The sequence below is a fragment of the Callithrix jacchus genome, chromosome 19, assembly GCF_049354715.1.
Source record: "Callithrix jacchus isolate 240 chromosome 19, calJac240_pri, whole genome shotgun sequence".
Taxonomy (NCBI): Eukaryota; Metazoa; Chordata; class Mammalia; order Primates; family Cebidae; genus Callithrix; species Callithrix jacchus.
The window spans coordinates 45762696-46916128 of NC_133520.1; the positions used below are offsets into that span (position 1 = coordinate 45762696).

Consider the following 1153433-nt stretch of genomic DNA (forward strand, 5'->3'; position numbering starts at 1 on the left):
TCTCATTGAACACTGTTAATGTGCTTGAACACATGGTTTAAGAAAGGTTACTACACATGGTGCTGCTTTTATGTTTGACACACAGACCCTGCTTCTCCAGGAGAGGACATTCGCTGTCATTTCTAAAGTTGGTTCGTGATTTTTTTTTTTTTTTTTTTTTACAGAAGGAGCCGTAGGGGAAGCAGAAAATACTGAGATTAGATGCTGAGATTAGAGTTGATTAAAATGCTAATCTCCAAATTCCATGTGTTTACCATATAAATTAAACAGCATTTGTATTCAAAAAGGGTGCATATACGATAACTCCCAGGAGGTCAAACTCATCAATATTAAACGTGTCACTATTGTGGCAGCCTATAAAAAGGAAAAAGACGGAAAGGAACACCCTTGGCACACACACACAAAATCAGATGTTATGCTATCAACTATCACTTTTACAAGCAAACCCTCCCAGGCAGACTTCATCCTCTAGAAGTTTCTTATCATTCTGGCCACAATATCGGGATAAACACTTTTCCTCATTGAACATTTTGTCATTATTTTCATATTTATTAAATTTAATTACCTACTTTTTAAGAATTTTTTTAAATGTTTATCTAAAGAAGCTTTAAGCAGTAAACTGAGATTGAAGTGTCATTAAAAAGTGCTAGAATTATTTAAGTTAGAAGTTCATTTATAACCACTTTGAAAATATGGAATAACTATCCAACTTCTTAATATTTTTAAAGTAACCCAGAGGAGGGAGAAAGGCTATATATTACACTGTGCAACTTAAATGTAGCAAGCAAATGTGCAGTCTTTCTTTGCATATTATGAACCAGCCTTTTACATTAAAAAAAAAAAAAAAGGTTAGTCTTGTAAGTCTTTGATGACTATCATTTTTCAAACTATGTTTTTAAAAATAAATGTAGTTTAAGGGCAGACAGCCAGTTATCCTTAGGTGGCCCTTTCGAGTAAATGGTTTAGAGAAATCAACTTTAATAACTTTGCCACGGTTACATCCCAGTATCCAAGCAATTCCGGAGTACATGAAAAGCCTTTGTTTCACCTCTTTCACAAGACTGCTTTCTCTTTTTTTCTAGAATCTAGGCTCCTCAGAGGGCACAATTTGCCTGCAGCTATTAGAATTTTCTGCTACTTTGAGTGCTGAGGTACTTTGAATCTTGATTTTTGCTCTTTCTTTAACAGAATGTCTTTGATTCTGAACTATTGATTTCCTTATTATTTTCTTCTGTGCTCTATTCTAGAAGTTCAGAAGACAAAAAAAGGGAAAGAAGGTGGGAGGGAAGGAATTGATGATTTTTTTTTTAACATTCTTTGAATGTGAAACAGTAGGTGACAGTTGTGCAGCAGGTCACAGTGGACAAATCTCTATTGCATGCAGAGGCTCATTTAAAACTCACAAGTGTGGGTATCAAATACACATATGTGTTCTTAACCCAAGGAGAATTAATGTATGAACTCAGGCTCAGAGAGACCAAGAGATTTGTCCAAGGTCACATAGCAGCAGAGGCAATACTGAGACCTGCAAATTTAGACCACAAATTTTTTATAACAAACAACACTGCATAGTTTCCTCTTGGGGGACTGGTAAGGATATCATAAAGGCAAACTACAAAGCTTTGCCAAAGCGTTCTTGTTATTTAAGAGCTATTTAGTATTCCCAAAGATGCCTGAAACATGGCCTAACCTTAATTCCATTTGATCAGGTAAGAATATCATATCTGTGGTTGCAAAACTAGATTTAGTAGATAATTAGAAATTTTACTTTATGCCTGTCCACATCCTAGGTACCAGGATACAGAAGAGAAACAGCAAATGTGACCAGCCTCTATATTATGTATCTAGAGTAATCCTAGTGTAATTGTCAATAAAAGTCTTCAGTGTTAGCAACCCAAAATGGTCACAAAAAATTGTATGTAAAATAAAATGAAGTACTACCCATTTTTGTGCAGAGGAAATTGGATATGGATTTTAAAAATTAAATTAGTAAAAGTGGGTTAGAGAACTCCATACAAATATTGAGCTCTGAGAATATGTATGCTGATGTAGTTGGCTTAAGTGTTCAGCAGCTTACTCTAGAATGCATAACAAAATAAGACACTTTAACGGATGCATGGACAGATAATGTGAAAAAACAAATATAATAAAATGTTAATTATATAATTTATGTGGTAGATATATGGGTGTTCACTGGGAACTTCCTTCAACTTTGCTGTTTGAAACTTTTCTCTCTCTTTTTTTTTGAGACGGTCTCATTCTGTCACAGAATGCTGTAATATCCATAATTTTTCATTTTTTTTGTGGAGATGAGGTCTGCCTGTGTTGCCCGGGCTGTGCTAAAACTCCTGGGCTCAGGAGATCCTCCTGCCTTGGCCTCCCAAAGTGCTAGGATTATAAGCATGAAACACAACACCTGGCCTGTTTGAAACTTTTCATGCTCAAATGTTGGAGAAGAAAGTGGGTTATAAGATTATGTGCATTTCCCAGATTTTTTGAAATTAAAATTATGTAATTGAAAGCAATTAACAAACACAAAATGAATGAACAATCTTCCTCTCCTTCACAGTTACCTGCCTGAATTCCATTTCATTTCCTTTTATCTCTTCTTGCAGCTCTCTTGCTCCTCCTTCACGCTCCTAATTGACTCTAAGATATACTGAAATGTTCTTGATACTTGGTGTTTTGCTTTGTTTTGTTAGCTTTTATTTCTGCTGAACCTTGGTGGAATGCTTTAGAATCTCTAAAAGAACAAATAGTTTGCATCTTAATTACCTGGCTCATCCCTTTCTCTAGCAGATGAATGAATAACTCATTTCTGCCTTAGTGTCAATTACTAATCTTTTGCCTTCCAAAATCCACCTCTCACCCCTGACTTCACACCCACACACTCCACTCCTGAGCCTACTTCCTAGGGAACACCATGCCCTCAGTCAAAACCAAGGTCTCTGCAACTGAACTCATCTTCTCTTTCATATCTGTTCCTCCTTTATTTTTGAGTAAGAGCACCACAATCCCTCCAATTTCTCAAACCAGAGTTGTTGCTTACTCCTCCCTCTTCCCCAGTCCCTGTAATTTACCAGTCATTAGGACTTCTCTATTCTTTTTCATAGTGTCTCTCAAATGAATTCATATCTCCCACCCCAAGTGCCACTTCCCTTGCCTCCTTCCCACCCTCACCTCCGACTCCCATCTGATCCTTCCCATTATCATCAATGCTTCTGGACTGGGGTGATGATTTTACTTCCCAGGGAACATATGACACTGTCTGGAGATATTTTTGGTTGTCACAGTGGGTGACATTACTGGCACCAGGGATGCCACTAAATATAAGCAAGAATGAATCAGCCCAAAATATCAGTAATCCTGATATTTTAATTTTAAAATTAAAAACAAAACAAAACAAAATTACATTTCTCAGTTAACTGAATTAAATCAGGAACTTAAGACACTTGCTTTATCATTTAGCCTCTTGCAGCTGACAGTCAATAAATATTTATGGAAAGAGTGAAATAAAGAAGAAATCAAAATTAAATTTCTCTGTGGCACATATACACCGTGGAATACTATGCAGCCATAAAAAAGGATGGATTCATGTCCTTTGCAGTGACATGAATGAAGCTGGACACCATCATTCTTAGCAAACTGACACAAGAACAGAAAACCAAACACCGCATACTCTCACTCATAAGTGGGAGTTGGACAATGAGAACACATGGACACAGGGAAGGGAACATCACACACCAGTGCCTAGCAGGGCTACGGGAGGAATAGCATTGGGAGAAATACCTAATGTAGATGACAGGTTGATGGGTGCAGCAAACCATGATGACACGTGTAAACCTCTATAACAAACCTGCACACTCTGCACATGTACCTCGGAACTTAAAGTATAGTAAAAAAATAAGTAAAATTTTACAAAAGCAAAACAAAATTACATTTCTCTCAGTTAGCTGAATTAAATCAGGAACTTAAAGGCAGAACCTAACAGAAGAAATCAGATATTAAATATTCTATCTACAGTACCAAATATCTTAAATGGGGAATTAACTCTTCCCTAAGGCACTCTACGTTCTAAAATCTATACAACCTATATAAATATTTCAATTCCCAACGTCCTTGATAACATTATAAAAAGTCCTTGCTTATACCAGAGATTTCCTGGTAACCAGAATGGAATTCCAGAGCTCATTTTACATTCAAATTATGTATGTATCATGAATAAGTAGTTATGTAGCTTTCCATTTTTACTGTCACTATTCAATTTACCATCAATGCAGAACTTAAAGTGTTTATAAAACAGAGAAAGGGAGGCCGAGGCAGGAGGATCACTAGGTCAGAAGATCGAGTCCAGTCTGGTCAACATGGTGAAACCCTGTTTCTACTAAAATACAAAAATTAGCCGGCCGTGGTGGTGAGTGCCTGTAATCCCAGCTACTCAGGAGGCTGAGGCAGAAGAATCACTTGAACCCAGGAGGTGGAGGTTGCACTGAGCCGAGATCGAGCCATTGCACTCCAATCTGGTGACAGAGCCAAACTGTCTCAAAAAAAAAAAAAAAAAAAGCACGCTACAAATTTTGGTTCTATACTGGAAAAAATTTAAAGGTAAAATATTTTAGGTCACTTAAGTTCCTCCGTGCTGCAAATGAAACATAAATGCCATTTTCTCCCAACCTCTAGAAAACTCATTAGCTTTCTCTGAAAAATCCCCTCTTTGTTACATAGGCATGCTTTGGCATTCAGCATGAATTAGCCAAAACATTTACAGATTATTGGCAACCGAGAAGCCAAAGAACACATAAAAATATTTATTTTGTCCTTATGTCACAGATAAATTCCCATGAAGCTAAGGAATTCTGGTCTTGAATTTCTAGACATATATACCACTTCCAAGTGGAGATATATCCTTTCTGCCACTGAGCCTGGCTCTGATTCACACTCTTCTGTGCCCAAGTATTTTTCTTATATATTTTGCTTGGCTTAATCCTTCTCACCTCCCCTTTTATCATGAATATCAGGTTCTCCAAGAGGCCTCCTTTAAAGTAGGTAATTTCCTTGTCTTAGAGCATCCGTTCTTAACCTCCAAATTGCTGATCACAATTTGTAATTATATGTTTGATTATTGGCTTGTTCATTGTCTGTCTTGCCTGTTACCCATTACAATGCAAGTTGTCTGAGGGCAGGAAGCAAGTGTCTCATCCCTGCCACCACCTGCTGTCATGATGCTTAGTGCTCAAATAGTCTCAATGAATCACCAGCAAAATCAGGAATAAAACAAGTAACTCGGTCTTCAAGCAATGCTTTCTAAGCCCTCTTTCAACTTCCAACTTCTTTTCTTTTTTTGAGGCAATTTCACTCTTTCACCTAGGCTATAGTGAAGTGGCAGGATCTCGTCTCATTGCAACCTCCACCTGCCAGGTTCAAGTGATTCTCCTGCCTCAGCTTCCCAAGTAGTTGGGATTATAGGCATCCCCTAGCACAATCCTCTAATTTTTGTATTTTTTTTTAGTAGTGATGGGGTTTCGCCAGGTTGGCCAGGCTGGTCTAGAACTTCTGACCTCAGGTGATTCACTAGTTTCAGCTTCCCAAAGTGCGGAGATTACAGGTGTGAGCCAAGTTATTTAAATATCTAAGGGAGTTGGCACTTTGTGGGAGTTAAGATAACATATCTTAGAGACTAGCAGGCTGCTGGCTACAGAGGGCTTGAGCAGTACCCCCGCCCACTTCCATCCCGACAACTGAGCTTGATTAGTTGGAAGCTCTCTAAGTCATCATTGTGTGAGGCCCATAAAACTATTGCCTTGATGAAGACAGGTTAGCAGACCCTGAGCCTTTCTCCCCAGGAATCCCGGAGTCAACAACTCTAGGCTAATGTCCAAAGACAGGAAATTTTAAACTGTAAAAAAGACAACTCAATTGGTCGATTGCTCTTTTTATTTTTATTATCATTTTTAAATTTTATATTTACATTTGCCTTAAGTGAAATCCCAGGAGCTTTAGTGGAGCAGAGGAAGAAATGGCTAGAAGAGGTTTCTTTGGCTGGGAAGTGTCTCAAAGACTAGATGAGCGCTAAAGCACTAAAGAGCGGTAGCAATCTTTCCTGTGTTCTGCGCAAGGAAAGGCAGACTTCCAAATCAGTTTTCTTATCCTCCACCCCTAATCTCTGAGTGAAAGATTGAAAGTGTTGTCATAGGTACTGATAAATTAATCACAGTAAGTGAGTAATACAATCATTTTCCCTTAATCTCCAGTGACATATGCTTCCTTTTTTTTTTTTTTTTTGAGATGCAGTGGCACAATCTTGGTTCACTGCAAACTCCGCCTCCCAGGTTCAAGTGATTCTCCTGCCTCAGCCTCCCAAGTAGCTGGGATTACAGGTGCCTGCCTCCACACCCAGATAATTTTTCTATTTTTAGTAGAGACCAGGTTTTGCCATGTTGTCCAGGCTTGTCTCAACCTCCTGACATCAGGTGACCAGCCAGCTGCCGCCTCCCAAAGTGCTGGGATTATAGGCGGGAGCCACCACTCCCGGCAGACAGATGTTTCTGTAGTACTGTGAGAAACTCTAGCCATGTTATGGATGGAAAATTGTCTGGCTGGGTCCAGTTACTCATGCCTGTAATCTCAGCACTTTGGGAGGCTGAGGCAGGTGGATCGCGAGGTCAGGAGTTTGAGACCAGCCACAGTGAAACCCTGTCTCTACTAAAAATACAAAAATTAGCCAGGCGTAGTGGTGAGCACCTGTAATCCCAGCTACTCAGGAGGCTGAGGCAGGAGAATCACTTGAACTCGGGAGTTGGAGTTTGCCTAGATTCCACCATTGCACTCCAGTCTGGGCTACAGAGTGAGACTCCATCTCAAAAAAAAAAAAATTGTTCCTTTCCCTAATGGTCACCTTTATACAACTGAAGCTCCAATACAGGTACGTGAAGTCAAGTTTCCCACCAGCCTTTTCCTGCTCTTCTGAGGAAACGGAAGCTGATGCGAAGCTCCTGTTTGAAGGTACCGCTTTGTGTTGCAGAAAACCCAAAGACCAGCCACTTCCTAGTGAAGCCTACAGACTTGAGAGCAGTTCCCTGGAAAGATCTGCAGTGAGAGATGTGAGCTGGAAACTCCCTTTCTGATCAGAACAAGTCTCCCCGAATTCCTGTGCAGAAGTACAAAGGATGAGGGCATTTGTTTTATAGTGAGGAAGCAACCCATTGCCCCTAACTGAAATATTTATATGTTCTACTTCGCCCTTTTCTGGACTTCTTCCATATGGTGATAATTAGATTCACTCTTACATTCTAAGAGAAAGTGCTGATGCTGCTTAGGAGTCAAAGTGTAGACATTCCTTCTCTCTCTCTTTCCCTGAGACATGAAGTCATGCTCTTTCTCCCAGGCTGGAGTGCACTGCAACCTCCACCTCCTGGATTCTGTCTCTGAGACAGAGAGAGAGAGAGAGAGAGAGAGAGAGAGAGAGAGAGAGAGAGAGAGAGAGAGAGAAGATTTTAGGGAGCAGTGCGATTTAAAGCAATATTAAGATCGTCTTCATCATGCATTAAAATATGCATGGACAAACTAATGTCTCTTAGGAAAAATGTGTAGGCAAGCTGTTATTGGTGTTAGCTTACTGAAAATCTGTGTATTTGGCCAATCTTTCGGGGGGAGACTTTATTTTACTAGTTAAGGCAGAAACAAGATTTCTAAGCCCAGAATGCTCACCAGAACATGCTTTCCTCTATTCTGTCCATATTTATACTGTCAGAGGCTACAGGCCCCATGTAAGTCCAGAATTCAGTGAAGCGGTCAAATCTGAGCACACAGGGCAGGCTCCAGAATGATCTCCTTTCACTTCATGTCTCACATCCAGGTCATGCTGATGGAGGAGGTGGGTCACCATGGTCTTGGGCAGCTCTGCCCTGTGGCTTTGCAGGGTATGGCCTTCCTCCTGGCTGCTTTCACAGGCTGGCATTGAGTGTCCGAGGCTTTTCCAGGCAAACGGCACAAGCTGTAAGTGGATCTATCACTGGGGTCTGGAGGACAGTGGCTGTCTTCTCCCAGCTCCACTAGGCAGTGCCCCAGTATGAATGAACTCTGTGTGGGGGCTTTAACCCCACATTTCCCTTCCACAGTAACCTAGCAGAGATTTTCCTGGCCAACCTGGTGAAACCCCGTCTCTACTAACAATACAAAAATTAGCCAGGTGTGATAATGTGTACCTGTAATTCCAGCTGTCTGGGAGGCTGAGCCACAAGAATTGCTTAAACCGGGGAGGTGGAGGTTGTAGTGAGATGAGATTGCACCATTGCACTCTGGTCCGCACGACGGAGTGAGACTCTCAAAAAAAGAAAATCATCAGACAGCTACATTCTCCGTCTCTGTTCTGTCTTTTGCTGCTACTTCTCTCCTTGTATCTGCAAACTCCTGTTTCCCTCTGTTCATTAACCAGCAGGTACATGGCCTGCAATAGCTGGGCAAGGCTGAGTTCTACGTAACTTCACAGTCAAGTACTCAGTCATGTTTGACTCATCCTAACTATGGACTGTTCCACCAATTTCAAGTGTCCACCCTGATCCAACCAGCTGAGGCCAGGAGTGAAGGGACACATCAGCCCACAATTGTAAGCAGAATGATGCCACCCAAAGATGTCTATGTCCGAATCCCCAGAACCTGTAAATAAACATGTTACATGGCGATGGGGAATGAAGGTTGCAGATGAAATTCAGGTTGCTAATTAGCTAATCTTGAGATGGGGAAGAGTATCCTGTATTATCCAGGTATGCCCAGTGGAATCACAAAGGTCCCTTATATGTGAAAGAGGAAGGCAGGAGAGTTGGACTAAGAAAAATGGGGAGACAAAAGCAGAGGTCAGAGTGACATGAGGAAAGGTCTGTGAGCCAAGTAATGCATAAAGCCTCTGGAAGCTGGAAAAGGCAACAGATTCTCCCTAAGAGCCTCCCGAAGGAGTACAGCCCTGCTTGAGGGACTGTGTTAACTTCTTTCTTCCCGGGTCCACAAGGGACATGGTTTCAAAGGCAAGAACTTCCCAGTGCCTCCATCCCCCTCCCCATTCAGGAACGAGAGTTCTTTGTCTAACTTTCCCACAGGTGGGCTAGGTAAACAAAGGCTGTCTGATTATTACACAGGTGTGTGCCTTTGTTTAAAAAGTCCGACAAAAGCCCTGGAAGGAGGGGCTTTCTTTATTGTGGGCCAAGGAGCCAGTCCAATATCTGAGTCAAAGATCAATCACTCTAGAGGAAGTGTGAAAGAACTCCTCTTACTGGACAAGAACATGAATGGGGCAGGAATAACCTCAAAGTTAAAACTCCATTGCAGCTTACCTGCACAGATTTTCCTCTCTGGGATCCCCTCCCACAACAATGTGAGAGTTCTCTCTCTTCTCTCGCTTCCTAATAAATCTCTCTCTGTGAAACTCTGGGTCCATGATATTTGTGCAAACGGTAAGTCCACCACACCTCCAGGGCCACTTCCCCCATTCCTGGGGCAGGGGAGGCCAAGAACCTGGGACACCCGGTTATACACTGACACTTGCATTTTAAGGCCTCTGACCTCCAGATCCATATGATAACCCAATTGTGTTGTTTGAAACAACTAAGTAAATGGGGATTTGTTACAGCATCATTAGAACATGAATATGGTGTTTTAAAAACGGAATATCCTATTCTAAAATGAATCTATATTTCTTTTTCCTCTTTTTATTTTGAGACAGAGTCTTACTCTATCGCCCAGGCTGGAGTGCAGTGGCTTGATCCTGGTTCACTGTAACCTCTATCTCCTGGGTTCAAGTGATTCTCCTACCTTAGCCTCCCCAGTAGCTGGAATTACAGGTGCATGCCACCACCCCTGGCTAATTTTTCTGTTTTTAATAGAGGCTGGTTTTTGCCATGTTGGCCAGGCTGACCTCAGGTGATCAACTAGCCTTGTTTTCTCAAAGAGCTGAGATTACAGGCATGAGCCACTGCACCTGGCCATAAATATATATTTCTAATCCACTGAATAGACTGTCTTCAGAACAACCTCAATTTTAGCTCTCAGGCCTTGCTTATTAGCAAATTTTACATCTATAAACACAGGAAAAGTCTTATTGAGAGACTACTGGGAAAAGGTGCTGCTTGTCTTGTTTTCCTGTGCTGGACATGCGAATCCTGACTGTAATTGTGAATTTGCAGAAGAGGAATCAGACAGCTGTATAAAATCATACACAAAGTGGTTGGTCAATTTGAGACATTCGAACTGCTTGTCTTGTTCTCCTGTGCTGGACATGCGAATCTTGACTGTAACTGTGAATTTGCAGAAGAGGAATCAGACAGCTGTATAAAATCATACACAAAGTGGTTTGTCAATTTGAGACATTCGAATTACGACAAGGATTGGAGAGACCGAGTCACACTAAGGAATCAGAACCTCGGCTATTTACTTAACAGTTAACTTTTAGAGAATAAATACTATGTAGGCTTTGTTAAAGTGATTGAAAGATCATAATTTTGCATAAATTATGAAAGTGAGAAAATTATGACGATGAAAGAGATCTGAACAATCCTCATCTTGCCGTTAATCTCCAAACTGCACTTAATTATTCCCAGGCTTGGTCCATGCTAACTTTTGGAGAAATTTAGTTTATAGTTTAAGTGATAATAGCCCTTCTCTAAAAGTCAACTGTCTTTGTAGAGTTAATGAAAGACCACCAGGTTATAAGGCTGAGAGGAGACTGAATTCTGCTAAAGTGTAGAAAATATTTGCCAAGCACATATCTGATAAAAGACTTGTATCCAAAAATTCAAAGAACTTTTTCTTTCTCTCTCTCTCTTTCTTTCTTTCTTTCTTTCTTTCTTTCTTTCTTTCTTTCTTTCTTTCTTCTTTCTTTCTTTCTTTCTTTCTTTCTTTCTTTCTTCTTTCTTTCTTTCTTTCATGACGGAGTCTCTCTCTGTCGCTTAGGATGGAGTGCAATGGCATGATCTTGGCTCACTGCAACCTCCACCTCCCAGGTTCAAGCGATTCTCCTATCTCAGCCTCCCCAGTAGTTGGGATTACAGGTGCACACTGCCAATGCCTGGCTAAGTTTTTGTATTTTCAGTATAGACAGGGTTTCACTGTGTTCCCCAGGCTGGTCTCAAACTCCTGAGCTCTGGCAATCCACCCGCATCGGCCTCCCAAAGTGCTAGGATTACCAGCGTGAGCCATTGCGCCCGACCTAGGACTCTTAAAATGCAACAATAATTAAATAGCCCAATTAAAAAATGGGCAAAAAATCTGGATACCTCAGCAAAGAAGATACATGAATGGCAAACAGGCGTACGAAAAAGATGCTTATCATCATTTGTTTTCAGGAAATTGCAAATTAAAATAACAAGGAGATACCATTATGTACCTACTACAATGGCTAAAATCTAAAACACTGACAACACCAAATACTGACTAGCATGCAAAGCAACAGGACCTGTCATCCACTGTGGGTGGGAATTCAAAGACGGCACAGCCATTTTGGAAGCCGGTTTGGCAGTCTCTTCCAAAGCTAAGCATAGTCTCACCATATGATCCAAGCAATCTTATTTATCCGATGGATTTGAAACATATATTCACATAGAATTCTGCAAAATTATAGAGACAGTAAAATGATCAGTAGTTGACCGGGGGGGTGGGGGCGGGTGCGGGGCAGATGAACAGGTGGAGCACAGGGGATTTTTAGAAGTGGAATGTGTTTCATTTTACTCTAAGTCAAAATCTATAACCCTGCCTTGTAACTTTACATTCTAGTACTACCAAGCTAATGTTCTTCTATGAGCACTTCATTCGCTATTCGTCTATTATTCATTTACTCAGTAAAGGATTACTGAGGACTCTACGACACACTAGGCACTATTCTATGCCAAACTCTTCTATATTCTTTGGACACTTCATTCCTATTGGAATTTCTTCTGTGAATATCTTCTAAAATAGTTCACCATACAATATAATTATTTGTTTACCTCAAATTTGTCTGCTTTTAGAGTTGGAGGACCACCATGACTAAAATTATCTTGTAAAGTATACTTACCAGTCAGAGAAAACCTTGTCAAACACACAGGATTCAAACAACACACTTTTGGCCGGGTGCGGTGGCTCACGCCTATAATCCCAGCACTTTGGGAGGCCGAGGTGGGTGGATCACGAGGTCAAGAGATCGAGACCATCCTGGTCAACAAGGTGAAACCCTGTCTCTACTAAAAATACAAAAATTTGCTGGGCATGGTGGCGCGCGCCTGTAGACCCAGCTACTTGGGAGGCAGAGGCAGGAGAATTGCTTGAACCCAGAAGGCAGAGGTTGGGGTGAGCCAACATAGTGTCATTGCACTCCAGTTTGGGTAACAACAGCGAAACTCCATCTCAAAAAAAAAAACACCACTTTTAATATCTGATTTGTGTGGGCCTATGAAATATATAAAATACCAAAGGGTTGTAGTAAGGTTCAGAAATGTTTAAATTTTTTTTTTTTTTTTTTTTTTTGAGACAGAGTCTTGCTCTATCACCTAGGCTGCAGTGCAATGGCGCGATCTCAGCTTACTACAACCTCTGCCTCCCAGGTTCAAGTGATTCTCCTGCCTCAGCCTCTTTAGTAGCTGGGATTACAGGTGCATACCACCACGCCCGGTTAATTTTTATATTTTTAGTAGAGACGGAGTTTGACCATGTTGGTTAGGCTGGTTCAAACTCCTGACCTTGTGATCTACCCTCCTCAGCCTCCCAAAGTGCTGAGATTACAGGCGTGAGCCACTGTGCCCGGCCCAGAGATGTTTACATTTAAAAGATAAGTATTAATTTATCTTAAGAACCAGCCTTGCAAAATCTAATCAAGGGGCTGGTTTGATAGCCTATAGGGATCTCTAAGAGACTCCAGAGTTATGTGGTTAGTATACTTAAATCCAGGGACAGGGCCTACCTCTTGAAGCTGTGGAATCATTGATGTGCAGCCATAAATGAGGTTGAGGGTGGGGAATGATGATCTAGCAGCCCCACTGGTTCTCCCATGAACAGAGACAGTAACTTTTTTCTTGCTTTCGTGAACTCTTACAGCAACTTCATGCTCACAATCATTTTCTTACTTTTAATTTAATAGATAATTTTTTGAAGCTGTTTTAGGTTAACAGCCATATTGAACACAAAATACAAAGTGTTCCCAATATACCCCCTGGTGCCCCGACCTCCTTTGCTCTCAACATCCTGCACCATGGTGGTACATCAATGAATCTGTCTTGACACATCGAACTGTCTTTCTTGGCGGGTAAGCATCTTTTCAGTTTCAGGACAAGGCTAAACGTTTAGGAGAATCAAAGCCATATTATTAATATATTTGTGTTAAGGAATATGCATGAATTCCTTTCATATTTATTCTAACTTGTAACATAAGATGGCCCATTAGATCTTCTACAAATGTGAAATGAGAGGTGGACTCATTGATTTAGACTTATGATTTTGAGTTGAAATCTTCCTGAGTTGGAACACTGATATGAACTTCACTGTAATTCTAAGTTCAGTGTATTGCATTTATAAGAATTACCTAGCACTCAGAGAGGTTTTGTTTATTAGGTCAAAATACTTTTGAAGGAAATGGAATATACTAACTTTGTAACTGCAGCTTAAGGTTTAAAGAAATAGAATTTGTAAATGAGGCCAAGACTTAACATTAATAACAAGCTCTGTGGAGGTGACAGTGAACAATGACAATAGAATGAGAATGCTGTTTTATATTACGCACTTAAAACCTTTAGGAAGAACTAGGATTTTGAATTTGTAACTTCAGTAGATTGAATATTAATTTTAAAAAATTGCAGTAGACTTTTTGGTATATACAAAATTGCCCTGAGGCAAAATAAAATGAAACCCCTTATATTTATGTCCTGTTTTTCTAGTGTGAATCAATAATACATTTAATCTTTCAAATTTATTCTAGAACTGTATACATCAATATATAGTTTGGGGCTTTGGGGGGACATTTATTTCTTTTTTGCCATACAGTGAAAACCGAGAGTAAAAGGACAACATCTTATCCATATTTGATTTTGTAGTGTCTGGAATGGTGCTTTGGCACAAAGTGGGTGCTCAATACATTCTGACTAAACATAATACCAAGTTTCATGTAAAAGCGAGATAGCAGAGTGTGACAAAGTGCTTCAAAGGTACGCTCAGTCATTATCAAGATAGCTGGATCAAAGCAAATTGCCTCCCTCTACAGGCTGCTTCAGGATGATCCGAAATAAGGTAACCATTTCAGTCAAATCTCAAAATGGAAAAATCCTATAACGGTTCATGTCTGGTTCCTATCCGTTCTTGCGTCAGTTCAGTTCTGCAGTGGTTGCTGTTGGTCCTTTATCTGCACTTTGTATGTCCCATCCTGAGTGGTGCTGGTGCTTCTGAGTTCACCGATACTTGGTTGTTTCTAGTTCTTCATTTCACACATTAACTGTCCTAGTGAAGAGAACTTGGAAGCCAAAAACTTGAGCTCAAAGCCTTATTCTGTCATAAACTAGACCGCACCATCTATGCAGCCCAGGCCAGTGACTCCCCCTTTCTGAATATCCTTACTCTTGGCAGTGATAGGAAATATTAGTATCCGCCTTATAGCATTTCTGTGTTTGTAAAATGCAATATTAATTTATAAAGTTGGAAAAACTACACACATGAAAGACAGGCTGTATGACCGCGACAACTATTTCTCCCATTGGTCTTGATGGTGCCTTCTAGATCTACCCTACTTTAAGTGTCAGTAGCCCAAAAGGGCTGGCCTCACCTGGGAGCTTGGTAAATAAGCAGAATCTCAGGTCTCGTCGCCCCAAACCTACTGAGTGGGAGGCTGCATTTTAACAAGGTCTCAGAGTATGATTTGAGAAGCATGTTCTGCACAGAACTGAAGGTATATTAATCTCTTAGTGCTGCAATAAGTCACCACACACGACTGTATTTTCTTACAGTTCTGGAGGTCAGAAGTCCTAAACTCAAGGGGTCAGCAAGGCTGTGTTCTTCACTGGGGCTCCAAGGAAGAATTCGTTTCCGTACCTTTTGTGTATTCCAAGGGCCGCCTGCACCCCTTGGCTTGCATCCCCTTTCTTTCTCCACTCTGCCCACTGCTCCCGTCCTCAGAGCTCTGCTAACTCTGAGTCTCCTTTCCATTCTTCTCTAATACAGACCCTTCTGATCACATCGAGTCTACCGGGACCATCCAAGATAATCCTTAAACGTTAATCATTTCCATAAAAGTCTCTTTTGTCATATGAGGCATCAGGTTCACAGATTCTAGGGATTCTATGGACATCTTTGAAGGTCATTATTCTGTCTACCACACACACCTTGTGATTAAGCTTATTTTCTCAGAAGCTGTTCGGAACAGCAGCAACTGAACGACACGCCCTTCTTCATTCATTCTTTCATTCAATCATTTGTATTTTCAGAGGGGCAGGGCCTAAACGCTGTCCAGCAACTCATCTCTGTTCTCTTTGTCATCACTTTCTTCCATTCCCACTGCCCCAGATTCCACTGTCTTCACCTTGCCCACCGCACGATGTCTACCTTCAGTCTCCTACCTGGCCTCTTACTTCACAGAGCCATTACAGACCATCAGACAAGATTGCCCTCAACTTCTTGATATTCTCTCTTTTTATACTCATTTATTTATTCAGCAAATATATATTTGGTATCAAACTACAGACTAAGGGCTGTCTTAGGTTTTCAGTTAAAATGGTTATAGGTCTCACGAGTTGACATTCTACTGGAGAAGAAGTCAAAAGAGAAATAAGGAGGGAAGGAGGGAGAAAAAGAAGGGGAAATGTCAGACAGTGAAAAAAAATGCCAGAATATTATATATATATATATATTTTTTGAGACTGAGTTTTGCTCTTGTTGCCCAGGCTGGAGTGCAATGGCGTGATCTCGGCTCACGGCAACCTCTGCCTCCTGGGTTCAAGCAATTCTCCTGCCTCAGCCTCCTGAGTAGCTGGGACTACAGGCGCACCACCATGCTCAGCTAATTTTTCGTATTTTTAGTAGAGACGGGGTTTCATCTTGTTGACCAGGATGGTCTCGATCTCTTGACCTTGTGATCCACCCGCTTCGGCCTCCCAAAGTGCTGGGATTATAGGTGTGAGCCACCGCGCCCGGCCTTCATTTTTTAAAAATAAAAAAGTTAGTTGGGCATGGTGGCATGCACCTGTGGTTCTAACTACATGGGAGGCTGAGGCGGTGGGATCACTTGAGCCCAGGAGGTCAAGGCTGCAGTGAGCTGTGTTTGCGTCACTGTACTCCAGCCTGGGTAACAGAGCAAGACCCTGTCTCAGAAATATAACCAAAAAAACAAAAGCAACAACAACAAGAAAATCGGGCTCCTGGGCAGTTTCATCAGGAATCATTTTCGTGACCCTAAACTTCCATAGATAATTCTTTTCTAAAATTAATCTGAGAATATGCTTCAAGGTCAAAATATTCTCCTTTTATTTCCTGCACCCCTTTTTCATAATTGCCCTTTTCTTTCTTTAGGAAAGAAAACATCATTCTCATCAACATAAATCTTAATACGTTGCTCTGCCTTCAGGGTATAAAACCTCTGGTGTCCCAGATAAGAAACAATTAAAGATATTGGTGGTAGTGTTGGAAAGTGAACGTAGAAATGAATGAAGAATACCCAAATAAGAGCAAACAGAACGTATTGATTCAGAGCCTGCTCTGACAAGGGAATCAACCACCATCACTTCCCTCTTGCAGAGACTTCAAGGTAAGCAGAAGAGTGGGAAAGCTTATACCGAAAAAAAAGAAAGGCTTCTGGAGTTCTCTGACTGGGAATGCTGATGGCATGGGGCATCTTATGTGCCTGGTTTCAGGAGCATAAATGGGGGTCTTCAAAGTTCATGGAAAATGTGTATTATGAAAACATTATGGATTTCAAAAATTGTTGACACCAAAATAAACTCAATTCTAACTTTTTATAACATGTCAGAACAGGGGCTAGTTGTACACACTGAGAAAGGTGAGGCATCAATTTGAAAAAAGCCTCTATCAGAGCGGCATGAATTCCGCTAAGACTGAAGCAAGAGCGAACATTAAGTGTTGAGTGAGAAAAGGGTGAAATAACTGATGCTTTACGAAAGTTTATGGGGACAATGCACTTGAGAAATCAGTAGTTTACAAATGGATAACTGATTTTAAGAAGCAAGAAGATGCCAGGCACAGTGGCTCATGCCTGTAATCCCAGCACTTTGGGAGATTGAGGAAAGCAGATCACAAGGTCAAGAGATCGAGACCATCCTGGCCAACATGGTGAAACCCCATCTCTACTAAAAATACAAAAATTAGCCAGGCATGGTGGTGGGCGCCTGCAGTCCCATCTCCTTGGGAGGCTGAGGCACGAGAATAGCTTGAACCTGGGAGCTGAAGTTTGTAGTGAGCCTCGATTGTTCCGCTGCAGTCCAGCCTGGACTACAGAGTGAGATTGTCTGAAAGAAAAAAAAAAAAGCAAGGAGACAATGTTGAAGCTGTTGACTATTGGAACTGAAGGCCACAGTGACAGACCATCCACATCAGTTTGTGAGGAAAGAAGGTATCTTGTTCATGCCCTGATGGTTGACATCAGAAAAAAATAGCCAAGACCATGGACATCTCAACTGGTTCAGCTTACACAATTCTGACAGAAAAATTAAGTTTGAGCAACCTTTTCTTTTTTTTTCTTTTGAGACGGAGTTTCACTCTTGTTACCCAGGCTGGAGTGCAATGGTGCGATCTCGGCTCACCGCAACCTCCGCCCTCCTGGGTTCAGGCAATTCTCCTGCCTCAGCCTCCTGAGTAGCTGGGATTACAGGCACGTGCCACCATGCCCAGCTAGTTTTTAATATTTTTAGTAGAGACGGGGTTTCACCATGTTGACCAGGATGGTCTCGATCTCTTGACCTCGTGATCCACCAGCCTTGGCCTCCCAAAGTGCTGGGATTACAGGCTTGAGCCACCGCGCCCTGCCTTGAGCAACATTTTCACTCGGTGGTGCCAAAGCCTTTGTGCCCAGATCAGCTGCAGACAAGAGCTGAGTTTTCAATGGAAACACACGGCTTTACCAGCATGATCCTGAAGACAAGGACCATCAAAGCACTGGCTGTTCAGCAGTGGAAGTGGTCCAGTTAAAACAAAAGCAGGGGCTGTGAGTGGTGGCTCATGCCTAGAGTCCCAGCTACTTGGGAGGCCAAGGTGGGAGGATTGCTTGAGCCCAGGAGTGAAAGACCAGCCTGGACAACATGATGAGATCCTGTCTCTGTTATATAATTTCTTAAAACATAAAAAATCAAAATGAAGCAGTCACGCACAGAGGTCATAGCAACGGTTTTTTGGGATGCTCAAGGCATTTTGCTTATTGATTTTATGGGGGACCAAAGAATGGTAACATCTTCTTATTAAAAGCATGTTTTGGAAAAGTTAGCCAAAGCTTTAGCAGAAACATTCCCAAGAAATCTTCAACATAGAATCCTTCTCCATCATGAGAATGATAATGCTCACTCCTTCTCACCAAACAAGGGCAATTCTTCCAGAGTTTCAATGAGAAATCTTTCGACATCCACCTTACAGTCCCGATTTGGCTCCCTCTGAGTTCTTTTTGTTTGAAAATTTAAAAAACATAAATAAAGGGCATCCATTCTTCTTAAGTTAATAATGTAAAAAAGATTGCATTGATGTGATTAAATTTCTAGGAGCCTTAGTTCTTTAGGGATGAACTAAATGGTTGGTATCATGGCTTACAAAAGATCCTTAAATTTGATGAAGCATACATTGAGAAATACAGTTTAAGGAGGCTGAGGCAGGAGAAATTGCCTGAACCCAGGAGGCAGAGGTTATGGTGAGCCGAGATCGCACCATTGCACTCCAGCCTGGGTAACAAGAGTGAAACTCCATCTCAAAAAAAAAAAAAGAGGAATACAGTTTATATTTTTTATCTTTTATTTCAATCTTCCATGAACTTCTGGAAGTCCTCTTGTGTTTCGCTTTTTCTGGTTGGTCCTGAGTTGGAAAGGGTCAGCGAGGGAAGGAACAGGGAGGGAAGCTAGCAGTGACTGACCACAGAACAGCCATGATTGTTCTGGGCAGTGCTGCAGAGGCTGTGGGTCAATTGTCATACCAGCTCTGGCCAGTATCTGTTTGTTTCTTCTGTCTCTCATGAAAAATTCTGTCTCTTAGGCTCTGCTCACCTTTAGACCTTCATTTTGGCATAGCACACTTCCTCTTTTCCCTACCTCCAGTCCATACCACCATTAGAAACTCCAGATATTTATTATTTATTTAGTTAGTAATGTGCTCTCTACTTCTTCTTGCCTCTGGGGTGCCATTGAAGCTGTCTGGAAAACGTTTCTGCTCCCCTCCACCATCCTTGCATTCTGTGCTAAGTTCCACCCAACTTCAGATTGCGGGTCGGAAGGCACTTCATCCAAGAGCTCATCCTGGACCCTTTAAGTTTCTGAAACGTGCTCTCAACACCCCTAACCTTGGCTTCAATGATCACATTTATCACGTTGTGACTCAGAAACCAATACCTGATTAATACTCCCAGATATGACGCTTTGACATGCTGAACCGAAGAGGAAGCCTCGAGGTCTCTGATCTCCCCTGTTTCCCTCTGGCCCCAGGTCTGTCTCTCAGTCCTCTGTCTCTCCCAAAGGATGAGGTTGTTCTCCACAGTTCCCTTATCCACCCAAAGTCTGGACCTGCCAAAGAAGAAAACAATGACCTCTTGTCCCTTCCCTGAGTTTTCATCAAGTGAACTCACTGCTGGAAGAGTGACTGAAGTCTGTCAACACACCTGGACACATTTTTTGTCACGAACCATTGTCTGCTCTGCGGGCCCCCAAGACGATGTGCCTGACCATCTTGTGTTATGCAAGTCCATTAAACTCTCCTAAAATGTCATTTACTACCCCATTAAAATCATCTATACTTCCTCATCTTCCTTTCACATAAGAAGAAGGGTATCTAAGCACCTATCTTCATTGGATAATGGGGTGATCACTCTGTGATTTCTCTCTCGTGCATGCTAATAAATTTGCATACCATTTCTCTCTCACACTCTCCCTCTCTCTCTTTTTCTTTGAGACAGGGTCTCACTCTGTTGCCCAGGCTGGAGTGCAATGGCACAATCACGGCTCACTGCAGCCTTGACCTCCAGGGCTCTGGTGATCCTCCCACCTCAACCACTGGAGTAGCTGGGACCACAGGCATACACCAACATGTCCAGTTACACTTTGCATTTTTTTTTTGTAGAGGTGGGGTCTTGCCATGTTTTTTAGGCTGGTCTTGAACTCCTGAGCTCAGACAATCCACCTGCCTCGGCCTTCCAAAGTGCTGGTATTACAGGCAAGAAATACCACACCCAGCCTCTCCCATGAATTCACCATTCGTCAGTTGATTTTCAGTGAACCTTCAGAGAGCAAAAAGGAAGTATGACGGTGGCTCCTACACATATTTCATGGCATTTGCCTATTTGCTCGCCTGTCTCTCTCTTTTAGATTTCAGACCTCTGAGGACAGGACAGTGTCTTATTTACCATTTTATATCTAGGACCCCATACAGTGCTTGGCGCATAGTGGGTATACCTTAAATGAATTGCTATATCTCACATTTGCATTGTACTAATGCTGAACTGACAAGAAAAATGAATATATTCTTATGGCCTCTACCTCTAGCAACTCCACATAAGATGGTAGCAGGAAAACAAATAAACAGAGAAAGGAAAGGTGCTATGGTTAATCATAAGAAAGTTCAGTGGCCCAAAATCACAGTGCAAGAGGAGTTTAGAGAAAGAGGACTTCCTGCTTGATGGCTTGGTTGGAGGAGACTAAATGAGGAGCTTAAATCTCCACATTTTCTCTTCACTACTTTTACGGTTCAGGGCAAAGGGCATTTTTTGAGCCCTTGGGCAAGGCAGGGAACAATTTATTTAGTGTCAATCTTTTCCCAGACTGGGAACCATCATCCCCAAGAGGGCTTTGGCAACCTGTCCGCTGACATTCATTTATTTTCAAGGAGTCCGAAGCTTATAATTACTATTGATTACTATTATGTTTCCATTTAGTTTATGTTGTATCACAATGAATGAAGACAGATACAGAATTTGAGATTTTGGAAACTGTATGGAAGGCTTACCGCAGCCAGTAGATGACAGTGAGGTCCTCTAAAAGCTACTTTGCCAGTTGCTCTTATAATAAGGCAAGACCCCATTGCTCTTAGTTGAAAAATATACAATAGTGTCTGCTTTCAAAAAGATTTAAAGGCATACAGTTTCTTTCGAGTCTTTTTTCTTTTTTGAGACAGAGTCTCGCTCTGTCACCCAGGCTGGAGTGCACTGGCATGATGTTGGCTCACCGCAACCTCCGCCTCCCGGGTTCAAGCAATTCTCCTGCCTCAGCCTCCCAAGTATCTGGAATTACAGGTGCCCGCCACCACGCCCAGCCAATTTTTGTGTTTTTAGTAGAGACGGGGTTTCACCATGTCGGCCAGGTTGATCTCAAACTCCTGACCTCAGATGATCCACCCACCTTGGCCTCCCAAAGTGCTGGGATTATGGGCGTGAGCCACTGTGCCCACCCTCAAGTCTTATATACTATACAAAGTGAAACAACTCAAAAATGCTAAGAATCAGAAATCCTTACACTTAAAGACAGTTTTAAAAAGTCTTTTAGAATGTTATCCTGGCACTTTTATAAAAAAGTTCAAATTTCCTGATAGAAGTGCTGACTATGACTATTTATTTGTTTATTTCTGAGACAAGGTCTGGCTCAAGCTGGAATTCAGTGGAGTGATCATCAATCATCCCAACTTGGTCTCCCAAGTAGCTAGGACTACAAGTGTGTGTCACCATGCCCAGCTAATTTTTAACTTTAACTTTTTTTTTTTTTTTGGTGGAGAAGGAGTCTTTCTATGTTGCCCAGGCTGATCTTGAACTCCTGGGCTCAAGCAATCCTCCTGCTTCAGCCTCCCAAAATGTTATAATTACAGTTGTGAGCCACTGCTTATTAAAATACTATAACAAAGATGTAAGTTTTCCATATGTGAGGAAAAATTTTGGTTCTGCTATCACTGTTCCCTTTGACTATCGGGCAAAAGTATCACTCCTGCTCATGTTTGCCTTATATACTGAAAAGTAAATGTTATGCATGTTTATTTAACATATATTGCTGCAAATTCCCTGACTATCCCTGTTTAGAAAAATTATCCAGAAAATGGTAAGGCTCCAAATAAAATCTTTCAGGGAAGTAAAGCAAACTGCCGTACATGCGCTGAAACAGCTAAGAGTATAACACGCTGACACAAACAGGAGTGCTTACAAGGCTAGAAAGCCCTTCTGGGGAAATGATTTGAGGGAGTGAAGTAAGGAGCTTCATGAATGTTTGTGGGAGGCAGTTCCGAGCATAAAGGTCAATAAAAAACAAGGGATGGAGTTTGGGAGTGGGTGAGGAAGACAAAGAGTGCAGTCAGAAGCCGGGCTTGGGCAGAGTAGCTAGCGAGCCGCATGTAGGAGGGTGGGGGGTCAGAAATGTACTCAGATGCCAATAGAATCAGCTCTGTATGGAGCAGGAGGATGCCAAGAAAAGAACGCAAATAAGAATGAAGGAAAACATGGATGAAATTGTCGGAGCAGGTGGTCTCTGTCCAAAGAGGAAGGGGTAGGGTGAAAAGTGGGAATAAAGCGGGGAATATGTCACCATAGTTTCAATGCACAATAATGTGTACATTGATTTTGCAAGATCAAGGCTGGGTATTCTTTCTTCTAAGAGACCCTGTCACCCAGGCTAGAGTGCAACGTCGAAGCTAACTGTAGCCTCGAATTCTTGGGTTCAAGCAATCTTCCCACCTCAGCCCCCTGAGTAGGTAGGACTATAGGCACATGCTACCACACCCAGGAAATTATTTGATTTTTTTGTAAAAATAGGGGTCTTGCTTATTGCCCAGGCTGGTCTTGAACGGCCTCAAGTGGTCCCCCTGGCCTTGACCTCCCAAAGTGCTGTCATTACAGTCAAGAGCCACTGTGCCTGTCCAATGCTAAAGGCATTTAAGAAGAGCAGTCAATTGATTTATAATGCCAAAGAAATATCACAAAGTTTGCAAATGAGAAACACAAGAATTATTTTTTAATCCATTAATAGGTTGGATGAGATTGAGGGCATTACTAAAGACTGAAAAACCATATCAAGAGACAAGAAGCATTTTATATAAATGAACGGAAGAAATATGGTAGCATATGCGATGTAATAATTTTGGAATATATAAAATATATTAGTTGAACTGAAACTGTTAACACTATAATTATTTTGCATATCTGTGCAGCACACATTTAGGTTTAATAAATACAACACGGGAATATTAAATATGCTTTGGTATCAAAATACAAACAAGCCCATGGTAATTGAATGTGTCCTGCTAAAAACTATAATGCAAATGAGCATTCCTAATAGCCTTGACTGCAGGATGGGGTATATATAGATAATTCATATTCAATATCTCAAATGCAGCCACCTTAATGGATAAGAAGAGAAGTAAATATTAGCTTCTTCTCTCAATTATTTGCTTATGAAGAACGAGGTTGAACATACTAAATATGTTTTTATTTTTCTACTGTGCTTTTAAAAGGAAGTTAGTTTAAGAGCCTAAAAGGTTGAAAAAAATATATTGGCTGGCAACAAATAGAGCTTTTTTTCCTGAAAAATGTATGTCATGATTTATAAAACAAGTATTGGGTATTTTGTTTGTTTTATGATGCTGTGAAAGCTTACATTCAGCTGATAGCGTTCAGGGTCATTTTCAGACATTATTATAGTGTGCTGGTAATTTTGGCAAAATTCATGAGAACTGTTCAAATGAAACATATGTTAACATCATTACAGAGATGATTGTGGATTCTTGAAAGCACTTTTTTGGGGGAGCTACGTGCTTAAATCTCTTCAGTGAGCTCTCCTCATGGCAGCTTAGCAGTTGCTATCTGGGATGTGTTACAGACACAGATGCTGAAGCCAACTCATGGTTAATGACCTTATTCAAGGTCACTGAATAAATCAGTTTCAGTCCTAGGGCTAGACTTCTAACCACAGGGTCATTGTCTCCTGAGCTGGGTTGCCATTAATTGACCCTTTAAATACATTGTGTTTTCAAACCTTGTTTAAAAATTCAACGTGATGAAACCATAAAAATGGAATCTCTCTCTCTCTCTGTAACACACACACACACACACACACACACACACACACACACTTATTTACTTTGTAGCATTGTTGCCGCATTGTTTAGGGCTGAGTAAAAATCTAAAAGCTTTCAGATCTAGATAAATCCAGCTTATAGAAATGTGTTGTTTGCCCAACAGAATGTTGGAGTGTTGAAAACTTTGCTTTTAAATTAGCTGTCAACAAATCGGGAGTTTCGTATAGTTGGCTTCCTGGCTTCTTTTTAACAATGTAAAGATCTGGGGACATTTGCCTGTCTTCTCAAATGGTAAAAATCCCCTGCAGCTGGGCAGCACAGACCCTTTTAAATGGGCTTAATTCATGACCATCTCTACTTGGGGGCTTCTTCATAATTTACATTAAGTGCCAGCCTCTGTGGGTATGTGAGCTGGGAGGGACCTAATTATCTGACCAGATTAGAAACGTTCAATAGTTTCCAGGACATTTTCCAGGGGAGGCCAGTCAAAGCCTTTATGATAGATTTTCAGTTCATCTTTCTGCCTTGCCTTTCTGCACTCCCCACCACCATCTTCCTGTTTCCGTTCCTGAATATGAAAGTACACTTGGGTATGAAGTACACCAGGCTTTATGTAAAGACTCACTGTGTCTTAGTACAATGTGTGCATGCTGGTTTTCATGATCTTATGTGTACTCCTGGTTTTCCTTGCTTAAAGGGCCTTCCCTATCCCTACACCCCAGGGCAACTTCCTATGGGAATTTACTATCAGCTCTAATATTCCTTCCTAAACACGGACCTGAAAATTACCCCCCATTTCCATACTCTCTGAAGTTCCTTCATTTCTTCTCTTTGATCACCTATCACAGCACTTGGCAATTTGCCTTATGGTAATTTGGCTACTTATCCATCCCATACTGTGTTGTCTGTAGCTCTGACCTCAGGTTCTGGCTTTCCATGTTCTCACTTTCCTACAGGAGCAAAGTTGTGGCCAGGACCATTGACAATGCAGTTGCTCATTGTGAGCTTAGGCAGGGGTTCCCTGCTTTTAGCTGGGGTGGTCCAAAGAGCCTTTTGCAAAGCAGACTCTTGCTTGAAGGTGGAGGTAATTGCTTGAAGGGAATGTATATACTCTTTCTGATTCTTGATGTTGCTTAATGTGGGGACAGGGGATGAAGACAGGAGTTTAACAGAGTTGCTCTGTATAAGACCTGATCACTTTCCAAAAGGGCAGGACCACCAGGCAGCACAACTATACCATTTTAATTAAAAAAGGAAAGCAGGGCCGGGTGCGGTGGCTCAAGGCTGTAATCCCAGCACTTTGGGAGGCCAAGGGGGGTGGATCACAAGGTCAAGAGATCGAGACCATCCTGGTCAACATGGTGAAACCTCGTCTCTACTAAAAATACAAAAAATTAGCTGGGCACGGTGGCATGTGCCTGTAATCCCAGCTACTCAGGAGGCTGAGGCAGGAGAATTGCCTGAACCCAGGAGGTGGAGGTTGTGGTGAGCCGAGATTGTGCCATTGAACTCCAGTCTGGGTAACAAGAGCGAAACTCCGCCTCAAAAAAAAAAAAAAAAAAAAAAAAAAGGGAAAGCAGAGTTCTGGTTCAAGAGGCATCAAAACTGCTTCTGGGCAAGATCACAATGTGTTGATCATGAGGAGTTACAGGCCCTGCTTGTAGGCTTTGCTGAGCCCAAAACCCTAATCAAAATGAAGTGTTTTGGTTTCCAGCCAAGGCTTGCCTTTGAATCTTTACTGAAATAGATTAAGGGAAATTGAGATGTCATATAGACAAGGTCCTGGTCAGTGGCCCCCAGCTATAACTCAACCCAAAGCACTGCAGATGGAAGCCAGGCGTACAACCCACATCGCAAAGAAAATCAACCTTCTTCCCTGCACCCGCTCCCAACTTTGAGGAACTTACATGGTTCTTCACATACTGCCCATTTTGGCACTGTGCTTTGTCGTTTTATTACCTGAAAGGGGTTCCTGTCCAGACCCCAAGAGATGGTTCTTGAACCTTACACAAAAAAGAATTCTGGGCGAGTCCACAGAGTAAGGTGAAAGCAAGTTTACTAGGAAAGTCAAGGAATAAAGAACAGCTGCCCCACAGGCCGGACAGGGGCTTGGGCTGCTCCACTGAATACCCTTATAGTTATTTATCGATTATATGCTAATGTTAAACAAGGGTTGGATTATTCATGAGTTTTCTGGGAAACCAGCAGGCAATTCCTGGAACTGAGAGTTCCTCCCACTTTTAGACCATGTAGGGCAACTTCTGGACGTTGCCATGACATTTGTAAATAGTGATGGCACTGGTGGGAGCTGTGAGAGTAATTACGTGAGAGAAAGGAGGTAGGAATCTTGAGTAAAGGGTTTTGTACCTCTAGCAAGTTTAGGTGACATGGACCTTGAATGAACATGCAATTTCTAAAGCTTGGGAAGTCATTGGTAACATTCTATAAACAGACTTTGGAGCAGCAGAGCGTTATTTTAATAGCTAACAGTCATCACTCCTGCCCTCAATGATGCAATTCTGAATGGACCTGTGTCCTGATATCACAGTTACTCTAGGCTCTAGAGCAACTGGGAAAGTTCTAGAACTTTTGAACTTTCACATTTGAACCATAGAATGACTCTGTCTCATTTTTTCCTTACTTTTGTCTACTGTTTGGATCAGGGGTCAGTCGAGTCCTTCCGTAAAGGGCCAGAGAGCAAATTAAGCTTTGGAGCCATCTGGTCTCTGTCTGGGCGGCTCAGTCCTGATATTGTAGTGCAAAAGCAGCCACAGATGATATGTAAATGAGCAGCATGGCTGTGTGTCACTATCCCTTTATTTATAAAAATGGGCAGCCACCCTGAAGGCCACATGGCTTGCTAACTAGTGGTTTAGAAGAACTGAAAAGAAATTCCGGGCTGAGGTGTTTCAGTTTTTTATATTTATTGATTTCATATATATAAACGCGGGCATCGGGAAGCCTGTGATGCAGGGAAACATTCTTTTTCTTCCTCTGGGTGCTGGTTCTACAGGAATGTTTAACATTGTTAAACTTCAACAAGCTTGCAGTTATTATTTCTGCATTTTTATATATATATGCTATATTTTAATTTAAAAATCTATTTTAAAATATTTTCTCCAATTTTTTGTCTCCTTCTTTAAAAAAAATCTTAATAGTGTTCTACCTCTCTGCTTCCAAACATTTTGATAGCACCATAGCCATATGCAAAGTTCTTGTCTAGACATAGTTTTGTTTTAGCTTTAGACAAGCACGTTTTATTTCTTTGCTTACTCGGACCTGGGCTGAGTTTTGGACTCCCCCACAAAACGTTCATGTCATCCATGAAAAGACCAGAGACCAGCCAGCCTTCTTTTTGGCTGTTACATTTTACCACAAGTTTCACAACTGCCCAACTTCCCACCCACTCTTGAAAAGTCTGTGACATACTTTTCTCTTTTACGACTTTGTGTGAACGTGTATATGCCGAGCCAAGCAAGAACTCTGCTACCCGCCCCCTTCTTCCAAGCAAAAAACAAAAACAAAATAAAATGAAAAACAGGGTGTGAAAACTGTGTTCTTGTTTTTGAGGAATTTCAAAGTGGCCAGTGTGGTAGAGTAAGGAAGTTTAGAAGAAAATGATTCATCAGAATTTTATTTCGAGAAGAAGAAAGAAGCTTTTCTCCATGCCCTGCGTTAGGCACAGTCCTGAGATTGTTCATCATTTTTACCTTCTTCAATTTGAATCCAAGAGCTTTTTAAAAATATACATCGGCTAGCGGAGCAGATTTTGTGCATTTTTTTTCAAATTAGGCTGTTAATAATTTTAGAATTTGGAATAGAAATTTTAGTGCTTCCGTTTTAGTCACCTTGAAGAAAACAAAGCAGCATGTATCAAAATCCTGAAAAGTGTGGGCACAAATTTTTTCCAAAATTAATTTCTAGGAATTCATCCCAGGAAATCAGGGAATTGTTCAAAGATCGGTGTGAGGTGATAAGCCATCAAAGATTGTCCGTGTAATGGCTCATGCCTATAATCCCAGTACTTTGGGAGGCTGAGGCGGGCAGATCACCTGAAGTCAGGAGTTCGAGACCCGCTTGGCCAACATGAGGAAACTCTGTCTCTACTAAAAATACAAAAATTAGTTGGGCGTGGTAGCAGGTGCCTCTAGTCCCAGCTACTTGGGAGACTGAGGTAGGAGAATTGCTTGAACCCGGGGGCGGAGGTTGCAGTGAGCTGAGATTGCGCCACTGCACTCCAGCCTGGGCGACAGAGTGAGACTCCGTTTCAAAAATAAATAAATAAAAATAAAAAAAGATTGTTCAGATATAAATAAAAGACAACATGAAAATCCAAAAATTGTGGCTTATTTCGATACAATAGGGCCCATTCTTCTATTGGGATGACTGTGGCAGCCACTCAGGAGAGTGGTGCACCTCTATGTCTATTCACAGGGAATATGTGGATGCTGTTTCCTGTCCAGTCAGAACTCAGATTTCAAGTAACTTCAAACCCAAATCAAAGGGGTTTAATCAAAATGGATTCTTTCATCAAATGAATTTGGCTTTGGGCAGAGATGAAACTAGGGACTCCAAGGATGTCCAGATTTGCTTTTGTTCTTTCTCTCTTCATATTGGAGAGATGCTCTTTTCTGTGTTAGTGCCATTCCCGTCCTATTCCTTCTATATGGTGATCTGCAGCACATCCAGGCCTTCTCCAAGGCTGCCTCCAAGGCCAGAGGGAGAATAGTGTCTCCTTTTCTTTTTCTTTTTGAGATGGAGTCTTACTCTGTCACCAGGCTGGAGTGCAGTGGCACGAACCTGATCTCAGCTAACTGCAACCTCCATCTCCCAGGTTCCAGTGGTTCTCCTGCCACAGTCTCCCGAGTAGCTGGGACTAACTACAGCTGTGCACCACCACACCCAGCTAATTTTTGTATGTTTAGTAGAGGTGGGGTTTCACCATGTTGGCTATGATGGTCTTGATCTCTTGACCTCATGATCTGTCCATCTCGGCCTCCTAAACTGCTGGGATTACAGGCGTGAGTCACCACACCCGGCCGGCCAGTGCCTCCTTTTCAATTGTGTTAGCAAAAATCTTAAGCCTGATTCTTACTGGTTGCAACTTGCATTTTGTTTCCATTTTCAATATGACTATTGTGGCTAGAGGGGTGAGTGAGGCCTGGCTCACATGCCTGGCATGAGCTGAGGGCAAGATGAGGACACCTGCTCACAGGGACTGAATGTAGAGGAGCGATTCCCAATAGGAAAATTGGGGTGCTGCTACCAAAAGAGGGAAAATGATTGTCTTCTTGTTTTTCTCTTACATGGATGGAATAATATCAAATGCAAGCATCACTAACCATCACTATGTACGATAGTTGTGGAAAGGGCATACAAAGTAAAATTAACGGAAACACTTATTTGTGTAAGCTAATGAAGAGGGAATCATGGGCAGTGATACAGCTCAAATGTTTGCCCTCTCTAAATCTCATGTTGAAATGTGAACCTGGATGTTGGAAGTGGGGCCTAGCGGGAGGTGTTTGGGTCATGGAGGGGGATCCCTCATGAATGAATGAACACGTCGTCTGGAGTGACGTGACGTGAATATGAGAAGAAAATAGGTGGGACTGGTCCAAAGGACAGAGCAACATTAGACGCTGTTGGTACCAGCCCAGGCGTGTTTATCCAGGATTCTGGTTGATGATAATTTCTGGGAGTCTTACAAGAGGAAGGAAGAGGGTCCCAATATTGTAATTGACCATCATTTTCTCTCTCTACCCCCTGTTCTGCATTCTTCTCGCCCTTGGTTGACACTTTCACTGCATTAAAATATCACTTACCTTAACTACAGAGGGTTTAGCACCTGCTTGAACTTTGTGCCCCAGATGAGTGCCTCATCCACCTCACCTTAGCCCCAGTCCTGCCTTATATGAAATACTCTTTGCAATGGAATAGCTTCCCCAACAGGCCAATCTCATTTATCAATGCTTGTTTCTGCTCTTTAGGAGAATTCTTCTTGCCCATTATTCCCCATGGCCATTCAGAGACAGATCTGTATTGGTACGAGGTAATTCATGGTGGATGCAATGCATTTACTATTCAGTTCTACTTGGTTTAAGTTCTGAGACAGGGGACTGCCTAAAAAGGTGAATAGTCACAAATGAACTGCAGCCAGGCCTCATGTTGTTGTCACAATACAGTTCTCCCAAAAATGTAATGTTTTCCTATTTGTTTCTTATCAATTTCATGTCCTAATAATCATAAAAGAGATTTTATCTACACACAGTTCTTAAGTCCACTGAGTTTCCTAAGCACTGGTCTTGAGGCTCATTCTTCTAGACTTAAACAGTCTCTGCACTGAAGCAATTTGAAGTAATATCCTCTACTTAGAAGTTGCTAAGCTTAACTACAACTTTCTGGGGAGCATATTCCTTTTGTCCTTCGAAGCACATTTAAGGAAGATATTTTCAAAAAGGGCTGGAATCCCAAACTTGTCAATAATATTTGCGATTAAACCTATAACTTCTGAGCTGGTCTTGTTTAGATGTTGGGTATAGAAGTTGGCTTTTCTAACCCAACAAGATTATAATGATGGGACACTCAGTCAAATTCACACTACAGATTACAATGAATATCTCTTTTAGCAAAGCTGGATTTTCTTTCAGGCCAGGCACCTCCATTCAAACTTTCGACCTCTCTTGCTGGACTTCACTAAAAGACACAGGATTAAGGAACATTTGCCAATATTCTGAGTCTGGAAGGTTTGAGTTCTCACTGTCCTAATATACCTCCTTCACTCATTCATTTTCTATATTTTAGGAACTGTCACTAACAATACCTCAATTCCAAGGCCCAAGTTTTTATTAAGCTTTTATTTAGCTTTGTCTCGTGGCTAACTTAGCATTTTGAAAATGATATCAAAAATCCAGGTTCTTTCTACCCTTCCACTCCCTCTTGCTTAGTTTACTGGCTTTTTGCCCTCTTGACATTGCCTTACAATTGGAAGATGAGTGTGGGAAAGAAAGCTTTTCTTTTATCAGGGGGCAAAAAACACACAAAAAACAAAAAAACCATGAAGAGAAATTTCCCAACTGAGTCCTTCATTATTTGTTTGTTGCTGTTTGCTGGCCAAAACTACAAGAGGCTGAGAGATATCCGACAAGACAGGAAAGGGATTGCCGTGGTTATCCTGACAAATCACGATTGTTGAAGATTTAAACCAGTATCAGTGGAGATCAAACAAACCGGCCTACCAACGAAACAAACAAACACAACAGAGCCGACTGTGTTAACTTGAAAGGCAAAGTAATATATTGCCAGTAAAGAAATTCACTGATTGAAAAAAGTCAGGTCTTTTTAAGTCAAAGAAAAGGGGAATTGGGGCTTACGCTAACAGGCATTGAAAACCAGCACTCTGGATAAGTGGTAGTAAGTCCATGAGTAGGCTCACAATTGGTTAAAGCCAGTTCTATTGTTCACTGGTCAGAAAAGAGTGGGTCCTTTTTTTAGCTTCATCTGGTCTGAATCCATCAGGATAAAGCACAACAGTAGGTTTTGATACCTCCTTGCTGAGGGCTACGGAAAATGGAGATTTACTTTTAAACATAATTCATCCCTGGGTCTGGCCCTATTATTTGGAAAAAAAAAAAAAAAAAAAAAAAAAAAGGATGGTTTCTCTTAAAAACAAAGAGGGAGAGGAGAAAGCTGTAGGGTGATAATCCAGCATGAACTTCTCACACTCCTAAACATCTTGCTGACTATTCCAAGAACCCACGACCCTGGCCATTCTTCACCTGGGCCATTGCTCAGACTTGCATTGGGCAGTAACCATCATCTAGGCATGAGGCGATGTCTTTCTCTGGGGCAGAGAGCAGGCTTCTTTACTGGTTGCTTTTGACTTTTGAATGTTAAATCAATCTTGCATTCCGGGGACACAACTACCTTTGGTCGACATGTATTATCTTTTTAATATATTGTTGAATTTTATTAGCTACAAAATTTGTTAAGAAAATTTGCATATTTGCTTGCGGGTAATATTCATATACGGCTGGCCTCATAGAATATGATGGAATATATTCCTTCTTATCCAATTTTCTGAAAGATTTAATAGAGAATAGGTATTACTTCTTCCAAATATTTTGTAGAATTCTGCAGTGAAACTACCTGGATGTGCAGTTTTCATTGTGGAAACGCTTTGAATTACAAACCCAGCTTCTTTAGTAGAGTTGTGGCTATTCATGAAATCTCTTTCTTCTGGAATATGCTTTAGTAGTTTGTATTGTTAAAAAAATTAATTAGGAGGTCACTGGGCTGAGACAGCTCCAGTGCCTTGGGTTCTTATGTGAACAAACTCATCAGAAGCCACCAACTAACTTCTAACTAGAGACATTCCACTTTAACCAAAAATTTTCTTTACCTTGCTTCTGTAAACACCTTGTAAAAGTTTTCCCCTTCTGCCCCCTCATTGGAGCCCAAAGTGGTTTGGTGCTGTCCAATTCATGAATCACTATCTGCTCAAATAAACTCTTCAAACTGTTAATGTGCCTAAGTTTCTTTGTAACACTGTCTTTCAAGAGATTTATCCATTTCCTCTAAATCGTATAATCTATTGGCATAAAATTGTTAGAGTATTCCCTCAGTTATGCTTTCAGTATTTGCAGAATCTACAGTGATGTCACCTTTCTTATGTTTGATATCGGAAATTTGTGGCTTCTCTTCCTTTGCTCATCATTCTGGCTGGTTTGGTCTCAAAAAACCAGACTTTGGTTTCATTTACTTTTCTCCCCATTGTTTTTCTAGTTTTGAATTCATTGACTTCTACTCTGATATTTACGACAGACAATGGTTTGACATTACAATGGTTTGAGTGTGATACGCATTCAGGAGAAAGCAGTATGATATTCTCTTCTGGTGCAGGGTAGTAGCAGTGGCAACTCCCAGTCAGCTGCATGATCATGTGAGTTAACGACCAATATTCTACAGTGTACTGTGTTGCCAGATGATTTTGCCCAACTGTAGTCTAATGTAAGAGTTCTGGGCATGTTTAAGGTAGTCTAGGCTAGGCTATGAGGTTTCCTAGGTTAGATGTATTAAATACACTTTCAACTTCTGATATTTTCAACTTATGGCTTTATCAGGACATGACCCCATTGTAAAGCATCTCTCTTTGTTTTTATTTAGACCTTTCTTTGTTGTGTAGGCTGGAGTGCAGTGGCATAACAACCTGGACCACTCAAGTGATCTTCCTGCCTCAGCCTCCCAAGTAGCTGAGACTACAAGCATGTGCCACGACACCCAGCTTATTTTTGTATTTTTGTAGAGATGAGGTTTCACCATGTTTCCCAGGCTGGTCTTAAACTCCTGGACTCAAGTGATCCTTCTGCCTTGGTCTCTCAAAGTGCTGGGATTCAGTGTGTGCCACTGCACCCAACTGAGGAACATATTTTTTAAAAATCATTTTCTTCTTACTTTGCATTTAATTTGACGTTCTTTTCTTATTTCTTAAGGTAGAAGCTGAGATCGTTGATTTGTGACTTTTCTTTTTCTTTCCAAATTCAGGTCTTTAGTGCTAGAAACTCCTGAGAGACAATTCTCTATGAATTGCTCACGTTCCTACACATCCAGGCATTAACCACCAGGTCCATCAGGCATGTTGGTTTAAGCTGGCAGCCTTGGAAAGATGAACACAGCGACTTCCTCCTGAACACACTGATTTACCTTCCTGAATAGAAAAAATTTGAGAAACACAAAAAGAATTTGCTTACATTCTAGGGTAATAAAGATAATGTCTATTTCGTGGAGGAGGAGGGGAAGATTTTACAAACTCCACCTGTATATGTCCAAAGTCTCCTCATCTCAAGCTTCCTCCTGTAAGGTGCTCCCACTGTATGTGACACACTGTGGGAACTGGGGCTTGGAAAACTTGTGCCAAGATGTTATTATTGCTGAGGTAATAGATAGAAGTGGGATTCTAGCCAGTAAGGGCTGGTATACTGATTTTTTTTTTTTTTTTTGACTGAATAAGTTAATATACTTGTGGAAATCTCTGCCTGTTTTAGGTAAAACTCTGGTTTTCTTAGGCGTTATAAAAGATTTGTAAAATCTAGAGATAAAGTTTTCTGAGCTTTCTTCGATGTTTAAATATGGAATATAAATGTATTTAATTCTCACTGCCAAAGGTGAATTAGAAAATGCAATACCTCAGCAATTGCTTGTCCATAAAGGATTTTAGTTCTCCTTCACTTATCAAGCTTACTTTGGCTGGATATGAAATTCTGGGTTAAAAGTTCTTTTCTTTAAGGATGTTGCATATTGGCCCCCACTCTCTTCTGGCTTGTAGGGTTTCTGCCAGAAGATCTGCTGTGAGTCTGATGGGTTTCCCTTTGTGGGTAACCCGACCTTTCTCTCTGGCTGCCCTTAGCATTTTTTTCATTCATTTCAAGCCTGGTGAATCTAACAATTATGTGCCTTGGGGTTGATCTTCCTCAGGAATGTCTTTGTGGTGTTCTCTGTATTTCCTGGATTTGAATGTTAGCCTGCCTTGCTGGGTTGGGGAAGTTCTCCTGGATGATGTCCTGAAGAGTATTTTCCAGCTTGGATTTGTTTTCCCGGTCATATTCAGGTACACCTATCAAACATAGATTAGGTCTTTTCATATAATCCCATATTTCTTGGAGGCTTTGTTTAATTCTTTTCACTCTTTTTTCTCTAATCTTGCCTTCTCGTTTTATTTCATTGAGTTGATCTTCAGTCTCTGATATCCTTTCTTCTGCTTGATTGATTCGGCTATTGAATATTGTGTATGCTTTGAAAAGTTCTCATGCTATGTTTTTCAGCTCCATCAAGTTGTTTATGTTCTCTCTAAGCTGGTTATTCTAGTTAGCATTTTGTCTAACCTTTTTTCAAGGTTCTTAGTTTCTTTGCATTGGGTTAGAACATGTTCCTTCAGTTCAGAGAACTTTGTTATTACCCACCTTCTGAGGCTTGCTTCTGTCAATTTGTCAAACTCATTCTCCATTTAGTTTTGTTCCCTTGGTGGTAAGGAGTTGTGATTCCTTGGAGGAGGAGAGGCATTCTGGTTTTTGGTGTTTCATACTTTTGGCACTGATTTCTTCCCATCTTCGTGGATTTATCTACCAACTTCAAGTCTTTGAAGTTGGTGACTTTCAGATGGGGTCTCTGAGTGGACATCCTTTTTGTTGATATTAAGACTATTTCTTTGTTTTTTAGTTTTCCTTCCAACAGTCAGACCCCTCTGCTGCAGGCCTTGGAATTAGTACCACACACCTACAACCATCTGATCTTTGACAAACCTGACCAAAACAAGCGATGTGGAAAGGATTCCCTTTTAATAAATGGTGTTGGGAAAACTGGCTAACCATGTGCAGAAAGCAGAAACTGGACCCATTCCTTACACCTTATACAAAATTAACTCCAGATGGATTAAAGATTTAAACATGAGACCTAACACCATAAAAACCCTAGAAGAAAACCTAGGCAAAACCATTCAGGACATAGGCATAGGCATGGACTTCATGACTAAAACAACAAAAGCAGTGACAATAAAAGCCAAAATAGACAAATGGGATCTAATTAAACTTCAGAGCTTCTGCACAGCAAAAGAAACTATCAGTAGAATGAACTTGCCACCAACAGAATGGGAAAAAAATTTGCAATTGACCCATTGACAAAGGGCTAATATCCAGAATCTACAAAGAACTTAAACAAATGTACAAGAAAAAAACAAACAACCCCATCAAAAAGTGGGTGAAGGATATGAACAGGGACTTCTCAAAAGAAGACATTTATGTGGCCATCAAACATATGAAAAAATGCTCATCATCACTCATCATTAGAGAAATGCAAATCAAAACGACATTGAGATACCATCTCACGTCATTATTAAAAAATCTGGAGACAACAGATGCTGGAGAGGATGTGGAGAATTAGGAATGCTTTTACACTGTTGGTGGAAGTGTAAATTAGTGCAACCATTGTGGAAGACAGTGTGGTGATTCCTCAAGAATCTAGAAATAGAAATATCATTTGACTCAGTAATCCCAATACTGGGTATATACCCAAAGGATTATAAATCATTCTATTATAAAGACACATGCACACATATGTCTATTGTGGCACTATTTACAATAGGAAAGACTTGGAACCAACCTAAATACCCATTAAGGATAGACTGGATAAAGAAAATGTGGCATATATACACCATGGAATACTATGCAGCCATAACAAAGGATGAGTTCATGTCCTTTGTAGGGACCTGGATGATCTGGAAACCATCATTCTCAGCAAACTGACACAAGAACAGAAAACCAAACATTGCATGTTCTCACTCATAGGTGGATGTTGAACAATGAGAACACATGGACACAGGGAGGGAAACATCACACACTGGGGTGTGTTGGGGACAGAGGGCTAGGGGAGCGATAGCAGGGGGTGGGAAGGTTGGGGAGAGATAACATTAGGAGAAATATCTAATGTAGGTGATGGGGGGATGGAGGCAGCAAACTACCATCGCATGTGTGTACCTGTGTAACAGTCCTGCAAGATCTGCACATGTACCCCAGAACTTAAAGTGTAGTAATAAAAAAAACTTCAAAAAGTACCTTTATAGTTTTTAATATTCACAGCCTATTACTTATATATTAATTACTAATTGATATTAACCACATGCTTTTTAAATATGAAGGATAATACTGTGAGACTAATTTTTGTTTATTGTGAACCGTAAATACTATATCAAGGAATTTTCAGATTTTGAAAGTTACATCAGGCTGGGTCTACAGTGTAATTGATGTTCTCTAATTGATGTTCCCATTGATATGAAAGGTAGGATATGCTGCATTTATCAGAGTGGACTTCTTTTAGGTTTACTTTAAATTTTATTGTTAAATTCAGGGACAGGTTACAATTCATCATCTTTCCATTAAGAAGCACGATCATATCCCCAGTGTGTTCTAGAATTAACTGTTGCATGCAAAATTTTGAGTGAAAATGGAAATAGTGTTTATAACCCTTTAGGGTGTTGTTTTATGCAGAATTCATCTCCCCAAAGTGTATATCTTCTTGATTCCTTGAAAAAATAACACTTAACTCTTAACACAAGTATGAATAGTAGTGAACTAGAAACGGAATTAATCACTAATTTAATTCAGGCTTTACATTTAATGTACCTATCAGTCTGTCAGGTTATGGAAGGTACAATAGAAGTCCTGCTTCTAAAGCACTCTTCATACTAACTGGCAAAGCATGACATATCTGTGGTAGAGAGCGAGAATATAATTCAAATCCGAAAAAGGGTTATAGGTATTCAAAATTTAAACCTTGATCAATGGGATCAATATTCATGACTTTTTGTTTTTGACTGAGCTCTGAATTATGGTCTGCATTGACTCTGGGTGGTTATTCATAACATTACTAAGCAAAAAAATGTAGAGTATAACTCCATTTTTATTTTGTATGTGTTATTTGTTATGAATAGGACTATATATGCTTTATAGAGGAAGCATATATATAGAGGATATGCTGATATGTATAATATACATGGAATGTTCACTGAAGTACAGTATCTTTGGAGGTGAGCCAGTGAGGTAGCACCTTTTCCTAAAGTTATAAGAATAACATACTCAAGCTTGTTTTGCCAATGTCTGACAGTTTTGGACATGGAAACTCGTGTATCTAGAAAAAATAAATTAATCACCACCTGTGTTGTGAAGCACGTGCTCCAATATTTGGTGTTAGTATCCAACATTCCTGCTGCACATTGCAGAAATTGGTAGAAATGCCCTTCAGAATGCTCTGGCTCCTGAAAATGGGAGAGAGATGCAAGAGGAGAGTATAGACTTATGGGACTGTTTACCCAATTTTAAACGTTTAGCTGGAAAGGATCCTGGAATAGTATAAAAGAGTGGGATATATAGAACTTACTGTAATGAGTGTGTAAGTTATATTGTGGAAAAATGACAAGCAGTTTTATTGTTTTAGAGATTTCCTGCTGTCATCTCTTGTTTTTTGTTTTGTTTGTTTATTTTTAAGAGAGTCTTGCTCTGTCACCCAGACTGGAGTGCAGTGGCAGCATTTCAGCTCAATGCATCCTCTGCATCCTGGGTTCAAGCGATTCTCCTGCCTCAGCCTCCCAGGTAGCTGGGATTACAGATGTCTGCCACCACGCCTGGCTAATTTTTGTATTTTTAGTAGGGATGGGGTTTCGGCATGTTGGCCAGGCTGGTCTCGAACTCCTGTCCTTAGGTGATCCCCCAACTCGGCCTCCCAAAATGCTGGGATTATAGGCCCTGAGCCACCGCTCCTCGGCAGGTTTCTTTATTTTTTAAACCTGACCTCAGTGGATTTCACAGCTGTAAGATGGTGACCACTGCCACCTACCGACCAGAAGTGTGAAGTGGCATGGCTCTTTTTCTGCGGAGTCCTTCAGAGACTCAGCATGCAAACATTCTATAAAAAGCAATGTTTCAAGCAAAAGTTAAAAGAATTTCAAATGAAATAGTAAATATTCTAGAGGAATACGAAAATGACTAATCACATTTTTCACAGAGATCATTCTTTGATCATATATATATATACATTAGAAGATTAATGCCTAATTTACATTCTGAGTCAGACACACATCTGACCATAAGACTGGGTCCACCTAATATTTCCCTTATTTACCTCATTTCTTATATCTAGAGGGAAGCTGTGGAGGGGAGAATGATTTTTTGAAACAGAAATTTGCATCCACATTGACATACACACTCACACAGACACAGACACACATATATATGATTGAAGGGGTAAGTAGGTAGGTAGGTAGATAGACAAGCAGATGCATATAGATATGAAAGGGAAAATCTATATAGACAAAAATGTTTATATAGATTATCTCTTAGTATTAAAATTATGGATTGTTTCTAGTGCTTTGATTATTCTTGCTTTATTTTATTTTTAAAATTCTACAATAAAAATATACTACTTGTGTAGGGATTATTTTTTAACTTGAAGGCAGAATTTTGAAAATCAATGTTCCTATAACAGAAAGCATTTTAAGTCTTGCTCCATGTAGAAAAGAAAATCACTAATTCTTCAAATTTTCCTGGCATACTTTATTTTATTTATTTTGAGACAAAGTTTCACTCACCCTTGTTGCCCAGGCTGGAGTGCAATGGCACTATCTTGGCTGACTGCAACCTCTGCTTTCTGGTTCAATTGCCTCTCCTACCTCAGCCCCTCGAGTAGCTGGGATTACAGGCATGGGCTACCATGCCCGGCTAATTTTTTGTATTTTTAGTAGAGACGGGGTTTCTCCATGTTGGTCAGGTTGGTCTTGAACTCTCAACCTCAGATGATCCACCTGCCTCGGCCTCCCAAAGTGGTGGGATTACAGGCATGAGCCACCATGCCTGGCCATTATTTTTTAATTTAAACATATATGTAAAAGCACCCAATTTTATTATTTTTCCTAAGGATTTTAGAAAATTATACATGGTAGCACCTCATTCCATTGACTACGTTTCATTTCCCATAGTAACAAAGTATACTACAGTTTAATCAGTAACAGATAATCTATTATATCATGATATGAAAAGGTTACATAGGTAAAGGTCAACAATCAGATTGTGACTTTTGGCTAAATATCATTTATTCATTTAATAAAAACGTACTGAGTAGCCACCATGACAATGACACTAGAAATACAGAGGTGAACCAGACCAGTCTCTGGCCTCATGGAGCTTACAGTCAGGAGGGGAGCTGGTCAATGACAGAGCAGTTATTGTGCTGTGTCCTTAGTGCTGTGCTAGGGAATGCTCTTGCTCTGGGCTGAGATGAGGATAGAAGATCAGAGAAGACCTAGACATCAACTAACCAGGTTTAATTACAGCTGGACTTTCAAGACTCCAGCCTTCATAGGTTCAAGTTTCATTATGGGTTGAGATGGCTGATAAAGATTTGTCATGTCATTTCATCACCTGGCCACTTATTTATAGTCAACAAAATATTATCAAAATAGTCAAGATTGTTTCATTACAACAGAGGGATAATTTTAAAAGTAAGTTGATGATGGTAATTTACTAGTTTACTTTATAGAATGTAAGTTGATGACTAGTGCGGTGTTTGTAAGGTGCTTATGGCAACATTACTTCAAAAAACACGGTGAGTGAAACTCTCCAACAATAAAAGCTGTATTTTTGCAGTCACCAAATATATATTGGTGCTTAGTAAGAGCCAAGCAGCGTGCAACGCTTGGGGACACAGAACAGTATCTCTAGAGTTCTGCACTTTCTGGCTTCCAGTGCTCACTCTCTGACCCCTGTCAGCCGACATTAAGTAGGAAGCATTTAATGATGACGAATGGACTCAGGTCTCAGACAAGTGACACCTGTTACATGAACCATGCATTTAAAAACCTTTCTTTCTTTTTAAAACTTCTTATCCATGCCTGATTTCCTGGGTTCCTATTTTTTCTGAGTTTGGAAATGGGTCTTCTTTTTTTTTTTTTTTGAGATGGAATTTTGCTCTTGTTGCCCAGGCTGGAGTACAGTGGCGCGATCTTGATTCACCACAACCTCCATCTCCCGGGTGCAAGCGATTCTGCAATTCTCCTGCCTCAGCCTCCTGAGTAGCTGGGATTACAGGCACGTGCCACCACGCCTGGCTAAATTTTGTATTTTTAGTAGAGACAGGGTTTCATCATGTTGGCCAGGCTGGTCACAAACTTCTGACCTCGTGATCCTCCCACCTCAGCCTCCCAAAGTGCTGGAATTATAGGTGTGAGCCACTGTGCCTGGCTGGAAGTGGGTCTTCTAATGATCATGTATCTCCCAGCTTGAATTCACAGCCATACTAGTCAGGGACGATATTCAACATGTCTCCTGAGCCGTTGGACACAGGCCTCAACTTGCTGGGCATGGGCACTGACTGATCAGTCCTGGGCACTGACTCATCAGAATGTGCCAGCTGGATGGCAGCCAGGCCACCCTCAGTCCTCTAAGGATAAGATTCATCACCACTAGGTCTCAGGCTTTCACTCTGGTCTGTTAATTCCATCCACTGATCGACGCAGATGTCAGATCCCTGGTACCTCCTTGGCCTTTGCTTCCTGCTTGGCCGTCTTGACGTTGCTGAGCCCAGAGCCCTTCCTTCAGCTCTGTCTGCATGGGCTCATGTTACTTCATTCTTTTCATAGCCTGCTCTGGTAGCCTTGGTGTCCAGAATCTTTCCCCTAGGCCTTTGCTCTGGAACCTGATTTTTAGCCCTTGTTAACCCAGAAACCATCTGTAACGAATTCCTCTGGTTGATCTAGAATAGGAGAAAAACAAGTGACTTTGGCAAGGTCACAAAGCCCAAAATGGTGAAATCCCAACTCTAATGCAGATGACAGTGAATCCAGTGCTGTTGCTTTTAAAGACTGAGGTGCGTGGCCTTTCCACGGCCGGGAAAGGCTGTCTCTGCCACCTCTGTCCTTCTGCCCTGCCTCCCACTGACACGCACTTACTAATTGTCCTAAAGTGCATTACCTTGTCCCAGTTCAAGCCAGAGGTAGATTAACATGGCCGACAATCGCTTAATCTGGGAAGTTATTTTTCCAGAAGCCCCAAATATACCTGCTTCTAATTCCAGCTCAACTACGCACTAGCTTTATGATCCATGTAAATGTCTTTACCCTCTGAGTCTCAGTGCTCTTGTCTGTGAAACAGAGGTATGATATCTATGTGCTAAATAAAATGCCTGATAGCATCGTAGGTACTCAAAGAATAAGGCCTACTTTATTAAGTTATTCAGAAGTATTGTTATTTAAACTCAGCCTCTTGGAGACACAATGCATTACAGAAAAAAAGAAGAATTTCTGATAAGGGAGCAGCTGTGTGGTGGTATGAACTACATTTCATTCTAACCACGAAGCTGCTCTGCTGTGGCCTGGCGATCCTGCCATTTGAAACCCTATGTACAAACAAAAATCTGCACACTAACGAGCACAATAAATACAAAAACAATTATAACAAAGAAAAAAACAACAACAAGAAATCAACTCGAGACTTCTGGGTAGATTGTTGACCGTTGTGGATATTTTCTGTGCTTTGTCGACTATCCTACTTTAATTAGTTGTCTCAGAACAGAGCTAAATAGGGCTCAGTCACTTGCCAAGAAATAAACGATGCTCCAAGATCCACAGGAGTAAAATCGCTGCAGGGTCCCCTTCCTGCCATCTTAGGATTTAAAATATCTGTGAAAAATGGAGGGGCTCTTTCTGAGTCATTGATAGAGAAATAACACAGACTCTAAGACTTCCTTCAGCCTCTGCCTGCCCCACCCCTGCCATGCTGCAGGCATGGTCCTGCCCAGTGCCTGAGCTGGTGAGAATGAAGCCTGGTGTCCACAAGGCCCTTAGCTCTGAGAGCAGGTGTCTAGCTTGGGGTTTGATGCCTAGCACTGCTATCCATGGCCCAGGGAGCTGCAGGCCCCTCTATAAACCTATGATTGTGTCCATGTGGTTGAGTTTCTTGCCTGGTTCCTGGTTTATATCCGAGTCTCGTCTAATCCTAGAAGACGTCCTTGCTCTCTGCTGATTTGGCAGGGGTCTAAGCCCCGAGCCTAGCTCCTGCTGCTCTTCTCCAGTGGATTGGCCCCTGCTCTCTCTCTCTGGTCTCTGCTCCCGGAAATGAACTTTCCTGGAACCAAAAGGAACCCATTCATCATATATGGCCAGTGGCAGAGACTGTGCCCTCAACATTTAAAGTGTCAGGACCTTTAGAAATTGATGTGGTTGCTGTCCTGCCCTCAAGGGCTTTGGCATTAGGATGACTGCTCCTTCTCTGGGGAGGACTATCATCAGGCGGGTTTCCTCCTTTCCAGCTTTGTCTGTTATACGCATACCCAACTTTCCCTACTTAGCTGGTGCCTGCAGACTTGCCCTTGATCTCACATCTTCGTAGGTACCAGGGTTTTTGCTCTCCATTCACTTTTTTTTTTTTTTGAGATGGAGTCTCCCACTGTCATCTGGGCTGGAGAGCAATGGCACTGTCTTGGCTCAGTGCAACCTCTGCCTCCCAGGTTCACACGATTACACGATTCTCCTGCCTCGGCCTCCCAAGTAGCTGGGATTACAGGCACACACCACCACACCCAGCTAATTTTTTTGTGTTTTTAGTAGAGGTGGGGTTTCACTATGTTGGCCAGACTGGTCTTGAACTCCTGACCTTGTGATCGACCTGCCTCGACCTCTCAAAGTGCTGGGATTACAGGCATGAGCCACCTGCCCAGCCGTACAGTCACTTTTTTGATTCCCATTACTCCATCTTTTAAATTTTGTCCAATGTGCATAATGTATAAAGTTCCATCGTGAGGCATTCATGAGGTAAACCTCCTGACACCACCTCGATGCCCAACTCTGAAAGCCACTCTGGCACGTCACAGCAGTGATTATGCACACAAGAGAAACAGGAAACGGTAATAGCAACCCTGGGCTGAGGGGGACACAGTGCACTCAGCGTGTGGGCCAGTTTCTCAGCTGGTAAGGAAACCATGTGCACCAACTTGAGAGTCTCCAGACTTCAAAACTGCAAATAAGCCCTGCAGTATGATTCTCCAAATCCTTTCAGACAGGGACAGACCCTGCAAATCAGTGTCGCCCTGTTTAGATGTTTCACATTGGCTTTCCATTTCGTATCCAGCATGGGAAAATCCAGTTCATTTTCACAAGTTGTTCACTTATCATGACTTGAACACAATGAATGAAATGTGCAGAACTGTCTTTTGTGTTCGGTTCTAGCCCAAGTTTCCCCAAAGCAAAAGTGATAATGGCCTCTAGCTCCATTCACGTCCCTGCAAAGGACATGATGTCATTCTTTTTTATAGCTGCATAGTATCCCACATATACATGCCACATTTCTTTATCTAGTCTATCATTTACAGGCATTTATAAAGGTCTCGTGGTTAACAATAATTTATGTTTTATACATCTGAAGTTATCATTAAAGAGGCAAAGTGAACTATATTTGATGCTGTAGACACAGGTCATTAAGCTGACAGTGCAGGGTTCTGGGAGAGCCAACAATACTGACATCAGCCCTTCTTCTCAGTCTTAATTTTATGGGGTTTGAGGAGCTTATCACACAAATGGTTTTAATTTATTTTTCTTTTCTTGAGTTTTCATTTTACTTCTAATTTAAGCATGGAGGCTATGTTATTGTCAATTTGTAAATAATTTTTCAAGTTACATTGAAAATATTAGGCTTTGTAATTTTTCTACTCTCTTCATAGAAGTTTCTATGTTAGGAACAACTATTTTTTAAAATTCGGTTTCATAAAGAATGTTATAATACTCTTCTTGACATAGTTATAAGTCTAGATATTTTTTGACTTCTAAGCTTTTGTGACATCTGGTAGATAAAGTCACTTCAAAGTTTCTAAGTAAATATTACCTCTTTTTGATATTTTTCCAAATCTGAATACAACATAAGTAACTTTGGTTAGAGACATAGAAAGAAATAAAGAAGCCTGAATTTAGTACAAAACCTTTTATGTTCCTACTATACATACAGTATTATCCAAGGGACTTGGGATAAAACTTTAAGCATTTATTCTCTGAGTCATTCAGCACCACCATTGACCCTCTACCATGTACCAGACATACTTCTAGCTGCTAGACAGTGGCCTATGCTAGAGAATATATAATGAAGAAGGCCTGCTTCCTAAACCTTGTAATCAGTGGATTAAGAGAACCCTAACTTACAATTTACCATATATATTCACAAAGATTATAGCTTTACATGGGTTGTTATTTCATCTTCAAAGCCATTATTATCTATTTTTTAAATTTTTTGTAACTTTTAAGTTCATGGGTACCTGTGCAGAATGTGCAGCTTTGTAACATAAGTGAACGTGTGTCATGGAGGTTTGTTGATGCTGTTGGGTGAGGAGGATGAGATGATTTCTCCCTTCCATTTTCTTATTAGCTAAAGAATAAACAAAATAAGGTATATGAAGGTCGGTAGTGGAGGTACTCGCTAAGTTGCCCAGACATTCTCATGGATTAGTGAGTAATAATTGGGATGATGTGGGCAGGGAGAGGACAGTATTTGAAGCAGAGATCTATGAAGACTCCGTCTCTGGGAAACAGTGTCGGGTCAACTTGATTCCTCACCTTGAAGCACCACACATCACTAACAGACCTTGTCCACAGCATGATATTCATTCATTTCTCCTCCCCAGCATTTTGCATTTCAGAACTCAGAAATGCTTCAGGGAACAAAATTTCTACAGATGCACTAAAGATGAGAAAAATCACTTGGACTGACCATCTTCAAACCCTCATTTCAAACAGTAAAGGGCCATTTTCTTTCCTTTTTTCTTTGAGACAGAGTCTTGGAGTCTTGCTCTGTCGCCCATGCCAGAGTGCAGTGGCATAAGCTCTGCTCACTGCAACCTCTGCCTCCTGGGTTTAAGTGATTCTCCTGCCTCAGTCTCCCGAGTAGCTGGGATTACAGGTGTGTGCCACCACGTCTGGCTAATTTTTGTATTTTTAATAGAGATGGAGTTTCACCACGTTGGCCAGGCTTGTCTCAGACACACGACCTCAAGCAGTACACTTCTCGACCTCCTGAAGTGCTGGGATTACAGGTGTGAGCCACTGTGACTGGTCAGGCCATTTTCTTTTTATGCATTTTTTTTTTTTCAGTTGAGAGTCTGAGGTTGAAAACCAGGTTAATGAATGGAGAAATCTCATGTGCTTCAAGTCAAGAGTCACTCATTACAGAACAGGGGAAAGCCTTCCTTTCGTTGAAATAAACTATCACAAATGAAAAAGAGTATCAGAGGAGAGTTTATTCGTGTGTCTCGTGTGAAACCATCACCCACACTCTGCACTAAGGCTGTCAGGTTTCCTCAGGAGACGGCACTTCAATCTGCCTCAAGGGAAGTTAATCTCCTTTCTATCTTTTAAAAACTAAGGTGAGCAGATGTTTCTTTTCAAATCAAAATGTCCTTAGTCTTTGACTTACGTAGTGAGCCACATACTGCAGAGCATAAACCACTTAACACTAAAAGGAAACTACATACTGTATTTGGTTCAATGAAATAAAATGGAAAACAAGCTAAATGCAGAGCTTTTTATTACCATCAAATAGTTCATCAAAATAAACAGAGTTAAACAAAAGGGGGAAAACCTGAGAAAACAAAGTTTTCATTTATGCTCAGGAATATAAATATATATAATATAAGATAGACGTCATGATGATTATTCTAGTTTTTCCCCACAGGCAGTTGAGGAATTTCTTTCCAATATTTTTATTGGATTACCTGGTGGAATATTTTTCATATGATTGATATTTGAGAAGCAAATAAGCACTAATTCCTTTTCACCTTTTTCATAATTTACTGAGAAGGTTGGTTAAATTAGAGAGAATTTCATGGTGTATTTCTACTCTCTTTTATGAGTAACTTGCCTTGCCTTTCAGCTAATTGTTCATAGAGAAGAATGTGTAAGTTACTTATATGGAAGTACACATCAACACATGTGTGGGATATTATTCATCGTTAAACAGGAAGGAGGCTCTGATACATGCCACCACGTGGATGACCTTGGAAACATTATGCTAATGAAATAAGCCAGATACAAAAGTGCAAATATCGCGTGATTCCACTTATATGGAATTCCCAGAATTAAAAAATCCAGGCTAGGGCGGAGGCTCACATCTGTAATCCTAGCACTTTGGGAGGCCAAGGCAGGCAGATCATGAGGTCAGGAGATCGAGACCATTTTGGCCAACACGGTGAAACCTCATTTCTATTAAAATGCTAAAGAATAGCTGGCCGTGATGGTGTGAACCTGTAGTCCCAGCTACTTGGGAGCCTGAGGCAGGAGAATCGCTTGAACCTGGGTAGTGGAGGTTGCGGTGAGCAGAGATTGTGCCACTGCACTCCAGTTTGGCGACAGAGCAAGACTCTGTCTCCAAAAAAAAGAAAAAAAATATCATAGATAAAATGTGGCCTAGAGTTTCCCAAGGGTTGGGTATAGTGGGGAATGGGGAGTTAATTGTTAATGGGCACAGAATTTCACTTTGGGATGATAAAAAGTTCTGGAAAAGATTGTGATGCTAGTGGCAAGACAGTGTGGTTGCACTTAATGCCACTGACTCATACACTTAAAAATGGTTGAAATGGTAAATTTTACATTACATTTATTCTATCATAATTTTTTCCAAGTTTTATTTTATGTTCAGGGTGTATATGTGCAGTTTTGTTACATGGGTAAAGTGTGTTTCCCGGGGTTTGGTGTACAGATTATTTTGTCACCCAGGTAGTGGGCATAGTACCTGAGAGGTTTTCAATCCTCATCCTCCCCGCTTCCTCTACCCTCAAGGTTGGCCTAGGTCTATTGTTCCCTTTTTTGTGTCTATGTGTATTCAATATTTAGCTACCACTTATAAATGAGAACATGTAGTATTTGGCTTTCTATTCCTGCATTAATTCAATTAGAATAAAGACCTCTAGCTCCATCCATGTTACTGCAAAGGACATAATTTTGTTCCTTTTCATGGCTGCATAATATTCCACAGTGTCTATGTGCCACTTTTCTTTATCGAGTCCACCATAATATTTTTAAATTGCCAAATAAAGTACACATTAACATACATTTTACATACTTAATTCCTAAGTAGCAAATAATTTTGTTAAAATTCTTTATAAGAAGTTCAAATCCTAAACCTTAACCTCACATTTGTTGAGATAATCAAAGGATCTCTGGAAATATTTAAGGAATTAAGAGTAAGATGGCAAAGAAAAGCTGGTGATCACTAGCTTGGCTGACCAGACAGCTACAGACAGCGTGAGGAGACCAATCACTTCCAAGTGCCCTCGGGAACATTGGCAGGGCAGATAGCAGCATTTTGGATTTGTTTGAGAATTAAAATGTCCCTTTCATCTATTTTTTAATTAAAAAGCGGTGGCGAAACACACATAACATAAAATTTACCATCTTAATCATTTTTAAGTGTACAGCTTTTTACAGTTTATTAAATACATTCATCATATGCCACCATCATCACTACCCATCTCCCGAACCCTTTTCATCTTGTAAAACTGAAACCCTGTACTCGTTAAATAATAACTCCCTATTATTCCCTTAAGCTTGGCATCTGGTAACCACCATTCTACTTTTTGCCTCTGTGATTTTTGACTATGTCAAAATACTTCATATAAGTGTAATCATAGAGTATTTGTCTTTTGTGACTGGCTTATTTCATTTTTAAAGTCTTCAAGGTTCATCCATGTTGTAGCATCTATCAGAATTTCCTTCATTTTCAAAACTAAATAATGAAGGAATAGAAAATCTGAATATACCTATACCTTTTAAGTGGAGTGAATCAATAATCAAAAATTTTCCAATTAAGAAAAGCCCTGGACCTGATAGTTTCACTGGTAAATTCTATCAAATATTTAAAGAAGTACCATCAATCTTTCCCAAACTTTTCTAAAAACTTGAAGAGAAGGGAACACCTCCTAACTCATCAAAGATAATGCTAGCATTGTCCTGATACAAAAACCAGACAAAGACACTATGAGAAAACAAAACTACAGACCAGTAGCCCTCATGTACATTGATGCAAAAGAGTTAAAAAAATACCAACAAACCAAAATCAGCAGCATACTAAAAAGATTCTACACTATGACCAAGTGGAATTAATTCTTGGAATGGTTCAACATATGACTATCAATCAATGTACTACATTAACAGAATGAAGGGAAAACATGATCATATCAATGGATGCAGAAAAAGCATTTAGCAAAATTCAAAACCCTTTCATGGTAATAACATTTAACAAACTAGGAATAGAAGGAAATAACTTCAAAATAATAAAAGCCACATAGGAAAAAAACATCCCAGCAAACGTCATATTCAATAGTGAAAAACTAAAGGTTTTTCTCTAGGATTCGGAACAAGACAAGGCTGTTCACTTTCACCAGTTCTAGTCAACATAGTATAGATCAGAACAGATCTCTCTTTCAGAGATCTATTCAGGGAACCTAGCCAAGAAAAAAAAAGGCATTCAAATAAGAAAGGAAGAAGTAAAATTATCTCTGCTTGCAGATGACCAGATATTATATTCCTAAAGATTTCACACAAAGTTGTTAGAACTAAGAAATGAATTCAGCAAACAGGATACAAAGTGACAAATAAAAAATTAGCTGCATTTTATGCACTAACAATGAACAATTAAAAAAGAAAATTATGAAAACAACTCCACTTATAATAGCATCAAAAATAATAAAATACTTAGGAATTAATTTAACCAAGAAGATGACAGACTAGTATAATGAAAACTATAAAATACTGCTGAGAGAAATGAAGACATAAATAAATGAAACTTCATCCTATGCTCACGGATTGGAGGACTTAATAGTTAACATGTCAATACCACACAAAGTGATCTATAGATCAATGTATTCCCTATAAAAATCCCAATGACATTGTTTGCAGAAATTAAAAAAAATCATCATTTAAAAATTTATGTGCAATCTCAAGAGATCTAGAATAGCAAAAACAATCTTGAAAAAGAACAAAGCAGCTGGAGCACTCACAGTTTCTGATTCCAAAACTTACCTCATAGCCACGGTTAATAAAGCAGTATGGAACTGTCTTAAAGACAGACGTATAGATCAATGGAATAAACTAGAGAACTCAGAAATAAATCCTCACATACATAGTAAAATCATTTATGACAAGGGTGCCAAGACCATTCAATGGAGAAAGGACCGTCTTTTCAAAAATAGTTGTGGGAAAATTATATGTCTATATGCAAAAGAATGAAGCCGAACCCTTGCCTAACACCATATTCAAAAATTACCCAAAAATGTATCAAAGACCTAGATGTAAGACGTAAAACTATGAAACTCTAACACAAAAACATAGGCAAATGATTCAGTACATTGGATTTGACAGTGATCTTTTGAATGTGACACTGAAGACACAAGAAATAAAAAAACAGACTTCATGAAAAATGTTATAAATGTGCACCACTGGATGGCCTTTTGACTCAATTTAAAAAGTTGAAATAACAAGGAATCACTTTTTGATTGTCAAGATTTAAAAGTAGACATATTTACATTTTAAGTTTGCATTTAATTTTATATGATGAATTTATAGGTACACAAGAGAAGAAAGTGTTACCTTTTTTGCATAAGAATGTGTAATTTCAGAAATGGTAATGATGCAAAATTTTGAATCCTTATGAGATGTACCTGGATGGGCTAAAATAGGTGTAGAATGGCTCTGCTGGGAGCTCTGTCACAAAGTCAGTCTCTTGTCGACAGTTCAACTTTTACATTGATAGGGCTCTACTGTTTTGGAACACAATTTGGCCATTCTTTAAAATGTTAAGCATATGTTACCATATAACAGTTGCCCTGCATCTAAGGGCAGTGCAATTGAAAAAAATTTTTCCAATGAAAGAAAAATAACATTTGGAGGCTTAATGCAAATATTTTTCATACAAATGCAAAATCAGACCTAGTACTTCTAGGTGTATAGAACTTAATTGCCTGGGATATAGGACAATTCAAATGCCCTGGATATAGGACAATTATAATACGAGGGTGCTAACTGCTAATTGCCCTATATCTAAGGGCAATTCCACCCTGAGACATACCCAAGAGAAATACAAACAGACGTTCATATCAAAACTTAGACATAAATGTTCAAAGTAGCATTATTCATAACAGCTAAGTAGAAATAATGGAAATGTCCATCAACTGATGAGTGAATAAATAGAATGTGGCAATATCCATACAATGGAATACTACTCAGAAACAAAAAGGAAATACTGATCCATGTTATAACATTGATAAACCTTGAAAATATTATGCCAAGTGAAATAAGTCAATCACAAAGATGATATACTGTATAATTCCATTATGGGATATCTCCAGAACAAGTACATTTAGAGAGACAGAAAATAAATTAGCGTTTGCCTAGGGCCAGGAATAAGAGGTTGGGAAGTAACTGATAATAGGAATGATGATTCTTTCAGGGTTGATAAAAATGTTCCAAAATTGGTTGTTATGTTGGTTGTATAACTCTAAATGCACTAAAGCCCATGCATAGTACTATTTAAATTAGGAATTACATAAAATTCAAATTATATTTCAATGAAGTTAAAATTGGGGCTCTAGTATTCTGATTTTTTTTTTTTTTTTTTTTAAGATACAGTCTTGCTCTTTCGCCCAGGCTGGAGTGTAGTGGCATGATCTCAGCTCATTGTAACCTCTGCCTCCCGGGTTCAAGCGATTTTCCTGCCTCAGCCTCCTGAGTAGCTGGGACTGCAGGCATGTGCCACCATGCCCAGCTAATTTTTTGTATTTTTAGTAGAGATTGGATTTCACCATGTTAGCCAGGATGGTCTCCATCTCCTGATCCGCTCGCCACCTCAGCTGCCCAAAATGCTGGGATTACAGGCGTGAGCCACCGTGCCTGTTCTATTCTGATTTTTTAAAAAATGTCTATTTTGGAGATAACATTTAGTTATTAAGTGATGAAATTATACACCTAGAAGTACTGGGACTGCTTTTGCTTTAGTAGCAAAAAATAGTTTGCGTTAAGCCTCCAAATGTTTTTCTTCATCTTTTATTAGAATAAAGAAGTTACGAATCTACCTTCTGTAAAATTAAATCCATTAAATTGCTTCAGGAGTCAGAGTTATTAATTAATTAATTAATTTATTTATTTATTTGAGATGGAGTTTCGCTCTTGTTACCCAGGCTAGAGTGCAATGGCGCGATCTCGGCTCACCGCAACCTCCGCCTCCTGGGTTCAGGCAATTCTCCTGCCTCAGCCTCCTGAGTAGGTGGGATTACAGGACGCGCCACCATGCCCAGCTAATTTTTTGTATTTTTAGTAGAGACGGGGTTTCACCATGTTGACCAGGATGATCTCGATCTCTTGACCTCGTGATCCACCCGCGTCGGCCTCCCAAAGTGCTGAGTCAGAGTTATTTTAAAAAATATTTTTATGTTTCTAATATAATAAGAGAAGGGGGTATCGCTATGTTGCCCAGGCTGATGTTGAAGTCCGAGTTCAAGCACTCGGCCTCCCAAAGTGCTGGGATTTCAGGCATGAGCCATTATACCTGGCCTGATGCTTACATTTTTGATTGAGGAATAAATAGAAACTTAGTGTTAGATGAATGAGTGACTGCAAGGCTTGAGAAGACATGAAGGCAACCTGAAGTCAGCATGAGCTGCCCACCACAAGCTCTTGTGTATCATGTGCCCCTTAGGGAAAAATCCTAAAATTGCTACCAAGAAAACTTAGAGACATACCCTTCACCCGTGAAATATAATCATAAAAGTTTTATTGTCAATTGCAAGCCAATTTTATTCCTAACTTTATGAGACAAAAGAAAACAAAAAACAAAAAACTTCTATCAGCCCGACCTGGGGCTCCAGGATAGAATTAAGCCCTACTGGCTGAAGGCATCCATGGTCTCGAATGGTTCTAGTTTTCTACCATTTTACGGAGAGCAAATACTCGAATTATTTTCTGTATTTGGTGATGCAGATAACTTTGGTTAAGAAAGATACTCACTTGTCTTTTGAGATATAATTCTAATTTTCTGAATACAACTGTGTTTTCTTATGTCATGTAATAAACAATACTTTCACAAGGCACACAGCTAGGAAAGATCTTCTAGAAGATCATATCTTTAGAGCATCATCAGAGAAAAAGCAAAATTCATCAGCATGCTAATTTCTCAGAAAAACATACTTGTTTTAGACCATCTTACTTTAAAATTAAGTGTTTAACAAAAACAGCACCATTAAGTTACAACCATATCAGTGGGTTTTTTTGTCCATATAATTATTGTTTTGTAAATGGAGTCCTGTCACTAAGCTTTAGTTCCATAGAAACTAATATTCTGGAAGACATACCTTTTAACAGCACTGTGAAGCTCTTCGACATTCATAAACCTCATACTTGGAGCTGATGGAGGGGAAGGAGAGCCTTAGAGAGCATCTGGGTTCAGACATTCTGGCGTTGGATGAAGGTCTTCTGAAGTCTCTGCTGGTGTGTTTGCTGGGCAGGAGAGCTGGCTTCCTGCCTCCAATTAACTGGTAAATAATATTACAGTCTGAGCTGTTCTGAGCCCAGCTAAGATGGTTTTAGAGTGCTGTTTCTCAGAGAGGATAGAGAAAGCTAATCAGAATTGTCAGCATAATTCCTCTCTGCTTAGTGTCAGGAAAGGAGCCTTGTTTATTTCAAATGATTATGCTCAAGAACTGCATTTTGCCATGGTTCACCAGAAACAAAGGAGAACCCACAACTAGTAGTAAGAAAATCTCAAATCATTGTTTAAAGTGTTAAATAAAGTCCAGTTCTTCTAAATTAGATTGAGTGCCTACAACTGTATATAAAAAGCACCAGCTTGGAAGCTGAAATAGCAAGAGGAATAAGATAGTGTCCATTTTTGCAAGGTAGGTGAAGGGATTGGTGATGTTAAGCAAGACACACCCCTTCTTTGTACCTTAGCTGCCTCACCTGAGAAAGGGAAAAGCAACGGGATTTGACCACTTGCTTTTGAAGGTTCCTTTCAGGTTAAAAAAACATTTTAAAAAGCAAACAAGCTTGGCCTGGTGGCTCACATTTGTAATCCCAGCACTTTGGGAGGTTGAGGCAGGCAGATCACCTGAGGTCAGGAATTTGAGACCAGCCTGGCCAACATGGTGAAATCCTGTCTTTCCTAAAAATACAAAAATTACCTGGGCATGGTGGCTCACGCCTGTAATCCCAGCTACTCCAGAGGCTAAGACAGGAGAATCATTTGAACCAAGGAGGCAGAGGGTACAGTGAGCTGAGATTGCGCCACTGCACCTCAGCCTTGGTGACAAGAGTGAGAATCCATCTCAAAAAAAAAAAAAAAAAAAGCAAACAAATAACAGAATGTCCTTATTCCAGCCATCCTTAAAAAGCAGAGTTAGCTTTACCTTAAATTCCATATTTTAAATGATAATCATACACATAAAAGAGAAGCATCTGTCTGGTCATATTGTTGAAATGATTCTTTGTCATTTGTATCAGAATTTTGCAGATTATGTTTTTTGCCATTAACTTTTCTTATTCCACCAAGCAGGATAAGCCATATATTTTTTTTTTACTGTGAATATACTTTATTTAGTCATTTTTGTTTATGCTTGAATTCAAAATTTATATCCTTGCCTGTGAGCTTCTTAGACACCAGAAAAATTTCAACGTTGCATTCTACATGGTTGTGCTCTGCTTTGTCCAAATGAGCTTTTATGAGACGGTTGCTATTCAGTTTCACGTGGATTCCCTTGTCCACAATTTCATTTGGGAAGAACAAGTCTTTGGCAACTGAGTCATGCATGGCTTTCAGAGTATGGCTCCTGGGATGCTTTTGCTTATTTTTTGTACAGCTTTTTCGAGTTTGCTAGGCAGAATTCTCCTCTGAGCAATAAAGACAGCATGCTTCCTCTTGAACTTTTTCTCCAATTCACATACTAGCCAGACTTGGATTTTCTGGAAAAATTTCAGTTGAGGAATGGGAGCAAAGATTATGATAGCTTGCTCATTATCACCAATTTCAATTTCCTTGGCTGCCGTAAAACTCAGCTCCCTAAGTGGAGTCTTGAGGTCTGAGTTAATCTCCAGCTCTGGAAAAGCCTGGGAGATGCCGGACTTGAAACTGTCTGGATTCTCGCTATTGGGCTTCATGATCTTGGGACTCGAACTGAACATGGCCTTCTCCTTGCTGAGCACCAACTTAGGAAGAGCAAAACCACATTTTAAAACCAGTTTGTCAGGAATTTGCAATCATTTTCTAGCTAAGATGGAATGAGACCCCATTTCTTCTGTACACATTTGCAGGCATCCCAAACCCTATCCCATGTGGGGATGATAGGGTGTACAGGGGCTACCTTGGTTAGTGTGGGTCCCCCAGAGTTACCATGCTGGGAAGGTTTCTTACCTGGAGTTGCAGGTGACAATGCAATTAAGGCTGTGCACAGAACCAAGAGCAGGTGATGGCAGATTGGCCAGAAAAGGGAGAGCCAATGGGCTACCAAAAGCAGTATCAGATTGGGTGTGGTGGCTTACGCTTGAAGTCCCAGTACTTTGTGAGGCCGAAATGGTGGATCGTCTGAGATCAGGAGTTCAAGACCAGCCTGACCAACATGGTGAAACCCTGTCTCTACTAATAATATAAAAATTAGCCAGGAGTGGTGGCATATAGCTGTAGTCCCAGCTACTCAGGAGGCTGAGGCAGAAGAACTGCTAGAACCTGGGAGGCGGAGGTTGCAGTGAGCCAAGATCATGCCACTGCATTCCAGCCTGGGTGACAGAGCGATACTCAGTCATTCAGACTGACTTCTGACTTCTGATGTCATCCTCACAAAAGCTTGCAATGGTTGAATGTTTGTTTAGATTCAGACCCAAGTGCCACATCTCAGTCTATGTTGTAGGAGCCACCTCAATGGCTCCCAGAGATTCCCATTGTGTCACATCCTCCCCTGGAGTCAGCCAGACTCAAAGCAACATCAAAAGTGTCCCCTGAGACTTAGAGTAAAATAACACACATTAGGACAGTCATGGAGACCGAAGTAAGCAGAGAAGACAAAGCAGGAGGCTGATTCTGGGAAATAACTGGGACCAGGTAGGTCTGGGCTGGGAGATGCTGTGGGGAGACAATCAGGTCTAAAGGGCTGGCAGGCAGAGGCAGCTGTGAGAGTTGAGGACTGTGACTTAGGGTACAGAAGAATGTGGCCGAACACTTTATGTGTCATCCTTGAGCAAAGACAAAGGCCATCTGTTGGAGCTTCGGGAGCTTCATTTGGAAGTGGAGGCAGAGTCATTGACCTGACTGCAGTGAGGTGGCCCCATGAGTGAACTGAACCCCAGCACCGGTGCTGGCAGTAAAGGGACAAGAAACTTTTTTAAGGCCCCCATCAATGACTCTGGATCTCACGGGTGTTTCTCCTTTGCCCCACTGGGAGCTGAGAGAGTTGATGCCTTGTAGTCACTCAACAAAGGTGTTTTGCTGGGTGGTTCTTCTCCCTTGGGTGCAGGGTTAGCACTGCCCACCAGGGAGGCTGTGATCACAGTGCTCTGCTGGAGCAACTGGAGCCAGAGAGGATCTACCCGGGGGTCGCTCTGGCCATTTTCTTGCCACCAACCAGATCTCACTTCCTGTTATGAGCATTCATCTCCATATCATGAGCTGGTCAGAAGGACGAAAGTTGGGAGGAGGGGCTTGAGATCCTCTCATTTATTCATTCAGTAACTAGGTCCCAAGCACTTATCTTGTTCTAGGGCTAAGGATGATCTGGGTCTCTTAGTGAATGAATGACATGGTCCTTGTCCTCCAGGAGCTCATAGTCTTGAAGAGAGGAGGAGGGACAGAACCATGAAAAGAGAAGAAAAGTGTGAGCATAATATTGAAATAAAGCAGACTGTTATGAGGGCGGGAGATAAAGTTCACTTCCAGGGTGAGAGGTGGATCTGAAAAAGCCTCATTGAGGTGCATTTATGCTGAGAAGGATAATTAGGACCAGCCCTGTAAAAGTCTGAGACCAGTGTGCCAAAAGAAGGATCAATGGCCAAAGAATCTAGGAAAAAGTGAGTTTGGCCAGAGAAGGTAGAAAGAGGTCCCGTGTAGCTGGAGAGAGCTTGTGAGTAGAGGAGAGGAGGAAGGATGAAGGCCGGGGTAGATTCTGGATAGTCCTATGTTGGTGATCCATAGCTGTATGAAAGCATTATCCCAATCTTAGCAGCTTACAACAAACATTTAGATCTTCCTGTTTCTAGGGCCCAGGAATCCAGCAAGACTCATCTGGGTATTTCTGCCATGATATCTCTCAGGAGTCTGGGGCTGTGGTCTCAACTGAGGCTCAAGTGGGGCTGGATCCAAAGCTAAGCTCACTCACATAGTTACTGGAAGGATTCAGTAAGGAATGATGGCCTGAGCTCCCCTCTGTCCATTGCCCTCTCTATACCCTGGGATACGTAAGCCTCTCCATAGGACAGCTCATAACACAGCAGCTGATTCCCCAGAGTCAGGGATCTGAGAGAGGGAGAGACAGAGAGAGGACAGCACAGAGAAAGGAAGGGAGAACAGAGGAGAGAAAGAGCAAGATACTAGCCACAGTCATTTTATAACTGAGTCTTGGAAGTGGCATCTCATCCCCTGTGCCATATTCTATTGTTTAGAAGTGAGTCACCAAGTCAGTGCACACTCCAGGGGAGGACATGACACAAGGATGTGTCCACAAGGAGGTGGGGGAGTCTCTGAGAGCCATTGAGGTTGCTCTCACCACATAGGCTGAGATGTGGCACTTGGGTCTGAATCTAAACAAACATTCAACCATTGTAAACTTTTATGAGGATGACAATATCAGAATGTATTAAATTTCAGCCCTCTAATAGTACACACAGGGAAACGAGGCCAGGAGGAATGGGACATCTCCGAGATCACATGGCAGGAACCCAGGCCTCTGTTTAGTTGTGTTCCATAATAATTCACACCCCTTCATGTATTTCATGTCTAATTTGTCCATTACCTACACGTGATACCAGCCCATAGGATTCGTGTTATCTCACACATGCCAGATTACATCCCTAGGGAGTCGATGCCAGGATTATCTCCATTGTGCAGGAGGGGAGGCTGGGGAGACCCTGAGAGGCACAGTGGTGAGAAGAACGAGCTGGGTCTGAACCTACATCTGTCTATCCCCAGGTGGGACCCTGGTTGCACCCAGGCCTTCCACAAGGGTTGTAGGGAGGCAGGGTTGGTGATACTCTGTATATCTATGGAGGTTTATGGGGTACGGGGGTGTGCAGACAGTAGCCCACAGGGTCACCTGCAGTCTTCTAATCAGGGAGGGGACTCAGGTAAGGGAACCCCAGCATGTGCAGAATGTGTGGACAGCATCCTGCTGAGAAATCTGGCTGGACCCTCAACAGTGATGTCTAGCCAGGGCTCAGGGGTCAGGCTGCTCCCCTCCACATTTCAGAGTAAACAGCAACATGACTGACACTCCATGTGCCTTCCAATGACAAACCTTCTCTCTGTCTTTCAGAGAAGTCCAGTCCAATGTCCCACTCACTCCCCAGATGTCTCCCCAGACTGCAGTCTACCACATAACTGAGCTGAGTTTCTCACTGCTATGTCCTCTCCCCAGCTTCTGGCAGCTCTGCTCTGTGTGGCCCAGCTCTGTTCCCTCCCCACACACTCACCTGCACCCACCTCCGGGCCTCCTCACCCTTGGGCTCTGCCTCAGTGGGCTCTGGGTGCTCCAGCTGGGCCATGAGAAGGTGGGCACAGTGCTGCAGGTCAGGCCAGGCATGTTGAGCTGTAGACAGGCACCAGCACCTTGAGATGGGGCAACTGTGGGGGCGGAGAGAAATCACTAAAGTAAGGCTGGGCATGGTGGCTCACACCTTAATCCCAGCACTTTGGGGGGCTGACCTGTGCAGATCCTGAGGTCAGGAGTTCGAGACCATCCTGACCAACATGGTGAAACCCCGTCTCTACTAAAAATACAAAACTTAGCCAGGCATGGTGGCACGCGCCTGTAGTCCCAGTTAATCAGGAGGCTGAAGCAGGAGAATCATTTGAACCCGGGAGGTGGAGGTTGCAGTGAGTTGAGATCATGCCACCGCACTCCAGCCTGGGTGACAGAGTGAGATGTGGTCTCAAAAAAAAAAAAAAAAAAAAGAAAGAAAGAAAAAAGAAATAACTGGAGTAGTGATCCATCCAGGTCCCCGTATGGAGGAGATGGGGGTGGGCAGGTGAGCAGAACACGCAGAAGCCCAGTGTCTCCTTCCACACTGCCCTCCAAGGGAAGCCCCTTGGAAAACCTCAAATTTAGCTTATGCTTAAATTTCTGTGTCTAAAGTATAGGTCTCCTCTTCCCAATGACACTTCTCTTACTCCCCCCCGCCAGGGCCCCCATCTGTAATGTCAGCGTGCGTGTGTGTGTGCATATGTGGATGTGTGGATGCTGAGGGGTAACAGTTCCATGGGGGTGGTCAGGTAGGACGGCGATTCAAGGTCCACGTGGGATGGTCTTCCTGGGGAAGACACAGGTGGACCCCTTCCCAAGCAGCTGGGCCTATTGTCAATGCTCACACACATGGGACCTGCATGGGCTGCAGACAGTGCAAACACGGGGGACCTCCTGCACAGCAGATGCTCAAGGCACCAATGGTTCCTCCAATATCTGGTCCCACCTATCCTGCCACCAGAAAGTGGTGTCAGCCTGACTTAACCATATAGAATTTCAGGGAGTGGATAGTTCCCTAAACGGTAACGTACGGACTGTAATAATTAAAAGTGAACGTGGACATGGGCCAGGAAGCTCCAGTTCTTCAGAATTATACAAAGCACTGCAGCCCTGCCTCTTGTGGAGTGGGAATAAGTCCCAGAGAAAAAATTGCCTGGTTCAAGTTCACTGATTCAACAAAAAGCTGGTATCTTGGTTAGGATTAGCTTTGCCTACACATAGCAGAAAACGCAGAATAACAGCATCATAGAGAAGAGAGAGAAAGAGTTCGTTCTTCTTCCCATAAAGGAGCTCTGGAGGTGGGCTCCATGCTGCCCCTGGATGCCCCCCGCCCCCCATGGCAGTCAGCTATCAGGCATCTTTCTGCCTTAGCATCTTCATAGCTGGCTTCCATCCTATGGACCAAGGGGTATGGGGGTGTGCAGACCAAGGTGACTGCTCTTCAGAGGGAAAGGAGGAGGAAAGGACAAAGGGGTCACACAGCTGTGTCAGTTCCACCTAAGTAGCCCCCACAAAGACACTCTCAGTCCTTCTGCTCAGAGCTAATCAGCTCAAACTTTGTCTGGTCCCTTTTAGCTGCAGGAGAAGTTAGGAAGAATTGCCTTTTAGTTTGTTTGGAAAATTGTTTTCCTCATACAACAAAATCTCTGTTTTGAATAAAAAGACAAGAATGAAAACCACATGTACACAAACAGGGCTCTCTCCCTCCCCTCAACACCAAGCTGAAGGAGGCAGGAGGGATTGACTTCTTTCTGGGGGAATTGGGCATTCCTTGACCTACCACAGCCTCTCTTTTCTTGGTGTTGATTCATTCTCAGAGAGGACGAAAGCTGTGGTTCCCAACCAGGACGTTGGAGTGGGAAATGTGCTTTCAGTTCCTTAGCAGAATAAGGACCTCTGAGTTGTCTTTCATCTGTCTGTGCATTGTAAGAAGGTCTGAGAAAACCCTCCTTTATTTCCTAAATGGGTAGGCGGAGGTGGAGGGTTGTGGAGAGTTTTGGGCAACCAGCATGTTCACGACTGACTTTCCGTAAGTGTAAGAAGTGGAATGCCTTGACCTCACCGTGTGCCGTGTTGGCCCCACCTGGACCTCTATTATGAACATTACAGCAAAAATAGTCCACACAAAATAAAAGTAATAATGGTGGTGAAAACTGCACATGGTAAAATTTATCACCAACAAAGAATTGATGAAAGAAAACATACTTTAAAAACATTTTGACATGTAGTATTTGACTCTGGGCACATGAAAAGGTAGGAAGAATTATTCTTAAAAAAAAACTAAAAAAGAGAAAATATGTAGTTAGTAAATTGTGTGGACAAATTACTTACATAAAACGTCATTGATCCTGATAAAAATTTCAGTTTTCTTTCTTTTTTTTTTTTTTTTTTTTTTTTTTTGAGACGGAGTTTCGCTCTTGTTACCCAGGCTGGAGTGCCATGGTGCGATCTCGGCTCACCGCAACCTCCGCCTCCTGGGTTCAGGCAATTTTCCTGCCTCAGCCTCCCAAAGTGCTGGGATTATAGGCATGAGCCACTGCGCCTGGCCCCCCAAAATTTCAGTTTTCTAAAGTAAAAAAATAAAATTTCAGTAAATTGAAAACAAAAGTAAAAAAATGGCATTAGTTTACTCCTCTATATGTTAAAAAAAAAAAAATCAATGAATTGGCCTGGCATAGTGGCTCATGCCTGTAATCCCAGCACTTTGGGAAGCCAAGGTGGGTGGATCATGAGGTCAGGAGATAGAGACCATCCTGTCCAACAAGGTGAAACACTGTTTCTACTGAAAATACAAAAATTAGCTGGGTGTGGTGGTGCGCATGTGTAATCTCAGCTACTTGGGAGGCCGAGGCAGGAGAATCGCTTGAACTCAGGAGATGGAGGTTGCAGTGAGCGGAGATTGCGCCTCTGCACTCCAGCCTGGCAACAGAGCAAGACTTCATCTCAAAAAATAAATAAATAAAATAAAATAAAATAAAATAAATGAATTAAAATATCTTACTGAAGTTTGCTCTCAACAAAATTTTAAATCGTTTATAATGATTTTTTTTTTTTTTGAGGCTGAATTTCACTCTTGTTGCCCAGGCTAGAGTGCAACGGCATGATCTTAACTCAATGCAACCTTCACCCCCTGGGTTCAAGCGAGTCTCCTGCCTCACTAGCCAAAGCAACCCCCCACCCCATCTCTTCCAACATCCCCATCAGGGATAAGGGATTCAGATATCTGCAAATATGTTGGGAAGAAAAAGGATCTTATGCCATCTCACCTAGAAAATGATTCCCTGTTTTAGACAAGTGGGCTGTACAGATATGTTGCATTGTTTTATTTATGTGTCTTCTCAGCCCGTTTGGTAAGGGATGGGGAAGAGCTGTTTGTGATGAGAAAAGAATAAATGTATTGAATTGATTCTACGACTCGTGTTTCCACAGTTGTACATGTATCTGGAGTTGACACTCTCTTAACACTGGTGTCTCCACGTGTGGTGTAGTTACTGTTGCCTGTGAATATGTGACTTTGGTTATTATGATGGCAACCACTTGATGTCTGAGTCAACAAACTGCAGAGACAATTGCAGAAGGAGGTAAAAGTTCTGGTTGTCTGAAGTTATTTTTGACCTCTGATAAGATCAAGACAGGTCAGGCAGTAAAATTTGCAGACTTCAAGTTTGCTTTTATAGATATTAGTATAATCCAAGAAGAAAATCCCAAATCTTTGTGTGCCACCACGCCCAGCTAATGTTTGTATTTTTAGTAGAGACAGGGTTTCACCATGTTGGCCAGGCTGGTCTCAAACTCCTGACCTCTTGATCCGCCTGCCTCAGCCTCCCAAAGTGTCTGACCCGATAGAAACTTTAAAAGTTTAATTTTATGTTAATGTTTTTAGGAAAAAAAAATCTGACTCCTAACTTATTTTTGCACCAAATGAAAAAAGTCATAAAAAAAGGAAAACTACCCGAGGTTACAAACTCTTCTGTGATACAATAATACAGGAGTATGTGTCTGTGTGTAATGACTTTCCATACTCAGAAGTCACACTGCTTATCTGTTTACCATAAAGAAGGCAGATCTCATGAGTCCTTGGGTTGAATTTTGAAAAATTACCTAGTTTAGCGAGAGAAAATGCATCTTGACATAATTCACCTGCCTTTTATGAAGAGTAGCTTTAACAATGACCAGTTTTCCAAATATAAAATGTGTTCTCCATAGATTTAAATCTATGATTTTAGTAAGATGAGGGTGTTCCTTTTCTTCGGCAGAGGTGTGATCTGTGATTTCTAATGGCATACACATTTGTAATATTAATATAATTTTTCATCAGAATTGAAAGTGTGACTTGTGATAGTGTCAAATGATAAAGATCTGCATGTCTGTAGTTGCCCTTGGCAGTGTCTTTTGCAGTGTCACCAGAGTATCTGGTCTGATGCTGTGTGTTTCACCATTAATCAGCATGTGGGTGACTGCTGGCTGCTCTGCTCATCAGGGATGTCCGATTTTCAAATAGCCTTTGGGAAACTGACAAGTGAGGACATATGCTTATATTTATCTTTAGACCCACAATTTAGTGATTGTTATTTGTAAAAACCCCTTTTCATGTTCATCCATTCAGCAAATATTTATTGAGTATTCACTTCAAGTCACATGCTACATTACAATCACTTAAAAAAGATAGCCAGGTCAATATTTATATTAGAGTTAAAGGTATGAAGCCTTAGAAAAAGCTAATTTAGTTATCATGAAGAGAAGCTGTGAGCAATATATTTGACATCTGCGCATTCGGATGAAATATTGTTGCCCACACCAGGGTGATGTGATAAGTGGTCAAATTCCCATTAATTCAAAATTTGTATCCAATAGTTTTCTAGATTGCCTAAAATGTTCCCTTTTGTCTCATTTTTTTTTGGGGGGGGCAAGGTTTTCTAACCAGCAGTTTATGGAAATCTATGTTCCACAATCCTAGAGAATTCATCACTAGCTCTGCAATATGAGAAATACTAAAGGGAATTTTTCAAAGTGAAGAATGTTTTTAAATTAATAGTTGAGGATGCAGAAAATGTAGTAAGGAATGAAGAGGAGCACAAAATTTTATAGACACGACATATACATATACATATTGAATTAACATTGACTTTAAAAAAATAATTAAAATAATGGCTAGTAGGGTGGAAACGTGTAGAAGTAAAACATGGAAATACTTGTGAGAAGGGCAGTAGGGTGATAAACGGATTCAATGAGTGAAGATTCCCGATCACTTCTTGAAGCTACACTGGAGGTGGGACTTTTTTTTTTTTTTTGAGACGGAGTTTCGCTCTTGTTACCCAGGAGTGCAATGGCGCGATCTCGACTCACCCCAACCTCCGCCTCCTGGGTTCAAGCAATTCTCCTGCCTCACCCTCCCGAGTAGCTGGGACTACAGGCACGCACCACCATGCCCAGTTAATTTTTGTATTTTTAGTAGAGACGGGGTTTCACCATGTTGACCAGGATGGTCTCGATCTCTTGACCTTGTGATCCACCCGCCTCGGCCTCCCAAAGTGCTGGGATTATAGGCGTGAGCCACCACCGTGCCCGGCCGGCACTTTTGTTTAAGCGAAAGTACTAAGTCAAGGACAAATGCTGAATCTGCAGGGCAAGCACCAATCAAATTAAAATAATTATGTATATCTACGTACACATTATGGAAATAAATGAATCAATGTTTATTTATACACATAACGAAAAGGGCGAAAAGTGGAATTCTGAAAGGGAAAAAAAAAAATCCAAAAGAGAGGAAGCAGATCTCAAGTATCGTGTCATCACCAAACAATATTTACATGACTATCAGAGAGATGTGATATATTGAAAAGGGTAGCAGAGGAGAAACCGGAATGATTTGAAGTCATCTGGGGGAACAGGCTTGGCTCGCGAATCCCCGGCCGGAGCCGCTGTGGGGCGCCATGCAGGTGGCGGAGGAGCGTGTCCCGCGCAGCCTGGATTCGGAGCCTCCCGCTTCTTGCCCGCCGCGACCGTGACATTCGCGTGGACTCGCCCTTTAACACCCGCGACCGGCCCGGGTCGGCGAGGAGCTCCCAGAGGTCTGATTTTGAACCGGACAGTCTTGGATTTGACATTCTGTCTGGTATAAACTAGGCAGAACTACAAATGTTATTTTTATGTACATTAAATTTTTTATTGTGTGCACGGAAGTTATGCACCGGAATGTAAAATGTGTCATATAGTTATGTATCACTTTTTATAATTTTGGCTACACATTTCTATCAAATGTATTATTTATATTTTGAACTCCTTCTGTAATCCTATTTCTACCTTTGTTTCCAAATTTCACAAATGGGCACATTTTTCTCTTTTATTGCACTCTAATCTCGTTTTCCAGTCAGAACATTAGTGTACTGGTTTAAGCTTCAAGAGTTCAAGTCATATCGCCTCAAGTAAACCCTTTCTCTGCAGCAGTTTGGAATTTGTCAAGTAATAGCACTTTCCAGAACAAAACTAGACGCAAAAGGAAACGCATTCTATGATTCCATTTATTTGAAGTCCACTAACAGGCAAAAATCATTAGATAGTCTGAGGATTAAGGGAGTGATGGTTTTTATATCAACTTGATTAGCTGTAGTCTCAGCTGATTATTCAAAGCCTGTGTTGCCACAAAGGTATTCTGTAGATGTGATTAACATTTACAATCAGTTAACTTCAAATAAATGAGATTATCCTCTGCAATCTGATTGGGCCATTCCAATCAGTTGAAAGGCTTTAAAAAGAATTGAGGTTTCCAGCTGGGCACAGTGGCTCATGCCTATAATCCCAGCACTTTAAGAGGCCCAGAAGGGTGGATCACCTGAAGTCAGGAGTTCCAGACTAGCCTTGCCAACATGGTGAAACCCCATCTCTTCTAACAACACAACAAAATTAGTAATCTCAGCTACTTGGGAGGCTGAGTCAGGAGAATCACTTGAATCAGGAGGTGGAAGTTGCAGTGAGCTGAGATTGCGCCATTGCACCCCAGCCTTGGCCGCAAGAGTGAAAAAAGAATTGAGGTTTCCCTGAGGAAGAAGAAATCTCATTTCTGGATGTGAGTTAGCTGCTACCCCAGATTTCCAGCCTGACCTCCTAATGTCTGCCCTGTGGATTTCAGACTTGCCCAGGAGCCCCGAGAACTCCTCGCTGTATATGTATTCTACTAGTTCTGTGCCCCAGGAGGAGCTTGACTGATACAGGTAGGAAAGTGAAGAGGCACAAGAGAAAGTTTTGGAGTGATAGAAATGTTCTGTAACTTCTTCAGGCAATGGTTACAAAGATTATTTGTAGAAGATTATATAACAGCTGGGCTCTGTTACAGGCTCATACCTGTAATCCCAGCACTTTGGGACACCAAGGTGGGAGAACTGCTTGAGCTCATTAGTTGGGAGACCAGCCTAGGCAACATGGTGAAATCCTGTGCTACAAAACTACAAAAATTAGTCAGGCATGGTGGCAGGCAGCTGTAGTCCCAGGTACTCAGGAGGTGGGGTGATCACTGGAGCCTGGGAGTTTGAGGCTGCAATGAATCATGATTGCACCACTGCAGTCCAGCTGGGACAACAGAGCAAGACCCTGTCTCAAAATTTCATATGAACCATAGCCTTTTTCTTACTGTAAAGTTTTTAAGACGAGAATTTGGAGAATATCTTTGTTTGCAGTATAGAAAACTGGGCACATGACTTAAATAGACCCTCCACAAAGGGAAGTGAACAGATGGCCATTCCACAGGGACACAGTACTCAACATGATTAATCACGAGAGAAGCAAATTGAAACCACAGCAAAGTGCCAGTACACAATACTAAATAGGGCCAAAATGTAAAATATGAACCCTACTAAGTGTCAGTGAGGATGTGAAGCAATCCCATGTTGCTGTTGGGAGGGTGAAATGTTATAATCACTCTGGCAGTTGCTTATGAAAGTAAACATGTACCTGACCTATAATTCAGCAATTCCATTTCTCAGTATTTACCCAAGAGAAAGAAAACACATGTCCGCAAAGAGACCTTTACCAGAATGTCCATCAGCATTTTATTCACAGCAGCTCCAGATTGGAAACAGCACAAACTTCCATCAACACGAACATGTAGTATGTTTGTATGACAGAATACTCCTTAGGAATGAAAGACAATGTGGAGAAGGCAACAGAATTGATGAATCTGAAAAGCATCCGGTTCTGCAGAAGACGTCAGACACTAAAGAGTGCATGAGGTGAGATTTCCCCTCCTGCCATTGGACTGGCTTTGTCTTTGTTAGGAAATAGTTCATGTGTAAGTGTGGATCTATCTCAGGACTCTGTTTCAGTTACTTAGATCTATATGTCTATTCTTATGTCAGTACCACGCTGTCTGGATTGCTGCAGTTTTCTAGTACGTCTTGAAAGTAATGTGATCTTCTAACCATGTTCATTTAAAGATTATTTTGACTATTCTGCACTTTCAGTGATACTTTTTTAATTACTCTAAGTTTTGTTGCCTTTTACTTAGATTCTAAAAATAATCATGGAACTTGTAATTCATATTTATAATAAGTGACTTATCTACCTTTGGTTTCTAGCATGGTAGTGGGCATAAACTGAACGTTGATTTTCACACCTTTTTCCCCTACTCTTCCTTTCCCCCAAATCTTAGACTTGTGTAGGAGAAAAACAGCCTTTCCTTTTGTCAGTCACATTGAGTTATAATTTAACTTGGAGGAAAAAGGGAACTAAAGTGAGCAGTAGAGAAAATTTCACGATAAATTTTCAGTTTCCCACGAGTCATTTAAAAAAATCTTTTGGGACTACAGGATTCCATAATTCATACCAACAATTTCTTATTTGGCCAACTTAGTAACCAAATTTATAGCAGGCACTCACATCTCTTTGCCTTCTCAAACGTGCTTACTGATTCCAAATGCCACAGAGAAATTAAAGTCCTAGGGCTGGCTGAGTGCCAAGGCCACCTTGATGTTGATTTACGCATCTGTCAGTCTTCACTTCAGCCTCTATATCTGCATTGTTTAAGGACCTTAGTAATCTAGGTACATTCAGACTTTGAGGAACCAGAGCCTGGAATTGCCTGGCCTTCAAGACTCAGTTCATGGGATATTGAGAAGAAGCTGGCAGTGCCCAGCGGAGCAGACTAACAAGATCCATAAAGGAAAGGAAGACTCTGAAGGTCCTTACTTCTTTTTTTTTTTTTTTTTTTTGAGACAGAGTTTCACTCTTGTTACCCAGGCTGGAGTGCAATGGCGCGATCTCGGCTCCCTGCAACCTCCGCCTCCTGGGTTCAGGCAATTCTCCTGCCTCAGCCTCCCGAGTAGTTGGGATTACAGGTGTGAGCCACCATGCCCAGCTAAGTTTTTGTATCTTTAGTAGAGATGGGGTTTCACCATTTTGACCAGGATGGTCTTGATCTCATGACCTCGTGATCCACCCGCCTCGGCCTCCCAAAGTGCTGGGATTACAGGCTTGAGCCACCGCGCCCGGCCAGGTCCTTACTTCTGAATGGTGTCCCACCCACCCTTAAGTCAGCTTGAAAAATAGGGATGCGGTGTACCAAATCGACCTTACACCAGAGAGGCTTTCTAAGCTGGCATAAGTATCAGACAGACAAAGGGCTGCTTTCCTGCTGCTGTCGCCTGGCTCCCCAAGCTCTCCTCTATCACTCTTCCCATCTGCAGAGGCCCCAGGAGGTAATCAGCGCAACAGCCTTGCCCCGTCCTTCAGTCCTCCTTGGATTTGCTCCTGTTATTCCTTCTTCCTGAAATCCCTACCTCCCCACTCCATCACTGCCTGTCAGATCATTTCCTTGAATACCTGATTTAAATGGTATTTCCTCCCTAAGCCGTTGTGACCGTCTAGGTCTAGATTTTCAAGCAGTGTTCAGACTCCATGCATTCGGTTCTACTGTCATCCTTTGAGGAAAGCCCATGTGTGCTGAATTTTTGGTTTTCACATTGTTTTCTGCTCTCAGCCTCTTCACTGGGGTTCATGGTTCCCTCCTCCATGCACTCTGGCACTTTGGCTATGTCTCTGTGTTGGTGATGATTCCTGGCCTCTGTTCCAGCATCTGGGGTGGCTCTCTGGCTCTGAAGCTGTCTTGAGGCCAGATATTGATTCTTATTCCCTGCAAATTCTCCTGGCATTCACCCCAGAGAAGAGGAGTGTGATGTTATTCCACAAATCACTTCCACCTCCAAAACTGCTAATGTCCTCACTGTTTCACTTTACATACAGCCATGCTGGGAAATCTCAGTAGAAGTTACTTTTATAGTGGTACATTCTAATGTCAGTACTTGCTGTGGGTTAAATTGCTACTCCAGTCCTTTAGAATGTGACTTTATTTGGAGATAGGGTTGATGTAGATGCAGTTGTTAAGGATTTGGGATGTGATCATAATGGGGAAGAGAGAGTAGGGCAGGCTCTCAATCCAACATACTGGTTTATTACCTAATTGCAGGAATGGTTTATGGATATATACACATGCTGGACTTGTGAAATCATAATCTTCAATTGGATGATATTCATTGAAATATCAATTATATTTCAAAAAGCTGTAAGGAAATTTACAGACTAACATATCTAGGGATCTGTGTCCTTATGAATGTGAAATATTAAATAAGTATATTTTATAAAATATTGCAAAGCCATAATGAAGAATTCTGGTAGGCTAGAAGAATTATATGTAAAAGTACACTAAGATTCTTGAAATATAGAAGGGATAATTTATCTTTGTTCTTGACATTCTTAAACTCCAAATTTAAAATATCAGAATGAAAAAAATTAAAGTCAAATGTAAAAATATCAAGAAAGGCCCCGTGTCCTTAAACTCAACAATGAGAAGACATATAAGTGAAAGACCACCAGAGGGCAGTGCAGGACTGCTTAGGACAGTGACATTGCCCCCTTCCTTCTTTTTTTAAATTAAAATTTTATTTGGCAACAATTAGCAACTCAACTTATAATTAAAATATCATTTGCTACATATCTAGGCAAACAAACATCCAGAAACCCACTTTATATTCTATATACTAATTTTTGACACTATTCTTTAAAAAAGAACAGAAAATAATGAACTAATTGCAAATATAATACCAATAGTTTTAACTCCTTAGTTCTCACTGTGCATTATCTCAATACTTCTGTAAGCTAGCATTCAGAACAAGTTTTCTTATTTTAGATAATTTGGAAAATAATGTGAATTCCATATAAGAAACAAATATAATTACCCCTAACTGGAAGATGTATCTTCCTACACATGCAGACATGTAAGATTATTAATAAATGAATGAATGAATGAGTGAAGTTGGATTTTAACCAAACAAGCTATAAAACCCCAAATGATGAAACAAGTAAATTTAAGGGTTGAAACTAAAAATCTTAGAAAAAAATACAGGGGCAAATTTTTATAACCTTGAGTTTGGCGTTAGTTTCTTAGCATGTCACACAAAGCACTAGCAGTAAAAAAACAAAAAACAAAAAACATAAACTGGGGATCATCAAAATTAAAACCTTTTGTATATCAAAAGACATTGTCAAGAGAGTAAAAAAACCACTCACAGAATAACAGGAATTATTGGCAAGTGATACATTTGATAAGAATCTTACCATGAAAGTATAAAGAACTCTTCCAGTTCAAGTACAGAAACCCAAACAATTGAACTAAAAATGGGCAATGGACTTGAACAAACATTTCTCCAAAGAAGATATACGAATGGTAAGCAAGCAGGTGAAAGGTGATCAGTGTCAGCTGTTGGGGATATGGAAAGGAAACTGATGCTGAGATGCCACTCCACAGCCACTAGGACAGCTCTCATCAAACAGAAAGAGCACAATCTAAAATAGCACCTGCTGATGCCCGTGGCCAGCCCCACCACTGACCCTCACTGAAATACACATTCAGGTGACAGAGCTAGACTTGAATATTACCAAATTTGCTTTTTAGCACTGCTCCAAAGGAAGTTCCAAAACAAAGGAGTCTAAGTAAAATGCAGGCGGTAAAACCAAAACCTAAAGGGGACCCTTCACAATTTCTGGAATGGGTTTTTTTAAATGTGTAGGCAATCCACTGACACAGATCCAGAGGCCCCTGAGGACCTAAAAATGGTAAATATAAGCTATGTTAGCCAAAGTGCTCTGGGTATTCAAAAGAAACTACAGAAACAGAAGAGGCCCCAGGGATATTAGTGTCTACACTGGTTGACATTGTCTTTAAGATTTTCAGCAGCAGAATCAAGTTCAGAAAGTGAAACAATAAGCTGCCTTGCTGGCAGTGGCACTGACCCAGGAACTGACCCACAGTTCACAAGCAGGAAGACCTTGATTAAGCATAGGTGGCCCCCAACCCAGAATCCAAACCATATAAAACACCCAGCAATGGGATGCACCAATATGCCTACTGTAAACAAGAGGGTCATTGGCAGACAGAATGCCCAAACCAAAGTAAGACTCTTGAAGAAGGTCGACATCTGAAAGTGCACCAAATGCCTGAGATCACCTAGAGTGATGAAGAATCACGAAGTGTGGGCACCATTTCCGACTTAACTGATCCTGTTTAGATTTTCCACATACAACCTCTGGTGACCATGATGATAGGAAATCATCTTCTGGATTTTCTGATTGAAACTGGGGGCTGCCTATTCAGTTCATAACATTAGACTTTCCAAGTTATCCGAAAACAATGCTAATAACTAGGATCCCTGGAGGAACCTTGAAAAAGTCATTTCTCTAATCTTTATACCACCAAATGGGCAAACCACACCTAAAACAGGGTTTTAAAATACATGCTTGAGTGCCCTGTCCCACTGCCAGGATGGGACCTTCTAACCTAGCTGAATGCTAGTGACTTTTGCAACCGTGGGAGGTACATTAAAGTGCCACCAGAATAAGCGTGTGCCCTCCAGGTGGCACTACTACTAGTCAAGGAACCCCCAGTGGAGGTCCCTGAAGACATAAGATTGGATATGTAGGTGGATAGGAGGGTGGGATGGTTTAAGAGAACAGCATCTATACATGTTAAAGTTCTTCCTGGGTTGAGAGTTACAAACTTGAGACAGTATCCACTGAATGAAAGTGACAGATATTTCACTTTTCCTTCCCTCCCTTCCCCCCTCCCTCCCTCCCTCCCTCCCTCCCTCCCTCCCTCCCTCCCTTCCTTCCTTCCTTCCTTCCTTCCTTCCTTCCTTCCTTCCTTCCTTCCTTCCTTCCTTCCTTCCCTCCTTCCTTCCTATATGGGGTCTCACTATGTTTTCTCAGCCATTGAAGAAACATAGTGGCCGGTCTCAAACTCCTGGCTTCAAGTGATCCTCCCACATCAGCCTCCCAAAGTGCTGAAATTATAGGTGTGAGCCACTCCACCCAGCCTCACCTTTTTTAACTGCCTTTCTTGAATGGGACCTCATTGGCCCATGCTGGCCCCATATAACACTACAATTTTGTTAGTAAAAAAGGAGGCACACAAGACTATTGAGTTATATAGGACTTAACAGCCATTAACTAGATTATAGAAGATATTCACCTGCTGGTGCCTAACTCTTATGCTTTACATACTATTCTATCTAGAGACTTTAGCTGGTTTACTGTTGTGGACCTTAAGGATGGATTTTTTTTTTTTTGTACACCTCTAAGCTCCAACTGACAGTACATTTTTTTTTTTTTTTTGCATGGGAAGATCCTGAGACTAGGGTCAAACAACATGGTTGGATTGCACTGTCTCAAGGTTTTAAGAATTCTCTCACCACTTCTAATGAAATCTTACCCAGAGATATAAGGATCTCCAATGAAAAGAAGGGTCACATCCTAGTTGCCAGCAAGGGTAAAGAAGCCTCAGACCAGAATGCACTTTGTTACTTAAATTTCCTAGGTGAATAAGGCTACTACAGTCTGCAACAAAAAGGCCCATATTTCCCCAGACTTCTGTTAAATACCTAAAATTGGAATTGTCACAAAGGTAGAGGAGTTTATACCCTGATCCAACAGAGGCACCGGTGAGGGTAGCGGTGCTCACTGCCAGGAAACCACTGCATGGATTCCTAGGGATGACAGGGTTTTGTAGTCTCTGTACCCCCAGTTTTGAACTGATAGCCAGGCCGCTTCAGGAAGCTTTTAAAGGAAGAGACAAGGAGCCTCTCAATTGGACTAGGAAATGCCATAAACCTTTCCAAGTTATTAAATAAAAACAACGGACTCACTGTTCCTGCTCTAGGTCTTCCAGATATTAGAATGCCTTTTGACCTGTTTGTCCATGGAAAGCAAGGGATTCTTAACCCAAGTCTGGGTAATATGGTAAGATCCAATGCCTTTTTGTTGAAGCAGCTGGTCATAGGGGCTGAGGGATGGCTAGTATGTCTGAGGATGGTTGCAGCCACCTGCGATTTATTACAAGAAGCAGAAAAGGTCATCTTGGACAGCCCACTGCTGCACACACTCCCCATTGTGTATTTCCTCTATCAGAACAAAAAGGAGGATATTGACATACTTTTGGGAGGCTAGGCAACCTCTAAGTCATGACCAAGCCATATTATTCGACACCCCATCAGGACCTGCACTGAAAATGAAAGAGGTACAGCCCAGTGCCTCTGGACTTGGAAAAGACAGGCAAATTGAATGTACATTTCTGAAAGCCACTGAGAATTTCAGGGATTTTGCTGGTATTTATGGGTACTTTCACTGGATGGATGGAAGCCTTTCTCCATCAGTTGGAAAAGGCTTCTGAGATTGTAACTGCTCTATTAAAAGAAATAGTTCCCCAATTTGGGCTACGCATGTCTATTCAAAGAGACAGTAGAAGAGCCTTTACAGCAAAAATAACTCAAGAAGTCTCTGGTGCATAGACATTCATTGGAAATTACATGCTTCTTGGCAATCACAATCTACTGGCAAGACAGAAAAGATGAATCATACTCTTAAAAAGACTTTAGCTAAAAGTCGTCAGGAGACTGATTTACCTTGGGATGAGGTCTTACCCATCACTCTATGTCAGATGATAGTGGCACCTAGAAACAAGCTCTAATTGAACCCCTCTGAAACATTATATAGGAGACCCTTCCTGTGCTGAAAGGATGGACTGGGGGACCTGGAGGGAAGATGAACTAAAGAATTGGATGCTGTTAGGTGTGTTCAGTCATTGGAAGTCTCTCTCACTACTATACATGTGTTCACTTCTAGCAGGTAAATGTTGCCTGCAGATGTTCCTCTGTACCACCTCTGTCCTGGAGACTGGGTTTTATTAACGTCCTAGAAGAATGGACACCTGGAAGATGAGCTTTGTCCTTGTTGGACCAGGACTTACGAGGTGCTGACGGTGACCTGTTCTTCAGTCACGCTGAAGGGAGTCAAACTGTGAAGCCATCATACCCAAGTTAAGCTGGTCCTAGAATAGTCACTGGACTCACAGCACCTTGTATGCAGAAACACCTCCGGAATGGAAACCACGTGGTAGAGCACCGTGGCTCCACTTTAAGAAATAAACCAGGTTTGGTTGGTGGAGGGAGACAGCAGCAGAAACCATGGAAGCATGTAATTTATGTCCAAGATGTATCAAGGAATACAGCGCAGGAATTAAAACCAGATTTTCAAAAACAATTGAATAGAACGATCAGGGCTCATATTAAGTGAGAAAAGTAACTGGGAATGTGAGACGATCCCAGGTGTGGGAACACTCTGTGTCTAAGTTTAGATGAAAGTATACACACGTGTTGGGTAAAAGTTCTCAAATTTTATAAAATATACTGTTAAAGTAATCAGAAGGATTCCATCGATGGGTTTTGGTTTGATGTAGTATTTTCTCTAAGCCAGACATAGTTGTGATGTAGATTCCGAATACTTCCCACCACTGCTGCCCGCTTTCCCCGACCCCCTACCCTGCTGCGAGATCCTGACCTGGTCTCTATTTTCTGCCCTGGATTCTATGTGCTCAATAAATACTCCCCGAAATACCACACTTGGAAAGAGACCTCCGTTTTACAATGTGAAATGAAGAAACAATGTCACTTCCTTTTGAAGTTATCTTCCAAACGTTGGTTCTTCTGAAATTTGGATATGATATAACCGCAAGCCCGTAGTAGTATCTAAATTTGATTTTTTTTTTTTTTTTATTAAGCTGACGCCAAGTGCAGAGCCCTGCCGCATTTGCGGGTCATGCTCTCATATGGCCACCAGAGGGCAGTGCACGACTGCTGTGACATTGTTTGCTTTAAAAAGTTTGCAACTGAGGCTTCTTGAGAAAATGTATTTATAAACAGAGAATTTGCTCTTTTTTCCCCTTTAAAATAATGGCTTGTTTATTTAATAACAAATAAGTTTAGAAAAGTTAGTTCTGTACCTTAGTTCAAATTATCCGTATTTTACAGTCTATAAGGCTCATTATCAGCACCAAAAATATCTACACCTGTCTAACCAATCTTCTTATGTATCCTGTGTGATAGGTTTCTTGTTTTATTTTAAGGTAAAAGTCTGAGAAAATGCTTCATAAATCCTACTTTTAGACCTTGAAGTGGAATACTTCTAGTCAGACTATGTAAAAACTTGGGTTGTACCTTTTCATTGAACAAATACCAAAAAAAAAAGGAGAAAGAAAAAAATGAAAATAACTGTTTTACACCATTAATTTAGGCTGTCAGTCCAAATGTTGAATTTATAACACTGAAGCATCAGAAGTAACCTAACAATGTCCTGCCCCATCCTTCCTTTCCATTGATAATTTTAAAAAAGACAACCAGAAAAATGTTTCATTCATTCTTCAAAGTTTCAAAGAAGGATTGCAGCAATGAAATTTTTCACCCACCCCTCCAGTGACATCTCAGTGTTGCTCACTATGATCTGCTACAATGCTTCGGGAGTCACCTAGAGCTTTATTCACGGCTTCCGGATGCACTGTGTTTCCTACACCAGAAGCCTGCTCAAAGTTGCTGTCTCTCTGTTCAGAGGTCATTACAACAACTTTTGTCACGGCTGCCTGGACTTAAAGCAACGTTCCAGAACCAGTGTTTTATTGTCCCAACTGTTTTCTTCCTCTTCAGGATTTATCAATATTAGAAAAAAGGGCATGTTTGTTTGGCTCCTTCCTTCCTTCCTTCCTTCCTTCCTTCCTTCCTTCCTTCCTTCCTTCCTTCCTTTCTTCCTTCTTTCCTTCCTTCCTTCCTTTCTTCCTTTGTTTCTTTCTTTCTCTTTTTGTTTCTTTCTCTCTTTCTCACTCCCCTCCACTCCCCTCCTCCTCCCCTCCTTTCCCTTATTCCTTCCTTCTTTCCCCCTTCCCTCCTTCCTTCCTTCCTTCTTTCCTTCCTTCTTTCCTTCCTTCCTTCCTTCCTTCCTGCCTTCCTTCCTTCCTTCCTTCCTTCCCTCTTTCTCTCTTTCTTTCTCTTCCCTTTCTTTTTTTCTTTCTTTCTGATGGGGTCTCACTCTGTCACCCAGGCTGGAGTGCAGTGGCAAGATCTCAGCTTACTACAGCCTCTGTCTCCCAGGCTCAAGCGATCCTCCCACCTCATCCTCCCAAGTAGCTGGAACCCTAGGCGCATGCCACCAGCCCTGCTAATTTTGGTATTTTTAGTAGAGACAGGATTTTGCCATGTTGCCCTGGCTGATCTCGAGCTCCTGGATCCAAGCAATCCACCCACCTTGGCCTCCCAAAGTGCTGTGATTGCAGGCCTGAGGTGGCACACTTGGGCTTCTCTTGCCATTGTCAAAGGATCTGTGCATATCACATTTTAAGGCTGCATTCCCCAAGCTAGAAGTGCTTTTCAAAAACCACAGGCACTTTCAGTAAGCTTGTTGTTGAAAGTACAAAATCCTTACATGTTTAAAAAAAAATTGATTGAAGATTAGTACCTCTGCTTTCTTCTGACGGAAGTACAGTATTCACTGTACCATGTTTGAAAACCAAACTTCATGAGTACGAACGGCCAGAGAGGTATGAAGTTTTACAGAGCCCTTAACATCATTCAAGTGCACTTGGCATTGGCCAGACCACAATGAGAAACACGCCAGCAAATTGAGAAAAAGAGACTTTCCCAAGTACACGACGGTCATCCAGGCTCCACGTCAGTCACAAAAACTTGAGCAACACATAATCCCATCCCCACCCTCCCACTGAAATCTAGCACCTCATAGAATATCTTAACGTTCCCAGTTACTAATGCCAGCTGCTCCTGTTTCTGCTGCTGTGGCCGGGAGTCTTGGCACGTTCTTAGCAGGGCTTGGAATTACTGTGTTTGAATGCACAAGTCCGACTCCTTCGTCCAAAGTGGCATCATTTGGAGAGGGACTCGGAGTGTAAGTTTTTCTGTGCTTTTCATCCTCCCTAACTAAGTACCATGTTTCTTCAAAGAGTGAATCTCTTGAGCCCTGGGGAATAGAGTTGACCAAATAATAGGTGTCCTCTCTGACATTCATGTTTTCAACAAAGACATCCGGTACCACACAAGTTCTTGAGCCACATCTTGATTTAAGATCGAATAAACTTGTTATTTTATCAATAGCAGACCCTGGTGTGGCATCTTGTGTAATTTTAGGAGAGTATAGGGTAGGCCAGGAATGGTGGCTCAAGCCTTTAATCCCAGCACTTTGGGAGGCCGAGGCAGGTTGGTTAACCTGAGGTTAGGAGTTTGAGAATGTTCTGGCCAACATGGTGAAACCCTGTCTCTACTAAAAATACAAAAATTAGCTGGGCGTAGTGGCATGTGCCTGTAGTCCCAGCTACTCAGGAGGCTGAGGCAAGAGAATTGCTTGAACCTGGAAGATGGAGGTTGCAGTAAGCTGAGATCGCATCACTGCACTGCAGCCTGGTGACAGAGCGAGACTCCATCTCAAAAAAACAAACAAAGAAACAAACAAACAAAAAAAACGAGAGAGTTTGTACAGTGTGGCTGCTGAACCAGAACCATACACAAGAACACTCCAGGTCTCTTCCCTGATTATTGCTGAGGTGAGTCCTGTGCTATGTGACAGTTTCAGGGAGCCACATACTGGCAATGTGTATGTATTTCCATTTTGAATGGATACAGCAAAGATGTCTTTGTTTTCTGATAGAAGGGTTCAGAACTAGCCTCCATAAACGCCATCTCCACATCTGTATCAAAATCGATGTCTTCTAATTTAACATCCCCAAAGGCTTCCAGACCACTCTAAATACTGTTTTTATCTCTATTCTGATCATTAGGAAAGTCATTCTGCAACATCTGAGCTGGAGATAAACTCAGCAGTTTACAAGATGGTGAGTGATGCCAAAATTATTCAAGGTAAAACCTTTTATCATTTCCCTCTTTCTGCAACTGGGCACTGATGTTTTTGTGGTTGATAGAATAGCAGTGGTCTCATGCACTGAAGCAGTGCTGTGTGGAGAGTTTTCCATCTACTATAGGACATTCAGAGAGCGTATCAGGCTCGTAAAAGTCACAGGCACGTTGCATATGTGTCCCACGAAGCCCTCGTTCAAAAATTAAAGTTGCCTGTGGCCCAATCAGCAGAGCTACCGCTCCAGGTCCACCTGTAGGTCGAGCACTTCCTGTGGCATATCCAGCAATATCTCTTGAAACTCCCAGCACATTCCGTCCATCCCAAGAGCTGGACTCAGTCCAGTTCACAGCACTGAAGACAGCAGCTGGGACTCCACACCATGCCTGAGTGTGTCAGTTCCTTCTCTATCTATATTCCCAGACTCCTCAACAGCTGCATCAAATTAGTCTTCACCGACTGACTTGTCGATGACTGTCCCTGTTCCAACTTCCAGTCGCCCAATGCAATCATAGGAAAGGTTGTTTCTCTCCGCAAGATTCTGAAGTGCAGGCATGCAAAGGGCTGATCTCTTCTCTATGTGCACAGAAGCCCATCTTGGCTTGGCCCAAGCAAATGGTATACTTACCAGTAATGACATGAGCGTATTTTTCGAACGTTGAAAATGCTTCCTTGGCATGCCCCAGGTCTGATAATCCATTTGCTGAGTCCAGTTCCATGCTAGTCTTGGACCTGCTGGCTTCACGCTCGGTTTGGTGCCTGGAGCTGGATCTGGCTGCAATATCGCCACCTATGCCACCCTCCTAGCATAGCTCAGCTGCACCCCTGCAAGACCAGGCCATGGGCCTAACTTAGAGAATTTGTAAAGAAATATTTATTTGCTTTTATTTTTCAATTTAAATGGGAAGCCAGTGAAAATGCCACACAAGAAATAAATATGACAGTCCACTAAACGCGAGCTATACCTTGTGATGCGAGCAAACTTGCAAAATTATTTGTCCAACCTCAGGATTTGCGTCCGGATTCATCTCTCCCTCCTCCATCTATAAACATCTGTCTGTATAAAGTATCTTTAGACTATTAGATGTCATGCACTAAAGATATTTGGTAATCATGTTACTTCTTCTTTGTGACAGGAATACTTGGGTAGCAAGCGGTCTGTTTATGGGACGGGGAGCGTGTAATGGAAACAAGGGAGGACGAAATACAGGTGATTGGCGAGAGGCCTCAGCCACAAGTGTGTCCAAGTGGACAGCTCGTGATTACCGTAGCCAAGATCTAGAGTATACATCATCTGCTAACCCCAAAGCACTCAGTGTTCATGTGCAAACTTCGCAAAAATTCTTCCTCCTTCCCTCCCTTCCTGCCTTCTTTCTTTCTTTTTTTGACAGAGTCTCACTCTGTCACCCAGGCTAGAATGCAGTGGCTCAATCTCAGCTCACTGCAACCTCCACCTCTGCTTTGAGTGATTCTCCTGCCTCAGCCTCCAGAGTAGCTTGGTTTACAGGCATGTGCCACCACACTCAGCTGATTGTTGTATTTTTAGTAGAGACGGGGTTTCACCATGTTGGCCAGGGTGGCAATAAACTCCTGACCTCAGGTGATTTGCCCACCTCAGCCTCCCCAAAAATCCTTTATTTCTTAGAAGAGGATCAGATAAGAGTAATGACAAATAGTTATAATCATTTTGAGGGAGAGATTAGGTTTATTACAATAACCTGGTAGTTGAACTTCTCACCATACTTGCTATAACCCTTAGTCCCCGACCTGAAAGCAGAGTCTACACCTTGGTTCCGACTACATCGCAGATTTTTAGCCCAGCACCTGGTCAAGCAGAGGTGCCAAGTGCAGCTGAATGAAGGCACTTGGGTTGCAAAATCTGACAGGAATACTACGGTGTTTGAAATTGGGACTTTCCTAGAATAACCCGGACATGAGGTCATCATAAACACGTGTCTTGACAACCGGCCAGGTCCTTTAATCCTGCCTCCTTCCCACTGCAACCCCCAGCCTGGACCTACCTGGTCTCAGGTGCTCAAAGCAGAGTCACACTCCTGCTTTACCTTCTCTGCTTACATTGTCTCCTTCATCGGTCTACTCCGTGTTACTCCACTCTAGGTCTCGAAGGTCACCTCTGATCTCCCTTGGATCTGCCTTCTCTGGATCTCCCTTCTCTGGCCGACCTGCCATCACCTTGTTTTTGGTTCTGCACTTGACCTGGATTGCAATATCATCCCAACTCCACTTAGAAGACACCCCAGCGTGCTGACCCTGGGAGCCTTCACCAGCCAAGGTAACCCCCTCACCTCACCTCTTCTGGCATCTCCTCTTGGTATGGGAGTTCAGAGGTCTACAGACGTGTAAGAAAAGTGGTTTCATGCTCTCTTACTAAAAAATAATTCCCAACTTCTGAAAAATTAGTAGAAAATTGTGGGTTGATTTGCTTTGCTTCTTGGAATAGGAAAATTTGATGATATGAAATAGAAACTGCAATATTCTGACACCAACAACAAAGAGTAATTTAAACACCATGGCCAGACAGGTCCCTCCTTCTATGCTCATGACACTATCATTTAAAAATACGAAGCTTAAGGTAAAACCTACTTCGCTATCTAAGGACTTCTAGAACAAGAAAGTTTTTTGTTTGTTTGTAAAAGTTCCTTTGAACACAAATGGAACTTTAGACACCAACTACTCAGATTTTTGCTGTTCATAAATAAGGCAGCCAAAACCCAGAGAAATGGTGTGTCTTGCCCAATGTCACCAATCCCATCACTGACCTTGAGAGACTGGACAGGGTCTTATTCCACTCAGTATCTCCAGATTCCAGGGCCATGCTTTAAAAACAGTAGGAGCCCAGTAAATCTAAACAGAACTGAAGTATATTGAGCAATTTGATAATGTCTTGAGATTTTCTTACTACTGGTTGTAGGGTCACCTTTGTTTCTGGTGAATTATGTTAAAATAAAATCTCTTGAGCAGGGTAACTTGAAATAAATGAGGCCTCTTTTCTGACACTGAGCAGGGAGGAGTTATGCTGACCATTCTGATTAGCTTTCTGTATCCTCTCTGAGAAGACGCACTCTAAAACCATCTTATCTGGGCTCAGAGCAGCCCAGATTGTAACATTATTTACCAGTTAATTGGAGGCAAGAATCCAGCTCTGCTGCCCAACATACACACCAGCAGATACTTCAGAAGACCTTCATCCCTTGCAGGAATGGCTGAACCCAGGCGGGCTTGGAGGCTGTCATTCTTCTCGGTCAGCTCTGAGTATGAGATTTATACATGTTGCAGAGGTTCATGTTGCTGAGAGAAGGCAGATCTTTCAGGATATTAGATTTTGTGGAACTAAAGTTTAACAACAGGATTTTACTTATAAAACAATAATTACATGGATGCATAAAGCTTGGAATGGCTATACATTGGTGGTGTTTTATTCATTAAACCATTAATTTTAAAGTAAGATGGCCTAGCATATATGTGTTTCAGAGAAAAGAGCATACCTAGTGAGTTATGATGCACAGAAAGACCTGATCTTCTGGGAAAGGAACAGAAATAAATTATGTCAATACATCATGAAATGCAGAATTGCATAATTCTACAACTGCTCTTATTGATTTTCGCTGCAGTAACTGAAAAGAAAACGTGGAGTTAATATTGATCTCTTACAATTTTTTGACAAATAAAATTGTATACATTTAATATGTATAATCTGATGCTCTGATATATATATATATATATATATATAGTGAAATGATTATTATAATTAAGCTAATTGACATTGTCCCATAATTAAGAAAGATGACAAGATTAGTGAACAAGTAGCTTAAAACAGAATTATATCTCAATTCTTTCTCTTCACTATACTAGGGGAACACTATACTAGTGAAAACACAGACCAAGTCAGATGCAGAGGATATAAGAGAGAAATTAAACTTCTAGAGATAAAAAAGTACAAGGCATGAAATGAAAAACACACTGGATGAGATGAATGCAGATTTTATATTACAAAAGAAAATGTTTGCAAATTTTAAGACAGGGCAATAGATGTAATCCAATGTAGATAGAAAACAAGGTAAAAAAAGTTTTATTAAATGAAAAGAGCATCAGTGACCCTTGGGACTACAAGTGTCTTATTGCAGCTGAAATTAGAGTACCTGAAGGAGATGGTAAAGACAGAGTAAAAAAAAATTTTTGAGGGCCACAATTTTCTTTCTTTCTTTTTTTTTTTTTTTTTTGAGACAAGTTCTCTTTGTTACTTGGGCTGGAGTACAGTGGCGCAATCATGGCTCACTGCATCCTCAAATTCCTGGGCTCAGGCAATCCTCCCACCTCAGCATCCCAAGCAGTTGTGATCACAGGGGCACACACCACGCCCAGCTAATATTTGTATTTTTTTTTTTTGTAGAGATGGGGTCTTGCCTGTTGCCCAGGAAGATCTTGAACTCCTGGGCTCAAGCAATCTGCCCGCCTTGGCCTCCGAAAGGCTAGGATTACATGAGTGAGACACTATATCCAGCCTCAAGATTTTCTACACGTCAAAAATTACAAAACAGGAAAACTCAATGCACAAGAACCCCCAAGCACAAGAACCGTCAGAGAATGACACCAAAGCACACCAATTCAATTTCTAAAAACTGGTGATGAAAGAAAATTTGAAAACTGACCAGATAAAATATTTTCACAGAGAAATAAAGACAACAATGACGATGGATCTCTATCAAAACTAACAAGTGAGATTTTGGATGGGTCCAATCAGGTAACAGTTGAGGAAGAGACAGTCACCAAGGGAATTCATGGAAACTCCAAAGAGGTTTCCATGAGAACCATTTACATACTTCAGGATCAAAGAGGCCTTTAGAAGAATTACCAAGACTTCAGAAGATTTTTGCCAACATGCTATAACTTGGTTAGAAAATTTGTGGCACAAATACCCAATCAACACTGGATTCATTCTTTGTTGGTTCTGGGAGTCAGTGGATAGTTACTGCTATGATCATACTTTGTTGAATATAAGATTTGTTTATATTCCCTAATTAAAAAAAATTTTTTTTCAGAATGAATTACCAAGCATGGTTTTTCTCTATAACTTCTTTGAAGAATTGGCCTCTAATTAATCAAGTAGCTGACTCCTGGTTTCTATCATCTGTGCCAACCACCCACTTCTGTGTCTGTCTTCCACAGTGTACCGGAGCTCCAGGTAAGCAGAGAGCATATTGGGTCTTTGCTGGGAGGTGGAGGCCCTCCCCCACGGAAGCTGAATATGAAGGATACCAGGACAGGTGGCTGGTTGGTATGTTCTGGCTGTGCCCAGCTCCAAATCTGCAGGCCTGATACTCTGACTGTCCTGAAACTTGCATGAGTCCCTCATGTGCTTTGAAAAGTTCTCTCCCGCTCACACAAGCTAGAGTAGTGCCTCTATTACAGGAGAAAGTCATCTGTCTCCTACACATTCACGGTGGTCTCTATAACTCGTTGACCTCCCCTTACAAGTGCTTTCTTGAGTGAGAGGAAGGAGCTCTGTGCTTGCAGGAAGACCACACAGGCAGGGTGGCCATTCTCACCAGGGCTGGTTGTCACCCGACATACAAACCTGCTAGTCTGATGGGGACAAATGACAGCTTAGTGATGTGTTCAAGTCAAGAGGCCAGCTACTCCACTCCAGGGGGATGGCATTTGAGCTGCCCTCTCTTCTCTCCTGGATGGCAGCGCCTGGCTCCATTGTTCGGAAGCTGAGTTATGGAGCAGGAGGGGCTCGGTGGGGCTTTCTGGGCTCCCTGGTTCATTCCAGGTGCCCCGGTGGTCTTCACTGCTGGCTTGTCTGCCTCCCTTTGCTCTCTCAAGGCTCAGCCCCGGGGTCTCTGCAGCCCCTGCTTTCCTCAGCAAGCCTCCACCCTGATAAACAGACTCACCTCATGAAAACTGCAGCCAACACCTTGAAAACGTGTCTACATTTATATTTTTGATCCAGAATGTTTACTTCTAGGGTACCATCTTTAAAAAATGGAGATTTATGGATGCAGGTGTTCCCTTCAATGCTACTCTGAGAGTGAAAACTAAAAAATGGTCCCATGTCCAAGCGCAGAAGGTGCTGAGGAAGATGTGACACAGGGCCACTGAAAATGCACAGGGGATAGACGACGTCTGGGCAGTGACCCCTGTGGGTACAGAAGATCACAGAGGAGCTGAGGGCTTGATGTGTTCCCCACCCAGCGTCCCTGCACTGAGAGGGCAGGGGCAGGAGGAGGAGCACCTAATGGGAAGGGTACTGTGTCTGGGTGGAAGAACTAGATCTTTAATTTTTCATTAATGTTGAAATCTTCCTTTTATTATTAATATATTGCATATTTTTGGCTTTGTAATAAAATGCCTATAAAAATTAAAACTAGGTAATGAACATCAATTATTTAAAAGGTGAGTGTGAAATGGATATTTAATGTGATATGATCTTTTCATAATTATAAAGATCAGATGAACATTATGAAATATGTAAGTATTATTTAAAAGAGAAAATAAAATATTTTGAATGTCCCACCACCAAATCTGATCATCAGTACATGGTTTGGTCACATCTGTCAGGCTCTGTCAGTCTGTCTTACGTGCACATTTATTTACATATATGTGTGCCTGCATATTTACATGGGATATATTTATTTTTAAAAAAATAAGATCCTCAATGTAGACTGACTGCCAGTGTGCTTTTCACATACATTTCCTTGAAGTCTTTTCCATGTGGGCACTCAGAAACCACCGTGCCCACCTCAGCAGCCGCTTGGTATTCCCTGGTCCACATGGCCCCATTCTCTCCACCCATCCTCTCTACATGGATGTTAATGATGTTTCCAGTTCCTTGTTATTTCAACCAGTGCTGTGATGAATAGTCTTAAAAATAAAACAACGTCTGTGGGCTAAAGTCCCAGGGTTGTCACAGCTAGGTAAAGAGACAGAGGTTTAGAACTTCGATGGATGCTGCCAGCTGGAGAGAGGCGTATCCATAAACAAGTCTCCAGGGGATCGGCTGGGGCCTCCGCTTCGCACATTCTCACCAGTGCTGGTTGTCACTCGACATACAAATCTGCCAGTCTGATGGGGACAAATGACAGCTTAGTAATGTGTTCAAGCCAAGAGGCCAGCTCCCTCACTCCAGGGGGATGGCATTTGAGCTCTGCCTAGAAACAAGGGTGGTGCAAGGGGTCTGGCTGCCAGCTGAGGGTCTCCTGGAAGTGGCCTTGATGGAATTCTGTGGCGTTTTCTTATTCCCTTGCTGCCAGCTCATGCAGAGAGGGCAGACTGGGCCCTTGACAGAATGTCTGTGTGTGTGAATATGTGTGTTTCTGTGGAGTTTTCTTTACTATATCTGTATGTATGTGATTTTTTTTTCATAATTATAAAAATAATATGAACATTATAAAATATTTAAGTATCACTTAGAGGAGAAAATAAAATATTTTCAATGTCCCACCACCAAATCTGATCCTATTAAATGGTTTGGTCAAGATCTCCCAGGCTCTGTCTCTCTGTCAGTCTGTCTCACTGTCTCATATGCACATTCATTTACATAAATGTGTGCATGCATGTTTACATGGTATGTTATTTATTTATTTATTGGTTTATTTTATTTTATATAAAAAACGCCAGGCTGGAGTGCAGTGGCATGATCTTGGCTCACTGCAACCTCTGCCTCCTGGGTTCAAACAACTCTCAGCCTCAGCGTCCCGAGTAACTGGGATTACAGGCGCCTGCCATCACACCCGGCTAATTTTTATATTTTTAGCAGAAATGGGTTTCACCATCTTGGCCAAACTGGTCTTGACCTCCTGACCTTGTGATCCACCCGACTCGGTCTCCCAAAGTGCTGGGATTACAGGTGTGAACCACCACGTTTTAAATGAGATCCTCAATGCAGACAGTCAATGTGTTTCTTCACATACATAACATGTTTATATATGTCTGTGGATATGTATATACATATACAAATAGAACTCTATATACTATGTATGTACAGATACACACGGGTAGCATTTGTGTCCCTCTGTCTTCATGAGGCTCCCTGGACTGGTGGTCAGCACCCACGATTCCTTTGAGCACTGCTGATGAGCTGCTGGATGGCCTGAGACCCCACTGAGTGCAGGCCCCCGGGACTGGTGTGCTCATGCAGATGTCACCACCGAGCCCTGGAGTAAGAGCCACTTTCCTTCTTGGTAAGTCCCTGCCATTTGACTCTGGCAGAAGTAGATTTACTCTTCTGCCACAGTTGGGGCACAGCAGGTGGCGGGGGCTTGAGGGAACATCTCTGAATATTACAGCCAGCGGGGTTGGCTAAAAAGAGAGATTGAAATCAAGCAGAGTGCTGCGAGGGTGAGATGAAGGCCACTTTATGACTGGGGGGTTGGGAAAGGCCTCACAGAGGTGACATTTATCCTTGATGACCTGTCCTCTCTGTGCCAGTACTTCTAGCTTTGGGGTGGTCATGGATGGAGTTGGCCTGTCCGAGCTTAAAAGCCACCTCCAGAGAATGTGTCAGGGCCAGGTCTATAGCAGCTCCAGGCTTAACCAGCTGCTCTAGGGAAATCTGCAGAGCTGGAAGCAAGAGCAGCACCCACCAGAGCACCAGCTCCCGAGCTCCTTGCAAGCTCCATCAATGGCTCTAGCTCCAGAGCTAAGGCAGTCCCAGCAAGAGCACCTAGACCCAGCCATGCAGCCACTGCAAGCTCCGGCCCCAGCTCCAGCTCCAGATCCCAAGCCAGCTCCAGCTCCAGATCCCAAGCCAGCTCCAGCTCCAGAGCCCAAGCCAGCTCCAGCTCCAGATCCCAAGGCAGCTCTAGCTCAAGAGCCCAAGCCAGCTCCAGCTCCAGAGCCCAAGGTAGCTCCAGCTCCAGATCCCAAGCCAGCTCCAGCTCCAGAGCCCAAGGCAGCTCCAGCTCCAGAGCCCAAGGCAGCTCCAGCTCCAGATCCCAAGCCAGCTCCAGCTCCAGAGCCCAAGCCAGCTCCAGCTCCAGGTCTTGAGACAACAGGACCCGTGACTGTTTCATGACAGCCATCCTAGCGAGTGTGGAGTGTATCTCATTGCTGGCTTAATTGTCAGCAATCAATCTAACCTAATATCTAATGCTGCTGATCATCTTCCATGTGCTTGTTCACTGATTGTGTATTTTCTCTGGAGAAATGTCTGTTCAAGTCCTTTGCCCATTAGTAGTCGGATTGGTTGTGTTTCTTCCTTGAACAGTTAAAGTTCATTATATTTTCTGGGTACAAAATTTTTATCAGATTTATCACTTGCCAATATTTCCTGTCAGTTTTGAGTTGCCTTTATACTCCCTTAAGAGGGTGTTTTGATGCTCAAATGCTTTTAATTTTGTTGACATATAATTTATCTGTTTTTTTTTCTTTTACTGCTAGTGTTTTCAGTGACATGTTTAAGAAACTCTTGCCAATAAAGATTTACTCCTATATTTTCTTCCAAGAGTTTCAGCTTTACTTATTAATTCAGTGGTTTCATTTGTTTACAGTTAAGTTTTTACATCTTGATGGATTAAAGTCCAACGTGACTCATTCATTCATGCATAATTTTACATATCTGCATGTGTAAAAGGATGCATCTCACAGTTAGTGGATAACCTGTCGTTTCTTGCAGGAAATTTTTATTATTTTCAAATTATATTAAAGAATATTAGCAAATAATTTTTTTAAAAACATTCTCTAAGATGATAAAGGTGTTCTGAATGCTGGCTTGTGGAAGTATTGAGGTGGGGCACTCGTTGCCCTAAGCAGTCCCGCACTGCCCCCTGGTGGTCTTTCATTTATTACGTCTTATCATTGACTTCCAAGGACCTTCTGCCTTTCGGAAGGCAGATAGATAATGACATTTTTGCATTTGACTTTGTTTCACTTAGATAACATATTAAAAATGTTTTATATTTCTTTAGAAATAAAAGTAAAAATAGAAATAACTTCAATAAATTCAACTCTAGCTTTGTAATACAGTTACATATAATCATATGTAACACGTATTCATAAAGTGTATGAATCATAACACGCTGTTACATATAATTATTCTACCCTTCCAGAATTTCCCATTATTACATCATTATACCTTTTGAAATATGGATGGTTTATTTAGTAGTTTATGGTGATCAGTATACAGTGCTCAAATTCCTAGGTGTGTTAGTATTTAAATTACTTTACAGGTTTTTGAAGTATAATCAATTTCACAAAGAACCAATAAATTGCCGGGCACGGTGGCTCATGACTGTAATCCCAGCACTTTGGGAGGCCGAGGCGGGTGGATCACGAGGTCAAGAGATCGAGACCATTCTGGTCAACATCGTGAAACCCCGTCTCTACTAAAAATACAAAAAATTAGCTGGGCATGGTGGCGTGTGCCTATAATCCCAGCTACTCGGGAGGCTGAGGCAGGAGAATTGCCTGAACCCAGGAGGCGGAGGTTGTGGTGAGCCGAGATTGCGCCATTGCACTCCAGCCTGGGTAACAAGAGTGAAACTCCATCTCAAAAAAAAAAAAGAACCAATAAATTTAAAATGTACAATTCCATGACTCTTGAAATAAATATCCACGAAGCCGTCACTGCAATTAAAGTAGTCTACATGTTTCCATTACCTCCAGAATTGTTCTGATTTCTGTTTAAAAATCCACTGTTAGCTTGATGTACAGATAACTTCTGTTGTCCCCTCAGACTCACTCCTTACTTGGTGTGGAGGTCATCTGTGCAATGAAAGAACCACTTGACCCTGCTTCACAGTACAGTTAGGAACCCATAACAAAGACAGATTTAAAGATAGATGTTAAAATAGCCAGGATAGAGCATTGCCAGGACTGTCCTGCAGGAGATGACTATATACTGAAAGCTTATAGGACCTTGTAGGTCCATGGTGGCCAAAGCCTGGGTAGCAGGACTGGGACTGGGTCCAAGGTGGTAGACCAATGAACAAAATAAAGGTCTTGATTGGACCAAATTCATTGACATGATAGTGCTCACTGTGGATTTGGGTTCAAAGTGTTGGGTTGACCCCCTGCTAGTGGTGTTGATATTCTGGCCTTACATTATCTGGCCTCCAGATAATGAGGTCAGAATGCTTGAATGGCCTTGCCATACTGCTGAGGGAGGGGGGAACGAGTCAGAATGCATAAGGACAGGCATGGTGGGATGGAGCTATGATGTGCAGTCTGCTCAGCCATCCTTAATCTTGCCTGCTGGGAGGAACCAGAGCTCACACTATCATCACAGCATCGGTGAGGGAGGCGCCAGTATCCTTGAAGAGCTCCGTGTTTGGCTGTCCTCTATTACTGGCGGTTGATGGTAAGGAACAGTGAAGAATGGCAGGATCACGTGGCTCAGGTGTTAGAGAGATAGTGCCTGCAGTCACACAGGATGCCACGGGGGCAGGATGGGAATGAGAGAGTGTGACCCACAAGGATATGTGGTGAGGGGTAGTTGATCAGGTGTCCTTACAAATGAAATTGATGGGCAGCCTACCAAGAAAACAATTCTAGATATGATTACTGCTACAGTGAGGAGTCGTTGTCTCTAAGCTAGTCATTTCTGAACTCCGAGTCTGCGAGAGAGATTGGAGCCCTTCAAGGAATGACCCTGCAATGGAGTCTCAGACATGTGCCATGTGTCTTTTCCCTCAGCTTCCCCAGATGTCACCTAAGTCAACTACTCCTGTGACCACACTCTGGAAGAAAGAAAGCATCTACATGCACTTTCTGGAGAATTTCGTATACATATTCTGAGCATATTTTATCTATCATCTATCTATCTATCTATCCATCCATCCATCCATCCATCCATCCATCCATTTTTTGAGACGGAACTCCTTTTTTCTGTCACCAGGCTGGAATGCAGTAGTGTGATCTCAGCTCATCACAACCTCCACCTCCCTGGTTCAAGAGATTTTCCTGCCTCAGACTCCCGAGCAACTGGGACTACAGGCATGTGCCACCACACCCAGCTAATTTTTATATTTTTAGTAGAGATGGGGTTTCACCATGTTGCCTAGGATGATCTCGATCTCTTGACCTTGTGATCCACATGCCTCAGCCTCCCAAAGTGCTGGGATTACAGGCGTGAGCCACCACGCCCAGCCTCTGAGCATGTTCTGAGTCCCCAGCATCAGAAATGCTGTGTGGCCCATCAGTTGAAGCAGGGATTTTGGAGGTCAGGGGATAGGAACTGCCTTGGCCTGAAAAAGTTAAGTTTGTTCAGTGGGACCATGGCCTCCTCCTGTGATTACTTCCACAGTTCCAGAATGGATAATGGGAATAGGTAGATTTAACAACTGGTAGAATCCCCACATTGGTTTTCTGATCCCAATAATTTGGTTATTAGGAAAGAAAGGCCCAAATACATGTCCCTAGAACTACCCCTTGCTGAGAGTAAACCAAAGGCAACATGTCATCCTAGAGGAGACTGAGGGGTGGGCCGTGTCATCAACCCTTTGAGAAATGCAGGTTGGCAATTCCCACTGTTGCTCATTTTCCTTGCCTTTTTGGCTACTATAAAAGCCAAATGGGTCATGGAGATGAACATGAATTTCCACAACCATAATCAGATGGAGACGGAAACGGGAGCTGTGACTGTTTGTAGGATATCTCGACAGGGCAATCTATCAGTTACAGTGTCTCGCAGAGGCTCACGCTCTGGCAGGCTGCTGTTGGGGGAGGACCCTGAGTATGGCCTGAGACTCCCTACCTGTTTAAAGGACAAATCCCTTTAAAGATTAAAAAAAAGACTACACTACATCAATTGATAGTGGGAGGGAGGGAGGGATGGATGGATGGATAGATAAATAGATAGATAGAATTGACCCCCCCAAAAAAATTTAATCTCTTTTCCTTCTCTCTTCTTAGCAAGATAATTTATTGTATTTTTGTGAGTGCAAGTGGCTCATTTTTAAAGTAACCTTAACAATACCTTTCGGGAGCCCAAATATTTCACTACTATCATTTTTTCCTTTAATTTTTTAATTAACATGTGATAATTATATATATTTATGGGGAAAGCGATATTTTGACACACACATACAATATGTAATAATCAAATCAGGGTAATTAGAATATTCAAAACCTCACGTTTTGGGGCTGGGCATGGTGGCTCACACCTGTAAGCCCAGTACGTTGGGAGGCTGGGGTGGATGGATTACCTCAGATCAGGAGTTCGAGACCAGTCTGACACTATGGTGAAACCTCATCTCTACTAAAAATACAAAAAAAGTAGCCAAGCATGCTGATGAACACCTGTAACCCCAGCTACTTAGGAGGCTGAGGCAGAAGAATCGCTTGAACCCAGGAGGCAGACGTTGCAGTGAGCCAAGATCGCGCATTGCACTCTAGCCTGGGCGACAGAGTGAGACTCCACCTCAAAAAAAAAACCAAAAAAACAAAACAACAAATCCAAAACAAAAACCCCCAAACCTTGAGTTTTTATCATTTCTTTTTAAAAACTTTTATTTAAGTTCAGGGGTACGTGTGCATGTTGGTTACAGAGGTGAGTTTGCATCATGGGGGTTTATTGTACAGATTACTTCATCACCCAGGTAATTGAGCCTGGCACCTAGTAGTTATTTTTCCTGATCCTCTCCCTTCTCCCACTGGCCTCCGATAGGTCCCAGTGTGTGTTGTTCCCCTCTATGTGTTCATGTGTTCTCGTCAGTTAGCTCCCACTTATAAGTGAGAATGTGTGGTGTTTGGTTTTCTGTTCCTGTGTTAGCTTGCTAAGGATAATGGCCCCCAGCTCCATTCATGTCCCTGTGAAGCACGTGATCTCGTTCTTTTTTATGGCTGCATTCGTGACTATCCTTTATTTCATGTTTTTATAGAGAGGTAAAGATGCTGCTTTTTGAATGGAGACTTAGTGAGATTGCCCCGTGAGCTGATGAAACATCTGTGCTAATGTCTCCTCCAAGACAGGCAAACATTGTGGCAGATATAGCTCATTGTTCAGAAAAATAAATTTTCTCTTCTTCCCAAATAGCTTGCGTTGAATGTGGCCAGATGACCGAGTTTTAACTAATGGGGTGTGAGTAGAAATGATGTGTTGAACTTCTGGGTTGTGATTTTGAGATGTGGTCATGCCTGCTTTTTGCTGCCTTCTTCCTCAGTCTGCTGGCTGAATTCTGATATAATATAGGGAGGCTGGCCAGCCATGGTGGCTCACGCCTATAATCCCAGCACTTTGGGAGGCGGAGGCGGGAGGATCACGAGGTCAAGAGTTTGAGACCAGCCTGGCCAACATGGTGAAACACCATCTCTACTAAGAATACAAAAATGAGGTGAGTGCCCCTATGGAGGATGGAGTGTTGGGGTAGAAAGGGCCCAGGCAACAATGATTACATGGATGACCTATGTTGAGACTTATACATGAGGGAGAAGTAAAGAGTGATTTAATCGTAAATCACTCTTATTTTGGCTCTGTGTTATGTGTAGTCACACCCAATTTTAAATCAAATGTCTAGTATTAAGGGATAAGTAAATGTGTACCAGGCTCAAACATTTTGAAAGGACAGCATAAGAAACTGGACGGCTTGAAAACCAGAGACTTACTGTTACCCAGGCTGGAGGACAGAGGGCTGAGATCAAGCTGCCTGCGGTGCTGGCTCCTTCTGGGGGCTGTGAGGGAGATGCTGCTCCATGCCTCTTTCCCAGCATCTTGGCATTTCCCGGCAATCTCTGGCATTCCTGGGCTTGTAGCGGCATCACCTGCATCTCTGCCTTTTTGTCCACACAGAGTTCTCCCTTTTTAATTTTATTTACCTAAGTTTTATTCATACATGAAATATATTGGTTACAGCATGTCTTCACAACTAAATTAGCATTTTTCTCTAAGGTTTGAGAGCTTTAATCCTAATATGGATTTATTTAGCTGCCTTTGTTAGGGGGCCTTAACCTAAGTGTGCATGGCTTACCGTGAATGCTGGATGAATATTTACAGAATGAATGAACATGAAAAGAGGTTTTTTACAAATAAAGTCATCAAGTTATCGACCTGAAGATAAACATAAGCGTATGTCATCACCTGTCAGTTTCCCAAAGGCTATTTGAAAAGCAAGCATCATTGATGAGCAGAGCAGCTAGCAGTCACCCAAGCCACATGTTGAGTAATGGTGAAACACACAGCATCAAACCAGATACTCTGGACACTGTAAAACGGAAAGCCAAGGACAACTTCAGACCTGCAGATTTTCCTCTTTCTGTATTATCACACAAGTCACACTATATTCTATTTGATTTTTATGCAGAATTATATCAGTATTACCTAATTAGAAGCCACTATAAATTGCAAATCAAATCCTCTCCTGATGGAAATGAGTATATTTATACTAAATGATCATATAAACAATATCATACATTTAAATCTGTGAAGAACAAATTTTATATTTAGAAAATTGATGATTATCAAAGATAACCTTCCTTTACACCTGAATTACATTAAAAGGCAAGTGAATCACATTAAGATATATTTCCTTTCAGTTATCCCGGTAAGTTCTCAAAACTAAACCCAGGGTAACATCAGATATGTCTTCGTTATGTTAAACATAAACACGTGATGTGATTTCATAGTATGAACATATATCAAATACAAAAAAGTGCTCATCACAGAATATTTTATTAACTTCAGGTACCTTTTCTTTTATTAAGATAGTTTGACTTGTAATCTTAGCACTTTGGCAGGCTGAGACGGGAGGGTTGCTTGAGCCTAGGAGTTTGAAATAGGCCTGGGCAGCATGGTGAAACCTGTCTCTACTAAAAACACAAAAATTAGCCAGGCATGGTGGCATGCACCTGTAATCCCATCTACTCAGGAGGCTGAGGATCACTTGATCCTGGGAGGCGGAAGTTGCCAACAGCTAAGATGGTACCACTGCACTCCAACCTGGGTGACAGGGTAAGACTCAGGCTCAGGAAAAAAAAAAAAAAAAAGATAGTTTGGTTTTACATTTAGTGCAAAAGTAGGTAAGGAGTCAGGTTTTTTGTTGTTGTTGTTTTGAAAACATTAACCTAAAATAAAAGTTTAAAAATTACTATCTCTCGCCCGAGAAATTTGTTGCTTATTAATTTTAGTAGCAAAATAATTTTCGCCACTAAATAATTATAATTCCTGCTGTTTGTGCAATTTGTGCGTTACTACACAGCAGGCATACAAACCTGTTGGTCCTACAGCAAATGATGGTGATCTAGCCAGGAGTTCCTATTGTGGGCAGTTGCACATGGCCCAGTGCCACCTTGTCATTGGGATGGACCCAGAGACAAATCCAAGCAGCTGCTCACTTTCACTGAACTAGGGGCCATCCCCTGTGCCTTGTCCGTTGATGGGGCAGTGGCGATTCTGGTGCATAAATTGCCTGCTGCAAAGTAACAGTTTCTCATTCTGAAGACATCTTTGGTAAATTTTCTCTATGCAACTGGCACCTCTTTCCTTTCTCCTGATTTGTTGGCCTCTTCAGAGGTCTTGTGGCCTCTTTGGGGGTTTGTGGCTTCTTTGGGAGTCTCGTGCCCGGTTTGGAGTGCTTGTTCACTGTCCCCAATAATCAGAAGGGTCTTGTTTGAGAGGATTCCCCCAATACTGGAAAATAATAAAGAGCACTGGTTGGGAATAGCACTCTTAATTTTCAATATTTAAAACTTTATTTTGGAAGGCCTTTTGTTTGTCTTCATCTTGTTCTGTATGATTAGATTTGTGGAAACTGTCCCTGGAGGAACTGCTAGTGAAAGGTCAGCAGGCCTGACTTAGGGTGGCCATCCACTTTTCCATCTTGCCCAGAGACCACCGGCTGAACTCCTGGGCGCAGGTCATTCATCTCCACTTCCATCCCTGGATCAAAGGCATCAGGGCCGACAGAGGCGAGGTTGTGTTCAGATAAATTTACATACATAAACATATATTGTGTTATCTGTTAAGTCTACATGATACTAACCCAGCTTATAAATAATAAATTGAGTAAATAAGCCCAAATATCTTTCAAGTTAAGGTGATTTAAATAAATACTTAAAAAACTGGCTTTAAAATTATTAATCAAATTAACATTAAAATGTTTTCAAAATTGTTAGCATACGTTTTTGTCTGGGTTTATTGGTGAAATAGTTTAATATTTGTCTTTGCTAAACCTGTCACGGTGTCAGAGGTTGGCATGAAGGACATAAAGCTGTAAACCCAGACAGAAACAAAATAATCTTTGTTTTTATGTATTTTTGATTAATAGGGCCAGTTTAATGTTGTTGGTTTGATAAACACAGCTAAATCTTCTGAGTTATTGGCAAAAGTACTCATAGGTTTAACTTCCATGTTCTCACTTAGGTAAACACCTGATATTCACAAGCTATAAAAGTGGTTAACAGGGCAATAATTTTAAATGATGACTATCTTTGTCTAATATCTCAGTTTTCATAAGTAATCTAGTTAAACTGTTAAAAAATAAATGAATATAAATGAGACAAATGTTTATGAGTAAACTTTTGTATAATTTAAATCTTAAATTATCTAGAATACGCATTAGATGTGTGGGTCATTTCCAACTAAGAAAGGTTATGATATTAAAAAAACTTTCTAAAAATTGTGGAGTGGTTCTCATCCATAAAGTATGAATGCCTGGCAGGCAATTCAAAATGTATTACTTCCTCAGTTTTCACTAAAATTTAAGGTTACTAAGAATAAGGATTCTAGTTAATATGTAACTCTGTATATTAAATGTGCCAAAAATATGTTCTTATTAAAAAAAGAATAATTTTGTCTAATTCAGAAATTTTCTAAAGGTTGATTCAAATTATAGACTTGGAAAGGTTATTCACAAAACAAGGTTAAAGAAAACCCAGTAAGTGGGAGAGAGAAATATTTAAAGAGTTATGACTATAAAAATATTTTAAATATGTAAAAAAACTTGTATGGTAAATTTTTGTCCTAAAATAAAATAATTGGTTATTTAGAAAAGAAAAAGCTTAAAACAAAACAAAAATTTGAGAATGTCATTTATGGCCTATGAAAGTTATAATAAGGTTCATAAAAGACAATTCATTAAAAAAAAATTTATGGCTGGGTGCAGTGGCTCATGCCTGCCATCCCAGCACTTTGGGAGGCCAAGGCAGGCAGATGGCTTGAGCTCAGGAGTTCCAGACCAGCCTGGACAATATGGCAAAAACCCATCTCTACAAAACATAAAAATTAGTCAGGCTTGCTGGTGCATGCACCTGTAGTCCCAGCTACTCAGGAAGTTGAGATGGGAAGATCACTTGAGCTGGGAGGTCAAGGCTGCACTGAGCCTTGTACATGCCACTGCATTTCATCCTGAGCAACAAAGTCAGACCCTGTTTAGTCAGTTACAATTTTATAAAATAATTTTTAATAATTTTTCCATAATATAGTTCCCTGTATTAAAATAAAATTTTATTAAGATATTAAGTTACTCTTAATTACATTGTAAGAGGTTCTCATTTTAATTTTATAAACTGTTTTTTTAAATCCCCTCAAATTTATATCTCAGAAATTCAACTCCTGCCGTGTCTTGCTGCTGTCAGCTTTTTCGCCCTTTGAGAAGGCCTGAGATAATAACTCTCTTTCAACTTTTTTTCAGCACCTTTAACTTTTGCCTCTGTTAACTTCACTGTGACAGCATGACACTGAAATGCTTACCTTAAAGGTCTGAAAAAGCAACGTTTTCTTCCAGTGCGTCCTGACTGTATACTCTTGGCTTTTCTTGATACGTCTAAACTGTTCCGTGTAACAGGAAAACCTCCCATGCTGTTACTAAGAGTCACGTATGGACAGTTTTCTGGTTTCTCGTTTCCTTTACGATATAGTTTACATGCATAGTATAGACAGTTTTCTGGTTTCTCGTTTCCTTTACAATATAGTTTACATGCATAGTATGGACAGTTTTCTGGTTTCTCGTTTCCTTTACGATATAGTTTACATGCATAGTATAGACAGTTTTCTGGTTTCTCGTTTCCTTTATGATATAGTTTACATGCATAGTCCTGGACACGCGCTTCCTGCGTCTGATGAATTCGAGTCCCTTTTTCATCAGGCTTGATTTTCAGGTGATCGAAACGGGCTTCCCATAAGGAAAAGTAATCACATTGCAGGAAGTTTTTCTCTGCCTTTTTAATAACTGGCCCAAGAAACAGGGAGTTTTACATTTTGCCAAGATAATTTCTATGTCGTTGTTATTATATGAAAAGATTATTTTTTTTTTACGTGCATACAATCTTCAGTATTTTCTTTAAGGTCTTTTAATTCTCACTCTTAGTTAAATAAATAACTATTACTTTACAATGACCTCTGATTCTGTTTTGAGCCTTTTAACATCTTTGATAAACACCTTCAATATCAAATACTAAATTAAATCTCTGACTAATTTCTGGGGTTTATCAAAGCTATAAAAACTAATCACTGCAAGGTTGTAAAGTCTTTTTACAGCTTCCAGGCAGACCAGGAATTGCAGTATCACCACCGCTAGACTGACGATTGCATACACTGAAGAAAAATCAGTGAGTGGACTCCCTCCAGCCCCTTTGAAAACATTCTTTATTTCAGGTGCTATTAACTAACCCTTGATAATGGCACCTTGTTTTTTTTTTTCTTTTTTTTTATTGAATTTTAGGTTTTGGGGTACATGTGCAGAGCATGCAATACAGTTGCATAGGTACACACATGGCAGTGTGTTCTGTTTGCTTTCACCCCTTCACCCACATTTGGCGTTTCTCTCCAGGCTATCCCTCCCCACCTCCCCGTCCCACTGGCCCTCCCCTTTCCCCCCCAATAGACCCCAGTGTTTAGTACTCCCCTCTCTGTGTCCATGTGTTCTCATTTTTCATCACCCGCCTATGAGTGAGAATATGCGGTGTTTCATTTTCTGTTCTTGTGTCAGTTTGCTGAGAATGATGTTCTCCAGATTCATCCATGTCCCTACAAACGACACGAACTCATCATTTCTGATTGCTGCATAATATTCCATGGTGTATATGTGCCACATTTTCCCAATCCAGTCTATCATCAATGGGCATTTGGGTTGATTCCAGGTCTTTGCTATTGTAAACAGTGCTGCACCTTGTTAAGTGACAGTGCTTTGACTCCTGGGTACCCATATCTAATCTAAAAAAGGCATCAACTCTTGCTAAATCTTGAACATTTCTACTTTATGTGACATCAAGCTCAAGTTAACCAAAGCCTCATCTTCAGACCCAGAAAAGGTTCTAGTCAAAATGAACTTCTTTCATGTGACATGAGGCCAGAATTTAAAATTATTCAATCCCTCCAGGCTCAGGGACTATCGTGAAAGAGATGGACACATGAAATTCCGAGAGCCAGTTTTGAGGGCTAAAATTAGTTTAGATCCTCCAGATACAGATGGGCACATGGATGCCTAGATAGCCAACAAGTTGAGAAACTTGGCCTCTTTAAACTCCTTAACTCAAATGGTCTTAACAAAGTGCTTATGTCTTGTATAAATAATTGCTATGTCAGTATCTAAGACCAGGATTCAATTCTGTAAGCTTATCTTTGGCTTTTGGCTCTCAGCTGTTATGCTGCTCATAAGTTTTTTTTAAGGGTTAATGAGTGTCTGCTCATCTCCACTGTCATCTGACCTAGAACATTTAATTGCCTATAAGTCTTTTGGCTCTAAGTCCTTTGGCCATACGAGTCCCACTGAGAAACCAGATGGACACAGGGCACAGCCACACCACCCTGGAAACAATACGGGACAGAATAGAAGTTTGGCCTTCAGTGCTGCCTCTGGCATATCTTAATCAAAAAGGGGAAGTGTAAAATCCTAAGCCCCCTGTACTGACCGATCAGACCCTCTTGCGGCCAGTGGGACCACAAAAAACTTTAAAACTTCGTTCCTGAACATGAAGAGTTGGGAGGTCTGACATGCCTCATAATACTTCCTTTTTGAGTCTGGACACAACTCACCAGCGATAATATTGAAATAGAAATCATAAGGTGAAAGAACAGACTCTGTGACAACAAAATCTCACAAGTACCCCCAGAATTTTCGGTTCATTTTACAAGGACTTTAAAAATGTGGGCTCATAATTCTGACAACAGGGGTTATAATTATCTTATAGTCCAGCATGTGTTTAAATACATGCCATGTTAAGACAGTGCATGGGAGATCTAATGTGTTCATGCTGCACCCCTGAAATCTCCAACTGGGCACCCATAGATGCCTGCAGATGACTGCCAGGCAGTTTTCGTCCTTGAATCCTGGCTCTTACCCCAACTGTGGGCCTTGCTAGCAGGAAAAAGCTAGAGTGGTCTTCACCCAGTTCACACTGCATTAGCTCTCACCTCAGGGCTGAGGTATGACTAAGCCTAGGGAAGACTAAAACCACCCCTATATACTTTACAAAAGTAATCAGCACTTTAACATTAATCGTTAAGTCAGTTTATTCTATGACCTGCTTTCTCATAATTATTTAATGCCCATTGCCTCAAAATCACATAGGCCCTGTTATAAGGTTAAGATTCCCCATAACTTAACCATTATAAATCATTAAGTCTTCCCTTAGAGACAATCCTTCAAGTCCTGCATACTAATAAAACTGATGACTCAGCTAATCTGAAAAATCCCCCTGACACCAGCTGATCTCAACACCCTCCTGGCTTCAGCTGGTCCAAAAAACCCCCACAAGTAGTTGATTTACCAAAGAATGCAGTTTCCGTGTCCTGACAATTTCATCTCCCTTACCCCAACCAATCAACAATCCCAATTCTCCAGCCTCTCACCTTCCATAATCCCCTTAAAAATCCCAGCCTAAAACCTCCTGAAAAACCAGATCTGAACATCTGTCTCCATCCCCTTGCCCAATCCTCTGCAGTAGTTAAACCTTCTCTGCTACGTTCCTGCTGTCGGCACAACCGGCCTGTTACTACACAGCAGGCATACCTGTTGATTCTGTAACGATAATACAGTAAGTCTTCACTCAGCGTGGTCAACAGGTTCTTAGAAACTGCAACTTGTAAGTGAAATAATGACTCACAAAACCAGTTTCACCACAGGCTAACTGATGTAAGAGTTCCTGTGGCATATTTCTGGTCACAAAACCATCACCATGCTTATAAAAAAAGACCCAAACACATTTGCTGTTGAGCATGGAAATAAATGTGGGCTATAGGTACATTAAAGAAAGGTTAATGAAAACAAGGACGATACTTGCCTGTGTATTCCAGATCAGGATGGCGGGTGGCTGGAGCCTGTTCTTGGAGCTCAGGGTGCACTGAGACCGTGTAGACACACCAATTCCAGGTGAATTATAAAGCTCAGGTATGGGGACAGCTTTTGAATGTGAGAGGAAACCAGAGGACCTGGAGAAAATCCACGTAAACATGGGGAGAACACACCCACTCCACACGGTGGCCCAGGCCAGGGATCATTTCTTTTCCTCAACGTTATAATGAAACAATGTTAAACAAAATGACATTATTCAAGGATCTGCTGTACAGGTTGGTAACACCCATGCCCAGGTGAGGGCTAGAGCCAGACACTGGTGGCCTGGTGAGTATATTTGAGTAGAGCAGCATTTCTGGGGGTGCAGAGTCAGACATCCTTTGTTAGAAGCCCAAGGGAGGTTTTAGCATTTCTAAAAACGATTTTTCTGTTTTGGGTGCCTGGCTATTACTTTGGAAAAGACTTCTTTTTCTAATACTGATTTATTAAAAATCTGCCTAGAAGATTTGAAGGTAAGATTTTGGACTCTTCATTCTTCTTGGATCAACACTTTCTTTGAAGGCCGTTGTATTAGTCACGCTTCTCTAGAGGGACAGAACTAGTAAGATAAATATGTATATATAAAGGGGATTTTATTAAGCCTTAACTCACATGATCCCAAGGTCCCAAAATAGGCCACCTGCAAGCTGAGAAGCAAGAAGGGCCAGTCTGAGTCCCAAAACCGAAGAACTTGGAGTTTGACATTCAAGGGCAGGAAGCATCTCACACTGGAGAAAGATGTAGGCTGGAAGGTTAGGCCAGTCTCGCCCTTTTACATTTTTCTTCCTGAAAAGGATGGACTTGGCTTTCCTAGCCCACTGGCTCAAATGTGCATGTCCTTTGGCAACACCCTCACAGACACACCCAGGAACAATATTTTGCATCCTTCAATCCAGTCAAGTTGATACTCAGTACTAACAATAAGAGCAGCATTTGTAGCAACATACAGTTTTGTAAACAGGGTTTGGTCAGGACTGGGGAGGAATGGTGGTGGTGATAGAGAAAGCACTGGATTGAAAGGCACAAGGAACATAGCAACCTCTTACCCTCTCAAAAGCTTAGCCTCCTATGTGAGTGTGACGTCGCTGTGTATTTCAAATACTGACTCTAGTGATGTCACCAGTAGCCTTGTTTTTTGCTGTGCACTCTCCTCTTTAGCATAATTGGATACACACTTATTTTCCCTCAACCTCTTTTTCTTCACGTGCCCCTACTTTTTGACTGTCTTCTACTTTTTAGTTGATTGTGCTTTGAGGCAGCTACAGCACCTGCTAATACGTGCAATTACCCCTAGGCTGAGTAAGAAATTGTCTTCAAGCCACTTGATGGTTTATTAGGAGATGAAGTGGGTGTTGCTATAGTCTTTTGCTGGCTGCTTACAGTGCAGGCAGTGAGGTTTATGGAGTATATCATTAGGGCCAGGATGGGGTGTGAGCTGGAACTCCAGAAAGACAGGGAGAGCCTTGTTGAGATCGCTGATTCCTTCCTGCCTTAGTGATGCTCTAGACATGCATTATGAGGAATGGTGGCAATCATCAGGGAGGACTAAAGTGGGAAGTAAGTGATGGGAAGGAGAAATGGCGGTTATCATACATTTAGAGATCTGTCATATGGTTGATGAGGTTCATTATTCTGCGTTCTACACAAGTTCTCTTTTTTTCAGATTTTTAAGGCATTTATTTGATTTAATGTTTTAGTTTCAGTGGAGATTCATTTCAATATTGAATGTCTTTGACTATGCATATAAAGTAACTTGCTGCATTTGTACAGTTTAATGCATAGTTATTTAATCTTGCTAATAGTTTTATTTTTAAATTATACTTTAAGTTCTTGGTACATGTGCAGAATGTGTAGGTTTGTTGCATAGATATACATGTGCCATGGTGGTTTGCTGCATTCACCCCCGCCCCCCGTCATCTACACTGTCCTAATGCTATCCCTCCCCTAGGCCCCCATCCCCTGACAGGCTCCGGTGTGTGATGTTCCCCTCCTTGTGTCCATGTGATCTCATTGTTTGACACCCGCTTGTCGCGAACATGCAGTATTTGGTTTTCTATTCTTGTGTGATGATACTCTGGATAAAGTTCTCTCCTTTTTGTCTCACATACACTCAAAATAATCTTTAAAAGCTATTGATCCCATGCATATTTTTAGTTTGTTCTCTAAACAATTTTCTCATAAGTTTAATAGTTCAAATGATGCAATTTCCTACTTATGCCAGATTATCTCTGTTTATTAAATATATTTTTATCAAAACCTTATAGTGTAGATTTTATAATTCACCTTATGGAAAATGTAAGCCATATAATCCAACTGGCAAAGCCAGTCCTTACTGTCAAACTGATCAGCTAAATTACATTTTTTTTAAATTGAAAAAAAGTGTGAACTAACTTTCCAGTCCATAGACATGTGTTTTTATAATGGCCACTTCACCTTTGAATTCTAATTCATAAGTGAACTGATAGATGGATGGATGAATAAATGAATGCATGGATAGATGAATAGATGATTGCAGTAGATACACAGATGAATGAATCGAAAATGGATGAATGGATTGATGGTTAATGAATGAATGGGTGGATGGATGGATGGATGGATGATGGATAGATGGATGGAATAAAAGTTGGTTCTCTAGATGAAATAAGGCACTGTCCTCTTTGATATTTCTTGAGGACTCCCTATTTGCCCTTCTGCCACAGAACATTCTCTTAGGAACCATGAAATTTGAAACTGTCCTTTTGTTTGTTGTCCAGATATTTTTGCATGTAGTAATAAGATTCAGACTGGTCAAGAGGTATGTGGTGTACAATGGAAAGGCAGGTGTAACGAAGATGATCTTTCCAAGCAGGACAATCTGAGACTGAGTACCTCTGGCAGTGCTGGGACAATCTGAGACTGAGTACCTCTGGCAGTGCTGGGACGATCTGACACTGAGTACCTCTGGCAGTGCTGGGACGATCTGACACTGAGTACCTCTGGCAGTGCTAGGACAATCTGAGACTGAGTACCTCTGGCAGTGCTGGGATGATCTGACACTGAGTACCTCTGGCAGTGCTGGGACAATCTGAGACTGAGTACCTCTGGCAGTGCTAGGACAATCTGAGACTGAGTACCTCTGGCAGTGCTGGGACGATCTGACACTGAGTACCTCTGGCAGTGCTGGGACGATCTGACACTGAGTACCTCTGGCAGTGCTAGGACAATCTGAGACTGAGTACCTCTGGCAGTGCTGGGATGATCTGACACTGAGTACCTCTGGCAGTGCTGGGACGATCTGACACTGAGTACCTCTGGCAGTGCTAGGACAATCTGAGACTGAGTACCTCTGGCAGTGCTGGGATGATCTGACACTGAGTACCTCTGGCAGTGCTGGGACAATCTGAGACTGAGTACCTCTGGCAGTGCTAGGACAATCTGAGACTGAGTACCTCTGGCAGTGCTGGGACGATCTGACACTGAGTACCTCTGGCAGTGCTGGGACGATCTGACACTGAGTACCTCTGGAAGTGCTGGGATGATCTGACACTGAGTACCTGTGGCAGTTGAGGATCTGGAAAGTGACAGTTAAACTGACCGTATTCTTGTACTATCTGGAAAGGCCTCATGTATTTCACACCACCCAGCTGTGCCCTAGAAGCCAAGATTAGAATTGGTGGATTAAATGGAAACTGCCTAAACACAAGGTGGCCTCCTTAATTTAATATGTAGGATTTTTGTCATTGCAGTTATTAACACAGAACCCTGGTGGTCTGTCATCAAGGATGCTGTGGGAGGGCCCCTTGTATTGAATATAAATTTGACTGGAGAATATTTAAAATTTCCCTTCCAACTCAAAAATCTTTGATATTCTAGACAGGGTGGCTTAATCTATGATGTGCATTGAGTGGATCTTAATATTATTCTAGAATCCTGAAAGTTCGAAAGGAACTCATTATCTCATTATAAGCAGTGAGTATTTATTTTCTCTTTAATGGTCTTTATCTCTGTTTTTACACATTGGCTCCATCTTCTGAAGTCACCTACTGTTTGCTGCCACTTAGCTAACAGGAGATGTAATCTGCTTAATAGTACACACATTTGATTTTTTTTTTTTTTGCTTCAGAAGCAGGAAGGTCTTAAAGTGTACCAGAAAGTACATATGGGCCGTGTGCGGTGGTTCACGCCTGTAATCCCAGCACTCTGGGAGGCTGAGGTGGGGAGGGTCACTTGAAGTTAGGAGTGGGAGACCAGTATTGAAGTGGCCGACATGGTGAGACCCCTGTCTCTACTAAAAATACAAAATTAGCCAGGCATGGTGGCACATGCCTATAATCCCAGCTACTCTGGTGCCTGAGGCAGGAGAATCACTTGAACTGGGAGGCGGAAGTTGCAGTGAGCAGAGGTCATGCCACTGCACTCCATCCTGGGCAGCAGAGCAAGTTAGACTCCATCTCCAAACAAATAAACAAACCAAACGAAGAATGTACATATGAAGGTGACCCTTAATTCTGGGTTAAGGGACATGTTAGGGATTTGGGGTTCTGTCCACAGGTTGAGCAGAGAGAAAGGTTAGACTATTAACTCAGTTTTCCCATTGTGGCAAAGAAAGCTTGTATTAGACATGCACTGTTTGTTTCTCACACAATCAAAAAGGGAGTCGAATTCTGCCAAGTTTTCTATCTGGGCTCCTGCAGTAGCTCTGCCCTAGCAGGTCTGAACTAGAAACTGGAAGGGGTGTGGATTGGTGGAGTAAGGAGGGGGGTGTGCAGGGAGCCATCTTTTATCCACCCCGCCACTTCCTCTATAACTTCCAACACCTAAAGATAATGGCACTGGCTCTACAGCAAGGGTGGGGGTGATTTTACACAATAGTATCTGGGAAAATATTTACCTCTGGCCTACTGGCAAAGGATTGGCCTTTTTATATTGTTTTGAAGTTAACTTTAGAGGAGGTCCTCCCCTGAAAAGTCACAGCTGAAGGAACTCACTGCACATGGTGGGTAGTAATTGGTTTTTCATTTGTTGTCTTTGTTAGTTTTTTTCTTCTGTGTTTTGGTCTGAATTGCTATTGATTGTTTCCATTTCAAGCTAACCCAGGCAGCACAATAACGTAGTCAATCACTTCTAAGGCTGTCTACCCTGCAGGTGGAACCACTTATAGCAGTCAGGTTTTCTTTTTTGTTTTGAGATGGAGTTTGGTTCTTGTTGCCCAGGCTGTAGTGCAATAGCACGATTTCAGCTCACTGCAATCTCCGCCTCCCGGGCTCAAGTGAGTCTCCTATCTCAGCCTCCTGAGTGGCTGGGATTACAGTCACCTGCCACTACTTCTGGCTAATTTTTGGTATTGTTAGTAGTGATGGGGTTTCACCATGTTGCCCAGGCTGGTCTTGTACTCCTGATCTCAGGTGATTCACCCGCCTCGGCATCCCAAAGTGCTGGGATTACAGACGTGAGCCACTGTGCCCAGCTGCAGTCAGGTTTTAAAGGGACTTTGTTTTGTAGAAGCCAGAACAGAGGAGTTGTCACACTTAGAGATCTGCTCACATAAATGGGTCAGAGGTTTAATAAGCTAGAATATTATCAAAATTCCATTGGCCCTATCAAACTAAATGTCAAGGAATCATCCCTCTCGTGAGTGTGCGACGGGACCACACTCCACTTTCGGCCTGATTTGTATCAGAAGACAAATCACAAATTTTGTCATCTTTATGAATTAATTGCTTGAAGGAGAATGGTTTGATTCAGAAAGGTAAGTTAGTTAAGATAAGGAAAGTTTAGTGAGCGTCATGACAAAAACATGGGCTGAGATTAAGCCAAATACATACACAGCTGACATAGATATTAAAAATAGTTTCCACTAAATAAAACAAATAAAAAACTTTTAAAAATCAACATCCCATTTTTTTAATGGGAAAAAGCAATTGGTCATATGAATTAGGGAAGAAGTCTGATAGATACATACATTATACACAGGATGTTATGACGAGAGACATGTCATTCAGTGAGTCTAGAGCATTGATAGTGGATTTTCATGTAAATATCCTAGCCCACTGCATTGTCTAGAATGAAGAGAAATTCCAAGAAGAGAAGTGTGATGCAATCATTTTTTAAAGAATTACAAAGGAATCCTAAGGTATCAATCAAAAGATCTTAAAAATTGATGCAAGCGTCATTTTTTGGGATCAATCTTTGTTTACATGCTGATGAGCCCATCATGTTTTGGGTGTTACCAGGGGTTCAGAGCTCATCTTACTCATCTTTGGTCTACACAGGTTTGCCTGTCTTTCACAGGCATGTGGGAATCAGAAGACATCTTCTGGGTCCTAATAAAAATGTCTATCCCTGACCGGGTGCACTGGCTCGCACCTGTAATCCTAGCACTTGGAGGTCGAGGCAGGTGGATCACTTGAGGTCAAGAGTTCAAATCCAGCCTGGCCAACATGTGGTGAAACCCCATCTCTACTAAAAATACAAAAAATTAGCCGGGCGTGGGGGCGAGCGCCTGTAATCCCAGCTACTCAGGAGGCTGAGGCAGGAGAATTGCCTGAACCTGGAAGGTAGAGGTTACAGTGAGCCGAGATCACACCACTGCACTCTAACCTTTGTAACAGAGTGAGACGCTGTCTCAAAATAAATAAATAAATTAGCCCTACGGATTAGCCCCTGGATTATGTTTTCTGTATCTAAAGGCTTTTCTCCTGCAGAGATTTCCGATTTCTCAGCTACTTCGCAATAGTTAATTGGCAAATGATAGGTGTCAAAATAGGCAGAATAAAAGCTTGGGGGTTGGAGATGTGAGTTGAAATCTCAGCAACATCTCTCACTAGCTGCATCGCCTTCAATGACAACTCTCTTTCCCTTTTGTTGCAAGATTGAGTTAGTCATTCTACTCTTATAAACTATGGCTAAAATAGTCTCTTTAGAAACACAGTGCTAAAGAAAGCGAGCGTCTCCACAATCCGAGGCTCTCATTCCAACGTGATTCTTGTCATTACTCTCCACATAGCTGAAATGAAGACCAGTCTTTTACAGACTGTTACTGTGAAGGCTCCTTCCGCCTTTTCATAACCTGTATGCTGTTGTTTAATTCTCACGGATAATGACAAGTTCTACTGAAATATGCGCATGCCATCTCCAAGAAACAGAAGCAAGAATGAAAGTGAAGGGGTGGTGGGCAAAAAAGCCCAAGAATGACCACAATTAGACCAAGGAACTTCTATTCCAAGCCGTAGCTCGCTGCATCCTCTTCATGACCCTTTAAATGCTCTGGACCACAGGACGCCTTTTCAAAAAAGTGCTCTCTCTCTCTCTACTCTTCCAAACCTTTTTAGGTGAGATTCAATTTTGATGAAAGATCATTCATGCTTATTGCTTAAGTCATGTTCATTTTTAATGCTTTTAAAAATATGCTATGTAGTTCAAAAAATATTAATTTTTATTAGACATATATGATTCCTGTGAGAGAAATATTTATTTCACTGGTGAAATATCTCAGTTCAGTCAAATAAAATAATAATTAGGGTAAGCCTGTAATCCAAGCACTTTGGGAGGCCGAGACGGGTGGATCACGAGGTCGAGAGATCAAGACCATCCCTGGTCAACATGGTGAAACCCCGTCTCTACTAAAAAAAAAAGTACAAAAAATTAGCTGGGCCTGGTGGTGCATGCCTGCAATCCCAGCTACTCGAGGCTGAGGCAGGAGAATTGCCTGAACCCAGGAGGCAGAGGTTGCGGTGAGCCGAGATTGCGCCATTGCACTCCAGCCTGGGTAACAAGAGCGAAACTCCGTCTCAAAAAAAAAAAAAAAAAAAAAGTAATAATAATTAGGGTAAATATTTAAATCAATTGATTGGTTGGTCATATTTCATAAAAATTCTTCTTCACGTAACCATTTGGATAAGGAAGTGGCAAAGCTTTTCCAAAAGCTATTTATCAACTCCCCAACACAGTACTTTCCGGTTGAAAATCTACTCATACTTAGTGGATATTTCCAATATTGACATATCCTTATGGTTTATTTATCTTCCATACTTCCAGCCAGTGTTTCTTTCCATAGTCAATATTTCATATTGCATGAATGTGTGCAGCAAATTAAAGAAGAATTTAACACAACAGAAAACTTTTCTTCTTCAATCTCATATGAGTTTTATGTAAAAATGCATACTCTTATAGAGAAGTGAGAAAAGCAGTTTTTTTTTTTTTTGAGACAGAGTCTTGTTCTGTCACCAGGCGCCAGGCTGGAGTGCAGTGGCGCAATCTCGGCTCACTGCAGTCTCTGCCTCCTGGATTCAAGCACTTCTCCTGCCTCAGCCTCCTGAGTAGCTGGGACTACAGGCACGGGCCACCACACCCAGCTAATTTTCGTATTAGAAAAGCAGTTTCTTTTCTGGACACGTACGTTGATCTAAATGCTAAGAGTTCCAGCATGAAATAGCAGAACAGAGAAGGAGAGGGGATGTCTGATGTTTCAGTGAGCACAGGTTCAAATTGCAAACTGAGGATGAAGATATGAAGATGTAATGACTGCCAGAAAAAGTTGTGAGGGAGAGAAAGTATATATATATATGTATATACATACACACACATATACAATATATACGTATAGATGTAATCTCTTTCTCTCTATATATATGTAGCTGTAAATGTAGCTTTCTTTCTCTTTTTTTTCTCTCTCTCGTACTCTTCTTGTTCTTTCTTGCACTAAAGACTAAAGAGGCGATGGTTTCTATGATACAGGTTGTAAAATATTAAGTGTTCAAGCATTCCATTCAAAAATACATCATCTCTTGCCCAGAGTACCTTCACTTCCAGCAATTTTAAAGTCAGCGTATTAAAATATGAGGCTTGTGTTTTTTCCTTCAGTGAGAAAATATTTTCTGTGGAGTCTAAAAGAAACAAAAATATACCTGGAAAAAAAAAGATAAGCATTCCTTAAAAGAAAATTCCCCTTCCATATATGTATGTACAGGTAAGTGTTTTTCTTCACATGTACTTTTGGAGTGAGGGCTATGTGTGTGGGTGTAGGTTACACAGGCCTGTACTCCTACAAACACATGATCAGGAAGTATTTGGATCATGAGAGAACCATGAGGGTTTTTAAAGGAAGTTCTTTTGCGTGTGAGAAAGAAAGAGAAATCAATGCAAATAGCAGGCTGTTCAGAATTATCCTTTCAATGAATTCTACCCTTTTATACAACAAGAAGCTGCTCCTGCGTTATAGACCCTGGATTGAATGAAAGCAAACCACACTCTTTGTTCAATAATAGTTTTATTTACTTATTTCACTGTTAACTTGGGGATAATATTCACCACAAAGTCGCAGGCATCATTTTATAGTACAGACTACAGACGATTGACTTTTTCAGAATTAAAATGAAAATGGTTTGTGACACACCCGAAATGCCTACTGAGGAAGTGCTGGCCACGAGGTAATAAAAAAAGGTAAAATTCAGTGCCTTTGGCAAAGATGTGGACACTGTTTTAGATGCGAGTATGATACATGCCCTTTGCTTACAAAGCAAATATACACCCATCTGGTTTTGGACTGTGGTTTCTCTATCCACCAGAGAGCATCTTTAAATGATTCATAGACATTTCCCTGAGAGCTTCCTGCCGAGAGAAATCAGCATGCTGATTAACCAACATGGAAGCCCATTTTAATGTAATTATTCCTCAAGCCTGCACCAAACTTGGTAACAATTTTTATATTGTTACCAAGAAGGACTTTGCCCAAACTGTGGCCATCACATAGCTCTAAGCAATGCCCAAAGGAAGTCTGAAGTGTTGCGTGGAGGAGGCTGGAAATGCCTGGGTACTGGACAAGGAATGGATGGAAGGGACAGCACGTGTTTGATTGCTTGCAGAACAGGATAAAGGATTCTCCCTAATAACTTTCCACACCAAGCAAAACTACATGCAAGGATTTGTAAGCCAAACTACAGATCTTCACTTGTACAGAAAACTACATTTATGAACTCTCCAGGTTCTCTAGATGCTTCTCTTAACTACAGCGAGCAACCAAGAAGCCTGTTTCAAAAGAATTATCCTTTCAATGAATTTTACTCTTTTATACAATCAAAAGTTTCTCTTTGTTGACCAAGCCAGTAAAGTTTCTGACTTTACCAGATTGGTCAACAAATCCAGTAACTAGTATCAAACAAATCCAGTATCTAGAACAAATCCATGTCTCCAGGACTAGGGATAAAAAGAGAGAGTTAATTTTCTTTTCCATTTTGGACTCTAAAGTATTTGTTTACAACTCAAGTCTGTTTAAAATATTTCTCCTTACTGCTCAGGGATATTTGATTGGATAACCTTATTTGTGAACACTTTGCATTTCCCAGCCAAATAACACCTGACTGGGGCATTGATGTACACAGAATTTTGATAATATGTTATATTAATTAATAATATAATTAATACAACATATTAATTAATAATATAATTAATATAACATATTAATTATATGAGGTTATTAGATATTCAACATTTATTGAATATATGCAATTTACCAGATTCTGTGTGAGCCACAGGATACAGAGGGATGAATAAGACCCAATTTCTATCATCAAGGAACTCACAGAATACAGGACAAAAAGAGTTTTGAGGTTTGTATGTGAAATGCAGGACTGCTAAGCATTTGGGTTTCAAGAAATAACAAAGAGTAAGCTTTTACATTCTGGGGATAATCTTTTTAGTTTAAGATAGGATTACTGGGTTATAATTTGGGTGAGGAAAGTTCTACTGACACTTCTTTGGAGTGGAAAACATAGCCCCTTTAACTTTTATGTAGAATGCAACTGAGACATGAGCCTTTTTGGTTCTCTAGATGATTTTTTTGGGGGTGGTCTCAGCCCAGACCAGAGTTGTATGTGTGAGTCTCACCAGAGTTCTGTGTGAGTCTCTGTGGTTCTTCTACCAGAACCAACAGAAGCCTAATGTTCTAGCACCGCATTGGGATGACTTCCATCTACCCAAACGCACTGTCCATCTGTGCGTGAAGCTGTGAATGTAATGCATGCCTATTAATACTAACACTTGCTCATTTTTGAGCTGTACAACAAAACATTGTGCAGTTACAATGTGGAGTATAGTCATTTTAGGAACTAGATCTTCTTTATTCATTTTTATTACCTTATCATTTGCCTCCTTTCCCAGACATGAACGCTAAATCCAGAAAAAGAAAATGAAATTCTCCAGTTCTAAAGAGCACTGGGTTACCATTCTAGAAATCTTCCTCTTAGGTCTACAATACTGACTCACAGATTAATGCCGGAAGAGGCTGAATATTTAAAGTCAGGGAAAGAGAAAAACAGAGTGTAACTGAAGTCTGTAGAAAAGCTCAGCAAACTGACACAAGAACAGAAAATGAAATACCACATATTCTCACTCATAGGCGGGTGATGAACAATGAGAACACATGGACACAGGGAAGGGAGTACTAAACACTGGGGTCTATTGGGGGGAATAGGGGAGGGACAGCGGGGCAGGAGCTGGGGAGGGATAGCCTGGGGAGAAATGCCAAATGTGGGTGAAGGGGAGGAAGGCAGCAAAACACACTGCCACGTGTGTACCTATGCAACTATCTTGCATGTTCTGCACATGTACCCCAAAACCTAAAATGCAATTAAAAAAAAAGTAGTAAAATTGTCCTTGAACCTATTAAGGGCTGGAGTTGACACTGCTGAAGTAACTTCGTTACACATAGCATGGGAGCAAAATATTCTTTCAGAGGATGTGCTAGAAGTAGGGTCGTTTAGGTTAAAAAATAACTTCGGAGTGTTGTATTCTATGCAGTTTCAGTCCTATTATGATAAATGCTATTGTAAAACCAAAGCAAACACCTGCTACCCAGAAACTATATTTTGTAAGGTTGCCAGACCTCAGGCACTGGGTTGGAGCAGTATTTGACACCATGCAACTCTGGGTTTACCAGAAAATTTCAAGGCTTCCTTAGATTTTGTGGTGTTGAACTACAGTAAGTAAATAACCTCAAAGAATATAAAATCTGAATATTTCAAGCATTCATCCAATACACCATTTTACTTTCATCACGGTAGTTACTGACCTCAGTTTGGACTGATTTGCCATCAGAAGGCAGATTAGAGAAGCTCTGGTGTTGTTGCTTAGTTTGAGCGATGAGGAGAAAACCCAGAAATTTAGGGTAAGTGACAAGTACGCCTAAGGACATACTAAACTGGGCCAGGAACTCAGCGCTCCTCATCCTAAATTCAATGCTGCTTTGACCTTACTGCACTACCTTCGCCTGTCCTCTGACGCTCCCGGGGGAGATTGGGCAGTTTCCTGGAATAGGTCCCCTTCTTTGAATCATCTCTACTCAGGTAAGTACAGGACACCCTGACTGATCCCTGGAATCTTTCTCTGTGTCACTCGTATTAGGCTTCTCTGCTGTGGCAGAGCCTTGGCATCCTTCTTTGCTCCCGGAGTCGGGGCTGAAACGGCCAACTTTGCAGCAGCAGGGCTCTGCACCCCAGCTTCTCTCTCGATACGGAAGGGGGCTCCCCGTGCTCTGCAGAGCGATGAGCTCTGGCCATGGGCAACACGGGAAGCCTGACAGAGAAAGCTGATACGCCTTCTAGATCTTCAGCCACTGCAGACTCTAACACTTAGGCTCTTCGTTTTTGTTTTCATTCCGTCAGAATTGACAACGATTGCACACGATAGGGTAGAGATAAATGAAAAACATGTAGAGAGTCAAGGCTGGGTTTAAGAGGCAAAGGGGGATTAGAAGAATAGAACTAGCATAGAGGCCACAGGGAGATGATGGGAAAGGAGAGCAGAGCCGAGGGAACCAGGGGGCCAGAGAGAGCTCACTTCTCTTAACCATCTGGCAATGCCTGGAGAAGGGAGAATGTGTGTGAGTGCTTGTGTGAGAGAGAGAGAGAGAGAGAGAAGGAAGGAGAGGGAGAAAGAGAGAGAGGCAGAGAGAGAGAAAGATATTCTCCATGTGTAGTTTATTTTAGGTTTGATCATTTTCTTTTTTCAATTAAAGTGGCTAATCTTGAAATGTCTGCAAGCTTCATGCATATGGCATGAAATAATTTGGTTCCCGGTTTGGGATGAAGACATCTTGATAATATGTAAATACTGAATACCTCCTCTAATGACAAAGCTTTTGAGAAATGCATGTGTAACTGAGGTCCAATTATAAACACTCACTACAGCTTCAATTATACTTGTAAATTCTTCATATTCAAAAGAATCTATTTTACTTGTTTTCTTTCTCTGAAAATGACCCAAGAATGGACATACCTTTCTATAAAGTCAGTAAACAGTATTTAAATGCAGCTTTCATCCATAAGAGGCTTAAGAACAATTCTATAATAAAACCAGCAAAACAAAAAATGAGACCTAGAGCCTTGGATTTGTTCCTTTTCTGCATTATTAGCATCACAAAAGGACAAGGATAAGGAAATAATCATGTTTAAGGAGATAGTAATTGACTCTCAAAGTTCTGATAAATTTCAGGGTTTAATTCTCAAATCTAATTCTTTTTTTTTTTTTTTTTTAAATAAAAGCAACAGTCCTTTTGGGAGGGAGGTGAGATAGGAGTTTCCAAAAGAATGGGAAGTGCTGAGTGCTGGGACGCTTGAATACGCATTCACATATTTATGAGCGCCAGGCCAACTTGAGTAATAAAATATAGATGCAATTGCTTACTAGACGTTTCACAGGTGGATAATAACACATTCTGTAATTTGCTGTACATGTTAGAAAACTGTCTTTTTTTTCTTGTTCTTTGGTTGAATATGGGCCCCAAAAAATCATTCTTACAATTAGGCTGATTTTTTTTTTCCCCTGTGTAAAATAATTTCAGACACCATAGTGAGGGTTGCTTTGTTCAGTTCCCATCGGATTTAACTAAAGAGTGATTTTAAACATTTACGTTGAAGTGACAGTTGACTTTTTATTACCTAGAAATGGTTAGGTACTTGGCGATGCCAACAGGATGACATGTTTCTTCTTCTTAGCTACAGGAAAACTCAATATATCCTATTCATTGCTCAAGTGGACTCTAAAGAATCACTTTCAAAGGACACCAGGACTGAAGACTGAAGAGTAATATTTATCAACATTAAATAAACACTTGGTGTAGTATCCATAAATATTTCTGCATATAAACATAACACGAAATTAAATAGTTCAGATACACCGACACCACTGAGTACACGTCCACTGTGGTCAAAGTCGCCTGTAAACACCACCTCACACTGAATACAAAAGCAGCTTCTACCCAGCTCTGGGTTCACAACATGAATGCCCTGTACAAAGGGAATATCTCCACAGCCCTCCCACCTCCCTCCCCTCCCCCTCCCAAACAGCCCCAGCAAAAGGAAAAGAAACCCCAACAACTACAGCAGCAACAACGAGGACAAGGACAATGACGGCAGCACCCCATCCCCTCCCCAGATAAAACAGTTAACATTTTGGCCAATTCAAAGGAGAATGCAAATTTTTTTTTTTTTTTTTTTTTTAAACCAAAAGGTAAGAAAATCAATTTGAAGCATTACTTTTCAGAATGCAATTCTCTCTTCAGAGGACATGTAACTTCGTAAACCTCACCTATTCCTGGGTGAAGTTTACACGATGAACACCAGAAAGCACTGGCCACAGCTGAGCAACAAAGGTGCAAGCCCTATTTTCTTCAAAAGGTGCCATTCAGCAAGAATCAAGCACAGTGTTCTCCCTCATCCTCTCTTCCCACGGTTTCTGTTTTTTTGCTTTGCCATATATATATATATATATATATATATATATATATATATATATACACACATATGGCCTATATATATATTGCTGTGTGTGACATTCAAACGTGACACTATTATTGAGTTTCAAGCAGTTTAGATAGCAGAAATTTTGTTTTGAAACATTAAGATTTAGATGATTAAATTCAAACGTGTGGATGTGGTTCATTCTTTGAGCTCAGAGGGGCCCCGATTTAGCTCTGTTGAGGCATCAACGAAGGAGATTGCTTAACACCAAGCCCGGTGAAGCCACCGTGCTCAGCTGACTCACGAGCCTGTCCACTCTGCACAGACCTGCGGGGAAGGCCTGGCCGCTCTCTGTGGGAAACAGCCCCAGTTTCAGAAACGTTAAACTGGGCTGATTTCACATTTATGCTGCATTAGGATCCTAGAGAACCTCAGTTACCAAAGTACTGAAAGTGTACATTGCAGGAAGAATTTGCCAGTTCAGTGTTTCCCATTATGTTATATACACTATGTGTGTGCGTGCAGAACTCACACATATATATATGTATATATATATATACTTAAGTATTTTTATTTGTACGAAACTTGAACTGCACAAAACAGGACTCTGCAAGAATCAAGAATCAAGTCCACAAATAGAGTTTAACGACACACCAAAGAAAAGACAGAAAGCTCTATTGGGACAAGAAGATTCAGCTTTGCAACATATGAAATAATTTTGGAACCACAGATTCGTTAGCCTGCAGTGTTCCACGTGGGGTCTGGATGCCCACTTTCGGGATCCTTGGGAAGAATGTGGGAACTGGGCCTCCTATGCTCATCTGAGATTCCAAAGCTAATGGGAATTAAAAGACCCAGGCAAATCGATGTGGGTATATATTGCTGTGAAGCAATATTTCTTCTCCTCTTTAAGAAAAATAATGTGAAGTCTATTTCAGAATAAATTTCTTTATGTTCAGTAGTGTTTTTGTTTTTTGCTGAATTGGTACTGACATTTCCTATTAAAATGGGTTTACTCAATGGATCAGTAATCAGGCAGCTTCTTTCACATCTGGGTGATAAAACCATTTTTATCATCACCAGAAATCATCCCCACCCTCACCTTTCTCCTCCTAAGGTCTGTGGGTTGATGTGTGCGTTTTGTCACCGCTATTGATAAAACCTCACTCTACAAGGCCTGCTCAGGCGCGCGCTTGTGGAAGATGACTGACTGTCTCTGCTGGTACTGCTGTTTGCGCCTCTTTTTTTTGTCACACTGGCATAGCAGCAGCATCTTGAAAGTGGTTCGGAATGTTTTGTTGCACAGGGCATAGCACACGGGGTTCACGGTGCTGTTGATGTAGCACAGCCAGTAGCCCAGATTCCAAAAGGTTTTGGGTATGCAGCTGTCACAAAAGGTGTTCACCAGAACCATGATGTTGTATGGGGTCCACGTGATGATGAAGGCAAGCAAGATCGCGCTGAGGGTCTGGGCTGCTTTCTTCTCCTTGACGAGGGACATCCTTTTCCGCTTAGTGATCTGACTTCTGGTCTTCAGAGCAAACCTCTTGGCCAGAGTGGCTTCTTTGAAGGACAGAGGTAGAGTGGCCGTGGTCTTACCCACCGACGAGTTGACGTCGGAAGTCTTGGCTGCGTCCACGGCTGACTCTAACTGAATGGGAAGCTTAGAAAAGCTTTTTGGAAAACTGCCTCCATCGTCCACGCTCTTCCGGGTCTGTAGCTTGTCGGCTTTCCTCTCCAAGTCCACCATCCCCAGCTCCTCCTCAGGCACCTGCAGGTTGTCCGTTGAGGGTAACTTGGTGGAGTTGAGGATGGTGCTGTGACCTGGAAGCTTGAGCACGATGGAGTAGATGGCTCTTGTCTCAGAGCCAATGTCCTCCTCGTCAGAGGAGGCGGAGTTCTCCAGGGAGGCAGCAGCATCGTTGTTGTTCCAGCTGTCGCTGCTGCTGTGGTCTTGGTCCATCTGCTCGGAGCTGGGTTTCCAGCTCTTGGTTGTGAACCAGAAGTGGCAGCGGCCATACTTCCTCCTGTGGGAGCGTTTCATGCTTTGCTGTTGAAGCTCATAACTGCTGCAGCTTCGAGAACTGCCCGTGGGGTGGACAAAGTTTTCTGTCTCTGCCTCTGTCCCAGATGCTTGCAGCCCAGCAAGCTCTTTGGTACGCTTTTCAGTTTCCTTATAGATTCTCCAGTATAAAATAGTCATAATGGTGACAGGCATATAAAAAGCAGCAATGGCTGTGCCAAAAGTAATGGTGGGCTCACTGAGGAACTGAATGAAACACTCTCCTGGTGGCACAGTCCTCTTTCCAACAAAGTATTGCCAGAACAAGATGGCAGGAGCCCAAAGGACAAAGGAGATGACCCAAGCCAGACCGATCATCACACCAGCTCTCTTTGTTGTTCGTTTGGCTCGGTACGTGAGCGGCCTCGTGATGGAAAAGTATCTGTCAAAGCTAATGACCAGGAGATTCATGACAGAGGCATTGCTGGCCACGTAGTCAATGGCAAGCCAGAGGTCACAGGCCAAGTTCCCTAAAGCCCAGCGATTCATGATGATGTAGGTCGTAAACAGATTCATGGAAATGACTCCAATAATCAGATCGGCACAGGCCAGGCTTAAGAGGAAGTAGTTGTTGACAGTCTTCAGCTGCTTGTTAACCTTAAATGACACAATGACCAGGATGTTGCCGATGATGGTCACCAAGGCCAGGATGCCCGTTAAGAAAGCAATGAAGACCACCTGCCAGACTGTGTGACCTCCCAGAGGGTCATCGGTGGTATCGTCTGCAGAGGAGAAATTCCCAGCTGCTCGGGAAACATTGTAGCTGCCGAAGTGGGTGACCCCTGTGTCAGAGGGGCTGTGTATCCAGGAAGAGCTGATGTTTGGAAAGAAAGGCGAGGTGGAACCGTTATTGTGCAAGGTCATTGTGACCCTCTGACATAGTCTGGGGGAAAAAAAGAGAGAAGAGACGGAATTAGAAAAAGTTCCACCGTGTTTCGTTTGTTCTTTGCATTGCATACGTTAAAAGACATGAGAGGTTATTGCAGGATGCTGAATCTCTACGAAGCCAAAGGTTATCAAGTTCATTCTCTCATTTTAAATGAGTTGAATCTAGGGCAGACAGAGATTGATTTGTTTGTGACAGCTTTACATAACTGGTGGCACGCACTAAACATTGTGCTTTTCCCCACATTTCTAAATAGATTCCATGTACTTCAGTTACCAAGCAAAATTACCTTGACTTCCCTCATTTTGTAAAGGTGAAAAATATCAGACATTTATATTACAATTATGCAGACTGCTTCTTCATCATGACAACTTGATGACTTGATTTGCATTTTATCTATCTGGGCATCTACCCATCTGAGGTTTCAGAAATATACAACTTTAAGGTGATACCAGCCGTTTAAGCCTCACTAAAATGAACAATGCCAATCTGCAGAAGGGATAAAACCTATGGAAACCAATTCATATTATATTATCTATTTGAGACAGGATTGAAAAAGTAAGATATCAGTTCCTTGTAAGGACTGGTAACACAACTGTCTCTCAGGCAGCTATCTTCTGCTTGATAACGTGCAGAAGAACTTTAAGCAGAATATTTTGAATGGACCAAACCAGTTTTAAGTATTTCTAGTATTGAAATATTTTAGCTCCAGTAATGAAAACATATTCTAGCACATCACACATGTGAACAAATGGATACGCCCATGCACATTTGCATATAAAAAATCACAAAATTGCAACTAGTGCTTTCGAACACTTGTTACTAGAGTGTATGAACCACTAAGAACCATTTCAATTAAGGTTTGGCCTGTAAAACCCCCTTAGTGTCCCTGCTGGCCTTGCTGGTGACCTGCACCATTCTCTCAGAACCTCCAGGGCTGGACACCGCTGGCTCAGGGGTTGACACACCTCCAGCCACTGCAGACTAGATCCAGCAAATCATTCCTCAATCAGTTTCATTCCATGAATTCAAAGTTTGATCATCCCAGCAGAAATCTATTGTGTACCCTGCTACTGCATTTACACTCTTAGTTAGAAAAAAGTCTTCAACTAGGGCCAGGCGTGGTGGCTCACACCTGTAATCCCAGCACTTTGGGAGGCCAAGGCGGGTGGATCATGAGGTCAAGAGATCGAGACCATCCTGGTCAACATGGTGAAACCCCATTTCTACTAAAAATACAAAAAATTAGCTGGGCACGGTGGCGCATGCCTGTAATCCCAGCTACTCAGGAGGCTGAGGCAGGAGAATTGCCTGAACACAGGAGGTGGAGGTTGCGGTGAGTCGAGATCGTGCCACTGCACTCCAGCCTGGGTAACAAGAGCGAAACTCCATCTCAAAAAAAAAAGCCTTCAACTATAAACTCTTACAGATAAACACATATATGCATGTACATTGCAGGAGTCCTAAATCAAGCCTTAAGATATTGAATGTCAGTTTTCTCAAAGCAGTAGTCAGAGTCACACAGAGCCTTCTGGAAAGGCTTCTGATGTAGAAGGAAGACTACGGGGTCAAAAGGCCTAGGTTTGAATCTGTTTGACCATTTACTGGAGGTGAGATCTTAGATACTTAACTTCTTTGAATCCAAGTCTCCTCATTGAAAAATAGGAATGATAAGTTTCTGCATAATAAAACCAATTGTTGATAAATTCTTTCCAGAATTCAATAATAAGTGACCAAAGAAGCTTCGTTTCTCATCAAAATGTTTTAACATATATAAGGTACTTAGAACAGGCGCTGATATAGCAAATGCTATATAAGTATCTGTGGTTATTATCTTATTCTTTTTGTGTTTTGAGATGGAGTCTTGCTTTGTTGCCAGGCTGGAGTGCAGTGGCACAATCTCTGCTTACTGCAATCCCCACCTCCCGGGTTCAAGCCATTCTCCTGCCTCAGCCTCCCGAGAAGCTGGACATATAGGCGCATGCCACTACGCCCAGCTAATTTTTGCATTTTTAGTAGAGACAGTGTTTCACCATGTTGGCCAGGATGGTCTCAATCTCCTGACCTCATGATCTGCCCACCTCAGCCTCCCAAAGTACTGGGATTACAGGCGTGAGCCACCCAGCCTGGCCTATCTTATTCTTTCTATTGAACAATGAACTCTCTTTGCTTTGGCTGCCAGGATGCTCAGAGCTAAATTTAGTGTAATAATAAATGTTAGTAAAAATTATTTATTGAACATTTACTATGTGGTACATGTTGTGCAAATCCATCGTATGAATTGTTTTATTTATCATAATTTTTGAGACACAGTCTCACCCAGACTGGAGTGCAGTGGTGCCATCTTGGCTACCTGCAACCTCTGCCTCCCAGGTTCAAGTGATTCTCATGCTTCAGCCTTCCAAGTATCTGGAATTACAGGCATGTGTCACCCTGCCTGGCTAATTTTTGTATTTTTAGTAGAGATGGGGTTTTACTGTGTTGGCCAGGCTAGTCTCGAACTCCTGGCCTCAAGTTATCCTCCTGTCTTGGCCTCCCAAAGTGCTGGGATATTACAGGTGTGAGCTACCATGCCCAGTGTATTATCTCATTTAATCCTGAAATAACCTTATTTTACAGGAAAGGAAGACATATTTAAATAATCTATGCAAGGAATTGAGTTCACAAGGGGATGTGTGGGGGACTTAGAGTTCCACCCAGACAATCTGAACCCACAGCCTCCATGTCTAACTGTGAGGCTGTGCTGCCTCTCCACCAGCTCTTTCCAGTTGTCCTATACAACTAGCCCCTCCTACCTGGTTAAAAATCATCATACGCCTCCTGAAGGTGGAATTGATGTGCGTTTAAAAATTAATGAAATACTCTCCATCACTGGAAATAATGCCAAAGATGCGAATCATATGATACATTCAGCATTCACAATACTATGACAAAAATAATCCATTTTCATGGGCTTGGGGTTGCTGTATAAATTGGTCATCTGAAAGGCAATTTTGCAGTTTCTGTCAAAAATGCCAAAATCCATGATCTCCGGAGCTGTCTGACTCTGTGTATACACACAATACCTATACTGTTAGACGTAAACATACTCACACATGCACATATAGATACATGTACACATGTTCACTTCAGTGCTCTTTGAAATAATCAAAAATTTGAAACAGTCTAAATATTCTAATATAATACTCAATTACAGAGAGGAATAATAAGAAACATTCTGCATAGTCTATCATTCTTCTTCAATAGCTGAAATCTCCTACATTGCACTAATTTTCATTATAGGAAATTTATGAGACTTTTCTCATTTACCTTTTTTTTTAAATATTTGGGTTTTATTAGGTGTCAGCTTACACTCAATTCTCATTCTCCCTCACTGAGTGATGTCTGGGTTTGAGAAGCGTTACAACACTGTCTGTAGCACTCAATTACATTCAGGTTTTCTTCCAAGATGCATGTACAGACCATCTGTCTGCTGCTCTCCTTCCATCCAGCTCCCAGTTTACAATAGTTCTAAAGGTGTTTGCCTTGTTATCTCCCCATTTCACCTGTGAGTATGTATGTTCGCAAGGACAGATGTGTCTAGTCAGGTCGACGACACCCTGTGTCTGAGGTTAATAACTACTAATACTATTGGTCTACTGGGGAGTTTGGGATGCCTCTTAAATGCTCTTGGCCCCATATGCTGATAAGTGGAATGTGGGTCTCTCTAGATTATCATCTTTATCCATGCATTTTGCATTTTGTTTTATCTTCCGGCACCAGACCTGTGTTCATTTCTCATATACTCTGAAGAGCCTTTCTCTTTCTGAAATCTTCACTCCTGAGATTCCTGAACACAGCAGCTACATTTTTCATTTCCACTTTCTAGGTCTCTGCTGCCATGTCCCGTGGGAGTTGATCATGTCCTGTAGTCCCATTTTTGGGTCTTAGGACATGCTGTGTTTTTTTTTTTTGTTGTTGTTTGTTTGTTTCATGGAATTTTGCTCTTGTTGCCCAGGCTGGAGTGCAATGGCACGATCTCAGCTCACTGCAACCTCCATCTCCTGAGTTCAAAGGATTCTCCTGCCTCAGCCTCCTGAGTAGCTGGGATTACAGGTATGTGCTACCATGCCCAGCTAACTTTTGTATTTTTAAGAGATGAAGTTTCTCCTTGTTGGTCTCTATCTCCTGACCTCAGGTGATCCACCTGCCTTGGCCTCCCAAAAAGCACTGTGATTACAGGCGTGAGCCACCATGTCCGGCCACCATCCTGGTTTTATCATAAATAAACATCATGCCCAATCATCCCAACGCTTTATTCATACTTGTGCTGACGGTACTTCTTTTTTCATCTTTGTTGGTTAAAGCCATGGAGTGGGTGTCTATCATTTGTCTTTCTTTCAGCTGTCTTTTTGGAAATGGCCTGTCACCCACAGTATGTAATCTGGGATAGGCATCGATCAGATGGTCCTGGCTCCTCTACCAGAACAGTGAACATGAAGAAGACCAGGCAGGAGGGTTGATCTGGGTGTTTAATGAGGCTGTTGGAATGAGAGAGTAAATCTCTCATATTTGGAACTGCTATGTGCTGATCACCATATTTGCCACCACATGGAAAACTTAGAGCAAGCAAACCTAGAGGAAAGGCACGGAGGAAGGAGAGAGATCGGGGGGAGTATAGGAAACAGAGAGAGCTTGATGATGATCATCTTTGAAACCTGAATTTTGCCACTCAAGAGGTCAACACCATCTCCTTGACCTTGCCCTTCCTTTGTTGCCTGGGCTACCAGAGATACTTTCTGCAATGAAATACACCTGCAATGAAAGGTGTTCTGTCATTGTCAATTGTGGTGTTCGCGCCAAAGGCTCGAGACAGTTGACTCGTCCCAGTTTGGCTGCTGGACCTGTACTGCATTTCCTCACCTCGAGGGCTGTCGAGTGAGACAGGGCCGTAAGCTGACTCACTAAAAGCAACAACAGAATGCAAAGCAAAGGCCTGCAGTTTATGAGGACATTGTGCTGTCTGCTTCCATGTCCCCCTTCAGTCTCTGTGTAAGCAATAAACTTGCTGCAATTGAAATGTCTAAGAGGAGCAGAGACCTCTGCCCATATTTTCCCTGGAGCCAAGCCTTTGTTTTAGCTCCTGATGAAAAACAGGTTTAACCAGCCACCTTAAGGGTGCCATTGTATCTTTAGAACGTAAAATCATTGAAATGTAAACTACTACCACTAGCCCCCTTAAACTGCTTCCTGAGCAGGATATCACAAGCCCCGGATATCTATTTTATGGAGTTTCTGTTTCCTTTCTGTTTTCCCCTTTGTTTCTTTCTGCTGAGATGAGGTAAATGTAAACAAGACAAAAGGTATAAAAGCTGTAACCCACAAAAATAAATTTGCTGTGTTTTGGCCATAATCTTCACGCAGCCCTCCAGACTCTACTTTTCTATATTCTTTCTTTTCCGCGCACTCTCTCTCTCAGGTTGAACGAGACATCTACGTTGGCGGTCTCGGGGACTCCCGCGGGTCGGTAGTCCCCCGGCAGACGTGCCGGACCCCGGCAGTCAATATCAACACATGCTCATTTAACCACTGCAAGTTTTAGATGATGGTGATTCATGCTGGGGAATTCAGGGAGTGCACAGCCTCTGCATTTCATAAACTCACCCCTAGGTAAGAGACGGAATAAGAATAAAATATTTTAAAAAGCACAGTTACTTTGGGAATATCAAATTATTCCCCGTGGATAATCGCATTATGTTTGTATACATCTGACAGCAATTTAATTTGCTCAGTTGATCTATATTATTGAAGAATATAAGTAAGAGTTTTTGAAATTAGCCTAAGGGGTCCATTGTTTTCTTTTAGTTCATTTCATCATCCTGTGAATCTGTAAAGCCCCCCCCTGAAATGAATAGCTTTCTAATCCAGTTATGCTTTGTTTGAATACAGAAAATGAAAGAAGCCAGAACTGAGGAAAGACAACTATAGGTGAGTTTAGCTTTCTCTACTGGGTTAAACACCTGTTTATCTTTGACCTGTACACTTTGGCATATCCACCATCGGCCATCATTCTTCTTACACTTTGACGCTAATTCAATATCTAATACCTTTGTGAAATGTTGTGCTTTTTGTTATTTAAAAGTGTTCTAGTCCCTTTCTGTCATGCAACAGATGTGCAGTATGAGATGAACAAAATTTTAAAGCTAGACAAGAACCGTTAAATGACTTGTAGGCATTTGCTTACCCATATGATACAACATCCAAAGGACAAGAGTTAATAAGTTAACGAGTTGAGTTAATAACCATGGATGTCCTAATGCTACACTTGGGTTTCCTTCTAATAATCTCAGCTATTAAAGCAATGAGAAATAAGGGAATGTGGTATATGAATATAATATAATATAACTTTGAGGAAAATAAAGCCTTTTTAATGGGAAGCAGAAATTATGAGCAAAGCAGACTATTAAAACCCATTGTGATTTGTAGCTACGAAGACAGAATGTCTAGGAAACTGTGGGCACTCATTTGAGGTTATGATGTGATGAGATATGTTAATATCACTCTATTAATACACATGATGTTCTCATCATCATTAATGAATTTTTATTAGGAAGCAGCAAAGCAGAGTTGAAAAGCTGTGGTCTTTTCAACTCCGAGTCTTGTTGATTTGGGTTTGAGTCCTGGGTTAGCCCCAGGAGATGCATAAACTTAGCAAATCACTTGACTACTCTGAGACGACCTTTCCTCATCTATAAAACTAGAATACTGTCACCCGATCTGTATATTATGGAGAAGGTAAGAAACATTACAGTGTTGGAGGTTGATACTCTGAAGTATTAACGGGCATCACACCTCCCTCCTCCCAACGCTAGCTTTTTGTGTTCTCGGGGTTGTGTTGTTGCTGTAGAAACACAGGGAGAAAGAAACCAGTGTTTCCATTCTTTTTTTTTTTTTTTTTTGAGATAGAGTTTCGCTCTTGTTACCCAGGCTGGAGTGCAATGGCGCGATCTCAGCTCACCGCAACCTCTGCCTCCCGGGTTCAGGCAATCCTCCTGCCTCAGCCTCCTGAGTAGCTAGGACTACAGGCACGTGCCACCATGACCAGCTAATTTTTTTTTTTTTGTATTTTTAGTAGAGATGGGGTTTCACCATGTTGACCCAGATGGTCTCGATCTCTTGACCTCATGATCCACCCGCCTCGGCCTCCCAAAGTGTTGGGATTACAGGTGTGAGCCACCATGCCCGGCTGTTTTTTTTTTTTTTTCTTTTTAAAGTAGATTTTAAATACTCTGGTAGAGAGAAGGGATTTAAAGATAAGGTCTTTTAAACTGCAAATACTTGGTCTTTTGAGTATTAATGCTCAAAAGCATCAATGACCTACACACTGGGAAAATAAGAAAAATCTCCCCTTGCCACATCCAGAGTAAATAAATTGGTATAAGTACCACAAAAAGGTGATTCGGAGGTATTAAATACAACTGAAAAGGTATGTACAATAGGAGCTAGCAGTCCAACTGCGAGGTGTCTATCCACCAGAAACTACTGCATCGGTACGTATACAAGGAAACATGCACAAGGCTATTAACTAAAGCATTTATTTTTATGACAAAAATGAGGAAAATGTAAAAGACCATTTGTTTTGAAATGAATTTTAAAAAGGAGGTCATTCCTAAGAGGGAATATTATGCAGCAGATAAAGCCAATCAACTTGATATATATTAACTTAGAACCTTCTAAAGGTACTTTGTTAAGTAAGGAAGGCAAGTTGTGGGATGATAAATGCAACATGATAAAATTTAGGTTACAATAAAACACAGCAATAATATACTAAAGTTGTACATGTCTATATATTAAAGGGGGTATAGACATACACATTGTGTATATAAATTGTGTATGTCTATACAAACAGCAGCAATATACTAAAAATTGTTCAGGCTATATACTAAAAGTTGTATACACATATACATTATATATGTATATACTAAGTACATATGTATATATATATATATATACACACTATATAGGTATACTATAAACCTACACTATATAGGTATACTATATACTAGGTACTAAGTATACTTATATACTTAGTACATATACTATACATATGCTATGTATACTTATATACTTAGTACATAGTATATGTATAGTATAAGTATATACTTAGTACATAGTATATACTTATATACTTAGTACATAGTATATGTATAGTATAAGTATATAAGTATACTTAGTGCATAGTATATACTTATATACTTAGTACATAGTATATACTATGCAAATCATATATTAGCAGTGTTATTTTGGAGGAGAAAGATAATTAGGATTGAGGATGATAGACAAAGAAGTCTTTAGCATAATCTGTAATGACGTGAATAAGAAAAAAAATCCGAAAGTTTCCAAAGCTAGGGGGAAGGGAAGAAGAGAGTTAAAAGGGTTATCGTCACCAAAGCGGGTTTTGAATCTTGCCCTCCACCCTCATGTTGCTTTTAAATGGGGAGAAGTTTGGAGAAAAACAGTCGCATCTGATAATATTGATTGGACTCAAAGAAGACGTGTGCCTCATTCCCTCCTGTCTGGTGCCCAGAGGTGGCAGCTACTCGAGGTCACTGGGTCACGACGGCAGAAGCACCAATGACTTGAATGCCTGTGGTAATGAATTCTTCCTTAGTCTCACTCAAGATGTGAACTCAGCTGCGTGGACACCTTGAGTTCAGTGCTGTGAGACTCTTAACAGGGAACTTTGTTGTAAGCTGCTAAGTTGGTGGTGATTTGTTAGGCAGAATGGGGCCTCAACAGGCAGCTTCGAGGCAAGTTATACAAAAATGAAACTACTTATCTTGCTCGTCTGGATATGATGGATTAAAAATATTATACATGTTATATGTAAATGCCTAGTGTCTTATCTCACACATCAGAAATCCCAGTTCTCTTGGTTGTGGATTTTCTCTCCTCATTGCTGTAGGGGGCCTTTCTTGCCTTCGTTCCTCCAAAGGGACATTCAGCACCTGCCATGCTTTGTCTGAGTACACTGTCTTTCTCTACAGCCCAGGTGAGGTACATTCCTGGTGCTCCTTGATCTAGTCACATCAAGGCTGTACCCAGCTTTATCAAGAAAGGCAGTGTCCCTATGGGGCCAGGAAACAAGATCCCTCCCACCTACCCAACTTTCCTTCAGACATTTTCTATAATCTCCCAGGCCTTTGGGCCACTGTGCCAGAGTCTCCTCATTAAAAGGACTGTTCTCTGGAGGCTCAGCAGTGGAGGTCCCATTGGTACACAGAATGACATTAGGAGAAACTGGTCAGCAGGTCTTAAAAACTTAGAAAAAAAAAAGAATATCTACAAATACTTATTAGAAATGAGCATCACCAAATGTTTTACTTCAGGTGTATCTATTATTTCACAGGTAATATGTAACTTCCCGAGAATCAGGGCTCTAGGTCAGACCCAAATGAAACAGTGATAGTCCTGGGCTAAGAGTTTATGGTGATTTTCTGAGCATCATTCCTATGTTTAATACTCCTTCCTCATCCTGACTCAACAGCCTATATTCTGTAGCATTAGGATATTTTGAGTCAAGAGAGTTCATAGTCTACACTCATTGAACTGAATGATATCGATGAAGAGAACTATGGGAAGTCTTTCCTTTTAATGCTTGAGAAGAAACAGGGGATGGGAACAGATATTATTGTCAGCCCCGTGACCTCACTACTTTATAAGTAATCCCAGGCAGGGGTTCTAGGAATGCAGCCAGCATGAGGGCTCAGGGCACAGTCAGGTAGGTGCAGAGCAGGGGCAGACTCCTGGTTCCTCTCTGGGGCCCACAGCAGGCTTCCTCCCTGCCAGATTGTGGGTGGAACATTTGGGGAATGGCAACTGAAGCATTCCAGGCATGAGACCTCAGGTAAGAAGTGGGAAACTGAGCAAGATTCCGCCTGTGAGTACCATGAGTGCCTCTGTGGGGTAGTTACATCTCCATGTGTGTATATATTCTTAGTGTATATATACTATATACTTAGTATACCTATGTAGTGTGTATATACTATGTGCTTAGTATATGTATACACTTAGTGTTCATATACATTACATGTTGAACTTACTATATATATTATATATATATATATATATAAATATGCACTTACTATACACACACACACACATACACACACACACAAACACACACGCACTAATTGGTCCACTAATTGGCTGTTGCATTTTGAACTTAGTGTGTATGCATATCTTAGTGTGTATGCATACACACTAAATTCAATAGATACATATGTATATATATACACACACACAGCTCAAAATGCAAGAGCTAATTGGGGAACCAATATGATAATTTAAAAAGGAAAAAAAACATACAGCAAGTTGAATGGGATATATCAGAATACATACCACATAATGACAATGAATATCATTTCATTAAATATTTGCTCAACATACACACATGTATATAATTATGTTTATAGTCATGAGGTACAATGTTTTTTGTACTGGATAGTGTTTGAAAGCCAGTACAGTGGATATTTTGACATCTTTTATTAATGTTAAAAAGAAGAGGGTGAAACAAAAAATGTGAAAAGAAAATAAATTTGAGAGTACTGAGTTTAGGAGAAATTGAAGGTTAGTTCTAGGGAATTTGCCTTCTTCCCCCTAGTTATGGTAAAAAATAACTTCTCTAGTGTTATAAGTCTGTGAAAGATATAGGTAACTTTTAAACATTTAAAATGTGTAAATATCCAGTGTGAAAATACATGTGAAATTGCTTATGGAAACTGACAAGAGCAATATACATGTGAGGCATTCGGTTATGATGAATTAATTCCAAGGAGACAAATTCATTTTCTGTCCTGTGAGCCAACCACGCAGTTCCTATTTGGGAAAAATGTTTGTGGGCTCTTGATTTCTCAACTTGTTGAACTGATGAAAAATGTGTAAAATTTTCCAGACATCTAAATTAATTCTACCTCTATAATTATTGTTTTCTTAAATTAATCATATGGGAAATATACCCAGAATAAATAAGTATACCCCAAATACCTTTGCAACGTGCAGCCCTGCGTTTTTTTCTCCGACCAACTATTCAGTGCTTCTCCTCTATTTAGAATCCAGTCTTTGTCATTTTCAGGGCTGGTTTGGGTCTCTGACTGCCTTCTTTGCTTAGTGTCTCTGTTTTCTGTCATAATTCATTATAGCATTCAACAGCTAAAAAGGACTTTTGAAGCTGTCTGGTGGATGGAAATACCACAGCAACCCACTAGGTGGCAAACCAGACCCAGAGAACCACCTCTCTGCCAGCAGGCGCTGAAGCAGCTGCGTGTTCCCCAAGTTGGTGACCAGGAACTTGAGCTTAGCTCAGTCATGCAGTTCGGGGAGGATATCAAACAGAGTCAACGAAGCTTTGCAATCAAACGTGTCTTTAAAGGGAATCCGACTTGTGAACCTGCCTCTTGGTATTCATTTCAAGCTGCAAGGGGGAAAAGATGTTACCTAATATGGAGCAATGGCTCTTATTGTGAACAAAACATCTCTAAATGCCAAAACCGGAATAAAATTCTATTTAAAAAAAGAAAGTATTTCTTTCTTTCTTTTTTTTTTTTTAGAAAATTGATGTATCATGCTGCCTCCTTCCTCGGTTGCTGCCTTTCATGGGTTTTTACTTGATTTGATTAATATGGACCTTGACAACAAAAACGCAGGATGCTTAGAAAAGAACTTGCATCGGGGCCTCTTATGTGCAGCTGTAGCTGCTGAAATAACACAGTTTTTCCTCAAAATCAAGAACCGAGATTGGACCGATGTTTACTTGCATGAGCACTCTCGAGTCTAAAACCTTTTGTCATTAGAATGTCTAGAGAAGGCCGGGCGCGGTGGCTCAAGCCTGTAATCCCAGCACTTTGGGAGGCCGAGGCGGGTGGATCACGAGGTCAAGAGATCGAGACCATCCTGGTCAACATGGTGAAATCCCATCTCTACTAAAAATACAAAAAATTAGCTGGGCATGGTGGCGTGTGCCTGTAGTCCCAGCTACTCAGGAGGCTGGGGCAGGAGAATTGCCTGAACCCAGGAGGCCGAGGTTGCAGTGAGCCGAGATCGCACCACTGCACTCCAGCCTGGGTAATAAGAGCGAAACTCCGTCTCAAAAAAAAAAAAAAAAAAAAAAGAATATCTAGAGAAATGGTGTGAAGTGAAAAGCAAACATGAGACGTTCTTGTTAAATATTAGTATGACCCCTTCTCCCAGAAAGGGCAGACTCCTTGTTGTTGAAATTATTCTTTTCTGAGAGAAACAGGGAGAGCGTGCAGCTGGATTCTGTTCCACTAGAAACAGATTTACTTATTATTTTTCAACATTTCAAAGACGCATTTATTATTATTTGTTTTTAATACTGTGCTTTTATAGTGAGGATAAGGAACAATGCTTTTAAAATACCAGCCGCTCTAACATAACCGTGGAAGTAATTCTGATGAAATATCTAGTAAAAACAGTCACGTGGACTAAATATTTCTAATAGGTCAGTTTATGTAATGAAAGGATGCCTGGTGAAAAATTTCCTTTGGCTTAATATTTATGCTTTCATGATTAAGTTAAGTTAGGCTCATGATCACTTTTTTTAAGGTCCGTATTTATCAGAGTATTTATTTTTATATCTGGACATGTTCCACACGTCTGATTTCCCTTCAAACTTCAGCCTATTTGCACAACCCAACTCATACATGTAGATACAACTGTATGTTTGCAAAGAGAGAAGCAATGTGGGAGGCATGCATTAAACAGCTAACAACCTGCTATAGCATGTTAGGGCCAGGAAATATACCAGATTCTGCCACGTGGGCGCATCGCCTGAGCGCCCTCATCCTATATCCTCATCTACAAAATGGAGATGATAATACTTGGGGATTAAATAGAATTTGTATAAAGCACCCAGTATAGCCTGACTGGTCCACAGCAATTTCTCAAAAATGGTTAAATCAATCAATAATTTTCTATGGCTGGTTGACTTTATAGCAAGGTCTTTTTCATGCCTAAAGAGAGCTAACGTTTGTTGAGTATAAAGTGTGGTTTTCAACCCAGGGTGACTCTGCCCTGGGGTATATCTGGCAATGTTGGCAGCCATTTTTCTTGTCACAACCTGGGGAGAATGTGCTACTGCCATCTAGTGGGTAGACGCTATCAATGCCGAGAAACATCCCACAATGCCCAGGATAGCCCCCCACAAAGAATTCATCAGCCTAAGATGCTGACAGTGCCGAGGCTGAGAACCCTGCTATACAGAGAGATCTTCCAGACCCAGAAAAATGTAGTATCGTGTTTCTCAGGAAAACCTGGAAAAGGTCCAGGTGCTTATTAATGAGACAAACTCTAAATTTCTTCAAGAATCAGGTCCCACTTCCTGGAAATCACATTCTTCACCCACCCAGCAAAAAAGGAATCTTATATTCATGCGTTCAGCTCTTCAATCACACTTTGAGACAGGGAATGTGTTTGAGTACTTCCTGCAAGCCTTAGACTGGAGATGTGGTTCTTACTCTGGAAAACCGCTTGTTGGCAATGCCAGCAACTAAACAAAATAACTGCAGTGGAAGGAACAGTATAGATGATTAGCTTTGCTTGAGTTGATGCGGAGGTAGCAAAGAAAAGGTCATTTTGTGAGTCCTGAGGAATAAGGCTCGAAGCTGCCGTGCGGTATGTAGAGAGGGCACAGCATTCCAAACAGAGGGAAGAGCCGATTCGAAGCTAACTCCCAGTGTTTCCGATGCACTCTGCACACATTCCCATGACCTCACAGAGCACGTCACTGTGTCTCTCCCAGGATGGCACAGAGCCCTGGAGGGACACTTTCATCTTCTCCTACTCAAGGTTGTGCCTTGAGAGTGGCATAGTGTCTTTCCCAGAGCAGACCTAGAATGAGTGCCTCTACTCTGTTTTAATTGAGATGAATAGTTACATTTTGTTGTCGTTTTTAAACTTTTAGGTTCAGGGGTATATGGGCAGGTTTGTTACATAGGTACAGTGTGTGTAGTGGAGGTTTGGTGTACAGATTATGTTGTCACCCATGTAATAAACATAGTACTCAATAGGAGCTTTTCAAGTCTCTCCCTCCTCCCATCCTCCACCCTCATGTATGACTCTGGTACACAGTGTTCCCTTCTTTGTGTCCCTGTGTACTCAATGTTTAGCTCCCACTTGTAAGTGAGAACATGCAGTGTTTGGTTTTCTGTTCTTGTGTTACTTTGCTTAGGATAATGGCTTCCAGCTTCATCCATATTGCTGCAAAGGACATGATCTCATTTTTTACAGCGGCATAGTATTCCACAGTGTATATGTACTACATTAAAAAAAAAATCCAGTCTACTGATAATGGGCATTTAGGTTGATTCCATGTCTTTGCTATTGTGAACAGTGCTATGATAAACACACGCACGCATGTGTCTATAGGGTGGAACAACTTGTAATGGTTAACACTTTGGATGGGAGGACCAGTAACAGAAGCGCTCAAGAAGGCACAATTTGAGAAAAGTAAGATGGAAGGAATGGAAGTTGTGTCTGATGAGCAGTAACTTGGAAGGACTGAGAGTTGAGGAAGGGGGGTTCCAGAGGCAGCTGTAAGAAAGGCTGAGAAGCAAATTCGGTCTTTCCCACAACTCTCAGATATAGTGGCATTCAGGAGGGATAGACTCAAGTGAAAAAAGAATTCAGTGGAACCCATCTTTCAGGACAGGAAGGAGGTACAGCCAGGAGAGAGGGCCATCCCTGTATACCTGCACAGTAGTCACAGACTGCTTCAACCTCTACTGCTGCAGAGAAAAAGAGGTGAGTTCTAATAACCACATCATCTCTTCAAATATCCTTCTGGTCATGGACACAATTCAGCTAGATTTTTCTGAGGAAAATGAGCATCACATAATACAGAAATTGTTTTGTGATTGTTCTTTGCTGTCCTTGAATTTTTCTTACAGGGCAGTGAATGTTTGCTATATACTGAAGACACCAGGGGGCTTGCAATGTGCTAGACAGCCGGAATTTGAGTCCTGGCCCCTCGCTTATGAGCCATGAGGCTTCAGGTTAGTTATGAAGGTTCTGGCATCCTCTGTGCAACACCAGAAAATTAAGACTACTAATACTGTATGGTTATTAAATGATTCAATGAAACACTAGATAAACCCTCTGACACAGTTATTAGTGGGTTAAGCTTTATAAATGGGAACCTTCTTGGCCGGGTATGGAGGCTTATGCCAGTAATCCCAACACATTGGGAGGCCAAGGCAGGCTGATCGCTTGAGGCCATGAGTTCGAGATCAGCCTGGCCAACACGGTGAAACCCCATCTCTACTAAAAATAGGAAAATCAGCCAGGTGTGGTTGCACCTGCCTGTAATCCCAGCTACTCTGGAGGTTGAGGCATGAGACTCGCTTGAACCCAGGAGGAGGAGGTTGTAGAGAGCTGAGATGGCGCCACTGCACCCCAGCCTGAGAGACAGTGAGATTCCATCTCAAAAAAATAAAAATAAATAAAATAAATCGGAATCTTCTCTCCTGCTTCCTGCGCACACTCACAGCTGAGGTCCCTGGGGCATGTGGGCAAGGCGGCCACACGAAGGCATCAACTTGCGGACTCCCTGTGCCATTCCCTGCTTAAATATCTGAAATATCTCTTGTTGACTATATGCTTTTTAAATTTTACTAATAGGTTGTCAATCCCTTCAAGACAATATCAGGAGCTTCTTTCCTTTTCCTTTCCTTTCCTTCTTGAGTTTCCAAATCTGTCTTAGAATCTCCAACTGTGATGAAAATAAAGCGGTTCCTTAGTAGATGAAATATTTAGTGGGCCCATTTTAATGCATATGGCTTTATTAATCATCAGGTTTTCTTAGAAAAGCAAATCTGGCCCGAAAAAAACAGACATTGTGATTCCTCTCACAAGGTGTGATTCCTCTCACGAGGTGAGAGCAAAAGACTCTTAAGATCAAAGTGAATTCTACTGAAGAAGAAGGGGGGAGAAGTGGAGGAAGTGAAGAAAGAGATAAGATACAAATGGAAAAACTTCACCAATGGGAAAAACTGGATAAGATACTCACAAAGGATGTTATACATGGCTAAAGGATTACAAACTATTGTGGGAGGAATAGGAAATTATGGAAATAATAACAAAACACCACAATTTTATTTGGATTTCTTTTTTTTTTTTCATGTTTTCTAAATTCTTTTTTTAAATGATTTTAAAGACAAACACCATGAGAACTTCAGGACATTGCAGATTTTGACCCTACCCTTTCCTCTGCTGCTGCTACAGCTGCCAATCAGCTCTGTCCCTCAAGGAACCCCATGCTTTTCTAAGTGAAATGCATGTAATGACTCATTTCATCCACACAATAGCCATACGAGGTGGGGACTGTTATGATTTCCACTGTAAGTGTGAAGAAATGGATGCACAAGGAGTTGAAGATTTGTCCCAAGTCACACGGTTAATTGTAAATGCAGCTGCAGGATGCCACACACAGACTGGCTCTCAGGTCTGTTCCGAACCTCTGCCCTAGAAAGCAGATCTTCCATGAACAAGGAAATTTTAAAACAATAACTAAGCGTATAAAGCAGGAACTCAGTCCTCTTGCCCTTGTCTCTCTCATTCCCATGCCCTAGAGGTAATCACTGGTAGCGTTTTACTAAGTAAATATTTGTTAGATGAATGGATATGTTCTTCCAAAATTTGTTCTTTTGCAAAATGACGTATGCATATTTTTAAACACTCACTGTGTGCCAGGCACTGCTCTCTATGTGTACACATATTAATTCATGTAATCCTCACCGGGATCCTGTGAGTTAACAGTCTGTCATTTAGTCACCAGATGAGAAAATGAAGACACAGAGAGGTTCTCAGAGTGGGCCAGTGTCACACAGCTCCTAGAAAGCCAGAGTTAAGACTTAAACCAAAGCCGTTTGACCCAAGATTTTAATCCCAACCCTCCAATGTGTATCATGTTCTCTAGCTTGCTTTTTTTTCCCCATTAAACAATAGATTGTGGACATATTTCCTATTCAGTGCAAATAAATCTATATGTCACATACACTTTAAAAATAACCCCAAAACATAAAGACAGACTGTCCAGGATTCAGATATTGGCACAATATGTCCTTGGCTAAAATAGGATTTCCAGGACAGGAAGGTGCATGAGACACTGTGTTTGCTGAAGACTCTTTTAAGCGAAATGTTGCAGAGCTCAGCATCCGTGAGGCCAACACAAATCTAAGATACTTTGAAAAAGAAATAGCTACCTTTTACATTCATGTTTCTGCACTAGATCTATTATCATTTTATAAAAAGCTAAAGATGCATGTCTCATTTTACCAGTGTCAAAGGAGCTAGTCATCAACCATCTGTCCCACATCATAAAACTGTATAAAATCAAATAATTAATAAATATGCCAGGGTTGCAATGAAGTTTAAAATGGATCAGGAGCTTAAGGAGCATTTTTATTAAAACAATAAACTCCAAGGACATTCATGGATGTTGATTAAATCATAAAATGTAAATTAAATTCTTTAAACTTGATACACAAGAATAAAAGATGATTATTTTAACGAAAGTACCACCTATCTGTGAAAATGAAACAATAAGTACAGAAACTGCAAGAATCAAAATAAAATAATAATAAAATGTCTACTTTGGCACAGTCTATATAATTAAATATTAGAAGACAATGATCTCTTGTTTTGAATTTCCTGAAACCAAATGGAAACTAAAGCTCATATCACTATGAATTCTGGCTCTATGGGATTAAAAACAAAGGGCCAAAGGAATAAAGTTGAACCAGTTAAACAAAACAGTGCGATCCTTATTCTAAAATATGAGAGGAATATGATTGAAAAATCTAAACGCGGCCGGGCACGGTGGCTCAAGCCTGTAATCCCAGCACTTTGGGAGGCCGAGGTGGGTAGATCACGAGGTCAAGAGATGGAGACCATCCTGGTCAACACGGTGAAACCCCGTCTCTACTAAAAATACAAAAAGAAATTAGCTGGGCATGGTGGCGTGTGCCTGTAATCCCAGCTACTCAGGAGGCTGAGGCAGGAGAATTGCCTGAACCCAGGAGGCGGAGGTTGCGGTGAGCTGAGATCGCGCCATTGCACTCCAGCCTTGGTAATGAGCGAAACTCCGCCTCAAAAAAAAAAAAAAAAAAGAAAGAAAAGAAAAGAAAAGAAAAGAAAAATCTAAACGCCAAAAGTGTGTGTAAGTTAATAAAATTCTAAGCCCCTTAGTTGACTGAAGCGACCATCTCTTGGCTAAGGGGACCCTCGGGTAACCTTGAACACTGAGTTCTCGTCTGTGACGGGATAGATCAGACAGGCCTTGCTATACCCCCTCCATCAATAACTAGGACGATGCTCTCTTCCCCTAAGGCGGAACAGAAACTCCACTCTGGTGTCAACTGACCCCCAGATGCTACCCCTCCTTCTTTGCCTGATAAGAGATCACCTACCAGGGAGTGGCTCTGGCCAGTATATGGAGAAGGCCCAGTGAGGGTTTTTGTGTCCTCTGCTTCACCTTTTGACATCAGAGGGCTGGAAACTTCACCTTCAGGTCATGCTAATGCTGCCATTTTTTGTACATGGGACCCACGAAGGGGCATGAAGCCCAATTGTGCATGTGTATATTTCCCCTCTCATAAATATTCATGACACTTCCTATAGCTTATTAAATATGCATAGTAGGCCACCTACTCAGCAAAATTCCTGTTCCCTTTGTTGTCTGTTTCTTCTTCTGACAGGAAGTTATGCTTCTTAGCCTGCCAGAATGGCCACCCTGAAGGTGCAGCTCTTTATGGGAAATAAAGCTCTCCTTTCCAGACTCATGAACCGTGTCATTTTTTCAGTTGGCTTGTGAAAGCAATACAAATGGAAAGATTTATTCAGAGGGAAAAAAGCAATTATACTGAAATGTATGAATAAAAACAAAAATTAAGTGCAGATTGAATGCGGAGATTGGGTGCCTGGAATTAGGTTTAGAAAACCCCATTAAATTGCACCTCCTGTGGGTGACAGAACACTGGGTCCCTGAGTCAAGCATGAGGATCTCAACACAGAAGGTCCCTTGCCCTGATAAGTTCAGGTATGTCATCTCTCCCCACCCACCTCTAGGCTCCCTGAGGACAAGAAAGGGGCACACATGGATACACAGGCATCAAGTGGACAATTTAGAACCATCTCCACCTGATTGCAGACTGTCTGTGTACACTGGATTTCTTGGGCAGATGATTTCATCCTATAAGGCTTGTCTTTCCCTTTTCTCGGATCTTATATGGAGGGTACATAATTCAGTGGCTGAGATGTGATGAAGTCCCTGTCTCTGGTAAATATTATCAATTGGCTCTCACTGAGAATAACATGCTTCAAACATTTAAAGAATTAATATATTACAAAGGAATGGCCAAGTCTCTCCAAAGGAATTTGTTTTTTGCAACTGCCAACTCCCACATTCAAATCTTTATGATGCCAGTGGAAGATTCAACATGTCTTATTGTATTAATATTTGAAATTGCACTGCACCATGTACAGTGTTACAAACATTGCTGAATATGACCCAAAGTATAAGTAACTGTAATAATTGGTACTGCCCACCATATTTTGAATGCCTACTATGCGTCCCTCAATATATTGCAGATAATCTTCCTTAGATTAAATCCTTATCATAACTCAGCATTTCAGACACTGTTCTCAATACTGTATGTATGAGGAAACTGATGTTCAGAGGGGTTAAGAAGAAACTTGCCCGAGGAACATCTGACTAGTGAAGTAGCAGTACTAGGAAACGGACTGTGTATGCCGAACTCCAAAACTAAAACACACCCTCCATTTGTGTAACTTATGCTACCGTGGGGTCCTCTTGTGCTGGCAACAGCCATGTGATTATGGTTATGTTCCTATAGTTCCAGTTCTACGTTCAACACAGATTTGATTCCCCTTTACTCTGTGACAGATAAACCAGAAAACCGCCAAGATGAAAGGCCCTTTTGAAATGTACACTATGCTCCTTGAGACAAGCATTATCTTTCTCTCTTAGCACCATCATTATGCCTGATGCTCTCTGGCAAGACTAGCCTTTGGAATTGGTTAAATTTCTGATGGAAGTCATAAGCACAGCCTCAGCCCATCCCAGCCCAGATGTGGTAGCCCAGGGCTGAAACACCATCTCTCCTTAATCACTGATAAGGTGAATGGGACACAGCAGGTAGAAGGAAATCAATTATTTAGGTAGAGCTTAATATATAAAAGAGTCCTTGGCAGAGCTTCCCTTTCCACCAAAGACAGCCCAAGAAATCATATTTTTCTAATAAAGAGCAGCCTGAAATATTGAGCTACAAACATAGCTAAGCAGGCTGGAAGCTTGTACAGGGGAACGCCAGCAGCTGTTCCGAGAGTAAAGGGCTACCTGGATGCCAGGTATTTCCAGCATGAAGGCTCCATCTTCCTTTTCTTTTTGCTGCCACATGTACAGTAAAGGAGTGGGCAACATGGTGCAGGTCAGGCAGAGAACCTACCTACATAATAAAAAAATTAGGATGGGGGCTAGCAGAAATTTGTGCCCTATGCAAACAGTGCACCTAGTTTTTTGTGCCCTAAGTAAATGGCATACCTAGTCCAACCAATCTTTCATGACCTATGTAAATCAGACACCACCTCCTCACCAGGCATTGATAAACCCCCTTGCATTTCACCGTGAATCCAGTGACACGTTTCTCCAGGGCCACTCTCTCCAGTAGAGAGCAATTCTCTTTCTTTCGCCTTTTAAACTTCCACTCTATCTCACTCTTTGTGTGTCTTGTGTCCTTGACTTCTTTGGCCCTGAGACAATTAACTTGAATGACAGAGTGAGACTCTGCCTTAAAAAAAAAAAAAAAGTTGTCCTGTAATCCCGGCACTTTGGGAGGCCGAGGAGGGTGGATCACAAGGTCAAGAGATCGAGACCATCCAGGTCAACATGGTGAAACCCCGTCTCTACTAAATATATAAGAAAGATTAGCTGGGCCTGGTGGCGTGTGCCTGTAATCCCAGCTACTCAGGAGGCTGAGGCAGGAGAATTGCCTGAACCCAGGAGGCAGAGGTTGGGGTGAGCCGAGATCGCGCCATTGCACTCCAGCCTGGGTAACAAGAGCGAAACTCCGTCTCAAAAAAAAAAAAAAAAAAGTTGTTTGGGCACTCATGAGTTCCCATGACATGCCATCAAATTATCACGTTCAAAAAGAGGGAAATAAGAAAAAAGAGAGTGGATTCTCTCTGCTGGTGTCAGTGTGCAGCTGAAAGTGAAGGAACCCATCTGGAAACACGAGGAACAGGAATGAATTTGGAGTCACAACAGTAGTTGTGTAGGGAAGACAAAGACAAATCAGGAAAAATAAACATCATGGGAGGATGGTGGGGGAGAGAAATGTTAATTTTTATAAGAATGATAAGGAATAACAAAGAAGGCTGGGCGCAGTGGCTCAGGCCTGTAATCCTAGCACTTTGGGAGGCTGAGGTGGGTGGATCATGAGGTCAGGAGTTCTAAACCAGCCTGGCCAATATGGTGAAACCATATTTGTACTAAAAATACAAAAATTAACCAGGCGTGTTGGCACACACCTGTAATCTTAGCTACGTGGGAGGCTGAGGCAGGAGAACTGCTTGAACCTGGGAGGTGGAGGTTACAGTGAGCCAAGATTGCACCATTGCACTCCAGCTTGGTTTACAGAGCGAGATTCCATCTCAATAAATAAATAAATAAAATAATAACAAAGAAAAGATCACTTTGATAAAATCACTTGTCACAGGAACATTTACGGAGGGTTGTTCTCCAAGTATCTGGCACCAGGTGGCTGACAGAGAAACCCAGTAATGCTCTTTAGAACGGGGCTGGAACACAACAGAGGTTGTGACAAATGGTACCGTATCCAGCTGCAGGCAGGTGTCTACCGCAGTTCCTGAAGGAATGTTAGATTTAGCTAACTTAACATTCTTAATTAGAGATCTGGAAATGAATGCTAATGAAATTTTCACATGATATTAGATTTGCAGCTATTGTAAGCACAAGCAAACATATGGAAATCAATGGACTTGCCTACAATTACACAATTTTTTTAAAGAAAACCTCTGACCAGATGTTACGCTCTCCATGGCCACTGAAAATAGAAGACCCACAGAGGGATTAAGTTTAAACTGATTCCAGGAAATATTTAAATAAGATATGATAATAAGACGGAAGAGCTGGCCCTGAGAAAATGTTGCCATGGGAACATCTATTTTTTTCCTCCCTGTGATATTTTAAATTAGAATCCATATCCATCAGGGTTAGAAACCCTCAGTACACATAACTGAAAGCAGTATCACTGGTCTTCAGCACCTCTCCTCCCAAGCGGACGCCTCCTCGGCCGGCAATCCATGACTCTAGGTTTGTTTTCGTGCTGCCTACAATTGCAGCCCAATACTTTCCTCTCTTGTTTTCACCAAGGGCTGGGTATGAGAGAAAATGAAATTCGAGGCTCAGGTTCTGCCTCAACAAACATCAGGATTCATTCTTTTCTTCTCTGCTTTCTCAAAAACATCACCACGATGTGCCTTTCACTGGCTTGAAGTTAAAAGCACATTTATAAGAAATTAGGGGAGCAGCTTATGTGGTACTAAATGTTTTAACAGAATGTGGTTGACACCACCACTTAGAAATAGCTCCCAATGCCCTTGCCCTCAACAAGCCAGTGAGACATCAGAGAAAGGCTCATTTCCAACTGGCACATCAGATAAGGACAGTGACTTAGGAAAAATACTTTTAACCTAGTGCCCTGGGATCATTACCTATTTAGCTTCGTGTCACTTACCACTTATTAGAATGGCCTAGTGGGAACTTAAAGATTCCTTTAAGGATGGGACCTTTAAGGGGAAGGTCATGCAGGTGTTGAACTTAGGGAGGATTAATGGCTTGGTCACTGTATATGGGAAGCACTGAGCAGGTGTGCCTGTGGTAAAAACACAAGGAATGTGTCCCTGAAGTGCATATTGCAGAAAGTCATTTCTTGTCACCAAAGTTGTCACCAAATAAATGTTCTTTCAGGCAAAGTATACTGAGGGATTTAGCACAGAAACGTGGTGATATTGCTCTCAGTACAAGAAGGAGCCCAAATATCTGTCAATAAGCCAACTAACCTAATTAGATCACTATATACTTGACTCATATCAATTTTCCAGATCAGTTTTCTCCAAGCGTCATCCCTGGAACCCCAGCATCAAGCAGCATCAACCACTTACTTATTAGACATGCCCATTTTTGGACCCTACCTGACTTCCTGTGAGCAGCATTCAGAGGGTGAGGCCGAGAAATCTATGTTTTCACAGGCTTTCCTTCCAGGTGATTCGGATGCATGCTAAAGTTTGCGAATGACAGTCCTAGATGACTGTCACATGTTTTCCATTTCACCTGCTTGCAGAATCAAGAGAAAATCATCTACTAGGTAGCTTGGAGGTAGTTCATGTCAAGGATATCAATTAATTTTTATTTCTTTTAAGGCACCTGCTTGTTACAATTTCTCCAATAAGCTCCAGAAAGTCTTTCTAAGCATTCTTCCTGGCCACCTCCCCAACTCCAATTCTTATCAGTCAGATTCTAAACACGCAGTCGGATTGTAAGGTCTCTGCTGGTAGGAAGAGTGTCAAGGCCAATGGCAGGAGACTCATGCCGTCTATCTGCAAGGCATCCATTGCTAGGGGTGTATTATGCTTGTTTTCCACCAGCCACTTAACAAGAATTCACTGTTCATCTTTATTATGAAGTCAGTCTCCCAAGGCTTTGAGGGATGCTTTTTAAACTTTATGACTTTTTTTTAGGAAGAGTAATATTTAATATCTACTAGCAAGCACCATATAACTCCTGAGTTTATCTGCCTGTATAGGCATGCACAGATCAGTGAGAGTAACTAAAGGACAGAAAGTAATTTCGAGATGTCTGTGGTGAGGCATTTTTCCTACCCTTTCCCGTCCATTTTTATACAAGAGACGTGAACCAAATCAGTCTGAAAAGAGCTTCATTAAGGAGACTTTTAAGAAGCAGTTAGGGCCGAGCGCGGTGGCTCACGCCTGTAATCCCACCACTTTGGGAGGCCGAGGCGGGTGGATCACAAGGTCAAGAGATCGAGAACATCCTGGTCAACACGGTGAAACTCCGTCTCTACTAAAAATACAAAAAATTAGCTGGGCACAGTGATGCATCCCTGTAATCCCAGCTACTCAGGAGGCTGAGGCAGGAGAATTGCCTGAACCCAGGAGGTGGAGGTTGTGGTGAGCCGAGATTGCGCCAATGCACGCCAGCCTGGGTAACAAGAGCAAAACTCCATCTCAAAAAAAAAAAAAAAAAAAAAAAGCAGTTAGTGCAATCATCAAGCAACAGTGTATTCATTTCCTGTATCTGCCATAATGAATGACCACAATGTGAGTGGTTTAAAACAATAGCAATGGATTCTCCTTCCGTTCTAGTGATCAGAAGTGCAAAATCAAGGTATTTCCAGGGCCACACTCCCTCCACAGGCTCGAGGAGAGAATCCTTGTCCCTTCCAGCTTCTAGTGGCTCCAGGCATTCCTTGACTTATGACCCCGCCAATCCAATCTCTGCCTCCATGGTTACACTGCCTACTTGTCTTCTCTCTTCTCTGTATGTCTTGTATAAGGACAGTTGTTATTGGATTTAGGGCGCACATGGATAATCCAGGATGATCTCTTCATCTCAAGCTCCTTAACCTAATTATATCTGCGAGGACTGTTTGCAAATAAGGTAACATTCACAGGTTCCCAGGATTAGGATGTGGACATATCTTTTTTGGGGGACCATCATTCAACCCACTACAGCCAGCATAACATGAAACATGCCAGTTTGGCTGTCCTCTTGAGAACAGAACTGTTATCCTCAAACTACAGCTGATGCCTGTGGGTGTTTGTTGGGGTTCTCTTCATATGATAAATATATTCCCTTTGGAACTCTAGGTCAGTGTGTTTTTCATTTGCACCAGAAAAATTTTAAGAGGAGAGATGTTCTTTCAAAAATACTTCAAAAGAAGATCAAGAGATTAGAGGTGGGGATAAATATAGACACAGATATAAGAAGCGATGTAGTAAACAGGAGACATTTCGTTCTTAGTTCCTTCACTTATGTTTCTATTTCGTTTATTTATCCAGATGTTCAACGAATAAGAATTGACTGTATATATATGTATTGTTCAAAGTAATGGTTGAACACAAACTGAGAACTAGGCTATTCGTGGGTTCAAAAACACATACTACTTTTGTGCCCCAAGGCTCAAACTGAGGCTCAGTTTCCCTGCCTCAGTGTCTTCATCTATAAAACACAGAGTAATAAGAGTACCTAAATGTGGGGTTGTAGGGGGGACCAAATAAATTTAGAAAGCAGTTAGAATTCTCAGCCCATTGAGAATAAGTACTATTTGCCAAATAAGCAACATAAATACGCCAGCCTCTGTGCTAGCTTTTGGAATGAACAAAATAGAAGGAAGAGTGTCTTATACTAGAAAAAAAGACTTAAAAAAAAATGAATGGACCTAACTGAAGTGCTGCAAACAAAATAAACAAGGGGCATAGCTGGAGTCGAAGGGTGTGTAACCGGGAGGCCCTATCTTAGACAGCGTGGGGAGGAGATGACTCTAACGAGGTGGCATTTAACCCGAACACTAAAGGATAAATAAGTGATGGAGGAACATCAAGGCTGAGAGATGTTGTTTCTTGGTAAATCAGGTTGTTTTACAGTTTACGATGATGGATCAAGAGTCAGGGTCACTTATTCCATTGAGTGAGTGACTAAATGTTGTGTGTGTTTCAATAGAATCTAGACTAGAGCAGGTGGAAATAGGCAGAAAATTCTCCTGAACTATAAAGAAATATCCTATGCAGAGGAAAACACTGAGATATGTATTTTTTAACCTGCTGGAGCAAGAGGATCCTCAAATCATCTTGAAGAGATGCTTTTCTCTGCAAAGGGGAGCCCCTGGGCTGATGAGTCTCCAGGAGTGTAAATCACCTCAGTGTCAATTTCACTTCTTCACAGGTTTATTGGACACTTACTGCATGCTGGGCAGCCAGCGTGCCTTACGTTAGGGGCTGCAGAAACCCTGCTTTCTATCAGCTCAGGGCTTGTGACAAAACACTAGGTCACATGACCTTGTAGTAGCAGACAGATATGATATTCTAAAGATAAGTCCATTGTGGGTTACAATAATTTAGTATGGATTAGACTTTCCTTCAAATTCCACTTTCTGATTGCATTCATGCCAGTTAGCAACCATGCCATTCACATCTTTTCCCAAATCTGCATGAAGAGTGATGTCAAAAACCTTAGGCAACTTCCTGCATCTCTCTGTTACCTCTCTGTACCTAAGTGAAAACGGAGGTTGGTATCTCAAAGGATTGTGCTTGGATTAAAAGACATTAAAGATATTCAAACTACATTAAAGTACATGTATTTTGAACAGTGTCTGGTACATGGTAAGGACCAATATGAGTTAATATTGCTATTGTTACTCGTATCACTAGGAAACCTCTTAAATCAAAACAAAGTAAAAGCAAATAAAACTAACAATCACCTGCATGCGGCAACACTACTAATTAGCATATGATTTGGGGCAAGTGGTTGCTCTCTTCAGGCCTCAGTTTTCTCCTGGTTAAAATGAATACATTGGGCTGGGTGAGGTGGCTCACACTTGTTATCTTAGCACTTTGGGAGGCCAAGGCAGGCGGATCACCTGAGGTCAGGAGTTTGAGACCAGCCTGGCCAACATGGCAAAACCCCGTCTCTACTAAAAAAAAAGTACAAAAATTAGCCAGGCATGGTGGCAGGCGCCTGTAATCCTCTATGCATCTAAATACCTCAGAGCTTATGTTGATCTACTACTTGACAAATAGTCCTGTTTGTCTTATGCTTTGCAGGGAAAGAACCACAAAAGGTTGAAATTAAAGCAGCTCGAGGCTTTGCAGACAAGGTTTTCTTCTATTGTTGAAACTCAAGCTCAAAGAACTTACTTTAAATAGTTATTCAAAGGGCATAGGAAGCAGATGGCTGAGTGTGGGTTCCAAGTCACTGGCTTGGGAAAGAACCCTGGGACAATTAAGGTAAAATCTGGAGATTTGGAATTTATTTTCTGATTGATTTAGGACATAGGAAGCTTTGATGAAAGTCTGACTGAGAGAAGTGGTGAGGTAATCAATGATTACCTGAATGATAACTGACCCAGGTACATTTGTGGATGGAACCCCAATCAGTTTACCATTTTGTTTCATTCTTTCCCAGTTTATTTCATTTTTCCCCCTTTCCCTTTCCCCTTTCCTGCTTTCTGAGGCGAGCTGGTGGCAGCTCTCACAACAGGTACTAATTTCTTTCTGGTTCGGGGGTTGTATTCTTTCACTGAGTACTTGCCTGCTGTCTTTATTACTAAGTATCTTGCCCTCAGTCTCCTTAGCTGAAAACTAAGATTGCTGCTCTTTCTTCTTCTACACTTGAAACTGAGAGCTAACTGATTAGGCTTGCCAAACGTAAATTGCCTCGCTTCCTTTTAATTGCTTTCTTCTAGTTGATTTAAAAACCTACATAGCTGGCCAGGCACAGTGGCTCACAGCTTTAATCCCAGTACTTTGAGAGACTGAGATGAGAGGATCAATTGTGGGCCAGGAGTGAGACCAGCCTGAGCAACAATGCAAAACCCTTGTCTCTAAAAAAAAAAAAAAAAAAAAAAAAAAAGAAAGAAAGAAACAAAATAATAAGCTAGGCATGGTGGTGTGTACCTATTGTCCCCGCTACTCAGGAGGCTGAGAGGATGACTTCAGCCCAGGAGTTAGAGGCTTTAGTGAATTATGATCATGCCACTACACCCCAGCCTGGGCAACACAGTGAGACTCAGTCTCTAAAACAAACCCAAAAACTCCAACAAAGCCCTACATAGCTAAAGTGCATAGCCAAATACTATATAACTAACCTTCACAAGCTTCTATCTAGCTAATCTATCTGACTATAGGTTATCATGGTACTGGCTGCTTAAGTTGTTTTTTTCAGGAGCTTGGGGTCAGCTCTTGCCCAGTTCAAGCCAGGTGAAACCAGTGACCCTCCAAGTGGGACTGTGCGAGTGCTCAATGGGTGACCTTCGGATATCACAAGGCCAAAACCCCACCCTCAGATCATGCCAATAGTTCCATTTTGTAAGCATGAGTCCTGTGAAGAGCCACGAGGCTTGACCACACTTGCTCAGATCACCAGTCACTGCCCTTTCCCCTTTCTCCAGGCCTCGGCTAGCCTTGTTCCTTTATCCCATAAATGTCCCCAAACCCTGTCTTTGGAGAGGTGGGTTTGGGATCTTTCCTCCTGTCTTCTTTCTTTGCTGCCTCATGAATAAACCCTTTTTTTTGCTGCAAAACTCATCACAGTGACTGGCATACTGTGTGACAGGCAGAACAAGCCTGGTTGGGTAACAAAGTCACTGGAATATCATACAAATTAATAGCAACACACAGATGTTTGAAATTATCATTATGTTTTCATGACCCTCAGAAAGAGATTTAACCTTAACTATGTTCAGTGTCGTTATAACTGGAGAGGGAGAGACTTTTATTGCAGCAGAGCAATGGCTGTGTGTGACTGTGGAGGCACGTGCGGTTGACTAGCTTTGTTCTGGATCAGCAAGTCCTTCTCTAAGGGGACTGGTGAGACAAGAAGGAAGAGGGCATTTCTCTCTCCTCTCTTGCTTTCACGGCTCCCAGCTTCTGCACACTGGGCACTGCTGGGCTGTGGCTGTCACGCCTGTGGGGACAACAGTGCCCTGTGTCTGGTCCGGCCAGTTCACCCGGGAGCCTGATTTTCAATTTGATGATTCATGGCTTCCTTGCCTGGGGAATTTTCAGATTGGAAGAAAGACACCTGACAGATTTATGGATGTTTTACTAAACACAGGCAAGGCAAAGCTGGCTGCGGAGCTAACACCTGGGTATAAATGCCAGATTGATAAAACCTGAAAAGCACAGGCCACATCTTATGACCTGCAGAGGCTGCTCTGGCTGTGCTGTTTCAGATGGTGCTTTGCAGGGTGGGCCCGCAAGCAGCAGAATCTTCCAGAAGCCTCACAGAAACACAAACGCACCAGTTGGGTGTGTTGGCTCACATTTGTAATCCCAGCACTTTGGGAAACGCGGGAGAGAGAACTGTTTGAGCCCAGGAGTTTGAGGCTACAGTGAGCTATGATCAGGCCATTGCACTCCAGCCTGGGCAACATAGTGAGACCCTGTCTTCAGAAATAAATGGAGGCTGGGCATGGTGACTCACACCTATAATCCCAGCACTTTGTGAGGCCAAGGTGGGCAGATTATTAGGTCAGAAGTTCGAAACCAGCCTGGCCAAAATGGTGAAGTCCTGGCTCTACTAAAAATACAAAAAATTATCCAGGTGTGGTGGTGTGCGCCTGTAATCCCATTTACTCAGGAGGCTGAGACAGGAGAATTGCTTGAACCTGGGAAGCAGAGGTTGCAGTGAGCTGAGATCGTGCCACTGCACTCTAGCCTGGGCAAGAAGAGAGAAACTTCATCTCAAAAAAAAAAAAAAAAAAGGGAAAAAATGGAAAAGCTCATCCTTGGACACCACCCTAGACCTGCTGACCTGGAAATTCTGGGGTTGATGTCCAACAATCAGTGCTTTAGACCAGTTCTCCTGGCAATCCTGAGGGAAATGTAAATTTGAAAACCCCTGGTGTTCATTCTCTCCGTTGAACCTCTGAACTTGCCACTGTAAAGTCCTGTCTTACCCTCCATGGTCACCTGGTCAACCCCAGGGAGATGCTGCTGAAGCCCTCCCTCCTCAGACTGAATTAGGGGTGTCCCATATGGCAGTTCAGAGTGACCAGCACATACCCTCACGTGGCAATGATTAAACTGACCTGTATTTTAACTGTCTGATTCTCACCTCCCTTAACACTTGGTCTTAATCATCCCCTTCTCTCTCATGTCTGACAAGCTAACTGGCCCAGAGTCAGTGCATGGATATATAGGACATGTGAGGGAGAAAGAAGAGAGATTTCATTTAAAATAATAATAATAATAAAATAGGCCGGGCATGGTGGCTTGTGCCTAATCCCAGCACTTTGGGAGGCTGAGGTGGGCGGATCACGAGGTCAGGAGTTTGAGACCACCCTGGCCAACACAGTGAAACCCCGTCCCTATTAAAAATATAAAAATTAACTGGGCATGGTGGTGCATGCCTGTAATCCCAGCTACTCGGGAGGCTGAGACCACAGACCTGTATCAATCTGTGGCCCGTTAAGAACTGGGCCACACACTAGGAGATGAGTAGGGTGAGCAAGCGAAGCCTCGTCTGTATTTACAGCTCCTCCCCATCGCTTGTATTACCACCTGAGCTCCGCCTCCTGTCAGATCAGCAGTGGCATTTGATTTTCATGGGAACACAAACCCTACTGTGAACTACATATGCGAAGGATCTAGGTTCTGTGCTCCTTATAAGAATCTAACGCCTAATGATCTGTCACTGTCTTGCATCACCCCCAGATGGGACCATCTAGTGGCAGGAAAATAAGCTCAGGTCTCCCACTGCTTCTACGTTATGGTGAGTTGTATAATTATTTCATTCTATATTATAATGTAATAATAATAGAAATAAAATGCACAATAAATGTAACGTACTTAAATCACCAGGAAACCAACCCCTTTTCTCTTCCCAGTTGTGGAAAAATTGTCTCCACAAAACTGGTCGCTGGTGTTAAAAAAGGCTGGGGACTGCTGGATATAGCATTATCTGTAAAAAGAAAAAAAAATCTGAATATTTCCCCTATGAGAAGAAGCAGGAAGCAGTCCATTGCTACCTGGATTTGAATTCTCTCACAGAGCTGTGTGGCCTTAGGAAATTCAATTCACCTCTTTTAGCCTCAGTCTCTGCATCTATAAAATGGAGATGTTACCTTCTGCAGTAGGTTTGAAAGTTAGAAATAATGTATAGCAGTATCTGGCATGTAATAGGCGTTAACTAAAAGGAAACTGACATTATTCACCAGTTAGATTTTATTTACCATGTAGTTGAAAGTTGTTTACTTTATTCTCTTCTTCTTCTTCTTCTTCTTTTTTAATAGAAATGAGGCTTTGACCAGGCAGGCCTTGAACTTCTGGCCTCAAGTAATCCTCCTGCCTCAGCCTCCCTATTAGCTGGGACTACAGGCATGTGCCACTGACAATTTATGCTTTAAAAAATAAAACTGTGGCTCCCCGGAAACCCCTAACTTCCTACAGGATTTTAAATAAAAATGCCTTGATATTTCAAAATAAAAAACCTTTCAATTAGGTTCCGAAGGGATGATTCACTAGACTCCAAATTACCTGTGAGTAATTACCTGTGAGTGCCTGTTATAGATTAAAACCCAGTGCGTGTATGTGTATGTTTCAGAGAAAGAGAGATGGGGCAATTTTAACCTGAATTTGCTGTATTTTCTGTAAGTCTTTTCTAATGCAGCGATTTCTCCAGACATTTTGCACTCGCTCTCTCTGTTGAAGATACCGACTGTGATTCACAGAAGGTGAAAACAAAATGACGTTTATGTCTTTTCCTGAGAATTGTTCAATCAGCAGATGACTTCTTGGAAATGTGCCCGCTTTGATGAACCCAAAACTAAGCAAATAACAGTAAGGGTCATGAAGTGAGTGCAGAATAAACACTAGGGAACAGAACCCAAAGATACACACACACACACACACACACACACACACACACGCACACATGCATTCCCTTAATATTGATCTCTTCCCCTTATGAAAAGAAGCATGAAGCAGTCCATTGCTACCTGGGTTTGAATCCTCTCACAGAGCTGTGTGGCCTTAAGAAATTCAGTTCACTGGGCCGGGCGCGGTAGCTCAAGCCTGTAATCCCAACACTCTGGGAGGCCAAGGCGGGTGGATCACAAGGTCAAGAGATCGAGACCATCCTGGTCAACATGGTGAAACCCCGTCTCTACTAAAAATACAAAAAAAAAAAAAAAAAAAAATTAGCTGGGCATGGTGGCGCGTGCCTGTAATTCCAGCTACTCAGGAGGCTGAGGCAGGAGAATTGCCTGAACCCAGGAGGTGGAGGTTGTGGTGAGGCGAGATCGTGACATTGCACTCCAGCCTGGGTAACAAAAGCGAAACTCCGTCTCAAAAAAAATAAATAAATAAAATAAAAAAGAAATTCAGTTCACCTCTCAGTCTGTCTCTGCATCTATAAAATGGAGATGTTACTTTCTGCAGCAGTTTTGAAAGTTAGAAATAATGTATAGCAATATATATATATATATATATTGTGTATATATATATAGCATACCCCAAATGCAGAGTAACCTCAATAAAAATCCCTCTGGCGGCTTGGTGCAGTGTGGCTCATACCCGTAATCCCAGCACTTTGGGAGGTGGAGGCGGGCAGATCACCTGAGGTCAGGAGTTTGAGACTAGCCTGGCCAACATGGTGAAACCCTATCTCTACTAAAAAGTACAAAAAACAAAAAAAATTAGCCAGGCATGGTGGCAGGCACCTATAATCCCAGCTATTCATGAGGCTGACCCAGCCTAGGTGACAGAGCGAGACTCTGTCTCAAAAAAAAAAAAAAAGTCCTCTGGCTTCCTACTTTCTGCTGTTTACTCCTGCCCTTCTGAGGCATGTGATAGACCAGAGCAGGACAGATGGCATCCTCTCTCTCAGGAATGCATATTTGGGACCGAACAGCAGTCTGCGGGGCCCACAGTAAAGGCTGGTCTCATGCACAGTGAAGATGTATGCCTATGAATGTCATCTTCCACTCATTATTTATACAGAGACACAGAAAGAGTTGGTTTGCAGAGGAAACTGAGGCACAGCTGAAGACACAGAACCGCTAGGGTCCTAATGGCTTTCCAAGTTTCAGTTAGGGCTCTTTATAAGCCTGGCTCTCTTCTGGCCCTGGGATTGCCTGAGATACCTTGCTCCCATGTCACCAATCTACGCTTTTGCTTACACTGGTTTTCTAAACTGACATCCACATGAGCTGTAGTAATGTTGTGTTAGCCATAAATGCATAGCAATAATTTAACATTGAGAAATGAGATCAATATTAAGGGAATGGGCTATGTCTGCGTATAATTAATTGTTGAGCTATATAGGATGATCCCTTAAAATGAAGCTGGCTATTCAAATAATTCCTATAGAATGGGCTAATACTACTAAATTCGGAATGAGAGATAAAACTGGACAAATGAAATGAACAAATTTGCCACTTTTAGGTTTTGAATGAGGAACAAAAGTGAGTTATTTAGCATGTCACCGGCGGAAAAGGTATGGGAATCAGCTTTCTTGATGCCCTTACCCCCACAGTTCAAGGACTGAGATGTAGTCTAGTATAGAGGATGCTATTCACTTCTCCTACAACGTTTCATAAAACTACCTTTAATCGGGGAAGCTGGGGTGGCAGTACATGCTCTCATCTGGGAATGGGGAAGCAATTACATGTAAATTGCTAACTTTTAATTCATTTGATATTGCCTTGGAAGAAATGAAAGAAGAAACCATAGGAAGTGTTATATAGAGAAACAATAATTCTCAGTTAATTTTGACCAATTGCTACTCATTACCCCAACATGCTAAATCGAACACTGGTATTAAAGACCAACAATCTAGGGCAAAATGAATGCAAAGCAACCGCGGCTACATGATAATGTCTTAAGACACAGAAATCGTTGCCAATACAAGGCCCAGTTCAGTTAGGTCTCCATTGTGACATGATTCCACAGAGCAGGGCTGGCCTTGGACTGAATCCACCATGTGCCTTATTTGTACAGCCTGTGAGCTAAGAATGGTTTTTGTGTAGAAATATTAAGACCATTGAGAATAAAACCAGAAGAAAAACAGTTTGTGATACATGTTAAACATATAAAATTCAAATTTTCGTATCCATACATATACAGTTTACTGGGACACAGCAATGCCCATTTGATTATGTCTGTGATTGTCTTTGCACTACAATAGAGTTGAATAGTCACAACAGATACCTTACGATAGCAAAGCCTAAAATATTTACTCTCAGGCACTTAACAGAAAACATTCCTCCCTCCTCCCAACCATAGAAGCTTAGCTCTCTGTGTAACTCCCATTTGCTCTCAAGCCTCACGGGTCCTGAAGGACAGAGATCACATTTATTGTATTAGTGCTGTTTCTGTAACATACAACACAAAGCTTTAAATAAAGCTGGCACTAACAGAGATTTGTCAAGTGACTGAATCATCAACAACTACCTTCTGGGCATTTTGCTAGTCATACAGATACAAAGATATATTGGGTTGGTGTAAAAGTAATTGTGGTTTTTGGCATTTAAAAATAATGGTGGCCAGGTACAGTGGCTCAAAGTGCTGTAATCCCAGCACGTTGGGAGTCTGAGGTGGGTGGGCCATCTGAGGTTGGGAGTTCAAGATCAGCCTGACCAACATGGAGAAACTTCATCTCTACTAAAAAATACAAAATTAGCCAGGGGTGCTGGCACATGCCTGTAGTCCCAGCTACTCCGGAGGCTGAGGCAGGAGAATCAGTGGAAGCTGGAAGGTGGGTGGAGGTTGCGCCGGTGAGCTGAGATCATGCCATTGCATTCTAGTCTGGGCAACAAGAGTGAAACTCCAACTCAGAAAAAAAAAAGTAATGGCAAAAAACACAATTACTTTTGCACCAACCTGAAAACACACTGACCCTGCCCTTAGGTTTAAATTTAACTAAGACCACTGAATATGTGTGTGTGTGTGTGTGTGTGTGTGTGTGTGTGTGCGCGCGCGCACGTGCGTGCTCTAAATAGATATACGTATATATATGACTTTCCTTCATTACCATCAGGGATCAGTTCCACAACCCCTGCAGATACCAAAATCAAGTCCCACAGTTGGCCCTGCAGAATCTGTGATTATGAACAGTTGGCTCTCATTTACACAGGTTTCACATCCCTCAAATACTGTATTTTCCATTTGCATTTGGCTGAAAAAAATCTGCATATTAAGTGAACTTGCACAGTTCAAACCTGTGTTGTTGGCAGGCGTGGTGGCTCATGCCTGTAATCCCAGCACTTTGGGAGGCTGAGGCCGGCGGATCATGAGGTCAGGAGATCGAGACCATCCTGGCTAATCCCGTGAAACTCCATCTCTACTAAAATTATAAAAAAAATTAGCCAGGCATGGTGGCACATGCCTGTAGTCCCAGCTACTTGGGAAGCTGAGGCAGGAGAATTGCTTGACCCTGGGAGGTGGAGGTTGCAGTGAGCAGAGATTGCGCCACTGCACTCCAGCCTGGGTGACAGAGGAGACTCTATCTCAAACACAACAACAACAACAACAAGCCTGTGTTGTTCAAGTGCCAACTGTACATATATACGGAATATACACATACATTCTAAAACGACACTGAAGTTGCAAGAACATTATGCAAAGGAGCCCATACTCCTTTGCACAAAGTTCAAACTAAGTTCAAACAGACTGAGTTCAAAACCATTCCGTATGAGTGCTGGCACCTTTGGCAGGCCACTTGTCCTCCTGAGCCTCAGTTTCCTTGGCTACAAAGTGGGGATAAACCCTACCTCTCTGAGTTCCCAGAAGGATAAAAAAAGATGATGTATGTAAAAGTTCTAGTTCAAGGCTGAGCACAACAGAATCCATGAAATACCGGACAGTCCTCATGAGTGAAGAGAGAAACCCCAGTGAAAGAAGCAGGTAGGCAGATCTGGGAGGAGAGGGGGGACTTCTGCTGGGCCGGAAAGAACCAGTTCTTGGATCCCAAGGGGGAACATAAGTATCAGGAGGTGCTGGGGATATGCAGAGGAAAACGAGGCAAGTATGGCAGCAGGGAGGATTCATGCAGGGGAAACGTGAGGACCAGAGAGGCAGAGAAACAGCAGACCAGGCAGTGTCTGGTTTCAGAGTTTTGACTGTCACTTGGAAATAACAAGAGATCTGTCAAAGGTTTTTGAACGGGCCTTGATGGGTGCAAAGCAGCATTTCGAGAGTTTCCCTTCGCATTATCAAGTTCCCAGTGTGGGTGTTTACCGCCCTCCTAATTCAAACCTTGAATCTACCCTGGATGAGTTCAGACAGACACAGTACATCCCAATTGTACATGCTGGCACAGTCCCGATTTGCAAAACGACTTGGGAATCCCATGAATAGCTACGCTTCCCTAGCAATTTCTGTATTGGGGTCATTTTGAAAGCACATTCTAGAAACAACTTCTTCTGGTCCTGGATTCTGCATGCAATTTAGGAAGAAAAAGAAATACAAACTGGAGGGCTGTTTGGCAAAACTTTTCAGCTAAACAAGAAAAACTCAGACTGAAACACTGTTTTTATGTGCAGGTGGCTTTATGCTCAGAGGGATTCAGAGCCTGCTGATTTTAGAGGTCTGTTCATGACATCTATCACAGCATGTATATTACCTGAAAAAAACATACCCACGATGCTAAAAATACTCCACAGTCTAGCTTGACTGCAGGCTGTCAGAATGTTATATTCTGATTTTTCTACTTCCTGCTGATATTTGGACACTTTCACAAGTATAATGTTTACCCTTATTTTGTTTTTCTTTATAAAAGTAGATTGCAGATGAGTGAGGCTTAAGGAGGACTGCCTCAGGAAAGGACCTGTGTTGCATGCTGTCATTTCTCAGGTGTTCTGGATAGAGAATTTTGCCTCAGTTGGTCTTCTGTGGTGCTGATTTCAGGTTGTGGCCATCTCACACAAGGTGGGTGAGTTAGTTCTCTTTGGGAGGAGTCCCACTTTTCAGGATAACTACTTCTCTTTCTGGTCTAGACCAGGTCCACAGGTCTACTGGATATAATTGGTGCTACGATTGGTCACCGAAGGTCTGAGCTGAAAGGTAGCGTTTGGACATTAAAGTTTATCACCTCATTTTATAGAGATAAAAACTAAGGCCTTCAGGGTTTCAGTGTAAGACTAAAAAGTAACACTGTGACCAAGGGAGAGCTTCTGACTTACAGAGAATTTCTATTTTGCTCACATCACACTGCCATCTCCTGAACAGACAAGTCTCACCTTGGCCTAGCGTTTAACAAGCAGCTCTAAGTCAGAGAGGGCTGATGACACCGCGTCCCCCGCATTTCACCTGCAGATCCCAAAGAGACCAGTGGCTAGCGTGGGGTGAGGTGTGTTAGCTTTCTTACAAAGTTTGTTAGAACAATGATGGGCCAATTATTTTGCATTTCTATTTCCAGAATTCAAGCAACACAACTGTCTAATTACTGAGAAGTAGAGATACTGTGTGTAAATATGGGCATGTTTGTGGTTGAAGAACCTTTTCAAATTCTTAAACCCAGTTAAAAATTTCAGTGTGCCTCTCGTATTTGGCTACTCTTTGGGAATGCCAGCCTTTCCTTATAAGGAAAGGATAAAGTGTTCTAGGTTAAGAGACTTTTATCAGGTCTAAGGCAGTAATCATTAGTGCTCAAAAATCCTTTTTAGGTTCGGTAGCTCGGGAAACCATATCGTATAAACTGCATGTACCTATACAAAATACGGTAACAGAGGTCGCATATGAAAATAAACTATTTGCAACATTGCAAATGAACTAACCAACAAAAAACAGAGGGAAGAAGAAACAGGCCACTCATCATGTGTTATGACTGACATTCACTGCAGTACTTACTTCCACTGAAACTGTATGTAAGACATAGAAAACAACGTGGCAACCCCATACACTAGTCTGCAGTGCATCTGCCTTCTTGCAACCTAAGAAATCCTCTTTCTAGATAGCATTTCATATCTAAATACATTCTATTATGAGGCCAACTGTCTCCTTTTCTTGAAGGTCTTCTCTCGCTAGTTGGGAGTGATTCCACACTTCTAACTTAGCAGAACCCACAGGGGACATGTCTCAATGCAAGGAGACTGCTGGGATGGGTCAGGAAGAGCAGCGTATCCCTGCCAGCCTGGTGACGCCAGCAGAAGTAAAGCACCAAATCACCTCTGTAGTTCAGTATTATTACTTTTTTAATCCCTGCTAGTTTGAAGTGAATCTGGCTTTCAGGTATGCCTTAGGCAAAAACTAATAAATGTCATTGGAGTCAAAAAGAGGATAAACACACCTAGCACCTGTGATCACTCACCTATTTAAAGCACCAGTGAGAATGTTTGAAAAGCATGATCTCTTCAGAGCACTTCTGATTTTGACAGGTTTTAATATGAAGGAAGGTGGCTAAACAGATCCTCAGCTATTCTATTAATACGAGCATCACCGCAGACTGAATGCCCAGCATGGAACAGAGAAGAGGTACTTTTGTTTCCTTCAAAGAACACCAGGCGAAGTTTTGGGAGGAAATACCCAAAGAACAAAGGAACGAACAATAGAACCAACCCACAGAACGCTGAAACTGCTCACCTGTGAGACTGAGCCACCTTGTCAGCGGATCCATTTTATGTTTGGATTGTTGGTCTGTCTAGCGCTGCCGGGAAGGGGTGGTGTTGAATGTCTGGCACGTCGCTAACACTCAACAAACAATATTAATCCTTATCATATGACTTAATTGAAGGCCCGCACAGGAAACTAACATACAAGGTTTCATCTGTCCTCTCTGCCTGGAAGGGTTGTTTCTACTTATCTGGACAAAGTCACCCCCTGGGGAGATGGATGGGCTGGCTCAGTGCTTGATTTCTGCCTCTCTTAACTTCCCTGTGTATACACATGTGATCCGATAGAGATGCGACGTTTTCGTTTGTTTCCTTGTCAGCACTGCATAAAATGCATACTCTTTCCCTCTGCACTCCTTGTGTGCAGAGACTGTGCCATTTACACATTAGGAACCTTCCCAGGGGCACTTCATAGAATGTGCCTTAACCTTACAGTTTCAAGGACCCAGGAATGACTCACTCACAAGAATTGCAGAATGGTCCCCCAAACATAAAGGACTTAATTCTTTAGAAACAAGAAACACAAAATAACCTGTTTGGAAGAAAACAAAATGTACCCTAAACCACATGTCAGTGAGGTGAAAGTAAGTCCAAATGCTCACTCCCTTTGCAGATTCTTCTTTCCCCAATGCTCGAAACCTCCGCCACTCTATCAGTCAAATGAATACCCCATCAATAAGTATTTACCAATACCCATGAAGAACCAGGCATAAAAAGAAATTTAGACACAGCTTCTCACTACAGGAGTTCACATTTTGGGCTAATAAAGACATATGCACATAAGGTGATAATACTTAATAAGGGGCAATTAATACAGTAATAGGTACGCATTAAAAGCTCTGGGGGTCAGAGGAAGAAAGGAAGTCTTGGGGGTTGAGGGCTGAAGGCTGGGGATGTGCTCATTCCAGAGGGTGTGATCTCATTGTAGGGTAGGCCAGGCCACTGGGGACTTGGATTCCTGTGGCTGATTCTGCAGCCCAGGCAGAGACCACTTTAAGGCTTACCTCCACCAGGGAAGCTGCAGGCCACAGGCTGAGTGTATTCAATGTCCCACCTAATTGCCTAATTACTGTGTCCCAAGCTTACAAGGCTGTTCTGTGACTGCGGGTTCTTTTCTGATGGAGAGGTTAAAGCTGGAAGTGGGAAGTAATTCTTGGATTGTTCTCAGGGCTTTGGCTTGCCTTCCATCATCATTTTTGGGCTCAAGTGGATCCTAATTCTTAACTCTTACAAGTCCTGATGCTTTCACTTCGTACCATACAGTTCCTTTCAGTGCACGCTGCTGGGTGAACCACTCAGGTTTCTCCCCACCCTCACCTGCTGTTTTGTGGCTGGCAACTCACAGCTGCTCCTCTGGGTCCCTGTCTCAGTGTGGGGCAAACTCTGGCATGCAATTTGGGGTGCAGGGCTTTCTAAGTGTCAGACAGAAAGCTAAACTGCAGCCAGTTACATCCTTGGGCTCCTGAGAATGCTCTTCTGGTATTCAGTGGTACAGGAATCCCCACCGCAGGTTCTGCCTGTAGGGACCTTGACCTTGAGGTTTAAAAAGCAGTTACACAGGTATATTTATTTCATGCCAAGCAGACTATTATCCATATTTTACCAATCTTGAAATGGGCTCAAAGACACGAAAGCCACATGGTCTGTAATGAAAGCAGTGCCTCCTGCAAGCCAAGCCTCCGTTCTCATTCTCAGCATCCATCATCCTTTCATTAATTCACGTACTCCTCCGGCAGGTTTGAGACTGGACAGCAGCATCAGGGTCCTTTTGCTGATTTACGGCTGAATGCAGTGGGAGAGAAGTGCTGTGTCTTCTTGATTCAGCTGGGCAAGACGGGAGGAGAAGGAGGATGTGAGTACCTAGTGGTACTTGAGAACAGATTTCAGAACTCCGTAGCCTGGGCTGGCAGATGAGCTTGAAGCTCTGGGTGAGAGAAAACAGCTTAAAATTCATAGTAAAGTGGTCTTTGCTTGGGGCTATTTGCGATATCTGTATCTGCCTCAATCATCAAAGGTCAGGGCAGCCACTTAGAGACTGAGAGAAGAAAAAAGAGAGGGAGAGAAGGAATGAGAATGATGGGAAAAGCATCTCTGTGTGGTCCCTGGATGGCAGTCCAGCTACACAATGTGAACAAGTAAATGTGCTATTTAGTGACAGCTGTGAAATCAACATGCCCAATGGAGATTTGTACTAGAGTACCCTGATGCGGCATTACCACCAAAGGTCACGAGAGGCCACTTACGACATCATGACACAGGAGTTCCCTTCTGTTCTCTGAAAGCACCCAGGGCTGTTGCTGAGCATTAATTTCTCACCCACACAATAGTACTTTCCTGTGAATGACTTCAGACTTTCACCTTTCTTTCTTGACAGTGTGTGCGATTCAAGAAGGGAGAGAGAATCAAGCGTTTGGTGCCGGTGACATGGGCACACTAGCAGCGGGCTTTAGTTCCCATTCTATGCTCCTCTCTGGCTTCACCTGTGACTGGCTAAACACAGGGCAGATGAGGGCGGGCTCCTCCGAAGTGGTGTGAAACAACGGATCACCAGGAGAAATCGCTGCGTTACATAGTCCATCTAAGGCTGCTTTTGGACGGGAGAAGGAAGATAAACTAAGAGGTACTGTGTTGTCTCTGGGCCACAACAGACATGGCTATAGCCAGAGCTATAAGAATACCTTGGATTTTTCAGGATATGATCTTAGCTTCTGCTGTCTCATCATATACTTGGTCATGACCCTTTTTTTGGGAAGCGGGGACAGAGTCTCACTCTGTCACCCAGACTGGAGTGCAGTGGTATGATCTCAGCTCACTGCAACCTCTGCTTCCAGGGTTCAAGCAATTATCCTGCCTCAGCCTTCCAAGTGGCCGGGATTACAGGTGTGTACCACCACGCCGGCTTAACTTTTGTATTTTTAGTAGACAGGGTTTCACTGTGTTGGCCAGGTTAGTGTCGAACTCCTGACCTCAAGTGATCTGCCCGCCTCGGCCTCCCAAATTGCTGGGATTACAGGCATGAACCACCAGTCCCAGCCCATACATGACTTTCATTGTCACTTAGAAAATGCCCTATTCTAGTGGGAATACTCCTATATGTTACAATCTGATTCAGTTTTCAACTAAGCAGAACAAACAATATCATATACCCACAGAACACAGGTTTTGTATGTACAAGAGTCGCCATCCTCAGCACAATCTTCATTTACAATCAACACTCACTGTAAGGGAACATAATTTGTATTCTATTTAATTATTTTATAATTTATAAAATATAATTTTTTAATATTTTAAATTTTATATTTTATAAATTATTTTTATGCCCAGTGAAGATTTGTACTAGAGTACCTTTTATAATTTATAAAATTTATAAAATTAAATTTTATATTTAAAATACAATCTATAAAATATAAAATTATAAAATTTACAAAATAATTAAATAGAATAGAACAATGTCTCTCCATATTATGGATGTCTGATGGAGGCATTAGGGTTTGGCTCTGGTCTAAAAAAGATGGCTCTCTGGGCAAACGTTCCTGCCCCAAGGCTGGCTCTGAAGCGCAGGTAGTAACCGAACGCTCCTGCAGAGTCAGACAGATGCAAGCTGGAGAGTGGTCCTACCATGCACTAGCCTAGCTGTAAGACCTTAGAAAAAGTGGTTTTCGCGGATAGATATCCATTTACTCATGTGAAATGTGCACAGTGTCATCCATTTTATCGGATGACTGCTGGCATCTAGTGACATGAGTATACAACATCCCAAGTCAGAATTGATTCACTTCAGGTGCATAATAAATGGTATTTACTACTTTTAATAGACAATTTTCTAAAGAAGCGCTAGTATTTTATTCCCCCTGTGCCCAGTCAAACAAATTTCCTTACACACAGTTATTCATAACATTGGCTGAATGAGTAAAGGAATACATAAAAATACATCTTTCCCCTTAAAGCGATTTCACATTTATTTTATTTATTTTTATTTTTTATTGCATTTTAGGTTTTGGGGTACATGTGCAGAACATGCAAGACAGTTGCATAGGTACACACATGGCAGTGTGTTTTGCTGCCTTCCTCCCCTTTACCCACATTTGGCATTTCTCCCCAGGCTATCCCTCCCCACCTCCCCCTCCCACTGGCCCTCCCCTTTTCCCCCCAATAGACCCCAGCGTTTAGTACTCCCCTCCCTGTGTCCATGTGTTCTCATTTTTCATCACCCGCCTATGAGTGAGAATATGCGGTGTTTCATTTTCTGTTCTTGTGTCAGTTTGCTGAGAATGATGTTCTCCAGATTCATCCATGTCCCTACAAACAACACGAACTCATCATTTCTGAATGCTGCATAATATTTATTATCTAATACAGCAATCATAAAGATGTGGCCCTAATATTGCCTGCCTTCCTGCACTGTTCTCATTTCTTTCTTCTGAATCCTTGATATAGTGCTGATTTCCATGGCCCCAGTCGTAGCTTACAGAGGCATTTAAAACAGAGCCAAGTGTTCTTTAAGAGCATGGGCTCTACAGCCGTGTGTCTGGTGAATCCAGGATCCACCCCTTACTCACTGTAGTTTTGGGCAAGCTTTTTAATCACTCCAAGCCTCGAATTACCCCATCCATAAAATAGAGACAATAGTAGAATCCCCCATTATATAGCTGTTGCCAGCATTAAATCAGGTCCTCCATGGAACACCCTGAAAACAGACCCTGGCGGGAGGCAAGTGCTCTCTCCCCGCCTGCACCTGCACCACTCCTCCCTACTCCATCCTGGGCACTTCTCTGAGTACAGGGCTGCAAGAACAACCAGACCCACTCTCTGTGCTCAAGGAGCTAACATGTGGTACATTTTCCTTTAAATATATTCTTCCCATAAGTAACAGGTTAGGCTCTAGAGCAGTTTTGATCATGCCACTTCTTAAAACACAGCTCCCTCAAGCCTGGTCCAAATTCCCTGTGAAATGCTGTCCCAATATTGCTATGCTTGATTCTTGCTCAGCTTTCTTTCTGATCAGACTTGAGTTCTGGTGCTCCCTGAACATGCCCTCCTCCACTTTTCCAGCTCTGCCATGCATTCTGGTGTTCCCACCACCTGGAATAGTGGCATTGTCTTTATCTGCCTCTGATGGGGCCCCTCTAGCAAACTAGACTGGAGTCAGTCACCGAATTTCAAATTCCTGCCATATTCCCTGTCCTTCTCTGTTTCTTCCTCCTCTCCTGAATTTATACCTTATTTATAGATTTATCGAAAATGTCACACATTCTTATGGTTCAAAATTCAAAAGCTACACATAAAAATGTTTATCTGACATCCTTATACCCTGGATGCCCCCAGAGACAACCAATGTCTTCAATGTCTTTTGGAGATATTTTATGCATATGCATGTTGATGTGTACAAAACACTCCATCTTAATATGCAGATGGAGTGTTCTGTACACAAACAGGAGTATCCTATACATGTCGTTCTCCATCTTGCTTCCCCTCCATAACAATACATCATGGAGGAGATTCCGTGTTCCTTTACAAGGAGATTCCTCCTTCTCTTTATGACTGCATTACATTCCATGATGTGAATGGACTATAATTTAGTCATGGGCAGTTATTTCAGTGGGTTCCATGTTTCTACTGTTACACACAACACTGTGAGGTGCAGTCTTCATTCTGTACACATGCAACACATGTAACTCAATGAGGGGAGGGTGTGTGCATTTCTAAGTGTGATAGATGTTGTTACCTTCTCCACCCTAGAAGACGTATAAATTTACACTCTTGGCAGCCTCATGTGCCAGCATCCGGTTCTTCTCTCTTGACAATCAGAATGTGTCACCATGCTTGATAGTCTTCTAACTCAATAGGTAAGAAAGGATATCTCAAAATAGTTTAATTTATACACTATTCTATACCTAGAGAATCAAGGGAAAAATCTTCCATTTTTCTAGATTTCTAAATCTGGTTGTAGCACCTTCAGAGCGATTTTCATAATAATGGGGATAGTAGTTGTCCTTGTCTTATTCCTGATTTAATGTGAAGGTTTCTAGTCACTCCCTTTTAGGCCTGATGCTAGTTTGAGGGTTAAGATGTTAAATTTCTATACATACATTTTTAAGAGTTTTTTTTTTTGGTGGGGGGCAGGGTCTCACGATATTGCCTCCTGAGAAAAAAGGATTATCCTCTTTTCTCAGCCTCCCGAGTAGCTGGGATGACAGGCGTGTGCCATCTCACCCAGTTGACTTCTTTTTCCCCGTAAATAAAAAATGGACCGACCTTTCTGAAACACTTTTCAGCACCTATGAAGAAGATCATATTATTTTTCTCCTAAGATCTTTTAGTCCATTGAATTTAGTTAAGAAGTTTCACGTTGGCGAACCATCCTTACATTCCGGGAATGACCTCTACTTGGTTGTGGTATGTTTCCTTCTAATGTGCCGCAGCATCGTGTCTGTTACTATTACACTTAGGGTTGGTCAATTCCTTTTTAAAAATCAAAGACTTTGGTAGTTTTCTTTCTTAGGTGAGTTTAATAACATTGTATGCTTGCTTTGTTAAAGAAATTAGGAAACTGTCCAGTCCTCTCCCTCCCTTCCTTCTCTCTTTCTTTCTCTTCTCCCCACCCTCTTTCTTTTTTTGTGCCTGGAACATTTTTAATAGCACTGGTATTATCCATTCAGAAAAGGTTTGGTAGACTTCCTCTTGGGAACCTTCTAAGCCTGGTGCCTCTCATGGCCTGACCCTACGGGATCAGCCCTGATGGTCTTATCTGTTAGCCTGGCATCTTCTGATTAGACAGGATTCCTTCCGTGGGCTAACCATCGAGAGGCTGGACTAAGGTCATTTGGAGTAGGGTTCTGGACAGCAAGGCAGCTCATATGGCAAGGTGACACAGAACCTTATGTGCTTTCTTGGGTGTTCTGAGTCTGACCACAAAGGGATGGCTGGGTCACTGTTGGTACAGAGACCTTAGAAACTTTGGACTTGCTGTTATTACAAGAATAAAAACAAACCACTGTCCCATCCTTTGAGGGGGGTTTCTACCTTCATCACAGCAAGGCCTAAGCTCATACTCAGGGTGTCCCTTCTTTGCAAATTAAGGACCGAAATAATAAGGCTGGGCACAGTGGCTCACGCCTGTAATCCCAGCACTGTGGGAGGCGGAGGCAGGTGGATCATGAAGTTAGGAGTGTGAGACCAGCCTGACCAACATGGTGAAACCCCATCTCTACTAAAAGTACAAAAATTAGCCGGATATGATGGCGTGTGCCTGTGATCCCAGCTACTCAGGAGGCTGAGGCAGAATTGCTTGAACCTGGGAGTCGGAGGTTGCAGTGAGCCGAGATCCTGCCATTGCACTCTAGCCTGGGCAACAGAGTGAAAGCAAGACTCTGTCTCAAAAAAAAAAAACAACCTAGGTAATAAGAGGCAATATGGGTTAGCCATTAGCAACAGAGAGTTTGGAGCTGAACAGGCCTGGGCTCCAGTTCTGGCTCTGTCCTTTATCAGCCTCCTGCTGCTCACAACTAGACTGGAAACTCCCTATGGGCAAGCACTCCTCCTGATATCCTCAGGCTCAAAATACATTTATTTAAGGGAACAGATTCTATAATCCAACATCCACATTAATGATCCAAAGGTTAGGGAAAATTATCTGTTTATCTTTCATCTCAAGCTTTCCTTTTAGAATGACAAGGCCAAAAATAAATGAGGAAACTACTAATTGTTTCTCTAAAGTGTTCTTTAATTTCACCGAAACACAAGCTTTCACCGGTATCAATCAAAGGGAGATGTACAGACTAAACGGAAAGGAGTTTCTGCGAACACAGGCTGTATTTTAGGCGATTCAAAGTCTATGGCCTCCTTATTTAGCTTTCCGCTTTATGAAGCAGACTGGGAGTCTTAGTCACGTGTAGTTTCAAATATGTTACTAAATAACAGGCCACTGACAGAAATCAAATCAATAACCATCAAAACAGCAAATTTAATTATTGCTTACATGTTCGAACACACTCCACCTGAAAATGTTTACCTCTAAGTGCTATTTTTAAATTCAATCTTTGTTTTCACATTCTACTGCCCTTTGAGACTTGGTAAAAGAAAAATTTTAAATACTGTAATGTCATTGGAATTGTCATTTAATGACTTCTAAGGTGTAGTTATGACTGCAGTGATTACTTTGAAAATAAACGTGTACTTAGGAGTGATTTACTTTGTTTCAATGTGTAAATGAAGTTTAAGGATGATGATTGTTCAGGAAGTTATGCTGCAGGGATGCTTCAAGTTTCTGATAGATTCCTTTCCAGTAAACTGGAGTTCCTTCTGATGGGGAAATAGACTAGAATAATAGTAATGTTTTCTACAAGTCTATGTAATCATTGAGAAACACAGCAAACTTCCTCTTGTGTTTACGAAGTAGAAAATACTAACAAAAATCATCAGGGAATTGCATAGATTTCAGGAGGTTTTGCAGCCTCTTCCCTAATTTGGCAGCCTTAGTTAAAACAAGCAAACCCTTCTATATTGAGAGGCTGCAGTCTGGAGAGTATCATGCCATTACCCCAACTGGAAACCAGAGGAAGAAGCTGTTCGTGTGTGTGTGTGTGTGTGTGTGTATTTTGGTGGCTCTAGTATGAACTCCACAGACAGCCTCAGAAGACAGGTTTCTTTGAGAAAATTTCATTTTTCATCTTTGAAGTTGTTTATCTCTTCAAAAACAATTCTTTTACCTCTACTAAGTGGTATTTATTCAGTTTTCTTATTTGGTAAGCTTAAAATTGCTTAAACTAAGAAAGCCTAGAACTAAAACAAAACGGAAGGCTGGATTAGAAGATACTGATCTAAATTTCCCAGGGAAATCCCCAAAGGCCTTCGAGATATCTTTTTACTTCTTGGGAACTCGCTATGAAAAAAGAACTAATGAGTCTGTGTGATCTTAAACTTATCACACAATTTCTCCTGCTCCAGTCTTGCCCCATTTGGTCCCATGGACAATTACATGGCTCTGCTGGACCTTGCCTGAGTGAACTCTTGGTAACCTCTCCTGTCTCCTCTGGGATTTTTTTCTGCCCTGTCCTTGCATTGCAATGCCTCAGTCATCTTTCAGTCCCTAATGTTGGTCATGTTTCCTTTTACCACATCATCCCCTTGTACTAGTTCCCCTCCTTGGAATGTTCTTTTTGTCCATTTTTGCTAGTTAATACACAATTATCCTTCATATCTCAACTCCATCATCACGTCTTGGAAAAACCTTTCCTGATCCCCCATTTGGGTCAATGCCCCATTATAAGCTCTCATATCACCAAAGAAGTTGCCCTCAAAGAAGTTTTCTTTAATTGTGATTTTTATGTTTATTTATGTGGTTATTAGACCAATAATTCTTTTCTCCTTTATAGGCTTCATAGCTTGTTTTTGCACAACATCAGATCCCCAGGGTCTAGCAGGATGCCTGACTCACACAATTTGCCCAGTAGAATATAATTGAACGTTAATAATAGATATTACTGATAGAAAGAAAAGCAACTCTCTAATTTTGAGTTCTAGCTCTCCCCACTAAGTGACTTGTAAAGTATTGGAGATTACATTCCTTTGATCTTTAATTTTTTACCCTCTAAGTATAAATAACAAGAATAGTCCTCAAAGGGTATTGTAAGAATAAAATACTACAACTGGGATTAACTTAGTATTTAAAATGCTTCAGATTTTTTGATGAACTAAAACTATTGGTATATTTGATGCTAAGAATTTCAGCTACACAGGCTGATTTGTCAATTTTACCCTATCAGTTGCTACAGGCTGAGCATTCTTAATCTGAAATGCTCCAAAATCTAACATTTTCTGAGTGCTGACATACACCATAAGGAGAAAATTCCACACATAAATACTTAACACAAACTCTGCTTCATGCACAAAATCATTTAAAATACTGCCTAAAATTACTTTCAGGCTATGTGTATAAGGTGTGTCTGCAACACCAATTTCATGTTTATACTTGGGTCACACACCTAAGATATCTCTTTCTGTAAATGCAAAGGTTCCAAATCCTAAAATGTCTATAATCTGAAACTCTTCTGGTCCCACGCATTCTGGGGAAAAGATACTCAACCTGTACATGTATATTTAAAAATAATTACTAGATAATATAAGCATATATATAATTTTTACTTTTAAAATGCATGCATGCATACTTTGATATTGTGTTTGCTGTTAAATGCAGAAATGTAGGAATTCATACATTTAGTAATCATGTTTTGTATAGTACTTTTATGGCTTACAGCGAATTTTCATAGACATTGTTATGGTCTCATTATATAAATCCCATATCAGACTCGTTTACGGGATTAAGTGAATTGTGTAAGGTCACAGACCTAGTAAACGAACAGCTGACGCTGGAATAGAGATGCTCTTATTTGAGTTTAGTGTTCAGCTCCAACTCCCTGAGAAATTCTAATCATCTGCCAGTTTTTTAGGCTGCTTTCTTTCTGTTCACTGTATTCAATTTAGAGAATGGGTGCTTCCTTTCAACCAGCTGACTGTCGGGTTCTCTGGGCAGCACGCTGCAGTCTTTGCTTTGTTGGAGGCTGGGTTTCAGAATATTCCTGAAGGTCTTTTAGCGTTCACTTGGGGACATGCTTGTTCTCTTTGGTTTACTATTTGCAAAGTACTGGTCTACATGCTCTACGTATAGTAATACTATACATATTTTGAGATTAAATGATATATATATATTTGCATATAAAATTAGAACTTATATATAATTTAGAACATGGCCTGATACATGGCATGCACTATATAAGTACAACTTATTTCTAAATAAATCTTATATTTAAAAAACAGCATAAGGCCAACGAATCCATAAGAAGATGTTTAACCTCACTTTCTGTTAGGAAAATGCATATCAAAACCATAGTGAGGTATCACTTTATGACCACCAGGTTGGCCAAAATAAAAACAAAATAGAAACAAACACAAAAGAACATAAGTGTTACTGAGGATGTGAAAAAACAAACTCTCATACACTGCTGGGGAGAATGTAAAATGTTACAGCCACTTTGGAAAACAGTCCACAAATTATTTTAATGGTTAAATGTAGAATTAGTATATGACCCAGTAATTCCATTCCTGGGTATACACCCAAAAGAAATGAAGACATATGTGTATATGAAACTTGCACATAAATGTTCATAGCAGCCTTATAATGACCCAAAGGTGGAAGCAACTCAAATTTCCATCAACTGACGAATGGCTAAAAATGTGGTATTTGCACCCAATGGATGATTAGGCAGCCATAAAATGGAACACATGGTACAACGTGGATAGATCTCAAAAACGTTCTGCTGAGTTAAAGAAGCTAGACACCAATGGTCACATACTATACAATTCCATTTATATAAAATATCCAGTATATACAAATCCATAGACACAGAAAGCAGACTGGTAGCTGCTGGGGGAGGGGGACTCTAGGAACAAATGGGGGGTGACTGCTTAATGGATACAGGGTTTCCTCTAGGATGATGAGAATGCCCAGAAACTAGAAAGCGGTGATAGGAACCAACACTGAATAAATTAGATGCCACTGAATTGTGTACACTGTAAAATAATTAATGACTAATTTTATTTTGTATAAATTCTACCTTAAAAAAAACAAACACAAAAGCCCCAACTTGTAAGAGGCAAGTAGAGTTATTCTCTTACTTTTTGTCAAATGAAAATACTAGGGTACATAAAGCTTAAGACACCTGCTTCAGGTTTCAGCCAAAACAGGAATCTCGGCAGTCTGATTTCAGAATACAGACTCCAGCGATGACACTTACATTCCTCATGTTATTCTTTTCTGCTATTCTTTGATTTGATTCAAGTGGCAATAAAAGCTAAAACCCAGCTGTAAAGGGGGAAGGGTGGAGAAGGAAAGGGATGACTGAACATATACTTAGAGTGAATGCATTCATGTGTATGATTAAAGAACAATGGCACTTGATTCTGCAACACTGTGAAATCACAGCGAGGGTGCCAGCATGTGAGAGCTACTGAAAACCGGTCAATGCACTTCACCGTCGAAGCGTTCCTGCTTTCCCTTTAGCGAGTCATTAAGTGAATTAAGTCGAGTCATCTTGCTTTTTGGTAACTAATAAAAATTATGAAGACACAGTATGAACCACATATTTCTAGCCATGTTACTAAAGTATGAACTATTTTAATTAATAATAGATCCATTTTCTCTTTCTCCGAGGGATCACACTAAATGTTCAAGGCAACTTCAAATCATGTTATAACAGAAAATAAGATGTCTAATATTTCAGACAGGTGGCAATGGTGGCAACACATGATTAAAGACTGTGGGTAATTGAACAAACACTTTGTTGCCTGATGAATTATGCTAACCTTTGTGTATGACTAAACTAGAGAGTCTGGCTTTCATTTGTTATGATGCTCCAGCTACCTTCCAGGTCTTTTTCTGGACCTTGCTGAGGTAAAGCAAAGACACTGAGTGATATATCAGGTTACTGTAACAGAGCCTCTGACATCACTAAATAATCAGAATAATTTAACAGCTATTTCAACAAAAACAAATGGCACATAAGGATTCTTTTGCAATTATAAGATAAACTTTAAAAATATGTTTTATTCCTAACTTGATTTTTACTTTACACACACACACACACACACACACACACACACCCACACACACAGAGATTATATTTTTTTCCCATCCTTTAAAGCAATAAAACTTATTTTTAGGGACTAGATTAATATTTAACTCATTCATGGTAGTATCATAATAAACCAACTTGGGAAATTCTCCTTAGTTTTATATAGTAAATATGAGAGATTCTGGTTCCAAACAGAAGTGTCAAAAAATATTTCTATTCTGACTCTTTCCCTATGGCGTATGTGTTGAGACATTATCATTTTCCTTATAAATGTTGAGATCAGTGGCTGAAAGTTATGCCTCCATGTTTTTTGCTTTAGCAACTTTCTGTATAGCGAAAAGTTGCCACTCACTCATTTCCACCCTCCTGGTTTCTACCTAAAGTTCAAGGCTGTTAAACAACCTCCTATGAAGTCATTCAAGTTTTAAAGAGACTCTTGAATGCTGCTTGTTTTCAGGAAGCTTTCTCCAGTCAAGTTTCTGCTCAAAAAATACAGGTATTCAGTGGCCATCTCTCCTTTTTATTTAGCAAGTGATTCATTACTATTCATGTGCTACAGAGAATATTGTTCATTTGAGGACTTGCTTGAAATTTTCTGTTGAGATGAGTTTTTACCTATATTCTTTGCAAAATCCCAGTCATGTACGTTAGCTTTCCTAAGAAACCTTCACACACTATCCTAGCTAGTGATGCTGCTCTCTGACTCCTTCTTATTTCTTCCCTCCTCCTCTCTCTGTTTAGCTCCTTCATGCCATAAATATTTATCAAGAATCATTTACATGCCATACGTTATGTTAGGCACTTTGTCCACTAGCCCTCCTTTTCATGTCTGTAATCTTCTATGACTTTGAATTGTCTTCCTGGTAGTACAGATCTCATAACATCTGTATTAGTCCATTCTCACATTGCTCTAAAGAACCACCCAAGTTGGGTAATATATAAAGAAAAGAGGTTTAACTGGCTCACAGCTCTGCAGGCTGTACAGGAAGCATGGCTGGAAAGGCCTCAGGAAACTTAAAATTGGGGTGGAAGTTGAAAGGGAAGCAAACACATACATCTTCACATGGCCCGCAGGAGAGAGAGAGAGAGAGAGAGAGAGAGAGAGAGAGAGAGAGAGAGAGGGCGAAAGGGGAAGTGCTACTCACTTTTAAACAAACAGATCTTGTGAGAACTCACTCATGTGACAGCACTAGGGAGATGGTGTTAAACCATTAGAAACCATCTCCACGCTCCAATCACCTCCTAGCAGGGCCCACCTCCAAAACTCAGGATAACAATTTAACATGAGATTTGGGTGGGGACATGGAGCCAAACCATATCACCATCTATACTATACAGCTAGGAACAAATTGGGTTCAAGAACTCTTACTGATTCATGGTTGTACAAATAAGTCAGTGTGGTGGAGGGGAAGGGATAGAGATGAAAGTACAGACAAGACAGTTAGCACCAGACTCAAGGGAGTAGTGGATGAAGCCAAACAGGAAATGGATAATATTAGATTTTTGCAGGGGCAACTACAACTAGACTAGAATTTTAAGTAGCTTACAAATTTTAAGAACACTTGGAATGATCCTTCTTGGGAAACTGCCAAAAAGCACAAATACATTAACATTTGTTACACTGATATGCCTTCTAATGTATTTAGGTGAAAATGTATAGATGTTTACGACTAAGATTGAAATGCATCAAACAAACATGATGGATTGTTAGACGGACAGAGAGACAGATATATGATATTTTAAGATTGTCACAATGGAAATTATTGACTCTAAAAGGTGTGTTTATGAACATTGACTGTAACATTCTTCCAGCTTTTCATTATGTTTGAAAGTGTTTATACCCAACCTTGAGGAAAAATGCTAGTTATAATGTAAAAAGGGCAATTAAAAATTATGTTCCCTTATTTTACCCACTGATGAATTTATAAGCAGATTCTGACCTGCCAATAAATTCCAGGGTGTGTGTGTGTGTGTGTGTGTGTATGTAAAAAAGTGTGTTAGTAAAATCCATTCATGCTGACTAGGTTCAAAGGACATATTTATGTATCAGATTAAAATGCATTCATCGGTGGGAGTGTAAATTAGTTCAACCATTGTGGAAGACAGTGTGGCGATTCCTCAAGGCCTTAGAAATAGAAATTCCATTTGACCCAGCAATCCCATTACTGGGTATATATCCAAAAGACTATAAATCGTTCTACTATAAGGACACATGTACACGAATGTTCATTGCAGCACTGTTTACAATAGCAAAGACCTGGAATCAACCAAAATGCCCATTGATAATAGACTGGATTGGAAAAATGTGGCACATATACACCATGGTATATTATGCAGCAATCAGAAATGATGAGGTCGTGTCGTTTGTAGGGACATGGATGAATCTGGAGAACATCATCCTCAGCAAACTGACACAAGAACAGAAAATGAAACACCGCATATTCTCACTCATAGACGGGTGATGAAAAATGAGAACACATGGACACAGAAAGGGGAGTACTAAACACTGGGGTCTATTGGGGGGAAAAGGGGAGGGCCAGTGGGAGGGGGAGGTGGGGAGGGATAGCCTGGGGAGAAATGCCAAATGTGGGTGAAGGGGAGAAGAAAAGAAAAGCACACTGCCATGTGTGTTCCTACGCAACTGTCTTGCATGCTCTGTTCATGTACCCCAAAACCTAAAATCCAATAAAAAATTTTAAAAAAAATGCATTCATCTCAGTTGTAGTTTGCCTTGTCTATACATAGTAAAGGAAATTCTTGTCTAATTGAGAGAAAGTGGATTTGGAAATTGCAATTCATCTGAAGTTTAAATGACAGTATGTGTAACAGTGAGTTAGGTAAATTCTGAATGGATCTCATAATGAAGCCATTTCTCCAAAAGAGTCCGCTCAAAACCTGAAAACCTCTCTGTAATTTTTTGCTCAAATGCTAAGAAATGTTTTTGGGAATGAATGATGACTTTGTGATTATCCTGACCATTACAAAGCTATTATTGGAAGGCCATGATTTATTATAGGGACACTCATCATTTCTGTTGAAGTCAGCATTATTAAGTAACTGCTAGCAAGGTGGATATGATAAAGAGTGTCGGAAACACTTAATGCATGTAGATCAATAAAAGCTATTTCAATTTGCAAAGTCAAGATTGAAGGGCATTACCTTCACAATAAGACTGTTAATCACTGCAGACTTTATGAATGAAGTGATATCTGATACACAGTGAAAGAAAGACATGACAAAAACTAGAAAGTGGCTTTTACTCTTGAGTCTGAGCAATGCAATTTTTAAAATGAAGCAATTAACTTAAAATGCCTTCCACTTATCTGAATTCTTTTGGATTCCTTCAGTATGATGGAAACATGCTAGCTCTGAAAGTAATTTTTCATACTTTGACATAGGAAGATATTTCTGGAATTCCTAATAGCCATCGAAATTTAGAATGAACAGATTGGTAAAGGTTGGGAAGTGTATTTCTTCTCTGGAAATAATAGTGGCAGGAAGCCCATGTTTCATGCGGGGTATGATTTTGGAGGCACGAAAGACAAGACATTCAGAACTCTTTATCCTCTTCACAGCCTCTGTTTGCTGGGTAACATTTATTATTTGTTTATCATACCAATGTTAGTGATTAGTATTTCTTCTTTCTTTTATATTCTCTTTCCTCACTTGTCCTTTCAGGAGAAAAACACTTAGGATGCTGTGTTTTCTTGCTCCTAGTCCCTGTTTTGACTAGAACACCAGTAAGACTGTTTGTTGTGGTGGTTGTGTTGTTCATTGTACATCACCAGTGGGCAGACTAGTCTCTGGCACATTGGAGCTCAACAGCTATATTATGAATGAGTGACTCAATGGATAAATGAATGTTACAAGTAAATCTGGAAGTATCCATTTTCAGTGGGACTAAAGAATAAAATCATGTTCCATGCATGCTCATTGTTTCTGATATAATCCTTGATAGTCTCTTCATTTGTATTGTCTACGGCAGCCTACATTTTATCGTAAGTTTCAAAATTCTAAAGAACAATGAATTTGCTTGAATCAGGTACTTTTTAAGATGTTACATCATGACTCATATCTTAAATAGAATATCACATGCATCCCCATAAAAGCTATGATGTAGGTAAAATCTTTAAAATGAAAACACAGAGCAATTCCTAACTTCTCCACTAATGTAGGCCACTATCCAAGCTTCAAGTAAATTACATAGTATCCTCTGCCTTTCCTTTTTCAAATCTTTCTTTTGAGATTTAGTTCTAGTCTTTTATGCTGTGAAAAGAATAGAAACAGGCGGGGCGCGGTGGCTCAAGCCTGTAATCCCAGCACTTTGGGAGGCCGAGGCGGGTGGATCACGAGGTCAAGAGATCGAGACCATCCTGGTCAACATGATGAAACCCCGTCTCTACTAAAAATACAAAAAATTAGCTGGGCATGGTGGCGCGTGCCTGTAATCCCAGCTACTCAGGAGGCTGAGGCAGGAGAATTGCCTGAACCCAGGAGGCGGAAGTTGTGGTGAGCCGAGATCGCGCCATTGCACTCCAGCCTGGGTAACAAGAGTGAAACTCTGTCTCAAAAAAAAAAAAAAAAAAAAAAAAAAAAAAGGATAGAAACAAAGGTAAATAAGATTGGTTCAAAAAATGATTTTTTTATAGCTCAGAGGCAAGATGGAATTTCTTCCATTATCTCTTCTCTTTTTAACTTAATCTAATTTGAGAAATATTGATTTTGTACTAAATTTTTGCATAGGGGAGAGGAAGAGGAACATACAGGAGAATCAGACATGCTTCCTGAAGACAGAGTTTACAATCTATACAACAGAATATGCTAACCGACTACTATTTTTGTACAAATAATCAGAAGGGGTAAAAGAATATTCATGTTTTCCTTGTTTTAAATTCAAAAACAGTTAAATTCTACTTTAAAAGACAATGTTTTATAATATTGGAACTTAGAGAGTTATATTAAATTTATAGGAAAAAATAATATTTTCATTTAACAACAACAAAAGACTGGTACTATGCTTGGCTAGAAATTGCATTTTTAAAATCACTGATATACTGTTGGCATTGAAAAAAGAAAAAATAAATGAAAAGAAAAAAAGACTACTTCAACATGTTGAATTTACAAAATTGGGGAGAGTTCAGATTTTAAAAAATACATTTTACAACAGAATTTGACTTTAAGTTTACTCTAATAAAACTAGAAATTCTAACTTTTTACGTATCTAAAAACTACTTCTCCAAATATCCATTTGGTCATGGAGAGAATACTGAAATAAAATATGTATTCATAAATAAAAACTCATAGGATGACCAAAGTGTTGAGAGGTTAATTTTTAGTGATAGTTTCCCTCTAAGAGCACAAAGAAAATAAACATCATTACATTTAAAAACCTGAAAAACAAAAAGATGAAAACCTTAAGGAATAGAAAGAAAAAAAAACACCATAAAAGTAAAATAAATTCATTTGAACCCAGAAAAACAAAATAATAGTTCAAAAATTCACAACAAAACATATTAACTTATAAGAGAGATTTAGAGAAAACAAGGACATAAGCAAAAGGTATCATGTAACACCTGTCAATACATAAATTAGAATGTGCACAATTCCGGATGAATTTCCCATAATAATACTATTAAATGTAAACTGTTTTCATTTAAAATTAACCTTATGAAATATTTTGTCATGAACTGAACACTATGTACTAAATAATTCTGGGGTATCTGAAGACTATTGTTAAAATATGGGCAACTGGAAAGATTTAGGTTGGCTGTTCATAATCCAAGATTGTATGAGCATGTTTTTCCTTCACACATTATTTCCTGAAGAATTTATTAGCATTATGGGTCTGATCATTGAGACAAGAGCCCTGAGTTCTAATCTTGGCCATTATGACTTTATAGTCTTTGTTACAAATGAAAATCTCCCTCTTTGGGAAAGCATGGTATTGCGCGCATCTGAAATTTGGTTCAAAGAATATAAATGAAGACTTGGGTAAAATACCTGATTATTATACTTGTACAAGCATGTCATCATCATCATGACCATTATATTGGAAGGGACTTTAGCGGTTTCCAGAGGGGGAAACATTGAAGTTATAATGACTAGACCAAGCTCACATTGTAATTAAAAGCCGTGCCTAATACACTGCTTTTTCAAATTTGTCAGACTGTGTCTTTTTTCTCTACCTTGTGAAACAAACATAGATTTTTCATTTTTCTTTTAAATCCTTTCCCAAAATATTTTCCATGATTTCTTGAATTGGCCAGGGAAACATTTCCTTTATACCCCTTCAACAAATTTAGTGTAAATACAAATAGAAGAGAGTTTATTAGAGTTGAATTGGACCTGCTGTCTCATGTTTCTGCTGATAAGTTAAAGGACAGGAAGGAAGATAGTGAAGAAGATGATCAGCACTTTGCAAACATCATGATGCCCACAAATCACCAAGGAATTTTGTTAAAATACAGACTGATTCAGTGGAGCAGGGGTGGTACTTGAGAGTCTTCAGCTCTAATAAGCTCCTGAGCAATGATGCTGGTCCCTTTGAGAAGCCATGTCTACTAGATGATAGGAAAGTCTTTCATTTAGAAACTTTTTTTTTTAATAAAGTGTCATCCCTAAAGGTAAGAAAACTATACCTTTCTTATGCTAGCTTTATGGAAAAGAAGCAAATAGTAAAATAGGCAAGCAGATGGCTGCAACACTTTCTAAAAATTAAGTTCTAGGCCACCACTGAGAACAGCACATGCTGCTTCCATAAGTATATTACAATGATTCTGGGTCCCTAAGAAGGTGTCAGATGTTGCTATTTATTTCCCATTGGAAAAGGGCTGTGGGTGTTTAATGCATTTCAGGAAGATTTTTAATCAAACTTGGTCAAATTTGGATGCTTGCAGACTTCAATTTCATTTGTCAGACAATTGAGTTCTATTCAACAGTTTCTTCTCAAAGAGAGAGTGATAAACACTGGGCTGAAGTCCCTCTTTCTAGGGTTTTGTCTGCTCCTGCCAAATAATATTGGAAGATAAAATAAAACGCTTTACTTATATTTGCAATAACTTAGCAAAGATACATGGTTCTCCCTGAATAAAAAGAAATTATCTTTTCTTAGAACTTTCAGGATCTTTCAAAGTGATGGAAATTCTACTTTATTGTTTTTTAATGAAGAATTTAAAAAGCACCAGATTGCTTTCTTCAGATTTTCTTTAATTTCTGAGACTAATGATTAAATCTGCTACATTGCCATGACTTCAAAATGAAGCATAATTTTTCATTCATGCAACTCATTGTCTGTACCTCACTGGAAAGTAGTAAAAGTGAGTTTTCCTTATCAATATTACTTTTCCTAAGCTAGGTCAGCTCTGATTTATTCACTTTTTTTTCTGTAGCTTCACTGTCCTTTGGGCCTGAATCTTAGGGTTCACAACAGATATAAAATGGTACCTGTGTCAGGGATGTCTGCTATCCCATAACTGGAAACCTGCTTGTATTAGGTTTCCTCATGCTGCTATTAAAGACATCCCTGAGACTGGGTAACTTATACAAAAAAAGAGGTTTAATTGACTCATAGTTCTGTATGGCTGGGGAGCCCTTTGGAAACTTACAGTCATGGTGGAAGGAGATGCAAACACATCCGTCTTCACATGGGGGCAGCAAGGAAAAATGCCAAGCAAAAGTGGGGAAACTCCCCTTATAAAACCACCAGATCACATGAGAACTCATTCACTGTCATGAGAACAGCATGGGAGGACCCACCCCCTTGATCAAATTACCTCCCATGAGGCCCCTCCCCCAACCTGTGGGGATTACAATTCAGATTACAATTCAAGATGAGCTTTGGGTGGGGAGACAGAGCCAGATCATATCACTACTCTTCAAGGATGACTGGTGATAACAAGTTTCTCAACAAATGAGATAACATTTTTGAAAAGACTATATAGTTGACCTTTGAATGACCTGGGTTTGATTGTGTGAGTCTATTTATATGTATATTTCTTTCAATGAAAATTACACTGAGTGTGCCTGCTTCTCCTGCTTCCACTTTCACCTCTTCAACAGATACCTCTGTTACCTCTGAAACAAGATCAACCCATCTCTCTTCCTTCTCCTCTTCAGCTACTCAGTGTGAAGACAATGAAATGGAGATCTTTATGATAACTCATTTTCACCTAATGAATACTCAATATATTTTCTCTTCCTTATGGTTTTGTTAATAACATTTTCTTTCTCTACCTTACTTTGTTGCAAGAACAGAGTATATAATACACGTAACAAACAAAATACGTGTTAATCCATTGTTTATGTTGCTGGTAGGCTTCCTGTCAACAGTAGGCTATTGGCAGTTACATTTTGGGGGAGTTAAAAGTTATATGCAGATTTCTGACTTTGTAGAGGATCAGTACCCCTAATCTGTTGAGAAACATTAAGTCTACCCTGCTCCCAGGGTGCCTTTGTGGAGGACACCTTGTAGTTTGTGATTGGTGGTAACAACTGCCTGCCTGGTATATTCCTGAGTTAGGTTTATATGTAGAACATCTGTGTATTAATAAGAATCACCTGTCAAAGAGCAAATAAATATGTGGATGAATCTCTGCTTGGCGTCTTCAGTCCTGGAGAGGTGTAAGCCCCTCAGGCTCTCAGGCTGTTGGTCCCCAGGATAGATCCACTCTGTTGGCTATCTGGGTGTCTGCCTCTCGGTACCTTCAGCCTGCCTGGGTGGGGGTCTCCCGACTGAGCGGGTTCTCGACACTAATCCTTATGTTGTTTAAGGGTCAACTGTATATTTATTTTCCCAGGAATTTAAACATATTTATATTAAAAGGATGTTCCATGTATAACAAAGGGAACAGATACCTTTCAATAAGGAAACCAGGGTTTGTCAGATGAAGATACTAGTTTCATCTATTACTAATAGTAACAAGAATAGTTAACATTTATAGTTACCTAGTTAACATTTATTAGGCACTTGCGAAAAGCATTCTGTCTTAATTTTTGCAAATGCCTTATGAGGCAGGTACCATTATTCTCATTTTAAAGATGAGGAAACTGAGGGAATAAGAGGTTAAGCAATTTGCCTAAAGTCACACAGCGAGTAAAGGAGTCTCTTTGATCAAATCAAGATCAACCTTCTTCAAAAACTTGTACTTTTAACTATTAACCTTAGGCTATGAGAAAAATGTCAAACATTTGATAGGTTGTTTTTTCTTTTGCAGCACAATAAATATTGATACAAATGTCTATATTTTCATTATTGTCTTGTGTTGCCTGACAATTTTTCTAGTATTCAAAGAGATGCAGTCAAGGACCTTTATATGCAGACGGTTTTTGAAATTTGTTTTAGGACTCCAGCCCAGGTGTGTGCAGCACCTATACTAGGAAACATCTGTAGAGGGACGAACGTGGCTGTTGGTCTTATCTCTGTGCTATAGCGATACTTGAATCATCTCCAGTAAAGGAGACTACTGGGACAGTGAAGTAAATATGCAAAATCAGAATGGTATTCAGTGTTTTCCTCCACTGATGTGTTAGCTTTGCTAAAATCTGCCCAGATTTTGCCTGAATTGTTAACTAAGCAAATATAACTAGAGGATACATAGGGAACAGATGTTGACTTTTAAAAGACCATTTATCCATCATCACTTTTTTATATAATCAGCTGAAAGGAGCTTTCAATCTTAAAACTGTTGAAAGTTCCATAAATTATTAAAAATCCATAGGACTGACACTCAAAGATTGCAAAGTGAAATTGAGCAATATATGTTGAAAACTCTAACTACACTTTAGAGTTTGGTGGAATTTTTTGTAAATGACCAAATTATTTTTAATCTTATAGAACCAAGAATGTTCAAAACTGTATTCCTGTATGTGCTGTGGAAATACCACGGTACATTTATACCATAGTTAATGAGTCAAGTTGCATTTTATCTATTCTTGATAATAAATATGACATCCTGTATTCTGTCATACATGAACAGAGAATATCGAAAGTCTTGCAGAAATGAATTCAAATAGGTATAAAGGCTTCTGAATAAATGAATAGTCTCTTTCCATATTAGATCAAAACAGTATAGGGATTCTGAAATTAAGAAAAACATGCATCTGCTGCTTCCTAGATGTGAACATTAAGCAAGTTACTTAACCTGTCGGTGCCTCAGTTTCCATTTAAAAAATGGAGATAAAATATGAGGATAAAGTGATAAATAGAGATCACTTCATAATACTAAGCAGTCCATGAATTGTAACAGTTTTCTAAAATTTTGAGGGGATCATTAAAATCATATAAAATCAACTGCAGTTTTCCTAACTGGATGTTTGGAAAGTATCAGTAAGTAAAGTATATTGTAATTCGTGTGGGTTAGAACCTAGCAGAACAAAAGACAGAGCCAAGTATTAGATAATTTTGAGGTCAAATTTCCAGAATGGTTTCGAATAGCATAAGAAGTTTTCTCACAACTCTTCCCTCTCATTTTGTAAAGCATTTGGGTAGTGATTTTCTCCTTAGCTGAGTCAGAGCTAATTTTATTATTGAACGGTATGAAAATTCTCTGAATTTAGACAATGTCTACTTAGCCATGGATGAATGGAAATATCTATTACAATTAGGCAAATGTATTCATGGAAGTCTTAAGAGGGTTATTTTTAATAGGGAGATGAAGACTCCACATTAAATGGTGGTTAAATGGTGGTTTTGTCCTATATACTTCAATGGATTGGCTTCTCGCTACCATGAATCCACAGTTATATATGTTTTTTCTATTTTTTTTTTTCTAGACAGATTCTTGTTCTGTTGCCCAACCCAGGTTGGAGTGAAGTGGTACAATCATAGCTCACTGCAGCCTCAATATCCAGGGCTCAAGCAATCCTCCCACCTCAGCCTCTAGAGTAGCTGGGACTACAGGTATGTACCATCAACACCTAGCTAGTTTTGTGTGTCTTTGTTTGTATCTAGGTGTGTGTGTGTGTGTGTGTGTGTGCATGTGTGTGTGTAGATGAGGTCTCACTATGTTGCCCAGGCTGGCCTGGAACTCATGAGATCAAGTGATCTTCCCACCCACCTCAGTCTCCCAAAGTGCTGAGAGTAGAGGTGTGAGCCTCTGCACCTGGCAGTTACTTTTCCTTTACTTATTTTTCCCATGTGGTTCAACAACATCCTATCCCTTCCTCTTTTTTTTTTTTTTTGAGACGGAGTTACGCTCTTGTTACCCAGGCTGGAGTGCAATGGCGCAATCTCGGCTCACAGCAACCTCCGCCTCCTGGGTTCAGGCAATTCTCCTGCCTCAGCCTCCTGAGTAGCTGGGATTACAGGCACGCGCCACCATGCCCAGCTAATTTTTTGTATTTTTAGTAGAGATGGGGTTTCACCATGTTGACCTGGATGGTCTCAATCTCTTGACCTTGTGATCCACCCGCCTTGGCCTCCCAAAGTGCTGGGATTACAGGCGTGAGCCACCGTGCCCGGCCCCCTTCCTCTTTTTTTATGTTATGACTTTAAGAAATTAATACTAGTAAAAAAACAAACTAAAGCCATTGTAGATAATAATTAAATGGATCAACATAAAATACAATTGTTTTATATTATTTTGAAGATTGATTTTAGTGATTTTTGAGAAACAGCATAGATTCTCATGGCCTATAAAATACCCATTCTCCCTTTCTCTCTGAAATAAATAGATCCTCTATTTTCAGCTGTGCATGTAACCACCTATTGGAAAGATAGCATTTTCTATCTTTCTGGCAGTCAGGCATGAGAAATAAAGTGTTGAATCTACTTCTGGAAAGTCTCCTTTAAAAGAAAAGGGACACATGACTCTCACTTTCATCTTAGTTTTGAAATACAGATGTGACGGGTAGAACTCCAGGAGTCATATTGGATGATAACAACGTGGGTCAAATTCCATGATGATCCACACAGAATTTGATCCACATTGGATGCCTCATAACATGGAGATGGCATGCCACCTTAGCCTGCTTCTAAAGCTTTTTATGTGTGAGAGAGAGAAATCACTATTACTGAAGCTTAATGTTCTGTCTCCTGCAGCTGTACTTAATCCTAATAGATATACAAGATAGTTTATACAGAGTACTTATCCTACAAGATGTTCTATCAAAACTGGATTTCTTTTAAGCACTACTCCATGCCACTTGTCTTTCCTGGAATTCACCCTTTGTAGTCACATAGTAACATAATAAAAACCCAGAAGTACTGTAGTAAATAAAAACTCTTGGCTTCATTAAGTATTTATCAAACTTATATGATCACAGGTTTAAAAAATTGTTGGTTTAACATTTCTTAATATGCTTAGGTAATCCTTCCTCTCAATTCACTCCAGGAAATGCTGATTTATATTTCTGTTCCTCTGAATTAGCACGTACCATGAATTGTCCATATCACTCTGCTATTTGCTCATTTGCTGTTGGGGAAACCTGTCAGTTTTTTTCACAACTTGGCAAAGGTGGCCGTTCTATTGTATTTTTTTATTGGTTTATTCATTGGTGCATTAGACCGAGAATCATTTTTGCGATATTGAGGCAATTAGTTTGACTGAATTTCAATAAAGTCTGTTGGATTTTTTCAAATTTGTAACAACAAATTAGTAGATGCCTACTAGGAGTAATAATTTTCCCTTTATGATTAGATATATGCTCAAGTCTCAAACAGCCAGTAACTATAGTGGTCCCAAGAATATAATTTTTGTTATAGGCCTTTCAAGAGAAAGCATTTTCTGGAAGTTACTTTTAAAATGACATCAATGCTACTATCTATGTCGGAAAGAAAATTCACAAGGAAACAAAGCACAAATTTATGGTATCTACAAAAGCCCTGGCCCAGAAAATGTCTATTAAGTCATAGCTTTTTAGAAACAAACAAAAAAGTTGTAACTTTCACTTTAAAATCACTTACCTGAGATAAGCCTGTGGAGATACATTTTCTTCTTTAAAGGTTGAAACTGTTAGTGTGCCTTAAAAAAAAATGTTCCCACCTATCCTTTACTAACAAATTACTCTATACCAAAGTTGTATTTTGTAAAATCAATACTAACTTAAGATCTGCTTCTATAAATGCAATCCTTAAGAGTGATATTTTGGAAAAGCAAAGATAACGTATAGTTAAAAAGAACCCATCAGAAAGTGAATGGCTGGCAGTGATACATAAACATTCATGGTGAAGCCATTCAAACGAGGCCAGAGGCTATAATTTGGTATGCAAGACCTAAGCTGTTAGCTGTTTTGCTGTTCTTTAGATTCACTAAGTTGTTTAAAATGTTTTTTTTAAGAAATATTTTCAGAAATAAAATTATGACTTGTTCCTTTCATGAACTCAAGTAAACACAAACAAAATTTTTTTTTTTTTTTTTTTTTGAGACAGAGTCTTGCTCTGTCACCCAGGCTAGAGTGCAGTGGCATGATCTTGGCTCACTGCAACCTCTGCTTCCCAGGTTCAAGCAATTCTCCTTCCTTAGCCTCCTGAGTAGCTGCGGTTACAGGCATGCACCACCACACCCAGCTAACTTATATTTTTAGTAGAGACGGGGTTTCACCATGTTGGTCTCAAACTCCTGACCTCGTGATCTGCCCACTTCAGCTTCCCAAAGCGCTGGGATTATAGACGCGAGCCACCATGCCTGGCCAATACATTCTTAAAGCTGGCACAAATGGTGGGTCCAAGCTGAAGTAAGTACATGAGAGCTGGGCAGGTGACACACCGCAACGATGCTGACATGCGTAAACAATACATAAGACAACTGGGCGTGGTGGAGACCACGACTGGAAATGCAAGACTATGGACCTGTGGATTCAGGCCCAGCAAGACCAGACTGGACTATTCTAGAATAAAAATATTGACAGATAATCAAGTTATTATTTAAAAAAAAGAAAACACCCTAGCAGGGTAAAAATCAAATAAAAACACAACAATGTCAGTGACTTGGAATCCTAAATCCTAATTTGGCTCATGAGCTGCTGGTTTACTACCTCTTGTTTGTATAAAGTCCCATTTACTCACTGAATACCTCAGAAAGGAAGCATTTCCTACAGTTTTCTAGTTTCTTCTTGTTAACCGGCTCTTTCATATGCATTGTGTAACTTCTTTACACTGTTCCTAAGTGGAGGGCAAAGGAAGATTTACTGTGAATTGATTATAATTGTTTATCTGCAAATATGCCACTCAGTCCATCTGTGACCTCTGCCATCTTGAAAATAGACTAGACAAGTCTTTTCAAGGCAGATGAAATCCTGCTTGCATCTGGTGGTTGAAGAAAAAAAATTAAGACATCTTTTTATAAGCCCCCTTTCCTTAGTTCACAGTGCATTCCATCTACAAAATTCTCTGGTCATCTTCTCCTCCACGCCTCTACTGCTTTCACCCACAGTTATCAAAATGAGTATCAGTGTTTGGGTTGGGAGCCTGGGCTTTAAAGTCAGATGCATAAGGGGTGACTACCTGCTATGCCCCTTACTCATCAATAATTCAGGGTAAGATACTTAGTGTTTCTGCAACTCAGTATCTCTATCCATAAAGTGGGCTTGATAATAATAGAGTCTACTTGTTGGAAGAAATTTATTACTATAATAATTTTAAATTTATTATGATTATTATTAGTATAATAAATCATGGTTTGTTTTATCATAAACATGAGGTAAATATTAGCAAGGCCACCCACTTTACCAGTATATAGCTCTAATGCTCAGGGAATTCTTCCTGAATGTGAATTAAAATGTCATCCATTGGTTCCCCTGCTACTCCTTAGGGCCTAATCCACCAAATTTATTCTTAAATGTAGCCTCTGAGTGAACAGGTACAGTTTGATCCATGTGGAAATGGGGTGTGCTATCACCTCCTTTATTCTAGATATTGTATTTCTTATAGTTTGAAATCCCATCTGCTATAAAAAATAAGTGCATTGTATTAATGACTCATATTGAGTTCACCAAAAACATCAAATCGCTAAACCTTGATTTTTAAAATTCATATATAGAACCTCCCATTCATACCTCTGAAGCTTCAGTTTAAACAGACATTTATGGTGGTTGGTGGGGTGAGTTTGGGGAGATGTTGATCAAAGGCTACAACATTTCTGTTAGGAGGAATATGTTCAAGAGAACTATATGAAACATGGTGACTATGGCGAATAACTATTTATTTCGTACTCGAAAATTGCTAAGAGAAAATTTTAAGTGTTCTTATCACAAAGAAAAAAGTGAGGTAATGCATATGCTAATTAGTTTGATTTAGCCATTTCACAATGTATATGTATTTCAAAACAAACTATATAATGTGTCTATATATATGGACATGTGTATGTATCTATGTACAGTATATATCTATGTGTGTGTGTGTATATATATACATATAGATATATGTGTGTATATATACACACACACATACAGTTTCAAAGAAAACTTGGCAAATAATCTCTAAAATTCATAATCATAAATTCATAAATAATGAATTTTAATTCGTTATTTATGAAATTATGATTATGATAAATTTAAGGAAAAATTTAAGTAAAAATTCATAAATAATCATAGGTCAGCATGGGTTCCTGGGAAATGCAAAAGCTCTGTTAACAAATGAGTAGAAGAGGTGAGTACCACACTCTACATCTGTGCTAGAGTTTGAAGCATGGGCAGAAGTTTGGTAAATGGAGGTGAGGAGTGTGATAGTGAGTAAACAGGCAGGAGGATTAATATAAGCAAAGCCACTAAGTCACCACCGCATGGCCCTTGTTTGAGGGAAGTAAATTTATGTTACCTGGAAAGTAAGGAGTAAAAAGCCCTAAAAGGGCCGGGCGCGGTGGTTCAAGCCTGTAATCCTAGCACTTTGGGAGGCCGAGGCAGGTGGATCACGAAGTAAAGAGATTGAGACCATCCTGGTCAATATGGTGAAACCCCGTCTCTACTAAAAACACAAAAAATTAGCTGGGCATGGTGGCGCGTGCCTGTAATCCCAGCTACTCAGGAGGCTGAGGCAGGAGAATTGCCTGAACCCAGGAGGCTGAGGTTGTGGTGAGCCGAGATCGCGCCATTGCACTCCAGCCTGGGTAACAAGAGCGAAACTCCGTCTCAAAAAAAAAAAAAAAAAAAAAGCCCTAAAAGGAAGCAAAGGCAAGTTGGGACAAGAAAGCCACATAAGGGGCTTTGTCCTCATTGTGTGGTGGGATATGATCCACTGGAGGTTATAGGGGAGAGGGGCAAGATGATTACAGCAAAACACTCGGCTATGATGCAAAGCATGGTCAAGACGATGGGGCAGGGTCCTGGAAGCAGGACCATCATGTAGGACCCTGATGATCTAGGCAAGAAAATGCTGAGGATCTGAATCCCTGACGGGGGCCATGGGAATGGAAACCCAGGTTCTTGAGATACAGTCATATCATTTTAACATTTTTTCAAATCTGCTTTTATCTTTTGTGTTTAAAATGTGCGTGTGTGTGTGTGTGTGTGTGTGTGTTTGGTTGACCTAGATGATTTATCTAACTTGGAGATTTTATAACACTTGAATACCTGATATATCAAGTGGTCAGAATTTGGGAAAAAGATGGCTATATGGTTCTCTTCTAATGTGTGTATCAGTCCTTCCTTTTCTTTTCTCCTTTAGGTCTCCCTATCTATCATCATTAAGAAAGAAGGGGCCAGGCACGGTGGCTCATGGCTGGAATCCCAGCACTTTGGGAGGCTGAAACAGGCGGATCATGAGGTCAAGAGTCGGAGACTACCCTGGCCAACATGGTGAAACCTCGTCTCTCCTAAAAATACAAAAAATAACTGGGCATGGTGGTACCTGTCCAGAGTCTCTGCTACTTGGGAGGCTGAGGCAAAAGAATTGCTTGAGTCTGGGAGGTGGAGTTTGCAGTGAGCCAAGATTGTGCCACTGTACTCCAGCCTGGGTGACAGAATGAGACTCCATCTCCAAAAAAAAAGAAAAAAAAAAAAGGACATGGAATTTGAAAGTAAAATTTTATAATTCCATGATATAGAATAACCATAGGACTTGACGATGGATGACGTGTAGTCAATTTCTACTTTTGTTATAAGTTGTATGATGCTAAATATATCTTTCAGTGTTTGTAAACCTCATCAATGAAACAAGGAGCAGCCCATTTCAGTACCACATGGAGCAGATTTTCAAACTTATCCAGGCCGGAAATTTTGATATAGGTGTCCCCCTACATCAGCTGAGAACCTCTTGGAATGAATGAATTCTAAGTTTCCTTCCAGATGCAGAGTTTGATTATATAATTTAATTTTGTACAATTTCTCTCCAAGTCACTTCCTCATTCTACCTTGTTCCCAGTTTCAGCCACTAGAGATAGAACTTTCTGGGACTTCTGAAACTCTCATTTGGAGCCATCTTCCCATTGAAAAGGAGAAGAAACACGTTGTGCGAATGCCTTGAAAGCTGCTGTTCAAGAGTCAGCTGCTGACCCAGGTGGAAGATGAGGTAAGTCTAGTCCGCTCCTGAGGCCTTGGCCAGTTAAATCTTGGAACCCAATGTCTATCTTAACTGTCGATGGATTTAGGGTACCAGTCGCATAGCCTTTCAGTTTTCCAATCATACGGGATTTGTTTCCATGGCAGAAAAGCAATTTGGGGTCTGTTGGCCTAATGAAAAATAGCAAGTCAACAGGTAATAGAGTTTTACCTTCTATTCTCCCTCCTTAGAGACAGCTGAGAGCTTGTGAATCTGCACATAACAGAACTCTACAGTCAATCCACTAGATTATCAGTAGCGAACATAATTCTGTTTTACCAAAATTCAGCATGCCCCACCAAATCCCACATTCCTTTTAAATTCATCTCCAGAGCATACTAGCTCACAGTGGCTTCTGAGACTTCTATCAGATATGGTGTCTAACACATGCCATATTGTTATTATCCAAGGAGCTATTATCAAGAGAAAAATCCAAGTTAAGTATGCAAAGCCTCTAGCAACTTTGAAGTCATCCTCAATTCTTACGGACCAGTGAAAAGCAACACGACATGTTCTTCCTTAATCTTTGCTCATTACTAAAGAAGACACCTCAGGTCGAGTTTACGGCAGCAGAGAGTCAGGGTGTCATGCGGGTGGAGGGCCTCCAAGCAATCTGCCCTGGTAGCTGAGTCTTTGTAAATGGCCTAAAATTATGACGCTTTCTCAGTGTTTGCTGCTGCCCACACGTGCGCCATGAATCAAGGAACAATCGCTTCATATGCCAGGGTGTCAGCAATGAATATTAATCACAAAGAAATAGAACACACAGTGACGGTGCTCAGTTTTTCAAATACCATACTACACACTGAAACCATCTTTGAAATTCTGGAGAGAAAACACCATGGTAACCTTTTCTCTTATGTTAACTGACAATATTCGAGTTATCGAAAGGATATAGAAATTCAAAAATGAGATCTCGATTGTCCTAAATATTTAATTTGATTTGGCTTTTAAAATGAGATCTTTAAAACATTTTATCTCAGAATGAGGGCCAGTTTTGTGCAGTAACAGTTCTAAATCGAACTTCCTGCCATACGTCAATGGTGTGCACTGCAGCTGCCTACACCTCTTCCTCCAGGGCAGTAGACAGCATTTTGACACTAATGGTCATTTTCTTGCTCACAGAATTGAATTTTTTTTGTATATTATCTGTCGCTTCCTTCCAAATATCAGTTTATTAGGAGTTAAACTGGAATTGCAGAACAAGATTTCTTCTTTGGGCATTATTAAGAATACAAAATCAATGCCGTGTGAAGTATATGCGTGCTGCAGGCCAATGATTAGCTTTTAAATGAGTTATGGGGCATAGAAATCAGGTTAATGGGGTTAGCGCTCTAATTTACACAGTGTCCTAAGGTAATTGACTTCTTAGTATATTTAATGGGATGTAAAAAAGTTCACAACCAAAGCAGACTTATACTTTTCTAAATGCACACGTGACGTACACATACAGGTAAATTTACAGACAACTCTCTGGAGGGATAGATCCAAAACTGATGAATGTGGTCAGCTCTGGGGAAGAGTGAGATTGAGTGCTGGTCAACAGAGAATGTTAGTTCCATCTCTGTTATTTACAGTTTCTAGAATAAAAGTTTATGCATGCATTATCATTTAGATGAAAAATAAATACATTAATAAAAAGTTGTATTGACAACTCAAAAACCGAGGCCTTGACTAGATGCAGTCTCTACCAGGGAATGGTGTTCTTCCTTGACTGCTGGGAGAAGAACCTAGCCTGGGTCCATCTTTCTTTCTTTCCTTCACTTCTACTCCAGCTCCGAGTGCTTTCTGCAAAAACACGTCTCCCTTTCCCCACTACCACTGAATGTAACAGCAAACTTCCCAAAGCATTCGTGGTACTGGTTGATCTCTTCATATGCCACTCTCCCCTTTCCTCTTTCTGTACAAAGGAAGGATATAAATAAGTGGACTCTTGACCTTGACTATTTTAAAACAATGGAACCATGAGGAAGATAGATGGTACTGTTGCCCCTAGGCATCATGTTCTGACGTGGAATCTTTAACCACAAACATTTGTCTCTGATCAAATTCTTCCTTTCTGCCTAACGTCTTCCATGGATTCCCACAATCCAGAATTAAGTTGAAGCTCTCTTGCCTGGTACTGTGTGACTCTAAGTTACTATTCCAATCTGTGTCCCATACTTTCATTTATAGACCCCATGGTGCATTCTGAAAGCCCAACAGAGATCTGTCCCACTAAACTTAAAAGATGAGGTTGATCAGAATGCAGAACCACTGCAGTGAATTATATGTCCTAATTGCATGCACTCTGTAACAACACACTACTGAATCATCTCAATTATCTTCAATGGTGATATAGATCTTGAGGCAGTGAAAGTAGCTTTGAATTAGGAGCTATAAGACCTACCTGAGTTTCAGTTCCAGTGCGATTTAGGGCAAATTCATTAGCCCTGGTATTTTTATTTGCCACAGGGAAAATAGTATCTACCTTATCTATCTGATGGAGTCATTTGGAGAAACAGGTATTTTGAAAATGCCCCGAAGGGCCAACCAGGTGGAAGAAGATACGTATTTTGCATCCTGTGTATTTGAGGATGAGTATCATGCTCCCTTCTTTTTACCTGTCTTTGTAGAAAACCTGTCCCCATCCATGCTTCAGTTTTCTAGATGGTGTGATGCTTTGTTTAACATCTTCCTTAATCTATTTTAAATTTTCTTAATTCTTCCCTGAGTATATAAAATCATATCTATCTGTATTTTCCAGAAGTATTGGTTTCCCAGGGAAACATTTAACATTTTTACAATAAGAGCTTTCTCTTCTTTACCTATTCCAATGTTTTACACATCCAAGGGTCCATAATATTTTACAGGAGTTGTGGTTAGCAGTACAATGAGAATTATGTGTGGGGACCCTGGTCATATCATGGGAAATTCCCCAGGTCTGAAGGGAAAAGATGCCAAGTCTACTTTATCACCAAACAGCTTTGTGACCAGATCACAAATCACCTAACCTCCTTGAGCACGGGTCTCATTGCCTATACAATAGGATAAATTTTGTAGGCTTGTGGTAAGGAACAGAAGATCATTTGCATACAAAATATGGCATGGCAATTTTAATGAGTTTTATGAATGCTAAGGAGGAATGAGAGAAGGAATGTGTTTGCCATGTGTTGTTTGACAATTACAGCCACCAAGATACCTATATATTGTAGAGTTGTCCAAGACTGCATGAAAACAGATGGTGTTTGTGGTGTAGGATGGAATCTTTCACCGGAAACATTTGTTTCTGATCAAATCATGCCTTTCTGCCCAAAGACCTTCCATGGATTCCCATAATCTAGAATGAAGTTGAAGTTCTGTTGCCTGGTATTATACGACTCAAAGTTACTATTCCAACCTATATCCCATACTTTCATGGATAGATCCCATTCTTTAGTCAAAATAAACTGCTTCCCTTTAACTAAATATTCCCTGGAACTTCTTCTGGCACTTCTTATCCACCACTTAGAATGTTATCTCCCATTTTTACATGTCCTGACCTTTATGGTTCAATCCACATATAATCTCCCTCATGATCGTTCTCTGAGTCTTACATTCTGTAGTACTCTCTCTCCTGGTGAAAATTCCATAAAGTGTTTTAATTTACTATTTCTGCCTTTTAGTATTGTTTTCTATGCACATGATTTATCTTCTCAACTACAATGTAAACTTTTGAGGGTAGAACTCTTACCTGTTTCAATTTCATAAGGCTGCACTGAAGAAAAACTCAGTGAATGGGTAAGGAATGAATGGATGAGAGAGACTCTGCTCAGTGGTCTCCAAATAGGAGAACATCAAACTCTAACTCTCTTTAGGAGACTGGTGATTTGAGATAAACAAGTGAAGTCAGCCATATATAAAATTCTGAAGGAGACACTTCTCAAAATGATTATATACTTATGTAGTTAAGTATTTAAGCAGAAAGATATTTTGCTGGAATTCAAGTTCACTACTATTAGGCTGTACTTACTGCTGTGCTTCACCTTAAGTTATGTAGAGTCCAACTTAAAATGTATATAAAATATTGTAATCATGAAGTTTCTGGAATTGATGTCTGTTATCAAAATGTCTGTCAGGGTTTGCAGCTTGCAAAGGATAGCAGGGGTGAGAGAAGGAAGAGGTGAGGACTTGTACCTGATCCCTGCCTCAGAGTCCTTCCCAGCTCAGAGGTAACTTGTAATGTCAGGAACAAAAAAATCTGGAGACCAAAAGTTGGATTTGATGATTTCTACACATTCATTCTCCTCTTGTGATCCTGGGCCTTGGATATTCCTTTGGCACTCTTGACCTATCAAGCATGAAGGATGTATCAAATGTATCACTCTATTGGCTCTAAACTCTTGAAAGGCCAAGCATGGAAATGAAAGAAAAGTAAGATGTGGTCTCCCTGCTTCATACATCATGAGAAACAGCAGATTTCCCAGTCATGGTTTAGCTAGCCTTTCTGTGAGTGATCCATGGAGCACAAAACCAAAATGTTGCATTTTTTTTCTGCTTACAACAATGTTTATTATGCATTACTGACAGAAGGAAATGATGCTGTCCCCATACCTGCCTCTCCCTTCCACCCATCTTATACATGAAGAAACCTTCCTTTTGTTACTAATTCCTGCACACATTGACCGTGGTCTAGGAACCTACAAGGGTCTGCTCTCGGGTGAAAAGGAGGTTTGAGGTTTGTATATGGGGATGGCGGAATCAGCTTGGCTTCCACACTTCTAGCAGAGCACACGGTTATTAAAGGACAGAAGTACTCCTATTGCAGCTCCACAACCAAGAAAAATACTGGAGTAGATATAACATAACCACAGGGTTTCTTGTATTTTTATCAATTGAAATATATTTATATTCTGCCTGTTAAAAAACACACACACAGAGAAAATGATTTGATATGGCTCCATTCAGCAAACATGATGCCAGGTTCCAACGCATAATTATGTACCAGAATGGAGAAAAACACACCTCTGAAGCTACACCTTCTCAGACTGAGGATAAGACTTTTTTTTTGAAATAGCTGTGAGACAGGATTCAAGTGACTTGCATTTCCTGCTAGTTCTGAAATGCTCCTATTTTTCACTGGTAGACTGCTGGCTGGGGAACTGGTCACCAAGCTTTGTCAATAGGAAGCCAGTACACCCCTCTGTTGAAACAAGAGGTCACACTAAGTGATTGGCTAGAATCTACAGCCAGCTGCATCCCCATAAAATGCCATCCATACCTGTGCACATGTAGTATGGATCTTTTTTTTTTCTATAAATATATCTCCATCAACTCAAAAGAAGTATCAGAGACATGGCGCAATATTGGTGATTTGGATCCCTGATGCTTATTAGTTTGCCATTGAGTCCCCCATGTCTACTTCCATTCAATTTGTTAAAACATAAAATGCATAAAATGCAGTAATTCAGGTCCATGTTCATTGATCCTCTGAATCAACAGGCTTCTAAATCTTTAACTCTGTCCTATGGAAAGAAAACATACACCTAGCAATAAATTTCATGTGTTAATACCTCACTCCATGGGAGCTACTCACATGTCTTCTGTTCTGTACTATTCAAAATAAATACAAATGTTCTTCCTAATGCACTAAGTTGATTTCATGACTTGAAATTTGAAAACCATTGTTTAAAAACTCTAAAGGCTTTGAGGTCGAACACCAAGCCTTATCAGTCTCTGTCTCTTAGAGTACCTTTGCCCATAGAAGAAAGTCAAGAAATGTTAAATAATTATTTTCTAAGTGAAAAAAATAACCTGTTGAACAGCATTGCCCAAACAATCTTTTTCCTCCCTTATTTGTGTTGCAGTTGTGCAGAGAACATAGTGGGCACTCATCAGTTGCTTAGGGAAGGACTACAGAAATCAATAGAAGATTCATGCTAGGCTGGGCATGGTGGCTCATGCCTATAATCCCAGCACTTTGAGAGGCTGAGGCAGGCGAATCACAAGGTCAGGAGTTTGAGACCAGCCTGGCCAATATGGTGAAATCCCATCTCTACTAAGCATACAAAAATTAGCCAGGCATGCTGGCGGGTGCCTGAAGTCCCAGCTACTCAGTAGGCTGAGGCAGGAGAATTGCTTGAACCTAGGAGGTGGAGGCTGTAGTGAGCTGAGATCATGCCACTGTACTCCAGCCTGGGTGACAGAGTGAGTCTCCATCTCAAAAATAAAAAAATAAGATTCATGCTTAGTGTCTTCATTGAAGGAAGGAGTAAGAAAAGGGGAAAGAAAAGAAGAATGGCAGAGCCAGCTCTGTTCATCTTCAAACAAGAGATATAAAAATCATGCTGGCACAAAGGATCTGGAAAGACTGAAGCTCTGCCCAGTCTCTTGTGGGCCAGTGAGACCTCTGTGTGATTTGTAATTAAATCGTTTTGCTAGATGAAACACTGCTATAGGGGGAAACATGTTTAAATCACAATGGCAATTTAAGGTAGAACATGATTTGTCCCTCCAGCCCCATTACTGAAATCTTCAGTAAACTGCTCCTCTAAAATCTCCAGGTAATGAAAATAAACTGATCAGCCTTGAGCCAAAAGCTCACTCATATTCCATTTGCTTTTCCTGTACCGCTGAGTTTAGACATACAACTGAATATATGTGTTAAACTTAAGCCTCAATATAGACATGTAAAGAACATTTCCCTAAGAAAATATATTCAAGTTGTACCCCATGAGTATCATTGAGAACCTAGTTACATTGAGTGTGGTACTAGATTGTGGGGCAGAAAACAGTGAAATCTGAACAGTGTTCAGTCTAGTTAATGGAGCTAGCCACATGCACAGTAAGCCATGCTTCTGTATTTCATGTGTCACGCTGTAGGTCTGAGCAAGAAGTCATGAATACTCAGACAGCCACGCTTTCTGCCTTCAGGGGAGGTGACAATTGAGCAGGTCTTTGAAGACTGAGTGTGATTCACCTAAAGTAGAAGGATAAAGAGCATTTGGATAAGTGGGTACTGTATGAACTCGGCTGTCAGGAGCAGGTAAGTGTAGAATGCTTTGGGGATTGCTTAGTGGGTAGGTATTTCTATTGCCTAAAGGTCTACGGTGCAGGGAGAGAGGGAATAAGTTGTCAACTTAATTGACATTGAGAAAAAACATGAGTATTACGGTATGGAGTTGCATATTTATTGAACATTCAAACATGTACTACTTTGTTTTTTCTCTCACTGTTGAGTGTGTTGCAAATTTTGTCCTCCCCAGTGTGTGTGTGTGTGTGTGTGTGCGCGCGTGTGTATGTGTGTGTGAGAGAGAGAGAGATGTGTAATTATACAGCCAGAAGGGGACTAAGGTTATTTGTCACCAAGCCACTGATTTTATACATGCAGAAGCAGAAGCGTAAGTCATTTAGTTAAAAGGGTCTTTTCCCAGGGATTGGAGAGAACTCAGCTATGTATCTATTTGCATACAGATAGAAAGTCATCTTCCTGCTGCTGTTGTATAGACTGGCTCTTAGTCAAGAAGAAAAACAGCTCACTGTTGACTTAAATTGAGCAGGAAGGAAGTGCAGGAGCAGTTGGGTGTACCCGGTAATCTCACTATTCAGGACTGAAGGACACAAAGGAGTGCGGTATAAAGGTAGCTTTGATTTGGACACTTCCCAAGGGAACTGAGCTCCAAAAGTACCAGAAGGACTTGGTAATGAGGCAATTTTATGCCAAAGTAATCCCAAGCCAGAGCCTTCAGACTCCACCAGGGCATCTGCCACACTCAGTTATCAATGGAGGATTGTCCCCTCCTGGGGGATGTAGTAATAAAAAAGTCCTCCGCTAGCGGGTGGGAATTCCTCTGCTGGTCACAATGAGGTTTTGGTTCTTCACCACTGTACTTTCCTATTAAACTTACTTTTGATTTGCACTGTGGACTTGTCCCGAATTCCTCCTTACGTGAGATCCAAGACCCCTCTCTTGAGGTCTGGATCAGGACCCCTTTCCGCTAACACTTTCTCTATTGCTAAGGAAGGCTAGAAGGCTTTGGGTGACGGCCAAAATCCCCTGACTACCCCCAAGCCTGAGAGTACCAGCCTCCTTTGTTGAGTCCTGGTTTTGGCCTCCACTGAAATGTAGTGTGAAGGCCAAAGGACAAGATGTGTGACCCAGAAGATGCTCCTCTGAAAGTCATCACCTGGAGGAGTTTGAGAAATTCTTCCTCTGACCTGGTTCTTCTCTTGGCTTCCATGGACATCAAGCCTGAGTCTAGACTCAATTCATCCTAGTTGTAGGACAAAGCCAGCGTTTCCTTGCATGAGCAGTCAAGGAGATTGCTTGGAAAGACCCTATCTCAAGCAGGGAAAGAGGAAGTGTATAAAGTTGATGCAAGGAACAAGCCTTGCTTCTAAGGGAAGTGACCAAGTTATTTTCACCTCTGGTCCAGTCCGGGCCCATACGTACAACAAGGGAGGTAGACACCAAATTCAAGTCGGTACTAAAGTTGAGCTTCATGAAAATGTCTGTGAGGACTAAGATAGAAGGCTTTGTAGCTAATGAAATCTGCACAATGGGCCCAGAGATGATTTTGTCAGAGGTGTACGAACCAGAGCAACTCCATCTTGAGTGAGGGCTGGGACTTGATAGGCTGTATTCCTAGAAAGTTAGGTATTGCTACCCGGTAGATGTTTACGGTTAAGGGAATAGATTGATAACATTTACTAAACAGACCCAGACTTAGGAGTGTCCTGATACCCCAATATCTTGAGAACAAAAGCATTCCTAATTTTGCCCTAAAGATAACAATATCGATATGTGCAAAACATAGTAATTAAGAAAATTAATCCTTTATCACAAACCCACGTATCACAGCACATCTCCCTATGATCTTTCTTTCTTTTTCAGATGGAGTCTCCCTCTGTAGCCTAGGCTGGAGTGCAGTGGTGTGATCTTGGCTCAATGGAACCTCCCAGGCCCCAGTTCAAGCAATTCTCCTCCCTCAGCCTCCGGAGTAGCTGGAATTATAGGCATGTGCCACCATGCCCAGATAAATTTTATATCTTTAGAAGAGACAGGGTTTCACCATGTTGGTCAGCCAGTCTTGAACTCCTGACCCCATGATCCACCTGCCTCAGCCTCCCAAAGTGCTGGGATTACAGGTGCGAGCCACTGCTCCCGGACCATGATCTCTTTTTATCCTGTATAGAAACAAGTATTGTACCTGGGAGGAACGAGTTCTTCCTCTTACTTCCGGGAATGCGTTACTCTGTGGAGTAGCTGTTCTTTCACTACTGTACTTTCTTAATAAACTTACTTTTGCTTTGCACTGCGGACTCCCCCTGAATTCCTCCTTACATGAGATCCAGGACCTCTCTCTTGAGGTCTGGATCGGGACCTCCTTCCGCTAACACTGTCTCTATTGCTAAGGAAGGCTAGGAGGGCTTCTTAGCATGTTCAGGTAAGGGATGACTGCAGTGGAGGCTGCTTCCATTTCTTTTTTTAATTTTTTTTTTTTTTTGAGACGGAGTTTCGCTCTTGTTACCCAGGCTGGAGTGCAATGGCGCGATCTCGGCTCACAGCAACCTCCGCCTCCTGGGTTCAGGCAATTCTCCTGCCTCAGCCTCCTGAGTAGCTGGGATTACAGGCACGCGCCACCATGCCCAGCTAATTTTTTGTATTTTTAGTAGAGACGGGGTTTCACCATGTTGACCAGGATGGTCTCGATCTCTCGACCTCGTGATCCACCCGCCTCGGCCTCCCAAAGAGCTGGGATTACAGGCGTGAGCCACCGCGCCCGGCTCTGCTTCCATTTCTAAGAATGAAGACAAACACTAGGGATTTTGCTAAGAAAAAGTCATTCAAAAATGAACAATTTGCCATGGAAATACAGATGTGCTTAATGCCAGCACCGGACTCCAATTTGCTTTCTGCATACTGTAGCAGCTGTTTTTTTTTCTCAGTTTGCCAAAATTATAAAGAAAGAACAAAAATATGACAAGAGATAACTGGCTGGCTATGAACCCATGAAAAAGCATGACTTCCTCCAGAAGTCAGGGGGCTGGCTGAACAATGGAGGAACCATGCAGAAAAAGGCAGCCGTTTCCTCTCAAGCAATTTTACCGTAAAACATGCAGTGACAGCTTCTGCCCCAGACCACAGGCAGATAGAGTTCATTATTTCCTTCATTTCCATAAAGGTCATAAACCAAAAAATTAAGCATGACTACTGGGGCAGAAGTGGGATGGACTTTCAGTAAATACACAGAGAAAACACATCACATAAAGCATGGAAATGCCTGTTCACCTTTTGGGAAGGATGCTTCTAGGAGGAAAATAATAATTTCTAACTGCTTAAAAGCCTTACTGCCTAATTCCCGATAAAACACAAAAATATTGGCTTTCATCTGTATAACACCTGATTTCATGGCCAGCACAATTAGCCAATGGTGCTCCAGGATGCTGGCCAAAGATCCTTCCCTTTCATGTGGCACTTAGATGTCTGGGTCAGGCACCCCCAGGCCTCCCATTTGCAATTGAACTTCTGATTTAATTTCCAGAGGATAGATATTTGCCAGGCTACCTTTGAAATGATAAACTATCTCTTTTCTTAAGACTCTCAACAGTGCCATTAGTCTGTTTGATATTCTTTCTATAATCACAGACAAAATTAGAGGATGAGTTCTCATTTTTCTACTTACGTCTGTTAAAATGCCCAGAACACTTAGCAAGATAGGGTCTAAAATAGAAAGGTATTAAGTCAAGGAAAACTGGTTCCCTCCACTATTCTGATGCTGTGTTCCCTGAATCAATCAAGAGGACGTCGGCAAGGCCCTTGGCAGAGGGCTTTGAGGAAGGCTCACCAGCTGGCTGCTCTCCTGTTCTGTCCAGGCTGGAGTGGGAGGCACCAGGCGCTTCCTCTGATGTTCCCACATCAAAGGATTATAGATGGAATGAAGACCTTAGAAACCATCTCGTTCAGTATCTTACATTTAGAGAAAAGGGAGAGGGAAAATGACTGAGTTGGTGCCTCCTGACTGGTGAGGGTGCATTCAGGTTGGCCCCGTGTCCTTACAGCCTGGCAATGCTGCTTTTACCTCTTGGTGACATGTGACAAAGCAGTCAATAATAACAAAATGTTATATGGCACTGCCCTTTCTTAAATGTAATTTTAAAATATAAAGCCACAGTAAAAAAAAAAAAATCTCAAACACAAACAAAGCCAATTTTGAAAATCTCATGGAATGAAAAGGGGAAGTTTCTACCCACTCAGCCCCTTGGTACTTAATGTTCTGAAGTTAGGACTGAGTAACCCCCAGTCAAAACTATGGTTGCTTCAGAGGGGTGAGAGGCGGTAGGCTGGTCCTGCAGAGATTGGGCTTAGGAGTCTAGTGGTGGCCACAGCTCAGGAACATCATCCGTCCTCTTTGCTCACAGGGACGATGCCACCATTAATGGCCTTGTTTCTTGTAAGCAACTCTTTTTTTTTTTTTCTTTTGAGAGTCTCACTCTGTCACCAGGTGCCAGGCTGGAGTGCAGTGGCACAATCTCGGCTCACTGCAACCTCTGCCTCCCAGGTTCAGGCAATTCTCCTGCCTCAGCCTGAGTAGCTGGGACTACAGGCACACACCACCATGCCCAACTAATTTTTGTATTTTTAGTAGAGACGGGGTTTCACCATGTTGGCAAGGATGGTCTTGATCTCTTGACCTCATGATCCGTCCGCCTCAGCCTCCCAAAGTGCTGGGATTTACAGGCTGGCTGTAAGCAACTCTTATCCATGCATGTTCCACAGAGATTTCATTTCTGAATTCTGCAGGTATCATGTTAAATTTCACATACACCACTTTAAGTCACACATACGCTGACTGAGGGTGGAGAGGTAAAGAATGTTATATTGGGCTGGGCGCAGTGGCTCACGCCTGTAATCCCAGTACTTTGGGAGGCTGAGACAGGCAGATTGCCTGAGCTCAGGAGTTCAAGACCAGCCTGGGCAACACGGTGAAACCCCGTCTCTACTAAAACACAAAAAATTAGCCAGGCGTGGCAGCATGTGCCTGTAGTCCCAGCTACTTGGGAGGCTGAGGCAGGAGAATTGCAAGAACCCGGGAGGTGGAGGTTGCAGTGAGCCAAGATTGCACCACTACACTCCAGCCTGGGCAACAGAGCAATACTCTGTCTTAAAAAAAAAAAAAACAAAAAAAAAGAATGTAATATTAATGTATCTTCCCGCACTTTGCATGTCTTACCTCCTGTAGTCATAAGAGCAACCTCAAGAAGTACATGTTTTTATCTTAATTTGACAGATGTACAAATATAAGCTCAGAAAGAATTTCCACAAATACTTATGGCCACTAAGTGAGCAGGGCAGAATTAACCAAGAATCTTTCTGATGTGAAAATCCACGGTGTTTTAAAAACGCACATTTCACAAACAGTCCATATTAAATGACAGTTCCAGGGCCCAGGAATCATTCTGCCATTAAAAAGAATTCCCTGAAATAATCGCAGAGATTTCAAATACTAAGTATTTTTCAAATTCTTGGTACAGTATTAGAGATAAAAAATAATAATTATCAGGAAGTCTTATTCGGTGTTTCTATGTCAGGCAATGTTCTAAGTGCTTATTGGACATTAACTCATTTGATTATCCTAGCAATTCTGAGGCTCTGAGGGAAGTATTACTGTTCTTCCCACTTTATAGATAGAGAAACTGAGCACAGAGAGGGTGAGTAATTTTTCCAAGGTCCCACAGTAAGCGGCAGAGCTGGGGCTCACATCAAGGCGGTCTGCCTCTGAGACCCTGTGTTAGCCACTCTACTGTGCTGTCTGTCCTAGCCTTCCCCAACCCGAAGACCACATGAGTCAAACAATTTTTAGTAAGGCTGTTAGAAAATGAAACACTGAAGATTGAGATATCAAAAGTTATCTGAAAATACATGCTTTTTTTAAATATGGAAAGTAAAATACAGTAACAAACAGCGTGTGTTTTATAACTCTAAAGTTGCTGGAATAATCCTTGATCTCCATGAAAACCAAGCTAATGAACCTACAAAATTTAAAATTTATTTTCTTTTTTTTTTTTTAAAAAAAGTCATTCAGTCCTTATAGCCAATTGAACTAATTCCTTCCCAGTCCCAGTGGGCTGTACCAACTGGGAAGGCCTTTGGCCAAATTGATATCAATACTATAGTTTTTGGTAGGAGAGGCACAGACTTGCAAAGCTAGCAGGTTTCTCTTACTTTATAACTGAGGAAACTGAAGCTCAGAAGGGCCAACATTCCCAGTGTTGGAATCAGACTTAGAACTGTCAGTTCTACTTGTATCTACGATTAAACCATCCACTTCACCACAGAGATTCATTAACTTCACTCTGCTTTAATCACAGAGATGGAATGAAATTTAAACAAAGCAAAAGCAATAACAGCAACAAAAGCAGCATCAAAGACATTTCAAGAAAGCAAGTGTCTGCACACCTGCTGCAGATCACACACAGCCACACATCTAGCCCCTAGTACATCCCATCAGCAGGTCTCTTTGGCTCTACTTTAAATTTGCCCAGAATTTTAGTTCAAGACATAATCATTTCCTGAAAGTCTCTTAAGTGATCTCCTTTGTTCAAATCAGATGTCCTCCCATCCGCTCTCCACACAGCAGGCAGAGCGACACTTCCAAAACATCACTCAAATCACATCACTCCTTAGCACAGGATCCCTCTGATAGCGTCCATTTTTCTCAGAGCAAAATCTGCATTGATATCCCGGCTCCCAGCTGTCTTCCCAGTCACCTCTCATACTCCTCTGCCCTTGCCTAGTGCTCTCTGTCCACACTGCATCTATGCTGTTCCTGGAATACTTCAAACATGCTCCCACCTCAGACTTTGGCACCTCCTCGTTTGTCTTCATTGACCTGGTCCCTTCCCAGAGAGCACCCTCACTTCAATCAGTTCTTTGCTGAAATGTTATGATAATAGACTGTCCCTCCCTGAATACACGATATAAGCCATCTTACTCATGCTCTACCCTTTGTCACCATTTTTCTTCATGGCAGTTACTGTCCCATAACATTGTGTGTGTGTATAAGTGTGTGTACATATACACCTGTGTGTATCTATGTGTGTGTACATATATAAAGGTGTATATCTATCTATATGTGTAAATATCTATGTGTATGTATACTCACGTGTATATTTGTGTGTGTGTATCTATGGGTGTATTTATGAATGTATCTATGTGTGTGTACATATATACAGGTGTATATATATCCATGTGTATATATGGATACACATAGATACAAATAGACTGTCAGGGAGGGACAGTGTATTATCATAACATTTCAGCGAAGAACTGATTGAAGTGAGGGTGCTCTCTGGGAAGGGACCAGGTCAATGAAGACAAACGAGGAGGTGCCAAAGTCTGAGGTGGGAGCATGTTTGAAGTATTCCAGGAACAGCATAGATGCAGTGTGGACAGAGAGCACTAGGCAAGGGCAGAGGAGTATGAGAGGTGACTGGGAAGGCAGCTGGGAGCCGGGATATCAATGCAGATTTTGCTCTGAGAAAAATGGATGCTATCAGAGGGATCCTGTGCTAAGGAGTGATGTGATTTGAGTGTGTATGTATACCCACATGTATATTTATGTGTATGTGTCTATGGGTGTATTTACAAATGTGTGTATCTATGTGTATGTATATCTATGTGTGCATATGTGTGTGTAACTATGTGTGTCTACGTATGTATGTGTCTATATGTGTAAATATCTGTGTGTGTATATATGTGTGTGTATATGTGTATCTGTGTGTCACCATGTGTGTATTTATGTATGTGTGTATTTGTGTGTGTGTGTTCATTTTTCCTAACAGAAATATAATCTCAAAAAAAAAAAAGAAATATAATCTCAAATGGAGCAGGAGCTGTGTTTACTTCGCCATTGCATCCCTTGTGTCTAGAACACAGTACATATTAAATATGTGTTGAATGAAAGATAAATAATTTCCGATCAGAGCGGAAATCTGAAACACAAAGTTAAATTATCTCCCATGTTAGAAAAAAGAATGTAAATAATTACATGCTGCACTTTAGAATGATGCTTTCATTTAAAATACATCAAATTTATTCTAGTGTTTAATACTTAGATACTGTAAAAAAATGTTTGCAGTTCATTATGTCTTACTGCCTCGAATGAATTCATGAACAGGTAAGGTTTTATTGTTGGGTGGCAACTATGTTGAATTTCTTTTGGTGGGTTAGATTTGCATTTATAAGATTTTTAAATTCTCTGTGCATAGTAAAATATATGATGTTCATGAGGCTTATACAATCACGTAGCAAAAGTAATATGAGTAATAGGTAATAGTGAAACATGCTATTTCTAGGCACTAGTCTAGACCTTTCACCTACCCTATATATTTAATTTTCAAAAAGCCTGTGAGGTAGGTAGGAACTATCATTACCTTCAACATATAAATGAGGAAACTGAGACACACAAATTAAAATATCCTAATCGAGGTCACATAACCCATCAACAGTGGCCAGAATACAAAAAGGCAGTTTGTCCATTCTTCTATTCAGTCATCCAATTTTTTTTACTTTAAAAAACACCTATTGTGTACTTACAATCTACCAGGAACTGAGTTATGTAACAAGGATGCAAAACAGGGATGCAATCTCTACGGTCATGATGATCCCGGCATAGGACAGAGGAGTGGACCAGCTGTCAGGCCGCCCAAGAGACCAGCTCCACCTGAGGAGACAAAAACCAGGCAGGGAGTCAGTTCCTTCTCCCACTTTGGAGTCTTGTTTCAATGGTGGAGTCATTTAGCATCATAGAATGATCCAAATTCTCTGTTTTCCCTCCCTAGAGTCTTCAACTGAAGTCATAAAAGGGACTATTTCAGTCCTAAGTCACCTAAGCGTTAATGTTTGGTTCTGTGGGTGGCCTTGAATTTGTAACTCTGCAGCGTGCCACTCTTGCTTCACTTCATCCAGGTTTTTCTTGACATCTGAAGAGGCAGTATCTCTAGGGAGTGTATTTTTGTATTTCTCCATATGTTGCTTTTTGTCTCCTCACATATATTGCCAGTAAGACTTGTGAGTTCCACCACAGGCCAGCTCTGCAACTTATGTTTAGTGTTGGCCTGGAAAGCAATATTATTATTTTCATTGGTTCATTTCGTTTCCTCTATTGTAGAGAGGATATTTTCTTGAATTTTCCCTCAACAGATGGAGGCATTTTCTTCCATCTTATCTTATCCATACTTTGTACACTGCTCACAGGTTTGTCTCATTCGGGATCATATTTGCTTCTACCTTTTATCAAAAATCTATTCAACAAAGTGCCCTCCCTCCATGTTAATCCTAAAGCTTTTCTTTTGGTTACTTTTCCTGATACTTTTCATTTTTCCATTCCTGTAGATTAAGGTCATTTTCTGCATATTAGGTTCCTTGCCACAGTCTTCTCCTTAACATCTGGCTACATTGACCTTGGTTTCATCCAGAACATGACTACCACATACTACTGAAACCAGAGATGTGCCAATGCTGGAGAACTTTTCCTCTTTTTTCTTTCTCTTTCTCTCAGATAACACTGGCCTGAATAGATGAGAGGAATGGTAGGGAACTGATATAAAATATTAATAACCATTATTTTTTATTATTATTATTTTTTGAGATGGTGTCTCGCTCTTGTTGCCCAGGCTGGAGTGCAGTGGCATGATCTTGGCTCACTGCAACCTCCCCCTCCCAGGTTCAAGCAATTTTCCTGCCTCAGCCTCCTGAGTAGCTGGGATTACAGGCACCAGCCACCACGCTAAATTTTGTCTTTTTAGTAGAGATGGGGTTTCTCCACGTTGATCAGACTGGTCTTGAACTCCTGACCTAAGGTGATCCGCCAGCCTTGGCCTCACAAAGTGCTGAGATTAAAGGTGTGAGCCGCTGTGCCTGGCCAATGACCATGGTTTTAAAATTTTCACAGAGCAATCACTACAATGAGGCTGTTGTGAATTTCTCAGAAATAAAGAGGCATCCACTGGGCCGTATGTCCCATAAGGGCAGGTCTGAAGAAGTTTGCTTTGCCCACGACTAACCGAGGGCTGATCACAGCTCTTGTACTGGCAGGTGCTCAGTAAACGTATGTTAAACACATGAATGAATGCACACACTGCCAAGGAGGATTGCCACTGTGAAGATGGGCTAAAGTTGAGAAAGCTGAAATCGCAGGTTTTATTGGAAGGAATCTGCCCTCATTGGAATGGCTGAAAGAAATAACAAAGGTACTGGATCTGAAATACTTTAAGGAGGAAGAATCTTTCAGACAAAGCCACTAGAATTCCTTGGCTAGATTTTTTTTTTTATAGCTGTTGTCAACACCTGTGTTAGTCTGTCCTGTGTTACTCTAACTTTTTATAACTGATGAGTATTTTTATAGATGCTAATTGTTTTCCCTTCTACTCTAGATATGTTCTTAATAGCTAATTCTGTTTTACAAGGCTCATTTTTGGTGGGTAGTTTCTTATTAAGACAATCGTAATTCTAAGGATACAGAAACACAAGCACGATCCTAATTAACAGACACACAAATTGTTTTAGACTGTTTTCCCTCTTACAGCAGAAAATAAAGTTAATATATTCATTAATTATCTTTTGCTTATCTGTAGGTAAGAGGTTTTTTTTTTTTAAATCATTTTCACCTAACTTTGTGATTATATGCCAGCAAGAAATGAACTTCTACTGGCATTGTACAAGTATCAAACATTGGGACTGGACAGTCTTATGTACGAAGCAAGGGAAGAAGTCTACACTTGCACATTGATTGAAGGCACTGAGTCCACCTTGTGCAATCTGAGTCCTAAATGGAAGAGGATCCATGGGATCCATCTGTGAATCGCTCTGTGAAAACTTTAAAATTATGCTCATTGGCTGGGCATGGTCGCTCACATCTGTAATCTCAGCACTTTGGAAGGCCAAGGCTGGCAGATCCCCTGAGGTCGGGAGTTTGAGACCAGCGTGACCAACATGGAGAAAGGATGAAGCAGTGGTGAATCCCAGAGCAGGGATGAAGGCATTACGGTTCCCATTGCTGACTGTTGTTGTCTGCAATGGCTCACATCATGGCGTCTTTGGTGATGAAATCGCAAAGCTTCTCTATGCTAGATTCAAGATACAAAACAAGTGGCTGTATTTTAGAGTGGAGAACAAAGATGTGTGGAATGATGGCACAAGGAGCTGGAGTGAAATGCAGCCTTGCTGACGGGATGGGGGCACCACCAGCAGCCTGGCATTCTGTGCCTGGTAGCAGATGTCATGTACATGCTCCCGAGTCACAGCCACAGGCACATGGGGGACCCTGCAGGCGCCTTTCCACAGTTATTATTCGAGAGCTGTTTTCTTTAGGTGTTTGTGAAAGGTCAGCGTCTGATCTAATTCCGCCCACAGTTACACAGTTATAGTTGCCTTGACTGCATTTGTCACTCTTTCAGCATCAGCTGACATTCTATCTGCTCGCCAGTTTTCTTGCCAATTCCTTTTGGAAAACTATTTTTTCCCCAAATTTGTCATTTTACTTAAAAAAGACATCACAAAAGGGTCTTCTGTGCTATTGAGTTGTCTGTTTTTTGGCCATTCCTATTGGAAACATCTCACATAAACCACTTCGCTGATGAATAAAATCATTTATTTAATCCTTATCCTATGTTTTTAACTGTTTCCAAACAATTATGAAACAATGAAAGATGACTTTCAATGAATGAAAACAATGAAAGATGAAAGATGACGTCGGCAAATTAGTAAGTGATTACATTAAAATGTTTTAGAGAACTGACAATAATATATTCTTCTGACAACACGATAATACATCCTTCCGACGATATTGACTTGAGGCTGAAAGAGCAGAGAGCAGGGACGAAGGCATTATGGTCCCAACGCTGAATGAACAAAATGCACAGGAAACCAGCAGAAGCCAGGCTGGGTCCCAGGCGTCTCACAAGCAGCCTCCCCAGACCAAGTCTGGGGGAATTGATCAGAATTGGCTTGTCAGCTGTCTTAGCCACATTAGCTACAATCCTGATCAAGGCACCAGGTCTGACCGGATGGTACCTGGAGATCTCTTCTCTATGATTCTTTGAGGCTCCTGGTTTTTATATTCCTAGTTGAATGTGATTAGGCCATTGACTCTGAGTCTACTTTCCTGAGGGATATTACCTTTTTGCCTCTCTGAGCTTTCTTCCTGATCAGATAAGATGGTGTAGGAAATAGTGCTTTGAAATTGATAAAATGCTGCACAAATGTTAGAGCTTATTAGGTTATGTGTGAGGATCAATCTCTCACTTTGGCATAAATCTGTGGCAAACTTTCGGCCATTGGTTTATAAACTTTCAGCCTTGAACTGTTGAGTACCTGGTGAAAAATTATTTCTGATATTCATGTCTTTCTTTGAAGACCAAGGTTCTAGTCTATTTCTTTGCCACTTTTGTAACTGTGTGGAAACTGCAACTGCTGGATTTGGGTCTCCACTCATATCTTTTATGTTTCCTGGCTTGAATCTGGGAGGCGGAGGTTGCCGTGAGCTGAGGCCGCACCATTGCATTCCAGTCTGGGTGATAGAGGGAGATTCTATCTCAGAATAAATAAATAATAATAGAAAAAGAAAAAAGGACAGAAATGCACCGTAACAGCAAGGGCACAATTTTTGGCTGCTTGTTTTGTTGTCTTGAAGACCAACGTGGCCTCTTCCTGTTGCTGGGGCTCACACACCAATACCCCAAAATAGGGCACTTTGTAGATACTGGACTGAAAAAGCCTCAGTCTCCCTAACCACCCTTCTCCCCCAGCAACATCTCTCCCAAAGCACAGGATGCGACTGTTCCTGAACTTCCCTTATCTGCCTAAAATCTGGACCTACCTTAGAAGAAAACAATAACCTCTCGTCCTTTCCCCGAGTTTCCATTAACTGAACACATCACAGGAGGGAAGTTAAGTACCAAAGTCTGTCAACATATCTGGATAGACTTTTTGTCACAAATCACCATCTGCTCTGCGGTCCCAACAGACTTTTCCCAGACCATGGTATATTCTTCAAGCCCATTAAATCCCCCTAAAAATCATTTACTACCTGCCTAGCATCACCCACACTTCCTACCTCCCTTTCCCTGAGGAGTAGCATATATAAGCATCTGTGCCCCCCACTGGGATACTGGGTAACTGTTCTGTGATTCTCCCTGTGTGAACAGTAGGAATAAATGTATAAAGACTTTTCTCCTATCAATGTGCCTTATTGTGAGCTGATTTTTCAGCAAACCTTCTGAGGGTAAAGGGGAGGTGGTCTACAGTTGTTCTGGGCTTGAGGGTTCGGAATCAGGTCGTATGAATCACCATGAAGCTCTCACCAACGTGATAAAGGTAGGGTGTGATCTCGCCCATCTTCTCACTGCCCAGTGAGCACGGTTTCAGCCAGTGGTTGTTTCCAGGCATCGGTTGGACACGCTGTGTCTGGAAATCATGGTTAGTGAATGAAGCCGTGAGCAGCGCTAGGCTCTGGGAGCGAAGTATGGAATTCCACAGCAATCATGTCGCCTCTCCTCCCCTGCACACCAGAAGATGACTGGCAGGAAGAAAAGCTCCTAGACACCTCTCGTCTGCTCTGTGCTTCAAGCCTCGCTACAAATAACACATTCACAAAAGGATCTCATTTTGATTTAGCAGGTCTGCATATGTCTAAGCTCATGGTGATGGTGCCTTACTGATATTTTTACCATACGAGTTTCTTCAATGAACATTTTGACACAGAAAATACTTCCCACAGCCATCTCATGTATTACCTGAGCTTTCCAGTAATCTTTCCTTTAGGCTTTTATACATTTATTGAACTTTTGGGTCAAATTTCCCTGATTGCTTAAATACCCATACAGCTCAATGAACTATTTCACTCCACACAGACAGGCAGTAATAGAAAATTGAGGTCAGATACAGGCTGAGCCAGAAGCGACCGTGGACTCACACTTTTCTTCCTCTGAAGAAGCAACAGGACTCAAATTGACACCTGATCAGAAGGAATATTAGAAACTTCAGAACATGTAAAGCATTGACCCAACCCCTTCAGGTGCATGAATGAATTTCTATCTGCCTGACCGGAGATCTCCTGCACGGGGGCCTAAGAGACCCATCTGGGACTGGGGGGGTCTATGCCACTAGCCTCACTTACTTAGGGTGACACTGACTGGGGGAAGAGCAGGTTGGGGTGCAAGGAAGGCGAGGTGGAGCTTTTAAGGAGCACAAATCTATCTGCTCAGCCAGGAACTCCAGTCAGGCAGTCGCCTGGCTGAGTGGCAGCACGTTGAGAGGATAACTGGCTCATATTGAACGAAGTTTATGGGAAGCCATTGTTTTAGACTGAGCTCCTGCGCTAGTCCCCCGCGGACCGGGCCAAACCAGAGTGGAGTCACTTGTGCTCACCATGACATCATCAGACTGAACTTGGACGTGGTCACTTTTCCAACAACAGGAACTTCACAGCAACCAGTTGGGACGGGCCTAGTTTACCTGAGAATGCATCATAAGAAAGTCCACTCAGCTTTAACCCTGTTGGGAGAGTTACCCTGAAACCACCAGTCTGCTTTGTTCCGTTTCTGCTTTCTTCAGCCCTTTACTGCTCATAAAGCCAACTCCCTCTGCTCAGCTCAGCAGAACACCCCTTCTATTTCATAGGATGATGTGTTGCCTAATTCTAGAATTGCAAATAAAAGTCAATTAGGTCTTGAAACTAAACTTGTCATAATTTTGTCTTTGGTCACAGGGAAGCAGGCATCAGTAGCACAGGCCATGCTTTCTGAAGCGCAAAGAACCCCAGTCCCGAGAGGCTGGCCCTGTGTGGAAGCATAGCTACGATGCTCTCAGTCCATGGGCTGCATTGAAAGCAGGACTCCAAGATGAGGCAGAAGCATCCATGTACTTTAAAGACTGGACACCAAGGAGCTTTCAGGGAGCGGGAGATGCTCAGAAAAGGTGAGGGCAAATGTCACTCACTGCACGGAGTGGAAGAACTAGGTGAGACTGATATTACGGAGGAATTGTGTTTTTTAAAATTCATAGTTTGAAGACCTAACCCACCATGTGACGATATTTGGAGACAGGACCTTTAGGGAGGTAATTAAGGTTAAATGAAGTCCCAAGGGTGGGGTCCTAATCCAGTAGGGTGGGTGTCTTTATAAAAGAAGGAAGATAAATCAGAGTTCTCTTTTTGTGGATACAGAGAGGAAAACCCATGTGAAGACCCAGTGATAAGGTGGCTGTCTACAATCCGGGAAGACAGCCCCCTCCGGAAATCAACTCCGCCTGCACCTTGATGTTGGATTTCCAGCTTCCAGAACCGTGAGACAGAAATGTCCATTGTTTAAGCCACCCGGGCTGTGGTATTTTGTTGTGACAGCCCAAACAGATTAAGAAAATGTGCCAAATACCATACATGCTATTAGCTCATCTAATTCTCAAAGGCTGTGAGTAAGGCAGGCTTTGTTATCGCCACTCACAGATGGAGAAACAGGCCCAGGGAAAGAAAGGCATTTCTCTAAAGTTGCGCGGTTCTAAGTGGCTCCTGAGATCTGAACAGAGGGTGGGCTGAGAGGGTGAGGGGGGGAGGACAGTAACGTTGTAGCCCCTTCATGGGACTGAATCACAGTTTCCTGAGTGTGCAAAGGATTTCTTTCTAAAAGTCTGAGCTTGGAGATCTGTGCAAGTTTGTGTGTGTAGAGGGGACATTGTGAGTTTCTGAGGGAGGAGATGGGAGTCTTCCACGTGTGTCCTTGTGCACCAAGAGGTGGGCGGGGTGGAAGCGAAAGGCAGAGGAAGCCACAGACAGTGCCTCCAGCAGCCCATGGGAAGCTTCCTCATGCCTTTGAGATATTGCAGGAGGCCCCAGAGATTCACAGGAGCCTGGCCCATGGTGATCTCAGTGGTACCAGGTTCTCTCTTAAAGATTCGGGCAGTTCTGGGGGTGACACAATTAGGGAATATGACTCACATCAAACTGACCATGAAATACCAGTTGAGAAAGGAAAAGCAAGGAGAGAAAGAAAGTTTTGTGAATGATTTAAGGTTACACAGATGAAATGAAGAGCTAGCCTGGATTTAAACGGATCTTCATGGTTTCACAGGGAGCTTCGAAATTACTCTCTGAGTATCCAGAGCTCCAGGACAGCCTCAGAGCCTTCAGGGTCTGGTCTTGCTTTCCCCACAGGGCAATGGTAAAGAGGTGGACATTTCTGTCTCTAGGGAGAGAAGACAGGCAGAGTAAACCCTTAGGAAGCACTGTCTGTGCAAATATTGTGCAAAGCTTTTGGCACACATCAGCTCACAGTGCCTCACGTGGGCTAATATCATCCCTAGTTTACTGATAAAGACTGAGGCAGAGAGAGGCTGGATATCATTTCTGCAGTCGCACGGGCAGAAAAGGGCTTAGCAGGCTTTGAGCCAGGGCAGTCCACTAGACTATGCTGCCCAGCGGCTCCCTGAAGAAATCCACCTTGCTCAGTACTTCCTGGACCAGAAAAAGGACAAGCAGGCCTAGGAAGCAATGTTCTGAGCTTGGTACCTGGAGGTCTGGGATTGATTTGTTCCCTCTTCTACCTGTGCCTTGCTTTAAACAGTTTGTCTTGCTTTAAACAGTGCCATGCAATATAGATCTGACAGTCAGATGCTCTGTACGGATTAGTGAGGGAATGCTCAGAAGTTATTAATAAAGCTGCTCGGCAAAACAGGATTATGTAGATTTTAAAAAAGGAACAAAAAAAGGAGACACACCGGTGGAGCAGGAAAGCAAGACTGTATTAGGGAAGATCCTGTCTTCGAAGCAAGGCAAACACATTCCCTTGGCCTGAATCAGCCTCGTGGGAAGGGCAGCAGCAGCCATCAATCACAAGGCACCGCCTTCTCTGCATTCTGCATGCCTTTCTGCAGCTCAGAAGCTCTGCCAGCTACTAGGCCATCTAGATGGCAGCAAACTGGTGGGTGGGTGAATCCTCTGGATATATGACAGTCGGGAGGAGGGTGTAAGGGCAATAAAGGGCATGGAAGTATGTTCCTTTTTTTTTCCTTCCGAATGAGAAAGTTTTAGCAAAGAGGGGGCAAAAAAAAAAAGACAAACCAGACTGAAATGTATTGATATCTGATGAACTACACTGACACAGAAATACTATCTAATTTGTCATTGAGATAAAAGCAGCACATCGATTTTGCTGAAGGGCTGTCACTGCACATCGTTCTACATAGAGAAGAGTTAATTAAGAGTGCAATTTAAAGATGCATAAAACCTGAACCTAAGATGTAGCCTCAGACCCAGGCACCATGTACTCCAAGATCAAATACAGGTCCCAAGAGGAGAACGCCTTCATCCTCATCCCAAAGTCAATTTACTTCTGCACAGTGTTCAGATACCATTTCATTTCGCATTTAACTTGGTTACCAGTAGGCGGAAAGAGACCTATTCTGTGGTAAACGTGCTAGCATTTTCTTTATGCTTTGGTCTATAAGCTTATTGTTTTCAAGTTTTCAAATTAGGTTTTTGCAAGGTGCAAGCTTTCAGAACCACCATACTATATTCTTGGTTTAAATCACTGCAACTCCCAAAGCAGGCATGGTATCATTCACATGAAACTAGGGATTCATACACTGCTTGTGGAATCAGAGAGAAAGGCAGGAGGGGACTTTACAAGTTTTAGACAAGGCTTTTAATTTTACAGATAACAAAACTTGATGAAAAATGCAAGAGAAAAACTCCACCAGGCAAAGGGATGAGAGTCTAAATGCCTGGTTCAAAGTCACACATTTACTCTAGTGGGTGAGTCATGAGAATGGGTACATTCTGATGCGTCTTGGCAGTAAAGAGGAAAGCGTAGATAAATCAACAGAGCTACTTTCAATTTCATTGATAAATCCCTCCAAGTGGCTTCAGTTGTCTCTACTGTCGGACGACATGACACAGCGCTAAAATGCAACAAAAAAGATCAATGGGTACTTTGCCAGAGAAGAGAAAAATAAAAGCAAACAGTAGGCCAGGCATGGTGGCTCACACCTGTAATCCTAGCACTTTGGGAGGCTAAGGTGGGTGAATCAACTGTAGTCAGGAGTTCCAGACCAGCCTGGCCAACATGGTGAAATCTCATTTCCACTAAAAATACAAAAATTAGCCAGGCGTGGTGGTACATGCCTGTAGTCCTGTAGTCTCAGCTACTCAACTGAGGCAGGAGAATTGCTTGAAGGGAAGCAAGAGGTTGCAGTGAGCTGAGATCACATCACTGCCCTGTAGCCTGGGTGATAAAGCGAGACTCCGTCTCAAAAAAAAAAAAAAAAAAAAAAAAAAAAAAAGGAAAGGGGAAAGGGGAAAGAGGAAAGGGCAGAGTAACAGGAAAAATCACTAAGCCACTTGCTGGGCTGAAACACAAGATACCATTTATACCACTTCTGTGTGTGGAACATCTTTCTCACTAGTGCATGGTCATTAATCACTTAACTCAGGTAAGACTTAATCAGCATTAAAGGCAATCTCATTGGCATCTAGAATGATAAAGGTGCAGGCAGGTATGCGTGACAGTTACTACAGATGTAAGAAAAATAGCTGCATTTCCTCCAGTGGTGGGGGCTGGGAGGCAGAGGGAGCTCTGGACATCTCTGAAATGGACATTACATTCATCTCCAGCCCCAGGCAGCTTTGATGTGACTCATGACCATTTCTCTTATGTGTGACTAAGAGTAAAAGCAGCCAGCGCTGTAAGGCGAGGAAACTGGATTTGCTGAGAAATGCACCAAACACACTCTGTCTGCCATGCTCTTCTTAAAAATCAAACATCTCCCACGAGCCAGACCAAGGTAATGAGTATGAATTTAAAATATTAAGAGAGAGAAACAAAGAGGGAGAGAATCCACCCTAAACTTCTCATTTAAAATTAACAATTTGACTTGTAGTCCAGGGACACCTAAAATGATGATAATCCCTCATTTAAATTTAGACCTAAATAGCCAAAATTTCCTAAATTGGCCTTCTGAGATTGTTTCTGCATTAGTTGTTTTTTTTTTTTTTCCTTAAAGCAAATAATAACTTTCACAGAATTATTGTGACATCTGGGTGCAAATTAAAGGAAAGGGCTTTGTCAATAATAGGGCAGAATACAACTGTGAGTTTGACGGTTGCCGTTACTTCATTTTCTTGGGACTTCCTGAAGTATTCCTCTCCATCTTGGACAAGACTAGAGCAGTAGAAGATAGAAGACACAAATTTGCTGAGGCAGCTGAGAAAGAGGAATACTTGCAAAAATTATTAGTATAAAGAAACAAGTGTTTCATCAAAGAAGTGTTAGAAATGCCACTTAGTCATTAGTCTAATGACTTATATGGACTTAGCCAGTTAGTCCAAATTATTTTTTTCTCTGTTTTTAAGTGTAAGCTTTATTTTTTAGAACTATTAATATACTGACTGTATCTAAGAATCTCTGAAGAGCGAATACAGGAAGTATCTTTTACTAAATTTATTTTTAAAGGAAGTTTCATGGAACCAGCTTTCGGGAAGAGGCCTTTGAGGAAATGGTGCAGTAATGAAAAGAGAGCAAGTTTTGGAGGGAGAGACATTTGAGAGCAGACTCTGACTTTGCTATTTTCCACTTGTGTGACCTTGGGCATTTAACCCCTCTGAGCCTTGTGCCTCATCTGTAAATTAAAATACTTTGTACTTTCAGGTTGTTGGATTGGAAATTGAGGAATGTGCTTGGCACAGCGCTGGCGCCGGTAGACACCCAACCCACGGTGGCTAGATCATTGTTTTCATTTTGCACAATCAATGGATGGTTTGCTCATTAGAAGCATATGTTTGAAAACAGATTTTTTTTTTTGGCACTGTAGAAAAACACTATTGGTTTCTAAGTCAGCCTTATATAGACCTTTATACAAAATCACATTAAATAAAATCTTTGGAAATTAAGCCAACCAGCTTTGCACTTAATTATGGAAAAGCCCTCTAATCTCCTTTGTTTATCTTTCATTTTACATAGCACCTTGAGTTGCTCTACTCAGTGGACAGGGTCCTCTTTCTTACCTAAAGGCATTTACCTAATGTCACCCATTGCGCAAATGATGTTAGGTACCTCACTTAGCACACACTAAATCCTAGATAAAAATGATCACATTGGCTGGCCATAGTGGTTCATGCCTGTAATCTCATTACTTTGGGATGCCAAGGCCAGAAGGTAGCTTGAGCCCAGGCGTATAAGACAGGCCTGAGGAACATGGCAAAACTTCATCTCTACAAAAAAATACAAAAATTACGTGGGCATGGTGGCACACACATGTGGTCCCAGCTACTCAGGTGGCTGAGGTGGGAGAATCCTTGAGCCTGGGAGGAGGAGGATGCAGTGAGTTGAGATGGTGTCACTGTACTCCAGCCTGGGTGACGGAGGGAGAACCTGTCTCAAAAAAACAAAAAACAAAAAACCTAGCACATATCAGCCTCTTGATACACTTTTTTGTTAAACAGATGAATAAATGCAGAAATTGATATGAATTAAAAACTGATTTATGCCTTATGCCTTTTTCAATGTAGCTTGCTTGCAAAACCTATCCACTAGTTTGGTTGCCTCCTCATAAGCTGCTATAAATTGTCTATTTTGTTGTTTGTCTTTAAATGGCTTTAAAACATCCTCAAACTGTGCTGCTTAAAGTAATATTGCAGCAGCTCCTTCTCCTCCTAGAAACTTCCCCTGGAGAAACTTTTAACATTAGGTGGTCTGGTAGCCACATAAAATATGCAAAGCATGAGTCAATATGCAGGTCTCATTCCAGTGTATCTTTTTCTAGGTTCTGAAGGCTAGACAGCCAATGGAAACCAGCACATGCAAGAGAGAGATTTTGCTTTATAATAATGCTTTTACCTCATTCTATTCTGGTAAATTGTACCAGGAAAAGCAAAGTATCAAAAGTGTCAGATGCTGTCAAAGGAGTCTGAATAGCTTTGTTAGGCTGGGGCAGGGGAGGTTGACATTAGATCAGGGGAGAATCTGTGGTTAGGGAAGGGCTGGGCTGCAGCAGCTGAGGCTGATGTGAAGGGCTTTGGGGCACAGCGAGGAGCCTTCAGCGCAGGAGTGACAAGATCAAAGTGGCTGGCAAGGAAGATAATTTTCACAGCGGTCTTGGATGGCCTGAATGGGAGACAATGGGTCTTGCGGTGAGCATGTCAGCACGCTGTCTGGCGCCAATGGTGCTGCCGCATCATAAGAGCTAAAATAAATTTAATCTCAGACTACCTAGGAAACAGAAAAGGCATGAACCTCATTGTGTTGGTCTGCTCTCCAGTCGCAGAGCCTTCTCTGCAATACCTCAAAATGCTGTTGGGAATTTGAGACAGGATGGCTTTTGCCAATAAAATAAAACAGTTCAATTTCATAAACTGTTTGAATTAAAAAACACTTTAAAAGAAAGGAGACTTTTAATTCATACATCTATGTTTCATTTGATTATGAAGAGGCGAGACAGGAAGGTGGTTCCACGCTCTTAGAGGCAAAACTTACTGCGATTCTAAGAATTTCTTTGGAAGCCGTAGCTCGGTTAGAACCTATACACACAGGGACAGGTACTTGGCAATGAAATTTACTCTTATGGATGGCCATTTTCAGAAATGTTACCAGGGCTCCGGACAGGGTGTGGCTGGTCAGATGAGGACAACTACTTCTCTTGGCCTCAAAGGTTGATAAACAGGTGTCAGGTTTAATCACAACTAAGTAGTTCAGCCTCATTTGTTAGCTCTCCCTAACAGGTGATCAAGGTGCCTTTGGCCTTGGCCACGGCCACACTGATAATAACTATAATTACTCTGAATGTAGTATATGTAACTCGGCCCTCAATGGTAGCTACTGGAAAATGCAACTTCCAGGAAATCTCAGGGATGTGACATTTGGCATCAATGGCACGGGTTTCAATTCTAAAATCCTAAGCACATGATTTGGAGATCCTCTCCCTCCCAGTCCTCCCGGCTTGCTCCCCTCAAAGATCCTGAGATGAGTGTCCCTGGAGAAACGTTTTCTTTTATCTCACAGCAGGAAGTAACACTCTCCTTGCTGGCCTGGCTATGCTCATCCCTGAGAAGACCAGCAGGGTGGTCCCCTCAGCCCTGGGGAAACTACAGGCTGTGACCTGAGCCCCCTTATGTCTGTGGCTCTTTCTACAATGGAGCTTCAGTGGGAAGACAAAGCATGCCCTCAAAGTCCCCGGCATTCCTTAAATTGCCTGGGGAATCTGAAGCAACCAGGATCCCTTTTTTGGTGAGGATTACCTCACAGCTGGCATTTCATCACGGTCCTACAGAATGCAAAAGGATACATGGAAGAAGAGTCATTATATGCTGGCAGCTGCAAGGCACAGATCAGCTTCTGTCCCCCAAGCTTGTGGCTTGGTACAGGCAGATCAACACAACAATAACAGTGGCTGCCTTCCACATGCAGCTCCCATGAGCACAATGAATCTCAAAGCAAATGCGGAATCCTACCCATCTCAAGATCAAAAACTGCAATAGCTATAACACCTCCTCCTTAGTGGAGCACTCACTACCTGCGACCTTCATCTTTACCGAACCCTTCTACCAGCCCGGGTGCAGAAGACTGTGGCTTCCTTATCTTCTCATAAGAACCATCAACTCAGTGGAAACAGCAAAAGGAGCCTTCACTGAAGCAAACTGGCAAACAACAACGATTGTAGCCAGGCATGGTGGCTCATGCCTGTAATCCCAGCACTTTGGGAGGCTGAGGCGAGAGGATAGTTTGAGTCCAGGAGTTCGAGATCAGCCTTTGCAACGTAGGGAGACCCTGTCTGTTCAAAAAACCTAAGAAGTAGTCAGGTGGTATGACATGCACCTGTAGTTCCAGGTACTTGGGTGGCTGAAGTGGGAGGATCACTTGAGCCTGGGAAGTTGAGGCTGCAGTAAGCTTTGATCATGAGTCTGCACTCCAGCCTGGGCGAGAGAGCAAGACCCCATATCAATAAAACAAAACAAAAAACCAAGAACAACAACAACAAACAGTGGGCCTCAGACTCATTCCTAGGAAGGGGACACAATGAGGGAAGATGGAAAGAAAAAAACAAAGTGGGGAACAGACACTGGGTTCAGTGCTGGAATCTTATGGGTTCAGAAGTTGACTTTCTAAGGCCTTTGGATTAAAAATGGGCTTCAGAGTCAAAGACCCCTAGCACAGACCTTGACAGGGGGAGGGAAATATCAACTCACCAACTTCCTTATTTCCTCCTTTTGTAAAAAGTAGGAATGCAATGCTTAAGTGGGAACTTGACAGGATTTTACAAGTAGGAAAAGGCAGTATTGTAAATAAGTCTTCAATGACTGCTGTCCACTGCACCAATACAAGCAATCATCTCTGATGGGTTTTATAAGAGAATACTGATTAATTCTTACAATCAGTGTATTTCTAGGAAATGCAAATATTTGGGCAATTCTTTGGAAGGCTATCAGAGAAAGTGTAGGAAAAGTCTGAGGTTATGAATAAAATCAGTGATTCACCCTGGCTTTTCCTTCCTGATCCATTTCTAGGTACAGGAAGCATGAGGGCATACCGTGAGGAACTGGTCCGATGGACATGGTAAAAACTATCACTAGGCAATTTAGGTGGCAAATAGACTCTCATCTCTACCCCTTAGATTTGATCTAGTGCTACAGCTGGAAAAGATCACTGCTACAGGAGTGCAAACAGTTCACACAGCAGGTTATTAAGGCAAAACGAAGGTGTCCCCTTACCCACAGTGTGATTCCAGGGCAAACTATTTGTCTCCCTTTGTGTGTATGTCCAACATGAATCTCACCTTCTCTGTTGCAGATTAATCCTGTCCATAAAATAACCTAGCATTGTATTGAGTGGTATCAGAGCTGTACCGATTTACTCTGCCTGATGGTCACAAAAAACAGCATTGCGATTCCTTTCTGCACATCTGACTTCAGCTACTACTTGTCACAGGGAGCTGGAGAGCTTTCTCCAGGGCTGTCTTCCTCCAGTTCCCATGGAATTTGAACGCCCATGAAAACGCTGGGACTTTGGGGCCAGTCAGATGCAGGGTCAAAACAACCAGTTTGTCAAAATGTAAAAAGGCAGATGATTACCAATAAAAGAATTCCAAGGAATTTTGGAATATGTTTCTTAAAAATAAAACTTCATTTTTTATATAACTAATGAATATTCATTGCAGAACAGCTTGAAAACAGAGGGAAGAAAAGAATAATGAGATAATCATAATGACTCATGATGTAGCCACCAAGTGGCAAATTCTTTTATCACTCTGGTATATCCCAGCATTCTGGGATGTGTGTGTGTGTGTGTGTGTGTGTATGCGTGTGCGCACACACGCGCGCAAAGCAGAAAACCTCAATTACATGTACTCTCTGTTTCTTACAGCAAATTTGCTTCTCTTATATATACTGAAAGGTATAAATTAGATTTTTAGTGTGACTATGTTGATGAGCTGAAATATAACAGAGCATGTAAAGATCAAAGATGAAGTGAGGAAAGCCAGAAACATTTCACTTAAATATCTGAATGCAACGCATTATTACTAAGCCAGAGAAAAACTGTTTATCTGGCCTGAGAATGTTATTTAAATCCCAGGCTCATTCATGCTAAACACAGGCAACTTTCTCCATTCACTTCTCCAACGCTTCTCTTCGGATGGAAGTTGCCCCCCTCTAATTCCCCCTTTAGCATTTCTATTTATGGGCTTAATGCCCACAATTGAGAAGGATAAGTTTAGAAGGTGTTCATTGCCAAAATGATGATATTTAAATGATAGGTCAATTATAAACGAGGGGATTTTTTTTAAGGTTGTGCCAACCTATAAACATTATTCTTGCCATAGTACTATAAATAAAAATCCACTAATAAAAAGGCCAGAAGAAGAATTATTTACAATGAGGTATTAAGGAGTTTGAGCTACTTTTCTTTCTCTAAAGAAGTAAAAAGAAACTGCATTTTTAAAGTTAAAAAAGTCACATAATCTTCTACCTAAATAAGACTTTTATTTCTTTTATGTTCTCACTGTGTTCACGATCAAAACCTGCAGAAGAAAATATTTGTCAAATCCTCACATTTTGCTTTTGCATGCAATCATCTAATACCAACCTCAAATAAAGAAATTATATCAATGGGAATTTTCATTATTAGCACCATCGAAACTCATGTGGAACCAGAACCATGTAGCATATTCTCTGGCTAGGGAGCAGCCTATGGACTAATGATGTCAGGTACTACTCTCAGAATGTGCACTTCTCTGGGGTTCTTCTGTGAACAGTTTATTAATTTCATGTCTTGAAAGATAACGGAAGTGTGCCCAGTTTTGCCAGACACTCTAATTCTGTCTCTTCTTCCAGCATTTCTTTTTATTGGCCAGCATTACCTTTTCTGAACAACTAAAGGAAATAAAAAGGTTAAAAATGTATCTTTTTTTAAAAGGCCAGATAGCATGCAGGTATGTTTAGTATGATAGTATGTTTCCTACAACATGTGCATTTCTAAAAGCGAGCATAGTAGCTTCCGCCTCCCAGAGGAAGCCCTGCCTGTACAGCTCATCCCCACACACCCTCCCAGTCATGTGACTTGCAACTAGGCAGGCCATTACTCTTTAGGGCTAATGCATCTGGGCCTCCTAATTCACCTACTGCTCTCTGTTTAATTCCTGCAGTCAATCCTATTCCTTCCCTAAGCACGCCCATCTGCTCCCAATGAACTCAACAATTATAATCTCTGGATGTCCACAGGGGTGTGTGTGTGTGTGTGTGTGTGTGTGTACACTAACTCCATCCCATTGGATACTGGAGGTCCACTTAACACCTTGTGTGTGTGTGTGTGTGTGTGTGTATACACTAACTCCATCCCATTGGATACTGCAGGTCTGCTTAACACCGTGTGTGTGTGTGTGTGTGTGTGTGTGTGTGTGTACACTAACTCCATCCCATTGGATACTGCAAGTCTGCTTAACACCTTGTGTGTGTGTGTGTGTGTGTGTGTACACTAACTCCATCCCATTGGATACTGCAGGTCTGCTTAACACCTTGTGTGTGTGTGTGTGTGTATGTGTGTACACTAACTCCATCCCATTGGATACTGCAGGTCTGCTTAACACCTTGTGTGTGTGTGTGTGTGTGTGTGTACACTAACTCCATCCCATTGGATACTGCAGGTCTGCTTAACACCTTGTGTGTGTGTGTGTGTGTGTGTGTGTGTGTGTACACTAACTCCATCCCATTGGATACTGCAGGTCTGCTTAACACCTTGTGTGTGTGTGTGTGTGTGTGTGTGTGTATGTGTGTGTACACTAACTCCATCCCATTGGATACTGCAGGTCTGCTTAACACCTTGTGTGTGTGTGTGTGTGTGTGTGTGTGTATGTGTGTGTACACTAACTCCATCCCATTGGATACTGCAGGTCTGCTTAACACCTTGTGTGTGTGTGTGTGTGTGTGTATGTGTGTGTACACTAACTCTATCCCATTGGATACTGCAGGTCTGCTTAACACCTTGTGTGTGTGTGTGTGTGTGTGTGTGTGTACACTAACTCCATCCCATTGGATACTGCAGGTCTGCTTAACACCTTGTGTGTGTGTGTGTGTGTGTGTGTGTGTATGTGTGTGTACACAAACTCCATCCCATTGGATACTGCAGGTCCACTTAACACCTGGGAGCACAAGTGGCTTTACAAGCAAACGAGGCCAAAGCAATTTGAAGCAGACAGTTGGGACACTGGAAGATCAGACATACTGAGGTTTTTCAGTTGTTGCTCAAAGCTGGGAAAAAGCAGCCACCGAATTAGAGGCTGGCAGGTGAGGGCTAACTATGACATCTCAGAATTTCTCTCACGGCTTTTCAGACAGGAGTAGAGTCAATGTTTTAAGTGGAGCTGTGCCAAACGTGTCCGAGTGGGCTGGGCTCCCCCACAGACTAGGGAATCAAAAGCTTTCAGAGTGCAGAACTGAGCTCCAGGAGAGATTCTTGTTTTGTTTCGTTTGTAATGTGGTAATGAAGTAGCAACTATCAAGTTGCCAGGAAGAAACAGTGAAAGCAAATCTGTTTAGAACTAACCAAGAAGGGAAAACCAAGTGCTTGAATGTTAGTATAGTTAACTATAATAAAAATCAGGATGCTAATAATCATCTTTGTTTTGTACTTCACAAAGCATTTTAAAGCACACTAGTTTATTAGCTCTCACAATAATATACTGAGATACATGGCAATATATTTTTATCATTCATAAAAATGAAACTAAGGAGAATATATCTATGTGTATACACATACCCACAAACATACACACTCACCCCATCTCCCTCCCATCAAGTCCCTAGACTGCAGGAGAGGTCACCTGGAGCAGAGGCTTTAAAAGCATGGACGAGCCAGTTCTTCTCACCTTGTTTTCTCTCCTGGATGTTTCTATTGTCCCCACTTCCCCTCTTCCTTTTCTTAATCCTCCACCTGTCTATATACAATACCTAAGTTATGACATCCTTCAGACAGATTCGCAATAGATATTTACTGATAGAGCTGCAGCCGAAGGAATTTATCTGTTCGGTGGGTATGGGTAAGTGAATGGTCCTGAGTAAAATGGCGAACTTAGCTCCAGGCCTAAGAGTTACAGTTCATGATTAAGTAAAACATGTCACTGCTTTGCACACCAGAAGTCATGTAATCTGTGCTGGACTTGCAGGTCTGCCAGTGATTCACAGCTTGAGCCTCACTGAATTTCACGCATGAAAGGGCCATGACACCATCCTTCCATTTGCAGGGGTTAAATGAGATGCCAAATGTGAAGTATGTAGCCCAGTGCATCATGAAACATAGTAATCTTCAACATAGGGTAACTATTACTCTTGTCATTATGATGTGTTTTAGGTCCAGAGTGGAAATTATGTAAGAGTTAAGGAAACGGGCAGAGGATAGTTTCAGAATGTGAAAGAACTGGAGATGGAAATGAGATCATGATCTTTGAGAAGAATTAGCAGAGACTAAATAGTAGAAACAGTAATACTCAGAAGTGATAAAGGAGAACATTTTATAGAGAAGAAAAGAGCTGGCACAAATTACAGCCAGACAGAGAGATTAAGGGAAAAATACATGAGTGCAAAATAATAAAGCAAACAGTCAATGCGAGAGGGAAGGGAAGATTTTGAAGAATCATAATTCTATCTTCCGCCACCTCCTTGGCATCGATTAGGAAGAAGGAATTGCATTTAGCTCAAACCGAGTTGCAGGATCTGGGGATGAACCTGCACATGCCCCATGGAGGGATATGACTGCACAAAAAAGATTCTGTGGCATTCAAAGTCATCATAAGCTCTTTTCCTTTTGAAACCCAACTGCAAAAACAAACTCTCTTAAAAACAAATGGCAGTTCTGATCCAAGTGAAGATGTGACTGGCAACAGTACTAAGTGGTAGGCAGGAACTCCACCTACACAGAACAGAAACCATGTAGCTCAAATGCCCTAACTTAAAAAATCTCCCAGGAGAGAATGTCAAACAAAACGCAGAGTTCTCTACCACAGAAAGAGCAACTTCTACATTGTGCTCCACTGTGAGTAAGTAAAACACAATGAATGACCTTTGGGGATACACTGGGATGAACTGTAGGAAAGAAGTCAGTTTCTCCTCATGATCATGGTATCTCATTCTTCACTCCTGGGTTTTATTCAGCATCTACTTCATAATATGCTCCCACCTTCCTGTGCTTTTGCTCTTGGAAATATCTCAAAAGACTGTCGATTTTGGAAAGCCACCTTCCATGGATTTTCACAGGAAACTCTTAAAGCTATCACCACTAAGGAGAGATAAAAGCTCCCTGAGAAGGGGGATGCTGCCTCTCTCCGGTTACCACAATGTCTTCTGCTGCTGGAGGCTCCAAGAGTCAGAGTTTAAGTGGTAGACTGATTTATTTGGCAATACTTGCAAGTTGTACAAAGGCAGGAAACCAGTCTGTCTGCTGCTCTACCCAGGGCTACCTCTGCAGGGTTGAATTCAGGCAAATGTGCTATCACGACTTATTGCAGTTACTGGGATCTCCAATAAGTGGTTATGGGAGGGTGGGTGGGTGACCCACTATTCTGTTTCTTTTGGTGGAACCCCACTCTGCTTGGCAATGTGGTGTATACCCTTAGCGTGCCTGCATCATTTGACTCCTTGATCACCCTGGTCACCTACCCTCTGCCTTCCACACCTGGTTTTAGTAGCTAACTATAAAATTCATGTGAAGGGAAAAAAGGTGATCTTCAAGCACTTATTCTATGGTTAAACTTTACATGATCAGATCTCTGACCATCAGTGAGGATGGGTGAAGGCCTCTCATGAAATTCAAGGCTCCATGTATCAGCTCTATCTCACAAAAAAGAAAACATTCCCTAGAACTCTTGCCTAACATACTGATATAATATGGTTTCCTGGGAAATGTACATATTTAAAAACAATTCGGTAAGCCAATTCATGGTTTTGAAGAGTTTGTGATATTGGAGCTGCTTGCCCTGCATTTTTAAAAGTAATTATTCTTTTCATTTTCCCCACAATATCCAAGGAAGTAAATGCTATGAAGATATGTACTTAAATTTACCTGTAAAATGTGCTCTAAGGAAAGTGGTCTCTGAATGTCTTACCTGGAGTTAGGCTTTTGTGTTGTAATAACAGACTATCAAAACAGCCTGGCACAGTGAAGTCCTGCCCTACTCCAACCTAGAAAGAAGATAAGACACACGAATGTTTCCTAACCTCCTTGTTCATTAAGAAAATAGAGCTTTCACCTTGTTACCCCTGAAAAGTGTCTAAGAGGATTTTATTTTGTGATGTAAGGAATGTACTGTGTTACCCATTAAAGATATATTCATATTTTAAAACAATGGAAGAATATGGCAAGGCATGGACCACAGATTGCATATAGTACATTTCAGGCTTTACTAGAAGAGAGATTTTTCTGTGAGGCAGCTTCCTTGCGCCTCTCAATCAAATCTCAGATTAAGGTTTAGAAATAACTACACCTGGCTAGGAGTGGTGTCTCATGCCTGTAATCCCAGCACTTCAGGAGACTGAAGCAGGCAGATCTCTAGAGCCCAGGAGTTTGAGACCAGCCTGGGCAACATGGCGAAACCCCATCTCTACAAAAAACTCAAAAATTATCTGGGTGTGGTGGTGCATGCCTATAGTCCCAGCTACGTGAGAGGCTGAGGTGGGAGGATCACCTGAGCCCAGGGAGGTTGAGGCTGCATTGAGCCTTGATCTCACTACTGTACTCCAGCCTGGGCAACAGAGTAAGACCCTGTTTCGAAAACAAAACCAAAACTAAATAACGACACCTGCCACTTACACATAAAGGGGTCCTATGACCCCTTGCTTCTCTCCCCCTCAAGTGTGATGTACTGTTTTAAGGGCTGCTGTTGGACAACAGAGGGCACTGATAGGCCCTTTAATGGGATCGTTAGCGTGGCACTCGCAGGGTAGTGGTGTTTTGAACAGCCTTGCTCTGGTGTTTTCAGCTCTTTCTGTATTTCTTGGTTAATGAACTGTGTTAAATTTTAGTATATTCTCAGCCATTGACATAAAACAACATACAAAATGATAATTCTGTGTGGTTCAGAAAGTATTTTTTCTATGGCATATGCTTAATAGTTATCCAGAATTTCTCGTTTTTGGAAATGTCAGGGATTCATTAGAGTGAACAGATGAGAACTAAGCTTATTTTTATAGAACGGAGGGCCATAATGCATAAGAAAAATTGACCTGCCACTGGAACTGTCGCTAATCCTGCAGCTGCCCTTGGTCACTGGGTATATCCGTAGGCAGCAGGCATGACTGTTCTTGTCCTAGGATGAGCTCAGTGCATATCTGGCATCACAAACATGAAAGTGACAGTATCGGGCCGGGCGCGGTGGCTCAAGCCTGTAATCCCAGCACTTTGGGAGGCCGAGGCGGGTGGATCACGAGGTCAAGAGATCGAGACCATCCTGGTCAACATGGTGAAACCCCGTCTCTACTAAAAATACAAAAAATTAGCTGGGCATGGTGGCGCGTGCCTGTAATCCTAGCTACTCAGGAGGCTGAGGCAGGAGAATTGCCTGAACCTAGGAGGCGGAGGTTGCGGTGAGCCGAGATCGCGCCATTGCACTCCAGCCTGGGTAACAAGAGCGAAACTCCGTCTCAAAATAAAAAAAAAAAAAAAAGAAAGTGACAGTGTCATAAGCATGGGGAAACCCTACAACATTTGTCTGGAAAGCTTGTAGAAAGTTGAGTCGAAATGCACAGTGGAGAATTCATGCTTTGTAACTCTCCTGATGCTATTTATGTAAGGAATGAAACACATTATTCACCTGGTAATGCAGTTTATAACAGCTGATTATAGATACCATTTTCCTTTAATTCTGATGGCTGCTTGGCAGGAAAAGTACACATTAGTGAGAAAGTATTGATTTTCTATGAGCCTAGAACCATGGCTTAGTTACCAAACAGAGCACACAGTAAACTGGCTTATCGTTATCGTGAAAGAAACAAAAAAGGAATCAATGTCCAGATTCCTATCAGGCACACTTTTGTAATTTTTAAAGACACTCTTTAGAAATGCCAGGGGCTGCCAAATTGCGCCAACCTGCTTTATCTCAGCTTCTTTATGGAAAGCGGTGCCATCTTGTAAACCAAGTCCTGGATGGGAGAGAGAGTGGGTCTAGCACTGGCTGTACTTACTTCATAAAGCCCTAAATCACTGTGGTTGACAACAAGGACTTTAATGTCAGATAGGTATGTGTTTGGGGGCAAACTATGCGACTTCTCTAAGCCTCAGTTTCCTCCAATCCAAAACTGGGCCAGCAATAATATGAACTTCAGAAAACTTCCATGCAGAGTCAATAGTGTGTGCATTTTGCACCATGCATAGCTTATAGTAAGAGCCCAGTAAATGTTAGTGATCGTCATCAGTATTACATTCAGGCTAATTACCTGATTAAGCCTTCCTGGCACCCTGTTTTCTCATTAGGATGAGAATAGTGCTTTTGAAACATTTCCTCTAAATTATCCCTAAGAGAAAATAATAAATACATCCTCTGGGGGCCAACTAGCAGTGTAACTTGAAAGGCAAAACCTTAACTGAAAAAAAAATCCTACATTTTTCATACATTTCTTACATTTTTTATAGTATATATACTGTAAAAAAGTCTATCTATCATCTATCTATCTATCTATCTATCTATCTATCTATCTATCTATTTTTTTGAGACAGAGTCTAGCTCTGTTACCCAGGCTGGAATGCAGTGGTGTGATCTCGGCTCACTGAAACCTCTGTCTCCCAGGTTCAAGTGATCCTCCTGCCTCAGCCTCCCAAGTAGCTAGGATTACAAGCACCCACCCCCATGCCCAGCAAATTTTCATTTTAGTAGAGATGGTGTTTCATTGTGTTGGCCAGGACCTTGTGATCCACCTGCCTTAGTCTCCCAAAGTGCTGGAATTACAAGCATGAACCAGTGTGCCGGCCTACAGTTTATATTTTTCTTAATCATATGTATTCTGCCTCATAATAAATCTTTCAGTATTTTTAAAAATACAGTTTGAATGATCTTCCACCATATTTGATGCTGTAGGAAGATGAACTATGATCATTTCATAGCTCTGGGCTCCCCCACCCACCCACAGTGGTAGGCAGACCTTGTAGCAGGTGCAGTCCACCAGATCCCTGTTACTCAAAGTGTGGTCTGAGAGCCAGCATGCTGGCACCTCCTTGAACTTTGTAAGAATTGCAGAATCTCACTCTTCAGCCTGACCAACAGGCTCAGAACTGTTCTGGGGTGACTGAATCCCCCAGGAGGTTCACCTGCAGGTTAAAGTTGACAATCGTTGAACTAGATGATTTCCCACAAACTTCTGGTGCTGCTTTGATTAATAATAATTAATTAAATAAATAAAGTGGGAAAATCAGCAAACACTCAACTGAGCATCTAATGGGAGCCTGGCACTGTGCTATTTAAAAATATGAGGAACACAGAGATAATGAAGTGTTCTCGGGAGTTTTCTAGCTGGGAACAAGGAGGCAGCAGTGACCTGGATCAAGGCAACCAGTCGCTGGTCCAGCTGTAAATGTACTGAGCTATTCTTACCGGGATTGTCCATCCTTAAGGAGAACTGAACACAAAGAAGATTGATGATCTCAACCTGGGGAGCTTAAAGCAGTAAAGATAATTGTCCTTTTTTATATCCCTTTCCCCACACCCCTGCCTATTTCCAGACCTATTAACAAATTCTTCACCATTCTCATCTATCATTTTTACATTCCCACCCTATCCTTAGTGTACGGAAGAGCGAAAATGGAAAACAAACAAACAAAAAGCTACCTAACATGAAGAAGAAATAACAATGCATTTTAAACAGATTAATAACAAGCAGTTTCCCTAAGGCAACCCTTAGGGTGCGTAATGAGTTAAGTCTGTGGGTTGCAGATACCTGTTTATGGTCTAAGCTTCCAATGTGCTCTCCTTTGACTCTGCTACTCGTAATTCCTGGGTTCATTGAGAGTTGCACAGGAATAAATGCTTTTCAGTATTTTATAAAGTCCTCCTTTTCTCCCCCTGAGACAGGGCTGTGTGAAGCAGTTATAGTTTGATGTTGTGCAGAGTGACATTTTTTGCCTAAAGACAATGGGATCTCCACTGTTAGAAAAAATCGTAAAGGAAAAAAAGCAATAAAGTCAGTGGAAGCCTAATATGCCTGCTTCTCCTGTTGTCTGCAGTACAGCTGTGTCACTAAAGGTGACAATCGTGGCAAAGTGTGACCTGCTGACATGGGCACATTGGTGGAGAGGAAGATGAGGCTACAACCAGTGGGTTCCCTGGGAGGGTGGGCCGAGGGATTCCGTGAGCTGGCTTCCTGGTTCCTCTGAACCTCAGTGCCTAGAGGGCAAACAGCGTGTTCAGTTCTGCCCCTGAGAAGTGAAGACCCTCAATTCTGGTAACACTCCTTGAAGACATGTACGATGCTCTGGTCCTGTTTTTGCCCATTGTCATGAACATATTTTCCATACCAGCCACCTCTGTTTCCCACAAGCTCCATTTCAAGCTCAGTCAGTCCAGGGCACTCTACTCCTCACCACTTAAGTTGCTCTAAGTCTACCAATGACCTCTTAAGTTCCCGGTCCAATGGTCTTCCAGAAGGTCTTCTGCTAAGACTTAACTCTAATATTTGAAACCATTTTCTCTTTCAACATTCTCTTTTCCTTCGGCGCCTCATTATTTTGCTGGTTTTCAGCACATCTGGTCTTCTCTTCTATGTTTGCTTTAATGGCATGACCCTTCCCCCTGTCTGTGAAACACAGCCACTTCCCAAGGTCCAGTGCTGCCTCCTGCTAGTGACACCTTCATCCTTAGACACTCATCCACTTCAGCAGTTTCAAACAACACTTCTCTGCAAATGCCTCCAAAATACACTTATGAAAATCTCAGTTTCCTTCTAGGATTAAATAATACATGTCCCACAGCTTGACCAGTATTTGCATGTGATTGACAATATTTCCACTGACCAGCACCTAATTTTGAGATTAGCCATCTCCCAAGCTGAGTGCCAGGCTTATTGACATCAAGAAGTCTTCAGTGGCTTCGAAGCCTAGAATAACCTCTCTTCCTCCCTTTGGCAGTTGAGAGTCACAAAGTCATCCTTGATCTTTGCTATTTCACAGAGCCATTTTTCTCCCCAAGACAATGCAGCGTTGAGAAGTTTGATGGTGTGCAGAGTGACTTTTCTACTTTGCATTATTTCTGTCTCGCATACCTGCAAGGTCATTTAGCACACCTTATTTGTTGGGTGTCTACTCTATGCCAGGGGCTATTCTGTGTGTCTACCGAGTTGTCATTTAGCATGTATTTATTGAGTGTCCATGGTGTTTCAGGGACTGCTCTATGTGCTAAGAATAAAAGGATCAACAAAAAAGGGTTTGCCATCAAGGAGCTTATATTCTGGAATGGGAGGAAGATCTGGCATATACAATTGACCCCTGAACAATGCAGGAATTAGGGGTGTCAACCCTGCCCCTGCTCTCAATCAAAAATCCACATATAACTTTTGACTTCTTCAAAATGTAACTATGAATGGCCTACTGTTCACTGGAATTCATACTGATAACAAACAGCTGATTAACACATATTTTGCATACTTTTTGTAAGTTACATGCTGTATTCTTACAATAAAGAACACAGCAGGAGGAAGGAAGAAACAAAGATGATTCCCACATATTAAGCCTGAGCAACTGGGAAAAGGAGGTGTCAAAAGGTGAAGGTTCAGGCTGCGAGAATGTGGAATTTGGTTTTTGACATTTTTAATTTTGTAGACATAGGGTCTTGCTCTGTCAGAAATGCTGGAGTTCAGTGGTGTAATCACAGCTCACAGTAGCCTTGAACTCCTGGGCGCAAGTGATCCTCCCACTTCAGTCTTCCGAGCAGCTGTGACTACAGGCACAAGCCACTAGGCGTGGCTAATTTTTTATTTTATTTTTTGTAGAGACAAGGCCTCATTTTGTTGGCCAAGCCGATCTCTAACTCCTGATCTCCTGAGTAGCTGGGACCACAGGTGTGAGCCACCACATGCGGCTTGGACTTTTTAAGTTTGAGGAGAGTACAGTATTAGACATTCAGGTGAAGAGTCAAGGAAGCAATTTGTTAAATATGCCCCAGTTACCTCACCCTTAGATGACCACTGCACTGAAAACACAGCTTTTAAAATGCTTCAGAACAAAAGGAAATAGACCCCATGGGAAATGAATGAGGCAGATTACACAAACTGCTACTGCGCTTTTGTACGCTACACACTGAGAAACGGTCACCAGACATATAAAGTTGTTTCCATTATATAATCAAATTATTCCTTCAGGTAGGCCTAGCCATTTTCATATTTTTAAACCAATACTTTGGAGCATTTGAGACCTTCTTTCTTACTTGTTTTTTAAAGGATGAGTGTCCCTTTTATTTTTAAAGTTGTATATAGATTTTCATTTGATTTTAGAGTTGGGGGTACATGTGCAGTTTCGTTATGTGGATATATTGCATGATGCTGAGGTTTGGGCTTCTATGGAACTCACTGCCCAAATGGTGAACATAATACCCAATAGTTAGTGTTTCAGCCCTTGCCCCCTCCCTTCCCCCCCATTTTTGGAGTCACCAGTGTCTGTTGTCCTCATCTTTATGTCTGTGAGTACACCATGTTTAGCTCCCACTCGTAAGTGAGAACATGCGGTATTTGGTTTTGTGTTTCTGCATTAATTCACTTAGGATAATGGCCTCCAGCTGCATCCATATTGCTGCAAAGGACAGGATTTCATTCTTTTTTATCACTTCGAATGGTCGTACTCTTGATGCAGAACATATCAGTGTAGTGTAAGGTGAAAGGCAATAGTCATAGAGTTGATGAAATCACTTTATTTTGTTTACAAACAATAGTGGAGAAGGTGTCCCATGGGGAGTGGAATAGTAGACACTGGAACCTCCAGAGGGTGGGAGGGTGGGAGGGTGGGAGGCAGGTGAGGAGTGGAAAGCTACCCATTGGGCACAATGCACACTATTTGGGTGATAAACACACTAAAAGCCCAGACTTCACCACTATGCAACATATCCACGTCACACAAATGCACTTGTGCCCGCTAAATCTGTTTCTTAAAAAAGGTCTTGCAGTGTGCCTTGGTGGATGCCAAGAAGGAGTACTGGGAACTGGGCTTTCCTGCAACAGAGAAAACGCCTCTAGGACGAGGATCAGCCTAATGCTCTGACCGTGGCCATGTGCGGTAAGAACACACCCACGAGAGCCTAAGCATATAATGAATCGCACCAAAATGTCCAGGAATCCCCCACAACTGACTTTCAGTTCCCATTTATTATTTATGAGACAAGTGATAAGTTACACTGAAACTATGCCAATGAGAGTCGACCTTTAACTATGATAGGACCTTTGGTGGCATACATTCCTCTTAGGAGATTTCTATTCCTTAAAATATGCTGTGATTTTCTTTTTGTCCCCTATGTTACATAGATAAAAATCTCTGTTTTCCACTTGGTTTTTTCTCTGTGACTGCACTTCATTTCACTTCATTGTTATTCTATTTTCTTTCTTGAACTCTCATGGAAAAGATAGGAGTGCTGAGACTGAAGGAAAATAAAAAACCTCCAGGACCTACTTAGAAGTGCAACCCTGGATGCTCTTGTAAGAAGACAAGCCTCCATCTAGGTATGTACTTAATAGATATTCATTCACAGAAGTCATAGTAATGCCACACAATAAACTATAACAGCAATGGGAGTTTCAGCATTTTGCATTTCCTTGATTAACTTAAAAAATGCTCAGCCAAAAGACTCCAAAAAAAGTGTTCCCCAAGTCAGAATGTAAATGTCACTGAACACAGTTAATGTAAAAATATCAGCATAAAGTCCCCTTACACCCTTATCCTTGTGGAGACAATAGTTTATTTATACTTGGCTCAGACTAAGATGAATTGGTCAGGTCCAGTGTGCTGCCAGCTAGGTACAATGAACAAAATTTCAATTATTTCAAAACAAGATCTCTCCAAGTCTGGAAAAAACAATCCACTATTCACATGAACACCAGGATGATCAACTTCCAGTAAAAATTATGAATCTTTTCAATGTTTTCCTATTTTTTAAGGTGACAGTATATCCAATACGAATTATATTATCATAGATTACTAAAGTTCTTAATAGGAAGATGGAAATAAAAAGACATTGAGAGAAGGCTTCATCTCTATTCTGAAATGGAGAGTTGTTCTTGTCTGTCTTTAATGGACATGTATTTGGACAGTTTACAAGGACTGAAAGAGAGCCAGCTTCCACACAATGGAGGAAATCTGCTTCACAAAGATAATCAGAGAACTTCCCCAGAGACACTGAGGTGCTAACTCCTGGCATAAGGGATTGAACAGAGTAATTATTGTCCAAGTCACTCTCAGTACAATTGGTGAGCAGAACTTAGAGTTCCATTAGTCAGAGGCTTACATTTTCTTGGAAGATCTTGAGAAAAACGACCTTTAAGGATCGTCAATTAAAATATCCTTTAAATCCACCTTGGTTAAGTAAAATTACTTTTAGATATCATCAATAAAAATATCTATCATCCCCACCTATTTTTATGTCAGTTCATTTGCAAAATGTCACTTGGCAAACCATTCAACGGATTTTAGGTAAGTTAACACCAGAGAAGCTATTTTCTTTCAGTTAAAAAATAAAGGTTGCTGCAGAAAATACATTGTTTTTCACAAAAAAGGTAAAATATTTACTAAAGATAATTCTGTCCTTTTAAGAATAACCAATACTACAACATTGTCAAGATTGGTTGGTTCACAAGTGTGAGTTAATTAATACATTAATGATCTATTCTCATGTATGGATCATGACCTAAGTGTTTTTGGAAATTATTTACTATCAGATACATACAGAGATACGATCCAAACTGAATATTGTTAGCTGACCAACATAATGGCTATTTTGCTTTTTAAAAGACCTACGAAATTTATTGATAGGATTGCAAACATCTTAAAAATAAGTAATGGAACAGAAACATGATGGAATGGAGATATATCAATGTAGAATCAATTACTTAATATGTGAGGTGTTTTAATATGTTGCAAAACTTGTAAATTAATAAATAGAAACACTGCTGCCTGTTAAGAAGATAGTAATTAAAAGCACAGAGTCGTATCTGAAATAAGTCACCGAATTTGTATAGCTCAATTCCCACATTGTACTTGTGAGAAAATAAAAACACAGGGAGATTATGTATAAAGTACCCAACTGACACTAATTAAAACAAAATTCAGGATGCATATTACAGTTTCCTGGTTACCATCCATCTTGTTCTAATGCCTGAAATCTTGAATGTTATTAAATCATCCATTTGAGTTATACAATGATATACAGTAAATCTAACCCAAATAATAGGTCATCCCAAGGAAAAAAAACAAAAAAGGAACAAACTAATTAGTAAGTGGGAGAGCCAAAGCAAAAGTTAAGTGTAACTGAGGTGTTTTTGTTAAACCACACTTGAACATGGTGAAGCCAAAAGAAGGAATGATCCTCAAATCACTGCTCAGAGAAAAGATGCCTGGCCAGGAAGACACCAAGTGGACTCTTCCACAAGCAAAATGTAAGGTAATGCTGTTTTAATCCACTGGGTTTTTGGAGTTTGTAAGTTATAATAGTTAGAATTACTATAACTAGGGGGACCTGGGCAAGATGGCTAAATAGGAATAGCTCCAGTCTGCAGCTCCCAGTGAGATCAACACAGAGAGCAGGTGATTTCTCCATTTCCAACTGAGGTGCCCAGCTCATCTCACTGGGACTGGCCAGACAGTGGTTGCAGCCCACAGAAGGTGAGCAAAGGCAAGGCAGGTGTTGCCTCACTCGGGAAACACAAGGACTCAGGGAACTCCCTCCCCCAGCTAAGGGAATCCATGAGGGACTGTGCCATGAGGAACAGTGCATTCCAGCCCTATATTATACTTTTCCCATGGTCTTCACAACCCACAGACCAGGATATTCCCTTGGGTGCCTACACAACTAGGGCCCTGATTTTCAAGCACAAAAGTGTACAGCCATTTGGGCCAATACTGAGCTACCTGAAGTAGTCTTTTTTGATCCCCAGTGGCACCTGGAATGCCAGTGAGACAGAACCATTTACTCTGCTGGAAAGGGGGCTGGAGCCAGGGAGCAAAATGGTCTAGCTCCCACCCCCACTGAGCCCAACAGGCTAAGATACACTGGCTTGAAATTCTCGCTGCCAGCACAGCAGTCTAAAGTTGACCTGGGAATCTCAGCTTGGTGGAGGGAACTGCATCCCCCTTTATTGAGGCTTGAGTAGGCAGTTTTCCCCTCACAGTGTAAACAAAACTGCTGGGAAGTTCCAACTGGGTGGAGCCCACCGCATCTTGGCAAAGCCACTGTAGCCAGACTGCCTCTCTAGATTCTTCTGGGCAGGGCATCTCTGAAAGAAAGGCACCAGCCCCAGTCAGGGGCTTATAAATAAAACTTCCATCTCCTTGGGACAGAGCACATGGGGGAAGGGGCGGCTGTGGGCAAAGCTTCAGCAGACTTAAACGTTCCTGCCTACTGGCTCAGAAGAGAGCAGCAGCTCTCCCAGCACAGTGTTTGAACTCTGCTAAGGGACAGATTGCCTCCACAAGTGGGTCTCTGGCCCCCATGCCTCCTGACTGGGAGACACCTCCCAGCAGGGGTCAACAGATACCTCATACAGAAGAGCTCTGGCTGGCACGTGGGTGCCCCTCTGGGACAAAGCTTCTAGAGGAAGGAATAGGGAGCAATCTTTGCTGTTTTGAAGCCTCTGCTGGCATACCCAGGCAAACGGATTCTGGAGTGGACCTCCAACAAACCCCGAGGTCTGACTGTCAGAAGGAGAACTAATAAACAGAAAGTAATAGTATCAACATCAACAAAAAGGATATCCACACAGAAATTTTAGCTGAAGGCCCCCAACATCAAAGACCAAAGGTAGATAAATCCATGAAGATGAGGGAAACCATTGCAAAAAAGGCTGGAAATTCCAAAAACCAGAACATCTCTTCTCTTCCAAAGGATCACAACTCCACACCAGCAAGGGAACAAAACTGGATGGATAATGAGTTTGACAAATTGACAGAAGTAGGCTTCAGAAGGTAAGCAATAACAAACTCCTCCGAGCTAAAGGAGAATATTCTAACCCAATGCAAGGAAGCTAAGAACCCAGAAAAAAAGTTAGAGGAATTTCTAACTAGAATAACCAGCTTAGAGAAGAACATAAATGACCTGATGTAGCTGAAAGACACAGCGTGAAAACTTCATGAAGCATACACAAGTATCAGTAGCCAAATTGATCAAGCAGAAGAAAGGATATCAGAGATTGAAAATCACCTTAATGAAATACAGTGTGAGGACAAGATTAGGGAAAAAAGAATGAAAAGAAACAAACAAAACCTCCAATAAATATGGGACTATGTAACAAAAAAAACCAAAAAAACAAATTTATGTTTGATTTGTGTACCTAAAAGTAAACTGGAGAATGGAACCAAGTTGGAAAACACTCTTCAGGATATTGTCCAGGAGAACTTACCCAACCTGGCAAGCCACATTCAAATTCAGGAAATAGAGAGAACACCACAAAGATACTCCTTGAGAAGCGCAACCCCAAGACACCTAATCATCAGATTCACCAAAGTTGACATGAAGGAAAAAATGTTAAGGGCAGCCAGAGAGAAAGGTCGGGTTACCTACAATGAGAAGCCCATCAGACTAAGAGTAGATCTCTCTGCAAACACCCAACAAGCCAGAAGAGAGTGGGGGCCAATATTAAACATTCTTTTTTTTTTTTTTTTTGAGACAGAGTCTTGCTCTGTCACCAGGCTGGAGTGAAGTGGCGTAATCTCAGCTTGCTGCAACCTCTGCCTCCTGGGTTCAAGAGATTCTTCTGCCTCAGTCTCCCGAGTAGCTGCCTGCTGGGTTCAAGTGATTCTCCTGCCTCAGCCTCCTGAGTAGCTAGATGCCCACCACCATGCTTGGCTAATATTTCTATTTTTAGTAGAGATGGGGTTTCACCATGTTGGTCAGTCTGATCTGGAACTCTTGACAACAAACAATCCACCTTCCTCAGTCTCCCAAAGTGCTGGGATTACAGGTATAAGCCGCCATGCTCAGCCTCAGGGGAACCATTTGAAACATGAATTGCCTTGAAAGGACTGTTGACGTAGGCCTTAGAGGAGGTTGGAAGGAAACCTGGTTATCATATGAGAATCTAAATACAACACGTAAAAAAGTCTAATTGCTGAAGCTCAGTGGTTGTCTGATTTCTCAATATGAAAACATTTGTCCTACACGGGGAAGAAAAACACAACTTTTTCTTTGTTTTGTTGTATTATTGTGAGTTGGGGGTCTCATTCTGCCAGCCAGGCTGGACTGCAGTAATGCAATCATGACTCGCTGGAGCCTCGAACTCCTGGGCTCCAGTGATCCTCCCCGCTCAGACTCCTAAGTACTTAGTACTACAAATGCACACCATCATGCCCAAATAGTAAAAAGAAAATCGGTGTAGAGAGGGATCTCTTTATGTTGCCCAGGACAGTCTCTCCCAGCCTCAAATGATCCTGCCTTTGCTTCCCAAAGTGCTGGGTTTCTAGGTGTGAGCCATTGCACTTGGCCCACTTAACCATTTAGCCTCAGAATCACAGTGAAATAACAATTACAGTGAAATAACCACTGTAAGAATTACAGTGAACTTAAATATATATAATCATTTTACATTTAATTCTCAAATATGAGTTGAGATACATAGAATTAGCTTTACATGTTAGAAAATTGCAGGCAAGATAAGTTAAGACACTTACCGTAAGATCAGACAACTTGTCAATGACAGGGCTGTAATTTAAACTTAGTTGTGCTGATTATCATGCTCATTCTCATTAACAGAGGAGTCTGAGATGGTTGTTCCCACTTTCTCTCAGCATGGGCCAGCACGATCACACTGCAATCTGGGTCTGCCTGTTTCTCTTTACTGAACCATCCTAAGGTCGCTAGGATCTCTGAATTGCTGAGTCTCATGATACTTTCTCTATCCTCATTTTACCTCTCTCAAGAATCCAGGTTATTGATCTTTCCTGTCGCTGGGGGCTCTTGTTTTGGCTTCTAAGACCTGATGTCTCTTGGCTTCTTCCCTCCAGGCAAGCTTCTTTCAAGCTGCTACACGGCTTCTCCTTCATCCTTACTGCCAAGGCTTCATCCTCTGCTCTGGGGACTCCTCAATCCACATGGGGATGGCTTTAACCAAACTGCCTGAATCCACAGTTTTACCAGCTAACCTTGAGGAGAAACTGTTTCTTTTAAATCAGACATTTTCTGAGTTCCAGACATGGCTTTTCAGCCACCAGGTAGACACCATGATTAGAGGACGCTGGCATTTCAGACTTCAGAAATCTAAAATCAAACTCAGCATCTTTCCTTTCCAACCTGGCCTTCCTGCATTCCGTCTGAGTTGCAATCACTCACCTATTTATGAAAGCCCAAATTATATGCAAGATCCTAGATTTGAATTTTTTTTCTCATGTACCATTGATTAGTCTTTACCCACTGTTTATTGTATCACCCATAGATTAATTTTCCTGACTCCTGTCTGGACCCACTGCCAAATGTTTCTCAGTGGAAGCCAGAGTGGTCTTTCTAAAATGTAAATTTAATCATTGTGTCTGCTTGTACAATGTCCTTCAGTGGCTCCCTGTAACCTTTTCTCCTTCCCTATCTGTTCACTTGGTCCTTACCCTGCCTTCCACTATGCACATGATTCCCCAAAGACGGGTGACACTAGGGTGTCATCCCATTGCTGTGCCTGTGACAGCAGTATATTCCCCACTCTGGAAGGCCCTCCTGCCCTCAGCACCCTGCAGTGTGAGATGCGGCGATCCTGTGAGCCCAGCGACGTCTGAGCAGCACATCTCTGTTACAACAGTGATCACAAGGCACTGTCCCTGCTTGAGCTGCTTAGGTAAGGCTCATCTCAGACTAGAACAGAAGCAGTTTAGAAGCTAAACAGATTTACAAGCTGTACCACCACATTCCTTTCCTACTACTCATTAGCTGTGTGGCCCGTGGGTAAGTAACTTGCCCTCTCTAGGTCTCACCTTTTCTATCTATCAGATGGGAATCATAACAGTATGTATCTCATAGTAATGGTATGAGGATTAAATGAGGAAATACACATGAAATGTTTAGAATGTTCCTGACACACAGAACATTGCAAGTATGGGTAATATTATTATTTGCTTTTGCCTCACAGTAATCCAGCATGGTGGATTCAAAATATTAATAAAATGAATTTTACAAAGCTAAGGGGGAGTGCTGTTTGTTTTAAAAATAAAATTCAATCAGACTGCATCTTGACTAAAGTGATATCCAGTCCTTCTGAAGTTAACTGGATATCAGGAGAGCTATAGCATAATGCTATTGTAGAGGAAATAGAAGAAAAAGGGTTAAAAGTAAAGCTCATGAACCCCTCAACGTATACTATACTCAAACAAATAACTTGAGATAATATGTTTAAAATATTAGACTGATTAAATCAAGAACACTTGAACCTATTTCCTAAGGCTAGTTATACCCACACGTACTACACATACATACACACACAGAGGACAGGATTTTAAACACATATACAATTTTAAATAAAGAAAATAATTCTGCTCTTTTCCTTAGGAAAGGCTCCTAAATCTCAAAGCAGGAAGAATTTGCACACCAAATCTTTCCATGAAGATTGAAAACAACAAAAAGCCTATTAGTGGCAGCTACTTCCACCAGACAGGTTAGTTCCCATTGTTTTCCATGAAGAAACTAACGTCAATCCCAGTTGATGCCCGTAAATATGGAAGAAGATGTCCAAGGCAAAACTAAGCTGCGAAATGTATAAAACATAGAAATAATAGGAAACTAGATAGGCATTAAAGGAAAGAAAGAAATTCTGCACGGAAATAAGAAAGATAAGTGGGGAAAACATGGAGGGGAAGATTAACGAGAGCAGAGAAGTCAATGAGACTAGCAGAAGCAAACAAGCTATCTATGCGGTCTCCATGCAAGCAGGCAGAAAGCCAGGGGTTTACACAAATTATTTTTCTATTTCTAAATCCTCAAATGTTCATCACGACTAAATTCCAAAATCCGTTTCAAATAATGCAGCCTTCATAACTCACAATATAACTTTAAGAAGTCACCTAACTAGGTTTTATAATGTTTACTATCTCTATTAATTTCAGCTGATCTATATAAATACTCCTCAATTAACTCACAGAGAGTTCATCCACAATCACGGGCCCGAGGATGCTGGACTCGAACTGCTTGGCTTTATAGGGGAGTAATTGTACTGCATTGGTTGGGAGACTTCCCTCTGCTTTCCTGGTTCTATTTCTGCCAAGACCTTCAAATCGTGCAGAAGGAGCCGTGAGCCTTGCTGAGAGGTTGCAAAGCTGGCACATGGATAGTGGAAATATTGCCAAGTCAGCAAACTGACAGATGGCAAATTGGAAAAAAAGCAAGAGAACTGTGAAGACAATAGAAATTCTAGACAACTATAGGATACAATGTGGATTGTTTTTAATTAACAATTTGGTATGCAAATCTTGTAAGAAATAAAAGAAATAAAAAGGCTAAACTAAAATCACTGAAAAATAGAGCTGGAAGGACATTAGAAATCACTTAGCACCCTCACTCCTCCAAATGTGTCAAGGGAGGAGAAAGACTTAGAGAGGCCCAAATGATTTCCATTAGCCTCGTTGCTAATAAGTTAATTCAGTCACTAAAAATATAAAGAAACACAAATAAACAAAAAAAACATTAGGAATAAAAAGGGAAAGCATTAGAAAAAGCATAAATAGAGGTACAATAAAAACTCCTTTTTTTGTATTTTCAAGTACTCTAACAGATAACATTTTGTTCAAAACAATAATTGTATGAACATAATAATTAGAGCTGACGTGTAAGTAAAGTAAATGACAGCAATGCTATAAGGGACAGGAGGGAGGAATTTGGAATACTTTGCTGTTATAAGGTACTCATACCACCCACGAAGTGGTATAGTGTCAATTGAACATGGACTTTAGTTGTAAATGTATTGTACACTTTAAGGCAACCAATAAAAAATTTTTTAAAAAAAGGAGTAAAGCTGGACTAAGAAAGGGGAGAAAATGAAACCACATAGAATGTTCAATTTAAACCGCTGAAAGTAGGAAAATAGTAAAAAGCGAAAATAAGAACAAAGAAAGAACTTGGGCAACACATAGGAAACACCATGCTAATGTGAATCAGAAGAAGGAAGATGCAGTCATATTAATTACAGACAGAGCAGATTTCGGAGCAAAAAAAACTTATCAGGGATAAAGAGCAGCACTGCACAATGATAAAAAGGGGTCACTCCCCAAGAAGACCTAACAAGGAAACTTTATGAGAAAGCGTCAAAGTAAGGGAAGCAAAAACTTACAGAACTGACGCATCTTGGAATACTAGGCAGCCATCAAAAGGAATGAAATCCTGACCTTTCCAGGAACATGGATGCAGCTGGAGGCCATTATTCTAAGTGAATCAACATCGGAATAGAATGCCAAATACTGCATGCTCTCACTTGTAAGTGGGAACTAAACGTTGAGTACATACGGACATAAAGAAGGGAATGAGAGTCACTGGGGACTACCATAGTGAGTGAGAGTGGGGAAAGGGCTGAAAAACTACCCATCAAGTACTGTGCTCACACTCTGGTGACAGGATTATTTGTGCCCCAAACCTCAGCATCATGCAATTTATCCATTTGACACACCTGCACATATACCCCTGAACCTAAAATAAAAGTTGAAATAAAATATTAACAAATCAAGCTTATCTTGCAATTCTTTTTTTTTTTTTTTTTTTTTTTTTGAGATGGAGTCTCCCTCTGTTGCCAGGCTGGAGTGCAGTGGTGCGATCTCGGCTCACTGCAACCTCTGCCTCCTGGGTCCAAGTGATTCTCCTGCCTCAGCCTCATGAGTAGCTGGGATTACAGGCAGGTGTCACCAAGACCAGCTAATTTTTGCATTTTTAGTAGAGACAGGGTTTCACTATGTTGAACAGGATGATCTTGATCTCTTGACCTTGTGAACTGCCCGTGTTGGCCTCCCAAAGTGCTGGGATAAGCCATCGCACCTGGCCCCTTATCTTGCAATTCTTAAATGTCATTAAGCATTCATTTTGTTCAATTCTCAGCTGTTAATTCAGACTTTAGACTCATGTATTTGATTACTTACTCCACTCACTTCTCTCTGTTCTCTTTGGGCATAATCTGGAATCCCTGTAAGATGGGTATTATTATCTTGCATGTTTTACGTAAATCCTATTCATTTATTTCTGTGATTTCTGTGAATTTATCCTTAATTTTTAAGGAATATCTACAAAAATTTCACAACTAGTATCATAGTTAATACTGAGAAACTAGTAGCTTTCCCACTAAGATCATGTACAAGGCAAGGATGTTCCCTCTCATCACTGCTTTTCAACATTACACCGGAAGTTCCAGTTAATGCAATAACATAAGAAAAGGGAATGCTAGGAATATAGATTAAGAAGGAAGAAATAAAACTGTTTCGGCATGATCATCTATGTAGAAAATCCAAAGAACCCATTAAAAAATCCCAAACAAACAAAACAAAAAAAGAATAAACGCTTTTACCCAAACTCTTAAAACTAACAAGTAATTGTAGCAATGTTACAGAATGCAGTTGACAAAAGTCAGTTGCTTTCCTGTACCAGCAATGAACAGGTAGCATTTGAAATTAAAAACACATATTAATGTTAATTTCCCCCCAAATAGGTGCAAATCTACCATAATATGAATAAGATCTACATGAGGAATACTATAAAACTCAAACTATAAAAGCTATCGAAGAAGAACTAAATAAATGGAGAGCTATTTCATGCTCATGGATAGAAAGACTCCATATCATCCAGATGTCAGTTACCCCTCATTTGATTTCTAGAGTCAATACAATCCCAATAAAAATCCTGGAAAGTTATTTTGTGTTTATGGGTAAAATGATTCTAAAGTTTATATGGAGAGGAAAAAGAGCCAGTACAATATTAGAGGAGAACAAAGTCAGAGGACTGATACCGCCTCATGTCAAGACCTGTTAAAGGATAATCAAGACAGTGTCCTGTTAGCGAAAGGACAGACAGACCAATAACACAAAAGAGAGAGCCGAGAAATAGGCCCATATGAATATAGTGAACTGATCTTTCACAGTGGTGCAAAGGCAATACAATAGACTGAAGAGGGCTTTCTCACAACTGGAACAACTGGACACACAAACAGAAAAATAAATCTAGACACAGACCTTACACCCTCCACAAAACATCAACTCAAAATGAATCACAGATCTAAACGTAAAACATAAAATTAAAAAGCTTCTAGAACACAATGAAGGAGAAAATCTAGATGACCTTGGGTTTGGTGATGACTTTTTTGATATAACACCAAGGTAACCATTTATGAAAGAAATAATTGTTAAGCTGGACTTCATTAGAAGTGTCTTCTCTGTGAGAAACACTTGTCAAGAGAATGAGAAAACAAGTCACAGACTGGAAGAAAATATGTGTTTACATAAAGAACTGTTATCCAAAATATACAAAGAATGCTTAAAACCCAACAATAAGAAAACCAACCACCTGGTTAAAAAATGGGCAAAGCCAGAACAGACTCTCCACCAAAGAGGAAGTACAGATGGCAAATAAACACAGAAAAACATGCTCAATCTAGAGAAATGCAAATTAAAGCAACAGTACACGACTACATACGTATTAGAATAGCAAAAATCCAGAACACTGAGAACACCAAATGTTGGTGAGGATATGGAGCAATAGGAACTTTAATTTATTGCTAACAGGAATGAAAAATGGTACTGATGCTTTGGAATACTGTTTAGCAATGTCTTACAAAACTAAACATATCCTAACCATACAATCTGGCAATCACATTAGTTGGCATTTATTCAAAGGAGCTGAAAACTTATGTCCACACAAAAACCTACACATGAATATTTATAGCCACTTTATTCATAATTGCCCAAACTTGAAAGCAACCAACATGTCCTTCAGTAGGTGAATGGATAAATAAACTGCAGTACAATGGAATATTATTCAAAGCTAAAAAGACATACACTATCAAGACATGAACTGACATGTTTTTAAATGCATGTTACTAAGGGAAAAAAGACGACATGAAAGGCTACACATTGCCTTGTGCATGATTCCAAGTACATGACATTTTGGAAATGGCAAATATATGAAGACAGTAAAAAGATCAGTGGCTACCATGGCTTGGGGTTCAGGGAAGGTTGAATAGGTAGAGCACAGAGAATTTTTAGGTGACACTACTCTTTTTCTTTTTTGAGACAGAATCTTGTTCTGTCGCCAAGTCTAGAGTGCAGTGACACAATCTTAGCTTACTGCAACCTCTGACTCCTGGGTTCAAGCAATTCTCGTGGCTCAGCCTCTTGAGTAGCTGGGATTACAGGCCTGTGCCAGGCTAATTTTTTTTTTTTTGTAATTTTAGTAGAGATGGGTTTCACCACATTGGCCAGTCAGGTCTCAAAGTCTTAGCCTCAAGTGATCCACCTGCTTCGGCTTCCCAAAGTGTTGGGATTATAGGCATGAGCCACCACACCTAGCCTAGGTGAAACTATTCTGTATGATATTATAATGGTGGATATGTGATTCTATAAGTGTGAATATACTTATCCAAACTCATGGAATATGCAACACCAAAAGTAAAACCTCAGGTAAACCAGGGTCTTTAGTGATGATGCATCAATGTTGATGTGTCACTTGTCACAATTATGCACCCTAGTGGGGATGCTGAAAACAGGGGAGGCTGCGCATGTTTGGGGGAAGGGGTGTATGGGAATTCTCTGTCCTTTCCTCTCAATTTTGCCATGAACTTAAGACTGCTCTAAAACATAAAGTCTATTAAAAAAAAAAAAAAAAAAGGAAGGTCAGGAGATTAAGACCATCCTGGCCAACATGGTATAACTCTGTCTCTACTAAAAACACAAAAATTAGCTGGGTGTGGTGGCACATGCCTGTAATCCTAGCTATTCAGGAGGCTGAGAAATGAGGATTACTTGAACCCAGGAGGCAGAGGTTGCAGTGAGCTGAGACTGCACCATTGCATACCAGCCTGAAGACAGAATGAGACTGTCTCAAAAATAAATAAATAAATGAATAAATAAAAAATACCAAACCCCAACAATTGAAGTTTCACTAGTAAGGGAATATAAAATGTTATAAACATCAAGGTGGAAATATTAAGCAATATTAAGATGGGGAAATTGTCCACTTATTTCTCTGACAAGTGGCAGGAAAATATTGTTAATCTATCTTTCTTGAAGGAAGAACAATGGAAATGGAAACAATCACATATCACCTTGAAACTATAAGTGTGTCTCTTTTAAGGATAGGACTTTATATAATCATTGCAAATGTTTACAATAGGAGGAGGAAAAGTTGGACAAAAAAGGCCAAAATGAAAAGGATCTGGCATCCCCTTAATTGTGGCTCCTAAGAGAGGAATTACAGGATTGCGTGTGGGTAATGTCCAATTCATTTCTGAGTCAAATCCAAATCCCTTAGCTGCTATCGAGAAAACACTGCATGCGAACAACGGGTTCACAATCATCCACCTCACGGCAAAGTATGTGCACTCCTTACGACTGCCCTATGAGAATCCTATAATGTTGCTGGAGAAGGGCCAGAGAAAGGCAGTGGGAATGATCCAGGTCAGGAGGGATTGTTAAATTTGTATAAATTCTTGTCTGCCAAGATAAATGTTGGGGAGGTGGCTGGTGGAAGTCTCTAACATCAAGGGGCATGGGCAGGATAAACACAGAACTGCTAGCCAGATGCTGTTAGAACCAGGACTTGGGGAGAGGGTGGATGTGATGACTTGGAGATTTCAGAAGTAAATTTAGGACATATAACAGTAATATTTAATCCAATATAGAGTAAATATTCGTCACTCATTACCTCATGAATTGGAAACGGTTGAAAACAGAAAGAACTCCGATAGATGGTTTGTATAATTTAAAGTCTAATCACTCAGTTTTTATGTTTTGAGACTATATTCTTTCGAGTTCAGGGATGTGGTATCACTTGATGTGCTGCTGTCAAGGTTATTACTGGGACAGTTGGTCAAAGATCAACCCAGCACTGTTTCTTTTCTTTTTAAAATTGTTTAATAGTTTTGGGGGTACAGGTGGTTTTAGTTATATGGATAAACTCTTTAGTGGTGATTTCCGAGATTTTACTGCACCTGTCACCCAAGCAGTGTACACTGTACCCAATATCCAGATTTTATCCCTCATCCCCTCCCAACCTTCCCCTCAACCCTCTTGAGTCCCCAAAGTTTATTATATCACTTGTATCCAGCACTGTACTTCTTATATACATTCCCCTGAAGAAAAGAAACTGGCCAAAGGCATTTTATCTAGGCTCAGAAAATATAACCCTGTAACTACGTGAAGGATTCACATCTTGGGCTAATATCTTAAGCAGAACCTAAAATATGTTTTAAACCTTTTTCACAGCCCTCTATGAATGCTCATTTCTTTGTGTTTTTTTTTTCTGCACTTAATCTGCATCAGAATAACATAAATAACTATGCTCACAGAACAGAAGAAAGCTATGTTATCTCACTTTTGTGCATCATCTGCACCCTCACTTCAAACTCCTTAAACAAAAACTTGTGCCTGGCTCAAACTTGAGACTTAATGTTTACCTAAATGTGATAGATTTAACATTTTAGCTCCCTGAACTTTTCATCGCAATTCAGTCAAGTATTACCATCCTAAATAGCACAGTTTCCAGAATAAATTTTTATAGAATGTTAGTTTTCATTTTTATAATTATTAAGCTCACTAAACATCACCTCATTAAATTATTAAGCAATCCATGTTTTCAATCACGGTTCCTTGAGAAACTTCCTCACACGTCTTTCTGAAATCAAAATGAACTAACCGACAGCAATGTTTTACCTTACTAGTCTCGCCCATCATGATGATAAAGTTGGTTTGGCTTGATTTTCTTTTAGTGGGTTCTTGTTTATTTCTAGAGATGTCTTGCACTTTCTTATGGCTTACAACCACCTGTTTAATAACCTTCCCAGAATACTGTTCTGGGAATAGCACAGTGTGTTACATAGAGTGGACAGTCAAAATCTTGGTTGAAAGGATTACTGTATTAGCTCATGGATGAAGGATATACTATTGATATAGTGTGGCTGTGTCCCCACCCAAATCTCATCTTGAACTGTAGTTACCATAATCCCCATGTGTCCTGGGAGGGACCCAGTGGGAGGTAATTGAATCATGGGGGTGGTTACCTTCATGGGGTTCTCAAAAGATATGATGGTCTTACGAACGGCTTTTCCCTCACTTCCCTCTGCACTTCTCCTTGCTGCTGCCATGTGAAGAAGGACATGTTTGCTCCCTTTCCACCTTGTAATCACTGGGGCCATTTTAAAACATTTAAGATACACTTACATAATTAATGCTTACTATGTGTTACACATTGTCTTAAGGATTTTGGAATCATTAATTCATGTAATCCTTATGACAACCTCTTAATGCACTTATTAATATTATTATACCCATTTACAGATGAGAAAACTGAGGCACAAAGCTGATAACATGGAAGATGTATTCAAATCCAGGGAGTCTGGCTCCAGAGTCTGCTTTTTTAGCTATTGTATTATGCTTCTATGAGAGTAATAGAAGAAATGTTCACAGAGACTAAATCCTTATTTGGTCTTTGAACAGAGAAGACAATACAAAGAAAACAAATAGATAAATTAAAAAAAAAAAAAAGCTGAGATGCACAGAACCCATCAGATTTATTTTATTCTAAAAATATCTAAGACTTCAGGTCTAGAAATATCTATAAGTGTTAAAAACCCCTTTCAAGATGCCACACTATTACACTATAGTCAAATCAAACTTTCCCAGAAATTGTCCTTACAGATGAATTCCATTCGGCACAGGTAAGAACCTATACGAAATGGGAAACTTTCTTTTACGCTCTTCTGTCCCCAGTAGCAGCAGTTCCAAGCCTTAGGCTCCTTCTCTTCAAGTCCTGCCTTTGACAGTCTGTTTCTCCTCTCCATTTCCCTGATTATATGATGACTGGTGCAGTATGCCACATTCTATTGTGTCTTGTAACATGAGTCTATTCTACGATTTCCTTTTTTTTTTTGAGACGGAGTTTTGCTCTTGTTACCCAGGCTGGAGTGCAATGGCGCGATCTTGGCTCCCCGCAATCTCTGCCTCCTGGGTTCAGGCAATTCTCCTGCCTCAGCCTCCCGAGCAGCTGGGATTACAGGCACGCGCCACCATGCCCAGCTAATTTTTTGTATTTTTAGTAGAGATGGGGTTTCATCATGTTGACCAGGATGGTCTCGATCTGTTGACCTCGTGATCCACCCGCCTCGGCCTCCCAAAGTGCTGGGATTACAGGCGTGAGCCACCGCGCCCGGCCTACGATTTCCCTTTTTACAATACCTTGTGCTTTCTCCCCTCAGGCAGCCTAAAGTGGAATCTTGATCAAACTTCCTACGGGCTTTGCCATAGTTATACACTCACCAGGGAAAATAGCAACTGCTTCTCGGCGTTGAGATTTCGGAAGTTCTTAGAGTACAAGTTAAAGCTGAATTGTACTTTCTGTTTAGGACTATGTCTCTATTCATATAACAAAGGAAACTATGTGTTTTAAACCTTTTTCAAAGCAGAATTGTTGTAAATAAGGTTTTGAAAACTGAAAGAGTCCTCCCATCTGGGTAGAATCTTGAAAATTTTTCACAGGCAATATTGTACCTCATAAAAAGCTAAATGTAATAAATATAAAAAGAGAATGTTGAGTTTCCGAAATATTTTTCAGAGAGTCAGTAAGATAACTGATTACTAATGTGATGTCAAAGATAAAATTATTTGCTTGATTTTTCAGCAAGTCTTAAAACTAATCTGAATTTTTAAAAATAAACTTAAAGAAGTAAAACAAACTTTTTTTTTTTGGTCATGATCCCAAGTTAGATAAGACAGACTATCAGATAATGGAAGAATATCAAATAGCACTTAGTGCAAAGTTTTAATTCAGTAGTCTCTAAAAAGACTGAATTCATATAACGACTACATGGTAGTTTTTTTCACATCCCTTTTCTCTACAGAGTTTGATTCACTCTCCTATGAAAAGCAGATTTCCAAAACTATTGCACATTAAGGTTTAAATAAGCCATTTCCCCTTCCCGCAAATATTTCCCTCTCTACATTCCAGATAGAAAACATCTGATGGTAATAAACAATGTTCTTTCCTCTGTGAAGAGAAACACTTCCTGGTCTTTTTTATTAGTAGAAATATCTGACGAGGCAGGGATCAGATAATTCTTGTTGCTAAATTGAGGGGCTTCTTCCATAGCCTTCTGTGAACCAGTGCAACCCCAGGTGTTGGAGAAAGCTTCCAGAAGGAAAGGGTGGCTAACATTATTCTGAAACATGATACCATCTTTCAGACTCATTATTTTATTTAATGAAATGTGTGTCATTGTTGATGAGCAAAAAATTTTATTTGATGAAAACTATGCCATCCAAAGACTTCAGCCTCAAAAGAAATTTTATTCTGCACTGATTTAAATTTTTTTCTTCTATATCCTGATTATAAAACTCTTTCTTTTTCTCACATTGAAAGACTAATTGGCCTTCATGACTAAGCAAACACAGGGACTCCTATGTGTTTTGAGCACCCCATTCCTCTTTAAATAAGCACATTGCCTCGGTATTCATACTATGACTATTAAAATACATTAAAATGTATTTTATGTATTTATATCTAACTAACCCAGCCACAACTGTACAAAGAGAGGGGACACCAGCAGAATGGAACAGAGAAGGAAACTCAAGGACAAAGATGAATAAACCAAGTTCAATTCTGGCACATAGACCAATTAGGAAGAGTCCTGGTATTACTGGCATGTTGACCATAGGACACATACATGCTAGTATTTAGGTTAGGTTACTTTGGCTTAGTCCTCTCAAGAATCTGAGGAGATACGTGGTATTTTCTCATATATTACAGACATAAGTATGAGTCCAGACATAAGAACATAAGTCCAGAGAAGCTAAGTAATTATCTCAGGTAGTACCCATAGCTGGTCAACAGTAGAACACTGTAGAATCTTCCTGTCTAACCTCAAATTTCATGACTGTTTCTCTAGTATCTCTACATTTAATTACCTACCAATCTGATAATGGCTAAGGAATGTCGGAGCAGGTAGTCTTTCCTCACCAAAGACTCATTCTCCTTCCTTCGTCCATTCTAACAAAACCCCTGTGCATTGAGGTAACATTCAGATTCCTTTAATTACAGGGTATGCTCTCATCCTCCCAAGTCTAGGAATTGAAGTATGATCGATTGCAATGAGCCATCTTCATCTTATTTCCCTTGACTAGTGATTGATAGCTGAAGGCCCACGTGTGAGGGGCCAATGGACTCACTTTTCAGAATTAAAAGACAAAGAAAAGAAAGTCTTTTGCTCGTTTATTTTCATTCCTGCCTGGAATGTGGCTGTGATTTCTGATAGTGCAGTAGACATGTTGCAACTGTTATGCAAAGCAGCAAGAATGGGCATGAAAGCCAACATACTAAGAAATGGCAAATGGAAAGATGGAAAGAGCCTGTGCTCCTAACACCAGAGTTAATTCAATACCAGCAACTGCCTTCTTCCAGACCTCTTCATATTTGAGATAAGTAGACAGTTACTTAGGTCATTAATAGTAGGGTATGTTATTATTTGCAGTGGAATACATTCATTATAATACAGCCATAAAGTCAACTTATACTAGAATGTGCTATTCAGTTAACAATGTAAAAAGCTTTTGTTTGTGTTGATTGCTTAGCTGATGCTGAGAATACCTGCAACCCCTGGGCAGTAAAGCAGACTCAAATACACACTCGCCTCTTAGCAGATTATAGTTGTAGCAGGAGCAGCCGCAGAAAACGGATCTCTCGAACACTGAATGCAGGAGGAAGAGGGGTTTATTATCACAGCTGGCAGCCTGGGTGATAATTTGTCCAAAACCCAGCTCGTCTAACAAAGGGAGGTTCAGCCTTTATATAGGCTTATACTTTAGAGGTTACAGGTGAAATAATCTTAGGTTCATAGTTTTAGGACTCACATGTGAAAAGGTTTCTGTTTACAGTTTCAGGAATCACATAGGAAAGCGTTCTGGTTTACAGTTTTAGGAGTCACATGTGAAAAGGTTTCTGGTTTGATCTTGTTTTAAGTAAAAATAGTGCCTTCTGGAGAGTTTCCCCAAGGCCTGGCCTGTTACCCACAGGAAGGTAAAACTGGAGGCGCCAGCCGGTCAACCTTTTCTTCTACTGAAATGCACCATGATAGTCAAAGGGGAAGTTGCTCTGAGAAGCCTTAGTGAATAACTAAGTCATAGTGAATAACTTTTCTAGATCGGGATGTTGAAACATTGTTGACATATGAGTGTATGTTGTAGACTTTCCCCAACATTTTCAACATCAGTGTAACAATCTTCCTATCACATCACTAAGAATCTCAAAACATCTCAAAAAAAAAAAAGTCTTCCTCTGCATAGATTTAACCACTGTTTACCAAGTGCTAAGCTCTGTGCTGAGTGGGGGGATTCAGAAACGACAAGATGACATCCTTGCTTGAAGAAACTTAGTCTGATAGTGGAGATGAAGAATAGAAACAAATATGCATTAAAATAAAAGGTTGAAAGCAACTTCTGCATTTTGGAGACAGGAAAGACACGAGAGAGGAGGATATCTGGTGGAGGCAGTGAGGTATGGGTAGGAACTTGTTGGGAGGAAAAGCAGGGCAAAAGCTATTCGGCGAAGCAAGGGGCAATTAATTCTATCGATGGAGTCACAGAACGGGATTGCGTACTGTGGGGCAGGAGAATTTGCAAAAAGGGCTGGAAGATAAGAAGTAAGACCAGATCAGACTGCCTTAAATGCCCTGACAAACTGCTTAGAGTTTAACCTGTAGAAAACATAGAATAATAGAAGACCTTTAAATGGCAGAGAATGGGGTCAGATCTGGGGAGATTTTTCATTACTTCAATGTTTTTCTATAAGATAACTATAATACACAATCATGTACAAATTTAAATAATAAGAAGTACAGGCCCTTCATGGTGGCTCATGCCCACAATCCCAGCACTTTCGGAGGCCGAGGTGACCAGATCACCTGAGGTCACCTCGAGATGAGAGCAGCCTGGGCAACATGGTGAAACCTCATCTCTATGTAAATACAAAAAATTAGCAGGGTGTGGTGGTGCATGCCTGTAATCCCAGCTACACAGGAGGCTGAGGCAAGAGAATTGTTTGAACCTGAGAGGGGGAGGTTGCAATGAGCTGAGATCGCACCATTGCACTCCAGCCGTGGCGACAGAGCCAGACTCCATCTCAAAAACAAACAAACAAACAAACAACAAAAAAAAAACACGAGTATATACATAGGTACAGAAAGTTTCTTTGCCTTCACAGCCACCCTCTCTCAGGGGAAGCTCCTAACAATTGTATATTCCTCTGGACTTTTTACTTTTATACACACTATGTCACCTATTTTATCTCTTTCATTTCTGTTTGTATCTCTCTATCTCCTGTCTGTCTCTATGTCTATCTTTTTTAACCTCAAAGAAGATAGATATTTTTGTGGTTTACTGCTTGACCTAAGAATATATTGTGGATATCCTTTCCTGTCCACACATACAGATTGACCACACTGCTTTTAATGTCTGTGTATTAATCTAAAACAGGGCTTTGAAACCAATGGGCGTGTAGGCCAAATCCGGCAGCAGTCTGGAAGACAGTCACACCCACTTGTGTATGTATTATTTATGGCTGCTTTCTTGATACAAAAGCAAAGTTGAGTAATTATGATAGAGACTATGTGGCCTACAAGGCTTGATATATTACAATACTATCTGCCCCCATATAGAAAATGTTTGCCAACCCTTGGCCTACACTATGTACACACTAGAACAAATTTCATCATTTCTGCATTGATGACCACTTAGGTGATACATGTTGTTTTGTCACAAATAAGACTGCAGTGAACAGCCTGATACATCTTTGTGCTCATAAGCGAGTGTTTCAATAGGAGAGTCTGCTAGAAGTGGAGGTGCTCTATGAACACATTGCCATTCTTTTTTCCTTTTTGGCAGGAATCCTGGTGGCAGTGTGGAGAGGATTCTGGAGCTGGGAATCTCAGGCAATGAGATCAGTTAGAAGGCTATTCCAATAATCCAGGCTAGAGCGGATGCAAGCCCAAAGGCACGAACGGAAAGAGGATAGAACTGAAGAGATATTTGGGAGGAAATATTGAGAATGACATGTTGGACGAAATGAAGGAGGGAGGGGGTGGCTAAAATGCTTCTGAAATTAAAAGGTTGAGAATAAGATTAACTTATTCACTGAAAATAAAAATATTAGCATCATCTGAAATGTGAAACTAAGAAAGGATATTTTATTTGAATGTCACTTTTTCCTTATTTTGAGATGGAATATGGCTCTGTCACCCAGGCTGGAGAGCAATAGGGCGATCTTGGCCCACTGCAGCTGACCTCTGCCTCCCGGGTTAAAGTGATTCTCCTGCCTCAGCCTCCTGAGTAGCTGGGATTCAAGGCACCCGCCACCAGGCCCCGCTAATTTTTGTATTTTTAGTAGAGAGAGGGTTTCACCATCTTGGCCAGGCTGGTCTCAAAGTCCTGACCTCAAGTCATCCACCCGCTTCAACCTCTCAAAGTGCTGAGATTACAGGTGTGAGCCACTGCGCCTGGCCTGAATGTCACTTTTCAAAGTCTTAAGACAAGTTGATGTAAAATTCACTTGGGTACTTTCATTTTGAGACATGCAGGCATGATTATGAATAAAGGCTGTGGTTCCTTATATCACCAATGATGATTATTTTAAGTCTAATGTTTCCTCTGTACTGTCATCACTTTGGTCTCTCTAGTTTCTTGAGCCTAGTACACCTTTCCCGATCATTCAAGCAGTCATCTTCCATGCAGTCCTTTCCCTTGTGCCCCACAACTGCAGACTACATGCCTAAGGCGAAGATCCTTGAATCCTTAAAAATCACGAAATGTCTCTCCAGGCTCTTAGCTTTCTTCTGAAGAACATTTTCAGAGGAAGGCACATATTTCCTGTCTATATCCTCATATCACAAGTTAAACCAGTGGCATTTTCACATTTCACTAAGATTATGTCTTTTACTTGACCATTTTTTGTTGTTGTTGCAAAAAAATAAATTTACCACATAGGCATTACTGATTAAACTGAGATGGGGAAAGGGCCACAAAGCCAAATGAATGTGCAAACAACGTACACTGACTAGGCCCACCCGGTGATCTGGGAGCGCATTCAGATCTAGGCCTCTACGAGCCTACGTCCCATGAATTTCAGGAGCAACAACACGTGGTTGAAATCTAGTAAATCTGAAGTAAATTTCAGAAAAGCTAATAAATCTGAAAATACCATAGGTCAGCTGTACTCTCCAAGCACTATGGAATTTCCACAGACAGTGTTCAACATATTTTGATATGGAGCTTTTGAGAGTATGTAACCAGAGTGCTCCAGAATATAAAAAGTACTTGAAAAATGAGGTGAGATCATTACGTTTGGCTTTTCTGGTTAATTTTTGCATTTTTTAAGCAGGGAGGTGCCCCAGTAACAGAAGTTAGCTAAAAAGAAGGTGACATATGACCCTAAAAGAAATAAGGTGAGCCCCACACAAATAATTCTTTTTTTTCTTTTTCTTTTTTCCCCCCTTTGAGATGGAGTCTCTCTCTCTGTTGCCCAGGCTGGAATGCAGTGGCACAATCTCAGCTTACTGCAACCTCTGCCTCCTGGATTCAAGCAATTCTCATGCTTCAGCCTCCCTAGTAGCTGGGACTAGAAGTACCCACCACCACGCCTGGCTAATTTTTGTATTTTTAGTAGAGATGGGGTTTCCCTATGTTGATCAGGCTGGTCTTGAACTCCTGACCTCAGATGGTCTACCCTCCTTGGCCTCCCAAAGTTCTGGAATTACAGGCACCACACAAATAGTTCTAAACCTACAGGAGAAAAATCGATGCATTTACTGAGTGATCTGGAAGGAGAAGAGCCTCAGCAACAAAGTCGATGGCAAAACGTCACGACTCCTTTGGGAACACAGTGCTTATACAACTGTTCCACATGCTGAATAGATCAGTCATCACATTACCAAAATTCACATTTTAAAGGAAAGAACATCTTGGGCTCTCTGTCTATGAAATCCAGCAACTTTGATACTAAAGTTCTTAGACAACTCTGAGGCCAAGTCTTACAGGGCTGACATAACAGTAACATCAATATCTTTGTCTGAGACCTTTGAGAACAGATCCAGGGAAGGACAGATGAAAGCCTTACCAGGCCGGCGGCAGGCACAGCAATCCTTTCCTACTTATCCATTGCCTAACTGTTCTCTCTATCCTGGCAGGGAAAGGCAGGCATCAAAATCCCTGCTACTTTCCCTATAGAACAATTGAATGAAAGAAGAAATCCATGGCATAGATGTGCAAAGTCATGCAAAATATATTCTGAAAAAAAAAATTGCTTAGGGCAGGTGCAATGGCTTACCCCTGTAAACCCAGCACTTTGGAAGGCCAAGGCAGGTGGATCACTTGAGGTCAGGTGTTGGAGACCAGCCTGGGCAACATGGTGAAAACCCATCTTTACTAAAAATACAAAAATTAGCTGGAGATGGTGGCTTGTGTCTGTAATCCCAGCTACTCAGGAGGCTGGGGCAGGAGAATCACTGGAACCCAGGAGGTGGAGGTTGCAGTGAGCTGAGATCATGCCACTGCACTCCAGCCTGGGTAACAGAGTGAGACTCTGTCTCAAAAAAAAAAAAAGAAAAATAATTAAATGCTGCCATTTTACTCTGCTCCCCAGGGAGAAGTAAGGCAAAGAAGAGACTTAGGATACGTGCAAAGGTTACATCTGGAAACATTCTCAACCCTCTACATCTCTCCATGAGCAATCACCACAGTGTCTGAGGATTTCGACAAAGGGAATATCAGATGAAGGAAAAAAGCAGAATTCTAAATCAGTACCAAATATTTAGAATCCATAATTCCTTTCTTCCTTACAGCATGTTTACTTCAACCTGCATTTAGCACTTATTTAATTCTGCCCTGCAATTAATTTTTTACATGTTTATTTTCACCAAGTTGAGCTCTCCTAGAAGGCACAAGTGCTGCATTATTCATTTTTGTATCTCATATTCATCCATCCCCTCCCAACTCCAGTATCAACCTGGCACATATCAGGTACATGAATAGCTATGTAATTTTACCCTATCCTGGCCACTGCCTTTATTTCAGTGATTCCCCCAAAATATCTTTTTTAAATAGTCAGCTTGATGGAGTTCAATGCTTCTGAAGTGAACGCTGATCTCGAGATATGCTCTAGGAGAAAAAATTGACATTACCAAAAAGATCAGAAAAATTGGGCATACTCTGTTCTCTTTTTGGAACTCACGATGCATATTAGCAAACTAAAGCCTCTGAGATGACTTACAATGAATAGATCAGTTCAAGCCTGTTTTGCCCAGTCCATTCCTATTATATTGAATAGGAGCATTTTGTTGTTGTTGTTGCTTTAATCAACATACTCTGGAATTATTGTCTGTTAGAACTTTGCTATTTAAACTGTGGCCCAGGGACCAGCAGCATTGAAATCACCCGGGGCTTGTTATAAACGCAGGCTCTCAGTGCCACTCCAGCTCTTGGGAACCAGGGCCACCTGCTCTTAAACAAGATACCCAGGTGATTCACATGCACATCACTACAGAAAACATCTGAGGAAACAAGGATTTGGCTTGGAAAACCAGATAGAGCCATCTGATTCCACCATTTACAAATTCTGTGACCTTCTGCAAGAAATTCTGTATCCTGCAAGGTGACTGTGAAGATGAAATGCAGTAATATACCTAAATCACCTGGCACACCATAAATACTAAGTAAATTACAGAAATTTATGTTAGGATCATTATTCATGCTCTACATATACTTTTGCTTATTATATCATTATAGTCATTGATTTTAATTGATCAACAGAATTGATTTGTTAACCATATTGATTCTAGAAGGTTAGTATAATTAATGTGTGCTACAATCAAAAGAGGATTTCATAACCCCCAAAGTCCCCTTTTGCTTCCTTTTTAAAGAAGCTCTTCTAATTATAGGAAATCTATACCTATAGAGGAATAGGAAGATGTTTTATGTGAGTCTGAGATGTCTGTTTTTGAATTGCATCCCCTCCTTTCCTTTGGAGCAAAAAACAGAGGACTCAGAATTGGAATTTCTCATGCCTGAAAGTTCAGATTCCTAAGGACCACACATTTTGTGCCATGAATACCCTAATATTTAATTAGCATTCAACTTCAATTTATCTTAGGCATGTATAAACAATATCCATTTATTTAAAAAAATCACACCAGCCTGGTTTTCATGTTCCATGTAACAAAGATTTTCTGAACTATTATCAGAAAAAAAAAAAAATACAAAAGTCAATTGGGGATGAGGTGAAACTGAGAAAAAATATAATTAGCAAGCACATGTCCTTTTTGTCCACAATTTCTATTTTTGTTACATTATTTAATATATGTACTGTGAGGCCGAGTGCAGTGGTTCATGCCTATAATCCCAGCACCTTGGGAGGCTGAGGCAGGCGGATGCAGTGAGGTCAGGAATTCGAGATTAGCCTGGCCTAAATGGTGAAACTCTTTCTCTACTAAAAATACAACAATTAGCCAGGCATGGTGGTGTGCACCTGTAGTCCCAGCTGCTCGGGAGGCTGAGACAGGAGACTCACTTGAACCCGGGAGATGGAGGTTTCAGTGAGCCCAGATCACACCACTGCACTCCAGCCCAGGCAACAGAGCAAGACTCTGTCTCAAAAAAACAAAAACAAAAACAAAAACAAAACCAACTCCATTATATGTATAATGGATATCTATAGATAGACAGACATGCTGTGAACTTCATATGTATTTTGTATCCACAAATGCTTTAAATGGCCAGAGCACATTTCATTTATTCCCTTTTTGTGGGCTTTTAAGTTCAGGGGTACAAGTGCAGGTTTGTTACATAGGTTAACTTGTGTGACGGCGCTTTGTTTATACATTAGTTCCTCATGCGGGTATGCAGGTTTAAGCCTAATACCTATTAGTTGTTTTTCTTGATCCTCTCCCTCTATATTTATTTATTTATTACAAATATATTTATTTAGCTTGAAGGACTCTTGTTATCCGTCTTAGGTTCCAACAAGTTTTGGTGACACTTGGTGATGCCTGGACTGCTTTATTTCTTGTTTTCTCTCCATTTTATTCTCTCCATATAGCATGATATCCATGTATGGTCATCCTACATTTGATAATAAGCCCTCAGGGCTTCAGTTATTTAGACAAACCGTTTCTTCTTTTTTAACTCCCCCACTTATTTTTGTTAGGAAAAGACTCATTTATGGCCTGGCACGGTGGCTCACGCCTGTAATCCCAGCACTTTGGAAGGCTGAGGCAGGTGGATTACCTGAGGTCAGAAATTCAGGACCAGCCTGGCCAACATAGAGAAACCCTGTCTCTACTAAAAAATATAAAAATTAGCCGAGCGTGGTGGAGGACACCTGTAATTCCAGCTACTTGGGAGGTTGAGACAGGAGAATTGCTTGAATCTGGAAGGTGGAGGTTGCAGTGAGCTGAGGTCACACAATTGTACCCCAGCCTGGGCAACAAGAGCAAAACTCTGTCTCAAAAAAAAAAAAAAAAAAAAAAAAGAAAAGAAAAGAGAATACTCATTCATTTTATTAAACCTAGTACACTGTCAATTTGATTTTTCCCCCAGTTTGATCATATGAATGCATGCTGAATATAGACTGCTCAAGGCCTTTTTTTAACATACCCATATATTCTTACATCAAATACAGCAGTTAAAAAAATTGGACTCTCTCCCTACTAAGCCACTTTCTGTGTAAGAGGAAAGAAGTAGGTTTCAGTTTTTAATACCAATCTGACACCAGCAACATCAAGAAATTCAACAGCTTGGTCCCTTGCCCTAAAATGTGTATTCAGTTGATTTCTGTCAAATGTCGCAGACTGTCAAAATAAAGTCTGCCTAGGTTTCTTGTCTGTTGCTATCAACAATTAGCATCACAAATGTCATAACTAGAAAATAATAAAGCATTAACCGGGCCTGACCCTGAAAAGGACTTACTTCCCTAGTGGTGAGTGCATAAGTAGCAGGCGGGGCACAAGGACCCATGGCCAAGGACCCCAGTGTTTGCTAGGAGGCGATGGAGCAGAGGAAGAACATAGATCCCTAGGCTGCTTGGACAGAAGAGATCTGCAAAGCGGTTTGCTGCTTCTGTCAAGATGGACCTTTACTGCAAGAAGACGGGGAGGCCCAACTGTGGCACCCCTAGTGCCTTCTCGAACAATCTGTTGAAGGCAACCTATGACCGGTCCCATCTTCCCATCTCTAAAATGAGGAATTACTAATAATCCCCGAGGTGCCTTTCATTGTCACACTGTTGTAAGTCTGTGATTCCAGATGGCCCAAGGAATTTTCTTTTCTGGAATATTCTGAAATGTAGATGACAGAAAAAGGCAAGCCTTTCTAGAATCATGGTATTTCACCTCAGTGGAGACCAGTCAACCGCATGACTCAATTCCTTCACGGAGCACGCTTGTTCACCAACAAAAGGCAGGTTCTGGCTCACTGAACTGTGCTCCCTTGAATAGTCGCTATGTGGAAGATGTCTTGACTTGTTCAGAATTTGTCAGGCCCAGAGAGATCTCATGAGACGTGGCTAAAGAATAGCCTCTTCTTGCCAAAATGATTGATTGAGTTAATGCAGCTGAATTTATCAGCTCATTTTCCCATAGTTGGAGATTTGCCTGTTAACGTAATTGTTTTCTGTTATGGAGAATTGCAGCAGGCATCTGTATGCACACCGAGAAAGGAGATAAAGTGATTCAGAGAAGTGCTTTTTTTTTTTATAGCAGCTATTTAAAATCTCTCTGGGTTTCCTCAAACCCCTATTCCACTTCACCCCTTTGCCCATACCCAAGTCTCATGCCCAATACACATACTCACAGCAGCTGATCTGCCCTATAGAATTCACTGAGAAAGCAGAAGAGCTTGGGTGGGAGCTGGCTCAGCAGGTGCCCACCACTCAGCTTCTATGCTAATTCTTTCACTTCCTTCCCTTTTAATGGAAGAGGACCCTTTCTCATGCCAAGGATAATTCTTCCAACTAGCATCAATATTACCCTTTTTGGCCAAATTTTCAACATCCACTTCAAAGGACCCTGTCAACTTAGAGTCCTTAAAGAGATATACAAATCAACATAAGATAAGCACGTGAATGAAAGTGGCACAGACACATTACTAACTCTGGCACAACGTGGAGGTGAGGGGATAGTTGGAAGTATTATCAGCTTATCATACTAATGTGCACTTTAGCCCCCGAGGATTTTTTTTTTTGAGATAGGATCTTACTCTGTTGCACAGACTGGAGTGCAGTGGTGTGATCATAGGTCACTGTAACCTCAAACTCCTGGGCTCAAGCCATCCTCCCATCTCAGCTCCTGAGTAGCTGGGACTACACGCATGTGCCACCATGCCTAATTTTTTTTTAGAAGTAGGAGTCTTGCTCTGTTGCCCAGGCTTGTCTCAAACTCCTGGCCTCAAGTGATTCTCTCTTTTTTTTTTTTTTTGAGACGGAGTCTCACTCTATCGCCCAGGCTAAAGTGCAGAGGCACAATCTGGGCTCACTGCAACCTCTGCCTCCCAGGTTAAAGTGATTCTCCTGCCTCAATCTCTTGAGTAGCTGGGACTACAGGTACGTGCCAACATGCCCAGCTGGTTTTTATATTTTTAGTAGAGATGGGGTTTTACCATGTTGGCCAGGATGGTCTCAATCTCTCGACTCCATGATCTGCCTGCTTCAGCCTCCCAAAGTGCTGGGATTACAGGCGTAAGCCACCATGCCCAGCTGATCCTCCTTCTTAGGCCTCCCAAAGTTCTGGGATTACGGGGATGAGTCACCATGTCTGGCCAGTCCCCAAAGACTTAATGAGATCAAAGCTCCACTGAGAGAAAAGGTCTTAAATTGTTCGCCTTTTATATTCCCAGTGCCAGAATGTGAAAAATAATTGAGTCCTTTCTTCCTGAATACTGAAATAATTCATGGGAGTTCAGAGCAGCACTTCTTCTGGGGTGGGGGCTGACCTCCAGATTACAGACAATAATATTTACTGCTTCCCGTTTCATAGCACTTTGGTCCTTTCAAAGCACTTTGGCCTATATCATGCATGTGGGATTACTATTATTTTCTACATAGTATTGTAGAGAGCTCTATATTTGTCTAGGTGATGTGGTTAATTAGCTACCTGACTTGAAAGAAAAGTTCCTTTCTCTGAGACTACTCAATTTTATCATCTGTGCAACAGAAATAGTATTTCACAGAATAGCTGTGAGGTTTAAATAATATTATATATTCATGACACATTGAAAAGTCAACGGAGCTATCTGCATGCTAGGTATTCTTTGCATGTCTCAAAAGCAGTACAGCACCCATTGGACATCTAGTGATTGTTAATGATCACCTGTCATGTTTTTCATTGATGGACCCCAATACCAAGGCTTCTGTTTCAGTTTAAGGCAGTGGTTGTTCTTTTCGGTTTGAATGTTTTCTTTGTTAAAACATGATAGTTTTCTGTGTATGCAACTTGTTCTTCCAGAAAAACAAAGCAAAAGGGAAAAAGGGAATACAATTTCCTTTTTTTTTTTTTTGCAGCGTTTTAGTAGAGTTCTTCTTAAAACCATATATTTTTTAGTGCTCTTAAAATAAAAATGGACCTCAAAAATGCCACAGAATTTTTTAACAGTTTTTCAATTATGACTATAAATGGACAATTATACTCTGCCATTCTTACACAGCATCTTATAACAACAGGAAATTTCATTTTCAACTCATTTTTCACTGGTGATTCACTATGGCTCCTACAATCTTATTTGAATGCAGCCATTTTTATCATGACATGTGGCTTAGTTTCCTTTTAAAACGAAATACCTGGAGTTTCCTTTAATTCGACTTGCTTTCTAAGTGATCGTCCTACTTGTCAAGGGCATAGTTAGCTCTAATCTTATATTTTGAGATTATGATTCCCTTTGGATTTTGTTATCATCTACAAATTTCATAAACTCTCATTATTTCCTCATTCTTGCCACTAGTAAAATTATACAGAAAACTACAGGGGGTAAAGCAGAGTGAAAGCAAATACAGGCAGAGGTATTTATCTGCAATGTTAAACACAGGCCCAATTCTCACATATTAATTAATATGAACATGTTATATACCCTTGGAGACACTCGGTCCATTCATTCAACTAACCTTTATTAAGGACCATTTATAGACCACACGCTTTGTTCTATGCAACAGTGGATCTCAAAATGGGTGTGTCTTAAAATCTGCTCTCAAAAAGTTCATGATTTATTGAGAGGCAAGTTGTAAACCTCTCAACATAGAACACAGATGTTGTGTAATGATGCTAGAGAAAGTGAAAGACTGCAAAACTGCAGATGAAGTTACAATTCTCTCAGGAAGAAGAGAGATTCGCCAACTTTGGTTAGTTAGGGATGTGATCGTTGAACTAGTGTGAAAGGAGACCAAATGTGTCAGTTAGATTTCTGCTCTGGTCATGACAGAGTTCAAGAACTGGATTTACCCTCCTGCCTCAACTACAAAACTGGATAAAATAGATGAAACAATGGTTTTCAGACCCTGGGCAACAGGCAATGCATGACAGTGATCTCCAAGAAAAGGCAATCAAACAACGGGAACCCAGGATCATTCCAGTATACCCCCAGGAGAGAGCTTTCAGGCTGCAGGGCAGGGAAGGGACATTCAAACAGAGTCCAGGCTCTTGCTGAATTTGAGAGACTAAATTGCTAATTCCAGGAGGCTAAGGTGGCTAGAGTCAGCAGGGCAGACTACCAAAGAGACGAAAGCGGCGAAGAGAGAGCATCCCAGACATCGGTCAGGCGTAACTGATCAGTGCCAGCGTGTGAGAGGCACGGGCCCACTGGGAAGACGCTGCAGGAGCAATCCGCAGAGCACCCAGGCCAGATGGAGTTTGTATTTCCAACAGCCAGAGTGAAAAGGCCTTGTAACACATGAGGCATTTGGCTGAGCACTCTGAAGCATATTGCCTCAGTAGTAGTGTCAGAGTAGGCACTTTTGGTTCTTCCTAACGTAGTTTAAAAGCAAGCCTAGAAAAGACTGAACTTTTTCCAATTTGACTGTATCCCCAAATGATAAAACATTTTAGAGGAATACAGAAAATCCAGGACCCAGTGACGTCCCCAGCAACTCAAAATACCTGGTATCAAATAAAAGAATCCTTAGACATGTAAACAAAGCAGAAACATATAACACATAAAGAGAAAAATAGTCAGTCAGTATAAATGAACCCAGACATGATATAGATGATATCATTTGCAGGCAAGGACATTAAAAGAGCTTATACATACACACACACAATCTCTTTCTATGTTGAAGAAGGTAAAGGAAAACCTGAATGCGATGAGGAGAATCATAGAAAGCATAAAAAGAACCAAATCAAATTTCTAGAGATAAAATACGCAACATCTGAAATAAAAAATACGTTATCTGGGATTAATAGCATATTTTGAAACTGCTGAAGAAAAGATTAGTGAGCTACATAGAGATATTAACCACCTGAAAGAAACCAGGGAGAAAAAAGACCGGAAAAAAAAAAAAGCATTAAAAAAAGGTGAGCAGGAGGTCAATATCAGATAGCTAAATAAAGAGATAATTGGAATCTCAGAAGCAGTAGGGGTTTGGGTGAGGGGAGGGGAAAATAGATAAAATATTTGAAGACAAATGAACATCTGAAAAATTTCCAAATCTGATGGAAACTGTAAACCCAAAAACTCAAGAAGCTTGACAAATGCCAAGCACAAGAAACGAAGAAAACCAGACCAAGGACCGTCATAACGAAACTGCTTAAACCAGTGATAAAAACAAAATCTTCAACGCGATCAGAGAAAAAAATCCAATTATGAACAGCGGCATCAAGGTAAGAATGACAGCTGAATTCCGGTCAGCGACAATGCGAATCACACATGAGCAGAGAGGCCTCTTTAGAGGACTCAAAGGAAAGAAAGAACAAATCGACCTGGAGCTCAGAGCCAGAGAAAAGATCTTGAAAATACAAAAGTAAAAAAAGAGAAGCGCTCATGAGGGGAGAGGGACTCGTGTAAGAAACGGTGTGTAGGTGGGAAAAGCCCAGGAATAGACAAGGAAGGAAGACCACACAAAAGAGTAGACCAAGACGCAAAGCTGGTCCTGAGGTGAAAAGGCAGGTTAGTGGCTGATCAAAGACGCTCTTGACTGTCGTGCTACAATAAACTATTTTCTTTTTCAGACAAAGTGCAGACTTCAGTGATGATGTTTCACATGGGATATGATGCACAGTATTTTAGAAATCTTGCTCTAAATCAAGAATGGAGAACCCACTGTGGAGACAAATTTTGGAGAGAAAAATAATTAGAAGATTATTTTAAATAAAAGTATTTGATATCTCAAAAGACATTAAAGGATCCATCTTAGAAGTGGATTCCATATGATTCAACGAAGCTTCTCTAGGTGCTTTAAAAAATAATGATCTTACTCCTTAATTAACTAAACACTCAAAATTTTATTCCAGTAGAAAGAGCAGGGGCTGGACCTCTTTGCTCGGTGCCTTTCTGGCAGTGTAAAAATGGGCAAAACTTGGCATGACCAAACTTGTTTTGTAATTTCAAAATCTCTTAATTTACAGTTTATTTCAAAACAAATTTTAAAAAGCAACTTTTTTTTTTTTTTTTTTTTTTTTTTTGCTATTTTTATACACAAACTGAAGAACAAATTTAGATATCTAAAAAGACATAGCTAGTGCTGTTTCTTTGGGCGATAAGGCTGGAGAATACTGCAGTTTAATCCTCAGCCTCTTTTGTTTTGTGGTTATGTGGCCAAGATTTGTTTGGCCAAAAAAGCTGTGATTTCCTTTGCTGCAGTTCCTTTTTTAAAAGTTTAGGGCACTCATATTTATCCTTACTTCCATTTTGATAAACTAATATAAAATAAAATCCTGGGTAAAATTTGATAGATAATATACTAAAGAGTTTGTTTTTCAAAATAACATATTTTCTATTGAGATAAAATTCTGCCAAAGGTGTATATGCATTTATATTCAAATGTGAGTTTCATCTCTGCTAAAGAGTGCAGACATTCTGGATAAGCCTCTCAAAAAAAAAAAAAAAAAAAAAAAAAAAAAAAACCGTGGAGTTCAGAGGGGAAAATGCTCAAGTTCTGATTGGTCTTTCACCCCTGCTTTTTTGAGTTAGGTATGGAGCCTTTTAATAAACCTGAATGCTTGACTTCCAACACTGTGGAAATATCTACAAATTTAAGCATCAAGTACCTGATTATAAGACAATCTGTACTGCTGCTGATTCTCTTACTTCTTACAAAAGAAGCCTCAGGCTTCACATTTCCTGGCAGGAGGTCTCAGATAACCAGATGCATGAGGATTAGAAATCACACCACTGTCTCACTTACATTTCTGTGATAGTCCAAGCTCCAGTACATGAATATCTATGAAACCAACCTGTGCATTTCTGAAATTCATCAATAGCTGCAATAATTTACCAAAGAGCATAGTAGTCTCTCTCAACAAAGAGTTTTCCTAAAGGGGAAAAATATCCTAGAACTGTAAGATAAAAAAATCATATTTCCTTTGAAAAATTGATTTTAATAGTCAAGGCAATTTGAAGCAGAACTGATTTTAATAAATGAGCCAACTTTTTTTAAAACTGTGAGCATTCAAGCATTTAACAATTTCAGTTAGCTCAAAAATTATAAAGCATGAAGACGACTCCCAAAAAGTTGTGTAAGTCTGGAATCATTTACATCTATGCAATTAATATCTTCATATGCCAATAAGCAATTGCCAACCGTTTTCATGTAAATGTGCTGCTTCTCATACAATATTATTACAGTGATTACATAGCACCTTGTTTGTTGGGGAGGGGAAGGGGTACATGTCACTTACCATTCATGGACCTGCTATGTGCAAGCACTGAGCAAAATGCTGTGGGAAATACGAAGATTAACAAAATGTATCTTCTGCCCACCACTTACTACACAAGTATTAAAAATCCTAGATATAAAAGGTTCTAACTTAATTAGTATTTTGAGACATTTATTTAAAGTTTCAGGAGCTGTAATTCTTTGAAAGTATTTTAGTACATCAAGACAAGCTTTTCCCTACCCAAGCCTCAATGGGCAGTTTTAAGTATCCCTACTAAGTGTAGGAGAGTTGTATAAGACATTAAGTGTTATAAACCAATATCTGTTCTTGTTATTATACAACAAACACCAAGAGCGAGCTAGCATTATTTTCTTTGGCAGTACTGGGAATTACTTAATTACATGAAATAGCTTGGATTTCTTAACCACACATAAGGTGTTTGCAATTGACTGACTGTATCTAACCTAGAGTGACTCAAGAAGAGCGAGTTGCCTTTAAACATCTTCATACAACCAGGATTAAGTGCTTAAGTTACTGCTGCTTTATTAAGGTACCTACGTTCTTCTGTCTCTTTCAGGAGACAGGCAAACAGAATGCATTAACATTCAACATTCATTTACCAAATGTTTACTGAGCAGTAACGTGAGGCAGGTACAGGATTAAAATGGATAGCTTTTATTGAACTTCTACCTTACATAGCTACTGGCAAGTGCATAAAAACATACACCATTCAGACATTCTTAATAAGGATGGCTTTTCTATAGTTACTTTAATATAGGCTGTATATACTGAATGGAGATGTAATACACATGCATTAATAAAGCAGGATAAGAAATGTAAAGAGTTGATTTTTCAGTATCTCACTCCTCGAATTAACAACTAAACGAAGTTTGGGATAAATATTAATTTGAAACTATTTCACGGATGAAGGATATAAATTGCAGCAACAGTAAAAACCTTTTATACATTTGTCTTGAAATTCTCAAAGCCCTTTACAAATCATATTCACAGTGTCATGTGAGAGAAAAATGGTAATTTTATTGTCAAGTGAAAAATTTGAGGCGACAGCAAGATATGTGGTCTATTTTAAATTCTGTTAAATAGCGTAGAGATAAAACTCTTCAATGATCACAAGTCACTTGTCTAATGCTTAAAATCTCAAACAATAGCATACATCTCAGAATTCCCTTAGAAACCAAATATAAACAGCCTAAAAATATACCTCTGTGCAAAATTATTATGCAAAGCATTATGCTAAATTATTACATGAAAATACTGTATTAAAAAAAACTCAGAAATGAATCTTATGAGAATAGGCAGCATTGTGGAAAGTGAACAGTTTACCTATGCTGTCAACTCTGGGCATCAAAATTCAGTCATAGAACTCGATGGTTCTATAACTCAAAACTTCACATATAGAAAACAGCTCAGCCATTTCTCTCCACCAGTTTTTGTACTTAAAGCACCCGGTTCATTCTTTCAGAGTACCTTCATTGTTTGTCATTATTTCAGCAACGATTATATTTTCCTTCCTTATTAGATGTTGGGTATTAGAATAATAGTAGTCCAGTACATACAAGTAGTTTAGGGCTACGCATATTAACATCTCCCTGAAATAAATTGGTAGGTAGAATTCTACTCCACAAATACAAATGCAATTATATTAACCAAAGAGTTATTAATAAACAGATAATGATCTGTTATACAAGTTTTAAGTATTATGGTACAGATATTTTTTATTTTGGAAGCATTGAGTTTCAGTCAAATTCTTCAGTCATCTTTATTCATCCTAGTACAGACAGACAAGGAGAGTCTCCCTTCATCACTGCAATGAGTGTTGAGAAGCTAATGAACCAGCCTGACTCTGTATGTTATTATGAGATCGAATGATTATGGATCCAAAAGCACATGAGAAAATCAAGTTGATACAGAAGTAATTGCAGGCGTTGCCATAATACATACAATACCAAGAAATCTGTAGGTCAGAAGGACATATAACATTTAATGGGGAAGCTTAGGAAACTAGAGAATTTGTTATTTTCTGCTTTGAATACTTTCCACTTTTAAAGGTGGATTTCTGGAATGAAGTCCACAGACAACTGCCTCATCTAGATGGTTTTATTAGGGAACAAGATATTCTAAAAAATAAAAGTGATCATACCTTTTTTCTGTACCTTTTTCTTGCTAGGTTACAGGCAATCTCCTTTTGTGGTCAATTTGAACTACATAAATCTCCTCACTGCTCATTTTCTGTTGTGAGCTAGAAAACTAGATAAACAAGTTTCTTGTAATTGTATGTAAATTAGTAATAAATGGACTTTGAGGGTAGTCTGAAGGTTTTCCATTATTGGCATAAAAATCAGGAACTTTGTTGCTTGGGGTTACTATGCCCTAGATATTTGAGGTTTACAGTTAACTCACTTCCTGCTAAGTGAACTTTTATTGTGTTACTCAAATGAAACACAATGGTTTACAAAATTCAGCCGGGGTGCCTGACATACTTAATTTAAGTAAAACTTTCAGAATGTTGATCACAACATCCCTGATGGTTTTGGACAGATTCCCTTTAAAAAACAGGAGGATGGAGTTCTCTGGAATCTTTAACCTGGGTAATAGAAGCATTGGTGACGGTATGGTTTGGATTCAATTTTAAGAGAAAAAAGAAAGGATAAATCTCATTAGCATTAAAAAGAATTTTATGTCAGTAAAATAGGAAAGCTCTTTTAAGCTTTAATGAAACAGAAAAGTCCCTTAATCCAATGCCTAATTCCTTTAAGACAAGATAGGACAGCTTTGGGTCTATATATTTAAAATTAATTAATGACCCCAACACAAGAATTAGCTTGTGCATTATTTTTCACAATAAGACAAATTATGGAGGAAAATCTTCCATCCTACCTTGTGCCTCCTTTAGCCTCTAGGGGACTAGGTGGTAACTCATGAATTTGAAGTTTTTTCTTCCTCACTCTTGGTTAGGTTGGGGTAACCCAAGGGTCACAGCTCCACTCTGCACACAGCACTAGTCCCCACAGATTCTGGTAGGGTTCCTTGGGTCCTGAGCCCCATAGTATGAGTGGACTTCCTTTTCATATACTCACATATCTAAAGCAGGAACTTCAGAACACTGAGAGGGAGTAAAATGACTTGACATCTCCCAAACCTTCCCAAGGTGGTGCTGAAGACATTCTGCATAGAACAATCCTCTGCATGACTGACTGAGCTTTGTTTACTGTAGAGTATCTAGGAATCCTGACCTCTGCCCAGTGTCCCAAGTCATTGAGAGAACCAAAAACATTCTGATAACTTTGCAAATGCCTTCTGGAAGGATGGTATTGACCTCAGTGAAGTACCATTTTAGAAGATCTGCTGAAATGTCTTCGGAAACAACCACCACCACCACCACCCAATGACAAAATACAGGTTAAAATAGAGCTAGCACTGATAACAAATCTCATTAAATAATTGCTGGGTCAATATGCAAAAGATGTTTAGGTTCCAGATTATTTGTTCATGTGGAACAAAAATTTTATACTTTATAATTGTTATAAGGTACATTGCCTCTGACCCAGATATTGAAATTGAAAATGTTTGCTTGTAGTCTCTGTTAAATAGTCTGCATATACTTAAAGTCTGGTGATTATATTTGCCTTAAAACTATAAGCTCTTTTAGGGCAGGCGTTGAAATTGAAAAACGTTTTTTGCTTGTAGTCTCTCTTAAATAGTCTGCACATACTTAACAGCTGGTGATTGTACTTGCCTTTAAACTAAAGCTCCCTTAGGGCAGGATTCTTGTCCCTCTTGCTTGTAACTATAATCACAATGCTAAACACAATGCTTGGCATAAGTAAATACTAAACAACAAGTAAATGAATGAATATAGCAAAGCCTCTAACCTACCATCCGAGACTTCTACAAACAAAAATCAGCTCTGTCACACATGATTGATGATGTTGGAAGGGTTAACAGAGGAAACTGTTTACTTGTATGGAATTACTTTTCTTGCTCTGTAGAAAAATATCTTTAAATAATTTCTTAGGAAATATTCACTGTTGCCTTTGTAGCAACCATGGTCATTTGCTAAACAACAGCTTCCCAACATACTTCTTGCTGATATAACCCAGGATTCAGCCAAGGCCCCTCTCATGCTAAGACTTCTGCATTCATTCAGTCAACAAAATATGACTTACTATTTGATATCGTTTGGCTCTGTGTCTCCACGCAAATCTCATGTTGAATGGTAATTGGCAGTATTGGGGAAGGGAGCTGGTGGGAGGTGATTGAATCATGGGGGCGGATTTCTTCCTTGCTGTTCTTGTAATAGTGAGTAAGTTCTCAAGAGATCTGACAGTCATAAAGTGTGTGGTACTTCCCACTTATCGCTCTCTCTCTCTCCTGCCAGCCATGTGAAGCTATACCTGCTTCCCCTTCACCTTCTGCCATGATTGTAAGTTTCCTGGGGCCTTTCAGCTATGCTTCCTGTATAGTCTCCAGAACTGTGAGTCAATTAAGCCTCTTTTCTTCATAAATTACCAAGTCTTGGGTAGTTCTTTATAGCAGTGTGAGAATGGACTAATATACCATCAGTACTAGGTATTACTCTAGATCATGGGGTTATATGCTTCTGAACAACAGAGACATTCTTGTCTTCAGAAAGTTGTAATGATACATCCATACTTTTGACCTGAAGTCATCCTGGGTGCTAATCTCTTTGATAGGGATTTGTGTGTTCACTATAATAGATTTCAGAAAGCATATAAATTATTTTAATCTTACGCATAGTAGTTTATGTCTTTGCAGTCTTGCCCTCTACCTGAGGCAGATTATCAAAATAGTTCTTTCAAACAAATACTGTGCTGCCTCAAAGAGAAATTAAAAAAATTTCTTCTTCTATGTAAATATCAATAAAAATGACATATATCTTGAAGCTTCACATTTTCTTTACCATTATATGAAAGGTTAATCATTTTAACCCTGACCGTAATTATTCTTTTCTGTTTAATTTCTGGTGTTTGAATCTATAGCTTAAATCTGATGCCAGAATGTTAAAAATAAAATAATTATCATATTTCAGAGTAATTTCAGGATTTTCCATATTAGAAAAACTAGCTTTATTAGAGTATTCTATTTTTTAAATGTTTGAATGAATAAATATGGCAGTTGTCACCACCTGACAACATTATTCACATTTGAAAATGAAACTAAAAAAGTAAATCCACATGGTACTTATCCTATATTTTTGTATCCTATAATTTTTCAATTGAGGAAAATATTTATTCAAGGTGGTATTTTGCTAACAAATTAATATTATCTAATTCTATAGCATTGAGAATTGGAAGCGATATTGCAAGTGATTTATTTCCACTAACTAATTCAATAAAAGAAAAAAAACCCCACAAAACTAGAAACTATAGTTGGCTCATATACTCAAAAAGCAGGCAATTTCTTTACAACCTGTGTGTGCTCTGGCAATCTCTCTTAGAAGATTAACAGCTCAAGAAAAAATTCCTTCTCTCTTCTCCGACAGAAATAGAACAGTGGCTGGACATATGGCTGCCTAGCTACAGTCTTTTTCCCAGCATCCCTTGCAATTATGAATAGCTCTCTGATGATTTTTTCCCTGGTACAATCAGGACGGGAGTGGACCTGACAACTGCTACTTCCATGTCTGACCACAAATCCCGCACATTTGCTCCTCCATATTCTTTTGCCTTTTGTATATGCTGCAGTAATACATATTAGAGAGACCGGGAAAGTGACCCCATGAAGATGAAGTCACTGTCATGGAACACTAGTTGAAGAGCATTCAGTGAACAATACATAAACTCATGCATTCACTGAGCCACTGAACTACAACGGAGCTTTTGTTGGAACAGTGTCACAGCTTCACATTTGCTATCCCATATGTTGTCTTGATGAGCTCTTCATCAAAATTAATCCATTTTCTGTCTTCTCACGTATCTTTAAAATAATGGTAATACCATTATAGTTTCTATTTTTAATTGCTCGGTTTGTATTACACCCAGCGTTATGCATGTTACCTGAATCATTTGTTCACCACAAATCTTATCAGGTAGATCCTATTGTTGTTCTTGTTGTGTAGATGAGAAAATTGAATAACTTGGTGGATCGGAGATGAGAATCCCCACCTGTCTGACTTCGTGCCTATGCTCTTTGTTTCTAACTGTCAATTCTTTGTTTCTCTGGAGTTTCACTAGTACTTATGTCAAATAGCTGTAGTCTAAATGTCCAGGGGCTAAAAAAACTTAAAGCAAAAGCATCTTAATAAAAAGAATCCCAACAATATAAATTTTATTTAGATGTCCAATGCCCATTTTTTCTTATCTCATCAGTATAAGACAGTTGGAGATGACTGATGTAAATTATATATTTACTTTGCAAAAACTAAATTGTCGAAATGTACTGGGTGGTTGGCACCTATCCCAGAAATTCTGCCCTTGTTTTCCCCTAGAATAACAAAAAGGATGCATATAGAAACTGACAATGAATAGTGAGCACTTCAGTGAACATCCTTGAAAGGATAATCAAGTTATTTCATACATCTTCATATTAGCGGAAATCCCAAAGAAGTCCTTTTCTCCTTTCTTTTTTTTTCTTTTTTGAGATGGAGTTTCACTCTTGTCACCCAGGCTGGAGTTCAATGGCGCAATCTTGGCTCACTGCAATCTCTGCCTTCTGGGTTCAAGCAATTCTCCTGCCTCAGCCTCCTGAGTAGCTGAGATTACAGGCACCTGCCACCATACCTGGCTATTTTTTTTTTTTTTTAATTTTTAATTTTTAGTAGAGACAGAGTCTCACCATGTTGGCCAGGCTGGTCTCAAACTCCAGAGCTCAGTGATCCACCCACCGTGACCTCCCAAAGTTCTGGGATTACAAGAATGAGCCACCGCCCCCAGCCTCCTTTCTCCTTTCTTAAGGATACAATGAAGAGCTACATCAGGAGATAACCGGAGTTAAAAGAAAAACTTTAGACAAATTAAATTTAACAGAGTTTGAGGAAAGAATGATTTACAAACTGGGCAGTCCCACAAACAGAAAATGTAGAGACTATGGTGCTGCACTGTAAGAGATAATTTATGTACAGAAAAAGGAAAGTGAGGCACAGAAAGTGGAATTGAGGTATAGAAACAGCTGGACTGGGTACCGTTTGGCATTTGCCTTATTCAAACAAGATTGAAGAGTTGGCCACCCTTGACTGGCTGAAAACTGTGATTCATGCAAGAGTAGGTTACAATCTGTTTACATATCCTGTTAGTTACAGTTCACCGTAACCTAAGTGGAGAAACCTGTAGTCCAAACGTGAAATACATGAAGAGGCAGCTTTAGGCTAAACTTAATTTAACATTGGCGAGAAGAAGCAGGCCTCACATGAAAATGGAATTTGAAGAGTTGCTTGAATAATGGGAGCAACACGAGCTGTCCAAGTGACTTCTAAATAAATCACAAAAATACATTTGATTAAAATAGTATGCATGACTGGAGACTGCCTGGAGCGTTCATTCACCATAGGTCCTGAATGGTTTTTTTTTGTCCATTTTATTATTATGGTCTTTCGTGTACTTTCTTCCAAGTGCTTTTACATCTCTTCATCTATCATTTTTCCATTTTCCTTCTGCACACATTTATTAAATCATCGGCCAGTTGGTCTATCAAGTATATTGAAAACTCTGCTGCTGAGTTACGAGTGCACTGATGAAAGTGTGTATAGATCAAAGTAGCAGGAAAGGGGGTGTGCAGAAGACAGCGGTAAGAAAAGGTGCCTCTCAGTGGGTGATTCTTACACTATAATGATCTAGTAGCACAAGTATGGTACCAATGAATGAAAATTCAACCTTCGAGTAATTATTCCTTAGACACCAGCCATGGGGCTTTCTAAACCTTTAACTGAGATTCAAAGCCATGGTATTATTACTCTGTAATATTCACATGGCTCCTTGTAACTCAAGTGTTTTCTTACCATTTGGCCAGGCAACTTCTTCAATACCTTAAATGAAGTTTTTTGAAGTCAGAATATCTACTTACATTTTAATGTCTTTTACAACATAAACTCTTATTTAACAAATACGATAATTCTGGTTGGTGATTAAACTGCCCTTGTACAAACTGACTTCCAGCACCTTGAATCTCAGATGCTCAGAAAATATACAAAGCTACCCTCCACACTTCTTTTTTGTTGAGATGGAGTTGCGCTCTGTTGCCCAGGCTGGAGTGCAGTGAGTCAGGTGATTCTCCTGCCTCAGCCTCTTGAGTAGCGGGGATTACAGGCACGTGCCAACACAACCAGCTAATTTTTGTATTTTTAGTGGAGATGGGGTTTCACCACGTTGGCCACACTGGTCTTGAACTTCTGACCTCAGGTGATCCACCAACCTTGGACTCCTGAAGTGCTGGGATTACAGGCATGAGCCACCGGCACCTGGCCTGCGCTCTAAGCTTCCTGCAAGAGCACTTCAGAGTTTAAGTGGTAAGGACAGCACCTCTGCTCTATTACTTTAGGGCTTATCTGAAATACTACACCCAAGCACAGTGGCCTCAACAAAGTCAGTCTCCCAAAAGAAAGAAAACAAAAGATCTTATTTACATTTACTACTTCAAAGTTGTCAAGGGTTAAATGGTAAAGTCTGACCACCTATAGCTATTGGATCGGTCTTTCTTTAATGAACAGTGCCTAACCTAAATTTTACTGAAAGGGAAGGCACAATTGAGAGGAGAAAAGTAAATATGTATCTGGCCTTCTGAACTAGGGAGAAACAGTCTGTGGCCCTGGTGACCCTATGGCTCAGACCCCAGGTGTTCCCTACCTGCACCTTAATGAGAAGCCGTCTTTTTTTAGTATATGTGCTGCCGAAGCGAGCACGAGAAGCCGTCTTTTTAGTACCGATACTCACATAGCACCCATTTGCAAAGAGCCATCAGTACAGGGCTGGTGTTCCCCAGAAATCATTTTCCATCAGTAAAGCTAGCCACTCAATGTGAAGGTCAAATTACCTTGCTCTGCATAACTCTAGAGAAGGGCTAACATAAAATACAAGGCACACCAGAATTTGCATAAACCTCCTTTGCGTTCTATAAATTATTCCTTGTTAAATGAAGTTGGTGTTTAAGGGCTAATTATATTTATCAAGTGAATTAAATCCATCCGTTTTGGACTAATCACATATTCCCTGCCCTTTCTTTTCTTCCTTCCTAACATTGAAGTAACAAGAAAGCAAGATATATGCAAATTGATTCTAGTTAATAACTTCGTAGTTTAAATTTTTCTGACCTAGAAATCATCTTCTGCACAGAAGTTACCACTCAGCTGTCCAGACATTTCATTAACTAAACACTCTGTATATTGAAAAATTCTATGGAATGAAAGAGTCAAGGACAGATGGATATTATGAGTTATCCTTTTCCAGAATAATGGCTGAGAAAAAAATACACCATGGTGTGGCAGTAACGGGAAACTGATCAGGCTGAGAGTTAAAAAGAAGCGTCAGTAAGATTCTGAGTTCATAATAGGGAGTCATGTTTGGAAAACCAAAATGAAACAAAAAATGAGGAATGTGAATCCCATAATGAGAATTAGTGATAACAAGCAGTTATTTAATAATATACATCTTCAATTAGTCCAGATAATGGGCGTGTATACACTTTCTTCTTAAGTGGTGGTTTAAAATAACCCCAAAGTTGGTAGGTAATCCAGTACAATTTTGCAAGACAGTGAAATCTATAGGGTGTCCATTCAAATTATAAGGGCTTTTCCTGGCTCCTGTTTCACAGCGTTTAAACATCAGGATTTCTTTTTTTGAGACAGAATCTTGCTCTGTTGCCCAGGCTGGAGCAGTGGCCTGACTTCAGCTCACTGCAACCTCTGCTTCCAGGGTTCAAGCGATTCTCATGCCTTGGCCTCCCAAGTAGCTGGGATTACAGGCGTGTAGTCACCATGCCCAGCTATTATATATATATATATATATATATATACACACACACATACATATATTTATTTATTTTTAGTAGAGACAGAGTTTTGTCATGTTGGCCAGGCTGGTTCTGAATGCCTGGCCTCAAGCAATCGGCCCGCCTTGGTCTCCCAAAGTGCTGGTATTACAGGCGCAAGCCACTGCACCCGGCCTAAATATCAATGTTTCTAATAGATTATAAGCATTATTTCGCTTATAAAATTGTTTGAAAATATTAATACTTTTGAAATGCAGAGCAAGCCACGCATTCTCAAAGCAAGAATTCTGTGCTCTATTTTTTCTCAAATTGCTTTCCATGCTTGACCAAAAGGAAGGGATTTGATAGGGAAAGAGGAGCAAGAACAGGTTTAATGGGGAAATAATGTGAGCAGCAGCATTAGTAAAATCTCTCATTCCCAGATTCCTAATCACAACCCACAGCAAAGCTTTTAAAACCATGTAAACCTCCTAGGATCCTGAATGGAAGTTCTCTGCATCTTTAAACTGCTCTTTGAGTCATTTTGATCCACCTCTTTAGTTGGACTTACTACACACTTGAACTGAATTTACAATCAAAACTCACGCACTTTTGTTGATTTTGTTTACCATTCCCTAATCAGCTCTCAGGAACAATGATTGGCAGATAGTGGGTGCTCAGTAAATATTTATGTCATGAATGATACTTATTGAGTTCCTTGATAAGAAAATAGCAGAAATCAGTTTACTTATATGTGGGGAAAATAAAATCATTTACATTTTTACATGATACAAGAGCTAACTTTGATTTTTCTTGTAATTTCTTTAATTATTCATCAAATTTAGGCAAATATCTTGTTAATGGACTGAAACAGAGTAATAAAGGCAAATATCTGGTAAGGCTTTTATGTCTGGGAAGGCAAACAGACAAAAGAAATCCCTTATTTAAATATATTTTTTTGATCCTTCAGACTTATACCTATATTCTCACCTGGGATGAGACAGAAAGAAAGAGAGTTGATATTTGTAAATGAGATAAATAAATATTCATAATAGTATTTTAAACTTTCTACGAGAATATTTCTACAATATTCACATAACCCTCCTACCTGTCTATGTATATTTTGCTTTGCACACACATCAAGTGTGTCTCCTCATGAGTTGAGCAGAGGTAAAATGGGAGTAGCAATCACTTTGGATAAGATGCGCTTTATTTTTAGGTTATTTCCTGTCTGAGATTCAGTTTTTTCATTTGTCACATTACACTGGTATCAGAGAGTTTTAAAAATTATATGAAAACTCATATGAAAATGCCTGGCACAGAACAAATGTGGAAGAAATAAGGCTTTACACTCAGTATCTATTAACACCAAAACTAAGCTCATGTTAATTATGAAGAGTTACATTCAACAAGCATTAAGGTACACAGATGACTGGCACCTATAGCTTGTATTCGGGCAGAATGCTCCACTGGTTTTCCACAATGAAATGCTAACATTTGGTTAGCACTATATGGGCAATGTCATTCTGGGATAGAAAACTCAAAGGCATTTCTGAATTAGTACTTTCTTTGTCATATGCTAAGTCAAACTGGGATTCAATCTAGTTCATTTAAGAATTAAATGAAATGATTAATTACAGTGACACCTGAGGGTCCAGCCCTGTGGATAAAATATATGAACATTTACAATGCACTCACCTTTAGAAGTCGATTATAATTTTAAAAGGAAAATTGTCAAGATAAGAAACTCCTTCAAGACAAAGATGTTAGCCATATCATATTATGCTCCATCAAAAATTATAAGAAAAAGTAACATTAAACAAAGACCGTTATTGGTCCCTTTGGAAATGTTTTTTGTTTTTTGACATGAAAAGGTACATATAGCCTTTCCATAGCTCTTGACTTGCATACCTGGTGATCATCACTTTCAACTCTGTTGAAAGTTATTATGTATATGACTTAAGTTTCTCTCTTCTCCAATTTAACCTTCCCAATATTGCCAGTTATTTTTCTAAATGATGCATCTGATCATGTCACTTTCCTGCTTAAATCCCTTCAATGGGTCCCATGTGGTTGCAGAACGAATACTAAATTCCTTAGCATGTCATAGAAAGACGTTAGCAATCTGGCTCTCCAGTCTGTTCCTCTGACCTCATCACCACTTCCTCCCACCCGTTTCATGCCTCTCCATGTCATGTCCTGAGAGACACATCTGACTCCTCCCTGCTCCCTCATCATTCCAAACCATGCCTTGTTACATGTCCTTGCACTAAGCCAGTCCCTTTGCCTGCATTGTCTTCTTTCTCAGTTTCTGCTTCTTGACCTTCTCACGCAAGGCTCGGGATCCCACCCCAATGGATCATCTCTTTATAGACAACTCCCCAAAAGTTTGTTATTTTCTTCCCTCTCTGAGCTGCTGCAGCTTTAAACACTCCCAGTATGGACTGATGACTTCCATGGGTATTTACAAGCCCAGATGTCTTCCAGGCATCATTCCTGACTCTTACATCTACCTATGTACCTCCTCAACATCTCCCCATGGATATTCAATAACTACTTAAAATTAAAATCTCTAAGATAAACCCTCATCTTCCCAGTCTCAGTGAACATCCCCTGGCTTGCTGCTCTGCCCGGCTGACCTGCTTCTATTTTGGGAACAAGCCATTCACACTCCTATTTCAGGACATGTGCACCTGCTGGTCCCTTGCCTGAAAGGTCCTGCCCTCCATAGCCACCGGCCACTCCCTCTACTTCTCCAGGCTGTTGCTCAACCAGCACCTCTCAGTCAGGCTTTCTCTGACATTCCTACCTAAAATTGCAATCTGCAATTCCCCCATCACCATCCCATTCCACACAAATTCCCTTTTCGTATTTTCCCCCTAGAAGATTTATCACCTACTTACATACTATATATTTTATTTAACTTTTAAAAGTATTCATCCCTCTAACTTGAATGTGGCTGAATAATGTCAGGGACTAGGTCACTTTTGTTCATCTCTGAAACCTAAGGGCTTAAGAGCCAAAAATAGTAATATACAATGGAAGTCACTGGCTGGACACTGTGGCTCATAGCTATAATCCCAATGCTTTGGGAGGCCTAGGTGGAAGGATTTATTGAGGCCAGGAATTTGAGACCAGTCTGAGCAACATAGCAAGATCCTGTCTCCTACAAAAAAAAAAAAAAAAAAAAAAAAAAAAAAAACTTAAAAAAATATTACCCAGGGATAGTGGTTTTCACCTGTAGTCTGTCTTAGCTATTTGCAAGACTGAGGTGGGAGGAGCACTCGCGCAGGAGTTTAAGACTACAGTGAGCTATGATTGCACCACTGTACTCCAGCCTGCGTGACAGAATGAGAACCTGTCTCAAAAAACAAAACAAAAAGAAAGAAAAAAAAGAGGCAAGGAGAAATGGAGTTATTCATTTTGACCAGCTTAAAAAAGGAGTGAAACTTGGTGGTTCATGGTTTGGTTTGATTCCAAGTTGTAATTCACACATACTGAATCTGTGACCCCAGACATATGGCAAGCTCCTCTCCCTTGGTTTGTTCATAGGTGAAGCAGGAGAACTGAAATACTCATTTGGAAGGTTGTGTGGGATGTATGTGTACAGTGCCCACAAGAGCCCGGGCACATCTTAGGTGCTCAATCCATGTCAGCTGCTGCTGTTATTAGAACTAGCTCCCGGACCCTTGTGCTCAGGCCACCTCCATGAAAACTGCACCACCTGTGTCTGTTGTTCTACTGTTAAGGAACATGAATTGAGCACTGTGTCAGACATTGGGAATTAAAATTCAAATAAGAAATGTCGGCCGGGCGCGGTGGCTCAAGTCTGTAATCCCAGCACTTTGGGAGGCCGAGACGGGTGGATCATGAGGTCGAGAGATCGAGACCATCCTGGTCAACATGGTGAAACCCCGTCTCTACTAAAAGTACAAAAAAAAATTAGCTGGGCATGGTGGTGCGTGCCTGTAATCCCAGCTACTCAGGAGGCTGAGGCAGGAGAATTGCCTGAACCCAGGAGGTGGAGGTTGCTGTGAGCCAAGATCGCGCCATTGCACTCCAGCCTGGGTAACAAGAGCGAAACTCCGTCTCAAAAAAAAAAAAAAAAAAAAGAAATGTCCCTTGCCTCAAAGAGTAGATGTTAGATGTGGAGAAGACCATCAACAAGTAAAGGGATGAACTGAAAAATATCAAAAATACAATAAAAAGTAATGATGAACGGCATTCATTGGTCCCTTGTTGCTGATGTTAAAAATAATCTGTTTCCTTTAAAAAACCCATTTCGATTTTGGGTTTAAGTTATAAATAAAATAAGTAGTAAAATAAAGGTATCCTCGTTCCCTAAACAATTGTCAGAGTTTCTATTTAAATAGAAGAATATATTCCCCTGACTAGTTTTACTTTGGGCTCCAAGTCATAGCTTCATTAAATATTATGAGCCATTGAACACATCCTGACATGATTTCCCCTTCCAATAAATTACAAACCTGGTAGCTGTCCATGGAGACCTAACTTCAGTAGATGAAGTTTAGATGGAGACAGATGTCAGTAAGTATAAGTAGAATGGAAAACAGAATATTTTTGTGGTTTTGTTTCAACTCTCACGAGGCCATGGTTTCTGAGTGAATCTTGTTAGAGATTTTTAAATGACGCCGGTCTCTTGTTTTCCCAATTTTCAGACTTGCAACATGAAACTGCTATTTCTCTTACCTGCATATTTGCTATTAATTAAAGGAGTTCCACAGAGCTTGGGATGATTGTGATATATTATACATGTTCCCAATTTGCTTGTTGCTCTTCTTGTTATGCAAGCTTATTTCCTCACCCCTTGAATGGGGCTGGTGGTGTGACTTGCCTTGACCTACCGTAGGATGGGAAGAGCATGACATTTGTGACTTCAGAGGCCTGCCGCCTCTGCTCTCGCCATCTTGGACTGGCAGGGGAGAATATAAACACCTGCAGACAGCTCTGCTAGCCACCCTACTAATGAATGAAACAATCTTGGGCCATCTGGCTGCAGCTGAACCTCCAGGTGACTGTGGTCACATGAGTGACCCCTGGCTAGATCAGCAGAAGACCAAACTGAAGAAATATAAGCAAATGGTTACTTCTTTAAGTCACTAAATTTCGGTGTGGTTCGTTTTACAGCAACAGGTAACTGAGATAACAGCTCTTCAAATAATTCATGCATTCAACGACAAAAACATTCTCTAACATAAATATCTCCTTTCATTACAAAATTCACCTTGTATCAAGTTTATCCAAAGCTATATGAACAGAGAAGGAACAAAAAAAACCATATGTACGCTGCAGAGATAAGGCAAGAATTGTAACACTGTTTGTGGAGCAGTGTGAGAAAGCTTTGGTCACCACAAAGGGGCTGGAGAGGACAGTAATGAGAGGAAGAGAATCAAGAGATGAGTAGAAGCTGGAACTATGTGATGCCTGGGGCTGAGCTCACCTCCTGCAGACAGTGTTTGATAGGTAGGTAGAGATGAGGTTGATGGGAAAAATAAAATTAGATTCATTAAGAAAGTTTTACTTTCTTCTAATCCACCGCAGCTCTCAAACCCTGTCCTTGTGAAGCTAAATACAACTTCTGTGTTTACATATAAATGTAAGATGTGGGTTTTATTTGTGTGTGAGTGCACAGTACATGTGTGTAGTGTAGGCGCATGTTGTTGAAAAAATTAAAAGGAATGAATGCTGATTGCATTCAACCAATATTTGACTGACTTCAGTGGTGGAAATCCTTTCATTTAGTTGTTCAAAGTCACATGCCTTATGAGAAGTATATGAGGGTTGATGCGGTTTAGGACAGTCTACCCTAAAATATGGCACCTTGGCATTTGAGAAAATAGCAGAAGCAGAAGTTGCTCTCTGACTTTCTGACTTTCTCCTGCCCTCTTCCCCTGAAGCAGGCCAGAAAACCTAGAAAGCATGTCCTAACCTTCCTTGAAGAAGGTCATAAGACCCTCATGAGAGAAATGTCCTCCACCCTATACCTGGCAGAATCCAGGAATACCAGGAATATCCCATCTTTGAAGACACAGGGACACAGAGAAGCATCCGAACAAACAGGCCTTGATAAGTTCTCCCAAGTTTATTACCATTAGATTCTGAGGTTTTTTGTCCTCTAGCCATATTTTTCCATGAGTATCTTCATCAGATTTAAGCATAAAATACCTAAGTTTGCCTGTTTCTTTGAATCTCCTCTTCTGAAGTTTCCCATGTCACATAAAATTTACAGAAAACAAATGTGTAGGCTTTCCTCCCGTAATCTTTGTTACGAGAATCTTAGCATGAACCTAACAATGGGAACGATAGTTCCTTACTCTCTGAGACTTACAGAACACAGACAAAGAGTTAGGAAGACCAGTATATGAATACATCAGGAAAAAAATACCAGGGATGGATGAGATTAAGCTAGGAGAATCACTCAAAACATACCATCCACACATTTATTTAATATCTAAATTTAACCTTCACCCTCACCTCAGTACATATTTATAAAAAGATCCTCCAACAGTGTAAAAGCATTCCTATTTCTCCATAGCCTCTCCAGCATCTGTTGTTTCCTGACTTTTAAAAATAATCGCCATTCTAACTGGCATGAGATGATATCTCATTGTGGTTTTAATTTGCATTTCTCTAATGACCAATGATGATGAACTTTTGTGCGTATGTTTATTGGCCACATGAATGTCTTCTTTTGAACACATGGACACAGGGAGGGGAACATCACACCCTGGGGCCTGTCAGCGGGTACGTGGCAAGGGGAGGGAGAGCAATAGGACAAATACCTAATGTACGCAGGGCTTAAAACCTAGATGATGGGTTGACAGGTGCAGCAAACCACCATGGCGCATGTATACCTGTGTAACAAACCTGCACGTTCTGCACAGGTATCCGAGAACTTAGAGTAAAAAACAAACAAACAAAAACACCCCCATTGTCAACTTCCTTACAGTGGTACCATGAAGCAAGCTAGAACACCTTGTCAAAATTTCAGATTTCCTGCTTTGAAAATCAGTAAACATTAGTGAGGGAAAAAACAGAAACAAATTTTCTTCATATTTTAGACAAAGCATTTAACGGTATTATTTTGAACCAATTTCCGGTTGTTGTATTAAAAGACAATAGTTTTCTTAACTTCAGTTTTAACTGTCAAATTCTTGGACTAGAGTGTATCCTATTCCATTGTATTATTTCTGGCCTGACAGGAAGCGAAAGGTTGTATGGCAGAAAGTGGCCTTGCAAGAGATGCCCAAATATCTCATAGCAGGCGAACTCTTCTCCACTATACCACCCCATTGTGTTCCACCCCTTTTGAAATACATTCCTTCTCTATCGACCTTCTGACTCCAAAGCTCGCACACTGATTCCATTAATGCCCAGAGAGAGGTGAAGCTTCACACAAACACATAACTCCCTGGACACCTCTCTCGTGCAAAGCATCTCGTGTTCATGTCTTCAGCGCCAGGACAAAGAACAAAGTCAACTGGCCTCCAGATGTGAAGGGCCCAGCAGCCAGCAGAGTGCAAGAACAATCCAAATGTATCGATATCTTTAGAAAACATTAGATTGCTAAAGAAAATAGACACTAAGTCTTTGATATCATTTTCATTGTTTTCCCTAGGATGACTGGGACATGCCCCATTTTTCTAGTTTAGTTTTTAAAATTAGCAAAACATTAAAACATAATAAGATCTTCCAGCATGTGACTGAGGCTATCTGAGCATATAATATGATGCCTTCAGAATAATATAACGCCCCAGCCTTATTAGCATCATAGCTGAGTTAGCCATTTCCAAGAGTGGATAGGAAACCTCAATATTCACCAACTTCATTCAGTGTGAACTGTAAAATATTCTGTTCACAAAGGGAGTTTCTTGACTGAAAATGAATGTGATTTAGCTCACCCGACTGAAGTTTCAACAGTTATGCAATGTTATGGTGAAAGATTGCTGGAGTTGGCTTTGACTGGCACTGTTTGGGAAAAGTACTTTTGGATTTTTTTTTTTTTTTAATAAAAAGGGCAATACAAGTGTAAGTCCTGAGCTCCTATTAATAGTCCTGGCAAGCACAGCAGCAAAACGTGCATGCCCGTTTTCAAGTGCTTCTGAAATGACAGGAGCTTTCAAACAGAACTGGGTAATGCATTTTTCCAATGCCAATGCATGCTGGTGCTGCTGTGCCCTGTCAAATACATAATATTGAAAAGCCCAACTGGGCACCTATTTGCTACAATGTTCTTGGCTGTTCTCCATCCATCATGCCCCAAGATAGAATCTGCTCAGAGTAGCAAGTCTATTCTTAGGTGCTTCCTATAGTGAACATTAACAAAACGATTGAAATCTATGGAAACAGGTAGGGACAACGTAAGGGGAGCAGGTGCGAAAATCTTCCGGGAGCAACCTCAGAAGAGACATTACATGCACTGTGCTTTGGCAGTGACCAAGACTTCTTCCTCAAAAACAAACCTTAAGTGAAAGCTGTCTCTTCCAGGACCATACATGGATGGATATTTTGCAATCCTTTTCTAATAGATACAGGACTCTCTGAATAATATCTGTTATTTACACAGTGCTTTTCTGACCGTACAGAGTACACTCTACAAGCCCTCCTGAGAGAGCAGAAAGAGTGCTCAAATGGTAAATGTTAAGTTTCTCTTCCTAGTACACAAGATCTGGGAAAGAAAGTCATGGGTCTGTGTAATAGACTTTTGCCTTTCTCTCATGTCGTTCCTCAAGTTCAATCATCTCTTTGGTATGTTTCTAATACCAAACTGATCACATCCATGTACTCAAGAGGACAGTCACACTTTCAGGGAGGGACTGTTTTCTGACTGCCCTAAAATGAATGTATTCCATTCTCTCATTTATACATGCTTACTGAACTCCTAAACCCTCCAGGAGCCTGGCCCTGGTATCATAATCCCCATTTGGCTGGCTCTGATCACCTGCCGGCCCTACCATTAAGCTCCAGTACTGACTCCAAGCCAGGGCTCTCCAGACTGGGCATTGGTGCCCAAGCACTCAGCAATGTAGCTTCTCTCAAATTCCCTACAGAGATGCATCCTACAATTACAGATGACTTCAGAGCAAGAAACGAAGGGCGTGGGGTTATCAGGGATGAGGACTGGGTGAGAGAAGGAACCAAAGGCTTATGATCAAAATGCAGATAGAAGGTACCATTAGAGCAAATTTGGTCACGTTGATATTTCACTGCAAGCCTGCCGTTGTGAACTCAAACCCTGTATTCATTTTTAAAGTCGTTCTCTCTCTCTCTCTTTTTTTTTTGAGACAGAGTTTCGCTCTTGTTGCCCAGGCTGGAGTGCAATGGCATGATCTCAGCTCACTGCAACTTCTGCCTCCTGGGTTCAAGAGATTCTCCTGCCTCAGCCTCCCGAGTAGCTGAGATTACAGGTGCATGCCACGATGCCTGGCTAATTTTTGTATTTTTAGTAGAGACAGGGTTTCACCAGGTTGGCCAGGCTGGTCTTGAACTCTAGACTTCAGGTGACCCACCCACCTTGGCCTCCAAAGTGCTGGGATTACAGGCATGAGCCACTGGACCCGGCAAGTTGTTCTCTTAATTCTAAGAGAACTAAATCCAGGCTCAGTCATAGAAAGTGTGATAATGTTACTGTTGGGATGATCACCACAAACCATTAAAATTACGAAAGCAAACCCCACACAACTAACCCATTTAGGGGTGTTCACATGTTGCTGCTAATAAAACGAATAGACAAATCAAAGACGCTTCATCCATAGATAATTATTTCTGTTTTTTGTTTGTTTGTTTTTTTGTTGTTCTCATTTCCAGATTGGTATTACAAGGAAGAAACAGACATAGTCAATCATATTTTCTGCCTCTGGTTTCTAGGTGTTTTTTGTCTGTGTTTTAATAAACCATATGTGTTTTGAAAGATCAGCTAACTTCAGTTGCTGACTTTCTGAGATGTAATCTTACAGACATCTTAAAAGATACCTTTGTAATGCGTAAGTATTGTCTGCTAGGCAGGAGTCTTCCGGGTAATCCCTTCCTTCAAACAAATAAACACATCACAGAGAGCAGCATAACATTGCAAATAGTGTCAGCCCAACTCTGGGAAACGGTGCTCTACCCTAGGTCAACCCACAGTGCCCCGTCTAAGCAGCCAAGAACCAGTGATAACAAACGCGCAAGAAGAAAGTGGCTCTAATTTAAGGGTGAGGAGCAGAGGCTTGTTGCAAAAGTGAGGGAAGTCAAAGCTAAGTGTCAGAGCTTGAGTTTTGAACTATGAGCTTAGGACTTTGCTGAATGGCATTTGAAACATCTGAACTAAATGGGATTAGTTTTTCTTTTCTTTTTTTTAATTTAAATGATTTGTGGCGATTATCCCAGCAGTAACATTATCACACTTTCTATGACTGAGTGTGGATTTAGTGGTTAGATTTAAGTTCCATTGTTAGCTCAGATTTTCTCTGGAAATTTATTTGGTCAAAACAGATCATTGCAAACTGGCTTTACTCACTATTCATGGTGATAAAAGGCAATAATTGCATTGTGAAAGTTATTTGGTCATTTTATTAAAATGTGCAATGAAAATTCTTCTACTACATATGCCTGATGACTAATGGTTTTAAGTGGATTTAGGCACATTATTGTAATTATTTATACTTTAGTGTAATATATTAGAGAAGTAATATATATGAAGAAAATGTTGATATTAAGTCACTTGCATACTTACTTAGCCAGAGTTCATTTTGGGGATAAAAAGTCCTTTAAATGAACCAATAACAATAAACTATTTTAAAATACTTTAGCAGTAGCAGTAATTCTATGCAAATATAAATGTGTTATGTAAGTATATTCACATGTTTTCAGAAAGACTGAACTTTCATGTAAAACTAAATTAAGAGCAGAGAATTGATTTCTATGACTACCCAATGGAATAACATGTGAATTTTAAATTCCAACTGTTTTTATAGGCAAATTCTTTACAAGTTACTTTATTGCACTCTATTATATATAAGAAAATGAAATGGCTGGGCAAGGTGGCTCATACCTGTAATCCCAATACTTTGGGAGGCCAAGGCAGGTGGATCGTGAGGTCAGGGGTTCGAGACCAGTCTGGCCAATATAGTGAAACCCTGTCTCAACTAAAAATACAAAAATTAGCTGGGTGTGGCGGTATGCATCTATAATCCCAGCTACTTTGGAGGCTGAAGCAGGAGAACTGAGTGAACCTGGGTGATGGAGCCAAGATTGCACCATTGTACTCCAGCCTGGGTGACAATGGGAAACTCTATGTCAAAAAAAAAAAAAAAAAAAAAAAAAAAAAGTTGCTAGTGCAGTGCTGGAAAGGTAAATTGTATTGGCATCATTGGTTATGGAACTAACTTTAACAAGTCTGGCAATTTATCTTGGAAAAATTTCAGAAGCAAAAACCTGAGATAGAGTTTCAAACTTAGGCTATAAAGCAAAATCTGTAGCACTGTATATTAGTCTAAGGGTCATTAGGTTGAACACCTGATAATAGATCCTGAAATAAATCCTTCATTCCCACACCAATGCTCCTTTGTATAATGCATGTGAAGATGGTATCATTTATTTTAAGGATGTATTAAAGGTATATAATGATGTATAAAGTTTTAAATAATTTATGTTGTTATTACTATGTTATTATTATTTGGTTGTTGGTTGTAGTTTTAACTACACCTTGCTTGTTAGCTAATAATAATAAACTATTTGTCCTCAAAGAGGTTGTTTTAAGTAGATATGGCAGGGAGGATTCTGGATCAAATCCTGGTTCTATTGGTCTGGCTCATAGGCTTTGGGGCAGCTTATTTCCTTTCTATTCTGCCAGATCCTTAAATGACATATCTGCCTGCAATCATGAATAATCTCTTCCTCATTGGACTTTTGTGAAGATTAAAGGTGTTAATATTTATGAAGCACTTTAGTTACATGTGCACATAGGGACAGTGCAGTAGTCTATCTGCTGCTATTATTCAGAGGAGAATAAAATAACATTAGGGTGGATTTAGTTCTCCTGGCCCTTCAGACTTAAATCTTATGGGAGGTTGGGGATAGGCCTTGAAGTTGGGGATCATGTTGTTCTTAATTTATTTTCCATAGCATCTGCAGAAGGATTCCTCACCGATGAAGAGAGTGGCCAGAAAACATCATGGCACATTCATATATCCCCAAGGAAACCCGCCTGTATGGTCTCAGCTGCTAAATTACTTTAGCATAGCTCCTATTCAGATGTGTTTGTGTTAGTGTAAATTGTTAATAATGTAAATTTATCAGCATTTTTCAGAGTGGGAAAGATTTTTCTCCAGGCGCATTGTCAAGGACAAAAGAAGAAAAGAACTAATTGAACCAAAATCAACCCTCAAGAGGCAATAATCAAATAACCTACTACAGATGGTCAGCAAAAGAAACGGGGCAGCAACTTATACCTCGAGCCAAAAATACTGCTTCATTTATTGTTTGTTGTTTTTATTCACCACTTTTATTTGATGCAAAATTAATGAATCCATGTTTGGGAAAGAAAAGTTTGACAGTGGCCTGTTTTGAGAAAAACATTCAAAATGATTTCATAATTTAAAATTTGGCTTATCATTTTAAAATAAATAACAAAAGCAGGAAAAAATTGCCTCTCATTTAAAACTTGTCAGCTATGTGAAACATCTGCAGTTGCAGCAGAGAGACAGTAGCAGAGGCAAGTGCTGAACATGATGATCTGGCAGTACAGGAAATGGACACAAGCAATGTGCTCTGAATACCCTATTTATGCATCAAGCAAATCAGCACCATCTATAATGTGGGGATAGAAACTATTTGACTTCCGCTTTGAAAGAAGACACATGCCGGACTCCTGGGGTAATACTTCAGTCACACTGATCTCTACTAGGCTGACATTAAAGATGCTAACCTCAGGTTACATTGATTTTATAATAAAGTTTTCTGTTTCTGACTCTTAGCAGAATATTCAGTCTATTTTGCACCCATCAAAATCAGCAAATCAAAAGTATAATAATTCTTTTCCTGTTCTAACATAACCACCCTTTTGGAGCAAATGCAAATGCCCTCTATTTCAAATGAATACATGCTATGGAATAGGAAGAATTTTGAAAAATTTAAATAATGGAAAATTTCCAACATACACAAATGTAGAGATATATGATAACGAATTCCATCACCCAGTTTCAATAATCGTCAACATATGGCAATCTTATTTCATCTAAGTTCCCACCTACTTCTCTCCATCTTGGGTCGTTTTGAAGCAAATCCCAGATATCTCATCATTTTGTCTGCATACTTATCAGTATATGTTGCTAAAAGACTAAAGAATATATAATCACTATACCAGTACCCTAACTTAAAAAATAACAAAAATTCTCATTGCACACTTATAACATTTATCTGATTATATAATAAATGTTGTCATCAGTTATTCGCTGGAATTCTTCAAAAAGGATCACATTTCCTTTTTCAATTACTTAGTACAGAATGAGGTACAGTTTGCAAAGAAAAAACAGGAAAAAAACGCTTGATTCTTTTATTTAGCAGTTTTCAGAATGTTGGGTTGTGCTCTGCCCCTAGCATTCTCTGAAAGTTATCAATTTTCTTGTATTATTATAAATCCATGGAATTTCAACACACTTAATGTGTTTCAATTAACTGTGAATATTCTTTTCGATTTTTGAAATGTGCCACTGGTCACTAGCGAAAGTCCTTTCAAGTGGGCTCTGAGTCCTTTCGACACAACCTCAGCAGTCTCTGGTTTCTTAGGTGTCTGGTGCAACAAGATACTCTACACTCATCCTGAACATTTCCTGCCCCAGACCTGGAGGCTGTTATCTCGCCAAGAAGAACTATTTTCCTTAAATGGTAAATTACCGTTAAAAATCTACGTGTGAATGCTTGATGTAAGTGCTCATTGCTATTAGGTTGGTCGTTCGTGATGAATGAAAGCTTTGCTTTATGTAACTAGAGATGGAGGGCATAGTCACATCATGGACAAAAATAACTGATCGTTGACTAGCACCTTCCACATGTGTAAAAGTATGGAAAGTCTTCAGAGTATAATCATTTCTGTCCTTTGAAAAAATTCTTAAGTAAAAATAAAATTTGTATTCACAACATATAGAATCAAATTTAATATGCTACATTAAGAAGCATAAGAGATGATATATTTTATGTTAAATTAAATAAGGTACATAAAAGTTCAAGCAATGTCTGATTGAGAACAGATATTTAATAGGTGGTTACTTCCTTTTCTTTTTCATTTCCCCACATAAGAAAAATGTAGTGAAGTAATATATAAACCAATAGTTGAGCTTACTTTAATTCAAATAAATTCCCTATTTAACTTTCATCCTTTAATTTTATCTTGAAATATTTTTTCTCTCTAATGAATACAAACGTTCTTACAGAAGATGCTTTGTAATAAAAGTAAAATAGCTTTATCACAAATATATGCATCTCCAGAGCCTGATAGCAAAATAAACGCTTATTAATAGTCTCTAGTTCTGACTATTTAACTTGATAATGACTAAATAAGTATAGTAATAAAATATTTTTCAGACACTTACTAGATATCAGATATATATCTACAGATAGTTACTTGCCCACTATTCATGGGACTTTTTGCTCAATTATCTTCTTTTGTTCATAAGTGTTTGAGTCAGTGGAGGAACCCCTGGTATCTTCATTTTGAATTTTCTCTGCATCCTTCTTGCCCTTTTAGCCTCTTCCAACTACGCATACTTTGCGGAGCTGTCCAGATGCTGGAGCCACACCCAGTCTCCACTTTGGCTCATGGCTGGTTGAGGTATTTGGATCCGTTTGGGATTAGAGGCCCTATGGAGGTTAATAACTCCAACAGGTGGAGAGCTCAGGGAACATTTAGTCAACCTGATTAAATGACCAATAAACAGAAGACAAAAGGATGTGCCATGACATCTGTATTGAATAAAATGGCATTTAGGGAGTGGAGACCTCTGGAGAGAAAAATAACACTTCTAAGAATGTAAGTAATGTCAAAATGTGAGATCCGTTTTTGGATAAAGTTAATTCAATTAAACAAATAAAATAAGATATTAGGTATGCTTATCTAAATGTTTTATATTTTAAACACGTCATTTGAATCATTGAACTTCATCAGTACGTGGATAGGAGGCAGACCAAGTGCAAATCTGTGGAGGAAATCCCTCAGGCTGTGTCCCATAGGTATGTGGCTGGGCATTTTTAGACTCAGAGATTTTTCTGAGATAGAACTAAAATGGAAAGGTTGCTAAATAATTGTGTTTGGACCTAATTATTTACATTTGCTCTCTGTAATTTGGAACCAGAATCCCCATAATGTAGCTTAATATGAATTTTAAAATGTAAAATGCAAGCACATATGGCTAATTACTGGTTAACTTTTCAGCTTTGGACTATCATTTCTGGGCCAAACCATCAAGGCCACAGTAAAGATTTTTCCTGTTTTTGAGGAAACAATCTTAATGGCTATATATAGATCATAAATAGTTAGCAAAAGATGCAGTTGAATCTAAACCAAAATTAAAATGTTTTAAATTATCTAACTACTGCCAGATATTCAAAAAGGGAAGATTTGTACTAGACAGTGTTCACAGTTTCCATATCCATTCACACTCACTCCACCCTCCCTCCCTCCCCCTCTGCTCTCTCTCCCCATTTCTCTCCCTCTTCCTTTCTCTTGTTCTTGCCCACATGAAAAAAATGCATATACATTATCACAATACTAATGGCATATAAGAATAGTGACAGAACTGATCACTGACTTATTCAGTTCTGAGCAGATCATCAATCAGAATCTTCCTTAATCTCCACTTTAAATAAGACTACATGTATTATGGCAGCCCATATCTCTTGCAATGTAATTCCTCTTCATCCATTCATCTCTTTGATGTAGATATCCTCAGGCTGACTATGTTCTCACCCTATACCCACTGTCGGAGTGCTCTCAGTCAGACACATGGATTCAGCTGACATCCATAGAGTGATGACTCCTGAATCTCTATTTTCAGCCTCTGCATTTTTCTTACCTAACAGAAGTGCACATTCAACTGTCTACTGACTATCTGCACGTGATGGTCCACAGCCTTTAAAGCTCCAAAATGTTATAGTAAGTTTATCAACACCCTCCTCCCCAACGTTTTTCCTCCTTTTTATTCTCTCCTGTTTCCCAACCACCTAAGTAAAGAACTTAAAGTTGTATTTTGTTCTCATTCTCTTTCATCCTTTGCATTCGTTCGGCTAACAGGTCCTATAAATTCAAGCCCCTCAACACTGCTGAAATCCACTTCTTCATTTCCTCCCTGACGTTGCTGCCTTAGGATAGCACTCACCAATGTTCTCTCAGACCGCTGCAATAGAGTCCTAAATTCTCTCTGTCTCTGCCTTCTGTCCCAATGCCCACACGAACCTCTCTGCTTCTGCTAGAGTTATCTTTCTAAAATAGTTACCTTTCTAAATTTCTAAAACAGAAATCTTTCCATTGCACCCCCACTGTCAGGACCCTGTACAAGCTGTGCTGTTCTTCATCTCCACTCCAGACTCAGCGCCCATGGGTCACTCATGCAACCTAAACCTGCAGTTCCTAGAATGTGGCTTGTTCTCTTATCATCAGTTTTTCTGAACAGACTGTTCCCTCTACAAGAATGCCCACTCTCTCCTTATCAGCCTAACATGTACTTGAACTTCCAGATTCTGATAAACTTTAAGGCTCTGGTAGAATAATATCTCCCTTAAGAAGCCTTGCTTCTCCCACTTCTGTGAGTTAGAAGTGCTGCGGCTGTATTCCCATAGCTTGCTTACAGACCTCCACGACAACATCACATGAAAGGTAGGAGCAGCATGCGTGTTCTACCTCCTCTATTAAACTGTGGGGGTGGAGTCTGTGTCTTCAATGCTGCATTTTCCATATCTAAAACACTAGTTCTCAAAATTTTTGCTCTCAAGTTCTCTTTATTCTGTTAACATTATTAAGTACACCAAAGGACTTTTGTTTATGGGGATATATATATATATCCGTACCATATTAAAAGTTAAAATGGAGAATAAAAAACAATTTTAAAATAAACCAATTACATAGTTTTTAAAATTACACATTTTTGTTGTAAAGAGGCTATATTTTCTAACTCAAACATTTATTGTAGGAGTGGTATTGCCTTGTATCTTCATAAATCACATTAATGTCTGGCTTAAAAGACAGCTAGCTAGATTCCTGTATCTTTGATTCCAAGGCCAATCTGTTATGTGATACGTTGTTTTGGTTGATACAAATGAAGAAAATCCAGCTTCACACAGATATATAGTTAGAAAGAGAGGAGTATTTTAGTAGTCTTTTTAGATAATTATGGATATTTTACTTGGTAAATACACCCAAACTCGAAAGTAGTAGTTTCTCAAAATGAGATGCAAAGTGGAATCTTAAACGATTTCTGTGAAGTTTTCACACTGTGTTATATTAAAACCTGTATATTTTCAATGAATCTTTTACCCATGCATGATTTGTAACATGCATTTTTAAGATATTTGTTCACTGAGTTATGCAGATCATCCAAATTTTGTCACTTTAATGATATCTAATACAAAAAAAGCCACATTAATTAATATCACCATCAATATCACCAGAAAATTCTGTAACTATTATGAAGCTGTCAAGCTCATTGTGGTGGACAAAATTTTTCTGAAATTTAAATTTTGCTTGAAAGCCCAAATTTTTATCATTGAAAACAAGCAATGTCAACTGTGTGCCTTGTGGTGACAGCTCACTTGATTAATTTTTGAGAAAATGTCTGCAAAACAGCCAAGTCTGAATAACCAGAGTTCATCTGTTAGTCCTTTCAAGCACAAATGATGTTCCCTGAAGTAAGCAGGTAGTTCAGCATCAATCTGAAAAAACGCCACTGTGATATTTTTTTCCTTCATAACAACCATCATGCTTCAGTATGAAACAGACATTTATGCGTACTTACACTGCGCACACAGAATATTACAAAGATGTTCACTCAAGGATGAAGATTTAACAAAATTGTTACGATTATTATTTTTTACTGACTCATCACCAACATTTTAATGTAAAACCTGTGTGAGCAAAAGGTAGTGAATAACATAATGGCTAATACAGTTTTGTGTCCCTGCCTTGATTTGTACTAAGGGACCAGCAGTTTTACTTACTATTGCTTTTACTCCAGCAGTGCAAATGTCAATACAGTGAGTTCTTATGAGTCTTACTGTGACAATAAAGTTCATATCATTCTCAGTGTTCTAACCTCATAAACTCCCCGAAGGTGTCTGGACAACACATAGCTTCAACACACTACACTTAGAGAACTGCTGATCAAGGCAATGCCTAAAACACTGTGGGTACTCAAGACATTTTGAATGAAGGATTGAATAAATGAATCAATGTTGGTTTCATCTATAGTAATAATAAAAGTGCTTCTGATGATTGAGAGGATGTATATGTGAGTGTATGTGTGTGTGCGTGCAGTGAAAACTCTCTGTTTGACAAAAAGATTTAGTAGATCCTTAAGTCAAAGTTAGAATGAAAAACAGAGACCTTGTGCCAAAAATTCCATTCTGGTTTAAGAATATATTAACGTTATTCCATTAACTCCACCACCTTCAGCTACATGAAAGATCATAACATTTTTTGCTGATTTTATAGACTTGTCAATTAATGTTATTGCGAATATTTTGAAGAGCAATTTGTCAACATAATACTTAACTGAACTACCATTGTGAGCTTATAAAATATAGGGCAAACAAAGATTCAAAGATCTGAAAGACTCACTTGACCGAATTAAGTGGGAATCTTGATGGACAGACATGGTGTCTTCCAGACGATTCCTCTCCTAATCATTGTACCTACATTACTTCCTTTATCAGAGAGTTGGTTACAGAATAGGCATGTTTTAATGTCATATAAAGCAGGAATTTTGGCAGAACTCCTAAGTTCTCACTCCGTTTTATCCCAATCTCATTCAAATGGGATATAACTCTGAAAACTAACGTTAAATTCATCTTCTGTCAGTGGCATATTTGAAGGATGTGTTTGTTAAGTGAGAAGCATGGTACTTGCTCCACTTCCAGAATACCCTTAACAACAGTGGCAAAGAGGTAGTTAACTTTACAATCTACCAACACTGTGTAAAAAAGAAGTAGATAACGTAAATGAATTTGACTGGGGTATCCAATCTTTAAGAAAAGTACTTAGTTTCTATTTGTTTTCTTGTACTCTTACACAAGTGTAATCTTGGAAAAATTCAATGAGGAAACTTCAAGGGCAGCAAGAATTTCAGAAAAAAGTAGTGAGTAAAGATAGTTGGCGTCGTGTGCTTAAGGTGCCCTTGGCCCAGGATTGTCAAATTGTGCAGGTACAAACTAAACAGATGTGGGGTGACCAACCATTCACTCCAGGGAACACATGTGGGAAGGTGTCTGTCAGTGGAGCAGGCTTGCAAATACACAACACGTGAGACTCGCCATTGGTCTTAATGAAGCATGCATCATTCAGTGCTGAAAAAAAATGGTGAGGTCTTTTTTTTTTTCCTCTCTCTCTCCCTTCTGTAATGCTTCTCTCATGTTCTCTTTTTAAAAAAGTCATCTTGGGCCGGGCGCGGTGGCTCACGCCTGTAATCCCAGCACTTTGGGAGGCCGAGGTGGGTGGATCACGAGGTCAAGAGATCGAGACCATCATCCTGGTCAACATGGTGAAACCCCGTCTCTACTAAAAATACAAAAAATTGGCTGGGCACGGTGGCACGTGCCTGTAATTCCAGCTACTCAGGAGGCTGAGGCAGGAGAATTGCCTGAACCCAGGAGGCAGAGGTTGCGGTGAGCCGAGATCGCGCCATTGCACTCCAGCCTGGGTAACAAGAGTGAAACTTCATCTCAAAAAAAATTAAATAAATAAATAAATAAAATAAAAAAGTCATTTTGACCCTTGCTGATCTGTGGAGGCAAAATGCCCAATTAAATTACTTTCATTATAAAAGCATATACAGCCAAATACTTTTTATAGCAACACAATTTCAAACCCATAATAAGCATCAAGGAAAAGTAGCACAAAAGCTTTTTAAAATTATATAGAGACTTTTCAACAATTGGTGCTACCAAAAAAGGTCAGAGAGAGTGCCTCAATGTGGAAGGTTCAATTGGCCAAGAAATTATGAAACTGACATTTTAAAATGAGAAAACATTTTAATATTCATTCTTTTGGGGTCAGGTGCAGGCTACTCAGAATAACAATTCTGTCCAAATAGAAGATGAAAACCTTCCAAGAAGAATTACCTTCAAAGCTGGCTATCATTCTCCATTTAAGGGTTGCATCGAAACACAACAGTAACTTACATTTACTGGGTATGGACTATGTGCCAAGTACATTGCTAGTGCTTTATTTGGATTTTTAAAAAAATTTGATCATCACAATAGCTCTATGTGATAGGTACTATCCTTATCCCTATCATACACATGAGAAAATGGTGGCCTAGAGCTTAAATAATTTTTGTAAATTTTGTAAAGTTTCTGAGACAGTGAAAGGAGGACCCAGTAATCAAACTAAAAGTTACTAAGTCTAGAATCTAGTTCTGTTGTAATGGTAGCTCTGTAATATAAGGCACATTAACTTCATAAAATATTATCCATCTACTATTATTTTATTCAAAAGTTCAGTATCAATAGGAATATTATTTTAATGCATAGGTAAAACCTACACTGACTCACAGTGCAGCAAAATTACATGTTAACATAACAGTATCCAGCCACAAAAGAATTAGAATTGCACATGATCCAGAATGTGCTAGAACAGGAGACAACACGTTTTTCAGAACAGGGCCTTAATGGTTCTAAAGGCCTTGTTGGAACAACGCAGCTTTGCTGTGGTAGTGCACAAGCAGTCAGAGACAACATGTACACAAATGTGCGTGTCTGTGTCCCACTGCAGCTTCATTCATTAAGACAGGGCGTAGGCCAGAGTTTACCCGAGAGTTGTGTTTTCTGATCTCTGTGCTATAATATACAAGTATGGGGGAGTCTAAAGATAGGTAGACTGGCATTTTTAGTAATATTTTATAATATTGTTTAATAAATTTTTAGAAAAGTCTGTACATCTCCATAACCAAGTTATACATTTGCTCACTTGAATTCAAGCCATTAGTCATTATTTTTCCAAATCTAAGTTAATTTTACCCAAGGCTGCCAAAGAAGGTGGATTTACCTTCTTGAAATAGTTTGCAAATTCCAGACCACAAGTCAGGGCAAAGAGTATTTTTAAGGTATTTAACCAGAGAGCAAGGCTTTCATTACTGTTGGTTAAACAATCCAAAATCCATTGCCCGGCCACCGATCAATCAACAAGCATTTACAGATTGATGACTAAGTATTTTGCCCTGTTCTAAGCACACTTGTTAGACAGTCTCCCTCCTGTCTGGTAGCTTAAAATCAAATGAATGAGCCTATAAAATTATCTTTATTTATGCAGTGAGACATTTTGGCATAGAAACGACAGGCATGTCCAGTAACTAGAAATGAAAAATATATCATGGTGCATAGGGTGGAATTACTCTAGTAGACAAAAATACCTTTTTATCCATTTCCAGTAGAAGTATGTTCAATGTAGAAGTATGTCCAATTTTAGTTTGTATATGTAGGCTTTTTACCTGATCCATTTACTCATTGATAATATGATATTTTTGGAAAAAAAAAACCGATCAATAATTCACCAATTACAGGTTTTTATGTTTCCCAAGCTTCAAGTTAACACTTCAAATGGTAGAAAGGACATGATCATTTGGTTAAGTATGCTAGCATTACACTACCAAAACAAAGACAATTACACTGCCATTATCCTCCAAACAATAATGAAGCTTACTAAATACTTTTCTACATCTAAAATAGGTGTTTGGAGGAAATTATATGGGGGAAGGAAGCAACGGCTAGATCAAAGATGACACCGTTCTGATGTGCTGAGTCTGTACTGCTAAGTAATAGGAAGAGCAACATGGTTGAGAGGGTAGACAGAAACAGCAGGGAGAAATATTAGCAAGATTAAATATAAGAATAAGTAACTGGACTGGGCATGGTGGCTCATGCCTGTAATTTCAGCACCTAGTGAACTGAGGCAAGAGGACCACTTGAACTGAGTAGTTCAAGACCATATTTAGATAGCAAAACCATCAGGCCATGGTATCTGATTAGGTGTGGGGCCAGAGAATGAAGAGCTGGCAAATAGAATTTCTAGCTTCAATAATTTGTAAAACATTAGAATATGACACACAGTGTCATCAATGGATCAGAGGGAAGAAGATGAAGGAGGTCTCTTTCAGGTATAGTTGGAATATCTTTGTGAAAATAAATGCCCAACTAGGGAATCCTTATCCTAAACATTATCTTATTCTCACATTAGCATTTATTGAGTGTGCTGTATGTATCAGACACTGTGCTAAGCACTTCACCTGTATAATCCCACTGAATCCTCCCAGCAACCCTACTGATACATGCATTTTACAAGTAAGGGACATAGAGTGAGTTTAAGTAAACTTCCAACGCATGAACAATTAAATGGAAAAGCCAGGATTTATTAACTCATAATTCTAAAACTGACTCTTAGCCACTACCATATATGGTGAGAAAAAGAAAACAGCTTAATCTGAAGAATACTACAGAAAAAATATCGCTTTGCCAGTATCAGCCCCACCAGTGTACTGTTTTGGGCTTGGCCATCAGTCTGCTCAACAAATGGCCTAATACAGAGAATTAGACTTAGTTCATTTCATTAAGAGCTCAAGAGGCAATTCTGTAAATCTGGGATGCTTATAAGGACCAGGATGTGTTCATGCTCTTCTAAGTCAACATTCTCACCAAGTTGACATTGGTCCAACATCTACAGAATGACCAAAAAAGGCAAGACTTCTGACTTTGGGCCAATATTGATTGGGATGGAGACAAAAAAAGGCAGGTTTCTGGGTTTTCAAGCATATTTGAGAATACCAGAGGCTGTACGGGTTGGCTCCAGTGCATATCAGCTCAGGGCTAACATACATCCATTTAAAAAATAGAATTTGTTTCCCTCCTTCTTGTGGTGAAAGCCCCTGATATTTTGACAGGCTTCTCAACCCGGCACTCAGATGAACTGCTGCCGCCAGGATGTAAACTTCTACTAGCCTGTACTCTGAGGCCTCATCTTTAAGTTTTAGAATCTCAAGAGGCTAAATGGCAAGAAGAGGAGGGCCTTAACACATATTAGCCCTCTTATGAGTGAGAACATGCGGTGTCTGGGTTTCTGTTCTTGTGTTATTTTGCTGAGAATGACGGTTTCCAGTTTCCAGCTTTATCCATGTTCCTGCAAAGGACATAAACTCATCCCTTCTGATGGCTGTTTAGTATTCCATGGTGTGTATGTGCCACATTTTCTTTATCCAGTCTATCATTGATAGGCATTTGGGTTGGTTCCAAGTCTTTGCTATTGTGAACAGTGCCACAATAAACATATGTGCATGTGTCTTTATAGTAGAATGATTTGTTATCCTTTGGGTGTATACCCAGTAATGGGATTGCTGGGTCAACTGGTATTCCTGGTTCTAGATCCTTGAGGAATTGCCGTGCTGTCTTCTACAATGGTTGAACTAATGGACACAGGAATGGGAACATCACACATCGGGACCTGTTTCCTAATGTTAGGGGAGGGATAGCATTAGGAAAAATACCTAATGTAGATGACAAGTTGATGGGTGCAGCAAACCACCATAGCATGTGTATAACTATATAACAAACTTATATGTTATACACATGTATCTCAGAGCTTAAAGTATAATAATATATATATATATATTTTAAAATCTTATTAGCCATGGGCCAGTCATGTTGACCCACAGTAACTCCTACTCTAATTCTATAAACATCTCATACAATTTGCCCCAAATGATGCAAATTATATTTAATCAGCTTGCATCCTGCGAATAATCAGTGTGGTGAGATGGAGCATATGAAGTGCTAAGCAGTGTCTGACATACAGGAATTGTTCGATATATGGCAGCAATCATTATAAATATTTGTGGTAATATATTTTAGTAATAGCCATAAGGGAGCTTAATGAACATTTGTCTAAGTGTCAGCCAACCCTTATTGACCCATTATTTATTTTGAAAGATGAAGTTAAAACATCAGTCCAAAACAAGGCAAAATATAATTCAGTTAATATGATCTCTATTAAGATAATAGATATACCTTTCAAAGAAAAATATTAATAAAACATTAACATTTAAAAATTAAAACTATCATTAATTATAGCTTATAATATTCTTTTTTCATTATTTTACCCTTAGAATATCTACAGAAATTACTTAGACCCTGCTTTATCCTTATTGAACAGAACTGTTTCATGTATTTAGCATTTCTGGCAAGTAATTGAGTGCTAGTGGCTGATGTATAGCTAAATAAATGGACATAGTTACCCCTTCTCCATGAAAACAAGTTTAGATATCATTGGCATTCCAACTCATCAGTATTCCTCACCTTACAGAGGTAAAATAAGAGATAGAAAGCAGAGAATCCTGAGAAAATGCAAAAGTCTCTATTGGCTGCAAGTGCTAATCTAGGTAGTATATATGCATCAACATGGAATTTTTGTACTTTAAAGAAAACAAATTACTACAGTGATGACATAACCAATCAATTCTAGCTTGATCTTTATTTCCCTTTTAATTTTTTATATTCTCTAGTTGATACATGTTCATATCTACCCTGGAATGTGCCAATGATGAAAAAACAAAGTTAAAAGAAATATGAGATTCAATAAAGCACAATCATTTTTATGAATGTTCTTACAGTAAATGGCCTGCTTAGCTTGTCCAGGCCAGAAAGAATTTGGCTTCTGAATTCTATGCCACTCTCAAATATGTTAACTTAGTTCCAAATGAAGTGCATTATTTTTACAAAGTTCTACTTCATATTTAACATAGTGAAGATTGTTCATTCCAATACATTTGCACTGCAGAGAATGCATTTGTGTTACTCAGTGTGCTTAATGGTAATAATGCAATAAAGAAACACGAAGACTAAGAGAGATCAAATAAAAACCAAAGTCACAAATCCTGCAGGCAATGACATTAAGACTAGAATTTGAGTCTTAAGATTGTGTTATTTGTGTCCTTTTATGGTTAAACTGTAAGAGGGAAGTCTTTTTGAGCTAGCAAAAATAATATGTGTGGGGAGGAGATAGCCATAATATCCATTCATGCAACTAACTAGGTATATGTGAGTGGGTAGGCACACGAGGCCAACGGGCACTGAGAAACATGTCTGTCAGGTTCTTTCTGTTTTGTTAGCTATTGAGCCAACCTGACTGAAACAAAGACATATTTCACAAGAGTGAAAATTGGTTTCAGTCAATCCTTTTAGCATTTTCCAGGTGACTACATTTTTATAAATCGCCTGACAAAATCAAGCAGTTACATCGCTTCACAGACTTTGGCTGAAACATTAAAGGAACTGAATGATTTATGGAGGAGAAGATCAAACAGGTTGCGTCGTATCTAAATGCTTGTCCCATGAACCAAAAGCTGAATGTGAATTGGCAGATTAATAATTTTTCATTTTCTTCTGGGATTTCAAGGTCTGGAATGCCTTTTGTTGAAGGGACACATTTCACCGCTTTTCAAGGTGCATCTTAAAAAAATACCCCACTGTCCTGCAAATCTCCCAAGTCAGCTCTCATTTCCCTCTCTCACCTGCTGCAATATCTATGTTTTCATACCACAGCATTACATGGTTTTATTTTGTTTATATTTTTCTCTATTTGTTTCATGAGTGCCCGTGATACACATGAGTGCATATAATCCCCAACCAGATTATATAGTAAGGACTTCTTTTGTACTTCTCATACTGTAGGAAGATAATGCCCATTGGCCATTGCATGGTGAATTTTCAGTGTAAGAATTAGTTCAATACATGTTCTTCAGTTGTACTGACAATATGTAAAGAATATTTTTTAGTCCTTTTCCATCTTTTAGGAGGCAGCTTTCCTGTACTTCATTGAAATACAAACTACTTTGATTTACTTTCAGCTCTAAACTTTGTTCTCCCTGTTAATGAAATGCATTTCTATCATGCATGAGATACACACTCTTTATTAAGATTTAGAACCCTCCAAAACATCAGTGGTTGCTCAATGGAAATGCCATACCTAAGGTTTAATATCATGCCTATCATCATTTACATGTTTCCATTCTTCTTGCTCCTGAAGCATCGGGATTCCCATTTACGTACTTCTGTCTGAGCTTGGGTAAAAGGTGACTCCAAGTGTAACGTGAGCTGGAGAAGAATATTTTTTACGTTTTTCCCTGATCTCATCTTTTTTTATTCAGCATTCCCTCTAAAGAGAATTTTACTCACAGATTTAGAGAGGGACTCTGTACTCTTTTACTGTATCACTTTTGGAAACTAAAACCCACTGGGTTTTTTGAGAATTAGGAATCATTACACTGTGCAGAGTTTGGGCTTTTGACACATTTCCAGTCTTTCAATTGAGCACCCCTTTTATTGGATCACTGGAATAAAATCATGATTATTCAAAATGTCACAATATACAATTCTCATATTATAACAACATATGAAGATCTTTGCTTAAATATAAGTTCTCAAATCAGTTTCAGTTGAGCACTAATTAAGCAAAAATAAATTTACAAATGCATCTTGCCTCTTAAAATATTTCCTTGCCAGAGTTGTTCAAACTTATGCAGAAAAAGCATATTTAAATAAAGACAAAGGGCTATCACTTGCTCTTATTTTCATTATATTCAGGAGATGACCACTTTAATTTTAAGTACGAAGTCCTAACAATACTCATGATTTCCAACATGAATTACAGTACTTAAGACTTTGTCTTCTCATTACATCATGCTTATTCTTGCATTTTATATAAAAACTCTGGGGAATAACTTAACAGGAAATCTAAAATAAAGAAAAAAAAAACACTGGAATTCCTGAAATTGTTATAGATAAAGCCCTTTAAGGCTTAGGATTAAGTGTTTGAAAATATCAGGAGCATTTAAAATATGTTCATGCTTAGCTTTCTGTTCACTTGCTAACTACCTGTAACATGACAAGTCTGGGGTTGAATGGCATGAGAGCATTACTGTTTCATTTTTATAATCCAAGCTTAATTTTTAATACATCTTTCGATTTTATTTTAAGTTTTTTGGGGGGTTTGGAGGGAGGGCACTACTTTGTTTCTGAATAAATAACAAAAATCCTTAACAGCCAGTGACTATATGAATGTGATGTGAACGACATAAGCAAAGAAACTAGGGCAAAGTTTTTGTTTTAGAAAACCATATGCTCATATTCTACATGTTCTGAATTATCCTCATAGAAAACACAACATACAATATCTCAAAATGTTACTGCAACACTGCTCATTAGTTTGCAGTTTGGAAATACGGCACTTAAATCCTTTTCTCTCAACCGTAGTAAGACACTGATATAACACAGTTTGCAAGTCTTAGCTCTGCTCTGCAAACTTACTGCTATCATAGGTCTTCTGCATAAGTATTTTTAGTGGCCAGTTCCTAGTTCGATGCTTAAAAATCCTGCCGATCCCTGGGTTGGAACAAAGCTTTCGGAAGCAATTAACTGCTTTTGCCATCCCAGGTGCCAAACCCACACACAATGTCCTTTTATTTGTGGAAATACACACAGATCTATTCTGCATGTGCTCAGAGCTCAACACAAATATCACCCCTTTCCCACAGGCAGCAGGAAGGATGTGGTTTGAAGGACACAGTTGCTTCATCTGAATGTTCAGTTGTTCAAAAGATCTCTTGTTGCTACGCCGAGTCGCGGCTCTACTACTTAGGTTTAAGAAGATATAACCAGGCCATACCCGAAACCCCACTTTTATCTATTTAAAACAGGCATTCAAGTAGATCATGCAATTCTTCTTTGCCCCTTACCTTCAGTGGACACATGCTGAAAGTGGGTTCATAATCAAAAGGCATTCCCGTGAGCTGATGACCCAGTAATTCCTTACGTATACAGGTCAGCTGCGACAATACAGTACTAAAATCGCCAGATGAAATGGTCAGAATTACCCGGTGGCTTGATAAAATCAGCTTACTTTGAGTCTAATCCAAGGATAAATATACAGAAAGCTCCAAGCAGTGGAAACTGTAAACACTGTAGAACTGCCCCCTGAAACTGTAATACTGCCAGGAAAACAAACACTTGCTGAAGTATAGTGTGCTATCTTGGTTTTACCTGAATGCAAATGAGGACCAAATAACTATAAGCTACTGATTAAAGTAGAAAAGTGTAACATAAGTGCAGGGCACTAATTCTGCCACCATCACTACCAGCACTCCCCATAAACTCTAATAACACACTCGAAAAAAGCAAACCAGTAGATCTGATGATTCATTTCACAAATCCTGCAATCCTGGGGCTCACTCATCTCATCATTTCAGGACACTCAGACTCTAACTAGGAACACCTAATTCATAGCCCTGGATTTTGCTAAGTTTCCCTCTACCGTTGAGTCCTGTTTTGCTCTTCAGAGTGTTATTCTACAGAGGATCTCTCTCTTTTTGGAGTCTAGCATTTTGCTTCCTCCTGGAGCCCCAACCAAACACATAACCTCGAAGCTTCTGAGAAATATGTAAGTTTTTCAACTCTGGACGGTAAGCCTTTTTTTGTGACTTAATCTTATCTTGGAAAAAGATGTGTTGTTAGTTACCAGTTGCTTCTTTAGCCTTGCATACAGTGTCTATTCCTGTTTATGACTCCCTGCACAGTTACTAGCTCATGAGAATCTGTAATTTAAGAAGAGAGCTTTGGCAATAGGGTAGTTAAATTGCTCTTACTGGTTACTTCTGAATGATTTCAAGTTGATTCTTTCCTTGGGTTTTCTCCAGCCACTTCCCATTTCTACTAATCAGTTTCACTATGCATGGTCTATGACACTCCTTAGAAGTATGCAAGCAGGCTTCAAGTAAAAGAAGAATGGAAATTTGATGAAAATATTTTATTGGTAACACTCAGATAGAAATGCCACCTCTGAGAAAGTATACACAACTCCATGTACCTAGTGGATTATTACTCATGACCCAGAGTATTATATAAACATCTGCATTTCCTTCTTCAATTAGAAACAAATAGCTCTTGATGAAACGTCTGTGCCCTGGTCCTTCAGAAGTCTGTATCCGACTCTAAGATGCCAGGAAAATTTCACCTTGTGTCATGTTTCACGCTGAGGGGTTTGTATAGTGCTAGTGTAAACCTTGGTCTCTAAGACACATTCCACGGTGAATTTATTTCAGATTCCAAACTGAGTTTATTCCATTTCACTCACTTAAAATTCCAGTTGTGACTGGAAAATACACACTTCATTTACCTTCTGTGCAGTGTTCAATGAACCGCTTGTCATGTTTCACCCTAGTAGGTTGCGTTTCAATCCTGAGTGTGTCTATCAGCTGATTAAAGCTTTGCTATTATTTGTAAGGGATGTTATAACATTCACTGTCATCTTTCTTGGCAATTTCTGATACTGTAACATAAGGATTCTGGCAAAATAATATGGTAGTTGCTACTCTTTCCTTACACCTATACCATTTACTTGTCAGCATACAACATCATGTTTTCAAGGAAGTAGACAAATAGAAAACTCAAATTCCCTGTAGTGTTGTTTGTTATGCCACTCTGTATAAACTGACATGGCATAAAATGACATAGCTTGATAAACCGCTGGAGTAAAACATGTGTTGTTAGTTACCAATTGCTTCTTAGATTACTGCCATTTAGCTAGAGTAGGACACGTCACTTGAGGACAGGGCCTTAAGGAATGTCAGTTCTAGAGGAGGAAGGATAGAATCGAAATGAGGGATCTGGTTCTTTGCTGTGTGTGGCTGAATTTCCTGGACACTGTTTAAGGCAGAAATGACAGGTAGCATAAAAGAATAAACCATACCTTAAGAGCACAAATGACATAAGCACCCCCTCCCGCCCCAATCCGAAATTTTTGCCACACTATATGACTTTACCACGTAGGTGATTGCTCAGACCTGAAGAAATGTTAACTCCAATCCCTAATCAATGATAACAACCAAAAACCACATTAGTCATTATTTACTAACATAACAACAATATAAATCGTGTGTGTGTGTGTGTGTGCATATGTGTGTGTGTGTGTTTCCTTTCTTGAGTTCTGTATCAGGATTTTATAATGCTTGAGAGAGTTGACTATTAAGAAACATGTTTAAATTTTATTCCAAAGAAATGGTCCCCACTCCTATCTCTGATACTGTTAAAGTCCAGCCTGGCTCTTGCTATCAAAACCATCTATTCTACGCTTTCCTGGTACCAGCATAATTAAGTCAAAAAAACTGGTTACTTTCAAGGTCAGTAACTATCCAAAGCTACTTCCTCAGCCTGGGTACAGTTTTAACATGCCCATAAGCCTTATTCAGGATCTCAATCTTTTGCAGTCGAGACATAAATCCAAGAATACTGTATGAGAAGCTCACAATTCAACTCAGATCTTACATTTGAACTTTTTCATTTTTGGAAGATGTACTCATGGTAAGTTTATTCATGCAAAAAATAAAACTGGAAGTGATTGAGAACACTTGTTTTTCTGGCATTGAGGACATTTCAATTATTGTCCCTTAGTATGTCATCTCATAACTATCTTCCAGAACATGTATTCTTCAGATATGCCATATGGATGGTTAAGATCAAAATAAACCATTAATAACAAATCTAAACCAAGCCAACCAAACACACATACAAATAAACCAAATGAATCCTCCTGTACATTCTCATTTTTTCAGAGAGCTACATCCCTGCTCCACTTGAGCTAAGTTGGGGCTTCATCCTTCAGCTACTGATTTTTTTTAAAGTTTAGGTTCTTCTTTCCTTTCCTTACTTCTCCCTTTTCCTCTTCCTCTTCTTTTTTACATCTTTACTATTTTAGGACCTACTGGTTAGCTTTCTTTATTATCAAATTAAAAATATTATTTATTCGCTCTCTTACAAAAAATAAAAAACAACTCTTTTGAGATTTATATTGTTTAGCTGTAAACATCATTTCTCCCTGTGAATGGCTGGAGTCCCAATGAAGCCTCCTACATTTAACAAAGGCTTTGGCACATGACTTAAAGTCTTAATATGGAACCCAAGATCCTGGATGATGTCCGTGCCCTTTGCAGTAATCATCCAGCACCTGCCTTATAGTCCCCTGCTATTCACTGCAGTAGTCTCTATTAACCTCCACTCTGCTTCAGCTAGTCACACTCATGCCCCCCCCAAACTCAGCCACCTCTAGACTTGTTCACCGTGTGAAGTTGTTCTCTAAACAGCACCATCCATCTTTTCGGCTCTCGCGACTTCTTATTCCCACTGCATCTGTTCCACAACCTCATTCAGATCTCAAACCTCTGAAAAGTAGCACTTTCCTCACTTGTAAAAGCTCCCCTTGGCTCTACTTCCTGCTCTGTTCAACCTAGACATCACAGCCCACCACTTCAAACATCCCCCTGTCAGTACCCACTTGTCACTTGGGTACTGTGACATCCCTCCACGTTTTCCTCCAAAATCTCAACCCAAGATCAAGCAATTCTTTTTTGTCTGTTTTCATATCCCTGGGTTGCTACATTCTGGGTAATTCCATGTGACTCTGCAAAATGGTACTGGTACAAAGTCCTGGTCTTCAGCATCACTGGGACTTCAACACTGTCCAAATTTCCTTCCACATCTCCTTTTCTTTCAAGCTTTAACTGTTTCTTTCAACCCAACGTTATGTACCAACTGCCACTTCCTCACTCATGGCCAAGCTCTCCTATCCTAACTGATAGGTAAAATAACCCACGAATTGAGAATCCATTCAGCTTCCTTTCTTCTCTTTGAATTGATTCCAATTCAACTCTTTGCCACCCAACCCATTAGAAGAGAGACCTTTTCTCTTATCCAACATGAATCATTCCACCTTTATTCAGGACCCTACCTTCTTCCTTCTTTATCTGTTTTATTGGCAATCCCACTTTTTACGAAACCTTCAACCTCCCGCATCCCATTGGTTTGTACCCGGTGGTGCACTGGAGCTTAAAGCTGATTCTAGGTATCTTCTCAGATCTGCATTCACTGAGGTATTCTGAATGCCTTCTGCATTCTGCCTTGATAGGTTTACTCCAGTCATGGTGGGTGTATTGATGCATGGTCATCTGTAACAGCTACAAATTAGAGCTTTTATTTCTCCCTTGGAGGCCTGGTTTTTCAGAACACCACTGCATCCAAGCCTTCTCAAGACAAAACAAACAAAATCACTGACAAAAATCCTTGCACATAGCCTATTTCCTCTTCTAGTTATAGTGCCCTCCGTCCTTTTATGTTCCAGCTACTTAAAATATGTAATGTGTACCCAACCATTTGCTCTTAACCAATCTCAATATGCCTTTACTTCTTAACAGTTCTTCATTGAAGTTGGTATTTCCAAGGTAATCAGTAACCTCATAGTTGATTAGCCTAATGGATACTTTCCAGTTTGCACTCACTTAATCTGTGGAATTTGGTCTTGTTAGCCACTCCCTTCATATAAGTCACTCTTGCCCTGACTTCAGGACATCAGCCCCCTAAATTCCCCCTTTACCTCTTTGGTATTTTGTTTTCAGGGTCCATTTCATTTGCCCATCTTTTAACAAGTTTTTCCATAGTACTTTTTCTCAGCTTAACCTACTGGCAAAATCTTCATCCCATGCAGAGCCATCTCTCTCTCACGTCTCTTTCGTGTGTTGTAGTTATCACTGGACAGCTGTCCACTTAGGTCGTTCAAGACATCAGGCACGTTGGACCCCAAACTCACCAAATTTTGTATCCTCACCTACTCTGGTTCTCCCGCCCCTCTGTCTATTCTTCACAACTGAGTTGAGCTAGTATTTTCTAAGCACAATTCTGATTGTATCGCCCCCGGCTTAAAGCACTTGAATTTTTTCCCTACCCCTTGAGCTACTTCCACAGCCTCATTTTCCATGAGGCTTTCCCTTCCTGCTGTGTTGTTTGAGCAAATTCTGTCCTTTCTGTCTCCTCTGCATCCTGTGCCTGTGATCCCTTCTACTGCAGGCCCTTGGTACAAGCTGTCTTCTGCCTCTGCTCATGCTTCCACACCCAAGTAACTCTGATTTATCTTTCAGGTCTCAGCTTCATTGGACCTTTCACAAAGAAACCTTTCCTGAGCATTCTTGACCAGCTCGAATCCCACTGTCAGGAGCTCACAGAGCCCCCTCCACAGCCACCTTCTCTTTGAACCATTATGAGTCTGGTGCAGCATCAGAAGAGAAGCTTTTCCTTTGCAAAATGACTAATACCTGTTTCTCTCTTTAGATGATGAGGTCCATGAGGGCAAAGGTTGTCCGTTCTTGGTCACCATTGCATACCCAGGAGCTCATGGCATGCTGGTGCTAGTTCTGTGAACATTTATTGAATTCGTGAATGAATATCCTGGAAATTTCCAGAAGTTCTTCAGATGAGAAAACTAATAGAAGGCTGGGTTTCCCACAGGCAAGCAAAAAGCAATTTTAAGTCCACGAACTTAGTAAGGCCTTAAGAGACACATCTAATTTTTTAAGCATTGCTGGTTAGGCATACACAGATGAGTTACCCAAATGATGTGAAAGAAATCTACTGTATTAACATCACGACTAGTTTAAAGGACAGGGCTTAAAACCTTGAAGAGATATATGCATTTCTCCTGGCTTATATTTTGCCCCTCCTCCATAAAACAATTTAATAGAACATCATTCTTTATACTTAAATAAGGTGACCACATAATTTATCAACCAGACTAAGGCATGCTTGTCAGCAAAGGAGAGTCATTGCAGTTGTGCGGCGGCAACGGAGGTAAATTGCAGAGGTCTCCAGCAAAGTCACCGCAGCTGTGGTTGACGTAACAGAATGAAGTTGGTAAACGCAAAATCCTCTGTCCATGGGGAATGGTGACAGGTGCTGTAGAATAACTAAGCCTAATATAGAGGAAGACTTCTCATAATGTGATGCTGGTATTTGTGCAAATTGTGGAAGAACAGATGCATCTTCAATAATGCAGTATACAGAATAAAATTATAATTGCATTAATCATTCTACATTTTATTTGGAACTCATTCTGTTTGTTATATTATTTTCTGCCCCACAACACTCCTATTTTAATTCATCTAAAAGCCTTTGTTGAGCACAATTGTGATGTGAAGGAAGAACAAGATATCAACCGTCCCCAGAAAATCGATGGTATCACTACAGGGCAAATAGGATCATCCAGAATTATAGATGAAGAAATTGACACCCAGAACAAAGAAATGACTTTTGGCTAAGGGTATGCAGATGAAAAACTGACTTCCGGGGCCGGGCGCGGTGGCTCACATCTGTAATCCCAGCACTTTGGGAGGCCAAGGCGGGTGGATCACGAGGTCAAGAGATCGAGACCATCCTGGTCAACATGGTGAAACCCCATCTCTACTAAAAATGCAAAAAATTAGCTGGGCATGGTGGTGCGTGCCTGTAATCCCAGCTACTCGGGAGGCTGAGGCAGGAGAATTGACTGAACCCAGGAGGCGGAGGTTGCGGTGAGCCGAGATCGCGCCATTGCACTCCGGCCTGAGTAACAAGAGCAAAACTCCGTCTCAAAAAAAAAGAACAACAACAAAAAAAAAACTGACTTCCAGTTCAGAGTTCACTTTATTTGGCTCAGCTGCCTCCCGAAAATGGAGTTAATACACGTAATGTACTTTACGCACTTGTCTTCTGCACAGAAACACCCATGAAGTGCGTTTACACAATCTTTGCAGAAGCGGATTGTGCCGGGCTCAGCGGGCAGTGTTTGTGTTGCCTGTGTGGACTTTCTTTTTAGGCACTGGTTTCTGGCCCTGTGACAAAGATTTGCAGGGGATTTAAAAGGCCAAGCACATCTCTGACTAACTTGTCTCTGTATCATACCTATGTTTAAATACTGGGTAAGTTAAAAGGCCAAAAATATGTCTTTTTACTTTATGATCAAATTCCACTGCAGAGGAGTAATGAAATAGTCCAGATATGGCCAGGGGATAACCCTAGGGGTAACAGACCATCCCTACTACAGAAAATGCAGGTATTTGTCCGTGATGAGACGTTTTACCTTTTCACTGAAGAGGAACACTCATTCAGTAGTGTTTTGGGGTTCACAAAATACAGTATTTACCAAAGAGATTTATCACTCTTGTGAGATTTCTAAGGGAAATAGCTTTTGAGATTGCAATTCAAGTATTTGAGGAAACATGGCATTCTGCTTATATTCTTTTAAATGCCGGCAACAGATACTTGTTAAAATGGAAAGTATTTTTCATAGTCAGAAATACCCCAACTTACAAAGACCTCTGTTTTTTCATTCCTTCCAACTACATAGTTCTATTAGTATAAGATCCTGACAATAAAACTAAAAGGTGATTTCTTTTTCATTTTCAATTTTCAAAAAAAGTTTTCACTTATTTAATAGAAATACTTCCTAAGTAAGAGACGACTTTCAGATAATCTTTTTTCTTCTTCTGACCTGTAGAGAATTCCGTAAAGGACAAAAGCAAAATCGAAATAGCTCACAAATCAACTAAGTCATTCAAATCACAACCAAGGATAACTAAAATAGAAGACTCCTAAAGTTACCTGCAATCGATCACGGACCAAGACAACTGGGACAATTACAGTAAATAAAATTATTTTTTAAACATCTACAAAATTATTGATCCTATGCTCGTGACAAACATGGATATGATATATAATTGAGATTTTTTTTTTAAAACAAACTTTTCTTTTTGGGTAGTCTGAGAGCTTATTTTAAAGGGAGAGTTTTCCTTGTTGGGAATATTTCTGAATAGCTTTACCAGAGGCAAAGGCTGAAATCAAAAGGCACCTAAGCCTGGAATCTGCTCTGGGGAGGATCTAGCTACAGCAAGAAGGGAATAAGGCTGGGTGTGGAGTTCGAGAACAGCTTGGGCAATAGAGTGAGACTTCATCTCTACAATTTTATTTTGTTTGTCTTAAAGTTATCAGAGCATGGTGATGTATGCCTGTAGTCCTAGCTACTCAGAAGGCTGAAGGGGAGAATCCCTTGAGCCCAGGAGTTTGAGGCTGCAGTGAGTTATGATTACACCTCCATTATTTAGTCTGGGCAACAGAGTGAGACTCTGTTGAGAGAGAGAGAGAGAGAGAGAGAGAGAGAGAGAAATGGGGATGTGAGGATGGAGAGAGACGGAGTGTGGCAGTGGACTAAAGATTTATTTAGTGGAAAAACAATCTATTGTTATGTTATCCTCTCCTTGGAACCCCTGAAGTCCTCTAGAACCTGATAAGCTTATTAATGCTTTATCAATAAAAAATTATCATTTCTTACTATTTAATATTAATATCATATATTATTATTTAATAATTAAGGATTTATTAAATCATTGGGCTGATGAATGGAATGGGAGTCTGGGTGGCTCAGCATTACTGAACCTCATGGAAAGGGGAGCTAATTCTGAATAATGTTAAAGGTTGTGGGATGCAAAATTGGATGGGAGTCAGGAACGTTTACCCTGTCTCGGAGGAGCAAGAAAATTCCAATTTGTCATTGGGGTTACAGACACAATTCATGCATGACCCCAAAACCTTATGGTGTGGTGGAGGAAACAGATGGGCAAACAACACACAAGAGATGTGTGTTATTCTAAGTAATCTCATCTGTGCCATGGAAGCTGTATCTGTACAACGTCAAGGGGCTCAGAAGAAGGCCTGAGTTTCCTACTTGGCAACTCAGGGAGGTATCATAGGGAGGTGGCATTTTTGCTGGCTCTTGCAGGATGAGTTAGGGTGATCAAATTGTTTAGAAAACCCAGAACAGTATTATTTCAATTTCCAAAACTGAAGCAAAAAAAAAAAAAAAAAAAAAGCTGGAAAAGAAGGAATGGGCTTTTCTTGGTGAAAGGTATGACATGAACGAAGTCAGTCTGGAATACGGCAGGTTGTTGGGGTGTGGTGAGAGGTACCACGGTACATGGCGGAAGAGTGGTCAACTAAAGCCAAATGTATTAAGGCCTTAAACGCTCTATGTATGTTCTTTATGCTTAGAAAGAAGTAACTTTGAAAGAACTGAGAGATAAGAAAAAATATTAAATTACTTTATCTAAACTTAGTATTCAATATAGTTACTAAATTCACTGGTTGATACCTGGTTAAATGACTAAATGATACTCAGTAAACCATTCTAATTAAGTGCTTAACTGAAGCTTGTATGTGAAGTGAACCACAGATCACCTCCTCATCTCTTCATATCTTCCTACTCGTACGTCACATACACAAACCCCTAGGATATCTGTCTCCACAGTTTAACAGTCGTAATGATTTGCAATGCTGCATGTCATCATTCAGGTTGTCAGCTGTTCTTGCATTACCTGCCTGCTTATAGACATGGTATTAATAAGATTATACAAAATGTCTGCCCAACTTTGATCAGAGAATTTTGCAATTTCCTGATCAACTGCCAGATTGGTCTTCCATAACATGGATGTAGTTATATATAAATTGCCTCATAGGTTAAAGAACCCTCAAAAACCTGTCCCGGACAATAGTTTGCCATTTGACATGAAGCATCATTGTATCATGAGATGTTAGTAAAGGGAACTCTGCAGTCCTCTTCCACCTCTGCCAAATGAAGAAGGACACTGATTGGGACGCTTCTAATGGCAATTTCATTTTGCCAATATTGACCTTAAAAGCTAGTTAATGTTGTTGGGCTTGCCATGGGATTCCAGAAACAAACCATTGTGAATCAATTAAATTTCCAATTTCCAAAAGCAGCTAGCGACAACAGATTAAAGAGATTTATAACCCCCTTTCAGCAGCTTAATATCTATACAAAGGAATTCATTCATTCATTTTTTTCTCAACATATATGGAACCCTTCCACATAGGCAGCACTGTCCTAGCTGGAGACGTGAGGGTGAAGTAGATAAAGTCACTGATTCAGAGGAACTTTATTCTACTGGGGAACACAGACTGGCAGCTAATTTTTTTTTTTTTTTGAGACAGAGTCTCACTGTCACCCATGCTGGAGTGCAGTGGCATGATCTCAGCTTACTGCAACCTCCGCCTCCCGGGTTCAAGTGATTCTCCTGCCTCAGCCTCCTGGGTAGCTGGGATTACAGGCACACACCACTATGCCCCGCTAATTTTTTTGTGTTTTTAGTAGAGATGGGGTTTCACCATGTTGGCCAGGATGGTCTTGAACTCCTGACCCAAAGTGCTGGGATGACAAGCATCCGCCACCATACCTGGCCTCATGGCAGCTAAAGTTATAAGGTTATATTAGCTGCTGTACTGAAAAAAATAAAGTGGAATATGTGGGTAAAATGAGTGATTGTCAAGAGTATGACTATTTTAGATATGGCAGTCAGTAAAATCTGACATTCGAATTAAGACCTCTGCTCACCAGGAGGCAATCTAAAAAAGTATTCCAAACAAAATAACCTAGAGAACAAAGACCTGGGATGGCAAGCAAGCTTCAAGTGCTCAAGAAATGTCCATGTGACTGGCCTGGGTTTCAGTCTGAAAACTGAGTGCTAAATACTGAAGATAGTTGCAGAAAAACTAAAAGCAAGAGAATGCATTATGTGTTTAAAGATATGCAATAAATAGGTAGAAACAGATAGAAAACAGTATGGTTTAGGGAGCATAATTTTGGGATAACATATCTTTTATTATCTTTCCTAACTAGGGAGGGGGTGGAAGACAATATTGCCACCAAAGCCAAAGCTTTTACCCTCTAAACCCGCCAAACAATTCAGCAGTGGATAATTACATTTATTTGAGTTAAAAAATAAATTGAGATCTTAAGGAGACTTAATTAGTTCATTCTGAATCGTAGTTAGAGTGAGAAGAGAAAAAGTTAAATGTGAAACTTCTATTTCATCCACTAAGAAGTCAGCAGAGAGTACCACAGAACCTACAGACTCTGAACACCAACAAATAAATAATTTAAAACCAGAAGAAACAAACTGAGAATTTAATCTGGAGTTATTGAGGACTTATTATGTGCTAGGCATTATTCAGAGAAGCAGGAATAGAACAGTAACCTTGGCAAAAATTGCCCCTTTCTGGATGGTGCTTATATTTTTAGGTGGTTAAGCTCACAAATAAACACACAAAATACGAGATGAATGCTGGTCAACAGTGGTATGGAGAAAAATAAAGGAGGTGTGGGGTTCAGAGAATACCAAGGGTGGAGGTGGTGCGATGTTGTTTTAGATTGGATAGTTAGGAAATCCTCTCCAAAAAGAAAGGCTGGGAAGCCACTGGAGGGTGTTGAGTGGAGAGTGAATTTTAGAATACCACCCCAGCTGCTGTGCGAAGGATAGGCTGAAGGGGTCGGTGGTAAAACAGGAAGGGCCATTGGAAGTCTCCTGCAATCATCTGAGTAAGAGCTAATGCAAGCTTGGACCAGCACAAACAGTGAGAATTTCTTAAATTCTAGACACAGCTGATGAGTGGAGATGAATGAATCCAACTGGGAGCACGAAAGAGGAGCAGATTCAAGGATGGCTCCAGGGTTTTGGCCTGAACCACCCCAAGCTTGTTGCTATCATTTAGCAAGAGGAGGGAAGATCACATATACATGGTTTAGTCTAAGAGATAAAGCGTTATTCCATAAACTCAACTATCCTCCAGGACACATCCTCTCCCATGTTGCAGGATTAGCACATTCAGTTACTGCCATTACCTACCTATAAGTAGTTAAATGATTTTTTTCTTCATGAAATATTCCACGGTAGTTATTTACCAAGTTAGAGACCGACTGAAGAAAGAGTTAAAATAGTATACCTAAATGAATTTCATCTGTATCATAGTCTAAAAGATTGTTTCAAGGCCAAGGCCCAATACTCTTCTATATTAAATTATCTCAAGGTATGTTTATTTTCAATCCATGCTTAAGTTTAGCTACAGAGTCAGGGATAAAGTGGGATAAGCGAAGGTATTTAATTATTGTTTTCTTTTCCAGATCCTCCACAGAATAATTGCTGACAAACTCTCTTGCCCAGAAAATGTCTATTGGAATTATGGAGTACAAAAAACTACAAAAGCAATGAAAAAAAAAAGAAGAATGTTTTATTTACCTCCTATTTCAAAACGAATGCTTTCATGCTATTAGGTCTCTGCAGGCCCAATATCGTGCATCTGCATAAAAAGTTTAGAATCATTCCTTATAACAAACACTGGTATAGTCACTTGAAAGTGTAGATTTCATTCACTTCCAAAACAGTTAGCTCATAATTCGGAACACTGAGGTTTGAAAAATGGCTGGAGGAAACTTTACCCAAACAATAGTTACTAGTTCTGCTGAGAATTATCACAGGCCCACAACATACAGAAATTCTGATTTAATTTTTATTATCCAGCTAATTTTTTTAGACTCATGAATAAAATAGCAAGTCATTCTGTGCATAAGCATGTTTAAGTCTACGGGGAGAAATGTCTGGAATCCTTTTGGTTATTAATTAGAAATTCAGAATAATGAAAGGCATATGCAACTGATTGTATTCTTTATATAGCGTATTTCATGTAACCCTCCAAACAGCGGCATGGCATACTTATCCCCACCTTGCATAGCATGGTAACCAAAGTTTGTAAGGTTAGTTCATTTGTCCACAGTTACCCAGAAAATCGCATGTGGAGCTCAGTATGAGGCTGCTGCCAGACTCCAAAGTCTATGTTCCTTCTACTACCATGCGTTGCCTTTGCTTTTCTTATAAAAGTTGGAAAAATATCATTTTGCCTTTCCTATTTTTCTTAAAACTATTTATAATAATAAATTCAGTTTTTTGTATGTAGCTGTTTAGAACTTTAATGCATGTAGCATCAGGCATGTGCATTTGTGCAGGCCTATGCATGACTCTATGTACATACACACATATGTGTACATGCACACGTGTGTGGGAATGCATGCCTATGTATGCCTCTGTGTGTGTACATGCACACGTGTGTGTGGGTGCATGCCTATATATGCCTCTGTGTGTACACACACACACGTGTTGGTGCATGCCTGTGTATGCCTGTGTGTACATGCACATGTGTGTGGAGATGCATGCCTGTGTATGTCCCTGTGTGTGCATATACATGCACATGTGTGTGGGTGCATTCCTGTGCATGCCTCAGTGTATATGTACATGCACACGTGTGTGGGGATGCATGCCTGTGTATTTCTCTGTGTGTATGTTCATGCACACATGTGTGGGGGTGCATGCCTGTGCATACCTGTGTGTGTGTGTGTACATGCACATGTGTGAGGGGTGCATGCCTCTGAGCATGTACATGCACACATGTGGGAATGCATGCCTGTGTATGCCTCTGTGTGTATGTACAAACACACATGTGTGGGGATGCATGCCTGTGTATGTCTCTGTGTGTGTGTATGCTCATGCCCACGTGTGTGTGGGTGCATGCCTGTGTGTGTGTATATGCACATGTGGGGGGATGCATGCCTGTGCATGCCTGTGTATGTATGTACATGCACATGTGTGTGTGGGTGCATGCCTGTGCATGCCTGTGTGTGTGTATGTGTGTACATTCACATGTGTGAGGGGTGCATGCCTCTGAGTATATACATGCACATGTGTGGGAATGCATGCCTGTGTGTGCCTCTGTATGTATGTACACACACGTGTGGGGATGTATGCCTGTGTATGTCTGTGTGTGTGTGTATGCTCATGCCCACGTGTGTGTGGGTGCATGCCTGTGCATGCCTCTGTGTGTGTACATGCATATGTGTGTGGAGGTACATACCTGTGTATGCCTTCATGTATGTGATATGTACATACACACATGTGGGGGAGTGAGAGGGCGCAGTGCCGAGAGGGAGCAACATTTTTTTCTAGATGTTAAGTTTCAAGAAGTTGGTGTCATGGAGACAGCCAATCCGACCCGGGAGACAGCGTTAAAAAACAGGGCTTCAGCTACTTGCATGATGTGGGGTGGGGAACCCGTCTGTCCTCCTAGCCGTGGAATGTCCCTGTTGTATTCAGAAACCTTTCCATCCCTTGGATTTTAAAGGAAAGTATCCTTTCTGTCAGTAAAATTTTCTTTCAATCTCTTTTAATAAATCATTTACAAATAATCTTCCAGATATTTAGAATGTAATAACATAATTATAAATTATATTATAATTTATATTCATAATTCATGTTTATATATTATTGCATATTCATGATATATAATATATTGTTTGTATTTCTTGTAATTTACAAATTTATCATGAATTATTTATAATTTACATATAATTATAACCTATAAATAAACTTAAATAATTTAATAATTAAAAAATCAAAACAATCTCAATAAATAATAACCATCCTTCTTGACATCCAAGCTCCTCATCAGACTTGTAATATTTAACTCTTACTTCTCTTTTATTTTCAATCCTATCTACCTTTATCATTTATTTTACAACTTTACATCTGGTATATAAAAGCTTACTTAGTATTTCAAGGTAATTTTATCACCTTTTACATATTGGCCATGGAGCTCCATTGCCTAGAATAATGTCTCTACTGTTTATTTGAAATATCAAGGCTACTTTATATATATATAAATATTTATACATATACATATATATGTATATATACACACAAACACATATATGTATATATATACATGTACTATATATGTGTGTATGTTTATATATAGTGAATCTATTCACCAGCCTAAATATCATTTTCTCTTCTTTGTATCCTCATATGGGTTAATTTTTCCTTCCCTACCCCACTCCCTGACAATAAAAAGATAAGTTGAAGTACTAATCTCTACTACTTCTCAGAATGTTAACCCCCACTACCTTTAAAAAAGACCCTATTACCTTAAAATGAGGGCATCAGAGTGGCCCAAATCACATATCACTGGTGTTCTTACAAGAAGAGGACATTCGGATACAGAGATGTAGGAAGAACACCATATGCAGATGAAGGCAGAGAGACTCATCTACAAGCCAAGGCACTCCAGTGATTGCCAGCAGCCACCAGAAGCCAGGAGGCAGACATGGAACACATTCTCCCTCACAGCTGACAGGAGGAGCCAACCCTGCCTCCAGAATTGTAAAGCACTAAGTTTCTTTTGTTTAGGCCTTCCAGTCTCTGCTACTCTGTTACAACAACCCTAGCAAATTAATGCACAAATGGCAGAATGGGGTTTTTCAACTTTTGTGAGAAAAGTTAAGGCACTTACAGTAGAAGAGGGCATCGTGAGTCTACTGTGGTCAGATAGGGCTATTTGCTTTCCCTCAACTATGTTCCATACCTTTTTCTTTTCAAACCTTATTTTTTTGAGTCGGGGTCTTGCTCTGCTGCCCAGGCTGGAGTGCAGTGTCACGATCATAGCTCACTTCAACTTTGACCTTCTGAGCTCCAGTGATCCTCCTGCCTCGGCCTCCCAAGTAGCTGAGACTGTAAGTGCATGCCAACACACCCAACTGTTTATTATTTTTTTATTTTATTGTAGAGACAAGATTTCACTGTGTTACCCAGGCTGGTCTCAAACCCCTGGCCTTAAGTCATCCTTCTGTCTTGGCCTCCCAAAGTGCTGGGACTACGGGCATGAACCCATTGCACCTAGACGTTTTATACTTCTTTAATTTGGAATGTCCTTTTTTTTCAAGCATGCCTATAGCATTTCTGATTTTCATTTAGCCCAAAGAAGACTTTCACATAAATTCTGCCATAACCCTACTTGGAATAAATGTATTCCTCTAAGCTCCCTCTAGCTCTATTTGCATCTTTATTATAAATATTAATATATCTTTTCTTGCATTGCTGTTACATGTATACACATCTTATCTTCTGGCAATAAATAAGCCTTGTCCCTTGTCCCTTGGGGGAAGGGCTAACCTTTCCTCCTTCTGGTACTGCTCACGATGCTGACCATAGCACCCTGGCCAGAGAGGAGATTTAATATTTATTTCATTACTTGAATTGCCTAATGGGACCTACCTACTTGGGAAAAAGGTTGCTGTGACATGTGTTCCTCCTGTGACAAGAAACTAAAACATACATATATTTAATTCTCAATGTTCTTCCGAGTTTAATCTTCTTCCTGGATCTGGTTCACCAAATTCCCCATCCCCCTACCCAATTTTTCATCAATACAAAACTTCAAGCCACTGCCTTGCCAAAAATTCTTTTCTGATTAATTTATCAGTTAAATAAAGAAATAATTCCCCACACATGTATCATTTCCATGGTCAGCTCTTCATCACTGCTTTATTCTGCACCTCTCAATGGGTGTATGACGTGGGCCCACTTTAACACTACTGTATATGTGGTTGATTCCTACATGCAGATCTTTCTGCTCTTTCTGCCTGAATTATCTTCAGTGTTCTTTGTGCAAAAGTCACAGCCAGTATAGACTACTTCCAAAAGAACTGCATTTCAGAAACTTTCCCACACACTATTTCTTTAAAATGCACCAAGCTGGATAGTCTCTTTGGGACATGCACAAAAGGTCCAAAGGATAAATGTGTATTACTTTCCCCAAGAACTACTTCTCCAAAGTTGTTCCATTTCTTTCAGTTGAAATGTCAAAGCTGACATAAAAATTAGATGTTCCTGCATGAATTAATAAACAAATAAATCTGTGTTTCCCATTGCCCTTTCATTCAGTGTGTTTTTTGATTAATCTTTGGTTGAAGTTACTGGTTACATGTCTGTTTCCTCCATTATATTTTATTCCTCAGGAATAGAATTTACCTTCTATTTTCCTTTATGTCTCCAAAACCTGATAGAGTGGGTGTTCAATTAGCTCTAGTGATATCAGTAATTTGCCTATGCAAACAATTCTGAATAGGAGTGAATCAAACACAAACTTCAGGTAGATTCAGCAATTCTTACAGGATGGCATTATCACTTTAAAGGTATTTCTCAACTTGTGTTACAATTTGATTAAACAATTTTTACCCTAAAGCTTTGAGAACAGCTTATCTCAGAGTTGTACAATTTGATTTTAATGCTTATGTTAGAGGGTAGATGTCGTGGGGAAAGGAGAAAAGAAAATAGCAGATTGCTAGGTGACAGTCATCACCCGTTACCTTTATGAATTTCTTGATTTGTATGGTAGTCATTTCTCATGCTTCTCCTCAGAACAAAACAATAGCATTAATCTTTCATGTTTTCCTTTACATGGCAACTTCCAAATGTGACAGAACCTGGAATTGACTCACATTTTGCTTTTTTGTCCATAGACACAGCAACAGTGAAAACTGAATCATCCAGCTCCGAGGATTTCAGTGTGTAGGGACATGAAATCTCTGGACAACTTAGGACTTCCTTTGTTACCCAAGGCACAAGAAATTGATGTGAACTTGCAAGAGAATTGAGCAAAAAAGCATCACTTCATAACTAAAACACCAAAAGGATTGGTAGCAAAAGCCAAAATTGACAAATGGAATCTAATTAAACTAAAGAGCTTCTGCACAGCAAAATAAACTGTCATCAGAGTGAACAGGTAACCTACAGAATGGGAGAACATTTTTGCAATATGTCCATGTGACAAAGGGCTGCTATCCAGAATCTACAAGGAATTTAAACAAATTTACAAGAAAAAAAAACCATCAAAAAGTGGTTAAAGGATGTGAACAGACACGTCTCAAAAGAAGACATATATTCGGCCAAGAAACATATGAACAAAAGATCATCATCACGGTCATTAGAGATATGCAAATCAAAACCACAATGAGATAACAACTCACACCAGTTAGAACGGCGATCATTAAAAAGTCAGGAAACAACAGATGCTGGAGAGGCTGTGGAGAAATAGGAACACTTTTACACTGTTAGTCGGAGTGTAAATTAGTTCAACCATTGTGAAAGACAGTGTGGCAACTCCTCAAGGATCTAGAACCAGAAATACTATATGACCCAGCAATCCCATTATTCTGTATATACCCAAAGGAGTATAAATCATTCTACTATAAAGACACATGCACATGTATGTTTCCTGTGGCACTGGTCACAACAGCCAAGACTTGGAACCAACCGAAATGCTCATCAATGAGAGAATAGATAAAGAAAATGTGGCACATATACACCCGGAATACTATGCAGCCATCAAAAAGGATGAGTTCATGTCCTTTGCATTGACATCAGTGAAGCTGGAAACCATCATTCTCAGCAAACTAATACAGGAACAAAAAACCAAACACCGTATGTTCTCACTCATAAGTGGGAGTTGAACAATGAGAACACATGGACACAGGGAGGGGAGCATCACACACCAGGGCCTGATGGGGGGTGGGGAGGTAGGGGAGTGATAGCATTAGAATAAATACCTAATGTAGATGATGGGTTGATGGATGCAGGAAACTACCATGGCATGTGTATATCTGTGTACCAAACCTGCATGTTCTATACATATGTATCCCTGAACTTAAAGTACTAAAAAACAAAATGCTAAAAAAAGAATTTCCCAGGAGAATAAAAGTATGACTTATCAATGTTCCCCTCTTTTTAGAATATGAAGTCCATTGCCATAAGGCCCACAGTTGGGGGCCTAATCAATATATTGGAAAGCACTTCAAAATGTTATCAATTTGCACTATGGGATCTACTATAGATTATAAATGTTGCCGAAATAAATACACTATAAATCAGGACACACAAAGAAAGTTACCTGTACCAGGCCACTTTCTTTTAAAGGGCACTCAGGTCTTCATAGAAATATATAACTAAATGAATTAAATTTGACTTAAAATCATATTACATGGTAGCACGTGCCTGTAATTCCAGCTACTCAGGAGGCTTAGGTATGAAAATCACTTGAACCCAGGAGGCAGAGGCTGCAGTGAACCTAGATTGCACCACTGCAGTCACTCCAGCCTGGGCAATAGAGTGAGACTGTCAGAAACAAACAAACAAAAAACAAAACAAAACAAAACAAAACAAAACAAACCAGACTTCTGCCAAGATGGCCGAATAGAAACAGCTCCAGTCCACAGCTCCCAGTGACAGTGATCCAGAAGACGACTGATCTCCACATTTCCAACTGAGGAACCAGGTTCATATCACTGGGACTGGTTAGGCAGTGGGAGTAGCCCAAGGAGGGCAAACTGAAGCAGGGTGGGGCATTGCCTCACCTGGGAAGTGCAAGGGGCTGGAGAACTCCCTCTCCTAGCCAAGGGAAGCCATTAGGGACTTTTCCGGGCACTCTGGCACTCAGATACTGAGCTTTTCCCACGGTCTTCACAACCTGCAAACCAGGAGATTCCCTCCAGTGCCTACAACACAAGCACCCCGGTTTCCAGTACAAAACTGAGTAGCTGAACTGCTCATTCCCCTGAAAATAGGGGGCTGAAACCAGGGATCCAAGTGACCTGGCTCAGCAGGTCCCACTCCCACAAAAACCAGCAGGCTGAGATCCATTGGTTTGAAATTCTTGCAGCCAGCACAGCAGTCTGAGCTCCACCTGGGACATGGGGGGAGGGGTGTCCATCATTACTGAGGCTTGGGTAGGGAGTTCTAAACTCATCAGTGTAAACAAAGTCTTGCAGACTTTAACAAAGCAACTGGGTGGAGCTCCTGGCAGCTCAGCAAAGCCTCTGCAGGCAGACTGTGACTAGACTCCCTTCTTGTTGGCAGGCCATCTCTGAAAAAAGGCAGCAGCCCGTCAGGGACTTAAAAACAAAGCCCCTACCTTTCTGGGAAAGAGCAGCTGGGAAAAGGGGCAGTATGGGTCCAGCTTCAGCACAGTTGAATGTTTCTGCACAGCAGCTCTGAAGGGACCAACACTTGAACTCTGAGCACTTAAGATCTGATAAGGGACAGACTGCCTGCTAAAGTGGTTCCCTGACCCCCATTTATCCTGACTGGAAGTCACTCGTATAGGAGAGTTCAGGCTGACATCTGGTGGTACCCTTCTGGGACGAAGTTGCCAGAGGAAGGAACAGGAAGCAATCTTTGCAGCTATACAGCCCCCATGGGTGATTCCCAGGCAAGCGGAGTCTGGAGGGGACCTCCAGCAGACCTGCAGCAGAGGGGCCTGTTAGAAGGAAAACTAAAATCCGGAAAGAAATAGCTTCAACATCAGCAGAAAGTAAGTACACTCAGAGACCCCATCCAAAAGTCACCAACTTCAAAGACCAAAGGTAGAAAAATCCAGGAAGACAGGAAGAAATCAGTGCAAAAAGACTGAAATAGCCAAAAAATAGAACACCTCCTCTTCTCCAAAGGATCACAACTCCTTACCAGCAAAGGAAAAAAACTGGATAGAGAATGAGTTTGACGAATTGGCAGAAGCAGGTTTCAGAAGGTGGGAATAACAAACTTCTCTGAACTAAAGGAGCATGTTCTAACCCAAGGCAAATAAACTAAGAACCTTAAAAAAGGTTAGACGAAATGCTAACTAGAATAACTAGCATAGAAAAGAACATAAATGACTTGATGAAGCTGAAAAACACAGCACAAGAACTTTGTGAAGCAAACACAAGCTTCAATAGTCAAATTGATCAAGTGAAAGAAAGGATATCAGAGACTGAAGATCAACTCAATGAAATAAAGTGAGAAGGCATATTAGAGAAAAAAAGAGTGAAAAGGAATGAACAAAGCCTCCAAGAAATATGGAATTATGTGAAAAGTCAAATCTGTGTTTGATCAGTGTACCTGAATGTGACATGTGGCAGGGAAAATGAATCCAAGCTGGAAAGCACTCTTCAGGATATCATCCAGGAGAACTTCCCCAACCTAGCAAGGCAGGCCAACATTCAAATTCAGGAAATACAGAGAACACCACAAAGATATTCCTCAAGAAGAGCAACCCCAAGACACACACTCGTCAGATTGACCAGGGTTGAAATGAAGGAAAAAAATGCTAAAGGCAGCCAGAGAGAAAGGTCGGGCCACCCACAAAGGGAAGCCCATCAGACTCACAGCAGATCTCTTGGCAGGAACCCTACAAGCCAGAAGAGAGTGGGGGCCAATATTCAACGTCCTTAAAGAAAAGAATTTTCAACCCAGAATTTCATATCCAGCCAAACTAAGCTTCATAAGTGAAGGAGAAATAAAATCCTTTACAGACAAGCAACTGCTGAGAGATTTTGTCACTACCAGGCCTTCCTTATAAAAGCTCCTGAAGGAAGCACTAAACATGGAAAGGGACCACCAGTATCAGCCACTGCAAAGACATACCAAATGGTAACAACCATCAATAAAATGAAGAAACTGCATCAGTTAATGGGCAAAACAACTACCTAGTATAAAATGGCAGGATCAAATTCACACATAACAATATTAGCCTTAAATGTAAATGGACTAAATGCCCCAGTTAAAAGACACAGACTGGCAATTTGGATAATTAGTCAAGACCCATTACTGTGCTGTATTCAGGAAACCCATCTTATGTGCAAAGACACACAGAGGCTCAAAATAAAGGGATGGAGGAAGATTTACCAAGCAAATGGAGAGCAAATATAAAAAGCAGGGGTTGCAATCCCAGTCTTTGATAAGACTTTAAACCAACAAAGATCAAAAGAGACAAAGAAGGGCATTACATAATGGTAAAGGGATCAATACAACAAGAAGAGCTAACGATCCTAAATATATATGCACCCAATACAGGAGCACCCAGATTCATAAAGCAAGTTATTAATGACCTACAAAGAGACTTAGACTCCCCCATAATAACAGTGGGAGACTTTAACACTCCACTGTCAATATTATTAGATCAAAGAGACAGAAAATTAACAAGAATATCTGTGACTTGAACTCAATCTGGACCGAGTGGACCTAATAGACATCTACAGAACTTTTCACTCCAAATCCACAGAGTATTCATTCTTCTCAGCATCACATTGCACTTACTCTAAATTTGACCACATAATTGGAAGTAAAACATTTCTCAGCAAATGCCAAAGAATGGAAATCATAACAGTCTCTCAGACCACAGTGCAATCAAATTAGAACGCAGGATTAAGAAACTCACTCAAAACTGCACCACTACATGGAAACTAAACAACCTGCTCCTGAATGTCGACTGGATAAATAATGAAATGAAGGCAGAAACAAAGATGTTCTTTGAAACCAAAGAGAATGAAGACGCAATGTACCAGAATCTCTGGGACACATTTAAAGCAGTGTCTAGAGGGAAATTTATAGCACTGAATGCCCACATGAAAAGTGAGGAAAGATCTAAAATCAACACCCTAACATCACAATTAAAAGAACTAGAGGAGCAAGATCAAACAAACTCAAAAGCTATCAGATGACAAGAAATAACTGAGATCAGAGTAGAACTGAAGGACACAGAGACACACAAAAAAATCAATAAATCCAGGAGCTATATTTTTAGAAAAGATCAACACAATAGATAGACCACTAGCCAGATTAATGAAAAAGAAGAGAGAGAAGAATGGAATAGATGCAATAAAAATTATAAAGGGTATATCAGCACCAATTCCACAAAAATACAAACTACCACCAGAGATTACTACAAACAACTCTATGCACATAAACCAGTAAATCTAGAAAAAATGGATAAATACCAGGACACTTATACCCTCCCAAGACTAAACCAGGAAGAAGTTGAATCCCTGAATAGACCAATAACAAGGTCTGAAGTTAGGGCAGTAATTAATAGCCTATCAACCAAAAAAAGCCTGGGATCAAATGGATTCACATCCAAATTCTACCAGAAGTACAAAGAGGAGCTTGTACCCTCCTTCTGAAACTATTCCAAACAATAGAAAAAGAGGGACTCCTCCTGAACTCATTTTGTGAGACTAACATCATCCTGATACCAAAACCCGGCAGAGACACAACTAAAAAAGAAAACTTTAGGCCAATATCCATGAAGAACAATGATGCAAAAATTGTCAATAAAATACTGGCAAACCAAATCCAACAGCAAATCAAAAAGCTTATCCCCCACGATCAAGTAGGCTTCGTCCCTGGGATGCAAAGCTGGTTCAACATATGCAAATCTGTAAACATAATCCATTGCATATACAGAACCAAAGACAAAAACCACCTGATTATCTTAATAGATGCCAACAAGGCCTTTGACAAAATCCAACAGCCTTTTATGCTAAAAACTCTCAATAAATTAGGTCTTGATGGAATGTACCAGAAAATAATAAAAGCTATTCATGAGAAACCCACAGCCAATATCATACTGAATGGGTAAAAACTGGAAGCATTCCCTTTGAAAACTGGCACAAGACAAGGATGCCCTTTCTCATCACTCCTATTCTACACAGTATTGGAAGTTTTGGCCAGGGCAATCAGGCAAGAAAAAGAAATAAAGATTATTCAATTAGGAAGAGAGGAAGTCAAATTGTCTCTATTTGCAGAAGACATGATTGTATAGTTAGAAGACCCCATTGTCTCAGCCCAAAATCTCCTTAAGCTGATAAGCAACTTCAAAAAAGTCTCAGGATACAAAATCAATGTGCAAAAATCGCAAGCATTTCTATACACCAATAACAGACTAACAGAGAGCCAAATCAAGACTGAACTCCCATTCACAATTGCTACAAAGAGAATAAAATACCTAGGAACACAACTACCAAGGGACGTAAGGGACCTCTTCAAGGAGAACTACCAACCACTGCTCAAGGAAATAAGAGAGGACACAAACAGATGGAAAAATGTTCCATGCTCATGGTGAGGAAGAATCAATATTGTGAAAAGGGCCAAACTGCCCAAAGGGGTGGGAAGGAGCAAACATACCTCTGGCTCTCAGAGTCCAGGCTGCACAGAACACTGGGTGGGTTAGGAAGGAAAGAGAGGACCAAGGCCTGCATGCTACGCAGAGGGATTTGTGTTTCTCACTGGAGTCTATTAAAAGATAAGGAGCAGAAGAGATGTGATGAATGTGGTATTTTAGGAAAACGATCAGGCAATATTATGCAGGGTGGATGAGAAGGTGAGAGATAAGAGCCGGCTAGCTAAGCTACATAATCACTGGCAAAACTCTAGACCTAATTTGATGAGGGACAGCTCTCAACCATGAGAATAAGAAGGAAAATTTGACAGCCATTTCAAGGACAAACTTGCATACCTTGATGACAAGTCTTGGTGACTGAGGAAGGATTCAAAGAAGAGAAAGAAGCACGGAGGACCCAGAGGGAAACAGAGTTTTCAGTGCCACGCCTCCAGGCACCCCTAGTCTGGTCTTGCTCATTAGTTTATCAGTGTCAGCCAGAGAGAGAAAGCTGTCTGCAGACCACAAAATCCAGTGAAGAAATGGCAGAACTAGGACCAAAAAGTCCTCCAACTTCTGCATAGCTGAACTGACTTCAGGAAGATGAAGCTCAGTGGTGCTACATATGAGGTTCTATGGTTTGGCTTAAAAATTTAACTGTACAAGTAAAAGAGAGCAAAGAAATTTAGTCAACTGCATTGCCAGTCAGAAAACATCTTAGGAAATTTTGTTATTATTAAGAAGACACCTGAAGAGTAAATAAGTCAAGGGTTAAAACGGCTGGTAAAAGTGTCAAATGGGTTATAATCCTTTAGTGGAATATAGTCGGGATAAGGGAGATGGTTAGCTTTTTTCCTCCAGGCTGTTCACCTCATATCTACAGCATGTGTTCAGTCAAGAGAGCTGCCCTTTTGGATGAGATCAGGTGTGTTCAGGGTGGAATGATAGACAGGAGCTGCCCTTTCAGACACAAATTACAAACTGAAACCTTCCCAAAGCTGCTAGGTAACTTAGATAAGGAAACACTTTATGGAGTATGAAAATAGGAGGAGTGTGCCAAAGTAAAATAATAACATCCCACACATCTTCCTTAATTTTCCTCCCAAACACTCAAGCCTGCAGGCTACAGGTGCCTGACTTTGTCTCTAATAGCAATATGTCCATTAAGATGCCAGTGGGACTCAAAACCATATCCCGTAGGGAACAGGGGATGAACTGACGTTTACCTAAGGAAAGACTTGCTTGATAGCTCTTTTCAAAGTTCTGAAGGGTTATCAAATGAAAGTGGAGTTAGATTTCTTCTTCATAATCTTGTCAGAGGGCAGTACCAGCATTAATGCACAGAAGTTTCAGAGTTTGGGCCTCGCTTTTTAGAGCAATTTTCTGATGGTCAAAGATGAATATCTGAAAATTAGACTCACTTGTAAAAGAGTGAGCTCCTTGTCACTGAGTGTGCTCATGCTGACATTAAATGAATACCTGCTGAAGATGTTATAGAGGGAACAGCATATATTAGACGGGATGTCAGGCTGATAGCCCCAAGATCCTTTTCAAAGCTAAGATTCTAATGTTATATAACACGCAGTTCACAAGATTGGAGAAAGAAAGGGAACACTGGTACCTTGGTAGAAAGGTATACAAGTTGATGAGCAAAGAGCTCAGTAGCTGTTATCCGGTACTTCTTTGTGAGGATCTGTTTATCAGATATCAGCTTTCTTTCATGAAAAAATAATAAAAAGAATTAGCTATCTGAAGGCATAGGAATTCAGGTTTCTTTTTTCTTCTGGAGTGAAAGAAAACGAATCCTGAGAAAAGAATGAAAATTAAGACTAGAACAAAAGACAATGGAACACAAATCTAATTTTCTTCCCTATTTTCTTAAGGCTGTTGTCAAATATAGTTCTGATATTCTAACTAATATTTAGAGAGTTTTTGGTTACATTTTCATGTTTAATGTTGTTAGGTTTCCGAAATATGTTTTCCTTATTCTCTTGGGTATGCAATTTGTTATAATCAATTTATAAACATTTAGTCAGTATTCCTATGTTTGACAAAATAATTTCACTTCTGAAAATTTACACAAAGGAAATAATGTGGAATACACAAAAATGCTTTATGCATTAATTTTATTATGAACAATTATAAAAAATTAAATGGCACATGATATAGCCACTTGTCTTACTCTGCTCAAGCTGCTATAACAATATACCACAGATCGGGTGACTTAAGCAAGAGAAATTTATCTCTCATAGCTCTGGAGTCTGGGAAGTCCAAGATCAAGGTACTAGCCCATTAAATTCCTGGTAAGGATTCTTGTCACTTGGCTTATACAGCGGCCTTCTGAACACATTTTCACATGACCTCTTCTTTGTGCAAGTGTGCAGGAAAAGACAAAGAGAGATAGCTATCTCTTCTTATAAGGGCTCTAATCCTTTATAAGAAGGCATAGGACTGAGGCACTAATCCTATCGGACCTCACCTAAGGGTAATCACCTCCCAAGAGTCCCCTCTCCAAATACTATCACACTGGGAGTTAGATTTCAACATATGTGTTTTGGAAGAATACAATTCAGTTCATAATACTACACGAAAATGAGTTTTGTAAAACAGAACATTCTTTTAATACATGAAATAGTAATACAGAAACAACACATGCAATATTATTAAAATCATGATGAGAAAAACTTAGAAAACAAAGTCTTCAAAGAAAAATGCCAATATGTTAACTGGGGTTGGCTCAGTATGATAAACTATGAAGGTTTCATTTTTTCTTCTTTTTAAAACTCTTTACTTTCCAAAAAACTATATGCAGTTTTAGAATTGTGCTAAGAAAAGGGAGTTTGTGAGAACATACCTACAAGTCAACTTGTGAAGAAGAATTGATTGAGAGATGATTTTATTACTTTGGAAGTGCAAGTGGCTCTGTGAGGCAAGAGGGACACAGACAACCCAGGCCCTGGTCATGTGGAAAGCTGGCACCTGTATACTTTGGTCAGAGCTCAGAGAGCACATAGTGGGCCCTCAGTGTTTATTAAACTCAATGTTTCTGCTGTATATAAGACAGCAGCTGGATACTACAGACGACCATGGGAAAGAAGAAATGACTTTGCCAAAAGTGCGTTTGCCTGACTGGAGTGTGTTATTGATACATTTCATTGTATCTGAAATGCTATGCACTGCTGATCAATTTAGTAGTCTTATAGTGTTAAGTATTTCACTTCCAAAAATGAGAAAGGTAATTGATTCACTTTCACTCTCTGTAGATGAAGTGTTTGAGTGGAATTCTAGAATGTCAAAATATCAGATATGCATGTTCTTTCCTTTTGAGGGGTCCACTATTTCAAATTAAATTCCTGTAGCATCTAAAGAATAATTCTGCTTTAAACTTGTAACCCTTTCCTATATGCTATTCAAGTACTGTAATATTTCCTTTTAGACTAATGACTTAGAAATAATGACCTTTTAGAAGGAAATGAGAGTGATTTCTCAAGATTTGAAACAATCTAGTCTTAATTATGTAGTAATGTCAAGTATAGACATCATAGCATTCATAATACCTGTCATGGTACACAATTTTACAAAATACTAATTTCCTTTTAATGGCTGTTTTTAGAAAATGAATTTGACAAACTTGGCTTGTCAGTTCTTTCTCAGAACCTCTTTTTAAAAATTGCTCTTGTGTATGAATAATTCTCCATTCTGTCTGCATAAAGCCAAAGACATGAAATGTAGTCACCTTTCCCCACTTGCTTTTCTGTACTGCCAATCTCTTTCACCATCTACCAGGACAGTGGTATTTGATGTCACAAATATGAAGAAAATGATTCAGGGAATTGTTTTCTTTATTTTCCTACTTTTCTTTTGTTTTTGTTTTTTTTTTTTTTAAGAAAGAACTGGAAGGTGGTTTCTATATGTACCTCTAGACCTCTCTACAAAACACTTTGGAAACAATCCTGCCAGCAAAGTGGCCAAATACTATGGGAGGCAATGGAGAAATCACTGCAACTCTACCCTGAGCAAGGCCACAGGTTTTAGCTCTTCAGCCTTTGGACTAGTGAAGTAATTCTCAGTTCGTTTTAAAACTACTGTAGTTTTAAGCATCTATTGCCTCCCTCTCTCTTCCATGTCTTGAATTCTTCAACGTTTGCTGGGTTTCTGATCTTAGGAACTGGTTTCTCTGCACTCAAACCCACCCCCTTTCTATCCTTGTCATCTATGAACCTTTATTTTCCCTGATATCATTTTTACTCTAACACTTTTCTTTCCAAAACATGCTAAATGGTGATTTTATTTTGGTAGTTTACTGCTTTGACATTGTATTAGTCCATTTTCATGCTGCTGATAAAGACATACCCAAGACAGGGCAATTTACAAAAGAAAGAGATTCAATTGGCCTTCCATGTGGCTGGGAAGCCTCATAATCATGGTGGAAGGAAAAGAGGAGCAAGTCACATCTTACAGGGATTACAGCAGGCAAAGAGAGAGCTTGTGCAAGAAACTCTCCTTTATAAAACCACCAGATCTCATGAGACTCATTCACTAATACAAGAACAGCATGGGAAAGACCTGCTCCCAAGATTCAATTACCTCTCACCAGACCCCTCCCACAACTTGTGGGAATTCAAGATGAGATTTGGGTGGGGACACAGCCTCACAATATTAGACATGTTGCCATATTGATATTACTTGGGTATTTATTTTTACTTCATTTTCACAAGAAATCTGGGAGATTTTGAGGGGCTATTGACTAAAATTATCATTCTTAGTTCCCTAAGCTTGCTACAGTTATTCCCTGAAAAACAATAAAGGCTCAAACTTGTGTTATAAGTTTTGGTGATAAAAAAATCAACCTTGGGCTATAAAAATTTTTTAAACTATTATTATATGAACTGGATTTTTTTCTTACAGTGGTCATATTTAGAGGAAATGAAAATATTTTATTTAGATGACTGCTCATTTTAGTTTTCATCCTTTGGCTTCGCTGTATACTCTGAGCTTTTACAACAATTGTGTATTATTCAGTTAACAGAAAAACAAAATATCATAAAAATGAGAATAAAAGACATTTTAACACATAATTCATATTACTCTGAGTCTGTACAAATGCCAAGTACACAAATATGCCTGTATGCTACTGAATCTGTGTACTTTAAAAGCAGATCATATTATTTATTTATTTAATGCTGACTACCTGTCAGGCTCATCTGTAGGTGCTTTTCATGTCTTTTATTGTTCAAACTATACTTTGGCCCTGGGAAGCGGATGTTTTCATAAGTCTCATTTTAAAAATGAGAAAATTGAAACTCACACAGTTTAAGGATCTTACCCCAAGTCACTAGGCATGTAAAAATGACAGGTGAGTGATGAACCCTAAGAGAAAGGCAGCAGTGTTCGTGTTTCAGCCAAGACACCTACACTGTCACTCAGATGACAGCATGAATTTTTATAGTACTTTACAGTTTACAAAAGACAGCACTTTTTATGGTACATGACAGTTTACAAAAGATAGCACTTTTTGCAATATAAAATTTCTGGATGAGCCACAGGGCAGGTATAAGATTTTTGATATAAGATATGCTGACAAGCCATAGGACAGCTATCATTATTTCAATTTTAATGATGCAGAAACTGGAGTTTAGGGAGGTTAAATGTCCTACCCAAGGCCATTTAGCAAACAACAAAGTTAAGACCAGAAATCATGTCTTATGACTTCAAGCCCTGGCTTACACATTCTCTGTGTTGTAAATAACAGTCATAGGAGAGTATATATTAGTACATACATGGAAAGGTGATGTTTAACACAGAGGTAATGCTACTATATTTAACAATGCATATACAGGTGATCCATTCACTAAAACAAAGGGAAAAAACCAAGATAAATCATTGTGAAGTACTTAGTGCACATGAATTATGCAAATTATCGAGCATATTCCCCAAACAAAGTTAAATAACTGTGTAAGTCTAGTTCAAAATCTAATTATAGAATAGCAAACCAGCAATATTTCAAAGATAATGAAATTTTTTTTCTGGCTCTTGAAACAATTGTTTAAATGAGTTTTCTTTCCCTTTTCTTTCCTCTAATTATGAGTACTCTAAAGGAAAAAATCAGTTCTTATAACTATAATAATAGTTTTAAAAATTCTTATAGCATAACTTTGCATTTTTATTACTGAAGCTCATAGACTGAACTTGAATCTTTATTGTTTTCCAGGGAATGACTATAGTTGAACACAGAGAAATAAGGATGATGAGTTTAGGCACTAGCCCCTCAAGAACTCCCAGATTTCTTATGAAAGTGAAGCAAAATGAATATGCAAGTAATATCAATGTGCCAACATGTCTAAGCAGTAAGTTAAATTTTCTTAAGTAACAATGTACAAAATGCAATTTTAATTTGTTAGTATTGTGCCTAGAAAGAAGCTATACAAAATATCAAAAAATAAGATGGTATTTTCTGTATAAAAATTGTATACCAAGAAACATTAAAAAAATGAAAGTGAAATATTTGAATAATCAGTTCCACCTTTCTTTGCATCATCATTCCTATGGTTCCCTTTTTGGTCCACAGTTAAAGATAAATACATAACTCTAAAAGGCAGAAAAAAAAAAGACTGGTAAAAATAAAAGTGTAGTTTGTCTTAAAACAACTCATACATATTAGTAGTATTTTAAAACAAAAGATAACTGGTTTTTGTTTGTATTGAAAATACAGATTAAGATTAGTGTGATAATTTCAGGATGTTAACCTTATCTTAAAACACAAAGGATGACTCAATTTTTCTTCAGTTCCATTTTCATATGCTCGCTCAAGTACAAGAGAATGGAACATTTTAATCCCTTTGATTTTTTTAAGCTCTTATCCTTAAGGTAAAAATGAAATAAAATGTTTTTACATCAGAAGAAAGGAAATCATGTCTACTATTATAACACCAACCAGCCAAAAAATATTAACTCACCATGATGCAAGAGTAAATTCTAAAGCACTTTCTGCCAAATAGTATCTAAGACCTTTCCTTATTTTTTGGAACCTCAAGCCTTGTTTTAAAGATTCTGAACTTAGAGGTCTCATTTGCCCAAGGCCAGTGTGTGGAATTAGAGGCATAATCATATGCCTCAAATAGATAAGTTCCCTAGAACCTGTGACAAATGATATGTGCATTGTACTACAATGAGGCAGAGGAGGATCTTACATTCATCGTGTGAATTCACATCTCAAGATACTGTGAAATTGTCTTCATTGCAATCATACATTTTTAGGTTTATATTGATCTAATTCTTTATGAATAAAACAAGTTTGAGAGGTGGAAGAGTTCAATCAGTTTTGACACATGTAAATATCCTCTAACTAGGTTATACTCCAAAAGTATAACCTAGTTATACTTTTAAATAAGAGTGCTTATTTTTTGTCTTTAATTCTCTTAAGCTCCATAAGATATCTAATGGTCTGAAGCCTGCATATCATACAAACAGCATAATCCTCACTGCAACCCAATACACAGTATCTAATAGATGAATTATTGCTATGTGAAAAGAGATTGGAAATCATCTTTCTGAAATATGTTTTTCTGCCATTCATTTATTAGGCAGAGGCTAATGCATCTTTTATTTATATTGGAAAAATAAGCCCCATCAGGTATGTAATTGAAGGAAACCCTACACGTTTATCTCCTAATCTAATGCTGCCAAAGCATTAAATGAATCGAAATTAAAGGATATTCCTACATTTCCCTTGGATGGGCCTTTAAAATTCAGACCATAATACTCTGAAGAGTCTAAGAATTATTAGAACCTTGTGAACATAAAGGAGATGGAGAGAGTCTATTTTGGACTACGTAGCCATGATTTTGTAGAAAGCCAAAGGTAACAATCTCCATACCTTTCCTTCAAAGGGATGTGAAGAAAATAAGGAGGAAGCACAGGTGTGCATGAACGCAGAGCAGGGATATAAACACTGCACATGATCTGGTTTCTTACTCCTCAATGCCCTTGGGATGTACATTTACAAAGCACATGAATAAAATTCACAGAAACTGTTGGAAAAGATTAAAGAATTAATGTAAGTCAGAATGTACTGAAGCCGAAACAAACAGATGAAAATCTATCTTCTGTTTAGCCAGGTCCTTTGAACAATTAAATGCCACCATCTCCTTTAGGTCCCACTCCTGCAACTTTCCAAGTTTCACCATGGAGAAACATTCCTCTCTCCAGTATAAAGCCTTTACATTGGTTATTGCTGTCTGTTTTATTCCTACAGGAAGAGCCAACAGCACTAGCATCTTCTCTCAAGTAGCTCTTCTGAGTTCAAAGATCGTTGAATTTCCTATTGGCAAGCACTTCAGTTTTCATGACTTTTCCTGCCTTTTGTTAGCCTATTCATTTTTGTGATTATCCTCCAAACCCTCTTCAAATTCTCCATGTTCCTCTTGAGTAATGGAACCAATATACTCATTAGAGTCTTACCAGATTTCAGCGTAACAGCAGGATTACCCTGTGGTCCTTTCCTGTTATTTTTGAATAGAGCTGACAATATTTCAAAACAGTGAGACACATAGTTCCTTCTTTCACCTCAGCTGCTATGTCTTATTCAAGGAGAGCTCCTTAAAAAACGTAACCACAGATTTTTAATTATCTTTGATACAGAAATCTTCTCTGAGCAGATTTAAACTCCAATGTGTTGATTCTTGGACCTTAATTCATGTAAACTCTATAGATACTCTGCCCCATCGAAAAGCTTGGTCCACCCATACACAAAGTTCTCAGGAAGATAAGGTGTATCATCGTGAACAAGGCCAGGTCCTTCAAAACACACATGCCTAAATGTATCTCCCTGCCTGACTGATACCAGCCTCTTATTATTTTTCTGGAAGATATTACTGTTTTGCTCAAGATGCCTAAGAGCAAGACCCCTTCTTAGATACTGAAGAAGGAAATCGTAGTAGGAGACTCCTTCTGTAAAGGAGTCTCAAGGAAACTGATGAAAGACACTGGTGACATTTAAAATCACTAACTCATTTTCAGATGATTGCATCCCCTAGGGTCTCTTGCCTCAGGATCCTTGTCAAAACACTAAAATAAGAACTCTTTGATTTCACGACTTCACAATTGATCTTGCCAGACACTTAGTCTTTAGGGTGCATTCTCAAATGGTGTGTCCTTTGGGGCTTGTAAACCCTGAGTCTAAAGTAGACATCTGACCTCACATCAAAACGTGGAGAGAGACACTTCATCCACTGTTTATGTAAATATCCAAATTAGGAGACATTAGCATGACTGAGGAAAAAAATGTTAATACCACATAAAACTTTTAGGGTTCATTTGAATTTAGGAGTGACTATTTTCTCCCTGGGAACAATACTTACAGCTTAAAATGGATGAATTGCTATAGGATAAGATCGGCAGGTGGGCATGAGGGACACGGCTTAATATTCAAATCTTCTTCAGGTAACAGCTTGATAGTTACATTCTCAAGTTGACATTTTGTTTAAACTGAATACATAGACTGCATTATCTATGTCTCTTGGCTAAATGATGAAAAGCTTGTAGCTTCTGACCTTTAAAATATTTTCCTTTTTTTTTTGTAGGAATCAGGAAAATGTTCTAACAACATGTTGAGTGAGGCAAAATTCTTTGAGCAAACACAAAAAAAGTAATATCTCTTTTCATGTGTGAGGTGATCCTGAAAGTTTCAAATAAAAGCCAAATGCTTCCTGAAAATCTTAAGTTTGCCCTTGAAACCCATCACTGCCCAGCTCCCACTCTGTGACCATGGAGGTCTAGTGACTTGAATGTTCCTGGATTCCCCAGCATCAGGAAGGGCTCAGCCCAGGATACTTCCCATCAGAGCCCTGCAAAATTTCCTGAGCGATACGAGTTCTTTGGTTCTCTTAGTCCAGCCTAGAGACCAATAGCTAATGGTCACAGCTAACCAAAGGTGTCTGCTATTCTGCTACCCGCACCTGAGGTCCAAACACCACAATCACTTCAACCCCAAATCCTTTGTCATTTCTCATTAACCCTCTGGATTCCTGTCTCCTCAGATCACTATGTATACATTTAGGTACTTTGTGACAGGCAGATGAATTAGAAATAAATATATATTTAAAATTTTTCAGCTACTACATGTGACATAAACATCCTGAATTTCTTGGAATGCTAACAAAAACAACCATATGCAGCTCTTTTAAATGATGATCTTTTCCCAAGCAGAGAAGAAAATCATTTATTGTGAATTTCCATATAAGGGGCAAATTTTGAGAAACACAGTCCTATTTTTAAGTGATTTTTTTTCTTAAGATGAGAAAGTACTTTTGTGTGAAATATGCTCAATTTATGTTAATGTAGCCCCTTTTCTTGGTGATTATTTTGCCTAGCTGGGATTAATTTAGACATTTCAGGGCCGGGCACAGTGGCTCATGCCTATAATCACAGTGCCTTGGAAGTCTGAGGCGGGCGGATCATGAGGTCAGGAGATTGAGATCATTCTGGCCAACATGGTGAAACCCCATTTCTAATTAAAAAAAAAAAAACAGCTGGGCATGGTGGCGTGTTCCTGTAGTCCCAGCTCCTCAGGAGTCCGAGGCAGAAGAATCGCTTGAACCAGGGAGGTGAAGGTTGCAGTGAGCTGAGACTATGCCACAGCACTCCACCCTGGTGACAGAGCAAGAGACTCTGTCAAGAAAGAAAGAAAAAGAAGAAAGAAAGAAAGAAAGAAAGAAAGAAAGAGAGAGAGAGAGAGAGAGAGAGAGAGAGAGAGAGAGAGAGAGAGAGAGAGAGAGAGAGAAAGAGAGAGAGAGAAAGAAAGAAAGAGAGGGAGAACAAAAAATTCAAGTATCATATCTCCAAAAACTTGCTTTCATACTAATTGGAGAAATAAATTGAAATGTGAATCCATGAAATTTTGGATGGTTTGGCAGAAGGAGTATATATTGCCTTTGAAGAAAAGGAGAACTCCACCCAACAACTCTCTCTGTTTTAGAGTCAAGCGATCCTTTAAGCATGTTCTAGGACCTTATGGGCTCAGAAGCATGGGTAGTCCTAGGGTCCTTGTCTCTTCTCACTCTATGTGCTCTCCCTGGGCAATCTGGCCTCTCCAAAAGCTCTGATGGAATATTCCCAAATCTCCCCTAATTGGACAGCTCCTGACCGAAATCCATACCCTGGACACTGAATATCTACATGTGTATTTCAGTACTTTCCACCTTCCGCTACCAGAATATAACCTTGATTTCCTTCATTTTATTTCAAGGACAGTGCGGGGTAGGGAGTTGGGGAGGGATAACATGGGGAGAAATGCCAGATACAGGTGATGGGGGATGGAGGTAGCAAACCACATTGCCATGTATGTACCTATGCAACAATCCTGCATGATCTGCACATGTATCCTAGAACCTAAATTGCAATTAAAAAAAGATATATTTATATACATAATATATTATATAATTATATATTATATAATACTATATATTATACGATTGTATATTATATATTATATATTATAATAGATTATATAATTATAATTATTATAATGTATTATATAATTATATTATATATATATCATGTGATTATATATTACATATATCTTATATATTTTATTATATAATTACATATTATATATCATATATATTATATATGTTATATATTATATAATTACATATATCTATATATATAAATAACCTTCATCTCAATAAAGGCACAGACTTTTCCATTTTATTTGCTTTCTTAGCCTCAGTGCCTAAAAGAATGTTTGGCACAGAATATGCAGTCAATAGCTATCCCAGTGTCAGGATCTCTCAGAGAGAACTCTTTGAAGACATAGTACAAAGTTGTTGAAGTAAAAGGAAATCCCTCCTCCAACATAAAGTTAATACATTTGAGGCATAACTGTATGTTTTCTAATGTGCAGCATTATTAAAAACCTAATTCATAAGCCCTTTTATTTTGTAACTCTTTTTACTCTTATTAAAAAATACTTTAGAGAAATTTACATTTTTATTCATTTTTTCATTCCTTTATGCCACCAACATTTAGATAGCCTAAACTGAAATGTAAATCTTTCTGTGCATAACGGAAGTGATCGAAGCTAAGGCTGCAATTGGTTCCTTATCTTCCTGCATCTTAAATTTTTGACATTTCAATATGGAATCCTTCTCTGAAAAAAAGAAACTAAACTGACAAAAACCTCATTCTATATTTTTTTAACAAAAAAGATTGAGTGATTATTAAATCACATTTTCACTTGGATTGTTATTTAAAACTCCCATAGAAAGGGTTAGAGAATTTGTAAATAAATGTAGTAGTATCGTATTAGAAAGAAGGTAGTATATTTTAATTATTATCTTCAATCTTTCATGTTTGAATCTTTGAATGAGAATCTTTAATTCTAACATAACGATGAATTTATCATAATATTGCAACCAAAGTGATACACACTTTCACTGTATATGAAAATCAAGGGAATAAATAAAATTGCAGTTCAAGTTTATTATAAGAACACAAAATAATTTAAAGAAATTTTAAAATGTCTATATTATTCAAAGTTATGTTCATTGAGTATCACACTGTTTTCACTCCAACATAGATTCTTCAAAAGCACTACTGTCAATATTTTGTTACTCAAATTTGTGTTTATGCTATGTGTAAAAACACAGTTTTACAAGACTCTGGACATTCTATTAATTTCATACATATCAGCAGTATTCATGACACATTAATGACACTGTGCCCAGCCCATATATCATCCTTTCTTATTTACATTTGTAAACTTTCAGGGATTACCCAGTATCATCCTTAAGGCAATCCCGAGACATTCGCGTCTGGATAATTCTTTGTTGTGGGGGAATGTCCTGTGCATGCCAGAAAGTCTGCATCAATACCTGTTAGGGGACTCACCCCGGGACTGGGTCATAGCAGTGCCCTATAGCAGCAAATTAGTCAAGCAGATTAAAGGGGAAAGAACTTACTTGATTGTTCTGTGGTGGGAGGTGAGAATTCTACCACTGAACTACCCATGGTTTTTTTTCTGGTAAAAAAACCAGTTTGCTTAAAAAACCTTCCCCCATGTGGGACTAGGGTTTAGGAATCCTAAATATATGAATCACTTCTTCTCTGAGGTACAGTATGTTGTTATACCGGAGAATGTAATTTAACTTCAAAGTGAAATTTCACAATTGTTGAGAAGGATAATTTGACATGTGAAAAGCTTGTTATTACTGTTAAGACCATCCTATGGCTTTGGATGGTCTATTTTTTTCTAAAATGCAAAAGTAAAGCAAAATATAGCATATCATCTTTAACAGGGCTTAAGTTTTGTCAAGAAAAGTCAGAGATTTCATAGAGAAATAGAGAGGCAAGAGAATGATCCAAATACCTCTTAGAAAGTTTACTTAGGTAATGTATTACCTGACTGGATAACTTCAGAAGCTATTCCGTTGTTCACAAGTGCAGCTGTTTCTAGATAAGACTAGTGTTTGCAGAGATGCTGTCATTATTATTTTTTTTTTTTTTGAGATGGAGTTTTGCTCTTGTTGCCCAGGTGGGAGTGCAATGGCGCAATCTCAGTTCACCACAACCTCCGCCTCCTGGGTTTCAGCAATCTCCTGCCTCAGCCTCCCAAGTAGCTGAGATTACAGGCATGCACCACTACAGCTGGCTAATTTTGTATTTTTGGTAGAGATGGGGTTTCTCCATGTTGGTCAAGCTAGTCTTGAACTGCCGATCTCAGGTGATCCACCCACCTCAGCCTCCCAAATTCCTGGGATTACAGGTGTGAGCCACTGTGCCCAGTCACCATATTTTATCTCTTAATGTTTGTCCACATGACTCCAGCAAGGTTGTTAAAGATGAGAGTCCTCAATTAGGAATCTTTAGACCTAGCACAGCACATCTCCTTAATATGGGATAAAGAAGTAAAAAGACTCTAGAGATAAAAATAATGGTGACGTGAAAAGACATGGGCAGCTATGTCTGAATAAAATCTATATGAACTGCTAATAAGAGTGTTAGCTTTTTTGACCCTTTGTTGTCCAAAATCCTTTAAAAATGATGCCCCTCTCTTTGCTTCAGCAGAGCATACCAGATACAGTCTCCTAATCTGATGAATTACCATTTTTATTGTTCATTACTTACTTCATATATCTAGTTCACTGGTTAAGTCAGTTTCTAGCTTTGGTATAATTTCATCTGCTTGTGTTTAAAATAAAAAACGCATTGGATGTGAATTATTCATTCACTCATTCCACAAATATTTACCAAAGTCTAATATGGCATAAGCATTGAGGATGCTGGGAGAATACATCTTTTGTTCCAAAATAATCACGTCCAAAAGTCAATACGTTGATCAATGGGTGCAAAGTTACACTTAAAAAGGGGGGATAAGTCTCGATGTTCTGTAACACAGTAGGGTGACTAAAAATACTATATTGTTTATTTCAAAGTAGTTAGAAAAGAGGATTTTGAATGTTGTTAAAAATACTGTATCGTCTATTTCAAAGTAGCTAGAAGAGAGGATATTGAGTGTTGTTACCACAAATAAATGATCAATGCATGAGGTGACAGATATGCTAAACAGTATGATTACATTTTTATGCAATGGACACATGTATCCAAACATCACACTTTACCCCCATAAATATGTACAATTACCATGTGTCAATTAAAAACAAAAAATCAATAAAAGGTGCCCAAGAAATAACAGAAACAAAAAAGTTTGATATAACAGTAAGTAGACATTAACAAACATATATTTTTGAAGAATTTGTTGTATTAACATAAAATAATAGAAATCTGAACAATCAACTGAAAATTACCAAGTATTCATGTTTTATCTGCCCTATAATAAACAGAGGGCACATTTATATTTTATATTAGTTTTTTAAATGAATCCTAACCAATTGCATGTCAGTTTTAGAGAAACTCTCTGATTAAAGGGAGTTAACAGCAAATAAAACAAATATGAGAAAATTCAAGATGAAGTAAGCTTAATCCAAGGGTTATTTCAGGCACTATTAATTTCTCTCCCAATAGCTCTTCCATGTGGTGGCAAAAATGATGGATTTTTTAGAGATTTTAATCTCCCTTTATTCTGAACCCAGATATTTAAGGATATAAGGAATTTAGAAGAAAAAAAAAATGGTGCTTTACATTAGTTGAAAAGCTTTGCCTGTACTAATGTACAACTCTAACATATAAGGGACATCGCTGCCTGAATCCTCTCAAAGAAATTCCTAAAATGGCATGAAAGGAATCTGTGACCTCATTACAGCTCTATTCACAAAGGAGAAGAATTGTACACAAGGCCAGCCCATCTTGATTCCAAAAGAAAACACAGAGATATCTCATTAATAAGCACTGTTCTGTAATGTGTCTCTAAAGATGTTGAGTATTTGTTTGTGTGTCTCTGTATTTTGGTTCCCATTTTTATCCCAAAATAAGTATTTAAGAGGAAGCTTAAAAGATTGACTGTTTTCTTAAACACAGAATAGCTCTGCACAGGCATATGATTGGGGTAGATTAGATCCACAGACTTTAGCTTTGCTGATGCAAATAATTTATAATAAAGAAGGTAACCATGCCTCACATGTTGATCAACAGCTTATAACATTTTTTTTTTTTTTTTTGAGACCAGTTTTTGCTCCCAGGCTGAAGTGCAGTGGCATGATCATAGCTCACTGTAGTCTCAACCTCCTGGGCTCCAGCCATCCTCCCACTTCAGCTGCCAAGTATTTCAGACTACAGGTGTGCACTGCACCAAGTGTGTTTTAAAATTTATTTTGTGTCATTATGTTTAGCTCAGGCTGGTCTCGATTCCTGGTCTCAACTGAATAGCTCACCTGGGCCTCCCAAAGTGCTGGGAGTACAGGCATGAGCCACTGCACCCAGCCTAATTTATAACATCTTTATTGGTCAGTTACTTCAATGTCATATACATATTTTTAGTTACATCTTTAAACACAGGGCCTTGACCTTTCTTGTAGTGTAAATCATGAAACATTGATGGGTTCATGTTGAAGACAAAGTTGTTACCAGGATAAAACAGTAACTGATTGTGCCGTGCACCAGGGGTATTGGCACAGACCCAGATTTCCGTTTAGCTTCCAAGTGGTTTGAATTTATCAATTTCTTTATAAATCCCAATTAAAATATCTCTAAAGACATCTTTTCTGGAGAAAACCTTCTTACGACACCTCATCTTCTTTCCTTCCAATGGGAAATGTAACTACCCAACCACCCACATAAGAGTCTACAGGAAAGATTTCAGTAGCTAAAACAATGGTGATATGACTTAGCTGTGTCCCCACCCAAATCTCAACTTGAATCACATCTCCCAGAATTCCCATGTGTTGTGGGAAGGGCCCAGGGGGAGGGAATTGAATCATGGGGCCAGTCATTCCCATGCTATTCTTTTGATAGTGAATAAGTCTCATGAGATCTGATGGGTTTATCAGGGGTTTCTGCTTTTGCCTCTTCCTAATTTTTCTTGCCACCATGATGTAAGAAGTGCCTTTGGCCTCCCAGCATGATTTGAGGCCTCCCTAGTCATGTGGAATTGTAAGTTCAATTAAACCCCTTTTTTCTTCCCAGTCTCAGGTATGTATTTATTACCAGCCTGAAAACTGACTGACAGAGTAAATTGGTACCAGTAGAATGGGGTGTTGCTGAAGATACCTGAAAATTAGGAGGCAACTTTGAAACTGGGTAACAGGCAGAGGTTGAAACAGTTTGGAGGGCTCAGAAGAAGACAGGAAAATGTGGGAAAGTTTGGAACCTCCTAGAGATTTGTTGACTTGCTTTGACAAAAATGCTGATAGTGATATCAACAATGAGGTCCAGGCTGAGGTGGTGTCAGATGGAGATGAGGAACTCGTTGAGAACTGACTCTTCTGCCCCTGCCCTAGAGATCTGTGAAACTTTGAACTTGAGACAGATGAATTTGGGTATCTGGTGGAAGAAAATTCTAAGCAGCAAAGCCTTCAAAAGGTGACTTGGTTGCTTTTAAAAGCATTCCATTTTGAAAGAGAAACAGAGCATAAAAGTTCAGAAAATTTGCAGTCTGACAATGCAGTAGAAAAGAAAAACCCATTTTTTGAGGAAAAATTCAAGCTGCTATAGAAATTTGCATAGGTAGCAAGAAGCCTAATGTGAACCCCCGAGACCATGTGGAAAATGTCCCTAGGCCATGTCAAAGACCTTCACGGCAGCACTTCTCATCACAGGCATGGAGGCTCAGAAGGAAAAAGTGGTTTCGTGGGCAGGGCCTGGGGTCCCTGTGTTGTGTGCAGCTTATAGACTTGGTGCCTTGTGTCCCAGCTGCTCCAGGCATGGCTGAAAGAGACCAACATAGAGCTCTGGATGTGGCTTCAGAGGGTGGAAGCCCCAAGCCTAGGCAATTTTTACATGGTGCTGAGCCTGCAGGTGCACACAAGTCAAGAACTAAGGTTTGGGAACCTCCAGCTAGATTTCAGATGATGTATGGAAACACCTGGATGTCCAGGCAAAAGTTTGCCACAGGGGTGGGGCCATCATGAAGAACCTCTGCTAGGACAGTGCAAAAGGGAGATGTGGGGTCAGAGCCCCCACACAGAGTCCCTACTGGGGTACTGCCTAGTGAAGCCATGAGAAGAGGGCCACCATCCTCCAGATCGTAGAAATGTAGATCCCCTGGCAGCTTGCACTGTCAGTGCAAGCTGGAAAAGCCACAGACACTCAATGCCAGCCTGTGAAAGCAGCCAGGAGGAAGGCTGTTCCCTGTAAAGCCACAAGGGTGGAGCTGCCGAAGACCATGGGAACCCACCTCTTACATCAGCATGACCTGGATGTGAGACCTGGAGTCAAAGGAGATCATGTTGGAGCTTTAGTACTTGACTGCTCCACTGGATTTTGGACTTGCATCTGCCCTGTAACCCCTTTGTTTTGGTCAATTTCTCCCACTTGGAATGGGTGTATTTACCCAATACCTGTACCCACGTTGTATCTAGAAAGTAACTAGCTTGCTTTTGATTTCATAGGCTCCTAGTCAAAGGGAATTGACTTGTCTCAGATAAGACTTTGGACTGTGGACTTTCAGGTTAATGATAAAATAAGTCAAGACTTTGGGGGACGGTTAGGAAGGAATGATTGGTTTTAAAATGTGAGAACATGAGTTTTGGAGGAGCCAGGAGTGGAATGATATAGTTTGGCTATGTCCCCACCCAAATCTCCACTTGAATGGTATCTCCCAGAATTCACACATGTTGTGGGAGGGACCCAAGGGGAGGTAACTGAATCATGGGGCCAGTCATTCCTGTGCTATTCTCGTCACAGTGCATAAGTCTCAAGAGATATGACGGGTTTATCAGGGGTTTCTGCTTTTGCTTCCTCCTCATTTTTCACTTGCTGCTGCCATGTAAGAAGTGCCTTTCACCTCCTGCCACGATTCTGAGGCCTCCCCAGCCAGGTGGAACTATAAGTCCAATTAAACTCTTTTTTCTTCCCAGTCTTGGGTATGTCTTAATTAGCAGTGTGAAAGTGAATTAATACAAATGCTTTATACAGTTACTTAGGAGAACAAAAGCTCTTTACCACAGTTCAAAAAAAATGTTATTTATTAGTGGAAACAAAGGTCATTTACATGTCTGAGCAGCAGGAGGGAAGACCTCAGCTACAAGCACTCCAATCACATACACCCTAAATCCTGCTATTCTGCCTAAAAATTCACCCATATCAAATTTTGTTGGCTGAGTCATGTAACTTAAGAAGGAGAGACATTTAATACACCTTGGTAGCTGTGACATAAAATTAATCTTATCATAGTGTCACTGCCAAATTACAACATCCCTTTGCTCCCTATGTAAGGTGTGATCAGGATCCTGACTAGGTGGCAATCTGTAGGATAAGTCAGCAATATCTGTCATGTCTACATTTGTGAATTACTTTTGGCCTTAGGATCACTATGGGTCACTTCTGGGAGAAGACCAAGCAGAAGGTACTGCTACAGCTTTTGCATGCTTTCTTCCAATTGCTCCTAAAATGTAATGCTTTAATGACTCAGTCCTTCAGCAAAGCCTGAAGTCAGATTATTTATTCAACCTAAGTATAAAGGATCACCCTAAATTATTATTATTCCTATTATTGAAGATGGTGAAGCAGGAGTCAACCACATATTTTCCATTAAGACAATTACTCTGGTTGTTGGATGAAGCATGGATTGAATAGTACAAGAATAGAAATAAGATGACTTAGAGACTATCAGAGAAGAGTGGTGAGATGAGGAAGTAATGAATGTAACTTGGACTCAGGGAATGTTTTAACACAAAGAGAAATGAAGGTATTAGAGCAGCAGCTGCACACTGGAATACTTTGAGGAACTCTGTAAACATTCTGAAGCCAAGGTCCACTCTAAGAGGTGCTGATTTAATTTTGTGTGGTGAAGCCTGAGCATCAGTATCTCTTCACAGTGAGGGCTGAGACCTACTGGCTCAGAGTGGACTGTGGACTGGACGGGGTAGACATAGAAATTTACAGGAAGAATTTCTGATCATTTACAGTGAAAGAGAAGACTGGGAATCCATATTTTTATGTGAACGGTCCTGATTTTTTTATTTGGCAGCTTCTTAATTGTCATTCACATAAATTTGTGTAGGCCCAAGATAAATAATAAAATAAATGAACTAAGATGGATCCAACCAGTAGATGACAGTCACGATTTCTGCCTTAAATCAGGGACATAAATCTCTTATTGTGGATTTCAGACTCTCACAGAATGTAAAAGGAAAACTCTTTGGAGAACCTTAGAAACATATCCGTTAATTACTATACACAGCTCTAAGAATAAACGTGACCAGGTACATTTGGGACATTGCAATTTGAGGTGAATTTATCTACGCTCTCTCACTCTGCGTTCCTCCCGTTCTGATTTAAATCATAACACTTTTCCCATGGAAGTATAGAAACTTTCCCAAGGCGTTTGTTAAGCAGTAGAGCCAGGTCTTGAACTCACATTGATTAATTCTTGTCTGTGCTACTTCCCAACTTCCCAAACTTGATTTTCAACAGATTTTTTGGGGCAGGGGAGGAGGCAGAGGCAGGTGAGTTGTTATATATTTTTCCTGTTGAAAATAGAATTTATGGAGCACTTTTCCAAATATGTAGCAGTATTCTAACAAGCCTGCTGTATTTCTAATTATATTTTTAAAAGCTGCATACAAGTAAGCAATCAATCTTGTAATAAAGTATCCCTTAGTCATTGCATCCTATATACACAAACACACAAACACTGCATATGTTATGTAATTAGGTGTAGTGAGATACCTATGTCTCATCCATCTATCTATCTGTCTGTCTGTCTGTCTGTCTACCTACCTACCTACCTATCTATGTTACATACTCACAAACGGTGCTCATCCAAGTAAGTTTGAATTAGACAGAAGCTACAGGCTGTTATATTTACATATTGGGAGACTCTACTTTCAGAATATCCCCTTCAAGATAATACATTAAACACTGGGTGGCCGAGGCAGGCGGATCACCTAAGATTGGGAGTTACTACAAAATGCCATATATTTTTGTTCTTATGTAATATTTATGTTGTCATATACAAAAAGAACAACTGTCACAAAATCTTAACTGTTTGAGTAGTCAATTAATTGATATAATTCTATTAATTAAGTCACATATGTAGTCATTCTGTGATTTATTACACAGTTTTCTCTAAGCTTGGATTAATTTGGGGAGGGAAAGGAGTTGATATTTGTTCTGTAAGAATTTTGGACTACAGATACCATACTTATAACATACCACAGTACAGTCATATTTCATTCATTTGATTTCCATAGAGTTTTGGCTAAATCATATTTTCACAACCACATAAGCGTAGACTTTCTCCTCTCTCTTCAAATGGCTATATTCTTAATTTGAGTTTATCATATAACAAAGAAAATGAAGTATACTTCAGGAGTTGTAGATGCCAAAATATAAACATATACTTCTGAGTAGAAAAGACAAAAGTCATCTTGACACATGAATTTAATTGCTCAGAGCAGATTCCATTCTCAGCAATCCACGTCCATAGTTATGATTCCAAAGTGTCCGTAAGCATGTATTGGAGGTTTTACATACCTATTGCAGGTGGAATCATCAAACCAATCCAATGTTTCAAGAACTGCCCTGTGTGCTGAACTTTCCTTGTAGAAAGAGACCAGGTGCCACGCCACCGCAAAAGCTAAAAATGAAAGAGGGAAGGGGTAAGTTTAAAATAAGATAAAAGAACAAGTAGTTCACTTGGATCACTGAATTGCAAGATGAAATATTAATTACATGATAGATTTCAAAAATGGAGATTTATCCCGGCATTTCCAAATTCAAAAATGGAGATTTATCCTGGCATTTCCAAATATACTTCATCAAAAAATTCTATTAAAACATTAAAAAAAAATTTAAGTCTGGGGTACATGTGCAGAACGTGCAGGTTTGTTACATATTATTCTGCAGCACCTGTTCGTATCTGCTGAGGGGGTGATCCACAGCAGTTACTGGGGAAACAGTGAGATGCTGTAACCACCTGTTCAACACAGATGCCTCAGCTTATGGTTTCTGTTATATGGTCATCTGTCCTTAGTTTGAAACTTCCAGCAATTGGGAGTATGTTATAAGCTTCCCCCACAAATATGTACACATACATACATTTATATTATTAGGTTGACATAAAAGCTGCTATGGTTTTGTATAAAATGACTAATGTTTTCAAAACTCATATTGAAATTTAATTGCCAGTATAACAATAGTAAGAGTTGGGTCCTTTAAGAGGTAATTAGGCTATGAGGGCTGTGACCTGGGGGGTGAGAGAATGCTGTTGCCAAAGGTTGAGTTTGTCCCCTTCCTCCCTCTTTTCCACGTGAAAACACTGCATTCTTCTGCTATGTGGTGACTCAGCAAGAAGGCCAGATACTAGCACCTTGATCTAAGACTTTCCAGCCTCCGGAATTACAAGCCAACACATGTCTGTTGATTGTAAATTACCCGGTCCGTGGCATTTTGTTATAGCAGCACAAAACAAAGACACAACTAGGTATGAGTTTCCCCTAAAATTTTATAGCAAATAATTTAAGAATCACTCACTTTACCAATTCTATATATTTCATGGTGACAAGTCTTTGGCATTCACTCATCATTTTGAGCAATATTTACTAAGCAAACAATATGAAGCAGGTATTGGGTTAAAATATTAAGTAGAGGCTTAGTCCTGTTATTAAAAAGCCAAGTCTAATGAGGGAAAGAGGCCAAGTTAGATGTAGGATATGGGAAGCTAAATCATTGCCAGTCCCAGGTGCAGAGAGTTAGGTAAGAAGGTGACATCACAGAGCAGAGGATCTTTAACCTGAGTCTTGTATGCAGTGGAGAGTGACCAACAGACAAAAGAAAATGGGATGGAGAGGGAGGAGAAAGAGATCTAGCGGTCACACTCCCATGCAGGAAGTTGTGAGGGGGGAGTGTCATGTGCTGAAAGCTGCCCCAAGGGGGGCTCACAACAACATGAAGAAAATCAGACTTACACATACGATGTTGCAGAATCTCCTTTTATAGATTTAAATGACTGCAAATTAGCCTAACGGTACAAAGGAAAGCACACATCCCAAGAATTTTCAGAATTTGAAACTCGTTCCAAAATCCTTTGCACACATTAATCTCATTCTGGTTTCACAATCTCTCTGTGGATTGGGCAGTGTGAGTTCACCTCTACCACGTGCTAGGGGAGACTAAGGTTAAGGAACTTGCCCAATGCCACAGGGTGATTTGTGCAGACTGGGAGTAGAGGCTAAAACTAGGGACCGGTCCTCCTTTCATCCCAAGGAGGGCTGTGATGCCAGGGTTCTTGAAGAAGTGTGGCACAATGACGAATGTGGTATGACGACCATAGACACTATTTCTTGACAGTGTTGTGCTGTTCTGTGCTACAGAATGGGCTCTGGGCAGAAACGGACTGTTTCCAGTCTCACCCTTCCTGTTTCCAATGTTATAACTGCGAGCATGGGGCAGGCACACTACACTGATCGGGTCCACATTTTTTTCACCTTGTGAGTTTCAGTAATAGACTTCTCTGTAATCCACATGGCAGACATTTCAGGCTACATTGTACTGTCCAGCAAATACGGAATACCTGGTCACTCTGTCTGAATCCAGCTGTGTATGATCCTCAATTTTCCCCTGCAGACTTAATTGTTATATATGAACTTCTCTCAAGCTTTGTGATTTCCACCTCTGGAATCCTTAGTAATTTCGTAACTTTACTGGTGTAGAGTCTGGGGCAAGGGTCTTTGATGCTGATAAGAAGTTAGAACTGCCTTGTCGATTCAGGTAGAAAAAAGCTAGCACTCATTTGTAACACGTGAAAACAGGGATAGTGGGCATGGATATGCAGGGAAAACAGGCTTAATAATGCAAAAATAAACCTTTATGACACTTAACAAGAGAAGGCTCATTCAAAATAATATCTAAGTGAGCCTCTGAGTTTCTCCAGAGGTTGTGAAATACAGTTGTTGAAGCTGGGAAGATTGCCGAGCATTTTTTCCCCTTCCTCTTCCCTGCCTTCCATTTTTTCTTTTAAACTCCTAAAGTGGAACTGCTTAGAATATTTCCTACACAGCTCAATGTCTTATCATGAAGGTGAGAGACTAGAGAATCTTTTGGCAGCCCATAAATTGCCTCTCCCTCATGAAAGAGGATAGAATTTGATATTTCTAATGCTTTTCCAATTGAGAAACTGTATGCTTGTTACTGGCTTTCTGATACCTTATAATATATTAGAAATTACTTTTGGCTTCAAAGAAGAGGGATTGCTTTAAAAGGCAGTTCCTGCTACAAATTCCCTCAAGATAGAAACCAATTTCCAGGTAATGAGCAGTAATGCCTAGAAAGCAGACACTGGGTATGAGACAGACAGAATGCAAGTGGCAGTACCATTCCGAGATGTAACTTCTAGCAATGATCTTGTCTTGCAATTGCTTGACAAACTACACTTGTTATTACAAGAATTAAGCTTGTTGTTCTTGGGTGGGAGGTAACAGAAGATTAAGCTGAAGTATTATCTGAAACCAAGACAAAGAAGCAGAAAAACAAATCAGAAAGTCTCTGAGAAACCTAATGGGCGAAAACTTGGATAATATGTTTAAAAGAGAAATTGGACTGCACAGAGCATTCAAAAATGAGCAATTTATGGAAAAGTATAAATTTTTAATGTAAATTTGGTTGGATGAACACAAGGAAACTCATGGGGTGAACAGAACTGACCTCAGTGATTTGCAATCTAATTCAGCACTTGCTATCGAGAGATCAGGTTTCTAGAGAACACTGATAATTGCCCCCTATTAACATAAATTCTGGCATGAGAAAGTGGGGTCTAGAAAACTTTGTATCAAAAGAACTTGAAGGCATAATCCATGCAAGAAGTTAGGAGTAGGAGGGGAGGTAGATAAAATTGGAGAAGCAGAGACAGCAAGGAGGAGTAATAATGTCCTGTATGACCACCGAACCACAAGGCATTGATTAACTCACCAAATCGTTTCAACAAGCTTGTAAAGGAGACACCATTATTACCAATTTACCAATGAAGAAATTATTTTTGTGAGAGACTCATCCACTTAACATACAACAGGAAGAGGCCTGGGTTTGGATTTGAATCTGCTTGTCTGACACTTAGGTGATTTTCTAATTTTCAAATAGTAAGTACCATGTATCTTTTACCTCAATAACACTCAAAGAAACACAAATAAAACAAAAATGACACAAGTTGCACTAGCTGGAATTATAACTAATAAAAAATGGTGAAACTTGGAAAAACAACTAATAAATTTATATTTTCTAGTGGTCCTGTAAATATGTACAGTCCAGCAAATCACCAATCTGACCTGTACCTATATTGGGTCCTTAAGTATATTCATATCTGTGGACCCACTAATTCCACTCACAAATTATTTCATGAAAATAATTTAAAGTTGAAAAAATGGCATTCCTAGGAAAATGATCACTGTAGCATTACAGGTTGGGTATTCGGTATCTGAAATGTTTGGGATCAGAAGTGTTTCAGGTTTCTGACTTTTTTTCAGATTTTGGAATATTTGTATTTGTGGAGCATTCCTAACCCAAAAATCCAAAAATGTGAAATGCTCCAAGGAGCATTTCCTTAGAGTGTCACGTTGGTGCTCAAAAAGTTTGGATTTTGGAGCGTTTTAGATTTCAGATTAGGGCTGCTCGATCTGTATTTATAATAGTGAATAATAGAAACTATTTGTGTCTCCAACAGGAAAGCATTTAAGAAATGTTGGTATAGAAATTTCATGATGCATTAAGTAGCTATAAGTGATGAATAGGCAGCAACATGGAAAGTGATAACAAAAACAGAATATACAATTATGTGCTCTGATGATAAATAGATATTATATATAGTAAATAAAAACTAAAAGGATGCTCAGAAAAAAATTAGTTGTGGTAGGGCAGAGTAATTATAAATACATTAAAATCATAATCTCATTCTCACAATATACTACTGAATCATACTCATTAAAACATACATTGAATAAAAATGTAGACACAGAAATAAAAAGAAAACACAGCTGATATATGTGGGATATGTGTTCGCATGGTTAGTTTCCAGTATATACGATATTATTTTGTTAAATTATTAACTATTTGATATTGGAGGAGGGGTGAAGGAGATATGCTTAGAGAGTATGATAAAAATCAATTTCTTATAATAACAACAGTTTGTGGGAAATAAGATTACACTAATAGGAAGATTTGTTGACAGAGCTGCTATTGGATATGTGTTTAAATGAAGGATCAACAGTCTTCCACTCTGCACTGCACACGTCACCTTCTCACATTCCCTCCATCCCATTCCTACCCCATTCTCTGGCCGAGGAAAGAGCTAAAGAAAAGGGCTGAGCTGCAGAATTCTACTCCTTCAGTCTCTTCTTTAAGGCATCAGGCCATGGCCCAAGGCTGTTCTCCAGCTCCAGGAAGCCATTCCGTCTTCTGCTGGGCAGGAAGAAGGCGTATTTGAAGAAACTGAACCTAATTTAGGGGTGCTGCTTCTGCCTTATGAAGGAATAATGGTAAACTAGAATATGTTCACCATGAGTCTCACATGTGACCCTATTCACATCTCTCTAGCCTTGGTCTCATTGATAGTCTTCGGCAGTACATTTCTAACATCTGCTGCTTCAAAAAATCTCCTCTCTCTTTTTTTTTTTTTTTTTTTTGAGACAGAGTCTTGCACTATCTCTCAGGCTGTAGTGCAGTCACACCATCTCAGCTCATTGCAATCTCCACCTCCTGAGTTCAAGCAATTCTCCTGCCTCAGCCTCCCGAGTAGCTGGGACTACAGGTGTGCACAACTACGCCCAGCTAATTTTTTGTATTTTGTAGGAGAGACGGGGTTTCACCATGTTAGCCAGGATGGTCTCGATCTCCTGACCTTGTGATCTGCCCTCTATTGGCCTCCCAAAGTTCCAGGATTATAGGCCTGAGCCACCACGTCCGGCCTCTCCTATCTTTTAGAGATGATAGGAAGGTGGCAAAACGGCACTACCCTCCACCTGGGTTAATAGTTCTTAGAAAACAAAAGGGTTCCCTAAGTTTATAAATCTTACAAGTCATTAGAAATTCACAAGCCCTTGCCCCTCCCCCTGCATTATGCTTATATGTGCATGTATACAAAAGAAACACAAAGTTAAATGTAATTCAAGCATTGTCCAATCTCCTTTGGATAAGTTCCCCTGTTAACCTTCATTTCCCATTCTTTCTCCCCACCCGTGTGTGTGTGTGTGTGTGTGTGTGTGTGTGTGTGTGTAGTGGGAAGAAAGAGGCATGGTTTAAATGAACTCTGGAACAGAAGAACGAGTCTGTGTCTCCAGTATTTGATTATCTTCTCTGATCTATGGCATGGGGCTCCTTATCCACCTGGGTGCTCATAGCCCTGCTGATATTGACAGTGAGGCTTACCACTTGCATGCATGCCATTTGCATTCTCTTGACCTAGTTAGCTCGGGTAGACATCTCTGTTCTTGGTCTCCTCTTGCGTCCTGCTGACAAGGAGGCCTCTTCTGAGGTCTGGCTGTGATGCCCATGGAGCCCTAGAGTGCTGCAACCCTCAGGACAGAGCTGCCTTCATCAGTATGATGGCATCCCATCCTCATTGCCAAGGACTCCAGCTATCTTGGAGTCCTATTTATGCCACACTGGAAAGTAATTTGTAAGACTTTCCTCTGACTGACAGGCTGAACTTCCAAGCTTACTAAAATACTGGTAGAGGGCTACATGTGAAATGAATCCCTGTCTTGTGTATAACTTATTTTCACCAACATGCCCCTCCATTCTCTGGGATAAAATACCAGGTGGAAAAGCTGGGAGGTATGATTCAGACTGCTTTGCCTCCTCCCTTTCACTGTCATTCTTGTTTTGCAGAATTCCCCAAATTCAGCAAGGAGGCATGATTTCTCTTTTCTTTCTTGGTGTCATATTCTCCTCCCACCAGAGAGAGCCTAGATGTAATCAGCTGAAGAATTTTCTTCTATACGATCTGACCGGAGTTTTCCAGGGTTGGACCCACATAAACAACAACAACAAAAAAATTAGAAATTATTTCTTAAAAACAAATCTAAATTTCCAATTATATCTAAGGGAGAATAATAGGATGAAATATAACCCACATCCCCACCTCACCTCCTCAAAAAAATAAAAGTAAAATAAAATAACTGTTTTCAAGAATTAACAGGCAGTGCACGACTGCAATAAATGTGAGAAGGAAAAGCTACATTTGGGCTCTTTTTTTGTTTGATAGGATCTAGCTCTGTCACCCAGGCTGGGGTGCAGTGGAGTGACCCTGGTTCACTGCAGCCTTCCCCTCCTAGGCTGAAGCAGTCCTCCAACGTCAGCCTCTCAAGTAGCTGGGACTATAGAGTGCACCACTGTGCCCAGCTCATTTAAAAAAGTTGTGGAGATGGGGTCTCCCTCTGTTAACCAGGCTGGTCTCAAACTCTTGGGCTCAAGTGATCTTCCCTCCATAGCCCCCCAAGGTATTGGGATTACAGGGTAAGCCATTGCACCCAGCCTGGGCTTTCTATTTTGAAGACATTTATGGAAAATGGGTAGAGAAAAGAGAACCCACCGTGAGTTTGGTTGCCTCACTGAGTTGAACAAATGGTGATTAAAATTTGAGGAGTCTAGTAATGCCATGAAAAAGATGCTAAACAAAATTAGCCATTAGGAAAATGCAAATGAAAGCCATAATGAGATACTATTCCTTATCTATAAGAGGGGCTAAAATGAGAACAACATACTACATCTACGTTGGCAGAGATGGGAAGCAACTGCAATTCCCATACACTGCTGATGGGAATGTGACGTGATACAACCCATTTAGAAAACACAAGATAGAACGTTTATTACATAGCTAAGCACATACTCAGTATACCTCTGAGCAATGATACTCCTACTTCTTTATCAAAGGGAAGTGAAAAATACATGTCTATACAGAAACTTGCACATGAATGTTCACAGAAACTACCCACAGCCACCCCAAACTGGGAAACAAAAGACTCAATTATCATGCTTTGGGAGGCTGAGGAGGGTAGATCACCTGAGGTTGGGAGTTCAAGACTAGGCTGGCCAACGTGATAAAATCCCATCTCTACTAAAAATATAAAAAATAGTTGGATGTGGTGGAGCACGCCTGTAATCCCAGCTATTTGGGAAGCTGAGGCATGAGAATCTCTTGACTCTGGGAGGCAGTGGTTGCAGTGGCTGAGATTACGCCACTGCACTCCAGCCTGGGCGACAGAGTGAGACTCTGTCTCCATAAAATGAAAACAAAACAAAACAGAAAAACAATTATCCATCAGAGGGCTGTAGAAGTAAAATGTGATATTGTCATGCAATGGAATTTTAAAGATGCAATACAAAGTGATAAACTACTGATGTTCACAATACATGTAAATTCCAAAAAAAAAAAAAAATACACTGTGCAAAAGAAGTCAGACTCAAAAATACTTCACACATGATTTTATTTTTATAAAGCTGTAGATAAAAGAAATAGAATATATGGGCCAGAAAGCACAGAAAAGTGTTTTTTTCTTGGGCTTGGGGTCGGGGTGGGATGTGTCTAGGGCAACTAGGGAGAGCCGTAAGAGAACTTAGTATGGTTGCGGAAATATGTTAGAGCTTGATTTAATGGTAGGAATATGGTAGATAAATTTCTCTAATCTCATCCAAATATACACTCAAAATGAGCACTTATTATTGCCTGTGTATTATACCTTAATATAGTTGATTAAAATAAAATCTTAACTGGCTTCTTATTCTTTTGTAATATAAGACTGATCTCTTAAAATCTCATATTTCAAGAATCATCTTTAATACTGAATACTAATTTAGTATATGCAGAGATATTTTTGTCTCATGTTTGTTTTAAAATAATCCAGTGCTTGTGAGAAAGGAGTACCATGTAAAAGAAAAGAGTTGGCCCTGGCCATATATTGCTAATTATTGAAGCTGGAAGATGGGTACAGTGAGTTGCTTATAGTATTCTCTCTACTTTTGAATATGCTTGTAACATTCTATTTAAAAGTTGTTTTTTATATAGTAGATTGCATTTTTAGATGACAATATTATCATTAGTATATTAGATTGAGGTATCGAGTATAACTCCTTCCACCTTATTATCCCCTGGTCATGTATAACGTCTTTCTGGCTCTTTCTAACTTTTCTATGTCATTCTGAAATTTTTCCCCTTTTATCTTTTAATCAACAGTCCCTTTCATATTAGAATCAACCTGGGTGCCATGTATAGTTCAAGACCTGAATAATCTGAGGAAAATTAGTTAAATCTGAGTCTGGTTCTTTATATTAAAGAATAATGAAGTTCAGCGCTCTTAATCATTTCATCCAGCAAAGTATTAAGAAAACAAAACAGTAAAGCCAGGACTGTAGAAATAAATCCCTTTTCAAGGAAAAAAAATAACAATGTGGAGAGAAATGCCACTTTGTTAACTGGATAAATAACAACTTGTTCCTACAAGTTGTGTGAAACACACAGAACAAAGAAGTCAATTTCACATAATAAAGACAAAGAAAGGAGCGTACAAAAAGTTTAAAAGGGAAAGGATATTGGACTTAATTATTTTTACCCTACCTTTCCCTTTTAAGGCATTAGAAATCTTGCCTAACTTTGGGGAACGCTGGCTCTAAGCTAAGAGTCATATGAGTAGGGTTTGTGTCCAGAAGCGCAGGACCAGGCACCAAGTGTCAACAGGCTTCATGCTGACAGTGGCTCAGGGAATTTTCAGTGAGATGGACGCTCAGCATGAAGTCAGTCAGAATAGAAATTGATTAAGGACGTAGAAAAAAGATAGTGTTCAACTATGTAGGTGGGGATACTCTTTAAAGAAATTAATGTCCCTTTCCGTTTCTTAGTGTGGTGTAAAGTAGCATATGGCATTTTCCCCAATCCTATTATCTCTAGAACTACCGATTCGTTCTCTGTATAAGACCCCAAGTATCTTTCTAATGAGCAGGACTGGACAAGAAAAAGCATCCTAACCATCAGCAAAGAATGCAAGCTTCTGCATTCTTTGAGGTAGGATGATTATGATAAATTAGAATTCTGCTCTCCAGATACCAATACATTATGAGTTGAGAGTTCTTTTTAACGTTAACCTAGAACAGTAAAGCATCAGAATGTGTGAGCCCAAGCTGTACAGAGGCAATACAAAATTCTAGTACTGTAGAATTCTAAGTTTTCTTTAGACACAATGCCTTCACATTTTAACTGTATCTTCTCGTCCTTTGTCCCAAGAGCAATGCAGAGTTATTAAAATGCTTTCAGTGGAAGACTGAAGTGATAGAGATGGCCTTTATGCAAAAGGTATCTGGAAGCAATGCTCAGACTAAGCATTAAAGGAAAAGGAATTCAAGATGTCGGGGGGACTCATCAAATTTAAAAAGTGTATTAGGGCCATGCATGGTGGCTCACACTTATAATCCCAGCACTTTGGGAGGCTGAGGTGGGTGGATGACTTCAGGACAAGAGTTTGAGACCAGGCTGGCTAACATAGGAAAACCCCATCTCTACTAAAAATACGACAGGTGGTAGTTCAAACCTGTAATCCCAGCTACTCAGGAGGCTGGGGCATGATAATTGCTTGAGCCTGGGAGTCAGAGGTTGCAGTCAGCCTAACTCACACCACTGCACTCCAGCCTGGGCAACAGAGCAAAAGAGAACACTTCCAAGTAGCAGTGAACGCTTAATAAAATTAGGTGTCATGGTATCCACACCAATTTCCAAAAAGCAAAGTAAAATAAAACACTTATTGCATATTGCTTTAAAGTTGCAGTGAAAACTGGGTTTTTAATAAAGTTACAGAGGTACAAGAGCACACAGATGGATTATTGTGCTCCTAACAGGTACAGGAAGACAATAAAAAACATGACAGAGAAAGGTGCTTTGTGTTAGATTCTGGAGAGTTGGGTAGAGTTTTGGCAGGAAGACTTTCAAGGGGATTCATGCATACAGAAAAACATCCAGAAGCCTTCAGCACAGAGCATACTCAGACAGCTTGATGGGGGCGTGTGCACTTATAGGAGGTAGCACATGAAAAAGAAAGAGACGAAGAGGTATTTCTTTGATAACTTAATTCTCTCCCTTGGACTTCAGTTTCTTGCTGGAGTCTAAATTTTCCTGTCTGGTATTTACAGTGAAGATCTGTCAAAAAGGGGAGTGACACTCAGTCCATAACTGAGAGTATTGAGGTAGGATGATCATGAAAAGCCGTCCTGATAGGAAGCAGGAGAGGAAAGGCCTTGATGGCACGTATGACATTTGCATGAGTCTCCGCACATGGCAGCGGACTTGGATGCGGAGGTCTGTGTGGGATGTGAGTGATACTGGACCAGATGTCTCACCTGCCTGGATAGAGAAGAGAAGGAGATCATCCACGTGTTTTTATAAGGCTGGAGGACAGTAATGCCTGGGAGATTGAAGGAAGAAGGAAATGTGTCTATGTGCTGGGTGTATATGTGTCTGATTTTAGGAATGATAGTAGTAAATAAATCTGTTTTAGAGATGCTGAATTAGGTGTGAAGGTGGCTTGCTCAGCTCGCAATATAAGCAATTCGTGACACAAAGAAATTAAGCCACAGTGGTTTGCTGTATCCATCACCCTGTCATCTACTCTGCACATGTACCCCAGAACTTAAAGTATAATAAATAAAATTTTCTAAAAACGAAATTAAACCATGGAGAGGTCATTAAAAAATGAAAATATAAAGATGATCTACCTGCACAACAGAGTGATTTGAGAACTGATGCGGATTAAGAGGAGTGTCACGCAGTTGTAAAAAGGAACGAATTGTTTCATTTGTGGCAACATGGATGCAGCTGGAGGCCATTATCCTAAGTGAATTAACCACAGGAACGGAAACCCAAATACTGCATGTTCTCCCTTGTCAGTGGGCGCTAAACACTGTGTACTCACGGACATAAAGATGACAACAGTAAACATGGGGGCCTGCTAGAGCGGGGTGGAGGGGACTGTTGAGAAACGAATTGTTGAATAATATGCTCACTTCCTGGGTAACGGGGTCTGTCATGCCTGAAACCTCAGCATGCCACAGTATGACCAGGTAACAAACCTACACATGTACCCCCTGAATCCAAAACTTTAGGTTGATGTAGTGAGAGAGAATGAGTGAGTGTCTAATGGGAGGGGCAGAGGACTCAGTCTCAGGAAAGGTTTAACTGTTTCAGGAGGCAGGAGGTGGAAAAGAAAAATCCGGCCACAAATCCAGAAAATAAGAGGAAGCGGAAGAACACATAGTTGTGAGATATTATTGATGACACTGTCAAGAAATGAATGAGTAACAGGCTGGGGTTGGTGGCTCACACCTGTAATCCCAGAACTGTGGAAGGCCTAACTGGGCGGATCACCTGAGGTCAGGAGTTTGAGACCAGCCTGGCCAGCATGGTGAAACCCTGTCTCTACTAAAAATACAAAAAAAAAAAAAAAAAGAGAGAGAGAGAAAAAGTGCTGGGTGTGGTGGTGGGCACCTGTAGTCTCAGCTATTCAGGAAGCTAAGGCAGAAGAATTGCTTGAACCTGGGAGGTAGAGGTTGCAGTGAGCCGAGATTATTCCACTGCACTCCAGCCTGGGAGACAGAGCAAGACTCTGTCTCAAAAAAAAAAAAAAAAAAAGTAACAATTGCCTCAAATTCTATGTTTTCAGGTAGGAAAAAATAGCTTAGGTTAAAAAGGAGAAAGGTTCACTGATAACCTTTAAAACCGATGGTTCAGGGCAGTTAAAGGGTACGTGCAAAGTGGAAATAAATTCAAGATGAAAGGGCCATGCTGACAATGCTGAGAGGCCTACAGATCAGGGAAAGCAGAAAAACGGCTGCTGATTACAGGGGGCAGCGCTGGACGTACAGTAGGCACTCAACATCTTTATGAATATGTTAAAGAAGACAGGGAGGTGGGGTCTCGGAAAGGTCTTAATTTTTTTCAGAAAAAAAATTAGCTTTCAATGTTGGAAACAGCCCACATAAGAAATCAGGCTAAAAGGACAAGAGAGGTAGGATGGGGGAAAAGTTAATATACGCATGGCAGGGACCATTCTTCTCCAGAGACAGACGGCATGATGGGAGAATGAGCAAACAGGGACAGATCTGCTGCAGGGCCCGGGGGCAGACTCCTCCGAACAGCAGGCGATGGGCCCTCTAGGAGAACACTGGTTTGAGGAAGGGAAGGAGAGGGAACTTTTGGCAAGGCTGCTATCAAGAGAAGACCGAACTGTGTGAAAGGTAGACAAGCAGTACACTGAGCAGTCAGGAAGACCCATATTGAATGGGGCTTGTCTACAAGGCATGTGGATTTCTCCACTACTGACGTGCAACACTGAAATCTGAGAAGAGAAAGGCTTCAAAGAGGGTACACGGAGATCACAGGGGAGGATAGAAGGAATGAGAGGGGCTAGAGTCCCAAGGAGGGTGCTACCCAGGGAGGGAGACTGGACAACTCCTTGGTATGGACACAGGGGGCTCACAATCTCCATGTGAGACTAAGAGGAAGGAAAGGGGCCTAGAGTCACCAGGAAAGATTCTCAAGATGAGGGGTAACAGAAAAAAAAAAAAAAACTTTCCAAACCACATGTGTCATTCTTTCAAAAGGGCAATGACAACTCTTCTCTCCATCTTGCAGAATAAAAACATGAAAAGTTTTGGGAAGTATTTAAGAAGTAGATAGGAAGCCTATTAGTGTGAAGGAAGCAAGACACTGGTGCCTGTCACTTTCACTGAAGAGCACAGAGAACCATGCCACACACAAGGAGGACTTTTAACAACGCCTTTGGTACTGCTGAATCATTGAATCAGTGATAAATCAAAAGTGGGATAAGAGCTATCTTCCTTCCCAAGCTATGCACAAGCACTCATAGCTGGATTTAACAGGATGACTTACATGCAGATAATGCTTTATGCTCAGAAGGACTATGTAAATATTTGTAGACAAAGAGGGTTCTTGGATGAATGAATAGTCATCTACTGCTTTCTGATGTCTTAAAAATATTTTTTAAATGAAGACTAAAACAGAATTTTGGTAGCTTTTAATTCTTCATGGAAACCAGAAGGAAGACCCAGAGGATAAAGCTGACTATCACATTTGGGAAACACGGTTTCCTGATGAAGAAAAAAAAAAGTTTTCTTTTTTTTTTTAAGTGTTACACATATTTTAGAAAATTGTTTTGATATTTAAATGGATCACTTACCAAACAACACTTCATCCTACTGGCTCCCTACCCATGTGAAATCATCAGAAATTTCCAGAGAGTTCTTTGAAGAGACAGATTTTTGGGTACCATTCCAGTGATTCTAATTCAGGAGGCCTGAGGTAAAGGCCCAGGAATGTGTCTAAAGGAATAGTGAAAGTAGCATAGTAAAAGTAGTAAGTGTATCCTACAATTAACAAAGTACCAAACGCAGCATCGTACAAAACGTACGAGTACCTTGGCACTGTTCAGCTCCAGTCCCAGACTTAAGCCTAACTTGTTTCATTCGGAAATCTAATACACAAAGCTTCAGTTTTAGTTATTCTATCTTAACAATACAAACAGGCCTAAAAATAAGTGGGCAGCACACTACAGATTAATTTACTAGTGTATATTCTTCCTTTCTCTTAGGACTCCATCCCGTCGACCCTTAAGGCACTGGCATCTGATAAGATCTCCTTCCGCTGATTGTTACAGGAAACATTCGTCTTTCCCTCTCCAAGGGATGTGCCACAAGGAACAGAAGCGTGGGTGTGTTTAATGGGAATTATAAGAACTCAGGAGTTTAACAAACTGTTCACTGAATCCAGGGTGTAAGCTCTTTTGAGTTACCTGAGAAGACAAAAGCTCTCAAATTAGCTGAGGGAAAGGCCAAAGCTCTCAGGGTGATCTGCTAGTAAAGGGGGTTGCAGGCAAAGACATGCAAAGCAGGTGAGAGTGAAGGGCAGCAGGCAGCAGATTGGGTAGAACAGAAGCTCCTCATCAGCCCTAACGTCAGAGCTGCCCAGCACCAGGGCAGCCTCAACTGACTGAGACATTCTCCCTCCCAAACACAGCAATGCATGTGAAAGATTAAAAAAAAATGGAAGAATAAGAAGAAAAAAGAAGAAAGGAAAATAAAAGAAGAGGAAGAGGAAAAGAAAGAAGATGGAGGAGGAGGAGGGAAAAGAAAAAGGAAGAAGGAAGAAAAGAAGGAGAAGGAGAAAGAAGAGGAGGAGAAAAGGAGGAGGTGGAGAAAAGAAGGAGAAAGAAGAAGAAGAGAAAGGAGGAGGGAGGAAAATAAGGAGAAAGAAGAAGAATAAGAGGAGGGGGAGGAGGAGGAAGGATGAGGAGGAGAAGAAAAAGAAAAGGAAGGAGGAGGGGGAATGTAAAGGAGGAGGTGGGGGAGGAGGAGGGGGGAGGAGGAGGTGGGAGGAAGGAGGGGGAGGAAGGAGAAGAGGAAGCAGTGGCAAGAAGAAAAATGAACAAAATAATATCATCAAATAAACACTCCTACATTTATTAATATCAGTTGCAGAAAACTATTAACTTGAATCTGTCAAATTATTGGATACTTGTGCCTTCTAGATACCAGTCCTGAGTAAGGCTGGGGCAGGTTATTTGTAGAATTTCCTACATATTAGGCTTGATACCATTATGAGGCTATAATTCAACTGTGTTATACTTAAAAATTAAGGTACTCCCAATATTTTATCAGAATTTGAATAGGGTGCTACGATACCAAATCAGAAATACTAATAAATGAATATCTTTACAAAATGCGTGTTGTCATCCACATCATTTGGGTTAATTTTATTTCCCAAGGTTAAAGGTTTTCATAAAGTCTCCTACAACAATCATGTACAATCATTTCAAAAAGCAGACATGTCCATCACACTCCATACCTACTAGGACTCTTCCTGCTTATGGGACGCAGGTTTACAGTCATTATTAGAACTCTATACAGCTTTTCAATCAGCTGACAAATAGGTAGTGTGTTTGCACTAATCTCTAAAATGATGGCTTTCAAACTTTTTTTAACCTCTTATCCACAGTAGGGTATGTACACACACACACACACACACACACACTTAACACTGAAACAGATATTTCCTGAAACAGTATTTATCCTCACAATGCATGATATGCTTAGACACATTCTATTCTGTTTTTTTAATTAATAGGCTTTATTTTTTTTTATTTTTTATGGTAGTTTAGGTTTGCAGAAAAGTGGAACAGTAACTAGACAGTTCCTACATACTCTCTCCTCTCCCCCTCCCCACATCCTGTTCGTTTGTTATGAATCTCTTGCATTAATGTAGCATATCTGTTATAACAAATGAACCAATATTGATATATTACTACGAGCTAAAGTCTGCAGTTGAAATTAAGGTTCGCTCTCTGTGCTGTACACTCTATGGACTTTGACAAACCTATACTGATGTATCCACCATTACAGTGTGATAGAAAATAGTGTCGCTGCCTTAGAAATAGCCCGTGCTCCAACCTTGCCATCCCTCCCTCCACACTAACTCTTGGCAAGCAGTCATCATTTTACTGTCTCCACAGTTTTGTCTTTTCCAGAATGTCATATTGTCAGGATCACACAGTATATAGTCTTTTAAGCCTGGCTCCTTTCACTTAGTAATATCCATTTAAGGCTCCTCCATGTCTTTACATGATGTGACAGCCCATTCTTTTATTGCTGAATAATATTCCATTGCATAGGTGTACCGCTGTTTATTTCATTCTATTTCATTAAAAAATAGGACGTGAACACAGTAAACTGACTTCAGAACCTAGAACTCATTAATCAGCCATATCCGTAACTTGAAAGCTATTGCCTAAAATATGTTGTTAAGTGCTTGCTAAGACTACAGAGAGCAGACAGCTTAGTCTACACCTTAGAAGTTTATGTTATTGAGAGGACCAGCCTATGCATGCGACGTTTAGTAACAAAAGGGTAATCACAATGCAAATGTTAACACCAAAATAAAAGTAGAAGTCATTTAAAAATAGGAGTTATTCAGTTCTGTTGAGCATGAAGAAGAATTAGCAGGTGCTGGGATGTAACTCTGTACAAGCAGGACCTTTCTGTCATGTACTGGTCAGAAGACCTGGCTATGTTGTTGTTTCTATATACCTCTGTTTCCTTATTTGTGAAAGTGATAAAACAGTAATATCTATTTCGCTGGGTACTCACGAGAAGTAAATGAAATCATACACACATAGAGCCTGTCAGATACACACAAGAGTATCTGACATATACAAAGTCTTCAACACATATTAATCTATTATGATTATTATTGAGATGGAGTCTCTCTCCATCATCCAGACTGGAGCACAGTGGCATGATCTCAACTCAGTGCAACCTCCACCTCCCAGGTTAAAGCAATTCTCATACCTCAGCCTCTGGAGTAGTTGGAATTAGAGGTATGCACCATCACACCTGGCTAATTTTTTTTGTATTTTTAGTAGAGACTGAGTTTTGCCATGTTGGCAGGCTGGTCTCCAATTCCTGGCCTCAAGTGACGCCCCTGCCTCAACCTCCCAATGTGCAGGGATTACAGGCATGAGCCACTGTGCCAGGCCATGTTAACCTAGTATCATCATCACTTTTAACCACCCTATCCATCTTTCATACTTGTCTGGAATATAGTAAGAGTTCAGTAAGTAAATTTTTTTTAAAGTCTAAAGACTGCAGTTTTCTTAGGCTTATTTAATCTGTGGAAGCTTGTTGGAAAAGCTAGACCAGGAGCCTTGAAGAAATGTATGTGATTTGGTAAGTGTAGGGAAGAAGGATGTAAGAAGCTGAGGAGATAGTATAACACGAGGCTGAAAGGTAGAAAAGTAAAAGTAACATTTGAAGGACAGCAATCAATTTGATTAAAGAAGAGAGTTAGGGCCAGGTGTAATGGCTAGTGCCTATAATCCCAGTACTTTGGGAGGCTGAGGTAGGAGGACCACTTGAAGCCAGGAGTTCAAGACCAGCCTATCAAATTAGTGAGAATCCCATCTCCACAAAAAACAATACAAAACAAATCAAAAAGCACTAGCCAGGGCGAGTGTGATGGCTTTTGCCTGTAGCACTAGCTACTTGGGAGGCTCATGCAGGAGGCTCATTTGAATCAGGAGCTGGATGCTGCAGTGAGCTATAATGATACCACTTTACTCCAGTCTGGGCAACAGAGTGAGACCCTGCCTCTAACAAGTAAAGAAAAATAAGACAGACATTAAGAATGAGGGCCAGGCATAGTGGCTCACGCTGGTAATCCCAGCACTTTGGGAAGCCAAGATGGGTGGATCATGAGGTCAGGAGTTTGAGACCAGCCTGGCCAACATGGCAAAACCCCATCTCTACTAAAAATAGAAAAACTTAGCTGGGTATAGTTACATGTGCCTGTAATCCCAGATACTCCGGAGGCTAAGGCAGGAGAATCACTCGAACCTGGGAGGTGGAGGTTGCAGTGAGTCGAGATCGCACCACTGCACTTGAACCTGGATGACAGAGTGAGACCCTGTTTCAAGAAAAATAAAAACAAAAACAAAACAACAACAAAAACACACAACAATAACAAAAAGAAATTAAGGATGAGAAACATGGAGATCACTGATGATCTTTGCAAATGACAGTTATTTGGGCTTCCTCTTTCAATAGGCATGGGAGGACAGCCTCAGTTAGCGATATAAAGGGAATAAAGTCCTAAGACTCTCAGGTATCCATTGTAGGTAATGAGTTAACTTCTGTTCTATACATGTTGGAATGGTATAGTTATGCACTATCCCTTGGAGAGTTGGAGAGATACTTAAATAATTTTCTGTGGTTCAGTTGAAGAAATCTGAAGAGGAATGTTTATCCATTGTCCATTATGGTAGGCACTTGCCAAATGTGACAATTTCCCATTTAAATTAAAAACAAAGATTTTAAATGTCCTTTCTTCAAGTGCCACTAGTTGCATTTCAAGTGTTCAATAACCACAAGTGCTTGGTGACTACTGTACTGGATAGTGCAGACAGAATATTTCCTTCACCATAGAAAGTTCTCTTGGGGACGGGGGGTCCAGAGACTAGAGATGCATCTGTAAAGGGGAGGAATGAGACGGAGGCTGGAGGAGAGACACAGAGTGAAGGCAAGCAGAGTTTACTCACACAGGCCCTTCCTCCAGACAAGAGGGAGACATCACAGTCATTGAAAATCTTGGGAACAACAGGGGTGGTAAGATCCCAAGCAAAAGAAGATAACAAGAGAGAAGGGGCTAACATCGAGATGAAGAGACAAATTTCTTTCTCCCAGAGACATAGGGAGCAGAGAACACGTACAGAAAGAGAATATAAAGCAGGAGATGTTGGAACTCATACCTGTTAACCCTGAGCAAAGGGAAGAACCACCACTGAGAATAAAAAAGTAAAACTGTTTTCACAATGTGGATATGGAATAGACTTATTAAAAATCAAATCAGGCCGGGTGCGGTGGCTCACGCCTGTAATCCCAGCACTTTGGGAGGCCGAGGTGGGTGGATGACGAGGTCAAGAGATTGAGACCATCCTGGTCAACACGGTGAAACCCTGTCTCTACTAAAATTACAAAAAAAAAAAAAAAAAATTAGCTGGGCACGGTGGCGCGTGCCTATAATCCCAGCTACTCAGGAGGCTGAGGCAGAAGAATTGCCTGAACCCAAGAGGCAGAGGTTGCGGTGAGCCGAGATCGCGCCATTGCACTCCAGCTTGGGTAACAAGAGCGAAACTGCGTCCCGCCCCCCCAAAAAAATCAAATCAGGGCTGGGCACGGCGGGTCACACCTGTAATCCCAGCACTTTGGGAGACCAAGGTGGGTGGAACACTTGAGGTCAAGAGTTAGAGACCAACCTGGCTAACATGGTGACACCCGTCTCTACTAAAAATGCAAAGATTAGCCAGGTGTGGTGGCACGCACTTGTAATTCCAGCTAATCAGGAGGCGGAGGTGTGAGAATCACTTGAACATGGGAGATGGAGGTTGCAGTGAACCGAGATCATACAGCCTGGGTAACAGCGTGAGACTCTGTCTCAAAAAAAAAAAAAAAAAAAGAAAGAAAGAAAGACTAGACCTCAAGAGCTAGTCTCATATTTATTAGATACCTAACTCTCAGTCTCAGGAAGTCCGACTGCTTTGGACTCAACTTACCTCCTTATTTGAGAGACAGAACCATCAAAAGAGCAAATTATGAAATTTCAAACTAAAATTAACAAGAAAGGCACAGACTGGACCACTTTAAAATGTCCAGAAAAAGTGCATCCCATTGTTCTCACTTTTTTTTTCAGAACTTCTACAACAATGTAGAAAAAAGATGAAAAATTGCAATTGCAATGTCTCGCTAAACAATTGTGAGGAGTGATGTATTTATACTAATTATATGAGATAAATCAGCCCACAAAGTAAGGGCATTGGAAATAGATGCTATTATTAACGTGATTCTGCTGAATTTTAAAGGGCACCTATAAATGTGAACATTTTCCTCAGGTTCAATGATTTTCCTCTCTATGCTTCAAATCGCAGGATCAAAATGGGTATTCAAGTGGTTTTATCATGAGATTTAATGCCTAAGATATTTCTGATGGAGGGGAAAATGTCAGAATATAAAAAGGCAATTAAGAAAGCAAGCTTTGTAGATGTCTGTTCTTGTAGCAACCTCGTGGAAGAGTTCATATTAGTTGCTGACTTTTCTGTGTTGAGTCATCAAAGACCATAACTGCTGAGCCTTCTTTGTTAGCTCAACTTCATAACCAGGCTCTGCAGGGGGAAAATTTTGGCAGAGTGCTTAGTTGTTCTTTGGTATTTCTCACTTTCAGGTAAATTACCAGGAAGATTCCAAACTGAGTGAAATACTATTAAGAGTATTGTTTTCATTGTCCTCAATATGCTTATGTAAAACTGGACAATTGTACCAAGGCAGTAGAGAGAGCATTAGACATTTTGGGTATTCCAGCTGCTCTTCATATTCCACTGCAAAATGGGAGTCTCCAAAAGAATTTGTACAGTGCAATGTTGTTATATAGAATTTTACCGGATTTGAAACGATATGCACATATACAAATATGTGCATGTGCAATGTACCTGTTGCCTTTTCTTGTGAAGGACCCTATTTAAATTCGAAGGCTAGGTCCTTTGCACCAGCATAGCATTATAATATCCTTTCTTTTTCTTAAATATGTTGACAGCAAAGATCAGTTGTTTTTTTTTAATGACCCTTATTTCCAAAGCGAAATGTTCATATTTCTATGTCAGTTTCTAAACTATTTTGAAGTCCATCTTTTTGAGAACCATTGGTATAGAAGAAAAGAACTCTTTTATATGAACAATCGCCAACATGTTTCAAGGAATATATCTTTTGGAAATAAAACAAAGAAATTACAAAAATAAAGTATGATCGCACTGGTTGGAAAAACATGTTTTATGATAATATATTTGTTAACTCATTTAAGTAGTATTTTCATTACCAAGAATATTAAAAAATTTAAAAATGATTTAAATCACCTGTAACCTCAACAAAAACATTTTAATTTTATTGTATTGTGTTTTATTTATTTTTTAAGATAGGGCCCAGGTTGGAGTGCAGTGGTGTGATCATGACTCATTGCAATGTCAACCTTCTGGGCTCAAGTGATTCTCCCACCTCAGCTTTCCAAGCAGCTGGGATTATAGGTGCATTTCACCATGCCCAGCTAGGCTTTTTGTTTTTCAGAGATGAGGTCTTGCCATGTTGCCCAGGCTGGTCTCGAAATCCTGAACTCAAGTAATTTTCCGCCTCAGCCTCTCAAAGTGTAGGGATTGCAGGCATGAGCTACCACACCCAGCTCTTTAAAAAATTATTTTAATAAAAAAATTTAGATTCGGGATCGTACATGTACAAGTTTGTTACACGGGTAGACTTGTGTGATGCCAAGGTTTAGAGTTCTAATGATCCTGTCACAGGACCCCAGAGGTAATTTTCAACCCTTTTCCCCATCCCCTTCCTTTTCCATTTGGGGATCTCTGGTGTTCATCCTTTCCTTTTTTGTGCCTGTTTGTACCCAATATTACCTCACACTTATAAGTGAGAACACACAGTAATTGGGTTTCTATTTATGCATTAATTCACTTAAGAAAATTGCAACATCTATGTTGCCACAAAGGACATGATTTTGTTGTTTTTAATGGCTGCAAAGTATTCCATGGCGTATAAAAGTACCACGTTTTCTTATCTAACCCATCATTGATGAACACCTGGATTAGTTCCACATCTTTGCTATTGCCAGCACCAAAATTTTTATGCCTGTTCATCATTGCAATTTCTTAATATTTATTTTTATATAAAGGGCAATTGATATTAAATCAGTTGCTTATTTCATATTACTTTGGAAGCCTTTAGAAAGACTGTCCCTACAAGGAGGTGTTTCAAGATTACACTAATATTATACTCATCGCCCAGGTCAATGAACTAACTTTAGAGAAGAAAAGTCAGATGGACAGTAAGGTCTTAGAGAAACTGAGATGAAAGCACCCAATCCTTGGCTTAAAAAAATTATACTAACAGAAAGAGCTGGCCCAGAGCCATATGCATAAGGATATCCAAAATATGTTTAATTTGGAGCTCTATGAAAACACCTTGAAACTAGGGACCTCAAATAGATTTTGTTAGAAAGGCAGAGACAGATGAAAGTAAGATTATCTCCCATCTGACAGATGCAAAAAATCTGACTCAGACAACAATCCAGGAGCTCAAAGAAGAGGCTAAAGTTTTTGAGGCTGTCTTGAGCTCTATTGTTAGGTCTTGCAAATTTCTGTAAGAAATGAGAAACAGTTTGACTTGACTTTGGTCTTTTGGCCTGCAAAAATCCTAAGACAGGATGGCATTTCGGCTATAAATTTTGCAGCTGTGCAATCACTGAGGTCTGGGAGACCAAGTTCAGCACTTGAATTCCTTTTGAGATCAAGACAATAGAACTTATAATTAGCAAACTACCACAAGTCTCAGAGTATGACACATGAATAGAACTCTTCCTTTTTCTCTTTCCCTGCACAAGAACACAAAAATAGAACAAGTAACTAGTCTATTTGTACTTCTCACAACTTTAATAAAAAATATATCTAAAGATGGAACTTAGTAAGGACAAGGTCCCATAACAGATACAATACTTTTATTTTCTTATAATATTATGGCTTATTGTTGACATGAAAAAGTCAAGGTGAACCTATGAGAAAGGGGACTTGTCCCCAATTGTTGTCCTTTCCTTTACATGTCCAGTATTGCAAATACAGCTTGAGGCCTTATTATTTTTCCCAGGCTACTGAAATATCTCCTTTGATCTAGTCTCTCCCCTTATTCTTGCTTTGCTCCAACTCATTCATGGATGCCAGATAAATGTTCCAACATAACAGCCCTGATTATATCTGTTCCCAATTCAGAAACAGTGTGTGTGCTGGATATGGTGGCTCATGCCTGTAATCCTAGCACTTTGGGAGACCAAGGTGGGCGGATCACCTGAGGTCAGGAATTCGAGACCAAACTGGCCAACATGGTGAAACCCCATCTTCACTAAAAATACAAAAATGAGCTGGGAGTGGTGGTGTGTGCCTGTAGTCCTAGCTACCTGGGAGGTGAGGCAGGAGAATTACTTTAACTCAGGAGGCAAAGGCTGCAGTGAGCCGAGACTGCACCGCTGCACTTCAGCCTGGGTGACAGAGTGAGACTCCATCTTAAAAAAAAAAAAAAGAAAGGAAAAAACAACAAAACAAAATGGTATGTGACTATTCATCATAGTAAAAGTAGGAATTGGACAGTCAAGTTCCCTCAAGATTGAATCCCTCATCATCTTTATAACCCATTCTACCCTCAAATCCTGTGCAATTGAGTTTTCCGAAGGAGCTTCTTGGCTGGGTACACTGGCTCATGCCTGTAATCTCAGGATTTTAGGAGGCCTAAGCAGAAAGATTGTGTAAGCCCAGGAGTTTGAGACCAGTATGGGTAACATAGTGAAGCCCCCATCCCTCTAAAAAGTATGTTTTCAAAAATTAGCCAGGCTCATGTCTGTGGTTCCAGCTACTCAGGAGGCTGATATGGAAGGATTTCTGGAGCCTGGGAAGTTGAGGCTGCAGGGAACTGTGATAGTGTCACTGCACTCCAGCCTGGGCAACATAGCAAGACCCTGTATCATAAAATTAAAAACAAAATTAAAAAGAAGCTTCTTTACCCCTCTTTCATGTGCTTCAAGCTTTGCTGCCTCTGGTTTTTGTTTTGTTTTTCTCCTGCTATTTCCTCCAAAAAGATTGCAACTCTCTCTCAAGATTCGGTTTATCCTCCAAGGCCAGCCATTAAAGTCTTGCCTCTGAAGCCCTGAGAACCTGAGCAGAGGCGATCACTCCTTCCTCTGGTCCTCCGTAGAAACTCTCCTCTATGCCTACTTGTTTGATTTTACCTTGCTCTTTAAGTGGATGTGTCTTATTTTCTACTACGGGATAAGGTAAAGGGCAGAATGCTAAAAGAGCCCTTGTAACTTCAGACCATTTTGAAAAACAGACTTTCTGGGATCTATATGCAGAGGCCTCTGTATCTGCAGAGGCAACCACCTGCCCCTCCTTCCCATCTACAACCACACTGCCTCTTCCAAAGACTACGTCCCTGACCAAACTTTGGTCAGGCCGTTCTGAAGCTACTTCCCAAACAGGCCCCGAACTCAGTACCTCCGTTTCTGTCTCTGCATCACTCGGTTGTAGCAAGATTCTAGCTAAGTCAGTTTATCTGGAATTTCCCATCTTCAATATCTGATCCCCTTCTGTGTCTGATCAAATTCCTTACTCCTCATAATCCCCCAGATGACAGCTGCTCACCTGGACTGCCTGCAGCTGGTCTGTCTCCTAGGAATGTCTCCTGATGCCTTTTCTTAGGAATTTTCCATCCACTGTCTCCAGGTGGCTCCTTGCCTATAACATCCCCACTTGTCCCTGTTGTGTTCTTAATTGATCCCAGTTCTATACTGAGGTCTCTTTCCCTCTATTGTAACAGTTCCTAAATAAAACTCGATTTTACTGCATTAACTATGGTCTGGCTCTGGTTTTTCATTAATGCCGTCCAAGGGCAGGGGGATGGCCTGTTAATCATTTACATCACATGTTATTATAAATGACAGAACAACTCTTCCTATTATCAGTCTCTCATATTGACATGATTCTACTTGTAAGGTCTGCCATCTTAACTTCCACAAAATTTCTCTTAATGAACATAATGCTGTCTTACGGACAACTTTGTTGGATTTTCACAACTTTGCTGATGTTGTAACTCCAACTATGTAGGATGAAAACAAGGCTTAGGCCAGGTGCAGTGGCTCACGCCTGTAGTCCCAGCACTTTGGGATGCTGAGGCGGGAGGATCACCTGAGGTAGAGAATTTGAGACCAGCCCGATCAACTGGCCAGAGAAACCCCGTCACTACCAAAAATACAAAATTAGCTTGGTGTGGTAGCGCATGCCTGTAATCCCAGCTACTCAGGAGACTGAGGTAGGAGAAATGCTTGAACCTGGGAGGCAGAGGTTGCAGTGAGCCGAGATCATGCCATTGCACCCTAGCCTGGGCAACAAGAGTGAAACTCCATCTCAAAAAATAAAAAAAAATAAGGCTCAAAGAGCCGAAGGGATTGATTTGTAGAAGTAACATTTAGCAGTGAAGGAAACTCAAAAAGATTATTAGATCTATTTGCAAGTCTATGCCTGGAGGTAAATCTTCTTTTTCCCTGTCATAGTGAGCATATGGTTGAGAAAAAAAAGAAAAAAGATCATACCAAGAATGCTGCTTCCTCACTACTTTCGTTCCTGCTCAGCAGAGAAAAAAGAAATAGCAAAAATAGGTAACATTATTGAACAGTTATTAAGAGGTAGGCACCACATAAACACTTTATATGTAACTTATTTCTCTCTCATAATATTATTTATGAGGTGCCTATGATTACATCACACAGGTGAGGAAACAAGATTAGAAAGTTAGCTTGCTCAAGGTGGAATGGGGATTTGAACCAAGATCTATGTGCTTTAAAGCCCACCTTTCTTTTCTTTTCTATCTCTCTTTCTTTTTCTTTCTTTTGTCCCCTCCCTCCCCTCCCCTCCCCTCCCCTCCCGTCTCCTTTCCTCTTTTCTTTTTTTTCTTTCATCTTGCTCTGTCATCCAGGCTGCAGTGCAGTGGCACAATCTTGGTTCACTGCAACCTCCGCCTCCCGGGTTCAAGTGATTCTCCTGCCTCAGACTCCTGAGTAGCTGGGACTACAGGTGCGTGCCACCACACCCAGCTAATTTTTTGTATTTTTCTTAGTAGAGATGGAGTTTCACAGTATTATCCAGGATGGTCTCTACCTCCTGACCTCATGATCTGCCCGCCTCAACCTCCCAAGTGCTGAGACTACAGGCGTGAGCCACCGCGCCCAGCCTAAAGCCCACATTTCTAACCTCAATGCCAGTGCTTCTCAAATTTTAATATGCCCATGAGTCAGAACTTATTAATTGCAGATTCCGACTCAGTAGGGCTAGGGTACCGTCTAAGATTCTATATTTCCTACAAGCTGCTAGGTGCTGCTGCTGCTGCTGACCCTCAGACCACACTTCTTTACACTCTCCTCAGAAAGTGCTGGACTTAGTCATGCAACTCACTGGGAATCAGCTCTAGGGACTGTCCTGAGGAAGGGGAAGAAGTGAGGGGAGAGGAACCTGCACGCTGTCTTAGCCGAGTCTACTATTTCATCTTCTCTCAACACCCGGCACCATTCTCTGTGTGAGGCTTTATTGTCTCCAGCTTTACATCATGCCTTCCTTGTTCTCTAATAAGAAGCACAAACATTTTGAAGCAGAAATATCGTTTCGGGTCATACTTCATGACGTCTTTTGTACCACACCCTCCTTTCTTCCAACTGTCTAAGATGCAGTCCTCTCTCCACCTTCATTACTGGCCTTTCACAAGGCCTTTCTTTAGCTCTTTGATTTGACACATCACCTCATATAAGGTATTCTCTAATTATATCTAGCTTTCCATCATTAAGCATCATTTTGTATTAAATTTGTTTATAAATAAACTCACAGAATATGTTAACTCCCTTTTTTTTGATGGGGATCTCCAACGTAAGTTACACAAACTACAAATGTGGGTTTGATCCCCTCATTTATTCCTCCACTATTGTTCAACGCCTACTGTGCACCAGGCACTGAGCTAGGTTTGCTGTCATGAGCCTTACGATTCCATTTAGAAATTATAACACGTGATTTTATGCATATATGTGTATATATACATATTTACATATAGTGATATACTATTTTATATGTGTAATACTACAGAACACAGTATTCTGTGTAATTAATAAATTTAATTTACTTAGTTTTAACTTTTGTGTACTGATTCAGATGCTGTGATGTATTCTGATAATTAACACTGCTTCTCAATGTAAAATCTCATTACATTTAATCAGCCTCTGCAGACATTTGCTCTTACGTGTTCCTATGCACACACAAAATCTCCCCTCACCTTTAGTGAAGTGAAAATAGATCCATTTTTATTAAATTTATTGGCTTCAAATGAAATGCTTGTCCTGAGTCACATCATGGGGCTTTAATTGGCTTCTACTGTCTTACAAATTAAGTTGTAAACTTTGCCTTCAAATCACAAATCACCTTCTCTCTCCCAATCTTCTTAAGAAGGTTACCAATTTCTGTGGCTGCTGAGTGAAACCGTCCCTCACGCTCACTCACACGGCTCGTTTCCCCTTTCCTCTGTTTACTGTGTGCTAGGAGCTTGACATGCAATTTCTATTTATTCTCACAAAAACCATGTCTGACAGAGTATAGCACTGTCTCCATTTTCCAGATCGAAACTAAGGCTTAGAGCAATGAAACACTAACTGCAGACACTGGCAGGCCCTGACATACATGTAGCAGGCTCTACGCTATGAACTTTACAGTATCTGAAGAGGCAGCCACCTCTCATTCATTGCTCACCCCTCCTATGAGAAGGATCTCCATGTTACAGAAGAAGTATGGAGGCAGGAAGGGCTGAGCGCTTCACCCAAACTTACACATCAGTTACTGACAGAGCTGAGAGCCAAGTCCAGAGCCTGGGCTCTTGTGCAGGACACCTCCCAGTTCGCCTGATGAGAGTTTCACAGCTCGAAGGAAGGTAGCAGGCCCAGGGCACAGAGAGCTGTCTGAGATCAAAGTCCCTGTGCACGTGGCTTCTTTCTTCAGAACAACCCTTCTAAATCCAAAGGATGGCTTTAAATAGTTATCTCATTTTAATCTGATGGAACACAGGGCCTTGCTGCCTAGTACCTTGTAGTTAGGAAAAGGAAAGTAATAATCATCTGAGGACTGCCTCCTTTTTTGATCATCCTTATCTATTTATGCATCAACATCTGTGCCCAAGAACTCTGCCTCTGTCCCTGCACCCACCCAAGGAAATCCCATCCCATTGTCCTTCTACACTCAAGATCTCTACTCCTGAAAGAGTCCTCTTTCTCATCCATCATCAGCTTATCCTTCCTTCCTGGGTGACTTCCACCATTTCACAGACAGGCTTTAGTATCTCCTAGCTTAAAAAATAAAGCCCTCTCTTGGTCCTAGGTCCTGCCTCTTCCATTGTTCCACAGCCACTATCATACAATGTCTGCTCCCTTTTAAAACTAAACTTACTTATCAGGTCATCTGTATCAACTACCTTGAGTTCCCAAATTCCAATTCTGCTTTGTAGCTCATTTCAAAACAGACTCACAGCTTTTCTATTGCCTTAGGTCCATCTGGGCAGTTAAAACAAAACACCATAAACTAAATAGCTTATAAACAACAGAAATGTATTGCTCACGATTCTGGAGCTGGGGAAGTCCATGATCAAGGCACAAGCAAATTTGGTATCTGCTGAGGACTTGCTTTCTGGTTCATAGATGGTGCCTTGACCCTTAAAGGGGGCAAACAAGCTCCTTGGGCCTCTTTCATTGGGACACTAATCCCTTATAAGCTCCCAAAGGCCCTAACTTCTCCTGCTACCACCTTGGGGATTAGGATTCTAACATATGAATTTAGGAGAACAGAAACATTCGGACGATAGCATCTATGACTGCAAACATTGCTAAAATAAACACTGTACTACTCATAATCAAAATATATACAATGTGTATACATAATACACTATTATGCATGACTCTGTGTATACACACATGTAGATGGGCATGTATGTATACATTAACCCAAAAATACTGTGGCTCAATAAGACCATGTATATGTCAATGTTACTAATGTTACTATCTCTCATTCCTACATATCACTGATTTAGGTACCAGTAATGTTCATTCTTCATTCTTGAGATTGAACATCTCAATCTGTTTGAATCTGCTTCCAGAAGATTTTATACAGATACAAATTTATCATCAAGCCAGCAGGAGCTCTTCTGACTTACAGTGACCCTGTGCCAGTCCCTTCCAGTGCCCCAGTCCCTTCCATGCTCACCCACTGTAAACAATCTATCGATTGGCATCCATTCCTTCCTTCCCCACATCTTTGTTTAAAACAAAGCTTAGCTTATCCTTGAAGCCACCGTCTTCCCCTTTGCTCTCTCTTCTCCAGAATTCCCCATCTTCCACTACCCAGACCCACGTGGAGGGGTGGGGCTGGCTCACCGCCACTGACAACCATTTCTACATGAACAATTGGTGCATCCAACTGCTTATTCTCTTCTGTTGTCCTCACACTCTTGTTATACTTCCCCTCAAAACCACCTACAGATCAACAGTGCATCCTCTACCATGGAGGAACTGCCTTTATCTGAGAGGCAGATAAAGATGTGTGTACAATGGCAAGGTAGAGTGAACAACCTCTCAAGTCAGTGGCTCTCCAGGAGCACAGAGAGAAAAACGAACTTATACCTGGGAGCAAGAGGAGACATCCTACACACAGTTTGAAGCATCAGTGAAAACTATCAAAGGTAAGTCATGATTAGTTACAGGAAGAGGCACTTGTGAGCTTGGGGATGGATAAGGCAGAGTGGCACCCTGGAGAATATTTCTGTAAGGGTAGAGGGTAGAGTACAAGTTAGGAAATGGTGGGAAACACGGCTTGAGAATTAAGTAAAAATCAAATAACATGATGAGGAAACTAATTTCATTTTTTCTTTTTAAGTCATTGGGGACTCTGATTATTTCAAACAATGAAATAGTTAATATTTACTGAGGGCTTACGTTGTGCCAGTTACTATTTCTACAACACTCCTGTGAGGTAGGGGGCTATTATTATTTTTTTCCATTTTATAGATAAGAAAACTGAGAAATATAGAAATTAAGCAATTTTGAGCCAGCTAGAAAGTGGCTTAATTTGATTATGATTACATTTTTATTTCAGAATGATAAAGGGATGTTTTTCATTTTTGAAGTGCACCTGTATGACATACAGGAGGCTAGGGTAGAGATACGGAGGAGAGGGGAGAAGCAGAGGAGCTCAGTTTTGCTCTTCTGGTTTTGGAGGTATAGGGTGAAAACTCACATGGAGTCGTCCAGCTGGAGATACAGATGTGGACTAGGGGAAAGTGTCTAAGCTGAGGCACAGATTTGTGTCATTGGACTGAAGGTCAGGTTCAGTAATGTAAGAAGGAAAAAACCCTGAACCAAACTTTTGGGGGTGGGCAGGGAAAAAAATGATCACTTTAGCAGTAGAAAAAAGAAAAGCAAAAAAGAAGAAGAAAGGAAGAAGAGAGAGAGAAAAAGGGAAAGAGGCTGATGAAAGAGAAGGTCCAAGAAGAGAGAGAATTTCAAAAAGGTCAATAGCAAAACTTCCAGAGAAGTTAAGGACCAAAGATTCTTGAGGGTTTATCAACTGGAAGATCTTTACTCATTCTGGTGGCTACAGTTGGAGTGAAGTGGTGAGATCGGAGGTGAAACAGCAGTGGACTGAGGTGAAGCGAAGATGGAGACTGAATTGGATAAACAGGGTCATGATGATGAGCAGAAGAGAAGGTAGGTGAGACTGAAATTGACAGAGAGCCCCAGAGGAAGTGTTTGTGTTTTCTTTATGAACAAACCCATTTTGCAATTAAATATGAAAGACAAATAATCAAAAGAACTCAAAAACGTGAAGACACAGGAGAGGGAAAATGTAAAACTGATGTGCAAAGGGACAAGACCCAGATTTCCTCATGGTGTCTTCTGAATCAGTACTTTCCTCACCTGCACTGGGAGTTTGCCTTGTTTCATCCTTCATCTCTTCTTACCCCAGAAACGTGACCTATCTATGTATTTCCCCACCTTCAGTCAATTTCCACACGTTGCTGCCCAGCTAATTTTCCTTAATGTTATTCCTCTACTCAAGCTCTTTCAGTCTTATTCTGTTACTTTTAAGGTAAACTAAAGTTCCTTACGGTATACAAAGTCATTGTCACAGTGGCCTTGCCTGCCTTTCCTAATCCTCATAACCGACTCACACACATCCACACACATCACAACACTGAAGCTACCACTTATATTCTCCTTCCTACCCATGATCCCTTGATGTGACTTCTTTCTGTCTATATAAATCCTGCCCTTTCTCAAGTCTCATATTATATCACCTTCTTACAGAAGGCTATCTTTATGTCCCTGAAGGCACGTATTACCTTTTATTCTACCTTAGCATGTCAATTAACATGCCACGGTCGTGAACATTTTTCAATAGTGCTTCCATGTGCCTATGACTGTGAAAAGCATCCAAACTGCTAAAGATACAGACCATGACAACTTGGTGACATGACTTATATCTAGCATCATGCTTAATGGTCATAGCATTTAAAAAAATATGTGTATGGCTTGTCATTAAAACTGGATTGCAAGCTCTTGTTCATACACATAGGCTGTGTATTAAAGCATTAGAACAGATCAGCTAAATAGTCTATCGAAAGAACATATAACAGGAATTGAATAACTATTCTGCTGAAAAGACATGCCAAAACTGGATAGGGTTTGCAGACTCAGAATACTAAAAAACTGTGCAAATTGAATTTTATTTTCTCTCTGATACTCTAGATTGTGAATATTGCACATGCATTGCCTTTTCCTTTGATCAAATTATAAGTCCTTCTTTTTCAAGGCATTCTTTGATGTGCTTTGAATTTATTTCTCCTTACACCTGCATGTATTGTGCATGCTGTACAAATGTTATGCCTTTAATTTTCAAGTCCGTTTCCAAATTTTTTTCACTGTAAGCCCAAGAACTCTCTCATTTTTCTTGGAATGTAACTTAATTTCTCCATGTTACAGAACTATGTTGAAAACTCTCTTTTAGTTAAAAGGTACCACCTCCAAACTTGGAAGCTGTATTTTTATAAAAGTCACCACCAATATTATTTCACCCGATTACTCTTGGTTTTCTCTGGCTGTTCTTTTGTTATAATGTTTTGTAGTCATTCCATTGGATTTACTTTATTTCTGATGTCCATATTTGCATACTATTTTTGTTTTTCATATAAACTGCATTCTGTGATAGATTTTGATCATGGAACTATTCTAGCTTTTGCTCCCTGTGTTTGTTTTGTGTATGACGTCACATAGGTATTTGTTTCTCAAGTGTTTGCTTTATTTAAAAGCATCATCTATTATTTTGTTTTCTTGTTTTGTTCCTGGTTTGGATTTTCTTTTCCTTTTAGTCCACATGTTCCTTTGATAATTAAAGCATGGTTTCTTTAAAATGCATTGTTTTCATTTGGGTCACCTGAAAAGTTGAGTTTTGGTTTTTAATCTGTGATCACATCATGCAATACAACATCACTAGAGGACTATCGCATTTACTATCTCCACTGCATGTACTATTTTGAAGCTAGTTATTGGGCTTCCCACATGTTGTCCAATGGTGCCCTGGTGTGCAAGAGAAAACCAGTGCCCTCAGACTCCAGTGGCTGGCAGGGCTTGGACAGGGGCCCTAGTCCTCAGAGGCAGGCATAGCTGAGCACATCTGGTGCTGTGCCTAAGGTCTCGTCCAGCTGCAAATACGATGGGGTTGCTTGGCTCCTGCTGCTCTTCCATGATACTCTGAGCACAGCTGAGGTGAGTTCAGTCATCCAGCTGTCGAGTTCAGTGCCCAGCCACAGAGTGTGCTGCCCATCACAGACAAGGGGCTGTGAGCTGATGGAGGAACACCGGGGAGCATGGTGTTCAACAGAGAGGAATGAGGGGTGGGAAGGCCAGGCTCAGAATTCCTGCTGAAGACAGCTGTCCCAAGCAGGCCCACTTTTCTGTCTTCACATCAAGCCAACACTTCTGTCTAGTGTCCGGGCCCTGGGACCCTGCCTTGGGCCTGTGTATCACAGTCTTGTTACTCACAGGGCAGTAGGGCAGTCAGCTTTATCAAAGCACGTTAGCTTCATCTGAAAGCTTGTCAGAAATACAAAAGCTCAGCCCTTCTGAATCAGAATCTGTATTTTAATGGTGATTACATGCACATGAGCATTTGAAAAGTACTGTGTCAGAAGCTCCACTCTGGCCTTCTTTTCATCCCCACCCACTCCAGGGGACAGGCTGATGAGAATTTTGGTTGCTTCTGGACCAAGTTTCACATAACCAGGTTCCTGGAATTCTCTGCCCTAAAGCTCACAGTCCACTCAGGTTTAAGGCATAGAGTAATCTCTCACTGATGCATTCTCCTTGTGTACCTGGAACCCGAATACATTTGTGACCAAGAAAAAGGCATGATGACGTGGGGAGAAGATGTTTGGACCTTCAGGCTGAGAGTCCATATGCAGGCTCTGAGGGTGAGGACCCTGGGGGAACAGGACAGAGCCAACAGTGGGAAGAGGGGCAGTGGGAAGTGTGTGCAGACCTAGAACCTTCGATTGCACTTGTGTTCCTGGTCACTTAGTCTATTATCTACTTGTTCTAGCAAAGCATCGAGGGTTGAGTCCGCTTCTGTCTATTCACAGCTGATACGCCCTTTTAGTGACTCCAAGCTATGTGCAGGGTGAGGGCTATAAAAACATTTATGCCTTCTAAGAATTTTTCACATACTTGATACTAAAAGGTTAGGATAGGTTCCAAAATCATTTGCCTTATCCCAAGAGGTTTCAACACTACATTGGTCAATGAAAGAAAGTAATAGCTGTTATAATTATTAAACATAATTTCAACTACAGGAAACTTTTGAATGACTATAAAATTGGTTTCTTACATTGTCTATTATCTGCTTGTTCTTACAAAGCACCACACAGATAGTGACTATCAAGACGCTGATGAAAGAAAACCATGTAATAAATATCAAAAGCCTTAAAAATGTATATACCATTTAATCAAGGAATTTCATTTCTTGGACTGTATTCTAAGGAAGATATTCAGGGATATGTGTAGAATGTTATTAAGAATGATTTTCATCAATATAAAAATTTTTAACAGCAAACACAGAAAAGATCGGGAATATTATGCATGTTTTCTATGCATATAAATATAATGATGTTTAAAAAGAATATTTAGTGAGGTAGCAAAATGTTACAGCAAAAAGTAAATTTGCAAAACCAAATAAAAGACTTTGATAAGATCATTAATCAAAAATTACAGGTTGCCATTTCCATATTCCTGATAATCTAAATTTATATATAAATTTATGCTTCTCATTAAAATCTTTGAAAAGATTTCATTTGAAAATTCTATAAAAATGCAATACTTAGTATTTCTCCCAATATTTTTATTTTCTCTTCCTTTAATACCAAGGATATAAACTGAAATTTCACAAAATTCCATATAGATACTCCAAAATCCTGTCCAATGTACTATCCAATTATTGCCATGTTATGTGCATAACGAAGTGAAAAAGGGTAAGTATGGAGCCAGCCAGACACAGCTGATAAAGAAAAGCTGAGGTCCCCAAGGCAGGCAGGGTTGGGAGGGCACTATTACAAATCATAAGTGGCATGTTTTTGGATCTAAGAATCTACTACTCCTGACCTTTATTAGACACACATTTTTTAATAAAGAGGGTGCCCTTCCTTTGCACAATTTTAAAAACAGATTTTCCTTCTCAACAGTTCAGCTTCAATTTTTTTTAACATTTTCTTAACATATAATTATCATCTTCTAAAGACCCAAAAGTGCTGTCAATGTGACTGAAATCAGAATGTAAATATTTTATAAACAGCTGTCAAATCTCCATCGGCAGAAAACATAAAGCCCCCGAATTGCTGTAATCTAACCACAAGGCCATATCATTTAATTGACAGATAAGACATTTTTCTAGTTTTCATTTTCCTATCAGTATTTTTAATATATTAACACCATGTGCCATTCTGGATAGTCACTGTGACAATTCCCTTAAAGACAGAATAAACTCTGAAATGTGCTAAGGGGGATGCCTAGCACAGTAACTGAATCTTGTTTCATGGGATATTTTTCACAGTCATTGTTATCTGGAATGTATGTTACTAACATGGATTAAATACTGGCATCAAGGAAATATATCATACCCATAAAAAAAGGAAAAATTTTGCTCTTGGTAGTTCAATAATTTATTATTTCATTCTTCTGGGCCTTCATTCAACAAACATTTCTCATTGTGCATGTGCCAGGTTTAGCCAAAACATCTATATAAGAGCCAAAGAACTGAGCCCTGTCACCCAATGTCATAGATGAGAAATGCCTCCGAGTAAAGATCCCTGAAACGGTCCCACGCAAGGATTTCCTGCTGCTTTCTATTTATACCACTGTCTGTCCCTCTGCGCTTCTTTCTAGACTGTTTCTTCATCTTTTTCTCTGTTTTTTTTTTTTTTTCTTTTCTTCCCATCTAAGAAAAAGACATATTGGGGACATCTATAAGCACTGCCTTAATTTCTTTCAAGATATTTAACATAGGGCATTTTCTGACTCTAATAGATTTACTCGATAAACATTTACTAAGCCTCTTGCAGGGTGCAGGCATCATTATAAGGACAGAGGTTTTGGCAGTGAAGGAAACAGACAAGGCCCTGCCTTCATGGAGCTTAGATTATATTATAATGGGAGATAAACAACAAATTATGAATAGGTGCAATAAAACTCTCCATGTCTTACCTAAATCCTTTAAGTGACATATGTAAGTATTTTGTCCATAAGGGGTTATTTTCATGTGCCTTAAAACAAACAAACAAAAAACTTCCATTTTTTTAAAGGGAATTAAACCTGGGTGTCCAGGACAGTGGTTATTTAGAGAGAGTGGTTAGGAAAGTCTTGGCAGCTGAGATTTGACTGGAAGGGTCAAGAAGTAAGAAGAGCCAGGGGCTCAGTGCCAGGCCCCCAAGGTCAAAGAACAAAGAGAAACATTCAATAAATAAGGACAGGGAGGCTTGGAGTGTAGGAAGCAAGAGAGAAAAGTACAAGTAGAAACCAGATCATACCAGATTTATCAGTCATGTTAATGCATTTGGATTTGATTCTAAATGGAGGGGAGGGGGTTGAAGGACTTTGAGCAACTCTCAAATAGGAGAATAACAAGATCTGACGGAGGTTTCCCAAAGCAGAAGATGGCCGTGACAGAATGTAATGAAGGAGGTCTATATTCTAAGGGAGATATTCAGGGATATGTGGAGAAAGTTACTAAGAATGATTTTTGGCTGGGCGCTGTGGCTCACGCCTGTAATCCCAGCAGTTTGGGAATCCAAGACGAGTGGATCACCTGAGGTTAGGAGTTCAAGACCAGCCTGGCCAACATAGTGAAACCCCATCTCTACTAAAAATACCAAAAATTAGCTGGGTGTGGTGGTTCACACTTGTAATTCTAGCTACTCGGGAGGCTACTGTGAGACAATTAAACCTCTTTGTTTATAAATTACCAGTCTCAGGTAGCATCTTTATAGCAAGATGAGAATAGACCAGTACAGGGAGAATAGATTCAGGGTAGGATGTTAGCAGGAGAATCACCTGAACCCAGGAGGAGGAGGTTGCAGTGAGCTGAGATCGTGCCACTGCACTCTAGCCTGGACAACAAGAGTGAAACTCCATCTCAAAAAAAAAAAAAAAAAAAAGAAAGAAAGAATGATTTTACCAGTATTAAAATTTGTAACATGAGAGTTCATTGGCTGGAGCTGGGTCACATGGCCACAGGAAAAGTCTGGGAAGATGAGGATATTTTTTAGCTGAGCACTTTGTTGTCCTTACAACGTCAAGGTTTTGTTAGGAAGGAACAGGAGAGTGGTAAGATTTGGATCTGTGTCCCCACCCAAATCTTATCTCTAATTGTAATCTCCAGGTGTTAAGGGAGGGGCCTGATGAGATCAAAGGCAGGTTCCCCCATGCTGTTATCATGATAGTGAGGGAGTTCTCATGAGGTCTGATAATTTTAAAAGTGGCAGTTTTCCCTGCACTTTCTCTCTCTCTCCCCTGCTGCCTTGCTTCCCCTTCACCTTCTGTCATGATTGTAAGTTTCCTGAGTCCTCCCCAGCCATGTAGAACTGTGAGACAATTAAACCTCTTTCTTTATAAATTACCAGTCTCAGGTAGCATCTTTATAGCAAGATGAGAACAGACCGGTACAGGGAGAATGGATTCAGGGTAGGATGTTAGCAGTGTTGGCTGGATAAGTAAAACAGTAATAATGATAACATCTAAGAAGGACTGAGCTTTTTCACAATGTTGCTGTTTATGTTCACAATATATTTTGTACAGCATTCTGAAGAAAGGCAATCTAAATCAAGGGTTAATTCTTAAGCTTCTAAGAATTAGATAAGCTATAAGGTCTCATATATGTACTACTAATTCAAACATCTTGTACTATTTCAAAAAATTCCACATTGCTACAGTTAAATAGGAATGTGCATTTGAAATAAAGTTAACTTGTTTCAAATCTCAATCAACATGCCTTTATTTTAATTTTTAAACTGATGAGAAAATGAACATACTTAGCTTTGTTAAGACATAAAAATAACTGAGGATGACTAATGGTAACAATTATACATCATTGTCGAAAACACCTGCTTACAAATCTTATTCCTTGTTAGTTTGTTCTCACAGATCAGGGCATCAATCCCCCTTTTCAAGGAAGTAGCTCAACTAGAAAAAGGATCTTACCTTATTGTACCTCAGCTGAAGTTCTGGCTGTCATTTATTTGGCTGCTAATCAGAACACAAGTGCTAGAAGAGAACACACACAAAAAAATGGGATTAACAAATAATCAGGACCCTGGGGAAGAGAACACCAATGGGGTAAACAACACGATTAGAGGCAATGTAAAAAAATTACAGAATTTTTGAGTTGGAAGTGACTTCCTAGGTCATGGTGCCTAACCTAATGTAACTGAAGAGGACAGAGAAGGTCAGAGAAGTTAAGATACCTGTCACTGGAAAAGCAATGTATCTATTGACTTCCTCATTCCCCTTCTATCTGCCTAAGCTCCATTGTAAGGAAGGGACATGGAGTGAGAAGAATAAACATAAAGAATTTGCTCATCTCTTCATTTTACACATAGGTGATGACTGCCTTCCTCTCTTAGCAAACTGGCTAGTACGGTGTATGTTCAAAGGGAAATCCTAAGAATGTTCTCTTAGAAATATTCTAGTTGCTACCTTCTCCCAGACATTATTCAAGTATACACATGCAGTGATATTACAATTAGCCCATTCTCACATGGGAAGAAAACGCTATCTTCATGAATATCCCATAACTTAGGCCGGGTGCCGTGGCCTTCTACTTCTCTCGGCCCTCTTTTCATTTGGTGCCACCTTCACCACTGCGGAAACTTCAAGGTCCTCCTTTAAAAAATTCAGCATCTTATTAGAAGATCTCATCCTCAAGTCCTTCCACGGCATTTCCTATTCCTTTATGACCTCTGAACTCAGCCACATCCTTCACAATGACACAGTTCCCCTGTTCTTCTGCAGAGTCTGGCACTTCTTTTTTTTCTCTAGGTTAACCTTCTTATGGAGGTGCTTTCCTAAGATTCTGGCCTAGCTGTCAGGCTCAGTACAGCTCAAAAAGGTGAATTTCAGTGTCTGAAGTGGAGTTATGGGATATTCTTTTTTTTTTTTTTTTTTTTGAGACGGAGTTTCACTCTTGTTACCCAGGCTGGAGTGCAATGGCGCAATCTCGGCTCACCACATCCTCCGCCTCCTGGATTCAGGCAATTCTCCTGCCTCAGCCTGTAATCCCAGCCTGTAATCCCAGCACTTTGGGAGGCCAAGGCGGGTGGATCACGAGGTCAAGAGATCAAGACCATCCTGGTCAACATGATGAAACCCCATCTCTACTAAAAATACAAAAAATAGCTGGGCATGGTGGCGCATGCCTATAATCCCAGCTACTCAGGAGGCTGAGGCAGGAGAATTGCCTGAATCCAGGAGGCGGAGGATGTGGTGAGCCGAGATTGCGCCATTGCACTCCAGCCTGGGTAACAAGAGTGAAACTCCGTCTCAAAAAAAAAAAAAAAAAAGAATATCCCATAACTCCACTTCAGACACTGAAATTCACCTTTTTGAGCTGTACTGAGCCTGACAGCTAGGCCAGAATCTTAGGAAAGCACCTCCATAAGAAGGTTAACCTAGAGAAAAAAAAGAAGTGCCAGACTCTGCAGAAGAACAGGGGAACTGTGTCATTGTGAAGGATGTGGCTGAGTTCAGAGGTCATAAAGGAATAGGAAATGCCGTGGAAGGACTTGAGGATGAGATCTTCTAATAAGATGCTGAATTTTTTAAAGGAGGACCTTGAAGTTTCCGCAGTGGTGAAGGTGGCACCAAATGAAAAGAGGGCCGAGAGAAGTAGAAGGATCCTAGAGGTGCATGGGGAGGGATTTTCCTCAGCGAGTAAGAGAGGAACTTACTGTAGCCTCTGTGAGTGTCCTCTGCGAGAAGATCTCCACAGAGATGGAGCGCAAACTTCGACAGTTTTATAGCAATTGAATATGTAATTAACAATATCAAAATAAATTTGTATTTCACATGTCTTTTTAAAAGTATTACTATGCAAAAAACTTGGGGAAAAGAGTAATTGCTCCTTCATCAGTTTGAGAAGCCCTTTTATGCTCGAGAGCATTATGCTCTGCTGCCCTGATAGCCCTTCCTCCTCCCGTCAGGGCCTCCCTCTCCCTCTGCTGTTGCTTGCTCTGTTGGAGCTGTCAATCATGGGATCCTGTCCTGCTTTCAGCAAGGGAGGGCATCTGACCCAAGCAAGGTCTCTCAGACTCCTCCTCTCCCAAGACACTCTTCCTCCCACCCCTCATCTGAGAAGTATGTCTTATGGAAGGAAGGGCTGGAGCTAGCATTCCATGAAATCCATGCACTTTATACCCTAGGCTGGGAAACGGAGGTTGAGGGGGTAAGTGACCATGGCTCACACTTGAAATCAGCTCTGCTCATTCTCAGGAAACAATATTTGTGTACCTAGAATTTCAAGAGTAAATTCGACCGTGTCAATGCTCCCATTCTTACTACAGAAAATGATGGGAAAGTCATCAACACTTCAGTAGGAGGATGTGGTCATGTCTCTCCCTCATCTCTATCTAACGAATAGACATTTTCTGCCATTTAGGGCATGCTGATGAGCACAGAATTCCTCTTTCACTGCTAATATCCTTGTAAAATGTAATGAGTCAAAGGGCAAGTACTCGGTTAATTCTATTGAACCATGTGAAAGTCCTCTCACAGAAACCACTGTCTTGTACATAGTAGTTGCTTAATAAATATTTACAATAGATTTTCTTATTAAAAGTAATAAATGCCCATTATTACAAAAACATTGGCCTAATTTACAATGAGGAACATTGTCTACCTGTTGAAATCCAGATCTTTTAAACAAGTAAATACATATTATACAAAATTAAGTCACACCATTAATGTTAAAATAGACATAAACACTACTCAGTTATTGAAGTGCCTACTAATAACATTATCTTGTTCACTAAATGAATTGGGAGACAATAAATAAGATTGCACATCTTGAAGTTTCTCTTATTAAATTTCTCTAGTATCAGATTCAGAGAGACATTCATTCTGAAAACAAGCAAAGGAACTGGCTTTCATCCTAGCTGCAGATTCATTCTATTGAAAATTAATTACATGTAACATTCACTTAGAGATGAAGTTCAAATCGCAAAGTAAAGATGACAGTCTTCTCCAAAACCCAGTAAACATGGATCAAAGGTCACATAATCAAAATAAGATTGGCAATTCCAGAGAATGCTGTCCTCATTATACAGTTAGCCAAATGCAAGAAAACAAAACTAGAGACAGAATAATTAATTATGGAAGGCCAGAAGAGAGGCTTCTTTCAACAAGTCAACAAAATATTACTATGATGTATGATGTCCATAAAAAAGGCAGGATATTTTGCTAAACTCTTTAAAGTAGTACTGGAAATACTGTGGTTTTGGTTTCACACCACCACAATAAAGTAAGTCACGTGCATTTTTTGGTTTCCCAATGCACATAAAAGTTACGTTTACACTATATTGTCATCAATTAGATGTGCAATAGCAGTAGGTCCAAGAAAGCAATGTACATACCTTAATTAAAAATACTTCATTGCTAGAAAATTGTAACAATCACCTGAGCCTTTATCAAGTTCTCATTTTTTTTTGCGTGGATGCTTTGCCTCAATGTTGATGGGTGCTGACTGATCAGGGTGGTGGCTGCCAAAGGCTGGGGAGGCTGTGGTCATTTCTTCAAACGAGAAAACAGTGAAGTTCACTGCAGTGATTGACTCTTTCTTTTGCAAAAGATTTTTCTGTAGCATGTGATGCTATATATTACATTCTCGAGTAGCGTGTGATGCTGTTTGACAGCATTTTGTCCACAGTAGAACTTCTTTTAAAATTGGAATCAATCCACTCAAAGGCTGCTGCAGCTTTATCAACTAAGTCTATGTGATACTCTAAATCCTAAGTGGTCATTTTAACAATATTCACAGTATCTTCGCCAAGAATCAATTTCATCTCAAGAAAACCACTTTCTTTGCTAATTCATAAGAAGCAACTCCTCCTTCAAGTTTTATCATGAGATAGCAGCAATTCGGGCCTATCTTCAGGCTGCTATTTCTACCACATTGGTATTTATTCTTTCTTCACTGGAGTCTTGAACCCTTCAAAGTCATCCATGAGGGCTGAAATCCACTTCTTCAAACTCCTGTCAGTGTTGATATTTTTACCTCCTTCCAAAAATCATGGATGTATTTAACAGCATCTGGAATGGTAAATACTTTCCAGAAGGTTTTCAATGGACATTGCCCAGATCCATCAAAAGAATCTATGGCAACTATAGCTTTATGAAATCAATTTCTTAAAATAATAAGACTCAAAAGCCAAAACTGCTCCTTGATTCATGGGCTGCAGAATGGCTGTTATATTAACAGGCATAAAAACAACATTAATATCCTCCTTGTACACCCACATAAGAGCTATTGAATGACTAGATGCCTTCTTAATGAGTAGTGATATTTTTAAATGAATCATTTTCTGAGCAGTAGTTCTCAACAGTGGGCTTAAAATATTCAGTAAACCAGGATGTCAACAGACGTACTGTCATCCAGCCTTCAGTATTCCATTCATAGAGTACAGGCAAATTAAATTTGACATAATTCTTCAGGGCCTTATGATTTTTGAAAGAATAAATGATGCTGGCGTCAACTTAACAGCTGCATTAGCTCCTAGTAAGCAAGCCAGCCTGTCCTTTGAAGCTTTAAAGCCAGGCCTTGACTTCTCTCTAGCTATTAAAATCCTAGATGGCATCTTCTTCCAACAGAAGGCTGTTCGGTCTACACTGAAAATCTGATGTTTAGTGTCACCACCTTCAACGATGATCTTAGCTCGGTCTTCCAGATAGCTTGCTGGACCGTCTCCATCTGCACTTGCTGCTTCACCTTGTACTTTTATCTTATATAGATGGCTTTTGCCTTTAAACCTCGTGAACCGGCCACTGCTAGCTTCACATTTTTCTTCTGTAGCTTCCTTACCTCTCTCAGCCTTTATAGACTTGAAGAGAGTTAAAGCCTTTCTCTGGAAGAGGCTTTGTCTTAAGGGAATCTGGTGGCTGGTTGAATCTTCTAGGCAGTCCACGTGAACTTTCTCCATATCAGCAGTAAGATTGTTTTGCTTTCTTATCATTGGTGTGTTCACTGGAGCAGCACTTTTCGTTTTCTTCATGAACTTTTCCTTTGCATTCACAACTTGGCTAACTGGTGTAAGAGGCATCGCTTTCAGCCCGTCTCAGGTTTCCACATGCCACCCTCACTCAGCTTCATCATTTCTAGTTTTTGCTTGAGATGTAACCGTTCCTTTCACTTCCTGAACACTTACAGGCTATTGTAAGGTTATTCATTGGCCTAATTTCAATACTGTTGTGACTCAGGAAATGGGGTGGGGTAAAGGAGAGGAAAAGAGATGGAGAAATGGGTGGTTGGTGGAGCAGTCAGAACACATTCATTAATACATTTATCAACTAAGCTTGCCATTTTATATGGGAGTGGTTGATGGCATCCCAATACAATTACAACAATAACATCAAAGATTACTGATCCCTGATCACCATGTCAGATATAATAATAATTAACAAGTTTGAAATACTGTAAGAATCACCAAAGTGTAACCCAGAGACACAAAGTGAGCACATGGGGTTGGAAAAAATGGTGCCAATGGATTTGCTGAAGCAGGGTAGCCACAGACCTTTACTCTGTAAAAATCACAGTATCTCTGAAGCACAATGAACTGAAGTGTAATAAAAAAGTACGTGTCTACTCGCTTCTTTTACTATTATCCTACCACTCATACGACCATGCATACATCCTTCTCACGAAACAGTAGTATATACTTCTCATCAATGCCTATGGATCTAACTCCCTCTTTGTACGAGAGAGTGCATCCACCTCAGCATGGATGTGCTCTAATTTATTCTTCTACTATAGAATAATGGTTGATTCCTTTTTCTTATTATAAACAATATAGAAATAATAATTGTGTGTATGTGTATATATATGTTTATATATATATACACACTTATTTTTATTTCTACATACCTAAAATCATGATTAATATGTTATAGAGTATTCACATCTTAAATTATGGTATACACTGACAGATTACCTATCAAAACAGTTGTAGCAATTTTGTTTCTCATGTCCTCACCAAAACTGACTAGATATTCTCTCTCTCTCTCTCTCTTTCTCTCTCTCTCTCTCTCTCTCTCTCTCACTATCTCTTATCTACCTACCCAACTATACCCACCTATCTATCTCTATTTCTATCTATATATGTATCTACCTATGTATCTCATTTTTGACAAGAAAAGTAGTGTTCACAGATGTATCTCTATTATCTCTTGGGCCTCAAACACTGTCTTGCACCAAAGGCAGACTGAAAACAATCTTTGGCCAAGGTTCTGATGTTGTGGCATTAAGAGGGAGACAGCCCTTGAAAAATGTATTTTGAGAAAACAACAGTAACTAGTATTCACAGAGAGAATTTTAAAAGACTCTGTCATATTGAGTAAAAACTACTGAATGCTTCATTTAGTAAGTAGCTCTAACATGGAAAAACACATCCAGATCTAAAAGTCAATGCTGCTATTTTTCCCATGAAACTATAATTTTAAAAATGTCGAACTCACCAAATGGTTTCCTGTAATTTTTAAAGTTCAAAAAAATCCATAACAAAGAAAAGGTCCAATTTTGAAGCTCCTTAATTTTATAAATATTATATCTTTAAAATGCTATTCTTTAGCCAGGGATGGCTCATTTAGATGCTTGGAAAAATTAATCACCCTTTTCTTCAGGTAACCTTTTGGCAGTCCAACTCAGGTGGCTTATAATTATAGTCCAAGAATCTCAGCCTCTCCCTCCACCCCCACCCGGACTCCCACCCCTCTCTCACGCTTTTTAAAGTCGTATCATGAATGTGGAAGCCAGGGATAAGTAGTTCTTATTTTGGGTCAAATCAGTGTTACAGAATTTGACCAAATAATGGTGTTTATGAGGGTTCAGGAAACCAATTTTAGAGGAGAAAAATGTACCTGCAGTTTTGATTCTTAGAAAAGATACTCTTTTGGTTGCTTCTGTCAGGAACCAGAAAAAAAAGCTTAAAGGACCAGTAGTGAAATTGACAGTCCAATATCTCTCCTTCAGAGTTGAGCCATCATTCTCATCAATTACACTTTGGAATTGGTTAGAAAATGAAGAATCAGTAACAACATCAGCTCAATTTAAAAGTCTGTAGGGGCCGGGCGCGGTGGCTCATGCCTGTAATCCCTGCACTTTGGGAGGCCGAGGCGGGTGGATCACAAGGTCAAGAGATCGAGACCATCCTGGTCAACGTGGTGAAACCCCGTCTCTATTAAAAATACAAAAAATTAGCTGGGCATGGTGGTGTGTGCCTGTAATCCCAGCTACTCAGGAGGCTGAGGCAGGAGAATTGCCTGAACCCAGGAGGCGGAGGTTGCGGTGATCCGAGATCGCGCCATTGCACTCCAGCCTGGGTAACAAGAGCGAAACTCCGTCTCAAAAAACAAACAAAAAAAAGTCTGTAGGTAGATATATTCTTAAATATCACAAAGTAGCTGTATTTTGTTCTATACGTAGGACTTTCTTGTTTGGAGAATCTGTTTCTTTTTTACTCTTCACTGCAAAGGCAGGAAGTCCCCATGCAGGGTCCTTAGCAGTGGCTGAGTGTGGACTTCAGGCAGTGCAGACTCAGGGCCTGGGTTTTCTCATCCACAGCCCGAAGTTAAAAACCAATAATTTACTTCGGAGGAATTTTACAATAACTCTATGTTACAAAAAAGAGAAAGGAGGTCAGGCATAGTGGTTCACACATGTAATCTCAGCACTTTGGAGACCATGGCAGGTGGATCACCTGAGGTCAGGAGTTCCAGTGTGGCCAACATAGTGAAACCCTATCTCTAGTAAAAATATAAAAATTAGCCGGGCATGGTGGTGGGTGCCACCCAGCTACTTGGGAGGCTGAGGCAGGAGAATCACTTGAACCTGGAAGGCAGAGGTTGCAGTGAGCTGAGATGGTGCCTGCACTCCAGCCTGGGTGACAGAGCAAGACTGTCTAAAAAAAAAATAATAATTATAATAAATAAGAGAGAGGAAATACGACATCTAAATGTGATCTTGACTGTCGTTTAAGTGATGAGAATGGATATCGTTTTTCCTCAAAGATTCTTGGTTTCCAAGTTCTGTTTTTGTTTTCAATGGGCATATACTACATTTTAATTAAAAGACTTGAAAACAAACCTCCTACCAGATGAGGCCTGAGCTCCTCTCCAGGCTAGACTGCGCCCCCCATTTCTGTGGCTGCATCAGCCTCTTGAAGCTTGTGTTTCCCTTCAGAGCTTCTAGTTTCCTCTGTGATTTACCATTCTGCTTGTCTTAAAAAAAAAAAAAAATGTAGGCCAGGTGCGGTGGTTTACGCCTGTAATCCCAGCACTTTGGGAGTCCAAGGTGGGCAGATGGTGAAGTCAAGGGATCGAGACCAGCCTGGACAACCTGATGAAACCCTGTTTTTACTAAAAATACAAAAATTAGCTGGGCATGGTGGTGCATGCCTATAATCCCAGCTACTCTGGAGGCTGAGGCAGGAGATTTGCTTGAATCCAGGAGGCAGAGGTTGCAGTGAGCTCAGATCGTGCTGCTGCCCTCCAGTCTGGTGATGGAGTGAGACTCCGCCCCCCCCCAAAAAAAAACAGAGAAAAGTTACTCCTACTCTTTATTCACTTGTTTATCTCTTTCATAGGAGGGTGGGTAAAGACTGCAAGCCCCAGTGTGCCCTTAAGTCCCCATCACTGTCCAGACAGACAAACATTAGGACCAGGGGAAATATGTGGTAAGTCACATCTGGGGAATTTTTAACTGTACACACTTCCCTGAGTGTTCTGTAGCCAAGCAAAACTCCTTAGGAACACAGTAGATAAAAAGAAAAAAGGAATCTTAACAACTGCAGGCAGAGAAGATTGAAAAATGCTGCTAAGATATAGGATGAGCAGGGAGCTTAGGAATCCTGCCACAAAACCATAGGAAGGCTTTGCCGAACGCTATTTGATCCAGACACAAAAGGAACCTAGGGCACACTACGGCGGTCATCCCATGTACAGACTGTCATCAGCTGTGTGCATGTGCGTGTGAAGAAGGCAATGGAAATGAATATTAGAACTCTACACTACATACAGTGTGTTGTGTACTGATAAAAACTAAAGACACATGCACATGCATGTTTCTGCGGCACTGGTCACAATAGCCAAGACTTGGAACCAATCCAAATGCCCATCAATGGTGGACTGGATAAAGAAAATGTGGCACATATGCATCATGGAATACTATGCAGCCATCGAAAAGGATGAGGTCATGTCCTTTGCAGGGACATGGATGCATCTGGAAACCATCATTTCTGCAAACTGACACAAGAACAGAAAACCAAACATCACATGTTCCCACTCATAGCTGGGTGTTGAATGATGAGAACACATGGACACAAGGAGAAGAACATCACACACTGGGGCCTGTTGTGGGGTGGAGAGCTAAGGGAGGGATAGCAGGGGATGGGGGGTTAGGAGAAGGATAGCATTAGGGGAAATACCTAATGTAGATGGCGGGGTGATGGATGCAGCAAACCACCATGGCATGTGTATACCTATGCAACAAACAAGTTCTGCACATGTACCCCAGAACTTAAAGTATAATAATAAGTATAGATACTTTAATACCATATTGTAGGTTTAAATTTTTTCCAATGTTTTATCGTCTTTATAAAAATTCACTCTTTAATATATATATATATATATATATATATATATATTAATATATATATATATATATATATATATATATATATATATATATATAATGGAGTCTTTCTTTGTCACCCGGGCTGGAATGCAGTGGTGCCATCACAGCTCACTGCAGCCTAGAACCCCTGGACTGAAGTGATCTTCCTCTGTCAGTCTCCTGAATAGCTGGGACTATAGGTATGCACCACTATGCCTGGCTAATTTTTTACATTTTTAAATTTTTTGTAGAGACGAGGTCTCACCATCTTGTCCAGGCTGGTCTCAAACTCTTGGGCTGAAGCAATTCTCCCACCCCCACCTCTCAAAGTGTTGGTATTATAGGTGTAAGCTCCACACCTGGCCGAAAACTAACCCTTCCTGGTATTGCAGAGAGCCAACAAGACTGTCTGGATTCTCACTGGTAAGTGACTAAGATGACAGTGTTTAGAGTAGACAAAATCAAGCAATCACAAGACACTACAGAGATGCTCCTAGATTCCACTGGATGTCCCAGGGCCCCACAATATTCAAAAAAGAAATATGGTGCTAAATACATTTGGGAAGTTCTAGGTTAAATACTACATTACCATTATTTTTACAGTGGGATTACTCAGAAATGTTGACACTGAAATATGGGCTGAATTTCTACAGGCAGCTATATTCTGATGCTTGCTTTTCTCAATTTTGTTTCAGCATGTGAGGTTTTCTTAGGGAAGCTATGCTAAATGATGCCCTGCACAGCTCAGGATTCTTCTTTTCTTCAGTACAGAAAAAAAAAAACAAAATTATTCTTCAGAATCTAGCTTAGCCAAAAATTGAATGTGCTCTTGAGTCTAGGTAAGTATTTCCCCAAATTTCATAGACTCTATAACAACATAAAGTAAATGTATTTTTCTAAGAAGGGAATGCTGCACGCTGCATGCACAACCATGACTAATGGATTTGGGATATTTTTAAAAATCTGATAACATCATTTAGAAATACCTATTTTCAAATACCACATTTTGAAATGCAGCCATGACATTCTTAGATATACTCTTGAAAATCTAATGAGCTCCTAAGACTGTATTTAGCTAAAATTTCAACCTCTTAAATATTTGGAAAGGTCAGTTTTGATGTGATGAATTATAATTTTGGCAATTCCTATTGTACAGCTGTTCTCAGGAAATATAATACTGCTGGTGCCGCAAACAATGTATTTAATTGGATTCCCTCAAGTTTTTCTTGTAAAAAATCTTTCAGAAAATGCTCAAATGTCCTGAGTTAATATAGCTTTTCTCCTGCTGGCTTAAGCAACACCTTTAATTAATAAATAGTTAACATTTAGTGCTGAATAAATGCCTGCCTGGTGCCAAGGACGCTCTGGCTCTATAGAGCTGGAACAGAGGAGGGGGAGCCTTAAGAGAAACTCCCAGTTAAAAATATGTTTGCAAAGAACAGTTGCATGGCAAAACGTACTCTATATTATGTTCAGCAACACGCAAATAAACTAGATATAAAGTTGCATGTACATACCCACAATCTTATAAAACGAACCTATACGCAAAATAATCTTAAAAAGACACATTGAATTTAGGTTTAACCAACTGAGTTTGCCAAGTGAGCAGGTCAAAAAGTCTATTAGCAACCATTTCTTATAGTTCAACTTGCAGACACAATGTTAATAGTATTTAAAACTTGAGGGTTGATAATAATATTTATGTATTTATTTATTTAAGGTTCTTTCACTTATTTTCAAAACTGTTTATAACTAGCCATCACTGGTTTTAAATAACACTATGTTTTAAAGGAAGATAGAGGCAAAAGAATGTTGAGAGATTGGGTTTCTTATTGAGAGGAAGAAGCAGAAGGAGGCTCTGAGCTCTGATTTAGGAAACATGCTCAAAAGTTGTCTAGAGAGTGCAACCTCTCACTAGAAAAGTGGCATGTAAGAAATATCCTGGCTGAACCGAGTTTTAGGAAGAAACATGTGATGCATTCAGTGTTAAACACTGCCCTCCTTTTGGGTCTGAGTCGTGGGACAGAAGGGTGATATCTCTTATATTCAGGATAAGGCACTGTAACAGACATATTTGGATTATTCATGTAGTAACATTCTTTTTTGTTGCTTAAGATATTTTTTTCTCTATTTCATTTGTGAGTATACAGATTAAATTCCTACAAATATCTATCAAAGTTGTATAAGTTGTTTATTGCTTGTGTTTATGGTTGAACAACCAATACATTCTAGTAATCAAGGTTACTGCCTGGTCTTTCTAATACCAGAAGCACTCTGGAAGATTCCTATAGTCCTTCAATCTTCATGCCAGATGATCAAAGGAAGTATCACTTCTCCCATTTGGTAGGAGCACTAGGGCTGTACAAGGGGAGGAGTTTTTCCCACCCAATTTATAGCTGATAACATAGAGGTACCTGTCTCTTCTCTAAGAAAAACCCTATTGGATCTTAGAGTTAAGTGACTCTCAGTTCCTGTAAGATAGAGATGCTCACTCTACATAAGTTTTTAAAGGTATGAAATAAAGTAGCATATTTAAAGTGTGTAGCAACTGTCTGGGACATAGAAAGTGTCCATTAACCAAAGTTACTATTTTTACATAGCGGCAATGCGCCCAAAGGGTGGCTAGTAATAATACACATTTTTGAAGCCTGATTTCCACATCCTTTTTCTTCAGGGTGTCTGCCCTACCTGTAAGCACTATACCTGGCTTCTTTGAAAGGCTTTATGTCTTTTATTTGAGTACAATACCTTTGTATTCCATTTTCCTTTAAAAATTCCAACAATCCTACTGTGTATAAAATAATGATTACTTTGAAACACATTTCCTGAATTTTTGGCAATTAGACACTCATCTTGGGATTTAAAAATACTCTTAATGTAAATATATCTGCAATCCATGAAATCATTCCCACCTTTTGTGTGAATTAAAGCACACATCTGTTGTTTAACCATACAGAATATCAGCTATCCTGACAGTGTTTTGTTGGATAAGGTAAAAGCGACTTATTTAACCAGCCAAAGGCAGCATACATCATTGAAAATCTGAGTTACAAGGAAAAAATGGAGTTAGGAACTTAAGTCCATTTTTTTCCTGGCCCCAGCATAAACCTGTTTTGTACATAAGCATGAAAATTCTAACCATTATGTCCATGTCTTCCAAGTAAGACCTAACAGCAATCATCCACATCATATACATCATATTAGCGATGAATCCTTAAACTAGGATTCTAATTTAAAATTTCATATTATATGTACCATTGCCCGTTTAGATCTTTGGGTTGTTCTCTGTGTGTACCTATGCAACAATCTTGCATGTTCTTCACATGTATCCCAAAAGTTAAAATGCAATTAAAAAATATGATGTAACTGATGTTTTTATTTGTTTAGTTCTAAGGCATTGATTTGATTGTAAATATTTTAAAAATAAGCAGCCACTTTCCCAGCTTCTGTATTTTTCAGAAGTCAGACTCTGATTAATTTTTGAGAATATAACTAATCACTTTAAGTCACAGAACTTGGTCTCTAGGAAAGCACAGGCAGGATAAAGGAATACCTGAATTACTCTGCTCTTTTCTTTTTTCTTTAACGCAATCTTGCATCCTTTTAAAATTATTTATTATTATTGCTATTGGAGACAGGGTCTCATTCTGTCACCCAGGCTTGAGTGCAGGGGTGCAATCATTGCTCACTGTAGCTTCAAACTCCTGTGCTCAAGAGATCCTCCGACCTCAGCCTCCCAAATAGCTGGGACTACATGTGCACAACACCACACTTGGCTAATGTCTTATTTTTTTTTTTTTGTAGAGGGGGTATCTCGCTATGTTGTTGAGGCTGGTCTAAAACCCTTGGCCTTCAGCAATCTTCCTGCCTTGGCCTCCCAAAGTGCTGGGATTATAAGCGTCAGCCACTGTGCCCAGCCCATCCTTCTTGATCATTGCTGTCAGCACTTTACATCTCTGATTAATGACTGGAGTCATTACTGTGGGGTGAGTGTATGTGAGAGAAGGAGACAGAGAGAAGGTGAAAGAGAAACAGAGTGAGTCAGAACGAGACAGAGAAACAGAATAAGAAACACACATATACAGAGAGAAAGACTGCCAGGAGGCAAAGACAGATACACATCCTCAGATACACAATGACAGATACTTGCTTTTCTTCTCCCAAAGCACTTACCCTATGGAGTCTTTGCTTCCTCTGCCCTTGTACCTGCAGACCTTTCATCCTCTGACATTTAGGCTTCTCCTCTTTGTCTGTGTGTCCAGGATGCCGACTATGAACTCTGCTTGTGGTATTTGAGATTGGGAGGGGTTTCAAATGCACACGCTGTGTGATCATTTTTCTATAACTACAAACCCTGTATTTGAATATGCATATAAAGGTAACACTGTCTTTATTCTTTTCTTAAAAAAAAATTGCATATTGCAGTTTGCTGAAGTTACTTGTTCTGTTCCAAGTCACTAGTCATTTGTTGAACATAAGCTCTAATGAGACAGAAACAGCCTTAAGGAAGATCAAATGTTTGGCCTTTGCTTGTGCACACCCTACATGCAACCTCTTCTTGGTTTAGCAAAACCCTGGGCTTCGTGAAACATCACATCATCTCTTCACTTCGCTGCCTAAGTCCTCCCAAAAGTGCTGGGAGAGCCACATGCAAAATAATGAGGGGCATCCCAAATCACATTGGCCCCATGTGCCATATAGATTTCAGTAGCATTCTCCTAATCTGACCACCAACAGGTAAAAATAACATACACAGGCAGGGTTTACTTAATGCCAGGCATTTTTCATTAACACTTCATGAAATTCTTACAATAACATAGTTAGGGAAGTATTCTTATCCACCTCTGTAATTGAGAAGGGGAAACCGAGGTCTGAAAAATTGAAGGAGCTTCCTCAACATGGCCCCATTAGCAAGCAGCAGTGGTAGAGTTTGGACCTGGACTGTCCAGCCCCAGAGCTGGAGCTCCCGACCGATACACAGTTCTATGCAGTCCTTGGTGAGATCATCCCACCTCACTTCACAAGGAAACACACAGTTGAGAGGAAGCTCCTGTAAGAACTGTGACATGATGCATCCTTTTGGGTGCATATTTGCAGAGAATGGGAAAGAAAACCTGGAGAAGGAAACAAGAGATTCACTGCTGCTTGGAGTGCAGGACTGCTACCTCGTCCAAGCTGACATTTATCAGTGCTTAGTGAAAAGTGAGGTTGGCACGTAGTGAGAACAGGCCGGCATCTGTTTATCTGTGGATTTGATTGCTTTTTTCTTATCTGTCTGAAGAGGAGGGCATGCAATTCACAGAACAGGGAGAAATATTTTCTGATTTAAGGAAAAGCTTAAATTGTAAAGAACACTTTGCAAAACTCAGACTGTCCTGAAATCCTTGGTTTATGAAGGTGACAATTCAATAAACAAAAATACACACTTCAGCTATATAGCAATTAATAAAAGTACCTAAGAAAATTTAAGCAAAAGCTGGTTCCTTATATATGACATTGTGTCTTGTGATAATTAAAATAAAATTAGAAGTCTGGCACAAGTCATCTAAGACTCTTCCTTTAAAGTAACTTGGAGCAACATAAATTGTGATCGCCCCTTTGAAATGATGAAGTGGTGAGATCTAACACAAAAAGGCATGGTGTGTCCATCTCTGAATATCTCTAAACAGAGAAAGAAAAGATTGCCAGATTCCTGAGGAGATGAGAATGCAGAGAGCTAGATTAAAGGGACGCAGAGCAATCTGAGCTCCCCAGCTCTGTGATCCAGCCGTTACTTTATGAATGAGTCTATGTGCATAAATTCATTTACATAAATTAGAATCATATATATTATAGTTAGAATAATTTAAATCCATTAAAATTGACTTCTTCATTTTTGTCAATATCACAAAGTTCTGGATTATAACTAATTGGTAATATGCTTGTGGTGTCTGAATTGTCATGTTATGGAACTTTGTCCATGTTGTCCTGAAATGATTCCATTGTTCAGAGAAAAATGACTCAAATTAGATTTTCTATTAGATGCAATAAAACATGTCATTTGCAAACCTTAGATTTGGTCAGTGTTTAATGGATTGTCTATTCACAAAATATTATATTTTTGAAAGTCATGCTATAAAAATAAGCATATCAGAGTGTATCACATTTAATGACTACAACGGATAAGGACTTAGTTTATAATTTTTAGATTTTTCCAGTAAGATTAACTGTATTTTGTTTCATCCCATTACATTCATTTTGGCAATTTCATTGCTCAGAAAGGGAAATAAGTCACAACTCAAATTTATTTATTTATTTGTACAAAAGTTCACTGGAGGAGGAAAACTAAGGCATGATTTATAATTTGTTGCTTAAAAAATACATCACTGTTTAGGGCATTTCTTAAAAGAAAACATTTGAGTGTTTTACAAAAGCACAAAGGGTGGAGACTAAAGTCAAACTCGCTTGATGTGAACTCGACTGTCACATACTCATGACTCCGGGAAAGCGTCTTTCCTTTCTGTGCCTCAGTTTTCTCATTTTAAAATGGGATCACAATAAACCCAAGCCGATGTGAGGACCAAATGGTTTAACGTAAAAGTGCTCTTCACTTTTAACTGTGATTGTGTTCACGTGAAGCTACAGTGTTTTGTGAGTATATTACAGAGTATGGGCAGCACCAGAGAGAACTTGATAACCATGACACGGGAAATGGGACAGTAGCGTATTATTTGAAAAGAAATTACAATCAAGTGTGAGAGAGGTATTAAAAGTAAGATGCATAAATTCTAGTATCACAGCTCTTGGAGCATGAACAGTAATACTAGGACAGTCTCGATTATTCTTTTAAGATCAATTTTAAAGGATATAAAAGTTCCCTTTGATGAATTTAGGGATAAGAAGGTGATTTAAACCACAAAAGACTGCCTGTTTTACAGTATGTTTAATATACCTTGACATGACCTGTACCTAAATATAGATGAAGAACGATGACACTCTGTAAGACAGCAACCCAGTGGAAATATGGACAAAAGATTTCAATAGCCACTTCAATAAAGAACCTATACAGATGCTAACTAAGCCTATGAGAAGATGCTCAAGATCATTAGTCATTATGGAAATGCCAAGTAAAACAAGTACCACATCCACTAAAATGACCGCAATTGAAAATACTGACCATAACAAGTATGAGCAAGGAGGTAGGGCCACTAGAACTGTCATCTGCTGCTGGGAATGGAAAATGCTATAACCATTTTGAAAAAAAGAGTTTGGCAGTTTCCTAAAAAGTGAAACATACACCTGCTTATAACCCAGACCTTCGACCCCTTGGTATTTACCTAAGAAACCGCAGCATTTTCCCACACATAGAAATGCATGTGGATATTCACAGCAGATTACTTCAACAACGCACAATTGGAAAAAAGCCAGCTGACTATGGAGGCGACTGGATAAACAAAGAGGGGCATATAGGCATAATGGAATAGAACTAAGCAGGAGAAATAAGTAAACTATTGGCAGACACAAAAGTATACGTGAATCTCAAAATAATTATGCTCAGTGAAAGAAGGCAGAATCAAAAAAGAGTACAGTTTTATCGTTCTATTTGTTCCAAAGTCCAGAAAATGCCAACTAATCTATACAGACAGAAAGCATCTACGGTCGCCTGGTGATGGAAAATGAGGGTGAGAGGTGGAAGGGAGGGATTACGAAGGATTGCAAAGACAGGGCAAGTTTGACGAAGTGTGGACATGCTCATCATCTTGCTTTTGTTGATGATTTCGCATGTGTATACATGTGTCAAAACTTCAAATGGTACACTTTAACATGTGCAGTGTATAGTATATCAATTATGCCTTAGTAAAGGTTAAAAAGAGCCATAGATCAACTCTGTGTTTTGATTTATAGCACTTTTCAAAAATCTGCAATGTATGCAAACAGAAAATTTTTTAAAAACAAGTGAAAATCTGTACCAAAAATGGTTTGAGATTGAATTGCTATATATAACATGTTTAACTTATTTGTGAAGTTAAATTTCTTCCTGGAGCAAACATTCTGTCTAATAGTTTTGCATATAAAACTGTTGTCTTGCTGAAAATTGCCATTTTTTCCTCCAGAATTAAGTAATGGAACTCATAAATGTTGACCTTCGTTCACGTTCCTGAGCTGCAGGCTCGCAGTACCATTGTCATTCCACTGCATTTGCAAGGTGGTGCTCCAAGATACAAAATGTTCTCAAACACAGAATTATCAAGGCTTATTGTTTTGTGAATTTGGCAATTGTAGCCATGGCACTTCCTTGTATGTAAAAGTACTCATGTTGCTTATTTTAGGACTTACAAAAAAAAGATGAAAAATCTAGGAGGAAATACCCTTGCAAACAAGAATTTTCTCAGAACAGCTCGTTTTAGAAATTCTAATTTATTAAAATGCACAAAAATAAACTTAACAATAAGTATGTGGGGAATATTCCCAAAAGCAAAGCAACCTTTGAACAACGAGGGAGTCCTATGTGATAAACAGACAAGGACTCAGGGCAGAATACTTGAGCTACATCCTACAACTACCACGGTACTTATTCAGAAATCTCAGCCAATGAGAAAGGAATTTGACTTGTTTATAACTAAATGATTTCAAAATATAATTAGACACAAACTGCAAAATATAACTATAACAAAAACTTTAACATTGGATATGAGTGCAATTTATTACATTTATTATGATATAGAGTGGAGCCTATAAAAATAAAGGTAGGAAGAACCTCACAAAGTACGAAAACAGCTTTGCTATTAATTAATACTTAGGCATTGCTTCCAGTGAAAAGACGCCTTTCTTTTAAAATATATAAACTCCTGAGGCAAAGAGTAGTTGCTGAATGAAAGCTTTCTCTGATTCTAAATGCAAACAAATAATGCATACCCATGTCACAATCATAAAACAGAAAGCAGACCACAAAATACAATATAAAACATTTTTTAATATTAAATGAATAGAAGCAGAGAAACAAGAATTGCAGTTTTAAAATATAGCCCACCTGTATGTTAGGTTTGGGATTTTTTCAGGTGAAATAACAAATTCCAAAATGTGTGACACACACATACACATAGAATGGTTGATTTTACAAAGCATTGTTTTAGTTTGAGTTTTGCATAACATTTTGGTGAGATAAATAATTAACATGCAAAAAAAAAAAAAAAACCTCCCACGGGCAAGAAAAGGCTTAGTAAGGGTTTGTTTATGTTTTAAAATTTGTAAACATCTGAAATTATAGAAGAAACTGACCCTATAATTAATTTTGGTCTTTATTCCCCAGGACATAAAAACAAGAAATCCAGGCAATCTCCAAACTAAGAAACAGTTGTTGTTTCAACAGGATGCCTTTGCATTTGTCAAAGGGAATCTGACAACTCTTTTTTTTTAACATTAAAAAAAATAACATTTTTTGTGCAGTTACAATATGCTAGGCACTATTCTAAGCACCTTAAGTGTATTAACTCCTTCCTCACAACAATCTTGTGCAGGTACCAGGACTATTCTCCTTGTAGAGATGAGATAAGGTACTGAGTCATTAAGTAATTGCCCCAGAGAAACAATGGGGTTAGCCTGCTGGGCACCCGCATAGCAGATTTTAAACTCATTAAAGTTACAAATCAAAACCATGGCTCCCTTAGGCTTTTAATTTAGCCTATACCATCTTATAAATCTAGAAATTTTGACAATCAACTTAGAGTAAGAGGACTAAGGTTTTAGGTTCCAAGATCTCTTTGTAGTCTTAAAGACTATTGAGGCCACACAGAGCTTTTCTTTATGTAAATTAAACCTTTCAACATTTGCTATATTAGTAATTAAAACTAGAAATTTATGAAAAACATGTACTTAATTCACTTGTTAGAAATAATTATTTCATTAAAATGAGCATAATTAAACATCTTTTTATGAAAAATAACTACAAATTCTAAGACAAAAAAGTAGTAAAAAAGCATCATGGTTTACATTTCTTGCAAATCTCTTCCATATTTGGCTTACTGAACAAACAGCTAGATTCTCTTATCTGCTTCTGCACTCTGTCCACTGCAATACTACACTCACGAATCCTCTGGTCAAGTACACTGTACACTGAGAGAGTGAGAGCAAACAAGGCAAATCGTCTCTTAGCAGTACTATGAAAATAGTTTTGACCAGCTGGGCGCAGTGGCTCACACCTGTAGTCCCAGCACTTTGGGAGGCTGAGGCGGGCGGATCACGTGAGGTCAGGGGTTTGAGACTAGCCCGACCAACATACTGAAACCTCTGTCTACTAAAAATACAAAATATTAGCTAGGTGTGGTAAGTGCACCTGTAATCCCAGCTACTCAGGAGGCTGAGGCAGGAGAACCACTTGAATCCAGGAGGCAGAGTTTGCAGTGAACTGAGATCCCGCCATTGCACTCTGGCCTGGGCAACAAGAGCGAAACTCTGTCTCAAAAGAAAGAAAAAGAAGATGGTTTTGACCGTGGTAAACCCTGATAAGACCTGGAGAACTCCCTTGGAAACGAAACCTAAAGTAACTCTGAATGACATTTATTAACCATTGATATGGATAAACCTTTCTAAGTGTTATAAATGCCTGAATGAAAACCTTCATTAGCACTCAAGTAGTTGTCATATAGCTAAGAAACTGACCTTATAAATGCCATAAACCTTAAGTTATCGTAAATATCTTGATGGAGAAACCAGAGGTTTTTGTGCAAAATTCCAACTTTAAATGAATGATATAATTATACATTGTAAATTAGAATTATCAGACTGTAATTCTAATAGGACAGATTCTTTTAATAAATGAATAAAAATAAAAGAAATAAACCCAAATCCATGGTGAAACCCGGTCTCTACTAAAAATACAAAAAATTAGCTGGGCATGGTGGCACGTGCCTGTAATCCCAGCTACTCAGGAGGCTGAGGCAGGAGAATTGCCTGAACCCAGGAGGCGGAGGTTGCCGTGAGCCGAGATCGTGCCATTGCACTCCAGCCTGGGTAATGAGAGTGAAACTCCATCTCAAAAAAGAAAAGAGAATGGAGAAAACTTACTTTGCAATTAAACAACCAAGGAATACAGTGAACAATCTTCAAAAAGTATAGAAGTTCTGAAATATCTGTTAGCATGCTTCTTTCCCCCAGTGTACCACTTCAGAAGAAAACTATCTGCAACATCTACAAATCCCTAGATTAAGAGAACAACGAAAAGATCTAAAAGTTATCAGGTTGGAATGCATCAGATGTCATCTGTGTCAAGATCTACTTCTCTTGGATTATTTGTAAGCCACAGAAAATGATTCCTTCCTCTGGAGATCCAGGGTCTGTCCCTTCATTACGGAGGGTAGTTGCCACCCAACACACTGAGGATACAGGGCAAAGAGAGCCAGCATAGTCACCTGGCTCTGGACATAAATCTCAGAAGTAAGTACACTGCTAGACATATTGCGGAATACTATAGACAATCTTTCCAAATCTCAATAATTTCAGTCATAAACTAAGAAGGTGAGAATGCACTCAATAATTTATCTAGGCCAGGAAGTGCAAGTGAGGGAGATGAAGTTAGTGAAATGAATAAATATCACGGCAATACTGTTAAGTTGTATTTAGAAAGCTTTCTTTTTTTCAGATCGTCAAACTCTAGTGAACAAAACCCTAGAGTTTCCCAGATGTGCTAAGAATGTTCTAATCCATTTAAAGTTTTATTACATTTCTAACTTAATACATTTACTTCTTAAAGTATAAATAATCACTACCTTTAACTTAAGGAACATGAGAAACACAGATATGAGTTTGTTTAATCAAGCATCTGAATCTCAAAGAACAACAAAAATGAGATGTTTAATTCAAAGAAAAATGATTTACACAAGGGAAATATTTTTAAATGTATTTTAATTTTTAAATATACTTTGATAAATCCTGTTCATCGTTTTACCATTGCTGAGTATTCTGTGGTTGTTATCTAACTTCATTTTTAACTGCATATCTGAAAATTGATACAGCACTAAAGTAAATGAAATAGAACCTGGACCATAATTTACTATCTTCAGATATTAGGAGTAGGAAATGACTAAGCTATGGAAAATTCTAGTTATAATCTTCACCCCAAATAGAACTTAATGAAGAACAAATTTTTACTGTAAAACTTACCATATCTATAAATTGTCCATAATGTGTGTATATATATATATGTGTGTATTTTAAAATAAAAATAAAATTAGCATCCATGCAATCATGACTTGGGTTAGCAATACCTTCGAAGTACCCTGTGAGTGAATCATATAAGGCTAATTTTCATGAAATATTTAGTATTTTCTCTGGTAATGCAAAGAGTTGGTTTTTAGATCCAGATAGAGAAAGTAAAAACAAAAACAGAAGCCCCGGGCTATAAATCCATGAGGCTTGGCCCTCGTTGACTTTGACCATACATTCGTACTTGGTCTGAGAGCAACCTTCCTTCCAAATGCTGACTGAACACCATGCCCAGGTGAGAACAAGTAGATGAGCTGTCCATATTAGCACGTACGTACTTTATTCAATGCTGCAGAATTCGTTACCTTGCCTGTCACTGAATGGTACTGGTGATGGCGCCCCTTCTGAAAAACTTTGATATTCTTTAAATAATAGCTTTATTAGTTTTTTTTCTGTTTTATTTTTTATTGCATTTTAGGTTTTGGGGTACACATGAAGAACATGCAAGATAGTTGCATAGGTACACACGTGGCAGTGTGATTTGCTGCCTTCCTCCCCTTCACCTATATCTGGCATTTCTCCCCATGCTCTCTCCCCCCAACTCCCCACCCCCTGCTGTCCCTCCCCTATTCCCCTGAACAGACCCCAGTGTGTAGTGCTCCCCTCCCTGTGTCCATGTGTTCTCATTGTTCAACACCCGCCTATAAGTGAGAACATGCGGTATTTCATTTTCTGTTCTTGTGTCAGTTTGCTGAGAATGATGTTCTCCAGGTTCATCCATGTCCCTACAAAGGACATGAACTATTGTTTATCCTTGCTTAATCTATCCATTCCAAAAAGGTAAATTGTCTATGTTCTAGCATTTAATTGTAAGGACTCTACAAAAAATGTGAGATAAAAAAATAAGAAGTTTTATGCTTACCAAATAAAAACACATTATCTTATTGTAAGAAGGAACTGACACATACTACAACATGGGTGAACCTTGAGACATTTTACTAAGTGAAAATGAGCCGGTCGCTAAAATACAAATATTGTATGATTCCACTTATATGAGGCATCTAGAGCAGTCGAACTCTTAAAAACAGAAAGAAGAATGGTGGTTGCCAGAGGCTGGGGGAAGGAGGAATTGGAAAAATAATTTTAATAAGTACAGAGTACCAGTTTTGCCACATAAAAAGCTCTGGAGTGTTTGCACAACAAAGCGTACTTAATAACATTACTGAACTGTACACTTAGAAATTGTTAAGATGGCAAATTTTATGTTATGTGTGATGTAATCAAAAAATTTTTAAAGAATTCTCCAATTATAAGCATAAATCTGAAAAGTTTATAAACACATATACAACAACATTTCTGATAATTCAATGCCAGATGAACACTCCTTACACCATTTCTGCAAATAATGCTACAAAATAAACTCTTGTGTAGATGCTTAGTAAAGTGTTTCTAGCGCTACATGGAACTACTTCCAACAGGCTTCATAAACTTAATGAAACAAGTATGTATTAATTACCTACTACCTGCTTGTTGTTTAAAACGTGTAACAGTTGTTTCATTTTCCGGAGTTTAAGACGGACTTTAAAGGGCAGATAGTTAAATTATTTTCTCCTACCAAACTGCAGCACTAATCAAAATCCCATGTGAATTCAAAATTTCACTCTCCCAGTGACTTTCCTTTCTTACCACAATTCATAATCTTAAACAAATACCTTTATCTTTAACAATACCTAAAATTGTCCAGGTTTCTTGCTAGAATTTTTATTATAAAAATATAATTTTAAAGTCAGAAGTGGCTCCTCTTACTAAAAATATGATTAAAAAACAGGATCAATTTATTGACATTATTGGCACTTATATTGTAAAGGTTTTGTGAGATGAAAGAAGGAGGTAGTATAGAGGCTTTAAATTGAAGACCAATGTGGTGTAAAACAGCTACGGAACGACTAGGAGCAAAGGGAAAGTGTTCCAGTTTATATAAAGGGCACAGAAACAGAAAACACTGAAAAGGGCAAAAGTGTCTAAATAACAACTGTAAGAGTAGCCACAGAAGCAGAGCAAGAGCCACCATTTATCCCTTTGTTGAACACTTACTATATTAGATACTTTATAGATCATCTCTTTTATTTAATCATCACAATAGTGTGTCAAAGCATTTCCTCCCATTTTCAAAAATATTAAGACTAAAGGTTCAGAGTGCTTAATTAATTTGTTCATTGCTACACAGTTGGTACCCATGAGGCTTTTTTTTTTCTAATGGGTCTTAAGACTAAAAACTCTAATAGGCCCACATTTTCTCTAAAATGCATTTCCTTTATCCGACTCTAACCTCATTCCCATTTATTTCCTACTTTATGACTCAACAAGCTCTGCCAGATTTTCATGCATATTGACATTTCCTTTAAGAAAATACAGCTTCAAAACCACTTCCATCACAAGGGGTGAGTTAGGGCAAAAAATTTGCTTGTTTTATGGATCAGGAAACAACCCAACATTGCCATGACTCACATCACCGTCACTCACATTCTGTGCCTCTTTCAAACCTCCCATCAATCACCAAACAGCACAGGCCTCACTAAATTAACTGGGGAAGACACAAGGTTTGAGAGTGGAGGATGCAGGGAACTGGCTGAAATGAATGTTCTAGCTTGGGATTTACTCCCTTAGGATAATTAATACATTTCCTGAAATGTGAAGATCTACTTAAGAAGTTATATAATCCTCTCCATTGAATTCCTACTAATAATATTTCAAATGAGAGAAATGATTCCTGGCTTCCATCATTAAGCTTTAAAATTACTCCCCCTGCCGCACATACTTTTAATCAATAGGTTAAAAGATCTCAAATGGGCCGGGCGCGGTGGCTCAAGCCTGTAATCCCAGCACTTTGGGAGGCCGAGGAGGGTGGATCACGAGGTCAACAGATCGAGACCATCCTGGTCAACATGGTGAAACCCCATCTCTACCAAAAATTACAAAAACTTAGCTGGGCACGGTGGCACGTGCCTGTAATCCCAGCTACTCAGGATGCTGAGGCAGGAGAATTGCCTGAACCCAGGAGGCGGAGGTTGCGGTGAGCGGAGATGGCGCCATTGCACCCCAGCCTGGGTAACAAGAGCGAAACTCCGTCTCAAAAAAAAAAAAAAAAAAAAAAAAAAAATCTCAAATGGACTTCATTGCACTGTAATGGTGAAAACACATTATCATTTGAGCTATGCTCAGAGACCAATGTTAAATGACACACAGTGAAAAGTGAGATAAATGAGAAAAGAATGAAAGAAAGAATGCATGATGTGTGAAAGCAAACAGAAAGGAAGGAAGGAAGGAAGGGAGGGAGGGAGAGAAGGAGGGAGGCAGGAAGAGAGGGAGAGGAAATATTCCTTTGATATATTTAAAAATTGTTGCATATGTAATTCAATTCCTATTTCTTAAGCTTCAATAAAGTAACTCACCATTTTACCCTTCTATTCTTTCTGAAAATTAAAACATGACTCGTTTTCAATTTAGTATATTCTGAGGAGAAAAGCACTCATTGGAAACAAAAGTCATCTTTCTTGTTTCTATTCCTTTTCTAGGACATTAGCCTAGCTGACATAATCTGGTAAAAAGCCTATCAATTCACATGCACTGGGAGAGGCGCACAAGCAGGTGAAACAGAGTATGGCCAAAGTTTCACTCAAGCAGAAGAACCCACATAAGGGTCAGCCTCCCAGGGCACCATACAGGATGAAAGAGAGCAGAGAGTGCACTGGGATGGCCCACCGAGACTAACCAGCAACATCACTATTGACATGACACAGTACAGAAGATGTGAGTCTGAACAGAAAGAGTGGAGGTGAGGATGGAGAGCAAGTGGCAGACACCAGAGATTTTCTGAGAGTTAAACAAAACTCAGTCATGAACTGGATGTGAACAAGACGGAGTCATTCACAGGTGACTGAGATTTTTGGTTTTGGTGCTGCATGGCACTGCTCTTAATCAGAAGAGGGAATAAACAGCCAAGTGCAGTTTAGGGAGGAATCGGTTCTGTCCATTTTATGTGTGACAGTTGGTGGCACAGTCAGGTGGGTCTATATAGACGGTCTCTGACTTGGATGATTGGACACAATTTTTTGACTAGGATAGTGTGAAAGTGATATGCATTCAGTAGAAACCATCCTTTGAGTATCCATACAACCATTCTGTTTTTCACTTTCGGTACAGTATTCAATAAATTACGTGAGCTATTCAACACTATGACAAAATAGGCTTTGTGCTTGACTTTACATTGTAGGCTAATGTAAGCATTCTGAGCCTGTTTGAGGTAGGCTAGGCTAAGCTATGATATTCGGTAGGTAGGTGTATTAAATGTATTTTCAGCTTATCATATTTTCAATTTACAATGGGTTTTTTAGGACATAACCCCATGGAAAGTTGGGTTGTATCTCTATCCTAAGTTATGAAATGCAAGTCTTGCACTCCTTCAGTGGGAAGTATGGGTGGGAGATGAAATTTGGGTAAAAGCAGCAAATGGACAGAAGTTAAAGCCAAGGGAAAAATAGAAAACCCTTAAATATAGTGTCAGAAAAACAAGCAAGCAAACAGACAAACAGTAAGCAGAGGATTTAGTAGTGACCCTGAAGAAGAACATTACCATTTAAGGATCAAAGCGTGGAGAAAAAGCCACCAGGAGCTTGGAAAAAAGACTGACAATGGATGAGATGTCATAGAAACTGTGAGGGAGAGCGCTGTCACGCAGAAAAGAGTGTCACTGTGGAAGAGAGTTCAACAAGAGAAGAACGGAGAAGTTCCCTGTGTATTTCACAATGAAATAGTCATTGGAAGAGAGTTCAACAAGAGAAGGACGGGGAAGTTCCCTGTGTATTTCACAATGAAATAGTCACTGGAAGCGAGTTCAACAAGAGAAGGACGGGGAAGTTCCCTGTGTATTTCACAATGAAATAGTCATTGTTTTATTGGATGGTGAGAATGTCTCCTGCAGTTGGCCGAGCACAAATAGGAGACAAAGAGGTCAAGAAGGTAAAGGTCCTTTATCCCCTTAAGTTTCCTAGTGTTGGAAAGGAATGGAATGGAGCGATGTCTACAATGGAAGATGGGATTGAGGGAGGGATCTCTTTAATGCAAGGGAGAAATAAGATCCCAGGAAAGATATTATAGGAAGGAGCAGCCAGGAAGAGATTAGGGAAGGGCCGAAACATGAGTGAGTGGTACATAAATGTTTAGGTGGCTGAGTAGGAAGTGTCCATACGTGGTGGCCTCTGTGCACGTCTGATGGCAGCATGGGTTTGGGGTGGGAGTGGGAGCGGGAGAGAACACAGTCCACACTCTCCCTTATTTTGACCTCACAGCCCGTTTTCCCAAATTTGGAAAAAGTATTCTCCATTTTGAAAAAGAGAGAGGAAAGGGGAAAAGACAAGGACTACTTTGGTATTTCAGAGCAGTTTGGACACAGTCAAAATTTAGGAGCCAAATGAAAGTTTGAAGAAACCTGAAACCTGTGCTGCTCCTTCTCCAAACAAGTTAGGGGGGCACTGTCCCTGCTCTGAGCTATCTGGGACTCGTTTCAAACCATATTTGTGTCTTATTCTTAGTTGGGAACCTTTAATCAAGCAACCTCTAAAATTTCAGGCTTGGATAAAGCAAACTCAGTTTAACATCACTTCAATCAAAATACAATTATAAAGGCATTTATATTAAGACCAAGTTGCAAGCTCAGGTTTAGAATCAAAATCTCCTGAGCCTGAATCCAGCAGCCTTTTCATTATACCAATTTTATAAGACTATAAATGTAATGAGTACGAATTCATCTCAGGGCACATTTAGATGCAAGGGAGCCAAGGCATAGCACGCTTCTTGTTTGCTCTGAATCAACGTAGATCCAGATTTAAGCCCTTCTGCTGGACTGGCAGGGAAATCTAAACAATAATAATAAGAGAACAATAACAACCTCAATAATAACTGAGGCCTTTCCAAGATCCTGGGGTCTTACAAAGTACTAAAAGAGGAGGGAGATCCTCACCACCATGGTAGTCGTTTGTGAGCTGTGCACGCTGGTGTGTGCCCCTGGCCTTAAGAGCTCCTGTATCTGGGCTGTGTTTTCTGTGTGCCATGTTTAAGGCCCAGGAATTAATTTTGTGGTGGAGAACTGAATGTCTAAGTCAAGTCTCACTAGAACTTCCTCTGAGCTCTTGCCTTGTCCCCAGACAATGCCACTGAACTGCACAAGACACCTGTTCTCAGAAAGATTTGTCAAAGCTCTCCTTCTCCCTTAAAAAAAAAAAAATTGTCTGAGATTTTTTAGGGGAAAGGAGAGCTTTGACAATTCTTTCTTTCTCTCTTTTTATTGACCTCAGGAATACCTAGTAGCAAAATCCCATCAACAAGTTTAGGCTTTTACAGAAGATGAGGAATGCTGTTGATTGGAAGATAAAAACTCCTTTAAAAACTAAAACAGAGTCAAGAAATACTATAGCACCTTAGTATTTTAAATATTGATAGCATTTTCACATTTTAAATATTTTAATATTCAGGTTTTTGTAATTAAAGCAGGGTAAAAGGAAAGAGAGAAGGGTAAATGCAAGTTAGTATTGTAATGAGATGGCCAGATTTTACGAAGAGACAAAAGAACAAATAAAAAGATATAATTAGAAACAATTCATGATGAAAAAGCTAATTGCAGTCACCACATGTAAAACAATTTACAAGATCAGAAAGTTTGGAAACCAGTCTCTACTGCCTATAGCTTAATAACTTGGACAAGATCTTTCAGTATCTGCTATAGGTTAGCTACTGATGGCTATGCTGTCCTGAATATCACTTTAGCATTGAGAAATGAATTTCCCTGTGTATAACGCCATTGAAAACAAAAATAAAAGTGCAGCTTTTTTATAACAAAAAAAATCCTTAGAGAGAACAGAACATATCCTATGCCTTCTTTTATGTCCAATGCTCAGTTCAAGGGAAATATCTAAAAGTGAATGTTGATGATAATAAAATGGTGGAATATTATAAAAAGAGAAATATTCCCAAAATGTAAGTTGAAGTGAATTATAACAGAGTTCTCACCCATATAGTCTTTTGGTTTGTTTATGTGATTGTGTTTATTTTAATTTTTATTTTGACTCTTCTGCTTAAGCTAAGAGCTATTTAGAAAATCACAAAAAAGTGACTTTCTTCGTAAAAAGGTTCTCATTTTCAGACTTCTGCTCTCCTCTCTTCTCCTCCATAGCCACAAATAGAAAAATGAAACATCTTTGCTTTGTGTGTCCTGAATCTTCTTAAAAATGTTTGGTCACTTGTACAGCATTTAAAAGATTATATAGTAGTTGTATATATGTGCAGATACTTAAAGAAAAAGCCCCTTTGCTGCTCCCTTATCCATTAAATACTAATCCATTTTAAAATCACCTGGGCCTCAGAGATGGCATCTGTTTCTTCAGGATGAGTTTCACATTTCAGACACATTGCTGCAAGAAAACATCCTTATCAAAGCGTAATGATCGAAACTAGAGTCCATTCTCTGATCTAAAACTAATCATTTTATTAATTAAAATACATCAGGTATACAGTTATCTTTGAAATACATTTTGATCCATCGCAAAGAAACGTCATAGTTCTGTTGCTATTTTTAATACCTGTCCTATTCTTCAAACAGTTAAACAACGATTCATTCTTTTTGCTAAGAATTTTTTAAATAACAGAGGCTCCACTTTGATTCTCTTCTCAGCGACTCTGCCCCTCATACAAGCTGCTGACAGCCTCCCCTTTTCTACTTGCAGCTCTCCTTCCACTTAAAAACATTAAATAAAACTTTTAGGGACATATGGCTTTTCTTCCACCTCCATGTTTCAAATTTACTTCAAAACACCTACACAGAGTTGGAGGTTTCTAAAGTGTCAACAGCTGAAATGTCCCAGGAGCTGTAAATGCCTTTCGTGGAAAGAGTCAGAGATGGAAAATTACTAGTTTTAAAGAATGAAAAAGCAGGCAGCCTTAGAGAGGTTATCTCAACGTTGATTTATTTCTGCAAGACCTCAAATGTTCTAATGAAAGAGATATGGAGCAAGCATTAGGTATAAAATTGCATAAACTTTAAATTTTATAAATGCATCCAGGTTTACCTTAATACACTTAAAAGTGGATTTTGTTTTGCTTTTATTAAAAATGAGAAGCATGAAATAACACTGATTCCTAGTGTAAAGACATTATATGATTTAGGCAAGGTCCTTTTAAAAATAACAACATACAGTAAAAAGTACTGGTATAACAGTATTCATAATTATGGATCTGGAAAATTAAAGAAATAAACAATAAAATAGAAAAATGGAGCTATGTTTTGCCATTGATGTTTAAATCAGAATATATCCCCCTGGTACACAATCGAAAGTTCACCAACGCTGGAGCAAATGTGCCATTTTAGAGTGAAATGGTTTAAGTAAGTCAGACTTGTTTGTTTAAAGAAAATTCGAATCTCTTCCACCCAAATGAATAAATACTGAATATAGTCCCAAGATTACGTACAAATCTCAAGGGCTTGGCAAATTGGATAATAAAAAGAGAAGTCAGAAAATGCTGTTATAACACGAGGAAAGTAAGCAAACAACCTGGAAATACGTTGTTTTCAAATACTTAAATAAATCCAAGGATTTTCTGCTTTATAAAAATAAAGCATAGGTAAAGAACTTAAAAAGTAGAGATCTAGTTGAATATGTCAATATCTTAAGTCACAGAAAATATTTTGAAGACACACTCTTCTTTCAGTCACTCAAAATAATACTACAGTCATCCCTTGGTATCTGCAGGAGATGAGTTCCAGGACCACCTGAAGATACTGAAACGTGGGGAGGCTCAAGCCCATGATATCAAATGGTATATTTGCATATAACCTATGCACATCTTCCTGTTTACTGTAAGTCATCTCTAGATTAACTACAACACCTAATGCAGTGTTAATGCTATGCAAACAGTTGTTTTGCTGTATTGTTTAAGGAATAATGACAGAAAATGTCCATGCTTGTTCAGTACAGATACTATATATATGTTTTTTTTTTTTTTTTTTGTGAGACGAAGTTTTGTTCTTGTCACCCAGGCTGGAGTGCAATGGCATGATCTTGGCTTATTGCAATCTCTGCCTCCTGAGTTCAAGCAATTCTCTTGCCTCAGCCTCCTGAGTAGCTGGGATTATAGGTGCCCCTGTCACCACGCCAGCTAATTTTGTATTTTTAGTAGAGATGGGGTTTCTCCATGTTGATCAGGCTGGTCTTGAACTCCTGAACTCAGGTGATCCACCCGCCTTGGCCTCCCAAAGTACTGGGATTACAGGCATGAGCCACCACGTCTGGCCCAGACATAGTTTTTTTCTGAAAATTTTTGACATACAAGAATTCAGAAACCAGGGGTATGAAGGGCCAATTACCTTTCTTAAAAGACTTTCTTTTCACCATATATTCCAGAACTTTTCTGCATGCCACTTGAATTTTAGCTATTAAAAATGAAATAGTGAGTGATCAAACTGTGAAATGACCCCAAATGTATCTGAAATTGTACTTTCTCAAAACACCTCAAAAGTTTGAGATGGTGAAGACAGTCTTACAGCAAACTTTGAACTAAAATGAGCCTTTTCACCAGTGACAAATTGATTCTGTGACCATAAATGCACAGGTTTTAGACTAGAACCTATACACCAGCGCAACAATACCACAGCTACATCTACAATAAGAATATTGTTGTATGGATATGAACAATGCTTTTCCTAAACACAAACATCTTGCAAAATATATCCTTTGCCAATGCATCTTGTAATACATACCACATATAGAAAATTCAGCTCATTTGGGGAAAGGCTTTGTTGTTGCCACTTTTAGCTCCCTAACAAAAGTCAGCAAACTCCCAAGTAATACAACTAAGCTTATCAAATTGGTCTGGCTTTAAAAATGCAATTTTATTCTCTTATTGGTAAATCCAACCGCTCAATAAAAAGTACTTCACTTTTGATTTCCAAATGTTAAAACTAAATACAGTAAATTGTGTCATAATGCAGAATATGGAAATAATTTTAGCCTAGCAAAATAATTTAGACATTAAAAGGGAGAAAAAAGGATACCTGCTTATACTTTTTATAAGACTTTCTGATGTATTACATGTTTGATGATAATTATTAATACAGCTTAAAAGAGAGGAAAAAGATATTAATGACACAGAAAATACCTAAGAGCACAATTAAAGAGGTTATACAGAACAGTAAATGATGATCTTGCTTATCAGAGGATTTAAACATCAGGGTTTAATTACCATTCTAAAGATTTATTTACAATGTAATGGCAACTGATTTTGAGTAAGGGTTATAGGTGCTAAGAATTGCTCTCAAACAGGCTTGTAATCAGCTGTGGTGACATGTCAGCTACGCTAATGACTTCTGCTCTCCTTGGGCCTGAATGAAGATCTCTATCAGTGGATATTTTGTTTAACCTGGTAGTTCATGTAGAGCCTGACACTGTATCCTCAAGTTGAGAAATGCTACCATATTGAACTACTCAGTTCCAATATTCATCGTTATAGTTTATCTTTAGTTTTCTAGTGGTGTGAACTAAATACTGAATGATAACAGCCTAGTAAACAGATCACAGAATTGATCTCAGCCAAATGAAATAAAATATTTGAGGGTTTTTTTTTTTTTTTTTTTTTTTGCTGAAAAGAAATGGTCTAATGTAAGAAATAAATCAAACGAATCCAATTATTAAAAAGATAGTGGAAACTAAAGAAGAAATCAGGGCCTCAGGCATCAGACTGAAGATCAATTAAAAAACAAAAACAAAACAAAATGGACCACCTCCATAAAAGCTGACAGTCACTGATAAGGAAAAAAATGGGAAGGGCTACTCTAGGTGAAAAATAAAATTTTGGTTTTAAGGTCAACCATGATATATTACATTATGCTTAAAAAAGTATAAGGTCAAATAGTGAGCAAACAGATACTAATCAAAGAATCCGTAAACATAAATAGAGGGGTAAAGTACATAAAGAACTGATGACCTGATTGGTTGGATCTGCACAGCTTCTCTGGGGAATGCTTCTATTTGAGCTGCAACTGGACTAGACATGGGCTGCAGAAGGGTGGAGGATGAGGAGCCGAGGAAGATGCAAAGGATGATGTGTGAGATTCTGGCTTCTGCAACAGGGTAGGTATTGGAGTCTGAAGGTGCATAGGAGGAAGAGCAGATCTGGAGTGGAGTGGGAGATCATGAGTCCAACAAAAAAGACCCGGTGTGAAACCACAGAGAGCCATACCCAATTAAGCAAAAAACCATGCAGTGGACCCCACAGAAATGAAAACACGTTCCTACACAGAAACATGTACATGAATGCTCATGGAGGTGTTATTCGTAATGCCCCAAAGTGGAAACAACTCAAATGCCCATCAACTGATGAATGGATAAATGAAATGTGGTATATCCATGCAATGGAATATTATTTGGTGATATAAAAAATGAGGCACTGATATATGCTACAACATGAATGAACAATGAAAATATTATACTAAGTGAAAGAAGCCACTCAGAAAAGACCATGAGATAAAATGGTCTTTTGGAATATTGTGTAATTCCACCAATTATGACATTTCAAAAATAGGATGTCTATAGAGTCAGAAAATAAATTAGTGGTTGCTTAAGGCTGGGGAGATGGGGAGAATGTTGTGGCTATTAATAGGCATGAGGTTTTCTTCAGGGTAATAAAGACGAACCAAAATTAATTGTTATAGTTGCAAAACTTTGTTACCTTAAACACCATTAAATTGTACATTTTAAATGAAAAATATATTATAAGGTCACAAGTTTCCAGATTAGTTCTATTTTTGAGGGACAAAGCAAAAACCTCTTTGCTGCAATGAAGATTTCTGAGGGTAAAATTCAATTTTAAATATAGTTATACCATTCTAATGTCTAGGACATGAGACTATGCATGGATGTCATGTAACAGGGACTCCATCTATTTTTAATGAAGAGATGGTGAGAAGGCCTAATTCAAATGAATAGGCTCCTCTTACAGAAAGCAATCTACCTCGCCAGAGAGAAAATAAAAGACTGGAACTCTGAAAACACAAGACCATTTGTTCTGCCAGCTCAGAGCTCTAGTTCAGGGATCTAGGGCTTAAGAGTGACCAACAATAAAAGGCCCTGCCAATCAAGGCTTCGGAACTTCTGCTTCCTGGGCCTACGCCAAGCAAATGTCTCCCATGGTACTTGTTACTTTTTCTCTTGAGGACATAGAAATGACACCCTTCTTCCTTATAAAAATAAACAAAGTGCTATCGTTTTTCAGGACACCAAATTTGTAGCAGGTTTCTGCTACTTAGATAAAACTTTCTAGCTGTGCACTGCATTCTCAGACACGGGCTCAATAACATGCTTGCTAGGGACTCAGTTATTCCCAACTTCAGCTGACAGTCCGTCCATTTACTTCAGTGTTTATTAAAATGCCAGTTCAGAATCTTAGTTCAGTGTAATCTTCTTTATTTTTTGCCCCCAAGAAAAAACTGCATGCATAGTGAATTTTGCTATAGTCTTGACTTTAAAGTAACACTTCCCAAGCTGTCAATCGAAGTCGTTGCTTTAGCCCATTGAGATGCTGTGACCAGATTTTTTTCTGACATATGCCATAACGTGAATGAACCTTGAAAATATTATCCTGATAACAATATTTAGTAATATTAAATAATAAAATTTAATATTTAAAAACGTTGGTTTAAAAAATGTGAACTGAACACAAGAGACAAAAGCGTGGGGTGATTCCAGCGATAGCAAGACAATGAAGTATGTCCATCGTGTCTCTATGCCAGGAAATGTCACAAAAGCAGAGGCAAAGGTGAAGGAGAGGTAAAGAAAACCAGAGTTCTCCATGTGGGTGGAGTGAGTACCAGCACTAGTCACGGAAGTGTGTGTTACAGGAGAGAAGCTCGTCCTGAGGCAGGAAGGAAGACCAACGCAATTTTAGACAAGGGGAATTGTCACCAACGACAATGAGAAAGGTGCACAGTCATTGGTCAACACTGAGGATGAAGAGAAGACCAGGGCTAGAGATACGTATTTGAATATCTTCCTTATACGCAGCTTTCCATAACTTTCAATGTAACACACAGAACCCATTCCGTTTCCCATGTGTTCTCACCAGCACCCAGCATAATGAGCATTAACACTTACTGTGATGTGGAGACTGTTTCCATGAATCCCAAGTGAGATCCAGAGACTGTGCTAGGTTTTCAACAGCCATATCCTACAGTGGGATTATGTTTGCGTTTGTAGCCACCTAAAATCCTCAGACTTTCTTTTTTTTTCCATGAAAATCAGTACTTCTCTTGTCTTTTATCTGTATGATAACATCTTAAATTTAAATATAGGGTTTTATGTTTATTCTTGTTATATTTAATCTTTTTGGTTTTGATCCAGCAATTTAGCCTGCCAAAAATTCAGATTGCTAAATAAGGGATACCAATCAGATGTTTTCCATCTTCCCTGAAGAAACTAAGGAAAAGGAACTCAAGTTTAAAATGCAACATGAAGAATTGGGATAAAGAGTTTCCTGAAGAAAGGGTAAGAGACCCTAGAAAATGAATAGGGGAAATTTTTAATCTCTAATTTTTTAATTTATAAAGACTTTTTAAACAATTATAAAATTTGATCTTAACAAAAATGGTTAAAGCAATCTTCTTAGGGATATACCTATCTCCAGGAGAACTGGCTATCTTTCCTTTGGTTCTCAAAGGTACTTGTTTTCTACCTGTAAGATGTATTATCCTTCTTTGTATATTTGTCCTCTCCTTCTGTTAGACTAGAAAGTCTTTCAGGATGGAAATAATATCTTATTGGCCTCTATATACCCAGAGATATAATGAGAATTTAACATACTTTTAATGGTTATTTAAATCACTGAATAAACTGAAGGGAAAGTATGAGGAAAAGAAATTCAGTCATTTCATCAATACATATTCAGCACTTACTCCACACCAGGAGTAGCTATGGATTCCTAGGGCAAATCCTCTATCCTGGCCTCCTGAGGAATGATGAGAAAAAGGGAGACAGACAGATTAGATGATCTACGAAGGAGACCTTGAGTCCTGTGGATCTATCATGTCTACAATTTTAGGTCCAAGACCATCTATGTTCAAACATTATAATATACTTCAGAGAGAAATACAAAAAAAAGATTTTAAAAATTAATGATGCTAAAAATGTGGGTTTTTAATTAAAAAATAAAAGTACTTAGATTCATCACTTACATTTATGAAAGTCATTTTGTGGCATTTAAATATATATAATCTTGTTTCTAAAATCATGTGTGTATTGTGAACTTACAAGTTCTTCAGATGCATAGTCAGACATATATATATATATAAATCATATATATATATAAAGCTATAAACAGCCTCCTACCTGTGTAGACATCTTTCTGCCAAAGATAATTTAAGGTGCTAATTGCAAGCACTGTTTATGAAAAAGAAATTCACATATTAGTGCACGGAAATTACATAAAACTATATATAAATATAGTTTTATATATATATATATGCATGGAAATTACATAAATATATATAGTGTTAATTGCAAGAACTGTTCATGAAAAATTTCACATATTAGTGCATGAAAATTACATAAAACTATATATATAGTTTTATATATGCATGAAAATTACATAAAACTATATATATAGGAAACTATATATACACATAGTTTTATGTAATTTCCATGCATTAATATGTGATTTTTTTCCCCATGAACAGTGCTTGCAATTAGCACCTTAAATTATCTTTGGCAGAAAGATGTCTACACAGGTAGGAGGCTATTTTCACTCAGTTGAGTGATTTAGTAGACATTAAATTTGGTTCCTCATTGTAATCAGTACATTGACTATTCATGAGAATTAATACTTTTCCAGTTCTCGTTTAAAGTGATGCTTCAGGCTGGGCCCGGTGGCTCATGCCTGTAATCCCAACACTTCGGGAGGCCGATAGAGGGCGGATCACTTGAGGTCAGGAGTTGGAGACCAGCTTGGCCAACATGATGAAACCCTATCTCTACTAAAAATACAAAAATTAGCTGGGCAGGGTAGTGTGCACCTGTAATCCCAGCTACTCAGGAGGCTGAGGCAGGAGAATTGCTTGAATCTGGGAGGCAGAGGTTGCAATGAACTGGGATTGCATCATGCACTCCAGCTTGGGTGACAGAGCGAGACTGTCTCAAAAAAAAAAAAAAAGTTTCAATAACTCATTAAGATGAATAGTTTTGCTTTCTTGTAACACTTGTGGGTCTATGGTAGATTTAACAAGTGATTTTCTTGCCTATAAAGTGGACTGGGCATTTGAGAAATATGTACATGTATTTCTATTCATTCCACTGCTGCACATATTCAAAGTCTATGCAGTATTTTGTAGATGGTAATGCCTCACAGAAACACAAGTCATAACTGGTATTAGGAGCAGTATCTGGATCTTGTGCACCTGGTCTAGTGGCATTTTGGTTCTTTGGTCACAGAGCAGCAGGACGCTGGAGCATAAGACAGTTAAAAATATTTTTCCAAGTGCCTCACTGATCTTTCATTTTCTTTTCATTTTCAAAATCATCTTTTGTTCACAGGAGGAAGATGATTGTATACAGAATCATTGCAACGGGACCTGTGAAAATGTCAAATGAAAAGGAGAACTGAACTTTTCTATGAAGAGCTTGATTATGGCCATACAGTGAATTAATGAGCATTCAGTGAGTCCACAGTTATTTGTGGAGGGTCACTGTGCTCTGTCCTGAGGGTCCTTGAATTCTTTGTTAACAAAATAAAAATACCCCATACAAAGAGGTACTTTCAGATGCATTCCCTCATCTCTAATAGAACCCACATTCCACAGAATCATGTGGAGGCTGATCAATATTCTAAATGATAGCTTCATAAATACTGTCCCTAGGCTTCTCTACTCACTGGGAGCTGCAGGGGTTGGTATTCTAGCTAGCAAATGAAACAATCTGCATACATGCTTAAATCAAGTTTGTTTAAAATTAGAAAATGGCATAATGTATTCAAAAGTTTTTATGCAGTATTTGCATGGAATTTAAAAGATGTTACACGCTTTGAATTAAGAGTGATGTGTATCTCATCTATTGGTCGGATCGAATGTTTAAAAATAAAATTTTAGAGAGATCTGTACTTTAAAAGAAAATAAAATAACTTTAAAAGAAAATAAAATCAGAATGCGTAAGTTTGTTTACTGGTCTAATAAAAGTATAATTAGCATGTGTGAGAAAACCAGATTGGTTAAATAAGATCTGTAAAATGTAAGTCAATATGAAGCTTCTTTTGTTGCTTAGCAAATGAGAAAGTTTCTTTAGATTTAAGTCAGGAAATGTTTCTCTTGGCCAGAATACACGTTTGCAATGGTGACTATACTTCCTGAATTAAGCCCTGGAAAAATGACTTCGTTGCTTAGCAGTTAAGACAACTTGAGAAAGGAAGAAGTATGGGACAGAGAGACAGGTAGATACACAGAAAAATTAAATAAAAATTATTAAGTGTCTACAGGTCAGTTCAACCAACTGCACTCTTATTTCATTGTCCAGTTGGCTTAAAATTCCTCCTCATACTGCATGGGCAACCCTCTACTTTCTCATGTTCTTGCCTCAGCTTATAAATGAATACAATTCTCGATGAGAAGAAAAGTTCTTTCTGGTGTCTTTGGGAGGGAAAGGCAAAGGGAGAGGGGAGGACTCTATCTACCGTCTGTCTCTCTTGTCACTGTATTTTCCATCAAAAGCAAAGAAGCTGCAGTAAATGACTGGTAAGACGCTGGCCTCTATGGGACTTTGTTATTACTACAGGAAGAAGGCTGAGTTCGTCCCTTCAATGAGGAGCAAGCTGCATGTCACTGTCTCTCTGTGGCAAGTATCATGGATCTGGAAGAAGCCATGGGCACCTAACTCACTGCTCTGTACAGCACATGGGGGTGAGGCTGGGGGCCTGCTTGCCAGAGGGTGGCCAGGAGGCTCACCACACTCTGATTTCTGATCATCCTGTGATGTAATGTGTGAGGTACAGCTGAAGCCAACTCTCTCCTGGTTCAGGGAAGAGGACGTGGCCAAGGATCATTCTCAGCAAAGTGACACAAGAACAGAAAACCAAACACCACATGTTCTCACTCATAAGTGGGTGTTGAACAATGAGATAACATGGATGTAGGGAGGGAAACATCACACACCAGGGCCCGTCGGGGAGTGGGGGGATAGGGGAGGGATAGCAGGGGGTGGGGGTTAGGGGAGGGATGGCATTAGGAGAAATACCTAATGTAGATGATGGGGTGATGGATGCAGCAAACCACCATGGCATGTGTATGTCTGTGTAACAAACCTGCACATTCTGCACATGTACCCCAGAACTTAAAGTATAATAATTTTAAAAAAGAGGACATGGCTCTCCCTTCTCTACAAGCATGAGAATGTACAGGCTTGAGGAGCCAATAGAAGCCCAGATTTCTCAACCAGCTATGCTTTCTAATTCAGCTTTATCCAAAAGACCTGTATTTTGGGAGATGCCAATATCCATCAACAATTAAGTTAAAGCTTCAACTTTTCCTTTTTTCTCTTGGTCTCCACTAGACAGAATCTAGAAAGAAGAGGCAAAAAATTGTCAATCCAAACTTTTAGTATCAAACCTAGAATTGAGTATGGCTCAGAAAACACCACATAAAGTGCAGGAAATAATTATAACTCACTGAAAAAAATTTAGAGTCACATAGCACTTTTTTCCCCTAGTGTCAAAATTATAATTTCCCCACGGAAACAAGGAGCAAGCATGCAAAATATCTGCTTTATAACATCCTAGAGTACAAAATAAAAAGAACTGCAATCTTTCTAAAAGCGCAGCTGAAAACTTAAAATTAATGATAGATATAGGGATAATATCCTTGAAATGCTGAAGAATAGGAAGGGGAATATTTTCTGGCCTTGGTTTGGATTCCAAGAGTTACCTAATTCTTTTTGTCTGTGTTTTGATTCATAAGTATTCAAAGCCCTGACATTTGCTTTGAGAAACTTCCATGCTGCAAAAAAATAGGCTCCGTCCAAGCTCACCTCCACGATTTTCACGTGAAGACCTTTACAGCTTACGCAGGCCACGGTTATGTATTAATAGGCTCTGGTATTATTCCAGAGCTAACATTCACAGAAAGACAGCAGCAAAAAACAGCTATATAATTTTCAGTCAATTCTGACTCAGCTTGGCCTCAAATATTGTTTTATAAAAAATCTAAATATCTTTAGCACATTAATTCACTGACGCTAGAGGTTACTGGGCCTGTCTGCCTCCAGACGGAGAGCAGGGAGTGGACAGAAATTTTTCTTTCAGAGATAGAGCATGGATGAGTAGAATGTAGGTGGACTTCCAATACATTGAACCAAGATCTGCATTATGATTTATTAGTTGAATTCCCCTAAGCAAAATTATGTTAATCAACTGGAAGAAAGCCTTCTCATCTCTAAAATGGGAATGATAAATAAAACTGACATTGCAGGGTGTCTTTTTTAACTGAAGCAAAGGGCTTGGGAAATAATTAAGGCATATTCATCTATTTGTTTTTCTATCTCATGGTAGGCTCTGCAGATTTTGATAGAAGATGGTGACTATATTTTACGAACTAAGTTAACCCTGGTGTGGCCATTTAAAATTCATATTTTATCTCTCCACTTAAAGTACCTGTCTTACTGAAATACAAATGTCCATTGACTTTTATAATATTCAGTCTGAGAATGGGAGGAGTAATATATCTGCCAAGCACTTATGCCCCCTGAAACTGTGATGGTTAGGTGCAGCTACACTGGACCATTCAGCTGGATGTTCACTCTCAGGCACTGCTATGGAGAGAAAGGCTGACGGTTGCCCTTTATGATGACATGATTAGAGGAGAAGCGTTTTTTCCCCACATCTCTCTAATCCATGAAAGGTACAGAATGTTCTCTCCAGTCATGTATCACATCTTCACTCCTTTTGTGATCTTAGTAATTTCCTTTAATCTTACACACAACTGCTCCAAATCTTTGCCTACTGGCCTCAGCTTAAACATCTCTCAACTCACACCTCCTGGGGATATACTTCTCTCCTCGCCAGTTGGGTGACTCTGATAAAGGCACTGAACAGCTAATTCATAAGAAAACTTATAATCACAAGAGAAAGGAAGGACAACCACTCATTATTCAATTTCCAGATTATTATCCTTTTAGTAGCAAAAGCTCCTCAACGCTATTCACATGTGAACATGTGCCTAAAATTATATATGTAATTTTACAAAATGTTATAAAACGTATGTAACATGTAACATGTAATAAAATTTGTATAATATGTAACATGCTTGAGGCACACATACTTTAAGGACTCACTGCAGAAGTTGCAGTGAGCTGAGATCCCACCACTGCTCTCCAGCCTGGGTGATGGAGTGAGAATCTGCCTCAAAATGAAAAAAAAAAATTATAAAAAGAATTAAAGAGTTAAAGAATAAAGAAGAATTAAATATATATATTTAATTGTTGCTTGCCAGAAGAATGGCTGCCTCTTCTAGTTACAAATCATGAAATTATTTGAATCACTCTAACTAGAACCTAGATTAGAAGCTTACAAAATTAATTATACCTTAGGATTATGATACTGATATCTCAGTGAACATGAATTTGAGTTCTTAATGAGCTTTGTAAGTGGCAAGAACTACAGTTTATGTGTGCTCACCAACACAATGTCCATATAACCATCAGACGCTTTTCAAATAGGCTTTTGAATGAGATTAGAAGAGACACATTCTGAGTTAAGTGGGGAAGAAGATCACCAGACTTGGCACTTTGTGGGGGGCTAAATCTGGACTCTAATGAAAATTCCTCAAATCCCAAGCCACCCAACCCTCAAATCCTCAACTCAGCATTTTACGCATTTCCATTAGCTCCCAAAGAATTCATCTATTACGTTACAGCTTTCTTTAGTCTATGCAATGTTTATTCTTATCCTACCTCTTCTTTTCTTACATATGTTCTTCAATACATTACTTTAAATGCTTGAATTTAGTTTAACAAAGCTATAAAATAGTCCTTATTTTAAAAGAGCCCAAGAGTTTACAGAAACTAAGCAGCTCTATCTTTGTTTTCTATCTCAGTTGCTCAAAATAATTATTCTAGGCAGGTTGCAGTGGCAGTGGCTCATGTTTTGTAATCCCAGCACTTTGGGAGGCTGAGGTGGATGGATCACTTGAGGTCAGGAGTTCGAGACCAGCCTGGCCAACACGGCAAAACCCTGTCTCTACTAAAAATACAAAAATTAGCCAGGCATGCTGGCGCACACCTGTAATCCCAACTACTCGGGAGGCTGAGGCAGGAGAATCTCTTGAACTCAGGACGAAGAGGTTGCAGTGAGCTGAGATTCCACCACTGCACTCCAGCCTGGGCGACAAAGCAAGGCACTGTCTCAAAATAAGTAAATAAATGAATAAATAAAAAGAATAACTAATTGAAATCCAGTGTAAAAACGCAACCATGCTCTGATGTTCTGGTGCAGAATAAACTCTGGGAGAAGGTGAAGGGGTCCTAGGGTCAGGAGGCCGTAGCTGGCAAGGGGCAAAGCAGGTATTTCCTATTCCTCAATGCCTAACATAACGGAATCATGAAGTTCAAGTCTGTGGTGTGTTCACTCGCCGGCAGGGTAGGAGAGAACTCATAATTTAAAGCATTTTTTTTTTCTGAATAGTCACAGGATTTTTGCAAAACTTCCCAAGCTAGAGTAAATAAAAATGAATGATTAGTAACTATTCTGACAATAAAAATGTGCTGGGTGATTAAAAAATAAAACAAAGTCCTTTTATGGTGATTACCCCGATGACACTCTGCTGTCAGGAAGCCAAATGAACTGAATTAAATAAATCTTATATTTGTGTTCAGAAAAGTGGGTGTGGGGAAGGAGAAAAGGGGAAGAAAAGCAAGCTGGAACTAGGAAATTTACATTCAAAGCAGTTTTTGTCTAAGTAACTAACCAGCAAGAATAAATTCTTAGACTAAGTATCTCTATACTAAATTGACCTACATGATCATAGCTCTCTGTGTCTATGTCCTGTCTTCCAAACTAAATTGTCTAAAACTTTGAAGACATGGATTGTGCCTTATAGCTCTCATATCTAGCACAGTGCCAGGCATAGCAGAGACATTTACTATTTCTTGAACAAATGCATTATTTCTTCTCTCTAGTATTTAGTAAGCTCGTAACAAATATTTTTGAGACTGGTGATATATTTGACCATTTCCACGTTTCATATACTTAGTGAATCATTTGTAATTAAGTTGTCTACAAATACATATGCATGTTTAATACAAAATACACAAATAGTGCAAACATACTGCCTTCCCATATGGTTCGCTCATACATGTGACCTGCCCACACAGAATTTCACTCTTTCAAGGAAAAGAGACACTAAACTATCAACTGCTCTAAAGCATGGTGAGGGAACTTCACCTGGTCCAGGGTGAGGAAAGCTCCACTGATTGAATGACAAGGAAGACAGTGTGAGGGAACCAACTGGTGTTGAAGGCACGGGCATGGGTGAGTAGTCACATCCAAGTAATTGAGAGAAGCACAGACTGGCTGGAGAGCAACAGGGAAGAAGGAGAAAAGCTTATATGACTCTCGAGAGTTCACTGAGGGGAAGATCAGAGAGTATCTTATAAATCAAAGTGAAGACAGTGGACTTTATCCTAATGAAAGACACTGGAGAGTTTGGAGTGAATTCAGGGCTGGATCTCATGTGATTTTGGAAATTACACACTAGTCACTGTGTGAAGAATGCCTTCTATAGGGGAGTGACATAGTTAAGTGGCCAGCCAGGATGCTGATTTAGTAATCCAGGACAGGGAAGATGACGCCATGGAGGAGGATGGCATTGGAGAGATCAACGTAAGAGGATGGCAGAAAACGCCATGTTCAGTTTGGGATGTGGTGTGTTGGAGATGCCTGCAGCACACAAAAGATGATGTGTAATGAAATGGGGGATGTCCTGTGCTGGAGCAGAGGAGGGCTAAGCTAACCCGGGAAATCATGGGAGATCCACAAGTGCAGGGGCTGCCAACTAAAGCCACCCCGTGCACGGCCTCTCGGGGACATCGTGTCTTGTAAAGTTTAACCCGAGCGAACAGTTTTTCTACAGAAAGAAAATCAAGTTAGTGATAAAATAATACTCAAAAGGAAAGTGCCACAAGTACACTGATTTTATAAAAAAAAAAATGATTCTTTTTACATGAGATGATGATATAGGTTAAAAATAAATACTTTTAGCAGACAAAGTAGTCCTGCTGCCTTTCTAAGCCCACAGAACCGTCCAAACCCTCTTTGAAGTTCTCATGTTAATACGAGCACAAGTGAAAACTTCGTAAAGGTTAGTAGGTGGCCATAATTTGTATTAACCAATAGGATCCTAAGTTCATAGTACATAAAGCAGAGTTTTACACAGCACATCATTTAGCTTCATTGTGCTCTTTCACAAGAAATTAACAGTTGCAGTTATTTTAAACGGCATGTGTTTGCAGAGGACCTAGGTCAAAAAATCCTACCAATGTTGGATATTTACATGCATTATTTTGTGTTATCATCACATTATGGCAGAGATTAAAAAAGCTACAAAGAAAGATACCAAAAATCATTTGTAAAATCTGCTCTGTCCCAAATTACGGTCGAAAGTAAAGTTTTTAATCTAACTTCTATTCAGAAAAGCAAAGTGCTGAGACACACAGGCTTTCGACTCGGGTAATTCAGGTTCAAATCTTGTTTTTTCCACTTACTTGCTAAGTGACAGTGTACCTTAATCTTCTAAGATTCATTTTCATCATTTATAAAATGGGAATATCTACTTTTAGGATGACTGTCAGCATTAAATTAGAAAATGTTATTAAAATATTAGCATAGTGCTGGCTGCCAATAAGCCATTCTAAACAGAGTTAACTATGGTAAATGATATTCAATTAGTGACCTAGACTTAATCATGTCAATACCCAAATGGTGACCAGCACAAGGAGTTTGGATTTGTGAGTCCTCCATAATAGATGTTTGCCAATGCAAACTTTGTAAGCATTTTACACACACACACACACACCTCAGCAATAATCTGAGAAGAAAAAAGCAGTACGTTAAAAAGGCCTGTATTTGAATCCTAACTTTGTCGCTTAAAAGCTGTGAGACGGTAAACAAGATTTAAGTTTTAACTTCTCCATCTGAAAAAGGATAGCAAAACCTATTCCCTTGAAAACATAGGGATGTTTTAAAGTTCAAAGAAAATAACTTTTCTATAATAAGTCCTCTACATATGCCTTTCCCTTCCCCTCTATATTATTACTACCCTTATTCAAGAAACAAAGCCATGTGCATACACAGGGTCCACAATGTACCGTATACGGCATGCTCTCCCTTCCTACCAAGAAATCCTAAAGGAAAATGAACATCAAGGGCTGTGATAAGAGGGTTTTTTAAAAAGTGACAAAATGCAACTCTGCAGCATCCTGAGGTTTATGTAAAAAGCCACCTCCCTGGGTCACTGCCAAATGTTCCGAGTAGGACCCAAACTGCATACATTTGGGTAGTCAGATACCCAAGAGGTAAAGAACACCGTGCCAAAGGTGGAGAGATGTGTCAATGTGAAAAACAATCTTAAGAAGCACTTTTGCTGGAAATGTCTGCATGTAAAATTCCCACAAGGCTTCATAATTTCTTGACCTATATATAATGTAATATATATATACACACACACACACACACACACACACACACACACATATATACACACACACACACTATATATATATACATGCACTTGAATATATATGCATACACAATGGTGTGTGTGTGTATATATATAGTATATATATATTATGTTATATAATATATAGTAAATATTGTTATATAATATATAGTATATATATGTTATACAATATAGCATATATATTATGTTATATAATATATAGTGCATATATTATGTTATATAATATATAGTGTATATATTGTGTTATATAATATATGGCATATATATGTTATATAATATATATATAGTGTGTGTGTATATATATATATATATATAATTATGTTATATAATATATATATTTGGGCAAAGTAGCCTGAGTGGGACATCTAAAATCACATACAAATAAGAGCAAGCACTGGTGAATATTCTGAGACTCTGACAATAGGTCTGGAGCTCCTTTGTACTATCAGTTTTGATAAATCCTAGAGGAACACAAATCAATCACTTGACAGTTCCTTCTTCTGTTGAGTAAGGATAACAGTGACTTTCCAGCAAGACATAAACAGTTGCTATACTCTTTGCCAAAATAGAAGATTATATAAACAGTTGAAAAGTATGAACAGCAGAGAAGACTTTTAGTTTCCTTCTTTGTTAGAAAATAGCATACTCACAATGTGATTTAAAGAGAAGAAAATGTGGAAATTGATGATAATAGTTGAATATGGTCAATTTTTAATGTGTGTGTGTGTGTGTGTGTGTGTGTGTGTATTTTCTACATAGTACAGACTGGTTACAAAAGACGTAGGAAGATATGGGGACAAGGGGGAAAGTAATGTCATCTTTGTATTCACAAATTCTTTTAGTGATAGAAGAAGGGGTAGGTAAGTAAGACTTAATATGGATGCATAAGGTACTCCCCAATTAATTCATACAGTACTGAGATCTGAACAGAAGGTACAGACAAATGGCATGAAATGAGGACAGCTAAGGAAGAGGCAGTCTGGCACAGTGGTTAAGAACATTGGATCCAGGCAGCCTGAGCTCATATCTCAATGCACATATCCGTGAGTTCCAGGACCCTGGGAAAATCACTTAACTTCTCTGTGCCTCGGTTTCCTCCCCTGTAAAATGGTGACAATTATACTTACCTCATGAGGTCTTTGTGAAGTACCTGCCTCATAGTGCGTATATGTGAAGATTAATGAAAATCAGTTAATATGTATGGATAAAATACTTAAAGCAATGCTTGCCACACACTGAGTACTATGTATCAACAATTATTAAGGATTAGTAACATTTTTAACATCCAAAATACAAAATCTGTTGAAGTGCACAACAGTTATTGAAGGCAAGAAAATTTACTTCAGGAGTAAGGAAGCCCACATGTGAAAATGGCTAAGGTGAACCCTAAGCCCTAATTATGTGAATGCAGGGATTATTCAAGGGCTACTCTAAGTGAATTCCAGAATCCTGACCTCAGGTCAATTGCCTTTACAGTTACTCAGAGAATCCACAAGTGATTGTCCTTAGCTAAGGCTGGTGACCTTCAAAATAAAATACACAAGAGTTTCTATAATTCTGAAAAATGACACATGCTATTTCAATTTTCTAAAAGCAATGCCCTTTCCAAATGTTGATATTAATATGCTTAATATTCCAGAAATTATTCTGTTCTAGATTAGCTCTAGTAATGGACTTCATGAACAAAGGCTGGGGAATCCCTAAGAACCAGTGTGCATTTAATGAAATCAGCATGTGTCAAACTCACTTTATTATTTCCTTTGGTAGAGCTAGCAGATTGGTAACCAAAGGCAATAGGAAATATAAGAAAACCAGGGGCAAGGAGGCATTTAACAAGCTGTTATGACATCATTCATTCACTCACTTCATCATTCACTCAGCAATTATTTACTAAGTGTTAAAACTATGCTAGAATAGAGTTTAGTTTCTTTATTTGAGATAAGTGGTAAAACATTCATGCTAATAATTCTAGTAATAAAACAGTGAAATACTTACATTGTAAAATAAATAGGAGGATCTAGTTAATAGAAAGTGGATGAGGAAGTCGGGTTGCTATGAGTTTCTGAACTTGGGCAATGATGTAGATTAATGGTTTTTAATCATCCAGCAACAGGTGCTGAGCTGGCTGCTTCAGAGGCATGTGAGGAACTAAATACAACTGTGTATCTTGAGTGGGAGACCTGGAGATTGTGTGTTGGGGACTGAGTGGAGTCCTAGTCATCTTTTAGTGTAAAATGCTCTTCGGGTGATTCCCCATTCAAGCATGGGAAATGCTGAAAAGATAGTAATTAATGGAGGACATACTTTGGGATAAGATTACTTTTTAAAACCAGACACATCATGATCTATACTTTCGGGCAAGTCCAGTCATCTTCAAAGTAGTCACATAAGAGTTTATATACTACAACGACAAAGACTATCATTTGATTAAAACATGATAAAGCGCCTCTTCGGGAATTTATTTCAGGCTCTGAAGGGTAAGCTTTCGAATGTTGACCATAATAGTAAATTTTGACCTGTAGATTTTGGGGGAAAATTCAGTTATTCAGAGCTATCTCAGATAAATAAGATGACCTAATTTTTCTGAACAAAGTGGTATGACTGAAATATATGTAGTGTATTTCCATAAAACTCACTACTTAGTGCTGGTGAATGTAAAAATGTGAAATGTATAAAATACAAAAATGTGCACAAAGGTTTCTTAAGCAATTAACTGCAAAGCAACAAGACACAGATTGGTGAATATATTTAATATAACTGCAACACACAAATGTAGCTGTAAATTACCAAAATATTGCAAAGACCTAACTGTCCTTCTATAGAGACAATCATCTGTGTGATATGACTCTGGGGCTCTCGTAAACCTACACCTTATTAAAGTCCTGTTTCCTTGGTTCATTATAAACACTGAAAATCAAACCATTAGTTTTCCATTCCTAAGGCTTACAGCATTGACCATTACAAAAATGCACACATTCTTGGGAAGAATGACAAAAGAAGCCTTCTCAAATATTAATGTCTTCACATTAATAGGTCTGTCATTTCCTTTATAAATATGGTTTTGCTGGAAGTGTAATGATTCTCATGCGGGATTCCTATGCCTGTCATGGGCTCTTTAAGGGATGCCAGTGACAAGGAAAGTGAAGATGTTACAACAGGACGTACCTCCTTTAAGATAATGCATGGCCTGAAAATATGTGAAATGACAACCAATACACAAATCTGACAGGAAATACGACTTGGAAAAATGTTTAGGAAGTTATGTGCAAGTGTGACTAATTTTATGCAGAATTCTATCATGGGACAGGTACCAATGTGAAATGATTAAGCAATTTGTACTCTTCAGCCAGCATTATTCTGGAACCCAAATGCCTGTTAACAGCTGTAAGAATTTAGACAACCAATCATTCTGCTCCTGCGAGGCAGAAGAGAGGACAATGTTTGTTATTGGTAGTGGAACATTTGTTTTTTGGCCTCCACACACAAGAAGACTCTGTGTCAATCAGAACCAAGCCTTACACATTTACTTCATTCTTGTCTCAGAGACGAGAACTTCAGTTATTATGCATTTTCTCTGAACAGTTCATTGCTTTCAAAATGAACTTTAACAGTTACAAAATATTTTTTATTTTAAAAAATTAAAAGGATATGTCACAGCATAATCTTATCAGTGAATAAACATCAGAAAAAGGGAATAAGGAAGGAAGAAAAAGAAAACAAATGGAAGGGAAGCAGGAAGGTCAGGAGGATGGGAAGATGGGGAGAAAAAAGAAAATACTAGACAACACAGGAAGAGAATAAATCTAGTCCGAAATCTGTTAGAAGCCTCTGGATTCCAGTCCTTTACAAATTTTGGAGCAGCAATCACAAACAAGAGTTCATAATACTTCACGTTAAACCTAAAGACTTCAAATGGTCAGGAAAATTCCGAACTGTTTGTGACAATTTATATTTTCTTTTTGAAAATATGTTTATACGGAGAAGTAAGCAGGCTAGCTTTAAAGCTGAAATTGCTATGTGTTTAACCTTTACCGGGAAGGGTCCTGCTTGCAGGTAGCACAATGTGTGCTTTGCAGAGAGCTGTTTGTTTCTTTACTCTGATGAAACACCTATAGTCCACAGTAGCTGTGCAGAAATGATGGATTTCTTTCTTTCTCCCTTTCTTTCCTTCCTTCCTTCCTTCCTTTCTGTTTCTTTCTCTTTCTCTCTCTCCCTCTCTTTTTCCTCCCCTCCCCTCTCTTCCCTCCCCTCTCCTTTCCTTTCCTTTTTGATAGGGTCTTGCTCTGTTGCTCAGGCTGTAGTGCAGTGGCACGATCCTGGCTTACTGCAGCGCCAAACTCCTGGTCTCAGGTGATCATCCTGCCTCAGCCTCCCTGTAGCCTCCTAGGACGACAGGCATATGCCAACATGCCCAGCTGATTTGTTGTTGTTTTTGTTTGCAGAGATGATGTTTTGCTATATTTCCCTGATGGGTCTTGAACTCCTGGCCTCAAGCAATATTCCTGTCTTGGCTTCTCAAAGCACTGAGATTATAGGCATGAGCCACCGTGCTTGGCCAGAAATGGTGAAATTTCATATTCACTCATGAGTCAAACTGTTCAACAGTTAATACTCTCATTCCCAATTTTAAGTAAGAATCATATTAATGCTCTCTTAATGTCACTTTCTGAATAATCTCAAGTACATCCTATAACCAGTGTAATTTCATGTGCAAGTGCCATTAACTTATGGGGATGGGGATGGGTAGGGGAGTAGAGCGGTAAGTCTTACAGCTTTTTTTGGTTCTAGCCTCACAGGATGGATGGATAAACAAAATGTGGTATCCACATACAATGGATGGACATTATTCAACCTTAAAAAGGAAAAAGATTCTGACATACAATACAACATGAATGAACCATGAGGACATTATGCAAAGTGAAACAAGCCAGCTGCAAAAGGCCAAATACTAGAGTAGTCACATTCATGACTTCAAAGTCAAATGTATAGAAAACAGCAAGTAGAATAGTGGTCAGTCATCAGGAATTGGGGAGGTGGGGAAATGGAGAGTTATTGCTTAATAAGTATAGAGTTTCATTTCTGTAAGATGAAAAGTTTTGGATATTGGTTGCATGCAATGTTAAACGTATGTTATGCTACCAAGCTAGCTGTATACTTAAAAGTGATTAAATGGTAAAGTTTGTTTTATGTAGGTTTTATCATTATATATATTTTTATCCTTACATATATATTTTTATTATTGTATATAACCTGTGTATGTATATATACACTCTCTATATATACATGTATACACACAGGTTATCTATGTATATGTATGTGTGTGTGTATATATATATATAAACATACGTTTAACATTGCATGCAACCAATATATATACATAAATATATCTTTATATGTAATATATATGCCCTGCATATATGTATCTATATTAAATATAATAAAATATATACATACACACATATATATACAGTTATATATAATATATATAACCTGTATGTATGTGTGTGTATATATACACATACAGGTTATATATAATATATATATATATATATATATATATATATATATATATACACACACACATAGTTATATATATTATATATAACCCTATATATACCCAGGGTTATATATAATTAAAAAATTATATATATTTATATATATTTTATATATTTAATACACACACACACACACACACACACACACATGAGGGAGTGCAAACACATTCTCCAGCCCCTGTTCAGGACTGACTGATGACTTCCCATGACTGTCACTAACTAGAGCTGTCTGTGCTGGCCTAAACACCTTCCTGGGTCCTTCAAGGTCTATCCTGGCTCAAATATTCCATAGTTTTCCCAGCCTCTAGAATAGAGTCTTGCTTTAGCACAGAACCCAAAAGACCGGCTCAACCAAGGAGCAAACACGAACCCCTGTGTATTCAGGACACAGTAAGCCAAACAAATACTGTGTTTTTTGCACTGGAAATTCTTATAGGATATTAACAATAAAATAACATGAATGATTTGGGTTGTCCCTGGGCTTGATTAGGACTTGCAGTTTCTCTCTCTTCATTCACGACAGACTAATGACTTGAGTCAGCCAAAGGTATAAGAAATGCCCCTAAACAACCCTTTGGCTGCCCAACTGTGAGAAGAATCACTCCCACTTCCCGTCCTGTTTTACTCAGAGATTTTCACTTTTTTTAAATGTGAAAGTGTTAATAAATAGAGGTTCTTTATTTAAAGGGGGTTTTTACAAAATGAGAAACTTATCTACAAAAATAATATACCAGTCAGAAAAAGCAAAGCAAAACAAAACTTGAGTCTACTTAATTTAAATCCTCTACTTCTTATTTTAGGATGTATGGGATTTAAGTTTCACCACTGACATATTATTTTTACATCAGAATCAGGGCATACGTTCTGCCACTATCAAATCAGCATTAGTAATTCTTGAGATGGTGCCTTCTATTCTGTTGATAACATTGGAGCCAAATCAATGATTAAGATTATTATCTCCATTCAACAAATAATTTTGAATACCTAATATATGCCACATGGTATTTTAGGTTAGAAGAAAAAGAAAATAAGAAAAGGGAGAAGAGGAGGAGTATGAAGAAAGAAGAGGAAGAAAAAAGATGAAACAAGGAGAAAGAGGAAGGGGAGGAGGAGCACGAGGGAAAAGAAAGAAGGAAATTATTTCCCTCATTGAACATAATATATGGTGAAAGGAATAAAATAATAAACAATAAATCCAATAAAAAGTAACTTCTAAAGAATGCCTCAAAGTGATAAGTGATAAGGCAAAAAAGAATAAGCCGAGTATGCCAAGAGTGCCTGGACACGGGAGGGGAGGAATGAGGACAGGTTGTTCTGGCAAAGGGGGGTGACATTCCGTCAAACGTGTGAAGGGAAGGAGGGAGCTGGCCAGTACACAACAGAGAAAGAGTGCTCCAGGCCCAGAGCTGGAGCAGGGGCCCCTGGGTGGAATCCGGAGTGGCCTGAATCAGGACCAGCACGAATGATAGTGCAGCTGGAGAGAAGTGGGAGACAGAAAGAAGGAAGGAGGGTGGCTGGGAAAAGAACATCCAAACCACGCCAGGCCCCTGGACCTGTAAAACCTCTGGCTTTTTCTGAGTGAAATGGGGAACAATGGTTGCATCTGGGTATAGAGGTATCACTCTCTGGCTGAGCTTTTATAAGGATCATTTTGGCAGCTCAGCTGAGAATAAACTCAAATAGGGTAAGAAATACAGACAAATATCTCTTCCCCTTAACTGAAAACTAGCTGTGTAGGAAGAAAAGACTAACCCTCAATTGCCAGGGTAAGTCAGTTTGCACTGCTTTTAGATAAGATGATTTCAGGGTCATCCTTGTACAGGGCAAGAGCACTGGATCAGGAGACAAGAGACCAGATCCAGCCTCCACCACCAAAATTAACTAAATAGAGACATCACTAAATAGATCAACAAATAACTTTCTAAGGTATGATGGGGGACCTGGCATGGAAGGCAAGGTCCAGATGATGAAGCAAAGGAAAAACAGTTACATGAAAACTCTTGGTTCAGAAATGAGAACTTTAAAGGAACATGAATAATATATGTATAATTATACTGTATCTACACAAAATGCTTGTTTATTTGTGAAATTGTTTAAAAGAGAACAGGGTGACAATACAGTGAAGAGATTTGCCCTTGGGACCTGGGGAGAGCTAGAGGTCTTGGCTGGAATACCTATGATAAGCAGGCAGAACTAGAGGGATAAGAGATGGTCTATGGAAACCTACATTGCATACATTGCACAGTTTTATGAGACTATGTATATTAAAGATCATTTGCTTTTAATATAGGCTATGCACACTTAGTAAAAATTTTTTTTTCTTATCCCAATAACTCGCATGTAGTAAAATTAAAAGACTTTAGTAAATGGTTTGGAAAGAATATGGCTTAGGGAAAAGAATTTCCCATGACATTCCAGGGAACCAAGGTCAAGGCTATGGTCCTGGGACATATCAATGTCAACTAATTAAAGTAACTTTCTACGGAGAAACCTTTCTTGACTACATTTTAATGTGACATTACTCAGCATTCTCATCTCTTTGATTTTATTCACGCAGAAGGAACTCAGTAAAATTGCCTGGATAGTAACCTTGTATAGCATTGAAAATGCAGAAGCAGAGGGATTAGAGGTGACAAGGGGAAAGTGACATCCAAAGTTGAAAAAAAAAAGAATGCCAGAAACAAGGCATCCTTGTGATGATGGGAAGGAGTGTGGCGTGGAAGGGAAGCTATGAAAGCTGTCTGTGCTGTATGTACCCTTCAGAACAGGGTCAGGCCAAACCCTCAGAATGCCCAAGAGCCACTGGAAATTTAGGGACAAATAGGAGGATATTCAACTAAGTGAAGAAGAGGCGAGAGCATTTAGACAAGAAAGAATATTGGAAGTGAAAGCTAAATTCTAAGAGGGATATAAACCCTCCCAGACAAGGGAAGGAAGGCTAAATGTACAGTATAAAAGTTTTTCTCTCTTTGCTTTGAAGTGCTTCGTGGAATCCTTAATAACATAATTGCATTTTTCTCTGAAATAAAATATTCACTTTAAATGAAATATGTTTCATATGCATCCCAGATTACATCCATTGAGAGCTGACATTTAGTGTCACTATTCACTTAACTATTTTGACTAGGAGAGTATTATTATGTTCAAATAGCCTATAAAAAGCCAGTTATCCTTGGGAACAAGGTTACAATACGGTAACTACTGAATGAAAGCAGAAATCATCATTTAAACGAACTCGTTTCAAAGAGCAATGGAGACAAATAAGTATATTATGAGTTTGCTCTTTGCTAATGATTATCAGGTGTGATGAGCATTAGCTGGAAAAGATATATATTATCCTGATGTGAATTTATACAGAAGTAGGAAATCTCATTCAACATGACCTTCATTAATGTCACATTTCTTACAAAAATTTACTAACATGCAGTCTAGAAATGGTAACTCAAACCTCTCAGTTTCAGGCAGAAAATTAGTATTATCTGTTATCCAGTTTCAGGCTGAAAATTAGTATTATCTGTTATCCACTTCAGGGTCTGGAAGAAGAGGATTGAAATTGTGGAATCTTTTAAATTGGAATCTCATCTTTATTTCATCATGCTGGTTCAGGAATTCTTCAGCAGTCACTGGGGATCCCTAGTCCTCAATGCCATCATGGGTAGAGGAATATTTCCTTCTAGTGCCTGCATCTGGATTCCCCTGCATAGATGCAAATCCTGGATTGCAAGTTGCACGAGCTTTTGGTGACAAAATGTCTAAAAGATACAGCTTTAGATTAAACCCAAGCTAAAATAGGGAGCACTGTAACTTTCCAATCGGATGCTTGTAAAGCTCATTTAGACATTATCTGTAAATTATTTAGCATAGTGTCTGGCATGTGGCGATTTGACAATTAAATGGTAGTTCAAACGGCATGCTGGCTGAGCCAGGCTTGAGAAAAGAAGTCAGGGAAGTCAATCCTGCTGCAGAAGCCCTGAGCAGTATCAAGAGGTTGAACCCTAGGGGGAAAAAAGAAAAGAAAACGCCCACGCATCTATTTACATGTATGAATTAGCACAAAAATTACTTGTAAGAGAAAAGGAGATGGAGCTCTGGCTCCTTTCATTGGGAGTTAGGCATAGTGGAGACTTCTCTGATGTGCTGGGACTGTGCTGACAGGGCAGGACAGAGTAATGACAGGCAGGAGCAGAGATCACTGGAGGGGAAAAGATGGTCCGATGCAGTGTTTGACAATGCACAGTGCTGTAAGGGCCACAGGGAATGTTACTGCAGGAAAAAGGGACGGGTGGTGGTGACTGTGTCCTGATCTGGCCATCCTAAAACAGGTCAGTGTCCCTAGTGGGTCCTAGAGGTGTAAGGGAGGACATATGCGTCTCCAATACTGCTCTGCATTAAACAATCTGGCTCCAAGGAGTTCTGTAATTTCACAGTTGTGCACCTCAGTGTGATCTGAATTCGTTTGAAGCACTGGAGAGTCAGCATGTCTTTTCAATCTGGAAACTCCTGTCTTCTAGTTCTGGGAAATGTTTTTGCACTGTTTCCTTGCTAAAGTATTTCCCTGCAACTGTCTCTGCACTAACTTGGGTGTTCTTATTTACAGGCCAGGCCCTAACAAGCTGTTTGGAAGGTGTAGTGCAAAGGCAGCTTTTGTCCGCTTTGGCACTACAAGATCTTGGGCCTGTTCATTTTTTTAACTGGCAGCCACTTAATCTCCAGGATTATTATATTATTTCTCTGGGTAGATTCAGGTAATCCAGATCAAGATCCTCCGGCCTCATTATTGAAGCCATCTTTTGTCATCTGGTACTGGCAGGGAAGGAAGCTGGACACAGGGATCTCAAGGCTCACTCTGCAGACCTGCATGTAAGCCTGTGTTTAATACAGCACCTGTTCCTCTTCCCATTTCCCCAGAATTATTGGTATCTTCTAGTATCAGTGAAAATGGAGTCTGAGTTTACTTCTTGCTCTTTTTTGTTTGTCTGTGATTTTCTAGATGAGAGGGGGATGAAAATATTTTTACTCCAACTCACAGCTAGTCATTCAGGTCATCTAAATAAAGGTGCTCCATGCACTATGGTGACCTCTCAGTTACTTATTTCTTTTGGGAGTTTATTTAACATTAAAATGTCTCACATTTTTGAGCATATATAATTTAAGCGACCGTATATATTTTGAGCACATATAATTTAAGGAACCATCCTGTACCATTTCATCATTTTTATTTGTAAAGCACCCTCAGCTGTCCATTACTAAAAAGCTGGCCATAATCGATGCTCAACTGTAAGCAAATAAAACCAATCTGCAAGCATTAGTATAGATTCGAGTATATCAACAAACTGGCCATTCACAAACCACTAGGCCAGGTGATGATAGTAGCAGACAAGAAACAGTAACAGAAAAGATTTTCCTTATCTATCACAGCTCTACTACTTCCTCTAGGGAAAGCAGGGGCTCCTGACCTTTTCATTTTAGAAGCATCATTTGTATTAGTTGGTTATCACACTGCTACAAAGAAATATCCGAGACTGGATAATTTATAAAGGAGTGATGTTTAATTGACTCACAATTCAAATGGCTGGGGAGGCCTCAGGACACTTACAATCATGGCAGAAGATGAAGGGGAAGCAAACACCTTCTTCATAAGGTGGCAGGAAAGAGAAAATTCCAGGGGAAACTGTCATTGATAAAACCATCCTCTTGTAATAATTCACTCACTATCACAAGAACACCATAAGGGAAACTTCCCTGATGATCCAATCACCTCCTACCAGAACACCCCTCGACACATGAGGATTATGGGAATTACAATTTGATATAAGATTTGGGTGGGGACACAGAGCCAAATCATATCAATCACCCTGAACTTTTTTGTTGTTTTTTTTTTTTTAAAAAAAAAAACCCTGAAACATAAATGTCTCTTTTGATTCCTTGGAAGGGAATGGGTAGCTAACTTGAGAATGATCTTCAGAATTCAGCTAAACCAGTGAAATAACAGTTGGAGAAATCATATATATCTACAGACATCACCTTAAAATTCAAATCTCTTGTGCCTAAAGTCTGGTATGTCCTCTGAGCACCTTCATTCCAGGTATGATGGTCCAGACTTCTCCGATGCAAGGAGTCACCTGACCCAGTGCAGCTTTGCCATTCAATTCAGAAGTATCAGCAAACTTGTTTCACGATTGACATAAACCAACATTTTCTTACCTCAGCTTCATTGGCAATAAGGGTGATGTTTTGCTTTGTTATCTTTCAATTACTTTCTCTTATTTCATATAACATTCAGAGTTATGATGGAAGGAAGAATGGATGTCTTAAACGCTAATAGATATGATCGCCTTCCAAGGAACTCTGCAAATTGACATAACTAATCTACTGAAAAATACATAAATGTATTTTCTACTAATTTGCTTTATATCACAGTATTTAATTTTTTCTTAATTTGCAATCATTATAAGAGCTTTTTTTGATTGCTTTTCTTAGCAGCCATCTGAGTCATTATATGATGAGTTCATGGGGCCTGATTTGTGAAGTCACTCAATGTCAAAAAAGCTCATTAGAAGACCTGTATCTTTAGAGATCATGAAAACTTTATCTGTCATTGTACATACTAAACCCCATTTATCATTTTAAAAAACAATCTTTTGAGGTGCGTACTTTTACATCCATATCTTAGAGAAATCAAACAGAATTAAACAACTTTCTTATTGTCGTATAGCTAACGTGGGGCAGGAATATTATATTTACATGTACATGTATACACATAAATATTTAAATATTGGGGATAAGGTGATTGTAGGTATTAAACCAATGTATTCCAGATTTCCTCTAATTCCGTCCCAACACTGCCTTTCTTTTCCTTCCAAGGGCAGAAAATGGAAACAAAAAAAATCTAAAAACTTGATTATCTTTAGCAAGAGATATTGGGAGGTAGGCATTATATATAAAGAAAGGACTTGATGAATTCCAGTTCTTGTCATTTACTTTATCAAGAGTTAATTAAGCAGGTGGATCAAAGCCCACAGCTCTCTCAGTGAGTAGAGGCCTTGCTCCTGTTCTTCCTTGGGGATTATTTATCAGACTTGCATCTGGAGGCAGTACAGGACCTAGGAAAAGCTGCCCTTTTGTGGGTCCTGCAGGCAGTACAGGACCTAGAAAAAGCTGCCCTTTTGTGGGTCCTGGGGAATGAATGGTAGAAGAAAAGAGGAGGCTGAGGAAAAAGACAAGAGGAGGCTGAGGGTGAGAGGATATACGTATAATTTTTTCTTCTATTCACTTTGTCTGTAGGATAGGAAGATAGGGTGAAGCAGAGGGAATATCACTAAAGCAAAGCTGGGTGTATTAGTCCATTTTCACGCTGCTAATAAAGACAGACCTGAGACCGGGTAATTTACAAAGAAAAACAGGTTTAATAGACTCATAGTTTCACATGACTGAAGAGGCCTCACAGTCATGGTGGAAGGTGAAAGGTACATCTTACATGGTGGCAGACAAGAGAGAAGGAGAGCCAAGTGAAAAAGATTTCCCCTTGTAAAACGCTCAGATCTTGTGAGACTTATTCACTAAGACAAGAATAGTATGGGGGAACCACATCCATGATTCAATTATCTCCCACCAGGTCCCTTCCATAACAGGTGGGAATGATAGGAGCTACAATTCAAGATGAAATTTGGGTGGGGACACAACCAAACCATATCACTGCACCTTTGTCCTCCTCCTCCACGACTCAGGACTCTAGAGAGAGGCTTCCCACACCAGCCTGGGGGATAGGCTGTCCAGGAGGCTGAGTGGGGGTCACCCTGCAGCTGGCATTTCTGGGGCCTCCCTCAGTTGCTGTTAGGTGGAGATAGGCTCTGAAGGGGCTACCAGGCTGCCAGGAGAGTAGCCAGAGCAGGTCCTCAGAGAATAGCCCAGTAGAAGCCAAATGGGACAAAATGCAGACCTCACTGAGGCCTAGAGAGAATCCACCAGCAGGAACCAAAGAGAGGCAGAGGCAGCCAGAGAAAGCCACCAACCAGGCTCCAACCATGCCCAAACTGAGCTGTCTCTATGTTACACAAAGCTAGGTCTCAGTCTTAAACACCAACCAGGCAAGTGCAGGGAAGTGGGCAAAGGCAGCATCCTGGAGCCCAAAGGAGACAGCCAGAAGGCCCTTTTGCCCAATAATGGGCACTCCATGCTTCACGAGACAACGGAAGCCACATGCTCACCTTTGCACACAGACACAATCTTGATCCATGGGGGTAGAAGGTGGCTTCGGACCAATCCTTTCTCCAAAGATTAAGGAGTACCCGAGTCACTGTTTTAATTATTGCTTCAGGATAAATTCTAAAAGTTTTTACCTAAAACCAGTAGGTTACAGTCAAAATAAATGTTGTTTTGTTTGTACCTGCATATCTACCATATTGTTGTATTGAGAAAGAATGCATCTACCATTCCGAAAAATAACGTATCTGGCATATTGAGAAAGAAAATTTTAACTGTATAACACAGGATTTTATCAAGCTATTTTCTGAAATTAGAAATCAAGAGCCCAACGAGAGCTTACCAGTCAGTTTTACAAGTTTGTTGTTGTCATCGTGGTTTTTTGTTTGTTTGTTTGTTTTTTGTTTTTGTTGTTGTTAGATACGGTCTTACTCTGCTGCCTAGACCAGACTTCTTGAATCCATGGGCTCAAGTGATCCTCCCACCTCAGCCTCCAGCATAGCAGGGAATTCAGGTGGATGCCACTGTACCAGCTCACTAGTTTTAATGAAGTGCTAGAGATGTTAATAGATTAAACAGCCCATAACAGGAATTCTTAAACATTTTAATAGGGTAGTTGCAATTTTGTTTATGGTTAGGAAAGAGTAATTATAAAATTGTATTAATTTAAGTTCTTGAGATACTTTTGAAATCTATGATTGCGCCATTAAATTATTCAAACACAATGATGGTTTTATTAGAATAAGCAGTTCTGGTCATTATGAAATAAAGATCCAGATTCAGGTAATTTAACTCTATACTAATTTGGTAAATTTCTGCAATGAATTTATGAATTTATCATTTTGAATACACTGGCACCAGGACACATCATATTAGTATGTATTTGTGATCAGTGAAAGGAATTATGTGTCTAACCAGGAGAGAGCCTTGCTTTTTCTCGGCAGCAGCTCGCGTGGTAGTGCTGGAAGTCCTAAACTGCAATACTGAACTGGAAACATTTCCCCATGAAAGTTCAGTGAAAGAATATGGCTCGAAATTTCCTCCAAACTTATATGCCTAGGAGAATTTTTCATATCTATTAGAGAATTAATGTCCCTAAGTATTTCACAGCAATGTAAGACAACAAATAAATAATTAACCTAGGTCTCAATGATTCTTGAAAGGAAATAAACATACACAGAAGAGCTTGAATCAAAAGGATCTAAAACTAGATATCTAAGGAAAGCTGAAAGACTCTGATACAAAAGATATAATGTGTTTCAATAACAACATTTTCCCTTTCCATTAGCAGGTAGAATTGCTGCCACTTAAGGAAATAATATGCCTCTTCCACCTCCTATTACCATGATAAATTGCCAGTGGAATGCATTCCAAAGTGCGTAATGTCTTGCTGGACATTGATAATTCACTTAAACTGGTTAACATAATAACAGATACAATGACATAATCTCCGGATTCACATTAATATCTATAGCTTGGTCTGCTCTTGCAGACATGCTGCTGAATCAAAATTAAGGATGCTTGGAGGCCAGGCGTGATGGCTCACGCCTGTAATCCCAGCACTCTGGGAGACAGGGCAGGAGAATTGCTTAAGCCTAGGAGTTTGAGACCAGCCTAAGCAGTATAGCAAGCCCTGTCTATACTTAAAAAACAAAATTATCCAGGCATCAAGGCACATGCCCCTAGTCCCAGCTACTCAGGAGGCTGAGGTGGAAGGATCACTTGAGCTCAGGAGCTAAAGGCTGCAGAGAGAGCCATGATCACACCACTGCCCTCGAGACTGGGCAACTGAATAGAAGACCTGTCTCAAAAACAACCACTACAACAACAAAAAGATGCTTGGAATGAAAATTGTTTTGATTATGTCTTGTTTTAACATATATCATTTTCTCCACTAAACAAGACCAGATCAGAGCTGTTATCTTATCTTCTTAATTAATTTACCATGTTAACAAATTACCTGAAGGCGAAGAAAATTATAACCAGAAACAGAGAGAATTATTCATCTAATTGTGAAAAAAAGACTAAATGCAAGCATTCAAAACTGCTTCCAATACACATCACAGGGACAACTGAAGCAAAATGTGTCAAGAAATCTTATAAAATAAACTCCTAATAGAAGAAATGTATTTTTGCTGAAACATTTAAAAATTTATTTCTACATTTAACTAGCGCAGAACAGAGTTTCATAGTATGGCTTCAGTAATTGAGACCAGATGAAGTATCTGGGGTAAAAAGCCATTATTTCCACCCAAAATACCTTCCCTCCTGCACTATTACAGTCATGGTAACTTTGATTATATTTAACTCTAGTTAGCACCTACATTTCAATACTGTCCTCATACTGCAGTAGATTTAAACTACTTGAGGACAGGAGACTATATATTCCAGCACACAGTAAGATGAGAAATGGTCCTATTATCCCAGAGTCCTACAGCACTGTGGGAGACAGGGTAGGAGAACTGCTTAAGCCTAGGAGTTTGAGACCAACCTGAACAGTATAGCAAGCCCAGTCTATAGTTAAAAAAAAAAATAATTAGGAATCCCAATCCCTAGAATCTATAAATGTTAAGCTTATTTGGAAAAAGGGTCTTTGCAGATGTAATTAACTAAGGATCTTGAGATGGGGAGATTATTCTGAACTATTCAGGTGGTCCCTGAGGGTCCTCACATCTATTCTCATAAGAGGGAGAAGGCAATATTGAATATGGAGGCAGAGTCTAGAGTGATACAGTCAGGAGCCAAGAAATGCAGCAACCATGAGAAGCAGGAAGAGACAAGGAAAGATTCTCCCCCTGGAACCTCCAGGAGGAGCGCAGCCCTGTTAAAAGCTTGATTTTGATGCAGCAAACCACCATGGCGTGTGTATACCTATGTAGCAAACCTGCACAATCTGCACATGTACCCCAGAACTTAAAGTATAATAAAAAAATTGATAAAAACTTATTTTGGCCTCTGAACTCCAGATCTGTTAGAATAAATTTCTGCCATTTTAAGCCACCAAATTAGCCATTTTTTGTTACAGTAACAATAGGCAATAAATACATGGCATTTTATTATTTTTCCCCTCCACGCTTCAAATGTAATTTAGGATCAAGGAGAATCTTATTTGAATAGTGATATATTCTTTAAAAGTGTTTTCACGTACTTTTTCCTAGCTGTATCTCCTTAATGACTCTGGAGTAAGAGAAAGGCAAGAATCCCAATGAAAAATACAATTTGTTACCCAAAAGATATATTTAGTTGCAGTGGTTAAGATATATGGTTCTATTAATAACCATGAGATTGGAAAATAGTTTTAAACCCTTATGTAGTATTTTGAATGGAATAATTAATTTCTCTGTATCACTAAAGAAAATAGAAATCTTTTCCTTCATGATATTTTATAAAGAGATTACATATAAATATATTGGAATTATTAAAATAAAAAGATAATCCTCACATATGTAATTAGTTCCATTAAAATATTCTTCCAGATTACCTCTAATCCCTAATATTATCTAATCCCTAAAATTTGATGTAATATTAAATTGTGTGATTTAAGTATGTTTACTTTTTCCATTCCAGTTCTTTTATCTTTTAGATATCCCATGTCTTATCTGTATCAGTTCTTCTATTTCCTTATTTGGAAAAATTAAATGCAGTTTTATAAAATGTAATATGTGTTCTACTTCACATTAAGTTTATGATTTTCTCAATGCTCAGCTAAAAATCTTCATTACTCTGCAAAACTAAGTTTTGAGTTCAATACATGTTTTATGAATAAGCAGAAATTTGTTTCCTCTTATCTTGATTCAAAATTCTTGATTCTACCAAAATGTCTAAGTAACTAAAGTTGAAAATATATGCATTGTCTCATTAAGGAGTGTTGAAAATACCAAAAAACTTGAGCTTCTAAAAATTATTTTTTGCTATTAAATTTTTACAGAAATCTGTTACAGGAAAGTCAGCATGAACGATTTCCTGTCCTTATTTCAGTGTTCATAAACCAGCTGCTGGATATCCTAGAATAGTAAATTACTCTAAAACTCCAATTTCATGTGATCTTGCCACGCTTTTTTTCCCAGCAGGATTTCCTCATTTTTCACAACTCTTTGTTTCTCCCCTAAATTAACTTCCTACAAATAGCCTCTCGCCAGATGAGTACTTACCTCTGCAAAGTAACCATACATAAAGGGACCCCCTTGGTTCATTCTGCCTACATCTCTTTAGTTAATGTCACAAAGCACAACTTTTCCATTGAAATTTTGTCTCCTTCTCTTGAAACAGATCACTGCTGTAGTACAAAAAAAAAAAAATCTAGATTCTGTGAACACATTTAGAATTCTTGATGATTATTGAAAAATTCTTAATGAGTATTGAAAAAAAAACTTTTGTGTTCCCAAATATTGATCATTTTAGGGACATTCTGAGAAATCACTATTAAGTTAGCTATCTGAGAAGCTTTAAGCAATTTTAGGCCCATTCTGAGCTGACATCATCTTCCTGACTTGGGGTAAACCTTTTCTATGATGATCTCCTTATTCTTAGAAACAAATAAATTTTGATTATATAAACTAAGAGAAAAAAAATGTACACCTGGATGTACCTCTTGGTGGTCTCTTTCCTTGTTGCCCTACATCAGCTTTGGAATAAAGAAAACACTGTTCTTGAGAAGGCAGTAAAACCTCTGAAGCTGTAAACATTTCTAGAGGACAATATAAATTCCATTGGTGTGAATTATAATAATGATTATATTAATGGCATAAATAAAAGGTTCGTTGAGTTGAAACTTCCAACAGCAGTGTACTGTTTCTTCGCCTATATACATGATGAATTTCAGTTTATTCCATTTCACTACCTGTGACATTTTTCTTTATATGGTAAAAAACCTACGTCCTTTTAAAAAATGAATAAGACCTACGTCCAAAGTGGCTCCCGCCGGAGGTCATGGCACTCGCGAAGGCGAGGTCATCAGTTCAAGGCTAACCTGAGCAACCTCATAAGCTCAAACTGATTGGCAAAAAAAAAAAATAGTAATAATTTAAATAGAATATCATTATTCAGCAAATACATTAAAACCTAATCATGAATCTTAGGAATTTGAATAATAGAAATGACAGAGGCAAACCTTTTATTTTTATGGTGAAGGGTTAGCAGTTTGGGCTTTGGCATCCACCAGACCTGACTGTAGATTTCAGTTCTATCACCTACTAGCACCATGAGGCATAAGCTTTCAGAAGCCAGCTCTTTACATGAAAAAGGGGATAATACCTCTTATCCATTTTGTAAAGTTGTTATGAGGAATCAAATATCTCGAAAATGTGCAAATACCTAAGTGTAAAAAACCAGATGACTGGGTATGGTCTCTAACATAATCTACATAAACAGTCCTTTTTTCCCTTCCCCTTTGCTTTCAAAAGTCATCAGGTATGTACCCATGGCCTGCATGGACTGATCAGGAATGACTGTGGCTGCTGATGAGAAAGATGTCTCCAATTCCAAAATGTTTGGGCCTCATTATTAGATGCTAACATGACCATTAAATCAATGGTCAAACGTTGTATCCTGAACTGTCTAAAGAAAATTTATGTATGCAAGGATGGGCAGCAGGTGCAGCAACCCTGGCCCTCCCATACAATGGATGATGGGGGAAAGAACTGGTACCTTGGAAGGATAGAGAGGGTAAACTAAAAAGCAAAAAGCTAAAGAAAATTTTAAACAAGAAATTCTGTTTACACAATTTATAGTAGTAAATCTTCAAGGATATTTGTTCATTTAGTAAATATTTAATGTCTACTACGTGATTAGGACGTTTCTAGGTTCTGAGAAGAGAGTGAGCAAGAGTCCAGGTATTGCCTCCTTTTCATAGAGTTTCCATGCTAATGAGGACCTGTATGATAGATAATTATAATCATTAATATTCTCTATTACCAGATGGCATTAATAGTAATAATCTTTGGATTATCTGTCACTATAGATGATATTAATAGTATATATTAAAACAGTATTATCTATTATTAATGTGTAATACTCATTATGAAGAGACCAAAATGTAAAGCTATGTTTAAGAATAATGAGGGCGCTCATTTCACACTCAATAGGCAGGAAGCTGCTAAGAGGAGAGATGGCACTTCAGCGAATTCTGAACAAAAAAAAACAAGAGGCAGCCACAATCTGAGACAGCATCTCAGCCCACGAGGACCAGGAGGAGCCAGTCTGGTAAATGACATATGCAGTGAAAGAGGAAGCTGAGAGGAGATGAAAGGGAAGTTCTGAGCAATGGCCACACGGAGCCCTGCAATCCACGAAAGAGAGTGTAGATTTTATTAAGGTATTTTCAAAGCCCCTGTACGATTTTAAGCAAAGGAGTGTTATGTTTTGTTAATGTCATGTTACATTAACAGGATTTCTTGTCTTGAACAATCACTTAATGACCCTGCAGAAAACTGATGAAGGACAGCTAAAGAGTGGCCCTATGGACAACAGGTGAAAGGTTACTACCTACACTGGTCCAGGCAAGTTGAGACGAACCAGCTGGTGCCTGGAGAGTCACAAGGAAGGGGGCAGATGTAGGATGCATTCTGAAACTGATTCAATAAAACTGACTGAGGAACTGAATGTGGGGAATGAAGAAAGGAGAAAAATAACACCTAGGCTTTTGCCTACATCTGGGGAAGGAGTGAAGCCTGGGAAAGAGAGATGAGACAGATGGGGGAGAAATAAGTTTGGGGGTGGTGTGGGAAAACCTAGAGTTCTGTTTTGGACATGTTAATTTAGGCATTCAAATAAAGATGCCATGCTTGTTGTGGAATCTGAATTTCAGAGGTCATGGATGGAGCTGACTTACGGGGAAAATGGTCCCAGATATAGTCAAAGATTTACATGTGAGGATATACTTAAAGTTGCAATACAGAATGAATGAAACGAAACTATGGGATAAATAAACTTTGGTGCATTCATACAAGACAACGTTACATATCCTTGGAAGTAAGTTTTAGAACAATACTTAGAGAAATGTAAAAATGGCAATGTATTATTATACTATGAAGAGGTACAACAAATGTGATCCTGCCTTTGTGTAAGATATATAATTTTCCTAAGAATAAAAATATTTGTAAGAATTACTTTGGAGTTTTTCAGTGGTGATATTATAGGTGTTTTGAATTGTTTTTGCATTTTTTTTTGTATTTTCAAGATTAGAAAACATGGAGAAATTAATGACCATAAAAGCAAATACCATGAAAAAATATCAGCCCATGAGTTACAATAAAATAGCTGAAGACATTAAAGAAAGAATTAGCAAAAATACTTTAACAATATTTTACTTAATTTCTTAATATTATTGTAAAGTTATTGAGAATATGAAAGTATTGAAATATTTTGTAATTAATTTGCTTAAATAGTGGCATTTAAAAATATTTGTCAAACAAAAATCTCTCAATATTTTTCCTGTTTTACACCCATACATGTTTTGCCCCAGAGAATTTTGCACACAAAATGCCATACTTCATGATTTGTAGATTTTATTATGAATAAGTGGTATGTAGTCAATCCATCTATCACAATGAAATTTATTTGAAAATTACAATGTGATATCCACTGCTGTCAATCCCAAAATAAATGGACAATAGCCATACAATGTATTGTTTCACCTGAAAGGTTAATTTTGTTAAGACCTCGAAAATGACCAATTGTGCAAGAATTTTGTCCTACAATAACAAGAAGGGTAAGATCCTGGACAGGAAATGAATTCCAGAACTCCAGTGGTATAGTTATTATACTATACAGTTACAATGGGATATACATATAAAATTAATGCAATATGTTTCCTTGACAAGTTGTAGGTTCTCACATCATCTAATGCAATGAAACAATTTAATCAATTCAGGTACAAGAAATGTTGGCCAGCTTCTTGCAACTAACAATAATGTCTTATTTTTGCAGTTAAAACAATTAGGCTCTCTTGAAATTCGTCCTAACTTTCCCTGAAATCTTATGAGGCATATCTGGTATTTTAAAAATTGGCCCCTCAGAATTTGGGCTTAAAATTTGATGTAGTGGTTGAACTGTCAGTTGTTGGCATTCAATTAAATAATTTTGACTGAAATGAAGCAGTTAGGAAAAATGTGTCTTATATGTTCAAGGTTAAGCTGAAAGGCAAGATTCAATTTTTAAACACAAGGATTTAAGTAAGTGTTCAAGGGCATATCAGAACACCCTTTTAGGAAGTACACTGTAGAGATACTCAGACTGACACATAAACTGATGAACCCAAGAAATATGATCCTGACTCAGGCTCAGAGCATCAGTTGGTTACCAACGGCTCCTACAGACTGTGAATAATAGAGACAGCCTGCTTTGCTAGTATGACCTTTTCACAGTTTATAAGAATCATAGACTTACAGTAAGGGAAGTCAAAGGGAAAGTGATAAGAGAGAACTGTTGTGCAAAACATTTGTGATGCAAATCAAAACTACATTGAGATACCACCTCATGTCAGTTAGAATGGCGATCATTAAAAAATGAGACTACAGATGCTGGAGAGGATGTGGAGAAATAGAAAGCTTTTACATTGTTGGTGGGAATGTAAATTAATTCAACCATTATGGAAGACAGTGTGATGATTCCTCAAGAATCTAGAACTAGAAACCCCATTTGACCCAGCAATCGCATTACTGGGTATATGCTCAAATGATCATAAATCATTCTATTATAAAGACACATGCACACATTATGTTTATTGTGGCACTGTTCACAACAGCAAAGACTTGGAACTAACCCAAATGCCCATCAATGATAGACTGGATAAAGAAAATGTGGCACATATACACCATGGAATACTATGCAGTCATAAAAAAGGATAATTCATGTCCTTTGCAGGGACATGGATGAAGCTGGAAAATCATTCTCAGCAAACTGACACAAGAACAGAAAACCAAACACCGTGTGTTCTCACTGATAAGTGGGTGTTGAACAATGAGAACATACAGACATAGGGAGGGGAACATCACACACCAGGGTCTGGTGGGTGGGGGGCTAGGGGAGAGATAGCAGGGGGTGGGGGATTAGGGAGGGATAGCATTAGGAGAAATACCTAATGTAGATGATGGGGCAATGGATGTAGCAAACCACTACCATGGCACCTGTATACCTATGTAACAAACCTGCACAATCTGCACATGTACCCAGAACTTAAAGTATAATAAATTTAAAAATATATATTTGTGTTATACTTATTACAAGTCTAGCAAAAGCTTACATCAGTGGTTAAGGAAGGACATATTAGTGGAAAAGATACCCTAGATGTTTCTGGGCACAAACATTCACTCAGTCTGTATTTATTGAGTATCTTTCAGGTGCCTTTCCCTGTGAAAGCGTCTATCTAGGGTGACAAAGGAAAATCAGCAATACATATGCAAGAGGAGCTCAGAGACCAGTTAGGGACAGGAGGATCAACAAAAAGTGATTGTTTTCAGTTTTATTTGCTAAATACCTACTAAATAAACCAAGACACTGACTCAGGTGACTCATAATTCTTACATAAGGCAAAAACTTTTGATCTGTATATTAAAGGATGAATAGACTGTTTCCAGGGAGAGAGGGAAAGGCATTATAGGAACAGGGAACATGGGCCAGCCCTGAAACACAAAAGAGCTTAAAACGTTTTACTGTGGAGGATGCTGCCCCAGTTTCAGTGTTAGGGCTTTCTGTAATCTATCCATCTGAAAAAAGGCTAATATCCAGAATCTATGAGAAATGTAAGCTAATTTATATTTTAAAAATCCCTTTAAAAAGTGGACAAAGGACGTGAGCAGATACTTCTCAAAAGAAGACACACATGCAGCAAACGATCACATAAAAAAAAGCTCAACATCACTGATCATTAGAGAAATGTACATCAAAACCACAATAAGATACCATTCCATGCCAGTCAGAAGGGCAATTATTAAAAAGTCAGGAAACAAGAGATGCTGGTGAGGTTGCAGAGAAATAAGAATGCTTTTACACTGTTGGTGGGAATATAAGTTAGTTAAACCATTGTGGAAGACTTCTGGTGATTCCTCAAAGATTTAGAACTGGAAATACCATTTGACTCAGCAGTTCCATTACTGGCTATACAACCCAAAGGAACATAAACCATTCTACTATAAAGATACATGCATGCATATTTTCTTTGCAGCACTGTTCACAATAGCAAAGACATGGAATCAATCCAAATACCCATCAATGATAGACTGGATAAAGAAAATGTGGTACATATATACCATGGAATACTATGCAGCCCTAAAAAGGAACAAAATCATGTCCTTTGCAGGGGCATGATGAAGCTGGAAGGCCTTATCCTCAGCAAATCAACGCAGGAACAGAAAACCAAACACCACATGTTCTCACTTATAAGTGGGAGTTAAACAACAGAACACAGACACAGGGAAGGGAACGCCACACACTGGGGCCTGTCAGGGGATGGTGGAGTGGTGAGGAAGAACAATAGAGAAAAGTGCTAACGCATGCCTGGCTTAATACGTAGGTGATTAGTTGACAGGTGCAGTAGAGCACCATGGCACACATCTACCTAGGTAACACAAACCGGCACATCCTGCACATGCACCCCGGAACATAAAATAACATAAAACAAAGTAACGTATCTGGATTTTGATCTTGAGACAAAGAGAGAGACATTTACACAGAGAACAAAATATTCAGAGGTGTGTCAGAGCAGTCCCCAGTGGCAAGGGGAATGACTACAATGATCAGACAGAGCATTAAAAGATTTATTGCCACAGTTGAAGTATAAAGCCTCAGAGCCAAATAGTAGTCACGGCAAGGCGAAGAAGACAGTTTTAAAGGAGGTTTGAACAACACTGACAGAGAACTCAGATGTAAAGATTAGTTTTGTTCAGCAGCCAGCTGAGCACAGTAGCAGAGGTGTCAGGAGCAATGCAATCGGGTTGCCTTGATCAAATTTGCAGGCAAACAGAATCAGAGCAAAAGAAAGTAACTTTCTGACCTACTTAAGCAGGCTTTTACACTTCTCAGCAGAGCCCTGGAGGGTCTCTTAGCCCCATGCATGAATGAGAGAATGAGATTAAAGTCCATGATCCAGTTACTTTTTAAAATAAAAAAAAAATCTTTTATGTATTTATTCTAAGCTGGTAACTGAAGTCCCCCCAAATCAATAAACAGAAGCACCATTTAATTCAGTTCAATTCCATTCAACTAACATGTATTTGCTTTCTTCTATGTACTCTCCTAGGGAAAGTTAATAATAAAGCTGAAATTAACAATTTGGAACTCTTTATAAATAATGAGTTCTTCTTGTCAGAGATTTTTACCATTTCTGTCTTGAAACTTATTTTATGTGCCTCTTCTGTGTGGAAGCTGTGGATGTATTCCTAGGTTCAGGAGGCCCTTGTCATGACAATAATCTGCTTAATGTATTTTAACAGGCTTAGTATTAGGAGTATTAGAACTGACCTGGAGCTTTTCCTACTCCGTTTGTAGAGTGCTATAATTTGCAAGTTATTAGTACTTAGGGTAGAAACCCAACAATTCTTGTCAATAATTTTCACTTTGGCAAACTTTTTCTTTTTTGTTTTGTTTTTGAGATGGAGTCTCACTCTGTCACCCCAGGCTGGAGTGCAGTGGCACAATCTTGGCTCACTGCAACTTCCATCTCTTGGGTTCAAGGGATTCTCGTGCCCAAAGCAGCTGGGACTACAGGCACGTACCACCATGCCCGGCTAATTTTTTTACATTTTTAGTAGAGAGGGGTTTTCACCATGTCAGTCAGGATGGTCTCTATCTTCTGACCTTGTGATCCGCCCACCTCGGCCTCCCAGTGTGCTGGGATAACAGGCATGAGCCACTGGCCCAGTGACGAGCATTTTTTAATATTTGCTTTCTATGTGAAGTAGTGGAAAAAAGGGCAAATTAACCTTGAGATGACATTTGTGTTTCTCTACCTCAACTTGGTGTTGTCCCATTGTCAAAAAACCATGAGACATTATCATTTGACTATATTATTTTTTTGAATCTATATTTAAAAAAAAAAAAGCTAAAATGAGACATAAGTTGTCAGGAGTGACTCCAAAAATCTTTAATGGCTCATTTGTGTATTAAGCATTGATTTCTATGTCAATGGTATGAAAGTTGAATTATCTTGATTTTGGAAAGCCACCAAAATCAGGTATTCAGAAAACCTAAGAGTAAAATGTTTTCAAACATGAATCTGTGCTTCATGGAAAGAAAAGGACGTATTTGTAAAGGTACATGAATAGTTCATGTTTCTCATTTCCACCAACAGGAATTGGATACTTTGTCTATCCCTGCAATGCAGCAAACAGAGTTTGATACCTACTTACTGGCTCAACTCAATAAAGAGATCACTATATTGCCTCCAAAAATCACTTAAAAACAATTGATTTACTTTCCAGTGGGAGCTATCTCAGTACACTGCATGATTGACAGTTTTCCCAATTTTTAAATTGTTCCTGTTGATGCAGGACAGGTGAGCTCCAAACTGGGGCTTAGCACATGAGGGTTTTTGGCTTCACCCAGGAAATAATTGAAAGGCAAACTGGTGGTAGGGTAGAAGAAACAGCTTTATTGAAGAGGCAGCATTACAGTTGCATGACTGCTCCTGTAGAGTAAAGCTCCCCACAGTCATCAAGTAGCAGTTCAGGACAGTTCTTCAATCATATTTATTGAATATGATTGAATGTTTCTTTTACCTGCATGCAGATTAAGGGGCAGTTTATGCAGACATTTCTAGGAAAAAGGTAGTAACTTTCAGTTGTCTGGTCACTGCCATGGAAAGGGGTGGTAACCATTGCCATGGCAATGGTAAACTGACACAGCACACTGGTAGGTGTGCCTTCTGGAAAGCTCCTTTTGCCCTATTCCTGTTTTAGCAAGTCCTCATGTTTCTGGTGTCTGAGCTCTGCCTCTGAAGCAGAGTCCTGCCTTCTATGTCACAAGATCTCAAGAGCACATCCCAGATTATATTTCTAATAAAGTAATGTATGTAAATCAATGACTCTAGTTCCATAACCAAACTTCCATGTGATTAAATAATAAAAGCTCAACACTTCCATGTTACTCCATGTTTCAGCACAGAGAAGACTTAAATTTTGATCAAAGAACTAAAATATTGGGAGTTGTTTTTCTTTCTTTGGTGAAAGGGTAACAATTTTTTTCCCCCTTAGATCTCAGAGTGCTCACATTTTCTGCCCCAATCACCCCTCGTAACCACCCTCTTCAGTATAATCCAGAAATGTTCATCTTCAGATGCATAAAATACAAACTTACAAAGGGATCAGAAAACAAGCAGATATTTTGTCAGGTGTTAGCTTCTGAAACAATAAAAAATATTTATTTCATGCTGGGCCTGGTGGCTCACACCTACAATCCCAAAACCATGGGAATCCAAGAAGGGAGGTTCACTCGAACCCAAGATATGAAGACCAGCCTGGGTAACTAAGTGAAACCCTGTTTCACTTAATTTAAAAAAAAATCCCTGTTTCACTTAAAAAAAAAAAAAAAATTAGCTGGGTGTGGAGCATGAGCCTGTAGTCCCAGCTACTTTGGAGGCTGGGGCGAAAGGATCACTTGTGCCCAAATGGTTGAGGCTGCAATGAGCTTATTGTTAAGATATATATATATAATTAAGTTATACATATATAAATTATATAAAATTTATATATATAATATGGTATATATCATCTATCCATATCAGAAATAGATGACATGTAATAGAATATATATCATATATTAAATCACATATATTGAAATACATATAAATTATACATATTGAAAGAAATAGCCATATTTCCACCAATGATAATTATTATTGCTATATTGCCATAGTTACTTGAGCATATCCAAGCTTTAATAATATGATAATGCCTACATAATTCCATTATATTTCTGGTTACACAACTGGATGAATTTTCTTGATATGGTATATATGGTTCATTTAAACATTACTGATTTTAGCTTGATAGATGTTAATGTACAATAGCTTATGTGCTGAAAACTGGAGTAACCTATCACCTATTTGTCTCTCTTAAAAATTATCTTTATTAGTTTAATGCTTTACAGTTACCTATCTACAGCCATCTGTGAAATCTGAGTGACTTGACACAATTTTTGCTGCTTATAACTCTACCCCATTAGCCCATGGTGACTTCATTGTATATGATTGGTATACAGCAAGCAACAAAGATGGGCATGAGGTGTTAAAACACTGTTTTAGTAGATTGAATGATCTTTCATGTTAAAACTGTATGATAAAATTCCAGTTAAAAGGGCACAATTCAAGATAAACATTTAAATTAAACAATTTTAAGTCCTTTTCTGAGTGATGATTAGCTAAGCCTTTATTGACATAGAGGGCTTTTATTTTGGTTCAGTTATTTTTCACTCCATTTTTAAACAAATAGCTTAAACCTATAAGAATGATAACATGTGCCAGGCACGGTCACTCATGCCTGTAATCCCAGCACTTTGGGAGGTCGGGGGGAGGATCACTTGAGGTATGGAGTTCGAGACCAGCCTGACTAACATGGAGAAACCCGGTCTCTTAAAAATAGAAAATTAGCTGGGCATGGTGGCGCATACCAATAATCCCAGTTACTCAAGAGGCTGAGGCAGGAGAATTGCTTGAATCCAGTAGGTGGAGGTTGTGGTGAGCCAAGATTGCACCATTGCATTCCAGCCTGGGTAACAAGAATGAAACTCTGTCTCAAAAAAAGAAAAAAAAAAGAATAACATTGATACACATGGTCTATCTTTCCAAATGATTATTGGTAGGTGCCTTCCTTGGACATATGAAGTATACATATAAATTATACAGCATGTATGTGTTTTATATTTATGTAAATAGGCTTTAATATGTATACTTTAAAAACAGTGATGAATTCAAGCCTGGAGTATTGAACAAAAGCAATCAAAAGAAATGTAACAGTTATTACAATAAAAGAAAACCTTAAGAACTATTTAAAAATATTTTTCTTACTAACTCATATCAGGGCAGTCCTTCCACTCTCAATTAACATGAGGTCAGAAAATTTCTTACCATTGTTGAAATGCTGTTCTAAAAATCAAATTTTCCAGCCCACCCAGGGATACCAATCAATCAATCAATCAACCAATAAAGCTTAATGATAAATTAAGAAGACAGTAGAGTCAGATATACATTTTCATAACTCCTGTCATCTTTCACTAAAAATACTTCAAATGATATGAACATCATGCTAGATTAAAAGTTGTCCCTTTTCATTTTTTCTGGTCGTTCTTTTTACAGATTTAATAACAATTTTAAGATAACATACATATTGAAAGACATTTCATAGAAATCTTTGTAACATGCCAAATGCAAGTATTTATTGTGTAATCTAAGGACAAAATGTATCATTAATCACTTGGATTATTAATTTTATCATAACTATTGGTTGAGTTCTGGACCCAGGAAAAACAAGAATGAACAAGACAGGAACTGTCCTCAACAAGATAGCACCATAGTGAGATAGCTGGTACATCAACCAATCATCGCAAGATAAGTGAGCATGATTTATAATAGAGGGATGCATATGGTACAAAGGAGAAGAAAACGAAACAGTGAATTTTATGGGGAAGATTAAGGAAGTTTCACAGATGACAGTGCCTGTAAACTGAGTCTGGAAGGAAGAACATGCGTTTGATTAATGGACAGTACCTGTAAGCACAGGGAGGCCCTGGGATTATGGCATGCAGGTTAGGCTTGGTGCTTCTAAGTGTGGCTCGGTCAGTAAGGAGGCGGAGGAGGTTGGCAGGCAACACATGAGAGAGGGTCACATACACCTCTCTGGGAAATTCACAGCTCATTGATTCCACTTCCAGTCACCATTGAGCAGACTCTCTTCTTAAAGGACTCACTCTCTGCTTGGCCCACAATACAGCCTGCTCATTCACAGCTCTGTTCCTAGACTTGTACTCTTCCCTTTACCCTGATTATGTTATGTGCAAAGTTAGGGCCTAACTATTTTCAGAATCCCACTGTAATAAAGATTTCATCTATTTTATGTCTCCAGATTACATCAGATCGACTTCAGGTCTGAACATCTCATGTCTGCTCCATAGTCTAGCCCTGTGGTATTGAATGAAATGAGTCAGTCTGCTTTAGTTTTAGAGATTCTCATTTAAGTAGTATCAGATAGACATTGAACTTAATCAGTCTCCTTTAGATGACTTTTTTTTTTCTTGAGATGGAGTCTCTCTCTGTCACCTAGGCTTGAGTGCGGTGGCACAATCTTGGTTCACTGCAACCTCTGCCTTTCAGGTTCAAGTGATTCTCCTGCCTAAGCCTCCTGAGTAGCTGGGACTACAGGCTCGTGCCACCACGCCTGGCTAATTCTTATAGTTTTTGTAGAGGCAAGGTTTCACCATATTGGCCAGGCAGGTCTTGAACTCCTGACCTTGTGTGCTGGGATTACAGGTGTGAACCACTATGCCCAGCCTATTATTTCGTATTTTTAGTAGAGACAGGGTTTCACCATGTTGGCCAGGCTGGTATCAAACTTCTGACCTCAAGTAATCTGCCCACCTCAGCCTCCCAAAGTGCTGGGATTACAGGCCACTGCACCAGGCCAGAAGGAGACTTCAAAAGACACACACAACTTAATTTGTGATGTTCATGTAAACATCACAATTATATAGAATGACCATAAAACCAAAAAGATAAGTAGAAATCCACAAGAATCTGTCTGGTTAGTAATATGGTTTGGCTGTGTCCCCACCCAAATCTCATCTTGAATTCCCACATGTTGTGAGACGAACCTGGTGGGAGGTAACTGAATCATGGGGGCAGGTCTTTACTGTGCTGTTCTCATGACAGTGAATAAGACTCACAATATCTGATGGATCTATAGGGGGAGCTCCCCTACACAAGCTCTCTCTGTGTCTGCTGGCCTCCATGTAAGATGTGACTTGCTTTTCCTTGCTTTCCACCATGATTGTGAGGCGTCCCCAACTTCATGGAACTGTAGGTTTATTAAATCTTTTTATTTTGTAAATTGCCCAGTCTCAGGCATGTCTTTATCCGCAGTGTGAAAGCAGACTAACAATACATTGGGGCTGGCTTTCCAACCCCATAACTTTGCTTTTGTCTTTTTATTACATTCTAAATCCTAATATGAGACTTCATGTTATGCATGTTGGCCACATTGAAGGGTGGAAGTATGGAATGACGCAGACCCTAGGAGAGCAGAACAGCATAACATCAGCTCCATGGGCACCTCCCACACAGGCCCCCATGGAGGACAGCAAAGCAGCAACCAGGACTATACCCATGTCCATGGTATATAGGTTCTTACCAAGAAATGCAGCCCCAAAAACCTTTATGCCCAAAAGCTTCCTCCATAGCCACTAATAACCTCATTAGGGGAAAACACTGAAGATACTGCAAAAATAAACTGGAAGAAGAATATATGGGTATGTGCAAAGCAGTCATAGATAACATTTCAATTCAAAAGATAAGCAAGTCAGATAAGTCAGATTAAATTTACACATGAATGAGTTTCTGACTGCCAATATGGATGCATGCAGAGATGGACAAACCAAGCGCTGTCATTGTTTTGACGGTTTATAAGGAACAAGTGAGGAACAAGTCTTGGCTTTCGGGTCTGAGTGGCACATGTCAGCCCAGCAACTGGCTCAGCTAGAGAGATGGATGCAAAACATGGGCTCATGCTCTTGACTCTAAATATTGTCCTGAGTTATCAGTACTTTCCACCCTGGGAACAAACTATGACTCATTTGGAAAATGTCACCCATTAAAACCACTGAATTTTGTCCAACATAAGCCCCAAGGACAGTATCTTGGGTTGATTCATAATAAAAACAAGTGTAGCTCTGATACAGAACTCATGGTCATGAAAGTGAAAGCTCAAGCCCTTCCTCCCGTCATTTTGTGAAACACTTTCTACATTTATACTTTATTTTTGCTCTTGTTCTCTTCTGTAAAAAAAAAAAAAAAAAAGTCATTTTAAACATGGTGACAGCCCAAAATTAAAAAAAAATTAAACATTCATCTAGTATTCCTTGATTGGCCTAATAAAGCCAGTTTCTGTTTGTTTAGAAAAAACTGTATTCCATATTCAAGCTATATTTCATTTTGTTGTTTCATTTAAATATTTGTTCTTCTTTTTTGAAATTCTGAATCTAACAAGAGAAATCTTATAATTGGGAACATTTATAAAAGTGCTTTAAATATAACATGGCAAGGATATTTTCAAATCCAGAAGTTCTCTTATTTACGTTATTTTAAAATCATGTTATATAATAATTTGTAATTACATCTTTACAATGCCTGACAAAGGTGATATCTACCATTCCGTGTTTGGATCCTGTGTTAAGCCATCTGAACAAAGGTAGTATGGAGTGTATTATAATTATTTACATTTTATTTATCAGAAACTGAAGTTTATGAAAAGTTCGCAATTAATAAATGGCTTTGAACCCAGGGCTTTCTGATTCTAAAATCTGTGCTCATCGTGATAATGCCACCCTTCCCAGGGAACTGACTGATAGCTTACTAAGTATCACACTGCTCCTAAACACTTGCCCATATTAACTCATGTAATCCATACAACAAGCCTATGCAATAAGATAGATCTCTTATTAGTCTCATTTTACAAATACACAAACTAAAGAGGGAGGTTAAATGACTTGTCCAACTTTGCAGAGCCACGAAATGGTGGAACTGGGTTGCAACCTCAGGCAATCTGACTATAGATCCTGCATACTTCAGCACTATGCTGCAATATTAGCCAGTGACTATGTCACCTATTATTAAGATTTTTATTTCATTTATTTGCAAAAATTTTATTCATGTAACAGACCACTGCCCTTCTAGTGAAAATCATATCTAATTTCTAGAATTAGAATTTGCAAACCAGTTTCATTGCATAAGCCTGGTTATATAACTTGTTTAAATTTAGTGGAAAAGTCTCTCTCAATATTACTGAATATATTTGTTAAGATTACATTTTCAGTTGTTCATTTTAAACAGGCTAGCTGTATTCTGTTAGCTAAAGAGAATGGTCACAGAAGATGTGAAAAAGAGTTTAGTTAACAAAGGTATTAAATACTGTATTTAAATAATATTTACTATCTCTCCAAATTCCTACGTTGCTTCCTTAGTATCCTGAAACTACAAGTACACATAAGAAGTATCTAACATATCTTTGCCTTCATGTGTAAAACCTAGTAGAGAAAATCTAATAAGAGTAAACATGCTGGAGAGAAGCAGCAGCAGAAATGCCTCATGGTTGGTGGGATTGGTGTATGCATGGGTGTGTAGGAAACATGTGTTTCCTCGCGTATCATTTAAACATGATTTTCTCAAAGGTACAAAATTATTTTGGGTCATAAATTAAAATTAATTATGATTTTATAGTTTATCTCTTAGGTTACCAACATACAAAATAGAAGACTGCATTAATTAATTTGAAGAGACAATTATGGTCACAGCTTTTTCCTGCTCCCTGCTGTGACATCAGATGACCACAGATAACACCATTCATTTTTACAGAGTTTGAGAGTTAGCTAATAATTTCACGTCCATTATCTCTTTTGACCTTCAATGGAATCTTATAAATTAGGTAAAGCAGAAATGATTCTTTCATTTTACAAATGAAGAAACGGAGGCCTAGAGATTGGGGGATAGTCTGAAGATAAATGTTGGAGCTGAAATAAAATTAACATCTTCTGACCGCATGTAATTCCCTTTTATAACACCATAAATATCATACACCAACTGTAAATATGATGCATCTGTAAGTGGAAGCACATCAAATATCCTACATGATAAAATTAAACTGTTTCAAAGTATAAACTAGGTAAAAGTTTTAAGCTTACATTGGCACCAGATCTATATGATATTAACCAGAAGACATTAAAACTGTCCAGTGACATTTTTTAATTCAATTAAGAAAGAGAGAAGATTCTATACTTCTAAATTCTGCCTATATAGGTACACATAATTACCATACATATATACTTATACCTAATAGATACAGCCCAGCATGCGCCTTCATTTTACAGTTGGTTGATACATAAATAGACTAATCTAGCCATATATCATATCAGCAACACAAATACATGTGTTCTCCACATTTTTCATTATAAAAGTAGGTAGTCTGTTGAAAATCTCAACATATAAATAATACTAAGTAAAAAATACCTACTAGTGAGGAGACTTGGTGTTGTACATCATGATGGGGATGCATACGGTTCATTCAATCGACAGTCCACTGGGTGACTCATAACCAAAATACGTGCCATTACTGTTCATACCTAAACAGACACCAAAAGATGACAAACTCTGTCAATAAGCATGATCTCTTATGATTTTCATAAGATTATCTTTCTAATCTGTAGCATAATAATAACAAGATGTTTCACAAGCAACCCAACAGAAAGACCTTACCCCACATATCTCTGCTGTTGTTGCTGTTGTATTTATTTCATTAGCTTTAAGAATACAGATGGTTTTTGGTTACACGGATGAACTGTACAGTGGTGAAGTCTAGGATTACAGTGCACACATCACCTAAGTAGTGTACATTGTACCCAATAGGTAGTGTTTATCCCTCACCCTCCTCAAACCCTCTGAATCTCCAATGTATGGCTATTAGTATCATTCAAATGCCTTTGTGTCTGTCCCCATAGCCCAACTCCTACTCATAAGTGAGAACATGCAACACCTCCGTTTTGCAATCAATGTGAAGTACAGCCATGGGAACATACTACATAGTCAATAAATATGTCCGATTCAGAAGTAAATTTACCAGTAAATCAATGTAACATTTCTAGAAAGCCATATGCTTATCAATAAGAAAACCAAACTTACCCTGTGATGTGAACGTTTTATGGCCTATGTTGAGCATTACACTATGTATGCATATAACTTTCATTAAGTCTCCACAATAAATCTGCAATGTAGTAGTCTTGCTTTACAGATTTAAAGACTCGGAGGAGTAAGGCAATTGGCCCAGGAGTCTGCCCTCTATAGAACATGCTGCTTTACCATATCATGTGGACCATGCAGAGCACACCCTTCTTCCAACGATTAGTTGTGCTCCGCATTCTACAATGTGACCAACAGATATTGAGTATTCTATAAAGATGTATCTCATTGGTTCTCAGTCTCCCATGTATTTCTCTAAAATATAAGCATGGTATTCTACTCATCTTCATATGTCAAGATAGATATAAAGTGAGATCTCACTTCGAAATATAGTGCCTGGCACATACAAATACGTGCTGAGTAAATGAATGAATGAACAGCAACAACAAAAGTAGGCATCGGCATCTATTTTTTGCCTTAACTCACACTTTTGTTTTGTCAATCCTTGAATTTACTTGCCAAAGTTATCTTTCTGTTTGCAATACAATCTCAGGAGAAGAAAAAGAATAATCTGAAATATCATTTGAAAGAAGTTCAAATATATTCATTCCAAAAATGACACACTAGTTAGCAGTTTAATTCACTTAGAGATCGAATTCTATTTCTCAAAAATAGAAAAAGGTTAAATAATGAAGACATTTTTCAGAGAGAAAAACAATGCACCTTTTACCTGTAGGTTAGATAACGGCTTCCTAATAGGACTTACACCTACACACCTTCCTAGATCACAGAGGGAAGGACAGCACGAATACGGGAGAAAACTGAAGTCAAAGACAGCAGGCAGAAGCTGCATGATCACTAGGAGCTGGGAAAAGCTGCTCTGGATTGGAGATGCTACAGCTTGGAGACTCTAATGGTCAGATCCGAATTTAGTCTGCAGAAAAAGCAGCATCACAGTGAACTCCCCTGAGCAGGAGTGGGCAAACTCCAGCCCTGCTGCCAGTTTTTGTGTAGCCTATGAGCTAAGAATGGTTTTTACATTTTTAAATGTTTGGAACAAACTAAAAGAATTGTGTGAATTATTTGAAATTCAAATATCAGAGGCTATAAATAAAGTTTTATTGGAACACGGCCACAGCCATTCATTTACATATCGTCTCTGGCTGCTTTCACGTTACCATGGCAGGGTTGGGTCATTGTAACAGACACAGTATGTTACAAAGCCTAAAATATATACTATCTGACCCCTCATAAAAATCAGTTGCTGATTTCTGGTCTAGAGAATTGTTCATGCCTGATTTGGAGGAGATTGTATGACAGGAAGAGGGGTGCTTTAGGGCAGATTGGAAGCAGAAGTTGGGAACCCCTGGTCCTACCCAAGATCATGAGCCTCAGGGACAATGCAATAACTGCCTCGAGTGTGGCAGGGCATTTCTTTGGGGACAGCAGGATTTTCCCTGGAGGAGGCACAAGGAATGAAGTCAGAGTCAGCCTCACTTCGTGTCAGGCACACAGGCTGAGGCAATGAGGATGGGTGGAGAAAGCTGGCCACTAGGATAGTGTCATTCTGCAACTTGCCAGGATGCCATTCTCTTCAAGGAAGTCTCCAGGGCTCTGACTCCCTCCCTTCAGAATGACAGATAACCGAGACAACCAGTCCCCTTGCTGAAGGCCTGAGAGAGGCAATGATAACAGCAAACAGAAGAACTCTAAGAAAGTTAAACGGTCCTCTGTCTGCCCCAATTTAAGGGCAAAGAGTGGACCACAGCAAAGATGCATGAATGGGTAAAAACGAAAAGCAAAAGAAAGCATGAAGTTTATAGAGAAGAATCTCCTACTTCTATGGAGAGGTGGCATTTACTTTTGAAAAACACCAAAGGAAGTTAAAATATATTTTGTAGAACATCTGTTTCTGAGACAACAGAGAACAGAATCCCAAAGATGTATCTTCAAGCAGAGAAGTTAATTAAGCCCAAATAAATGAGAAGATCCCTAAATGGTTTCCCATCTAATTGCATCTTAGAGGTGAAGAGAAGGTGGGTTTTGAGCAGGAAGACTTGGCTCTAAACACCAATTCTGGTATATTCTCACGACATGAGGTTGGACAAATGGCCTCATGTTCAACAGCCTCATTTGCATCACCTCTAAAATTGGGTTGTTCGGAGAGTTCTAAGACAAAATATCCACAAAATATCTAGAATACTGCCTGTTGCATGGGAGTTAGGCAATATTTACTAACTGCGCAGCTCGCGCTCTCTCCCTTCTCTTCTAATGCTAATATTCTACCACAATTATTACAAGTATAGAAAACGGTTGCCAGACATTCATTTCTCTCCTACTCTTCACACTTGACTTTGCTCCTTCTGTTTTCTCTGAGTAGATTATATCTTCTAATTTGGGGATCCTCTCTATTTAACTGGTAAATTGCTATTAATTTGAAAAAATAATAATTCAGAAGCTAATTCGTACCAATCCTTAGTCCCTCAGGCATAAATATACTGCCATAACATTTTGTGCACACATTATTGTGATTTGTATTGTGTTATTACCGTTTATGTATCTGCCTTCCCCAGGAGGTTCTATCTTGGTTATTCTTGATATAGTGTAATATCAAGATAATTAAATATAATCTTGTGGGGAAGACAGACATTTAAAAAAATCACATTCACATATTTCTGCCTGTCTATCTACTGCCTGTACTGCACAAGGGTCTTCTGATGGCTGTTGCATAGAGGAACTTTCTTCACAGCAGTTACACCCTGGGGTATTGCAGTGATTTCCAGAGAGCTAGGTTTACAACAGGTTCTAATCTTTGTTGAGAGAAAGAAACAAAGAATGAACAAGTAAAGGAAGAATAACAGAAAGGCAACCTTGGTGAGGATTTGGTGTATAAAAAATAGGCTGGGCACGGTAGCTCATGCCTGTAATCCCAACATTTTGGGAGGCCAAGGCAGGCAGATTGCTTGAGTCCAGGAGTTCAAGACCAGCCTGGGCAACATGGTAAAGCCCATCTCTATAAAAAATACAAAAATTAGCCTGGTGTGGTGCCGCATGCCTATAATGCCAGCTACTCAGGAGGCTGAGGTGGGAGGATCACCTGAGCCTCGGAGGTGGAGGTTGTGCTGAGAGGTGATCACGTCACTGCACTCCACCCCATCTCAAAAAAATAAAATAAAAATAAAAAATGAACATAGCATATTGTAGATGGTTTTGACAGTTTAGTAATCCTGGAGACCCATCTGGAAATATGTACAAAATAAAATAAATCTCCTTATTTTGTGGATGTGAGTAAGTCAACTTTAGGCAGCTCCCAGTAACAAGTTCCCTCTTTTCTTGAACACCTACTATGTGTGAGGCTAAGTGGGAGGTACAACCTCTGAGTCAGCTATTATTTATATGTGTTCACCAGAAGATATTGAAGATGAAAAAAATAGGATATTTTTCTTGAATAAAGTCACACAGATATTAGTACAGTAAGCCCTCACTTAACATTGTTGATAGATTCTTGAAAACTTCAACTTTAAACAAAACTGTGTAATTAACAGATTTTACCACAGGCTAATTGATATAAACAAGAGTTAAGTACCTACAGCATATTTTTGATTACAAAGATATCAACAAACCTCTAAATAATGACCTCAAACACTTCTCATATTAAACATGGAAATAAGCATGAGCTCTATATACATGTTAAAAGATTAATGAAAACAAGTAAGATAATTATTTATTCAAGTGAATCAGTGAGTGATGGCGATCCTCCTGGTGGTGGATTAAGAAATAAATGTGTACAAAGCAAAAATTTTCAAGAGCACCTCTGACCACCATGCTGTTCAAAAACAATCATAAATATGTTGGCTTCCCGGACGCTTTCATACTGTCATGCACTGACCTGCAATTGCATGATTATTGTATAACTGAATATTTCTACTTGACAATCTCTGCATTCATTCATTCCTTTTTCAACCCACTTATTCCAGTTCAAGGTCTCTGGTGGTCAGATCCCATCCCACAGCTCAGGTCACAAAGCAGGAGCTCACCTTGCATAGGACACCATCCCACAGCAGGCTGCAGCCATACCCACTCACACTGGGACCCAGTAGACACACCAATGTAACTCACATGCACAACTCTGCATGTGGGAGGGGCCCTCAGTACCTGGAGAAAACCACACAGACATGGGGAGTATGTGTAAACTCCACACAAACATTGGCCCCAGCTAAGAATTTTTTTCTCATCAATATTATGTAATTATATAATTAAATACCAAGTTCTAAAGTCTATGCATTTCCACCTGACAAATCAAGATTCTTCTTGACTTTGATACATGATGCTTTTAACATCGTATTTATTGTGTGAACAGTTAATAAATGGAAGCTGTTGTTACTGCTGCTATTAACACCGTAACACAACATCACGGAAGCAGTTTCACATTATGGAATAGTAAACTGCTAAGCTTAGATAAAACTTATTACTATAAGAAATATGAAAGTTATGCTGATATAAGGAAATGTTTGTAAATGCAGAATATAAAACGGTATGCCTTAATTACAATTACAGGCAATATTGTGTATGGTATATTAGTAAAAATTAGAAGTCAGTATGCTGAAAATAATGAGACTGTGTGTTTGTAGGTAACTTATTTGAAGTTTCTCAATTTCTTTGAGAGCATGAAAATTTGCTTAAATTCAAATTTCTGTTAAAACATAGTATGTAATTTCTAAAAGTGGTGTTACTATCCCAGACCTTCTCCACATTTGAAATCTCATTTCTTCTGCTGCAACACAATACATTACTGTTGTTTTAGTAAGCGTTGTCTGTTTGTCTATTTATTTCACTATTGGGAATGAAAACATTTAGAGGCAGATTTTTTTTTTAAAGGATTACTGGAGTGAAGTTTTCTTACTTCACTTAAAATAGGCATAGTTTACCTTAACGCTTCCCAATTAGCATAAGAAATCCACACATTACAATGCCAACCTCTGTAATAAAGGCTAAATTATGTTAACATTTTGTTAAGATAAAGTAGTCAACACGTGATGAAAAAAAATTTATTTCTTATACAGTCATGCCTTACTTAACAATGAGGACACATTCTGAGAAATGCATCATTAGTTGACTTCCTTGTGCAAACATCGTAGAGTGCACTCACACAAACCTAGATGGTACAGCCTGGTACACACATAGGCTAAATCACAAACCTATTCATCCTAGGCTCCCTGTACAGTACGTATTGTACTGAATGCTGTGGGCAACTGTAACCCAATGGGAAGCATCTGTGTATCTAAACATCTAAACATAGAAAAGGTATAGTAAAAATACTGTGGCTCACGACTGTAATCCCAGCACTTTGGGAGGCTGAGGCAGGTGGATCGCTTGATTCCAGGAGTTTGAGACCAGCTTGGGCAACATGGCGAAACCCCGTCTCTACTAAAAAATGCCAAAATTTGCCTACTCAGGGGGCTGGGGTAGGAGGATCACCTGAGCCTTGGGAGGTTGAGGCTGTAGTGAGCCAAGATGGGGCCATTGCATTCTAGTCTGAACAACAGAGTGAGATCTTGCCTCAAAAAAACAAAAACAACAACAACAAAAAAACCAAAATGGAATTATAATCTTACAGGACTACTATTGTATAACTGGTCCATCGTTGACCTACACGTAGTTGTGTAGTGCATGACTGCACAGAAATATGAGAGAGAGATTTGAGCAGAACTGCAATAGCAATAGTGACAAAGTCACTGCTACAAAAAAGGTGAGAATATTCGACAAGAGCAGCGGCTAAGACTCAAAATCATTTTTCTGCTGAGAGCTGAGGAAGGCTAACCCCACTAGGGGACATCCAGCTCAGAGCTCATCTGGGCCTCAGGCTTTCATGTGAGGGGAGTTCTAACCAGTGTCACTAACTCCTGAAGCCACTGACATTCTCTTATTCTCATTGAATTACAAGAGAACAAAGGCCAAAACATTTGAAAGAATTCTATGTAACCAAAGCATCTTTTAACAAAGCAGGTACAGAAAAATGACCTTGAACCTGATCATCAGGGAATCTGAAGCAGCTTCTTGGGCAGGAGGGGGTGGCTTTTCTTCCCTATCGCAGTTATCTACAGAGTTTTACATCTGACAGAGCTATGTCTTAAGCACACTGAAGGTTGGGTGGGCCTGGGGCAAATGGTGATATTCTGGATAAAAACGCACATTGTAGCTCAGTTTTCTTTAATCGAAAGGGTTATATGAAGAGTCTTTGTTCTCTTTTTGTTAAAATCCTGAAGTTATTTTTCATTAGCAATAACTATTTCAGGGGTCTTATTTGATAGCCACAGTGGAAAGGAAGGAGCTAAGAAATCAAAGGGAAAGATAGCCTTGATGCCAAAGGCTCAGGCTTCACAAGAGGAGGTGGATTCCTCAGCTTGTTTAAAATTGCTACTGGGTACGTTTATACGTGTGTTTACATTTGTAATGAGGCCACTGTCATTTCGTGTTTATATTTATTGGCTATTAAACTTTAAAGACAAGTTGCACTGAAAATTAACTCCCATATTTACTCCACATTTGCTGTGCTGATGTTCCAATGACTTTTTAAATGAAGTTTAAGTAAGGACAGTTAAATTAAGTAGGCAGAATTCAGTGGATTTTTAAAATATATAATTTACAAAATAGAGACAGCAGCTTCAAAACCTATTTAAATTAAACCTGGCTCCAACATTATCTAACTGGGTTAAAACATCCCTTTGGCTAAGCAGGGGATGAAGGGTTCTCATGAATCGGAACTGTCACGATAGAGAAGTGGTCAAGCTGTTTCATAAAGGGGTGAGGTGGAGCTAAGCTAATGCAGAGAGGAGGTCAAAAGTTAGGGCAAAGAGCCGACAGAGAGAAACTGAAACGCAGTGTATACTGGCATCTTCCTGGGAGAAACGGAAGGAAAGGAAAATAATAAATTTCAAAGAGACTCTCATCACACTTTGTAATTGCATGGAAGATGAGAGCTATGTAAATTAAAGGAAGGGATACTTGGCAAACCTTCCAAAGGCTAAGCTACAATCTAATTATTTTAGCCATTACATGCTCCTGCATTTCTCTTTCTTCTTTTTCTTTCTTCTGCTACTTCCCCTCTTCTTTTCTTTCTTCCTTTTTTCTCTCTGCCCCCTCAACCTTTTCAGCTGGGGCACTATCATAATTAACACCGCTCACAGGGCTACCCACATGCCAAGCACTTATGACTGATTCACAGGCATATTTTCTTTTCACACTCTTCCAGCATTATTATCCATATTCCATAGAAGTTGAGGCTCATCTAGAAAACATTTCAAAGCTGAATCACTCCGTGAGTGGGCAAAGATGGAAATCTAATCTTTATCTGATTCTTTAATTAATAAAGGAATGATTTTCAGGAGTGAAACAGTAAGTTTCAGATCCCAGGGTAACCACAGACCCTTTACACATAAGAAATTAGGATGAGGATGGATGAACTTTGGGAACTGAATTAAGATACCATAAGAGCAAATTCTGTGTTGGAGACCTATTCAACTAAATATTCTTAAAATAAAGCATTCAAATACATATTTAGTGAAAAAATGGAATTCAACTCTGAACCTTGCTGGTAGGAAGGGGTCTTTATTAGTAACTGAGATAAAGTTTAGAAGTCTGCTCCAAATCACATGTTGAGATGTAATCCCCAGAGTTGCAGGTGGGAGCCTGGTGGGAGGGGTTTGGGTCATGGGGGTGGACCCCTCATGGCTTGGTGGGGTCCTGGATAGTAACCTCGTTGTTTAAAGTATGTGGCATCTCCCCTTGTTCCCACCATGTAAAGTGCCTTCTCCTGCTTAGCCTTCCACCATGAGAAAAAGCCCCCTGACCCTTCCCCAGAAGTCAAGCAGATGCCAGTCCTATGCTTCTTGTACAGCCTGAGTACTGTGAGCCCATAAACCTCTTTTCTTAATAAATCACCCTTTCGTAGGTGTATCTTTACAGCAATGCAAGAACAGCCTAACACAGGACAGACGTAAAAAGAGAAAGGAGAACCATCATTACTAGTCTAGGAGATGTCTAGACTGGAGGAGCAGTTAAAGGGGTATTGTTTTTTTAAGAAACTGCCAAAGAAATTGGGAATCAATCTAAGAATACCTCAGGCATTTAAAATATGCTGTGGATCCAAGATAGAACCCAAAGAAGTGACACTTAAAAGTCAACTTTGAAGCCAAAGAAAGAAAAGAAAAATGTAATTATCACTTTAAAACCTAATATAAACCATTCTGGAAGGTGAAGCTTTCTATCAGAATACATCAACAGTTGCAAAATACGCATTTAGATTAAAATGGAAATGGTTCCCTTACAACCTCTTCTAAGCAGTCCACTAGGATGCATAATAACTCTCAAGTACTCAAAAAGCCAGTACATAAGTGATTCTAAAATCTGAAAAGAACTTGGTTTGCCTGGAAATATAGTAAGACGGCGGGCAGCCAAAAGAACATAGAAAACATGAAGACCAGACTTTCCCTGCTTTACGTTACCAGCCCGGGTACTCAGATGGCTGTCTTCACTACTCTTTGGATATGTTCCTAGTTTCATCTCAAAAGGAAATGATTTGTGACTCAGAAATCACCAAATTACCTCAAGTGGATGACGGCTTACTAATATCTTGGATGTGCACGTGTCTGTGTCTATGGTATGTTTTGGAATTACAATATTTACACATTTTAAAATTTTTCCTTAGTCTTTGGAATTGATAATACTTCCTTTAATGTCAGGGCAGAGTTAAAGATAACCGCGGTAAGCAATCAAGGATGACTATGATTATATTCTTATCTCCATAGAGATTGTTTGCAACAAGATGAGGATGACTGCAGCCAAGAGAATACTTGTGACCATGTCCTCCAGTTAGAATTTCTAAGTAAATTATAGCATGGAGTGTATTCAAGTCACATGCTCCTCAGTCCATTCTGGGAATTGGAGAACCAAAGCTGAGGTTAGAATTTAAGGTAATCAACCTAACCTAAGCAAACCTGAAACCAGGAAGATAAGCCACGTAAATTCTATGTTGTCACTGCCTCCTTGACTCTGAACGGAGGTGGAACTGGGGCAACAGGTTTTCTTTTTCTTTTTCTTTTTTTGAGATGGGGTCTAACTCTGTTGCCAGGCTGGAGGGCAATGGCACGATCTCAGCTCACTGAAACTTCCACCTCCCAGGTACAAGTGATTCTCCTGCCTCAGCCTCCCAAGTAGCTGGGACTACAGGCACACACCACCACACCCAGCTAAGTTTTGTATTTTTAGTAGAGACAGGGTTTCACCATGTTGGCCAGGATGGGCTCGATCTCTTGACCTTGTGATCCACCCACCTTGGCCTCCCAAAATGCTAAGATTACAAGCATGAGCCACTGCACCTGGCCGGGGGCAATGGATTTAAGATGCCTCCCTAGACTGGGAACTAGCAATACAATGATGGGGCCTAAATAAGTACACTTTCACACCCTCAGCTAGCTTGCAGTTAAGAAGACATGAACATTGTTCATTGAGTTATGCTTCTGATATCTAATTTCCCTCAGCCTCATCAGCCATTCCAGGCCAGGCTGCCTTCAAGATCTGGTTCAGGATCAAATTGCAGCAGCCTGTACCCAACAGCCCAGGTCAATGCCCTCTTTGCTCAGGACTAACCTGTGGCTGTGCCCATGAACAGCCACTGATCTCCATGAGGTTGAATCCTTGATCCTAGGAAACAAGCTTCAGAAGTTCCAAGAGCAGTTTCAGGTCAGAAATGTGCAAAGAGAGATTCCCAAACAGAAACAAATGTAGGGATAAGGGGAAAAAAAAAATCTTCCCCATGGAATACATTTCCTAGGCCTACCCAAAACTCAAGAGCAACACAGAACCCTGAATAATTTGGTGGCAGGAATGTTAAGAGTATTTTCACAGAGCAGAACCCACACTCAGTGTGGATCTGGGGTGCTAAAAACATGGGCCCAAAGGAACAAAAGGAAATGTGGAGGACTAAAAATATACTAGATAGGAAATAAAGGCATCTTAAATAACACTTGGTGATTGGGGCTCCACTCAAAATTCTTTTTTTTTTTTTTTTTTTTGAGATGGAGTTTTGCTCTTGTTACCCAGGCTGGAGTGCAATGGCACGATCTTGGCTCACCGCAACCTCCGCCTCCTGGGTTCAGGCAATTCTCCTGCCTCAGCCTCCTGAGTAGCTGGGATTACAGGCACATGCAACCATGCCCAGCTAATTTTTTTGTATTTTTAGTAGAGACAGGGTTTCACCATGTTGGCCAGGATGGGCTCGATCTCTTGACCTTGTGATCCACCCACCTTGGCCTCCCAAAATGCTAAGATTACAAGCATGAGCCACTGCACCTGGCCGGGGGCAATGGATTTAAGATGCCTCCCTAGACTGGGAACTAGCAATACAATGATGGGGCCTAAATAAGTACACTTTCACACCCTCAGCTAGCTTGCAGTTAAGAAGACATGAACATTGTTCATTGAGTTATGCTTCTGATATCTAATTTCCCTCAGCCTCATCAGCCATTCCAGGCCAGGCTGCCTTCAAGATCTGGTTCAGGATCAAATTGCAGCAGCCTGTACCCAACAGCCCAGGTCAATGCCCTCTTTGCTCAGGACTAACCTGTGGCTGTGCCCATGAACAGCCACTGATCTCCATGAGGTTGAATCCTTGATCCTAGGAAACAAGCTTCAGAAGTTCCAAGAGCAGTTTCAGGTCAGAAATGTGCAAAGAGAGATTCCCAAACAGAAACAAATGTAGGGATAAGGGGAAAAAAAAAATCTTCCCCATGGAATACATTTCCTAGGCCTACCCAAAACTCAAGAGCAACACAGAACCCTGAATAATTTGGTGGCAGGAATGTTAAGAGTATTTTCACAGAGCAGAACCCACACTCAGTGTGGATCTGGGGTGCTAAAAACATGGGCCCAAAGGAACAAAAGGAAATGTGGAGGACTAAAAATATACTAGATAGGAAATAAAGGCATCTTAAATAACACTTGGTGATTGGGGCTCCACTCAAAATTCTTTTTTTTTTTTTTTTTTTTGAGATGGAGTTTTGCTCTTGTTACCCAGGCTGGAGTGCAATGGCACGATCTTGGCTCACCGCAACCTCCGCCTCCTGGGTTCAGGCAATTCTCCTGCCTCAGCCTCCTGAGTAGCTGGGATTACAGGCACATGCAACCATGCCCAGCTAATTTTTTTGTATTTTTAGTAGAGACAGGGTTTCACCATGTTGACCAGGATGGTCTCGATATCTTCACCTTGGGATCCACCCACCTCGGCCTCCCAAAGTGCTGGGATTACAGGCTTGAGCTACCACGCCTGGCCTCCACTCAAAATTCTAACAAAACTTGGTAATATGGTAGGGATATAATGAATTCTCCCTTTGGAGACAGAAGACAACATACATTGAGAGGTTTCTGCCCTAGGTACACATAATACCAATATTAAGTTTTTTTCTTTTTGAGATTTAGTTTTGCTCTGTCACCCAGGCTGGAGTGCAATGGTGCAATCTTGCCTCACTGCAACCTCTGCCTCCCAGGATCCAGAGCTTTTCCTGTTTCAGCCTCCAAAGTAGCTGGGACAACAGGTGTATACCACCATGCCTGGCTAGTTTTCTGTATTTTAGTGGAGATGGGGTTTCACCATGTTGGCCAGGATGGTCTCAATCTCCTGACCTCATGATCCACCCGTCTCAGCCTCCCAAAGTGCTGGGATTATAGACGTGAGCCACTGTGCCCAGTCAATATTAACCTTTTATGAGACAATTTCTACAAGTGAGTTTAAGTCCATAGTATGTGGATTCTGGGCCAGTGTTTTGGGCTACTGGCACTGGTTGACTGGTACCCTGGTGAATCCCGAAGTTTTTCTTTGTCCATCCCCCTTCCTTCAGCAAACAATGTGTGCTGAATTAATTACACTTCTGAGGTTCTGATCAAAGTGCACTTACTGGTGGAAGAAAGCTGTAGGAGCAGCCCAGGCTGCAAATACTAAAAGACCCATCTAAAATGTAAGCTGCCTGAGGGCAGGGACCCTTTCTCACTGCCGTATGTCCACAGTAGCACAGTGCCTGGCATGTAGACTATTTCTGAATGGATGAACATTCTTATAAAAAATATAGCATCTTCAAAGTAAGTCTTTACTCAAGCTCAGCAGGTACCAGCAGTGGTGCCATATCTTTCATCTAACCTTACTAAAATCAATGTTAAGTTATTACTTTTACTATTTACTACTGTTTATTGATGGTCTTATGTTAACTCGGTGAAACACTAAATCTTCCAAGTATAAACCTCATCATTTAATCTTCATAATAACGTTGAAAATATATATTAGCTTCATTTTACAGATAGGAAATTGATGATTCAAACAGGTTGGATTTTGCCAAATTTCCATCACTTTGCATCATACAACTTGTCCTTGTTTTCTGTTTCAGAGAATGCCCTTAAAATCAGAAGTAATTTTGAGATTTAATAATTTTTGAAACCAGCAATGTGACAAATGTCTGGAAGATGTGTCTAACTTTGACATCAGTACATAGTTATATGACATTAACTTAGCCAGTGATCTACATTCCAGTTCATTAAATGAAATTAGTAACACCAGGTCAGCAAATTAAATAAAGGTAACATTCTGTGAAAATGCTTTGAATATTAAGTATGCATATGTGCAAATCAGTATGCACATTCTCCTAATATAAGCATTATCTTTTTTCTTTTCTCTCTCTCTTTTTTTTTTAGACAAGAGTCTCACTCTGTCACCCAGGCTGAAGTACAGTGATGCAATCTTGGCTCCCTGCAGCCTCTGCTGCATGGGTTCGAGCAATTCTTATGTCTGTTTCTGAAGTAGCTGGGGTTACAGGCACCTGCAACCATGCCCAGCTAGTTTTTGTATTTTTAGTAGAGATGGGGCTTTGCCATGTTGGCCAGGCTGGTCTCGAACTCCTAACCTCAAGCAATCTGCCCACCTGGGCCTCCCAAAGTACTGGGATTACAGACATAAACCACCACACCCAGCCCTAAAATGAGCATTTTCATTTCAACACTTATCATGAGGAAAAGAAGCAGAGCCTCCCTATAACTAGCAAGAGCTACTAAGCCTCAGAATCAACAGGGCAGAAGAGGTGTGGTAGGGTTTGGCTGTGTCCCTACCCAAATCTCACCTTGAATTGTAGCTCTCATAATCCCCACGTCATAGGAGGGACCTGGTGGGAGGTAACTGAATCATGGGTCTCATGCTGTTCTCATGAAAGTGAGTTGTCACAAGATCTGATGGTTTATTTAAGGGGCCTTTTTTTTTTTTTTTTTTTAGAGAGTTTCTCTCTTGTTGCCCAAACTGTAGTACAATGATGCAATCTCAGCTCACCGCAACCTCCACCTCCCCAGTTCAAGTGATTCTCCTGCCTCAGTCTCCTGAGTAGCTGGGATTACAGGTGCCTGCCATCACACCTGGCTAATTGTTTTCTGTTTTGTTTTGTTTCCAGAGGGAGTCTCATTCTTTTGTCAGGCTAGAGCGTAGTGGTGCCATTTTGGCTCACTACAACCTCTGACTCCCTGGTTCAAGCGATTCTTCTGCCTCAGCCTCCCAAGTAGCTGAGACTATAGGTGCCTGCCACCACACCCAGCTAATTTTTCTATTTTTAGTTGACATGAGTTTTCACCGTGTTGGCCAGGATGCTCTCGATCTCCAGAGCTCATGATCCACCAACCTTGGCCTCCTAAAGTGCTGGGATTACAATGGTGAGCCACCGCACCTGGTCTTGTATTTGTAGTATAGATGGGATTTCCCTCTACAGGCTGGTCTCAAACTCCTGACCTCAGGTGATCCCCCTGTCTCAGCCTCCCAAAGTGCTGGGATAACAGGAGGGAGCCACCGCACCCAAACTGTAAGAGGCTTTTCCCACTTTGTTCCACACTTCTTCTTGATGCTCTGTAAGAAGGTGCCTGTCTTCATCTTCATTTTCCTCCATGATTGTAAGTTTCCAGAGGCCTTCCCAGTCATGTGGGAGTGTAAGTCAATTAAGCCTCTTTTCTTTATACATTACCCAGTCTCGGGTATTTCTTCATAGCAGTGTAAGAATGGACTAGTACAATGAAGATTAGCTTCATTGCTGGCATAGTGTTCCACAATCATGGGAAGCTTGGCTTAGTTATAGGGGCCCTGTTTTGTACTTTTAAAAAATCATATCCACATACAAATGTATGAATAGAAGGGACAGTATGTTTTTCTGTCCTAAAAAAAAAAAAAGAAGAAAACTTGAGGTTATTTGACGTTTTATCATCTAAAGGGGAATGAACGTGCTTCAAAATATATTATTTCCAGAAGAACGCTATAGAGAATTAAAGGATGATTCAAAATTATTTAAGATTTTCATTTGGGGTCATTTTGCAAAAAAATAGAAAAAAAATTATCGCAGCTAATAGAGTGAAAAACACTTAAAACATAATATTTTAGCTGAATCTGCTTTAATCTTTTGTGTTCTCACTTATTTAGAGGTGATTATGCAGAGATTTATAGCAAAGATCATACTAAACTTCAGGAGAGGATCTTTTTTCTTATCTTTTTTTCAATATTCCTAATTACCGTCATACTTCATCTTCTAGTTTTCATTACATTTTTCTATTTTTCAGGATCTTAATGTTAAACTTTATCGAGTAGAGTGGAACTCCTACATATCCTGTAAAAAAATATATTCCACCTTATAAATCCATCTAGAGAGATTACTTTTCATAAAACAGAGCACATAGCATACATAATTTTTCTTTAGAACACCTTAGTTCATGATATCTTGAAACATTTAATTCATAATAACTCTTTTTTAAGTAAATGTACAGAAAATGCTACTTTCTAACATGGTATGTATCCTGACATGATCAAACTATGACATTTATGCTTAACCCCAAATACAATCATTGGTGCTTATAAAACGACTTGTAAAAGTTTCTGATATTTTCAGGGTCTTGCATGTGCTAAGTAAAATTCTTGGCCATATTTTAAGAGTTTATAGAGTCTCGATTCTGTTGTATTGATCTATGTATCCATCTTTATGCTAATATCACACTGTTTGATTATTGGTAGCTTTTCATTAAGTTCTAAAATCAGGAAGTGTATGTTCTATATCTTGGTTCTTCTTTTTCAAAGTTTAAAAAAAATTATTATTCTGTGTCCTATGTATTCCCATATAAATCTTTGGGTCAGATTGTCAATTTCTGCACACAATCCTAATAATAATTTCTAGTAAATGTTTTTAGTTTCTCTATCTTGTTTTCTCTGCCTTTATCTTCCAACAGTTTGATCGCGATGTGTCCGGACGTAGACCTCTTTAGGTTTTTCTCACTTGTAGTTCGTTGAACTTCTTGAATATGTAGATTGATATGTGTCACAACATTTGTGATATTTGGCTATTATTTCTGCAAATACTTGTTGTCTCTCTTTTCTGCCTTCTTCTTCTGTAACTCTCACACATTAGGATGGTTGATGCTGAATAGACCACAGTCCCTGAGGGTCTATTTATTTTTCTTTTTTTTCCCCCACAGATAATTGCTATTCATCAATTTCAAGTTCACTGATTCTTTCTTCTGCTATCTCATATCTGCTGTTGTACTCCTCTATAAGTTTTTGTTTTGCTATTTTACATCATTTCTGCCTCTTTATGGATAGTGTCCATTTGGTGAAGGGTCATGCTCGGACTTTATTGTTCAATCATAGTATCCTTCGGTTCTTAGGCCGTACTTACTGGAACTCCACTGACATTCGCTGAACTTTGTGTTCCTAGTTTAACACCTGGAACCCTGAACTGTTAATGCTTCTTTTTCATTAGCATGAGTCACACTCTGGAAGTCTCCATTTTCTTGCTATTTTTCATTATTCATTTAATTGTTACAGACACACTGCTTGGAGCAGCTCACCTTGTAAATGTCAACAAAAATTTTAATGGATCAAGCAACATAGCTAGAAATATATCATATTAGTTTCAGTTCATTTGTTGGGATAGAAAGCTGAATTTGAGGAGCTGAGAAATGTGTGGCTCAGTGGTGTAATTGATTAATTTGATCTAGAGTTGAAAAAGAATAATAACAAAAGTAACAAAAAAATAATTTGTGGAGTTAGGAAGTCTTGTCAAAGAAAAAGTTTCTCCAGTAAACTTGTTTTTAATAGATGAAAAGGGTTGAGAATTGCACCTCAAGCAGGCCCTGAACCTGCATAAAGTAAAATCTGAAGATAGAAGCTATTAGGTTAATGTAAAGATTAATGATGAATGGACAGAGACAGAAAAACATACAATTAACCAGGTAAAGTAACAGTAACAGGTAACTAACAAGGCATTTTTTTCTTTGAGATGAAGTCTGGCTCTGTCACCCAGGCTAGAGTGCAGTGGTGCAATCTTGGCTCACTGCAACCTCTGCCTCCCAGGTTCTAGCTAGTCTCGTGCCTCACCCTCTGGAGTAGTTGAGACTACAGGTGCATGCCATCATGCCTGGCTAATTTATATATTTTTAGTAGAGACAAGCTTTCACCATGTTGTCCAGGCTGGTATTGAACTCCTGACCTCAGCTGATCCACCTGCCTTGGCCTCCCAAAGTGCTAGGATTAAAGGTGTGAGCCACCATGCCCCGCCTCCCCAAATTAAATTAATGTCCTTTTATTTCCATCGCTAACCTCTGCTTCTCCAGGATCTGCAGGTTCTATTTGTAACAAAGATTATCAGGTACACTGTTCAGTCATGTTTCGGAATGTACTGTAGTTGGATTACTGGAATTTATAGGACACTTTATTTATTCTGTCACCATCATCCCCTGTACTTTCAAACAGATGGTCAGCCAAAAGGCCAGTGCAGGACAGACAGGATCCATGGAAAGCATTTATCCTCTTGTCAGAAGAGACATGTCAGCAAGATTTGCCAATTCTCTTGCTGACCAACACTTCAGGTACTCCTTGCACAACAGCAGAAATCCATGCTGCTGGGTACTCATAAGGAAAAATCTGAAGACTTGTCATATCGCATGACACAAAGAGGTCTATCTATGAGCTAGCAGACATGAACAGCTGGGACTTGCCATCATCTCTGCATAAGAAACTAGTGATATGAAAGTGTTTTACGCCCTTTAAATACATCCATTCATTTACTCAAAATTATTAATGATAGTCACTGACACTTTCAAAAGTCTTTCTAATCAGTTTTACACTTTCTTTTAATCCTCCTATCAGCCCTTTGAGTGTCCTCACTTTAGAAATGGAGTTGTTAGGTAAACCTACACTTCCATTCTGTGCTGAGAACTTTGCAAAATACGAAAATATAAAATGCTTGTAGTCAGGTCCACCTTCGTAGAAAGCAGTTGTGAAAAGAAAAACAATATTTTAAAAACTTGTAGAATGGGAGGGTAATAAAATACAGTAGCTTTCAAAATGCTTATAACATACAGTTAAATATCCTACATTCATTATTTCCTTTAATTTTCATAAGCCTCTGAGATAAGTTCTTTGATTATTTTTGTAGATGAGGAAACTGAGACTTACAGAGGTTAAAGGATCAAAAGTTACTAACTAGTAAGTGATCAACCCTATGAACAAGATATTTACCAAGTACTGTAAGAACACAGAGAAAAGCGTAATTGACTGATGTGGGGGCTCAGTTAGAGCTTCACATAGAACTGTTTGACGTTTGAACTAAGTTGAAAATTGTAAGTGGGAGTTCACCTTGAAGGAGAGAGCAAAAATCTCAGACCTGAGAAACAGCACATGGCAAGACGTGCAGCTGTCAGAGATCCAGGAACAATCAGTCGGTCAGTAGTGCTGGATGAAAGGTAGATAAAACTGGCAGTGAGTGGGAACACAGAAGATATAAATAGATTTCAAGACTAGACTTTTTAAGGGCCTCAATTTTTTTTTTTTTTTAAGAAATCCAGTTTTCACAACACATGGTCAACAGCTCAGGCTCTGGGAATTCAGCAATGCTAGGTTTGAGTCCTCCAGCTCTGGCTGGACGTGGTGGCTCATGCCTGTAATCCCAGCACTTTGGGAGGCTGAGGAGGGTGGATCACGAGGTCATGAGTTCAAGACCAGCCTGGCCAAGATGGTGAAACCCTGTCTCTACTAAAAATACAAAAATTAGCCGGGCTTGGTGGTGGGCGCCTGTAATCCCAACTACTCGGGAGGCTGAGGCAGAGAATTGCTTGAACCCAGGAGGCAGAGGTTGCAGTGAGCTGAGATCACACAACTGCACTCCATCCTGGGTAAAAGAGTGAGACTGTGTCTCAAAAAAAAAAAAAAAAAAAAGAATCCTCCAGCTCTGTCTTTTCTTGAACCTTGGCCAATAAACATTATTCAATCTACTGTTCTTTCATCTGAAAAACTGGAGAAAAATACAGTAACTGCTTTGCATGTTGTTAAAATTAAAGAAGACAGCATTTGTAAAAGACTCTTTTTTTGTTGTTTTTGTTTTTTGAGACAGGGCTGTCACACAGGCTGGAATACAGTGGCGTGATCACAGCACACTCTAGCCTTGTCCTCCTCCCAGGCTCAAGCAAGTCTCCCTCTTCCACCTCCTGAATAGCTGGTATCACAGACATACACCACTATGCCTGGCTAAATTTATTATTATTATTATTATTATTATTATTATTATTATGTAGAGACAGGTCTCCCTATATTGCCCAGGCTGACCTTAAACTTCTGGGCTCAAGAGATCCTCCTACCTAGTCCTCCCAAAATACTGGGATTACAGGGGTGAACCACTGCACCCAGCCATGACTTATAAGGATGAAAAAATGTTGCAACAAAAGTTAGTTATTCTCATCATTATTAATATGGTTATTACAATGCGTGAGGCAGATATGGTTTGAAGCTGGTGGAAAATATGATGTAAGAAAGAAAATGTCCGATAAATGAGACAGGGCTCTTTTTTGCTAATCAAGGAATTAGTTTTATCCAATATACTATCAACATAAAGTGAATTCACTTGCACTTAACAGCAGCAAAGGAATCGGAGAAGTAGTGTGCTTGCCGAGGCCAGATGTCTTACTGGCTAAAGATGAGGGAAGACAAACCCACACAGGGGCTTGTAGCAAATACTGACACCCAGGCCAGCACTGGTATTCACAGACGTCAAATCCAGTAGGCAGGTGTGCCCAAGCAGCTGATAAAAACACTGGGATGAAGTGGAATTGTTGTGTCTCTTAATTTGCATAAAAATATCAGTTGTGGGCCTGGCGTGATGGCTCACGCCTGTAATCCCAACACTTTGGGAGGCCAACGTGGGTGAATCACAAGGTCAGGAGTTCGAGAACATCCTGGTCAATATGGTGAAAACCCATCTCTACTAAAAATACAAAATTTAGTCGGGCATGGTGGCATGTACCTGTAGTCCCAGCTACTCTGGAGGCTGAGACAGAAGAATCACTTGAACCCGGGAGGAGGAAGTTGCAGTGAGCTGAGATTGGGCCACTGCACTCCAGCCTGGGCAACAGAGCAAGACTCCATCTCAAAAAAAAAAAAAAAAAAAAATCAGTTGTTTGGACGGAAAACAGTGGGTTTGGCTTTATTATCTGCGCAATCAGAATTAACTGTGTTGTCAGCCTTCCTCACATCTAGTGCACTCAAACCAACCCTTCCCTGATCCGGAATCCTCTCTTCACCTGCATCCTTGCCTGTTGCTGTCTCTCTGCATTGAAACAGTCCATGAGAAAGATCTCCTGATCTAAACAACCCTGTAATTAGCTTGATAAGTACCTTGTATTCTTTTTCTGATCTGTTTCCCTGCATAGTGAAATCAACTTTCTGAACATCCAAATCCTGATGAGGTTGTACTGTCAGTGAAAACACTCAGCTGAGACTCCATGATCAATTGAGATGAGTCCTTTCCAAGCCTGGATGCCTCATAGAAGTATTTGAGGAGCTTTAAAATGTACTGATGCCCGAGCTCCACTCCCAGGACTCTGACTTAACTGGAAATAAGGCGTCCTGGGCATCAGGGTTTGTAAGAGTTCCTGCACTGACAGCAACATGTGGCTGAGGTGGAGAAGCCCTGGGGAAGCCACAGGCTGTTTTCACCTTTTGCCTACATGCCATTGTTCCAAATAACAATATAAGAGAAAACTGTCCTGTGGAAAAATGCATCACTCTGAGAGCAGATGGAGAGTTGCAAGTTAAATCTATTTTAATCCATTAAAATAAAAAAATAAGCTGTTATATAAAATAGCAGGCAGGTGGGGGAAGGTAAAGTGGTATGTATGCATACACTGCCAATTCATTCATTTATTTTTTTCTAAAGAACAATCTGGGAATATGCTATAATTTGTATTGTTCATCTTGTATTAAACTTTGGGATCAGATCCTAAGTAGCCTAATTTGTGTTTAGGGGTTCAGACTATATATAATTTACAGTAAAAATAAATTTTAAAAAATGGAAAAAGAAAACCAAAATATTTAACAAGAAAATAACTGATAGTCAAATCAGGATACAGCAACATGATGTCATGTGCTATGGAAGTAAAAATCACATGGGTTTTTTCTTTTTGGGGCACAGTCTCACTCTCTGTCACCCAGGCTGGAGCACAGCGGTATGTATGATCACTGGCCCACTGCAACCTCAGCCTTCTAGACCCTAGCAAATCTTCAACCTCAGCCTTCTGAGTAGCTAAAAGCAATTTTAAATTTTTTGTTTGTTTTTGCTTTGTAGAGACAGGATTTTTCCTGTGTTGTCCACACAGGTCTCCCACTCCTGGGCTCAAGCATTCCTCCGTCCTTGGCCTCTCAAAGTGCTGAAATGACAGGTGTGAGCCACTGTGCCCTGCCATGGATTGTCTTCACACATGAAAATTTGGCTAACAAAAATGAAGTAAAACACACAATAATCTAATCCAATTTGTATATTGTAAAGGATATTTTAACACATTGGAATGCTTGAATTTATTCTCTTTTATTTAACAAAAAAATTTTACTTTATTCGCACTTTACAAAAATTAAGAATATTAAAAAATTCTTAATTCATCCCAGTATTAAAATAGAATATAATTAGATATTTTTAAATATAAAAGATTTAAGGAAAAATTAAAGAGTGGTGCTGAAAGGAAGCTTTTTTGATCAAGTCTTCTGACCTAAGCCAGACTGCTGGGTAGCATAGAAAAAATGCCGCAGCTCAAAGAATCCACTTCACTTTTGTCATTTTCTTTCTTTAAACTTTTTGTGTTTCTCTGTTTAATTGTATTTATTTTTATTGTTAAGGTAGTGCCTAGATTACCCTGGTTAATATTTAAAAATGAGAATGAATCTGATTTTCATGCTCAGGTTATAAATTCAGTTGGTAGAATTCACTAATTCTATATAACAGCAAAAGCTCTACAATACCAATTTTGTTAATTGCACTTATCCAATTTTAGCTGCATTCCTAGTTAACTAAACCTGAGTGGGGTCCTGGCAACAAATTATTGAATGTTCTGTCTGTATTTCCAAAACCAACCAAACAAAAAAATAAAATTACCACACTGTAGAGATATAGAACAATTTTGCTGGGATGATAGCTAACATATTACAAAGTGGAGAACAGGTTACTTAAAGAAAATGTCAGGTTGCTGGAAAGAACAATGACAAGCAACTGTCTTCTTGAGGAGATAAAAATATGTGCTGTCAGTGAAATTTGTTCTTGTTTGGAAAACCACACAATGCCTATTTCTCAAAAAATTAAAAAGGCAAATAATATGAAAAACTTGCATGCATATACATATTATATATATATTCTTTGAATCTGTAAAGATCTAGAGTTAACAGCAGATGAGGTTATGGGGTTTTCAAAAGTGTTACAAAGGTGGGATGCAGGTTTAGTGCTCTGGGTGGGTTTAATGCTTTAAAGCTGAGAAATGTGGCATGAAATTTTACACGATGACCATAATTCAGCATCTCTTGCCTGTCACTCTCATCCTGTAGCTCCCACTTTCTAATGAACTTCATTTAATGTGCTGCGTGTGATTTCCTGTCACAAGTGCTCCATTCATTAATTTATTCTTTCATTTATTCAATTTTTTGAGCTGACAATTCCTTTTCTGATGATAACCTTGGTATTATATAAAAATCTAAACAAAAACATTTTACTTGACACCATCACACTGTTTTAGCCCATAATTTTGTTTGTATATCTTATCACTTCAGCTATGCTTTCAGCCCTTCTGAACATATTTCGAATAAATGTGCAGCAGTTGCTCACTAATTGTCACTGGATACCCTCATGGTGTGCTTTTTGTACCTGGTTCTGTTTTGAAAATGAACGTAGACTAAAATCAGAATTTCAGAATTGATATGACAATAGGAGATGGTCATCCAATGAGAATTTTCAAGAAACAACATAAATCTTTTTTACACACTGGGGACAATGATTCAGGTTTTATTTTTATCTTAAATCATGTCTGTCACTCATTATTTCCATTCCTCATGTTTTCTGTAATTTTTAAATGTTATTTTCTTTTACGAAACTTCACTGCTGAGAAATTATTTTCCTACTGCAGCTTGCATGTAAGATAGTGGCTTGTGAACCAGTCATCCTGTTTAGACTTAGGCTACTTAATTTACAAAATATGTAAATAGTAGATATTAAGATTTTTGAGATACTTTAGTGAGGTAGAATGGTAATTTCTAACTTGACACATTGAATATTATGTCTTGTGTGTTGCGAGTGGTCAAAAATGGCCATACATATATAAATAGAATATATACCCAGTCCAGAGCCTCCCTGGGCTCATGGTTCATAACGGACTCAAGAAAAAAAATTTTGAGGTCCAAAAAGCTCAAAATTTTGCTACACCACTACCTTTTCTGTGTATGACCTTCTTAGAAAGACACAAATGATGGATGAACTTTTGTACGGGAATGTTGACAAACATTAGGAGTTCCATTCCATTTTCCTAAACCAATCTCAGCATTTGTAAGGCCACATAGTTCTTGGAAGGAGAAAGTGAACTCGAAGGCTAAAGGCATCTGTCTGAACAATTTCTCTACCTCCTGATTATCAGCAGCCCAGAAAGCCCATTTCTCCACATGCACAAAAGCAGAATATGCAGTGAACATACATGCCCAACTAAAGTCAGTGTCTGCTATCTATGATTGCATACAATAATCACATCAAAATGTGGGAGCTTAAAACAATAATAATCATTTCTTATCGTCCATGGTTTTGTTTGGACAGGACTTAGGAAGAGTTTGGCTGAGTAGCCTTGTTTAGGGTCTTTCAGGCAGTTGTAGCCACGTGTTGGTGAGTCCTGGAGGACCAAGGATACTAAGGATATAACGGAAACCCTTAGTAGTAAGGGCTTGGGTGGGACTCCGGCCCCAGCTTCCAGGAGGCTCACTCACATGTCTGGCAAGTTGGTGCCTGCTGGTGGCCAACAGCCTTGACCTGTCTCCACCATGTGACCCTTTCGTTCACCAGGATTTCTTCAAGATCCTCCTGACATGGTACCAACAACTCCCTAATTACAAGCAAGTCAAGAAAGCAAAATGGATGCCACAGTCTTTTGTGACATGTCCTGGAAATAATACTCTACTACATTTTATGGGATGAGGAAGTTACAACAGTCTATCTACATTCAAGGGATGAGGACAAACACTCATCCTTTGATCAGGGCGTTTCTTCATCACATTGTAAGAAGAGCACTATGGCCCAAAAAAAAACCAACAACAACAACAACCCAATATCCAGTCATTACTCAGTATCCTTGAGGCTTCGGTTTCAGGAGCCCCTTGATTACCAACATAGTTGGATGCCACATGTTACTTATATGAATATGTATAGGGTATATGCAAATTCAGAATTTGCATATACCCTATACATATTCTCCCATGTTCCTTAAATCATTTCTAGTTTACTTGTAATACCTAATGTAAAGGCCATGTAAATAGTTGTTAGACTGCACTATTTTTTGAATTTGTGCTACTTTTTATCATTGTACTGTTATTTTGTTGTTGTGGTATTTTTAGTATATTCAACCTGAGACTGGTTGAATCTGTGGGTGTGGAAGGCTGGCCATACATCCCCCTCCTATGCACACAACCCACATCCAGTTGTACAAGGAAATTTCATGCCTGTCTATAAAAAGAAGTCTTTTGACAACTTGGCATACTTCACAAGGTACTGTATTTCAGCATCAGATATTTAGTATTTACTAAATATTACTGAATATTTACTAAATATTTCAAATATTTCGTAAAAAACAAAGAAAATGCATATTTATATTCATTCTAAAGATAGGAAACCATTATTGTTATGTTACCACTTGAGAATTCCAGAGAATTTTGTGGAGCACAAATTTTCAGTGAATAATTCTGGAAGGAAGCTGCCTTCCAGGAGGATGAAGAAAGCCTATTGTCTTCTCGCATCCCCAGATGCATTGTCTTCTCAAAGCCACTCATGACCCTCCGACTTCACTGCAGCCATCACTTAAAGGCCTAAAATAGCTCCTCTTTCACGGTAGAAGACAAGTGGAAACAGGGCAAAATTAGCCTGGCAATGACCATCTCTCTACCACTGGAAAGCCTGAAACTGGTCTATGTATTGGCAACTGCAAAGGAGTATCTTTAGCCTTTGGCTGATAGTTGAAGTCTAGGTTTGCTGCAGTAATTGGCAATAAATATAATAGAATTCTGGATGCTGCCATGGAAATGTGGGAGGACCTTAATCTAATTCATTTTAATATAAATCTGAATAATAAAATATATTCTAAAGCTTTCCTTTATATGTCTATTTTTACTCTCACTGCCAATCCTGATTCTTTCAAGTTCAGATTGGGTCAAACTCCATTTTTCTCCCATGCTTTATAATTATGTAACTCCAAAGAGAGAGGAATTTTATCAGGATATATTGAAAACCCTTCATAATGGTACTAACAGTCTGCTATGTATGTACAAAATGCCTTAAATTGAAGTTGCCTTTTGAAAGTCAACAAATGCTTCAGCAAAAACATCAAAGCTTCCTTAAAACAAGGTCAATATCAAATCTTCCTAAGGGAGCTTACTGCTACAAGAGCTGGAAGGACCTAGTTAGGATGCTATTTTAGTTATTGGTTTGACTTAAATTATGACACATCTGCTATACCTGTTTGTATTAGGATGCTCCTGCATTGCTATGAAGAAATACCTGAGACTGGAAATTTACAAAGAAAAGAGGTTTAATTGGCTCATGGTTTTGCAGGCTGGACAAGAAGCATAACGTAGGCATCTGCTTCAGGGGAGGCCTTGGGAAGCACTTAATCATGGTGGAAGGTGGAAGAGGAAGAGCAGGTGTCTCACTTGGCGGGATTGGTAGCAAGCAAGAGCAAGCAAAGTGTCACACTATTAAACAGCCAGATCTTGTGAGAACTCACGGTCACCAGGACAGCACCAAGGGAATGGTGCTAAACAATTCATGAGAAATCTGCCCCCATGTTCCATTCACCTCCCACCAGGCCCCACCTCTAACATTAGGATTGCAATTCAACATGAGATTTGGGTGAGGTCACATAACCAAACTATATCACTGTTAAATACTGGAGTACTTATGACATCAACCATTTCCATCCCCACATATTCCTGATTGCAACTTAAACGTTTTTATATATTTCTTGGGTACAAGAATGCTAATATATTATGAAGGTTAAACAAAATATTTTTTTTCTCAGCATAACTGAGTACATTTTGAGTTAAACATTTGGTATTTGACACCTAAGATGATAAATTTTGAAACTCAGGAGACAGAAAAGTGGAAGAATAAGAACTAGTTTTTAACAACATAAAAATGGCAAGGTAAGATGTAATGGCAAGGAAATAGAATAATTCTCTTATGGATAAAATATTTGAGAAGTCAAAATAAATATGATTAACATTGAATATTCTGTGTTAAAAATCTCTCTAATAATTCATTTCAAGATAGATTTTCTTTTGACAATAAAAAAGAGAATACTTATGCCTGCCTTAACCAAATTAATGAACTGATTAACTTATAAATCACTAACGATGTGTCAATCATAGAAAACCATATTTCTATTATCAAATAAGAAATTACAACAAATTTTGCAAGTTAATTTTGGTATGTCTTAAAACATACAGAAGAGGCTATATTTGGTACATCTCATAAAGGATGCTTGATTTCAACTACAATATGTAATCTTAGGACTTTAGTTTAAATTTAGAATTTTAGTTTAGTTTCCTAGAGGAAAATATGTATAAATTTTTATTTATCTAGAAAATTGTACATAACATGCTACATTTTTATATTATTTACATTGAAAGAATTACATTCAAATTATCTCTAAATTATACCCTTAAACTAAATTTATGTAAACAGCTGTCAATTTCAGTAGCTAATCCTGAGTGTAGAGGGATAAAAATATACCAATCTTACTGTAAATTATTAAATAGCCATAATCCAAAAAGTCAGAAAGGTAAAGCCGAGAAAAAATGGAGACTTCTACCTTTTAAACAGGTTTCTGGAAAGAGGAAGTGAAATGCTATTTTCCCTTTGATCTTGTCAATGAATGATTTTCAAAATTTAAATACAAGCTTATGTCCTTCGCAGGGATGTGGATGAAGCTGGAAACCATCATTCTCAGCAAACTAACACAAGAACAGAAAACCAAACACCACATATTCTCACTTATAAGTGGGAGTTGAACAATGAGAACACATAGACACAGGGAGAGGAACATCACACACAGGGTCCTGTGGGGGGTGGGGGTCCAGGGGAGGAAGAGCATCAGGAGAAATACCTGATGTAGATGACGGGTTGATGGGTGCAGCAAACCACCAGGGCAAGTGTATACCTAACAAACCTGAATGTTCTACACATGTACCCTAGAACTTACATTCCAAAAACAAAAGTCAAACAAAAATATATGTATAAAACATTTCAAAGGTAAATGTTTAGAATGCAAATGCCAATAGTTCACTAGGCTGCAAACTAAGTTTTGTATCAAATATAGACTTGGCTACATTCAAGAAGAGAAGGGATGGGCTAGGGCAGATTGCTGGTGCCTCAGCAGCCCAGCTGCCATGCCTCTGTCTTTCAGACAAGGAGATTTCACCTGCAACGACTGCCTGTAAACTTTCCCTTAATAAATACTGATGTATAGATTTTCCTATCATGACCTTAAATTGTCTTAACTGTAATAATAGGTTAATTTCTATCAGGATATTGACAATAGCTTCTGGCGTTTTTCTCCTGAACTTTGGAGTATGAAAAATTTCAAGCCTATGGAAAAATGAAAATGGTTTAACCCGGGTTGACAAATTGTCTACCTTTGGTCATGTTTGTTTTTTCCATCTCCCACCAAGAGCATCTCGTGGGATGTGTCCTTGGTGAACCTTAGTTTGGGAAACACTAAAACCAGTAAATGAGCTGCCTACTTATAATATGCATACAGTTTAATTGGAAGTTGAGAATGATTTGAGGTGACATGGCAGCGGGGTTAAGTGAGGAGTGGATTTCAGTTCAAATCCACATTCATTTGATTCTCTTATGAATACGTGAAAGGCTTCCATTATAGTTACTATCCTCTTGCATATGTTTAATGAGCTGAGTTGATGATTTTGGTTATTACAGATACCCTACAAAATGTATTTGAATACCTAGTATTTCCTCATGCTCTTTATAAAGCAATTAAATTAAAACATGTGGAAACTGTCTTTTCTGTTGTTGCTGAGATGGAGTCTTACTCTGTCACCAGGGTGGAGTGCAGTTGAGCGATCTTGGCTCACTGCAACCTCTGCCTCCCAGGTTCAAGTGATTCTTCTGCCTCAGCCTCCCTAGTAGCTGGGACTAGAGGTGCATGCCATCACATCACTAATTTTTGTATTTTTAGTAGAGACAGAGTTTCACCATATTGGCGAGGTTGGTCTCGATCTCCTAACCCCGTGATCCTCCCTCCTCAGCCTCCTAAAGTGCTGGGAGAAAACTGTCTTTATCTCATCATATGCACTGAATATTTATTCCCAGTTCGCCATACTGAATTTAAAAGTAGAATATATAAGACAAAGATAATCAAAATCTTGCTTCCTAAAATTTGTCTTTCAAAAAATGCTCATTTCTAAAGATTAAAAAAAGCCTGGATGTGGGAACGGATTCAGATTTCAGATGTTAAAAATTTGTAACACCATGACTCTTTAAGAATGACTGAAAGATACTTTTGACCTGGCTGCCATTAATGACGACTGGCAATTGAAAATGCCATGCATTATACATGCTTCACTAAATTCCAGATTAACTTTCTAAGATATATGATGTCGATACATCCCTGTTGCTGATTTGTGTATGGCCTAAATAAATACATCAATGGCAAGTAATGTAAAATAAATGGGAAAGTGAAGTTTGGGAGGTTGGGAAGCTTTAACTCTTGCTCAGTCACATATCTGCTGTGCAAATTTGGGCAAGTTATCTAACCTCTCCATTCCTCAGCTTTCACATTTATAAATTGAGGGAGAGAGACAGAGAGACAGACAGAGAGAGAGTGCTCAGTCATCAGTTATCTAAGTTCTTAATAGTAAAAGGTAGATTACCAGGGGTATAATATCCTACAATCCCATTCAACAACCAAGCCAAAAGCCAGCAGAGTCTTAATTTCATAGCTCATGCTCCTAAGAAATTCAGAGGCTTTTTACTGAGCTTTTGTCCTAATAAACATAAAATAAGAGTATATTTGAGGCGTCTAACTTTTTATTAAAGATACTTTACTTTTATTTATTGTGAGGTAAATAAATCACAATCATTTTGTACCATTTTGGCCAAATGATGGCAGAGTTTGGCATATTCCATCACATTCTGTGCATTTAGGATGCAGATTTCTGCCTGCCTAAAAATATGAGGCAAGGAGTTAAATGCATTGTCACTTCTCATTTCTCACAATAATTACTTTTGTGGAATGCATTTAAGGCCATGTGGCAAGCTTTTGGAAAAGTAAATAAGTTAAAATAAAGTCCTCAGAAATAATTCCCTCTTTGTTTATGGCAGAAAAATGAGTTTGCAACAGAGATAGCTCTTCTTGAAGTATAAATATTGTGAAATTCTTTAAGGTAAGATAATATATATTCCCCTAACAGTATCCTTATCCCAGAATTTAAAAAGAAGGCATATGAACAATTGCAAATTATCCTAGATGCCCTATTAAGGTTACACAGACATGAGACATTCTCTGGTTGGTTAAAATAATTTTTAAAATTTATGTAATGCTTTTCTATAAAGTCAATATAACATTTATAAGTCACTTGCAGTCCCTCTGCATTTTTAGACAAAAATTTTATTCATTATTTTATATTTTTTAAATCTTTAGAGTTGAATATTCAGTTTATTTCTAGAGAAATATAAATACTAACCAAACAGGCCATATGTTAAATATTAAAATTATGACCTGTGAGGAAACATATTGAAAGAAAAAAATCAGGATATTTTGATGTACAATTTAGTACTCTACTTACCTTTCTGTTATTTCTACAAAGCTATATGACCTATGTGCTGACAAAATGTGTGAGTTATCAAATATGCAGTGGGCTAAGTTCATCGTCATTTACGGGGGTGACATTTGGGTAGAGAGAAAACTGTATGATTAACTGAGAGAGTCCTTCAAATTTCAAAATTTTATTTCTGCCATGGTGTCATTCCAAATAAAATAATGGTGCCGAAACAACCAGACGTCCACATCTTGTCTGCAAGTTTTCTCCTAGGTCAAGTTCAGCAGCCAGGAGTCAGAACGAGGAGACTGAGATAAGTGAGGCATGCAAAAGACACTTAAATTCTCTACCTGGAACCTGCATAAACCCAGTAATCTTAAAAAAGAACCTTGATGACAAATTTCTCCACCACTAAGTTCAGAAGCAAGACAAGGATTTACCCGTTCACTACTCTTTTCTAACATGGTACTGGAAACTCTCCTTAATGCAGGTAGACAAGAAGATAAAACAAAAGGTATACAGATTGAAAAGGGAGAAATAAAACTTAATTTGTGTGTCGGTGGCATGACTCTTTATGTAGAAAATCCGGAAGAATCAACACAAAATTCCCAGATCTTTAGCAAGGTTTCAGGATGTAAGTTTAATATGTAAAAGTCAGTCACTTACCTATAAAACATCAATGAACGAGGAAAAATGGAAATTTAAAACATGATACCATTTATATTAGCACTCTATAAAATGACAGACTTTGAAATAAAACTGAAAAGAAAAGTTAAGGAGAATTTAAAAACTCCAATGAAAGAAATCAAAGTACTATAAATGGAGAGCTATTCCATGGTCCTGGATAGGAAGACTCAACATTGTCAAGATGTCAGTTCTTCTCAACTTGGTCTATTGATTCAATGCAATGCCAGTCAGAATCCCAGCAAGATACTTTATAATACTGATTAACTTGATTCTAAAATTTATACAGAGACAAAAGACCCAGAATAGCCAACTGGACATTGAAGAAGAACAAACCTGGAGGACTGGCATTATCCAACTTCAAAGCTTACTGTAAAACTACTCTAATCAAGACAGAGCTGTATTGGTGAAAGACTAGATAAATTGATGGAAAGAAGAGAAAAAAGAGCCCAAGAATAAACACTGAATAACTAAGAATAGCAACTGATCTTTGACAAAGGAACAAATGCAATACGTGGAACAAAGATATCATTTCAACAAATGGTGCTGGAACAACCAGACATCCATGTGCAAAAAGAAAAAAATTGAGACACAGATCTTACAATGTTTATAAAATGTTACCCAAAGTGGATCCTATACCTAACTATAAAATGTTAAATTATATAAGTCCTAAAAGATAGCAACAGAGAAAATCTAGATGACCTTCTTAGGTATGGCCACTACCTTTTAGATAAAACCCAAAGACATGATCCACGAAGGAAATAATTGATAAGCTGAACTTCATCAACACTAAAAGCTTCTGCTTTGTGGAAGACATCGTTAAGAGAAAGAGAATACAAGCCACAGACTGGGAGAAAATGTCTGCAAAACACGTATCAGATAAAGGTATATTCATCCAAAATATACAAATAACACTTAAAATTGAACCATAAGAAAATAAATAACCCAATTAAAACATGGGCCAAACCATTGACTAACTGCTCACCAAGAAGAGACACAGATGGCAAGTAAGCCTGCAAACATAAACATCATATTTCACTAAGAAATTCCAAATTGAAACAACAATGAGATAAACACCTACTAGAGTGGCCAAAATTCAAAACACTGACAAAAGATATTATTTTGGAAAGCAAAGACAAAAATTGAAAAGGCAGATTTAAGTTAGTTCAACTAAGACCCTTCCCCCCACCAATTAAGATCAGGTTAAGACGGAAAACACTTAATAGTATGCCCATTTTGCCATCTACTGTGTTTCACACTACCCATAAAAACATCTAAAATATATATTGTTGGAAATATATATATTTTAGATGTTTTTATGCATAGTGTGTTGGTATTGGCCTAATACTAATACCAACTTTCAAAATCTGGAATTTTGTTGTCAGAATATGACCCACAACACAAAATCTTTCTTACCATAAACATCTATGAATGCTGGGCAAACGGGGAATAGGCCATGAGAACATACATCTCTCAAATGCACGACTGGCTTGCTTTAGCACAAAAGGAGGCAAACCACCAGACCCAAGAATGGTGGAAGAGCTTATAGCCAAGCAGGCCCAAAACACACAGATAACCTGAGTCATCGGCCACTCTGCTCATTTAACACTCTTGATTCTAATAGTTTTCTTTCTTTTAAGAAAGAGGGTAAGCCTTAAACCTATACAAAATATGGATTTGGAATTAAAGCCTCTACATAAAGCTAGGTATCTTAGAGTGTTATATCTTCAAGAAATCAAAGCAGTGAAAAAAGAATGTCCACAGAAAACGAATAGAAAGAAAGAAGAAAGGGAGAGTGAGAGACAGCAGGAGAGGGGGTAGGTAGAAAAAAAGAGAGGGAGGGAGAAGAATGGGTACAAGGAAGGAAGGAAAAAAAAAGCCAGCTAACTCTAAGTTTCCAAGAAGACTAAATGGTCCAAGTGCTCCTAACAACACTCTGAAGTTCTTGGCAAACAGTGGTGGAGTCATCAAAAGAGGAGATAGGGGTCAGAGAAATAATCTGCAAAAATTAGCTGGGCACAGTGGTGGGAACCTATAATCCCCGCTCCTCGGAAGGCTGAGGCAGGAGATTCGCTTGAAACCCAGGAGGCGGAGGTTTCTGTGAGCCGAGATCGCACCACTGCACTCCATCATGGGTGACAGAGTGAGACTTAGTCTCAAAAAAAAAAAAAAAATTTGAAGAGTCAAGTCCAGATTTCAAGCTGCAGGTAGAATTTAGGGCTAGCAGTCAGAGGAGAGTGATCAGAGAGATGGGGGACCTCTTCAGGTCTCGGCCACTTCAAAGGCCCTACTTGCAGCCACCTTCCTGGGAGATCCCTTAAATAAACTAGGTATTCATTGGGTAATATTTGTTTAACTGAACTGAAATGCTGGAGCTAGCCTCAGGGCTCACATGGTTCCCCCATCTCTCTGATCACTCTCCTCTGACTGCTGCCCTAAATTCTACCTGCAGCTTGAAATCTGGACTTGACTCTTCAAGTTTTTTTTTTTTTTTTTTTTTTTTATGGAGTGCAGTGGTGCGATCTCGGCTCACTGAAACCTCCGCCTTCTGGGTTTCGAGCGATTCTCCTGCCTCAGCCTTCCGAGGAGCTGGGATTATAGGTTCCCACCACTGTGCCCAGCTAATTTTTGCATTTTTTTTTTTTCAGCATAGATGGGGTTGCATCATGTTGACCAGGCTGGTCTCAAACTCCTGACCTCAAGTGATCCACCCGCCTCAGCCTCTCAAAGTGCTGGGATTATAGGCGTGAGCCACGCACCCACCAAATCTCCAATTTTTATACTACACTCTGGCTGTCCAAGAGTGAACTGTGGTTTATACCAAAAACATGCCCCTGCTGGACCACCTATTTCCTGGATTCCTGTTTCTTTCTCAACCCCTCCTATTGCCCACCCACCCAGGCAATCCTTCACCTCTCAGCTGGTGCCTTCCATCTGGCTGCCATGCCAACAGCTTAGACTAAACCCTATCTAGAACAAAATCCCTCATCCCTCCATTCAGTCCCATCCCTTCAATCTACGCTCTTAATCAATTAATATTCCTACAGGATTCCTCTTTTTAAACAAGTGAATTTAAAATGGACTTGGAATAAAATTTAAAGTGTTCATTCATTATAATTTGAATCACTTTTCAAAATGCTTATTTTGCTTTCTGGATCTATTCATTTGACAACAGTAGGATTTTATCTTCCACACTTTTCCTCTTAATTTCCCATGAAATATGTTTCATTTCTATGAAGAAGTAAATCTGAAAGTAAGTATCAATCTGTACTTTGTGGAATTAACCTTAATTAAAATAAATGCATAGTGTGTTATGTGTCTAGCAATACATCCCCAAACCTTTCTCTTCATATCATCTCGTCCCGCTCCCAAACAACGTGAGCCTAATTTATTTTTTAAATTCTTCATAGTCGATATCATTTCACAGAGTAAAGACAAAAATGGAATCAAGATATGTAATCTTTTTAAATCTTTACGTTTTGGCCGGGTGCAGTGGCTCAGGCCTGTAATCCCAGCACTTTGGGAGGCCAAGGCGGGTGGATCACAAGGTCAAGAGATCTAGACCATCCTGGTCAACATGGTGAAAGCCCGTCTCTAATAAAAATACAAAAAAAAAAAAAAAAAAAAAAAAATTAGCTCCAGCTACTCAGGAGGCTGAGGCAGGAGAATCGCCTGAACCCAGGAGGCGGAGGTTGCGGTGAGCCGAGATCGCGTCATTGCACTCCAGCCTGGGTAACAAGAGCGAAACTCCGTCTCAAAAAAAACAAAAACAAAAAAAAATCTTTACTCTTTAAGGAGAAAAATAACCATGGAAATCACATTTGATACTTTTATTTTTCAATCCTTTAAAAACTTAATGTCACGGGAAGGAAAATGAACATTTATTTTCTGTTACATAGAAACAAAGTTGCAACAGCCAATTATGAATCTCAGCTTTATAACGCTTTAGTTTTAAACAGGAACACAAGATGGCAACTACAAGAAAAGTGAAAACGGTGACCTAAACTGCAAAGCTATGGACCATTTACTTACTCTCTCTGTGATTAATTTTCAAAATACTGGTAGTATTAGAAAGGGATTTCCATGGTTCTAGCTGGTCTCCATGGTTGTTAATAAAATAAAACTACATGCAGTCAGTTTGAGTAATACTTCTCTCCAATTCCTTGACTTAACGTACATGAACCAGAACCTTGCAACCCATGAGGCTGCTCAGCAATGAAGGCGTTTCAGTTCATTGTATGTGGTACTTTTCCTTATCCCTTGGGTACTTCCGTCTACATCCCCTATCGAGATGCTTCTCTCTTCAATGTGCTATTTCTGTCGTTGCTGTGGTCTCATTTTGCTCTTTTGGACTATTCTATCTTGCCCTGAATGTTCCATTATCTATTCCGCATTTGTTAGGAGGTTTCAATTGCAGGTAGGACAAAACCGTATTCAGACTAGCTGAAATTATTTCGCCTTATAAGAACTGAGGGGTTAGTACCAGCTCCAGACACATTCCAAGCCAATGATGTCATCAAAGATACAGATTCTCCCCATCTGTTAGTTGTGCCATTAGCTTGTTTGTGATGGTCACAAGATGGCTACAGCACTTTCATGTCCCCACCCCAAGAGGAAAAAGAGGAGACAGAGTCTTCCTAGTCCTTCTACTGAACAAGAAAACACTGTGGAAGCCTCCAGTGCGTTTTGTCTCATAGACCTGGACTACTACACAGACTCTTTTATAAACCAACATTTGGTAGAGAAAATGGCACGTGATGTTTGGCTTAAACTGACAATCTGGAAGTAGAATAGATTTTGGAAGGTCAACCTTAAATGTCAACTACAGCTCCTTTCTTATCTCAGGAATTATGACACGAAGATAAATAGCTTTTACTTCTTAAAACTTGTTACTTGTTGACTAAGAAAATAAAACCTAGCATATACAATATCTAAGCAAAATTAATGCTTAGAAAGACACCTATCTTTTTATGTCCTGAATTTAGTCCCAAACATTGACAAGTATTTAGTATTATTCTTATGGATGTTATGATAGCATAAGTAATGTTCAGAAGACCTTGCCATTCTTAGAAACTGTTCTATCTGCTGCATAGATATAGTATCAACATTTCTATGTTGATAGGCATGGTTTTATTTGATTCCAGAAACTTGTGAGTTTCTTGGCTGGGGTTATCACATAGAAATCAACTCCAGCTGTACCTTAAGGGAAACATTTGCAAGCATTTCCTATATAGATTTTCCTGGAGTCACAAGCATGGATGCCATTGGATAGAAATTCTAGGTTAATTTCCTCTTTATATAAACAGAAATAGCATATAATTGAGTATTCTCATTGATAGCATTTATTAAAATAATTGTAAGACTATAATAAGATCAGTAATTACTCACCAGAAAAAAAACAAAACTTGTTCTTGCTGTAACATATCCCAGAAAGGAGGATAACAAGAAGAAATACTTCTCAATAAATAAAATTAACCAAATATATTCTCTCTTCCCCTGCACATTTTCAATGGACAGTTTAGCTAAATCAAGACAGTAAAATACTAGCTCTAGATTCTGAAGACCTTGTGGTTGGAGGTAAAGTGACAAATTCCTTATCACTATAATGCCTGGCTAAGATAGTCAATTAATGTCTGTTAGGATGGAGACATTTTCCATGGTGTAAGGCACAGGCCTAGTCTTTTCATGTGTATCCAGTATATTTATTTGGAAAGGTTGTTTTTAAACAAATTCTTGCTTCTAGTCTTCCCTACTGCTTACAATTTGTGCAAAGTATTTTTTTCCAAGCTATCACCTCACAATACACAGCTGAACTATAAACCTAAAGAATACATAAACAGATGAAAAACTGAAATTGAAAGATTGAGTAATGTATCCCATTTAACAATATAACTAGTCAGAGATAGATCTGGGATTAGAACAGAGCTAATTTGATACTTGATTCATGACTCACATAATCAATAATTATATTCTGAACATCCACCATGTCAAAAGCACTTTGCTAATAAGCTTTAGGGCTGATTTTGTAAGAACACACTCACTGGAATTATAAATAGGAGTTTATTAGTGATTATGCTTGAAGTAGAATAAGTGTAGAAACTAGACTTCCATGAGTTGAGGAGGAGATTAAAGACTAAAGACATATAGTCACTTTTTACTTTAAAACATAGAAAAGAATATTACAATTATTAAATTGCAAATAACAAAACTAAAAATAATTGAAGCATGACCAGAATAGAACTCGTGATATACTTCAATGAAAAACAGAAGGAATTCCTTTATGGTCAAATTTGGTGCTTAAACATATTATTTACATTTAATGAGAACTTATGACATTTGTAATTTACCAAATTTCAGAAAATATTGAAGTATAGCCTTTGAGGTCCCATATTTCACTATACAAAACCACCTAACTTCATAATTGTCCTCTTATATTCAGCTAGTAACTCTCTTAAATGAAAAATGTGTAGCTTCACCTCAATTTTTCTCTGAAAAATAACTTTGGAGAGCCAATTTAATTGTTTTCTTGGGAAAATTAATTTGAATATAATTAATATAATTACTAGTCATTTCCAAAGACTCCAAATTTTAAAAGAGAGGCTTCTCTGGTGTCACCTTCCCTGTGAACTCTTCCTCTGTCTTCCAAGTCAGAATTAGTATTTTCTGCCTCAGGCTCCAGAGCTCTGTGCTTGAAATAATTACTGCATTCTGCCTTGTATTCTAATCAGTCCTATGCTACAGAGATTTTCTCCAGTTGTGACTTCCATTATCATTTAAATCTCTGATTTTCTCATAAGTACAAAGGTCACATTTTCAGAAATTTCTTTATAAATTATAGGGATTGCCCCTTACATCCTAAGCCCCCCAAGTCCAAAACAGATTTTAACTTTTTGACTCAACAGCCTATTCTTCTAAGAGTCCAGCAAGCACAGCTGTACTTGACATACAAAAATGAATGAGACCGGCTTCCTAAATTCCATGAGTTTTAGTCTATTCATATAAACAGGGCCATAATTATCGCTGAAGATTCAATACGGTAGACATATAACCCATATAAAGGTCATATCTTTATGTTTTCATCACCCTCACTGTCATTATCAAGAACATAATTATCATCATTGTGTTAGTCCATTTTCATGCAGCTAAAAAAGACATAACTGAGATGAGGCAAGGGAAGAAGTTTATTGGACTTACAGTTCCAGGTGGCTGGGGAAAGAAGACTCACAATCATGGCAGAAGGTGAAAGGCATGTCTCACATGGCAGGATACAAGAGAAGAGAGCAGGTAAATTCCATTTTTCACATAATCACAGATCTCATGAGACTTGTTCACTATCATGTGAACAGCATGGGAAAGACTTGCCCCAATGATTCAATTACCTCCTACCCACAACACATAGAATTTCAAGATGAGATTTGGGTAGGGGCATAGCCAAACCATATCATTCCACCCCAACCCCTTGCAAATCTCATGTCCTCACATTTCAAAACCAATCATGAGTACCCAACAATCCCCCAGTCTTAACTCATTTCAGCATTAACTCAAAAGTTCACAGTCCAAAGTCTCTTCCAAGACAAGGCAAGTTCCTTCCACCTATGAGCAATTAAAATAAAAAGAAGTTAGCTACTTTCTAGATACAATGGGGATACAGGCATTGGGTAAATATAGCCATTCCAAATGGGAGAAATTGGCCAAAACAAAGGAGCTACAGGCTCCAAGCAAGTCCAAAATCCAACAGGGAAATCAAATCTTAAAACTCCAAAATGAACTTCTTTGACTCCATGTCACACATCCAGGTTATGCTGATGCAAGAGGTGGGTTCCCATGGACTTGGGCAGCTTTGCCCCTTTGGCTTTGCAGGGTACAGCCCCCTCCTGGCTACTTTCACAGGCTGGCGTTGAGTTTCTACAGATTTTGTAGGTGGACGGTGGAAGCTGTCAGTGGATCTATCACTCTGGGGTCTGGAGGATGATGGCCCTCTTCTCACATCTCCACCAGGCAGTGCCCCAGTAGGGACTCTGTGTTGGGGCTCCAAACCCACATTTCCCGTCTGCACCGCCCTAGCAGATATTCCCCATGAGGACGCTGCCTGTCTAATAAACTTCTGCCTGGGCATCCAGGCATTTCCATACATCCTCTGAACCCGAGGCAGAAGTTTCCAAACCTCCATTATTGACTTCCATGCACACATAGGCTCAACACCATGTGGAAGCTGCCAACCCGTGGGACTTCAACTCTTTAAAACAACAGCCTGAGCTGTACCTCAGCCATTTTTAGCCATGGCTGGAGTGGCTAGAACGCAGGGTATCAAGTCCCCAGGCTGCACAGAGCAGGGGGCCCTGGACTTGGCCCATGAATCTATCTTTTCCTCTTAGTCCTCTGGGCCTGTGATGGAGGGCCTGCCATGACCTCTGAAGTGCCCTGGAAATATTTTCCCCATTGTCTTGGGGATTAACATTCAACTCCTGATTACTTATGCAAATTTCTGCAGCTGGCTTGAATTTCTCCTCAGAAACTGGGATTTTCTTTTCTGTCTCATTGTCAGGCTACAAATTTTCCAAACTTTTATGTTCTGTTTCTTTTCATATAAGGTGAGAGATGAGGATCAAGTTTCATTCTCCTACATGTGGCTTGCCAATTATCCCAGCACCATTTGTTGAAAAGGGTGTCCTTTTCCCCGCTTTCTGTTTTTGTTTGCTATGTCAAAAATCAGTTGGCTTTAAGTATTTGGGTTTATTTCTGGATTTTCTATTCTGTTCCATTGGTTTCTGTGCCTATTTTTATACCAGTACCATGCTGTTTTGGTGACTATGGCATTATAGTATAGTTTGAAATCAGATAGTGTGATGCCTCCAGATTTGTTCTTTTTGCTTAGTAGTGCTTTGGTTATGCATGCCTTTATTTTTAATTTTATTTCTTTTGGTTTCATATGAATTTTAGACTTTTTTTTCTAATTCTGTGAAGAATGATGGTGGTTTTGATGGGGATTGCCTTGAATTTGTAGACTGCTTTTGGCAATATGGTCATTTTCATAAGATTAATTCCAACCAATCATGAGCATGGAATGTGTTTCCATTCATGTCATCTGTGATTTCTTTCAGCAGTGTTTTGTACTTTTCCTTACACAGGTCTTTCAACTCCTTGGTTAGTATATCCCTAAGTATTTCATTTTATATTTTTGCAGCTATTGTAAGAGGGGTTGTGTTCTTGATTTGACTCTCCACTTGGTTGTTGTTGGTGTACAGAAGAGCTACCAATTTGTGTATGTTTACCTTGTATTTGGAAACTTTGCTGAATTCTTTCATCAGTTCTCGGAACTTTCTGGAGGAGTCTTTAGAGTTTTTAAGGTAAACAATCATATCGTCAGCAAACAGTGACAGTTTGACTTTATCTTTACCAATTTGGATGCCCTTTATTTCTTTCTCTTGTCTGATTGCCCTGGCTAGGACTGCCAGTACTATGTTGAAGAGGGGTGGTGACAGTGGGCAACAAGTGTTTCAGTTCTCAGAGGGAATGATTTCAACTTTTCTCCATTCAGTATTATGTTGGCTGTGGGTCTGTCATGGATGGCTTTTATTACATTGAAGTATATCCCATTTATGCGGATTTTGCTGGGAGTTTTAGCCAGAAAGGGATGCTGGATTTTGTCTAATGTTTTTTCTGCAACTGTTGAGATAATGATGTAATTTTTGTTTTTAATTCTGTTTATGTAGTATATCACATTTATTGCCTTGTGTATGTTAAACCCATGTGATCGTGGTGGATGATCTTTTTGACAGGCTGTGGAATCACTTAGCTAGTATTTCATTAAGGATTTTAGCATCTTTTTCCAACAGGGATATTGGTCTGTAGTTTTCTTTTTTGGTTCTGTCCATTCCTGGTTTTGTTATTAGGGTGATACTGGCTTCATAAAATGAACTAGGGAGAAGTTCAATAGGAAGAAGAATTCATAGAATAAATTCCTTCTTTCTCTGTCTTGTGGAATAGTGTCAAAAGGGTTACTACTAATTCTTCTTTGAATGTCTAGTATCATACTGCGGTGAATCCATCTGGTCCTGGACTTTTCCTTTTGTCGGTAATGGTTTAACTACCATTGCAATCTCACAGCTTGTTATTGGTCTTTTCAGAGTATCTAATTCTTCCCGTTTTAAGTTAGGAGGGTTGTATTTTTCCGGGAATTTATCCATCTCTTCTAGGTTTTCTAGTTTATGTGTGTAAAGGTGTTCATAGTAGCCTTGATATTTTGTATTTCAGTGGTGTCAGTTGTAATATCTTCTGTTTCATTTAATGAGGTTATTTGGATTTTCTCTTTTTTTGTTTAATCTTGATAATGGTCTGACAACTTTATTTATCTTTACAAAGAATCAGCTTTGTGTTTTATGTATCTTTTGTAATTTTTTGTGTTTCAATTTTATGTAGTTCTGCTCTGATCTCAGTTATTTCCTTTCTTTGGCTGGGTTTGGGTTTGGTTTATTTTTCTTTCTCTAATTCCTTGAGGTGTGTCCTTAGAATGTCAGTTTGTGCTCTGTCAGTCTTTTTGATGTCGGCATTTAGGGCTGTGAACTTTCCTCTCAGCACCACCTTTGCCATATCCCAGGTTTTCATAGGCTGTGTCACTATTGTCATTCAGTTCAAATCGTTTTTTAATTTCCATCTTGATTTTGGTTTTGACTCAACGCTCATTCAGGAGCAGGTTATTTAATTTCCTTATGTTTGCACTGTTTTGAAGTGTCTTTTGGAGTTTATTTCCAGGTTTATTCCACTGTGGTCTGACAAGAGTGCTTGATATAATTTCAATTTTCTTAGATTTATCGAGGCTTGTTTTATGGCCTATCATATGGTCTATCTTGGAGAAACATGCGTGCACTATTGAATAGAATGTGTATTCTGTGGTTGTTAAATGAAATGTTCTATATATCTGTTAAATCCATTTGTTCTAAGTTATAGTTTAAATCCATTGTTTCTTTGTTGATTTTCTGTCTGATGACCTGTCTAGTGCTGTCAGTGGAGTAATGAAGTCCCCCACTATTATTGTGTTGCTATTTCATTTCTAGGTCTATTAGTAATTGCTTAATAAATGTGGGCGCTCCATTATTAGGTGTATATATGTTTAAAATTGTGATATTTGCCTGTTGGACAAGACCTTTTATCATTACATAATGTCCCTGTTTGTCTCTTTTAACTGCTGTTGCTCTAACATTTGTTTTGTCTGATAGAATGGCTACCCCAGCTGGCTTTCGGTGTCCATGTGCATGAAATGACTTTTTCTACCCTTTTACTTTAAGTTTATGTGAATCCTTATGCGTTAGGTGAGTCTCCTCAAGGCAGCAGATGATTGGTGGATTCTTATTCATTCTCTGTTTCTGTATCTTTTAAGTAGAGCATTTAGGCCATTTACGTTCAATGTTAGTATTGAAATGTGAGGTACCATTGCATTCATTATGGTTTTTGTTGTCTGTGTACTTCAGGTTTTTTTTGTTTTATTTATTTATTTATTTTTGCTTTTTAACATGTATTTCTGTTTTATAGGCCCTGTGTGATTTATGCCTTAAAGAGGTTCTGTTTTGATATGTTTCCAGGATTTGTTTCAAGATTTAAAGCTCCTTTTAGCAGTTCTTATAGTGGTAGCCTAGTACTCACAAATTCTCTCACCACTTGTTTGCCTGAAAAAGGCTGTATCTTTCCTTCGTATATGATGATTATTGTTTATTATTATTGGCTGATAATGGTTTTCTTTGAGGAGGCTGAAGATAGGGCCCCAATCCCTTCTATCTTGCAGGGTTTCTACTGAGAAATATGCAGTTAATCCAACAGGCTTTCCTTTAGGTTACCTGGTGCTTCTGTCTCACAACTCTTAAAATTCTTTCCTTTGTCTTAACTTTGGATAACCTGAAGACAATGTGACTAGGTAAAGATCTTTTTGCGGCTTTCTACCTCCTGATGGTGGTGGTGGTGGCATCAAGTTCAAGAAGAGCACATGGGATGAGAAACATTGCTGCATCTCTCTTTAGAAAATACAATCTTTTACGGAGCCTTGAACAATCAACTGCCAGTCTACCTTTCCAAGTTTAACTCCAACCTCCAAGCCATTTAAATCTACTTCTTGTATCCTTGCTTATCTCAACAGTCTTTTCTTTGCCTAACATACAGTAAGTGTTCAATATGTGCTTATTGAATTAATCTTAATTAAAACATATTTCAGGCAGCGGGAGGAGCTATTCATTTATTAATTATTATTATTTATATTAATTATAATAATTAATGAATGAATAGCTCCTCCCGCTGCCTGAAATATGTTTTAAACCTATTTTCAAATACTATCCCCTGTGAAAGGCCAGTTCTGATCCTCCTGTTGGAAATGTTCTCACAGGCTGAACAACATTCCTTTATCTGTACCTCCTTAAAGACATGAGATAGCACTGAGTGATCTCCTAAATGCAAAAGTCAAATCCCTTCTAAATCATGGAATTATCAGAGGTAACATATCAACTTGGAGAAATTCATCCTTTATTTCTAGTAATACCAATAGGTGCTTCCATCTTTCAAAACTGGAAGGTCCCAGCCTTGAATGAAACGCAATTCAAACAGTTCTTAAGCATCTTCTACATTCCTCAACACTGAGAAGATTATAAAAATTAAGGTTCCTGACTGCAACTATCTTTACACTTACGAGAAAAGGAGGACCCACATATAAGGAACCATGCTAAACAAAACAGTCAGAGCATACTACAAACAAAGTACATCAGATGTGTAACTTACATCAGGCATAGTAACTTACAAATACCCAGAATGTAGTACCTATTTATTAAAGTTTTATTAGCTATCTGTTCTCTAAAAGAATAAGAGATAAATGATAAATTTTACACAAAAGTCTTAAAACTTCATTTACACACAAAAGTATATTAGGCTTTGCCAGGCACCTACATTACAGGTCATGATATAATGTAATGTCCATTATAGCATTGATTAACAATTTATTAATCAGTAAGAGAGAGAGTTTTTTGCTAAGCTCTCAGAAAGTCTATACTTATGGTTTATGTTTCCCTGTTTTGCTTATTAATAAAGCAAAGTTGTGGTCTTCTGTAGATCCAACTGCCCTGTAGAACACTTAGATTACACACAGAAAGATGTACAATTCATATGCAGAAATTTAATTTTTTAAATCAATTTTTTATGAAATAAACCATTTTTTGCAAGCTATTTTTTTTTCAATTACTAGGTTACTTTAAAAATCAAAACAGTGACCATAAAACCCTAGAATACATGTGAGTAATACTCATATTTAATACGGTAGGTATTTCAAAACCTCTTAATCATAGACATCTCTACAAACTGAATCATTATTCACAGTAAAAACTTGCAAGATTTTGTTTTAGTTCTACCAGGAAAATGCCTTGTTATGTACTTACATATGATTAACAAAAAGTTGAATCAAGCAAATATATAATACTCAAAATGGATCATGCACAATGTCCATCCTTAACTATCAGTTCCCACGAATAGGACCTCATTCTGGCTCCATTTGCAGCTCTATGGGTCTAGCCACACCAGCTAGGAAATTATTGTCAGTAAGTTATTGTTATTACTATTTTAAGGGTTTATATTGGTTAGTAAATAGCTGCTGTTTGGCTCAGGTATCATAATTGTTCTGTTGCTGCCCAGATGTCCTGGTTCATATCCTGTGAGACACTGTACAATTTTCCCACTGGAGATCTAATGAGTAACATGGTAAATCCCTGCTCCAGCCCTCTAGCCATGTCCACTCTGATTTGTTGCTGTCTGTACTATCTTAATTGTTTTAAATAATTTGCACATCACCCATACTCAGTTTCTCCTTCTGATCTTCTCCAAGTATTGGCAATGGCCTCACTTCTTACCAGGTTTCACCACCATTAGTTTGTCCTGCTTCATTTTACCTCTCTTTGGTCACCTGTGTGAAATAGAGAGGTGGCAGGAAAGAAAAGATAGCATAAAAAATGAGTATAGGTCTCTCAACCTTTCGTTATTCTTTCAAGAGAGTAACTTGCAGATAAGGAAAGGAAGACCTTGGAACAGATAGTATGAGCTACTTCTGCCTCATCTAAGTAATGTGCTAGGGAAATAGATAGCTCAGGAGCCAGCAAAAGAGAATATGAAAGAAGCACACAGAGAGACATGAAACCAACACCCTCAGTGTGGTATGGGGCTCAGTGACCCCCAATCTCTGGTGCTATACTTCCCTGTCACCCTCTGCCATTATTAATCTGTGAAAAATTGCTTACTAATATACTTATTATTTTTTTATTTCCAAAGCCAATTAAGCTTGAATGCATATTAATCAATCTCTTTATAGTCTCTGAAGAGCACTGAATAAAAAGAAGAGTAATTGCAAAATCAGGATGTGGGGTGCCTAACCCAAATGATAAAAAGAACGGCCATGCTAATCCTCACTATCATCAGCAACAATCTTGCACAAATGCTGTCCCTCTTTGATATTCCTTAAAATAACACATCAATCTAAATTTACTCTCCGGAAACACAGTTCTGGTTACTATTTTCAATAGATCCTCTTTGGGAATATCAATGCAACTGTATTTTCTGGGTCTGCCTAGTTAATTTAGCATGCATCCAACCTAAAATACTTGTTACTATAAGCAAAAGAGGTCTAGTTTAGTGTCTGTGTATGCATATACACATAAGAGGACTGGCTGGGGAAGTGAGATTTCCAAAGGCAATTGGGGAGGCAGGGAGAATGCATTTTGCAGCACCTCTCCCCAGCAGAGAACATCGGAGATGCATCCAAACGGGACCCTGACTGCGAAAAGTTAAAAACAACAGAATTCTTTTAAAAAACCTTCAGACTGTATAAATATGGTATACACATTAAACTTGTATCAAGATGACCAGGTGCGGTGGTTCAAGCCTGTAATCCCAGCACTTTGGGAGGCCGAGACAGGTGGATCACGAGGTCAAGAGATCGAGACCATCCTGGTCAACATGGTGAAATCCCGTCTCTACTAAAAATACAAAAAATTAGCTGGGCACGGTGGTGCGTGCCTGTAATCCCAGCTACTCAGGAGGCTGAGGCAGGAGAATTGCCTGAACCTAGGAGGCAGAGGTTGTGGTGAGCCGAGATCGCGCCATTGCACTCCAACCTGGGTAACAAGAGCAAAACTCTGTCTCAAAAAAAAAAAACTTGTATCAAGCTATGTTCAAAATAGTGTCATTCATGTTGGAGAACTTTAAATATCAGTGCAAGAAATTGCCTAAGATTAGTTTCTAGTATAATCTGGAGATAAATTAGACAAAAGTTGTCATTGGAGATACAACCACATAATATATATAGTTACACACACAGACACACACACACACACTAGAATTGCTAGGATATACTAGCTATTTATTGTATAGACAGGTAGATGAGAGATATCTTACTATATCAGTTATTACACAACAATTATCTTCTTCAGTCTCTAAAATAATCTGCAAGATAGGTGTTATATATATTTAACAAATGAGGAAACTGGAAATTAGAGAGATTAAATAAACTCATAAAACTACCAACTATAGGAGTGGAATTATACAGAGGTGATTGGTTTAGCCTCTCCAAACCTTGATTTTTGCATGTAAAACGGAGTTCACAATATCCACCCGGTGGCCACTTCCTGCCAGACTACCCTCAAGCCATTTTTATCTGGCTTGCCCCTCAGTCGTTTCTGCATTTATATATCCAAGAAAAAAAGAAATAAGTGGAGAGGCACTAGCCAGTAAGCAGTGGTAAAAGTATTATTTTAGGTAAACAATCAAAGAGGATGACTGTCCTCAGGTTTCAACATAGCACAGACTTAATCTTTAGATACCAGGAACAGAGAAAATTGCTACAGAATTCCTGGTCCCTCTGGCCTGCCAATTATAGTAGGTATGCTTTCTACTCCTTTGCCCTTGTCATTTTAGTTACTTTATAGGCTGCTAAAAGTACAGAGAAAGAAATATGAAATGAATTCTAGAAGAGAGCATGCTTGCCTTTGGGTAGAAGAAAGAAAATCAAGATGGGGTGTGCAGGAATAAAGACTAACAGATAACTAACATCTATTGAGTGCTTACTAAGCTGGGAACTTTATAGAGATTTGATGATTTATTCCTCACAATGGCAATTGTTATCATCACCCCCATTCTATAAGAGGAAAGCAAAGCTGACTGTTTAAGTAAGTAGGGTGAGATCTCACAGCTGGTGAGGAGCAGAACCCTGTTCAAAGGGAGATAGCGTAGCTCTCAAACATAAACTACCTGTGCTCATGTAAACTCTATCTCCATTCTACTGTAACCTCAGAAAGCATAAATCCCACTGCAGTACAGGTCAGAAGAAGTAAACAGAAGCATTTTAGGGCTTGGTTAGAGAGCATGGCTCAAAGAAAAGGCAGCTGAATTTGCGGAAGTGGAGGGAAGGACTGTAGGCTAACAGGAAGGCTAATTAGAGGAAAGATAGAGCAGAGGTCCACGTGCTGGCCTGCTCTTCTGGCATTGGCTTTTTGACTAACAGTTGATGCTTTAATGTGGGGAAGACCCAAAACATCTACATGGATTTCAATGACCTTAATTCTAAGGACATTGGTGTGACCCTCCTTGCAGGTTTCACAACTGATGGAAACAATTACAGTATTTGAAGCAATGGAATACTTGATGAAGCCAGTGTCTAATAGGTGAATTTTGAGAAATTGTAAGCATAGGGTTCAAGAATTTTGTTTTTTACTGGAATAAAAGCCAGGATATGAGGAAGGGACTGTCTTAATACAGCTAGAAATGTAAAATGGAGTGCTAAAAGTGTTAAATAATTCTTTAATAGAAGGATGACTAGAAAAGACGACTCAAAGGCATCAGGACAAAGATATTATTTTTGTCTTATGGAAGAATGATTCTTTTGAGGGAGAATCAGATAAAGTATATACACCATGGAATACTATGCAGCTGTAAAAAGGAACGAAATCATGTCCTTTGGAGGGACTTGGATGAGGCTGGAAGCCATTATCCTCAGGAAACTAATGCAGGAACAGAAAACCAAACACCACATGTTCTCACTCATAAGTAGGAGCTGAACAATGAAAACACATGGACACAAAGAGGGGAACAACACACAGTGGGGCCTATCAGGGGAATGCTGGGTTAGGGAGAACATTAGGGAAAAGAGCAAATGCATGCTAGGTTTAATACCTAGGTGACGGGTTGACAGGTGCAGCAAACCACCATGGAATATGTTCAACTATGCCATAAACCTGCACACCCTGCACATGTACCCCAGAACTTAAAAAATAAATAAAAATAAAAACGAGCTTTGTGCAAAAAAAGTCTGAATGATATACATATTTTTGGTAAGTTGCTTAGGTGTTTTTTATGTATATATCTTTAGCCATATGTATTCAATGGTAAGTTGTCTACTGAAGTGCACACAGTATGGATTTGAGGTAGGAAATCAGTAGGACTCATTTTTTCATCACAATCCTCCTGACTGAAACAGGATTTGGTCCCTAGGGAATGAAGTGAAGCGATCAAATTGGCAGGAACCAGCAGATGGCAATAAAAGCCATCCCTAGCTGTTCTCATTTCTCATTAGCATAAGACCCACCAGCATCATGACAGTTTACAAATGCCATAGCAACAACCAGGAAGTTATTACCCCATTCCACACCCATGACCCAGAAGTTGCTGCTACTTTCCTAGAAAGTTCTAGGAAAGTTTGAATTAACCTGCCCCCTAATTTACATGTAATTAAAAGTGAATATAAGTAAGTATAAATGCAGTCGCCAAGAGCTCAAACATTGCCAAATCTGGGCATCCTGCCTATGAATTAGCCCTTCTCTGCAAGGAGTAGTATTGTTCAGTAAAAGATTGCTGTCTCACATTACTGGCTCACCCTTTAATTATTTCCTGGTGATTTTCTTCCTGTGTAAAGCCAAGAACCCTCCTGGGCTAAGCCCCAATTTTGAGACCTGCATTTTCTGCATCAGATTCTACTGGGCAGAGGTATGGTTTTTATCATTAGCATATGGTTTGTGTTTAAGAACTCTATTGGCCATTATTAAAAAGCAGTATTTTGACTAACTGCCTTCAACTGAGCCTCAATAAGGCCTAGGGTCCGAATTCTCATTCTTCCTTATATGTAGTTCCAAGTAGGGGATTTTAATTTTCTGCCCAGTCAGAGCCTAGTAATTAAACATGAAACTCTTGCTTTTAGCAGCCTTACTACTTTTGAGATCCCTATTGTGTGCTTGGCACCCTATGCAATATGTTTTAATGCTATTATTTTTTAAAAGTTTTCAAGAAATGATATAAATAAATGTTCATCTTATAAATATGTGATAAGAACATCTTCCCACAGATTAATTTAGCAAAGATATTTTTAGTAAAGGATGTATAAGTTTTTAGAAAAATTCATCTGATGGGTTTTGATAAAAAGTGGCAACCTGCCAAGTGAAGCCTGGTCTATTGTATTTAGTTTAACAACAAAACACACAGTTCTTCAAATAGAAATGTAGGAGCTTCCAGATGGATCCTGGAGACCTGCCTGAGAACACTCATTGGTCAACTTGTGTGACTCTACATGAAAGGTACTAATAGGTCAACAATGAATAACCTCACCAGTTGTATATTTCTAGTATTTCATCATATTAAAAGAAGCAATTCCTAAGAGTCTTTTGCTTTTAATATTAGTTTTTTCCTTGCAAAATCCTTCCCTTACTGGAAGGATACTAAGTCTGTGGTCTAGTTTCAGTTCAGATTCAGTTTTAAGCTGTGCAAGTTTATTCATATTTTTGAACCTAAATGTCTTCACCTGTAAACAGAGGAGCTTGCAATGCTAAGCTGTCAGGATTATTATATTTCATAAACAGTATAATATTGAAACTTTAGCCTTCTTAGACGAATTTTGGACAAATGAAGAGTAAGACAAAAGAATAAGTATAAAAAAGCCTTGATCACTCTAAGTACTGATGAAAATTGGCCTGGAGAATGGGTAGATGGAGACTGATTTCACTTTCCTTGTTGCAGGCAGCAATGGACTGGGCAGGTTCCCTCTGCCAGGGCAATGGTTTACACCTAAGTTCATAGCCTGGCTCAAACCAGCAGAGTCCTTCTTTCTGCAGACAGAGAAAAGAGATGGTCCCTAAGCAGAGCATGCAAAGTTATTCTGCCCACATTTCTTATCAGCTGAGTTAGTCCTCAGCTGAGTGTGTGGGACAGTGAGAGATTACAGTAAGACCAGGAGTAATTGAGCAAAAGTCTCTCCCAGGAAATCAGGAATAGGGAGAAACACATTTTCCTCTGATTCCTGCCATATCCAATAGGAGGATGGAGGTCCAGTATTTAGATCAGTGGGTAAATCCTATTTATATAAAGCACACTTTTGCATGGGAGCTAAAATGTTTCCTTTCTCATAAAGGCTCTGTGTTATCAATGAAGCATAGCTATAATAAAGATACTTCAAAGGTACCAGAAGTTGAGTTTAATAACTTACAATATCCACCTACTATGGGAAGAGAATGTAGAAAAAGTTTTCAAAGGAGAAGAGCGAGAAGTTCATGAGGAATGACAGAGCTCTCTAGTTATCTGCTAACTTTTTGGAAGCAAAAAGCAATATTGCTGGGTGGATAGAAACATATACATAGCCAGGGCTCAAGTTTTTGTTCTGTACTTAATCGCTATGTGTGTGTGCTTCCACAAGTTCTTTGACACGTTAACATCTTTGAGAGTCAGTTTCCCGACGGGCAAAATGGATTGCTACACATTTACCTCATACAGCCAACCTGTGAATTAAATAAATGAATACACATCATACACTTGGATTAGTGTCTGGCACATAGGAGTATGTGAGCGTTAACTCATATTTGATATTGTACTTGCTTCACGACAACTACTCAGGTCCCCTGCACATGGCTTTCAAAACAACCCAGTTGAGAAGGCAAAGAGTAAGATTGAGTTTAAAAAGCAATAGAAACAGCACTGTTGATTGGAATGTAAATTATTATAGCCATCACGGGAAACAGTATGGAGCTTTCTCAAAAAAACTAAAAACAGAACTACCATCTGATCCAGCAATCCCACTATGGGTTACATACCCAAAGGAAATGAAGTCAGTGTGTCCAAGAGACATCTGCACGCCTATGCTTACTGGAGCACTACTCAATAGCCAAGATACAGAATCAATGTAATTGTCTAACAGTGAGTGAATGGCTATAGAAAATGTGGTATATATATACACACAGTGGAATACTATCTAGCCATGAAAAAGGGAATACAATTCTGTCATTCATGGCAACATGGAGCTTGTAGATTGTGTTAAGTAAAGTAAGTTAAGCATAGAGACATAAACCCCACATGCTCTCATTCATATGTGGAAGCTAATAAAGTTGATCTGCAACTACAGAGTGGAACAGTGATTACTGAAGGCTGGGGGGGGGTAGTGGGTGGGAAGATAGCCACAGGTTGGTTAACAGATATGAGAGTATAGCTAGATGGGAAGAATAAGTTCTAGTATTCTACAGCTCTATAGGGGGACTATGATAAAAAATGTATCACTTATTTTTTAGTAGCCAGAAGAACAAATTTGGAATATTCCCAACACAAAGACATGATAATGTCTGATGTGATGGAAATGCTAATGTGGATGGATGGATGTGGGCATTACATGTTGTGTACATGTATGGAAATACGCTGTATCCCATAAATATGTATAATTATTAAGTGTGAATTAAAAACAAAAATAATGGATCAGGCACTTCAGCTTACGCCTGTAATCACAGCACCTTGGGAGGCCAAGGGGGGAAATCACTTGAGCCCAGGAGTTTGAGACCAGCCTGGGCAACATGGCAAAACCCTGTCACGACAGAAAATACAGTAATTAGTCCAGAATGGTGGCGCACATCTGTAGTCCCAGCTACTTGGGAGGCTGAAGTGGAAGTCAGCCCAGGGAGAATGAGGCTGCAGTGAGCTGTGATGGCACTACTGCAGTCCAGCCTGGGTGACAGAGTGAGACCCTGTCTCAAATAAATATAAAATAAATAAATAATAAATAAATACAAAATTAGCCAAGCATGGTGTTGTGTGCCTGGGGTCCCAGCTACCCAGGTGGCTGAGGCAAAAGGATTGCTTGAAGCTAGTAATTTCGGGTTGCGATGAGCTATGATAGCTGCCTGGGAGACAGAATAAGAATGTGTCTCAAAAAATAAATAGTAATAACAACAATAATACAAGAAACAGAATGCATTCAATTCAACAGGCATTTACTAATCATTCAGCCTTGTGCTTGATACTGCAAGTGTCACGGTCCTTACTTCTGAGCAGCCTTACTTCTAGTGGTGACAAACCAGTGAACAGACCACGACAGAGGAGAAGGATCCCAAGTTCTCTTCCACGGAGGCTTGACCTTTGTTTGCTCCTTTCATTTATTTCATAAATAAATTTTAGAAACATTGAAATATGACTAGATCTTTCAGCCAAAGAGCACTCTTCAGCAGTGCTTAACATACACACAACTGCCACGTGTACAGAAGACATTCCCTTACTCCTGAAGTCATACAAATGAAAACCAGAACTGCCAACTTTGAAGTCACAACCAATCAGGAATTGATGAAGCAGCAAAATAAATACTACTTTTAGCTAACATTATTGAGCACTTACTATGTACTCATACTAAACAGTATATACAATTTTGTTTATGTACTTAAGCCCCCAAACTACTCTAGGATACCAATATTTTCATATTTGCAGAGAGGCAAGGTAACTTGCGGAAGTTCCTACAGTGAATACGTGAAGAGCCAAGACCTGAATCCAGCCCGTCTATTAACATCTGCTCTATTTAGCACTACACTCTACTCTATAGGAAGAGGTCAGAACAGACTTTTCTCTCTCTCCCCATGAGAGCTGTCCATAACTATCCAGAAACAAAGCCAGAACAATCCACCACTGCTTATCAACAAAATATTTTCATAAGTTCTGAACACATGCATCAAAGCATGAATACATGGTGCACTAGTTCCTCCAATTTAAGAAAGCTAAACAATAAAGTAAATGGTCTAATTGCAAGTTATTTTTGGTAATAATGGCCATATATGTCCCCAAGATATTCTTAAAGTCCAAAACATAGCAAAAACTATAAGGTATCAATAACTGAATCATCTATGACTAAGTGGATGATCAGCTCACTGAAGGCAAGAACTATCCTGTTCCTCTACCTAACTCAGGCCTTCCACATGATAGGTATTGAAACTTTGTTGAAAATGTGTAATGGTTTAGATGACATTCATTACAGCTATGTACGTGACACCAAAAATGAGAAATGAAGTTGATTCTAACTGACTCCCAATTTTTTTTTTTTTTTTGGAGACAGAGTCTCACTCTGTCACCCAGGCTGGAGTGCAGTGGCACGATCTCAGCTCACTGCAACCTTTGCTTCAAGCAATTCTCCTGCCTCAGCCTCCTGAGCAGCTGGGATTACAGGCATACACCACCAGGCCTGGCTAATTTTGTATTTTAGTAGATACAGGGTCAGGTATTCGCAATATTGGTCAGGTTGGTCTCAAACTACTGACATCGTGATCTACCCACCTTGGCCTCCCAAAGTGCTGGGATTACAGGCATGAGCCACCGTGTCCTGCCCCTCAGTTATTTTTTACTTGAAAGGAAAGACACAATTTTTATCCTGCCTTTCTCTAGATGCAGAGAATCTAGGAGAAGTTTGAGAATTTTATTTGTAACCAGATTTTTATTGCAGAAGTTGCACATAAATATAGCTGAAGAGGATGTGGAGAAATAGGAACACTTTTACACTGCTGGTGGAACTGTAAATTAGTGCAACCATTGTGGAAGACAGTGTGGCAATTCCTCAAGGACCTAGAAATAGAATATCATTCGACCCAGCAATCCCATTACTGGCTATATACCCAAAGGATTATAAATCGTTCTATTATAAGGACACATGCACATGTATGTTCATTGCGGCACTGTTTACAATAGCAAAGACTTGGAACCAACCCAAATGTCCATCAACAATAGACTGGATAAGGAAAATGCAGCACATATACACCATGGAATACTACATAGCCATAAGAAACAATGAGTTCGTGTCCTTCACAGGGACATGGATGAACCTGGAAACCATCATTCTCAGCAAACTGACACAACAGCAGAAAACCAAACATCACATGTTCTCACTCAAAGGAGGATGTTGAACAATAAGAACATGTGGACACAAGGAGGGGAGCATCACACACTGCGGTCAGCTGGGGGGCCTAGGGGAGGTACAGTGGGGAGTGAGGAGGGTAAGGAGGGATAACGTGGGGAGAAACACTAGCTGTAGGTGATGGGGGGGATGAAGGTGGTAAACCACCTTGCCATGTATGTACCTATGTAACAATCCTGCATGATCTGCACATGTACCCCAGAACCTAAAGTACAATACATAAACAAAGAAAGAAAGAAAGAATGGAAAAGTAAAAAATATATATATTTATATATAAATTTCAGCTATATATATATATTTTATATATTTATATAAATATATATTTATATATATTATATATATATAGCTGTATATATAGCTGAAATATATATATTTAAATATATATATATATATATGGAAACATATAGACAGGTATAAATTTTAAACCTTTCCAAATGTTCTCCTAACTTATTTTCTAGAAGTAACTACTGACATTAGTTTCCTACTAATTATTATGGAACTTTATGCATATAAAATGCCGAACAATTTATACAGAGGAAACTGTAACTTAAATACAGTCTGTGCCTTACTTTCTCCCTTTACATTGTGAAGACCGCCTTAAACCTGTATCAACATCTACAAAACTATCTAATTCCTTTTTAATTGCTTTAGTCCCGTAATATTTACTATAATTCAGTTGGTCCTCTTTTAGCGAATATTCAGGTTTTGTCCACTGTAATAATATCTTCTGTACCTCTGCTGATAGATAAGTAGGAAATCTTTCTAGGGGATTTTGACTTTTAGGAGGACTCAAGGGGTATGCACATTTAATACATACTCTTAAGTATGTATGTATGTTGGTAGACTGTATATGTGGCATTTTGCAGGTTAGTATGTTGGTGGTAATTAGTCAAATACCTACCCATGAGTTTGTACCAATTTATACTCTCACAAAGAGACTCTCACAAACAAACCTGTTGATCTTTGGCAATCAGTGTGTCTCACTGTAGTATTCATGTCTTCACTGGTCATGTGGTTGAGTTACATGATTACTGACTATTCCTTTATATGTGAACTGTTTTTTGCTTAATTTTCTATTGGATAGTTGGTGTTTATCTCTCTTTTAAGGATATTTCTCCTTTTTTTGTCTTTTTCTTTTTCTTTTTATTTTTTCAAATATTAGCCAAGCATATTTTTGCCATTTGACTTTGCATTTTTAGTAGCACAGCTTTTTTATATAAAGCAATACAATTTTTCTTTATAAAGATTTATAGATTTGATGTGATTGAAAAAAGTGATATTATCTTTGGTTCATTTTATTATTAGCTTTGTAGGCACTTCTAAATTTGTCATCTTGATGAGTAATGCAATGTAGTCATAAAGAACGGGCATTTTCACAATACCAAATCCCCCTGTCTAAAAACTTGACATTATATTGCCAAAGATTCAGCTATTTTTTAATCTCACAGTTGAGTCTGAAGTATTTCTGTTGTTAGTGTTGGCCTCACATATTTCTGACTGAACTCATTCCTAGACATTACATATGTTTTGTTGCTATTGTACATGGAGGCTTTTCTTCCAAAATCTAAGCGTTGATTTGCTGTCTACCTTGAAACTACTAAATTCTTAACGACAATTTTTATTTTTATTTTTTTATTTTTTTTGAGACGGAGTTTCGCTCTTGTTACCCAGGCTGGAGTGCAATGGCGCGATCTCGGCTCACCGCAACCTCCGCCTCCTGGGTTCAGGCAATTCTCCTGCCTCAGCCTCCTGAGTAGCTGGGATTACAGGCACGTGCCACCCTGCCCAGCTAATTTTTTGTATTTTTAGTAGAAATGGGGTTTCACCACATTGACCGGGATGGTCTCCATCTCTTGACCTTGTGATCCACCCTCCTCGGCCTCCCAAAGTGCTGGGATTACAGGCTTGAGCCACCGCGCCCATGCACTAAATTCTACTCTGTTTTTCATTTATTTTCAAGAGGTTTTCAGGTTTACTGAAGGTAATATCATCGGAAAATAATAATAATATTATACTTAATTTGAAAAACTAGTAATATTTTTATTTGGAGTTTCAATGTACCCATCATGCACGAAAATCATAAAAATAGCTTTGTCTTGTTGACTTTTATGTCTTAAGAGACTTTTCCTCCATCTACTTCGAATCAATTGACTTCACAAAATTCTACTTATTTTGGCTTTACTTTTCCTTATCAACTTTCACATGCAAGTGGAAGAATAGCATAAATATAACAAGAAGTCAGTCTGTTCTGTGTCAGCTTTTATTCCTTCTCTCAATAAGTTCTGCCTAGAAATTGGGATTGTAATAAATGCCAAAATCGAGGAAATGCAGTGACATAGAGCAAATGGCTCCTCATATTTTCATTCAATCAATATTACCTAATACAGGGATATAAAGATGAATAACACTTTGCTCCGTCATCCAGGAAACTGTCACCTTTAAGAAGGTAACCCTTCCATTCGTGTACACAGCAGTAGAGAGCAGTGCCACAAGTAATAGGAAAAAATTATCTGGTGATGGTGATGAAGCATCAGAAAGCAGAAAGTTCAGGAACACGGAGGTAGGGAAGGATATTCAAATCAGGAGCTGGTAAACTACAGCTTACGAACCACCTGTTTTATAAATAAAGTTTTATTGAAACACGGTCACACTCATTTACCTTGTTTGGCTAGTTTCACATTACAACCACAGAGGTGAGTAGTTGCAACAGAGGTCATATGACCTGGAAAACCTAAAATATTTACTATTTGGTTCTTTAAATAAAGTTTGTCAATTCTGGTTCTAAATCATGTCATGATCAAGTTTCCATAGACAGAAAAGAATTCAACATTTCCTATTGTTCTTCTGTGTATGTGCAGGAATCAGGGGATGACAGTCGCAAGTAAAAGGGACTGACAGTGGATGGGGTTTGTGGCGGTGCAAGTTGGAAGCTAAGATAGAATGATCCCCTTGTCCCCAGAAGGCACGATGAAAAATGAAGACCAAAGCAGAGGACAGACCACAGCCAGAGGAAATCTTTCAACACTAGGTAAACAGTTTACGTTGCATCTAATATCAACAGAGATTTATAGATATTGCTAGAGGGCATGATCAGTATAGAAACTGAGAATGACAAACTTGATGTTCAAGCATTTGCAAAGAGAAAGAGCAGGATGGGAACCAACGTGTGGGAATGTGGCTGACAGCTTTGTTTCCCAAGCACTTCTTAAGGTGTCCAGCCTACAGTGAGCACACCAAATTTCTCTTCCACAATGAATAAAAATAACAGAGCTACCTCATTAGTTCAGGAGTAAGTCAATGAGAGCACCCCTAGGTAGGTGCTTGGTGGAGACAGAAAGGGAACACTAATTGTGAGACAATTATGAAGCAACAATACAGACCTTGCCTATTAATATAAATAATTTGAAAATAACATTACAAGAAGTACAGTAGATCACCGACAGAAAACATTAGGTGGAAGAGCAATCTTCTGGTGTTGATGGGGTGCTCAGTTTAGCATTGGTGGGGTCAAGTTCTAGGAGAGAGCAAAAGGGCTCACTGAAAATGTCCATCACACAGTGGCAAAAACAGAGTTGGAGAGGGTTCAAGGCAAAAATCTAAGTTAGGAAATCTCACAGGTGATATAACATATTTTGGGGAGGCAATCTTTAAAATCAGGAGATTTTCAAATGAAAATCTTGTACCTCCTTTCTCTTAATAGAGAGCTGGGCATAGTGGCTCACACCTGTAATCTCAGTACTTTGAAAGGCCAAGGAAGATGGCATGAGGTCCAGAGTTTAAGACCAGCCTAAGCAACAGAGTGACACCCTCATCTCTACAAGTGTTTTAAAAATCAGCCAGGTATGGTGGTATGTGCCTGTGGCTCCAACCACTTGGGAGGATTGCTTGAGCCCAGAAGGTTGATGCTGCAGTGAGTCATGACTGTACCAGTGTATTCCAATCTGGGCAATGGAGAAAGGCCATGTCTCAACAATAATAATGAGACTGGACCGACACTGTACCCTGTTCACATGTGATGGTGACAATCATGAGCTGAGTAGGGTCTCCCCTTTGGGATGTCTGGATTCCCATGTGCCACAGCCCCCACCCTCCCCTGATGCCTTCCCAACACTGAAGCCAAGTGTCATTTGTAATTTATCATTGAGCTGGAATTCACATTTTTCCTTAATAAAGAAATAGTATCTGTTCCCACATCAAAGTCATAATAAATGGGAGAAATGTTCAGCAAAAATCAACATAATTTCAAGATTTCCATAAATATAGGGTGTCCTGTCATTCTCCATCCAACAAAATCAGACTGGTGAAAGTATAGGCTTATAAAAATGTATGCGTTGGAGTTTACTTATAATATTTCCTGTTATATGAGAAGGTTTTGTGTTAGAGAAGCCTTTGTTATAAGATCCCTTTCAACTTTATCCTTGCCTCCTCTGAGCACAGCTGCCCAAGGATAGAAGATGCACACCATGTCTGCTCTGTGCCACTGGCTCTGGCATTTGTCAATGCGGGATGTGAGCTCCTACACAATGTCCACCACTGTCCCCTTCCCATGTTTTACTTTCTTTTCAAAAATATTTTTTAGAGACAGGATTTGTTCTGTTGCCCAGATTGGAGTGCAGGGGTGCCATCATAGCTCACTGCAGCCTCGAACTCCAGGGCTCAAGTGATCCTCCCACCTTAACCTGCTGAGTAGCTGGGACAAGAGTCACATACCACCACACTAGCTCTTTCTTCCATTCTAAGAACAGTGTTCTACATTATTGGAGTTGTATCATGGTGATGTGGTTTGGATATTTTTCCCCCTCCCCTCCATATCTCATGTTCTAATGTAATTTCCAATGTTGGAGGTAGGGCCTGGTGGGAGGTACTGTATCATGGGGGCAGATCCCTCATGAATGGCTTATCACCATCCCCTTGGGGATGAGTGAATTCTCGTTCAGTTAGTTCACGGGATACCTGGTTGTTTAAAAGAGTATGCCACCTCCTCCCTCTCCCTTGCTCCTGATCTCAGCAAGTAATGTGCTTGCTCCCGCTTCACCTTCCATCGGGACTGTGAGTTTTCTCAGGCTCTCACCAGAAGCTGAACAGATGGTGGTCCTGTGCTCATGCAGTGTGCAGAACCGTGAACAATTAAACCTCTTTGCTTTATAGATCACTCAGTCTCAGGTATTCCTTTATAACAACACAAGAAAGAACGAATACATCCAGAAACATTTTAAAATAAAGATCTTTTGGAGATCTGGAGGGAATATTTCAAAGCTGAAAAGACTACACATTTATTTCGTTGATAGTATTATGTTTATCAACAAAGTCCATTGTGGTTAAATTACTGTTTTCCTTCCTGTGCAAAATAAGCTTCCAAGAGAAAGGTAGCTAAATGAATAACTGTGCTAGGAGACAACAATATCCTAGTTGTGTATAATCCACACTTGCTGTGATACCAAATTATCATTTCAGCCTATTAAGGATGCCCAGAAAGGGTAGCGCTTTGCCAACAACCCGGTTAAGTAGACAGGGAAGAGTCATACTTTGTCTCTACTTTATTAGCACCTCGTTCTATTTACTTAGGCTCTCTCTCAGAGGTGCTCAAATAATTTTTCAGACAGTATCCAATTAATCTCTAGCTATGTAGGTGGCAGCAATTCAGATTAAATTATCTCTCAGTCACTTCCTCATTAAAAAAGAAAAAAAAGATGTCAAGCATATGACAAAGCATCTTGTCAAAACGATTTCACAGTTGAAATGAAAAGACTTGCAGAAGAAGGGCAAACTACTTCTCGTAGCTCCTGCAAACCTGCTCTTTGGAGGGACAACCATCTTTGGCTCCTTGAGCTCCATCTTATAGGGAAGTCCAAGAGTGAGCCTCCTCTTCCAGGACTGTATACAGGAAATGGAGAACCAGAACTGGGAATCCAAGAACAGAATGATTAGCTAATTTCACATGAGCTACAGAAGAGCTGTTTGGAATTACAATGAGAGCTTATGACAACGAGAGCTGCTTAACAGTCTTCTCCTGGGACAACCCTTCTGAACCTCATCTTAATCAGTAAATCTCTAATATCTTTCTGTACAATGAAGGTTAGAAAAATTAGAATGTAGAAAATGTAGAAAAGCATCTGAAGTAATTTTTTCCAATGCCTTAGCAAGTCTGTTAATTAGGCTACTTTAAACCAGTGTCCTGAATTTATCCCTTTTTCTCTTCATATTTACTTTCAGATGGCAATGAAGCCAAACCAGAAAGCAACTCTAAAGGGATCCATTTGATTCAAATACTGTCTTTTACAAACTTGACTGTGAAATCAGAAGTGAATAGCCCAGTGACTTTCCAGTGCAGGGGGAGGGAGAGCAAAATCCTTTAGAAGTATAGGTATAGAGTAAAATGTAAAGGCATACCAAAATTTCTGAGGAATTTAGTTTCATGTAAACAAAGATGAAATCCCGTAACTTCTCATCATATTATTCATTCAGTCATTTGACAAGTATTTACTGACAGTCTACTGATTTCCAGCCACTAAGCTAGGTGCCATCCATAATGAATAAATATGAAAGATACGATGCAAAACCATGTAAACTATATAGTCTAAGAAAGAACATAGACAAACCAGCTTTTGCAATGCAGTGTAATATGAGAATTGTACAGCCCAGAGCTAGGTAGGAGTAACCTAGGGATGAGATGTCAGAGAAGGCTCCCTGGAGGAAGTGGTATATTAATAATCTGAGAGACCAAGAGTGACTGGGGGTTAGGCAGGTGAACTGACAGTGCAGGGAAGAGTAGGGATATGAAAGGTATTCTAAGCATTAAGGTTATCTTTTTTGTTGATGAAAGAAGCTGTAGCTCAACAAGAGTATTTGGCTTTCCAAGCACAGTCCTGTGACTTCGCAGAGTAGAATCCTGAAAATTCTTTTGGCTTCTAGTCTTATGGGTGCTTTTCTCCCCTAAAGGGCTACAGTGTTTCCCATCACAGTTGCATGTCCATGTGGACAGAAGTTTCAAAAAATGTCATGCAGAAAAGAGACATGATATATTCAACAGTAGTGTGTGAAAATGCCTGTGCTATGCGTAAGCAGAGTGGCTCATAAAAGCATGTGGGTGTCTCCGGGCTGTTACTGCCATACCCGAGGCAGGGGCAGAAGCACCAGGAGACGAGAGAAAGGAAAAAAAAATAAGTTGAGCAAGAGTATAGGTGAGGCTGTCTGGGAGAATATAAAAGAACAGAAAACGAAAAACAAAGAAGGCTTCGTAATAGAAACAAGAATTGGCTTTGAAACATGCTTCCAAAAAAGAAGAAGAAGTTCTTGCTCACTGGATTAATCTTCCTCAAGCTATGAACTATGTCATGTTTGAAGTTCACCTTGTTCAAAACTTATCAATGACTCCTCTTCAGTCCACCGTACAGCACCATTTACTTTACCAGTTCGTTATTTCCCCCCAAGAATTCTATTACACCAACACATACCTGTACTTTTCTGCCTCTCCATCTCTGTGGGTATTATTCTTACCACCTATAGTGATATACCTTATATTTCAGTCCCCAAAATACTACCCATCCAGTAAGTATCTATTCAAACATCATCTCCCACATTACATGTTATTCTAAGTAATCCTACTTACTTCTGTGTTTGTCTCTCTTACCAGTATTTCAATGAAATTTAGCTCTTCAACATCACCAATGTCCTTTTAATTGAAAGTGCAACAAATATTAGTGGCTACCTATCAGGGAATTGCCCAGGTTCAAAGAAAATAAAAACAGAAAATATGACCTCTATCCCAATAAACTCATATTATAAATCCTCAAATTTAGTGCAATAAAATGAGCAAAGGTGTTACTTATTTAAAAACTTGGATATTTTACATTGGAAAAAAAAACCCCAGTATATGCACAAATGTAAACAGTATGCATTAAGAAAGTAAAAAATAAAGTGCAGTAAAAAATCCCAAACTCACAAGTTATAAAGTACTACTTCTGAAATTCAAAATGTATTAGCAGTCCATATGTATTGTTAAGAGATATTCTTTGTGTGTATATGTTTATGTTTGTGCATAAAAGCATACATATATGCATATATGCATGTGGAAACATACAGGTCACTATACTCAACCTGATTTTTTTCATTTAAAACTATATGTCATGAAGATTGCTCCAGGTCATCACACTTAGATGTACCCCATTCTATTTAGCAGCTGCCAAATTCCATTGAATGGAAGCATTATAACTTTTTAAAGTTTCCCATACCTAAAATCAATTTATTTTCCATCTTCTGTTCATGTAAATAATGTTAAAATCTTATTCATGCATTTTAGTATACAAGAGAGCAAGAGCTAATATCCTCGCTCTGCAAGTTAGTGGCTGTAGAATATTAGACAAGTTACTTCACTCATCTGAGCCTTGGATTCTTATAAAATTGGGGCTATTGTAGGATTACCTGAGTCAAAATGAAGTTACATTTCACATTACCTGGCACACAGGAGGCACTCCAGAAATGATATCTCTTATTTTTCTAGGACTGCATTAAGTATTACATAAGATATTGCTCATGTACTATGAATCTCACAGTTTGTATACTATGTATATATACACACACACACACACACACACACACACACACACACTTTCGTTTTTTCTGTAGATAGGTGTTTTCATCTGGTGTAATTTCCTTTCAGCATAAATCACTTTCTTCAGTATTTCATCTTAGTGCAAGTTGGCTGTTGACAAATTGTTTTAGCTTTTGTCTGCCTGAAAATATCTTATTTCACACTCATTTTTTTCTAGATGTAGATTTTTAGGATAACATACAGTCCTGGAATGCATAATCATGGTTCAGTCGGCTACAGATTGCATATAAAGTGACGGTCCCATAAGATTATAATGGAGCTGAAAAAATCTTATTGCCTAGTAACACCATAGCCTTTGTAACATCATAGCACAGTTACTTTCTCTGTAAAATAAATTTAGTGTAGCCTAAATATGCAACATTTATAATGTCTACAGTAGTATACAGCAATGTCCCAAGCCTTCACATTCATTCACTAGTCACTCACGGATTCACCTAGAGCAACTTCCAGTCCTGCAAGCTTGATTGACTGCTAGTGCACCTTAGAAACGTACTATTTATATATTTTATGCTGTATTTTTCTTTTTCTTTTTTTTGAGACAGAGTTTTTGCTCGTTACCCAGGCTGCAGTGCAATGGCGCGATCTCGGCTCACTGCAACCTCCGCCTCCTGGGTTCAGGCAATTCTCCTGCCTCAGCCTCCTGAGTGGCTGGGATTACAGGCACACGCCACCATGCCCAGCTAATTTTTTGTATTTTTAGTAGAGACGGGGTTTCACCATATTGACCAGGATGGTCTCCATCTCTTGACCTTGTGATTCACCTGCCTCGGCCTCCCAAAGTGCTGGGATTACAGGCTTGAGCCACCGTGCCCGGCCTATATTTTTTAGTGTAACTTTTCTATGATGAGATGCATAGATACTTACCATTGTGTTACAATTGCCTGCAGTATTCACACAGGCTAGGTTTATAGTAGGCTACACCATCTTGGCTTGAGTAAGCATACTCTATGATGTTCACCTAATAATGAAATCACCTAAGAACACATTTCTCAGAATTGATTCCCACTATTGAGAAAAATACTTACCCTCTATATTTTTCAGCCCTCTGAAAATGTAGTTCCATTGTCTTTTGGCTTCCATTGGGTCTAATGTAAAGTTAGCTGTCCTTATCTTTGTTCTCCTACAGATGATGTGTGCCTTTCATTTTTCTGGCTGCTTTTAAGATTTTCTTCTCATCTTTGGTTACAGCAGTTTGACTATAATGCATATAGTGTAGTTTTCTTTGTATTTAAACTGTTTAAGGTTTCTTGCAGTTATTAAGTTATTAGATCTGTAGATTGCTGTCTCTCTCTCTCTCTCTTTTTCTTTCTCTTTTTTTTTTTTTTTTTTTTTGAGATAGAGTTTCATTCTGTTACCCAAGCTGGAGAGCAGTGGTACAATCTTGGCTCACTACAATGTCCACCTCCCGGGTTCAAGTGATTCTCCTGCAAAAGCCTCCTTTTTGCAAGTAGCTGAGCAAGACTTCAGATATCTCTTTTGGTTGAAGCCCACTCAACTGGTTTCCACACTGTGGGAGATCTTTAACTGCTTTAGGAACTTGCTGCAAGCTCTTTAAGTCACCAGGGAATTCAAGTTTGCTCCAGCACTACTCCTGGATTATGTACCTTCTCAGTACTGCCCCAGCTTCAATCAGCCTTGCTGTGCGGCAGCCTTCAAGGGAATGTCTCTCAGCTCCTTTTAAAGCCTTAAGCAGTTACTAGTTGTATTTGCTAACTTCCAAGATGTTTCGCTCAGCTCTCCTGCTCCTCTGCAGCCTTTGGACTCTTCTGCTTTGTACTCAGTGAAGACCTAAAGTTCTCTAAAGGAATGTTGCTCAGCTTCCTCAGACATGTCTCAGATTTTCAGCCAGGCCCTCAGCCTTGTGCTGGAAAAGGTGCTGTACCATCCGTGAAGGCCCATAGAAAAGTAAATGGGTGGATGCAGACTGATTGTGAATCTGGGCTTTCTTCAGGATTCTAAGCCACTACATGACCTTTCATGTAGATATTTAAAGTTGATTAACATTTGGCTCATTTCTTCTTACCCCTTCACTGCCAATTCCTTTCTCTTGTTGCTTCTCTGAGATCAAATGTGGTCCAGGGACTCTTAATATATTTCCAGAGGTTCAGTTCATTTAAGTGTCTTTGCTTTGCCAAGTCTTGAATAATTTTAAAACCTATGGTACTGTAGCATAGCCAGATTTTTCTCATTGTTAATCTTCTTCTATAATTTTCTAAATATTAACCTAAATTGGAACTTCCCTAGGCATTTCTCTATGTTCTCTCTTTAGATTAACCTTCCAGTCCTCATGACATTATGGAATGATTGCTAGCCTTGCCTCAATTTTAGATTTGAAAACTCAGGCAGAGAAAGATTAAATACTTTGTTTAATTCATATAGCTAAAAAGTGGTTGAGTCACATATTTAACCTAAGGTGCACTAATTTAATTCACTTTTATTCTGTTTGCTTTAATCATATTTTAAGTAATAAAGAATTTAGTGGACTTTCATGAATTCACTATGCTACTTTAGCTCAGAAATTTTGCACATGCTGATTCAAAAGGCCAGAATGTGCTTCCCTGGACATTCTATGGGTCTAACTTCCATTTGACTTCCAATACATAAATCTCCTCCTGTCCTTGTAGTGACCTTTGTGTCCTCCAATCCCTTGTCCCCCTAAAATAAAAAAAAAAAATTTTTCCCTGTGTTTCCTGACTTTTTGATTACTCTGAAGTACATTTTTGTTATTTTGTCACCTAACAATGGGACTATTTATTTCAGTTTACAGGTACTTCTCTGGAAAATATGTGTGGAGGTTGAAGAAAACTTTGAGCACATTATTTAAAAATGTAATCAATATGCTTTTAAAAAGTAACTTTTAGAAAAAAGCTATTTTAATTGAGGTGAAATGATATACCATCGTTGTTCTCAACATTGCAGATATCCTATATGTAGCAATTTTTATTCACAATTATATCTACAACTATATCTGAATCTTCACTGACATATTTCAAATTGGAGATATCTCTCAGAGGATTTTTGCATGGATTTCTGCAATGTGACAATTGATGTGAAAATAATCAAGGCATTCAGTTTACTACTAAAAAGGTTTTATAGTGTGAGAAACCAGCAATTTTGTCCACTCCTGATGAAGGCCCACGTGGTAGTATAACCATTAATTAGAGTCAAATAATTTCCACTGATAGTTTATTAGGATACAAAAAAAATAACTAGTAAGAAGTAACGGTGCTTTAAGAATCCAAAGAAATTATGTTCATTTTTCTCTCTTTACTTTTAGTATAATACCTTGTACTAGAAGCTCATTTTTAAAGGAAGACTATACATCATGATTGGGAAAGACCAATGGATGATTTTCTCGCAATCCTCAACCACAGAATTTCAAATCTGCACCACCCACTCCATGCCATCATTTTCAATGTTGAAGCTAATAAACTTTCACGATATCTTGAAAAACATATGGACAATCCAAACACTAAGAACTTGTGGCTAATATCAAATATTTTAACATTATATTTTAGAAGTTTTAGATTTACAGAAAAATTGAGGAGATAATGCAGGTTTTCATATTTCTCTACCAGTTTTCCCTATTACTAGCATGTTACACTATTATTTGTTATAATCAATGAATTAATGTTGATACATTGTTATTAACTAAATCCCATTGTTTATTCAGATTCCTTTAGTTTTTAACTAAGGTCTTTTTCTATTCCAACATCCCATCCAGGACAGTACATTAGATTTAGTTGTCAGAGCTCCTTAGGTCCTCTTGGTTATTTTTGATGACCTCGAAAGTTTTCAGCAGTATTAGTTAAGTAATTTGTAAGACTATTCTCTCACTACTCATGAATGGAATTTGTCCAAAGTTTTTCTGATTATTAGAAATGGGTTATGATTTTGAGGATGACAACTCTATGGGTAAAATGTCATTTTCATCACACCACATCAGGGTGCATTCTGAACATGATGTAACACTGTTGATATCAATATAAATATTATTTTTTAACATGATTGTTTTACTGGTATGGGTCTTATTTTCTTCAGGTCACATTCTTACTTGTATCTATTCTTCACACATACAACATGGATGGTTTGTTCTTAATTATCCCTTAACCGGACTGTACAAAATTTGTCAACTTAATTTTTTGTCAACTTTGTCAAAATTTTGTCAAAATTTGTCAACTTAGGAATTAAGTTATCCCATTTTCCTAATTGATCGTTGTTCTTCACAGACCTTCCTCTTAATTTTATATATATGTATATATATATATATATATATACATATATATGTGTATATGTATATATATATATATGTATATATATATATATATAACTGGTACTTTGGTGCTCCCAAACAAATACAGACATAAAAATATAGCTTAAAATTATTCTCATGGGTAGGTAGTATCAAATTCTCCTTGTGGCCAAAATTTAGAATAGTACTAAGTATTACAAACTTATTTAGCTGTCTCTTTTTTGTTTGATGTATAAACATTCTAAACATATATCAGTTCCTGATTTTTTAAAAAAGTGAATATTGGCCAGGCACAGTGGCTCATGCCTGTAATTCCAGCACTTTGGGAGGCCAAGGCTGGTGGATCACGAGATGAGGGGTTCGAGACCAGCCTGGCCAACACAGTGAAACTGTCTCCACTAAGAATTAAAAAAATTAGCTGAGCGGGTTGGCAGGTGCCTGTAATCCCAGCTACTTGGGAGGCTGAGTCAGGGGGATCACTTGAACCCAAGAGGTGGAGGTTGCAGTGAGCTGAGATTGCGCCATAGCACTCCAGCCTGGGTGACAGTGTGAGACTATGTCTCGAAAAAAAAAAAAGTGAATATTTACCTTCAATAAAAATCATTTTAGATCATTTTTGGAAGGGTAGTTGTTTGTTTTCATTAGGTTCTCTGCAAGCAGTAGCCTATCCTCTGCGACAAAATCCACGTATCAGACTGATAGTTGGCATTGTTTCATTCCATTACACTAAATTAGTTTGCATCAAGTTATTTATTTCCTTTGTCAATAATTACATTACTTCTCAAAGCTGTCTTAATTTTATGATTATGTGTCTCATTATATTTCCATAATACATCATTCTACAATTATTATTTATTAAGCACTAGACATCAATCATTATCCCACATGCTGGTGGCATGGTGACAAAACTGAGAAAAACAAATTAGCAAACACACATACATATACACACATATGCCCACATCTACACCAATAATCAAAATATATATAGATACATGTGATGTATGTGTATGACAGGACATACTCATACACTCTGAAGTGTCTCCAATAATTTCCTTGTAACAGAGTTATGGAAATAAAAAGAATACTAAGGCACAAGGTATGAAGCACAAGAACTACCCGGCTGAGCGCGGTGGCTCAAGCCTGTAATCCCAGCACTTTGGGAGGCCGAGGCGGGGTGGATCACGGGGTCAAGAGATCGAGACCATCCTGGTCAACATGGTGAAACCCCGTCTTTACTAAAAATACAAAAAATTAGCTGGGCATGGTGGCGCGTGCCTGTAATCCCAGCTACTCAGGAGGCTGAGGCAGGAGAATTGCCTGAACCCAGGAGGCGGAGGTTGCGGTGAGCCGAGATCGCGCCATTGCACTCCAGCCTGGGTAACAAGAGCGAAACTCCGTCTCAAAAAAAAAAAAAAAAAAACTACCATATCAATTTTCAGAATATTTTTACCAATTAGCAGTTGCCATGAAGTTTATGAGAAATATATTTCAATGTATCTTTGCTAGTTCATTTTTAAAAGGCTTTTCTAATTTTATACATAAAAGTAACATCTCAGTGCTTTAGTTACTATCTTTTTAAATAAGATGGAACATCATTATATGGATGGTTTTAATTTTTTGTTTCATACTGTGAAATATTACATATGATAATACTACGTATATAATATTTAAAATCCATGCTCAGCACTCAGCCCTTTAAATATTAGCACTTTTTCTCATTTCAGTTATTTGTTTCAAATAAAACAACAAAGATTCTATTGAAGCCTTCCCTAATATCATTTCTTTGTCTGTTGCTCTCCTCAGAGTAAACAACACAACACTACCCTACATTTGATATTTACCTTTCTCAGGCATTTTTTTTTGAAATTTACCACAAGTATGTGCATACAGAAATAACACACATTGTTTGCATATGCCTTAACAGTATAGAACGGGTATAATACTGCATTATGTCTCTCAAAATTCCTCTTTATTTGCTTGTTTTTGCTAGATGCATTTGGGAGGTACATTTCTCCAAGTTGGTATCACAGCAAGCCGTTTTCCACAGTATTAAGACACCACAATTTATCTATGTTCTTTTCCAGTGTCTTTTGACTTGTTTCTGGCTTTCATTAGTATGAACAATGTCACCATTAAAGTATGTGTATCATGGAGTGACACTGCTTTACGATACATTGCCAAATTATTCTCCACGTTAGTTATACAAAATTACTAACATTTCATGAGGGTTCTGGCTATATTACATTTTTGCAGCCATTTGAATGAACTATCACTTATATGAAATGCTTGTTCTTTTCTCTCCAATTTTCTATTGGGTTGTCTTTTTACGGGAATTTTCTATCTATTCTAAATGCTGATCTAGTTTGGTTATGTGTGTTACTGATAAATTTCCCCAGTCTCCGACTTGTTTTTTACTTTTCTAAGTCTTCCCCCCCCCTTTTTTTTTTTTTTGCCTAAATATGCTTACATTTGTTAAGTTAAATTTATCAGTATTTTCTTCTTATGGTATGAGTTCATAAAGACTTTCTCCTATATTATTTTCATATTTTAAAAATTAGTATTTAATAGACTTGGGATGCATGGTTAAGTTGGTTTAAGGTAATGGACTAATTTTATTCTTTGTGTTTATATATAGCCAATTTTATTCCAGCACCATTTTTAAAAACTGTTCTTTTTAAATGCCAATTTGTCACACATCAAGATTTCTTTTTTATCTGAGACTATTTCTGATCTTTCTTTGTTACTTCATTTGCTTACTGTACATAACTCACTACCAAAACCATCCTGCCTTAATTGCTATAGTTTTCTTAATTTTTATTTTAATTTTAAGTTCCAGGGTACATATGCAGGATGTGCAGGTTTGTTACAAAGGTAAATGGGTGCCATGGTGGTTTGCTACACCTATCAACCCATCACCTAGGTACTAAGCCCAGCATACATTAGCTATTTCTCCTAATGCTCTCCCTCCCCCATGCCACCCGCTACAAGCCCCAGTGTGTGTTGTTCCCCTCCCTGTGTCCATGTGTTCTAATTGCTCAGCTCCCACTTATAAGTGAAAGCATGTGGTGTTTGGTTTTCTGTTCCTACATTAGTTTGCTGAGGACAATGGCCTCCAGGTTCATCCATGTTCCTCCAAAGCTGTTATCTGTAAAAGCAAGTTGTTTCCTGCTCTTTAAAAAATGTTGTCTAGTCTTGGCACTTCAGTTTGCCACATCTGAACGTCATTGCTCCTTTTACGACATTGCATTTTGCTACCAACGAACAAGACATATCATTCTAATGTTTATCTTTAGAAGCTTCTAGCAATGACAGCTTTCTCTAGAGTCTGGCTACAGGAAGGAGGAAGGAATCACAGATGTACAATATTAGTACAAATATAATTTATATTTTAAAATATAAAATCTATAAGAAAAACAAGAGGAGAGGACAGGGGAGGGCAAAGGAGGGGAGGGGAGGGGAGGGGAGGGGCAGGGAGGGGAGAGGAGAGGAGAGGAGAGATTTTTTTTCTATTAGAAAAAATCATTATAGAACTAAATTAAGATACATGATAGAAAAGTCAGTACCTATACTTGAGGACAAGAAAGGAACAATCAGGGTTATCTACAAGACAGGATGGGCTACAAACGAAGCAATCAGGAGAACAAAAGAGCTATGTAATAAGCTGTCTTATACATCACAAGCCCCTTCCTTCGGGGCTAATAACCTCACATTCACTTGTGTTCTATCTGCGTACGAAGTGATAATGGACACCACATAATAAATGCATAGAATGCTAGGAAGGGTTTGCTGAGCATCTGGTTACTCTGGATGTATTGGAGTCTCCCTCCTACAGGCAAGCAACGACACGTAATAACAACAACAAAAAAAGTTAGAGTCCAGCACCTGGATAATAACCCATGTGTGACTCCTCAGACCTCACCCCAGGCAATTACACAGGCTTTTGGGGGCAGGCCTCCCAGGGAAGCTGCCTCCTGCTCCAGGTGTGGTGTACAGCCCATGCCTCACCGTCTCTGAAGAAAATGCAGTCAAGGCCTCAGGCCTCCCTGCACGGCCATGCTCCTAACATGGGTGCATTCCTAGGCCCGGAGCCTTCATTTCTAGGTCTCTTCCTCTGAGGCCCTCTTCAGGCGCCTCTGATGAGACTTCACGGGGAGGGGTGAGAAGGAAGAAATCTTGAAGATACTTTCTCTATTCTCACTACCCAGTATTTTACCACTCCTAGCCCCTCCTCCTCTCCCTGCCTCTGATCCCAGGGTCCATACAAAGTGTCAGGGGCTTTTGTCCAGGATCTCTGAGCAATGAGACAACCCCAAGTCCACGCGGATCTACCCGACTCTCAACTGTGCCTCATTCCATGGGGGATAATGGACCGGGGGTGTCAGCGATTCTCAGGTTTTAGCTTCTTGCTTCCACTATTAAAATATAATGTATAACGTAATTAACATCTTTCCTCTTTCAGTCCAGCTTGTAGTTTTCATTTACCCCTTGCCACCTGGTAGCTCAGCTCCCTCTTCCAGCTCAGCTAAGCTTCTGACACCACCTTTGATAGAAAAAGAAAAATGCCAGCAACAGTGAAATATTTACCTAAAATTTCACTAACGTAAAATTAAACGTTAGTTAATTTTATAAACACATAAGTTATTTTGAAATTCTTCAAAAGACAATTAGTGATTCATTGAGTTACCTCACATAATTAACACAGCGAATTTATGACCATTTCTTAGAATTATTTAAGAGATTAGAAAGATACACAGTTTTTGTATATGTAACAGGAAATCTTGTTTCTATAAACGCTCGACTTGATACTAGGCTGGAAACTCAGGCCCTGAAGATTGTTTCCACTGGAAAGTATTTTATTTCAGCAGAAATTTTGCAGGAAGTGAATGTAATAAAAAAGTAAAGCCTCTTTATAATTCTTGAACTTAATCCATGGGCTTCTTTAGCCAAGTCTTCTATAAACCAGAGCCTGGAGCAAGATTTAAAAAAAAAAATACTGACACTTAATTGGGGAGGTGCAATTTGAGGATGGTGACAGTGAGAGGAGAAAAGGAAATGAGTCAAAATAAACCACAAAACATGCCCTGTGATGTGATGGGCTGTACTGGTTTCTACTACACGGTGACCTGGGAAGAAAGAATGCAGCTGGCTAGACAGATGTGACCAGTGGGCACTGAGGCTTTCCTGGAAAGACTGCAAGAGGAAATGGCACTGTGGCATAGTCCAAGGAGGAAGGCAGGGGAAACTGTTAGACCGGCTCCCTCCTGTTTGCAATTGGTTAAGGTTCATACCACAGCATGTTAACACCTCTGCTGTTCTGGGTTGCTTCCCTGGGCCTCTTGAGGATTACGCCACAACCCAGATCCAAGGCCCACAGGGTAACATTTTCCATAAAAGAGCGGAGGGATGTGTATTCTTCTACTAGGGCTGCCATAGCAAACTACCACAAACAGGTTGGCTTAAAACAACAGAAATGTATCTTTTCCTAGCACTGGTGGCCCAAGCTCCGAAATCAAAGTGTGGGCACTTGTGGTTTCTTCTGGAGTTCTCAGGGAGAATCTGTCCTACATTGTCTCAGCTTTTGGAGGTTGCCGGCCACCTCTAGCGCTCCTTGGCTTCCAGTGGCGTCACTGTATGCTCCCATCTTCACATCACCTTCTCCTCTGTGCTTTCCCTTGGGTCTCAAATCTCCCTCCACTTTCTCTTATAGTAACACTGTCTTTGGCCTTAAGGTCCCAACCTAAATCCAGGATAATCTCATCTCAAGATCTTTAATTCCCTCTGCAAAACCCCTACTTCCAAATGTGTTCACATTCACAGGTACTAGAGGTTACGACTTGGACATATATTTTGGGGACCAATATTCTGTCTCCTACAGGTTGAATGGCACAGATAGGGCTCAGTGGGTAGGGTGTAAAGGTGACACAAACGTAGGGCTTCACCTGAGACTCCAGCCAGTTCAAAGAGCTAGGCAAGGGCAGAGGTGAGCATAAGTCAGGGAAATGCATGGTGCTTTTGAAAAGGACGCTGTCCAAGGAATCTGAGAAAGTGCTCAAGGCTGGTCAGGCATGGTGGCTCACTCCTGTAATCCCAGCACTTTGAGAGGCTGAGGCAGGCAGATCACCTGAGGTCAAGAGTTCAAGACCAGCCTGGCCAACACAGTGAAACTCCATCTCTACTAAAAATATAAAAATTAGCCAGGTATAGTGGTGGGTGCCTGTAATCTCAGCTACTCAGGAGTCTGAGGCAGGAGAATCACTTGAACCCGGGAGGTGGAGGTTGCAGTAAACAGAGACCAAGCCATTGCACTCCAGCCTGGGTGACACAGTGAGACTCCATCTCAAAAAAAAAAAAAGTGCTGAAGGCTGTGTCTAAAATATACCCCCTACAACTAACCATCAGGTTGAAGACTTTCATATGGTAGTAATGATTGTAAAAATGTTTGTTCCTCAAATGTGCATTTGTTCAAAAACCTTCTATGTGCCAGGTGTTGAGGATACCAAGAAGATTAACATACAGACCTTTGGGAACTAACAGTCCAACAGGAAGAGAAACACTTAAAATTGAGTGGGTTTAATAAATTGCACACACAAGGTATGGGAGGAGAGGATAGAGACACACAGGTATGATCAATTCTGGGTAGAAACAGAAAAGTGAAAAGCACTTTAATATAGATTGTGTCATCTGACCCTCTGTAATAATCCTATAAAATAAACTAATTTCAAAGGCATAGATCCGAGACCAGGTTGAATAAATAATCTAGATTTCCTTGTTGGATAGACATGAACTGCAGACTAGAACTCAGGCATTCTGACATTTAGTATCATGTATATTCTTCTCCACTTGCCTTTTATATGAATTAAGGGCCTTCACAGAATTCCCTTGTGAGTTCTGGTGTCCATAAAATTCAGTATAATTTTTCCTTTTGGAGAAACATATTAGTCTATTGATATTATTTACTGATAATTATCTGCTAATGGATTTATTCCCCTTGTGTAGCATTATCTCCTGTTTTATTTGAACTTCTAGTCATAGCATTTTTAATTTGGCGAGGAGAGTGACCTGAGGGAGCCGCATAGCAGATGCCTGAGTTCAGGGTCATGCTGAATGCTTGCAATGGTTTTAGTACATAAGAAGATACAAAGTAATTATAAATGAATCATTTAAAGCATATTATGACAATAAATTCAAAGAGAAAATCATAGGACTAACATCTAATTTTCACTGTTTTAAATTTCAATATGTCAAATGCTAAACAGTAAAATGGTATTGCTCTAAATACTTGAGTGCACCATCTAAAGCATAGAATTTAAAGACCTGACTGCTGTTTCTAGAAGTTAAGAAAAATTCCTCCTAAAATAGCAAATTCCATTCATATAGGATTGGCAACCATCACCTTCATTTTGCCAAAAACATAATGCCAAACATTAACTTCAGCAAATTTTATTTTCCAAGGAAGAAAAATTATACTTTAAAATAAGTACATACTGAGTCATTACTCATAGAAAATATGCATTTACCATTATAATGGTAGAAACATATTCCAAGAGTAAAGGCAAATGAGGACATCTCTATTTTTTCAAAAGTCAAAAGCTTCTGATAAACATTAGTAATCATCTTATAACTTGATATATCTTGTTAGTCTTATCAGTAAAAAAAATCATGGCCACATTTCAGGGAAAGTCTACTGAGCATTTCTCAATGACTGATCCAAAATGCATGTTTTGAACCCTGGGACAACAGCGAGTGAGTCAGAGTATGGAGAAGCAGAGATTTATATATGCCTTTCACAAGGATGTCAAAGCTTATTCCATTACTAAGACTAAGTTTTGGAGCCTTTTAAAGAAGAAAGTGTAAGGGCCATGTGGTTTTAGCTTAATTCCATCTGTTTTCGCACTCTGAGCTCCTTAACACCCTCAGACTCTGAGAAGACAAATGATCACATTTTGTCATCTTTTCCTCTTGGAATAACATTGGGAGGGGTAGGGAAAATTGGTGGAGAAAATGATGAATTCTATTTTAAGGATGACACTCGGGAAATACAGAAAATAAAAGTGATCCAACCCTCCAAGGAAGAAAAAAACATGACATTAATCATAACTCACTTTAACCCAAGATTTGAATTACCTCATCAAAAACGTGCGTGCAATTCAGTGACGGCAGTACAGCTGCACAAATGAAAATAAAGCTGATATGTAAGCTTACAGAATATGTCCACTACACAGCAATCCCGTACCCCATTTTTAAATGTCTGTTTATCTCTTGCTTAAGAACTAGACGCATTTACACCAAATGATCTCTACTCATTCAGTCGTGACTGAAGCCTGTTCATCACAGAGAATTTAAAACAAATACAATTTTAAAAAGGAAAAACAAGTGCTCAATTTCAATGTGTGAAGTTTGTTTGAAGTCCTTAAGAATGGAATTCTTAAAGTGATGGAGTCACGTTCTTAAATGCTGAGTGTAAGATATTGAAGAACAAATACGAAATAACCAGAGGAAACTTCAGTGTATTTGACAACCCATTTAAAGAGAACAACAATAAAACATTTCTTTATTATTTGAAAAAATATATTCCTCTTACTCCAGGATGATAGTACCTTTAAGAGTGACTAGGTAAGGCACAAAGGGAGGAGTCCGGAAACCCGAACTTTACTCCCACTTCTGCATTTCATCATGTAGGTGATGATGAGACACTGATTGAAACCTCTTAGTTTCCTCATTCATGTAATACAGATAGTACCATAAATATTATAGGAACTTTATGTACCAAAATTAATAGATGTGCAATTTATAATTCATAATTAATTATATAATTTAATTTAATTAATTTAAACAATATAATTTAATTTATAATTAAAAATACTAAATGCAGCTAGATATGATGGCTCTTGCCTGTAATCCAAACACTTTGGGAGGCTGAGACAGGAAGATTGCTAGAGGCCCAGAGTTTGAGACCAGCCTGGCCAACAGAGAAAGATCCCATCTATATAAAATTATCATAATATTATATTACATAATAATTGAAAATTAAGAAAACTTCTTTTTAGAAATACAGTTGATCCTTAAATAATGTGGGAGTTAGAGGTGGTAACCCCCTGCATATGTAACTTTTAATTTAAATGTATGTATCACTTTTCAGTCCCCCGCAATTTAACTATTCTTTATTGTTGAGCAGAAGCCTTATTGATATCACAAATCATCGACTATCACATATTTTGTTTGTTACACATTCTATATACTGTATTCTGACAGTAAGGTAAGCTAGAGAAAAAAAAGTTCCTAAGAAAATCATAAGAAAAAGAAGAGATATTTTCTTTTTATTAAATAGAAATGGGCCAGGCGTGGTAGCTCACACCTGTAATCCCAGCACTTTGGGAGGCGGAGGCAGGTGAATCACCTGAGGTCAGAAATTCACCACCCTGACCAACATGGCGAAACCTTGTCTCTACTAAAAATACAAAATTTAGCCGGGCATGGTAGTGGGTCCTGTAATCTTAGCTACTTGGGAGGCTGAGGCAGGAGGATTGCTTGAACCTGGGAGGTGGAGGTTGCAGTGAGCCAAGATCACATCATTTCACTCCGGTCTGAGTGACAAAGCAAGACTTTCTTAAAACAAACAAAAAAGGAAATGGATCATCATAAATGGACCATCCATAAATGGATCATCACACCTTTCATCCTCAAGGTATTCCTGTTGAGTAGTTTGAGGAGGAAGAGGAGGGGTTGGTCTTGCTGTCTTTGGATAGCAGAAGTGGAGAGGTAGGGGAAGTAGAAGGAAAAGCAGGAGAGATGTAACTTTCACACACTTTGTATAACTTGTACTGAAAACATTCTCACGTAAGCGAACCCATGCAGTTCAAACCCACATTGTTTGAGGGTCAACTGTAGGTTTTAGTACTCAGATTCAAAAGTTTGGAATTATATGATAAGGAATTACCTGAATCTAAATCACAGACCATGAAGTTACAGAAGTTAAGGAAGTGACCTGTCATTTTATACAGTTCCTGGTTTGCATGGAAGAGAAGACAGACACAGTGTTACTGATGGCAAATGAAGGCAAGATCACATCACAGAGAAACTGAAGAGCAAGCCACCGTCCGTGCTACATTGACATCTTTCTAAGCTGTCCGCTTGGCTGTGTCAAAAAACCTCTCTGCCTATGGAGGAATATTTCAACTCTTTGCCCTATCTATCATTCAAGACTTTTTATTCCTATTTCATCCTTAAAATTTTAGTTTGAATTTTTCTTTACACATATCTTATATTGTAGCCAAAAAGACTAACTTAACAGATTATAAATGTCTCATGCCATTTCCAGATCTTTGCTTTTCTTTGCTATCTCATAAGCCCAGAAAGTTCTCCTTGTTACCTCACTTACCCCCAGAGAACACATACAATAAGCTCTCTGTGAACTGAAGGACGAAAATCTTTTATATCAGCTGGACTAGCCTAACCATGAATGTTTCATAGATTTGATCTCTGTCTAAATAAAGCTTAGAAAACATCATTATCTCCATTTTATATCTTAATCTTATTAATAGACATTTACATAAAAAATTTTGTAGACACCTAAAAAAATTGAATTAGATTTTTGAAAAATAAATCAAATGAGAGGCACAGATTTTGAATTCTCCATGGACAGACTTTGGCTCATCTCTCTTTTATGTGTGCATTCTGTATGTTTCAGGGACTTGCAAGGCTACACTAGATATTAATTACACCTCTTCTTTTACGACACACAGGAACACACAAACACACACACGTTTAGTGTGGTTTAGGGCCCTGGATTTTGGACTTTTGAACAAAGCAAGTCTATCATTAAAAATATTTATGAACATATCTCAAATACATGTATTTTTATATATAAATGCAAGCACGTGTTACAAATTATTTACTAGTATCATGTACATGAGGAACCAAATAGCAATTTTAAGTTATGTAACAATAATACATGGCATTGCAAACTATGATATTTACTTGCTACGCTCAAATAGATTGTTTTTTACATCCTACTTTGGAGATGACTGCTTTAGGGAAAGTCTCAAAAGAAAACATAAATAAAAGACAAGAACCACAGCAGGGCTTTAATAAAAGAGAACAGGACCATCTCAGGGTAGTCAGACTTTTTATGGGGTGGGTTGGCACATCAAGAATGAAAGCTCCAGGGGAAAGAAGGCAGAAACTGCCCGTCACTTGAGGCCCAGGACTGGAAACTGGTCCAGTGTCCTTCCTGCACTATCCCAGAGCATTCCAGAGGCTGCCCATATGCAAGGGTAGGGGACACCAGCATCACCTGTTTATGGAAAGAATGTGAAATAGCTTGTGACTTTAATCCATCGTACCTAGAAATAAACATAAAACTTCAAGTATGCTTATATGACAGCAGAGTAGCGTTGTTTATGACTGTTTATGACTTAGCGGATGAAACTGAGGGCATTCCAGACAAGGGAGAAATGCCCTCACGGAAATGGAGGCTAGAATGAATTCCCAGTCATGGGATGCACAGTTCACCATGGGAAGTGGAAAAGCCAGACGGAAATAGAGAAGGCGTGATGATGAGAAGTGGAAAACAAGATTCACAGGTTTTTTTATTCTGATTGTTAGGGCAGACAAGTGAGAGCTAAATTTTTGTTGTTGTTGTTGTTGTTGTTGTTATTGTTACAGGGTCTCGATCTGTCACCCAGGCTGGAGTGCAGTGGTGCTATCTTGGCTCACTGCAACCTCCGCCTCTCAGGTTCAAGTGATTCTCACACCTCATCCTCCCGAATGGCTGAGACCAGAGGCGTGAGCCACCATACCAGGCTAATTTTTTTTTGTATTTTCAGTAGATATGGGCTTTTTCCATGTTGGCCAGGCTGGTCTTAAACTCCTGACCCCAAGTGATCCTCTGACCTCGGCCTCCCAAAATGCTCAGGTTACAGGAGTGAGCCACCATGCCCGGTTGAGAGCTGAAATTTTATTTGCTGAGTCATCATGGAAGTAATATTTAAGAAAGATCAATACTGAATGATTTTATTTATATGAAGTCTATAAAATTGTGAAATTCATAGAATCAAAGAGTAGAATGGTGATTGCGAGGGGCTGGGCGGGGAGAAAACGGGGAGGGCAATCCAAGAGCAAGAAGTTTCCGTTAAAGCAAGATGCATACGTTGTACTCATCGTCATATCACATCGGACCTACAGTCAACAATGATGTATTAGAAAATGACGTATTAGAAAAAATGTCTGAGGAATGTATTAAAAACGTATTAGGAAAAAAGGGAATAAAGATAGGAAAAATACCTAAATGTTAACAGTTAATAATTACAGGGATTATGAGTTCTACTTCCTTTCTTTACATAGTCCTGTATTCTCACAATTTCCTTTGAAAACGTATCTATTGAATAACTAGAAAAAACAAATACCATTAAAAAGAAATAAAAAAGATCAAGAGAGCAGTGACAGGTTAAAACTGAGACATCTTGGGTTCCAAAAGCTCATCTAAGGTGCTTTGAGTCTAGCAGGGAATTAAGAGTGAGGGAGCGGAGACACACAGTTCCTGCGGGGAAAGGGCAAAATAATGAGCAGAGAGGGATAAGGAGAATGAGGATGTGCTACTGTGAAGTGAGTGGACTTCACACTTCTGTTCGAATAAAGCTGCTTGTGGAAAGTCATTCAGGGCACACCCTTTCAGACTCACTGGGACAACGCATGACAATGAGATTCTATATCGCAAAACATTCTAATCTTGGTTTGAAAATACAATTGCAATACTAATATAATCTGTGGTCATGCATCCATTTATTGGCTCGCCAGTATCTATGATTTGCCAAACTCTGTGCCAGGTGCTTCCTATTATTCATCTCATCCTCAAAACCATCATAAGGGAGGTCTGAGTATCCCTCTAGTTGTCATCTACGTTGTTCAATTGATTAGTTATATACAGTCTAGTTTAATATAAAAATTAAGCCATACATTTTTAGCTACATAAAGTAAACTGCCTTTTCTAGAAATTAGGACTTATAAATTTCCCCCCCTTATATATTTGCTGACTGGTGATCAGAGATTAATTTTGTTAAGTTGAACTAGGAGTTACCTAACACCAAATGTCCAAAATTGATTCTATAAAATGTCTGAACTAACAGTGTAAGTACTTCACACCACGGAATTTTAAAACTGTGTGCTGATCTAATGTGACGTATCAAGGAAAAAGCTGCAGACACAGTTGTTAAGTAAATGAGCTAGGACTCTAAAATCTCACCAAATTATTTGTAGCTTCAAACAAGCCGTATGTACAGAAAGTAAATCTAAGACTTTATAAATTTTTAAGTTATTTCTTGTATAGCATTTGTGGGTAATTTGATATTAATCATCGATTTTGCTATCCTAATCTGCCTGAAAAGTTAACTTCTAGTCAAATTATTTTTACACATACCCTACAGGCATCTGTACAAGTGTGAACGTGCAAAAGAAAATGCTGTTTTTTTACATCCCTGGGATGCTTCATCTTATAAAAACAAAACAGAAAAGTATTTATGTTCTGGCCAAAAAACAACAACAGGAAAAAGTTTTTTGCATTTTGTTTTTTTTTTTTTTTCCTTTGATCATGAAGATTCAGAATCACAACTTTTAAAACATATTGTCAACTTTGGATAACAAAAACTGGTTCTTGTCAATATGACTAACCTGGTATAACCGAGGGGACATTTTCTACACACTCCCAAATTTATATAATGAAAAGGAAAACACTTCTGTTCAAATAAAACTACTTGTGGAAAATAAAATGAACGTATCCTCAGTTTTCAAATTTAGTAATTATCTCCAAATCACCAACATTCTCACTTTAAGCAAACTTATCATTTAGACATTTTATGTTTCAGAGAAAAAGATAAGGTTACAATTATGTATCAGTTAAATGAATGCAGGAAACAGAAATTCAACCCATAAGTAAATTAAACATAACTTTTTTAAAATAGTATTTATACCCAGCTGAAAGAAGTGGTATTACTTCTCTCAGGATAAGGCCATTGGAAGGTCATTTTTTTCCAATCTCTTTACTTACTTGCTTTTTGAAAGTGGTAGAATTGGAATGCTGAGGGGAAAGATAGCTAGTCAGAAGGGAGATAGATGATGAAAGGAAGGAAGGCAGAATGTAACCAACCGTCATGCCCCAGAGGAGACAGGAGGACATGGCACATACTGACATTCGGATGTCCCTGTTCCTCGGTGCTGAGGAACTGGTAGAAAAATGGGATAGAAGATATTAGTAATCCCGGGGGGAAAGGACACACGTTTGCATTTGCTGGGTAAATTTACACTGCCGATCAACTAGCGATACCACCCAACGGGCTCATCCTGTCAAGGGAATGATCATCTTTTTGCTTTCTTTGTGTAGATACATACACGCACATAAGCACATTATCAGTCTAAGGTTTGCTTGTGTAGAATCTGTGTTAAACAGACACAGAAAAGAAGGAAGATACATGTAAAGGAGCCATGAAGGAAAGTAGTAATGAGCTGCATACATGGACCCCATCACATTGGCCCTTAGAATTGCTGTGTTGTGTTTTCCTTGAATATTAGGCTGTGGACCCCAATGGAGGTCATTTTAAGAAAGTCTCATGACTTTCTCTTTCATATTTGCTGTGAGTATTGCAGATGATATTCATTATACTTCATACAATATCTCTTTACGAAGAACTATGGAAGTTTCTCTCTGAAGCATAGGAATTACTATACATTTGTCTAAGAATCTTTCCTAACCTAAAGAACACTGCATTTTACCTTATATTTTCCTTTTTTGTGTTGATCACTCAAAGACTATAATTCCATTTGTTTCCCGTCATTTCTAAGTATACATGAAAAGTAATAGTATTAACTCATTGTTAGCTTCTGCTAATTTTTATATCATTATTTTCCTTATCTAGCTTAATCTTGCTGTGTTGTACTTCATGTTGTTTTGAGTATCACCTTAAATCTTCTTTGAAAGAAGGTGTGTAGATTTTAATTCAAAGGAATTATAGTAGGTTAAGGAAGAATGTCTTCCTTAGATAAAAGAAAGCATAATATAGAAAGAGGAGAATTGCTAAAGCAATAACGAAAGAGAAAAAAATAATATAAGTGCAGCCTTGGGTTAAAACCAACCCACCAGTTTCTTTCACTGGATACCAACCCTTCTGGGATGGAGTTTGGTAGCAAATCTACCTCCTAATAAAAGAAGATGTCATCAGCACTCTTCTTAATACCCTGAAACTTCTTAGCAACAGGCACGAATCCTTAAATTATGATGGGAAAAAAACAGGAGTAGAATCCCATACTCAAGAGAAGGCAGAGAAGTCCAAAAGGCTCACTTTTTACTCTCTGGTCCCTTTTGTGTTGGACCTTTCCATTCTTCTTCAATACATACTCCTTAAGCTTTCTTACAAGCTCATGGATAAATAGCCAACGCTTCTGTTGCAAGCACATTTCCTGTTCAGAACCTGTTCTGGAGCCAGACTATATTTGTTTGAATCTCAGTTTGGCCATTTGTTAGCCATTTAACTTTGTGCAGTTACATAACCAGTCTGTGTCTAGATTTCTCCCTCGGTATCTTCCTCAGAGGGGTTTAGAGAATCAAATTAGTTTGGGTAAAGCCCCTGAATAGGCCCTGACATACAGTTAATGCATAATAATCATTTATTAAATAAAAATGAGTACTTCAAAGGTTGACAGTTTTTAGGAGACAGCTAGCTAATCTCAAAATCCCATCTGTTAATGCATTTACATTACTTCTTAAGGGTATGTGGACATTACTTTTAATAAGAATCTTTCAGAGAAAATGTCAAAAACTCTCTCACCACTAAGATTTGCTTTATGGCATTGGTAGACAAAACTATCAACTGTCTTAAAATAATTCTAGGTTGGGGAAGAAGGACCTCAGAGTACTACCCATCCTCTTACTCCAAACGATGTTTTCTACAAGCTAAAATAAAGCCATATCTATGAGTGAATGTTGCTTTCATTTAAGGATAATTATCGATCTTCATTGAAGCTGTATAGCATGCAGTGGAACTCACTTTTCTCCTTATAACCGTTCCTCTTACAAACTAGTGCTTAAAACAAAATAAGGATTCTAAGGATGATATTAATATGAAAATCAAATGAAACGTAAGTAATAATAATATAGATTCCTTTGAAGATACCCTTATACAGCGTATAAGGACATTTAAGGAGATTAAATATGTTCTTACAGTTACTTTTAAATCCAATGTATTTTCCACCATGTTTTGTTAAAATACAAGTAGAAAATGTAGCAAAATGAATATAAATGATTTTTTATATTTTTTCCTCGGTTTTAACTTATGACTATTATTTATTGGAAAATAGGTACTTGATTTTTCAGTTAGTTTTGGGGACAAAAAGGACTCCAGAGTCAAGATGATAGTTAAACTCCATGATACTTCTTTGCGAATATTATTCTAGCCACTGGCCTATGTCATAAAATCTGCAGTCCAACTCTCTTCCCTGTGTCACAAGAAATCTGGAAACCTTGACCACCTGGGGGAGAAGAGCAGTTAATGGTTGGGAATGAGCCCTAATTACAGTGAAAACAATTCTTTTCAAGAGACCCCTATAGTTTTGTTCAACACGATGAGCCATTTCGGTATAAAGGGAGTAAGCAAGACCTGTACATCTAAGGGGCAAGTAGCCGGATGAGTTACACCCTGATGGGGCTTCTCCCGTTTCTTCTTTCTGCATTCAGATGAGCAGCAAAGTGCAGGGTTCTATTTCAGGGTTTTGAGTCTGTGGTCATTATGTCCATAACAGTATCGAGTTAATTTTCTTAATGTTTCTGATGAGGATTTTGTACAGTTAAAAACTAATGCAGGCTAAAAAGAAGTATCTTATAAATCAAATATTTATGAAGTTTGAAAATTCCTTCAAAATGCATTCAAGAATCAAATGCTTTGGATTATAAAGCATGTACAGTTATGATGCCTAATGGGATTTAGACATCATTTGACTTATTACCTTAATTATCATGCTCCACTTTATCTATAGACCTTCATTCCTACATTGGTTTTAAATATACTCAGCATTTAAATTTATCAGTTTAGTACTAAGATAGTAGGGACTTCCATTTTGGAATAAGCAATAGATTTCTTTTTATCTGCAATCTGCTCTATTTCTTGGTTGAAACCACACCAGTAAAGCCCTGATCACACATTTAGCTCTGCTTCCTAGACACCCACCACTTCCCGAAACACAGGAGCCAGTCATCTTCAAAATATGGGCTTTTGTATCCAGTGGCTTGAGGATGCCTGGAAACGCAGTCACATCTGTTCATTATGAAGTAGATAATTAGTAGATAAAAGTTTCTGGTGACCCCTTCACGTTAAAAACAAGGCCTTTTTCTCGGTTTCATGTTTCTTGATAATGTTTGCCACCACCAAACATACTATAAGTTCCATCCTTTTCTTATGTAGTCTCTTGTATTACCTATTCTCTTCTTTTCCTTTCTTTTCCCAACTACAATGTAAGCTTCTTGAGAACAATTTATCTGGAACTACAGATCTTCAGCTATCACTGTGGCAGTTACTTTCCTGGACAACACACGTGTGGCATAACTGATATTGAATCGAAGCCCACAAATTCGTACCCTCTCGTAAGAAACAATTTCTTTCATCGACAGAAATAAGTGATGAAACCATTTCACAAATTACTTGTTTGGAGCCATATCCTAAACCATATTTGGTCCCATCCTTTAATTTAGTTTATAATCTCCATCTTAAACCACTTTAATTTTTCTCATATCCATCAAAAACATTCTTAAGCAGTTCATAATTTTATGATGAGTGTTTTTCCCAGGGAAACAAAAGTAGCAAATGTATCACTTCTTGATTGTGAAACTGCACACTTCTGAGGCGTGGGTGTGTTGGCCTCAGTCTAAACAGGTAACTTGCTTGCTTTTATCCACTCCAAAGCCCTCAACATTTATTTTGTTCTTCAGAAATATGAAAACTTAGTACACGTTTTGGAACTATGGCTTTGCTTACAAATAGACAAAACTCTGAGTTTAAAATCTACAGCACTAGACAAGAAAGTACCTAATTTGCTGGTTTATAGGCTCTGATATCATTTATACTCTACTTACTAAATCGAAGGCTATAATTATAATTAGAGCTCTCAAAATAAAGCCTGTCAACACAAATAAAGAAATACATATAACAACCTGGTTTTTTTTTCTGAAATGTAAACTACAGATAACACAAGGACACTAAAAAATTACAATCCCAATAAAAACTGCTACCATCTTAGGTTGCTTAGCATATGCCAAGCATCATATTGAGAAGTTTACATGTGTTCTTTCATCAAATCCTGACTGTCAGCCCTTGGCTCTTTTTTTTTATTTACTGCATTTTAGGTTTGGGGGTACATGTGCAGAATATGCAAGATAGTTGCATAGGTACATACATGGCAGTGTGTTTTGCTGCCTTCCTCCCCTTCACCCACATTTGGCATTTCGCCCCAGGCTATCCCTCCCCAGCTTCCCCGCCCTGCCGCTGTCCCTCCCCTATTCCCCCCAATAGACCCCAGTGTGTAGTACTCCCTTCCCTGTGTCCATGTGTTCTCATTTTTCATCACCAAAATAGACAAATGGGACCTAATCAAACCCACAGCTTCTGCACGACTCTATTATTATTCCCAGTTCACAGTTGAGAAAACAGAGGCTTAAAAGGTGAAGTGACCTGCCTGTGGTCATACAAAGAAAGGGGCCAGTGGGGACCTGGGCATAGATCCCCATGGCTTCCCTGGTTTGACCTGAGAAAGGATGATGCAAACGTCGAAGATGCATCTGGCTGAGGATTTCCAGGGAATGACAGCAGCAAGCTGTTCATCTATCTTGCCCTCAGAACTGGAATGGCTGAGACTTAAGACACCTGACCACAAAATGGAGATGCACATCTTCAAGCAGATAGTAAAGAAGTGAGAGGTAGATAAACTTTCAATTGCTGCTCCTGTGGAAGTATTTCTTATTTATTTATTTATTTTGAGATAGGGTTTCACTCTGTCACCCAGGCTAGAGTGCCGTGGCGTGATCTTGGCTCACTTCAACCTCCAGCTCCTGGGTTTAAGCAATTCTCTGCTTCAGCCTCCCGAGTAGCTGGGATTACAGGCACATGCTACCCTACTCAGCTAATTTTTGTATTTTTAGTAGAGACGGGATTTCACCATCTTGCCCTGGCTGGTCTTGAACTCCTGACCTTGTGATCCACCTGTCTCGGCCTACCAAAGTATTGGGATTACAGGCATGAGCCACCCCACCCAGCTGGTTTAATTTTTATAGATGGGTCAGTAAGATGGCCATAATGGTTTCTGCTGAGAGCTCTCTTCAATAAAACCTGCTATGGGAAGGACAGTTGTCTGAGAGCCTCGAGCTGTCGTACCTTTTGATCCAGTGTGGTGTTCATGCCCAACCATACTCTCTTGCACAGCCCCAGTCCCAAATGCCCTACCCTGGATGCCCTCAGACAGGGATCAGGATGGCAGGGTACCCTGAGCAGGCTATTTCTGTCCACCACTTTGGCGTGGAGACTGCCTGTTCCATTATAAGAAATACATGCAGTCACACATCACTAACGACCAGGATACATTCTGAGAAATACCTCCTGAGGTCATTCTGTCATTGTGCCAATATTGTAGAGGACATACATGAACCTAGATGGTGTCGCCTACTACACCCTGAGGCTACATGCTATACAACCTATTGCTCCTAGGCTATAAACCTGTACAGCATGTTACTGTCCTGAATAATGTAGGTAAGTGTAACAAAATCGTAAATATTGGTGTATCTAAACATAGAAAAGGTACACTAAAAGTACCTTATCAAAGGTAAAAAATGGCTACTTGCATAGGGCACTTACAATGAATGGAGCTTGCAGGACTAGAATTTGCTCTGGGTGAGTTAGCCTGAAAGCAGACCAGGAGTCCCACAGACAGTTGGTTTTGAATAATCATAGAAATGGACCCTTCCGCTATTAAGGCTTGAAACCTGTATTGTTTTATCAAGGAAAGGACCTTCAAGCCTCTCAAAAAAAAGTATCAAAGAACTAAAACTCACCAGGATTACAACATCAGATGCCTTTTTGCCCATCCCTAGTTCCTGTTTTCTTACACACTGTTACGTTCCACTTCCTTCTATATAAACTCCTAGTTTTTTTTTGTTTTTTTTTTTTTTGAGTCTCTCTCTGTTGCCGAGGCTGGAGACAGATGGCCTGATCTAGCAACCTCCACCTTCTGGGTTCAAGCGATTCTCCTGCCTCAGCCTCCTGAGTAGCTGAGACTACAGGCATGCACCATCACGCCTAGCTCATTTTTGTATTTTTATTTTAATAGAGACAGGGCTTTCTATTTTAATAGAGACAAGGCTTCACTATGATGGCCAGGCTGCTCTCGAACTCCTGACTTGGTGATCCACCACCTCAGCTTCCTAAAGTACTGAGATTACAGGTGTGAGCCATGGTGCCTGGCCAGTAAACCCCTAGTTTTAGTTAGTCAGGGAAATGGATTGGAGGCTGAGCTACCATCTCCTGGTCTGCAACACCTGATTAAAGCCCTCTTCCTTGTCAGTACTTGTCATCCCAGTGACTGGCTTTCTGTACAGAAAGCAGCAGGACCTAGACCAAGCCTCTGGTGTTTCGGTAACAGTGAGTGAGTGCCGAGTGGATGCGAAGGCCTGGGACATGACAGTATCCTGCCGCAGACTATAAACAGTGTACACTTAGGCTACACTCAATTTATTTAAAACTTTTATCTTCTTTCAGTAATAAAATTAACCTTAGCTTATTGCAACATTTTTACTTTTTAAACTTTTTAAATTTTTAAATTTTTGACTCACTTGTAATAACACACAGCTTAAACACAAACACAAAATACAACTGCACAAAAATATTGGTTTTTTATTTCCTTATTCCATAAGCTTTTTTTCTATTTGTAAGCTTTAAGTTTTTAAAGGTTAAAAACTAAAATATAAATACACACAGCAGCTTGGGCCTACAAAGGGTCAGTATCATGAGGCCACTGTCTTCCACCTCTACACCTTGTTTTCCTGGATGGCCTTCAGGGACGGTGAACATGCATGGAACCTTCATCTCCTATGATAATGATGCCTTCTTCTGGAATACACCCTTAGGGACCTGCCTGAGGTTGTTTTACAGTTAACTTAAAAAAAGTAAGTAGAAAGTGTATACTCTAACAATGAAAAGTACATAGCATAGTAAATACATAAGCCAGTAAAGTAATAATTTGTCAAATATTATATACTATACATAATTCTATGTGCTACACTTTTATACAGCTGGCAGCCCAGGTTGGTCTACACCAGCTTCACCACAGCGTGGGTAGTGAGTGGCTGCTACCGTGTTACTCAGTGACAGGAATGTTTTAGCTCTGTTATAATCCTATAGGGCCACTATAGTTATCTCGGTCAGTAGTTAAGGAAAACAATGGTCTAGGGTACATCATTGTATTTGGCTTCTCCCATCCCTTGCACACAGCTCCTACAACTTGTGAATCTACAAAGCACTGTGTCTTTCTGCATCCTAATGAGATGACTGATGGCTTAAAGATCAAGGGGACTTAGCACTGGCCTTGTTGCCAGGGTACCCAAATGTGTGATTAGAGGATGGGAACTTTTAGCCCCACCCCCTGACCTCTGGAGAGGAGAGAGGCGCTGAGCATTGAGTTGATCACCAATGGCCAGTGGTTGAACTGATGATTTCTAAAGAATGAACCTCCACAAAAAAATCCAAAAGGACAGGGCTCAAAACCTTCCAGGTGCTGGGAGGGTGGCTTGCCTGGAGAGGGCCTGGAAACTCCTTACCCCCTGCTTCCTCCACCGTTTGTCCTGTGCATCTCTTCTATCTGGCTGTTCATCTGTTTCATTGTAAAAAACGGGTAAACAGAAGCAGAGCATTTCCAGGAGTCCCATGAGACAATCTAGCAGATAATTAACCTCAAAAGGCAGGTCCTGGGAACCCCCAGTGTACAGTTACCAGAAGCTCCAGAAGCACAGACTTACTGTTGGTGTTGGAATGGAGGGACAGTCTTTGGAGACCAAGCCCTTCTAGAGCTAGTGGAACCCGCCACTAGCTCTAGATGGACCATGTCAGAATTTAGTTGAATTGTAGGGCCCACCAGTCAGAGTCCTCTAGAGAACTGCTTGGTGCTTGGGGAAAACTCCCTACACATTTGAGGAATGTGTTTGTTGAGAGTACAGCAGGATAAAACCATTAGTTTACTTATTTTTATTTATTTTTTTATTGTACTTTAAGTTCTGGGGTACATGTGCAGATCTTGCAGGACTGTTGCATAGGTACACACATGCCATGGTGCTTTGCTGCCTCCATCCCCCACATCACCTACACCAGGCATTTCTCCCAGTGTTATCCCTCCCCAACCTCCCTGCCCACTGCAGTCCCTCCCATAGTCCCCTACCCCCCAACAGACCCCAGTGTGTGATGTTCGCCTCCCTGTGCCCATGTGTTCTCATTGTTCACCACCCGCCTATGAGTGAGAAAATACAGTGTTTGGTTTTCTGTTCTTCTGTCAATTTGCTGAGAATGATGGTTTCCAGGTTCATCCATGTCCCTACAAAGGACACGAACTCATTGTTTATGGCTGCATAGTATTCTTTTTCCTACTATTATACACTTCCCATCAACCTGGCTAAGACTTTCTCTTAACTGCACTGCAGTCAGAGGCTCTCCCATCTTTCATTCCTTCCCCTCTCCCATCCTTCATTCCCTCCCCTCTCCCTTCACCGGGTGCCACCCATGCTGGGGTTTTGAGGCCCTCTCCATCTACTCACACTCCCCTCCCCTTGGGGTCTACTTCTCAACAGACATATTTGCTTATGAAAATAAAACTTTTAGAATATTTGCAGTACCTAAGATTGTCTAATAGAATACCCAATTAATGCCTAGTAGAATGCATAATATATATCTATGTGCATCCTTCCATTTTTAATAACTAAACTTGTTCATTCATTTTGGAATAGATCCATGTTAATGGTGTGGAAATACAAGGAGGCAGCGTCTTGTTTCTAACAAGACAGAAAATGTATTTGCACAATAATCTCATGCACAACTGTATAAAGGTGTAGCCATGTATTTAAAATATCACAGATGTTTTTGTAGAAACTGGCATAATATTTAGATTAAACCACATGTAAAGAAATTAATCAATTTCTAAAAATAGGCATTTTAGCTTAGCTTTTGCTACAACACACGAGATAGCAACAAATCCATTTCCATTTATTATTTGGAGTCAGCTATTATTTTGCATTGTTAAGCATTGTAAGGTAGGAATAAAGATGACTACTTTAAAGTTTTACTCGCCCTTATGTCTCGTATAAAAGTGAAATATAATGGAGAGGTCAAATTATCTTCACGACAGCTGATTGAGCTTGAAGTCTGAAGGGCTTCTGAGCTGAAATGTCTAGTCTCTCCTAGTTTCTCGCCTCATTCCCCAGCAGTTAATTAGAAGCAAGCCTAAATACAGAAAGAGTATGTTTTATCTTTCTAACTTTCACTGCTTTCTGGAATAGGAATGAGCTTCTTTTTAAATATAACTGTCAGATACTAATCTACAGTTCTGCTGCCATTTATACTCCCTTTGGGTGAGGAATTTGACACATTCATTAATTCTTTGTTTGGAGACATCAAGCAGTAGATTCGGATGGATCCTACATTATTACACTAAGCTTACGTCTTGATGAAATCTGTTGGTTGCAGTGAAAATTCATATTGGAAGTATTAGAACGTACCTAGAATCCTGCTTGATGGTTATTCAGGGAGAGATTGTTAAAACTGAAAACCACCTTTAAAATCTGGGCTCAATGAAGCAATTAACTTCCAGAATTCCTGAGGTCTTTTTCTCATTACGGTCTCAACCTCCTGGAACTGTCACCAGCCACTTACTGCTGTAGATATTTGTGGTTGGGGAATGAGAGTAACTATTAATTGTTTCATAATAAATAATATAAACTTTTTATAGATACAGATTAGAACTGGCATCTACATAGGGCAGGTGATTTCTGTTACATGAGTGGGAACCCAAACCAAAGTTAAAAATAATTCAGTCAGTAAATATTCACAACTCTTTTAACATGTGAATAGCTTTTCCTGTGGTGCGGCCTAAATGAGGTTGATATATAAAGCACTTGAATTATAACAATAGGATATCAGCATACATTAGATAGTTATAAGAAATGAATAAACACCATTTTTTAAAGGATGCACATCATATTTGATGGATAGTATATTTAAGCTGCAATGTTATATAATGTAAGAAGAACTATAGATACAGCATAGTCTGTTTAAAGTCCTTTTTTTAATTTAAAAATATATTGCATTTTAATCAAATTAGTAACATTTAAAAATATAACAAAATAGGTATTCTAAAATAGAGTAATCTGCTATAAAAGGCAATAGAATTTAGAAAAACAAGATCACACATTTTATGTACATGTACATTTTTAATTACTTATATATTTTGCATTCAATATTTCTGTGTGAAGATGTGTTTTTAAATTTCTTCCCATTGTTGGCTGGATGTTTCCCTACTGGTTATTAAGTTAAATTTATTAAAAATATCTTTGTAAAGTTTGAAATCCATATTCAGTTGAAAATCTGATTTAAAAAATGCATTCCAGATGGTTTCAAGTGCTCTGCATGTGTGAACCTATCTAATCTGTATGATACCAGAGGAGTGAGTACTACTATTATTCCTGGTACACCAATGGGGAAACTGAGGCACAAGAGCTGAAGTGGCCCTTCCATGCCAAACCAGGTTCTGAATCCCCATTCTTAGCTCCTGAGCCTGTCCTCTGAACACCCTGCGATGCCAGCTCTCCATATTCTTGACCTGATCCTTCTCTTCTTGCCTAAATACTAATTCTTGGCAATAACTCTTAGTATTGTCTGATAAAATTTAAAAATTTAATTCCATAGAATTATAAAAAATAAGCTGCTTTAATTTACTTCAAATTCAGACTATTATAGTGTACTTGGTTCCCTGAGCATTTCTTATTATTCGGATTTGTTTTAGGAACAGGTCGCACTCCAGCCTCATGTGCAGTGGCATGACTGTAGCCCACTTCAGCCTCCAATCCCTGAGTTCAAGTGATCCTCCCGTCTCAGCCTCTTGAGTTGCTAGGGCTACAGATGCATGCCACCACATCTGGCTAAGTTTTTAACATTTTTTTTTTGTAGAGATGGGGGTCTCACTGTGTTGCCCAGGCTGGAGTGGAAGGTCATTATCAGAGCTCGTGTCAGCCTTAAGCTCCTGGGCTCAAGAGATTCTTCTGTCTTGGCCTCCCAAAGTGCTGGCATTACAGGTACAAGCCACCATCCCTGGCCTTCACTAGGCATTTACTGGGACTATGATAGATGATGCTCAAATTTAAAACTGATCCTCATCCTTGAACACCGATTTTATGTATTAGTTCATCACTATAATGTAATTTTTAGGATCAGATCTACAAATATTCTGTTTCGTAAGTCATACCTCAATAGTGGCTGAGAAGAATGACCTAAGAAATTTAAGGAGAGATACCTAACCAACCAAAGTTATTAATATCTTACAGTTTCAAATCATACGAACTGAATATATAACCAATGTGAGCATTTGCAAACCTGAGTTACATGAAACGCCTACTTTAACCAGCATGGGACCCTCATGCATTGCGAAGAAAGTCTGTCCTGCTTTTTCTTTTATAAAGGTGTTTTTATTAAAACAAAAAAAAGGTGTTTTTATATCTAGTCATTAATTTTTTTCTAAAAATTTCCAACTACTTACTATTGAAAGTAGAGTAAATACAAACTTACATTTCCAAACCATATTTATTCTCTCTACTGCTAATGTTGTCGTAAAGGAAATCAGCCATCCAGACTAAATCAAAACCAGTCCTAAAATTAACATACTGAAATCATAGGGTAATTTAATGATGTAGCAGAAATGGCAGTATTTCATATTATTTAATGTCACTGACAAGAAGCAACATATAGAAAAATAAGATAAAAAGAATAGACACAAACTAGAAAACTATAATTCATTCTACAAATTTTAACTCAGCACTTATTTTTCATGGCAGGCTCCATGCTAGACTCTAGTATTAAAAATGAGTAAGATACAGCTTTTGCCTCATAGGTGTTTGTAGTCTAGTGGCCAGAGAAAGACAGGTAAATAAATTGTTAAAATGTAGTGGGATGACCCTGCCCTTGTAGGAAGAGTCACGGTGACCATGGTCATTACTGCCTAGAGCTGGCAGAAGTGCAGAATGATGCAATTTCTCTAGGGGCCCATTTGGCAATGTATTTCAAAAGTATAAAAAAATGTACGTGCCCAGGAATTCTAGGAATTTGTCCTGCAGAAATAGGATTAGATGTGCACAAGAATAATTTATAAGAATGTTTTCATGCTTTGCTTATAATATTTTATGAAGCCCAATGGCCAAAAAAAGAAGAGCTTTTACATTAATTATGCTATAAAGTAGTTCATAGTAGATGAACTACTAAGAAGATCTGAAAATCATGTTTCGTAAGAATAAAGATATGAAAATAATGGACATGATCTAATGTTAAGAGAGAATATAAAAGTATACAAATAAATTCCTAAGTTGGTTTTGTTGTTATTATTGTTTGTTCTTTGTAGGGGAAATATGAATTTGCAGAAAATAAAACTGGAAGGAAATATAGCAAAATGCTATTAATATTTATTCCTCATTCAAGGAGTTAAGATATTTATTTTTCCACAAGGTTCTTATGTTACATTTACAATCAACAAATAATATTTTTAAAGCAAGAGATAACTAAAAATGCTTTGGAGAAAAACTTTAGAAGGAATGCTTGAAATGAGCATAGAAGGATAACAAGACTCTCACAGGGAGGAGAAAAGTCAAAATGTGTCCTTGACAAAGGCAATAATATGCAAAAACAGCCATGAGATGCTGAAGACAGTGGTATCAATTCCTATACTGTCAACTGCTCCAGGGCACCCATATAATTCTAAATTAAGACAACATAATTTGAAAGCCTGAACTCTACCCCGAGTAATTCACATTGCTTAAGTGGTCACCTTCCTAATATTCAGGGACTTAAATTTAGGTCTTCTTGCAAACCTATGTCTCTTTCACTTCACTTTGCTATAGTGCCCCTATGATGCACACTCACAACATGCACGCATGCACACACACACACACACACACACGCACGCACACCAGAAAGTGACAGTTCATCCTAAATAGAAAGCTGAGAAAATCAGATCTTACCTTTAAGTACAGTAAAGACTATAAATAACTCATTTTTTTCTTAGTAGCATCTATTCTACTTAATACAAAAGAGAATTTGGAGCCATCTGCAAATTTCACCTCTTAGCACTTTTACTTTTGGTCCAAACCAAAGTTGCTACCTAGATCAATTAATGAATAGAGTATTAAAAAATCATTTTCAAAATAGTACCCACCTTTCCATTTTTAAATTCTCCTACAAGCTTTTAAATTGACCTTTATCGTCACCTCCTTTGCAAGTTTAATGAGTGTTGGATTGGATCGTTGCAGGTTTTAATCTAGTAATTTTCTTTTGTTCTTTTATTAAATGATCAGCGAAAATACACTTTCTTTTAAAAAAAAAAACTTGCTTGATTATTGCATTACTAAATGCCTATGTAGAGTTAAATATACTAAAATGTAGTAATAATGTCTTTGGGGTTTGACCAGATAAACTAAATTGAGCTGTCATAAGCCCCCTCAATTTATTTGCACAGCAGAATTGTAAATGCAGCAGAAAACAGCTTACCGTAATGTAAACAGAGTTTTCCATGTTCTGCGCACAGGACAAGTTTATTTAATGTAATATATTACACTCACCCATCATTGCTACCTTTCAGTTTATACTTTTATGGTAACAAACGGTTATAATAAACAGAGCCGTTGTGTTAAAATCAAATAGAAGGCTAGGTATTCATTCTCTAGTTGAAGAAAGATCTGATATTCCACAACTTCATACTTTTTGATATTAAAGACTTCAGACCACGGTATTTAAGCTTTCTGTATATAGCGCATCCTCTAGTCTCTGTTTTCACGCTGTACCTGATTTTAAGATTGAAAAAAAAAACTATTGGGTGCTTTATAGCAATGATTATTATCAATAGTTCTGCCCCTTTTAAATTGCCTTGTAACTACAGCCTACAGTAATATTTTAATCATGAGGAGAGAAATCTGTTAATATATTATTTTAAATGTTTATAAGAAACTATTTCAGTTTTTAGACAACTTGGGGAACCTTTTCTTATATGAGATAAAATAGAGCTCAGATCTATTACAAACTTGATAGAGTGTTCATGTTTTAAAAAATCAATTATTGGCCAGGCGCAGTGGCTCACGCCTGTAATCCCAGCACTTTGGGAGGCCAAGGCGGGCGGATCACGAGGTCAATAGATCTAGCCCATCCTGGCCAACATGGTGAAACCCTGTGTCAACTAAAAATACAAAAATTAGCTGGGTGTGGTGGCGTGCGCCTGTAGTCCCAGCTACTCGGGAGGCTGAGGCAGGAGAATTGCTTGAACCCAGGAGGGCAGAGGTTGCAGTGAGCCAAGATCACACCACTGCACTCCAGCCTGGTGACAGAGCAAGACTCTGTCTCTCTCTCTCTCTCACACACACACACACACACACACACACACAAAATCAATAATCTTTCCCCAAACCTCATAATAAATATTACATGTCATTCCTCAATAACTTGGCACATTCAATCTGAACAATTATTGAATGGAATCTATTCTACACTCCAACCTAAAATATTAATAATTTAATAAGCACATGCTACTTTATATATAATCATTTTAAAGTTAACAATCTCACTAATCATTGTCAGAAACTCCTCCAAACTAGAAAGTAAATATTATAGAAACAGTGCGTCTTCCTTACAGAACAAACAGTAGATACCTGGATGGAGGCAGATTGAGAAAAGAGATTCATTGAGCATTTATTAATTTGTTTACTATTAATGTTGCCATCGTTATTCTGTTGTCACTATGTGCTAGGTCATGTCCTGTGTTGTCTCATTTAATCCCCCAAAACCACTTTATAAGCTATGGTCTTCAGTTTAATCATGAGAACAATGAGGTCTGAAGAGCTTGAATAATTTGTCCAACATTATGTCATCTTGAAATGGCAGAACCCAGACTGGAATCCATGTCTGTCTAACCTGAAGTGCTTGTTTTGTTGCGGGCGAAGTGCTGGAATGAGTTGATTTGCAACAATGTGGCTGGGTGGTTCTAGCAGTGAATGATGACATACCAAATCCGGACAAAAATCAAGAAGATATTAAAAGGGACATGGAGGCTAAGAAAAATGCCCCAATTCATAATGTCAACTCCAGTGATGCCTTCTCAGTAAACGTATTCTAATTTAATGGCTCTCCTTACCTACCTGAACCAAAAACTTCTGGTCTGGTAACAAAATTTCTAGATATTTCTGTTTGTGTTCTTGGACCTAGGTGCTTTTCAAGAAAAAAATACATGCAATTGCTTTTGTTCCAGAACTTTTCTTCCTGCCTTTCTCTCTCTCTCCCAAAATTCTTGAGATAGTGTAAGAAAATATACATAGAGACAAACTCGTAAAGGTGACTTTACTTAATACTCTCTTCCTGTATTTTTTTCTTACAAAGTTTCTTAAGATATTTTTCTAAAACAATATTTTTAATACTGAGCTGTCATGGATCCTCATTTTCTTATGTCTAACAGAAAAATATACTGCCAGCCTTATCTTACAAATTATTCTGAAAAAAAAAAAACAAATTAAATACTTTAGTGAATATTTGAAAATGCTAATCAAATTTGAGTTGGTGATGATACTGATTACAGGTACACATGATCATGAATTAGATTCCAATTAAACAATATTTGCAAAGAACTGAAAAACTGAAAGGAACAAAAATTGCTTAGAGGCCTGTTACTCAAAGATAACCATTAACAGTAACAAAATTCTTTTATTCTGAATATCATTATTTTAATGATTTTAAATAGTTTTTGCCTCCTGCTTTATTTCTTTAATGATATTTTGTGAATATTTTCCATGCGGCTAAATAAACATTACTAACATCCTTCAAAATGTTCCCTTAGAACCACAGTTTACCTAACCACTCCCCACTTCTAAATGGATATTTTGATTGCCAACTTTCGACCACTTCAAATAGTGCTGAAATAAAAATGCACATTGCCTTCATCCTACTAAATATTATTTCAGTAGTACAGGCCCTCAAATGTAGACTTTCACATTAATAAATTGTTTTTTCAATGGATTGCACCATTTATATTCTTGTTGATCATGCATGAGCTAACCCATTTCACAGCAGATTGACAGTCACTAAATAACAAAAATCTCTGTCTTATTTGCCGAGTGAAAAGGTAGCTCCTGATGGATTTAATTTGCATTTCTAAGTTGTAATGTTTTTGTTTTCTTTAGACATTTTCATTGCTATTTAGTAATGATCACATACATCTATCACTAATCTATAAGGTGCTTACCGATTTCTTAGCAGATTGATACCATTATCTACTAAAAACTTTAATGTATGTTCCCTATGGTTTGCTACAAATCATACTCACAGCTTATTTAGCTCACAATTTGATTTCTTATTCAGTTTAAGAGTTCTAAATACGAATGCATTCAACTCTATCTGTCTTTGTTATTTTTTCTGTCTTGAAGGTTTAGAAAGTGCACGCCATTCAAGATGTCATAATTAATTCAATCTCTTCTATTTTTAAGTGGGCCGGTACCCTCTGTAGTTGGCAGCTTTGCCTTCATTTCCCTCTATACTATTCCTTCATGGCAGATTCTATGTCTTTTATCTCTGGATTCACCACTGCCGAGTAGTTGCATTCATATTTTCTGGCTCGATGGATGGATGAGGATAGTAGTAATAATAGCTAATATTATTTGACTTCTTAATAAGCACTGTTCTTGAAACAGGGTTCTAACCACTTTTATGAACATTAGCTTGCTGGTGCATTAAATCTTCTATTGTTAACCGCATTTCTACAACAATCCTGAAAAGAGAAAATCCACCTTATGAAGTCTCCTTTTCTAATGAAGGGGCATTGAAAGATAATTGTCAAACTTCTACCTCCATGCCACACCTTAGATGGTGGCTACACGTCCACCTGCAACAGAGGCATGTGCAAAGTGCTATGAAACATTAATGCCATTCTGTTTCCATTCTGGCCCTATTGTGAATCCATTTGCTCACCCCAAGCTCAGATGCCTGAGTCCTGAAACTTCTCTGCCACAGGGCTGACCACACTCTCTGTTAAGTTCCATATATATTTTCCCTTCATTCGTAGAAAGAAAATCACGAGGGTACTAAGGAGGTAAATGGGAAAATAGGTAACACCTGGCACCCGGTATGAGCTCAATCAATCTTATCTATTCTTATCAACATCATTATTAGACTAGCAAGCATTGCCCATGTTTTCATTCTTTCTCCTCTGCCACGTTAGACACAATTTGGAAGACAAAAAAAGTATTTCACATCTGCATGGTTCAACTTCCCCAATTTTCACGTTTTCTTCAACATTACAACTGGATTATCATTCACTACCATTCCTCCAATGTCAACCATCTCATTGCTACCAAATCCAGTGGCCCACTGCACAAAAGGAAATCATCATCTATCACGCTGTTGATCTGCCGACCCTTCTCTCTTCTCTGTCTTTACCGCCAGAGACCTCAGTAGCATCTCTGTTCTTTTTTTTACCATCTCGGCCCCTACAGGTAAACAACTATCAAATCCAATCTCTTTACTTCAGGGAGACGCTCTTCCTTTTCTACTCCCACTCTCTTAGTTCATCTCATTCTTCGGGGCCACTAAGAAACACAATATTCTCTGGTTTTTTAATTTTTTTTTATGTCATACATTTTGTATTTGTTTGCTAGTTATTAGGTTGGTGCAAAAGTAATCCCGGTGTTTGCCATACTTTCAATTACTTCTGCACTGAACTAGTGTAATTCTGATTGTAACATCTAGTGGATTTCCACATTCCCCTCCCCATGTCCCCTTCCAGTCCCATATCTTCCTTTGTATTCATCATATTTAACTTCTCCCCTTGACAAAGTCCTATTCACCCTTCAGGTCCCAGCTCACCTGGCAGGGTCTCAAATGGTCTTATTCTTTCCAGCACAAATTAACTGCTTCCTATTTAATAAATCCCTAGTATTTTATATACTCCCCCATTTATTCAAAACATTATTTTATTACAGTTGTGTATGAAATGTCTGCCTCTATTATATTGTAAAATGTCGTTTATCTTTGAGCGACCTATGGTAACCCAGTAGTATACGCGTGTTCTTTAACACTCTTAGACCTCACTGTAAACAGTAAGCAATTGAAAATATACGGAGACAGAATAGGATAGGATGGGCTTTTGCATTTTGTCTGGTGCATACCAATTCTGTGACTCCTGAAGAAGGACCCACAGCCAGCTTCAGGCATTTTCCTCATCACCAAGGCAGGGTCATTGCAAGGAAGCTGAGTGGTTCCAGAAAGACCCAGAGATGGCACACGACATGCTGGGCCTGGTGCCTGACTCCCAGTACTCAAAAATTGTGACTGCAATTACTAAGAGCAGACACCTCATAAGCTACTTTATTTGGTAAGCATTAAATAAGACAGTAAATGTAGATGGACTTTGAAAACTATAAAATCTGAGACACTTATTTCACACAAAAGAGCCCAAGTAAAATAACTGGGTGAAGAAAGACTCGAATGAATGTTTGTAGATTTCCAATTCTCTTCTACTCTTTCTCAAATTTTCTCTGATGGGTGAAGTTTCACTCAACTAATTTTGGGTATACCTAGCCTTCGAGGAGTTAAAATATTATACCGACTAACGCTAAAATGAAGAAAAGTATTTCTCTTAAGAGTTTCATTTTCTAAGCATGTCTTCAGAGTCTTCCTTAAAGTAAGCACTTTCCAGCAAAATAGTCTGGATTTATTATTTCCAGCGCTCTGTGTCGCAGGCCCTTTAAAGAGCCGGAAAAATCTTATCCTAGCAGCAGTTTTTCTTCACAGACACTTTGATGTGACCTTTGCAGTTTCAGCTTCATTGGTGCTTACATAAATGGAGGGTACTGGCAGTTTTTTTCCTCCAGATTCGATGTTCTCATAATTATTTATTTAGAGAAATTGATATCAATTTTGCATTTGTGACACTACAGAGAGGAGCGTCCCTTTGCAAACTGTAAGAAACTTGAATAGGAAATATTCATTTTAATACCCTATCAGGAGAGGCTATGATGAAAGTTATACAATCATCAGATTATCCCTCACACAACTGCTATAATCACACACGAGCGAAGACAAATACTGTAAATTCACTTCAAATATTTTTATGTAAGAACGATTACCTCAGACTTTTGTAATTCACTATTAAATGAAATAAAATAAGCTTTGTTATTTCACTATAAATTAAATCCATAAAACCATCACGCAGTAATACTTTGCACAACCAAATAAAAACGTTCAGGATAGGCGGCTTTTTAAAATTAAAGTTGGTATTTTATCCTTATTTGTAAATACATTTATTAAAATGTCAGACTTGATTAAATTGCAGACCTTGTTCCTTCTACCCCACAACCCAAGGGCCTGTGCACAGGAAAAGCCAATGTACTCACTGCCAGACAGAGAAATTCACTCAGCACTGAGATTCACCAGAAAAGACACTACTTGAGCTCCTAGAGTGAAATGAGCATTTTGTTTCTTCTCCCGTATCTGTAGACTCTGTGAAAATGCTTGAGTATCTGCCACTTCTGAGCCCCTTGTAAACTTAAAAATAAGGCCTGAGTCATAAGATCAATCAACTTTTAAAAACTCCCTGATATATTTTTCTCTTCTCTAATCAGAACAAAATCGTGAAAGTAGGCACTCTCCGAACAACCTCAAAGAGTCTCATCCAAATTCCCCACTTACGTTTGAAGTTCTCAGGGGCAGGGTAAAGAAATATCACTGGTTCTGGCCTCAGACATGCTGGCTTCCAGGAGAATCTATCTCTCTCACCGTGAAAATTTCGTAAATACTATATGGAAAAAAAAAATTTCTCAACATATGTATGCATCAAGAACATACGTGTATTTTGGCCAGGTGTGGTGGCTCACACTTGTAATCCTAGCACTTTGGGAGGCTGAGATGGGCAGACTGCCCGCACTCAGGAGGTTGAGACCAGCCTGGGCAACATGGTGAAACGCCATCTCTACTAAAATACAAAAAATCAGCTGGGCATTGTGGCAGGTGCCTATAATCCCAGCTACTCAGGAGGCTGAGGCATGAGAATTGTTTGAACCTGAGAGGCAGAGGTTGCAGTGAGCTGAGAAGTGAAACTGTCTCAAAAAATAAAAAAGAACTAATATGTATTCAAACTGTCTTTAATGACAAACCATATTAGACTTCTTGACACTGAACCTTGTTATGGCAACTGAAACATTTGAGAAAAGATACATATTATGTACATTTTGAAAATTAATTTGTGGTCTGTCTCCTTTCTAAGTATAAATTAAATTCAAATAATACTGCATGCTTAAAACATAAATTACATATTTGGAATTTTATTTTAATTTGTCCTAAACACTAGTTGCTATCAAAGATTTTTGAATCCTTCACATCTGTGCTTGGTAATTGAGGTAATAGTTCAGCTGATAAGAAGTATATGGATTCTTACACACAAACAGCTTTATAACAAATTGGTCACAGCAAGGTTTGAAGCAGAATTTGTTTCATTTATAATTATTAGCTACAACTATACAAAATTGGCATAAGCATTAACCACCTGAGAAAGCCTTTCCCAGTCTCCTCCAAGGAGTTGTCTGAAAGAATCTTCAGGGCCTTATTTAATCACAGGTCAGAAACGACTTAACATTTACATCATCTATGTCCACGGACCTTTCCAAAATGAGCTAATGATTGGTTTTGTCCACCCTTCTCCTGCATGTGAACATAGTCAGTCTCTTGGTTTGCAGACAGTTATGTAAACTATAGATCCGTTAATTCCTACACTCTCAATTTGCAGATGCAGTTCTTCTCAAATGTAGAGAAATATTGGAATTTCTGTATGAGAAATGAAACAATGGAAATGTCAACTCACCCTCTGACCTTTTATAGGGATAAAAGATATTAAAACATCTTAGTAGATACTGATGAAAAGTACAATTGTCTAAGACTTTACTGAGAACGGCACAGAAAAGCATGCAAATGAACTCCAATTTAGGTAACAACTGTGTTATTGTTTGCCTTTTTCTTTTGTCTTACTTTTGCTTAACTTATTGGGAACCAGCAGTTCTAACAACTTTTTCAATTATAAGCTGCCTTTCCCATTTTTTCCACTTCAGATCTATTCAGCAGCAAATAATGATGCGTATTTTATGTAATAGTTTAGAACTTTACAATCCATCCATTAGTAAATAATCACTATGGGGAGGCTCCATCTTTAGATTATTTTTCCATTTCTGCCCTCATTCTGCTGGTTTCTGAATTTAACTGTCAACACCAAGAGCACTAAGTAATCAAAAGACTGTCAAAATGAAATACCACCCAGAGTAATGTCTGCCTTACAAACAAAGTGTAAATGTCAATTCAGTCATTCCAGGAAGACCAAGCTCTTGATGAAGTTTAACCATCAGGACATTTGGGCTAATACTGCAGGTTTCCAGACAAGATTAAGAATTGATTTAATGAGGTACAATTCTGGGGTTGTACTCTTTTAGCTCTAGTACAAAGGATACGTTTGTTAATTGGCTGAAGAACAACAGAGCACTCAGACCTGTTCCCTGACAAAAATAATTCATTCAATAAATGTCGAGTAATACTGTGACTAACAGAGACTGAAGAAAACGTCTCTTTAATGATAAACACACTTTATAGTCCTCTCAGTTCCAAACTGGAATGACTGAACACCTGAATGTAGAGTTGCCCTGCCCTTCATTCTAGCATTTCTCCTACATGAGATACATGCATATTGTCCAAGACCAGCAGCCTAGTTTCCCATTTGCATTTTCTGGTCTCTTGTCTTCTTTTTTAAAATTTAAAAATAATATTTTTGTATGTGTGGCAGGGTCTTACTAAGTTGCCTAGACTGGTCTCGAACTCCTGGGCTCAGGTGCTCCACCGCCTCACCCACCCAAAATGCTGGGACTACAGGCATGAGCCACCGCACCTGATGTCTTGTCTTCTTTTCTTACTTTTTTTGTGTGTGTGCGACTCATTTTCCAGAACCACCTTCTACATTTTGGCTTATATGTAAATTTATCGGACTCATGTCCCCAAATTAATGTCCCTACAGAGAGGTTTTTTACACTTCCTGATATCAACCATCTTCTTTACACACCAATTATTTCCTAAAATCTAAAAACATGGTGCCATACCCTAATAAAAGGCATGATGATCAGCTGCGGCTCCCTACCTAACCTTCTCTGTACCGACAGCCCCCCCTTCCTCTGTGTCCCAGACATGCCCAGTCTTCACCACTCGGGTACAAAGACCCCAGGCACAATGATATGCAATGACCATAATCAATCATAATAAACCAACAAGGTCAAAACTTAATGGAGCTTTAACAATCGGTACCTCGAGCTTAAAGATCAGTTTTTAGTCGTGTATTAGTTGATTACATTCTCCATTAATCCAAGAGAAACTAACAACTTAGCAGGATTTATCCAATAACCCCTTTCTCACCCTTCTTTGACCCCATTTCAATCCTCCTCTCATTGTTCCTATCTAGTTCCGGGTGTCTGTTGTCCTGATCCTGCCATTAGCAGTCCGAAATCCCGACTCCAGCCTGTCCACAGGAATTATCACAAATTCCACTATTACTTATTTTCCCCCAATTGCATTTACATTTCCCCATGAGTGACTAAATATAGGAGCTATCACATGTTAGTGTTGTTACTATAATTGTCAGCACAGCGATTCAGATTTAGGTGTCAGGAGATAGTTACTATCTTGACATGACCACGTGGGATATTCTAGGGGTTCTAGTCGAATACAAACCCAAGGACCATGATTCAAAGTATTTTAATGGACCAAATAGTTAAAGACCTTCAGAAGAATTGCTGGCCAACCCAAAGCACTGTGTGCCTTTTCAGTTTCTGCCACTGATCTGAGCCTGAAGATCTTCACACCAAGTATGCCAAGACAAGGTACTGCTGCAACTGTTTAAGAAATTGGATTTGAAGCTAGTCCCAGCTTACACAGCTGCTCAGGAGGGGGATTCTTATGTTCATGAAGGAAACCAGATTGGACTGTACTTTGATTCCACATTAAATATTGTTTTTAGAGTCCCTGAGATATCTTGATTTGGTTTTCTATTTTTTAATGATTGGTGCACATGTGGACAACATTTTGCTTATGCAATATGAGAATTACAAAATAGGTTTCAGAAGCACATCACTATTGAAAAATATTAGATTGCACGCTTAATAAGAAATCCTCAATGTTCTTTATAAGGGAGTCACACCTGCATCAAGGTAAGCTTTATCTCTTCTAAGAGATCTTTTAAAGCTTCTGTAGTCCCTAAAAGCATCTCAAATCTCAAAAATAATGACAAAACAGCCCAGCCAAATGGTAACCACAGCATCCACTATGCTTCACATCATGAGGGTAATCTACAAGAAGGAGATTCTATGCTAAGCTGCGGTGTATCAAAGTAAAGTGTGGAGATGAGGTCCACCAGGGTCAACACGTCAAGATAAAGCAAAGAGATATCAAGCGGGCACGCCCACACCCTATTTAACGTTACCCAGTCAAAGCAGAATCTTGTTCTTTATTAGCTAGTTTATAAAGCGTAACTCCATTTTCAACTGGATGTGGGCTTCCAATCAAACACTGGGCTCCCTCTATGAGAGAGAGAGAGAGAATTTAAAAAATCACTATTGCTATGTATGATGTAAGTTTTACATCTCAGTACTGTAGCTATAGTTTTATAGATTAAATCTTTCTTAACTATTAAGAAATACATCCTATGATACAAATAAATAAATGTACTTATAATAAAATGTAAGATAATTTAGGTGAGAAAATTAGCATGTTTCATTAGATTTTAAAATATAATATGCTTATGGCTGAAAGAGAAGTCACAGTGAAGAAGTTGTTAAAGAGCTTTGTAGTCTGTGATTGTATCTGCTGTTTCTGTTCCACGTGACCTTCACCATGTTATCTTCCATTCCCGTAACCACTACCCTAGTGAAGATCATACTCACCCACTCAGCAAAGTGTTGGGGATATAATAGGACCTTAGAAATTTGCAGGAATCATTCAAAAGTATTTATCATTTTTGTCTTAAATCCAGTTTAAACAGTTTGCCCTTTTAGTCCTACCTGGGAAATCCTAGCAATGGTCTCTAGTTTCCAATTTCAGACTCACATCCCCTGAGTTGTTTTGGTGAATGTTTTGGCCTCTCATCTCTATTTTACCAACTATCCTCTGCTTCCAATTCAATGGTGTGCACAGGGCCAATAAGAGGGCCTGCTGATGTATGCCTGTCATCCCAGCTACTCAAGAGGCTATGGCAGGAGAATTGCTTGAACCTGGGAGGCAGAGGTTACAGTGAGCCAAGATCATGCCATTGCACTCCAGCCTATGCGACAGAGTGAGACTCTATCACAAAAGAAAAAGAAGGAATTCTTTCCATGTCACCACAACCCTCAGTTCACCCATCCTACCAGGGGAGCAGACTAAGTCCCAGAGAATCGAAAGTGGCAGAAATCCAGAGCTCTGGAAGAAACAACAAGGGCATCAAAAAATAGTTAAGTGGGATCAGGTGCAGTGGCTCATGCCTATAATCCCAACATTTTCGGAGACTGAGGCAGGAGGACTACTTGAGCCCAGGAGTTTGAGACCAACCTGGGCAACATAGCAAGACCCTGTCTCTACAAAAAGTGTAAAAAGCAAAATGTGGTGGCATGCGTCTGTAATTCCAGCTGCTTGGGAGGCTGAGGCAGGAGGCTTGCTTGAGCCCAGCAGGTGGAGGCTGCAGTGAGCTTTGATCATCCCGACACTGCATTTAGCCTAGAGAGTGTGACCCTGAGTTTGCAAATACAATCAGGGGAGTAGCCTGTGGCTCAGAGCAGAGAAATGTGTCTCTAAAGAGAAGTGTGATCCTTGTAACTGCCTTATATAAATATTTTTCCCAACAGTGCAAAATATCACTATGGAAATGTCAAAAAGACAAAAGAATGGTAAAAAATTATTTTCAGGAAAATTGAAGCTTCGAATTCCAGTACAAAGTTAAATCTATAATTTTGTAAATTGAATTTATTAACCTGGTGGCATTTGCTGCCACTAGGATACTCTTTCAGTAAAGCACAGAAAACTAAGTACATTTTTTAAAGTATGTACACTTACCAAAAAGAAACATGAAACTTCAAAATGTCTAGCCTACACCAGATATTAATTTGAAGGGAGAACTGCAAGCCAGGCATTTATTTACTTCTTTATTCAGTATTTCCTTGGGATTTCATCAAGTGAAAATCCCCAGCAGTAGTGGGAAAACTTTTTTTTTTTTTGAGGAAGTGTCTCACTGTCGCCCAAACTGGAGTGCAGTGGCGCAATCTCTGCTCACTACAAGCTCCGCCTCCTGGATTCAAGTGATTCTTCCGCCTCAGCCTCCTGAGTAGCTGAGATTACAGACGCTTGCCACCACACCTGGCTAATTTTGGTATTTTTAGTAGATACGGGGTTTTACCATATTGGCCAGGCTGGTCTCAAACTCCTGACCTCGTGATCCTCCCACTTCGGTCTCCCAAAGGGCTGGGATTGCAGGTGTGAGCCACTGTGCCCAACCGTGGGAGAACTTTTTATTGCACTCTTAAAAGCATTAAGTATTACTAAGCAAGTTTTTTTAATTTCTGAAAAGTTACATAACTTCATGTGATTTTCTTTACTGCAACGTTTTACTAAACATTTACTAACAGAAAGGAAATGGGAACGATACTGATACCCACTGGCCTTTGAGTCCTATAAGGAAGTCATGAAGCAATTAGCAATGGCACTCTTTAGAGTCTCAGTGTATAGAAGCTAGTGTCTAGCATAACAATATAAACCTATTCTTAGAATAGGATAGCATTCTTTAAAAGTATATAGGTTGTGACATTTGGGGAGCAGTCAGTTTGGGTCCTGAGTTTGGGTCTGGGATTCAGGGTGCCTGATGGAGATGTGGAAAGGAGACAGCTAGAAATACAGGTAAAGGTTTGAAGGCACGGCCCGGAGCTGGATGAAGACAATGTGAAGTGATAGTCAAAGTTGAAGAGGATAAAGTCAAGACTGGAAATGTGTTATCTCAGACGGAGAGTAAAAATAGGACACAACACAATAAATAATTGTTGAATTAATTAGAGGAACAAGAATACCATCCTGGGAAGCCTCAATATTCAAAAATAAAAGAACCCACGAAAATGGCTTAGAAGGCAATACTTGCAAATTATTTAACAGACTATTGTGATCATTAGATAGAAAATAGATTTGACTAGATTTGACAGTTTCTCTTTCCATTTTGAAGTACCAATAAATCCTCAATCTTCTCCTTAGTTTACTAAATGATACCATAATTGATTTTCATAAGTTCCTCTAGCTTGCTGATTATCACATCACATTTTCATATAATGAATGTCAAAGCCAACTTTTCAAAGTAAACAAAGTAAATGTCCTAGTCCAGCACTTATAAACGAGATAGCCTGGGGTCAGTGTCAGCAAATTAGCGAAAGCAACTCTGCTCATAATCTACATATAAAGCATTTTCCCCCTTTCACTCTTCACATGACAAACAGCAAAGCACACTGGTATCTAATTACGTAAGATTAGACACAAATGAAACCCAGATGACTGAAGAGGAGGCTCAATATGTTTCAATATCAATATAAAATATGAATGACTATCCAAACCTATCATGTCAGATCAGCAGGAGCACAGACCTGCTGATTCAATGCCCCTGAGAAGTTACCAGCAAATAACAAACTGTTTCCAGGATTTTTCTTAAGAAAAATGTTTATAAAATGACCTGGGTAGGCAATCACCAAACAGACCACTTCCAGATGGGATTGTGAACTTCTCACCTGTCTTCCTCCTCCTCCTTATCTAGACCCCCTGGACAGTCACCATCCACAAATCACAAACATATCATACTGACGTATTCTTGTCTACAAACCATTTTGGCATGATCCATTGAGACTTCACGACAACCTTCATAGCCCGTCCTTCCAGGATAGAGACGGCTGTAAAGGAGTGTGTGAATGAGGAACACCTGGGTGCCTGGCTCCTACTCTATACTCACAGCAGGGGCTTACTGGGGTTGTATAAGTTGTCACATCTATGACTTGAGTGCTCCAGCAGATTTAAGTAGATTTCTTGGGTCTTGAGGGGAAGTATCTGGATACAGTAATATGGAAATAACATTAGTTTAGGATTAGCGTCTAGAAGTTTGTTTAATTAGTATTTCAAATTTTCTAAGGAAAGATTAAGGTACCCTTTTCAGCTTAATTTCTTCACTGTTTGCTACCTGTTTGTATCTTCCATAACATTTAATAAGCACTAAATGAATGAAATGAATCTTTGCACACTCAAGTGCTAACTGACACTATCTGTGTAATACACAGCATGGGAAAGGTAAAGATCTCAGACAACTTAAATAATAGGTTTTGTCTTCCAAAAGCAGTGTCTGAACTTGAACACTGGGTTTATTTTTGTTCCAACTTAAGTCCACACATAGTAGATTTCAGAGAAAAAATTTATTTCCTTGTTAGGAAAAAGGCAATTGTATCCTGAACCTTGTTAATTTCATTATTTGGCATGTGTAGTTATAACCTCAGGCATTTTAATTGCTATTTTATAGCCTCTAAAAACCTTTTTCCTAAAAATGAAAAACAATTAAGCAGATTTGATCATCTGTGGAGAATTACTAGAACGAAAAAGTCTATTATGTAATTCACATGAACCATATAAATTTATTTTAGGGGGGACAACAAACTAGATTGCATAAATTAAATAAATTAATTTTACTCCTAATGTACACCAGAGCATTTGACCAGCATAATACATACCTATAAATATTTCATAGACAAGCGACTATATGAATTTCATTTTACTTTTCAATACATAAGGATTTTGAATGTCTTATCCACTCATTCACAGTGAAGTTTGATTCCACAGTATAATGTAGAGATAGGGGACAGAGATTAGTTCAAAAGAAACTCCAATGTTGATTAAAAGTAATGTGATTTTAAATAGTACATCAATATATTGAAAATGTGTTTATATTATTCATTTAATATTGAGAGCAACTAAGTTTCCTTAGCCATTGTTCTGCTCTCATGCTCTGAAAACTCCTTTCTCAAAATTCACCTACTATAGAAAAATCAATGTACCAAGCAACATTCCAAAGCAAAAAGAAATGCTGAAAAGAAAACAGCAAGAAGCTAAACTTTAATCAGACCTTTGATATATATGGGGGGTACATGTCTAGATGTGTGCTTATATATATATATATACACAGTGTGTGTTTGTGTGCACATCTTAATATTCTGAAGGGGAAAAAAATCCTTTGATTTTAGGTATGAAAACTGCTTTTTAGCAGTTTACTGCTTAGCCAACTATCTCTATCAGTGTTCTCCGAAAATTAAGCTGAATATGGTTTTTCTATAATCACATTAGCCAATGACTGAAAAGCATCTAGTAGTTACATAAAAACCATACCTATTAACTTGTAAATGTTGTACCTAACTTAGATGAATATTGGTGATCTGCAAGAGCTTATGAAACTGTATGTATTTTGGTCATCTCTTTACTCAATCTGGAATCAAAGTGTGAAAAATTCTTAAAATGCGTGAAGTCAGATATTTCACCTTGTATACAGTACAAAACTATTTCAAAGATTGTCTGGGTGTTTATTCACTTAGTCAAATGGTTTTTACACACTTGGAGCATTTATTTCCTTTCATTTCAATCCAAACTTTAATAAGTTTAACAAGCCTAAAGATGGCGGAACCCATGAGTAGGAAGTTTATGAAAACGTAAATGAATTACTAATGAGATGTTAGAGGAGAAAAAAAAACAACTCACTGTGAAAAGATGGACAAAAAATACCAACAGAAGGGAGAAAATAATTAAATGTAAAGAGAAGAAAAATGCAATCAGACTAACCAAATAAAAATACCAGACATGAAAAATCAACACATTGTCATCAGCGTAAGGGAGCAAAGCGCAGAAAATATGTGCCTCGCACATGAGCTCTGCAATGTAAAATGCCGAAGAAAATGCTGTGAAACAGATCCAATACGCACTGATTAACAGCAGTTACAGCCTGGCTTTATAGCATACGTTACACAGGGTGTGACTACCCGATCACCGCGAGCCTTTTGATCTTGTTTGAAGTACAGAATTGTAGTAAATCATGATTAGACTGAAATAAATCACAGATAATGACTTAACAATCCTGTACTATAACTTTACTTGCTAGATGCAATTCGGTCCAACCAGTATTTGTCATCTTAAACTTTGTACTCAGGGTTAGTGGGTTTCAAGTCACTTTGTTCATTTTCTTCTTACCTAGAGCTACCACTATATTCATTTGACAGGCTGAAAAATAAAAATTACTAGATTTGCTCAGGCAAAAGAGTTGTTAGACATTCAGAAAGCTAAAGAAATACAAGTATATTTACTCAAAAGCAAGCTTAAGAATTCGTAACATCAACTGTACTTAAATTGCATCAAGATTCATCACAATGCTTTTGTTCTTCAACCTAGTAATTTGATTTCAGGAAAGCCAAAAATTTCCCAAGGAAATAGCCCAAAACTCAGTGGGAAAAAAATTCTGGGTACAATGCCCTCATGTGTATTTCTCTAAAAGTGAAAAATGTGAATCCATGTAACTACTCAGAAACAGCTAAGAAGATCACCTTGCATCTTCTGCACAGGCCACGATTCAATCACTAACCACGATTATAGAGTAATGGAGGATGCTCATGCTAAAAAGCTAAAAAGGAAACACTATATACAATTGAATACAATAATGTATTTTTTAAATGCACATAAGTGTAAAAGTCTGCAAAATAAATGTATCGAGGTGATAAATAGAGTTCTGCTGGCATATTACAAATATTGTTGTAGTTGTTTGGTTAATGAAGTTGTATTTTGTAATGGAAAACAAGAAACTAAAATAGGGAAAAGTTACTTTTACTGATCTTTTGGTAAGGTGTCAAACAGTGTAAGATGAAAACATTTTCTCTGTCAAGTATTCTTATGACTAAGTGTTACTGCATCTTTATAAAATTTCATTTTATTCAACAAACAGGTATGGAATGTTTGCTATGTACTGTTCCCTGTGTTATACGCATTTCATTCACACTCCAAAGGGCTACTCTTTTGACATTTCCTATTAAATACAATGACTGTATCTTTCTTCTGTAAAGTATCTCCCAGGCTCTGATTCCTGATTCCTTGTCCAGTCACAGGCAGGCCATATTTTGCACTCTGAAATATCTACTCGACTGCACCAGACCAAGACTACTGTTGCTAATCCTTTATGTAAAATAATCCACCACTGTGGCCGAGCGCGGTGGCTCATCCCTGTAATCCCAACATTTGGAAGGCCCAGGCAGGCCAATCACCTGAGGTTGGGAGATCGAGACCATCCTGGCTAACATGGAGAAACCCCGTCTCTACTAAAAAAAAAAAAAAAAAAATAGCTAGGCATGGTGTCAGATGCCTATAATCCCAGCTACTTGGGAGGCTGAGGCAGGAGAATCACTTGAACCCAGGAGGCAGAGGTTGCGGTGAGCCATGATTGTGCCATTGCAGTCCAGCCTGGGCAACAAGAGTGAAACTCTGTCTCAAAATCTATCAATAACTAATCCACCACTGTATCTGAACTGGAGAATACCAAAGTCTTGCTCTTGCATCCGCTACTGTCAGGCCCCAAGGGGGCTGCAGAAAGGAGCAGGCTGCTTCTCTAACCATTCTCATATCTGCCTTCCTTGGATACTGTCATGATGACTTGAAGTTGACAATGACCTGTCTCTTCTTTTCTGAGCATGCCCTTGTAGAGTCAGGATCACAGAAGGAACAGGAGGTACAGGGACTGAGGAGGAGTCTACTACACAGGGTGGCAAACTTTCTACCCCGATCTTCCTGTTAGATGCATGAATAATGATGCTGAGGTTTGCAAACTTGCTCCTGTGGCTTCCACCAATTTAATCATCTCATGTTCAAATCACAAGATAGATAAAAACCAGTCACCAAGGACTCTAAATGGCTACTTTGCTGGGAACTCTTTGGGCTCATTATTCGATCCTGCATATGTGACAACACTGCTTCCTCTTACTCGAAACACTGCCTTTTCTTTCAGCAAAACCACTCACTCACCTAACCTTTTTGGGCGCTACTTCTCACAACCCTCCATGTACTTGTCTCTTCAGTGTGGGTGCTTTTCGAGGTTCCATCTTGTCTCAGTCCCCTGGGATCATCCTCTTCTTGGATATTTTCCAGTTGCCATGCCAAGGCCACTATTCTGGTATCCATCCTTCTCGACCCTGCCCTGGAGAGAAGGGCCCCAGGAGAATGACCTCTATGAAGTCTCTAGTGTTTCCTTGCCCTTTGGCTTCATGATGGATTTGGCCAATTGGAGGCTGAAGATAAGATGGTGGGAAGAGACGGTGGTCAACCTGTATATTCCCGGGCTCCTTCCCTGCTAGGCTGTAGGCTGGCAGTGGCTAAGTTCCTCTACTGAGGCTAAGGGCCTATGGGCAACTCTCTCCTACCACCACACTCACAGATTCAGCTCCCACATCTCCATGTTGCAAATTCTCCTTCCGTTCCATCCTCTAGGCCTTAGAGAGGTAAGGGCTCTCTGTGGTTGCTGGTCTTGGTCTGCTTCAGCATCTCAGTTGGTTTTCTGAATCCTGCCCACAACCTTTATATATAGTCTTGTCATCAAATTCTCCTTAATTATCCCATTTGAGTGTGACATCTGCTTCCTGCTAGGATCCTGACTAACACTCCCTCTTATTCTCACTCAGCTTTAATTACTACCACAGGAAAATGACTTTAAATCACTATCGCCCAATCTCTTTCCAATTTTCACACATGTATTGCAAACTGCCTTCTAAAGATTCCAAAATAACTTCAAATTAACATGTCTCAAATGGAGCCCACCTCCTTCACTCACCTCTGCCTGCTCCACCCACCCCTCCCTTCAACCCATTTCTCAGCCTGTATTTAGAGAACAGACAACCATCCACCCACCTGCACAATCTAGAAAATTGCCAATTATCCCCAATTCCTCTCTTTCACCTGTTACCAAATAAGCTTGTTTTACTTCCTATATAATTCTTTTTTTTTTTTTTCTTTTCTGAAATAGAGTCTTGCCGTGTCACCCAGGCTGGAGTGCAGTGGCACGAGCTTGGCTCACTGCAACCTCTGCCTCCTGGGTTCAAACCATTCTCCTGCCTCAGTCTCCCCCCTAGCTGGGACTACAGGCACAAACTACCACGCCTAGCTAATTTTTGTATTTTTTGTAGAGATGGAGTTTCACCATGTTGGCCAGGCTGGTCTTGAACTCCTGACTTTCTGATCCAACTGCCTCAGCCTCCCAAAGTGCTGGGATTGCAGGTGTGAGCCACTACACCTGGACTACTTCCTATGTAATTCTGAAATGTGTTTCCTCCCTTCATCCACATGGCCTGTACTTCAGTTCAGAATCCATGCTCATTATGTGGTACAGGAAATTCTGTTCTTGTCTCTCACCAACTAGATTGTGTCCGATTTGATAAAAGAAACTGTTGCCTGCTATATGAACCAGTAAGTGTGTTGGCTGAATGAGTGCGTGAATGAATGAAGCACAAAATGAAGATGAGAATATCAGAATTTCACTACTTTTCCATAGGTTTAACACACAGCTCTCTGTCCCCACACTCATATGCTCCCACACTCATGTTTAAGAATACATCAAACTCATTAATCTTAATTTTGTTTTGTTTTGTTTTACATGGTAGGTTCAAAGCAATGGTGTGCTAGAAAGTCATTAATGACTGGCTTCCCAGAGGGAAAAGTCAAAACCTTGATGTGTAGCATTTGCCAATTACCCTGGTGAAAATACTCCCAACATTGCCAGTTTCAAGCTACTTAAGTAAATTATTGATTTAAGAGCTAGAAAAATATCTGAACAACTGCCTTTCCTGGGCTGGTATGAGCTGCTTCAGCAGAACGCTGAGCGGCTTTTATGAAAGACCCATGTGTCACAGGGGACGTTAGGTGAACCAAATTACCAGAGATTTCTGAAACTGACACAGTCAGAAGGAATTGAGTGTTTCACAATTCTACATGAAAAGTAAATCATTTACCAAGAATAGTAATAGTGAAGAAGTCCAGGAGCATCATCAGAACCTGATGATCAATTGGAGATAATTTAATTTTGTTTTGTGAAGGTTCCTGCCTGTGTATTCTTTAATTTAGCTTCACTCGGTGGAATAATCATTTACCATGTGCCTTTATTTTGTGGGCCTCTGTTCAAGTGAGGAACCAAGTGTCAAAAGGAAGCTGTAGATTTAACACTTACTGATGAAGTCAAATAATGCATAAGGGTTGTGCTGTTTCTAAACAGGGGAAGGATGAGTGAAGGCTGCTTATGCGTAACTGGGAACACCAGTAAAGGGCTCTTGGAAGAAGAAATATTTTTTTGTACTTTGGTAAGAAAAGCTAGGATAAATTGAGACAGAGCAAAGGAAAGTTAAGGTTTGCTGGAGTACTTGGTATAAAGCTTGGCACATAGTAAGAGCTCAGTAAACAGAGAGTGAATGAATGGATGATTCAATGAATAAATGATTGAGTAAATGAATTAAAGGGAAAACACAGGTAAAGGAAGAGATGTCAATGAGCATAGGTATTGGGTTTGATCTATGTGGCCCAATAGACTGAACCCTGCACCACTTGACCCCACTATTTCCTATTCCTAACACTGCTGAATCACTCGTAGTGAAGTTGTCATTTTTTGGTGAGTACTCCTGTGTCCATCTACTCTGTTTCAGTCACTATGCTTGCATCCAAGCTTCTGTCATCTCTCAACTGCATGGTTGCAGAAGCCTGTCAATCCCTCCACCAGAATCCACCCTGGCTCTGCCCCAGTCATCACCCACTCTGCAGGCAACATGAGCTTTGCAAATGCCAACAGGAAAATTGATGATTGCTGAACTCCTACACCAGTCATTTAGGACTTAGGGTTTCTCAGTGGTTTGGATTGTTCTCATTAAGAAGGTCAGCACTCCTGACTGTGGCTTAAAAAGCCCTATGTACTTTGGGAGGCCAAGGCAGACAGATCACGAGGTCAAGAGATCCAGACCATCCTGGCCAACATGGTGAATGAAACCCCATCTCTACTAAAAAAAACTATAAAAATTAGCTGGGCATGGTGGCGCGTGCCTGTAGTCCCAGCTACTCGGGAGGCTAAGGCAAGAGAATTGCTTGAACCTGGGAGGCAAAGGTTGCAGTGAGCGGAGATCTTACCATTGCACTCCACCTGTCGCTTGGCGACAGAGCGAGACTCTGTCTCAAAAAAAAAAAAAAAAAATCCCTACGTGATCCAGGCCCCACTTGGATCAGCCCCCACTTCTTCAGTCTATCATCCCACCACTGTAGCCTCCATCCCCACAGCCTTCTTTAAGGCCATCGAGTGGCGTCTACATACACTACTTCTTTTGGTAGAAATGCTCTCCCCTGATTTCACATATACTCTGTCTCTGTGACCAAGTCAGACTGTCTCAGAGAAACATGGTCCTCTCTTTTGTATCATTTATCACAGTTACAAATGTGTATTTACTCTTTTGACTGTTTGATTAAAGTTGATTTCTCCCACTAGTTTGTAAGTCCCAGAGGAAGAAGCTGTATCTGCTTTTACTCAAGTGTTTGGCACGTAAGTGTTTGCTGAATGAATGAACAAAATGTCATGTCCATTTCAATCTCCACAAAATTGTTCCCATTCCTGAGGTGACTTCACACCCTCTCACCCCACCACAAATGCAGATTAATATTTCTTTCTATGCCTAGCTCAACATCTATTATCTAAATATTCATTAATGAATGATTAATGAATAGGCAAACATTAAGTGTTCTGGAACGATTATGTCCTAGACTGTGTTTGTGACAAGGACTATATGGCCACATAGAATCTTACCAGCTGCTCTGAGGAATGTTGTTTTTTACCCAGAAGGATACAACACTCATTGCCATATTGTATGTGAAGAGCACTAGCAGATGTGTGGCCAAAATCTATGGAAGCACATAGCAGAAATGAATGAAGAGCCTCTGGATAATCAATAAAGCTCCACAAAGAAAGAGGCATTTGGCTACTTTTAAGATTGTCTTTTTTATTGTTTTCCTATTTCTTAGAAGAAAATATGATAATAATATGTATTTCTTTAAAAAACCTACTGTGTACTGGGCTTCTACTTGGTATCAGTCACTTTGATTGAGGCTTTTTACAAATTACTAATTTAATCCTACCTTAGAATCTTTTCTGACACCTAAATTTTAGCAACACGGTTTTGCAATAAAAGTCCACACACTGTTTACAATAGCAAAGACCTGGAACCAACCCAAATGTTCATCATCAATAGACTGGATAAAGAAAATGCGGCACATATACACCATGGAATACTACACAGTCATAAAAAAGGATGAGTTCGTGTCCTTCATAGGGACATGGATGAATCTGGAAACTCATTCTCAGCAAACTGACACAACAACAGAAAAGCAAACACCGCATGTTGCCACTCATAGGCGGGTGTTGAACAATAAGAACACATGGACACAGGGATGGGAGCATCACACACTGCAGTCAGTGGGAGGTGGGGCTAGGAGAGGGACAGCAGGGGGTAGGGAGGGTGGTGAGGGACAATGAGGGGAGAAATACCAGATGTAGGTGATGGGGGGGATGAAGGCAGCAAACCATCTTGCCATGTATGTATCTATGCAACAATCCTGCATGAGCTGCACATGTACCCCAGAACCTAAAGTACAATAAAAAGAAATACACACAAATATATAATGCATAGTTGTTTTATAAATTGTTTTGGTTAATGTCCTGGCCTCCCAAAATATTGCTTCAAAGCTGCAGTCTGATATTGTGTGTTTTCTGCATTCCCACCTCCGTCCTCCTTCATAATGCTCTGCCAGACACAGACTAAGTAGTTAATAGACACCTTTTGGATAAATGGAATCCAGGTGGCCTTTGAATGTTTGGGGTAGAGAGTTTCTATTAGAGTCCAAGAGTTCTACAAATAAATTATCACACATCACAAAAACCTTTACTTCTTAATTGCCTATGATTTTATTTTAAACGCAAAAATATGAGGATCATCGTGGCACACCTGCTGTACATATTTTTTAATGTATGTCCTAAAAGAGATCAAGAAAAAATGTGGAAGAAGATACTATTTCTTTGGAATTTCAATCTTTTCCTGCCTGAGATTCCCTAGGTACAGGCCCTGTGCACATGCTTCTGACATGCTGTACTTCACTGAGTCCTGGCTACAGCCCTGTGCACATGCTTCTGACATGCTGTACTTCACTGAGTCCTGGCTACAGCCCTGTGACATTGACATCTCCAACTGACAGATAAGAAAGAAAAGATCAAATAAATCTCATGAAACTTGGGCAAGATCAAATAAAACTGGCACTCAGAACTTAGAATCTTTGAAGCCCACCCTCTTCTATAACCCCTTTATTTCCTTCACTGCGATACTGTCTCCCCAATGACTTGTTCTATCCGACCACCGCTTTCATGTTAGTGGGTTTTATTCTTGTCAAAGTGTTTCATAAACAAGTTAGGATCTTTATAAAAACGTGATCTTCTTAATTGCATGAGATGGTCTTTTAAACATAAAAATGGGAGGTTCAACATGATAAAACTGCAATTCCTATTTTCCCAATGTTTGTTCTGAGAAAACAAAGTAAAACAGTAAAAAGACCAAAAAAAAAAAAAATGAATTATGTATTGATGTCCCAGAATCTCCCTAAATATACTAGGTAAACCCACTTTCAGAGTTTAATGATCAAGACATTAAGTTACTGGACAAAATAAAACTCTCAAGCTGCAGCTAAGGTCTGCAACAGAAAAAACAATGTACTCTGTGCTCAAATATTGGAATCTCAAAGCTTCCTTATGGTAGTCTTATTGAAATTGCTTTTTGTTCCTGCATTAAGTAAAAGCATTTGGTAAAATACAAAAGAAAGATAAACTTTCCCCTTTTTTTTGCCATAATAGGTAAGCTGTTTCTTGCCTCGTTTATTATCACTCGGCTAACATGTCCCATGGCCCTCATTTTCCTGTAATGTTATCTGTGTTATAACTTTATGGTGACATCATCTAAAGAGCATAATTGTATCCGAGAGCTTTACAATTATTGAATTTTGCACATTCCACAGTGTAATATAAATTATAACCTGCATTCTTAACAAGTGAAAAGAAAAGAAGTAAGCATATTATTTAGCGTAGTTAAAAAAAAATCTGGCATCAGTATGGTGCGCTTTGGCAATGAGGGCTAGAGACTGTAAAACTATCCTAATATAGAGAAATGGAGAGATAAAGAATACATTAGAGATGGAGCATTCCACAGCGTAAGCTTCACCCTGATGGTTGGAATATCTGAATAAAAGGTTAAGAACGCTTGATTTCCTAAACCACGTAACGGAGGTCAATTTAAGAATTACAGCTCAGTTAATATCTTTAAAGAGCAAAGAAAGTATTTTTATAAACAGTTAAGTCACACATACACAACGTACCTAAATCAGTACATAAATGTTTTAAAAACAAACATCATATCGTTGGCAGGGTATTTTAAAGGGGGATTTAATGTTTAAATGTACTTAGATGATACATATTTATTAACAAAAAATATAGAAAAGCTTATAAAAACAAAGGCACATTTATACTTCCAAGTCATCTTACACTAATGGAAAGGTCAGTGCCTCCATATAAAGAATTTAAAGCATTGTGGCATTTCATACAAATGAATCAATCAATAAAATGGGCATATGAGGCCACTACTTATCAGTAATGATTCTATGTTTCCAAGACACCAGCTTACTCAACATGAAAATTTAAAAGTATAAAATCAGAAAGAATTTTTTAACAAGCATTTTGAACATCCAGCAGACCTGTGTCATTTTATGACAACCCCATGTATGCCGTGCCTTTTAAATGCACAATGAATATTCATTGAATAATGAAAGAAAGGATGGGTCAACACTTAAAAAATATTACATCGGAATATAACATCATTTCCTCTTTTTAAAATAATATGTGTACTTAGCAAACCATCTATTTTAAAGGTCTTATGCAATTTTTACAGGGTTTTATTGCCCTTTTTTCTCTTAAAAACAAAAATTTTTAAGGAGAATAACCTGTAAGAGATTAGATGAAGTTATTAAATGACCAGCACACCTACAGGTTAAATATGAGAAGGAATAATTTGCATCACAGTGTTGCGGTTTCGTTGTTTTAATATCATGGTATATTTATAGAAGTTTCATTTTCTTTTCTTCCCTTAAAAGTAAAAGTATATTGAGGTAAAAGACACATTTAAACTTCTAACCACCAGCATAAAACTTATTAAAACAGAATAACTTGGAAAGCAGGCATAGTTCTCTGAAGGATTTATATTGAAATCAATATCTACCAATCATTAAAAATAGATGACATTTGAAATAATCTTACCCAGAATGAGGAAAAACTAGGAAAAACTGGAGAAACATCCTACTCTTTCTTATTATGTAACTCATGTTTAGGTCAAAATATAATATTCCTTATTAGAGCCTATTGACACTATTACGTTTGCAAAAACTCAAGGAATATCTATCTCAGTGGTTCTCATCCCTGCTGAGAATCGAGACCCCCCATGGAACTTTTCAAATGTACTGGAACCAAATTTCCCAGGTGGAATCAGGGCATCTGACTTTCTCAGACACTCTGCAAGGGGTTTGAGAACTCCAGCAACGAGTGTATTCATTCAGCATATGCTCGCCTGTGCCTACGTCATTCCTCTGTGCTACGTCATTCCTCTGTGCCTACGTCATTCCTCTGTGCTACGTCATTCCTCTGTACCTACGTCATTCATTCCTCTGTGCCTACGTCATTCCTCTGTGCCTACGTCATTCCTCTGTGCCTACGTCATTCCTCTGTACCTACGCCATTCATTCCTCTGTGCCTACGTCATTCCTCTGTGCCTACGTCATTCATTCCTCTGTGCCTACGTCATTCCTCTGTGCCTACTCCCATGGAGTTGAGAAAGCAAGGACGAAGAAAACCTTAAACCCTTGTGTATAAGGAGGAGAAACTGTTGAGTACAATAAAGCAGGTAAGTGTGAAGATGGAAGTAAGTAAGGAGAGTGCTCTGGGGTGATGCAAAGGGACCCCTAAACCAGATGGGGTTCACTGAGAGAGCTCAAGTCTCCAAAAAGAGAAGCCGTCTCACTCTTCAAACTACAGGCCCAGCTTCTCTGCAGGCCTGAGCTGGGGAAGGAAGATGTATTAAACCATGTTGAGATCTTGAACCATTATGTGCGCTAATTAGCCTAATTACTAAATGGAGTCTGTGTGTATGATAGGAAGACCGGACAGTCACTGGACAGCCATTTTCAGAAGGGGCGGGGAAAGGATCAGTCTCATCGAAATGACATAAAGGGACAATGGGAGAACGATGTAAATAAAATTGTTTTATACGGGCACCACACAGTCGGGCTCGTTCAGTTTGATGGTTCCCTTGAGAAGCTGTTAGAAGCGCATGAAGAATGGTGTAATGTACAGGGAAAAGGCTAAAGGTATTTTAATTTTGATCTTTATGTGTAATGCGTTGTTTCGCATTCATGTCCTGTCGGGTACTTGTGGGAATTGTTACCAGCTCATTATATTGAATGCTGGAATATATGGACGAATGGACCGCAGGATCCCCAAATCTGAGAGCTTTACTAATACACAGTCTGAGCCCTCTTGTATCTACATCCTTAAAAATAACAGGAACATGAACTAAAGCACCATATATGTTCTTCCCTTGTGATTTCCTGACATCAAATCTTAGATACAATTGTACATATTGTCACAAACCAAAAGAAAAACCTAATGTCAAGACAAGTTATACCTACACATGATTAAAGATAAGAAAAATGTAACATGTCCACTCTGACTCTTCCAAAAAGGTTAATCTATAAAAAAGACAGGGTCAGAGCTGTTAGTACTAAAACGACTATAATAAATAGACTGTATTTATAAAAACCCTCTTGAAAGCTGGACGTCTAAAGTCAGATCGAGTCAAACCAACAAATTTCACCGAGACAATACCACAAATGATAGGAAAAAAAAGGAAGAGATATATCTGCCTTCACAAAGAAACACATAGTGTATAGAGATAAGCAAGACGAGAATGCTTAGACTAGAGTGTGGCTATTAATGTTGCCTTTGACACGCTTCCCTCCTACTTAACCCTGTGTTTCAGACAAACTAGGATCTGTCCCTTTCTCACTCCCAAATGTGTCTCAGCCCATCCTTGTCTAGAAACAGCGATATCTGAAATCCTCCAGGTCCTTAAAGGTCTATTTGAAATGGCATACTCATGCATACTCAATTTTGTCTTTCCTCAAAGTGGGCCCCCAACCCGTTGAAAGAATGAAGTCACCAAGAATGGCTTGCCACCTGCTGCTGCATTAGTGTCCTGTGAAGTCAAGATGAGGGAACCAATCATTCAAATGACCGTTATCCTGGGCACTGTTTTCCTTCCCTGGAGTTACACTTTGTCCCACGGCAATAGCAATAGCAATAGATTTTTTTTTTTTTTCTGAGAAACCCTTTGAGAGTAAAGAGACTGCGTTGAAATATTTAATTCCTTTGATTTTCTAAGAAGCAAACAGATTTTAAAGACCTGTGTTGTGTTGTTAATAATTAAAAACTTTCCAAGTTTTGCCACAAGTGAAAAAGAGAACTATTACAAAGAGTTCTCCTCAAAACATGAATATTGATAGACATAAAATTACAAAATGCTTCTAAGATATAGATGATAGTCCCAGAAATAGAAAACTTTGTGTGCACAGTATCACACACACGTACCACACACGCAGACCTTGGTCCTTTAATACAGAAACTGAAAAATGACTACTTCCCACTACGATCTGAACCTCAGAGATCCTTTGTCCACACAATATTTTTAAAGATACACACACACACACACACACACACACACACACGAAGCAATGTCTAACCACTGCGAAAAGTTATGTTAAAAACTTGATTTTAAGCAGCTCTGAAAAACATAGAAGATCTGCCAGCAGAATGTCAGCAGTCTTTCTGGTATATTTAAGACAGTCTCGGGTTTAGCAATGCACGGCCTTCAGAAGGTCATGTGCTGTCTGTTTGGCTGGAGTCCTCCCCCAGGGGGTTCACTGCACATCTGCCTGGCCCACAGCCTTGCTACTGCAGACATGTGAATGTAGCACTTTTGGTTCAGCTTCCAAATGTATATACATTTCAGCAAACATTTACGAAACATGGAGTTAACAGAACACGCACTACAGTCTAGGCAATCTGAAACTTAGCTTTCCTATCAAGACATAGCAACCTATCATATAGGTTTTGATTCAGAAGCAAATGTTTGGTGATGGTAAATAAAAAATTCCACTGAAAAGGGAAAAAAGTCTGTCAGAACTAGTTATCTTCTGTCAAAGCGTTATAACAAATTTCATGACCTAGATTATTTTTTCTTTTGTTGCTCGCATTTGTCCAGGGCCAAAGATTTGCTGGTTTTCAGATTGTCTTTAGTTAAGAGGGAAACCTTTGTAACTCAGAATTAATTTCTTGTTCATGTTCAAAATTTTAAATTAAGAATATTTGAAAGAGATGTCCTTAAATAGCTAAGAACAATTTCGAACACAAATCATTCTAAATATATATGCATATGTAGGTGTAAAATTAAAAGAAAAAGCAAAAAAAAGTAATCTTACCATTTTTTCAATCCGACATACTGGCTTTAAAACATAATTTATGGTGAATGTTTAGGAAAATAAACAATTCACCATGCACTTATGATTTATTGTTCATTTTGAAGTTGACCTTTCATCAGCTTCACTGAAAATCTACGGAAACTAAAGATGCGATTCTGTCCTGCAGATCTGGCAGTTCAGAGGGGCAGGTAGGAATAACTCTTGAGACAACCAAATTGAACAGGCTCAGAATTTATCCAGAAGTGCAGACCACTTGCTCTAAAATATACTGTAGTATATTCTTATGGTAACATAAAGTCTGTGAATTTCATTTCATAAAATTTTTCTCCATTCACACATTTTTTCTTTTGAAAACAGCATGTGTGAGCAACGCATTTTCACAGCTGAAATTGTTTTCTTCACATCTTAGAAGGATGACGAAAAGTTCACATGCATCTTCCTTCTCTAAACTCAAAAGCAGATGGTAAGGCTGACTGCAAAATCACCTAGTCAGTCTGTTGTTCGAAGGCCTCTGATACCATGAGATGCTGTCATTTTTCAGGCCTTTGTTTCCTTCCTACAAATGGACCCCAAAATTCTCAAGACATTCTGATTTATCCCCTTGTTAAACACGCAGTCGATGAAACTGACAAGCCATCTTTGCCACCATGTTCCTCCCTGCTGCTTCTCTGATTTCCATCCTCATCAACTATGGTGTTACCTGGCAGTTTATTTTCCTTTTCTATCCATCCTCATACTTATTGAGAGAGTTGAGGTAGCTTGCTAGCTGGCAGGCATGTGGGCTTACAAATGATATATTTTGCTAATCTACTGGAGAGAAAGACCATATATAAACCCTTCCAAAAAGTCTCCTAGCCTTCCATTCATGAAATATTTGAAGTATATTCCTTGTTAAACCTGACACTCGTTTAACTTAGACCTTTCCTCTTGACTTAAATGTTAGCAGTACTTGAAATCGTTTTCTGAAAAGAAAGGAATTGGCAGCAAAAAAGAAAACAATTCATAATTTCTACGGATACCTCAGTCATTAATCCACACAAGTATGTTTTCAGTGGAAACAAGATAAAAGTATGTTTCATTCTTGTTCAGATTACTGAATATTCTTCTTCCAAACCATAATACTCAAGAGAAAACGGAGAAAATGTCTGTCGGAAGCTCTACTCTTTACTACTGAGAATAGTATTATTGGTCTGTAGAGAAAATCTCTCTTTTATCAAGAGGGGTTGAAATTCTCCACTGCATATCCTCATGGTTGCTTCCTGTGTTGATAACATATTATCATTTGCTTGAATCTAAATGTTACAAGAAAATCAGTGATAAAACTTGATAAAAAAAAAAGTAGTCCGGGCCGGGCACGGTGGCCCAAGCCTGTAATCCCAGCACTTTGGGAGGCTGAGGCGGGTGGATCACGAGGTCAAGAGATCGAGACCATCCTGGTCAACATGGTGAAACCCCGTCTCTACTAAAAATACAAAAACTTAGCTGGGCATGGTTGCATGTGCCTGTAATCCCAGCTACTCAGGAGGCTGAGGCAGGAGAATTGCCTGAACCCAGGAGACGGAGGTTGCGGTGAGCTGAGATCGCGCCATTGCACTCCAGCCTGGGTAACAAGAGCGAAACTCCGTCTCAAAAAAAAAAAAAAAGTAGTCCACAAAACTATTATTTAGTAAAAACCAACCTGGGACCACAGGAAAATCTTATGAAGCATAGTCTCTAAGATTTCATTTCTTTTAAACAAATTTTGAAATCCAAATCAAATTTGGCTTCGCTATGATACTTAATTCTGTTTCTGACGAGCCTTTTTTATTTCTCTCAACAGTGGATTATCAAAGAAGCTAGGCACCATGGCAGTGTCCCACTAGCATGTGGACCATCAGGGTCTGCTTTTTTCCCCTTAAATTTTACCTACTAAGAAAATCTATGCCAAACATTAAAATTAAGCACTTCTGCTGTCATCTTTTATATCAACAATGCATTATTTACATAAGACTGCTAAATCAGTATCCAAGTTGCATAGAGAACATTATCCTCAGTGCCTGGATGACACTGCTTAGATGAATGAAGTGACATGATTAGAATTGTGTTAAAAGACTACATTTAAAAATATTTTTTCTCCTCTCCAGCTCTTAAACAGCCACATGCCCTTCTTGCTCTAGCTTCATTTGCTAATTAAAATTGGTTATCTTGGGTGAGTCACAGCAATGTATTAATGAACAAACAACTATACTTTTAGCTATGTTAGATTTTTTTGTATCTGAATTTGAATTTCTTCATTGTTTACAACTTTACATTTTCCTCAAGTTCCTTTTATTTTCCTATTTCCATATTTTATTCTGGACTTAATTTATCTGAATTTAATGAGTTCTTATATAACAGAGAAGAAGGAATATTTGTAAGTTTCACGTGTAAAAAACCTAGACATTTTGCTTTGTACTGAGTCTATGCGATTTGTTTACTTCGTGTTATTTTATTCCAGAAACGGCAACCAGAGTCAGAATCAGACATGCATTCATTTGAAAGCTGGTTTGGACAAATTATTTAACCTATCTGTACTTTATTCTATTCATCTATTAAACATTGTGCCCATCTATGAAACTCATACATTAAACATTACCCCATAATATCGTTTTAAGGATTAAATGAGATATTACTGGAGAAGTACACAGAGCTCCTGAAACAGTAAGCACACACTAATTTTTGTAAATGCTAACATTGATATTTTTACCAATAAATTATTCTGTATCAAACTGTGGTTTTTCACAAACTAGAATTTCACTACTCGCCACGTGCCCTTTAAGGCCGGAAGCTCCTAAAAAACTGAGCTTTGCATCAAATGCATATTCAATTTCTACACTCTCCATTGACTCGATCCTCCTTAATCTCAGCTGGAGTTAATGGAAGGCGGTATATGAAATCAGGCATGCCGTCTATGCTAGACTAGCTTTTCAAAATTTATATTTCCCAATTGAAAATAATTTGTTCTGTTCCCTCTTCAACTACCTGCTTCGAGACAAACATAAGTGAGAGACTGATGTTTGTTTAATGTCACACAGTGAAGACAAATTGCAAAGGCTGGAGGAAGGTTTGTTCCAAGCAATATCAAATGGCTGTAAACATGTGCCTTAGGTAGACACAACATAAATGAATATTCAAAATCACTTAGGTTTATTGAAATCAAACTGAGGAAGAGATTAACAACTTTTTTTTTAAGTAGGCCATTTGTGTCAGTCAGTGTAGAATTATTCTTTTCATTATGTCAAAGACAAGCGTTTACGTGTTATCAAAGCATATGTGTTCAATACAAAATTAATCGTGAATAGAAAGGTAGCAAAGGAGCAGATGAAACACAAAGCAGAGCAGTTACGAGGCCCACCAGGCCCCCACATTCAGACACACGCACGTTTAGATTTTTAGATGGAGAGACAGCACCTGTTCCTAATGTCGACACAGAGATTGCGCATAAAGCTACCACGGACGCTTTTCAAACGACAAGGGCCTACCAGGATGTCAAACTCAAATTGTTTCCATCAGGAATCCTGGTTTCTCTTCAAAAAACACCTCATGCTGGGGTTTATTTTATTTTGATATCTTCCAAGTGATCTAAAATTATCTCATCAATATGATTTTTAAAACCGAATCAAACATTTACAATGACAATGAAAAACAAACTTACATTTAGCTCTTTGTTTAAAAAAATGTACACATATATGTGCATGTCCTCCACACCCCAGAACTATGCTAACTTCAAAGTAACATCTAAATCCATTTGATCTGGAGTGTTTCCATTTAACCAATCAACTGAATAATCCAGATAAGAGAGTCTTCGTTTCCACATAGGCACTCATTATTTTGTGTTCCATAGTTTTGTTCAAAATAACACGAGGGAGTGGATTGTAACTCACAAAATGTAGAACACTACTAAAAGGTGGCCAGGCATGGTGACTCACACCTGTAATTCCAGCATTTTGGGAGGCCAATCACTTGAGGTCAGGAGTTCAAGACCAGCCTGACCAACATGGCGAAACCCAGTCTCTACAAAAGTGCAAAAATTAGGCAGGTATGATGGTGGGTGCCTGTAATTCCAGCTACTCAGGAGGCTGAGGCAAGAGAATCGCTTGAACCGAGGAGGCAGAGGTTGCAGTGAACTAAGACCGTGTAATTGCACTCCAGCATGGCTGACAGAGCAAGGCGCCATCTCAAAAAATTAAAATAAATAAATTAACAAAAGGCACCAACACATGATTTGCATCCAGACTGTGATTCACTTCCCACCTTCATGGAAAAGGAGCTTATCTTGTTGGGACAAAGGTAGGAAGGTGTGAACAGCAGTGGTGAACCAGTAAGCCTCAGTTAGACTTAGAAGGACTGTCCTTTCTTCTCTCTTTGAGGTGCTATCTGTTCTGATGTTTCTTGAAATAAGTTTGCGTTCTGGTTGACCATGAATAAGAATCTAATAATTATTAAACAATTACCAATGAAGCTCTTAACATGTTCTACAGCAATCGCTTGCTCTCCTCATTTATCCCATAGAAGCGTTCCTATGAGACAAGATAAGAAAAATGTACACAGCAATACCAGCAGTATACGTTGCAGCAGTGATACTGTTTTGGGGGTGCTTACTGAGTTATTTGTGCACACATATACTCATTTCCTCTTCCTGATAACCAGCAAAGGCTGTATCTTAACAATCGTTCTTACTCTACAAATAATGAGATTGAGGAACTCCGGAGAAAAGAGATGATGGTGGTGTGGGGAGGAGTAGAGGGAAGGAAATCCCAAGACTACTGCTATATGGCAGGCCTGAGAGAACCCAGTGCTGACTGAAGCAGAAGGATCAATGAGCCCTGAAGGGAAAGAGGGAGAGAGGACGGAAAGAAGAAGGGAAGGAGGGAGGAGAGAAGGAAGAAAGGGAGGGAGGAAGGAAGGAGGGCAGGAAGGAAGGAGGCAAGGAAGGAAGGAAGGAAGGAAGGAGGGAAGGAAGGAAGGAGAAGGGAAAGGAGGGGAAGGAAGGAGAAGGGAAATGGGAAGGGAAGGGAAGGGAAGGGAAGGGAAAGGGAAAGAGGGAGGGAGGAAGGAAGGGAAGAAGAAAGAACAGAGGGAGGGAGGGAGGAAAGAAGAAGGGATGGAGGGAGGAAAGGAGGGAGGGAGGAGAGAAGGAAGGAAGGGAGGAAGGAAGGAGAAAGGAAGGGAGGGAGAAAGAAAGGAGGGAAGGAAGGAAGGAGAAGGGAAAGGAGGGGAAGTGGAAGGAGAAGGAAAATGGGAAGTGAAGGGAAAAGGAACATAGTGAGGGAGGGAGAAAGTGAGTAAAGAAGGGAGGTGAGAAAGACAGAGAGGAAGGAAGAGAGAAAATGAAGGAGAAAATGAAAAAAAAAGAGAAAGAAAGGGTGACAAAAAGAGTGGGAAGGAAGGAATGAGGACCTGAGATAAGTATTAATTCAACAAAACCAAAAAATTATGCAAAAGATAATATCATAGTTCACTAAGTAATTCAGCAGTAATATATAGTCAAAGTACATTAATATTGAATATTAATATAACCAACATTTTATATTATTCTCTTGGAAGTATAAAGAAAGTGATTTATAACAGGGCTCAAATTTTCTAGAGTAGGAAATAAAGTCTAAAAGCCAAAAAGCAGAACACAGTAGTTTATGCGTGCTATTTAGAAATATGAAAGTAAATAACAGAAAAAAGCAGCCTAAGGATTCAAACATGGTTGCCTCTCAGGAGTGGAAATTGGAGGTCATGCGCTGAGGACTGCTATTCTTTTATCACAAGCCTTGAGAATTATGTAACTCTCTAAATGGCATATAAAATTAATATTAAATGTAAAAAGATAAATAACAATTAGAGTCCAATCACAACTTTTTTTTTTTTTTTGAGATGGAGTCTCACTCTGTTGCCCAGGCTGGAGTGTGCAATGGTGTGATCTCGGCTCACCGCAACCTCTGTCTCCGGGGTTCAAGTGATTCCACTACCTCAGCCATCTGAGTAGCTGGAACTACAGGCGTGCACCACCATGGCCAGCTAATTTTTGTATTTTTAGTAGAGACAGGGTTTCACCAAGTTGGCCAGACTGATCTTGAACTCTTGACTTCATGCTCCACCCCCCCCTCAGCCTCCCAAAGTGCTGGGATTGCAGGCATGAGCCACCGTATGTGGCCCACAGCTTATTTCTTATTTGTTTTTCTTTTGCCCAGGTCTGCCAGTTAGAAACTATATCTAACTTATTTATGTTTGCTGTCCAAATAAGCTACATGTTAAGTAAAACAAAACATCGTAAAAGCAAAACGCACAATGCTTTAAGAGCACAGATCCAGGCCACCGAACCCAGACAGGAGGCTGAGCAAAAATCTGACATGTTGCAGGCCCCACAAGTCATTTTTGAATCTCTAAAAATGAAGTCACCTAACATTGTTTCTGTCCCATAGGAGAGTTTAATACATTTTATTTCTTCTCTTTCTTTCCTTCTTCAAACCTAACGATTGTGTGAGCCAACACTAACATATTGCAAAAGCTTAAAAACTCCTTAGTGACACAGGAACGCAACGACTGAGTAAATCATATTTAAAAACAAACAAAGTGGACACATCTAGGCAGTACTTTGTCTCGACGACACTTCAGTGGTTAAAAGAGGCAGATATCCTAGTCAGAACAAAGCAAGTTTAAGGACGCCCACAGCAATGAAGCTGGAAAAAGCAGTGAGGAGCTGGAAGATAAATGAAGTCGTGCTCGGAATTTCTTATTTCGCCTCAGAAAAAATATATTGATCTTTTTGACCGTTTGGAAACTAAGCATGAAGGGGCAGTGTGGTCTTAATGGAAATCCTTTAGAGACAGTAGATGAATCAATACGGAGCAAGGTCCAGAAGGGCCAGGGGATCTAAACAGAGAGATGGTGCTGGACGAACAGGGTGGACAAGAGACACCATGTGCCAAAAGCACAGTGCACAGCTCCTCCGGAGAGGAGTCCATGTGGGAGGTAACAGACTATGAGGCGTGATGGACCTTGGGATGGCTGCTGCTCGCTGTGGCCAGAGCAGCCTGACACCAGGGTGTGTCTTGTGCCCTGAGAAATGACTGATGCATGCATTTTACAGAGATTATATCACCCGACGAAGCTTGAAAATGGGTTCTTAGAGAGTGAAGGACATTTTGGATTTTGCTATAGTTTCTGACTCTCTAGGTGGCCACTTTCCATAAAAAGATACGCAGTATCCAAAGTGTGTATATATATGTATATATATATATGTTTATATATATATGTATATATATATGTTTATATATATATGTATATATATATGTATATATATATATGTTTATATATATATGTATATATATGTTTATATATATGTATATATATATATGTATATATATATATGTTTATATATATATGTTTATATATGGTATTAAAATGTCGTGAGGTGAAAAGATGTTTTAGAGAAGAGAGTCTAAAAGGCTCCTTAGTGGGGCAATAATAAGAAATCCCATTGAGAAACACTAGACTGAAGAAACATGTAAGAGGGAAAATTATGGTTGAAGAACTGTGGACTGTAAATTGATAAAAATTGAGAATAATCTCTCAGTTCTAGGAGCATGAGAGCATTTTGTGACTGAAAACCATGTTAAAAATTGATAGCAGACATCTCAATACAATACCCAAAAATGCTTCTTAAAATGATAGAAAAGAAAGCATACTAGATATCTTTAAATCGATACTGCTCTGGTATCTAGAGCATAGAGTTGTTGTAAGAAATTCTTTATTCACTGAATTCCTGGTCACCAAGCCCAGACATTCTGCTGTCTTTCAGAGATCAATAACTAAAGCTCAGGACAAGCCTAAATTCTACTTCACCACAAACTTCCACGTGGTCCTAGTAAAATCACCTCGTACATTTTTTAAATACCTGCTTCAAAGTCACACCTGTATAAGCATAATTTTCTGATTCTGTTCGGAGCCCGAAGGTTTTCACATAGACACGTGAGATGGGAAAAATCCAAGCAAACTGAGATCCCATCCCTGTCAAAATAGTTCATAAACTTGCATGTGTAGCAAGGATTAGGCGTCCCAGATTCCAAAGAAAAATGGCTCCAGTGAGCGTCTTCTGCACAACCAACTTCAAAACAAAACTTACACTCTTAGGGATAATGATCTTCTCACCATTGTGACCACATCAGCGTCCTGCAAACCAGATTATGTATTGCATCATAATATGTTTAAAGCTACTTCTCAACAGCAATAAAAATTAGCTGGTCTTATGTCCCAGTGAGCCTCAAGCAGCCTCAAGCCCACTGGGACTTAAGAAGAGGGCAGGACCCTGTCCTCTTTCCTCATCGCTCTATTTCCAGTGCAACATCCTAGGCTTGGCAGCTGCTCAATAAATATCTGATGAATGAAAACATAAACAAATAAAAGAGTACAGTATCTTCAAGCATGTTTAGCATTATTTGAAGACTTAGACTTTCATGTGAAAAATCTGACAGAGTATAATATTTAGTTATTTAAAAATGCTTCATAATAACTGAAAATCTAGAAATCATATTCCAGAAACCAGCCAAGTAATGTAAAAAGTGAAGTGTCTGTGGCACATCAAGAACATTCTGGAGGCCAGGCATGGTGGCTCATGCCTTTAATCCTTGCACTTTGGGAGGCTGCAGCGGGAGGATCGCTTGAGTCTGGGAGTTCAAGATCAGCCTGGGTAACATGGTAAGACCCCTCTCTGAAAAAATAAAACTAGCCAGCCACGGTGGAGTGCACCTGTAGTCCCAACAGCTTCAGAGACTGAGGCGGGAAGATTGCTTAAGTCTGAGAGGTCAGGCTGCAGTGACCCATGATTGTGCCACTTTATTCCAGCCTGGGCAACACATTGAGCTCTCATCTATTAAAGAAATAATTTTTTAAAAAAACATCCTGGGCCAACAAAGTGTTGATTGCTGTATTAGCCCGTTCTCATTCCACTGTAAGGACATATCCAAGACGGGGTAATCTATAAAGGAAAGAGATTTAGCTGACTCACAGTTAAGAAGGGCTGAGGAGGCCTCAGGAAACTTACAATTATGGCAGAAGGGACTGCAAACATGTCCTTCTTCACATGGCAGCAGCAAGGAGACGTGCACAGTGAAGTGGGGGAAAAGCCCCTTATAAAACCATCAGATCTCGTGAGAACTCACTATCACGAGAACAGCACGGAGGTAACCACCCCCATGATTCAATTACCTCCCACGAGGTCCCTCCCACCACACATGGAGATTATGGGAACTACAGTTCCAGATGAGATTTGAGTGAAGACACAGCCACACCATATCAATTGCCTATCACACTTCACATAGTGGTACCTTGTAGGTACTCAAGTGTAGATTTACATAGGTATGCCTCAGATTTTCAAATTCAGAAAAGCCCTTCTCCATCTTCCTCTTCCATTTTATGGCCTAAGAGATATCTTTTTTCTTTGTCAATGCATATGCTCATAATTAAGTCAATGAGCATTTACATTAATTTTTTTTATTATAAACTAACAAGTTGGTTCTCTCTTATATACTTCTAATAGAAAAATAACATTAATGGAAAGAAAGCGGGCATATTTATGGAAATCGGATTGAACGTGCTAATTTATTTCATTATTCTTCAGGTGTATCATGCTATAATTTATCGTGAATGACAGTATTCATGGTGATTTCAATATAGATGTTCAAAAGAAAAAGCTCTGGGGAAAAACAATATAGGGGTGGGTCTGGCAGTTTCCCTTTCTGCAATAAGAAAAATGAAAGTGAGGTTGAGTATTCATTCATTCAGCTAGCATGTATTAAGAGCCCATCCTCCTGGGCCAGACAGTGTTCTAGAAACTGGAAATTTAGCTATCTCTCTATATATTTTTATAGTCATTGGTCTCATAGAACTCATATTGTCGTGGGTGTTAACCGACAGTAAGTGAAGAAATAAATATATATTTTGTCAGGCAGTGACAGATGCTATGAAGAAAAGGACAGCAGATTCAGGAGATGGTGGATGACGAAGGTGATGCATGCCACTTAGAGGAGGTGACCACAAAATGCAGCCTGATCTGAGCATTTGAGGACAGTTCTCACAGAACTGAAGAAGCAAACTATACAGACTTCCCAAAAAAGATCATTTCAAACAGATCTAATAGTAAGTGTCGAGGCTCTGAGGCAGAATGTTCTTGGTATAGACAACAACAATAAAAAAACAAATAGCAGGGAGTTTCAATTGTAATGTTCATTTTGCTTGAATCTTCTTCTCCATCTATTTAAACCTTATTGGTCCTTTAAAGTAGCTCTCAAGTGAAGTCCCTTAAAGGAAGAAATACCTGGTATATCTCCAAAAAGATTTGGCTTCTGTACCCTCTGATTCCCAAGAACAACTTGGCTCAGACAACTCTATTTTACAAGTTAACATATTTGTAGATTACAAACACACATCTAGGTTCAAGACTTCGCTACAAAAATTGTCTTAGCCCTTCCTGAACCTAGCTGCCTTATAATGATCTTGGCCAAGCTGTTTTGGAAGTCAGTAACAGCATCTGTAATTAAGAGAGACTTTGCAGAAACCTAAAGAGTCAGCGGGCATTACTTCTTTAGTTTAGTCTGCTTTGGACTCGGAACAACATACAATATAGCACCCTGACCCCGAGTCTTCCAAAAGACATACACTGGGTTATTTCTTTGCTGGAAAGAGGATGGGTGGGCTGCTCAGTAGTGGGGTCTGGGCCCGCTTTCGGTTCGGTAATGGCAATGTTAATGGTAATATTAATCTTGTTCTATGCATGTTACTTGCTGGATTTTACTTTGGTTCATACTTCATTTTCTTAGGACTATTATAGATGATGGTGGATCAAAGGAAGGAGTCAGGCTTAGAGTTTCAAATTTCTTTGTTTCTTCTGTCATCACTGGAAAATAAAACATCTGTTTCTTGCGTATTTAAAAAAAAATGACATACTTCCTGGAGCCGTCAGGGCATTCATCTATATCTCATTTTGAAAAGTCTACGTTAACTTTTTCACATAAATAGAACACTAGTCAAAATACACCAGGAGTCTCTGTTAATTTAAAAAAAATACATGTGACTTTCAAAAAAACTTCATCTTGCCCTCTAAAGAGAGCAGGTAGCCAAATGACATGGAGTAAAAGAATGGTCATATTTAAAACATACCATCCATGACACATAACAGCAACTCCTAACTCTCACTCATGTGAAACTAATAACGTTTTTTTTTCACATTGAGTGGCGCATTTCGAACCTTTCAAAACTTGACCCACTCACTGGACACATAAATGCCGATGTCTGCCATCTAGTGGCAAAAATCAGCATTGGCAGTCTAATTTTTCTAAAAGAACAGTCAAAATTTTTTTTTTTTTAAAGAAAAATTTAATCTATAAGAGGTGGGGGGAAAGTAAAACCTAGAGAAGGTCGGGAGTCTTGGCCAAACTACCCTACTACACCCATCTTGTCTAATCTTGACACCGAGTAGAAGCAGGCTTGTTTAGAAATTCCCTTACAAGTCCTAGTCCTGTTCCCGTGGCTTTTCACAAAGACATAAATTCCATGAAGGCACCATCTTGTCCTGCTTATTTATCTCTTTATCCCTAGCACTTAGAACCCTGCCTGACACAATTCAGGAACTTAAAAAATGTAACTGGCAAGTGAATTACCAGTAGGAAGGCTGGAAACAGAGAGAGAATGTGGGTCACCTGGCTCCAGGGTGTTTGCTACCACAGGAATTTCTACACTTCTGATGGACACAGTGATTATTAATTTTGCTTTCTTAACAGAATATACCACTTTACATTAAATTTGTGTAAAAGTATTAGTTGTATATGATTTTTGAAATTTACTCATTTATAGAAGACCTTTATAAAATGTCCCCTAATAGGGCCAGGCACAGTGGCTCACACCTGTAATCCCAGTACTTTTGGAGGCCGAGGCAGGCAGATCACAAGGTCAGGAGTTTGAGACCAGCCTGGCCAACATGGTGAAACCCCTTCTATACTAAAAATACAAAAATTAGCTGAGCATGGTGGCACGTACCTGTAATCCCAGCTACTTGGGAGGCTGAGGCAGGAGAATTGCTTGAACTGGGACCTGGGAGGTGGAGGTTGCAGAGAGCCAAGATCCTGCCACTGCACTCCAGGCTGGGATACAGAGTAAGACTCTGTCTCAAAAAAAATAAAAAAAAAAAAGTCCCCTAATGAATGGGCAAAACCAATGATGTCTATTTTTTTTAGACTGATCATGATAATCAAACTGTTTTGCACATAGGCAGCAGTTCTAGACTATGCTGTCTTTGCTTTTTTGGCATCCTGATGTTGGTATCAATGACATACGTGATGTACAGGCTCAGACGTGTAGCCCCTAATTATAGCATTATACCCATGCACAAATATGATCTGTTTATGATAGTCAGCTCCTGGATAGAACTCAAGAAACAAACAGAAAAATGTTAAGAACTGCGTATATTTGAGATAACACTTTCTGTTTTTATAGTACCCTGTGAACGTCGTTAACCATATTTTTCCCAAATAGATATAGATACAGATACAGATACAGATACAGCACGGTACATTTAATGCATTCATCTGAATTTGCCAGCTGAGATCTGAGTTCTTGCTCTATTGTGTTTAAAGTCCAGTGGGAAAGAGCACTCCACCCTTTGCAAAGCCTGAGAAACATCTCAAGTTGAGTATGCTCCATCTTACCAGAGAGAATGACCTAAGAGAATGTACCCCTTGCCATTCCATGCTATTAATCTGACTTGGAAAAAAAAAATAAATCTGTCTTTCTTTCTCTCTCTCTCTCTCCTTCTGAAACAGTGGATGTTAAAATTTAGCAAGCAGAAGTATCATCTGAAGTAGAGTATTTAGAATGCAGATTGACAGATCCTGTCCCCATTCTTATTCAGCTGGTCTGGTTTCAATCTCCCGGATTGCATCTTTAGCAGACATCCCATACGATTACCATATAGACAATCTTGGGCCACACAGGATCATCCACTCCCCAAATCCCTGTGATTGAAAGCTTTCCAGTGGTTACAAAAACCTTTAAGACAGCTTGGTAGTTGTGGCATCTAATGATGGACTAATAGTGACTATTTAAAACATACTGGCCATTAGAAATGAGCTGGTGAAAGGAACCATAATTTGTAGGATGTCCGAAAGACTATACCTCTCAAAATGTGAGGGTCACCAGTGTAACCATTGTATCTACAAAAACAAGGCTCCAGGCAAGTGAAGTTCCGAATCTAAATCGGAGAAATCCTGCTATGCTCTGTGTATCACTCATCAGGAACTGCTTATTGTTTACGAACAGATAAGCTATTTTGTTATTATCAAGATACATTGAAAACTGCTAAACCTCATGTTTCTTTTTCTCCCCCAAAGGGAACAGTAACAAGAAACTCGCTCAACAACAAATACTTAATGGAAGTCTATTATGTGCCAAGCAGGCCCTTGGGATAGATCAGTGAATAAAACATAAAAATCTCTGTCTGCACAGAGACCTTAAGCATCACTCAGTTTAGTGAGCTTCTCCAACATGTAACGTCTACAAGGTGTGTGGAGAAAAAGAGTTATTTACATAATTTATTCAAATGCAGATAAGTATGGTCAATGTTTTAATAGATGTGAGAATGACATACTAAAGGAGCATGGGGATTGAAAAGATGTACAGTCAGCCCTCTGTATGTGTGGGTTCCACATCCGTAAATTTAACTAACCTCGCACCAAAAATATTCCCGTAAAAAAATCCACAAAGTTCCAAATAGCAGAACTTGAATTTGCCTTGCGCCTGGTAGTATGTTGAATCCACTCAAACGAAGTGATGTGAGGCAATGCATTAGGCACTATAAGTAATCTGGAGATGACTTAAAGCACATGGGAGGATGTGCACAGGTTATATGTAAATACTACGCTGTTTTATATAAGGGACTTGAGCATCCTGTGATTCTGGCATCCGCTAGAGGTCCTGGAACAAATACCCGCTGGATACTGAGGGATGACTGTATTTTCCTGAGAGAATGCAGGCCTCCTAATATGTTTAGGACAGCTACAGCCAAGCTAGGGAGAGTAAATTTCAGAAAGTCTGGTTTCCACAGAAACCTAAAGGCAGGACAATGGAGTCGCATCCAAAGAACCCCAAGGAGGCTGGTGTGGCTACCGTGACATGACAGAGGTAGAAAGCAGACGGAATTGAAAGTTACGTAGAGATAAAATTGTAGGTCTCGTTACAGAACAGTAAAATCTAAAAGAAACTGAAAGCAGGGGAACAAATTCAAGGTTATAGGAGACTTGTCGGGGGAGATGACAGGAAAGGCCTGGATTGAGGAGGTGGCAGTGGGAATAGGGGGCAAGGAATTAACGTGACGCAGTTTAGGAAAATTCGACAGGACTTAGGAGCTGCATGCAGAGAGGGAAGGAATCTTTATAAACATTCAAAAGGATTCAAGTCTGAATCCTTTCTTCTCCTAGGAAGACTGTGATGCATTCAATGCGTATAAGAAAAATAGGAAGAATGGCATATTTTGGAGAAAAGTAATGGGTTCCAATCTCCACATCATACATTAGAGGTGCCTGATGGATATTCTTTGTAGAAATGTCTAACGGACGGCTAGAAATGGATATGTAGCCCTTGGGACGAGGTTTGACACTTGAGATCTGTTTCTACTAATACTTGATGCCAGAAATGCATTTGTAAATGCAGCTACAAATAGCGAAAGTGAAAAAAGAGGCCAGGTCATCTCCAGGCAGTGACTTAGCATGAGTCTACATAGAAACGTAGGTAGAGAGTCAAAAGATCCAGGCTTAGAATTTTGCAGCTCTGGGTGTGGCATTCAACCTTTTCAGATTCCAAGATCCTCAAACATAAAATAAGAGGCCCACATTAGATAATCTCAGAAACCCCTTTGAAGTCTGCAGCTGGTCATGTTACGAAGGGTCTATATTGCAGGTAAAGGAGGAAGGACGGACGAAAGTGACTGAAAAGCAGTGCTCAGAGGGTTAAGGGGAGCATGAGAAGTCGGCATCTTGGGTTGCAGAGAACGAAGGATGAATCGCAGTAGGGAAATGGATGAAAATGCGGTGGAGATACCAAGCTGGATGGTAACGGAGTGTGGAGTTTTAATGTTTCAATAAGCTTCTTAATGCCATAACTTCAGATAATCAGTTCCAAGGAGTGATAAGGGGACCCTATTTCATGGGACTGAAAAAGAAAAGGAAAAGGAAAAAAGAGTCAGAGAGAAGAACTTTGTGATCAGAAGACAAAACACAGAGTGATAACCTGAAAAGTTGCAAGGATAAGGACAAGTGTGCTTTAAGAAAAGTCAAGTCAAACGTGCCAAGTTAGAGGAAAGCAGAGAGAAGGCCAGAGAGTGCCGGTGTGGGAGGAAGATCTGAGCGTGCAGTAGACAAGTGTTATGGGGCACACATTTCTGTTTTTGATGAAGCTGGAGAGTGGCCACAGACTCTCACCTGGCACAGCCTTCAGACCCAGGTACCAGTTTCTTTATTCAGCCTGGTCCGATTCTGTACCTGACCCACATTAGTATTTCATCAGTAGTTTAACATGGGCTAGGCCTGTCTCTAAGACTATGGGAACATTTCAGTACCTCCCAGAATCAGCTTCCTGATATTCTCTTTAAGCCTAGACCTTTGGGTTCATTTTCGCCTGGTCTCTGCTTCTGAGGAGAAAGATATCCATGCATCCTATATGAAAGGCAACAGGGTACAGCCTGGATCCACTGAGCTTCTGTGACATTATTAGCTGTTTTAGCAGAGGAAAGTCCTCAGTATGTTTCAGTTTCCTTTTATGTATATATAAAAAAGATAATAACAATTTCTATTTAAAGAGAGTTGTTGACTGCGTGGTACTGGCATAAAAACAGACACACAGACCAATGGAACGGAATAAAGAGCCCAAAAATAAATCCTTGTATTTATGGTCAACTGATCCTCAACAAAGATGCCAAAAACACACAATGGAGAAAGGATACTCTTAACAAATGCAGTTGGGAGAACTGGATATCCACATGCAGAAGAATGAAATTGGATCTTATCTCACACCAAATACAAAAATCATATTAAATTGGATTGAAGTCTTAAATTTAAGACCCAAAACTCTGAAACCACCATAAGGAAACATTGGGAAAATGCTTAGGACATTGGTCTGGGCAAAGACTTTTTTGGTGAGATCTCAAAAGTACAGGCAGCAAAAGCAAAAATAGACAAATGGGATTACATCAAGCGAAAACATTTCTGCATTGTGAAGAAATGAATAAAAAGTGAAGAGATGACCTACAATACAGGAGAAAATTTTTGCAAACCATCCATTTGACAAGGATGTTAATAACCAGAACATTTAGGGAAGTCAAACAGCTCAATAGCAAAAAAGAAAATAATCTGAATAAAAAATGGGCAAGAGATATGAATAGACATTTCTCAAAATAAAACTTACAAATGGCAAACGGGTATATAAAAATAAAACTACCAGCTGGGTGCGGTGGCTCATGCCTGTAATCCCAGCACTTTGGGAAGCTGAGGCAGGTAGATCATCTGAGGTCAGGAGTTCAAGACCAAACCGTCCAACATGGTGAAACCCCATCTCTACTGAAAATACAAAAACTAGGTGGGTGTGGTGGCAGGCACCTGTAATCCCAGCTATTTGGGAGGCTGATGCAGGAGAATCGCTTGAAACTGGGAGGCGGAGTTTGCAGTGAACCGAGATCACGCCAGTGCACTCCAGCCTGGGCAACAGAGTGAGACACTGTCTCAAAATAAATTAAATTTAATTAAATTAAAAATAAATTAATAAATACATCTACCATAGGATCTGGGATCCAGCAATCCCACTACTGGGAATATATCTGAAGGAACTGAAATCAATGTCAAAGAGTCATTGGCCCTTCTGCGTTCAGTACAGCATTATTCATAATAGCCAAAATATGGAATCAAAGTGAGTGGCTATTAGCAAGAAGAATGGAGAAAGAAAATGTGATATACATGCACAATAGATAGCATTCACCCTTAAAAAAGAAGAAAATTCTCCATCTGCCGCAGAATGGTTGGACTTGGAGGACATTGTGTTAAGTGAACTAAGTCAGGCATGGCTTTCCGCAAATTCCGCATGTTCTCACTTACATGCAGAATCACAAAAAGTAGAACGTATAGATGAAGAGCAGAACGGGGTTTCCCAGGGGACAGGGAAGGGGTGATTGTTGGGAAGATGTTGGTCAAAGGTACAAAGTTTCAGTTGGGATGAATAAGTTTGAGAGATCTATTGCACAACACAACAAAAACTATGGTTAATGGTAATGAACACTTGATAACCGCTAAGAGAATACATCTTATAATGTTCTCACAGCAAAAAAATCGGAGGTGATGGATATATTAATTAGTCTGATGTAATCATTTCACAAAGTACCATGATTTCAAAGCATCACACTGTACACTATAAATATACACAATATTTAATTGTCAACTATGCATGAAAAAAGAAGGTTGTTGATTCAGTGAGATATTGTCTGAAAATCTGAAACCTTATAATTCATTACTTATTACAATGCATCATAATTATCAACAGTTATCATTATCATCACCATCATTACCTGTTCTTTCTTCAGGATATCTTGCATTGGCTAAAAGTGACTTTCTTTGCCCATGGTGGTTCCTGGGGTTTTCAGGCCTTCAAAGAGACCTTGGTTCCAAAATATTACTTTTTCTTTTTAAATCTGCTTTTAAAGTATTCATTTTCTTTCTTTTTATATATGGGTATTTTTTGTGGGTATAATTTTAGACTATATATTTCCAAATTATGTCTTGCTTGCTTTCCAAAGAGAATCTGAGACTGCTTATATTAAAACATTAGCATTAGGTTAAAAAAATACTAGAACAAAAGGGAAGTAGTATATAGAAAAACCAAGCAAAACTGGCCACTGTGATTGAATGTTAGTTTTAGGTCTGAGTTTCCCAGCAGCCAATGTAAAAAATGAAATAAAGAAAGTTTAATTATATTATCAGATAATTGCTCTTATTATTCTAAAGGAGGTTCAATTTTTACTGGTATTAAAGTCTACAAGAAACATATGATACCATACGTGAGACATATTAACTACAAAAATAAACAACATTTTCAGGGGTTTGATAGAAGATGCAGAAATATTCTTTATATTGGCCAGGAGTGATGGCTCACGCTTGTAATCCCAACACTCTTTGTGAGGCTGAGGCAGATGGATCACTTGAGTCAGCAGTTCGAGACAAGCCTGACCAAGATGGTGAAACCCCATTTCTACTAAAAATACAAAAATTACCCGGGTGCAGTGGCACACGCCTGTAATCCCAGCTACTTGGGAGGCTGAGGAAGGAGAATCATTTGAACCCAGGAGGCGGAGGTTGCAGTGACCAGAGATTGTGCCATTGCACTCCAGCCTGGGCAACAAGACTGAAACTCCATCTCCAAAAATAAATAAATAAATAAACAAACAAACAAACAAATAAATTACTCTTTATATAATTTCACTAACCCAGACTGCAAAAGTCTCATATTGATTCAAAGTTGTAGCCTTTTATTGCGTTACATTCCACTTTTAAGTTTCTTCTCCATAAATATAGTTTCCTTTGCTGACATCTCTAGGTCTCTCAAACATATGCCTGTCCTCCCCCTACCCAGGAAAATGACTTTCCCGAGTTCTACTATAGAACTATTTTTTAAATGACAAATATAGCATCAGTAGGAAACATACATCATTATGAAGACTTAGCTCTCCAAAATTCCAAAGGGAGTATTGATTTTTACTTCTAAAAGAATTTTCTTTTCAACGAATGCCTTATTTGTGTGCCCCCAATTACTGGCATTCTAAAACATAGCTTACATGACATTTTCCTTTTGTTTTTTCCCACAGCTTCTTTCTAAATTGTAGTTTTATTAAATATGTTAAAATTTTTGGTATATCTTTTACAACATTTTCTATATTTTTATTCCATATTTATATCCATTCATGAAACAAAAAGTAATATCTATATATATATGTATTAGATACATAGATAAATATGTACACATTCAGAATTTACAATGAGTCACCTATTCTTTATGGAGCTAAAGAATTTCAAAACTGACTGGATGTGGTGGCTCACGCCTGTAATCCCAGCACTTTGGGAGGCCCACGCGGTAGATCACAAGGTCAGGAGTTCAAAACCAGCCTGGCCTAAATGGTAAACTGTCCACTAAAAATAAAAAATTAAAAAATTAGCCGGACATGGTGGCAGGCACCTGTAATCCCAACTACTTGGGAGGCTGACGCAGGAGAATCGCTTAAACCTGGGAGATAGAGGTTGCAGTGAGCCGAGATTGCACCACTGTACTCCAGCCTGGGTGACAGAACCAGAATGAGACTCCATCTCAAAAAAAAAAAAAAAAAAAAGAATTTGAAAACTTGCATTTCAATATAAAAGTCAGCAATCTGAGCGTGCATGTCATCAAACATGGTAATTTTAATTTGGCATCAAAGATAAATGATTACTACCTCACCAGCGGTTCATCACTCAACATTAGCCTAAAGATCTAAGCAGAGCTTGGAACTTCCGGGGTAGTATTTTTGTTTTACTGTAACAAATCCAAAGTCTAGCACAATATGAGGAGCAGAGAGGGAAATCGCTGAATAAAGGCATACTTAAGTGATCAGAAATTCGAAGCAAACATATTTCTACATTGCTGGGCCATTTTAAGCAGATTGATTTGTATGCAGTTAAATCAGTCAATCTTTTGGAATAAGCTGCAGATTTGAAGAAGAGGGAGATAGATTTACATTCGAAGTCAAGTTGCAAAAGTCTATTATTATCCCAGTTTGGTATAGAGTGAATGTTAGAATGCGTGTTGAAAATATCAGAAACAACCCTGTCATGGCATTGGAATGTTAATGGTAGTTGTCTTTGGGGGCATTGGGTTATGATGGACTTTTACTTTTGATGTATATTTCCCTAATGTTTGAATTTTGTATCACATGTATTACTTTCACAAGGAGACAAATAGCAAAAACACTACGTTTCCTTTTCTTGAGACGGGATCTTGTTCTGTCGCCCAGGCTGGAGTGCAGTTGGCACCATCACAGATCACTGCAGCTTTGAACTTGGGGGCTCACGGGATCCTCCTTGCCTTGGCCTCCCAAGTAACTGAGACTACAGGGACGTGCACCCCAAACCCAGATCATTTTTAAGAACTTTTGTAGAGATGTGTTCTTGCTAAGTCACCCAGGTTGGTCTTGAACTCCTGGCCTCAAACAAGCCTTGCAAAATGAGCCACTGTGTCTATTTACGTATTTTATATGTGAATGTACATATTGAGTATTTATGAAGAAGACTCTGCACTAGATACTTGAAGGCAGTCCAAGACCGACAAAACATAGCATCTTTCAAGGAGAACACAATCTGATATTTGAAACAATTTATGTGCACACACACATAAAAACCAAGAGTGTTGTGGCGATTCCTCAAGGACCTAGAAATAGAAATTCCATTTGACCCAGCAATCCCATCACTGGGTATATATCCAAAGGACTATAAATCATTCTACTATAAGGACACATGCACACGAATGTTCACTGCAGCACTGTTTACAATAGCAAAGACCTGGAACCAACCCAAATGCCCATCAATGATAGACTGGGCTAGGAAAATGTGGCACATATACACCATGGAATTTATGCAGCAATCAAAAATGATGAGTTCGTGTCCTTTGTAGGGACACGGATGAACCTGAAGAACATCATTCTCAGCAAACTGACACAAGAACAGAAAATGAAATACCGAATGTTCTCACTCATAGGTGGGTGTTGAACAATGAGAACACATGGACACAGGGAGGGAAGCACTACACACTGGGGTCTGTTGGGGTGAGTAGGGGAGGGACAGCGGGGTTGGGGAGTTGAGGAGAGATAGCATGGGGAGAAATGCCAGATATAGGTGAAGGGGAGGAAGGCAGCAAATCACACTGCCATGTGTGTACCTATGCAACTATCTTGCATGTTCTTCACATGTACCCCAAAACCTAAAATGCAATTTAAAAAAAAACCAAGAGTGAATGCAATCAGTGATAAAAGTGAGATTCTGATAAAGTTACAGAAGATTAATTCATTTCAAGCTGTCCTTGACACATTGCTAAAATTTGGACCCCTGATGATGTGGCAGAAAGGGTATCCTAAGCAGCAAGAGAACGTGGCAGAGGATGAGGACACCTGAAGGTAAAGTGAAGAGTGACCTTGAGACTCAGGACTGATCGCAAAATGCGAACCCAAGCCATGAAACAGGGTGAAGCTAATGCGAGACGTTTAGTCTTCATTCAACAGAGAGCAGAAGGGGATGTCAAAGAAGGTATTTGAGGGTAGGAGAAAGATGATCACATTTGGTCTTGAATAAGAGTAATCTGTATAAAATGGACCCAAAGGCAAGAGTACGGCCAATGAGATCATCTGGGAAGCTCAGAGACTAAGAAAAGATACAAAGGTAAAACTTAAAACCTTTCTTCTCAGTGTGGTCCCAGCACAGATGACCAGTATCTGCATCACCTGAAGGCTGGTTAGAAATGCAGGTTCTCAGGTCCCACCTCAGACCTCTTGTATCAGCGTCTGCATTTTATCAAGATCCCTAAGAGATCTGAATTCACATGAACGTTGCAGAAATAATGAATTAAGATATTGACAGCAGGAGAGGAAGGTAGCCAAGAAGTTTGAACTCTTCCTTGGTTGAATCATTCGAATTTGGTACCTGGCTAAATGTGGGAGGTGAGGGAAGAGAATAAATCAAGATTACTTAATTTATTCATAATGTTTGAGCAGTAGGATGGTCATGCTATTCATAGAAATAGGAACCCCAAGAGGGGAACAGGATGAGGAAGGAGACGGAGGCTGTGCGAGCCAACAAGCACAGGGAAATGCTCCTTTCTGAAGCCAAGTCAGTCTTGGAGATGAGCAAGTGAGTGTGACCCACATGGAAAGGGTATTTGAAACTGTGGAAAGAGGCAGATGCGGAACGGGAGGCCGGGGAACAGTATGGGGGAAATAGCTGGAGAGTCCTACACTCAGCAGAAGATGGGGGTGGAGAACAGCAAGGAGAGAAGAGAGCCAGAGGAGAGAAGAGAGCTAGGGAGGTACAATGCTCTAAAAATTAAGGGAGTTTAAAGGTGTTGCTAAGAGATTAACCAGGGTAATGAGTTCGTGTCCTTTGCAGGGACATGGATGAATCTGGAAACCATCATTCTCAGCAAACTGACACAAGAACAGAAAACCAAACACCATATGTTCTCATTCATAGGTGGGTGTCGAACAATGAGAACACACAGACACAGGGAGGGGAACATCAGACACTGGGCTCTGTTGGGAGATTGGGGGCCTGAGGGAGGGACAGCAGGGGCTGGGGAGATTGAGGAGGGATAACATTGGGAGAAATACCTAATGTAGGTGACGGGAGGATGGAGGCAGCAAACTACCATGGCATGTTTATACCTATGTAACAGTCCTGCAAGATCTGCACATGAACCCCAGAACTTAAAGTATAATAATAAAAAGTAATAATAAATCCCTCACTTTTCTAGTTCCTTTCTTTTATTACCATTCGTTCTTCTCTGTACCTTTCCATGTAATGCACTATAATGAAATATATAGAAAAAAATAAAAGAGATTAACCAGGGTAGACAAGGAATCTGTTTTGTGACTAAGAGATTACAGGTGACTTTTGGAAAAGTCATTGCTATAAACCTCATGAATGTGGACGAGAGGAGTCAAAAGGTTTCAAGTCAGAGGGTAGTGAGATCAGGCAAGTGTGATCGCTGATCAGTAAGTGTAAATGAAAAGGTTAAAAAAGAACATGAAAATTTGAAGTGGCACATAGGACCAGGTTGAAATAACATTAAACTTTTCAACTTTAAAGATTTTCTTATGGAAGAAAGATCAGAAGTGTTCTCATCATAATTCTCAGAATTATTAAGAAGGCAAACAAGCACAAGGAGAATGAGATTTTTGGCTCATTATAAAGAGGATCTGTGTCTCACTGCTCTGTGAAAATGGAACTCACCCCTGGTGAGTGTTAATTTCTCAAACCATACAGACTGCACAGCGTAACATGAAGAGAGAGGTCCAAAGGCAAAAACTGTTCATCAGTGACATCTGCAGTGGTCTGAATGGTGGTCCCTCCAAAAGATGTGCCCACCTCCTAATCCCCAGGTTGTGTGATTACCTTATATGACAAAAGATGTGATGAAGTTAAGGCACTTGAAAGGAGGAGCTAATCCTGGATTTTCTGGGTGGGCCTTCACTGCAATCACATGTATACTTATAAAACAGGCATATACAGGAGGAGACATGAAGAAAGAAGTGGGGGAGCCAGCGTGACCACAGGAACAGAGATTGGAGTGGTGTCCTTACAAGTCAAGGAATGCAGATAGCCACGGGGTGCTGAAGGAAGAAAGGGGGGATTCTCTCCTAGGGTCTTTAGAGGGAGTGCAGTCTTGCCAACACATTGATTTCAGACTTTGGCTTCCAGAATTATGAGAGAATAAACTTCTGTTGTTTTAAGATCTGAGAAATTCATACATCTAACATCCCCTTCCAACCCAGATTTGTTTAGCTGCTCTCACATTGATCACATAGGGTCCTAAAAAGGAGAGCCCTTGACTTACTGTGTATCCAAAACAGAATGTCCATGGTACCTGACACATTAGATGATACTGACCTGAAAGATGGGATAACAGATATATACACAACTCCTGTATAAATGAACATAGGTCGATTGGAGAAAGAGATAGGTAATTGACAGGTAGATAGATGGAGTGACTGGGTGATTTACTCATTCTACTCAAACATGTATTTATTATATATTTACTTACATACTCTCATGAAGTTAACTTCTTTGGAGAGAATCAAAATAAATATTACCTGGGTTATCTATCCTTGAGGGTCAAACTTTATATTAAGAGGGTAAGTGCCACTAGTATTCGGAGTAGGGAGAAGTAACTTTGCAGTTGTTTGGACAGACTGATTTTCAGTTTCTGACATTCAAATGAATCAAAGAATTTAGAATAATTAATCACAGGGAAAACAGAATGATAGCTGCACTCAAGGAAAGCTGGAAGCGTTCAGCTGGTCCTTGCGTGATGGGAAGGATCTGGGGTGAGGAGATGAGAAAGGAGGACTCCGTAGAAAGAAATATCATGGCCATTCCAGATTCCCACTCTCTCCCCCTTCACACAACGAGAAAGCACAGGAAAAATGGTGGGAGGTCCATCATATCTATTTCAAGTATGAGAACTTCCTTTCAGTGTAAATGGTTTGAGAGACCTCCTACAATAGCAGTTGTGCTTTTACACTATTTTGCACTAAGAAAATTAAAAAATTACATAGAAGACTGTGTTCAACAACCTTTTGAAATGACTATGCATATATATTTAAATATAGTAGCATCAAAAATATTGTCAATTTGAAGCCAAAAACCCAATACTATTGAATATTTATATGGATTATATTTATTTATTTATAAGATATGGGGTCTTGCTATGTGGTCAAGGCTGGAGTACAGTGGCTATTCACAGGTATGATCATAGTACATTACAGCCTTGGACTCCTGGCCCTAAGCGGTCCTCCTGCCTCAGCCTCCTGAGTACCTGGGACTACAGGTACATGCCGCCATGCTCAGCCAACATTTATATGGATTCCTAGTCTATAAAATACCGCTGCATTAGGATTCAAGGGAAATGAGAGCTAGCTCGATGGAGCTTCAGATGCTTGTGGGCCAGAATTGGCTTATACGTATTAATAGCAGTAACCAGGTTTCTCTCCAGTTTGGATCCCATGGGCAATTCTAGTGGGAGAAAATGTATTCTGAAGTGACAAGTCTTAAAAAATGGAGACAAAGCTATTAGGAGCTCCCTTTTCCTACATCTTAGTGACAGGATATTTTTATATGTATCTATTTCTATGGCTATAGCTACCTGTGATAAATTCAAAGGCTTCAGCAGAAGAACACCAAAACACTTTGCAGCCATAAATGTAGGGAAGTACGCATCTGGTAGCTCCCCTCTCTGGGGACACTTTCCAAAACAGGCTGCAAGTATTTTACCTTGGTTTAAACTCACCTGAATTTTATCTGAACGGCCGTAGTTGGCAGATATTCTGCCTGAACCAGGATGTCTACATTAGCACCACTTCCTGTGCTAGAGGTGATAGAAGGTAGACTATTTCATGGCTCATCTGGCATGCCAAATTTCAAGGAAACAGTGGGGACAGGAAGCAGGCTAGGGCTGGGCTAGAACAAATGACCTCATGAAGGATTAATTGTGTAGGGGATAGTCAGCCACTCAAATTACATTGCTTGGGAGAGGTGTGGAGAACTGAGATTTGATCCTACCAATGATGACAGACAAGGAGAATGTATTTGTCAAGTGGAACCGGGCAGTACAAGTCCCAGGCAGAAATGATGCACTGTCAGGAGGGGAGCTGTGCCTCAGGTCCAAGGGTTTGTCCACACTGAGTTTGAATCAGAGACAGACTAGAAAGAAAGAGATCTTCTCCTGGAGAGAAGTTCCTAGCAAGGGCGAGGCTGACTGCCAAGGTCACAGCTAAAATTTTCCCAGGCCAGACATTAAATTCAGTATTGAAAAGGCAAATTGAAAACTCAATCAAAACCTCATCCTATGAAATGGTAAATATGACAGGAGTTAGAGAAACTGAGGTGAGGGAGGCATGGGACTTGCTAGAGCTCACTGAGGTTGGGACAGACTCCCTTCTTCTGTGGGCTGTGGTTGCAGAGTCAGAGGGCCAGGCTCCGGAGTCCCGTGCAGAGCAGGGCTGGGAATGCAAGGCCTCCAAGCCCAGGATGCATCTGCCAGCTACTGTTTGTCAAATTGGTTTTTGTTTTTTGTTTCTAGTTTTTGGCCACCATTGTTTTTCTCAAAGTGTTCATATTCCAGTTGGCTTCAGGATGAACTGGCACAATTGGTGAGAAGCTGGCAGGGACTCAGAATATTCCTTCTGTTGACTTCCTGTCATCACTACTGGACCCTGTGCTGTGTCAACGTGGCAAGCTGCAGCTGCAGCCCCAGCAGAGGAAGCTAAGAAGGTACAGTCAGCCAGTGTCCTTGGCCCTCAGGAGGGGATGAGTGGGAAATTCTGACAGGTGGGAGAAGGCAGATCACCAGCCTAAAGAAGAGGTCCTTCCAGAGGCTGGGGAATCTGCAAGCTGCCAAAACTTCTGAATAGAAAACAACACAGAGGCCAAAAACTGAGCCAGAGGGCCTATGCACTGGCCCTCAGTGCTTCCCATCATGGGGCACTGAGGCGGCTCTGGGTTCCAGTCGACCACAGCATTTCATAGTGCCTTAGAGTTTGTTCAAAAAGCACATCCACATGCATTGGATCCTCAAAGCCAACCCACAGTGTGGACCAGGCAACTACTATGGTCTCTGAGTGTACAATGGGGAATGAAATGCTTGAGGAGGTCACATTGTTTTCACATAAGCCACATTATGGTTTAACATTTTCAATTGCTTCAGCAAACCAAAATTATAACGATGATGATGAGGGTGGTGATTTACAGACAGAGTCTCAGTCCATCTCACAGACTGGAGAGCAGAGGCATGATTATAACTCACTGCAGCCCCGAACTCCTGGGTTCAAACTATTTTCCCACTGCATCCTCCTTAGTGGCTAGGAACACAGGTGCATGCCACCATGCCTGGCTGAGTTTTTACATTTTTTGTAGAGAATGTAATCTCTACAGAAAAATCTGGCAGCTATGCTGCCTAGGCTGATCTTGAATTCCTTGCCTTATGTAATCCTCCTGCCTTGGCCTCCCGAAGTACTGCCACTAATGGCATGAGCCACTGTGCTCAGCCCAGAATTATTTTTATTTCTTGCTTTGAAGACAATACAAATGCAGAGCTACACTGCCCGGGATATGAAACTGTTAGGGAAGGTAGCAGGTGAACAGAGCCCTCCAGGCGCTGGGAACTTTACAGATGAAAAGTCTTATGGAGCCCTTCACTGATATTGCATCTAGGAAAACACTATATTCAATGATTAAGCATAAAGGCACATTTTATTATGCTGATTAACTTTTAAAAGTAAACATGGTAGAGGGATTTGATTAAAATTTTATCAGGTTCATAGATACCTTTGAAAATATTCTTATGTAAGGAGAACACATTTTAAATTCACAAACATATTGTATAAAAGGCAACATTTCTAGTTACTGATCCTTCAAAATCACAGGGTGAGAATAATGTTATTAGTCATCTTATGCTATAAAATCAGGTTCCATAAGCGAAGGACAGATATGCTTCTCTGCATACTGATCAGAGCCTCCATCTTTATGTGACTCACAGTTCATTCATCTCCTATCTGAAGTGCCACTACACCACAGCTGTTCCCAATATAAACTTCCCGGCACTGCAAACAAGACCCAATTTCTTAATAGTCACCCTGGAAATGTCCAGGCCATTTGGCAGTAAGCAACTGAGTCTGCCAATGTTAACAAAGTTGTTAGGCAAGAACAATATGTTGGCTGGGAAAATGACAGAGATTTTAGCTAAAAATCTGAAAAAATATCTTACTTTATAATTTACAAATACATAAGGTCACTTTGCTTTCAACCATATCAATTAACTTTCTGTCTATTCAATTTACAAGTGTGAATCTAAGAAATTCTATTTCTGCCAATTTCATATTTTTTTCCACGCTCACTTTCAACAGGTTGCCTACAATTAAAGGCTAAAACATCATTAAAAGAACTTCACATTTTTACATACTCTAACTTAAAATACAAATTTTCTTTGTTAAGAAAATAAATCATTTGTCTTTATAAAAAAAATGAGAAGGTACACACTAAAGAACTTTTACACATGCTTAAATAATCTTCAGAAGTAAATAATACTTTCGAAGTGACATTTTACTTCCCCCTACCCCAGAATAAAAAGAGGGTAATGAATATTCATCATAGATTTCTCTATATTTTAAAGGAAAGTTTCCTAAATAAGCCTAAATGTAGGTTTAATACGGAACTATTCATTATAACACTTGTTCTTTCTTTAAAACTTGACCAATTCCACACTTGCTCCTTTTCCCAAAATACACTTTTCCCTCACAATAATTTTCCACGCAGAAAACTGACAAAGATTTTTCGAAGTCTACTTTTCATCTCAGTTTCTTTTTCAACTCTCGAGTTCATTTGAATAATGACCCAACGTTATTTAAAACACAATATTTTAACACTGCTATTTTCATGCTACGTTCAATCTTCATAATACTCCTCAACCTAGAGAAACAGTCTAAATCAGACCGGCAATGTAATTATTTTAAAATTAGTAATTAAAGCGAACATTATATTTCCATATGGAAACCACTACAAAAATAATGTGCTTTCTAGTCCAACAATAGCTAATTATGTGTTAAGCTAATGAGACAAACTATGTAAACAAAATCTAAAGATAGACTATTCAGCAATAGAAGCTATGATGTAAACCACATTTCCGTGGCATTTCCGTGGCATGTTGGAATGCACACTGAAGCAGGCATGTTCCTTTTACATGTATACTTTGAAATATCAGCTCTTATAACAAGAGGGTGCACCCAGCACCGCATTTATCCCACGATATTTGGAACAAAAATACCTTAGTTTTTTATGATCATGCTACCACTACAATCCTGCCTACATGCAGGTATCTGCTCTAGGTTTAGCTTTCTGCTTCCTCAACTATATGTTCTTATGCATAGTCTCTCTTAAGTAAATACTTGGGCATTGTTTTAAGCACAGGAAATAGTGATTAATGGTTCATGCAATATAATGATCTCACAATATGGAATTATTTGGACTACATAATCACTGCACCCACTTAAAAATTATGTTTCAAATGGCCTACAAGGCCAAAATGGGGGGAGGAGACAGGTTTTCTGTCTTGGAACTCAGAGGGCTGGCGAGAAAGGAAAAGTCTGTGCAAAGCATATTGTAAGATAACGACCGTCCTTAACAACACCTCGCTTTGATAAATACATTTCTGTCTTAAAGAGGACCGTCCTTTCACAGTGCAAACACGGACACGGGCGGGGATGGAGGGGACATATCCTTGCAGCCTTTGGACAGGTTCAAATAACACTTGCAGACAAATGAAGGTTTGTGCATTCTTGAAATCTGTCCATATGGATGCAGTTCCCAACCCCCTGCTGCCTCTACCACTTCCAAATGCGTGCAAGGAGAGTCGCACACACACACCAGTATGCACAACAGGATCACAATTCCAACACGCACACCGCGGAGTAGATAAGTGAATTCTGCTGCTGGAGTCAACTGTCCGCCCGCCCCAGCCGTTTAAAAAACACGCAGAAATTAATCTCTATAACAGCAGGCTATGCTGGGGAAGTGCCCCCAAGAGGAGACCCCGCGCAGTCCAGAAGCCGCTGCTTTGCGAGTGTAGACTGTCTCCGGGTCAGTAAAGATGCGCGCTAGGATAGGTACCTTCGCCCAAGTGTTACTAGAAGTGCCACATTTGCTTTTTTGCCCCGTGAAATGCAATCCGAACTTGCGGCCCCGCGGCGAGGTTGGCGGGCGCCGGCTCTAGCCTCCTTAGAATTAACAGGAAAGCAAATGCGGAGACGCGAGACACACGCTCGGCACACGAGCGCGCTCACATACACACCCCGAGCCGGGTGGCTCCTCGTGCTCCGGCACTTTGGTGCTTCAGATCCGGCGCCGGGGAAGAGAGAATGGAAGCGAGGGAGAGCCGGGTGGGGCGTCCCCGGCTCTCTCCGGGGCACCGCTCGCAGGATTCCCGTCCCTTTCGGGGCACTTGGGTGCCACCGGGCGTTCCCCACCCTCAGTCAGTCCCGAACGCCAACTCCGCCCCAGATCGCGCTGTCGGAATTCAAGTCCCCACCATTCCCCAAATCGACCCACAGCCTCTCTCTTCTCTCCCCCGTCCCTTTCTTCGAACTCCAAAAACGAGACCTTTCCTACCCGCCCTGAAAACTTTTTCCTCCTTTCGCAACGAGATACGCTGGAAAGCAGGTCGGCCGCTGCCGCCGCCCGCTCTGCCCTGCGCCTGGGTGGCGGACTCCGTCCCTACCTGGCAGCTGCGCTCCAGGTGTCTGTCCCACGCGGGTATCCGCGCCTGCCCGGTGCGCGGATGGGGCCGGGACCACCGTCCCTTCGTCCCCTCCCGCTCAGCGTTCAGAAGGCGACTGTCGTTAAGATCGCGCGCCCCTGCCCGGAGCCGCCCTTAGGTTCATCGCCGGTCTTCCCACAAGCGCCGCTGCCGCCCCGCGGACTGACGAGGAGCCTGGGGATCCGCGCTGGCACCGAGGGCCGGGCGGTGTGCGCTCCGCTGTCTGAGAGCGCTCCGCCCGTGGGCAGCTGAGGCCGCGCGTCACATGCCGCCTCCGGGCAGCGGCCGCGGCACCTGCCCTAGCGCCAGTGCTCCAGGCTCGTCAGTGCCACCCCCGCGCCCCGGGCTCCTCTGAACGCTCGGGCCCTTTCTGTTCACGCCCTTTTCCTCTGTCTCCCCCCTCACTTTTTCTCTTCTTTCCGTCTCCTTCTTTATCCTGTATTCCCTTTCTCCTAAAGCAGAAGCTTTTGGAGAAGGCGCTCCAAGGCGGGAGGAGGGCCTTTCCCTCCCCACGAACTCTTCCTCTGCCTGGTGGTGGCGGTCGTGGCTACTGCTGGCCGCTCCTCCTCTCCTTCCTCCTCGCGTTCCTCCTCCTCCTCCTCCTCCCTCTCCTCCTCCTCCTCCTCCTCCCGGGGCTGCGAGAGCTGGTGTAATGCTCAGGCTGCCTGCTGGAGACCCAAACCTGCCCGGCTTCTGAGCATGCCCAGTTGCCCTGCTGGCGCCTAGCTCCACTCCCGCGTGCCCTCCGGGCTCCGCGTTCTCCTCTTGGCAGGGGGCGAGGAGATCCCAGGGTGCTTCTGGGGTGGGTTGGCTGAAAGCTGAACGACGAGCCGGAGAGAGGGGGCCCTCAACCGCCCAGCACGGCCTCACCTGCTCCCAAACTGTGCCCCCCGCGGCGCTTCAAGGGTAGATTTTGCCCGTCTGTTAGTTTTGTTGTGTTCGCTTTTAAATCGGTTTTCCTGGATTGCTTAGAAGGACTGGAAGGAAGTCGATTGCTTGGGCACAACTTATCGATGAATGAACTTCAGTTCAGTTACAATATACGACTCGGTGGAGAACCCTTCTCTAGGGAACAGGCTGATGCAGCCACTTTTTCACATTCAGTGAGTCTCTCTCTGCAGAGCAGTGTAGTAGAGGACGACGTGACTTTTCCTTCCCTGGACATTTACACCTTGGGAGAAAATGAGACAAGCATCCATGAGGAAGACACTGAAGTGCATGCGCGCGCGCGCGCGCGCACACACACACACACGCACACACACACATTTTTAAAATCAGAAAATGAAAGGTATAATCTTGCTAGCGAAGCTTTTAAAGCTCAAGAGGAATGAAAAATCTAAGAGAGAGAGAGAGAGCACGCACACACACACACACAGAGAGAGAGAGAGGGAGAGAGAGAGAAAGAGATTTTTTAAATCAGAAAATAAAATGAATGGTATAATCTTGCTAGCCAGGCTTTTAAAATTCAAGAGGAATGAAAATTTAAGGAAAGAGAGAGAGGATAGGTTATTATGTACCACTGTCACCTAACTAAATAAGGAAAACGTAGAGAGATACCAAAGTTGTAAAGATAGGGATGAGGCCTTCCCACTGCACTCTAGAGATTTTCTTTAAAAAGCATGTAAGGAAAGATGACAGGGGAATCTCACAAGAAAGGACGAGCAGAACAATGATAACCGAAAAGAAAGAAAGAAAAGGGAAGGGAGGAGAACGATAAAAAAGAAGTTATTTAACAAAATTAAAGGTAGCAAATGATTTTAATTCCATTTGGAACAAGAAGGTAAATAGGAAAAGATAGAGCTTTTTTAAACATTAAGTAATGTTAAGAGATTAGAGAAACGCAAGTATACGATTTCCTTTCTGAATCTATATTCTCCCCTAGGTAGAACAATCTTTAGGGGAAAAGAGACTAAACATAGCTTAGAAAGGACTGAGATCGTGATGGGAAAATAGCTCGTCTGAAAGCATGTAGCTACTTAAGTTAATGAAACTCTCCAGGCTTAGGTGAATTGCATCCAAGATACTAGAATATTCATAACAATATCAATAGTGAAGGCATTTTGTTGGGATACCTATCAGAAGAAAATATAACAGTTGCCTTCAGATCTTTATGTACTCTTTAAAACAAACAATCAAACAAGTATTTTATCCCTGTTTACTAAAGGAGAAAGGAATTTAAAGGAGTGATTTAATCGCCCATTATATAGCTAGTAAGAGGAGCATGAATTCAGATTTAGTATCTTTTCCCTTACATAGAATTGTTATTTGCTCGTGGGAACAGGAATAGCTAATACTGATCCATAAAGAACGGACAAGGGACAAAAGAACAGACAAGTAGAGATTATGTAGTTTTTAGAAAAACACAAATTTGTTAATTTTTAATAAAAATATTCTGGTATGTATACAATGGTTAAGTTTGAGACTGGCCTCTGGCAATATTCTGGAGAAGATCCTGAAATAAATGATTTGTGACTAGTCAGAAAAGAAAAGGAAACAACTACAATTTAGTAAAATAAATCACACCAGATTTTTACTTGTAAATAGTCACTAAACTCATAATACAGTATTTCCTGAGTCCAGCCAACCTTCCCAGTATCGTTATGGACAAGGTAAATGCAGATTGCATGCTTGCATCGAAGAAATTACAAACAGTTTAGACAGAGTTCTCTCCAGTTTCTTGGTAAGTGGATTCATGCTGGGCTGGAATAAGATATTGGTTTTAACCTTGGTGCCCGATCATGCAGCAGATTTATGAAATGATATTTCAGAGGAATATATAAAAGGGGTACTTACTACACTTGAGACTGAACCAAACTGGAGGCAATGCTTATTTATAAGATTCCAAAAATCAGAAACCAGAGTATTTACCTTCGGATATTGGTCTAAAACAAAAGAAATCAGCTAGAGCTGGAAAATGCTTAGAAATACTGCATTTTAGGTTTGTTTAAAAAATACACAAGACATGGGGCCTGTTATGGGGTGGGGAGCTAGGGGAGGGATAGCATTAGGAGAAATATCTAATGTAGCTGATGGGTTGATAGATGCAGCAAACCACCATGGCACGTGTATACCTATGTAACAAACCTGCATGTTCTGCACGTGTATCCCAAAACTTAAAGTGTAATAATAACAAATAAATAAATAAATAAAACACAAGATAGGCAAAGGACTTATTCAATTATGAAATGAGACTCTGGTTGTGGACAAAACAATTAGCTAATAGCACTCACTTGCCTTTCTACCATAAAATAGCGATAAAACCTGAAAAAACTTGATAAAACAACATTTTTTACTTCTGAACCACAACCAACATAGCGCTGCAATTCGGGGTAATTGGAGGCACATGGAGTGAGCACATTCCCGTGGATTATTTTCCCTCAGGGGAAATTTTTTTTTAATAGAAGTTTTGGGAAGTTGAGAATAAGCAGAGAGCTACAGTTTCACTGAGCAGAGGACAGTGAAAGAGCTTCAAGCTATATAAAATAACGAAGTTTTCTAGAAGTTAACAAGGTGACAGAGAGGTGAGTACCATGAGTCAGCAGCAGAAGTCTGTGTGGCAATTCCTCCCAGTTCCTTGGCTGACCTGCCAGGCTGAGTGTGCCCAGGAGCATGATTCGGGGCACCTGACAGATAGAGTGCAGTGGCGGAGAGGTTGAAATTTGAGTGGAGGTTCATCACACAATTCTGAGGAGATACTGGAGTTTGATTCCAGCCAGAGTGGAAAGACCTCGGTGAGTACCTTAGGCATTTGGTTGAAACCCTTGAAGGAAACTCCCTGGGTAGAAGGATGATGCCCTAAGAGAAAGAACAACCTGAAATAGATTTGCCGGAACAGAGCAAAAACCAAGCTTTTGTAGGATTAAGGTGTTCTACCAATGATTTAACCACCTGCTAGAACATAACTCAAAGTGTATAAGAGGAAGAAAATATAAGCTAGAATTTTTACAATGCAGCATGCAATCAAAACTTACAAGACATGCAGAAAAGAGTACCTGATGGCCAAAAAAGAAATGCAAAGAAAATACAGTCAATGGACAGAGCTCCAGAAATGATACAGATTTTGAAATTACTCCAGGCAAGGGCTTTTAAATAACCGTGATTAATAAGTCAATGAACTACACTGGAGTTGGGTAAAGTGGATTAAAATCAAAGCATTTTATCAAGATATTAGGTTTTATAAATATAATAAAATAAGTTTTGTTGAATTGCTAAATCAAGAAGTAATTAGGTTTAAACACCACCTGGATACTCTGCAAATATGACTGATAATCTCAAATACAAGTCAATAGAAAATATGCAGAGAGAGAGAAGGACAGAGAGAGAGAGAGAGAGAGAGAGAAGCAAAAGCCACATTTGAAAAAAATCATGGCCAGGAATTTTCCATATCTGATGAAAGATATTGATATGGCTTGGCTCTGTGTCCCAATCCAAATCTCATCTTATAGCTCCCATAATTCCCATGTGTGACGGGAGGTCCTGGGTGGGAGATAAGGGAATCATGGGGACAGGTCTTTCCTGTACTGTTCTTGTGATTGTGAATAAGTCTCATGCGATCTGATGGTTTAAAAATGAGAGTTTCTCTGCACAACCTCCCTTCTCTTGCCTGCTGCCATGTGAGATGTGCCTTTTACTTTCCACCATGATTGTGAGACCTCCTCAGCCGTGTAGAAGTAAGTCCAATAAAACTCTTTCTTTTGTAAATTATGCAGTCTTGGGTATGTCTTTATCAGCAGCATGAAAATGAATTAATACAGATATCAACAAAGAGATTCAAAAAGCTCCATGAACCCTAAGCAAAGAAAACTCCAACTAGGTCTATAAGAGTCAAATTGCTGAAGGAGAAAAAAGAAAATTTAAAAACTGCTAGAGGTTTAAAAAAATCACCTTTGGGGGAACAATATAAATGAACATTGATTTCAGCAGAAATATCATGGAAGGTAGAAGATGATAAACATATTTCAGGTACAGAAAGAAACAAAAACTATCAAACCAGAATTGTGTGAAAAGAATCTAAAAAATGAAGGTACTTATCATATTTTGTTAGTCTGAAGAAGATTCAGACTAATAAAAACTGAGAGACTTCATTGTCAGCTGACTATAGACTACGGAATTTACCAAAAGATATCCTTCAAGCTAAAGGGACATAGTCTCAGATTGAATCACAGAAATGTAAGCAAGAATAAACAACCCCAGAAAAGGTAACTGAGAATATACAACATACTAACTGTCTAACGTACGAAGAATAAGAGTATCTTGTGGGGCTTATACTATTTATTAAAGTCAAATACATAATAAGCTCAAAAGGATAAATATAAGATCCTCACATCTGATGATGATTTAAGGTAACAGTGTTAAGGGTGATTTTTTTAAGTGTAAGCAATGAAAGAATGATGTCCAAATATCATTCTTTGGAAACAAAAAAGGTGATACAGAAAATAAAATTAAATTATAAACCTCCCTTGACTGATGTAAAAGAAGGCAGGAAAAGATGAATTAATGAACAAAGAACAGATGGGACAAAGAGAAAACAATAATAAGATGTAAACTTAAAACTCAACTGTGTTATTCAATACATTAAATATAAATGGCTGTTTAAAAGACAGACATTTTTAGAATGGATAAAAACATGTATTTGCTGTTTAGAAGAAATACTTTTGAAATACGAGGATATAGAAAGGTTGAAAATAGAGGGAAAGTTTTGTCATGCATATACTAAACATTTTTAAGGGACTGATTCTCCTTTAATTGGCCTAAGTTTCAATGCATTCCCAATTAAACTCCAAGATGTGTGTGTGTGTGTGCGTGTGTGTGTGCGTGTGTGTGCGTGTGCGTGCGTGTGCGCGCGTGCGTGTGTGCGTGTGTGTGTGTGCGTGTGTGTGTGCGTGTGTGTGTGTGAATTAACAAGCTGATTCTGAAATGTTTATGTATATACAAGAGACCAGGATGAAACAGTATTGAAGAACAATATTGGGTGTTTAGACTTACTATCAAATTTCCAAATTTATTATAAAGCTATAGAAATCAAGACATTATGGTATTATCAGAAGGAAAGACATTAGCAGCCATCAAATCAGTCAATAACAGAGGAAACTAATTTATGGTGGTAGAGAGTTACTTGGTTAGAAGAGATTGAAGAGAGTAATTTACAAGGGTGGGGAAATAAAAAATTCATGGGGTGATGGTAATGGTCTATCTTGAGCTGAGTGATAGTTACTAAATTGATACATAAAAATTCATCAAACTGCACAATTAAATGTGCACACATTACTGTGTGTTTATTATCTCTCAGATTTTCCAAATTATATATTGAGTATCAGATACAAAGCAGTAGGGCCCAGACAAGATGAAGAACTGAAACTTAAGGAGCATCAAATTCCTGCTCTCAAGAATGGGGATGTCTGGTTTTCTAAAGTTTATATAACAAAAACTTGGAATTAATTTTTAGAAAACTTGTACAACTTTCTTCTCATTAAGGAACTAAACAGTAAACAGATTATGTGAATTCCTTAGTACTCTATTTTCATTCTTCTGGGTTAATCTACCAGATTTAGGGATAGAGTGATTGATTGAAAAATACTTATTCTTTCATGAATCTCTCTATCCACTCTGGACTTTGCTAAATGCCAGATACTAGGCGGAGCTCTGGGGATACTAAGACATCAATCAAGAGTTACAGGATGTAGCTCTTCTTAGAAGTCTTAGAGGACAAGAATGACTCTCTCAAAGTTTTGAAGAAAGAATAGACAAATTATGCAGTTCTAGAAGTAATGGGGATAGAAGCCGCAGCTAATGCTGAGGAAAACTTAGCTGAACTTTCACAATGTATCTGTCTGGCCTAAAAAGTGGTGAGCTTTTTATGTCTGGAAACATTCCAATATAGAATGATAATAATAATCACTTCTGACCTCATTTTTTTTTTCTCTCCTTAGATGGTGCAGCAGAAACCCTACATTTTTGTTAGGGAAGGGGCTACAAACTTTGTTTATATTTTAACAACTACCTTATCAGGAAATTCATATTGTTGCCCTTTTATGGATGGAAAAGTGGACGAGTGACAGAGCAAAATCCAAACACAGCTGGGGATTTCCCTCTTTTACATGATGGTTTTGAAAGAATGCTGCCAGAGAGATTCTTGCAGTGTTGGAGGACATATATGACCTCTAAGATCTTTTCCAGCTCAGAGATGCTGTGAATCTATCCTGCATGCATGGATGAACCTCAGTTTTGCAGAATCTGTGGCTTCAACAATTTGGTGAGTTTTCTTCATAAGAAATTAACACATTTATAAATATCAAAATAGGCACAAGAACTTATAAGGGTGTTCATACAAATGAGAGGCTCTGAAGTTTGAGCTTGTTCAGTTCCTAGTTAATTATCTCCTGCCCGTTGGTCATAAATGCATTTTGTAGGGAGCTGTTAATGACAGGTTTCTCCAACAGAGTGAGGGAAAAGGAGATGACAGCTGGCTTCCCCTCTGGGACAGCCTCAGAGCTGGTGAGAGACGATGTTAGCAGAGCAATGCAGTGACCAAGAAAGTATCACTGGCAGAAAACTGGTCCATGACCAGCTGGTGACAAAAGGGTTGGTAATCATATATGCCCTTTCCTGGTTTCTTTTTATTGGTTTACTTTTACCTCTCAATTTCTTCTGACAATACAAAATGTTGGTTGGAATGTGGAGCACCTGGAAGTCTGGTTCATTTTCTCTCAGTCTCTTGGTGCCCTCTTGGGTTCACTTCCTGTTGTTCCGAGTTCTACATTTGAGCAGGTTCCATCAACAGCCAAAGCTTCCACAACTGCAGACTTTATGATGACAAATTCAGCATTACCCAGCAGAATTTACCCTTCCTTCTGTCCTCCATTTCCTGATCTTTTTATTCTGAGTGATTTTTTGTTTGTTTTGTTTTTTTGAGACAGAGCTTCACTCTCTCCCAGGCTGGAGTGCAATGGTGCGATCTTGGCTCACCACAACCTCCACCTCCGGGGTTCCAGGGATTCTCCTGCCTCAACCTCCTGAGTAGCTGGGATTACAGGTATGTGCCACCACACCCGGCTAATTTTTTCTACTCCTAGCAGAGAAAGGGTTTCTTCATGTTGGTCAGGTTGGTCTTGAACTCCTGACCTCAGGGGACCCACCCACCTCAGCCTGCCAAAGTCCTGGGATTACAGGTTTGAGCCACCATGCTAGGCCGAGTGTTTCATGTCACCTCATGAGCCATCCTGTCCTCAGTTATCCAGCTAGCAGTCCTGATTCTTTTCATTCATCTCCCTACACCTCAATAAATCACTAGTTACCATGAATTCAATCCCTAACAGTTTCAAAAATTTGCAAGTAGATTGCTTGTTGAAACTCAGAAAATTCGTGGCAGATAATAAGATTGGAAAAAAAGTTTAAGTCAAGAAAAATGACCTTCATCTTGAGGTAGAGGCAATGTCATTTCTAGGAATAATTACAACGATTATTGTTTTTAATATCTGTGTGCAATATTTGAATACTATTGATATTCTTATTTGTGTTATTTTAATCTCTTGATGCTACTAACTCATTTTGTAGGAGAGAAAACATGCTCACATAGGCATGGGTGTCTTACTAAGTGTGACAGAAGTGAATAGGTGGCAGAGTTGGATTCATGCTCAGTTTTCCATCACCCTGGAAATCATGTGGAGATAATTTCTGTTTGCAAATGAAACTAACCCAATGAGGGGAACAGTTGTTCCTAGGTGAAAACAAAATACCCTCCCCCCCCAAAAAAAATCCTTTATTCTCTTTGTTATGAATCAATTTTTCTTCTCAGATAATTGTTTTGTTTATTTATTTATTTGAGATGGAGTCTCACTCTGTTGCCTAAGCTGGAGTGCAGCGACATGATCTCAGCTCACTGCAACCTCTGCCTCCCAAGTTCAAGCGATTTTCCTCCCTCAGCCTCCCAAGTAGCTGGGATTATGGATGCACACCACCACGCCCGGCTAATTTTTGTATTTTTAGTAGAGATGGGGTTTTACCATGCGACCACGCTGGTCTCTAATTCCTGACCTCAGAAGATCCTCTTGCTTGGCCTCCCAAAGTGCTGGGATTACAGATGTAAACCACCATGCCAGGCCATCGTTTTATATTCTATAACATTCTAAAACATGTATCACATTTACTTAGTATTTTCTGTGGTACAATTATAACACAAGAATTTCTTACTTAGTTTGTGTGCCCTAGAGAACATGTGCCCCCAAGATAATTGTAACAGTTGCCAAAGAAAGAAATACATAATTTAGAGATCGAATGTACTCATAAAATACTACAGAATTAGTTAAAAAGTTATATAGATGTATATATATTTTCTTGATTTTCTGTTGAATTATTAATGTTTGGAATTAAGACTTAATTATATATCATTAAATATGTTGGCTGATGCTCCCAGAGCCATTTAGCCTGTGGATTGTGCAAAAATGACCTGTAGGCTTTCCCAGACAGTGGGAGACTGCATTTTGACCTATGATATAAACTTCTATTACTGTTTCAGCCTCTATCTATATAAAAATTTCTTTTGGTTTCAGTTTTGGAGGTTTCTTTCCTCCTCCTCATCTTATTCTGCTTTTTTTCCCTGACATTTTGGGGTTCTGAATTTTCCCTCTCCCTCCCTTTCTCCATCATTCTTATCTTCCTTCTTTTCTTTCCTTCTTTACCTTTCTTCCTTTCCTTCTTCTCTAGTATTCCAAGATTTCATAAATCAATAAGCCTGTCCCCCAACATTTAATAAATACTTAGCAACATTTATTAGTACTGTATATCTCTTCTGGCACAGGATTTCATTTGCCCAGTGCACTGCCTCCTGCCTCCTCATTTAGTCATTGTATTAATATCTCAGTTGCATCTACTCTTCTCTACTTCTACCTCTGCATTTTATTTATATATTACTACTGTTTTGGAGATGGAGTCTCGCTCTGTCACCCAGGCTGGAGTGTAATGGCACAATCGTGGCTCACTGCAGACTCCATCTCCTGCGTTCAAACGATTCACCTGTCTCAGCCTCTCTAGTAGCTGGGATTACAGGTACATGCCACCACACTTGGCTAATTTTTGTATTTTTAGTAGAGAAGGGGTTTCACCACGTTGACCAGACCGCTCTCAAATTCCTGACCAAGTGATCCACCCACATTGGCCTCCCAAAGCGCTGGGATTACAGGCGTGAACCACCATGCCTCACCCTACTACTATGTTTTAAACAACTGACACTTCTTTCCTGGACATTGGTTAGAAGATCTAGCTCACTATTCTCCCAAATTCCATACTTTATCCTTTCCAGTACATACAGAATAATATTTTGAAGTCTTTGCTAATGCGACGCTTATGTTTCTATTCCCTGGGAGAGAAAAACCTTTAAAACAAATTCCTTGGCTGGGTGTGGAAGGTCACATTTGTAATCCCAGCACTTTGGGAAGCTGAGGAGGGTGGATCATGAGGTCAGGAGATTGAGACCATCCTGGTCAACATGGTGAAACACCATCTCTACTAAAATACAAAAAATTAGCTGGGCTTGGTGGTGTGTGCCTGTAGTCCCAGCTACTGGGGAGGTTGAGGCAGGGGAATCACTTGAACCTTGGAGGTGGAGATCGCAGTCAGCCGAGATTGTGCCACTGCACTCTAGCCTGGCAACAGTGAGACTTCATCTCAAAAAAGAACAAAAACCAAACTCCTTAATATGCCCTCTAAAGGCCTGCCAAGTTTTAGCCCTACATATTTATTCATATTCATCCTGATGTCATCCTCATGTCAACTCCCACTGCCCCAGCTACCTTATAAACCTTTTCTTTCTCTGGGAATTTGTGCACAGCTGGCATTACAGGTGGGGCGCCACCGAGCCCAGCTAATTTTTGTATTTTTTTTTTTTTAATAGAGATGAGGTTTCTCCATCCTGGCCAGGCTGGTCTCAAACTCCTGACCTCAGATGATCCACCAGCCTCGGCCTCCCAAAGTTTTGGGATAACAGGTGTGAGTCGCCATACCTGGCCAGTTATATTTATTACTATTATTACTAACTATTGGTACAGCACTGTTGGTAGATTACCAATGACTGATCACGTGCAACACAGCACACCTGCACATCATGCCAGGGAGACAAAGACTGGGTCTGCACTGACGGCATTTTCAGCATTTTCGCTTTATGTCACAAACTCGTAAGGCCTTTTATATCTTCAAAATGGTCTTATCACACCAGTATTTCAAAATTAGATGATTCCTAATATTCTTTACAATTAAAATTCTTTTGAATGCTATTCCCTGATGTTACCTAATGCTGTCCTATTGTCTGACTCTTTTGTGGACAATTTCTCTATTTTCTGTTTCCTTCACCTCTGTAAAATAAGATATCTATTTTGATGAGAAAAAGATTTAAGTGCATCAGTTCTGGTGTTCTGTAAAATGGCAACGGTTAGAAATTCTGTTCTATAGTTTATTATTATTTTTATGGAGGCTAAAGCTTCTTGTTCTATATTTACAATGGTCTCTTCGTTTTAGTAGTTCATTTACCTTTTCCCAATATTATTATAGCCCCGGGATATGAAAGAATGTTTAATTGCTCCATTAAGCCACATATTTTGTGCTTGTAAAAAAACGGGGCTTCTAGCGAGATATCTTTACCTCTCCAGTCATTTATTAAGGGACCAATAAATCATACCCTAAAGTGTCTTCATGCTCTAATAGAAATCACAGCAGACATTTATATAGAGGTTTTCTTTCTGTGATATTCAAAGCATTTGGCAAATTTTTGCCGTCAAACTGACTGAATTTACGGGATGAAGAGTAGTCGTTGATGAAGCAAAGAAAAGAAATGATTTTGAAATACAACACTCAGAGTGACTAAAGAAGGAGGAAAAACATTTATGCGTTTCTATCATATTACAAAACAATGACATCGCCATACAGAAAAATGTGGGGGCCGGGCGCGGTGGCTCACGCCTGTAATCCCAGCACTTTGGGAGGCCGAGGCGGGTGGATCACGTGGTCAAGAGATCGAGACCATCCTGGTCAACATGGTGAAACCCGTCTCTACTATAAATACAAAAAATTAGCTGGGCTTGGTGGTGCGTGCCTGTAATCCCAGCTACTCGGGAGGCTGAGGCAGGAGAATTACCTGAACCCAGGAGGCGGAGGTTGCGGTGAGCCGAGATCGCGCCATTGCACTCCAGCCTGGGTAACAAGAGCGAAACTCCATCTCAAGAAAAAAATAAAATAAAATAAAAAAAGAAAAATGTGGGACAGAAACAAAGTTACAAAAACGTGCTCTGAAGAGGGCAGTGATGCCTTTGTCAAATAAAAGGGAGGGAACACAAGTTAAAGACGTCTGTGGGGTAAAAGGAAGTAAAGGAACACAGGGAACGAAATCAGTTTTTCTGTGGTGTGTCGTGCTCGCTTTGAACCCTATCCTACATATCATCAAAGATAAGATGCCAGCAGCAAAAAAAATAATTTCTGGCTTTGTCCAGCTGGTACAGGCTATAACGCAAAACATTAGGAATAATGTAGTCTGAAGATACAAATGCCATAGTATCCCTTCTTTATTTTCCAATTTCACTTGATATAGGCAATTTTGATACTTACATTTCACTGGCAAGGATCGTGAAACTGACATTTGAATTTCACATTTAAACATGGTAGGGAAATTCAGCTGCACAAAATGTATGCTTCATAATCAGTGAGGGAAGTCTACCTCCCAGGTTGAATACATGATATAGGAAGAGTTTAGAGGTGTTGAGAGAAAAGAGAAATTTCTCTTTTACCCTGCAAATAGATGAAAAGTGCAAGAATAAAACGTTGAATCTAAATCGTGCTATTCTTCCTGAAACCTTTTGATGAGTTCAGGTAATTAGCAAATACTTGCACATATACATTTTAAATTAATGTAAGTTAAATTTTATTATTTTGGAGTAGAAAGCAAATTAATGAGAGTTTTGAACATGCAGGAGAAAGTTTCAGAGAAATCTCATGCTTGTCATCTACCCTTTGAGCTACATGGTCAGACAGCCGTCTACCCCAATCCCTCAAATACAATTTCATTCATCTTTATCTCAGGAGGAATTTGGTTGATAAGTTTCAGCTTTATTGCTATAAGAAAACAAGTTAAAGTGTCCTAATTGGACTCTGACAGCCAGTCTGGAAGTTATCAAATTGTCGATAAATCTAGTTACTACTATTTGAGAAGTAAATTATGAGAAAAAGGAGAAAATGAACCATTTTATTACAAGAAAGCAGCATGAGTAACTCTCTCCATATAATGGCCTCTAATAAAATGTGTTTAATCACCTGCTGTGAACAGGAATTTCCTTTCAGCATTTCTAGAGTCAGAACAAAGGAACTATTTTACTTTTCTCTTTTAATGCCTTCTCTCATTGCCTGTCCTCAGTCCAGCTGAATGGCAACCTGTTACGTGAAAGGTGGAGCACAAAGTTCCACCTACCACTGGGTCTCCCCTCCCTTTTGCTAGACATTTTCTCACCCTTGAGGAACAATGCAAGTCAGGTGACTGGTGTAGAGAAGGTCACTTACATTCATGTGTGTTACCTAAGAGGATTGTATAAGAGAGCGGAAGAACCCAGGGCTAGCATGGAATTTGTGGGCTTGTCTTTCTCAGTCAATTTCCTGTTAACGTGGTTTACTTTGTAATATTCTTTAGAAGCAGACAGAACTTGTTATTCGCATACGTTGAATATGTGTATATGTAAAGCTGTGGGCCATTGAGGCCTCAGGAACTATCCAAGCAACGGACAGATTTGGAGTGAGTGTTGGTGGGAAGTTGCTCCAGGACTGGGGAAGCAAGGCAACAGGTCCCCACAAGACTCGCAGCTGTGTCCTGTTGACCACTGGGAAACATGTCCAAAGCAGGTCTGCCTCTTGATAAATTCATGGAATAATGAAATCAAAGCCTTTGGATACCCTTTCACATCAATACCTTCATCCTAATAAACCAAGAAGCTGAAGTTTTAGAGACAGAAAATGACTTCTATATTGTCTCACGGCTAGTAGTACAAAATCTGGGGCTAAAATATGGATTTTCTGGTTCTTAGTTTTGTGTTCTTCCTTTATGTATCATGGAGAAATCTCTCATCCAAAAAACGCTGTATCAATGCCAGCAAGTCAAAAAACACCAGCCGTAACCAAAAACTATTTTTCATTTTTTTCTAATAAGGAAATGGAAAAAGGCTGTATACCTGTAAATTATATGGAGTTGATAGAAACAGATAAGTAGTAGAGGCACCTATTTGTGAAGTATCAGTCCTATCTTGATTTTCCCAAAGCCAGTGACTGAGGAGAAGAAGTGGGTATAGGTCATTTGTTTATTCAGGAGGACATTTTAGTAAGCAGAAGTGAGAGAGGTGGGAAAGTGAGCAGAGGCTCAGTCCCCATGGACCCTCTGAGAAACTGTAAAGAAAAGTCCTGTGTCAGTTTGCTGAGGATGATGTTCTCCAGATTCATCCATGTCCCTACAAACGACACAACAGAAAATGAAACACCGCATATTCTCATTCATAGGAGGGTGATGAAAAATGAGAACACATGGATACAGGGAGAGGAGTACTAAACAGTGGGGTCTATTGGGGGGAAAAGGGGAGGGCCAGTGGGAGGGGGAGGTGGGGAGGGATAGCCTGGGGAGAAATGCCAAATGTGGGTGAAGGGGAGGAAGGAAGCAAAACACACTGCCATGTGTGTACCTAGGCAACTGTCTTGCATGTTCTGCTCATGTACCCCAAAACCTAAAATGCAATAAAAAATTAAAAAAAAAAAGAAAAGTCCTTGGCATTGTCTCCTAGAGGACAGGATTGCTGGGGCCTTTCTCAAGACTACTCTCTCTCACTTGAGAAAGATTTCTCTTGAGGTATTAATTCCCCCACCTTTGTGTGCTGAGTTACCTTGCAGCTTCATGGTAGAGGAGAAGGCCTTGAGCAGCAGAGAGGCATTCCTGGTTCTGGACACTGGGTAGGCTCATGGAATTACCCATCACCCATGTTCTGAAAACAGCTGGACTTAGGGGAATTGGCACAATGAATCAAAACCATTGGTTCCAGCCTAATTCTCAACTGTGACAGTTTTAAGAGTTCCTTATCGAGTAATAATTCTTATGAAATTGGAATTCAATCTCTTCTAGGGCTCTCTTGAAGTAGATTTGTGAGTTCTTTGTAAACTAGACCATTTGGCATATATATTATTCATTCAGAAGATGTAAAACTCCAGGAAGAAAATGCAATCGATAGCAATAAAAATAATGCGTTTGAATAATGTCTTTGAATTCATGTAAACTTTTAACTTTTCTCAAAATTCTTTTCCATATATTATCTTTTTCTGTTCTCCCAAATCTCTCATTATTCTATGAAAATGCTTGTCTCCTTTTTTACTTCTATTCTCTTGTGATATATAATTCCATCTTTAAATGTCTTTTTAAAAAGTAGATAAATCTTTGAAGATACAGATGAAATATCAGGTCTTTAATGAAGTCTTCCCTGTTTCACTAGAAAAGCAGAATTAGCTGTTTTCAACTCTGTTCTAAACTTTTAGGTACTTTTTTCCAGGAGACAATACCTCTTCTAGATCTTAAATATGCAACTGCAAACAAGATGATATTCATTCTTTACTATGTTGATTAACATTTAGAATAAAATTTAATACCCAGCATGGATATGGCAATATAAAACATGTTGAATATGGTATTGTTATGAATTTAGAATTTATGAAGGGCAATATTTTAGAGAATCTTGCTTGTTAGAACAATATCATTGTTTGAATTGAATTTAATGGATTTCTGGTATAAGAGGACAATTTAGCAAACTTTCTGCCCCCACCAAGAAGCAGAAACACTAATTTCATCTATTATTAAATTAGGAGTTATCTGTAATTTTGAATCAAAATATATAAAGATGCAAATATATATCATTAAGAAATTAATAAGTTAAAGAAACTTCAAACACACACACGTACTTATAAAGGGAGTTATCAGTGAGAAGAAAGCTGTTCGTTAGAACTCATGTAAGGACACTTTAATCGGTTCTTTTATGGAACTTCTTTTGACTTATGAAGCTGAGGAACCATTAACTATAGGAAAGAGTGTGTTTGGAGATGGGATGTAAGCTTGGGGTAATTTGGAAGTTTACATAAGAGCAACTAGATGTTTGGGACCACCTCCCCCTCCCCAGAAGTCAGGCTTGTAAACTGGATCAAGAATTTGAGGAATCTTCTGCTAGAGAAACTGAATCATCCCAGAGAGAAAACTTGGGTCATACCAGTTAGTCATTTCCAAAGGCCACCTGATTATTTCAAAGTGAAATCTGCCGGTCAGAACAACCCGCCATTCACACAGAGCTTAGAAACAGCTTTAAATCTGAACGGACAGCTTAGCATCTTAAAACTTTTGAGAACAGCCTCCAACATAAAAAGAGAAAAAGCAGCAAATGATAAACAGGGAGGTAAGAAGGAGCAGAGGCCATGTCGAAGGCAAAAACATCTTTGAAGAAACTTCCCTTAATGGAGTTACCTCCATTCTTTTCTTGTTTTAGTGAGTGAGTTCTCATGAGAGCTAATGGTTTTATAAGGGGCTTTCCCCATCTTCACTCTGTACTTCTTGCTGCCACCATGTGAAGAAGGACATGTTTGCCTCCCCTTCTGCCATGATTGTAAGTTTTCTGAGGCCTCCCCAGCCATGCAGAAGTGTGAATCAGTTAAACTTTTTTCCTTTATAAGTAACTCAGTCTCAGATATGCCTTTATTAGCAGTATGAGAATGGACTAATAACAGCATGTATGAAAATTCACCAAAATAGAGAACATGAGTCTCCAGATTGAAGGGAATCAGTGGGTGTTCAGATATTGAATTAAACAAAAGACTTAACCCAGTCACATTTTGGGAGGATTTAAAATATCAGATCATAAAAGTTCCAAGAGTTAAAGGATAGGTCTTATGCAAATAATCACAGGTAAAAAGGGGCACCAAACTTTTCTGTAATAGCATTTTAAACTAGAACACAGCAGATTAATGAATTTAAAATTGTGTGTTCAACTGTTACAGATTTGGGAGTGTACCTCAGTGGCAGAGCGTTTGCACAAATGTTACAAATTGGTACAAGAGGAGGTTTGCAAATACACACACACACACACACACACGAGGGTGATGGGGGAAAAAGACCCTCCTGTATCTGTACTCATCTACTCAATCTTATCTTCAGATGCAGTAGGAGAAGCGTCAGAACCTTATGAAAGGCCAATCCTGCCTTTGAGTTCTGACTCCCATTCCAATTAGTTTACTCTAGAACCTTTTGTCTACAGTGATCCTGTTTCTCTACTGCATCATTTTTCTTTCACTTTACTGAATAATCCCCCTTAGCACAAGGTAAGCTCTAATCAATCATAAATTCAAAACACTTACAGACATGATGGCTCCAGCTCTTATTCCTTTTGTCTGCCCATATTCACAGCAAATCTTCAAAGATCTGCTAAGTTCTATTTTTTGTTTCCATTTTTATTAGCTCCCATTTACTGTTCCATATACTTCAGCTGGACTTGCATTGCTACCAGTATCACACACTGCTCTTACCAAGATGATTGACTATCTCCATATTGCCAGTGTAATGACCAGATCTCTGTTCACAAAGTCCTCGCCTGCTGGGCAGGACTTGACATACGAAACCACTCTCTGTTCTTTGAAACAAGCTATTTGCCTGACCTCTGGAACACAACTGAGCACTTGTTTTCTTGCAATTACTAGGTTCCTCTTTCTTGTTCTATTCCTCCTTTTCTACATGACTTACCTGTTGGAGAGCTTACGCAGATGTTCAATAGACATCTCAAAGTATTTCCGAAATACTCCTCTTATTTCTCCCACTCTCAAGCACATTGACATCCCAGTCTTCTCTATCCCACTGAATGGCCCCCAACCATCCATTGTCTCATGATAACAACTAAGATCACCTCTTTTTTCTGTATCTCAGCCTTCAAAATAAATTCTGAAACTACTCTCTTCTCGCCATTTATATTTGTACTATCCTAGTCTAGGCTACCATCAGAAATCGTATGCCTGGATTTCTTGTTACCATTTTTGTTCCTTTTCTTCATAGCAACAATATAATTAAAATTATATGTCATATAATTAAATTATAATATAAGTGAGGCTGGACATGGTGGCTCATTCCTATAATCCTAGCACTTTGGGAAGCTGAGACAGGCAGATTGCTTGAGCCAAGGAGCTCGAGATCAGCCTGGGGAACATGATGAAACCCCATATATACTAAAAATACAAAAAATTAGCTAGGCATGGTGGTCTGTGGTTGTGGCCCCAGCTACTTGGGAGGCTGAGGTGAGAGAATCACATGAGCTTGTGAAGTCAAGGTTTCAGGGAGTCATAATTACACCACTGAGCTCCTGCCTGGGTGACAGGGGTGAGGACCTGTCTCAAAACAACAACAACAAAACCAAAAAAAGGTAAATTTTATTGTAACGCCTCTTTAGAATATTTTAAACATTTCTCATTCTACTTAAAACAAACCGAGATTTCTGACCATCACTTGCAAGGCTCCTTAATGGTGCTGTTCATAAAAATATAAGGTAAGCCACACGCATAATTTAAAATTTTAAATAAGCACTTTACAGAAAGTAAAATAAATGACTTAATAGTAATAATATTTTAATTTAATCTAATGTATTCTAAAATTGTAATTACAATATATAATAAAAATTATCAATGAGATACACTATATTATTTCTTTATACTAGATCTTTATAATCCAGTCTACGTTTGTGTTTTACACCTAGAGTGCATCTCAACTCAGAGTAGCTTGATTTCAGGGGATCAGTAGCTGCATGTGCCCAGTGGATCACATACTGGACAGTACAGCTTACGTGTGGCTTAGCCCTAATTACCTCTCCCATCTGAGCTATCAGTCTCCATATTTTTTTAATCATACTCTAATCAAACTGAATTTCCTTTTAATCCTCAAATATGCCAAGCCTATTCCCACCTTAGATCTTTGCATAATCAGTGCCTCTGTAGAAATTTTGATTCCCCAGAATGTCTCAGGAGTACCTCCTTCTTATCATTCAGGTATCAGCTCAAACGCAACATTTTTGTAAAGGCCTCTCCTTACTCTTCAATCTAAAGTAGCACTCCCTCCCCAGGACATCTGAGTCCCATTAATCATGTTTGACATTTTCATGGAACTTACATGTTTCATTTTTACCTGTACCACTATAATGCTAGCTTGAGTATGTGGGCTTTGTGTAGGTTGTTCACAGAGTTTAGAATAGTTCCTGGAATATTTACTGAATGAACAGATAAAAGAATACAGTGATAGTCATTAAAATGTTAACAGTAGTACTTCAAAGAGTAAAATGTGTTACATTGTATTGGAATTTATAAAACACAATAGCAATAAAAAGTTTTACAATAAACTAACAAAAATATTGTGAAACTACTGGATGTTGGACTATGTGAACAATCAATGCTATCAAAAAGATATCATTGCTGGTGAAGTGAATGCAGTTCCCTCCAAATAAGAGATTTAACTAATTTTCAATATACATTCAATGGAATGTTTTTCCATTTGATCCTGAGCTAACCAAGAGTATAGTTTCTCTCAAAGGTTGCAGTGGATGGATATTGCTTATTACTTGACTCTGTTTTCTTGACTTTTGGCATGGGACCAAATTATAGCACTCACGTGTGTCTGTGTGTGTGTGTTTTGCATAAAAAATGACTTTAGGAGACGTGGTGGAAAACACTTGAGGGTACAAATAGTCTTTGCTTTAACCCTAAATCTGTACCTGAATATGGTGATGTCCAAATGTTTGATCGTTCCAGGCAAATAGTTGTCATTTCCCAATCTGGGAAGATTGGAAAATTCTCAAAAGCATGTATTCTTATTGTGGCAGCCTAGGAATCTGCATTTCTAAAAGTCTGTTCCTGGAGACTCCGCTGTCCTCAGCTGCAGAACATTGCCTAGAGGCAATGATCCGTTCCGTTTTGCAGTGCAAGGTCTCCTGAGGAGAATGAGTGAACTACTGACCGTTTAGAAGATGATATGTTCACATCTTTTCTAACTGGCACCTTGCTGAAAGCAGAGTTTAAAGAGAAAAGGGTACAGATTTGTGTAGAATTCAAGGGATGCCTGGAGAAGGAGTCTGTTATCATGGAACTCTCGGAGCCGCTAGGGCTCAGGGAGCATTAGAAGACAGGACATGACCAGTCTGCAAGAAGATGGAAAGACACTGAAGAAAAGCAGGGCCCGCTTCATGTTTTACCAAAATGTGTAGTTACACTGGGAGGAAAAAAACCCTATACAGAAACACACATTCAAATTCAATGAAGAATGAAGAAAAATACTAGTACTTTGGAGCATAGACTTATAGGTAGCACGATCGCTAGACCCCCTGACAAAGGCTGGTTTAAGAGACTTACGTAGCTGAGACTCAGAAAAACGAATTGTTGGGCATGTAACTCCAGCAGCTATCAGTGCTGAGAAATGAGGCCTGAATCAGGGCTCTTAAGGACTCTGAGTCACCTGGCTATTAGCCTAAAGTGGAATCAAGAAACTATTCCATCTTGTCTTTCCCTCTAAGCTTTAAGTGTAGTGAGCCAGTTTGCACCTACTGCAGATGAATCATCTTTCTAAATGACCCTGCTAAATCATATGCAGTTAATTATAAAGATTTTAGTGCTATGTGTTGCGCGTGGGTTGCAGAATGCCATTGCCAGACCACATCCTCAGTAAAACCTTAAACTGCCATCACGCCACAAAGAAGAGTGAATTATTTATTCCCTATAGCTTCAGAGGGGTGGGGGGAGTGAAAGACTCTCATATCAGGATGCAACTCTGCTCCTGCCCATCATCTATCGCTGTACACAGCTAACCCAGACCTCCATCCGGGTATCTTTATTATTACTTGAATCATTTGTATCTTTGTAGATGAATGTGTCCATAGTAAGTACCATGTTAAAAGGTAAATAAATCTAACATCAGTGAAACAGAATGTTATGGGGGGAAATAATGGGTTTGTGTGGCCAGATGATTTGAGAGCAAATTAATCTTTTAAGTAACACATTCATTAACCAAGGGAGAAGAGCAAGCCAGGCAAACGCATGCAGTGTCTTCAGCATTTGTTGCACAATAAAAACGATCCTCTTTTTTCATATCATAGTGCATAGCATAGTGAATAAATGTTATCAGAGTGCAGGCTCTTCAATATTACATATCTGAAAGTTCTGATTAGCTTGAGAAAAAGGGAATATTTGTGTTTAAAAAGGAATTGCTGGTCATAAATTACTTCCCAAATCAAGAAATATAATTTTTTAGTTGATTAAACATATCAAATTTGCAATTATTTCAATTTACATTTATCAAAATGTACTACGGCATTAACTTCATGGGGAAAAACGTTTTATATGCCATTTCCTTGTCAGGAAATGTTTTAACCTGGTTTAGTGCATTTTTTCAGAAAACTTTTTAGTGCAGAAAAATGTATGTGTTTTTTCCATTTAGCTATAGTCTAAAATCTAGAATTTTAACAGCAATCGCAAACATTTCTTAATCATGGGAAGGGAATGTATGAAGTTATAAGCCAATAGAGTCTATTTCAAGTTATTTATGTGAAAGAAGCAAAATAAAATATATTACAATTCTAGTACTTTACTGGTCACAGAATAGAACATAAACTATAGGAACTTTTCTCCCAGAGTCTTTTAATTTTTAGAGTATCCTCAAATTTATTTTAGCTGAATTTTTAAACTTACTTATTGCTTGTTTTGCAGAAAATAGTGCATATCAATGTGAAAAGATTTAACAATATAGGGACAAGGAGAAAAAAATCCTCTATCTCATCAACCCTCAAAGGCTGCATAATACGCAATTGTTTGATGTAGAATTTGTTTGAACAAATCCCGAAGTGTTGACTAATTCTCATTCAACTCTCAGCCTTTACAATCAATGTTATAATCAAAACTTTTGTTCAAGTATTGTTGACACTTGTCTCAGTGGTCCAGAAAGTTTCTACTACTGTCTAGTGCCCTTAAGAATAATATTTCTAAATGTCATCTTTTCTCCCACTTCTCAATGAACAGGTCAATAAATAAATACATATAAACTTCTGTATTAATATGTATTATTTAATTTTTAGTCAAAGTGAATGTTTTCATATATTTACTATTTATTCATATTTATTAGCTATTAATTTATTTGCTCCTTCTTCAGCCTATTTTTAAAAAACAAAAGATATATTTTTTCTACTTCAACTCCATTGAGCTGGACTATATGTACTTACCATCACAAAACAATGTAATTATCGGCGGCCTCTGAAAAGTCCAATCTTGTTTTGGTCTTTGACTTTTGATACGTTCCATTTCCCGCCCTTCTATATCTCACCTCCTACACAGGTGCTCATACATATTAAACTACTTACTGTGTTTTTGTTCGCATGTGTTTCTGTACCTATGTTGTTCTTTCGTACACACATGTGCTTAGCTTACTTAAATGGCTATGTTACAGAACTCATTCTACTTTATAATTTTCTCATTTATCACCACGTTCTATAAAAGATTAATCCATATTTCTTGGTGCATATCTAGTTAATTGCTTCTTCTAACTTTTGCAAAATATTATGTGCTGTTTACTCATCATAATTTACATTTCTAATCTCTCAGAGATGAATGCCCAGATAGACCCCAACACTCCACTTGTGCAAAAAATATAGTCATCTTTGGTAAATTATACTGAGGAATAAACGTAATTGCTGTGCTATTGGGTAGACTCACACATTTTTGATTGAGCGTAGTTTGATATATTGCAAAATTTCCCTTATTTTGTGATTTATGAATTTGTATATGTATTATATAATCAAATCTTTCAATTTGTTCATAATTCTTTCTGGCTTTGGCATCACAGTCAGAAAGCCCTTCTAATTCCTTAAACATATATCATTTGTGTATGTATTTTGTTTTATTAAATTTATAACTGGCTCAATTTAAAATTTATTTGGCTAAAAAGAAAAGGCGTGGATTTCACGTAATCCTTTCCACGTTTAACCAATGTATCAACTTGATTCATTGAATAGAACTTTCTTGCTGCACAGAATTGAAATATTAGGATGGTGCAAAAGTGTTACTTTTAAAAACAATTAAAAGTAATGGCAAAAACTACAATTGCTTTTGCACCGAACAAATAATAAACTCATTTAATGTTCAATTCTATTTAAATCTTCTCTGGCCTTGCTATTTACATTTATTAATCATTTTATTCTCATGCATATCTAATACTTTTCAATAAACTTAGAATTATTTTATGGTTTATTATCTAGTTAATCAGAATAAATTATTTTAAAGTTTAGAAATAATACCTGTGTCTCTCTCTCTCTCACAATCTCTTTTTTTTTGTTTTGTTTTGAGATGAGATCTCACTCTGTTACCTGAACTGGAATGCAGTGGCATGATTATAGCTCACTGTAGGCTTGAACTCCTGTGCTCAAGTGATCCTCTTGCCTCAGCCTCCTGATAAGCTAGGGCTACGGACATGCATCGCTATGTCTTGCTAAATTATTTTTAGTTTTTGTAGAGATGGGATCTTGCTATGTTGCCCAGGCTGGTCTCAACCTTCTGGGTTCAAGCTATCCTATTGCCTCAGCATCTACAAGCATGATCCACTGTACCTGATCCCTGCTTCTTGTTTTAAAAAATAAAAGTACAATATGTAGAAAGAAATACTCTCCACCTCTTCCTCATAATTTCTTACTTCCCATAGCTTACCAATTGTTAACATTTTCATGTCTATACATCAATAATTTTTATTGTCTTATATGAGCATATCTTTCTTTCTATTTAAGTGGAATTCCAATATATACATTGTTCTACCATCTTCACTTTTCAGTATATCATGGACAAGTTTAAAATTTTTTATAAAGGTTTTTTTTTCCAGTTCTGTGAAGAAGGTCATTGGTAGCTTGATGGGGATAGCATTGAATCTATAAATTACTTTGGGCAGTATGGCCATTTTCACGATATTGATACTCCTAACCATGAAATGTTCTCCCATCTGTTTGTGCTGTCTCTTATTTCCTTGAGCAATGGTTTGTAGTTCTCCTTGAAGAGGTCCTTCAGGTCCTTTGTTAGTTGTATTCCTAGGTATTTAACTCTCTTTTTAGCAATTGTGAATGGGAGTTCACTCTTGATTTGGCTCTGTGTTAGTCTGTTATTGGTGTATAGGAATGCTTGTGATTTCTGCACATTGATTTTGTATCCTGAGACTTTGCTGAAGTTGCTTATCAGTTTCAGATTTGGGGCTGAGATGATGGGGTCTTCTAAATATGCAATCATGTCATCTGCAAATAGAGACAATTTGACTTCCTCTTTCCTAAGTGAACACCCTTTATTTCTTTTTCTTCCCTGATTTCTCTGGCTAGAACTTCCAATACTATGTTCAATAGGAGTGGTGAGAGAGGGCATCCTTGTCTAGTGCCAGATTTCAAAGGGAATGCTTCCAGTTTTTGCCCATTCAGTATGATATTGGCTGTGGGTCAGTTGTAAATAGCTTTTATTAGTTTGAGATATGTTCTATCAATACCTAGTTTATTACTCAGGCTAATTAGCAAGTTACCTCTATGCCAGGAGGAAAGAAAACACAGATAATGCATAGGCTCTACTAGTTTCACCCAACATAGCAGTTCCCATTTATTGACCAAAGCAAGGTACATGGATGAATCTGGAAGATATCACACTAAGTAAAATAAGCCAGGCACAGAAGGATAATTACCAAATGATCTCCTTTATATGTAAAATCTAATGAAATAGAATTTATAAAAGTAGAGAATAGAACTATGATCACCAGAGGTTGGGAGTGGGCTGGGAGGGAGGGAAGAAATGGGGTGTTTTGACCAATAATACAAAGATGGTATGAAGTCTTTGATAGGCAGGAGAATGGGGAGTTGTTAATCAAAGGGCACAAAGTTTAAAACAGGTGGAATAAATTTTGACATTTATTGCACACTAGGGTGGCTGTAGTCAGTGTGTTATAGATTTCAAACAAATACTGTGTTATACATTTCAAATGTCCCATCATAAAAAACAATAGGAAGTGAGGTGATAGATATGTTAATCAGCTTTATTTAATCAGGCCACGTCATATGCAAGTGCCAATACACTGCCTTGTATCCCATACATATATGTTGGTACGACTTGTCAATAAAAAATGACATCATAAAATAAGAACGTTAAAGATCTAGAAAGAAATACAATTTTCATGCTAAAACCAACGTTGCTGATTACTGTGAAAATTTCAGGGCATATTTGTAGTCACAAAAATGTGTGATTGGGAGAGACTAGATGGGATTGGAATCTGTAAGAGGAGGTTAAGAAGAAATTTGCAACAGACAGAAAAAAATTCTGGGACCTTGAGACCATGAAGAGCATCCAAGTGAAAGACAAAGCTATGGAGAGAGTAAAAAGATTGCTCATGCCTGTAGTCCCAGAACTTTGGGAGGCTGCGGGGCTGGATCACTTGAGGTCAGGAGTTTGAGACCAGCCTGATCAACATGGAGAAACTCTGTCTCTACTTAAAATACAAAAACTAGCTGGGTGTGGTGGAAGGAAGGAAGGAAGGAAGGAAGGAAGGAAGGAAGGAAGGAAGGAAGGAAGGAAGGAAGGAAGGAAGGAAGAGAAAGAAAGGTCAATGGTGGGGGAGGGAGTGGTGGCTGAATAGAATAGGTGGAGCACAGGTGACTGATTTCTAGGACAGTGAAATGGTGCTATATGATGCTGTTATAGTGGGCACATGGGATTATACATGCACAAAACTCATAAAATATACAACACCAAGAGTGAGCCTTAGGGTCAACTGTGGACTTTAGCTAATAATTATGTGTCAGTATAACATATAATGAATGTGCACATTAACAAAGATGTTAATAATAGAGGAAACGTTTTTCAGGGAGAGGGTATAAGTTACTTCTGTACTTTCTTTTAATTTGAAGTGGTAAACCTAAAAATACTTTCTAAAAAGTCTATTAATTAAAAAGAGATTAAAATTCAGAAACTGGATAGTTCTAAATTTCTCTAAAAGAAAACTCCTTCAAGTTTCGGATGCATTTGCATTTCAATACACTTTTTTATGTTGCAGTCATCCCTCTTTTAGGCTTAGGTCTCTTAATTAGAACTGAACCAATTAAACCAAATTTATTGGAACAGATATTAACCAGGAATTCATTTCTATTTTGTATTCTTCAATTGTCTTTTCCTATCACAAAAAGAATGAACTGGTTAACTGATTTGGGGAGTTTCTTCTTGATTAGCTCTTCAGGGTGGGGACTATTCAAGGTCCTCTCTGTGATCATTATGCTCTCAAATGAAATGAATTCAAAACCTGTGGAGACACTAGAGACCCGATGTGACTCTAGACCCTTCTCAACTGCTGTAAAGGAGTGACAGTCCTCTGTAAAGAAGTTCCATACGTGACATCAGTCAAAGTTACTGGACAGAATAATTTAATGCGATTAGCTTTCAATGAATTGAGAGAGAGAGAGAGAGAGAGAGAGAGAGAGAGAGAGAGAGAGTGTGTGTGTGTGTGTGTGTGCGCGCGCGCGCTCGCGTGCGGGTGCCCTTGAAGGTATTGATATATTTTTTAAAAGAATAAAAGATAAACTTTCATTGTGACACGTTTATGAAGTGTTCGTGATATTTTATTTTATTATTTAACAAACACCTCTTGTAGGGATTATTAAATATTGACTTATTGAATTAATCTCTTGATGACGTCACTCTTCTTGCAGGAAAAGAAAGCAGTGGTGGTTCTCCAGCACCACATTTTATATACGGCTACATTAGGTCCCTGAAATGTCACCTTCTGTCTCTTCTCTGTGCTGCCCCATGTTCAGCTCCTTCTGTGTATAGTGTCCTTTCTCCTTCACCGCTGGGACCAGCCTCTTATCCTGCAGGCCACAGTTAAATGTTAAATTCCTGTGTTCAATTTTCCGTAACTCTATACATATGTATTTTCATGCTGCCCTATTGCTCTATAGGTATCTTTATTCTAACGCTCATAATGTCCATAATTTTATTTCTCAATGACTTTGGGGAGTTTGAGGTTCCTCAAATCAGAACCTGCATCTTAATCATGTTAGTATCTTCCATGCCAAACCCTGGGTCATTCCGTAAATGCTATGACTGAGTGAAATCTGAGTTCCTTTGGGGCTAGAATGGAGGGAGCCCAGGAGACAGAGATTCCTGAACACTTGTCGGTTGGCTTTTTACCCCATCCTTAACAGTAGGTGAATGCTAAGGCATTTTACTGTCTTTCATCCACCTTTGCCCCTTCCTCCAGTAGAAGTGTCACTCTGCCACCTAAGGCTAGAGTCTTACGGCACATTAAAATGATGACTACTGGATCCATTCAGATTCTGCCTCCCATTGAATGACCTTAGTGATGACACTGTAAGAAGTGCTTTATTATGGAAGTGGGTTGGAAGCCAACTCTGTCATCTCTCTCCCTTCCTCTTTATACCTGTCCAGGTGGTAAGGGTTTCAGCAATCAGCACAAGCCATCCCTCTCTCTCCCAGATGGCAGCTGGATCCAGTTGAAAAAAAAAAAAAAAAAACAAAAAAAAACAGTAAAAGCTCAGGCTGAATGCCTAAAACAAGATGTAATGACTCCATCTAAATTGATGTAGCATTATCCATGAGACCTTTTCCACTGCAAACCTAGCTGTGGAAAGAGGGTAGTTGTTCCAAGTGCAACCATGAGGACTTGAAGAGGTATAGGCTGCATGCTAGAAAAAGCATAATAGACTATTACATACAAGCTGAAGATATTCACACTCTCTCTCTTTTGATGCATAGTTCTCAAAGTTTTGCCCTAGCAACACCTTTATTATAAATACTCAAGGTGTTTTTAAAAATTAAGAGCTTTTGGAAAGAAAGATAAAGGAGTCAGGAATCTTCATTTGTAAAAACATGACTCATAGATAATTCTTTTGCCTACAGAAATCTGAAAAGCATTCTTTTCGACAAGTGTCTCCCAGCTGGCATTTTTTAAGAGAGGTACATGACAGTTCTTCGATTGCCTTAAATATTTGTGAGAAAACATTTCTCTCCCCTAGGTGGGTGGAGTTTTTATAGCTTTAACCTGTTATGTCCTGCTCTCTGATGTCACACAATTTTTTTTCTTTTCTGTAGCAAGCTAGATATTTCATTAGCTTCTTCAGTTTTGGAAACAAACTGGTGGTGGAGATTTCCCAAAATCATAGTGAGAAGATGAACTTTTCTTTGTTCTGACTCACCACCATTTGAAAACAAAATTAGTGATTATATTATTTTAGTGATTTTGCAAAATCCTTTGGCAAGCATTTAGATTCTTTTTCCTGAAGCTATACACATCAATGACTGCACAGGAACTGTGGTAAATCATATATACAAACACTGTATCAGGAGAGTAATCAACCAATACCCTATTTTTAACATTTAACTCATTCCAAGACAAGAAACAGCTCATATTTGTATTTCCACTGAACCCTGAACAGTGATTGTCATATAATGTATTAGCAATGGTGTCAATAGAGTCTAATGTACATGAAGGGAAAGCTCGAGTGTTAGTTTCTTTTGCAAAAGAGCAGTGAGCACCCTTTATTTTTAGTAATTAAATGCTTCTTGACTTTTTAGATCATTCAACTACAACTAAATAAATGTCACAACTATATATATTTTTGAGGCAAAGAATCTGTTTAAACTCTCAAGGATTAAACTGCAGGGTTGTGAACAATATTCTTTTTTCTCTCAATCCAGAAGACAGTAAATCAAAAATCATTTAGAGAGACTGGTCTGAGGGCCAGGAACCCTGTAGCATCAATGGTCTTGATAAGCCAATTATTGCAGGTGGTGAATCAGGTAATTCTCCCAGAGCTTTGGAGAGCTTTGAAGCTATAAGCAGATGTAAGGCAAGGGAGTCAAGGAAGTTTATTTGAGCATTGGCTCTATCGCTGTGCAGATAAACACCCTCCTAGATTATCACCATGTCTAATCATTAACATGCAGCCATAAACTTTCCAGTTCTTCACACCTCACTCAGTTCAGAGCTCAAGAAGGCTGTAGTTAGCTTTCTCTTTTCCATCTACCAATCTTTGCCTAGGGAATAACTGGGCTTTATCTCTCAGATCGTTTATATCTTCCTCTCTGTAACTCTTCTCAAGCAACAAAACTGCTGAATTCACTTCAACCTAAAAGAAGCAAGAAAAAAAAAAAAAAAACGAGCTAACAAATCTTTTAGTGTTTCTGCCTCCTCCGGCATTGCCTCATTTCTTTGCTTTCATCCCCCACAAAATTACTTATTCTTAACCCTTGGGAATCCTTTCCTATTTTCTTCATCTTCTTCTTAAAAAAAAAAAGTTGTCAATATTTTTTGTTTACCCCACACTTACTTCTAAAACTTATCTTTAAGTACCATATCAAATGGTCCCTAGACAATGTGGTCTATAGCATTTGGGGTAGATTGTTACAAGAATGGCGCCCAATAACTAGTGTTTCTCACCACTCTGGCATTTGTGTGAACCTCTCCTGTATTTCCTCTGAGCTTGACCAATGGGATGTTAGCAAAGGTAGAGCCAGTAGATATTTGAAAAGGACTTGCTGAAGCAAGATGGTTCTCTGGTACAGCTCTTGCAGCATTCCGAAACAAAACAACAGCTTCCGTTAGCCTTCCAGAGGTTGACGAGCACCAGGAGAGGGAAGTGCCAGTCATGCTAGCTGTCCTGATCAGGGACATGAGTGAGCAATGACAATCCTTCCCAGCTGAGCCCACCCCCAAGTTCCAAATCACAGCATTATGAGCAAACACACAGCTGTTATTTTAAGGCATTAAGTTTGAGACAGTTTGTTCCCAAGACTAGGTAACATCACCTACCTGGAAACATAATTTCCTTAGCTTCCATTTCATGTTATCTCAGGCTCTTGGTTCTTTCCCTTACTCTTTCAATTATCTCTCTGTCTTCTCTCTTGCTTTTCTTATTCCTTTAAAAATGTCGTAAGAAGTAGGATATATTAACTTTAGTGAGGTTAGGTTACAATGCAGAAATAAAAAGAACATCAGTATACAGGCGGTTCTCTGGGTACTGCCATCTCCATTAAAAAGTGTACGTGATGGATGGCTCAGCTAATAAGGACACCTCACTTCTTTGAGTCCTCAGCTTGTCATCAGAATGATGGTCATCCTTGTCCGCATGCTGTATATAAAACATAGACTTTCCTAATGTTTCTTTGGAAGAAATCACGAAGGTTTTAACGTAGCCTGTGTGTGAACTATGACACACTATACTATAACCAGAAAAAGTAAACATTTTGGTTTCTGATTTCCCACATCTATTAGCACCATTTGTTGCTAATAGGTAAACTTTGTTCACAATGAAAGGTTATTTATTTAGCCACAGTGAGTCACTATATAGTACACTTAATTCATTATGCTATTTTCTTTATGGTCATTTATGTGCAATAGTAAAAACCAGTGCTTTGTATATTGAATAATGCTTTAGTGTGGACAAGTACTTGACCAACAGGATATTTAATTCAATGGGAGGTGTTTTTCATCCCACTGATTGTGTCATGCCATGTTTCTGACTCTAGTAAAATCAGATGACAAAGCTAAATAGTTTTCTTGCAGGTACTCTTTTTAATAGCGGCGTCTTGCTGTTAGTTATTCCACTTAGCATTTCTTTCTGACATTATTTTATGCTGAGTTTTAAATATGGAAGGGTCACTTTTTGGCTGACCCACCTGAAAATAGTCCATGATCATCATAAAAGTACTAAACGAAGCATACGTATAACTTCAAAATTTCCTTTTGACTTTTAGATACTGACAAAGCCTTTGAATGAATTTTCTAATAAGCACAACACAATAAGTATTTATTAAATTATAGGAGGTAAGAAAATGGAACATGGTTAGATTAATTTTAAAAGTCAATGCTCAATTACTTTTCCTCTAATATCTAATATCTACCTGCATGGAAGTTAACAGAACATATTTTAGCTAGTATTGCATAAGAAATAGTAAATCCAATAATTTTTAAAAAATCATTGCAAAGAAATTTTATTTAATTCCCTCTAGGTTCTTGTGACATATTTGGAAGATGGTGTTTAGGGCTAGAGGTTTCAATGACATTTCAGTGACTTGCACTGTCAGTATTTCTCATAAGCCAGAAACAATGCAAACGCGACTTAGCACAAAATATAACCTATTTCACCAAATCAAAATTACATGAACTGTGCTGTGTTTGTTTCTGAGCCCTTGGAGCTCTACCCTCAAATGGTTTGGGTTCTCTTTTTTTATCTTCAGCAGAAGAAAACCTTTTAACAAGTAAACAATATAATTCACAAGGCTTTGACTGTTGAGGTCTGTACCTATCATCTGTGACTATTGGTGAACATGTGACTCCTATTTTTACTAAAATTCTTCCTTGTTAAGACTGTGGTTTTCCACTATTGTAGGCTGGCCCTGAATAACTTCATTTCTCCGGAATCATTTTGTGTAGCTATTTTTACTATTTGTTTTCTTTGCCCAATTTCAACAGAAATAGTTGGAAGTGATACTAGAAATGAAGCTTACATTGGCCAATTGTATAACTTTTTTTTAAATCTATTTAGATTTGAAATAGCTTAGGCCAAGAATACAAACTAGAAAAGATATGGAAACTTCAGGAGGTTCTTTTTTTTTTTTTTTTTTTTTTGAGACAGGGTCTCACTCTGTCACCCAGGCTGGAGCTCAGTGGGGCCATCTCAACTCACTGCAACCTTGCCTCTCAGGCTTAAGTGATTCTCCCACCTCAGTCCCCCAAGTAGCTGGGACCACAGATGTGTGCCACTATACCTGGCTAATATTTTGTATTTTGGGTAGAGATGGGGTTTTGCCATGTTTCCCAGGCTGGTCTCAAACTCCTGAGCTCAGGCAATCAGCCTGCCTTGGCCTCCTGTAGTGCTGGGATTACAGGCATGAGCAACTGTGCCCAGCCAGTAGAACTCTAATTTAAGTCCCTGAATTTGTGATGACCAATATGATATTTAATCAGAAGCAAAGTCTAAATTAGAAACGTGATGTCAAGCATTCTACTAAAAATGCAAACCTGTTTTAACTAGTTTATTTAAATTGTAGTATTTCCAAGTATAGAGGAGCTGGTCTATTTATTATGTTAGAAAGTCCGCAGAAACAAAGCCTCAAGAATGGAGTGTTTACAAAAGTTCTTATAACCATACATTTTGGAATTATTTTAAAATTAATTTTCTGTTTTTGAGATATTTATGAGAAGCCAAAATGTATTATGACTCTCACTATGTTACAATACACTCCTGATTACTTCTTCCCCTTCAAAGTAACTAAAATAAACATACACTTTTTTTTTCTTTTTGAGATGAAGTCTCACTCTGTCGCCCAGGCTGGAGTGCAGTGGCACAATATTGGCTTACTGCAACCTCTGCCTCCTGGGTTCAGGCAATTCTCTGCTTCCACCTTCCAAGTAGCCAGGGCTACAGGCACGTGCCACCATTTTCTGCTAATTTTTGTATTTTTAGTAGAGATGGGCTTTCATCATCTTGACCAGGCTGGTCTTGAACTCCTGACCTCGTGGTCCACCCGACTCGGCCTCCCAAAGTTCTGGGATTGCAGGCATGAGCCACTGAACCTGGCCAACATACTCATTTTTTAAATGTTTCTTTATTCTTAGTTTAGAATGCTAGCTTGAAAGTTTTACTGTTATGAAGGGGGAAAGTAGTTTTCAGGCCGTAAAATGCTGACATTTGGCTGAAGCTACTGATTGCGGCATAGACAGTGGTGATTCTAGAATTGGAGCCCAAGTGCCTGGTTTACATCCTCACTGTATCGTGTGGTTATGCAATGGCACTCACCCAATCAGTTTCTTACCTACTCAATGAGCTGTGACTACCAAACATGTCAATACTACTGAGTATAGATCAGGGCCTCAACATGGTAGAGGCTACCTAACTCATGATACTCTTATGATTGCTATTTCCGTCTAATGCTATGAGAGTAACTTTTGTCAGTGATAAACTAGATACAACAGTTTATCAACAACTTTGGGTTAACGCTCTTCTTTCTCAAGGAAGGAACATACAAGTGAAGGACGACAATGCTGACATGGTCTGGGTAGGTTGCTACTGGAGTGGAAAGAGCTATAATGTATTACTTCTCGATTCTATTGAAAAATTGTCTTTCCTTGCATGATCACATTAAGGCTGAAAGCTTCAGTAACAGTCTCACAAAGTACAGAAAAGAATCCAACTTCCAAAAATGAAATTATGCACTACAAAGTATGTGCTGCTCACTTTGCTTTTTCTTGCTATTTTGGATGAAAAAAAGTATAACTTCAATTATATATTATACTCTGCTCTGTAACAAAGGCTAATTTTGTGAATCAGTAGACAAAGTAATGAAAGAAAGCAGACACGAGATTAATTAGAGGGAAAAGAGACTTCTTTGTTAATTCAATTCTCTTATGTAATTAAAGCGGTATTATGAAAGTTTGTAAGACAGAAAATCTAAGTCAGAGTTCTCACCGAAACACACATCATTTAAACCACCAATAATTATGCAGAAATAATGATTTACCTTACTCTTGGCACTTTCACTCCAACACCTGCATATAGTATTTGGTCTGCATAAGAAGTGATAGATATTCTCGTAGGTCTAGTTTAGATCACTGCTATGGAACATGCCATCCTTCATGCTTAAGAATGGACAGAATACTTTTTATAAGAAAAGGCCTTTGGGTTGATACTTTAGCAATATCAATGGGTTTGAGTCTGTGCAAATGCATCCTGTTGTACAATATCAGTTCTTAACCAATGGTAGAGGTATCCGAATTATTCTAGTTGATCTAAGAGGTCAAATTTGCAAAGCATACTCACTGAGGCTCTGCTCACCCAATATGGAAGGACTGAGTAAACCCCAAGTGTCTTCGGTGTTATTAAAAGGATAATACTAAATGTTTGTCCTGACTCAATTTTTCTACTTCAATTGTTATATTTGATTCCTAAAATTTTACTATGACTATTATGCAACCAACATTCTTTTTTTTCTGTTAAAGATTTTCTATTAACTTTCCTTAAAAACCCCTTGAAACCATACTTAAAGACCGCTGACCTCTTTCTCTGAGGCTGTTTTAAAAACATCTACGGCTTTATCTTTAGGGAAAAGTCTACATAAGTCTTGAGATGTCAGCTCCATTTTAACAGGGAAAAATTCATGAGATTATTGTGACGTTTTTCTATTTGACTTCAGATTTTGAGTTTTGTTAGTTACAGAAATAGCCTTACACTCTGTGAAGAAGACTTTACTCTCCTAATTTCTTTAATTGTAAATTGTGTTACTATAGGCTGTGAATCTCAGTGCTTTGGTGAATAATTCATCAGCTTTTTTTCCCGTGTTGTCAATCAAACAGTATCTTTTTCTGAGTGACATTTACTACTGAGAGAAGCAGATTTGCCCAGAAAGCCCACCAAAGCTACAAAAAGAAAAATGCCCATTCTGAAATGAATCCTGTTTTTGTTACCCATTTTCCCCTATTCAATGTGATATTTTACATGTCTTTCTTCTTCTCTAATGTATATTACTCATCAAAAGGTAAACAAATTCCAGTGCTGTAAAACATAGTCATCAGTACCAGGAGTCTCCCTATACTTGCTTTAGTGTCCTCCATTTAGGAAGTTATAATATATTCCCATGCAGAAAGTAGAGACCCATTTATTCAAGAATTATTTATTAAATATTATTTAATAATTATTTATTAGACACCCTTAATTAAGCAAAACATCATTTAAATGTGCAGCTAGAAATATCCTTAGAGATCTTTTAGTCCAAACCCTCATTGTTTCGGTGAATATTTTAAGGCCAATGTGTTGAAGTGACTTCTCTAGAGCCATACAAATACCTGTTAGGTTAGAACAAAAGAAGAAGAAATGCACAACAGGGGAAGGAATAGAAAGTGGGAACATTTAACAGACTTTACTGACTCAGCCACCAAGACCTGCAGGACACTTCCTTCATAATGTTCCCCACCAGTCAGCTTCACTACCACCAGACAGATCCACATGCCTGTAAACTAACCTTGGTCCATTCCAGTGCTTACTATTGAGGCTCTTGGTTTGATCTTTGATTATGAACCCTAAGGTTTCCCAGCTGTGCGGACATTCACTCCAAGGAACTGAAGTTAATCTCATGAAGGGGACTTCATATTTTTGCTCATTGAACTATACCTAGAATGTCTTCTCTATCTATCTTTTGTCGATTTGAAAGAGCTAAATTCAGGCCTCAGTAAGCAAACCATCTCTCATTCTTTTTTTTTTTTTTTTTTTTTTTTTTGAGACGGAGTTTCGCTCTTGTTACCCAGGCTAAAGTGCAATGGCGCGATCTCGGCTAACCGCAACCTCCGCCTCCTGGGTTCAGGCAATTCTCCTGCCTCAGCCTCCTGAGTAGCTGGGATTACAGGCACGCGCCACCATGCCCAGCTAATTTTTTGTATTTTTAGTAGAGACGGGGTTTCACCATGTTGACCAGGATGGTCTCGATCTCTTGACCACGTGATCCACCTGCCTCGGCCTCCCAAAGTGCTGAAATTACAGGCTTGAGCCACCGCGCCGGCCCTCTCATTCTTTTAATGTTAGACAGAATCTACTGTGAATATCTCTTATGGTTCGGTGAGACTGAATCCAACACACTTAGTTTCCAAATTTGGCTTTATCACATCTAGCTATAGAGCTTCAAGCAAACTACATAATCTCTTTGAGCTTGTTTCTTTATCTGGATTACTGGAGTATAAAGATTTATTTTAAAAGGCAGATATGAGATTTTAAAAAACGTAGTATATTGGAAACAGGACTAGCACATGATAGGCAGATAAAATAAAATTGATCGTGTCTATTACTACTTTCTTGTATCATTAGTTATTTTTTCCTTTGTATGAATGCATTATTTCCAAGTTTGACTCTAAAATTCATAAGGGTTATATAAATTTCTTTATCTCCACTATTTGGAGCTGTGGAATTGGATACAAAAGAACTTCAACTAATATTTGGGATGGAAATGGAATATTAAGCTTCTAATTTTAGTAGTTTTATATGAAAATGTTTTACTTTTACTATACTTTACTATGAAAAGACTTCCACTCAAGCATAGCTTGGTTGACCTACTAAAAATTATTTTATAAATATATTTATTCAGGAAAAAATTTAAGTACATTATTTTTATTTTGTGATGAATTACAGTTACAATGAATTCTTAGAATTATAATCTCTGCATTTTCACTGCAGTTGTGCTATGAACTATAGTCTTGGCAACAACCTCTATGGCTTTGGATAATATTACACCAGTATCTTGCCAACCTTGTAAAATGTGGATAAGCATGGTTGTGCCTCCTTCTCTGTCACAAGAGAATGCGAGAATTATTAATTCTGTGCAAACATGCTTCTGTCTTGAATGCAAAGAGGTCTGAACCAATATCTATAGCACGTGGGTTTGAAATTGTGGAATGCCAGAAATGGGTAACATTTGTTCTATTCCTAAATTTGATGGAACTAAATAGTTTTAAAAAAAACAATTTCATGGTTGGAAATTGATCTATTCCCACTATTGTTGGACATCTATTATTATTATTATTATTATTATTATTATGTATTAAACCTACTCTTCAGAATGAAACTTTGTTTGCAGCTTAGTTTGTTGTTTTTCATGCCCATTTTCCAACATTTCCTGTACGTTTCATAGGTGACATGCAGGCCTCTGCTCTTTTCTGAATTTGAAAGCAGAAAGTACTATGTTTCTATAGTACTGGAAAAGTGATTCAGGAATGTTCTGCTTGCTTCCTCTGCTATTCATGAGAAAAAATGAATACTATCACATGGTAGGCAGACAAAATAAAATAAAATTGATCATATCTATTACTACTCTCTTGTATCATTAGTTATCTTTTTCTTTGTATGAATGGATTATCTCCAGATTTGACCCTAAAATTCATAAGGGTTATATAAATTTCTGTATCTCCACTATTTGGAGCTGTGGACTTGGATATAAAAGACCTTCAACTAATACTTGGGATGGAAATATTAAGTTTCTAATTTTAGCAGTTTTTTATTAAAACATTTCACTTTTACTATACTTTACTATGAAAAGACTTGAGAAGATATGGATATCCATATCACATCTTCAGTTTTAAACAATATGGATTTCAAATATTTGGCAAAGACACTTATCTAGTATGTGATGTTTTAATAAATGAATTTTAATCAATCAAAAAAATCTTATGATCTTTTCATCTTCCAAAATAATTAATCTGCTTCCAAAAATAACATCAGGTTTTAGGATGTGGAAAGCAATATAGTATTTTTAATTTTGCTAAATATACAAAAAGAGATTTATATGTAAGACCTTTCTTTATCTCTTTCTCTCTATCTCTTTCTGTCTTTCCTTATAATTTACCCTGAAATATAGGTATTACGTAATTTTAATGATGAGAATATAAAACCACAAAACAGTGGGATAATATTCTCATAGTCTTGGATCTTATTAGTAATAAACTTGGCATTTCAATTTAATCTTCTGATAGTAGTCCAATTCCTATACTGCATCATAATTACTAAGATCTTGAAACTGTTTTCTTTTGCTCATCACACATACAGCATTTTCTGCTGAGAGTGTTAAACTGCTTTGCCATAACGTAGTCTACAAATAGAAGGTATTTTTAACTGTGCTTACTTTTTTTACAGTGGATTACAAGTACGAGGTAAGTCTCAAAGAGTAGGGGGTGGATCAGGTGTTTATTACCTCTCTATATCCCTCAAAATGGATATGGAACCTTATTCAAAAACCACTTTAATCCTAACTGCATTTATTTATTTATTTATGTTTATTCTTTGAGACGGAGTCCTGCTCTGTTGCCCAGGCTGGAGTGCAATTGTGCAATTTCCACTCACTGCCACCTCCGCCTCCCAGGTTCAAGTGATTCTCTTGCCTGGGCCTCCCGAGTAGCTGTGATCACAGGCACATAGCACCACACCCAGCTAATTTTGTTGTACTTTTAGTACAGACGGGGTTTCACCATGATGGCCAAGCTGGTCTTGAACTCCTGACCTCAGGTGATCTGCTAGCCGTGGCCTCTCAAAGTGCCGAGAGTACAGGCATGCGCCACCGCGCCCAGCCCCAAGTGCATTTAGAAGTAAGCTCCTCATCCTTAGTTTTCTAATTTCTTTTACACATTTCTTCGGTGCATTTTTTCCAGAGTACACGTCACATTATAACTTATGACTTAATTCCCACAAATCCTGTGACATCCTTGAGGGTGAAGTCCTGCCTTGCAAGTTTTCCTCTATCAACAGCATTTAATACAGCACTTGGCCCAGAATAGGTGTTCAATGAATGTTTATTAAAATGAATACACAGACTTTTTCTGTTTGTTTCTCAGGAAAGTTAAATTTCTAGGAACATTGGTCTGAACTTCACCTCAGTGCCATTTGTTCTGAAAGAATCCCGTTAGTTACATAAATTATGTTCCTTAATTTAGAAATTATGCTGTGATCATTTCAAGACCGTGAGTGGAAAGCTGGCCGGCACCGCCGTGTCCCAGGTGTGGTGGCTCATGCTGACTGTGGTTCTGCCTCACTATGTCTCTTCCTCTCATTGCTCTCCCAAGGGTCAGCATTACGGAAGAATCTTATGCGCACTTTGAGTTCTCACATTTACCTTGCTCTCAATGCTGGCAAATAATAAAGAAAGCAATGTTTTTTTGTGGTCACAATTAGTTTTCTTTTTCAAAACCAAATGTGTTCATGGATGACATATCTGACATGTAGACTAGTGGAACTTAATATAAAAAACGGATCTGTGCTAGTTTTATACTAAGTTCAAGATGAATAAAGAATAAAGGTGTAGAGAAGATAAAAAGCATCCCTAAACAGAGTCTGACACCCAGCTTCTGATACATATGTGTGCATATACACACAAACATATAAACACACAACACTTCTGTTTTATTTACCTATTAAAATTCATTCTAAATGCTTTAACTCCATTTTTATCAGGTGAAATGGTATTTTTTCCACAAATAAAATGTATCATATTTTTGCACTTAAGAATGCTAAAGCCTCAATTTTTATTTTTTTCTACTTCTTTATTCACAAACCAGAACAGATGAATTTAGCTGACGTGTAAGATGAGACCAAAGCACCACTAAGTCACAAGATGATACAAATGTGATTTGTGAAATATAGAAGTTGTGGAATCGTCTCACACTATTGAGGAGGTTCCTACTACTTATGGTGACACTGGGTTTAAGGTTGGTCTCTGAGAATAAAATAATTTCAAATGCCTGAGTTGAATTATATATCTCCCCTGCTCTCCATTGTGTCACACATCTGGTGACAGTTTATTAATCTGTGAGTATTTTCTGAGTTTCCTTACTACAGTTACCAACAACTGAAAGCTTGGGCTTGAGAGACAGATTGATTTGGAGCTGGTTGGCTTTCACACTGCAAATTTGTGTCAGTCACTGAATCTCTCAGAATTTTATTGTTTCGACTATAAAGTTTGAATAATAACAAATTTATCTAGTTTTTAAAAGGATTGTTGCTAAAACATGTGATCCACTCAAGAGGTGATCGACAAATGATAGGTCCAAAAGGCGTAAAATTTCTCCCAGGATGTCTTTATGATATTGAAAATATTCCCTTACCATATGAAACAATTGACAAACCATACATGATAATGTATAGATGAATACTAAGATGTAAACTCGATGCTCTTGTGAGCTATAATTCTGTATGGTATGCTGACCATTCATTGAATAAGATTTTTGAAAGGGTCAAATAATTGAAGACAATGATGAGCTTGAGAAGATTTCTTGGAGGAAAGAGCTTTTACATGAACAGTATTTTAATAGCCAGGGGGGAATTTGAGGATAATTTCAGACAGGAGAAAGATATGAGCAAAGCTATAGAAGTAGAAACAAATTTGAGACATTTTCCAAGCATTTAGGGAAATGGCTTTAGAAGTACAGAGCAGAAGGAGAAAAGGTACTTGACATGGGGACCAGATTAAAAGGGTATTGAAAATGAGAAAATAAGAATTAATTAAAATGCTGCAAACAAAATGAAGTTAAGTTTTTGGAGGAACTGGTACAATAATCCAATGTTTAATGAAAATTAAGACTTGTGGGCAACAATATAGTCAAGGAGAGGAACTACAAATGGAAAAAGTAATCATGGAGACATTGGTGAGCAAAACATTAGGGGAAGTAAAAGGAAGCACTTGGTTTTACTTACACTGATTTGTAAAAGCAGTGGAAAGCCTACTTGAAAATAGTGAGAATGATTAGAGATAAAGATCTCAGGGGTAACAATGTTTTACAGCTGAAATGTTTTACCGTCAATGTTTTAGATCTCAATGTTATCTTACAGAAAACTATTCATCACTGACAAATGAAAAAAAATTGAGTTCCCGAGAAGTTCAGACACTACCCTGTGAATTGAGTTCAAGAGTCTGTCCCAAATTCCTGTCTAGTACTGTTTCCATCAAAATGACATCTTACCGGTGAGAATGAATGAACTCCACAAAGGAAATGTCATTAAGAGAAGAAAACAGAAGGTCTGAATATTTGGAATGTAAATTTTCAGAGGGAAGAGTGAACTAAGTGAATAAAGAACACTGAGGGGATGGTCAGAGAGACACAGAATTAGTATATTGTAGTTAATGGAAACTGAGGGTGGAAAAAATTCTGTGGAAAAGGGATGATTAACTGACTCATGGCTGAAAGAAGAAGATTGATAACTAGAAGCTACTGAATTTGTCAATGACAAGTGGGAAAGTTTAAGGCCAGTAGTGGGAGGAGGCGTCTGATTGAAAGAGCTTATGAGAGAACAGGAAGGAAATAAAGGCATTAAACAATCTTAAAGAGGCTTGGAAAGGGACAGTGAGTGATACTGACTAATTTTTAAATTTCAGAATAAAATAAGTTTAGCCAAAGCAGGAGGATGGCAGGAAGCCATGAGTTCGAGGCTGTAGTAAGATATAAATGCTCCAGTCCACTCTAGCCTGGGAGACAGAACAAGACCCTATCTCATAATAAATAAATAAATAAATAAATATTAATGATTTTAGTCAAACTTGAAAACAGAGAAAAAAAAGGAACTAAATCAGTAAGAGAATTCAGATTGGTCAACTGTGGAGAGCTGTGGAAAATGATGTTCTCAAGGAGGAGAAGAGGTAGCCTTAAAAGGCATAAGTTAGTTGTAGCAAAGTGAAAATTTATCTCGAGACTGAAGGAAGGGATACGAGGATATGTCTCCTTACACATGGGCAAGTGTTGATAAGTGAATGCTTATACAAAACATATTTGCTTATTTTTTCCCATACTCAAGGACACTTAGGTTTTCTCTTATGTTATCTTTTAGAAGTTCTATAACTCTGCATTTTGTAATTTGGTTTGTGATTCATTTGGAGGTATGTTTGAGAAGGGTGTAAGGTCTGCGTCCAGATACTTTTTTTTTTTTGTATGTAGGTGTCCAGTTGTTCCAGCACTGTTTGTTAAAAAGATTATCTTTGTTCCACTGTATTGTTTTTAGTCCTTTGTCAATAATCAGTTGACTATATTTATGTGGGTTTATTTCTGGGTTCTTTATTCTATTCTTTTGATCTAGCTGTCTGTTCTTTTGCCAGTAACATACTGCCTTGATTGCTGCAGCTATCAGCAAGCCTGGAGTAAAGTAGCATCAGTTCTTCAACTTTGTTCTCCTTAATATTGAGTTGGTTTTGTTGGGTCTTTTGCTTCTTTCTATAAACTTTAGAATCAGTTTGTTGACAGCTGCAAGATATATTGCTGAGATTTTCACTGGGATTGTGCTGAATGTATAAATCAAGTTTTAAAGAATTGACATCTTGACAATATCAGGTCCCTATCAATGATCATGGAATTTGTATCTATTTAATTTGTTTATATCTTTCATCACAATTTTATAGTCTTTATCATATAGATTTTATATATATTTTGTCAGATTTATATGTAAGTGTTTCATTTTGTGGAGGTGCTAATGTAAATGGTGCTGTGCTTTTAATTTCAGATTCCACTTGTTCACCACTGGGATATAGGAGAATGATCGAATTTTGTGTGTTAACCTTGTACCCTGCAACCTTGCTACAGGTGCTTAATAGTACCAGGAGATTTTTTATCCACTCTTCAGATTTTCTACATGGATCATAGTGACATCTGTGAACAAAGACACTTTCTTTCTTTCTTCCTGATTCATATAACTTTTTATTTCCTTTTCTTATCTTATTGCATGTGCTAGAACTTCCAGGATGATATTGAAAATCAGTGGCAAGAGGGTATATTCTTGCAGTCTTCCAAATCTTAGCCAGAGAGCTTCGAGTTTCTCACCATTAAGTATGATGTCAGTTGTAGGTTTTGTAGATGTCTTTATTGAGTTGAGGAAGTTCTACACTGTTTCTAGTATGGCTGAGAGTTTTTAGCATTAAGGAGTGTTAAATTTTATCAGATGCTTTTTCTGCATCTATTTATATAATCATGTGATTTTTCTTCTTTAGCCTGTTGATGTAACAGATTACACTAATTGTATATCCTTGCATAAGTGAAATAAATCTCACTTAGTGGTGAAATATAATTTTTTGACACATTGTGGGATTCAATTGTCCTAAGCTTCTTATGTGCTGAACCCCAAGCTGGAAGTTTTGAATAAAGCATTTATCTATCTGAACTCTTAAAGGATATTTAATCTGTTACGAAGATTAAATAGGTACTGCATGCATTGCATATGCTTCCAGCCTACATAATGGGCACTCAGAAATAAACTATCAGTGTTCCTCTTATTAGCTTTCTGTGTTGTATGAAGACTCTTTCCTGACCTCCTACCGCAGCCAACATAAACATATCCTAGTCACACCAAGTTGTCTAATGGTCCTTAGGCATGCTGGGTATTTTGTCATCTCTGTGTTGGTACATGCTATAACTCTCATTGCCTTTCAAACACTCCTTCGAGTCCACATTCATTGTAATCATTTGTTTGCTGTCAGACAGGAAGGCCACTCACTGTTGTCAAGGACTGCGTCTTGGTCGGCCTTTTATTTCTAGGATCTAAAACTCGTCATTACTTGGCACCTAGTTGGTGACATTTTTTAAAAATCTAAGTAGTTTATATATGCCACATGATAAATGTTATTCGCTGTTATATTTCCTTGCTTAGTATTAATGGAATTAATTTATTGGTAAATTAGTTATTTCAAAAGAGCATTTTAAAAGTGTCTGTCAGCTTTCAGTCCCTGCAGATAAAAAATTCATGATTAAAACCCAACCCAAACAAACTGCTTATATCCTTAAGGTGTTTACAATTGAATGGGTGACTTGGGGCAGGCAATTATAACACAGTGTGCTAATTACAACAGTAGACGTATTGACAAAGTACTCATAAGAGTTCACTGTGGGAGACTTTAGAATCAGAATGAGGGTTCTGGGAAGACTCCTTGAAGATCGTATTATCAAGTGCTTACAGGGACTGAGATGTTAGAGACTGGATTGGGAATGTCTAGCAGAATGTTGTACCTGAACGACAGCAGTGATAAAATGCCCCGATAGTGAGTGTGTGAATGTAGGGTGTGCTGCTGGAGCAAATGGAATCGCAAGTAAGAGGTATCCAGATAATAGTGTTGGTTGGTTTGTTTTTAAAAAATAAGCGTGCACTCTATCATGTCTAGTGACTGAACTGAAAATGCATAAATTCCTAAGATAGAGCACACAGTTGAGATTAAAGATACTGAATTCAAAAAAAAAGTAAATTCAAGGAACACCATCTAATGATGTCAGATGCCCATGATTCAAACCTAATGTGAATGAGGCAAAATTAATTATTTTCTTTTTATTACCGCAGAGATAGAAAGAGCAATCCAGCTAAGGAAAGAGAGAAGCAGTAGAGAAGAAAGTTGAAGAATGTAATTTCCTTCATCCCTACAGCAGGGGTGTACCCAAAACATCTCCCCTTAAAGCTACAGCTTCCAGGAGCATTGTCTGCACATTAGAGACATATTTTTTTCTGAATAGAGGAGACTAGAGTTTGGTGATGTTTGCTTGGCAGCCCTACAAGTAACTGTAGGCAATTTTGGAGTGTAGATAGCACAGAACTTGAAAAGGGACATAAGTCGGTGGGAAAGGCAAGGATATCCCTCAATTTCCCTTAGAGCTGCATTGGCCTGGTAGAGATCCAAGGTTTCCCATGGGTCTAACATGGTCTATGCAAGAATCTGAACACGTAAGCCACCTTCCCAGGCACCACACAGGACTGCTCATTACAGTAAGCAGGCTCTATCCGTCAAGATTCTGGATAGAACCCCCTCTGGAATAAACTGTGAGGATGTGGCCATACTTCCCTGCCCTAGGGTACAGCTGAGGACCGGCTGACATAGCATGCTTCATATCCTGAGGCCAGCGTTGGGTGCTGCTTAGGCTGAGGGAGCCACCTGAACCCTGCCTGTCTCTAAGACTAGTCAAAGACGATAGGAACAGAAAACAAAAGGATCACACAAACCAGACATGCAGCATCTCTCCCTTAAGGAGGACAAGCACATAAACCAGCGGCTGCTTTACCGCCCTCAGCCATGATGGCAAAGGACACAAGCAGCCTGAGAAAGAAGTGAGAACAGGAGGTAAAGGTCTTGAGACAGGGAGGAAGTAAGGCACTGTGGATAGTGACGGAAAGAATCATAACTGAATCTTTACACAAAGGAAGCTAAGTTTTAAACTGAAATTGAGAAGAATACCTGGAAATGTCATAATTTTGTTAACCCTTTGCCCTTGAGAAGGAAAGGGGGCTTGAGAAAGGAAACCAAATTTATATCAGAGATTTTTTTTTCTTACAGACTTTTAATTTGACTGTCTAATTCCTACCTGTTAACAAGTGCAGTTAGATGATACTTCAATATTCTAAGCACTTTCCCTTGGAACCAGCAAGCTTTCACTCTTGTGACTTGATAAGTAGCCATCTATGAATATTATAATCAGAGTTCATTATATCATTTTAACATGACAACTGAGGTGGGGAAGGATGGCATGAATATTTCTTAATAAGAATAAACAGCTTCAGAAATGGAGTGACTTCTGGCACAAAGGCCAGTAATTGTTCTAAAGATCTGTCATAATAATCCCCAGATCAGAATTCTCAATGCTTGGTTCAGGGACCTTCCCCATCATATCAGAAATGCTTGAGATATTTGTTAAAAATAAAGATTTCTGCCCCTACGCCTGATCTATGGAATCAAAATATATGGGAGTGAAGCCTCGGAAAACAACTTCACCACGTTCCCAGGTTATTTAATGTTCACTAAATTCTGAGAACTATTGTAGATCACATTGCTTCTCTAGATTATGTATGATTCTGAAATGACCTCAGAGTTGACTTGTAAGTAGGACTTAAAAGGTATCAAATTCTACTTTTGACCTTTTTCAATTAAGGAGGCATTTAGTAACCTTTTCCTTTGACCTCACAGTCAAGCACATGAAAAAAAAACAAAATCTTACATCTCAACTGTAAGATGTTGTGATTAAATCTTTCATATTCTAAAATGCTACCGCTGGCAACTTTGATCCCTGAAGACAGAAATCAGTCCCTGTAATGTAGAATATGCCAAATGACTTTTCCTCCACTTGTTAGGTAATTAGTTTTCCCGTGGATTATCCTGAGCCTCCTTTTCTCTTCAGCTTCAGACCCGTAAGCCTTCTGATATTTGGGAACAAAAATCTTTGCACTTATTTACTGATTCTATGAGCCAGTGCTATTTACTCAGACGTGTGAGGGAGTGGTTGACTTTAGCCCCATTTCATTTGTTTTTGGGGACATTCCTTCATTTGCAAGTTAAAAAACTATAGAAATCTTAAGAAAATAAAAGAGAGGATTATAACATATGAGCCTGTGTCTGTATTTACCTTTAAGAAACACAAGACTCTCCCAGATCCATGTAGAGTTTGTGTGTAGCTGGGCTTTAGGAGGGGCTGGAACTGGAATATGAATGCTATCAGAGACTAAAACTTTCTCTGGCTCTTCTTGGAGGCATTCGGTTGCTTATCTTTTTTTCTTCTTTCTGCACATCAGCCTTATTCTTTCTATTTTGTGGACTATGCCTGCTTCTATCAGCACCTGGGTGCCTCACAGATCCAGATTCTAGAAATAAATCCTTGTTTTTAGTTACATGCAGAAATATGCCAAATCCAAATTCCTGGAGAGAGATCCCGATCAGCCCAGCTTGGGCCAGATGAACGTCCCTATCTGTTCTGCTCTGTCTTGTGAGATTGCCTCTATTGCCAATGGAGCAGCAGGTGGACATCCCTGAGAGGGAGAATAGCTCTCAGAGAGACGGAACCATTCAGATCCAAAAGTATTCATGTGGCCTCTTTGCTTGTTGATTCTCTGTCTCCGTCTCTGAATCCCATGCTGCTCCTCTCCAACATTCTCTGACTAGCTCAGGAGCTACCTGAAGCTCAGTTGTCTACAGCTAATCTGAGACATTCCCAAGGGGGTCCAGCTTTTGCATTTAAAGCTATGGGGTCACTCTGAACAAGTCCACAGTGTTGAAATGACGATCATAACTCTTGTCATATGACCTCAAAATGTTCTCATTTCATGCCACAATTTACGAACAAAATGATAAAATTAACTACCTAATTGTTAATAGTAAGTTGCTGCAATATGCAAAAGTCACCTAAATAAATATGAGATGAAAATAAGAGGGCAATAAAAGCTCTACTGAGCACTATTTGTCACTAACAGTACAGAACACATGTTGCACCTTTTGCTTTAAGTCTTTCATTAAATGTCATCTACTCCAAGAGGTCACTCATTTCTCAGTTCAGATCTCAATTCCTCCGAAGTCTTTCCCTACTTCACAATCCTGATCTGACTTCCCTGATTTTCTCTGCAGCACTTAAAAATAAGTAAGTTATATAATATTTTAGCTAAAGAAAATGTGGCACATATATACCATGGAATACTTATGCAGCCATCAAAAATGATGAGTTCATGTCCTTAGCAGGGACATGGATGAAGATAGAAACCATTATTCTCAGCAAACTGATGCAAGTCCAGATAACGAAACACTGCATGCTCTCACTCATAAGTGGGTATTGAACAATGAAAACACGTGGGCACAGAGAGTGGAACATCACACACCGGGGCCTATCGGGGGAGGGATAACAGGGGGTGGGGAGATTGGGGAGGGATAGCATTAGGAGTAATACCTAATGTAGATGACAGGGGGATGGATGCAGCAAACCACCATGGCACCTGTATACCTGTGTAACAAACCCGCACGTTCTGCATGTGTACCCTGGAACTTAAAGTATAATAATAAAAGATATATTATATTATATTCCTTGGACATATTATATAACATTATATAATTTATTTATTATGTTTATTACCTGTCTCCCCTCACTAGAAAAGAGATTCCACAAATGCAGAAATTTTTGTCTTTTATATCAACTGTTCTAGTTCCAAAGCTTTGGCGAGTACTTAATATATAATAGTTGCTCAATAGCTATTTTTTCAATTAACTAATTAATTGGTGAGTGATAAATGACTGGACAAGTGTTTTGTTTATTGAGACATTTCAATGGTATTAGAGCGAATTTCTTGGTCAGTGCGCCTCCCATTATAGAGTCTGTGTGACAGAGAATTTGTCCTGTCCAGTATCCTTCATGGTTAGCCCTCAGAGGGACATTAATTAACAGATCTTATCAAATTGGTGCTGCCATCCTGTGTACCTGGGCCTGGATATTGCCTGAAGAGTGGGGACTTCTAGATTTATTAGCTCGGATCAAGTATGGATTAGTGTTCTAGGCTTGGTATATATTTCTTGTGATTGCATTATCATAAGGATCTTAGAGATTCTTTTTTTTCTTTTTTTTTTTTTTTTTGCAAATACAGTTTTATTTTTAGGATGTATTTTGCTATTGGTCAACATCAGAGACTTGCAGTGCCCGACTGCTCCTAGAATGGCCACACCCATTGACATCTGTTTTGGGGCTTGCTTGAGAGATTAGCAACGGTAGGCTACCTGATATCATGCAGACATTCTCAGCTCTGCCCTGCCTTGCTGCACTTCATTGTGACATGTGGATTCAGTTTATCACTACCCAGGGGTAGAACTCAGAATCCTGGGAGTTGGTGCCGCAGAATTCTTGGCAAGCTTCAGAACTTTCTAATCTAAGAGCCACGGTATCAATCTTCATTCAGGACAACGAGTTCTTCCAAACCAAAAGTGAAACAGAATTGGGCCATAGTATTTTCACAAAGCGCAGTTGCAGAAGAAGGTCATTCAGCCAACTCAGCAGCTGTGGCAAAGAACCTGGCTCCCTCCTTTTTGTTTCTAGCTAGAAAATCCAGGACGAGAATATCTCTATTTTCACCGTATGAAACTCAAATCTGTGATTATCCTATCCCAGCTGTCCCAATTAGAGCCAATCTAATAGGACAACTTATCACCAGGACAAAACGTTGACAAGGCTGTGGCCATAAACCTCTTATCCCTTCCTCCCAGTTCATCATGTCTCCTACCTCTCTCTGAACTCCACATTCTAATTCTCATTTCAACTCCAAATGCCCCCTGGGTCCGTTCACCCAGATGTATACCAAGACTGAAAACTTAACATCTCCATAATTGAACTCTTATTTGTCCCCGAATAGCTATTCTTCCTAATACCTCCCACAGTTTCACAATGCTGGAGAATGATCTCACCATTTCCCAGTGGCTTAGGCACGAAATCTGGATCCTCTTTTGTTCCAATCTTTTCTTCACCTCCAGAACTTAGTGATTGTCAAAACTTTCATCTCTGTCATCAGACTGCATTCTGAATTTGACTACTTCTCATCTTTTTGTTACACTGTAGATCAAGCTACCATGATCTTTTTTCTTGTGATACTCAAGTATTCTGGCTTCCACTGGCATTTTCTTCCAATTCACACAGCAGCCAGAAAAGTATGTCAGTTCAAGATTCCTCTACGGAGCTTCCTGTCACACTTAGGATAAAACGCAATCTTTTAACCAAAGCCCAAAGCCCTCTGCCTCTATCTACAGCCCCTCTACTGTCATTCTTTGAGAATTTCCCACTCCATTCTAACCCGGTTTTCATTCTTGCTCTGCTAGGACACCCAAGACTTGAGTCCTTTACATTGTCCTTCCCCTAGATATTCATTGGGCTGCTCCCTAACTTAATTCATATTTATAACCAAATGTTATCTCCTTAGGATTTCCTTCATTGGCCACATCTAAACTGTGAAGGACGTTCTCAGTGATCAATGAGGTCAGATTTTCCCATAGATATAAACGCTTACAATCCAAGCTAGGAAGAAAGAGTAAAGTTTGAGAAGGCAGCATGGTAAAGTGGGTTTAGTATTGGATTAAACCGATGGTTGCATGAGAAGAAAATAGTGAGTCTTAAAATAGGAAAGGAGCTATACTAAATAATCTTCACAGATACGAAGTCCATGTAAGCTTCTATTTTCTTACCCTGTTATTCTTTCTCAGTGTATACATCACTTCCATGTATACAACATATTGTTTTTATTTGTTCATCTTCTGTTTCTCTGAGACTCTTCTCATCATACTCACTGTTTTATGCCAGTACCTTGAATAGTGCCTAGTCCATAGTAAGTACTCAAATACTGAATGCATTCTTAAATTTTTGAATGAATACCAAGTTATCCTTTCTCTTACCATTTACCCTCCAAATTCTAGGAGTTTTGTGACTTGAGCAATTCACTCTGATGCAGCCCTGTATTGCCAGGATTAAAAAAAAACTTTATATGTGTATATAAGTTGTATATATATGCTGCGTGTGTGTGTATATATGTTTTATATATAGATATGTTGTGTACATATATTTATATGTTTCTCCTCAAACATATCCAAACGAATTCATTCTGGCTGCCCCTATTTCTAATGTGCATGCAGGTTTATTGCTCCTTTACAATTTGCCATTCTTGTCTAACAGTTCCCAAAACAACCTCTTTATTTCACTCTCTTTATTACATACCATGGTTCCTTCTCAGAAGTAGACCTAAGTTTGTTTTTGTTTTACCGACTTGGTATCTATTTACCCTTTTTTGGGTAACTTACCCTATTTTTACAGGGAAACCATTTGTTCTCATTTTCAATGCTGACACATTAGACAGAGGAGACTTCAGATGCTAGTAGAAGGCTCAAGTCTGTTCAATCAGAAAACTACCAGCTATAATTAAATTAAATTAAATAATTGTGATGCACCTGGACCCAACTCAGGCCACTGTGAATCAGGGCTGTATACATTCAGAAGGACTGGGAAAGAGACAATGTTCCTTTTCAATAGCTCTGAACATGAGAAAATGTGGGCCTGTAGCCACTCGCAGCCATTGAAATCACATTGTGTCTGAAAATAAAATCGATATGTGGACAAGAACAAAGCTAAAACGCTGAGAGAAACCAGAACCTAATGATACTCACCGATTTCCTGAACGGTCACTTATGTAATCTAATGTATTTTTCTCGATGTTAGTTTAAGTTGGACTTCGTATCTGTAAAGAATATTTAGCATAGCTCCTCTCGTATTTCAAGACTCACCATCTTCTTCTCATGCAGGCATTGGTTTAACCAGCACTAAATCCACTGTACTGTGCTGCCTTCTCAAGCTTTACCCTTCCTTCCTTCCTAAGTTGTTGGATTGCACGCTTCTATTTCTATAGGGAAAAATCTGACCTCATCGATTACTGAGAATGTCATTCTTGGAACATTTACCCCTCTCTTCACTTACGAGACAGAAGTATCTTCCTAAGTTCTCAGTCTGTTTCTCTGACCATCCTCTCCCTATTTTCTGGTTCTTTTACTCCTTCCTTCCTTGAAGTTTATCCATTACTGATGCTACAACTATTATATCTCTTATTTTACTTATGAATGAAATTCATAATGTCTAAGCCTGAGTTTGTTTTCTTCTAAAGCCTGATTCTGCTGCTGAATTCTACTAAAAATTCTATGGCAAACTTCAAGGATGAAAAGAGGAAAATAAACCAGAAATGCAGAGAGAGACTGGCCAGAGAGAGAAAGAGGACAGTGTCTTCCAAAATATTTCTACGTCTTGAAAGTCGAGAGAAGTGAGAGTTTCAGGAAATCGTTCTCCATATTGAACTTTCAGTCCACAGGTTCAGAAAACTGGAACTGTTTTCATTTATTAATGTATTTTCTACTCTGTATTTTGTTAGTTATATTATCTTTAAAACGTGTTCCTCTCTTTGTCAGTCCCTGGAAAGAGTTGGCCAACCATTCGCCACTCTGAAAACCGAAGGATGAGAAAGCCTGATGAAATATTATGAACTTCAGAAATGCAAAGAGACACACTGCCTAGTGCTAACCCAGAATCTCCCAAGGGCTGCATCAGAATAGAATAAGGAAAAATCAGAAGGATTCATTTTCCTCAAAAATTGGGGTGAGATAATGTGCTAAGAGGAATAAATTGGGAAAAGACTCCAAGATGACCTGAAATATCTGATGGGATTTCCCCTAGCAGAGCAGTGCTCTGGAGTCCAGCAAGGCACAGAAAACCGTGGTTGGAAAGGAACAACCCAAGGTATCATCAAAAGACACTGCCAATCTCATAGCACTACAGAATGGGAAGTAGGTTAGAATCCCATTAGAAAGACTAGAGTCGATGGCTGTTTTCTGATCTACTGAAGAAGAGGAACAAAGATGGACATCTCCCTCACAGCTATTTTAGTGCCCAAAGAAGGAAATGAGGCAGCATTGCCTCTAATGATCATAGTAATAATAATAGTCATAGTAATATATTATTAACTATATTATTGTTTACATTTTGATTTTTCTTATTCTCCACCATCAGATTTCTGTTTCCCAAACACACGTTTGTTAGTCTCTCTCTCTCTCTCTCCATATATACATATATATATATATATATATATATTCCCTAATATCTGAGTAGTAATTCCCCCATTATCTTCTGAATAACCAATAGCTTCTTTAGATTGACAATAAATTCTTCATACAGTTATATATTGCTTCACCTTTTAGTCTTCTATGAAATCACTTTCCTATGGTTTCGTCAGAATAGGTGCTTCCCAGTGAGTTACTGTGTCCTGTTGCTTTCCTCGCTGTGCTCATGCTCTTTTTCTGGGATTCCAAATCCTAATGTTGCCTGTGGAAGTTCTAAACAGCCTCCAGCTTGAATACATCCTGGAGGAGTGCTCTTCATATCCCCTGTTTACAAGTTGTCTTTTCCTTCTCTATACTCTGTTAGACACTATTTGAGGTGTCAGAAGGTAAAAACAGTGGCTTTTTCATAATAGACTACACATTCATTGAGGTTTGGGACTACATATCTATACTTTGTGAACTTCAGAGTCCTAGGTCAGTGTGTCACATGCAGCAAGTACCCAATAAATATTGGAAGACAAAAAACAAGGATTAAGAACAACTACTTTAAATATCAACACCAAAAAACATATGTACCATCCATGGTAGATCTATGATATAAAATTCAGCTTCAGGTTTATTTTTGTTAGATTGTCACGTGACATTTTTCAATAAAAAATAGGGAAAACAAGAGTAATTTTCATTAATGGTTGCAAGAACTTATTAAGTTATCAGAGGGCTTTTGAGAAGGACCGGTTTTTTTTATAAGATAACGTGGCATTGGGATGTCCTATAATGTAAATAATTGCTATGGCAAGAAGTCAGTAAATGTGTCTAACAGCTGCATATCAAAGTCAAACAAGCTATTTACAAAAGGAATTGTTTTAAAATATAAAAAAGCTTTTGCTTGCAGAAATCAGTATCTAAAAAAAGATTATTCTCAAAAACACCCTTCCTTTTGTCACTCTTAGAAAAACAAAAAGACAACTTAAAATAAATATGTCATCCAACTTCCCTTCCAACATGCATAGCAGTTAAAAAAGAAATCTAAGAACAAATGTGTTTCTAGCTGGAGCCAAATTGAACCCATTGTAAATAGGAATGCCTTGCTAATAAATACTTCTGAATGATCTCATAATAAAATATTGACACATCTTTCAGGGTAACAAAACTGCTAAGAGCCACTTTCAGTGCCAACTGCAGAATATGACTGCATGAGAAAGGTGAGGGAGGAGTGGGAGGAGCGGGGCGGGGGAGAGAGAGAGAGAGAGAGAGAGAGAGAGAGAGAGAGAGAGAGACTTTTAAGAGGCCAATAAAAACTACCAGTTCAGTGGCATTTAAGTGAAAGTAATTGCTCTTGTGGCATTGGTAACTGAGCCATAAAATAGTTCATGATCCATTGACTTCTTCCCTGGGATCAATCAGCCTGAACCTTTTGCATCCCTTGAATAAAAAAAGGACAAAAATTATCAAGGCAAACATCTGAACAAATGTATGTTGTTTATATAGAGCAGGGTGCTTTCTAGTGCTGGTCCCTTACCTGAATTGACATATCAGTGATTTGCACCTTTCTGCCTTCTCCTTCCTAAACTCGAAGCTGTGCCACGCCTTGCTGAGTTACTCTGATAAGGTTTCACTTCCTGACTTCAACAGCCTTTGGCATAACCTTGAGTAATTCATTCACATAATATTAATATTTGACATCATGTGCATTAACTGGAAATACTAAATTAGAAAACAAAGCCCCCAAATACGAATATATGCATTTTAAAATAAGAGTTAAGAAACATTCCTAATTTAGACTTATCAGTTCAAAAGGAAGAAGTAGATCTACATGATCTGATAATATAAGTAATTTGCCATATTTCCAGGTATACTACGATTTATGATCTATCTAAACATTAGAAGCAGACATGATTATTACAAATCAAAAGAAAAGACCCACGTAATGCCAAACCACACTCTTCACCACATATTTCACATTTTCTTCTGTAAAAGCAGATCTGTTGCCAGTGTGGTCAGGTAGATTCATTTGACTCATCAAATGTTGGGAAAAAGACTTGGATAAAATCGTAAATACACATTGCTACCACTACCAGAACACAAAGTATAACATTAATTTAGTAATAATAGAGAGAGTCAGAAATTTTACTTGGAGGGAAACTTTAACATATATCAACATACTAATTGTGTAGACAAGAAAACACAGTTATTGGCAGAGCCGGGACTGATATCCAATGCCGGTTCTCTCTATATCATTATCTTGTTTTGATTTCCATTTTATTTTAGTACAGAAGGTATAGCTCTGGGAATGGGAAGTAGAGTAGTTCGTGGGAAGATGCAGTGATGATCTACAACTTGCATTGTGGAGCAAACAAATGTATGAGATAAGACGTGACAGCACAGTTCCTCTTATTGTAGGTGTATAATAAAAGGTTGTTGAATCAATATGATGAATGAATAGATGTTGACCTATAATTTGGTTATAACCCTCATAGCATAAATGTCCAGTATCTCACAGGACAGCCTTTTTTCTAGGACAGAAATTATTCTACTGTCATCTTGATTTAAAGCAATATAGATAGAGATTCAGGATTTCATGAATGCCCTCAGTTCTGGAAATGCTGTCATTGTTGATTCAGCACAGCATGAATTATTTATATGTAAAGGATCACTTCTCCCTCCATCCCATTACTAGCAATAGAGAAAGGTTAATGGAGGAATTCACACTTTAAAAAAAAATAAGCATATAAAAAGTAAAATACTTTTAGAGAGCATTTCTTAGTGTTATTAGTTTGTTGGGTGCAATTTTACTAAATGTACATTTTAGGTTATTTAATGCATAAGGTACTAGGGTGCCTTAACTACTACTTTGAATTTAAAATTTCTAACCCCTATTGCAAAGGCCTCTTTTTTTTTTTTTTTTTTGAGACAGAGTCTCGCTCTGTTACCCACGATGGAGTGAAGTGGCATGATCTCAGCTCACTGCAACCTCTGCCTCTCAGGTTCAAGTGATTCTCCTGTCTCAGACTCCCAAGTATCTGGGATTACAGGAGCCCACCACCACACTGAGCTAATTTTTAGTCGAGACAGGGTTTCACCATGTTGGTGAGGTTGGTCTAGAATTCCTGATCTCAAGTGATCTGTCTGCCTCTGCCTCCCAAAGTGCTGGGATTGCAGGCATAAGCCACCATGACCAGCCTAGGAAGGGCATTTTATTCCCCAAATATCTCCCATTTGTGAGAATTTCTCATCAGCAAAGTATTCTCATCCCCTGCGCCCCATTCACTTATTCATCAAAAGACACTGCCATCTGGCAGGGTGGCTCACTTGAGCACTTGTTGCTTCCTAACAAAGCCCTTCTGATTTTTGCCCTGTGCCCATTTCACCCCCTATTGACAGTGCTGGCCTTGACTATCAATTCCGGTCATTTCTCCACTGAAGTTCTTTACATCATAGCCAGGTCTTGTCGACAAGGTGGAGTTGAACAAGCATGCAATAACCTGAGTAATTTAAGTCACCACCGTTCTCCGTCTCCATTATGTGGACAATTGACTTGCTAGGAAGGAATTCAATAGTGAAGAGATGATTAACCTGCGATTAGACAGGCAATTCAAGTTAAAGCAATGTTTTTGCCTGAATTTTCCAGATAATTTCTTCAAATCTACATTTCGCTTTTACTAACTGAAAGCTAACCTTGGGAAGCAGGATTTAGGGCAGCCAGCAGCCTGAGGGATCCCAACTCAAACACTCTTCCCTAGAGCTTCTATGATTAGCAGCACATTCATTTTATTTTTATAAGATGACTATAGTATATAACTTCACGTATAAGGAGCAACTAGATAAAGTGCCTTGAATACCTATGGAGAAAAATGAAGTGTGAGCTTAATGGATTATCATCATTAAAACCCAGCTACATAACCTCTGTAATTGCCCTTGGTTCTCATCAGCAAAGTATTCTCACCCCCTGCGCCCCATTCGCTTATTCGTCAAATGACACTGCAATCTGGCAGGGCGGCTTACCGGAGCAGTTCGTGCTTCCTAACAAAGAAGGAACTGAGGGATGATATTGCATCTTCTGCAGAATCATGCCATCGTGGGCCTAATTATAGAATAGTCTCAAGACTATTCTTAGTCTATTTCAGACTGAGATATTGAGGAGCTGAGGGATGAATAGTCATAGAGGAAGTAAATAACAGAGGCAGTCACAGCCAGGTTCATGTGGTTCTTTAGCTAAGAAGTTTGGACTTTACTCTACATTTGATTGCGGGACTTCAAGTGGAAGAATGACATTAGATATTTTACATTTTAAAGGATCATTTGGTCTGTGGTTTGGCTTCTGGGCAGTAGTGGGGTAATAGTGGGATAAATGGTCTCTAAATGGAGACCAATTTAGAGGCTATCGCACTCTATGCGTTTGACTGCAATTGCAGTAAAGTGGAGAATCTACGGATTCAGGATTTATCTTGATGGGAAAGCTGATAGAATTTGAATTTGGGGTATGAGCAAAACAAAGGACTTAAAAAAAGTTTCCAAGGATCTTAGCCTGAATGAATAAATGAATGGTAGTGCCATTTACTGAGATGAGGAGGACGCCAGAAGCCAAGGTTTTTGGTGTAGAGAGCAAGAATTCATTCTCAGACATAGTAATTTTGAGGTTTATACTAGTCATCCAGGTGTGGCTGCCAAATGGATGACTAGATGTCTAATTGTGGAGTTATAGGAAGAGATTCACTTAGGGAATTAAAGAGAAGGTATCTTTAAAGTGAAACAAAGATTGTCTCATTGAAATCGTTGTGTGGAAGAGAACTGCCTCTTCACCAATGCCATTTTCAGTTCCTGGATAGCTTTACTTCTTATTTCTTTACATCCAGAAAAATTTCCAGCTTCATTCTAATCAGAAACAAATACCCATCCTGATAACATCTTAACCTGTTAAGACCCTACTTCTGCCATTTTTGGTTTTACAGTGTTATCTTCCTTATTTTGTCTTCTCCAGCAAATTATGATTCTATGTCTCTCACTTTCCCTTTTGTTTCAGGTTAGCTAAATATTCACTTCTCACATTAATTTCATGAGACGCTGACCCGTTCTTTTTCTGTACCCATATTCCACTGATTTCTATTCGTACCATAATGGTTTTATACATGATTCAAGGAACAGTTTTTGAGGAATTAGTATATGGTAAATATTGTTGTCTCATTGCTTTGTATGTTCTGATTCTTATTAATACCAGTCACAATATCTAGAAAAGTGTCTTATAAATAATGATAACTCTAGTAGTAATTCAGAATCACATAATAATAATCCGTAGTGTTTAAGTAGTGCTTCACCCTTTGCAAAGAATGTTCACAGTTCACGTAGATGATGTCACTTAAGCCTCTAGATAAGACTATGAGGGATATATTGTTGTTCATTCCATTTTACAGACATTTATATTGAGTGTCTATTATGGCACCTGTTCAAGGAAATAAAGAAAATGTAGAGAAGGGTGGGAAAATGACACCTAGTCCCATTGGTTTATAATTTGAAATAATGTTTACATTTAATTAGATGGAAAATAAGAGCAGACCAAAGGTACAGTTGTGAAGCAATTAAAGGTTCAGTGACCCGTTTTATACGAGCAAACACCGTTAAGTGTGAGAACCAGAAACAAGATTTGCAACAATCCCTTATACCACAATTGCAGTTGTTTTTTTTAAGTGTGTGGTAATTACGTGGCCAGTCATATTTTGTTATTGTTGTTTTTTTTTAAATAAAAACAACATTGAGGCCCAGAGTGGTGGATCACACCTGTAATTCCAGCCCCATGGGAAGCTAAGGCGGGTGGATCACTTGAGGTCAGGAGTTTCAGACCAGCCTGCCTAACGTGGTGAAACCCCATCTCTATTGAAAAATTAGTCAAGAGTGTGGTGGTGAATGCCTGTAATCCCAGCTGCTCTGGAGGCTGAGGCAGGAGAATCCCTTGAACCCAGGAGGCAGAGGTTACAGTGAGCTGAGACAGCGCCACTGCACTCCAACCTGGGGGACAGAAGCAGGACTCCATCTCAAAATAAATGAATAAATAAATAAATAAACAAATAAGAAATGATCCAGACAGTGGGATTATACCATTTCAAATTATTATATGTCAAAACAGAGACCCATTTACTAGAAAGAAAAACATTTCTGCTTTATAAGATTACCAGGATTGTTAAGGAGTGAAGAAAAAATAATAAATAACTATGCTCGTCTGTATAAAACATTCCCAAGCAAAACAACAAAAGGGTGCATAAGACTACAAACCACAGAGATGGTTCTTTTCCTTTCTCTGTCTATTACAGTAATGAGCACTCTTGTGTGGGTGCTTCCAAGGAAAGTTTAGTTTACTTTGTCAACTCAAAAAATTCCCTCCTCATCATGAGCAATTAAATGAAGGAAGGAATGGGCCTCAGAGGATTCCTTCACCATCTATATTAAGAAATTATTTTTAACATTAATGTCTTGTGACCAGAAGTCATTTTTGCTTTTGTTCAGAACCAGTTTCTTTAGGTAATATGTTCTCTCTTTTGAGTTTGATGAGCAACCGGGAAACAAGCTGTATAGACTTAAATAAGTCATCTAATTCCTCAGTCCTTCATTGCCTCAGCTATGAAATGAGATAGTTGAACTATGTGATCTCTATTCTCCTAATTTTAAAATTCTATGAGTCTAGGGCCCGCATAATAAACTTATAATAAATACCCTGACTATCTTGTAACTAAGGCTCATAACTACTCCCACCATATAGGAGTTGTCACATGACATGGGGAAATGTATCCTAGCACATACGTGTCAGCTAGGAATTTAGTCCTATTCAAATTGCAATGTTCTTTTGCAAGGTTCTGTTCCTGTTGCTCGTTTGTCCATGAGCAATCTCTTATACTCTCAGGATTTAATTACCACATAAATATTGATTACTCTCAAACATAAAGCTGCAGTTCATCATTCTCCAAACTGTGTTTGCAGGGTGGTAGTGTTCCACAAGATGTTAATAGTGACTCACCAAAAACTACTTCCATTGAAAGTAATTTTAGGATTCTGCTCGATTCTCCATTTGGAGATAAACAAAGCACCCAAAGAGTATTAAGTACTTGAAAAAATCTTGCAATATAGAAAGTTTTTTTTTTTAAGCCAGCATTTTCAAGACTTCTTGGGGAAGTAGCAATAGTCTTCATTTATGTGTCTTCTCTTAAACCCCATAAATCCTTAATAAGCATAGCACATGGAGCTCCTGGTGCTTAGAGAAGTCATCTTGAGTTAGGGTCCTTACCTGTTTGCTCACGTCTCAATGGAAGACTAAGTGCTCACGTTTTGTTTCTCTAGCTGCAAATACATTTTCTTATTTCTATTTTCTGGAGTGAAAAATTTTCATCACATGTCAGAATATCTGCTTGATCAAAATCTGAATGATTGTTTAAGTCAGATCAGTAAGAAAAGAAAAGAAAGCGTCAGTCAGCAATTTAGTTTGCCCATTGAGCAAAAGCCGAAATATTTATGATTTTCCCACTGTACTTCAATGGTAGTAAAAACAGATGTTTATGATGCTTTGAAATGCTTAATTGAATACTTATTGTGGAACCCCCAAAACCGTTGACCGTTGAGATGTAAAATATTTCAGATGTAATTTACCTATTCACGTTCCTGAAATCACAAAGATTTGTTTAGTCCACATAAGGAAGTAGGTTGGTTGATACCATTTTATGGATTCCAAGCATGCAAAATAAACTTCCTTATGTCTGATTCTGTCAGAGAATAGTACATTTTACTGTCACCATTATAATAAGTTTGGTGAGTACTGTAATTGTTGGCATGCAAGTATATATTAGGGCTAATTTAGAACTGATTCTAAGCATCGAGGGACTTAAACTTTCCTGCTCACCTGTGAACTGTATTATGAAACAAGGTCATTCTTATCACATGTCACAATTATAGCTTACCTTAGTTAATTGTTAATAGCTCCGACTTGGGGCTTTCAGTGGCCAAATTATCAGGTCAGTACTGCGTGCAACAGTTATTTAAAGTGAAAGTAATTCCTCACTCTTTTTATTCTAATTATTAAACAACTTATGTTTTATGGGAGAACATTAAATGCATGATTTTAAGTGTCATGAGAATGTTGTTTTTCTTATGAAGATAATACTAGTAGGGTTAGATCCAGGAGGCAGAGGTTGGAGTGAGCCGAGATCGTGCCATTGAACTCCAGAGAGAGACTCTGTGTCAAAAAAATAAAGAAAGAAAAATAAAGAAAAGAAAAGAAAGTAGGGTTAGACCTTCAAGCATTATTCACAATTAAACTCTCTACCATATTCTACAGCTAAAATTTTGGTTTAACTCTAAAGTACGATTTTAAAGAGGATAGTATGTTATTCCACTATAGTTTCTAGGGTTCTATAATCTGTTCAGAGGTTAGATTTTCTTCAGGGGAAAAGATTTAGGAAAACAAATAAGATGTTTATGTTGGTTCACAAACCAAAGCAAGATATTTCAATGTTTTATTAGTTTTAAATAAATAAACGTTTACTAGTTTGAATCCAATAAGTAAGAAGGCAAGTTTATCACCAAAGGTTAAGTTGGCTGGAGGAAATAATTTGCTAAATGGCATCGAGCAAACTAACAGCAACAGAAAAAGAAGTCGAATATATTGTAGCTGTCAAGCAAAAAACAATAATGGCCACATGTTATCATTTCTTGTCTCTCCCCATATACATGGTTAAAAATTAAAGTTAATTTAGAAAATAAAATAGGATCTTATAATTTTTAAAATGCTCACAGGTATATTTTTTCATTCAACATGAATTATGGATTGTACAAAGGCAGAATTTTTCATATAAAATTGTGGAATTTTATATTTAAAAAATTCAATTTGGTAGCTTAAAAACAAAACTGAGTAAAGGAAAGCATTCAATTATCAGACATCCAAGATAAATTTTTTTGTCCATTCTCTTCATTTTACAATAGAAAAATATGCGGCCCAGAGAGACCATGGGACATAGGGAAAAGGTCCTAACAAGTAAGTGTCAGTTAGGAGTTCAATTCCATTCAAACCCAAGTACAATACCAAGAATGCTTTCTTTTTTGAGATACTCAATCAAAAAGCATTTATTAAATTTTCACAATGAATAGAACACTGAAGCTGACTCCAGAAAGAAACCACAAAAATAACACCCAGTGGAGTTATTTTTCAAAAATTCAACAAGAAATAATAATTATACCAAAAATTAGAGAAGAGTGGAATGCTTGGCCCATGAGTTTTAACACTACTGAAAGTTACTCTGTGTAATTGATGACACACTGACATAAATAATTAGAGCCATGAGGAATGAAGGCACTGGTAAACAATCTTGGCAATTATTTAAGTTTCTCCTTTATTTGCTTGTTCTTTAGGTTATTTTTAAATAAAAATTTTGAAGAATGTATTTATACACTAAGCCAGAAAAATTCAGTGAGAGACTTTATAAACGTCAACTCCACTTGGCTTGTACATTGCCGCTGTAATGATTTTATGACGATCTTTATTGATATTTAAGAACTGGACTAGTATTCAAGAATATAGTGCAACACCCTGAAAATTATCCTTTATTCACTGTATTCAGACATAAAGGTAGATGGAATAATGTTATCCTAATGTTATTGGCGTTGGTGTACAATAAATAAATTTAAAGAGACCCCCAAATACCTTTTTCAAGAATTTAGGCTTCAACTAATTAAATTAGCTCAAATTGGTAGAACAACAGGAACCTGTGGGTGTTTCCTATCAGGTCACCTTGGATGCCTAACTACTCAAAATGTTCGATCCAAGTTGAACTTCTGCTGAAGACCCTAGAACTTCTTGGGATATGGGGACCACACTCAGGCTGGAATGTCAAATCTTGCCAAGAAGAGTAAGCAACAAAAGCTCCTCTCTAAGATGAATCCCGAGAAAGAAAACAGAGAAAGTGCATCTCACTCCCTGAGTGTAGAAAACCAACCCTCCAACCACCTGTTTTCCATCAAGCTCTCCCCAGAGTGCATGCCAGAAAAAAAAAAAAACTGGGAAGGGAGGCTTCGCAGTTAGGTGTAGAAACAGCCAACTCACTAATCAAGCAGGGAGGTACCACAACTTGGCAGGATATCACCCAGGTTTGAGACAACTCGAGTCTCAGTTTGTCATCAGTTTCTTTAGCACTCTAAATTCAAGGGATATAAATATGGTGTATTTGTATTTTTTCCTTCCAGTGACTGCTTTCCATCAGACTCTCTTGAATCTCTTTCCTGCCCCGAATGACATGTTGGAAAGACTTTGAAAGTTTTTAGTCTTATGAACAAAACTGAGTGCAATTGAAAACTGCACTCTGAAACTTGATTCTAATGTCCTTCCACCACAAGGCAGCACCCATTTGGAGGGGATGGGCCTGGTCAAGCTTTCCATTCCTAAGAAACGTCCTCTTTGTCCTCCGTCTTCCAGCCACATTTCTCCAATGTGTTGGGATTAGGAGAAAGCGGGCAGAGAGAAGCAAGGCTTTGTTGAACTGGCCACTGTCAGAGTCCTCACCTTGATGGCTGTGCTGTGGCTTCTTGTCTGGCTTACTTACCACTGTCAATTCTTTCCTTGCAGCAAATGTCCAAATGCTGGCTCACTTGTGGGGCACCTTTCAGTGTTCTTCAACCCCCTCACTCCCTGGCATATTGCACTTTTCTCTGATGTTAAAGATTCAACTCCACCCAGACTTTTTTTTTACTCCAGTACCATCCCATTCTCCATCTTTTGCCTCTTAGGAACCTGCAAGATGGCTGGAGATTATTTATTTCTACTGTCAGCATTCACTCATGATACACTTGTAACATCCCTGTCCACCAGCTTGTGGGGATAGAGATGGCTCCAAGACCACCTCCTCATCTTATTCTGCAATCTCTCTTCAGTGCCACATCGGTGAGAGTGATGTCCGTAGAGGGAAATTAGATACCAGGACGCCCTTCTGAAAGGCATCTTTAAACTTTATGCAAGATTTTCTTGGAACCACGCTCACTTGACTTCAGAGAGAAAAGCAAGAGCATCTCTCCTTTCATTTCCTTTGTGGAGGGTAAGAAAATGTCTTTTCTGAGAGGTCTTAGTGACTTCTCCCCTTCTCTCAATGTCTCAGCTTTATTTCAAATTGCTTGGACATTGAATTTAACATGGCTTGTTTCTTCATCCCGAACTAAGCTCTTAATATATTTAGTACAGATCTAAGGGAGCCCTCCTTAGAATATGGGGTACTTAGCCAGGCACAGTGTCTCAAGCCAGTAATCCTCACGCTTTGAAAGGCCAAGGCAGAAGGATGACTTGAGGCCAGGGGTTTGAGACCAGTCGAAGCAACATGGAGAGACCCTATCTCTACAAAAAAAACAAACACAGCAGATAATTACTGGAGCATGGTGGTGCATGCCTCTGGTTTCAGCCACTCAGGAGGATCTCTGGAGCCCAGGAGGCTGAGTCTGGAGTAAGCTGTGATCGAACCACTGGGCTCTAGTCTTGGCAACATAGTGAGACCCTGGCATTAAAAAACAAAGGAACGAAGAATATGAGGGAATTTAATACTTCTTTAGACTATATTTTGTGTAACATAAGCTTTTGTTAACGATTCTTAGTGATAAGAATTCCTAAGTATCAGGCAAGAAGGATTCATTTAGCATCTCACTGCAGAGAATGAATGTTTTTATTAATCCTACTAACAGTAGTAACTAGAATATCTAGAAAAAGAAGGCTTAGGCCAGGTGCGGTGGCTCATGCCTATAATGCCAGTACTTTGAAAGGCTGAGGCGGGCAGATCACGAAGTCAAGAGATCGAGACCATCTTGGCCAACATGGTGAAGCCCCATGTCTACTAAAAATATATAAATTAGCTGGGCATGGTAGTGCATGTCTGTAGTCCCAGTTACTCGGGAGGCTGAGGCAGGAGAATGGCTTGACCAGGGAGGCAGAGGTTGCAGTAAGCTGAGATCATACCACTGCACTCCAGCCTGGGCAACAGAGTGGGAGTCTCAAAAAAAAAAAAAAAAAAAGCTTGGCAATTATAATCCGGTTTAAACTGGGAAAGTCTTGGGACTTGTCTTGAGATTGCTTGCCATCCTTAGCACTCTGGTCTTTTGCTATATTTTTGGTGATGGTAGTGGGAATTGTGATATAGACATTAAGCGTTACAACATTCTGTCACTTTCCTCAAGCACTTGCTCCAAATACACCCTTGCCCAACTCAAGCCACCCCTCAGTGTTGCTGGTACTGCGGTTGGCACCTGCGAAGAGATATCACTCCCTGGAATGGGGACAAACTTGCTGCTTCTTGCATGGTGAGATCCGGTCTACCTTGTGAGTGACAGAGTTCCTGCTGTTCTGACACCGCCAGGGCCAAACAGGCTGCCAAGTCCCAGAATGTTGACAAGGCTGCTACCAGTGTGGGTGAGACCTTGCACAATTTCTTTTTTGATGTGGCTTTTGTTTTCATAAACAAAATTCATGGGACCCTGTGAGGTATAGCGACTTGTCTGTTTTGGTTTGGTTTTAGAATAATGAGTAACCAAGAGGTAATTATGTATTTATTTGTTGTTTAATCATGAGAATTCTTCATGATATTCAGGCATTATCATTTCCTGGTTCGGTTTAGAAACTATCTCTTCATGTTCTTCATTGTCAAGTGTACCATTCCTGGCTAATGTCATACGTCCATCAAAATAAAAAGAGAGCAACACTGTTATTATTCAAAATGTCACAGCTCTTCAGAACCTGTTTGTATTGAAATAATACAGATATTCTCGCCTTCACTTTCCTGCTGTTCTTTATTTAATGCTGGCTGCGTGGACACTGTACAAGGTTATTACTTTGTAGTAGTATTTGCTTTGTCGATAAGGACTCCAGAGGCAAGTCTTTCCCAGTGTATTCAGACTGATGTGAAAGCTGATTTATTTTCTTATCATGTTACATTTGCTGTCATAATTTTTTTTTTTTTTTTTTTGAGACCGAGTTTCACTCTTGTTACCCAGGCTGGAGTACAATGGCGCGATCTCGGCTCACTGCAACCTCTGCCTCCTGGGTTCAGGCAATTCTCCTGCCTCAGCCTCCTGAGTAGCTGGGATTACAGGCGCGCGCCACCAGGCCCAGCTAATTTTTTGTATTTTTAGTAGAGACGGGGTTTCACCATGTTGACCAGGATGGTCTCGATCTCTTGACCTCGTGATCTACCCGCCTCGGCCTCCCAAAGTGCTGGGATTACAGGCGTGAGCCACCGTGCCCAGCCTACTGTCAGAATTTTATGGTATAAGCACAGGAAAACATATGGTTTTGCCTCTTCTTCCTTGAAAGCTTAAGGCCACCACCACTGTATTCCTAGAACATGATCCTACTGTGTTGACCCTGCAGTCCTCACACCAACACAAGTCGAGAGAGTAACTGAGGGACTCATAGGCAAAGACAAGTTGATCCCTTTTCACAGGATTGTCAGCTCCTCCTTGGCATGGCTCAATAATGCCCAGAGGGACGGGCGCGGTGGCTCATGCCTGTAATCCCAGCACTTTGGGAGGCCGAGGCGGGTGGATCATGAGGTCAAGAGATCGAGACCATCCTGGTCAATATGGTGAAACCCCATCTCTACTAAAAATACAAAAAATTAGCTGGGCATGGTGGCGCGTGCCTGTAATCCCAGCTACTCAGGAGGCTGAGGCAGGAGAATTGCCTGAACCCAGGAGGCGGAGGTTGCGGTGAGCCGAGATCGCACCATTGCACTCCAGCCTGGGTAACAAGAGCGAAACTCCATCTCAATAATAATAATAATAATAATAATGCCCAGAGATACCATAATATTATCGTATCCATTGGAGGTAAGAGTGGACATTGATCAGAATGGCCTGCCCATTGTTCTTGTGGAGCAGAGGTCTCAAAATTTCTTGAAAACAAGATCCCAAAAATATTTCTTAAATAAGTAAATATCAAGTTAGAAAGGTTTGGAAAATCATTGTTAAAATTACAGTAAAGCGCTGTACTTTTATCTTTTTCATTTTGGATATTGGTCAACTAAGTTAAGTATGTAACTAAAATCCGAGTGGGGACTTAATTTGTACCTGCTGGTAACTCCGGATCTCTAGGGTCTCATCTGCAGGAGTGCTCCTAGAGCGTTAGCAGTGGATGCTAAAGAGGACATTTTCAGAGCAGAAGGGGAGAAAAGGGCCACCCAGCATCCATGGCTAGGATAAAAATGTCCCAGGTGGGGAAGATTTTGAAAACACCCTGAGGTGTTTTCACCTTAAGAAGGAAAAAAAGGGACCGGGTGCGGTGGCTCAAGCCTGTAATCCCAGCACTTTGGGAGGCTGAGGCGGGTGGATCACGAGGTCAAGAGATGGAGACCATCCTGGTCAACATGGTGAAACCCCATCTCTACTAAAAATACAAAAAATTATCTGGGCATAGTGGCACGTGCCTGTAATCCCAGCTACTCGGGAGGCTGAGGTAGGAGAGTTGCCTGAACCCAGGAGGCAGAGGTTGTGGTGAGCCGAGATTGTGCCATTGCACTCCAGCCTGGGTAACAAGAGCAAAACTTCGTCTCAAAAAAAAAAAAAGAAAGAAAGAAAGAAAGAAAGGAGAACAAGCGACCCACTTGTATATGATGTAAAGCCTATAAGAAGTGAGTTGATAACCCTTGGGGGTCACCCAGGGCATGCGGAACTTGGAGTAAGGGAAGCCTATTTCTACTTGTTACTCCAGTATAGACCGGAGGCAGTAATGGAGGAGTGAGAGAGAGCCAATGAACTGTCTCTCAAACATGGCTTAGGCCCAAGGGTCAGTGGGTTCCTTGGTAGTCCAAAGCCTTGAATGTCTTCTGCTTTCTCCATGACTGACAGTTACTCCCAATTAGAGTGTCAGTGCCATTTTTGCAGCATAATCTCACACCAACTTCTGGAAGAAATACGGCAGCAGCCAGAGGGATCCATCTGTTTACCGAGCTCCTTCTTGAACTGGCTACTGGCCACAGGATCCTGAAATCATCTGAAAGGTGTGAGAATTACAGCTTCGCTCATCTGCTTGACCCTATGTCTGGGGTGGGTTAGTGGGTTAGGGTTGGAGATTGCCCCAAAAGGGAGAGACAGGGACCAGGGTCCATGTGGTCCAGGCCTGTGGCACCCCACCTTGACAATACTTCAGGCCCCAGCTTGTCCTACACACCACAGGGATCTTGGTAAATTTAGAGGAAGGCACCTCACAGTGGGATTAAGGACCCCACTTACCCAGGTCTAAGGGTGGTACTGCCTACGAATGGCATGAATGAGGGGGTGCCAATGTGTGTTCTCTCTTCAGCAAACATCTTGTATTTCATACCTGGTAAAATGTCACCTAGGACTCAGATCACCCACTTTAACCCTGATAAAAGGGACTTTAAAGATCTCTGCCTGTTCTTTCTAAGATGGAATCCAGCGGTATCTCAGCTCATTTTGTATGCTGAATCTCTCTCTGGATAAGAGCATGGGTGGATTTGATGTTATTGCTTTGCCTTCACTTCCCCTGGGGTGTCTAGACCAAGCCTGAGGTCTCTGCCCTTCTTTAATACTCTGAGGCTCTTTTTCTCTTTCTCTAGTCACCCATATGTAAATGACCCACATTCTTGGTCTGCCTCTTTATCTCAAATGGAGTCTCTAAAGGCAGAAGGCTAGAATCCTGACTGTGTAGCCCTGATCACCTGACCGAATTCTCTTCAAGTTTTTGAGTGAATTGGACAGAGAAGAAACTCTAGGATAAAATTAACTCCATTTTACTGTCTGGGGCCCTGGCCTCCAATTTTCATGAAATCTGCTTAAGGGAATAAAGTAGACTGCATGTGAGTCTGAGGAATTTCCACTGTCTGGCTAGAGACAGACGTGTGCTTCTTGCCCCACGATTTCTCTCCCTGGCCCTCACCCCAGTTCCCACTTGATGTTCTAAGCAGATGAATGGTGTGTATTATGTTAAGCAGGAAGACGTCCTGTATCAGACCCAACAGGCAAAGAAACAATAGTCATCCAAAAGTACCAATCCAAAGAAGGAAGAAAGGATTATGGAAGAGGAAGACCTGAAAGAGGTGGATCCCCAAAGCAGTGATCCTTAAAGGAACATCTCAAAAGAGATATCCAACAGGAGGTTTTCGTTTTTAGTATCTTTTTCATGCTTCACCCATGCCAAAGGTGTATGCCCCAGCACCAATGCTGTATTTCGTTTTGGCCAAAATCAGCAGCCAGTGTCTGGCTCAGAGGGGTGAGCATGTGAAGGCAGGTGCAGACTCTTGAGCGCCCTCTAGAGCTGAATGTGTGCTTCTACCTTTCAACAGCGTTTTCTTTCCAGAAGCAGACACCCTGATTAGGGCCCTTAATTCCTGGGTGACACTAAAAAGATGTGATTTATTTTATGCTTTCTCAAGGTGATAGCTTTTGTTTGTTTTTAGGCTATAAAGCAAGATACAGAAAAGAGAATAAAGTAACAATTTTTCCTAGATTCTTCTCTCATGGGGACTTCAAGTCTGCAACTGCTCGTGTGAAAAAGAAAACAAAGACAATACACCATGAAACATTCTTGGGAAAGACTAATGCATAGGAAAAAAATTAGAGCGCCTGAAATATTAAAATAAAAGATGTAACTCACAAGCTAGACCTTTGATTAACAGTATGTTATGTAATATGTGATCAGGACCTGGGAAATAACAAAGTACATTTTGTGAAACAACTTTTATGGGAATAAATGTAACTCATCTAGTCTCTTTCTCTTAACAATGATGTTAATTTTTCAGATATATGTTTTTTAACTTCTTCCTGGGAACAAAAATACCTTGGCAATAGCCAAGAATAACAAAAAGAATGATTTTCGTTCCTTCAAACAAAAATTTGAATTTTACATGTTATATTCAAATGATGTAAATTTTCCTCAATTCTCTGAATATTTCATAATAATTTGGTTGAAAACATACTTAGATATCTTTAAAAAGTGATAAGGAAAACTAATGCTCTCTAAATTTCTGCAATTTAAAAAATAAAATCAGTTATTCAGGCATCGGGACAATAAACATTACATTGCTTAAACAGATCTATGTTGGTTTAAACTAAATGTTACGTAAGAGAAACCCGTTTTTTAGGTATTTTTAGATATGAGGTTTCTAAAAGCAGTTATACACAATGAAAATATGTAGTTTCATAATAATTTAATCAAGCTATCTTTTAAGCAAAAAAAAAGAGACAATTTTAAATACAGTAAAGTTATTCTTTCTTACTTACTAGACATTTTTGGAAGCAAATTTTCTCCTCAAGATTCGTATTATATTTCTTGTTCTGACTTTTTTTTTTTTTTTTTTTTTTTGAGACAGAGTTTCACTCTTGTTACCCAGGCACCATCTCAGCTCACTGCAGCCTCCACTTCCCAGATTCAAGTGATTCTCCCGCCTCGGTCTCCAGAGTAGCTGGGATTACAGGTGCCCACCACCACACCCAGCTGATTGTTTGTATTTTTAGTAGAGATGGGGTTTTGCCATGTTGGCCAGGCTGTGCTCAAACTCTGGGCCTCAGATTATCTTTACGTTTTGTCCTGAGTGTGACAGGAAGCTCTGGAGAGGGATCTTGAACAGATGTACTTTTCTGGATGCCTCCCAAAGTGCCTGGGATTACAGGCGTGAGCCACCATGCCCAGCCTTTCTTGCTTTGAAATAGTTTGGTGTAGAATATTTTGGTGTAGTTTTCCAATGCATGAATATCAAGCTGCTCCATGAACAATGAGTACTATGGCAATTATATATATTTTGACTATTTACTGTGCAACATACAGAAAGCACATGGAGGATGTGAAGATTTGCTCCCAACGAAACAGAAACGATGACCTCATGTAAACATCCATAATGTATGAGGGCTTGAAAGAGTTAAAAATGAAACTCTACAGAATCACAGAACATCAGTTATAAACATTTTTTGTAAAATCCTTTTTTAAAGATAAATCATGAAGACTTGTAGCCAGAGAATAGAATAGACAAAAAGATCAAAAGAATGAATAAGCTGTGTTTATAATTTATCATTGCAGAATAACTTGGTCACCGTGAAAAATGCTCCTCTTCTCACTGGAATTAACTACTCTCAAAAAATTTGCACAAGCAAATTCAAGACAATGAGCGTAACAGTAAAATTGACATTTGTCAGGTTTTAGACATGTCCAGCAAAGCTAGACGCTAAGTTGAATTTTTAAAGCAATCTAACCTTAAGTTATTTCTGTTTTCCTATAAAAATGAAAATGTGTACCTAGAAAACAAATATACTTTACTCTAGATAAGAAGAAAAAACATAACCTAGGATGAGGCCATAAATTTAAACATGAGAAAATATGAGTAGTTTTCTTTCCAACAAAATTAAGAAACAGTGCAAAGATGTATTTTATTAAAGGCAAAGTCTTATCTCAAACAAGCGTTCTTTAAAAGCCAGACATACAAGTTAAAAGCATCTGGGCTCTCTGCTAATGTTGAGTTCTTTGTTCCTTACTGTAAATACACTAATAGCTCGTCTGTTTAACTAAGGTCTGTGGGGCTCAGAGCACATTAAAGATACTTGCCGTTGTTGATTTTTCATGAGCTACAGATTTGTACATAAGTAAGAGGCTTATTGAACTTGTACCAGAGTATATACGCATATGTTATCATTTTTCCTTAAGTGGTGGTTTTTGAAATAATTTTTTTGAGGTGAGGCATGCCTTTATGAGATTTATGACTTCAGTACCTTTCTACATTGCCATAGAATTTGGTGAAGGGACTGTTTAATTAAAAAGGCATTGTTCTAATTACAGTGTTGGACTCTTCCTAAAGTTAAAAACTTTCTCTGAATTTTGTGGTATGAAGCTTTTAAACTTGAGACAATATGAGTTGTTTTCTTTCTTTCAAACAAAATTAAGAAACGATGCAAAGATGTATTTTATTAGAGACAAAGTTTTAAACCCCAAAAATACAAATGTAACAGAAGGAAACAAAAATGCCCACCTTGTAGACAGAAAGGACTATTTTTAAATCTAATTTTAAAAATGTATTTTTGAATACTACAAACAAAATCAGTTATATAAAATATTTTATTTGTCATTTGATCTTAAAATTTTTCCTGTGTTAAGCTAAAATTTCTATCAGCTAAAGAGCCTTCATTTTCTTTCTGTGTACGTTTCTAAGTTTTCTTACAAGAAGAAGAGACTAAGATAAAGAAATTTTCATATCAAATAAGAAGGCTGGAGGAAGGAGAATAATTTCATAGTTGAAAAATTAATGTTTCTAATCATAGCGCAACTCAAGAACCAAGGGCTTAGGATTCTATGACACTAAACACATTCTATTTAAAAACCGGTGGCATTTATTCATTGTTTAGAATCACTGAGGTGGGCTGCATTTCATCTGTTACTTGGCAACCACACAAATTTAGTAAATATCTTATTATTCGGGATCCAAGTAAATGTATTCTGCCTTAGCAGAAATCATTATAATTTTGTTGTTAACAAATATTAGTCCTGAAATGCTATTTTTTATTTGAATAATAGCAAATAAAACCCAAAATCAATCAGTGACTTGCTTGCAGATATATATATTTTCTACTTATTCATATTTGTCTCCAATCTGACCACTCTCAGTAATATCAATATACCATAGTTTTGTCGTCTGAGGAAGAAATTCAATATCAGCCTACAACAGTTTTGAATTTTAGCAGATTTTCTTTGAATCTCAGCTCACCTTACATAATATGATCTTGGCCAAGTTACTTCTGTTTCTGAGCCTTTCCTCTTCCATAGACCCATGCAAGGAAAATGGAGAATTCTAGGTGTATCTAAGAGCCACATGGACAGCATGTAAGTTACAAAACTTCTGCAGTACTGGTTACCTTAACATCTGCAAATATATGTTTATCAAAGGAAAGCATTAGTTAAGCATTTTACATAATCTAAACGATAAAGCTGGCCTAAATAATGCATGTAAATATATACTACACCTTCCATTTATCTTCTTTCAGAGACATTTTGTACTCAGTGTTCAAAGTGGAAGCAGAATGGCAGCTCCTTTCTGCTCTTCCTCAGAGGCTGGGGTAACTAAGAATGACTCTCATGTCTCTATGTTTACCTGACTAGGGAGTTTGAAGATGGCTAAGTGGGAAGAAAAGAACTGTAATATTTCACTGAGAGTCAGGAAGACTGCATTACGGAGTTTGTACCACAATCACCATTGTATTTGTATGTATGTATGTATGTATGTATCTATCTATCTATCTATCTACCTACCTACCTATCTGTTAGTCTATCATCTATCTATCCATCTGTCTATCTATCTTTCTATCATCTATTGTCTATCTGTTAGTCTATCATCTATCTGTCATTTATCAACTTCTGTTTGTGTATCTATCTATCTATCATCTATCTGTTTATCTATCTATCTATCTTAGTCAATCTGTCTATTATCTATCTATCCAGTCTATCTATGTACCTACCTACCTATCTATCTTTATCTAGCTTATCGTGATGATATGAATACACAGTTGAGATTTCTGTTTCATGGATTCTACATGAGCAGTTTGTTTTTACAAAACCGTATACAGCTTATCAACAGCATAGCTGCTCATGTCCTTTTAAAGTTTCACACCGAAACAATGTTTATTGAATTACCAGCTTTATAGTGTTTTAAGTTGGAAGATTCTTTTGTTTAAATTTAGCAGACATTCTTTGATTTAAATTATAATTATTTTGAATGGTTCACATTGTGTACACATTATTTTATAGTTATCCATTTTAATTAATGTATGTATTTTAATATAATTAAATGTATACATAATCATATATGATATAGTTGTAATTAAATCAATATGATTAATATGTATACATTTAATTATGTATTTACAATTTATAAACCATTAACATTTAAAGTGCTAATCAGGTCAGGCATGGCTGGAGGCTAAGGTGGGCGGATCACCTGAGGTCAGGAGTTTGAGACTAGTCTATCCAACTATACTGAAAATACAAAAATTAGCTGGGCATGGTGGCACCCACCTGTAATTCCAGCTACTCTGGAGGCTGAGGCACGAGAATCACCTGACCCCAGAAGGCAAAGATTGCAGTGAGCCAAGATCGCACCACTGCACTCCAGTCTGGGTAACAGAGTGGGACTCTGTCTCAAAATAAATAAATAAAGTGCTAAACAGTATCCAACAAAAATAAATTTTTCAGTTTTATCTGATTTTTGTTCTGACTTCCAATGGCTATAGCCCTGAGGACTGTGCTGCTTTTAAGCTTATTTCGAGAAACAAGGATTTAAAAGAGTAATAAAGTGCAGCATCTTCATTCCATAATAAATCAGAAAAGGTCATACTCCTGTGGCTCAAATACTATAAACACTTGAAGTATTATGATATTAACTAGGATAGACTGTAATCACTGCTGTTAGGGTTGTGTTTAGGTCCAAGTAATAGAAAACTAAATTTAAACATTGTGCAAAAGAGGGATTTAATTTTTTATTTTTTCACATGGCAAGTAGTCCAGAAGGAGGCTGCCCAGGGCTGGTGTGATGGCTCCTAGACTCTCCTGGAATTTAGTCCTCGTTCCGGGTCCTCCACATGTAAATTGAGTGCTTAGGCTTGTCACCTCTGATTCACCTCCAGTGTTGCACTGAGTTTCAGGCAGGGAGATGAAAAAGAGCAAGGGCACATGTGAGCTGAGTCTTGTCCCTTTTAAAGAGATTTCCTCACGCCTGTAATCCCAGCACTTTGGGAGACCAGGGCAGGCGGATCACAAGGTCAGGAGATTGAGACCATCCTGGCTAACAAGGTGAAACTCCATCTCTACTAAAAATATTTAAAAAAATAGCTGGGCATAGTGGCCCACACCTGTAGTCCCAGCTACTCAGGAGGTTGAGGAAGGAGAGTCCCTTGAACCCAGGAGACAGAGGTTGCAGTGAGCCTAGATCGCACCACTGAACTCCAGCCTGGGTGACAGAGTGAGACTGTCTCAAAAAAGAAAAAATTTACCCCAGCCCGAGACTATAAGTTGTAAATCATTTCTGAGAATGTTGTACCCCCAAAATCCCCCAAAAAAGGGAGGGTTCTTTAGGCAGGAGGAAGGAAAGAATGAACACTGGGAAAGCCGATATCAGTTCCTCCCACAACCCACTGAGACCATCATAGAATTCTCCCAACAATCTGTGTCTTAGTCTGTTTGTGTTGCTATAACAAAATATCTGAGGTTGGGTAAAGTATAAAGAAGTGTATTTGGCTCACACTTCTGCAGGCTGTACAAGAAGCATGGTGCCCCCACTTGCTTCTGCGGAGGGCTTGAAGCTGCTTCTACTCATAGCAGAAGGAAAAGAAGAGCAGGCGTGTGTGCAGACATCACATGGCAAGAGTGGAAGGAAGAGAGAGGGTAGGGAAGTGCCAGGCTCTTTTTAACAAGTCGCTTTTGCAGGAAGTAATAGAGGAATACTCACTCCTTTTTTTTCTTGAAATGGAGTCTTGCTCTGTTGCCCGGGCTGGAGTGCAGTGACACGATCTCAGCTCACTGCAACCTCCACCTCCTGGGTTCAAGTGATTCTTCTGCCTCAGCCTCCCAAGTAGCTGAGACTATAGGCACCTGTCACCATGCCTGACTAATTTTCGTATTTTTAGTAGAGACAGGGTTTCACCATGTTGCCCAGGCTGGCCTCGAACTCCTGACCTCAGGAACCACCCATCTCGACCTCCCAAAGTGCTGGGATTACAGGTGTGAACCACCGCACCCGGTTCGAGAACTCATTCCTTACTGCAAGGATGGCACCAAGACACTCCTGAGGGATCTGTCTTCATGAGCCAAACACATCCTGGTAGGCCCCACCTCCAACAGTATGGATCCAGCTTCAACGAGATTTGGAGGGGTCAAATATCCAAACCGTATCAATCTGACAGTTCTCTCTTCATTTCCTCCTCTCATACATGTATTTGGGGGCTGGAAAATGAGAAAAGATTAGCAGGGAAGTGCAACATGCTCTAAGATGTTTTTCTCAAGTTAGGAGTGGGGCCTGGTAATCCCAAGTTCTATGCTCATGAGGAAGAATAGTTTGCTAAGTGACAAAAAGGATGTTATACTTTAACACAGCTGTGACACTGAGGAGGGAAGCTGGGAACAGGGACAGCTGCTGCATAGAGAGATGCTCCCAGAGGGATCTAGAGAAATAATTTGCAATGTGCTTACAGTACAGACACATTTTGAGAACCCAGCAAGTCCTTTTCAATATAGGATTTTTAAGGTAAAACACAAAGATTTTTGTTCTTTGAGTCTTGCTGGCTGACTGAATGTTGTTCCTTTAGAAGTTACAGTGTAATGTGAACTTTTAATATGTGCACTTAAAACATGTAAAATGTTTATGTAACCAAGTATGTAATTTTTGAAACTCATAGCCATATATGTGAAAAAAATCCTATGTATACGCTGTGATAAAGAAACAAATTTAACTTAACATGCTATCACCTTCAATTATCTGTGATGTGATTTTTAAAGAGAATAAAGAGAAAAAGGTGTTATATAATACGACTTTTTTTTTTTTTTTTTTTTTTTTTTGAGGCGGAGTTTCGCTCTTGTTACCCAGGCTGGAGTGCAATGGCGCGATCTCGGCTCACTGCAACCTCCACCTCCTGGGTTCAGGCAATTCTCCTGCCTCAGCCTCCTGAGTAGCTGGGATTACAGGCACACGCCACCATGCCCAGCTAATTTTTCGTATTTTTAGTAGAGACGGGGTTTCACCTTGTCGACCAGGATGGTCTCGATCTCTTGACCTCGTGATCCACCCGCCTCGGCCTCCCAAAGTGCTGGGATTACAGGCGTGAGCCACCGCCCCAGCTACAACTTACTTTTTTAATAGCATCATTTGAAATGGGTCATTGCTTATTTTCAGATGTATCCTAATACTGTGTCTGTCTGGAGTAATGAAGCTAAAGGATGCGATTTAACTTCAACTTTCCTGCGTCGTATTTCCGTGTCAACACATTACCTTTGTTTGAAGTTTTGATAGAGTTGTCCCAGCTTTATAAAACTTCATTTTCTAAAAAATAAAAAAGTTCCACTGCTTCGATTTTGTTTTCTAAAACAACGCAAACACTGCACAAAAAAAAACAATTTTCCAGCTGGGCATAGTGGCTCACACCTGTAATCCCAGCAGTTTGGAAGGCTGAGGCAGGAGGATTACTTGAGCTCGGGAGTTTGAGACCAGCCTGAGAAAAAAAATTAAAAAGCCGTATGTGGTGGTGCTCACCCACAGTCCGATCTGCTTGGAAGACTGAGGTGGAAGGTTTGTTTGAGCCTGGTAGGTCAAGTTTGCAGTAAGCTGTGTGTGGGAAATTGCAGTCCAGCCTGAGCCACAGAATGAAACCCTGTCAGAAATTTAAAAAAAAAAGAAACAAAATTTTCATGACTTTAAAAAGTATGTATTCACTGCAGCTAGACAACATGCAAAATGTTTATAATCAAAATTTTCGTTTGTGCCTTAACTGAAATTCAGTTTTGTTTCCTCATTTTTCTATTGCAAACCAAAACTTCAAGAAAAACAAAAATTAGTTCTGTGGATACAATAGCACAATATCAGTTTTCTTTAGATACTAGGTTGTTTTCTTTGCATATTTGATTAGTTACAGCCTTATCATTTGTAAAAAATAAATACAATTATTTTAAGGAAAAGAGTTTTTTAAATTTTTTCAAAGATTTTTATCTTAGTACTCTGATGAAATTAGTGAAAAGAAATTGTACATATTTTGAAGAGTTTACTTTCATTATCCTATAAAACTATGTTTTTTAACAATTTTTCTCACCTTTTTCTTCTCTCAGTGGCCCAGAACAACTTTCTCATTCAATCTTTCATTTATCTGACATGTCTATTACCACACCAAAATTGTCCTGAAATTTTCTGAAAATTCTAAGAATGCCTAAGTTATCTCAGGTTGGCATTTTTCAGGGCGCTATATTATCTCGGTCCTTTCACTTCCTTTCTCATCAAAACTTGCCCATCTTATATTCCAACACAACAGACGCTGTGTTATTTCTGCCTGCACTAAAGAGGCTATTAAGGAGTCCAAATAAACTAATGTATCTTAGTGCAAATATATACAGGAGTCCTCCTGAGACAGTATTCTCACCTTCAATTTTCCAACCAGGCTTCTGCCCAACAGTAGTGACAAAAGATTAACAACTTTTTAAAAAGATGTTAATTTTTAAAAAGTTATATTAAAACATTTTGGAAATAGTGCATGGCAAGTCTTATGCTCTGCTGTTACTTTCTCTCTAGTCAGTTGCTATCTGAATTAATCTGACTAGAGAAAACATTCTTTATAGCATTTCTACAGATGAATATATTCTCATATATACATATACATATACATATGTATACGTATATGTATTTTCCTCTTTACATCCACGAGGGAAATGCTGGCTTAACCAAACTGTGTAACTCTAACAACTGAACTTAGAATGCACCATTTTGCCCAGAAAAGTAGATGAATGGGTCTTGGAGAATGATCAAGGAAGAACCCAGGAATTTCAATACACACAGGGCAGAGAAGAGACAAAGAAGGTAAACGAGGATGCAGTTGAAACTCAGGAGAGGATGCTGTCACATCAGTTAATAATGAAGAAGGCATAGTGGAGCGGTCTAAGGCAGTGAACACTGCACAGACCAAACAAGATTTACCAGCGAGTTTAAAGAAGGTAGTAGAGTAGAGACCATACAAAAATCCGATTCAGTAGGAGGAGGAACTGTAAACTGAAGATAATGGAGCAAGAGATGACAGATTAGAAAGTATGACTTTAAATAATCTCCCATAAAGTTTCAGTATAAAAGGAAAGAGAGTGAAGGTAAACGCAGAAGGTAAACGCTAAAAAAAGAGTGACGAGTCTAACTTGTCTGAGGGGAATGATCTAAAAAAAAAGAATCCTAGAAAGAGAGGGAGGTTGAGCAGACAGCAATTGGGAGCCTGTCAGGAGCACAAATAAGAAAGAGATCAGCTTAGATAAGGTGAGCAACGCCACAGAATCCGAGGCTTTAGGGAATGAACAGTGTGTGTGTGTGTGTGTGTGTGTGTGTGTGTGTCTGTGTGTTGGGGGGAAGGGGAGTAGGAAAGAGAAGTAATTTTCCTAGAGTGGATGCTATTCATTTTTATGAAATAGAGAAAAAGAAACTTAAAGAAATTGTGATAAGCATAAGAATGTTTGTTTTAGAAGTTCTAATAATATTAATTAAAATTTAAAATGACCATTAAGGACAATAGCCTGACCAATTAGACTGACTAATGTCACATAAAGGACTTTGTTTGGTGCCCAGACAAATGTCTTCAGGCTAACATTTCCTTTCAAATCCTCTCTTAACAAGTCATCTTAAAGAATACCTAAGAACATATTTTATTTATTTTATTGTTTTTTTTTTTTTTTGACAGAGTCCTGCTCTGTCATCCAGGCTGGAGTGCAGTGGCATAATCACGGCTCACTGCAACCTGAGTAGCTGGGACTACAGGCGTGTGTCACCACACCTGGCTAAGTTTTTTTTTTTTTAATTTTAGTACAGATGGATATCCCTGTGTTGGCCAGGCTGGTCATGAACTGTTGATCTCAAGAGATCCACCTGCCTTGGTCTCTCAAAGTGCTGGGATTACAGACATGAGCTACCACACCCAGCCAAAAAGATTTAAGAAAATATTTTAAAAGACAAAATTACAGAGAGAAAAACATTATGAAAAGCATAGACTATGGCTCACCAGGGCTATTATTTGCTGGATTGAGAAAACACTTGGTGATCTATTTAATACTACACCATTCTATAGTTCAGCAAAACCAACTAAAAAGTGGGTTGAAGAGGTAACTCTATCGACAACCTGTGAATCAATCAATATGTAGCAGAAACATGGAAAGGACATTAGCTTCCAAATAAAAAACTCAATACACAGGTGACGAAAGACCTGATAAGCCAAAGGCAGGCAGTAAAATGACCCAAAATGTAGCGACCATATGAAGCCTATCACACAATGCCTGCAAGGGCAAGTAGATTTAGTGTTAATAGGAACTGGGGAAGATGGCAAAAGCAGAAAACATCAATGTGGCTTTCTGTTGGGAGTTGTCATATAAAGAAAGGTCCTATCCAGTGGGAACTGACACTACTAAGGAGACACCAGGAAGGTAATGGGCAGGTGCGGGAGTGATACGCCGTTCTCAGGCTTCTCTCCTCCTCAAGATCTGCTTTCCATGAACTGAACGCATCCTGAAGCCATAGAATAAGGGAGCATGGAAAATGTTTCCTGAGATGCAGAGTAGACAGGAGCCTGGCAGGGGATATCTGAGAAGAAACAGATCCTATCCTGCCATTCAAGATGACTAGAAAGATGGGAACCCACTTTGGCAATACAGCAGGTGCTTATTTCTGGGATGGCTACATCCAGGTAGTCCAGTTGCTCCCCTCAAATTGTTAGATGAAATCCAAACCAGAAGCAAATAGGCAGAGTTCCAAACACTGCAGATTCTGGAGTTTCCCAAGCCCCGGAGACCACAATTTTGGGCTATCAGGAAGCAAAAGTTCTCAGGACCACAACTGGTGCCTGTGAGGAGGTCCATCCTTCAGGCGAATTCCCTTCCTTAACAGCAGGATGGTCCTTTCTCATCACTCATCACACGAATGTCTCCATCCTTCCCCTTTAGCGAACTTCAACCTGGCCTCTTCAAAGCTGCTTTTGGTTTTGCTAAACCTTGTACAAATTTGTATGTTAGGTTGCATTGCCTGTATAACTTTGTATGTAATGGAAGTAAAGAACAGTTTACCCACTCCTCCCTGGCTTTCAATGAGTGTGAACTGTCTTTCCATTGCCGTTTTGGCAGAAAACACACTCAATTCACTTTTTTTCCTTTTGGTTTTTTCCCAGCTTGATCAGTTTTATACCTGATTCGCCTGAGGCCTGCAGGGACGAGTAGAGATAGTGTTAATAGGAACTGAGGAAGATGGCAAAAGCAGAAAACATCAAAGTGGCTTTCTGTTGGGAATTGTAGTGTAAAGAAAGGTCTCTGGGCAGAGTCCAGACTCTGGGCAGAAGGTAGCTAGCTACATGCTGTCTCAAAGGAGATCAAAAGGAAAAATCATTTCGTGCACTCTTGTATGTGAGTTACAGTAGCCGTCTTGTGTTTAACACCAGTGTTCTATGAATTTAAATATTATATCTTGGTTGCGTAGCTGGTCATACTGCTGAATCATTAGATCCTTGAGAGCATGAGCTCCCTCAAGCAATGATTGCTGATTGATTGGCTAGCAATTTGTGTTAATGTTTAAGCAGTATCTTCAATTCGTAAGGGTGAGAAATAGCTGTATACAGCAATTACAGTGTCCTTCTAGTTATTAAAAAAAAGCAACAAGTTTGCATATAATAAAACGAAAAAATAGAGTGACTTTTTTCTTAATAATAAGAGAGTCTGTACTAACTACAATGAATAGGTAGATATGGACACAGCTTGAGTTTTATTCTATTAAAATCCTGAGAAAACGACTTTTGTGAAGTGAGGGAAAATATTTGAAAATGTTCACAACATACCTTGACTAAAGTAGAATTACATTCAAAAGTAAAATTTTTTAATGGAGGCATAACGGCACTTATGTCTCCACTAACATTTAAACACTTTTATTCCCTGAGAACAAATCACAATCTCTTCTGAAGGAAACTGGTATATTCTTTTGGACTTGTTTAACAGAGACGTACATATAAATGTCTTCTCAGCATGGCGGGGTAGGTCAGACAGCAAAGTAAGTTGAGACAAAGGTCAAGAGAGCTGACAGAACCCAACGGATGGGGTGGATCGTTGTTATTTGCAAACATAATTAAAGTAGGTAGCAGGGAGCTCGAAAAAGGAAAAGAAAAATTCAATGTTTATGCTGAAATAAAGAATAACATAAGCTGTCCAAAACAATTCTTCTTTTCCAAAATCAGACATGAAGATCAGAAAAGAGATCATTGTACATTACTTTTGTCTCCCATTCATCTTCGTTGTCCTTTTTCTCATTTTAACTTTGTCCTGTTTGCCCAAGCTTTCCTTTCTATGTCAATAAATGCTTACTGGGTTTTTTTCACTCATAGTAAAAATGAGGTTAGGTCCTGAGACATAATTTATTCACTAATTCATTCATTTATTTTATACTTTTCCAATTTCTACAGTATTTTTTGAGTGCCTTCTATGTATCAAGCACTGTTCTAAGTGCTGGGAAAAGTGTGGTAAGCAAAACCGACAAAATCCCTCCCCTCTGGAGCCTGTGTTCAAGGGAGGAGAGAGAGCCAATACATTAATTAAATAACTAAAATGTATAATGGGCCACACGGTGATATGTTTTATGGAAAAACATAAAGTAGGAAGGGAGATGAAGGTGGCAAGGGGAGTTTCATCTCCCTAAAGAAGATCAGGGAGGGCTGCTGTTCTAGGAAGATGATATTAGAGTCAACACTTGGCGGTAGTGAGGTAATGAACCATGTGGTTAATTGGGAGTAGAATGCTCTAGACCAGGCTTGTTCACCCCAAGGTCCGTGGGCTGCATGTTACCCAGGACAGCTTTGAATATGGCCCAACACAAATTCATAAACTTTCTTAAAGCGTTATGAGTTTTTTTTGTGATTTTTTTTTCTTTTTAGCTCATCAACTATAGTTAGTGTTAGTGTATTTTATGTGTGTCCCAAGACAATTCTTCTCCTTCCAGTGTAGCCCAGGAAAGCCAAAAGATTGGACACCCTTGTATCTAGGCAGAAGAAACAGCAGGTATAAAGGATTTTGCCTGGGATGTTTGAAGAGCAGTGACGAAGCCCTAGCGAATCAGAGCGATACACAGAGGAGGAGTGGAGGTAATGAGCTGCAGGTGGGAGGAGAGGTCCTGAATGACCCTAGACTTTTACAATGGGCTTACCTTTTACTCTGAGTAATATGTGAAACCATGAACAGGGTTTGAATCACAGGCTCACTTAACCTCCCATATTGAGCAGTCTGAAGAGAGTGAGGGCATCAGCTGGAAGACAGGTTGAGAAGCTTCTGTGACAATCCAGCTAAAAGAGAAAGGTGGTTTGGGCCCGGGTGGTGACACTGGAGGAGGTGTGTGAGCTCTGCATGGATTCTGAAGACAGAGGTCAGAGGATTTGCTAAGGGACTGGCTATATTACAGGAGACAAATGAACAGAGTTGGAAATGACTCCAGGGATTTTAGTCTGAACAACAGCAGGGATGGGACTGCCTTTAATGAAATGTGAAAGCCTGTGCTAGGAGGTTTGAGAGAAGACTCAGGGCTCATGTGAGGACAGGCTAGCACCGGGACACACAGGTGGAAATGGCAAGTAGGCAGATAGATGTCAGAGGCTGGGGTTCAGGGAGGTGTGCGTGCTAAAGACAAACATTTGGTGGTTCTTTTTAAATTTTTTTTTCTTTCGAGAGAAGGGAGTCTCACTAAAGAAAGGAAAATAAAAAGGAATTTGGGGTCTGCCAGCATGTAGATGGTATGCAAAACCATAGAACTGGAAGAGATAGTGAAAAAGGATGAGAGTAAATAAAATAGAACATACTTAAAGGATTGAGCCGTGGGGGGCGGGGCTGACATAGCCAGCAGCACAAATCCAGCAGGGAATGTTCACTTGGGCCAGAGACAGGCAGAGAAGCAGGGGCCAGAGCAGTTATAGAAAAGTCGAGAGTGTGTGATGATGTCATGACAGCTAACTGGACAGAAAATGTTTCAAGAAAGGAGAATTAATCTTGTCAAATGCTGATGAAAGTTAGAATAAGGCAAAGACTGAGAAGTCACCATTGGTTTTACCATAAAAAAGAAATGAGGAATGAGGGTCATTCACAGTCTAGGTGATTCCAACAGGCAAAGTTTTATGACACGGTTATGGGCAAAGTGCCAAGGTAGCACAAAGGAGGTGGACAGCAATTTGAACAAAGGGCAATGGCAAAACGAGCAGAGAAAATTTGATACAAACTTGTAAGTGTTGATATGAAAAACTGTTATGCTCTAAGGCCAGTGTTTGAAAATATTGTGTGATAAGTAGCCAGGAATAAATTCTTTCTGTTCAACAGAGGAGCTTTTTATTTTTTCAGAAACTTAGTCTGGAAAATGTTTTTTTCTTTTAGATTTGTTGGCAGTTCTTTTATGAAACAATTTCTTAAATGTTCCAATATACCTGAGACGATGTGTACTCTGCCAAACTGTGAGGTGTTCAAGTAGGTTCATAATATTGGTCAATATTTCCATGTCCTTAATGATTTTCTGTCTATTTTTCCTGACAATTGTAGAGAAAGGGCTGTTGAAGTTTCCAATATAATTGTGGATTCTTCTGTTTCCTCTTTCAGGTTTATTAGTTTTTGCTTCATGATTTTTGAAGCTCTATTATTAGGTGCATAAACATAAGATTTTATGCTGTGTTGATGTGTCGACCCCTTTATCATCTTGAAATGACCTTCTTTATCTCTGTCCATACTCTTCGCTTGGAAAACATTTTGTCTGATATTGCTACAGCTACTCTAGCTCATTTTGGATAAGTGTTAACATACTGCATCTTTTTCCATCTTTCACTTTTAACTTTCTGTGTTTTTATATTTAATATGAGTTTTGGATTCTTGTTGAAAGCTAATAGTTCAGTTCTGCTTTTTTACCCAAACTGAAAATCTCCGTATTTTCACTGGAATAAGTAGAGCATTTATATGTCATATGAATTTAGATAATCTTGACCTTAAATATGCCATTCCACCATTTGTTTCCTATTTTGCTCCAAGTGTTCTTTGTTCAATTTTCCCTCCTTACTGACATCTTTTAAACTCATTGAGTAGTTTTTATGGTTCTATTATATGTGCTCTGTTTGCTTTTGAACTGCAACTCCTTATTGCATTATATTAGTGATTTCTTTTCTTTAGGGTTTATAGAGTACACCTTCAACTTACTGCAGTCTACCATAAAGTGATATCGTACCACTTCCCTGTGATCTTTACAAGAAGATGCTTATCTTTATCTCTTCTTTGTGATATTTTTGGTTATACATTTGACTCCTGACAAATGTTACAAAACTCACGATTCATTGTTATTATTTTTGCCTTCCACAATCAATTATTTTTTAAAGAGATTTAATTAGTGAGAAAAAAGTTTGTATTTATTCACATAATGGCCATTTCTAGTGCTCTTCATTTTTGGGGGGAAATTCAGATTTCCAGTGGCTGCTGCTTTTGTTTTTCCTGAATAACTTATTTTTTTTTTTAATATATCTTGTAGTGCAGGTCTGCTACTGATAAATTATTTTCAACTTTTTGGTCTTACAAAGTTGGTTTTTTTTTCCTTTGGTTTTGAATTTGATTTTGGTCAAACGTACATTCCTCTGAATTTGTTTTCTTTTCTTCCTTTTAAGATTTTACTTCACTGTCTTCTGGTTGGTTTCATTTCTCCAAGAAATGACTGTCATGTATGTTTTTGTTCCTTTGTGTATAATTCAGTTTATTTTTTCAGTTTGCTTTAAGCTTTTCTCTTCGTCACTGATCTTAAGCAATTTGGTATAGTTTCCTTTTTATGTTTGTGTTTTTTTGGTAGGGGTATAATTTGAATACAGACAAGATAAACAGTTTAAAATGAGAAATTGAATTTAGGAAAAAAAAAAAAGGAATCACCCATCATTGAACAGGTACTAAGAGAAAAAGACAATTGAGTCTTAGAGAGTTTTGAACTTAAGAGAGAAAAGAAAGCTGAAGAAGGCAATCAATTTATTTAGGACTTTCACGTGTACATTGCTAATTCAATAACCCAGTGCCTATAGTTACTAAGTGAGAAAGTTTAGGTCAGGGATTTGGATTCAGGTAGTGTGTGCCTATATGAGGCATATCTAATAGTCTTTTTACTCCAATCGGTCAAGCACAGGAAGGGATTGAACTTGAAACTGGATGCTCTTATTTTACACAGAATGACAGGAAATAAATGTAAACTAATATAGAGGCTTTTATGACTGCAGGCAGAAAGAAATAAAAAAGCTCATATCAGATGGTCCTATGTTATCTGCAGATGAAGATCCTGGATGTGTATTCCTGGGGACTTGGGGTGATGGGTAGAGGCTTTGATCAGTTATTACAGGAAATAGAAAACATGACTGACTATAAATAGATAAAATAATTGTGCTTATTTAACTTTTAAATACACTCAGGAAAATTTTGCTGGGCCCAGTGGCTCAAGTCCGTAATCCCAGCACTTTGGGAGGCCGTAGCGGGTGGAGTGCTTGAATACAAGAGTTCGAGACCAGCCTGAGTAACAGGGAAAAAAGCCCATCTCTACAAAAGATATAAACATGAGCCCGGTGTGGTGGCACATGTCTGTGGTCCCAGCCTCTCAGGAAGCTGACGCAGGAGGACTGCTTGCGCTTTGGAGTTTGAGACTTCAGTGAACCGAGCTTTCACCACGACACTGCGGCCTGGGTGAAAGAGTGAAACTGTCTCAAAATAAATACATAAATAAATCAGGAGAGAAAGAAAGCAAAAGAAAAAGTATAAAAATAAAACAAAATGATTAGCACTGTTGACTCTAACTGAAAAATACAGGAAAACTATGATTTGTGTGTGGTATTTGCCTCTGCACTTTATTGTTGGGTATAACTATTTTAACTGTACCACAAAGTATCCTGGAAGCTTTTAAATTTATTTTAAAGTTTCAAATCATCTGATAAAACAGCAGATATACATCCTTTTGGGATTGGGACTACAGGCTTTTGCTTACTTAATGCAATAACTTTTTCTTAAATATTTCATTTTGAATTTTAATATGTAAATTAAAGTCCAAGAAGAATGAAACTTTGTGAAGTATTTTGAAATCCGAAGGCAATCGACTTAAAAAATATTTTGTCAAATCTATTTTTGAAAATTGATTTTCTTCTATTTATGATCGATGATGCTTACAAAAGAAAACTGTTTTGTTCAAATGTCTTAAGTAAATATTTTAAATGAATTGAGACAGTGAGAATTCCATCTATTTGGAGAAAAATACGTTTGTCCACAAATTAATGGATAGAAGTGTACTAGGATTGAATGAATGCACTAGAGAAATCCATAATGATTCTTTAGCTTGTATTATGAAAGAAAATAATAAATACATGAGCAAGTTTTAAAGTATTGGCTAAGGTAATAGGATGTAAGGAATCACTGATGTTCTGTGTAATGTAGTTAGGGAAGGAGTAGGTAAACGGGGATATATGTAAAGGCTTTACAGGAGACCTGAGTGCTGCCTCAGAGGATGATTAGGAGTAACTCAGTTATTAATAGGAAAAGAAGCTGATACTCAGTGAAAACAAGTAACACACTTACATAGTGGTTACAATGTGTCAGGCATTTCCCAAGTACTCTGAATCTAATATCTGAGGTAGGTACTGTTGTTACCATCGTTTCATAGATAAAAAAATAGAAGGGAGCTAAGTAACTTGAACAAGTTTTCACAGCTAATAATTGATGAAGATGAGATTCACACTCTAAATATAAAGCATGACAGAATGAATGTATTCTTCTAGAATATTCTTGAAGACAGCGATTTCAGGTGATTGCACATAAAGTCTAAACATAAGCAACAACCTGTGAAGTAAACCGGAATTATTGTTTGCAGATTAGATACTCTCAAATGAGAGACAAAATGGAAACAAGAATTCTAGTTTCAAGCTCAGTATTTGTTCCTTTGTGTTTGAATGTTGACTCATGTACCACTCAGTGGTTATTTATATGGCCAACAAATATTTATCCTACATTTATTATATTGTAGATATTCTCATGGGAACTCAGGATTCAAGCTAGAATGAAATTTACCTTTTATGAGGGACAGACAAATAAATAAATAACTATACTTAAGCTAAAAAAAGACAATAATAATTCTGAAAATAAAAGTAAAACGAAGCAACAGAGTGGCTGGAGCAAATTTAGACTAGATGTCTCGGGCAGGCTTCTCCAGGGATGCAATGTTTGCTCTGAGAGATGAATCAGGAGAAGAAGGGAAGATACAAACAGAAGAGTCCAAGCCGGAAGAACACTACTTCTAAGACACTGAGGCAGAAAGCCTAAATGTGATCAAGGTGCAGAAAACGAGCCAGTGTGGCTAGAATTAGGGAAGGGAGAGAGAGTGGAAGGAGGGGAGGAAGTAGAGTTAACTCCTCAGATCATGTGCAGCCTGGAGACCACGAGAAAGCATTCAGTGTGATTTGTAATTCTGATGAGAAAGCTCTGGAAATTTGTCATTTAACAGGCAGGTACAGGTGAACATTTTCAAAGGCATACATGCTAAAACTTTCATATAGCTCATGTAAATTACTTTTCCTGAATTCATTCTTCATAGCCCTTTTGTTTCTATAAATATTTAGGAAATTCCAGAGCAATCATTATAATCAGCACACAGAAGAAAAACGAAAGTGCGGTGGGATCTCCCAGCATTGGGAAAATTCTAGTAGAGAATCCGGCAGGACAGTCAAGTACAATAATACAAATGTGCATAGTTCTGGAAAGTCAGACTTTAAACTCTAGTATATTGTGTGCACATAGATTTATAAAATCGTAATGTTAGACCTGGAATGGAACTCAGTGATCATCTCATTTTATAAATGAAGAAATTGGAGCCCAGCCAAGTCATTCACTTGCTCAGGGTCATAAACCTCATTACGCAGAGTCAGAATGAAATTATTCCTGTAAGTAAGATGCCAAGGAAGAGAAATAGAAAAATCTCTCCTTTTTATTCATCGATTTTGCCAAAGCATTTCATTCTGTACTATAGTAATTCATTGAGGCTGAAGCTGGTATTTTGTGCAACTGAATGATTATTTCATCCACAATGCTTTCCCTGTCCCTTCCTTACCCTAGGGAGGCTGAGCATCTCACTCATTTACCCACTAAAAGCCAGAAATGCTGCTGTCATTACTGCTTAGATAATTTTTGTACCTGGGTCATCTTCTCTTGCCCATCTTGTTACTCTATGTTTGGTCTGACCACCGCTATGCAATGAAAGCTGACATACTACACCTTGGCTCGATCATCTATTTCTTACTTTTTGCTCTGGGACTTCTCTGCTGCTTCCACATAGGTGCCTGTAGGGACCTACTCAGGCATTTCTCATCTCAGTGAGGCAAGCCAGGACATTTCAAAAACCCCTTGACCAAAGAGAAAGAAGGGTTGGTGGATAAGTATGCCCTGATTTAATGGGTGATTAAATGACTTTTTTTTTTAGAAATGAATGAAAGGATTGTTTAGTTATGGGAGAATTGGGACTGGAATCCAGATCTCCTTCATTTGACATCAAACCTCTTTCTCTTCCACTCCCTGTCTGACAGTCCAGAGGGCTCTGTTCTCTCTCTTTGACCCTTGCTGGAGAAGAGGAAGGCTGTGTGTGTACAGAGATCCAGAGAGATCATCAGAGTGATAAATGCGTAAGTGGCCTAAGTAGCTGGGTCGGTCTCTAGAGGACTCAGTTGGAAGATGATGATGGTAAACAGTGGGTGGAAGGACGGAGGCCCAGCCACGACCTGGGGGACAGAGAAACCATGTAAAAGACCTGGGGGTGGTGGGCTTTTGAAGGGAGGAAAGAAGGCTCATTGTTTGACTAATGCCTAAGGTGAACAATTCCGTGGGCCATTTTCTCATGGCTTCTCAAAGGATCCCCAGTGGAGCAGGCCCCACACTATCCACAGCAGCTCCCATGTTTGTCGCACACTCATGATTCTGCCTCCATTTTGTTCCTTCGATGACTTCCCCAAGGAAGCCACCTGTCTACAATCCCTTATCTCAGCCTACCGTGTTCGAGGGAATTAACAAGAAGATGACATCTACTTGTTTATGTAACTGTTTATCCCACTACAGAATCATCTTTGCATCCTGAAAGCCTCTCTTATAGTTGGCACACAGAACATGATCTCTTAAAAATGAAAAAGGTTTGGGAGGCCGAGGCGGGTGGATCACGAGGTCAAGAGATCGAGACCATCCTGGTCAACATGGTGAAAACCCATCTCTACTAAAAATACAAAAAATTAGCTGGGCATGGTGGCGCATGCCTGTAATCCCAGCTACTCAGGAGGCTGAGGCAGGAGAATTGCCTGAACCTGGGAGGTGGAGGTTGCGGTGAGCCGAGATCGCGCCATTGCACTCCAGCCTGGGTAACAAAAGTGAAACTCCGTCTCAAAAAAAAAAAAAATGGAAAAGGTAGGTGTGAAATGAATACCCTCCAGGGATGACAACAATGGACTACAATCTCTGCCCTCATTCATTTTGCATTCTATTTGGAAATAGATCACACACAGTGGAGCATCCGTTGAAGAAAGAATTAAATGGCAAAATGAATGGTATGGGGAAGATCCCACCAAAGATCGTAAACAGGAGCAGTAAGACCTGCCAGTGATTGCTGAGGAAGAACATGTGGATTCACAAACTACAGGAACTATTCACATATGTTTTGGTAAGGGGAGAAGAAATATCACTGGAAAGGAGGCCTGGCATGACTTACCCCATTTTTCTCTTTATTTCCTCCTCCTGCAGTGGTATCTCTTGGGCTGCTTTTGTTTATCACCACAGATAAACCAAGCTAACTATGGGAGGAATTTCGTTTATAGTTTAACTTTAAAGCAGGGAAAATAATAGTCCCCTCCCAAAACTAACCCCTGAGGAGATAAGACGGATGTGCACACAAGTAGCAGTGTTGAGGATTTGTTGGAACACTGTGACCTGACCAAGGAGGGAGATGTTTCACAGCCTTCTTGGACCCTCACTGGTGCCCAGAAGTCTGTGGTCATCAATAACCTCCTGATCCCAATTCCCTCTGTGTTCATGCCCTTAAAAAGAGAGCCTGAAATTTGTGCTGGCTTTACACGGATCTTTAGGACATTACTCCACCATCTTCTCGGTTTGCTGACTCTCTGAAATAAAATAACTTTCCTTGTGCCAACTCCTTGGCTATTGATTTATTGGCTGTTGTGTGGAGAGCAGAATGAGTTTGGACTCAGTTACAGAAACAAGAAAGGTCACAAATGTAGAAGACAGGGTTGCTTCTAAGGACAGGGGTGTAGATTTGCAAATGCTGAGGAGTTGCCATTATTAAGTTTTGTTTATGATTAAGTCATTTCCAGGAGGACCGGAGAACTGGAGCAGTAGAGTTAACCAGGTCAGAAGCAGACTGCCTAGAAAGGGGGGAGAGGTGGCAAAACAGGACTCATCTTCTGCACTTGGTTCAGGTCAATGCATTTTGACTCACGTGAATGTGCCCCACTCAGGCCATATATGGGATCGTAACAGGCACATGTCATTTCCTCTCTCAACCTAATTTCTAATGTGGCCTCTATGAGAACAGTAAGTCAATGTGTGTTTTCCTTTTTGTGTAACAAAACATCTAATCAAATTTATCATGACATCTTTTGTGGAGAGCCATTCGATCTATAAGCTATATGATAGTGCTGAATCAAATGTATAGTAGTTGGAATAAATGCATCTTACAAATGTAGTTTAATGATATAATTTTTTCATTTTAAAAACTAAAATTGGATCATGTATCAGGCAATATTCTAAACACTGGAGACACCAAGGGGAACGAGATATTATCTCTGTCTCCAAACTTGTCATTGTTTAGTGGTGGACACAGATTAACAAACAAAAAATAATTCCATAACAATTTTAATGAGGAAATGGGAGCACAAAGAAAGAGCACTTAAACAATCCTTTCAGTATCAGGACAGGCTTCCTAGATGAGCTCAATACTATACTCAACAAGAGTGCAGGAATCTTGGAGGCAAGAGAAGGGTGAGGCCCTTTCCCAGAAAGAGGGGAAATGTTTTTCAAGCCTAAAAGAAATGAAGAACAAAAATCTGATTATCTTTGCAGCGAGCGGTAATCATACTAGTGTCATTGGGGTATAAATTTTGAAAAAAAAGATGAGTTGAGAGGTGAGGCTAGAGAGACAGGCAGCAAAAAGATAAATATAAACGGGAGTGAAGGAATGATTAAGAGCAGAGAGAAGGAGAAAAAAAGGCTTTATTTTAAATGCAAAAATAAATTCTTCATAACATGGCCAATGGGAAGTCATTGACAGATTTTTGAAAGGAGGAATGGATGTAATCAGATATTAATTTTAAGATGATCATTTCTATGGCTGTGCATGCAATAAATTTGAGGAGGGCAAGACTTTTATATTCACAAGAATAGGCTGTGTGCAATTTCAAAGGTAAAAGTTAGAATTGAAGGCTGAATGGGAGATGCCAAGTGGAAAAGCAGAGAGAACAAAGGTAAGGAACTTGAGTAAGAAGGGAAGGAGAGAGATTTTATGTCAGTTAGATGAAAACTTAGGTGAGAGATAGGAATAAATACTTTTAAGTCATTCTTACAGTTTATAAAATTATATTTTAATTTAGAAGCCAACACAAATACTTTGTGAGAAAAGTGATTAATGGAGAAAAAGACAAAAACAATCACATATTTTATCATCCAAAGATAACTTGTCTAAAAATATTCATCTATTTCAATCTAACCTGACTTATGCCTATTTTATGTAAATGTAATTGTAGTCTTTAAATATTTTTGGATCCTACATGACAGTACTATCCATATTTGTACATTGTATTTATGAGAATAAATAAAAGTGATTATACAGTCAATTGGCTTGTGGTGGGTCTCAACTACTTTGAGGATACAGACATGAAACATTTTACTTTTGTTTCAATCATTGCTTTCTAGTCTTTTGTGTCAAATCTCCCTTCTTGGCTGGTTCCCAACTACCTTGTTGCCCTCTAGTACTGATTCTGTAAGTCTTGTCATTTTTTATTTCTGAAATTAGTGAGAAATCCTTAAAATGGAGGGGATTGGCATGTTCTGAACAAGTTCTCTTCTTTCTCAGGTTCCGATTCCACCAATCTCGGAGGCTATGAAGAAGGGACAGGTTTTGAAAAGGCAAAGGTGTCTATGAATAAGTGAGGTCCAGCCCTCTGCTTGTTGGTTGTTTCTCTATTCTTCCAGTTAATAGTGACACACTCTGTGTATCAGCAGGTGCCTTGTATGGGTTCCGGATCTAGCTCTGTGTTTTTACATCATTTCTTCCACCTGAATTTTGTTGCTGGATCTCTTTGCCATCTAGATAGCACTTAGTTGGGTTAAGAAGAAGAGTTCATCAGATGCTAAACTACATATGTATCTTTCAATTCAATGACAAACGTCAAAGGCAGATCCTCCAAGTAAATACACCAAAAACATATAAGTTCCTGGCTATGTTGAATTCAATCAGTCACAAATTGACCTCTCCAGCTATATTAGCTTAAAATCTTTAAAAAGAATAGAAAGAAATACATTTCAATGGGCAGGGGGTTGCCTAATTTGTATTCATACATGGACAATTTCATATTAAAGTCCAAATTGAATGACACTCCTGGGGAAAATAGCAATGATGCTTTCATGTTGATACTCCAGGGTCAAGACACTTGAACAACTTGCAGGGAACAAAAATGCCCTAATATGAAGGCTTCATGAAGGCATGTGATATGGTTTGGCTCTGTGCCTTCACCCAAATCTCATCTTGTAGCTCCCATAACTCCCATGTGTCACGGGAGGGACCCAGTGGGAGATGATTGAATCATGGGGGTGGGGTCGTTCTCATGCTGTTCTCGTGACAGTGAATGGGTCTCCTGAGATCTGATGGTTTTAAAAAACAGGAGTTTTTCTGCACAAGCTCTTCTTTTTTTTTTTTTTTTGCCTGCTGCCATCTATATAAGATGTGACTTGCTACTCCTTGCCTTCTGCCAGGACTGTGAAACCTCCTCAGACATGTGGAACTGTAAGTCCCATAAACTTCTTTCTTTTGTAAATTGCGCAGTCTTATCTGCGGTGTGAAAATAGACTAATGCAGCATGGTAGGTAGGGAAGTAATTTTAAGGAGGATAAAGGTGGGGTCCTCAGCCCATCTTGTGATTCTAGTTTGTAGATCACAGAGAGGAGATGATAAATTGTGATGATGTACTTAAGTCCCTTCTGGAAGGAACGTCAATAATACTTTAGTATTAACCAGCTACCATTGGTTAAACATGCATCAGGCACTTTACATATATAATCATTAAATTATTCTGCAAGACAGATATCATTTCCATTTTATTGTTGATGCTCAGTTAAATATCTTTTCTGAGACAACAAAGCAAATAAGGTCTGTATTTTCTTTTATATGATCCAGTGAAGAAAACGTTTTATTTCTGTTACTGCTGTATTTGTTACCTAAGTTTTAGTTTTCCCTTACCTACATCTCAAGACCTGTTTAGAGGAGATGATAACTGTGGGCATTCAGAAACAAATGTATATTCAAAATATTTTGTTTCAGAATGTGTAATATTTATAGTAAACACATTGGCTTCTCTGCCAAAGAGAAGGATGGAAGTTTCACGTGGCTAAAGGAGAAAGAAGTACAGAGGGACCTCCAAGGAAAGTCAGTTAGAACGACTTTTAAGTTGAAGGAGTGGAGGAGGTAAGCTCACAAAAGAATTGGAAGTACTGAGAGAAACAGAGCCCCTCCATCTTCCGTGGCCAGCATCAAAGATGACGCAGGTGACACCAGGGGACCAGACAAGGAGGGTCAGCAGTTATAAAGTCTAGCCAATTCCCAGCCACACCGATGTACCCCGCCACAGAAACTACACCGCAGGTGGGAGCAGAAAAAGAGGCAGAAGAGAATGATGAAAGAATAAGGTTAGTGGATGCTTTTCTTTTTTCTGACTCCCTCCATGATGGCTTAAATATTCAAACAGCAAAACCCACATTTCAAAGAAAGAACTATTGACAGTTTGGTTCAATCTCCCCAAGGGGTAGTAAAGGAAGAATTGTTTTGTTGAGAGAGTTGAATAATTATTTTGAAATTACAAAGAGAAGCTAAGGCTTTCAGCATACCTGAAAACAGAGCATGCCAAAATGAAGGAGTTACTGGAAATCCAGGTACTGCATGTGAAAGTAAGAGGCTCACAAATAGATAAAAGTTAAGAAAATTTTTGCTCTTAATAACAAACTATTGTTCCCATAAGTTTAACAATTGCCCACTTGAAATGTGCCTTACTCTCTGTGTATTTGCATCTCTGAAGATAGGTGTCAATACCTAACTTTTGAGAATATGAAGAGATAATTCTCACAAAATGGGGTAAATCTCTGAGTACAGATTTATATATAAAATCACCTTCCTACGCAACGTCAGAAATTCAGAATGTATTTAATTCATAGTAGAAATGAAATCAGTCAAAAGAGCCTATAGTTGACCCTTGAACAACATGGGTTTGAATTTTGAAGATTCATTTATATGCAGGCTTTTTTTCAATAACTATATTGCAAGATTTTGTGGAGATTTGTGACAATTTGAAAAAAAATCATAGATAAACAGCATAGCCTAGAAATATTTTAAGAATTAAGAATATATTATGTAATGGATGCATACAATATATGTAGATACCAATCCATTGTGTCATTTACTACCAGAAAACATACACAAATCTATTATAAAAAGAAAAACTTTACTCACACCTGTAATTCCAGCACTTTGGGAGGCCGAGGTGGGTGGGTCACAAGGTCAAGAGATAGAGACCATCCTGGCCAACATGGTGAAACCCCGTCTCTACTGAAAATACAAAAATTAGCTGGGTGTGGTGGTACACACTTCTAGTCCCAGCTACTCAGGAGGCTGAGGCAGGAGAATCATTTGAATTCTGGAGGCAGAGGTTGAAGTGAGCCAAGATCGTGCTACAGCACTCCAGCCTTGGTGACAGTGAGATTCCATCTCAAAAATAAAAGTAAAATTTTATCACAACTTACGCACACAAACACAGACTTTATATGGTGTCATTTGCAGCTGAGAGAAATGTAAACAAACATAAAGATACCGTTTTAAATCACAACTGCATAAAATCCACTGTAGTGCGTCCACTGTGATAATTTGTAGCCATCTCTTGGTGCTAATTGTGGTGAGCTCAAGTGTTGTATCTGCTTAAAACGTCATGAGCATCTGTTTAAAACACCTAGCAAAGTCAATCACTCTTCATGAGTAATTTATTTTTCTCAGTAAATTGCATATCACAGTAAAAGTGATCTCCTGTTGTTCTCAGGTATTTTTCATCGTGTTTAGTGCAACATCGTACACCTTTAAAAACGCCTTGGAAGCCGTACAAAGTGCTGCTAATGACTCTGGAAGTGCTTCCCAAAAGCAGAGAAAAGTCATGACATTATAAGAAAAAGTTGTAGTGCTTGATATGTACCGTGGATGGAGGTCTGCAGCTGTGGTTTCCTGCCATTTTAAGATGAATGGATCCCACGTAAGGACCTTTGTGAAAAAAAAAAAAAGAAAAGAAAGCGAAATTCATGAAGCGATTGCTGATGCTATGCTAGCAGGTGCAAAACCTTGCACTTTTTGCGAAATACATTTTTATCTTGTGTTGAAATGTAGCTTTCATGTGGGTGCAGGATTGTTATAAAAAAAAGGGTTGCCTATAGACTAATAAGCTTTGTGAAAAACTGAAGCCACTATATAATAACTTCAAGCAAAAGGAAGAGAATGATCAAAAGCTAGAGAATTTAATGCCAGGAGAGGATAACTTGACAATTTTAGAAAAACGTTTGGCTTAAAAAAAACGTGGAGATAACGGGGAAGCAGATTCTGCTGACCAAGAGCCAGCAGACACGTTCCCAGATGCCATTAAGAAAATCATTGAGGAGAATGGCAATCTGCCTGAACAGGTTTTTAACAATGAATGTTCCTTATTCTGGAAAAAAAAATACAGAGGACATTTATTAGTAAAGAAGAACAGGGAGTGTAAGTTTTATTGCCAAGGTAAAATGAGGAAACTGAGGCAAGTATAAGAAAGTGAGAAGTTAATTTATTCAGCTCCTGAGCAAGTTTCAGTGGTCTAAGGAGCTGCCAGAGAAGTGGCACCTGGCTGCTCAGGGCATGGGGCTTTATGGGGAGGGCAGACAATTGATTGGTTACTGGGGAAACAAAGAGAAGGCATATCTATTGGCTGTTGAGGAGCAGGAAGTACATGAGTTAAAGTAGGAAGTACATGAAACGAGCTGTCATTGGTAGGTGGGCGGGACCTTGGGTAGGTGGGCCTTGATTGACTACTGGGGAAACAAAGAGAAGGCATTTCTATTGGCTGTTGAAGAGCAGGAAATACATGGAGTTAAAGTAGGAAGTACATGAAACTAGCTGTCATTGGTAGGCGGGCAGGACCCTGGGTAAGTGGGTCTTGATTGACTACTGGGGAAACAAAGAGAAGGCATTTCTATTGGCTCAAGAGGGGCAGGAAGTACATGGAGTTAAGAAGTACATGAAACTAGCTGTTATTGGTAGGACGGCGGGACCTTGGGTATGCAGACCTGCCAGGGCATATGGGGCAGGCTGTTGTTGGGCAGGGTATGGTGGGGCTTCTTTAAAATTTTTTCTGCAGGGTTTTTTAACAGCAGGCTGGAGGTTGGATGCATAATTTAGTGCTGAGTGTGGGCTTGGGTATGGAATGCAGAGGCGGGTGTGGGGAAGCTACCACATAGCTACCACATAGCTTCCCACACCCAGATAATGAGCTCGCGTGATTACGCAGTTATCAGGCACGGAGAGTGATGAATCTGTCCGTTTGACTCCCGCCATGGCAAAGGCAACCGGCCTTACAGGGAGCACCAGGATTTAAGGCAGAAAGTCAAAGGCTAACTCTACTGTTTTATGCAAATGCAGTCAGGTTTATGATGAGGACTACCCTTATCTATAAAGCTGCCCACCTCTGAGCCTTGAAGGGGAGAGAGAAACCAGCTGCCAGGTTTTAGGTTGTACAAAAAGTAGGCCTGGACGATAAAAACCCTTTTCCTGGATGAGTTTCACTGATGCTTTCTCCCTGAAGTCCGGAAGCACCTTCCAGGAAGGGACTGCCTTTTGAGGTTCTTTTGATATTAGACAATGCCCCTGGCCAGGCAGAACCCCGTGAGTTCACACTGAAGATGTCAAAGTGGTATGCTAGTCCCAAATACGTCTCTGGTTCAGCTTCTAGATCTGGGGTCATAAAGACTTTAAGGCTCATTACATATGATATTTATTCTTTGGGAAGGATTGTCAACGTTATGGAGGAGAACTCCAATAAAGAGAGAACATGATAAAAATCTGGAAGGATTTCCCCTTTAAAGATGCCATTGTTGTTACAGAAAAAGATGCAAAAGCCATCAAGCCCTAAATGACGAATTTCTGCTGGAGAAAACTGAGTTATTTATGACAAAGTCAATCAAGGAAATTATGAAAGAGATTGTGGATATGGCAAAAAAAAAAAAAAAGTAGATAGAAAGCTTTTAAAATACGGATCTTAGAGAAATTCAAAAGCTAACAGACACCACACCAGAGGAATTAACAGAGGTAGACTTGATGAGTGTCTCTGAACCAGTAACAGACGATGAGAAGAAGAAATACAAAAGCAGTGCCAGGACCGGGGACCAGGGCATGGTGGCTCACACCTGTAGTCCCAGCACTTTAGGAAGCCATGGTGGGTGGATCGCTTGAGGCCAGGAGCTCAAGACCAGCGTGACCAACATGGCAAAACTGTGTCTCTACTAAAAATGCAAAAATTAGCCAGGTGTGGTGTCACACGCTGGTAGTCCCAGCTACTCTGGAGGCTGAGGCATGAGAATCACTTGAATCTGGGAGGAGGAGGTTGCAGTGAGCAAAGATCATGCCACTAAACTTCAGCCTGAGTGACAGAGCAAGACCTTGTCTCAAAAAAAAAAAAAACAAAAGAAAAAAAAAAAGAAGCAGTGACAGAAAACCAACTGATATTAGATAATCTGGCAGAAAGGTATTGATTATTTGAGACTGCTTTTGACTTCTTATAACATGGACCCTTCTATGATATAAGCATTGAAACTAAAGCAAACAGTGGAAGAAGGATTGGCACCATACAGCTCCATTTTAGAGAAATGTAGGAGCAGAAAGTCAGATAGAAAATACAATGTATTTTTCTAAAGTTACACCAAGTGTGCCTGACTCATTTACCTGCCTTCTACCTCCTCCACCTTTTCTGCCTCTGCTAACCCTGAGCCAGCAAGAGCAACCCCTACTTTTCCTCTTCCTCAGCCTAGTCAGTGTGAGGATGATAACGAGGGTGAAGATCTTTATGCTGATTCACTTCTACTTATTGGACAGTAAATATATTTTCTCTTCCTTACGAATTTCCTAATCTCATTTTCTTTTCTCTAGCTTTATTGTAAGAATACAGGATATAATACATATACCATACAAAATAAGTGTTAATTAGCTATTCATATTATTGGTAAGAATTCTGGTTAACAGTGAGCTATTTGTAGTTAAACTCTGGAAGAGTACAAAATTATACACAGATTTACAACTGTGCTGTGTGAGGGCTCCAGTGCCCCTAACCCCTGCATTGTTCAAGGGTTAACTATATTTGTTTTTTGGGGGGGGGGAATTTGTGTCTGTCCCGCTTTATACCAAATTCATTATTGATGTTGAAATTAGTGATCGTTTTGTTCATAATGTTAATTGTGGTCCTCTGGTAATTAAAAAAAATTTTTTTATTGCATTTTAGGTTTAGGGGTACATATGCAGAACATGTAAGATAGTTGCATAGGTACACACATGGCAGTGTGTTTTGCTGCCTTCCGCCCTAGTTTGGAGGTTTTTGTAAGTCTGGATCCCATCAGAGAAACAGAATCAGTAAGAGATGGGTGGGCACACACACACACCTACACAAACACACAGACAAAAACACACAGACATGCACAGAGACACACATGCACATATGTGCATGGATTTATTTCAAGGAATTGACTTAAGCGTTTGTGGGCTGTGGCAGGGCAAATCTGGAATTCGTTGGGTAGGCCAGCAGCCTGAAAAGTCTCAGGCAGGAGCAGTCCATTGAGAGGCAGTGGTCTTTTTTGTTGGGAAAACTTCAGTTCTGCTGGTAAGGCCTTTCAAATGATTGGATCAGGACCACTCACATTATAGAAGACAATCTCCTTATCTAAGTCAACTGATGGTACCTGTGAATCACATCTCTGAAACACCTTCACGGCAACACTTTAGCTTAGCTTTGAACTACTGGATGCTATAGGCTGTCTATGCTGACATGTATCCAAGTTGACTCATCACAGTTGTGCACTCAGATGTACATTTAAAATTTCACTAAATGCGACATCATAAAAATATAATGTTGCAATTGAACCAACAGAAATTCAAAATGCCTAAAAAATATATCTTTAAAGGTGTGGGGATAATTACCATATATAGGTGGAAAGGTGGTGAGTCATTGTCTAAAATGACATTTCTACCTATTTTTTTTTTTTGAAAATGTGGTGCTCCCCAGGCACATAGGTTTGAAATTGCAGACTCCTCAGCTCAGAGCACACCATCTCATTAGCTCATATAAAGATGCTGCTTTCCCCTTCATTTTTCTCTTGTGTATTTTATTTCTTATTGTTCACTGGAATAACTTTTTCCCTTCCCCCCATTAGGCATATTCTATAAGGTACTTAATAAATGCACTACTATGTTGGCTATATATGTCCCCTTTAATAAAGAAGTATAATTTGTATGCATATGTATTTTAACATGTATTAAATTATGCTATGTATTTTATTCTATTTTATCACTCAATGCTATGCACTGAATTTCTATTCAGGATGCTTCAGACTGCTACATACTCTTTCACTGTATGCATTTATCCCATTTTCTTTATCAATTTTTCCAGTTATGGACTTTGTTGCTTCCAGATTATTAATATCACATGCAAAAATTAGAGTCGTAGACTATTATGTACATGTCTCCTTGTGGATCTTAACAAATGTTTTCTGAAAAATATCCATCCCAGCAATTAAGTTAATCTGTAAGTGTATTGCCACATTAATAGATTAAAGGAGAAAATATCATGCGGTCTGATAAATACGTGCAGATCAAATCCAATACCTATTACTATTTTAGTAAACAACTCTTGCCTGTGATAGATAACTTAAAAATATTATATTTAGGCCAGTCGCGATGGCTCACGCCTTTAATCCCAGCACTTTGGGAGGCTGAGGCAGGCAGATCAAGAGGTCAGGAGATCAAGACCATTCTGGCCTGCATGGTAAAACCCGTCTCTACTAAAATACAAAAAGTTAGCTGGGTGTGGTGGTGCATGCCTGTAGTTCCAGCTTCTTAGGAGGCTGAAGCAGGGGAATTGCTTGAACCCAGGAGGCCGAGTTGCAGTGATTTGAGATTGTGCCACTGAACTCCAGCCCAGCGAGAGGGTGAGACTCCTTCTCAAAAAATACATATATTTAATATTTGTAAAGCTGTAGCTACAAATAAAATTGAGTTATAGGTCCTTTATTTTAGCCTACTTACTATGGTTTTCGCATTAAGTTTATACACGTGTTGTAAAATGGATTGAGTGGATTTGACTTTCTCTGTTCCTTGAAATTTTGGTAGAAATCATTTGAGTCAGGGGCCTTCAGGGAAGAATGGAAGATGTTTCTCATTGGTCTTGTTGCTCAACAATTTAATGCCATGTGCTCTTTTGAGGTTTCTATTCCCGTTTGCACAATAGTGTCTAATTTACTTACATCAATTTTGTCTAGCCAATTGAGTGTATACTTAATCAATATTTCCCTTTATGATTCTATTAACCTCCCTTGAATCTATAATTGTCCTTATCCTCTTTAATGTATTTTGTTTGTTTGCAATTTTTTTTCTTGTTCCATATTGTTAAAACTTTGGATATCTTACTTATTTTTTCAAAGACTCAAGTTGTCAATATCACTGGATTCATTTTCTAATTATCTAATTTATGTCTTGATCTTATAGTTATTATTTTCATTACTAAAGGAGTTGCTATGTTTCCTTTTTTCCAGGTCTCAATGTGAGTGCTCAGTTCTGTAGTTTTAACATTTCTTGTTTTCTAGCAAATATGTTTAGAGCTATATATATAAACATTTTTAGGACTGTCTCACAAATATTATTACGTAGTGTTTTCACTGATAGTTATTTCTATGTCTATGATTTTTAAGACACCCTCTTCAATAAAATTGTTAATTAGCAATTTGTTACAAAATTATAGACATATGTAATTTTATTTTGAGCTATTATTTAGCTATTTATTTCTAATTTTATTGTACCGTGGTCAAAGAAAGACTAGTTTATCCCTCACCATCCATTGACCCAATCTAAATAAAGGTAATGAATATGCAAAGAGCTTTACCTTAGCGATAAATGAGACCTAAAATGAGTCTGAATTTCTTAAATATAGTATTCAGTGTTGAGGGCTTACAGCTGCACAACAGAAATGCCCACTGAGTTTTACATATCTTCTAACTCTGGGGCAATTTTGCCTCTGCTTTGTGTTTCCATTTTACTCAGCTTCCCTGAAGATACTGTATCTCTCTCCAAACTCAGACTTTCCTTAAAAGGGCCCTGATGACAGACAGACTCTTACAAGTCCCCATTCCCCACATTGGTACCCTCTGGTTGCATCTCGTCCAAACCTGAACAAACTACCTAGTACTCTGAAGAGGATACCTGGAGACTCCAGCTTCTCCATCTCATTGACCAGATATACCCTGTTCCATTCCTACTACATTTATATTTACCAGTAATTCTCATACTTCATTGGGCATAATAGTTAAAGGGTTAGTGTGTTGGGGGAGAAGGTGGCTTGGTTCTAAATGCACCTTCTTCTCCTCTGTCCACATTCTGATAGGTTGTATGTCTCAGTTCAGAATATTTTTAATAAGCAGAATGAATTACTAAAAATGGCTGTCCAAGGAACCCACATGGAGGAGCCGGAATGTAGTCAGGCATGGATAGCTAGTTTCTGAAAGTCATGTCTGCAGCGATGGTGTCTTATTCTCCCTGATCCTCGGTGTCAGAGAATCACTGGTCATGCGGCTTCATCAATATTTCTTCCAAGACTGATACCTGTAGGCCCAGAGTGCTAATTTGGACTGCTGGCTATACCAGTTAAGCGTAGACCAAACTCGAGATAGACCTTCATTCCTAGAGTCTTTTCCTTGCCTGCTGGTTTTTTGTTTGTTTGTTTGTTTGTTTGTTTTTGATTTGTTTGTTTGTTTCTCCTGAGACTTCAACTAAAATGCCTAACACTAGACAGATCCTTACAGTGAGCTGATTTGTGTTACTGCCAGGATGACATTGGGTGTCCAGCAAATAATGTTTTATTTAGATATCAATGGCATATATTTGCTGAAGCTCTGTTATTTTCAATTTATAGGCGAAAACATGGAAACAGTGTGTTTGACTAGGAGTGTTGTTGAAATTGCAGCTTAGTTAGCCCAATTTCATGGTGTGGCCATTTTCAGGCTTCCAGGGGCCTTTTCTGCATGCCTGGAACACCTGATGAGTTGTGATTTGTTTCTCCCAGGAGGGAAGAACAGAAGATTTGAATGCAGATGGGTCAGTTGGATGAGGAGCACTGCCCTAATGAACTGTCTGTCTGCAGTGTTCTTCAGCTGTAATCAGGTGGTCCTCACAAGTTTGATATATTCTTCTGTTTCAAAAACAAAGATCATCAAATAAACTACCTATTATCCATCCCTTTATATTAGTGGCTCTTTATTTTGTTGCATTTTACTTGCTGGGTTCAAGCAATTCCTTTGCCTCAGCCTCCCCAGATAGCTGGGACTACAGGCCCGTGCCTGTAACGCATCAGCTAGCATCATGACTGTGGGACTCACGGAATGACTAATCTATAGACTCGGAATCTCATACTCTGTAGGCTTTGTCCAGAGAAGGGAGTGTGGAATTGAGTCTAGGACCATGTGATTCATCTGTCAACACATATACCCCTCTGTAGTTCACTTCACTAACATTCTATGTTCACTTCAGGAGGAAACGACCATTTGAACTATAGAGAAATTGTTCCTCAAACTCGTGTGAAGTAGCGCTGCATAAGACAAGGGTGACTTGTCGTTATCTACCCTCTGGACCTCCAAAGACAGTGAGTGTGATTGCCCTAAGGCCTCAGATGCTGGATTTGGAAATCTTCTAGTGTGGCAAGGATACTAGGTAGGCACAGTCCTGGAAGACATGGACCTTTTCTGATGGCCAGCTTTGGCTTGAGAACTCCTCAAGGCCAGGCTGAGCTTTCCTTAACTACAAGGTACTGAGGATGCTTTCATGCCACTTTCTTTCCCTCTCTCTTTTACTCAAGGCCAGTCTTGCATTTCTGTGTGAAGGTTCTCCAGCCTTCTGCTCTTTAATCATTTTTCTTACTGGAGTTTTCTCTAACAAAATCCTTGCATGTATAATCCTGTCTTGGCAAGTGTTTCTCAGAAGACTCAGAGCAACAGTATTTCACTCAATTGCTTGGAGGATTAACCATATTCCTGGCACGTTGTAATAGATACACATATGTATGTGGAGGTGTTTCTGGTTTGGCAGTGTGCAACATATTAAGGTTTAAAAGTCAGTGTTTTCACTTTTTGTTTTTGTTTTTTAAGTAATCTTGAGCTAAAAGTTAGGCTTTTCTGAGCAAGGCTGTTGTCAATTTTATGGTCTTGCAAGTAAATCTTTTCGAAGAAAATAAAAGAAACTCTTGATACTTAAGATTGAGATCAAGACTTAAAATGTTTAAGAACGGAGAACAGCAGAATATCTAAAAAAAAGTTTTCTTATTTTTTTCCCAAAGTTGTAAGGATGAATACCCTTCAAGTCTTCTTACAAAGCGAAACCAATCCCAGTGGCTTCATCATCAACAGGACTTCTACTGATACATTACAAATGCCAGTGATATTACATTCAGTAGTATTATTGGATATCTTGCTAGGATGCCCCTTAAGTCTGTAACTCTGTTTTTCTTTTATTAGTTCTTCAGGTTTCCATTAGGATTTGTAATACGAGGGTTACAATGGATGCTTTCTTTGCTTTCTATGTTATTTATAAGATGTTTGAGAACAAACAGAAGTTAATATGTAGTCTTATCCCATCCCTAGAGTATGAAGAACACTTGAGAAGTTTCTGGTCTACATTTTAATATGCCAGTGTGAACATATATTCCATAAACATTCCTAACTGTCTTGCCTTCTTAAAGGAACTTCATGTTCCAAGTGACTTGAAGGTTACTTAGCAGATTCAGTCACTTTGAGATCTACATCGCACCACAAGGTTTTATCCTTTGAGAACACCGAGATTATGGTACTAATCTTTGCAAAAGGAATGAAGCCAGATTTCCAACATTTTTCTCCTGATCTCAATGTGCTAGAGCTCCCATATTAGAATTGACGGTGGGAGATGTGCCTTTTAGCGACTCACGTCGTGATTATCTGTTTCAGTGACAGGTACAGGTCAAGGAAACAAGTAGTAGCTTTAGTTCACTGTTGGCATCTCCCATTTTTCAAAACCTTTGCTCCATCTTAATGACATTCACTTTCATGTAAGTTTGCATCCTGGGACTCATCATTACTATGCTTCTTCAATTAAAAAAACATCAAAGAACTGATAATGTCCAAACTCCAAAGAAATTAAGCAACAATGTTAACTAACGAACAGTGGAGATAATCGTTACAGGCGAGGAAACTTTTATGCCAAAGCAAACAGTGGTACTTCTTGGAATGGACTCCTCCTTCACAGTGAAGTTTTCAAACAGGTGAAGAAGGTGGGAGTGCCTCTATTTATTTAACCGCTCTAGCCTAGATGCTGTGGAAACTGTCTGCTATTTGGATGCTGTTTATTCTGATTTATTTTTTTCTATCTCAATATTTTCAGTAAATTTGGATAAAAGAAGAAAAAGCTTTTAAAATGGTATGGTTTGTGGTTTCAGGATTTGACTTACCTGTGAGAAAGCTATGATTTTACTCGGTTAACTTGTAGACTTGCACATTTCCAAGAGGGTAGGCTTTGGAAATGGTATACTCTGCTACTCGGAGGCAACTGTGCCCTGTAGATAGCACAGGAGAGGAGAGTAGGGTCTCACCATGTCTAAGAGAACCACTTACTTTCTACTTTAGCAAATCCAGTTAGAGTTAGCGGGCCTGGTGACTAATTCCAAGCAGGTGTCAAATTGACTTAAATGAACTCGGGCACACAGCACTGAAAGGCCTTATGACACAAAATAGCTAAATTTTAATGAAGGAAGACGTATGTCGGGGATTTGAAATATGCAACCTTTTTCACTGCCTTGGCCAAATAAACTGCTGCTGCTTTATGCTCCAAGAACATTTGTTATCGGGTTGACATGGTATTAACTTAAAGCTAGGAGATTTGGTTTCTGTATTCCCAATGTTTTCCTTGTAAACAGGTAAATCCAAAGTCTCATTGTTCTTTCCAGTGATAGAGAAATCTATACAGATTGCAGCACAAGAACTTTTACTCTTAACAGCCTGATCAGATAAACATAAATGGAAAAATAAAATGGCAGTGATTTTTATTAACATTTGCCTTATTTATTTCACTAAATTTTCTGACCTATATTCTTACCTTAGCACAGATACAGATAACCAATTTAATACTAAGACTCAATTACCCACAAGAGGAGATATTGAATAAAGCCATATAGGGAAAAAAATCCAAAGATTCGGAAAAGCCACACGCAGACACACACACACACACACACACACACACACACACACAATTACATATATGGGGAGGGAGTCGTTTGGATATTCAAAAATATATAGTTTTAAAATAAAGAAAGTTAAGGAAAAAGACAAAGACTAAAGACTTTACTCATGTATGTACCCTTTAAATGTATATCCATATGCCTATGCACATATGTATGTATAAAATGTAGAAATGACAATGTCCTACGTAATATTTGGAGATCCTTGCATTCTTCAAGAACAACAAAACAGTTTTGCCTCACTTTCAGTAGAGTTGATGCTTTCAAGGATAGGTAATGCTTCTTCCTACTCTATAAAAAAAAAGATCTTCTTTATTGGAATTTGATAGTTGGTGATCATGTAAAGTCACACCGTGTTTTACCACCATTGTTCTAAATTGTTCCATTGCCTGCTGCTTGTCCCGTAGGCCAGCATCTGTTAAGGGTGAGGTCCCCGTCACTGTGCACCACCTGCTTGGGTCTCATGTCGGAAGCCAGAACTGCTGCACTCCACACTGCCATGCAGTGCTACATGATCTTAATTTCTCAATTAGTTATGTTTTCCTTCTCAGGAAATGACATCATGTTTTAAAAGTATGTATATTCAGGATTTCTATTTGAGGAAATAAAAAAAAGAACAGCAAAATTACATAGTACTGGTCCTTATTTTTTTAGACATTTTATGAAACAATTAGTTATTCCATGTATTAGACTCATGTATTAGAGAATAAGTTCATATATTTCTATGACATTTAATGCAAGCTAAGGAAAAATGTAATCTCTTTTTTCCATACCTACATTACAATGCAAAATTAATTGGTAAGTCAAAGAAATTTCAAAAAATTCGAGTTTGTAGGGAATAAAAGAGAAAATGAAAACAGCCCATAACTCCACTGCTCTAGAATGCTATGATTATTTCTGTATAATTTTTTCTGTTTTTGTCTCAATAATACACCTTATAATTAAATTAAATTAGATCAATTTTTACTAAATTTAGTATTGAAATATTACTAACTTTACATCAAATCATCTTTCTGGTTTCCGTGGTGCCAATATTTGGCCATAATGAAATTTTAATAATATTTTGATGTAATCATATTCAAAAGTTGAATAGAAATTAAAATCCACAGATCGATGTTTTAATGTCTATGTAGTAATCAAATTAAAAATTATTTTTCAAATATTATGATAAAGTATAAATGAGTCTCTTTGTAACATAAAGCCATTACAGATGCCCAGAAGAAAATACTCATGAATAAGATTAAAATGACTGTATTGCAGAAAATTAATTTAAACAAACTTAAAAGAGGCTGAGAGTGGTGGTTCACACCTGTAATCCCACCACTTTGGGAGGCCCAGGCTGGTAGATCACTTCAGGTCAGAGTTCAAGACCAACCATGACAAACATGGCAAAACCCCGTCTCTGCTAAAAACACAAAAATCAGCCAGGCATGGAGGTGCACCCCTTTAATCACAGCTCTATGGGTGGCGGAGGCAGGAGAATCACTTAAACCCGGGAGGCAGAGTTTGCAGTGAGCCAAGATCTATCATTCTGTTGCAATCCAGCTTCGGCAACAGAGCAAGATTTTGTCTTAAATAAATACGTAATTAACAAACAAACTAAAAAGAGATATAATACAATGAAAGCATATCTTCTAGTTTTCTTAGTTATAAATAGCTCTGAAAAAATAATAGGTAGGCAAGTACATAAACAGAATTGTCAATAAAAGAAATTCCAAATTTGATAAATTTACATTTATTGAACCATTATAAAATGTATAAAATGTTAAATAATATCCTAACATTTAAGAACTTTAACTTAATTATTGTGCTGTTTTTAAAAGCAAAATACATGCATCATATTTGCAACTCCATGAAATATACAGGAGATTTTAAATTTTCAGCTGAAGAAAAAGGAAATGAGTTATAAACATGAACCTCAACTTTAAACAAAACTTACTATCTTACATTCAGTATATATTTAGTATATATTTTAATATATTCTAAGTATTTAATCCTAATATTCAGATGTTTTGTTTTGTTTGAAAATGTTGGAAGTATATACTAATAGAGGGATTCGCTTTGGTATCAGAGCTGTTTGGGAAAATAATCTCTCATTTCTCTAGAAAAGATTTTTGAAAGCAGGTAGAGTAGGCAGAATTCTAACATAACCCTGAGATTCCTGGTCCCTGATGTGCACACTCTGCATTATTCCCTCTCCTTCAGTGTGGGTGGGACATCTGAACATGGTGGGACAGTCACTTCCTTCTTAAGGTAAGTAATTTAAAACTGTCTTAGCAGACTGGATGGAGAGAGAGAGTCCAAATGAAAGGAGTTCTCTTACTATCCTTGAAAGACTCACCTGCCATTTTGCAAGAGGAGGGGAAAATGTGGTTAGGACCTGAGGTTGGCTTCTAGGAGCTGAGATTGACCCCTGGCCAACAGCCAGCAAAAAAGCAGGAAACAGTCCTCCAGCTTGAGGGAACTGAATCTTGCCAACAATCAGTGATTTGGAAGAGGATTCTAAGTCCAGACAAGAACACAGCTCAGCCCCACCTTGATTTCAACCTGGTTGAGACCAACAGCTTACTCATAACTGCATGCCTAACCCATGAAAACGGTAAGATAATTTATGTGTACTGTTTTAAGTCTCTAAGTTGGTGGTAATTTGTTATGAAGTATGAGAGGTATAACCTCTTGTCATTCTTTGAAGGTCCCACAGGGTCTAGTGCATTGTATTTATACTTGTGAATAGATGATTGTTCAGTAAATATACAAAGAATTGCTAACTCTGGTTCTTTATCTGGCTTTTGGATATTTTACAATAATATATGAGGCCCTTCTAACTAAGTCCTTTCTATGATTCATAAGCAAAAAAAAAGTTATTAAAATTACCACTTAAATCCAAGGTGAACAAAACAAGAAATGAAAATAAAGTACTGAGATTCTTTTCCATTAATCACCTGAGAATTTTTTTGCCTGGTGGTATTATAGTCAGATCAAGTATTTTGGAAAGAAAATGGAGGAAGAATTATGAAATATGTCCTTAGTTGATAAAATAGGGAGAACATCCAGTAAATTAAATGACACAGTTACAGCCTACTGAAGCCTATTTGTCTGCAATAATATCTAGTTAAAAAATAAAACGATGCTACATTTCCTGTTTTCTTGATAACAACTAAACCCACAACATGAAGTGAATCACTTAAATCTGTAAGACTTCTAAATCCTGCTTCTATGACTTTCAGCATGAGAATACATTTTAAGTTCTAATCAATTTATTGAAGAATTTCAGCATGAAGAAGGATAAACAAGAAACGGTTTTATTTGTTACAATCACTGCTTCTCAGCTGTCACATATGGAACCCTATTTCATATTGAGTACCAGTTTTCTTAATAACATGTTGACTAAATTCCAGAATTTTCACTCTCTTTTAGTTGTTTGAACATTTTTCATTATGGCATTTAAGGTCATTCATATGCAAATTCCATATATACTTTCTATTTTTGATCAATGTAGTCATCTCTTTTATCTGATCCCCTAGCTATACATCCAAGCAGCATCCCTTTGAAACATGTATCACATTTTCAAACTGTATCCCACTTGCCCAGTGCTGCAGTAATCCTTAAAAAATGTAGACTATCGTTGCCTCCCCACCCCCACCCCAACGCACCTTTAATGGCCAACTATCTTTCAGAGTGCATAGTCTTCTTGAGAACCAGGAGGTCAACATGGCAGACAGGGAATGGAAGATGTCAATTCTGCTTTCCTCTTGGCTTGGCGAGCTCCGCCATGGCACCTCTTACTAATATTATTTATTTATTCCAGGTAGCAAATGAGTATAGCAGAAAGTCCTCTGTATGTCGGAAATCCAGCCTGGTAAAAAAGTTTCCTTTTTCTTCCTTGTATGCACACCTAATCTCCAAGAGTGAGTCTGGCAGAATTTTCCTTCCTTGTGTCTACTGAAAAACTATGTTTCTATGAGCAATGCATGTTTTGAAGGTTCAGTGACCTTGTCACAATTCTGTTATTTTCTTTTATTGACTAGGCTCAGTAGAATTGTGGGCTGGGAGTGACAAGTGTTGAAACTGTCGACTCAGTAAAATTAGAAGTGGATTTTATTAATGCTTGTTACTCTCGCTGTTGACCTTAGAAGCAATTATTTTATTGAATCATAGAAGTGTAGCCCCAAAGATTTGAAACACAGTAGCAGATATTGAATCATATTTAATGTTTCTTTCACTGAGGATGGTAGGCAGTGTAATTATTACTAGATGTTTTGGGCCAGGTGTGGTGGCTCACACCTGTTATCTCAGCACTTTGGGAGGCTGAGGTGGGCAGATAAGCTTAGGTCAGGAGTTCAGCCTTGCCAACATCTCTACTTACGATAAGCCAAGATCATGCCATTGCACTCCACCCTGAGCAACAAGAGTGAAAACTTTGTCTCAAAAACAACCACCACCACAAAAAACAGATGTTTTGGTTTTGGCATTAGAGAAGAAATAATGCTGACAGCTAGTTTCTCTGTTGATTTGCAAGTTTAAAGGAACCATAGAATAAAGCAAAGACATTGTCACATGGGAAATGATAACTGAACTATTCAAACTGAAATGGGCTACAGTATTTGAATGGGACTGTAAGTAAAGCCAACTTAAGATTCAGCCACTAGAGGGGTAATCTAAGAAACTCTTTTTTCCTTGTCCATAGATGGTCTTGACTCTCAATTTAGGCAGGATTTTGTCTATAGGTGCAGCACTTTGTTGTAGATACACATGTTGGGACAGAAAGCATTCCATAACGTATCCTGGCAGGTCATGACATAGAGAAATACAACTCATCAACAAACATTTGCTGAGCACCTATTCTGAACAATAAAAACTTCTATTGTTCATCATCTGGGACTTATACATTCAGTAAGTTTTTCATTATTTACCTGTCAATTTGCTAATGCAACTCATAACTGTTAGTGAGCTGCTGGCAAGCAGGCTCTGTGCTGACCTAAAACTACTTTACCTTTACCACGGTGACTTTATCATGAAATACATTAATATTATTACTTGTGTGTTTTTACGAGTACTATACTAGTAAAAACTGTAGTTATCAGAGAAAATTCTAAACTTCATCATTCTTTGAGGAACTAGTAACAATTTCTGGATAATTAGTGTGAGTTTTTGAGTGAATTTAAATATAAACACATAGACCTCATACATAATATGAAATATTCTAGACTCAATTTCAATTTCACCTGATGGATTTTCTCTTTTTGAGCAGAAAACTTGCTAGCATCTGACTATGCTCACATGCATGTCTATTTTCAACATAAGCTACTCACGAGGAATGATAAAATAAATCACCAGTATATCTAAAACCTCAATGTGAAGTGTTAAAGTTCTTTAGTAATTGTGTTCCTTTAACCGGAGATGACTATGCAAAATGCCCGTGTGGACTTCCTGCAACTTCTCTACTACTTATTTGTAATTCTCTGCTCTGGCTAATATATCAAGATCTTCACACCCATACACACACACAGAAACACAAACACACAGTTGAATTCATTTGAACTACAAACACACACACACACACACACACTTGGATTCATCTGAACACACACACACACAGTTGAATTCATCTGAACACACACAGTTGAATTCATCTGAACACACACACACACAGTTGAATTCATCTGAACTACACACACACACAGTTGAATTCATCTGAACTACACACACACACACACACACACACAGTTGAATTCATCAGAACTACACACACAGACAGACACACACACAGAGATACATCTTATAGCTCCATCTCTTGGAGGTGGAGCTCATATTATCTCTGAAAGATAGTCCCTGCTAGGAAAAGATAGTAGAGGGACATGAGAATAAACCATACAGTTTTTTGATATAACAGGAACAAAGAGAAGAAGAAAAGACTTTCAAAAATGACATCTTTGATATCCAACTGCTGCCCAGAAACATGAGAACAACACCCTCTCTAACAATTTATTAAATGACTACTGGCCACACTGGCAGTTTCAAAAAAATATCTTTTATATTTGTGGCCTTAAATTGAAATATGTGTCAACTTTTACAGCTTCTATTCTCTCAGAAGTTGATTGCTGAGGGGAGTTAATTCAATAATGGATACACCTGCTCCAGCAGCCAATCCAGTCATCTGTCATGTTGCCAGCAAGGTAGTGGATTATTTCAAGTCCAGGAAGTAAAAAGGACAAGGGAAGTATGATGAAATTGGCCATTATCAAAATTTGGCTAAAACCTGGGAACATCTGCCTTTACTTTTATATTAAGTGCCAGAGGACTTCAAAAATAATAAGCTCATTGCCTTGAATATAAACTGCCTAAAGGGATGAAACTATGAGAAATTCTTTAACTATTTATTTCATATTGAGGAATAATATTTATCTCCCCAAACTTTATTTTTTCCACAATCTAATGGATTCCCCACACAACAACAATTAATTTAAACATTATGTTAGAGAAATTTACATTAGATGCAAATTGATGCAAAGAATCACAGATTACAACAGCAAAAATAATAAAAATAGGAAATTCTCAGGTGATAGAAGTAAAGAGAAAATAAAAACCAGAACAATTAGAAGTGAACTGATACGGTTATATAAGGTTTAAGGAGCATAACAGAAGTCATCTGACCAGTAACCATGGAATACAAGGTCTTGAGTACTTGTATAGCAAGAATTGTAACTGTGCCCCCTGTTTTCATAGAGAAACTATGTGTCCTACACAATCAGTAGAATATAGCTATCTATTATTACAGGAGGTTAACAAGCTACCTGGTACTAGGTGCAAAAAAATTTAAAAAGTGTCCTGTGAATAACAGAATCATATATTCATGTGATTTGTTTTTTACATAGATTTAGAGTAAATTTATACAAACTATGAATTCTCTAAAAGCAAAATTATATATAAAATTGTTTTGGGACCAATGAGAACTTTGGCATCCCTGGCAGAAACAAACACGAAGCTAATCTGAAGGTTCTTCCAAAAGCCAGGTCTGATATTTGGGATATTTTCATAAAGAAAATGATACAGACAGGAAGCAAGAAAATACTGAATAGAAGAGGGCAGTTCCTCAGCAAAGGCCACATCCTCAATCCTGAAAACCTGTGGCCTAAATGGGAAGAGGCATTCCTGTTTTTGTGTCCAAATGTTGCCTTTTCCAAGCCAACACTGGCCAATCACACCCCACCCTGTGCCCATATAAACCCCAAACTCCACTGGCAGAGTAGCATAGTGACAGCAGAGAAGGAGAGAGGAGAAGGAGTGTATGAATGTCAAGAAGAGCTTGACTGGGGATGGTCAGAGAGGAGATAGGCCACAGGACGACAGAACTCCAAGGGAAGATCATCTTCCCACTCCATCCCCTTTCCAGCTCCCCATTCATCCTGCTGATAACACCTCCACCACTCAATAAAATCCCCACATTTACCATCGTTGAAGTTAATGTGACCTGATTCTTCCTAGATGCTCCGCAAGGACCTGAGTACCAAGAGGGCAGGGTGTAAAAGGCTGTCACCCTGACTCTCCACTGAGCTGGTTTAACAGCCATCCACTGACAGCAACTGCTAAAATAGCAGTAATTGTAATACACTCCTAGATGCTACCATGGGGCTGGAGCCCAAAAGTGTTCACCTCAACTCCTACAGCTGTCCATCTGCATGCTCTCCTCCTGTAAGGTGGAGCAAAAGGGTCACAAGTCCCACAAGGGGCTCAGAGAACACTCTCATTTCAAAAACAAGACCTGCTGCAGGTAAAGTAACAACAAACGTGCAGAGATCATAAGAAAAAAGGCTTTCATGAATGTGAGCAAACCAACTCAACACCACACAGGAGGATTTGATCATACGAGGCTCAACATGGATGAAGAATAAAAAAAAAAACCACACAATCATTATATATAACATACATAAGTGTATAAGGCAATGAGAATTTCAGTAAAGGAACATAAACCCTATTTGACACTATCAGCAAACAATATCATGGTTTGAAATAGAATTAGAACTTCCAAATATAGCAACTGACACTAAAATAGTAGTAAATGTGTTTGCATGTGCAAGCAGACACACATACACATATACATATGTGTGCGTGTGTGTGTGTGTGTGAAGCGAGAATTGTCCAACTTTAGGATAGATTTTAGCAAATTACCCAGAATTCAGTCAAAAGAAGTAAAGATATAGACATATAAAGACACTACATGGAGACAAAATAGGAAGAATAGAGAATGAGAATAATCAACATGCACCTATTAATAGTTTGAGAAAGAGTGAATAAAGATAATGGCTAGTAAGTAATATGCAAATATTTTTAACAAGCTGATTAAATGCATTACTGCTTAGGTACAATATTTGTATAAAGATAAATCCACCTGTAGACACAGTGTTGTGAAACTGTAGAATGCCAAGAAGAAAGAGAAGACAACTGGAGAGGAAAGCTGTATTCCCTACCAGAAAAATAATGACTAAATTGAAACTAGACTTCCCAGAAGAGCAAAAGTACTAGGTAGATTTAGCAGAAAACTGTCTCCAAAGTGCTAACAGAGAATGATTCAATTTACATATATAATTAAACTACAATTCCATGTTCACTGAATGCAGTGGAAATAAAGACATTGTGCATGATAATTAGAGATCATTCCAAGTCTAGTTGCTCACTAAAAAGAGTACTGTATTGTATTATGCTCCAGAAAGAAGAAAGAAAATTAACTCCAGAATTTTGAAGTAGAATAAAGACAAACAATTGTGGCCAGGCATGGTGGTTCTTGCCTGTAATCCCAACACCATGGCAGCCTGGGGTGGGTGGATCACTTGAGCTCAGGAGTTTGAGACAAAGTCTGGAAAGCTTGCAAAACCCCATCTCTACAAAAATGAAAAAAAAAAAAAAACAGTTGAGAGTGGTGGTGCATGCCTGTAATCCTAGCTACTAGGGAGGCCAAGGAGGAAGCATCACCTAAACCTTGGGAGGTCAAGACTGTGTTTGTGCCACTGTATTCCAGCCTGGGCAACAGAGGAAGGCATTGTCTCAAAAAAAATAATAATAATAACAAAGAAAGAAAAAAGATTAGTTTAGTTAAAAAATAAAATAAAATTATCATTGACTTAAGAAAACAAAGGTAATGTTAAATATTTTGGAGAATTAATAATAACAAGCAAGTATAAGTAATTAGTATGAAACTAGAATAACAAGAAATGGGGCAGTTGGGTAACTAAAAATGTAACATTCTGAATTCTTGATGTTATCCTAGAGAAAGTTGGGGATGGTGATGGTGACATGCTTTGTAACATCAAATATACATATTAAATATTTCAGATAACTACTTGAAATAAGAAAATTATACTGCACTACACACACAAAAATAGTGGAAATAAAAACCACTTAAGTCAGCAGAAAACAGGTAAGATGAAAAAATGAAAAGCAGAGTAAATAAAAATATAATATGGTGAAATACAACATGGTAGACAATAATTTAAAAGTATGAAATGTCCAAAGTAATAGAAAAATATAAGGTTTAGCTACATTCAGTGAATGTAAAAAAAAAAAGATTATAGGAAAAATGTAACAATAAAACAAATTGAAATGCAATTAAAAACTTCCCACACAGAAAAGTCCAGAATTAAATGGCTTCTCTGGTGAATTTCACCACATCTTTTAAAGAGAATCAATACCAATCCTTTACAATCGTTTCCAAAGAATAAAAAAAGAGGGACCAATTTCACGTTTGTTTTATGAAGCCAATATTAAATTAATTACTACTAATTAACTTAATTAATGTACCAAAACAGATATAAAAAGCAGTAACTTCAATAAACTAACAATAGAAGTGAACTTCCTTAGTCCAATAAGTGCTATACAAAGCCCAAAGATGGCACTGTAAATTATTGTAAGGGACTGAATTCTATCCTTCTAAGATCAGGAACGAGGCAAAGATGTCAGTTGCTGCCACTGATATTCACTATTGTACTGGAAGTTCTAGCCATGGCAATTAGTCAAGAAAATAAAATAAGTGACATCCAGCCTGGAAAAAGAAGTAATACAATGTTCTTCACAGATGCCATGATCTTGTATAGAAACTTCTAAGGGATCAATAGAAAAATGTTTAAAACTAATGAGGTTTTAAATGGTGGCTCATGCCTGTCATCCCAGCACTTTCGGAGGCTGAAGTAGGCAAATCACTTGAAGTCAGGAGCTTGAGACCAGCCTGGCCAACATGGTAAAATCCCATCTCTACTAAAAATACAAAAACTAGCTGGGCATGGTGGTGCATGCCTGTAACCCCAGCTATTCAGGAGGCTGAGGCTGGAGAATTGTTTGAAGCTGGGAGGCAGAGGTTGCAGTGAGCTGAGATTGTGCCACTGCACTCCAGCCTGGGCAATAAAGCAAGACTCCATCTCAAATAAATAGTCAGGTAAATAAAGCTAATGAATGAGTGCAGTGAATTTGCAAGATATAAAACCAATATACAAAAGAATTCATTTTTATACACAGTACAAACCATAAAAATTAAATTTAAAAAATTTCATTAACAATAGCATCAAAAATATTAAACTATGCATGAAAACATATGGCACATATCTTTTTGTGTCTGGCTTATTTTACTTAACGTAATGTACTCCAAGCCCATCCATGTTGTTGCAAATGGCAGATTTTTATTCGTTTTAAAATCTTTAATTAATATTCTATTTTACATACATACTACATTTTACCTATCTATTCATCTGTTGATGGACACTTAGGTTGATTCTATATCTGATCTCATAGTGGTTAATAGAGGCTGGGAAGGAGAGGAAGCAGGTGATAGCCAGAGGTTGGTTTATAGACACATACAGTTAGGAAGAATAAGTTCTAGTGTTCTATAGCACTATAGGGTGCCTAATAAATAACAAATTATTGTGTATTTTTTAAAAGGCTAAAATAATGAGGGATACATTTAACAAAAGATATGAAGACTCATATATGGTAAGATAAAAAATATTGTTGAAGGAAATTAAAGAAGGTAAAAATAAATGGAAAGGCATTCCATACTCACGGATAAGGAGACAATATTGTAGGATGATATTACTTCCTTAATCAGTCTATAAATTCAGTACAGTCCTAATTGTTCAAACATGCCAGAGACTCAGAATAACCATGATAATGTTGTAAAGGAAAATCAATGTTAGAGGACGCAGACCTCCTGATACCAAACTTACTAAACTATGACATTAATCAGTAATCAAGATAGTGAGTTGATTGAATGAGGATTCAAAATTAATACTTATATTAATAGTTTCATACAAAACAAGTTATTTATATAATAATGATAAGTTTTTTATTTTATTTTATTTTGAGACAGTGCCTTGCTCTGTTGTCCAGGCTGGAGTGCAGTGGTGTGATCTTGACTCACTGCAACCTCTGCTTCCCGGATTCACGCAATTCTCTACCTCAACCTCCCATGTAGCTGGGATTACAGGCACCTGCCACTACGCCTGGCTAATTTTTGTATTTTTAGTAGAGACGGAGTTTCACCATCTTAGCCAGGCTGGTCTTGGACTCCTGACCTCGTGATCCACCCACTTTGGCCTCCCAAAGTGCTGGGTTTACAGGTGTGAGCCATTGCACCAGGCCAACAATAAGTTATTATAGTATATTTTAAAATAAGCATTCTAAAACAATTCCATAAGGGAAAAATAACGTTTTCAACAAATGATGCTGGAACAACCAGATAACCATGTGCAAGTAATGAAGCTAGACCCCTGTTTCATAACATATACAAACATTAACTCAATACAGATCAAAAAGCTAAATGTAAGAGCTAAAACTATAGAATTCTTGGAGAAAATATTGAAGTAAAGACAACAATGAATTCTTAAAAGTACATTATTTCATCAAAACAAAATTAAATAGAAATTAATAATAATTACATCTCAGAAAAATCTCAAATATTAAAAAATTAAATAGCATACATATTACAAACCCATGGGACAAAAAAGAAAATCACAAGATATTATAGAATATTTTAATCTGAATAATGAGAACAAAATATATCAAAATTTTTAGAAAGCAACAAAATCAAAGTTCAATAAAAAATGTATAGCTCTATAAGTATATATTAAAATGAAGACAAGTTTCAATCAATAATCTAAATTTCCACCATAAGAAATGTGAAAAAATAGTAAACTAAAGTAAAATAATTAGGCAATAGAATATAGTAAAGAGTTGAGAATGATAAAACAAAAAATAAATAATACCCAATTCACAAAATCAAAAAACGATTTTTTTGAAAATATTTATAAAACATAACTTGTGGTAAGCCTGAACCAAAAAGGACCAAAGCACAAACAATTGATAATAGTAACAAGAAAATCAACGCATATGAACCACCGCTGCCTATACTGTCTTTTCTTTCGAGATCTTGTTTGTCTTGTTAGCGCTTCACTCTCTCCTCACGTGTGTGCTGCTAACCCCACTGCATAAGCTCCGGTATAAAATAATGGTTAGAACGTACTTTGTAAGTTTCAGATACTAAAGCTTGAGGGCTTCAGTAGATGAAAAGAACTGGAGTTGCTTTCTTTATTATTGTTTCAGCATGGAAGCCTTTCAGGTTGTGAGTAATTTACTGATTCACTGTCAAAAAGAGACAAATGAAATTGAAGGGAAATTCATGTGCTGTTTAATCACAGAATGAACGAGGTGAGAAATTAAGTTTAATAGATGGGATGGGCTAAGGTAAAGAACGTCTCACAACTACAAAGATGTACTATGTTAGTTCTATTATGTGTGTGTGTGTGTGTGTGTATTTACTTTAATACACAAATAAACGAGCCAGTGATGAGTAAATGCAGACCTGTTGTGACATCCTCAGAATAAGAACAAAACAAAATGAAAAAACTAACTTTTGACTTTATATACCCATCTAGTTTCTTCCCTTTTAAAGACAGTACTTTAAAAATGACCTGGCTGTGCTTATACCTCTTAATTTCCCAATATTTTTTAAGTTACTCTAGTACAACTTGCATTCCCATTACTTCATTGAAATACCTAGCATTTTCATCTTGGTCACACAGTTCTAAATATAATACACAACGCAGAGCCTCCATCTTACTTGGTCTATCAGTAGCACACAAAACATTGTCTTTCTTGAGACATTTTCTTCCAGGAAAACTATTACCCTTGGCTTCTCCTAAACTGGCTGTTTCTTTCTATCCTCCTTGACCCCTATATATGACAGTGCCCCAGGAATCAGATATTAAACTACTCTTCTTGTCCATACTGACACTGTACTTCAGTCTCATGATTTTATCTACCATTGATCTGCTCATTCACCCCAATTTAGTATCTTCCAGATCCCTCTCTTGAGTTCAAACTCATATGTCCTGCTACATATCATGTATGCCTTATTGGATATCAAATAGGAATCTTAATTTTAACATATCTGAGCTATGCCTGTCTCTAAATCTGCTATTCCGTGAGAAATTTTCAGTAAATGTCCCCTTATTTCCTCCTTCTTATGCCATCAAGGTCACCAAAAATGTTCAGTTCTTCCATTAAAATATGTCCATAATCCAACTATTTCTCACTACCTTTCCTGCTACATCACCACTCCAACATCAACACTGCATTCCATTCTTACCTCAATGACTGCAAAAGCCTCTTGATTGGCGTCCCTGTTTCCATTGCTGTGCACCAGAATTAATTCTCCACTTAAAGGGCAGCATCATTGTTTTAAAATGTAAATCATATCATACCATTCCTTTCAAATCCCTCTCTGGCTTTTCATCACATTTAAAATACAACTCTAAGTTTTTACCACAACCTACACAATCCTGACTACTTTTGTGCCCTCGTTTTCTTTCATTATTCTTGTTCACTTTGTTACAGACAAACCTGTCCTGATGATGTCTCCGAAATGTATCAAGCAAATTATTGCCTCAAAAGTATTCTAATTGGTAGTCCCTCTTCTAGAATGCTCTTCACATGATGAGTCCACCAACTGTAAGAGGATTTTGGCCCTCTCCTGTTGCCATATGAACTTGGCAGTGCTTCCTTTAAGGAGAATCCATTTATGTCCAACTGACACCAAATTGACCACGTGACTTGGTTTTGCTAATAGAATGTGAGAACAAGTGACAAATGCCACTTTTTGTGGAATCATTGAGAGCTGCTTTATGGCTCCTTCATTTAAGGAAGTTTGATTACTTTTAAGGAACCTGAATATCTCTTGTTGAGTTGACTTTAAATAAGTGTCTATATCTTCCCTGAACCCACAGTGAAATCTATTTACAATTTCTTGGAGGAAATTAAAGAATTACACTGTCCTTATCTAGGTTTATAGAACTTGGAATAAGAATTGTATGAATTGGATGTCAGCAAGATTCTGATATTCATTAAATTCAGAAGCAGTAGCTCAAAAGCAGAGGTTACCCCAAGAATATCAGGTGCAACCACTTTCCAACCTAGTTAGTTCACAGAAATTTTAAGGAAGGCACTGGATGTTTTCCATTAATGAATAAATGCGAATTTGAGCCAATCTTGTCTAGACCTTAGGGAAAGTGTTGACCCTGTTTACATCTAGGGTCCATTTTGGTAAAACTTATAGTAAACTCTCAATTTTACCAGTTAAGTATAAACTATCCATTAATAATAAAGTATTTTCAGTTTTCCGTTTTTTATAAAGTGAAAGGTGGTTCCAAACCTATGAGTATCTACATGCAAATCTACTTTATAAAGCAGAATCAAAGCTTAAATGAAGTAAATCAAAGATCATTTCAGAGTTTCTATCCCCAGTCACATAAAACTCTACTAAGATAAGTGTTCTCGAGAGCAGGACGAAGCCTGTTTGAAGTGGGAATGATTTGGCTTTGATCACGGTTATTCTGAGCTTGAAAAGATAACAGAATTAAATTGAATAATAAGGCTCTGCGTTCGCTGGCTCGGGATTATCTATTTTTGTGTAATAAGCCATCACAGAACTTAGTGGCTTCAGTTATTCTCTCTCATAGCTTTATGGACTACCGGACCCAGCTGAATGGTTTTCACTTGAGGTCTGTTATGTGGTAGATGAAGTTGCAGTCAGCCAAGGGTGTGACTGATTGGATGCCAAAAATGGCTCACTCACATGGGTGGAGTTTGATGCCATTTCCTGGTTGAGAGCTCAGCTATGGCTATTGACTGGCTATCTACACAGGGCTGTCCTTGTGGAATGGGATTCTCACAAGGACAACCGAGTTCTCAGGAAGAGAGTGCCTATAGCAGGCGTTCCAAAAGAAGTAGGCAGAAGGTGTAACACTTCATATGACCTAGCTTTGGGAATCGTGCGACATCACTTAGTTCTGCTATTTACCAATCAGGTGAGTCACAGGCTCAGTCCAGATTCAGGGGAAAAGACGCTAGACTACAACTCTTCATAGAAAGAGTGGCTAAGAATTTGTAGCCACCTATAATCTACTATATGCTATGAGGTCTCAGTTGCAACTGTGGTTAGACTAGAGATCTCTGGATTCATATTAACACCTAGTGTCAACAAACAGAACAAACAGTAGGCTTCTAAAGAGACTGATACAATGACGAAGCTGTCTAGACGGTATACACATACAAACCCAGACATACACATATGCACACACAAGTCTTATTGCTAATGGAGTATTACTAAGGATGAAGAAAGGCCACTCTTGTGAGTGGATTTTATTTCTCCTTACCGAAATCTATCAGCACTTTAAGAAATGAAATAATTTTAAATGCATTTCCATGAAACCAGAACTTCTTTTCCCCCAAGACAGACATAAAACCTAAAAATATTACTCTAACTTTCCTCTCTCCTTTCTTTGTAAAATCTGGCCATAAAGGAATTATTGGACTGAACTTGCTTGATTGTAGGTCATGAGACCCCCATTCCAGAGAAGGTCCTGCCCCATACGTATCATGAAGGAATGCTGCACAGAGAGGCCACGAAGTACTGAAGCAGAAAGGCCTTGCTGCGTTTCCCACTCAGTGTACTAGCATTAGGTCACTCCTTCTCTGTCCAATCATTTCTACACGGCAGTCCATGTTTTGTTGAACCTAAGCATAAAAATGAACACTTTCCCCTTTATAGTTGAGTCTTCATTCTCTAGGTTCCCATATCACACAAAACTGTAAACAAATAAACGTGTGTGCCTTTTCTCCAGTAAGTTTGCCTTTGTCATGACTTTCAGTGAGCTTTCAGAAGGTGAAGGAGAAGCTGTCTCTTTGCCCGGGCAGTCCCCAACAGCATGAAACCATCTAGAGGATGCAGTGAGGAAGGTGAGAGGGAACGCCACAACTCAGAAAGGTAATGTTTCTCAGCAGCAGAGATCGAGTCTCTGGATCAGACAGCTGAGAAGGGCAGCAGTAGCTTGGGTTTCTTTTTGTTTTGTTTTGTTTTTTTAAATATAGCTACAGGGTTTATCTTATCTATAGCTAGGATATGTTGGGTATACTTTCATAAACCATGTAAAGCATATAGACTCTAAATGGCTTTAAAAATCTGCTTATTTGGGTTATGCTTAAACAACCAGATGTCTAGATGTATAAAATTTAAGTTAGACCCTGGCCATGGTTATGGTGGAGCCTGGGGAGACGCTGTCCTCGCCGGAGTTCGACGGTGGTCCTTTCAGTTCCCAGTCTGATGAGACCTCTTTCAGCACCACTGCCTCATCCGCCACGCCCACCTGTGAGCTGCTGCCCCTGGGCCCAGTGGACGGCCGCTCCTGCTCCATGGACTCTGCCTATGGCACCCTCTCCCCAACCTCCTTACAAGACTTTGTGGCCCCAGCCCCCATGGCAGAGCCAGTGCCTCAGCCCCCAGAGACCCCACGAGCTCCTTCCCCTCCACCCTCGCCCCGTCTCCGCCGCCGCACCCCTGTACAGCTGCTGACCTGCCCGCCCCACCTGCTCAAGTCTAAGTCTGAGGCCAGCCTCCTCCAGCTGCTGGCAGGGGCTGGCACCCATGGGGCTCCCCCTGCCCCTAGCCGCAGCCTGTCAGAACTCTGCCTGGCTGTTCCAGCCCCAGGTATTAGGACTCCGGGATCCCCTCGGGAAGCTGGGCCCAGCTGGGATTGCCAGGGGGCCCCCAGCCCTGGCAGTGGTCCTGAGCTGTCAGAGCCCGAGGACAGAAGCAGCTGCCTGGCCGGGGAACCTGCAGGCTCCGACAGGAAGAGGTGTGGAGAGCTGCCCTCGGGGGCCTCTCCAGTGGTCCAGCCTGAACCTCCACCAGGGGTCTCCGCTCAGCACAGGAAGCTGACCCTGGCCCAGCTCTACCGAATCAGGACCACCCTGCTGCTTAACTCCACGCTCACTGCCTCGGAGGTCTGAGGAGAGGGAGGCCCCCAAGAGTGCCATTGACCAAGAGACAGCAAATAGCCTGCCTCTTGGGGTGTGCCAGCACCTGCTTCAGCCACTGCCTCCGTGTGCATGAGCCAGATGCTGGGCAGGACCCCTGCCTACCCCTGGCCCGATTTGTGCTTTGCCAGAATGGATGGAGTGGAGAGTGGAGGCGGCTCGGGCTGCAGTACCACCCCCGCCTTCGCAGGCAGCCCCTCGTCACCTACTCCCGAAGTTACCAGCTCGACTCTTCAGGGCTGGCCTCCCAGGCTGCCCATCCCACTTCCACCCTCACTGGCCTCCAGTGGGACTCGCTCCTGCCCCGCCCCCACCTTCCCAGTCCCACAGGCCACCTCTGGCTTGGGCTGGTTCTGTAAAGTTGCATATTTATTTGAGCTTTTGGGTGGGATTTTGAAGTAATGGGTCCCACCCTGTAGAGAAGTAACAATACATCAGGACATTTTTGTCTCATTTATAAAACACACATGGGTTCCAGTCTGGCTGGAACACACTTCATACCCATCTTTGTGTGAATAACTTTGTGCTTATTTGTCAGTTTCAGCTGAAGGATAACATCCTTGAGGCAGCCTTCCTCGATGCCTAAACTAGATTATAAACATTGTAACATGATCCTGTAGTTTGAGCCATGCCCCTGTACTGTACTAAAAGGCATCAAATTTTGTTATTAATTGCTTAACATTTATCTTTCCTTTTATGAGGTCAGAGATGGCATCTTCTGTCAGCAAGAACAGAGTTTGGAACATAGTAGGTGATCAATAAATATTTATTGAATGAGGTACCTAGAGCTTTTCATCCTATAAAAGAAAAAAGTCATGGACCCTTAACTTTTCCCCCAAAACATTTGAAGTGGTCAAATTTTAAATTTACACTTTTTAGAAAGCCCTAAAATGCTAAAGAGTTAGTGAAGAATCCAGAAATGCTGAAGAGTTAGTGAAGGATCCATGTGTGAATACCACAGAGGCCGTTATTTTGACTCCTTACAATCAAGTATTTAAAAAAAAAAAAATTCTGACAGCTTTCAAAGTTGTTAGGAGTTGCCTTGTAAGATGGCAAGTCTCTCAATCCTGTGGTATTCAACCCGGTGAGTGTTGATATTGTAGAGAAAACTCAAGTGTCATATAAAAGTGTGGAATAATTAACCTATATGGAATTTCATCTTCAAATTAATTGATTCTAAGTAGCCTATTCTCTACACCTACTCAACCATTCAAAGTAATCTTTTGTTTAAATACCTTTATTAAAGTATAATTATTATATAATAGGCTGAAGATATTAAAACGTCAATGTAAATTTTGACATGTAAATGCACCAGTAATACCGTCAGAACATTCGATATCACACATAATCACCGCCAAAAGTTTTCTCATGTCCATTGATAATCCTTCTATCTCACCTTCTCACTACTCCAACTTCTCTCAATAACTGATGGCCTTTCTGTCACTACAGTGTGGTTTGCATTTCCTAGATTGTTAAACACACTGAATCTTGTTATTTTTTGTGTGTGTCTTTCACTCAACTCACTATTTTAAAAGTTATCCATGCTGTTGCATGTATCAATAAGAATTTATTCTTTTTATTGCTTAATATTATTCGATCTTATCTGTATATCACAATTTGTTATCCATTCACTTGTTGAAGACATTTGAGCTGTTTTCAATTTGGATTATTACAAAAAAGCTGCCTGAGCAGTCATATACACACCTTTAAATGGACATATGCTTCTATTTTTCTTCTATAAGTACCCAGGAATGTCCACCTTTAAATGGACATATGCTTTTATTTTTATTCTATAAGTGCTACATATATGACTTTTTAAGAAGCTTTCAAACTATTTTCCAATTGGTCGTACTTTTTCATATTCCCATTAGCACTGCATGAGATTTCTAGCTTCTCTGTATCCTAATGAATATTGATAGGGCCAGTCCTTTTAATTTTAGCCATTCAAATAGATGTGTCATCGTGTTGTAGGACTTTTCCTTCATTCAGCTAAAGAAGGGGTCCTTGTCACACAATCATGAAAAATTAGGCTTGCAGATCATTTGAAGGGTGAGAAAATGGAATTTATTAGGCAAAAGCAAAAAAAAAGAGAAAGAGGGACTCTGAGCAGAGCAAAAGTTCTGCTAATATATGCTTCCTGCCTCCCAGATTGAATCCCTGTTTCCACCCCGGAAGAGGAGCGGCCAGGCTCCTTTCCTGTGCAAACTGACTAAACTTCCCGAGGCTCCACCCCGTGGGCATTCTTTCCAGTGCCTAGGCCGGTCAGAGATTCTCCGGGGACCCCTTTATGCTTGGCTGTCTCAAGAGTATCTCATTGTGATTTTAATTTGTATTTTTATCCTAACAAATAACGTTAAGCTTCTTTTCATGTGCTTAGTTGCCATGATTATTATATTTCTTGGATAAAGTATCTGTTCGAATATTTTGACCATTTAAAATTTTGACTTGCTTTCTTACTTCTGAATTTCAAGATTTCTTTGTAATTCTGGATATAAAAGTTCCCTATCAGATATATGAATTACAGAAATGTTCTCACTATCTGTGTCTTTGCTTTTATTTTCTTAGCAGTATCATTTGTTTAATTTGACTTCGTCCAGTTTATCAATTTGTACTTTCATAGTTTGTGTTTTTGGTGTTGTATCTAAGAATTCTTTGCCTAACCCAAGATTATGTAGATTTTTACTGGTTTTCTTTTAGAAGTTTTGTAACTTTAGGTTTTATATTTAGCTCTGTGATCTATTTTTAGTTATTTCTTATACATGTTTCTAGGTATAGACTGAAGTCGTTAAATTTTGTGTGTGTATGTGTGTGCATGGATTCAAGATTTCCAGCAATATTACCTGAAAACATTGTTCTTTCTCCACTCAATTGTCTTTGAACCTTGTCCAAAAAATATATATGTGGGATTCATTTTTGGACTTAGTTATTTTATCGATCTCTTTCCATACAAATGCCATAGGTCTTGTTAATATAGTTTTATGGTAAGTCCACATGAATTTTAGAATGAGTTTTGTTAAATTTTCCAGAAAAGGCTACTAAGATATTGATTGAGTTATGCTGGGACATTCATCGTGTTAAAATTATTGAATCCTTCGACCATGAATACATCCGTCCTTTATTTAGGTCTTTCATTCATCTCAGCAATGTTGTGTCGTTTCCACTATATAGTCATTGCACCTCTTTTGGCAGATTTAACACTGAGTACTTTTAATGTTACTTCTCAAAATTTCAACTTCTAGTTTTTTATAGCTAGTGTCTAGAAAGACAGTAGATTTTGGTATTTTTCACTTGTACCTTACAACAGGCTAAACCTTGCCCACTGGTTTACATTATAAGTTTAAGAGCACCCACAGGGAGAAGTAATCTCTAGTCTGCCTAAACATAGCCACAGCTGGAGAGGAAAGAAACAAACTGCAAGAAGGAAGAACAGTCCGTGCTCCTTTGATCCTCACCCATAAAACCCCACCCCTTGACATAGCTTTCAGAATGTCAATTCTCCCTTAATCAACTTAGAACATTTCTCTCTGAAGAAGCAATGAGTGAGCTTTCCCAGGAGGTGACCAGGTCACCTAGAGTCCAGCATCTGAATTTCTCATTTGTTTTTAACTTATTATTTTGAGATGAACTTTTTAAAAGAGCATATTATTAGAAATTATTGCTTTAGGCCAGACGTGGTGGCTCACGCCTGTAATTCCAGCATTTTGGAAGGCCTAGGCGGGCGAATCACGAGGTCAGGAGATCACAACCATCCTGGCTAACATGGTGAAAGCCAGTCTGTACTAAAAATATGAAAAAATTAGCAGGGCATGGTGGCTTGTGCCGGCAGTTCCAGCTACTCAGGAGGCTGAGGCAGGAGAATCAATTGAACCCAGGAGATGCAATCTTCAGATTGCAATGGGCTGAGATCATGCCACTGTATTCCAGTCTGGGAAACAGAGAGAGAGAGAGACACAGTCTCAAAAGTAAATAAATAAATATTATTGCTTCAGAATTTGTCACCAGTGTCGTTTAATCGTTCACTCACCCTAAATCTACATCCTGATGCTGCGAAAAACTAATCCACATGAAAGTCATTAAAGATTTAAACTTCTGCTCCTTAGGCTAAAAATACTTAATTATCTGAGTCACTTGTTCTAATCTATGAGCAGATGAGAATTTCTGAAATTAAGTTTCTACCATAAAATATAAAAACATTGTGCACTAGCATCTATTAGAATATTTTGTTAAAAATCATGCTTTTACATTCAAGTATAGTAGATATTTAGAACACATTATAAAATATATACCACCTTAGAATGTATGAAATCAATATTCAAAAATGTAAGACAGATTAAACTGAAGAAATAAGTAAATTGTTGAGGGTGAAGAACTGTCAGAGGCATGTGAACCAGAGTAACTCCATCTTAAATAGAATCTCGGTAAACAAGGCTGAAACTACTGGGATGCATTCCCAGATGGTGAAGGCATTGTAAGTCACAGGATGAGATAGGAGGTCAGCACAAAATGCAGGTCCTAAAGACACTGCTGATAAAAGAGGTTTCAGTAAAAGAGCTGCCCAAAACCCACCAAAGCCAAAATGACAAGAATGACCTTTGGTCGTCCTCACTGCTACATTCCCCCAGCGCCATGACAGAGTACAAATGCCATGGCAACATCAGAAAGTTATCCTATATGGTCTAAAAGGTGGAGGCGGAGGCGTGAATAATCCACCCCTTGTTTAGCATATCATCTAAAAAAACAATAAAAATGGGCAACCAGCAGCCTTCAGGGCTGCTCTGTCTATGGAGTAGCCATTCTTTTTTTTTTTGTTCCTTTACTTTCCTAATAAACTTGTTTTCACTTTGCACTGTGGACTCACCCTGAGTTATTTCTTGCACAAGATACAAGAACCTTCTCTTGGGGTCTGGATCAGGACCCCTTTCCTGTAACAGAACTATAAATGGAATTATTCTATGCTTAATGAGAATTTCATTGCTAATCTTCATTACATTTTCTTTTTTCTCTATAGGCTTCTATTCTTTAAAAAAAAAATTCCCACCAAGAGAACAGTTGCTCATATTGTTTGCTTAAAAATGAAAACAAATCTCCTGCAAAACACCAGCTTTATTTGCAACAATGAAGAAAGGTGAACCTTTGTTAAGTAAAAGAGAACTTGAAATTCAGATTTCTAAATGCACAGAGACGAAAACTGAAAGTCACGTCAAGGGCAGAATCTCTGTTAACGCCAATTAGAGCCTCTCCAGAAAGCTAAAACTTTTGAGGAAATATTTCACCACTGCTGAGTCTAGGCACAAAATCGTTCTCATTCGTATTCTCTTAGAAATGAATCTCAAATAAGTTTTGTTTAATTTCCACTACAATAATAATTATGGGTAGAAAGTCTAGGCCCTGAACAAAAATAATAATACATCTTCTAACTCTGTTGATTGAAAATAAAAATAGAAACACAGGGTTGCTTTTGTACAAACGTGGCTCTACCACTTATTAACCATGTGTTCTCAGGCATGATTTTTGCTCTCGTTGAGGATCAATTACATCATCAGTTAAAAACTGATTCTAAAGGAACTTGTTTGAAAATCACTTAGGTGACATCATTTAAATAATGCCTATTAACTGCCCAATTTAGCGTCCAATAGAAAGTTCTTGGCAAATGTTATTTGTTTATTTGTATATGCGTTTTATATATACATATAACCTAGACAATCTGGGCCAATGTAGAATATTCATTATCTTAGCTCCACGGAATTCTTTGAAAATAGTTGTACAATCATAAACCAGGCATCTAAAGTCATCTGGATGAACCTAGGGGAAAATGGGTTCATAGATAGTTCCTGTACAGTATATCGAGTCACTCTGTCTCAGCTTTCTGATTTGCATTTGGTTTCTCCTTCAGTGGCTGGAGTTCTGGAATGCGCCTTAGGCCAGTACTCCTCACACTTTTTAATGGGCACACGGTTCACATTAAGATGCAATGGGGACTGAGTTTCTGCATTTCTTAAAATGTCTATGTGAAGCCAACGCGCTGATTTGAAGACCACACTTTGAGTGGCAAGACTGCCCGGATGATTAAAATACCCCGTATCTGTACTGTCGTATATATCAGCCACTGGGCACTTAAATGTGTTAAGTGCAACTGAGGGACTGGATCATTCATTTTATTTTTAAGGCATTTAAATTTAAATAGCCACCTATAGCTAATGGCTACTCTCTTAAATAGTACCCCTGGGAATAACATGGCTGACACTCTGATATTTTGTATATTCTTTTCCAAATTTCCCTCTGTAGTCCTTGGCTCAGGGTGGGTTCTGTTCTGAAAGAAAACACCATTGTTACTCACTTTGCTTGAAGGATTGTCACTGTCCAGAGATTTCTGGTTCTTTCTTTCATCTAAAGAATCAGAGCTCTTAGAATATAACCAGGGCAGGTGGGAGGCCATCCAACCAGCTGCCAATTCTAGAATTCCTCTGAGCTCTCAGGATTTCACAATCTGACTTTGTGACTTCCTGTTAAGAGTTGCTCAAGGGCCATTATCCTTTGAAGCTGAATTAGACTGAGATTCGACTGTAGGGCATTTCTGCTTTTCTTGCTTGGCAAATTCACTGCTTTGTTTATTTTACATCCACATTAGACTCGTGCTTCTTTCTTCTTTTCCGTAATAATTTCACAGTTTTTATATCAAGGTGCTTTGTTTGGAAGGAAGATGAAGTTGATTACAGAGGGATTATACAATCTGAAAGATTGTTTTTATATACTAAGCTTATTGATTTAACTCCCTATCACCAAAGCAGCGTAAAAAAAATTCTTATAATTGTGAACTCCGAATATCTGAGACTGGTCTTAATTAATTGAGAAAGTTTATTTTGCCAAGGTTAAGGACATGCCCATGACACAGCCTCAGGAGGTTCTGATGACATGTGTCCAGTGGGATTGGGGTACAGCTTGCTTTCATACATTTTAGGAAGATATGAAACATAAATGAATATGTGTAATGTGGACATTGGTTTGGTCCAGAAAGGAAGGACAACTCCAAGGGTGAGAAGGCTTTCAGGTCATACATAGAGGAGAGACAAAAGGTTGCATTCTTTTGAATCCCAATCAGCCTTTCACTGAATACTCAATCTAGTCTAGCTCAGTGAGTCTGAACTTTTAGGTAAACAATAAGGTACAGGAATCAATCAGATACCCATTTGTCTCAGGTGAGCAGAGAAATGACTTTCTGTCCTGCACCTGTAAAGATAAGCTATCACTTTACATTGCCAGAGTGAAATTCAACAGAACTGGTTTAGGTAAAGATCTCCAGGCCCTCAAGGAATTTCCTTGAGGGCAAATTGTGAAGGGGGTCTGTAGCTTTTTATCTCCTTAGCTATCTTATTTAGGAATGAAATGGGAGGCAGGTTTACCTGAGGTCGTTCCCTGCTTGACTTTCCCTTTGGCTTAATGCTTTTGGGGCCCCAGATTTATTTTCCTTTTACATATTTATATGCCATTTTGTACTTTTGCTTATCTTTATTTCACTGGAGTTTTGCCTTTATTCAAAGGTGTCATTCGTCCTTTCAGAGAAGGTTCCTATTAGTTTACATTTCCTCATTGCTCCTTTTCTCTTGAATTCCAAGGTGTACAAGACTCTGAAGACGTGACAATACCACAGTGAACTCTAAAAAATTCGATGTATATGCATATCTGGATGCAATGCAATTAAATTAATATTTCATATTTTACATGAAATATTGTATGAATAGGTATGAATAGTATATATATAATATATATACTATGCCAGTACTGCTCCTATCTATATTCATACATATTAATGTATCTTCATATTAATATCATGTATAAATATATTAGTATATTTTCATATTAATTTCATGTATAAATATAGATAGGAGCAGTACTGGAATAGTACAGTTAACATAATAATTATCAAATATGAAGCAATTATTAAAATAAATCTTTGATTAGAACAAATATCTGTTTGTCAAGACTCTAGGTCACATTACCTAAGTCAGTTCTCCCAAATCAAATGGTCTCAGTTTGATCTAGGCTTTAGTTGCAAAAGATATTTCTTCTGCTGTTGTTGAAGTTAGGTAGTGATTTAATAAGTTTCTTTTTTTAATCAAATAAATTATCAAGACACTTATTTTCCCTAGTTTTTATTTTGCCTTTGAAATGGAAATTACCTTATGTAAATATAGTATAAATTCATATAGATTCTCTTTTTATATGAATGAGAGAACATGTCAACCTCAGGTGTGATTATTAGTTGCATTGTACTTCTGTCATATTTCATATATTAGTTTCCTAAACACTTCTGGAAATTGTTCTCTTGTTAATAAATGAAGAGCTCTGGCACAAACACTGAAGAAAAGGGTAGAAAAAACTGAGCTTTGTTTAGTTTGAGAAAAACTGAGAATCAAAGGAAGTGTTGAAAACCAACAGAGACCATTACATTTTAAGAGAAAAAGGCTAAAAAGGGCTGATGGGGAGACACGGGAAAAGAAAAACACCAAAACCACCTAATAGCTTGTGAGGGATCAAATAACTTGTCATTACAATTTTAGAATAAAAGAATGCAATTAGAAAGGAAGGGTAATCTTGTGCATTCTAAAAGCAGAAGCTGCAAATCTCTTTATGCAAATGTAATGGCCTTGAAGTTTCCTAGCATTGACCTATCTTTTAAAGATAAGAAAACTATGGTGGGTGATCCACTGATTTTCTTACTAACTCCCTAGTGAATGGCAGAGACAGAGGATGAGCCCTGGTCTCTGATTGACTGACTTTATTATAGGCGTCCTTGGGAGAAAACTAGTTTGCACCCTCATAAGGTTCGCTCCAACACTTGTGACCTGGGCGCCATTTTCTGTTGCTTCCTACATTGTGTTCTTCCTGCTGGTCTGAAATGTCATCTGCACTGTCATCCATCTACAGAATATCTCATGGGTTCGTTTTTCCTCCTCACTGTGCTGGCTCATCACATTCTTTCTTTCTGTCTCTGCACACTTCAGACTATTTTGATACAAATATCAGTTTTTTCAGGACCTACCTACCAATGTGTTTCTTAATAAAGAAATACTTCTAGCATGCATAATAGTAATGACAAAAACTGCAATGACTTTTGCCCTGACATAATATCATAAATAATCATATGGCTACCCACTAAAAAAACACTTAGATTGCTATTCTAGCTTCAGAGCACTCGTAGATTCAGTTAATTACCCTATCCTCAACAGAGTTCCATTTCCTTCTTTTGCTTCTCAGTTAACTTGTATTCTGAATTTGATGTTTATCATGCCAAGCCTGTTTTGATACTCTCAACAAATTCACAGGTATCTAGAAACAATGCCTCATATTGCTATGACTAGTAGATGTCAATGGATGTGTGTAAGACAAACTCCCAACAGTTTCTTTAGTACTTCAATCCTGGATGGAAGAACATGCACAGTTTCAACCTTACTAGATAGCCCCTAACTGTTCTCCAAAGCAGCTGGACAAATTTATACTCCTGGACCCAACATAAAACTATACCCCCCATTCTATATTATTTACAATACTTGATATTGCAAGACTTTTACATCTTCACCCATTTCATGTGGTGATGAAATGATGCCTGACTTTTACTTCATTTTTGATTTCTCTAATTATGATTCCTGCATTTCCCGGTGAGGTTTTCCTCATGCACATTAGCCACTTGGGTATATATTTCTACAGATCATCTCTTCATGACATTTACCTACTGGGTTTCATTGGATTGTTGGTTTGTTGTTTCATTGATTTATTACTTTTGTTTATTAGTTTTATATTTTTAAAGGTTAATATTTAAATTAATATTTTGTTTTATATTCATATTCTACAAATATTTTCTTAGTTTTATATCTGTGTTCTTCTACATTTCTGATTATATGCTAAATATGTGTGAAATCTTCTATGAATGTGTCTCATATTCTCCCAAATTCCCCTATGGGACTGTAATACTCTTCTAATGAAGCAATCTATTGATTCGGTTTAATTTCTTTCTGTCTTTTATTCACCTTCTGGGAAGACTATATTCTTCTGGTCTTACCTGAACTGATTGTTTTCTAGCTCAAGGACACTTCTGTTTTCTATCTTTGCCTGTCATTCACATCCTGGGAGGTCCTTTTACTTGATTCCTGTGTTGGATCTTCTCTTTCCTGGATTCCTGGTATGTTGTTTTAGTGGAATACAGTTTTCAAAGCCTTCAAGAGAATTACTGTGGTACCCATGAAATTAATTTTTTAAGAACTAGCATGCCTGAAAATTTGTTTATTCTGTCATGTTATTTGATCTTATTCCCATCATTCCTTTTGACTTTTTGGGAGTGACATTTTCTGAACAATAGTTTCATATTTTTTAATTCTTATAATAGTTTTTATTTTAAGAAAATTTTTGTTGGTCTCTCTTTTTTAAGGCTTTTCTTCTTTTAGAATGAGTAAAGTATCTTCTCTCATTGCTATGAGAATACTAATTCTAATTCCTATAACTTTTTGCATTGTTTTCTCTTCTGAAATCTTCTGTGAGCTATTTGATTTGGTCTCTTATATTTTCCTCACATGTTTGCTTTCTTAGTCTAAAGCATTATAAAGATAATTAAAACTTTATGTTTGTGTATGGGACTTGTTGGCTAATGAATTTTATTGTGTGGATTAGGATAGAGACCTGGGTTTTTTGTTTGTTTGTTTGTTTTTGAGAGTATATTAATTGTGGTTCTCCAGAGATAGATAACCAATGGAAAGAGGGAGAGAATGAAAATACAGAGAGAAAGAGAAAGACAGGGAAGGAGAGAGAGAAAGAGAGAGATTTGTTTTTAAGGAATTGGCTTATGTGATTATGGAGGTTCGCAAGTCCAAAACCTGCAAGAGGGACTGGTAGGCTGGAGACTCAGGAAAGGTCTTCTGCTGTTCGTTCAAATATGAAGATCATCTTGCTAGTAGAATTCTTTTGTATTTGGGGCAGGAGGTCAGTCTTTTGTCCTTTGAGGTGACTTGAACTGATTGGATAGGGTACCTACTGATAGTATGGAAAGCAATCTACTTTACTCAGAGTTCACAGAATTTAATATTAGTCCACCTAAAACACCCTCACAGAAAGATCGAGAATGGTGGCTCGTTGATCTAGGGGTATGATTCTCACTTAGGGTAGGAAAAATATTGAGAATGATGTCTCACAAAATATCTAGGCCTGGAGGCTCAGCCAAGTTGATACATAAAATTTATCATCACAGGGCCGGGCACGGTGGCTCACACCTGTAATCCCAGCACTTTGGGAGGCCGAGGCAGGTGGATCACGAGGTCAAGAGATCGAGACCATCCTGGTCAACATGGTGAAACCCCGTCTCCACTAAAAATACAAAAAATTAGCTGGGCCTGGTGACGCGTGCCTGTAATCTCAGCTACTCAGGAGGCTGAAGCAGGAGAATTGCCTGAACCTGGGAGGCGGAGGTTGCGGTGAGCCAAGATCGCATCATTGCACTCCAGCTCGGGGAACAAGAGCAAAACTCCGTCTCAAAGAAAAAAAAACAAAACATCACATAAGATACCTAAATGTAAGTACCAGGAGGCATTCTTTCTTACTTAAGAAGGTTTTCCAAGGAGAAATTCTTTAATCATTTATCTGAGGAGAGTTAGCAAGCCTACTAGCAATCTGATAGCTCAGCAGAAAATTAGGGATGGTGAGGGGGTTGTCTCCTTTCATTATGTAGAACGTCTCTTTATCTCCCTGTTTTTGGCATAGTGCCTCATTCTCTCTCTCTCTCTCACTCTCTTCACTGACTTATGTCTAGAACTTCCCAGTTTAATTTTTCTAGAGAATAAATGCTGATGTCTGCTAGGGTATGGAGAGTTACTTAAAACTCCAAATGGTCCTTTATACTGACAGCTAACAAATTATCCTACATTCAATGTCACAGTTTGCTAGACCAAACTGACCTAACAGACGTTTACAGACCATTTAGTCCAACAAGTACAGAATATACGTTCTTTTCAACAGCACATGGAACATTCTCTAAAGTAGACTAAATATTTTACCAAAAAACAAATCTTAACAAATTCTTAAATTTGAAATCATATTAAGTGTTTTCTCAGACCACAGTGGAATAACACTTCAAATCCATACCAAGAGGAACTTTGGATAGTACATAAATACATAAAAATTAAACAACATGCTCTGTACCACTGGGCCAGTGAATAAGTTAAGACAGAAATTAAAAAGATTTTGAAAGAAATGAAGATAAAATATATATCAAAACCTTTGGGATACAGCAAAAGCAGTAGTAACAGTGAAAATTTTAAAATTAAATGACTTCAAAAATGTAGAAAGATTAAAGATTAACAATCTAGTGATGAACCTCAAGATATTACAAAAGCAAGAACAAACCAAATCCAAAACTAGCAGAAGAAAAGAAATAACAAAGATGAGAGCAGAACTAAATTAGAGACTAAAAATATACAAACAATCAACAAAATAAAAAATCTATTCTTTGAAAACGTAAAAAAAAAATCGATAAATTACTAAATAGTATAGCCAAGAAAAGAAGAGAGAAGACCCAAATAAAATCAGAAATGAAAAGGAGACATTACAACTGATACCATAGACACACAATGAATTATCAGGAGCTATGATGAACAATTACATGCAAGATTAAATCAGTAGCAAAGTGGTATAAAAAGAAAAGTTCAAAATCAGATAAATTCACAGTTGAATTCTACTAAACATACAAAGGAGAACTAATACTATTTATCCTGAAACTGCTTCAAAACTCATAACAGTGGTAATTGTCCCTACTTATTCTACTAGGCCAATAACACCCTGATACCAAAACTAGACAATGACACAAAAAATAAAGAAAACTACAGATCAATACTTTTTCTGAACATAAAAAACTCCTCAACAAAATATTAGTGAGCCAAATCCAACAACTCATCAAAAAGATAATGCACTACTAATCACCGGGTTTTATACCAAGGATGCAAGGATGGTTTAACATGCAAATCAATAAATGCGATACATCACATAAGCAGAATCAGGGACAAAATTATATAATCATTTCAATAGACACAGAAAAAGCCTATGATGAAATTCAATATTTCTTCATGATAAAAACCCTCAACAAACTAGGTATACAAGGAATATGACTCACAGAAATAAAGGTCACAAACAATAAAACCACAGCTGACATCATGCTAAATAAAAAAATGTTGAAAACATTCCCTCTAAGAACTGGAACGAGGCAAGGATGCACACTTTCACTGTTGTTATTTAGCATAATAGACATACTGGAAGTCTTAGCCAGAGCAAACTGGGAAGAGAAAGAAATAAAAGGTATCCAACTTGGAAAAACAGAAGTCAAATTATTATTATCATTTTCTGATTATATGATTTTTATGTCTAAAAAAACTTAAGACTCCTCCTAAAAAACTCTTAAGATTTGATAAACAAATTCAATAAGTTGTTGCTTGAATGATTCACAGGCACTTATTCAGCTTATCTGGGACCTGGTCTAGATTTTCACCAGCAAATCCAGAATGACTCCTTGGTTCATATATGTATATATAAGTTCATGTGTGTATATATATAAATATATAAATATACATGTGTTTTCCTGTATATGTAATATATAAAATATATACTATATACAAATATACATAAATACATATATATTCATGTATAATTTCTGTTATTTTTTATTTGATAAAACACCATTTTAATACTGTTTTCCATTTATTTATTTACACTTCGTTTCTTTTAGCTCTTTAAAGTATATTTAAAATAGCTGTCAGTATTCTTTTTTGTGTGTTGATCATTGAAGTCTCTACTCTGTTAGCTTAGTGCTAGCTTAATGAATAATTAGACAGATTTTTTTTTTAAATGCCAGAGGCTGCAAAATACCCCAGTCTTTGCTGAGGGACTTCGTGTGCATATCCAGGCAGGTTTTTAATAGTCAGCAAAGCAATTCTGCTTTTGTCTTCACTCTATGGTCACTCAGAGCTTCAAAGTAAGCCAGAGTGATAGCTTTCAGCTTTCTCAAGTCTTTCTCAGGTAAGTGATTAATCCTACGTGTGTGTGGTGTTCTAGATTTCTGGGATATGTCATGACTTTTCAAAGTCCCTACAGACAACTTATTCCCCAATTGACCCTTTTTATCTTTTAGTTAGTGTGCTGTTCTCATTATATCAGCCAACATGAGGTTAAAACACTTGCCTGTAACTGCTTTTGACAAACACCTCTCGGAGAATTTTTGCTCTGAGTGAGTTTCACATCCCATCAAACATAGATAATCTTGTTAAATGAGGTCTTCTAGGAAATTAACAGTAGGTTGAATAATGGCAATTCTTTGACAATTAGAGTTTGAAAGCATTCCATTACTGTCTGCTCCTTCTAGTAGCTTTCAGGATGTTGTGATTCTGAGCTGTTATTTTTCAATGCTACTACAGAGCTGTAGAGCGGGAACTGGAACTAGAGCAAGTTAAAATGCCACAAAAGTTCATACTAAGATTCAGTTGCTTTTCTTGAATATAAATGCTGCCTGAAATGCTGCAAACTTGTGGTTGATTGCATGCCCAAATTCTTAAAATGTTGATTTTGACAACTTTGCCCTTTTTTTCTTCATTCCTGTTGTGGAAGAGCTCATTTTCAGAACTCCTTATTTCGCTACTTTTCCTGAGAACATTCTATCATTTTATTTGACTACTTTTCCTGAGAACATTCTATCATTGAAGTTTGTTGATACAAGCTGAGACTTTGGAGAATTATCTGAGACCTACCCCATGTGATGAGGCCCACATCTGGGTAACTTTGTTGTCTGTTGTGCCTGGTATAGTATACACTCCAGTCTGCATTGTTTTGGTCATTATACCAGCAATAATCCATGGAAGGAATTATATTACCTTCCCTGACTTCATGATTATAGAACAATTAATTTCATATCAGGGAATTCTTTAAGATATACCATACTGCCTGGGATTTTGAGAAATATAAACCTTATACTCTCTTGAGCTAAGAAAATCATCTTCCTTCCCAGTTAATCTAGAACACATGGAAATAGTAATGAAGGGATGCTTTGATTTAAAAAGAATTTCTAGAGAACCGTTTTCTGCACAAGGGTCAATTCTGCTGGAGGAAAATAACTATTAGCTTTATCTGTGATACTAAGAAATTATCCCTTAAAAAATTAACCTAATGAAGACTACTGCCCAACAAGCTAAGAGAGGAAGGCAATTAATTTTGTGTAGCCTTGGTTGCTTTGCTCTAAATAGGTCCACACTGAATAGACTCCTGCAGGGCCTACTTTAAGCCTTAATTTTCACTTTATTCCAGATTCTCTAGCCTACTTTTGACCAGAGCTGTAGGCCAAGTATACGCCTCTAATTTTGTGTAGGAATGCTAGCCATACTTGTTCGGCTCATGAGGACTGGCTGATTATTTCACCCACATAAAGTGCAAAGCCGTAGTGCACCTTACAGGGCCTGTGGATGGGGAAGGACCACCTGCCTTTCTGGTCTATGTAATTCCCCAGAGCTTCCACAAGGGGACATCAATCCGAAACATGCTCAGGTAACTTATCTTAAAGGTAAATATTAGGTATACTTTTCTATTAGGTTTTGTAGCTATGTTTCTGATATTACCTCTGCCTCTAATTAGCAGTAACCACTTACCTTAATGATGCAAAAGGCTTATATCAACTTATGCCTACCACATGCAGGGTTTTCATGAACTGTCTGTGCTAGGAATGGCTATGGTTCCCCCAACCAGGATAGAGTCCTATGACCAGCCAAGCATAAAATTTAAAGTTAGTTTTTCTAGCTTAACCAGTGCAATGACTAGTGGCATACAACTCAACCAAGTCTCTGGCCTCTTCTCATGTCTTTCTGTTTTCTCTATATGCTATTTGTTTACTTTTCAGATATCTTAGAAGCAAACCAGGAAGCCTGTGACACCACCACATTAGAAAAATCCATAAACCTTGCTTTCTGTCCGGCCAGGCATGGTGGCTCACACCTGTTATCTTAACACTTTGAGAGGCTGAAGTAGGCAGGCCACTTGAGGTCAGGAGTTTGAGACCAGCCTGACCAGCAAGGTGAAACGTTGTCTCTACTGAAAAATTAGCCAGGCATGGTGGTGGCAGGTGCCTGTAATCCCAGCTACTCAGGAGGCTGAGGCAGGAGAACCGCTTGAACCCAGGAGGCAGAGGTTGCACTGAGCTGAGATCATACCACTGCACTCCAGTCTGGGTGAGAATGTGAGTGAGTGAGTTTCGAAGGCAAGGAAGATTCACAAACCTTGCTTTCTGGATTCCTCTCACTTCTCCTGAATCTTCCTCCCCTGACTGAGGAGTCCTTGATAATACGAAATCTGCTTAACGTTGTTAGTTTTCTGGATACTGCTTCACGCTGCATTAAGTCATCCTTAGCAAGATCAGTGGTGTTTCCCGGTACTGGCCCAGTTTATTCAATGAATTCTTTCTGCAAGGGGTTGTCATATCTGCTTCTCCAACTTTCAGGGTTAAAATGAGTTTGCAAACACATTTATTATGTCAAAAATTATAATCTCAGCCATGATAGTATCTCCCTGCTGGGACTGAGACTTGGGTTTGAATCTACAGAATGGATTTTCTTTTTTTTTTTTTAAATTTTTTATTGGATTTTAGGTTTTGGGGTACATGAGCAGAGCATGCAAGACAGTTGCGTAGGTACACACATGGCAGGGTGTTTTGCTTTTCTTCTCCCCTTCACCCACATTTGGCATTTCTCCCCAGGCTATCCCTCCCCACCACCCCCTCCCACTGGCCCTCCCCTTTTCCCCCCAATAGACCCCAGTGTTTAGTACTCCCCTTTCTGTGTCCATGTGTTCTCATTTTTCATCACCCACCTATGAGTGAGAATATGCGGTGTTTCATTTTCTGTTCTTGTGTCAGTTTGCTGAGGATGATGTTCTCCAGATTCATCCATGTCCCTACAAACGACACAAACTCATCATTTCTGATTGCTGCATAATATTCCATGGTGTGTATGTGCCACATTTTTCCAATCCAGTCCATTCTAGTAAGCCTATTTTACACTCTGCCATTGTGGGGGTCAGGAGTAATCAAATCCCTATGAATCTATTACCAGTTTGTAACGATACCCTCATTTTATTGTTTCCCTGTCATCAGCAGTAAGGCAAAGGCAATAAAGCTATTAACAAGGACTGAACCATAACCGTGCAGAGATTCAACAGACTTCATCTGCCTCCAGGCAGAAATCTGGCTGCAATCCTGGGTTAGAGATGGCATAACTCCTTGAGACCAGCAATCTGCTCAAAGTCATTATGCAAGGCCCACCTCCTTCTTTCGTGGCTTTTGTGGCTCAGATGATTCACAGGCATCAATTCATTACCTCAGGGGAACTGGCCTGACCCAACAAGGCATCTGTGTCATCTTAATAGAGGGTGTCTGTGGCCTCACATACACCAGAACTTAGAGTGATGGTGCCTTCTTAGTCTGTGAGGGCGGCCATGACAAATTAGCACGGACTGAGGGAGCTTAAACAACAGACATTTGTTTTATCACAATTCTGGGAGCTAAAAGTCCAAATCAAGGTGTTGTCAGGGTCAATTTCTTTCTATTTGGCTTATAGGTTGCCGACTTCTCCCTGTGTCTTTACATCCTCTTTGTGCATGTCTATGTCCAAAATTCCTCTTGTTATAAGGCTATAAGAACCCCAGTCTTCATGGATTGGGCCCAACGTAATGACCTCATTTAACTTAATTATGCTTAAAAAGACCTTACCTCCAAAACAGTCATACTCTGAGGTACTGTGGGTTAGGACAATCATTTATGCATGGGTTTGAAGCACTGATATCAAACCTATTATCTGTCAGTGTCACTTATACATGAAAGGCTGTTTTAAATTGGTTTCTCCAAAACAGCACACAGTGATCTAAATTGAAAAAGTTCCCAGTCATCTAACAGATTGAAAACTTGTGTGCAGGTCTGCCCTGTCTGTGTACCTTGTGACCTTCTGGATGGCTGTGCAGCATTGTGAACCAAAGGGACCGCCACACTTGTCCTCAAATGGGATGTATTCCTTAAAACTACAGGTGACCTTATCTAAATTAAAAGCTGTATTTCATTTTTCAATTTTTTATTTGAAAAATTTTTTTTTTGAGACAGAGTCTCACTCTGTTACCCAGGCTGGAGTTGAGTGCATCACGCACCATCTCAGCTCACTGCAGCCTCCGCCTCCCAGATTCAAGCTGTTCTCATGCCTCAGCCTCTCAAGTAGCTGGGACTACAGCACGCGCCACCACACTCAGCTCACTTTTGTGTGTGTGTGTGTGTGTGATTTTTAGTAGAGATGTGGTTTCACCATGCTGGTTAGACTGCTCTCAAATTCCTGATCTGAAGTGATCTGGCGCCTCCACCTTCCTAAGTGCTGGGATTACAGGCATGAGCCACTGCACCCAACCAAAAGCTTTATTTTAGAATGAATATCGATTAATTGTGTTATAATAAGTCATTCATTACTTTTCTAATGTCTAGGCAATAATGATATAAGAATATCCACAGGAACTTAGGAAGAAGGCCAAGCAAGGTTAACAGCTACGTGACAAGCATGTCATTCCTCGGTATGTTTACCTAGGAAGATCTTAATAAATAAAGCAACTACGGGAATGTTGTTGCTTTTTTTGTAAGATTCTTCTTCAAAATGGAAACTAACATACATGTAGCTGCTGGATTCCCCCTACCCCCCACTCACATGAGAGAAGGTAACTGGATCTCCTGGTGGAGTGAAGAATATGTGGAAGTAAACAACAAACAATCTTTGGCTGAAAATCTTAACTAGAGGATCAAACTTTATGCTTACTAAATATTAAAAAGACCCTTGTCCTTCCACTGTATTCTTCCAAATTCTGCTCATTCTTTACCTTCTCAGCATCCCTCACTAGATGAGGAGAGAAAGGGCTGGATGTCCTACCAACTTCTCCCGCTTCTGGACCAACCCCTATCTTATGACACATAGCAATGAGCTGTATCAGCAGGACAGAGTTCACAGGGAAGATTGTTACTAATAACTGCTTATATATAGATGATCTTTCTCTCTTTAAAGGAAGCTTCTTTCATCAGAGAAGGAAGTTATTACCTCATCTGGTGTCCTTTGTCCTTCCCTAACTTTCCTCTAATTATATAAAGTGGAAGGGTACAACTCCTTCCTTTAGATCATGGCCCATGATCCTTCAAGTATGTCCAGCTTTCTCTAATTGGAGAGTTAGTCAAGCTTTATTATCCAAATGAGCCCCAAATTCTAGTTATAGTGAAGTCATTTCACTTATTTTTGTATGCAATAAAAAACTCTGATAGTGCGGTAGCTTGCTTCTGAGTATTTTGATAGAGAGGCACATATATACATAAAACCCCTTATTTCAAATTATCAGCTCCTGTTCTATTGGCTCATGTAAGTGAATGACAGATTTTACAACTTTATGATCTGGTTAATTCTTTGTGAAACTTTGTGAACTTATTACATATTTTAGGATAATAATGAATGACAGTTATATCTTGAAAAAGTATCAATAAAGTGTTTCCATTTAGGGGAAAAATACAATGCACTGAGAAGACAGAAAAGCAAAAGAGCAGGTACTTAAGAGTCTTTGAAAGCAGATCTTAACATATCCAATCATATTTAATGTGCTGTTTGATTTTCAAGTTCTAAATTTTTGGTGCTCAACATCTGGAGCACATTCATAAAAGTACATTTTTTTTCCAGCTTACTTCCCTCCTGAAAATAATGTAAATGAGCTAATAACTTCCATAGATCAAATGTTTATGCATATGGTTGGACAAGATGGTTATACAAATAAATGTCGACATGAAAAAATCTTTTGTCAACTCAGTGTAAGTGAACATCTGTCCATTGTGTAATATGTTAATAATACACATTTAGAATGACTGGTTCACTCACAACATTAGCAAAAATGTAGTAGAACCCTTAACCCCTAGGCAACTGATGCTAATTTGTCTAACGATGGCAATTAACCAACCACTGCAGTATTCTCTAATCTTATACATCTGTTAATCTTTGCTACAGGCTTACCAAAAGCTTTCTACTGAGTGTTATGAGTTTGGGTCATTTTTTTCAGGGTATGTGTAAGATATTGCAACTCATTTCCAAATACTTTAGAGTCTTGTTTACAAGCAGAGACATATATAAGAATTGGCCGTATTTATAGTAGAAATACAATCAAAAATAAAGATTTTTTTAAGAGAATCCCCATTGATAAGTCAAATGGGGCTAGAAAATCTAAAATTGAGTTTTGAAGGACTGAAAAAAAAACAGGCTACAAAAGATGGAAGGAAGTCTATTTCTGCAGAGGTGGTAGTGATGGTAGGGCTAAGTTTGGGTAGAGAGCAGTTGGGAAATAAAGAGTGTAAAATATCTATGAAAGTAAATAAAATCAGGCAGTAGGAGATCAGCTTTAGAAGTTGTAATGTGATAGAAAGAGGAAGGAAGAGCAAATGATGGTTTTTAAAATTCTACTGACAATATGGTGAGTTGTTGCCCCAACATTTGCTTACCTAATGTAAACAGCCTTCTCTAACATAAAGAACAAGGTGTTGTTATAGTAAACTCTCAGGATGTTTTACAAGTGGTAACTTCCTGGAAAGTATGTGTTCCTTCACTATTAAGTAGCTATGATTTGTAAAATACCATGTTATGCACTGGGATTATGCATTTATGACAAAGACATGGGTCTTAAAATAAACTTGAACTTTCCAAGAGTATTAAGACCAGCATGTAAATATCCATAATGAAAGTAAATTGCTGTAAGGCTCTCTGGGAAAAAGATTATGGAGAAATTAACTCTAGAAGTGGCAAAATAGTTGTCTATGTCACTAAGATGCAGAACAGAGAAAGTTCTGCCATTTGATTAATGTTACTTGTAGTATATTACTTGTAGCGTTCATTTTTTGTGTGTAACTTCAAGTAAGTTATTTGATATTTTCAGGTAGCACTTTCCCCATCTGTAACACAGTATCAGTACTAACTCCTTTGCTGTGTGAGTAAACTGAGCTAATTCATACCCGTCACTTACTCAGTGAATAGCACTTGGAAGCCAACAGTGACGGCTACTTTTTCAGTTGCTCTTACCTTAGTGTGACCCAAACAAAGGAATACGCTGGTTTTATCCATTTCTTTGAAAAAATTATTTTCATATACGAGTGAAAAGTTTGTATTAGGATAAATATTATTTCCACAGAGCTATTTGAATTCTAAGTCTAAATGATATTAAACAGAGTTCAGAATTTGCAAAGCCATAAGCTTTATGGTCTCCATCCTGCTATTACCAGGACCTGAGGCATTTATGGCTTAGCGTGGGTACTGCATCAATCTTTGTCGAGTGATTTAATTTGCAAAAGGAAAGTACAAGATAAGAGAAAAAAGAAATCTTAGTAGTATATACAGAGGGCCAGGGACCAAATACTGACGATTGAAGGTGTTTGAGCATTCACTCTCCTTTCATCAGATTAGTGAGCCACACTCTCTGCATTAGTGCATGTGTGCCAAAGTAAAGCTCCCAAGTTAAAACTCAACGTGGTTTTGCAGGTTTAGGGTTGCTTTGCAATGGGAAGTAATGTAAAAGCTAAAAAAAGGAAAATATTTTGGCACTATATTAATTTGGCCTCTTCTAAAGAGGTTACAAATAACTATTTTTTACAGACTATCATGATACGTGCATTTTAAAGTTCTCTACATAAAGTAAAACAAAAGGTCATAACCAGCAGTTGTAATAAGTTACCTCTACCATACAGCAATATTATAATGTACCATACAGTAATAGGAAAATATTGTGCATACATAATATTACATGTGCAAGAAAGCAAAACATAAAAAAGGACATTATTCTCAATTGTTAATGGGGAAAATCTAAGAAAAAATGAAAATCTTGTCTTAAATACTTTAATAAATAAGTAGTTGATGGTGAGCTTTTTCCCTTCCTTTAAAAAAATTTGGGTCTAAATATTCAGTTTTAATTTTTATGAATACACATTAGGAATCATTGAAAAGAAATGTAGAAGGTGAGTCTTAAATATGTATTTATCCACAAGCAGGACACTACCCATTACTTCTTTCCTCCTCTCCCTCCAAAAAAGTCAATATTTGCTATTTTTTTCCAACACTCTATTCTCTATAATTGTATAAAATCCTACTTTTTGTGGCTGAGTGGCCTTTCCAGCAGACCAAGAGAGTGAGTCTGGAAGTTAGCCAGACTACCCTTTTCCAAACGGAAGGCTACAGTGAGTGCCGCTACCTTCACAACTTTTGCCAAACCTGGCTTCATCACCTCCCCAGTGGTCTTGATACCCAGTGGCCAAATCCCCCTTTAAGAAAATCTCTAGGGGACAGGCAAATTCCAGAGAAATGAATCACAACAAGACTCAGGAAACTGTTCTTTTCTCCATATCATCTATTTGGGAAGAAGAATATTTTATGCTCTAGCTGTGCTTCATCATCAACCAATGGAAAAACGTTTTCCTCTAAGACCGGGCAGCCTTTGTTTCCTTATCTAATCAGCATTGACGGTACCAGTTCCGCAAAAAATGGAATTGATTTGGTGACCACATCAAGTAACTACGCCCATTTTTTGCTGTTGTTGCTGAAGCTTACGGTATCCATGCACCCATGTCTTTCACTGTGAATAAGGCAGTCTTTGTTCCTTTGTAAGATTTTTTACGTTGGTTATGCTGTTGTGACCGCAGTCACATGAATCGGCCTGAGCCTTTATCTTCAGACACTTTGATCAAGTTAATCTCTTGTACAAACTGGACGTGAGCCAGTGTTTATGTCTTTACAGCAGAACAGCCTGTTATGACAAAGCACACGACAATATTTGCAGCCAATTGATCACAAAAGCATATGGATCTTTTCCCCTTCTTGGGAGAATTGTACAGGGATGGCAACCTGTTCATCTGAAACCTTTTATGTTTGGGCTATAATGCTCCTTTCAAGAGCTTAGAGCTTTGATTATAACAATGGATATTATTGATATATTACAAAACTTAGTAAAATTGAGATGGTATTTTTAAGCACTATATTTCAGGTACTGGGTTATATGCTATGCATATAAAGAGGAGTAGGATGTAGAAAAATGTGTGATGTCAAGATACCCTAATAAGTTTGATTATTTAACCAGTTATAAGTTTACAGGTTTTAAGGATTTTCCTCTAAATGCTTTTGCAATTTTCTTTGTCATATGCAGTCAAATTATGTTTACTTTCTTTTTCCTAGCTGCAGCCTAATGTCAGTTTCTTTCTATATAGAAAAATATATTATCCCTTTTTCTGTATTTTTCTAGGACTGTTCTCTTTCATCATAAGATGGTCCAGCTGAATGTTTCAGATATTCAGCACTTCAAATAGATTTACTATATATCGCAACTGATGGAGCCATTTGTTGTTGATGGTTAATTTTTTATTCCATATACCTGGTTCATAGGTAGAACCTACTGGTCATCTGCAATTTTTAGTCACTAGAAACTATATTTGTACTTGATAGCTATGGGATGAAATACTCATGGCCTATGTCCTAATGTTTTTATGTGCTAAATCACAGTCAAAATCAACAGAACAATGGAGTAACAATGGTGAACGTTTAAAACTTTTTAGCTGTCGCTAAAGTTAAATGAGCAGAATACAAAGTGTGAAGCACTGAAAAGTTGGTTCCGTCTATATTTTTACATGGGTCATCGTTTTGGAGAAGCCCTTTGACTGATTCAACTAGTAGCAGATCTTTAGTATTTTAATGGATCATAAGATATAGCACTTCGTAATGAAAGCATTCTGTATTTTCAGTTATTCGTGGTTCTATTTCATCTTCAATTTCAATCTGATACACACGTTTCCTGTGTGGACATTCTCCTTATATTCAGAACTTCACCCCTGAGGAATAAATCATAAAAATATCACCATCATATTTCAAATCTTGGCATACAATATTTTAGGTATACGGATTAGTATGCTTTCGTTACAAATTTTTATATATATTTCAGTCTCAAAAAATCATTTGGATTTCTAAATTCCAAGGCTGTACTTTGTGCCAAAAGCATGAGCCTCTTTTTTCTGACTTGCATTGTTGGTTGCAAAGGAAGGAGCAGGGTAAGACATCTGAACAAAACAGTGAAAGGTTGTCCATACATCCACGTTTACTAAACCCCTCAAAGTGTTGGTTTCAAGGACGGTATGTAACATAATCACAGTTTATGAAAATGTCTGCCTTTCTGTGTGATAGACACTTCATAGTGGGAAACAGCAGTATTATAAGACTGGATTTGAGCCTTTTCTTCCTTACCATTTACAATGTGTTTAATCTCACTTAATTTCATCTTTAAAGGTATCAGTAGTGTCTTCAAAGGTCTATTGAAAGAAACACATCATGTGATATATTTTGACAGTATTTTTAAGTACTAGGAAGTATTAACATAGCTATACTTCTTAGTAGGTGTATTTGATTGTGGTTTTGAGAATTTACTATTCTGTGTCAACTCAAAAGCAAACCTAGATGAATGGTATCAACGGATGTGATTTCTTGATTGTGTCTAGCTTTTATTTCCATGATATGCCTTGATCTTGGGACAAGTAGAAAACAGAGTTCCTAGAGTGTATTGGAGACGTGAAAATACAAAGTCAAATTCTAGCAATAGTACGATGAGTATGGGATCATTCTTCTGTGTTTACGTCATTTCTGATTTACACTTGTTGACATCAGCATTGCATTTAATTTAGAAATTATGGTATTTGCCAAGAATAACTTTGGTAAGGCAGCTTGACATGGGTAGCTTAAAAACTCCTATTGACACATTAAAATCCTTTGACATTAGTTTCTCACATCTATATGGGACTTAAATTTTGTGCCTGAGTTCACCTCTGTCTCCTCTGTGGTCCTTTACTTGGTCTTGACTCACAGTAATATCAGCAAAAGCTAGGCAATTTATCTTAAATGCAGATTTCTGTGGTCAAATTGCAAAATTGAAAACTACTTTTATTTAGTAAAATGAGATGGAGTCTCTCTGTCGCCCAGGCTGGGGTTCAGTGGCTCGATTTTGCTTTACTGCAACCCCTACCTCCCAGGTTCAAGTGATTCTCATGCTTCAGCTTCCTGACCACCACTCCCAGTTAATTTTTGTTTATTTATTAGAGACAGAGTTTCACCATATCGGCCAGGCGGTCTCAAAGCCCTGACCTCAATTGATCTGCCTGCCGTGGCCTCCCAAAGTGCTGGGATTACAGGCGTGAACCATTGCTCCCAGCCTTGAAAATTACTTTTAAATTTTAGCATCAGCAAACTTTCATTGTAAGTGAAAACGTCTAGTGTTAAGAAATAGGATTGGCGGGGCACTGTGGCTCACACCTGTAATTTCAGCACTTTGGGAGGCCAAGGCAGGTGGATCACCTGAGGTCAGGAGTTCAAGACCAGCCTAGCCAACATGGTGAAACCCTGTCTCTACAGAAATGCAAGAATTAGTCCGGCATGCTGGCTGGTGCCTGTAATCCCAGCTACTCAGGAGACTGAAGCAGGAGAATTGCTTGAACCCGGGAGGCGGAGGTTGCAGTGAGCCGAGATCGTATCATTGCACTCTAGCCTGGATGACAGAGACTCCATTTAAAAAAAAAAAGGCTTGCAAAGTGGAGAGAAGTCAGTGTAGAGTTATGATGATGTATCTTTCAGTGGGTCTAAGCACGTGACTGGTTTTGATGTGTAGGAAACCTGAAGTTTCCAGTACACAGTTTGGCTTAGTGAGGCTCCTTAGTCACTGGGTATCTCTTGTTATAAGTAAAGAAATCGAGGTAAATACTCTAATGTACTAGAACAATGCTGTAAAGAACAAAACAAAGTCCAGGCTTGTATCTCCTGTCAATCTTCCTCTCAACATTCCTTGCTATTCCTAAAAAATTAGAATTTGGCAGATGATCAGAAATACAGGAACGATCATACTGAATATTCAAAATGTATAAAGCTACAATTCCAGGAGGTATATCCCAGTTTTTTTCATTATTGGCAAATTTACCACCAGATGCTAATAGCAGATTGGCTTGTAAAGTTAATGAGACTGAACAGCTTTCCTGTGTCATTTTGCAGCAGTGCCGCGGAGAGATACTCTCTTAGCCAGCTCGAGATGACACTGAATAAATTCAATCTTTTTTTACTCAGTTTCTTTAGATTAGGCTAAAAGGGAAGGAAGAGCAGAGGATCTCCCAGAGGGGTAAGAAAATGGCTGTTGAAGGATTCTTTTTTTCCCCTATCTCTGTATAAGCAAGTCTATGGATCACTCTAGTCCTCCCACGAGGGAAGATGTTTTGGGTAGATCAGCATCAGTAAATTTTTAATATTGGAGAAGAATGTTATGAATTTGTTATTGAATAAAGCATAGTCCAAAAGTGTGAAGTAAATAGGAAATTCTGTATTGCATTATTTAAATTTGATCATCTTGCAGGCTTCAATATACTGGAAGGCATGATTGGAATGTCATAGTTGAATCAAATAATTAGCTTTTGCAAAAATCTCTTTCAGTTGTATTAATATACTTGGTCTCTGGAAAACAAGTCTGACAGCTTTCTCCAGGTCAGGAGATGTTGACAAATTGATCATCACCTGTTATAGTCAACATATATGGTTTTTATTATTTATAGCATTAATAAATCAAAGCTTACATCTTCAGCCCTGACCTTGAGTTGAATTTGAGACACATTTATCCAATCGCTTATATGACCTTTCAACTTAATGTTAATTTCAAACTTATTACATCTAAAAGGGAATTTTGTTTTGTACCCCCAACTCTTTCTATCTCATAAAAGTCATTCTTTATTGTTCTCTTTCCCTCAGTGCTCACATTCAAATCCATCAAGAAACCCTATATGCTACACTTTCTTTTTTTGAGATGGAGTCTCACTCCGTTGCCCAGGCTGGAGTGCAGTGGCATGATATTGGCTCACTGTAACCTCCGCCTCCCGGGTTTAAGCAATTCTCCTCCCTCCGCCTCCCGAGTAGCTGGGATTACAGGTAGCCATCACCACACCCAGCTAATTTTTGTATTTTTAGTAGAGAAGGCATTTCACCATGTTGACCAGGCTGATATCAAATTCCTGACTTCAAATGATTTTCCTGCCTCAGCCTCCTGAAGTGCTGGGATTACATGCATGAGGCTATACTTCCCAAACACATTCCGAATCCAACCCCTTGATACCTTTCTACCGTTATTACATCATTACAGTCAACTCTCATCTTTCACACAGATGATGCCCATATCCTGGTTGGCCAAAGCAATCCTTCTGCCTCCACTCTTGACCCAATACAGTCCATGCCTCACAAGACAGGTAGGGTGATCACTTTAAATCATGAATTCATTTATGTCATTCGTATACACACAACTATCCAATGGCTTCTTATCGCCCTTAGAAAAAAGAATACATACTTCTCCCCAGGCCCTCCAAGACTTACAGGAGCTGCCTAAATTTCTAAACACATTTTCTACCCCTTCTCTTGTAAATGTGGTCTAGCTCAGTGACTTTCATTCTTCCTTGAGCAAACCTGCATGACTCACTCTTGCACTCCATTCAGCTCTCTGTTTAAATTACATCTCCTGACTCCACTGTCTAGAATTGATCTTCTTATCACCTGCTGAAAGTTCCACCACAGTGTGCTGAGGCACTGAATTGCTATTTTTCTCTTATTTGTGTACATTTTGCTTCCAGTATCTATGAATTACCTCTTTCATCAAAAAGCTTACGTCCTTTGTTACATATGAAAACACTTCAGGCATTATTTCTATAAATATTGTCCCTCCCATGTTATTTCTATTCTCCTCTTTGAGGATGATGATGAGTTGCCTCTCATTCTTTTTTGTTTTATGTAAGTTAGTAAGACCCCACATTTGAATTCAAAATAATAAAATTATAACTTATCAGCAACAACAAGATGTTTTAATTAGTTTTTTCCCTCCTGCTATTAATGAAATGTTCATATTGGTCAGTACAAAAATGAGACTTTCATGATAAATACACTTAACATTTAAAGATTTTAAAAATCTATATATTAAATACAAAACTAATATCCTATATTCTAATGGATACAAAAAATCTTCATAAAACCTAAGTGTAGAGCTAGATAAAATATAAGATGTGTAACCTCTCAGGTCAATGACTAGAGCATTGCCAACACTCCAGAAGTTCCAAACAAATAAATATAATGATTATGAATTTTGATCAATACTTTGAAATACTGTGATTTAAAATAGTAGGGATATGTACTCTAACTGGTAGCTATAGGCACATGTCTATATTCTGAAGGGAATGATCCAGTAGAGAAGGAATGATGAATAGGACAGAATCAGGAGCAGATAACATGGCTTATACCCTTGAGAAGAAGGCAGTGTGTAAAGTTCTGCATAGATTCTCTAGGCAGGACATTGATAGAGGGATGAGTTCTTCCTGTACTGAATTAGACAAGATGACAAAAATGGACACAAGAAAGGATAGGTTGTGGTCATATCAAAGTAAAATCCTTATCTGATGACTCTTCCATATATTTTTCTACTGAATATGGATGTATAGGGAGAGCATAAATGTTTTAAAGGAATGTGAATTAATGGTTTCAAGAAAGGGAAGGTAGGCATATGAGGATGGCCAGAGATGAGTGAGTGACTAGTTGAGTTTAGGAACCATTGGCTTAAAGCACAACCAGCTGATCTGGTTGAATATTTCTCCTTCAGAGTTGGGAATCTGTTAAGGCAAACTTACAGATACGGCAGGTGGTAGAATTCCTTTAGGTTTGGCATTCTGACTCTTGAACACATTAAAAAGAAAGGAGGATAAGGAAGTTAAAGATTTTCCAAAAGAGAAATTGAAACTATTGTTCTTAGATTGTTTTAGATGGATATATTTACTTTTGTTTCTTTTATTTTCTACTAGGTATATTTATTCATGCATTCATATTTTCTGTATTTACCGAGTATCTCTTTTTATATTCAGGCACCATTATAGATGTTAGAAATTCAACATTTGCTATTGGAAATTTAACATTTCTTCTCTTTGGACAAAGTATAAAACAATTCCTGCTTTCAGAAAACTTATACTCTAGGTTTATGTGCATAAGCCATGGTTAGATTTCAATGGTTTGCATATCTTCGCCACATTGATGTGGTCACCTCTGGTCATTTTGTTCACTTAATGTCACAAAAACAAAATTAAATAAACCAAGTAGTCATTGTCTATGATGCTTTTGGTTTCTATATTTCACTTAGAGTAGAGCCATGTATACGGAATCATGTGTAAAAGCTGTTATGAGCTCTCTTATGGATGGGCCTGCATATATGTGTGTGGTGAATGGTAAATCTTATCTCAATTTTTGTCTTAAAATGCATTTTGCCCACTCTATCTGGCATTCCCTGATGCTATTATCCACCTAGAGAATGACTTCTACATTTTTATATGAACATGTATGTATTAGATAATTATACGATACATATTGAGTTTTGTGGATTAGATTTTTGTCTTTCCTGCTATCCGATAAGCTCTTTATGGCCAAACATTGTGTCTTAGCATCTTTTTATTTTAATACCTCATGAATTAATTCATTTTGTGTTGCTGTCAAGAAATACCTTGGCTGGGTAATCTGTAAAGGAAAGATGTTTATTTGGCTCGTGCTTGTGCAGGCCGTACAAGAATCACAGCCCCTGTATCTGCCCAGCTTCTAGTGAGGGCCTCAGGTTGCTTGCATTCATGGCAGAAGGCGAAGGTGTGTGAAGATCATGTGACAAAACAGAAAACAGGTGAGAGAAAAGGGAGACGCCAGGTCTTTTGAAAAATCAGCTCTCACAAAAACTAATGGAGAACTCACTCATGCTCTCCTGGAGGGAGGGCATTAATCTAACCCTGAGGGAACCATCACCATGACCCAAACATGGATCCCACCACAACAGGGGACCAAATTTTAACAAGAGGTTTTGGTGGGCAAACATCCAAGCCATATCATTCCACCTGTGGCTTCCCAAAAACACGTCCTTCTCGCATCACAAGACACAATCATTCCCTCCCAATAGTCCCAACAATCTTAGCTTGTTTTTCCACAAACTTAAAAATTCAAGGTCTCATCTGAGACTCCAGGTAAATTCCTTCCAACTGCTAGACTAAAAAAAACAGTAAGTCATTTACTTCCAAGACACAATGGTGATTCAGACATCGGGTAAACATGGCAGTCTATCATTGATGAGCATTTGTGTTGGTTCCAACTATTTGTTATTGTGAACAGTGCCACGATGAACATGTGTGTGCATGTGTTTTTATAATAAATGGTTTATAACCCTTTGGGTATATACCCAGTCATGGGATTGCTGGGTCAAATGGTATTTCGATTTCTAGATCTGTGAGGAATTGCCACACTGTCTTCCACAATGGTTGGACTAATTTACACTCCCACCAACAGTGTAAAAGCATTTCTATTTCTCCACATTCTCTCCAGCATCTGTTATCTTCTGATTGTTTGATCGCCATTCTAACTGGCATGAGATGGTACCTCAATGTGGTTTTGATTTGCATTTCTCTAATGACCAGTGGTGATGAGCTTTTTCCCTACGTTTGTTGGCACATAAATGTCTTCATTTACTTCCAAGATACAATGGTGATACAGACATTGGGTAAACATTCTCATTCTACAAGGGAAAAATAGGTCAAAAGAAAGGGGTTATGTCCTCCATGTGAGTCTAAATCCCAGCAGCACACATACTAAATCTTAAAGCTCCAAAACAATCTCCTTGCCTCCATATGTCCTACACACAGGGCACACAGGTGTGGCAGTGAGCTTCTGAGGCCTTGGGCAGCTCCGGACTCACGGTTTTACTAGGTGCAGCCCATGTGGGTTGCAGTTGAATGCCTGTAGCCTTTCACTGCATGCTGCCAATGGCTCTATAATTCTGGAGTCTCCATGGCAGGTTTGCTGTCACCTCTCCGTTAGGTATTGCCCCACTGGGGACTCAGCGGTGGTTCTGCCTCTGCAGCAGTTTTCTGTCTGTGCTCCCAGTCTTTTCAATATATCATCTAAAATCCAGCTGGAAGCTACCAAGCTTCACCATTCTTGCATTCTGTGTGCCTGCAGGCTTGACACTATGTGGGCACTCCCAAGGCTGATGGTTTGCACTCCCTATGGCCAAGGCCTGAGCAGTACCTGGGGCTGTTTGAGTCACAGATAGAGTTGAAGCAGCGTGGATATATTCAGTGACCTGAGGTGGTGAAGGGCAGCAGTCTGCCTGCCTTTCCGCTGAAACCATTCTGTCGTTCTGTTCTCCTAGGTCTCTGGGACTATAATGCGAGGAACTGCCTCAAAGATTTCTAAAATGTCCTTGGGGCCATTTTGTTCACTGTCTTCTTTATTAGTACCTGGCTCCCTTTTATCTGTGCTAATATCTTTAACAAAGCATCTCTCAGCTTTACCTTTAGATTCTTCTTCTAAAAATGCTCTTTCCTATTCTATCTCTAGACCAGGTTGCAAATTTTTGAAATTTTAATGCACTGCTTCCCTTTTAATTATCAATTCCATCTTTAGACCATTCTTTTGCTCCATTAATTCATGTGATTCAAAGTAAGCAGTTACAAGCAGCCATGCCATTTCTTGAATGCTTTCTGCTTGGAAACTTTTTTATCTAGATTGCCACTCTTAATTTTGACCTTTCTCAAAGCCTTAGGATATGGACACAATGCAGCCAAGTTCTTTGCTAAGGTGTAACAAGGGTGACCTTTGCTTAGGTTCCCAATAATTTCCTCATTTCCAGCTGAGATCTGAAGGCAGGGCCTTTACTGTGTGTATCTCTATGAACATTTTCTTCCAATCACTTAACCAATCTTGAAGAAGCCCCAAACTTTCCTTCTTCTGAGCCCTCCAAACTCTTCCAACCTCTTCCCAATCTTAGTTCCAAAGCTGCTTCCACATTCTTAGTTATCATTATAGCAACATTCTACTTCTTCGTACCAATTTTATGTTTTAGTCCAGTTTGTTGCTATATGGGAATATCTGAGGCTGGGTAGTTTATAAAGAAAAGAAGTTCATTTGGATCACAGTTGTGCAGGCTGTACGGAAGCATGGCACCAGCAGCTTCCCAGTTTCTGGTGAGGGTCTCAGGCTACTTCCATTCACAGAAAAATGTGGAGGGGAGCTGGCCTGTGCAGAAATCACAGGGTGAGAGAGGCAGCAAGAGATAGTGGGGAGAAGTCAGACTCTTTTTAACAACCAGCTCTTGAAGAGGAGAACGCAACCATCCTCCTCCTAAAGGCAGGGTATTGATCTTTTCATGATGCATCCACCTCCATGACCCAATCACTTCCCATTAGGCTCCACCTCAAACAGTGGGATGAATTTTCAACATGAGATTTGGGGAGACAAACATCCAAACCATAGCACTTTGCATATTTCTTAAAATTTAGTAAACATTCAACACATTTTACTTATTTGTTTATTTATTTATTCATTTATTTATTGAGACAGAATCTTACTCTATCAGCCAGGCTGGAGTGCAGTGGTGTAATCTTGCTTCACTGCAGTCTCCGCCTCCTGGGTGCAAGTGATTCTCCTACCTCAGCCTCCTGAGTAGCTGGGACTACAGGTGTGTGCCACTATGCCTGGCTAATTTTTGAATTTTTAGTAGAAACTGTGTTTCACCATATTGGCTAGGCTGGTCTGGAACTCCTGACCAAGCAGTCTGCCTGCCTTTACCTCCCAAAGTGCTAGGGTTGCAGGTGTGAGACACCGTGCCCAGTCTCAATACATTTTAAGTGAACAAATGGATGATAACAAACATGCTGGGCATATTGTGGAGAATATTAAATTTCAGGATTCGGTGACTGGGTTTTGTCCTTTCTTGTTTAGGTCCTTATAAATCTGGATTGCAAAATTCAGGGATGTGATGAGACAAGGAGTGATGTCTGTGTAGGGCCTTGCCAGGTAGACTTAGATGCTTGCCAGGTCATTGACAAGGAACAGAGAATGATATTCCTGGCATAGGAATCAGCCTGTGCCAAGGTACAGAGTCAGGAAACAATGCAGCGTGTCAAGGGATTCTAAGTAGGTTGCATTGCTGGAGTATAAATTATGAGGTGGGTTGTGTGGGAGATGAGTTAGAGAGGTGGCAGAAGAAGAATAGAAGCAACAGCATTTTACGCAGAAAGCCTTGTAATTTGAAGCCCTAAAAGCCTGCAGCATCTCTGCAGCCAGTTCATCTTTATAGAAGTTTCTACATGAATAGGCAATGACCTGCCAAGACAAGCATGGAACCCAACCAGAGGTCAAAGCAAAGCAAAGTCAGCCAGGCCCCATCCCAGTGGTGAGAGCTGTCTTCTAGCTAGTCACAGATAGAAGACTTAATGAACTCTCAGTGAGGAGTTTGTCAGTAAGCAAAAGAACAACTGGGTGATGTATATTTTGTCAGTAGTAAGGCATATGTCTACGTAGTTTATCATATCAGGAAGTGGATATATAATTTGAACATACATACCTTTCAGTTGCTCACAATTCCATAGTTGCTACATACCGGAGACAGATATTAACAGTGAATGTTGTGAAACTGTTTAAAAAACTAAAGTAAGACAGATCTAACCAGCTTTGTATCACAGTCTAAACCTGGGATGAGTTTGGCAGCCACAAGTGAGTTCACTGGACAAAGTATTCACTGAGCTGCTACGTTAAGTTAGGTACTACATACAGAGAGATAACGAGGGCACTTATGGAGCTTATGGGTCCTGATTATTCAAGCGGTATTTGAATGGGTCCCATTGTTGATTTGGACATCACTTGGAAGGAAGTCACACAGCAGTTTAAGCAGTGATTGAGACTGAAAATGAAGAACTATCTCACAGAATGTGCCCTGGCTTGAATCTTTCAAATACAGAGCTGTAGTACTACTCAGTAACATAGGCAAACACAAAAGAACAGAAAATAATATAATGTCTACATGTACTTCACACTGAGATTTTAAACACGTTAATGTTTTACCAATGCACCTCAGAAATGTTTATTATTTTTTAAAGAAATGTTATTTTATAGATTGTATTAAGCAGAGTTCTCTAAAAATACAGAGCCGGTAGGATATGGTTACACAACTAGATTGATATTGATACAGATATATGAGAGGATTTAGCTCAGATGATCATGAAGGTCAAGAAGTCTCATGATATGCCATCTATATAGCTGGAGACCCGAGGAAGTCACTGGTGTCATTCACTTTGAATCTTCATGCCTGAGAACCAGGAAAGCCAATGGTGCAACCCTCAGTCCAAGGAAGAAAGGCTGAGAACTTGGCAGTGGCTTCAGGATGGTGTAAACCTCCAGATTAGAAGGCCAGAGAACCAGGAACTCCAGTGTTCGAGAGCAGGAAAAGACAAATGTCCTGGCTCCAGATGTGAGAGAGAATTGCCCTTATTTCACCTTTTCATTTTATCTGGGCCCTTGACAGACTGGATGATGCCTGCCCAAGTTGGCGAGGGAGGATCTTCTTTCCTCTGTCTACTAATTCACATGTTAATTTCTTGAAACATCCTCACAAACATACTGAGAAGTAATGGGTGTTCCTTTACAATGATGATGTATCCCTTAACCCAACCAAGTTGACACCTAAGATTAACCATTATACAGATGACAGAGAAGTCACCTGCACAATTACATTTACCTTTATTCCTTCCCAGATATATAATCCACAAGCTAAATTTGTTTTTTATTTATTCCACTTGTGTTTTTATACTTGTACTCCATATGCATGTATTCATAATAAATATATTGTATGTTTGCTGTTTTATGTAAGGTAGCATATATGCTACTTTACAGAAAAGAATATATATGTTAATGTACTAAATATTGCCGCTTAGTGGTCCCTTTGTAAATACATTATAATTTAATTACCCAGTCTTTTATTGATTAAATTTTATGTCAACTTTTCTTCTTCCTCCCCCATTCCTTCCCTCCTTCCTTTCCTCCCTTTCTTTCTTCCTCCATTTCTTTCTTCCTCATCATTTCTCCCTCCCTCCCTCCCTCGTCCCTCCCTTCCTCCCTCCCTGCCTCCCTCCCATCCTTCCTTCCTTTCCTAATTCTTTTCTTCCTTTCCAAGAACATCCTGGTGTACATTATTTTACCTGCTTCTCTCCATGTATGTGTGAGTGTTTCTATAGTGTATACACCTAGAAGTGAGACTTCGTCAGCCTCGGATGGTCACATCTTTAGTATTTTGACCTGATATTAGAAAATTGATCTCCAAAGTGGTTGAAGTAATGTATACTTCCATCAGAATTATTAAAGAATTTCCATATTCTCACACAAGTGTCAACGTTGAGTACAATGAGGCTTTCAACACTTATGCCTACTTGTTATATGTAGCATACATTGTATTTCTGTTTTAATTTGTTCAAAAACTGACAACTAGTGAGACTGAGCCTCTTCATATTTATTAGCTACTTGGGCTTCCTTGTTTGAACATTGCTTATTTATCCCCATTTCCAAGATGTAGGCCATGAGGAATGACAATTTAGAGATATACAAAGCAACCCCTCTTACCCTAACGCATATGATGCTCACACTCACACAAATCTACAAATTTTGACAACCATTTAGACAGACAAATCTTTTTCCTGAAAGAAAAATAAAACAATATTTTTCATTTATGCCATAATCCAAGTCACTTGTGTAAGAATGCTAATTTTTTTTGAGTAAGAGATAGTCAGTAAAAGTCGTGGGTCCCCAAGAGATTGATTACTGCATTTAGGGGAGCACTACTAGTCATTGCAGTACATAGAAAAAGTGAAAGGAAAAGATAAAAATGCTTTTACTATAATTAAGAACTCTAGTTTTAGAGCACAATTTTATATAAAAAATAAAATTCCTGATAAGGAAAATGCAATTGACATATTTCTATTTATTCATTTCACAGCTAACTATAAATCTTCTTTTAAATTCTATAGAATATTACGCAGATTACCAAATAATGAAATTGTTAAGATACCACCTAGCAACAGCAGCCACCATGGTTGTCACTGCAGCTCTCCTCCATGTGGTGACTCAGGGATATGAGCTCCTCTTGTCCTATGATTACTCATCCCCAAGGGCTCACGAATACTCTGCATCTGCAGGTGGGGATTAAGAGGTGAGGAATGCACACTCACTTACTAACTCTTATCCTAGAAATCGTCTACATCACTTCAACTAATAATTGTGACTGACGACTAGTTATATAGTACTACTTACATGCAAAGCAGGATGAGAAATTTAGTCCCTGGCTGGTAAGTTGTTTTCAGCAACAACTTTGTCATATGTAAAGGAGAATCACAATATTTTGGAAGCTATTAGGAATTTCTTATTTTTTCTTTTTTTTCTTTCCCTCCCTCGCTCCATTTCTTTCTTCCTTCCTTCCTTCCTTCCTTCCTTCCTTCCTTCCTTCCTTCCTTCCTTCCTTCCTTCCTTTCTCTCTCCCTCCCTCTCTCTCTCTCTTTCTGTCTTTCTGTGTTTCTTTTTGACAGGGTCTCACTCTATCACTCAGACTGGAATATAGTGGCACAATCTCAGCTCACTGCAATCTCCACCTCCCAGGTTCAAGTGATTCTTGTGCCTCAGCTTCCTGAGTAGCTGGGATTACAAGCACACACCATCACACTCAGCTAATTTTCTTATTTTTAGTAGTGACAGTGTTTTACTATGTTGGCCAGGCTGGTCTCCAACTCCTGACCTCAGGTGATCCTCCTGCCTCAGCCTCCCAAAGTGTTGGCATTATGGGCATGAACCACTGTGCCGGACCACTATTAGGTGTTCTCTGTGACACAGGAGCATTTGTTTCATAATAATTTACCTAGTGTAAGGAATATTCTTTTCAAAGCACTCAGTTAACATCCTGGTTGTTTAATTTAATATACATCCCTAGCTTCATCTTCTTCTAGTAGTTTCTTCAGCCCCATGTGTTGATTGATTAAAAAAAAATGTTTCCTACCAAGTCTTTTCTCCCACTTACTCACCCTGATAGCACCTAATCAATTATTATTTATTAAATGCCCTTTCATTATGAACCCACATCACTCAAGACATCTGTCTGTTGCTTCTGCTGTGAACCCACCTCACTCAAGACACCTGTCTGTTGCTTCTGCTATGAACCCACCTCACTCAAGACACCTGTCTGTTGCTTCTGCTATGAACCCACATCACTCAAGACATCTGTCTATTGATTCTGCTGAATTGGGCTACAATCATGATATCAGATGCCAAACAGGGCTGTAAGCATCCTTTAGCCAGGGAACCTATGCAACCTCTGCCCCAGCGCAGCATTTGGTCAGGCCAAGTGTTCTGGAGTGAATACAGATGTGAACAAATAAATTAATGCATCTAACCTTTCCTCTCTAGTAAGTGGGCTCCATGAGAGTAGAGACTGTGTTCATTTTCTTCCCAATTTGCCTGTACTTCCAACCATAACTAGGCAAAATAAGCATCCAATATATATGCGTTGGATCAACAAAAATGAATCTCAATTGAGCTGTAGTCCTAGGATTGGGAAAGGGAGGGAGAAAGGGGAAATACCTAAAATTCCTCTAAAATATAAGGACCAAAATCTCATCAAACAAGTGGATATCATAAAGAGCAAGAAATACATCCAAAAGACAGGATCTGAATTGGTGAGCTGGTAATGTAGACTAGGAATTTTCTGAAGTGAGGCTGGTGTGTTTTCTTAATGAATTGGGGAAACCTGTTACTAACTTCCTGGGGAACTTTTGAAGCATACTAGGAAAATACAAAGCCAAAAGGATGGCTCCAAATCTTCTTTTAAGGAGATATGGAGCTTATAATAAAGTTCTCCAATGCTTTAAGATAGAAGTTTCCAAAGTTTTGTAAAAGGCTGGATATCTACAAATCTGAAGTAGTCGAGCCAGAAAAAGATAAAAACTGTATATATATGTTTAAATTTTAACTTTTATTTTACATACAACGAACATATGCAGATTCGTTATGGGAATATTGTATTCTGTTGAGATTTGGATCATGGATTCTATCACTCTAGTAGGAAGCACAGTACCTGATAGGTAGATTTTTAACCCAACCCCTCCCTTTACCCTCTAGTATTGCACGGGCTATTGTTTCCATATTTATGTCTCTGTGCACAAGGCTTAGCTCCCACTTATAATCGAGAACATGCAGTATTTGGTTTTCTATTCCTGCGTTAACTTGCTAAGGATCATGGCCTCCAGATCATTCCATATTGCTGCAAAGGGCATGATTTTAGTCTTTTTTATGGCTGCATAGCATTCCATGGTATAACATAAATCAACAGGCCAAAACACAAATAATTACATCAAACATGAGCAAAGGACATGAAGAGACACTTCTCAAAAGAAGGCATATAAGTGGCCAGCAAACATATGAAAAATGCTCAGCATCGCTAATCATCAGAGAAATGCAAATCAAAACCACAACGAGATCACATCTCACATCCGCCAGAATGACTGTTATCAAAAAGTAGACGAAAACAGATGTTGGCAAGGCTGCAAAGCACAGGGAATACTCACATGCTGTTGGTGGGACTGTAAATTAGTCCAGCCACTGTGGAAAGCAGTTTGGCGATTTCACAAAGGACTCGAAACAGAACTACAATTCGAGCCAACAATCCCATTACTGGGTATATACCCCCCACCAAAAACATCACTCTCCCAAAAGGAAACTTGCACTTCTGTCTGTTTCATTGCTGTGTAATTCACAATAGCAAAGACATGGACTCAACCCAGGTGTCCATCAGTGGTAGACCGGATAAAGAGAACAAAATATTTTAAAATTATTTCTTCTTTTCTTTTAGTAAGTACATCAAGCTTGCATTATTTCAGGCACTGCACTATATACTATGGTTAAATATTATGTAAAGAAAACAGTCCTTGATCTCATGGCTAGCAGTTCATTGACCTCTGCTTAATATCTTTGTGGTCTGTATAACAAGAGTCTTAATTTTTGGAAGAAAGAAATAATGCTAATTTTACGAATACATATTTGCTTTTTATTTCCATGTTTGTAAAGTCTCTAGGTATAAATAAATGTTTTTCTTCATCTCTACCTTATTACTTGATGAATGCTACTTTAAAATGCGTTCAATTTTATATATATTTTATTCAATAAAACTTTGAGATAATTATGGTTTTATTAACCTCTGGAATTTCTGCTCAAGATGCAAGCATTGGGCTTTTTCATTTTAATGAAAGTTGCACTATTTATTCTTTAAGAACTGTTCATTCACTACCATGTTGTGTATTAGGCATAATCATAGATAAACAAGAAAATTTTCTTGCCATCCAAAAGCTCACAGTCTAATAAATGGCCAGCATATAAATAAAATAAAACAAAATAAAATAAAAACAAAGTACTCTTGATCCTGTAAAAGAAGCTAGTGCAGTGCTGGATAGGTGTAAAGTATATTGCGGAAAATGTTATCTACAGCAGGCATCATCAAACTATGGCCCTTGAGCAAAATGTTTCCTGCTGTCTGTTTTGTAATAAAGTTTTATTTGAATAGTGCCATAGGCATTCCAACATGCATTACCTAAGGCTCGGCTCATGCTACAATGTCAGAGTTGAGTAATTGTGACAGTGACCAGGTTTGCAAAACTATTTACTATTTTGACCTTTAAAGAAAAAATTTACTAATTTCAGAAAATATTTCATATATGAATTACATCTTGGAAACATTAGCAACAGTTATGGCCAGAGAATAGAGTTTATGAGGTACTAGGACTAGGCAAAGAAAAACATGAGCATTTTCCTAGTTAGGGTATAGGCTCAGATTGCGCAAAAGAAACAAATAAACAAACAAAACCCCAGGGCAAGAAAAAAAAGTGAAGTAAAATAGAACACTGTGAAGAACATAGGGGACATACAAAAGCATCTGATTGTTTTCTTTATAACTAACAGAGCGTTCTGAAGAAATTTCAGAAGGTCAACAGCATGATTACATTTAAGCTTTAGAAAGCGTATCCTGGCAGCAGTACATAGGATATACTGGTAAAGTTACCAGACACAATTCAGACTGTATGTGCCTAAACCGTTTTCTTGGAGATTCTGATTTAGTTGGTCTGAAGCGAAACCTAACACTTGCATTTTTAGAAAAGCTTTGTAAGTAATTTCTGTTGCGCATTTCTGGCTAAAGGTGATGATACTGTGCCATTTAGAAATCACCAAAATAATTGTGACATGAGATAAAAAATGTGTAAATAAGGGCAGTATCAGCAGAAAAGAAAAGTGATGACATGTATGGCTGTTATCAGTAGGATGAACGTGCGTGACTAGTTATCAGTTACATATGAGAAGTTACATAAATTGAGTGAGGCACACTTTAAGCTTCAGTTACTAGATGGCGTCTAGTACCAGTCATAAAAATGGAAACTCTGGATGATGGGATAATTTTAAGGGACAAAAAATATGAGTCTAAAACTATGTAATGTTTGAGGTATAGTTGGTATGTCCAAGTGGAGACTTTCCATTAAGCAGTAGAATATACAGGTTTGGCATAAAAGAAAAGCTTGGAGCTGAATCATATATGGAAAAGTTATAAGCATAGAGTTCCACTAAATTTCTGGGGACAGATACAATCTCTCATAGAAATCATCTAGACTGTGCCAAGAAAGTTCAGGGAGAATTGTAGGAAACACCCACTACTCAGGGCAGGAAGGGTTTCTGGAAAGAAATTGTACGCTTTATAATGGATAATTGTAATTTTGGATATGGGAATTAGCTTACATTAGAAAAGCCCCCTTTTGAGAACAACTCTAAAACCTGGGTAAAATACAAACATGGTCTGAAGGCATTAGAGGGCTACCAGTGCTGTGAGAACTGAGGCATACAGGATCCTAAAGAACTGCAAAACCTAGAGTGGTGATCCTGACATCCAGCAATGCTTTTTTTTATTAAGACTTTTTTTTTCAGGTTTGCAAGTGTCTGTCAAAATTCCAAGAAGCCAAAGTTGAAAATGGCATAGCTCTCAATCTCATGGAGAATTGAAAATTTTCACTACACTAGTTTATGCAAAACATCAGTTTCAAATACAGTTAGACATGCGATTTATGAAAATCTTGCACTACAGAAAGGGGAAAGTATTGTTTTCATAAAATGATGCAGTGTCAGTTGAGTATCTGTATAAAAATAAGCACAATTAACCTTGATTCTTATCACAGCATAAATAAAATTTATGTGGGTTGTAGTATTGTTGAGGATGTGCAATAACATTATTTATGTAATAAAACCGTTAAATCTTTCTAGAACATGGCTTGGCAGTATGTATATAATAAAGATGAACATGTGCTTAACCTATGATTCAGCAATACTATTCTTGAGTAAAAAGTGTACATACGCAGAGTTGGAACATATAAATATGTTCACTGCAGCATTATCAAAATAACTCCAAACTGAAAATCATCAAGTAGTCTTCCAACATTAGAAGAGATAAATGCATTCTTGTACATCCATAAAACAAAAGATTACATCACAATAAAAATTAATTAAAATGTGTGCATAATACAAGATGAATGAATCTCAATATAAAAAGTTAAATGAAGAAAACCCAGTCATTAATTCTACATACTGGGTGGCATTATTTTTCTTTTGCTGAGGACATTGAAGAAATGTGACACACATCCAATGTTTATATTTTCTACTAATAAGCATGGTGTCATAATTGGAAATTCAGTAGTCAGCAGTAAACAAAGTTAGAGTCAAATCCATCTGTTTTCAATTCTATTTTTGTCTCCTATGTCTAAGCTTTAATTAATCATTGGAATTTCTCCCGAAAGGAAGTGATGATGAAATATTCATATACACGAATTATAATTATGTACATGTCATATATTATATATATAATTATAAAATATTAAAGTATGCATTCAAGGCGTTCTCTTAATCCTCCCATGACTGGGCATAAGTTTCAACCAAAAAAACAATTTCTTCTTAATAATAAAAAATAAATACTGAATAGTTAACTTTGCTCACAAATGTATAAAATATATGAAATGATAGTTTTATAGGAATGTTAAAGAAGGCAATTACATGCAGAGATATAATAATATTTTACTTAATGAAAAATTGATATTTTAATGCTTCAACTCTTCTCATATTTATTTACATATTTATCATGATACCCAATAAAATAAGCATAAGATTTTAGAGAATTAATATTAATTTAACAAAACACAAAGGTTAGATTATATGAGACTCTCAAACAAATATGATAGCAGAGTAGCACCAACATTTATTAGAATATACTTAATGTATAAAATATTATATAATATTTGTAATAGATTATATATATCTTATGTATTACATATTTTTAATATGATAGAAATTTGTACAATATTTGATTTAATGTTTATAGTAGCTCCAACATTTATCAGACTATACCTAAATATACACTTAAGGATTTATAATATTCAATTTAAATATTATATATTAAATAGTTCATATTAAATATTTTTAAATATTACATAATACATAAGTATTATAAATAATATATATTTAAGTATATTCTGGTAAGTGTTGAGGCTACTCTACTGTCATGCAATAAGATATATTGGAGTATATGAAACTATTCAAATACTTATAAAGAATATCAAGATAAAAGATTTTGGATACAAAATCAGTTTGATCTGTAAAATGTAAGAAAACATGTAAACAAACCAGAATAAGGGCTTTCAATGATTTTGATGGGTGATCAATATAATAAAATAATGAACTGTTTGATCATAAGAATTAAAGGGAAATTACAGATACATAAAATTTTGGTCTTTACAAATATAAAATGGACACAAATATAGTGCTATCTCATTTTACAAGAAAAATTATAAAATGTATATATTAATTTGTATTGCACTGATCTTCATAAAAAAAAGAAGATTCTGAATTGATGCTATTCTAAAGAAAAATGTGTTTTACAAATAATGTGTACTATATGGTAATATTGAGGAAATTCGAACTGATCCTATCATAGGATGCTTAAAGTGATTTCTAAGAAATATCTAACATTTTTGGAAATGTCACCTTTCAGTACTCTATAGTGACCACATCCAGTAGAGATTATTACCAAGGTTATTTTGAATTCAAAAGTAAAATCTTTAAAATTTAATTTTTGATCAGTTAAGAAATACCGGCATTGTGTAATGGGAATTGAGCTAGGCTGGAAATCAAGATGTTAACATATATGTTCTAAGTAAATCCTTTATTAGATCTGACACTCAGTTTCTTAATCTGTAAGGACTAAAGATAGATTTATGTTTTCCTACCTGTGAAATGCCGATAAGGTAGAGTCAAGACTCAGACAACCTGGGTCCTTACTTTAACATTAATTATCTGGGAAAATTGAAGCATACTTTGTGGCTTCATGGGACATTCTTAGCCTTAGAATAAAATGAAGCAGTTATTCTAATTAATGCTTACGATTCCTTCCAATTCAAATACTTCCTGTCTCTGTTTTGCTGCTTCAGACTGGTAATTTGCGATATAATCACTTAAGCAGTTCTTTGATATCTGAGGTTCAAAAAGCTGTGAAAGCACAACTAATAAATCATCTGAAAACATTATAGTTTCTCAGTGTAGTTCCTGCCCTTATTCTTTCTTCAAGTTTGCGGCCAAAGGTACTTCCTAGTGAGGCGAGTTTACCCCTGTTACATTATACCAAAGCAGCAAAGAGCCCTTTTCAAAGCGTTACCTGGATCTTTCCCTTGCTCTCCCTTTTGTCAAAAATTCAGTGATTTAAACCATTTTGAAATATCAGGCATTAAATTAGCAATAACTGAAATTGTCCGGAGAGTGTAGAGAAGTTTCAATTTTTATTTTATCCACACGTTGTTTCTATTCTTTATTAATGCCTGAATACTATGTTAAACAAAATTATGAGAGACTGTATTGTTTTTGGAAAGAACTCCTGCCCTAGGCCCCAACAGACCAGACCAAACCTAATGGAGTGACTCATGCTAAATACTCTATAATCAAACTGAAATTTTTAGAAAGCAGAGAGACCCCAAAACAGACCAGTTTTCTCTAAAAACAAAAAATTTCAGTCTACCTGACTCAGCATATTGAGGAAGTCTCCTCTCTTTTAACCCTTCCAGAAAAATAACCTGAAATAAGCTGATGTTAATCAGTCAGGTTTTTTCCTTTTTTTTTTTTTTTTTTTTGAGATAGAGTCTTGCTCTGTCACTCAGGCTAGAATGCAGTGGCATAATCTCAGCTCACTGCAACCTCCACCTCCTGGGTTCAAAGGAGTCTCGTGCCTCAGGATCCCGAGTAGCTGGGACTACTGGTGCACGCCACCTCTCTCGGCTAATTTTTTGTATTTTTAGTAGAGACAGGGTTTCGCTATGTTGGCCAGTCTAGTCTCAAACTCCCGACTTCTAGTGATCAGCTCAATCCCAAAGTGCCGTGACTACTTATGTAATCGTGAGCCACTGCTCCCTTCATTTTATGTTTATTTACTTTTTTTTTTTCCTGTTCTTTTATTTCTCTGCTTTCACCTAACAAGACTCACTGCTCTGCAATTTCCTGGTGGGAGTCCCTACTGTATTTTGTAGAATGGAGGCTGCCCCAATTCCAGAATCTCAAATAAAAACCAATTTGTACATAACTAAATTTGCTGTAATTTTCTCTTTTGACAACATTATAGGTTTCTGTTTTATTGTTTTCCTTGTGGCTGTATTGCCTTATTCCAATGACTCTAAGGGTGAGGTGTGGAGAAGACTAGCTACCGGGGCACCTCTCGGTTATTAGACAATAACTTGGTGGGTCCGCAACATGAGGACACTAAGATAATTTATTTGGGAACTATCAATTTTTCAAGAAAGAAATACTCAAATCTCAGAATTTGAAGGCACGTATCCCTGAGGAAGGAGAAGAGGCAAGAGGTCCCAGAGTTCACAAGAGCATCATTTTGTTTTCAGTCCTGTGCTAATCTCCCTCTGATGTTGCTAATCTCAGAGCATGCATGGTTAAATTTCTGTAAGTACCAAACACCCGATTTCCTGATGGAGGCTAGGGTGTAGTGGGCTTACCCACTGGGATTTGTAGGATGTTAGTAACTTTCCAGTGGTCCAACTTTTCTACACGGACATTCTCTTCATTCTTGAATAGCCACGCTTTTTCATTTCCGTGTTGTCATTTTAGTGAGATTTTAGAAGGAAAGTAGATGGATATATACAACGATTCCCCCATGTTTAACAGTGTTGGCTATGGTGGCCATGGGCAAAGGGTGGAGACTGCAGCTTAGGACACACCTCCAAGTTCCCTTGAGGAGAGCTCTTAAGAACAAAAAAGAAACTCCAGCTTGTGAAGAAAGAAGAAATCAAGAGAGGGGGCAAGTACAAAAGTTATTTGTTAGGAATTCTAACTGGTTTACAGGAATAGCATTGGTTAGTGATTGACCAGACACGGTTGAACTATAGGGTGTATGGCATTTGACAGCTATGTGGTGTCATTTAGTCTAAAGCCCACATAGCAAGCGGCTGGAAGAGATGCTTACTTCACTCTGCGTGGAGTGAGATGTGGCTGCTGGTGCTGTTACATTTCTTGTTTTCTTTTTCTTTTCTTTTCTTTTTTTTTTTCTTTTTTTTTGAGATGGCGATTCGCTCTTGTTGCCCAGACTGGAGAGCAATGATGCGATCTTGGCTCACTGCAACCTCCTCCTCCCAGGTACAAGTGATTCTCCTGTCTCAGCCTCCCAAGTAGCTCAGATTACAGGCATGTGCCACCACACCCGGTGAGTTTTTTTGTATTTAGGAGAGATGGGGTTTCACCATGTCAGGCTGGTTTCGAACTCCTGACCTTAGGTGATCCACCTGCCTCAGCTTCCAAAAACGCTGGGATTACAGGTGTCTGCCACTGTACCCAACCACTGTTACATTTTAATTGCATTTCTGGGCCTGATGGTTTAAAGGGGCTTGCATTGTCAGATGTGTTTTTTTTTTTCTTTCTTTCTTTCTTAAATATTAGTCAATATTTGCAAAAGAAAACTGGGCACTGCTGGAGTGAGCGATTCAATGGCATCTCTTGTCCTTTCCTTGTCTTCGTGCTACTTTAAAACTTTGTAAGTTGTTGAATACTGAAAGTAACACAAATGATTCTTGTCCACAAAAATACAGGTTTCCCTGGGGAGAAGGCTGATTAATGCTCTGCTGATATTGACCAGTTTTGCATCTGTTAGGAAAATGTATGCCAGCATTTCTGACTGCCCGTGTATGTGTCTGTTCTTGGGATTCTTTAAATCCTTGTAACATATTATTGGTTCCCTCATTAATGAGTTAATATTTGCCATATGTCCATTTTAAATTTGTATTGTAATCATTATTTCACCATTTAAAGATTGACAGTATGAAGTTTGCAAACTGTAAAGTCCCAACTTTTTTATTGTCTATCTTTTAGTGTTATAAGAGCAAGATTATAGTTTAATATTTCAAATTATAAAAAGGAAACATTATTTAAGAAATAATGACCAAAAAATAGCTAACATAAATGAAGGCAGAGGAGGATTGAGACAACATACTGAAGAAGATTTGCCATTTAAATGTTCTGTCAATGCCCTAAACTTGAATCCAGATAGGTCTCATTTTAAAATGTAAACTTCACTAGTTACTGACAGAGAGATATTGGAGGGCTGAACAATATCCTTATATCTGAGTCTTCTCAACTCTAAAATAAATACAATAATTTTAAGAAGAAAATACAACTTCAGGATTTCCCAAATTTATTATGCCAAGGGGAAAAGTGAAGCCCTAGAACCTGAGCCACATCACATGGCTGCTTTCCTCCTCTGCTGCATGAGCCTTCCTTCCTGACCTTGATGTAAAGTTATGCGATAACTTATTCTTTATTCATGCTGAACCAAATGACGCTGGAGATGGAGACCTCCGAGTGTCATCAATAGTGACATCTTATATCTGCATGTCAGCCTTTGTATGGAAAATATTGTAATTCTGTGCAGCACTTCTGTTTTTGCCTCTATAAATGATCCTCATTTTCCCCCCTGTTAGGAGCACTGATCACCATTCTTCGGAGTAGCTCTGTTTCCCATATGGTCATTCTTGCATTTTCTGCTTAAATAAACTCTCTTTCAATTAGAAATGATTCCTTTTGATTATTTGAGGTTGACATTTTTGACCACAAAGGGACCCAAAGTGATCCTTCTGAGATCCTTGCTGCTTCACTGAAATTCAGAGGCTTGGTACTGGCAGGAGCAGCTGTCACTTACCTGACTTCACTGAATCTGGCAGGCATCTCTGGAAGGCTTCTCTTGGGTTTTCAATCTCCCTGGCTTGGCTGAGATTCAGACTTTATGCAAGCAACCTGAATTGAAGCTCTATTTTTAAAGGTAAGAGTTTCGTCTGCTATTTCTCTAAAAATACTGCTGTTTACAGGTTTCACCTTCCTTTGAGTTTAAGGTTTTATTTGTCTTACTTGCTAAATTATAAAACTTTTTTTTTTCTGGTTCAAATTTGATCAAAGAAAAAACAGAGAGAAAAATGAATCTTCATTGCATAAGCTGTTTGTGGTTTTAAACTGGCCAAGTTCTGAAATTCAGTTCAGTGGACCAAATCTCCCCTACAGTCTTTGGTCAATAAAGAAGGAAACCCACATTATCCATAATTGTTCACCCAAAACTGAGTCTTTCTCCTTGGGAGAAATTCACCATTAAAAATACCAGATGGGTTTATATATAATACTTATAATGTCTCCTCATGCTGTTATTTTTTTAAATGGTCTCACACAATTCATAAAAACACCAAATCGCAACAGCTAAAGTAGGTACCTTGAAAATGCCTAAACCATTTTACTGGGATGCTCGGTTTTAAAACGCCAGCTCCAAGAAAAAGCAAAATAATCAAGAGAGGTATTTTCAGTGGTACTTAGAAGTATCCAAAAGAGGTTCTGATAAAGTTTTTTCTTTATAAGAAAAATAAATAATTATCTCAATTTCTAAATGTAAAAAGACTGCTAAAATTTATCCTCCTTCTTTTTGTCCATTATTATTTAAACTACCTTGCCCAGACCTACCTCGTCTTCCTCCACCTCCCCCTGCTCTACCTCAAATCCTCCTCCTCCCTCCCCTTCTTTTTCTTCACCTGTTCCTCCTCTTTCTCCAGCTCTTTCCCCTCTAACTCCTTCTCCTGTCCCTGGCTCCATTTCTCAAACAGCAGTGATTGGCTGGTAAAAGCCTGACCTGGTTTATCAATCACGGTGAAAGATAAAACAGAGATATACTTTAAAAATTTCCTGATTTTTACCAGGACCCTAGGGTTTTTTTCAGGAAATTTAAATTAAATATTTAAGCTTGTGACTCTGGCTTGACTTTAAAAAATAGTTATTATTTTAAATAAAAAGTGAACACAAGCTCTTGTTACTGACACAAGCTCTTGTTAACACTGGAGCCACTTTATCTGTAGCAAATCCCAACTTATTACAAGATTCCATTCCTTGGAGTAGACAGACAATTCCAATGGTAGATGTCACAAATAATCCTTTGTCAACATACAAGTCTCAGCCTGTAGCTTTTCAACTAGGTCCTTTACAAGGAACTCATGTTTTCCTCCGGTTCTATCAGCTCTCATCCATGTTCCAAAATGATAATTCTTAAAATTATAAAATATTCACATTTCTTTCTCCCAAAAAGGGAAAACATATATAGAATAAAATAATAAAACTGAATTACTAGACATAACAAATTTTTGAAAATCTAATCCAATTGCAATCCATATTGCCACAGAAAACACCAAATTAATGAGTAATAAAAAATTACAAAACCTGACTGCTAACAAAATTTTCTGCTGATATTGGAGAAATCATCTCAGCTATCCATACTGAAGTTCAGGTAGGTCCATCAGAACTTCTTTCAAACTCGAATAATATCCTTTGAGGAATAAAGCACTAAAGGGAATAAAGACCAGAATTTTAGGATACTATTTAAAGAGAGGATTGATTATTCCCTCTACAAGCCCATGTCACAATCCAGTCCTTCCTGTAACAAAACTAAATGGTAGAAGAAGGAGGTTTGTATAGAATCTGAAAGCAATTAACAATACAGTCATTCCTCAACATGTAATAGTGCCAAACCCCCATACGTTGTTGGCTGCCTTTCCAACTGAAGGTAGTTATTTAATGTAATAGACTTACATAGTGAATACTTTAGTGTTCCTGCAGATAAAAATAGTCAATTTCTCTGTCTTCACTTAGAAAGACAGACAATACTCATGAACAATCATGCCTTAGGAATACACTGGGAGCCCAACATAATTTTCACAAATGTTGAAAAAGACCTCTCGGGGGAGTACTACACACTGACACACTGGGGTCTATTGGGGGAAATAGGAGAGGGACACCCGGGGGTGGGGTGGGGGGAGCTGGGGAGGGATAGCATGGAGAGAAATGCCAGATGTGGGTCAAAGGGAGGAAGGCATCAAATCACACTGCCACTGTGTACCTACGCAACTATCTTGCATGTTCTGCATATGTACCCCAAACCTAAAATGCAAAAAAAAAAAAGACCTCTCAGATGCTGACCTCTTTAAAAAATCCTTTTAAATACAGTTTGTAGACAATTTTCTCCTCTGCTCAGAGGATGAGCAGACCTCTGTAGAAGATGGCATTTACTTGCCACCATAATTAGCTTTAAAGGACACAAGATTTCTAAAGAAAAACTTTGATTTTGTAAAAAAAAAAAACAAAAAACAGTAGAACACCTAGGCCACCTAATATGTTAGGAAGGACATTTTTGGTTTTTTTGGTTTTTTTTTTTTGTTTTTTTGAGACGGAGTTTCCCTCTTGTTACCCAGGCTGGAGTGCAATGGCGCGATCTCGGCTCACCACAACCTCCGCCTCCTGGGTTCAGGCAATTCTCCTGCCTCAGCCTCCCGAGTAGCTGGGACTACATGCACGCGCCACCATGCCCAGCTAATTTTTTGTATTTTTAGTAGAGACAGGATTTCACCATGTTGACCAGGATGGTCTCGATCTCTCAACCTCGTGATCCACCCGCCTCGGCCTCCCAAAGTGCTGGGATTACAGGCTTGAGCCACCGCGCCCGGCCAGGAAGGACATTTTGTTAATACAGACAAACTGAAAAGTATCTTAAGATTTTCACCACTGAGAACCAAGAAGCAGATGCGAGGATTCTGGGGACGGCAGGGTGATTTCGAAACTGGACCCTAAACTTTTCTTTAAAAGATCATCCTTTATATGCTCTGTTCATACAAGACGTTTCAGACCCTCAACATGGTGGCTCATGCTTGTAATACCAGTACTTTGGAGGCCAAGGCAGGAGGATTTCTTGAGCCCAGGAGTTCAAGACCAGTCTGGGCAACATCGTGAGATCTCTACAAAAAGTAAACAAACAAAAGTTAAACAAATCGCTACAAAAGAGTTAACAAACCAAAAGAGATAAAAGATGACGCTAGTGCTCCTTGCTAATGCTTAGGTTTTGGTGTATCCAAATTATAGCCTTGATTTTTATTGTTTGTATGTAAGAGTGATGGTAATGCTTTAGGGGTCCTGACTCAAACACATGGAGAAGAAAATAATCCTGTAGGGTGTTAGAACCAACAGTTAGATGCGGCAACAAGAGGATTGCTCACCTGCATGAAAGCTGTAAAAGCCGCTGCTTTGTTAAGGCAACTGAAGAAATTTTAAATGGGGACACAACTTAGTGTTTTTATTTCTCGTTTTGTGGAAGTAATGCCTAACTTACACCACATTCAACATTATTTAATTGGTAGAATAGCTTCATACAAAGTTTTACTTCTTTCCGATTCTCATATCACCATCTCTAGTTATATTAACCTAAATCCTACATTCTTCTACTTCCATTGTCAGCTGAAACTGTGGACAATTACATAACCCTAACTGTTCAACTTCGCTCCTTTTTTTTTTTTTTTTTTTTCTTGAGACAAAGTCTCTCTCTGTCACCAGTCTGGAGTGCAGTGGTGCAATCTCGGCTACTGTAACCTCCACCTGTCAGGTTCAAGCAATTCTCTTGCCTCAGCCTCCCAAGTAGTTGGGACTACAGGTGCACACCACCACGCCCAGCTAATTTTTGTATTTTTAATAGAGACAGGGTTTCACCATGTTGACCACAATGGTTTCTATCTCTTTACCCCGTGATCTGCCTACCTTGGCCTCCCAAAATGCTAGGATTACAGGCGTGAGCCACAGCACCCAGCCTCAACTTCTCTTCTAGGACTGGCCTACAAGAGATTCCCTTTGCTAATGCTGGTGTTGTTTGGTTTACAAATTGGATTTTACTTTAAAAAGTATCCTTAACTGAAGAAATAAAAAGTGCTTAAGTTCCAAAAGCCACTTTCACTCAACAAATAAAATTAATTACATTGACTCGGGCTCCTTAATTAACAACAACAATAAACCTGCTAATATTTATACAGACAGTAGATACTCTTTTGAAGTAGTGCATGGCTTTTTAATGTCATGGAAACAGATTTTTAACCACTTTTGGTCAATCCATAAAAACTGGACACCTCATTTCACAATTGTTAGAAGCTACATTACCAAAGTTTCTGTACATAATTAGAATTCCAGGTCATTCAAAATCAGATACCCCAGAAAACGGACCAACAAGCAGTGAGGTAGCTAAGTTAACAAAAGAACCGCTCTAAATACATCTAAATAAGAAAATAATTAATATGAACTTTAAAAATCTACTTTTGATTTTAAGAAGTGGCTTAATCTAGAGTTCTAAAATCAAAACAGAAAATTTGGAAAGCAAAAGAGGCAACATACCCTCCGTAAAGGAGACATGATATGGGCCAAATGATTTGCCTGTGCTTCCTGCTGAATTACAATTGTGTAAGTGAGCTAACTCACTGGAGCCCTAAGACATGATTGCTTGGGGAAAATAACATTGTTTAAAACCTTTTTCAACCATAGCTCATTGCTACATTTGTTCAAAATATAATCCAGGAAAACTATTACATGGCTCCCAAGGATATTTTTCTTTACCTGAGGTCCCTTTTGAGGTGTGGCAATTTGATTTCATCTAGTTGACACCCTCACAAACATACAAATATGTCCTGGTGATGATTTACATGTTTTCTCATCGAGTAGAAGCATTTCAATACAGAAGAGCAATGGCTTTAACGGTCAGTGAAATTCTCTTTAAAAACCATTCCAGGTCGGGTGCGGTTGCTCACGCCTGTAATCCCAGCACTTTGGGGGGGCCGAGGTGGGCAGATCAATGAGGTCAAGATGTCTTGTCATCTTTTACTCAACCTGGTGTTGCCCCAAAGGACAACTTGATTTCAAGATAATATAGTACAAATTTGGAAAAGGTTTATTTACCATGTTTCTTCTTTTGGCCAGCTTAATCAACATTCCCCTTTATGTTGGGAACAAATAGTTATACCAAAGATGAATGGCCCAGTGCACTAGAGATACAGGAAAGATACCCAAAACACTGTGCTCCCACACCATTATATTACAAAGTGCTGACTCACATGCCATTCATTAGAGACACACTGGGTATGTATTGGTTAGCTCCAAATAAAATGTCTTGGCCATGTGACACCAACCTATGGCCATAGTTACCTCAAGATAAAGAGGACAATGTCCCCTGGGTTATACTTAGGTATAAGGTCAAATAGTTCACACCCTGTCAAAACCAACAAAATTTCCCCATTTACAAACTCACTAGGTATATTCTGTGTTCCGCTGGTGTGATCACTTAGCATATATCTTAATACCACAGCTGTGTATTAAAGATGTCATTTGACATGTAGAGGCCCTAAACACTTATATCCAAAGGCCCTAAATGACAGGTGCATTTCATAGTTTGTTATTAAATAATAAGAAGATACCATATCTTATTATTAAATAATAAAGTTACCAACATAAAAAAGGCTTATATTATAAAACCACACGACTTCAGACATATACACTGCAGCCCAAAAGAAACCTTTGCTATCAGAAAAACTAAATGTTGTGTCTGTTTTACAGCTAAGTTAAATAACATGACTAAAATTATGGCTAATATAAAAACTCCCAAAAAACCAACCTTTCAGATCCAAAACCTCCTCTAAACAACTTGCTAAATAACTGGTTTGGATCACAGGAACCTTGATGACAAACACTGTTACATATTCTAAAAATCATCATCATTTGCTGTGTTTTATCCTGCTTTTGTCTCCATTGTTGTAAGACACTTGTCTACAATCAAGTGAAATGTAAAAACTCAAAAACTAAAGTAGTGCTTGTTCCAGAATGTGCTTTGATTAAAGAGATAGTCATGAAGCCTAATCAGGTTCCAAGACTACTTTCCTTTTGTTTCTTTGTAATTTGGCCTCCGTCCTTTCTAATGTTTCTCTCCTCCATCAGACAGGACTTCCTAAAAATGAGCCTTCCGAGCAATGCGAGATTTGATCAAATATACGATCTGACTTGCTAATTCTTCTGCAATGCTTTCTCTTAGCGTTTGAAGGGAAAAGGAAAATGTAAAAAGAAAGAACATTTCAGGATCACCCCAATTTATTAAGTCAAAGGAAAAAACTAAGCCCTGGAAACTGATTCATTTAACATGGCTGTTTTTCTTCTCTGGTGCGTGTCTTTCTTTCCTGATCTTGGTCTTGATATGTTAAACAGTAACCAGACTCCTTATTCTTCACTTAAACCTAGACTACATGATGTCAGACAGACCCTTGTGATCTGTTACCTCTTTATGATAAAATGTTGCTTAACATTCTTGGAGTGTAATCAGTAGTAGCCAACCAAATTGTGTCATCTGCGTGTCAGTCTTTGTTAGAAAAATGTTGTCATTTTGTTCACCACCTTGATTTTTGCCTATACAAGTGATCCTCATCTTTCCCCATACCAGGAGCACTGATCACCATTCTTTAGTGTAGCTCTTCCCCAGACAGCCACCTTCACATCCCTTTGTGCTTGAATAAACTTTCTTTAAATTAGATTTTGTTCCTTTATGTTATTTTGGGTTGACCCAATGAAGATCATTCCAAAGGGTTAAATAATTTATATAACTTAGCAGAGTGCCTGGAATGTAGTAACCATTAAATAACTGATAACGAAAACAGATATCAGAAATCTGTGCTCAGAGATATGGAGAATTAATTGAAGTATTGCAAAGAATGATAATAGATTTTAAAGGTAAGGCATCCAAGATATTTGATAATTTCTCCCAATATGTTATAAAAATATGATTAATGATCTCACTCTGCATTATCAAAATAATGTATTTTGCACCAACAGGAAATTAACTATTAGGTTGTTTCTTTTTCCTGAAAGTTAATAATCAGGATAATCATGGTTAGTTTACAAAGCAATTTCTATTTTATACACATGATATGGCCATTCCAATGAAAGATAACAGTCATTTTTCACTTTTGTGCAAAGCCCTGGAGCTTTGTTCTTTTCTCATAAAAGCTCCTCACATTTCTTCCTTGGAATTTCTATTTTCTTTTATGTACACTGACCTTGAGCAATGATAATAACTACTGCTTGTGAGGGGAAATGTCATTAACCATTTTTTTCCTCTCCCACAAAGGATTGTTGCTGCTGCTGCAGCTGGAAATAATAGATGCTCTAGCTGATGAAGCATGGTCACAGAGAAACCACCTGATATTCCGGTGCTGGCCGCTGAAGAACAGTGTAGGGGCCATGGGAATGCTTCCACTTCACCCTCTGAAGATTTGCTGAAAATCAATAGACAAAAGACAAATTTATTCAAGAAGAGGCATACAGATATATTTGGTCATAGATTTGCATGACACAAGACCTTCAGAATGAAGACCCCCAAATCACAGGGGAACTGTCCATTTTTATGCTTAGGTTCAACAAGGTATGGACTGCCGTGTAGAAATGTGAATGGACAAAAGGGAATGATCTAATGCTGGTAAACTGAGTGGGGAAACCCAGCAAGGTCTGTCTGTCTAAATTCCCCTTGTCCTCTCTCTGCAGCTTTCCTTCCTTCTGGGTATGGGCAGGACTCTCTCTGGAATAGGGGTCTTATGACCTACACTCAAATAAGGTAGGTCAGGTAAATTCTTGATCACCAGATTTTACAAAGACAGGTTGAGGAGAAAGTTAGAGTAATTTTTTTTTCTTTTGAGATGGGCTTTCACTATTCTTGTCCAGGCTGGAGTGCAATGGCGCCATCTCGGCTCACCAAAACCTCCACCTCCCATGTTGAAGTGATTCTCCTGCCTCAGCCTCCCAAGTAGCTGGGATTACAGGCTTGTGCCATCACGTCCAGCTAACTTTGTAGTTTTAGTAGAGACAGGGTTTCTCCATTTTGGTCAGGCTGGTCTTGAACTCCCAGCCTCAGGTGATCTGCCCACCTTGGCCTCCCAAAGTGCTGGGATTACAGGCATAAGCCACGGCATGGGACTAGATTAATAAGAGGTTCTGGTTTCTATAACCTGCCTTGGGGAAGAGAAATTCCATTTCCTATTGTTAGTCTTGAGGAGAATGGGAGGTATTCATTCTCTTGTAGGCGCTCCCTACAAGAAGGTAGGGGAAGGTCTGAGAGACACTTTTGCTTCTCAGACTGATGAGCCTTCATTTTGGGGCATCATTTTCTGATCCCCAACAGCTAGTTGCTCCTACTATGAAAAACTCATTTTCTTTTACAGATAACTGAAACAGTTTATCTTTCATCCTTCTTTTGCTACAGATGTCTGATTGCTTTTCTAACAATTTAGAGCTGTAACAGAGGTCAGAAGAACCTGGACAAAAGAAAAACAGAAAGGAGAGAAAGCTGTTAAATTTCTACTTATTCCCTTCATGACAAATGGTTTGTTTTGGAGGTTGATTTCACAAGGAAAGTTACGGGTTCCTCATGATTTCAATCGTTTCTATTTCACCGACTGTTCCCATTAGTATAAATAAGACGAAATGAACAAATTCTCTCTGTCCTGATGTCATAAATTCTGAAAGACAAAAAACAACATAAAAGTATAAAGTTCATTACAAGAGGACAATGGAAATGCTAGGTTACTCACAACGGTGATTTTACCTAGAGTAGTAGTGAAATAACTTCTGCCCTGGATGGTTCTTGAAGGATTGACGAGAAGCTGGACTGACTAGACACACAGATCAAATAGATTTTATATTCAAAAACGGAGGCTAACATTTTAAAATGACTACTGTGGGTCATAATGTGTCACCATGTTATTTCATTCAGCATTCGCAATAAAAAATATTTATTTATTTGTTGTTCCTTTTTATTTGTTGAAGGAAAGACTAAGAAAAAGATATTTTTCTTAAGCAGTCCTTTGCTTAAGGACTGCTTAAGGCAACCCAATTAAATGGCAGAGCTAGTAATTTAACTCAGTCCTGCATGATTTGAGAGACAATGTACTTCCTAAAGCGGTATGTCCACTTAAAATGGAAAAAGAATGTAGGCAAACTTGAAGTTTGGCAGGAGAAAGCAAGACCTAAAAAAGCCCAGGAACCAGAGGAATGAGTGAGATGTATAATCCTTTGTTTTGTTTCAGTTTTGAATAAGAGGATTAAGGATTATTTTGTCTTGATATTCGTCTCTGAAAATGGTTAAAAATAAATGTTCAGTTCTTCGTAGATGAAAACTGAAGGTATCCTGAATTGGCTGCACAAGCTGTCTAATAGGCAGTAGATTTTCCTCCATGACTCCTGGATAATTTAAGACTCCCCTGCGACCCACACTCGCCTCTGATTAAAACTATTTAAACCATAAGGAATGCATTGATGTTCCCTTCTGTTCCTTCCAGGAAGGTTACTAATTTTGCTTTTATATATAATCAAGCTCTTTATGAGTTAATGCTAAGGAGTTGTGTTAAGTAGGGGTGGAGGTTAAATTAAATTTTTTACTTGTTCCCTTTTTTGACAAATAGTTTGATTTGGAGGCAAGTTATAACAAGGAAGGTGATGGGTTAGAAACTTAGAAAGGTTACGTAACTTTTCAAAAGTCATAATGCTAGAAATTCCGTTTGACCGAGCCATCCCTTTACTGGGTATGTACCAGTACATACATACCCTTTACTGGGTATGTAAAGGATTGTGAATCGTTCTACTATAAAGACACATGCACATGTATGTTCACTGCAGCACTGTTTATGGTAGCAAAGACCTGGAACCAATCCAAATGCCCATCAGTGATAGACTGGACAAAGAAAAGGTGGCACATATACACCATGGAATATTATGCAGCCATAAAAATGACACGTTTGTGTTCTTTGTAGAGATATGGATGAATCTAGAAGCCATCATTCTCAGCAAACTGACACAAGAACAGAAAACCAAACACCTCGTGTTTTCACTCATAGGCAGATGACAAACAATGAGAACACTTGGGCACAGGGAAGGGAACAACACTCACTGGGCTAGGTGGAGTGGGGGGCTGGACAGGAGGGGAGGGGAGGGACAGTGAGGGGCAGGGGGCATGGGGAGGGATAACACAAGGAGAAATTCCTCATGTAGGCAACAGGAGGTGGTTGGCAGGGGAAGGAGACAGCAAACCACTATGGCATGTATGTACCTTTGCAACAATCCTGCAGGATGCAGGATGTGCACATGTACCCCAGAGCCCAAAGTGTGGTAAGTTTTTGAAAGAAGTTTGGTTATAAAAATGGAAGTATATTCTTACCCGCTTTACCCAAATAAATTTTAATGGATCTTTGTGGTATCTGACCAAGTGCTGGAGTTAGAGATAACCTAATCCAGGAAACTTATTGGAATCATCAAATAAAGTTTACTGCCAGAAAACCAGCAGGATATCAGAGCATGCTTCAGCCGAATACTGGCGGAAGCCATCTGTATTACTACTCTGAACCGTAGTTGCCTAGGCTACTGCACAGCCTCAGTCCTCAAATGACCACCTTCTGTTTCGTGCTCCCATTATACCTTCCTTATCTTTTTGGAAAAGGTTTGGCAATAATTTATCTTCTTCCCACTGTTTTATTATTTGCATGTTTTCTTTAATGTCTTTTGAGGCCTACTAGGCAGGAGGCAGGCTTTATAGATATTCGTTTTCCTAGGCTGTAATAGAGTGCCTAAGAAGAAAGGAATATTTAATAAATTATGTTAAATTAAACCTTTGTCTGCCCCTTGTCAAATTAAGACATGATTTCGTATTAAAAATTGTCTCCGCTTTAGGGTTGCTTTGCTTTAACTAGAGAGCTGAGATCCAGACAATAATTTTAAGCAAATAATTTGACTCTATAATATCCATTATAAGCTAATTAAGAGCAGTGACCATGTCTTATTTATCTATTTCCTCAGCAACTAAAATAATAGACTTCATATAGTTGGCATTTAAAACATGTTTGTTGAACTTTAAAATTAACATTTTAGAGACACTTGTATTATGTGTTAATATATTCCAGTATTTAATGATGTCAGAGAAGCCATCATTTTAAATAAACATTATAAGAAGAAACCTTTTTTATAAATGCTAAATTTTTATATTTTGAAATTTTATTTTTCTATTAAACATTCTTCCAATTTTAAAAGACAAATTATTTTTATTTATATAAAAATCTGTTTTTTAAATTCTTTTACAGCTCTTACAGATTCCACCCTGAAGACTGTCAAAATGTCACAGCACTTTATTTTCAAAATACTTTCTTTTTTATTTTTACTATCAGGGCACGCAACAATCCTAAGCAAGAGATCAATATTATATTCAGTATAAGTATGTGAACACAGGCGAAAAACATTTTTTAAATGACTTGTACTTTTCTCATAATGAGTCAGATACACCTGGACTCTATCCCAAACTATTACTATCCCCTGATTGAAAGTTTCTCACTTCCGGAAATGAAGGTATACTTTGCCAAATGCTTTTAGATGAGCATTTCATACATACAGATTAATTACTTTTCTCCCTTTTGATCATCTTTCCTCTGGATCTGAATTTTCAGCTGACATATGTTAGTAGGTCATTTCAACATCAAAATTTGAGAATAACTATGCATGCTAAGTGCTACTGAGGACTGAACTAATAAACGGGGTTATGTTCTTAGGTGGGTTGTGTTATGATACGGTTCTCATTAGTGAATATACTACCTTGAAAGTCAGGATTACACACAGCCTGAGAGGTGATATCACGTTCACCAGTCTGTTCAAAATTTTCTAACTGGAAGCTGATTTGCACTTAATTCTGATTCATATATCATACGAAATCTGGCATTTGGAATCATCTACCCTGAAATATTTTGAAGATTGTTCTTTCTTATAAATTGCACGTTAACTCTAGCAGCACCTTTCTTATGGGCACAGTAGAAAGTGGTGTAAATAATATAAAGACATTGTAGAAACCCCCTACTTCTGTTATTCGTTATCACGTAACTGACATGCCAGATTCACTGGCACTCCCTTTTCTGTCAATGAAACAGAATTACGGATGCACATAGCATTTTATCTTCTAAATGGTTTTGTTTCCAGTTCACTCAGGGCTGTGTAGAATGCTCAGAATTAGTAGGTCACATTCTTGTGTTCTGGCACATTGATGCTTCCCACTGATTTACCAGTAGTCTGTTTACTATGTTTTCATAAAGCATGCTTATGACACTTGTTATTATTCTAATTAGATTATTTAAATGAATCGCATTTAAACCAATGCAATAAAAAATGGTTGCTTCTATAAAACGTGAGTTCTGCAAAGAGAATCAATAACAGTGACTTGGTAAACAAAACTGTAGTCAGGTTAAGAATGAAAAAGATGACTGGAAAAGAGGGGGGAAATATTCTACAAATTGGAAAGGTTTCTATGCTTAAGGTTGAAAGTGTTGTGAAGCTGTTTTAAGTTGACTGAAATTGAAATTCACAGATAATCACCTTTAAATATGCTTTTTGCACTAAAGACAACAAATCAGAGAACTCCTGTTCAAAGAAAAATCTTTTTTCTTTATCAAATAATGTCTAAATAAATGCGGATGTATTCATTTTAGATTAAGAGAAAATGCTTCAATACATTTAAAAATATTTACTTGTTTTAGCTAATTTTTAGCAACCAGGTCCAGGACACCATATTTTGGCAGGAGGGTTTTGCTTTGGTTTGTTTGGCTTGCTGTACATACTTGAAAAGAAATTTTACAAATATTATTTCAAAGCCAGGTGCTGTAATTCAATGTTCTTGACTATTTTACTATCCTAAGTTAAACGTAAAACATACTTCAGGATCCAACTATTGTCATGATGGTTATTTTATCAAAGATAGTGGCTGTAAAATAGAAATTTCAGTCTTTCTTTTAAAACTTAATTAGTGACCTAGAAGAATTTTTAAATAGGAAGGAATCATAAAGATAATTAGTTCTCAGATTCTCACTTCATGGATTTGCGGATCTGGGTCTACAGAAAGAAAATGACTGCTCCAGGCTCCACGGCGAGGAATCAGAGTTAGCATCCAGGGCGCCTGACTTTCAGGTTAGCGTTCTTTCATTGCATTGCAGATTTCTCTGTCAGGGCTTTGACGTGCTGCTGTACATCTGGAGGCATATGAGAGTCTATAAAGACAACATTTTTGTCTTTTGGTTTTTGTCTCCACTCTTCAAGCAACATTGTTGCTTGCCTTTTTCATCGATTCTGATACTGGCAACCAAATACTACTTTTGGCCCCTATTTTAAGTAGTCACAAATGATGGAGATTTAGAAAATCTCTCATGGTCAAAAGTCCTTCAGAAACCAAATGAGTGTTCAATTATCAATGATAAGGACAGATTTGAGCTTTGTTCAGATTAATTTGAAAATACCTTCACTATTTGATATTTTAAATCAAATCATCTATTTTTCTGCAAAGAAAATAATATTTAGTCATTGAAGAGTGCTAGGAAAATTAAATAATGAATTACAGGGATAATAACTGTCTATTAACTATACTCCCAGACATAATTGCCCCTAATATTTAGGCATTTATTCCAATAAGTACATACACATTCCCATAGGCAGATTTCATATATGTTGTTTCTACATTATTTTATTGATTATTATGATACAATTTCCTATATTTAAAAAACCTTTCTGAAATAATTACTTAAGCATTACATGATATTGTTACATGGATGAAAAACGTTTTATCATTTTGAAATATTTTCACATAACTTTGTAACAAATGGCATTTCTGAGGTATTGGTGTATTTTATTAGTACAATTGAACATTTTACATGCTTTCAATTTTTAATTCATTATTAATTAGAAAGTGCTTTTTGCATATTTAAGTACTTAAAATTATACTACTTGATTTTTTTCCCTAATTTACCTTCCAACTTTAATTTTGTTTAAACACTTTGCTATCATTTTTATGTTGTCATCTCTCTTTTCTTCTATGACGACACTCATGCTGTTAATCTCAGGAAGTCCTCATTTGTCACAGTACTTTTTAAATTTCCTTATTCTTATATTTTAAAAATTATTTTCAATAATTTAACCTCTAAATTTATCACCTGTTGTCCTTGCCAAATACCATAACTTTCAGTGCCTGTTTCCCCATATGTGAACTATACATGTCATTATTAGGTCTCTTTGAGATGATTCTGGATTTTACATGAACGTATACTACATGTCATATGCTGAGAATGCGCGAACGCTAACATTTAAACACCTCTACTAGTTTCTCCATAATTCGAAGTGATGATAAGCTCTGGAGCAACCCTTGCATTGAACATCAGAGTATATTTATGATCTTTAAATATGGGATGACAATTCCAGACATTAGTAAACTGAAAAAAGATAACCCTTGTTGTATCTAAAAGGAAAGAAACTTACTTTCACTCTGAAACTTGAGGCAGAAGATGGTGAAATGTGACTTTGAGAATAAGGATGCTTAATCTTCAAGTTTTACGTTTGTACAATGTCATATTTGGAGATGATTAATAATCTGTCATGTTCAGTGTATTTGTCCACTTTCTGTTGCTTATAACAGAATACATGGAACTGGAAAATTTATAGAGAAAAGAAATTTACTTCTTGTAGTTATGGAGGCTGAAAAGTCCAAGACTGAGGGTCCACATCTAGTGAGGCCCTCCTCTTGGTGGGGTCTCTGTGCAGAGTCCTGAGTCAGTGCAGGGCATCACATGTCAAAGAAGCTAAGCACACACATGTGCTGCCTCAGGTCTCTCTTCCTCTTTTTATAAAGCCACCAATTCCCCTCCCATGATAACCCATTCATCCATTAACCCATGAATCCACTAATCCATGCATGGATTTATCATGATCCAATCACCTCCTAAAGTTTCCACCTCTCAGTATTGGACATATTGGGGATTAAATTTTAACATGAGTTTTGGAGGAGAAATGCAAACCAGAGCATTTAGTGAAGACTGTTATCCCAGGTGATGGGTAACAGCCCATCAGTGGAGTGCAAAGTACAGTAAGACAAACCCCCTGAACTCTTCCAGTAGATAGAAGCCCTCACCAGACAAGTACCTCTGAGCAGCGAATTCCCAAATGCACAGGGCTAACTGGTGACCGGTAATGACTAAACAGTAAGAACCGCTATGCTCTGGAACACAGAGAGAATTTTCTAAGTAAATATTGGCTTGAAAAAAAGCAGTGCCATCTTTGGAACTGCAAAGACCTATGGCAGGTAGCCATAATGGTTAGCAATGGCTTCCTCGATTTACCTAGTGGTTTGTTGACTCATTCACAGCTGAAAGAAGTGATACATTTCCATTGCAGCCTAGAGAAAATAACTGGTTCATGTTCACAATCCTCCTGAATTCTAGTTTCTGGACCTCAAGTTAAGAACCCATGTTGTAATCGATGAAATTAGAATGGGTAGAGTCGGGAATGTGATATGTTTAGAATCTCCTAAACTATACATAAAGTATGTTTCCTTTGAGAATGCTTAAGGTGTGTATATATAATTTAAAAAAATATATAAATCAATAAATGTAGCAACAACCCTAGAAAATGTTTAAATACATTTATTTTCTTGAAAAAGATCTTTTAAGTTAACTGTGTAACACTGTTACCTTAAATGGGCGTAGCAATCTATTAATAATTAGAAATGAGTTTTTGGATTGGCAGGAAAAAATATAGTAGTAATTCTATGTATTGGTGACTAGAAGACTTAGTAAAATGTATGGTAACTGATGAAGAAATTTGTGTTCTTAACTACCAGAAAATAAAGATGCCTCTGTCCTTAATAAAATTTGTTGCACAAATTTTCAGAATATAAAATGGAATCAATTTCATTCCCAATTACAACCCCAAATATAGGCTAATTCAGTCGTATTAAGAGTTTACTTCTTTAGGTATCTTGAGGGTGGCATGACTACTTCTATATTATTTCCAAATTATTGCAATATAGAGGAAGATTCAGATTAAACCTTTACAGATTTTTGTGGTTAACTGTCAAGAATTACTTTGATGAAAATCTATGCAGTGAGAATGGCCTTTTTCTTACCCTAAATACACAGGACAAAATACTAAGGGGCGGTGAAATTATATTTTATTTTTAACTTGAATTACATGCTTTCTAACAGAAAATAAAATTTGCTATATTTAGTGCTGTAATTAGGAACTAAATTATTATCTTTTACTGATTTTGACACAAGGCTTCTGGTCACAAAAAAAAAAAATGCCTCAGTTAAAATCTACTGGAAGATTCTTCATTTAACACTGCTTTTGGGTGCTCATTTTGCAAGTTATTACTATTTATATACACAAAATAAGTGCTTTTCTTTATCCATGTAGAAACATTGGAAAAGTATCCATTTGTTGTTAGAAAAACAATAGTGATAAAATGATTAATTATTTTAGTGTTCAGTGAATTGATTCCACATTTTAGAAATTCCCTATTGCAAATATTAGGTAGATGAGGTACCAACTAAATATAAATATTGATATATGGTGAACATATTATCCATCTACCTCTAGCCTACCTCTGCTTCCCCAGAACTGTAAGCAGAAGTCACATAGCTAATGCACTACCTTGTACATCAAACGAAATGTATGGGAAGAAGAAAGGAGAGACGCTAGGCAAAATGCAAAACAGCTCTAATATCCCAAATGTGAGTCCTAGAAAGAAGGTTATTAACGAATGTCTCAGAAGCTCCACTGCATGCCCAACCATCTGATGTGCTTGGGGGAAGCATAAAGATAGAAAAAGAAACAAGCAGCCCAGCCGAGAAAGTCGTGTCGACATGGCCCCAACTCAGCTGCTGGGCAACCCTCATTAAATATGAGACCAGAATTGAGGAACTGGAGCATGATATGATGAATCAGAAAAATATCTGAGGTCAGAGAAAACTTCCAATAATATGCATGGAATATGCAAATTTAGAAATAATTTATGACTGAATTTCAAGGCAGGACACGGGGAAGGCCAGACGCTGGGGATGATTAGCTGTTTTCAGAGATAATCAAGGTCCTAGACCTAGAATGTAATTGTAGCAGGGTCTTGGCAAACGCAGCCGGTCTTAATGGAGTCCTAAATCCACCATGAAGAAATAGTGGTATCTTTCAAGGTAGCCCCAGAGGAGTGAAGGTCCAGCCAGGCAGTCTTACAGTTATGTATAGAATGGGGTTGCCACGGAAAATCCTGTCTCCACTAAAACTCCATATGTATATACATCTTTGTTCATGGTTCCTGGCTCGTAACTGCCATAGCCCTTGTTATTTCCTAAGTGACTAAAACAATGAGCCTAACTTTTATTCAAGCGGTTGGTTTTTTGTCCTTGGTTCCTGAAGTGGTTTCAAAACAGCTTCAGAGCAATAAAGGCAAAGGACAGTATTTTGGTATAATATTGGGGCACTCTAGGCCTCAAAAGCAGACCTCAGGAAACAGAATCTCTCTCTCAGACCTTCTCCTGCCCTCTTTTACCTCTTTTTCTCCCCAAGGCAGGAATATTCCTCTGCCCGTCTGTGTTACAGCTGCCCATAAGGAAACTCCCTGACCTAATTTGTCTGACTGCAGGTGCTAAGGCTTCTATTTCAGAAGGAGTCCTGCCCCACCGCCAGGTGGAAGGCAGGCTGCACAGAGAGGCCAAGAAAAACCTGAACAGACGACGGCCTTTCTGACCTTTCCCACTCAGGCTGTGTTACTATTAGATCATTTCCTTTTTGCCCAATCACATATCTACACAGTTGTCCACACTTTGGTTATGTTTACCCAGTAAGCTCTCCATAAAAGATCCAAGAGGATGAAGTATGAGTAGCTTCCAGAACCTGGGCGGTTCCCAGAAAACTGGGAGGTTCCAAAACCCAGTGGCTTCCAGGACGCTGGGATTTTCTGTTCAAGAAGGGCATGAAAACGCCATGCCCCTTCCTCCATATGTCACCCTAAGTGTCTCTTTATCTGCATCCTTTATAATATTCTCTATAATAAACTGGTAAACATAAGTGTTTCCCTGAGTTCTGTGAGCCACTCCAGTGAATTAGTTGAATCTCAAAAGGAGGTCAAGAAAACCCTGATGTGTAGCTGGTGGGTCCGAAGTACAGGAAAAACAACCTGTGGCTCACGTGGTGTCTGAAACACTCTCCCCTGGTAGTCAGGGTAGAATGGGAGGACACCCAGCTGGTGTCTGCTTCAGAATTGATTGCTTGCTTGTGTGGGGAAAAATTCCCCATGTATCTGGTGTCAGAAGCATATTGTGAGAGTGTAGTGAATGGAACAATTTGTTTTTTTCCCTAAACAGCACCACTTACATGTAAATGCATTGCTCAGCTTTCCTGGGAACACAATTGACAGATGGTCCCAGCAGCTGCCACAGTGGATTCACCACTGCATTCATGCCAAGGCCATGCTTCTCCCATGCTTTTCACAGCTGACGGTAGAGCATGCGTGGCAGAGGAACCAAGGGTGGGCCTATTCCCAGAGTATGTGAGATTCTTCTTTTGGTGAACTTTGCAGGGCACCCCTTAGTCTGGTTGAAACTTTCAGAACTGCACTGTAGTGTGAGATGCTTCCTACCTCATCTGCTTCACTTCCTCCTCTCCTTTCTCAGCTCTGGATCACAGACCGAAGGTTGTTCCTGTCTACTTTTTTCCGTTTTATCCATCACAGACATTTCCCTGAATAAATCTCTTGAACATTTAGTCCTATCTTGGCATCTGCTTCTTGGAAAACCAAAACTAACATCAGAGCCTATCTTCAGATTATCCCTCTCCTCTTTCTCAATGGCCAGCACCACTTTAAGGTCTCATTCATTCCTACTGCATTCTCTATCCTGTACTTCCTGTATTTGAACTTCTTCCACCCTGCTAAGCTGCTGTTTTCCCATTTTCATTCCAGCTCCTAACCATCCTTCTCTTCAGACTCCAGATTATTTTGTTTTATGTCTATTTATCTGACTTTAATGCGGGAGAACATATGCAATGGCTTATCTTTAATGGTTTAATAACAGACTTTCAGGGCAAAAAAAAAAAATCTCTAATTTGTAGCAGTGACTATTTCCATTGTATAAAAATTCTCATATGGTCATTTTCAAACCACTGACATAGATCACTTGAAGTGCAGTTTGGATGAGATGTACACAATCACCTTTTGCAACCTACACAAGCTTTGACACGTCACTGTATACCTCTCTTCTCAACTCATCCAGGTTCCAGGCACTAGCTACAGGAAAGATCCTCTGTAGAAATGCTCTCTCTGTCATGGCCATCCTGGACAGCATTGAGATAAGTGTGAATCATAATCTCTGGGATTTTTTTTTTTTAACCTCTTGCTTCTCTTGGTTTTTGCTTCTGTAATAAAATACCTGATGCTGGGTAATTTACGAAGAACCTAAATTAACTTTGTTGTGGTTCTGAAGGCTGGGAAGTCCAAGATCAAGGTGCTGGCATTTGGTGCCTGGTGAGAGCTTGGGCTCTGCTTCCAAGTTGAGCCTTGTAAATGCATCCTCCAGAAGGGACAAGTGTGGTGTCCTCACATGATAGAGGAAACTAAACGGCAAAAGGGGATGAATGCTGTAATCTTACATGGCAGAAAGAACTGAAGGGGAAAAAGGAGGTAAGCTCTGTGTTCTCACATGGTAGAAGAGTGGAAGATTAAAATGGGCATAAGTAAGTTTCTTCCAGCCCTTTTACAAGGCACTAATACATTCAGTGGGGAGGAGCCCTTATGACTTAATAACTTCCTCAAAAGGTCCATCTCTTAATATTACCACAATAAGGCTTAAGTCTTCACATGAATTTTGGAGGGGACATATTCAAACTACGCATTGTGCCCTCAGTCCCCCCAAATTCATGCTCTCCTAGATTTAAAATACATTCATTCCATCCCAGTAGCCCCGAGTCTTAACTCATTTGGGACCAATTCAAAAGTGAAAAGTTGGGAGTCTTATCTAAACCAGAAATGAGTGAGACTCAAGGTACAATTCACCCTAAGACAAATGGCCCTTCTGCTGTGGCCCTGTGAAATCAAACATGCTATGAGCTTCCTAAACAGCAATGGTGTGAAAGGAATAGCATGCACATTACCACTCTAAAAGGTATACATAGGCAAGAATAAAGGCATAACAGGTCTCGAGTTATCCCCAAACCCCACAGGGCAATCAATATTAAGGTTAGAAAATAATCTTTGACTCCATCTCCATGTCGCACCTCCTGGATACACTGGGGTGAGATGTCAGGTTACAACCTCACAGAGGAAAGCAAATATAAATTTAAAGTTGTCAGATTCTTGGATATTAAAGCCACAAGGCAAGATTTTATAGAAACTTACAGAGCAGGAAATATCACATTTCTCGCATTCAGAATTATTAGCTCTGTGATGGTAAGGTCTTGTGCGCTTGCTGGAAGGCCACGACATTTTGGATTGATTGTACAGATGTTTAAAAAATGAAACAAGACAAGGCCTTTCTTCTCCGTAAGAGGCCCTTTGTCAATATCATGGTGAGAAAGAAAAATGAATCTTATAGAAATATGCAGAAAATGAATTGGTTTGAGAACTAGAATGCTGTTACAACTGACACTTTCTCTGTTGGAGAGGGGTAGAGTGTCGTTTCAGTTTGCCTTAACTTCACAGAAGCTACTGGAGATGGGCTTAGATCCTTTTTGGTAAAAATTATGCTAATCTTTCCATCATAATCTGAGGAAATAAACTGAGCAGATTTCTTGACTTTAGGTTTTCAAAATTGGATAACTGAAAGTCATGAAAATTAATTTTCTTGTTCCCACATTGTCCAAACTGATTCTGGCAGACATCTCATCTCTCTTGCTAGAATGGTTACTGCAAAATATATTTTCCTTGTAAATGTTTTGATTCTTCCTCTTCCTAAATCAACATTCCTTAAACATATATTCTGTAAACCAAGACTCTTTTCAGATTATAAAGGTTGTAATGATTGTTCCATTCTTCCAGTCATCCAGAAATAAAAGATAGGGATATTTCGTCCCTATTATTATTATATCTAATCCACTGCCTACTCATACAGATTTTATATCTGCAATATCTACAACGTTCTACCTGTTCTTTTATTGCTTATTTTTTGTTAGCAATCTCTATGTTATAACTTCCTCTTTTGTAGGAAAAGTATAGAAAATACCTCAAGAGTATAGGCATTGAAAGCAGATTCTTGAGTGGAATCTGATCCCAACACTAGAGCTTGCTGCTTAAGAGATGGACATGCTCATTGGAAGACATGTGACATAATAGGAATCAATGTTGGCGCTTCCCTTGACTAATTTTGTGAGTTTTAGAGTTTTAGTCTCTTTAATCTTTAATTTTTTGTTCCCTATACATAATGATCATAAAATAATGTCTATTTTAGAGAGCTGTTGGATGATAAAAGGAGAAAATGTATGTTAATTGCTTTGTCTTTTTTTCTTGCATTTGGTAAGGATGTAACAAATACCAGTTATTGTTACTATACATCAATAGTAACAAATTTGCTTCCCAAATCCTAATTCAGACACCTCACATAAGTAGCTTAAAACTGACCCTAGTGGGAATATTTACACCACATTAATTGGCAAACAATATGAAACAATTTATTCTATTATTATTTGTGTGTGTGTGTGTATGTGTGTGTGTGTGTGTGTGTGTGTGTGTGTGTGTGTTTCTTCCGAGGGAATCTACTACTAAACATTTACTAGACCACCAGTGATGTTGGGTTGATCAATGTACTTTGCTACAGTTATTTTAAAGAGGTCAAAGATGAAATGACGGCCGAATGAATAAGCCCAACGAGTTCATTCCTTGTATAAGTTGGCCAGGAAATGAAACAGGCTGTCAATCAGGAAGCTAGAACTGAAAGAAAAATAATTGGATTGCTAAGAGGCTCGACTCTTCCTTTGACTTGAACTATGTTGAGATGTGTGATTCTGGTGGATACTAAAAGTCTATTAAACTTCAGTAGCCTACAAGCTAGCTTCTATGTAGTGAATCACAGGCTAAAAACGGTGTCATTATTTCCTATGTCAGTGCATTCAGATTTTACATTCTACATCAACTTGCATTCTAGTCTTCTATAAATTATTTCCTTATTGTTCCAATCTTGTTTCTGCTGTACTATGGAGTAGGTGGGGAAGGGAGCTTAGGTGTCCACTCTCAGGTAATCAGAGGACTGAGAGAGAGCAGGGGCATTTATTGGCCAATATAGTTGTAAGGGTGGTGATGACAGACCCCAAAGGTAAGGTAAGTTTGGGCTTAATCATCCTTCAGTGTCTCCCAACAAGAAGATTCTCTTTCAAACACTAATTTTAGTATTCTGCTTTATTTTCTACCAAGCATCTTCTTCTACTATAAGCATCTTAATTCAGACTACTGTTTCATCTTGTTTTGTATTGTTGCAATCTCCTCCCAAATATAATTCCAGCTTCTAATATTTTTCTAATTCTTTCTATGCCTGCAGAGAGAGAGAGAGAGAGAGAGAGAGAGAGAGAGAGAGAGAGAATCTTTTCATTAATTTGTTTTATTTAAAGTATTATTTGCAAACTCATCTTTTGAAATTCAAGATCCTTGTCAATGTGGTTTTATCCTGCTTTCTCAGCTTTGTCTCATATTACATAATCTCATATACCACACAGACAAGACAGACTGAGTTATTTATTTGTGTCACATGATTATGGCTATTGCACCCCATGCAGTTGCCTACAGCTGTTTCCCTACTTGCACTCCTTTCTCTACCATCTTTGTCTGCCACAACCGTTTAAAATTTGCACCACACACATCATGGTTCAATGGTACCTTTCATCATTATTTTCAGTGAAAAATACTCTTTCTATTTTTCAAAAACTCCTTTTAATTTATAAAATTTGCAAAATTATCAGTTCTAATTTTCAGACTTTATAATTTACATTTTTTTGCCAATTGTTACATTTGGCTTTGTATTATAGTTATTGGGGGACTGATGATATTTAGACATTTGAATGAGACATGGTGATATAATTATATGAACTCTGGGCAAGATGTAAGGAATCAAGAGCCAGGAATAGCACAATTGCCCTTTATGACTAGAGAGATGAGAAGGAGTGGGGGGAATTTGACTCCAGATTGAGGGGATAGTTAAAAAGGTAGACACAGAATTCAGAGTATGTGAAATGCTCAGGTGAGATTCAGGGGAGGGCTGGCACCAGCATTTTTAGGTGGAAGTGAAGTAAAGTAGGCAGCTTATAACACTGAGTGGTCCGATTATGAGACAGCCCTCAAGAAGATAACACCGGACAAATAATCGGGGCACAACCCCTGTCCTAAGAGAGGACAGACAAATCGGACAGAATATTTGGGTGGAAGTTAAAGTACAGTCTCTATTTTTTTTATGTTTGGCAAGCATGTCAGTGAAAGAGGACCAGTGAGCTTTAACCAATGTGAATACTTACAGATACCCCCTAGAGGCAGACCTGGCTCTGATTCATAGCAAGAATCTAGCAGTTTTAACAGAGTTCAGATGTGAGAGGCTAGCTCAAACTACATTAGAACAAAGGGGTAAGGGGAGAGTGGAATTAGGTGTGATGCTTTAATGTACTCACTGCCTCTGCAGGATTAGCTTGAGACCCAGAGAGCCTGGACCCACTGATGTTGATGGTGGAGGTTACCAAGCTGAGGATTCTGTAGCAGACTCCTGGGCATGAGAACTTCTGAGTGTCAGACTATGTGTGGATAGGGCTGTGAAACCTGATACTTATTTAATTGTGTTTTGAACCTATGGAGAGTAGAAACTTGCATCATTAACATGTCTATTGCTTGAGGCACCTAAAATAAGACTTTGCCTATAGAAAGATCTAAAAAGTATTAGGATTAGATATACTTAAGAGTATTATGGAAGAACACCCTTGTATTACAGTGAAGCTCAGCATTTAAATCCTGTGTCTCTTTTTCCTTATCTGCAAAAAGTGGATAGCACTTGTACATCATAGGATTGCCATATGAATTAAATAAGATAATTTATGTAATAATTTTAAGAGCCTAATAATTTACAAGCACTTTATATAAGCTAGAGATTATTGTTTTATCATTAATATCCTTATCATCATCCTTTTTATTTCCATTCACATACTTTAAAAAGTTAATCTAATTACAGCATAGGCGAGATGTCTTTTATTTTACTTTCTGTTCCCCAGATTGAGAGTAAGATTGCCATTAATGATTCATAATAAATCTATGCTTCAACCAAAATTATGTGTATCCCTTGAGTTGCCCATATTAGGCAACCTTTACAGACTGTAAAAGATTTCAACTGTTTACGGTTGTTTTTAACAGACACTCACATGTGTTGTTAAAACATGTCATCTACATTGGAAGTGAATTGTTTTCAATTAAAGAAAAAATTATACATCTAAAGGTCATACTGTTTATATCTGTAATAAATAGAGGATAATAAATACCAATATAAATATTTCATCAAGTAATGAAGTTTGCTAGAATATTATTCTTGGAATTCGGTTTAGAAGAGAACATCTGCATTTTCCTTGGATGCTACATCTTACAACATCACAAATACTGACAGTGCAGCAAGTCAATTCAATTCACAAGAAAGTTAGAGCAACAGAGCGAGACTCTGTTTCAAAATAAAGAAATAAATAAATCTTTTACCTGTATTAATGGTAATAAATGCTTTACCTTGAGTCAATGGTCATCAGAACTTGAGGTTTACCCAAATCTTTGGATGATTGTTCACTTGTAAATTCAATTCACAAGAAAAGTTAGAAAGCATGGCAGTATTCCTCCTGAAAAGTGACAACACTGAAACTAAAAACAACTCAAAAATAAATCTGGCCAGATGTGGTGGCTCACCCCTTTAATCTCAGAACTTTGGGAGGCCAAAGTGGGTGGATCATATGAGGGCAGGAGTTTGAGACCAGGCTGGCCAACATGGTGAAACCCATTTCTACTGCAAACACAAAAATTAGCTGGGTGTGGTGGTGAACACCTGTAGCCCCAGCTGCTGAGGCAGCTGAGGAAGGAAAGAATCCTTTGAACCTGGAAGGCAGAGGTTGCAGTGAGCCACGATCATGCCACTGCACTTCAGCTGGAGCAACAGAGCGAGACTCTGTTTCAAAATAAAGAAATAAATAAATCTTTTACCTGTAGTAATGGTAATAAATGCTTTACCTTGAGTCAATGGTCATCAGAACCTGAGGTTTACCCAAATCTTTGGATGATTGTTCACTTGTAAGGAAATCACTAGGTTAAAATATTTGTATCTGAAAAATATTTCCAGAGGCTTCTGGAAATATTTTACATGTGCCATGAGTCCAAAAAAACTATCAATACATTGCAAAATTATATAAGCAGTTGGAATACACACTTATAAGATACATTCCTATTAATAATATGATTTAATGTCAGGGCGCCACAGAGACTCCCAGGTCTGTCTCCTTAGCTGTCTTCAGTGACATAAGTGCACTGAGGACAGTCCACTCCAACAACATGTGCTCAGAGGTTTTGCCTCAAAAGCAAACATTTCTCGAGCTCACTGGCGGTTTCATGTTCTAAGATCTTATCAAGGTTTGGAACATTGACATTGACATGACATTACATGCAATGCTGGGAACTGCGATTCCTTGTATGTGAAATTATTCATTAAATGACAGAGTTTTAATAATAATTATGAAACTCATGATGAATATGATGTTGATGATAACTAACGTTTTTGAATGCTTGTGTGCACCAGGCATTGTGTTGAATGCTTTTCATGCATTACCTCCTTGATTTGACTCCTTTAAATGCCTTATTTGGTGACTAATATTACTAATTTATTTAACAAATATTTATTGAGTACCTGTATACCATACCCTCTTGATGGTAAAGGATTTGGAGGTGAAAGTAATATGTAAATTCGATGTTTTCATAGAGCATCTATTCTAGGATAAGTTAGATTCTCAGTTTACAGAGTTTAAATTTGATTATTTACATATTCGTAGATCTCCAAAGCTCTTTTTTTTTTTTTTTTTTTTTTGAGACTGATTTTTGCTCTTGTTGCCTAGGCTGGAGTGCAATGGTGCAATCTCGGCTCACTGCAACCTCTGCCTCCCAGGTTCAAGCAGTTCTCCTGTCTCAGCCTCCTGAGTAGCTGGGATTACAGGTGCCTGCCACTGTGCCTGGCTAATGTTTGGTGTTTTTAGTAGAGATGGGGTTTCACCAAGTTGGTCAGGTGAGTCTCAAACTTCCGACCTCCGGTGATCCGCCCACCTTAGCCTCCCAAAGTGGTGGGATTACAGGCATGAACCACCACGCCCAGCCTCTGAAGCTCTTAAAGCTTAGAGAAGTTATCCAAAGTTGCAGAGTGTTTGTGGTTTTTGGTGCCCCTTCCCTTTCAGATGAACTAACATTCACTTCAGTTACAATTAGGACAAACAGTGGAATTTTTTTTTCTTAACTATGGAATGTGAGGAAATAGTAAATTAAAACAAACAAAACAAAACAAAAAACTAGGCTGGAAATGGTAGCTCACACCTGTAATCCCAACCTTTAGGAGGCTGAGGTGGGAGGATTGCTGGAGCCTGGGAGGTATAGGCTACAGTTTGATAAGATCACTGCACTCCCTACCCCAGCCTGGGTGACAAAGTGACACCCTCTCTCTGAATATTCAAAAAAAAACTTTTAATCAAAAAAATTAATTTTATTGTACTTTCCCAGTTGCTGACGGGGTATTATTTTTTAATCCTATGCCTAATTTGTGCTAAGAATGTATTATTTCAAAGCTGAGTATAAACTTTTCAAATGCAAATATTGAGATGAACATATCTGCTCCTCTTTCTCTTGTTATAGTGAGTTTAATTGTGTTTTTAAAGTCAGATTGTCTTTGTCTTAGCGATTTCACCCACAAATGATTCAGCTCACATCTCCTAAGTATTAGGGGATCAGTCTATAGCCACAATGTCATGATTGTACCTCAGAAGACTAAAAATAATTTTAAAATATGAAAAGATAATTAGCGCATATTTATTTTTTCACATTGTTACAAGTACTTTTTATGCATCTCCTCCCAAGTTAGGATCCCATCAAGGTTCTTGCATTGTTTTTGATTGCTACGTGTTTTTCAATCTAGAGAAGTCTTTTGTTTGGTTTTTGTTCTTTCATTTTTTACATTAATATCCTGAAGATACTGGTCATTTAAAGTTTGTATTCAATCATAATACAGACCCCCCCACACCTGAGACTGAAGTCGGTTTCCTTTCCATAATCATTAAGAAGGATATTTATTTTGCTGATTGTCTTTTCTCTTATTTACAGTTTTGCAATCCCTGGCTTCAAGATTTGTTTAGAAAACACATTGCTATGTCATTTTGATAATGGATCTGACTCTAAGGTCTTACGGCACATGTTTGGACATTTAAATTGCAGCTCTGAAAACTTAAATCCAGTGTTTGTAAACGTACGACCTTGGCTTGGCTCTAAGGCCTTAGCTTCACCTATTGATCACCAAGATTTGGGTACCTTGTTTCCTGAGGAGCCTCAGTGATTTTTTTTTATCCTTTCTTGGGAGTCAACCAAATAATTTTTCTAAATGTTGACATTTTATTTAGTATTATATTTTTTACAGGGAAAGATTACTTGACTCATCATACTCTATCATTTTTGTATAGAATTTTTTAAATATTATTAAGTTAAGCATTGGATTTATGATAATGAGTGGAAACACTTCCATAAAACTATTTTTAAATGCAAAGAGAACTTCACAAATAAACATAATTTATTAGGCAATAAAAACACCAAATAGATTTTTAATGTAAATGACAGTAAAGATAATAGAAAATAAAGTGTTTCTTAGCTCTTTGATGATTTGGGACCTATTTATATCAATAAATTTAACCTATGCCAATTAGTGTTTGACAGTTCAGTATTTGTGTAAGTATACACATTTACATGTGCATTCACACAGACATGTTAAATGTTTTTATCCTAATTCTCATGAGTTTTAAATATGCATATTTCTTTAAATATTTATGTATATTTATCTGTATAAAATTTGCCACACCTGGCTAATTTTTGTATTTTTAGTAGAGATAGGGTTTCACCATGTTGACCAGGCTGGTCTTGAACTCTTGATCTCAGGTAATCCACCTGCCTCACCCACCCAAAGCACTGGGATTACAGGCTTGAGCCATAAGGCCCGGCCAAATTGTAAATAATTTTTAACCTAATTGGGATTTCATCATGGTATACTTGCACTTGATAAAGTAGTTGCTGTAGACAGTTTGTCTTGGGCTCTGCATTTTTATATGAGCATTCTGTAATTGCCAGGTATAATTTTAAAAGAATTTTTAGAAGAAAGTAACAATCTTAGCACAAATTTATTGGTTACGGGAACGCAGTTTCCTATCAGTTTACATTTTCATTAGGCCATGTTCTTATGTGAATATAGGTAAGTTAAGATGTGACAAATTACGCATCTCCAACCACACTACTTTCTGATAAAAGAGGATGTAGTGAATATTTTAAGTTCTTCTTTCTTTTAAATTCAGTACTTTCTACATAAGTATTGGACATGGCAATGGAAATCATATTCTAAGTTTAATAACATAAAACAATGCATCTTAGAGACATGTAAAGAATATATCAGATCCAAAATACTGAATACATAAAAAGATAATTTTATTACAATAATCCTGAAGAATAATTTCAGAAAAGAACATCACAAGATGTGTATGAAAGATTTTTTCCTCTCAGGGACTAGACAAGGTAAAATGAAGTAAAGAAGTAGAGTAGCTCCACCAAATAGTCAATTCATGAAGGTGACAAGCACTTAAAGTACAGGACATTTAACTTATCAAAGGGAAATGAAAAAAACAAGTAAAAAGAACAGAAATGATAAGAGCAAAATTTATCCAAGTGCTTTATGAACTGAAATTTCTCTCCCTTGCCTGACTGTCAGTCTGTTTTCCAAATCCGATCCCTGCAATGGTCTCACCGTGGATGGGTGAGTAAGTCCTTGGGGGAATCATCAGTCACAAAAATGATACAGTATTTATTTAAGCTCTGAACGTCAAAAAAAGTGAGAGAAAAGTGACCTCATTCCATATCAGCCAACTCTAAAGTTTTATTCTAAAAGTCAAAACTGTTCCAACTCGTCATTACTATTCTTTCTGTAGTTTTGAAGAAAGCAGTTTGAAACTAGATCTTTCTACTCATTGAAGTTATTTTAAGGTAGAAAGTTCAATACGCTCACAAAAAGACAGCGATTTAGGCATATAATAAAAGTTATATGCATGTCTCACATATTTTCCAGATATTTTAAAATGGTATGGAATAATTCTAAGCTATTCAAAATTATGGTCCTCTAAAGATGTGAACTATAGTCATTTTAATTAAAATAACCTCTCCTTCAGAACATGATCAGACTCCTTTTTTTGTTTGTTTGTTTGTTTGTTTTTTGAGACCGAGTTTCGCTCTTGTTACCCAGGCTGGAGTGCAATGGCGCGATCTCGGCTCACCGCAACCTCCGCCTCCTGGGTTCAGGCAATTCTCCTGCCTCAGCCTCCCGAGTAGCTAGGATTACAGGCACACGCCACCATGCCCAGCTAAGTTTTTGTATTTTTAGTAGAGACGGGGTTTCACCATGTTGACCGGGATGGTCTCGATCTCTCGACCTCGTGATCCACCCGTCTCGGCCTCCCAAAGTGCTGGGATTACAGGCGTGAGCCACCACGCCCGGCTGATCAGACTCCTTTTTATATCCTATATCAATGCATGGAAACGTACTTATATGGATATTAACTCAGTGGAATCATTTTATGAATGATTCTTTAAAAATCGTATAGTTTAGTAGATTATGTAGTTAATTTGAATTATGTAGATATTAACTTTTAAGAAATTTTATTGGGTTATTAAATTCATATTTATTATCCCACACAATATTAAACATTCTCCATTTCTGCCTTGAGATGTTCCTAGTCACCAAACTGCTCACATTTAAAAATTCTCCTAATGTTCCTTTTAAGTTTTTAAACTTTGTCTCCCACCTTTAGCCACAGTTCAACTTTGGCATGATTTAAAGTAATGAATTTTAAGGCTGATCTGGTTCTTAAAGTATAATATATTTAAAAGTTAAGGCCAAAATCAGAACATGTATTTCTACTGTTTGTCTTGAAATGATATTAAGCTTTTTAGAGGAAAGCACTATGCAAAACTTATTTAAGGTGTTACTGAACAATGTAAAATGACCAATGGTCTTTCCTTTTCACAATTGCCAATAGTAAATATTTCAATGATCAAAGAATGAATGGCGTTAATTCCACACGGAAATTTATGGTTCAACCTGTACTACTTTTCCTCAACCGTAATGTCATTGATTCACTTAAGTATTTACTGAATAGATCCAGTATGCTCTGAAGTTTGTCAGGCATTGGTGGTCTAAGAGTGAGACGATTCATGGTCAACACTGGGTAGACAGGCACTCAGGAAGTCTTTGACACTGTGGCAGGTATATCATGGTATGCTTCTCAATGTATCATTGCGATGTACAATGGGAATACAAAGAATCTAACTCAGTCTCAAGACGCCAATGAAGGATTTGCAGAAGAAGGGGTGCCTTTACTGAAACTATAATATCTTCTACAATGTGTGTCTGTGAACTAAATTATCTTCACCTACCGTATGGACATTGTGTGTATTTTTTAATGTTCTTTATTACATCTGTTAAATAAAAAGAAATAAAGCTGGCTGGAAAATTGAAGCAATTGTGCAATATTTATTATAATTTCAGTGGACTAAGATTGGCAATTCCCAACATTATTTAAATGTAGACTACTCAGATATTGTAAGTCCCCCTAATTAAACATTAATAAAAAAAATAAAAATTTGGCGAGAACTCAGTAGCACTGTTACCCATTACTCCCCTGAGCACAGCCACTAAATTTTAGATACTGCCTTTTTTTTTTTTTTGCTTGTAGGTTTTTATTGTTGTTGCTATCGTTATTGTCTTGTTTCCTTTATTTATTTATTTTTTGTTCCAATAATTAACGGTGAATTTGTTTGGAAACTTTGATAATATACTTTCAGTTTATCATGTGGAAAGAAGCATAACTGAATTTTTAGCATAAGCTAGGACATTTTTGCATACAAAGCACTATGGTTCAGAATTTCATAGGTGAATGATAGGCTGTGAAGGATGCAATATAAATGAAATCTAACGATGTTTTTACTCTTAATGGTTTAAAACACTTCTTTATAATTTTGTTTTGATTAAAACAAGTTTCTCTGATTGCTATGTTCAATGTATTATGCCAGTCACATGGACAAATGACCAGAAGCTTTGATATTGTATAGCACGATTCACTAATTTGCCTAAATTGCATCCTGAACCTAGTGGCAAATACACTGAGAAAATCACTTGATTGTACCTCTTCTCTCTTTTTTTTTTTTTTTTTTTGTTTTGGTTTTGAGCACACGATGAAAAATAAGACTTTGAAGCAGCAGAGCCCAGCAGAGCCTGTCTGGCTTTCCTGAGCCAGGATGTGCTGGCAGTAAGTATACCTGCTCTGAGACAGGAGACAGACACTGAATAGTAAAGAACCTCAAATAATTGCCCTAAAATGGTTTCATTTTATGACTTTTTGTCAAAATCTGATTTTCTTTTTTGTGTTAACTCAATTCAGCAATTTTAAATGTCCTGACAGGCTTGGTAATGCAAATAAATAAGTAAGGAATGCTCACTTGAAATTGTTGCTTTGCTGACCAAGAAGGGTCATGAATCTTTTCTCATGCTAACAGCCTGTGTTTGTGCTTTCCTTAAACAGATTGTAATCTGAGCATATGGCTGGTAAATTAAAGTGTTATAAAATATTATAGATGATTAATGTATTAATGTCATTACTTTTGTGAGAATTTTACATTTGTTATAGAGTATAAATTTCCCTAGACTTACAATGATTTTATAGATTTTTCTAGCTAATGGAGAACTCACTGTTTATGGAAATTGAAGCAAAGAAATGTTATGACTTATATTGGGTCACAAAGCTAATTAATGGCACACAGCAGGAGATGTTCCCAGGAATCTTGACTCTTAATCAAGTCTTCCTCTAAAGACCAACTTGAATGATGTAATAGATAGTTCATTAGAAGTCACTCTTAGTCTCAGAAATAAAATATAGATGGAAATGTTTACAATACAACATACTATCATCAAAATATTCTAACTAGAATCTTGCTAAATGACTCCTGCAATATTATACTGCCTAATTTTTGTGAATCCAACTCAAATTCTAAATAACTATTTATTTTAAGCTATGAAAGCATTGGACATGTCTTTATTTAGTAATATTTTAAAAGTCTTAGTCCCTGGCACAGTGGCTCATCCCTGTAATCCTAGCACTTTGGGAGACCAAAGCAGTAATATCTCTTGATGCCAGGAGTTCAAGACCAGCCTAGGCAGCATAGTGAGATCCCATCTCTACAAAAAAGAAAAAAAAAAGCTTTGTGTGGTGGTGTGCACCTATAGTCCCAGCTACTTGGGAAACTGAGGTGGGAGATGGGTTGAATCTAAGAGTTTAAGGTGACAGTGAGCTATGGCGGCCATTGTACTCCAGCCTGGGCAATAGAGCAAGACTATGTCTCAAAAAATAATTGTTAGGAGTGAACTGTGTATGTTTTGTAAATACCAATAGCATCTTTCCATTACCTTTATCTGCAGCTCCACCTTCTTTATCCAGGGGTGGAAAGTACAGGACGCAAGCTCACCTCCTATTCCTCCATTCTATACTTCTGCTTCCCTACTTCCAAAGCCATGGAAAACATCACTAATCATCCCCAGTCATCTTTCTACTGGACATAGTCCCATACTCCTTAGCAGGAGAGTGCTCCAAGAGGACCCTAAGCATGAAACAGAATTGGCAAATGAAATGAAACTTGTTTAGCATCCTAGTTCTAATCCCTTTTGCTTATATCTTGGTAGTTATTATTTTCTTCTTTCTACCTTCTCTCTCGGTCCGGAAAAATGCTGAAACATTTATTTTAATAGCTTGGCACTTTCGTACACGGAGTGTACAGAACCAACTTAAATTTTTTTGACATAGAGACATCACAAACAGCCATCATGATACTAATCAGTGACAGAATTTTTAGGTTTTTTTTATTTCTTTGTTTCCTTTTTCTCTATCCATTGTTATGTCTTCATTTCTTTTGCTATGGGGGGTCTGGCAACCAAGAGTTTCTTCTTCCCTCAGTATCTACCACTCATTCTTCAAGTTTTACTTCTAACATCCTTTCTTATATGTTGTAAGATAAAAAGCGGTGAACTAAATATGCTCTGTGTGTGTAAAGGAAGGATCTATGAGATTGTACGTGTTCACGTAGAAAGATGCAGACTTGGGCACCGCTGTTGCCGAAGTTCCTCGTTCCTTTCATTAGGACTTGAACTGTGGACTGCGTTGTGACATCTCGCAATGATTTGGACAGACTACATGAAACCAGTCAGTTCTGTCTGTTTCCCGCAAGCGTCTCTCTCTATGCTTCAAATGTGATTTTCCTGAAAACAGAAAGCAGAGCTGAGTCTTTTGTGACCTCAAGTGAAAGCAGCTCAGATCAGAGCTTCAGGACATATGTCAGTTGTTCTTGGAGTATCCATAGTGACTGTGGCCGAGTCAAACCTCAGATCTATTTTCAGAAAGAAGACCCACTTTTGGAAGTCAGATGATCCTGGAAGCCAGGAGTACAGGCAAGTAGGGGTTGCGGGCGTGACCTCAAGTGGAAGCAGCGGTCTAGGTGTTGAGAGAACGCTCAGTAATCAGAGGGCATCAAGCTTGGAGGTTCGGTTTGAAGAGGTTGTCCCTGGATATTCCTGTAAAGCGGCCTGTTTTTCTATCAGCAGTCAGTTTCATAATTAGGTTGCGATTCTGCTATGATTTTGTTAGCAAAAGCTCAAAATTGCATCCTTGCCAGCACCTGATTAGAAATAAGAGACCAGATTGGCCTGTGAGCCAGGCTAGCCTGAGCACCCTTACTCTATTGGCACTGTGGTTCTGCACTTACTTCTCTGCTTAAAGTGAGTGGGTTATAGTGCCTTGAATTTCTCCTTCTCAGTTACATTCTTGATTAAAATTCACCTCCTTTCAATTTCATTAATGAGCTCAATGCCACGGCCATTCAAAAGATCTCCCTGGAAATTTGTCAGTGCTGACCATGGGGTGAAAAATTCTTGTCATCCTGACATTCTTTATGCAATGTGATGAGTCTCATAATGACCTCCACCCTGCTTGTTGTAATGATGTCCATGGGATGTTTACCACTTTTATTGAGAATATCCTGGCAGTCATTCAGTTTTTCCAATTATTTCTTGAAAACAGCCATCATCATAAGCATTATGTGATCTGTGTTGTGAAAAGTTCTAATGTTAATTGTCGTTTCCTAAAAATGGTTCTGCTGCACTTTGAGAGCTGCTCTGGGAAAGGTTGGGGAAGCATGTTTTACGATTGTGTCTTAAGTCAGGAGCTCCTTCTTGAAGTGCTGCATCTTCTGAACGCATCTAAAGTTCTTTGTTTTTTTCTTTTAGTATCAAGGAGAATACCACTAATATTGTTGGTAGCTCTGGAATGGTTTCAAGTAGAAAGTGGATATCTCCATGAGTATTCAGAGAGTGAGCACTGGGGTGTTCTTGGGAATTTTCCAGGTGGAGAGCATCTCGGACATTTGGGCTTGCATTTGTTCAGTCTCCTGTCAAGTGTTTTCCTTCCATAGTCAGACTGACATCAGGGACTGTGTAGTAGGACAAGCTACCAATGGTAACAACTACATGATGTTTGTACCAGACAACAAGGTTTGGACGTAGACCACTGGAAATGCTGTGAACTGGCTTGCAGTGGGTGGTCAGCAATTTAGAATTAGGAATATAATGCACATCGTTAGAATGCAAGCACCAAATTCTAGTCATTTGGAGTGGTACTGTCTTCCAAGATAACCTCCTTGTATGTACTTTTAGTGTCTCAATAATAAAAAATGGCTCTTTATTCCTTCCCTCTGTCAACTCATTACTCTCTAGATTTTTCTAATTCCAGTCTGAACACAGCTGCTAGACAACGGAATAAAAAGCGGACAGCTAGATATCAATACTAGGTCAGGTGTGCATCTATGATTGCCAAACTCCAAACTTGACTCTCAGTGTGGTTTACAATCCTGGCGAATCCCGTGCCTTAACTAAACATGGAAAGTGTATCTTCTTCAGGAAGATAAATGATAAGAGAGATAACCATTTAGGAAGACATTGCTCTGAGACATTCACCACAACACTTTGTGCTTGGGAAGCAGAATATTGTCCTCTAAAGGATCCCGCTCTGTGTCAGCAAGCTCTTGTCTTCGGACTCCAATTCCTTCCCTTCCCAAGTGTCCATACCAGAACGCACAAGCTTAGGCCAGGGAGAAATCATTCTCCCCAAGCTAGGGCATGTACAGGAACACACTCTACGAATGGACTAGACAGCTATTGGGTCTGCATTTTGACCAACTTGTTCTTTTCCTGGACTGACCCAGGTGGCCGTGGCATTTGCCACTCCTCCTTACCTTCGCCAGCCTGCTAGTGCTTACACCCTCTTTTCCTGCCTTGATCCTGTCCTAGGCCTGGAGGTGGACTTTTACTGCTGCTGCTCTTTGCTATCATTACTGCAAGACAGAGAACTCACTGGGTCAGTATGAACAACTGACCTTCAGATCACTGTGAAAAATGTATCATTTGTTTCTTTCCTGACAGTAATCCTGCTGCTCTCAACCCAGCAGTATCACTAAATCAATCAGGATCTAAACCTTACTGAAAAAGGAATAGTTTGCTGAATCAGGCAAAGTGTTCAAGAGCTTAGACTCCAGGCCAGCATCTTGTTAGTGATCATAGGCAATAATCATTCGGGAAAAGATGGAATATACATTTTCAATACAAGGGGTTTTAAATACAAGAGCCAGTGCTATCTCTCTGACAATTTTAGAATTCATGTGTCATGTCTTTAAAATCACAAAAGAGTATTTGGTGAGGAAAAAAAATACCTGCATTTTCATTGCTGTAATAAGAAAATAATACTTTTAGTCATATATTTTAATGACTAATTCAGATGATCCTAAACAGATTTAGTGAGTTGCCTCTAAAATATGGAGTGTATTTAAATTAATGATTTTATATTTCTGGTAATATTTTGGGACTATTTGCCAGGCTTCATGCTGCTACAGGCACAGGTATTTCGTGTTTCTCAATATCCAGTAAGTACCACTGCTTCAGGGACAGGCTAATCCTCTTTGAGAGAATTTGGCTATACAAATTTGCTTATTTGGGTGAAGGGCACTTTCCAAATTATTTTATTGTATTTTATTGTGCCAATGTCATGCCATCTAAGTACCAGTTACTTTCAGACTGAATTCCTTTACTCTTATTTTAGAAAAATAATGTTTAAAAAAAAAAAACTAATAAAAACTTCATTGAATGACGTACTTCCAAAGAAGGTAAAATGTATTTCTCTTTTATGTTTCATTTTCGTATTAATGGATGTTAATGTCTCTTTTTTGACTGATGGGTTAATAAAGAATACCAAACAAATTGACTTTGTGGATAACATCATGGACAGAGTAATATGTAAGAATTTTTTCTCTCTTTTTTTTTTTTTTTGAAATAGAGATTCACTCTTGTGAATCTAGCCTGGGAGATTCACTGCCCAGGCTAGAGTGCAGAGGTGCGATCTCTGCTCTCTGCAACCTCTGCCTCCTGGGTTCAAGGGATTCTCCTGCCTCAGCCTCCCCAGTAGCTGGGACTCTGCACCACCATTCCTGGCTAATTTTTGTATTTTCAGTAGTGACAGTGTTTCACTATGCTGGCCAGGCTGGTCTCAAACTCCTGACCTCATGATCCACCTATCTCGGCCTCCCAAGATGCTGGGATTACAGGTGTGACCCACCACACCTGGCCACTTGTAAGAATTTATAAAAGAAAGATTGAGGTGAAAATCAGGAGTGAAGGGCAGAGAAAACCCTGGAGAAAAGATGTGTTGGGCTAAATAGCAGGAGATGTTGGTAATATTAAGGATCTCTGTCATTTCTGTGAAGATTTGAACCAGTGTGTGGTGGGAGATAGATGTTTGCTTTAAGAAAGTTCCATGGCAAAGTAGGGGAATTTACTGGATATGTAAGCTTTTAGAAAAAAAAAAAAAGTTGTTTTTAGATGGTTTTATAAGTAGAGAATTATTTTGAAGATAGCATTGGAATCTCATTTGCTCTGCTGTGAAGGGAAAGGTGTTGCTGATGTACTGATTAAATATGCTTCCATTGAAGAACAGATCTACCGGTATATAGGAAATTCGAGCCAGCATGAATAGAAAATAGTGTTATGAATGACTAACTCTCATTTATATATGTAGATGGATAAGCCTCAGGTTTAAAAATGAATGAATCTTACTCAGATCCAAGCTCATACTATGAAGAAGTTAATATCATTGAAATTCTGATTAAATTAGAACTGTTCTAAAATGTAGCTAATTGCCTTTTCCAGTTGAGAGGAAGTGAGTGCTTGCTTCCACAGTGTGGAGGTGAGTGCTTTTTAAAAAATGTCTTTTTAATTAAGGCATAGTCATTCATTTCAACTATTTTATACTTTATTCAGCATAATTCTATCAATAGGATCATGATCCAGAGGGTAAAGGTGTAAAGCTAGAATAACTTGCATATTGCTGCTCAAATGCTGTAACAAGGGAGCTAGAATAGAATAGTCATTTAGGCTCCAGTGCTCCGAACTCTCAAAGGACTGTGGGATGCTTAAAGGGGCAGCAAAAGGTCTGTTAAGCATGTTTGTTGAAGGGGGAGAATTTTATATCAAGGATATTTACTTCTACCACCTTGAATTTTTCTCATGTTCCCCAATCTATTACATTTTTTAATAGGAGAAATTGAGGTAATGATATTCATTATGCTCAATTGATTGGCTCCTGTTCACTGCTCAAAATGCATTTCTTCATCTTCTGAATGATCTGAAATATTTATCCTAGGGAAAACACTCTAGTCATCTATCTTAGCCTTTAATTTCATTCCCAGCCTGTTCCTTTTCTGCTCTTTCAGCCCCTCTAACTTTCCATACTCTTCCCCCCTCAGCTGTTTCAGATATATCTGTTGAAAAAGTTACTGAAACACCAAGAAGTTTCCTGACAACTTCAATGTTGCCTTAAATGTCTTCTATGGCAGACTGGATTATTGATGTCAGCCTTTCACTTTTTCAGTTAAGTGAGAGAACTATTTCCTTATACATTGATGTTGCACTTGGCCATGGCACAAGCGTTGTCCACTAAGTCATGGACAAACAAATGTGAACAAAACAGACTCTCTGTCATCTCTTACTCAAGAGATAAAAGATATCTATAAACCATTAATCCATTTATACTGATCATGAAATAATTCGAACATAGACCCAAATGCCCATTTATTGCTATAACCAGTGAGGATTCATAATTTAATGGTATTTAACAAACCAAAAGCAAAAATAAAACACCAAAACACTCCATGTCTGCTGACCATGAAGTATTATGTAGCAGTTTGAGGCACAGTGATAATGGTAAACACAGCAACATGAGGGATTTTTAAAGCATAATATACCATTTGACCCAGCAACCCCATTACTGGGTATATACCCAAAAATTATAAATCATTCTATTGTAAAAACACATGCACAGGTATGTTTATTTTTGCTCTGTTCACAATATCAAAGACTTGGAACCAACCCAAATGCCCATCAATGATAGACTGGATAAAGAAAATGTGACACATATAAACAATGGAATTCTATGCAGTCATAAAAAAGGATGAGTTCATGTCCTTTGAAGGGACATGGATGAAGCTGGGAACCATCATTCTCAGCAAACTGACACAAGAACAGAAAACCAAACACTGCATGCTCTTACTCACAAGTAGGAGTTGAACAATGAGAGCACATGGACACAGGGAGGGAAACATCATATCCTGGGGCTTGTCAGGGTGGGGAGACCTAGGGGAGGGATAGCATTATGAGAAATACCTAAGGTAGATGACAGGGTAATGGGTGCAGCAAACAACCATGGCTCCTGTATAACTATGTAACCAATATGCACATTCTGCACATGTACCCCAGAACTTAAAGTATAATTTTAAAAGAGCATAATATAAATGTAGAATAAGATATATAACATGATATTTATGAAAATTAAAACCAGATATATATGTATATATAATGAACACATATAAACAGAAAATATCAAACATTTTAAAACAGCAAAATGGTCCTTCATGAGCGGAGTAGAAAGACAGTGGATGGGAGATATGAACATTAAACCATAAATGAAGCAAAAAGAGAACTTTCAAGTGGTCAGAGATGAGAACGGACTACAGCCTGACAGCATCGTATAATCGAATCTCTGTATCTGAGTTTTAAAATAAAATGTTATAAAGTCTTTCCCCAAACAGTGCAAATATAATCATCTTTTTTTTTCTGGTAGTTATTAAAGTGATTGATTTTTTTCATTGTTTTTCATTTGATATATTTGGACTTTATTGTGCTAGCTAGTATAAGATTATGACTTAATTTTATTTTCTTTCCAAATAACTAATTCTCTCAGAGTCTTTTATTGAAAAATCCTTATTTGTTTCTAGTGATCTGTGGTGCCTCTGTAAGCCTGTATTAAATTATTCTACATGCCCTATGGAAGCTTTGAGACTATTTCATCTTTCATTGAACTGTTTTTCTATTTATGGACTGGTATCCCAATGCTTAAATATTGTAATTTTATATAATTTTGGAGGTCTTCCACTGAAAAGCTTGATGGATTCACTCAACAGAACCAAATAAACTTCATCACCAGAGAAGTGGTACAGTTTATGCACGGAATAAACCTTCTTATGGTAGATCCAATGTGACAGAAGAACTTTATCAACTCAATTTTTCAAAATTTTACTTCCTTTCTCCAAAATTTTTGCGTTTTGTTTTTTCCTTACGGTTTGTTAAAGGCTGATAAGTTATTGTTCCTCATTAGTGGCAGCAATGATTAGGAATTAGTTGTTATTGTCTGAATATTTGTTGATCACTATAAATGGATCAATAGTCTATACAGATATTTTATATCTCAGATGAGAGATGACAGAGAGCCTGTTTTGTTATTGATTAGTTTGATGGCTTATTTGTCTATTTTAGTTGAAAGCAATTAAGAATGTTTTAGCCCAGTAGGAAGGAGAAAAGTTACTTCATATCTGGACAGGTGAGTATCTGTGTTCCTGTATTGACTTTGGTTTGAAATAATAGAATTGAAATCAGACGCATATTCTACGTCTATGTGTCAGGGTGCCTATGTTAACACCGCTTACTCTTGGTGTGTAATTTTTTTTTCTTTTATCCCTTGAGGGTGTTAATAATACTTTCAAGTATTAGGTGAATCATGAATGATTTAGACCCAGTCAGGTAAGGATGCACGTTTGCAAGGGGGCGTTTCTCAAAGCTGGGAATGTGTATTAAAAGGAAAGGTATTCTGTCTGCTGTGTAATCTTTGCAGGCAGAAATTACTGGCCATGGTAAGGTTAATAATTTTTTACAATACTTTATTGAGCAACTTAATGGATATATTATCTGCTTTTTTATTGTAGCATCAATGTTCCAAATTTGGACAGAGGTTTCTCAAGTGCATTTTGCACATATTACACATTTCATCTCTGACAGGATATGAGAGTCATCTTCCGAGAAAGTGCACAAAGCTGTTCCTGTGACATCGGAGGAAATAATAGTTAATGGTGACACTTAAAAAATTATTATTTGCCGGGCGCAGTGGCTCACGCCTGTAATCCCAGCACTTTGGGAGGCCGAGGCGGGTGGATCACGAGACCAAGAGATCGAGACCATCCTGGTCAACATGGTGAAACCCCATCTCTACTAAAAATACAAAAAATTAACTGGGCACGGTGGCATGTGCCTGTAATCCCAGCTACTCAGGAGGCTGAGGCAGGAGAATTGCCTGAACCCAGGAGGCAGAGGTTGCGGTGAGCCGAGATCACACTATTGCACTCCAGCCTGGGTAACAAGAGTGAAACTCCGTCTCAAAAAAAAAAAAAAAAAAAAAAAAAAAAAAAAAATATATATATATATATATATATATATATTATTTGCCTAAGAGAAACGAGAAAACCCTCCGAAGCTTGAAAGGTGTTTGGATACTTCAGGATTTAACCAATGATCACCTAGAACATTAAATGCAAACACACAGACATACACACAGAATCACACATTTAGAACCCCACATACTCAGAGTCTTCCACGTGAGAGTTTATCTGTGTTGTGTTTTACTGAGAACTTAGAGATGAACAAGGGCATTTATATAGCCCAAAGTGAAACATGGTAAATTTAATTTTATATTTACCTTTCCTCTCCTTCTTAGGACTAAGAAATAACAATGAATGAACAACAAATTCCTCTTACTTTCCAATTCAGGTAAATCTCTTTCTAGCACATACTTCCAACATCAGCTCTGGGATTCCCTAGGCCTATCTTGCACAAAAGCTAGTTAAGCTGCTCCAGTAAAGAGGGAGCCACCTTTTCAGTGTGTTTCTCTCCCCTTTTCCAGTTGAAATACAGCTTTGGAAGCAGCACAAAGAGAGCATTGGTCCAGTCATAAACATTGTATCCCATCACTCAGGACAAAAGAGCAGTTTTGGTTTCGGTAACATTTGTATCAATGCAGCTTGATATTGCTATTTCTATTTCTTCCTGTTTCACCTGTTTGCTATTTACTTGTTTTTCCTTTTAAACATTCAGTAAATTTCAGAAGTGTTTCATATAATTAGTATATAGTTGGATTAATTATGTAAATTTGCTTGAACGATATTCCAATTTACATTTCTTCTTTTTTCTTTTGTGTCTACTAAATTTCCCCTCCAACTTTTACATCTCAAGTCTATTTCAGAAGTCTCTTGTCTAATCAGCATGTGGTCGGATGTGGTCATACAAATTAATTTGTGTGGCATCCCAATTTGTTAACAGTGTGATTATATTGCACTCATTGTGCCTCTTTCTTGGTCTTTGAGAATAGCATTTTCTTCCATAACATGTCATGCTCTAAGCTTTCTCTATCACTGTAAGACAAATTTATGAAACATTCCAAATTCCGTAGTGCGTCACACCTACAGTCCTCAGTTTCCCCTCCCAAACACAGAAGGCACTTAATATCTGGGTACCGTACACCCCAACCCTTCTATTTCTCACCTTGTTAACAGAAAGAAAGGGCAGTACATCATGAACACAGTGAAAGGGAAGACAGGATATCCTGAACGAGTGACTTCATTTTCCAGATTTTCACATTTCCTCTGCTAGAAAATTGATGTCCTAATAGTACCTTCCTCATGAGTTTTTGTTGTCGTTGTTAGGATTAAATGACATAATATATGCAACATTATTGGAATGGTGTCTTGCACATAATAAATAGGAACATTGTGTAAGCATTTGCTATAAGTGTGGTAACTATTACTGAAGCTGTGGTTGGGCTGTATTTAAAAGCCTTGATTCCCGGGCTAAGATGCTAGCAGCCTCCTAAGTAGGTAGCGACTTGATTGCTTCTGCTTTATGAATCACCAGTATGTAGGAGGGATGGAGTTTGTGTGAGGAGACAGCAGCAGAGATACAAGTCAGGAGATTTTAAACAAATCAAGATGACTGACTCCTCATTTTCAGCCTTAGAGATTCTCAAGCTAAAGCTGGCATGATACTGGGGAAAAGACAAAATATTTTTGAGTTTACTTCCCAGTTTACTCACTTACCCTGTATAACTTCGGGAAAATAATCTAACTTGAGGCAGCTCAAGTGTTTTTATTATTAACCTGGGTAATGGCAATATTTTTCTTACAATTATTTTGGAGTCCTAAAGGAGTCTGTATGTGTGAAGCCATTTCATACGCAGAAAGTACTACTCAAATGTCAATTACTTAAGTCAATTATATAAAGACATCCAGGAATGCCAAACAATGCTGTTAACAAAAGCTAAATCTAAATTCCTGGAAAAGTCTGGTAACAGGGCAAATATATTTTTCACATCACTTTTCCCCCCTCATAGAATAACTTCCTGGATGTTTATTTTCCTTCTTAAATAGATACTTCCCTTCTATCTAATTATGCAGCATTCTACAGTTTCATCAGCTATCAGCAAAATCAAGCTGTCCTCGTTTGACTTGGAATGTCATAGAAATGATAAACTAAACAGCTTAGAATAGCACAAACTGGAAAGCAGAGTGTAACCCTCTAAAAATCTCAACTGTCTGACTCCAAGCCTAAATCTAGAATCTTAACCATTATCTACACATTGTACACTTTAATATTTAAGAACAGATTAAAATCACATATGTTCAAGAGCACATTGCTATTATTACACTGCATTTGTTAAGTTCTCATTAGCATGTGGTCTTCATCTCAACAGCGTAAAACTATAAAGTAAATTTGAAGTATGCCTTTGAAATTGCTTTCCACACTGACTTAAAAAATAAAAATATATTACCTCTCCAAGCTTTGAAGATAACTGTATAATTTGGAAATAATTTATTCTCCACTTTCTTAATATTTACCATGTAATAGACATGCTTCTCTAGGAAAAAAATGTTTATCAAGTATAACATTTTTTTAAATGCTAAGAAGGTCACTCTCCTGCTGTTTTATAATGCTCCTCAGAAAAAGAGTAAATGTACATGCTGACAACTTTCAGGTTTATATTAATAAACATTCTCTTTTCTAAGCCTCAAAGGATATGATTTTTAATGATAAAAGCATATATATATTTATTTTCTCTTTTTTTTTTTTGAGATGGAGTCTCACTCTGTCACCCAGGCTAGAGTTCAGTGGCACAATCTCAGCTCACTGCAACCTCTGCCTCTAGGGTTCAAGCGATTCTCCTACCTCAACCTCCTGAATAGCTGCAAGTATAGGTGCCCACCACTATGACCAGCTAATTTTTGTATTTTTAGCAGAGATGGGGTTTCACCATCTTGGCCAGGCTGCTCTTGAACTTCTGACCTCATGATCCACCCACCTTGGCCTCCCAAAGTGCTGGAATTACAGGCATGAGTCACCTCACCCAGCCATATTTCTAAATATTTAAAGTTTTGAGGTACTCCCCTGTTTCCACTAGAGTAGGGGGCATTGTCTGTATCTTTCACTCTTCTGTGAAGGGTGACTTACCTATGTTCCCACTAAGGTGTCTCATATAGGCCTTGTCTTAGTCCTTCCAAGCTACTACAAAAATATACCATAAACCTTATAGTAATAAACGAAAGACAATTATTTCTCACAGTTATGCAAGCTGGGAAGTCCAAGATCAAGACATTGTCAGATCTAGTGTCTGATGAAGACTTACTTTTTGGATCATAGAGGGTGCCTTCTCACTGTGTCATCACAGACTGGAAGAGATGAGGCGACTTTCTAGGATCTCCTTTATAAGGATAGTAATTTCATTCATGAGAGCTCAACTCTTATGATCTAATCACCTTCCAAAAGGCCCCACTCCTTAAGATTATCATCTTGGGTATTAGGATTTTAACTTGTGAATTTTGAGGGGACACAAGTAGTCAGATTATGGTAGGGTTAAAGCAAGTCATTTGAACGTAGAAAGCTAGTTTAATTTTAATCCACATACCTGAGGGGCTACCTCTCATATTTGATTATATATATATATATATGATATATATGTAATATACATATAATCATATATAACATATATATTACATATGTATATATTTTACACATTATATATCACACACACACACATATATGTGTGTGTGTGTGATATATAGATATAGATAATAATATAGATATCAATTAAGTTCTATCCCTAACCCCAATTTAACCCCTGAGAAGAGACTGGTAGAAATTAGAAGGATCTAAAAGATTCCTGCATACTGAAATGGGTGCCTCTAGTTTCAGAACATACTTTCCAGGGGTTACAGAGAACGAACGACACTTTACTGATAACTTAAAAAAAAAACAAAAAAAAACCAGTTTTCTTTTGCATTCCTTATAGGGTGGTGTATACATTATTTTACCAGAGCAAGGATGAGTCCAATATTCCTAACCTATATAAAATAAAAGTGCCTCTCCTCCTTTTCATATTTTCACAGAAACTTTACACTTCGACAATAGGCATTCATTCTACAGAGACAGGCCTTGACAATTGAGCAAATGATCATTTTGCTAATTCCATATTCATGGATGACTCATGACTCATCAGCAACACTGTGGAGCCTTCTTTGTGAGAGGCGACAGCTGCTTTACATTAAGCATCATTACTAAACAGTTTTTTTAAAAGAGGATGTGCAGAGAATAATTCCTTTGCTTAAAATGTAGGTAGTTTTTCAGGTTTAGAAGATAAATGTAGTGAGGGCTCTACATTCTACTGTAGGTTTAAAAACTATGACACTTTCACATCCCAGTACACACAAAAAAGGCAGCATAAAGCAATGGAGATCATGCAAGGTGGGAGCCTTGGGTCTTGATTTTATTTTAATTTGTTCTCCCTTAGAGGGATGACTTTAGGACCTTTAATTTAATGAGACATCAGGTAATATAACTATGAATCTCCTGAAAATGCAAACTTCTTTCTCTTCATATGTGCTAAGTATTTTATTTTATGTGTTTTTAATCAGCTGTTCAGGACTTTTAGCATATTCTCAACAGAGTCTTTGATTCCCAGGAGGTTAAGAACTACTCTTCTAGGTGGTCATTCTCAAAATAGGGTTTTATACCATGGATCATTTTGCTCCCTCCTAATTCTCAGCCAAGAATGATCAGAATGACAGATTCTGACCAAAAAGAAAGAGGCTTCATTTTCATAAAACAATGTATAAATCCAGACTTCATTGCTACAGAATGTATTCCCATTTACGGCAAATTTCGGGTCAATCACTGAGAAGACTGAACAATTATTCTGATCCTGACACATTATGAAATTTACACTAGTGGACTTGAGGATGGGTTGGACTCATTTATACTGAATTTCTGTATACTGCTCTTTAAAACAAAGGGAAGGAATCTAGTTGAAGCTTAACTCTCTTATTTATCTTAACGGCAATAGCAGCACTCCACCTTTTCTGTCTCTAAGTGTATTACTATTCACATGTTAGGGCATCATCAGGGAATCCAGATTTTCTGCCCTTAAATCTGGAGAGTAGGTTATTTCTGCCACTCTCCCCTCACTCCTCACTCTGATGAATGGCCCATATGTGGTCACTCCAGCTGCTAATTTACATGTCTTTAGCCCTGTTTGTACTGGAGCTCTCACAAGACTTTGGAAGTGCTTCCAGTCCTTTCCTTTGAACATTCTACCTCACTAGTAATCCAGATAATAACAGATACATATCAAATGTTACTCTCATGTCTCCCTGAAGAATCAGATGTTTCAGTTTTGTTTGTTTTGTTAATTAAACCTCAGCAATGTAATGAGAAGAATGGAGGCTACAGCCATAACAAATGTATCTCCTTTCCTGCATTAGGATTGGGATTGGACTCTACGTCTATTCAAATGAGGTTTTTTTCATGTAGATGCCTCCTTTCCCCGGAACTTTAACCACCTCCCACCCATTATTTTCTCAGAGCTGACTTTATGTCTTCCAACACCAGGCTCTCTCTGCCTTTTTCCATTAAATAATTTTTTTTTCTGCAGAAAACCAGATTTTTATTTATTCTTTTTTTATTATTGTATTTGTCAGGTCTCCATATGCAAGCCTGGAGCCTGAAAGTCTGAAGTCCTGCTTGCCTCGACTGATGTCTCCACCCACTGCCTTTTTTCACCATTGTCCCTGATTGCCCAGCAGAGCTTCCCAGAAGCCCCTCACCCAACCCTGCCATCTTAACTGTTCTTACGATAATGTAAATACCTCTCACCCCACCCTGCCGTTGTAACTGAACTTGTATACTCCTTGCCCTTACCCTCCACCACTGTAACTGAACTTAGTCTGCACACCCCTGCCCCCCAAAAGACTACCCAAACCCATAAAACCAACTCCTATCCCACTGCCCTTTGCTAATGCCCTTTTTGGCCTTAGCCTACCTGCACCCAGGTGAATAAACAGCCATGTGGCTCACACAAAGCCTGTTTGGAAGGTCTCTTCATTCAAGGTGCACGTTTTTCCACCGTATTATTTTATTTATTTATATTTTAGAAATGGTATTTTATTACGGTGACTTTAGGTCTTCTAACACCAGACTGTCTCTGCTTCCTCCCGTCGTTTATTCCTTTCTGCAGAAGGAAGATCTTTATTTAGTTATTTATGTATTTATTGTTGTATCATGTCATTAATTTGTATTTTAGAGACATGTCTCACTATGTTGCACAGGCTGGAGTGCAGTGGCTATCCACAGGCACAATGATACCACACTGCAGCCTCAAACACCTGAGCTCAAGTGGTCCTCCTGCCTCAGTCTCCTGAGTCCGGAAGGAAGAAGCTCTAAATTTCATCTGGGTCACTTCTGCCTGGCTCAAGCTTGAGCATGATGCTGATTTCAGCTCTCCCTCTTGGGGCATTGCTCCCTGAATTCTGCTCGGAACTCCTGCAGTCTATGTATCATTCCACTGGGATGTGGCTAATAGGGACCCCCATCCTAACAGACTCCAAACAGATTGACTCCCATCTTTTTCAAACCTCCTCTCCCTCCACCCTTCCCATTGTCTTTCTTTTCCTCTCACTTGCTGGTTCTCGCATTTGTGTCCGCCCACTCTGCCCTTAGGTCCTGCTCCTGACCACACTGGTGGGTGTTGTCACTGCTCCTCCTTCACAGAAAACAGTATCAGGCACGTGGGAGGAATTTGTTGTGACCTCTACTTAAAAGACAATGCCCCAGGCATTTCAAGGCTTGCTTCTCAACAGCTTTCAAGTCTTTGCTCAAATGTGTCTGCTAAGTTTACACTTTCCAGGACGCACTGTTTAAAATTACAGCCTTTCCATAGTATCTTTTTCTGTTTTTTTTCTCTCCATAGCACTATCTCCATCTGCCATTTTATGAATTTTCGCATTTATTTTTTTGTTGACTGTGTACCCATAATTTAACTAAAATGTAATTGCTGTGAGGGAAGGGATTTTTGCCTGTGATGATGACTGTCCTGGCATAGTGCTTGCTACTTCTCAGGCCGTCAATAAATGTTTGCTGAAAGAAATTATGAAAGAGGTTTTTTACTTAGAATAAATATAAATAAATAAATAAATAAAGAGAATCGTGTTTAGAATAGCCATTTTCTTTGGGAGCGTGGAATCGATACTCTTAATGGGAAACTAACCATTTATGAATAAATATAAAAGAAAAGTCCTATATCAGATATTTTCAGCCATGTCAGCCCAACTGAAGAATTGCCCAAGCTCAGGACCATGTAAAAAGGTTTCAGCATAGGACTGGGTGGCATATAAGTCAACTGGATCACAAATCAATCAAATCATAAATCACTATGTTGGAAGGCATCCAGAGACATTTCCTGGCATAGTGGAAGGTGAGCTATGATTATAGGTGGTATGAGAAAAAAAATAGGGACAGTTGTTTGTATTGCTTTCTGTATTAAATTCTAGTCACACTAGAGATTATATTCTGATATAAAACCATTGAGCATAACTTTTATATGTAATGTGAAAACCCAGTGCCACGCTGTCAAAATGACATTATGTAGAATTTCTCAATATACCAGATTTACTTGAGTCCAGGACTGAGATGAACTAGTAAATAAATAAATAAATAAATTTTTTAAAGTAGTGAAAATTTATCACCATCAGAAAAAGAAAAAAAACCAGGTTGTCTGCTTTTTGGTGATATCCAAGGTTAGCACAATTTATCATTAATCTTATGTGACAAAAGCATTGTCAGATGACAAAAATTTATGATAATAAAATTATGTACCCATAATTTAACTAAAATGTAATTGCTAAATGAGAATTTATTCCCTTGGGGAAACTGGCTGCCTGTAATTACAAACAGAAAAAGGATGCTAGGACAGTGGTTTCATCTACTTTAGTGGAACGAATCCATGCTACCAAGTAGATACTTCTAGAGTGTACAAAAACTTGATTTCAGGCATAGACATATGTCGTCTTTGCTCAAATCTGGGCTCTGAAGTAAAAGGGAATTAAAGGTTCATAGAACACCTAATAGGAGCTCCAGAGGAGTCTGCTTTAATATTTTGATCATCTATTTCATTCTCAGTCCTAATTAGAGAAACCAGAGAAAAGCTTATCCTGGCTTTTCACAGGAGAAATTTCACCTTGCACCCAGGGAGAGCTGATGATGTGCAGGAACTCACGTAACAGGAAAGCTGCATTCATCTGCTTCTGTTTCAGTCGAAGAGGCAGTTATCACACAACTCGTCTGATCTTCCCACCTTTCCTCTCTAACAAACCCAAGCTCACTTGCCAGTGATAGTCATTCTTTTTTCAAATTGTAAAGAATCTTACACCGGCAAATCTATTTGCTTCATCTTATCACCTTTCACTATTTTATTTCACTTCTGCAGAGGAAGTCTCTGCTATCTGCCAAATTTACTTGGTAATAAACAGGTCGAACCAAGCACAACCAAATAAAAATAACATTGTTTTATTGATTTCACTTATTCTCTTTTACACAGCCTGCTTTCCTTTTGGCAATACTGCTTAATTCTTGTTTTTCTTGTTTTTTTTTTTTTTTGGAGATAGAGTTTTGCTCTCGTTGCCCAGGCTAGAGTGCAGTGGTGAGATCTTGGCTCACTGCAACCTCTTACTCCTGGGTTCAAGTGATTCTCCAGCCTCAGCCTCCCAAGTAGCTGGGATTACAGGCATGCACTAACACACCCAGCTAATTTTGTATTTTTAGTAGAGAGAGAATTTCATCATGTTGGTCAGGCTAGTCTCGAACTCCTTACCTCAGGCTCCCAAAATGCTAGGATTATAGGTATGAGCCACTGTGCTCAGCTAATACTGCTTAATTCTTACGTTGTTATTTAATGTATCCATCTAGATCATTAACATACCTTTTCTTCTTTCTTCTTTTTTAGACGGAGTCTTGCTCCATCACCCAGGCTGGAGTGCAGTGACAGAATCTCTGCCTCCCAGGTTCCAGCGATTCTCCTGCCTCAGCCTCCCAAGTAGCTGATATTTCAGGTACACACCACCATGCCTGTCTAATTTTTTATTAGTAGTAGAAATGGGGTTCACCATGTTGTCCAGGCTGGTTTCGAACTCCTGACCTCAGGTGATCCATCCACCTCCGCCTCCCAAAGTGGGGATTACAGGTGTGAGCCACTGCACCCAGCCTGCACTTTTTTCTTTTATTGTCTACTCTTAAACTGCTTCTTTCTTGAGTTAAAAAGAAGTAACCATTTACTGTTTGCTTAGCTAGGCACTGTTGTAATACTTTAACATAGACTCTTTTTTCCTTTTATCTCTGCTATTAAACCTGTGAGGTAGAAATTATTATTCCCATTTTCCAGATGAGGAAATTGAGGACCAAAAGGTTACGTAATTTACTCAGCATCACAGAGTTGGTAAGTTCCAGGTCAGGGATTTAAACAGAAGTCCGGGTTCGTCACTGTTATGCCATCTAGCCAGTTTTAGTCAAAATAGCTCGTCTAATGGCTTTTTGGAAAGCCTACAAATGAGACTAGAAGAGAGTAGAATGACTTAAATCCTGGCAGCTTTTACTTCCTACATAATCTTTCAATCCAGCCTCTCTTCATTCCTACCACTATTACTCTAATTTATCTTTGCCTTCTTAATGGAGTTCTGTGTTTTCGGTATTTTTCTCATCAGAATTGCTCTTCCCACAGATGCAGAAATACCTTTCAAATGTAAATCTGACGGTGCCATTCCCTTCTGTACAATCCTTTGCTGGTTTCCCTTCACCTACACTAGCAGTTTTCAAATTCTTCATAGCATGCAGGTGCTTCAGGGATTCTGCCAACGCTCCATTACAATTTTAGTTTAAAATAGTTTTCCTGTTCTATATCTTTTTGGAAAGATCAAAAATGTTTTAATAAAAGTTATTTTTAACCCCTCAAATTCGGAGTTAGGTTAAGGGGCAGGCCACCATATGGCTGCTCACGATGTTTTCATCTAAGGAGCACAAAGAGCTTTGTACTAGGAACAGGCGCTTTATAATGCAAAAAAATGTTTAGGTCATCAGCAAAATGTAAGCTTGTTCTTCTTTCTCCAAAGAGCCACGGAACAAAAACAAACAAGCAGAAAACTATTTCTCAGTGGTACTGACGCATCTCTGTTAAATCGTTTTACAATGGGCCCAGGTGAAATGCATGGCCCAATCATGTTCCTCTGGCAAATTCACATGGTTGATTCGGTTACTCCCAATTTATTGGTTGTTTTTGGTGGATATGAACACTCCCCAATTTTAGAGGTAGCTGAGGTGTATGGGTTTCTAACCTTCCAAATCTGTCACCAATAGCAGATGCCAAAATGAAGGCAAATCTCAGACCTAATGCTACCACGTAAAAAAAAATCATATAGTAGCAGAAATTACAAAAGGAATTGTCTGATCCCACTGAAAACTTCAAGTCAGAACTTCCTGTCTTTGCACTATACACAAAACACTCATTCAAGAGAAATGTGAAGCATCTTAGCAACAGTATTCAGTTAAATCTCAGGTCAGACAGAAGAAATGTCTCTGATTATTTGCTAATACAGGTCTACTTCTGAATCTTTAACCTGCTTCAGAATGTATAGGGTGCTGAGCTCAATGGATTCTTGGTAGAGTGGGAATCTTAAATTTTCTAGACAATGGACGGACATTTCTTAGATATTACTTAAGATCATAATGTTAATTGCTACAGCTAAGTAGCTAAAGACAGCCTTAGCACTTAGAGTAGCTATGTTTGAATTGTAAATTTCTGAATAACAGACTTATATAAGATATCCTGGAGTATTTGACTAACCACCTCTAAATCACAGAGTAAAACTAAACCCAAACACCAGCCTTATTTTTAAAATAAAATAAATGGGATCCAAAACTCAGTTGTCATATGGCTAAATAATCTTGAGATATGAGACCTAGAGAATATGGGGGATATTTCTTGGTTCCTCCAAATAGTAAGAAATTTTGTCTGCTAGCACGGTTTTTGAGAACATGCGGTGGACTGAGAATATGAGGTAATCACTAATAAATTTACATTTAAGCATAAGTTTTCACGAAATTTTATTTTATATATTGAAATATGTTGAATATTTCAAAATAAATGACAAAGCAAATAAGTAAATTTCTGCCAAGAGTCTTGTGATATTGATTACCCCCATCTCCATGAATTCTAAACCAAATCCATTTGGCAGTAGTCTTCTTAAAGAATAAGCAATTTATTTCTTTATCTAGTTATTTTTCAAATCTTTAATCTCTTGTTCAAAAAGATATTTGATTAGAAAAATCACAAAAGAACTTGAAAGAGAAAACAAGAGCAACAGAATAGGGTGAGTTTCTTCTCACACAAGACAGAAAGAATTACGTGTATATTCAACAAAACTTTGACAATTGTTAGCCACTTTCTTCATGAGTATGAGTAACCAACGCTTTTTAGTTGTGAGCAATGAAAACAATTTCTTGTTTTTTATGCAAATGTAGTTGATACCAAATTTAGTGTTAGCCCCCCAAAATAAGTTCAGCATACAGGCTACAAACATAGATTCTAGGTAAGCTGCCTGGATTTCACATCTGCTTCTGCTCTTTATTAACTGTGTAATTCTGGACATATTACTTAATCCCATTAGTTCTTGATTCCTTCCTATGTAACACATGTAAAATGGTGGATAATAGTAGTAGCACATACTACATGGGGGGATATGAGGAATAAGTGAAGGTGTAAAGTGCTATGAGTATTTCTGGGCCTGCAGTTTTTATAATTATGATTCTTTGTTTCTTTCTCTACATCTCACTTTATCTGCTTTACTCACCCACTGAGTTGCTGCCTTAGGGATGTTGAAGAGTTTCATGGAGCACAGAAGTTTTGAAGAATGACCTCCTCTGACATTCAGTTCATATTGGGAGTAACACATTGGTAGTGCACACTAGTGTGTTGTCAGAATGACCATGCCCCATGAAGACAGGTGTTTTTCCACCTCTGTACCAACCTTGGGCATTTCTCCACCATACAGGCAGGAGTAAAAGTCACCTGCTAGCCAGTCTTCATAGACAGTCAAGCAGCTACCTCCATCTGCGATTGGTTGACTTCTACTTTCTAATCTTTAAGCAAAATCCTTCCATTCTTTGTCAGTAGCCATTGCTACCTGCCCACTGCAAAAGCCCGGGGAGCAAGATAGTCCTTCTAAAAGGAACCAGGGATGGCCCCAGGACCTGAGCTCCGCTAAAAGACACTCATGCTGGGATGATTAGTTAGTAATTATTAGTGGCAACAGCTACAGTGTGTCTGAAGTGGAAACTGTGCTGTGCAACACATTGTTTGCATTCTGGCTAGATTGTCCCTGCTGCAGGTAGAGTTCTGATTTCCGGACTTCAGAGTTATCTCAGTTCCTGGGCATTTTCCAAGCTTTTTCCACCCTCATTCAATCTATAAGCCCTGATTATCTTCTCTCAGTTTTTCTCTTTTGTTTAAATGCCCAGAGTTGGATTTTCTTACTTGCCAATGAGCAATTTTGAATGCAAAGAAATATGGTGCTTCTTCAATGAAAATTAACAGCCCTCTGCTATTAATAAAAGTTACGCAAATACTGGGGAAATGCTATCAAATATTTAGCCTGTCCAGAGGTTCACCTAAATGATTTATCACTGGTCAGCTTATTAATACTAACATCCATTATTATTCCTAGCGTTCAATTTCTTTTTCTTCCCAGATCCCAGAATAATGCTTCTTTTGCTACTTCTGTTTAAATTGAGTGACCATTTGAAAAAAATCTCTATCATTTCAAACTCTTTCTACTTTGTGCAACTAGAATTGAACTTGGAAATAAATTATGTGATGAATGTGTGATTTTGGGGATTCATTGCAGTGGCCTCATTGAACCTAATGCCTGACTATGTTAGTTGACATCATAAAATGTAGCTCATGTAATTAAACTTGTAAGGGACTATTTTTTTCACATTTTTATGTATTAGGTCTCTAGGTAGATATTGTTTGAATGAAGGGTTATTTTACTTTAAAAGATTGAAAATCTGTGCTCTGCAAAATGCTTTCAATTACCTGGCATATGTTTGTAAGACCCTCTGTGATCTGAACACAACTAACTCCTTTGGCCTCATTTCTTTTAATGCAATGACTCATTTTTTTAAAACGTTCTGACAACTGCTCAGCTTGTTGTCCTACTTCCTAACTCCTACACAAGGTGTTGTTTTTGCCTCATGTTTTCCCTTCTGCCTGGAACGCTTCCCCTACTCCTGTGAGTTGGCTAAATCTTTCTTTTTCTTTAAGACTTATCTTTAGCCATAGTCCCCATACTCATTTATTTGGCTGAGTTAGGAGCCCAGAAATGTAGCCCCAAGATACTTCATATAAATGATTCTCCTCACGACATGTTCTCATTGGTTTAGGACTGTTTGTTTCCTGTCTACCATAATGGAAGAGGAGTTCCTTAAAGTCAGGAGAATCACGATGCTTGGCCTCAAAGTGAGACAACCATCCATGTTGATACCTAGTACGATATTAATTTGTGAACAATAGAGTTCTTTATACACTTGTTAAAAATGTCCAAACAATTACATTTCCCCATAATCCATATCTACTAGAAGACATTTCTATGTATGTAGTTAAAAAAAAAGAAATGAGAATATGATTTATATTGTCTAACAACTGGCTTTTGTCTTTCCAATTAAATTAGAGTTGGAGGATTTTTGCATTGACTTTTTTTAACTGTTCACATGTGATGCTGTACTACAGATCAGAGCCACACAACTATTGTAATTCGCTTTCCTTTGAAAACCTGGTTTTTTTGCTTATTTGTATGTTTGCTATTTTTGTTCATTTCACTGCTGCATTTTCTACATGTATATATCTGTGTGTCTGAAAGTTTGTAGCACTTTAATTTTAACACAGGAATTGAAAAATTCTAATAGGATGTGTATGCGAGGATAAGCAGTCTTGGCGTTATTTTTGCTCTGGAAATTTCCTATGTATAATTAGTTTGATTATTAATTTCTATCCTTTTTTCTTTCTATATGTTGTTAATGGGTATTGGCTTGGCTGGTTTTGCCAAGCACATACTTCACCATTTTCTATGTGTTTGATCTTTTCCCTCTTTCATAATTTTAATATAGTTGGTTATCACAAATTCAGTTTCTAGAACTGTAAATTTTGCTACTGAATTATTACTAAGCTATTAATTTTTGTAATCATGCTTTCCATTTCCAAGAACTCTTCTTGCTCTGATTGCATCACTTTCTTTGCAAGTTGCTATTGTTTTTATCACTGCAATTCTCTTAAATCCAACTATGAACACTAATTAGATATTTTTAAGTCCTTTTATTTCTTTCTTTAAATTTGCTTTCCTTGGTGAATTTGCTCTTATTTTGAAGTTATTATTTCTGGCAGTTCTCTTCCGCAGGTGCTCGGTATTGTATACCGATTGCCCACAGGGTAGCTCCCAGCTTTGGAAGCGGATGCTGGCTCCTCCAGGGATGATGTGGGCCAGTGGTAATTTCTCCTGCAGCATCTGTGGCCATAGATTTCTACTTCCCTAAGTGTGCTGTCTGCATTTGAGTGAAACCTGCAATGTGGCAGGAGCAAGGGATGGTGGATTTTGCTTCCAGCTATTCCAAATTCGAATGTCTGCTAGAGATTTTAAAAAGTTAACTTAGTTGTTACTGTTGCTCTTCCTTCCTCTTCTTAAGTTCTCTAAAGTTTAGTTAATTGATCCCAAACTATTTATCAACTTGATTTCTCAGCTATTTGAAATGGAAAGTTAATTATTACATATTGCTAACAAACACAATTATAAAAATAAATTCTTATGAATGAGAGCACTAAGTTGTACTAAGTTTTATTTCTTCAGAATTGTGATCCATTGAGGTTGTATTAACCACCTTGCATAAGTAACTGCATTAGTTTATTCTCACATTGCTATAAATATCTGAGACTGAGTAATTTACAAAGGAAAAACGTTTAATGGGCTCATACTTCTGCAGGCTGTACAGGAAGTATAGCAACCTCTGCTTCTGGGGAGACCTCAGGAAGCTTACAACATGGCAGGAGCAAGTGTGTGTTGGGAGGATGCCACACTTTTAAGCAACCAGATCTCATGAGGACAGCACCAAGGGAATAATGCTTACCATTCACAAGAAATCCACCCCTATTATCCAATCTGCCCACCAGGCCCCACCTCCAAAACTAGGATTTCATTTCAACATAAAATTTGGATGAGACAACTATCCAGACTATATCAGTAACCTATTCTTTTAATTATTGAAATTTCAAAACCTTTCTTTTTATGTCTTCATATTAAAAATGATCTTATCCATTATGGCTATTTGCAATATTACTGAAATTTCTAGTCTCACTGTGGGATATCAAAATAATCTCCACCGAGATTTATTTGAAATTATGTAGAACCATTTGATTGAAGAATTTGTATTTTAAAAATTTCTTGTTAAGTATTCCCAGGAGGTGCATATTTGGTTGTTGTTTTGAATGAGTTTTTTTTTTTTTTCATCATACATTCTATTTGGTTAAAACCGTTACCTAAGAAACATTTGGTGTTTCATATACTCATTTGCAAATGTTCATCTTACACATTTTCTCCTTACTTATGGCTTTCAGGTAAGTTTGCCCTATTTTTTATGTATGTTATACATGTTTCACACCCACAAACTAATACAACAATTCTAATAATCTGTTAAAAATGATATTTAGCTATACTTGCTTTTGGGGTTTTAAAAGCTATAAATGTAATTGAAACCCATTTTATGGTTCTCAGTCTTATTCCCTCCCCTTTATTCCCCAAAAAAATCTAAGGTTTTGAACTAATTGTGCACCTTTCCCATCTGTGATTTAATAATTTTATTACCTATCCGTTTGTTCACAAACAATGCACAGTGTTATTTCACATGTTTCATACTTTTCAAAAGGATAATATACTGCATATATACTTCTAAACATTGCTTTAATACTAATTTTTTTTCTAAAAGTTTTTCACATGTTCAATCCCAGATCCAGAAGGTGGAAAAATGGACTTCAATTCTTCATGGGAAATGCTGAAAAATATTGTGACTATTTAAAAAAGAAATTACTACAATAAAGAAAAACAAAATCAACAAAAATATCCAGATATTAACACATAATTTGATTTCATAAACATGATATTTATAACTGCATAGTATTTCCCCACTTGGTTACTCTACATTTCATTTACCATTCTTCTGTCATTGTATATCTGTGTTATACACTTGAAGAATATTATTGTAGTCATAAATATTATTGCAATGTCTCTTTATAAACACAATTTTGTGTTTATAAAAAACTTTAAAATGCATGGTCTTAAAAAATGCTTCTTAATTATATTTTAATTGTAATTAATTAATTAATTGATTCCTTTATTGAGATGGAGTCTCACTCTGTCACCAGGCTGGAGTGCAGTGGCGAGATCTCATCTCACTGCAACCTCTGTCTCCTGGGTTCAAGCGATTCTCCTGCTTCAGCTTCGGAGTATCTGGGACTACAGGTGTGCACCACCACACTAGGCTAAATTTTGTATTTTTAGTAAAGATGGGGTTTCGCCATGCTGGCCAGGATGGTCCCGATCTCTTGACCTCATGATCCGCCCACCTTGTCCTCCCAAAGTGCTGGGATTACAGGCCTGAGCCACCGAACCCAGCCCAAAAATGCTTTTTTGTGAAATGAACATCTCAGTTGTCCTTTATAAACAATGTGCTTTTACTCTCTGCCACCAGCAAGGAATGAAGATGGTTGGCTTTTGATTTATCTTTTCTAATTTGACACATTTTAATAATGAAATATATTTTTTACTACATATGAACATCTATCTTCTGGCCGGCATCATATCTCATATGAACACCTACTTAACCTCTTCAAGTTGCATGTCAAGATTACTCTGTGTCAACTGGAAAACAAAATATCACTTTAGAAGAAAATATGAAAGACTATGAACTCCTATTCCTTGGATGTTTCTTAATTTTTTAATGTGCTCCTGCACTTACTTTTCAGTGAGAGAAAAACTTGATCGTTATTTGGAGTTGGTAATTTAAGACATTTATTTTCTTTGAATACGCCTCAGTTAACAGGAAACGTTGGACATATTGAATAGGAGCACAAACAGCGGATGTAGACCGGTTTGGATTTGACCACCAACTCGTCCACTTCAACCAATTGTCTTTGGGCCTCAGACAGGCTCATTCCAGAGCCACTGAATACATTTTAATATATATATTAATATATTATAATATAATTTTAATATATATATTAAAATTCAAACAAATTGAAATTAATAGATTTAAACTTATTTCAAAGCAAAATGGTTCAAGAACTGATTTTTGAATGAATGAATGAGTCAATATAACTTATCTTTTTGTTTTACATTACATTTAGAGTGTTGCAAAGATTAAATAAACTTAAATATGAATATACACGGAGACTTTGACAGATAGTAGTGGTTCCATAAATGGTAATAATAGTTTTTCTTATGGTGGTGGTTGTTTGTGTTACTATGAAGCTAACATTGGCCCTTTGGCTATAGGCCGTGGAATAGAGTTATCTGTGTAAGTCTGAACATCTGAAGTTAATGAAAGTTTCATTCAAGTGAATTTGAAATCTGCACCTCTAATGTACTCTCCATCAATACATAGCATATGCTTTAACCCTTAAGAATTTATTTGTGATACTGGGAAAAGACAAGATTGCATATATTCTAAATTATTTTTTACAATGCAGATACATGCTTTATAATAAAATAGGACTATTTTAGCCTTTCTTATCCATTTTCATGGGTTTAAATTATGTGCTTGGAAAATATTTAGATACTATAGCAGATGGCAGAAATTATCATAAGAAGAAATTCCTATTATAAAAAATATATAAAATTGAAGATGATCAGATTGATCATATTTACTCAGAAATAAGACTTGTCTGTTTCTTCTGATATTGCTAAAAACCATTATGAATTTAAATTCTATTGAGGTAATATTTTTCAGACACAGGCACAGGATGGGAACTGAGAGACTAAATATGCAAACAGATAAACACCAGACCATATTTTTAAACAGAACTCTGACCATATTTAAAAAATAAACCACTCCAGGAAGGCAGACAGCAACCTCTGTAGCAATCAGCCAAAAACACAAGTAATCAGTAACTGCCATCTTCCATAATTTTTGCTCCTACTTCCAACTTATGACCAAACAAACCAAATCAAATATGCTCCCCCACCCAGGCACATAGGAAGTCTGACTTCTACTTTCACCGCGCTCTGGCTTCTCCATGCCAACAACCTCCTCTCAGGGTGCACCTGAAGTCTCCTATTTTTTTCCACTATGAAACTTTTCCACTCCTCTGCCTGCTTTTGAGCTTCTGCCAAATGCAAGTGCTGGTGGCTGACTCTCTTGCTGTAACAAGCTCTGAATAAATAGCTTTTGTTTGTTCTCATTTGAGTGGGCTTTGTTTATTTTCACAGAACAGAAGAAGAAACTTTATTTCATATAAAGGGCCAAGTGAAGTTCTTATATATGAACACCTCATACAATCATTCAATATACAGGCTTGCAAGCAGTGAATCATATTGAAGATTCGCATCTGTTACGTTAATTAGTCACCACTAGATGATTTTGTTTGTCTTAGGCTATGATGCCTTGGTTATTTTATCACTCTCCTTTCAAATACATTAATTTACCTTTGTTATAGCTGGAACTGCAGATTTATTAGCTGCTAAGCTCTCATCCATTGTTAGCAGTGTAGTTAGTGTACGATAATAATCTCAGAGATAGCTTCTTACGTGTAAGGTGGATCGTGATAATTTTAACCAGAGAAGTTAATGTTTAAGAGATACATTCAACAGCTGGCCATGTTTAGTTTGTGCACTGGTCTTAGAAAGCTTTTGAAGAAAGAGTGTACTTACAGGAATATGGCTACATAGATACCAAAGTCCTTCCTTAGCCATATGCAGGAAGCATGTTTAAAGTTACTGCTTAGCTAATAAAACGATAGGCTAACTCACTGCACATGTAAAGATTTATAATAACATTGACGTAAACTGCAAAATAACTGTTGTGCTTGAGCACCCCACTGGATTCATTTTAAATTGAACAGATGTTCCACAGAAAGGAAATGACAATACAAAGTCCGTCATGGGCAACAAAAACTTGCCAAGTTATCCGGTTAGTGAGGTGTCCTGATTTTAACATTCTAATGGATGTCAGCTTTCACACAAAAACTCTACCATACTGAATTTGTGTCAATGTCTTTTCTTTTGCCTTAAGAGAAAACTCTTTCTGAAATTATTCAGTTGAAGGAGCTGATTACATTCAAATACTAAGAGAAAGTTATGAATCTTAAGAAATACTGTTTCAATTTAAAATATTTAAAATTATCATCTGATAATGAGAAATTTTAATACAGAAAATTTCTTTAATTATAAAGACGCTTAAGGCAATATCAGTTTTCCGAGTATAATTTTGCTATGTCTTGTAAATTCTGGTAGATGCATTCTTTGCTCTGTAACTTTGTAAACTGAGTACATTTTTTTTTTGATCCAAGGTTTATCAAGTACTGTGTTTTCTAATTTTTAAACAGATATAATTATGTTGGTCTTTTAATATTTTATTTCCAATTTCCTTGGTTTATAATAATGTGACTTTTTCTCCCATACACACACACACACACACATATCTGCTATATATGTACATAAATATTCAAATTATTGATTATTTTACCAATTGCTTTTCTTTTAATTTTTAACTTTTATTTCAGGTTTGGGGTACACATGAAGGTTTGTCACATAGGTAAACCTGCGTCAGGTGGGTTAATTGTACATATTACCTCATCACCCAGGTATTAAGCCCAGCACCCAATAGTTTTCTTTTCTGCTTCTCTCCCCTTTGTATCTTATGCTATTAAATCTACCTTTTCTCTCCAATTTCTTCTTTTCTCTTTATCTTTTTAAAAATGTAAACCTTTGAACAACTTGTATTTATATTTACTGTTGCTTTTACTTAATAAGTGGCCATCATTTCTATCAGCTCTAATAGTCACACTGCTTTGCTTGGACACAAGGGCTGGTTATTCCCTCACGAGGACTTCACCTTGCTTGTCACCCCTCCTCTAAAATTGAACTCTTTAGAACGTATTTACACCCGGGCAAGGTGGCTCACGTCCGTAATACCAGAACTTTGGGAGGTCAAGGTGGGCAGACACCTGAGGTCAGGAGTTTGAGACCGGCCTGACTAACATGGTGAAACCTTGTTTCTACTAAAAATACAAAAATTGTCTGGGCGTGGTGACACATGCCTGTAATCCCAGCTACTTAGGAAGCTGAGGCAGGAGAATCACTTGAACCCAAAAGTTAGAGGTTTCAGTGAGCTGATATCACACCATTGCACTCCAGCCTGGGTGACACAGCAAGACTCTTCTGCCTCAAAAAGAAAAAGGAAAGAAAGAAGAAAGAAAAGAAAGAAGGAAGGAAGGAAGGAAGGAGGGAGGGAGGGAGGGAGGGAGGGAGGGAGAGAGGGAGGGAGGGAGGGAGGGAGGGAAGGAAATTACTCCCCTCCTTTCCTCATCAACACAACCTGAAAGAGAATTTTAGAATTCTCTTTTCCTTTTCTTTTTTCTTCACCACACCTTAACTCAGAGTTTTAATTGAGAGTTTAATGTTAATGTTATTAACCCCAGATTCTATGATTTTTCTTTCAATGTCCAGAATTTCTTTTCAATTTCACTCATTTGATTTCAAGAATATCTCATTAATTTTCAGCATTCTTATGGTCATTTTATTGCACTTCTCAAGTGTCTCATTATCCATGTTATGACGCCGGCAGTCTATCCCTGCCCCTCGCCATAGTTCATCTCTGTGCCTCCATTTTTCCTGGAATCATTTTATTGGTTAGATAAAGAGTAAGCATGATATAGTACCCAAAGCATAGACTATCCACATACATCTTTTTTTCCTTCTATCAGAGATTACTATCTTGTTTAGGGATGACATGATTAGATTGCAATTCTAATTTCTCAGTAATATTCTATGAGTGGCTTTCTGCTAATTTCTTGATTCTGATGGAGCAAATTAGTTGCCTGTAACTAGTCTAATTTGTTCTTTTTATGAGGTGACCTATTTCTTCTCTCTGGAAGTTTGTATTTCTTTTATTTAAATTAGAAGCTCTGCAATTTCTCCAACCCTTTCTTAAAAATCATGAACTTTGCCTGGATTGTTCATTGAACAATTTCACAGGAAGGCCCAGCTCTTTCTTCACTCAAATGAAAAACAAAAATACATGTTTGATTTTATTATTTTGAGTCATCCATCTGTTTCTGTTCCTCCCTCTGAAACTCCTACAGTTCATACTTGTTTCTCTCAGAGCTCTCCTACAATTCTCACATTTCTCTGTATCATTTTTGGTCTCTTCATATTTTTGACCCTGAACTTTTAAGATATTTCTTACGTTGTGTCATCGAGGGCACCAGGTCTGATCTTAACAGTGACTGTCCTGTTTTTCAACATCTATTTATTTATTTTTGAGATGGAGTCACTCTTGTTGCCCAGCCTGGAGTTCAGTGGCACAATCTCGGCTCACTGCAACCTCCGTCTCCTGAGTTCAAGCAATTCTCTTGTGTCAACCTCCTGAGTAGCTGGGATTACAGATGTCTGCCACCACACCTGGCTCATTTTTTGTATTTTTTGATAGATTCGGGGTTTCACCATATTGGCCAGGCTGGTCTGGAACTCCTGACCTCAGGTGATCTGCCCGCCTCACCCTGCCAACGTTCTGGAATTACAGGTGTGAGCCACCCTACCCGGTCGATTTTTTTTTTTTTTTTTTTTTTTTAGTTTTATATTTCTATAGTCTTTGCACTATACCTGAAGCTCACTAAATGCTCATTAATGCTCATGTTCTGGTCTGTCTCCTCCAAAATTTTTATTCTGTATGTGCTTTAAACTAGGTTTGTGTTTTTCTTCTCCCTCTCTCTCTGCCTGCTAGCACATTTTAACATACCACCATTGTTCTTTCCTTGTTTGTTCATGTTCAGATTCATATTCAGAAGTACCTGCAGTAAAAATAGCCACATTAGTGGCAGAATTAACAGAATCCTATACTTATGGGCCAGTAGTTGAGCAGCGGCAGGTTGTGAATTCCACCATCAGAGAATCAAAGATACCACTTTGTGTTCCATCTCTTATGCCTCTCTTAGAGAAGATGGAAACAGTCATTTAACTTCCCAGATCTTTCAGAGTGGGAAGCCCAAGCTCATTTATGCTGATAGAAATATAGATGCTGATAGATGTATACATGTTCCCTTGGAGCTATATGGATGCATTTTCCCCTGAAGTGACTAAGTTTCCATCAGGATACACTCTGTTAAGAGCCATTCCCTAGGTACTTAGAGCACTGTCTGTAGGTTCTCACATGGCTCCAATATATAATAAGATAGCCTAGCTCCAGTTATTTTCATCAAGCCTCTCGTATTTCAGACACCAGCAGATTCTTGACTGCTGGTTGGATCTAATCTGAATCAAATGCTTCATTTTTTTTGGTGCTCTACATACATTTATTATGTATCTCCCACTATAGGAATTGCCTGTATCTACTGGGTCCCACACAACTCCTACCTATTCTCTGAGAACCAGTTCATTTTCATCTTCCCATGAAGACTTCCCGATCCACAGTGTTCTCTCTTTCTTGTATTAGTCTTCTCCTTCCCTTAGTTTTACAGTTTAGAGACTATTTTGTTTGCTTCCTTAGCGGGGCTTAACAAATAGTTGTAACTCAATGCACATTCATTTCATAAATAAATAAGTAAATGTAGGCTAATATGAATATGTCTGTGCAAGATCTAATATGGGAAACATATATGTCACAGCATCTGGTACTGAGTGATGCACTTCGTAAGAAAAGTAGTATTTGTGGAGTATTTTGTAAGAAGCAAAAAGTGATTGATCACTGGGAATCTTCTTTCAGTCCTCCTTCTCCTATCAATGTATTTATATAATTTTGCTAAGATATCATTGGCATAATGTGTAGGCTAAATGTGTTGAAATCATCTAATATCAAATTCTGTGTCTTGACCATCTATTTATTTTATTTTATTTATTTTTTTTTTTTTTTGAGATGGAGTTTTGCTCGTTACCCAGGATGGAGTGCAATGGCGCGATCTCGGCTCACCGCAACCTCCGCCTCCTCGGTTCAGGCAATTCTCCTGCCTCAGCCTACTGAGTAGCTGGGATTATAGGCACGCACCACCGTGCCCAGCCAATTTTTTGTATTTTTAGTAGAGACGGGGTTTCACCATGTTGACCAGAACGGTCTCGATCTCTTGACCTCATGATCCACCTGTCTCGGCCTCCCAAAGTGCTGGGATTACAGGCTTGAGCCATCGCGCCCGGCCCTTGATCATCTATTTTATCCCCACGCCTTAGTACAGGGTGGGCCTCTGATTGGCAAATGTGAGTGTGCATAAGAATAGCACATAGGGGACCTGTTAAGATGATGATTCCCTTACCTCTTCCCTGAAAGTCTAATTCAGTAGATGTGGTGCAAATCCCAAGTATCTGCACCCTTAATAAGTATCCCCAGGTGGTTGTCATGTAAGCCATTCAAAGCCATACCTGGAGACCCACCGGTTCAGTGCCTCAATTAATATTTGTTGAAATTAGTTAATACATCTAAGGAAGCTTCATCATCTATAAGACGTTATTCTTCAAGACATAAGCTAAAAATTATTTTCTCTTAAAAGAGATTTTTAAATATATATTTTCTCTATTAATGGAGATCTAGCCCTGACTTGAATCACCAAGTGAAGCATGCCAGGTAACTGATCGAGATTGAGATAATTTACATAATTCTGTGAAAGAAAAGGAGAAATATACCAGAAGAGGCAAATCCATACAGTCAGAAAATAGATTAGTGTTTGCCAGGGGCTGGAGAGAAAGAAAGGGGAGGGACTACTAATAAAAATGAGGCTTTGGGTGGTGAAATATTCTAAAATTAGATACTGATGATGAAGCATCCCTGAATACACTAAAAACCTTCAAATACACGTGCCATGGTGGTGGTTCGCTGCCCCTATAGCACTGTCATCTACATTAGGTATTTCTCCTAAGGCTATCCCTCCCCAATTCCCCCAACCCCTGCTATTCCTCCCCTAATGCCCTATCTCCCAGGCCCTGGTGTGTGATGTTTTCCTCCCTGTGTCCGTGTGTTCTCATTGTTCAACACCCATTTATGAGTGGGAACATGTGGTGTTTGGTTTTCTGTTTTTATGTCAGTTTGCTGAGAATGATGGTTTCCAGTTTCATCCATGTCCATGCAAAGGACATGAACTCATCCTTTTTTATGGCTGCATAGTATTCCATGATGTATATGTGCCACATTTTCTTTATCCAGTCTATCATTGATAAGCATTCAGGTTGGTTTCAAGTCTTTGCTGTTGTGAACAGTGCTGCAATAAATATACATCAGCATGTGTCTTTATAATAGAATGATTTATAACCCTTTGGGTATACACCCAGTAATGAGATTGCTAGGTCAAATGGTATTTCTATTTCTAGATCCTTGAGGAATTGCCACACTGTCTTCCACAATGGTTGAACTAATTCACACTCCCACCAACAGTGTAAAAGCATTCCTATTTCTCCATATCCTCTCCAGGATCTGTTGTCTCCTGATATTTTAGTGATCACCATTCTAACTGGCATGAAGTGGTATCTCAATATGGTTTTGATTTGCATTTCTCTAATGACCAGTGATGAGCTTTTTCTCATATGTTTGTTGGTTGCATAAATGTCTTCTTTTGAAAAGTGTCTGTTCATATTCTTTGCCCAATTGTTGATGGGATTGTTTCTTTTTTTCTTGTAAATATGTTTAAGTTCTCCTTAGATGCTGGTTGTTAGCCCTTTGTCAGATGCGTAGATTGCAAAATTTTTTTTCCCTTTCTGTTGGTTGCTGGTTCACTCTAGTGATAGTTTCATTTGCTGTGAGGAAGCTTTTAAATTTAATTAGATCCCATTTGTCTATTTTGGCTTTTGTTGCTATTGCGCATGGCATGTGTATACCTATTTAACAAACCTGCATCTTCTGCACATGTGCCCCAGAACCTAAAGTATAATAATAAAAATAAATAAATAAATAAATCCACCAAATAGTACATTTTAAAAGGATGTATTTTAAAATGCAAACTATATCTCAATAGAGCTATTATAAAAAAGATGCCGATCCGGTAAATCATATGACGATTACTGAGTCACTGGAAGAACAAATGAGCAACTGTGCGCTCATACCTGTCTCATTTCAGTCATAAGGCTGAGGCCTTTGTGGACAGTCAGACAAATAATCCTTATGGGTGTTAAGGAAATTTTATATTCCGATCTGATGGTGAATGTTTCTTAATATTTGCTGAACGAAGTGTCTGTCATGAGAGCTCAAATGCTAAGCGAGACTATGCTGTTGAAATCAGAAGGAAGGAAGACTTGTATTTACCATGTAAATAAGTTGAACATCTGCATGCATGCACAAACGTGCACATGCGTGTGTGTGCAACACACACGCACAGATGTGATGTACAGTGTTCCCGTGGTCCTATAGAGAAATACGGAAATAGAAAAATTCTACCCAACTTTTCTGTATAAAGATAAAAACTAAATTTTCTTTCTTTAACATGTTAACATTTTCCTTTTGGTTTACCTGGATTCTATCTAGTCATTTCAAAACGCTGCATATATCTTCCTCTTCTGCCTTTTGCTTAGCACTAACCAAAGATTTTGAAGTCCATAGCTTTTCCTGTAGCCTGACAGTGAGTGGCAGGGTGGTCAGAAAGTGAGGCTGTTTTTATGCAAGCACTAAGCCAAGGTAAGATGCCCTGCTTTGTTATCAGGCAGCCTCATTGACAAGAAGCCTGGGTGTGTGTGTGTCTGTGTGTGTGTGTGTGTGTGTGTGTGTGTGTGTGAGAATTTGAGAAAAAGCAATGGTGAAGAAAGGGCTGTCTATGCTTTAAGATTTTTTTTTTCAGAATTGGTAATAAACATTCAAAGGATGCTGTAACGGAGAGAGAGAAACATTCTGGTTTTCCTGTATACCTTTGTATCTTTGACTTTTTCTTGAAATGCAAGCACTATAATAAATAGTAAAATAATATCTGTATGAAACTAACAAGACATTTGTTTCTATTTTTTACATATTTTTATTGGAGGACAAACTTTAAAAGCTGAAGAATATTTTTTATTATTTGTAGCCATGGAAAGATAATACTGCATTAAATTGGCAGGTAGTGCCATCCCTCCCTGGTGTGTAGAAATAAATGATCCCAAAAGGCTTTATTTCACATGGGCAGAGCCCTGCTTACTAAACAAACACATGTTTATTAAATGGTTATGTTATTTACTGAGGAAGTCAGAGAAACTGAAAGTCCTATTTCCCAAAACTGTGATAACTGAAAGTCCTCAGAGTGATAGCTGGCAAATGACTAAATTGTGATAACTTCGTGGTTGCATGCTCCTATGGGATTTCAGTGGATTAGCAAATGCAGTGAATTCGCTCTGAAATGCATAGGTCAACTGGTTACGAGTCTTAAGGTGCATATCGATATGTGTCCTGTCTTTATCATTAGGAGGCATCCACATACTCTGTGGAATTAGAATACTTTTGTATATTTTCCCTATCAAACTTACATTGTAGTAAAATTCATTTTGCTCACAGGTACATAGATTTAGATAAATAGAAGTGCATGCATAACAGGCTGCATTATACAAAGGGACACAAAACAGGGGGAAAAAGGATTTCCTTTGCCCTTGACAACATATATCCTATGCCAGTATGGGAAAAAGACATGAAACAATAAGACCAATCATAGCTCCAATTCTATCATCTGCATCTGCTCTAACTGGCCTTTTAAAGAATGTTCTGTGTCTGTCTATCTCTATATTATGTAATTCTCTTTACAACGCTGTGAAATAAATATGAATATTGTCATTTTGTGTATACAGAAAGTTTCTAATAACTTCCTGTAAGTCACAGGACTAAGAAGTGGAAGATCTACAATTTGAATCCATGTTCCCTTGACCACAATGATTTTTCTCTTTTCTAAAAAAGAGAAACTGTCTGCTCAAAGTAATTAATTAAGTCAATATTTAATTAAACAAACATCTACTGAGACTGTGCTCTATGTCAAGGATGATACCAGATACATGCTGAGGTGACAGATGGAGGCTTCCATCTTCCTGGGATTTTCATTCAGTTCAATCTTTCCCTTTCCATACCGACCTGTCCTGCTCATGGTTCATCCTTCATGAATGTTTAAGTGGAGAGTTCCCTGTAAGCCCAGTCGGGGAGTGCAACAGCCATCTCCATCCCCTAATACTGTCTACTAGACGATGGCAATGTCAGCTGCATGTGCAGTGACAGACAAATACACGGGCTATTGTGAACACTTAGCATTTCACAGCTACACTAGAAGGGTAAAGGGCGGGACAGAAGAGGCTGGACGTGAAAATGTGTTGATGTCCTTCCAAGGCAGTCCTCATGCTGCAAACCACATCCTGTTCTTTCACAAGTCCGGTAGACATTGCTCTTCTCTTTCCAAATACTTCTTTTTTTTTTTTTTTTTTTTTTTTAATGACACCGAGTTTTGCTTTCGTTGCCCATGCTGGAGTGGAGTAGCATGCTCTCGCCTCACCACAACCTCTGCCTCTCGGGTTCAAGCGATTCTCCTGCCTCAGCCTCCCAAGTAGCTGGGATTACAGGCATGCACCACCATGCTCAGCTAATTTCGTATCTTTAGTGCAGATGGGGTTTCTCCATGTTGGCCAGGCTCGTCTTGAACTCCCAACCTCAGGTGATCTGCCCGCCTCAGCCTCCCAAAGTGCTGGGATTACAGGAGTGAACCTCTGCACCCAGCCTCCAAATACTTCTTGCTTTTCTGACTCTCAGCCTCCTGATGGAATAAAAATTAAAAACACCATCTCTGCCCCCAGGGGCTTCAGTTACCTCTTTCTTCTGGTTGTAGCATAGATCTTCCACAGCATAGTATTTGTGTGACTTTAACGCCTAGTCAGTACAGAAGATACTCCAGTTTTAAAGTGCGGTATCTGTAACCCACCTGCTCAAGAGACATTGCTGCTACCTGGTACGTATGACATATTTCACAGGGGCATTCACCCTCTGTGTGTCCAGGAGTTTTGTTCTCTTAATACGACCCACAGCATTTCCCATCCTCCTCTCTGACACAGGCTGCTCACCACTAAGTTTACCAGATGCTGCGTTTGATCATTCTGCCTTAGCTCAGAGTATCTATTTTATGCTTTTTTCATCTTTTAAAAGTTATTCCTGTTAAGGAAAAATTTGTCTTTTCAGGTTTCATAAGCAGAACATGAAAGAGGGATTCCTTAAAACCTTTCCACCCTAGTAGGATTCCGGGATGTCATTTCACACATAGTCATTGCTTCTGCTGTGCAGAAAGCCAGATTCAGTCCCGGGAACAGTTCCATCGCTTTCACATCCACTTTTATACGAAAGTGCTGTGCTTTGTGTCTTCCCTGTTTTCTTTCCAGGGTGAACTGCTCTGCCTCAGTGCTCTCAGCTCTCATGGACTGTGCTTTGAAGAGCACCAAGACCCACACTTCTGAGCTAACACACAGGCTTTCTTCCTCACTCAGGTGCAAGACTAGCTCCTAGGTTCACATGTGAGCTGTTCTAGGAGTAATCTCCAGATCAACACATTTGACCACTTATCAAAAGATGAGATGCATTTATTTTTTCATTTCTTAAATAAACTCACTTTTATGCTTGTTTAGCTGTTTACACTACAAATATTAATGGCATGAAAATAATATTTAAACAAAGCCCGTATGCCTTCAAAAGGAAATACAGGCATATATTCTTTCAGTTTCAGTGAAGACATTGTATTCAACTGCTAACAAAAATATTTTAAAATAATAGACTTTTTTTTTTTTTGAGACATAGCTTTGCTCTTGTGACCCAGGCTGGCGTGCAATGGCGCAATCTTGGCTCACTGCAACCTCCACCTCCTGGGTTCAGGCAATTCTCCTGCCTCAGCCTCCCGAGTAGCTGGGATTACAGGCACGTGCCACCATGCCCAGCTAATTTTTTTTATTTTTAGTAGAGACGGGGTTTTACCATGTTGTCCAGGATGGTCTCGATCTCTTGACCTCGTGATCCACCCACCTTGGCCTCCCAAAGTGCTGGGATTACAGGCTTGAGCCACCACGCCCGGCCAATAGACTTTATTTTTAAGACAGTTTTATATTTATTATAGTAATTGAAAGATAGTTCATAGAGTTTCCTCATACCCACATACTGTGCATCCATAATAAACATCTTATGTTGGAATGGTATATTTGTTACCCTTAATGAACAAATAGTGATACATTATGACTAACTAATTTCCATAGTTTATTCAAATTTCTATAGTTTGAACGTCCTTTTCCATCCCAGGTCCCCATCCTGGTTATCACATTATGCTTAATAGTCAGATCATCTTAGACACCTGTTGGCTGGATAGTTTCTCAGACTTTCCCTGCTTTTGATGACCGTGACAGTTTTGAGAAAACCAGTCAAGTACTTGATAGGATGCCACTGTCTTAGAATTTGCCTGATATTTCTCTCATAATTAAATTAGAATAATGGGTTTTTATAAGGAAGAGCACAAATATAAAGCGCCAAGACAATCATATCCCACTACCACGCAGGGAGATTCAGCGACCAGTTTGAAGGGAGGATTCCCACCAGCAAGGATCATAGCAGTGTCAACCGCCGGAGGCCAAAGACCTCAGTGCACTGCATGTTCTAAGGCTGAGGAGTTGCCAAGAAGCACTTAACATGCAAGTCAGCGCTTAGAACAACTTTGTACTCACAAAAAGGGAAAGAGCTGAAGCAAGGTCAGCATCTGTAGCCTGCTCTGTCTCCCAGGGCGAGCAGGTCCCTGCCAAGAGTTGATGCAGAGTGATGAACAGAATGACCCCTTCTTATGCTGCAGTCAAGAGACTCACTCCTTGGGGGTGCAGATATACTGGTGAGGCTGGCCAGGTGCCATATGGTGCACATGTTTAAGCAACACAAAGAAGTTCACTGCATACCAGAGCATGGGACAGTTTCTCCTAATTGTAAGAAGAATCGGGAATCAAGTTTCATTTTGGATAATGTTCCAGACCCAGAGCCTCGATTCAGGAAACTCATAGAGTGGGACAGGCGGTGATGGCTGCTTCCCCCATGATAAAGATAAATACTATTGGCCAAGCACAGTGGCTCACACATGTAATCCCAGCACTTAGGGAGGCAGAGGTGGGCGGAAAAGCTGAGGTAGGGAGTTCAAGACCAGGCTTGCCAACATAGGAAAACCTCTTCTCTACTAAAAATACAAAAGTTAGCCAGGTATGGTGGCACTTGCCTGTAATCTCAGCTACTTCGGAGGCTGAGGCAAGAGAACTGCTTGAACCTACGAGGTGGCGGTTGTGGTGAGCCAAGATCACACCATTGCACTCCAGCCTGGACAACAAGAGTAAAATTCCGTTTCAAAAAAAAAAAAAGATACACACTATTAGCACGACTTACCACTGTTGATGTTGACCTTGGCCACCTGACTAAAGGAGCGTTTATTAGTTCTATAGAAAAGGGAGGCACTTAATCTTTTGTGCCTCCCTTTTCTATAGAGACTTTTGTGGAACAAAATCATTACCTGTAGCCTATAGTTTAAAAGTGCAGATTTATGCATAGTATATACATAACTTATGCAGAATGTGTCTGCAGTGGAAATTTGTCTCTTCTCCCCTATTTATTTATGCAGTCAGTCTTCTCTTTCCCCAGGGACTGCATCAACAGATTCAACCAACCATGGATAGGAAATATTCTGGAAAAAAAAAGCAATACAGAAATAAAACATAATATGAATTTAAAAAATGCATTGTAACAACTATTTACATAGCATTTGCATTGTATTAGGTATTATAAATAATCTAGAGATGATTTAAAGTATACAGGAGGGTGTTACTAGGTTATATGCAAATGCTACATCATTTTATATGAGAGACTTGAATATCTGCAAAATTTGATATCTGCAAGGGATTTTGAGAATAAATGCCCATGGATATTGAGGAATGACTGTATATTCAGTCTAATCAGTATTTGTTTATATCATGTGCACATCATATACATATATGTGTATGTGTGTGTATGTGTGTATGTATATACATGTGTGTATATATGTGTGTGTGTGTGTACCATGTTGTGTTTTCTATTTGTTATTCTTTGTTTCTTTTTTTAATTGAGCATGTTTAAGCCTATTTTTAGAGTGGATATATATTTTCACAGCAAAACTGAGAGGGTGATACAGAGATTTCTCATATGCTCCATGTGCTCACATGAAAAACCTGCCCCATTATCAACCCCATCAAAGTGGTACATTTGTTACAATTGATCAGCATACACTGATACATCATTATCATCTGAATTCCATAGTTTACATTAGAGTTAATTCCTGGGGTTGAGCATTCTTTGGGTTTGCGTAAGTGTGAAATTCTATGTGTCCACCATCACAGTATCATACAGAGTAGTTTCACTGTCCTGAAAATTCTCTGTGCTCTGCCTATTTATCTTTCCCTCCTTTTTGGCCCCTAGGAGTCACTTTTTTAGTTTTGCTTTTTTCCAGAATGTCATAAAGGTGGAGTCATGTAGTATGCAGACTTTTCAAAATGGCTTCTTTCGCTTAGATATACGCATTTAAGGTTCTTCCATGTCTGCATGGCTTGATGGCTCATGTCATTTTAGTGCTGAATAATATTCCATTGTCCACATGCACTTCAGTATATCTTTCCATTCACCTACTGAAGGACATCTTGGTTACCTCCAAGTCTTGGCAATTTCTAAATAAAGCTTCTGTATAAACATCTGTGTGAAAGTTTTTGTAGAGCCTTAAGCTTTCATAAAGTATCAAAGAGTGCAATTGTCAGCTTACATGGTAAGATTATGTTTAGTTTTATGAGAAACTGAAAAACTGTCTTCCAGAGTATCTGTATGAGCACTTTATGACTCCATTTTCTCTCTTCTCTTTGCATATTATTTTATTTTATTTTTTGCCCTACATCTTCCAGTATACCATTACAACTAATACAAGTCCACATTCAAATACCACTATGCCACTTCCTGGGTAGTACAGATAACTTAAAACACAGTATTTTCAATTCTTCCCTCTGTTTCCTATGTCATTACTCTAAGTCATTTCATTTGTCACATACTATAATCACATAATCTATTAGTACTATGAGTACTTTGAGTAATCTGCTATATAGTTATCTACTATATTGAATAATTAAAAAACAAATTATTTGCCTGCTGTTATTCTTTTTCTAAATATTTTTCTTTATTTGTGTAGATCTCAGTTTCTGACCCATATCATTTTCCTTCTTACAGAACTTCTTTTAACATCTTACAGAGCTGGTTTGCTTACAATGAATTTCTTACTTTTTGTTTTTCTAAGAAGGCACTTCTCTTTCACTTTTGAAGGATAATTTTGCTAGTTTTAGAATTCTAGGCTTTTTTAAAAATAGTTCCTTGTTTGCATGGTTTCTCATGAGTAGACATTTCTCATCCTTTTTCTTTGTTGGTAAGGCATATTTTTCTCTTTTTTTCATTGTATTTGAAATGAAATGAATTTCACAGTAGAATATGGCAAGCCTAATTGTAGATATTTGGGGAGAATTCTGTTTGGTGTTGTCTGAAATTCCTGAATCTGTGAATCAGTGTATGTCATTAACTTTGGAAAGTATTCAGCCATTATTACTTCAAATATCTCTGGTGCTGTTTTTTCTTCCTTTTCCTTCTGATATAATATACCTTTAGAAATTTTCTAAACTATGCTTTTAGAAATTGTATCGAAGTTCTTGAATGTTCTATGTTTTCATTATTTTTTCTCTTTCTACTTCAGCTTGTGAAATTTCTGTTGACATTGCTTCGAGTTCACATATTTTCTTGGTGGGTCCATCCAAAGCCATTCTTCATTTGTACTGTGTTTTCTATTTCCAGCATTTCCTTTTGATTCTTTCTTAACGTTTCCTTCTTTCTGCTTATATTATCCATCTGTTCTGCTTTTTCTATTAGAATTTTTATATTAATTATAGTTATCTCAAATCCATATCTGATCATTCCAAATTTGGTGTTATATTTGAGTCTGATTCTGAGGTTTGCTTTGTTTATTCAGAATGTGTTTTCTCTTCCTTCCCTGTAAGCCTATCTTGTAATTTTTTTGGAAGTTGGACATGACATACTGAGTTACAGGCATGGGGTAAAATAGGCTTTCAATGTGAGTTTTTATGTTTGTTGGGGTAGGAACTTGACTGTGCATACTATGTGCAATAGTTGTAGGCTCGAGGATCTGCAAATTCCTCTAGTGTCCTTGGTTTTGTCTCTCTTGTTGTCTTTGAGTTTTCCCCAAGACCTTCTTAGTCTGTGCCTTGCAGTTCTTTCATTGGTATCCACTGGTATCACACTGGAGCCTGTTGGTCTAGTGGTAAGAAAAGGAAGAAGGGAAGCCTTCAAGGGTTCGCTAATTTTAGGATTACATCTGTCTTGTCTGGAGTAGTAAAATTCCATTACTGCTTGAAATTTCCAGCTTCAGCATGGGATGTGATCTTAACCTTTAAAGGGTATTTAACAGTTTTCTCCCTGATTTTCTCACACCAGGGTGACCCTGGAGTGGCCTGGCGTGGGGTGTTGCCCTTCCTCTAGAGAGCAGCCCTTCGTTATGGAACACGTATTCCCAAATGACGACTTTCACCTCCTCTTGCCGGAGCCAAAAAGGGATCTTTTTTGACTCTTTGCTGTGAGAATACGATAGGATTCCTGGAGGTAAAATGTATGAAAGTGTGGGGTACCCATAAGATGGAAACCATCCAGAATTTCGCTTTCTCAATCTAATGCACACTCAGCCTAAGGAAATAAATCAAAATTACGAAGTGAGTGTTCCCGCTAGTGTCTGGCTGCAGCGGTTTCTGCTCTAAGTGAGCTGTTCTCTGATTTGATTCTCTACATTAATTTGTCTACAGAATTTGAGGTAGCAGTTTGCCATGTGACCTCAATTCTCAAAGGAGTCTTAAAAAGCCATTGATTTTTAGTAGATTGCCCTTTTTTTTCTGATTGTGAAAAGGGGGTTGTTGCTTTCCAAGCTCGTATATGACAAATCTGAAGTCAGAAGTATTGAGAAGAGATTTTTAAGTAACCAGTTTATTCCAGTTGGAAGAACAACTCAGGCAATGTTTACCCTTTTAGCATTACAGCTTTACTGTAAAGTCATATACTTTCATTTGACCCACATCATCATAAATTTAATTTATAGAGCTTACACAACTACTTCAATTAAATTAATCAAAAAATTCTATTACCGCTTGAAATTTCCAGGCTTGATTAAATGGAACTTCAAGGCCGGGCGTGGTGGCTCATGCCTGTAATCCAAGCACTTTGGAGGCCAAGCTGGATAGATCACCTGAGGTCGGGAGTTCAAGACCAGCCTGACCAACATGGCAAAATCCCGTCTTTATTAAAAAATAATAATAATAAATATATACATATATATATATATATAAAGGAACTTCAAAATTAAGAGGGTAATTACTTATTCTTATTTGGCATTTTATATACTTATATTATTATAATATAGCTTATCATATAGCTTTCAACATATTATAAATAAAATACTCTACTCTGTATTTGTTCCAAGGTTTGTAGAACCTATATGCTCCAATTGGATCATTTATACAACAGCACAAAAATTATTAACCTACTTCATCAGCTGGCTGTGAAGAACACTTGGTAACCTTTTGATGCCAAACATTGGGCACGTAGAAACTACTAAGGATAGCCTTGATAATACAGGCTGTGATCTCCAATCTAATGCATAAGGTGCTCTCTGTGCTGAATAAACGCCCATCTTCTTGCTCAGTTATATTTAGTTCTGTAGCAACTTTAAAAATATCCACCTGAATTCATTACAGATTCCACTTAATGTTCAATTCTTACATTATCAGTAGATAACCCCAAGCTACAAAATGCAGGCCAAGTAGAAAATTTTTTAGCAAAACTAAATTTTACACATTCTTGGTAGTAGAAAGCCCTCATCATTAGACTCTGACACTTCTCTTGCATTTCGTCTATAGTAGCCTCGTCTCTCTCCAAGCTAGTTTTACCCATCTGCTCCCCAACCTTTTGATTCAAAATGACAGAAATGATTTTTTAAAGCTACGCAGTGATATATTTTCTGTGTCATATGGGATAACTTACACATTGCACTTGTCTAGACACATGAATAAAATATACACTGTAGCCTGGAGTGGGGATTATAGTTTACACAAAAGAAATGAGTGGAATTTTCTCTTACATCATTTTTCATCTATGTGTGCTGAGAAAGACCTCACTCCCTCCAAAAAGATGAAGGACTAGACATATGCATTATGTGTTCAGATTTTACAATTGTTGATAGGCACGTAAAAGGTATACAAAAGTGACAGAATATCATCATTTGTGGAATGTATTGTTATGTTTAAATTCATAGTCTAATAGCAAGTAGTATATCTTAACAGATTACTGACCTGAAGTACTTGGAGGCAGAAGTGATAGTTTACACATTTCATAATTCAAAGTTTAAGGCAAGTTTTGAGAAGGGATCATCAAGAAGAAAATTGACCTTTGACTATCTCAGTGTCCTGAGGGAGGGTGCAGGAATATAACACTCAGTTCCTTGTTCCATTTATTCATCAGCGATATTGGCCTGTAGTTTTCTTTTTTTTATGTGTTTTTGTCTGGTCTTCGTAACGGGGTAACACTGGTCTGATAGAAGTAGTTTAAAAATAATCTATCCTCCTCTATTGGAACAATTTGAGTAGGATTGGTATTAATTCTTCATTTAAGGTTTGGTAGAATTCAGCAGTGAAGCCATCAGTTCCCAAGCTTTTCTTTAGTGGGAGACATTTTATTACATTACAGTGTCTATCTCGTTATTTGTTATTTGTATTGGACTTTTTCCTGGTTCAATCTTGGTATGTCATATGTATCTGGAAATTCATCCAATCCTTTTAGATATTTCCAATTCATTGTCATATAGTTACTCATTGTAGCCACTAATTATCCTTTGAATTTACGCAGTAATAGTTGTAATGTCTCCTTTTCATCTCTGATTTCATTTATTTGGATCTTCTCTTTTTTTTTTTTTCTTCTTTATTTGTTAGTCTGGCTGATGGTTTGTCAATTTTGTTTATCTTTTTGGAAAACCAAATTTTTGTTCCATTGATCTTTTGTATTGTTTTCTCCATTTCAAACTTATTTTTTTTAACTCTCATATTTATTATTTCTTCTACTGTGGGTTTGGTTTGCTCTTGCTTTTTCCAGTTCTTTAAGATGCATCGTTATGTTATTTATTTAAAGTTTTTCTTCTTTTCTGACATAGGTCCCTACAGCTCTAAACTCCCCCTCTGGGATACAGCTTTTGCTTTTGCTGTATCCCAGAGGTTGTTATATGCTATGATTCCATTATTATTTGTTTTAAAATTTTTTTTCGATTTCCTTCTTAATTTTTTCTGTGACCAACTGGTCATTCAAGAGCATATTTTTAAGTTCCCATGTGTATAGTTTCCAAAACTCTTCTTGTTATTGATTTCTATTTATATTCTACTGTGGCCAGAGAAGATGGTTGATATTATTTCATTTTATAAAATGTTTTAAGACTTGTTTTCTGATGTAACATATGGTTGTTCTTTGAGAATGCTCCATGTGCTGAGAGGAAAAATGTGTATTCTGTAGCCATTGAAAGAAATATTCTGTAAATATCTATTTAGGACCATTTGTTCAGTAGTGCTGATTAAATCTAATGTTTGTTGATTTTCTGTCTGGGAGATCTGTCCAATGCTTAAAGTGAGGTGTTCCAGCCTACAGCTATTATTGTATTGGCATCCATCTTTCTTTAGCTCTAACAATATTTGCTTTATTTATTTGGATGCTCCAGTATTGCGTTTTTGTTTTGAAATCTATTTTGTCTGATATAAGAATAGCTGCTTCTTCTGTTTTTTGGTTTCCATTAGCATGGAATATCTTTTTCCATCCCTTTATGTTTAGTCTACCTGCATATTTATAGATGAACTGTATTTCTTGTCAGGAATAAATCAATGGGTCTTTTTTAAAAAAAAAAAAAATCCATTCAGCCACTCTGTGTCTTTTTATTGCAGAGTTTAGTCCATTTACATTTAACGTTACTGATAAAGAGGGATTTACTTCTGTCATTTTGTTTCTTTTCTGGTTATTTTGCACTCTTCTGTTCCTTCTTTCCATTCTTCCTGTCTTCCTTTTAGTGAAGGTGATTTTCTCTGATGATATGATTTGGTTTCTTGTTTTTTGTTTTTTGTGTATCCTTTTGTATGTTATTCAAGTTTACTATCAGGCTTGCAAATACAACCCATTATTTTAAACTGATGACAACTTACCAGTAATATATGCAAAAACAAAACTCATAAGAACTTTACACTTTATCTTCACCTTCCTATATTTTAACTTTTTGTTGTTTCTCTGTATGTCTTATTGTACTGTTTATATCTAAAGACGTTGTTGTAGTTATCATTTTTGATTGATTTATAGTTTAGTCTTCTACTTAAGTCAAGAGTAGTTTACACACCACAATTACAGTGCTATATTAGTCTGTTTTTATGTGTGCTTACTATTACCAGTGAGGTGTATACATTCCCATGATTTCTCATTGCTCACTAACATCCTTTTCTTTCAGATTGAAGAACTCCATTTAGCATTTCTGGTCGAGCAGATCAGGTGTTAATGAAATCTCTCAGCTTTTGTTTATCTAGAAAAGTCATTGCTTATTCTTCATGCTTAAGAGATATTGTTATCAGATATATGATTATAGGGTAAACTTTTTTTTTTCCTTTCCTTCTGCACATTAAATATGTCATGCTATTCTCTCCTGCCCTGCTGGCATGTAAGGTTTCCCTGAAAAGTCTGCTGCCAGACATGTTGGAGCTCCATTGTATGTTCTTTCTTTCTTTTTCTTGCTGCTTTTAGGATCCTTTCTCTATCTTTGACCACTGAGAGTTTAATTACTAAATGCCTTGAGGTAGTCTTCTTTGGGTTAGGTTTGCGTGGTATTCCATAACCTTCTGGCATTTGAATGTGGATATCCTTCTTTCAGTTTAGGAAAATCTCTGATATTATTCCTTTGAATAAACTTTCTACCTCTATATTTTCGTTACCTCCTTTTATGGCCAATAGCTGTTAGATTTACCTCTTTGAGGTTATTTTCTAGATCCTGCAGGTGTGCGTCATTGTTTTATATTATTTCATTTTGTCTCATCTGACTGGCATTTTCAAATAGCCTGCCTTTAAGCTCATTAACTCTTTTTTCTTGATCAATTCTCTATTAAAAGACTCTGATGCATTCTTCAGCATGTTGATTCCAATTTTCAGTTCTGGAATGTATGTATGACTGTTTTACATTATTTCAATTTCTTTGTTAAATTTATCTGATAGAATTATGAATTTCTTCTGTGTTATATTAAAATTATTTGAATTTTTTTCTCAAAACAGCGATTTTGAATTCTCTGATGTATCATATACCTCTGTTTCTCCAGGATTGAACCCTGTTGCCTTATGTACTTCATTTGGTGAGGCCATGTTTTCCTGAATGGTGTTGATACTTGTAGATGTTTGTCAGTGTCTGGGCACTGAGAGGTTAGGTATTTATTGTAGTCTTTGCATTGCAGCTTGTTTGTGTCTGTCCTTCCCGGGAAGACTTTCTGGGTATTCAAAGAGACTTAAGCTGCAAACTGATATGTTTTGCAGACTTGTAGATGTACCACCTTGGTGATCTTGGATAAGATCCAGAATAATTCTCATGATTACCAAGCAGAGACTTTTGTTCTTTCTCTTGCTTTCTCCCAAACAAATAAAGCTTCTCTCTGTGTGCTGGGTTACCTGGAACTAAGTGTGTGATGATGCAAGCACCCCTGTGGCCACCACCCCTGGAACTATGCTGGGTCAAATCTGAAGTCTGCACAGCACTGGGCCTTGCCTCAGATCTTTCCCTTCAAGTGGAGTGAGTTTCCCCAGACCCTGTATATGTCCAGAGATGCTGTCTGGGAGCAAGAAATTCGAGTAAAAAGCCGTAGCAATTTACCTGATGTTCTAGTCTACAGTGGCTAAGCTGACACTCAAACCACAATACAAAACCCTTCCTACTCTTTTCTCTCATTTCCGCAGACAGAGGAGACTCTCCCTGTTGCCACAACCACCACTGATCCACAGGGGGTTCTGACAAGATATATTAATAGGATTCTCCCACACAATACACAAAAATGAATAATTTACCTAAGTCAAAAACAAATGTGAAGGGTAAAATTTCAGAAGTTTTGCCAGAGAATTAACTTAGTTATGGAGAGATTCCCTAAACCAAACAAAGAAGGAAAAACTTTTAAAGGAAGCATTTATAAATTTAGTTACATTCAAAGTAAAACTTCTGTGCAAAAATGAAATTCTACCAAGAATATATAAACTTTTAAAACTCAATAAGCAAGTGACAATAAGTTTAGAAGATGAAATAGCAAGAGGCATGATCAGGCATTTCATAGAAGACATGTCAACGACTTGTAAACAAATGAAAATGCTGACAATATCACGAGTCATTAGAGAAATGCAAACCTAGAATGAAAAGGAGATACCTGTTTATATCTAACACATTGAAAAGAAACTTAAAAATCCCAAAATAATAGGTATGTGGAATAGTAGAACATTTGAAATCTGCCTGTGGAAATATAAATTGGTACATTCTCTTCAAAAGCCTAATGATATTACCTAGTAATTTGCACATGATCTAACACAGACCTAGAAATCTAGCTACTAAATATATACCATCTGGAAAACATTTTTATATTCACAAGAAGCATGTTCACAATAACACTGTTGATTGTAAGAAAAATTGAAAACCATCTATGGTTTATTAATAGAAAAATAGATACACCCATTCGGGAAAATTCTTATAATGGAACTGTGCACAACAGTGAAATTGAATGAACTATAGGTACAGAAATTAACAGAACCTCAGAAACATAATATTGAACAAAATTCAATAAAATAAGGCAAGGCAATGGAGAATTATACATTTATATTTACCAAGGTTTGAATGCAAAAAAACTAAACAATACCTCATTTAAGGATACAAATCTAGAGAGACAAACTACAATGAAAAAAATGAGAAGTACAGAGTACAAAGTAATGAATATCTTTGATGGGTAGAAAGGACAACTAAATTGGGGAGAAGCACTCAAAGAGCATCAGCAATATTCCTAATGCTCTGTTTTGTAAGCCAAACATTGTCTTTCAATGTATGTTTATTAAGCATGTTATCTGAAAAACTAAATAAAACACAGCTAGTCATAGAAAATTTCAGTTTCGAAGTGGAGCCCTTGAGCATGGGATGATGACATAATAATTTGTTTTTGTGTGATGATTTATGATGATGGTAAAATAATTAATTGGATAACACAGTTCATATTGTTAACCTGAAGATTTTGGTGATGTCAAGAAAATGTATACAGATTTAGCAAAGATCACCGTGAAGTTGATAGGACACCATGAGAAACTCTGAGCCTGCCTCTTCCTTTACCCTGCACAATGCATGGCTAGGTCTTCAAATTCCAGCTCCTCTGAGAGCTGTGACCTGTCTAAGCTGTTTACATGTGCCCTTCCTTCGAATTATTTGCTTTGCTTCTAATTTGATTGTATCATAGCGTTATTCTCAGGTTATTTCACATTTTTGTTTGATCATTTACCTGTATGTTATCTCCATCTTCCTCTAGACAATAAGTTCTAACAAAGAAGAAAATGTCTATTTCACTTGCAGTTGAATAACTAAATCAAAGTCTATGTATAGACATTTCCGAATAAACAATTGCTGAATAAATGAATGACAACTATGATAAGCCAACAAACACCAAGAACAAAGAGCTGACTTTTTCACTTCCACACATCGAGAGCAAGTCCAAACTAAGTCTCTGAAGGATGGAGTTTTCCTCAGTGAAATTGATGTGCCTTTGTTTTATGAACAACCCAGTACCCAAAAGTCACAAAAGGTTAGACACTGGCCATTTTAAATCATTTCCTTGTATTATATACTCCCTTGTGGGCTGAGGTTAATGTCATGTTCTATGAGAACCTGCTGGAATAACAGGGTCACGGACAGTACTTTTTTGCCACGACTTTACCAGAATTGCTGTCACTCCTATCTTACTTTGTTTTCAAGTAGAGGATTAGAATATTGAACTCCAGAATATCTCCTACTTACCTTATTATCTCATTAGTACATGTGTGCTCTTAGTTCCCTGCACCCTCAAGCCAAGCCTGTCCACAAGCCATATCACAGACTATGACAAGACATTCTTTCATATCTGCATGAGGACCTCAGTATTCATAGTCCGAAGTAGCAAGCCCATAACTTCCCTGAAAGCAACAAATTCAGACTAAATATAAAAACAGAGACCACATAATAACCACAATAATTCCTATATCTATTCACCAAGAAAAACACGAGGATTCAGAATTTGAGGAACAAGTCCAGACTTTCACTGACTGCTCTTGGTGTTGGTTGGTTCATCACAGTCTTTGCTGATTTGTTTGGTTCAGTTGTCCTCCTCCAGTGAGATCGGTCACCTGTTACCTAAACTAGTGACGTCTAGTTGATCTGCTGTGCTGAACCAGGCAACAGAGTCCTGATCATGTAGACAATTACAGTAAATAACCTGATCGATCTCCATGGCTAGAAAGATTGGGCCCAACATTTTCTAATTCAATATGGACCCTGAATATGACAGCATAATTCTCAAGATACATACTTGCTTTATTTTAACTTTACTAGAGAGATATTAATATGTATTTATAAAATGACTTCCATGCATTATGAATTTTTTTAAAAATAGAACTCTGTAATTATGTTATATTAAAATATTTAGGTCAACATTTGTCTAAATCCTGTCAAAGTCAAGAAATAGAATTCTTTCAGAGCCCCAGAAAAGCTGACTCTTTCCTCTCCTTAGAAGGGACACAGTCTTGAAATTTGTGGAATTTTCTTTCTTTTTTATATAGTTTCACTGCATACAGATTTCTGAATAATAGTGGTAGTATAGTCTCTTTTTGACAATTTTATTTAATTCAAAGAGTATGCATTTTTTTATTATTAATCTTGTCCTTAGTGGTACATTCATGTGATTTATCCACGTAGTTGCATTTTTTCCTGTTATTTCTATGCTAATCTATGCTAAGACTAAACTATATTATTTATCCATTCTGTTGGGTTTGGACACTTGGATTGTTCCTAATTTTAAGCTATTACGACATAGCTGGGAACATTTTTTTAAGCTGTCTCTCAGTGTTGTTGTGCCTGCACTCCTCTGGGTAAATAACTAAGAAAGGAATTACTCAACCATGGATAAGTTTACCATATAAATTACTGTACACATAGGGACATTTTGAGAGTTAAAGGGTGTTATCAAATACTTGACATTATATAAATCAAATTGGTATTTACTGACTGATTTGGAGTGAATGTTTGTGATCCCAAAATCCACAGGTTGAAATCCTAAACCCCAGTGGGGTGGTATTAGAAAGTGAGGAATTGGAGAGTTTTTAGGTCATGAGGGTGGAATTCTCATGAATGGGATTAATACCTTTATAAAAAGGAACTCAGAGAGCTCTCTTGATCTCTTTCTACCATGTGAGGATATAGCAAAAAGACAGTAGTCTTCTACTGTCTTCTGCTGTCTTCTGCTGTCTTCTGCTGTCTTCTGCTGTCGTCTGCTGTCTTCTGCTGTCTTCTGCTGTCTTCTGCTGTCGTCTGCTGTCTTCTGCTGTCTTCTGCTGTCTTCTGCTGTCGTCTGCTGTCTTCTGCTGTCGTCTGCTGTCTTCTGCTGTCTTCTGCTGTCTTCTACTGTCTTCTACTTCTGAATGGAAGAGGCCTTCACCAGAACCCAACCATGCTATATCCTGATCTTGGAATTTCAGCCTCCAAAACTGTGAGAAATAAGTATCTGTTATTTATAAGCCACCCAGTCTATGGTATTTTGTTCAAATACCTTGAACTAAGATGTTATTTCTAATGCTATTTCTAATTATTTATAAATTGTTTCTAAAATATAATGATAACATGTGTACAATGAAGAAAATTAGGAAAAATCCATTTATTTAAATGGACTTACGATAAATAAAATAATCATGTGTTGAGAGATATTAACATATCAATAAAGTGATTCATCATCATTTGTGTATTAAATGTATTTTTTTTCAACTTGGTCTTAGAATTTTTGGATTTTTTTCATAAAATTGCTTTAAGTTTGAAATTTGATCTTGTAAGTTAAAATGTTTAACTCATCTATAATTGACAAAAATATTCTCTCTACAGATAACAAATTCTATACTCAGAGAAACTTTTGCTCTCTGGAGAATATTTTGTATTGAAAATTCTTAATATTGTAGCTAAAATACTTTTACAGATATTGTCCTTGGGTCTTCCTCTGGGAATACTTTTCTTTCTTAGTTTAATTAGAAAAAAGCAATTAAAATATATTGTTTCATTTGTGCTGCAAAATCACAGGCCTGTCTAATTTCATTTCATTTTAGTAAATATATCCATTTATTTTATTAAACATAGAAACTCCATCAAAAATTTTCTCCTGCAAGTCAAGATATTATAGAAAGGGATTATAAAATTGAAAAATACATTTTATAAACAAGTTGCATGCCCGTTGTTTAATCTGTTCAGATTCTCTCTCAACTTTGTCATATATTTCTGCTTACATATTCTGTTTCAATGATTCAGTAGAAACTTCAAACATTTTGGTACTATATTTATTTTAAAAATTATAAATATTTTTACTGGTTTTGCGAAAACAAAGGATACTCATCTTTAGTGTACCCACTTACCAAAATAAAAAAGCTTAATACAAATGTCACATATGTATGTTGATTTACAAAATAATTCTTTACATGTTCAGACATGTGTAAAATCCAATGAGTGGAGCATATCGCCATGCTGAAAAATGATTTTTTGGCTTGTTTTCAACATCAACTTTATCATAAAAAACTTTGTAGTTTAGTTACTCAAATTGTGTGTACGATAAACAAAAAATGGCAACTACAGTTTCTATTTAGGCCATTGGGATATTATAACTTGCTTGCAGTTATGAATTTTGTATCCACTGCAAATCCAAGTACTTTTCTGATTCCTAGGTCTGTTGAATTGGCAAGAAAATTGTGTTTACCATGATGCTGTATTCCATCACAATTTACATTTTTATTATTGCCACAAATGAGTAATTTTATTGTTATTCAGTGTTAAGCTTTTTGATAAACTTACGAAAATATTTACTGTAAAGTTGGATGTTTTGCATTTGTCAGAATGAGCTCTGAAATACTTTCTCTTTCCTTCATGAATTTTTTAAAATGTAAAAACAATGTTACTGGAATAAAGTTAACCAATTTGTATTTTAAGTATTTGATTAAATTGATAAAACCAGGCATCTTTTCACTGTAAAGTTTTTCTACCAATGACGTTAATACTTTCACAGTTACCACATCACTGCTTTTCTGTTTTTGTTTTTGTTTTTCTCAACGACGCCACGGCTTCTGCCAGGGCCCCCGCGGGAATCGCCCTCTTGGCCTCCATACAGGCGCGCAGGTTGGTAGCGTCGTCCCTAGCGACAGGCAGAAGCACCACCCGTCTTTATCTTATTTATTTCTTTTTATTTAATTTTAATTGCATTTTAGGTTTTGGGGTACGTGTGAAGAACATGTAAGATGGTTGCATAGGTACACAAGTGGCAATGTGGTTTGCTGCCTTCCTCCCCATCACCTTTATCTGGCATTTCTCCCCATGTTATCCCTCCCCAACTCCCCACCCCGCGCTGTCCCTCCCTTGTTTCCCCACGCACAGACCCCAGTGTGTGATGTTCCCCTCCCTGTGTCCATGTGTTCTCATTGTTCAACACCCGCCTATGAGTGAGAACATGCGCTGTTTGATTTTCTGTTCTTGCGTCAGTTTGCCAAGAATGATGGTTTCCAGGTTCATCCATGTCCCTACAAAGGACACATCACTGTTTTAATAATTCACAGTAGAACATGGATAGAAGCAGAATTTATTTAGGAAATACTCATTTGATCTAAATGAAAAACAGGCTTCATAGATTTACATGCTTGACATGTAAAAGCATCTTCATTTTCATGTGTTAATCATTTTGGGGCAGACTTGCTAAATGTACTAACTTTACAGTGGATATTGAGTTTCCTTCAACAGAATTATATCGTATTATTTTTTTAAACGTGGACAGCAATGTTACTATAGCACATAGGAAGATTATAAGTGTTCATAAATATTTTTTAAAAGTTTGTCCATTTTAACGTTTTATGAAATGGAAATTTCAGACAATGTTTTATTTATATTGCTCTCAGCTTATATGTAACTTTTGACCTTGAGTCATTTCTCTTGAAAGACGTTGTTGCTGCCACATATCAGACAATAGAATAAATAAAATGAATAGTTGAAGATACATGGCATCTGATAATTAGTAAAAGAACTCTAGTGAGAATATTCGAATTGTTTTTAGAATTCTATGGCAGGATGTCCCAGTCTCTATTTCCCTCATGGGTCACTTCTATCTCAACTACAATTCCCTACATTTTCTGCTGGCCTCACTAATTGGTTGCCTATAAGCTTTTGAATCTTGTAGACTGCAGTGACGGTTGAGGGAGAACTAGCTGGGAAGCAAAGTGGCCGGCAAGAACACCAACCCTGAATACCACTTTGACCACCGCCCTAGACCAGAACGAGTAAGCTGCTCTTGGTTGTTATCAGTGAATGCACTTTATGCTGTTGTTGAAAGTGGGTATTAGCTATAGTGTATCTGGAAAGAATTGAGAAATCGAAATTAGTTTTCACTCTTTTTTTTTTTTTTTTTTTTTTCAGATTTCACCATGTGTTCACGTAAGAATTTTGTTTTCTGCTAATGTGTCTTACATTCTGGTAGAAAAGAGCATATGAGAAGCTGAAAATACAAGGTGGAGTTTTCTCCAGTCCATCTGGATTATTTAAATGCAACAATTAATAATAATAATTGTTGTCAAAAATGAAAAAAATACTGGAGCAAGTACCAAATGGGATAGAATGTTAGAACTACAGATGACTTGAGACGGTGGGCAAACTAGGTTTATGTGTGTATCAGCACTCATAGAGTATACCCAAGTGTATGCATTAGTATCCCCATTGCTTTATATTTTTTGAAGTAGTAGAATAGGGCTTATCTCTTTTGATATTTTTTCAAGTTCATTAGATAATATATGTCTTATTTTTATTTCCATCTTGCCTCTTGAGTTTCCTTGATGTTATCAAAGAAACACACCCTTTTAAATTAAATTTATTAATATAGACTTCAAAGCATTAAGAGGTGCCAATCAGTACAATGCTTTAAAGCCAGGCAAAATGACTAATAGTACATTTCAATACTTACCATTTCAATTATTGGTAAGTGTGTCAAATAGAGCAGACTTTTTGAGGACAGTTTCACAGTATATATAGTCCAGTTACAAATATATATCTTTCATAAAAGCTTTGGTCTTATTGCTGTTTATCCCAGAGAACTACTTATCCATAACACAGAAGCTGCTTCAAACATTTGGTTAAGAGCTATAACATGATGATTTAATATGAATAAAACCCCTTATATGCAATATTTAAAATGAATTTTGTGGGCTAGATTTTTCTCTTAGGAATGGAAAGACAGCCAATGTAAATTTTTTAGTGAAAAATCAAAGTGCCTGTAAATACAGAGGAGCAGATTTACCACAAAGGAAAGGAAGAGTAAAGTGCAGGGAGCCCTTCACTTGCATGGGGCTTGGCCAAGTCTTTGGACCAAATTTTTTTTCACTCTCCACAAACCTAAAGCTCTCCTAAAAACATGAAAATTATAACCACATGTGTGAAAAAAGAGCTCTCACAAAACAAATGTGTATTCTTATATGTTCATATGTGTGTGTGTGTGTATATATGTATATATATACATATATATATATTCCAGCAAATAGATCAGAAATAATATATGCTGAATATATAAGAATGATTATCTTTGATTATCTTTTAGAGATCAAGGTAGAGCTAGGAAAATTTTGAGGGAGATTTAACTGTATATATCACAAAATTTCTGTAAAATAAATACATGTTATATTATTTATGTAATTTAAATTAAAATATAAATTTTAGAACATCCAAAAAGGCAAAATAAAATCTTTAGCAGAATTTCATTTTCTTGTCATGTATAGAAAGGATAGAAAATTAATAGAACGATAATTAAAATAGAGATGTTGAGGACATTCTGATAGTCTGAAATATACATCTAAAAGAAGCTACAAAAGATAAAAATAGAGGGACTAGTTTGAAACAATATTCAAAACAATGCAGCTTGGCCACCATGGCAAAATCCATCTCCATTAAAATAGAAAAATTATCCAGGCATGACGATGCACGCTTGTAATCCCAACTACTCAGGAGGCAGAGGCAGGAGAATCACTTGAACCTGGTAGGCAAAGGTTGCAGTGAGCCAAGACCATGCCACTGCACTGTAGCTTGGACAAAAGAGTAAGACTGTCTCAAAAAAACAAAACAAAACAAAAGGATGCAGACTAAAAATCTTTTGATAATAAGGTAGATGATATATGTTTATATATGTTTTCAGACTGAAAGCAAGGATTATGGCAGAATTAATTCTTGTTCCCAATGTTCCTGTCCATTGTCAGACTTTGTTGCCTCTCTGCTTAGCGGGAAAGTGTACTTTCCTCCTCTGGACTTTGGCACTGACTGTGTGTGTGTCTGGCCATAGGTGGAAAGATGTGAAATGTTATTCCTGACCCCAAGCTACAGCTTCATGTTATGCCTTGCATAATCTTGACTACGTCAGATGTTCCCCAAACTTCCTGTGAATATCTGAGTATCAATGAATGAATGAATGATGGTGTTTTAAACTGTTGAGTTTGGGGTTTGTGTTTTTTACATACCAATAGTTCACTAATATAGGTGTCATGCAGAATAACTAAAACAAACCCACACATAGACACAATGCAATGAAATCTCACAGTATCAAGAAAAAAGTTCTTAAAAACAAGCTAAAAAAAGACTGTCTGCAAAACCACAGCAATGACAGTGGTAGTAGTTTTAACATCAAAAGACAACAAAAGGATATTTTTAATTTAGAAACTATGCACAGGTAAAATATACTTTGAGAATGAGGGTGAGGTAAAAGAGATTGAAATATCCAAAGAGCTTCACATTAAAACTACTACTACTAAAAACTACCTTTAAAAAGGTATCATGAATAAAACAATAATTATGTTATAAGCCTCATATTTTAAAAATCCAACAATTGTAATCCAAACTGATAGGGAAAGTAATCGTAAAAAATCCTCCAAGCAAATGCAAAGATTGTGACATTGTGTGAGTTAATAGGTGCAAAGTGCTAAGAAGAATGTCTGGAACATAGCAAAGACTATATAAATAAAAGATTTAAAACATATAATCCTTCAGAATTTTGAGGACATATTTACAGTTAGAATATTAATTTTAATATTAGTCTACTGGAAACTAATCAAGCAAGTACAAAAATATTAAGTTATGATAGAATTAAACAACATAATTAAAAAGCTTAAACATTGCACCCTATAAATGCAGATATTTTATTTTCAAGAAATCACAAGACATTTTCAAAAGTAATTACACTCATGACCACTAAAGAAGTCTCAGCTAGTGTCAAATACATGAAATAATGCAGATAATTGTCTCTCATCACAATTAAAATACTTACCAGATTTAAAAACAATAACACCTTATATATTTTTTAAAAGTTTGTGACTAAAAAAATTCATGGATTAGAGTGGATTTCAAAATGAACTTAAAGTCAGAAACAGTAAAATCCTCATGCATCAGTTTATGAGATAAAGTAGTGTTTACAGATGAATGCACAGCCATGCCCATATTTATTAAAAACGAGAATTTTAAACATATATATTTGTATGTGTGTATATACACATATATATATATATATATATAATGTAACTTATTGCTGTATATTCCAGAGAAATGTTTATCCATAACACAGAGGCTGCTCCAAACATATATATACACACACACACACACACACACACACATATCGCTTGATCCTGGGGGGCAAAGGTTGCAGCAAACCAGGGTTATGCCACTTTTGTGTTTAGCGTTTCTTTATTTCTAACTTCCAGAATGGAATAAACACACACACACATATATATATACACACACACATATATATATTTCCATTCTAGAAATTAGAAATAAAGACTAAACACAAAAAAATAAGTAAAAGTAAAAAAAGACATAAATATATATGTCATATAGATGGCATGTATATGACATATATGCCATATATAATATATTTAATAACTGGGAATTTCATTTTGGAAGTTAGAAATAAAGAAAAGAATAAGCACAAAAATATAAGGTAAAAAGACAAGAACATAAATGAGAAACAAAACAAATAAAAAAGATCAATAAAATCAAAAACTGACGCTGAAAGCTCTAATAAAAATTACTGAATTTTAAGAAGGCAGAAACCAATGGCACAAGTTCAAAAGTTAAAAGCAATAATAATTATTCTTATTTACTAATTGAATATAACTTTAAATTTATAGAGAATTTCGCCTTCATATTATACCCTTAAAAAGATGATAGGGTTGGATGAATTTTATAGATAATCCTCCTTCTTTTCTAGAAAATAGGAAAAGGAGGCTGGTGGCTGTGGAACCACATAGTTATAGGTCAAGGAGGGAGAAAAGACAGAGCACACACAACACTTGCATAAATAAGAAAAGTTTGGCTAAATTACATAATATATATTTCAGAAAGTTTGTTCATGGTGGATACAGATTTAAAGGGATCACATTTATCCATTCATTCCATCACCAAATATTGATTGGGCAACTACCAAGTATGTAACTTTTTTTAGAAAGACACTTCTGGGTGTCTCCATATCTCTTCCACAATAGAGGAGTTAACTAAGAGACACAGATTCTACCTTTATGGAGCTTATATTTTGGTGGGCACGAAGGACAAAACAAAGGAGGGTCTCTCTATTTTTACAACTGTCTATATCTATCTATGCTCTCCACATCTAATGGTATGCATAGAAAACAAAACATTATTCATAAAAAATAAAAATAAAATCTTTTATGAACAAGATTTTATTGCCACCAGTCCAGCTTTACAAGAGCTTCTGAAAGAAGCATTATACATAGAAAGGAACAACCAGTATTAGCCTTTCTAAAAATATACCAAAAAGTAAAGAGCATCAACATAAAGAAGAATTTACATCCACAAATGGATAAAATAGCCAGTTAACATCAAATGGCAGTAACCCTAAATTTAAGTAGACTAAATCCCCCAATCAAAAGATACAGCCAAAACCTAACGGTATGCTATATCCAGACCCATCTCACATCCAAAGATACACAAAGACTTAAAACAAAGGGCTGGAGAAAGATCTACCAACCAAATGGAGAGCAAAAATTAATAAATAAATAAAAAGCAAGAGTTGCAATTCTCGCATCTGATAAAATAGATTTCAAAGCAACAAAGATATAGTGGTAAAAGGATCAATGCAACAATAAGAGCTAACAATCCTAACACCCAGATACATAAGACTCATAAAGAGATTTAGACTCAACAAGACAGAAAATTAATAAGGATATCCAGGACTTGAACTCAGATCCAGAACAAGTTAACTCAATAAATATTTATAGAGCTCTCCACTTTAAATACACAAAATATACATTCTCCACCTTAAATACACAAAATATTAATCAGCCATTATTAATACCCATTTTTAGAATAAACCTACATTCCCGTTCTCTCTCCCTGTTTTTCTTTCTCTCCTTCACTCCTTTTTTTTTCTTTATTTCTTAAAAAAAAAAAAACTTCTTCCTCTTCATAAGGCTTATTCCATCACCTCTGTTTTCAATCCTTATCTTCTCTGGACTTCACCAAGGACCCTAAAAAAAAAAAAAAGAAAAGAAAAGAAAATACGACATTAGAATATTAGAATATCGAGAAGTAATAAATGTTCTGCTGACTTGCAAAGCAGAGTAAGGGCATGAAAAACATCAAGAGGAGGGCTACTTTAAATCCTTTCACAGGAGGTGCCATTGAGCAGAGAAGTGAATGGGGAGGATGGTTTGTGGTACTAAGGGAAGAACATAGCCATAGGGAGATCCCTGTGAGCAGAGTGGCTTGGTCTGCTGGACACCTTCAAGGAAGAGGCTTTGTGATGGTGAATGGGAGGAGACAAACCCTAGGGGCAGCCAGGGCTTCATCATGGAGTTTGCAGAGTTCATAAGAAGGACTGCTGGAGAGTGAAGAGATGGATCGGAGGTGAAGAGTGATGTGATTTGTTAGGGTTTCTCAAAGATCGCTCTGGGTGCTGCCAGGAGCATGAAGGCTGGGAGATAATGTGAGAAGCTGCTGCATGAATCTGAGTCTACAGCCTTACCAGCCTCTCCAGCTTGACCTCACACAACCATCCATTCCTTACTCATCTGAATAAAGAATGTATTTGAAGGTTCTTATTAAAATGGCCCCTTGCCCTTCCTTTCAAAAGACCAAATGTTCCTGGCACTTAATATACTAATTTTATACTCATTATTTAATCACTTGACTTGCCTTTCTTTGAAACCTCTCTAAGTTATGCACATTTATCTAAAATTCTGTGCTCTACAAATAGAAACACAACTCAGTGAGTGTCCAAAGTAAGATCAAGAAAATGAAGCTCAGGATGCAACATTTTCAATCTTGAAGTTAAATGTCATGCAATTGTCCTTTTTTTCTAGATAAAAGTTTTGGTTGCTGGTGGTTTTGTCACCTATGTAAAGGAATTATTGATTTGAAAATTTTTGCCAAAGGAAGGCTGTTGTCTTAGGTAAGGCTTTCCTAGAAATAGACTCAGAGAAGGAGACTCTGTGCTGGACGTTTATTGTGAAGTGCTCTTGGGAATCACACCTGTAGTGGAGAGAAGCAGGACTGGATGGAGAAAGAAACTCACCTGCAATGTAATTCTAGCCAGGATCCAGCAATTTTAGAACCGTTTTAATTTGAGGAAGACATGGTCTTCATACCCCCATGTCTGCTAATCAGTGGATTCTGTTTGTCCCTGGGTGGAGCTGTTACCTTCCGCAGGGCAGCTGCCTTTTGACCTGAGAGCATTGCCTGGAGCCGGACTCCGGCAGGAGTCTTTGCAGCTGCTGGGTGAGCACCTCCGTCCTGCAGGGGGGATCTGGCCAGCACAGCATCTGTTGTGGCTGCTTACTGATTCCTTATTGTGAGCAGTCTTGATAAATAGCATTTATCTTTTTGTGTGTCTCGTCATTCTAGAGTTATACTCTAATTCTGACTGAAAAGTTGCTCTGCTTAACTACGCATTCCTTGCAATTTGCCAAGGCTCAGCGTCATTCTCATCTCCTCGGAGGACGCTGTCTTTCTAACCACGTCTTGTGTTTAGCACTCACCACTTCTTTCAACCTTACTATACTTTGATTCTTTGTTTATGATAGGATGGAACCAAAAGCCAGAAAATCAGTTAAAGGTCTTTCTACGTTGGAAGCAAGGCATCAATCAATATAGAGAAATTCTGTCACACTCCTTTTTTTTTCTGCTCCATTTTCAACAGTTTTCATGAAAGTGGGAAGCTTTGTCATAGCAGTTCTGAGCTCTGCAGCTGGTATTTCTTATTAAGTGATTGTGGTGGGAGTGGCCGGGAAGGGGGCTGACAACAAAGGGATCTGGACTCGAGCTCCAGCTGGGAGAAGCTAGTGTCCGTTCCAGCAAGCTGCCAGAGCAGTCTAACCAGGACATGAAATGTCAATGTTCTTTTGCCTGACTTTGGTGCTAAGGAGATCCTTATCATTATACACGACAAATAAGGAAGCTCTTAAGTGAGGGATAGCATTTATCGTCTATGAATGGAAACAAGAAGAGCCTATTATGAAGTTTTTATATCTTGCTTAATAAAAATCGTTAGTTTTTTATTTATTTCATAAACTCTTGTAAGAGGAACACATCATTACATATTGGTATCCAGAGTGTCAACCTTAATATTTTGATTTTTTTAGGTGCTGTGCCACTGGCAGTGGCCGGTGTCATGGGCAGTAAAAGAATTTACCAAGACAGACAGTCATGGGTAAGGAAAGGCAGATTTAATAGAGAAAGTAGAAATATTGCAAGAAAGCAATGGGCAGTGCAGAAGAGAGAAGGCTGTCTGCTAAGAGGTGGAGACTGGAGGGAAGTTTTGCAGGGTTATGCTGGAGGGGTTACCTGCAGAATGAGATCCTGTTGCTGGGGCTACTTGCCAAGCAAGGCATTTGGGACCAGGATGTCTTGCCAGAAGGTTGTCTGTGATTAGCTGTTCTTTCAGAACAATAGTTCTCCCTCCCTGGGGTCCCTTCCTCATTGTTGCTTTCTTATCTTATCAGGACACCATACTAAGTATCTTCCACCATCATATATTGCCAGGGGAAAAAAATAGTCTCTCTCTTTCAATTCATATGGCAGTTGTGACTATGAGTCAGTATCAAATATCAGTAAGAACCTTATGTTGGTTAACAGAAAATATGCCTGTCAGTTGGGACTCTGCCTGTTAACGTTTTTTTTTTTTTCCTTGTGAGACAGTCTTGCTCTGTCTTTCACGCTGGAGTGCAGTGGTGGCATCTGCAGTGGAGCTCACTGCAACCTCTGCCTTTCTGGCTAAAGCCATCATCCCACCTTGGCTTCCCAAGTAGCTGGGACCACATGTGTGTGCCATTTTGCCCATAATTTTTCATATTTTTGGTGGAGTTGAGGTTTTGCCATGCTGCGCAAGCTACTATGGTCTCGAACTCCTGAATTCAGGCTATCCACCAGCCTCAGCCTCCCAAAGTGCTGGGATTATAGGCATCAGCCAGCACACCTGGCCCTCTGTCAGTTACTTCTTACATGATTTGAGAAAGATAACATGTAAGATCAAACAGGTGCATTAAACCCAGACTTTTATTTGGAATGCTATAGCATAAGATCCCTAAAGCAGTGTCTACCTTGGGAAGGAAAGGGGGAGTTTTTACAGAATCTTAGCCAGAGGAATAAACTGAAGTACACCTAGTTTCAGGAATAGTTGGTCAAAAAGGTTTTTGGAATAGGGAGAAATTACTCTTTATAGTTTAGCAACTGTTGGTTTGGGTCATTTGGGTTTAGTATGAAGGGTAAGGAGGACTGCTGCAGGAGCTAAGGTCCTTTACGAAAGGGCGGTAAGGAAGCCGTTGCAAGGGTCAACATCATGCTAGGACTACAGTCAGAATTTTTAATGTTTCAATGTCTCCTGCATGCTTTCCTCTTAGTCAACAGAGAAACTGCTGCTTTGTTCTGTCCTCCAAGACAGCTTTTACCACTTGCAACTGCTAAAATCTCAGAGTCATTGGGCATGACTACCATTGGAGCAAAGGGAATTTTCCTTCTCCTTATGCAGGTTTGAGTATGCTGAAATAAACTGACAATAGATTAATAATAATAAAAAAATAAGGCAAGTTTATTACCTGTGTGGGGGAATCACAGAGAGTGCTTACCTAATAATCCAGTGAAGTTCAGATTCTTATACAACTTTCTTCATCGTGGCGGGGGAGGGTGGGGACATGGGGAAATTTTAAGGGGTAGAAATGATTTTTAGGAGAGTTGAATGGGCCAAAGGAACAGACAATAGCTTGTGACAATGTCTATCTAGGCATGGTGACATTCCTCAGTCTTCTTTCCTGTGGTATAAGTTCAGTCTTCTCTGGTTAATGAAATTTCAGGGAGGGAAGTAAAGGCAATTGTGTTTCTCATGGAGGAGCTTCAGATTAAGGAAAAGTCAATGAGAGAGGGAGAGTTCCACCCTACGTTCCTGGGGAGAAACAGGTCAGAAAGTCCTGGTTCTAAAGCTGCTTCTAAGGCCTTTAATTTTCTTTAGTTCAAAGTGCCAAAGCTCCATACCGTAGGGTATTGTTTTTTGAGCACTTCCATCAGGACATTTTGTGACTTTTGTCTTTGTAGCTAAACTTCAATCATTTGTTGAGTTAGTAGCTGTTCTGAAGCATTTATGAATCCAGAGGAAGCACAGTCAATTGTAAGAAAAACAAGCCTTAAAGTAACCACCCAGTAGGTTCATCTTGCCAGCTATCTAGACAGAGTCTATTTCGTAAGACAGGGGAATTGCAATAGAGAAAGAGTAATTCACGAAGAGCTGGCTGTGCAGGAGGCCAGAGTTTCATTATGACTCTAATCAGTCTCCCCAAGCATTTTGGAAACGAAGTTTTGTTTGTTTTTTTTTTTTTTTTGGAGTTTCGCTCTTGTTACCCAGGCTGGAGTACAATGGCGCGATCTCCGCTCACTGCAAGCTCCGCCTCCTGTGTTCAGCCAATTCTCCTGCCTCAGTCTCCTGAGTAGCTGGGATTACAGGCATGCGCCCCACGCCCAGCTAATTTTTTGTATTTTTAGTAGAGACGGGGTTTCACCATGTTGACCAGGATGGTCTCGATCTCTTGACCTCGTGATCCACCCGCCTCGGCCTCCCAAAGTGCTGGGATTACAAAGTTTTTAAGGACAACTTGATGGGTTGGGGAGACCAGTGAGCCAGGAGCTCTGTCTGGTCAGAGACAAAATTACGGAGTCAAAGCTATCTTCTTCTGCTGAGTAAGTTCCTGGGTGGGGGAGGGGGCACAAAATCAGATGAGCTAGTTCATCCAACTGGGTGGTGCCAGCTGATCCATTAAGTGCAGGGTCTTCAGACTATCTCAAGCACTCGTCTCAGGAGTGGTTTAGGGAGAGTCAGAATTTTTTAGCCTTTAGCTGCATGACCCCTAACCATAATTTCTAATCTTTGGCTAACATTAGTCCTACAAAGGCAATCTAGTCCCTAGGGAAGAAGGAGGTCTGCTTTGGGAAATGGCAGTTATCATCTCTGTTTTAAACTTTAAAGTATAAACTATAAACTGAGTTCCTCCCTGAGTTAGTTCAGCCTAAGCCCAGGAATGAATAAGAACAGCTTGGAGGTTAGAAGCGAGATAGTGTTAAGTTAGATCTCTTTCATTGTCTCAGTCATAATTTTGCAAAGGTGGTTTCATTAACAGGAGGATTATCAGAATATTTGGACTGATGCCTTTTAGACAAAATCCTGCTCCATCCGGGATCATCTAAGAGAATAAATCCTATCTCTTCCGGAGTTTGTAGGTAAGGCTTGCTTGATATCCGTAGAGTTGTGTTGGCTCTCTTGATCTCCTTAGAGAACAGAGATTGGGAGAAGAAACTTTAAACATCATTTTAGCAACCAAAAACTTTAGAGGAAGAGAGAGCAGAAAAGATGACAATGGAAAGAAGAGAAAAAGAAAAAAACGGTTGTCACAATCAGAGGCTTATAGTATGAGTGTCATGATCAAAAGGTCTTGGGAAGAAGCCATCATGTCTACTTGGATGCTTGATCTGAAGATCTTGGGGAAGGTAGTTCTTTTGTGGTGAAATTCGATTTTGGGGAATCCTGAGAGATTCCGTTTCAGATCTCCAGTCAGTATGGGTATCCAGGAGGTGAGTGCAGGAAACCTCTTAAACTTGGAAGCAAGCATCCACAAATTTTTAAAGCCATTAAAAATAAAATTGAATTCCAGATGATACTTTATTAAAAAATAATAATAATAAAATGGGAGCTATTCTGGTGGAGGGAGAGTTGGGGAGGTTAAGAGCCATGCTATCATCAGTCCTTGCCAGACCTCTACGTGCTCTTACGGTAACCCTTGTTGCATCTGAGTAGATCCTAGGATTCCCTTGAACAAACTTTGAAACCAGTGGTGGAGAACATAAACACAAATTTACATAGATAAATATGTATACATGTATACATATGCACACGCATGTATATGTGCATAAATGCTGTGTTGTATGTGTATCTGTGTGTGTTTGTAGTGCAAACTAGAAGACATCAAATGCTGCAGTATTTAGAAGCAAATCCTATGGCAATTTAATAGGGAATCATTATTATTACATGTGGATATGCACCATGTAAAGCAAAAAATCTCAAGATGTTGTCTTTGATTCTTAGACTAATGGCAAGTTCCAGATTGACAGTTGATGGTGAATAGGAAGGCTTAGTGGAAGACAGTCTAAAAACAATCTTTGGATAGTCTGGTATGTTACGCTGAGCTGTTTTGTAGGCAAAAGGGAGCCCACTGAAAGCGTTTGACTGGAGAATAGAGTGATTAGAGCTGTTCCTTAGGAAGGTTCCTATGGCAACAGTGCATGGTTTGTTTTGGGTAGAGACAGCCTGGAAGCAATAGGCCAATTTAGAAGTTACAGGAATAGTCCAGATCAGGTAATAAGGATGTAAATGAGTGAGGTGGCCGTGAGAATAAAACAGAGTGGATATCAGAGACATTTTAGAAATAGTAAGTCTACAACTCACCATGACTAACAAGATTTTGAAGGAATGAAAGAGAAGTTTAGACAACACACTTTTGAAGTTGAAAACTCAGATATCTAGGAGGATAATGGTCTCATTAACAGAAATAAAAGCGACAGGAGTGAAGTTACATTTCCTGTGAGTGGCAGATGTACCAGGAGTTTGAATTTGGACATGGCAAGGCTGTTGTCTTGTCACTAGCTCTCACTGGTAATGTATATTGTTAAAGAGAATGCATCAAATCATTCCTTTTGATTATCTTACATTTGGGTGGTCACTATTAGACCTACAGTGTGTGCAACATTATCTTCTGACAATTTATATGTTTAAAATACATTTTCTAATAGCTTTGATGAGAACCATCAAGGCAACCTTCTCTGTATAATAGGTTTCCAAGGCTATTTATCCTAATAGATTTAAAAGCTCTGAAAGTAGAAAAGATCCCAATATTTATGTGAGAAAAATAAACCTGGTAGCATAGAAACACACAGCGTTACTGCCATATACTCAACAGCTTATTTTGGTGACTAATAAAAGGACAATTGAATGGAGGTGTGCTCCTCAGCTATCGTCCAAATGTCCGATGCAGCCGCCTTAGAATTCAAGCAAAAGTAGAAAGGTCTTCTCCAGTTTAAACTCTCTGTATCAGTGGCATAGTTGTGTGCCTCCCTACCAAGGGATAAATTCTCTCAGCATTTAGCATGACTTTTGTGTGTGTTGCTTCTTTCTCTACAGACTCAAATGTGTATGTGGCAGAAATCCTCAGGCGCAGAACTGTGCATTACACGAGGAAACGTGTGAGACAGAGCTTGCACTTTCTGTAGGCCCCAAGTTAAGGCTGGGTTTCCTAAACCTTAAATATATAGTTGAAAAGATTCTCCTTTTTTTCATTGCTAATGTATAAAATTTGAAAAAAAAATTATCTGTGTGTAATAGTCAAACTTATCTAATATTTATGACTCTTGAGATAAAAAGAAGGATTTGTATTCTTTTTGGAGAAATGCCAGAGCTAGTATCCTAAAAAAAAAAAAGAAATGTGCATGAGTGGTCCTTCATTTGAGTACGTGCTATCCAAAGGACAACTTCACAATTCCATATTAATACTTGCAAAATGTGTCCCAACTAAGCTTGAACCTCCCCAACACGCTTTACCCTCAACCAACTCTCTGCCCCAACCACACTGAATGCCCTTTTTAGCGCCCTGCCTTTGGGTGTGATGATTCTTACATTTGAGCTTTACCTCTAATTTACCTAGGAAATGGGTGTCTACTGTTTGAGGCTGAACTCAAGTGCAATCTTCCCTTGGCAGTCATGGCAAATAGGCTCCAGGACCCTCACAGATACCCACATCTTTAGATGCTCAAGTCCTAGATACAAAATAGTCTAATATTTGCAGATAACCTACACACATCTTCCTGTATACTTGAAATCTTCTATAGATTAATTATAACACCTAATACAACATAAATGCTATGTAAATAGTTGTCATGCTGTATTTTTTTGTTTGCGCATTTTTCATTGTTTCCTTTTCTCAATATTTTTAATACAAAGATGGTTGCAGACCCACAGAACCCCATAGGTGTGGAGGGCTAACTGTATTATTTTTATCGTGATCTTTCTGTGATTTCTTCAGCTAGAGGAATATTTAAACTCACTTGTGATTCTGTTATGTTTTATTTTCTATTTTAATACTTAGCACATTATTCTGTATTCATATATATGGGTTAAAAATAAACAATATGGAGGCACAGAGAGGTTATACAATTTGTCAAGTGTCACACAACGATTAGTGATATGCCCAAAATATCCCAAAATGCTTTACAGACTTATAAACGCCATGTATATTTTCTTGCTTTTTCTCTCATCTGTCTCCTGACTGTTCCCATTCTATTTGGCAAGAGGTTAGTTTTTCTAAAAATATGCTATCAGATCTGTGGACAATATATTTGCTTCTAATATTACTCATATCTAACTTCACAGCTGTGGATTTCATGTTATGCTATTTACATGTTATTTCATGTATGAGCAAAACAGTTTTTTTTTTAATGCCTGAGACAGGCTGACATGCAAATACGGAAGAATAGAGAAGCCAAAAGTCAGGGTAAAGATATGAATGAAAACTGACAGAATCCTCATGTCCTACAAGTTGTATTGCTTAAAAATCAACATCATGTGGCTACTTGGAAGAAAGAAGCATGGGAAACATTGAATTTTTCTTGTAACTATTTATAGGTCTTTGGTAGTTTTCTGATGGAACTCAAGTCAGAGGCTCTCTCTGTTTCTGCAGGGAAGAACTTTCTGCAGGGAAGAGCCAGTTTTTTACTACTGATGGCAGCAACTTTTTCAGCTTGTTGATTTTCAGAGATCACTGTTATGGTAGAAATGATTTTTATTCCTTTCATATGATGTAATACTTTTTTAGGGTTTCCTTCTCCATATTAATCTTTCCACTTCTTTTTTATTTTGTTTATTTAATTATTTATTTATTTTTGAGATGGAGTCTCACTCTGTTGCCCCGGCTGGAGTGCAGTGGCATGATCTCGGCTCGCCGCAACTTTGGCCTCCCAGGTTCAAGCGATTCTCCTGCCTCAGCTTTCTGAGTATCTGGGATTACAGGCATGTGCCACCACGCACAGATAATTTTTGTATTTTTAGTAAGATGGGTTTTCTCCATGTTGGCCAGGCTGATTTTGAACTCCTGACCTCAGGTGATCTGCCTGCCTCAGCCTTCCAAAGTGCTGAGATTACAGGCATGAGCCACTGTGCCCAGCCCCCTCCCTTATTTTTAAAATGGTGTCACAAATACTTAGATTTTCCAACGAGGAATATTTTAAGAAACACATAATTATGTTTGAGTCTTTAATTGGGTCCCCTGCAGCTAAATAACTAGATGATGATATTCTAGTCAACCCATTTAGCTCAACTAGGTTAAAGGTCTGACAGTTACTTGCCTTATGAATCTAATATCAAATTCTCTCACTTAGTCATGTATGTCTATATCCAAATTCTACAACTCAGAAAAATAGTCTTGACTTAGGGAAATCTCTCACACTTTGTGTGCCCAATTAGTCACTAAACATTTAGAAATCTTTTTCGTTTTCAATGGTTGCTTTTAATAAGTCCTACATTCCTGGTAACTCCAATTCTCAGAACTTTTGCCACCACTTAGAGGCATCAGTTGGGGACATTTGCCTCAGATTTGGGAGGTATAAGACAAACAAGCCATGTGGTCTTGTGGCAGATGCAGGCAGGAGTGTGAGCCTTGGACTTGGAAGCCCTGAGATTTTTCCAGCAATTCTGAGTATATCTCTGTAAATCACCCATGTAGGGCAGCAGATAACTGAGGTCACTCACTAACTGTTGTGTCTTGCAATTCCTGAATTTCTTGAGCATGAGTAGCATTTTTTTCTGAACTTGGTCTCTTGGTCTCTAAATGTTTTAGGAGTTGTTAATTTTTTTGCACTGAACGGCTTCTATCTTGAAATAACTGATGCAATGTCTGTTTTCCTATGGAAGTACTCACTGAGATACTACCTTTCTTCATTTCTGAAAAAAAAAATCTCTAATATCCTCTTAGTATGAAGTCCTTCTATGATTGCAAAGTCAAGTAAGGCATTGACCTATTTACTTCTCAATTTAATGTGACATATACACTTCTTCAGTTGCCATAGTGTATGTGCTATTTATAAAAGGCATTGCCCATGGTACTGGCAAGGCATAAAGATAAAAAAGATTCAGGAGCTAAAAGAAAATATGTGGGAAGCAAAAAGCACACAGCTTATATATGGTAGGCTTTGAAATGATATGAGAGGCATAATAGTGGTCATGAAAATAGAAATTAAAAATAGGCAAACTAGGGAGGTATGGAAGAGTTCCATAAGGAATGTGCAATTTCAATGTTAAAAAGTTAGGGAAGGGGGCTGGGCGTGGTGGCTCACACCTGTAATCCCAGCACTTTGGAAGCAGAGGCAGGCGGATCATGAGGTCAGGAGTTGAAGACCATCTTGGCCAGCATGGTGAAACCTGGTCTCTACTAAAAATAGAAAAAATTAGCCAGGCATGGTGACATGTGCCTGTAGTCCCTGCTATTCAGGAGGCTGAGGCAGGAGAATCGCTTGAACCCAGCAGGCAGAGGTTGCAATGAGCTGAGATCATGCCACTGCACCCCAGACTGGTGACAGAGTGAAACTCTGTCTCAGAAAAAAAAAAAAAAGTTAGGGAAGGGCTACCACCATAAGAATTCACTAAAAGGAAAAGAATAATATTATTAAGGTGTATAGTGTACTTACAAAATATGTGTATTTTCCTGAGTGGACTTAGGGAGGTGGCAGAGGGAGAAGTTGGGGCCAGTTGGTACATGGCTTTGCGTGCCACGCTGAGGAGTTTGCTCTGCATTCCGCCGGGAGTGAACTTTTAACAATTTTTGAGCATGGTAATGACATAATCATATTGGTCTTTAGAAAACTCAGTTGTTTAGGGAAGAATAATGAACAGTATCTACACGTAAGAAGTGAGTGGAAACAGACACATCAACAACAGAAGGATTGTTAAGAGTCAAAGATTTTAAAGACATGGTGTTCAAGAGGTCTAGAGAAGAGAACTAAAGAGGGGGGAAGACACAGCGTCTATGTTATTTCTCTCCGTTCACAGCAGATGAAATGGATACAGAAATTTTACTGTTTACCCCAGCTACCCTGTCACTTCCACAACTGAGCACATTCAAGGAGCTGCTTTCTCCTCCACTTTGATTTCTGTTCTCAAAAGTTATTACTGTACCTCATTTATGTACAGAAGGAGGCAAAGAGAGCTGATACACACAAAACAATCTCTCACTGGCAAGACGGGAATAAATTTCAAATAATAGGCATCATCCGGTAGGCTGCTTTCTCGTTCACTTATCCTAAACTCAAGCATTTTCAGTGAACCCCTACCCTCCCGTCAGCTTTCTACCTCAACTTAGGGTAGGACCACTTCTTAAGGAATACAGGCAAGCTCTTCATAGGCACTCACATATATTCTGAAGCAGTAGAGTTCCCTGATCCCCTTGCAAGACTTGTGCCAGGAGTGGGAGGGGGAGAACGCAGACAGGAAGCGGGAGGAGTCAGGGTAAATGCTTCTGGGCTCTGACCCCACAGTAGCTTCCAAGGGTGTGCTACAATTAATGCTGTTTTAGCAGTTGCTGTCCATGGATGGCTAAGTGTTAAGCGAGCTCAGTGGAGAGTCAGGGTGACAGCCTTTTACACCCTGCCGTCCTGGTAACCGATCCTTATCCGGTGTCCAGGAAGAATCAGGTTACACGGAGCTGAAGGACAGCTTTTACTGAGTGATGGAGGCGACTCTCAGCAGGATGGATAGGGAGCTTGAAAAAGAATTGAGTGGGAAGTTGATCTTCCCTGGAGTTTGGCCATCCTGCAGCCGGTCTCTCTGACCATCTCCAGCTGAACTCCTCTTGACGTTCAGATGCTCCTTCTCTGCCACATACTGTGCCACTCTGCCACTCTTAAGTTCTTGTGTTCCTCTGCTCATGGAGCTTGGGGTTTATATAGGCACAGGTTAGGGGCGTGGTGGGCCAGGGTGGTCTTGGAAAAGGCAACATTTGGGCTCAAAAACAGGAACACCTATTCCCATTTAGGGCCAGAGGTTTCCAGGCTTGAGGGTGGGGGCTTTGCTGGGAAACCACCCTCTTCTATCAAATATTTTCTTGCCTCCTGTCCATATCAGCACTACTAAGGGCGTGATGGAATGGGCTGACAACGTAAACCTACAGAGCTTCAGACTGGAAGAATTGCTTACAAGAAGGAAAACGTACCTCCCAAGATTCATGGTGAAAAGACACAGAGTGATTCTAATTAATGTCATGAGGGCAAAAGTGGGAAGAATAATGGGATTTTTATTGCTTTGAGGTTTGACTCAAAGCACTGGAAGTTTTGGATAAATTACATTCATTTTATTGTCGCAATGCATAACTCACATGGTGTAGCACGATGCTCAACTCAGGCTTGCACAGAGTGCCCCCAATGAGAGGTGGTGTGGCAGAGAAGTGGATAGGACAATCAGCAGACTGGGGTTCCAGGGCCACCTCTGAGCCTGTCTTTTAGGACCTTGAGGAATTAATTTAACTCTTCTGGGCATGCTTTGCCGCACCTGTTAAACTAAGGAGGTAGAGAGAACTCCGGGAGCTTAACTTGAATTTGAAGTTCTCTAAAATTCTATTGCTGTGATGGATACTCTGAACTCTCTGGGTTTGTGGTTATTGTTTTATTGTGTTGCATTGTTTGAGATGGAGTCTTGGTCTTGTTGCCCAGGCTGGAGTGTAATGGCACAATTTCTACTCACTGCAACCTCTGCCTCCTGAGTTCAAGAGATTCTTCTGCCTCAACCTCCCATATAGCTGGGATTACAGGCTCCTGACACCATGCCTGGCTAGTTTTTGTATTTTTAGTAGAGACAGAGTTTCACCATGTTGGCCAGGCTGGTCTTGAACCCCTGACCTTAGGTGATCTGCCTGCCTTGGCCTCAGAAAGTGCTGGAATTACAAATGTGAGCCACCATGACTGGCCTAAAATCTCTTGAATGCGCTCCTTGAAATTCATCCAGATTTTTCTCCCTGACTTATTATTTGCTTCTTTTCTCCCTCAAGAATCCCAAGAGCGATCTGCCACCATATTTTTGTTTTACCAAAATCTGTTTTCAGTAGACTTGAACTTTGATTTCCAAAGATGTGAACGCTAAATGTTTGATGGCAAAGCATCTTTGGTGGGGGAAATCTTCCTGCTAAAATTATACTTACTGTTTTGTTCCTGAAAGATCCTTCAAAATATTGGATAGTAAATGAGGGTTGGAGGCGGAGAGAGTAATCTCAGGTAGTCTGCCAAAGACATTATTGTAGGAATTTTAAGTGCTTGGCTGGTGTTCAAGTTAAACTTTGTATTGTCCAGCAAATGTTTACATAATTTAGCAGAAATAATGGTTACAAATAAATGAGAACAATGCCTGTGGAGATAACAGATATCAAGGCATTTTGTGTTGGTGTTAGTTTCGTGGGTTTTTTTTTTTTTTTGCTAAATATCTCTCTCTTTACCATTAGTCAACCTGTAATTCACATGTGAATTAGAAAATATTTTGATTTGTTAGAAATACAGCAGCATTGCCACTTGATTTTTACTGTAGACTGCCTACATTTCAATATTTTGTTTCTGCTGTTCATCAATTTTAAAATAGACAATAAAATTTCTGTGATTTCCATTTGCCCTCAACATAGGCTGCATCAATTTCACAAAAGGAAATTCATTTGATTTTGTCTTTTGGTCTTGTCCTATTTATAGAAACAACTGTACTGGGTTAATAGGAATTTATTATACTTTTAATTCTCCTATTATTTTCATATCTTTTTCGTTTATTTGCAGAGATCTTGGTTAGCTTCTCATAAATATGATTCTGAGTTTTCTCTTCACAAATCAAGCTGATGACTCAATCTAAGGCAGATTTTCCACACACACACACATACACACACACACCCCATTTCTTTCTTTACTATATGAGGCACTTTTATCTCTTCCTGAATTATTTAAAGCTATACCATTTCAGACCTTTTCTCTAGGTGTTGCAAGTCTCTTACAGAAAGAAAACTCCAAGTAGGAGGACAATAAGATAGATGTAGATATGAAGGGAGTTTATTAAGGAGTATTGACTCACATGATCACTAGGTGAGGTCCCACAATAGGCTGTCTGCAAGTTGAGGAGCATGGAAGCCAGTCCAAGTCCCAAAGCCTCAAAGGTAGGGAAGCCGACAGTGAAGCCTTCAGACCGTGGCCAAAGGCCTGAGAGATCCTGGCAAACTGCTGGTGTGGGTCCAAGAGTCCAACAGCTGAAGGACTTGGAGTCTTCTGTTAGAAGGCAGGAAGCATTCAGCATAGGAGAAAGATGAAGTCTGGAAACAAGTCAAGTCCTTCCAACTTCTGCCTCCTTTTCTTCTAGCCATGCACAACTGATTAGATGGTGCCTCCCAGATTGAGGGTGGATCTGCTTCTCCCAGGCCACTGACTCAAATGTTAATCTCCTGTGCAGCACCCTCACAGACCCACCCGGGAACAGTGCTTTGCATCCTTCAATCCAATCAAGTTGATACTCAGTATTAACTATCTCAAGTCCACCCCTTGTTAACTTGAACCCATACACATCTCTTGAAATAATATAGAGTCTTCCAGTAATGACAATAATAAGGTCATACTATGCCTCACCCATTCTGAATTTCCTTTGCCTCCAGCAAGCACCTCAGTAGGTGGTGGTTTTTTACCTGATGTAGTGTCCTAAACCTTCATTGCTGAAGAGTTTGGGCCATTTTGAGTCCTGCTTGGATTGCTGTAGTTTCACATTGACCTTAATCACATGTCACAGCAGTGCTAAGAGACATGCGAAGGGATCTCCTGTATTCCACTCATACTCTTCCTTACCTCCCTTTGTGGGGTAATAGACTGATTTCATCTTGATAGTCCTGGTCAATCACCCCAGCCGACACTGTAAATCTCTTCTTAGCCTGTTGACTTAGAGGCAGGAGGAGCCCAAAGTGGCCAGGTGGCAATCTTAACTTCTAGTTTAATAGTATCATTGCTGTGTTTCCTGCTGGCAGCATTCCTTCCTCTCGAACTAAGACATCTAGGCCAGCAGAACATAGTATCACAGAAGCAGAAAACAAAAATGTTGCTAATGGTTCCCTAGAGGTGCTGGAAGGGGTGTCACTTCCACTTCCTGGACCCATCACTCCTGGACCCATGAATCCTGGCTATGGAAGAAACAGTACCATATATTGGATGCTGATTCAGGGCATACAGAACCTTCTGGACAACTTTGCTTCAGTCCTGCCAAGTATTGTCACCTAGTTGGCATTGTAGCTGTAACTTCAAAAGGGCATTCCACCGCTCTGCTATAAAATCAAAAAGCAAGTTACTTACTTCCTAGATACAATGGGGCTACAGGCATTGGGTTAATACATCGGTTCCAAATGAAAGAAATTGGCCTAACCAAAGGGGCTACAGGCCCCATGCAAGTCTGAAATCCAATAGGGCAGTCATTAAACCTTAGACTGAAAATCCTGTGTACAAAATAAACAAATAAGCAGATACCTGTTAATATCTATTAGTATTACATATGATGATACTGACTATTAAGGAAAAGTGATTCCTGCACCACATCGCCTTTTGTTTCTTAGTTTTTGGGTTTTTTTTTTTTTTTTTGAGATAGAGTTTCGCTCCATCACCCAGGCTGCTGTGATCATGGCTCACTGCAGCCTTGAACTCTTGGTTTTGAGTGATTCTCCCTCCTTCTCAGTACCTGGTACTACAGGCACACGCCACATGCCTGTTAATGGCACAAGCAATCTTCCCATCTAAGCCTCCCAAAATGCTGGGATTACAGGCATTAGTCACTATGCCCTGACCAACATCACATTTTAAAGTCAGCTACCAAATGGCAGGAGTAGAAATCCATAGTCATTGTGCAGTGAGATGATGTGGGTTTCTTTTCGTTTTCAGGACCAACTCTACCAAAAACAAAGCAAGATGAATAATACTATTCAATTAAATAATCCATCCCTGGAGAAGTTAGGATGAATGTCTTGGAAGCAAATTTTCATAAATCTGTAAATAACATTTGTCTGGGCAGCTTGGAAGTTTCTGTCTTCTATACCCTCTCTCGCCTTTTCAGTCTTTTGATGTGATGGTTTTAATAACCAGTTCTTTTGCCTTTTCTTAGGCTGCTTTGTTTAGAGAAATCTTTTCTCAAACGATAACAATCATGTAAAAAGTGTACATCTTAATGAATTTTTCACAAATGGTGCTCATATTTATAACCATCATTCAGAAACAGAACATGAAGCTATCCTTATGTTCCTGTCTAATGACTTTTCCTGCCAAGAACAACTCTTGTCCTGATCTCTAAAAGCATAGAGTAGTTTTGCCTGGTTTTAAAATTTTCATGAATGAAATTATTCATTGTATACTCCGTTGTTGTCTAGCTTCTTTCACTCAGCATCGTTTATGATATTAATTCATTTCATTGCATATAGTTCCAGTTAGTTCCTTTTCATTGTTTTATAGAATTATCTAATTATACTACAGATTCTGTTTCCACTCAACGGTTGATAAAGATTTGCTTAGTTTCTAGCCATTTGGTTTTTACAAATAGTACTTAAACATTTTCTATACGTGTCCTCTGGTAAATGTGAATTCATTTCTATTGGATATATGTGGAGAGAGGCGGAATGCTGGATTATAGAGACTGCATGTATTCAACTTCACTAGTCATTGTCTAGTGGTTTTCCAAAGTGGATGCATCAGTGTATACCCCACCACCAATGTTTGAGACTTATGGTCGTACTACATTATCACCTCAACTTACTATAGATTTTCTTCATTTTCTCCTTCTTCTCTTTTCATTTATACATGCTGATGGGACTATAAGTGTATGACACAGTTTTACATTTTTCTAATGTCTAATCAGGTTGAGCATAGTTTATATTTTGTTTGTTCATTTGACCATGTAAATATACTTGTGTGAATTGCCTTGGCAAGTTCATTTTAATTTTCTTACTTGCTTATAGAAATTATTTCTATCTTGTGGGTACAAATACTTTGTCAGAAATCATAAATATTATGCATTCTTCCATTCTATGGCATGCCTTCTTTCTATTAATTTAAATTCTTAATTATATGTTCTGACTCATCATTTATTTTTATTATATATTTTCATGTATTAAAAATATGTGCCTCCTCTGTAAGTCCTGAACACATTTTTCTGTTTTTGTCTGAAAATTTTGTTGCTTTTTCTTTCTCATTTAGAGCTGCAGTGAATATGGAAATCATTTTGGTGCATTATGTGAGGTTTAAGTCAAGATCCAATACTTCCAAATGAATATCAGATTGACAGAGCAATATTTGTTTAAAAAGAAATTCAGTGTTGTACTGCATTTTCCTCTTTGTGAAAGTACTCATGCATGTGTGTCCTCGCCCTCTTTGATCATACAAACTAGGGGTAAACTCAGAACTGCATAGTACTTTGCTATATGAGTATAGGAGCGTGTGTGTGTGTGTGTGTGTGTGTGTGAGCGCGCGCGCGCAGGTGTGTGTGTGTGCTTGTTTTAGTGCTGTTGAGGTATAGTTTATATATTACAAAAGTCACTGATTTGAGATGTACAGTTTGATCAATTTTGGTAATTGCATGCAGTCATATGACCTCCATCAAATTTAAGATATAGAAAAGTTCTGTCACTCTAGTAAGTTTCCTCATGCCTTTCTGCAGTCAACTCTGCCAACTTCTAGCCACAGGCAAACACTGATCCACAGTCTTTCACTACAATTTTGCATGTTCAAGAATTTCATGTAAATATGTTCACATTGCATGAAGTCTTTTTTATGTGACTTCTTTCCCTTAGCATAATATTTCTTAGATCCAGTCCTGCTGCTGTGTCTGTTTATATTCGGGTTGTTTGTATTGCTGGAGAATATTCCACAGTATGAAAATACCACGCTTTATTTATCCATTGCCAGTTGATGGGCAATTGGGTTGCTTCCAATTTTGCACTGTTAGAAATAATCCTTCTAGAAACAGCAGTAAATAAGTCTTTCTGTATATATGTATATTTGCACAGATTTCTCCCGGGTAATATCACTAATAAAGCACTGTGTAATAAAATGTGCTATGATGACATAAATATTTCTATACCCACAGGGCACACTATCATAGCCACTAACACAAGTGACTAGTATTTGACATCTGGTTAAGAAGCTAAAAAAACACTTTCTAAATTTTACTTAATTTCAATTAATTTAAATTTAGGTTTGTATAATTACATGCAGCTGGTGGCTATTACATTGTCCAAGGCCATGAACAGGACTGCTAGGTCAAATGATAAATGTATGTTTAATTTTATAGTATGCTAACATAGTATTTTTTAAAGTGATTTTATCATGGTATATCTGCTAGCAAAACATGATAATTCTAATTACTCCGTATTCTCGCTTTAGTTAATTTAGTAGCTGGTTTTAAAAAGTATTAGTGAAATGACAGGTGCTTGGAGATATCTTTTCATGAGTTTAATGGCTATTTGTATATCTGTATAAATATGTTACCTCTCTTTCATTGGATCGTTTACCTTACTTTGCAGATGTAAGAATTCTTTATGTATTCTGGATGCAAGCCCTTTGTAATATTTATGTTCTGCAAATATTTACCACCAAATGTAGCTCATAAGCAAAATGAAATGTGTCTTTTGAAGAGCATGAGGGTAAATTTTATGTACCAACTTGACTGAGACACAGTGCCCAGATAGTGAGTCAAACATTATTCAGGATATTTCCATGAAAGTGTTTTTTGGATGAGATTGAAATTTAAGTGAGTGTACTTAAGTAAACAGATTATCCTGCCTAATGTGAGTAACCCTCTATAATTAATATAAGGCCTTATAGGCCAAAGACTAACCTCCCTTCAATATACTAGTTAAGGTTTTCCAGAGAAACAGAACCCAACAGGACTTTATATCTATATAATAGAAATTGTCTCACATGGTTACTTACAGAGGCCCAAAAGTCCCATCTGAAGCTAGAAAGCTAGAAAAGCCTGTAATGTAATTCTCAGTCCAAAGTCCTGAGCATAAGAGGCCACTGGTGTAAGTTCCTTTCCAAGTTCAAAAGCCCCCAAACCAGAAGCATCCATATTTGAGGGCAGGAGAAGGAGAAGATGGGTGTCCCAGCTCAGCAAAGAGAGTGAATTCATCTTTCTTCCATGGTTTTGTTCTATGTGGGGCCTCAATGGATTGAATGGTGCCCACCCGCATTGGTGGTGGTGGACCTTCTTTACTCAGTCTACTGATTTGAATGCTAGTTTCTTCCAGAAACATCCACAGATACACCGGAAATAATATTTTACCAGCTATCTGGGCATCCCTTAGTTCAATCAAGTTGACACAACATTAACTATCACACTGGGAAAGAAGGAATTCTGCCAGCAGACTGCCTTTGAGCAGGCTGCGACTCTTCTCTGGGTCTTCAACTTGCGGGCCTATACTGCAAATTGTGGGTTTACCAAGCCTCCACAACTGCATGAGTGAATTTCTTTAAATAAATCTGTATTTCGTTTTTGCCCTCTCTTTATTTGTCTCTCTTTATTTGTCTCTCTCTCTCTCACACACACACACACACACACACACACACACAGACACACAGATACACACACCACTGCTTCTGTTTCTCTGGAGAGCCCTAACTAATACAAAGGGTAAAGGTTTCTGATTTAAAATAAGTTTATTTTATGCATTGTTTTATTCTTTTCTAGATTGTATTTTTGTGTTCTGTTTATGAAAACTTTCCTTACTAAATGTCACCAAGATTTTCTTTTTTTTTTTTTTTTTTTTTTGAGACGGAGTTTCGCTCTTGTTACCCAGGCTGGAGTGCAATGGCGCAATCTCGGCTCACCGCAACCTCCGCCTCCTGGGTTCAAGCAATTCTCCTGCCTCAGCCTCCTAAGTAGCTGGGACTACAGGCACGCGCCACCATGCCCAGCTAATTTTTTGTATTTTTAGTAGAGACGGGGTTTCACCATGTTGACCAGGATGGTCTCGATCTCTTGACCTCGTGATCCACCCACCTCGGCCTCCCAAAGTGCTGGGATTACAGGCTTGAGCTACCGCACCCGGCCAAGGTTTCCTCCGTGGATTTTTTCCTAGTAGTTTTATGACTTTGTCTGTCATGTTTATGATCCATTTTGAGTTAATTTTTATTTGTGGAAGAGGTGGGCTGGCATTATTATGACAATTAATTGCAGATTTTTTTGGTAGATTCCTAAAGAACTTATTATACATATTTGAACATATCACTGCAATTAAAAATTATACTTCTCCCTTCCAAATCTTTATGGCTTTTATTTATTTTGCTTGCCTTACTACACTGGGTTAATACCTTCAGTGTAATTTTGAATGGAAGTTTTGAAAGTAGCCACTCTTGCCCTGATCCTGATCTTAAATAGAAATAACTAAACCTTTTGGTGTTGGGCATAATGTTAGTTGTGGTTCTTATCCTAGATGCCTTTAATCAGTTTTAGGAAATTCCCTTGTATTCTTAGTTTACTCAGAGGCTTTATCATGAATAAGCATTGAATATTTTCAAGTGTTTTTTTGTATTTATTGCAACAGTTAATATGGTTTTTCTCTTAATCTGTTAACATGGTGACTTACATTAATTTTCAGTGTTGGAAAACCTTAATTTCTGAAATAAACCTAACAGTGATGGTTAATTTTAGATATCGGTGTGACTGGATTAGGACATACAGAGATACCTGGTAAAGCATTTATTGCTGGTTGTGATTGTGAGGGTGTTTCCGGAAGAGCCTGACATTTGAATCAGTGCTCTCAGGAAGAAAGATCCACCTTCCGTGTTGGCAACCATCTAATTGGCTGGGTACCTGGCTGGAACAAATAGGCAGAGGGCAAGAGTTGAGCTTTCTCTCTCTCTCTCCTGGAGCTGAGACACCCTTCTCCTCCTGACCTTGAACGTTAGAACTCCAGGTTCTCTGGCCTTTGAGCTCCGGAACTGACATTTTACCCCAGTCCCTTCCACCCACCCCATTTTCAAGCATTTAGCCTGCGACTGGGAATTACGCTTTTGGCCAATTCCCCTAATAAGATCCTGCCCACATATCTGTATCTCTCCCTCTATCGTCCTGATCTGTCTCTGTGGAGAACCCTGACTAATACACATGGTCATGAGGCATTGACCTTTTACATATTGTTGTTTACAATGTCTAAAACTGTGTGATATACATTTTTTGTACCTGTGTTCATGAAGAATAAGCATTTGTGTCTTTGTTTTCTGAAGATATCTTTGACTGGTTTCAATATCATAAGTCAAATCAAATGAGTTGTAAACCGTTCTGTCATCTATGTAATATTTTCTTAAACACTTTGTGCCAGATTGAAAGAATAAAGCCATATCGCCATGTCAAATCTTTTGGGGGGAAACTTTTAGTTTCTAATTGGATTTCTTTAATGGAGATAATATTTTGTACTTTTTAATTTTTGTGGGGGAGCATCCGTTTTGGTAAGTTTTGACTTGAGGAATGAGTTCATTGTACCTTGGTTGTCAAATGTATTGAAATTCACTTATTCATGATACTCCCATATTATCATTTTATTTATTTATTTTTAATTTTTTAGAGACAGCGTCTCGCTCTGTCACCCAGGCTGGAGTACAGTGGTGTGATCTTGGCTCACTGCAACCCCTGCCTCTGGGATACAAGTGATCCTCCCACGAGTAGCTGGGACTAGAGGTGCATGCCACCATACTCAGCTAATTTTTGTGTTTTTTGTAGTGACAGGGTCTTACTATGTTGCCCAGGCTGGTCTTGAACTCCTGGGCTCCTTGAACATGCCTCCGCCTCCCAAATTGCTGGGATGACAGGCATGAGCCACTATGCATGGCCCACATTATCACTTTAATGTGCGAAAGACAGTAGGTATTTTATTTCTTTTATCCTTGATATTACCAGTTGTTCTTTTTTCATTATTTTTATTAGTTTAGCTAGAGGAAATTTTAGCAATGCTTTCAAAGAACCAGCTTTTGGTTTCATTAATTCTCCATTGTTTTTCTACGTCATCGAATTCTGCTCTTTCTTTATGTCTTGCCTTCAACTTACTTTGGGTGTAGTTTGTTATTTTTTTCTAATTTTTTAAAGAGAGAATTCAGATAATCCATTTTTACTTATTTCTTTTATCCTTAATGTTTCCTCCTTTGGTGCGGGCGGGAGACTAAAACCTCACAAGCCAAGGCCTGGGCACAGGAACGCTCACCCCAGCCCTGCCCAGCAGTGACAATAACAACCCAAACCTATCATTTTGAACCTGCCTTAGAGGTCTGCCCTGCTATCCCCAGAGGCCTCAGTTATGTAGGTGATAAACCTTTTCTCCCCCTTTTGGTACATGTGCATGTATGCCTTTATCTGTCTTGCCATCCGTGCCGACTTTTGGATGGTGGAGGGTGATAATCACAGTGGCTTAGTCGCTGCAGCTTTCCCACGCTTGCTGTTCACATGACAGATGGTTTCCCTATACCTACTCTCGTTTTTACCTCTTTATACTTGAAGCATGACTTTTGTAGGCATCCTGTAATTAGGTCCAGTTTTTAAATTCATTTTGATAACCTCAACGTTAGCTATTGTCCATTAACATTTAATGTGATTTTTCATATACTTGGTGTGGAGTCTACTGTTTTATTATTTGGCGTTTACTTATCTCCTCTGGTTTTTGTTCCTCAATTTCTCCTTTGTTAATGAAGACTAAGCTCTGATTTTTTGTCTTGCCCAAATTCCAATCTAAGGGATCTAGGGAGTCATGCTCTAATAACCATAAATTCTCATCAGATAGGTTTTATTTAAGCCTATATATTGGGACTTGCTTTTCCAACCTGACTCTGGCATAACATTACAAGACAAGAAAGAAAACCAAAGTATTTTACCCCAAAACATATTTTTTTTTTGCCATATCTTGAAATGACCCTACAAAGCTGTCCTTTGTGAGAGAAAAATTGCATCTGTAAAGAATCTCTATTAACATAGCTAGGTTTTTTTTTCTTCCAGGCCCTCCCAATCCTAAAGAGATTAACTAAAAGTCTATCACCTTTTTAAGATCTGCAGAGGAAACATTTGTCATCTATTGACTCTAAGGGCAACCATTATAAAACTTCCAAAGAACCTTGGTCTCCACTATCTTTTATCTTAACCTGAACATGTCCTTTTTATAGATTCCAGGTCTTTAGACAAACTCAACCAATTGTCAATGAGAAAATGTTTAAATTCACCTATAGCCTGGAAGCACTACCTTTGAGTTGTCCCGCCTTTCTGGACCAAATCAATGTATTTCTTAAATGTATTTGATCGATGTCTCATGCCTCCCTAAAATGTATAAAACCAAGCTGCACCTGACCACCTTGGGCATATGTTCTCTGGACCTCCTGAGTGCTGTGTCACAGGCCATTGTCACACATATTTGGCTCAAAATCTCTTCAAATGTTTTACAGAGTTTGGTTCTTTTCATTGACACTGACTTTTGCAAAATTAATTAAATCCTTTTAGAATTCTATTTTAAGTTTTCTGTTAGCCTTTTAGCTAGACTTCTTGTGTGTGTGTGTGTGTGTGTGTGTGTCTGTGTGTGCACGTGCTAAGTGGTTGCTCTACAGTGTGAAATATATGCCCTTACATTTTTCCAGTCTAAGTATTGTTAATATTGTACCAATTCATATGAAATGTAAACATTTTACAACCATATGAGTTCATACCACTCTCCAATTTTTTATAATTGTTAACATGATATGATATGATATATGGTATCACATACTCTAGGTTATATATTCATAAGAAAATACTATAATTTTGCTTGAAACATATAATGCATATAAAAATGAAGAGGAAAAATAGGAAAATCATTCCTTCTCTCTTTTTCTTTTAATTAACTTGGACATTTGCCATTTTTAAGAATCTTCCTTTCAGTTCCATTCTGCCAACTTGAGTTCCTGTCTGGTATCATTTCTATGCAGCCTAAAGGACTTTATTTATCATCTCTTATAAATCAGATCTCTTGAAAAATAATACTCTCAGCTTTCCTTATCTGAAAATGTCTTTATTTTTCCTTCATTTTTGAAGGATAACTTCACTAGAGATAGAATTCTGAGTATTTTTTTTCTTTTACCACTTTATAGTTATTCTACTCTCTTCTGACCTCATGGATTCTTATAAGAAATCAGCTAAAATGTGCTCATTCTTCCACTGTTTGTAACATTTCATTTCATTTTCCCTTTCTGCCTTATTTTTGCTTTTAACAGTTGACTAATGGGAAAATCTGAGAAGCCAAGCAGGTATAACCCCTGCAGATGGAGCAAAAAGGGAGGACTGCAGGGAGATCAATGGAAGACTCTTGCCTCTGCGCAACTACTTTCTCTTTCTGTGAACATCCAAGAGTCTGGTGGAGTGCCTGGCATTGCTCTTGATCCATAAGATAGAAAGTGAACAGATGAAATGGACATAGAACAGAGGAGAGAGGATAAGCTGAGAACTGCTGAACACTTTGCTTCTGTTTGTTGCTGTATCAGACCCACTATGACTTTCTGAGAGCAATGACTTATCTTCTCAAAATCTCACTGAAGATTAATGAGGAATAGTGAATGTTTTCAAGCACATGTGAAGATATTCTTTTATAGATTTTGTTCTGGTTTCACTGTGGAGAATGGCTTATGGAGGGGGACCTAAGAGCTCCATCACCCCTCTGCAGGCAACAGCTGATAATAGTGAGGACAAGGATTACAACAGTGTAGGCTGTTATGAAGACAGTATAATTAAGGCACACACTGAAGGTAGATCCAAAAGAACTTTGAGGTAGATTCTATGTGAAGGAAAAACAGGAGAGATGAATCAAGGATGATTCCAGAAAAAAACATGGGGAAATGCTGGAGATAGAAACACTAAAAACAGAGCTGATTAGGAGACAGGGTAGAGAAGGAATTGATTTGAGGGCATATACTTAAGGTTCTTGCATTGTTATCATGCAGAAGTATGCACTGAACAGTTGGGGGTATGTGCCAGGATCTAAGGACACTGTACTGAGATGGAGATACAGATTTCAGAGTCGATGAAAACTGAAGATATATTATAGATAAAATATCCCAGAGGAGTAAGGAGAACAAAAGACTAGGAGAGGATGAGTACAGGAGCCCACTAGTGGGCCTGAGATGGAGAGCTGTCTTCCCTACAACCACACAGATGGATTGTTAGTGATGGTAGAGATTTTCAAGTCATATTCTGATTGTTTCACGGAATCCTTGCTGTGTTACAGATTGTGATGCAATTGGTAGGTTCACCTCTTATTAGGTTTATATTTTCTGTTCCATTTTTTATTCCAGTAAAAGTGAAGCATCCTATTCATAAAGATATGATGTGTGTTTCACTACTCTGGATGACCATCAACCTAACAGACAAATGAAATGTCAAGACATCGCTCTGGGTATTTCTAATTACAGGATTCTATTTATGATGTAAATTGTACTTGACAGCTTTTTCCCAGCTGGAGTCTTACTTTAAATTGCTATCAATTTAGCAGTGAAAAGGAGATACAGAAATTTAAACGAAAATTACAAATGACTACCTGCTTAGACAGCCACAGTTTTTAACTTCCACATTCTGGTAGTTTAGGTGGTAAATCTTATTAACCACATGTCCAGTATGTGCTTACTAAATACAAGTAATCTTACTTGGACATTAAAAATTGAGTTGTTTAAATCTCATACTTTGAAACAAAGGCCAGATCAGACTTTATACATTCACCTGCCACTGATCATCCTTAAGCGGCTGCTTAAAGAGATTTTCATTTTTATCTTGCATATTATAATTAAAGTTCAGACTTTAAAGATAAGCAATTATCAGTATTCACTAAATTAAAGATTCCTTTGTCTCTCTGGAGAATTACTTTTCAGGGAATTTCATTAAACTATGGTACTCTTATCTTTTCTTCTTTTAATAATAATAATTTTATTATTAAAAAAAGGTGTTCTCAAATACAACCATCCAATGGGTTTTTCTGCCTCTGTGGAATCTTTGACATAAAAATTAATATTCAGAAATACAAATTAATTTAGATACAACGTGGCATAACTACCTTTAAGCAACACATTTTCACTGACAAAATCATTTAAATGTATATAAATTGACAGCACTTGTTACAATGCAAAAATGCTATAATCAATACAATTTGTATAAGATATAAATGTTTATCATCTCTCATTTTGTGTAGGTAGAGTAGTTGTCTTCATGTTCCTGTGAATGTGACACTCTGCTGATGCACTTTATTTTATTGTATAAATTGTCTGGGTAAGCATCAATAGAAACAAAGTGCCTTTGTTCAGCATGTTTTGCTTGGCTTGCATATTCCTTCACTGAAAAAAAAATTGTATGTTTCTTTCCAGTTCACTTCTAGCCATTTGGGGTTTATTCGTGTCTGGAATTAAGTAGACTTCAGTTACTGTATTTGAGGTACTTTTAAACTAGTTCTTTAATATATCAATGAATAACTGCACCTGGAGTGTCAAGTGCCACTTCTATTAGGTTGGATTTATTTAAGAGCAAAATTGAAACAATCTTCAAGCTCAGAAAACCTAACTATTTAGAGATAATGCACGGTAGGGCTGGAGAGAAAGGTGACAGATTGAAGTTAAATTTAGCTTATTGGTTTATTTGCTGGAGATATATATTTTAAATGTATGCTAAATTGGTCTGGGGGCCTCCATAAATGGGTCACGCAAATATTGGTGGTGGACGTGATGATGAATGTGCAGGACATGAGTGCCAGATCCTCAGTGGATCCGGCTGGCTGTAGAAGTCAGAAATGGGAAACAAAACCCACAATGTCAGTGATACAAACCACATCTGGTTATCACTTTGAATTTGGATCTGACAGATCAGAGTAGGTCAGTGAGGTCATGGGTGGTGGAAGGGCAGATATAAAGACCAGGTTTGTGAGGGAATCTGTGGGGATCCCTCCTGTGTGAGGCCCCTAGGAAATGGGCCTCGCCATACGGTGAGCTTGAGCCTGGACACAGATCACTGGTTGGGGGAGTCGAGCTGAGGGAAAGCAGGAACCAAGAGAGGAACTATATGTTATTCAAAATAATTAACAGACATTACTTTATGGATATGAGGACTTGCAAGGCATTGTGACCACTTTTGACTCCTTATGGTTTATTGCTTGATTGTGTTCATTTTGGACCCTTGTTACCTTCATTATAAAATATTAACTTAAGTATTTACACTTGGTAACTTACTTATCGTAACTTACTGGGTGTAACTGTAACTTACCATAACTTACTGGGCGTGACTGTAACTTACTTACCTTGACCTATTGGGTGTAGCCTACTTACTGGAAGTAACCTACTTACTGGGCGTAACCTACTTACTGGACTTAACTTACTTACTGGGCGTAACTTAGTGGGCGTAACTTGCTTACTGTAACTTAAGTATGTTGATCTGGCGTAAACAACTTTGACTTCAGAAAAGTATATAATGAAACGTATTGCAAAAATAAAATCTCTGCTTGGACATAGCCTAAGCCAGCCCTCCAGACTCCGCTTTTCTATTTCCTTTCACTTCCACGCACTCTCTCCCTCAGGTTGAACGAGACATCTACGTTGGCGGTCTCGGGGACTCCTGCAGGTCAGTAGTCCCCTGGCAGACGTGCCAGACCCCAACAGGTTTGGTCTCCAAAAAGGAAGATATATCGTTGGAATCTGTCAATGGTGGCTTTTGAACTATGTGGCTAAAGGTTACCCAATATCACTATAACAAACCTGCCTTGAAAGGGAGCTGTCTGGTTTGGCTAGGCTCTGGCTCACATTTCCACTGGCCTAGGTTTTCTTGAGGTTCTCCCTCAGTTGTCCTTTTGTAGGGGGATGGAAGGCGCGTCCCTTCTTGCCAGTAGCACCTGAGAGCACATTGATTTCTTGGGGATTAAAGCACACACTAGGCTTTTGGACATGGATTTCGCCCAGATAATTGGGTAGCAAATACACACCCACTCTTTTTGAATAAAAACAAATAAACTATTATAGTAACCAAATGTTACAAGTGACAGCTAAGAAAATAGGCTGTGGACTTGACCAACATGGAGAAATCCTGACTCTACTAAAAATACATAATTAGCCAGGTGTGGTGGCGCATGTCTGTAATCCCAGCTACTTGGGAGGCTAAGACAGGAAAATGGCTTGAACCCAGGAGGCAGAGGTTGCAGTAAGCCGAGATCACGCTATTGCACTCCAGCCTGGGCAACAGGAGCAAAGCTGTCTCAAAAAAAAAGAAAATAGGCTATGGAGCCAGACAGACAAACTCAAAGGGGTGTTCCTTTCACACACAGCAGTGCGACAGGGAAACTTACTTAATCACTTTGAGTCTTAAAATGATGTCTGGGAGAATTTTCCAGACTCCTAAACCAGGCTAGGTAGTTTTTGTGTCTGTTTTTTTGGTCTCTCCTACTGACAGTACATGCAAAGTCATTGCAGCAACAACAATATACAAATTTAAAAGTATGTACACAATATATCTCTTCACTGATAAACATGAACCCCAAGAATCCCTTAGGGCCCTTAGAAGGTAGCGCCATGCTTAGTATGTGGAATTTTTTAATTAACTGACTAAATCTTTCCTATCTTTGCATTGGAATTAATATATTTACCTAAAAGATTATGAGAACCACATAACAGAGTATGTTAATCACTTAATACAGTCCCTGGTTCTTAGTAGATGTTGGATATGTGGTAATTTCCTTTCTCTGAAGGAATTATATACAGAATTGAAAACATAATTTTACTATATTTATAGTGTTTTTTTAAAAAAATGTTATTTATCTTAAAGAAATATTTTTGTGGTATGCTTTCTTAAACAGTGATTTAATGAATTCCTGACTTAAAATTCCACCTGTCTGGATTTGGCAATAACACCAACTGAATTTAACACAGATGATTTTTTCTGCTAATGCTCCACTCTCTAAGCTAGTTTAGAAGCATACATTTGGAATAGGCATATCCTCTTCATAACAGAATCTGTTATTTGTCTCTCAGTTTCTGTCAACCTGATAAGTTTTTCCATTCTCTCAGGCAGAATACCCTTCAGGTTAAAGGTTAGCTTCACATTCTCTACAGACATAATCCACTAACGGGCGGTGTACTTCTTCCCTCCCTCGTTTAAACGCAGTGCACAGAGCTCAGCCATAACACAATTTTTCATCTTAACAGAAAAACATTAACATTTTATAATAGTTGTGTCGCATAGGAGAAACCCTCCTAAAGGAATGGTATTGTAAATAGCATTGATAAAAACAAAGCAATGTCGAGTTGGGATATTGGGCCCATTGAACTCTGTTTTCTGTCTCTGTTAGTGGCACTGAACACCACGTTATAGAGTTACTTGAAAAGCTTTGGCATAAACTCACTCTTGGAGTTGTTTCTAAATCAGCCTAATTTAAAAAATGGCCTATTGCACGTAGGGGATAGGGTGGGATGGAATTTGTCTCCTAATACCCGACTTTGACATTATAAACATTCTTTACTCCATGTAAGGGTCTTTCCATGCCTCTTTTAGGGAATGAGCTGAAACAATTTCACTTCTATTAGTGGCTTTATGCTTTCCTTTTGGTTCGTGAATGTTTTTTAGACTCAGGATTAAAGAATGTCCTTTTATTTAACATATTTCATAAATTTCTCGTATGAGTCTATGTTAACAGTGTTTGTCATTTTTATAAACATCACTGCTGTTTCCTTGTAGACTTTCTCCTTACAGACAGAAAAGTTTCTTTTTCATTGTCTTTTTTTTTTCAATGCAGCAAAAATTCTGATACTTTGTGATTGTAGTTTCCATCTTTGAATGTCTGTTGGTTCCATTAAACTGTGTGGATGCCCAGCCATCAGTATGACTTATGCTATTCAGTTCCCAAAGATAAATGAGACTATGAATTTCTCTTAGATCAACCTTTATACGAGCATTCTGAATGGTGGATAATTCACTCAGGCTGGCTGCTATGTTCTTTATTTCCAGAACGAACACGTATATGATGATCAGTTGGCCTCAGGAATTTCTAAGCTGTGGTGTATACCTTAGGAAGTGCTTTTCGGAAATGTTTTCACTTAAATTAGCTAGCTTGTACTTAATATAGGAAACATTATTGAAGCAGAGGGTAGAATTGAATTGAGTTGTCTATTACTTACCTTTATCTTCTGTTTAAAGCTCCAGTCATTTGCTGGCAACACTGAAGGGCCCCATATGTGTTCTTTCTGACCAAGTAAGTATGTGCATAAGTCATGTGAAGATTAGCAATTAGCTCGTTACAGCTAAACACTGAGATTTCAAATGGACTTTATATGCGTATGTTTTCTTATGAGACCAAGCATAAACAGTTTTCATCTTGTCTTGAAGTAATCCTGGGCTGGAGTGCTTATACTTAAACCCAGATGATGCACAAAAGCTTTTGGCTTGAGTCCCGTATTTTATCGGTGAAAAGACGTAGGCTCTGACAGATGACATGAGAAGTCTACAGGCGCAAGGGTGCTTATTGTGGACCTTGGACTAGAGGCATTGATGCCTGTGGTGACATTGTAGGTTTGAACTTGTATCACTTTGGGCCTAAAAGTTAAAAATAATATTGCTTTAAAAAAATAATATCCCAGCTTTAAAAGAGTTTTGTAACTCTTCAAATTAGGGACCTATTAATACTCAGAAAAGAAATAGTGCTGGAAGAAGTCTGAGGTATTATTTTTCCCCCTCAATGAAGTGCCATTTGTTTTTGTTTTAATTTTTTTATTTTTAAAAAATGTTTTATAAATGTTCACAAAGTATTTAAAAAGAAGGTCATTTTATGGTTTTGATGCAGGCCTACTCTTAGTTTAAGGAAGAATTAATTGGTTAGTACTCAGAAAACAAATATATTTAAAAAGAAAATACATACATATGAAAACACACGTGTATATGTGTCACATATATACCCTCATATACATTTTACTTTTTACATTTACAGTTTACTTACATATCTATTTATATACATGAATTACTACTGGGTAAAAATAAAATTTTCTAAAGTTATTTTGGTACTAAACATGTGTGGCTTTCTTTGTAGAAGTTTAAATTAATGCTGTGATATATTGCAAAGTTATATTGAATTCTTTTTATGTTGAAGAAAATTATATTGAATTAAGAGGAGAAATGTTATGATTCATTCATTTTTGCTAATATTTATTGTAGGTGATAGAATATTCTCATTTTATTAATGTTTTTCCTAGAGCATCATAAAAACAGATCTCTGAATATCATTCAAAATATCGTAGAAAAACATTCTGGTCTTCATATTACAGTTTCTTAAAAAATAAAGAATATTATACACTATTTTTTCCTCAGTGCATTACTAATTGGAACTGAAAGAGACAAAAGAGAACATTTACTAAATTTTAAAATTCTAATAAATGTTTCATGTATCTTTTGTGACCAAGTGTCTACACATATCCGTGCAGTGATTAAACTGATACATTTTCATTGTTTTTTGCTTTGCAATTGACAATCCTATTCATAGGTATTTATACATTAATTAAGATACAGCTAAAAATGATGTTTCAATTCAATTAAAAAGCTCTCATACTTTTTACTTAACTTTCTTATGCTTTATTTTGTTAATTTGTATTTTCTCTCATTGTTATTGTGCGATGCTTTTCTCTGTTCAACTTGAGTATTGTCAATTCAGGATGGTCTTCTTTGACTTCCAGACTCTTCCATTATGTATTCTGATCATATACTGTACTTCTTGTGACATTCACTGCAAGTACAATTTATTTATTCATTTTTCTTGGTATTGTCTGTAAGTTCTATGAAAGGATCTTTCTTTTTACCACTTGATCCCTATGCTCTAGGACAGTACCTGGCACATAGTAGACATTCAGTAAACTACTGAACAGGATAAGTGGACCCAAAATGAAGGAATTCATTTCCATAATGCATGTGGTAAATCACATATCTTGGAATTCCACATCTATGATTTCACCATTGAGAATATTGTTTCATTGTCAAGAATTAGATGCCAATCATTCTTATCAATCAGTACTGACCTGATAAAGAAGATACCCTGAATAAGGAGAACTTCTCTTGATCTTCCATGGACTATTAAAAAAAACTGAGAGGAATTAATTGAGGCATATACAATCACATGGAATATGTTCCCTAAAATGGCACAGGTGTTTCAAAAAATTTAAATGAGTGACAACAATTTTCTGTTATTTTCAGTTCGTAACTAAGCAAGCCAAAGACAGATTATTTTCAAGTTGTCAGAGATTGCTTAAAAAAAACCCTCCCCCTCCAAACATTGAGAGGGTTCAAAGGAAAAGGTGTAACTATGGGGAGCTCCTTGGGTCTGTTGTATGCTAACCTGGTCTGTAATGAAAGCAAAATGAGTCAGATTCATTTCACCCAGGCCATCCAGAATTAAATGATAAGGGAGACGAGAGAATTTCATTGCTGGTTTTAATTTTAGGAAGCATAATGCACTTTGGGTTTTGGCTCAGGGATGAACAAGGCTGAAAACATACTATTCCCACTTTAACAGAAAAACAACTGGATAAACTGCAGATTTAAGACTTTTTTTTTTTTTTAACCCATAAGAGAACAGGAATTGCAGAGCAAACAACTAACCTGTGACCTGGAAAGAGGTGCTTTAGGAGGGAATACAGGGCCCTAGCATTGGCTTGCCTCGGGGCAGCCATTATCAAACACCAGTTAAGCCATTGAGAAGATTTATCAAGAATTGCTGAGCAAATTGCTTAAGGCCAAATGTGAGAGAGTGAAACTCCATCATGTTAATCACAGATGGGCTCTCACTCCCTTGCAGGCTTTTCCTCCAGTGACTCCATCAGATCCTCACAGGGAAGATCAGGGAGAAGCTAGAGACAGCTCCCTTTGGTATTGGGTGGCTGAGGGAACAGCAGCCACTACCAAGATGTACCCAGACTCATGTCCCCAATCTCCTCTGTGGAACAGAAGTTCTAATTGCCCTCCCTACCTGTGCTGGGCATGGAAACTATCTCCAGGCAGGAAGCTGGAGCAATCACAGGCCTCATGTTTAGCTTTCATGGGTCAGTGGCCTTCCTTGCCTGATGGTGGATATCTTGAAAACCATTATTATGTATATTTCTGATTGATTGTTTTAGGCATAGGAGTAAATTGGTCTCCTTTAGTTCACTTTGACTAGTCACAGTTTTGTCACCAAATGAGTGAGTTTTAGGACCAAATTTACAACAACAACAACAACAAAACCCCCCAAATTCCCTATAGCATTTTATGTTTTAGAATTGCAAATAAAGAATTGTGGATATGTATGTACAGTCCTCACTTGGCCTAAAGCACAGATTATAAACTCCTGAAGTGTAGAGTCAATTCTTGTACTGAAGATATTCTGATATCCTTATTTCTTATAATTATAATTTTACATCTTGGAATCTCTACAAGATACATTTGTTATTATTATTTCCTCTCTAAGAAATTATCCTATATAAATCAGACATTTTTTTCGCCAAAGGCATTAACAATAAATGGATGACATTTTCCCAAACATGTCTCACTCCTACTTTAAAATCCTGTTATATATTTTAATAAGGGAGATTTGTTGAAGGGTTATTAAATTGATTTCTTGAACTGATTCAGGGAATAATTTCCAGAACCAGTTTAGGAAAACTTTTTAAAGTTTTTCAGAAATGCAGGATGGAATCACGGAATTTTCAGGGTCATTGCTAGCAAGGTCTTTACCATAGAACAAAATCCTAAAGGAACATTATAATTTTTAAGTCACTTTGTTCAGTGTGGCTGCTTTGTTTCTGAATGGCTGTTCCTTTAATTGCTCTAATTCTCATGAAAGTAAAAAACTATATTTTATGCATTCTTCCTTTAAGGCAATTACCAGTTCAATTTTCCTTATCTCCTGTTTTGTATTCCTAGTCTGATACTTTTTCATGTCACGTATTTTATATTAATTCAAGAGAATGTTCTCTCAATTTGTACTTTATAATTAGAAATATTTGGTGTTTTATTTTTATTGATATGCACATCTCCCAAACTGGACAACGTGCCCTAGGACATCACGGCAAACTCACAGAGCACTGTGAGATATCCTAAAATTCTAAGACTCACAGACCAGGCAAGGCGGCTTATGCCTTTAATCTCAGCACTTTGGGAGGCAGAGATGGGTGGATCATGAGGTCAGGAGATTGAGACCATCCTGGCCAACATGGTGAAACCCTGTCTCTGCTAAAGATACAAAAAATTAGCTGAGCATGCTGGTGTGCACCCATAGTCCTGCTACTCGGGAGGCTGAGGCAGAGGAATCCCTTGAACCTGGCAGGTGGGGATTGCAGTGAGTGAAGATCATGCCACTGCCCTCCAGCCTGGCAACAGAATGAGAATCTGTCAAAAGAAAGGAAAGAAAGAGAAAAAGAAAGAAAGAAAGAAAGAAAGAAAGAAAGAAAGAAAGAAAGAGAGAAAGAGAGAGAGAGAGGAAGGAAGGAAGGAAGAAAAAAGGAAGGAAAGAAAGAAAGAAAAGAAATCACAGACTCAGTGATATCAGACACAATGGATACTGAGTGAACCACTGGCTTGAGTTAGTTCAGAATTCCAACTTTAGCACATGTCATATTCATTTCAAGTGGAACATATCTTTACAAACTGTTTTTAGGCAATTACAAAACTGTTTTAGGCTGTGATAAATAGCAAGAATTGTGCAAAAAAATGAAGTGGAATAGGAAATGAGGGGCTGGCATTTAGTCTGATTCTTGAGATCTGTGGGATGTGGATGCCCAGCAAATACTCATGTCCCATAAATCCTTATGTTCCATCAAGAGTGAAAATTAAATAATTCTATCTCATATGCATTATTTTTAACAATGTGTAATGTTAGGGGTATTATAAAGTTGTTTGCTTTATCTGTTTTATAAGATAAACGGGCACATGTTTGCGGTACTGTGAGACAATGAAAGACTAACCTCTGGCTCTAGTGCCACGAAATGAGAATGTATTGGCACCTCTCTGTTAAAACCCTCACTCAACTGGGCATAATAGTAATAGTAATAACAATGAAAATAAAAATATCTATAAGTGAGCATCTTCAACCAGGAGTAGTACACATGTTATTTTAATGCATACTGTGAAACTATAATATTAAAATTATCTTAAGACTGAGAAAATGGAGCATTCCTCCCATTTTTATCTGCATAGCTATCAGGCAGGTGGCAGTTCTAAGTTTTAAATCTGTGTCTGGAAAAGACAAAGATATTCTACTATCATCACTGTGACAATTAAAACAGAGTATAATCATTGCCCAGGTCAACATTAATTTGAGGCTTCAAAATTTAATTTTTAGTTTTTTTATTTTTATTTATTTATTTATTTTTGAAATGGAGTCTCACTCTGTCATCAGGCTGGACTGCAATGGCGTGATCTTGGTTCACTGCAACCTCTGGCTCCGGCTCCCGAGTTCAAGCGATTCTCCTGCCTCAGCCTCATTTAGTAGCTGGGACTGCAGGCATGCGCCACCACGCCCAGCTCATTTTTGTATTTTTGGTGGAGACAGGGTTTAACCATTTTGGCCAGGCTAGTCTCAAACTCCTGAACTCATGATCCACCTGCCTCAGCCTCCCAAAGTGCTGGGCAAATTTAATTAAAAATAAATTATCTGTTAAAAGTGAAAGAGAATAAAAAAGAAAATATTTTTGAACGCTAAGATTCTATACTACATAGATCCCTATTTATCCACTTCAATTTCACAGGATCTTTTATCATTTCAAATTTAGTATTACTTCTGCTTTTTACACAGTCTCATAATTGAAGTTAGTTTGTGGAAGAATCAACAAATGGCTTCTTCTCCGATAAAACAAACGGCGGATGACGCCGGTGCAGGGAAAGGGGGGTGGCCTGGGAGGGGGCCCTGGGATGGGGAACCGCCGTGGCTTCCGCGGAGGTTTCGGCAGTGGCATCTGGGGCCTGGGTCGTGGCCGTGGACGAGGCCGGGCCGAGGCCTCGGAGCTCGTGGGGGCAAAGCCAAGGATAAGGAGTGGATGCCTGTCACCAGGTTGGGCCTCCTGGTCAAAGACATGAAGATTCAATCTCTGGAGGAGATCTATCTCTTCTCTCTGCCGATGATGGAATCTGACATCATTGACTTTTTCCTGGGGGCCTCTCTCAAGGATGAGGTTTTGAAGATTTTGTCGGTGCGGAAGCGACCCGTGCTGGCCTTTGGTTCAAGGCGTTTGTTGCTATTGGGGACTACAATGGTCACATCGATCTGGGTGTTAAGTGTCCCAAGGAGGTGGCCCCTGCCATCCGTGGGGCCATCATCCTGGCCAAGCTCTCCATTGTCCTTGTGTGCAGAGGCTACTGGGGGAACAAGATTGGCAAGCCCCACACCGTCCCTTGCAAGGTGACAGGCCACTGTGGTTCTGTGCTGGTGCGCCTCATCCCCGCGCCCAGGGGCACTGGCAACGTCTCAGCCAGCACCTGTGCCCAAGAAGCTGCTTATGATGACTGGTATCAATGACTGCTACACCTCAGCTAGGGGCTGCACTGCCACCTTCGGCAACTTTGCCAAGGCCACCTCTGATGCCATCTCTAAGACTTACAGCTACCTGACCCCCGATCTCTGGAAGGAGACTGTATTCACCAAGTCTCCCTATCAGGAATTCACTGACCACCTTGTCAAGACCCACACCAGAGTCTCCGTGCAAAGGACCCAAGCTCCAGCTGTGGCTACAACATAGAGTTTTTATAAAAAAATAAAATAAAATAAAGTGAATTAACATTGCAAAAAAAAAAAAAAGAATCAACAAATGAAGCCACATTAAATTTAAACCAGTACCTATTATGTACATCTATGTAATGAGTGTAAAAAAGATTGGAAGCAGTAAAATGTTGTCGAAATTAAAATATAAATATCTTTGTTATACAAATCAAATAAGAGCAACTGTGCTAATTTGAATTATGACACTAATACAATAATCTTAATTAATGGGAAAGCAGAATTACAGATTTTATTAGGAAAAGTTACTTTCATTACCTTCAAATACATTTTTCAGCTTATAATAGGCTATTACTGTATTAGCAAATACAGGAGCTTTACTTCTTAAATTGAACTAAATTGAAGGTTTTTTAAAACTTCTAAATTAGATTTTGCCACATATGTCTAACTTAGATTTTGCCAAATAAAAAAAATCTTTTTATAATGAGGTTATCCAAAAACTACTCTGATTTCTTATGCTGTGTTCCAAGCTCAATGTTTTAATGATAAAATAAAATGAATTATAAAACACAAGGCAGTTCATTAAATTTAGTTTTCTTGAGAAGAAATCAAAGAAAAGGAATATGCACCAATGTTCACTCATCTTTTTGGATTAAAAAATGATGTATAATTACAAAGAGTAAAATAAAAAGGCTATAAATGTATAAGTTAAGGAGATTGACAAATAATTACACTTGTTTCACCAGCACTTTAATCAAGATAGAAAACATTGTTGTCACCATAGACCTTCCTAGTTCTTAATTCCAAACATTCTGCTTTTCTTTGAGAACCAACAACTATTCTACTTTCTACTCGGGTAGATTTATTTTGCCATCTGGACCTTTGTAAATGGAATCATAGAGCGTATTCATGATTGTAACTGAATTATTTTGCTCAACACAGTAATTCGGAGATTCAGCTATGCTGTTGCATGCGTCATGAATTCATTTTTTTTTAATCTGAGCAGTAGTTCATTTTATCAATATACTACAATTTAAAAATTCCGTAATTTGACGTTGAGTACTAAACACTTATCTAAACTTATTTTCCTTTGATTTATGTTAATAATGGTTGCTTTGAAGTCTCTGACTCCTAAATTCACCTTCTGAAACCATTCAATATCTATTCTGTTGACTGCTTTTGTTACTTGGATATCGTGCATATTTTTCTCTTTCTCCATATCTTGTGATTTTGGGGTAAAAGCCAGACATCGTTAATAACATATTATAGAAAGTCTGGAATCTGTTTTGCTTATTTAAGGATTATTGATTTGGGGTTTTAGGAGGCAGTTACCTTGGGCTCTACATGTGAAACGTTTCTCCCTGCAGTGTGAAGCAGGTGTTCCAGTTACTATTGCTGTGTGACGTATTATCCTAAAACGTAGCTTATCCTACATGATGTGAGTTAGCAATCTGAGAACATCAAGGTAGGATAGCTTGTTCCTGCTCCACTGGGACTGGTCCTTCACTTGTAAAGACTTAAATATTGAGATGTCTTTTTGGCTAAAAGCTGGATTCACTTAAGGACCATTGATTGCTCCTCAGCTGGGATAACTCAAAGACTGACTAAGTACCTATATGTTGACTTTCCAGTTGGTTTAGATTTCTCACATGATAGAAGTCTCAGGGTAATGAAACTTTATTCTGTGGCTGAAACTTTCAAAGGTGATGGCCTCAGCCAACATGGCAGAGGTGCATGCCATTTCTGTCTTAGCTTCAAAAGTCTGGCAGCATCACTGCCACCACAGTCTTCAAAGTGAGGAGTAAGGTGGCCAGGATGCAAGCTGAGAGGGTACAGTTCCTATTTCTGGATGGGAAGAAGGTCAAAGTCATATTGTAGAAAAGCATAATGTGAGATATTGCTAGAGCCATATCTCTATGGCTTTGAAAAAAATATAATCAAGTAACCATCTTTCTTTATACATTCTAGAGCATATTAAAAATAGTTATACAGTTTTTTTAAATCCGTGCCTGCTAATTTCAACACTTGGGCTCTTTATAGATGGGTTTTGTGATTTTCTTTTGCATTTTTTGTTTTCTCAACATATTGGTATTCTTTGTGTGTGTAATTAGATTTGAGTGTGTGTAATTAGATTTGAGTGTGTGTAGTACTTTATGTATACTAATAGAAAAATGTGGAGATTGAAATGGAGCACCACTTTGCTTTTACATTTTGCATAGTATGTGAGCTTATTCCTTATAAACAGATAAAGTGAGGTGGTGAGCTTTCAGATGTCTCTGAATTTTGAGTTTATTGAGGATCTGGGCTGCAGTTTTAAGAATGTTGATCTATGTGAGTCCTTCTGCTTTACATTCTCAAGTTACTTGCTCTTTTTTTGAGCAAAATTCAGAAGCCAAAGAGAGAAGAATAATTGCAATGCTAATCAAACGTTGTTAGATTTGGGAATCTTTCAGACTCTAGTCCATTCCTGCCTGTTTTACCATTGCAAATGGCTATGTTAGTCCTTCTTTGCCTTTTGCAAGCCTTGTCTTTTACTGACCCTCATGTTTACCCTCCAAAGTTGCCACAATTTGCTGCTAACCTCTGACAGTCTATTTTCTTTTGGAAATTAGTTCACCAAACTTTCTTTTTCTTCATCTATTGCTCTTTGATAGTCCTATTCTTAAAGATTTTTTTTATTTTATGTGAATTTTTCTTGATGTTACCGTAAGAGCAATAGTGTTTGCACCATTCGCATCTTAATCAGAAGAAAAACCTGTTCAGTTTTAATGTGACAAATATGTAAAGAGATGCAAACCTGCAGACATTGATATATTTCTTCTTGTCAAACCAGGCTTACCCTCTAAATCTCTAGATTTTTTTTATGGATTTGGAGAGTAAATAATAGTCTAAAATATTTGTTATTTATTTTTGAAATATTTTAAGTATTTATGTAATATGCTTATATACATATACACAAATTACATATGCAAATACATCATTTGTCTACTTGATAATGAAATTAAAGATTATAATTTACTTCATAATATGACTTACCAGAAGAAAAAAATAATATGTAAACAGCTGAGTTGGTCTGATGTTATATAATTATAGGACTGACTGGAAAATACTCATTCAAGATTAAAATAGATTAAAACATACTGGGTAGCTCCTAAAATAGATTTAACATGCAAGATTTATAATTAATTTCATTACAGAACCTAATTTTGTGGAGTTTTGGAAAACCAATGTTCTCAGGAAACACTTCGAGAATTGTTCTACATGAATTCTGAGAATGGAAAAATACTTGTGAGCTGAATCATCAGCAGTCATTCCTCAAGGAAGTTGAACTTCAGGTAGACTTTAAGACTGTAGAAAGTTTGGAAGACATAAAAGAGAGAGGCTATGATAATTCCATTTCGATTTTGTGGGAGACGGAGAAGCTCAGAAGAGGGAGTGTGATGTATGAGTCAGAGCATGGACATGGGGATTTGATTCGCCTGGACTGGATGCAAATTCTGCCCTTTAACTGGTTTGATGATCCTAACCAATTAAAATCCAGAGACTTCATTTCTGTTCTGTAAAATTGGTAGTGCCATTCTTCTTCTAAACTGTTAGATTGACTAAACAAAACTTAAGTGTAAACTTTGAGCAAACATTAACACACACATCACTCAATGCATGCTAATTTCCTCCATTTCCAATACATGTTAATTTTCTCCTCCTCCCCATAGAGTAGAGGGAGCAAAATACGGGAAAATGGAACCTAAACAGGAAGTGGGATTTGTTTCAGAATTTTGCTATTTCTTTCTTTAGATCATTTCTGCTGCTGTTACCCATGTCCAGTAAGAAGAGTCCACTCATTCTTTTGCTCGATCCTACGGCATTATTTTAATTACATCAGTCTTCCGCCTGGAATTCTTCTATGCTCAATCCTATGGCATTATTTTAATTACATCAGTCTTCTGCCTGGGATTCTTCTAGAGTAAATATCTATGATGCTTGAACTCCAATGTCTATCCCATATAGGACTTTGCCCACCCACAAAGAACAGTGCCTGGGTACATTTGAAGAAAGAAGTAAAACCGCATGAAAAAGAGATTTCCTGGTCGTGTCTCAAATTCTTTACTATATTGAAGATCCTAGTCTTCATTTTCAAGCCCAAAGACACTAGTTTGTCACTGCCTGGAGTGAGCAGACCATGAGAATCTAAACTAATTAGGCAGAAAGGGGATCTAAATACGGACATGGACCGCTAATAAATTTACACTGAGATGATATCTATCATGGAAAATAGAATGCCCTGTTTCTCCTTGGACACTTTTGTTATTTACGGTTTTCCTTTCAGGTGCATTCACAACGCTATTCATAATAGTATATTTCAGGGGTGTCCAATCTTTTGGCTTCCCTGGGCAACATTGAAAGAATTGTTTTGGGTCACATGTAAAGTACAGTAACAATAGTTGATGAACTAAAAATGAATAATCCCATACAAATCTCATAATGTTTTAAGAAAGTTTATGAATTTGTGTTGGGCCACATTCAAAGTCATCCTGGGCCACATCAGGCACAAAAGCCATGGATGGTACAAGCTTGGTGTGGTCACTTCCATTACAAAGCTCAACGTGCTGATAAGGGGAATTGCCCAATGTTATCTTCCATTGTCAGACTCAGAAACAAGTATTTGTCACACTCAAGTTCTTATTTAGGCTAGTGAGTTTACAACTGACCAAATTCTTCCACTATGTGTTACTTCAATAATTTAAATATCAGAGAGCAATCTTTTCTCCAATCATTATTAGAGTTTGGAGGATAATATATCACTTGATCCTGTGTCACAATAATTTACATAGTACTGCTGCTATTCAGTATCTACCCAGCTTCTTTTCTGATCTCCCTAGGAAAATCCTTGATGTTCTCTTGCCACAAGAGTGAACCTGATAAGATGCAAATCTGGTCATGTGACTTCCCTGCTACAGTCTTCAATTGCTTCTTAGCACCTTCATAATAAAGTCTACCCTTGCTTAGAATGTCTCAGGAACCTTTCATGATTGGGCCTTTGTTCATCTCTTCCATCCACCCTCACAGATGTGCAGGTCACCACAAATATATTATTTTCTTTTTTTTCCCCCATTTGAGTGTCCTCGTCTATCAAGTGGGGCAGTCCTGATCATCTTTCAGAACTCTTTGTAGGGGTTTCTCCTATAGAAAACTCTTCTGAGCACCAGTTCCCGATGCTCCCTGCTGGGTGGGTGTCTTATTCTCATGTGCTGCTGCATGTATGTGTGTTAGTTCTGCACTTGCTGAGGTATTCCTCACTCCATGATTAGCTTTTTGAAAGCACAGGACTAGGTCTTATCCTGTGTGGTAAACTTTGTGTCTATGCAATACTTGACATACAGTATGCATGTGATAAATGTGTGTTGAGTAAATGAATAAGTTCTTGATTAATTATTCAATGCATAAATAAATTGCTTATATCTTTGTCTTTCTGAGTAGGAATTTGTTTCCCCAACCATGATTCTGCCTCTAGAAATATGTCTTATATTCTTTTTATATATTTGATGGTACATAGCATAGTGTTGAACATATAGTAAACACTCAAGAAGCCATTTCCAGTGGCTACATTAATATGCTATATCCTGTAGCTTTTTTAGTCAGTTATTTTTGTGGTTGTGCATATGGATTTAACTTAAATTGTGTTTCTAAGACTAACCATAGAAACACAAACATCTCCAAAATGAATATAATTCTGAAAGATTATGTTCTTGTTTTTGATCCATATGAGTATCTGGTTTTCCTATCACATGTATTAATTAAGTAGTCATTATTTTCATAATAAAAGTTCCTGAATTGCATTAAGTGTTCTACAATCGTTTACATCTTACCTTTATTGCACATACTCTCTTCTTTCACTTTCTTCAATAGGGAAAAACAATTACCGTGTTCATAAGTGATTGTTAGGCACAATAAGATTTTCAAGGTAAATATTTGTCAAGCTATATAGATTCTTTTGTTTTTGCTTTTTGTTTTGTATAAATTTAGAGGGTGGAAGTGCAGTTTCGTTACATGGGTATATTGTGTGGTGGTTAGGTCTGGACTTTTAGTGCAATTATGACCTGAATTATGTACACTTTACCCATTAAAGCTTTGCATTTTAATGATAGGCAAGAAATTATGTGACTTTTGTGTGAAATGAAAACATGCTTGTAAGTTAAAATACACTTTATTAATGCATTGTAATGGGCTTTGATTACAAATAAAACACTTAAGAAAGCAATACGTAAAATGTAAATGGCGGATGTTTTTGATACTGCGGTAAAGATTAAAAAAGACAAAGTAAACCCAGGTAGATGGAGAACTTAAAATCCAGCTGGCCAGGGTGGACGTCCCTGTGGTGGCTTGCATTACTTTTCCAGTACTACCGTAACAAATTACCACAACTTTAGTGGAGTAAAACAAGATGCATTTATTGTCTCACAGGTTCTATAGGTCAGGAGTCTAATGGACTTGAAAGAGTCCTTGCTCAGGATGATTGAAGGCCCAAATCAAGGTGCTGCAGGGGCTGCATTCCTTCCTGAAGGCTCTAGGGAAGAATTCTTTCCAAGCTTGTTCAGGTCATTGCCTGTATTCAGCTACTAGCAGCTGCAGGGCTAAGGCAGGCTTCCTTGCTGGTGGCTAGCCAGGGGCTGGGCTTTGCTTCTAGGGCTACACAGATTCTTTCTCCTGCTTTCTATAAGTTCTAGTCTGTCCAGGGAGGTCAAGCTCTTCTTGAAACACATCCTATCTCTCTTGCCTACAGTTGGAGAAAGTGTTCTGCTTTTAAGAGGTCATGTGATGAGATTGGGTCCACCTGGATAATCCAGGATAATCTCCCTATTTTCAGTCCATACATTTAATTACATTGGCAAATTCCCTTTTTCATTGTAATAAAACAGTTGACAGATTCCAGAGATAAGTGTGTGGACATCTTCAGAAGGCAATTTGTCTTACTGAAAAACCTGCAACATTAGAATTTGGAATGAAAGTTCTCGCTAGAACCCAATATCTTAAGGCTTGAAAGATTAGGTGACAGATCCAATAGACAATCTTGATAGGTTTTCTTTTTAGAGGGATGGACATTTAACTTTAAGCTGTCATTTGTATTAATATATCCACTTAAATACTTGGGTAGATTTGTAGAATTTTAATGTAGACATCAAGAACTTCCATAAATTATATTCAGAAATAATTAATTTCAACATTTCTATTTAATAAATATTATGATTTATTATTATTTATTACAGTATTACATTTTAATAAGTGTAGGTCTAGCAAGATGAATTGAAAGCGAACTAAAATATTTGTCACTGAGGCTCACTTTATGTTGACTGGCTTGGCTTTTGAGAAGTGAAACTTTAAGACTGAAATGGTCAAAGGGAAAGAGCTGGCATCAAAAACACAGGTAGAGACAGAAACTGGAACAGTCTATGACTTAATAGGAGGCAACCTCGGTAATAGGAGGCAAATTACCGAGAGCTGATTCTGGTTCTTCTGAAGAATCTGGAAATTAGGGAGAAGACATGGGATTGTGCATGCAAATCTCTTTTTGAGATAAATTTTACTAAGGAAATAAAACATCAAAAATGTCTCTGAAGGAAGCAATTTATCTGACTTTTCACTGATATATGTTTTCTATAAGTCATAACTTAAAATGTTTGGCAGTGTTTGAATTTAGAGAAATGATAAACTATCTCAGAGTAGTCACACTCTTCAGTCCATATACATGAAGACCTATATATGTTGTGTACTTAATTTGATGGAAATAGTCTGAGTGAAAATACTTCAGCAGGAACTGCTAAAATCTTTTCTTTACCTTTGTCCAAACTTTGCGTATTACTTTACAATGTTGCAGCAGGTAAATCTGCCCCGTGATGTACTGGACGTGGTTTTCCTGCTTTCACTTTTCAACCCTGAAGTGCAACCCTGCTACGTCCCACATTAGTGTGAGCCCTATAGCACATCATCTAGTCTATATTAACAGCTTATTGGTGAGTGATTCTGGTCATTAATGAGACTTAATTTGAGATTTTCATTTGAAATGTTTATCATCACGTTACACCAGGCTATGCCTGATCTATAATCGGTGGAAGGGACAATATTCACTATTAATTGTGTTGTTTCCAAAGACGTTGAAGTATTGCTAGGTGTGAATGTAGTATTTCTTAGTAGGGACCAAACAAATTAGAAGGCTATAAAGAGTATAATCAAATACTCTCAGTCAATTGTAGGAAAGGGAAGGAAATGCCTTCACGAAAGTCAAATATGCTTTTGGGGTCCAGCTTGGAAAACATATTGGTTAATATTCAACACTTTACAATTCTCCCCAATAGGAAATTTGAAATAAGGCCTCATTTGCATTAACTGACCCAAAATATGAGGAACAAAGAGACAATAAAGTAAGCAAAGAAGAAAAAGAAACATCAAATGTCAGTACTTAAGACAACTTTACTAACAAACGACACTGTGCTCGTGTATGTATTCTCTTACACTAATTTTAAGCATTAAGATTATCTTTGATTTATGCTAATGCAAAAGCTGAAAATGGTATCTCATTTTTTAAAATTATATTCATTTGAATGCATAACTATGGAACATATTTTATGTTTTGTGGCAATTGTATTTCTTCTTTTGTGACATATCTACCCAATTGCCTGTTTTTCTACTAGGACACTTGTTCTTTGTGTAAAGATTTGTATGATCTCTTTATTTATGGAAGTTATCAGCTTTCATCTCTGTCATATATCACAAATAAGTTTTACTAAGAGCTAATTTGCCTTTCAGTTTTACTTATGGGGTTTTACACTCAATAAATTGTATTTATTTATTTAGTTAGGTTTATTAAAAATCTTTGTTGCCTCTAGCCTTTTAATCATGGTCAAAAAGGCCTTTTCAGCATAATATTTTTAATTTATTTATATATTCTTCTACTTTTATATCTTCACATTTTACATATAAATCATCGGTTTATCTGAATATTATTTTGGGGTAGTTCGTGATGTATTTTTTTCCAAAATAGCCTAACTACTCATTTTAAAATATATTAACAAAATTATCAATTTCTTTTTATTTAAAAAGATGTATATTGAAAATGCATCTATACTTGAATCTACTTCTTGACTTCCTGAGTCACTGATTTATTGGCCTGTTCTGGTGCCAAGAACACAGGCTTTTGATTAATTGTCTTTATATGTACAACGTTTGATAGGACTTATCTTCCTTTATATAAGCTACAGTTTCATAAACTTCTCAAGTTTTCTTTCATAACTATCATTTTACATAAATGTAAGCTATATTTTAAGGTCTGTCAAAAATAGATTGAGATTTTAATGGAGACTATCTTAAATTTTTAAATTTATTTTGAGGATAATTGAGTCACTGCCCTCAGTATTTTCATCTTTCTGACAAATACCTTACTTCTCCACTAGGAGGAAGTTTTGCTTATGTATTAATATTATTTATCTATCCCTGAAGTACTTATCTGGTTCAGGAGAGGGTAGGTCTCAACGCCACTCTCCACATCACTCATCTAAGTTTGGGTACTATCGATTCTGCGCTTTACTTCTTATATGTCATTTTCTTCCATTATCTTTTTATATTTTACAATCCACTCATACTTCATCAAATACAAGTTTTTTTAAAAAATATTGCATAACAGGAAACACAAGACTTCCACATAATTTTTTCTTTTCTTTTCTTTTCTTTTCTTTTTTTTTTTTTTTGAGATATGGTCTCATTTTGTTGACCAGGCTGAGATACAGTGTTTGTGTTTTTTTGAGACCCTGTCTCAAAAAAAATTATTTAAAATCATTTTTAAACACAGGATTTTGATTAATTAGCTTTATATTTTCAACATTTGATGAGGCATTTTAAAACACTCTTCACTACAGCCTTGGTCTCCCAGGCTCAAGCGATCCTCCCAGCCTCCTAGGTAGTGGGACCACAGGCGTGCGTCACCACGTCGGCTAATTTTTGTATTTGTTTGTAGAGACAGGGTTTCATTATGGATGCCCAGGATGGTCTCCAACTTTTGAGTTCAAGTGAACTACCTACCTCAGCCTCCCAATGTGCTGAGATTACCAGGCCACTGCACCGACCCACACAGATTTTTTTCCATAGAGAAAACTTAAATTTGTATATCTCTCCTTAACTATGCTTTAAATATTTTCATAAGTGCTTTCTCAGTTGTTTAGGGAATAACAATCACCTGAATAAATACACGTGCTGTAACTATTAGACAAAATCAATGATGTATTCTTTAAAAATTGAAAATAATGATCTTTCATTATAATGGGTACTGATAATGCAATAATAACCAATCAAATGTAGATATATAAATGAATCACAGCTCTTAAAACTACATTAGCCTATTCTCTCATGAATCTATCAAAATGTCAATTAACCTGCAGAATCTATATTAGCTTATAGAAAATAATAACTTAATATAATTATATCTAGCATAATTCATTCACCTATACAGAACATTTTACCAGAATGGCAGAATCCACCCATCTCTGGTTGGCTACATTGACACTATGCCTCAGATAAACTATGTCATTAAAAAATCACCTTATAAAGTACTCTTATACTTTAATAAAGGTAAACTTATAAAGTTTTTTATATAGCAGTACAAACAAAATTAATCTTACATACATCATGCCATTTGATTTAATCTTGAAAAAGCTACTATGACCATTATTATAATTTTATCGTCCTCATTTTTCTTTTTATTTTTTTGACATGGAGTCCCCACTCTGTCACCAGGCTGGAGTGCAGTGGCAAGATCTCAGCTCACTACAACCTTCACCTCCTGGGTTTAAGTGATTCTCCTGCCTCAGCCTCTCGAGTAGCTGGGACTACAGGCACCTGCCATCATGCCCAGCTAATTTTTTGTATTTTAATAGAGATGGGGTTTCACCATGTTGCCAGGATGGTCTCGATCTCCTGACCTTGTGATCCTGCTGCCTCCATCTCCCAAAGTGCTGGGACTACAGGTGTGACGCACCGTGCATCTGGCCTCATTTTTCAAATGACTAAAGGTGAGGCTCATATTTTTATTCATCTTACCTAATTCAGCTAGTATAGAGATGAAATTAATGCTCAAATGTCTTTAGACTCTGAAATAACGGGGCTTTCTGCAACAGTTTTCTGCCTCTCAATAAAGGTGATGCTCTTAACTTTCATGAGTATGGAAAATTATGCTTCTTTAAGGAGAGAAGAGAATATATTTAAGCAAATACAAAACCACTCGGCTTCTGAGGACTAAATATTCACTTTTCTCTAGGTAGATTGGAGAATACAGTGAAGTAGAAAAATAACTGGCTCCCATAAGAAATTTACCCTGGCTTCATTAACCCCTTTACTTCAATTAACTGAAATAAGCAACAACCAGTTGCATCTAAGAATTTTGACCTAGCAAAAAATAAAAATAGTAACTGTTGAATAGAACAGTTATGATTAGTCAAATTTAAACAATGCATTGGTCTTTATATAATGTTTTGCTTTAATTCATTTAAAACTCCTCACTTTAAAATATAAACCCTTGTAGGGAAAAGTTTGTCATGATCAGAAGCTAAAAACATGGGGCATGGCTCTGATAAACCCTTCAGTAAAACTTTTCCATAAGCTCAAGCTCAAACAGAATGCAAATAATTTCTATAGTTAAACCCCAGTGTTTGTCCTAAATGCAATTTGCAGAACTTGCTGAAGCTTTTGTTCTTGAAGGGTGCAAGGATCAGCTGACCTAGGAATCAATCCAACAGAGTCAAGAGAGCTAAAGATAATTATATTAAAACTGTCATGAGGATACACAAAAAAACAAGCTAGAAACCTTGAAGAGTTTCAGGTCATCCACTGCATGATGGCTGTGTCTATCTCAGGGAGTACTTTTGCTAAATTCTAAGATGAAGTCATAGTCTATAAGGAAAGTGCGTTATTTATGTAATGTTTTGCATTTTGTTTTCCAAAATGCTTTTCTATGATGTTGTATTCTAAATCAGAGCATTTAGATGACCATATGTAAAACTTAGTCATCCTAACATAGACCACTAAATATACCCGCAACTGAAGTAAATTAATTTGACTTAGTTTAACTGACTTGGTAAAAATCAAACTTTCTAACTTAAAACCATTGGTTAAAGGAGGTAGAGCAAGGTCTTAGAAGAACCTGAAGATAATAGAACTGTAAGGAAAACTCCCATAAGTCAGGCAGTTTTGCTTGGTTTTCCTGAACTTGGCATTGGCTTTGTAATGCCTACTATTTTAGAGTTTCTTTGTTGACTTTCAAAATAAAAATAATCTCTTCTAGTTAAAATCAAGTTCTAAGTGAAGAATGGCAGGGATCCTGGTAGAAAAAAATAAAACTATGGCTTTTGGGCAAGATCACTTTATATACCTATTTCTATACTGTTATCTATCTCTATGTGCGCTCAAATTATATTAATGTTTATATATTTGTGTATATATTTAGGATTATGTGTATGTCATATGTGCATATATATAAAATTTTTATTTTAAGACAAAAAGGTTTTTCAAATATTCAACAAGAGTAGAAATTGTTTGTCATCACAGTACGTTTTCTGCAGTGATTGCAGAGGGGTCAGGCATGTTCTTAGTTCTCCTCTAAGGCATGCTCCCCGTTTTATTTTCTTGTAGCTCCTCGAGGTGCATCGTAGGAGTATTTGATCTATAATATTACCTCAGTTAATACTGGTTAATGCATAATCAAGTTTTTAATTTTTACTTTGTGAAGAGTACATTATAATTAGAAAGGACAAGTGTTAAAATTATGAAAATATCATTTTTATTTTCAATGGGAAATATTATCTATTTTCTTCTTTTTGAGACAGAGTTTCACTCTTGTCTCCCAGACTGGAGTGCAATGGGGCAATCTGCACTCACAGCAGCATTTACTTCCCGGGTTCAAGAGATTCTCCTGCCTCAGCCTCCCAGGTAGTTGGGAATACAGGCATGCACCACCACACCCAGCTCATTTTCGTATTTTTAGTGAGACACGGTTTCATCATGTTGGCCAGGATGGTCTCGATCTCCTGACTTGGTGATCTGCCTGCCTCGGCCTCCCAAAATACTGAGATTATAGGCATGAGCCACTGTGCCCAGCCTCTCCATTCGTTTTTAAAAGAGACATGTATATTACTAAAGCTAAGAAGACCACCAGGGAACACACTCAAAGCCTTAGTCAGAAGTTTGTTTTTTATAATCTGGGAACAGAATCTGGGAACGTGGTCTCCTCTCAAACCAAACAAAAGTATAAAAAACCAAAATGGCACAATATAATTCTATTTAATTGCCACCTCTTCTTTTCCCTATAAACATTTTTAATATTATTTATTTTGCAATTAGAAGTTAATGCAAACTATTCCAACAAGTCAAAATCATAAGCAATATATAAAATATGATTTATATGTATGTACAAATCTTACCCCACAATTCACCAATATGCCTTCACAATTCTTTTGAATCATTCCACACAACATATTTTTCAAATATATACAAATACATTCTTATATATTCTACATATGTACTATTTAGTGCTTCTCAAATACATAAATGTACAGATAAGATAGACTCACATGCAAACATATACGGTTTAATTTCTGTAACAGTAGCTATGCCTTACAATTCTGGTCACAAACTCGAGAAACAAATGAGATCTCTTCTTAGGAGGATGTCAGGAAATGTTTACCTATAAATTATGAGACCTGTCTAAAAACAATATAATATATGCATCCAAAAATGACAGCATTGCTAATATAAAATATGAATGCAGGCTACAAAGGCAAAATTAATATAGTTGTCTCTTCTATAGTCCTTTACCAAGAAAATATACAGCATTGCAGGATAGCATTTTGTTTGCACTGTTTTAAAATCTCTTATACTAGGCACTTCTCCTGTCTTACGTTTTGGATATGCGAACAGGGATATGAGAAACTCACTCCCACTGTAATTGTATGGACGGGCAGCTTGTGTGGGGGGGGGGAGGTGGGGGGGGTGTTTAAAAAACACACAGGGCAATTCTTGAACACGCAGACAGCAGTCAATAGATACATGCTCTTCTTTTCTTTCCAAACACCTGATTTAAGACATATTTCATGAGCCTTCTTTTTTTCTGATGAGATCAGGTAACCAATCAACTAACTGTTGGTCAGAATCTGCTATTGGTAGATGAATTGATAACACATGCTTTTTACTTTTTTTCTAATGGACTATTCGTAATTTCTGTCACCTTTTGTCGATAAAAGTCCTGACAATGTGTTACTTCTTTTGCTAGAACCCTACATAGTAAGAGGATTGAAAATAAGTTTGAAGAAAGCCTGAATCTTCCCTGTGTTATTAGTCCATATAATAGGGAACCCTAGACATAAAATACAAGACATAAAAAATCCAGTTGTAATGAAAATAAATGTTTTACTAGGCAGCAGTGTAAACTACAATCATTAATCAACTAATAATATACTAAATGAGTCCTGTGTCCAACTCCACAACTCCAGGGTATAACATAGTAATTATATTTAGAGAACAGATAACCTGAAAACATGCCCACTCTAAAAGATCATGAAATGCTGGATAAAATGTAATAACCAACATTTAAATGCATATCCAAACTCACAAAAAGGTATATAATAAAGAAAATAAACTAATACCAGAGAATTAAATGGAACTGCAGAGCCTCCCTGGTAGAAGACCAGCTACAGAGTGGCATGTATAGTTAGTATAATATTAAGAAAAGCTATTCTAATGCACGTTTAGAACACGTGAAATAGTTAATGATTAAGACAATGATCGCCAAACCTGGCTGCCTATCAGTATTATCAGTATCAGGATGAAAGTTTATTAAACATGTAGTGTCCTCTGGTATTCCCTTAAAATGTACATGACAGAATCTTCTGATAACGTCTTCCTTTTACTAGGTTCCCAGGTCATTATTACACTAGCTCAAGTGCAAACTGCAGGCTATGGGAACCACTGGTTTAGAGAAAGAAGTACCATTGAAACTTAGAAGTTATTGCAAATCTCCTTAGAACAGAAAACAAATTCAAGAAGTTTTCGAGGAATCACCTCTTATAAGTAATCCCCAAATCCAAACCAGGCATTTTATAGGTAAATTTATCACAATTTCAAAGAACAGAAACAGGTTTTGTGAACCATCCTATAACAAAGAAAATCATTTAGAGTCTTTTACATCCATTGTATAAGGTTACTGAAATCTTATTATTGGATTCCAGCAATTTGTTATTTAATTCATATTTAAGAAACAACTACACTGATATAAATATAATGAATCAAATACAAAAATAAAACAAACCTGATAATAACAAGAAAGACTTTAAATCAAGGGTGTTCAATCTTTCAGCTTCCCTGGGTCACACTGGAAAAAGAACTGTCTTGGACCACACATAGAATAACACTAACACTAATGAGAGCTGATCAGCTTGAAAAAAATAATCTCATCATGTTTTAAGAAAGTTTAAGAATTTGCGTTGGGCCTCATTCAAAAGCATCCTGGGCCACATGTGACTAAAGGGCTGTGGGTTGGACAAGCTTGCTTTAAATTTTCTAGAAAAATAATTCATAAGAAATGTGTAGGACACTATGAAGAAAACTATACAATTTTACTGAATGATTAAAAAGAGAAATTAAATAATTGGGGATTCTTAATTGGCAAACTATGTAAAAAGTTGATGTGTGAAGAAAACTAGAACAATCTTAGCCAATATAAAAATACAAGAAATTATTGTGCTTGTACCACATATACATTACTGTATTAGTCCATTCTCACACTGCTATAAAGATATACCCGAGCTGGAGTCATTTATAAAGGAAAGAGGTTTAATTGACTCAGTTCCACATGGCTGCGGAGGCCTCAGGAAACTGATAATCACGGTGGAAGGGGAAGAAAGCAGCTTTGTCACAAAGCAACTGGAGAGAGAGGGGTAAGCAGGGGAAAGGCCAGATATTTATAAACCCTTCAGATCTTGTGAGGACTACCTCACTATCACCAGAAGAGCATGGGGAAAACTGCGCCTCCCTTCAACACATGGGATTACAGGTCCCTCCCTCAACACATGGGTATTACAATTCGAGATGGAATTTCAGTGGGAAGACAGAGTCAAACCATATCAATCACAATTTTGGAATTATCAACCTATTGCATTATTGACAAAACTTGACTGTACATTTGAACAGAAAGTCTGAAACAGGATGAAGCCTATCATTTAGAGTACTATACTTTAGAAAATTATAAATAATAAAATAAATTCTCTGCCATATGGCAAAGACAAAATAACAGAGTTCCAATCCTTGTCAATGAAACTTTAGAGCACATAGGTTGACTGTGTATAATGTGAGTCACTATGGTAATATGTACTGAAATACTGACTTATAAATACATGTATTTAAATATTCACATTAACAATGGCTCCTGAACAAAACCTCAAATACCTAAATAGATCATTCCCTCAAATCAATCTCCAATATCACACAAAGATTTTTCTTTTTCTAATAGTAAGCTGGATCATTCTACTGGAATATGTCAGATATCAATAGATGCTATAGGATCGTTACCTTGAGAAGCACCGGCATTTCAAGCATGTGTCCCAAACTAAACATGTTCCCCAGCTAACTTCCAGCTTAATCTCTTACTTTCAACATTCCCACCTTAGTAGATGCCACCCTGGTGATCTAGTTTGTGATAACTGACTGATCCTTACCTTTTAGATCCACTCTAATATGAAGTACTAACAGCCTTTGAAATGTCATCTTCGCTGAGCCTAGATGTTACCATTTGAGAGAAACACAATCATTGTATGTACCATGAGAAGAAATCAAAATTAACAACTGTTAACTTTCATCAGATATCTTAATTTCAGAGATTTTTTTTTTTTTTTTTTTTTTGAGACGGAGTTTTGCTCTTGTTACCCAGGCTGGAGTGCAATGGCGCGATCTCCACTCACTGCAACCTCCGCCCCCTGGGTTCAGGCAATTCTCCTGCCTCAGCCTCCTGAGTAGCTGGGATTACAGGCACGCGCCACCATGCCCAGCTAATTTTTTGTGTTTTTAGTAGAGACGGGGTTTCACCATGTCGACCAGGATGGTCTCGATCTCTTGACCTCGTGATCCACCCGCCTTGGCCTCCCAAAGTGCTGGGATTACAGGCTTGAGCCACCGCACCCGGCCTGAACTTTTTCAACCATACCATTTACTTTGTTTTTTAAAAAATTTTTGTGTTTTATTTTTTGTGAGTTTTTCTACTTAAAATAGTATTTGTAAAATTCATCTATGCAATTGTGTGAGTGGTTCTTTCTCATTCTTCTAAACAATTTATCCAGACTTTTCTTTTTTAATGTTTTCAGTTTTTGTTGATTACCAATTTTGTTTTTATGACATTCTTATACTCATGTTTTAGTCGACATTTTGACATACTTATTTTGGTAAAGGTAGGAGTGGGTTTGCTTTGTCAAAAAGTATACATCTCAAATTTGATAAATCATAATAAATTATTTTTGAGTGTGATTATAGTGACTTACAGTTATAGTATATAGAAATATATGGAAACAAATATACAGAAATTTCCATTGTCCTAGAACCTTGCCAATATCTTACATTTTAGTATTCCTCTGCTTATTGAGTCATATCTCATTGCATTTTTTATGGTTCTTTCCCTGATGACTAAGGAATTTGATATTTTATTTTGTATTATAAAATTGGGGAGGTGGATATATTTTCTGAAGTGCTTATATAATTCTCTTGTCCAATTTTTTATTAAGATGTATAATATTTTCTTACTAATTTTGAAACTTTCTGTTGAATGTGAGAAATTTCTCAGTTTCATTTAGGCTATGGCTTGCCTTTTTGTAATATTAATGTTTTTTAAACAAACAAGTTTTTAATTGTAATGCACATTTACTGATATAAAATTAATATTCTTTTTCAAAAATAGTCAAATAGTGGCAATTTCATATCATTCAACCCAGTGGTTTGCTTTTCTGATTACTCCCTCTGTGGCTAGCATTTTACCTATCTTTTACCAGGTGTTTCTCTCCTCAGGATCGTTACATTCTTCTGTGTTATTGTAGAGGAGATGCTTCCCTTTCAGTCTACACTTAGTGCTACAGTTGATCTGAGATTCGTTTCCTTGAGGTTTCATACGCATTGCAATGTCACTCCTGTCATAAATCATGTATCCATATGTCTGGGTCTGCTTCTGGATTGTCTTCTGTCCAATTGGCCTATTTGTCTAACATTAAATCAAAATAACACTCTTTTAAATACCATCTTTTTAAATTTTTTATTTTTATTATACTCTAAGTGCTGGGGTATATGTGCAGAACATGCAGGTTTGTTACATAGGTATACACGTGCCATGGTGGTTTGCTGCATCTATCACCCCGTCATCTACATTAGGTATTTCTCCTAATGCTATCCCTCCCCTAGCCTCCCAACACCCGACAGGCCCAGTGTGTGACGTTCCTCTACCTGTGTTCAGTGTTTTCATTGTTCAACACTCACTTACGAGTTAGAACATGCAGTGTTTAAAATTCTGTTCTTCTGTCGGTTTGCTGAGAATGATGGTTTCCGGCTTTATCCACGTCCCTGCAAAGGACATGAACTCATCTATTTTATGGTTGCATAGTATTCCATGGTGTATTTGTGACACATTTTCTTTATTGAGTCTATCATTGACGGGCATTTGGTTTGGTACCAAGTCTTTGCTAGTGTGAACAATGCCACAATAAACATACATGTGCATGTGTCTTTATAATAGAATGATTTATAATCCTTTGGGTGTATACCTAGTAATGGGGTTGCTGGGTCAAATAGTATTTCTATTTCTAGATCCTTGAGGAATCACCACACTGTCTTCCACAATGGTTGAACTAATTCACACTCCCACCAACAGTGTAAAAGTGTTTTTTCCACATCTTCTCCAGCATCTGTTGTCTCCTGATTTTTTTAATGATTGCCATTCTGACTGGTGTGAGATGGTGTCTCAACGTGGCTTTTATTTGCATTTCTCTAATGACCAATGATAATGAGCTTTTTTCCATATGTTTGTTGGTAGCATAAATGTCTTCTTTTGAGGAGTGTCTGTTCCTATCTTTCATCCACTTTTTGATGGTTTTCTTTTTTTCTTGTAAATTTATTTTAGTTCTTTGTAGATTCTCGATATTAGCCCTTTGTTAGGTGGGTAGCTTGCAAATGTTTTTTTTTCCCCATTCTGTTGGTTGATGGCTCACTCTATTGATAGTTTCTTTGGCTGTGCAGAAGCTCTTAAGTTTAATTGCAACCCATTGTCTATTTTGGCCTTTGTTGCCATTGCTTTTGGTGTTTTAGTCATAAAGTCCTTCCCTATGCCTATGTCCTGAATGGTATTGCCTAGGTTTTAAGTCTGCATTTTAAAGGTATCCGTGGATGATAGAAATCCATTCATACCTTACTTAATTCAATTACAAGAATAATATGATTTAAGGCGAACTCTGTTACCTTTTAAGCCTGGTTCGCCCATGCTTTAGTGTAGGGGTCCGCAAACTATGGACTTGTGAGAGAAATGTTGCATGCTAACTGTTGTTGGAAGTAAGGTTCTATTAAAACACAGTGACGTCCAGCTATTTAAGTGTTATCAATGGCTACTTTTCTGGTGCAATAGTAGAACTGAGTAATGGGTACAGAGATTGTATGGCCTGGAAAAGCCAAAATACTTACTATCTGACTCTTTAGGGAAACTGTTTGCTGACCTCTGTTTTAGAATACAAATTTTTGTGGTCTCAACACAAGTCATGGTGGTTTGATTAGGATTTTCCTCTTTGTCATAATCTGGATTCCCATTTTTCCTTCCAGCCCCAGGAACCTGCTTCTGCCACTGCTCAGCATCTCACCCTCCCATTTGCCTATTCAGGAAATGGCAGATGTCCCTCTTGGAAAACATGTACCAAATGCTAAGCTTAACTACTTATGTTCCATCTTCTTTTGCTTCATTACTCATAGTTCTCATCAAATAGCAACATTCCTATGTGTTCAAACACATTTTAACAACATATATTCTAGTATTTCTCACCATTCTCAATGTAAAGGTTGGTACACATTACATAATCTGCCATTAGCACAAGAGAAAATTCTGTATTTTTTAAGAAATGTGTCTGCTTTGCTAGAATATCAACTTCATGAAATTAAGTTATGTCCCTGTTTTTTTCTAACAAGGGACCTCCAGGCTCGCATATAGGGTTTGAAACATATTTAATAGGTGTGGTGTCGTAGGAAGCTGCAGAACACAGGTGCATCTGCAATTTAGATTCTCGTTACACAGAGCATGACTTTCCTAAGTTTACCTGTCTCACATCATAATACACAAGAGCTGAATAAAGACGATTCATGTTATAAAACATTAATAATCCCAAACTGCAACAAAATGTGAAAAAAGGTAAAGTTTAACTTTTATAGTTTGACACGTGAATATATTAAACTGCTTCTGGTTGTTAAAAGTCAGGAACTTGCTTTAAACTTTAGAAAAGTGCCTTTTTTTCTCCTTTTGGGAATAGATCTTTCATATAAATAATAAGTAGGCTTAATGCTTCCCCTCAGAGAGCAGACCCAGATGTCTGTAGAATAGAGCTTTGGTTCCAAATAAGGTTCATTTTTCTGAGGGCCTATAATTGTCATTCAAGGGCTTTTGAGTTGATTCCCTACTGGAATGTAGAGAGGGTCTTATAAATAGCCTCTTGTAAAAGAGTATAATTTATATGAAGTGGTCATTCACGTTATAGGTTCAATTAACCAATCTTTATGATTTAGAAGAAATAACACCAAAGATGTGCTGTCTTGTTTCAAGGAGGTTCTGAAGAATGTGGAATTGACCATGACTGTGTGCTCACATGGATTGTTCAGACATTCACACTATGAGGAATGGAATAGAGAATTCATTGGAAATTTTAGTTCTAAAATCTTCTCTGGACCGGGCACAGTGGCTCACGCCTGTAATCCCAGCACTTTGGGAGGCTGAGGCTGGCGAATCATGAGGTCAGGAGTTTGAAACCAGCCTGGCCAACATAGTGAAACTACAAATACAAAAATTAGCTGGGTGTGGTGGCAGGTACCTGTAATGCCAGCTACTTGAAAGGCTGAGGCAGTAGAATTGTTTAAACCTGAGAAGCAGACGTGGCAGTGAGCCAAGATCACTCCACTGCACTCCAGCCCGGGCAACAGTGTGAGACTCCATCTCAAAAACAAACAAACAAATCGTCTCTGTAATGGATCTGATCAGAATGTCCAGTGGTAGTGGAGAAATCATAAACTCATAAAATTAAATTTGGCCTAATTTTTACATATTATTTTACTCCTGAATTCAATGAGGTTCTGTAAGTAACTACTTTGTTTTAACAGAGGAATCGCTCTTTAAGGTCTTTCTTCCCTTCCTTTTCTTCTCTGATGGAGTACCGACAGATATTGGGAAAGGATCTAACTTCTTTGGACGCCTGGTAGCTGAGGGAAGACCAGATTCTAAGATCACTGTAGAGTTCACTGGATGTTCCTGGGGGTCTACTGCAGAATTACTTGATCCACCACTTAACCCTTTGAACATGGAGGAGTAATCAGAACCCTTTAACTATGTGGGATTGATCATACTGGTTCCTTTACTGCAAATGAAATTTAGCTTCTGGTACAACAGCCCCACTTTCTACGAGCGTTCTGGGATACTGCTACCTAACACATCATCACTTCAGTGTCTCCTCACTGGTTACACTTGCATCCCGTGTGCGAGCTCCTTGCACTGGTTACCCTTCCATCCCCTGTGCGAGCTCCTTGCACTGGTTACACTTGCATCCCGTGTGCGAGCTCCTTGCACTGGTTACCCTTCCATCCCCTGTGCGAGCTCCTTGCACTGGTTACACTTGCATCCCGTGTGCGAGCTCCTTGCACTGGCTACCCTTGCATCCCGTGTGCGAGCTCCTTGCACTGGTTACCCTTGCATCCCGTGTGCGAGCTCCTTGCATCCCGTGTGCGAGCTCCTTGCACTGGTTACCCTTGCATCCCGTGTGTGAGCTCCTTGCACTGGCTACACTTGCATCCCGTGTGCGAGCTCCTTGCACTGGTTACCCTTGCATCCCCTGTGCGAGCTCCTTGCACTGGTTACACTTGCATCCCGTGTGTCAAGCTCCTTGCACTGGCTACCCTTGCATCCCATGTGCGAGCTCCTTGCACTGGCTACCCTTGCATCCCGTGTGCGAGCTCCTTGCACTGGTTACACTTGCATCCCGTGTGTGAGCTCCTTGCACTGGTTACACTTGCATCCCGTGTGCGAGCTCCTTGCATCACATGTGCAAGCTTTGGAGACTTGGGGATCCTACCTTAATTCATTGACCTACTTTCCCTCTGCTGACCTTCACCATCACACTCTTATTGTACAATTGATGAAATAAACAAATAATTCAAAGACATTTCATGCGTGTTTATTCTACCTGTTATTATGGCCACACCCCACCTTTACCTCTGGGCTTCACTCTACTGTCATTTTCGACTTGCTAGTGACCCAAGCAATGATTGCCCTTATCATACGTATGTCATGCCATGCATATTTCTGTGACAGTTAGTTTAGGCTTATATGGGATTCGCAGGAAAAAAAAATCTAGTTTTAAAGACTCGACTAATTCACACAAGTCTACTTGATTCTGTACCATGTAAGAAATTGAGAGATAAATTCTGGCTATGTTATTCTTTGAATCAAAAATTTTGAGTGCCTCCTAGGTGCAAGGTGGTGCCATATGAAAAAATCTTGAAGCTAGAAGAACCTTAAATGCTAGGTCGGGCAGGTGGCTCATGCCTGTAATCCCAGCACTTTGAGAGGCCAAGATAGGCATATCACTTAAGACCAGGAGTTCAAAGCCAACCTGGGTAAAAAAGTGAGATCCTGTCTTTACAAAAATAATACAAAACTTCGCAGGCATGGTGGCATATGCTTGTAGTTTCAGCTACTCGGGAGGCTGTGAGGTGAGAGGTGTGCTTGAGCCTCGGAGATCTAGGCTGAAGTGAGCTGTGGCTGTGTCACGGTACTCCGGACTAGGTGACAGAGAGAGATCCTTTCTCAGAAAAACAACAGAAAAGAAGTACATTAAATGCTAACAGTATTTATCTCTGTGTATAATCTAATTAATTTTGCTTTCAGATTTTTAGATTTTTAACAATTTTATGTTATACTTCTGTATCTTATTAAGGGAAACACAGACAAAAAAAATGAGCAAAATGCTCCCAAGCTTGCATTGGCCTTTCATGATTACATGCTACCTCATATTCTAGAACTTGGTTCCAACTGAAAAGTTTACAGAGGTTAGACCATATAAACTGAGTGAATGAAGTGAGAAGTTGAAACTATGATGAACTGGAAAACATGTATCATCTACAAGAGAAATGGCTATTTGGCTGCCAAGTTTTGTGGGACTGTGGGGTTAGAGTTTCCAGATTTCTACTATTCCAAAGAGCTTAGAACTCTTCTAGGTTTAAAGTTTCTGAAGAGTGTTTTTGATGTACGCTTACAGTGATAACAAGTAATCATTTATTGTTTTTTTTTTTCTTAGTATTAAATTTTGTTGCACCAACTTTTCAGAACTTTATTCTGTTGACTGGGTCATTCAATGACTCGTCGACCTTCTCTGTGGTAGTGAGCAGTGTATGAGTCTGATATCTTGCTTTAAAAAAAAATTCTGCCAAAATTATTGATCATTTTGTTATTTGGCATCATACCCTTGCTTCCCCTGCAGAGATACCAATTACATGTTGAAGATCTAGGACACAGCCATTTATATTAGGGATAGGGACATGAAAATACTTTGCCCTGAACGGTCTTAACAATAACGACTTCTGAGTAAGGGACATCTCTGTTCAAGCATTATTGTGACCAAAAGAAAAACAGTTACTTCTGTAAGATTCTCAATGCTAAAATAATATTTGAGAAAGAATTATTTTTTATATTAAAGATGCTGATGGTTACTTGTATATTATTATTTATTTATAAACATATTTAACATACACATAAGTGTATATAAATATAACATATTAACCTAGGTTGTAAAGAATAAATATTTTATATCTAATGGAAGTTTAAATATTACTTAAAATTTGTAAAGAAAATTATGATGTCTATGTTAAAATATAGAGAGGTAATGGCTTTGTAATTGAATTTAACTTTAAAGCCTTCAGTCATTAGGCATGGAGTTGTGGGGAAGTTCTTGAGCCCCTTGTTTCTTCCCCATATCTGTAATATAAAGATATTGATCATGTTACCTCAAAGAGTTTTTGAAAGGTTTAAAATAAATAATAAATATCTGGGTGTTGTGGCTCACACCTGTAATCACAGGACTTTGGGAGGCTGAGGTGATGAGATTGCTTGAGCTCAGGAGTCGAGACCAGCCTGGGCAACATGGCAAAACTCCATTTCTACAAAACAGAAAGAAATTAGCAGAGCTTGGTGGTGTGCACCTGTAGGCTGAGATGGGAGGGTGGCTCAAGCCTGGGAGGCAGAAGTTGCAGTGAGTCTAGATCACACCATTGCACTCCAGCCTTGGCAACATAGCCAGAATTTATCTCAAAAATAAAATTAAGTGAATAAATAGATAAGTGAATAATAAATGCAGGGTTTATAAGTGTCATGCATGTAAAGTATTCAGCAAATGTAGAGGTAAAATTAGTAGTGGTAGTGGCTGTTAATGTGGAATAAAATATATAATTTGCATGATGGCTTGAAAAATAAACAAATAATTCCAAGAAATTTCATGGGTGTTTATTCTACCTGTTATTATGGCCACACCCCACCTTTACCTCTGGGCTCACTCTACTGTCATTTTCAACTTGCTAGTGACCCAAGCAATGATTGCCTTTATCATATGTATGTCATGCCAAGCATCTTTCTGTGACAGTTAGTTTGGGCTTATATGGGATTCACAGAAAAAAAAAATCTAGTTTTAAAGGCTTGACTAATTCACATGAGTCTACTTGATTCTGTACCATGTAAGAAATTGAGAAAATTGACTGGCTTCCTGGCAAAAGAAAATAAGAAATATTAAACTAAAAACCAAAACCAAACAAAAACAAAAACAATCTGCACCACAGGACCTTTCCCTTGACTGTCATTTAAATTAAAGCCTGACTATGTGCTGGTGACAAGGTCTTTCAACCTTCCATATAATTAAATAATTTAAATGGTCTATTATTCCCATAAGGTCTTTTAATTTTGTTAAACTAATTTGTATATTTTTGAGGGCACGTGAGGCTGGGGAGAGGTTAGTTCAAACAGAAGAATGACTAATGGTACATATAAATACCGAAATTCAAAGATACTTCCCAAAGTCCCATTCAGTCGAGACTTCATGTATTTACTATTTCTGTTGCCATTAGACAGCTGGTTTTGAGTGAGAATACATCTTTCCAATAAATGGCCTATGTGTTCCCTCTTCCATACTACCTAAAGTCTTACATTGCATAAGGCACTGGACTAACAAGAAGACACTGGACTAATGAGATGTGCAAGGTTTCACTCCTAGTTGAGAGTAAGTGTTCCATTTTTTGCTGCAAACAATTTCATTTTTAAGAATTATCTTTTTTTTTTCACATAGAAAGATCATGAAATACTTCTGTTCATACTGAAGTTCACAGAAACCAGTGAAGATTTCCATAGATGTCACAACACTAGCAGGGATTGTTCTTGTGCCCAGAGATAGAAACTGTTTGGAAAGCAGTTGAGGTGCCTCACTGTAGAGTCCACAGGGCTGAGCTCTGGAGCAACTGCAAGCCCCCAAGAAAATTTCATTAGGCAGTCTGTGTGCACTCCTAGGAAGATAGGATGGCAGTGTGCCATAGCATCTGTGCTCATTTTCCACTGAGTCACTCTGATCTCTCCCAAACTCACCCACTCTTCCCTAAATCCCACTTTTCAAATATGTGGTATTCTTAGGAGCACTCCCTGAGTGAAATAAAAAGGAATCTGAAAACTAAAAATAATAGATAATATGGTATGGTAATTGTCAGCCTACTCAATCTTATTGGGCTGTTTTCCATGGCTTTTAAATATATGTGTGAATATATATATATATATATATATATATATACACATATAGCTATTTCATCTTCTTCTTTCCGCCATCTGCTCCAGTCCACTGTGAGTGTGTCCTGCTGTGCTGCTCCTGTAAACCCTCCCATGCCAACTCTGACATTCTTTTAGATACTTTGGCATAGCTCCTTTTTTCTCCCCTCTCCAACACTCCTCTTCTATTTTATGGCTTAGCATCACCAACCTCCTTTCCACACTGCAGAGATGGCTGGTCTTTTCAGGATGTGCTGCTGGCAAAATCAGATAGCTGAAAAGGAAAAAAAAGAAGAAGAAGAAAGCAAAATATCAGCGAAGAGTTCAGAATAAAATTACAGACAAAATGAAAGTCAGATTTGAAATTGTACTAATCATGTGAGAAGATAGAAAATCTTAGCTTGTGTCAGCTGCTTCTGCAAAGCTTCCCAGGTCTCTCATCTCATAGGCTCATATAGATGCCTCTTTGTTTTCTCCATCAGCATCTCTATGCACATATCTATCATAATATTTACCACACCGACACATGCTTGGTGGCTTATTTCTTTCTTTTATTAGAATAAAAATATCATGTGAGTGGAAACTCTCCTGTTCATCACGGATGCCTGGCACATATATGTGTTTATGTTTTTACAATGAAATCAATAACAGGAGACATCTTAGTCTGTTGGTGCTGCGACAACGCAATACCTGAGATGGAGTAATTTTTAATGAGAAGAAATTTATTGGTTTATGTTTCTGGAGGCTGGGAAATTCAAAATCAGGAACCAGCATCTTGCCAGGGCCTTCTTCCTGTGTTATCCTGTGGTGGAGAATACAAGGACAGAGAGAACGTGAGAGAGGCAACCAAAGAATGTCAAACTCTGCCAGGAGTGGTGGCTCACACCTGTAATCCCAGCACTTTGGGAGGCCCAGACAGGCAGATCACTTGAGGTTGGGAGTATGCGACCAGCCTGACCAACATGGAGAAACCGCATCTCTACTAAAAATACAAAATTGGCTGGGTATGGTGGAGCATGCCTGTGAACCCAGCTACTCAGGAGGCTGAGGCAGGAGGATTGCTTGAACCTGGGAGGCGGAGGTTGCAGTGAGCCAAGATTATGCCACTGCACTCCAGCCTGGGTAACAGTGAAACTCCTTCTCAAAAACAAACAAATAAAAAGTCAAACTCTTCCTTTATAAACAGGGCATTTGTGTGATAACATTATTAAGTCCTCCACTCCATCTTTCTGACCTAATTATCTCTCATAGGCCCCACCTCTGAAGACTATTACATTGGAGATTCAGTTTCCGACACATGCTTTTTGGAGGACACATTCAAACCATAGCCAGCAACCATCTAATTCTTGCATGTTACATGTGTAAGAAGAAAAAAATATCACACAGTTCACTTTACATCAGATTTAAGAATTTTACTATGATGCAAACAAATGGTTAATAAACTTACAATTGTTTCACGTTATATATAAACCATCATGAGAACATAAAAGCTCTGCCATCTACCAATTAAACCTTTATTGAGAACTTAACACATTAAAATGTCTTTTCTTGATACAAACAGAAGACACAAAAATGACCACAAATTTGATTTCTTTACTCCAAAAACACTGACAAGTTATTGAACCAAGGTGTTCACTGTTCTTGATTATTCTCCCATTTGAATTTCTTACACTAAAAATGATCTATCTTAGCTGTCAAGCTGTTTGCTGTTTCCTTAGCTAAGTTAGAAATGATAGGGTGGGTTTTATATACAATAAATCCCTAACTGATGTTTAGGGAACTACAAAACTTACTTTAATTATTAACTACAAAAATTATTTTTCTTTTAAAAATAATTATGATTTTTAGTAACATGCAAAACCTGAAAAATATTTCAAAAATTGCAAAGGGTATACAAAGAAAAGTTCAAGTCTTTGTACATCTAATCCTGAACGTAGTATTTCCTCAGCTTTGAGATATTCTATTGATTAGCAGCAAGTTACTTTAGGAGTGAGATTTATGTGAATCCACGAACACCGGGAAGCAAGAATATTGGGTGACATCCCGAAGCTACCTACCAAAGTCTGTACTTTGACTTCAAAATGTCCACAATACTTCCACACGCAAAACATGTTCCCCCTAATTTCCAAAAGTTCCCAAGAGTGCTAAGCGATTACAAAATTTACTCTAAGTCTAAAATGTCATCACTAAAATCAGGTCCAGATATAGAGGTTGTGGGTTTTTTTTTTTTTTTTTTTTTTTTTGAGACGGAGTTTCACTCTTGTTACCCAGGCTGGAGTGCAATGGTGCGATCTCGGCTCACCGCAACCTCCGCCTCCTGGGTTCGGGCAATTCTCCTGCCTCAGCCACCTGAGTAGCTGGGATTACAGGCACGCACCACCATGCCCAGCTAATTTTTTATATTTTTAGTAGAGACGGGGTTTCACCATGTTGACCAGGATGGTCTCGATCTCTTGACCTCTGATCCACCAGCCTCGGCCTCCCAAAGTGCTCAGATTACAGGCTTGAGCCACCGCGCCCTGCCTTACCCTCTTTTTGTTTTTTAATGATGGGTAATATGTGTCACACTAAAGTGTGTTTCTCAGTATGCTCTTTGCCAGCAAAAATTCAGGGAAGTCCTAGAGTCTTTTTTCATTTTCTATACTCTCTTTCTCAGTTCAAACTATCTTAACTGGAGATGTTTTGGTGATACAATTTTCTCAAGTATTTTTCAGCCTTCTGTGAATTTCACTGGAGTTCACTTCATCCTTAGGTAGTTACACATACCCAACTGTATCTAGATAACCCCTTTTCTACCTTGGGCTTCTGCTGAGATGGCCGGGGACAGTGCCCTAACACTTTCTAGGAGGCCCGTGCTTTCGCTGAAGGCCTCCATTAGGCATACTCTTAATTTCTTTTTCATGACTCTTATTGTGACAAAGTATCTCTGATCCTTTATCTTTCCAAGGTTTTAACAAAATGTTTTTCCATTCACACATTCAGCTCTGTCTTTAGTCTAGGCCTTATCTCTACAACAGGATTTTCTGACAGTGGGTGAAGGTAATTTCTTAATTTTCACATCTTTTGCCATATGAGGAGTTGAGAACTTTAAAAATCATCAGCCCTAACTTCTTTTTCATTTAACAGTTCAACTTTCAATTTCTCTCTTCTTCCATTTTAGTATAAGCAGCAAGAAGAGGGGTGGCATCTTCAACACTTTGCTTAGAAATTGCCTTAGCTGGCAACCATCATTCTCAGCAAACTGACACAAGAGCAGAAAACCAAACACCTTATGTTCTCACTCATAAGTGGGAGTTGAACAATGTAAACACATGGACACAGGGAGGAGAACGTCACACACTGGGGCCTGTCGGGGGGCGGGGGATTAGGGATGGGATAGCAGAGAGTGGAAGGATAGCATTAGGAGAAATACCTAATGTAGATGACGGGGGCAGGGGAGGGATGGATGCAGCAAACCACCATGCCACATGTACACCTATGTAACAAACCTGCATGTTCTGCACAGGTACCCCAGAACTTAAAGTATAATAAATAAATTTTTTAAAAAGGAAAGAAATTCCCTTAGCTAAATGACCAGGTTTATTATATAAATGTTCTGTTTTCCGCATAATTGGGATGAAAACTTTGCCAAGCTTTCTGCCACTTCAAAATAAGAGTCCTTGTCCCTCTGGGTTTCGATAAGACGCCTCTCTTGAGTCGTTATCAGCAGTAGCCTCAAAGTTCAAATTTTTACTAAGAGCCTAGTCAAGGCGATTAGGCTTTCTTTATGATTCTCCTTCAAATCTTTCCAGCCTCTGACTACCGCCCAGTTCCAATGCTACTCTCACACTTTTCATGATCTTTACGGAAACATCCTGCTTCCAGGCAGCAAAATATATATTAGTTGCCCATTCCTGCAGCCTAAGACAACGCATATTTATTATCATACAGCATCTCCAGCATGTCCAGCCATGGCTTACCTGTGTTCTCTGCTTCAAGGGCTTCCATAAGGCTTCAATCAAGATGTGATCTAGGCCTGGGGTCTCTTTTCAACACCTCCCTGCAGTAAAATCCCCTTCTACGCTTTCATTGCCAGCGATGGGATTGAGGGCTTCAGTTCCTAGCTGACTATTCGCCGAAACAACCCCTTTGTTTTGTCATATAGAGCTCTCCAAAGAGACCATCTATTACACCAAAGCATGAAAGGCAGAGAAGCAATATAATCTGCTAGCAAGATAGAATTTACAATCATATGTAACCTAATAATGGAAATGATATCCCATCTCATTTGTCATCTTCTATTTGTTAGAAGCAAGTCAAAGACCACACCGACACTCAAGGGGTATGAGTTACATAAGGGTTTGGGGACCAGAAAGCAGGGATTTGGGGGGTCATCTTATAATCTGCCTACCAGACATGCTGCACACCATTTTTCCCATTAAATAACATAATTTAAAAATCATTCCATATAAACGTATATAGATATATCTCTTTCTTAAAATGCCTTCCTAATATCCTTATCTAGGACTACGTCTTTCTATATATTATATACTTGTTCCATGCCACTTTATTAAAAAAACACAAAGCGACAAGAAATGTATGTGAAGTCTATTGAATAAATTTCATAACTTTATGATATATATCTGAATAAATTATACTCAATTTATTCTACTCTATAGAGTTCTGATGGTAGGCTGAATATTAAAATACACTTAGAAATAAAGTAACAAGTCCATTGTTACTTTTCATTCATTGATTATATCTTTGCATCCAAAATTCAATTCAGCTACTGCATATAAAATTATAGTCTTAGCATTATTCTCTACTTGATGTGTACCTTACTAAAGGCTTAATTCACATGACCACAATGAAGTCACACTTGAAAATGATATAAGAATATTAATTTAAATGAACTCTTAGATAGTATTATTCTAAACATAGAGCTGATACCACTTAGTAATAAAGAGAATAGGCAAAGTTTTCTCTAAGGCAAATATTTTCATCAAATCAAATTTCAGCTGTGCCAGGCCAATAAAGGAAGCATGGCACCCTGAATCCTTCCCTGACCATTGCGTTAGAAATCTGCTTCTATATCCCTTTTCCTCCCCAAGTAAATAACACTGTGTTGTTGTTATCTGAGTTTTCGGTACTAAAACCTTCTTTGACCGGGTGTTTTATATGCATTCTTGTTAAGAGAAATAGAGAAAGACAACACTCAATTGATTTCAAGACTCTCTTTATGATTATGAAAACAATATATATCTCATTGAAGGTATAGGGAATTTACAGAATTCCCAATATAATATTTCCCCACCCTGCTGCAGTAATAAAAACATATTTAGTAAAGTATTGCCTTTCTTTGATGAAAAATCAATTCCATTAATTATTAAGGGGTTGTTTAACCCTCCCATAAATTTCCAAACAAACTTTCATGTTAATAGGACTTTATTATGTTACTTACGATATTTGATAATAAAACTACATTAGAGGCTTTTTATATTTCTGTACTCTAAATGATTCTTTTTGTATTTCAACACATAACAAGCAGGATTGACTTGGAATGTGCCCACATCTGGTAAAGTGACACTAATAAAGTATTGACTTAACCTAACTCTCTGAGTAATATTAATAGGATTTTTTTCCTGTAAGCCTAGCACAAACTGTCAATATTTGTCAAGTGGAGTTGAAATTTATACTATTTTCTTCAGAACGGCAATGAAATATATACTTAGTGAATTTATCTTGGATAAACCACATGATCAGGGCACAGTGAAATGATTTAGTAATACCTTATTTCCTCCTCTTATTTTGAACAATGTCTCTTTATTTCCTCAACATTTCTGAACACAGTCTGTTTTCCTAATTAAATGTGTACCTTGTTACTTCTTCGAATCCATAAAACACAAAGCATATGACTTTGTGCTGGCTACATTTTGAAATCATTTTCCCTTTCCTGCAACAGGCTTTACCTGTTGTGAAAAAAATGTTATACTAATTTTCTTCAGAGTATACTTTTATATAGATATAGACTTTGGCATTTTCAAACATTAGATTTCAAAAAGAAATCCTGACTGTGCCATTTAGAATTTATTGCTTCAAACTGTGGTCACAATAGCAAGTCTCTCAAAATTTAATTGCATGGACAATTTTACACTATACTGGTAGAGCGTGTGTATCTATGACTCAGAACTAGATTCAGCCATGCCCTGAGCAAATTCCTTACCTTCTCTGATGGTCTCAGTTTATATGCACACATTGATATGACTTTCAAAAGAATGAAAATAACCAAGAATATCACACCCAGCATTTAATAAACACTCATGTCTGTAACCCCAGCACTTTGGGAGGCCGAGGCAGGTGGATCACCTGAAGTCAGGAGTTCGAAACCAGCCTGGTCAACATGGTGAAAACCAGTCTCTACAAAAAGTATAACAATTACCCAGCATACATCTGTAGTCCCGGCTGCTTGGGAGGTTGAGGCAGGGGAACTGCTTGAACCTGGGAGGTAGAAGTTGCAGTGAGCAAAGATCACACCTCTGTACTCCAGCCTGGGCAACAGAGCAAAATTCCATCTTGGGGAAAGAAAAAACACTCATTAAGTGTTAGGTATCATTACTAACAGTAATAAATCGTGTCAAATATAGATCATATCCAACTTACTTATTAGTCTCTTTGAAGTTTCTAATTTTATGCCGAGGTTGTCAAGCATCTATGCCACTAAAAACAGAATTTTAAACTCAACTCATAATATATAGTAATTAACTAAATATTCAATTGCATTCAGTTGACATAGAATATTATCTTAATAAACAGTCTTTAAAATATTTGTAAAAATTATTTATGTTTTAAGGAGATTTTTATGTAATTTTTGCCTACTGGTAAAACTACACACAGTTACCCTGCATTTTCTTTCATTGCATTTTAATGTATACATTTTTTTGTCTGCCCAGTTGATTTACCTAAAAATCGTGGGTTTTCTCCTCTAAGAATTACCATAAAGTAAGAATGGAAGACATAGAAATATAATCCCCGTCTGAGAACAGACTAATTACCACGCTAATATTTTTTCAGGAGGCAGACATGTAGCTGTATTTAAATTTCTCCTCTTTATCCAGTGTGTGGGTGTTTCAAAACTCTTTTGTGTTCATGTCTGTTCATAATCCAAAAATGGAAGACTCTAGAAAAGCTCTCATATACACGGTCGCTTCTAAACAGTTTTATTAATCACTTCCCAGTTTTCAATAGAATAATTGCCTTTGCTTTTCATGCAATTGTCTTTTTTTATTCTCTTTCTCTCTATCTTTTAAAAAAAATATTCTGGGCCATTTTTGGCTTGTGATAGAATGTAAATCAACTTTACAAGTATTTAGCTATTATCTTGCTCACTCATTTTTTTAAATTTTTCGTAAATGAACTTTAATACTTAGAAGTCTGGGGATAGCTACTGGTTTTGTTAGTGATTATCAGCAACTACAAAAGTAGAAGATGCATATATTAGCATTAATATATGCTAGCATGATTCTAGGCACTTTGGATATGTTAGTATACCTAATCCTTGCAAGAACTCTATGACATTAGTACTAAGATTACTATGCTGATTTTATAAGTGAGGATGTTGAGTCACAGTATTTTGTTTATTATGTTCTAATTATATCTTACATAAAAACAGTAATGTATTTTACAAGTGTTATGAGCTGGAATGTGTTCATATGTTCAGTTCAGGTAATTGCTCTGATTTCACTCCCCCTATTTAAGAGATAGGCCAGCAAACTTTTGGAGCAAGATAGCAAATATTTTAAGCTTTGCTGGCCATATGACCTCTGTTACAATAAATAAACTCTGTCATTGAAAATATACAGATGAATGGATATGGCTGTATTCCAATAAAACTTTATTTACAAGAACAGGAAGTGGGTGAGATTGACAAATATCAGATCCATAACATATTTACTTACTCTTTAGTTGAAAAAATAACACTGAGAACCTACTTTTTATGATATACAGATTCATTTTCCTTGGAGAGCATTTTAGAAACCCTTAAAAGGAGTGTCTTGCTTAAAAAATAAAAGATGCCTTTCAACTTTTAAATTTAATATTTTTGCCAAAGGTATCCTCCCTAACTCCAGCAAGTAAATGTAATTTTAAAAAATGTATGCAGTGTTTCATCAAGTCTAAGATGCATACTTTTTATAAGTCAGTATCTATGAAATCAGAATGTGTCTTACAATGTAAAGCATCTCAGCTTTGAGGAAATACGGAATTAGCTATTTTTGTTGTGTTTTATTTTCAATAACTTTTAGAAAAAAAAAACAGACACACCACCTGTAATTAAACAAGTTGTGTTTATCAGTCATTTCAGGGAGGGAGAATGCACACATGCTTAAAACAATGTTGAAAATGACTTGCAGGATTCAAGCTTGGGTCATCAGATGTGGGATAGGATTTAAAACAAAGATTTGTTCTGCATTGGATGCTGTCTAGATGTATGGGTAATTTTAAGACTGGGTATGTAATAAATACTATCTAGAAGATGGGAAGTACAGACCAAGGCTAAGCTGTAGTTGGTAAAGGGGTAGCAGTCACTCATACTCTCCAGGATAGAGTAATATTTGGTCGTTTTTGTGGCTTGGACATGTTTATATCTTGTCTGTGTTCAGACATGATTACAGAGTGATTGTGGTTTTTATCTCAGTTTGTCAAGGTCTCAAAGTGGCCTTGTCTGACATTGATGTTCAGCAGCTGTCACCAAGACCTATCTGTCAGTGCCAGGCCAGTCTCTGGATGTCAGGAGCTGGTGTTCTTTGTCTGAATAGGGTGTTATGTTAATCAACTTATACTGTGCCTATAAACTTCTAGGCGGTATCAGAAAGCTGTACTTGTAGCTTTTACTCTTAAAATGTAAGGCTACCTGAAGTCATTATGTTTGAATTATAATGCCTGGTACAGTGCCCTGGTTATAGCAGTTAATCAGTAAACTACTGTTACATGAGCTAATTTCATTTCGAAGGCAGAGTTTTTCAAATGAATATTGATGACTAATTCTAAATAAAATGTATAGGAAATGAATGGCACATAAATATTCATAAGGTAGTTGGACGCATCTAACAGAACTTTTAAACATTAGACTGATGAGCTTCCCTGACTTCAGTAAAACACAGGATGTTTTTCAATCCATTTTCGTACTCTCTCCTAAGAATGATGCTACCTTTAGAACAAACCAAATGATTTACACCTAGGCCAAAGGAGCTCCCAAACTTAGGACTGCCTTTGACACACATGTAAACTATTCACCCTAAAGGATAAATTAAAGTCAAAAATGCGTCTGATAACTAATACTTCTCAATTGAGAATTACTGAGCATTTTATTTTGGTTCTTCATTCTCTCTCTGTCTCAGAAATTATAGCTTCACATTTAAGGGCCTAAAATAGCTATTCCCGTGACTTGAAATAACAGGTGAAGGAACAAAGTTAGGAGAAATATAGTAAGCAGAATACATGGGATCATTTATAATGTGAATGGTCTGCACTAATAACATGGTTGTTGAAGCCATTCAAATTCCTTGATGTACAATTCATAGTTAAATGCATCATTTTCCCCCAAAATTCTTAAAAGTCATCTTTTTCACAGCAACATTATTCTCATAAATAAAATGAAAAGAATCTTGTTTCTGAAAGTGTCATTTTTTAACACTTACCAAGAGCAAAAAGTTGCAAAAATGTATTTCGTTACATAAGTGGGGAATCATGAAATCATCTAAGCAATAAGTTTTCTGAGAAAGTTTCTAGAAAGGGCTGTGTGTATCTTGTTAGGATAGCATCATTCTGATTTATAGAATCACTAAAGCACTCCTTATTAAACTGTCACTCAGAGACTACACAGCAGAAAAGGCTATTATTGATTTAATTAGGTCTTTGGGGTTCTGTGGTTTAATACGAACAGTTGCCTGCCTGTGGATAAGAATGCACATTTTTCATATTTTAATGTTATTAAATTTAAAGGTGATAGGTGATATTAAATTTAAAGCTGAGACCTCTAATTGTGGAACATGGCATTTTAAAATTTAATTTTATTAGGTTTTTCAGTGTGGCATAGACTGAACAAGACCGCACTGGAAAATAGTTATAAATAATACAACAAGCAGGCATATATTTATTTGAACACAAGGAAGTAAAGTTAATAGAGTATGAAGCTCTATTTCAAAAAGCATGCTCTCTCTTCAATCATAAATCCCTTCTGGGTGGATATTGTTTCACCCTGCAAACACTAACATCATTTCTTCACATAGATATCCAATTGAATATAAGAGTTTAGTATAACCCCTCAGGATGTTTACTTTAAGGGAATAAGTACTCATTTTTTAAAGATAATACACATTGGCCAGTTTAACATCTCAAACATATCCTATAGGCTCCAAGATAAGACCACTTCATGCTAAATTCCAAGTCGTCATAACGTGAAATGTTTAGGGATACAATTAACCAAGAGTGTCTGCCCTGACTGCTTTCATTTTGGGCAAGATCCTTTCCAGCTCTAGTTGCGGCATTATTTCTGAGAATACTTTTTGAGAGGAGATGAGCTAACAGAACATAGAGGTTTAGTAATTTAGGAATAATTTCCTTCTTCCTCCTAAGAGGTGTCAGGATGGTAAATCTCTCTTTAGGACATAGGGACTGGGGTGGGGACAAGTTCCTATTCTGAGCACAAAATTATCTAGAAAGCTACACTAAAGATTTGATTCCATGACCTCACATTCAATATGTCTTTGAATGTAAGGAAGACTCACCTCTATCAGACAGGTCAGTGATTAAAGACTGTTTTGGTAAACATATATTTGTATGATCTATGGAAACTTGTTGAATCTCTTCTTAAAATTGACATACCAATTCTGTGCTGTTAACATTTAAACTGCATTGATTAATCTACAGAATCAGTGATCTATACTGATCAGCAAACTCTCTCTAATGTGATTCTTCATACAAGTAGCTTGAATAAATCTTTTTAGCTTTGTGATCCAGTTTTGACCAGATAAGTTTTGGAAAACCTTTACAAACGGTCATCTCCTTCATGTCAAATTCTTCTGTGATTTTTGTGAGAGTGTAAGTTGATATAACTACCATGGAAACTAAATGGAAGTATCTACAAAAGCAAAATGAACGTGTATCATATGACCTACATTTGTACTCCTAGGCATATAGTCAATAGAAATGCATACATACGTTCCATAAAAGTTATGAGCAACAATGTTTATAGCAGCCATATTTTCATAGTCTCTATATGAGCTTTCTAGGGCTGCAGTAACAAAGTACTGCAGATCAAATGGCTAAAACAACAGAAACGTGTTGTCTCAGTCTCGGAGGCTGGAATCTGACATGACAGCAAGGTGTCGGCAGGGCTGTTGTTTCTGAGGGCTATGAGGAAGAATCACATATATGTGCCTCTCCCCTAGCTTCTGGTTTGTTTGGTCTTTACATGGCAGTCTCCTTCCATAAATGTCTGTTGGATAGCCCACGTTAATGACCTCAGTACAGCCTGATTAGCTCTATAAAGAGCTTATCTCCAAATAAGATCACATTCTGAAGTACTGGGGGTTAAGACTTCACCATATAAAACTTGGAGTTATACGGCTCAATCCATAACAGTCCCTAAATAAAAATAAATGTCCATAAACATTGAATAGATTCATAAAATGCAGTATATTTCAAAAAAGGAAGACATGCTATATAAAAATGAGAATAACTGACATATCGACACATGAGTCAACATGGATGAATCTTACAATCACAATGTAGCACGCAAGCAGCCAGAAATCGATCTGCTGAAGGACACATAGAAGAGTAAATACTGAATGAATTTATGCCTATCAAGTTTCAAAATAGTGGCTACCTTTTAGGGAAGGGGAGCAGAAACTAGAAAAGACTAAATAGCTGTTACTGGGATGTTCTAATTCTTCATTTAAAAATGGGCATGTTGATGAGTTCACCTTGTTTTAATTAATAGAGCTGTACACCCATGATTTGAATACTATTTTTAATTTTAAAAGACATCATATAGGCCAGGCACGGTGGCTCACACTTGTAATATTGGCACTTTAGGAGGCCGAGGCAGGTGGATGAGTTCAGGAGTTCGAGAACAGCCTTTCCAACATGGAGAAACCTGTCTCTACTGAAAATACAAAAATTAGCCGGGCATGGTGGCACATGCCTATAATCCAAGCTACTCAGGAGGCTGAGGCAGGAGAATCGCTTGAACCCAGGAAGTGAGGGTTGCGATGAGCCAAGACCGCGCCTTTGCACTCCAGCCTGGGCAACAAGAGTGAAGCTGTGTAAGGAAAAAAAAAGACATCGTATAAAAAATTCTAGGGTACAAAAGAAAGGGAAAAGTATATAACACCTATAACAAAGACACCAAACATGGCTCCAATCAATCTCAATGAAAATTGCCCAAGTGACAAAATTACATATAATTAAATGGAAAATAAATGCTTTAATAAATATGTAAAAGTGATCACGTTGAAGCCCAGAGGTTGCAATAACAAACTCTTTAGTTAGACGAATATAAGCAAACTTCAAAGCAAACATAATTTAAGAGCAGATTTTTTTATGGCTGAGCAAAAGTGCTATAGACAAAAAGAAGTTGTTTAAACCTGTTATTCCAACTGTCTGCCTCTTTTTGAGCCTCTATAGTTCCTAAAACACAACAATATTGAAATTAGGCCAATTATTAACCCTACAATGGCCTCTTAGGTGAAAAACGAATCACACATCTCTCAGTTTAAATCTAATGCTAGAAACGACTATGCTTAGTGAGAACGGCATACTGAAAGTTAACGTAGGTAAAAAGATAGGACTCTCGCACCGGTTAGCCAAGTTGTGAAGAAGGTGAAGGAAAAGTTCTTAAAGGGAATAGTTTCAGAAGGAATGGTACCAGCTCCTCTTTGCACCTCTGGTAGAAATCAGCTGTGAATCCATCTGGTCCTGCACTTGATTTTGTTGGTAGGCTATTAATTGCTGACTCAACTTCAGACCTTGTTATTGGTCTATTCAGGAATTCTTCCTGGTTTAGCCTTCGGAGGGTGTGTGTGTCCAGGAATTTACCCATTTTTTTCTAGATTTACTGGTTTATTTGCTTGGATGGTAGTTCGTATTTCTGTGGGGTCAGTGGTGATATCCCCTTTATCATTTTACTAATCAAACTTTAGCAGAGATTGCTAAAATACCTCCATGCACTCAGTTCTCTTTTTCTCATAAATGTAGGAAGGCACAGATTAAAACAAAGCAACAATTGCCATAAATTCAAATTCAAGTTAGTGGTTATCTCTAAGGCTGAGAGAGGACAGTGCAATGAAGAAAGAACAGATGGAGGATTTAAACCTACTGGTAATATTCTACATCTTAAGCTTAGAGACAGATATATGGCTGCTCTGTTTTAAAATTAAATTGCTACTATATACAATATTTTGAATGTATAATATGTTAATATACATAGGCTTTGGACCAAACTACCTGGAATCATTGATTTCCACCACAATACCTTCTAGTTGTATGGATATACGTCTTCAAAATGACATAAGAAGAAAATAATTTATTACATTTAGACAAATTAGAGCGGGTCTAGCACATAGGAAGTCCTTCATACATGTCAGCAAATATCACTTTTAATCAGCAAAGCAATCTTTGGAAGTAAATATCTCTAAAAATAATTTACATATTAAAAGTTTGATATTTCCCATACTATATTTCATTCTCTTTGTTATATAGTTAATAGAAATAGTAAGAAATCAAATTATTTTATTCTAAATAATAATCATTTTACTATAAAATGCCTAAAAATAAATCAGTGTTAAGGAATGCGGTGTTCTATAGCAAAAACAAACAACAAAAACTAACCTTAACCTAGAATACTCTGTTCCTATTAGGTAGCAATCATGATCAATTTAACTCTGTAGTCTTCAGGCAGTGGTGTGAACTGGATAAGTTATATCTTAAACATCTTTCCAGCTCTAATCACATCTTCAGTCTTTTTTTCCTCGTTACCACTGATATTTTTGTAAGGCTTTGACAAGAGAGTGGGTGGAGTGGGGAGTACATCCATGTTAATTTTCTCAGATAAATTTGGCTTCACGTTAGCCTATTTCTTATCTTTTATTTTACTCTTGCTTTGTTTTCCTTTTTCCTTTTTAAAATGTGTATCATTATAAATACACCTTTTTCTTTATCAGTATTTTTTATGAAGAAAAGTAAAACCTGCATCTTTGGTAGAAAAGAACTGAAGGTTTCTAAAACTAAGCCACCACCACAGTCAGTCTTTTTTAAACATTTTGAACTACTTTTGATCATCTCTGTGTCCCAGTGGTTCCACAGTGATACTATGCTGTACCTCTTTAAATTGTTGAAAATATTTTACCAACCATTTTACAATCCATAACGCTTAAGATGGAGAAACACAGAAAGAACAGATAAAATAAGCTTCCATTTCCATTATTACTTGAAAAGTATCTAGATTGCCTAGCACATAGGAAGCAATGAAAAGAAACCAGCTATTATCAATGCCAATATTAATAAAGTGGAATTAGGACTAAGAGGTGAAACGCTTTTAGCTGTCAGTTATCTGGTAGATTAACGAATATTTCAGAAAACTTTGATGTTCTTTTTTGTAATACAACAGATGGGCACTGGGTTTCCTGAAATAAGGAGTGATGGTCCAAAACCAGATGCCAAGGGCACTAGAAACCTATTTTGTGGATTTCATAACTGCCTGGAGATGGTCTTTGAAAAAGTGCCAGAGAATTAGGTAAAGCTGTTAAAGCCATTTTCATGTTGATGAACAAGTTTTAAAACACTGAGCCCTGATGTTAGGTGACACACTTAGTAATAAACACTAATAAATAATAAATAGTTACCTAATTGTCATTTCAATATACTTTGCATACATTAGACAGTTCCAAAATTATACTGTAGATGGAATATCTAGGATAATCCAAATGCAAAAGGCAAAAATATTTCTGGAAGCATTATATGTCAGATATTTTATTCTTTTTTGAGTCAGGGTCTTGCTCTGTCTCTTGGGCTGGAGTGCAGTGGTGAGATCACAGTTCACCGCAATCTCTACCTACCGGGCTCAAGCCATCCTCCAACCTAAGCCCCCCAAATAGCTGGGACTACAGGTGTGAACCATCATGCCCAGCTAATTGTATTTCTTGTAGAGATGAGATCTTACTATATTGCCCAGGCTGGTCTCAGCACTTTGAGGATTACAAGCGTGAGCCACAGCGCCTGGCCAGATGTTATTTTTAAGGCAAATGAGCAATAATTCCAACAAAAAATTGTGTGAGTAATGAGAAAAATAAACATTGTAATTCAGAGAAAATTCAACATTTATTCAAATAATGTCAATATCTTCTATAAGAAAGAATTTGGGTAGCTACCAGATTTTAAGATCTTAAAAGAAAAAAAGTCAAATTAAATTTGATGGGAATGAATAAAAGATTTTTAGAAACACAGAAAAAGTCAAATAATTTTTGGCTCCTCTGCCAATAATATATTTGAATAGCATGTCTTTGGTGTTGCGGTATCAGGGAGGATAAAATATGGTTACTTACCTCCAAAGGAAGCAATACGCTTGCTTTCTGAATCCTCCAGGTTGCCCCAAAAGACAGGTTAACAAACCATCAACATGTCTTCACTAGCATCAAAACCTTTTTTTTCTAAGCAAGTGTTTCAGTGAAATAATCTTATCTTTCTCAAAAAAAATTACACTCTTAAACGGTGATACATTTTGATTTTTTTCTGAGACAAAATTCTATTATATTTGTAGCAATCATGATGTAAAAATATAGTCCATTTGGAAGATAATAATGGCAGTTTTATTAATATGCTTTCTAAATATTCTCTTTCAATAGTATAATTTGATGAACTATATTAAGAAGCTCATGAGCTGCCAATCATCTGTAAAGGAATGTTGATTTCATCAGGCCAAATATGTAGAATATATACATGCTTAGTATTCTGTACCAAATAATTTGGGGCAGTAGTATATGGACTGCACAAAATGTAAAATAATAAAAAACATTCTACTGTTTTTTCCTCTGTTCACTTACATTTTCCTCCCTTTTTGAAAGCCAGCATATTAAATAAGGAACACCCGAATCTTAATGTCATTTGAAGATTGAATGACAGAAAGGCATTTTCTCAGGAAACAGTAAGAAAACCAAAGCAATTAGGAAATTGAAGATTTTAAGAAGCTGTATTTTAGGCCTACTATTTTTAAATATTTTCATTTGTAACTTATTTTACTTTTCAGAAGGGAAAGAGGAAAAAAAGAAAAATGAAAACATTACAGAAAAGGAAACAATAACTTAAAATGGTTCTTTTTTTTTTTTAAGGCAGTGTCTTGCTCTGTTACACAGGCTGGAGCACAGTGGTGCAATCTCAGCTCACTGCAACCTCTGCCTCCCAGGTTCAAGCAATTCTCCTGCCTCAGCCTCCCAAGCATCTGGGACTACAGGTGCGCACCACTGCACCCAGCTAATTTTTGTATTTTTAGTAGAGACAGTGTTTTACCATATTGGCCAGGCTGTTCTTGAACTCCTGACCTCATGATCCACCCGCCTTGGCCTCCCAAAGTGCTGGGAATAGGTTCCTTTTAGTAAGCTAATTTGTTAGTTTCACAGGAAGTCAATGTAATATTCTAAAAACAGTCTGTATTTTAAATTCATGTATTGGTATTTGTTGTATATTAATTTGAAAAAATAACATTAAGTAATCAGAGAATTCTGGAATTTACAGCCTAAGTACAATAATGCAATTTGCTTTTTCCCAGACTCTGACCTTCCTTGTGTATGTTTGGGGTGTGTGTGTGTGTGTGTCTGTGTGTGTCTGTGTGTCCACACATGCCTATGGCATCGGGATAAGAGGGGTAGTGAGGAATCTGACTCACTAATTAATGATGGCGTAAGTAGTGTGGGTTCTCTAATATGTTTCCAGTACGTTATTGTGCTGTGGGTATAAGAAAAAGAGGATGTAGTGTTTGTGGAGGAAAGTTGATAATCCAAGTAAGCCTAGAGAAAATAATTGCACCTTGATATTTTAGCTAAGTGAGGTACTTAAAGAATCTCCATATTATGTCTCCTTATCCATTGATCTATTCATTCATTTGACATGTATTTACTGAGTATCTACTCTTTGTCAGGAACTAACTTGGTATTGGAAATACAAAGAGAACAAAGCAGGCATGGTCCTTCTCCCCATGGAATCATCAGCCTGGTTGGGATTGGGGTTGGGCATGTATGATGAATAGGAAGTAATCGAATACAAAAATACAGTCTTAAGGAAAACACACAGAAAACACAGAGGACATAGCAAGCAGTATATTGCCAGAGGTTGTTCAGGAAAACTTCCCCGAGGCAGCGGCATTTGAACTAAGACTAAAAAGATAAGTAGGATTTACTCAAAGAGACAAAGGATTCAGAAAGGCATCACAGGAAGAAGGGACAACATAATCAAAAGTTCTGAGGCAGAAGGGACCATGGTTCATTTAAGGAACTGAAAAAAAAAAGAACTGGAAAAGGAAGAGAAATTGCTCACTATGATGCCAGAGCCGTTGGCAGTGACCAGATTTCGTCCTTAAAGCTATAAAAAGTGATTGAGTATCTAAACAGAGGAATGACATAATTAGATCTGTGATGCTCAGAAGGTCCTTGTCACTCTGTGTAAAGAAAGGACTAGCAGGGCTGAAGATGGATGTGCTACTTAGCAGGTTACTGCTGTAGCCAAAGAGAACTTGGTAGTAGGCAGAGCTAGAGATAGTGAAAAGAGGACTGAATTGTGTCATATCTGGGGGAACCATCAGCTCCTGATTTTTTTTTTTTTTTTTTGAGAGGAAGTCTTACTCTGTCCCTCAGGCTGGAGTGCAATGGCACGATCTCGGCTCACTGCAACCTCCACCTCCCAGGTTCAAGCGATTCTCCTGCCTTAGCCTCCCAAGTAGCTGGGATAACAGGCACATGCCACCATGCCCAGCTAATTTTTGTATTTTTGGTAGAGGCGGGATTTGGTCATGTTGGCCAAACTCCTGACCTCAGGTGCTCCACCCACCTCAGCCTCCCCAAGTGCTTGGATTACAGATGTGAGCCACTGTGCCCGGCCAGAATTTTAAGAATTAATTGCGATGGGAAAGATAGTGAAGTATAAGAAGCATAGTAAATTTGAAAGATTATTATCCTAAGGGAGTATTTTATGTTGGAGATGCAGTGTTTGAAAAGCATTTTCATTGTAGGATTATTTATTTCATTTGAAGGATTTTTAAACTAAGGGATTATTTCATTGTAGGATTTTTATTATTTCATTTGAAGGATTATGATTCTAAAGAAGTATTTTGTGTTTGAGATACAGAGTTTGAAGAGCATCTTCATCATCCAAATGAAGACCAGAAGGAAACAGAAATGTCAGGGAAAAAATATATAGAACAACGAGTGAATTTTTACATTGAAATGATATAGAAAGCTGATGAGATAAGATTGAAAATGTTTGTAATTAGGAATGTGGAGGGTCACAGAAGTCATTGGAGTCGGACAAAAGGAATTTCCATGGTGTGGTAGGCATGGAAGTAGAATTGCTTTGGATCAGGAGTAAGTAGAATATGAAAAACTGGGGCACTTGCGTGAGAGGTGTGGGAAGATATGAAAACTTTTTCCTCCACTGAAAAAGATCAAGGATAGAAAATAGTTGAGAGTGTTGAATGTTGATAGGGAAGGAATCAGTTGAGAAGGAAATGTCAAATATAGAAAATTCAGAACATAGAAAATACAGAAAAGGAGGAATCATTGAGATTCTCTTATTCCAATCAGGCATTTAACTCAAAAGTGAAATGCAATTTATTTATTTATTTATTTATTTATTTATTTATTTGAGACAGAGTCAGAGTCTTGCTCTGTCTAGCAAGCTGAAGGGCAGCGTCAGAATCTCGACTCACCGCAACCTCTGTCAACCACGTTATGCAATTCTCCTAGCTCAGCCTCTTGAGTAGCTAGGAGTACAGGTGTGTGTCACCATGCCAGGCTGATTTTTGTATTTTTATTAGAGTCGAGGTTTCACCATATTGGCCAGGCTGGTCTCAAACTCCTGACCTCAGGTGATCTGCCCACCTCAGCCTCCCAAGGTGCTGGGATTAACAGGCGTGAGCCACCACACCTCACTTGGAATGCAATTTTGATATGCCTTTGCCCACCTCTTCTTTCCCCCATCTGTAAGGTGTAGATTTCCAGGGATAGCAGCTGTTTTCTAGGACCCCTCCTTTTTAGCATAATATCTTAAGATCCCTTCAGTCCCTTGAGGCTACTTATAACTCTGCTCTGCTCCTTGGGTGCTCAAGTTTTTAGCATCTTGCTCATCCTTGATTAACAATTCAGAAAAATGCATCAAAGAGGGAACCTTCTGAGTTTGGAATGATTTCGCTGAACCTCTCTTCTCCGATTTGGCTGATTCAGTCATGGATGAGTTGCCAGGAGCAAACCCCAATTTTTGTCTCACCTTCCTTTTGTGAGGTTGTCAAAAGCTCTCCCTGTGTTGCTGCCTCTTTCCTGCATTTCTCTGACTGCTTTATCAGAGTCTAGTTTGATGCTACTTATTAGTAAATGTCCCTACCAGAAAAGCAGCTCACATAATCCCACCTCACATTTTTGCGGTTCCCTGTTGTCTAAAATCTTGGCCTCTGATATGATTCTTTCTTCAGAAGCGCTGCAATATATTCAAACACATTGATTGTATATATTTTGACTGACTCATCCAGTTGTTCTTAGTGGGGGCATGGCCTTGCTGGAAGGCCGTGTCAAAAATCGGTTTCATCTCACTTTAAATTCCATGACTAATGCAATGAAAATCTCAACAATTACATTCATTGTGTTCTCTTATTTCATACAGTCATATCATTATAGTGGTGATGCATTCAGTGCTCTGATTTTGCATGAATCCTTTAAAATTACATGCTGCTGGTATCTAATACTCAAAATAAAAGCAACGTTTTAAAAATCAAAGCATCTTTTATCTTAGGGACAGTATACAGCTTTCTAAAGATAAAGAAAGACCAGAGTGTTGGGTTCGATTCACAATTTTCAGTCCACAGATTTTAGAATGGCCTCTGGTGAAGGGAAAGCAAGTTTTCTCATTCCAGTGATTATAGGCACAGGTAGGTGCCAGATGGAGCTTTAAGGGCTAACAATGCTCTCTTTAATCTTCACCGTTTTTAACAGAAGAGCTTTCACTTTACAAAATTTATATATAATTAAATTATGAAGCAGATTTCGTACGTGCTTCAGCTTATTCTCTAAGAATTTTCTCTTCTAGGAGCACCTTAGGAGGCAATTAAATAGCCTCATTCCTTGTGTGTAAAGTTAAATTAAAATTCTAATTCACTGATATTAAATAACTTCGTATTTGGTATGTTGCAAGTCTGTGGCCTTCTTGAAATTGCCCTCCTTCCATTGTCCTTTTCTTTTCCTTATTAGTGATTGGATCTAGACCCTCTCTAGTGCATTTTGGGTGTGAATTATGTACTAGTAGATTCAAAACCATGCCTTCTAAAATTCTGTAGCTCCTTTACAAGTTCCTGTTGGAAATCGAGATTAAAAACTATCTTGAGGGGAAAAGGGGAGGGCCAGTGGGAGGGGGAGGTGGGGAGGGATAGCCTGGGGAGAAATGCCAAATGTGGGTGAAGGGGAGAAGAAAAGCAAAGCACACTGCCATGTGTGTACCTACGCAACTGTCTTGCATGCTCTGCTCATGTACCCCAAAACCTAAAATCCAATTAAAAAAAAAAAAAAACTATCTTGATACCAGGAGATAACATGGATTTCCATACAATATTCTTGTAACATTCTTTAAGGCTACCATACAGAAGATTGTTTTTCACCTGTTACATAAGGTGAAGAGAGCTTTCTTCAATAAACCAGGATGGTTAAATCTTTCACAAGGTTTGAACAATCCGACTCTTAACTTTCTGATTTCTACTGCCTTAGTGTTGACAGAACAAGAATTGAGCAGAGGGGTAATAATAGGTGTTTCTTTTTAATATTGATATGTAGCTTTCAAAGAACCTAAACACCAACTTCGGACATTTGTGTTGATATGTGCTTAAATCAGTGCCTTAAAAGTCAGGCATGGTGCCAATGTAAACGAATAGGACTTTAGAGCATGATGATCTTGACGCAAACTAACCATCTCCTTGGGTAATTTACTTAATTACTGAGCTCTATAAACATGAAAGAATATAACAATAATAATATTGTCCTCAAAGATTTTCTAAAATACTAATCAAAGAATGTTTGTGAAAGCATTGTAATCACTAAATATCATTCACACATTAGATTTTATAACAACTAATAATTAATAAGAAGAATAATACCAATATAAAGGAACTTACACATGTACTTAAAGAGCCCAATCAACTCCAAACCATAATCTAATACTTTTATTAAGTAGACAATGTACTTCAGACATAGAAAACTGAATTCAGAAGGTAGCATTTCCTTAAGATCTTGGTATAAAAATTATTGTGAATCTTGCATTTATCATCCTAACTTCTAAACTCAAAATTAGATTTATCATAGTAGGTAAGTACTTCTAATATTTTAATTTGCAAATGACCCAGTGTCTAACTTGTTTAGAATGCACGAATACTTGGATTCCAAATGACTGTTAATTCCATGGAGATGGTAATGTGGATAACCTGAAGAGAGACATCAGCATTGCATTTCATTCTGATTAAGTTCTCATTCCAATCTGAGTTAACATTCATAAAACCATTATCCTGTGTTAAGCTCCGACCTAGTCTGGATTCAAGCTTCTCTGTTTCTTCCATGTTCTTTCACAGATATTTTGGTGCACTACGTTTTCCCCAGAGTACATCTATTGGTATATTTATTATATCAAATATTTCAATAGAATACAATTTCCTGCAAATGGTTGTCTAAATGCTTCTAGAATGTATTTGTATTTTGTGGAAAGTATGATTTTAAGGCTATATACATTTAAAAAAAACCCAGCTGAGAAATTATATGCCCCTGGGAAAACTAAGTGATAAGATAAGGATCGCTAGCAAATAGTGCAGAGTTATATTGTGTAGGTGTTTTCCTACCTGCAGAGTGAAAGTGTTTCTATTCATTTTAAGAGAAAGGCACGGGGAATCTAGGAGCAGGAATGAAAAGTTTGAGCCTATCTTGCCAATAAAGCATCAGCATCAGGAGTTTGTTTACTTCCATAAAATTCAGAGCTTCCCTTGCCTGAGGTGGTCCTGGGATCTGGGTGGTCTCACAAAGTCCTGTATGATGGAAAGATGTCTCAGAGGGCTTGCGCTCCTCAGCATGCAGAGACCCAGAGAACTGTGCTTTGCCTCGCTTTCTCATTTGTTTTATGAAAATTCTGTTTTCTTGGATTTTGCCAAACAACTTTTGCATTCTTCTCCCTTTTTTCCGTGTATAGTTCTAGTGGTGCATGGGGCTGAGAGCAGCTGAGAAAGGTCAGCACGAAGCTGCAGAATTCATTTGTTAAGGTTTGTGCACACACACACACACACTCACACACACAATCAATACAGATACAGTACAGACAACTGAGAGTGAACACAGACAGTAACCAGAGGGGTATTCCCTTAGCTGCCAGCAAACCAAAGTACAACAATGACTTTCTGTTCATTTTGGATATTGGTCTGTGATTGCCCTTTCATTGTTACAGGTTTTCATTTCATTTCATGTGCTTTTGAATTCCTTGGCTGGAGGACTTCCTAATCTCTTTCTATTGTCTCTGGGATGACACCGCCAATGGGAAAGGCAAAGGGTTATGACACCGCCAATGGGAAAGGCAAAAGGTAGTGCCTTCACTTTTCTCGTTTGTCCTCCCTTGGCTGTGTTGGCTGCTGTTGCTCTCTGAGCTGCATCTTCCCACACATTCTGTGGTCTCACGCCCTGGCAAGGACCCAGTCTGGTACTGAGCATCAGTAATAAAGTATTGAATTTGCGTAAGGAAGTTGTTAATCCTATTGTGTTCATTATTATGAAATACTTACGAAACTGCGGAAAAGAAAAACCCCCAATATTTTGTCAAAAAAGAGAACTAGAACTTTTAAAAAACAACACAATAAAAGTTGTGCCTGGCACATACTGACATAACCCCAATTCAAAAGGTATTTATTGTTTAACCTCTACAAATTACTGAAGCGTTTAGGGAAAAAATGGTAGATTAATAAGTACAGACTCGGCTGGGCCCAGTGGCTCACACCTGTAATCCCAGCACTTTCGAAGGCTGAGGCAGGCAGATCAGGAGGTCAGAAGATTGAGACCATCCTGGGAAATATGGTGAAATTCCGTCTCTACTAAAAACACAAAAAATTGCTGGGTGTGGTGGCACATGCCTGTAATCCCAGCTACTCAGGAGGCTGAGTGAGGCAGGAGAGTCACTTGAACCCAGAAGTCGGAGGTTGCAGTGAGCCGAGATCACACCACTGCTCTCTAGCCTGGCGACAGAGCCAGACTCCCTCTCAAGAAAAGAAAAGAAAGAAAAGAAAAGGAACAGACTCCATTTTGAAATAATCCAGAGATTAATGCAGACACAAGTAAATAAGTCTAGTTACATTCAGATTGAGCATGTTATTTTTGTTATGATAAAGTAATAATCATACAGGAAATGAAGAAATTATTTATTTATTTATTAAGAGACAGGGTCCCACTCTGTCACCCAGGCTGGAAAGAAGAGGCAGGATCACAGCTTACTGCAACCTGGACTTCCTTGGGCTCAGGCGATGCTCCCGTATCAGCCACCTGAGTGTCTGGGACCACAGGCATGCATCACTAAGCCTGGCAACTTTTTGTATTTTTTGCAGAGACAAGGTTTCACCATATTGCCAAGCTGAAATTCTATATGTCCAGCTGAAAATCTGAAGAATTGAAATGAGAAGGCATGTTATCCAACATGAAGACAACCACATAAGGAAAATTTAAGGAAATAAATGATCAGAGATTGAGAATTGTTTATGTGCCTTATTTAACAAATTGCTATAGAGCATTTTAAATAATGTCTAATAAAACAACATGTGGTTGTCATTCTATAACTAGAAAATTGCGTTCTTCTATCATTCGATCTGTATTTATTCTGATAATTTGTAAAGAAGTTCATTCTAATATCAGTTTGGAATATATGCTAATCTTGAAACACAATTCTTACTACAAAAATCACAAATGTCTATTTCTTTTTCATAATCACTCAATCTCTAAATGAGTAGTTTGTTTTCTAATTCACTTGATGAAACAATTAGGCTTAGAAGGTCTTACTTAGGGCCTTATAGCCTATGGAGAATTTTTTTCTTCATTTCTATGTAGTAACAAAATAATTCAAGAATTTTATGCAGCAGAATGAAATGTACAGATTGGTACTTTTTGCATAGTGCCATATATTTCCTCCCTTTTATGTGTCTTTTTAAATTGAGGAATATCCTACATTGAAATCTTAAGTGTCCTTACAGTTTGGTGAATATATAACTACTCCCCAGGTCGAGATACAGAACATTTCCAACATACCAGGACATTTCTTCATGATCTTTCTCAGCCTCAAGATGTGCCCAAATGACCCCTGTCACCTGGTATTCCCATCCTTATGTAGTTTCCTGGCATAATAAATGAGGCTATTTTTTGTGTAGATCAAATGGTGTGTGATCTTTGAGACTAGATTATCAAAGTAATTATGTCTTCTTTCTTGTACCCATGATGCTTTCCTGGATTAGGAACTCTGGAGGACATCAGTTGCTACATTATGAGGATTCTCAAGCAGTTCTATGGAGTAGCCTACATGAAGAAGAACTGAGGTCTTCTGACAAAAGCCATTATCAACTTGCTGGCCATATGAATGAACCATCTTGGAAGTAAACCCACTAGCACTATCAAGCCTTCAAATGACCACGGTCTTCATTCAGTCAGTATCATAACTGCAACCTCATGAGAGACCTCAGGCCAACGCTAAGCTGCTCAACGATATAGGACCCACTCTGTGAGATAATAATGATTTGTTGTTGGTTTTAGCTATCACATTTTGAAGTAAGTTGTTGCACAGCAATGGATAACTAGTATAACTGTACAGAGAGTACCACCTAGATTGAACATCTACCTCCGTGTGCTGGAAAATAAAAATGGCCTCAGGTGTGAGATTTCTAATCAGTTCATGTTGTTCCTCTGCCTGGCATCCTATCACAGCTCTCATTTTATCAGTCAGAAGCAATTTTCTTAAAAGGACCTCCTTCCCTTCATCTCACTGATCTCCCTTGCCCTTCCCTTCTTCCAGCCACATTGGCCGCCTCCTTCTTCCTTGAAAAAAAAAAAATCAAGAAAAAAGTGCAAAAATCGGGAAAATTTTGGGCAAAACTGGACTGAGTTGGTCAATCTAATTACAACATCTATCTCCCCAGATTGGTTTTGGCTGTTGTGGACTTTATACTAATGGAACCATACAGTTTATACTCTTTGGTTCTGAATTATTTTGCTCCACGTGTTTTTGAGATATATTGATGTCTCTAGGTGTGCACATCATTTTTCCTTGTTGTCAACATTTCATATTGTAGATAACACATTTTTAAAACTTCCTCCTACCATCAGGAGACAGTTTCTTTTTTCCAACTTGAGGGCATTATGGATTAAACTGCTATTTTTTGGAAGCTAGGACATTCTTGTACACATTTTTTCATAGAGTTAGGCATACACTTCTCCTAGGAATATGCACAGAAGTAGAATTGCCGGGTCATGAAGAAAAAGACTGTTTAGTTTTTATCAAAGATATTTTCAAAGTTGTTCTATCATTTTACAGTTCCACCAACAATAGCTGGGGATATTAGTTGCTCCATTTTCTCACCAACACAGTGTGGTATTCATTTTTAGTTTAAATCATTTCAGCAAGTGTGAAATGGTATCTTATTTTGGCTTTAATTCACATTTCCTTTCTGCTTATGGTCTGGGGTCATTTAGGTATTTCCTTTTGTGACATATCTGCTTAAGTCTTTTCTCATTTTACCTTTTATTTTGATCTGTATCTTACTAATACCAAGAATTTTTAGGACTTCTTTATATATTCAAGATGTGAGTAGTTTATTGTATACATGTATTGGCAATATATTTTCCCAATAAAAGAATTTTATTTTAATCTCCTAATATTGTCTGTTGTCTAGCAGAAGTGTTTACATTAAATAAAGTCCAATATATCTAATTTTTGCTTTTATGTCAAGGTTTTTTTAGGTGTTGTTTAAGAAATTGTGCCTACTCCAATGTTAGGAAATATTAACCCATGTTTTCTTCTGTAAGCTTTGTAGTTTTACATGTCACATTTAAGACCATGAACCATTTCGTTAATTTTTGTATAAGGCATGAAGCAAGGTTGAGGTTCCTCTTTCCCTGAAATACCCAATGGCTTCAGTATAATTTGTTGAAGAACATCCAGTAACTTCTGAATTGTGGTGTGTTTTCTGTTGTAATAATTGGATACATATATAAAAGTGAGTCTTGAAATGCAATGTGACCCTGGATTGAATCCGGCAACAGAAAACATATTTTGGTGGAAAATCCTGGTAATGCCTCAATAAAGTCTGCAGCTTAGTAGTCATGTACGAATGTCAGCTTCTTAGTTTTAACCAATCATGGTAATGTAAGATGTTAATATTGGAGGAAATAAGATGAGGGAGTATAGGGAAATTTGCCATATGTTTGCAAATGTCAAAAATACTTGAAATTACTCTGAAAAAAGTAGTTACTTTTTAAGAAGTTGGGTCTGCGTGGACTCAATTTTGTTTCTTCGACTTATTTTCCTACCTGTACATTGATTCCACACTGCCTTAATTACTGTAGCTATGTAGAAATTCTTGAAATGTCTGATAGGTTTAACCAGTTGAATGTGTGTGGTGGAAGTGAATTTTGACAATTTTGGGATTAATCCTTAAAAAAATCTGTCAGTCTCTGCTTGGCACTTTTAGGAGCCATCAATTCCCAACTAAGACATCCAGCTGCCCCCACTGGAGCTCTGATGTGGCAAGAAAGAGAAGAGGTTCAGTTATCTCAGAATCGTACTTGAGCCCAGCCTTTGAGATGTTCCAGAGTGAGACGTTTTGGAAGGTCAGGTTATTGAGGCTGTTGCTTGTGTAATGCTCAAGAGAATTCTTGAGCTGTGCCTGGTTAAGAACTGTGAAAGACGAAGCCACTGAATTTTGAAGTGGCTTATTATGCCACAACAGCTAACCAAAATAACAGCTCAAAACAAAGGTCAAGGCTAAAGGTAGGGTAGGTATCACTGAAGTGAAAAAGGAAGAGTCAAGTGACTGGGGGAGGGTAAGACATTGCAGATGTGTGAAGTAAAAGGAAAGCAAATGGCCTGAGATAATGATCTGAGGGATACTTGCATGGCTCTTTCCAAGAGATGAAAGGAAGAAAAACGAATAATGAGTAGCCACTTCTTCTTATTGTGGGAGAGTGCAAGGGTTAGACTTACTTTCCTGCCTTCAGCAATGAAATAAATGCGACAATACATCATTTTTAAAAAGCTTTCACTATCAGACAATAAGCAGTACTGAAGAGAAAGGGAGCAAGCATGGTGAACTCTATGGCTGTGCCAGTTTCTACCCACAAGCAAATTCTGAAACACGGTGCAGAAAAGAGCTTCCAAACAGAGTGAGTTGCCTTGCTTAGTTGAGAAGACAGAAGCTAAAGTTTAGTAAAACTGCTGCAGGCAGAATTCGTAAGGCAGAATGTTGAAAGTAGTGGTACCAAGACGAGAAAGCTCCAGAAATCAGCAGAAGCATCCCCTTGACTCTGTGAATACGCATCTACACCCACAGAAGATAAGACTTCACAAGGACAGTTGGGTGTGGCAAAGAGGTAGGGATGCCCAGACTCTTTAAAGTGTTCGATTCCCCAGTGTGCAACACTGTCTGAATTCTAGCTGGTGTGCCCTGCTAACCTTACAAACAACCTTCCAAATGATAAAACTGACTTCCAAGTAACTTAATTGCCTACCAGAGCAAACTTCAAAACTCTGTAGGGAAGGAAACAACCAAACAACAGAAACTCTTTAAAGGAAGAAAACAAAACTTAATGTACAACAATGTGTAATAGTCAAAATGTCACATATCTAATAAAAAATTATTAAGCATAAAAACAGAAAAAAGTGGTTATATGTGGACACTAGAATGTAGACAAGAAAAGCAGCATTTTTAATTCTATCATCTATAACTGAGAATGCTAGAGTATCTTCTAAATGTGCTCGATATGTTCAAGAATGAAATTTAATTGTGACTAGCGTGAAATGAGAAAGGGAACACATGAAAAACAAAAGATCTTTCTAGTTCCTTCTATCTGCTTTCCTTTTATTCCACACGTCTACATATGGCTCCCCTGCCCCAGTCACTTCCGTCTTCTTTCTTAACTTCAAATACAACATCTGAAATGGAAAATTCAGTGGATAGGATTCCAAATAGATTAGTTACTGTGGAGACAGTTTCATTGGTGTATACACACTAGTTTTGACATTTGTAAAAACCCACCAATGCAGATCTAAGTGGGTATACTTTATATTACATAAATTATATTTCTCAACAAAATTGAATTTTAAAATAGTGTAAAAAAATAGCCTGAAATGCAAGATCTGGATAGGGAGTGAGAACAGTGGAAAAAATATTAGGAATTACATGTGAATTCAGAAAATAAAGGATCTTGAATTTTATCTTAAAAGTGTGGCACTTCATTCTGCTTTCAAGCTGTTGTCATACCCAGACCTCACATTTTGCTGTTGAACATGTTACTTCATGAATCAGTTTGTTATTGTATCATGTGATTGGACACATAAGAGACTTACGAAATTCTTAAAAGGAACTCCATGAGCATGGAGTACTAAAATCAAATAGACTTTAGTACTCCAACAGACGTATTTCCACAATGAAGTGATAAATCCTCGTCTTCTGCATTTAGAAGTATTATTTATGATCATACCCTTTACTTTAGGTGACTGTGGACCAACAGAGGACACTCTTCTTTCATTGCTCCACAATGATCATTCTCCAAGTTAACACGTTCTAAGGGTGACATAACTATATAAGTTTTGAAGAATCTTCATATATACATTTTATATCTTTACATATTTCCATTTATTACATATATACCTATTTATATTTCACATATATGTAGTTTTAATTACACTAGTCATTGACATTATACTGACTGGCTTTGTTTATATTAGCTTTGTTGTAGCTTTTTTTTGAGATGGCATCTCCCTCTGTTGCCAGGCTGGAGTGTAGTGGAGCAATCTTGGCTCACTGCAACCTCTGCCTCCTGGGTTCAAGAGATTCTCCTGTGCCAGCCTCCCGAGTGGCTGGGACCACAGGTGTGTGGCACGATGCCCAGCTAATTTTAGTATTTTTAGTAGAGACCGGGTTTCACCATCTTGGCCAGGATGGTCTTGATCCCTTGACCTCATGATCCACCGGCCTCAGTCTCCCAAAGTGCTGGGATTACAGGTGTGAGCCAAAGTAATGTTCTTCACTGTGCATCTGCTGGTCAAACTTGATATTAACCTACCATTCATTAAAATTAGTTTTATAATACAACAAGCGTTAATCCTTCTTAAACCTGTGATCAATTTTTACTTATTTGAATGTGAAAAAATATCTCAGTTTATATATAATTGTATCAGGAACATGACTCACACCAAACTTTCATACTGGTGATTTTTAAGATACTTAACATCTATTTTTTTCTATAATTTGCAGATTTTCACAGACTGTATTCACAGAATCATTTTCTGACACAATTATCTCATTCTTTGATGTAACTTCTAGTTTATTTAACAAATGACTCTAGTTTTCTATTTTGAAACATGTCTGTCTTAATTATTGGCACAGAGTATTACTTTTTCTCCGGACATACTGATTTTTCTCAGTTGGGAAGCATAAAAGCTTTCCCCCTAGAGTCTGCAATGTGAAATATTTGCTGAGTGTCATGTCTCTAAATTGCTAGTCCAAGAGTCCCCTGGGATGTAACTGGGGACTCACATGAAGGTGATTTTAAAACACTTTTTATGCCTGGAATAAGATAAATAGACTTATAACAAAATATTACAAAATAATTTAATAAAAAGTAGAGATACAATTTAAAATTCGGGAGAAATTAACAGACAATTAATGGTTATTTTGTTCCCACTGTGCTCTCTACAATGAAAAGAATCATGGACCCAAGTGAAACTTAGAGAAGAAGCTTGTGATGTGGCTGAGCAATTTCTATTATTTTAAAGAACAAAGTGTTAGAGCTAGCTTTTCAACTCCCAAATATATCCTTTTAAATAGAATTGAAAACACTTGATCTCTCGCCATGACATTGAAATGCTCTTAATTGTTAAAACAACGAATTAGGCTAACTAAGTAATGTTTAGAAATGTAGTTCTCCATGATTAGATTTGTTCTCAAGTTAGTTACAGCTGACAGCACCTTGCTCTTTATAACTAAGAGTAGAAAACGATGTTGGCACTGTAGCTTTAACAAACACGTTTGAAATAATTTCTAATCAGGTGAAGGACTGCATAAATCTAAAGTACTGCTTTCTTTCTCTTTGATTTTATAGTTCATGGAATTTCAGAGTTAAAAAAGGTCAAACACATTCAGCTATTTAAACAAATGTAAAACCTCACCAGTTTACCAAACATTACCCGTTTGGGCAAAACTCATATCATTTCCTAGAATTTTGTTTGCCTGTGCGTTACCTCACAAAAGTGGTACTCTTACAAATTAAATGCATGAAGATGTTAATGGACTCAAGTGTGTGGGGTTTTTTTTTTTTTTTTTTTTTTTTTTTTGGTGAGTATTCATACTTTAGCTGATTTTGCCTGAAGAGGGCAGTATTTCACCAATGGACGGAATCTCTAAGAGTAAAATTCTGGAGACCTCAGTGACTACACTATGGGGAAGGGCAATTATAGTAGACTACTTACTCAGCATCCCTGAACAGATAAACTTTTTGCTTGCTATCAATATCTGATTATAGTAGCATATTGTTAATATGTCATCTCTACTTATCTTTGCCCAGTGGGTAATGTCAGGAAATAAAGGACTGCAAATGTATGTAAGAACATATCTATACTACACGAATATGTTTCTTAAATATAATATTCTTGCATGGTTATCATAAAGTCACTGATTTTTACTAGCTTCAATCAGAATTCTTTTTTAGAAAAAGGATGGTCTTTTTAAAGGAAAATCCCTGATGAGTCACTTCAAGGTATAAGGTAACATCTGACTGCTTGGGTGTGAAGGAGACTAGGAGAGGATGGTCAAACATTCTACATAAGAAGAAAACAAAAGGGAATTGAGGGGCATTGAGGCGACCTAGAAGTCGGAGAGAGTCTGGGGTCTGATTGGTTGAAATGATTTAAATTAAATCTCACTAAGAAAGGAGAGTTCTATATTTTAAAATTATCGCTATATAGTCTTGTGAGGTATCTCTCCTACCGGCTATGAATTTCCACAGAAAATCTATTATTTTCAATTGCCTTGTGGCTTGTCATTTAGGGTGAGTACAGATATCAATAGAAAAATCTTTTTCATATAGCAAACACATGAGCAAATACCCTAATGAATTGTTGATTGTATTCGGATGCAATTCCCTGTGACCACTGGTCGTAATTATGCAAGTTATGTTCCAATATTGAAGACCATTCAGGTCCTAGAAATACCTAGGCCAGTTCCTATCTTTACTGAAGGTCACCTGCTAGGCTTTTGTGAGTTCTGAGAATTGCCTTTTGCAGTCTTCCACCTCTGTCTTTCCACTGAGCTGTCAGTCACACTTACACCTCTAGCCGTTCTATTGACTGTGTCCACTGTTCTTCAGTGCACTGAAATTGCTGCTGTGAGTTGCGAAAATAGAAAGTGAAAGTTATTGAAAACCATGTCAAAGACTAGTAAAGAAGCTGTGATTGAGGTCAGAGACTGTTCGTGATTCTGTAAGTAACTTCAACTTCAGCCTGTGGTCTCTCTTTTAGTTGCTCAGGTGGCCACTGTCCTCTCGTTTGCTGTTTCTCGGATACGTTCTCAACAATTGATATTACTAAGTAAATAAGAGAATATTCTATGTGAGGGTATCTTGGGATGATGAAACATCACATAAAAAGCAGAGAAAAAATTTAGTTATGAAAAGCTAAGGAGGGAAGATGTCTAGAAGAGAGAAGATAATGAAAATGATTTACATGAATTAAAAATAAGTATTAATAGTGATATGTGCACTGGCATCAAATTTACTGTAGGTTAAAAGTAGTTTTGAATGAACATGAATATGATGAAAGAAGTATATATAATGCAAGGTAATACATACAGGATTATTTAATGGGTGTTGAGAAAAAATGAAGCCTTTGATCTTTTCTTAAGGATATCATTGCCAAAATGAATATTAAGAAGGAGTAAATTCAGTAAAAGTGAGCAGAACAACACATTAACATAAAGTCTTAAAAATAGTTCTGTGTGTGGGAGAGAGGATGGTTGCTCTAAACTTCATTAAGTCAATTGTTGAGGAGACATCTGGAATCTGATACTAGGGGACGCCGAAGCAATAATGTGCATAGCGATTTTGTGTTAAAATGCAGCAGTCTAAATTGGGTTTGTCTGAACCAAAGGCATTATTTAGTAATGCTATTGAGTTGCCTCCCTGGACCCCTGTCGGTGTTGGAGAAGGATGTGATAGAGAGGGAGAGAGTGAAATAGACAGGGAAAGAGTGAAATAGACAGGGAAAGAGTGAAGAACCCAGTCTCCGGGAGAGTACAGAGGCAACTAAGTGACGGGCGACCAAGGCCTTCTCCCCAAACTGCACCAGCCTAGATCCTACTTAGACAGGTGAGAAACTTGTTTATTTTCTTTCAGGATTATAAACTCGCCGAGGGTAGAAATCATGTATATTCTCTATCCCCGTTAACTAAAATAATGGCTATTCAATTAAAAAAAAAAAACTATGGAATTCATGGATAGTTTATTTGCCAAGAAATAAATTCTGTCAACTTTTTTGGAAGCAAATGTCATTCAGAATTCTATCGAGTATGAATTTGAAGAAAAATTCTTGTGAAATATCAAAAGGTTGAGGCAATATGCGTAGTTTCATTCAGTGAACCATGAGGCCCTGTTTTTAAAAAGGTGAATGAGATCCAGCAACTGCTTCTAGAATTGTAAAGTTCACTGGAGACAAGTTTTACACGAGTACACTTGCTTTTTGTCTGTGAACTTTATACCCAATATTCCTTTAAGTAATATTAATTCATTTCTTATTTATGGGAAATGAAGTCTTATATTCAATACTAGAGTGAACATAAAAGTGTATGTATTGAAATATCACTTTACTCCACAAATTTGTACAGTTATGTGTCAGTTAAAATATTTTTTCTTGTAAAAAACACATATCCAAGGAAAATTCTGTAAACTTTTATTTTTACTTTTATATTATTGTCAAAGACCCCTCCACAATTATGGCTTGGGACGACAGCATGATGATATATGGAATTATTTTTTAAAAGGTAAATCAAAGTCGTGAAACTAGTTTTATTTAAAAAGCTTACATTGATTTTGTAATCACAAAATCTTTTATGATACCTCTGTCTCAATAACATGCTTTTTTTGAGCCTGGTACTATGCATCAAATATCTCACCTTTAAGGTAATTAGAAGTTGCAGTTGACGCATTATTGAATTATTCTGTTTCGTAAGCACTTACCAAGTGCCTACGAGAAGCCAGGAACGGTTCTGTGCAATGGCGAGTCAATAAACAGAAAAGGCAGTAATCTTACACTCACAGAAATTCTGTTCTAGTTCACTCCGAGCCTTATTTTTCTCCCTATACAGTTTGCACAACCACTTTAGGTCAGCTCCAGGTGTTTCTGCACCTATGTAGCTTATCCATAATGGTCAATGTCTTCTACCCAGGGTCATCTTTCTTATTCCCAGGGATATTTTCGTGTTCCAATCCCCATTCCAACAATCATTCTATTTTTAAGACATTTCTCACCTTACCACATCAAGGCCCACACTCCAGGTAGCTAAGTATTGAGATGTCATAAGAATCATGGTTTTAATTTAATCATCCACGGATCCCTGTCCTTGATTTTATTTTTCATTCTTTTTTCCTCTCTCAAATCCTCCAGAAATGCTTGCATATGTCTTTGGTAATGCTTTCTCCACTGTTGCACATGTTTTTTGGTTGTTCTTAATAACTCAATGCCACCCATATGTATACCCAACAAATAAGTGTATTTGTTAAAAATAGCACCATAGTAATGAATCTTTAACATGAGAAATTAGGTAAGAGTAATGCTATCAGGAAAGGAAAATGCTCTTTAAGACATGCTAATCTAGGGCATGACGCTATAAATGGAATGAATAAAATCTGAGAGCATACTCCCAAATGCTTTTTTATTTATTATCCTGTTTATTTGGAAATGATTTTAAAAGAGTATAAAGTAAAGATACACAGTTCCAGTAGCTAACTTCAATGATGGCCCCAGTGACTCTCACCTACCCTTTAAATGAATCAGGTTGACCTATGGAACAAGTAGGAGACGAGGGATGTTATTATTATATCATCTGCCTTTCTATCTTGGGCCATTTACTCTGGGGAAAGTGAGCTGCCAGGTCATGAGGACCCTCAAGCAGCCGTGAAGAGAGATCTATGTGGCAAGGAGCAGAGTGATTCAAACAATAGCCAGCACCCACTTGCCAGGCACGTGAGCAGGCCCCCTTAGACATGATCCTCCTGCCACAGTCACACCTGCAGATGACAGCAGACCTTCTCTAACACCATGAGCTTGAATCTTATGAAGGGTCCTGGGCAGAAGAACCTCCCAGCTAAACCTCTCCCAAATTTCTTACCCACAAAAGATATCATATAACAAACATTGATTGTTTTGAGCTGCTAGATTTTGAATAAATTTGTTATGCAGCACTAGCTAACTAATATAACCACATTTACTAAAGAAATCACTGTAATTTAAGAAACTTTTTCTAGGCTTTATGCCATCACCTTACAGCATGAAAATATTATTGAGGTAAGAAAACAAGTGACTTTCTGACAGAATATAACTACTTTCTATGAGATTATAACCATGAAAACACTCCAGGGCAAGCATATTTAAATATATCTTGCTCTTGATCTTTTTTTTAACAATGCTAGCAGTCAACAAAACAAGTCTTATTAGTGCAGAGTTATGAGAACTTGATCTTGGAAATTGTTTTACAGCTTTTGATTTAAAAATACTATGAATATTTAATTCAGGTGGTGCTAAATTAAAATGTATCTCTTATTTTTACTATTTCCAACTTAATTTAACAAAGTATCTTCACAATTTAAAAAATATAAACCATTAATATATGCATATAATTTATCTGAAAACAAAGTGATACATTTTGCTATTTTTTGACCTGTTGTGCTTAATGTATCTTTTAAAACCTTTTTAAAATGCTAAGATGCATAGCATTAAAAGATAAGCATTAGTCTTGTTCTAAATCATAATGATAGGCTAAGGTAGTTCATTTCTTTCTCAGCCTTTACACTGGAAAAGAAATGCAGAGAGATAACAATAATTCACCTATCTTTCTGGCAATTATATTCTGTTATATCTATATATATCTAATCTATATCTAATATATATCTTTATTATTTCTATTGCATCTAATATATTTCTATTCTTTTCTATCTCAAATAAATAGTTAGCAGTGTTTTTCCAATATGTAGCTCACATGCAATATCAAGTCCACACTCTTCTCAAGGAATTTAATATACTCCTTATAAAAGGATTGTATTTTATGCCTTTTCTGAATAAATGTATTTTTAGAAACTCTGGGCCTCAGAATTTCAGAAGTTTAGATGGTAACTAGAGTGAAATGTTAATCTTGCCAAATAAAAAAGAAACACAAACTATGAGGCCTGATTTATGTATTTAATCTATTTTTCAGCATCAGATTTAAAAGCTCTTATTAGGAAACTCATCTCTCAACAAGTATTGATATTAACTGCTATGGTGTTTTAAGTTGTTAGGGAAAGATCAAATATATTCCATGGATATAAATGGTTTATAAGTCACCCTGATTACTAACCAAGAAAGGGAAGGCAGAATAAGAGCACTGTTCTCCTCATCAAAGTCTCTTAATATTGAAGGACAATCTGAATCTTATTGTAGTGAAAAGATATGCTCGACATGCTAAGTTCTTCTGTGGCAAAAATGACATCACGTTTTTTATACTTGATCATTTCCATATATTTTCCACATAACACTTAAATTATTTAGTTTTTAACTACATGAGGGTTTAAACCAAATAGACTTGGTTTAGCTCTTACCACCTACTCGGGGTGCATTTCTTAATCATTGTTAGCCTTAGTTTTATATCTACAAACTGAAAATGACAATACCTAACATTATTTCTAGGAAATATGATTGTGATTATTTTACCTTGAGAAAAGAAAAAGTTAAAACCATATACAAAATATTTTGGTGTAGAATGCATCACTCTGAATAAAGGAAGTGCAGATAACTGAAATGAGTCCTAACACCTAGCATCTGGTGGGAGCAATATCTTATTTCTGGGAATATTTCTCTATACATAAAATAAGTCAAGTTGCCATTGACAATCATACACCTGCTTTTCTTGAAGAAATTGACTTTACTCTTCTCTTGGGGAAATGTGAGACAGCCTGTCTTCTGATGGTGGCACAGAATACACTTGGAAGGCTGAGGCCTGGTAACCTGGTGTGGCTGCAGTGTTGAATTCACTTGCTCACAACATGTTAAAGTCCTAGTGAATCTACCCTTTAAAGTAACAACAGAAGATAGATGCTAGTATCAGCAATTCACAGTTTAATTCAGGTCCCTGAGTCTGTTGCCAGCTCAGATATTGCATGGAAAAAATCCAATCCATCAACATTCTTTCTTGCATCGAAGGGTGGGAGAAAGGCAGAGCTAGCTGGGAGGCTGGTTCTTTGATTCTTTATTGCATTGCATCAGTCCTCCTCTTTCTCCTTGTCTGATTCTGAATGCTCAGTGCTGTGATGCATATGTGTAATTCCCATGCAGATCTCAGAAGCACATGGAGAACCAAAGTGTACAAGATTGTGAAGGCTAAGGAAAGCATGCATGACACAAGACCCAATACTCAGTGCAACTGCTGGCACATGGTAAGTATCCAGAAAATCATATAGATTCGCTTGCTAATATTTCACTCATCTATTTAACAAGATTTCTGTATTAGTCCATTTTCACGATGCTGATAAAGCATACCTGAGATTGAGCAACTTACAAAAGAAAGATATTTATTGGACTTACAGTTCCACGTGGCTGGGGAGGCCTCACAATCATGGCAAAATGTGAAAGGCACATCTCACATGGTGGCAGACAAGAGAAGAGAGCTTGTGCAGGGAAACTCCCCATTTTCAAACCGTCAGATCTTGTGAGACCCACTCACTATCACAAGAACAGTATGAGAGAAACTGTCCCTGTGATTCAATTATCTCTCACCAGGTCCCTCCCACAACACATGGGAATTATGGGAGCTACAAGATGAAATTTGGGTAAGGATGCAGAGCCAAACCATATCAATTTCCTTACTAGAAGTTTCCTTAATTAAACATTTTTCTCCTTTTGTCTTAAAAACGTCTACCTTATGAGAAATGTTTATCTAAGTATGTCAACTGAACTTGGAGGTGATGACAATTATGCTTGGATTTAAGATGAATACATATTTATATATTACTAAAAAGACATCTGCTTTTCTCTTTTAGGTGGAATGACTCTGGCTTGCTCACCTCTGCCATGCATCAGTATCTGTCAGTAGATTTTGGCTGTGGCATGCAGGTCGCTGAGTGGCTAAGTGTCACCAGCAGGAAGGAGCCAAGTGCAAGGTGAAGCTCCTACCTGCACAGTGGGAAGGAATCGACCCAGACAGAGCGTCAGAATTGCATGGCCCTGTCAGGGCTCTTTCTAGAGTACATTTTTTTCCTCCAGGACATCTCATCAAGTGGAAAGTTATGACATTCCACGGTAAATGAGTTAGGGATTAAAAGTTTGGGGGTTGGGGGGATGAAGAGCAGACCTGGACATAGGTACCAGAGTTCTAGTTGATGGTGCCAGTTAGGTGCCAGATCTATACAGAGCTGTCAAACACAGTGATATAAAAAGGCTCAATGGATAAGCCATGCATGTAGATAAGCAAATGAGCTAACCACTCCACTTACTATCCCCTTTCTCAGCAAAATGGCACTAATTACATTATGATATAGTATTTCCTGTGCTCCAGGCAGAATTAACATTAAAACTATTCATATGGACAATGCTTTGATGTGTTTTGTAAATAATATTTATTTTAGTCTTTACGCTCTTTTGAAAAATTAATGAATGTGAATTTTGAAGAGAAAAGAACTCAAAGATTTATTGAATTTACAAAATGTAATTAAACAAATCTGTTTTTGTTTTTAGTAAAATATTTGTCATCAACTCTACTAAAGAATTAAAATCAAAGGCATTTTCAATGGGTTCTACTTTATTTTATGTTAAATATCTTAAGTTTTTCATTATTCTCAGTTAAAGATTAAATGGAGTAAGGTAGAGATAATAATTAGATAAAATATGCAAAAAGCCTAAATAGAAAAATGTTTATCTGGATAAAATCTTCACTTTCTAGATTTTCTCACAGAAGATGATACACATTTTTGTTTAGAGATTCAAATATTTGGGGTTTAATCTAAACATATCCTATCCACTTTTATATTTCTCAAAGGCCAGGTATGATCTAAATTCCTTTTGTAATTTTTATATTTAAAGTCTTTTTAAAAAAGACAGTGTCTTCTAGTGTTTAATTAGAGAGGCAGGACGGGAAGTTAGAAGAAGCCACAGAGCAGGAGAATCACTTGAACCAGGGAGTCGGAGGTGGCAGTGAGCCGAGATTGCACCACTGCATCCAGTTTGGCCACAAAGGGAGATTTTATCTCAAAAAAAGAAGAAGAACAACGAGGAGGAGGAGGAGGAGCTGGAGCTGCTACAGAGACAAGGAAGAGAACAAAAAGGATTTGAAGAAACAAAACAGGAATTCCAAGTAATAAATTCAAGAGAATAGAGTGTAAAATGAAGGAGGCCTTGGTAGAAACTGCCCACTGTTGTAGAGAGAGCTAAATTAGTATAGACATGCAGAGGATAGCACTGTATTTGGTGATCTAGACAGCATTTGAGAACTTAGAACCATAATCTTATCATGGACTGAAAGATAAGTAGGAAATAAGGCCATAAAGACACATTTATACAACTCAAGAAGTTTATCTATGAGAAGACTAGAGAAAAACAGAGGCTGAAAGAAGATAATGGTCGTTTTTGTTTTGATTCACTTTGTATTGTTCTGAGAATGCAATGCTATTGTTATCATCGCATAAACAATTGGAGCTACAATCAATAAATAATTTAAGTGTTAGTAAATATGTTGAAAGTGAGACATAATTAGCAATTTTATTATACACAAAAACACTGACAAATTACAAAACAAGCAGAATTATGAGATGAGTGTGATTACAGCTCAACATTTTAATGTCACATAAAATCTAAAATGTTTTCAATAGAAGTTAAATATTCCAATCTAACTCCATTATTCAAATTGACTTTAATGGTTCACAGCATATGCTGATTATTTTCTCCATTTTCAGCCAAAGTATATGAGAATGTTAAATAAAATACAGTAGAAACTAACTCTCCTTAAGAAGAGAAGATTTGTCCAACTTATAATCATGTCAGATTAGAAAGGTTAACAACCTGTGTTTAGCTGAAATATAAACACTGGATTGGGTGTTGGAAAAAATAAAACTTTCTGAACTAGCTTCTACCAGACTAGAACTTTTTAGACTGCTAACTTATCAAGTGATAAAAGTAAAAACCAATAACACTTTGAAAGTATACTCAGTCTTTTGCATGAAGTGTGCCAATCTTGTTCATGTCAGTAACCACCCATGTTAAATTAAGCTGGGAAGTTCGTTTTATCACTGTGACCTATAATTGCCAAATTTATCAAAGTTCAAAATTCTCTGTGCATTAGCTTAAATAGTTGTCTCCCATTAATTATGAAATACTCCTTCATTGCACATTTAGTAATAATCACTGTCCTGGTATTTAAAATAATTTCATTGTGGCACTGAATTAGTCTACGTTGTAGGTTATTTTCCGTGATCATAATTCTTCCAAAATGTTGTCTACAGAATTAGATATTGTAACTATAAAGTAAAGCTAGTAGTTAATGATTTCTAATATTAAAATTATTTGGATCAATTCAAATGAGAATTCTGAGTATAATGAAGGTGAAAATTAGTGGCTGATATTAAAACAAATAATTTGATAAATGATACTAGAAAAACTAGGTAGCCAACGTTCATAAAAATGAAGACTCCTGCTTAATTTTTTTACATCAAAGTGATTTCCAGATGGATCAAAACTTTATATTTTGTTTATTTATTTATTCATTTATGTATTACACATTAAGTTCTGGGGTACATGTGCAGATCGTGCAGGTTTGTTACACAGGTAAACATGTGCCATGGTGTGGTTTGCTGCATCCATCACCCCGTCATCTACATTAGGTATTTCTTCTAATGCTATCCCTTGCCAATCCCACCCACCCCCTGCTGTTCCTCCCCTAGCCCCCCAAACCCCAGGCCCTGGTGTGTGATGTTCCCCTTCCCGTGTCCACGTGTTCTTATTGTTCAACACCCACCTGTGAGTGAGAACATGGGGTTTTTGGTTTTCTGTTCAGTGTCAGTTTGCTGAGAATGATGGTTTCCAGATTCATCCATGTCCCTGGAAAGGACATGGACTCATCCTTTTTTATGGCTGCTTAGTATTCCATGGTGTATATGTGCCACATTTTCTTTATCCAGTCTATCATTGATGGGCATTATGGGTTGGTTCCAAGTCTTTGCTATTGTGAACAATGCCGCAATAAACATACATGTGCATGTGTCTTTCTAATAGAATGATTTATAATCCTTTGTGTATATACCCAGTAATGGTATTGCTGGGTCAAATAGTATTTCTATTTCTAGATTCTTAAATAACCACACTGTCTTCCACAACGGTTGAATTAATTTACACTCCCACCAACAGTGTAAAAGTTTTCCTTTTTCTCTGAATCTTCTCCAGCATCTGTTGTCTCCTGATTTTTTTAATGATCACCATTCTAACTGGTGTGAGGGGGTATCTCAATGTGGTTTAGATTTACATTTCTCTAATGACCAGTGATGATGAGCTTTTTTTCATATATTTGTTGGTAGCATAAATGTCTTCTTTTGAAAATTGTCTGTTCATATATTTTGCCCAGTTTTTGATGGGGTTGTTTGTTTTTTTCTTGTAGATTTGTTTCTTTGTAGATTCTGAATATTAGCCCTTTGTCGGATGGATAGATTACAAAAATTTTTTCCCATTCTGTTGGTTGCTGGTTCACTCTACTGATAGTTTCTTTTGCTGGGCAGAAGCTTTAAGTTTAATTAGATCCCATTTGTCTATTTTGGCTTTTGTTGCCATTGCTTTTGGTGTATTAGTCATGAAGTCGTTGCCCATGCCTATGCCCTGAATTGGATTACCTAGGTTTTCTTCTAGAGTTTTTATAGTGTTAGGCCTCATGTTTAAATCTTTACTCCATCTGGAGTTAATTTTTGTATAAGATGTAAGGAAGGGATCCAGTTTCAGCTTTCCTCACATGGCTAGCCAGTTTCCCAACACCATTTATTAAACAGTGAATCCTTCCCCCATTGCTTGTTTTCATCAGGTTTGTCAAAGATCAGATGATTATATCGTGTGGCACTCTTTCTCATGCCTCAGTTCTGTTCCATCAGTCTGGATCAAAACTTTTAAAGCTAAAAATAAATATAGTTTTTTAGTTTTGGCTCTGATATGTAAAAAGTTAGGAAGTTGCTATTGTCATCCTTCCAATAGGAAAAATCTGGACAAATTAAAAATTAACAAATTTTCTAGAGCTATCAGATCACCAGGAAAACTGACACCCCAGGCACATACAGACCTGGTTACCTGGAGCAGATGCATCCAGTGCCATAACCTGGTAGAAACATATAAATGGTAATTTAAACTAATATCTGGAAATGAAATATGAACTTGACCAAAAGTAAGAAACTTCTTGAACCTTAGAAAATTCCCTACATATTTGTGGACTTTACGTCAGGAACCCACCAGATTCTCACAATGAAGATCTGAAAACCACCCCTCTTGGCTGCAATGGGGTGAGGGGAAGAGTAATCATTAAGAAAGATGCCTAGAGCATTCCTCATGACGAAAGCCAACTCTCAAGAGGTTGTGGCATGGCAGAAATTAGAGAAAGACCTTTGCCTCCTACTCCAGGCACTCCAGCCCCTTTGTCTCACCTATGGGAAAAACAAACAAGCCAACAAACAAACAAAACCATCAATCATCCTTACACAGGAGAAGGAGGTGGGGGTGGGAGGAATTCCCGGGATGCGCCATCCCTTGTATAAAATGAAGTAGTATTTGCATAAAACCTGCACACATTCTCCTTTATACTTTAAGCATCTCTATTATTTATAATATGCAATGCAATGTAAATGCTATGCAAATAGTTGTTATACTGTATTACTTTTTTATTTTTAAAATTTTTTATTGTTGTCATGCTATTTTTATTTTTCAAATACTTTTAATCCATGATTGGTTGAATCGAATCTGTGGAAGCAGAAACCCTAGATATGGAGGACTGACTGTGCAAGGGGACTTCAAAAAGTTTGCTAGCAAATGGAATTGAAAGATTAAAATGTAAACTTTATTTCTCAACATAAGCTCCTTGAAGTTCAAGACACTTTTATAAGTGATGATACCAGCCAGTTGGTTGATCCCTTAAGAAGAAAAGATCCTGAGAATGTAACCATGTCAATACAGTCTTCTTTGTGTTATTAATTGAAGAAAAATGTATAGTTATTTAAAGATTTTTACTAGAAAACAGAAAGAAGTCAGAAGGGGCCAAATCAAGACTCTAAGGCGGAGGCCTAATGATTTCCCATTGAAGCCTTTACAAAATTGCCCATGTTTGATAAGAGGAATGAGTAGGAGTATATTTGTGATGGAGAAAGGCTCTCTAGCAAAGTTTTCCTGGGCAATTTTCTGCTAAGACTTTGGCGTTCTCAAAAAATTCTCATAATAAGTAGACATTATCATTCTTTGGCCTTCCAGAAAGTCAACAAGCAAGACACTTTAAGTATTTCAAAAAGTGTTGCCACGACCTTTGCTGTTGACCAGGCTGCTTTTGCTTGGGCTCGCTCACTTGTACGTCTTGGGAACCATTACTTTGATTCTGTTTCGTCTTGAGGGTCATACTAGACAATCATGTCCCTTTCCCTGTTACAATTCTTTGAAGAAATGCTTCGGGATCTGGATCCCACTAGTTTAGAATTATCATTAAAAGCTCTAATCTTGTCTGCAGCTGATCTGGGCACAAAAGTTTTAGTACCCGTCAAGCAATAATTTGCTCAACTTTAATTTTTCTGTCAGAGTTGTGCAATCTGATCCAACTGAGATTTCTATGGTGTTGGCTATTTTTTATGCTGTCAATCATTAGTCCTCTTCAGTTAGGATACAAAGAAGGTTAAATTTTTTCCCCCAAATCAATGTGGACAATCTGCAGCTATGGGCTTCATCTTGAACATCATTTTTTTCCTTCAAAACAGTTACTCATTTTAAAACTGCTAATTTCTTTGGGGCATTGTTCCCATAAACTCTGATAAAGCATTGATGACTTCACTATTTTTCCACTCAGGTTCGCCATAAATTTAATGTTTGTTCTCTCTTCGATTTTAGCATAATTCATGTTGCTCTGATAAAGCCTTGCTGAAAACTGATGTGTTATCATTTTAGTGCCTCAAACTCAATCCCATTTGGGCACGTTACAATAAGTTAGTATAAGTTTATTTTGGTGCAATAAAATTTTGAAATTCATGCATAGTTTTTTAATTTTTATAATACACACTTTTTTCTAAGCATTAAACAGCTCTTATATATTCATCAGGGAGCAGAGCTTAAGAAAAATAGAAAATAGTGGAAAATTCTTTCACCAGGAAAAGTAGTAGAGAAAAAGGAAGAAAAGTTAATAAGATTGAAGGAGGGAAGAAAATCACTTGTGAAGCCACACAATATAAAGACAGAGACCTATCAAATGGCCAAGTCTTAGTTAGAAGTTATAGAATCCTTCTCTTCTCCTATTCTACCATCAGTAGGGCTCCAGTCTAATAGGAATGAATTACAGCTGAAGAGCAGAAAATGTAGACTCTCTGAGAAAGAGTACTTAGATAAACTCAAAGTTATGAAAAGAGACAAAAACTAATGCTCTAGAGAAATTTCAAGCCTCTAAAACTTACAGCTATAACACTTACTAAGTACTGTCCAACTCCTGACAGAGCAAAATAATACTCATGATACAGGCCAATTTAATGCTTCTGTTACCTTATGCAACATGTCTGGCTTTCAGGAAATTAAACTATACAGCTTGGCAAAAGGCAAGAAAATCATACTCTTCACATACATCTGACCAATTTTCCACTCCTGGGAGAAATTCCAGTTGGTCATGGTGTACAATTCCTTTTATATTTTGCTTGGTTCAATTTGCTTATATTTTTTGAGGATTTTTGAATCTATGGGCATAAATATTGGTTTGTAGTTTTCCTATCTTGTGATGTCTTTGTTGGGTTTTAGAATCAGGATAATATTCATCTCACAAAATGACTTTGAAGTGTTTCTCTTCTATTCTTTGGGAAATATTTTGAAGAATTTATATTAATTTTTCAAAGAATTTAGTGCTAGCAGCTTAGCAGATTTTCTTTTCTTTGGAGCAATTTGAATGTTATCTCATTGCCTTACGGCCTCCATTGTTTCTTTTAAGGAGTCAGTTGTCAATGTTATTGGGGTTCCTTAGTAAATGCAAACCATTCTCTCTTGCTGCTTTCAAGTTTTTCTCCTTGTCTTTGAATATTAGCATTTTTACTATGACATTTCTGTTTGTGAATATCTTTGTGTTTATCTTACATAGAATTTATTGAACTTCTGAGAAGTGTAGGTGATCGTTTTAGTACATTTCAGTTATCATTATTTCAAATAATTTTTGCTGTACTTTTACCTCTATCATCTCATTCTGGTACTACAATGACAGGTATGCTGGTGTGCCTAGTGACATCTCACATGTCTCTGAGGCCCTGCTAATTTTTCTTCATTTCTTTTGCTCACTTTTTTGATTGCATAATCTCTATCAATGTATGTTCAAATTCACCAATTCTTCTTTCAGTTTACACCTACTTTTGAATCACTCTAATGAATCTTTAGTTACTATTCTTTTCTACTCTAGAATTTTCATTTGGGTCTTTTTCATAATTCTGTCTCTTTACTGCTGTTCTCTGATGTGAAATTGTCATCATACCTTTCTTCACCTCTTTAGCCAAGTATTGCTTTCATTTTTTGAAGGCATTTATCATTACTATTTTGAAGGCTTTGACTTAAATCATCAGATTGCTCTCATAAGCAATTTCGTCTCTAACAACCATTCTTTTCTGATTTTTATTCATGTTTCACTTTTTAAAAAACTGTACATTTTAGATTATGTATTTGTTATGGTTTGGCTACGTCCCTACCCAAATCTCACCTTGAATTATAACAATCCTCCTGTGTCCAGGGCAGAGCTGGGTAGAGATAATTGAGTCATAGGGTCAGTTTCCCCCATACCGTTCTCTTGGTTGGTAGTGAATTAGTCTCATGAGATCTGATGGTTTTACAAATGCGAGTTCCCTTGCACTCTCTCTTGCCTGCCTCCATGTAAGATGTGACTTTGTTCCTCATTTGCCTTCTGCCATGATTGCAAGGCCTCCTCAGCCATGTGGAAATGTGAGTCAAATTAACTTCTTTTCTTTACAAATTATCCAGTCTTGAGTATGTCTTTATTAGCAGCATATGGACTAATCAATATTGTAGCCCCTATGGATACTACCCCGCCTCCCCCAACCTCCTGATTTGTTATAGATATTTACTGTTTTATTTGTTTACTATATTATTTTATTTTAATTCATTCCCTTTTCTGTCAGGTTAAGCCTCTAGTGTTGCTGCTGAGGAGGCACAGCCTTGGCTATGCCTACATTGACCATGGAATGACAGTCACCATGGATGAGTGACAGTGACCCTAGAATCAGGTTTGGCATGATTCTCTATTTCTCTAAACACACATAACTTGGGAGTTCCACTAACTGCTGTTTTCTCTCTTGTTATCAACAATGTCTTGAGGCATATATTGCTCAAAAGACTAAAACTGTCCATTTTATGCTCCCTAAAAGTAATAGTTACTGAGGTTTCTGTTTGAGATTTGTTCTGACATCAATCAGTCTTTTCTCTGCTGTCCTTTTCTCATGCAAACTAAGTCTCTAGTTTAGCTAACTTGTACAAAGACTCTACCAATCTTCTCCCTATTGCCTTTCATTATAACCACTATTGTTTTTGAAAGGAGCTTAGACTTGAACTTCCTCACACTGTTGCAAATAAAGTAAATATTTATAAAAGGATTAGGCCCTCTCTGTTTTGTGGCCTAATTTTGCCCTAGGCATTCTCTGTGGGCAGCTGGAGTTGGCTCTGGAGCTGGAATTGGCGCAAAGGTGCACTTCTAACTAAATGATGTCACTTCTTTAGGAGCAAAGTGTTAAGCAGAGGGTGTGCAGTAATCTCATGTTTCTTATGCTTGCTTCTCCTGGCATAGAACCAGTGTCTCCCAAGCAGGAGGAAGGGCAGTTGGGGCTCCAGGGTTTTCAATAGCAACATGGCAAAGGTATAGTCTCTGTCTCACAGGTGGGGCTGGGTAAAAAAAGAGAGCCCCACCAGTCAGCTGCACCTGGAACTTAACCTCAGGAACAAGTACCTAGGGAAGGATGAGAAATGCTGACATTCTGCACAGCCCAGAAAGGCAGCTCTCCTTCTGGGTACTGGCAGGAGAGGGAGCCCCATGTTCCTGGATGTTGAAGTCTGGAGTGAGATTTTCATCATGCTGAGTTGGGAAAGGGAAGAGATGAAACAGATCTGGATTCAAATATCACAAACTCCCACTGTTCTTATTGAATGTTAGTTGATTTTCTTGAGTAAATGTTTCTTCATTTGCTATATATTCATGGGGCCATTTCCAGAGACTGTTAATGTTTGTTTTTTGATAATTTTCTCTAGTATCACTGAGAAATGAATCCATAGAGCTCTTTATGCTGTCATGTTGAAGTCTAATCATGCAAAGGAACACTTAATATCATCCAGTGTCCAATTCAAATGAAAATACTATAGAAAATACAGACTCAAATGGTTGGATTTTGATTATATTCAAGGAATTATAACACTACATTAGCTATAAAGGAGGTAAAATTAAGAAGCAAAATGAATCCTTTTGTATATTAATAATTCTATTTGAAATTCATTTTAATCCATTACCTTCCTTTATTTTAAATACAGCAAAGAAGTAGATAATGAATAAAAATGGTCTATAATCCAGTATAATAGATTTCACAAAATCCATGTGCTTACTTGTAAGTTCTTCAAATCTTCATTGAGATTCAATTTATTTTAAATTTATACACAACTCTATCTAGATATCTGGTTTTATAAAGCAATTAAAGCAGATTAAAAGCAAGAATTATGAAGTTGAATAAGTCTTACTGTTACAAAATTTTAAAGCACAGCAAAATAGATTCTTTAGTATAAGGAAAAACATCTGCTTCATACAATAATTTGTTAATAGTAATTTGTTATTGTTATTGTAATTGTTATTGTTTGCCATTACTTTCAGTGGCAAAAAAAAAACACAATAACTTTTGCACCAGCCTAATAATAATGATTGTCTTGATATAAAAGTGATTAAAATATAATTTGTGTATTTCTTTAGAAGACAATTATATATGCATACATATACAGATGATACAGCTTTTAGAGACTTTGTGGAAAATCAACTAAAAAATTCTGATGCTTTATAGAGGTTACATTTCAGCTCTGCAGAAAACTGGAATATCTAGAGCAACATATTCCTCAAATATTCCAGTAAGCTAGACATTAATACATTATTTTTATATTTTTATTGGCCACCTAGTAGCTCTAAAATAGATATATTGGAAAATAGATTGAAGTTACACATATAGTTCTAGAAATTTTGTTTATGTATCTCATTTAGAACAATTACATAGAATGGAGCATTAAGCAGTTTCCTGAAACAAAAAAATTACCACAAAACTTAGGAAAACGATTAAAGTCCCTTTCCCTTTAAAAAAATCAAATTCATCAACAGAGTTGTAGCACTATGGAAACATGGATATATGAAATTGAAATACATGGAGAGTGTATGGTGATCACATATTCAATTTGGCATTTTGGCACACTCTACTCTTAGAGGCTATCCAAGCATGCCAAGCATCGAACTGGTACCACAAAGTCCATGCAGGTTACTGATAGAGTCCTCTCTGTGTCTACTTACTTTCGTTGTAAACAATCGTAGGGAGGGAGGCAATATGGTTTTTCAGTGTGCAACAGATTAGGAAATAAATCAAAAGGCTCTTTCGGGAAGCATGGACTCAGGCAGCAGCATTAAGTGACAGGTGGTTTAAGGGAAGATAGAGAAATGAATATAAATTGGCATAATTCAAAAAGCATAGAAATTTTGGACCACATGGGAAAGAACCATATAAGATTACATGCCCCACAGCCCCTGAGGAGAAGCTTCTGTTTTATTACACTATTATAAAAACTAATGTTCTTCATAATGACTAAGAAAAGTTGAATTATATTCAATATTCTCTAGGAAGAATTAGAAAATACATATTAGGCTGGGATTTTTTTTCCAAACACATTAAAATAAATTGAATAATCAAATAAATTTTCCAAGGTTGCCTGAAAAATTCACATATATAAATTAATTGCCCATGAATTATATCAAGTAAATTAATTGTTTCCACATTCTGGGTATTGCTTTTGTGTTTTTTTCCAAAATCTATTTCAGCTTCATTTTTGAATACAAACATTAATTCCATCAATGTGTTCTTAAAAATAAAAGTGGAAGAATAAATCAATCTTTATGTTTTACTAAAAACATTATTAAATAAGTGGCACTTACGTGTTTACAAATATAAACTTGCCTTACTCAATATAACTATGACTATACAGAGAAGCCCAAGATTTGAAAAATACTGCTTATAAACATGTATTGGATTGACACATAACTTGCAACTAGGTTTTTTAATGTTACACTCTTAATTATTGGTTTGCATGTTTATTATAATCTGACAATGAATTTTCTTCTTATTGGTTTATAAATAATTGTATATCATTTAATCTATGCAACCTTACATTTTATAAAATATGCCTTAGATAAACTGTGAGTTTTTAACACAGAATGAAGGAAAATCTCTAGCATGGAAGAGAAAGTCCAGAAAAACAAAGAGGTGAAAAAACTAATAGAAGATAGAAATTATGTCTGACAAGAAAAAACTACAAAACTGAGAGTTAAGAGAAAATGTTTCATTAATGTGAGAAGAAATAGAAAGGAAAGGCAATAAGGAATATCTTACACATGCATGCTGTATTCTAAAATTTAGTGGTTAGTTTGAAAGTGCAGGTAAAAAATAATTTGCACAAGTTGGGACATATGTTCTCAGGACCTCTTAGGACTGTGCCCTGGGCTATCATTACTCATATTAGCTCATAATAATCCTCTTCAAATATTTTACAGAGTTTAGCCTTTTTCATCATCGTTAATTTGCACCCAACATGGGGCCTCAGAGAGGACTCAGTACTCCACCCCACCAAAGCAGTTTCAATCATGACTAGTTTTGTCTAATATCTCAGTATTCATAAGTAATCTACATAAGCTATTTTAAAAAATAAATTAGGTAAATGTAATTGGATAAATGTTTATAAATGAACTTGTCACGTAATTTTAAATCTTAGTTATTTTCAAATTAAATAACAGATGTTCATTACATGCCTGGATCATTTATAATTTAAAAATATAGAAAACATTTTTTCTAAAAAAGAAATACAAAGTGGTTCTCATCTATAAATTACTGATGTGAAGGACAATGCAAGATGTCCTACTTCCTAGGTTTTTGCAAAAATTTAAGGTTGTTATTGGTAGACTGAGTTCTTTCCCCACTTTATAACAGTCTCAAAGCAAAAACATTCCATTGGAAAAAAGTAAACAGGTCTTATTAATTGGCAAGAAATAGAGAAGGAGAGGCTCTCACTGTAAGTGCCTCTTATCCCTGAACAATAGCACAGGGTTTTTAGGGACAGGGCAGGAAATGAATGTTGTTAATATGTGCAGGGTGGGATTCCAGAGATTCAGAGTCAATTCATACACATACAATTGGATCGTGGGGGTGGACATCTTGTGAATGGTTTAGCCCCACCCCGTTAGTGATAAGTGATTTCTTGCTCAGTTAGTTCACATGAGATCTGGTTGTTTAAAAGTGCATGGCACCGTCCCCCTTGCTCTCTTGTTCCTACCCTCACCCTGTGTTGTGCCTACTTCCACTTGGCTTTCCACCATCTTTGCAAGCTTCCTGAGGCATTGTGAGAAGCCAAGCAGATATTGGTGCCATGCTTGAACCACCTGCAGAACCATGAGCCAATTATATATCTTACATTACAGTTGGCCCAACCTTCAGGTATATCTTTATCATCACACAGTAATGTCCTAGTACAGAAAACTTAATGCTGGCAGACTGTGGGAGATCAAGAAAAGTCCATCTGTCTAAATCCTTCTTATCTTCCCTTAGCATGCATTTCCTTTCTTCTGGGTATGCAGCTCTTACATTTTAACCTACAATCCAAGAAGGAAGGTCAGACCACTTCTTTCTGACCAATTCTTACACAGAAAGGTGGAGGAACATTAGTATAATATTTTCAGGCTTTATGACTGGCTTCGAAGAAATGAATTCTGGTTTCTAGGACCTGTCCTGTAGAAGGGAGATTCTAGTTTCTGGGTCCTGCCTTGAGGGAAAATGAGACTGAGAGACAGGAGGACAGGAGAAGGTCAAAGAAAAACAATTATTTCTGAGGCTGCCTCGGAGGCTTTTATTTTGGGCTATGGTTTTCTCAGCCCCAATATGTCTAATGTGTTCAATATGACTAGTCGACTTCCCATAATGTTGCCAAGAGGCATATCCCCCTGATTAAGGCCACTGAAATGTAATGCTCATTCATGACTCTGGATACACCATTTCTGTGTCTGACTAATTCAGGATCTCTTCTCATTAGGTTTCACTTCCGGGTAACTCAAATGCGCTTCCTCTAAGACAAGCAGTCACACTACAGAAGGCTTGATAACTAGCCCAAGAAACAGAGATTTTAAGATAATTCCTCTGCTATTTCTGCAAGTTTTTTTCCTGATTACTTAGGAAATCTAAATTATAAGAACCTTAAGGTTTTTACATTCATGTAACTTTGTATATTGCTTTTTTTTTTTTTTTTTTTGAGACAGTCTCACTGTCACCAGGCTAGAGTGCAGTGGCACAATGTTGATTCCCTGCAATCTCCTCCTCCCAGATTCAAAGGATTCTTCTGCCTCAGCCTCCTGAGTAGCTGGGATTACAGGTACCCACCACCATGCCTGGATAATTTTTGTATTTTTAGTTGAGATTGGGTTTCATTATGTTAGTCAGGCTTGTCTCAAACTCCTGACCTCAGGTAATCCGCCCACCTCAGACTCCCAAAGTGCTGGGATTACAAGTGTGAGCCACCGCACCTGGCCTGTATATTGCTTTTGAAGTCTTTTGATGATCACTCTGGTTTAACGAATAACTATTATTTTATAATGACCTGCGATTCTGTTTTAATCAAATGTTTTCAGCCTTTTAACATCTTTTACAAGCATCCTCAAAGTCAAATACTAAACTGAGTCTCTGAGTTAGACTTATTACTGGGGGCTTATCAAAACCATAAAAATTAATCACTGCAAGATTGTAGAATCTTTTTGCAGCTTTCCATTCAGTCACAAACTTCAGTATCACCACTTCCAGTCCGATGAGTGGACATTATTTAAGAGACTTCCTCCGGTCCCATGTAAAAGAGTTTTTAATCAAATGCTGTTAACTAACCCTTGTGCTACTAAGTTGCAGGGCTTCGACTGCTGGATACGCCTATCTCATCTCAAAAGAAGCATCGCCTCCACTGAATCTCCAACATTAATGCTGGGATCTGGGACCAACTGAAGTTAACCAAAACCTCATCTTCAGATCTAGGACAAGATGACAATTAAAAAATGGCTTTCACATGACACTAGACCAGGCTGGTATACAAAGGCATAAATCCTCACTTACTAATTTTACTTCTATCTAAATTAATTTGTTCTGTGTCTTAATATTGAGTACCTTAAATGTTCAGCTACCTGTGAGTTTCTTTTTCCTGTCATGTCAGAGCTACGTAGGCTTATGTCCTTTTATTTAAAACATTGCTAATTCTTTATGCTTTGTTTTCCAGTGTAAATATATATATATATATATATGTGTGTGTTTTTTCTTGTTTGAGCTACTTGTAGTTTACAAGATTAGGTAAAACAACAAAAATTACCTTTACCGCTACCTGACATCTCCAAAATTTAAAAACTGTTCAGAATGCCACTGGCTTTTTCTGTTTCTGTTGCTAATGCCTTAATGATAAAGCGATGTAAGTAGGTTCCCTCTAGTCTCAGGGACTATCCTGGAAGAGGAGGGCATGTGAGATCGTAAGGGCTGATTTTAAGGGATAGAATTATTTCGTACTCTTCCGATCAAGGATAAGAACCACATGCTTAAATAGCTGGAAAATGAGGAACTTTGCCTTTTGGCCCATTTCCGTTCATCTCATCCATAAAAAATGTCCTGCTCCCTATTAGAATTAACAAAAAATTACCAAGAGGATATCAAGATATCTGGTGACAAAGCTTCCCGAGTAGTGTGCTTCCAGTTATGAGATTTATATATAGATATAGATATGAATACATATATTTATAAGCTATCTTAAGAAAAATTTCTAAAAAGACTATACAAAAACTTTGTGGCACAGTGATATCCTCTAAATTCCTTAGTTTAAAAGATTTTAACCAAATGCTTATATTTTGTATAGCTAATTCCTACAAGTCTGTCATTAAAACCAATGTTACAGGTTGGGCAAGGTGGCTTACACCTACAAACCCAGCACTTTGTAAAGCAGACATGGTTGGATCATGAAGTCAGGAGTTCAAAACCAGGCTGACCAACATGGTGAAACCCTGTCTCTACAAAAAAATACAAAAATTAACTGGGCATGGTGGCATGCGCCTGTAATCCCAGCTACTTGGGAGGCTGAGGCAGAAGAATTGCTTGAACCCAGGAGGCGGAGGTTGCAGTGAGTGGAGATTGTGCCATTGCATTCCCAGCTGGGTGACAGAGCAATACTCCATCTCAAAAAAAGAAAAAAAAAAGGCAATATTACAGCAGCTCAACACATAAAATGCATAGACAAGTCAATTTTATTGCCTGACCTTTTTGTTTTTGGTTTTTGTCTCTTATATTGCTTAAAAGATTTTCAATGTTGATGAAGCCCTGCTCACCTCCATTCCCATCTGGCCTAAAACATTGAAATTGGTTACAAGCCAAAAGGCTTGTAGTCTCTTTCTTGGCCATAGGGGTCCCCCTTGAGGGACAGGATGGACGTGGACTCCAGCAACAATATAGAACAAAATAAAAGCATGGCCATTCGTGTTGCCTCTGGCAAATATTGGTCAGAAATCTTGGCTACTAAAAATAAAACATTAGTGAGGCATGGCAGTGGGTGCCTGTAATCCCAGCTAATTGAGAGTCTCAGGCAGGTGAACTGTTTGAACATGGGAGGTGAGGTTGCAGTGAGCCAAGATCGCGCCACTACACTCCAGCCTGGACAACAAAGCAAGACTCTTGTCTCAAAAAACAAAATATAACAACAAGGAGTCACAGAGCTGGTCTCCAAGTGAAGCCAATCTAATCTTAAGGAAGTGACTCTATGGCTCCAAAATATTCCTGTCTTAAACATATCATATTGAGAAATTTAACTGTTAAGAATTATGTTTATGTAATACATATTTTTGAAAACTTTTTAGTGAGGCAATAGATGCATTTTAAACATCCTGTGAATGTTGGGTAAAGGCAACATATGTGAAACAGTAGGTGTTTGGAGTGATCTTATGGGAACACTATTCAAATTGTCAAACCAATATTGTCAACCTGGTAGTGTTTAATGAAAACAAGGAAGAGTGAAATATAGAGGAAATAACTTTTTTTGTCAAGAGGAAAGAATGTAATTTTGTAATGTTCTAAGATATGAATCAAATAGATTTCATATTTGCTTTACATTTCCCAATACTTTGCTAGTTGAAGATAATTAGGGGTATGTAAAATACATTACTCAAATAATTGAATGTTGCAGAAAGTTTCTGATCTATTTCTGTAACAGTCTAGTTTGAATTATCACAGTGACACATGGTTTCTGGACTATAAAATTTCACCAAGGTGTTTCTTTGTGTTGTCAGGTGTGAAGCAGAAAATAATCCTGTTTTTAAGAATACTTCTTTAGGAGTACATTTTTCTTGTTGTTTAGCTCAGTGAAAAATTATCTAACATGAATTCTATTTTCTTTCTTCTAATGTAGAAGATAAATGAAGTAAATAGGTAAATAGTAGCAGTCATTAAAAACTGGAGCCATCTAAAATGTAAAATTTAGCATTTTAAAGAAATAAGTGACTTCTGAATGATTTTACATTCATTTTATTGTCAAGTACATTTTCAGGAAAACCTTTTTTTACTGCTTTATTCTAAGAAGTAGTCATTGCCTTCTCAATATTAACTTCTTTAATAATGTTAAATTATTCAAGTTGTTCTTTGATTAGAGATTGGGAATATGCGCAAATCAATTTAACCAAGAAATCTGCACAAATCCAGCTTAGGTTTTGGAAGCTGTTTGTTATGTTGAAGCTTTCTACTTGTCAGTATATAAAACATTATGTTTTAATGATGATCTCTAAGTCATTGAATTAATCAATTCCATTGAAAATCACCTGTTGTCATATTGCAGGCATAGACTCCATGGATATTGAACAAGTGTCACTTCCTAATTTACAGTGTAATGGGAAAGGGATTAAAAATAATTCACGGGCCCGGCGCGATGGCTCACGCCTATAATCCCAGTACTTTGGGAGGCCGAGGCGGGTGGATCACGAGGTCAAGAGATCAAGACCATCCTGCTCGACATGGTGAAACCCCGTCTCTACTAAAAATACAAAAAATTAGCTGGGCATGGTGGTGTATGCCTGTGATCCCAGCTACTCAGGAGGCCGAGGCAGGAGAATTGCCTGAACCCAGGAGGCGGAGGTTGCGGTGAGCCGAGATCGCGCCATTGCACTCCAGCCTGGGTAACAAGAGCGAAACTCCAGCTCAAAAAATAAATAAATAAAATAAAAAATAATTCACAATAACAATGCAACTATAACTGGCTAGCAACGGAAAGTAACTGGGTTATGTTGAAAAGAAATGGCATTTGTAGGAAGAACACTGGAGAGCATAGAGACCAGGAGGACGGCCTGAGGACCTTAAGTTTGCAAAATTCAAAGGGTCAAGGGATGGTAGATTCTAGTGATGGAGTTTTCACACCCTGCTGCTGGCAGCACTGAATTGCTTCGTAACTATCGAATTCTTAGTGGGTACATCAGTGCTCCCATGAATAATACCTTATCTGCCCTTGCAACTTTATGTTGTTTCATCAACATTCAAAATCAGAGCATGGTATAAGTTTGGCTGATCTTAAGTGAAGGACCCCATGCCCTAGCTGTCAAGGAGAAAGGAGGAAATATTTGCCCCTGTGGGAAAGTAGAAGCCAGCGGCAACATTTTCAGTATGAGGAGTCAACCGGGAGGCACCTGGGCAGATGGCGCTCCTGAAGGGAGCAGTGAAAGCCTGGGTGCTTCATGCTAGGTTGAGGTAAGTCCAACCCTCATTCATACACATTTGCTAATACAAAGAGAAAAACATCATTTTTCAGTGCCTCTTTCAGCCCTGTTGCTACCTGCTCATCCTGTATTTTGAATCAGTAATATTAACTGCTCTTCCACAGCCTGATTTTTGTATTTAATATATCTTGGAGCATCTTCCCCCTTGGTTTCTTCATCCTTTTAAACAACTCCAGATACCATTATGAATTAGTATAATCTATTTTCTTTAATTGAAATTAAAATTATAATTTAAAGCAAATCAATAATACATTGATGCCTATTTAACTTTTTCCCTCAATCTTTTACCATCTGAAATAATTTTTTCAATGAATATGTAAAGATCATCTTAGAATTATGCCTATTAATATATCTGTCAGATAAATTTCCACACATTGAATTTCTGGGATGAGAAATATGCAATTTGTTATTTTGAAAAATATTGAGAAAATTTCCTCCATTGGGGTTGAAATTTTAATTCACATTAGCAGTTTGCAAAAGAGCTTAATTTGCTAGTCTCTCCAAAAAGAAAGTGACATTGAACTCAAGTTCTTGCCCACTTGATACACTTGCTTATATTTTCTTGTGACTTTTCTTTTACATTGGCTTATTGAATTTTGCCTAATTAAAATGTGCTTTTTTTTTTTTACAATTTTGTTATTACTGTTTATTAAAGCATCAAAGGTATCAATCATTTTCTTATTGTTTCTGGGTAATGAGTTATTATTAGAAAGGCGTTCCCCACCACACAATTATCTTCCAGAGCTTTCAAAATGTTACTTCCACTTTTAAATTTTGAATGCAAAAGTGGAAAAATTGTGACGGAAAGTGTGTGATAGAGATCCCAAGCTGGGTTTTCCACCTGGATATCCTTTTATTCGATTGGGGAATGATCTGCATAATTTGTTCACTGTTTGGGTATAATTCTTATCCTATACTAAATTACCATACATGTTTATTTCCAAATTTTAAAATTATATTGTATTGGTCTGTTTGTTTATTTTTCTGAAAAATGAATTTCTTACCCACCAGGTTGATGATTTACTTCTTAGTACACACAGATAGTCCTCAAGGCAGATTGTTTTTTAATTGCTGAATACAAATGATAATCTTAAAATATAAGAAGTCTTGTGAGAAAGCTAGATAAAGTGAAAGTTGTTTTTTTTGCCCCAATCTGTGCCTTATCAACCATTCTATAATTTTTGAATGATCACCCACTGTATCTTTTTAAGGTTATAGAATTAACAGCTCCTATTGAAATGCAAATGTTAAACTGCTGAAAATATTTTTTAACAAAATACAATGTAGCAAGAAATAAACCCTTAGGCACAGCAGTCTAAATCCAGATAGATTACATTGTATCAAAAAATCCAGAGAATCATCAGGAAAAGTCTCCCATTATAAAAGAGATTATGGGCCGGGCGCGGTGGCTCATGCCTGTAATCCCAGCACTTTGGGAGGCCGAGGCGGGAAACCCCATCTCTACTAAAAATACAAAAAATTAGCTGGGCAGGGTGGCGCGTGCCTGTAACCCCAGCTACTCGGGAGGCTGAGGGAGGAGAACTGCCTGAACCCAGGAGGCGGAGGTTGCGGTGAGCCGAGATCGCGCCATTGCACTCCAGCCTGGGTAACAAGAGCGAAACTCCGTCTCAAAAAAAAAAAGATTATGCCTCTCTGCTCCGTGTCTACTTACGTTCATGAAACCATAGTAGATTAATCTCATAGCAACCTGCCAAGAACTGTGTCAGGAGCTCAGTAGACATTCAACATATATTTTTTAAAATAAGAAATTTTGTATTCAGCTTAGGGATTGGTGTCTACTGCTACCGGGAAAGTTTGGGAATTGCTAGGCTTGTACCTTCCCTTTATCATTCTTACATGTTACATAGGGAACGTGAATTCCCATTCAAAAACTCAAAACGTAGTCTTCAGAGTAGGGACACAAACACAGAAGAGCTGTTTGATGGCAAACCACGAGCTTTTTGATCGCAGCTGTTATAGTGACTTTTAAATGCGACGTGTCTCAAATCCAACAAATCTAAAAGACAAAGCTTCCTGTTCTGTGTGCCGAAGTTCAATTGTTCGTTGTTCATTTGTTATGATATGAGCAATATCTAAATCTTTAAGGGAACAGCAGGAGAGCTTCCTTACTTAAAAGAGATTTTTTTTTCTCTTTTCCTTCCTGCCATGGATTATATTTTATTATAGTTTCCACATGCTTTCATTGAGATATTATTTATATACAATAAAACATAGGCAAGTCTTTAGAATTAACTTTATTAATGTGTGCTGACATAAAATAAAAATTTAAGAGTACATTTTAATAAGTTTTGACAAATATATACACTGTGTAATATCCCCCCACCTTTGCCACATACATACTTAAAATCAAGAAGAGTTTTTCCAACAATCTCCTAAGTACCTTCTGGCTTTTTTGACTCTTTTGAAGTTGATTTTGTAAAGCCCCTCCAGGTCTCTTACCCCAGGTAACCACTTAATCTGCTTTTTGCAGTATAGATCAGCTTTGCTTTTCTAGAATTACATATTAATGGAATTATAGAGTATGGATCCTCTGTCTTGCTTCTTTCCTTCAGCAAAACGTTTCTGAGATTCATCCATGTGGCTCATCATCAAGTCACACATCTTTTGTGAATTGCCTGGTTATATCTCTTGCTCCTCTGAATGGAGTTTCTGCTATAATAAAGGGTAGACATTGTATATTGTGAATTCCAGTCCTTTATCAGAGGTACATATTGAAATATTTTCTCCTTTCTGTAGAACGCCTTTTTACATTTTGCTTTTGAAAAGTTATTATTATTGATAAAGTGCAATTTATTGCTTCTGTTCTTTTTGGTGTCCAACTGTCTCTGCCTATCTCAAATTTTTAAAAAATCCCCTATATTTTCATCTGACTGCTTTATTGATACATATTTTAGGTTTAGTTCTAAAATCTTCTTTTTGTTTTTTTCATATGATGTGGAAAAAAGATAAAATAGCACTTCACTTGTTTCATCCCGAATGATAGCCAGTTGTTCTGGCACCGTTTGTCAGGAAAGCTTTCCTTTCTCCATTGAGTTACTCTGACACCTTTGTTAAAAATCAATCATCCATCCTGGCCAACATGATGAAACCCCATCTCTACTAAAAACACAAAAATTACTTGGGCGTGGTGGCACGCAACTCGAGTCCCAGCTATTCGGGAGGCTGAGGCAGGAGAATTGCTTGAACCCGGGAGACAGAGGTTGCAGTGAGCTGAGATTCCGTCACTGCACTACAGCCTGGGTAACAGAGTGAGACTCTATCTAAAAAAAAAACCAGGGCCGGGCGCGGTGGCTCAAGCCTGTAATCCCAGCACTTTGAAAGGCCGAGGCGGGTGGATCACGAGGTCAACAGATCGAGACCATCTTGGTCAACATGGTGAAACCCCGTCTCTACTAAAATTACAAAAAAATTAGCTGGGCATGGTGGTGCGTGCCTGTAATCCCAGCTACTCAGGAGGCTGAAGCAGGAGAATTGCCTGAACCCAGGAGGCGGAGATTGTGGTGAGCCGAGATCACACCATTGCACTCCAGCCTGGGTAACAAGAGCGAAACTCCGTCTCAAACAAAACAAAACAAAACAAAACGAAACAAAAAAAATGTATTTTTGCTTCACGTTTTAGTTTTATTCTGATCCATTGATCTTAGATACCTAGCTGCCTTTATTATTGTCGTCTGTTAAATTCTGATATAAGGTAGCATAAGGCTAATGTTTCTAAATTTGTTCTACTGTTGAAAAATTGTTTTGGCTGTTCTAGGTCCTTTGTATCCTTATATATTATTTAAGATCAATTTATCATTTAAAAAAATCTTGCTGGGATTTTGATTGGAATTGCTTTGAATCTATACATAAATAAAGGAACAAATGATATTCTAACATTTTCCAAACTAGAAGGATGATATATATCTCTATTTAGGTCATTTTAAATTTCTCTTAGCAACAATTTGTCATCTTTATTATGCTAATTTTGTATATCTTTTGTTAAATAATCCCTCCATGTTTCATGTTTTTGAAGATGCTGGAAAAGGTGAGAACATGAGATTAGTTGCAACTATTTATTAGTGACTATGAGCAGAATAATTATTATATATGTGAATTATACTGGCATTATCTTGGCATTAATAAGTTTAATCTGATTTTTACACTGTCACAAGCCTAAAATATTTTATTAAAATTTAAACATGATAGTGTATTCCAAATACTTCTTTTTAATAGAATATTCTGTTCTGAATATACCTCTAGTTTTATAGTGTGTGTGTGCGCACATACACATACACACACAGACACATATTCACACAGTTTTTAAGTCAAATTAAGGTACCATAAATAGAAATGAGTATCAGACTTACACTCTAAAAATTCTAAAAATGTCCTATTCATCTGCAAAGAAACCTACTTCAGATATCACCCAATGAGGAGCACAGCATCCAGAAAAGCTAGGAAAGATGACATTGCAGCATTATTCACAATAGCAAAGATACAAAAACAACCTAAGTTTCCATGGATGGATAAATGTAATCTATACACACAATAGAATACTATTCAACCTTAAAAAAAAAAAAAAAGAAAGAAAGAAAAAGAAAATCTTGTCTGTTGTGACAACATGAATGAACCTGGAGAACATTATGCTATGTCAGATAAGCCAGACACAAAGATAAATACAGCGTGATCTTACTTATATAAATGTATAATAGTCAAACTCATGGCAGTAGCGGGTAGGCAGTGGTAGCCAGGATGTGGGAAGTGGGAAAGCTGGGTCGGGGTAGGGGTGGGGGGCTTTGAATATACTTTGAGTTAAAAGATCAACAAATTCTGAGAGACTAACATACAGCATGGGTGGTGATGAATGTGTTAACTAATTTGATTGTGATAATAATTACACAATGTATAAGTTTACCAAATCATCATTTTGTAGACCTTAAATGTATATAATCTTTATTTATCAGTGACTGTTATTCAACATAGCATCCTTGATCAAAGCCAGGAATGAGAGTTTCAATATATTCCAAACTATAACATGCTCAGTTTTATTTCTGTACCGAATGATTATAGTAATGACGAAGATGCCTGAGACAGAAAGATTGAAAAGTTAATGGCTTAAAAACTTGAATGCAGGGCTCCAACATTTGGTGAAAATTGAGAGGGAAAGAATGTTAATATTTTAATTTACAATGATTAAGCAAATAAAACACAATAATTAAAATTGTAAAGATTTATAAAAACTTCAGGTTATTAATGGGTTGGAAGGGATAATTCAAAGAACTTGTAGTGATTCGTGAGAAAGAATATTGATCTTAACAAAACACTGGCATCTGCAATGTTTGTCACAAATTATATGACATAACTGAGACGATTTGGGGACATTGTGTTCTCTCTATTTTAACTAAGGAGTAATTTATAAAATATTTGCAACTTCAGAAGTGATGCTTATTATCATGGATATTTATAGTCTAGGTTTAAAAGCCTTCTTTGCATATGAAATCGCAAATTACACTTTTTACAAATATTCTGAAATTGAAAAACTTAGTAGAATGTTTACACTGGTGAAAAGTTAGACTTTCAATTAATTTGTGCACCAACTTGAACACTAATTGTTTTTGTGGAGTGAGAGGGTTGAAGGAGAGGGCCACAGTAGTATTTAATAATAAAATCACTACTTATTAAATATCTAACACTTAATTCTGTCACATAAAAAGTGGAATGTCAATGTTACTGTACTCCCCTCCAAGAAAATGATATGAAATAATGTGTCATCATCCACGAATGCAGATGAGCTGGGCAAGAGTTAGCAGAGAAATTCTTTGTAGTTTCCACGCAGAGTCAGCCTTTTTCATTATTGACTGCCAAAAAATTGATGTCCAGGTTTAAGAGGCTGACCAAGTACTTTATGTCTCCTAGATTACTTTAAAAAGGAGGGATCAGGGGCAGAATAGGAGGAGGTGAAGGCCATTAGTTGTTGGCAAAAAGCAGAGTATATAGCAGCAAGCTAAGTGGAGTGGTTGTAAGATAACTATTAAAGACTTACAGTTTATCAGGTTATTAATTGAAGAACAGAGAAAATAAATCACTAGCATAGAAGAGGGAACTAGAGAAGCATTTTAAGGAAGTAAGCAAAGTGCAGAACAGGAGGGAGAGAGAAGGTGTCATCCTACTTTCCTGGAGACGGAGAATTGTGAATTAAGAAATACTGACCAAAAGTGATGAAATTAACATTTTGAATATAAGCACTTATGGTTTGCTCAAATACCTAGTATAAAAAGTATCCGAGAGAAACCGTACTGAAGGAATTTTGAGTGATTGAAAGGTCGATAGCTTTAACAAAATGAAAATTTTGAGATGGAAGTTTTGAAATATTAATCTATCATTGCTTTGAAATTTTATGTGCAGTAATGTGAATCGTCATTAATATTAGTCATCATTTTCCAATTCACAGATCCCTATCATTGCTTTCATTAAATGAACATTGCAGATAAATCGATGACATTTTCCCTCCAAGGTCTGCTCTGAGTAAATGACCTGAAAGTCGCCTTTACTCTGGGTAATGCTCAGATCAAGCCAATATCTAAAAGACAAGAATGGGCTTTTATTTAATAAAGAAATAACCATAAATGCAAATATCTAAAAAAATCTCAACTCTTCCTTAGGGTTTAGAATGAAGCTTTATTCTTCCTTTTTAGTCAGACAGAAAAATACCTTTTTGTTTTTTACTTCTTTTGAAAACTAGAGTAATCTCCAGCACTTATGTAAACAATCTCAATACCTGCTCAGAAGTTAATTTCTCAGAACCTTCTGGGATTCTGTTAGCATTAAGCGCATAGTTGTATTATAGCACTAAACTTAAACATCATTTCTTAGAAAATCAAATGTGATAACTGACAACCTTAATGCTTATTAATGACTACATTTTCCAGATTAAATATCAAATATATTCTTTCTTATGTTTATCTTAGGAATTTTCCCAGAAGATACACAGAAATTTGAAATAGTAATTTAACTTAGAAAAAAATAAAGGAAGAGAAATAAAGAGAGGCTGAGAGAGAGAGGAGAAAGACTGAAAGACAGAAAGAAAGAGAAGAGAGGAAAGAAAAAGAAAACAATGGAAGAAAGGGAGGGAGGGAGGGAGGGAGGGAGGAAGGGATAACACACTGCAAAAACCTCAACCTATTTTCTAAATAAAATACACAAGAGCATCAAATAAGAAAGAAGCCAGAAAGAAAAAAAACTGTATAGTGTAGACACTTGGGTAGGTGCTAGTGGACTGAAAAACATGGAATTTTAATGATAAATGTTCTCCAAAGGTGGTAAGATGGTAAGCGTTAAGTTTAGACTTGAGGCTTACAAGCCACAACCCATGCAAAGAGAAAAGAATCAGTGGAAACACTAGCAAAGGTACTGAGCTGTGAAAGAACTTGACATTCTAAAGTGAAAGAATATAGGAATCAAGGAAAAGAGGCAAAAGGTGATACTAGAAATATAAGAAGGATTATTGAAGGACTTCATTGATCATACTGTTTTATGATGAGTACAATGAGGAACACTAAAAGATTTTACCACAGAGCAACATCTTAAATAACGTACCGTAAATGCTAAAGTATTTGGGGAACATTTAGGAAGTTATTACGGCAGTCCAGGAAGGAAATGATGATTAGGTAATGGCTGCAGCAAAGAGAGAGAAGTGCACAGACTATAGACATTCCTTTGAGATAAAACAGACAAGAACTTGGTGATAGACTGGAGCTGTGTGTGAGGAAAGATGATATAATGCCCCCGTTTTAGTTTTCTTCAGTGTTGTAGTGAAGAAACCAGAATATTATGAATTGAGAAAAACAAGAGAACATATTTTGGAGAAAGGTTGTCAGTTATATTTTGGGTACTTTAAATGTCACATGACTCATTGTAGATATCAAATAGTCTGTTGATCATATGAAACTAGAATTCAGAAAGGAAGTTTAGACTGAAGACATAAACGTGGAGTGTAAGCTCATGGACAGACTTAAAAACAAGATAAATCAGGGCCGGGCGCGGTGGCTCAAGCCTGTACTCACAGCACTTTGGGAAGCCGAGGCGGGTGGATCATGAGGTCAACAGATCGAGACCATCCTGGTCAAAATGGTGAAACCCCGTCTCTACTAAAGATACAAAAAAATTAGCTGGGCATGGTGGCCCGTGCCTGTAATCTCAGCTACTCAGGAGGCTGAGGCAGGAGAATTGCCTGAACCCAGGAGGCGGATGTTGCGATGAGCCGAGATGGCGCCATTGCACTCCAGCCTGGGTAACAAGAGTGAAACGCTGTCTCAAAAAAAAAAAAAAAAAAAAAAGATAAATCAGTAAAATTTTGTAGAAAAAAGTGTCATTTATATAATTACGGATTAGTGAAACTGTCTTTAGAAAAACATTGTGACAAAGCTTGAAAGTTCTGTTGATATAATGATATATGAAAATAAAAGAATACAGACTTGCATATGAAGTATCCATGTATGTATGAATAGGAAAAACATCTGAAAGTAAATATATAAAAATTTCAGTAGCTGTCTGTAGATACTGGATCTTTGGAAAAGCTTTTGTGGTCTTCTTTCTGCTTTTAAAAGTTTTATGCCAGGTGTTCCTTTAAAACAATGAAATTTATTTTTTAATTACTAGATTTCTAGTTAAATGTATATAAATCAGCCTTATCAATTGTCTCTGTCTCTAATATACCAATAAAATACTCAGAAAGAGTAAAAGGAGGAATAAAACTAAGTGAGTAAATAGCATATGTATCAGGATCAGATAAGAGATTTAAAATTAATTATTAAAAAATAGAAAACAGTGCTGTTAAATAATTGAGTCTACAACCTAAACACCTACCACAAATAAGCATAACTTCATAATAAAAATGTGTAACAATGAGCCTTATTAACCTAATATAATACTATACTATTATAATTAACAGAACATTTAATCTAATGATACACCTAAGGGTTGCCTCAGTAGTTATGCCTCACAAAATGATTTTTCTTCCATATCAAGAAGAAAATTGAGTGACATCATTTATATATATATATATATATATATATATATATATATATATACTATTACACTGACCTTTAGTTTAATTTTTATTTTTTCTTTCATTTTGTCTGTTAAGTTGTTGTGACAATCCTCCTTGTGCAAAGCTTAGAATTAACTAAGGTAACACCAAATCATTATAATCATGGGCATAGAGATAATAATTTTGTTTTTTCCTTGAAAAACTACAAATAAATAAATCTTTTTCCAAACTCTCAGAGTAACTTTAAAAATGTTTAAATGGTAATTTCAAGAAAATTATAAGGTTTGGTATTCTGTATCATCTCTGTGTTTTTTTTACATCTGGTTTATTAAATGAATTGTACTTGGTGATGGCATAAATGTCTTAATTTTTCTCTAGCTGCTGACATCTGACATGACCTCTTGTGTCTTCTCCATCTGGATGATATCTCAATACACATCTGTTCTTTCCAGAAGACAAATAAATAAATAAATAAGCCAAGGGAGGAAAGAAAAAAAGTTACTTGCTTGTTTGTTTGCTTAGTCAAGTATTTAACAATCTTTTTAGCTTAGATCTTCTTAATTGGCCATAGATTCTCAAGATGTAGTTATCACCCCAATGAGCCTCTTACTGTGTTCCTTGGAGGCCCCATGGGAGACTGATGCTGTGATGGTTAATACTGAGTGTCAACTTGATTGGATTGAAGGATGCAAAGTATTGTTATTGGGTGTTTCCATGAGGGTGTTGCCAAAGGAGATTAACATTTGAGTCAGTGGACAGATAGGGAGAGGCAGACTCATCGTCAATCTGAATGGGCACCATCTAATCAGCTGCCAGCTCAGCTAGGATAAAAGCAGGCAGAGGAGCATGGACAGACTTGACTTACTGAGTCTTCCAGCCTCCATCTTTCTCCCATTCTGGATGCCTCCTGCCTTCAAACATCAGACTCCAAGTTCTTCAGCTTTTGGACTCTTAGACCTACACCAGTGCTTTGCCAGGGACTCTCTGGACTTAGCCAACACACTAAAGCCTGCACTGTCGACTTCCGTATTTTTGAGGTTTGGGACTCAGACTGAATTCCTTGCTTCTCAGCTTTCAGACAGCCTATTGTGGGACTTCACCTTGTGATCATGTGAGTCAACACTCCTTAATAAACTTCCCTTCATATATACATCTATCCTATTAGCCCTGTCCTTCTAGAGAACGGTGACTGATACAGATTTTGGTACCTCATACTGCTAATAAAGACCTACTGGAGACTGGGTAGTTTATAAAGAAAAGAGGTTTAATGGACTCGCAGTTCCACATGATTGGGGAAGCCTCACAATCATGGCGGTAGATGAAGGAAGAGCAAAGGGATGTCTTACATGGAAGCAGGCAAGAGAGCATGTGCAGGGGAACCGCCCTTTATAAAACCATCAGACCTTGTGAGACTTATTCACTATCACCAAAACAGCACAGGAGAAACCCGCCCCCATGATTCGATTACCTCCCACCAGTTCCCTCCCATGAAAAGTAGGAATTATTACAATTCAAGTTGAGATTTGGGTGGGGACACAGAGCCAAACCATATCAAACGCTATGACGTTCCACATCATGGACAATGTACTTTCTGGGTTATATCTTGCTACTTGTCTCCTACTTTAGATCCTTTTCTGGAAATAACTTCCATATCCTCTAACAGTCTGGACCCTTGATCTTGGCATTATGTATACTTGAGAAGTGCCTTCAAGATGGCTCAGCTCAGTCATCATCTAAGACATCCGTGTGCCAATTGATTTACATATTGTTGCTTGTTTGTTTGTTTTTTGAGATGTAAGTTGTTCATAGGTTGAATATTATACAAAACATCTCAAGTGTCATTGTAAAACACTATGCTGTTTCCCAAATATTTTCATGTACCATAATCTCTCATATTTGACCTCACTTTATTCTTAATCTTGAGTATTTTCCTCACTTCTTTCTTACATTTTACTAATTCTTTATTCAACTTTGTCTAATTAGTCACTTAACTCAGTTTTCGAGCATTTAATTTCTAGATTTCAATTAATATAACTTTTCTTTTTCATGTGTTGCTTTAACAGTTTTAAATAATTCTGTCATCACTTTAAAATTGTTCCTCTACTTTGATTTTTCTGGAGACTAAGCTTCTCATATGTCCCTTCCTCATGGTGAATTGTTTAACTGTGAATTATTTAATTCTTTGGCTGTTACCTCAGTTTCAATGCCGCCCCTTACTCTGTGGTCATCCCATACTTTATGTTAACTGTTCCTAGAAAGCAATTGCTCAAGTGGGTGCTCAATGGATTTCACTAAAATGTGACTTTTTTCCCCATCATTTACAGTAGTTTATTGGCTTTGAAATATCTCAACACAGGAAATTCAACAAATTTGGCTTCAACATTTTAACCTGCTAGTCAAGGTACTGTCTTTTTTTAATCCCTTGAATTCAAGTTAAAGCGAAGCTTTCGATTCCATCTTGAGCTGGAGGTAGGCTTCTTTTCATCTCCTGTCCAGAGATAAATTCACCAGGCTTCCTACATTATGCAGATATCTTCGTTCTAGATTCTGGTTTCACTGGGCTCCAAAGGGGATGTCCACATTTTTATAGGAAGACAGATGCTGAAGGAAATTACGAGGTCATCAAGTCTAATCATGTTTTAGAGTGAATCTTATTATTTATGCTGATTCAGATACAGGCAAAACGTAATGTCTCTTACTCCCCTGCTTTTAAAACTAAGAAGTCCAAAAGTAATCTGGTGAAAGCACAATTTAATTTTCCTCTATTCTGTTTTAATATTAGGCCTTGCAGAATACATTTTAATTACTTGTAAAAATACCTTCCTAAAACATGGAGAAATTGAGGAGGTAGATATAACAGATGGGTCGAGAAATGGTAATTTAATTACATAGTCAATTATTGAACTATTCATTGTTGAAGGCAGATACAGAATTCTTTTGTATTCTCTCTATAAGTTTTCTTAAATGAAAGATGTTCTCTAAACTGTAACTTAATTATTTTAATACACTTTAAATGAATAGATTTAAGAAATTATTTGAAAACATAGTAAGCCACAGTTAAGTTCCTGAATTTATCTATGGATTATTAATATACATTTGGTCAAGTCATATCTGTCCTCCCACTGTGCTCCAGAGAAAGAATTAAAAAATGGCTTTTCATATCAGCCTGCAGACTTGCAGCAATGAAAACTCCTAAGCCAAATGGAACTCCGTGGACAAAGGATGCTGGATGTGCCCTGCATTTTAATTTTTAGGGAAGAGTTACGGCCTTGGGAATTACAGACATGGTTGCTTACTATGATTTGAACCTTAAAAGGAATCATCTCAGTTTCCTTTATCTTTTATATAAAAGTTGTCATTTTCTAGTAGTACAAGCAAAGCGTACAACCTCCTATGCTTCTCTGTGAATAAAACAGAAAGACATGCCCTGAAGAGTCCCTGGCAGTCAATGTTTCTCTACTTTTGTTTCTGGTGCCCCTGTGCTTCCAAATCTTTTCCATGGAATGCTATAGCAAGAAAATGAAATGTTCTAATGGCCACTGAATGCAGTAGATGGAGGTGGCTGCTCGTGGCCAGATGCTGTGGAATCAGCTGCCCTGATGGTCGAAGGGAATCCGTAAATGGATACTTATATGCCATATGCCAAATGATTGAAAAACTATTCCAAACAAGACCACACCAATCATTTCACAAACATAAAACAATACATTTAAACACTATCCCAACATTATCAATTCATTAAATACTGACTCAGCCTGCAGCACCATACCCTGGACAGTAAGGATGATGCCGCAGTGCATGATGGGTTCAGCAGCCCAAATGCCCTTCAGGACCACACATCCATTTCCCCAGCGCAGGGAACATTGGCTATTGGCAGCTCTCAGATGAGTCCATCTCCAGGGAATTGTCCTCAGCAGAAGGAATCTGCCTCACTCACAGCTGTGCCACTTCTTCTGTAAAGGCAGCTCCAATGCAGTGTTTGTTTAACAGAGGAGGGTGGTATAAAGTTTGTGAATTTGGTCAACTCTAATGAGTCATGCTAGCTCTGGGGCTCTTCAAGGGATCAACAGAGGTCTCTGTTGTCACTGTAGCATGGTGCAACTTCTCCCTCCACCCATTCCTAATTTCCTCATTCCCTTAGAGAATTTATTCCAGAGAGGACTCCTCAGAAGATCTTTCTCATGCAGATTTGTTTCATCATTATTTCTTGGGAAGTAGATTAATGATAGAAACCACAATAATTAAGATGTAGCATCTATCCTCAAGGATCTTAGAATGAGGGTGGAATGGCATGCAAACAAGCAAATATTATCACCCTAGAGGATGCCATAGTATATGGATAAGGTGCTTCCAAAATATATGGAAGCACCAATGAGAGAGTGATCAGCAACACCTAAGGAAGAAGTGATAGGAAGGGGCATCCTGAGGGGCGTCAGCACAGCATAACACAGCGTCAGCCCCTGTGGTACCAGTCTCAATGTCCACGGTATGACATTGTGTGACAATTGAATGAATCATGTTGGGATAGCCTTAAAATTTATCATTTTATTGTTTATTGTTTTAATCATTGTATCATTTTAAGGAAAAGATAAACAATAAGGTACATGGTGGTGGTGGGTTTTAAATGAAAAATAAGATTTCAATAGACAGGTAGTAATGACAGGACATGCCAGTCAAGGAGAATAGCATTTTAAAAACTGCAGGCATGGCTCGGCACGGTGGCTCACACCTATCATCCCAGCACTTTGGGAAGCCAAGGCAAGTGGATGACCTGAGGTCAGGAGTTTGAGACCAGGCTGGCCAACAGGGTGAAATCTCGTCTCTACTAAAAATACAAAAGAATTATCCAGGCATGATAGTGTGTGCCTGTAATCCCAGCTATTCAGGAGGCTGAGGCAGGAGAATCGCTTGAACCCGGGAGGTGGAGGTTGCAGTGAGCCGAGATGGTGCCACTGTACTCCAGTCTGGGCGACAAGAGTGAAACTGCATCTCAAAAACGAAACAAAACAAACAACATTCAGACAGGTGTATCTTCAGAGAGGCACAAACATTCACACAGGTGTATCTTCAGAGAGGCACAGGTAGTATGGAAGGACTTCATCAAGAATATTAAGCTGGCATGGAAGTCAAGGGATAGGTTGCAGATATTGACCCATGGCCTCAATTTTTAAGCCAAGAGCTGTTGCTTTCCTTCACAAACCTTTAAAAATATATCATGAATGAATTTTGGTATTCGTTTAAGTGACCTTTAGGCTGAAGTCACCTGAAGTTTTCAAAATACATGGGCTTGAATTAGATTGAAATATTTCTTTCCCATTATCAGTTCAATGTCAAAGGGACAAACTGGCAGGAAGCCTTGCTTTCAGGGATGTAACTTCCGTCCATCTTTTAGCTCTGCTTTCTCCTAACTAGCATCTGGAAAGTTGGGACGCTGCCCTGTGAGTTGACACTGGGAAGAGTCAATGGAGAGAGAACAAGGATTCTGTTCATATTTCAATTCAGTTTGAAATGGGCAGTCACCTCCTCTCACTCTCCCCTGGCTTCTTCTCAGGTGACACATCTATTCTTGGAGGACCTGGGACCTGGATGGCTATAAGCTTATCTAGGTGGAAAAGAGGGAGCACCAGCCCTATCTGAAGAGGAGAACAGGACACTGGGGAACATTCAGTGGATTCCATCACAGTTGTCAATGTTTTAAGAACTTGCAGTTCTTACATCATAACCGAGATTTCTGTCCTCTATTATAAACTTGGGCCTGCATTTTTATATGGCAAAAATCAGCTGGTTCTGCTAGTAGTTGTTAACCTCAATGGACACAGTTCTTGGTTCAAAATATGCAGAAGTAAATAAAAAACTATATAAGCTAAGAAAACATTTTACATTCTTAAAAGGCAATATATAAATATTTTCATAGTATCCAATGTAAAATTTATTAATAAAATATGTTGTAATAAAAATTGTGATGAATAAAGAAGTTGTCTTTGATAAAACTTTTTTTCTCTTTTTTGGGGATAGAGTCTTGCTCTGTTGCTCAGGCTGAGTGCAGAAGCATGATCTCAGCTCACTGCAACCTCCACTTTCCGGGTTCAAGAGATTCTCCTGCCTCAGCCTCCCAAGTAGCTGGGATTACAGGCGCCCACCATCACGCCCGGCTAACTTTTTGTATTTTCAGTAGAGACAGGGTTTCACTATATTAACCAGGATGGTCTCAATCTCTTGACATCATGACCCTCCTGCCTCAGTCTCCCAAAGTGCTGGGATTACAAGCATGAGTCACCGTGCACTGCTGATAAAACTTTATGGATTAAAAATATTTAAAAATTTTTTTAATCCATAAAATTAAAGGATCAGATTGGCATTCTCATTCATACAACTCATGGGCCATAATCTGGCACTGTGCTCACCTGAGTTTTCTGCAAAAATACAGATCAGGGATTTCAATATATCTGACAGCTTCAGGAGAATTGTCTTCAAGGGGAATTTACAGAGGACATAAGAAATCTTGTTCTGGCAACCGAAGTATCTGCCCATTTACTTAGGGACAAAAACATGTGTGTTGATGCAGAGACACATCAACACATCAAATCCTTGATTTGAATGAAAACATCCAGTCTCATTTGATACAGGAACCAGTATCCTATAACCTTCCTCGAGCAAAACTTTCAGGTTCTGCAGAGAAACAATTTAGAAAATCCACTCCACTGCACACAGAGATCTGGGAGCTATGTCTCAGTCATTTTTAATAGCTCATTCTCAGTCTGCCAAGCCCAAATGCAATTCATCAGATATGGCACATTTTTTGTAATAAACATCACTGCCTAGTGACAGAGTTGAAATGCCATACTTAACTTAACCCATTAGATTGCCAGGGGAACTCTGCTAGGAGAAGACAGTCCTGGGTCATTTTTTCCCCCATGGAAAAAATCATTTAGACTTACTGTTTTTCCTTCACCTCAATCCACTTTTATGCTACTTTTGATGTTAAAAAATATTTTGGAAATTATATGTCTGACAATGTGAATAACATGTGGCCATATATAATTTCGATGAGAAGAATCTTGAAAACATTAAGTCATTGGTCAAAATGTTGTAGTTGTCTAAACAATGCTCTTGTGTTCATCATTGCCTCACACTACTTATGAAAAATCATTATCACTGCCTTGTTTTTATCGTACTAGGCAGATCATCACATCACTTAGGGCTAGAGTGAGAGTACACGTGATTCGTTCTGGTTAACAGTAAAGCCATCCTATTCCATTCTCTGCTTAATCTCCCTCTCCTATAATTTTTTTCCAGTATATATGTATTTGTGTGTGTTTGCAAAGATTTATGTGCCTGCCAATTAAATACAACATTTCATCAAATAAAAAGGATTTAAGGGCTCTTGGTTATAGTTTAATTCTTCTCTGACTTAGAAAATGACTTCTAGCAAAATAGTATCCCTACTTCAATGGACTCTTGAGATTAATGTTAAATAGATTTGATTTTAGTGGCAGAGATAAATCTCTATATCTAAATACAGAGAGAGATGATAAATAGATGTACAGATACATAGATGAATAGAAAATATAACAACTCCAAAATGTATATCTTCATCTAAGACTTTGCTCCTTAACTACTGACTCATTTATACAACTCAGCATCTGAACTTGTATACCTGAAACACATTTTAACAGAACAGGTCCAACAGTGAACTACAGATAATGTTTTGCACCAAACCTGCTTCATCCACATTTTTATATTGTTTAATGACAACTTTATCCTATTTATTGCACAGATGAAAAACCTGAAAGTCATTTTTTTCTCTTGTATTTCTTTAAAATTCCATATCCAATCCATCAGAAAATGTTAGTTTCATCTTCAAAATACATCTTAGTCCCCAACACTTCCCAGTAGCTCAGTGTCACAACCTTAATCTGAACTACCATCTTCACCCTCTTGGATAATGTCCTAACAAGTCCCCTCTGCTTCCATCCTTACATCTGTGGACGATTCTTAATAAAGTAGCCAGGATGGTCCTTTTAAAACATAACCCAGATTATATCACTTCTCTGATCAACATCCTGCAATGATTCCCTCAGAGCAAATGGTACACATGATACAGTGACCCTCAAGTCCTATGTGACCTTCCCTGCTCTTGACAATGTCATATCCTTGTCATCATTAAGTGCTGAAAGACACATGAATGCACCTCTGTGGATAAGGGCTATCTTAGGGATAAGGTATTACCACTCCAACATATTTTTGGTTATTCCAAATGAAGGAGTCAGGTTATAAAGCAGAAAAGCAAAAGAGCAGCACCATTATAAACAGTGCTTCTTTCTAAAGTCCTGAGTGTGTGTAACACTATTGGCACGAGTGTACATATAGCCCTAATAAAGGGTATTCTATATTCCACTGCATTACTCATTCATTAGGATGACAGTGATGTTGACCTCAACAAACCTAATCTGTTAACAACTAGAAAAAGTGGGAATTGGGGCTTATAAGGAGAGAAAGGTTGTCCATTAAATGAAAATCTTACTTGTTTATTTATTTATTTAGGACATCAGCCAAAAGAGAAACAAACAGAATTCGACCCAAAAAGTCAGGGCCTTGGGTCCTTTCCTCCTTTTGTTGCTTCAAAGCTGCTGAGGTGAACGTGAGAACACTGAAGGAGCAGGGAAAACACCTGCAATGTCCACTGAGTCATGGTGTGGATTTACCCTATGTTCACTTCAATAGTTTATGCGCTGGGGAGTTGGAGAAGCGTTTCCAAAGCGTGTTTGCAAGATGCCCAAATGTACACAGCTACACATTTCCACAGCGTTCTGCTTTCTTCGTTTCCTCATCTGGTCCATATAAGCTGATGTTTTGCCCTGAAATTAACGTCTTCCTTGTAGGATTGCTGGAACAATTTTATGAATAATTCTGAGATTTGACCGTGCAAAGAGCTACCCATTTCATTCTTTTTATCTTTTAATTTTCTGGGAGCCATTGTCCAAAGAGAAGATCCACTGCTATCATATGTGCTCCTCTGTCAAAACACACCATATAAACAGAGGGAGTAAGGTACCTGAATTTGCCTCTCCGTGTGCCCGTTCTCAAAGTACCACCAATAAAAGAGAAGGATGAACGAGGATCATGGCCCTGGGGGAGAAGGAGGAATCAGTATTACATAATTTTCCTGCCGTTGGCACCACTAACCATGGAAATTTGATTCACCTTTCTCAGGGGCCTGTAGAAAAAAAAATTGCCAGGTGTGGTGGCGCATGCCTGTAATTCTAGCTACTCGGGAGGCTGAAGGGGGAGAGTAGCTGGAGAGTAGCTCAAACCTGAGAGACAGAAGTTACTGAAATCACCCCATTGCTCTCTAGCCTGTGCAACAAGAGTGAAGCTCAATTTGAAAAAAAAAAAAAAGAAGAAGCCACTGTTAACTTTAGAGTCAACCACACCTACTAGATAAACATGGCAAAATTGTCCAATCTGCTTCTTGTCTGTTGCCACTGAGAAAACCAGCAAGTGGACAGAAGCTTGTTAATGCAGTCTCAGATAATCCCTATTCTTTCTTGCCTGTGAGTGCCATTAGAGACATAAGAAGCATTAAGCATTTGATCTATATGTGGAAATTAAACCAAAACTCTAGCTCTAGAAGAAATACTTTCTTTCTTTTTTTTTTTTTTTTTTTTTTTTTGCTTCTGTGGTGCAAGATGGCATGATATGAATTAGCTGTTTTTTATTTCCAATCTTAAAAGTTCCCTGGTTAAAATTTCCCAGGATAAGATGGGGAAGGAGATCCAGTTCTAATTGCTGTCTGTATTTTCCCAGTCTTCCCCCTGTTCAGCTCCCTGCCTTGCCTACACTTTTTGCAGTAAATAGTCCCTCTGATATTTAAGCCCCTCTAGATTTTTTCCAAAGGAGCAAATTTTGCTTATTGCTCTCACCTTCCAGGCACTTGCTGTGAGTTTCTCAGCCCTCTGAACTCCTCCATATGTTTTCTATCTTCCAAAAGATATTCTTAGAAAAATTGACCACACTTGCACTTGTTCACTGCTATTGTACCTTCTGATAGCTTTGTTCTTGCAGGGATAAACGGTTTCAGCTACAGGATTCTTATTGAGTTGGCTTTTAAGGGAAAATAGAGATAAATATGTCCAACAAATCAAGCTTAAGTCAGGTCCACTCACGCTTTTTCATCTTTAGATTTTCTAGAGTGATCATTCCATTGTTTCACAGGTTGTAAACACTATGTGCTTACCAATAACTCAGAAATGTGTGTTTTTCCTGGGTTTCACTACAGAATTCCAGATTCATATATTCCACTGCTTACTTGACATGCCTTCTTTAATCTTTAATAGATATCATGGGTATAATTTTGCCAAAATAGAATTGTTGATTATGTTTTCTTCTGTTTTTTTCCTTAGCATCTAAAAGATAGATACACACAATTTAAAGGGTTCTACATTCTAGCTTGTTGGATAAGAAGGAAAATCACTTATTATTAAATATGAATCCTTCAACCTCTTGGTGGGATCAATTCATTCTCTTTCAACTTCTGTCATTGAATTTCAATGTTTCAAGTCTCCCTACATCCACTCTTACACACACACACACACACACGCACACACGCACACACACGCACACCCTAAATATTTTGATTTTTGGTTTTATTTCTCAGGATAGAAGGAATCTTCTCTCTATATAAGTCAAAGAGATAAAAATATCTGATTAAGCAGCTGATCCACCCATAAGAACTTTTTCACAATCCTGGAGATTATTGAAGATCTTTACAAATTATCATTTTTTTAAATTTGAAATCTGAATTTAAAACAAGTTTTGTTTTGTTTTAATCTTCTGTTCAGTGTGCGTTTTATCCCCAAATGTATAGAAAGTAAATCTGTTTTATTGCTCTAATTCATCATGGTTCTCATTTATTGTGTAATGAGACTTTGGGCTGCAGGCCTCAAGTAAATATTGCATACATTGTTCATGATGGAAAAATATACCATCAATAAGTAGTATTCAGTTATTAAAAATTTATTGTAGTCAGTAAATAGACTCAAGAAACATACATTTTGGAGCTTAGGCATACTTTCTGTAATTGAGCCATACATCTAATAATATAAATATGATAAGGTGGATGTTTTAAGGTACCATAACACAAAATTCTATTTGGAAAAAAATATTTTAAGTATTTATTACCATTACCAAGATGTTAAGCACTGGTATATGTGCCTGGTTAAAATTTCTTCCTAGTATTATAAGGAAAAATAAGAAGTTCTAAAAATATTATAGGAAGGACATCAAGTGAAATGAACAGTCGAACTTACTACATTTTAAAATTGTGCCTGAAAATGAAGCATATGTGATTCAAATGGTGTGTGCTTAGCAGTGCCACATACATTCTCTATAATATTCTAATTAAAATTCTGCTGAAGAGATGGAGGAAAAAGACAAAAATTCAAAAGTAAAGGAAGTAAAGACTGGCAGAACACCTACTGCTAGAATCTTAGAAGATTTGACATTAATTATAAGGCAGTATCTGGATTAAGAGCAATCTTCCAAGGCTTTAGCACATAGTGTACTTTGGCGCTGCTTCATGAAGCAGTCTACCTGAAACCGTAGGAGGACGCTGAGTACCACCTTCACCATATTTTATCAGGCTTTAATACAACGGTGAGCACCAACCTGTGCTTCTCATCTCTGGATGAGGCAATGAATAAAGAAGCTCAAAAAATAAATGTGTAAAGTCTGAAGTGAACTGAGAATTCACTCTGGGAGGCCATACTCTCTTGAGAAATGGCAGGCATGTGCCTTCAGGTTAAACTCAGATAGCAATGCATGCTGGCAGATTATAGCATTTCATTTGCTATGTCCATCCGGGGGGTTGAGAGTTATGTACTGGGAAATGAGGGGAATTAAGACAGTCAGAAGCTCCTTTAGAGCAGGAGCTTGGTCTGTTTTCCTCACTGTTTCAACTCAGTGCCTAGAACAGTGCCTGGCACCCAGTAGTTACTGAATATAATATATACACAGAAAACTGATTGTAAATGTGGTCTTCATATTCATTCCATTGTGAATTTTAGAAAAAACCTAAAAGATACAGGACAGACCACACAATCCTTATTGTCGTGATTATGAGCACCATTATTTAGTAGAATCATAACTAATACTTATAGAGCTCTGTACATAGTCCCCATCACTCACTAAAAACTATGTATATTTTATTTTATCTGCATGAAAATCCTGGGATAGAGCCTATTGTATTACCCTCATTGAAAACAAACCCACCAGCTGTTACTAAGGGTGGCAGATCTAAAATATGAGCATAGGCCTGGGTATATGGCCCAGGCTCTTAACTGAGTTCAGAAGTCATCCCTTGGCAGATGCTGCTAGTTGAATCTTTTCTCTCCTAACTTCTATGGAAATACAACCCCAAGTTTTTATTGTTTTATGTATTTATTTATTTTACTTTAAGTTCTGGGGTACATGCCCAGAAGCTGCAGGTTTATTACATAAGTATATATGTGCCATCGTGGCTTACTACACCCATCAACCTGTCATCTAGGTTTTAAGCCCCTCATGCATTAGGTATTTGTCCTAATGTTCTCCCTCCCCTTTCCTCCCACCCCCCACACCCTGGCCTGCCTATAGGCCCAGATGTGTGATGTTCCCCTCCCTGTGTCCATGTGTTCTCATCATTCACTTCTCACTTACAAATGAGAACATGCAGGTTTTGGCTTTTCTGTTCCTGTGTTAGTTTGCTGAGAATGATGGTTTCTAGCTTCATTCATGTCCCTGCAAAGGACATGAATTCATCCTTTTTATGGCTACATAGTATTCCATGGTATATATGTGCCACATTTTCTTTATCCAGTCTATCATTGATGGGCATTTAGGTTGGTTCCAAGTCTTTGCTATTGTAAATACTGCTGCAATAAACATACATGTGCATGTGTCTTTACAGAAGACTAATTTATAATCCTTTGACATTTTACTGGTGCTGTTAAAAGCTAGGTTAGCCATATGACTGTTTCTATCAAAATTAATGAAGCGCAGATGATATTTGCAATCCTAGAAACCTTAAGGGAAGAGAGTTGAGGAGAAGATTCTTCTTTGCTCCTTCCTTCTTCTCAGGGGTAGCTCTGTACTTGCATCCTTAGCAGCAGGCACCTCACATGGCTCTGATTAAGTTTTCTCTTTTCATTATGGAAGCCTCATAGAGGCACAGACCAAGTTAGTTTATTGTCTTTCTACCAAAGACTATTACTTTGTAAGTGTATGACATAGCTTCTTTGAGAGGGAAAAATGGGATGAGAAAGATCAGCCTTGAGGCTTAAAAACTATGTTTAAACAAAAATATTTGACCATGGTCTCCCATACAGAGAACCAAGAAGAAGCAAACAAATCAAAAGCCTTCTGAAAGATCGTTGAAGTGAGCACAAAATTAACTCTGAAAAACCCCATCTTTCCAAATCTTCACATTGAGGACTAAGTTTCAACATGCATTTGAAGGGTACAAATATTCAAACCATAGCACCTTTGTCTTGAAATACCTGGGGAAATTTTGAAGTCAATAAGTAATGACTAATACTTTTAAAAAAATTTTTATTGTACTTTTAAGTTCTGGGGTACGTGGGCAGATCTTGCAGGATTGTTGCATAGGTACACACATGCCATGGTGGTTTGCTGCCTCCATCCCCCTATCACCTACATCAAGCATTTCTCCCACTGTTATTCCTCCCCAACCTCCCCACCCCCTGATGTCCCTCTCCCAGCCCCCCACCCTCCAACAGATTCAGGTGTGTGATGCTCCCCTCCCTGTGTCCATGTGTTCTAATTGTTCAATACCCACTTATGAGTGAGAACATGCAGTGTTTGGTTTTCTGTTCTTGTATCAGTTTGCTGAGAAGGATGGTTTCCAGATTCATCCATATCCCTACAAAGGACATCCTTTTTTATGTCTGCATAGTATTCTATGGCGTATAGGTGCCACATTTTCTTTATCCAGTCTATCATTGATGGGCATTTGGGTTGGTTCCAGGTTTTTGCTATTGTAAGCAGTGTCACAATGAACACACACATGCATGTGTCTTTACAATATAATGATTTATAATCCTTTGGGTATATATCTAGTAATGAGATAGCTGGATCAAATGGTATTTCTATTTCTAGATCCTTAAGGAATCACCACACTGTCTTCCACAATGGTTGAACTAGTTTACACTCCCCCCAACAGTGTAAAAGTGTTCCTATTTCTCCACATCCTCTCCAGCATCTGTTGTCTCCAGATTTTTTGCTTTTTAAAAAAATAAATGAAAAATTTTAGGAAACTATATTGGACTTCTCTTTTTAAAATGCTGCAGATTAAATTATCAGAGAAACTCCTCCTGGTGGCCATACCCAGAAATGCAAATAAGGTGGTGTGATCTCAGATCATTACAACCTCCACCTCTAGGGTGCAAGCAATTTTCCTGCCTCAGCCTCCCAAGTAGCTGTGATTACATGTATATGCCACCATGCCTGGCTAATTTTTGTATTTTTAATAGAGGTGAGGTTTCGCCATGTTGGCCAGGCTGGTCTCAAACTCTTGACTTCAGGTGATCCACCTGCTTTGGCCTTCCAAAGGGCTGGAATTACAGACATGAGCCACTGTACCTGGCCAATTAATATTTCTTTATTTTCTGTGTGTCCTTAGGACAATTTCCAGAGTTGCCCTCTTCCTTTCTCTCTCTCTCCACATATATATGTGAGTGGTGAACACTGTTTTTGTCTCTCATATATATATGAAACAAAACAGATATATATATATATACACACAGATATATATATATATACACATATGTGTGTGTGTATATATCTGTTTTTAATTTGTGTATCTATCTGTATATATATATACACACACATAAAAACAGATATATATTTGTTTTGTGTGTGTATATATATATACACCAATAATCTGTATATATATACACACACATATATATATATACACACATATATAGCTGTGTATATATATATATGCACATATATATATCTGTTTTTGTGTGTATATATCTGTATATATACACAGATATATAAGTATATAAATCTGTTTTTTGACAAATTAGATATATGTGTGTGTGTGTGTGTGTGTGTGTGTGAAGACCCTCTGTTTTTGTCTTTCCATATATACATATATCTGTTCGTGTTTCTCCACACATATATGTATGTATATATATGAGAGACAAAAATCAATGCTCACCACTCACAGTTGTTTCACGGAAAGTGGGTATACACAGTTCCTCAATTTAGGTCAAAGCGTTTTGTTTACCAGAGAATTGAAACTAAATGTATGATATAAAACCGACTGTAAACAATACAGTTTTGGAGAAGTATAATTTGGAGGTGAGGCACTTGCCCCTTGTCATATAAAAACTTATTGTAAAGCTATGGTAGTTAAAACTAGTGTATTAAGGATAAAAGTAGAGGGCATGTAATAGAATGAAAAACCTCAACGGAGATCCACTAAACTATAACATGACATGTAAAAAGGAGACATGCATTATGAGTAGGAAAGTTTAGAATGAGCAGTCAGTGGTGCAAGACAACTGCTATTATCTATAAAGGTGAGATTTGGTCAAACAGTATAAATTCTACTGTTATTTTAAAAACTAACCCTGATCAATTAAATATTGGTTTTATTAAATGTGTAGTAACTATGTACTGTGATCTAAGAACTATGAGAAATTTCGGAGATACCTAGAGGATGAAGGAGAATGGGGAGGGGTGGGAATGAAGAAAACATATGAACGCTGCCCTCATAGAGTCATCCAATAGTGGGGATTCATGAAATTGTTTACTAATTTCCTGTGTGAGAGTTCTGAAATGCCCATGTTCTACAGTTATTTGGAGCATTTCAACAAAGTAACGAGTCTGATCTGGTGGCAGGTATAGAATTCTTTTCTCCCAATCTCCCCTGTGCAGGTAGGCTATACTTCAGGCTCCCTTACAATTACAGTGGCCATTTACTCTGTTCTAGCCAGCAGACTGTAAGATGATAGGAGCTATTCCACTTTTGTGCCTAGGAGGTAAAAATTCTTATGCCCCTTTTTTGCACTCTTTCCTTTCTGTCTGATAGATGCAGACGATAATGAGGTCCTAGGGGACGAAAAAGACACAGATGAAAGCAGCATGAGCCTCTGAATGCTCATGTAGTGGAGAGCCTCCGACAATCTCAACATCCTCCCAGGGATCTCACATCAGCAAAAGACTAACTTGTATGTGATTAAACCACTGTCATTTTGGTGTCTGTTTGTTAGTCCAACAAGCCTACTCCACAGGGTCTGTGTTTTTAAGAATTAAACATGTTAAAAAGGTGCCAAACAGTGTAAAATTGGGTAATTGGAGAAAAAGGAAACAATAACACTATATCCTGCTAAAACAATGAGGATAGCAACAGAGCCCATGGGTTAATGTATGACCCATAGACAGGGTATTCGGGTTATCTATTGCTGTATGATAAATTATTGTGAAACTTAGCAACTTAAAAACAATAATCTTTTGTTCCATCTTATTACTGCTTAACATTTTGAGGTAGAAATCAGTTCAGTGAGCTGTGTGATTCTTCTGCTCCATGTGTCGTTGACTGAAATTGTAATGGTAGAAGGGCGATTATTTCATATATATGTCTTGTGCCGTGGTGGAAATGGCTCTAAGACTGGGCTCTGTTGAGACTATAGACTGGGAGGGCAGGCATGTAACTTCTCCCCAGATCTTAGGGTACTCTAACTTCTTAAACTGTGGCTCAGGCCTCTCATAGAGTGTTTTAATAGATGTGCTTGGTATCTGCCATGTTTTATGTGATCTGGCCTCAGAAGTTTCAGCTCAATTTTAAAGGCAGGAAAATCAGATTCCACCTTTCACTGGAAAATGTGGCTGACGATTTGCAGTCACCTTTCATCTAAAGCTGAACAACTCTTTTTGGCAATCCAGAAAAAAATTAATTGATGTAGTCTAGGTTTGCTTTTAGAACATCTGGGAGGAAAGTTGAGGAATCTCTATGGATTATTGACTCTATAATGTAGGACTGTGAGACAACATTGCTGAGGGATTTTGGAGATGGTGTAGGATACTAAGCATGATGGTTCCTATCTACAAGTACAGTCACTTTGGAGTTTAAGGCTTCAACGTAGGAATCTGGGGGGACACAATTCACTTCATAACAGAAAGAAAGAAGAATAAAAGGAAGAAAATAAGAAGTAAGATTGTAGATATAATACAACATATATACATTGACAATTTCAGTTTCCAAGAAGAGGAGCGGTATATCTTTACAAAGACAAAAATAGGGTAAATGCACCATTGATATTTCTTATATTAAGCTAAGAGGTGTCAATATGGGTGATTACCATACAGTCAGTATATAGACAATGACATGATATACTATGAAACTAAAGGACTCTTAAAGTGCCTTTCATTTCATGTTGTTTAGTTTTCTTCTGCTTTGTATATGCAATCATGCATGGATTAAGAATCGAGATACTTACATTCTGACAAATGGATCCTTAGGCAATTACATCTTTGTGTGAACATCAGGGCATACTTACATAAACCTAGATCTTATAGCCCACCTAGGCTATATGGTACACAGCCTATTGCTCCTGGACTATAAACCTGTACAGCGTGTTAATGTACTGGATACTGAAGGCAATTATAACACAATGTGAAGTATTTGTGTATCTAAACATAGAAAAGGTATAGTAACAATATGGTAAAAAGGATTAAAAAGGTTAAAAAATGGTGCATCTGTAAGGACACCTACGATGAATAGAGTTTGCAGGACTGAAAGTTGCTCTGTGTGAGTTGGTTGGTGAGTGGCAAGTAAACGTAGGAGCACAGTAGGTTTGTTTACACCAGCACCACCACAAGTAGGTGAATAACACGTTGTGCTGTGACACTAGGGTGGCTAGGACGGCACTCGGTGATAGGGAAGCTTTAGCTGCACTCTAATCTTATTGGAGCACTGTTAGCATAGGCAGTCCATGTGGACCAAAACATCATTACCTGGTGCATGACTAGAATGAGTTGGACTTTCCCTTTGAAATACGAATTTCTTTTCTAGTGACTTATATTTGATTCTTGAATTCAAATTCAGTTTGCATATATTAAACCACTAACATTTAAAATATTGGCTGTATTATCCACCATTAAACAGATTTATGGCTGTTCTACTTTTTCAAAGGAAGTCTGCTCTCATTTTTCATACCACGACCAGCAATCATTTTAAATTTTCTATTATTCAGTCTCAGAAAGTATAATTACAATATATTTATGTTATGATATGTGTAATAGCAATACGTCACTCAAATGGTTCATAATTTTAGCATTCATTTTATAATGGTTTGACTGGTTTATAGAAATTTAACTCTGTGAAGTTAGAAGCCAATGCAGTCATTGATGATGTTTAAAGAAAACCATGAAAACAATGTTCATGGAATAAAACCAGCAATAAAGAGCAAAAAGCAACTTGGTAAACTTTGATGAACTTAACATGTACAACAGTAAAAAAAATTTCATGGCTGTAAGAACTCTGATTCCTATATTAACATTTTTCAACAGAATTATTACACATCATTCTGCTAATAGGTATCTAGCATAAATGAGGCACTAAGAATACAAAAACAAAGAGAAAATTAGTGCTGTTCTCAGGAGCTTAATCTAACAAGAGAAACAACAGAATCCATTGTGCTATTCCAAAGTGCAGACATTTTTCAAAAGAATCAAGAAGAGCTCAAAAAGAAGAAGCAATTAATTTTATTACAGGGATTGGGAAGAGACCTTGACAGGGTCTGTGGTAACATGGCTCAGTGTTAGGTGACATGGTTTTTCAGGTAATATAAAGAACAGTGTATAGTACTTACATATATCAAAGTTTATAGCTTTTTACTGCAACTAGTTTTTCATTATTTAAAGAAATCTGTAGTATATTCTAGCAGTGTTTCGTGTTCTGTCTAGTTAATACATTATGCATATGTATATTTTGATATGAGTTTTACACTATTTAAAAATCACTTATGAATTTTTCTAACATGCAACAGAGCAAATAGCCATAATTTGATAATTTCTACTTACATACTGTATGTACTATTTAAATTATTTTATGACTTAATAAAGTCAGACATTGAGAGAGTTCTAATTTCATGAATTAATAAAACCATTAGATGAAAGTGGCATCACATATAGATTAGGTCACAAAACAACTTTGTTTTCTCCATGCTGCTTTAAAGTGTACTCAGTAGAAATTTTCTTTACTGCCCTGAATGAAAACTCGGGTGGTGTCAGGATTTTTCCAATACCATGCCCCGTTTTCACATTATACATTAAAACTTCATCTCACTTCAAAAGTTGAGTTGAGTTTGGCCTCGTTACAATAATGAAAGCTTTGAAAGTGTTTTTTTTTTTTTTTTTTTTTTTTAATTGGTCTATGTCTCTGTTTTGGTACCAGTACCACGCTGTTGAAAGTGGTTTTAAATACACCTACTGTCCTCAGCTCAGAGAAGGCCTTCCCTTTGGCTTCCAGCATCTTCTTTCTTTGTTTTGTTTTGTTTTGTTTTTTTCTCGATTGTTGCTTAACTACAGGTTCTGAGAAATAAGAGTGAAGGGAGAAATAAAACGGGGAACAGAAACTTCTTATTTGTATCTCTGATATTTAATTGGTATTGTGAGCTTTATTTTAATTTACTTGTTTTGTAAGGCCATCTGAAACCATTGATTTCATATATTTACTTTATAGCAGACCATCTTACTGAATATTCTTACAAATCTACCAAAATAACAGATCATTCTCTTGATTCATTCAAACCTGAAGTAATTCATTAGCATGAAGATAATTATTCAATTAAGATGTTTATGTCTGTTCCATTCTTTTTTATTGTGTAAATTTAAAGTATACACATGAAGTACTGATATTCATATCTATAGTGAAATTATTAGTACAGGTCAACAATTTAGCATATCCATTATCTTCCATTGTTAGCACTTCTTATGTGTGATAACAGCACTTAAAATCTCTCTTAGCAAATTTTGAATATACAATGCAATATTATTACCTATAGTCTTACTGTTTATATTAGTCCATTCTCATATTGCTGTAAAGAACTACCTGAGACCTGGTTAATTTATGAAGAAAAAGGGTTGAATTTACTTTTAGTTCCACAAAGCTGGGAGATCTCAGGAAACTTACAATCACGGTGGAAAGTGAAAGGTAAGCAGACACAGTCTTCACATGGGCAGAGGAGGAGGAGAGGGAGAGAGAGAGAGAGTGGGGGAGAGAGATAGGGGAAGAGAAAGAGGGAGAGGGAGAGAGTGCAAATGGGGAAATGCTACAAACTTTTAAACAACCAGATCTCGTGAGAAGTCACTATCATGAGAATAGCAAGAGGAAAATCCACCCTCATGATCCAATCATCCCCTACCAGGTTCCTCACTCAACACTGGAAATTACAATTAGACATGAGATTTGAGTGGGGACACAGAACCAAACCATATCATCCCACCCCCAGCCCCTCCCAAATTTCATGTCCTTTTCACATTTTGAAACACAATCATGCCTTCCCAACAATTCCCCCAAATCTTAATTGATTCCAACTTTAACTCAGAAGTCCAAGTCCAAAGTTTCATCTGAGATATGGCAAGCCCCTTCTGCCTATGAGCCTATAAAATAAAAAATCAGTTACATCCAGGATACAATGGGGGTACTGGCATTGAGGTAATTCTACCATTCCAAAAGGGAGAAATTGGCCAGAACAAAGGGGCTTACAGACCACATGCAAGTCAGAAACCCAGCAGGGCAGTAATTAAATCTTAAAACTCCAACGTGATCTCCTTTGATTCCATGTCTCACATCCAAGCCCCCCTGATGCAAGAGGAGGACTCCCAAGTCCTTGGAAACAGCTCTGCCCCTGTGGCCCTTCAGGATAAAGCCCCAGCACCACAGTTGCTTTCATGGGCTGGCACTGAGGGCCTGCAGCTTTTCCAGGCACACGACGCAAGCTGTTGGTGGATCTGCCCTCCTGGGACCTGCAGGATGGTGGTTCTCTTCTCACAGTTCCACTAGGCGGTAATCCAGTGGGAACTCTGTGTGTGGGCTCCAACCCCACATTTCCCCTTCACACTAGTAGAAGTTCTTCATAAGGGCCCTGCCCCTGCAGCAGACTTCTGCCTGGACATTCAGGCAGTTCTCTACATCCCCTGAAATTGAGGCAGAGGTTTTCAAACCTCAACTCTTGTCCAATAACATGTGGAAGCTGCTCAGGCTTGGGGCTTGCACCCTCTGACGCAATAGCCAGCACTGTACCTTGGTCCCTTTTTGTCATGGCTGAAGCTACAGCAGCTGGGATGCAGGGCACCAGTCCTGAGGCTGCACAGAACAGCAGCCCTGGGCCTAGCTCACAAACCCATTTTTTCCTCTTAGGCCTTTGGGTCAGTGATGGGAGGGGCTGCTGTGAAGGTCTCTAAAATCCCCTGGAGGCATTTTCCCCATTGTCTTGACTATTAACATTCAGCTCCTCTTTACTTACATAAATTTCTGCAGCCTTGAATTCCTCCTCAGAAAATGGGTTTTTCTTTTTCTGCCACATGATTGGGCTGCAAATTTTTCAAACTCTGATGCTCTGCTTCCCTTTTAAATGTAAGTTCATGTTTCAGATCATCTCTTTGTTTGTGCAAATAAATATGGGCTTTTAAAAGCAGCCAGACTACACCTTCAATGCTTTGCTGCTTAGCAGTTTCTTACACCAAATACCCTAAATCAATTCTCAACAACAAAATTCCACAGATCTTCAGAGCAGGGGCAAAATGCCCCAGTCTCTTTACTACAGCATAACAAGAGTGACATTTATTCAAGTTCCCAGTAAGTTCTTCATCTCCAAGATTTAATTGACTCACCATTCCATAAGGCTGGGAGACCTCAGGTAGCTTACAGTCATGGTGGAAGGTGGAGGGGAAGGAGTAGTGGACAAATGGCCAGAGCAAGAGACAGACAGAGCAAAGGAGAAAGTAGTACACACTTTTACACAAGCAGGTGTGATGAGAATGCACTCACTACCATCAAGAGAACAGCAAGGGGGAAATCTGCCCTCACGATCCAGTCATCTCCTGCCATGTCCCTCCCTCAACATTGGGAATTGCAATTCAACATGAAATCTGGGAGGGGACGCAAAGCCACAGTTTGAGTGGGGACACAGAGGCAAATCACAACACTGTTGTACATTAGATTGCTAGATTTCTTTATCCTATATAACTACAATTTTGTACCCTTTGACCTACTTCTCCCGATTTTCTTCCCTCTTTTGCCCCTGGTTTCCAATATTTTACTGTTCCTACGTGTTGAACTTTTTTTTTTCTGTAGGTTCCACATGTAAGTGGATCACCTCATACCAATAGAATAGCTGTTATCAGAAAGCCATGATTATGTTATTTATATTTATATATTATATAAACATGAAAATAATATATGTATATAGAGATTGTCAAAATATCAAAAACATATATAATGTTTTGTACATGTCCATCATCCTTAGTCTCTTGGGTGTCCATCCCATTCCCTAGCCAAAGCTCTGGTTTCTCCGCTCTACTTCCTCTATTCAAATATAATGCATCAACTCAACCAAGCTTGTCTAATCCACGGTCCATGGGCCGCATGCAGCCCAAGATGGCTTTGAATGTGGCCCAACACAAATTTGTGAACTTTCTTACATTATAGCTCATCAGCTATCACTAGTGTTAGTGTACTTTACGTGAGGCCGAAGATAATTATTTCTTCCAATGTGGCCCAGGGAGGCCAAAAGAGTGGACACTCATGATCTAAAGGGTACCTCTTAGCCATGGTTCCATAGGACTCCAGTCTACTTGGGCTGGTGTGCTGAGATGCAGTTAGCTCCCTGGATACCCCACCTCCTGTGTTGCTGGGTGCTGCTTGCCAACCCTACCCTTTGAGTTACTGTTACATTGTGGAAATTATTCAGAATATTAGATAAGCAATAAATACATACTTGGGGTTGAAATTTTTAAAATGATGGGGCTGAGCATAGACTGTTTAATGCTAGCATAAACACAGGAGGAACTAAAGCCATGAGTTTTCATCTTCAAATATATATATAAAGTAGTTCTGTTTTTCCAAGACCGTGGGCTTTTTCTTGTTTAAGGGCTGTGTGTTCAGCTACACTAAGTTTGGAAAAATATTTATGGAATTAGCATTCTGTAAAGGAAATCTGGCTCCTGTGATAGGAAAAGCACAGTTTCAGATCTAAATCCTGCAGTGGAAGGCTAGAGAGTTGTGATGTGTTTTTATAGAGGCTGAGGGATGTTTTGCTTCGTATTAGCTTACATGCATATGAAGTTAATGATGTATGAGAATTCCAAAAAGTAAGTTTCTTTTGGGTAAAATTTGATGATTGCCTTCAGAAGAAATTAATTTAACTAAATTTTGACAACTTAAACATAACAGCTCCTTGTAATGAAGGCAGTAATTCTTCCACTGCAAGTAGCAGATATTCAGAATCTGTCAATTATAATTTAAACTATTAAATTGCTGCAATTTTCAGATTCAAAAAGCAATCCCTCACCCAACCACATGAGGATTTACTGTTTCTCAATATTGTCAGTTAATTTCTTAAAAGTCAAGGCATCAAAAAATTATTACCACAGACTACATTTAAGAAATTTATGCATAGCATTTACCTGAACCAGAAAGAAGCCACAGAACTGGAAGGAACTTAAAATGGTTTTAAAGTAGAAAATTACACTTTTTGTATCACTGAGTCCTTTAGGAATCTGATGAAGTCATTGATTGCTCTCTCCAGAAAAGAAAAAAGAGAGCAAATCCATGAAATGTTGCATAAAATACCATTGAGTTCATGGTATCTATCTATAAACTTTGAAAGCTTTCATGAATCTCAGACGGCTTAAGAAAATTTACAAATGAAATCACATATAAATTTTAATGAAATGGAAATTACCAGCTGTACCAATTTTGATAAATGTCTTAGTCTTTTACATTTAATGATCGTTATTTATTGGTGTAGTCAAGGGTGAAAATTCTAAAAATTATTATTCCATATGACATTCATGCACACTATGCTTGAACTAAAATTCTGACAGATTCACAGGGGTGCTTTCTGACTTGTCTTCTCGATGCCAGGACTCAGAAAAAAATCAATTTTTTGAAGAAAAATTAGTCAAATGATGTCATATCAACTAGAAAAATTTGTTTGAGTGAAGGAATGTATCATATGTCATCAGATGAGCCATTCCTATAGTACTGATGAAGTTGTAGGTGCTCTCCTAGAGCAGCTGCCCAAAAGAAATACAATGCTAGCCACATATGTACTTGTAAACATTCTAATAAGTATGTTAAAAATAAAATAAAATATCAATTTTAATAATATAATTTTACTAGAAACAGTTATATTCAAAATATCATTTCAACATGCAATAAGTGAAAAATAAATATCCATTTGACATTTTTGGTTCTAAGTATTTGTAATTCAGTGCTTATTTTATTGTTAGCATGTATCTCATTTTGGACTACACACATTTCCACTGTTTAATAGCCACATGTGGCTAGGGATTACTATACTGGACAATGCAAATCTAGAGACTGACTGACTAAAAGCAGTCACCATGCTGTTCTATCTTTTGAAGAATTACAGGCTGTTCTTCTTACTGAATTTTAAAGCATTTTATAAGCTAAAATAAATAATGTCAAGATACTTCATTTGTAATTATCTGCAACTCTGCAGGTTTATTGAAAATTTTTTAATTTGCAATTTGATAACGATACTATAGTTTATAGATCTCAGCTCTCTGCAACCTCTGTCACTAGGTTCAAGAGATTGTCCTCCCGAGTAGCTGAGATTACAAACCGTCCAAGTAGCTGGGATTACAAGCATATGCCACCATGCCTGGCTAATTTTTGTATTTTTAGTAAAGATGGGGTTTCACCATATTGGCCATGGTGATCTGAGACTCCTGACCTCCAGTGAGCCTCCTGCCTTGGCCTCCCAAAATGCTGGGATTACAGGTGTGATCCACCACATCCAGCCAGTTTGTAGATATTTTGAATGTACAATTTAACTTGCAACTCTAGTAGCAAACCAAAAAGAAGTTCTTTTATATGGGATTGAGGATTGAGATTAATGTATGCTAATGGTATGAAGAGTTGCTTATTAAAAATCAGGACATGTTATATGATTATTAAAATAATAAGTATATATTTTCAATTTTTCACAGATTTGTTTTTGTGTTGACTATAATTTGATAAAAAACTAGTGTGTAAAATTAAGTGATATGTAATGTGATTTTAAACACATCTATAAAATCTAGGAAACATGTCTTGACTAGGGTAAACAAAAATTTTCACTCACCTTCATTGTTATAATTTCTATGTGGTATATGAAGCTTTGAATTTATTTCTTAAATTAACTAATAGGCAATTAACATTTCTGGAGTCTGTGTGTTTTTAAATAATTAATAGAAGGGAAATCTTGAAGGCTGAACACATAAAATATATTCAATAGAGCTGAGTGATTTTGGCCTTGATCATTAACGTGTGATACGAACCAGAAATGCATTTTCAGGGATACTCAAATTATGTGAATAACATGAAGTAAGCTGAGCAACTGTAGCAGTTTTTTATTAAGTAGGATAATGAGTTGAAGGGAGAAGAAGAGGGGTAAGAAAAGATGTTGGTCGAATAATAGTGTGAATAAAATAACAATATGAATAAGAACTCAAAAAAACATGAATGTGAACTCTTCATGAAGAGTGATGCAATCTTGTTTAAAACATAAATACTTAGGTTTGAAACAATGTATTGAAATAGTTCTTCAAAATAAAACAATACTGAACATTAATTAGTTTTGTGTTTGTTGCTTTTGCATACATTATTTTACTTTTTATTTAGATCTCATGAAAAAATTAAATAATTCCATTTTTATAGATGAGGAAATTGAAACTCCCCTTAAAAAATAATTCCTAACCGCTTATTAGGTTGCTTCTTAAATAAGGTCAAAGATAGATAACACACAAATTATATCCCTAAGTATTTCTAACATGTAATATGATCAGTCCGAGGGATATTATTTTTTCATTAAATTTCAAAATAACATCTCAAAATTATGTGCAGTCCAAATTATAACATAGGCATTATGTTAACTGCACTACCTATAATTCCATGAGAAATTAAATATAGAGTTAAAATTTAGTAAGTTTTATCTTTACATACCCTTCCTCAGGAAGAGAAAATTTCAGACCACTGATTGTGTTATGGAAACACCAAGGGTTTGATGTTAGTCCCACTGCTCACCACACTAAAAGCCAATCACTGGGACAACGAGTATTTCTAGGAAAGAAGGCTTTTTATTTCGGTGATGTCAAATGGAGAGACATGAGATCAGTTTCAAATCCATCTCTTTCAACCAAATGAAATATATAAATTGAAGGTTTATATAGAAGGGAAGGAATGTAGCTACTTGTGGTGATAACTGGAATTAGGGAGGAGTAAAGAAGCAATTATGTGCAATGCAGTGTTTGGCTTCCTACAATGTGGATGCAGTGATCTGCTGAGTTTCAGTTCCTTGTCTGAGGAGGGTTTCCTGAGGAAGGAACTCAGATAAGACAAATGTAAATTTTAAGTTTTAAGACCTGGGAGGGTCAATTTCTATGTTTATTTAAAAGATTGTAAATATAATTTCTATGGGACAACTGGGCTGGTTTTAATTGCTCTTGTAATATCTTTGGAAATACTTTTCACCTAAGAAGTCTTGTGAAGGGACAGTAGGCAATATGGAGGCAGAAAAAATAAGTCGGGGTGTTGAAAAGATGTGGAGTGCATGGGTCATGCCCTCTTTTTCTTGCTACAAATCTCAGAAGCCATATGTATTGGCTCTGGGTATAACCCATTTTCTCTCTTTATTTTTAAATAGACTTTACTTTTAAGGCACAGCCAAATTGAGGAGAAAGTACAAAGAGTTCTCATGTGTTCCCTGCCTGCAAACATGTACAGCTTACCCAACTACCAACATCCCCCACTAGAGTGATCCATTTGTTACAATCCATAAACCTATGTTGACACATCATTATCACTAAAAGACATAATCACTTAATGGTCTACATTAAGGCTCGCTCTTGGGATTGTACATTCTACAGCTTTAGACAAATGTATAATGACATACATGCACCATTATAGTACCATAGAAAATAGTTTCACTGTTTTAAAAATCTGTATTCCTTCTGTTCATTCTTCCCCTTTCCCCAGCCCCTGAAGACCATTGATCTTTTAACTGTCTCTATAGTTTTGCCTTTTCCAGAATGTAATCATGTTGGAAACACAGTGCATGGCCTTTTCAGAGTAGCTTCTTTCACTTAGTATTATGCACTTATGTTTCTTCCTTATATTTTCATGGCTTGATAGCTCATTTCCTTTTAGTGCTGAATAACATTCCATAGCTGGATGCATTCGTTTATTTATTCATTCATCTACTGAGGGTCATCTTGGTGGTAATTATGAATAAAACTGCTATAAAAATTTTGTGCTGATTTTTGTATGAGTGTTTTTGAGTCTTTTGGATTGCTGAATCTTAGTGGTAAGAGTATGCTTAGTTTTGCAAGAAACAACCAAGCTGTCTTCCAAAGTAACTGTTTCATTTTGCTTTTCCACTGGAAAAGAATGAGAGTTCCTGATGCTCCACATCTTCGTCGGCATTTAGTGCTGTCAGTGTTTTGGATTTTTGCCATTCCAATAGGCGTATAGTTGTATCTCATTGTTTTTTAAATATGCAACTCTTTAATGACAATGGTGAGGATCTTTTCATATGCCTATTTATCAACTGCATATCTTTGAGGAGGTGTCTGTTCAGATCTTTTGCTCCCTTTTTCATTGTTTTCTTCATTTGTTCTCTTATTGAACATTTTTTAAAATGTGTATTTTAAATAATAGTACTTTATTGGATATGTGTTTTAAACATTGTCTCCTGGTCTGTGGCTTGTCTCCTCATTCTCTTGACAGTGTCTTTCTTAAAGAAGAAATATTTATTATAATGAAGTCTTCCAGTTTAGCAATTATTTCACAGATTATGCTTTTGGTGTTGTATCTCAGAAGTCATTGCCATACCTAAGGTCTTCTAGATTTCCTCCTACATATTTTTAAGAGTTTTATGGTTTTGTGTTTTACATTTAGGTCTATGATCCATTTTGCATCAATATTTGTGATAATTAATGTCTACATTTTTTTCCTATAGATAGATATACAGTTGTCCTGCAATGATTTATTGAAAAAGCCTATATTTTCTCCATTGTATTGCCTTTGCTCCTCTGTCAAAGATCCGTTGCAATATTTATGTGGATCTATTTCTGGGATGCCATTGCATATCAGCCGATCTATCTGCCATTTTTTTTTTTTCACCACTGCCATACTGTCTTAATTACTATAGCTATACAGTAAGTCTTGAAGTCAGGAATGGTTGTTTTTTGCAAAACTAAGCATACTCTTATTGCTAAGATTCAGCAATCTAAAAGACTCAAAAACATTCATACAAAAATCAGCACAAAAGTTTTTATAGCAGTTTTATTCATAATTACCACCAAGATGACCCTCAGTAGATGAATGAATAAATAAACGGATGCATCCAGCTATGGAATGTTATTCAGCACTAAAAGGAAATGAGCTATCAAGCCATGAAAATATAAGGAAGGAACATAAGTGCATATTACTTTTTCTTTTTCTTTTTTTTTTTTTTTTTGAGGGGTTTTGCTCTTGTTACCCAGGCTGGAGTGCAATGGTGCGATCTCGGCTTACCACAACCTCCGCCTCCTGGGTTCAAGCAATTCTCCTGCCTCAGCCTCCCGAGTAGCTGGGATTACAGGCACGCGCCAGCATGCCCAGCTAATTTTTTGTATTTTTAGTAGAGACGGGGTTTCACCATGTTGACCAGGATGGTCTCGATCTCTTGACCTCACCCACCTCAGCCTCCCAAAGTGCTGCGATTATAGGCGTAAGTCACCGTGCCTGGCCCATAAGTGCATATTACTAAGTGAAAGAAGCTACTCTGCAAAGGCCATGCACTGTGTTTCCAACATGATTACATTCTGGAAAAGGCAAAACTATAGAGACAGTTAAAAGATCAATGGTCTCAGAGGCTGGGGAAAGGGGAAGAATGAGCAGAGGAAATACAGATTTCTAAAACAGTGAAACTATTTTCTATGGTACTATAATGGTGCATGTATGTCGTTATATACTCCCCTTAAATACTTTGAACTGAGTATTATACAGTGCACAGGCTTTAAAGGACCTCAACAACTATGAGACCTCTACCTTTGACAGATTGCCAATCAAAATGATTTGTTGTTACAGTATACATTTTGCAGTAATTATATAAAGACCATTTTGAAGAATGTCATATGTTATGAAATATGCTTTAAATGTGATGATTTTTATCGTAACTATAATTCAAAAACCTGTTTTCAATGTCTATGAAACGTTAAGTTTGATAGGTTCCAATGGGCCACCAACATGGAATAAAAAACAAAACCACAAACGGACATTCTGGACTTTCACTTCGGCCCCTGTGCAGTAACTTGTACCATTGGTGTTTTGTTGTTGTTTGTTTGTTTGTTTGTTTGTTTTTGTTTTGGACAACAGGCAGCTCAAGACTGTGATTCTGAGAGATAGGAAGAAACAAGTAGAGCCTCAGATGGCCCAGGCTTTGTGCTAGGTAACTTGCCAAAATTCTTCACAAGGTGAAAGTATCAGGAGAGCATGGCTATGTCATTCAGCTAAAGAGACTAGAACTGAAACTTAGGGACTTGGAGCTGTGGGCAGAGTATCAGAGAGGAGGAAGTTATACAGGGAACAGCTCAAAATAGTTCTGAAATCTTTTCCTGAATATTCATTTGCACATACAAAGAGTAAAGCTTAGGCATGAAGTTGGACAAGTAGCTACCAGGTTCTTGTAGGTAAAAAACGAGGGATGCATGCGGAGTATGAACCCCAAGCAATCAGAGTGGAGACACTCTGATGAATAGCTGGGGGAGGCAGAAGAGGATCAAGAAAGGTGATGCGTAGGCTAGGCACAGTGACTCACGCCTGTAATCCCTGCACTTTGGGAGGCTGAATCAGGAGGATCACTGAGGTCAGTTCAAGACCACCTGGCCAACATGGTGAAACCCCATCTCAACTAAAAATACAAAAATTATCCAGGCATGGTGGCACATGCCTGTAATCCCAGCTACTTGGGAGGCTGAGACAGGAGAATCGCTTGAACCTGGGAAGCAGAGGTTACAGTGAGCCAAGATTGCACCACTGCACTCCAACCAGGAGAGTGAGACTCTGTCTAAAATAAAAAAGTTCTTAGGAGAGGGTAAAGCAAGGCTTAAGGTAAGGCTTAAAAGCAAGCCTTAAACTGATCAAGCTAATCTGAAAATCTGAAATAGATTGACTTCCTAAGAGCATCGATTCCTTGAATAAACTCTAAGCTCTTTAGGCCTTTTACTTTCTGTCTGTCCTTGGGCCTGCACTGCCCGGTTGTAGCCAAGAATCTTGCAAAGTCGGTTTCATGAGATTCCCCCACATTCAATGTCTAATCATATTCCTCAACCCTCACCCCTCCCAGTGATGTCTGATCACCCAGGTCTGCCTTCAGAAAGAATTTTCTCAAGCCAGTTTAGCCAGAATGTTCCAATATCTAATATTTCCTCAGTAATTTTCCATCCTCTAACTGCCTTCCCTCCCAATCTCTGTTCCTTGGCTATAAATCACTATCTATGCTGTCTTTAGAATTGAGGACAGTCCTTCTGTATCTACATACAGAGCTTCAAAATACATGAAGCAAAAATTGATAGAATTAAGAAAAGAAACAGAAAACTCCATGAATGGAGTTGAACTTGGAACTTGTTTTCAGTAATTGATAGAACAATTACACAGAAAATTGAGAGGTATATAGATCTGAACAGCCATCACTCATCTTGCCCCAATTCACACTGCAGAGGATTAGGCCTGAAACTGTCAGAATACACATTCTTTTCAAGTAACATGGAATATACAACAGAAGCATCTTAAGTTAGGCCATAATAAAAAGCCACAATGCATTTAATGTTTTTGAAATGATACATAGTTACTTTTCTGACCACAGCTGAATTAAACTAAAATCCAATAATAATGAGATATCTAGGAACATTTTTAAACATTGTAAATTAAATAATACACTTCTTTATAATCTACAGACATAAAGAAGAAATTATAAAAAAAATTAGAAAGTATTTCAAAATGCATGATATTGTTAATATAGTCTAATACAATTTTTAGAAAGCCACTAAGAGAGTTAATTGAGGAAAATTCATAATTTTAAGTGCATAAAGTAGAAGAGAATGATGGGCTAAAGTTAACTACATAGAAGTTAGACATAGAAGGACAAAATAAATCCAAAATAAGTAGAAAAGAGGGAGCAGTAAATATGAGAAGAGAAATCAACAAAATAGAATTTGCAAATAATAGAGAAAATTGAACTAGCAAAAATATGGTCCTTGAAAAGATAAACCAACTTGTTAGCTCCTTAACAAGGCTGATCAAGGATAAGGAAGAGAATGTCATCAATATCAGGAATAAAGGGGGTGCTTACATAGGCCCTAAAATCATCAGAAGATAGTAAACAAGTTTATGGCCACACATTTGACAACTTCTATGAAAACATTTATTAAAAACTATAACAACAAAATTGGAATATAAAATTTGGATAATCCTATGTCCTATGATGAATTGAATTTATCTCTAAAATACCTTCCACAATGGTGTCTTTAATTCTACATGCTTTACTGGTGTATTCTACAAAATATTTTTAAACAATTTAACACCAATCATTATCTTTCACAAAATATAGGAAGAGGAAAAACATTACAATTAGTTTTATAAAGGCAGCATAATCTCTTTAATAAAACCAACAATAACAACATTAATAATAAAGAAAAATATATTTCTCATGAGTGTTGCCTAAACTATGATACAACTTTAGCATCTCCAATCGAATAATACATAAACACAGTCATACACCATGGCCATATGGAATTTAACCCAGCAAAGTAGTGTTGGTTCAACATTCACTTATCATTTAACATAATTAACCACATTATAAAATAAAACACAGAAAAAAACCTTATGATCTTCCAACAGGGGATTTTAAAAGGTTTTACAAAAGTAAACATTCCCCTATATACAAATTCTCAAAAAATTAGAAATGAAAGGTAACCTTCTCTTTCTCATAAGGGACATCTACCAAAAAACCCATACATACTATGAAATTTTTAGCACTTCCCCAATGCAGAGATACCCATTCTCACACTTCTACCTCGTGCTGATTGTCCTAGTTACTGCAAGAAAAGGTAGATGACATAGTTATTTAGGTAGAAAATCCTAAGAAATCTACCAAACAAACACTAGACCTAGTAAGTGAATTGATAAGCTTATAGGACACAAATTTAAGATATAATAATCAAATATAAATTATGTGTTTGATAAATAATATCCTCCATGATTATCATACTTCGCTGAAACAAAGAAATGATGTGATAAATATGAAATGCCCTTTAATATTATAAAGAACTAGTTTGCAGTATTATTTGTCAATGTTTCAAATAGCATTCAGTTCCTAATAGCAATATTTGAAGGCACTCAAAAAATTATAAAATTATTTAGTAATCCTAAAAGTCCAATTATAGTTGTGTATACAGTGAGAAAAAAGCTATTACGGAAAATTAAAACAAATATTTTATAATAATTCCCAAAACATGGAATACTAAGGGAGAAAGAATGCTTAAGACTCTTCACCAAAACCACTGAAAATTGCTGAGCGCTCTTAAAGGGAACCTAAATAAATGGTAATATTTTGTTTGTGAACTGGAAGACTTGATGTTTCAATATGTCATTTAATTACAAATTAATCTATAAATTCCAAAAAAGTATAATTTTATCAGGAACCTGTTAAACATTTTTGAATTTATTATAAACTTTACATACAAATCTTAATGGCACAGAAGAGCCAAACAATTTTTATTATTTTATTTTTGAGACAGATGCCCAGGCTGGAGTGCAGTGGTGTGATCTTAGTTCACTGTAGCCTCTGCCTCCCCAGCTCAAGTGTTTCTCCTGCCTCAGCCTCCAAGTAGCTGGGACTACAGTCACTCCCACCACACTGGACTAATTTTTTATTTTTTTTTAATTTATTTATTTTAAACAGAGTCTCGCTTTGTTGCCAGGTGCCAGGCTGGAGTGCAGTGGCGTGATCTTGGCTCACTGAAACCTCCACCTCCCAGGTTCAAGCAATTCTCCTGCCTCAGCCTCCTGAGTAGCTGGAACTACAGGTGCATGCCTCCATGCCCAGCTAATTTTTATATTTTGGTAGAGATGGGGTTTAACAATGTTGACCAGGCTGGTCTCGAACTCCTAACCTCAAGTGATCCCTGCCTCAGCCTCCCAACGTGCTGGGGTTACAGGCGTGAGCCACCCCGTGCCCAGCTCCAAATAATTTTTTAAACAAATGAACAAATTTGGGGAAAATATAACCCTTGATTTCAACTCTTATTAGAGTAAACTCCATTGCTAAACAGAAGTAACAGGATGAGATTTATCCTCCAGCCTTAAAAACTGAAAACAAAAGAATAAAACATGAGTGTTCAATTTTTTATATGTACTTCATTTAGTTAAATATTTAAATTTGTTCATATGCTTCCCTGCCAACTAGGCTATAAACACCTTTTAGCACAGAGCCATGTCTGATACTGTCCTCATATCTCCTCTGGAATTCATGGAACACATACACCACCAAGTTGAAAGACAACTTTGGACCAAGTTGAAAGTGTAGTAGACTAAAATGCTGTTAAATATTCATGGGAGGTAAAGAGCCTTCTATGAAAATACGAGTCTTGGAGCTATTCAGATACTGATTTGAGTTCATCTCCGCCATTAGTTAACTAGGGCTCCTTGGACAAGTCTACAAGCCTTAATTTTTTTTATATTTAAATAGCTAAAATAATGTCTACCCCATTGATTTGTTGTGAGGATTTGATAGAGGATACAAGTAAATTACTTTGTAAAGTAGTAGGCACACGTAATCTGCTCATTACAGGTAAGTTCTTAGATCTCTTCCTATTAGCAATGCCATATTTTAGCTCGAGAAAACCACGTTACAATAAGTGTTCTGACTTCTCTGTATGCCATTTCTTCTGAATGAGAATTTAATGGGCTGAAAGCAGATGGAAAGGCCCAAGGGGCCCCTGAACACACATATTCATTTTCTCTCATATGCAGTCACTGGTAGTTCTTACACTCAAACTTCCTAATTGCTGCCTTTGAACTCCCCAAGGACAGGGTTGATTTAGGACAAAACCCAGGAGAGAATAAAAAAGAAATAGGCAATCAAGACAAAGTAATTTTCCTCAAGGGAAAAGAAAGAGGGCACCCTAGGAATCTGTAGATATTATTCCAAATCCTGAGAGAGATAAATGACTTTTAGGGAACAGATGGTTGCAATCAAATAAATGATCACAAGTCTTTACACTGAGTCAGATGCCACATCATTGGAGATAAGATAAAATACAAGCTTTAGTGAGCTGAGAATCACCCAAGACTCATATAGAATATTTTAACAAACTTTTTCATTGAAGAGTCACTTTGTACTTGCTGCTGCCTTTAAATTTTTACAACAAATAAAACTGCCAAAGTTTTCCATAAAATGAAAATATATGATTTTAGATTATGAAAGAAAACATAAAGTGAATATATGGGATTTATCAATAGTTATTCATTTTAAGAATTTCTTCTTGTTTTTCTCTTTTCTTTCACATATACTTGCTTAATATATTTTATACTTGTAGTCATCGACATTTTTTGCTGGAAACAGGTTTCCAGAAAACTTAATGATTCAGAAAAACATTAAGCACATATATATTTTAGCAACTTGAATCTATGCATCTCTTAATGATGAGAATATGTTCTTAGAAATGCATCCTTAGGAGATTTTTGTCTTTGTGCTAACATCATAGATTGTACTTACACAAAAGTAGATGGTATGGCTTACTGCTCCTAGACTACAAAACTGTTCAATGTGTTTTTATGCTGCATACTAGAAGGAAATAGTAACGTAATGGTGTTTGTGCAACAGGAATTTTGCAGTTTCTTTAAAATCTTTCGGCACTACCATCATATATGTGGATTTTCATTAACCAAAATGTTATGGGATTCATGAATACATTTCAAATATAATGAACACTTTATATTTACCTGGTAAATTTGTATTAATATGTCATATAGTCATTAAAAATATTTATCAGATACTTATTATTAAGAGATCACTAGGCCAGGCTCTCAGACTTGAACAGTGATTAAGGTCGTATCTCTATATATCTCTGTATCTGTCACTATATAAATATTTAAGGTATTACCAGTCTAATGAGGGAATTGTTGACATAATCATTGCTCTGGTAAGATAAATATGTATCAAAGCAGGGAAAAGAGATTCCTAAACTAGTAGCAGCAAGGTCGGTGTAAGAGATTGGTCACTGATATGAATGAAGTCCAATCTAAATTGAATTATGAAAGACAAAGCAGAGCCACTTTTGGTAGAGAGAGGATGAGGGTATTCAAAACTTAAATAACAAAGAATAAAATGTGCAATAAATGGAACAAAGCTTGGTGCTATGTTGCAGATTCATGTTCATCCAGTGAAGCACTCATACTGGACTGGCATCCATCAATAATAACCAAGCAATTTAAAATTTTTCAATAGTGAGAGAGGAGGAAGGAAGAAACTGGTCAGGAAGGCAGGGTGGGTCTTTGGTAAAACCCCTTTCAACCAAGCACAGCCTAAAAATCAAACTGCGGTCCCCAGATAACAAAGAGCTGGTGTCCTTGAAAGGAAATGCCTACTCTGGGAAACCAGATGAACAAATTCCACTCCTTTTGTGGACACATTTCTCTCTTCCTAGCTGCACTTTAGTCTGATACTTTTCACCTATTTTACATATGTCTACCATTCTGTGATTGGCTCCTGGGGAGTCTTCATTTACATAAAGGTGAATCATCACTTCAGCCCTTGATTGGTCCTGGGCCATGGACCCAGGCCAAGCCTTCACCTCTGCCTCCAAGTGACTCTTTGCAGTATCATACTGCTTTCTGAGTGGTGCTTTCTCCCAGAGAGCCTGCAGACTGGTCCTCCTCCTTCCCAGTCCATAAAGTCCCAGGACTCAGCCTCACAGCTGGCAGCCCTCTTTAGGGTCCCCTCTCTTTGCTGAGAGCTTTTCTGTTGTTTAAGAAATTTGATTCTGCCTTACTCACTTTCCAGTGTCAGTGCACCTTATTATTCTTGTTTGTGGGATAGGAACCAGGAGATCTCTGGCAGTGGGAGTAAAGAACTGTAACACAGCATGCCAATCACAGAACAGGAGTGAACAAGCTGCAACAATGGTTTCTAAGAATGTACCAACAGGTGTATGGTGGGGTTGAATGTGTAATTTACAAAACTGTTCAAATCGTTTCCATTTCTCTTAATATCTAGCATGTTTCTTAGTTATATCCAATGCTTTTTTTCAACTATAGACTTCATGAGAGTATGCAGATTGAGAAGAAAAATAAAAAGAAGGCAATTAAACTTAAGTCACTTATAGACATCAAGAACAGAAAGTAATTGAGAAAATAATTAAGGTGATGTCACTTATAGACGTCAACAATAGAAAGTAATTAAGGAGAGGAAGGAATAGAAAGTAATTAAGGTGAGGAAGTGATTCTCTGTGGAGTTGAAAACAAAATAACATTGAAACTCACAAGTTAGATTTACCAGAGAAGTGGATCACTTTGACAAGAATCATTTGCAGTTGAATGATAGCACCCAATTTTCAGAATACAGGTAACTGCTAGGAAATATCATTGTGAAAGTGAAAAGAAGAGAATACAACAGGCAATGTGCTTCTTTTCATTTATTTCATGATACAGAAACTTCTTTGGTCATTATGCAATGCTGTAGCCTTTTCTGTAAATATGAAACTCTGTGTAAATGTATAAATCCAATTTCTTAATTATTGGGACTTCATATTGTATTCACTATTGTTAACATTCTGATAGATGGTGAGGATCCTCGAGACTTTGAACATACAGAAGATGTTGGTGTTTAGTGAAGTACAGTGCTCGTCAAAGGCTATGACCACATGAAATGCTCTGTGGAGGATCATCATTCAGTGAGGCTGTGCTTTCATCTTGATCTCTGTCCTAAATTATCTAATAAAGGGTGCCTCTACTTTTGTGTCAGCATTGATTTCTTCTTTCTTTCATACCATTGATTCAATCAATCAGGAAATTCTTCAACAGAAACCCAGGGTTCAACATAAACCCAGCAATTGACAAATTCTCTCTCATCATCCCCTCTCATTTGGATTATAGGAACAGGTTCCAGGTTTATACAAGTAATTATGCTCTTGATTTCATTTGGTCTATTCTCTACTTAGCAGCCAGAGTTTTTGCTTTTGTTTTTAATTAAGAGAAACCAAAGACAACTGCAACGAAGCACATGCATATCAGTCCTGCCAGAGCAATTTTTACTGGGAACAGCTCACTGAGGCAGGACAATAACAAAAGCATAGCCCCCTGTTACCCATTGCATTATAGGAAAGTGCATAGCGATCTAATATAAATGGATGTAAATCTTAGGGAGAGATACTGATCTGAGCCTTTTAAGAGCATAGTTATGGAAATGCTCCCACGTTGCCTGATCAGAGACTAAGATTCACTAGCAAGATGGCAGCCCTATTCTTCCAGCTCACAATTACAGGAGCACAACTCCCTACGGAGTCATAAAGGAAGTGATACAGCCCTGTAGTTGCAGCCATATGAGGAGATGAGCCAGTCATATGATTTGCCGCCTCAGCACAAACAGTTGGAGAGCGAGGAGGCCTCCTTTTCACGTAAGTATTTTAACTGACTGGGACTAATTTCTTAATCCCCCGGCTATAGCTGGTCTCCATGGAGCTCTCTAAGAGGCCAGCTTCTTTTCTGGGAGGACAGCCTACAGGAAGTCATCTTTGAATCAATTGACCTTTTCCTTTCAGCCAGAGAATGTCCCTCTTCCACTCAGCAGTAACTTCCAATGGCTTTTCATCACACTTGGAATAAAATTCGAAACCCTTACCATGACTATTAAGCCTCTGCAGGAGTCACCCCTTATATTGCTCTCCTGGTTCTGTTTCTTAACCGTTATCTTTTTTTGTCACTGCACTCCAGCCACCCTGGGCTTCCTTTCTTTCTTTAAATGTGGCTTTCCATGGACATTGTGAATGCCATTGCAATTCCCTTGTCATTACACATCTGAAAATGGGTGCTTTCCAAAATCTTGGCACATTGTCAGTCATCATCTTTGCCTTTGATCTCTGTGTGATTTTGCTTCTTTAGTTTGTTAATATAGTAGTTTGCTTTCACTTATTTTCAAATATTGAACTAGTCTTGTGTACTTGGAATAAATCCCAGTTTTTCATGGGGTATATTTCCTTTTTTGTTTAACAATTTTAGGTTGTGTTTGCTAATATATTTTGGGCATTTTTTTGTCTTAATGAGGGATATTGGTCTATTTTTCTGTTTTTATAATACTTTTATCTGTTTTTTTGTATCAGGATAATACCTGCTGCATAAAATTAATTAGAAAGTGTTCTCTTATCTTCTATTTTCTGAAATAATTTGTATAAAATTGGCATTAATTCTTTTTTAAATGTTTGGTGAGAGTCTCTAGTGAAACCATTTGGGCCCAGTTATTTTATTTTATGAAACTTTCAACGTTACCTCCAACTATTTTTAACAGTTACAATGCTATTCAGATCTTCAATCTTATACTGTATAAATTGTGGGAGTTTGTGGTTTTTGAGAAGTTGGTTCTTTTCTTCTAGGTTGTTATATTTATAAGCATAAATTTATTACTAGTATTTTCTTATTAACTTTTTATAGCTGCACAATCTATAGTGATATCCGCTACCTAATTCCAGATATTGGTTATTTGTGCCTTTTCTATTTTTATTTTTGTCAGTCTCACTAGAGTTTTATCAATTTTACTGAATTTTTTGTAGTACCAGCTGTTTATTCATTTTTCTCATTTTTAAAATTGATTCTCCTTTTATGTTCTTATTTTCCTCCTTTTGCTCACTTTAAATGTATTTTAATCTTCTTTTTCTAGTTTTGCTGCAGGACTAATTTATTTATTTGAGATCATTTCTTATTTTATGCTAGAAATTTTCTGCTCAGATCTGTTTTCATTGCATTCAACATATATTGACATGTAATATTCTCATTTTAACTCAGTTCTTTGTTATTTTAAAATTGAAATGAGACTTTTTTAAATCATAGTTTTTTAGAAGTGTTGTTTTATGTTCTGTAATTGACTTTAGTCAAGTTTCATTATTGTCAGAGAACACATTCTATATGATTTCTATTCTTTATGAAGTTTGTTTAGTGTTTTTATTAGTGAGGATCACAGGTTCAACATTGATAAATGTTTCATGAATGTTTGCAAAACTGGTCTATTTTGCTACTGTTGACTAGAGTGTATTCTATGTGCAGATTAGATCCTGTTGGTTGATTATGTTATTCACAACTTCTGTATCTTTGGTGATTTGCTTTCTAATAATTCATTCCATTGCTGAGAAGTGTCTGGGTGTGCATTACATTTTAAAAATAATCCCCTGTTCCACTTCTATACCATTTTGGAGGTGCAGCTTTATTTAGGCATTACCTATGTACAATAAAATTTAGCAGCTTTACTTGTATAATGTGATACATTTTGATAAATGTGGATAATTGTGTAAGCACCACGAAACTCATGGAAGAAAACATGTCCATAAACTCCGAAGTTTTCTGTGACTCCTGGCCCTTGACAATCATTTATGTGCTTTCTATCAGTATAGTTACACCTTCCCTGGAATACCATATGAATTGGAATCCTACAGTAGGGAGTTTTGGGGTAAGTTTTTTGTTTTTTTTTGAGACGGAGTTTCGCTCTTGTTACCCAGGCTGGAGTGCAATGGCGTGATCTCGGCTCACCGCAACCTCCGCCTCCTGGGTTCAGGCAATTCTCCTGCCTCAGCCTCCTCAGTAGCTGGGATTACAGGCACACGCCACCATGCCCAGCTAATTTTTTGTATTTTTAGTAGAGACAGGGTTTCACCATGTTGACCAGGATGGTCTCGATCTCTTGACCTCGTGATCCACCCGCCTCAGCCTCCCAAAGTGCTGGGATTACAGGCTTGAGCCACCGCACCTGGCCCAGGGTATGATTTTTTAATAGGTATTATAGTGCTTTTAAAACTTAACTATGTTGTTTGAATTAGAGAATTGTGGGTTTTTTGGATAGTAATATTCTATTGTACGGATAGACAAAAATTCTGTTAAACTGTTATCTATTGATGAACATCTGTATAATTTCTAATACTTGGCTATTATGAATGAAGCGTCTATGAACATCCATGTAAAAATCCTTTTGTGGACATATTTTTATTTTCCCACATAAATATCTAGCTGTAGAATGAACGTCTTGCATAGTATTTGTATCACTGTATTTTCTCACAATGTATTGAAGGTTGTTTCCAAAGTGACTGTAATATTTTACATTCCCATAATAGGGCTTGAGGATTTCAGTTGGTCCACGTCCTTGACGATATTTGGTTTTGCTGACTTTTTAAATGTTGTTGTTCTAGTGGGTATGCAGTGGTATCTCATTATTATTTAAATTTTAATTTCCATATAATTAATTATGTTGAGTATTTTTATGTACTTATTTGCCACTACCTATCTTATTTTTCTGAGTATCTTTCCAATCTTTTATCAAATTTTAATATTGGTTAATCTTTCTATTCTTGAGTTATATGAGGCTCTTCAATCTATTCTAGAGAAAGGCCCTTTGTCAGATTTATATTTTTACATATTTTCTCCCATTTTGTGCATATCCTTTTCTTATTACTGTACTCTAAAGAGAACTTTTTTTACTCTGAAAAAGACTTTTTACTGGTGATATTCATTTTATATTGTGTAATGTTTGAGCCTTAATTAACAAATCTTGCCAAATTCCAAAGTCACTAGGATTTCCTTTTATGTTCTTTGAGTTTATAGTTTTATCAGGTACATATAAGTCTATTAATGGTAATTAATATAAATATATATATATATTTATATTATATATATATATATATTATCTATATATATAATATATATATATTATATATATTATATTATATAGATAATATATATATATATATATGAGACGGAGTTTCACTCTTGTTACCCAGGCTGGAGTGCAATGGCGCGATCTTGGCTCACCACAGCCTCCGCCTCCTGGGATCAGGCAATTCTCCTGCCTCAGCCTCCTGAGTAGCTGGGATTACAGGCATGCGCCACCATGCCCAGCCAATTTTTTGTATCTTTAGTAGAGATGGGGTTTCACCATGTTGACCAGGTTGGTTTCAATCTCTTGACCTCGTGATCCACCTGCCTTGGCCTCCCAAAGTGCTGGGATTAGAGGCTTGAGCCACGGTGCCCGGCCAGGTAATTTTTACATTTAAAGGCAGGAGCCAAAATCTTGTTATTTTTTTGTGCAGTATATGTACGTGGTATATGTATATCCAATAGTTAGAACACAATTTCTTGAAAACATCATTCTTTCTACATATAATTCCTTGAGACCTCTGTCAAATAGTAGGATACTTGAATAGCTCTATTTCTGAATTTTCTATTCTGTACCACATCTATTTATTTTTATGATTTTAATACTTACATTAAAGTTAATGTAACTTGCATTAAATACATACTTGTATGCATTTATACTTGCTTGATTATGGTAACTTTAATGTAAGTATAGAAATCAATTGGTGATGATATACTTTTTAAATTATTTTTCTCTATTTTAGGTCATTTGCATTTTTATATTAATTTTAAAATGAGATTGCTTATTTCTACCAAAAGCAATCTGGGAATTTGATTGTTATTGCATTGAATCAGTTGAGTTTGGGCAATAATCCACATCTTAACAATATTGACTTTCTGAATTCATGAATGGAGTACACCTCCTCACCATTCTACTTTAATCTTTCTTCAATATTTTCAGTTTTCTGTGAATGGATCTTGCAGATACTTTGGCTAGTGTAATTATTTTATACTTCTTGATGCTATGTTTCAAATTTGAATTTAAATGTTACAAGTTTTTCTAGTATATAGAAATCCAGTTGAATTTTTGTGTATTGTATTTGTTAATATCTTTAGAGAACAGAACCAACAGAACATATATTATGATGAGATTTATTATAGGAATTGGCCAACATGGTTATGAGAGTCGACGAAGCTTCACCATCTGCCATCTGCAGTGTAGATAACCAGGAAAGCTGGTGGTGGGTAATTTAGGGCCTGGGAATGGAAACGCCACTAAGGCAGGTTCAAAAATAAAGGTCAGATAATCCAGAGCTCTGGTGTTAAAAGTCAGTAGAACTTGGATGTCCCAACTGAAGAAGAGAGAGAAAATTTACTCTTCCTCTGCCTCTTGTTCTCTTTAGGACCTCAAGGGATTGAAAGATGCCTATCCACATTGGTGAGGGGAAATTTTCTTTACTCAACCTACTAATTCAAATGATAACCTCTCCCCAAAACACCTTCACAGCCACACTTAGAAATAATGCTTCCCCAGCTTTCTTGGCATCCCTTAACCCAGTCAAGTGGACCCTTAAAATTAACTGTCACAATACTGACTTTGCATTTTGCAAATATACAAAAGTTGTTACTTTCAGTAGCTTTTTTGTAGATTCCTTAGAATTTTCTACAGGCATGATTATATTGTCAGTGAATTTTTTTATTAATTTTTCTTTCTAATATCTATTAGGCCCATGGCTATTGCTAGCAGCACATTAGTAGCCATCTGGCTAAAATTTATGGTATAAGAATGGATGTGTATCTTTATCTTAGCCATTCTGTATTATCTTATAATATGTTGCTATTAGAAACAGAACCAGAAAATTTTCTCTCTGTTCTGGAGGCTTGTAAGGACCTAAATCCTTATTTTTTTGGTCATAAGTCCAGCCACATGGAAAAACTTAGGGAATAGAGATGAAAATTGTAGAGAGAGCATTTTGACGGTATTTGAGTTTCTGCTTCCAGCTCATGATAACCCAAGGCCAGGCTATTATGTCACTACAGGGGTTTATATATTGCTTCTCCTTTTAGATTATTCTCAACTAAGTTTGAATTGGGCTTATCATATTTGCAAGCGAAGTGATCTTGAGTAATAAAATTTCAATGAATTGTGGGGTTTGTACCATATTTAAAAGTAATGTGAATGCCAAAATACCATGAAAGATGGAAGAGAGGAAATGTAGGTGTACTGACTGACAGGCTCAAAGGTAACTGCAGTTTGAAAGTAGGTAACTGTCACCATTATAAGCAGGCTTTGTCCTTATGCACATCTGTGCATAACCACAAATGTGTTTCGTAGAAGTCTAATTATGAAATAATTAGAAAATAAACAAAAAGTGGAGAGATCAAAATTATACCATTTACAAAAAGACAAATGTAACAAAAAGTCTGTCAAGTTATATTAAAAATGGAAAGAGACATGCATGCACATATGAACAAGATTAAGAATCATAAGTGGAGATAATCTGTTCTGTGTGACAAACTGTGACAAAACATTTTTCTTAGTCCTGATGAAATAATAACATTTTTTTCCAGGTAAAGGCAATTTACTAAAAATAAGTCAATTAAAAGTAGAGTATGTAGATAGTCTAATAAATATATCTCAACAGCTGTTATAGATTCCAGCAAAAATTACCAGGTGTGACTAATTTTAAACAGTCATTCTTGTTAACTTTCAAATAATGTACAAAGTAAATAGCATAAAATTTTTCTAGGAAAAATAATAATGTACATATTAGTTTTAATTAATCTAATAATTAATTGTTATATATGTTTTATTGCTCCATGTCTTAGTTTTCAAGTATTTATGCTTGTTTTTCCCTTCATCTTTTTTTTTTTTTTTTTTGAGAGAGAGTCTCACTATCACCCAGGCTGGAGTACAGTGGCATGATCTCAGCTCACCACAACCTTCGCCCCCAGGTTCAAGTGATCCACCTGCCTCACCTTGCTGGAGTGGCTGGTAGTACAGGCACATGCCACTGCCATGGGCAATATTTTGTATTTTTCGGTAGAGATGGGGTTTCACCACATTGGCCAGGCTGGTCTCCAACTCTGGACCTCAGGTGATTTGCCTGCCTTGGCCTCCCAAAGTGCTGGGATTACAGAAACTTTTTTTCTCTGATTATTATAATGCTCCTAATGATAATTTTTTCTCTTGATCATACGCTACATGTTTCTGCTTATTTTCATGCCTATGCTATTTCTAAAATATTTCCTGCTGGCCATTTTATATACTACCTTGTAAAGACTCTGGATTCCATTTTCTTCCTTTTAAAACTGTTAAATTTTCTTCTGTCAGGTACAATCACCTTGATTCTGGGAGCTTGTTTTAGGTTTTGTCAAAACACATTTATATATGTTTTTCCTTTAATTGTAGAGCTTGATTATTACTCTCGAATTTGGTCCTAACTCCTTAAAAAATGATCACTCTGGAGTCTTATTATAAATCCCTATTGAAATCTCCTCTCAGTTGATATGATTTAAAAAATTTAAACAGTTTTTCCTCCAGTACTGGAAATGTATTAAAATGTTCCAACTTTCCATATGTTGCTTTCCGCTCTGCCTCTTTTCATCTCATGTCATGAATGCAGAGATGAAACGGAAACCAAAGCAGTCTCTATCTGGGTGCAGAATTGAGCCTTCCTCTCTCGTTACTTTGTTCATCCCATTTCTTCTTTCTAGCAGTTCTAAATTTGGACCATAATTCTACATCCCAAGAAGACTGATTCTTGCCATTTCTGATGTGCCGCTCAGACTAGGGGATACTCTTAGATGCGAGAATCTTTATACGTGGATCTCACACAGTGCTCATCCCTGCTCTCAGGGTCCTATCGAGACACATCATGTATTTTCTACTCCTTTAAAAAGTATGCTATTTTAAAATTATTTTAAAGTTGCAGGGTTTGCAATGTGCACTATTCTCTTTAATATCCTCAGTGCCTAATATAGATCTTGGCTCTATTAATGAATAGAGAAAGCAATTAATGAATGAAGTAATGAAACATCTATATCATATAAAAATAATAGCAACAAAACTGTTACAGTGGGATAGCCTTTGTATGTCTTGGCTTATATAGTTTGTTTCAGTTACTGATCGCTTGTAGTGAATATTTGTAATTTCATACCGCATCAGCAACCTTTTTGAATATGGGTTTGACTTCTTCATGAAAGAAGGGCTTAGTCATCCTTGACACAGTTTCAAATCCTCCATCCCCTCCTAGTTTCTCAAGGGGGTTGATCCAGGTATCTGCCGTATGCAACCATCTTCTGGTGACTGCATGCTGTCGGACAGCTAGACAAAGCCTATTGGACTGACCCTCACACCCTGCATGGACTGCATAGATATGCTCCAGTGACCACCACTCAGTCATGGTGTAAGTCCACAGGACTCATCCCTGTTCGCCCCAGACTCACCAATTAGAAATCCCCATGGGAAACCTACTAGGGTAATGGCCTGAAGTCAATAAAGTCTTCAGCCTTCACAGCACTTGCTGTCTGCTCTCTCTCTTGCCCCGCTGCTTGCTAGTTGAGCAAGCAAGTCCCTGCCATCTCCCAATTCCCATTAGTCCAACCAAAGTGTGCTGCCCTCTGCTGTCTGGACCTGTAAGTAATATACTCCTTCCGTTTTTTCACATGCTTTGTTGAGTTGCCTCCTCTGTGTCTGACCTCACTGACACACCTGAACCTAACTCTCCTTCTGGTCAGGGCTCCTCTCCTAGAGAACGATTAGGACAAGAGCCACAAAGGCTTCTGCCAGTATAAATAAGTTTCCTGTGAGAGGACACCTAGTCATAGGTCAGACACTTAGGCATTAGGCCATCATCAGGATGAAGCAGCATCCTGTGACAGCGAGACTGTAGCATCCACTTGGCCTGGAGACCTGTCAGAGCAGAGCTGAAGTTTGTAGCCACACTCCTGAGCGAGACCTCAAGATCAGATTAGAAAGAAACACAACAGAGTTGAAAAACAAGAGTTGTTTTTCTTGATTAGCTGAATGGGTCTTCATAGGTGATGTTGTCTTAGTAAGATCATCATGGACTAAAGTCTGATGCTTGACTTTATAGTGACAGAAACTCAATTTTATCCTAGTACATTAAGAACATGGCATTTGAGGAACAGTTTGCCATAACCAAGAATACAAAGGCTAATGCCTAAGCCAGAGAGACAATTTAATAGTTTTTAAAGGTTTCCGTCTCTCATAAAGACCGCAGTATTCATCATCACAATGCAGGGAACACTTACCAGTTTTAGAGTGTTTGGGAGACTCAGCAGTGAAAAGACGCTTACTTAAAAACTGAATTTGAGTAAAGGTATATAGAATACAATATTCTTAACAAAAATTCCATCTAGATAATTCATGCCTCAACTGTGTGCTAAGGTTTTACTATGTACCTGTTTCTATTATAATTGCTGGTCATAGTGAAATTGTAGTGAAATATACCTGTCAGGTCCATTTCCTTACAGTGGAATCCTGTATGGAAAAGGTCACATGCCTGTGCCCCTACGAAGTGGTAAGTAAACAAACTCTCATTGAGTTTCCATTTTTACATTTTTAGAAGCTCAGCCTAACTCTACCAGCATGATTTTCCTTAAGGACAAAGCGTAACATAGTTGATCAGGATCAGATTTATTGCTGTAGTTACATTGCAGTCCTACTGCCCTCAGATTTTACTGATATCAGCTCGATTAGAGTTTAGTTGTTTAATAATAATTTACGGTATATCCCATTTTGTGATGTCATGCATACATATAATTAGAAATGTTTTATGTATATATTTGTCATATACATGTAACAAATTTTTAAATACATATTATGCAAAAATGTATATTGCTAATTGCAGATATGTACTACGTATAAGTCTACAAACATATATGTGTGCATATACAAACAGCCTCAGAAGGTCATTCTGGTTTTCTTACTTTCATTTTCTTTTTTTGTGTGTGGTATCAGAGTGAACAAGTAACACTGTTATATTTTCTTTAAGAAGATATTCTACTAATAAAATAATCAAGTAAATAAAGAAGAAATGAAAGATACTTAAAGAGATAAGCATCAAGAATATATCAGGAAAATTATGATGATGCACACTCGTTTACTTGCAATATATTCTTGGTAATTGGATATTAGGTGTCAGGCATTGTGTCACCTGACAAATTCTCATGGCATTTTTAAGAACACCACTTTACTTGATTTAATATGAAAAATTAAAAATTATAAGTCATAGTATTTTATTTTATTGATGTTGGTTTTTATATTTTAGCATTTACAGAAGGTAGAATTATTCTCCTTTGAAAATCTGAGCAATGCAGAGCACCATATCTGAACAATATGCATGAACTCTATATATAGTCAAAACTTCTGTTCATAATTATATCTTGTGTCTAGAAAATATTTCAGTTCTACTACTACAGTGGTAGATGTCAAATGCACAGATTGTGAGCCTAGTATTCAAGAAGGAGTTTTAGCTAAAGGTACAAAATTGGCAGCCCTTAGCTATCGATGATAATTAAAGTCAAAGGTCTAATAAAATGAGTGAATTAGATGAAAAAGAAATGACAACCATGTCTAGGGCTAGTGGCGCTGCTACATTCAGTGTTTGGGGAAAAAAGGAGGTAGCTCAGAAGGAACCAACGGAACAGGAAAAAACAAACAAGAATTAAATCCAGAAAGTCCATGAAAATGTGTGGACAGATCATAACAGGAAGATCACGTATAGATCATCGCAATCTGAAACACAGATATAATTAGTGATCATAGCTGGTACGGTTTGGAAGAGTGATGAAGAGAAAGCTTGATTAAAATAGGTTTAAGGGAAATTGAGAAGCGGAAAAGCAGCCCCAGTAAATATAGAAAGCTTTTCTGGTTTTGGTGCCAAGTGAAATAAAGAGATAAGATGGTAGCTGTTAGAGAAGTGAAGTTAAACACAGTCTTTTTTGTTTGTCTCTCTCTCTCTCTCTCTCTCTCTCTCTCTCTCTCTCTCTCTCTCTCTCTCGTTCTCTCTCTCTCTCTCTCTCTCTGTGTGTGTTTAAAGAAAACAGAAAGAATGGTAAAATGATGGGAATGATCTAGTAGTAAGATAATAAAACCCCATCTCTGCTAAAAATACAAATAATTAGCCCGGGCATGGTGGCTCGTGCCTGTAATCCCAGCTACTCGAGAGGCTGAAGCTGAGGCAGGGAATCACTTGAACCTGGGAGGTGGAGGGTGCAGTGAGCTGAGATCGCACCATTGCACTCCACACCAGCCTGGGCAAGAGAACAACATTCAGTCTCAAAAAAAAAAAAAAAAAAGACAAACATTTTGTTGGTACCAAACACATAAAGACCTTCTAACTTCTATTTCCCACCAGCTCACAAATTACCACTGTAAGCAAAAACTCAAAATAGCTAGGGATGTTCTTGAAGATCCTATCGTTTCCATTAATCTCTGTGTATTTTGCAAAGTTATGCTGTATTAAGCAAAATTATTATATTAAAGTCTTTTTAAGTCAATGTTTTAAAAATAAAACTTAGAATACTAAAGCTTATTTATATCCATATTCAAATCAATTGTATACATTTACAAATTATATGAATCTAGAAATGAAGTATGCATTTTGTAACATATTGCAGATTCCTGATAAGCCCATGCCTATTTTGTAAATATGTCAGAAACTGGTGGTTTTAGAAAAGAATGTTAAAATCACCCTTTCAGCATTGTATGTTGCGCTAATGTGATAATGACATTTTTCAGCACCATACATTTCGATTTTAATATTATTTTGTGTCTAAGGTGAGAAGGCTTGTGGTTTCAAGCTAAATGTTGAGGGATGACAGAAAAAAAGGAGTTAAAAAAATACCGTGGTGGTTTAAACTTTATCTTTTCGATTTTTTTTTTTTCTTTTAGATTTTGCTTTCACAACCATGGTGACAAAAAATTGATTAGATATATGGGACAAAATTAAAAATGACTCACATAAATTCCATTAGCATACATTAATGGAATGCTTATATTTATATATTGGGATTAAATATTGAATTTGTTCCCAGACCCAGAGACCCATCAGCCACGATTTTAAAGCAGTTGTATTTTGCTAAATGGGGCAGGCCACTTTATGCCACAATCTATTTAACTCTAATGGTTTTAGCATATTTTAAGGAAAGTCACTGCATGAGATATAATCATATTTTCAAATAAAGATATGTAAAATAACTTTTATACAACTGAAATTATTCAGTAGTGCACGCATGTTAGAGGTAATTCCATTATCTTAATCAACATCTACTCTTAATTTTATTGGTATGTTTTCTTCTTGTTATGGTTTTGTTATTTTAAAAAAAAAAACCACTGGAAACTCACAGACTGTACTAAGAACTAATGGAAAGTATAACTCAGTAAGGGAGTAAAGAATATTAAACTAAGCAAGAATTGAATACATAATTGCCAATTGTGAATGGTGCTAGAAGAGATAAGCAGATAATAGGTAAAAACCTCAGAGAGCTTACTCCGATTGCAAAATGGAAAGGGGGAAGGTTGAAAATATGATTATATTCGATGCAGTGACTTTCCTTAAAATATGCTAAAACCATTAGAATTAAATAGATTGTGCCATAAAATGTTGAGAAAGGCAGAAGACAGAGAGCTGAGGCCCATAGCCTGTCACAGCTATGGCAGGGTTTTTAGTTTTATACTGGGTGATTGGGAGTCACCAAATGCTTATTTGCAATATTACCTTCTTGGTGAAATTTGAAGTCACTGAAGGTGACTACAGTAACAACTAAAACGAATACCAGTCCAACTACTGATTAGACTGACTAAATTCACACTATTATTGTGTTGGGAGAAGAGGAGGCATGAAAAATGGTGTATCTGTTTCTGGTGTCCTACACGGCATGTTCAGCAATCATTCCAAAACTATGAGATACACATGCACACACACACACAACAGTAAAAACAGACTGATAAGAGAAGAAATAGTCATCTGAAGCAAGCCCAGATATGTGTGACCCAGATAGACTGGAACCATCCTCAAAGGGCTGGAGAATACCTGTGAGTAGTATCTTAAAGGATTTGGAGGAAAAGGCTAACAATATGCAAAAATGAAGTTAAGTGGTTTAACTGATAAGCAAATAGTGGATGAAAATGAAATAAAATAAATGTTCAAAATGATCCAAAAGAAGGAAAATAAAGAAGAAAAATTGCACAAAAAGTAGATGAGAGAAATAAAAATCTGCACTAACCCTAGTTGTCTAAACACGCCAACTAAAAGGTAGAACTTGTTCAATTGAATTCAAAGTGAGATTGATTGCATACTGTCTACAGGAATCATATTAAATGTAGACACACGAAGAAGTTAAAGGTAAGGGGATAGAGAGAGAAATGGAGTGGCTAGATTAATTTTAGATAAAGGAGACTTTAGAACTAGGAGTCGAGGTGCCAGGAAGGCATGACAATCCTAAACGTGTATGCACCTACCAAAAGAACTTCAAGATTCATGATGCAACTGTGATTGGACTTAAAATCAGATTTTTTTTAATCCAAAACTGTAGTTAGAGACTTTGAGACACTTCCATCTCTTCTGCTAGTGATTGGTAGAAGTAGAGAAAAAAATTAGAATCCACATTTCAGAGGAATAATTATAATAGAAACTTCTATACTGTTCTCCATGGAAGACCTGTGCAATACCATCAGTTTAACCTTCTTTCAATACAGAATAATTTGTAGAATAGGGCAGAACTGGTCTTTATTTTGTTTCAGTATATTCTTTAATTCAGAGAACTTTTTTTCTGATTAAAAAAATCAGTCTATGTTCATGTTTAAAAAATAGAAAAACATACAAAGAAAATAATTAAAAATCCACTAATTCATCTCATAAAAATAACCGGGAGTTTCTGATTCCAAAATGATGATGTGGGAGCAAGTTAACTTCACTGCCCTCCATAGAAGACCTAAACAAAATATACAGCACCAAGATTATCACCAGCAATATCCCAGAATGTGAATAAAAGGATAAGATAATTCTTGGGGCCACAGAGAAGAAATTGAGCACATGGTAAGAGAATAAGACTTTCATATTTGAGAGGCCATTTCTCCCATCTTCCAGACACCAGGCCTGTGGACAATGTTCTCATACTCATCTCACACTTTTTATGCTGGAAAGAATGAGATTAGTGTGGACAGTTTCCCCATCATCTTGGGTTCCCTGGAAGAAGAACTGTACCTGGCTTAACCCACAGGAAGTGTTGTGACAGCCAGAGACAAAGCAAGGAGATGGGACTACCATTCCCAGCCCTGGAAACGCTGCTCTGTACCTCAGCCAAAGGAGGTGCCAAATCAAAGTGTCTGTTCAGCACCATCATGCCACACTGCCAGGATATCCCCTTTGGGATCTACCACATTTGGGATGGGCAGCACTCTGATATTATTCTCTTGTAGCTATTTTGAAATATACAATAGATTATTGTTAATTATAGACACCTTCCTCATCTATCAAATACCAGGTCTTGTTTATTCTACCTGAATGTGTATTTTTATCTGTTAATCAGCCTTTCTTCATCCTTCCCTTCTACTCTTCTCAGCCTCTGATACCCACCAATCTGCTATTTATCTTCATAAGAGCCACTTTTCTTGCTCCCACATATGAATGAGAACATGCGATATTTGTCTTTCTGTGCTTGGTTTATTTCAGATAATGTAATGACCTCCAGTTCCACCCATGTTGCTTCAAGTGACAGGATTTCATTCCTTTTTATGGTGAATAATATTCTGTGATGTAATTATGCTACATATTCTTTATCATTTATCCATTGATGGCTACTTAGGTTGATTCTCCTCTTGGCTTTTGTGAAGAGTGTTGGAGTAAATATAGGAGTGCAGATATCTCTTCAATATGCTGATTTTTGTTGTTGTTGATACATACCCAGTAGTAGAATTGCTGGATCACATGGTAATTTTAGTTTTAGTTTTTTGAGAAACCTTGTTCTGTTCTCCATCGTGGCTGTACTAATTTACATTCCCACTAACACAGTATGAGGGTTCACCTTTCTACACATTTTTGCCCATTTTAAAAATTGTATAATTTGTTTCTTTGCTACTGAATTATTTGAGTTAATCTCTCATCAGATGGATTGTTTGCAAATATTTTCTCCCAGTCGATGGATTGTCTCTTCACTTTGTTGATTTCTTTGTGTGCAGAAGCTTTTGTGCTTGATGTAATCCCATTAGTCTATTTTTTTCTTTTGTCATCTGTGCCTTTGAAGTCTTACCAAAAAAATCTTTGCCCAGATCAATGTTCTGAAGTGTTTCCTCACGTTTTCTTCTAGTAGTTTAATGGTTTCAAGATTTAGGTTTAAGTGTTTAATGAATTTTGATTTGATTTGTGTATATGGTGAGAGACAGGGGTCTATCTTCATTCTTCTACATAAGATTGTCTTGTTTTCCTAGTGCTATTTATTGAAAAGACTGCCTTTCCTGTGTGTTCACAGCACCTTTGTTAAAAGTGAGTTGGCTATAAATGCCTAGATTTATTATATAATATATCAGGGGTCTGTATTCTGTTCACTGGTCTATATGTTGGCTTTTATGTCAATACCATGTCGACTTGTATACTATAGCTTTGTAGTATATTTTATAGTCAGGTAGTTCTCAAGCATCCATATCACTCTAGCTTATGAATCTAGGAATCTAGGTTACTGAGACAAATGCCGTGATTGGTTTAGGGAGTTGGATGTGATGAAATCCAAGTCAAGGAGACACAACAATATGTCCAACGAGGAGTCTAGAAAAAGTTTACTTATTCTTAAAGTGATGCAATGTAACAAATGGTCCCTTTTTTCTGAATGTGTCATAGGTTAATATTCCTGGAGGTGCTACAGCCATCTTGTGATCACAAGAGGACACCCTCCTCCAACCTCCTTTCCCCTGCTGCTGGCTGAGGTGTAAATCATGAATGCCTATGGCAGTAATATGCAAACTAGATATTGAATTTCAGAGAGATTACTCTTAAGCTACCATAAAATGGGAATATATAATTCCACAAAAATTAATAAGAGAAGCAGATTTTTCCTCCAAAGCTATTTTCATTCATTAATATTCACTGCAAAATTATGAATTGAGCATTAACCTATAATAGAATAGCTAGTCTCAAAGACCCTCAGGTCTGCTAGAATGTGTATCTTCAAAAAATTCAACAGCTACAAAAATAAGGATATTGACACTCAAATGAAGATTACATGTTTAAATTATTTTTCTCTAAAGATAGTAAAGATCTAATATTTATGTTCAGTTTCTTCATTTATTCGTCTTCCATGCTGGTTTCTGAATCTTTGCAGTCAGAATTATGTTTTATTACTCTTTGCACTCATAGAAACTCCCAATACCTGAAACACAGTCAGCATCAATAAATGTATGCTGAATGAGGAGAGAATAAAATTCCTAGACATGAATTAGAAAAAAAAGCAAAATATAGCTACTACAACTTACTTCAACATTTTAATTGGAGACAAAAATGGATTATATCTATTTATTATCAAAAGCTTATGGAATCTGGATGAAATATAAGCTGTATTACTTTTGAATGTTTGAAAAAGCTATGTTAATTTTGTTATCTTTTTTTTTTTTTTTTGCAGAAATTCACCTGAAAATGAAGTACTAGCAACAGGTTATCATATTGTATCTATTCATTATATTGACCTGGTGTTATTCTTATTTAAATCCATGTTATGTTGGTAAAATTATTCATTCTAGATTTTGATTTCCAAAAAAGACCTTAGTGTAAGTTTAAATATAAATGTGTTAATATCAATATTTTTTTTTTTGCAAATCTATATAGTAAAGTTGTAGTTTTTAAAAACTTTTGCAGAGGATGGTAATTTGCAAATTTCTATTAGCAAAAGCATAATAAATAAATGCAGAATCAGATGTCCCTGGACAATTAAATCAGATTGCAGTGGTAATATCCTACCTGGCATTTGTGCAGAGATTCTTGGCATTGATGTAAAAATCTGCCACAGCAATCTAGACTGTCTTCTTTTGTGTTCTCTGAGAATTGGCTCTGCTCTCAATTTCTGCCATCATCCCAATGAGAAATTCAGATAAATTGCCAGATGGCTCATCCTGTGAAGAACTCTGTGTAATCAAGAAGAATTTTGAAATAAAGCAAGCCTTGGCAGAAACCTGTTAGTAGAACTGCTCATTATTGTTGTTTGAAGATCCATTATTCTGTTCTCAAGGAGAAAATGAAATTGTTGGAAGCCAATATTTCCACAGCATGACATGCCATAAGTTCATATCATTTCATAGGAAATTTTACAAATTTTCATATATAAAACAAGGTAGTCCTTAGCACATACATGGCAGAAATTTTCTATTCACACTAAAAGAAGAAATGCTTTAAATTACCTTTATGCTCAATACTTGATTTATTGGATTAGTGAAGAAACATAATGATAAAATAATCTGACAACTGAATATTCATTGCAATTTTGGACTTAAGATCTTTAAGATTGGAACTAAATCTTTTATGGATAATTATGTAAAATGCTGTGACTAGTTAACAGTATCATTTTGTTGAAAAGTATAAAAGGAAAAGCTTTCTGTAAATCATCACCCTACTCTTCAATGCTTGTAGGAAAAATTCCTAGTTTAGAATTTCTAGTCTCAACATGAAAATATTACTATTTTGTAAATATAATACATATATGAATAATATGGGGGATAAATAAAGGAAAATGATTCAATAAATAAACATGGTTATTGAAAAGAGAGAATGGTAACTGGAGAGAATACTGTTGAGGAGAGATCATTTGGACAATTGAGTTTGTTTTTTCAACCCTTTTATAATTGTTGAGTATTGTATTGTCTGTCTCTGTGCGTAGGTAAGAGAAGAATGTGGCTGCGTGGCAAAGCAAACCCATATGAGGTAGGTTTAATGCCAGAAAAAGAGAATAATGCATAGAAGCTGAGAATTTGGAACCACATCTGGTAGAAATGGAGCATGAACAATTTGAAGTAAAAAAGCAGATCTGAGAGGGAATCTTAATATCCTAGAAACACCCACTGCCTTTGGTATGTGGCACTGTACACATCTCATTCTTTCTGTATCGAATTCCACATGCTGGTCCTCCACCTAGAGTGCACTTTTATGTCAACTCAGCAACTATGTCAACTTCAGGTCTTGGTTTTCATCCTACCACTTTTTCCTAGTCTTTCGGTATCATTTTTTCTATCTTTTCCTTTAGTGTCCTTAAATATTGGTCTTGCTTGAGGGAGGGTCTTCAGCTTTCCTCTTTATTTTATGATAAAGAATCTTTCAGGGTGTACCCTGCTATTTCAAATTGCCTTTTAATGAGAGATGAGTTGCCCAAGCTGATCTTGAACTTTTGGCCTCCAGTGATCCTCCCACCTCAACCTCCCAAAGCACTGGGATTCCAGGCATGAGCCACCACGCCTGGCCTCAACCTGTAAATTATTATGGTGACGATAGAAAATTGATACATTTTGTTCTGATTCACTTTGTTGTGCATCATGAATATTGCATGTTTTGCAAATTGAAGGTCTGAGGCAACTCTACAGCAGCAAGTCTATCCGTGCCGGTTTTCTAGCAGTGTGTGCTCACTCCATGTCTCTGTCTCACATTTTGGTAATTCCCATAATATTTCAAACTTTTTAATTATTGTCATATCTGTTATGGTGATCCATGATTTGTGATTTCTGATGTTATTCTTGTAATTGGGGATGCCATGGACCACACTCATATAAAACAGGGAACGTAATCCGTGAATGTTGTGTGTATTCTGACTACTCCACAAAACAACCATTATCCTGTCTCTTCCCTCTCCTCAGGATTCCCTGTTCCCCAAGACATGACAATTTTGAAATTAGGCTAATAACCCTTGAATGACCTCTTACTGTTCAAGTGAAAGGATGTGTCACTCATCTCTCATTTGAAGTCAAAAGCTGCAAATTATGAAGCTCAGTGAAGAAGGCATGTTTGAAAGCCAGACAGGCCAATAGCCAGGGCTCTCTTGCCAAACAATTAGCCACGTTGTGAATGTAAAGGAGAAGTTCTTGAAAGAAATTAAAATTGCTATCACAGTTAACATATGAATGATAAGAAATAAAATCCAAATTATTACGATGTGGAGAAAACTGAAGTTGTCTGGATAGTAGATCAAAGCAGCCACCTCAATCCTTTAAACTAAAGCTTGTTGAGAGCAAGGTTCTAACTCTCTTCGATTCTGTGAAGGCTGAGAGGTAAGAAAGCTTCAGGAGAAGAGTTTGGAGCTAGCAGAGGTTGGTTCATGAGCTTTAAGAAAAAAAATCTGTATCTGTACCATAGAAATGCAAGGTGAAGCAGCAAGTGCTGATGGAGAAGCTGCAAGTGCTGATGGAGAAGCTGCAAGTGCTGATGGAGAAGCTGCAAGTGCTGATGGAGAAGCAGCAAGTGCTGATGGAGAAGCTGCAAGTGCTGATGGAGAAGCTGCAGCAAATGATCCAGAAGATCTGGCTTAGACAATTAATGAAAGTGGCTACACTAATCAACATCTTTTCAATGTAGAAAGTCTGTATTTTCTAAATGTAGAAGATGCAGTCTAGGACTTTCATAGCTAGGTAGAAATCAAGGTCTGTCTCCAAAGCTTCGAAGGACAGCCTGACTCTATTGGTAGAGGTGATACAGCTGGTGACTTTACATTAAAGCCAATGCTCACTACTTTGAAAAGCCTAAGGCCCTTCAGAGCTATGCTAAATCCACTTGGCCTGTGTTCTGTAAGCGGGAACAATAAAGCCTGGATGACAGCATGTCTCTTTACAGCATGGCTTACTGAATATTTTAAGCCCACTGCTGAGATCCACTGCTCAGAAAAAAGATTCCTTTCAAAATATTACAGCTCATTTACTCTGCACCTGGTCACCCGAGAGCTCTGATGGAGATGTATAAGAAGATGAATGTTGTTTTCATGCCTGATAACATAACATAACATCCATTCTGTAGCCCATGTACCAAAGAATCATTTTAATTTTCAAGTATTATTATTAATGAAATACATTTTTTTCAGGCTATAGCTGCCATAAATTGTGATTCCTCTAATGGGTCTCTGCAAAGTAAATTGCAAACCTTCCAGAAAAGAGTTAACATTCTAGATGCCACATAGAGCATTTATGATTTATGGGAGGAGGTCAAAATATGAACATTAGGAGAAGTTTAGAAGTTTAAGCCAACCCTCATGGATGACTTTGAGGGCAAGTGACTTTAGTGGAAGAAATAATGGCAGATGGGGTGAAACTAGCAAGAGAGCTAGAGTTAGAAGTAGAGCCTAAAATGTGACTGAAATTCTGTAATCTCATGATAAAATTTATTGAATGAAAGGTTTCTTCTTATAGATGAAACAAAGCAAGTAGTTTCTTGAGACAGAACCTAGCCTTGGTGAAAATACCATGAACATGGTTAAAATGATAACAAAATATTTATAATATTACAAAACTTAGTTGATAAAGCCATGGGAGGGTCTGGAGTCAAGATGGACTCCAATTTTGAAAGAAGACCTACTGTGGATAAAATGCCATCAAACACCATTGCACATTCCAGAGAAACCTCTCATTAAAAGCAGAGTGAATGCTGCAAATTTCATTGTTGTCTTATTTTAGGAAATTGTCACAGCCACCCAGCCTTCAGCAACCACCACCCTGATTAATTGTTAGCCATTAACGCAGAGGAAGACTCTCCCCACCAGCCAAAAGAGTAGAAGTCACTGAAGGCTCATATTGTTAGCATTTTTCAGCAATAAAGTATTTTTTAATTTAAGTATGTACTTTTTTTAGACATAATGCTATTACACACTTAATAGACTGACTACCAGGTAATGTAAATATATCCCTCCCACTTTTATATCCACTGGAAAACCAAAAAAATTTCACAGGACTCACTTTATTGTGATTCTTACTTTATTGGGGTGGTCTGGAACAGAATCCACAATATCTCTGATATGGTTTGGCTGTGTCCCCACCCAAATCTCATCTTGAATTGTAACTCCCATAATTCCCAAGTGTTGTGGGAGGGATCCAGTGAGAGATAATTGAATCATGGTGGCAGTTTCTCCCATACTGTTCTCATGAATAAGTCTCACAAGATCTGATGGTTTTATAAGGGGCTTCCCTTTTTGCTTGACTCATTTTCTCTCTTGTCTGTTGCCATGTTAAAGGTGCCTTCTGCCTTCCACCATAATTATGAGGCCTCCCCAGCCAGGTGGAATTGTGAGTCCATGAAACCTCTTTCTCTTTATAAATCACACAGTCTCGGGCATGTCTTTATCAGCAGCATGAAAACAGACTAATACAATCTCCAAGGTGTGCCTGCAGATATTTTCTGATGAAGAATCTGATAAGCTCAGGATGTAGTTGTATACAGATTATGAAAGATAAAGAAGTAAATTGATGACGACAGCAGGTATACAATGCTTTTTTGAACATTTTAATGAGACAGGAAAAGATGAGCTAAAATTGGAAAGGGGCATATACTTTATCCCTGGATGTATCAAATTTAAATAAATGAATGAATCAAGACATGTCTTCATATATCTATATATTTCTCATTTGTAGAATGATAAAGAGGGAGTTGTGAAATGTTTGTAAAATGTTTTGAATGATAATGCAACGTATTTAGTGCAGAAAGATGATACTCTGTCGTCATGTATTTTATGTTTTTGGGGATTTTTAAGTTTAAAGAGCCAAAAATACCTGAGGAAATAAGAACTGGCCCATATTTTTTAAAAATCTAACCTAAATGTAAATAAGGCAGTTAAAATGACAACAAAGGCTTTGTGAACTACCAGTTCTGATGTAATCATATTTTTGTGTGTATGTGGACAAGAAAAAGAGACAACATTCACATTATATTCATATCACTTTGGTGTCATCAGACCTTTCAGCTTTGCTGGAACTGAGGAATAAATTACAATTATTTGTTTAAATTTGAATTTCCTAATTGCGTGTTTGAGGACATCTTTATGTTTGTTTTATTCCAGTTTTAATATGTTGTTTTTAGTTTCTACTCTGGCCCCTTTTTTAAAAACTAGGTTCTTTATATTTTTTAAGTAATAAAAAATTTAAAAAATATTTAGAATGCTATTTCTTCCACTGACTTTTTTTTTTTTTTTTTTTTTTTTTTTTTTTTTTTTTTGTTAGAAGACCAAAAATTAAATCCTACTTTGCCACTTTCTGGTTATCTGACCATAGGCAAAACTATAATCTCTTTGAGCCTCCTTGTTTTTTTTTTTTAATTTTTTTTTAATTTTTATTGCATTTTAGGATTGGGGGTACATGTGCAGAACATGCAAGACAGTTGCATAGGTACACACATGGCAGTGTGTTTTGCTTCCTTCTCCCCTTCACCCACATTTGGCATTTCTCCCCAGGCTATCCCTCCCCACCACCCCCTCCCACTGGCCCTCCCCATTTCCCCCCAATAGACCCCAGTGTTTAGTACTCTTCTCTCTGTGTCCATGTGTTCTCATTTTTCATCACCTACCTATGAGTGAGAATATGCGGTGTTTTGTTTTCTGTTCTTGTGTCAGTTTGCTGAGGATGATGTTCTCCAGATTCATCCATGTCTCTACAAATGACACAAACTCATCAGTTCTGATTGCTGCATAATATTCCATGGTGTATATGTACCACATTTTTCCAATCCAGTCTATCATCAATGGGCATTTGGGTTGATTCCAGGTCTTTGCTATTGTAAACAGTGCTGCAATGAACATTCGTGTACATGTGTCCTTATAGTAGAACGACTTATAGTCTTTTGGATATATACCCAGTAATGGGATTGCTGGGTCAAATGGAATTTCTATTTCTAAGGCCTTGAGGAATCGCCACACTGTCTTCCACAATGGTTGAACTAATTTACACTCCCACCAACAGTGTAAAAGTGTTCCTTTTTCTCCACATCCTCTCCAGCATCTGTTGTCTCCAGATTTTTTAATGATCGCCATTCTAAGTGGTGTGAGATGGTATCTCAATGTGGTTTTGATTTGCATCTCTCTGATGACCAGTGACGATGAGCATTTTTTCATATGATTGTTGGCCTCATATATGTCTTCTCTCGTAAAGTGTCTGTTCATATCCTTTGCCCACTTTTGAATGGGCTTGTTTGTTTTTTTCCTGTAAATCTGTTTGAGTTCTTTGTAAATTCTGGATATCAGCCCTTTGTCAGATAGGTAAACTGCAAAAATTTTTTCCCATTCTGTTGGTTGCCGATCCACTCTAGTGACTGTTTCTTTTGCTGTGCAGAAGCTGTGGAGTTTCATTAGGTCCCATTTGTCTATTTTGGCTTTTGTTGCCAATGCTTTTGGTGTTTTGTTCATGAAGTCCTTGCCTACTCCTATGTCCTGGATAGTTTTGCCTAGATTTCCTTCTAGGGTTTTTATGGTGCCAGGTCTTATGTTTAAGTCTTTAATCCATCTGGAGTTAATTTTAGTGTAAGGTGTCAGGAAGGGGTCCAGTTTCTGCTTTCTGCACATGGCTAGCCAGTTTTCCCAACACCATTTGTTGAACAGGGAATCCTTTCCCCATTGCTTGTTTTTGACAGGTTTATCAAAGATTGTATGTTTGTAGATATGTTGTGTTGCCTCTGTTGCCTCTGTTCTGTTCCATTGGTTTATATCTCTGTTTTGGTACCAGTACCATGCTGTTTTGATTACTGTAGCCTTGTAGTATAGTTTGAAATCTGGTAGTGTGATGGCCCCCGCTGTGTTCTTTTTGCTTAGAATTGACTTGACTATGTGGGCTCTCTTTTGGTTCCATATGAAGTTCGTGGTGGTTTTCTCCATTTCTGTGAAGAAAGTCAATGGTAGCTTGATGGGTACAGCATTGATTCTGTAAATTACTTTGGGCAGTATAGCCATTTTTACGATATTAATTCTTCCTAACCATGAACATGGAATGTTTCTCCATCTGTTTTTGTCCTCTCTGATTTCGTTGAGCAGTGGTTTGTAGTTTTCCTTGAAGAGGTCCCTTACATTCCTTGTGAGTTGTATTCCAAGGTATTTTATTCTTTTTGTAGCAATTGTGAATGGCAGTTCGTGCTTGATTTGGCTTTCTTTAAGTCTGTTATTGGTGTAGAGGAAGGCTTGTGATTTTTGCACATTGATTTTATATCCTGAGACTTTGCTGAAATTGCTTATCAGTTTCAGTAGTTTTTGGGCTGAGGCAATGGGGTCTTCTAGGTATACTATCATGTCATCTGCAAATAGAGACAATTTGGCTTCCTCCTTTCCTATTTGAATACCCTTTATTTCTTTTTCTTGCCTGATTGCTCTGGCTAGAACTTCCAGTACTATATTGAATAGGAGTGGTGAGAGAGGGCATCCTTGTCTAGTGCCGGATTTCAAAGGGAATGCTTCCAGTTTTTGCCCATTCAGTATGATATTGGCTGTTGGTTTGTCATAAATAGCTTTTATTACTTTGAGATACGTTCCATCGATACCGAGTTTATTGAGGGTTTTTAGCATAAAGGGCTGTTGAATTTTGTCAAATGCCTTCTCTGCATCAATTGAGATAATCATGTGGTTTTTGTTTATGGTTCTGTTTATGTGGTGAATTACGTTGATAGACTTGCGTATGTTGAACCAGCCTTGCATCCCTGGGATGAATCCTACTTGATCAGGATGAATAAGTTTCTTGATTTGCTGTTGAAATCGGCTTGCCAATATTTTATTGAAGATTTTTGCATCTATGTTCATCATGGATATTGGCCTGAAGTTTTGTTTTCTTGTTGGGTCTCTGCTGGGTTTTGGTATCAGGATGATATTGGTCTCATAGAAAGATTTGGGAAGGATTCCTTCTTTTCGGATTATTTGGAATAGTTTCAGAAGGAATGGTACCAGCTCCTCTTTGTGTGTCTGGTAGAATTCGGCTGTGAACCCGTCTGGACCTGGGCTTTCTTTGATTGGTAGGCTCTTAATTGCTGCCTCGACTTCTGCCCTTGTTATTGGTCTATTCATAGTTTCAGCTTCCTCCTGGTTTAGGCTTGGGAGGACACAGGATTCCAGGAATTTATCCATTTCTTCCAGGTTTGCTAGCTTATGTGCATAGAGTTGTTTGTAATATTCTCTTATGATGGTTTGAATTTCTGTGGAATCTGTGGTAATTTCCCCTTTGTCATTTTTTATTGCATCTATTTGGTTGTTCTCTCTTTTCTTTTTAATCAATCTCGCTAGTGGTCTGTCTATTTTGTTGATCTTTTCAAAAAACCAGCTCTTGGATTTATTGATTTTTGGAGGGTTTTTCGTGTCTCAATCTCCTTCAGTTCAGCTCTGATCTTAGTTATTTCTTGTCTTCTGCTGGGTTTTGAGTTTTTTTGATCTTGCTCCTCTAGTTCTTTCAATTTTGATGGTAGGGTGTCAATTTTGGATCTCTCCATTCTCCTCATATGGGCACTTATTGCTATATACTTTCCTCTAGAGATTGCTTTAAATGTGTCCCAGAGATTCTGGCATGTTGTGTCTTCGTTCTCATTGGTTTTGAAGAACTTCTTTATTTCTGCCTTCATTTCGTTGTTTATCCAGTCAACATTCAAGAGCCAGTTGTTCAGTTTCCATGAAGCTTTGCGGTTCTGGGTTGGTTTCTGAATTCTGTGTTCTAACTTGATTGCACTATGGTCTGAGAGGCTGTTTGTTATGATTTCAGTTGTTCTGCATTTGCTGAGCAGTGCTTTACTTCCAATTATGTGGTCAATTTTAGAGTAGGTGTGATGTGGTGCTGAGAAGAATGTATATTTTGTGGATTCGGGGTGGAGAGTTCTGTAGATGTCTATCAGGTTTGCTTGCTCCAGGTCTGAGTTCAGGCCCTGGATATCCTTGTTGATTTTCTGTCTGTTTGATCTGTCTAATATTGACAGTGGGGTGTTAAAGTCTCCCACTATAATTGTGTGGGAGTCTAAGTCTCTTTGTAAGTCTTTAAGAACTTACGTATCTGGGTGCTCCTGTGTTGGGTCCATATATGCTTAGGATCGTTAGCTCTTCTTGTTGTATCGATCCTTTTACCATTATGTAATGGCCTTCTTTGTCTCTTTTGATCTTTGTTGCTTTAACGTCTATTTTATCAGAGATGAGAATTGCAACTCCTGCTTTTTTTTTTGCTTCCCATTTGCTTGGTAAATCTTCCTCCATCCCTTTATTTTGAGCCTTTGTGTATCCTTGCATGTGAGATGGGTTTCCTGGATACAGCACACTGATGGGTTTTGGATTTTTATCCAATTTGCCAGTCTGTGTCTTCTGATTGGTGCATTTAGCCCATTTACATTTAGGGTTAGTATTGTTATGTGTGAATTTGATACTGCCACTTTGATGCTAGCTGGCTGTTTTGCCCGTTAGTTGTTGTAGATTCTTCATTATGTTGATGCTCTTTAGCAATTAGTGTGATTTTGGAATGGCTGGTATTGGTTGTTCCTTTCTATGTTTAGTGCCTCTTTCAGGAGCTCTTGTAAAGCAGGCCTGGTGGTGACAAAATCTCTGAATACTTACTTGTTCACAAAGGATTTTATTTTTCCTTCACTTCTGAAGCTCAGTTTGGCTGGATATGAAATTCTGGGTTGAAAGTTCTTTTCTTTAAGGATGTTGAATATTGGCCCCCACTCTCTTCTGGCTTGCAGAGTTTCTGCCAAGAGATCTGCTGTGAGTCTGATGTGCTTCCCTTTGTGGGTGACCTGACCTTTCTCTCTGGCTGCCCTTAGTATTTTCTCCTTTATTTCAACCTTGTTGAATCTGATGATTATGTGCCTTGTGGTTGCTCTTCTTGCAGAATATCTTTGTGGTGTTCTCTGTATTTCCTGCATTTGAGTGTTGGCCTGTCTTACTGGGTGGGGGAAATTTTCCTGGATGATGTCCTGAAGAGTATTTTCCAGCTTGGATTCATTCTCTTCGTCCTCTTCTGGGACACCTATCAAACGTAGGTTAGGTCTTTTCACATAGTCCCACACTTCTTGGAGACTTTGTTCATTCCTTTTTGTGCTTTTTTCTCTAATCTTGGTTTCTCGTTTATTTCATTCAGTTGGTCTTCGACTTCAGATATTCTTTTTTCTGCTTGGTCAATTCGGCTATTGAAAGTTGTGCATGCTTCGCGAAGTTCTCGTATTGTGTTTTTCAGCTCCTTTAATTCATTCATATTCCTCTCTAAGTTATCCATTCTTGTTATTATTTCCCCATATCTTTTTTCAAGTTCCTTAGTTTCTTTGCATTGATTTAATACATGTTCTTTTAGCTCACAAAAGTTTCTCATTATCCACCATCTGAAGTCTAATTCCATCATTTCGTCACAGTCATTCTCCATCCAGCTTTGTTCACTTGCTGGTGAGGAGTTTTGGTCCTTTCTAGGAGGTGAGGTGTTCTGGTTTCAGGTGTTTTCCTCCTTTTTGCGCTGGTTTCTTCCCATCTTTGTGGATTTATCCACCTGTCATCTGTGTAGTTGCTGACTTTTCGATTGGGTGTCTGAGTGGACACCCAGATTGTTGATGATGAAGTATTTCTGTTACTTGGTTTTCCTTCTACCAGTCTAGCCCCTTCGCTGTATGACTGCTGAGGTCCACTCCAGGCCCTGCTTGTCTGGGTTACACATATAGCAGCTGCGGAACAGTAGGGATGCTACCAGTTTCTTTTTCTGCTATCTTTGTCCCAGGATAATGCCTGCCAAATGTCAGTCTTTTGGATATAGAGGGGTCAGGGAGTTGCTTGAGGAGACAGTCTGTACTTTATAGGAGCTCAAGTGCTGAGCTGTGAGCTCTGATGTTCATTCAGGGCTGTTAGGCTGCTATGTTTAATTCTGCTGCAACAGAACTCATAAAAAACCCTTTTTTTCTCAGCTGCTCTTTCTGAAGGGGTTGGGGCTTTATTTTTGAGTGTCCGCCGGGTTGTCCTGACCAGCTAGGAGGCCGTCTTGTCCTGCCGTGGCTCCGCCCTGCTGGTGTGAGGTTTGCCCTGTTGCTGCAGGCTCTGCCCTTCTGCTGCGGGCTCTGCCCTTCTGCTGCGGTCTCTTCCCTGCGGCAGAGTCTCTCTGTTGTACTGGGTTGCCTTGGCAATGGCAGGCTGCATCAGCAATGGGTGTGTACCTCAGTAGGGGCTGATTGCCTCGGTAATGGCGGACGCCCCTCCCGCACGGAGCTGCGCTTTAAGGGAACCTCCTAACAGCGAGCGTTTGGAATCGCCATTTTGTTTGTCGCACTGCGCTACCCCTAACGCTTTGTCCTGGGCTGGCTCACTGTTCAAGTCCCGTTCAGTCTCAAGTTCAGCCCTCTCAGGTCTCAGGTTGCCAGTTCAACAGGGCACCTGGAACAGTGCGCTTTTGTGTGGAACTCTGTGGGGCGCCTCTGCACTCCGGCGTGGGCCACAGCCGCACCGGCTGCTGGCTACACCAGTCAAGATCTCTGGCTGGCATCCCGCATTTGTTTTATATCTGGGAATTTCCCTGTTCTGTGGGCAACAAAGGTCCGTCTGGAAATGCATCCCTGACTCACCCTCTCCGCGCATCCAGCGAGAGCCTCAATCCTAACATGTGTTATATTCACCATATAATTACTAAGTAGTCTTTAAATTTGATTATGACTTTTTTGTAAAAACGTTATAATTTCAAATACATCAACACACTATTTTATGATTTTTTTCTCCTAAGCCTGATAAACCTTTTCCTATTCTAAGACCAAATAATATTCCCTTTACATAATATTTTAATGATTTTGGTCTGTGCTTCTTAAGATTTGGTCTTGTTTTTTCCAGAATTTTTTTGTCATTTATTCACATTGGAAATCAAAATGTTTAAATAAATTTTTACTGAGGTATTAAAATGCAGGACAGTCCTCTGGGTGGTTTGGAAGGCCTCCATTACCCCTCCTTTTTTACTTGTATAGTTCTCAAAAATAGCTGTAGAATGTGCTGGGAATGCAGTATTCTGAAATGGGGAGACTCTGGCTGGAACAGCCTGGGCTCTGTCTCAACACACCCCCTAAAAAGGGATGTGGTTCCGCAGTTTAGCTAAGTTCATCTGGGGACCCTAGAATGTCAACCCAGTGGGGCTGCTCTTTGGAGTCCAGCGGTTGTGGTGCCAGTGGGTATATGCAGCTCTCCTGAGTCTCAGGAGACCAGAACAGAATAAATCCTAGCTTTGTGCTGCGTATCTGTAAGTAATAAATTGGCTTCACATAACTCATTGAGGACAGTGAACCTGCTTCACATAAATAAACACACATATGAAATAAAACAAACTGCTTAATAACAATGTGTGGAATGTAGGCAAGAATAATGTGGGCTCAAAAACTTTACAGTTAAATGAGATGCATGACAGGTTGGATCATGAGATGCATGACAGAGTTACGCAATATCAGCCATAAGATGTGTCTATTGGTTACATGAGAAAGGTGCAGGGCTTACCAGACACAGAGGTCAAAGAGCAGTGCTGTTATGAAACCAAGAAACTGAGCATTTTGATATGCAGGATGAATTCGACCTTGATTTTGTTTGTTTTTGATCCTTGATGAATGCCAAGAGAAAGCTACTGTGTTTGTTAATTCCGTTCCAGTTTTAATGTGTTGCTTTTAGTTTCTACCCTGGCCCTCTTTTTAAAAGCTAAGTTCTTTATCTTTTTAAAATAACACAAAATTTAAAAAATATTCTGGATGCTATCTCTTTCACTAATATGTGTTGTATTCACCATATAATTACTAAATAGTCTTTAAATTTGATTATGATTTTTTGTAAAACTGTTATAATTTCAAATATATCAACACACTATTTTATGATTTTTTTCTTCTAAGCCTAATAAACCTTTTCCTATTCTAAGACCAAATAATATTCTCTTTACCTAATATTTTAACGATTTTAGTCTGTGCTTCTTAAGATTTGGTCTTGGTCTTTCCGGAATGTTCTGTAGAAGATGTCATTTGTAAAAGAGGCATTTGAAACTCTTGAATTTTTGTATTCACATTAATAAGTGCTGAAGAGCAATAAGAGATTTCTTTATTCCTTTGTCCATCAAAAATAAGTATCACATATTCTATAATAGCTTTTAAGCATCTCCTGCCCTAACGATACCATTTTTTCTTTGCTTCTCAGTGTTGGAAATGCATCTTCTTTTGTGTGCCTGGACACATGTATGTATGTACATAGGTGTCTATGGGTATATGCATGTGTGTAGACTATATTCTAGCATGTTTTTTTTTAAATAAGAAAGTATTTAAAGGTTGTAAATTTGCTTAGCAAGTCAATACCTGTTCAACATTTTTCCACTTTAGCAGTGTGTAACAGACTACAAGATCTTCCTTTAGAAATTAAAAAAAAATAATTTTTCTTCTTTCAGCACTGATGAGAAATATGACAAAAATTTATTCTTTTTTCTTGTAAAGTAAAATTTAAAGTGCTTGGGATTTTCTTTTAACCTTGGGATTCAGAATTAATTACTCCAGGATATAGCTAGGTATTAGTATTGTTTTCTTGTTTCCTTTGTTATCAGCACTTGGTAGGTCCATCATAATCTGAAGACTCATCAAATCTGCTCTTAGAAATGCCTTATTTCTTCCTCCCCTCTCCTCCCCCTCCCCTCCCCTCCCCTCCTTCATCTCCCCTCCCCTCCTTTCCCTCCTCTCCTTTCCCCTCCCTTCCCTTTCCCTCATTTGTTAACTCCAATCTCTTCTCAAATTCTAGAATTCCTAGTAGAAGACATTTGACTGTTCAGCTCTATTTTATGTGTCTCTGCTTTCTTTCTTTTTTTTTTTTTTTGGTGTCTCCACTTTCAACTCCTACTTTCTCTCTCCTATTTCTTTGGCACTAATCCCTTGATTCCATCTTTCTGATTATTCGTTCACTTTTCATGCATATTTCCATTACTGTTTACTGAAGTTTTATTTGTTTTGTTTTATTATAAACTGATTTTGAGCTTCCAAGATCTCAAATTGGTTCTAACTGGTTCTGTTTCATACCACAGAAATCTTTGTTATGCACATTTATCATATTTGAAATTATACAACATTCCCCTCGATGTGTATGGTAATTAATTGTAAAGTTTTCTTTGGGCTTTATTGTGTTTTTAGATTTTTTAATGTTTTGTACAAAGAACTTTGAATGATTATCTTTGTGCATGTAATGTCTTGTTTGAGTATTACTCATGCTTTATCTAGTAGCTATATCCTGTTACCAACTTAAGATACTGTGGGAAGGGTGCCATATGTTTCCAAATATTATATATTCTGAGCACGATTTTTCTCTCTTTCTAAAGTTTACAATTGCCAGAAACTGACCTGACTCAGGTCTGAATTGTCCAAATTTGCAGTCCTTGGGGAGAGAGCATGCAGAGACTGGCAGAGCAGCCTAGATACCCTGGAGCATAATTGCTGGAGATTTTCATTGCGCACACTTGCTCTGGCCTTTAGCTGCTCTGCCTTCTCTCTCTCTACAGTCTTATCTTGTATATGTTTGTGCCTCAGATTAGCTATATCTTTGTTTCTCTATTGGTGTTCTTCCAACTCCTTTAGTACCTCCAGGAATTTCTCAAACATCAGATATGTTTATGGCTTCATTGTAAACCAATGTTGTTTTTGACAGACTTTTAAATAATTGTAAATATATTCTAATATTTTTCAGTAATTTGTGTTGGGATGGTAGATACATACACTAGAATCTGTTTATTTTCTCCCAACAAATAATCCTAGGTTATCTAGAGCTCCACAAGAAGAGAAAGAAGAAAAAGTACCTTGACCCCTACTTCATATGCAGAAAGAAATTAATTCAAGATGTTCAATAGACATAATTGTAATAGACAAAACGACAAAGCTTGTATGGGACCACACAGCAAGTTTCTTTATTACTTTGGAATAGGCAAGATTTTCTGAAGTGAACACAATAAACTATTGATCATAAAGGAAATTGCTTTCTATAATATTTGCATAAGATATAATTACTAGAGCATTAAAATATACTGGCTAACTAAACACTGAAGTAAATTACTGAGTTGGACTTACAAATCAAGTAAGTCAACCTGAAACTTTAACAAAATAATCCCAAACTTAAATGCCCAGAGTAATGGTATTGTTAACAGAACACCAGGAAATCTACAGAAGACAAAGGGAAAGATTTATTTTCCATAAAAAACAATTGGATCACACCTATAATCCCAGCACTTCAGGAGGCCAAGGCGGGTGGATCAAGAGGTCAGGAGATCGAGACCATCCTGGCCAACATAGTGAAACCCCGTCTCTACTCAAAATACAAAACGTTAGCCAGGTATGGTGGCATGCACCTGCAGTCCAGCTACTCCAGAGGCTGAGGCAGGAGAATTGTTAGAAACGGGGGTAGGAATAGGTTGCAGTGAGCCAAGCTCTCACTACTGCATGCCAGCCTGGGTGATAGAATGAGACTCCTTTTCAAAAAACAAAAACTAAAACAAAACAAAAAAACAATCTGCAGGCTGGGGAAGCATAGCCTCCAGTACAACTGAAGGTTTGCTCTCTGAAAAACAAAGAAAAGGTCTGGTTAGAAAGGAAAAGTCCTCTCCTAGGTGTCAAACAGGTCTATTTATGCAAATTAAGGATTCAAACATAATTGAGCACTGATTGGGTGGTTTCCAAGCCCAAAACCCAGCATCTCTCTCTCATGTTTTTTTAAAGGACTGCGCAGGAAGGTGAAGATTCCTGCCACAGTTTATCCTGCTACCCAATCAGGACCGGTCTGACCTGATTGCAGAAAGGGAGATCCTGTGACACTTTTCCATCTTTCTGAAAATGCAGAGTAGGTGGCTACTCCCTCACCCAGTTGTGGCTGCCTGGTTCTGTTTTAACTTTGAGCTTCTCACTTAGCCATGGGGAGTCCATTTTGTCTGTTGCCCAGGGACGTAATTTAGCAGTGCTTATGAGTGCAAAAATTTTAAATAGGTGAAATGTGGAAATAGATGAAATTAAGAAATGGCTAAATAAATAGTGGCCAGTAGTGTGCTGATTAATGTGCAGCCTTTGCAAATGACATTTAGGAAGAATGCAAAGAACTAAAGGAGATTTTGTAATTGTTTTGTTTTGTTTTGGAGATGGAGTTTGGCTCTTGTTACCAAAGCTGGAGTGCAGTGGCGCAATCTCGGCTCACGGCAACCTCCCCCTCCTGGATTCAAGCAATTCTCCTGCCTCAGCCTCTGGAGTAGCTGGGATTACAGGTGCATGCCACTATACACAGCTAATTTTTTGTATTTTTAGTAGAGATGGTGTTTCACCATGTTGGCCAGGCTGGTCTCAAACTCCTGACCTCAGGTGATCTGTTTGCCTCAGCCTCCCAAAGTGCTGGGATTACAGGCGTGAGCCTCCACACCCAAACTTAATTAATGATTTTGAATGAAGAGATTCAGTGAATCATGGTCAAGTGGGATGCTTTCAGCTTTTGAAATACCTTAAGAGGATATGGGAAAAAAGATATATTAAAATTACAGTTTAGTGTTAGGTAAATTAGTGGTGATAATTTTCTTTTTTCAATTTTTTCTACCTTTCTATTAAGAAACTATTATTATTATTATTATTATTATTATTATTATTTTGAGATGTAGTCTCACTCTGTCTCCCAGGCTTGAGTGCAGTAGCATAATCTTGGCAACTTACAGCTCCCGGGTTCAAGTGATTCTTCTGCCTCAGCCTCCCGAGTAGCGGGGATTACAGACACCCACCACCATCTCTGGTTAATTTTTGTATTTTTAGTAGAGGCATGTTTTTGCTATGTTGGCCAGGCTGGTTTCAAGCTCCTGAACTCAGGTGATCCACCCACCTCAGCCTCCCAAAGTGTTAGGATTACGAGCATGAGCCACCACGCCCGGCTGTGACTATTGTTTTAAGGTTTAATTCTAATATACAGTAAAATTATGATGCACATACATGAAATTCTAAGTATATCACTCTTTTTGTGGTCATTTCCCTAGACTTTATTTCTTATTCTTATTTCACATCTTGGGAGAAAAAAAATGTGTATTTTGAGTGCAAATAATGTTGTCAGATCTTTTCATTGGAAAATACTCTATTTGGAAATCATGTAAGTATCATGATTGTGCTCCATCTGTTTTCTTGTCCCCTTCATTTGCTGGAAGATGAAAAGAGAGAGGCCCAATACCATAAGGCTCTTGCAAGTCACATATGTTTTCAGTATGAAATACTATGCTCATGTAAAACTTGGTAGTTTGGGTGAACTTTTCTGTTGCATATGGATAGATAAAAATAATTGCTCTATACTGAAGTGTTTTTCAAAACATTGCTTTGATAGCTGCTAGATAAATTATTTTGGAAACATTTTCTAGGTTTTCTCATTATGATGCTGGTGAACCTTTTCTAACTAAAATTCGTTTATCAAAATTCAAATGAAAAATGCTGATAATATTTTAGCTTGGAAATGAAAGCCCTCATTTCCTTTTCAAATAAAACAGTTTTAAGGCTGGACTATTCCTGAATTGGTTTCAACTGAAGTGTCAATATGACAGCTGTTCATTCCCCACTTGAGTGTGAGGGAGTTTGCTGTATGCAGAAATCACAAAGGAGTATTTTAAGAATTAGTTCCATGAGGCTTGGACTCCTCACCATGATAAAGGATTTAAATTTATGGATAAGAGTGGAAAGAGAGGGAGGGCATTTGGAAGAAATTTCTTTGGAAAGTGTTTGCCAGACTAAGTCTGCCCACAAGAAGGAATGGTGAGAGTATTACCTCCTTCATTTCAGGCCAGCAAGAGCTGGGTGCAAGACCTTCAACGGTGTCTGCTGTGACAGAGACAGGAGTAGTGACAGACCACCCTGATAAAGGCGAAGTAGCCCATGGCAGAAAGGCAGAAGTGGCTGCATGGGGAGTCATCTCCAGACTCAATTTATTAAGGCAAGGAAATTTGCTTTTGTCACATAATTATGGGATGTGCGAGGGAGTAAAACAGTGTGGGGTCATACTGGGCCTTGGTTTTTTTAAGCTCTCCAAGAGAGGCAGAAAGAATCCATCACCAAAAACACCAGTGAAAAATGTGATGTTCATAGTGATTATATGAGATGTTCCATATGAACGTTCTGGGTTGAAATGCATTGTTGAGTCAATGCAGAAAAGAGATCTCCAGGGACAGGATTCACCGGAGAGCTAAAAAGCGCTGCCTAAGAAAGTGGGCTCGGCTCTTTAGGAAAACACTATGCAGGTGAGACATGTCTTATTCTAACTCTTTAAAAAAAAAATTTTTTTTAATTTTTAATTTATTTTTATTTTTATTGCATTTTAGGTTTTGGAGTACATGCGAAGAACATGCAAGATTGTTGCATAGGTACACACGTGGCAGTGTGATTTGCTGCCTTCCTCCCCATTACCTGTATCTGGCATTTCTCCACACGCTCTCTCTCCCCAACTCTCCACCCCCCGCTGTCCCTCCCCTCTCTTTTAACATTCTTGATTCCCCACTCCCAAGCTTCACCAGACTCAAAAAGGATCAGAAATTGTGTAGCAGGCTGGGGGTGGATTGGAGAAGTTCAAGGTGAAGAAGCAAAGTGAGGAAGCCATGAACTCTTTCTCTAAAGTCCGGCAGCCACTAACTACCCCTTAAGCAAGGGGAAGAGGAGGAGAGTCTACATTTTGAATGAAAGTAAGAATTGATTTTCATGCTGACAAAGATGCTTTTAATCCTATTTGAAATTGCAATGGACTGCAGGACTGGCTAGCAGTTAAGGAAAGCATCCGGTTTCGGTGCTGGAGCACACCCTTGCTTCAGTGGTATGCCTGAGACAGAACCAAGAGTTATTTTCATGCCAGGACACTTGCATAAGGTATTAATTAAGAAAAGTATACATACTCAGACTTGGTATTTGATGGAACCAGCAAAGTTTCTTCAACTTGAAGAAGGAACTCAGGCTTGGCATTTCCATGGCAGCAGATGCTCACTGCATATTTGTTCTTTACCTCGCCTGACACAGCCACCCCAGGGATTCACCTGAGATTCTGTCACCAGTCTCTTCGCCCTATCAGGCAGTATCTTACTTATTTTCTTTGAGACTACGCTTAAATGTAGAGTTAGCATCTTTGGTGGAAAGAACTTATGGAAAATGTTATTTTAGAGAAAAATAAGACTTTCTTTGCCTCAGCTTATATTTACAAGTCATTAAACCATAAAATGCTCTATTAACATCTTCAACATGCTCATTGCCTTCTGACACAATTCAGAGTAACATATAATTGAGCAACACAGAACTAAAAACCAAATATGAATACTTTAGGTGTCTTTTATTGATTATGGGGTATGTTTCTTTCCACAATGCATACATATATGTAAGCTTTCAGAATTTAATACTTGCAATTAAAATGTCAGAATTCCTACATTTTCCTTTTTCCTTTGGTAAATATTATGAGAGTGTTCAGGAATCTTTTTATTTGAAATCTAGGGTTTTTAAAAGAAATTCTGAACATCTTGCATTGTCATAGAAGATGAGATTTACATTAAGGCTTTGCAAAAGGCTAAAATTATAATGCAGTCACTGAGGGAAAAAGATACAACTGTGAAAAAGCAGTATGGCAAATTTCATTGGCTACGCCACATGCTTTCTACATCAGAAATAAATACTTTCGGGAAGAAAAATTAAGAGAAATGGCATTATTTAAGGAAAAGTAACTCATGGAAGGCATGCTATCTACAGGTGGTCATTGAATAAATTGAGTATGACTGACATTTTATCACCCAGAAAACAATCATCAAATATCAGAATAATACATGTTTAGACCATTAAATTTGTAGAAATTTGCTATACTGTAAAAAAAAATGCAAGCCTTGCAGTGATTTGAAATCTCATAAAAAATCTCTTATGTACAGAAGATAAATACACCTCTTTTGAGTGGTACAAGCTCTAGAGTTCATGAGTATTAGTTTCCTGAAGCTGTTGTAAAAAAATATCACAAAGTGAGAGGCTCAAGAAACAGAAATTTATTTTCTCACAGATCCAGAGGCTGGAAGTCTGAGATCAGTGTGCCAGCAGAGCCTTATTTTCTCTTCAGGGGCCAGGAAAGGCTCTGCTCCGGGATTCTCTCATGGCTTCTGGTCATTCCATGGCTCATGGCAGCATAATCCCAATCTTCACATGGCATTTCCCCAGTGTACTTATCTGTGTTCAAATTTCTCCTTTTTATAAAGTAACCAGTCATATTGGATTAGAAGCCTATCTTACTTCAGTATGACCTCATCTTAACTTAAATTACACGTGCAATGATCTTATTTCCATATAAGTTTATTTTCTGAGACATAAGGGTTAGGACTTCAGTGAATTTAAGGGGAAGGGGTCTCAATTTAACCAACTATACCTTGATATGCACAAGAAGATGGAATGTCTCATAGGAATTATGACAGAATGCTATGGCTTGTGCTTTTCCAAAACCTACACAATAAAGAATGCTTCCAGATAAAACAGTTTCATATAAGGAAACTAACATCAAATTTAAATATGGATAGAGCCAATAACACACTCCTGGCTTACTCAGTTATTTCCTATTAGGAAAGTTTTTTCTCTGTAACAGAAAACTGCCAAGAAATCAACTGCAGTTTAATAAAAAGGTGTGAACGCATCTACAAAGATTACTTCTTTAAAGCTTACACTTGTTGAGAGAAGTCTACTTGACAGCAAGCAATGATATATAGACATCAACAATTCTCAATACTTTTACTATTGCTGTTACCCTAGAACTAATGAAAAGTTAAAAATAACTGAGTTTTTCAATATGCGTCCTAACTGAAACACACAGAGCAATACCAAATTCAGATTTTGGTCGTGGGACAAGAACAGACACTCAATTACTATATGGAAAGACACATCAGTACTGTGTAGACAGCTGACACTCCGTTCCAGGAAGCTGTGACTTAAAATCAACTTTTGTTTTCTGTTTCCATGACCTATACATGGCAGTTGCTTTTCTGTTGCAGGTCTCGAGCTGTAGGAAGAGCTTCCCTCTTCTATATCTTATTTCTGCCATAGAACAGGGAAAAGACCAAGATACAGTGGAAATGACCGAAATCTCTTAAACTTTCTGCTCTGAATTGGCATATTGTATCTTCCAGGCAGAGTTTGGTTGCTCTAAGCAAGTCAAAGGTCAAGAAAAGCAACATGAAAACAGGCAGTGGTGTATAAACGTTTTATAAAAGATGAATAATAATGTGACTTACCAAGGCAGTCTTTATTACCATCTACAATGCCGTAAACATTAATGATCATTCAACGATCTTCTAATTCGAAATTGAAAAATCCTCTTGCTTGACTTTGAGGAGATATAAACATTTGAATCCTTTTTTCCTATTTGAATACCCCTTTTTTTTCTCTCCTGCTTGATTGTTTTGGCCAGAACTTTCAATACTATTTTGAATAGAAGCGGTGAGAGAGGGCATCCTTGTCTTTAGCTGGTTTTTAAAAGGAATGCTTCCGGCTTTTGCCCATTCAGTATGATATTGGCTGTGGGTTTGTCATACATAGCTCTTATTATTTGTAGATATGTTCCATTAATACCTAGTTTATTGAGCATTTTTAATATGAAGGGATGTTAAATATTATTGAAGGCCCTTTCTGTATCTATTGAGATGATCATGTAGTTTTTGTCATTGGTTGCGTTATGTGATGGATTGCTTTAATTGATTTGTGTTTGCTGAACCAACCTTGCATCCCAGGGATGAAGCCAACTTGATGGTGCTGGATAAGTTTTTGGTGTGCTGCTGGGTTTGGTTTACCAGTATTTTTGCATCAATATTCATCAGGGATTTTGGCCTAAAGTTTTCTATTTCTGTTATGTCTCTTTCAGGTTTTGGTATCGGCTTCATAAAATTAATTAGGGAAGAGTTCCTTCTTTTCAGTTGTTTGGATTAGTTTCAGAAGGAATGGTACCAGCTCCTCTTTGTATCTCTGGTCTATAATGGTACACATGGAGTTTATATCGCATCTGTTTTGAACAAAGCTAGTATCAGCTTGCTTAACTTGAAATTCTTCAGCTGTGAAGCCTCTTATACTTGATTTTCTCATTTCTTTTCTAGTCCTCATAAAGATTTGTTGAATTATAACATTATGGGAGGTGCAAGTCACGTTGTTGGGAGGACAAGTCACATTATGTTGGAATATATTTCAACAAATTATTTGGTATTATTTTTATTTAAGAGCTCTAAAATATAGACTATTTTTTCAAATCATTATCCATAGTGTATTCATTTACTGCCTTAGTAAACATGTATTAATACCTTTGTATGGGTACTGAATTCCATATTGTGCCTTTAGTTAGTTTATGACATTTTTGAAGTGAATAAAATTTGAATCAGTGATATGATGTACTCAGTAATTTTGAATATGCAGGTGTTATTATTCTTAATTGGTATACAAACAAAAATAAAATTGTGACCAAACCTAAGCCATAGTGAGTAAGCATGTATTGTATCACAGAAGATGATGTGAAGTGTTCTAGGAGTACAAAGAATATATTAAACTTTGAGTACTTAATAGGCACATTTTAATATAAGTAAAATGAACTGAGCTTTATGGGTAAAAAACTTCATACTCTTCCAGGAGTCTCTGTATTTTCTTTCAATGGCACCTGCCTGCCATTTCTTCAGCTACTCATCTAAATATTTTTTCTTAGTCCCCTTTACCTAAAAAAGAACAACCCAATCACATTTATCTGTAAGTTATCATTTAGCTCAAACAGACATTTAATAAAATTTTCAATATTTTATTGTATAATATCTAGCCACAGTATCCTGGATATACATTGTGGTTAAGTATTCAATAGTCTATACATTTTAAATCCTACATAATTCTAGTGGACTAATGCCCCTCTCAAGCCCTAATCCTTCTTGGGCTCATTTGTAAATTCTTTTATAGTCATTTGTTATCAACTAATTATGTATGCACTCCCCAGCTTTCCTAAGCTATATGCATTTCTGTCTTCCACCCTGAACTGTCCTTGAAATGGCCAAAGACACAACACTTCTTTCACATTTTGGCTGAGATTCTAGCTATCCACCAAATCCATTCCCATTGTTTTCTGCACGCACATCTGAACCATATTTCTCAATCTCCTTTGGACTTAGGTGAAGCTGTATCAGTGACTTCTAATCAATACTTTGTGAACAAAAGTGCATTGTGCCTGTCTCAGGTCCGTTTCTAAATCTCTCCAGTAAATGCATCTCCATTTCTCTTTCTTTCAATGGACTGAGATGGAAATAGCTCATACATGACCAAGTGCATACACATTGAAGATCCAGAGTTCCAATAAATCTGAGACTATCTTGATCTTTTACATAGTAAAAAAAAAAAATACTTCTTTATATTAAGTGATTTTTTATGGAGGAACATGTTAAGGTCTATACAAGAACTAATGTACACGTAATCCTTAATATTTGTTGCAAAACTACTTCCTATGTGTGTTGCATAATCAAGAAATAAACTTCCATTATGTGGAACAACTACATATTTAGTGTCAATGCAGTCTGACATTCTAGCAAATATACAAATGGACAAATACAAACATTGTTGCAAACTTAACTTTTATTATCTAAGTTCCTTGGTGAATCCCCCAGGATATGTGAATTGTTTCACTGTGCAGTTCTGGCTTATTTATCTACAACTTCCTAAGTGCGGTAGAAAAATCAGTTTCTTTGTAAGCTGTATTTTGTAATGGAGTTTGATAATCATTCCCTGAAGCTTAGCTTAAAAAAATGTTTTTTTTCAGGCCACCCACTCTCTGTGTCTTAATGAATCCCTTTAGCTCAGAAGAGTAGATTCCCTTGCCTGCAAATAAGAGTTCTCTCCAATTACAGTGACCTATATAGACCCACTATCCAGCTCACTCTCTTCCACATTCTTCATAACTCTCTGGACCACTCCTCTGCTTCATGTGTCCCCAAGGCTTATTCTGATGTTTGTTCGTCATCGGAAATCACAGTAGACACTAGGGAGACATGAGACAGTTGGCTGAGAGGGGATTAATCAGTGTGGGTGTTGTTCATTAACACAGTGTTTACTGCATTTGTGTTTTGTTCCATTTTGTCTGGTATCTAATCATACTTTAAAACTTTGCCTCTCTTTCCTATGTACTAGTTTCTCTTATTAGAAGAGTAATCTGTTTTTGAAAGTATTTAAAATTAGAGAAAATATTTTAAAATTTAATAGTGTTTTGAAATATCATCCAACTGCTGTTTGTTTTCTATTACAATTTAGAAATGCAGAATTGTATTGCTTATGGAAAAATAAACTTCCCAAACACAGATTTACACACATGCACATGCACACACACACACAAACACACACAAGCATACATTTCTTGAAGATATACAACACTGTCTTGTTGCCTTCTGTCTTGTTTATTCATAAAATATGTAAAACTTACAGCTGTTTTCACTTCCTTCTTCCTGCCCCTTGTGCTCTATTACTACCATATATTTTGTTAATACACTATAATTACTTTTGACTGTCAATTCTCTTTGAAATAAATGTTTAAAATATTACCCACATATTGATCAATTTTGGTGATTTTTTTGCTTCGTGTAGATTCATATGAAGAACCATTTTTGATACCTCTCATGCTACAGGTTTGCTGGCAAAAGATTAACTCATTTTGCTTATCTTAAAAAAGTGATCAATTTCTTTCATTTTGCTGCTGTTTTTGTTTACTAGATGTAAAATTCTAAATTCACAGGTTCTTTTCTTCTGAAAACTCTGTTAGGTGTGCTTTGGTCTGATTTAATTTTTTATATACTTCTTACAGGTTTTTGTACATGTTTTAAAGTTTCTTGAGTTTGTTGAGCTTCAATATGTTGGTTTTGAAAACTTTGAAAAATTTTTAACCATTATTTATAAAAATACTTTCCCACCCTCTTTTTTGTACTAATACTAGAATTACTTGAATATTTTGCTGCTCGATAATGTCAGATATGTTACTGTGGTACTGTACCTCTATCTTCAGTATTTCTCCTTTTCTGTGTCATATTAGAAAGATATGATTTCTAATTCTTCAAGTCATCATTTTTTTTCTGTATTGAATACGATGTTTAAATGTAATTGTTATTTAATGTTTTATGTTGATTTTTCTATTATTAAAATTTTATTTTTAGAAATGTCCTTCATTTATCTTCTCATCCATCATCTTTGACATCTCTGGGTCTATTTCTATTGACTCACACTTCTTCCTCCCTACATATTCAATAAGAAGTACTCTTTCTGGTTGGTATGAACTTGAATGCCCTCCAGGACTTTTTGAGCTCTGGAGATTATTTTGAAGATTATTCTGGAAAATCTTGGAAATTAATTTTTCCCTGCTTGGCTTCATGGAGGTTTATTCTGTTCTTGTGACTTGTGCTTTGATATTATACATTAAAAAAATTGTGCAGAGGCAAAAAAAGATAAGATCAGGTAACATTTTGATCATTTTACATATGGAATCTAGAGATAACTGGGCTTGAGGAACATGAATATATTTAGAATTTTATTGTCGTATATCTCATGTTAATCTAAGTCAAATTCTATGACAGAATAATATAAATCTTACTTATTTGCTAATCTATAAATGTTTCTAAAATAATTGTCATGTGGGTCATACACAAAGTTATTAATCTTATAAAATATATTTTATAATATTCACTAGAATGATGTTATTCTGCAGGTAATTTACACTTAAAATTGATATCCATCCATCTAAGACTTTATTAAGCACTTGTTTAGTCCCTTAAACAGCAAAATAAAAAGTAATAATACCACCTAACTACTCCTCTTAAGTCAATTTAAGACACTTTTATTCTTACTAAAATATCTACTTCTCAAAATTTTTTAAAGGCATGTCAAATTACAATATTGGAATGCATCTTTGCTATCATCTACTCAGTGTTTCTCCTGTTGAAAAAAGTATATTGACATTAGCGTAGCTGCTTATTATAACGTACTTACAGGACTAAGCTGCAAAAAATTCAGGGCCCATTAAATGGCCTTTAAATGAATTGGTGAGTAGTTTTCAGTGAATTGATGATAACTGACTTTGATGATTGCCGTCTAAAAGACTGTTCCTGAAATGTCATTGTGTTCAGGACAAATCAGTTTTCTACAGATCTGCTCACACAGGACTTGTGAAATCTCTTGTGTGATTTTAAGTTCAGAAGAGAAATGTTGTATTACACAACCAGTAAACATTTAAATTTCCTTTCAGAAACAATTTTTCAGAAGTATTTATTTTACTCTTTAGAACCACCTTTTAACAAAGTGAGTGGGCCTTCTCAATCCACTAAGGATAGGAATTGCTACTATTAGCTATTAGCCATATGCTCAGGTTATCAGTTGTTGTCTACTAAACTACCACGAACTTAGTGGCTTAAAGCAAAAACAATAAATATTTTGCTAATGAATCTGCAATTTGAATACACTTGACATCAACAGCTTTTCCCTTTGCTATATGGTATCATTTGGGGCAAATTAGAAGCTAGGATGACTTGACAACTGAGGAATAAATCAGCTGAAAATCTGTTCATGTCATGTATCTGATGATAACTGCTGGCTTGCAGCAGGTCCTCTCGGGTGCTATCTGCCAAAACACCTGTAAGATGCCATTCCTTGTGGCATTTTGGCTTTCTCAAGATACCATGCCTGGGTTCTAAGAGTGAAGATCCCCCAAAATGGTGGAATGCATGAAATTTTAATGACTTGGTGTTTAAAACCACATAGCATATGTTTACTTTGTATTGATGAAGACAGTCATAATGGTGAGCCTTGTTTCAAGATGAGGTGACACTACTAAATACAAAGTAGTGACAATGTCATATTCTGAGAAGTATGTGAAGATATATTGTGATGTACATGTTTGAAAAACGGAGTTTGTATGACACTTCACATCTGCCAACATGGAAAATGTATGCAACTTCTCAGCCAAAGCCTCAGTCTCACTACATTATGTACAATGTTATCTAAAAGTTCAGGTTCTCTACATCTGCATGAGATTAATGTGTAAATTTGAACCTGAGTTGGTCCTCAAGTGTGGTTCATCAGACTGACTTTTGAGTTCAAGTTCTCCCTATTTAAAACCTATGAATTAAGTACAGATGTAATCCAACTGAAAATGAGGGGAACAGGCATACAAAAACAAGTAGATTCACTTTCTTTCAAAAGAAGTGTGGGAAAGTAGACAGCAAATCGCAGTCACTGTTCCACAGCAGTTCTGAAATCCAGCTAAACACACATGCCCATTTCTTGAATAGGGCTCAATTTTAGTAGTATTTGTTGTTTGTTTGTTTATTTGTTTAATGGCCCTGGGCTCTGGCATCATGGCTGCTAGTCTGACCTTCTAAGTCGTTGTCTCTTTTCTATTATAAATAGCATATGTTTGATGTGAGTAGGTTAGGGTTTCAAAGGCATCTTTTCATTTTACACTTTCAGTCCAAGATGGCTTAATTATTTTTAAAAACTCAAGATCATCATGGAAATCAATGTAGCATATACTCTCAAATTGCATGCCCCAAATCTCATTGAAATAAACACTTCACATGGGCTCCTGAAAGGCTGTTTTGGAACAACAGTCTTAGGATTATTAGGAGGCCTATAGGGTACCAAAGAATCGATGGAACAGACCTTCACAGTTTTTAGAAGGCCTATGTCTGTTTCTAGTGTCCATTTCTTGAAAATCTTGCTAAATTTATTTCCAAATGTTTTATTTTTAAATGTAATGTTTTCTTCTGCAGGTAAAGATAGTTTTTTTCTATGTGTTTTATTTTTCCCTTTTCTTTATTGAACTAGTTAGTACTTTTCATACAATGCTAAATAGAAGCTGTGAGAGGGAACAACTTTACCTTAATTCCAGTTGTGGGAAAGGTATTCGCCTGTTCCCATTTTAGATTGTTAATATTAGATGTAGGTTTTCTATAAATTCCCTTCACCAATATGAAGTTACCATTTATTTTAGTTTCCTAAGAGGATTTTAGAAGAAATAGTTGGATTTTGTTGATTAATTTTTCTCTTCAATCTGTCAATATGATGAATTATATGAATTGTTTTTTTCCTTGGGGTCATGATGTATTTATCCTTCATATAAAATTTGACACTCTAATTTAGTTGAGGTAATATTGTGCATTTTAATTAATTCTTGATCAAAATACTTTAAAATAAAAATATTCACATTTAACTTTTGCATGCCCAAAATATTTTTATCACATATTGGATCAATAAAGTGAGCAAAATATGGTCAAGTAAAGAAAAGCACAGACAGTGTTTCTTATGTCAGTACATCTAGATTCCAATTCACATGTCAACATTTTAGCAACAATTTTAACAACAATAAGCATAATTATGCTTCAAAATAATACTTAGTTCTTCTCTACAAAAGACACCATGAGAGTGAGAGGCACCTGGAGTTTTTCTCAAGTAAATTAAATAAACTATTACTACATTTTTTTCAATTCCAGTGCCAGTGATAATCAGAGAAGTCTGGTTTGTGGTCCATGAGGTACAATGAGCATAAATGTAGGCCCAGCCTATTTAATTATAGAATCTGCCTAAAGAATTTTTCTACTGCAAATGTAGGGTAGTTAGTGGTTTATAATAATTAAAATAACAGCATTTTTCATTTATCTCAAGAATATTTTTCCACACGTAATATCCAGTGTTAGCATTTGTAAATTTTTCTAAATTGTGATGAAAAATATTTGCCTTTTTGTCACATAAGAAGGCTGAAGCATGGAAATGTAAAATACAGCACAGCATCTTCCAGCATATCTTTTTGACTGCATTTACTACACTGTATTTACAAATCCATAAATTTGTATGTCATCCTTTTGTGACTGAAAACTCCCTGAGTGCTGGGAACTTGCTTTATTTGCCTTTGTATTTCATGCACCTAGCACAGCGATTCAACAACCTCTAATTTCTAGAAAGTAGTGAACTCTAGAGAAATGAACGAATTTGTTCAATTTAATACCTTATGACCAGCAGTACAGTTCCTATTTTAGTAAATTGTTTTCTAAGTATTTCAGGACTGTGCTAAGTAAAACAACTTTTTAAATGAAAGAACAATTCTTCTCATTATGCCATCCAGATATTATTAGGGTGATGCAAAAGTAATTGCAGTTTTTGTCATTGAAAGTGATGACAAAAATGACAATGATTTTTGCACCAACCGAATAAATTGTCCTTAATGATAACATAATCTATAAGCGCAACTTTTATCCTGATATGATATGATATCCCTCTGCCTTAAATTTATCCTGTCACTGAAGCATTTTTTGTGTAAATGATTTGAATAATTTATTGAATCTCTCTGGGTGAATATATTTTAATCTGCTGAAATTAATTGAAAGTATTATATATATTTTATCAGAAGGCTCAAGTGAAACCACAAATGTGTAAAAAGGTGTTTTGAAGCTGTCTGATTAATATTTCAAGTACTTAATAAAATATATAAACATCTATAGCATTTTTAATTGTCAGTATGATTAATGTCTCTTAATTCTTTTTGTATAGATCTAAGTTTAATGTTAAAGCCAGTTCTTATCTTCATTATTCACAAATAAATATTTTTGTTATTCAAAAATAATGTTCTTTGGGGACTATGAAGTAAATATCATCAAGGATTTTTTGTTTCAAATGTTACCTTTTCTATATTGACCCCAGAGATCATTATGGAAATATTTTATAGCATTTTAGAGTCTGGGTGTTTACAAATTAAAAATGTCTATTATTTGCAGAAGAGGAAATTCATGAAACATTTTATTATTATTATTTTTCAGTTATCTTACAGATTGTGAATTTGAAAGATCCAAGCTTCTTCTTAAGGAATACAGGGGTATAATTGTTTAGAGGTTAGAACATCCAAGATTGGCGGTAAGCACTTCACTTTAGAAAGCAATTTTTGTCCTCACTTAAAACACCACGAATAGCATGAAATAAATTAAGAAGTGAAGGAGCACTGGCTTAAATATCACAGCAGCTAAGAGACCTGGGTGGTGGAGTCTGGCTTTGCTGATTTCAGTATGTGGACATAGCTGAATTCACAGCTGAACCAGTATGCAACACAGGGCATTTTACAACTAGAAAGCAAGAAAAACAGACACTGAGAACCCACATAAAACAGTAAGGGCTATGTAGTTTTAAGCTATTCTCTACATTGTTTTCCAATTGATAATTGCTTCAAAGTGAAGAATAAAAACTTTCTTAATGTAACCAGGGAGAAAATCCATGGGAGATAGCAGAATCTAAATATTATATAAGGGAGTTGTTGCAAGTGCAGCCTAGCAGTTTGAGTATTCTACATTTTGTTCACGAGTATCCCTATGTCCTATTTCATAGATTCTCTGTATTAAAACGAATTTCTTTCCTCTACAAGGTGAAACAAAGCAAAACAAACTAAGCTCTACAAAGATCTATAGAAAACCCAAATATATTTTGTTCTTAATTTTTGACTTAATATTATTTCAGAATCACAGAATTTCAGAACATAAAGTCATAATAAATATCTTCTAGCTCAACTTCGTTGTTTTCCAAATGTGAATAAAGAAACACAAAGCTTACAGGAACCCAAGATTTTCTGCAACAAATCCAATGTTTTTTTATCCCTCATTTTCTCATCTTCTTCTAATTTAGTATGTATTTTATAGGCAAAAATTTAAATATTTGCCACAACACTTTAATATTATTTTTCTTAACTAATGTCTTTGATTATTAACTTTTCTATCTCCCCCTTTTCATGGGTTCATGGCATAACCATTTCTTAGTTTCCTAAGGAAGCCTTTAGGGGACAACAACTCAGTTAAAATGACTATGGCATGTCAAAGGCTCATAATTATAATGGTTTATCCACGCAAACCTACCTTCATAATTTCATTTGAATCGAAATGTTCTTATTTATATCTGCATAATTATGTAATTTTCCACACAGATCTAATTGCAACTGCAGACACACTTAGATCAAATATCAATTTCTATTTAGCCGGAAGAAACAAAACATTCAAACTCTATAAATCATGAGTGCTAGAATGCCATGTGTTTTAGGAATAATACTGGTAAATTACAATTATAAATTCAAAACCCAATAAATGAACTCCAATATCAGTCTCTGTATAATGCAAAATCACCTTTCTATCCTAAGCAGTCACATGTTCCTCCATTCTAGGACATCTTTTAAATAATAAGGTCCGATTATAACTCCCTTCTACATTTCCCCCCGCAAGAGATTAACAGCATACGATTTGAAAAAGTTAGAGGAAATGGATAGTTTTCTAGAAAAATATGAAGAAGTAGGAATTTAATATACTCATTAAATAAATTGAGCCAATAGTGAAAATATCCCACCAAGATATTTATATAAACTTGTCCCACATATTTTACACTTTAATTCTGCCAAACATTCAAGGCATACAAAGAAAATAGAAGAAAGAATCAATACAATATTTACTCTAGAAAGTTACTATCTGCCAGGCATGGTGGCTCATGCCTGTAATCCCAACACTTTGGGAGGCCAAGGTGGCAGATGACTTAAGGTCAGGAGTTCAAGACCAGCCTTGGCCAACATAGTGAAACCCTGTCTCTACCAAAAATACTAAAATTAGCCCAGCATGATGGCAGGTGCCTGTAATCCCTGCTACTCAGGAGGCTGAGGCAGGAGAATTGCTTGACCTTGGGGGCAGAGGTTGCAGTGAGCTGAGATGGTGGCACTATTCCACTCCAGCCTAGGTGGGATAAAGAGACTTTGTCTCAAACAAACAAACAAAAACAAAAAAAAATGAGAAAAAAGAAATGAAAGAAAGTTACTATCTAAATACTAAATTCATGCAAGAAAATATATTTAAAAGGCAATCTCTTTCATTCATGTAGATGCTGATATCCTAAATAAAACGTTAGCTAGACAGAGTGATGATTTTAACGATCTAGGATTTCTTCCAGTATATAATAGAAACTCAGAACCCTTGAATGCATAAAAGAACATTTAGAATATTTACACATGCACAAATGCACACACATTTGCGATCTAAAAATAGAAGGATACTGCCTTAAACTTACAAAAGAACATATCAGAAATCTATAGGAAACGTGTCCAAATTCTAGCAACCTGCCAGAGAATGATCACATCTTCTTTGGAAGAATATAATGTTATCCAGAACCTCTACAATTTATAATACCCAAACTTATGGACTCAATCAAAAATTATTAGGCATGTCATGCAAGACTAAATTATAAACATATCAATATCTGTATCAGTATCAATATCTCTTTACTTATCTATAGAAACTAGATTCCACTCACACCCTCATAAGATTTTTAGAATTATAGTTAATATACTTAAGAAATTAAAGATGAATAATTTTGGCAGGTTTCTGGAATTTCTAAAAGCCATTCGGATTTAAATCTTGGCATTGAAAGTACCAATATTTACAGAAATTCAGTAAGAAAGATAATTAGTGCCAATGAGATAGACAAGAAAAACTTATCTAGATGGAAACATACAGAGAAGGAAAGTGCATGGACCTTAATCACGATTGAATACGTATTTTGTATAAGTAAGTACGCTTGTAGTCCTCACCCACACAGGAGTAAAGGTTTCCAGGAACCAGGCAGTTTTTTTCTTGTCCTCTTCCAGTCAATACCCCACTCTATAACCACTATTCGAACATCTATGATCATAGTTAAGATTTATTTGTTTGAACTTTACAAATGAAGTTATTCAGAATGGGAGATTTTTCTCCTCATAATTTTTGTGATATTTTTCCAATTTAACTCATTCAATAGTATCTTATTCTTTGCATTGTTCTACTATATCCTCGGTCAATATTTGGTTTGTTTATAATGCAGAACATATAGAACATATATGAAAACAATGAACAATAAAGATCATTCAAACGATTTTGGTTTTAAATTTGAGATTATCCAATAGTTAATCTCAAATTAATTTGTAAATAGGGACTCGAGATCATTAAGAAAATGCAAGTATTTAGTGACACCACTAGACATAGCAATAGAAAAAAATGAAGCAATGCCACTAAGTACTGCAGAAGTGCAGGATCAATCACTAGTGGAATGTGAAATGGTAACTACACTTGAGAAAAATACACCCAAGAAACTTTATAGCAAAATTGTTTAAAATTGCCAAGGTTTTAAACAAAAACATTTGTTAATTATTAATATGAATAATGAATGATAGTATATGCAAACAATAAATCCTATATAACAATGGAAAGATAATGATCTGAATCTATATGAGAAAGCATACATGAAACTCAAAAAGAGAAAAACCAACTGCCCTAAACAACATACGCTACATACCTCGCTTTACAAAAAGTTCAGAAACACGTAAAATTAAATGATGGTTCAAAAACAGTAGTCAGGCCGGGCGCGGTGGCTTACACCTATAATCCCAGCACTTTGGGAGGCCGAGACGGGTGGATCACGAGGTCAAGAGATCAAGACCATCCTGGTCAACAAGGTGAAACCCCGTCTCTACTAAAAATACAAAAATTAGCTGGGCATGGTGGCGTGCGCCTGTAATCCCAGCTACTCGGGAGACTGAGGCAGGAGAATTGCTTGTACCCAGGAGGCGGAGTTTGCGGTGAGCCGAGATTGTGCCATTGCACTCCAGCCTGGGTAACAAGAGCAAATCCCCGTCTCAAAAAAAAAAAGAGTAGTCATTACCTTTATGGGGGGAGTGGTTTCGATGGAACGTTCAAGAGGCCTTTGAGCTCCTGGTAGATTTCTGTATCTTGATTTGTGTGATGGTAACACGGATGGGCAAAAGTTCATACACCAGTGAACTTAAGATATGGACACTTTATAAATTGTATGTAATTGATTATACTTCAGTAAAAATCTTAAAAGAAAGTATAAAAATAACAAGGAAAAAATTTTAAAGTAGGTTTAATAAACAAGTGAATAAAACCAGTGACAGGCTGGGAGAAAATGCACTATATTCATGTTTCACATTACATAAACAACCTGCAATCCTGTAATAATAAATGGAAAAGGAACAAATTACATTAAAAGACATTACAAACAAAACTTAATGGTGAATTTTTGGACAAAACGCTTAACCCACGAGAAACCAGAAAAATTTTAATTTAAAAAGGACAGATTTCCACATTTAAACCCAAGCCAAAATGTCTGGCAATAGCACATGAGCGGAGTGTAAATTGGCATTGCTTTGAAGAGTAATTTAACTGTTTCTAATAAAAGTGTAAATATACATGCCCCATGGCCCAGCAATTCCATTTCTATATCTGGAGATGCATTCAGAATAATAATCAAGAGAATATTTATAAAGTTATTTGCTGGACAATTACTCAACTCAGCAGAACGTCAAACACATATTAAGTATCAATTTTTAAATGCATAAGTAGAGCACATTTTTTGCCTGAGTGTGATTTTAGATAGGAATTAAAAGAATTTTAGTGTAGCTATTTGTGTCATTTGTTTGGTCGATTTCCAAAATTGTTAATGAAAAAAGCAAAAGCCAAATGCGATTCGTAACATGCTACCATTAATGTGAATTGAAACACACAAACACGTAGAATGAAAGCATGCACTTTGATAGTCATGCGTATAAAAATATATTTGAAGTATATTAGAAAGATAAAGTTAAAAATATCGCCATCTGCATGTTCATGTATGTGCATGTCAATGAAAGGCAAAAGAATAGATCCGGAAATATCAAATGAAGGAAAAATCTGAAGCAATCTAAACTAAACGATAAAATAGTGACATTGGAAACTTCTAGTCCTTCAAGATGGAGTAGCCCCATTCCTCCGAGGTCCCCTCTTTTCCAGCCTGAAAAATCCTTCGTTTTTACAACTAAAACAGCACAACAAGCATAGGAAGAAGACTCTGTAACGTGGAAAGAAGTGGTCACCTAGGGAATCTCGTAACTTTTCTTATTGGATCTTACTGACTTTTTTATAGTCTCCAACATAAATCCACCAACAGGCATAGACCAAACAAACAACAACAACAAAACTTCAAGAAAAGCCTGTCCCTGCTTAACCTTTCAAAAAAAATTTTTGACAATACCCAGCCAATAGCAATGGAAAAATTGTATCCCGTTGTTCGTAGTTCTAGTGGGCCAAGACGGGAGCAGGTCTTCCAACCACACTCCCTACCTCATGGAAGCAAGCAATGCTCTAATTTTCTTGCCAGCTTGTATCTATAAGCCCCAGTGGTCACCTTCTCTTCCATTTCCCACTGTAAGAACTGGGTGGTGTCCTGATTCCCCACTCCTACCCAGTAACAGTGAGGTTTAATCTGGTAACGCACAAAAGAACTGGTCTCCTCTAACTCATGCCTAGCAAACACAGGCCAGATATCAGCAGAGCTGCGTGGGAGCTGAGCCTTTATACTCATCTAGCATCAGATAGACTGTACAAGATGGTGAAAGTCAGAGCTAATTATTAACACTCCATGTTTCCCCTACTCTTGGTGTCAGGAAGGTGCAGTATGAGGCTAAACCTCCCCATCCACATGGCGGGAATAAGACTGAACAAGGCAGGGTGAAGTAGAGTCTCTTGACATTCTTCTTCTGTTATCCCTGCTATCAGTGAGACCAAATAGGGAAGTGAACCTCTACCCTACAACCAGCACCAGTGAAGAATAATGAGGTGCTGAGAGGCAGGGCTAGTTGGCACTCCCCTGCACCCTCCCTTCCTCTGGTGTCACTGAGCCCCAGTGGGGAGCTGGGCTTCCTACTCCACCCTAGAGCAACACAGCAGGATTTGCCTGCCCTCTACTTCCCCACCCCTTGGTTGTAGCAGGGCCCGATAGCCAGCAAGGAGGTATTGGCAGTTGGTACCCCACTTTTCCCAGCAAACTGTCAGTAGGGCCAAAAGGCTGTTAACCTTTGACCACACCTGCTTGCAATGAGGTGGCGTGAATTACTGTAAGAATTGATGTTTATTATAACTACTAATTTAGCTGCCACAAAAAACATAATATGCACACAACCATTAGATTCTCTGTAGAAAAATAGACACAGAATAGACATAAAATATACAAAAATAGATAAAAAATTGACATAAAATGAGAAATAACAATTATGGTGTTTTAAATACATAAGAAAACCACACAATCGTCTCCCCTTATCCACGGGGGATATGTTCTAACACCCCCAATGACTGGCTGAAACCACGGATAGTAACAAACCCTGTACACGCTACATTTTTTCTATGCTTATGTAATTATAAAGTTTCATTTATAGATTAGGCAAAATAAGAGACCAAAAACAATGACTCAGAACAATTATAACAATATAATGTAATGAAAATTAATGGGAATGTAGTCTCTGTTTCAAAAATTCTTATTGTACTGTATGCACCATTTTTCTCATGATGAGATGAAGTGAATGAGACAAGTGATGTAGTGTTTAGAACATATGAATTTTTATCATTTTATTTCATTTAATTTTTGAGACAGGGTCTCACTCTGTCACCCAGGCTGGAGTACAGTGACACGATCATGGCTCATTGCAGTCTCAACTTCCCTGGGCTCAGGCGATCCTCCCACCTCAGCCTCCCATGAAGCTGGGACAACAGGAATGTAGCATCACATCCTAGTTTTTTTGTCTTTTTTTATACAGATTTTTTTATACACTATGTTGCCTAGATTGTCTTGAATTCTTGGGCTCAAGTGATCCTCCCACCATGGCTTCCTGAAGTGCTAGGATTACAGGCATACACCACCACGCCCAATTAATTTTTTCTTTCCAGAATTTTTTATTTAAAACTTTCAGACTATGGTTGATCCTGGGTAATTAAAACCACAGAGAGTGAAATGTTGAATAGAAGGGGCCACTATATTTTATGGAAGAAAATATATTTTTAAGGCTGTAATTCATGCACAGACTTTAATGATCCATTAACCTTCTAAAAATATTTTGTGAACATGTACATAATCATCTCATATTTTTAGGAAACGTTAAATAGTTTTTGTATGAATATAATACAGGCCTCAAGCTGTCTCAAAAGTTGAGATTTATTGCATAGGTATAATTATATGAAAACTCAATGTGTTTTTGAATACTATTGGAATGTAGAAATAGAGCAAGAAGACTTAATTGTAAATATAATATGATATAACTGATAATATAATGATAACTGAAGGTTTAGAGAGTTTGATTTTCTGTGGTGAAGGAAATATTAACATGAGGGTTTCTAGAATTCCTCTCCACCTTCTGTGTTCTCTTTCAGATGATTTCTCCTTCACTTTCAGGAACTTCCCCTGCTTGGTACACCTGCTCTGTCAGATCCCCTGGTGGCTGATGGAATGAAAATTGGAAGAAAATGAGATAGGAGGAATCTAATGGGGTATTTAGATTTCTTGTCAGAAAATTTTTCTTGAGTGTAAAGTAAGGGCATCAGGGCACACAATCTGACACCCTTTTAACCTTTTAAAAAATAACATGAATTGAATCACTTTTTTCTTTATTGAGGCATAGCATATCTTTATTTTGATATAGTGAGTGTTTTCTTACAATTTTTTATTTAAAGAGAACGAATTTAGTTCTACTGATTTTTCACTTGGGGCAGGAACTATTCCACTGTCATTTCTAAAATAGGCAAAAAAGACTAACAAATTTGTTCACATTTCAACATCAATCACTGATCAGTAATAATTACTGATTACCGCTTCAATTACAGTAAATGGATGATCTGCAACATTTCTATGTAGTTATCTGCTTCATCAAAGGTGACATGCTTTGATAAATATGACACACTACACAAATATTCACAAACAAAGCATCAAATGTCACATATATTGAGTAAATTTTGACATACGTGTGAATGTAATTACACATTCTAATTTTTAAAAATATACAAAAGCAGCAGTATAAAATTAAAAGAAATAGACATTTGCAATATATATAACCTCTACCAGAACACTAAAGAGCAGTAAGATATGGATTAATGAAAAGAAGACATAGGAACATTCCAGGCTACAGACATGCATACAGTCATCCAAAAAAGGAGACTAGGTTATACAGTCATGTTACCAGAATTTTCACAGTGGTGACATTGTTAAATCCCTTTAGCTATTCTCATTTTCAAAGAATCAGACAAAAGAAAGCTAAGTATATATTGCATTGTTCAACTTTTTTGGGCAAAAATAATGTCCTTTCCTTCTTAAAACATTAGAGTTAATACTAGGTGAAGACAGATGTTTCTAAGTTCATGTCTGCTGTGGTCTAACCTAAACTGGGTTACTACGGCAACCTATGCAGTACCTGATTTAATTGGATAAAACTTTTTTTAGCTTACTCTCTTTATCCACTAAAGATCAACTTAAAATTCTTCTTAACGTTCCAGCTCACAAGTCTAATTAACAAGAATGTTAGCTGTTTGTTTCATTTTTTTTCAGTTATTAGAAGTAATATACACAGCACATTTTTCTCTATCAGCATCCCTCTTTCCATGTGTTAGATCACAGCAGACATGAACTTAGAAACATCTGTCTTCACCTAGTATTAACTCTAATGTTTTAAGAAGGAAAGTACATTATTTTTGTCCAAAAAATTTGAATGTGTACATTCTATCCCGTATTTCTCTCCTTTTAAAATATAGTGGCTCAGTGTCTTCTTGTTTTCTTCTTTATGCTGATATGCAAAAGAAGTTCTCAAAACAAAAAAACTGTTCTTTCCACCATTCACAGATTTAATTGCCTTCTCTCTTTTTGTGTGTATGTGGTAGAAGGTGGGTAGCCAAAGTGGAATTAGGTATAGATATTAAAATAGATATTTCAACTACCACCTGTGGGATGGAGTAGGAGCAGCTAACTGTGCCTCATCTTACCAATCTTGTTACTGAACTCCATGTAGCAAATCAGAGTTACTAAATTAAGAATCCTATAATTTGCTTTTCCAGGCAATCCCTTTATGACTCACCCTATTTTTAAAGTTGTAGTTATAGTTTCCAGCAGATTAACGCTGACCATGTCATTGACATGTGGTTACTCTTTGAAACCCTCTATTCTCACTGACATGTTCACAATATTTTTTTACATCTTTCCTGTTTGAAAAACTAGTAAGCAAATATTTGAGTAGTTTAAGGCTATAAAAACTGTTATTTTAGAATATGTTAAAATGATAATTAAAAGAATAGAAGAAAACTCCATGATTCTCTTCATTTCATACCTAATATAGAAGTATAATTTCCTCACCAATAATGAGGAAAAAACTCTTGAGCTATTCACAATATGTTTACCACTGAAGGCATGGTTAAAGTAGACATGGTGGTAAACAACATTTACAAGAGACTTTTTATATGTGTATTAACCGAAGGGAATATATATTTTAAGTGTTGCAGCAAAAATTATCTTTGAGAATTAATAGACAGGCTTATGTATTTGTTATTTGGTATATTTGATTGTTATAAAGTTAATTAAAGCTCAACTTATACTTGCAAATGCCAAACTAAATTAAAAATGTATTCCAGAAAAAAAAAGTCTCCCTAATACTGCTCTCTACCAGTTTCAACCTTCAAATGAAAACAAAATTAATCGTAATTTCTATATTTTTCCAGAAAGTTTCATTAATTCATCATATTAAAGTTGTAGATTAATTAAGGTCAAAATTGCATACTTACAATATTTAGACCTTCTACTTCTTATTAAGATTTTATTTCCTTTCACAGTAATTTTAAAATTATTGCTGTTGCTGCTTTTGTTTTATGATGCTTATAAACAGAATAATTTATTTCTTCATAGTTTAAAAATGATCACTTTGGTTAAAATGAATTTATCACCATTAATTATACATTTAAAATTTTATAACCAGATACCTTATTGAATTTGCTTTTTTTCCCCTGGATTATTTATGTCTTCAGTCATATACTTTAACAAAGAAAGGATAACTTTGTGTTTTCCTTTCTATTTATGTAGAGCTTTTTTATACTTTGAATGATTGCATTGGTTATTATGTTCAAAGTAATAGTCACAATTAATAAAGTAATGTTATTTAATAATGATAAGAAGCATATCTGAATGTGAGATGGATTTTTTAAAGACAGCATATCATTGAGTATTGCTTCTTTATCCAGTTTGCCACTCTGTGCCTTTTAATTGGGGCATTTCGCTTTTTCACATTGAAGGTTATTATTGATCTTTCATCATATTGTTAGCTGATTATTATGCTGCCTTACTGGTATGGTTGCTTTATAGTGACACTGTTATGTGTACTTAAATGTGTTTCGTTGTGACTGGTAATGGTCTTTCCATCATATCCATCCAAACTAAGCTTCATAAGCGAAGGAGAAATAAAATCCTTTATGGACAAGCAACTGCTGAAAGATTTCATCACCACCAGGCCTGCCTTACAAGAGCTCCTGAAGGAAGCACTAAACATGGAAAGGAACAACTGGTACCAGCCACTGCAAAAACATACCAAAATGTAAAGACCATCAACACTATGAAGAAACTGCATCAACTAATGGGCAAAACAACTAGCTAGGATCTAAATGCAGGATCAAATTCACACAGAACAATGTTAACCTTAAATGTAAATGGGCTAAATGCCCCAATCAAAAGACACAGACTGGCAAACTGGATAAAAATTTATCCAATTTGTCAAGACCCATCAGTGTGCTGTATTCAGGAAACCCATCTCACATAAAAAGACACACATAGGCTCAAAATAAAGGGATGGAGGAAGATTTACCAAGCAAATGGAGGCAAAAAAAAGCAGAGGTTGCAATCCTAGTCTCTGATAAAATGGACTTTAAACCAACAAAGATGAAAAGAGATAAAGAAGGGCATTACATAATGGTAAAGGGATTAATTCAACAAGAAGAGCTAGCTATCCTAAATATATATGCACCCAATGCAGGAGCACCCAGAAATATAAAGCAAGTTCTTAGTGACCTACAAAGAGACTTAGACTCCCACACAATAATAGTGGGAGACTTTAACACTCCACTGTCAATACTAGACAGAAAATTGACAAGGATATCCAGGATTTGAACTCAAATCTGGACCAAGTGGACCTAATAGACATCTAGTGAGCTCTCCACCCCAAAACCACAAAATATGCATTCTTCTCAGCACCACATCCCACTTAGTCTATAATGGACCACATAATTGGAAGTAAAACACTCCTCAACAAATGCAAAAGACTGGAAATCATAACAAAGAGTCTCTCAGAGCACAGTGCAATCAAATTAGAACTCAGGATTAAGAAACTCACTCAAAACCACACAACTACATGGAAACCAAACAACCTGCTCCTGAATGACTACTGGATATAATGAAATGAAAGCAGAAATAAAGATGTTCTTCAAAACCAATGAGAACAAAGACACAATGTACCAGAATCTCTGGGACACACTTAAAGCAGTGTCTAGGGGGAAATTTATAGCACTAAATGCCTATCAGAGAAGTGAGGAAAGATATAAACTAGAAACCCTAACATCATGATTAAAAGAACTAGAGGAGCAAGATCGAACAAATTCAAAGCTAGCAGAAGGCAAGAAATAACTTATATCAAAGCAGAACTGAAGGAGCTACAGGCACAAAAAACCCTTCAAAAGATCAATGAATCCAAGAGTTGGTTTTTGAAAAACATCAATAAAATAGCTAGACCACTAGCCAGACTAATAAAAAAGAAAAGAGAGAAGATTCAAATTGCAATTAAAAAATGATGAAGGGGATAAGACCACGGATGCCACCAAAATACAAACTACCATCAGAGACTACTACAAACACCTCTGTGCAAATAACCCAGTAACCCTAGAAGAAATTGATAAATTCCTGGACACTTATACCCTCCCAAGACTAAACCAGGAAGAAACTTAATTCCTGAATAAACCAATAATGAGGTCTGAAGTTGAGGCAGCAATTAATTGCCTACCACCCAAAAAAAGTCCAGGACCAGACGGATTCACAGTCAAATTCTACCAGAGGGACAAAGAAGAGATGGTGCCATTCCTTCTGAAACGATTGCAAACAATACGAAAGGAGAGAATCTTGAACTCATTTTACGAGACCAACATCACCGTGATACCAAAACCTGGCAGAGACACAACTAAAAATGAAAATTTCAGGCTAATATCCATTATAAACATGGATGCAAAAATCTTCATTAAAATACTGGCAAACCTAATCCAACAGCACATCAAAAAGTTTATCCATTATGATCAAGTTAGCTTCATTTCATGGATGCAAGGCTGGTTCAACATTCACAAATCCATAAACGTAGTCCATCACATAAACAGAACCAAAGACAAAAACCACATGATTATCTCAATAGATGCAGAGAAGGCCTTTGACAAAATTTAACAGCCCTTTTTGCCAAAAATTCTCAATAAACTAGGTATCAATGGATTGTATCTCAAAATAATAAGAGCTATTTATGACAAACACACAGCCTATATCATACTGAATGGGCAAAAACTGGAAGCATACCCTTTGAAAACTGGCACAAGACAAGGTTGCCCTCTTTCACCACTCCTATTCAACATAGTATTGGAAGTTCTGGGTAGAGCCATCAGGCCAGAGAAAGAAATAAAGTGTACTCAAACAGAAAGAGAGGATGTCAAATTGTCCCTGTTTCCAGATGATATAATTTAATATTCAGAAAACCCCATCATCTCAGCCCAAAATCTCCTTAAGATGATAAGCAACTTCAGCAAAGTCTCAGGATACAGTATCAATGTGCAAAAATCACAAGCCTTGCTATACAGCAATAATAGACAAACAGAGAGCCAAATCATGAGTGAACTCCCATTCACAGTTGCTAAAAAGAGAATAAAATACCTAAGAATACAACTAGCAAGGGATGTGAAGGACCTCTTCAAGGAGAACTATAAACCACTGCTCAAGGAAATAAGAGAGGACACAAACAGATGGATAAACATTCCATGCTCATGGTTAGGAAGAATCAATATCATGAAAATGGCCATACTGCCTAGAGTAATTTATAGATTCAATACTATCCCCATCAAGCTACCAATAACTTTCTTCACAGAATTGGGGGGAAAAAAAACACCTTAAACTTCATATGGAACCAAAAAAGAGCCCACATGGCCAAGACAAATCTAAGCAAAAAAACAAACAAACAAAAAACAAAGCTGGAAGCATCATACTACCTGACTTAAAACTATATTACAAGGTTACTGTAATCAAAATAGCATGGTACTGATACCAAAATGGAGATATAGACCAATGGAACAGAACAGAGACCTCAGAAAGAATGCCACACAACTGCAACCATCTGATTTTTGATACTGACAAAAATAAGTAATGAGGAAAGGATTCCCTATTTAATAAATGGTGTTTGGAAAACTGGCAAGTCATATGCAGAAAGCTGAAACTGGATCCCTTCCTTACACCTTATACAAAAATTAACTCTAGATGGATTAAAGATTTAAACATGAGGTCCAACACCATAAAAACTCGAGAAGAAAGCCTAGGCAATACCATCCAGGACATAGGCATGGACAAGGACTTCATGACTAAAACACCGAAAGCAATGGGAAAGAAAGTCAAAATAGACAAGCAGGATCTAATTAAAGTTAAGATCTTCTGTACAGCAAAAGAAACTATCAATAGAGTGAACTGGCAACCAACATTTCTTTGCAATCTACCCATCTGACAAAGGGCTAATATCCAGAATCTATGGAGAATTTGAACAAATTTACAAGTAAAAAACAACCCATCAAAAAGTGGGCGAAGGATATCAACAGACACTTTTCAAAAGAAGATATTTATGCAGCCAACAAACATATGGAAAAAAGCTCATCATCACTGGTCATTAGAGAAATGCAAATCAAAACCACATTGAGAACCATCTCACACCAGTTAGAATGGCGATCATTAAAAAATCAGGAGACGACAGATGCTGGAGAGGATGTGGAGAAACAGGAACGCTTTTACACTGTTGGTGGGAGTATAAATCAGTTCAACTATTGTGGAAGACAGTGTAGCAACTCCTCAAGGATCTAGGAATAGAAATACCATTTGACCCAGCAATCCCATTACTGGGTATATACCCAAAGGATTATCAATTATTGTATTATAAAGACACATGCACACTTACATTTATTGTAGCACTGTTCACAATAGCAAAGACCTGGAACCAACCCAAATGCCCATCAATGGTACACTGGGTAAAGAAAATGTGGCACATATACACCACGGAATACTATGCAGCCATAAAAATGGATGAGTTCATGTCCTTTGAAGGGACATGGATTAAACTGGAAACCATCATTCTCAGCAAACTGATACAAGAACAGAAAACCAAACACCACATGTTCTCACTCATAAGTGGGTGTTGAACAATGAGAACACACGGACACAGGGAGGGGAACCTCATGCACTGGGGCCTAGTGGGGTGGGGTCTAGGGGAGGAATAGCAGGTGGAGGGATAGCATTAGGAGAAATACCTAATGTAGATGACGGGGCGATGGATGCGCAAACCACCACTATGGCACATGTATACCTATGTAACAAACCTGCCTGTACCCCAGAACTTAAAGTATGATAAATAAGTTTTTTTTAAATCAAAGGAAAATAATAAAATAAATGCTTCCTTCAGGAGCTCTTGTAAGGCCAAGTTTTGGTGGTCATGAATTGCCTTGGCCATTTCCTTGTCTGAAAAGAATCTTATTTCTCCTTCCCTTATGAAACTTAGTGGTCAGATGTAAAATTCTTGGTTGGAATTTATTTTCTTTAAGAATATTGAATATAGGTCCCAATCTCTTCTGGCATGTATGGTTTCTTCTGAAAGGTCCATTGTTAGTCCGATGGGCTTTCTTTTGCAGGCTACCTATCCTTTTTCTCTAGTTGCCTTTAACATTTTTTCTTTCATTTCAAACTTGGTGAATCAGATGATTAGGTGTTTTAGGGATCATCGTCTTGTGAAGTGTCTTGAGGGGGTTTTCTGCATTTCCTGAATTTGAATTTTGGCTCCTCTAGCTAGGCTGGGGGAGTCCTCATGACGACATCATGAAATGTGTTTTCCAAGTTGCTTCCTTTCTTCTCCTCCTTTTCAGGTACAGTGATTCACATTTGTTCTCTTTACATAATCCCATATTGCTCAGAGGTTTTTTTTCATTCCTTTTTATTCTTTTCTCTTTATTCTTGTCTGACTGTCATATTACAGAAAGCCAGTCTTCAAGTTCTGAGTTTCTTTTATCAGCTTGGTCTATTCTGCTCTTCATACTTGCAATTGCATTTGTCAGCTCTATCAGGTCAATTATGCACTTTTCTATACTGGCTATTTTGTTTGTCAGCTCCTGTATTGTTTTATTGTGATGCTTACTTTCCTTGGATAAGGTCTCAATGTTCTCTTGAATCTCAAATACATTTTTACGTTTAATGTATTTATACAGGTTTCTATTTGTTATTGCTGGATTATTTCAATGGTGTTAAGTATGAAATAATTATGTATCCCTATTAATGTAACTTTCTTTTCTTTTTTTTTTTTGGAGATGGAGTCTCCCTCTGTCATACAAGCTGGAGAGCAGTGGTGTGATCTTGGCTCGTTGCAACCTCTGCCTCATGGGTTCTCTGCCTCAGTCTCCTGAGCAGCTGATATTACAGGGACCTGACACCACGCCCAGCTAATTTTTGTATTTTTAGTAGAGACGGGTTTTCACCATGTTGGCCAGGATGGTCTTGAACTTCTGACCTTGTGATTCACCCGCCTCTGCCTCCCAAAGTGCTGGGATTACAGGCGTGAGCCACTGAGCCCAATGTAACTCTTATTTTAAATAGTACTTGAGTTGTAAAAACATTGACAACTCAATTATTATTTAAAACAAAAGTATTTTAATAATGTTAAGAATCTGAAGTTTTTTGTGAGTACATTTATGATGACAAAATAAAATAAATAAGAAAACATGATTTGCCTAAAGGATTCGATGATATTTAGTGCTTTAAGGATAATGTTAACGGCAGATACAACTGTCATGGTAATTATAGTCACGATTAATCTTTATTGCTACATTATTTTCATTTTTTGACCTAGAAACATTTAAATTTAATAAAATTAGACATATAAATGAGCTAAAACATTGGCCTGTATTGGCATACTTAAAAACAATTGTATAATAAGGTTGTATTTTACCATGAAATATGTATTAAAAAGGCACAAATTTTATATTAAATGCTGAAGAAATAATTAAATTTTGAGAAGATGTTCATGGAAACTATTAAAAGGATATTTTTATTATCTTTATTAATAATAAATCCAACAGTAATGATTCTAATGTGTATAAAACAGTAAATATATGTTTTTAATTAATTTCTCAATATGATATGCATGTATTCTAAAACTCTGGTTCCATCCAGGGACTTTCTTTTTTTCATTGTTTTTTAATACTGAGGCAGCTATCACAGTTGCATTCTATTTTATAATTGACTGCAAAACAAAAGTTTCCAAACTGCTCATTGGAAAGTAGAGAAATAGACCCCTCTTTTAAAAGTTAATTCATTTTCTTGATTATAAACTTCACTCACATGAGTCTGTTTTGTTCTGTCTCATTTTTCCACAGAACTCTGTGCACCTTGCTATTTATAGCCCTATTCCCAATTTATTCACCTGCTGTTTGAGCACTTTTAAATTATTCAAATACTAGATTACGTTTAGATATAAGGTTGAAGATGGTTTCTGGCAATTAACATTCAATTATAAACATCTTATCCTCTCAGGGAGACTTTAAAGGCTTAAACATTCTCTCATCTTATTTTAATTGATCCCGAACCCTTCTAAAAGGCAGTTGTTAAGATACTGTTATAATTTTCCATGTGCGTCTATGTGTCTCTAAATGTATATATCTCATCCTACATTTTATACTTCTTGTATTTTCACTTAATAAAATGTCTCAGAGATTGAGATCTTGCACTGTCACTGCAAACCTCTTTCACCATAGGAACAAAGGGAAGGACCAAAATGGGAGATCAGTTAAATATATATAATTGCTATAACCATTTAAAATAATCTTTCCACAATAATTTGCATTCTGTAGTATTAAACAATATATCAGATGAGCATGATAAATGACTTTAGACATCTATGTAAAAAATCTGAAAGTAAGAGACAAATTGACAAGTTGACAGATGTCCAGAATTTTAAAATTAAGGTTTCTTAAGACTAAAAATGAGTATAGCAATCAATACGAAGTATAATGCATTATTAGAAGAATATTTTTTGCATCTAGCTAAGTGGAGATTACTAAAATCCAGAATGTATTCCAGAGCGTATTCAATTGTCAGATATTTGACTTTGAATTCATAGTTCTGTATTTACATTAAATGCCGAACTTGGCTAAGCATTTGTTAAATTTCTCATTGGAAAAAAAAACCCAAAATGTAGTCTTTTTGACAAAACATTTAATTTAATAGAGACATTGTGTTATTATGAATTTATTTAGAATATTAAAAGATAGACTAATAGCAACATGAGGGTATCAAACAAATAACTTTGTCTTTGACCTTGTTCATTTCCATGACTTAATTAAGAACTGGTTAGACAACAAGGGCAGGAAACTTAGTAACAAGAGGAGTATCTCTCAGGAACCAAAAAGAACAATGAGATCAAGAAGAAATGTACCTGAAGACAATCACATCAGACCATGATTCACGTGATGTAATGTCCTTTAATCGTATTAATTTTAGCCTGCTTTAGATACATTATTTCATGGTCCTCTCCTTACTTATCCCAGCAGTTCATCTTGTCAATTAAATGTTACTTTAAATAAGAGTTTCCACATTAAAAGAGCTCAGGTTGTTACGTTAAATAAGAGTTTCCACATTAAAAGAGCTCGGTATTATACTGTTAAATTATTCTTGTGAAATGTTTTTCCCAGGTTTTACATACAGTATTTTATTTCCTTTGAAGTATGGAAATACAGAAATTATAAAAGAGAAAACTTCTCACTGGCAATTAGCAATTGATAATATACCATATGATATCTCAAAACCAATATCCACTGAAAATTGAAATCATCAAAGACCCAGCAATTACATATGACCTTTCTAGATTTATATCCCATGCAAACTCTTTAAAAGTGCTACATGTTATATGGATGTGCTCTGAATAACTAAAAAAAAATGAGAACTGTTCTCATAACAGAAAAATATAACCAAACTGGCAGAATATTGTATATTCATATGATCAACTATTTTATAGCAATGAAAATGTATTAACTATAATTGTATTTTAAAATATAGATAAACCTGAGAAATATGATAATGCATGAAAGTATCAGAGTACTTTACATAGTTATATAAGTTTTGTATAAAGTTAAAGCAAAGGTAAACATGATTTTTTTGCTCCTATACACGTACGAGATAACACGTGGCAGTGAATACTATTGAGGTGTATCAACAGAAGCCCTCCTTTCTCCAGATGCAGGGATTGTTGCCTGTTGTTGACTCAGATAGTCGCTACTCAGGATTTTCCCTTAGCTGAAGGAGACCATCTTACCCATGGTTGTGATCCCTCTTTCCAGTGGAGCCTGTACCCAAGGACTGGATAATGTAGAGGTGAAGTGGTCTAGTCCCCTTGGGATCCCAACTAACCATTAATGACAAAATTAACTTAAATTCTCTTAATAATAAGGATTATGTACTGGCTCATTCAACTTGTTTGAGATACTGTCTGATGGTATTCAAATACATCTCTTTTTTTTAGGCTATATGATAATTCACAGGGTCTGATTGCAAAGTATATGAACATTGACAAAATGGAGAACATGAAAATCAAAACTTAGTGACTGAAGTGACAGTGTATTCATACCGTTCTACACTTCTCTATCATTGAGAAGGAAATTAGGGAGGAACCAACACTTTCTCAAAATGCTTTCCTATTTAGACATCTGGAGGATGTATTCTGTAAGCTGAGAATAAAAGTAAGAGATATCTTCACGAATTTTGCCCCCTAATTTAAATGAGGATGACGGGTTTCAGATGTGGCAGATGCAAGTTACAGCTCTTAATTGTGAGTCAAAGTATATGTGTTTTCTGTCATGGAGTGCGAGGTTGTCCATAAATCATGATGGTGTGATCCTCAGAGATTTTGGTGGCTAATGATTAATCATTATTTTATGAGCACTTACGGTTTGGACAGTGTACTACAGTTTTACTTAATCCACATAAATAAAAATGATTCCAATCTCTTTAGCGAAGACTGCACTTGAGAGCCATACATTTTCATTCCATTTCCCTATCAGAGCCAGTTTACAGACATAGAGTGCATTAATGAAAGAAAGGTTTCATCCATACAAGGCAGAAATGTGCAACATTCTAGAAGTAAATAAATAATATTTCCTCTAGTCTTCTTTTTAAGACCTGTAAAAACATATCAATGTAACTCAGAATTTTGGAGATTTACTGGATACTGACATGGAGGTGTTGTAAATCCCTGAAGATAGAACATGGCAGTGTAGTCCACTAATCGGAAATGGCAAAGATATTTTGTTCTAGGACTTTTGTACAATGGGAATAGTGGATTGAAAGGCTCAAGCTTCATTTATTTCCACATTTATAGTTTAGAAGTTTGAATAGAAATACTAAAAAAGTCCACTGCCATCCTATCCTGAAGGAGCCCGATCTCATCTGATCTCAGAAATACTAAAAAAGACAAAAAGAAAAAAAAGGACAATCTTTCCAATAGCTTCCTGACTAGTGGACTAGGGGCTTTCATCACAGGAAAAAACAAGCTGAAAGACCCTGTTCTATCACTCTCTATTACTCCTTTTCATCAGCATGATAGGAGTTCCAATCACATTCCACTTAGCTCTTTGATTCATTCACTTAGTGTGTGCAGTAACATGGATTTTGGAGAAAGATAGTAGGTTACCATAAACTTATTCAGGTGGTAACTCCAATTGCACCTTCTGCTTCAAATGCAATCTCTTTAGTGAAGTAAATAAATATAGCCCTCAACAGCATCTATAGAGATATTGATTTGATTTTTTTTTCTTTTTGCTATAGTTACTAGCCAAGATCATCATACGCTACTTGGTTTTTACCTGTTAAGGACAGCAGTAACCCTTCCCCTTCCTCCCTCAAGGCTATGCCAAAGCTTCAGTTCCTTGTCATGATCTACTCTGTAGGACTGTTCACTACTTTGATATCCTGCAGAACCTCATGTTAGTCCACCACTTTGATGACATTATGCCTGCACAGTTTGGTGAGAATTAGCAAGTACACAAAATGCCTTGAGAGGCAACTTCCTTACCAGCTCATGGAAGATTAAGAAGACAGAAGGATCTACTTCATCAGTTACATTTAGGGCATTTATTGATTTGAAACATAGATCACTCCCAAATAGCTTAATGGCTTACTGTACTTTGCCCCTCATATTCCAGAAAAATAATGTTTGATGGATCTTTTCAGATTCTGGATGTAAAAAATACCATGTCTGATTATGAGATGACATGTGACCAGCATCCTAAGCTGTCAATCAAGACAAATCTGAATTATCAAGCCATATATATGTGGATATAAAGTAATAATCCACCCTTAGGTTTAGTATGTGAAAGTTGTTGGAATAAAATGGAGTCAACTTGTGTTAAAAACAAGAGGAAAAAACTCTGGAAAATAGTTCTGAGAAAGGCCATGAAGGAAAGGATCTCATGCATAAATGCCTTACAACATAAAGGATTCTGCCAGAACCACAACCTTGCACAAAGATCACTGCAAGCTTTCTTGCACAAAAATACTTATCTGAGGACCTCTGCCTACGAACTGCCTGGGCAACCACTGACAGGCACCAGCCCTGTTATTAATCCTTATAGTCACAGATAATTATCTCAAAACCATTATGTAGTTCTTCTCATTTTTCCTTTAAAAATCTTTGTCTTCCTTTACATCCTTGAATACAAACACAGTTTACTACAGCATGCACATTCCTGTTGCAATGCTCTATTGCTGAATAAATATCTTTTTCTTTTAGAAAGCCTCTGTTTGTTATTTAGGTTGACAAACAACATAAATGAGATAAAGTTCAAACAGAGCTAAAAGTGCAATTAAATCGCATGCTCATCTCCTCTTAGAGATTCATTTAAAGCCTCATGATGAGTCCCTTCTGGCCTGCCAAATAAGGAAAAAAATACATTGGACTCTGGTTTATAGTGGGGTCTACAGTGCACATCACTAAATTTGGACTTCTACAACATAACACTTCTCAGGATGCCCAGAAGTTATAGTGGGACAAAGAAATCCATTGTTTGCTGGATTTTATGCAGTGAAACTGGTTTTTCACCTTGACTGTAAAGGGAGATGGTCTGACTTGAAGAAATACAACAATTAGTAGGCAGTGTTGAATGTGTTGGCTGAGTGGTTATCTTCCTGGGAAGACAAGATAAGAAGGCTGGTGAAAGTGAGAAGCTAGGAGGAGGTATACATGGCTTTAGAGAAATGTCAGGGTATAGAAATGTGTTCTTCCCAGTCTTTGGGAGTATTTCATGGCCATGTCCACTTGAATGTCATATATAGCACCATCACCTAAATTTCATTTGCCAGACCTCAGTTACACGACAACACGAAACTGAAGGAAGTAGTCCGATAGGCAGTGTGACTAGCTGTGAATGTTAACTTTTTCCCAAGTCAATATAGTGATTGCTCAATGGGTTCATGACAAAATGATCATGGTAGCTGGGATGTAGATTATATATGTAATCAGCAACGTGGGTTCTCCCCTCATCATTGTTGATCATGCTCTTGTCATCACGGAGCCCTAACCTGGCAGTAATAATTCCCAATGCTGAGTCACGCTTACAGCATTTTTGATGAGAGGAGGGGTGAAACTGACCTCTTAGGAGAATAATTAAGTGTGGGAATTTCTGTAAATGTAGGTATGATAAGAATAAATGGATAAGTATGAAATATTAGAGTCAAATTTTAAGGTAATATATTATTTGTTAGTGCTGCCCTAATAAAATACCACAGGCTGGGTGGCTTAAACAACAGACGTTTATTTTCTCACAGCTCTGGAGGCTGGAAGTCCAAAACTAAGGTGCTGGTGGAGTTGGTTTTCTCTGAGGCCTCTGTCTTTGACCACAGAAGGCCACCTTCTGGCTATCTCTTCACATGGTGTCCTTCCCTGCATGCATACCCTGCTGTCTCTCTGTGTGTTCTAATCCCCTCTTGTTAAAAAAAAAAAAAGAAGTCAGATTGGAGCATGGCCCAGACTAATGGTTTATTTTAACTTGACTCTTTCAAAGCCCTAACTCCAAATACAGTCACATTTTGAAGCATTGGGAGGTAGGGCTTCAACATATAAATTTTGGGAAAGCAATTCAGCTCATCACAAAATGGAAGCAATTGAGAGTGAAAACAAGTATGAGAGTAGCTCTTAGACTGTTTGACTGAAATGAATGAAAATAAATAGTACCAGAGAAAAGAAGTTTTAAAGGAACTGAAAAACTAGAAAAGTTGCTGTGAAACTTTGGTGAGCATATGTAAAATGGAAGGTTATTTAACATGCAGTTAAATCACCTAGCCCTAGAGATTCTGCATTTCAACAAGAATAACCGGTGGTTCTGAGCAAAGTTTATAATGGACGACATATTGGGAAACCCTAGGTTATGGTGTTAGATGAATCCAAAGAACACCGAAGTCACTTAGGATGACAGCAGACCTAGGACGAATAAGAAAACTGAGATCTAGAACCAGATATTATGTATTTACCCTTTTGGTTAGAGTGTCTGGAAACATTTCTAATGCCTTGAATATTGCCTGAAAGATGAGAGGGAAAATCACAGACTTTAGAATTTTGAAAATTGTATACTAGGTAGAGCATACTTGCTATATCATGTTCAGATATTGGTTTAATGAGATTGTTTTGAAGTGGCTGAAATATTGAAAAAACAATAAGCCATGGTATATAAATGATAATGAAATTAAGTAATTCGCTTAGCCTAGAAGAGAGACAAGTTCAGGTATGGTAATTGTTTCAACATTCACAGAACTATAAAGTAGAAGGGAAATTCTTTTTTTATTCTCTCTAATTCCAGAGGACAGAACTAACACTAATGAATAGGAATCTTAGGGACATAAATTTTGGCTCAGTACAATAGAATTTTATAATAAATAGAGGTTTCTGAATATAGAATGAACCACCCAATTTAAGCCCCCTCCTTCTGTCTCTAAATGTGTTTAGGTGACATCAATCATCACATTTGAAATAATTTTGATGAATTTATCCATGAAATTAAAGACTGAATTAAATAGCATTTAAGCATCAGTTTATGGCATTTCACAAAATAAAGTTTTGAGAATTTTATTACCTTTTTAATTAAAAAAAAATACTGGTCTTGAAAAATCCATAATACATTAAAATCTTACATTGTTTCTTGCACCCCTTACAAATGCTGTGAACCATTTACTCAGTTACCTGAAACTTAAAAATTAGTAAAATACTATTAAACATTATAAGTTTTTAGAAGCAAGTAAAATGAGCTTTACATAGAAAATTTTTAAATATTTGCAAACAGTAAACATGGAATTCACAAGGAAATTAACTCAGACTTCTTATGGCAGATGCATTCGAGAGGATGCATCTGGTAAAGGTGGCAGAGGCTAGCTGCAGTAAACCCTCTAATCCTTTTCACTGTTGGGAGTTTTCTCTGCTATCTTCTCAAGTAATCCCTGTTAACAATCAGACTGACAGAATGAGTATTTGAGCTCTAAATGCTAACTATCTCCCTCTCTTTCCAGGGCCTCACTTATCTCAGCGCAGTCAACAGTGAAATCTCCCCTTGCTCTCTGCCCAGACAGCCAGCATCAGCTTCTCCAGATTTTAATCAGAGGTTGGCAGTTGGCCCTTAGTGATTTGGCATCAGGAGAACTTTCTATGCAATGCAAGAGAGTTAATGTAACCTGGAGCATAGTTTATCATAATGTTTTGTTGTTGGCTTATCCCTGCCTGGGAAGAGTTGTTACTGATAACTCTATTCATAATCATAGATTACTAGAAACTTAAAATGGCTTCAAAGTAACAATAGCCACCTTCTGCCACACCTAATCAAGTGTAAAGAATTGGAAAAGATTGCACAATCTTCCTTCACATGTTTTCATGGATATACCTGCAAAACAAATACAGACTTCCCTTATGTCATAGATTATTTTTTCCTTTTATTTTTAGTTAAATGTAATAATTGTACACATTTATGGGAATTCAGTGATACTACAATACATTTGTATGATATATAATGACCAAATCAGGGTAATTAGTATATCAATCAGCTCAAATATTGATTTTCGTTTTGTATTTGGAACATTGACATTTTTCTCTTTTAACTTTTGAACATGTACAATGAATCTTTATTGACTATATTAACTCTACAGTGCTGTAGAACACCAGACCTCAGTTCTCCTATCTAGCTGTAATTTTATATCTGTTAACCAACCTCTACCTGTTGTCCCATCCCGTTGGGGACAACAGATCTTTTAAATACATAATACCTTGGCTTTTAGTTCCTTAAATACATAACACCTGGTTTTTCAGTTCCTTTAAACATGTAATACCTAGTTATAGATGTCTGTTTTCCTATTTGGCCTGGGTCTGCTATTATCTTAAGTAATTTCAATGTTCTTTGGATTCATCTTACACCATAACCCTTTCCAACCTCTAATAACCATAATTACATTCTCTACTTCTATAGGCTGAAATTGTTTTAGCTCCCAAATATGAGTGAAATCATATGGTATTTGTCTTTCCATGTCTGGCTGACTTCACTTATCATAGCGTTCTGCAAGTTCATCCATACTGTCAAAGTGACAGGATTTCATCCCCTTTTTTAATAGCTGTATAGTATTCTATTAGGTTGGTGCAAAAGTAATTGTGGTTTTCACCATTGATTTCTTAAGCAACAGAAAAGTTAATCTATAATGAAGATTAATTGTGAATATAAAAAATGTCTCCCCTGGCATCTTTCAGTCATTTAAAATACTTTATAAAACAATTCAGGTAAGAAAGAAGGCCAATCTATAATCCGAGAAATAAAGGTTACAGTTGCTTAGGTTAGAGCTGCCTATCATTGACTCAGGGCCTGTATTCACATTCCTTTGAGGCTCAAAATAACCTAAAAGTTTAAACTTAAATTTTGAATCACTTAACTTCATATAAGTTAAGTAACAGAGAATTCAGAGACCATACATGACAAAGAATACACTTACAAAAATTGTTTAGAAACAGGCACAAAGCAAAACAAGAAATAAGACAGAGCGTGGGGACAATATAAACGATCAGCTTTCTAGAATTACCTATTTTTCAACACAAATGAGGAAGTATGTGAAGAAAGAAAAAGTATCGAAATATGGCTCATTAAAAAACAGAGACTGTCCCTAGAAGAACAGATTTTGGACTTAGTAGTCAAAGATTTTAAGTCAAATATATACTGAATCACTAAAGGAATTCATGGGCAAAGAGTTAAAGAAAATTAAGAAAATGATGCATGAACAAATATAGAATTGCATTAAAGAGATACGAAATATGAAAAGAAACTAAATAAAAAATCTGAAGTTGAAAGTACAAGAACTAAAATGAAAAACTCACTAGAAGTTTTCCAAAGCAGACTGGCATACATTGAAGAAAGAATCCATGAATTCGAATATAGATCAGTTGAAATTAAATAGTCTGAGGCATAAAATGAATGAAGAAAAACAAATAGAGTCTAGGAAACCTCTGGAGCACCATACACATAAAGCAGACCAACATACACGTGAAAAGAATCTCAGAAGGAGAGGTGAGAAAGGACAAAATAAGGCAAATAAGACACTCCAGATAAAGAAAAGCTGAGGACTTTCCCGACAAGAGATAATAAAGGAGGTCCTTTAGGAAGAAATGAAAACAAATGGAAGCTGTGTCTTCAATACTTAAGTGGCTAGTAGTCATTTACCTTGGCTAGACAAAATTTAATCATGAAAGATTATACTATCTTTAATTTACTTTCAATTGATTCATCAGAAAACCATCATACAGATGAAGACAAAAATAAATCAGTGTGATGAAATGTTAACAATAGCACATTTAAATGAGAGATATATATATGTATACACACACACACCCTTTGTTCTATGCTTGCAACTTTCTGTAGGTGTCATTTTTTTTTTTTTAAATTTTTATTGGATTTTAGGTTTTGGGGTACATGAGCATAGCATGCAAGACAGTTGCGTAGGTACACACATGGCAGTGTGCTTTGCTTTTCTTCTCCCCTTCACCCACATTTGGCATTTCTCCCCAGGCTATCCCTCCCCACCTCCCCCTCCCACTGGCCCTCCCCTTTTCCCCCCAATAGACCCCAGTGTTTAGTACTCCCCTTTCTGTGTCCATGTGTTCTCATTTTTCATCACCCACCTATGAGTGAGAATATGCGGTGTTTCATTTTCTGTTCTTGTGTCACTTTGCTGAGGATGATGTTCTCCAGATTCATCCATGTCCCTACAAACGACACAAACTCATCATTTCTGATTGCTGCATAATATTCCATGGTGTATATGTGCCACATTTTTCCAATCCAGTCTATTATCAATGGGCATTTGGGTTGATTCCAGGTCTTTGCTATTGTAAGCAGTGCTGCAATGAACATTCGTGTGCATGTGTCCTTATAGTAGAACGATTTATAGTCTTTTGGATATATACCCAGTAATGGGATTGCTGGGTTGAATGGAATTTCTATTTCTAAGGCCTTGAGGAATCGCCACACTGTCTTCCACAATGGTGTCATTTTTAAATCAAAATTAAAAAGTTGGAAAATAAATAAAATACCATGTTGACTTTCCACACATGATCACAATTATTTATTTATTTTTTAAAATACCAAGTGACTTTAGCTTTGTCTATCATATGTTTTTACTCCAAAATTTGAATTTACACAATGAGACTATATACCTCATATACATATAGGCTATTGATATATTTTTATACCAATAGCCTATATGTATTTGAGGTAGCCACCGCTTGATATCTTGCACAGTGTCTTCAACTACTTCAAGTTCCCATGAGTGGAAGTGACAGAAATTATGGAGCAGCTCACATTAGGTGTGTGAATAGTGACCAGTGTGGTGCCCCTGGCCAGAAGGGATGCAAGTGGTGTTTTCACAGGACAAAGTCACCAGAGTAGAACCGAGTTTAATTTTTTTTTTTTTTTTTTTGGCTACATGTATATGAACTGTGATTCTCCATTTTCCTGGCTATTTGGAGCAATCAGTAAGGAATGATGAACCTGACTGATAAGAACCTTACAGCATCTTGACTCTGATTAGTAATTATGAAAGGGCAGCCAGATGGTTCAGTAAAGATGCCTCTGCTACAGAAACTAAAAAGCAGGTGAAAAAATAAAAATCACATCACTCCTCCTCAACTCCTACTGTTATTAAAGCAGAAGCTTCTTTTAAGTTTGATTAACATTTTTATATTATTAAGTGTTTTATATTACAGAAGGCATTGTTTTTAAATTTTATATTTGGTAGTAGAGAGGAAGACATCAAAATATATATTTTAATCATTAATTGCCTATATGTATATGATTAAACAATCATTCAAAATATTCATTTATTTCATTTATAATGAGGAACTGTAAGAAGAAAGAAGTAATGATTACCCAATTCAGAAAAAATGTTAAGATATTCAAGAACATTGTATTATATATTCTTCTGAATTATCAATTACTTATGCATCAACAGAGCCATGTAAAATCAGCATGTCATTTGGAAAATTAGAAGGGGAAAGCAAATGCATTTTTCCCCAAGCAGCATGATTAAGGAGATGATTTTCAGTGACTGAAGAAACAGCAATTTTTTTTTTTTTACCTTGACATATTACCCTCACCATTTTCCGGAAGCTGCTATTTGTAATGATCTTATAAATTTAGTTTGTTTCACAAATTATTTATTCTTCAGCATCACTAATTCTCACAAAGAAGAAAATTATTTACAACTAAGGAAAAGCGAATGTTTGATATTTTTAAGAAATGGATATATTTCTTACATTATGTGAGAAATTATTGTCTCAGGACCATATGTTTACTATTTTTTTAAGCATTTTATCACAATTTAAAATAGTGTTTACCATGGACATCATATAATTAAGTAGTTAAAATTTCATCTGTCATGAAATTATACTTTAAAATAACAAAATTTATATATTTACATTATATGAGAAAGACAGCATAGCTTTAAAAAAAAGATAGAGTACTACTTTCTATAATGACAAAGGGCCTCATTTCAGAAACCATTATAAACTTGGAGGAAAAACATCAAAATCGTCTTTTTGAAGATAGTTAAGTGACTGAAAGCAGGCAAGAACTGGAAGGAATGTACCCCTAAAAGGGAGGAAATATGCTAGGTAAGACAAGTGTTTAGTAGTTTCCTTGAGACATTCACAAATCTGGTTCATAGAGAGATGGAACTGACATAAAAATCAGTCCTCTCACACCTGAAATTGCTTACTAAGGGAAAAATTTCTGGAAAGAAGGAAGTCATTGATTGGTGTAAACTAAAAATGAATCCCTAAGTTCCCTAGTAGCTCAAAAGGGACCCCCTCTTGGCCAACAAAAACCTTGAAAACTAAATTTTCAGCCGTGATGGTAAGGAATGTTGGACATGCCCCATGATGCCCTCTCCTGTTTGGAGGTTAGGCACAACTGACCAGTGCGCATGTAAAACGGAGATCATAACACTAACAAAGCACACTCCTTATGGCAACAAAATACCAAGTTACAAATAATACCTAATGCCATGCAAGGCAAAGTTTAAGTCATACCTGCTGGCCATCAATCTTGCTGCATAGCACTCCTTTCTTAAAACATTCCTTTCTGGTGGCTCCAAGTTTTAGACAGTCTTACTACTTTAACCAATTGTAAATTAAAGAATCTGAATCTGCCTAAAACTTGTAAACTGCTGCTTCAAGATACCCTGTCTTTTTGGCCCAAAACAATATATACTTTCCAAGTATTGACTTATGTCTTTGCTTGGAACTCCTGCCTCTGTGAAATGTGTAAAACCAAACTATAATCCAAACATTTAGGAGACCACTTATTTAAGTCTTCTTGGGATTGTGTTTTCCCCAGGTTGCAGCCACTCATAATGGCTCAGAATAAAGCTCTGAAATATTTTATAGAGTTTGGATTTTCTCTGAAAGGTGTTATAGCAAAATCTGATTTTAAAAAATCCATTACATTTGTAGATGACTTCAAAATGCACATGAAGCTGGATATGGTGGCTTTTGCCTATAATTCTGGCACTTTAGGAGGCTGAGCTGGGTGGATCACTTGAGCACAGGAACTTGAGACCAGCCTGGGCAACAGAGCAAGACCCCATCTCTACAAAACTAAAAGTAAAAGAGCCAGACCTGTAGCTTACACCTATAATCCCAGCTACTTGGGAGGCTGAGGCGGGAGTGTCATTTGAGCCCAGGAATTAAAGGCTGCAGTAAGCCAAGGTGGTGCCACTGCACCAACTCCAGCCTGGGCAACAGAGCAAGACCCTGCCTCTTAAAAAAAAAAAAGTACACATGAACAAGCAACTATCCCAAAGAACCCAAGGGAAATTAGCACTTGGGGAAAGTCTAGAATACTCTCCATTTACCTCTCCTGTGTTTTCCAGTTTATCTGCTGAGGTCTTCACCCTTCTGGGATATCATCTTTGACACAGGAATCTCAGATCTGAGCCCTCAACTCCTTAGTCACCATCCTTTCTTTTGTGTCCCAGATTAGTGTTTAAATCAAGGTTTCTAGATATAACAGCTAACTTCAGAGTATTCCTGGGTTCTATGCTTATTTAGAACTTTGTTTCCCCCTTCCCCTCCCCTCTTTCCTCCTCTCCCCTCCCCTCCACTTCCCTTCTCTCTTTCTTTTTTTTCTTCTTTCTTTCTTTCCTTCTTCTGGCTTCTAAGAATTGCTTCTATTTTTTTTTCTCAGTTAAATTATCCATTTAAATAGTTAAAATATTTTTATCTAGACTACTAGGTAATCAGTACGAGAAGGGCTTCTTTGAGTAACTCACCCACTATATTTCTTAAGAGAAAGTCATTTCACAGATATAACAGTAACGAGAAGTATATCTTCTTGACTGGAGATCAAATCAATTCTGTCATATGATTGAGTCAAAGGTTTTATGATTCGGTCACTAGGTGTTTTTTCCTTAGTGAAATACTCATCAAAGGAATTTCACTGTAAAGAAAGTTGGCTGATGATGCTATTTATCTTACAGCTCAAATTTTAACTTCTCACGACATGTAAAGGAGCCTCAAGCAATCAACCATCTTTACCACTCAAACTTAATTTTTATTGCTATGATGTTGTCAGGTGCAACTGAACAGTGAATTTGCGAACTCATGAAAAAGTATGATAAACTTTAAGTTAGAGTGAGTCACAGCAGTTTCTTCCCATTTCCTCACAAAAAGCTCCACGATACTTATATGTATAAATCGCTGATTTAAAAAAAACTTTATCATGTTTACCACAACACTGATAATTTTACCATGTGGAAACCTGAAGCAAATGCCTGAAGGTGAGCTGTTGACACAGCTGGTGCATTTAGTCCTAAGTGCTGTTAAAATGTATTCATACTTTTCCTCACAGTATTAGTCCAATCTGCAGCATATCTCTATATTATCTTTAAATTTATGTATAGTTGAAATCACTTAAAATGTGTTTACCATTGATTTGACATCCAAGTAGGCTATATAAGATATATCTTCATTAAAAATCTATAAAAATGGTTTGATCACTAACACAAACTGAAATCTATTATTTTCTTTAACAGCCAGTGTTTTAGAAATGTCTTTGCAATACATTAAAAAGCATTTCAATCGCAGCATTCAATAAAATAACATATGTATTTAAAATGTTTCAATCCCTTTTTTGATTAATATTCCATTTAACATATTTATATCCTGAGGTTTCCCCAGCTCTTCTTTTATTGTGGTAACATTATCTAACAAGATGTTTTTATATCTTATCTTGTAGAAAATAACGTAAATTTTCTTATTCTATGCTCCTTATATTATTAATGTCTCCTTTTTAGCTAGAAAAAATTGGATGCAAAACCAAATTACCATGTTTTATAAAAAGAATTTGATATTGAGTAACATATTTGAATGATTAAAAAATAACAAAAATAGAACTGAGGGGTGTAAAATTTTAAAGAAAAATGGTATTACAATATAATTCTCAATCATGACCCCTTAAAAGTACCACTTTTAAAAACTATGATTTTAAACCTATTCATGAAATTTATGTAGTGTACATCTATGCTTATCTTGTAATTATAGCTAATATTTATTTATTAGCAACCAGTCATTTAACTCATGAAAACTATTCCCATTTCTTTATTCACTGTTCTCATGTTTTATATGTTTTGATGTTGTTTAATCTATGTGAGATATTCTATAATTATTTCTTTTTCTGTAAGCATTAGAAATTATATTTTAATGTTCTATTAAGCGTTTTCCTTCCTCTGCAATCTCCTCTTCACTTCTCAGCTGCTGCTTGTAATACTGTTTCAGCAACACTGAAATATTGTATAACATTTATGTTATGATCAGTAACTGCAATTCAACTTTCTCTGTCTTTTTTCTATAGGTTCATTCTAAAGGGAAAACTAATGAATAGCATTTACACCATTATAAATTTGTAAATATTAACTTATCCTAAAAGATGAAATTACAAGAGTAGAAAAGAAGAAGCAGCTAAAATACACTTAATCTGTTTTTCTAAATAAATGTGTTAGAGGAAACATTTTAAACTTGCATTGGTCAACTCAAAATTGTACCACAGTATGTTTGATATATAATTGAAGCATTATTTAAAGTAAAATTTTATTTTTCTGGGTTTTTCAATTGTCATTCTACTTTCTTTTTGTCTTAAGCTATGACACCATTTGATTACTAATAGTACTTAGCATTTTAATCGTAATTATTGTTACATAAACCTATGTTTTTTCTAGGATTCCCTGACCTTTTCTCGTTTCAATCGATTGCATGCATGCTAACCTTGCTACTCAATTGTAAACTTGATGCTTATTTTTCTTCCCATCTAGAATGAAATTGTTGGGCTCTCATATCTAATATTAATATTATTTTGGATTTCTTTAATGTTTTGAGGAAATACATCCCTGAGAATATTTTTAAAGTTTGGAAAACAGGTTAAACTTTGAGTAATATAGCAGTTTATATTTTGCCTATTTTGCTTTGGTCTGAAATTATGTGTTCAAAATAATGTGCCCTTAGAAATCTGAGATATGGATCCTTTTGCAGTCAGTATTATTAACGTAATGTTTGATTCCAACACAATTCCAATTTCTTGCAGCTATTCTGTTCTTGGCTTCTTGAGACTTTTAATATCTCTGGTCTTCATTAATTCTCACATGTGTTTCAATTTTGTAATCTTTTATGTGCATTCAAAACATTCACCATTTTGTCTTGTAGTAACTAAGTGAAATTTCAACCTTGATTTCATGTATGATAAAATGACAATTATGTAACTAACTCTCTAATATTAAGATGAAGATACTTGCTTAGTCTTTCTTTTCAAAAGAAGGTGAAAAGTGCCAAATAATTAGCCTTGAAAAATGACATAAAGGTGACATATTTAGGTTGTCATACTTCAGGGTTTTTAGCAAAATTGGAACTGGAATTTATTTTTATTTCAATAAATACACAATTAATGTAAATATTTGAATATGTTTTCTACCAAATTTCTTGGTATACTGTGATAATGCTTTCATATTCCTTGTCAATGTCTTTGAGGATTACATCAGGAGGAATTCCACGTCTTTCATAATCTTAATTAGTTCTTATCTTTATATTCTCAAATGTCTTGTGTACTTATACTGGCTTCATGAAAGCTTATGCTTCAAACTTATACTTTAAAGATATCTACAAAACAAAACTAAAAACCAAAAATATTTATCAATCAAAATGGAGAAAATGGCTAATGATTACTTTATTTATACACGTGTGGCAAAGTGTTTGGGGAGGACAAAAATTCAAAATGTTTCTTAAATGTTTGCGTGAAATTAATTTTTCAATGAAAATCTCCATATTTCATATTTATTTTCTAGTTTCCTGTATATGAATGTAATTTCAGGTACCCTTATGTTGACAAGCAGAGAGGCACATGAGTCAGAAGGCCCATGAAACAAAAGCAATCCAATTGCCATGAGCAGCTTTTTTGATGCTTGGATTCAAGAGCTATTTCTATGGTGATTCATTATTGGAAAAACAGTTATGTAGCATAAATGCAACAAATGTGTTAGGGAGGTTTCTTACTCTCTCTCTTATTGTATGCCTATGGCATACTGCCAAAAGGCAATTCTGTAAATGCTGTTGTATCAGGAGATGGTGAAATTATGTGGTCTAGGCTGGTGGTACACTAGTACTATAGATTAATTTATGGGTAGCTATTAAGAGCATTCCAAAAATGAATGCACTGCTTATTGTTCAGAAACTCTTCCATAAATATTGTGCCTCTCAGCTGAGCATTTCATAAATATTGACCAGGAGTAGATTTGAGGTTATACACCCTGACAACTAATTGAATTGCAACCATTCTATATTGATGATTCAGCGCAGAATAACATTCACAATGATCAGCTGAACTGGAAAGAAAGAATAAAAATGACTTGTGAAAGCTGAGGTAGAGAAAGGAAAGATCCCACAATAGAAAACAATTCTAACACAGCACCAAGGCTTCCGTAACAATAACCAAAGGACAGGTCTACATTTCTCTGTTTAAAAAAAAAAATTACAGACGAAAGAAATTTGTTATCAAGATTGTAATAATCATACCAAGATTTCAATGAGCACAAAACGTTTGCTCCTAGACGAAATACATTAGGTGCTTTTTATGCTGACTTACTGTTTGGGAGCAGGGATAAAACAAAAGCACTTAAAATAAAAAATTTAGCAAAAAAGCCTAAAATTTCTAGCTTTCTTAATATGACAATGCTAGATTTGTGATTCTGAATGATAGCATTAAGTCGGAGCTACATATATGATGCCTCATTTCTAATTTCGTTAGTCCATGTTACATCACCGGCCCTTGTCGGTATTCCTACCAAAATTATGTCTAATATATGCAAGCTGGGAAGATTTTTCAAATGTTTTAATTGATACATTACATATATATGACAAATTGTATATATCATAAATCTAAAGTTTCATGAACTTTTACAAAGTAAATAAAGCCATGTAACCCTATACATAATCAATACCCCAGAAGTAAATATTCTGAGCCCTGATATTATATTGAATACTATATATGTATTATGTATATATTATATATTATATATAAATTATATATATATTTTATATACTATTGTATATATATTTTATATACTATTATATATATATAAATAGAATAGTTTTGGCTGTTTAAACTTCACATACTTTATATAAAGCACATCCTCAATATTATGATGGAATAGCAGTCTCATTAGCTTTCTTCTTCATTGATGTTTAGGATTTCATTTTATAAACATATCAAATGTATTTTTCCATTTTACTGTTGATACGCATTTTAAACAATTACAGATCTTTGTTGTAAATAATGAAGCCACTATAAAATTCATGTACATGGCTTTTGATGGCGTATGGCCTCATGTCTGTTGGGTAGATTTCAGTAAGTGAAGTTGCTGAGTCACAGAGTATGCTTTTGTTCTGTTTAGTAAACAGTGCGATATTTTTCTGCCCAAATTTGTACTTTAGAAGTGTTTGAGAGGGTCAGATGCTCATTATTTAGTGCCAATTTATTTTGTATTTATTTTTAGTCTGTTTCATTAGGTATCAATGGGTATCTCATTCTGGTTTTCTGAAAATCATTCATGACAAATGATGCAGAGCATTTTCTCATAGGATGATTGGGTGTTTTCTCATAATCTCTAGTCAACTTCCTGTTCAAGACTATTTTCCATTTCTATCATTTTTTTATTCTGTTTTGTTTTGAAATGGAGTCTCACTCTATTGCCCAGGCTGGAGTACATTTTCCTCTTTATTCTGTTAATTAAAGAACTTGTGGCAGTCCTAAAATCAGTCATACTTGTCAGATTTTCACATTTCAGATTTTCCAGATTTACGTATTGTCAGATTCCATTTACTAATTCTTTTTAAGTTTTACATATATGTTTATGAGAGAGATTTCCTTGACAGTTATTCCTTCAAAGCCTTGCCAGGTATCAGTATCAACAGGGATCAGTATCATAATCCTGTGGGCCTCATGAAAGCAATTATAAAGTGTATTCCATTTTGTAATTCCCCAGAGAAAATCTTGCAAGATGAGTGCTAAATCTTTTCTAAATATTCAGACGTCACTGAAGCATACAGGCAGAGATCATTCATTCCTTTATTTCATGAAGGAATCTAACATAAATTTAACTTATTGACTAGATATAGAATCTCCAGATTTCCTGTCAGTTTTATGATTTTATTTCCACGGAATATGCTTATTGCCCCGATGATTTCAAGTCTCATTGAATAAAATTGTTTATATTATCTTCTTTTCTTAATAACTATGGGAACTGTAGTGATGCCCCTTTTTTTTCTGATACTGATATTGGTATTTAGTTTCTCTCGTTCTCGTGCTCTCTTTTCCTTATTGAACTTTTTAGATTATCAATTTTGTTCATTTTATAAGAGAACAAAATTTTGTCTATTATAATTTTTTTTCTGTTTTACATCTGCTATTACACTGATCTCTGCTATTCATTCTTTAGTTCTTTCACCTTATTCTGGCTATATCAGCTAATCACTTTCTATGGCTTCTGGAGGTATATGCTTAAATCAGTGACTTTTAGGGATCTATGTATCTAGTTGTCTGCCTATATATCTGCATTTGAGCGTATAATTTTCCCCTAAGCACTGTTCTAGCTGCATTTTGCATATTAGGTTTTTTTTATTACATTTAGTTAAATATTTTTAAAAACATAAAATTTTAAACTATAAATATAGGATATTTAGAAGTACTTCCCATAGTGAACACTTGGATGTTTTCTAGTTTTTTGTGTGTGTTATTGAATTCAAAAATTCATCTGTGGTGAGAGAATATACTCTGTATGAGTCCAATTATTTGAAATTGGTTGAGATTTGCTTTTTGGCTCTTACAGAATATGTTTTCACATTCTCCTCACGTATATGTTTTGAAATCATTTTAATGTTTAGTTGCAGTTGCTGGGTGTTCATATTAAGGTGAATTTTTTTTTTTTTTTTGGATAAAGTCTTGCACAGTTGCCTGGTTTGGAGTGCAGTGGCATGATCTCAGCTCACTGCAACCTCTGCCTCCTGGGTTCAAGCAACTCTCCTGCCTCAGCCTCCCAAGTACCTGGGATTACAGGTGCTTGCCACCATGCCCAACTAATTTTTTGTATTTTTAGTAGAGATGGGGTTTCACTACATTGGCCAGACTGGTCTGGAACTCCTGAACTTGTGATCAGCCCATCTCAGCCTCCCAAAGTGCTGGGATCACAGGTGTGAGCCACTGCACCCCGCCTGAGTTGAAATTTTTAGTATTACAATTCAAATATTCAAAGTATTTTTTCTTTTTTGGTTTGCTTGTTCTCTCAGTTACTGAAAATTTATATTAAAATCTATTTTTATTTGTGAATGTAATTACTTCTTTTTTCGTTTTGCTAGCTTTCACTTCCCTTTCTTAGGCAGATAGAGTAAGAGACTGATTGCTTTCATTTAATCACACACTGACCCAACCAGAGTAAAGGTTGCATGTCTGCTAAGCCTTAGTCTAACTCTAATTAATTCCCAGTCCTAGGACTTAGCTAAAAGGTAACGTGGTCCAACTGGGAGACTGGGGCAGTCAGTAGGGTGTTACCCACTGCAGGGACCTGGACGCTAAGCCTTCAGTGCTGTTATTCAGATACTTTTCTTTTGTCTTTTAGCTTCATGTCTCAAATAATTTGTGAATTTGGCAAATATTTTGAGGGTCAACCTGGCAGTCCAGGACTTCAATTCATGGCTGTTCATAGTAGAATTCTAGTCTCTTAATGTGTCATTGTTACTGTTATTGTTGCTTTCTTTCTAGTTTTATAAAACTACCAAAAGCCCTGCTTTTATTTTCACCTTGTGTTCCATATGTTTGTCCAAATCATGGGAATCCCAGCCCCTTACCTTGTGTTCTGGTTTAAAAAAAAAGTGGCTACAGAATGCTGGCTAGCCTCTCTCCACAAATATGCCTTCTCCAGCATTTTGTTCATTTAATCTGCCATTTCCCAGCAGCTCTCTGATCATTTCACACACGTACTTTGTGGTTTTATGTAACTTTTTCAGTTATTCTCAGCTTGAATTTTAGTTGGTCATTAACAATTCCATCAAGAAGCTTAAGTAACTCTCAAAATTTTAAATAGATACATGAGGAAATGAATTTTCAAATCCAAGTTATCCTCACTTTCAAATGATCCTTATACATGCTCCACAAAGAGGAACATGTATGTGAATATGTGCCTTCTGTTTGAAGCATTGTATAAGAACCTTTCAAATATGTGATCTCACTTAGTAAAGGTCACATCAACTTTATTGTTATAAATGAGGAAATAGCAATAGAGGGGGTTAACACTGAAAATTAGAATACTAATAACAGGTCAAACCAAGACTCAATTTGAAACCACCTAACTTCAAAGCACTACGGAGACAGTGACAAAAGGAAAACAAAGAAGGTTAATAAGATGACTAACCAAATAATTTACACTCTAACCTCACACCATAGTTATGGTGACCTTACAATTTTAGCCATGTGATCGTATTTAACACCAATTATGCATATTAAACATGTGAACTATTAAGACGTAGCATCCTAGTTACTTTTTCTGTGTTAATACCTAAAAACAATCATTTATTATCTCTGAGAATTTTTAGGGGTTAGGAAGACTGTGGCTCATAAGGACCATCCAGTTTTGAGGAACTCTCATTTCAAAAGATTTTTCACTCCTATTTTAATGCATGGGCTGAGAAGACTCAAATAGCTGGGATTCCTCAGGCAGCTCCATCTGTATGTGGTTTCCCTATATGATAAGTGTGGCAACTTCAGAATAGCTGAGTTTCTAACCTGATGACTCATGGCTCCAAAAGGCACGTGAACAAAGAGAAACATTCTAGCCAGCAGTAGGCTTGTTGCCTTTCATGATCTAGCCTCAAAAGTCATGAACTATCCTTTTCCCTGGATTCTACTGGTCAAAGCAGTTACCCAGTTCATTCAGTCATTGGGAAGAAACAGATCACACCTCTCCATGAAGAAATGGGGTTGGGATATATATTGGTGCAGCCATCTCTGAAAATTACATTTTGCAATATCTATGCTGTCATAGATTTTTAAAAAATTAAAAATAGAATATTTTATAGTTTCTTGAAAATTCTCTGTTGACCAAGAGAATATAACTTTTCCATACAAATTAAGTAAAAATTGACTTACCAATTGAGGATATATCACTTCAAAATAAAAATAAAAACACAAGTTTCCAATCTTAAATTCTAGGGCTTTTATCAAGGAAGAGCAACAGCAACAGATCAGCAGCAGTTGGATTCCCTTTGGCTTTAGGGAGATGGTAATTTATTTAAAAAAAAATATATATATATATAAAATCTCCCTAAGATGATCTATTTACATGTCCCTCGGAACTTTCCCTACTGTCTGAAATAATATTTCCTCTTGTTGACAAGTAAAAGGAACACTAGCCAGAACTAATGAACCTTAAGTGAACATCTCTGAATAGACCCTAGCTGTAGATTTATGCTCTGTCACATAGCCATTAGCACAGTTACATCTTACTATTTATGGAGCATTTTCCCCTTAGAAATGTCTGTCCTCAGCAGCTAGTGGAATATGTGTAAGGCTAGCAAGCCTCTGTGAGTGAGTGTGTGTGTGTGTGTGTGTGTGTCCAGCTTAAATTGCAGAATCTCATGAATTATTCTCCTCACTCTAATCAGGATAATGAGAGGGAAACAATCATTGCTTAAGTGAGAATGAAGTTTCCCGAAAGCAAGATCTATAAAACAGACATTTCTTCAAATTTGTCTTCTGCTTTCACTCTCTACCTCTCTGCACTTTTCTTCTAGGGTTACCCTTTTGACTTGCTATTTCTTCTACCTTTAATTCATTTTTCAGTTCTACAAACATCCTGTGACACTCTCAGCCTTCATATAATCCTTCCATTTTGTGTTAAAAAACCTTGATGGCATTTATTTCATATAAAAATCAGATAAGGTTATTTTAAACTAATATTATTTTAGGCTAATATTAGAATAAAAGCTTCCATCTTTTAGGTTTATGGGTGGCCAGTTTTATTCTAGGTTCTTATTATATATTATTTCATTTGAGTAAAACCACTCTAAGAGATAGGTATTATTGTGCAAATGGTAAATATAAATAATCTAACGCACAAGCAGGTGAAATTAAGCTTATCCAGCCTAGTACAAGAAGTGGATGAAATCAAATGTACTCTGTGTGCTTAATAAAACTGGCACTTTTTTATGGAAAATTGTCAGAGATTTTTCCAAAACATCTTCATTTTCTTTTCTGTTTTATTTTCAGATGTCATCCTTTTCAGTTCTAGAATTTCCATTTAATTAATTTTCATGGATTACTGTTCTCTTGTTAAATTTGACATCTATCTACTTGTTTTCCCCCTTTTGTCCTCTGTTTTCTTAATCATCCTTAATTATAACTCTTGTCTGCTAACTCCATTATTGGGCTCACATGCAGCTTTGCTTTTCTTGTCTCTGGTCTTCCCTCTTGGAATACCTACTGATTTTTTATTGCGTATTAAACGTTGCGTGTAATATGCCTAGAGCTACAGGTTATGTTTTATTTCAGCAGAGGGTGCTTCACCTCCCTTTGGTAAGTCAAGTAGTGGCTACACAAGTTGAATAAACCTCAGTCTTTCACTGCTATTCTAGCAGCATGTATTAATACATCCAGTCGGCTCTTAACTGTCTCCTGATCTCAGCTCTGGTTGTAAAGAGATGTCTAGCTTATATATTTTATACTTAAGCCCTGTGTAATTCAGAATACGGCAAATATCTTAAAGACAAAACCAACTACATATGTGGTTGGATTGCTTCAAGTCTTCGAACATGTCTCGCTAGCCACACGAGGTCATCCAATGCCCCAGCAGCAGTCCTCCCGGCAAAGTCCGCATACTCTCCCAGTCTCCTGCTTTTTGCAGAGTCGTGATTCCTGAAGGAAAAGTGATTCCTGAAGTTAGCTCACCTCTCCGACGCCCTTCCTGTTTGCAGTATAAGCCTCATCAGGCCTCCATTGCTTCAGCACCTTGCTGATGCATTAAACAGACAATTTGTGTATTTATCTAGCTTTTCTGTGCTACAAGCAATTTTGTCCTACTGTATCTATTTTATCTTTTTGTTTCGACTTCTTCAAGATTAGAATCTACTACATTATGTTGCTCCTCGCCCTTCACTGTTATAACTTCCATCTTCTATTTTAATACCTTGTTCACCTCCTCAGATACGTATTGCATGCTTTGATACAAAGGGCACTTTAGTGATAATAAAATCTGTCTGACTATAAATAAAATTGAAAGAATGCTATAGAGTCTTGAAACTACATCAGCCAGAAAAACAACTTACAGGAAATTGTTTTAAAAGGGCAAAGCAGTAAGCTGTGTTCGAGGATGAATTCAATATGATTGGCCCAAGAGGAAAAGCAGTGTTAAATATACATACATACAAATATACATATATATGAGAAAAATACATCGAATTGTTGGGTCCTTTATAAAGGAGATTGATTATCATCCTCATTCTATATTTGAATGATCTTATTTGTTTGTGGTCAACATTTGTGAAAAATGAAGAAGAGACACAAAGTATCCAACGGAAAGTGCATGCGGCTGAGTATAAGATAAGAGTGCTCCAGAATCAAAGGGAAGGTAAAGTTGTCTGAAGTCCCCAGGTCCAGGGAGGAGATGAAACTTAAAGGTACTATTTAGAATTTTACGCAAATTGAACACAGAAAGGGGGGAACACTGGATAAAATACAAAAAGAAAAACTGAAATCTATAATCTGAGATCGATCAAAGTACACACACTTGACAGAACATGTATAAAGTGAGCAATGACATGTTTTGCTATATTATTTGTTAGCCAAGAAGCAGTTCTCTAATTTTATTGAAAAAGCATTTGGTCATATTAACACTTGTGCCGAAGACATAATTATTCTGTATTCCTCCTTATACTGAACAAGCTACTATTTTTATGCACATATAAGTTCATACAAGGAACTTCATAGAATAAGAACATATGAAATGCTCAGCACTTATTTAGGGCATTTGTCAATGTTCTGGGACTCTGTTCACTTTAAGATACAAAATTTACCCTTGAAATGTTTGCTACAGGAGAGTATGCCTCCAGAGACTACAACCTAACTTTTTCTGCATATTGGCAATGACAGCAGCAATACTACTACTAAAATATGTATATCATTTTATGAGGGTTATGTTTAGATTGTGAGTTGAGAAAAATATAAAGCAGGCTGCACAAGATTGATATAAAGAGCAATCTCAAGTATATATCTTGAAAGAACAATTCTGTCAAATTAGAGCTGTCAGAAAAATGAATTGTTCAAAAAAATGGAAAAAATTTGCACAGAAAATATGAACTGGGAAATACATTTCACCAATTTTTTTTATAGTTTTAATAGAGCTATCAATTTACATATGTGACATAATATTATACAAAATAAATAAAACAGACATGACCATATGTGTGATGTATAATCTGAGTGAGAACATTCTGATTATATAATTAATTTCTCTGGATACAGTATTTATCTTTTGATATTTATTCTGAATTCATTAGCACATATACTTTTTTTTCATCTGGAATTTAAAATAAGTTACCAGTACATTTGGAATGGCAGGTAGATGTTGATGTAGCATTTTGATAACCAAATCTCACTCATCTTCATTTTGCATAATACCTCATCTCACATCAACAAACTTTCTTAAGCACATTATTTTCTTGGGGTGGTAAATGATAGAATTGAGTCTAAGTTGATATGTTGGCTTAGTGATCTATAACTTTTAACATGCAAAATTAATTAAAAGTGCTAATTTGATTTGATTCAACACTAAAAAACGTTTCTGTAAAACTCTAGTTTCTTCTCTCACAATATGCAGTATTCCTTCTCTTTCTGAATATTTTAACTGTGAAAACAGTCACATTATCAACGGAAGTCAGTCATTCACTAAATACATATTTAATTAGATGGGTTATCTTTCTCAATACTATTTACAGTCTGGCTCTTAGTCAGAATTTAATATCCTTTTATAAAGGACCCTGGAGAATAAATGAAGACATGGAGGTCAATTATTATAACTTTGTAGCGACAAATCTTATTGTTAAAACATTCTGGTTTTTTAAAATAATTTCTACCCCCTGTCTCTAGTTTCCCTTGTTGGAGTTATGTTAGTTTAGAAAATGTTAAGTATCTTACTATATGGTAGCAAGGAAACAGAAAACCCCAGTCATTTATTGTGATATGTAAGCTGAACTCTGTTTAACAAAAAAAATGGCTAAAGACCTCAGATAACAAAGACATACAGGCTGGGCGACGTGGCTCATGCCTGTAATCCCAACAATCTGAGAAGCCGAGGCAGGTGGATCACAAAGTCAGGAGATTGAGACCATCTTGGCTAACATCATGAAACCCTGTCTCTACTAAAAATACAAAAAATTAGCTGGCATGGTGGCACGTGCCTGTAGTCCAAGCTACTATGGAGGCTGAGGCAGGAGAATCACTTGAACCTGGGAGACAGAGGTTGCAATGAGCCGAGATTGTGCCACTGCCCTCTGGCCTTGATGACAGAGACTCCCTCTCAAAAAAAAAAAAAAAAAGACATACAGAATCCAAACTTCAAGGTAATTTGGGGGATTTATGATTAATGCTTTCATTCTTGCTTTGATAGCCCCATCTATAACAGTTCCTCATATATTTCTTTCACCTTTTCTCTTGGCTTCTAATATAGAAGAGTCAGAGGAAAATATTTGCATTCTACCATTGCCTCTTTTGGCTTCAGTTATTCTTTCTTGATTTGTGACTGATTTAAGAGAGCAGCCATATCACAGAAAAGACCTTCCACTTATGATATTTTACATACTTTTGGACCACGATAAACTCCTAAATCCCATTCTTCACAAAAACTCTGAAAGTTGAGCCATAGAAAGTAACTATGTAGTTGCTGGTTTAGAATAATATTCTTTTGGCATTGAATTAATGGAGACTTGCTGGGATTAACTTTGGTGATGAAATAATTAATTTTAGCAAAAGAGAAATCTAAGGGAACCAAAACAAAGGAAGTTATTAACCTACAGCCAACTCTCAGGCTTAATTTCTAGTGTTATAGAGTTTCAATTCAATCTGATCGAAAAACTAAATTAAATAAACTCTTATAAATGAAATTTTAGTTTTTCACTCCTTATCTCCTTGACTGTTAATGTGAGCCATTCCACAGAGTGGAAATACATCAGTCACCAGAGCACAGACTTAATCTCTTGGCACCCAAGCAGTGCTTCCTTGCATGGAAATAATTTTCAAATGAGCAATGGACCAAAGTAATTCACATGGAGTGAATAGAAATTTTCTTTTCCATTAGCGTGCAAAGCTATTTTCCAACCCCTCACACAAACCGCAAATCTCAATGGAATTTTTTTTACAGTTATCCGTAAGACACATTGTCCAGTTTTCTTAATATTTGAGAATTTGTCTAATGACTACACAGTAGCCCTCATAAATGTGAGCACTCAGCATGGATATAAATAAAGTTTTGATATAAACCACATAAGGCTAGCAGACCAATCTCCATTATCTTGCCTACTTCATTTCTATGGGCATAATTTTATAAGCTAACTTGTTTTCAGCTGAGTCAGTGTTGACTTGTTAATTTACCTGACTAAACCGTAAGTACCCTTTACACATAAAATGCTGGTTGCTGAATCTATTCCATGATTCCACAGTTTATATGCTATGCCTACGTGCAAAAATATATTTGCATTGCCCAAACTGACTGTCATATTTACCCCTTTTCTCGAGATTATGAGGATATATTTTTTAAAAAATAACGTGGTCTAAAAGAACAGAGAGAAAACAAAAACAAATAAAACACCAACGTAAGAAAGATAGCCACACAGAAAAACGACAGCCACCAAACACATATGGTAAGTGACATATTTTTTGGCAATAAGGATGAGATGTATTTATTAAATATATGAGATTGCTGACTAGAAATATAAAAATAGTAAACCTAGCTCAAAATGCACATTATACATTTCAGATTGAAATGCATACCATACATTTTAGATTTATTAAATATATGAGCAATAAGAAAACTTAAAAGCTTATTTTTCATAAAGTTACAATAAAGAAGGTCTTTCTATGCAGAAAAAGCTTTCTACCAAATGCAGAAGCCATAAAAGTGACAGAGGTGACTTCACAAAAATTCACCAAAAAGACAAAACTATCACCAAATGATAAACTGGAGGATTTGCAACATAAATGCATTTATGAGATAAACTGCTTTAATATACAAAAGACCTTATATATTATTACACAGGCAATAGGAAAAAAAGAGGGTCAATGTATACTTTTTACATATCTATAATATATTATTATATACTGTAAAATGCTTTAAGTTGCTAATGGTAAAAGTCATTTAAACTACAAGAAAGAGGTACAAATTAAAATATTTAAATATTGACAGGGTTTTGTTTAACTGATAATTTGTAAGTGACAATTAACACAACTCAAGAATTTATGGAAACAAGCCCTCTCATACAGTCTCCTATGTAATGTGGCAAGATAAAAATTAAAAACACGTTTTCTGGTTTTTAATAGGGAACGTTAAGAATAACATAAAATGACTTTCAAAAGGGTATTAGTAAAATAGATTTTAGCATATTCTTAAAGTATAATATTAAACAGGCATTGAATCAGAGTACAAAATATATTTAATATATGTTTGCATGTGTATTATATACCCATGTATTGAATTAATTGGACCTAGAAGAGAAAACTTCGTAAAACAACTTTATTTATTTAACACATCACTGTCCCTGGAAAGAAGAAGCTACTCTAGCTTTTCTGGTCACTTCTCAATATGGATAAACAGTCTCTTTATCTAGGTTTTAAAAATTAAGCACTATCAAATATCACAGATTTATTCTATAATGTATTTACCTAACTTGGCTCAAGTTCAGAAGTCTACAACGAGAAAGGATACGCCTGGTATTAAAGTCGTACTCTGCCATTAGGGACTCCTGCATGTTGAAATAACATACTGCTTTTTTCATGAAGCAATTGTGAGAATTCTTCGCAGATTAGAAATATTCAAATTGTACTTCCAGTGGTAATAACATTACTCTGGGAGGACTGACTCCTTGCGATTTTGTGCTCAGCTACTGGCTTTCAGAGCTTTACCCTGTATGTGGAGTCTCTCTCTCTCTCTCTTACACACACACACACACACACACACAAAATTAAAAGCATGGTGCACTTTCAAACAGTTAAGGAGTTTTCAAGACATTCCAAGTCTAGTATCCTTCTGAAATATCCACATAAGGCATTGATAAATTTGCTCTATGTTGGGTCAAAAAGCAACCTGCCTTGCATCTAAAGTGAGAACCAAGGTTGGCAGGGGTGCGTAATTAAGGCCGACCTGGCAAAGCATGTGATATGCAGCTCGCCCCGCCCCTCCTTAAACAGCAGGATACCCTGCAATTCAAAGAAAGATGTCCGTCTCCATTTAGAAACAAACAGTGTCACACAGAGATCTGGTTTAATAGCATGTCTTACTGTGGGAAGCTAAGCTTCACTTTGTCTTTTTCCGGGCAATTGACTTTAGAATTTGTACAGGACAACAGGTCTGACACAGGAACCTTGAGAGGGCATGATAACGGTACTTTTGCATTATCGTGCAGTCTATCAAAGAAAAGAAAGAAATCGGGGTCCAAAGTGGCTCCGGCCAGATGTCGTGGCGCTTGCGAAGGTGAGGTCATGAGTTCAAGGCTAACCTGAGTAACCTTACAAGCTCACACCAATTGGCAAAAAAGAAAAGAAAAGAAAGCAATCATTTCCCTCAAAAGAAAGTTACCTGTAAAACTAACTCTCATATTAAGAACACAAGTACAATGATAGCTGTACCTGTCTTTCCATAAGATCAATATACTCAAGTAAATAATTAGTGAAAGTTTTACCTATTATGTGCACTACAAAATGATGGTTTTATAGCACTTACTCGAGTCATTTCAGAAACTGGGAAATGGAGCCAATATTTCACCGAAGTGCCTTTCACAATGAGTTTTCATACTATCTCAGTAGTATTTACAAGTTTTGTCTTTATTGGAATAAGCCAAAAACATTATCTTCAGCAAAGAAGAAATCATTAACTGTTTTCTATGACCTTTTTTGATTACTCCTTTATGAATTACTGAAAGAACACTGGAGTGGGGTTCAGGTACCCTGAGGGTGTCTCTTAACTTCTCTGACTTTGGTTTTCCCTCCATAAAAAGGTGTTGACTAAATGATCTACAAGTTCCCTTCCAGTGCTACCACTCTGTGATTAGTATAATGTGTAATTGTGTTAGAAACACGCAGACCCAAGTGATTGCCAAGCATGGAAATGTAACTTAAACATCTGAATGCTTTGATTTTCTCCAGGCACCATGGCTCATGCCTGTAATCCCAGCAATTTGGGAGGCCAAGATGTGTGAATCACCAAGGTTAGGAGTTCAAGACCAGCCTGACCAACATGGTGAAACCCTGTCTCTACTAAAAATACAAAAAAATTAGCTAGGCATGTTGGTGGGTGCCTGTAATCCCAGCTATTCAGGAGGCTGAGGCAGTAGAATCGCTTCAACCTGGGAAGTGGAGGTTGTAGCGTGCAGAGAGAGTGCCACTGCACTCCAAACTGGGTGACAGAGTAAGACTCCATCTCGAAATAATAATAATAATAATAAATAACTAAATAAATGCCTTGATTTGTTCAGAAACACTACAAACCTCTTTCCAAACATGGATTGTGGTAAATAGTAGATATTTTCATTATGATACTTATAATTCATTTTATTTCTATATAATTGGTATAATTTCCATACGTTCATTTCTGATTTTAGTTATTTGAGTCTTCTCTTTTTCTTAGTCAGTCTAGATAATGGTTTGGCAATTTGGTGTTCTTTTTGAAAAACCAATCTGATTTCATTGATTTCTCTATTATTTTCCTAATCTCTATTTTTTTCAAGACATTGGACACTATTCAATATAAGACAGTGATTCATAAATGTCAAGAAATAAAGAAAACAAGCTCTACAATAGCTCCACTGTTCTGCTTTCAGAGAGTGGGGAGGGTCCATATGCCATGTATCTACTCCTTTGCTGAGCCCTGGTATATACATAAATTTACACATTAGAATTGTTACCTGCACCCCTGTGAGAAATGACTTTACCAACTAGACTGTGGTGTTTACACATTGTGCCTTTTGTTTTCCCCTGAAAGTTTTGATTAGAAAACTATTTTCCAAAGTTAGTTTCATCAGCCCCTTATCGCTCCAACTGCTTTAGTAAGACTCTGCCATACAATTGCAATATGCAATATAATTAGCTCTGTTGTTGTGGTCTGCGTTTTATCCTGGGACTCTCTGACTTCTCAGTTGGTAATTTAAATTTGCAAATATTAAAGCTGTTTGTATGCATGCTGTGAAGTTCAGTGGATTGTGACAAAGTCATAGCTTTTCTGGGCTTTCACTACCACAGTGCCATGCGCTCTGGTGCCAAATCAGCTGCACTGACCTAAAATGTCCCCTGTTCTTCCTCTAGTCAAATAACACTCCTTTATTCAACCCCCTGGTGAGCATTGGGTATTCCCATCATTACAGTTTTACCATTTACAGGATTTCAAATAAATGGAATCATAGAGTAAGTAGGTTTTTGATCTGGAATATTTCATATAATGGAACAAAATAGAAAACTCAAACAAGCATAATCAATGGACCTTGACAAAGATTTACAAGAAATGTAATGGGGAAAAGAAATCTTTTCAACAAATGCGTCTTGAACAAGTGGATATCTATGTGCTAAAGTGAACCTCAGACAGGCACTAGGGCTCACGCCTGTAATCCCAGCACTTTGGGAGGCTGAGGAGGTGGGTCAAGAGGTCAGGAGTTTGAGATCAGCCTGACCAACATGGTGAAACCCCATCTCTACTAAAACTACAAAATTTAGCTGTGCAAATTAGTAACTGGTAATATATAAATGGTATAATTAATAATGTTTATTAATTGTACCTTATATTTTGGAAGAATGTACATTCAGCCCTTGGTATCCACAGTTCCATATCTGTAGATTCAACCAATTGCAGATCAAAAATATTTTAAAGGTTCTGAAAATGTACAAACTTGTTTTCCTATTCTATTAAAGCAGTATAACACCTATTTACATAACAGTCACATCGTACTAGGTATTCTGCAATCTAGAAATGATTTAAAGTATGCAAGGGGATGTGCATAGTTTATATGCAAACGCTACACCATTTTATAAAAAGGACTTGAGCATCACAAATTTTGACATCCATGGGGGTCCTAGAACCAATCCTCCAGAACACCAAGGAATGATTGTATATATTTTCCAAGTTTCCATTATATATTATAAATGTACATTTACAAAATAAAAAATGAAATTTTAGCTTTCAAAAATACAGAATAAAATTAAGGTCAAATTTTCAGGCAAAAATTAAAATAAAGTAATTATTAGGAATATGTTAAGCCTAAAGAACAACAGAAGCAAACACAGAATTGGGGAATTCATTTCCAAAATATTAAAACACTGATCCAAATAAAGCATCAAAATTAATAATGATGACTACTATAAATGATGAAATTGCACATATGCAATAAAGTACAGTGACAGCCATGAAATCCAGAAAACAATAGACTGGGAGAACATGGCAAATGTGCTTACTATATTCAAGTATTTACAGCCAACATTTACAGCTGAATTTGCAAGGCAGTAAACTAAGTGCTTTATGTATCTCATTTATTTCTTACTACAACCCTATCAGAAGGTCGTATTATAATACAGATTTTCATGATAACAATGGTTAACTTTATTTTTTTAAGTCCAAGCTAATTCTTCAATCCTGCACTTAGCCAATATTCTCTACAGCCTGAGTTAATTTTAAAAGGAAGAAAAATAAAGAAGAAAATGAAGAACTAATACATTTTTTAAATAACTAAGATTATTTAATCTAAGAATTATACACAGAAATATGAATAATTTTAATAAAACAACATACATTAACAAATGAGATTTACAAACAGAAACATCTGTTTGTAGAAAAATTTTTAAATTTTAAATTAGGACACAACTATACCCCTCTAAGCTAGCTAATTTGTATATCTCAACAACAACATATGTTTATATATACATATATATACACTCACATATATATGAAATTTACTTGAGCAGCAGTGAAAAACTAGAAAAACTGACGTGCAAAGTTATCTCTCCCAAAAATGTACATGTAAAAAACTGAGATTTCTCTTGTTACGTAAATTTTGACAACAGAAAACTGTAATATTATCCTATTTATTTTCTTTAAATCTACCATTTACATTGTAGAAGAGAGCAGTTAAAAATAATAAAATGATGGAACTCAGTAACATAAATTAAATATTAGCATACTGAATCTACAAGGATAAAAAGAAGTGTGTATTACAATTGTAAAAATGACCATACTGCCAACAGCAATCTGCAAATGCAGTGCAATTCCCGTCTAAATACCACCAACATTCTTCACAGAATTAGGAAAACAATTCTAAAATTCATATGGAACCAAAAAGGAACCCTCATAGCCAACACAAGACTAAGCAAAAAGCACAAATCTGCAGACATCACATTTCCTGACTTCTATACTATAAGACCATAGTCACCAAAACACCATGATACTGGTAAAAAATACACACAAAGACCAGTAAAACAGACTAGAGAACCCAGAAATATAGCAAACAGAAACATAAAGTGAGGAAAGGACACCCTTTCAACAAATGGTGCTGGGATAATTGGCTAGTCACATGTAGAAGAATGAAACTGATCCTCATCTGTCACCTTTTACCAAAATCAACTCAAGATGAATCAAAGACTTAAATCTAAGACCTGAAACCATAAAGATTCTAGAAGATAACAGCAAAATAACCCTTCTAGACATTGGCTTCAGCAAAAACTTCATGAGCAAGAACTCGAAATCAAATGCAACAAAAACAAAGATAAATAGATGGACTTAATTAAACCAAAAGCTTCTGTAAAGCAGAAGAAATAATCAGCAGAGTTAATAGACAACCCACAGAGTGGTAGAAAATATTCGCAATCTATATATCCAACAAGGGACTAATATCAAGAATCTACAAGGAACTCAAACAAGTCAGCAAGAAAAAATAAAAATCCCATCAAAAACTGGACTAAGGACATAAATAGACAATTCTCAATAAAAGGTATACAAATTGCCAACAAGATTATGCAAAAATGCTCAATATCACTAATTATCAGAGAAATACAAATCAAAACCACACTGTAATACCACTTTATTTCTGCAAGAATGGCCATAATCAAAAAATAATGAATTTTGGTGGAAATGCAGTAACAAGGGAACACTTTTACACTATTGGTGGGAATATAAACTAGTACAACTATTATGGAAAACAGTATGGACATTCCTTAAAGAGCTAAAGGTAGATCTACTGTTTGATCCAGCAATTCCACTATTAGGTATCTCCCCAGAGGAAAAGAAGTCATTATACTAAAAAAAAAAAAAAAAAGATACTTTCAATCACATTTATAGCAGCACAATTGCAATTGCAAAGATATGGAACCAGGCCAAATGATGCCCATCAATCAATAAGTGGATAAAGAAAAAGAATGTACACACACACACACACACCATGGAATACTACTCAGCCATAGAAAGGAAAAAAAATAATGATATACACAGCAATCTGGATGGAATTGGAGACTATTATTCTAAGTGAAGTAACTCAGGTATGGAAAACCAAACATCGTATCTTCTCACTCATAATTGGGAACTCAGCTATGAGGATGCAAAGGCACAAGAACAATTCATTAAACTTTGGGGATTTGGAGTGAAGGGTGGAGATTAGGGATAAAAGACTACACATTGGGTACAGCGTACACTGCTTGGGTGATGCGTGCACCAAAATCTCAGAAATCACCACTAAAGAACTAATGTAACTAAACACCACCTGTTTCCCAAAAACCTGTTGAAATATTTTTTAAAAGTTTTTAAAGAGGTGATATTAAAGGAATGTTAGGGTCATGTAGCAATAAAAATTATATTCAATACAAAACATAAGTAAAAGAGAAATATTTTTTGAAGTGTTTTGATTAGTTACAATTCCCTTTCAAATATTGTACTAGCAATACTACTGGCTTTTGAATAAGTTGATGAAGACTGACTTTTATGTTTTCTGTGCTGAATTTCTCTCCTACTGAAAGGTAATAAGTGACAACTCAATTCCAGACTTGTATTTTTGTAAATACTTCTTTAATCATTAGTACTCATTAATGATTATAAAGAACTCTAGAAGCATAGAGTAAATGCTGAAGTTAAGTAACAGAAAATTTATTCAGTTTGAATATCACACTTATTTTGGAAAGAAGTACGGGGAAATTGCAAGTACGATTATGAGTGTGTTATCTATAATTTAAAATATAAAACTTGAAGCTGAGTGCAGTGATGTGTACCTGCAATCCCAGCTACTCATGAGGCTTAAGTAGGATGATCCCTTAAGGCTAGGGGTTCAAGTTTAGCCTGGGTACCATAGTGAGACCCTGTTTAAACAAACAAAAAGGTAGAAATTTTTCTCTTGCATAACACATAGTGATATCTAAAAATTAAGGCATGACACATCAAACAGAAAGCTTTAAAAGTCCATTTTATAGTGCTGACCCCTCTTTAAAAAGAATTGCAAATCCATGCAGAATCACTGAGAAATATACATATTTACAAAAGACTTTTACCTCAAAGGCAGTAATGAATATAGTTGGCATGTCAGTTCAACTCTCATTGCTATTAAAGAATACCTGAAGCTGAGTAATTTATAAAGAAAAAAGGCTTATTTTGACTCATTAATCTGTGGAGTTTACAAAAAGCATAGTGCTGGCATCTGCTTCTGTTAAGGCTTCCATAAGCTTACAATCATGGCAGAAGGTGAAGGAGGAGCAGGCATGTCTCATAGCAAGGGAGGGAGCAAGAGAGAGAGAAGGAGGTCCCAGTCTCTTTCACAACCAGATCTTATGTGAACTCATTACTGCTAGTAGGGCACCAGGGCATTTATGAGGGATCTACACCCATGACCCAAATGCCTCTCACCGGGTCTCACCTCCAACATTGGGGATCACTTTCAACATGAGACTTAGAAGGGACAAATATCCAAACTGTATCAGTTAGGCTGTAGAACAAGGGACTATGTTTCTTTTCACTGGCTCATTCTCTTTCATCTTTACTGCCAAAATTAATCTCCCTTATTCAAGATTCAGATATCTGCCTCTTTCTTTGTTTTGGCCTCTGTTTCTCTGCACCCCTCTCCTCATCACTACGTCTGAAACTCAAAATTGAATTAATCCTAATCGTCAATTCATAAGCATTATCACACTCAAGTGTTAATAAGCGGTCTCAAAAAACCGAACAAAATAGACTATATATATATGAATGTGTGTGTGTGTGTGTAAAACAATAGAAGATTATAGATCTATGTATGTGTACGTATAACTACTCACATGATTATAGAAGCTGGGAGTCCAAACTCTGCAGTATAAACTCATGTTCAGGCTCAGCTTGAGATCTAAAAGAGCCAATGGCCGGTTTGAAAGCCTGCAGGTGAAGACTCAGAAGAGCTGATAGCACAAGTAAAGTCCAAAGTCATTATGCTGGAACATTCCTTCTGGTTTGGGGAGGTGAGTGGCTTTACTCTATTCAGACCTGTAGCTTATTGGATGAGATCCATTCACATTATAGAAAGTAACTGCTTATTCAAAAATCGTCAATGTTTAAATGTTTATTTTATCTAAAACCATCCTCCAAGTTGATACATAAAATTAACCATCACGACTCATCAGTCTGCTCATGCACTTGTTATCATTTTTAATCTTTCTGTTCCTCCCTTCCTTCCCTCCTTCCTTCTATGCTTTCGTTTTTCTATCTTTATTTATTCACTTTCTTAATATTATGGTAATTGCTATTAAAAATGACACAGCTCAGCTACTGTCCTGCTAGTCACTTACATTTACTTACTTTCTCCCTGTTCTTTTCCTCGTCCTTCTCCCCTTGCATAAAAAAGTGCCCTCTGCTGCCAGGAATTGCTTATTTATTTGTATGCCCTTCTTGACATTCTTTTCATATGTGTATATATGTGTGTGTATCTGTGTGTGCATATATATACTCTCTCCTTTTATATGTGTGTATTCATACGTGTGTGTATGTGTGCATACATATATACTCTCTTTGTATATATGTGTATTCATGTGTGTGTGTATGTGTGTGCATATATATATACTCTCTCCTTGTATATGTGTGTATTCATGTGTGTGTGTATGTGTGTGCATATATATATACTCTCTCCTTGTATATGTGTGTATTCAGGTGTGTGTATGTGTGTGCATATACTCTCTCCTTGTATATGTGTGTGTTCATACATGTGTGTGTATAAAGTTACTCTTATTTTTTAAATTTTTGAACTTTCCACGTGGTGTATGACCCTATATGCATGAGCCATCATGTTGCTAGGAGCATTTATTTTCTTTTTCTTCTTCCTTTTTTTTTTTGGCTTTTGCCAGTATAAACAATGATGCTAAAATAATTCATGTACGTATCTCCAGGACACACTGGCAGGCTCGTTTCTAGGGTATTTATTCAGATATTTCTGAGCCAGAGGTAATATGCAGTTTAAAAATAATAATGTATTTCCAAATCTTGGCAGCTTTTCCTAAGTTTACAGACAATATGTGTTTCCTTTTCTGTGAAATATGTTAATGTCTTTGTCCCTTTTTTCTGTGAGTCTCCTGATACATACATATTCATTCTATCGGTTTCATTTCTCTGGAAAGCCCTGACTAAAACACCTGAGAAACTGAAAAGGCATCATGGTCAGGTGGCATCCAGCTCAGTACTTATTTTTAAATCACACTGCTTTTTTTAATTAATACTTTTTCTACTGTCTATGTTCATCCCTTTTCTTGTTATAAGTCACAGCAGAGGAAAATGAATTATGAGTGCACACTTCCCTTGAAATAGAATATTATTGTACCTACATCACTTTGAGCTCAGTTCTGAGTAATAAAAGATACTTTACTCCTGAGGAGATAAAGACCACTCACATATACCAGGAAAAAGAAATCAAAATAAAAATGATTTAAAAAGGTATGAAGTCCTTGGATAATATAGATTCTTTACTGTATTGTATTTTTGAAGTTGGGCACATTTTAAAATTACAAAATGAGTTAAATGTAACTGATACAATCTAGAAATAGGTATATTTTTTCAATTCTTCCTTGTAAATCAAATAATATAATACTAAGAACCATGAAGGTCATTAGTATGCCCTGTGTGGTTTTTTTTTTTTTTTTTTTTTGACTTTCAATAGAGGGATTCTGAGGTCCACCAGGAGAAAACAGTAACATAATAACATTTCCCAAGAGAGAAAGCTGAATTTGGTTGAATTCTGTTCTTTTAGAGAGATAAAATTTGCTTTGGTGTTTATTGCCAAGATGAAGTAGGTTTATTATAGTTGACGGCCGGGTGCAGTGACTCACACCTCTAATCTCAGCACTTAAGGAAGCTGAGGCAGGCAGATCACCTGAGGTTATGCTGGTCAGGCCAGCCTGGCCAACATGGTAAAACCCCGTATCCACTAAAAATAAAAATAAAAAATTAGCTGGGCGTGGTAGCTCGTGCCTGTAATCCCAGCTACTCAGGAGGCTGAGGCACAAAAATCGCTTGAATCTGGGAGGTGGAGGTTGCAGCGAGCAGAGATGACGCCACTGCACTCCAGCCTGGGAGACAGGGTGAGAATCTTTCTCAATAAAAAAGAAACAATTTATCGTAGTTTTAAATAATTTTTAAATTGCATCAATTTCCTGATAGGATTAATGCATGTAGTTCTATCATGATGGTCTGCCCAAACAACTATATAAACTTCCAGTATTATAAATCAACAGACATTTTAGAGCATTTCTATATAACTATAAAGTAAAGGCAAATGTGCTGGTATCAGAAGACTCTGATAACCATGACTATCCCATGACCATGTCTGCGCCACCATTTTCTCCTCGCCATCAGCCTATTACTTCGTCTGTAAGCCAGGTTTAGTATTTGCATCTATTATAGGTTTGTTATTAAGAGTAAATGAGATTATCTATGGAAGGCACTCAACATAGATTTGATGCCTACTAAGTACTGAATATTAATGGTTATTTCTTCTTCCGAAGACATGATTATTGCTACTTCATTTATTCTGCAAGTATTTATCAAATTCCTAAAATGCAATCAGTGCTCCAGGTGCTGATATTACAGACTATCTCATTGCTCTCCTGGAGCTTACATTGCAGGATAGGAAATCACAGTAGACAGTCATAAATAGCATAAACTGGAGAATAAGGAGAACTAGAGACAAAAAAAAGAAGTAAAAAGGGAAATAAAAGGGATGTATGCATGTGGGTGAAGTTTCCTGGTAAGGCAGACAATATAAACATTTAATATATGTGGAAGGAAGTGAAGAGGAATGATTCATATAGACTCAAAGAGCATTTAAGACAGGAAGAACAGGTGCAGAAACCCTGGGGAAGCAAATGAGTGGTTGAATTGAAGCTGTTTTCAGGAAAGCTGATCATGGTTTCAGAGCAAGAGGAAGGACTTTAGCTTGAAGGAGAGTCATTGGAGGGATGTCCACGGAGGGGCAGGGTTCAACTTGAATTCTCACAGAATCTCCCTGGCCGATAGGTAGACAATAGATGGAGAGGAGTCAAGGTACGAAGAGAGAGCAGTTTAGAGGCACTTTTCGTTTTATTTCAGATGTCTCCGAAATGTTTCTTTGCATCTGCATTGCTTTTCTGAATCAATCATCTCCCTTCTAGTTCATATCAGCTTTAAAGGATTTTTTTCCTTGCCTTTATTATGCTTCCACACAAGCTCCTCTTATACTCTGTATTAAAAACATCTTTCTGCTCTCTTTTTCTTTCTTTCATATCTTCAGCTGTTCCATCTGGCCAGAGCCACCATTTATAAGTCAGGGTTCCCACCAGAGCACTCTTAAATAGCAAAAGAAAACATACAGAACTGACATGTATGGCCACCTTCATGACAGCCTGTTCGCGCTTCACCACTGATGGTCTGTTACAAACCCAGGAAACATCTTGCGAAACTCTCCCCAATCATGTCTAAGAGAATTCTTAGTATAACACAATCATGCGTTGCTTAACACCAGAGATAGGCTGTGATAAATGTGTCATTAGGTGATTCCATCATTGTGTGAACATCGCAGAGTGTACAAATTTAGATGTCATAGCCTACCACACACCTAGGCTATATAGTACAGCCTATTGCTCCCAGGCTGCAAATCCGTGCAGTGTGATACTGTAGGCAGTTATAACACACCAGTATGTGCCTATCTAAACATAGAAAAGGTACAGTTTAAAAAAATAGCATATAACATTTTATGTTTATTTTTATTATACTCTTAAGTTCTGGGATACATGTGTAGAACGTGCAGGTTTGCTACACAGGTATACATGTGCCATGGTGGTTTGCTGCATCCATCACCCCATCATCTACATTAGGTATTTCTCCTAATGTTATCCTTCCCCTAGCCCCCTAATCCCCATTCAGGCCCTAGTGTGTGATGTTCCCCTCCCTGTGTCAACGTGTTCTCATTGTTCATCTCCCACTTATGAGTGAGAACATGCAGTGTTTGGTTTTCTGTTCCTGTGTCAGTTTGCTGAGAATGATGGCTTCAGCTGTGGCACACCTGTGCAGTATACTGTACATGAATGGAGCTTGAAGGTCTGGAAGTTGCTCTGGGTGAGTCAGAGTGAAAGCCGAGGATATAACTGTACACTATTGTAGAATTTATAAGCATTTACAAATTAGGCAACACTAAACTTACTATTTTTTTCTTCAATAATAAATTATCCTTAGCATACTGTAACTTTTTTACTTTATAGTTTTTTAACTTTTTAAGACTTTTTGACTCTTTAGTAATAACATGTATTTTAAAACACACAGCAGAGCTGTACAAAACATTCTTTCTTCATATCCTTATTCAATAAGCTTTTTCCCAAATTTTTAACTTTTAACAGTTTGGTAAAAATTAAGACATGAACATTTACATTAGCCCAGACCTGCCCAAGTCAGGTTCATCAATATCACTGCTTTCCACCTCCACCTCTTATCCCACTAGAAGGTCTTCAGGGGCAATAACAAGCATAGAGCTGTCACATCCTACAATAACAATACCTTCTTCTGGACACCTCCTGAAGACAGTCTGTGGCTGTATTATAGCTAATTTGTTTGATTTTTTTTTTTAAGTAAGTAGGAGTACACTCTAAAATAACAGTAAAATATAGTATTGTAAGCACTAGGCAATGGGAGGTTTTTTTTTTTTTTAAGGCAGAGTTTCGCTCTTGTTACCCAGGCTGGAGTGCAATGGCAGGATCTCGGCTCACCGCAACCTCTGCCTCCTGGGTTCAGGCAATTCTCCTGCCTCAGCCTCCCAAGTAGCTGGGATTACAGGCACGCACCACCATGCCCAGCTAATTTTTGTATTTTTAGTAGAGACGGGGTTTCACCATGTTGACCAGAATGGTCTCGATCTCTTGACCTCGTGATCCACCCACCTCGGCCTCCCAAAGTGCTGGGATTACAGGCATGAGCCACCGCGCCCAGCTGGCAATGGGAGTTTTCCAGCTCCATCATAATCTGCGGGACCTCTGAAATGTCATTATACAGCATGTGACTGTACATAAGAAATACGTACTTTGAATATTATATTCTATACAATATTGTAAAATAGTCTTTACACCTATGTTGCTAAAAAGAGAAATACAAAAATGTTAAGCACAATGGAAATGAGCATTGAGGAATTTTAAAAGAATGGCATCTCTGGTAGCTCTATTGCAATTTTCAGTCCTTATATTTTGTTGAGTTAAAACCGTTTAGAAAGAGTGTGTGCTCCATAAATTCGTTTTTTATAATAAAAGCATCTCTTTAATATAGACTTTAAATTAGCTAAGTAAACCACCATATCACAGAACCCTGGCCTGTATCTGAATTTTGTGCTTTCTTAAATTCTGATATCCCTAGAAATGTCCCTTTAATGTCAGCTGTTAAAAGCCATTTGAATATTCTCATTCTAATTTACTAGACCACAGAGACTTAGACTGATGGTGAAAGCTATAGCTATTTTGTTGAGAATTCAATAAATGCAATTACTTAAAGATGCAAAATGAATAAAATAGATTTAGATGGAATTTTTATTTGACATGAACTTCAACTAGCTTGGACTAGAGCTCAGAAAGTGTGGCAGCCCTGTGTTTTATTTTGTCATGATGATTGTGGAAGAGGCATTTGCGTTGTGAAAAATTCCCTGTAATGACGGTTGAGCGTGCATTGAGCCTCAAAGGAAAACTCCTCTGTGCCCACAGAAGCCTTGTGGCTACTGCCACCATTCACTGCTGTCTCTAAAGGGAGCAAGACCATCTGTGAACAACAGCAGCATGAAATGAGAACATGGAAGCGGAAAGGTAGCCCTTGAGATGGAAGGCTTGGAAAATGTCTATCACTCTCACTAACTACTAAGGCAGCTAGATCTCCAAAACCTGCATTATATTGTGTGTCATGGAATGTTTTATTGACTCTAATGATTAAAATCTTGTAAAAATTTGGGAAATTTACTGCCTTCTTATGTTTAACTATCTTTATGATCCTATAACACCCACCTCCTCCTGTCCCCCCACCAAAAAATAGAACAAAATATAACAAACAAAAAGCCCACATTTATGGGTACAGCACTTGGAACACAAATGGTTAGGAGCATAATCTATCAATACTAGAAAATTGCACTTACTTTCAGGGTTACAGATTACACAGTGTATCCTCAACCCTTCAGATATCCCTGTATGGCAGACATAGGACTGGTCAGGAAATTCTCAAAAGTCAAATAACACTTGGACCCAAAAAACACTTACTATGTAAAAGAAACTCCAAAAGCCTTCTGTGGCTTCTTCTGATAGACCCCTAGAACAATGGCTGTGGGCTAATACCCCTGGTATATTAGTTTCCCATTGCTGCTATAACAAATTACTACAGGCAAGTGCCTTGAAAAAAAAACAAATTATAACACAAATGTTACCATTTGCAGGAGACAATTACCAATGTAGGAGAGAATTTCATCCCTTGACTTTTCCAGTATCTAGCGGCCACCTTCATTCATTGGTTGGAGTCACCATTAATCTATTTTTAACTCCAGCAACAGTAAGTGGGTCGAGATCATGTGATGCTGTATCTCTCTGACCCTTCTTCTGTCATCAAGTCTCTATCTGACTTCAGTTGGGAAACATTTGCCACTTGTAAAGACTCATGTGATTACATTGGATTCACCTGCATAACTCAGGACAATCTCCACCATTTCAAGACCTTTAACATTAATTACATCTGCAATGTCACCTTTGCCACAAAAGGCAGCATATTCACAGGTTCCAAGAATGAACTATGGACAATTACAAGGGAGCATTATTCTGTCTTCCTTACCCAGGAAGATCTGAAAATACATTGTTACCTGGTTGAATTATACCACACAATTTCTTACTTATTTTGTCCAGTATAGGACCAGGAATCAGATTTTATTCAAGTTTCCCAGGTGATAATAAAGTACAATTAGAGATGTGAATCACTTTAGATCATGGAATTGGTGTTTTGCAAACCTTAATGTACCAAGATTCACCCACCAGTCTTGGTAAAAATGCAGATTTAGATTCCAAATGTCTGGTGTGGGGGTGCTTGGTTATTCAAAATGGGAACCCTGGTTCAGCATCTGCTAGGATCTTGTTGTGGAAAAATTCAGATCCCTTTTCTGGCCTATTAAGGTAGAATATGTATTTTAATACATTCCTTAGGTGATTTTTAGGAATAGTAAAGTCACACAACAATGCCTTACCTTTGAGTTCAGGTAATACTAATAACGGGACACATGTAATCACAATTAGGAAGTGTCACTCAACTTAAACACACCATATTTTCACATTATTTTGACTTAATAATTTATAAACAATGGTATTTTTTCAGGACTGATTACAAATTTATTTAATGTATCTTTTTCATTTAGAAATATGCTCCATCATGATAACAGAGTTACAAAACGTCTTACCCTTCATAAATTGGAGCAATAATACCTACCCTACCTACAAACACCTCTGACACAAGACTAGATGAGGAAGCAAATTTGAAGAAGAATCTCAAGATGTTTCCATGATCATAACCCTAAAATTTCTCACATTGCCATTGAACTAACCTCCTGTGGTCACACAAGTCCCAGTAACAGACACCTAAATGAAAAGGTTCATAAGTGACTTAGGAGAGCTTTGGTTATGAATATTATTCCCTTCATCTCTCATTCTCTTGAGGGCTTGTAGGTAATTTTGTTAAGCAAAAACTCTCCTGAGATGGAGATCTCTTGCAAAACAATAATAAAATTATCTAGCCATTTCAAAAGAGTTGATATCCTTTCTCCAGGATAAAAGATTCAAAATACTTTGAGAGAAGAGGTTAGCAGGGATCAATGAAACCTATAGAGCTTGTTAACGCACAAATTTTAAGCACCCCCGGAGTTTTCGCCTTAGGAGGCAGAAATGTGTATTTTAGGGGTGAATTCTGCACTCACTTTTCTGTATATGGATTAATACCAAGTATTGATCTTAAAGCGTTCACTTCATTATTTCCTACCACAGTAATGTCACGAGTATAAAGGAAAAGAAAACCTTTTAGGCTTTAGCTAGGTCTTAGCACACTATATATTAATAGCTGCTAGGTACTTTCAATCAACCAGTAGATATACAATTAACTAGACGATTTGCACTTTCAATTAATAAAAATGGAGTATTTCTGAATACATCTGGATTAATCTAAGAAATCTCATTTATAGAAATTATGGTTTTACCTAGAGATGACTCCTGGGGCTAAGACTTTTAGGATTTGAACATCAGCTCCACATGAATCATTCCTGTTCCACACAGCATATATTAACCGGAACACTTCTCCATCACCTTCTGAGCACAATTTCTTTGTCTTCAAACTCTTAGTAGTTTAAAACAAAGATAAAACAATTTCAACCTCATTGAGGCTCATATATTTTTCTCTAAACTGTCAATCCCATTGTCTTCACTTTTATTAACTGATGGCTGATGATTAGTTTGTCAACTTACCAATATCTTAATGCTACCCCCCAAGCATTTTAGTCTTCTATTGTAGAAATCTGAAAAAAGAAAAACAAAGAACCTTGTGGATTAGTCAGCCTCTGTGTTTCCATACTTAGTAAGCTGAATACTGCTGAAAAAAATTACATTCATTTCAAAGTTATTTATTTATTATTCATTCATTCATCCATTCATTCATTTAAAATGTGTGTGTGAGTGTGTGTGTGTGTTGGAATGTCTACTAGATCCAGGTGCTGCAATGGTGTTAAGGAAAGGAAATGGCAGTTAAGAAAGCAAAGGCCCTTCCGTGCCTATATTCTACAGTGTCTGTATTCTAATAGGGATGGATGGCAATTAAGAAAAGAAACAGCTAAATCAGTATGTGCCAGTCAGAAATAAATGAAAAAAATCAAAGTACATTAAGAGGCACAGAGTTGCAATGGTGTGTGTACTGATTCATGCACTGTGAGGAAGAAAGGCTGAGTGACAGCTGAACAGACAGCTGAATGCAGTGGTGGATTGAGCCATAGAACGTGTAAACGAAGGCATTACTGACAGTAGGTAGGCTCTGTGGGAGTAGTATGCTTGCTATGTTGGAAGAAGATACAACTGCAGAGTAAGTGAAGTGGATTTACAAGAATAAAAGCTAAAATAAGAATGAGAGTTTGTGGAGAGATTTGCAGGCCATAGTAGGGAATTTTTATTTTCTTCTGAAGGAAATGGGAGCCATTGGAGGCCATGGAGCAAAGGAGTGATATAC

The 1153433-nt window shown here is 38.3% G+C and overlaps 1 protein-coding gene, 4 long non-coding RNA genes and 2 pseudogenes across 12 annotated transcripts in view; 2 read left to right on the plus strand and 5 right to left on the minus strand.

The window, feature by feature from the left end:
• Window positions 1-54350: 54350 nt before the first annotated feature.
• Window positions 54351-54931, minus strand: LOC100408244 (small ribosomal subunit protein eS7 pseudogene; annotated as a pseudogene).
• Window positions 54932-76581: 21650 nt separating this feature from the next.
• LOC100408607 (hydroxymethylglutaryl-CoA synthase, cytoplasmic pseudogene) lies at window positions 76582-78416 on the minus strand (annotated as a pseudogene).
• Window positions 78417-109153: 30737 nt separating this feature from the next.
• On the minus strand, window positions 109154-616921 carry CHRM3 (cholinergic receptor muscarinic 3). 8 transcript variants are annotated; one of them, XM_008985755.5, is made up of 6 exons: window positions 616658-616921; window positions 463707-463815; window positions 384084-384146; window positions 346613-346715; window positions 201685-201811; window positions 109154-117582 (listed from the first exon to the last, which is right to left on the minus strand). In XM_008985755.5, the coding sequence occupies exon 6, from the start codon at window positions 117561-117563 to the stop codon at window positions 115806-115808; it is 1758 nt and encodes a 585-aa protein (XP_008984003.3). In that variant the 5' UTR covers window positions 117564-117582; window positions 201685-201811; window positions 346613-346715; window positions 384084-384146; window positions 463707-463815; window positions 616658-616921; the 3' UTR covers window positions 109154-115805. The 8 variants fall into 8 exon arrangements, with proteins under 8 accessions (XP_008984003.3, XP_017822207.2, XP_035136706.2 ...); XM_017966718.4 differs by lacking the exon at window positions 616658-616921 and adding an exon at window positions 465099-465250; XM_035280815.3 differs by lacking the exon at window positions 463707-463815.
• Window positions 122770-129143, plus strand: LOC144580443 (uncharacterized). The gene is made up of 3 exons (XR_013529955.1): window positions 122770-123234; window positions 123514-123552; window positions 128766-129143. It is a non-coding gene; the product is annotated as an uncharacterized LOC144580443 (long non-coding RNA).
• Window positions 616922-883928: 267007 nt separating the features above from the next.
• On the plus strand, window positions 883929-967542 carry LOC144580303 (uncharacterized). Its single transcript, XR_013529591.1, has 4 exons — window positions 883929-884337; window positions 919085-919222; window positions 964696-964828; window positions 966737-967542. It is a non-coding gene; the product is annotated as an uncharacterized LOC144580303 (long non-coding RNA).
• LOC144580302 (uncharacterized) lies at window positions 941558-946066 on the minus strand. Its single transcript, XR_013529590.1, has 3 exons — window positions 945951-946066; window positions 942203-942265; window positions 941558-941693 (listed from the first exon to the last, which is right to left on the minus strand). It is a non-coding gene; the product is annotated as an uncharacterized LOC144580302 (long non-coding RNA).
• A 182696-nt stretch (window positions 967543-1150238) lies between the features above and the next one.
• LOC144580337 (uncharacterized) overlaps window positions 1150239-1153433 on the minus strand; it is a 5126-nt gene continuing 1931 nt past the window's right edge. The window contains exons 1-2 of the long non-coding RNA XR_013529644.1: window positions 1152683-1153433; window positions 1150239-1152554 (exon numbers count right to left, since the gene is read on the minus strand). The exon at window positions 1152683-1153433 is cut by the window's right edge and continues 1931 nt beyond it. This is a non-coding gene — a long non-coding RNA (uncharacterized LOC144580337). The remainder of the gene's footprint in view (window positions 1152555-1152682) is intronic.

Bases quoted from the DNA above. Each gene is read 5' to 3' on its own strand.
- CHRM3 (XM_035280815.3), bottom strand. From the start codon at position 117,563: ATGACCTTGCACAATAACGGTTCCACCTCGCCTTTCTTTCCAAACATC.